The following is a 1,153,433-nucleotide window of genomic DNA, read 5'->3' as shown; positions in this document are numbered from 1 at the left end:
AAGTGAGAACCATCAGAAATACTCTAACTCAAAGTTGGAGACTTTGTTAGGGGATCCCAGGAAGTAGAAGAATTGTCTGTTAGTTGTTCAAACTTGCTGGATATACCCCATATTGTCACTACACTGGGACTTCCAAGTGGTCTGTAGTGAATCTTGGGGATACATCTGGTCTCTGACAAGCTCAGGACCAAAGGGCCATTTATACAGATGACTGAAATTTAGCGGTCAGGCAAAACAATTAATCAAAAAGGTGAACAGAAGATTAGCTTTTCAAATTAGAGGGCAGGGTTATATATTACAAAGCCCTGATTCAATTACATCTGGAGGAACAGTGTGTACAGTCCTGGGTGCTGCACCTGAGAAAGGATATATTGACCTTAAAGGGGAGAAGTGCTGATTTGACACCAGATCATTACCCTGGAACTCCCCCATTAGCTACATTGCGGGTTTACCTCCACCACATGGACTGTAGAGATTCAAGGAGGCCACTCACCTCCACCTTCTCAAGGATAAGTAGCAATGGACAACTAATGCTGGCCTTTCCAGCAATACTCACATCCCAAGGTTAATTATAAAAATGGGGATGGGAAAATTGCACACATTAGGCTTGTGGGTGAATTTATGGTAACTCTCAGAAGACACGCTCCAACTGACCTCAGTACCCCGTGTTCAGCAAACCCTGATATGCAGTTGGTTTCGACTGGATTGTTCATTATGCCTTACAGCTTGCTGATGCTCACTATCTAACCACACCCTTATAATGGACGTTGTAGTAAGTTGTGGAGAACAAAAAAGACAGAGGGAATAGAAGAAAAGTAATAATGTAATTCCTAGAGAATGCTTTTGCACCTTCAATGCACATGGCTGTGTATGTGCCCTCACAGTGCATAATCCGTTCAGTAATGAAGTGTGAAGCCTGGCAAGGGAAGCACAATTAAATCAAAATGTTTTAGCAACTGAAAGCCTCAAACCAGAAATACAGTAAAGTTGGACATGTACATTGGCAGCACAGTGGCGCAGTGGTTAGCGCTGCTGCCCCAGAGCGCCAGGGACATGGGTTCAATTCCTGGCTTGGGTCACTGTCTGTGTGGAGTTTGCATGTTCTCACTGTGTCTGTGTGGGTTTCCGCCAGGTGCTCTGGTTTCCTCCCACAGTCCAAAAGACATACTGGTTAGGTGCATTGGCTCTCAGTTATCCGAACAGGTGGCATAGTGTGGCGATTAGGGGCTTTTCACAGTAACTTCATTGCAGTGTTAATGTAAGTCTACTTGTGACACCGATACATAAACTTGATTTACATATTAAGTGTTACAGGCAGTGCAAGGAGTTGTCTTCAGGTGAGATGTGTTGCATACCGAGTCCTGTAAGTTTAAGATAAATCACATGAAAGAAGGCTTCATTACTTCAGATGTTATTTCCAGATGTCTTAAACCAAAGCCTGATCATAGGAAATTCTACATTAACAATGACAGAATGTGAAATATTACTGGGTGGGAACATTCCACTTGGGTGAGGGTTTGAAAGGGGCTGTGGTAGGTTGGCTGTCCTTACAGCAATGCCTGGCAACGATAGGATAAAAATAGACCAGGGAGGTCTAAGCAGCAACCTGTTTGCTACATCCCGTTTACCTCCCTCACTGAAGTTCAAAGTAATACCCATAGTTTCTCCGAATTGGAAATTGGATTCCTTAGCACAGCCTCCAAATTATTTTCCAAACACATTGCATGTTATTGGTTTACACTAAATGAAGTAGATTTTTGTGAACCAGTTTGTTCTATTGCTGTTCCCTGACTTACCAGCTAATGCTTCTTAGAAAATTGACACAAAGAATAAATAATAAAGCCAGTAGAGACAGATAACAATTAAGGCTAGGCCTGTTGGCTGATGGTTCCTTTCCCTAGACTGAGGTGCTACTCAGGCCATAGGCAGCAAACCCACTGCACTCCCCCAGTGCCCCCTCACTACCACTGCCATGATGACAATCAACTCATTCAGCACGAACCAGAGACTTGGACCCCACTGCTGCCTGAGACTCAATAGTGGACCAGTCAGGTCTTTATCACTAATGTCATAAGGAAAGCCCCTCTAATAATTTCAGCAAAATTATGGTGGTTCTTCAGTGGGTTTTACAAAGGTACTCTTCTGTCAAAGAGCTTAATGCACTCAGAGCATAACAGGGGAATAAGTGGGCACAGGTTAGTAGGCCCTAAAATATTTTCTACAAGGACCCTTTGACTGCCTTGCTTTACATCGTAAAAAGTCTGACAACACCAGGTTTTAGTCCAACCTATTTATTTGATAATATTCTCACTAGCTTTCGAGGGGACAGCCTCTTCGTCAGGTGACCTGACGAAGAGGCTGTCCCCTCGAAAGCTAGTGAGAATATTATCAAATAAATCGGTTGGACTAAAACCTGGTGTTGTCAGACTTTTTACTGTGTTTACGCCAGTCCAACGCCGGCATACCCACATCATTGCTTTACATCCCCATATGTATCCCCAGTGCGTGAAGATTTACAACAGGAATATGATTTATAGAATGTGACCGCTGTGATGTTACCTATCAAAATCTAAGGACAGAATAAAGTAAAAAGATTAACAGTCATTAATACAGGTACGCACTATTGCCTGAGCATGACTGTCGACACTGCTATTGTCTGAAATGTTTAGCGTGCGTGTATCAAATTCCTTTGTCTGGTTTTGTAGCGGTTCCTTCAACCTACTGAGCAGAGAAGGGAAATCTAATACGACCGTGCTGAATATTCGGATGATAAAATCACCAGGAGTAATTTCTTGACCTTATGTGGGGTCCTATTCAGTTTGTTTAACTTCCCAAGGAGAGTTTATGAATAGCCACAGGGAAAAAGCCTGAAAGTATTAAGCTGTGAGAAATTTCACCTTGTCACCCCAGCCCTACACCCCCCACTTTCTATTTCCCCATTCCCCCCCACTCCTCCATTTCAGTAATCCTGTGAAACTGCAGCGTAGCAAATTATTACAATCAACATTGCTCAAACCTGACAGGTTGCATTCCAGCCATGACAATTCCATGGTTTCATCAGCACTGGGACGATAGTGTTCTAAGGAGTATTCGATCATCTCTGTCCAAACTTATCCTTAAACCTTCCAGTTCCCTTGTTAGTCAGGTATCCATCCCGCTGTCATTTCAAAGAGTTAACCTGCACATCATTAACTCCTTCTGCTGGGATTTGACTCTAACACCCTGGGAAAGAAAATGTTTCAATCTCTAATCTCTCTTGAGGCGAGTTCATTTTACTCCGATAATTCTGTGTTCTACACTCAGTGTTCGGGTTCAAAGGTTTGTATGCACCATTACTGTCAGAACACAATTGTCTCTGTGTCTCTGCCTAAGATTCTTTGCTCCAGTGAAAACAAGTTCAATTTTATCAACCACTCACCTCTTAAGCCTTTTTAGTGCTAGAATCACCCTTGTTATTGCTTCCAATGTTACAATGTGCTCTTCTGCTCAAAACTACACCCAATTTCAAAACGTATACAGGCAATTTATTAAGGGTTAGGTTCTAAAAATTATATTAATAATTATATTAGTTAAGCTTGTATTAATCAATATAATTGAATGACTCCACAATATTGTGTTTCTTTCATTAGTGTCACAAGTAGGCTTGCATTAACACTGTATTGGAGTTGCTGTGAAAACCCCCTGGTCACCACACTCTGCACCTGTTCAGATACACTGAGAGAAAATTTAGCATAGTCAATGCATCTAACTGACTTGGTATTTGAACTTTAGGAGGAAACTGGAGCACCTGGAGGAAACCCACACAGACACGGGGAGAACATGCAGACTCTGCACAGACAGTGACCCAAGCCGGGAATCAAACCCAGGTCCATGGTGCTATGAGGCAGCAGTGTTAACCACTGTGCCACCGTGCTAGATCAGCCTTCTTGATACCAGCTTGAATTAATAGGACACTTCCAGTGAACCAGTAATGACCCTTTCTTTGCCCTTTTGCCAATTAACACTATTCATAGATATTTAATGCTTTCTGTACCTTTGTTCGTGACCCTAAATTTATCAACATTAAAATCTATCTGACTGGCTCCTCTAACACCTCATTGAATTTGCCCAGAGACTTGCTAAGACATAACTGGCAAGAAAAGTAAGTCTGAGTATCAGTGTCCAGTCTTGACTGTACACAGAATGAAGAAAATATCAAGTAGTCGGTTCTTTCTTGGAGCTATAACTTGACAACATACATTTATATTGGAAATAAATCCTCCATATCATTTCCAAATAGTATATGGAGCGGGAGAACCTAGCAGGCTTGTGTGGATCTTCAATGACTGTGGTTTGGTTGCTAGTCGGGCGGTCTGACAAACAAACGTACAAACTTACAAAATAAGAACAGGAGTTGGCCGTTCGGCCCCTCAAGCTTGCTCTGCCATTCAGTAAGATCATGGCAGAACTGTTTGTGTTTCAAATTCCACATTCCCATCTACCCTGATAACCATTGATTCCCTTACCTAACAAGAATCTCACATTGTCTGTACCTTTAAGACGTGATTACCTGTAAAAACTTGCATTCCAACCATTATTTTGTACCTTTATATGGTCTGTTTGTGAACTGAATTCCCACTTACCTGACGAAGGAGCAGCACTCTGAAAGCTAGTGGATTTTGCTACCAAATAAACCTGTTGGATTTTAACCTGGTGTTATGAGACTTCTTACTGTGCCAACAAGAATCTATCCAGCTCTGCCTTAAAAATATTCCGTGATTTTGGCATTACCACCTTCTGAGGCAGAGAGTTCTTCTGAGAGAAAAAATACTCCTCATCTCAGAGCATTACATCTTGACTATAGTGCATAGTTTTGGTATCCTTATTTAAGAATGGGTGTAAATTTTGCACCACAATTAGCTTGCAAGATTACAGGTGGACACAGCAACCCGGAATCCTACTGGTAATCATCATCCCACGGATCCTGGTGCAAGTCCCCCCACGTGGAAGCCAGAGCACGTCATGAGGAAACTTCGTCAAGATGTATCTGTGACTGAATACCCTGTCAACACTGAAGTCTAGAGCTTGTGAACAGGGCTATTTGAACAAAATTATGTACCCAATTCCCATGAAAACCCTAGCTCTTCAGCACAAATATATGGTTTAGGAACCAATTGGTCGGCGTTTTATGTATGGACTCTACACAGAATAGGGAAAATATGCATCACTCAGAACATCTTTCCTATAGTTTGATCACATAAATTTATTCATATTAGAGAACACCTTTCCAGATCATCTAATAGTTTCTATATTAGGAGGAGCCCCCACAGAGCCTTTACTGTTTAAGTTCAGCTTTCTGTTACCAAAACACTTCACAATCCTATCTGACAATTCCCTATTCATTCCATGGCTTAGCATTGCCCACCAGATTGTGGAAAAGTGAGCTTTGTGCCTGCCCGTGACTCTCCATTCTAAAGCAGCCCTAGCTTCCTGGATCAGCTCATTTAAATATTGTGGCTGCTCGCTGACCTTTAATATCTCCTTTAAGTTTTAAAGTTTATTTATTAGTATTACAAGTAGGCTTACATAATCACTGCAATAAAGTTACTGTCAAAATCCCTTTGTGGTCACACTCCGGAACCTGTTCAGATACGCTGAGGGAGAATTTAGCATGGCCAATGCACCTAACCAGCTTGTGGAAGGAAGCCAGAGGAAACCCACACAGACATGGAGAGAATGTGCAGACTCCACACAAATAGGTACCCAAGTTGGGAATTGAACCCGGTTTGCTGGCGTTATGAGGCAACAGTGCTAACCTCTGTGTTACTGTGCCACCCCTAAAATTTTAAAAGTTTCTTTGGATATTCAGAGGCTTTTTCCAAAGGTGGAAGTGTTGATTATAAGGCGAGAGGGGGGAAAGTTTAAGGGAGATGTTCAGAGTACGTTTTTCGCATAGAGAGTGGTGGCTGTCTGGAACGTGCTGCCAGAGGAGATGGTGGAAGCAGGCATATTAGCAACATTGAAGAGGCTTCTGGATGGATGCATGACTAGGGAGGAAATAGAGGGATACAGATAGAGTAAGGGCAGAAGGTTTTTATCAGTTAGGACATCATGATTGTTACAGGCTTGGAGGACCGAAAGGCCTGCGCTGTACTTTTCTTTGTTCTTTGAATGCTATCCTTCATTCCGAGAGGAATTGAACATAACCTTTGAGGAATGAGAGATCGCTTCCCCTTAAAAGTCAAAATCACTTGAAGTCAGAGATTTCTCCAATTGGGTCTGTCCAAGGTGGTTTTTTTCTCCCCCATATATTGGGATGCAGCTGGCAAGCTCTGAGGGTGGCTTTTAGCCTGTCTATATATGTGGCACACACTGTGAGTGCAGTTCTCGGGCTCAGGTGCCTGTCTAGTGCTGCCTTTGGCATGCAGAAATCCTCCCTGTGCTGAGCTCTGCTGAGCACGCTGTTGGAGCTCATCAGACAACATGTGCCCCCATTCTTCCCACTCACTAATATCTGGGTCATCTCCTGGGAGAGGCAAACTTATAAACTGCACTTAAGAAAGAAAACCCAAGGCAATTCAGCAAAAATAGAATTCTTGTCAATTCCTCTCTGACCCATATGGTCACCATATGACCTATCCCCCAACATCCCATTGATACTCAGGAAGTTCAACCTCTCCCAGAAAAACTCAGCCAGCTTTCCCTCAAATGTAAAATTCAAGACATTTACAATTGGCATGCTGGCTGGATAGAATTGATTGCCCTGCACCTAAAACTTCTTCCTTCTCCTCAGCACAAGTCACCAGGAAACAGTGAGATCCCGACAGCTCAGCACTGTTATAATAAACATCATAAAATCATCGGACAGAATGCTCTAGTCCTCACAGGTGGGCGGGGGGAGTAGGACTGTATGGCGGGAGCTAGAAATACACTTTCCCTCCAGAGTGAAATGATGGTGGTGTGGTAAAATGGTGGCGAGGCTGGCATGGAATCAATTTGCAAATCATGGATAAGATGTAGATGAAGGCCCAGTAAGAATTCCAACCCCTCTCTCACACCCCACCCCTCACCCTATCACCCATGTCACCAGTGGAAAATCACACCAGTCCAGAACACATCTGGACCAGTGGAGCTTGCACACGTTGGCACCTACCTGGAGAAGGCCTGAACATAGAACATAGAACATTACAGCGCAGAACAGGCCCTTCGGCCCACGATGTTGCGCCGACCAGTTAAAAAACAATGACCCTCTAACCTAAACCAATCCCTTTCCATCCATAAACCTATCCACGGATCTCTTAAACGCCCCCAAACTAGGCGCATTTACAACTGCAGCAGGCAGGGCATTCCAATCCCTCACCACCCTCTGGGTAAAGGACCCACCCCTGACATCTGTCCTATAACTACCCCCCCTTAATTTAAAGCCATGCCCCCTCGTGCTAGCTTTCTCCATCCGAGGAAAAAGGCTATCACTGTCCACCCTATCTAAACCTCTAATCATCTTATATGTTTCAATAAGATCCCCTCTTAGCCTCCTTCTTTCTAACGAAAACAACCCCAAATCCCTCAGTCTCTCCTCATAGGACCTCCTCTCCATACCAGGCAACATCCTGGTAAACCTCCTCTGCACCCTCTCCATAGCCTCCACATCCTTCCTGTAATGTGGGGACCAGAACTGCACACAATACTCCAAGTGCGGCCGCACCAGAGTTGTGTACAGTTGCAACATGACGCTGCGACTCCTAAATTCAATCCCCCTACCAATAAATGCCAAGACACCGTATGCCTTCTTAACAACCTTATCTACTTGATTCCCAACTTTCAGGGATCTATGTACACATACACCTAGATCCCTCTGTTCATCCACACTATTCAGAGTCCTCCCATTAGCCCTGTACTCGACACATCTGTTATTCCTGCCAAAATGAATTACCTCACACTTCTCTGTATTAAACTCCATCCGCCACCTCGCGGCCCAGCTCTGCAACCTGTCCAAGTCTCCCTGCAAACTATGACACCCTTCCTCACAATCTACCACACCTCCGACTTTGGTGTCATCAGCAAATTTACTAATCCACCCAACTATACCCTCATCCAGATCATTTATAAAAATTACAAACAGCAGTGGCCCCAAAACAGATCCCTGAAGCACACCACTCGTAACTGAACTCCATGACGAATACTTCCCATCAACCACCACCCTCTGTCTCCTATCTGCTAGCCAATTCCTGATCCAATTCCCTAGATCACCCCCAATCCTATACATCTGCATTTTCTGCAGAAGCCCACCATGGTGAACCTTATCAAATGCCTTACTAAAATCCATATACACCACGTCCACTGCCTTACCCCCATCCACCTCTTTGGTCACTGCCTGAGGTCTCTGCAAGCTGCCTGAAAAGAAGATGAAGGGCTTCAATAACTGAACTCAAGATCACCAGCTGCAATGGGACGGCAGGGGGTGGGGGGAGTCAGTGGGCGGGTGTAGGGGGAGTGGGGCAGTAGGTGCAGTGGTTTGGAGCATCTACAATGGCTATTTTCTGACTTCAGGGTCTTCCAGGAAGTGGAACTTCTATCTTCAACATTGGGTAGATTTTTGTCTGGGGTCCTTTTAAATATGGTGCTTGGATATGATGGGACATGCATCATCCAGCCAGCCCGACCGCACGATATGTCAGGAATCTGCCAACTGCATAATTAATTGGGCTCTAGTTGTGTAATTTGGCTCAATTTCCCAGCAGCAGCAAACTCCCCACAATTCCCATCCCGAACACGGGACTTAATCCCAGGAGGGGGAAATCCAGCCATTGAATCATAATGCAAAGGAGAAGGCCTTTGGGAGGAAAACAGCTGGGTTTTCATGGAAATGATTTCCATTCACAAACTATATCAAGTATATTCACAGACAGCAGAGGAAAAGTGGTAGAGATTGCAAAAAATCCAGCAGAAACGCTGCTCGTCTGATTCCCCACTCCCACCCTGTCCTCATAACAATCACAAACCACACAAAAAGGGAGGAAAATAAAGAGCAGGATTTTCCAGCCCACCCGAGGTCAACGGATCTTTACATGATCCGTTCGTTACCTGGTATGATTCCTGTGGCAGGGGAGGGGAAATGGGAAAATCCCCTCTGGTGTCTCCCATTTAAGACGGAGATGAAGGCTGGGATTTTCAGGCCTCCCCCATCCCCCATCCCAACATCGTGAAGCATTTCCTGGCAGCAGGATCACTCACCAGCGGCGGGATCTTCCGCTTCTGCTGGAGTCAATGTGGTTTTCCATGTCTCACCGGTTGTGCTGCCTGGAGACCCACTGACCAATGGCAACCCACCTCTGCTGCCGGAAAATCCATCACCGGGAAGGAGGAAAATCCTGGCTGAGTAGAAATGTTTTCTTTCAGAGAGTTGTGAATGCTTGGAACGCTCTTCCTCAGAGAGCAGTGGAGACAAGATCAATGAATACTTTTAAGGTAGGATTAGATAGATTCTTGACTAACAAGGGAAAGAGGGGATAGGCCAAATGCAGTGTTGAGGCTATAATTTTACTGAATGCTGTGATGTGGAGTTGCTGGCATTGGACTGAGATGGACATAGTAAGAAGTCTCACCAAGTTAAAGTCCAACAGGTTTATTTGGTATCACGAGCGTTCGGAGCACAGCTCCTTCATTGGGTGAGTGATAAAGGGTCTGATGAAGGAGCGGCACTCCAAATGCTCATGATACCAAATAAACCTGTTGGACTTTGACCTGGTGTTGTGAGACTATTTACTATTACTGAATGCTGGAGCAGACTCAAGAGGACAAATGGCCTACGCCTAATTCGTATATTTGTATGAATGTATATATGAAAAATATCATCTCACAAAAGATGAACCTCTCGTCTGTAAATCCACTGGATGGCCTCATTCACCAGTGTAGTTCAGGAATTCCACTCAGTCAGTGAGGCGTGACTTTTGCTGACCACTCCTTATATGCCATTGCAACCTTCAGATCAACATTCATAGCATTCTGTAAAAAGCTCACAAAACGTTTTCTCCGCCAATGCCACATTACCTTCAAATGATTTTTATAAAACATCAAGGTAATATTTATTCTCCGCCTGGCTTCAAGTGCAGCCATTGGATCGATAGGAATTCTACATTATTAACCGGACACGGGCTGATTATTGCAATATTTTGCTGCTTTTTATTTGTTAATTTCATAGAGGATTCCAAAAGTTATTTTATCTCTTCCTACATTTAAGAGGTAGCTTTACACATTTGTGCCCCTGGCATTGGGTAAGATCACAGGAGGCATGGTTGTTCTCCTCAAAGAAAGGAACATTACAAGGAAGAGCTAATAGAGTTATTTTTAGATATTTTTAAATACTTTCTTGGGATATGAACTTTACTGTCTAACACATTATTTATCATCTATCCCAAATTGCCCTTGTGAAGGTGGTTGTGAGCTACCTTCTTGAGTCGCTGCAGTCCATGTGGTGTAGGTACACCTACAATGCTGTTAGGGAGACAATTCCAGGTTTTTGACTTGGTGACAGTGAAGGAAGAGCAGCATCGTTCCAAGTCAGGATGGTGTGTGGTTTGAAGGGAAACTTGCAGGTGTGGGTTTTACCATGTTCTTGATCTCCTAGCTGTTAGAGGTCGCAGGTTTGGAATGTACTCTTAAAGGAGGCTTGGTAAGTTGCTACAATGTCTCTTGTGGATGGCACACGCTGCTGTCACAGTGCGTCGGTGTTGAAGAGAGTGAATGTTTAAGTTGGTGGGTGAGGTGCTTTGTCTGGATGCTGTTTGGCTTCTTGAGAGCTGTTGGAGCTGCATACGTCAGGCAAGTGGAGAACAGTCCATTACATTCCTGACTTGTACCTTATAGATGATTGGCAGGGGAATCAGGAATTGAGTCATTGCAGAATTCCCTGTCTCTGAGTTATTATTACAGCTATAGTATTTATATGGCTGGTCCAGTTTAGTTTCTGGTCAAACATAACACTCAGGATGTTGCTAGTGGGGAAGGAGGTGGGGTTTCAATGATAGGAATACTGTAGTATGTCAAAGGGAGATAGTTACATTCTCTCTTGTTGGAGATGGTTATTGCCCGGCACCTGTGTGGGGCGAATGTAATTTGCCACTTGTTAGCCCAAGCCAGAATATTGTCCAGATCTTGTTGCATGTGGGAACTGACTGCTTCAATCACAAGAAGATGTGAACGTTGCTGAACATTGTGCAGTCACCAGTGAACATCCTCACTTCTGACCTTATGATTGCGGGAAAGTGATTAATGAAGCAGCTGAAGATAGAAGGGTCAAGGACACCACCCTGAGGAACTTGTGCTGTGATGTCCTGGGATTAGTTATCATTGAATGCCATCCAAAGGAGACAATGGAAAAGGGTTTCCGCTCGCAGAGTCAGTAACCAGAAAATACAAATTTAAGATTAAAAAAATACTGTCAACACTGGAAACCTGAAATGGCAACACTCCGCAGGTCACACAGAAAACAAACAGTGGATTTAATGCTTCAGACCAATGACTTATCATCCAAGCCAAAAGAAAAGAGAGTAGCTTTAAAAAATTGTCAATACACAAGGAGGTATTGTTATTATGTCCTGGGAAGCATTGGCTGAGCAGATACAACCATAATTTCAAAGAAGATTAATGAAAGGGGTGGCACGATGGCACAGTGGTTACCACTGCTCTCTCATAGCGCCAGGGACCCAGGTTCAATTCCTGGTTTGGGTCACTGTCTGTGTGGAGGTTGCACGTTCTCCCCATGCCTGTGTGGGTTTCTTCCAGGTTCTCCTGTTGCCTCCCACAGTCCAAAAGATGTGCAGGTTAGGTGGATTGGCCCTGCTAAATTACCCCTTAGTGTCGGGGGGACTAGTTAGGGTAAACGCATGGTGTTACGGGGATGCGGCCTGAGCTGGATTGAGGTTGGTGCAGACTCAACACTGTACTGTAGGGATTCTATAATTCTGCACTGTAGGGATTCTATAATTCTAAGAGGAAAAAATGTAAGGGCTATGGGGGCAATCTGGAGAATGGAACTAATTGGACAGCTCTTTCAAAGAGCTGGCATGAGTACAGTGAGACAAATAACCTCCTTCTGTGTTGTAAGCTTCTACCAGCCCAACATTGGGATGCGAACAAGTGTTAGGAACCAGAGCAGAAGCTCCAAGATATACAAGAAAGTTAGCCCAGACCCCAGCTGCGTTTGATTTTGGCATGAGTGCAAACATAAGGTGCTTCTCTCCAGTGTGGTGCTATTAACCCATTAGGAAGCTTTTAGTAAAATAAATTTCATGATGTCACTGGTCCTTTACAGGTGTTACAGCTAAGCCAGATCTCATCCTTGATAGACAATCAAGCTTGCAAAAGCTGATTAATACAACTGGCCCATTGGCTTTCACTTGGTTTTAAAACTACAACAATTTCTGTCAAGATTTTATTGCTATTGTGATGTTATTATGATATCATATAGTGTTACAATATTATAATGTGGACAATTAGCCTGTTTGGAGATGAGTTGTAGTACCCAGTTACATCTTGGAGCTTTCAAATTCTGCTCACAAGTTGTTTAGAGACTTAGTTAGTAATTGGCAATAAAGCCCACCTCATCTATGTTACAGAAATGTCAATGTCACCAGAAAATTAAATTAACAATGAATAAAAATATAATGGTGCACAAACGCCAGACGAGAGACAGTCAGGCTAGACAGGACAGAGTGGTGAAGAAGGCATTCAGCATGCTTGGTTTCATCAGTCAGAACATTGAATACAGGGGTTGGTATGTCTTGTTAAAGTTGTACAAGACATTGGTAAGGCCACACTTGGAATGCTGTGTGCAATTCTGGTCACCCTATTATAGAAAGGATATTATTAAACTAGAAAGAGTGCAGAAAATGTTTACTAGGATGCTACTGGGACTTGATGGATTGAGTTATAAAGAGAGGCTGAATAGACTGAGACTTTTTTCTCTGGAGCGTAGGAGGCTGAGGGGTGACCTTATAGAGGTCTATAAAATAATGAGGGGCACAGATCAGCTAGATAGTCAATATCTTTTCCAAAAGGTAGAGGAGTCTAAAACTAGAGGGCATGGCTTTCAGATAAGAGGGGAGAGATACAAAAGTGTCCAGAGGGGCAATTTTTTCACACAGAGGGTGGTGAGTGTCTGGAACAAGCTGCCAGAGGTAGTAGTAGAGGTGGGTACAATTTTATCTTTTAAAAAGCACTTAGATAGTTATGTGGGCACGATGGGTATAGAGGATATGGGCCAAATGCAGGCAATTGGGACTAGTTTAGGGGTTTTAAAAAAAAGGGCAGCACGGACAAGTTGGGCCGAATGGCCTGTTTCCATGCTGTAAATCTCTATGACTCTTTGACTCTAGGTCCACTTCACTGAATGACATTCAGCAACCTGCATTTGCACAGGATCTAAAAGAGCTTGAAATTTCTATTAGTAACAATAGCTTTATTTAATATGGCATATTCTCCTTACAGCACTGAGTGTAATAGGTTCATTCGGACAGAAGATATAGTGGTGAGCCAGAGAGGGAAGGTCACAGGTCGCATCTGGGGTATATAATCCTCCCTAGCCAGGTTTCCTCTTTGTAATCCACCCAAGCAATCTGTTCTTCCAAAGGGCTAAAATAGAAAACCTGTTCTAACATATTCATATGAGCTTCCTCTGTTCATTGCCTCAATGGGGAAGTTAGCCAGTTTACATTAAATATACTTTAAATTAAAAAAGGTAGTTGAAATGCAAAACACTTGATCAACATTTAAATGCAGAAAGGAAGGGTTATAGTTTTGGTGCGATTCACCATTATATCTCAGCAGTGATGTCTCAACTCAGTCAGCCTGACTCCTCATTGTCATAGAATCCCTATAGCACAGAAGGAGGCCATTCAGCCCATCGAGTCTGTATCGACCATAATCCCACTCAGGCCCTATTCCTGCAACCCCACACATTTACTCTGCTAATCCCTCTGATGCTAGGGTCAATTTAGCATGGCCAATCAACCTAACCCGTACATCTTTGGACCGTGGCAGAAAACCAGAGCTCACGGAGGAAACCCACGCAGACACGGGGAGGACGTGCAGACTCCACACAGCAAGTGACCCAAGCCGGGAATCGAACGTGGGCCCTGGCACTGTGAGGCAGCAGCGCTAACCACTGTGCCACCGTGCTGCCCCCAGCTCTACCCTGAAGCTACTTAAAGAAAGAATTGTTTATATAAAATTTCTACATCAGCATATCCTCAATCCAGGTAATCTCCTGATGGAATATGGGTTTCAGTTGGTTCTGGAACAGGGGCAAGGGTAAAGCTTGCATTTATTTCAGTTCTTCCCCATCCTCAGGACATTCCAAAGCACTGCTCAGACAATGAAACCAGTCATGGTGGTACTGCAGGCAAATAAGGCTGCCAATTTGTGCACGGCAAGGAAACAAACAATAAATTACCACATAATCTCTTTTAAAGGTACAGAATGAGGGATAATTATTGATCAGACCAATTCCTCTACCCAGCTAAGGTGATGATAGGGGTTGGGGCCTAAGTACCTGATGGAAAATTTGCCCAGCACACCACCAGTGGTGCAAATAACTTGATGGAGTATCCTGAGGTAGAGTGGCACATGGTTAGCACTACTGCCTCACAGCGCCAGGGACCTGGGTTCAATTCCTGCCTTGGGCCACTGTCTGTGCGGAGTCTGCACATTCTCCCCGTGTCTGTGTGAGTTTCCTCCCACAGTCGGAAAGACGTGCTGGTTAGGTGCATTGGCCATGTTAAATTCTCCCTCAGTGTACATGAACAGCTGTCAAGAGTGTGGCGCCTAGGGGATTTTCACAGTAACTTCATTGCAGTATTACCGTAAGCCTACTTGTGACATGAATAAATAAACTTTAGGTATCAGTAGTGGTGTGGTGATACAGGCTCATCTCTGAGCCCTACTGCAGACTGTTATTAAAGTACCACAACGTCAGGTTAAAGTCCAATAAACTTGTTGGACTTTAACCTGGTGTTGTGAGACTATTTACTGTGCCTAACCCAGTCCAACGCCGGCAACTCCACATCACTGAAGTATCTTTGTTTGAATAGAGGGGAGTACGGTAGGATGAGAGAAGAATTGGCGAATGTTGACTGGGGGTGCGCGTTGGAGGGAGGGTCTGCTGAGGAGCAGTGGAGGATCTTTAAGGAGATCTTTCTTGGTGCTCAGCAGAAATTTATTCCGATGGTCAAAAAGGACTGTAGGAGGAGAGGTAATAAGCCGTGGATAACGAAGGAGGTGAAGGAAAGTGTTAAATTAAAAGCGGAGGAATTTAGAGTAGCTAAGAGCAGTGGGCGTGAAGAGGATTGGGAGAGGTTTAAATGTCAACAAAGATTGACAAAGAAGTTAATAAAGGAGGGTAGGAGAAACTATGAAGCTGGGCTAGCGCTTAATATAAAAAAGGATAGCAAGAGTTTTTATAAATATATAAAAAGGAAGAGGCTGGCTAGGATGAACGTTGGTCCTTTAGAGGATGAGAAAGGGGACCTAGTGGTAGAGGATGGGGATATGGCTAAGGTATTGAATAACTTTTTTGTTTCTGTCTTCACGGAGGAGGATGTGAATAATTTGCCGGGTGTTAGCGATGGAAAGGTGGTAGGACTGGAGGGTCTTAATGACATTACTGTTACTAGACAGGCGGTGCTCGACAGACTGGAGGGGCTGATTGTGGACAAGTCCCCAGGACCGGATGGAATGCATCCGAGGGTTCTGAAAGAAATGGCGGAGGTTATAGTGGATGCCTTGGTGGTTATTTTCCAGACGTCGCTGGATTCCGGGGAAGTGCCGGAAGATTGGAAAATGGCTAATGTTACGCCGTTGTTTAAGAAGGGTGCCAGGCAAAAGGCGGGGAATTATAGGCCGGTTAGTTTAACGTCTGTGGTAGGTAAAATGTTAGAATCCGTCATTAAGGAGGAAATTGTGAGGCATCTTGAAGGGAATTGCTTGATAGAGCAGACGCAACACAGTTTCATTAAAGGGAAGTCGTGTCTGACAAATTTACTGGAGTTCTATGAGGATGTGTCTAGGGCAGTGGATAGAGGAGAGCCGGTGGATGTGGTCTTTCTGGATTTTCAGAAGGCATTTGACAAAGTACCTCATAAGAGGTTATTGCAGAAGGGGACATGGAGTTGGGGGTAGGGTGTTAGCGTGGATAGAGGATTGGTCGTCAAATAGGAGGCAGAGAGTGGGGGTCAACGGGTGCTATTCGGATTGGCGGATGGTGACTAGTAGAGTGCCCCAGGGGTCGGTGCTGGGGCCTCAGCTTTTTACCATTTATATAGATGATCTGGAGGAGGGAACCGAGTGTAGGGTGTCGAAATTTGCTGATGACACCAAGATTGGGGGAACGGCAAATTGTGCGGAGGGTGTGGAGAGTCTGCAGAAGGATCTAGATAGGCTGGGCGAATGGGCCAGGAAATGGCAAATGGAATTTAATGTTGGCAAGTGTGAGGTGGTCCACTTTGGTAGGAAGAATGGTAGGAAGGACTATTACTTACGGGGCGAAAAACTGCAGCAGGCGACGGTGCAGAGGGACCTCGGGGTCCTTGTGCATGAGTCGCAAAAACCCAGCTTGCAGGTGCAGCAGGTGGTCAGGAAGGCGAATGGGATGCTGGCCTTCATAGCGAGGGGGATTGAATATAAAAGTAGGGAGGTCTTGCTGCAGCTGTATAGGGTATTGGTGAGGCCGCAGCTGGAGTACTGTGTGCAGTTTTGGGTGCCGCACCTGCGCAAAGATATTTTGGCCCTGGAGGGAGTGCAGAGGAGGTTTACTAGGCTGATACCGGAGTTGAGGGGGTTGAGCTATGAGGAGAGGCTGAATAAACTAGGCTTGTACTCGTTAGAGTTTAGAAGAATGAGGGGAGATCTCATTGAGACGTATAAGATGATGAATGGGATGGATAGGATAGAGGTGGAGAGACTCTTCCCGCTCAAAAAAGACAGTAGGACTAGGGCGCACAGCCTCAAGATAAAGGAGGGGCGGTTTAGAACAGAGTTGAGGAGGAACTTCTTCACTCAAAGGGTGGTGAATCTCTGGAATTCTCTGCCCGTTGAAGTGGTGGAGGCTGCCTCGCTAAATATTTTTAAGACGCGGGTTGATGGGTTTTTGATAAGAGAGGGGATTAAGGGTTATGGGGAGAGGGCGGGAATGTGGAACTGAGCCACGACAGATCAGCCATGATCTTATTGAATGGCGGGGCAGGCTCGAAGGGCCAGATGGCCTACTCCTGCTCCTATTTCTTATGTTCTTATTATGTTCTTATCGCATAGCTGCATTGTAGGAGGTGCTGCTGTGATGATGAAGTATTAAACCAAGGTTCTGACTGCCCTCTTGGGTGGATGTGAAAGACCCTATGGCACGATGCACAAAGACCAGGGGATTCCTGACCAAGATTAATTCTGCAATCAATCCCATTGGAAAACGGAGGTGCACATGATCATGCTGTGGAAACTTACTTGCTATAATTTAGCTGACGTGTTTCCTACATGACAGCAGTAACCACGTTTCAAAAGCATTTCATTGGTTGTCAAACACTCTGCAACATTCTGAGGTCATGAAGGTGTTGTATAAATGCACATCTTCCTTAGCATTGAGTCTTCATAGAGCAGATAGACAACATTCTTGGACAGAATTGTCAGCACCTCTGGAGCATCTCTTGTTTCTGTTCTATTAAGACACAGAAAAAGGAATGAAGACAATTCATAAAATCACGGAATATTACACCACAAAAAGAGGGCCATTTGGTCCATCATCCTTGTGCTGATCTGTTGAAACTGTTTTTGAACGTTGTTGGCCCTCACCCAGCTCTTTCCCCATCATCCTGCAAATTAATCCACTTCCAGTCCAATCCTAACGACCTTTTGAAAAATCTTTTGGAATCTGCGTCCAGCACCCGATGGGCTGGTACATCCCAAATTGTAACAACCCTCTCTGGGAAATTATTTCTCCTTATTTCCCCTCTAGTTTTGTTTAAATCTATGGCCTGCAGCTACCAACCAACTAGGATAGGTTTGCCCCTGCTTGTTCTTATAATACCCCTCCTCATTCCAAACATCTCCATTTGGTCTCCCCTGAACCTGCTCTGCTCCAAGGACAATAATTACAGCTTTTTCACTCTCCCCACATAAGTGAAGTCCCTCATCCTCTGTACACTTTCACGGATCTTGATATTGTCCTTAAACTGCAGTGCCCTCATTTATATTCCACACACTATTCAAGGTCTATAAAGTAAAAGGTTTCGCCATATGACTTCCTTTTTCAGTTTTTAATGACCCTATCTGCTAATTATCCTCTGCACTTTCTTAACTGCCTATTCAAAATATCCTGCCACTTCAGGGAACTGTGAATATACACCAGGTCCTCACCTGCCCTCAAAATAGTAGGGCTTAGAATATATTTCCTCTCCGTTTTGTTTCTCCTGAAATGTATCACTTCACATTTCATTGCTTTATATTGTACTTCCTATGAGTCTGTCCACTTCACCAGCCTCTTCATGTCCTCCTGATACCTGCTGTTACCTTGCTCACTATTTGCCATGTTACCAGGTTTTGCATCATCTACAAACATTGAAATTGTACTCCCTATACCCACATCCATGTCATTTCACAGAGTAAGAAAAGCAATGGTCCTAATATCAACCCCTGGCTGATCCTGTTAAATCTCTCCAGTCAGAAAGATATCCATTTACTATGACCGTCACCCCCCCCCGTATCTTGGTCAAGTTATCACTGTCCCTTTAATGCTTTGTGCTGCTATCCTCTATGTCCCATGGTACATTCCCCAATGCCTTTTGAGGGTCCATATATACAGCACCCTCTACACCACCTCATTATCCTCTCTTACTTCATCAAAGAGCTCACCAATTGATGAGCTATAAAAGATTTTCATGCAATCATTTGTTTGTCAGATATTGCAGAGCAATATTGGAGAGGCGATAGCCCAGTGGCATTATCGCTAGACTATTATTCCAGAAACTCAGTTAACGTTCTGAGGGCCCAGTTTCGAATCCCGCCACAGCAGATGGTGGAATTTGAATTCAATATAAAAAAGTACCTGGAATTAAGAATCTACTGATGACCGTGAAACCATTGTCTATTGTCAGAAAAACCTATCTGGTTCACTAATGTCCTTTAGGTAAGGAAATTTGCCGTCCTTCCCTGGTCTGGCCTACATGTGACTCCAGAGCCACAGTAATGCGGTTGACTCTCAACTGCCCTCTGGCAACTAGGGATGGGCAATAAATGCTGGCCAGCCAGTGACACCCACGTTACAGAAATGAATTAAAAAAGATGTTCTCTCTGAGCTGCACAAACGTGTAGCTATGCAACAATCCACAATGCACCGCACACCTACATAGGTTAAATGTACATAACCAGCACTACATCTAACATGTGTGCAAGTGCAATCTTAAAGGGACTGCACAGTGCAAGCAACAGGCTTTGCATGACAAAGAGAAATTGGAGGAAGTTGCTGCAGAGGAAGTGAAAAGAATTGAAAACCCAACACATTAGGCCACTGCTAATCATTGGTAACAGAGCAGTGATTGGCATGTGCCACCTGATCGACAGCTCTTTATTGGCATCTATGGTGCCTACTGGGATATAGATTCCAGACTGGGGCCCAGACAACATTCATATAACTGTGCCTTTGGAACCATACATAGACAGAAGCTCACTTTGTGAAATTTGGTTCTGAAAAGATGAGTTGTGTGATGGCCGTATGCTGTTTATGTTACCAGCACCACTTTGCAGTTCAACGCAGACCAGGATCACTCCAGCACTACACTGTGAGCGTAAATAGGGCTTTATTCCGTGTGGCATCCTGCTTCTGAAGGAAAGGAAATGGATTATTTTGAGGCAGTTGGAGTTGGCAGGGAGTACAAAAAGGTAGGCTCAGCCCAGCCAAGAAAATTCAGCAAAGAGCTGCTTTGGACTGGAAGGGAGAAAAAAACAAGTCCTTCCCTGTGATTTGACTAAGACAGGGAGAGAGGAAACCGCAGTCTCCACTGCACTGATGTGATGTCACTGTATCTCGTGTGGTAAGCTCCCCAGGAGTGAGGAACAGTCACTGGTGCACATGGCTGCCCTTTTGAACTGAGCAGTTCAGAAAGGTTTCAAATGTCCATGAGAAATACAGAATGATTCTTTGAAACGTATACAACAAGGCAATATTCAGAAAAGAAAGATATATCCATAACGGCACTTATTTTCAATGTGACCATCTTTATTTAAGGTGATCACAGCAATCCAGCCAGTGGGCATGCCAAGGTAAATAAACAGGCCACTCTTACAAAAATGCTTATGGCAAGGTGATTTTCTTCTAATTTATCCAAAACGTGCAAAATGCTCAGCAGTCCAGGCAGTGTCTAGAGTCGGTTACAGCACAGAACGAGGCCGTTCCGCCCATCTTCTCTGTGCTGGGGATAAAAACAGAGATAAACACTGAAATCTTGCTGTTGCTTACACCAGCAGGGTCTTATGGTCCCACCGACAGGCACCCCCGCCGTGGGTTTGCCGGCAGTGAGGGGTGAGTTAAACGGGTAACTCCGTTGTCAACCATAAGATGGCACCACCAGTGAACATTGCTCCACCTCTCGCCGCCATGAACCATGCCGAGGAGAGGGAGGATAATCCCACCCAACTTTTCAGATAGATGCTCTCTCGACAGAAATATCAATTCTGAAGAAAGTCATCAGCGCGAAGTACTGGGCTGAATTTTGTTTAGGGGGGAAACGGCTGGAACCCCACCATCGGGCGTATTTCCAGATTAAAGTTTAAAGTTAAAGCTTATTTATTATCGCCTCAAGTAGGCTTACATTAACACTGCAATGAAGTTGCTGTGAAAATTCCCTAGTCGCCACGCTCCGGCGCCTTTTCCAGTACACTGAGGGAGAATTTAGCATGGCCAATGCACCTAACCAGCACGTCTTTCAGACTGTGGGAGGAAACCGGAGCAGCCGGAGGAAACCCAAGCAGACACAGGGAGAATGTGCAGACTCCGCACAGACAGTGACCCAAGCCGGGTATCGAACCCAGGTCCCTGGCGCTGTGAGGCAGCAGTACTAACCATTATGCTATTATGCTGCCCAACCACAACCCAGTGTTGCAGCAACACCTGGTCTCAGTGGGTTTCTTTGACGAGTTGGTCATTTAGTGGCCAGGTGTGTGCTCATCGTCCAATTAGGGACCGGCTTCCAGAGGTGGGCGGCCAATAGGAGGTTGTCCAGCACTAAGAGATCTACAATCCCACTGACAGGGGTAAGAACTGAGGAGAGAAGGAGGACCTCAAGATGGAGGTGCTCTCTGAAGAGCTTCTAAATAAATTATTCTCAAATTCTAGAGAGCCACAGCTGCCAGGCCGTCGCTCAGGAGGGGCAACCCTTCCCCTGGACAGACAGCGGCTGCATCTGTGGCCCTACTGCTATGGGGGGGGCAAGGGTGTGTGGCATGGGGGGACAGAGTTGGGGGTTTCCTAGCACACAGAGCACAGACTGTTTGCCTCCACTGCTGGTCTGTCACTAGGAAGAAGCCACGTTCTCTCAGCCATATTGTGACGGTTGTGAGGAATCACACGCCGACCAGAAAAATCATGCCTGCCCCTGTAGATTGGCTGAATAAGCTAGTCACACTTGAAGAAGGGCAGCCATCACTCCCAACGAACCTGTTGGAACAAAAATAGCCCCGAGGTAGGAACTGGCAGGGGACTGGCAAGCCAGCCAGTAACAGGAAATTGCAGCCTGCCTATCTGCCTGCCAGTGGAAGTTGCGTCCATTAACTCTGCCCCTCTCTCCAGAGATGTTGCCTGAGCTGCTGAGCATTTCCAGCACTTTACAGTTTTTATTTCCCGCATTCGTGATATTTAAATGCTCTTTGATGCTGTGGAAGTGCAGTTTGGCACCTGGTTGACTTTAGTCATCACTACCCTGCAGGAAAACATTGCTGAAATACTGGAAACATTTCTCCAAACAACACAGACAAATTCAGTTTCAGATTTCTATCTGGAATTTGCGTGTGACTCTGAGAATGCACTGTTTGTGCCCAGTCCAAAGAAACAATCCCCAACAGACACATAACTTTGCAAGGAGAAATGAAATAATGAGGGCAAACCATTACATTTTTATGATGTTTTCCCCTTGCCTCCCTTTAACTGTGTAGTCCAGTGGGCAGGGACTCTGGCTGGCAAACAATTCACTGGGCAGACAGACGGCCACTTTTTAGGACAGATATACAGCCAGATATACTGACTTGGTGGGCATTAGAACTGAACTCAAGCTTGTCCTTGTCTAACACCATGCTCACAATAGCTTGTCAATTTTTTTTTATTCGTCGGACATAAGTGTCACTACCTGACCAGTACTGTCCCTAGTTGCCCTTGGAGGGCAATTGAGAGTCAACCACATTGTTGTTACTCTGGAGTCACATGTGGGCCAGACCAGGTAAGGGCAACAGATCTCCTTCCCTAAAGGACACTAGTGAACCAGATGGGATTTTCGGGCTATCAACAATGGTCATCAGTAGATTCTTCATTCCAGATATTATTTTATTGAATTCGAATTCCACCATCTGTCATGGCGTGATTCAAATCTGGATCCCCAGGACATTAACTGAGTTCCTGGATTAATAATCTATCACTAAGCCATCGCCTCCCCTCAGTCAGAAATGTAAAGCATGGTTAAATCCTATTACCTTACTACACTAAGGATACTGAAGGTCTATTTGGACAATGAGAATGGGCAAAGATCAGAACAAAGTTATTTATTCATCCTGGCAACAACCATTACTCTGGAACTGTCACCAACAACACAGAGAGAGATTGAATAGGTTAGGACTTTATTCCCTGGAGCATAGAAGAATGAGGGGAGATTTGATAGAGGTGTATAAGATTTTGATTGGTATAGAGAGAGTGAATGCAAGCAGTCTTTTTCCACTGAGGCTAGGGGAGAAAAAAACCAGAGGGCACGGGTTAAGGGTGAAGGGAGAAAAGTTTAAAGGGAATATTAGGGGGGGGCCTTCTTCATGCAGAGAATGGTGGGAGTGTGGAATGAGCTGCTGGATAAAATGGTAAATGCGGGGTCACTATTAACATTTAAGAAAAACTTGGACAGGTACATGGATGAGGGGGGTGTGGAGGGATATGGTTCAAGTTCCGGTCAGTGGGTCTAGGCAAATAATGGTTCGGCACAGACAAGAAGGGCCAAAAGGCCATTTTCTGAGCTGTAATTTTCTATGGCTCTATATGTGACCTTGGACTTTGGATTTTTTTTAGGGCAATTAATGTGTAATACTTCAGCAAAAACAATTTCTCACCACACAAGAGTTTTTATATAATCCTTGAGCTGTTAGGAACTTGGGAAAGGTAGCTCAGCCCCTTGAGCTTGTTCCGCCATTCAGTGAGATCATGGCTGGCCCTAATTCCATCTACCTACCTTAGCTCTGGCATCCCTTCAAACCCTTGGTTATAAATATAGCAATTTTGAAATTAAAGTGTTCTGTTGAGCTGGTATCTACTGCATTTTGTGGAAGAGAGTTTCAACCAGGTTTTGCACGAAGAATTATTTCCAAACCACTCTCATGAATGACCTATCTCTGATTTTAATGTCCCCAAAATAGAACAGAAAGTATTGGCCCATAAAGTATCAAGCTGATGTTCTTGTCAGGCAGCGTGGAGCCCTTATATTAGGCTATTCGCCTCTGAAGGTCACAGGTTCAAATCCCAGTTTCCACAATTAATTCTAATTGCCTGCTGTCATTGGATGCATTTAGCTGGTTCTCTGTGGGACTGCGATAAGGAAACCAGCTATATTTGATCTGCCTTGTTCTGCAGCAAAGCCCTCTGATCTCATTTCTTTGATCTTTTCTCCCCAACTATTTTGAAAGCTGAGGATTTAGTTTTGTCTTTCTCAACGGGCATCAGCACCTCCACTCATATCACGACTTCTTACTTGAAGCCTCATCATAAAATTGAAATGGAACCTTGCTTAAAAGGAGGCCCTAACTTGCTTCACTTGGTTTGCTTTGTGTCGTGTGGCTCAGGTGAATGGGAGATTGCATGTTGTGCACTAGTTCTGACTTTGACCAGCGGCATGGTGGCACAGCTGCCTCACAACACCAGGGACCCGGGTTTGATTCCTGGCTTGGATCACCGTCTGTGTGGAGTTTGCACATTTTCCGCGTGTCTGCATGAATTTCCTCCTGTGCTCCGGTTTCCTCCCACAGTCCAAAGAAGTGTGAGTTAGGTGGATTGGCCATGCTAAATTGCCCCTTAGTGTCAGCGGGAACTAGCTAGGGTAATTGCATGGGGTTATGGGGATGGGGCCTGGGTGGGATTGTGGTTGGTGCAGACTCAATGGGCTGAATGGCTCATAAGAACATAAGAACATAAGAACATAAGAAATAGGAGCAGGAGTAGGCCATCTGGCCCTTCGAGCCTGCCCCGCCATTCAATAAGATCATGGCTGATCTGTCGTGGCTCAGTTCCACTTTCCCGCCCTCTCCCCATAACCCTTAATCCCCTCTCTTATCAAAAACCCATCAACCCGCTTCTTAAAAATATTTAGCGAGGCAGCCTCCACCACTTCAACGGGCAGAGAATTCCAGAGATTCACCACCCTTTGAGTGAAGAAGTTCCTCCTCAAATCCGTTCTAAACCGCCTCCCCTTTATCTTGAGACTGTGCCCCCTAGTCCTACTGTCTTTTTTGAGCGGGAAGAGTCTTTCCACCTCTATCCTATCCATCCCATTCATCATCTTATACGTCTCAATGAGATCTCCCCTCATTCTTCTAAACTCTAACGAGTACAAGCCTAGTTTATTCAGCCTCTCCTCATAGCTCAACCCCCTCAACTCCGGTATCAGCCTAGTAAACCTCCTCTGCACTCCCTCCAAGGCCAAAATATCCTTGCGCAGGTGCGGCGCCCAAAACTGCACACAGTACTCCAGCTGCGGCCTCACCAATGCCCTATACAGCTGCAGCAAGACCTCCCTACTTTTATATTCAATCCCCCTCGCTATGAAGGCCAGCATCCCATTCGCCTTCCTGACCACCTGCTGCACCTGCAGGCTGGGTTTTTGCGACTCATGCACAAGGACCCCGAGGTCCCTCTGCACCGTCGCCTGCTGCAGTTTTTCGCCACGTAAGTAATAGTCCTTCCTACCATTCTTCCTACCAAAGTGGACCACCTCACACTTGCCAACATTAAATTCCATTTGCCATTTCCTGGCCCATTCGCCCAGCCTATCTAGATCCTTCTGCACTGTAGGGATTCTATGGTTCAATGACTTCCTGGGAAAGAAATTACAGTTTGCCATTTTGGCCTAACCATGTAGAAACTACTTATGTGGCTATTTAAACCATACCTGACTGACTCCCATGTCTCATTGAGAGAGAATTGGAGACAGCATGTAATACCTGTGTACAAAAAGTAAAATACCCTGTGCTAAAATAGTTGCAAAAAAGACATCGGTCAAAATTTTCCAGCCGTTCGCACTGGCTGGATCTTCCAGTCCCGCCAATGGCACAGCCCTGCCGCAGGTTTCCCAACGGTGAGGGGTGCATTCAATGGGGAATCCCATTGATGACAGTGGGGCCAGAAGATCCTGCCACCGGCCAATGGTGGGCCGCCTTCTGTGATGGAGGGTTGCCTGGAAAATCCCATCCATGATGGAGCTATCTGGATTAGTAGCAAATCCTAGAAGTATCCTCCACCCGCCCTTCCATCCTTTCACACCCTGTGCATAAGCAAGTTTGAGACCAGGGTGCCCAATCCAGAACAGGGCTGCCATTAAGGAAGAAACGGCTTGAGAGCCTGGGTTTAGGCACACACAATGTGCAGGGTTGTTAACAGTGAGCAATTCAACAGCCCTGTGCTTAAGTAGATCTTGATATAAAGAAGCAAGAAGGTCTGGTAGAGCATGGGGAGTATTTGCTGGTGGGGTTGGTGTAAAGTCATCTTCCTGCGAGAACAGCTACGAGAAGGAAAAGTTCCAATGACAGTGAACAAGGAGATGATATTTAGTAAATCGAATACTGGCAAACGTCCACCACTGATGAGCTGGAGTGTCAAAAAAAATGTCATCATCAAAATATTGATTTGCCTGCATCCATATTCAGGCATGGGGAGGCCATGATTCACGATTTTCCCAACCTAGCACCAGTTCAGGTCTGCCACCTCAATTGCTTGATTGTAATGTATTCGAATCCATGGTTTCAAAGCATGTATTTGTTGAGTCAGAGCCAATTAGAAAAGGGAAACTGAAAATGGAAACTTAATAGGGAAACTGGGAAAGGAAAGTGACCCTCCCAGCTTCTGAGGAAACTGACACCAAGACTGGAAAACAATATTTCCAGACTGAAACTGAGTGAAACTTATAAAAGGATGCAGAACCCTTTAAGATCAGTGGTAGCAGCTGATGAGTCCAATGGTGCAGTACAGGCAGGCTGAAGAAGAAAGAGGCTTGACCCAGAAGCTGCAAATCAGCAAATACATGCTGCTATAGCTGTTTATGTTACTTGGGTAACAACCTATAACCTGTAAAATTGTGGGTAACAATCTATACCATCCAGTTTAGTAGGTTCTAAAGATGTCTACCAGCTCTAATGAAATCCGTGCTGGTGGAATTCTGATTGATTGTGTACTGCTGTTGACTGGGGATCAGGTTGCATCCTAGAGAAAGAAGATCTGAAAGTCTTCATGAAGAAGACAGAGTTCTAAAGGACTTTGTGACTGAGATTGATAGTGTATACACCATGTGAACTGCCAAGCCAATTCATAAGATCTGTCTCAGTTGTTTCTAACACTTAATATGTCCAAAAATGTGCAGGTTGGGTGGATTGGCCATGGTAAATGCACAGGGTTATGGAGGTAGGGGCTGGTTAGGAGGGGATGGGGGTGTTTTAAAGTTCATTTATTAGTGTCACAAGTAGGCTTACATTAACACTGCAATGAAGTTGCTGTGAAAATCCCTCGTCATCACAGTCCGGCATCTGTTTGGATACACTGAGGGAGAATTCAGCATGGCCAATCCAACCAACCAGCACCTCTTTCAGACTGTGGAAGGAAACTGAAGCATCCAGAGGAAACCCACGCAGTCACAGGGAGAATGTGCAGAGTCCACAAAGACAGTGACCTAAGCTGGGAATTGAACCTGAGTTCCTGGTGCTATGAGGCACAGCATTAACCATTGTGCCACCTAGACATTTTTGGGCCTGGGTAAGATGTTCTTTCAGAGGGTCGGTGCAAACATGATGGGCCAAATGGCCTGTAGGGATTCTATGATTGCAGAAATCATTGAGACTGGTGGTATATTTCCACCTAATGCTGGTTTTTAAACTCCAACCTCACCTTGATCCTACTATCTGACTTGAAGTACAAGCTGCAGATGATGTGACCTGGAATCTTTGCTTTCAATCCCATCCTTTCCCTCATGCCAACCCTCCCTTTCTAATTCTCTGCTTTAAGACAGTGAAACACTGCCACCACCACAGCCTCAATGTTAAGAGTGAGAGCAGCATCACAGTAATCATGAATAAGTACCAGCACATAATCTGACACACACAGGCATCAGCCCAGCTATTGTCACTGCACAAACTTTACAGGTTAGGTTAGAATTGGCATCAGCACATGGTGAGTCAGGCATAGAAACATACATAGAAACTAGAAGCAGGAGTAGGCCATTCGAGCCTGCTCCGCCATTCATTATGGTCATGGCTGGTCATCGAATTCTGATCCCATCTCCCCCGCCATACCCTTGATCCCTTTAACCCCAAGAACTGGATCTAATTCCTTCTTGAAATCACACAACATTTTGACCTCAACTGCTTTCTGTGGTAGTAAATTCCACACATTCACCACTCTCAACCTGAAAACTGTGACTGAGTGAGAAAAGACCTTTAAAAGGTCAATAATCAGTCACTTACAGGCCTCGGCTGGGGCAAGGGCAATCCAGCTGGCCTAGGCCTCACCTGTAAAATTGTGGACAGGTCAGCTGGGGCAGGTTGGAGCCCTAGTGGGAAGGCCATCAGAAAAATTTTACAGCCATCCTACCCACAGCTACAAAGCCATAAACAGGGAAATGTAAAATTCTGCCTGAGGATACTGTCTGCTTTTTAAACCACTCTCAGCCTGCACTGCCACCTTCAGCAGTGCCAGCTGTACCCTCTCTGCCACCTCCTCCCCCACCCAAAAGAAGAAATTAATGCTGGAAATTTCCTCAGCCTTCGTCAAATTCCAAAAGCCCAGTTGCTACAACTGTCCCATTTATTGAATACCCTTGATCACCTGATGATAGAATTTCCAACTTCACCAGAATCTGACAGATGCCATTGTCCTCCCGGATATGGATACATGGTGACATGAACATCTAACCAGGCTAGTTTCCAAACCCATACAATTTCCCCTTTAGGTCAATAAAGTTCCGTTTCACTTCATTTTATTTGTAGATTTGCGTGCTAATTAAAATAAACAAGACATCTGCCTTGTAAACTACCATAAAATGAGTTCCTAGATTCAGAACATGAAACTCAGCCCTTGATACGAGAGACCTGGTACAACTTGTTAACCGCAAAAACTGGACTTATAGGCTGTATTCAGAAATTGTACACAGTGCTTCCTACATCCCCAAATACGCTGCTTTCCTACATAATGGTTTGCTTCTTACTGAGCTTGAACACTGTGAGGAGTTTCAGAGAAGAAACACACAGCTCTTTTTTTCCCCAATTTATCTTAACTTTTCAAACAGCGTCACGATTTGTTCTGACGTTCCTGATGCATGGCCAAACTAGGCAGAGGGTCAAGGAAACCATCTGAATAGTACTTTGAACCTTTCTTCCAGAAAGTAATCCTAATGAGGTTAGAGAGCGGAAAACATGTGCCTAAGTGTCAATGTAAATGGAAAGTATTCCTTATCATATTATAAGGTTCAGAGGTCATTACTGCAGGTTAAAAGGGTTGAAGTAATAATAAAGGGATTTGTTTAATTACTGGGATAGGTTGAGTATGAACTTCGGGGAACTTTATCTTTTTGGAGCTTCACCTTGAATTCATAGAATCCTTATAGTACAAAAGGAGGCCATTGGGCCCATCGTGTCTTCACTGACCACAATCTCACCCAGGCCCTTTCCCCCATAACCCCATGCATTTACCCTAGCTAGTCCCCCCGATACTAAGGGACAATTTAACATGGCCAATCCATCTAACTCACACATCTTTAGACTATCCCATTTGGGATTATCGATACTACTCACACAGGACAAGAAAAGGCTAAGAGGAAATTTAATAAGTCTTCCTGACATTTGATAGATTATGATGAGGTAAGGATTCCCTAAGGGAATCAGAAGTAAAGATTTGTCAAGGGAAACTCTCAATTTGAGTGGAAATGTGAAATTGGTGATAGTCCTCAGTTGCCTGTTAACACATGTTGTAAAAAAGACATTTTCTGCTCTACCGTAAGACTTTTGGGGCCGATCTTACCAGAATTTGGCAATGTGTCAGTTCTGGCAAGAGAAATGAAATAAATCCCATCAACATTTCCAGCATAATTTCAGACCAAATCTCAAGCCTGATTAACCAAAGGTCTTATGGTCACAAAAATCATGCCACAATCTTATAAATTGAGTTTGTGTCTATATGTGCCCTGTTTGTGAACACAGCTCCCCCTCACCTGATAAAGGGGCAGTGCTCCGAAAGCCTGTGGTTTGTGCTACCAAATAAACCTGTTGAACTTTAACCTGGTGTTGTGAGACTTCTTAATGAAAAGAATCATAGAATCCCTACAGTACAGAAGAAGGCCATTCGGCCCATCAGGTCTGCACTGACAATAATCCCACCCAGGCGCTATTCCCGTAACCTCACATTTTTACACTGCTAATCCCCCTGACACTAAGGGCAACTTAGCGTGGCCAATCAACCTAACCTGCACATCTTTAGACTGTGGCAGGAAACTGGGGCACCCGGAGGAAACCCACGCAGACACGGGAGAACATAGACTCTGCACAGACAGTGACCCAAGGAGAAAATGAAGCCAGGTCCCTGGCGCTGTGAGGAGCAGTGCTAACCACTGTGCCACCTCTTTTTTTATAATCAAGGATCCTACAACCCCAGACGTACTCTCTTCCTCCTTCTTCCATCAGTTGATCATGTATCAATTGACTCAAGACAGGTAGGGTGCCATTGTATTCTGGCCAGTGGGTCACCAACATTTCAGGTCCATAAAGTCTTCAGCCTATTAAGAGGAATATTTTCCAAATTGGATGGAATCCAGATAATCATCTGACTGAAGGCTAATGCAGTTGTGCCTGTGAAACTGATGTTATTTAGCTTTTCTTTCACTCTTGAGATAATGTTAACATTTCACTTTGCTCAGTGGGATGCTTTCAATCACTTCCTCCTGGGCCAAATGTTAATTCATGCAGCCCAGCATGGGGTGCCCACCATATACTGCACATTCCAGTTTAATCAGGAGGGGAAGTTTTGTCTGTTTTGTATGAAGCGTTCGCAAGCCACAGTCTGAACATTTTTAGTTGCGATTGGCAATATCACACTGTAAAAGCAAGTTACATCCTGTTGTGGAAGGCTTCCATCTATGTTTTATTTTCTTAATAACCTGAACCTTTCGAAAGGTCATTTGATCTGTCCTGAAGCTGCCTGAAACTGCTACTTCAGCCATTTAATCAACAGTTGGAATTCAGAAAGGTCAAAGCTTCCTTATGTGAGGGTTGCAGTACATGTAATAAAACAAGGCCAAAAAGAATTGGCTAGTTATGCCCCCAGGAACAGACAAGAAAGTAAATTGTTCCTTCAGGAGCTCTCTGCACAGATATATGTGGCTATGTGTATATGTTTATGTGTGCAACTTACAATATGCAACATTTATGCACCCTCCTCACCGTATGAATTATTATTTCCTGAGCAGATTGGTGTGGTTACTTTGCCCTCTGGTTCTTCTCATTCCCCTGGGAAGGTACCCAAACTCTGAACCTCTCTTCTGCTCAGCCCAGCTCCGAGGGTTGGCAAAGACGGGGAAGCTGGTTTTCCCGAACAGGAGATGCAGATCTCTGGAAATATTAACAGAGACCTTGTAACCTTACACCTCCATTCCCACCAAGCCCCCCATGAGCTTCCTGCCACGTTATTTTGAGAGGTCATCATTGTTGTCCTTAAAGCAGACCGAGGTATTTAAAATCCTCTTTTTCTGGTGTGTTTATGATATTGCAACGATCAGCGACCTGCTTTCCTTGTTTAATGTGGGCTTCAGATTTTTTTAACTCACTTCCTTAAAAGTGGGCAGTGTGAAAAACAAAGAGCTTTCTCAATGTTGCAGATCAGCGGCACTTTGAAGTGCAGATATTTTAAAGTTTATTTATTAGTGTCACCAGTAGGCTTACATTAACACCACAATGATATTATTGTGAAAATCCCCTTGTTGTCACACTCCGGTGCCTGTTCGGGTACACTGAGAGAGAATTTAGCATGGCTAATGTACCTAACCAGCACGTTTTTCAGATTGTGGGAGGAAATCGGAGCACCCGAGGAAACTCACGCAGACACAGGGAGAATGTACAATCTCTGCGCAGACAGTGACCCAAACCAGGGAGCAAACCCGGGTCTCTGGCACTGTGAGGCACATGTGCGGATTAGGTGGATTGGCCATGATAAATTGCCCCTTAGTGTCAGGGAGACTAGCTAGTGTAAATACGTGAGATTATGGGGATAGGGCCTGGGTGGGATTGTGGTTGGTGCAGATTTGATGGGCCGAATGTCTGCACTGTAGGATTCTATGATTCTAATTGTCAGGCACTTCATCTAAGTGGTAATTTGAATCAGAAATAAGGCAGATGTGTGCCTGACTCAGGATCTAAAGCCTTAGTTGGCAATTGATTTCTATGAGTTTACACAGGCATAGATAAGCTAGATAGTCAACATCTTTTCCCAAACATAGGGTTTAAGGTGAGAGGAGAGAGATACAAAAGGGTCCAGAGAGGCAGTTTCTTCACACAGAGAGTGATGATCATCTGGAATGAGCTGCCAGAGGCAGTAGCAGAGGTGTGTATGATTTTGTCTTTTAAAAAGCATTTTGACAGTTACATGGGTAAGGTGGGTGTAGAGGGATACGGGCCAAATGCTGGCAATTAGCTTAATGGTAAAAACTGGGCGGCATGGACAAGTTGTGCCGCAGGGTCAGTTTACATTTTGTAACCTCTCTGGCTCAATGACACACCAGATGCATTATCATTGGGCTGTGACATAAGGTCTATATCAAGCTCCGATGAAATCAAAGTGGGGGCGAGATAAAGTATGAAAGCTGTGCTACTGGAATGAGCTACTGGAATGAGCAGAAAGCGAATGCACAACAGGAACTCTGATTCAATAGTCCCTTTTTTACAACTCCTCTGTCACTTTCTCCATAGATCTGAGGGTTGACAAATCCCAGGGCAGACACTGAACAAGTCTGTCCTGAGCAACATCTTCTGTCAACCTGGAAATGAAGCCCACCATGGTGCAACCAAGGGCTTATAATTACAGCAGCCTACATATTGTGTATTTTGATCATGTCGAACAAATCTCCACTCAACCCCAGATTATCCAACCCATCCGTATCACGGATATCCAACAAATTGGACAGGTTACACCTGGGCAGGACTGGGTCTGATGCCATGGGGAAACTGTTTGCTAGAGCGGTTGGGGAGGGTTTAAACTGATCTGCCAGGGGAATGGGAACTTATGTAAGGAGTCAGAGAAGGAGGAAGCAAAGACAAAAACAAAAAGTAGAAAAGGGAATAAGAAAAGTTATAGGCAGAGAAACCAAGGACAAAGTCCAAACAGGACTATTGGGAGCAAGGCAAACAATGTTAAAAAGACAAGCTTAAAGGCTCTGTACCTTAATGTACAGAGCATTTGCAATAAAGTGGATTAACTAATCACGCAGATAGATGTAAATGGGTACAATATAATTGGGATTACGGAGACATGGCTGCCAGGTGACCAGGGGTAGGAATTAAATGTTCCAGGGTATTTAATATTGAGGAAGGACAGACTTAAAGGAAAAAGTGATGGAGTGGCACCGCTGGCTAAAGAGGATATTAACACATTAGTGAGAAAGGATATTAGCTCTGACAACATGGAGTCTGTATGGGGAGGGATGAGAAATGCCACGGGCAAAAAACATTAGTGGGTGTCATAAATAGACTCCCAAACTGCAGTGGTGGTGTTGGGAATGGCACTAAACACAAAATTAGAGAGACATGTGACAAGGGAATATAGGTGATCATGAGTGAATTTACTCTGCACATAGACTGGGCAAATCAAATTAGCCATAATGACCCAGAAGAGGAATTCCTGGAGCGTATATGGGATTGTTTTCTTGACCAATATGTGGAGGATCCAATGAGAGAGCAGGCTATTTTAGACTGGGTACTGTGTACTGCGAAGGGAATCATTGCCAATCTAGCTGTACGAGACCCCTTGGGGATGAGCAACCAGAACATGATAGAATTTTTTATCAAGATGAAGAGTGAAGTAGTTGATTTGGAGACTTTGAATCTTCCTAAAGGGAACTATGAGGCCTTGATAGATTGGGGAGAGTTACTTAAAGGGATGACAATGAATAGACAATGGCAAACATTCAAGAAACGCATGGGGGAACTGCAGCAACTGTTTATTCCTGTCTGGCACAAAAGCAAAATGGGTAAAAGGGCCAATCCATGGCTTACAAAGGAAATTAGAAAGAGTACCCAATCTGAGGAAGCATATAGATTGGCCAAGAGAAATAATAAGTCTGAGTATTGGGAGCAGTTTAGAATTCAACAAAGAAGGACCAAGGAATTGATTAAGAAGGGGGAAATACAGTGTGAAAGTGAGCTTGTAGGGAACATAGAGACTGACACTAAGGGTTTCTACAGATACATGAAGAGAAAGAGGTTGGTGAAGACAAATGTAGGCCCCCTACAGACAGAATTGGGGGAATGTATAATAGGGTACAATGAAATGGCCAAGCAACTGAATGCATACTTTGGTTCTGTCTTCACAAAAGAAAACACAAATCAAATGCCGGAAATGTTGGAGGATGCAAGATTTAATGAGAGGGAAGAACTGAGGGAGATCAATATTAGTAGAGAAATGGTGCTAGGAAAGTTGATGAGATTGAAGGCAGATAAATCCCCAGGGCCAGAGTACTTAAGGTAGTGGCTCTAGAAATACTGGATGCATTGGAGCTCATCTTCCAGGATTCTATAGACTCAGGAATAGTCCCTGCAGATTGGAGGGTAACTAATGTCACTCCAATACTCAAAGAGGGAGGTAGAGCGAAAACAGGGAATTATAGACCTGTAAGCTTAATATTGGTAGTGGGGAAGATGCTCAAATCCATTATCAAGGACTTTATAGTAGAGCATTTAGAAAGGAGTGGTAAGATCAAACAGAGTCAACATGGATTTATGAAGGGGAAATCATAATTGATAAATCTGTTGGAATTCTTTGAAGATGTAACTAGTAGACTTGAAAAGGAGGAACCAGTCAATGTGGTATACTTGGACTTTCAGAAAGCATTTGAGAAAATCCCGCACAAGAGATTATCGTGCAAGATTAGAGCGCGTGTGATTGGGACAAGTGTATTGGGATGGATAGAAAACCAGTTGGCAGAGGGAAAACAAAGAGTAGGAATTAATGGGTGCTTTTCAAATTGGCAGGCAGTAACTAGTAGGGTGGCACAGGAGTCAGTGCAGGAACCCCAGCTATTCACAATATATATTAATGATTTGGATGAGGGAAGAAAATTTAACATCTCAAAGTTTGCAAATGATATCAAGTTGGGTGGGAGGGTAAACTGTGATGACGACGCAGAGATCCTTCAGCACGATCTGGACAGGTTGGGTGAGTGGGCAAATCAATGGCAGATGCAGTATAATTTGGATAAAGGTGAGGTTATTCACTTTGGAAGCAAAAGCAAAAAGTCAGATTATTACCTGAATGGCTGTAAATTGAGAGAGGGGAGTGTGCAGCAGGGCCTGAGTGTCCTTGTGCACCAGTCACTAAAGGTAAGGATGAAGGTACAGCAGGCGGTAAAGAAGGCAAATGGTATGTTGGTCTTCATTGACAGAGGTTTTGAGTACAGGGGCAGGGACGTGTTGTTGCAATTATACAGAGCCTTGGTGAGGCCACCCCTAGAGTATTGTGTACAGCTTTGGTCTCCTTTTCTGAGGAAGGATGCTCTTGAGGGAGTGCAGCGAAGGTTTACCAGGCTGATTCCAGGGATGGCAGGACTGATGTATGAGGAGAGATTGACTAGGTTAGGACTGTTTTTGCTGGAGTTCAGACGAATGAGGGGAGATCTCATAGCTACTTATAAAATTCTAACAGGACTAGACAGGGTAGATGCAGGGAGGATATTCCCTATGGTGGAGAGTCCAGAACCAGAGGTCACAGTCTGAGGATTCAGGGTAAACCATTTAGGATGGAGTTGAGAAGACATTTCTTTATCCAAAGAGTGATGAGCCTGTGGAATTCATTACCACAGGAAGTAGTTGATGCCAAAACATTAAATGTATTCAAGAGGTGGCTAGATATAGCACTTGGGGCAAATGGGATCAAAGGTATGGAGAAAAAACAGAATTAGGCTATTGAGTTGGATGATCAGTCATGATCGTGATGAATGGCAAGCATGCTTGAAGGGCCAAATGTCCTCCTCTTGCTCTTATCTTCTATGTTTCTATGTTTCTCATCCCTGGAAGCATTCTCACAAAATCTTTTCTGAACACTTTTTCAAATCTTCACATCTCTCCTAAAATGCTGTGCCCAGAATTGGACACACAATACTCCATGTCAAGAACAGATATACATTCTTGTTTCCTTACTGCCCAAGAGCAGTATGTTTTGCAGGGAAAACAGTGTGTGTTTTCCTTACCTCTTTGAGTGTATGCGCCAATTAAATAATACAGCAGCAAGCTTCTGTGAGTTTAAAACAAAGGAGGTTATTTATTGCCACATGCTTATCCCAAATTAAATGCAACATCAGAGACACTTCTTTTTATGCACACACGCAGACACACTCACCCAAACCACAGTTTTATGCAGATAAAGGTTAATCGCTTTTACATATTGCAGTTACCTCAGTCTCTGCTTTATGGTTTCTGGGTTCCCAAGTGGCAGGTCTGCAATTTCCAAGACAGTTCTGATGCTTTGAAATTAAGAACATAAGAAATAGGAGCAGGAGTAGGCCATCTAGCCCTTCGAGCCTGCCCCGCCATTCAATAAGATCATGGCTGATCTGTTGTGGCTCAGTTCCACTTTCCCGCCCTCTCCCCATAACCCTTAATCCCCTCTCTTATCAAGAACCCATCAACCCGCTTCTTAAAAATATTTAGCGAGGCAGCCTCCACCACTTCAACGGGCAGAGAATTCCAGAGATTCACCACCCTTTGAGTGAAGAAGTTCCTCCTCAACTCCGTTCTAAACCGCCTCCCCTTTATCTTGAGGCTGTGCCCCCTAGTCCTACTGTCTTTTTTGAGCGGGAAGAGTCTCTCCACCTCTATCCTATCCATCCCATTCATCATCTTATACGTCTCAATGAGATCTCCCCTCATTCTTCTAAACTCTAACGAGTACAAGCCTAGTTTATTAAAGGGAGAGTCTTGTAAAATGAAAGATTCACAGTAGGTTGTGTGGATTCTTGTAGTCGAATAGTTGTTGGTTGTCAGGTGAACAGGAATTGGAATAGGTTACATTTGGATGCCTGAAGTCTCACAGCTTGTTTCGAGTCTATGTCATACACTTGCTAACTAATTATTTTTATAAGTTTTATAAGTTTATTTATTACTGTCATAAATAGGCTTACATTAACACTGCAATGAAATTGCTGTGAAAATCCCCTGATTGCCACACAATGGCTTCAGTGATTCTGTCACAAACAGCTCACAGCTGATCTTTTTAACAGCAAAAAGGCAACATGTCTACCTCCATGTGATGTCTCCCAAGTTCAGAGGCCTTCTCCAAATAGAGTGAGATGTTCATGGTGATTATGCATCCTGTGTTCTGGGTTGATACCTCTGAGAGTTTGATACAATGGGAGCATGGTAGGGGTCATTCACTTCAAACTGCTACCAGTTTAGTTTCAATCTTCCTTTTTGTTCAGTATGAAATAGGAGTCAGGTAGTCTGGAAATTCCATAGTTTTTTTTGTTGGTCCATCCTTGAACAAAGAGATGTGTTAATTCCCTAGATGGTTGTGAATGCCCATATTTAATTAAGTGCTCACTCGAGACTTGGTAGTAGCTCAAATGTCAAAGATCACACAATACGTGGTCGCCATTTTAACAATTTATTTGTATCTAGTTCTTAAAAATGTTGACTGAAAGTTGATAATATATTGGGCATGGCATCAAGCTGAAGCGAATAACCTGGTTCAGCACAAAATAAAGACAGTGGTCCGAAAGGAGAATAACATTGTTGTTTAGGAAATGAAATTTGTAGTGAGGACCAGTTGAGGTGTGACAGAAAGTATTACATACATCTATTCATCAATGGGACGATTTTAGAAAGTAATTTTTTCTGTGCTGTTAAAAATGGAGAAATGCTGAACTAGTGCAGCCAGTCACACGGTGTCTTGCTGTAATTTCAAAGTAGCAATGGCTCGGTGATGAGGAATCTGAACTAGCTAACTCAACACAAAGAGAAATATTTGCACGACATTATCTCTCATCATGGTGCTATTGGTCAGTGTTATCAGATCTAACATTCAGGTTCAACAAAGGCTGTTAGCTTACCTGACACAAATGTCTCAAAAAACAAAAGGAATCCTGAGCTCATAAGACCATGAAACCATTAGATATAGGAGCAGAGTTAGGCCATACGGCCCATCACATCAGCTCTGCCATTCCACCATGACTGATATGTTTCTCAACCCGATTCTGCCACCTTTCCCCATAACCTTTGATCCCCTTACATGAGACTCCAATTAAACACTTAGATTCCAGCCTTGGAAATATATACCCTGAGTCAAACATCAAAGACATGTCACATCATCTCCCCCTCCCCCCAGGGCTGCACTGTAATAACAAAAACAGAAAATGCTGGAAAATCTCAGCAGGTCTGACAGCATTTGTGGAGTGAGAACAGAGGTAATGTTTCAAATCTAGGATAACACTTGTAAAATTGATATTTATATTTTTATTCTGGTCATGCCCTGAACATTCTTCTTTTGTCCTTGTCCCCCATTTATTGTAAGAAGTCTCACAACACCAGTCCAACACGTTTATTTGGAATCATAAGAACATAAGAAATAGGAGCAGGAGTAGGCCATCTAGCCCTTCGAGCCTGCCCCACCATTCAATAAGATCATGGCTGATCTGAAGTGGATCAGTTCCACTTTCCTGCTTTCTCCCCATAACCCTTAATTCCCTTGTCTGTCAAAAACCTATCTACCCGTGACTTAAATATATTTAGCGAGGCAGCCTCCACCACTTCAACGGGCAGAGAATTCCAGAGATTCACCACCCTTTGAGTGAAGAAGTTCCTCCTCAACTCCGTTCTAAACTGCCCCCCCTTATCTTGAGGCTGTGCCCTCTAGTCTTGCTGTCCTTTCTGAGTGGGAAGAGTCTCTCCACCTCTACCCCATCCATCCCATTCATCATCTTATGTCTCAATGAGATCTCCCCTCATCCTTCTAAACTCTAACGAGTACAAGCCCAATCTATTCAGCCTCTCCTCATAGCTCAACCCCCTCAACTCCGGTATCAGCCTAGTGAACTTCCTCTGCACTCCCTCCAAGGCCAAAATATCCTTGCGTAAGTGCGGCGACCAAAACTGCACACAGTACTCCAGCTGCGGCCTCACCAGTGCCCTGTACAGTTGCAACAAGACCTCCCTACTTTTATATTCAATCCCCCTCGCTATGAAGGCCAGCATCCCATTCGCCTTCCTGACCACCTGCTGCACCTGCAGGCTGGGTTTTTGCGACTCATGCACAAGGACCCCGAGGTCCCTCTGCACCGTAACATGCTGCAGCTTTTCACCATGTAAGTAGTAGTCCTTCCTACCATTATTCCTACCAAAGTGGACAACCTCACACTTGCCAACATTAAATTCCATTTGCCAGTTCCTGGCCCATTCGCCCAGCCTATCTAGATCCTTCTGCAGACTCTCCACACCCTCCGCACAATTTGCCGTTCCACCAATCTTTGCGTCATCAGCAAATTTCGACACCCTACACTCGGTTCCCTCCTCCAGATCATCTATATAAATGGTAAATAGCTGAGGCCCCAGCACCAATCCCTGAGGCACTCCACTAGTCACCAACCGCCAATCCGAATAGCACCCATTGACACCCACTTTCTGCCTCCTATTTGACAGCCAATCCTCTATCCACGCTAACACCCTACCCCCAACTCCATGCCCCCTAACCTTCTGCAATAACCTCTTGTGCGGCACCTTATCAAACGCCTTCTGAAAATCAAGAAACACCACATCCACCGGTTCCCCTCTATCCACCGCACTAGACACATCCTCATAGAATTCCAATAAATTCGTCAGACACGACTTCCCCTTAACGAAACCGTGCTGTGTCTGCTCTATCAAACAATTCTCCTCAAGATGCCTCGCTATTTTCTCCTTAATTATGGATTCAAGCATTTTACTTACAACAGACGTTAAACTAACCGGCCTATAATTCCCTGCCTTTTGCCTGCTACCCTTTTTAAACAACGGCGTAACATTAGCCGTTTTCCAATCTTCCGGCACTTCCCCGGAATCCAGCGAGGTTTGGAAAATAATTATCAAGGCATCCACTATCACCTCCGCCATTTCTTTCAGAACCCTTGGATGCATTCCATCCGGTCCTGGGGACTTTCCACAGTCAGTTCCCTCCAGTCTGTCGAGCACCGCCTCTCTAGTAACAATAATGTCATTGAGACCCTCCTGTCCTACCACCTTTCCATCGCTAACACCTGGCAAATTATTCACGTCCTCCTCCGTGAAGACCGAAGCAAAAAAGTTATTCAAGGCCTCAGCCATTTCCTCATCCCCCACCACTAAGTCCCCCCTCTCATCCTCTAAGGGTCCAACGTTCACCCCAGCCAGCCTCTTCCTTTTTATATACTTATAAAAACTCTTACTATCCTTTTTTATATTTAGCGGTAGCCCAGCTTCATAGTTTATCCTTCCTTTATCAACTTCTTCGTCATTCTTTGTTGATATTTAAACCTCTCCCAATCCTCTTCTCGCCCACTACTCTTAGCCACTCTGAACGCATCCGCTTTTGATTTAATACTCTCCTTTACCTCCTTCGTTATCCACGGCTGATTATCTCTCCTCCTACGATCCTTTTTAACCATCGGAATAAATTTCTGCTGAGCACCAAGAAAGATCTCCTTAAAGATCCTCCACTGTTCCTCAGCAGACCTACCTTCCAACGCGCTCCCCCAGTCCACATTCGCCAATTCCTCTCTCATCCTACCGTACACCCCTCTGTTCAAACAAAGGACACAGGTCCGGGAACCCACTTTCTCCTCCTCCATCTGCATCAGAAACTCCACCATACAATGATCACTCTTCCCAAGAGGATCCTTCACCACAAGGTCCCTAATTCTACCCGCCTCATTACATAACACCAGATCCAAGATAGCTCGCTCCCTCGTCGGCTCCAACACACACTGTTCAAGGAAACTATCCCAGCAGCATTCCAAGAACTCTTCCTCAAGCCCACCGCGTCCAACATGGGTCGACCAATCAATATGTAGATTGAAATCCCCCATAATTATCGCTGTCCCATTCCTGCACGCCACATCTATTTGCACGTTAACAGCCCGCCCCACCTCCAGGTCATTATTTGGGGGCCTATAGACGACACCCACCAGCGTCTTCCTCCCTTTGCTGTTCCTAATCTCCACCCACAACGATTCCACTTTCTGCTCTTTGGCTCCTATATCATCCCTTACTACCACCCTGATGCTATCCTTAATCAGCAGAGCTACGCCCCCTCCTTTTCCCTCCTGCCTATCCTTCCTAAACACTTGATATCCCTGGACATTCAGCTCCCAGTCCCTGTCACCTTGCAGCCACATCTCTGTAAGGGCCACCAGATCATATCCATTTGTGCTGATCTGCGCCACCAGCTCATTCACTTTATTCCGAATGCTTCATGCATTCAGATAAAGTGCCTTCATCCCAGCCTTCACCTGTACCCTATTTGCAGGAACGCTACCAACCTTACTCACGCCCCCTACTCCCTTTATTATTGGGACATCCTTGGCCTCTTCCCTTACCTGTACCCTCTCCTTTACTATAGACCCTGTAATTTCACCTACCCTCGCACCCTCCCCCCTCCCCAATTAGTTTAAAGCCCTATCTACAGTCCTATTTACACGATTTGCCAGGACTCTGGTCCCAGCACGGTTCAGACCAACACCATCCCACCTGAACAGGTCCCACCTACCCCAATACTGGTGCCAATGCCCCATAAATTCAAACCCATTCCTCCCATACCAATCCCTGAGCCACCCATTCACCTCTTTAATCCTATCTACCCTACGCCCGTCTGCACACGGTTCAGGTAGTAATCCAGAGATAACCACCTTGTCGGTTCAACTTTTTAATTCCATTCCCAGCTTCTCATACTCCCTCCCCAGATCCTCAGTTCACATTTTGCCTACGTCGTTGGCACCCACATGTACCACAACGACCGGATTCTCACCCTCCCACTCCAGGTTCCTCTGCAGCCCAGATGCGACATCCCGGACCCGAGCACCAGGCAGACAACACACCCTTCTGTGCACTTTGTCATTGTGACAAAGGACAGTGTCAATACCCTTCACCCCACTATCCCCAATCACTACTACGTTCCTTTTCACCTTCTCTTTGTCAATGTTCTGTATCTGTTTCAATGTACCGTGTGCAGTTTGCTCACCGACCTCACCTCCCTCGTCCTCGTCCACACTGGAAGCAAGAACCTCAAACCTGTTATGCAGATTGAGAGGCTGAGGCATTTGGTCCCCACCCTTCTTCCTCCTCTCCCCACCCTCCTTCCTCCTCTCCCCACCCTCCTTCCTCCTCTCAGCAACCCCCTGCTGTTCCTGACCCTTAGAGTTAGCCAGTCCAGGGGGGGTGGATGTCTCTTGCACCCCATTGACAATGGCACCCTCCCTCCCCCTGATGAGCCTCAGTGTCTGTAGCTCAGAGGCCAGCTCATCCACCTTGAGCTGGAGCTCCTCCAGCAACCTGCACTTACTGCAGACATGGTCACCGGGAAGGACCCTGGGGTCCACCAGCTCCCACATCATACAGAAACAGCACATCTCATGCCCCTCCATTATTCCCCTTTAGTAATACTGAACACCGTTTTTGAGTCAAACTTACCTGGCCCTTTTCTCCCAAGCCCTTTGATCCTAAGCCCTAACAGCTCACTGTGCTTCCCTCTCACTCCGCTGCCCGCTGTCTGCAGCAGGCCTCCTTTTAAACCTAACGCCATTTGAAAAACTCCTTACCCACAAATCCCCACGAGCCACTCCCTTTGTACTCTTAAAGCAGTAAACACGAAAAAGCCCGCAAAAATGATTTTAAATGATTTTAAAGGTTTTAAAAGGTAATCACTTTCTTTACTCAGTGCTCCTTCACTCCACCTGCTCCAGTGAACAATGAGAAGGTTCACCCGGTGAGTACCTTTTATTTTAAAAGCTCCTCTCAGAGCGATGCTCCTTCATCAAGTGAGTGTCCACCATCATGGCTCCCACTTATTTTGTGTGTGTAAAAAGGTGTAGACGTTGCAAACCCCTGTTGTCTTTGTTGTGTGAGCCATGTCCCGTGTTTGTCTTCTGAGGAGGTCAGTGTGGTTTTTCGCTGTGGTGCATCGGAACTGTCGATCGATGAGTTGAGCACCATATCCTGTTCTTATGAGGGCATCTTTCAGCGTCTGGAGGTGTCTGTCACGATCCTCCTCATCTGAGCAAATTCTGTGTTTATGGAGGGCTTGTCCATAGGGAATAGCTTCTTTAACATGTTTAGGGTGGAAGCTGGAGAAGTGGAGCATTGTGAGATTGTCTGTGGGCTTGCGGTACAGTGATGTGCTGAGGTGACCGTCCTTGATAGAGATGCGTGTGTCCAAGAATGCAACTGATTCCAGAGAATAGTCTATGGTGAGTCTGATGGCGGGATGGAACTTGTTGGTGTCATCATATAGTTGTTTCAGTGATTGTTCATCATGAGTCCAAAGGAAGAAAATGTCATTGATGTTTCTAGAGTATAGCATCAGTTGAAGGTCCTGTGCAGTGGAGAGGTTTTGTTCAAGCTCAATTCTGACAGAAACAGGGGGGTTGTTTGATAGAAGCAGGGAAGTTGTTTCCACTGGCGGGTGAAACTGGAACTAAGGGGCATGGCCTCAAAACAAAGGGGAACAGGTTTAGGACTGAGTTGAGGAGGAACTTCTTCATACAAAAGGTTGTGAATCTGTGGAATTCCCTGCCCAGTGAAACAGTTGGGGCTACCTCATAGATTGTTTTTAAGGCAGGGATAGATACACCCTTAATTATTAAGAGGTATTAGAGCGGGGATAGAAAGGGTAAGTGGAGCTGAGTCCACAACAAGATCAGCCATAATCTTATTGAATGGTGGAGAAGACTCAAGGGGCCAGATGGCCTACACCTGCTCCTAGTTCTTACGTTCTTATTTCTGCACACTTCACACTACTGCAAGTGCCACTTTGATGATGGTTCTCGAGACCTGCCATCAGTGTGAGGCTGAGCACCATTCAGCGCTTCCTCACTTCTCCAATGGATAATGGCCACAAGTTGTCACTGATTCCATTCGATACTCATATGTTTCTGTGTCATGCTCACTAGCAGACACTATCCTTTCTATCCCCGCTCTAATACCCTCCAACATCCATGCATGTGCACCGGTGGAGGGTGTGTTAGAATGATGTCTCTTCCAAAGATTGCTCCACTTCTAGAATCTCACATAGTTATGCTGTCCTTGATGTTGTTTCATTTGCTGGTTGACCTGTGAGGGTGACTGAATGATGTTAGGATAGAGTACTCTCCACCAACTCCCTGTTGCCTGACATGTATCTGGAGTTCACCACTGTCCACTAAAGGTCATGCATGTCATAACATTGAGTATCACTTCCACAAAGCATCTCACACACTGTGGTCTCCACACCCATCTCGTCCTCAGTAACTGCTGAAATCTTTACTAGGTCCAATACTCCCTCCTCATTGGCATCATATACCAAGCATCTCCTCTCTGCATTGCGTGCCTATTTCTCCCATGACCACAACCGTGTTGCTGGTCTCTAGCTCATCATGCCATGGTCCCATTGTTCCACAGAGCTTCCTAGTGTCACACCATTCATTGAATACTTCCTTGTCAAATTACTCCCTCCAAAGTGTATCAGCTCACACTTTTCAGAGTTAAATTCCATCGTGGTATTCAATCATGTCGGTTCCGGGGTCCTCAATTTCATTTCATATTGCATTTGTGACATCCATGGCCAGGGGTTTGGTATAACAAGGTCCACTCCCCTTGCCAGAACTCAGTAGGTCTTTGAATCACCTGCAAGATTCCAACCAGGTCCATGTGGGGCTGCACGGTACCACAGTGTTTAACACTCCTGCCTCATAGCTCCAGGGACCCAGGTTCAATTCTGGCCACGGGTGACTGCCTGTGTGGACTTTGCACTATCGGGATTCTGTAATGTGACCAGCCCTCAGCTGCTAACTTCCCCTGTATCCTCAAGCCACACTTTTTTGATGAGGCCTGCTGTCCTCTTCCTCACCCGCCCAGTGGGAAAAAGACCTTCTGCCATGTCATTCTCACTTGGAGGAGCACCTGCAGGGACGCACCACTACACCTGGAAGCCACTTTTCCTGCAGCCATTCCTTAAGAGTAATGCTTGCTTACTCTCTCTTCTTGAAGCCTTTCTGTAGGACTTAACCAGGGGGGTGCTGCCATCCTTTAAATATGGCTCCTGCGTCTGTTGATGGGACTTCTTCTCGTACCCTCGCCCACCCTGTTATTGACTGGCTCAACCTCCAGCCCAGCATCACTTGGACACATCTCCTGTTCAAGTGGACATGCAACTCAACTTGGGCCCCAACATTGGGATTCTCTCCACCTCACACAAAAATGAGGCCAGTGTTACTTGGAGACAGAGCTATCTATAACAAGAGGAACCTTTCTCCATTGGGAAACGTCTTTGCATCAGCTATGCTCTAGCAGGTGTCAGACAAGCAGACTATCATCTGAACTGCTTCCATTTTTACAAAAAGCTTCTTCATTTAATGGTCTGTCTCATCACTGAAGTCCTTTGAAAGAACCATGCAGCTCCTGCCAAGAAAAAGCATTAACTGTAATTGTCAGATTGTATGAGTGATTTGTTTCTAGTCCCCAGTTAATTTTCTTTTCCAAATGAATAGGAAACTTTGTGCCTGTTATCTACAATTCAGCAAGTCACTGGGACTGTCTTTGGACAATCCACATCTCTGAAACGTGGTGTTTATAAGCAAAGTGAATCAAGCACTGAGATGTAGCTCAGAGGTATGCACTTATAATATCAATGCAAGAAATAGAAGCAGGAGGAGGCGACCCCGCCTCACCATTCAATACCATCATGGCTGATCTATGCCGGCCCCAACTCCTTTTCTGTGTCATTTCCTCATAGCCCTCAGTTCTTTAATCTATCAAATATTTATCCATCTCCACTTTAAATACTTCTAACCATCCAGTCTCAATCACCCTTTGGGGCAGAGAATTCCAGAGATTCACCACCCTCTGTGAGAAGAAATTTCTACACACATTAGTTTTAAATGACCAGACCTTTATCTTGTAGATATGTCCTCTTGTTCAAGACTCTCCCACTAGTGAAAACATCTCACCATCAACCCTATCAAGTCTCCTCAGGATCTTAAATGTTTGAATAACCCCTCACTCTTCTAAACGCCAAGGAATACAGACCCAGACTATTTGGTCTCTCTTGATAGGACAACCCTCTTATCCTAAGAATTAGCCTGGTGAATCTCCTTTGGACTATCTTCAATGTTACTATGTTCTTTTTTAGGTAAGGGGACCAAAACTGTACACAGTATTCCAGGTGAGGCCTAGAATACTGTACAATTGCAACAAAACCTCCCTATTTGAACCAACTTGTTTTATTTCTAGTCATTGCGAAGACAAGCTATGTACCCAATTTTGGACACTTTACCATAGAATACCCTCCAAGGGAGTTATCTGGATTTCCACATTTGCATTTCCGCTGCTCCAGTGTTTGGAATTAAACCTGTGCAAAATGGGTTGAAGCAGCTGAACTGCGTGACCAGTGCTGTGCGAACCATACAAACATTGTTCAGCCAGCATTCTCAGCAGCAGAAAGGTCCTTTCGCCACTCTTGAAAAACTTCACATTACTATATCTTTACACAATCTGTACAGAGAAATGACACTCAAAGACTATCTGGACCCACAGAGCTATGGGGCATGGCCCCAGTAAGAAGTCTCACAACACCAGGTCATTGTCCCATCCAGGGGAAAAACATACAACTGGTACAGGTGTCTTCTTGAGGGGATAGACAGGAGGAGGTGTGAAATTACGTGCAAAGGTGCCCAACTGTAGGGGATCCAAGGTAAAAGCAATAATAGTTGCAGAGCACAGGATGGTTACAGCACAGGAAACCATTCTGGCCCATCATGGTGGCTCCCCAAATGAGCAACTCATCTTGTGCCAGTCTCCCACCTTCACCCCGTAACCTATTGTTCCTTATCAGCTCACCATCTTATTCCCTTTTAACTCTCCCAATGGAAACTGCCTCCGCCATTCTCTCTGGCAGTGAATTCCAAACCCTAACCACATGCTGCGTGAAAATGTTTTTTCCTCATGTTGCCATTGCTTCATTTGCCAATTGCCTTTAATCTGTGCCTCCTCATTCTCAGACTTTACAGTGGGAACAGATGTCCCCTGTAATTATGATCCCAGTTATGAGAATATTGGCCAACCCGGGTAATTGTTAGGATCTGGCCTGACAGATCATGGTCATTTACATCATGCATTAAAGAGCCAAGAGTTAGAAATAAGCAACAGAACTCCCAAGATTAAATTGAAACATAAAAGAACTCTAGAGTATACAAACTTGGATAAAACAAATAAAAGGAATAATGACCAAATCAGTACACTGAGCAAATAAGATAATGATTCTAAACAACATGAGCTTCTACTTAAACTCAATCCAACAGGCTCAGCCATCTTCATCTTTTTATTGTGTCTGGATAGACTTTTAAACATATCTGCTGGAATTCTATTGCCCCACCTGCCATGGTATCGGAGCAGGTGAGGGGCGGATGATAGAAATGTCCATTGGCCTCGGGCAGGATTTTCTGGTCTCAAGTCGAGTGAGGCTGTAAGATCCCACCCATTCTGTGAGAGGCAAGTCTCTGAGCCTGGCTTCACAGGTCACAACTCTGGGTCTATGGTATAATCCTAACAATACGACCTCCTTTTCCAAGTGTTGGTGTTGCTGATGGTTGCACACCATGACCCAACGGACACACGTAGACACTCCCTTGGCATCTATTCAGCAGCTGGAGTTCTCCTCTCTTTAAAGAGTTACTTGGTCTGAATCAATTCTCTACAACTCCCTATTTTCCTCCCTAAGCATATAGAACTGAATTATCCGGTTAAACACAACACCCTGGACGTCTGCCGCCTCCAAGTCAGCTTCTCGTACACTTATGTGTTTCTTAAAAAAGCCAAAATTCACCAGTTTTCCTTTTAAAGCATAGCTTCCCTCTCATCAATTTTCTCAATAGTAACCTCAGGGCTTTCGTGTTTTTCAAAGACTCTCAGCTGGGTCAAAAGTTCAAGTTTGATTTATAAACATGCACAGGCCGACTAAACCATAAGAACATAAGAACTAGGAGCAGGAGAAGGCCATCTGGCCCCTCGAGCCCGCTCCGCCAATCAATAAGATTATGGCTGATCTTTTTGTGGACTCAGCTCCACTTATCTGCCTGTTCATCATAACCCTTAATTCCTTTACTGTTCAAAAATTTATCTATCCTTGCCTTAAAAACACTCAATGAGGTAGCCTCAACTGCTTCACTGGGCAGGGAATTCCACAGATTCACAACCCCTTGTGTGAAGAAGTTCCTCCTCAACTCAATCCTAAATTTTTGACACACTACACTTGATCCCCAACTCCAAATCATCTATGTAAATTGTAAACAATTGCGGCCCCAACACTGATCCCTGAGGCACACCATTAGTCACTGATTGTCAAACTAAAAACACCCCTTACCCCCAGTCTTCGCTTTCTGTTAGTTAACCAATCCTCTATCCAATGTTAATACATTTCCCATAACACTGTGCACCTTTACCTTATGTAACAGCCTTTGGTGCGGCACCTTGTCAAATGCCTTCTGGAAATCCAAATACTCCACATCCACAGGTTCCACATTGTCCACTGTACATGTAATGTTCTCAAAGAATTCCACCAAATTAGTCAAATATAACCTGCCCTTCATGGATCCATTCTGCATCTTACCAATGGGACAATTTATATCCAAATGTCTTGCTATTTTTTCCTTGATGATAGATTCAAGCATTTTCCCTACTACAGAAATTAAGCTAACCAGCCTATAGTTACCCGCCTTTTGTCTACCTCATTTTTTAACAGTAGCGTCACATTTGCTGTTTTCCAATCTGCGGGAACCACCCCAGAGTCCAGCCAATTTTGGTAAATTACCACTCGTGCACTTGCTAATTCCCCCGCCATCTCTTTTAGTACCCTGGGATGCATTCCATCAGGGCCAGGAGACTTGTCTATATTTAGCCCCATTAGCTTGCCCATCACTTGGGAAAGTAATGTGTTATTAGACATCATATAATGAAACCTCCAGAAATAAATCAATCTGCAGCTGGTGGCCCATCCACTAACTTTCTTCATTTGCCATGGCACAGCAGCTGTGGATTTCATAATTTTACATTAATGCTGCATTCGGGATAGCTGAGGTTCCAATTTATCAGGTGTCAGAATTACCTGATGGAGGCAGTAGCTGAGGAGCTTGCCCTAAAGGGTTTGGACATTTTATACAGCGATCTTTATAATTTTGAAACACTTTTCGAACATGCAATTTTCAGATTCTGGTCCTCAAACCCCGAGGTGGGTGGGGGGCGGGGGGGGTCTATTTTTTATTCAGTCATGGGATCTGAGCATTGCTGGCTAGGCCAATTTTATTGTTCATCCCTAATTGCGCTTGAGAAGGTGGTGGTGAGCTGCCTTCCTGAATCACTGCAGTCTCTGTGGTGTTGGTACACCCAGTAAGAAGTCTCACAGCACAAGGTTAAAGTCCAACAGGTTTATTTGGTATTGTTGGACTTTAACCTAGTGTTGTGAGACTTCTTACTGTGTTTACCCCAGTCCAACGCCGGCATCTCCACATCATGTGTAGGTAACCCATAATGCTGTTTTAGGGAGGGGGTTCCACAATTTTGACAGTGAAGGAACAGCAACATATTTCCAAGTCAGGATGGTGATTGGCTTGGAAGAACACTTGCAGGTGGTGAGTTCCCATAAGCCTGCTGCCCTTGTCCTCGGTCATGGATTGGGAAGCTGCTGTTTAAGGACCCTGCTGAGTTCCTGCAGTGCATCTTGTAGATAGTACACACTGCTGCTAGTCTGTATCAGCAATGGAGGGACTGAATGTATGCAGATGTGTTGCCAATCAAGTGGGTTGTTTTGTCCTGAATGATGTCAACTTCTTGAGTATTGTTGGAGATGTATTCATCCAGACAAGTATTCCATTTCAAATCTGACTTGTGGCAGGAATTGGGGGAGTCTGGAATGAGTTACTCACTGCAGAATTCCTAGCTTTTGACCTGCTCATGTAGCCACAATATTTATATGGCTAGTCCAGTTCAGTTTTTGGTCAATGGTATCCCCAGGATGTTGATAGTCGGAGATTCAGCAATGGTAATGCCACTGAATATCAGGGGGTGACATTTACATTCTCGCCTTTTAGAGTTGAATATGGACTGGCACTTGTGTGGCACGAATGATACTTGACACTTGTCAACCCAAGCTTGGAAATTGTCCTGGCGTTGCTGCATTTGAACATGGGCTACTTCAGTATCTGAGGAGTCGCGAATAGTGCTGAACATTGTGCAGTCAGTTGCGAACATCCCCACTTCTGACCTTATGATGAAGGGAAAGTTATTGGTGAGCAGCTGAAGATGGTTGGGCCTAGGACACAACCATGAGCGACTTCTTTAGTGATGACCTGGAACTGAAATGATTGACTGCCCACAGCCATGACCATCGCCCTTCGTGCTAGGTAGGATCCCCACAAGAAGAGAGACTTCCCCATTTCCCAGTGACTCTAGTTTTGGTCGGGCTCCCTGATACCTTACTTTGTCAAATGGCTAAAGACATCTATAGCAGGCAGGTTGGTGAGGATGAAGTCAAGTATGTTTTTCCCTCTTGCTTGTTCCCTCGCCTCCTGATGCTGTCCCAATCTTGATGTCCTTTAGGACCTGGACTGCTCGATCTACGGTGGTGCTACCGAGCCATTCTTGATGGTGAACATTGAAGTTCCCTCACCCAGAGTACAATCTGTGCCCTCAGTGCTGCTTCAACAGTGGTATTCAACATGGAGGAATACTGATTCGTCAGCTGAGGGGAGACAGTATGTAGTATTAAGCAGGAGATTTCTTTAACTATATTTGATCTGATGCCATGAGACTTCAAGGAACAGCTCCTTTCCCACTGGGCCACCACCTTTGCTGGACCTGCCCTTCTGATGGGGCAGGATGTACCCAGGGATAGTGGTGGTGTCTGGGACATTGTTTCTAATGTACGATTCCATGATCATGAGTATATTAGGATGTTGTTTGACCTGTCTGTGAGAGATCTCCCAATTCTGGGACAAGTCCCCAGATGTTAGTAAAGTCGACAGGGCTTGCTGTTGTTGTTTCTGAAGCCTGGAGGCAACATTGGGTGATGTATCTGATTTCATTCCTTATTGACTTCTTTTTCATAGTTTGATATGACTGAGTGGATGGTGGGCATTTCAGAGTCAATCTCATGGCTCACATGTAGGCCAGAGCATGTGAAGGTGGCTGATTTCCTTCCCTAAAGGACATTAGTAAATCAGAAGGGTTTTTATGACAATTGACAATGGTTTCATGGTCATCATTGGATATTTCAGTTCCGGATATTTATCAATTCAAATTTCACCATCTACCATGGTGGGATTTGAATGTGGGTCCTCAGAGCATTGCCCTGCTCTCTGGATTATTAATCCAGTGACAATACCACTACACCATCACCTTCCTTTTTAGGTTTGTCTCTTTAATCTGCCAAATGATTTTTATTTAACTTTTTTATAATTTCAGTGCAGCCTGGCCACACTACTGCCATCTGCTGAACTGCCGGGACATTTTCTATAATGAAAGTACAACCTATTTTTGTCATTTTTCTCACATTGTTGTGGAAGGTGAAGTTGCATGGGATCAGAAGTAAGCTGGCAAGGAGGATACAGAACTGGTTCAGTCATAGAAGACAGAGGGTAACAGTGGAAGGGTGTGTTTCTGAATGGAGAGCTGTAACGTTCCTCAGGGATCAGTGCTGGGACCCTTGCTGTTTGTAAGACATATAAATGATTTGGAGGAAAATGTAACTGGATTGATTAGTAAGTTTGTGGATGACACCAAGGTTGGTGGATTTGCTGATAGCCATGAGGACCATCAGAGGATATAGCATGATATAGATCAATTGGAGGCTTGGGCGGGGAGATGGCAGATGGAGTTTAATCCAGACAAATGTGAAGTAATGCATTTTGGAAGGTCAGATGGGAAATATACAGTAAATGGCAGAATCCTTAAGAGTATTGATAAGCAGAGGGATCTCCATGTACAGGTCACTGAAAGTGGCAATGCAGGTGGAGAAGGTAGCCAAGAAGGCATAGAGCATGCTTGCCTTCATTGGCCAGGACGTTGAGTTTAAAAATTGGCAAGTCATGTTGCAGCTTTATAGTTAGGCCGCATTTGGAATATAGTGTTCAATTCTGGTCGCCACACTACCAGAAGGATGTGGAGGCTTTGGAGAGGGTATAGAAAAGATTTACCAGGATGTTGCCTGGTATGGAGGACATTAGCTATGAGGAGAGGTTGGAGAACCTTGGTTTGTTCTCATTCAGGATCTCCCCCATTCCCTCTGCCTCTAAGCACAATTCCCCACGTCTGTCCCTGAGAGGACCGATTTTACCCCTAGCCACCCTTTTGATCTTAAGATAGGAGTAAAACGCCTTTGGATTCTCCTTAACCCTACCTGCCAAAGCCATCTCATGCCCCCTCTTTGCTCTAACTCCCCGTTTGAGATCCCTCCTACTCTCTCTGTATTCCTCCAACGCTCTCTCCGTTCCCAGCTGCTTAGACCTGACATACGCCTCTCGTTTCTTCCTAACCAGGTCTTCTATATCTCTAGTAATCCACGGTTCCCTAATCCTACCTTTCCCATCCTTTCTCCCAACTGGCACATGCCTTTCCTGCACTCTTTGCAGTTTTCCCTTGAAAGACTCCCACATGCCTAACGTGGTCTTGCCTTCCAACAGCCTATCCCAGTCTGTATCCCTAAGCTCCTGCCTAATCTGGCTGTATCTAGCCTTCCCCCAATTTAGCACCCTCCCCTTAGGACAGCTCTCGTCTTTTTCCATTCGTATCCTAAAGTAGACGGAGTTGTGGTCACTATTAGCCACATGTTTGCCTACTGCGACCTCAACCACCTGACCCAGCTCATTGCCCAGAACTAGATCCAGTATAGCCCCCTCTCTAGTCGGGCTATCTACATACTGTTGCCAGGATCCTTACAATACACATCTTACGAATTCCTCCCCATCAGACTCCCCAGCTCTAGGCACCTTCCAATCCACCCCAGGGAGATTAAAATCTCCCACTACAACAACCATGTTCTTCCTACACTTGTCCAAAATGTCCCTACATATACCCTCTTCCACTGCCCGCGGGCTGTCGGGCAGCCTATAGTACACTCCTAGCATAGTAATGGCCCCCTTCCTATTCCTCAACTCCACCCACAGAGACTCAATTCCCAACCCCTCCATGTTATCCTCCCTCTGCACCGCTGTGATCTGCTCCCTAACTAACAGCGCCACTCTCCCTCCTCTTTTCAACCCTCCCCTATCACACCTAAAACACTTATACCCTGGTATATTTAGCTGCCAGTCCTGCCCCTCCTTTAACCACGTGTCTGTCACTGCCACCACATCTAAATTCCTCGCGAACATCAAGGCCCTAAGTTCATCTGTCTTACCCGTCACACTCCTCGCATTAAAACAGATGCACCGGAGACTCTCAGGCCCTCTTGCATCCTCCTCCTCCTGGGAGATTTTCCTATCATCTAGACTTACCCTGACCTCCAACTCACTCCCACTCCCAGTGCCTGAGCTGTCTCTCTCCTCCCCACCCCTCCTCCATACTAGTTTAAACCCTGCCTGAACACTCCAGCTAACCTCCCAGCTAAAATATGTGTACCCTTCCCATTTAAGTGTTCCCTATCCCTCTTATACAAGTGCCCTTCCTTTTCAAAGACTTCCCAATGGTCTACAAAACTAAAACCCTCTGTCCTGCACCAATCCCTCAGCCATGCATTCAGCTGCAGGATCTCATTATTTTTATCCCTGCTATTGCTGGGCACTGGCAGCACCCTGGAGGCCCTGCACTTCAGCCTGGCTCCCAACTCCCTGAACTGTGTACGTATTTCCCCCCTACTCTTCCTTCCTATGTCCTTCTCACCTACGTGTATAATTACATCTGCCTGGGTCCCTTGGCCCTTGAAGATTCCCTCTACCCTCTCCGACACATCCTGTACCCCTGCTCCAGGGAGGCAGACCACCATCCTGGAGTCCTGCTTTTGTCCACAGAAACGCCTACCAATTCCTCTAACCCTCCCATCCCCCACCACTATCTCACATCCAGCCCCCTTCCTTCCCTCTGAGGCACTCCGGTCTTCCCCTCGTGCCCTTTCCACCTCAGTTGGCGCCTTATCCTTGATATTTTGGGAGACAACCCCTGGGGTAGCCTTTGGAACATTACTCCTCTTCTTTTTCCCCTTCCTAACTGTAACCCACCCATTCTCTCTCCCCCCCACCCCAGCTCTGGGATCCCCTCTTGAACGTGGTTCCTATTCATTAGCGCCTCATTTTCCCTAACTAAAAATAATTCCTCCAGCCTCAACTCCAGTTGCCTAACCCGGGCCCTCAAACGCTGCAACTCCAGACATTTGGTGCAGATGTGGACTCTCCGGAGATGCTGTGTCTCCAGGAACTCCCACATATTGCACCTTACACAGCTGACACGCCTCCCCATGGACCCTGCCATTTATTTGACCACCCTTAAACCTATGGACACAGTTGGAAAAATTTGACCAGTATCTCACCTTGCCTAAGCCCTTGCAGTACTCACTCAGCACCCACCTCACTCCACTACCCACTCCCAATGCTGCCCACTATCTACTGTGGCCTTGTTTTTATACTCCCTCACTCCCTTCCCAACAGCCCTTGCGCCTAGGATCCACTACGGAAAGCGCAAAGGGAAAAAAACCCACAACCCAGCAATGCAATTTTAAAAAAAACACAGTACACTCGCAGTTTATACTCACCAGCCACCAGTACACTGCTCCAGAGAACAATGAGTACTTTGCGTCGGTATTCACGAAGGAGAGGGGCTTGATGTCTAGTACGGTCATTGAGGGAGCGGTAGACCAATTGAAAGATCTATCGATTACAAGGGAAGAAGTGTTAGGGCTTTTAGATGGCATTAAAACTGATAAATCTATATGGATTTCAGTAAGGCGTTTGACAAAGTCCCTCATGGTAGGTTGGTACAGAAGATTAAAGCTCATGGGATATGTGGTCAGGTATCTAGATGGGTAGAGAACTGGCTTGCAAAGAGGAGTCAGAGAGTAGTAGTGGAGGGGTCTTTTTCTAGCTGGAGGTCTGTCACTAGTGGTGTGCCGCAGGGCTCAGTACTGGGACCTCTTCTCTTTGTAGTGTATATAAATGATTTGGAAGAGGGAGTAGGTGGTGTGATCAGCAAATTTGCTGATGACACCAAGATGGCTGGATTGGCGGGCAGTGAGGAGCAGTGTCCGGCAATACAGCAGGATATTGATAGGCTGGTTGATTGGGCAGATACATGGCAAATGGAGTTTAATCCAAATAAATGTGAGGTGATGCATTTTGGCCGGAATAATGTAGGGGGGAGTTATATGATAGAGGGTAAGCCCGTAAGGAGCATAGAATCGCAGCGAGACCTGGGGGTGCAAGTGCACAAGTCTTTGAAGGTGGCAGTACAAGTGAACAGTGTGGTGAAGAAAGCCTATGGTATGTTAGCCTTTATAGGAAGGGGAATAGAATATAAGAGCTGGAGTCTAATGTTGCAGTTGTATAGAACGTTGGTTAGGCCGCATTTGGAGTACTGCGTCCAGTTCTGGTCGCCTTACTACCGGAAGGACGTGGAGACTCTGGAGAGAGTGCAGAGGAGGTTTACCAGGATGTTGCCTGGTATGGAAGGACTAGGGTATGAGGAAAGATTGAAGAAATTGGGGCTCTTTTCCCTTGAAAGACGGTGACTGAGGGGGGATCTAATAGAGGTATATAAGATTATGAAGGGTATAGATAGAGTAAACAGAGGTAAGCTATTTCCTATGATAGAGACACGTAGGACAAGGGGCCATGGACTTAAGGTGAGGGGGGAGAGGTATAACACAGATATTAGAGGGAGGTTTTTCACACAGAGGGTAGTGGGGGTATGGAATGCTCTGCCAAGTCAGGTGGTGGAGGCAAACACGCTAGAGTCATTTAAGAGTAACTTAGACAGGCACATGACTGGGTTGGAGATGGGTGGATATAGGAGATTGTTTTAAATAAGGGTCATTAGCATTGGGGCGTCCCTGGTAATGTAAATGGGTATAGTATGATAATGTTTTTCTCTTTTCATTCACAGGTTTTAAGTCGGTCCACCTCGTGTCCAACGAGGGGCATACACGCGATGGGTCATATTGGGGCTGCTCTTGGTTGTTCAGGATTGGCCTAGTGCTTCATGTGGTTAGTGTGTGCCTAAACTGGACCAGATACTGGGCAAGACGACAGCTCAATGACTATCACTGATTGCTGTGCAGACACATGGATTTGGGCCGGTGTCTGTGGGAGTTTGCGCATTCTCCCCGTGCTTGCGTGGGTTTTCTCCGGGTGCTCCAGTTTCCTCCCACACCCCAAAGATGTGCTGTTAGGCTGGTTGGCAGGAATAAATTGTCCCTAAATCAGTTTCCCTCAATCTGGATGGCCATAAAACATTAGACAAGGGTCGTGGGTGGAGAGGGGGACTGGTGGTGTTGAGATGGCGGCACAGGCTCGTTGGGCCGAAGGGCCTGTTTCCCGGGCTGATTTTGTTCTTTGTTCTTTGTTCTTTGTTCTTTGTTCTCATTGGAACGACGGAGATTGAGGGGTGACCTGATAGAAGTCTACAAGATTATGAGGGACATGGATAATCAGAAGCTTTTTTCCGGGGTGGAAGAGTCAATTACGGGGGGGCATTGGTTTAAGGTGCGAGGGGCAAGGTTTAAAGGAGATGCATGAGGGAAATTTTTTACACAAAGGGTGGTGGGTGCCTGAAACTTGCTGCCAGGGGAGGTAGTGGAAGCAGATATGATAGTGAGTTTTAAATGGCGTCTGGACAAATACATGAATAGGATCAGAATAGAGGGATATGGTCTCCGGAAGGATAGGGGGTTTTAGTTCAATAGGCAGCATGGTCAGTGCAGGCTTGGAGGGCCAAAGAGCCTGTTCCTGTTCTGTAATTTTCTTTGTTCTTTGTAAGTTGTGCATTGCTGCATCTCTCAGGGCCTGGCAATTCTTTGTCATTTTTGCTGGCCCATATTTATGACCTGACTAGGTCATACAATGGACTTTTACTCATTCTGGTGAATTCCTCAACTTCTAAATTTGTAGTAATGCTCCTTCAATTGTTTCTTCAAGTTTTCTTCTTAGGCAAATGTCTCTCTGGTGAGGCTTATACCTTGAAACTCTGTCCTAGGTTCATTGCTTAAAATATCACATTTCATTTCATCACTGATCACTATGTTGCATTATGGATTTGTCTGATGTCTTGATGATGAAGTCTTGTATACTTAAACATTTAACCATTGACTGTTAATCTTTAACTGTTTACAGATCCCAGTTAATGTCATGCATGAGGCTGCTTCTCCATGCAGGCTGCTCCTCGAGTGTTCTCTCTGAGCCTGTTACCATGTGACTCTATACATCATACTTTGAGCAGTGCTGGACCTACAATGACCTTCTGTAAAGTCACAGACGGGTATATCCCAAACCTGCACCAAGTGGACAAATCACAGGGTCCCGATAGTGCAAAAGGAGGCCATTCAACCCATCGATTCTGCACCAACTCTCCAACAGATCTGTATATTTGCAGTCTCAGCGATACTGTGAGTTCCCAGAGATATTGCAATAGGGTCAAGTAAATGTTTAATCATAAAAAAAATCAATGCTTTCTTATAGTAAATTTTGTTCCCACTTCTGCTCTAGTGCAGACTGACAAACTGCAGACAGCCTGATTGCAGTTTTCTGCAATTCATTGGTCATATGCAAGATTCTGCTGGTGGTCGAGGCCTCAGAAAATTCATTCTCAATATTTCCAAAGACGCGGTGGCAGTGCAGAGTATGTGTTTCCTGGCTCCTTCTTTTACCACGTGTGATTTAGGATCACTCAATCGTTATGATGGTGTCCTTAGCTGAACCACAAGAGGCCTCAAGCAATTGTATGAGAAGAGCAGCAAGGGTGCAAAGAGCTTCTCTGATCCAGAAAGCTCGCTGAGCAGATAAGAGGTTAGACCCAGATCAAAATCACTGCAACATTTCTCAGAAGCAATTGGAAAAATTCAGATGGAACAGTGATTAAAAAGATAAGTGGTTCAAAGTGGTTCTCGTTTTTGTGCCAGGTGCTGGGAGGTAGAGATATCTCACAACATTACAAACAGCGACAGATGGAATGCTGAACTAAGACAAAAGTCTGTAAGTCAATGGGATAACTTCCACAGTCGAGGCTGCTCTTCCCATGACCTGGAAAACACAGAAAGAAATCTTTGTGAAAATAACTAACTACTGTATTCAGTGGTTAGCACTGCTGTTCACAGCGCCAGGAGCCTGGGTTCAATTCCTGGCTTGGGTCACTGTCTGTGTGGAGTCTGCACGTTCTCCCCATGTCTGCATGGGTTTCCTCCAGATGCTCCATTTCTTTCCATACTCCAAAGATGTGCAGGTTAGGTGGATTGGCCGTGCTAAATTGCCCCTTAGAGTCACAAGATGTGTAGGTTAGGGGAATTGGCCATGGTAAATGCGCAGACTTATGGAAATGGATAAAATCTTTTGGAGAGTCGGTGCAACTCAATGGGCTGAACGGCCTCCTCCTGCACTGTAGGGATTCTATGGATTCAGGACATATTAACATCACATGCCAGCTTGGCAAGCTTTTTAAAAAGTGTTGTGCTGAGCTAAAACAGCGTGGTGTCAGTGATTCATGCCCAGCTCAGCAGATTCTTGGCAGGGATTTGCCCGAATAACCAGAAACTAGGTCAGGATCTCGATACTTATCTTACACCCCAAATTTCCAGGATGAGGGAATGACATCCTCCATCCACCCCTCACAAGGTCACCACCATAAAGCAGGGACTCAAGGCCAGAACGTTAACATTCACACCCACTTCTGATGGAGGAGACTGGCAATGGGTCAGAAACACAAGAATTACTGGAGTGGACTTTGACGTGGAATGAGCATCCTACTTCTGAACTTCCTGGAACAGGAGAGTGTGACAGTAATCCGTGCCTGCCTGTTAAAACCTCAGAAAGCAATAAAATACCAATAAGGGTGAGAATGAATCTTTTTTGGACCTTCTGGACAGAGAAAGCAGGTGAGATGATGGAGTGGCAGGTGAGATGATAGCGTGGGAACTTGGGCAGGATGCATGCCCCCCCACTGTGGGGGAGAAGCTGGAGCAGGAGGAGGCCAAGGGGTCTCAGAGGAGGTCACGCAATCTGACAAAGCACTATCACACAACTCATCACATCATCTAACTACTCAGATCTACACACTTCAGTGGAGACTTCAAAAGGGACTGTTAGCTTGTCACATGGTGAGCTGTACATCACAAGGGAGCAGGAACAGTTATTGGAGACAGGGGCAGCAGTAGAGGACAGAGTAAAATTCTGGTCAAGGGCTCTATTCTCTCTCCACAGATACTGTTGGACCTGCTGAGATTTTCCAGTATTTTCTGTTTTTGTATTGTTATGTTATTTCTTACTTTGGAAGTAACTTGGTAAACATTATTTACAATGTGCAGTTTTCTCTCCCTTCCTAACAGCACTGTATGTACTCCTACAACACATGGACTGCAACTGCAATTCACCACAACCTTCTCAAGGAGAATTAGGGATGGACAAGAAAAGCTGGGCTCGCCAATAAAGCAATAAATAAATATAAAGATTCTCAGTCAGAAAGCCACCTCATCAAAATATTTCAACATTTTAAAATTCAGTTTTCCCAACTTCTATTTATCTTGGGTTAGTGACAAGTGACTGTTGTTAATAATTAATAATTAATTATTTTCCACTATCCTGAAACTGCAGCTTTTAAATCAACAATACATGCTTCACACTTCTCAAAGTTTTAGAAATGTTTTTGAGTTTAAACTATTTAACTCCTCCGAGGTTTCTTGTAGGCATTGCTATTTTCGTTCAATGCATAATTTGACATTTTACTTAATTAACACTGTAGTATAAAGGGTTAATATTAAATATGTAAACATATAATCTACATTTTCAATGCGGTAAGATCACATAACAACAAAACATGGAGAGATGTAATCCCCTGTAGTTCCTCACATTGAGTCTTTATTATACTGAGTGGATATAATTTCAATTAAAGGTAGAGCTTACCAACAGCCTTGCCTCCAGCAGTATCTGTAGGTCCAGATCAACCCCTCACAAGATTAAACCCCACAGCTCAAAACATGCAGTGATCATTGGCCCACTCCGTGAAGGGAGAAAACAGGCAACTGAACCTTCTTTTAGACTTTTGTTCCTCTGGAAAAATTACAACCTTTATATTCAGAAGCTGAATAACATTTAGTTCACAGACAACAGAGGAAAAATGGCAGAAACTATTACATTGACTCTCAGCTGGGTGGGACTTATTACGATGGGGAGATGCTGGTGTTGGACTAGGGTAAACACAGTAAGAAGTCTCACAACACCAGGTTAAAGTCCAACAGGTTTATTTCGTAGCAAAATAAACCTGTTGGACTTTAACCTGGTGTTGTGAGACTTCTTACTGGAACTTAATTACCTCAGCTCTTCTCCAAATTTGTCCTTTCTCAGAGTTTCCCATCTGTGGGATCCCTTACTCCCTTCAGTCTCTTCAATCTGAAAAGAGACAAGCTCACTGCTGGAGTGCAGTTTATTATCGAATGGAAGGTGAATGATTTAATCTCTGATATCTTCTGTCTATGACAACCCTGACCTCGGTCACGGAACTCCAGATGAAGCTGCAGTAAGTTCTGTGTCAGAAGCAGATCTCCTGAGAATTGTCGACATATTTACAGAGTCATATCAGAGAATGGGATTTACACCCGACATTCAGACAGTCAAAATCCTCTATCAGCAAGCTCCAAGGCAGCGGCACGGTGGCACAGTGGTTAACATTGCTGCCTCACAGTGCCAGATACCCGGGTTCCATTCCTGGCTTGGGTCACTATCTATGTGGAGTCTGCACGTTCTCCTTGTGTCTGCATGGGTTTCCTCCAGGTGCTCCCACAGTCCAAAAGATGTGCTGATTAGGTGCATTAGCCATGCTAAATTTTCCCTCAGTGTACCCAAACAGGCACCGGAGTGCGGCGACTAGGGGATTTTCACAGTAAGTTCATTGCAGTGTTAACGTAAGCCTACTTGTGACACTAATAAATGAACTTAAAAAAACAAATACAAACACCCCAGCCACATTGGTTAGGATTCATGAAGAGTGTTGGGACAATGTGGAACACTTCCAGTATCTTAGCGGTTATCTTTCCCAAAAGTTGTCATTGACAAAGAAATCCAGCAGTGTTTTAAATCTGCGGGTGCAACTTTTGACCACCTGAGGCAGTGAGTGTTTCAAGATCACAGCATCAAGTCTGAAACCAAGCTCAATGGTCTACCACATGGTTGTAATCTCTTCCTCACTGTTGCAGCTGAAACACATACACCATGTAACAGGGACCTCCAAGCGCTGGTGTGGCCATCCACACTGCCTGTGGAAGATCCCTCAGATTAACTAGGAAAACAGATCCACCACACCACTGTCCTCTCACAAGCAGGCACCACAAAACTTATGGCTATTATCATCCGCCATCAGCTTTGTTAGGTTGGTCATGTTCTTCAAATGCCAGATACCAGGATCCCAAAGCAGCTGGTCTGACGTGCAGTGGGGTCTGGGTGTCCTCGTACATAAATGACAAAAGGCTAACATGCAGTTACAGCAAGTAATTGAGAAAAGTAATGGAGTGTTATCATTTATTGCGAGGTAAATTGAATACAAATGTAGGAAGGTTATGCTTCAATTATACAGGACACTCGTGAGACTATGGCTAGAATTTTACTGCCCGTCCTGCCCCGGGAATCAGACCGGGCAAGGGGTGGACCGTGGAAAGGTCTGCTGACCTCGGGCAGGATTTTACGGTTTTGGGGCGAGCAAGGCCGTAAAATCCCATCCCATATTTGAAGTATTGTGTTTAGTATTGGTCACCTTGTTTAAGCAGAGATGTAAACGTGATTGAAGCAATCCAAAGAAGGCTTACCAGCCTAATACCTGGAATGAGTGAGTTGTCTTATAGGTAAAGATTGGACAGGCTAGGCTTGTTTATGTTGGAGTTCAGAAGAGTCAAGAGGTGATTTGATTGAAACATGTAAGATCCTGAGGTGCTTAGACAGGGTGGATGTGGAGAGGATGTTTCCTCTTGTGGGGGAATCTAGAACTAGAGTCACTGTTTAAAAATAAGGGGCACCTATTTAAAACGGAGATAAGGTGACTTTTTTTCACCCAGAGGGTCGTGAGTCTTTGGAACTCTCTTCTTCAAAAGGTTGTGGAAGTCGAGTGTTTGAATATTTTTAAAGCAGAGCTGAAAAGATTCTTGGGAAACAAGAGGTGACCGGTTATTGGGAACAGGCTGAGTGCAAATTTGAAGTTACAGTCAGATCAGTCATGACTTTTTTAAATGGCAGAGCAGGCTCGGGGGGCTGGATGGCCTACTTCAGCTCTTTGTTCGTATGGTCTTCTATTTCCAGTTCAGTCAGGGCAGACACGCCAGAGCAGGACAGAAGAAACATTTCAAAGATGTGCTGAGAGCCAACATGAAGAAATGCAACATTGACACTAACTCCTGGGAGATCATTGTCTTGGGTTGAACCAGATAGCAGGAGTATTTGAGGGAAATATCGCAGCATTTTGAGACCCCAATCACAATAAAATGAAGAAAAAAGCAAGAGGGGCATAAGAACACATCATGATGTGCACTGGTAACTGTGTGCAGTTTTGGGCGCCGTACTTATGCAAGGATATTTTGGCCTTGGAGGGAGTGCAGAGGAGGTTTACTAGGCTGATAACGGAGTTGAGGGGGTTGAGCTATGAGGAGAGGCTGAATAAACTAGGCTTGTACTCATTAGAGTTTAGAAGAATGAGGGGAGATCTCATTGAGACATATAAGATGATGAATGGGATGGATAGGATAGAGGTGGAGAGACTCTTCCCACTCAGAAAGGACAGTAGGACTAGAGGGCACAGCCTCAAGGTAAGGGGGGTGCAGTTTAGAACAGAGTTGAGGAGGAACTTCTTCACTCAAAGGGTGGTGAATCTCTGGAATTCTCTGCCCGTTGAAGTGGTGGAGGCTGCCTCGCTAAATATATTTAAGACGCGGGTAGATAGATTTTTGATAGGCAAGGGGATTAAGGGTTATGGGGAGAAGGCGGGAAAGTGGAACTGAGCCACGTCAGATCAGCCATGATCTTATTGAATGGCGGGGCAGGCTCAAAGGGCTAGATGGCCTACTCCTGCTCCTATTTCTTATGTTCTTATGGTAACACAAAACCACACATCCCTCAAGACAAGTACATGAAGTCTGTAAATCCCAAATTGGCCACATCAGCCATCTTCACATTCCTCTTCCTCGCTAGCTAATTTAAAAAAAAACCTTAGCTCTTTGCCTGACTTTTCTTCTAAAACATGTGTAGATCATTTCCTATACAAACCTGATAGTCAAATTGTGGCCATTTTGCATTCAGCTCATCAATACCAATTCCACATTAAGTCCTCAAGCTTTGAAGTGAAACCAAAAAGTAAAGATTTGAAAGGCGAAGTTCCTTCCTGCTGCCTGAAGCAGTCGTGTTTTCATACAGTTAAAGTTTTCTTTCCCTTTGGCTTTGCTGAAGTGTCACAGGACTAAATTAAACAAACTAACTACAGAGCTTTCATTATCCTGTGGTAATATAACAGGAAGCCTGTGTAGATCATGACCCCAAAGAGCAACAGTCTGAACTATATCTTAAAACGTGAAAATATCCAATGGCCAAAACCTCATTCAGGAGCCTGTATTATCAAAGCTTCAACAACTGCTGGATGAAAGGTTTGATTTTAAAAGCATACTGGAGTCTATTTAGTGGTGGGATAGGCATACTATAAATACATTCACTAAAGTGAAAAAATATATAACTTAACTAATTTAATTCAGCCTGAACAGAAATGCTTCCACAACAACATAGGTCTAGTTTCAAGTGGATGTGCCATTTACTTAATGCACAAGCACTCTTTTACATATCAATAATTCTGGCTTCATCTTGTAGCATGTCTGGTCTTGTGTGCGAATACAACCCTCTCTCCCTTAAGAAAAGCCAAATGTTCACAGATGCAGCACAATAGGAAATATGTTTGCCCTCTAACTGCTGCTGGCTACAGGAATAGTTCCTGATGAAATGTGTTCACACACCATGGTGCAGCACGCTAGAACCATACACGCAGAAAATAAAACAATGCACTCACTGGAAATCGAAAACAAGAATGAAAATTGCTTCAATGGCATAAAATGGAGCACATGGTGAGGCCATTTGGCCTGATGCGTCCGTGTTGGCCTTCTGAATAAGCGTCTCAGCCACTGTCGCTCCCTTGCCTCTTCCTCATTCCCCCTGCATTTTTATTTCTTTTCAGATAATGATCCAATTGCCTTTTTAAAGCCACAACTAAATTTGCCTCCACCACACTTTCAGGAGTGCATTCCAGACCCTATCTATTCATTGCAGAAATATTTGCTTCATTTTGTCAACTACATTCAATCTGTATCTTCTGGTTCTGAGTCTTTTCATCACTGAAAACAATTTCTCACTATCTACTCTATCCAGGTTCCTCATGAGTTTGAATACCTCCATCAAATCTCCCCTCAACTTTCTTTTCTTCTGGGACAGCAGTCCCAACTTCTCCAATCTTTCTACATGACTGAATTTCCTCATCCCTGGAAACATTCTAATAAATCCTTTCTGCATCCTCTCTGTCACCCTCACGTGCTTCCTAAAGGTTGGTGCCCTGAACTGGACACAACACTTGAGTTGAGGGGCGGACTAGTATAGTTTATAGGTTCATCGTTACTTCTTTGCTTTTGGACTCTATGCTCCTATTGATAAATCCAGAATGCTGTAGGCCTTTTTGATCACTCTTTCACACACCACCTACAACGATTTATGCACATATGCATCTACGTCCTCCTGTTCCTGCACCCTTCTATTATACCTTTTGTTTTATATTGTCTCTCTGTGTCCTTTCTGCCAAAATGAATCACCTCACACTTTTGTGTATTAACTTTCATCTGCCAGTTGTCTGCCTAATTAACCAACCTGTATATGTCCATTCCTCATCATTTCCTCATACTTGCAAGTATTGTGTCATCCACAAATTTTGAATTTGTGCCCTGTACGCCAAGGCCTAGGTGATTAATATACATCAGGAAGAGATGGGGTCCTTACAGCGATCTCTGCGGAACTCCATTATAAACTTCCTTCAAATCTGCAAAACATCCATATATCAACACTCAGTTTCCTGTCATTCAGTTAATTTTGCATCTATGTTGCTATTGTTCTTGACACTTCATCAAATGTTTTTTGGGAGTCTATGTACACTACATCAACATCATTACTCTCATCAACCCTCTCAGTTACCTCACCAAAAAAACTCAAAGAATTTAGTCAGACATGACTTAACAAATCCATGTTGGTTTTCTTGCATTTTTCCAAATGATGTTAATTTTGTCCTAAATTATCATCTCTAAAATCTTGCCAGCCACCAAGGTTAAACAAAAGGTCTGTAGTTTCTGGGCTTACCTTTACACCTCTTTTTTGAGGGCAGCTGTGACATTTACAGTTCTCCAGACCTCTGGCATGACCCCAGAGTTTAAGGAAGATTGGCAAATCTTGGCCGGTGTCAGAGAGTCATAGAAATTTACAGCATGGAAACAGGCTCTTTGGCCCAACTTGTCCATGCCACCCTGTTTTTTCAAACTTCTAAGCTAGTTTCAATTGCCTGCAACAGTGCCTCAACAATTTCCAGTCTCACATCTCTCAATATCCATGGGTGCATCTCATCCAGTCCTGGGGTCTTATCAATTTTAAATGCAGACAACTTGTCCAATGCCCCCTCCTTTAAATCCTTCTCCTGTCTGAATTACTTTCTCTTTCACCATGGGCTGTGTACCATCTTCTTACTTGGCAAAGACAGAAGCAAGGTATATGATTAATACCTCAGCTATGCCCCTTACTCCTGGCTTAAGTCGAGGAGCAACATGGCGGCTGTTAATACTTCTTCCGGTATAATAAGTTTCAATGTCTCTAATATCATCCTGGCTAGGGGGGTCAGTTTGTCTGTTAGTCAACTAGTTTTGGGATTATAATATGGCCTTGCAATGGGGTGTGTAATTCCACAAGGATGGGAGTAAAATTCTTTTGTTCTCGTAATTTCTGTTGGAGCTTTCCAGAACAAATAACCAATCCTGTGAGTCAAGAGATTTGTAGCAAACATTTTGCAATTCAGCAGAAGTCCATTTTAAAATAGCAGAAAATAATAACATTTTGATACATACAGTTTTGATTTCTTACAGGTATCACCATTGTATTATCCACCTGACATCAGTCATATGCTCATTTTTTGTGCTTCATTTTAATTTTTTTCTCCTTCACCATCCAGTGAGCCGTCCCTCCTGCACCAGCTTTCCAGCTATGTTCTATCCTCCTATTTCTACACTCACATGCACACGGTACCAGCAGTAATTACTACTTTTGAGGTCTTGCTCCCTAAGTTTTGACAGCAGGTCCATATTCTTCTGTTTATCAGTGTCTTGGGGTTATCGATGTGGACCACGACCATTGGCTGTTAACCCCACTCTCTGCAGCTGCTCGACAACTCTTCAGTGATGCCCTTGACCCTGGCACCAAGGAAGCAAACTACCAGCCTGGATTCACCTCTGTTGCCCTGACTATCCAATCTCCTGGCACTATTTGTCTTCTTTGCATCCCCTGTCAGCTGATTTGTCATGGATTTGTGTCTAGCTGTACTCCATGGATAAATGATCACTTTCAGCAGTATTCAGAAATGAATAACCTACTGGTTGGAGAGTGAGATGCACTCAGTGGACACCTGCACTATCTGCCTAGACCTTTCCCTCATTCCCTAGCAGGGTGACTGCATCTATAGATGTGCAATGCACAAAAGCCCTCGATCTTGGGGATGCGCCACAGAGACGCCAGCTCCTGCCCAAGCTCAGAAACCCGAAACTCTATCACACAAAACACAGGAGATTCTCGAGCCAAAATGTGACCCTATCTCTTCTTCTTCAAACAGTGGTTGTGGATTTGCTGCGATTTGCCAGTCTGTACACTGTTTAAACGGATTCTATCCCAGGATGAAGTAGTTACCTGTCAATTCTTGCGTATCATAAACTGTGAGGCTTATTAATGAAAACCCTTCACAGAGGTTGTGTTGCAATCTAATAATACTCGAAGCTTAACAAAGCACCTCCCAGTGTAATTGTCAATGTCAGACTACACCGATAGATCAAGCCACATGTCTACAAAACAGAAGCCATATTCATAGTTTATAAAATGCTAGAAATCAGTAAAAAGACAGTCAAAATTTTCTTTTATTCAAACCTAAGGGAGATATGAATGTTGTGTACATCAGTTGTGTCAACCTAAAGAAAGTTTAATCTCCATGGATCCACCTCAAGAAAGGGAATTAACCCATTATGGACTTGGCTTATTGCATTTTTTTGCATTCCTATTGACACTAAGTTATTTCATGGCATATATTTGCATGTCATTCAAAATCAATATGTCTTAGTTGCTTTAGTCCAAGTTTTGGTCTGACCTTCATATCTTGTACAATGGAAGATAATAGCAAAGTCCATTACCTGGACTGCCTACATCCTCCTCTGCAAAACCATCTGTCTCTGCCTCTTACTGAAACCCTTAGACAAACATTGGTCACCTCCAAACTCACGCTGTCATGCCATCCTTCAAACCTTATAAACTCCACCCTGTCCAAAACACTAGCGCACCTATCCTGCCCCACATTAAATCTCAGTCACCCACCATTCTCGGAAGAATGGAAGAAATAGGAGCAGGAGTAGGCCATTCAGCCCCTACAGCCTGCTCCAGCTGCCAGTAAGATCATGCCTGATCTGACTGGTGCCTTACCTCCACTGTCCAACCTGTTCCACATGGCTCTCTCTTCTAATAAAACAGCTGTCTGACTCAGCCTTGAAAGACGTCTCACAACAGCAGGTTAAAGTCCAACAGGTTTAACCTGGTGTTGTGAGACTTCTTACTGTGTTTACCCCAGTCCAACACCAGCATCTCCACATCATGACTCAGCCTTGACCCAGCCTTCATAGAATTTTAGAAGACCAATATCCCTCAGAGGAGATTCCTCCTCATCTCTGACCTAAGTAGGAGGCACAGTAAGAAGTCTGACAACACCAGATTAAAGTCCAACCGATTTATTTGATAGTAAGCTCACAAGCTTGTGAGTTTACTATCAAATAAATCAGTTGGACTTTAACTTGGTATTGTCAGACTTCTTACTGTGTTTACCCCAGTCCAACGCCGGCATCTCCACATCATGACTAAATAGGAGGCCCCAGCTGGGGTTTTCCAGCCCCACCCACCGCCGTAATTGTCCGGTCCCTTTGAATGTCAATGGACTTGCGGCTGGGCTGTTAAATCTCCCGCATGGGTCCCACTACAACCAGAAAATCCTGGCCTCCTGTTTTTTTTAAACTGTGCCCCCTAATTCTAGATTCCCCGTCGGGGTGGAAACATCCTCTGAGTAACTACCCTGTCAAGCCGTTTCAGGATCCTACATGTTTCGATGAGGTCACCACTGATGCTTCTAAACTCCAGTGAGTACAGGCCCGACGTACAGAGTAAAGCAACTCTGCAGGGGTCGGTTAACATAAAGATGCAGCTTGTGGGAACTGTTACGAAGCTTGATAGAAATTTAATTGTTACATAAAATATCCAAGGCTGTAACAGGTGTGAATTGTTCCTAAACGCTCTACCTGAAAAGTGGTGGATGTTGGGGTGCGAAGGGAGTTGGGTGGGAGGGGGACACAGCGAGACTAGGCTGGTTCTTTCAGAGAACCAGCACAAACACGGTTAACCAGACATCCTCTTTCTGTGCTGTACAATTCTCTGAGAAACATGTTCCTGCGTTCACTTGATACTGTAATAACGCACAGAGTAGGTGTGGGATGCGGTTAGCTTTTAGTCATTCTCAGCCTTGTGAACTTTACAAGAATGTAGTCATCTGATTATTTTTTTGTTTTAATTTCCAGTCATCTTCTCTTAGCTCCCACCGAGCTATTGAGTGAACCGTTGGTAACTCACTGGCCTCCACAAGAAAAGGTCACTGCAGAGGCCCTGGCCACAATAATAAAATATTAACTTCTCGGCACTAACTCCAAGGTATCCAGAAATCGTGCTGATGCAGCCATTCCTAAGGAGAATGCCTGAAGAGAAGATGTAATCACAATTCAATGCGTGGGTTGGATCTCTTATCTGTTAAGCAAATGAAAGAAATGAAGAAGCATTCCTTCTATAATATTAGAGGTGATTTACCATGACTGACTATGAGGATAGACTAAATATCATGGTAGAGTGCAAAACATATCTCGCAATTAGCTGAAGTGCAACAATCATTTTTGCAACTCAAACAACAAGCTTAAACTTATTTAGTCGCTGGATGTTTGTATATCCATGGTGATTTCTGTTAAGATATGACAATGTTTTGCAACTGCCATCGGTATGCCAGTGTCAGCATCAAGAAGCTCCCCGCAGACTGTCCAACAATGGGACTAATTCAAAGTGTTGGCCATTGGGGCATCAAAGAAAGAATTAAGTAGCTGAGTTTTTTTTATTCATTTGTGGGACAAGGGCGTCGCTGGCTGGTCAGCATTCATTGCCCATTCCTAGTTGCCCTTGAAACTGAGGGCAGTCCAGAGTCAATCACATCGCTGTGGCTCTGGAGTCACATGTAGGCCAGACCAGGTAAGGATGACAGATTTCCTTCCCTAAAGGGCATTAGAGAACCAGATGGGTTTTTACAACAATCGACAGTGGTTTCAGGGTCATCAGTAGATTCTTAATTCCAGATATTATTTATGAATTCACATTCCACCATCTTCTGTGATGGGATTCGAACCCAGGTCCCCAGAGCATTAGCTGAGATTCTGGATTAATAATCTAGCGATAGTACACTAGTATGCTGCAGCTTCCCCCAGCAACCCTATGATACCTTTCATTGGTGGAATTAGAACCCAAATAACAAATAAACTGATCACCAATTTAGTTGCACTGATCACAAACTTGGAAGTCACATCTCAGAAACCATCCAGATATGCGCAGGCAATTGGTACTGGCTTAGTATTAAAAAAAATGGGCGGTATGAACAAGTTGGGCCGAAGGGCCTGTTTCCATGACTCTATGACTTTAAGTACATCCTCCATATCATTTCCAGATAGGGGTCAAGATGTACGCCAAGTATAAAAGTTAAACCCAGTGTGGGTGTAGCTGGTCACCATTTTGCAATCTCATTCACATCCGACACCAAAAGTGGGAGCATCTGAAACTCCTGCACATTTTCACAATACATCCCACACCACATGATCAATCCCTTTAGCCCAGTTAAAAGGAACTGGCAAGTAAAATGTTAAGGAGATAAAGATGGGTATTCAGTTATACTCTCTCACTCCCTCACTCTCGAGAAAACAAAGACTTTTGGATCTTTAGACAATGCCTTTATTACAAACTATAGTATGGGCTGGCCCAGTACTCCAACTAGTGGTTTGCAAGGGAGAGCCTTGATCCAGGAATTATATAGAAAGTTATAGTTAATATCCGATTACAAGAAATTAGCACATACCAATCAAAGATGTACATTTGCACAGAAATGATATCTATATCCACTCACAACTATCAATTAGGTTTATATCATGCATAACATAAGGGTATAGTTGTTCAATTACAATTTGTGCACATCTACCTAATTACAATATCAGCAAACACGTATTTTCTATAAAATTATGAAGTTATTTCTCTAACCAGTGGTATCTGAACTCCTCTGTCCTATTGTCCCTTGTTAGAACAGGCACTAACAAGCTGCAGGTGCACATAATTCAATGGCAGTCTTGTGTGTAGTCGTATCGTCCTTGACACTTATCTGGGTCTGCTTTAATTTAGATTTGTGGTTTTCTCATAGCTTTCCCTCTGTGATGGAGTCTAGCAGCTTGTAGCTTATGTGATTTTTAAACTTGTGTGATTATTAACCCTTTCATAAAACATGTACTTGTGGGGTGAAACATCGAGGTTGGCTACTAATAGCGTGTCTTGGCTGAAAAAGGGAAGTCACATTATGTGATCTTGAGGGCTGGAGTGGGCCCTCATACATCGAAGAACATAAGAAATAGGAGCAGGAGTAGGCCATCTAGCCCTTCGAGCCTGCCCCGCCATTCAATAAGATCATGGCTGATCTGAAGTGGATCACTTCCACTTTCCCGCTTTCTCCCCATAACCCTTAAGTCCCTTGCCTACCAAAAACCTATCTACCCATGATTTAAATATATTTAGCGAGATAGCCTCCACCACTTCAACGGGCAGAGAATTCCAGAGAATCACCACCCTTTGAGTAAAGAAGTTTCTCCTCAACTCCGTTCTAAACTGCACCCTCCTTATCTTGAGGCTGTGCCCTCTAGTCCTGCTATCCTTTCTAAGCAGGAAGAATCTCTCTACCTCTACCCTATCTATCCCTTTCATTATCTTATACGTCTCTATAAGATCCCCCCTCATCCTTCTAAACTCTAACGAGTACAGACCCAGTCTATTTAGTCTCTCTTCATAGTCCAACCCCCTCATCTCCGGTATCAGCCTAGTGAACCTCCTCTGCACTCCCTCCAAGGCCAAAATATCCTTGTGCAAGTGCGGCAACCAAAACTGCACACAGTACTCCATCTGCGGCCTCACCAGTGCCCTGTACAGTTGCAGCAAGACCTTCCTGCTTTTATATTCGATCCCCCTCGCTATAAAGGCCAGCATTCCATTCGCCTTCTTAATCACCTGCTGCACCTGCAGACTGGGTTTTTGCGACTCATGCACAAGGACCCCCAGGTCCCTCTGCATCGTAGCATGCTGCAGCTTTTCGCCCTTTAAATAGTAATCCCTCCTACTATTATTTCTGCCAAAGTGGATAACCTCACACTTGCTAACATTATACTCCATCTGCCCAGGTCCTTGCCCACTCGCTCAGCCTACCCAGATCCCTCTGCAGACTTTCCACACCATCCGCACAATTTGCTTTTCCACTCATCTTTGTGTCATCAGCAAATTTCGTCACCCTACACTCAGCCCCCTCCTCCAGATCATCTATATAAATGGTAAATAGCTGAGGCCCCAGCACCAATCCCTGCGGCACTCCACTAGTCACAAACTGCCAATCAGAATAGCACCCATTGATACCAACTCTCTGCCTCCTATTAGACAACCAATCCTTTATCCACGCTAACACCTTACCCCCAACTCCATGCACCCTAACCTTCTGAGGCAACCTTTTGTGAGGCACCTTATCAAACGCCTTTTGAAAATCGAGAAACACCACATCCACCGGTTCCTCTCTGTCTACCGCACTAGTCACATCCTCATAGAAATCCAATAAATTCATCAAACACGACTTCCCCTTAATGAATCTGTGCTGCATCTGCTCTATCAAACCATTCCTTTCCAGGTGCCTCGCTATTTCTTCTTTGATGACGGATTCAAGCATTTTTCCAACTACAGACGTTAAACTAACCGGCCTATAATTCCCTGCCTTTTGTCTGCTACCTTTTTTAAACAGCGGCGTAACATTAGCCATTTTCCAATCTTCCGGCACTTCCCCGGAATCGAGCGAATTTTGGTCAACTTGTACTTCACAATGTACAATAACACCTATAACTTTCATAACATTGCCTTACTTCACCCATCTCAGCTCATCTGCTGCTGAAACCCTCATTCATGCCATCAATATCTCTTAATTTGACTATAACAACATGATCATCCCTGCTGTGCTTGTCTTTACTCATGGCATGTCCTCTTACCCTATCACCTCTGTGCTCACTTTTTAGATCCATTTCAAGCAACATCCTGAATTTAAAATTCTCAACCTTGTTTTCAAATCTCTCCATGGCCTTGCCCATCCCTAACTCTGTAATCTTCTCCAGTCTCAAATCCTTCTGAGATATCTGCGATGTTCTCATTCTGATGCATTCCCAATTATAATTGCCCCAACATTGGTAGTCGTAACTTCAGTTGCCTGGGCCCCAAGCTCTGGAATTCCTTCGCTGTACCTCTCAGACTCCCTACCTTGTCTTCCTCCTTAGAGACCTTTCTTAAAACATTCCCTTTTGGTTATGTGACAAAGTAATAATTTCTTAAGTGGTTGAGTGTCATGCATTTTTTTTTAACAGGGCTGTGAAATGTCTTGGGCTTGATTTGTTATATTAAAGGTTTCTATATAAATATAAGTCATTGTTGTTAAAGTATTACTTAGTGCTCTCCCTTCGCTGTATGCTGCACTTTAAATAAAGCCAAGGGTAGCACGCAATAGCGGTAGGCATGTATACAGTGCCATATATAGAATTAACAGTATAGTATGCCATTATTGACGACTTTTGATTTGATTTGATTTAATTTGATTTTTTATTTTCACATGTATTGGGATACAATGAAATGTATTGTTCCTTGTGCACTGTACAGACAAAACATACCATTCATAGAGTACATGGGGGAGAAGGAAAGGAGAGAGTACAGAGTATAGTGTTGCAATCACAGATAGAGTGTAGAGAAACGTCAGCTTAATATATAGTAAGTCCATTCAGGAGTCTGATGGCAGCAGGGAAGAAGCTGTTCGTTAGTTGGTTGGTACGTTTTCTCAGACTTTTGTATCTTTTTCCTGGAGGAAAAACTTGGAAGAGAGAATGCCCAGGGTGCATGGGATCCGTGATTACATTGGCTGCTTTTCCAAGACATTGTGAAGTGTAGGCACAGTCAATGGATGGTTTGAGTGATGGAGCAGGCTATGTTCACAACCCTTTGTAGCTTCTTGATCAGATCAGGTGCCATACCAAGCTGTGATACATCTGGAAAGGATGCTTTCTATGCTGCATCTGTAAAAACTGGTGAGAGACACAGTGGACAAATCAAATTTCCTTAGCATCCTGAGAAAGTAGAGGCATAGGTGGACTTCCTTAACTATAGCAACATCATGGAGGGACTACATCTGGTTGTTGGTGACCTGGACACCTAGAAACTTTAAGCTCTCAACCATTTCCACTTCATCACCATTGATGTAGACAGGGGCATGTCCTCCAATATACTTTCTGAAGTCGATGACTATCTCCTTTGTTTTAATAACATTGAGGAAGAGATTAGTGTCATTGCACCATTTCACCAGATTTTCCATCTCTTTCTTGTACTCCGTTTCATCATTGCTTTTGATCTGACCCTCTACAGTGGTGTCATCAACAAAAACTTGAAAATGGAGTTGGAGTGGAATTTGGCCATATGACACAGGCTTGTGGGGCACCAGTGTTGAGGATAATCGTAGGGGAAGTATTGTTGCCTATCTTTACTGATTGCGGTCCAGGGTTAGAAAGTCTAAGGCTCAGTCACAGAGAGAGGAGGTGAGCCCCAGGAGTTTGGAGATGAGTTTTGTTGGAATAATGGTGTTGAAGGCTAAGCTGCAGTCAATAAATAGGAGTCTGACGTATGTATCCTTGTTATCCATGTGTTCCACAGTTGAGTGTAGGGCAAGGGAGATGACGTATGCTGTGGACCTGTTGCAGCGATAGGCAAACTGTAGTGGATCTAGGCAATCTAGGAGACTGGAGTTGATGCGTGCCGTGACTAACATTTTGAAGCATTTCATAATGACGGATGTCAGAGCCACTGGACGATAGTCATTAAGGCACGCTATCTGGCTTTTCTTTGGTCATCTTCTTGAAGCAGGTAGGGACCTCAGGTCAGATTAAGGAGACATTAAAAACGTTTGAGAGTTACCCCACCAGCTGGACTGTGCAGGATCTGAGTGCTCATCCAGGTACCCCTTCCAGGCTTGTCACTTTCTGAAGGTTAACTTTCAAGAGGCCGATCTGATATCTCTGATGGTGATCTCGAATATTGGTTTGACCGAGACTTCTGGGGTGGATGGCCCTCTCACTGATCTCTTGCTCAAAAAGGGCAAAGAATGTGTTAAACCCATTGGGGAGAGATGCATTATTGCCAGCAATTCTACATGCCTTCATGTAGAACTGCTTGTTTTGTGAACACTTGCAGTATCTATATTTGACAAGTCAGCTTTGTCTGTGATACCTTTTGAATATACATCCTGAGACACCAGCCCATCATAGAGTTGTAAATGTTTCTTTTGTGCACTATAGTGAAAATGTAAAACAGTACAGACATCACAAAAGGAAAGTTCATGATGTGATTGCTGATATTTTTCCACTGGTGGAAACATTAACCGTTCACAGTCGAATGATTGGAAAGGTGACATTTGCATTTCTCACTGCACCAGTCTTCACAGCAGTTTCAAGTAGGGGTCCAGAACTGGTGCCAATTTTAACCACATTGTGGACAATGTTTTGATTTTATCATAGTAAAATAAAGTTTATTTATTGGTCACAAGTAGGCTTACATTAACATTGCAATAAAGTTCTGTGAAATTTCCCTCATCGCCATACTTCAGCGCCTGTTCAGCTCAATGTATCTAACCTGCATGTCTTTCATACTGTAGGAGGAAATCAGAGCACCAGGAGGGAACCCACACAGACACGCAGAGAATGTGCAAACTCCAACAGACAATGACCCATGCCGGGAATCAAACCCAGGTCCCTAGTGCTGTGAGGCAGCAGTACAAACCACAGCACAGGGGACACCACAGACAGAGAAAACTGACTATCCCAGGAGCATGATACTGAGCAGACAGAAGACCTTCATACTGGCACTGAACTCAACCTTTAATCCTGACAGGCAAAAGGACAGGTTTTTTTATAAATTGCTACCATCCCCATTTTCCAATTATTTAGTCGGTATTGCAATCTGCTGATTTAGTCAGAACATATTTTTCTTTATCATGGAGGAAGCTTGACTAGGAAGTGGCAATAGGTTGAAAAGGAATATCGCTTCTTCAATATACAAACTCAAAAGTGATTCTAAGTGGATTACTGTTACGATTTTTTTCAGTCTAGGTTGGTGTAATGGGTATGAAAGTAATTACATTCAATACAATAGAAGAGAAATATGATGTCTGCACTCCAGGAGGGAATGTGAAATCATCTCATAAAATTGTTAAAGAACTTACTTCCACTTTCCCAAGAGAGCACAACAAACCCTGAATTCTAATTTACAAGATACAGTCTGAGTAGATCCAACACAATTGTCGACATATCTATTGATGTATACCAAGGGCTTAGAGGCAGGAGAGTAAGGTAGAGTCATGCCAACAGCACAAGGCAGCTAATCACAGTTATGCCTTAAGTCCCACTCCCACTGAGTGGGACTTCTCTGCTGGGAACATGGGAATAGCAAATCATCAGGACTAAAATTTTAGAATCTTTCTCCATGAACAATATCTCACCCCATTCCCCAAGCATTAGTTATCCCTTCAGATCTGCTCCTTCCTGGATAGAAAAATGTCCACCCTCAGCTCCTCTGTACTCTCCTCCTTCTCCCAAACCCTCGAATGTGCCGTCATCAATGAAACCCCTCGCTCAATCCTGACACTCAGTTCAAAACCCTTCCCTTGAGGATCCACTCTGCCCCCTACAACGTTTCTCACAGTCACCTCAGCGATGACTCCTTTTCTTCCTCCTTGGTCTAGCTGCTCATTAAGATGGAACCTCTCTCTGCACAGCCTTTTGTAATTCTGAGCTAAGCTTCAAATCACCCAATTAATGCAACATCAAGACTGTCAACCTTCACTTCAATAACTTCAGCCACCTATGCCCTACCTCTCCTTAAACATATTAAGCACCTATAGGTCCTTGTGCATGAGTCGCAAAAACCCAGCTTGCATGTGCAGCAGGTGGTCAGGAAGGCGAATGGGATGCTGGCCTTCATCGCGAGGGGGATTGAATATAGAAGTAGGGAGGTCTTGCTGCAGCTGTATAGGGCATTGGTGAGGCCGCAGCTGGAGTACTGTGTGCAGTTTTGGGCGCCGTACTTACGCAAGGATATTTTGGCCTTGAAGGGAGTGCAGAGGAAGTTTACTAAGCTGATGCCGGAGTTGAGGGGGTTGAGCTATGAGGAGAGGCTGAATAAATTAGGCTTGTACTCGTTAGAGTTTAGAAGAATGAGGGGAGATCTCATTGAGACGTATAAGATGATGAATGGGATGGATAGGATAGAGGTGGAGAGACTCTTCCTGCTCAGAAAGGATAGTAGGACTAGGGGGCACAGCCTCAAGATAAAGGGGGGGCTGTTTAGAACGGAGTTGAGGAGGAACTTCTTCACTCAAAGGGTGGTGAATCTCTGGAATTCTCTGCCCGTTGAAGTGGTGGAGGCTACCTTGCTAAATATTTTTAAGACGCGGGTTGATGGGTTTTTGATAAGAGAGGGGATTAAGGGTTATGGGGAGAGGGCGGGAATGTGGAACTGAGCCACGACAGATCAGCCATGATCTTATTGAATGGCGGGGTAGGCTCGAGGGGCTAGTTGGCCTACTCCTGCTCCTATTTCTTATGTTCTTATGTTCTTAACTTTGTCAATGGTTTCCTCACCAGCTTCCAAAATATCCAACTAACCCAGGACCAAGCACTTGCATTCTATTTTTCACTCATCCTTGATCAGGTTTTATCCCTGTCTTTACCCAATTCCACTCACTCCCCATCAACTAGTGGATATGGAGAGCATGGAGGGGACATGGGAGGTCATAGAAACCCTACAGTGCAGAAGGAAGCCATTCAGCCCATCAAGTCTGCGCTGATAATACAACCCCAGGTCCTATCCCCACAACCCTATACATCTACCTGACTGATCCCTTTAACCTACACATCCCGAGACACTAAGGGGCAATTTAGCATGGCCAATCCACCTACCTGCACATCTTTGGATGGAGTACTTGGAGGAATCCCACACAGACACGGGGAGAACATGTAAATTCCACATAGACAGCAACCCATGCCGTGAATCACACCTGAGGTTTGAGGGCCTGCCTTTCAATATTCAAACTAGGCTGGTATCCCAGTAAATGAAGGTGGGTTATCTTGCCCATTGGCCTCCCATCCACCTGTCTCCATTTCCGCCTTGGGCCTGCCTCCAGGTTGGGTGGTGGTGGTGGAGGTGGGGGTCCTGGCCCCGCTCCCGTCTCCTCAGTATGAAAATATGGCAGGTGGGGACCTTTCTCAAGGAGATGGGTCTTCCTGACCACGCCTCCCCAAAACTCCGATCTAATGTCTCAGAATCCACTGCACGTCATTCTGTTCCATTAATATGTAGACTTTGGTATAAATCCAAGATCGGGGGCCGCACACCAATAATCAATTGTTACGTGGGTAGCCAGAATACACCAACAGCACTTCATTACTTGGCTCAGATGGCAGTACAGCAACCTATGAATCAAAATATTGTGGGTTTAGGCTCTACTATAGATCTAGGCACACTATAATACTTCAACACTGTACAGAATGCATGTCAACCAAGACTCTAAACCAAGGTCCCATGTGGAACCTTTTGAGGATATGGTGAATGCAGGTTCTTTCTTTGTTCCAGGTGGCAAGTCCAACTATACTATGTATACACATGGCAACACTCTGAGTCTTGGAGGGAGCCAAAACACCCCTAGGCTGTACAACTTAATTGGCAAAGACAAGATGCAGTGGGCTATTGACATGAGGAGACAGGTCTTGGCACAGTAACTGTATGTAACAGCATCTGAAGACAAAAAGGACAGGTCTATCATCTTGTGTTGTGAACTAAAGAATTGGTTGTAATGCTGACTGATCTTTAAATCAGAATCATATTCTCAGGCCAGATGGCAGCTGCAAAGACTGAGGCTGATATTTCCAGATATCTCACTTCGACTTTACATAAGAACATAAGAAATAGGAGCAGGAGTAGGCCATCTAGCCCTTCGAGCCTGCCCCGCCATTCAATAAGATCATGGCTGATCTGTCACTGCTCAGTTCCACTTTCCCGCCCTCTCCCCATAACCCTTAATCCCCTCTCTTATCAAAAACCCATCAACCCGCGTCTTAAAAATATTTAGCGAGGTAGCCTCCACCACTTCAACGGGCAGAGAATTCCAGAGATTCACCACCCTTTGAGTGAAGAAGTTCCTCCTCAACTCCGTTCTAAACCGCCCCCCCTTTATCTTGAGGCTGTGCCCCCTAGTCCTACTGTCTTTTTTGAGCGGGAAGAGTCTCTCCACTTCTATCCTATCCATCCCATTCATCATCTTATACATCTCAATGAGATCTCCCCTCATTCTTCTAAACTCTAACGAGTACAAGCCTAATTTATTCAGCCTCTCCTCATAGCTCAACCCCCTCAACTCCAGTATCAGCCTAGTAAACCTCCTCTGCACTCCCTCCAAGGCCAAAATATCTTTGCGCAGGTGCGGCGCCCAAAACTGCACACAGTACTCCAGCTGCGGCCTCACCAATGCCCTATACAGCTGCAGCAAGACCTCCCTACTTTTATATTCAATCCCCCTCACTATGAAGGCCAGCATCCCATTCGCCTTCCTGACCACCTGCTGCACCTGCAAGCTGGGTTTTTGCGACTCATGCACAAGGACCCCGAGGTCCCTCTGCACCGTCGCCTGCTGCAGTTTTTCGCCCCCTAAGTAATAGTCCTTCCTACCATTCTTCCTACCAAAGTGGACCACCTCACACTTGCCAACATTAAATTCCATTTGCCATTTCCTGGCCCATTCGCCCAGCCTATCTAGATCCTTCTGCAGACTCTCCACACCCTCCGCACAATTTGCCTTTCCCCCAATCTTGGTGTCATCAGCAAATTTCGACACCCTACACTCGGTTCCCTCCTCCAGATCATATATATAAATGGTAAAAAGCTGAGGCCCCAGCACTGACCCCTGGGGCACTCCACTAGTCACCATCCGCCAATCCGAATAGCACCCGTTGACCCCCACTCTCTGCCTCCTATTTGACAACCAATCCTCTATCCACGCTAACACCCTACCCCCAACTCCATGTCCCTCGACCTTCTGCAATAACCTCTTGAGGTACTTTGTCAAACGCCTTCTGAAAATCTAGAAAGACCACATCCACCGGCTCTCCTCTATCCACCGCCCTAGACACATCCTCATAGAACTCCAGTAAATTTGTCAGACACGACTTCCCTTTAATGAAACCTTGCTGCGTCTGCTCTATCAAGCAATTCCCTTCAAGATGCCTCGCAATTTCCTCCTTAATGACAGATTCTAACATTTTACCCACCACAGACGTTAAACTAACTGGCCTATAATTCCCCACCTTTTGCCTGGCACCCTTCTTAAACAACGGCGTAACATTAGCCGTTTTCCAATCATCCGGCACTTCCCTGGAATCCAGCGACGTCTGGAAAATAACCACCAAGGCATCCACTATCACTTCCGCCATTTGACCTTGACATGATAAGTAAAATTCGCAAAAAAGAGGAAATAGGAGTACCTGTAAGATACATGAACAATGTTCCTTCGGGAAGGAAATCGTATTTGTCCCCATGCCAGACTCAATGAAGTTTGTAAAGTGTTAAACGAAAGAATTAGAAAGATCCCATGGGTGGGATTCTCTGACCTCACCCGCCGGGCTGCAAGTGGGAGTAGGGAACTTAGTCTCGCAGCTAAAACTCCATTCTCTTCAGCAGCACCAGAGAATCCCAGCCACAAACCAGGGACAGAGATTTTCAGCACATATCTACAAAATGTGGACATGGTCTTGCTGTGAACATACTGCACCAAATATCTGCTTAACAGCCTCAAACATCAATGTGTTTTTCTTTACTCAGAAGAATCGCATTTTTTTTAAAAATTGCTTCTGTTTTTGTTGCAATTCCCAGCACCTGTCCTACTAGGGACACTGCATGAGTCACCACCGCTGGGGGATACACAGAGGCAAGTTTGAGAATAGCATGGATTTGGGGCAAGCTGTCCTGCAGTGCCACCCAGTGGACACAGACTGTCACATGAGCAAAATATCGCAGACGCCGGAAATCTGAAATAAAAGCAGGAAATCTCAGCCATGTCTGAAACAAGTAGTTAGGGCCCCGTCCAATTTTATAGTGATGGGGCTTTACTGATTTACCACAACAATTCTTACCTTTAAATCATAAACTTCAACTTTTCAAAATGAAGATTTAATGTTGTGTCCCATTTGTTAAAGTTAGCTGTAGCAAATTTAACTTTCCTAAACCCAATTAAATTTTACTGGCAAAAAGGCGAAATAGTGCAGGTTACATGCATAAATCTTCTCCTATTGTAAAGGCAAGTGTCGGTGAATTGGGACCTAATTGCAGGTAGTTGCTGAAGTGATGTTGGTTGTTACACAATGCACAACTTTAGGGAGCCCCTTAACCTCCCACAAGCAACATAGAAAACACACCCACTAACAAATATTTTTGAGCAGATATTTTGGGGCACTTCCATTAACATATATTTTTGAGGCACTTCTGGTGGCTGCCTAAATTAGGTATTAGGCTCCTCAAATATTCCCATAAGGGGTCTAATGCCCATCTTACAAGGGCAGTATGTAGCACAGTGGTTAACACTATTGCCTCACAGCCTCAGGGACATGGCTTCAATTCCTGGCTTGGGTCACTGCGCGGAGTCTGCACATTCTCCCCATATCTGTGTTGGTTTCTTTCCAGGTGCTCCGATTTCCTCCCACAATCTGAAAGATATGCTGGTTAGGTGCATTGGCTATGTTAAATTCTCCCTCAGTGTGCCTGAACAGGCACCAGAGTGCAGCAAGGAGGGGATTGTCACAGTAACTTCACTGCAGTGTTAATGTAAGCCTACTTATGACACCAATAAATAAACAGATTAGAAACAAATTGTAGTTTGATCGCAAAACTGGCATTAGGCTTGCCGCATTCAGAATTATCCAGTCTACAACTCATCAAACGAAGAAGAGGCTGCTGGAGGCTTACCTCAGTGGTCAGCCTGCGAAAGCAAGTGATACCCTCCTGAGTGCTGCAGGTGCCTGTTTTCCCCTCAACCAATTCCCTTTGTCCCCTGACTACCAGGAAGAGGGTGGCCTTACTTGCAATTTATGAACTTCAAAATGCTAAGAGCTGTGGTTGGTAGTTACAGGTTGCTGGTATTGTATCGGTGAGGGCTTTTGGACGTCATTCTGCTGCTGGTTTCAGGCACTGGCCAAGAAGGCATCAGACAGATCACACTTCGGTCTGTAGGATGCTTTATCTAAGCAGGATAGAGTGAGACTTAGAAACTTGGAGATGATGGTGTTTCCTTGGGTGTTATTTAATGTAGACAACAGGAGTCTCACTAATGGAGGTCCTCAGGGACAGAAGTCCTGGATGCCAAGATCTGCTGACCAATCAGATTCTGGCAGTGCTGTTGAAAGGTAGGCCTACGGTGCTGGTATGACATCTACCCAAGGCCTACTTACATAGCTGGATCTGAGGCCACTGAAGAGAGAAGGCGGGGGGGGGGGCGGGTGGTCATAAGATGAGGATCATGGGAGATGTGGTTCAGTAATAAGGGCCAAGGATATGGTCAGCAGACCAGAGAGTCAATGGCCTAGCCTTATTATCACCAGTTAATCCAGTAACTCGGCTAACCTTCTGGGGACTCGAGTTCGAATGCCGCCACGACAGATGGTGGAATTTGAAATCAATAAAAAAAATCTGGAATTAGGAATCTACTGGTGATTATGAAACCATTGCCTATTGTCAGAAAAACCTATCTGGTTCGCTGGTATCCTTTAGGGAAGGAAATCTGCAGTCCTTATCTGTCTGGCCTAATGTGACACCAGAGCCACAGCAATGTGGTTGACTCTGAACAAAGGCAAACAGGGATGAGTAATAAATGCTGGCCAACCAGCAAGCTCATACCCCACAAATAAAAAAAAACCCCTCCCTTCCAAATGCCAGGTCCCTCCATCAAGCTCTGATATCTTGGAAAGAGATCTCTCCCTGGCGCCGTGAGGCAGCAATGCTAACCACTCTGGCAGAATGCCACCCAGGATGTGGGTGACTCTGTATTGCTAATAAATGCTAGGACCAGGCAGTTTGTTCTTCTCCAACAAGAAAGTCTTTGTCCAGTGTGGCATCACAAGTGCCAGGCAAAGTTGTATGTAACCCTTGCAGGTAACAAGTTGATATTCAAAGTTCTGCCATTTTTGCCCTCATCATGCCAATGTTTTTAAATTATACAGTACCACAAAATGTAATTACCTTATTGTCTTCGGTGTCTTTCAGGAACTAAACAGATTTTTATTAAGAGATCTTGGGTTTTTTTTGAAGAACCGCAGCTTGCGGTTGATAATTTTTTGCAAAGCCAGTATTTTGTCAGGTAAAGGGGGTTAACAACACCACCTGCACTTATAATCTCCCAATTCACCCCAGCCCACTCAGTGCAAGTGGAAATGCATCCGTCCCAAGGTGAAAATAATATTTACCAGTTTTTCCATGAAGAAAGATAAATAAAAGTCAAAGCACTGGAGGCTGTCTGATACTCAGCACGCAATAGACCAACAATCAGAGGCATGAAGAAAGATAAGCACGATACTAACCATAAGTTTGTTTTCCTCTGGACTGTGAAACAAGGTAAAGCACGATTTAAAGACCTTTTTGAAGCACGTTTAGGCAAGCAAATTTTCTCAAAGTGCTTTTGTCAGCAAGAGGAAAGAAAAAAATGGAGAAAGGAAGAGACATAGATGGCAAGGAACACAAACAAAACAGAGAAATCCATACATAAGAAAAAATGACAGCTAATTACACAAACAGGCACACTTTTCAGTTATGTTTAGCTATTTTTTGCTACATTTAAAAAAACCCTGAGTATGTGATTCAGTTAATAAGATCACTCAGCTTGCACAAAAAGTGGCTGTCACTGTTTTACTGATTCATTGCCATCTCCCAACTGGCATGCCTAACATGAGAAAATGTTTCTGCAATTTGACCGGGCTTATAATTGGTGACAGCCACTCTGCTTACATAGGAAAATAACCATCAAGAAGCCTGGCTGCCTCATCCAAGTCTTTCACACTCCAATTGCTTGTCTGCCCATGTACCCGAAATACTACCATGCTTGCTGGCCTACCCCCAGCCTACCTGCTTATTAGACCCCCCTCGCCCATGTACGCCCAGGTTTCCCTCTTCTTAAGAGGGAATGATACAGAGCAGTTCTAAAGATGGTGCAAGTGAAATCAGAGGACAAGAGAAATTATCAAGAGGGAGGAGAGAATAGCAGAAAAGATCAAGCAACATAAATAAGAATTTGATTTGATTTGATTTATTATTGTCATGTATTAACATAGCGAAAATTGTTTCTTGCGCGCTATACAAAGCATACCGTTCATAGAGAAGGAAATGAGCGAGTGCAAAATGTAGCATTACAGTCATAGCTAGAGTGTAGAGAAAGATCAACTTAATGCAAAGCAAGTCAAGAAGCAAATCCTAGTTAATCTGTCAGAAAGACAACACCAGAGATAAGTGGAGTGATAGGGACCTGGCAACTAAAAACAAGAACACAAGAACAGAAAATTCAATTCATAGGAAGGCAAATTTTTTCATCAGAATTACTTAAAAACTACTGTATTGCCAATATACAAATTCGGAGCAGGAGTAGGCCATTCAGCCCCTTAAGCCTGCTCCTCCCTTCAGTAGGACCATGGCTGATCTGATTGTGGCCTTAAGGCTCCTTACCTCGGCCTCAAATATATTCAACAATCCTGCCTCCATTGCTCTGGGGAAGATGAGTACCAAAGACTCACAACCGGTCAAAAGAAAAATATTTGCCTCACTTCTATCCTAAATTGGAGCCCCTTATTTTTAAACTGTGTCCCGAATTCTGGTCACTCCCACAGGGGGAAACATTCACTCTGTCAAGTCCCCTCAGAATCTTATATTGAGCTTCAAGTTTTTAGGTGTCCAGATCACCAGTAACCTGTCCCACTGAGCCGATGCTATAGTGAAGAAAGTCCACTGACACCTTTACTTTCTCAGGAGACTAAGGAAGTTTGGCAGGTCCGCTATGACTCTCACCAATTTTTACAGGTGCAACACAGAAAGCATCCTTTCTGGTCATATCATAGCTTAACATAGAACATTACAGCGCAGAACAGGCCCTTTGGCCCACGATGTTGCGCCGACCAGTTACAAAACAATGACCCACTAACCTAAACCAATCCCTTTTTGTCCATAAACCTATCCACGGATCTCTTAAACGCCCCCAAACTAGGCGCATTTACAACTGCAGCAGGCAGGGCATTCCAATCCCTCACCACCCTCTGGGTAAAGAACCTACCCCTGACATCCGTCCTATAACTACCACCCCTTAATTTAAAGCCATGCCCCCTCGTGCTAGCTTTCTCCATCCAAGGAAAAAGGCTATCACTATCCACCCTATCTAAACCTCTAATCATCTTACATGTTTCAATAAGATCCCCTCTTAGCCGCCTTCTTTCCAGCGAAAACAACCCCAAATCCCTCAGCCTCTCCTCATAGGACCTCCCCTCCATACCAGGCAACATCCTGGTAAACCTCCTCTGCACCCTCTCCAAAGCCTCCACATCCTTCCTGTAATGTGGGGGCCAGAACTGCACACAGTACTCCAAGTGCGGCCGCACCAGAGTTGTGTACTGTTGCAACATAACGCTGCGAGTCCTAAATTCAATCCCCCTACCAATAAACGCCAAGACACCGTATGCCTTCTTAACAACCTTATCTACTTGATTCCCAACTTTCAGGGATCTATGTACACATACACCTAGATCCCTCTGCTCATCCACACTATTCAAAGTCCTCCCGTTAGCCCTATACTCGACACATCTGTTATTCCTACCAAAGTGAATTACCTCACACTTCTCCGCATTAAACTCCTGCATTAAGGCCACTGCTCTGTCCAAGACCACAATAAACTACAAAGGGTCGTGAACAAAGCCTCAAACCAGCCTCCCATCCATTGACATTGTCTACACTTCCTGCTGCCTCAGAAAAGCAGCCAGGATAATCAAGGACTGCACACATTCAGGACATACTCTTTTCCACCTTCTTCCATCAGGAAAAAGATAAAGGTCTGAGGTAATGTACTAATCAATTCAAGAACAGTTTCTTCCCTGGTGCCAGACTTTTGAATGGACCTACCTTATGTTAAATTGCACTTTCTCTAAACCTTAGCTATGACTGTAATACTACATTCTGCACCCACTCCTTTCTTTCTCCCCTATGTACTTTATGAATGGTATGCTTTGTCTGTATAGTGCGCAAGAAACAATATTTTTCTCTACACTAATCCATGTGATAATAATAAATCAAGTAATCTTAGTTGTATAAATTAAAGCATTAAGTACAAAGACAAGATATTCAAAACCTTTATAAATCATTGCTTAGGACTCAGCTGGATCAAATAACCAAATCTAAGCAGCACACCTCAGTAAGGATGTCAAGCCTTGGAAGGGGAACTGAGGAGATTTACTGAATTAGCACCAGGAATGAGAGACTAATCAAGTGCAGAGACTGAAGAAACTAGTATTGTTCTCATTAGAGCAGCAAAGGTTAAGGAAAAACAAAATAGAAATGTTCAAAATTATGGGCTTTAGAGCAAATAAAGAAGCGATTTTCAGTAGCAAGAAGGAATGGCAATCAGAGGATACAGATCGGCAAAAGAAAAGAATCGCAGGTGAGATGGTGCTGTTAATTGTTAACCAGCACATCTTTCAGATTGTGGGAGGAAACCAGAGTACCCAGAAGAAACCCATGCAGACATGGGGAGAACATACAGACTCTGCACAGACAGCGACCCGAGTTAGGAATCAAATCCAAGTCTCTGGTGCTGTGAGGTAGCAGTGCTAACCACTGTGCCGTGGCTATGGAGCTTCGATCTTCCCTTTTGCCTAATGTTAAATGTAGAAACACCAGTCTGAACACTCCGTAGTCTTTAGCTATTAGTGCATCCTTAAACAATGATGTGTGAATTCCACAAATAGTTGTGAGTTAACATCATCTACAACCATAATTAATTAGATATTTGCTGAAGAATTGATACTGCCTGCAGTCCAAATGCCAAAACTCACATCAATTGCAGCAGCCATCTTAATGCTTGTTGGTGCTCATTTTTTTGAAAGTATTGATGAGAGTTCATAAGGTGGCATGTCTATACTGGGCATGATGCTTCTGACCTGGATTGCACTGTCTTAAAAGGGTATTGGAAGCAGATTCAATAACATTCAGAAAGGAACTGAATAAGTACTTGAAGGGTAGCCTGTGTGTGCTGCAAAATAGAACTGATTGTATAACTTTTTAAAAGGACGAGCACAGGCAATATGGGCCAAAAGCTTCCTTCTGTGTTACAGATATTATTGTATTATAAGACATAGCTATTGGCAGTCAAATGAATTGACCAAAAAGCAACAGTGCATTTCAGATATGAATACCAAAGTGGTACAAACTGCAGTGATGTGACACAATGCGTTGAATAGAAAAAGATATTCAGGCAAGATTACATAACTTCACATGATATTAATAAAAAACAATTAAACTGTTTATTATAATCTACATCTTGTGCCATGACGTACTAAAAGACACTGGTACATACATAAAATAGCACGAACATCCACAGTCTTTATAAAGCACAATAATGTGTTGAGGAACTGAGATGATTTAGGAACCCATTTTGAATTCCAAACACTAATTTAAAGGACCATGGTACTGCATAATAATTGAAATCATCTATAAAAAGGTGGATTTTACAAATTGGTTTGAAGATGAGTACCATGGAGCAACTGAAATAAAGAAAAAACATTTGATAGCCTACAGAACCAAGCACAACTCAATTTTTTTAAACCTCTCAAAACTTAGTCACAGGCAATTATACTGGTGGAACATCTCTGTACCATACAGAAGTTACAACACAGACAGAAGTCATTCAACCCATCTTGCCCATGCAAGCCCAAGGACACCCAGGTACCCTTTTTCATCCCACCTTGCTGTACCCGGCCCATTGTGCTGGAGCTCACAGCACCCAAGGTGCAAATCCAGGTATTTCTTAAAAAAGGTTAGGGTCTCTGCCTCCACCACCAACTCGGGTAGAGAATTTCAGATCCCTTCGCATAAAAAGATTCTTCCTCAAGTCCCCTCTATACGTACTGCCACTTATTCTGAATCTATCTCCCCTGGTTGTAGAATTATCCCAGTAAGAAGTCTCACAACACCAGGTTAAAGTCCAACAGGTTTATTTGGTAGCAAACGCCACCAGCTTTCGGGGCTCTGCCCTTTGTCAGGTGAGTGGGGAATTCAGATCACAAACAGGGCATAAAGCCCCGAAAGCTAATGGCTTTTGCTACCAAATAAACCTGTTGGACTTCAACCTGGTGTGAGACTTCTTACTGTGTTTACTCCAGTCCAATGCCAGCATCTCCACATCCAGAATTCTCCACCAAGGGAAGCAAAGGGAAACTGTCCACTTAATCTCTTCCCCTCAATTTTATACACCTCTATCAAGTCACCCCTCAGCTTCCTTTGTTCCAAGGAAAATTACCCCAACCTACCCAATCTCTCCTCATAGCTACACTTCTCTAGCCCTGGCAAGATTCTTGTATACTTCCTCTGCACTGTCTCCAGAGAATGCTGGAATTTTACGCCTGTTTGCTTGATCCAGCTATTATTGAAATAGTAAATAACCACCATTTGGAAGGCAAATTATATTTAAGTATTAATTAGTTCACCTCAACTTCTCTTTGAAGCGCTTCTTCAATTATAATATTTACATTTTTGGCCAAAGGCAGCTGTAGGGCTGGTACTGCAAGTTTTATCCTTTCTGGGAAGGTCTTTGCTTGAACAGGCTAGCTCAGAGACAGCAACACTCAAATGTACCAGTGGGTTAAATGAATCAATAGGTCAGGATTTGAAATTGAAATAAACAGCTCCATCAGGATACAGTATGGAATCAAGCAAGCAGTGCCCAATCACATTCTGGATTTAAAAAAATGCAGAGGGAAGAGTCTGGTGTGCTCATTTCACAAATCACTTTGAAGCAAAAGTAACACTTGCAACTAGAGGATTTTCACAGTAACTTCATTGTAGTGTTAATGTAAGCTTACTTGTGGTACGACTTGCAGCTGCTACATGATAACCTATAAGGAATTCATGACAGAATTCAGAACTTTGCCAACTGAGCTAAAATAAAATTTTGCATTGAGTCGTAGATGTTTATTAAGCATACATACTAACTTCATTTATCAACATTGCAAGGTGTTTTCTACTGGATTTAGTCAACATGGCTTCAACAGTATTTTGGTAACCACATCTAGGGCAGGACTTCTTTATTCAATCGTGGGATATGGGCATCGCTGGCTAGCTAGCATTTATTTATTCATCCCTGGTTGCTCTTGAGAAGTTGGTGGTGAGCTGCCTTCTTGAATCCCACTGATGCCATGGGACTTCATGGGGTGCGGACTGATATTGAGGACTCCTAGGACAACTCCCACCCTACTGTATACCACCTCGGTGTTCTCTGTGATATAGTCACTCTAGCAGAATGTCAGGCTGTTGCTTGATTACTCTGAAGCAGCTCTCCCAGTTTTGGTGTAAGTGCCCTGATGTTAGTAAGCAGGACTTGGCAGGTTGACAAGGCTAAGCTTACCGCTGTTTTTTCCAGTGGCAAGGTTGATGCCCAGTGGTCCAACTGGTTTCATTCCATATTGACTTGTTTTATTGGTTTGATACAACTAAGTGCTAGGTTATTTCAGAGGGCTTTTAAGTGTCAACCACATTGCTGTGATCTAGGGTCATATGTGGACCAGGTAAAGGCAGCGGATTTCTATCTTTAAAGGATAATCGCTAGCTCAAGGAATGCAGTCGCTTCTGGTGAAAACATAAAGGAAGTTCCAAGTTGTCCTGCCCGATTAAGTCCTTTCAAAAAAGTTACCTTTGTCTCTGACAGACTGAATGTCACTCTGAATGCTGCATGTAATGAAAAGAGGGATGATGGTGAAAGAACTACTGAAAGTCGTGGGACATTAATGAACAAGATGCATTTTTTCTGGCAATCATTTCGTGGCCATTAGATTTAATTCCAGATATTTTTATTGAAATCAACTTCCACCACTTGTCATAGTGAGATTCGAATGTGGGTACCCAGAATATTACCATGGGTCTCCTAATAGTACCACTAACTCACCACTTCTCAGTATCACTTGGCCACCACCTTCCTATCGACAGGGGAGATGAGATGACCTGAAACCCTAAATTCCATTGCCTTCTATCCTTAATTCACTTTTAAACTTAATGGCAGAATTGGATTCCGTGTTATCACTATTTTGGAGCAGGTCTTTTACTAACGTTACCAATTAACACTGCCTTTAGATAATACATTTAAAATAGCTCTTTTCCCAGTCAGTTCCATGATGCATTATTACAGAAAACTGTCACAAAAAACATGATACAAACTCATCTTCTCGAACACCCTCATCAATTTCATTGTCCCAGTCCCCAGCATTCATTACACAAGCTCCAATAAATTCTTGTTGAATACTTTGTCCAACATAGTGGGCCTATAAATTACTCCCTCCAATCTTTTCTGAGTTTTGCTATTCGTAATCTCCACCCATACTGATTCAATTTCATGACCTTCTGAGCCCAGATACTGCCTCACTCTTGTCCTTAGTCATCCTTTACTACACCACTTCCTTTGATATTGCCTGTGTTGTGAAGATATTTGTAAAATTATAAAACAATTGTAAAAATGTTCACAGCAGAAAGCAATGGTCGATTTTAAAAAAAGGTAGCTTTTTTTCCTGTACTGAAGAGAAGCGAATGCCTGCTGTACACAGGCTGAAACAATACTTCGCGAGCCTAGGCAGTAATTGCTGCCAAGGCAACAGGCTGTTTTTGAATTTTAATCAGTTTAAACTAGGCATTTGAAGAGCAGCAGTCTATCAAATTTGAATTCAACGTTTTAATAAGCAGTAAATCAAACATATTGTGGGAATTTTTGGTATGTCATCCGGATTATAAAAGCCACAGCTCCCAGCTCCAGAGAGCCAGAAGACCGCTTGTCAGTAACTGCCACAGTTCACAGTTTGAGAGACAGACAGCAACAGTCTCCAACAGCATAACAGCAACATTTATGTCTTAAAAGAAAGCCTCATCTCATTGTAAAAGGTACCAGCAGAAGATAGTGAAAACAGAAGATAAAGACAGAACATTCTGGAAGACGACAAACCTGTTTAAAATTTTAAGTGGCTAGAAATTCTATTTTTTTTATTAATCAGTGGGAATTGAATTTATCTAAACAACATTCCATTAGAAGAGTGCTTGTTTGATTTGTTAATAGTTTTGTTAACCTGTTAGTTAGATAAATAAAGCGTTACTTGTTGCTTTGCACAGGGAGTCTCGGGTCGTTATTTTGATTTGACTACTAAAAACTGAAGTGCAGATAATTCCCTTTCTCTCACACTAACAGATTATGAAGGAAGGCACTTCTGAGTGGTTGTGTGTCAGTTCTCAGCAATCAACCTCTCCTTTGTAACACCTGTCTTTCTGAAATATTGTGTACCTCAAAATATTCATTTCCCAACATAGGTCACCTTTTAACCATGTCTCAGTAATGGCAATTAGATCTAAATCTCTGGTTTGTGCCACTACTTCATCCAAGATATTGCAGATGTTTTGTATAATTAGCTTCAGTTTTTTTACTACCATTTCCTGCATGGACCTCATTCACTGATGCTTAATTACTGTTAAAGTCTGTCTCTCCCCATTGCATTTTTCTGTTTGGATTTCTAAATTCTTTTCATCCAAACCTTACTCTCTCCACACCGCAGCCGCCCCCCCCCCTCCCTCCCCCCCCCACACCACACCTCTAAGATCTAGTTATACAACTGGCCAGGCCACTGGTCCCAGCCATGATTAAGTGATGTCCATTCCACTGGAATAGTTTTGTCTTTCCTGAGTACTGATGCCAGTTCCAATGAATCAAAATCCCTTCCTCCGACGCCATTCTTTGCACCACACATTTACTCTGATCTGCTTGATCCGTTGCAAGTTGGCACATCACCAACCCTGCCATATCTAACTTTATTCAATTAGTCAATTATTTGCACAATAATATTTAGTAAGTAATATTTAGTAAGCTACACCCTCCTACCTTGAAGACAAAAGATGACTCACCAGATGCTGGAGACTGAAGAAAAGTCAAAAATAGGAGCATGTTCTTTTCCTGTGTCCCAGTTTCTGAATTAGCACATTACACTCGGGCATCACCTCCACTGTGTGTCATGTCACTGCACGTGGTTTGCAAACCACCTTCTTTTGGAACTACTTATGACTAATTCCTATGTTGCAATGCTACTGGTACCAATTAAGAACTTCAAAATGTTTGCAGAATCAATATCCAAATCCATTTAAGTTAATATACCTTAACAATTGCTATAATATTTTGATGCAAATGATAATCAAATGCTAAAAAGATGCTATAATTTATGGATATGGAAACACCTGGAACTTCAATCTACTTGACCCAAGAAAACATCGTCTTGTTTTTCTGACTTTGGATCAGTATTTATTGCTGCAGGTGTCCACAGGAAGCAAACAAGTACTGCAGCCGTGAAGCAATCATCCAAATGTCAGGGTTATGTTGATGCCAGGTCATGTTGCTAATGTGCAATGAAAGATTTAAATGTGCTGGTATGCCCCACTACACAGTACAGCACCCAAAATGTACTATTTCTAGACATTTAAAGATATTTCAAAGAGTCCAGGAGAGCATTGATGTTGCAGTAAAATTATGTACATTTATGTTTCCGCACTCCAAGCTGATATATCTCAATTCTGGGGCTCAATACTGATATTCAATTTGTTCTGCTATTCAAATCTGACCATTAAATAAAGTTTTGACTATTTCATACTGTTTGTTCACACATGATGACAAGAGGAATTTTTTTTAAATGTGGAAAGCACAAAATCATGTAAATACTATTCCAAATATTACATTTAAGCTGTAAAGAAAGGATTTTAAAAACTGAATGATACTATATATACCTTCTGGTTAAACCATTTTCAAAAGGTACCTAGGTTCAAAGAGAATATTTTAGAAAATTGTTCAGAATATGGAAAGAGTTGTTCAAAAATGCATTGCACAGATATTACAATGCTCATTTCAAAAAGGCTGAATAAATAATCCCAGGTTTTGATTCAATCAACTTTGGTTAGTATACAAACTTGCCCTGCACACCAAAAGAATGATTATTTGAATAAAAATTAAAATCTTTTTAAAAAAGAGTTTAACTTGCAGGTTTAAACACACAAATGACAGCTTTCTGCGAAGCATAAAAGGCACATATGGATACAACAACGCCTTCAAGCAAAAAAAAAACCTGAAATCCGACCAAAGAAAATAAATTTATTAAGTAATTAATCTATTGCTGCTCAGTTGATGGTAGAAGTAGCAAAAATCTAATTAGCACCCTTGTCTTTATTCAAACTGAATTTAGTGGTAAAATCTATTACGTGACCAGTGTTTCTGGGATCATTGGGCACATACGTACTTTAATACAATCATAATTTTTAACTAAAACAGGTTGAGAGCAAGTTAAACTACAAATCAAAAATCTATCCTTCAGAAAAATGTTTTCAAGTCTTACATCTCTTCTAACATGCATGAAAATCCCTGCTCAAAACCAAAATAAAACAAAGTGCTAGCACAAGGAAAGCTGAAAAGTCAATTTTGTTAGTAAGACAACATTGGTGAAAAATACTTTCCTTAATTATCTGAGCAAAGATTTTGGTTCACAAGCTGGCAAACCTCAGGTAAACCTACGTATAAAAGAAAAGTGAGCATAAACAGTGGTAGCATAGTTTTATTTTTTTATATACTTTAGGAAACAATATACAAAGCTGAGCTCCACCATCATTTTCCAATGATGGCTGTGTGCTCAAATTACACAGATCTAGCGTATTGTGATGGCAAAAGAACAGCAGTCAGCACCTTACTTTGCACAGTTAGCTACAACACAAACATCCTTCAAATTAAATGTGTCATTATAGCAATACAGGTAAACCAAGACTTTGCACAAGCCAATTACAGGCAAGGAATCCAAAATCCTTGTTGAAGTTCTTGTTTTAGTCACTGAATCACTTACAAAAAGAAAAAAACTTCTTCTGTCATTCATATTTGCACAAAATGATCTCTTCTTGAAAGCTAGAGTTCTACACAAAGAAAAACAAGCATCCAACAAGGATTCTCCCAATCAGGTTTGCCAGAGCAGTTCAGCTTCCTGTATGCATCAGCTGAATAAAAAGAAGGGTACCCAGTGCTTTAAACAACAAAAGTTTATTATATTTACATACATCTTTTCATGACTGACTGGCTTTCTTCCATCGTCAACAATGTTAGCAAATAACATTGGGCTTCTGTCACTATTCTTCGAGTGGCTTCTGCCGCTTAATAAATACACACATGCCCTGTATCAATCTTTCTCCGCTCCCATTTTTTTTTGTTTCAAAACAGGGCACAAATGCAAATACACAGCAATTAGGTAGGCATACAAGAAATCAATTTGTACTTTACCTACTGCAACAACCTGTATTTTTTTTCCATACAACAGCACATCACTTATGAACTGCTGTACAGAGGAATGAAAAGTTGGTGAACCCAAGTGCCTTGACCACAATGTCTTAAGAAAAAAAATTGTAATTGCCTTGCAATGAAGAAAGCTGTCTGCAGAGCTGTTCCTGACTGGGCCTGTGGAATCTGAAGGTGCTCCATGCTAATTTGTGTACTGACCAAACTGTTCCAGTTGTTGCAGCCCGTGATGCACACTGGCTGATGCCAGGATTCTAGGAAATGCGTATCACTGAATGATGAAAATTACCAAAGCTAGTTTGCAGACAAGTTAACATGTAAAAGGCTAGATATTTAGCCACCTCAGCATTGATTAGTTCAGATGTCAAAGCTCTGATACACATGGCTTCCCATGGCTTCACTCTACAAAACATATTTACAACGTGAAGGATACATCTACAAGAAATCTACATTTCAAGGGTTTACAAATCAACCACTTATCTCCCCTGAATCAGAACCCTCCATTTCCCCTTCCCAATCCACCCCTTTGCCCAGCCCCACGGTCCAAAGCCTTCTCAAACGCAGCTCAAATTTTAGTTTAAGACTGGGCAAACGTTTACAGTCCCTGGCTTTAAACCATGTGCAATTTCTTCACAAGTCCTCACACCATAAAGGAATTTTGATTCTTCAGTTTTTCAAGTTCTTTAATTTGTTGTCTCAGAAACAGTATCCTGTAAAAAAGGAGAACAAGAAAACTGACAGTTAATACATGTTATAACATGCAAGTTTAAAAAATACAGCCAAATTGAAAGGAAGAATAGATGTTTGAGCGTGATCTTGTTTGCCCTCTTAGATGATTCATGTTCATGCCTCATTTGAATGCATAAAATTATAAAATTTAGAGTATTTGGAAAAGTTAAATTATTTATTGAACTTTACAAATGCACACTTCTCACCACTACAAACTCATTATTCCCATGAAACCCTCTCCAAACTCCGTGGCCTGGGCCTCGCTCTTCCCTATGACTAAATGCTGAACTTCCTAACCAACAGACCGCAATCTGTAAGGATAGGCAACAACACCTTCTCCACAATCATTCTCAACACTGGTGCCCCACAAGGCTGTGCTCTCAGCCCCTATTATACTCCTTATGCGCCTACGACTGTATGCCCAAATTCCCCTTCAACACGATTTTCAAGTTTGCTGACAACACCATCGTAGTGGGTCGGATCTCAAAGAATGACGAAATAGAGTAAAGGAATGAGACAGAGAATGGTGTGGCGACAATAACCTTTCCCTCAATGTCAACAAAACGAAGGAGACTGTCATCAACTTCAGGAAGCATTGTGGAGAACATGCTCCTGTCTCCATCAATGGGGCCAAAGTAGAATTGGTTGAGAGCTTCAAGTTTTTGGTGTCCAGATCACCAACATGTCCTGGTCCCTCCACGACAATATTATAATTAAGGAAGACCACCAACACCTCTACTTTCACAGAAGACTAAGGAAATTTGGATTGTCAGCTTGCTAACTTTTACAGATGCACCACAGAAAGCATTCTTTCTGGCTACATCACAGCTTGCTCTGGCGCCTGCTCTGCCCAAGGCCGCAAGGAACTACAAAAGGTCATGAATGAAACCCACTCCACCAGGCAAACCAGCCTCCCATCTATTGATTCAGTCTACACTTCCTGCTGCGTCAGAAAAGCAGCCAGCATAATTAAAGACACCATGCACCCCAGACATTCTCTTTCACCTTCACCTTGAGAAAAAGATACAAAACTCTGAGATCACGCACCAACCGACTCAAGAACAGCTTCTTTCCTGCTGCCATCAGGCTTTTGAATGGACTACCTTGCATTAAGTTGATTTTTCTCGATACCCTAGCTATGACACTACATTCTGCAGTCTCTCCTGCCTTCTTTATGAACGGGATGCTTTGTCTGTATAGCATGCAAGAAATAATACTTTTCACTGTATACTAATATATGTAAGTAATTACAATATATCAAATCAAATAGTATGTCACCGTTGCAGTAGACAATATTTCAGCTACCAACCCACGACTGTCCATTATTTGTTACTTTAAAATACATTTTCCTTCAATTCAGCTTCCATCCTCGGACAATAAAAATAGTTATGATTTTTTTCTCAAGTTCACGCAGAATCAGATACTGCATCACTGAATGTCATAAATTCTCTCCCCCTTTAGTTTTCCATGTTGAGAAGAGGAACCTGATAGGAGGAATCCCAATGAAAAGGGCTACATTGCACATCAGAACGCTCAGATGTAATTTGAATGCAAACCTAACTATTTTAAGTCATTGGTTTTATTGGTTAAAGATAACCTGTTTATTGTAGTTTGGCTTCAACAGAAGGGGAGGCCTGGTCTTCTCTGACTGAAGCCAAACTGCCATATACACAGGTTACATTTAAACAACAAAGCCAGTGCCTTAAAATAGGTTCGCATTCAAATTACACCTTTAACAATTACTTCAAACAACAACTTGTCATCCCATTTTGTTTTTACCACACTGACCCAAAGAATATACGAGACGGAATCAGATTTTTGAAAGTCACACAAAAAGCTAACAATATTCACAGAGGTTTAATTCGCACACATAATGGTGCTCAAATCATGCAAAGAGTTACTTACCTTTGCTCACGCAAAGTTGCTTGGATTTCACATACTCGAACCAAAGACCTTAAATTTTTAAGCTCAGTACAAATTTCAGATATGTGAATGCTTCCCATGTTATGTGCTTCTTCTCTCAGTCGAGATGCCTAAACATAAAATTAAAAAAACAAATAAATAGGTATTGAAGATCTGCAGTAATAAGGAAAAGGAGAAATAGTTCAACTTTCTAAACAACATGGACATTTGCTGAACTTAAAATTTTAGTTGTATTGAGCTAGCCATCATTCAATTCTTTCCCAATACAGAGTATTTACTAAATAGCTCATGAAACTTTTCAGACCCACATGCACAGACATACACACACTGCAAGATCTTGAGGGTGTGGAGGACGTTTAACAAAATGCTTTTAGAGCTCTTTGAAAGAGCTATTCAACTTGTTCCACTACCTGCTCTTGCTCCAAAACTCTATAATTTTCCCCCCCTTTTCAAGTATTTATCCAATTGAGGAAACGAATCCCAGCTTTTCCACTTAATTCAGGTATGAAAAGACTATGATTGCTCTCCTCAGAGCAAAGAAGCTGATGGGAAGATTTACTACAAGGCATCCAAAATTATTCTTATTCATGAAGAAGATATAGAAAGAAGTCATTTTCACAGACAGGAGGGTTGAGAAAAAGAACTTGAGAATTGGCAGAAAAATCAAGACAGGAACTTTTTTTAATGCAAAGAGTTATCATCTGGAATGCATTGTCTCAAAGGGTGGCAAAAACAGAATCAGTAGTGACTTCCAAAAGCAAATTGGATAAGTACTTGGAAAAATAAAAATTTGCCTCATTACGGCAAAAGGGCAGACAGCGGAACTGATCAAATAACTTTTTCAAAGAGTCAGCACAGAAATTATGCTTTGCTGTATGATTCTAACCAAGATTTATTCCTAACCCTATTTTATTGAAAATAATGCATCTGTGCTTAAAATGCTTTTCATTACAACAGCATATTGCTGAAATGCAATGTTAGAAATAAAGAGATGTTAAAACTGGAACACTGCATAGGTTTTCCAAAAATTAGGCCAACGTAGGTAAGAGAGTCCATTTTGTAAAGGATAGACACAAGGGTGAAACTATATCCTTGGGTCCCTGTCTGGCTTCTGCCACTGTCTGTGCAGAATCTGCACATTCTCCCTGCATCTGCGTGGATTTCCTCTGGATGCTCTGGTTTCCTCCCACAGTCCGTAAAACGTGCTGGTTAGGTGCACTGACCTAAACAGGTGCTGGACTGTGGCAACTAGGGGAATTTCACAGTAACTTCATTGCAATGTTAATCTAAAGCTTACTTGTAACTAATAAATAAACTTTACATCCCTTAAGTGGGGGAATTACCTACAATGTTCATCCAACACACAATAGCAAATCTCTGAGATAGCATTATGATCAGACCCTGTTGAAGAAGTCTTTTCCCCTTTCACTCAGTTACAGGGCGAGTTGCATTCTTATCTGTACCTGGAATTATATAGCTACACGCATTTTTAAAAATCGGTTTGAAATGATTTCAATGCAACTGCACCCAAACTTTACAGCAGCCCATAAAAAATACATGCAGGCCAACAGGACCGCACAGTGTGCAAATAAACAACCAATTAAATGCAAACAAAGATTTACATTTCTTTAACGTCCTTTATGACTACAGGACGTTACAAAACACTTTACAAACACTTAAGTACTTCTGAAGTACAGTCTCTGTTGTAATAGGAAAATTGACAATTTGGGCAAAGCAGCATCCCCAAACAGCAATGCGCTGATGACACTATAATCTGCTTTTGTGATGTTGATTGAGGATAAACATTGGCTGGGAATGGGTCATTCCCCTGCATTGGGCATTAATGCCAAAGAACCATTTATGTCCACCCAAGATGCAGGGATTTGGAAATACAAATGCATAAATCCCTCAAAGCAACAACAAAAAATGCAAAGTAGCAGGAAAAAAAACTTGCATTTACATCTAGGATTAATTTCTAGAGCAAAAGAATGCAAAAGCAGACAAATCATGTTAAATTCATATAAAGTTTTGGTTAGAAGGCACTAAGTACTTTTATGGTCTCCATAATATTAAAAGGGTATGTTAAATTATTGGAACAAATGCAACTATAAACTATATAGACGTTATAGTATCAGAATTGAGAGAATGCAACCATCAGGCAAAATTCAGCAAACGAAGGCCCTTGCTCAAAAAAATCAAAGACCTGATAAATCTTTAAAATTCTGAAGTGATTAATGTGGAGAAATTGGCTGAGTAGTGAGAACATGGGAGCAGCTGGCATCGAAATATTTTGTCGGTGACTTGATGTATATATGAGAGATGGGAATAGAGGGATGCAGTGACAGGAGGGGAAGAGGTAATTAAGTAGGGTGGAGTTGAGTGTTAACACTAACATGGACCAGTTGAGCTAAATGCCCTGTTACTTGCTGTAGTATTCAAAGCCATTTTCACAACTTCAGAGCTGCATTCCACACGGAGAGTTAACCCTGAATGTTGAGTATTTACAGAGTTCATTTGGTGCAGGATAGAAGTTGAGTTCTAAAAAGTATCCAAAATACAATCACAACAGTGAGGAACAGAATTACAACTGCATATGGAAATTTGGAACCCTCCACACATTAACTGAGTGAGTTAACCTTCACTTATTTTTGTAAATTTTCCCTGCAGTAGCCCTGTCAGTTACAAACATGAAGATAAGAAACAAAGTGCTTCCCTCATTTCTAGGGTCTTCTTGATCATCTCCACACTGTGCAGCCTTGAAGTTCAACATGGTTCAGTTTCAAATTTCACTTTCTCGCCTCCCTCCCCAAAATATCAACTCTGATCCCTGTGACACTGTCTGCGTCTGCTGGACACACAATCCCCCAACTGCTAATGAAATGGGTACATGTCAGCTCTAGCCTTCATTACTACAACGCTCTTCTGCTCAGCATCTCTAACCTAAGAAATTACATTTTCGCAACCACCCACTTTCCAATCTCCACATCAGGTCTGCCTCTGTTGGAAGTAAAAGCTACTCAAGTAAAAGTTTCTGGCTCACTACAGTGCAACGAGTGTGTGCCAAGAACAACATTAGGCATAAGGTAAAAGCTACTGAAGACAGCACATAAGGCACCGTCAGCAGCTGGTTACCAAACGAAGCATCAAAAACCAAGTAACTAACAGCTGAAGCTCTCTATTTCCCTTAACATAAGAACATAAGAAATAGGAGCAGGAGTAGGCCATCTAGCCCTTCGAGCCTGCCCCGCCATTCAATAAGATCATGGCTGATCTGTCGTGGTTCAGTTCCACATTCCCGCCCTCTCCCCATAACCCTTAATCCCCTCTCTTATCAAAAACCCATCAACCCGCGTCTTAAAAATATTTAGCAAGGCAGCCTCCACCACTTCAACGGGCAGAGAATTCCAGAGATTCACCACCCTTTGAGTGAAGAAGTTCCTCCTCAACTCCGTTCTAAACCGCCCCTCCTTTATCTTGAGGCTGTGCCCTCTAGTCCTACTGTCTTTTTTGAGCAGGAAGAGTCTCTCCACCTCTATCCTATCCATCCCATTCATCATCTTATATGCCTCAATGAGATCTCCCCTCATTCTTCTAAACTCTAACGAGTACAAGCCTAGTTTACTCAGCCTCTCCTCATAGCTCAACCCCCTCAACTCCGGTATCAGCCTAGTAAACCTCCTCTGCACTCCCTCCAAGGCCAAAATATCTTTGCGCAGGTGCGGCACCCAAAACTGCACACAGTACTCCAGCTGCGGCCTCACCAATGCCCTATACAGCTGCAGCAAGACCTCCCTACTTTTATATTCAATCCCCCTCGCTATGAAGGCCAGCATCCCATTTGCCTTCCTGACCACATGCTGCACCTGCAAGCTGGGTTTTTGCGACTCATGCACAAGGACCCCAAGGTCCCTCTGCACCGTCGCCTGCTGCAGTTTTTCGCCCCCTAAGTAATAGTCCTTCCTACCATTATTCCTACCAAAGTGGACCACCTCACACTTGCCAACATTAAATTCCATTTGCCATTTCCTGGCCCATTCGCCCAGCCTATCTAGATCCTTCTGAGACTCTCCACACCCTCCGCACAATTTGCCGTTCCCCCAATCTTGGTGTCATCAGCAAATTTTGACACCCTACACTCGGTTCCCTCCTCCAGATCATCTATATAAATGGTAAAAAGCTGAGGCCCCAGCACCGACCCCTGGAGTAGCCTGCATGAGCCCAAGTGATCTGACTGACATTTTTCACCCAAGATTTTCACGTGGAAGGAGACTGGAGATAATGAGGATTGTGCGCAATAAATGACGAATACTAACTTGGGAATTTGGTGCAAATGGGAAAGGAGGCGCTGCTTTTTGTATATTTACTTTCAACTTCCAGTTGCTATTGAGTGTTCAACGGCATTAATTAGGTGCACAAGTGCATGAATTACAAGTTTTAAGCCTTTAATCCTCTAAACAAGGGCAGCAGTTTAGGCTTGAAGCAGCTTTGCATTGCATTGCATTTGCAGCTTAATGAATTAAACTGCTCAATATGAATGCAGACAACAGTTGAGTGATATTTCTAAATCTGAAACCTAATAAGCTAAATAAGACAAGATGGCAGAGCAGGATGGCATGTGGCATAGCGGCTAGCACTGCTGCCTCACAGCACCAGGGACCCGGGTTCAATTCTGGCCTCAGGTGTCTGTCTGTGTGCAGTTTGCAAGTTCTCCGTCTGCTTGCATGGGTTTCCTCCAGGTGCTCCCATTTCCTCCCAGTCCAAAGCTGTGCAGGTTAGGTGGAGATGGACTGGCCATGCTAAATTGCCCCCTTGATTTCTCAAGATGTAAAAGTTCTGGGGATTAGTGGGTGAAATACTTTGGGTTATGGGAAACAAGTCCGGGTGGGATTGCCCTTTATTATCAGAGGATTACATGAGTTTACAAGGGTAGGGACTGATTGGGATTGTTGTCAGTGCAGACTTGATAGGCTGAACAGCCTCCTTCTCCACCGTAGCAATTCAACGATTCTATTCAATGACTCTTGGTGATATGTTGCAGTTGTAGCATTGGGGAGCAGGTTGAAACTTTGAGTTAAAGTTGCTGAGATGAGAGGCTAAGCTTTGGATACTGACATATCAGATATCAGAGACCGGGGTGGGGAGGAGGAGGAGTAACAATGTAGGAGCCTCAGCAATTGTACAACAGGTTTGAATTCTAGCATGCATGAGAGCAGGGACTGCAAGGTGGATGAGGAATTGACTGTGGCACCATGGTGAAGGGAGCCCCTTAAGTGATGGTGGTGGTAGTAGTGGTGGGGCACAAAGGAGTGTAATGTAGTAGTGTACAGTAGTTACAAAATGAACTACTGTTCTTTGTAGTTGGGAGGAGAGTGCCAAAGGCTATGTACCCTGTCCAGTGCAAGGGTACCAGCTGTCATTGTGCACATGGTTACAAACAACACAGGCAGAGCTACGGAACAGGGAATATAATCAGCTAAGTGTTAAATTAGCGAAGCAGAACTACAAAGGTAATGATCTCTGCATTACTACCAAATCATAAACCATGTGCACTACGACCAAATTGACATATGATGAATAAGATCAGAAAGTTGAATGCGTGGGTGGCTTACAAGATTGATGTGGGAGAAATGGGTTTTGCTTCATGGCACCAGTATTGGGGAAGGAGGGTTTTCGGATGGTCTTCACCTGAACTTTTCTGGAGTCACTGTCTTGACAAGTTGTATAACCAGGGCACTTGAGAAGATTTTAAACTAAACAGTGGGAGGTGGGGGTTTACTAAAGGGAAGATTTGGAAAATAAAGTAAAAGGACAAAGCAATAGGGCAGGGTAGCAGTACAGGTAACAGTAATCAGAATGTGACATGAAGGGATAGAGCGTACAAACATAAGAGAACACAAGCAAACATGGTCAGAGCAGAGAAAACTGATTTTAAACTAAGAGGGGGAGGAGGATTTGAACCTAAAAGGGAACAATTGAGGCAACAGAAAAATGTACTGATGTGGGCAAAGACAGGCTGCGTGAGATAGGAAGCGACGGTAATAGCGCAAAAGTTCCATGCATGGAAGAGTAGTAAAAAAAAACCTGAAATCACTTTACCTGAATATGCGAAGCATCTGCAAAAAGATAGATGAACTAGTGGTACAAATAGAGATAAAGGGTTTAAATGTCATCGCTATCACAGTGACAGAGTTACAAGGTGACCAGGGTTGGGAAATAAATATTTCAAGGTACACATCATTTCAAAAAGTCAGACAGGATGGAAGAGGAGAAGTAGCCCTGATAATGAAGGACAACATCGGATAAGAAAAGATTTGGTTCAGAAAAATCAGTAGGTAGGATCTATATTGGTGGCGATTGCAAAGAGCAAGATTCAAAATGCTGATTGGAATAGTTTTTTGGTCCCCGTACCATTGTTATATCACTAAGCATGAAAATGAAGCTTGTAACAAATAGTTGTGGAAGACTTTCATCTTCATATCAACTGCACCAGATAGGCAAAGATGGTCTGGAAAATGAGTCTGCAGAATACTTTTCTGCCAGTTTCCTAAAACACTATGTTTTAGAAGCAACTAGGGATAAAACTATTTTAAGGTGAAGTACTGTGCAATAAGACAAGGTTAATTGGTAACATAATAGAAAAGGAAAATAGTGATCACAATACAAGCAAACTCCACATTAGATTTGAAAATTACATGCTCTATTCACACGACTCTTAAATTTTGAATAAAGTAAATTACTTAGGTAGTGGGGAAAACTGGATAAGGTTGATTGGGAACATTGGGAAATATTTAAAGACATAATTCAAAATGTTCAACAAAAGTATACTCCATTGAAGAACAAAAGCTAAGCAAAAAAGATTCATCTGTGACTTATGAAGGAGGTGAAGTATTACATTAAAAGAAAAGAAAAGGTTTATAATCTTGTTTACAGTAACAGCAGGTCTGAAGATTGGGAATGTTTTAGAAACTAGCAAAGGGCCATAAATAAGCTGATAAAAACAGAATACAAGAGTAAACTAGATAGGAGTTTCAAAACATTTAAAGAGTTTTTACAGGTCTATTAGAATCATAGAACCCCACAGTGCAGGAGGCCACTGGCCCATCAAGCCTGCACCAACTTTCCAAACAGCATCTTAACCAGACCCTTCATAACCCCCCCATACATTTACCATGGCTAATCCCCCTAAGCCACATGTCTTCAGACAAGACAGGGCAATTTAACATGGTCAATCCACCCAACCGACTTTGGACTGTGGGAGGAAACTGGAGCACCTGGAGTAAACCCATATACAAAGGGAAGAATGTGCAAATGCCACAGAGTTACCCAAAGCTAGAAACTAACTTGGGTCCCTGTAAGACAGCAGTACTAACCACACTGCCACCATGCCGCCTATTAAAAAAGGAAATGAGTAGCTAAAGTAAATGTGAGTCCCTCAAAAGCAGAGACAAGAGAAATTATCGCGGGGAGTAACGAAACGGCACAGGAAGTGAACAAATACCTCGTGCCTGTCTTCACAGTAATAGGCAAAAGTTACAGATGGAATCTAGGGACTAATAATGTGAGAAAATTAAGATAATTAATATCACGATAGGAGAAGTACTGGACGAACTTAAGAGACTAAAATCCAACTAATCTCAGAACTTGATGGTCTAAATCCTGGTGAGTGTTAGGAGATAACTGCAGGGACAGTGGATGGGTTGGCTCTGATTTGCCAAAATTACATTAATTTGGGAATGGTCTCAGCAAGGTTGGAAGTTAGCAAATGTAATACCATTATTCAAAAAAGGAGGGGAGGAAATCAGAACTACAGAAAGGTTGGCCTGACAAATGGTGGAATCTAAATTAAAGCAATCTTAATGCACTTTAATAGCAGGGCAAGAGGGCTGATTAATGGACAGGCAGTAGAGAATAAGGAAAGATGAGATATTTTCAAGTTGGTGTGCTGTGAATAGTGGAGTACCACAAGAATCAGTGCTGGGGTGTCAACTATTTACAAGCTATATTAAATGACTTAGACAAAGAGACAGAGAGGAATGCATCGCCAGCAAACTTGGGCCCAAAGTTAAGTGGGAATGCATGCTACAAGGAAGAAACAAAGAGGCTACAAAGAGAAATTGCTTAGTTAAGTGGGCAACGAAGTGGCAGATGGACCATAATATGGGTAACTGAGAGACTATTCATTTTGGTCATAACAGAAAAGCGGAAGTTAAAGGTGTAAAACTTGCACATGTTGACTTTAAGAGACGCAAGTGCATTTGTGCACAGATCATAAAAAATTAGCATATAGGTACAGCAAGCAATTAGGAATGCAAATGGTATATTGACCTTAACTGCCAGAGGGTTGGAGTCGAGAAAGAAGGGAAAGTCTTGCTACAGTAGTATAGGACTTGTTGCGGTCATACCTGAAATACCGTGTGTAATAACGGTCTCTGCAATTAAGGGAGGATATATTTGCCTTGGAAGCATTACAGCAAAGGTTCAGTAGATTGGTTCCTGACATGAGGGATTGAACTGTGTCTGCATTCAATGGAATTTAGAAGGATGACTGGTGATCTCATTACAAAAATCAAGATTGTGCAGTATTTGACAGGGCAAATACTGAAAATATTGTATCCCTTGGCTGGAGAATCTAGATCAATGAGGCATGGTTTCAGGATAAGGCACTGATTATTTAGGATTGAGATGTGGAGAAACAGCTTATCTCAAAATGTTGTGAATCTTTGGAATTCTCTACCCCAGAGAATTGTGGATGCACCACCATTGAATACATTTAAGGCCAAGATAGACAGTATCTTGGTCCGTCAGGTAATCAAATGACATGGGGAGCAGGTAGTAAGGCGAACTTGATGCCCAAGATCATGTTGAATGGTGCAGCAGACTGGGCAGGCTGTATGACCTTATCTTGCTCCTATTTCTTATGCTGTCTGGAGTGCATGATCCCACTTTGCCCACTCCCTAGTCCTCCACCATTTTACTGCCAGAGTTTATACACAATTTTATTCAGTTCATATTCTTCTCCAGCATTTTACCGTGATTATCGAACAATATGGAACACTATGGATAGGAAATATCCTGCAACTAAACACAAGAAATCTCATCCAGGTAACAAATGTTTCACCAGCCTCCTTACAATCCAGATAAGTGATGGGAAGAGTCACCAACACTGGCATTCAGTAGCACTTCTTCACCAATAACCTGCTTGTTAAAAAGCACTTTGGGTTCAAACAGAATTACACCGTTCCTGACTTCATCACAGCTTTGATGCAGACTTGGAAGCAAGAATCAAATGTTGCAGGAATTTGGCTGCCAAGAGCCCTAGTGAAACTGAAAAAATGATGGATGAAGGAAAATACAGGAAGGTCATTCAACCCTCAAGCCTGTTCTGCCACTCGATGATATCACATTTGATCTGTATCCTAATTCCTTCTGCCTTGGCTCATATCCCTTCATTCTAAGGGCTAGCAAATTCTATCAAGCTAAGATTTGAAATTATTAGTTGGTTTAGCAATTAAACTTTCTTTTCATTTAATGGAAATGTCAGATAATCAAATTGCTCAATTGCACAGGATTTAAAGTTTATAAATAACACAGAGGGCAACTGAACTACACTGTTTCTCACATGCCTAACACTGACTAATGTTGTCTGAACTTGACTGAACTACATGGCTGTTAAGAATATCTTGCGCAAGAGTAATGGCAACCACTGTACAGAATAGTTCAATATTTACAAGGCGACCACATTTAACTAATTAGTATAAACTTTCTGCATAGTTACTGAAACAAGGCCATTTAAACAATTAAAAATTATGCTATAGTATCAAGGTTAAACATGAGAGAACCTAGACATATTTTGTGATAAGACATGGTAAATGAATAGTTGGCAGCCAAGATTGACAACTCAACTTAAACCAATGTAAACTGCCATGTATTTTGATGGTCAACAAATTGGATTGTTAACTAAAATTTTACTGAGAAAATACTGTTAAATCAGTAGGCCAAAATTATTGAAGCAACAGAATACATAGGAAAGACAAACCAAACCTATTCCCAAGCGTTAACTTACTTGAAGCATCTCTGAGCAGGGTTTGTGTAAATTATTTTAAAATAAAAACAGTTATGCACTTACTTGCTTTTCCGCATGATCAGCAGGCCAACCTTGAACATGTTTTATAAGATTTTCATTGAAGTGCGCTGCTAGTGTCGGCGTCAATGAACATGAGGAGCGTGCAGATGTGGCTGACGGTACCGAAGATGCACTGTTACTTGCAATATGATTTGGACTTGGTGATGGACTTCTCTGGTTACTGTAAAAGGTTAAATAGTTGTGCTTCACACAAATTCTAAAGAATTTCCAAAAATGCATTTGATGTCACTAAAATTATAAGAAAACATTTTCATTGATGCAAAAGCCCTCCAAATTCCTGTTGTGAGATCTTTCTATTATCAAACTGGCCATCATATTTCCTACAATTCAATACTGATGACAACCATACTTACCTTGTTGTAATGTGTTTTGGGATGCTGAGATTGTGAAAAGTGTCATATAAATGCAAATCTTAGTTTCTGATAAGTTATCCTGCAAGGTGAAAATCTGATTTGTGTATTATATCTTCAAGTCAACTAACATAAACCTGCATTCACATGAAAGATTTGTTGCTTTGTCCAATTTCCTCAGGAATTATATTTCATCACCCACCTTTTACAGACCACTTAATATCTCATTTCTTCTCCCTGCTAACTGCTGTATATTCATTTCGGATCTATTTAAATGGCATGAACAGAAACTGAGATTCATGTCTTTATAAACTCTAGACTGCTGTGCCATCAAGTCTTGATGAGCTTTTCTCGCAATTATTTTTGCAATAAACTTTGAATAAAGCAGAGTATACTTCTTCGTACACTAATCCCTCTATTTGCACCAACATTTTATGAACACAAAATCTACTTCATATTTGGAAAATTTTAGTCCCAAATACTGGCATAAAGCCCAATTTAATAAACATCATTTAATGTAAAGTGAACACGTCAGATAACTAATCATACAGGTTGAAGCCACCTCATGCTTAATTTGCAGTCAAATATTACTCATGAACCCACATGTGAATAAGCAGATCAATTTTTTTTCAACTATCCAGAGGCACTAATTAATTGCAGCATTATAAATTACATCCTGGCTGGGATTAATTAATGGAGGACATTTTCAGTGATCAGGACTGACAGCTTCTGGCTCAATACTAAACAAGGCAGTGTGCAAAACTGGCTCAAGTTTGCTCGCATGTTGTTACTCTTGAGGTAGCTGTGGTTAAGAATCCACCAAAGAGGAAGAACTTGTATTCGAAACACTATCGTTTTAACAAGCTTTCAAAAGTACTCAATTCATATATTGAAATGTGAATATTCATACTCATATGTGAGGATATTCAATTATCCTCACAGTGAAAATACAAATCAGCCAAGAAAGAATTTAATGCACATCAAGCGTAAAATAAAGATCCACAGTCATGCACACACACTCTGCCAGAAATTTTGCACATTGTCCAGGCCAGAGCACTGACTTTGACCATCAATTGGAACATTAGATTTGTAAAATAAACAAGCAGAAGCCAAGTCTCAAAAGAGCTTACATTTAAAATGCCAATAGTAAAACATAACCTTCATTCAGATTAAGTTGTTGTGGTTGCTCAGTTTCTTTGAGCAAAATATTCAGCATAGTTCTATTTCCATCCAACACACATGTATAGGAACATAGGAATTACGAGCAAGTGTAGGCAATTCAGCCCTTTGAGCTCACTCCACCATTCTACATGTTCGTGGCTGATCTCCATCTCATCCCAACTCCACCTCCCATCCTTTTCCCCATTGTCCTTTGTGCCACTTTTGATCAAATAGTTATCTATCTCTTTCTTGAATCCACTGATTGATTCTGCATCCACTGCACTCTGCGGCAGTGAGTTCCATAGGTTCGCAACTCTCTGTGAGAAGTATCTTCTCCTCATCTGTCTTGAAACTCCCCCGTCTTACTCTGTAACAATAACCTCTTATCCTAGAAGGGGGAACAATTCAGTTAACATTTACTTTGATCAATCCTATTGAGCACTTTATATATCTTAATCAAATCCCCCCTCATTCTTCTGTACTCCAGCAAGTACAAGCCCAAGCTACTCAGCCACTCCTCACACGACAGCCCTTTCAAAACTGGAATCAATCTAGTGAATCTCTTCTGATTCATCTCCAGTGCCACTGACCACATCCTTCCTCAAAGATGGTGACCATAACTGAACACAACGTTCCAAGTGTGGTCCTACCAATGTCTTGTCCAATTGTAACAACACTTTTATACTCTGGACCCTTTGGAATCTTGGCATTTATTACATCTACCTTCCTTATAACATCTGCATTACATACCCAGTTTCTGAGGCTCATGCACAAGGACCCCAAGATCCCTCCGCACAGACATCTTTTGAATCCGTTTCCCATTTAAATAAAAATTTGCCCTTTCATTTTTTTCTAGCCAAAATGAACAATGTTGCATTTATCCACATTAAACTCCATCTGCCAGATTCTGGCTCATTTCTCTAGTCTGTCAATATCCATTTGCAAACTTTTTATCTCTTCATCACTGCCTACTTTCTCACCTATTTTTGTGTTGTCAACAAATTTCACTGTGTTACACTTTGTCCCTGTTTGTAGATCATTGATAAGATTGTAAATAGTTGTGGTCTGAGAACTGAAATCAGTGGGACCCCACTAGTTACAGGTTGCCAACTGGAGAAGGATCTATTTAGCCCAACTCCCTGCTTTCTATCAGTCAGCTAATCCTCAATCAAGTCACTACTCTAATCCTTTGGGATCTAACCTTCTAGATCAGTTTCATGTGGTACCTGATCAAATGCTTTCTGGAAGTCCAGGTAGATTACATCCATAGGGTCCCTGTTCTCTACCTTGCTAGTTACATCCTCAAAGAACTCTAGCAGGTTTGTCAAACAAGACTTGCCTTTCACAAGTGTTGACATTAGTGAATTAAGCTTTGCTTTTCCAGCTGCTCAGTCGCCTTCTCCTTAACAATTGACTCCAACTACTTTCCCACCACAGAGGTCAAGCTGACTTGTCTATAGTTTCACTTTTTACCCCTGTCCTATCTTGAACAAGGGCGTCATATTAGCATGTTTCCAGTGCACTGGTACCTTTCCATCTGCCATCTCCGAAGTTTCCCATTATTACCCACCATTTCCGAAGGATCAACATCTACTTTCACTATTCTCTTCCTCTAACAGAAGCTTTTGGTGTCAATGTTTATCTTTTCAGTTAGCTTTCTTTCATGTACCTAGTTTAATTGTTGGAAAAGTTCACCATTATTCAGGAACTGGGTAAAGCTGAAATTATTGTGAATACACCAATGGCAACAGCAACAATCTGCATTTATATAGCACCCATAAAGTCAAACTGCCCAAGGAGCAAATTCAAACCAAATGTGACATCAAATTATACACGGTAATAGGATGCATTGCCAGGTTTGGTCAGGGGTCAGTTTTAAGAAGCATCTTAAAAGAGGAAAGGTAGAAATGCAAGAAGATTTAGGGAGAGAGTTAGAACGTAGGCAGCTGACGGCAAGTCTGCCAACAGCAGAGAGATTAAACCAGCAGCTGCACAAGAGGCCAGACAGGAGATGCGTAGAGATATCAGAGGGTTGAAAGAGCAGAGGAGGTTTCACCCAGTCCACTGGGGATGTAAGACCATGCTGGAATTTGAATTAAGGAAGAGAATTTTTAAATTTGTGCTGTTACCAGACTAGGGGTCAGTGCATGTCAGAAAGCACAAGAGTGATGAGTAAATGGGGTTCAATACATGTTGGCTTGTGAAAGAAGAATTTTGTGGAATAAGTCACAAGCAAGTAGGCTGCTTTGTCCTGGATGATGCTGAGCTTCTTGAATGTTGTTGGAGGTGCACTCATCCCAGCAAGTATTCCATCATACTCCTCCTGACTTGTGCCTTGTAGATGGTGTAAAGATTTAGGGGAGTCAGGAGGTGGGTTCCTTGCTGTAGGATTCCTAGTCTTTGACTTGTTCTGGTAGCCGCTGTATTTACATGGTTAGTCCAATTCAGTTTCTATCGACATAACCCCCAGCATTTAATGGGGGATTCAGCGATGGCAATACCATTGAAAGTCAAGGGACAGTGGTTAGTTTCTCACTTCTTGGAGATGGTCACTGCCTGGCACTTGTGCAGCGTGAATGTTACTTATTACTTGTCAGCTTGAGCCTGGATATCGTCAAGGTCTTGCTGCATTTGAACATGAACTGCTTCAGTATGAAGTGTTGCAAATGGTGCTGAATGGTGTGCAGTCATAATTTAAATTACATATAGAATCAACGGCACAGAGAGACGGGCCCTTCAGCCCAAACTGGCCCACGCCAACCAAAATGCCCACCTTAGCTAACTCCATTTGCTTGTATTTGGCCCATATTCCTCAAAACTTCTCATCCATTTATCTGGCCAAAAGCCTTTGAAATGTTGTCAAGGTCCCTGCCTCAACCACTCCTCTGGCAGCTCATTACACATATGTACCACCCTGTGTAAAAAAATGTTGCTCCTCAGGTGCCCATTAATTCTTTCCCCTCTTAATTTAAACCTATGCTCCTGGTTCCCAATTCCTCAACCCGAGGAAAAAGACTGAGGGCATTCGCCCTATCTATGCCTCTCATGATCTTATACACCTCCCTAAGATCGCTCTTCAGGCTCTTACACTCTAAAGAAAAATGTCCGGGCCTGTCCAATCTCTCCCTATAACTCAGTCCCTCGAATCCTGGCAATATTTTTGTAAACATGAAGAAAACAAAACAGATTTTAGAAAAGGAAAATTATTGTTGTTCCACGTACTGTTTGCACAATGGAGACAGCATGTAGTCAGATTGGTCAAACATGCCTAAACACAGTGCAGCACTGCACACTGTCCTCGAAGCAGCTGCAGTGGGGAAGAATGAGCACTGCACACCTTCTAAAGGGTGGCTTTGCAAAATAAGTCTGGAAAGAGATGCAGAGATATTTGTCAAAGGTTCATCCCAAGCAACTCTGTGTTCTACAGACTACTCACAGAGATGCAAAATGGGAGAAATATCAACTGGTGCTTGAGAATCAACAACTCAGTGAAAGGCACCTTTGGTCTTGCTAGTCCTCCAATGTAGAGTTGCCCACGACCAAGTGTTGCAAAAGTCACATTCTAAGGTTCAAGACTACATGCTGAGGAACACACTAAAACTTGGAGCAGCCATTGCAAATACAATGGTTTGGGAGGGGCAGGAGGTACATCAAATTTATAAGAGATCAATAAGCTCACTGAATCATTTTTTTTTCCAAAATGTAACTTACGCTTACAAATTGACTGCTGCAGTCAAATTCACCAGCAGATGGCAGCAGCCATGTAATAATGCTCATCATTATAAAGCAATAATATTGCCTTGAATGTTTCTAGTTGTGAATCCACGTGCAATGCCATACTTTGGAACATAAAAACAGGAGCAGAGCCTTAAAAATACTCAACAATGAAGCATTGATGATAATCAGGAGCGACGATTCATAAGATTCGCAACCCTTTGAGTGAAGAAATTTCTTGTCTCAGGTTTAAATGTTTGTCCCTTTATCCTGAGACCATACCCTATGTGATGACCCAGTCAAGGAAAACAAGCTCTCAGTATCTATTCATTTCAATAAGATCACTTCTCATCCTTCTGAACTGCAGAGAATGTAGGTGCAATTTACTAAGGCTCTCATCATAGTACAACTCCCTTATCTCAGGGGCCAGTCTCGTGAACATTCACTTGATCTTTTCCATGGGAAGTATATCCCATTCTCAAACATGGAGATCAAAACGGCACAGAACACTTCAGATGAGAGCTCACCAAATTTCTTTATATTTGTAGTAAGATTTATTATCCTTGTACTCCAATCCCCTTGCAATAAAGGCCAACGTGTAATTTGCCTTCCTAATTGATTCCTGTACCTAAGACCACAGAAGAGTTACAGGGCAGGAGGCTGACTCTCTCCGAGCTACGACCCCACTTTGTCCCTGCAAATACTTCAGTTTCCAATAACAATCCAATTAACTTTTGAATACCTCAACTGAACCTGCTTCACCACAGTGCAATCCGGATCCTAATCACAGCTCTTGGAATGCACTTCGATTCTCCTTGGTTCCCTGCTATTCTCCTTCCACAAGTATCTGGACAGGTAATTCTCCAACTCTGCTCAAACACCTCACAATGGTGAATGACATGCCTTAAGCATGGGCCTCACTGTTTTTTTTTGTTCATTGGCTCCAAAATCAGAGAACATCCTTATTATCTGACAGCCCTTTGTTATTGATCTACAACTCCTAGCAGATGTTTTGCTTGGCTTGTCTCAAAGCCATTTCAAAGCTCCAACTGATTGCTGGGATCCCCAAACTAAACGTCAAGCTCCTAAAACATATGAATCGGGAAATTAGATATGTCCACAACAAAGAAGCACTCAATGCAGTGAACCTTTACTGCCTCGCTGCCACATTAAAGTTCTTCTCTTAATGGGGTGCTTAGAATTACATGAAGTACATGAACCTCAACCTAGTTGATGGCTTGTATAAATTCACCATTACAACCTTGCTTTTGTATTGAATTTTCTACAGACAAAATAAATACAGCATTCTTCATAGTTGTTTCTACCTTACTTAGAAGATTTGGACATTTGTGGGATCTTACTATTCATCCATGCATAAAATGTGTAGACCATTCGACCTGCTCCGCCATTCAATCAGAGCTGATCTGATCGTGGGCTTCATTCCACTTCTATGTCTGTCTCTATGACCTTTGACTCCCTTGTCAATCAAAATTCTGTCCAACACATTAGGTGTGACTCAGCCACTCCCACCCTCTAGGATAGAGAATTTTAAAACTTAACAAAATCGACAGAAGAAATTCCTCACCTCAGTTTTAAATTGAAGCCCCCTTGTTTTGAAACTTTGGTCCCCGAGTTCTAAAGTTCCTCAGGAGGATAAGCGTCCTCTCAGCACCCCTCTCATCAAGTCTCCTCAGAATCTTCAATGTTTTAATAATATGACACCTCACTCAAACTCCAATGAGTATAACCAACCTGTTGAACCTTTACTTCTAAGACAATCCCTTCATCTGAAACATTAGCCCAGTGAACCCTCTCTGCACTCTGTCCAACGCATATATATCCGTCTTTAAACAAGGAAACCAAAACTATATGCAGTTTGTATACACCTCACCAATGCTCTGTAAAGTTATAGCAAGGTTTCCCTACTTTTACAATTCATCCCCCCTTCAATAAGAGCCAATATTAACATAAAAACTAGAAGCAGGAGTAGGCCATTCGGCCCTTCAAGCCTGCTCCGTTATTCGTTTTGATCATGGCTGATCATTGAATTCAATATCCTGATCTCCTCCCCATATTCCTTTAGCCCCTCAAAACTACATCTAATTTCTTCTTGAAATCAGGCATTTTGGCCTCAACTACACGTGAAAGTAAATTCCACACATTCACCACCCTCTGGGTGAAGAAATTTCTCCTCACCTCTGAAAGATCCACCCCTTATCCTCAAACTATTACACCTGGTTCTGGACTCCCCCACCATTGGGAATATTATTTCTGAATCTACCCTCTCTAACCCTGGTTAGAATTTCATAATTTTTTATGAGACCCCCTCTCACTTGTCTTCTAAATGCCAGTAAATATAATCTTAAATGACTTAGTCTCTCCTCATATGACATACCTGCCATCCCAGGAATCAGCCTGGTAAACCTTTGTTGTACTCCCTTTATAGCAAGAGCATCCTTCCCCAGATAAAGACAGCAAAATTGCACACAATACTGCATGAGTGATCTTGTTAATGTCCTAAACAATTGCAACAAAACATCCCTATCCCTATACTCAATTCTTCTCGCTATGAAGGCCAACATACCATTTGCCTTCTTTACTGCCTGCTGTACCTGTGCACTTACTTTCAGTGACTGATGCACAAAGATACCAAGGTCTTGTTGAGATCCACCTCTCTCAATTTACACCCAATCAAGTAATAATATGTCTTCCTATTATGGCTACCAAAATGGATAACCTCACATTTATCCACATTATACTGTATGTATATGCCCACAGTAACTTCAATGCACTGTTAATGTAAACCTACTTGTGACATTAATAAACTTCATCAGCCTGTCTGAAGCATACTGAAGCATCTCTGCATCCTCCTCACAGCTCACCCTCCCAGCCAGCTCTGTATCATCTGCAAATTTGCAGATAATGACCTCAGTTCCCTCTTCCAGATCATTAATATAGAATGTGAACAGTTGGGGTCCTAGCACAGACCCTTATGGAACCCCACTAGTCACTGAATGCCAATCAGCAAAGGACCCATTTATGCCAACTCTTTACTTCCTATCTGCTAATCACATTTCTATACATCTCAAGACATTACCTACAATCCCATGTGCTTTAACACTTCCCAATTACTTGCTGTAACTGCATGCTTTTTTCTACAATTCATATACAAGGATATCCAGGTCCCTCTTCGGCGCATCATTCATCAGGCACTCTTCATTTAAACAATATCCTTTTTTCCCCCCAAAGTGGACAACCTCATATTTTCTCACATTATCCATCTGTCAGTGTTTTGCCCACTCACTTAAACTTTTGTAGACTCTTTGTGTCCTCTTCACAACTTTCTTTCCTACCAGTCTTTACATCATCAGCAAACGTGGCTACAATATGCTTGATCCCTTCATTCATTTAGATAAAAACAAAAGTTGAGATCCCAGCACTGATCCACGTGACACTCCACTAGATGTAGTTTACCAACCTGAAAATTTTCTCAACTCTATTTTCTTTTGTTAACCAATCCTCTACTCATGCCAATGTATGAACACCCGGAGCTCTTAACTTTTATAAATCACCTGACCAAGTGCCTTTTGGAAATCCAAATACACAACATCCAGTGATTCCCCTTTACTCCCCCCTGCGTGTTACTCTAAAATTTGTCAAACATGATTTCCCTTTTATAAAGCCATGTTCACTCTGCTTGATAGTATTGCAATCTTCTTGATATTCCTTCCATAACAATGGATTCCAGCATTCTGTCAATAGCAGATGTTAGGTTAACAGGATTTAGTTCCTGTTCTGTCTCCTGTTGTTTCTTGAATTGTTGCCTTTGTGATTTTCCTAAGATGTATGGACTTCTGGAAAATTGCAACAAATGCACCCACCATCTTCAGCGCCACTTTCTTGAAGATCCTAGACTGCAGGTCAACAGGCAGAAATAGTCAACCTTTCATACCAATTGTTTTCCCATTACTTTTCTTCTGTGATAGTGATTAAATCTGTCCCTCCCTTTTGTTGCCCAATTTTGCACTATTCTTGGGATGCTTTTTTGCATTGTCTATCAGAGACAGATACAAGACGCTTGCTCAAGTTTCTGCCATTTTCTTGTTTAACATTATTAATCTTATTTTCATACATTACGTTACTAATGTTTATTTTAGCTTCCTTTATAATATACATTTTTAAAAATATTTTGTCTGTTTGATATTTCTTGTTGGCTTACTCTCAGATTCTATTTTCTCCCTCTCATTTTGTAATAGCTTTTGAGTGGTGATAGAATTGAGAATTTAGGGATTCTACAGGATAGGTAGTATGCCTTTGAGCTAACTGCTCTTATCACAGGAGGAGGAGGGATTTTTTTTTTACCCAACAAGCGCTAATGGCTGGAATGCTCAGATCACCAAGATGGCAGAAGCTATTACAACAAGAATGGGACAAGTGTGCACTACTCCACATGTCACACCACTAAATTAAGTGTCTATGCAATTCATTCACTAAAAATGGCCAATTATTTACCTTCGCTGCTGCTAGACTAAAAATGAAAGAGATTCAACCAAGCGTCTTTCAATAAACTAGGTGATTGATTTATTAAAAACATGTTTTCCAAAACAAGTTGTAGGAACGGGTTAACAAGACAATTGGTAATTATCCAAGCATCTATCCCTTTTAAAATTCCCCAGCATTTAAACACAGTAACAAAGAACAAACAAATAGGATTTCTGCAGAGTTAAAGACTTTATACATAAAAAAGGATGAAGTTCACAGGGTTTCAACACTGTTGATCTCTAGTCCCAGTAAACGCCTGGAAGTTCTCACCAATGGAGCTTCAGTGTAGAGGAGAATAGAGCCGAATCAATCCTCCTCGCCTCAGCCTCTCGCGTTTCCAAATACAGACAAGTTCCACTGAGATGAGGATTCCTAGATGGACACCGATAACCACAATGTTTCAGACAAGGCAAAGAGCACACAAGTTGGGCAGCTTTGCTCCTCCTCAGTTCATTCCCAACCAAGTTTAAAATAACTCATCCTTATCAGGTGACTTCCAGTCAGTCAATCACAAGGGCCTCTCTGTCATTAAAAGAGTTATTTTTTCCCAGCCATCAAGACAACTACTGTTCAAATAACTCTCCCCCTCATGTGATTTTTTAGAAAAGGCACGCCTGCTCCCAGTCCAAGGTGAACTTATAAATTTTTGAATATTTAAATACACTGAAATGAATGATCAGGTAACTAACATGAACATGTAAATAGTCACACATGAAGACTGTAAATAGTATACTCTGTTGAAAAGAAGGCAATGTATTAAAAAGAAAGGATAGGACCTGTTGTAACATGCATCACCACTTTAAGGGCAGCCTGTTTCACTTCAACCTGCAGCAGAGTACAGACAAACAGCCCTGCTATTGTTATCTTCAAACTTGCTGTCCATGTATATTTGTTCACATGTGCCTAGAACACACACACTTTTAATTGAAGTTGCGTAGCTCAAGGATCATTACTGGATTTAAGGCTTGCTCAATCCACAGAATGTCTAAATTCTCAATTCGATCGCCATTTAAAAACCATGACAAATTATTAATACTAGAATCACAGGTTTCCAGGGATAAGAAAGAGGCCACTTTGCCCACCATATCTGCACTGGCCCAAAATCATGCCACCCAGCCGAATCTCACTTCCAAAACTGGTCTGTGGCCTTGCAGGTTCCAGCATTTGAGGTGCATATTCAGGCACCTTTCAACTAAGTTGAGGGTTTCTGCCTCTACTACCCTTAGAGGCAAAGTGTTCAAGATCCCAAAAGACATCCAGGTAAAAAACTACTTCCAATCTTTCAACAATCACTTGAAATCTATGCCCCCTAGGTCATGATGTTTCTGATAGAGTGAATGTGAAGGGCCCATTTACTATATCAAGGCCCCTCACAATTCTGTGCACGTCAATCAAATCTCACCTCCACGTCCTTTATTCCAAGTACAACAACTTCATCATACCCAATCTTACCTCACAGCTGCAATTTTCCAGTATTGGCAACATCCTTGTAAATCTCCTTTGCACCCTGACTAATACAATTATGTTCTTTTTTGCAATGAGGTGACCAGAACTTCACACTGTACTGGCCCAAGGTCTTACCTAGTTTCAGCATAACACCCCTGCTCTTATATTCTGTAACTCGGCAAGAAACAAAAGGACTCCATGTGCCTTTTAAACCACCTTATCAATCTGTCCAGCTGCTGAAAAGATTCTCTCCAAGATCCCTTACTTCCTCTACACATCTTTGTATCCTCCGATTTATTCTATAATCTTCCGCCATGTTTGATCTCCTCAAGTGCACCATCTCACTTCTCTGGATTGAATTCCACTTGCCACCTTCTACTCAAAGAAAAAATGCTGGAAAATCTCAGCAGGTCTAGCAGCATCTGTAAGGAGAGAAAAGAGCTGATCATTTGAGTCCAGGTGACCCTTTGTCAAAGCTCTTTCTATCAATCTGACCAGCTAATTGATAGCTTCCTGCAGTGCATAGCAATTCTACTTATGCAGCCAATGTTTGTGATGTCTGAAAATTTCTTTCATTCCCCCTACATGTATATCCAAATCATCAATATATACCAAAAATGCAGAAGACATAATGCTGATGCCTGCAGAAACTCATTGGGAACAATGTTCCAGTCACAAAAACAACAACAAATCACTTTTTGTTTCCTATCACTGAACTAATTTTGTACCCAGCTTGCTGCATTCCCCTGGATCCCATGGTCTTCATTTTCTTGAAGATCAATCTGCCCTGTTGGACCTGGTCAAAACCTTTGCTAAAATCCATGCAGACTACATCAACTAAACCACCCTCACTAATCCAGCTGAGTCCACAAAAAGATCAGTTATGATCTTACTGAATGACATAGCAGGCTCGAGGGGCCAGATGGCCTACTCTGCTCCTAGTTCTTATGTTTGGAAAACGACGATCAGACTTAACGCCATTTTCTCCCGTGCTCCTTTTATAGCCGAGAGTTACATTTCATCCAGCCCTTGTGATTTGTCCACTTTGAAGAATCTTTAATCACAGAAGTAACAGACTGTTACTATGCAGTGGCAGCCATTCAGCCTATCATGTCTGCACGGGATCTCCAAATGAACATCCTGGTTTAATGCAATGCCCCTGCCTTTTCTCTGTACTCCTGCACATTGCTCTAAATCAAGAGGCCCTCTTGAATGCCTTGACTGAACCTGTCTCCACCACACCTCCAGACAGTGTCCCCCAAATCCAAACCACTTGTTGTGTGAAAAGGCTTCTGCTCGCATCACATTTGCTTCTTTTGCAAATCATTTTGAATCTGTACCCACTTGTTTGCAATCCTTTCACAAGCAGGAACAGTTTCTCTTTGTGCTGTTCAGCCCCCTCATGATTTTGAACACTTCAATACTTATTACTTCCTTTCTCCCTATGTTTATCACATCTATTACTTGTTACTCCTCCTTAATTACAATGTATGCACTGCCCCCTCTTTTGGAAGACAGGCACAAAGTATTCATTCAGACCCATACCCTCGTTCACCACACACAAGTTACCCTTTTGGTCTTCTATGGACTCAACTCTTTCCTTTGCTATCCTTTTACCAGTAACGCATGGATAAAACATCTGGGTTGTCTTTGAATTTGCTTGCCAATATTCTTCATGCCCTCTCTTTGACTTTCCCAATTTCCTTTTAGATTTCATTCCTCCATTTTTCTATATTTCTCTCAGCTTTCTGCAGTATCGAGTTCTTTGGTGAATGACAGACTTTCTTTTTCTGCCTTATCTTACACTGCAAGTTCCTTGACATCTAGAGTGCTCTAGATTTGGCCATCCTACCATTTACTTTTAAAGAAATACATTTACTCTGAGCCCTTGGAATCTCCCTTCTAAATGACTCCCACTGCTTTGACACCAATTTACCTTTAAGTCGCTGTCTCCACTTCTGTTAATCTACCCCTCAGCTTCGTAAATTTGACCTTGCTGTAATTTAGAATTTTACCTTGTTTCAGCATCGTCCTTCTCCATAATTATGTTAAAACTAGCTTAAATGATCACTACCACCACCAAAGTGTTCTGCTGATGACACTCTTTCCAACTGGCCAGCTTTATTTCCTAAAATGAAATTCAAAACCATGTCCTTAAATTCTTGTGTAATTACAACATCCAATTACTAACGATGCATGTCTATGTGGGTACACCATCCAAACTTTCATACCTGCAGATCTTGGCTATTATGGCTACCTCCTTGTGGTTTATCAAAGTTCCCATTCTCTTGTCACTTGTTCATCTTGTCTGTGCAGCCCATTTGTAGCTGTGGGGACTTCATAGCAGCTGCTCAGGGGAACTCTGTTGTACTCAATTCAAAGGGGAATTCTACTACAAAGTGATTTTAATTCTTTCACGTACTACCACAGTACCTGTAAGCTATCAGCAGCAGTCTGCTCAGCTTCCGGTAACAATAGTGTATGGCTGAGGACTAAGTCTTTTGAGCCAAGATTGACTCAAGGCACTCAAGTTAAACTGGATGGAGATCCTCCAATTACAGGAAAGTGGACTACCTGAGTTAAAGAAGAAATGTGAGAACGATTTTTGCAACAAGTTGGGTGAAATAAAGGGCCTCCAGGTAATGATCTATGTAGATCCAAAAGCAACCCTTTTTTTTAAGAGCAACACAAGTACCATACGCCTTGCAAGAAAGATTGGACACGGAATTGAACCATTTGGAAAAACTGGGTATTATCCAACCAGTTCAATTCACGGAGTGGGCAGCTCCCATAGTCCCCGTGATCAAGCCTGACAACATCATCTGTATCGGTGGAGATTACAGATCAACAGTTAAGAAGGCTACCAAGTTAGATAAGTATCCAATCCCCAAGATTGACGACTTGTATGCAAAGCTGGCCAGAGGTCAGTGTTATGCAAAACTGGATATGAGCCACACTCATTGGCAACTTGGGTCAGACTGTGTTTCCTGGTTGCATTCCAATAAACACAAAGGCTTGTTTCAATATACACAACTCTCCTTTCATGTTTTGTCAGCACACACTCAAAGACTGCCACAAGTCATAGTATACCTGGAACTGGATTAACAGAAGCTGAGCACCTAGCTAACTTTGAGACGTTCACCTCAAGAAGGAGAAATTTACTTTTCACGTCACTAAGGTAGGTTATCTGGGGTATCATGCAGATGCACAAAGATTACACACCATGGAAGACAAGGTCAGAACAACAAAGACCCCGCAAAACTCAGAGTTCAAGTCATTCTTAAGAATGGTAAATCATTCTCGGCATTTTCTGCCAAAATTGTTTTTGAAATCCACCCCAGAGAGAAAGTTTGAACAGACTAAAGCAATTGTTACATTTGTTGAGTTTATTGGTGCATTTCAACCAAAGGAATTTAATGTTGGTGCAGTATTGTCCCATATGACGGATCTAAAAGACCTACAGGGATTGCCTCGAGAATCCTCTCAGAGGCTGAAAAGGGCTACGCTCAGATTGAAAAAGGTTTGTCAAAAGTACATGGCGTAAAGATGTTTCACCAGAATATGTACAGGAGGCACTTTACCTTTGTTACAGACCACAAACCACTCTTGGGTTTTATAAAAGAAGACAAGGCTAGTCCACCAATCGCACTGGCTAGAACTCCGCCATGGGCATTCATTCTGGCAGTCCACGAAAATATATTCAAGCACCAGCCTGGAACACATGTGCATGCGCTTATTCACAGCTTCCCCAGTACCACAGCAAATTATTATTGTGCTGAATTTCTTGGGACACATGGTCAATTTTAGCGCAGCAAATCAAGTATTGGACCAACGGAGATCTGTTGTCCAAAGTGAGGCAAAGAATATTACGAAGTTGGGCTAACGAGCCAGTTTTTGAAGAAATGAAACTTTACTACATACGAAAGGATGAATTAAATTGCAGTGATGACATCATACTTTGCAGAGCCAGTGTAGTTGTTCCTATCCCAGGAACGGATGTGCTTCTAGCTCGATTGCACAGTACCCATCATCCAGGTATTCAAAGGTGAAGATGCTTGCCAGGCATTATGTATGGTGGCCTGGCATAAATACTGACACAGAGTCTAGAGAACAATGAACAGTGCCAATTCCAACCAAGGTTGTCTAATACAACCCCTCTACACCCTTGGGAATGGCTGGGCAGCTATGGCATGTGTGCATGATGATTATGTGGGACTATTCTTGAACACAATGTTTTTGCTCCTCATTGATGCTGAAAGCGGATGGAAGTGTTGAACATGACATTGCCTGGTACAATTGAGAACTATGCCAGTGTTTTTTGACTCATGGAATATCTGAAGTCAGTGTCAGATGATGAAACCGCTTTCATTGGTGCTGGTTCAGACTTTCACCTCCTTAAAATGGTGGCAGGGCTGCACTTTACCACCCAACAACCAGCCAAATGTCTAAATGAGCTGTCCAAACCCTCAAGGCAGGCGTCAAGTTACAGGCGACTCTACAGACCAAAATTTCATGATTCCTTCCAGGCTATACAGCCACTTCACTCTCAAACTTGAGTGCCGCCAGCAGAGCTGTTGATGGGCTAACAGCTTAGGACCAGACGAAGCCTGGTGTTTCTGAATTTGCCAGGGAGGAAAGAGGTCAGTCAGTGCAGTTGGAAGAGGAATCATGATTCAGGTAAATCAACAAGGTAGTTTTCAGTACAGGAAGCAAGCATGTGTACGTCAGAAATTTTTTAAGTGGCTCAAGTTGCATCCCCAGATGAGTTATATCAAAAACAGGACCGTTGTCTGATGAATTGGACATAAAAGAAACAATTCACATCATGAATGAGGCCCAGCCCATCAAGCAAACCAGCCTCCTATCCACTGACATTGTCTACACTTCCTGCTGCCTTGGAAAAACAGCCAACATAACGAAGGACCCCACTTACTCTGAACATACTCTTCCACTTTCTTCTGTCGGGATAAAGATACAAAAGTCTGAGGTCACATTCCAACTGACTCAAAAACAGCATCTTCCCTGCTACCATCAGACTTCTGAATGGACCAACCTTGCATTAAGTTGATCTTTTTCTACACCCTTGCCTCAAACGTAACCCCACATTCTGCACTCCTTTTTTCCTTTATGTACAGCATGCTTTGTCTGTATAGCACACAGGAAACAATACTTTTCACTAATACATGTGATAATTATAAATAAAATCAAATCCTATCCCTGCAACCCCACGTATTTACTTACTAACCATCCTGGCAAGAAAGGCCATGGCTAATAAATCTTACCTGCACATCTTTGGGGCTGTAACAGGAAACTGGAGCACATGGAAGAAACCCACAGACATTGAGAAAAATGTCCAAACTCCACACAGTCACTAAGAATGGAATTAAACCCAGGTCCTTGGCGCATATCCCTATTTTAACCATTTAGTCAGGAAACAACACTCTTTCAATGAAAATGTGGGAGATAAGTAAAGCTCAACACCAGACACACTCAAAAAGCGATGTTGACTTGATGAAGCTATAACACAGGAAAACATGCATGCTAAACAGCAGAAGCACCACATAACAGGTAGAGCCAATGAATCAGATTGAATAAAAGCAAAATACTGCAAATGCTGGAATCTGAAACCAAAAGAGAAAACGCTGGAAAATTTCAGCGGGTCTGGAAGTATCTGTAAGGAGAGAAAAGAGCTGACGTTTCGGGTCCAGATGACCTTTTATAAAATCTCAAATTGAATGAAATTGAAGTTCTGCAGTCATGCCATAATCAGTCATGAATAGCACAGTAGACAATTAAACATTTATCTGGAGCAGTAGGTGCCATGGGTGTCCCCATTCTCAATGGTGGCAGAGCTCAACATTCAAGTGCAAAATGGTGAAGAGTCTGCAAATGTCTTAGAATCCCTAGCGTAGACAGAGGCCATTCGGCCCATCGAATCTGCACCAACCACAAACCCACCTAGGCTCGCAGCCCCACATATTTACCCTGTCAATCCCCTGACACTAAGGTCAATTTACCATGGCCAATCAACCTAATCCACACATTTCTGGACTTGGAGGAAACCCACAGATATGGGGAGAACGTGTAAAGTCCACACAGACAATGACCCAAGCCGGGATTCGAACCCAGGTCCCAGGAGCTGTGAGGCAGCAATGCCAACCATTGTACCACCCTCAGCCAGAAATGTTGAGTTGAGGACCATCTTAGTCTCTTCCTATGGTTCCCTGCATCACAGAAGGTTGTTTTCAATCAATTAGATTCACTCCCTGCGCTGTCAAGAATTGGCTGAGCGCACAGGATATAGCAGTACCCTGGTTGCAATGGTGAAGTCTTATGTTCCAGTGGAAAGAACAAAGAACAGTACAGCATAGGACCAGGCCCTTTGACCCACCAAGTCTGTGTTGACACAGATGCCTGTCTATTTTCTTGCCTTTACATGATCCATATCCCTGAATTCACATGTATTTATCCAGATGCTGCTTGAACATTGTTATAGAATCTGCTTCCACCATTGCATTCGGCAGAATGTCACGGGCACTCACCATCCTGTGCGGAAAACCTGCCCCTTACATCTCTTTTAAATTTTCACATCCTCACTTTCAATCGTTACCCAAGTAATTGACCCAAGACTGACCATCCACTCTATCCAATCTGTCATAACCTTGTAAGCCTCTAGCAGGTCCACTCTCCTGCTGACACTCCAATGAAAACAATCCAGGTTTGTTCACCTTTCTTCATTGTCCATATCCTCCAAGCTAGGCAATATCCTGGTAAATCTCTTCTGCACCCTTTCCAATGCATCAACATCCTTCTGGTAGTGTGGCAACCAGAACGGTACACAATACTCCAAATGTGGACTAACCAAAGTCTGACAGAGCTGCAATATGATTGTCCAATTCCTGTACTCAATGCTCTGACTGACAAAGGCCAGCATGCCATATGCCTTCTTGAGTTGCAATCTTCAGGGAACTGTTGATCTGCCTTGATCCCTCTATAAGCTAATAATTCTAAGGGCTCTACCATTCACTGTATACTTTCCTTCCGCAGCAGTCTTTCCAAATTGCATCACCTCACATTTGTCCGGGTTAAATTCCACCTGCTATCTTTCAGCCCAGATCTCCAGCCAATTAATATCCTGCTGTATCCTCTGACAATCCTTCTCACTATCTGCTACTCATCTAATTTTTGTATCATCTGCAAATTTACTAAACAGATGACCAACATTTTCCTCCAAAATTATTTTTATATATTACAAACAGAGATCCTTGTGGACTATCAATTATCACAGACTTCCAGTTAGAGAAGTACCCACATAGTGCTACTCCGTTTTCTGTGCCCACACCAGTTTTGTATCCATCTTACCAGCTCACCTCGGATCCCATACAACTTCACCTTCTGTATCAGCACCAGCAGGAGAAACCTTATCAAAGACTTTAGTAAAGTCCATATATACAACATCCACTACCCTGCCCAATTTTTGTTTTGTCAACTTCCTCAAAGAACTCAATCAAGTTTGTGAGACACAACCTCCCCTTCAAAAAACTATGTTGCCCATCGCTAATAAACCTAATCTCTTTCAGATATGAGCACATCCTGTCCCCAGGGATGTTCTCCAATAATTTCCCCACCCACAATGTATGGCTCACAGGCCTCTAATTTCCCAGATTGTCTTCTCTGCTCTTCTTAAACAGAAGAACACTGTTAGCAAGTCCCCAGTTCTCTGGTAACTTGCCCGTGGTTAAAGAGAATACAAAGGTTTTGGCCAAGGCCTCGGCAATTTGGACAGCTTTGCTACAGGCACAGCAGAAGCAGATGTGCCTCGAGACAAGCTATTCCAATGCAATAACAACTGGCATTGACCCAAAGAAAAACTGTGTGCTGTTTGCAAAAAGAGACATACCCAAATCAATTAATGCCCTGTCAATCAGCTTTCAATCAACCAAGTGATTGAAGGTTTCTTTAACAATGCTATCAAACAGCACTGACTCACCATTAACTTGCCCACCGATACTCGATTTGGGGACTGACAAGCCCATGTGGTGCCAGATGTCACTGCAGCTACCAAAGAGTCGAATTTCAGAGGCAAGACAAGTGCGACTGCCCTTGACATCGAGGCAGCATTTGTTGGGATTGTGGCATCAAGGAACCCTATCGAAACTGAAATCAATAAGAATTGATGGGAGGAAAACTTCATTGGCTAGTCATCCCTAGCACAAAAGAAGATGGCTGTGGGAGACCAATCACCTCAGCCCCAGGACATCACAGTAGGAGTTCCTCAGGGTAGTGTGCAAGGCCCAAACAGCTTCAGCTGCTTCATTAATGGCCACTGCTCCAACAAAAAATCAAAAGTGGAGATGTTGGCTGACAGTTGTAGTGTTCATTTCTAGTCACATCTCCTCAGATATGAAGCAATCCGTGCGCAATGTGAATGGGGCACCATGTAGGTTTAAGCAGCCATGGTTCTGGTAAAAGCTATATCACACAGGTGCCAGCTCAAACGTGAGTGACTAATCACTTTTCACAGATATTCAATGGTGTGTCCATTGCGGAATCTCCCATTAACAACAGCCCGAGCTTGATGATTGATCAGAAACCGCACAAGCCATATATTCTGTAGCTACAGGAGCAGGTCAGAAGCTAGGAATTTTGTGGTGAATAACTCATCTCCTGACTCCTCCAAGCCTATCCATCACCAACAAGTCAGGAGTGGAATGGAACACTCTTGCAGGGATGAGTATAGCCCCACCAACACTCAAAAAGCTAAATCTTATCCAGAAAAAGCAGCCTGATATACTGGCAAGACGTTAAACATTCACTCCTTCTACCATTCGCGCATGATGCACTGCAGCAATTCAACAAGACTTCTTGGACAGCACCTTCCAAACATGTAACCTCTACTACCTTGAAAAACAAGAGTAACTGGCACAGGGGAAAATCACTAGCTTAATTTTTGTTTTGGAGGGTCAAAATGCTGGGATCACTTAGCTAACAGCACTATGGGAGTGCATACACCAAAACGTACTATTGCAGTTCAAGACAGTGACTCACCATTACCTTCTCAAGTGCACTTAATATTGGCTTTGCCAACAATGTCCACATTCCATGAATGAATTAAAAACATCTTCAGCCAAAAGCAATTCCAGCAGGTGATTCTACTTCACTTTCACCTTTATAGATATCAGTAGCCTGCCAAATTTGGTTCAATCCATGTGACATTTTTAAAAAAGCAGTTGAGTGTAGTGGACTCGGCATCAGTTTCTAACTTTGAGAAGATGTGACTAGAACATTTCCAACCACTAGGTTCACCCAGTGTTTTCAGATTTCATGAAATCAGTTTGGTGAGATGTTCAGATAAATGGCAGATGAACTTCAACAAAGAAGTTCAAAGCAATGCATTTCGGAAGAAAACAAGAGATGGCAATATATACTAAGTAGCACGACTTTAAATGGTGGTGTAGGAACAAAAAGGTTTAACAAATACAAATTTTTGAAGGCAGTACGATAAATTGATAGAGATATTAAAATCAAATGTGGTATCCTCAGCTTTTTAAATAAAGGTGTAAAGTACGAAGAAAAGCAAGTGAATGATCTGCCTTAAAGATGACGGAAGCAGATTCAAAACTAATTTTCAAACGGCAAATACAAAAACATGAGGGGGAGAGGAAATTGCAAAGGGAAAGAACTGGGGAACAGGACAAATTGAATATCTCTTTCAAAAGCAGGCAAATTATTTCTTTTTGTGCTGAGAATTCTAACAAAGTACACAATTACATTGCAACAGAAACAGCAATTAAACGTTGAAAAGTTCCATTCTAATTTCTCTAAAATAGATGTATAATAATTAACAACTAGAATCAAATTCCTTGTATCAATGACCAATTACTTATGGCACCTAAAGAGATGTCCAAAAATAATTTTTGGCATTTTATTAACAACCTCACCCTGAAATCATAACACCCAAAAGAGAAAATACTGCAAAATCTCAGCAGGTCTGTCAGCATCTGTAAGGATGAAAGACAGCTGATGTTTCGAGCCCAGCTGACCCTTTGTCAAAGCTTTGACAATTGATTATCTGGACTCAAAACATCAGCTCTTTTCTCTCCCTACACATGCTGCCAAACGTGCTGAGGTTTTCCAGCATTTTCTCTTTTGGTTTCAGATTTCAGCATTGGCAGTAATCTGCTTTTAATCATGACACCCAGTTGCCCTTGGCAAATGCATCTGAATTTATTGAGTGCAGAATGACATTTTCATCCCAAATTAAAGATAGAACTGTTACTTAGGTCAGCCTATGCAGCAAAATGTTAAAACTTCAAATTTCATCCACAGCAATTCCAACTAGATATCCTCACCTTGAACGTTGAACATTACGTGGAGATCCTGGCTCATGCCCATGCTTGTCAGCAGTTGCAGGTTGTTGAGATACTTGCTGCTGTGCTGGCCCTGGTTTCACAATTGAAGTACTGGACTAAAGACAGAAAGGGGAAGTCAAATCCTCATCTTTTTCTTAAATACGCATTTTTCACTTAAATCCATATCACATTGCTTAACACTGCCTTTTACACTGTCCAACAATGCACATCTCTAAACAATGCGTTATTTAAATGAAAATTAAAACAGATTGATGTCTTAGAAATTACAACAGCAATCTGCAGGGTACACAACTTCTGAAACCATAGCAGGTGCACATGCAGTACAATTTTTGTAAAAGTTTCACACAAATGCTTGTACTTGACTTTTAGTTTCAACACAAATTCTGAGCAGAACCAAGGGACAGGTTCTTCCCCATTGCCCCCATCAACCTTTGCAGGATTAGTGTAATATTTGTACATAAAAGGTTGAGCAATACGGAATCATAAATCCTTCGAGTAATAGATTCTCATATGTGAAATGATTTTGTGGAGTGGCAAAAGCTACATTTAAACTGATGAATCTTCATAAACACATTCCCACAGAGTGCAATCATATTTCAGGAACAGGAGTACAAATTTCTGACCAATAATTCTTTTTTAAAATCCCTGGCATTACATAACATATGTACATGTCCAGCCACAGAGTTAGAACGCACAGCATCTCTGACACTCCTCCAATATAACTTTAATAGTGTTGCTTTGAATAGGGGCATTTTCAGATAGTAAAAATGCCATGATGTTACTTAAATTGCAACTCAAGATAATCACAGGGCAAACTACAATGATACAATCATGAAACTACCACATACTAAATTTAGAACTGCACATTTAACATTCATATACCATCCCTCCTAAAAGTGCATTTTTATAAAAAAAAATATCAGTATTTCAATTAAGCATCAAATGGTTTTGGTTTACCTTTGGTTGAGACGACACTGGAGGTGTACTTATCAGTGGTTTAAGAGGAACAGTGTTAGTCTGCGGCGTACTTATCCTGGGAGACACATATGACCTTGGGGATGATGCATCTGATGCCAAAGACATCGGTGACTGATTAGATTGCTGGGCTGTTTTTTTGGGGGAGGAGGGGGGGAAAAAAAAACTCAGTAGTATTATTCAATTAAAAGACTGTGAAGTTTCTTTTAAAGGGGGAATAGATTTACTTAAATACTTTCAAGCAAACTTTTTCAACGTACCAAGTTTCTGTGAGAATACTTCTCCTATGAAAATATTCCGAACATACAAGCCCAATCAAATCTATCTTGAAGACAAAAGCTTAGAAACGCACTTAACTGTATTTATGTATGACTTTAAAATGTGATACATTAAATTTAATGCAATTAGCATAACTTCTAGCCCAATAGATTTTCTTGTTCTATAACTGACATCAAAAATGTTATGCCAACATTCTGTGTCTCAGCTTCAACATGATTAACTTAGTTTATAACAAGAGTAAACAAAACAGAAACTGTAACCCAGCTTTTCAGTGCTACCCTATCATTTTTCTGAAATGTGTACATATGGAAGATAATCAGATATTACACATTTGATTTTGTCTCATTAAATTACAAGACTGCACGGTGAAAATCAATTTCAGGTATATACTAACTCAAATATTAACAATCTATAGCTTTTAATGTCTTAAACAAGTTGATAGCAAACACAAATGGACAACAAATGGTGGCATTTTATTCCCTTATTGAATCTCACTACCTAACAGCTTTAGTACCAGTGACTATAAATATGGTACTAATTTCATTTTCAAAAAATAAATTAGTCAGTTTTTCAATCTGAGGTGCTTGACAGAGATATTAAAAAGGGAGCAAAAAAGTAAGAGGAAAGTTCCATTGGTGTAGACCCATAGCATCTTCTAACAACGGGCAAGGAGCAAACAATGCATCTGTTGTCTTAGTTGCAGTCACATGATGAATAGAACAAAAGGCAATAAAACTACAAGTGATATTTTTTGGCAAATACCATATATTTTCTAAATCAGTTCTAAAAACTGACTTCTGACAAAAGATTATTCCAGTACTGCTTACTGTCAAGAAAATATGAGTTTATAATTCAAAGCTGCATTAAAAATTTAGGAGTGTAGAGTCGAATGTGAACAGTACATATAGTTTTCTTTGAACTAAGTATATAACTTAGCAGCTTAATGGTGTGCAGAATCTTTTTGCATAGCACGTGAAGTCAGAGCTGTGTCCAGGCAGGGAGCATGACAAACAATTCCCTGGTATGTCTGCTTGTGAGTTTCTGGTGAAAACTTTACCCCTGCCTTGCAGCTGATTTCCTTCATACCACCACCCTCCCAACACTCAGCTATGCTTGGATCCCTCCTCAATCTGAAGCCTTGGGTGGGTGCAGTACTAGCAACAGTCACCATTTCCATGGAGGCCAGCAGCCCTTCCCTCCCCAAGGTTCTTGATCCTGAGAGAAGGCCAACCATCAGCCTGTTAAATGCCTCAGTGGCACAAAATGCAGGTCTCCTCAAAAGGGACAACACAGGGATCACATCAGTTCTGCAGCCAGCAACTGGAGACCCCCGTTGCCACCATAAGATTCCATCCAATATGCAGTTTCTTGATGCCAATATTTTTTGCAACTTGAACATTCCCCATATCAAAGCATGAACTGCATCTATTTGTGCAAACCTGCTAATCACAATCCCAAATCAACAGATCTAGCAACAGCTCTGAACTCAGTTCAGGAGCTGCTAAGTGTAGGTGATATACAAAGAAATTAAACTGAAAAATTGGTGAAGCAAAGACAACCAATATTAAAAGACACCAGCCACGATCTTCTATCCCCCTGCAGGAGTCAAGGAATGAAGCAGATGAGCCTGAACATTTGGTGGGTTGGCATCAGAAATGATACCCGATGCCTCTTTCCCTCTCCATCAGACATTCTGGGCTGGAAGGCTAATAATTGACCTTCTCACCCCACATTCACTTGAGTCCAAGTGGTATATTAACAACGAACTAACAGTCACTTCCTACCTCTGATACAACCTTCCAAGCCTCAGGTCGGCTGACTTATGGCCACCTTAACTGGTAAAACGTGCAAGCTGCATGTCAGCTGGAGGGTGTGGTCTCCCTTGATCTTCACTAATGTGTACATGATTGAAAACATGGACACAAGGCAGTGGGTGGCTTCTGACAGACAACCCCCTATCTTTGTTGCTGACACCATGGCTCCATCTCACTTGAACCCCACCCTGTGGGTATGCTCCCAACAGCATTTACGTTTTTCCTGTGTCACTCCATGATCTTGAAACTACAGGGGAGGGGTTGCTGTTCTTGCAGTAGTCATGGCCTCCTCCATGGAGTTAACAAGTGCAAGAGCTGCTGGCATGCAACTCTTGGTGGGCCTGATTGCTTTCCGAGGTCCTAGGTCAGGACAGAAGTCCATTGCTGCCAACCTATCTGCCTAATGGATAGAAAGGGATTTCACCCAGAGTCGGCTCAGGTGTCTTGCTACCTTTAGGCAACTGGCGGAGTACATGCCAAGAACAAAAGATTCCACACTTCCATATCAATGCTTTGCCTTCAGAATGTCTACTGAGGTGGCGTAGGGTTGTGTATTGTGCATTCAATTGAGTCTGCCCACACACTGTAGCTATTTCACTGGGATTGTAATCCAGAGGTCCTACGTAATGCTCTGGATACAGAACTCCCAAATGGGGAACCTAAACGTTAGTCTCATTAATTTGGATCATAAAACTATAGGATTGCCATGAAGGAAGGAAATCTGCTGTTCCTATGTGAACTGGCATTTGGAAGCTCAGACCCACAGTAGTGTGATTGACTCTTAACTGCCTCCTGAAATGGTCCAGAAAGCCACTGTATATTAAAACCACAGAAAAGTTGAAGACAAACAAAATTAGATGAAATTTCTGGCATCCACCTCAGCACCTGAAATGACATGTCACCCCACCCTACAACATCCCCTCTGAGATCTGGAGACCTGTGCCAAAATTGGGAGAGCTGTCCAGTCTAGATCAGCAACAGAATGACTTAGTCATATTATGACAGTAACTATGCCTTTAAGGAATGTATCTTTAATCCTGCTTCTCTGCTGCTTTTGTTCTATTGTTGCCGTGGTGTCTGTTGAAGTGATATTCCTTTATTTTCAATTTGGGCCTAATGCAATGTCCTGGGGTTTACTTCCAAGTGCCTGCATTTGACCCATATCTCTCTATACCCATCTTACCACGTAATTGTCAAAATGTTTTTTTTTTAAAGAGACACAATTGTATCGCCTCTACCAGCTCGTTCCACACACTCACCCCCTCTGTATGAAAAAATTGCCCCTCTGGACCTTTTTGTATCTCTTCCCTCTCCAAACTGATGCCCTCTAGTTTATTCTCCCCTACCTTTGGGAAAGGATGTCCAGTATCTATTTCATCTATACTCCTCGTTGTTTCATAAACCTCCAAGATCACCCTGAAGTCTCCTGCACTCCAGGGGAAGTAGTCCCAGTCTATCCCGCCTCTCGGGGTCCTTGTGCATGAGTCGCAAAAACCCAGCTTGCAGGTGCAGCAGGTGGTCAGGAAGGCAAATGGGATGCTGGCCTTCATAGCGAGGGGGATTGAATATAAAAGTAGGGAGGTCTTGCTGCAGCTGTATAGGGCATTGGTGAGGCCGCAGCTGGAGTACTGTGTGCAGTTTTGGGCGCCGCACCTGCGCAAGGATATTTTGGCCCTGGAGGGAGTGCAGAGGAGGTTTATTAGGCTGATACCGGAGTTGAGGGGATTGAGCTATGAGGAGAGGCTGAATAAACTAGGCTTGTACTCGTTCGAGTTTAGAAGAATGAGGGGAGATCTCATTGAGACGTATATGATGATGAATGGGATGGATAGGATAGAGGTGGAGAGACTCTTCCTGCTCAAAAAAGACAGTAGGACTAGGGGGCACAGCCTCAAGATAAAGGGGAGGCGCTTTAGAACGAAGTTGAGGAGGAACTTCTTCACTCAAAGGGTGGTGAATCTCTGGAATTCTCTGCCTGTTGAAGTGGTGGAGGCTGCCTCGCTAAATATTTTTAAGAAGCGGGTTGATGGGTTCTTGATAAGAGAGGGGATTAAGGGTTATGGGGAGAGGGCGGGAAAGTGGAACTGAGCCACGACAGATCAGCCATGATCTTATTGAATGGCGGGGCAGGCTCGAAGGGCTAGATGGCCTACTCCTGCTCCTATTTCTTATGTTCTTATAGAACATAGAACATTACAGCGCAGAACAGGCCCTTCGGCCCACGATGTTGCGCCGACCAGCTTTTAAAAAAAAAACAACACTAACCCACTAATCTAAACCAATCCCATTTCGTCCATAAACCTATCCACAGATCTCTTAAACGCCCCCAAACTAGGCGCATTTACAACTGCAGCTGGCAGGGCATTCCAGTCCCTCACCACCCTCTGGGTAAAGAACCTACCCCTGACATCAGTCCTATAACTACCCCCCCCTTAATTTAAAGTCGTGCCCCCTCGTGCTAGCTTTCTCCATCCTAGGAAAAAGGCTATCACTATCTACCCTGTCTAAACCTCTAATCATCTTATATGTTTCAATAAGGTCCCCTCTTAGCCGCCTTCTTTCCAGCGAAAACAACCCCAAATCTCTCAGTCTCTCCTCATAGGATCTCCCCTCCATACCAGGCAACATCCTGGTAAACCTCCTCTGCACCCTCTCCAAAGCCTCTACATCCTTCCTGTAATGTGGGGACCAGAACTGCACACAATACTCCAAGTGCGGCCGCACCAGAGTTGTGTACAGTTGCATCATGACGCTGCGACTCCTAAGTTCAATCCCCCTACCAATAAACGCCAAGACACCGTATGCCTTCTTAACAACCTTATCTACGTGATTCCCAACTTTCAGGGATCTATGTACACATACACCTAGATCCCTCTGCTCCTCCACACTATTCAAAGTCCTCCCGTTAGCCCTATACTCAACACATCTGTTATTCCTACCGAAATGAATTACCTCACACTTCTCCACATTAAACTCCATCCGCCACCTCGCGGCCCAGCTCTGCAACCTTTCTAAGTCACCCTGCAAACTATGACACCCTTCCTCACAATCTACCACACCTCCGACTTTGGTGTCATCAGCAAACTTACTAATCCACCCAACTATACCCTCATCCAGATCATTAATAAAAATTACAAACAGCAGTGGCCCCAAAACAGATCCCTGAGGCACACCACTCGTAACCGAACTCCATGACGAATATTTACCATCAACCACCACCCTCTGTCTCCTATCTGCTAGCCAATTCCTGATCCAATTACCTAGATCACCCCCAATCCCATACATCTGCATTTTCTGCAGAAGCCTACCATGGTGAACCTTATCAAACGCCTTACTAAAATCCATATACACCACGTCAACTGCCTTACCCCTATCCACCTCTTTGGTCACTTTCTCAAAGAACTCGATAAGGTTAGTAAGGCACGACCTACCCGCTACAAAACCATGCTGACTGTCTCTAATCAATTCATTACTCTCCAAATAACTATAAATCCTGTCTCTAATAATCCTTTCCAAAACCTTACCCAACACAGAAGTAATGTTATGTTCTTATGTTCATTATAACTCAAACCATTAAGTCGCAGTAGCATCCTAGTAAATCTTTTCTGCACTCTTTCTAGTTTAATAATATCCTTTCTATAATAGGTTGACCAAAACTGTACACAGCATTCCAAGTGTGGCCTTACCAATGTCTTGTACAACTTCAACAAGACGTCCCAACTCCAGTATTCAATGTTCTGACCAATGAAATCAAGCATGCTGAATGCCCGCTTCACCATCTTGTCCACCAGTGACTCCACTTTCAACGAGCTATCAACTGGTACTCCTTGATCTCTTTGTTCCATAACTCTCCCCAATGCCCTACCATTAACTGGAGTAGGTCCTGCCCTAGTTCAAGCTATCAAAATGCATCGCCTCATTTATCAAAACCAAACTTCATTTGCCATTCATCAGCCCATTGGCCCAATTGATGAAGATCCCATTGTAATCCTAGAAGACCTTCTTACTGTCCACTATGTCACCAGTCTTGATGTCATCTGCAAACTTACGAACCATGCCCCATAAATTCTCATCCAAATCATTAACATGAATTATAAACAACAGTGGACCCAGCGCTGATCCCTGAGAAACACCGCTGATCACAGGTTTGAAAAACAACCCTCTACAACCACCTGTCTTTGGTCATCAAGCCAAATTTGTATCCACTTGGCTACCTCATCCTGGATCCCATGAGATTTAACCTTATGCAACCATCTACCATGTGGTACCTTGTCAAAGGCCTTGCTAAAGTCCATGTAAACAACATCAACTGCACTGCCTTCATCTAACTTCTCGGTTACCACTTCAAAAAAAACTCAATCAAATTCCTGAGGCACAACCTTCCACTCAAAATCATACTAAATATTCACAAACAGTCCTTGCCTATCTAATCGCTTGTAGGTCCTGTCTCTCAAAATAACTTCTAACAAATTACCCACTATAGAGGTTAGACTCACTGGTCTAGTTCCCAGGCTTTTCCCTGCAGCCCTTCTTAAATAAACACACAACATTTACTTGCCTCCAATCTTCAAACACCTCAACCTGTGGCTAATTCAAATATCTCAGCAAGGCAATCCACAATTGCCTCTCCAGCCACAGACAACATCGTGGGATACATTTCAAAAGGTCCAGGGATGTTTCTACCTTGATGCACTTTGAGAGTTCCAGCATTTCCTTCTCTGTAATACGTACACTTCTCAAGACTTCACTATAGATGGAGGAGGACAAAGTGGGTTCCCGGACGCGTGTCCTTTGTTTGAACAGAGGGGAGTACGGTAGGATGAGAGAGGAATTGGCGAATGTGGACTGGGGGAGCGCGTTGGAAGGTAGGTCTGCTGAGGAGCAGTGGAGGATTTTTAAGGAGATCTTTCTTGGTGCTCAGCAGAAATTTATTCCGATGGTCAAAAAGGACCGTAGGAGGAGAGGTAATAAGCCGTGGATAACGAAGGAGGTGAAGGAAAGTGTTAAATTAAAAGCGGAGGCGTTTATAGTAGCTAAGAGTAGTGGGCGAGAAGAGGATTGGGAGAGGTTTAAATGTCAACAAAGATTGACAAAGAAATTGATAAAGAAGGGTAGGAGAAACTATGAAGCTAGGCTAGCGCTTAATATAAAAACTCTTGCTATCCTTTTTTCTAAGTATATAAAAAGGAAGAGGCTGGCTAGGGTGAACGTTGGACCCTTAGAGGATGAGAAGGGGGACTTAGTGGTAGGGGATGGGGAAATGGCTGAGTTCTTGAATAACTTTTTTGTTTCGGTCTTCACGGAGGACGACGTGAATAATTTGCCGGGTGTTAGCGATGGAAAGGTGGTAGGACTGGAGGGTCTCAGTGACATTACTGTTACTAGAGAGGCGGTGCTCAACAGACTGGAGGGGCTGATTGTGGACAAGTCCCCAGGACCGGATGGAATGCATCCGAGGGTTCTGAAAGAGGGAAGTGCCGGAAGATTGGAAAGCGGCTAATGTTACACCGTTGTTTAAGAAGGGTGCCAGGCAAAATGCGGGGAATTATAGGCCGGTTAGTTTAACGTCTGTTGTAGGTAAAATGTTAGAATCCGTCATCAAGGAGGAAATAGCGAGGCATCTTGAGGGGAATTGCTTGATAGAGCAGACGCAGCACGGTTTCATTAAAGGGAAGTCGTGTCTGACAAATTTACTGGAGTTCTATGAGGATGTGTCTAGGGCGGTGGATAGAGGAGAGCCGGTGGATGTGGTCTTTCTGGATTTTCAGAAGGCGTTTGACAAGGTACCTCACAAGAGGTTATTGCAGAAGGTCAGGGGACATGGAGTTGGGGGTAGGGTGTTAGTGTGGATAGAGGACTGGTTGTCAAATAGGAGGCAGAGAGTGGGGGTCAATGGGTGCTATTCGGATTGGCAGTTGGTGACTAATGGAGTGCCTCAGGGGTCGGTGCTGGGGCCTCAGCTATTTACCATTTACATAGATGATCTGGAGGAGGGAACCGAGTGTATGGTGTCGAAATTTGCTGATGACACCAAGATTGGGGGAACGGCAAATTGCACGGAGGGTGTGGAGAGTCTGCAGAAGGATCTAGATAGGCTGGGCGATTGGGCCAGGAACTGGCAAATGGAATTTAATGTTGGCAAGTGCGAGGTGGTCCACTTTGGTAGGAATAATGGTAGGAAGGATAATTACTTACGTGGAGAAAAACTGCAGCAGGCGACGGTGCAGAGGGACCTCGGGGTCCTTGTGCATGAGTTGCAAAAACCCAGCTTGCAGGTGCAGCAGGTGGTCAGGAAGGCAAATGGGATGCTGGCCTTCATAGCAAGGGGGATTGAATATAAAAGTAGGGAGGTCTTGCTGCAGCTGTATAGGCACTGGTGAGGCCGCAGCTGGAGTAGTGTGTGCAGTTTTGGACGCCATACTTACGCAAGGATATTTTGGCCTTGGAGGGAGTGCAGAGGAGGTTTACTAGGCTGATACCGGAGTTGAGGGGATTGAGCTATGAGGAGAGGCTGAATAAACTAGGCTTGTACTCGTTAGAGTTTAGAAGAATGAGGGGAGATCTCATTGAGACATATCAGATGATGAATGGGATGGATAGGATAGAGGTGGAGAGACTCTTCCCGCTCAGAAAGGACAGTAGGACTAGGGGGCACAGTGTCAAGATAAGGGGGCGGGGGGGGGGGGGGGGAGGTTTAGAACAGAGTTGAGGAGGAACTTCTTCACTCAAAGGGTGGTGAATCTCTGGAATTCTCTGCCCGTTGAAGTGGTGGAGGCTACCTCGCTAAATATTTTTAAGACGCAGGTTGATGGGTTTTTGATAAGAGAGGGGATTAAGGGTTATGGGGAGAGGGCGGGAATGTGGAACTGAGCCACGTCAGATCAGCCATGATCTTATTGAATGGCAGGGCAGGCTCGAGGGGCCAGATGGCCTACTCCTGCTCCTATTTCTTATGTTCTTATTTCCCCAAGTTCACATCCATGCCCTTCTCAGCAGCAAATACCAATGAGAAACATTCATTTAAGATCTTCCCATCTCTTGTGAATCCGCACATAGATGACCTTTTTGATCCTTTGAAGGCTCTATTCTCTCCCTACCTACTCTTTTGCCCTTGATGTATCTGTAGAAGCTCTGGATTCTCCTTTGCCTTATCTACCAAAGCAATCTCGTATCCTCTTTTTGCCCTCCTGATTTCTCTCTCAACTCTATTCTGACAATCTCTATACTCAAGAGATCCACTGCATGTCATATGCCTTCTCCTTACTTTTGACCAGGACCTCAATATCACGAACCATCTAGGGTTCCCTACTTCCATGTGCCTTGCCCTTCAGTCTAGAAGGTGCAGACTGTCCCATTTGTACTGGTCCCACCTCCCCTAGTACCGGTTCCAATGTTCCAGGAATTTGAATCCCTCCCTCTTGCACCATCTCTCAAACCACAAATTCAACTTAGCTATCCTGACATTCCTACTCTGACCAACACAAGACACTGATAGCAATCCTGCGAATATTACCTTAGGAGGTCCTGCTTTTTAGTTTAACTCTCAACTCCCTAAATTCAGCTTGTAGAACCTTACCCCATTTTTTAACCTATATCATTGGTACCTATATGCACCACAACAGCTGGCTGTTCACACTCCCCTCCAGAATGCACTGCAGCCACTCCAAGACACCCTTGACCCTTGCAGCAGGGAGTCAACATACCATCCTGGAATCTCGTTTGCATCCATAGAAATGCCTGTTCTTTCCATTTGAATTATGTCTCCTATCACTATAGCTCTGCCAGTTTTTCTTCTGCCCTCCTGCACAGCACAGCCAGCCATGGTGCCATGAACAAGACTGCTGCCACCTTCCTTTGGTGAGCCATCTCCCCTGACAGTTTCCAAAACAATACATCTGTTTGAGGGTGATGACTGCAGATGACTGCACTGCCTTCCTACTCTTCCTCTGCCTGGTGGTCACCAATTCCCCATTCCCTCAGTAATTTTTATCTGCTGTTTGACCAACTCACTGAACATGCAATGCATGACTTCTTCAGCATCGTGGCTGCTCCAAAGTGAATCCATCTGCAACTTCAGGACTGTCAAGCTGTCTAGCAAGAGTTGCAATTGGACACACTTTTTGCACGTGAAGGAGCCAGCCATAGCAGAAGAATCCCTGAATTCCCACGTGGCACAAGATCAGTTTGGACAGGTTTTTTTCCTTCACAGGAGGACTTTACTTTCAGTTTCAGTTATAGGACTGCAGACTGCAAGCATTATTTCTGTGTCTCTCTCTGGTACTGGAAATTCAGCTCTTGGTGGCTGGTTAGCTAGTAACTAGAGGCAAGGAGTGCCTTTGTCTCTTGAAGTGATTTGCTGGCTAAAAGTTAGAGGCCAGCAGTGACTCTATCTTGAGGGGTGCTCAGAGCTACAAGACGGGGAAGACAAGAGTTTCAATTCTCCATCCAAAGGACTAATTCACAGCAGGTATTTCAAAGCTGCAAGATCCTGCATCAGGTGAGCATTCTCAGTTTCTGTGCTAAACTTGGGACAAGTAAATGTTTGTAAGATGTTTCTTCTAATCAGCACTGATAGGCATGATTATCACACATGCCTTGTGGAGACAATGAGGTCATGCTTTATCATCTTATGTGAAACTATAACCAATGAGTAGATTCAGGCAGAACATAGTGTCCAGTTTTTTGCTGGTGGCTGAGGCAGAGTCAGCAGCAGAACTCCAGTCAATCATAATACAAACATATAGCCCAACACATCCTTCGTTCTACCACTGTCATCACGTCAGGGAATAATCCTGATTCAATGAGAAGTGTACAAGAGCATTCCGGGCAACATAAAGCATAACTAAAAAATGAGATACCAACCTGGTAAAGCTACAATACGGTACTACATACAGAACCAATTGATCTGATAAAACAAAGATTGGCAGACTTGCCACACCCAGCTGAGAACGCTGGTGGACAATTAGTTAATCAGGCGGAGAAAGTCCCATGAACATCCCCATCCACAAAGCTGGCAAACTGCAACACCTCTATGCAAAAGATATGGCTGAAGCACTTACAAACACTTTCAGCCAAAAGTATTAAGCTGGTGATCCATTTCAGCTTCCTCCCAAGGAATCAGCAGCACAGATCTCAGAGTCATAGAGGTATGCAGCACAGAAAATGGCCCTTCGAGCCAATGCATCAATCTTTAGCCAATTCAATATCACTCCTTGTGACATTAAGAAATGGCTGAAGGCACTGGATAGTTCAAAGACAATAGGCCACTGACAACACCCCTGCTATAGTACTGAAGACTTGTACTCATGAACTACCTGAAAAGTTAGTCAAGTGCAGCTACATGTGTAGCTACATGTGTGTGATCTATCTGACAACGTAGAAAAATGTCCAAGAACGTCCTGCCCTCAAAAAGACAACTGAATGATCATATCAGTCACTCAGTTATCAGTGAAGTGACGTACAGTATCAAAGAACAAAGGAAATTAAAGCACAGGAACAGGCCCTTCGGCCCTCCAAGCCTGCACTGACCATGCTGTCCAACTTAACTAAAACCCACTACCCTTCAGGGAACCATATCCCTCGATAGCCATCCTATTAATGTATTTGTCCAGATCCCCTTAAAAGTCACTATATCTGTTTCCATTACCTCCTCCAGTAACGAGTTCCAGGCACCCACCACCCTCTGTGTAAAAAATCTGCCTCGTACATCTCCTTTAAACTTTGCTCCTTGTACCTTCAACTTATGTCCCTTTGTAAGTGACTCTTCCACCATTGCTCCTGATGATCTATTCTGTCCATGCCTCTCAATCTTGTAGACTTCTATCCGGTCACCCCTCAATCTCCATTGTTCCAGTGAGAACAAACTAGGTTTCTCCAATCTCTCCTCATAGCTGATGCCCTCCATACCAGGCAACACCCTGGTAAATCTTTTATGTACCCTCTCCAAAGCCTCCACATCCTTCTGGTAGTGTGGCGACCAGAATTGAACACTATATTCCAAGTGCGGCCTAAGGTTCTATAAAGCTGCAATAATGACTTGCTAATTTTTAAACTCAATACCCCAGCCAATGAAGGCAAGCATGCTGTATGCCTTCTTGACTACCCTCTCCACCTGCATTGCCACTTTCAGTGACTTGTGTAGCTGTACAACCAGATCCCTTTGCCTATCAATACTCTTAAGGGTTCTACCATTTACCGTATACTTCCTATCTGTATTAGGCCTTCCAATATGCATCACCTCACATTTGTCCAGATTAAACTCCATTTGCCAAGTCTCCAACTGATCTATATCCTGCTGTATCCTCTAATGGTCCTCATCGCTATCTGCAAATCCACCAATCTTTGTGTCGTCCGTGAACTTACTAATCAAACTTTCCTCCGAATCATTTATATATTATAAACAGCAAAGGTCTCAGCACTTATCCCTGAGTAACGCCACTTGTCACAGCCCTCCATTTGAAAATCCACTGCTACCCTCCACCTTCTTTGACTGAGCCAGTTTTGTAAACACATTGCCAGCTTACCTCTGATCCCATACAACTTCACCTTCTGTACCAGTCTGCAAGGAGGGACCTTGTCAAAGGCATTACTGAAGTCCATGTTGATAACATCCACTGCCCTACCTTCATCAATTATCTTTGTCACTTCCTCAAAAAACTCCATCAACTTAGCGAAACATGACCTCCCCTTCACAAAACCATGCTGCTTCTTGTTAATACACCTACTTATTTCCAGTGGGAATAAATCCTGTCTCAAAGAATCCTCTCCAATAATTTCCCTACCACTGATATAAGACTCAGTGGCCTGTAATTACCTGGATTATTCTTGCTACCCTTCTTAAACAAAGGAACAACGTTGGCTATTCTCCAGTCCTCTGGGACCTCCCCACAGCCAGTGAGGATACAAAGATTTCTCTCAAGGCCCCAGCAATTTCCTCCCTTGCCTCTCTGTGTCATTAACAGTGTAGCACTACATGAGCAATAACCTGCTCACTGATGCTCAGCCTGAGTTCCAGCAGTTCATTTGGCCCTGGAAAACATTGCAGCCTTGGTTCAAGCATGCAGAAGAGTCGCATTTAAGAGGCAGGGTGAGACAGTCTCCATGGCAGAAAGGCAACACTATAATAGCAAGGAGTCATAAAATTTAAGTCAATTGAAAACTCTCCACTGGTTGGAGTCATACCTGGTACAAAGGAAAATGACTGTGGCCATCAGAAGTCCATCATCCAAATCCCAGAACATCACTAGAGTTCAAGTAGTGTCCTAGGCCAAACCATCTTCTACCACTTCATCAATAACCTTCCCTCCACCATAAAGGTCAGAAGTGTATATGTTCATTGATGATTGCATAATTAATGTTCAGTACAATTCAGAGCTGCTCAGATATTGAACAAATCCATATCAACATGCAGCAAGACCTGGATAACATTCAGGTTTATGTTGATAAGTTGCAAATAGAGGAGAGCTGGTGGATGTGGTGTTTCTTGATTTTCAGAAGGCGTTTGATAAGGTGTCTCACAAGAGGTTATTACAGAAGGTCAGGGGGCATGGAGTTGGGGGTAGTGTGTTAGCGTGGATAGGGGATTGGCTGTCAAATAGGAGGCAGAGAGTGGGGGTCAATGGGTGCTATTCGGATTGGCAGTTGGTGACTAGTGGAGTGCCCCAGGGATTGGTGCTGGGGCCTCAGCTATTTAGTATTTATATAGATGATCTGGAGGAGGGAACCAAGTGTATGGTGTCGAAATTTGCTGATGACACCAAGATTGGTGGAACAGCAAATTATGCGGAGGGTGTGGAGAGTCTGCAGAAGGATCTAGATAGGCTGGGCGAACGGGCCAGGAACTGGCAAATGGACTTCAATGTTGGCAAGTGTGAAGTTGTCCACTTTGGTAAGAATAATGGTAGGAAGGACTATTACTTACGTGGCGAAAAACTGCAGCAGGCGACGGTGCAGCAGGTGATCAGGAAGGCGAATGGGATGCTGGCCTTCATAGCGAGGGGGATTGAATATAAAAGTAGGGAGGTCTTGCGGCAACTGTACAGGGCACTGGTGAGGCCGTAGCTGGAGTTGTGTGTGCAGTTTTGGTCGCCGCACTTATGCAAGGATATTTTGGCCTTGGAGGGAGTGCAGAGGAGGTTTACTAGGCTGATTCCGGAGTTGAGGGGGTTGAACTATGAGGAGAGGCTGAATAAACTAGGCTTGTACTCGTTAGAGTTTAGAAGAATGAGGGGAGATTTCGTTGAAACATATAAGATGATGAATGGGATGGACAGGATAGAGGTGGAGAGGTTCTCCCCGCTCAGAAAGGACAGCAGGACTAGAGGGCACAGCCTCAAGATAAAGGGGGGCGGTTTAGAACGGAGTCGAGGAGGAACTTCTTCACTCAAAGGGTGGTGAATCTCTGGAATTCTCTGCCCGTTGAAGTGGTGGAGGCTGCCTCGCTAAATATATTTAAGACGCGGGTTGATAGGTTTTTGATAGGCGAGGGGATTAAGGGTTATGGGGAGAGGGTGGGAATGTGGAACTGAGACACGACAGATCAGCCACGATCTTACTGAATGGCGGGACAGGCTCGAGGGGCTAGATGGCCTACTCCTGCTCCTATTTCTTATGTTCTTAAATAACATTCATGCCCCAGAAGCAGCAAGCAATGACTCTTCCAATAAGAGATAATCTAACCATCTGCCCTTGGTATTTACTTGTATTAGTGAATCCCCTGACCACCAACATCTGAATGGATGGGGGAGGGAGTGGGCTTCGGTGTTACCACCAATTAGAAACCCAAGTCAAACAGCCATACAAGTACTGTGCCTGCAACAGGTCAGATACTGGGAATTGTAGCAAACTCACCACCTGACTCCCCAAATCTGTCAAACATTGACAAGACCCAAGTCAGCTATATGATGAAATACTCTGGACGACTGCAACTCCAATAACCCTCAAGAAGCTTGACAGGACTGAGAAAAAACAGCCCACTTGATCAGCACTCCATAAACAAGCATCGCCTCTACCATCAGTGCAGTGGTAACAGACCTTACCACATACAAAGTACATTGAAGGTGATGGCAAGTTACCGCAAAGCCCACAAACTCTACAACCAAAGAGAACAAGGTCAGCAGATCTCCAAGGACATCATCATCTACAAGTTCCTCAAGTCACATGCCACCTGACATAGAAACATGTTGCTGTTCTTTGATTGTCAATTGGTCAAAATCCAGGAAATTCCTCCAAGCAGCAGTATGGATGGACCTACATAGTATGGACTGTAGATGTCCAAGATGGTAGAAGGTGATCAACATGCTCTCAAGGGTAATGAATGGGCAATAAATGCTGGTCTTGCTCTAGACATAAGGCCCATATCCTATGGGCAAATAAAACACTGGAAAATAAATAACCTTTCCAACAGGTGAAGTCATTACCTTTAAAAAGGAGAGTAAAAAACAAGAAAGCCAAGTCTCAAATCAGTTGGCATCCAACAGTGTGGTGGCTTCTGACAAATGGGTAAATACAAGCAAGATAACTCCAGATTTGAGATTTCATGTGGCATTAAGGATACTGGGAGCGAGAATAAATGAATATAACAAGAATGCATCAGGGTAGAATTCAGTGATATGCAAGTAACTTGGGGAAAAAGAACACTAATACAAACAGGTGCTGTTTGCAGCAGATTGCCTATTGGGCTGAACTGAATTTATTGCTATAAAAGGTAGAAACAGAGAATGAACCAAAAGTAAAACGAAAAGTTATCTCAAGACAAACAGATGTTATATTTTAATTCATGGCAAAGTCCAAAGTTAAGAAGCTTTGTAGGCATGTTAACAAGCTTTAAAAATTTGACATTATGTAAATGTCCTATGAATGAATTGTACATGTGTGTCAATGAGTACTTGCAATTCAAATACTCATGTTCTTCAGCAAAAACAAAATGCACATTTACAAATTTTTAGTCTACAACTCAACGCCTAAAAGCTGTACTCTACTCAACTTCACTGTCCTTGGCAGTTATTATCTCTCATGCCATGCAATCTATTCTCAGAAACAAAAGTCTTGACAAATATAGCAGCATAATGTAGCACAAAACAAATCAGGAGTTCAGAATAAGATACTTGTTTCTGATGCTTGCAATTAATGGTGTAAAGAAATTAGTGATTTCAAATTGAATCCCCAAAGCTCACCCTCAATTCAATTTGTGCACTCAAAAATAGTAAAGCAAATGCCTAAATCACCACTTGAACAAAAGCGGAAGAACACAAGGCGACAAGCAGGATTAGTCATGGACAGGAGAAGCATTACATTCAGCTTGTCTCTCAGGTTGAGAATTTTAAATATCATAAAAGGAGGTTGAGGCACTGTTGGTGATTGCTAATGAACATGAACTTCTACTTAAAAAGTGCTGAAATTGGTCGTACAGTACTCAAGGTTACTACTTTAACAGGCTTCAGAAATCTCCGATGTTAATGGTATTGAACTATATTAAGGTGATGCTATCAGTCGCCAACTGTAACAAGTGAGGCTACTCTTCCTTGAAAGTTGCAACTCCATTTGTTTTCCCAGTCAACTGTTGCTTATTACCACAAGTACAAGGATATCACATTCACGATAGGAATGTTCATGGATCTAGGTTGATGTCAATTTGAACAATTAAATTCAAGCCTTCAGATTCAGCTTGGTCTTTTGCAATACTATTTGAGTCGTCAGTGTCAATTGTTTTTATTTGTTTCGTTGCTGCTTACCTATCAGAAGGGTGAAGTGAATAACAGTGAAGTGTAATATAATCTGCCAAACAATCTCTCAGACATGCACACAAGATAGATCTGAATTATAATGAATTCAATCTTTTGTGTGATACTGAAGTGACAAACTCTTTCAAGTGGGACACAGCAAAGCTCTCAGTGAAACATTTGAAGAACGAAAAAAAAGAGTCATAAGCTACAGAAGCGCAAATCTTCTTCAACTAGCTAGCTGGATGTATATCTCACCTAAGGTTTTTTACTGATGCAAGGAGGAAAATGATGCCTTCCCAATACTGAAATCCTTCAACTTGATGGGCACATTAATGAAAGTGAGCAAAACAATGCATTCCAAAATACATAATACCAAACTGAATCTAAAAGGGGTGGAGTGGTGGTCAGGGGGCGAATGGTAAAACAGTGGGCAGTGCGACGTTTTAAATGCTAACAGAGCAGCAAAAGAATACACATTTTGTTTAAACCTTACCCTGAGAAGACAACTGTGCAGCTTGGGAAAGGAGAGTAGTGATGCTTAAAGCTGATGGTCCAGCCGTGAGGAGCTTATGAAGCATAGACTGTAAGGAAGCTTGCGTGACAGCAGCTGTAAGGACTGCAAGACAAAAGGAAAGTGCTGGCTTAAACTTCTGCTATGCAACAATAACATATTTAAACTGCTTACAATACGTCAAATAAAATTAGAAGATCTCTTTAATTCTGATTTAACAGACTGCAACCCAATAATGCCAGCAGGCAATTAAGGCTGTCTCAATTCAGAGTGTCTGAAATCCAATTTATGCGTTTCTTGTTTTGAAATCAAAATCGGTTCATATTGTTGGTTGAGGCATGAGATGAGATGAGATGCATCACCCAAACAAATCACTCAATCCTCGCATCTAAAAACAAATCACCGTACAAAATGCAAGGATTGAAGAAAGAACTGAAATTTTCAGAAATTTATGCCCCAAGCAGTTTGCCCTCCCTGTAATCATCCAAGTAATAAAAATCTGTTCAACTTGGCAAATGTACTCTCAATATTCATTTGTAACAAATGTGAAAATCTAAAATCAATAGTGGAAGTACTGTTCCAGAGCCATCTGCAACATAACACAAATGAACATTTAAATAGCATGCACAATGCAGCAGTTGGCATATCTCTGGAAATAGGTTACACCTCAGTTCTAAAAGAGTTCTTTCAGGGTCTAATAAATTAGTGAATTCAGCTTAATCAGCTTTTTCAAAAAACGTTTCCTCAAAATGTGCAATCTGTAAAGAATTTTAAGGCTTACTAAATCACCAATATCATCTAGATCAAATTAAAATTGGCATGACAACCAAAGACAGTTACTGACAAAAAATGCACTGCCAGTGAAGATGAATCTTGTGTAATATATAGGAACTCAGCTCAATCACAACTTTTGTGAATGATAGGGAACAGCACACAAGTGTAAGAATTTAATTTGTTCACAAAACAAAGTTCTGCGTCCGTTAAAAATAAAAAAAATTATCTATACTCCATGACTCATGGCAGTTACACAAATGTACTAAGGTAGACTGAATGTTAGTAAATAGATGCAAGTCAACACATTCAAGAACAGGCAACACTAAACATGTGAAGAACACAAAAAGGACCCTGTTATAAGCAATGCCAGCGAGATTAGGCAAAGCAAAATACCCAACAGGCATCAACATGCAGCAACAAAAAAAAATACCTCAAATTGAGGCAGCAAGATTGGTGCAAACCTATCTGGATTATCCTTTTAAATTGGCAATGCCACTTGGGTTTTACTTGGGGTTCATTTTCATCCAATGCCAGAGATGAAAAAAGATGATGATGTTGGGGTGCCACTGATCAAACTCTAAAATTATTACTGGGTTCATTTGGAGAACATGGAACAAATTAGCCAAACAATATGCAAAGTCTGATTCTAAGCCTGGCATGCAAATTTGATAACTTTACCTCAAGAATAAAAATCCATTAAAACATTCAGAAAGAATACCAGACACTTCGAAACACAAGTGATGGAGCAAGGTAGAAATGCCTGAGTAGAAAACTTCATTTTCACTAAACAACACAAAATGAATTAATGAGACCCTGTGCATTATATTTTTTATTTTGCAATGCGAATCAAAGCAACTTAAAACCATTTCAAGATTCTTTGCTGCTCTCTCCTGCTCCAACAACCAAGAGCACTTCTATATTTTACAAACAGAAAGGAAATAAGTTGAAATTTCAATACCTTATCCTCTTCAAACTAGAACTAGCACTGAACCTTCATTTAAATCATTTCTGCTGTTCCAACAATCAGATTGTCTATGCAGTGGATATTTTCAAATTGCTCTGAAACATTGCAAGCAAACTCGAAGTCTTCAATCAACCTCTAAAAAGCCCTATTCAAATTAACACAAGCTGCAATTCAATTGTTGACCACAAATGAAAAGCTGTTATATTGAACTTCTATGGAAACAGATGGATGAGGTCTTATTATTTTGGTTCCAATAATCCAAGTGGCTACAAAGAATTATAGCACAACATGGATCCAGAGAAGTCATATAATGCATCTGGGGAGGTCAAAGATGGCAAATACCCAATAAGTGGAGGATTTTGAAAGACGTAGAGGAAGACAGGGACCTTGGAGTGAAAGTCCACACAACTCTGAGCACGGCAGGACAAGTTGATAAGGTGGCAAAGTCATATGGAATCCTTTTCTTTCCTAGCTGAGGCATAAGATGGGGCAGCATGTTGGTTAGTACTGCTGCTTCACAGTGCCAGGGACCCAGGTTGGATTCCCAGCTTGGGCCACTGTCCTACTGTCCTTGCAGACTATGCACAATTCTCCATGTATCTGCGTGGGTTTCCACTGGGTACTCCAGTTTCCTCCCACAGTCCCAAAGACATACTGGTTAGATGCATTGGCCATGCTAAATTCTCCCTCAGTGTACCAGAACAGGTGCCGGTGTGTGACAACTAGGGGATTTTCACAGTAACTTTGTTGCGGTGTTAATTTAAGTCTACTTGTGACTAATAAACAAACTTTTAACTTTACTTTAAAATGCAACAGCAGGATGTTATCTTGGAGCTGTATAAAATTCTGGTTACAGTTGAGTACCGCATGCAATTCTGGTCACCTCATTACAGAAAGGATCTAATTGCACTAGAGAATACAGGGGAGATTTATAAGAATATTGCCTGGACTGGAAAATTATAGCTGTAGGGAAAGATTGGAACTGCTACGGTTATTTTCATTGGAACAGAGGAACCGAGGGCAATTTGATCAAGGTGCACAAAGATGCGAAGGGCCTGGATACAGTGGATAGAAAGGGCAGAGAGATCAGTGAGTAGGGGACATTGATCTAAAGTGACAGAAGATGGAGAGAGGAAAAAGAAACGATATTTTCACCAGAGTGGCAAGAGCCTGGAAGTCTTTACCTAAAAAAGGCAATAGAGGTAGCAACCCTCAATTCATTTGAAAGGTGTCCAGCTATGCACCCGAGGTCTGTAACCACCAGGAGTACAGATCAAGTGCTGGAAAATGACATGGGGGGGGGGGGGGCACGCGGCATCGTCACATTATTGCTGGGATACACATGATGGGTACAGTGGCCTCCATCTGTCCCATACACTCTTCTACATTTTCTAAACATCTGAAAAGGAGCAAAGTTAAAAATTATTCAATTTAGAAGACAACTTGCCAGAACTAACATGAAGAGCAAGATAAAAAGTTTTTCAATATGCACCATCAACAGATGGTTTAAATTCTGTGTTCTATGTTGAGGCAAAAGATCTGTTTGTGATCAGTGAAAGAGTTAACTGTGCACACCAAGACAAAGTTTCAAATAGAGCAGAACACAGACCACCATTCTTGGCACCACTGCCAATTATTTTCCATCTATGGAAGTATGGGATTTATTTTTGAGTACATAGGCTCAATTAAAAATTTACCCCACCCAGATATATGCATTTATAACCAGCTGCAGAGATGCAAAGATCAACTTTCAGAAAGAGAAGCTAGCATCATAGGTGATTACTTCTTTTAAAATATGAAAATTAACGATTATTATTTGCATTGAAAGCTGATTCAAGAATTTCTATAGGAAAAGATCAGATACATGAACATTTCATCATAATGCATTGTTCCAGAGATCACCTAATATCAGCCATTAAGGGCAGTCACATGCACACACGTGAGCGTACACAAATAAACAAATGGAAAGCCATGACAATACCTTATGACTACAACGCAAACAGGGAGGAAAATCCAACAATTTTTTAAATCAATAAGAAAGCAAAATGAGAAGCTGAGGTGAACTGAGTTACATAGTAGCAGGCATGTAATGTAAGAATGAGAGGCCTTTAAAGAAAAAATTGCTTAAATGTAGTCTAGGTATTCTCCAAAAGGAGAAAAAGAGCAATCAAAATCAAGCTGGACAAAGAGTCAGAAAGTAGAAGACAGAGAAGCAGAGATGCAGGAAAGGGAGTGAGGTTGAGTACAGATAAGCAGTGGGGTACACAGGAACAGTGGGGAATATGGTGGCACAGTGGTTAGCACTGCTGCCTCATGGCGCCAGGGACCAGAGTTCAATTCCAGCCTTGGGTGACTGCGTGGAGTTTGCATGTTTTCCCAGTGTCTATGTGGGCTTCCTCCAGATTTCCTCCCATGCTCCAAAGATGTGCACGTTAGGTGGATTAAACATGGTAAATGCATGGGATTACAGAGACAGAGTTGGAGGAGGGAGGGATTCTACTCGTGTGACAATTCTTTTCATGTTGTATAGCTGTACTACATCTTAACAAATGCACCACTTTTTAAGCTTTAAAGTTTTTTGTCACTTCTTGCTAAGTACCAGTTCCATATGACACTTCAAACAATCCAATGTCTACATTCCCACTTTTGCAAAAATTACTCAATCACTTAGGCAGACACTGGAAGATTAAAAATTTCTAAAAGGAAAAAATGGAAAAGGAAACAGATAACGCCTTCACTTCCAAACCAGATTATTTGCAAGGTAAAATTATAACACCAGATGACATGCATAGCAGCTAACAGAAGTGCCAGCTCTAAGAGATTATCAAAAATGCTTGAGACAAGACTGAAAATCACAGGCTGCTGGATCAGTTGGAGACTCCTTTACACACAGCTGAGCTATTCACAACACTTAAAAACTAAAATTCAGTAAATCTATTGATTTATTTTCTGTGAGATGTCCGGTTGTCAACCTATACACAATGATCCTACATGTAACTGTTCTTGGGAGTCAAATTAGCTAATCATAGTTGATCAGAGAGATGGCGGGAAGAGGAAGCGCAAAGAGTAAGAAAATTAAACTGCAGGATAAATAAGATGCAGTTTCAATACCTGGCAAGAGGATATCGGTGGCGGTGGCGGTGGGGGGGGGGGGGAAGAGTCACAATTTACTACATGTTCACCTCTTTTGCTGTGCATGTTCACATTTGTTCTTAACAATGTATGGATGATTTAGATTTGCGCAATCATAAAATTGTTATAGCACATAATGTCCAACATAATGACCCCAAGAACTCCAAGAGTACTGGGTTTTATAAACTGGGATATACATAAGAGTACAATTTCAGCAAAACAAATTTTCATGAAACATTAGAAATAAAAGCAAACAACTGCAAATGCTGCAGATCTGAAATAACAGAAAATGTTGGAACAACTCAGCAGGTCTGGCAGCATTTGTGAGAAAACACTTAACATCAAGTCCATAAGACTTCTTCAAAGAAAGAACATAAGAAATAGGAGCAGGAGTAGGCCATCTAGCCCTTCGAGCCTGCCCCACCATTCAATAAGATCAAAGTCATACAGACTCGAAGCACTTTTCTTTCCAGAGATGCCTCCAGACTTGAGGTTTTCAAGCATTTTCTGTTTTTATTGCATGAAACATTGGTTCACTCTAAGTTTGGAGTACCGGGCACAATTACCAAGAAGCCATTGAAGCCAGATTGCACAAGGCACATATTCATGGAGATGTTGGGATGGTGAAAATGCTAATTGCACAGACCAGAAGAGATCTGATTGGGTTTTGATGCAGTGAATAATTCAAGAGAATTTCCTAAAGGGAATCAGTGATTAGGGCTCATCAATTCAACATGCTCAACAGAAAAGGGGAGGGAGCGAGAAAAAAGTTCTTGAAGAGTTTTTACGAACTGAAATACTCAGGCACAGGGAAGGAACAATGTTTCTGTTAGAGGAAAATAGGTAAATATTGCAAACAGAAGATAATATAGGGCTATGAGGAAACAAGATTAATTTTGGAATAAAAACACTGCTGGAAATACTCAGCAGGTCTGGCAGCAACTGTGGTGAGGAAAAGAGTTAATTTTTTTTTAAGTACAATGCAATCTTCTTCAAAACTGAAGGGGAATGGATATGTAAAGGAAAAAGATTTACAGGTGTAGGAGAAAAGAACTGGGGACTAGGTTGAAATGGATACCTCTTTCAAAATTATAAAGGAAAAGTGGACTGAACCCATTTTTCTACGCTATAAGATTTCTATGAAAATGGCACAAGGATTGAGCAAAAAAGTGGGATTGCAACATATAATTCGTGGGCACACCATAAAAGGCACAAGCACCATGATATAACATTGAAGATGAAATTCTTTGCAAATTAGTTCTTTATTATTATGCGCCAACTCAAAGATAGAAGCAGTAGTAGGGAATTTAGCTCGACCATTTCATATGATCATGGACGATCTCATAAAAACTTAAGAATTAAGAGCAGAAGTAGGCCACCTTGCCGCTCGAGCCTGCTCTGCCATTCAATAAGATCTTTGTGGACTCAGCTCCACTTACCCACCCACTCACAATAATGGTTAATTCTTTCGCTGTTCAAAGATCTATCTTTGCCTGAAAAACATTCCACGAGGTAGCCTCAACCGCTTCACTGGGCAGGGAAATCCACTGATTCACAACTCTTTGGGTTAAGAAATTCCTCCTCAATTCAGTCCTAAATCTGCTTGCCCTTATTTTGAGACTATGCCCGCGAGTCCTAGTTTCACTTGCCAGTTTAAACAACCTCCCTGCTTCTATCTTCTCTATTCCCTTCATAACATTAAATGTTTCTCTAACAGTCCCACCTCATTCTTCTAAATTCCAATGAGTATAGCCCCAGTCCGCTCATCTCTCCTTACTAGCCAACCCTCTCAACTCTGCAATCAACTTAGTGAACGTCCTCTGCACCTCCTCCACGGCTAATATGTCTTTTCTTAAGGAGATCAAAACTGTACACAGTACAACAGGGTTTGGCCTCATCAGCACCTTCTACAGCAATATAACCTCCTTGTATTTAAACTCCATCCCCCTAGCAGTGAAGGGCAAAATTCCATTTGCCACCTCTATTCCCTGCTGCACCTGCAAACCAACTTTTTTTGATTCATGCACAAGGATACCCATGTCCCTCTGCATGCTGCAATTTTTTACAATTGAGAGTCCATGCTGCTGTTATTGCTACCAAAATGGATGACCTCGCATTTAACAACATTGTACTCCATCTGCCAGACCCTTGCCCACTCACTTAAGACTGACTATATCTGCATACTTTGCTCTGCCATCTTAGTATCATCAGCGAGCTTTGACACACTATACTTGGTCCCCAACTCCAAATCATCTATGCAAATTGTAAACAATTGTGGTCTCAACACTAATCTCTGAGGGAAACTACTAATCACTGATTGCCAACCAGAAAAATACCCATTTATCCCCACTCTTTGCTTTGTTAGTCAGCCAATCCTCTACCCATGCTGATACATTACTTGTAACACCGTGCACATGTATCTTGCAGCACTCTTTTGTGCAGCACCTTGTCAAATGCCTTCTGAAAACCCAGATACACCACATTCACCGGTTCTATGTTGTTCACCACACTCAATGTCCTCGGAGAATTCCAGTAAATTAAACATAACCTGCCTTTCATGAACCCATGCTGCATCTGCCCAATGGGACAATTTCTATCCAGGTGTCTCGCTATTTCTTCCTTGATGATATATTCAAGTATTTTCCCCATAACACAAGTTAAACTAACCAGCTTAGCTACCTGCCTTTTCTCTACCTCCTTTTTTAAACAGTGTTTTCTAATCTGTCGGAACCATCCAGTGAAATTTGATAAGTTATCACGAGTGCATTTGCGATTGCCCCAGCCATATCTTTTAGGACACTGGGATACATTCCATTCAGGTCAGGAGACTTGATTACCTTTCGCTCTGTCGACATGCCAAAAAAAAGTCTTCTTTCGTGATAATGATTGTTTCAAGGTTCTTACCTGCTATTGCCTCCTTGTCATCAATTTTTGGTATGTTATTTGTGTCTTCTACGATGAAGACTGACACAAAATACCTGTTCCATGCCTTGGCCATTTCTTCATTTCCCACTATTAGATCTCCCTTCTCAATTTTTACCTTAGCTACTCTCTTTCATTATATCTCATCTCTGCCTCCACATCTGGCACCCCTTATCCTAAGGCTATGACCTCTTTTTCTAGATTGCCCTAAAAAGGAAACATCTTCTCCCCATCTACTTTGTTGTTAACCCCCTTATCATGTACACCTCAATTAGATCTCCTCTCATTCTTCTAAACTCAAGGGAGTAGAGGCCTAAACTGCCCAATCTCTCTTCAGAAGAAAAACGCTTCATCTCTGCAATCAATCCAGCAAACTTTCACTGAACTGCCTTCAACGCAAGTAATCCCTCGTCAAGTAAGGGAATCAACACTATACAATAATCAGGAGCAACATCATTATTGGATACAACGTGAATCAAATCTTTTACGTGACAATGGAAATTCAAGGGTTCATATGGAATAAAAGCAAGAAAAACAGCCATCACATGATGACAGCCAGAATGAAGCTCAAGTTGGTGGAAATAACTATTACTTCAAAAATTTAAATACCACAGAGACGGAAGAACTTATGATCTGATTTGGGGCATCAAAATATTGCATAGAATGATGTCCATCTGAACGAATTAAGCATTCAGATATGCTAACAGGGTCCTAAACTGTCCTACTCAAGCAGGAAGAGACTTCTGGGGCATTGGTATAAAGAATGAAAACAAAGATTCTGGGACAGAATTGATAGCTCAATTAAAAAAGGAAACAACTGAAAACTATACTTCACATCACTCACAGATGAGCAAGTGAAGAACAGGATAGGCAACTCAAGAAGAAGATAAGTTCAATTTGGAAAGAGATGTTGAATGCAAACTACGGCATGGTTGTGAATACCATCAACTAAGTTTGCAGCAGGCAGTCAACAAATGATACTGTTAGGTTTGCAAAAGATGTTGCTCTCTGTCCCAAATAAAGATTCATGCAATGTTAATATGATGAAAGGCAAGTGAACCAGCAACTGCAATCACATTTGCAATTTCAATTCTCGAGACTACAATTCTGTTTGTTCTGTATTTCAAGGAACACTTCAACAGTACTCAGATGGCAAACAAAACTTTACCGTGAGCAAATTGGATGTAGTATATGAGAATGAACATGACCACAAACCTGTAAAAGCTCAAAACTGCAAAATGCCAGAAAATAATTGGCACATGATCAGTACGTTTCAACTCCAAAGGAATAAGTAATTACAAATTGTGGAAAATCAAGTAGCAGAACAAAAAACCTGATGAATGTAGGAAAACCGTTGTAAATTGGGGCATAAACATAGTTTCAATTTTATAACAGACAAGTGCAATCAAAAGTTAAAAATGAAGGAGCATGAATGGTAAAAGGCTATAAGTGAAGTGACACTAAATTAACTAGGAAGAATGAATGGAAAATATATCGATGAACAAAAAGAAACCTCAGTTAAAAACTCCTTTGGCATTCTGTAGATAAATGGATTTAAAATAAATCAAAAATTAAGGAAGAAACACATGAGGAATTATAAACTTTAGCAGAGAATTTAACAGATTAAAAAGGACATCTGAAAGAAGGTTCACGGATCATAAAAACAAAATGCTAAAGGCTTTTATTACCATAGAGAAAAGCTTTTAAAAATTAAAAGTGAAGGTAGGACTACCCAGTCAAGAAGGATGCAGTTTGTGCAGGATGACACAGTTGGAATGCTTGGTCAACTATCATCGGAGCTCTTGTGACTTGCCATTCATACTCCTTAATATGTCATGCATGATAGTATCTGTCTGATGGCAATATCTGTATCTCTTATTGTATAAAAAAAACTGATTTATTGTATTGAGGCTCGCCAAATTTGTTTCAAATAACATCTGAACACTGAGAATTACTTAACCAACAAGATTGAACAGTGACATTACTTCCTCCCTCGCGACAATAATTTTAATTTTACATCATCTAAAATCGGTTGATCATTTATTCAGCCAGGGAAACCTTTTACAAGGATTTCATATCTCCAACTTTTCATTTTACCACATCACAAACCTAAAGTAACAAGCATGTAATTTGATTATCCTACCAGCTAAAAGCACATTATGCAAGGCAAATCATAGAATGATACTGCATATTATGCTTGTGCTGGCTCTTGGGTAGAGCTATGCAATTATTCCCATCTCTGCTTTTTACTTATAGTGTGTTTCACTCAAAGTGTGTGTCCAATTCTCTTTTGGATGTTACTGCTGAATCTGCTTCCACCGCTATATATTCCAGAGCTCGCTGTCTAACAAAATGTTTCGATGTGGAAATGCTGGCATTGGACTGTTGGCCTCTAACCTGGTGTTGTGAGACTTCTTACTAACAAACGTTTCCTCACGTCACTTCAGGTTTTCCTATTAATGCTCAAATCTGCCGTATGGTTTGTGACCTTTTTAACCACTGAAAACAGTGCATCTTCATTTATTCTATCAGAACGAACGATTTTGGACAGCTGGATCAAATCTCCACTTACATGCAGAGACTAGGGGAGGCTGGCTGAACACCTCCGGGCAAAGGAAATAGAGGATTGGATTGAAGAAGAGTCAGATGAGGAAGGATGGGAGGTGTCTCAAACGAAATGGGCTGTTTGGACAGCAAGGAAAATTTCTGTGCTGCATATTTTATGGGATCCTAGAGATAACCAAACTTCGCCAATCTCTCCACACAATGGAATTCCGTCATCACTGTTCTACTAAATCCATTCCACATTTCTCCAAGAGCTCAGCAAACTTCTTGAAGGATGGTACCTGAACTGAGCGCAATATTTCAGCTGAGGCCTGATGGGTATTTTTGTCGAATAAATAGAAACAGTGGAGTAAGTCATCCAACGTGATGAGTGCTTGTAAATACACTCTAAATAAAGCAGACTGCATTGGAATACATTTGAACTTGTATAATGTTTGAAATGATGCTTGAAACTTGTACATCTGATGTGCTAAGTGTAATTTTACAAGATGTAAATTTTAAAATTTAAAAACTGTATTTTGGAGGTTTAGCAGAAACAAACAAGAAACGAGTCTGTGAAGCTTATGATAGAATTGAGGGTGAAAAGTTGAGATACAAAATGTAGTCACTTAGTTAAGCAGCAAATTATGACTTTAGAAAGTTTGTTGCATCAAGTGCCATATTATACAAGAGCAAGTATCAAGTATTTTCATCTTTCAGATCTTATATAAAGTAAAAATTTCTGACCTATTTTATGCATTGAAAACACATCAACAGAGAAGTTGTCACTTACCTTCATTTATCTTTGACATATCCACATTAGCATTGTTAAGCTGCAAAGTGGCTTGTAAAGCAGGAAGTAATTGCCTCAAAAGATTTGGATCCTGTAGTAGAGGAGGGATAGGTGACTGAGGAACAGGTGAAACTGGGACTGTAGATGTGGTGGCTGATGGAGTCTGAGAAGCAGGAGTCATTCCTGAAGACGACGACGAAGGGGTAGCACAAGACTGAGATGCTGACTTGTCCACTGAAGCAGCTTCTGGTGAAGAAGGGGGGACAAAGAGTCAAAATGTAGCATCTCTTCGAGAACTTTACAAAAAAATTAATGTGTTGGATAACAATTTTTCCCCTCAGTTCCAAATTAATAATCACGTTTTGCTAATTCTGAGGGGATTCCCTTGGATATTTTTTTTTATAGATATAATGGTTTGGGATGGCATTTGACAAAATTTCATTGTCGCACTTAAAACCACTTTGTGGACATTTAAACCAAGATCCCATCTGCCTGCTAATGTGGCATTAATCAAATGATAGCTAGGAGATATCCCAATACCCAAGTCAACAGTCCCCCTTTCATTGTCTGCAATGCACTTTGCAATGTCCAGATAATATGAAAAGTCTTACATGAATTCAAGCTACTGATTGGCAGTTTGGATAAAGCAATACTTTGTGCTGACAGGCAAGCTTGACGGTATGATCCACACAGACCAAAAAAATCAGTAGCATGAACAATATCAGTAAAACATTAGTTTTTCTTCCCCAGAACTAAATGTTTTTCTACTTTATATACATAATTGCCTGAAGGGAGTCAAAGGTTATATATACACACACCACAGACTAACCCCAATATTGCTAATAATTTCACCTTTAAGTCAACTTGGGATCATCAATAAACGCAGTCTTATCAACATCCAGTGAATAAACAGTAGTTTGGTAGTACAGAACTTGGAGTATTGCTGAAAAAGAGACATCTTGAAGCTTTTTTACCTTGCACTCATCAAGGCACTTTGCAAGAATATTGAATTAAAGAAAAAAACGACGATTTATACTCTATGTGAAGAGCTACATTGACAACCAATTTAAGGTTGTCAGTTGGGCTAAATGTGGCTCATTTGCATGCGTTTGAGGCTGCGTACATTAACACACCAGTCCCTATTCTTTGTAGACATAAAGAACGTGTACACACATTAGCTAAACAAAATAACTGACAGCCATTTGTTGACTCATTCCTTACAGCAATGCTGTAATCAATTGGGGTCAAACTGCCTGGTTCAAACAATGTCTGGCAGTTAATTGTCACCCAGTGCATTCTCCAGAGCAATCCTCTGCTAGATGCTACTCGTCAACTAATCAGCACTTTGTTATACAGCACAAATTCTTGTTTTCTTCATACATCTGTATTCTTGCAAGATGCCCTGATGAAAAGCTATAATGCCTCTCTTTTCAGCAATCCGTAGAACAAATTAAAATAAATATTTTGTGTGAGTATAGCAACTACATCAAGCATGCATTTAAAAAACTTGGTATTCATTGTAACATAACACAGGAAATACCAAGATGCAAATTTCCCCACTCAGGCAAGTAGAAGGTTCTATCATTTCATAATTATTTTGCTGACTAAAAGAGGGGAGAAATAACTGTCAACTTAAGATTACATTTATGTGAATAGGAATTTTCCAAACACCAAATGAAGGAGAAGTCTATAATTCTCTGTTTTTCAACAGCTAAGATGTGAAAGACAAGCACATTAGTTTTCTATGAAGCAAGTGATCCAACAATTGAATGCACAGAACTAGCCGGCTGAAACAGCATTTTAAGTAACTTTTAAAGTGAGCATTCTCACCTGGCAACCTGCAAGAGCAAAATACAAAGTGAATAGCCCTTTTAAATGAAGGTTTTTTGGTTGATCCTATTTTACGTGAAGAGCTTTGCTATGTGATCATAGGTATTCTAAATTTGTCACAGCTGGTCAACACAAGTCAAAATCTCAACCAGGTGTTTTGATGACTGATCCACAACAGGAGACTAATGAACTTTTGAGCTTGGTTGCTTCCATATTGTTAACAGCACTCTAGTTTGAGACAAATTCAAACCATCTTCAGAGCTTGGGGCAAAAATTCAAAGTAGGATCACGTTTTATCTCTTCACCCATCCAAGGTCATACTGTGCACAAGTCTGGCTCAGTTTGCAGTAACATAATACTATGGATTGAAAGCCAGTGTCCAGTGCATTAAACAAGGAGCCATATTGTCAAACATGTTTGAAGCGTTACTTCTACTTCATACGAGTTTAAAGCTACTACAGACTTGAGCACATTGTTGGTTACACACGCTTACTATGCTGTATTTTGCTTCACTACAAAGGAGGTTTATTGTAGGAACTCATTTTACTGATTTCAGAAACACAATATATAAATGAATTAAAGCATTTTAAATTATTTTCTCAGGAAAATTGCAATAATAGAAATGTCTGATCTGGGGTATCATCTCCAAGATAGAATTGAAAAGCAGAGAAGTCATGCTGAACTTGTATCAAACCTTGCTTAACTAAGTGCTGTGTATAGTTCTGACTGTCATATTACAGGAAGAATATCAAGGCAAAGATTTTCAACTGTGAGAACAGGCTTATAGGTGAAAGATGAAGAGCATGGATTTCTTTATCTTGGAAAAGGACAACTCAAGGATGACCTCACAGAAGTAAAATTATTCAAGGTTTTGTTAAGATTGGGTCCACAGAGAAAGTTTCCACTTGTGACCATCAATGCAAGATGGTAACCAAGAAATAAAATCAGGCTTAAGGAAATTATTTAACCACAGTATGATGAGAATATGGAACTTGCTACCACTGGGAATGGTTGAGGCAAATAGTTGCATCTAACGCACTATTGTTAAGACTGGCCAGACACATTGAGGACACCCTCAATCCAGTTACATGGATTGTCATGGCATGACTACCATTTCACATGGGATACAAGTGCTCCAATAGCTCAAGGCTGGGCATCCATGAGGAATTGTCAGCTAACAACAGCTGAAGAAATTTCCTCTGCCACAATCCATCACATGATCTATCATAGCCCATTACTATCAAATCATGGGATCGATCCTAGTTTAATATTAGTGGAGAACAACATACCAAAAACGAGGTACCTGGTGAAAATTGCTTTAAAAAAAAAACACAGCAAGTAATAATTATCTGGAATGCACGATCTCAAAGGTGGTGGAAGCAGGTTTCCAGAGGGAATTGGATGTTTACTTGAAAAGGGAAAAAAAAATTGCAAGCCTGTGGGGAATTAACAGAGAAGTAGGCCACATTGGATAACTCTCGGAGACAGCACTGACATGCTGGGCTTCTTCCTTCTCTAATTTAATGACTGCACAATTTTCAATTAAATTTGTGACCTTTTGTGGAGATAACAGCATCAAATCTCAATTTCAGTCCTGCTATTTTAACATTGAAAGAGCACAGTGTACCTTTAATGACATTTTGACAGGTAGACACTAAATTTTAATTTCAATACAAAGCATTAATTGGAACATATTCAGCCTTCAAATCAGTGTAACATAGACATTTAGCCATATTAATTATAAGCCACTTCAAAATTGTACCTCAAGAACTGTAACACTAACAGAGTCGCCAACAGAGTCCCATGGTTCAAGCTTTACCAGCTGGATGGGCTAAAGCTCTGTTCATTTCTATGTTTTTATGTTATTTCAAATGCCAAAAAAACAATTTTGTGCACTGATAATATAATTACATGCACACTGTGGTTACACAATGGGGAGATGGTGGCATAGTGGTAATGTCATTGGACCAGTGATCCCACCAAGGTAGCTACTGGGATATAAATACGATTAATAAGACTGGAAAATGACAATTGTCAATTGTTGTAAAAATCTCATCTGGTTCAATAACATGTTTTAGTAAAGGAAATCTGCTATTCTTAGTTGCTGCAGCCTACATGGCCTTGATACAACTCCAGGCCCACAGAAATGTGATTGTACCTTTAAGGAAGGTTTTCTAAATAAAAAAAAAATCACGATATCCGCATCTCTCGCAGCTTCAGTGTTTTTTTTAAACTCTATCTCAGCTGATGTCAATCTGTTACCAGCTTGTCAGGAGATGTCCTTTATTGCTGCTTAAACAGGGGTTTGTTTATTTTTACTCGGATGTTTATGACTCTGCACTGTTCGGAGACAAACTGGTTGACAGGTCGGATGATTGGAGGTTTTTCATTTCCAGTTTGGAGCTGCAGGTTTGCGTTTTAGAAGGGACTGCCAGCTGAAATGAAGCCTCTCTCCCCCAATTTTGGAAATTCTGCAGATTAGCTCAGAGCCTTCCTGAAGTAGAAAATCTGCTGTTGGTGGTTCGACCAGAGTCTGTGGTTCTGGAAAGCTGTTGTGACTTCAAACTGCTCTGGGTGTGTCAAGAGGACTACTCGAACTTACAAGACAGAGTTTACAATTCTCCAACCAAAGGACTCAATTCCAGTATCATGCGAGCGCTAGTCTTTGCTGTCTTAAACCTTTGTCTATGGGAATGGTTTGATTGGAACACATTAGATATATTTGTTAAGTGTCATACATTATCGTCGTTGTTTTGCTTCTGGTTTGTAATTGATAGAAGTTGTTGCTAATTTTCTTACTATAGATGTTAACTATATTCTTCTGTTAATTTTGTTTGTTTGTTAGATAAAAGCTTCCCAGTGGGTGATTTGAATCATACCTGAAGTGAAACATTAACATGCTTATCCTAGCCAAATTCAAAGTGCAAAATTTATGATCCAGGCAGATTCCACAGAACACTTCAGTTTTTGACCTGAACCATAACACTTAACAGCCCTCTAAAATGCTCTGGCAAGCCACTGAGTTCAAGGGCCATGGGGGAATTGGCAAATACTGGCACTGTCTGCAATGCTCATATCCCATGAAAAACAGAAGGGAAAAAATGCAATATTAAAGTTGGAATTTAAATGGTAGCATTTTGAAAACTAAAAAGAATCTAGGCTTTTTAGGAGGCACCATGACCTCAAAAAGCCAGCCACATGTTCAGTTCTCCAGATTGAAGCTTGAACCCAAGTTCTCAACCAACACCAGTGTAGCTCTGGCAAAGTGATGCTCGATTGGATGTATCGTCTTTTCACTGAAACGTTTAACTAAGATCCTATCTTATCAAAGATCCAAAGCGGATGGCCCAGTAGTTAACACTGCTGCCACACAGCACCAGGGACCCAGGGTCAATTCTGGTCTTGTGTGCCTGTGTAGAGTTTGCACATTCCCCAGTATCTGCATGGGTTTCCTCCGTGTGCCCTGGTTTCCTCCCATAGTCCAAACATGTGCAGGTTAGGTGTATTGGCCATGCTAAATTGCCCCTTAGTGTCCCAAGATGTGTAGGTTAGGGGTTTAGCGGGGTAAACACATGGGGTGACAGGGATAGGGCAAGACGCTCTGTCAGAGTCAGTGTAGACTCAATGGGCCAAATGATCCCCTCCTGCACCACAGGATTCTTTGATCTCTATCTCTCTGCTCTGCTTTTATGTTACAATTCAATGAGCAGACATAGCCCTTTGGCTGACCATCCTTCAACCAATACCACAAGATTATTTGTTCTTAGCTGTGTCAGATTCTACGAGGCAACTTGGCTGCTGCCTTTGCCAACATAACAGCTAAACTTCCAAAGTGCTTAAGCAAACACTGTGCAATATTCCAAGGAAAAGAAAGGTACTATAGAAATGCAAGCTTTTCTTTGTTGTTGGGCTTCAAGACATAAATGCAAATTCAGCTTTTGCCATACATTAAGGCTAGTTATATTCAACATTCCTACAATCTTCTGTACAATTTGATATCCAAGCTTCATGACCAATTAAAGAATACTGGCACAGCTGTTAAACTTGGCAGAAATATTCTCTGGGGTTCTGAAACATCAGGCCAGGATTAATGAAGTCATCTCAGTGCAACAGCTACACTGGTCGTCGTCAGTGAAACATTCAATGCCTCTATACCCACCCTCTTCTCATTCGTCATACCAGTTAACTAATTGTCAAGTATGCATAAATGCCGCCTTAGGCATTGGCATACACAAGAATGTCGAGTTCAATTACATCAACTTTTATGGACTGGTTAATTCCCACCAGGGGAAAAAAAGAGGCAGTCAAACAGCTAAAAACATAAACATCAATAAACTTTTACACAATGATGTACAATATTTAGAGCTGTCCAGAACATGTCATTGGTTTGACAAAGATGAAGTGCAATAGTAGTCACCCATCTGTTTCCTTCCAGCAGTAATTCTCAATTGTAACATCACATGACTTTGCATTGGCAGTATCCAATAAACACTGAGGAAAATGAATTGAACAGATGATTGCCAAGGCTGGCAAAAATAGAAGCAAACTTAGGTTTACCTATTAAATGCTGTTGTTCTCAATTAGCACACAACCAAGGAAAACACTTGAAACATTTCAATACAAGAACATGCTCCAAATGCTAACTATTCTTTGTTGTCAATAGAACTACTGACAAAAGGGATGGGTGGCATCATGGCACAGTGGTTAGCACTGCTGCCTCACGGCACCAAGGACCCGGGTTCAATTCCCAGCTTGGGTCACTGTCTGTGCGGAGGCTGCACGTTCTCCAGTGTCTGTGTGGGTTTCTTCCTGGTGCTCCAGTTTCCTCCCAAAATCTGAAAGATATCTGGTTAGGTGCATTTGACCATGATAAATTCTCCCTCACTGTATCTGAATTGGCCGTGGAGTGTGGTGACTAGGAGATTTTCACAACAACTTGATTTCAGTGTTAAAGTAAGTGACAAATAATCTAATTTTAACTTTAAATAATAAGAACATAAGAAATAGGAGCAGGAGTAGGCCATCTAGCCCTTCAAGCTTGCCCTACCATTCAAAAAGATCATGGCTGATCTGAAATGGATCAGTTCCACTTACCCGCCTGCTCCCTATAACCCTTATCTATCAGAAATCTATCTACCCGTGACTTAAACATATTCAACGAGGTAGCCGCCACCACTCCAATGGGCAGAGAATTCCAGAGATTCACCACCCTTTGGGTGAAGAAGTTCCTCCTCAAATCTGTTCTAAACTGCAAAGCCCCCCACCCCCGCTCCCCCCCAAAATTTTGAGGCTGTACCCTCCAGTTCTGGTTTCCAAATGGGACTTTTAACAACAAGGAACAACAGTTCATACTTGCAGCATGTTCATAGGAATATCTTTAAGGTAGATTCTTGAATGGGAATGTGTAACTAGAATTCCAGTCAGATGAGCCACAATCTCATTGGATGGCACAGCAAATTTGAAGTGACCTATTCCTTTCTACTTCTAATTCGTATGCCCTCTTAATTCATATTCCTACGCTCGTCTCAACCATGTTTTACTTGGTTGAGACGAGCAAATGAACTTTACACAATGATGCAGTGAAATATTCAATGCCTCTAGACCCACCCTCTTATTGTTCAACATACCAGTGTTTGGAGCATGTTCTTGTATTGAAATGTCCCACTACTTCTGGAGAATAGTAGCTAATACATAGGCAAACTTAAAGTTGCGAAGAAAATTCACGTCACATCCTCGGTTTAGACATCAAAAACTGAACAGAATTTAACAAGGTCAGTCTGCTCCATGAAATTCTTCACATTCTATCCCAACTGAACAACATAACCATCTTGAGTCTCTTCTGCATAACAACTGCAGCAGCACACACAATAAAACCATACAAACATCTCCACAGCCACCATGAGATATCCCAAAACATTTGTATTAAGCACAAAATTAAAAACACATGAATTTGTATAGCACCCCATCTGCTAGCATCCCAAACATTTGCAACATTTTTGGCTATTTACACTCAATGGTTGCTTGGACTCAGACTAACTTCGATAAGTGGATCTTAAATTGGTGACCCAGAATGTACCTAAATTTCTCATTTAAGAGGGGGCCGACCTGCATTTTACTTGAATTTGCTTGGTATATTGAGATCACTTGGCTTGTGAAAGTATCACACTCACACTGAAGCTCAGGCGACAAACGACTGGGCAATCGTTTTGAGTAGAAAATACAAGACTAATCACAGTGTATATATTTATAATTCCAGATTTGTACTCATTCATGTGATCTACACAAAACAGCAAAAACAATAAAACTGCACCCCACACACGTAACTTTGCCATTCTTGATCTTCACAGGCCAACAATGGTGATAATGCCTTTGGCTAGCTAAGCAGATGTCACATGCAGCTGTTTACACACGTATCTGTCACCCCAGAGGTCAAATGCACTCGAGACTTTCTTCGCACAACAGCTGTTTGCTTTACCCAATAGTGTGAACTTCTTAGTGACTTCTACACTGCTCATAAGAGAATATGTGGCAAGGACAAGCACCCTTGCTCCCAAATACTTTAATCCAAAAATAATGATGTCAAATGTTGCTTAAGTAACTCTACCCAATTAGAAACTAATCATATCGTTATTACAATCTAACAGTGCAAGTTGGAGCTTGGTCTTCCTGATTTGTACTGATGAAATCAATTCACCAGCCAACCCCAGTGAGCCATCTGGAATGCACCAGTTCTCAAGTTCAACCTCAGTTGCAAAGAAAATCCATCTCACATCCTTGGAATTAGACATCAAAAACTATGCACAAAATTTAATCAGGCTAGTCTTAAAACTTAAACTTAAAAAATCCTAGCTACAATTCAAATAAATCCATTCCTTCAGGTTATTTTTATGATGAACTCTTTGCTGTCACTGATCCCACACATTTCATGGAAAACCTTGTGTCATGACCTTGTTAAGAGGTAACTCGACTCTAGTATTCCCTTCTCCGGTTGTCACAAGCAAACTGAATTTGTTCATCTCCACAAAAGTAGGCTTAAGTTTAATTTTACATCTTTAAAAGACTCAATTCTCAAGTTAACATGAAAGTAATTTTTAAATTTGTTTTTGGAACTTCCCAGGTATAGTAAGAAATAATTTAACATGATCAATTAATCCATAAATCATCTCAATGGACAAGATAATCAAGACAAAAAGTTACACTGAATGGCCTGATGTACACGATCTCTAAATGGACTGCACCAGACTTGGCTGTGATCGCAAAATTGAATGGTGAGCATATAAAAAAAAACTCAGCTGCTAAGACTCTGAAGGACTGCTGGTACCCATGCAATTTTATTATAGCATGAATTGCAACCTTTCAGGGGCAAGGTGATAACATTAGAAGGGTGAAGAGATGAGTGCTGAAGTCACTTACGCACGTACAAGTCACTTCAAACCTATCCAGCAAAACTTCATTAAAATGCAACTGAGCGAAAACATTGTATTCATGCTACCTCAACAAATCACAAGTTGTTTATGATTCACTGGTGGTCATTTTCTTTCCCCTGCATCCTTTAGTTTTGTCAATGCAGTATTTGATACAGCAAATACCAAATTCTATGTGCATTTCCATACTGCTTTCCTAGCTGTCTGCATTTCCTCCAGTTGATCAAGACTTTAAAAAATTACTACATGAACAGTCCTTCAGTGGTAAGTTTGTTACTGAGAGAGAAAAAATTAAAAGAAAAGTATACGAGGTTACATCGCATCCGAAACTGGAATGTCCTTGAAATCTTAACTCAATTAAAGACAAAATACTGTGAATAGTGGAATCTAAAACAAAATCAGAAAAAGGTGCAGAAACTCAACAGGTCTGACAGCATCTGTGAAGACAAAATAGAAGGGTCATCCTCTCTCCACAGACGTTTTCAGACTTGTTGACTTTCTCCAGCATTTTCTGTTTTTGTTGAAATCTTAGTTTCTGTTTGATAACCAAGATGTTGTAACCAATTTAACAAAACCACAATTTGCTGAGCTTTTTGGCACAGGCAGCTCCCAGAATACATCCCAACAGGAGGCATACCTGAGATAATCAAATAATGCATTGTTGAGTACATAAACAGTAAATCTGAAACTTTATGAAGAATAACTAGCCCAAATTAAATTTGCTTCAAATAGAGTTAGAACCAAGAAAAGAAAATCCCAAATTTCATCATGGAAAGAAATGTTCAAGTGCAAATTAAGATTGATGTGTTGTGCAAAGTCCCAAAGATTCAAAAACATCAGGAAAGGAAGTCACCTTCCCAATTCAAACACAAAATCAATTTTACTGTAAGGCAATTCCACCACTGGACAGTATCAGGGTACTTCCTCTACATAAACTGTTTTAATCTATAACAGAAGTGTTAGAAGTATTTCTACCCAATTTCTATATACTTAAATGTAATTCATAGAATCCCGATAGTACAGGAGGCCACCACATGGCTTGTTGAGCCTGCACTGACAACAACCCCATCCAGGCCCTATCCCTTTAACCCCGCATATATACCCTGCTGGCCCTCCTGACACAAAGGAGCAATTTAGCATGGCCAATCCACTAACTAGCACATCATTGAATTGTGGGAGGAAACTGGAGTATCCGGAGGAAACCCACTTAGACATGGGGTGAATATGCAAACTCCACACAGTCCCCTGAGGCCGGAATTGAACCTGGGTCCCTGGCGCTGAGAGGCAGCAGTGGTAACCACTGTGCTGCCCTCAAGGAAAATGAGCATTCAACCCATTAGGCCATGATCTTATTGAATGGCGGGTCAGGCTCGAGGGGCTCGATGGCCTACTCCTGCTCCTATTTCTTATGTTCTTAGGTTACTGTATGGTGACACTACCACTGTGTCGCCACCTCTGGCACCAATGGCATAGTGGATTAGCAATGGCAAACATGTGGAATCGTGGTGATAGGATGGAAGGGAGGGCCTGGGTGCGATGCTCTTTCAGAGTCAGCACAGATTGGATGGCTTATTTCTGTACAATAAGAATTTTATCCCATGGTTCTAAGAGATGCTGTTGGGCAGGTTACTCCTCAGAACTGGCTAACTGGTCTGCAAATTTTTTATTCATAAGAACATAAGAAATAGGAGCAGGAGTAGGCCATCTAGCCCCTCGAGCCTGCCCCGCCATTCAATAAGATCGTGGCTGATCTGTCGCTGCTCAGTTCCACTTTCCCGCCCTCTCCCCATAACCCTTAATCCCCTCTCTTATCAAAAACCCATCAACCCGCGTCTTAAAAATATTTAGCGAGGCAGCCTCCACCACTTCAACGGGCAGAGAATTCCAGAGATTCACCACCCTTTGAGTGAAGAAGTTCCTCCTCAACTCCGTTCTAAACCGCCCCCCTTTTATCTTGAGGCTGTGCCCCCTTGTCCTACTGTCTTTTCTGTTAACTACATTGTATCATCCCACCTGCTGAAGGTATAACCTTCCCAAAAGCATATCTTCTCCATCTATCCATTTCTGAATAGGTATTATTCAATTCTGTTTGAGAAAGGAGTTACAGCACAGCAACACTTTTTGAATCGTAAGGAAAAATTAAACAATGTTTGAAAGCTGGTAAATTTGGAATTCATAATCAAAGTAACCAAAGTTATTTATCCCTCTATCATCCATTCAAACTGGCCACAATCTTTTCTTCTGTTGAAAACAAGTTCATTTTTGTGCAAACACCAACATCAAGGATAATAACTCAATCATGTGAGAACTCCTTTCTAAATCCAATATTTTTTAAGACAATGGGTGAATACAGCACAGAAAATAGCAAATCTTGTCTCAGTGACGATCTACTATCAGGGTTTGTTTACCTTCATGTACAATGAGTAGCTTGCAATTTTCGAATGTTCAGCCCAATGAGTGACAGATTAAATTTGCTCTCCCCACACCTTTATTGTTAAGTTTACAACATGGCTAACAAAGCAACAATTTCAAGTGCATGTGCATTTACAAAGCTGTGAAGAAACAACAGCAACAGAAAATACACTGTGGCAGTTCAAAACCACATTACATGGGGAAGTGTTACCATGATTAAATATTTTAGCATCATGAACCAGAAGATGGTAGGATGCTATTCTCTTAAATGCTGATTGCACACAGAGAACTACCAAACTTCAGCACTATGTGGGATTCTTTTTAAAAACATATCAAGTTCATAAAGAATGTTCTTGTGACAACTATTCATTTGAGAAACTACAAAGCTGCAAACCTAAGCAGAATCTGAAAATACTTTTCAGAATTGCTAGGGTTAGTGAATGAATGCTATTTGCCAATTATAAATGGCAGAAATCAATGTTTTTACTAATGAAACCAACAGTAAGTCCAGACAGCAGTGCACTTTTGTCTTCGAAGAAAGTAAGTCAACATTCATGACTCTTGGACAAATATGTGAGCCCAGCCCAATTTTCATAGATTTGATACTCCAAAGAGATACGAGTATAAATGCTCACACTTAGGTTGATTTTACAATGAAGAAGCAAACAGCAAAAATTCAATCTGTTGGTATGCAGGTTTGATGCAACTAAGTTTTCAGATCAGTTACACTGTTGCATTGTTAATAAATTGACAAAGTAAATACGTACAGCAATTGTTACATTATAATAAGTGCTAATTCTAACTGCAAACTGGCTAAGTAAATTCATCCCAAATTCTCTTTTGTAATCATTAACATGAACATTTATGACCCAATACTGGTCTCACTTGCAATTGGAACCCCTTGGTAATTGGGAGGCCTTCACAGGAGAAATTTTGAGAGTGCAGAGTTTGTATGTTCCTGTCAGGATTAAAGGCAAAGTGAATAAGAATAAGGAACCTTAGTTCTCAAGGGATATTGCAACTTTGATAGAGAAAGATGTATGACATGTATAGGCAACAAATAAAATGCTTGAGTATAAAAGTGCAAGAAACTACTTAAGAATGAAATCAGGATGGCTAAAAAAGGACATGAGGTTGCTTTGGCAGTCAAGGTGAAGGATAATCCTAAGAGCTTTTACAGGTATATTAAGAGCAAAAGTATAGTAAGGGATAAAATTGGTCCTCTTGAAGATCAGAGTGGTTGGCTTTGGATGGAACCAGAAGAAATGGGGGAGATATTAAATGAGTTTTTTGCATCAGTGTTTACTAAGGAAACTGGCATGGAGTCTATGGAAATAAGGCAAACAAGTAGGGAGGTGATGGAACCTATACAGATTAAAGAGGAGGAAATGCTTGCCGTCTTGAGGCAAATCAGAATAGATAAATCCCCAGGACCGGAGAGGTTATTCCCTCGGACCTTGAAGGAGACTAGCGTTGAAATTGCAGAGGCCTTGCAGATCTATTTAAAATGTCAGTATCCACGGGTGAGGTGCCGGATGATTGGAGGGTAGCTCATGTTGTTCCATTGTTTAAAAAAGGCTCAAAAAATAATCCAGGAAATTATAGGCCGGTAAATTTAACATCAGTAGTAGGTAAATTATTGGAAGGGTTACTAAGCGATAGGATCTACAAATATTTGTATGGATAGGGACTTATTAGGGAGAATCAACATGGCTTTGTGCATGGTAGGTCATGTTTAACCAGAGTTTTTTGAGAAAGTTACCAGGAAAGTGGATGAAGGGAAGGCAGTGGATGTTGTCTACATGGACTTCAGTAAGGCCTTCGACAAGGTCCCACATGGGAGGTTAGTTAGGAAGGTTCAGTCACTAGGTATACATGGCGAGGTAGTAAATTGGATTAGACACCAGCTCAATGGAAGAAGCCAGAGAGTCATGGTGGAGGATTGCTTCTGAGTGGAGGCCTGTGACTAGTGATGTGCCACAGGGATCAGTGCTGGGTCCATTGTTGTTTGTCATCTGTATCAATTATCTGGATGATAATGTGGTAAATTTGCTGATAATACAAAGACTGGAGGTGTAGTGGACGGTGAGCAAGGTTTTCAAATTTCAGATGGATTTGGACCAGCTAGAAAAATGGGCTGAAAAATGGCAGATGAAGTTTAATGCAGACAAGTGTGAGGTATTGCACTTTGGAAGGACAAACCAAGGTAGAACATACAAGGTAAATGGTAGGACACTGAAGAGTGCAATGCAACAGAGGGATCTGGGAATACAGATACATAATTCCCTAAATGTGGTGTCACAGGTAGATAGGGTCGTAAAGAGTGCTTTTGGTACACTGGCCTTTATAAATCCAAGTACTGAGTATAAGAGTTGGAATGTTACGGCGAGGTCGTATAAGACATTGGTGAGGCCGAATTTAGAGTAGCGTGTGCAGTTTTGGTCACCCAATTACAGGAAGGATATTAATAAGGTTGAAAGAGAAGGTTTACAAGGACGTTACCAGGACTTGAGAAACTGAGTTAGAGAAAGGTCGAGTAGGTTAGGACTTGATTCCCTGCAGTGTAGAATAATGAGGGGAGATTTGATAGGGGTGTATAAAATTATGATGGGTATAGACAGAGTGGATGCAAGCAGGCTTTTTCCACAGAGGCTAGGGGAGAAAAATACTAAAGGACATGGGTTAAGGGTGAAGGGGGAAAAGTTTAAAAGGGAATATCGGGGGTGGGGGGGGGTGTCTTTACAGAGTGGTGGGAGTGTGGAATGAGCTGCCAGATGAAGTGGTATAAGCAGGCTCACTTTTAACATTTAAGAAAAACTTGGGACAGGTACATGGAAGAGAGGGGTGTGGAGGGATATGGTCCAGCTGCAGGTCATTGGGACTAGACAGAAAAATGGTTTGGCACTGTCAAAAAGGGCCAAAAGGCCTGTTTCTGTGCAGTAATGTTCTATGATTCTATTTCATTATCATTTCATAAATCAGGTCACTCCAATGTGTTCCATCTTTCCTGATCGGTATAACTTCTTGGTTCCAGCATTATTATTTTCTGCATATTTTCTGGTATCTCTATATTCCTTTTCTGATATTGAAACCAAGACATTCATATTTCTCCCAAGTGTGATCGAACCAAGGAAAAAAGAATCAGGAATAAGCCATTGTCCTACTCTGCTCCACTATTCATTTTGTTCATGGCTGATCATCAAAATCAATATCCTGATCCCTCTCCCCACCTCCCACCCCACCTACCCATCCAATATCCCTTGGTCCCTTTAGCTCCGAGAGTTATCTAGAACATAGAAAAAACTACAGCACAAACAGGTCCTTCGGCCCACAAGTTGCGCCAAACATGTCTCTACCTACGAGGCTTACCTATAACCCTTTATCTTACTAAGTCCCATGTACTTATCCAAAAGTCTCTTAAAAGACCCTATCGAATCCACCTCCACCACCACTGCTAGCAGCTAATTCCACGCACCCACCACCAGCTGAGTGAAAAACTTACCCCTGACATCTCCTCTGTACCTACTCCTCAGCACCCTAAACCTGTGTCCTCTTGTGGCAGCCATTTCAGCCCTGAGAAAAAGCCTCCGAGAATCCACTCGATCAATACCTCTCAACATCTTATATACCTCTATCAAGTAACCTCTCATCCTTTGTCTCTCTAAGAAAAGACTGAGCTCTCTCAACCTATCCTCACAAAGCATGCCACCCAATCCAGGCAACATCCTTGTAAATCTTCCTTGCGCCCTTTCTATAGCTTCCATGTCCTTCCGGTAATGAAGCAACCAGAACTGAGCTCCAAGTGGGGTCTGACCAAGGTCTTATACAGCTGCAGCATTATCTCCCGACTCCTAAACTCAATTCCTCAATTATCTCTCCCTAATTTCTTCTTGAAATCAGACAATGTTTTGGCCTCAATTACTTTCTGTGGCAGTCCACAGATGTATAGTTTCACTAGAGCAATAAACTGAGTTACTCAAGCAAGTTACTCATACAGGAAACCATATCAAAGGAAACTTCCAGATCTTTGTGGTGTTAAATCAGTTAATTTGCACAGTTTAGGATGGTGTTATCTCAGAAACTTGACATGAACGTCATTGCTGTGGGCAAATATCTGTATTCAAACCAGGAAATCAGAACTGTTAAACAAAAAGTCAAAAGAGAACTTGAGGTAAAATATTTCCTTGATCAGTCAATTCCTTCCAAATTAATAAAACAAAACATCCCAAAGGGAGAGAGAAATTCAAACAAACAGAAATTATTGAAAGAGTTCAAGGAAGTAAATGAAAGCAAGTTCAAAATGTACTTTTTCAGAGCTTTTAGAAGCAGTGGAGATGATGCAAGGCAAGTGGTTCTATAGGAAAAGCCATAAAGGACAAGGAGCTACCAGGCTGATCAACCAAGCAGCAAGTAAAAAAATAGGGAATGCAAGTCATAATTATTCTACGGAAAACAAATTAAGGGTTGGGTATGTGGACTATGGGAAAAAAGAAAAAGAATATTTTATTCTAAATCTGAAATTTAGGAGCATAGTGACCTTGGACGTAAGTGCACAAATCATTCAAGGTGGCAGGACAGGTTGAGAAAACAGTTAAATAGGCATAGAAAATCCTGGATTTTATAAAGGCATTGAGTGCAAAAGGAGGTGACTGTGAACTTTTATACAACACTAGTTGGGCCCCAGCCAGAATACAGTGTCCAATTTTAGGCACCGCAAGTCAGGAAGGAACTGCAAAAACAGAGAATGAGTGCAGAAAACATGCACAATATTGCTTTCAGGTATGAGGGACTTCAGTTATGCGATGGCCTGCAGAAGCTGGGGCTATTCTCACTGAAAGGAAGTTTGAGAGGAAATTTGATAATGCAGAACAGATTAGGTCAGGCAAAACCAGTTCCATTAGAGAGAGGATCAACAATCAAAAGCAACAGAATTAAAGTGAAGGGCAAAATGAACCAAAGGCAATATGAGATACAGCAAGTGGTGAGGATCTGGAATGCGCTACCTGAGAGTGCTGTAAAAGAAAGATTCAACTGTAGCTTTCAAAAAAATAACTGGATAATGACCTAGAGAGAAAAGATTCTGGAGAACATAGCAGAACAGTGCAACTAGGTGAGTTGCACTTACAAAAGAGACAATCCAGATTCAATGGTCCAAATGGTTTCCTATTGTGAGGTAACCATGTTGTGCAAGCACAGTGACAATACAAGCATCTGCAAGGCAATGTGGAAAATTGCTCAGGTATACCTTGTCCACAAAATGCGAACAATTCCAACAGGGTCCATTACCACCCCATCAGGTTCATCTTGATCATCAGCAAAGTGATGGAAAGGTTCACCGACAGTGCTATTAAGAAACATGTACTCAGCAAAAACCTGCTTCTGATGGGGTTTTGGGTTCCTCCAGGGCCACTCAACTCCTAATCTCATTCGAGCTTAGCCAAAACGTGGACAGAAGAGCCGAGCTCCAGAGGTGAGGTGAGAGTGACTGCCACCCTTGACATAAAGGCATCATTTGACTGAGCGTGCTTCAAGGAGCAAAAGCACAGTCAACGGGGAGAAAACTCTCCCCTGGCTAGTGTCATACCTGCCACAAAGGAATATGGTTGCAGTTGTGAGAGGTCAATCACCACAGCCAATCACCACAGCCCGGGGGCATGCTGCCAGCATTCCTCAGAATTATGATTCGGGCTCAACTATCTTCAGCTACTTCATCAATGACTTCCCCCCTCAGCCACTTCCCCACAAGGACATAAGCGGGGAAGTTCACTGATAATTGTGCAATATTCAGAACCACTCATGACTCCTCAATTACCAAAGCATTCCATGCCCAAATGCTGAAAGATCTGGACAAAATTTAGGCTTGGGCTTCTAAGTGACAAATAACATTCGTTCCACATATTTACCAGTCAATGACCGTCTCCAACAAAGCAGTTTCTTGATCAGTATTCCATCCACAATCTTCAACTTTCACTACTTCTACCACTGACTCTTTGTAGCAGTCCTGTATGTCATCAATGCAGCAACTCATCCAGGCTGCTTCAACAGTATTTTTCAAACTCAAGACCGCTACCACCTAGAAAGACAAGGGCAGGTGCTGCATGGAAACACACCAGATGCAAGTTCACCTCAAAGTCACACACCACCCACACTTCGAACTATTGTAATTTCTTCACTGTAACTGGATCATAATCCTGGAAGTCCCTCCCTAACAGCATTGTGGGTGCACCAACACCATATGGACTGCAGTAGTTCAAGGGTAGGCTCACCAGCACCTCCTAAAGGCAATTAGGAATGGGCAATAAAAATGCTGGCTTAGCTTGTGGCACATCTCAGACTGCAATGGGATCTTGATCAACTGGGTCAGTGGGCCAAGGAATGACAAATGGAATCTAGTTTAATCAGAGGTGTTGCAGTTTCATAAGACAAACCAGAGCAGGACTTACACAGTTAATGGTACGGCCCTGGGGAATGTTGTTGAACAGAGAGACCAGGGGTGCAAGTACATTGTTCCTTGAAAGTAGCATCACAATTAGAAAAGGTGGTGAAGTGGTATGGCACATTTGCATTCATCAGTGAGAGCAAGTACAGAAGCTGGAATGTTATGTTATAACTGTACAAGACATTGGTACAGCCACATTTGGAGTACTGCGTACAATTCTGGTCAGCTGCTATAGGATAGATGTTATTAAACTCAAAGGTTCAAAAAAGATTCTCAACAAAGTTATCAGGATTGGAAGGTTTGATTTATAAAGAGAGGCTGGATAGGCTGAGATTTTTTTTCCCTGGAGAATGAGAGATTTATGAAATCATGAGGGGCATAGCTAAGGTAAAAGCCAAGGCATTTTCCCAAGGGAAAGGGAAACTAGAAGGCATAGGTTTACGGTGAAGGGGGAAAGAAAGATGTAACAGGGACATGAGGGGTAACTTTTTCACATAGAGGGTGGGTGGTGCAGATAGGGAATGAGCTGTCAGAGAAGGTGGTAGAGTCAGATACAATTATAACATTTAAGACATTTGGGCAGATGCATGAATAGAAAGGTTTAGAGATATGGGCCAAACGCAGGCAAATAGGACTAATTCAGTTTAGGAAACCTGGTCGGCATGGATGAGTTGGACTGAAGGGCCTGTTTCTGTGCTGTATATCTCTAACTCTATGACCAGCGTTGCACGAAAACATTTTTAAAATTTACATTTCTAGCTTAAATCATTTCCCCTCCCAATATATTGATCTGACTCGCAGATAGGAAGCAAAGAGTTGGCATAAATGGGTCCTTTTTCTGATTGCCAATCAGTCTGTGCTAGGACCCCAAGTGATCACATAATATATTAATGATTTGGAACAAGGAACTAAATGTATTATCTCTAAATTTGCAGATGATACCAAGTTAGGTGGGAAGGTAAACTGTGAGGAAGATGTAGAAACGCTTTTCAGCATGATTTGGAAAGGCTGAGTATGTGGGCATGTGCATGGCAGATGCAGTTTTTTGTGGATAAATGAGGTTACACAGGTAACTCTGGCAACAATATTTGAAAGATATATCATTACATGTAGCAGTGTAAACTCAGAGAGGTGGATACTCAGCAAGACTTTGGAGTCCTCGTGCATCAGTTGCTGAAAGAAAGCGCACAGGAACAGCAGGCAGTAAAGACGGCAAATGGTATTTTGGCCTTCATAGCAAGGATCTGAGTATAGGGGCGTTTGCTACAATTGTATGGGGTGTTAGTGAGGCCCCACCTGGAATATTGTGTGCAGTTTTGGTGTCCTTGCTTTGGAAGGAGTAGAGTGAAGGCTGATTGCTGGGATGGCGGGTCTGTCATATGGGTAGAGAGATAGGCTGGGCAAATGGGCCAGGAACTGGCAAATGGAATTTGATGTTGGCAAGTGTGAGGTGGTCCACTTTGGTAGGAAGAATGGTAGGAAGGATTATTACTTACGTGGCGAAAAACTGCAGCAGGCGACGGTGCAGAGGGACCTCGGGGTCCTTGTGCATGAGTCGCAAAAACCCAGCCTGCAGGTGCAGCAGGTGGTCAGGAAGGCTAATGGGATGCTGGCCTTCATAGCGAGGGGGATTGAATATAAAAGTAGGGAGGTCTTGCTGCGGCTGTATAGGGCATTGGTGAGGCCGCAGCTGGAGTACTGTGTGCAGTTTTGGGCGCCGTACTTACGCAAGGATATTTTGGCCTTGGAGGGAGTGCAGAGGAGGTTTACTAGGCTGATGCCGGAGTTGAGGGGGTTGAGCTATGAGGAGAGGCTGAATAAACTGGGCTTGTACTCGTTAGAGTTTAGAAGAATGAGGGGAGATCTCATTGAGACATATCAGATGATGAATGGGATGGATAGGATAGAGGTGGAGAGACTCTTCCCGCTCAGAAAGGACAGTAGGACTAGGGGGCACAGCCTCAAGATAAAGGGGGGGGCGGTTTAGAACGGAGTTGAGGAGGAACTTCTTCACTCAAAGGGTGGTGAATCTCTGGAATTCTCTGCCCGTTGAGGTGGTGGAGGCTGCCTCACTAAATATTTTTAAGACGCGGGTTTTTGATAAGCGAGGGGATTAAGGGTTATGGGGAGAGGGCGGGAAAGTGGAACTGAGCCACAACAGATCAGAACATAAGAACATAAGAAATAGGAGCAGGAGTAGGCCATCTAGCCCCTCAAGCCTGCCCCGCCATTCAATAAGATCATGGCTGATCTGTCGTGGCTCAGTTCCACTTTCCCGCCCTCTCCCCATAACCCTTAATCCCCTCTCTTATCAAAAACCCATCAACCCGCGTCTTAAAAATATTTAGTGAGGCAGCCTCCACCACTTCAACGGGCAGAGAATTCCAGAGATTCACCACCCTTTGAGTGAAGAAGTTCCTCCTCAACTCCGTTCTAAACCGCCCCCCTTTTATCTTGAGGCTGTGCCCCCTAGTCCTACTGTCTTTTTTGAGCGGGAAGAGTCTCTCCACCTCTATCCTATCCATCCCATTCATCATCTTATATGTCTCAATGAGATCTCCCCTCATTCTTCTAAACTCTAACGAGTACAAGCCCATTTTATTCAGCCTCTCCTCATAGCTCAGCCCCCTCAACTCCGGTATCAGCCTAGTAAACCTCCTCTGCACTCCCTCCAAGGCCAAAATATCTTTGCGCAGGTGCAGCGCCCAAAACTGCACACAGTACTCCAGCTGCGGCCTCACCAATGCCCTATACAGCTGCAGCAAGACCTCCCTACTTTTATATTCAATCCCCCTCGCTATGAAGGCCAGCATCCCATTTGCCTTCCTGACCACCTGCTGCACCTGCAAGCTGGGTTTTTGCGACTCAGCCATGATCTTACTGAATGGCGGGGCAGGCTCGAAGGGCTAGATGGCCTACTCCAACTCCTATTTCTTATGTTCTTATGTAAATCGGTTAGGATTATGTTCACCGGAGTTTAAAAGAGCGAGAGGGGGAATCTCAGTAAACTATAAAATTCTAACAGGGTCTCAGGTTGGTTCAGAAAGCATGTTCTCAATGGTGAGGGTGTCCAGAACTAGGGGTCATAGTTTGAGGTTAAGGGGTAAACCTTTTAGAACTGAGGTGAGGAGAAATTTCTTCAAACTGAGGGTAGTAAATGTGTCAAATTCACTACCACAGAAAATAGGCCAAAACATTGTCTGATTTCAAGAAGAAATTAGATATAGTTCTTGAAGCTAAAGGGATGCACGATTATGGGAGGAAGGGAGGATCAAAGTGAGTGGCGGAGCAGGCTCGAATGGCCTACTCCTGCTTTTAGTTTCTGTGTAAAGCACGGGGCATTATTTTGGTGGAAAATACAATACACAAACTGCCTCTGTATCAATATGTACAGAGACAACAAGCTTGTAAATTTTTTTGCCGTTCTGAGAAATGTTTGAATATAATTTAGTTGTTTAGAACTGAAGAAATTGATTAAACAGTGTTAAAAGCAGCACTCTCACCTTGTGTCTAACTGGATACCATAAATGCAAAATTATTGAACTCCTGTAAAAAGCCAAATAAAATCCTACATCTGTCAGGTGAAAAAAAGAGGGAAAATTTTAAAGGCAAGGAATAGATAGGGTCCAAATTGATGTAAGAATTGAAGATGATCAAATTCACACTTTTTGTGCCAAAACCTTTGATGAAAATACGACAGAACATCATAAGTGACTGACTTGATCATGTGGCAAAATACGACACCAGCTGCGTAACGTCCAAAATCATGACTCTCAAGCATCAAACTCCAGTGGCCAAGACTGACAAGTTCCTCTCCTCCATCAGCCCTCTATTTATCCTCGATGTTTCATTCACAATTGCAACTAAAATGCATGGGGCTTAAGAAATACCTCTTCAAATTTCAAGTAATCCAAACAGTAGCACAGTTTAGACTAAAATGCCACTGCATCCAATTATCAACAATCCCAAATAACGAGGATCCTGCACAATATTTTCCAATTTATAGAAAACGGTTCTATTAATTTAGTTCTTCAGCAGAAATCAAACGAAAATCAGCTAATTTCCTAGAAAACCAGTTCTAACTTTTCATCTCTTAATCAAATAAGGGCTCAAGTCCAGCAATCACATTTGTTTCTGTCTTCTCAATATGACCATTTGGAGATATGGTGCCAAGATACCAATTTGTAACCCTAGGTAATAACTCATTGACCACCCTCAATTAGAAATCAACCATCTCCCCTCGATGCGCAACAGCATCAAGATCGATACCTGGATGTTACTTTTGACAAGAGATTTAACTGCGCCACTCAAATGAAGAGGCTGGGAATTTTGCAATTGGTATTGCACCTCCTGATTCCCAAAAGACTGTGTACCATCAACAAGCAAGTCAGGAATGAGAACATAAGAACATAAGAAATAGGAGGAGTAGGCCATCTAGCCCTTCGAGCCTGCCCCGCCATTCAATAAGATCATGGCTGATCTGTTGTGGCTCAGTTCCACTTTCCCGCCCTCTCCCCATAACCCTTAATCCCCTCTCTTATCAAGAACCCATCAACCCGCTTCTTAAAAATATTTAGCGAGGCAGCCTCCACCACTTCAACGGGCAGAGAATTCCAGAGATTCACCACCCTTTGAGTGAAGAAGTTCCTCCTCAACTCCGTTCTAAACCGCCTCCCCCTTATCTTGAGGCTGTGCCCCCTAGTCCTACTGTCTTTTTTGAGCGGGAAGAGTCTCTCCACCTCTATCCTATCCATCCCATTCATCATCTTATACGTCTCAATGAGATCTCCCCTCATTCTTCTAAACTCTAACGAGTACAAGCCTAGTTTATTCAGCCTCTCCACATAGCTCAATCCCCTCAACTCCGGTATCAGCCTAGTAAACCTCCTCTGCACTCCCTCCAGGGCCAAAATATCCTTGCGCAGGTGCGGCGCCCAAAACTGCCATGGACAAGGTGACCAATTCGTCCAAAGTAAATTCAAAGACATTTGGCATCTGAGCCAGTTAGGAGGGCTGGCAAGTCTGTCGTAACATGACAGAGTGTCACTGGGAGGAGAGCACAGTGCACGCTGCACGAGCACAAAATTCCATCGAGAATATGAGACAAACAAACACGAAATGTAGGCAATGCAAGACAAGCCCCTCAGATTTGGGGCAGTCCCAGGAAATCCAGGACAGTTTGTCAGCCTGCTGCTGGAATAATTCACACTTCCTGGATGATTGCAGCTGCAACACTTAAAAGAACTCAACATAGTCTAAAATAAAGCAACCTAATTCACTGGCACTCCATTCACTATGGCTGCAGTGTGCATCATCTACAAAATGCATTGAAGCAACTAATCAAGGTTTTCAGACCACACCTTTTAAGCTTGACCTCAGCAATCTCGAAGGACAAAGACAGCCAGTGCATGGCAACATCAAGTTCCCCAAACAATGACAACTGGAATTACATTGTCATTCCTTCATATTGACAGGGTGGGAGCACCTTCACTACCGGGAATGCAGGTCACTACCACCATAAGGACAATTAGAGTTGGGCAATAAATGCTGGGCTTGTCAGAAACATCCATACCCATGAATGAGAAATACGAGTGCAATTAATGCTCAGCAGATTGGTAAAAGGGAAATTGTACAATTGTAATAACACTTGCTTTTATTTTCCTCCCCTATGCATTCTAAAGTATTACCAAAATAATCTGCAGAATCATAGTCATGGAATTTTATGTACAAAAAGGAATTTCTTTGGCGATGATGCCTGCACACACTTTGCATTTGCTTTTTGCTGTTCCCCCAACATGTTTTTCCCCGAAATTTTCATTCACTTAACATTTAATAAGTTATGAAATCCATTTTTGACCATTATTTCTGATAGGGTAATACAGTTGAATCGTCTGCAGTAAGGCAATTTGACTCAACAACCTCTTCCATCGCTTGAATTAAATAGGGAGACATTGTGGCAAAGTGGTTAGCGCTGATGTCTCACACCACCAGGGCTGCAGGTTCATTTCTGGCCTTGGGTGACTGTGTGGAGTTTGCACGTTGTCCCAGTTTCTGTGTAGGTTTCCTCCCACAATTCAAAGATGTGTAAGTCAGGTGGAGTGGCCGTGCAATTTAGTGGTAATTTAACCCCTTTGCGTCCCAAGATGTATAGGTTACAGGAATTAGCAAGGCAAAAGCATGGAGTAATGGAGTTAAGACAGGGGAGAGGGCCTGGTTAAGATGCTCCATCAGTCGGTGCAGACTCAATGGGCTGAATGGCCTCTTCTGTACTGTATGGTATCTATGATGACAACACATAGGATATGGGGATTGTTTATCCATCCCAACGTTCGAGAAGGTGATGGTGTACCTTCTTAGATGCATTGAGAGTACTTGAATGCAGATGACCAGTTCCTTGCTGCAAAATACTGACTGAACAAGTGGGCAAGCCACTGAAAATTCAATAGTTATTTATTCAGGGAACTAAGGACGTAAACTGACATTCAGTATCAGACATACAAGAAGCCGTTGCATTAAATGTCCATTTTTACTTCAGATCATTTTAAGCTTCTAACAAGGGGTACTACTGCACATTAGTCTTTGAAATGTAAAAGTGCATCTCCTACTGCAATGCATAACAAATTGGAAGATAATCTGAGTGTAACAGTAGTGTCAACCATCTGACAGCGTGGATCAGGGCATATAGTTACATGACAGATTAGCAGAGACAGGCAAAATATTTATGGTCAAGTTACCACCTTCATTGTAACCATACTTGTTTAAATACAAGATTTCTAGTTATTCTTTCAACAAAGACCTGAAAAGGTGTTGAATGTAGTCAGTCTAGATATAGCTATTTATGTGAAGAAAACAGGTTTAAGATTAGATATACAGTTCTAAAAGCCTGGTTATTTTTTATAGTAAGAAATCTCACAACACCAGGTTCAGGCTCAGAATATGAATGTTTGTGAAAACAATTTTCTCCCCATTTGAAAACACGTTGGAATTTAATAAGCGCAAAACTATTCAAGGAATACCATGTACCACAGTATACAATAAAAATCAATTTTTCCTCACCCAAAAATCATGTTTTTGCGTAGCCTCAAGAGTGCAATTACATTCCCACTTTTCAGTCACGACATGTTATTGCTGGCCAGCCTCAACTTTTCACAGCAATAATGCATGATTTACTTACCTAATAATTGGCCACAAAGAATCTAGGCAATACAGGCATTATTTATAAGTTGGGCAGGAGATTAAGACACAAAGCAGACTCCATGCAGTTAACAAAGAGGAACGAGTCTTCCAACAGAAGTATGAAGCATGTTTCAAGCTAAAAGTCACAACATTTGATAACTCAAATTCCTTCTGTGTTCTTGACAGAACAGTGTGAGAATGGAAAAAAGAATCCACCATGAAGTAGATGCCCAAGACCAAACGTGCCACAAAAACAGGGACCAGCCACAAGCTCGATCTTCAGAAGCTTGTACTGCAATGGTCCTCAAAAATTGTCAGAATGAATTATTTCATCATAACCAGAAATGCAATGTGTCTCCATGCACTTAAATGGTCCAAATTAAACCCAGGGTCCAAGTAAAAGTTTCAGGGCAACAGCTGGTTGGTGTAGCCACTTTATGGAATGAAAATATCCAGTGTTAAATCCAAGATCACTCAACTACCAAAGACCTCAATGTCAAAATGACCAGGCTCCAGTGACTCATCAATAGACAATAAAGTATCCATTATGTCACAACAGCAATTTGTGTTGCATAGTGACAAAACTGTGAAAGATTTTAGAAGACTAGAATCTCGCTGGCACTAGACTGCATGGCCAACGAAATAAAGTTGAAGCCTACTGTAATTTTCAAATGTCAAGCCATGTCAAAAATCAAGTTCTGAGATGGAGTTTCTGTGCATGACCATGACAACAGATGGATGTATTAGCATGAATTAAAGTTATGCCACACAGAGTCCAAATGGCACCCAAGAAAAAACACACACATTCCAATTATATCAGGGAGTCGACTGTCCATCATGCAATCTTTGGATGTGTGCCTCAAAGCCACTCAAAGATATTTGCTCCAAATGGAATTGATGGATGGTGGCAGAAAAAAAAACCTCACTACGTACGGCAAGTTGCCCCACTTGATGTTTTGTGTGCTGTTACTATTAAATTGTGGGATGCAATCAATGCTCAAACTGCAATCAGATTGTTCAAAAAATGAGGCAGAATATCCAATTCAACAGGATGAGGAGGAAGATGACATGTTATGGAGGGATGATTCTGAAAGTGAAAGTAACATATCTGATCTTTACAATGATGCTACAGGCAAAGTGACTCAGAATGAATTTCATTCACTCTTTACACCAGATGCCAAACACAATGAATTTGACAAGACTTTAAAATGCTTTTACAGTGGTTAAAATTAATCTTGTACAGTTAATTTATTCAATAAACCATGCCACAGTAAATTAGTATGAACTAGGGTTTCATTACACTTTTTGAAAAGGTGAGCATCCCTTCACATTTCATACTTTGTGGAAGTCGAGTTTTGTTTTTGGTCAACATCCAGCATTGAAATTATCCACAATGACAGCATTTAACATTGAAGAAAATAGCTTTCTAATTATCAATCCTGTTCCACAACAAAGTCTTTATGATTCCAGTTTCATAGCAACACGGTATCTGCTCCTTTATGGGGTTAAAATGCCCACTGGAGTTAAGACTGTGCAGAAATGCAGGAAGACATCGACAGTTATTATGCTTGCCTATTGAATCAATTACCAATTTATTACTTTAATTCACCTGTAAAATGTTTTAATTAAAATTCAGTGGATTTTCATTCTAGCACAACTTTAGCTTTCATTTAAATTTTATCAAATGGCTGTCTCCACCATTTTGCCACACACAGCCAATTCCATCACATTGTCCACATCTTTCTCCTGCTGTTCTCATCCCAATATTGTTACCCCTAGCCCTCCTATCAATCCCATCCCATATGCAATCAATCTCTCAAGCCAATCTAACCACATTGTTGGGCTCCGTTTACCTTGAGCAAAACCAGCTTATCAACCACCACCCCAACTACCAGCTGGCAGCAATCCTCACCAAAGCCACTGCAAGCCGTCATGGTTCCTTAGCTTGGACTCCATTATCCACTTGGATAATGGAGTCCAAGCTAAGGAACCATGACGGTCACGAAGCAGTGAAAGGATGGCAAATAATTTGCAAGTCAGGGTAGTGTGCAGCTTGGACAAGAACTGAGTGGTGATCCCATACATCTGCTGCACTTGCCCATTTAGGTGTTAGATGTTGCGAGTTTAGAAGGTCCTATTGAAAGCATCTTGGCAAGCTGCTGCAGAGAAGCTCATATATGATACACGCTGCTGCCACTGTGCAGTAGTGGAGGGAGTGAGTTTTGAAGATGATGGATGGGGTGCCAATCAAGCAGGCTGCTTTGTCCTGGCTGGTATAAAGCTTGTGTTGTTGGAGCTGCATGCAAGCACCAACTATTTTGCTTGGAAAATGATGCAATCCCTAACAAACATCCCCACATGGAGGTAAAGTCATTGATAAAGCAGCTGAAAATGGTTGGGCTGAAATACTCTAAGGGACTCCTGCTGTCCTGGGACGAAGACGATCAACTTTTAACAGCCGCAACCATCCTCTGTTGTGCTAGGTAAAATCCAACAAGTAGAGTTTTCACCAAATCTCCTGGACTCCAGTTTTGCTGGTGCACCTTGATGCTGCACTGGGTTAAAGACAGCCTTGATATCAAGAGCAGACACTCTCACCTTGAGTTGAGCTCTTCTGTTTACATTCCAAAGTTGCAATGAGGTCAAGTGCCAAATGTCTTGATGGAACCCTGACTGAGCATCAATGGACAGGTTATTGACGAGCAAGTGCTGCTTGATAGCACTGTTGACAACATCTTCCATCATGTTGCTAATGATCAGGAGTTGATCAATGGGCTGGTCATTGGCTTTAGAGTATTTGTCCTACTTCTTGTTGGCAGGATGTCCCTGGGCAATTTTCCACATTGTCAGCTAAGTGTCAGTGTTGTAGCTGTGTCGGAACAGCTTGCCGAGGGGTGCAAACTAGTTGTGGAACACAAGCCTTAAGTATTACTGCTGACATGCTTGCAGTATCCAGTGCCTTCACCCATTTCATAATATCAGGTGGAGATAGTTGAATTGGCTGAAGACAGGAAGAGGCTAAGTTGTATCAACTACTCTGGTCGATGGTGGTTGCAAAGCAAAAGCTTTGTCTTTTGCACTCATGTATTGGACTTCCCCATCATTGAAGATGAGGATATGTGAAGGTTTCTCCTCCAGTTAAATTGTTCAATTGTCAATCACCATTCACACACAAAAGCAGGATTGCAGACTCCTGATCTGACCTGTCAGCTGTGGGATCATTTAGCTCCATCTATCATATACTGCTCCTACTGTTTGGCATGCAAGTAGTCCTGTGCTGAAGCTTCGCTGGGTTAATGCCTTGCAAAACTCTGAAAATGTTCTCTAAAAAAATTTGCTTTTAGTACAAATAGTGCTATAGACATTTCATCTTAAATTATAACATGTTTTTAATCAAGCTGCTGAAAGAAGACAATGAACACAACAGAATACAAATTGGATTGGCAATTTTTTATGCCAACCAAAACGCCAGAAAGCACATTTGCATCTAGCCTGGTATTGTGCATGGGTAAAACATAACTAAAACAAATTTGTTTTTTTTCCCCCAAGGGCAAGGTAGATACAGGTTGCAGCATAGTGCATTCGACTGATTTGTCACATAATCCTCATGGTTTAACTAAACTACATAGCTTTGGACAATAAGGGGCAAGTTAGCAATGGACAGGGTGGGAAAAGGGACTGGGTAAGGTACTCTGTCAGAGAGTCCGTACAGACTCGATGGGCCAAATGGCCTCTTTCTGTACAAATTCTATGATTCCTCAGGTGTCATGGGGCTCAAGGGGACGACTCTCCACTGATTGTGGAGTTATATCCAACTCAAAGGAAGATGGTTATGGATGTTGGATGTCAATCATCTTAGTGCTTATCCAAATCGGCGAGACCTTCATAGATCATAGGCACCCCACAGTACAGAAAGAGCTCATTCTGCGCATCGAGTCTGCACGACCATAATCCCACCCAGGCCCCAGCCCCATACGCTTACATACTTAACCCACTAATCCCTCTAACCTACGCATTTCAGGACACTAGGGGGCAATTTTAGCATGGCCAATCAACCTAACCTGCACATTTTTTGGATTGTGGGAAGAAACCGGAGCACATGGAGGAAACCCATGCAGACACGAGGAGAATGTGCAAACTCCACACAGACAGTGACCCAAGCCGGGAATCAAACCCTGTGCCACCGTGCCGCCCCTTGGCAATATCCAAGCTTGGGCTGACAAGTGGCAAGTAGCATTCACTCCACGCGTGCCAAGCAATGACCATCACCAGAGAGTCTAACTGTCACCCTTTGATCGTCAACGATATTACCATCATTGTATTGCCCACTCCCAAAATCCTGGAGGTTACCATTGAACTTAAATTGAACTAGACTAGCCATATAAAAACTGTGACCACAAGAGCTGTTCAGAAGCTTGGGATTCTGTGGCTAATATTAAGTTTATTTATCATTGTCACAAGTAGGCTTACATTAACACTGCAATGAAGTTACTGTGAAAATCCCCTAGTCACCATACAGCAGCGCTTGTTCAGGCACATTGAGGGAGAATTTAGCTTGGTTAATGCACTCAATCAACACATCTCTCGGACTGTGGCAGGAAACTGGAGCACCCAGAGGAAACCCACGCAGACACGGGGAAAACATGCAGATTCCACAGACACCGAGCCAAGCTGGGAATTGAACCTGGATCTTTGGCGCTGTGAGGTAGTGCTAACCACTGTGGCTCGAAACTCACCTCTTGACTCCCCATAATCTGGCAACTCTTCACTTGCCTATACGGATGCTATAGAAAAGCTAGAACAGGGAGGTAAGAATGGAGGGGAGTTGCACTTTTGATTCGGGAAAGCATCATGGCCATACTGAGAGGGGATATATCCAAGGGTTCGGCCACTGAGTCTATTTGGGTAGAACTGAGAAATAAGAAGGAGAAAAATCACTTTGATAGGGTTGTACTATATTTGCCCCCAAATAATCAGCGGGAAATTGAGGAGCAAATACACAAGGGGATTATAGATAACTCCAAGAAAAATGGGGTGGTAATAATCAGAGATTTTAATTTTCCCAACATTGATTGGGACAACCATAGTACTAGAGGATTGAATGGAGAGAAATTTGTTGAGTGTATTCAGGAGGATTTTCTCATTCAGTATGTGGATGGCCCCACTAGAGAAGGGGCAAAACTTGACCTCCTCTTGGGAAATAAGGAAGGGCAGGTGACAGAAGCGTTAATGAGGGATCACTTTGGGACCATAATTCTATTAGTTTTAAGACAGCTATGGTGAATGATAGGTATGTCCCAAAAGTTAATATTCTAAATTGGGGCAAGGCCAATTTTGATGGTATCAGACAGGAACTTACAAAAGTTAATTGGGGGAGTTAATTGGAAGGCAAAGGGACATCTGGTAAGTGGCATGCTTTCAAAAGTGTGTTAACCAGGATTCAGGGTAAACACATTCCTCTTAGAGTGAAGGGCAAGACTGGCAGAAGTCAGGAACCCTGGATAGCTCAGGATAATGAGGCCCTGGTCAAGAAGACGTGCATAGGCAGCTGGGCTCAAGTGAATCTCATGAAGAATATAGGGGGCGTACAAGTTGATTTAAGAGATAAATCAGGACTGCAAAAAGGGAACATGAAAGTGTTTTGGCAGCCATGACAAAAGAGAATCCAAAGTGCTTCTACAAATATATAAATGGCAAAAGAGTAACAAGGCAGAGAGAAGGGCCTCTCAAGGATCAACAAGGTCATCGATGTGCGGATCCACAAGAGATGGGCGAGATCCTAAATGAATATTTTTCATTGGAATTTATTGTTGAGAAAAACATGGATGTTAGGGAACTTGGGGAAATAAACAGTGATGTCTTGAGGAGTGTACATATTACAGAGAAGGAGGTGCTGAAGTCTTAAAACACATCAAGGTAGATAAATCTGCAGGATCTGATGAGGTATATCCCAGGACGCCGTGGGAGGCTAGGGAGGAAATTGCAGGTCCCCTAGCCGAAATATTTGAATCATGGATAGTCACACGAGGTGCCTGAAGATTGGAGGGTGGCAAATGTTATGCCTTTGTTTAATAAGGGCTGCAAGGAAAAGCCTGGGAACTACAGGCCAGATGAGTCTCACATCTGTGGTGGGTAAGTTGTTGGAAGGTATTTTAAGACACAGGATTTACAGGCATTTAAAGATGCAAGGACAGATTGGAGACAGTCAGCATGGTTTTGTGAGTGGAAAATCATGTCTCACAAATTTAACTGATTTTTTTGAAGGGGATGAGGTCAGTGCAGTTGATGTTGTCTACATGGACTTTAGCAAGGCCTTTGACAAGGTACCGCATGGTAGGTTGTTGCACAAAGTTAAATCTCATGGCATCCAGGGTGAGGTATCTAAATGGATACAAAATTGGCTTCTTGACATCCTTGACAGGGTGGTTGTAGAGAGCTGTTTTTGAAACTGGAGGCCTGTCACCAGCAGCGTGCCTCAGGAATCAGTGCTCAGCCCACTGTTATTTGTCAGTTATATTAGTGATTTGGATGAGAATATAGGGAGCATGGTTACTAAGTTTGCAGATGATACCATGATTGGTGGCATGGTGGAAAGTGAGGATGGTTATCTCCAATTGCAGTGGGATCTTAATCAATTGGGCCAGTGGGCTGACAAATGGCAGATGGAGTTTAATTTAGACAAATGTGAGGTGATGTATTTTGGTAGATCGAACCAGGGCAGGCCTTAGTTAATGGTAGGGCATTGGCTAGAATTACAGAACAAAGAGATCTCGGGTTACATGTTCATAGTTCCTTGAAAGCGGAGTCACAGGTGGAGAGAGTGGTGAAGGCAGCATTCAGAATACTTGGTGGCATAAGTCAGAACACTGAATACAGGAGTTGGGACATCTTGTTAGAGTTGTAAAAGACATTGGTACGGCCACACTTGGAGTACTGGTCACTATTATAGAAAGGATATTATTAAACTATAAAAAGAGTGCAGATAAGATTTACTAGGTTGCTACCAGAGGACTTTACTAGGATGCTATTAGCAGAGGCTGAATAGACTTGAGACTTCTTTCTCTGGAGCATAGGAGGCTGAGGGGTGACCTTATAGAGGTCTATAAGCTAATGAGGGGCATAGACAAGGTAGATAGTCAATATCTTTTTCCAAAAGTAGGGGAATCTAAAACTAGAGGGCATAGGTTTAAGGTGAGAGGGGAGAGATACAAGTGTCCAGAGGGGCAATTTTTTCACAGAGAGGGTGATGAGTGTTTGGAACAAGCTGCCAGAGGAAGTGGTAGAGGCAGGTACAATTTTATCTTTTAAAAAGCATTTAGATAGTTACATGAGTACAATGGGTATAAAGGGATATGGGCCAAATGCAGGCAATTGGGATTCGTTTAGGAGTTTAAAAAAAAGGGTGGCGTAGACAAGTTGGGCCAAAGGGCCCATTTCCTCTATGACTCTATGCCTGGAGAGTGCAACTCCAACAAAAAGAAACTTGACACCATCCAAAACAAGCAGTCCATTTAATTGGCATCCCTTGCACAAACATTCATTTCCTCCACCACCGACAAACAGTCACATCAGTGTATACCATCAATCTACAAGACGCACTTCAGGAACTCACCAAAGCTTCTTAGGCAGTATCTTCCAAACTCACGAATGCTATAATCTAGAGGGACAAGGGCAGCAGACAGATGGGAACATCTGGAAATCCTTACTTCAAAATATATTGCTATTCCTTCACTGTTGCTGGGTCAAAATCCTATAACTCTCCCTCTTCAACAGCACTGTGGATGTACCTACATCAAATGGACTGCAGTGTTCAAGGCAGCAGCTCAGCACCTCCTTCTCGAGGGCAATTGGGGATGAGCAGTAAATGCTGGCCTCACCATCAACGCCCACATGCAAATGATTTTGTTTTAAGCTGCAGACTCCTGAAACATCATTCAACTCTCTGATCCAACAGAACAATTGAAAACGTGTCACTGCATTCATACAGGCTAACTCCTCTCAAGTGGTTTTTAGCTTTCTCTTAATTTGTTTTTACCTCTATTCTCTCCATACCTAATTTGATTCTGATTTACAGTGTTTCCTTTCAAACACATGGTACTTTGCACACTCTAAGGTAAATAAGGGTCAATAATCATCTGAAGTTACAAGTGTTCTCAATTTCTAGAGGGCTCATACACTTTCTAACCTTTTCAGATAACAAACATATCTAAAACAACAATTTCACTTGTAATACAAATTTCACTGTAAAATTAAATCAAAGAATTCCTTCCAGCATTATCTTCATGCATCTTCCTACATGACAATAACTTTTTTAATTCATTTTACAGGATAGGGGTGTCACTGGCTGAGCCACCATTTATTATTGCCCATGCTGAACTGCCCTTCAGAGGGCATTTGAGAGTCAACCATATTGCTGTGCTCTGGAGTCAAAAGTAGGCCAGACTGGGTCAGAATGGCAGATTTCCTTCTCTAAAGGGCATTTGTGAACGAGATGGATTTTTACAATTAACGACAATGGTTTCATGGTCATCATTAGACTTTTGATTACAATTTTTTTACTGAATTCAAATTTCACCAGCTGTCATGGTGGGATTTGAACCCAGGTCCCCAGAGCATTACCCTGGACCTCTGGATGACTCATCCAGTGACAATACCACTGCGTCACTGCCTCCCCATTAATGACCATATTTCAAAAATATTTAATTGTCTGTAAAGCCCTGCAACCATGTATGTCATAATCTAAGTGCAAAGAAGCCTTCAAATCATCTATGTACACCTACCACAAGAGCTTTGCATTCTAGGAATCTTGGCTCAATTTTACAACCAGATGAATAGAAACCAAGTTAGTGTTTTTAGAGATGTACTGCTAATCCAAGGCTAGTAGTGGGTTATAATATTTCATGAATCTAGATACTTAGAAGTCTGATTACTTTTAGTAATGTTTCAGTTCAGCGTTTTCAAACTAGTACATGAGCACTATTTAATAATGAGCTTTAGTGTCACTCATGAATTAAAGACGTGCATGAACTCAAACAAGTCAAATATACCCCAGCATACGTACCTTTCTTCTCTGTCTTCTGAATGGGGATGGAAGGTGTGGGTGTAGGCACTTTCGGTACAGTAGCTGCTCCATTAGCATCAAAGGATTTCTTTGGCTGATGCTCAGGCTGTAGACTAAAAGGACTAGAAGGAACAGTGCTTGGGTTTGTAGTTGGGAGAACCACTGGTTTGACGGGGTGCTGCACTGGGGCAGCTCCACCAGGAGTCTCTGTTCTGGGCAGTCTGTAGTCTCTGTCATTGTGTCTGTTTGTCTGGGACAAAATATTCTGGGAGAGCATACTACCGGCACCGCTGGAATGCTTGTCTTCCACTTTTCATGATTCACAAAGGAAATGTGGCAAAAAAAAATAAAGGGGGAAATGTTGAAATTAGAATGATTATTAGAGCACTATTGGCTAATTTATTAACAGTCCCCTTAATTGTTCATAATTAAAGTTTTAAAATGCAAGAGTTGTTAGAATCAAAACACCTACTCAGGATACATTAGACCTTGTATCTTATGATGTCACTGCTGTGACATCTTCCATTTGGTTCCACTTATGTGCTCTAAAGGTGCAAAGGTTGCAGCCATTTCAGTTCCATGATTACAATATCATTTAAATCAGGATGACATAAGCAGCAATAATGAATCTGAGCATTCTCCCAAAACATGAACACTGACCAGTGCATGCATTGGAATATAAACCTTAAAAATATTCAACATACATTTTGGTTTGGATAAAGGTGAGCCAATGCAAGAGAAACCCAATTCTGAATCTAGCTACATCGCCCATTATGAACTGGTCACCAGGAAATCACATCAATCTATTCCTGGACATTTATTTAAATCCCAAATTATTTAAGATTAGTGTAAAAATTAAGATTGCTTTTACACATAAAATAAATGAAGATTCAGGGTCATCAGTTCCCGAGGAGCTGCTCTGTAGCAAGTTGGCAACTCTTGCAGGTTACTTTCACCCCAAGACCACAAACAACTTGAAGGGAAGAGGAACTTAAATGATAGTAGTAGCCAGAAGAAATAAACAAAAAATCCTATTTTCCTTTCAACAATTCACTCAGTTACATTTACTTTTCTAAAAACCACAATGAGGAAAACAGCCTTATTTCAACATTTGTGTCACTCCAGCCCATTTAGAAACCTTACGAGCATGTCAGAGTTTGTGCACCAGAATTATACACCCAAGATCACCAAGTCAGTTTATTCATAATCTACTACTAACAAAATATTTGTTCAGCATTGTTCACTAAATTGATTATAATAAACTGCATTCCAATTCTATGAACTTCAGGAAAGCCTGCATGTTATTTGAATCCTGTAAAGAAATCTGACAATAATTGTTTGTTACTTTATTAAATATCATATTACTTACTTCCACTTGTAAACCCACTGCCAGCAGATGCTTGCAAGGTTTCCCTTCTGTAATCTCGATCTCTTGGGAAGCTGTTGACAACTCCAACTTTGCTTGCTTCTTTTTGCCTCTGTTCTCTGCACAAATCAAATCACTGTTGATATTGTGACCCATTTAGAACATCTGTATATTTTACATAATATTTGAAAAACTAAACATGCACCTTTCAATCCATTCTTTGGGTTTTTCCCACTGAGAAACTTCTGTCCTGCAGTTGTAGTAGTACTTTTTGCCTGAAGAGCTGATGTGCTCTGACCAGTCATCAGCTGGTTCAAAAGGCTACATTAAGACAAAAAGAGTTAAATCAAAGACAAAAACACAAATAGATTAACTTTAAACTGGATTTACTGCTCAACAACTCAGTGTATGGAAGCAACAATTTACCTACTTTATTCAGAAGTTTCTACCTCAATTTTAAGTTGTGATAAACTTCTTGCATGCTCAAATTATGGTTAAATCAGTTTGTCATTTCATTACCTCATTCAATAATTACAGAACTGAAGGAAGAATAAACGTACCCATCATCCACAGTATATCTGTCCATGTAATGAATTACAATTTAACCAAACTACATATTTACAGTTTCGCCCTATGGAGAAGCTTCTAGTAACACTGTACTGCTAAGCAGAAAATAAACAGAACAGTACCAAAGTGATGCAACAAATGCCACACATTGTAGTTATGCCAGCTTGGCTCAGATGGCAACACTGAACTCAGTTGAAATCTAACTTCGTACAATATTTAGAAAATGCTGCATGCTGGAGGTTCCTTCAAGTAACTTGTTAAACTGTGTCCCAGTTTAAGATGTCATTTAGACGATACAAAGAACTGCTCAGTTCTATGTCATGTCTCTAAACTGCTTAACTAACCATTCTAATCATGACCGTGTGTGGGATTATCTTGCACATATATTGATTGCCTCGTGACTCCATAAACCATAGCAATTCAAAGTACAGTAAACATGTTACAATTGTTTATGAACTATTAATTCACATTTTAAACATACAGTACCATGCCTATGCCAGTAAGGCACAAAAATAGATGCACATGAAGGAAACTGCCTGCAATTAGCAGAAGATGCAAGAGGGATTGTATGGTCAGTTATTGGTAGACAGACAGTGGTGCAAAAGAGATGAAGTAAATAACTTGAATTATACTTCAGAATCAATAAATTGAAAGAAAACCACAATCATTATTTGGCAGAAAGTCTTGAAAATTCAAACCTTGAAGACAAATGTGCTTGAAAGCAAAACTTTCTTTCTTCCATGGAGTTATGAACCAGACTACAAGAAATTTCTACGTCTCATGTTTTAAAAGAAAAACCAAACAAAGTTGTAAACATGTAGATTTTTCATCTTTTTCCATCATACAATTCCCTGATTTGAACTACAGACAAGCCAATCGACTCCAGAAATAATACTACCTTGTAACATGATATACTATTCTATCGGTCTGGAAACAGCTAGCAAACTTGACTGTCCTATGCACAACAGCCAAAGCTCATACACAACACTTCACTGATAGTATATAAAATATTTTGAACTAAGAACACAAAAGTTCTTTCCATCATGTGCTTCTACAATGAAATCGGCTTCTGTAGATGTGACTTGTAATAATTTGGATGCGCTGCAATTTAAAATACATGAGGAGTCTGCACTAAAAAGAGTTAATTTGCTGTAATTTACAGCACAGTACAAGAATCATTCAATATCAAACACTCATTTCTATCAATCTCGTTGTAAATCCCCATTTGAGAAAAGATGGTGGCATTGTGATAATACCATAGGGTGAGTAATGGATCACGTACTGAGGACATGGCCTTAAGTCTCAGCATGGCAGCTAGCGGAACTTGAATTCCACTAATAAATGTGGAATTGGAATATTGTTGTAAAAACCCATCTGGTTCACTAATATCCCTTAGTGAAGGAAATCCACTGTCCTTACTGAGTTCCCATATGTGCAACTCCAGACCCAGTTGTGTGGTTGATTCTGAACTGGCTTGTGAAGTGACCTAGTAAGCCATTCAATTCATAATCAGAATGGTACAGCTCAGAAAAGGCCTTACGGCCCATCAAGTCTGCACAGAGAATAATGATCACTAACAGTGCGCTAATCCTATTTTCCTGCACTTGTGCCATATCCTTGAATATCCGAACTGCTCATCCAAATATTTTTTGAAGGTTGTAAGGTTTCTGGCCTCCACGATCCTCCCAGAGTGCATTCCAGAAACTAACGTCCCCTCATGATTGACCCCTCAACCAAGGGGAACAACTGTTCCCTAGTCACACCCCTCATAATCTCATACACCTAAATCATATCCTCCCCTCAGCCTCTGGCCATGCTAAATTCTCCACCTATGTACCCAAACAGGTGCCACATTGTGGCGACCAGGGGATTTTCACAGCAACTTCATTGCAGTATTAATGTTGCCTACTTCTGTCACTAATAAATAAATTTAAACTTTTCTGCTTTAAAGAAAACAATCCAAGCTTATCTAGTCTTTCCTTGTAATTCAAATGTTCCATCCCAGGCAACATTCTGGTGAATCTCCTCTTCTAGTATTATCACATCCCTCCTGTGGCGAGGTGACCAGAACTGCAAGCTTTGGCCTAACCAACACACTGTGCAACTCCAACATTACCCCCTTGCTCTTATATTCTATGCCATGACCAATAAAAACAAGTGTCCCATATGCTTTCTTAACTACCCTATTCACGCGCTGTACTGACTTCAGGAATCTGTGAATAACGACCCCAAGATCCATCTGTTCCTCTGAGTTCCCAATGTCCGGTCATTCATTAAATACTCCCTCATTTGGTTTATTCTTCCAAAGTGCATCACCTTCCATCGATCGGGCTTAAATGCTGTCGGCCACTGCTCTGCCCACCTGACCAATCCATCTATATCTTGCTGCAACTTACAATCTTCTTCTTCACTATTAACCACCCTACCAATCTGGTATCAAGTGCAATCTTGCTTAAGATTCCTTCCACGTTTTCATCTAAATCATTTACGTATACAACAAACAATAAGGGTTCTAGTACTGATCCTTGTGGTGCAGCACTGGATACTGGCTTCCAGTCACTTGAACAGCCTTCTACCACTACCCTTGTGTCCTATTAGTAAGCCAGTTTCTGATCCATTTTGCCAAGTTTCCCTGAATTCTATGTGTTCTAACCTTCTCAGTCTCCCACGTGGGACCTTGTCAAAAGTTCTGCTAAAATCCATATAAATTATGTCAGTTGAGCTTCCCTCATCCATACACTGGATCACATTTTTGAAAAATTCTAACTAATTTGTTAGGCATGACTTCCCTTTGACAAAAGCACGCTGACTATCCCTAACTAACTGCCTTTCCAAGTGGATATTAATTACTTTCTTCAGAATTTTTCCCAATAGTTCCCCTAGCACTGACGTGAGACTCACCAGTCTGTAATTTCTTGGTTCATCTCTAACACCCTTCTTGTAAAGTGGAACCACGTTAGTCGTCCTTCAGTCCTCTGGTACATCCCCCATGGGAAGTTTGAAACAGGCAACAAATGCTGGCCTTGCCAGCAACGCCCACAATTCCAAACAATAAAAAATAATAATGTGGCAATCTAAACTGCAATATATAATAAATGCAAAACTATGAACTGATTGAGAACTTGGAAGGGAAATAAGTTTCTAAGATAAAAACTAAGATATCTGTACAGGCTACGCACACTTCTGATCATCTTAGGAAAGTATGGTTCAATTTTAAAATAATGTGCACAGAAGTAGCAAATTTTCAATATTTAGAAGACAACTGTCCTTCCCTTACCCAAGGGGGATTAAGTTTGCTTTAGTCCTCCTGTGAAATTAGATCAGATAATTTTTAAGTTAAAGATGGAGTGTTCATTTACAGAGCACTCCTCTTAAGTTAGTTGTGCAGCACCAACAACATGTATGTATACATATGCTGTGGTTCCTGGGGCTTCAACATACCAACTGTGCCTGGAAACTTATTAGCTTTGTGGATTGATCTAAGAAAGGCTATTTCCAATTGCTCTGATGGTCTAAAATATCCAAACTTGGTCACTTTCGATTACACAAAAAGGTAACCCCAATGTCTGACTGTTACACCTTAGTATTAATTGTAGAATTCATGGTTCCTACAATCTTTTTCTTATTCATTCACGGGATGTAGACCTCGCTGACTCGGCCACAATTTACATCCATCTCTAATTACCCTTGAGAAGGTGGTAAGCTGCCTTCTTGAACCACTGAAATCCATAACATGTAGGTGCATCCACAGTGCTGTGAGGGAGAAAGTTCCAGGATAATGACCCAGAGACAGTGAAGGAATGGTGATATATTTCCAAGTTGGGATGATCAGTGGCTAGGAAGAATACTTGCAGATTGTGGTGTTTCCATCTGTCTGCTGCCTTTGTCCAAAACAGTAGCAGTCATGGGTTTCCAAGGTGCTGTCTCATAGACCTTGATGACTTCCTGTGGTGCATCTTACAGATGGTACATATGACCGCTATTATGGAGTGTCAATAAAGCAAGCAGCTTTGTCCTGGATGATACAAGCAGTGTTGTGGCTGCACTCTCAGCAAGTGAGAATGTTTCATCCCACTCCTGACTTGCACCTTGTTGATGGTGGACAGATTTTGGGGATTCAGGAGGTTAGTTATCGCTGCAGGATTCCAAGCCTCTGCCCTGCTAATGTGGCCAAAGTATTTATATAGCTAGTCCAGTTTAGGTTCTGGTCAATGGTAACACCCAGGATGTTGAAAATGGGGGATTGTCTGAATGTCATGGGGAGATGGTGCGATTCCCTCTTATTGGAGATGATCATTGTCTGATGCTTGCGTGGCATGAATGTTACTTGTTACTTATCAGCCCAAGCCTGGATCGTACCCAGGTCTTGCTGCACTTGGACACAGGCAGCACTTGTATTTTTTAGGGACCAAGATCAAGAAGTTCATTCTGGTTGGATTTCTCAAGAGTTATGCTTGACAATAATCAAATGTGTAAATCTCAAATCTAAGTGTATATCTGAGATTATGTATACCTTGAGTCCACTTAGCTTCAAGAAATGGTCTCAAATGCTGGGATACATCTGATAAAATTATACGGCATTGTCCTGATTTTTTTTTTAAAACTCAATGTTGTTTGTATTTTGGACTGTATGCTAATCATTTACTTTTACATCGAATTAGTAATTTTAGCCTAAAAAGCTTGATTTTCCAGTTTTCACTTGAAGAAATCTAATTTACTTTTCCTGTCACACAGCTGCATTCCAGTTGCAATTTATTGCCATTCAGAGCTAATTGCTCAAGACATAAGCTAGATCACTCTGTAAGGATATTAAAATAAAGGAGGTAACTTTCCAGTTGTTTGAGACATTTGCCAGTTGCCAGGCTGTTTAACTTAATTTGAAAAGATGGAAATGTAAAACTTTTATTACCTTAAATGAAATATCTGATACTTTAGGAAGGAATTGCAAAAGAAATACTTACTGCATCTGAAGTTTTACTTGGATTGTTACTAGGATTAGAAGAATGTGAATTTGAGCTATGGTGGGTACTGTTATTATGTGAATTCTCCTGTGGAGAATAGCTGGTCCCTGAAACAAATACAGTACATTTATTACATATATACACAAACATAGCAAATTAACCTGAGCCAACTACTTTTTTTAAAGTTACCAGGTTACAGACAAAGTTTGTTTTAATAAAGCTTAAATGTCTTCTTTCACACATTTTCTCATCTCCCATTATATCTAAAAAGGCAACGTTTCCTCTAGGGGAATACTTTCAAGGACAATAAGCATCTTCTTGAAAAAAGCCCAACTGCCAGTGTTGCATACAAAGAGTCTAATAATGTTAGGCTATTCAAGATGATTTCCACACATAGACATTTCCAGCTGGGTTTATTGGGTGGCTATCGAGAACAGAAATCATGTCTGACCTCTCTCTTTCCCTGCACCAACAGTTCTGTGGCCAACTGGAGAGCCCCTATTATGTTTCCTACCCAAAAGTTTAGAACAACTGAGTGATATTTCCTTTCTCGATAATTCAGCCACTTATTGTTTGAGGCAAAGAAATATAAAGCTCATCTTTTGAGAATCTCCCAATATGTTACTGATTTGAAGTTAAATTAGTATGAAAAGGAATAACTTAGATTAACCACAAAGTTGCAAAAAAAACCAAAAAAAATTGAGAATTGGGTGTCAAGTTATTTATTACATTATGGACACTTAGAGTGCAAAATCCATGCTGGGCTATGGACCACTCTTCCAACAAGACATTCAGGGCTCATAAAGACAGCTCTAAGAACTAAAATTCTGTGTTCCAGCAAATCAAAAAAGTGACTGTGGCACACAAAATTTATTTTCGGATATCTGTACAGCATAAAGGCAGCCAATGAGGCATGGGAAACATGCATGATCATGAAGAATATTGCAGAGCATTGTTTTTGGGCTTTTTTAAAAACTTGGAAAAATCAGGAGAAATCAAGAGTTGAAATACTCAGCCTATTGATTTCCTCCAGAAGCTGCAGAAACAGACTAGTTAACACAAGCTCTGAAAAAAGTGAAAAAGTAGAATCCTAATACACAGCCTTTGCTTAGCTATCAACCTTGGTCTGGAGCACTGACTTATATATTTTAAGTCAATGTAAGACTGGCACCTCACTGTAGAACTAAGAAGAATTTGAGTGGCAACCTTAGATCCATATTTCATCTGCCTATTTCACTGTTCTCATGTACATTAAAAAGTTTTGTGAACACAGGGTACTCTCCCAGTGTTCTGGGGAAAAAAAAATGCCCTCAAGTGGTATCACCCAAACTAAAAATTTATTTCCTAATTCAGTGTGATACCTATGGACAGTTAGCGGTGCAAAATACTATTTATCAACGCAAAACTGCTATTAATTTCAATACAATGCAAAAAGGATCCTCAAAAGTGGTGATATTTTCTTCCATCGGGGACAGCATTTCTGTGGTAGGAACGATCCGTGGGCAGCTACTTGTTCCCACTTGGAACAGAAATTGTTTGATTCCAAATCTTCCATCAATAATTTCCCTTAGTAAAATGGCACATACATAATGCCAAAATCCCTCTTTTTTCCACGAGTGCAACAGTAAAGAGCACGTTTCAACACCTAGTCCTATGTATTTCATTTCTCTGATGGAAAATTCAGACTGCAAATACTAAATCAACAATGGATTTGTTGCTAATTTAATTCACCATATAATAGTTAACAGATTCAATTAGGCACATACCAACATGAAAACTTGGAAATCTGATCCATCTATCAAATGCACAATTATCACTAATTATCACTACAGTTCAATCAGAAGCTGAACCAATATAACCCATGAGAGTTAAGAAAATAAACTTGAAAATTGGGAACTATTAAATGTTCACAAATAAAACATTCAAAAACTCCATCTAGATCGTTAAAATTGTATTAATGAAACTTAAATGTTGCTTCAGTTCTAAAAAATTGCATAAGATACACCTTTGGTACAGCTGTACTAATGCTCTTGAAGATCCTATTCTGTTTGTAACAATACTGTTAGTGGAAATTTTGATACAGTACGAATCTTTTTCCAATTGCACTTCGCCTCACCTTTAAATACATAAAAGGATATAGAATAAACAGCATAGAAACAGGTTCATGCTCCACTCCAACTCCTCCCTTACTTCCTAATTAACTCTATGATCATAACATACGATCCCCTACTCCACTGTATGCTCATCATGCCTCTCCTGAAATACATCAACACAAGCTGCCACAGTGGGTTGAGGCAAGGAATTGCACATTCTCATCATTCTAGAGTAGAACTGTTTCTTATGCATTTCCTATGCATTCATGGCATTTTATACTGACAGCCTCTGGTTCTGTTCTTCCATAAGCATGACTGTCGATGTCTGCTCCATCAAAACATTTCAATTGTTTTAAAAACCTCTATCAGGTCATCCCTTCACCTGTCTCTTTTGAGAAGAAACTCAGCCAGTTCATCCTTTCCAAGTAGATAAAACAATTTTCCTTGAATCTTCTCCACTGCCTCTATATTCTTAGTTTTAAATATAGTCCTCCAAGTGTGATTTAGTCAAGATTGAAGACAAGTTTAGCACTAGTTCTCGATTTTTCAACTATATAGCTCTAGAAACGAACATTTGTGTTTGGTCTGCTGTTATGACCCCATTGAACCTCATCACAACTTTGTGGTTTGCTGCATTCAAAATAAAACAGGTTGATATTTGTTGCTGTACACAAACCCAGAGCAGCTAATTTGGGCTTCCTAAACTTTAGTTAAATACTTCAGATGGCAAGTTTGGCAGCTGATCCAAGTGTTACTTGTAATTTTATTGGGGTATTTGGAAGCACTCACAATTACTGCTAATAAGCAACGTTTCATGAATATCAAATGGCTGTATTTCTCACAACATTACTCACAAAATGTAATAAATTATGGAAAACTAAGACTTTCTGCATGCTGACTACAGAGCAACATACCGTCTCGCTCTCTGGCTCGATGTGAGTGCACAGTTTTACTCTTATGTCCTGTACTATCACTATGTTTATTTTCAGGGCTGTTAGAACGTCGCAGCATTTTGCAGGGTGGTGATGGATCTCCTGATTCTCTGGTTTTGTCATGACGATGATCACTGCCACTGGTGTGACTCTTTGATGGGTATTTAAGAGTCTGAAATAGAATATCATAAAATAGTTAATTACAACAAACATGAACTGGAAGCAAATCACTTGCAACTCTGGGCAAATCTGCAACTAATGTAGATTCCATCTTAGTCCTAGTTTCATGTTTCTTCATACAACAAATAAGTTCAACTAAGTATAACTCAGTTTCTTAAGCAATTTACTTTCCATTGGTCTGTCAGTTCAACATTGACTAAGTTACTTCAACCAATGTCCGACCATGTTCTTTTTTAAAAGAACAGCAGCCCTCATAATTACAGTAACTTAAAACTAGATTTAAAAACAATAGACAATATACAAATGGGACACCCTGTTCCACTAATTTTTAAAAATTACGGAAGCAATTGGGTCTACAAAGAGGCACACACGTAATTTTGTCTTAATGGCAGAGATATTTAATCGTTTTAATTTTAAAAACGTCGCGGCGAAAATGATTTGCACACGAAAAACTAGGCCCACTGATAGCTTAGAATGTATTTACATGCATCTATTTATGCACCATATACTCAAAACTGAAGGGAAACTACAAAAGCCAATTAAATCTAAAATACAGTAATTGGAATATCTCCGAACGTCACTAAACGGTATTTTCGGACAAGATTATAAAACGAAGTTTTGTTTTATTCCCCCTTCTCCTTCAGATCCAGCTGTGGAGTGGTGAGGCCTGCTTCAGACGCACAAGCCTTCGTTAAAGTAAATGCCATTCGTTTCACTATGAGAAATATACCTGATAGGGCTGGGATTCCCTCCTGTCGTGACACCTGCAGAAAATAAATCAGAAAATGAACACATCAGCAGTGCTGCGAAACATTTTTGTTGAACTTTGAAACAAAAACTCGCAGAAAATGGTATTTTTTTACAAAATCTTTCAGAGTAAAATGGTCACCAAAAGGGGGGGGGGGAAGGGAAATTCGTTTACTCAAGTTTCTACTTATTTTGTTTTACAACAAAAATGGCGGATTGTCAAAAGAGAAGGGGAATTCGAAAGAGGGGGGAAAAGGAGATTTAAAGAATAACAAGAGAAAAAAAACCTGAACATTTTACCCATCATTGAGTCTCGGTTGTTTCCTTGCATACATTACCATCAATGCTGTTGTATGTGGAGTGGATCAAAAGGTAAATTAGATTTTTTTCTAAAGGGGAGGGGGAGGGAAATATTGCCAAATACCGGCCCTTGTTGTTTTTTTTTGAAGCCAGTAAAGACACTACCAACTCTCGGGATCCATCTCACACACACAAGCCAACACTGAAGAGGACGAGGCCCATACTACATACGGGTAACGCGTCAGCGATCGGGAACAGCCGACCCTCCCGCCAACGATCGGCTCTTTCCGGAAACACTTCGACACTTTCCGTCCAACAGCCAACAATATATATGAAAAAAGAGAAGGAAAACAGTCCGAGGAGGTGATGGCCGGGGGAGAAGAAAAAAAGAGAAAAATAACGTTTAATTCATATCGCAGCTTCCGGTCATAATTGACTGAAGGTTTGTTTTTTTTGCCCTGTGTCGGTTTGTTTTGAATTGCATGCTGGGATGCCGGGGTCACGTGGCCGGGTCGCGCCCTGACCGTCCGCATTCAGAGACGCGCAGAGTCTGGTCGATGGCGGAGGAAGAGGAAAGAAGGAAAAGAGCTTGGCGGAATGCGGGTTGCTCAATAGTCACCACATTAAATGGGTCGGTGCAAAGAGAGAGAGAAGGGAAATAGCACACATATATACACAAATGAAGGGTAAATACAGAGGCTGAGTGAGATTGGGACACTTGCAGCAATGTGCATGATGGGTGTGTGTGTGCGCGCGTGTGTGGATTGCGTTAGGGACGTTCATGGCCGCTCAGGCCTGCGGAGCGACCATGTTCAGTAAATGGCTGACAGTCACATACTCAAGCGATTTGCATGCGCTTTCCTCGTCTACTTTTTTCCCCCATCAACTCTTGTACTATGATTAAACACACTTATTTGCATGTCTCTGTTAGTTTAAATTCTTATACCGGGGTGACGTGAGTGAATAAAATATTTAAATTGAAAAATTATTATTGATTACTCGGTAATGTTAATTTGAGAAAGAGTAATGTCAACTCCTGTTGAGGAATTTACTAATTAACTTTCAATAAACTATGCTCACTCAATATCTTTCAAACGGAGAGTAGTTTTCTTAGTATTGAAAATCAGTCGCGAATGCATTACATTTAAGCATTGTTATAATTTCAAAAGTTTTTAAATACGACTTTGCAACCTTAGTCTGATACAACATCAGTAAAACGTTTAAAACTAAGAAACTGGTTAACTGAATTTGGTGTGCAGAAAAATCTGGCTGGAAAGCAAATCACACATCTAAGTATTCAATGTCAACACTTTTGCATTTTATCTCTTGCTTAAAAACCTTTTGTGAAGTAAGCGTTGTTGGCAAGGCTGTGAATTACTTAAAACTGTACAATTAAAATGAACAACTTTTTAAGAGCCTGAGGAATGCATATCTGATATCAGACAAATTTCTAAAGTAGTTAATATTGGTAGAAACTGAACAATGCTTTGCTTTCAAAATTGTGATTTTTTAAATATCAAACTTCATAAATTTGTCATATGAAACTGAGTAGAGTATTTTAGAAAAGGTGGCTTGTTCCAACTGATTGGTAAATGATTCTTCAATGTCTGGCTCACTAAATTATGGGAGATAAGGGTGACATGTATTTAGTAAACTTTTGTCTTTGGGGTCATGTACTCAACCAAAGCTTGCTGCACATGTAATCTTATTCTCTGATATATAAAGTCTAAATTGATGTTAGTGGGTTTTTTATGACTACTTGCCTGTTCCTAAACTTTCAAGAATTCTGTATTTGAACGTCTACACTTATTTCAATGTGTTTGTGTTGTGTGTGCTTTTTTTCACAAAATTAGTGCTTTTACACAGAATTAGTCTTTGAATTAGTCTCTGTCTGCTTATGATTGCAGATTCCTTCTTCAAGAACCAAGTAATTTATATTTACATTTTTCATGTAACTTCAGGCCCAAGACACACTACGGGTGTTCAGAGGGCACAAGCTGGAAGTGGGAGTCAAGTTAAGGGAGGTGATTGAAGACTTGCAAATTTTGAGAATGAATAGATTTTTACATGTAGCAGGCAAGGCTGGTAATTATTGCCCATTCCAACTTTCCCTGTGTTGCAGTTTGATACAGTTGAATGCCTTGCTAGGCTACTGCAGAGGATTATTACGATTTCTGTGGAATTTGAGTTACATACAGTTAGAGGAGAGTTTCTTTTACTGAAAGACAGGACTGATCCAGTTGGGTTTTTGCAACAAGCTGACAGCTTTGCTGCTAACTACCAACCAGTGTTTGTTCAGAGTCCAACACACATTGAGGCATAATGCACTTCTGAACTTTTTGGCTAAGGTCAAGCATAGGATCAATGTCAGAACAGGCATTACAGGTACAATACCTGTTCTTATCAGCTTGGATCTAATATGTTACTTTTGTTGGGACCATGAATTAGATTCAATTTGAATTAGTCTTTGGAGCAAGCTCTGTCCACCCAACACATTGAGTTCATAATTGAGAAAGGAATAAAAATTTTTGTAAAAGGTTCAATTTCCGCACCCCTCTCCCATCTAAATTGAAGTTCTGAAATTGCTTTGGTGAGAAATGTATGTGCTTTCTGTATGCATAAAGGGTTTTCATGGTTGTCTGCCAGGCATAGCCAATGAATAATGTCAGCTGAGTTAGATGTTTAGAACATTGCAGCGCAGTACAGGCCCTTCAGCCCTCAATGTTGCGCCGACCAGTGGAACAAATCTAATGACCCTCTAACCTAAACTATTCCAATGTTATCCATATGCCTATCCACTGACCATTTGAACGCCCTTAAAGTTGGCGAGTCCACAACTGCTGCAGGCAGGGCATTCCATGCCCTTACTACTCTGAGTAAAGAACCTACCTCTGACATCTGTCCTATAATTATCACCCCTCAATTTAAAGCTATGTCCCCTCGCGTTAGCCATCACCACCTGAGGAAAAAGGCTCTCACTGTCCACCCTATCTAATCCTTATCATCTTGTATGCCTCAATTAGGTCATCTCTTAACCACCTTCTCTCTAACGAAAAGACCCTCAAGTCCCTCAGCCTATCCTCACAAGACCTTCCCACCATACCAGGCAACATCCTGGTAAACCTCCTCTGCACCCTTTCCAGTGCTTGCACATCTTTCTTATAATGCGGTGACCAGAACTGTACGCGGTACTCCAAGTGCGGCCACACCAGAGTTTTGTACAGTTGCGACATGATCTCACGGCTCCGAAATTCAATCCCTCTACCAATAAAAGCTAACGCACCGTACGCCTTCTTAACAACCTTATCAATCTGGGTGCCAGCTTTCAGGGATCTATGCACAGGTACACCGAGATCTCTCTGCTTGTCAACACTACTAAGAGTCCTTCCATTAGCCCTATATTCTGTAATCCTGAAGTGGAGATCTTCTGAGTTAGCAGCCTTCAAATGAGTCTGTGGGTTCGAGGTGGAATATGAGAAGCCAGCAATGAAAATATCAAAGGAATCAAGCCATAAAGCGATGGAGACATGAATAAATGTTTTAGGGGCAGGTGTTGCAATGCAAATGGAAGTAGACAGTAATGTTAGAGTGAAAGGTAAAAGGAAAGAATTTCTGAAACGTGTTCAGGAGAACTTGGCCAGTATGTTCTTAGACCAACTAAGAAGGAGGCAGGTGAGCCAAGTGGACCAAGTATTAGGGGGAATTTGACCCCAGCTTCTGACCCCATAGCTGCACCACTTATGAGACTGTCTATTTTCACTTGGGTAAGATCACTTATTGTATTGTAAGTTTTGGATAATTATGGATAAGAAGAAGGAGCAATTTAAATTGAAGAGGGCTTACTTTGGAGATTGAGCTGGGGCAAAGTGAAAAGAAGTGTTACAACACCAGGTTAAAGCCCAACAGGTTTATTTGGCATTCCAATAGGGTAAAAGGCAAATCAAAGCCAGGGCTCATTGCATAATGAGACAGCATAATTTAGCAAAAAAGAGAGTATATGATTAAAGTCGGGTAAATTCTCCAAGCAAGAACCAGGCCATGCACAAAAAGGTGAGAGATGAAATGAGGAAGAAAATATGAGAATGGAATGGCAGTGTACACAAAAGGGAACCCAAATGTCTTGTACCAGTATGTACATAGTAAGAGGTGGGGCCTAATGGGGACAAATAAGATATATGCTCACATAAGCAGGGCTTATAAAATATTGATAGAGGCAGAAACAGTGGAGCAAATGAATGCGGTCAAAATTAGTAGGCTGGATAGAAACACAGAACAATACAGCACAGTACAGGCCCTTCAGCCCTCAGTGTTGTGCTGAGCTATGTTAGAACCCAAGATCAAGCTATCCCACTCTCTATCATTCTGGTGTGCTTCATGTGCCTATTCAATAACCACTTGAAAGTTCCTAAAGCGTACAACTCCACTATCACAGCAGGCAGTGCATTCCACATCCCAATCACAGCAAACAATCTACCTCAGACATCCCTTCTATATCTCCCTCCAGAAACCTTATAGTTCATGTTAGAAAGGAGTGGTATGCTTTGAGTGAATAAATTCTCAGCTCTGGATAGCTGTTATCACAGGGTACTAAACAGTCAGACTGCAGGTATGAGAAAGACTTGCCATAATCATCTCTTCCCTCGAGATCTTCCCTTGATTCAGGGGAAATGCCAGAGTTCTATCGATGCTACAATGCCACTCCATAGACACTGACACTCGCCCTACCTCGCACTGGTAACTCTCAGAAGTTGAACAAGATTGTTCACCGTGTTAGTGTCAAATTTGACTCTAGCTTCTGACCACATATCTGCACGCCTACTGGAATCACCTATTTCCATCCATTACCCAACATGGTATTTCAGCTCATTTGTTGCCAGAACTCTCGTGCATTTGCAGCTTCTAGAGTTAAATATTCTGATGCAGTCCAGGTCAGTGCTGAGGTTCTACTCTCCATAAATTATTGATCAACCAGAGATCTGCTTGTGTCCTAATTCACACCAATTTCCAGTCACCTATCACTCCTGTCATTGCTGACCAATATTGGCTCCCAGTTAAACAATGCCTCGATTTTAAAATTCTCATCCTTGTTTGCAAATCCTTGTCCCTCTCGCACTGTATAATGTTCTTTGGCCCTCCAACTCTTCCAAGATATATTTGCTTCTCCAATTCTTGCCTTTTCAACAGCCTTGAATTTAATCATTACATTTTTTATTGTGGCCAAGCCTTTAACTGCCAAGGCCCCAAACTTTGGAATTCCCTCCTTTAACCCTCCACTTCTCTTTATAGGTTCCTTTAAAAACCTACCTCTGATCAAACTTTTGGACATTTGCTTCAATATATTGTGATTCTGTTTCAAATTTTATTTGATAATGCTCTTATATTTTGTTATGTTTAAGGCATCTTATGCGCATAGATTTTAGTACATTCAGATTGAGGAGTTCTTTGGTCCCTGTTTGGCAAGTTGAAAGAAAAACTCAAATGGATTGTTATGCTTTTTTACAAGTACATAAGGAAAAGAGGAGCAAGAAGTAGATACCAAAAAATTAGAATGTAACCTGGACACTCAAGTAATGAAATTAAGGTATTTGATTCTAACAGAGAAAACATACGTGAGAAACTCCAGGACTGGAACACAAGAAGAGATGGGTAGAAGCAGGAGTAGGTCACCAGGCTCTTCAAGCCTGTCCATAGAACCATAAAAAATTACAGCTCAGAAACAGGCCTTTTGGCCCTTCTTGTCTGTGCCGAACCATTATTTGCCTAGTCCCACTGACCTGTGCTTGAACCATATCCCTCCACACCCCTCTCATCCATGAACCCATCCAAGATTTTCTTAAATGTTAAAAGTGACCCTGCATTTACCACTTTATCTGGCAGCTCATTCCACACTCCCACTACACTGTGCATGAAGAAGCCCCCCCCGCCCCAATATTCCCTTTAAACTTTTCTCCTTTCACCCTTATCCCATGCCCTCTGGTTTTTTTCTCCCCTACCCTCAGTGGCAAAAGCCTGCTTGCATTCATTCTGTCTATACCCATCAAAATCTTATACACCTCTATCAAATCTCCCCTCATTCTTTTACGTGCCAGGGAATAAAGTCCTAACCTATTCAATGTCTCTCTCTAACTCAGCTTCTCAAGTCCCGGCAACATCCTCGTGAACCTTCTCCGTACTCTTTCAACTTTATTTACATCCTTCCTATAACTAGGTGACCAAAACTGCACAATACTCTAAATTTGGCCTCACCAATGCGTTATATAACCTCACCATAACACTCCCAACTTCTATACTCAATACTCCGATTTATGAAGGCCAATGTACCAAAAGCACTCTTTACCACCCTATCCAGCTGTGACGTCACTTTTAGGGAATTCTGTACCCGTACTCCCAGATCCCTCTGTTTAACTGCACTCTTCAGAGTCCTATCATTTAGCCTGTACGTTCTACTTTGGTTTGTCCTTCCAAGGTGCAATACCTCACACTTGTCTGCGTTAAATTCCATTTGCCATTTTTCAGCCCGTTTTTCTAGTTGGTCCAAGTCCCTCTGCAAGCTTTGAAAACCTTCCTCACTGTCCACTACACCTCCAATCTTTGTATCATCAGCAAATTTGCTGATCCAATTTACCACATTATCATCCAGATCATTGATATAGATGACAACATAGATATCCTGCCATTAAACATAATCATGGCTGATCTTTGCTGACCTCAATCTCCTTTTCTGTGCCTTTTCCCCGTAGCTTCCTATTGCTCGCTCTATCAAATATTTATCCACCTCCACTCCAAATACTAATGATCCAGTCACCATCACTCTTTGGGGCAGAGAATTTCAAAGACTCAGAGACTCCCAGTGAGAGGAACTTTCTGTGCACCTCAGTTTTAAATGACTGACCCTTTATCTTGTTGAAGTCTTTCCCACTCGTCTACAGACGTAGACTATTTAGTCTCGCTTGATAGGACAACCTTCTCATCTCAGGAATTAGCCTGCTGAATCTCCTTTGGACTGCCTCCAAAGTTACTATATTCTTTCTTTAGGTAAAGGGATCAAAGCTACGCAGTTTTCCAGGTGTGGCCTCACCAACCACTGGACAATTGCAACAAAAGCTCCCTATTTTTAAACTCCAACCCCTTTGCAAAAGAGGCCAAAATGCCATTTGCCATCTTAACTATTTGTTGGACCTGTCTGCTAGGTTTTTGGGATTTATGACTAAAATCATAATTTTAGTTGGGATTTAGTCAAGATTTATAACTAAAATCTGACATCCCCAGACCTAATAGCTTTCATCCCAGAGTTCAAAAAGAGTTGCAATGATAGTGAATGTGGTGGCTATGCACCTCAACTATTAGAATCTATAATAGTGACTTAGAGAGTAATTTATCTAGGTTTTCTCAAAATATAAAGCTATATAGGAATATAAGCAGTGAGGACACAAAAAGCCATGCAAGTAATAATCTGGTGTAAACTACTGAGGTAAAAGGTTAATGAATAGCCTTTGTTGTAACACTGGTAAAGAATTTTGGGAGAAAGCCCTTTTGCATTGTGAGTATAATATTTTAATGCAATTTTAATTAATCACATTTTTACCAGAGTATGAGATAATTTTGAGATCTGGTACATGATTGGTATCAATGATTTAACTGTCGTCATCACTTTGAATGTCCTGTATATAATGGATTATTATCTGAGCTCTTTCTTGAGACAACATCCATTATTAAAGATTTTTAGTAATAGGAAAAACGTTTAAAAGAATATGATTTCAGCAGAACATCGGTAATAACAAAATGCTAGATAAACTCTGCATTCAGAGAAATTCTGGATTCACTCAGAGAAACAGAGATAACATTGAGTCTGTATGATTCTTCGCAACATAGGTAAGTAGGTTAGGCAAGTAGATTTAGATTAAATTTACTGCAAATAAATGAGAGCATACTTTCAAAAGTAGAATAGAGAAATGGTAAATTTTAAAAGTAACTGAGGAACAAAAGTCTTGTAGGAGAACCAGCTGACAAGACTTTAAAATGAATGATGGACTTTATAACTGGGTAGATAGAGTACAGGCTGGCAAGTAATGTTAAACCTATACAAGTTATTAATTAAGCCCTGTTTTCAGTGATTATCACTGAAGAACAGAAGCAATAATTAAACTTTTTTATGCATCTGCATCCAATGAGTAACATTAACACCAGTTTCTAAAGTTTACCAAGTCACAAATCTGTAACTTTCAGGTAGATATTAACGCTGCTTGAAACAATCCTTGAGAGAACTAGTTCCATGGTCAGGTACGTGCTCCCAGTGTATCATGGCCCAGAATTGCATGCCCTTTTGTGTCATGATTTTCAGTTCGTTGATTTAAATAGACAAAACATATATATTTTCTGGTTAACATCAGCTGCAAACATCCTTAGTCTTTAGGATGTCTAACCATAAAACATGACTTAACATTGTTTAACCGGAAGCAGATAAATATCTGTAAGCGTGAATTTAAATGGACATGGAGAAAGGACAATTAAATGGAACTAAGTTGACCACACAAAGCAAGCATGGACTTGATGGACCAATGGCTTCTTCAAAGCTATAAAATCCAATGATTAAACACCAAACAGGTCAACTCGAACATTACCTCAATAATTTACAGTGCAAGTTAGTATTTTACACCCACTAACATGGATGCAGAAAAAGATACACCTAAACCAATTTCTTGACTGTGCGTAAGTAATGATTTAAGTAGACTTGAAAGATACATTGTGCCTAAAAGTCAAGAAAGCATTTGATAAAACTCCATTTGAAAGGTTCTTCATTAACTCAGAGGATTTGGGGGAACCTTGAGGATGAATGGCAGGAAACAATAAACATTCATTCCATCGAAGTGAAGGGGGGGAATGGTTACTGAGTGAGATGTCTTAGATATTAATGTTACCAACCACAATCTTACCCAGGCTCTTCTCGTAACCCCACATATTTATCCTGCTAATCCCCCCTGACACTAGGGTCAATTTAGCGTTGCCACTCAACCTAATCTGCGCATCTTTGGACTGAAACTGGGATACCTAGAGGAAACCCATGCAGACACAGGGACAATGTACAAACTCCACAAAGACAGTGACCGAAGCTGGGAATCAAACCCATATTCCCTGGTGCTATGAGGCAGCAGTGCTAACCATTGTGCTACCCTAAATGATGTTTGGGTGGACAACTGCCATAAATTTTAAAGGGACCACGCAATGCAACAAGCTGGCCATATTTATCAAACACAAGTTAGAGGGAATGTTATTTGGGATTGCCATTGTTTTAGTAATAACCTGCACTTAGAAATTCAATGCAAAATGATCACAATTACAAATTACATTAAACTCAAAGTGGAAACAGAAATTATAGATTGAGGTTCACAAACACCTAAATGGAGAGGATGATGACAAAAATTTAATGCAGACAAGTGTTCAATGCAGGTAAGTACAAAATGCAGTGCACAGGAGAGAAAAATGTGACCTATGTACTTTATGGATGCATTGAAATAAATAGGATAATGTTGAAAGAGGTCTGGGAGTACACTCAGCCAGATTTTTCCTCCTGCCCTGGTACAAACATTGTTGGTAGTAACCTGGTTTACAGTTGGTTGGAAGAGTAGTTTGTCATAATGATTGAAAATGAACTGTCCTAAGGCCACTCCTGTTGATTGTGCTTATTAGTAAATTGAATATCGGTCTCCAGAGGTGATGCATAAATTTTCAGATAACCAAAAAGTCCAATGCTGGCATCTCCACTGCAACAGCACTGCCAGATCCCCTTGATCTACATTCAATTGATTCTCATCAGACAGTCAAAATCACTGCAATTTTCCTGAGGCTAGCAGCTACTTATCATCTGTTCTGGCATGTTAAAGAGAGTGGTTGGAGTTGCCATGACCTTCTGCCAGCAGGCAGGAAGCTAAAACCAGCGATTCATAATTTACATTATTCTAATGGGGAAGGTCTCAATCTTCTAAGTGTTCTTAGTTCTTCATAAGCAATAACTTTAACTTGCGTTGTGCAATAATGCAGTAAAATGACTCAATGCACTTCAGTATTATCAGACAAAAATTGGCACTGAGCTACATAAATAAGCAATGGCCACAAATCTCACAATGGCTATTAAATCTCGCCAGAGGCACAAAACAGAATTTGTGCTGGTGAGATTTCAGAATGAGATCTTCCCAGCCCCTCCTAATGACGTGATGGGCATGAGCTAGATCAGCAAATTTTATCATTATTTAAATCTAAATTATTTTGGTGGTATCTGAAAATTTACACCACCTCTTGAGGTTGATATTCAATTTACTGATGAGCACAATCAACAGGAGTGACCATAGAACTACTCATTTTCGACCATTGTGATGAACTACTCTTCAAACCAATTGTATCTCTCCCAATTCCAGACCCTTTAATTTTCTCCAGTAATCTTCCATGACTTCTTGTCAAAGGATGACCTAAAGTCCATAACTACATCTTGTACGGTTGTCCATACATGTACAAATATACATGCATTTTTTCCAAAAACAAGTTCTGAGGTTGGAGCATATCAGATATATAAACTTTTATTCATTCATGTGATCACTGGCTGGGTCTCTTCTGCATTGTTGGGGATTTTATATTTCAATTTAAAAAAATCTGGAAAAATAAGTCTAATGTTGACCATGAAAACTATCAATTATCATAAAAACTTATCTGGTTCACTCATGTCCTTTTAGGAACGAAAATTTGTCATCCTCACCTGGTCTGGCATACATGTGACTCCAGGCCCACAGTAATGTGATTGACTCTTAAATACTCAATGAAATGGCCTAACAGGTTAATCAGTTGAAGGGTAATTAGGGATGGGCAATAAATGCTAGACCAGTCAGCAATGGCCGTGGCATACAAATTAATAAAAATATTATTACAAATGGTGATCATGTAGACATGGAACCAAGCCTGAGTAAATAACCCCGACTTAAGTAATCTGCTGATATATCCACTATAACTCAGAGTGGCAGCTCATGTCACATTATATTAATGCTGTTGTGTGTAGGTTTTGATTTGGATCATGAACAACAAGCTCCCTGTTCATTGTCATAGGCTTGCTACATCGGGCATCTGGGTTGCATCAGAATGAAAACATCATTATAGATCCCTGAAAGATATTAATGCATAAACTTAATGCATTAACTGATACTTCTGCACTTTGAAATGGTCAGTATATTTATAGAATAGAGCCTTCTTTCATCAACATTAAGTTGGGAGATCTTGATGGCCACCTGTCCTGCTGATAACATTTTGGACTCTTATACCAGACTTTCTTGTGAAGTGAAGGAACTGTAGTCCCAGGTCAGAGTAATCCCTACACTTGGGTCTTTTGGTAGCAGCGGCTATGAACAATCCTCTGTGGTGTCCATTGAACCACAGAATTCCTACAGTGGAGAAAGAGATCATTCACCCCATTAAGTCTGCACAGACTCTCTGAAAAAGTATCCAACCCAGGCCCTTTCCACCACTCTATCCCTATACCCTGAAAATTTACAATGGCCAATCCACCATGTTTGGACTGTGGGAGGAAATCGGAGCACCCGGACAAAACCCATACAGACACGGGGGAAGGTGGAAACTCCACATAGTCACCCAAGGCTGGAATCAAACCCAGGTTCCTGGCACTGTGAGGAAGCAATGCTAATGACTGTGCCACCATGCTGTCTTTAAACCTGAAGTTCATGAGCTGTCAGAAAAATAATAAAGGGCAATCTGGACAAACCATAGGAATTTCTATTCTGCTAGCTAGTTGTCTGGTTTCTGCAGAAGCTGAATAAATTGGCTTAACATGGATGTACAACAGTAACAATGTTTAATGTAGAAATGGAAAAAGGCGCCAAGCAAAATAAAACTCAGTTTAATAGTTAAACAACAGTGGACAAGCTTCAAGAAACAGCAAAGCAGGTCAAACCTGTTTCTCTGTCATGTGCCAACTTTATACAGCTTGAGCAGTGAAGTGGGTGGAACAGGGACTTGGGTAAATTGAGTATGTGGTTAGTAGAGATTTGCTTCTTTTGTCTTTATAAGAACATAAGAAATAGGAGCAGGAGTAGGCCATCCAGCCCTTCGAGCCTACCCCGCCATTCAATAAGATCATGGCTGATCTGTGGTGTCTCAGTTCCACATTCCCACCCTCTCCCCATAACCCTTAATCCCCTCTCTTATCAAAAACCCATCAACCCACGTCTTAAAAATATTTAGCGAGGCAGCCTCCACCACCTCAACGGGCAGAGAATTCCAGAGATTCACCACCCTTTGAGTGAAGAAGTTCCTCCTCAACTCCGCTCTAAACCGCCCCCCTTTATCTTGAGGCTGTGCCCCCTAGTCCTACTGTCCTTTCTGAGCAGGAAGAGCCTCTCCACCTCTATCCTATCCATCCCATTCATCATCTTATACGTCTCAATGAGATCTCCCCTCATTCTTCTAAACTCTAACGAGTACAAGCCTAGTTTATTCAGCCTCTCATCATAGCTCAACCCCCTCAACTCCGGTATCAGCCATGAATTTTATTTACCAGAATGGTCAATAAGAGGCGGCACGGTGGCATAGTCGTTAGCACTGCTGCCTCACAGTTCCAGGGACCTGGGTTCGATTCCTTGGGTCACTGTCTGCGTGAAGTTTGCACATTCTCCCTGTGTCTGCATGGGTTTCCTCTGGGTGTTCTGGTTTCCTCCCACAGTCTCAAGATGTGCGGGTTGATTGGCCATGCTAAATTGACCCTGGTGTCAGGTAGAGTAGCTAGGGTAAATACATGGGGTTATTGAGATAGGACTTGGGTGGGATTGTAGTCATCGTGGACTCGATGGTCTGAATGGCCTCCTTCTGCACTGTAGGGATTCTATGATTTATGAAGAGCTGGAAACTTGGGAAGACTTAAAATGAGCCAGCAGAAAATATGCAAAATGTGGTCACCCACTTTGGATCCAATAATGACAATCCAAAATATTTTCTACACAGCGTGAGATTAGGCTCACAGCAAAGGGCCTTGACAATATTTTGGCTTACTGCTCAAGACATGTTCTGCAGAATTACCTGTTCCCTTAGCTAAGCTGTTCTTGTACAGCTACCTAAACATCGAGAAAATACCCTGTTTACAAAAAGCGGTGTTGATAGTAGTCATGATGTGGATATGCCGGCGTTGGACTGGGGTGAACACAGTAAAAAGTCTGACAACACCAGGTTCAAGTCCAACCGATTCATTTCATAGCAAACTCACTAGCTCTCGGGTTCACCTGACGAAGGAACAAACCCGAAAGCTAGTGAGTTTACTATCAAATAAATCAGCTGGACCCAAACCTGGTGTTGTCAGACTTTTTACAAAAAGCAGGACAGTGAGTAAATTTAAGGAGGAGTTAGACAGATTTTTAATTGGAAATGAGTTGAAGGATTATGGAGAAAAGGCACGAAAATGGGGATGAGGAGTTTATCAGCCATACTCGAACGACGGAGCTGACTCGATGGGCCGAATGCCTAATGCTGTTCCTATATCTTTTGAACTTATTAACTACGAAAAGCAGAATAAATACAACACAACCAATGGTCACTCCATCAACATACCTCCAATCATCAGCAAGTGAATGAAAGGAGTTGTTTTCAAGTAGCGCTTGCTCACCAATAAACTGCTTACCAATACTGAGCTTAGGTTTCATTAGAATCACTTGATTCATTAGCAGACTAAGGAAGCAAATATCTGGATGAGAATATTTTTTAAAACAGTATATTGAGCGATATGATTTGCCTTGTTTCAATTTATGAAATGTTTTGGATAATTTTGTAATTACATTTGCATCTGGATAGTCACAAAGTCATAATATGTTTATGATTTCAAGCATTTGTAGAATCATAGATTCATAAAATGCAGAAGGAGCCTGCACGAACAACAATCCCACCCAGGCCCTATCCCTGCAACTCTGGGTGTTTACCCTGTGAAAAACTGGGCATACTGCAAACCAGGCCACTTTTCTGGCCTGTGCCTCAGTCATTGGGAACAAGAAAGCTCTTCAGCCCTGAAATTGCTGTGGGTACAATAAGGGTTATCTGCATGTTTACTTTTTTGAAGGATTGGAAAAAGTTCCTTATTTCATTTTACTGATATAATTTGACTTTTCAAAATATGCATTTTAGAGACTGCATAGCAGTCCATACAATACTGAACCACATTGCATATAATAAGCCCTGTCATCCACTCATTTATGAGATTCTCCAGCCCTTGAAGTAGCAGATGAGTGCATTTTACTCAGAAATCCTACTTTTGTTACAGATGACAGTCAAGTCTGTTAATGAAACTACTGAAAGAACGAAGGGATGATAGAAGCATGCAAAAGAGGACAAGTAAAGACTAGTTGATCCATCAAGCTTATCCTATTCTGATGTGGTATACCTTTTGCACACCTTCACTCCTTGCCCAAAGACAATCAGTCAAGCTCTAGATTTAAGATGGTGTACATGTTTTGACTTGCCTCTGCCCAAGTGCACCATACTATATCTATCTGTAGTGAAATGCATTTATCAGATCTAGATCTATTTGAAATAATCTTTAGGTCACCTGAAATCATTTTTAAAAATTATTCTGAGATCCTTGCACCCACGCATATTTTTGTGATGTGCAAACTTCTGAACAGTTCCTCCGAGTCCTTCATCCAGATCATTAATTACTATAATGAAGAGCAATGACACCAATATTTTTAGAATTTCAGGACTTACCAGTACCCTTGCAGAAACCATATCATGGAAAGTAATCTTTGTTTTCAGCAAGTAGATCAGGGGTCATACTTTCTGCACAGCTTAAGAGATGGGAGCAGGCAGAAGATTTGCTATCCCCAAGCTGGGATTTCAAATGCAGCTTTGCTGATATGGAAACTGATTGAGTTCCACACTTGCTCTATTCAAATTCCTGCCACCTCATGCGTGATCAATTTAAATTATCCACTCACATCCCAAGAATTTTAGCCCCTTGAACTTTATCATCTACGCAGAGTAAAGATGAAAAAAAATCTGAATTCTGATAATCTGAAGGTTTTTAGTCTCTTTGCAGGTAGTTAATGACAGAGACACAAGTGATTTGCGGCATCCTAAAGTATTGAAAGATACAATATAAATGCTAGTCTTTTTTCTCGTTGCACTTTCCTTGGAGGGAGTGCAGAGGAGGTTTAGTAGGCTGATACCGGAGTTGAGGGGGTTGAGCTATGAGGAGAGGCTGAATAAACTAGGCTTGTACTCGTTAGAGTTTAGAAGAATGAGGGGAGATCTCATTGAGACGTATAAGATGATGAATGGGATGGATAGGATAGAGGTGGAGAGACTCTTCCCGCTCAAAAAAGACAGTAGGACTAGGGGGCACAGCCTCAAGATAAAGGGGGGGTGGTTTAGAACGGAGTTGAGGAGGAACTTCTTCACTCAAAGGGTGGTGAATCTCTGGAATTCTCTGCCCATTGAAGTGGTGGAGGCTGCCTCGCTAAATATTTTTAAGACGCGGGTTGATGGGTTTTTGATAAGAGAGGGGATTAAGGGTTATGGGGAGAGGGCAGGAAAGTGGAACTGAGCCACGACAGATCAGCCATGATCTTATTGAATGGCGGGGCAGGCTCGAAGGGCTAGATGGCCTACTCCTGCTCCTATTTCTTATGTTCTTATGTTCTTTCCTCCCTTTTTGTCTTGAAGACATTGACTCTTTGGAATTTAATCCTGACAAATGCGAGGTGATGCATTTTGGAAGGAATAATGCTGGGAGGAGTTACGTGATAAAAGGTAGACCGATTAAGAGTATAGAAATACAGAGGGACCTGGGAGTGCAGGTGCACAAGTCTCTGAAGGTGTCAACACAGGTAGAGAAGGTTGTGAAGAAAGCTTACGGAATGCTAGCCTTTATAGGAAGGGGTATAGAGTGTGAGAGCTGCCGTCTAACGCTTCAGTTGTACAGAACGTTGGTTAGGCCGCATTTGGAGTACTGCGTCCAGTTCTGGTCACCTTATTACCGGAAGGACGTGGAGACCCTGGAGAGGGTGCAGAGGAGGTTTACCAGGATGTTGCCTGGCATGGAAGGACTGAGTTACGAGGAAAGGTTGGAGAAACTGGGGCTCTTCTCCTTAGAAAGACGGAGATTAAGAGGGGATCTGATAGAGGTGTATAAAATAATGAAGGGAATAGATAGAGTCAACAGTGGTAGGCTTTTCCCTAGATTGGGGACAATTACGAGAGGTCACGATCTAAGGATGAGGGAGGAGAAGTATAATTTGGATACGAGAGGAAGGTTTTTCACGCAGAGGGTTGTGGGGGTATGGAACGCGCTACCAAGTAAGGTGGTGGAGGCAGGCACGTTGGACTTGTTTAAGGTTTACTTAGATAGACACATGAGCGAAACAGGGATGGAGGGTTATAGTAGACGGTATTAAATAGGGTCAGAGCCTCGGGGCGACACCGGAAATGTAGTATTACATGTTAATGTTTTGTCTTTTTTAATCTACAGGTGTCGGTCCACCTTGTTGTCAAACGAGGGGCATGCACACAGTGGGTCGTGCGTGGGCTGCTCTTGGAGGTTCCGAGAGTGGCCTAGTAGTTCGTGTCGTTGTGTATGCTTAATCCTGGACCAGCAGACGGACACCACAACAGCTCAGTGACTATCACTGCTAGCTGTGCAGATACATGGATTTGGGCCTGTGTATGTGGGAGTTTGCACATTCTCCCTGTGGTTGTGTGGGTTTCCTCCGGGTGCTCCGGTTTCCTCCCACACCCCAAAGATGTGCTCGTAGGCTGATTGGTGTACCAAATTGACACTATTCTCCCCTGAATCTGGCTACATTAGGGGTACCATTCACATACACACAGGGCAGGGTAGGTGTAGGAAAATGCTTTGTTGAAGGGCCTGTTTCCCGTTCTGGGTTGTTCTTTGTTCTTTGTTGTTTTTTCTCTGTGATAGGGTGCATTCTGAATTGTACAAGCAAACATGCAACTTAGGAAAGAAGGGGATATACCCTTCAGCCCTTGAATAAATTTATGTTATTAAACCCTGCTGTTTCCTTGTACTTAGATTTAGTATATTTGATTCATCAACTTTGTTTGTTATTATTCTCCTATTTTTGGTCAGCCCAAGAAAGATGATTACATGCCTTCCCTTTTTCAAGTTGTAAGAAGACACTCTACACAAAACATTGTGCATTTTTTTTTACAATGGTAACACAAATGCTGTTTTTCGTGTTTCCTAATTTGATTTTAATGTTGGTGTTGATTGTGGTATTGATTGATTCTAGAAGTTTAATGTTGTACATGCAAAACTGCTATCCATTTCATTTAGTTGCTATTTTCCAAGAATTGAACGGATCTGTTTTTGATACTTATGTTTAAGTTTTATTGAATATTTAACTTTTGAAGAGATGAAGGAATTCATTTATAGGTTTGGTTTTCCTCTATCCTGCACCAAAGAAATTAGCTTTCACTAAACTGCATAAATGAAAAGCTGTCAGAGATCCACTTGTCCAGTCTCCATCCACTGTTATTTGTCAGGATTTCCTGGTGCAACTCCATGGGATGCAATTGATTCTATCTATGCCAGTAGAGATTGCAGGGCTGAAAGTGATAGCATTATGAGGGACGTGAGAGTGTTGCTAGCTTCCCAACTCATTTATTTTAGAACTGCTATTTGCTTGCTGAAAGCTGATGTTACGACCTTCCTCCAGACACTGGAATGTTGGTAACAGGTTGGCTGTTGGAACAGAGGGGAAATTGTTTAAGAATATTGATATGATTTTCCTTGTTTTTCATATAAAAACAGGACAAAGTAACTCATTGTTGTTAAACACCATGTAAGTCAGAATCAGTTTTAACTTTCAAACTCAATGACTCTTTATGATGAAGGCCATGGTGGTGGGATGAGCCTTGAGTGCAGTATAAGCACCAATGTGGACTAGAAACATACAAAAACTACAGCACAAAACAAGCCCTTCAGCCCACAAGTTGCACCGAACATGTCCCTACCTACTAGGCTTACCTTTAATTCTCTGTCTTACAAAGTTCCATGTACTTATCCAACAGTCTCTTAAAAGACCCTATCGAACCCGCCTCCACCATCACTGCCAGCAGCTGATTCCATGCACTCACCACCCTCTGGGTGAAAAACTTAACCCTGACATCTCCTTTGTACTTACTCCCCAGCACCCTAAACCTGTGTCCTCTTGTGGCAACCATTTCAGCTCTGGGAAAAAGCCTCTGAGAATCCACTCGATCAATACCTCTCAACATCTTATACACTTCTATCAGGTCCCCCCTCATCCCTTGTCTCTCCAAGGAGAAAATACCGAGCTCACTCAACCTATCCTCATAAGGCATGCTACCCAATCTTTGTAAATTTCCTCTGCACCCTTTCCATGGCTTCCACATCCTTTCTGTAATGAGGCGACCAGAACTGAGCACAGTACTCCAAGTGGGTTCTGACCAGGGTCTTATATAGCTGCAACATTATCTCCCGACTCTTAAACTCAATTCCTCGATTGATGAATGCCAGTACACGATACGCCTTCTTAACCACAGCCTCTACCTGCGAAGCTGCTTTGAGCATCCTGTGAACCCGGACTACAAGATCCTTCTGATCTGCCACACTACCAAGAGTCTTACCCTTAATATTATATTCTGTCATCCTATTTGACCTGCCACTCACTTATCTGGATTGAACTCCATCTGCCACTTCTCTGCCCAGTCTTGCATCCTATCAATGTCTCGCTGCAACTTCTGACATCCCTCCACACTATCCACAACACCGTCAACCTTTGTGTCAAGTTAGACCAAGTGACTAGTTAGATCAAATGGCCTGTTTCTGTGCCAAATGTCCTATGTAACAGGTTATTAGCAAGAAATTAGGTCCCTATCATTGCTTATCTTTCTGCCTGATAAGTCGTGCATAATAAACACCCAACAAAAGTTAACCTTAGCAAGAATTAGATAACAAATGATTGATTTTGAAGATGGTATAATGAGGGATGCAAATCTACATTCAGAAAGAACTTTAGCCAAGTTCAAGCAAGATACCATGAGCAGACATAAATAAAATTTGTTGGTCATTCAGGGGATATTCTTTGTCCAAGATAATCAGAAGTGGAGGAAAACATCGGGAAGGAGTTGAACATCTCAAGTTTCATCGCTGGGTGCAAACTGAAGCCAAGCATCGACAGCAAAAGGAGCACATAACAACCTGAGTATCCCACCCACCCCATGACAACCTGACTTCAACGACCATCTGCTCCACCTGTGACATAGATTGTAGGCCACGCATTGGACTCCTGAGTCACCTAAAAACTCATTTTTACTGTGGAAGCAAGTCATCCTGGACTCCTCAGGACTGCTTCCGAAGGAGATTCTTTGCATTAAAGACCATGTAATGATTGCATGGTGACATTAAAATTAATACTTTGAAACAGTAGAAAATGTTAATTCTTAGACATCCTTGTGTCTAGCTTTTTGAATTTGCTGTTAAAAAGGATAAGTGATTTTATATCCTAAATTGGACCTGAGCAGGTGTGAGGCAGATAGTTAAATTTTGATCTACTGGTGACCTTGAAACCATTGCTGATTGTCAGAAAAATCCATCTGGTTCGCTAATGTCCTTCAGAAAAGGAAATCTGCCATCCTTACCTGGTCTGACCTACATATGACTCCAGATCTACAGCAATATGATTGACTCTCAACTGTCCTCTGAAATGGCCTAGCAAGCCATTCAGTTCTACCAGCGTTTCAAGAAGACAGCTCACCACCACCTTTTCAAGGGCAACTAGGAATGGGCAATAAATGCTGGCCAGCCAGAGGTGCCCATGTCCCATGACTTAATAAAAAAAACTTTTGTGAGCCTGCAAATGTAAATCAAATCACTGATTTCTCTACCATATAGCTTCCTCGCAATTGTAATATCTAAAACATAAAAATTTCAACAATCATTTAAAAACTGAACTCACAAAGAAATAACTAAGCTAACTTGTGAAATTGGCATGTTCTGTTAGAAATCCAACTGAACACTTATTTGACCCTTTTCTGATTGTGAGTTTTCTTTTTTTGCCTGTCCTTCTCTTTTCAGTTATGGAAAGCATAAAAAAAAATCAAAATGATTAGTGTTATTTTCCAGTGCTCCTCAGTGACACTCAATACAAATAGATAAACCTGTTTCTTTTAAAGTAAACTCTATGCATTGCAGTGCACACAAAAATGAGCCACAAGGAAACAATGAATAACTATAGTTCAACGGTGTGAGTGTGAGGCCCCACTTATCTCTTCGACAGTCAGAAACATAAAACAATAGCCCAAACTGTTGCCCAAGCTAATCGGAATAAAGACAATTGAAACAGGATTAGGTCATTCAGTCCCTCAAACCTATTCTGTCATTCAGCTGGATCGTGGTTCGTCTTCGACTTCAATCTCATTTCCTCACATTATTCCCATATCACTTGATGTCATAACTATCTAAAGTTTATTTATTTATCAGTCACAAGTAAGGCTTACATTAACACTGCAATGAAGTTACTGTGAAATTACTCTAGTTGCGACACTCCGGCGCCTGTTCGGGTCAATGCACCTAACCAGCATATCTTTCGGACTGGCAGGAAACCAGAGCATCCAGAGAAAATCCACACAGACACAGGGAGAACATGCAGACTCCACACAGACAGTGGCCCAAGCCGGAATCGAATCTGGTCCCTGGCAATGTGAGGCCAAAGCCAGAATCGAATCTGGTCCCTGTCACTGTGAGGCAGCAATGCTAACCACTGTTTTCAACATACTCAGAGATTGCACCCTCACAGCCCACTGGGGTAGAAAGTTCTAAAAATTCAGCACGTTCTGAGAGAAGAAATTCCTCCTGATCTAATCCTAAATGGCCTCTCCAATATTCTAAGACGATGTCCCTGTTTCTAGACTGCCCCAACTCAGGGAAACACATTTCTTGCACTAACCTCGTTGAACTCTGTAAGAATATTGTTTGTTTCAGTGAAATTGCCTTTATTTCTTCCAAATTAAAGTGAATACAGCGCAGTATCCTCAGTCTCTCCTCATCAGACAATTGCACCATCCCAGGAATCAGTCTGGTTTTATGTATGATATGAAAGAGGGCAACTTGGATAGTGCAGTGCTCCCCTCAATACGCATTGAAATGTTAGTATGGATTATATGCTGACACGATAGCACAGTGGTTCGGGCAGCAAGGTAGCACAGTGGTCAGCACTGCTGCTTCACAACTCCAGGAACCTGGGTTCGATTCCCGGCTTGGGTCACTGTCTGTGTGGAGGTTGCACATTCTCCTTGTGTCTGCATGAGTTTCCTCCGGGTGCTCCGGTTTCCTCCCACAGTCCAAAGATATGTGGGTTAGGTTGATTGGCCATGCTAAAAGAAAATTGCCACTTAGAGTCCTGAGATGTGTAGGTTGGAGAGATTAGCCGGTAACTATGTAGGAATATGGGGGTAGGGCCTCGGTGGTATTGTGGTCAGTGCAGACTGGATGGGTTGAATGGCCTCATTCTGCACCGTAGGGTTTCTATGATTCTATGATGTATCTATGATCTATGTATGAAATGGAGCTTGAACCCACAGCCTTCTGCCTTCGAAGGGAACATGCTCCTGTTGAGCCAAAGCTGATAACCAACTGTATGCTGCCTTTTTGTTTTCTTTATAACATTTGCTTGTTCATGGTTCCACAGGTGTTAACAACTCTCCACTATCTTGTTCAAATGTTCATTCTGGACACAGAATGCAGGCACCAGGTAACCCTCCACAAGTGAATCCAGTCTGGTACACATTCAGCATTCACACACGTAAGGGGAGTTTTTGAGACATTCTCCCCACTAAGAATGAGGTATTGGAGCCTTGAAAAATTACTGAGAAGAACACACGACCCACTTATCACTGATCTTGCCACACAGTTAAGTGTCTGTACAGGACCCTCACGACACTGAGACTCAAATGGATAAAACATGCAGTATGTACACTCTGCCTCTTATTAGCTGCTGATCCAGCTGAAGAGGAGCCAAAAGTAAAGAAATTATTTTTCTCCAAAAATATACTTTATTCATAAAAATCTCAAATAAACTATTGCAAATGTACAAGGCTTTGAAACGCAAGCAATGCGGAATCAAGACATTTTTACAGATTTGTTCAAATTACAATGATCACATTTCAATACTTAAAACTATAACCATGCCTCAATATTTACAGATTTGTACAAATTACAATGATTACAGAGCCAAAAGTAAAGACACAGAATTCTTCCACTCTGGAGTATAAGTTTGATAGTGGGAACAGAAGTGATAGTGATTTCCACTGCGGGGATGGAGGAAGGGTGCATAGGGAAAGGCTGGCCATGTACACTTTACTCATTACATATGCATCCATGAAGAGCATGGTAAATCACACAAGGGGGTGGGCAGGAAATCACCAACCCATCATTCCCTCATGGAGTAAAAGTTCCAGGCATCATATTTAAAAAACTGAAGCAGATATGCACTCACTGCAGGCCAGGACCCCTGGATTTTCCACATCACAAGAAACGTAAAGAATTTACGTTTGTGGGGCCATCGATTATTGTGGTGGCCAGGAGTCAGTGCACTGCTTCAGAGCACTCTGTATCTGTCCTCACAGTGAGACTGGGCCCTCCTGTCAGCATTACTGGGCAGACTCTCAGCACACTGCTGGCTGCCCACTTGTAAACTGAAGGAGGGAAATTGATTTTTCAGCAGGGATTGCTTAATAACATTCTGGCTTTCCTTCTCTTCCTCCTGCAACCCACTAATGTTGCACAAAAGTGAAATACTGCAGATGCAGGAGATCTGAACTAATGGCCAGATTCTTCCACTCTGGAGTATAAGTTTGATAGTGGGAACAGAAGTGGTAGTGATTTCCACTGTGGGGATGGAGGAAGGGTGCATAGGGAAAGGCTGGCCATGTACACTTTACTCATTACATATGCATCCATGAAGAGCATGGTAAATCACACAAGGGGGTGGGCAGGAAATCACCGACCCATCATTCCCTCATGGAGTAAAAGTTCCAGGCATCATATTTAAAAAACCGAAGCAGATATGCACTCACTGCAGGCCAGGACCCCTGGATTTTCCACATCACAAGCATTATGTCTCAGAGCAGACAACATGCAGGCCCACAATTCAGCCAAGCCTGTCTGCAGGTTTGCCTCCAGGTCATACAGGAAAAGCAGGGGCTGCTGTTTCCCACAGATGACAGAAGGAGGTCCATCCATGTGACTACTGTGGCCTGAGCAGAGGTTGCAGTGGAAAGTAGTGTCGGTGGGAGCCACAGGAGAATTGCCCAGTCATGCCGGAAAAGGATGTACGACCTGCTGCACCCTGCCTGGTAAGTGGCACCATATACTCACTGCAAAGTTACATTTATAAGGACATCAGGCAGTATAAATGCAACTGCAGAGGGCTGGCCATCAAACTGGGGTTTGGGTTGCAGGACTCAGCAGCAGAAGGGACATGTGCACTGCATGTGTGACAATCACATCATACTGTCAGTGTTCTATCAATTGCATGCTCCTAAACCACCATCCACCCACTTGGGTGGCAATCAATACTTCTGTCTGTCTGCAGGACAAGAACACGCACAACAGGAGGAATTGAGCCTAGACCAGAAGTGGCCTGTCTGACATCAGAATCCTGACCCCTTTTGAGGAGGTGGCTGTTGAGCTAGCTGGGGAGGAGTAAGACTGTATCTGTGTTGAAGGTGATAGGACACTCCCAAGAAGCCAATGTGGATGCCTCCAGTCTGCAGTTGTCAGATGCGCTGCCTGAGTGAGATATTGTTTTGGTACAGTAGCCTGATTAGGGACCCAATAAACCTTTCTCTTCTTCATTCTAGGTACCAGCAAGAAAAGTTGGAGGCCCAGTTGGGAGCCCAGCCGTAGAACCAGGCATAATCCCATCTGTGTGATGCCTCAGAGGATGCACTGTCACTGTGCCCACCACCAATGCAGATAATCCACCTGTGGGTACACGTTCTAAAGTCAGTTCAGGGTCGCAATCTGATGAGCACCTCACAGACACGGGTCCACAGCTGTTGGAGGAAGTGACAGCCAAGGTCTCTGACATTTGGAGGGATGATGAAGAGCACTATGTCAGTAATGTCAATAAAGATTTCTTGGTAACATCTACAACACTGCTTAATGGTATCTAAGCAGTACACATCACGTGCATTGCCAACCTAATAAAACAATAACCAACCATGAATACATCCCATATTCCTTACTCTTTAAACACTTTTTTCTTCTTTACCATATATAAATAATTACAAAACAATCAGAGAAAATATTGATTTTCAATGTTCTCATTGTAAACAAGGTGTCCCTCTTCAAGTATATCTAATAATTTCTTGGAGCAAGCACCTCTCTTTGTAAAACTGTTTTGGAATCTCCTTTGTTTCTAACATTTCCTTTATGTAAACAAGGTCAATTCTCAACCTTTTCTCAGTGTCATCCTTTGTTTAATGATCATTGTCCCAAAGAGAACAATTATCCATATAGCGTTCTGCGGGCAAACCTTCCTTATATTTCCCCTTGTCTCTTATTTCCTTCACTATATTAGTTGAGTATTCCAACTGTCTGATGCTTCAATTAATGGCAGTGTTTCAGTAACTAAGGTGCTTTTAACTGCACGTTTTATTTACTTTTTGCTTCCCAAACCAACGGATAACATTTATTATTCTCTCCCACCACGAATATGATAAACCCTACTGTGCCAGAATATCCACCTGGAAGATTAGTATGTGAAACATCACTAAAAATGACTATTCTCAAATCTCCTGGATCATCCAAGGGCCGGAAACCCTATGTTTCTCTAAATTTCATTTCTTTATTGTTTTATTTGCTCTCGGAATTTTACTTAACTATTTCATCAAAGTGTTCAGTTGCAAAACGTCATGACTAGCAACAGGTCTTATCTGAATGCACAACCAGTTCAACTGTCCAATCAAAATTCTTAACTGACCCATTTATTCCTTGGATCCTCTTTTTGTCAGGTCTTGGTCCGATTTATTGGAATGCAATTGATGTTTTCTAAAGAAGACCATTGATTCAAGGTCACTCTTGACTTATTCTACTTAATGTCTAAACGTTTATATTTAAAGGTCCAAAAAGCCTGACTTTCAACCTTAAATTCCTTCTTTATTTTATTTTACCTATCAGCTATTACACACATTCTGCAGAAGCTCCCCATAGAAAATCATCAACATGCATTATAAAGAAACACACCACTTGTTACATATTGCCAACCAGAAAAATATCCATTTTTGCCAACCTTCTGTTTCCTGTAAGCTAACCAATCTTCTATCCATGCCAATATTTGCCCACCAAACCATGAGTTTTTTTCCTTATCAAATGCCTTCTGGAAATTGAAATGCAGTACGTCTACTGGTTCTCCTTTATCCACAGCATATGTTACTTCTTGTGCGAAACCTGTGATTGCTGAATAATCACAACAGTCTTGGAGCCTGGCTTCTGTGGTCCAGGTGGAATTGGATGAATTGTTCTCCTAAAAAGGGCATCTGTCACCTTCCAGATGCGCTTACATGTCAAAGACTGGCAGATGTGGAGGTCAGTTCCCCAGTGAAATCCCAGAAAAAGCCACTGGCAATGGAGCTTCGGGCAACAGCGATTTTTCATGCTACCGGTATTGGATTGCCTCTAAGTCCTGATGGCCACAGATTTTCATGGAGAAGTTGGCAGATGAGAGCATTTACACCCCAGGAGATCCTCCAGAATTACTTTGACTCTTCTGCAGGGAGCTGCACCATCTGCAAAATGCCTGTGGTCGGGCCATTGTTCAACATTATACTGGTCCCTGGTTGCTGGTATCCCAATATTCTTGAGGCCCTGCTGTCTCTTGTTGCTCAGGCCATGCTTCTTTCTGGACCGATGCCAACTTGCATCAGTCCCTCTTCCTCATCTGGACAAGAGCCAGTGGAAAGTCAAGGTAGCCTTGAGTTTGCATGATCTAGACCTCAGTGGATCTGTGAACAAATTGCAGTAATCTATCCAGTGAGCTTATTCTTTGTAGATTAGCCTCCATTTCTGGTGCTCAGCTCTACTCTGGTTTCTGTCTAGACATGGCATTGCCATCCCACCCTTTCCAGGCAAAGGACATCCTGGTGGGCCAGAGATGAATGTTCCTTCCCTTCATTAATAATTAGGCATGGAGATGTTGTGCATTAACTTGTGTGATGATACTGTGCCTTTGGGAAATGTATTCTTGTCACATTTCTTATGCAGGATCTGTTATTGCAGTTTTTTTTATAATCGATGCCATTCTGTCTATAACTGGCATCTTGTATTGTTACTGCCACAGCACAATTATTTCTAATTGCTAGAATGTTTGTTTTAAGCTGGACTAAAGCTGGGGTTGGGGTTTAGGCTAACTTATAATACACCTTGGAGTTTCTGATCTGGTCCATAACAGTGAGATGATGACAGGTGAATTCTCCCTCTGAAACTATTCAACTTGCCGCCATTATCATCCAGACTCTATGGAAAGACTATTGATTTGCCATCATAAAAAGGCTCAGTACATGACCAACAGGGAAGATGGAGGTTTGGAGTCTGGAGTTTGCTGCCATCTACCAGCTGTGGCCCTTGAAGGCATCTACTCTCTCCCCAGGTCTTCTTCCCTGCCTCTGACAGCAGCAGCTGGCAAATCTCACGGAATGAGTGGCAGCTCCAGATCTTGAAGGGCACTTGTTAGAATGCGACTCATTACTCATGGAGCAATGCTGGTATATTTGGTATTAGAACTTCAAAAGTAGAACTCAGATGAGCCTAGTTCTCCAAGAAATGGACTAATAATTAAGAGAATGCCCTTCATGGTCCAAAAAATGCGACATTAATTTCTGTTCTCAGACCTTTCTGTTATCAAAGGCTTGAGAGATTTTGTGAACTGTGCAACAACCTTGAGAGTTTGAGCAAGGTGGATGTGTGGTTTGACAGTGCATCAAGCATTCCCCCTCTGTTATCCACCAAAGTCCCCCACCCTCTTCACAAAGGATCTTGTCAAAGTTCGGTTCCGCCCCCCCACCAATTCATTCAGATGGTACGCCAGTCATTCCATTCCCTCCTGTAACCTTTCACCCTCTCCCTGTTACATTGGGCCCAATTATCATTTTTGTGGATATTCTTGCAGTCCTCTCTGTCCTGTCACTGTTGATGTGCCCATGACCCTCTCTATTCTGCCCCTCCAGTTGTACACTATCCTACTCATGACACCATCCACTGTATAATGTTGGATTTCATTGGCCTTCCCCAAATATTCTTGATGACATGTACCATTCGCTGAGCTTCAGATTTAAAAAGTATACATTCTATTTGTTTTTGCCGTGATTCAGGTGATTTTGACATTTAATGAAGGCTTAACTTTTCTGATCAAGAATTTTGCATATTCCTTTTGTAACCGTGATACAGTTCGATATAGTGATTAACTTGTTTTACTCGAGGCTGATTCCAGCAACACTGTCCTGGAAGGCATCATTCAGCATGGCAGTAAACATCATGCTGAACAGTGTGGGTGCGAGCACACAGCCTTGTTTGATGCCATTGGTGATTGCGAATGCCTCAGAGGATTCTCCGCCATCATGCCATCATGGAACTGGTGTGCCATCTGAATGAATTTAGGGGGGCAGCTGAACTTTGACATGATCCTCCACAGGCCTTTCCACATTTCCACATCACTTGTCTTGGCAGAATATTACGCATCAGATGGCACGACAAAGTAGCAGACACTGAAGTTCTCTCTAGAGCAACCCTACCATCAGTCCATACACTGGTGAGAGCATGGACCCGGTGGGCAGGTCATATCATCTGTATGCCAGACGAGCGCGTACTCAAGCAGCTCCTTTTTGGGAACTCTCTGCAGGAAGATGCTCGCATGGAGGGCAGAAGAAACGTTACAACGACACACTCAAGGGCTACCTGAAGTCACTTGACATAGACACAATCACCTGGGAAAAACTGGCACATAACCGCCCTTCCTGGCAATGCCTCATCCACAAGGACTGTCAAGCTTATGAAGCAAGGTGCATTGCTGAAGCACAACTTAAGCGCGAGCTGCGCAATTCCAGAGCCACCAGCACAATAACTACAGTGCCTACACAAGTCTGTCCAATATGTGCCAGGACATTCTGTGCCCAAATTAGCCTGCTCAGTCATCTTCAGACATACTGCATCCAGCCTCAAAATGACTAATGGTGTCAAGGTCCTCATCGACGACGATGGACGAACAACAACTTGTTTTAAATGGTTATCCACAATAGAGTGAAAATGGGTAAGTAGGCATTGCCAGGTAGGGCGGTTTGGTGCCAGTTTTTCCCAGGTGATCGTGTCTATGTCAAGTGACTTCAGGTAGCCCTTGAGTGTGTCTTTGTAATGTTTCTTCTGCCCTCCATGCGAGCATCTTCCAGCAGAGAGTTCCCAAAAAGGAGCTGCTTGAGTACGCGCTCGTCTGGCATACAGATGATATGACCTGCCCTCCGGGTCCGCGTTCTCACCAGCATATGGACTGATGGTAGGCTTGCTGTAGAGAGAACTTCAGTGTCTGCTACCTTGTCGTGCCATCTTTAAATTTCAAGATTAAAATTTAATTTAAAGATTTCAAGATTCTGAATTTAAATTCTCAAACTCATCTGGTGGGATTTGAATTCACATTTTCTGAATTGCTAATTCAAGTCACAAGATTATCATCTACTGTACCCCCTAATATCCATACATGGTGGTAAGTTTGTAAATTAAACTTTCTCACGGAAGTTCATTGTCACATTTTTGTCTGGCACCAACTTTTACAGATGCACCTTAAAAAGCATTCTTTCTGGTTGTATCACAGCTTGGTATGGCTCCTGCTCTGCCCAAGGCCACAAGGAACTACAAATGGTTGTGAATGTAGGCCAAGCCATCACGCAAACCATGCATTGACTCGGTCTACACTTCCCAGCGTCTCAGCAAATCAGCCAGCCTAATTAAGGACCTCATGCACACCAGACATTTTCTTTTTCCATCGGGAAAAAGATACAGAAGTCTAAGGTCATGTACCAACCAACTCAAGAACAACTTCTTCCCTGCTGCAATCATGACTTTTGAGTGGACTTACCTTGCATTAAGTTAATCTTTCTCTATATCCTAGCTATGACTGTGACACTACGTTCTGCACTCTCTCATTTCCTTCTCTATGAATGATATGTTTGTCTGTATAGTGCGCAAGAAACAATACTTTTCTCCGTATGTTAATACATGTGACAATAATAAATCAAATCAAAATTATGTCACTTTATGTCTCATGACAAATTTATCAATTTTAACTGTAACAAATGATTGTAGATTAAGAATATTCCAATACATTTTGCTGTAATGTGATTATTTATTTTCACTGACGAGATCCAGTATGTATCAACGCATGTATCCACAAGAGGGAGTCTATCATGAAACAAATTCTGTGATCCATTTGATAAGATCCCACTTTAGTTAATAAGGTATCAGCAATTAAGAGTACTGTATGTGATGTTGAACAAAATAAAGGTAAAGCTGTTATTTTACTTCAGCTTTAGTACTCATCAAATTGAAGAATGTTCGTTTAAAAAAAGGATTAATATATATTTCACTTTTCATGTCCTTGGAATATCAAAAAGGACTTCACAGCCAATGTGAGATTGTCACTGTCATAAAACGGGGAAATCTGGCAGCCAACATGTTTACAGCAAGCTCCTTTTAATAAAATTACATAAACCTCTCAATAATGAAGAAACCGACCATTGCTCCTTGGCATTCAATGGCATTACAATCACTGAATCTCTCACAATCAACATCCTGAGGATCGCCATTGACCAGAAATTGAACTGGATTAGCCGTATAAAACTGTGGCTTCAAGAGCAGGTCAGGGGCAAGGGATCCTGCAGTGAGTAACTCACCACCTAACTCCCCAAAGCCCATCCATTGTCTGCAAGGCACAAGTCAGGAGGGTAATAGAATGCACTCCACTTGCCTGGATGAGTGCAGCTCCAACAACACTCAAGAAGCTTGACACCATCCAGGGCACAGCAGCCCACTTTATTGGTACCCCTTCCACAAACATTTACTTCCTCCACCACCATGGCAGTAGTGTGTATCATTTGCAACCGGCTTGTCCAATGTTTTTGTTCAGTGGAGCCAAATTTGTATATTTTTCCCACTCAAAAAACCGGTAAGCAAATTTCAAAACAGTAAGATTTGGCATGACAATAAACTGAACATCAAAGGAAAGTTGAGATTTTAAGAAAAGAACTTATTACTGAACAAATATAAAGCAATATCATAGTGTGAATCTGTCAAGTTAAAAGAGTAAGCAATAGAAAGTGACCAGAATGTTGGAGGATCAATGGAAGGTTTTCTCCCTGATTTCCACTGATAGCCAAATGCAGCCCTGATATTAAGAGTATTCAGATCGAACCACACCTATGGAGTTCAGCTCTTTTGTCCATATTTGAACCAGTAAGGAGGTCAGGAGCTGAGTGACCCTGGCCAAAAGCCTCCAGGTAGCAGAGTGAAAAACCTGTTTTCACATTAAACAACTTCTTCATCTCTACTCAAATGCTTTAAATACAAAGCATTATGAACCAATATGGATCCTATCTGTTTTCATTTGAACGATTAGAGGTCTTTATCAATTGAAAGAGGAAGTAAGTGCAGTTTTCTGAAAGTGGCACCACAAACAAACTGCAACAAAAGTCCAAAAACTCAAAGGGAACTTACCAAATCAAATTGAAATGATATTCTTGGAAATGATGATGCAATCCTGACCCTCCAGTGTCCAAAAGCCTCAAGAGCTGGGTCCCAGCTATACCTGCCTTTTTGTGGAGTTTGTGAAACATTCTTTGTTCTACTTTTGCTCAGGTCTCCTGTCTAAGATTTGGTATCCTTCTTCGAAAAAATTTATACTTGCATTAAAAGCAGTTCAGAGAAGGTTCATTCAACTCATTCCTGGGGTGAACATAAGAACATAAGAAATAGGAGCAGGAGTAGGCCATCTAGCCCTTCGAGCCTGCCCCGCCATTCAATAAGATCATGGCTGATCTGAAGTGGATCAGTTCCACTTTCCTGCCTGCTCCCCATAACCCTTAATTCCCTTGTCTATCAGAAATCTATCCACCCATGACTTAAATATGTTCAACGAGGTAGCCTCCACCACTTCAATGGGCAGAGAATTCCAGAGATTCACTACCCTTTGAGTGAAGAAGTTCCTCCTCAACTCTGTTCTAAACTGCCCTCCCCCCCACTTATTTTGAGGCTGTGCCCTCTCATTCTGTTTTCCTTTCTAAGCAAGAAGAATCTCTCTACCTCTACCCTTTCTAGCCCCTTCATTATCTTGTAAGTCTCTATAAGATCCCTCCTCAGCCTTCTAAACTCTATTGAGCACAGGCCCAGACTATTCAATCTCTCTTCATAAGCTAACTCCCTCATCTCCGGTATCAGCCTGGTGAACCTTCTCTGTACTCCCTCCGAGGCCAATGTATCCTTTCGCAAATAAGGGTACCAAAACTGCACACAGTACCCCAGTTGCAGCCTCACCAGTGCCCTGTACAGTTGCAGCAAGGCCTCTCTGCTTTTATATTTTATCCCCCTTGCGATAAAGGCCAACATTCCATTCGCCTTCTTGATCATCTGCTGCACCTGCAGACTGGGTTTTTGCGATTTGTGCACAAGGACCCCCAGGTCCCTCTGCACTGTAGCATGCTGCAGCTTTTCACCCTTTAAATAATAATCCCTCCTACTATTATTTCTACCACAGTGGATAACCTCACATTTGCTAACATTACACTCCATCTGCCAAGTCCTCGCCCACTCACTCAGCCTATCGAGATCTCTCTGCAGACTTTCCGCGCCCTCCACACAATTCAGTTTTCCACTCATCTTCGTGTTATCAGCAAATTTTGTTACCCTACACTCAGCCCCTCCTCCAGATCGTCAATGTAAATGGTAAACAGTTGGGGTCCCAGCACCTATCCCTGCGGCACTCCACTAGTCACCAACTGCCAACCAGAAAAGCACCCATTGATTCCAACTCTCTGCTTCCTGTTAGATAACCAATCCTCAATCGACACTAACACTTTACCCCCAGCTCCGTGTACCCTAACCTTCTGCAGCAACCTTTTGTGAGGCACCTTATCGAACGCCTTCTGGAAATCTAAAAACACCACATCCACCGGTTCCCCTCTGTCTACCACACTAGTCACATCTTCATAGAAATCCAATAAATTCGTTAAACACAACTTCCCCTTCATGAATCCGTGCTGCGTCTGCTTGATCAAACCATTCTTTTCTAGGTGTCTTGCTATTTCTTCTTTGATGATGGATTCTAGCATTTTTCCAATTATGAACGTTAAGCTAACTGGCCTAGAATTCCCTGCCTTTTGTCTGAGCTTACCTTATGAAGTAAGGTTGAACAGACTAGGAGCAAAATCTTTATGGTGGGACAATTGAGGAACAGTGAAGGACTTACAAAGTGATTTTGATTTTATTTTGTTTGTTATTCTCACATGTATTAGTACACAGTGAAAAGTATTGTTTCTTGCATGCTGTACAGACAAAGGATACCATTCATTCAGATGGAAAGGAGAGAGTGCAGGATGTAATGTTACAGTCATAGCAAGGATGTAGAGAAAGATCAACTTAGTGCAAGGTAGATCCATTCAAATGTCTGATGGCAGTAGGGAAGAAGCTGTTCTTGAGTCAGTTGGTACGTGACTCAGGCTTTTGTATCTTTTTCCCAATGGAAGAAAGTGGAAGAGTGTGTGTCCGGGGTGATTAATTATGCTGGCTGCTCTTCCGAGGCAGCAGCAAGTACAGACAGAGTCAATGGATGGGATGTTGGTTTGACTGAGGGCCTGGCGTTTATTTATAACATTTTATAGTTTCTTGTGGTCTTGGGCAGAGCAGGAGCCATACCAAGCTGTGACACAACCAGAAAGAATGTTTTCTATGGTGCATCTGTTAGAGTCGGTGAGAATTGTAGCTGACATGCCAAATTTTTCACAGTGCTCAGCAAAAGTATATACCAGGGGATTTTCACAGTAATTTCATTTAAAAACAGTGATAATGAATGACTGTAGAAAAATAGATAATTGGCTATGGATATCTAAGGAAATAAGGAAGGTATCAAATTGAAAGAAAATGCATACAAAGTGGCAAAGATTAGTGGGAAACTAGAGGATTAGGTTATCTGTGAAGGACAGCAGAAAGCCATGAAAAAAGCTATAAAGAAAAGTAAGATAGATTATGAGAGTAAACTAGCTCAAAATATAAAAACAGACAGCAAAAGTTTTTACAAACAAAAAATGAAAAATCATGTCCAAGGTAAACAATGGTCCTTTAGAGAATGAGAAAGGGATTTAATAACAGGAAATGAGGAAATAGCTGAAGACACAATAGGAAGATACAAATAACATGCCAAAAATTGATGACAAGAAGGCTAGAGTAGGAGAGGACCTAGAAACTCCAGAAGTTAAACTAACCGGGTAACTGGAGAAAAAAGGGTAATCAGCCATGGATATCTAAGGAAATAAGGGAGGATATCCAATTAAAAGAAAATGCATACAAAGTGGCAAAGATTAGTGGGGAACTAGAGGATTGGGCAATCTTTCAAGGTCAACAGAAAGCCACGAGAAAAGCTATAAACTTCTGTGGCAGGGAAAATGCTTGAACCTATCATCAAGGAGGAAATGGTGAGATATTTGGATAGAAATTGTCCCATTGAGGAGACACAGCATGCGTTCATGAAAGACAGGTCATGTTTAATGAATTCACTGGAAATCTTTGAGGACATTATGAGCATGGTGGACAACAAGGAACCCATGAATGTGGTATACCTGGATTTCCAGAAGACATTCGACAAGATGCCGCACAAAAGGCTCCTGCATAAGATAAAGGTGCACAACAGTATGGGTAATCTTTTAGCATGGATAGAGGATTGGTTAATGAACAGAATGCAAAAAATGGGGGTAAATGGGTGTTTTTCTGGTTGGCGATCAGTGACTAGTGGTGTGCCTCAGGGATCGGTATTTATAATTTACATAGATGATTTGGAGTTGGGGACCAAGTATGTCAAAATTCGCAGATGACATTAAGATGAGTGGTAGAGCAAAGTGTGCTGAGGACACTGAAAATTTGTGAAGGTATACAGATAGATTATGTGAGTGGGCAATAGTCTGGCAGATGGAATACAATGTTGCTAAATATGAGGTCATCCATTTTGGTAGGAATACCAGCAAAATGGATGATTATTTAAATAGTAAAAAATTGCAGCATGGTGCTATGCAGAAGGAGCTGGGTGTCCTTGTGCATGAATCACAAAAATTTGTTCTTCTACTGAGTTGAGGAGGAACCTCTTCACACAAAGGGTTGTGAATCTGTGGAATTCCCTGCTCAGTGAAGCAGCTGAGGCTTGGAATGTTTTTAAAACAAGGATAGATACATTTTTGAACAGTAAAGGAATTAAGGGTTATGGTGAGCGGGCGTGTAAGTGGACCCGAGTCCACAAAAAGATCTTATTGAATGGCAGAGCAAGCTCGAGGGGCCAGATGGCTTACTCATGCTCCTAGTTCTTATGTTCAAAACCAGCACTTGTGATGTCTTAGTTTTTTTTTCAACCAAGGAGTCCCACCCTACCTTGATTGACAAGGTCCTTCATCACGTCCATTCAATTTTCTGCACATTTATACTTCACCATCCTCCCATAACTATTGTAGGATTCCCTTGTCCTCACCTTCCACACAATAAACCTCTATCTTCAATGGCTCATCTTCCACCATTTCACTATCTCCAGCATAATGCTACATCCAAAGACACCTTCCAGCTATCACAACCATCTTTATTTCTGTTAATTTTTTAAAATAAATTTTGGGATGTGGACATTGCTGGCTAACCCAGCATTTATTGCCTGTCCTTAGTTGCTCTTCAGAAGATCATGAGCTGCCTTCTCGAACCGCTGCAGTTGTAGTTGCAGCACACCCATAGTGATATGAGTGAATGAACTTCAGGATCTTGACCCAGTGACAGTAAAGAAATGCTGATATATTTCCAAGTCAGGATGGTGAGTGACAAGGAAGGGAACCTCCCAGTGTTGCTGTTTCCAAGTATCTGCTGCTCTTGTCCTTCTAGATCAGTAATGGGCCACCTAGGCTAGTAAGTGGGCACATGAGTGGGCCTCCTACACCTCAGTGCAAATTGAAATTGCGCATTTGCACTAACCATGACTCCATAAATAAGATAAAATGTGTTTAATACACACCAAGTATTTCATAACCAGTTACAGAAGATGCTTAAAAACTATTCTTATGTTAATAGAACTGTCATCAACTATTTTTGGCAAAAACAAATATTCACACTTACCTTACCTACATTAATGGGACTTTTGGTTGAATCTATCCTCTGTGTCTTCATGGCTTCCATCAGATTTGAAAGTTGTTGAGCACTTTGAATAGAACCCACTGGAAAGTTTACCATGTGAGAGGAATGGCATGTTTCATAATGTCTCTTAACGTAGTCTTTTTTGGAGCTGCTTTCACCTCATTGCAAATTAAGCACAATGGTCTCCCTTTCTCTTCAGTGACAAAATAATCCAGCTCCTAACTTACTTTTACCATTCAGTGCTCATCATCAATTTTTCTCTTTTTGGCTACTTCTTCTTACTCTACATTTTTGATTTTGCACTTGATTCTCTTTCTTCACTACACCACTTCAAAACAAAACAATTCATTAGGCAGGGGCAAAGCAATTAACAGTCAAAAAAGTCAATGGGCTGCACTCAAGAGCCATGATGGGCCACAGCTTACCCACCACTGTTTTGTGCCCTTTCCACCTTCAGTGCTTCCACCAAGTGGTGTTCAACATGGAGGATTCATCAGCTGAGGGGGGAACAGTAAATGGTTATCAGCAGGAAGTTCACTTGTCCATGTTTGACCTGATTTCATGGGATTCAGTCAATTTTCATTCCCATGGCAACTTCCTCCCAATGGTATGTCACTCTGTCATCACCTCTGCTGGGTCTGTCCTCCTGGTGGAACTGGGCATACCCAGAAATGGTTATGGGTGTGTCTGGATGATTCCGTGAGTATGATTACATCAGGCTGTTGTTTGACTGGTCTGTGAGACAGCTCTCCCAATTATGATCTTTGCGAGCGAAAATATTTTCTCCAGATTCCCATTGACTTCAATTTTGCTTAAGCTACTCGATTTCACCACATTCTATCAGATGCTGCCTTGATGTCAAAGGCTGTCACTCTCACCTTACTGCTCTTAATGCAGCATCCTCTGCTTTGGAAAAACCAAAAGCAGATTGTGTGATAGTTCTGTGGAACACTTCTTAGTCAATAAGCCAGACCTTGAGCTTCTGGTAATCAATGATCTTAATTCTCCACCCAACTCCTATCCTTACCTCTCTGTGGCCTTCTATGTTGCAATGAAGCTCAACGTAAATTTGAGGAATAGCACCTCATCTTTTGACTATACCTTTGGGAATTAACACTGAATTCAACAATTTCAAATCATAACCCATGCCCTTTTTTTTCCCTTTGCATAGCAGCTGCTGGTGCTGATTTTGTTTTCCAATTTACACTACCTGTTAACACACTTTTGTTTCTTCACTTTTTCTAATACCATTCCTCTTGCCTTGCATTATCAATTCTTTTGATATTTAGGGCAGGATTTTATGGCCTCGCTTGGGCGAGGCTGGAAATTCCCATCTAAAGTCAAAGGAGATTTCCGCTGTCAGATCCTCACCTGCATCAATTCCATGACAGCCTAAATCTCTCATCTGTTACATTATAACAGGCCTTCTCTTGGTTCTTTCCTCTCCTCCTCAGTTCCCCTGCTTTGCAAGACCATAGGACACAGCAGCATAATTAGGCCACTCAGCCCATTGAGTCTGCTTCACCATTCAATCATGCTGATTTTTTATCTTGTCCCCATTCTCCTGCCTTTTCCCCATAATCCCTGATCACCTTGTTAATCAAAATCTATCAATCTCTGTCTTAAAGTCACTCAACAACCTGGCCTCCGAGGCCTCTGTGGCAAAGGGTTCTAGAGATTCACCATTCTCTGCTTGATAAAATTCTTCCTCATCCCTTTAGTCTGAGGTTATGCCCTCTAGTTCTATTTTTTCCTACTAGTGGAAACATCCTCTCCACGCCTGCTCTATCCAGACCTTGCAAGTTTCCTGCAAGTTTCAATTAGATCCCCCCTCATCCTTCTAAACTTCAACGAGTATAGTCTCAGAGTCCTCGATGATTCCTCATACGACAAGCTCTTCATTCCAAGTATCATTCTTGTGAACCTCCTCTGGACCCTTTCCCAGACCAGCACATCCTTCCTTAGATATAAGGCCCAAAACTGCTCACAATACTCCAAATGGGGCCTGACCAGTGTCTTACACAGCCTCAGAAGTACATCCCTGCTCTTGTCTTCTGGCCCTCTTGACATGAATGCGAACATTGCATTTGCCTTTCTAACTGTCAACTAAACTTGCACATTAACTTTAAGAGAATCTTGAACAAGGACTCCCAAGTCCCTTTGTGCTTCTGATTTCCTAAGCATTTCCCAATTTAGGAAATAGTCTTTGCCTCCATTACTCCTTCCAAAGTGCATAATCTCACACTTTTCCACATTATATTCCATTTCCCACTTTGCTGATTCTCCTTACTTGTACAAGTCCTTCTGCAGCCCCATGCTTCCGCAATACTACCTGTCCTTCTACATATCTTTGTATCATCTGCAAACTTAAAAACGGCGCCTTCAGTTCCTTCTTCAAAATTGTTAATGTATATTTGAAATGTTGTGGTCCCAGCACTGACCCCTGAGGTACACCACTAGTCACCAGCTACCAAATGTGAAAAAGGCCCCTTTATTCCCATTCTCTGCCTTCCACCAGTCAGCCAATCCTCTATCCATGCCAGGATCTTACGCAGAACACCACGGGCTCTTAACTTATTTAACAGTCTCCTATGCATCACCTTGTCAAAGACCTTTTGGAAATCTAAATAAATCACATCCACTGGTTCTCTTTTATCCAACTTCTTTGTTATCCCCTCAAAAAACTCTAACAGATTTGTCAGACATGACCTCCCCTCGATGAAACCGTGCTGACTCAGTCCTATTTTATCATGCACTTCCAAGTACTCCACAATCTAATCTTTAATAATGGACTCTAAAATCTTGCCAGTGACTGAAGTCAGTTTAACTGGCCTATAATTTCCTGTCTACTGCCTCCCTCTCTTCTTAAATAGTGGTGTTACATTAGCTACTTTCCAGCCTGCTGGAACTCTTCCTGCCTCCAATGATTCTGAAAGATCGCCACCAATGCCTCCACAATTTCCTCAGCTATTTTTTTTAGAACCTTGGGGTGTAGTCCATTCGGTCCAGGTGATTTGTACACCTTCAGACCTTTCAATTTTCCCAGAACCTTCTCCTTAGTCACGGCCACTACACTCACCTGTGTCCCCTGATTCTCCTGAAGCTCTGGCATCCCACTGGTGTCTTCCATTGTGAAGACTGATGCAAAGTACTTCTGCAATTTCTTTGTTTCCTATTATTACTTCTCCAGCCTCACTTTCCAGTGGTTCAATGTCTATTTTTGCCTCTCTCATACCTTTTAAAAACTGAACGCTTCTTATCTTCTTTTATTACGAGCTAGCTTACACTTGTTATTCATCTTCTTTACATCTTGAAGCACTCTCACTTCGAAAGAAGGGTCGTAGACCTGAAATACTAATTCTATTTCTCTCTACACAGATGCTGCTTGACCAGTTCAGTCCTTCCAGCTCTGCTTTTATATTAGAGGCTTTGAATTCAGTTTTAAAAAGAACTGAAAATAAAAACAAACTTAAATTAGAAGGCACAAAAAAAGGGTCCGATTGCTCTTAAAACTTTATGGATTCACTCATGCTCTTTAAGGAAAGAATCATAGAACCCTACAATGCAGAAAGAGGCCCTTCAGCCCATCAAGTCTGCACCGACCACAATCCCACCCAGGCTCTATCCCCACATATTATTACCCACTAATCCCTCTAACCTAAGCATCTTTGGACACTAAGGGGCAATTTTAGCATGGCCAATCAACCTAACTCACACATCTTTGGACTGTGGGAGGAAACCGGAGCACCTGGAGGAAACCCACAGACACGAGGAGAACATGCAATCTCCACACAGACAGCGACCCAAGCCGGGAATCAAACCGAGGTCCCTGGAGCTGTGAAGCAGCAGTGCTAACCACTGTGCTACCGTGCCGCCCTTAAGAAACCCACCATCTTACCGAGTTGACTTATAAATGACTTCTGTCCCACAGCAATGTGTTTGACTCTTAGCTGCCCTCTGAAGAGGTTAAGCAAATCACAAACCTACAAGGCTGCTATTCACAAGATTAATCAGTGCCGTTTCAAGGAAAATTAAGGATGGACAATAAATGTTGACAAGGTCAGTGACACCCATTTGCCAAGAGTGATTTAAAATATGTTGCAAAACTGATGGAAAGTGAAGATGAGCAGTCAAAAATCATGGTCCAGTGATGCAAATAAAAATGCAAATAGTTGGTGCAGACTTAATGGGCCAAACAGCCTCCTTCTGCACTTTTGGGATTCTATGAAAGAATAAACAAATGTACTTGAGATCTTGCAGAAGGAGTTTAAGGAGCAAGGCATTAAATTGAAAAATAAAACCTCAAGGATTACTTCCTTTGCCATATGGTGGACAGATTAATGAAAATAGGATTAGAAAGGCCAATGTGTAGCTGGAGCACTATTAGTAGAAAAGAGTAGTTCACAATGTGAGAGTATTGGAATGATTTCTGAAACAAAGTAAGACAGTACAAAAGGAAATGGCTTCCATCTGATATGGAACAGCATCAGTGTTCTTGGGAAAAGAGCTTTATTACATTAGTGGGGAAGAAAATAAATGAGAGGGCAGGGGTTGAGATAAATCCAGGTTTGAAACTCGAGAGGGAAAGCAGGATTAATAAATCTATTGAACGAGAAACAGAAGGCTCCACTGAAAAGATTAGTGAGAAAATATGTTCAAAGGAGAAAAGGACAGAAACCGGCTTAGGGATTTACTGAGTAATAACAACATTCAGACAAAAGACAAGGGATATCAAACATTCAATGAGAAAATTAAGAAAAGGAATTTCAGTATTTGTTCCAAAAAACTACATTCAAGAATGACTGTTACAGCGATAAAATAGAAAAGGAAAGCACTGAAAACTGAATACTACGAAAAACTGAGGAGTATAGAAAGTGGGGTGAAATCAAAAATGAAATTAGGAAAGCAAAGAGAGGGCATGAAAGCAAAATCAAGGAGAGCCCAAAGATGTTTTATCAATACATTCAGAGTAAGAAGATAATTAAGGGGACAGTAGGGCCCATAAAAGACCAAAATAATAAGCTATGCGTGAAGGTGAAAAATGTGGGCATTGTTCTTAATGAATAATTTTTATCTGTTTTCACAAAGTGGGGAGCAATGCAGACATTGTAGCTATGGAAGAGGAGTGTGAAGTTTACAAATTCTCTCCATGTCAGCGTGGGTTTCCTCCAGGTGCCTCGGTTTCCTCCCACAGTCCAAAGATGTGTGGATTAGGTGAACTGGCCATGTTAAAATTGCCCCTTAGTGTCAGGGAGACTAGAATGGGATTATGGGGATAGGGCCTGGGTGGGATTGTGGTTGGTACAGGCTCAATGGGCTGAATGGCCTCCTTCTGCCCTGTAGGATTTTATGATTCTGTGATTTTATGAAGTATTGAATGTGATAAACATAGGGAGAGTTAAGGGGATTAGCATGCTCGAAAGTGGATAAATCATGAGGGCCAGATAAAATGTACCTCCTCGCTGTTGAAAGAAGCCAGGGAGGAAATTGTGGAGGTTCTGACCATCATTTTAGAATCTGAACTGGATACAGGTGTGGTGCCTGAGGATGGGAAGTTTGCTAACATTGTACCTTTGTTTTAAAAGTGACTGACCAAATAATTACAGGCTGGTCAGACTGACCTCAGTAGTGGGCAAACTACTGGAATTAATTCTGAGTGACAGGATAAAGTGTCACTTTGAAAAGTTTAAAGCTTATTATGTCACAAGCAGGCTTACAGTGACACTGCAATAAAGTTACTGGGAAAATCCCTGAATCATCACACTCCGGCACCTGTTTGGAAATCCTGAGGGAGAATTTAGCATGGCCAACACACCTAACCAGCACGTCTTTCGGACTGTGGGAGGAAACAGGAGCAACAGGAAAAAAGCCATGCAGACATAGGGAGAACGTGAAGACTCTGTGCAATCAGTGACCCAATCTGGGAATTGAATTCGGGTCCCTGACGCTGTGAGGAAGCAGTGAAAACCAAGGTGCCAAATAATACAGTTCACTGAGAAGACAAAGAGTACCATCAGCATAACATGTCTTTTTTCACGAACAATGTGCAAGCTCCACTTTCTGGTGCTGAAGCACAATGAGCCAGGAAACATAAGCAAAGGCCGTGTAGCGGACTCCCCGCAGGGCGTCACGACCTCTGCACAAGTACAGCCGTTGGATTTCAGACATCTTCAGCTCTGCAGTGGATATAGGTGCGAAACTGATTAAACTATGGTAATCATCATTTGAATCTTATTCGCGGGCCCCGGACTGTAGGACTTTTACCTTCCCCATTCCATACGAAGTGCTCACTGTAATGGCATCCGGAAAACAGTGGAATCAAATGGGAGCAGCAGATATTTGTCAGTCAAGTGATTAAAGATGTGCTGAATATCCGTTGTACATGTATTTTTTTCTCTTCCTGTGTGAGAGATGAGTATCAATTTCCTTGCAGAATGTGAAGCCCAGGAGAAAGGCATCAATGTTGGGTTTGATGCTGACATTATGATAACATGCTCACTGGAATTGGCTGCAAATGCACTGTAAAGTAGTAGTTATGTATTATCTTCTCCTTGGTTGGAGAACAATGCTGAGATTGGTAGCATCTCGAGATCAGTTTTGCTGCCATTTTGATTGTGATGACATTGTGCCTTTAAGAAGTGAATTCAAATCATGTTTCTTGTAAGGGGTATGTTTGGAATCCAGCTCTATGGTGCCAATTTGTCTGCACAAGCCAGCTCACATGCTGAGAATGCAGGCAAATGGTTGATTGTAGTGAGGGATGTGTTTGGTTTAATCTGAGTTCGTGTATTTTGTTTATTTTGTTTATTTTCCCCTGTTTGAGAACAGAGACAGTTATGTGTTAAAGGGTGGAGCTAGGCTTACATGGAAAAAAATAGTCAGTTTCTGCCTGGTCCTGAAGGAAGCAAGAGTTGTCCTTCTGTCTTTCTCTCTGGAGGTTGATGCTTGGGATTGTCAGAAGATAGGTGTTTCTTTAGCTCTCTCTCCAGGACTATTAACAAGTACAAGCATGCTAACTGATTTTGAAGAAGGGCTTTTAGTCTCTAAGAGAAATATTGCTTGAATTGGAACTAATATAGATCAGCAGTTAAAAACTGCATCTTGTCATGTTTAAGTATTTCAGTTGGTAAAAGTTAAGCTAATTCATTCATTATAATTAAACTGTGTTGTTAAATAAAGTTTGTTTTGATAAAAGCTTCCTAGTGTCTAGAATCACAGCTGAAGTGAAACACCTTATGAAGATCATAGAAACACTACAGAACAGAAAAAGGCCATTTGACCCATCGAGTCTGCACTGACCACAATCCCACCCAGGCCTTACCCCCATATCCCTACATAGTTGCCCACTAATTCCTCTAACCTGTGCATCTCAGGACATTAAGGGGCAATTTTAGCATGGCCAATCAACCTAATCCGCACATCTTTGGACTGTGGAACGAAACTGGAGCACCCGGAAGAAACCCGCACAGACACAAGGAGAATGTGCAAACTCCACACAGACAGTGATCCAAGCCGGGAATTGAACCCAGGTCTCTGGAGCTGTGAAACAGCAGTGCTAACCACTGTGCTACCATGCCGCCCCTTATCTTGACACATAGATTAAAAAAAACTGTTGGGGTCTCGTCAGGCTTCATAACATACTTAGCGGTTTCTGCTTTGGACCCCTAACATTCATTTTGATTATCGACAAAGAGTGTCATGTCATCAACAGTGTCTCTTATAGACTTACACGATATTTCATTGAGAAACTGGAGTAGATTTTCTTTATGGTCATTGCAAGACAGAAATTTTGTCTTTTGCTTTCGGATACGGTAGTCAGGAGAGAAAAATTTGATGATTCATGTTTCTCTGAATGACTCCATCCCCTTTCACCACTCTTGATGCTGTTGGTTGTGTATCTGTTTGAAACAAGGTAGGTCTCTCCTGATTTATCCGTCTTTGCTTGTCTCATATGAACTCTCAATATCTGTTCAGCAAACTGTACAAATATTGATTGTGGTTTCAAGACTTGAATCAATGCTGCAGCATCCTATACCCATGTTCTACCACTTGGGATCACATCAATGGAAGGGGATGGCTTGACTGGTCCTTCAAGAAAGCATAAGAGTTGTGTTTTGTTTTAATCCAACATGATTAGCCAAAAGCTTTTGGCATGAGTCTCCTCTTCATTAATTCTATATTGATGATGTTTTGGCACAAAGAAATTTGGCTGTTCATATCATCTGCTGAGGCCTTTGAGTTGTCATCTAGAAGCTTGCTTGTTACCCTTTTGTCCATGCAAGGAAATTGAACAGCTGATTAGGTAGCAAAACCTTTGACGCATTAGGAGTTATGTATTTGGTCATTCGTGCACATTTAAGTGGAGGAAGATCATCAGACATTTTTTTGAAATGAGTGCCTCAGTGCTACATATAATGATTGATAATCTGACACTTGGATGGGAACTGTATCTCCAAGATCCATGATTGTGTCTGTGTCTGCGCTTGCTTCTGAAGCAAATCTCTGACTGCCTCCTCAATACCTTAATCTGTCACAAAATGTTTGACAAAGACAAGATCACTCTTGTTACTTTGAGACAATTTGATAAATTTTAGGAAGGAATGAGATTCTTGCCATTCTTTATTTGAGATTATAGGTCTTCAATGAGGAAGCGTTCTTCAAAATGCATTTCTTAAACAAATTGTTTAGTCTTGCCATTCTATGAACCATACAATTCTTTCCAAGTCTCCCTGCTTTAACTGCATCACAGAAATGCTGATATGCAGCCTTGTAGAGGTTGCTTCCTATAGGGTCTTTGCTGGCTGGACGTTGCTGGCTGGCCAGCATTTATTGTCCATCCCTAGTTGCCATTGAGCAGGTGGTGGTGAGCTGCCTTCTTGAATCACTGCATTCCATCTGTTGTGGGTTAACCCACAATGCCGTTAGGGAGGGAATTCCAGGATTTTCAGCCAGTGACTGCGATGTATTTCCAAATAAAGATAGTGAATGGTTTGGAGGGAGCTTGCCAGTGGTGGTGTTCCCACGTATTTGCTGCCCTTGTCCTTCTAGATGGAAGTGATCATGGATTTGGAAGCTTCAAGATCTTTGGTGAATTGCTGCAGTGCAACTTGTCGGTAATACACATTGCTGCTACTGGTGATAGAGGGAGTGGATGTTTGCAAATTTGATGCCAATCAAGTAAGCTGCTTTGTCCTGGATGGTGTCAAGCTTCTTGAGTGTTGTTGGAGCTGCATTCATTCAGCCAAATGGAGAGTATTCCATCACACTCCTGACTTGTGCTTTGTTGATGGTGGACAGGCTTTGAGCAGTCAGGAGGTGAGTCAGGAGGTGAGTTACTCTCCGCAGTATTCTTAGTTTCTGACCTGCTCTTGTAGCCACTATGTTTATGTGGCAGGTCCAATTGAGTTTCTGCTCAATGGTAACCCCAAGGATATTGACAGTGGGGGATTCAGTGATGGTAACATCATTGAATGTCAAGAGGCAATGGTTAGAGTGTCTCTTATTGGTGATAGTCATTGCCTGGCATTTCTGTGGCACAAATGTTTCTTGCCACTTGTCAGCCCAAGATTGAATATTATCCAGGTCTTGTTGCGTTTGAACATGGACTGCTCCAGCATCTGAGGAGTTGCGATTGGTGTTGAACATTGTACAATCATTGGCTAATATCGTAAGAACATAAGAACATAAGAAATAGGAGCAGGAGTAGGCCATCTAGCCCCTCGAGCCTGCCCCGCCATTCAATAAGATCATGGCTGATCTGTCGTGTCTCAGTTCCACATTCCCGCCCTCTCCCCATAACCCTTAATCCCCTTGCCTATCAAAAACCTATCAACCCGCGTCTTAAAAATATTTAGCAAGGCAGCCTCCACCACTTCAACAGGCAGAGAATTCCAGAGATTCACCACCCTTTGAGTGATGAAGTTCCTCCTCAACTCCGTTCTAAACCTCCCCCCCTTTATCTTGAGGCTGTGCCCTCTAGTCCTACTGTCCTTTCTCAGCGGGAAGAGCCTCTCCACCTCTATCCTATCCATCCCATTCATCACCTTATATGTCTCAATGAGATCTTCCCTCATTCTTCTAAACTCTAACGAGTACAAGCCTAGTTTATTCAGCCTCTCCTCATAGTTCAACCCCCTCAACTCTGGTATCAGCCTAGTAAACCTCCTCTGCACTCCCTCCAAGGCCAAAATATCCTTGCGTAAGTGCGGCGACCAAAACTGCACACAGTACTCCAGCTGCGGCCTCGCCAGTGCCCTGTACAGTTGCAGCAAGACCTCCCTACTTCTATATTCAATCTCCCTCGCTATGAAGGCCAGCATCCCATTTGCCTTCCTGACCACCTGCTACACCTGCAGGCTGGGTTTTTGCGACTCATGCACAAGGACCCCGAGGTCCCTCTGCACCGTCGCATGCTGCAGTTTTTTGCCACATAAGTAATAGTCGTTCCTACCATTATTCCTACCAAAGTGGACAACCTCACATTTGCCAACATTAAATTCCATTTGCCAGTTCCTGGCCCATTCGCCCAGCCTATCTAGATTCTTCTGCAGACTCTCCACACCCTCCGCACAATTTGCCGTTCCCCCAATCTTGGTGTCATCAGCAAATTTCGACACTCTACACTCGGTTCCCTCCTCCAGATCATCTATATAAATGGTAAATAGCTGAGGCCCCAGCACCGATCCCTGGGGCACTCCACTAGTCACCATCTGCCAATCCAAATAGCACCCATTGACCCCCACTCTCTGCCTCCTATTTGACAGCCAATCCTCTATCCACGCTAACACCCTACCCCCAACTCCATGCCCCCTGACCTTCTGTAATAACCTCTTGTGAGGCACCTTGTCAAATGCCTTCTGAAAATCAAGAAACACCACATCCACTGGCTTTCCTCTATCCACCGCCCTAGACACATCCTCATAGAACTCCAATAAATTCGTCAGACACGACTTCCCCTTAATGAAACCATGCTGAGCCTGCTCTATCAAACAATTCTCCTCAAGATGTCTCGCTATTTTCTCCTTGATCACGGATTCTAACATTTTACCTACAACAGACGTTAAACTAACCGGTCTATAATTCCCTGCCTTTTGCCTGGCACCCTTCTTAAACAACGGCGTAACATTAGCCGTTTTCCAATCTTCTGGCACTTCCCCGGAATCCAGTGACGTTTGGAAAATAATCACCAAGGCATCCGCTATCACCTCTGCCATTTCTTTCAGAACCCTTGGATGCATTCCATCCGGTCCTGGGGACTTGTCCACAATCAGCCCCTCCAGTCTGTCGAGCACTGCCTGTCTAGTAACAATAATGTCATTCAGGCCCTCCACTCCTACCATCTTTCCATCGCTAACAAATTATTCAAGTCCTCCTCCATGAAGACCGAAACAAAAAAGTTATTCAAGGCCTCATTTCCCCATCCCCTACCACTAAGTCCCCCCTCTCATCCTCTAAGGGTCCAATGGTCACCCTAGCCAGCCTCTTCCTTTTTATATATTTATAAAAACTCTTGCTATCCTTTTTTTATATTAAGCGCTAGCCCAGCTTCATAGTTTATCCTACCCTACTTTATCAACTTCTTTGTCATTCTTTGTTGACATTTAAACCTCCCCCAATCCTCTTCTCGCCCACTACTCTTAGCTACTCTAAACGCATCCGCTTTTAATTTAACACTTTCCTTTACCTCCTTCGTTATCCACGGCTGATTATCTCTCCTCCTACGATCCTTTTTAACTATTGGAATAAATTTCTGCTGAGCACCAAGAAAGACCTCCTTAAAGATCCTCCACTGTTCCTCAGCAGACCTACCTTCCAACGCGCTCCCCCAATCAACATTCGCCAACTCCTCTCTCATCCTACCGTACTCCCCTCTGTTCAAAGAAAGGACACATGTCCGGGAACCCACTTTCTCCTCCTCCATCTGCATCAGAAACTCCACCATACAATGATCACTCTTCCCAAGAGGATCCTTCACCACAAGGTCCCTAATTCTACCTGCCTCATTACATAACACCAGATCCAAGATAGCTCGCTCCCTCGTCGGCTCCAACACACACTGTTCAAGGAAACTATCCCGGCAGCATTCCAAGAACTCTTCCTCAAGCCCACCGCGTCCAACATGGGTCGACCAATCAATATGGAGATTGAAATCCCCCATAATTATCGCCGTTCCATTCCTGCACGCCACATCTATTTGCACGTTAACAGCCCGCCCCACCTCCAGGTCATTATTTGGGGGCCTATAGACGACACCCACCAGCGTCTTCCTCCCTTTGCTGTTCCAAATCTCCACCCACAACGATTCCACTTTCTGCTCTTTGGTTCCTATATCATCCCTTACTACCACCCTGATGCTATCCTTAATCAACAGAGCTACGCCACCCCCTTTTTCCTCCTGTCTATCCTTCCTAAACACTTGATACCCCTGGACATTCAGCTCCCAGTCCCTGTCACCTTGCAGCCACGTCTCTGTAATGGCCACCAGATCATATCCATTTGTGCTGATCTGCGCCACCAGCTCATCCACTTTATTCCGAATGCCTCGTGCATTCAGATAAAGTGCCTTCATCCCAGCCTTCACCTGTACCCTATTTGCCAGAACGCCACCAACCATACTCACGCCCCCTACTCCCTTTATTATTGGGACATCCTTGGCCTCTTCCCTTACCTGTACCCTCTCCTTTACTTTAGACCCCGTAATGTCACCTACCCTCGCACCCTCCCCCCCCCAAATTAGTTTAAAGCCCTATCTACAGTCCTATCTACACGATTCGCCAGGACTCTGGTCCCAGCACGGTTCAGACCAACCCCATCCCACCTGAACAGGTCCCACCTACCCCAATACTGGTGCCAATGCCCCATAAATTCAAACCCATTCCTCCCACACCAGTCCCTGAGCCACCCATTTACTTCCTTAATCTTATCAACCCTACGCCCGTCTGCACTCGGTTCAGGCAGTAGTCCAGAGATAACCACCTTGTCGGTTCTACTTTTTAATTCCATTCCCAGCTTTTCATACTTCCTCCCCAGATCCTCAGTTCGCATTTTGCCTATATCCCCAGTTCTGACCTTATGACCGAGGGAAGGTCATTGATGAAGCAACTGAAGATGATTGGGCCGAGAACACTGCCTTGTCAGCCCAAGACTGGATATTGTCCAGGTCTTGTTGCATTTGAACATGGACAGCTTCAGCATCTGAGGAGTTGTGATTGGTGTTGAACATTGTACAATCACTGGCTAATATCCCCGCTTCTGACCTTATGATGGAGGGAAGGTCATTGATGAAGCAACTGAAGATGATTGGGCCTAGAACACTACCCTGAGCTGAGAAGACTGACCCTCCACAACCACAACCATCTTCCTACGTACCAGATATGACTCCAACCAGCGGACAGTTTGCCCCAATACCCATTGGTTCCAGTTTTGCTAGGGCTCCTTGATGCCACACTCAGTCGAATATGGCCTTGACGTCAAAGGTGTCACTCTCACCTCACCTCTTCTTGCTGCTTTTTGGTCAGAGACCCAATGTAGCTCTGGTAACAGCTGAGGTAATTTATATCTTGCTTTAAGAACATCAAAGATTTTATCCATAGATGTGCATCAAGTACAGAATTTGAGCACTGCTGAAAAAGAAAATATTTTGTAAAAACGTTTTTCAAGAAAATCAAACCAAGGGAAAACAACAAATTTATACTGTATGAGCAAAGAATGCTGATTGGTTTCCAAATGAACTTGGAGAGGTGTTGCCATGGCCAATGCATGAGTTGATGGTGACTTACAGGTAACCGCCAAGCATTGTTTGAAATTTCAACTAGGCGACTTGACTCTGATTATTTAAGGCATCTTAAGAATGACCCAGCAAATGGCTTTCACTTATTTTGTTTAGCTGAATTATGTACGTGTGTACATGTTCTTTCTGCCTGCAAAGTACACAGCCCTATGTATTAATATGCATAGCTTTCAGTACATGCAAAGCACCACACTCAAGCCCAACTAAATCTTAAATTGGTGAATATTATTTAACAAATGTTATCAAATTACAGAATCACATCTAATATTGGACTCTGTGCTTTGAGTTCTACATGCACGGGCTGATTGGGTACGGTTGATGTCTTGCTTGTTGCAAACAACAGAAAGGACATGCTGTTTGATACAATCTGCCAGTCTTTGGGATGTATGGCCTACATACTGAGCATCACACTGGCACTGAAATTAAAATATCACATTATTCATTCATGTGTTTGGCAGAATGACGTTTCAGCTTGATGGCTGCATCCTGTTGATGGTGAATATCATTGGTGCAGCAACTGCATGGTGGCAATGTGAAACAATTCCCCTCACCTGAATCTCTGTGATTTGCGAGCATTCAGTCAGAGTACATTCAAGTCAGAAATCGATCGCTTTTTAGCTTTTGATGAAATAAAAGGGACAGTGTGAGATGTAACCTAGCGTTGAGCTGGGCAACACGGTATCACAGTGGTTAGCACTGCTGCCTCACAACCCCAGGGACACAGGTTCAATTCCTGGCCTGGGTCACTGTCTGTGCAGAGTCTGCACGTTCTGTGTGGATTTCCTCCCACAGTCCGAAAGACGTGCTAGTTAGCTGCAGTGACCATACTAAAATTCTCCCTCAGTGTACGCGAACAGGCGCCTGCGTGTGGCGACTAGAGAGAATTGTCACAGTAATTTCATTGCAGTGTTAATGCAAGCCTACTTATGACACTAATAAATAATGTTTAAAACTTGAAAATGATCAGTTCTGCTCCCCGACTGAGAGAACCGTATCGAAGAGCCGAAGTGCCGCCGCTCCTTGCCTTGCCGAAGGTGGGCCTTCGAAGGTTAGGAGTCGTGACGTCAAGTTGCCAGGGCGACTGCTCGCTACCGACCGACTGGCAGTTGGGCGTGACGTGACGTCACCGTTCACGAGCCAGGACTCGGGGGAGGGGGCGGGGCAGAAGGCGGAGTGAGTGCGCAGGCTCGGCCGGCAGGCAGGCAGCAGCAGCGAATTGGAAGGGGCCCGGGCTGGGAGCTTCGGGGATTCGCTTCACTTGTAGTGGCTTTAGTGGCAGTGCGAGAGAGGCAGCGGGTCAGTGAGTTAGTGTTGGAGATGGTGTGAGGCAGCCCCAATACAAGTGTGGAGACGTAACCCAGATCCCCTTCCTATATATGTATAAACACACACACACGAGAAGGAGTGGCAGTTAGGCTCAAGCTGTTGTTGTCTTTTTTTATTGTGTCCAAAAGAAATGTGTGCAGCGCCGGGATTTTATCATCAGAGGTAACCTTGTGTGCGAGCCTTGCATCCGACTTCATCTCCAGAGGTATATATTTTTAAACCTTTTTGAAAATCTGCTTGAACAATGGAATTATATTCTTACGTATGTGTTTGGGAGGGTTGGTGAGGAGGTGAAGGAAGCACAGTGATGTGCGACGCAGGGCATTTGAACCCCTGGATCTGCCATTGGAACGATTTTTGACAGGGGATGATGATGGTTAAAATCAAATCGAGGTGTTTAATGAGCTTTCAGCAGGATACTGGCTGCTGAGGTTAGCAGTCTGTGAGGTGAGTGGAAGGTTCTCAAATGCACTGATTTCACACCATTTGAAAGGGCGGTGGGGAGTGGGGGGAGGATCGTAATTTTAGGAGAATTCTCAAATGTTTTAGGCACCACTTCGTGTGGCGGAGGCTGAAAGAGCTCAGAATTTACTTGAGTCAAATGAGTTGCTTCGCATTCCGGTTAAGGTGTTGACACTTTTGTTTTGCCTAAGAAATCATTCACGAAGTGTAGCTCATTCATGTAGATATTTAACGTCAAACTGCGAATTACCAAAAAAATTAGTGATTAGATCTATGTTAGTGAGCCTGGCAAGCAATCCATCTGGCCAACCTCTGTCTCGGGCTGAACCAGCCTGTTTACAATCCCTTTTGACCCAGAGCTCGACTTCTGATCCCATATGGTCTCCGTCAAAAAGGACATTTGGCCCCACCTCCCTAACAGAGCCTGCGTCTGCCCACCTGTTGCTCAGGCCCTGATTGTTTCTCAGCTCAAGGCTGGGCTGTTGCATCTTATCAATGCTGCAAATCAGCACAATAGCAGCATTTGCGAAGCGAGAGTGAGTTAACATTTCAGGGTGATGACTTTATTTTTGAAAAAAAAAGAGAAACGTAACAGGTCTTTTTAGCAAATACAGAGGCAGAGAAACAAAGGGAAAGGTCAATACTCGAGTGGCAGGAGCCATGCATCATAGAAAAGGAGGTAAAAGTGCAAGCATTGCATTTATATGCACAAATGGAAAGATGCTGTGGGAGAGGAGAGAGTTTTACAGGGACTGAGGCATGAATCTTAAGAGCACACAGTCCCTTGGGAATACTGAAAAGGGAGAGGAACATGTGTTTGGTGAGATCATACTGGAAGTGGCAGACATGGAGGATCATCGATATGGCTGGTGAGTGGATGTTGAGGATAAAAGGAACTCTATCATGGTTCTGAGAGGTGCGTGGAATGGAATGGACATGGTTGATGGCCCTGTGCACCTCGGAGGACAGGGATAATGTTCACTGTGAATGTTCGGTTGCTTTGACCTGTCTGTTGTAAAATTGTTCTATTGCATTGTAGATGAGGTTGTTTTGAGAAGTGGAATGCAGGTTGGCATTATAATCGGCTTAGATATTTTTCATAGAGGAGATCTTTAATTTTCACGAATATGATTAAATTTGTTTGCGACACAGCATGGTTTGAATGAAACTTGGACTGCTATTTTCTGTTTGCTTTGCTGAGTTACTGAGGTGTTTGTGAAACCTGTCATGAGTTGCTTCAAGTTTGCTCCATTGGTCTATTCCTTATGTAAACTGTATAGATTGTATGCAGTCTTTTGAAAAAAAATTGAGAAATGGGCATCACCAAACATAGCATACATTGTCAAATTGGAGAATGGACTGTCTTTTTGAATGATTGTGTCATGAAGGTGTTCCACAGCACTATTCTTTGTAATGAAAAGCAGAATACTGTGGATGCTGGAAATCTGAAATAAAAATAGAAAATGCTGGAAATGCTTGTCAGGTTATGATAGTATGTGTGTGGAGAGGAAGAGTGAATGTTTTAGGTTCATAATGTTGAGAAAATCTGTTCTTTGTCTCCACAGATGCAACTTTAATCTGAGCATTTCCAGCATTTTCTGTTTCGATTTTTTTTCTCTCTGTAGTGATTTGATGCAATAGGTGTGCAGAATAATTTCAGGAAGCGACTAAGGATAATGTTGAAGTGTGAGTGAAGTCACATTGAGGCCAGACAAGGTAAAGATAACAAGTTGCCTTCCTTCAAGGACTTGAATAAGGTACAGGTAAGTTATCCAAAATCTAGTTGTCTGGGAATGAAATAGTCTGAAATCTGGACGTTTTACTGTCTGGATATTTGGGTGCCTGTCCCAGAACAGGGTAAGCGCAGTGATCAAAAATCCAGAAGATGGAGTTGGCATGAGATAAGCATGCCCAGAACCTGAGTCCACTGCAATATTTGAATATCTGTCCCACCTCCCTATTCACCAGAGACAAAGTTGACTACGTGCAATGGATAATTCACAATCTGGGAAAATCTGGAATCAGCACAGTTATGGTTCTGAGATTTACAGATTTTGCACATCGGACCTGCAGTTGGATTTTGATTACAATTCAGCAGCTTAATAATCACTCTTACCATAAGCAGCTTTCTCTTTCCAGGTGTTTTCGAATCAGTATTCAAGTGCCGTGGCATGATTGAACTTGTAATTTAAATGATTAGTTCAGATTTCTAGCTTAGTGTCCCAGTAATATAAGGATCAGTACTCAACAAAACATAGAAACTAAAAGCAGGAGTAGGCCATTTGGCCCTTCAAGACTTCTTGAAATCAGACAATGTTTTGGTCTCCACTTACGCATTTTATGGTAGTGAACTCCACACATTCATGACCTTCTGGGTGAAGAAATTTCTCCTCATCTCAGCCTTAAAACGTTTACCCCTTATCCTCAAACTATGACCCGTAGTTCTGGGCTCCCCCGCCATTGGGAATATTTTTCCTGAATCTACCATGTTAGAGTTTTACAAGTTTTTGAGACGCCCTCTCACTTCTAAACACCAGTAAATATAATCTTAATCGACTTAGTCTCTCTGCATGTGACAGACCTGCTATCCCAGGAATCAGCCTGGTAAACCTTCGCTGTACTCCCTCTATTAGCAAGGACATCCTTCCTCAGATAAGGACACGAAATCTGCACACAATACTCCGGATGTGGCCTCATCAACACTCTATACAATTGCAGCGGAAACATCCCATCCCTATATGCAAATCCCCTCACTATGAAGGCTAACATACCACTTCTTTACTGCTTACTGTACCTGTATGCTTATTTTCAGCGACTGATACACAAGGACTCTAAAGTCTCGCTGAGTATCCACCTCTCTCAATTTATCCCCATTCAAAAAAAAATCTGTCTTCCTGTTATTGCTACAAAATTGGATACCTGTCATTCATCCACTTTTGCCCAAGGACGCAGCCTGTCCAAGTCACACTGAAGCATCTATGCGTCCTCCTCACAGCTCACCCTCTCACCCAACTTTATATCATCTGCAAATTTGGAGATAATACATTCAGTTCCCTCTTCAAAATCATTAATACATAGTGTGAACAGTTGGCATCCTAGCACAGATCGCTGCAGAACCCCAATTTATGACCCTATTTGTACTGCATGTAAATTGAGATACTTTAATGAATATTTTTCAATAACATTAAACTATGCAAAATACTTATTCAGTGACAAGTGAATTTCTGTACAAGTGTTGAAATTCAGAACTCTGCTTGTGCTTGAATTAATGGTAATTCAGTGAATGCTGTGTAGGAAGAACTGAAAACTGTTAGAATAACAAGAAGCTAATCAAATTTAGGCCAATGTAGGCTCAAAATAACAGGACTGAACAATTGGAAATGAGCAGATTGAGGGTCCAGAGTAAGAGGATTAGTGCAGGGAAATAAAATGTGGTTAAATGTGACAAAGCAGCAGAAACAAAAAGTAAGTTTTAAAAGTGCAATTCCATGCAAGTGCTAACTTTCCCTCCTGTTGATTCTGGTTGACTTATTGAGACAGCTCCCCATTATTGGCACACTTGTAGTGGCAACAGGTTGTTCTCTGAAGAAAGAGTTGGAAGGGTGGGGGAATGGGGTGGTGGAGAACAGCCACAGTAAAGATTTTGATAAACCAATGTGGGAAAACAAATAAGGTAATTATTAGCTTGAAATTATCTCTGGTGGCCTGTCCAATATTTATATCTCAGTTGTCAAATCTGATTAGCAAGATTGCAGATGATAGTAAGATTGGTAGAGTTGCGGATAGTGATGAAGATTGTCAGACAATATAGCAGAACATAGGCTGCAAAACTGGGTGGAAAAATGGCAGATGGAATTCAATTCAGACAAATGCGAGCTGATGTGTTTTGGTCGATCCAATTTAGGTGGGAGCAAAAAATAAATGGCAGAACCATCAGGAGCCTAGACACATGGATCTGGGAGTACAGCTCCACAGATTTAAAAGTGGCAGCACGCGTGGAAAAGATGGTGAAGAAAACATGTGGCATGCTTCCCTTCATTGGACAGGACATTGAGTACAAGAGTTGGCAAGTTGTGTTTAAAACGTTGGTACATCCACATTTGGAATACTGTGTCCAACTCTGGTCACCACACTACCAGAAGGATGTGGAGGTTTTGAAGCGAGTGCGGAAAAGGTTTACCAGGATGTTGCTTGCTATGGTGGGTATTAGCTATGAGGAGAGTGAATAAACTGGGAATGTTCTTCCTGGAAAGATGGAGGCTGAGGGGTGACTTGATAGAAGTTTATAAAATTGAGATATAGATAGGGTGAGCAGTTGGAAGCTTTTTCCCAGGGCAGAAATGACAATTACAAGGGGGCACAAGTTCAAGATGGGGGGAAAGGTTCAATGGAGATATGCGGAGGAAATTGTTTTACACAGAGGGTGGTGGGGATCTTGAATGCACGGCCAAGTGAGGTGGTTGAGGGAGTTAGGTTACCAATATTTAAGACTTACCTTGATATGGCAAATGAACAAACGGGGAATAGAGGAGTATAAGTGGTTGGTTTATATAAGTAGAACTGATTGGTGCAGATTGAGGCGGGGGGTGGGGGGGGAACCTGAAGAGCCTGTTCCTGTGCTGTACTGTTCTTTGTTCAATTGACATCTCATTGCTGTTTGTGGGAGCATGCAAGTTGGCTGTTGCATTTCCTAAATTGCAACAGTAACTGTGCTTCAAAATATGACTTTAGTTGTGAGGTGCTTTGTGATGTCTTGTTGTAATGAAATAGGCACTCTGTATTTCTACCAACAATGTTATCGCTGAGTGAATGTGTTCCTTGGTGAATGTCTCCCAAATCTGTGCCAAAGCTCTTTTCGATAACTCCAAATTTTTACTCTGCCAAAGAACTGAACTGAATCTAATCAAAGTTGAGTGACATCATGTGTAACTCTGATTGTGGCCCATTATTTTTCCTTGAACTACATGCAGCCTTTGATGTGGTTCATGGTACGTTACGCTTTTTTGAATGGCTCTCCTTTGTTCAGCACAGTTGGAAAGTCCTTGTTGGTTTCCACTTTGAGCGATTTTGTTGTAGCTGGAATATTCACTTACAGCCTCTGTTATGTTCGTTTTTCACGAGACTCTTCAGTCCCTTGGTCCAAAGACAAACAGCAACAGTTGTCAGAATCAAAGTTCTTTATTTATCCTACGTATGTAGGCTGGCTAGCCTTTTCTACTTAACTTTCACTCAGTGATGGAAGTCAGTTAGCAAAAAGCGCACCGGAGTAACAAGGCTGACCCCTTTTATACAGTTTTACTATTGCATCAAGTAGACATGATTTCAAATGAGACTTAAACACACACCACCCGATTCAATCAAAAACGTCTCGACTTAAGCATACATCACCCTATTCAATCAAAAACGAGTAGATACAGGAATTGCTGCATAAGAAAGAACATTGTATTCAAATACGCATTTACTAGTGACAACCCCCCCCCCCCATCAGAACACAAGCATAATATCTTTAAGATATGCTGTCTGTTAGCGCAAAAGAGAACATTTTCGCATACTTAGTTAAACTCGCACCCCAGCCGTGCCTAGCAAGCTGGAGCCTGTGGTTATCTTGTTTTGTCAGTTTGCTCCCATTAGCTGTTTCTCTGCTATTCTTGCAAGCCCAGTAGTTCACCTTGCGATCTGTGATGGACATTAACTCTTTAATATCTCACCTCTGCACCACAATCTCAAGTTCTGTCTATTCTTCATCTAAGTGCAGCCTTTAATTTTTCTCTCCCCCCTCCCCCCACCACCTGACTACTCTTTCCTTCCCTCTCTACTTTGTATACTTCAATCATGTCACCCCTCATCTTTCTCTGTTCCAAAAAAAAAATTTCTCCTTATAGCTACAATTCTGCAGCAATGGCAACATTCTAGTAAATCTTCTCTTCACTCTGTTTAGCACAATTACGTTCTTCCTGTCATGTGGTAGTCAGAACTGCACACAATATTCCAGTTATGGCCTGATCAGGGTTTTGTACAGTTTCATCATTATATCCCTCCTTTTGCATTCTGTACCTCTGCTAATGAAAGAGAGCATTCCATACGCCTTCTATAATCTTATTTATGTGTACTGCTACCTTTTGGGACTTATACACTTACATGCCAAGATCTCTCACATTATCTACCCCTCTCAGTTTATCCCCATTTATTGTGCATTCACTTTTACTGTTTGACCTCCCTAAATGCATTACCTCAACTTAAGAGTTGAACTCCATCTGCCAATTTTCTATCCATTCCTCCAACCCATTAATATCCTTTTGGAGCTTACAGCTATTCTCTACACTATCCATTACACAGGCATAAATCCTTCCATGGCTTCAGTTGGTTTGTGTAACCGTTATCAGCTCTACAATGTCTTGTGCGCACAAGCCCTCACTGACCTCTGTTCCACTCTTATTTTGCTTGTCTCCACCCACCCCCTCCCTTTGCCCAACCATTGGTTGTCATACTTTCAGCTGCTTAGACCCCATGCATGTATTCACTGCCTGGAATCCTTTAACTTTCCAACTTCCTCCTCTTTGAGTCTCAGTTGTTCCTTTTGACCAAGCGTTATATGCTCCTCCAAATAGTTCCTCCTTTTGTCTGTTGTAAAAGAGAGCCTGTTACTGTAGTATGGTGTTACTAATATATTCTTCAGTAATTATTTAAAATATTCCTTATCTTAAAAAAAAAGTTGGAACTTTAGGGAAATATATTTGATCATTTAACTGTCAGTCACCAAACTGCTGCTGCTTGTTCCAATATGATATGTGGTACATGGGTGATTATCAAGGTACTGTGCAGTTGCTAACTATATCTTTGTTTGTTGTAGGTGAACATATCAAATAAATCCTAGGATTTGTGTCAATTTTTTAAAGTCCAAACATAAGGCCACACACAATGTGATTGACTCTCAACTCCCTTTGGGCAACTAGGGGATGGGCAATAAATGCTGACCAGTTAGCGATGCTCATGTGCCACAAATGAATTAAAAACAGGCACTTTACATGTTAATGTATGTTTTTAAATAAAATCATGAGCATACATTGATTGGTAGCAGTGGGATAAACTTCTTCCTGACTTTTCTTCTATGTTTATGGTGCTCAATACTGAAAGAACTTGGAATAAACTTGTCTCATTTCAAAACATCCTTTTAGCACTCGAGTAGTTTGCAGTCCCTTACCTTGGCAGTTTGTAACCATAGTAACTTAATGTGTGATATGCTAATGACTACTGTTTAACGTTTAACATGTTCTTTTATTGCCTCTGTTCTTGCAAGCTTTGTTTCATGTATTTTACACTTAAGACTTTATGCTGTTTCTGTTATTTTTTGGAAGTGTCCTCCTTTTTTCCTGCTTGTGTGCTTCACGTGATTTCAGTATTTAGCTTTATTCTGCTTTCTATTTCATCCTCATGGACTTATTTCTATATTTGTTATAGGTTGGAGTAGCTTGGAGAGAGCATGGAGTTAAACTTAGATTTTATCAGGCAGTGACTCACACGTCAGGGCCTTAGTTTTTAGGATGGTGAGTATTCAACACCCACTGTCCTGAGAATTGCCACATGACCCAATCCTGCTCACTCCATTAGGGCAGATGCTATTTTACAATCAATTGGGAATTGATTGGCAGCAGGAGGAGCTTCCACCCAGCTTTGGGAGGAGGTCCTGTCTTGGAGAGCTGGCAGCCAATCAGATTGGCTGACAGTTCTGCAGCCCCTTGAGGCAAAATGTGTCAGAGCCAGAAGAGGTGCTGCAGCACTGTGCCTGAACCCAAGACCTGGGACGACATTTCAGTAACAAGTCTCTCAACACCAGGTTAAAGTCCCACAGGTTTATTTGGTATCAAAAGCCACTGGCTTTTGGAGCGCTGCCCCTTCGTCAGGTGAGTGGGATTTCAGTTCACAAACAGGGGAATATAAAGACGCAAAATCAATTTACAAAAAAGCATTCTCCAATGTGTATTGGTGACAATACACATCTCTCTAACCTGTGCTTAATGCTCTCTCCACTCACATTGTCTGTACCTTTAAGAATTGATTACCTGTAAAGACTTGCATTCCAGCCATTATTTTGGAAATTGAGCTTGTGTCTTTATGTGCCCTGTTTGTGAACCTAAATCCCACTCACCTGATGAAGGGGCAGTGCTCTGAAAGCTAGTGGCTTTTGCTACTAAGTAAACCAGTCAGACTTTAACCTGGTGTTGTGAGACTTCTTACTGTGTTTACACCAGTCCAATGCCAGCATCTCCACAACGGTACCAGGGGTCCGAGAGGTGTGATCTGTGTATGGGGTTGTGGGAAATGGAGAAGGGAGGGACAGCCAGAGCTTCCAAGTCCTGGAGGGGGCTTTAGGTTGAGGACCCCCACCCCTACATAACCCTTTCTGAATCAAGGTGTCGTTATTTTTCAATTAGCACCCTGCTCTGACCATTGCCCACCAATGTAAAAGTTGAGGCAGGGCAGGTGAAGACCCTTAAATGATCACTGCATGTGGAATTGTATCTCGGTCAGGGCAGGTGAGCTGCTGGAGGTCTGGGTCAGGTCTCTATGGCTGAGGGATGGACAACCTTCTGGTGTCACGTAAAGCAAAGGCTTCAAACTAAATGGGAGCGGGGAGGGAAAATGAGGGGAAAATTCAGAAACTTAATAAGCAAGGACATGGCAACAGTGCAGGGCAAGAGGTGGGAAATGATAACTAGCAAATGAAGAATGGACAGAGTATTAAACCCAAGAAATGGAAGTAGGAATAGGCCACTAGTCCCTTCATGCCTGCCCTGTCATTTAATATAATCATGGCTGATATATGCTGATCTCAACTTTTCTGTGCCAAACAGAATGCACCGTCAAAAAGGGCTGGAGCAGTGAGAAATAATCAAAACACAGTCTTCGAGACTTTATCTGAATGCATGCAGCATTTGTAGCAAGATAAATGAATTGCTAGCAAAAATAAATAACCAAGTATGATGGCCATTACATGGTTGCAAAGTGACCATAACTCAGAATTGAATATTCAATGGTATTTCTCATTCAGCAAGAAAAGGAGGTGGAATAGCTCTCTTAATAAAGGATGAGATCAATATAGTAGTGAGAAATGATCTTGACTTGGAAGATCAAGACATAGAATCAGCTTGGTTGGATATGAGAGCAAAGAAAGGAAGTCAATGGTGTGAGTTGTTTGTTGGGCTTCTAACTGGCTCCATTGTAGGACTGAATCTAAATCAAGAAATAATGAAGGTTGTTATAATCATTGGCAATTTTAATCTTCTTAGACTGAACAGATCAAATTAGGTCGGATAGCCTTGAGGATGCATTTATGACTGCAGTTAGAGGAATTGCTTAGAACAGTATATTCTGGGACCAACCTATTCTGTGATCAACCAGGGAATGGACTATTTTAGACTTGATAATGTGCAAAAAGACAGGATTGATGGAAGACTTCACAGTAAAGGATCTTCCAAGCAAGAGTGTTTGCAACATGATGGAATTGTACCTGATAGAATTCCACATACAGTTTGAGGATGAAAAATGCCTCTCTGAAATGAGCGTCTTAAACTTTAAGGAGCATCAATTTCAAAAGTATGAACACAATTGGCTACAACATTTAAGAAAATGGGTTAAAAGGTAAGCTGATAGAGAAGCTGTGGTAGTGGAAATATTTAGTCACTATTAACAAAGATATATATTTCATTCATAAATGTCATTTGAGAAGGATGTACCATTTGCAAGTAACCAAGGAAGTTAAGGATTGCATCAAATTGAAAGAAGAGCTCTAAAATGTTGCAAAGCTTAATGGTAGGCCAGTATGTAGGGGAGATTTTAGAAACCAGCAAAGGAGGACTGAAAAAAAGAGGTAGAAATTGGAGAATGAGGGGAAACGAGCCAGAAATATAAAATCAGATAGCAAAATGTACCGGCACAGTGGTTAGCACTGCTGCCTCACAGCGCCAGGGTTCAATTTCCAGCTTGGGTCACTGTCTGTGTGAAGTTTGAACGTTCTCCATGTATTTGTGTGGATTTCCTCTGGATGCTCCAGCTTCCTCCCACAGTCCAAAGATGTGGGGGTTAGGTGAATTGGCCATGTTAAATTCTCCCTCTGTGTACCTGAACACAGGAATAAGACAGTGTTGTCGAGGAGAATACTGAGATACAGGCTATTAGACTAGACGGGATTGAGATTCGTAAGGAGGAGGTGTTAGCAATTCTGGAATGTGTGAAAATAGATAAATCCTCTGGGCTGGATGGGATTTATCCCAGGAAGCTAGGGAGGAGGTTGCAGAGCCTTTGGCTTTGATTTTTTGTCTCATTGTCTACAGGAATAGTGCCAGAAGATAGCAAATGTTGTCCTCTTGTTCAAGAAGGGGAGTAGAGGCAACCCAGGTAATTATAGACCAGTGAGCCTTACTTCTGTTATGGGCGAAGTTTTGGAAAGGATTATGAGAGGATTTATAATCATCTAGAAAGGAATAATTTGACTGGGGATAGTACGGTTTTGTGAAGGGTAGGTTGTGCCTCACAGACCTTATTGAGTTCTTTGAAAAGATGACCAAAAAGGTGGATGAGGGTAAAGCATTTGATGTGGTATGTATGGATTTCAGTAAAGCATTTGATAAGTTCCCCACGGTAAGCTACTGCAGAAAATATGGAGGCATGGGATTGAGGGTGATTTAGCGGTTTGGATCAGAAATTGGCGAGCTGTAAGAAGACAGAGGGTGGTGGTTGATGGGAAATGTTCATCCTGGAGTTCAGTTACTAGTGGTGTACCGCAAGGATCTGTTTTGGGGCCACTGCTATTTGTCTTTTTTATAAATGACCTGGATGAGGGCATAGAAGGATGGAATAGTAAATTTGCGGATGACACTAAAGTCGGTGGAGTTGCACTCAGTGTGGAAGGATGTTGCAGCTTACAGAGGGACGTAGATAAGCTGCAGAACTGGGCTGAGAGGTGGCAAATGGAGATTAATGCGGAAAAGTGTGAGGTGATTCACTTTGGAAAGAGTAACATGAATGCAGAGTACTGGGCTAATGGTAAGACACTTGGTAGTGTGGATGAGCGGAGAGATCTTGGTGTCCATGTGCATAGATCCCTGAAAGTTGGCACCCAGGTTCAAAAGGCTGTTAAGAAGGTATACGGTGTGTTAGCTTTTATTGGTGGAGGGATTGAGTTTCGGAGCCGTGAGGTCATGTTACAGTTGCACAAAACTGTGGTGTGGCCTCACTTGGAGTATTGCGTGTCACTGCATTATAGGAAGGATGTGGAAGCATTGAAAAGGGTGCAGACGAGATTTACCAGGATGTTGCCTGGTATGGTGGGAAGGTCTTATGAGGAAAGGCTGAGGGACTTCAGGCTGTTTTTGTTAGAGAGAAGAAGGTTAAGAAGTGACTTAGTAGAGGCATACAAGATGATCAGATGATTAGATAGGGTGGACAGTGAGAGCCTTTTTCCTCGGATGGAGATGGCTAGCACGAGGGGACATAGCTTTAAATTGAGGGGTGATAGATATAGGACAGATGTCAGAGGTAGGTTCTTTACTCAGAGTAGTAAGGGCGTGGAATGACCTGCCTGCAACAGTAATGGACTCACCAACATTTAAGGGCATTTAAATGGTCATTGGATAAACATATGGATGATATTGGAATAGTGTAGGTTAGATGGGCTTTAGATTGGTTTTCACAGGTCGGCGCAACATTGAGGGCCGAAGGGCCCATAATGCGCTGTAATGTTGTATGTTCTATGAATGGGCGCCTGAGTTTGTTGACTAGGGGATTTTCACAGTAACGTCATTGCATTGTTAATACATGCCTACTTGTGACTAACAAATTAACTTTAAACTTTCAAAATGAATTGAGTAACTAAAGTGAGTGTTGACACCTTAGAAAATAAGACATGGGAATTAATCTGTATCAAGGAAATGGCAGAGACTTTGAGCAAGTATTTTGTATCCATCTTCATTGTGGAAGACAGAACATTTCATCAATAGTAGAAAATGGGGGGTTGGGGGGGGGGAAGTGAAGGCAAAACTTAAAACAATTACTATCAAAGGAAAGATGGCATTAGGATAACTAATGTGGTTGAAAGCTACCAACTCCTCTGACCTGATAGACTGCTTACTCAGGTCTAAAGCAAGTGGTGGTGAAGGTAATGGATGCATTGCTTTAAACTGGCCAAACTTTTTCAGATTCTTGAAAGGCCCCAGGAAGCAAGTGACAGTCAAAAGAAAACTGTAGACCCATTAGCCTAACATGTGTCTTGGGGAAATGCTAGAATCCATTTATTAGGGAATAGTAGCTGGACGCTTAGGAAAACATAATCCACTGGAACAGCATTATCATCAGGGTTATTTTAAAATGGTAGAGGGATTGAGTTTTTATTAAAATGGTGACTCAAATTTGTTGGGGCTCTTTGAAGATGTAGAATAAAGTAGATAAAGGGGGAACCGGTAGATGCAGTGTGTTTGGACTTCAAAAAAAAATTCTGTAAGGTACCATGAAAAGGGGAACTACACAAGGTAAAAGCTTATTTTTGTATCAGTATATCATAATGGATGGAGGAATATCCACCAAACCTACACATCTTTGGATGGTGGGAGGAATCTGGAGCACGTGGAGAAAACCCTTGCAGACAGTGGGAGAACGTGTAAACTCAGTCACCAATACCAGAATTAAACCTGGGTCCCTGGCGCTGTGAGACATGAGTACAGTGCCACCATGTATTAAATGCAAATTTGCTGACAATTGAAAACTTAATGTCTTCAATTGGAGAAAATTAAATATATCACATCGGAAATTTTAGTGTGACTGGTAGCCTTTAATTCCTTGTAATCAGTTAATTATTATCAACTGAATTTTAGTTTTTTTGCGTAGGGTGTTTGCTTACAGAGTGGTATGAGGGGGGCTGGGGGGAAATAAAGCTGTATCATTGTATTGAATTCTTTCTGCTTTCTAAAAAAAAACTAATAAATGTTTAAAAATTGCTGACAATACAAAAATGGCAAGAATCGAATGTGTGAGCAGGATGCAGGAGGTAATAAAGTCAAGTTTATTAGTCACAAGTAAGGCTTACATCAAGACTACAATGAAATTACTGTGAAATTCCCCTCCGCCACAGTGCTGTGCCTATTTGGCTCCATGCAACGAAGCAGCGCATCTTCCAGAATGTGGGAGGAAACCCATGCAGACGTGGGGAGAATTTGCAAACTCCACTTGGTTACCTGAGCCGGGAATTGAACCCTGGTCCCTGGCGCTGTGAAGCAGCCGTGCTAACCACTCTGCTACCGTGCCAGTATGTGGGAAAAGGACGCTGTTTCGAGTGAAAGGAAGCTAGAAAAGCAGTTTATAAATAAATTTGTGACAGACAGCAGAACACTGAGTGCTGCAGAGGATCTGGGTGCCTTTGTACATGATTCACAAAAGGTTGGCACATGGGTCCAGCAGGTAGTTGGGAAAACAAATGGAATGTTGGCTTAATTCAAAGTTGGTAGAGTATACAAGAACTATTGCTGCAGGTGAACAGGGTAATTCACAATTTGGTTTAATATCACATGTGATGGCACCAATCTAGGAACTGACCACAGCTCTGGGTAAAACAATGGGAGAATTGATGATCATCGTTTGTGTTTTCCAATTGTACAGCTTTTTTGAAGAGGGCTGATATTTTTCTGAATAAAAGACTTGAACCACTTTCAGCATGACATTTGCCTAACTTTCTCACTGTTTTGCAACCGATTGAAATCTTGCGCTTCTTTTCTTAATTGTACTCTGCCTGAGTCCCCTTGTTCAATCTCTTGTCAGGCTGCTCTGTTGCCAGATAGAATGTTTGCATTTGTTGTGTACTATATTCTTTCTTTGATTGTGCTGATCTTGACAGCTGTCTTAATTGGGTTCCTCTCTGCACCGTCAGGCACTTGCGGTACGTAGACTGCTTAATACTATTTGCATGCCCACGTGCTGTAAAATGTTATATTGCCTCCTTGACCTTGTTTCATGATGCTGGAACTGAGTTATTTCCAATTGGGTTTGCTTTTTGACAAATCCAGCTGATAATTTTGTCTGCCAGTTGAGTCACCTTCTATTTGGAACAGATTTTCTAATCCTTTATCCTTGCTTTCTTTCTCCATATGCATACAATTAATTAGTGGAGGCCACAGAACAGGGTGGTCAGGGGTTTCTTTGGCTGCTTGGGAGTGTTCTGGGTTTTTTGTACTAATTTCCTGCATGGAAAGCTGCTGGTTTTTGGGCAATGAATTATGGCCAATTATTTTATGATGAAGAGGAAATAAGTTGGGTAGTGAAGCACTGTGGCCTGCTCTTGCACTTGGCAGTGTCTAGATCAGTTGACAGGGTGTAAGTTTAAAAGCCTGAGGGGTGCATATCTTCTAGCACTCTTGGCAGGGGGTGATCTGTGGATCAGCAAAATAAAAATGAGCTGCCAACTTGCAGAACTGACCTTTTACATCAGGCAAGGTTATTTTAAATCGACTTGTGCAGTTGCAGCAGCTGTACAGAAACTCTACCTGCTGTGGTTTGAAAGCTCATTATTTGTTTCAATGTAAAGCGTGATTAACTCGCTCCATATTAAACTGACTTGCTTTTATGTAAAGCGTTTGGATTGATTGGATTAACAGATGTCAGTAGCATTAGTGCAGAATAATAGTGCTTCCAGCACATTGCATTTTGGCTATGATCGTAAATTAGCAATTTTTCAGATTAAATATGCAGAGAATGCAATTGCCATTAAATTGTTTTACCGTGTTAGTGTGGCAGTGGCAGGCAACTTGTTTGTTATAAGAACATAAGAAATAGGAGCTGGAGTAGGCCTTTGAGCCTGCCCCGCCATTCAATAAGATCATGGCTGATCTGTCGTGGCTCAGTTCCACATTCCTGCCCTCTCCCCATAACCCTTAATGCCCTCGCTTATCAAAAACCCATCAACCCGCGTCTTAAAAATATTTAGCGAGGCAGCCTCCACCACTTCAACGGGCAGAGAATTCCAGAGATTCACCACCCTTTGAGTGAAGAAGTTCCTCCTCAACTCTGTTCTAAACCGCCCCCCCCTTTATCTTGAGGCTGTGCCCTCTAGTCCTGCTGTCCTTCCTGAGCGGGAAGAGTCTCTCCACCTCTATCCTATCCATCCCATTCATCATCTTAGATGTCTCAATGAGATCTCCCCTCATTCTTCTAAACTCTAACGAGTACAAGCCTAGTATACAGCTGTTAATTTGCATTTTGGCTGTTGGTCAAGTGCTGGGGGCATCATTGTCCTTGGATTGATCCTCATAAAACCAAAAAGCTGCTACTTTCAGGAATAATTCACACCAGGCTGTGTTTAGTTCTGTGGAATAGCAGTTTTCCTTACTTTTGCACATTGAATGAACCAGTTTTGTTCAACATTTCCACACCTGAGACAGGATAACAGTTAATATTCAATCATGTGAAAGTCCACTGAATTATGACTCGCTCTTGGTTATTTGCATGAAAAATTAGTTGCTGCCAGTGTATATCTTTGCCAATACATTTGAATGCTGTATTGAACATAGTTTTTTGCTTATGATGAGAACGAAAGCTAGTTAGGTAACTTGATAAGCAATATGACTGGCTTTTCTAATGTACTTTGTGAACCCTTATGTTCTGTTGAATTTTAACATTGATAACTTCAGTCTTTCAGTGCACAACAGAATGGTTTGTTTGGGCAACAAAATCCCTGGGCATTACACTAATGTCACAAAATGGTAGGATAATACTAAAGTTAATATTTGTTTCACACAAGTAAAATCAAACTGCCACGTATTATGTACACCATGCCTGGGCAACATCCAAGAGAAAGGGAAGAAGAATAGGGCGGTTTTTGCAATTGATATAATTAGTAGTCAGAGTGCTGGAAGCCAAGAAGCCATTCAGACACAGGTATTGAAGTCTCAGTGAGAGAGAGGCAGTCATCTACAGAAACCAGTGTGCCAGTGATTGGGGATTGATGGCAGCAGAAGGCAAGGGAGAAGGGCAGCCATCTTAAGGAGACAGCTCAGTTGAAGCAAAAGGTTGATTTTGGATTTGATTTACTATTGTTACATGTAATAGTGTGCAGTGAAAAGCATTGTTTCTTGCATGTTATATAAACGAAATGTACCATACATTGGGAAGGAAAGGGAAGAGTGCAGAATGTAGTTATACATTCATAGCTAGGGTGTAGAGAAAGATCAACTTAATACAAAGTCAGTCCATTCAAAAGTCTGATGGCAGCAGGGAAGAAGCTGTTCTTGAATCGGTTGGTATGTGACCTCAGACTTTTGCATCTTTTTCCTGACAGAAGAATGTGGAAGAGACAATGTCTTGCCACATAGGACCCTTGATTACGCTGGCTGCTTTGCTGAGGCAGCCGGAAGTGCAGACAGAGTCCATGGATGGGAGGCTGGTTTGCGTGATGGACTGGGCTACATTCTAGACCTTTTGTAGTTTATTGCAATCTTGGGTAGAGCAGGAGCCACACCAAGCTGTGGTGATAGAACCGGAAAGAATACTTTCTATAGTGCATCTGTAAAACTTGGTGAGAGTCATAGCTGATATGCCAAATTTCCTTAGTCTTCTAATAAAGTAGAGGCGTTGATGGGCTTGACCAACAAGCTTCTGGTCCCGGTTTGGGAAACACAGTCTCAGTGAACTTTAGGATAATGCTAGAAACAGATATTTTCACTTTTTTCCTGTGATTATTTGCTTTCTGTTAATTTGCTGGATTGTTCTTTGTAGTGTTTTCTCATCTTTCTCCTACCTTTTTGTTAAACAACAAATAAAAGTATTTAGGAGAGGTCTGAGTTCTCACTTTCAGTAAATGTTTCTTGCTGATATCCAAAAAAAACCACGTGAAACCAGTGTTTCAGATTGGAATACCCTTGCACATAACATCAGTGGGGTTTCGTAATACTAGTATCATGAATGCATTCTTGATTGGATCTCATCTGGAGAACTATGTTTAAATTTGGGTACTGAAAAATGAATGCCTTACAGGGGTACAGTGCAGACGGGCGCTGGTAGGATTGGCGACTGGCGATTGTACAGAAGTCAGTAGCGCTGGTCAGAAGGATGATATGGAATTGAAATTTTGGCTCCTGAAGTATCTTCCGAAATACTGCCACTGCTGAAATGCAGCAGTCAATTTGCATGCAGCCCCATCAACATCAATGCAATAATGACCATACAATCTACTATGAAAATGCCTTTGGATGTTAAGTGTTGGTCAGTACAGTGCAGAATAGCTGGAACGATACTAGGGTTTAAAGAATTATTTTATGAAAGCTATTGCATAAGTTGTAATGAGTGATTTAATTGCATTGTTCAAAATTATGAAAGGACTCATAAGCTGAACACAGCGTAGCTGTTAAGTGGTGAACAAAGCAGCATAATCTTCAATTTGAAATAAGGTAGTTGAATGGTGAAATCAGGAAGCAATGTATTCTCATGGTGTGTTGGAGCTCTGGAGTTTGTGCTGCCGAAGAAAGCTGTGACAGCTGAATTAGTCAAAATTTTTAACATAGAACACTACAGCACAAACAGGCCCTTCGGCCCACAAGTTGTGCCGATCACACCTATACCTATCAAGCCATTGAACTATCTGTAACTTCCAATGCCATTAGATCCCATATACTCATCCAGAAGTCTTTTAAAAGACCCCAGCGAGTTCGCCTGGACCACCACCGACGGCAGCCGATTCCACTCACTCACCACCCTTTGAGTGAAAAACTTTCCCCTAACATCTCCTCTGTACTTGCTTCCCAGCACCTTAAACCTGTGTCCTCTCGTAGCGACCATTTCAGCCCTGGGAAATAGCCTCCGAGAATCCATCCTATCTATTCCTCTCAACGTTTTATAAACCTCTATCAGCTCACGTCTCAACCTTCGTCTCTCCAGGGAGAACAGTCCCAGCTCCCTCAACCTATCTTCATAAGGCATGCCTCCCAATCCAGGAAACATCCTTGTAAATCTCCTCTGCACCCTCTCAATAGCTTCCACATCCTCCCTGTAGTGAGGCGACCAGAACTGCGCACAGTTCTCCAAGGGGGGTCTGACAAGGGTTGTATAAAGTTGCAGCATTACCTCCCGACTCCTAAACTCAATCCCTCGATTAATGAAGGCCAGTACACCATACGCCTTCTTAACCACATCCTCCACCTGCGAGGCCGATTTAAGAGTCCTATGGACCCGGACCCCAAGATCCTTCTGCTGTTCAACACAGCTAAGACTCCTACCCTTCATATTGTACTCCTGCATCCCGTTGGTCCTGCCAAAATGGATCACTACACATTTATCTGCGTTGAAGTCCATCTGCCACTTCTCCGCCCAGTCTTGCATCCTATCTATGTCATGCTGCAACTTCTGACATCCCTCCAGACTATCCACAACACCACCCACGTTCGTATCGTCGGTGAACTTACTAACCCATCCCTCCACTTCCTCATCCAGGTCATTTATGAAAATGACAAACAGCAAGGGTCCTAGAACAGATTCCTGGGGCACTCCACTGGTGACCGACCTCCATGCAGAAAAGGACCCATCCACAACCACACTCTGCCTTCTGCAGGCAAGCCAGTTCTGGATCCACAAGGCCAAAGCCCCTTGGATCCCATGCCCTCTCACCTTCTCAAGAAGTCTTGCATGGGGGACCTTATCAAACGCCTTGCTGAAGTCGATGTAAACCACATCCACCGCTCTTCGTTTGTCAATGTGTTCAGTCACATTTTCAAAGAACCCAACTAGGCTCATAAGGCACGGCCTGCCCTTGACAAAGCCGTGCTGACTATTCCTGATCATTCTAAACTTCTCTAAATGCTCATAAATCTTGTCCCTCAGAATCCTCTCCATCAACTTAACAACCACTGAGGTTGGACTCACCGGTCAGTAATTTCCCGGGCTACCCCTGTTCCCTTTCTTGAAAATAGGAACCACATCCGCGATCCTCCGGAACGTCTCCCGTCTTCATCGATGATGCAAAGATCATTGCCAAGGGCTCTGCAATCACTTGCAATGAATAAGCACTTGACTTAAGATTGAGTGTTTATTAGGTAAGAATATCCAGAGATACAAATCCGAGGGAAGGTGACTGGGGTTAAGGTACCAGTTAAAGGTGATCCAATTGTACAGTGGAACTGGCTCAAGGGTCTTAACGACCTTCTCCTATTTTAATTTTCTTGACTTGATAGTTCGTGTGTCAAGAGCAAGGGTGTTCTCCTTGGGGCCCTGACCAACAGTTAATGCTCAATGGTATCTCCATAGTAAATTATATGGTCATTATTGCATTGTTGTTGATATGGCTGCAGGCAAATTGACTGCTGCATTACAGCAGTGGCAGTATTTCGGAAGATACTTCAAGAGGCAAAATTCCAATTCCATATCATCCTTCTGACCAGCACTACTGACTTCTGTACCATCGCCAGTTGCCAATCCTGCCAGAGTCCCTCTGCACTGTACCCCTCTAAGGCCTTTATTTTTCAGTATGTAAATCTGAACGCAGTTCAGCAGGTGGGGTCCAATCAAGAATGCATTCATGATACTAGTATTATGAAACCCCACTGATGTTATGTGCAAGAGTATTCCAGTCTGAAACACTAGTTTCACGTGGTTTTTTTGGATATCTGCAAGAAACATTTGCAGAAAGTGAGAACTCGGACCTCTCTCTTGTTAAATAACAAACCATCATTGTGACCCCTCAGCCAAATTATTTAAACAATTCTGACCAGCCTTCTCTGTTTACATCCTCTCTGTTGTGATTCAAAGTTCTGCTGCCTGTATCCTAGCTCACAACTTGTCCCTTTTTTTTTGCACCAGACCAAGCTTGCTGGCGTACATTGGCTCCTTATACAGCAGTACCTCAATTTAAAAAAAACTCATTTTCAATCCCTCCCATGGCGTGTCCTTCTATAATTAATGTACCCTCATTCGACCACAACTCTCCAAAATGTCTGCACTTGTGCAGTTGTAGCTTTATGCATATTCTAGATTTTCAGCTATTTAAAGCTGATATAGATTTCTTTTTGCATCCATGCTTCTCTTTTAATCCTTCTCCTCCCCCTCTCCAAAGCATAACCCAAAGATGCTACTTGATATCTTTGGTGAAGCTTTGGGTCACCCATCTGAATATTGCTTCTGCAGCTTGGTATTGGGTTTTGTTAATGCTCCTGTGAAGTGCTCTGCAACATTTTAGTTTTAAAGTTTATCAATGTCACAGGTCAGCCTACATTAACTCTGCAGTGAAGTTACTGTGAAGATCCCTGAGTCGCCACACTCCCGCACCTGTTCGGGTACAGCGAGGGAGAATTTAGCATGGCCAATGCACCGAACCAGCATGTTTTTTGGACTATGGGGGGGGGAACCCACACAGACACGGGTAGACTGTACAGATTCCACCCAGATGGCAACCCAAGCTGGGAATCGAATCTGGGTCCCTGGCACTGTGAGGCAGCAGTGCTAACCACTGTGCCATCCGCACAATATTTTCCTGTTGCTCCATGAATGCAAATAGTTGTTGTGGACGGCATATAAATACATGTCCTCTTCTAAGTTGAATACTTAGAAAAAAATCCACTGATTTACAGTATTGGAACCAATTACTGAGTGCTGATTTCTATTTAAGCCAGTGATACCCTTCAATTATATGCTGTCACTCTGATGTTTAATTTTTGATTAAATTTCTGGCCTCCATTATCTAGTTCAAGAAAGTCATGGTCTGGATGCAACAGTGAAAAGCTGCTAGCATCAATGTCTAGAATATTGCACAGATGGCCAGCAATGTTTGTTCAAAGTGCCAGAACATCAATGTACAGAATACTCTGGTGTGAATCATTTCTATTTCCTAAACCAGTTGTTGCCACAGTGTGGGTGAGATAGTCATTGCACTGCAGATTTGGGCTCTGAACAAAATTTAGTAATTGTACTGTACCAATTATGGTTCAACATTAAGAACATGATTTGTTCACGAATACCCATTATGAACAACATGCAAAGTTAATCGTGTTGCTTCCATTTTATGACAGAACTTATGTCTGCTGTAAATTGGGGGAACTCCTTTTAAGAAGGTACTCAAGGTGCTTTCTGTTGAGAGATTTGCTCCTCTGAGAAAATAGAAATTTATTTTAAAAAGTGGCCTCCTTTTGATTTGGTTTTGATTTATTATTGTCACATGAAGTAACATAGTGATAAGAAATGGTTCTTGGGTGCTACACAGACAAAATCTACCATTCGTTGGGAAGGAAATGAGAGAGTGCAGAATGTAGTGTTACAGTCACAGCTAGATTGTAGATACACCTGGGATAAATATCAAGGCTACAAAATATTTCCCTTCAAGGAGAAGTGATGCGTGAATCCTGTAAAGGATTTAATCTTTCAAACAGCAAAAAAAGGATACCTATTGAAAAAAACCGAGTTAATGACCATTGTGCATATAGAACAGGTTCCATTCCTGACAGGAACTATATGGTAATTTATTTAAGTTGTTATTGCATTGAAGCAGAGAAGCATGCATGTGTGTTGGGCAGAATGACTCAACAAATGTGAGCCATGGTCCTCACAGTTGAGTTCATCCTGACCTTGGTCGAAGCTGTATGCAATATTTAGACATGTCACTGGGCTTACGGGATATGTAATATACCACCAAGTTATGTAGTCCTTTATTCTCTGATTAAGAGGCTGGAACGTAAAGCAATTAAAAGCAGTTTTGAAGGAATTATTGCCCATCACTTCAGGGATTAGGAAATGCCATTGTAGAATCAACAGCAATTGTGGTTACATTTCAGCAAAAGTAGGACTAAAGTCATTGTTGACTGGAAGGTTTATTTTGCTAATCTCACAATTTCTGTCTCTTAGGTACTTTAAGAGCAAATAAAAATGCAGCACAGGATCAGGCCTTTTGACCCTCCAAGCCTCTGCCTTAACTTAAAAAAAACCTTCTGCCCTTACTTGGTCCATATACCTCTATTCCCTCCCTATTCATGGACCCATCCAGATGCCTCTTAAATGTTGCTGATGTGCCTGCTTCCACCACCATTTCTGGCAGGGCATTTACTCAGTCATGTTACTGATAAGTAGAAAAGAGGCTGCTCATATTATTATTATAAGGGCTCAGAAGTCTGGTGTGTTTTGAATCAGCCTATATATTACACCTGTAAAAAAAAAGACTGTTTAACAAACAATTGTTTAATCTTTTAATGTTGGTTCTGGGTAGCGATGTACCTGATCCAAAACATTTTGACCACAGCCAAACAGAGTATTTCCTGGTTACCCTTTATAACGAATCCCCTGTCCAGTTTTTATCCCCCCACTCACTGGTCAGTAGTAAGATAAAGACAGACAGCAAGTTGTGACTAGCACATTTTCTTTTTACAATTTCTGTCTTTGACTTGCTGTCTAAAATCTGTTTTGGTGCTCGTTTTACTTGTATTAAATCTTCGAGAGATGGTGTGTGCAAAGTAGAATCCCTACAGTGCAGAAGGAGGCCCATTTGGCCCATTGAGTCTGCACTGACCTAAATCCCACTCCAGCCCCTACCCCTGTAACCCCACAATGTGTCTGTGTGGAGGGTGTGGGTTAGGTTGATTGGCCATGCTGGGATTGCCCCTTGGTGTCCTAAGTGTATAGGTGAGAGGGATTAGTGGGTAAATATGTAGAGATATGAGTTGGGGCCTGGGTGGAATTGTGGCCGGTGCAGACTTAATGGGCCAAATGGCCTCTTTGTGCATTGTCGGGTTTCTATGATTCTAAGTATAAAATTTCAGTGCAATTCATATTGCATAAATCCTATTTAAAATGGGTAGAGCTTAGATAATAGAAGGGGTTATATTCAGAACTACTGGAAAGACTTGGGAATGAAAGAACGGGAACAAAGGATCTAGCAGGTGAAAGATTGAAATAAAAAGCAACAATTGGGTAAGGAAAGGAAATGATCAGATGATAGGAACTACCACTTTGAATATACTTAGTCTTGACCCTTTCAAGGTGAAAAATTGGTGAAAAGAAAGCAGGGTCCAGCTGTTTAGAAGAGTATGTCTTCAACTGACTCTAACAAAATATTAATTAGATTTAAAGCTTTCAAAGACATTGATTTGCATAATCAGGAAATAAAGACCTTTTCTTCTGTTGTTCTACCTTTTTATTCATGAAGTGGAACAATATGGTTCTAAATCGGGAAACACAACTTAAACTCATGTTAAAAGTCAATTTGAATGTTGCTAAAGTCACAATCCTAAATAATTCTTAATTCCAGTAATCTAAATTGAGCTCGAATGATGCTAATGCTATCTATTTGACCTTTGTCAAGTTCTTTCATTCAGTTGATATTTATCAACGTCCCTTTCTCGACTGACTCATTTTGTAATACAGCCTTGACCCAGAAGCTTACCTGCATTCATTTAAAAAAAAATACGACATGTAAAGCTGAAGCTTGCACCATCTGGTTATTTGGCCTGAAAATGTTGGATTTAAATATCTTTATATTCCAACACATGCAAGTTCCTCCAGTTTACTTGACTGTCTCCATTTAGGTTACAATACATGTCAATTCATCAGGGAATGGCCGCAATTGATATTTGTTTATCTAACTTACTTAGTGTACTTGTAAGTAGGAATTATTTTGAGTAAAGATGTTCGTGCACTTGTTTTTGAAAATCCTCTTTTGTGTTCGACTGAATTTGAGCTTTCCCTAAAGCTCACTGCCGATTCATTTGATCAAAGCTGTCCCTAAAATCAAGCTTTTAGCATAAAAGTCAGTGCATTTTAACTGTTTGAATATGGTGCATGTAATATGCATAAAATAGGATTGTTACATCTGTAAATATATACATTGCTTTTCATAGACACAATGGGAACCAACTGGATTTGAGTTGTGGTGCCATGGATTATAATTTTTTTTCCAGTAGATATCCTTTTTCCTATTTAAAATTAAATTGCTTCCAGGATTCACTTGTCACTTCAGTTGGAAGGGAAGCATTTTGTAGCCTTGGTATTTCATCCAGGATACCACTTTTCATAGTGGCAGGCAAGCAGTTCAGAGACAATTGAGAGAGCTGAGAGCACTTCATTGTTTGCCTTGTGTCCCCATATGGAGATGTTTTGGAGTTACCTCTGAGCAGTGATCAAAAACAGAAAATTGTTTCTTCAAAATAAAAATGTCTATTCATTTATAGCCCAGATATATTGGATCAGTTCGAACCTTGAAATTTTATGGTATATACAACATACTGCAGAATATGTTGCACATAACTCTTCATAAACATCTCATTCATTGCTGACCTTTTCTGAATTAGATTTTGACTCAAAATTAGGAGCAAATGGTGTACAGTTGTCAGTTTTGATTTGTCGTGTGATTGAAGTGGTTTGCTCGAAAGTACCTTTACTAAAGCTCATGCATGCATTGAAGTAATGCTGCAGATAATGTTGCGAAGTTGGATAGAGTAGTTGTAGATCGGGAGGTAGGAAGTTAGAATTTGGTGTATGTAAGAATGGTAAAGTTGTAATATGCGAATGGGGAAAACATTACATGGTCCCTTTAAAAGTTGGTGCTTTTCCTGTGCTTAGAGAGTTTTTAAAAAAAATGCAGTACATCATAAGAAAATAAGAAATAGGAGCAGGAGTAGGCCATCTAGCCCCTCGAGCCTGTCTCGCCATTCAATAAGATCGTGGCTGATCTGTCGTGTCTCAGTTCCACATTCCTACCCTCTCCCCATAACCCTTAATCCCCTTGCCTATCAAAAACCTATCAACCCACGTCTTAAAAATATTTAGCGAGGCAGCCTCCACCACTTCAACGGGCAGAGAATTCCAGAGATCCACCACCCTTTAAGTGAAGAAGTTCCTCCTCAACTCCGTTCTAAACCGCCCCCCCCTTTATCTTGAGGCTGTGCCCTCTAGTCCTACTGTCCTTTCTGAGCGGGAAGAGTCTCTCCACCTCTATCCTATCCATCCCATTCATCATCTTATACGTCTCAATGAGATCTCCCCTCATTCTTCTAAACTCTAACGAGTACAAGCCTAGTTTATTCAGCCTCTCCTCATAGTTCAACCCCCTCAACTCTGGTATCAGCCTAGTAAACCTCCTCTGCACTCCCTCCAAGGCCAAAATATCCTTGCGTAAGTGTGGCGACCAAAACTGCACACAGTACTCCAGCTGCGGTCTCACCAGTGCCCTATACAGCTGCAGCAAGACCTCCCTACTTTTATATTCAATCCCCCTTGCTATGAAGGCCAGCATCCCATTTGCCTTCCTGACCACCTGCAGGCTGGGTTTTTGCGATTCATGCACAAGGACTTCGAGCTCCCTCTGCACCGTCGCATGCTGCAGTTTTTCGCCATGTAAGTAATAGTCGTTCCTACCATTATTCCTACCAAAGTGGACAACCTCACATTTGCCAACATTAAATACCATTTGCCAGTTCCTGGCCCATTCGCCCAACCTATCTAGATCCTTCTGCAGACTCTCCGCACAATTTGCCGTTCCACCAATCTTGGTGTCATCAGCAAATTTCGACACCATACACCCGGTTCCCTCCTCCAGATCATCTATATAAATGGTAAATAGCTGAGGCCGCAGCACCGACCCCTGGGGCACTCCACTAGTCACCAACCGCCAATCCAAATAGCACCCATTGACCCCCACTCTCTGCCTCCTATTTGACAGACAATCCTCTATCCACGCTAACACCCTACTCCCAACTCCATGCCCCTGACCTTCTGTAATAACCTCTTGTGAGGCACCTTATCAAACGCCTTCTGTAAATCAAGAAAGACCACATCCACTGGCTCTCTATCCACCGCCCTAGACACATCCTCATAGAACTCCAATAAATTTGTCAGACACGACTTCCCCTTAACGAAACTGTGCTGCGTCTGCTCTATCAAACAATTCTCCTCAAGATGCCTCGCTATTTTCTCCTTGATGACGGATTCTAACATTTTACCTACAACAGACGTTAAACTAACCGGCCTATAACTCCCTGCCTTTTGCCTGCCACCCTTCTTAAGCAACGACGCAACATTAGCCGTTTTCCAATCTTCCGGCACTTCCCCGGAATCCAGCGACGTTTGGAAAATAATCACTAAGGCATCCACTATCACCTCCGCCATTTCTTTCAGAACCCTCGGATGCATTCCATCCGGTCCAGGGGACTTGTCCACAATCAGTCCCTCCAGTCTGTCGAGCACTGCCTGCCTAGTAACAATAATGTCGTTCAGGCCCTCCACCCCTACCATCTTTCCATCGCTAATACCCGGCAAATTATTCACGTCCTCCTCCGTGAAGACCGAAACAAAAAAGTTATTCAAGGCGTCAGCCATTTCCCCATCCCCTACCACTAAGTCCCCCCTCTCATCCTCTAAGGGTCCAATGTTCACCCTAGCCAGCCTCTTCCTTTTTATATATTTATAAAAACTCTTGCTATCCTTTTTTATATTAAGCGCTAGCCCAGCTTCATAGTTTATCCTACATGTCTTTGTCAACGTCTTTGTCAACGTCTTTGTCAACGTCTTTGTCAACGTCTTTGTCAACGTCTTTGTCAACGTCTTTGTCAACGTCTTTGTCAACGTCTTTGTCAACGTCTTTGTCAACGTCTTTGTCAACGTCTTTGTCGACATTTAAACCTCTTCCAATCCTCTTCTCGCCCACTACTCTTAGCTACTCTAAACGCATCTGCTTTTAATTTAACACTTTCCTTTACCTCCTTCGTTATCCACGGCTGATTATCTCTCCTTCGATCCTTCTTACCCATCGGAATAAATTTCTGCTGAGCACCAAGAAAGATCTCCTTAAAGATCCTCCACTGTTCCTCAGCAGACCTACCTTCCAACGCGCTCCCCCAATCAACATTCGCCAATTCCCCTCTCATCCTACCGTACTCCCCTCTGTTCAAACAAAGGACACATGTCCGGGAACCCACCTTCTCCTCCTCCATCTGCATCAGAAACTCCACCATACAATGATCACTCTTCCCAAGAGGATCCTGGGAGCCCAAAATAAAATATTTGTATTGAAAGGCCAAGTAGCAGTTTTTACCAAGACAGCAAATTTTTGAATTTAGCCATTCAATTTGAATCAGCCACTTAGATACCAAGAACCTATTAAAATTTTAATCTGATGGCTTTGACAACCTAGGGCCAATCCTATTATGGGAAATATTGACGTCGTCACGGGTATAAATGAAGGAGGCAGTGAGATTAAAGGACAGAGCATCTGCCAGAAATAGCAGCTCTCAACTCTCAAGAGAGAGAGAATTGCTGGCTCTCTTGGCTTCATCTATGTCTTAGACAAAGCACCATCTAGATAGCAAAGGTACCAAATAAGAAACAAGTTCCAGAGAGATGAATCAACAGAGAAGGACCAGAATATTCCAGAAGTGACAGAACCTGGTTGTAGTTTAGAGAGTGACTAAATTCTATTTTTGTTACAGCGGGAATTATATGTATTGGATCAGCAGACCATTAGAATCTTGTTTTATTTGGGAATTGTTAATAGTTAGAAGGGACTTAGTCAGTTTGTTAATAGTTTAGTCACTGTTAGTTACTGTTGTTAGACTGTTCACGGTTAGTTAGATAAATAAATTGTTATATGTTGGTTTTAGAGTATGTGTCAGGGCTTTATTTTGTATTCAACCATTACAAGTTGCTGAAGAGCGGGTCACACCACTTCTGTCACACTTCTTACAGATTATAAGGCGAGGTACTCCTCTGGCTATTTCGGCGTTAGTTCTCAGAGGGGAGATCAACGTCCGCTTTATAACAACATATTATCATGGTGACATCTCTTCTGATCATGTGTGACGTGCACCATATTCTATGTTGTTTAAACTTCATGAATGGCCCACCCAGATAGCAGCACTCAAGTGAACATAAGAACATAAGAAATAAGAGCAGGAGTAGGCCATCTAGCCCTTTGAGCCTGCCCCGCCATTCAATAAGATCATGGCTGATCTGAAGTGGATCAGTTCCACTTTCCCGCTTTCTCCCCATAATCCTTAATTCCCTTGTCTCTCAGAAATCTATCCACCCGTGACTTAAATATATTCAACGTGGTAGCCTCCACCACTTCAACGGGTAGAGAATTCCAGAGATTCAGCACCCTTTGAGTGAAGAAGTTACTCTTCAACTCTGTTCTAAACTGCCCTCCCCTTATTTTGAGGGTGTATGTTGAAAAATCGATGAGTTTGATTGTGTGATTGAAATGATGGCAATTGCAAACAACCATAACTTTCACTTGTCGTTCAAAAGAAATTGATAATTGAACCCAAGAGGTTCATTTGTAGATTTTTGAGCAGCATTTTTACATCAAAGACCTTTTAACTAGCTTAACCCCTGAGTGTAAAGCAATTCAATATAAAGGGCTGGGGCAGAGACCTGTGTATAATAGGATTTACTTGAAAATATCTTCCTCTTTTCATCATTTTTGAAAAATTCTGGAGATCTGTTAGAGTAAACTGTAGTGCACTTGATAGTGGAACAGCACAACGTCTATTTATCTCAGCAGGTATTTTTTTCCATAATTACTATCTGACCTGTTAATTTGGTTGAGATAGGGAATTACAGCATTTGTATATTTAATTAATATGCATGTACTGTTCAAATATTTACATTGCACGTGGCTGTAAATGCTATTTTGATAGCAGATTCTACCTACAGTCATGAATTTTTTCAGCTGTGAAGGATGCTCCTTTTGTAATCTAAGTTAAGAACTTATACAATATTCCCCCTTTCCCTGCCCTGCTTGGGTTATGCTAATAGATCGCACCTAAGGGGGCATTGTGTGGTGAGCATTCTCCCTGCCTACTGACGGACCTTTATGGGGCTTCCACATAAGGTTGGGTAAATGCCATGCATGTTGCACGCTTCACCCTGCCATCTGTCAGCTGGTAAGGCTCTGTGGCTTTTCTTGGACATTCCATCCTAGATCCCACTAACAATTAAAGGCATGAGGTCTGGCAGTTGTTGCCCCAATCAATGGAATTTGGCAGGTGTTCGTAGAATCATAGAAATCCTACAGTGCAGAAAGAGGCCACCTGGCCCGTCGAGTCTGCACCGACCACAATCCCACCCAGGCCTTATCCTCATATCCCCATATTTACCCACTAATCCCTCTAACCTATGCATCTCAGGACACTAAGGGGCAATTTTAGCATGGCCAATCAACCTAACCCTCACATCTTTGGACTATTGGAGGAAACTGGAGCATCTGGAGGAAACCCACGCAGACACGAGGAGAATGTGCAAACTCCATACAGTGACTCAAGCTGGCAATCGAACCGGGTCCCTGGAGCTGTGAAGCAGTTGTGCTAACAGCTGTGCTATATGCTGCCTTGTGTTAACACAGCTCTGCACATTGCATGAACAGTGCAGTGCTCCCTCCAATGATTATCCGTTGCGTGGATGTCAGGAAGGCATTTCCTTACCATCTGTCAGAGTTGCACGCTATGTGTCAAAACTGGTTTTCCTCCACATGTCCACATGGGTCTCTGCATGTTTGCAACGCAAGGGTTCCTCAATGTGGCCCTGCCCACAGCCACCTATATGCCCTCAGCGAGTGCAGGAGCGCTGAGCCCAGTTTTCCTCATGTGGCTGCCTGTGTATCGGGCTCTGGGATCTGTATCTTGAGGGAGGAGGGGCATCCAGAGGGACCACTTTGTGTTGCACATCAGTGACCATACACTTGCACTGGAGGTGCAGAAGGGATGATGCAGCTACATGGGATACCATTGACGACCATGTGCCCGTTGAGGCATTGCTGTGGTGATGGTCAGCAATCGGTTGAGGTGGTGCTTGGCATTGGGGATAGTGTGGGGTTGTCAGCTTCTAGACTCATGGGGAATCTGGGTGCCAGGACTGAGGTGCCTGGGATGGATAATCGCCTCCTTCCCTGTACCTGAGTGTGGAAGCAGTGGGACATCTGTATGCTAATATTGTTTATTTTTCACCAGTAGATCATTTTGCTTGTGACAGCTTCTCAAGTTCAGAGACATACCAGAAATGATCCTGTGATGGGCAAGGTGATGGAAATAGTATTGAAAAGAAGGATAGCTGGAACATATTGTCCGCATCCTCATTTGAAACCTCATTTGAAGCCAAAGCTTGAGTTGATCGTCCAGAGTGGGTGTCTATTGTGAGGAATCTGGGTGCTCATTCCTCCTGGTCTATGTGGAAGAGTTCTTGAAAAGCTACATGAAGTATATCTTGATATAATGCGGATGAAGGAATTAGCACATAGTTATTTTTGGTGGCTGGGTCTTGATGGTCAAATTAAAGAAAATGTGGGACAGTGTCAATGCTTTGGGCAAATAAGAAATACACCACCATTATCTCCTTTACACCCTGAAATGCCATGTAAAATTTGCATGTAGGTTTTGCTAGTCGGTTTGAGGGTTGCACATTGTTAGTCGTAATTGATGTACACTGTCAGTGGCCAGGAGGCATCATATGATCTGCGATATCTGAACGAACTGTTGACAAATGTGACAAATCTTTTGTAAGATTTGATAAACCAGAAAAGATTGTTAGCAATAATGGTTCACAGATTACTACAGAAGTTTGAGGATTATCTCGATGTAAATGTTATTTATGTAAACAGTTGATCATCCATCACCCAGTGGTTCAGCTGAAAGATTTGTACAATCTACTAAATTTTGTTTAACCATTTCAAAATGCAAGGTTTGTTATCGCATTGTGTGAATAGCTTTTTGGCATCTTATAGCAACACTACTCGTGCAACTACCCAAAGTTCACCTGATTACGACTCAGAGAATGTTGAGAGCTATGCTTAATTTGTTATTAGCTCCAGAAACTTTAGAGATAGCAGAGTGTCATCAGCAAACTCAAGTTTTCTTATGTTCTTATAGTTGCCCTTCTCAAAGCTTATTTCAGCAACGAGGTCGAGTGTTAGTGCATAATCGTGCCACAAATGAGAAATGAGTGCCAGCCATAGTTTCAAAAACAGGTACAATCTCTTACAGTTCAAATCAAAGATGAACTGGTTTGGCTATGCTATGCTGACATCTTGAAATGATTTCTCAGAATCATCTCCAGAAGGACCAACATTTTTATTCCCTAATGTTGTGAATATTGCTACGGAAGACTTTGTTGAATCTGAGTTGTCTGATGATTGTGCCTTTGCTATTATACCACTTGCAAATGTTGCAGACTTAGTTCCAAGAGAAGCGTCTACTGAAGTTCCAAATCACACTTGTAGGGTCAAGAACATCTGAGTTCCAGAAAGTTATACAGAACTCAAAGAGGAATAGATATCCTTATGATAAATTTTCCATTTAACTATATAATGATTGGTGCATACAACTGTGTATAGAGTATTATTGATCCTATGTATAACCTTGTAATAATTTGTTGTCATGACACCAGCAGTAGATGGGAAGGTATGTTATATAGCTAAGTGGTTGCATGATCATGTTTTAAGCTGATCACATGATTTGGTTTTGTCATTGGCGTGTTTCACAGGCTCCTGTTTAGTTTCATTTTATACTGTGTACAGGCAGTAGTTCCTGCAATAAAGCTTGTTGCTATTTTGAATCTGTGTGCACAAGCCAGATCTTTTTGTTTAAACACCACTACCACTAACATAGTTGTGACATTACCCTATCCTCATCACGATTGATTGTATTGACAAGTGTTGTATCATTTGTGCACTGGGAATTTATAGTTTCTATATCTTAAGTCCAGATCATTAATATTAGAGTAGTGAACAGGATGTATATTTTTCATGTTGGAATGTTGGCCAGCTTATCAACAGAATTCCCTGCTTGAAAAGCCCCAGAGGTATTTTTACATACGTTCTCAGATCCTTGGTTTTATCATTTTATCTAAAGGATATCAGCTGTGACACGGCCACATTCTTGTTCGAACTACAATGGAGTGTCAGGTTACATTATTGCTGAAGCCCTGGAATGGCAGTTTAGCCAAATTGGCTGTTTGATCCAGATGACAATACCACAAACAGCCAAATAGACACCAAAGGAAAGTGAATGTCAACAAGCTGCATTCCCTGAGGTCTCGGTGAAAGTTCTTGGCATGGCAGAGATGCAAACTAATTTCACTTTGTTGAAAAAGGTTTGTTGTGTCTGAAATGCATCCTTTTTAAAAACTTTATGATGTTTTCTGACCTAATTTTGGTTCTTCTTTTACTTTGGACCAAATTCAGACTGCCTTATGTCCCATGTATCTGACTTGTTATTCTGTTTCTCCCTCTTGTACGCTTACTTGGTAGACTGGTTTGGGATTGGTTTCAGCTGGAAACTAAATGTCATCTAACAAATATGTGCCTTGTTGTGACCTGCAGGGCAGTATGCATGGAATTTATGTGGATTTGATGCATATGCAAATGAAGTTTGCATCAATGTTTTGCATCATTGGACGAACAGATAGATCCATTAAACCTACTGTGGTTCTTAGTTCAGAAAAAAAGGTGTCTAGTTTGCAACGTAGGTGTAAAGTTGGGTTTCTGATTAAGCATGAACTGTGGAGATGCTTTTTATTGTAGCTATGTGGGAAAATTATCTTTTGCTGGGTGACTTTTCCTGAAATGAGTCATGGCGGAGTTTTCAGTTGGTTATCACGAGGTAAACACAGTAAGAAGTTTCACAACACCAGGTTAAAGTCCAACAGGTTTGTTTGGTAGTAAATGCCACAAGCTTTCAGAATGCTGTTCCGTCGTTAGGTGAGTGAGAACTCTCCACTCACCTGATGAAGGAACAGTGTTCCAAAAGCATATGGTGTTTAGTATCAAATAAACCTGTTGGATTTTAACCTGGTGTTGTGAAACTTCTTACTGTGTTTATCCCAGACCAACGCCAGCATCTCCACATCGTGACCTTCATGAGGTATACAGAGTGACACTGTGACAGAACCCATGAAGCTTACTTTTAGTTGAATATTTGTCAGGTAGAGAATCAGAGAAATTATTGAGCTACCTTTGTCCACAACCTATTGTTGGGGTGCCCCCTTTCAATGCATTTAAATTATTTTAGTTACTGTTCAAAGTTTGTAACAGTGTTGTCTCTTTTATGTTCATATTCAGCATCCATGGTTCCCCATTTCAGAATTTTTTTCCCAAATGTAGTGAACATTCAAGCGCTGTCATAATTTAGTCACCTATTTGTCAGTATTAGTTCACATAAATAGTGACTCACTTTCAATCTGTGCAAAGAGCACTTGAAATGATCCTTGTGATACTGTTGAGCTTCAAGTTTGTACTATGCATTGCCAAAGCAGGATGGACATGAAAATTTGTCCATTCAATCTCCTGATATTTGCTTAAATTATAATCTTTATTGATTTTTAACAGCCTGTTCAGTGTCTTTTTGAACTTGTAACCCACAAAAACTGTCTTACAAAATCTTCATAGATTTTATTAGTACTTAAATCTCTCAAATTTTGTGATCTTAATAGTCCTCAAAGTTATCTGAGGTTCTGCATCACAGTACCAGAGCTGCATTTTCTATTTTTCCACCAAATCACTATTACAAGGACTTTGGAGATGGGGCATTATAATTTGAGTATGAAAAGGCCCAAGGGACGGGAACACCATCCGTGGTTAACTACAGAAAGTTAAAGATAGGATCAGACTTGATGAAAACGCATACAATTGTGCAGAGATATGTGGAAGGACAGCTACAAGATTAAGGAGGAATTAATAAGGAGGAGAAATGCTAGCTAGAAATATAAATACATATAATAAAACTTTCTATAAATATTTAGAGAAGAAATGAGTTAACAAAGTCAGCGTTGGTCCAATAGAAAGTGAGTTACTTTCAAGTTCAGATCTTTTGCCTTGGATACTCTTGATGACGTGGAGATGCCAGCATTGGACTGGGTTAAACACAGTAAGAAGTCTGACAACACTAGGTTTAAGTCCAACCAATTTATTTGATAGTAAACTCACAAGCTTTCGGGGTTTGCCCTTCGTCAGGTAACTCACATTGTCGGCATCTTTAAGACTTGAATAGCAGGTTAGTTGTAAAGACTTGCATTCTAATCAGTAACCTGTAAACTGTCTGTGCTGTTATATGCTCTATCTGAGGCCAGAACTCTCCATTCACCTGCCAAAGGGCAAACCCCGAAAGCTTGTGAGTTTACTATCAAATAAATTGGTTGGGCTTAAATCTGGTGTTGTCAGACTTCTTACTGTGTTTACTCTTGATGACAGCAGGAATAATCAATTTGGAAAAGTTTGTTCCCTAGTCTGCATAATTGGGGCGCTCTGATTTTATTTCAGCTGTGTCCACCAGGAACTAAATATGAAGATTGTCAATTTAAAAGAAAGTTAGCTGTCAATTAAAAGTTTTCCATTAATCTTTATTTGCTTTGTTCAGCATGCTTGTGTGCTGGAGATGTCGAATAGAATAGAATTTCTTCAGTGCTCACTAACGAGAGGGGCCATGTTTTTGAGGGTGTGTGTGAGATACAGGCTGATAGGATGGAGGAGGTAGATGTTCTGACGGAAGATGTATTAGCAATTGTGAAAAACCTGAGGGTTGATAAGTCCCCTGGGCCAGATGGGATATACCCTAGGATTCTTGTGGAGGCAAGGGATGAGATTGCAGAGCCTTTGGCATTGATCTTTGGGTCCTCACTGCCCATGGGGGTTGTGCCAGAGGACAGGAGAGTGGCGAATGTTGTTCCTCTCTTCAAGAAAGGAAATAGAAGTGACCCTGGTAATTATAAGCCAGTTAGTCTTACTTCAATGGTCGGTAAGTTAATGGAAAGGCTCCTGAGATAGGATTTATGACCACTTGGAAAGATGCAGCTTAATCCGGGATGGTCAGCACGGTTTCCCTGAGGGGTAAGTCCTGCCTCTCAAATTTGATTGAATTCTTTGAGGAGGTAACTAAGTGTGTAGATGAAGGTAGAGCAGTTGATGTCATATACATGGATTTTAGTAAGGTGTTTGACAAGGTTCCCCATGGTAGGCTCATGAAGAAAGTAAGGAGGTGTGAGATAGAAGGAAATTTGGCCGATTGGATAAGTAACTGGCTGTTTCATAGACAGAGGGTGGTGGTGGAGGGAAAATTTTCAGACTGGAGGCCAGTTACCAGTGGTGTACCACAGGGATCAGCGCTGGGTCTGCTGCTATTTGTGATTTTTACCAATGACTTGGAAGAGGGGGCTGAAGGGTGGGTTAGTAAATTTGCTGATGACACCAAGATTGGTGGAATAGTGGATGAGATGGAGGGCTCTTACAGGCTGCAAAGGGACATTGATAGGATGCAGAGCTGGGCCAAAAAGGGGCAGATGGAGATTAACCCTGATAAGTGCAAGGTGATTCATTTTGGTAGGATAAATTTGAATGCGGATTACAGGGTCAACGGCAGGGTTCTGAGGAATGTGGAGGAGCAGAGAGATCTTGGGGCTAATATCCACACATCTCTGAAGGTTGCCACTCCAGTGGATAGAACCGTGAAGAAGGCTTATAGTGTGTTAGTGTTTATTAACAGAGGGTTTGAGTTTAAGAGCCGTGGGTTATGCTGCAACAATACTGGACCTCGGTGAGACCATGTTTGGAATATTGCGTGCAGTTCTGGTCACCTCACTACAAGAAGGATGTGGAAGCATTGGAGAGAGTGCCGAGGAGATTTACCAGGATGCTGACTGGTTTGGAGGGTAGGTCTTATGAGGAAAGGTTGAGGGAGCTGGGGTGTTTCTTTTTAGAGCAGAGGAGGATGAGAGGCAACTTAATAGAGGTTTATAAGATGATGAAGGGGATAGATAGAGTGGGCGTGCAGTGACAATTTCGTCGGGTGGATGTAGCTGTTACTAGGGGACATAACTACAAGGTTAATGGTGGGAGATATGAGAGGGATGTCTGAGGTAGATTCTTCACTGAGTGGTTGCCATGTGGAATGCACTGCCTGCTGTGATAGTGGAGTTGGACACTTTAGGAACTTTCAGGCGGTTATTGGATAGGTACGTGGAGCACACCAGAATGATAGGGAGTGGGATAGCTGGATTTTGGGTTTGGACAGAGCTCGGCACAACGTCGAGGGCAGAAGAACAGTACAATACAGTACAAGTCCTATGTTCTAGGACTGTCAACTGAGTACCATTTAACAATGGTCCATCTTGACTGTCAATTTGCACTCGTTGTCCAGTTGAAGTTTGCCTTTTGGCCTCTCTGCAGACATTGTTCTATAATTAGCTTCCAAATCTAATTTCTAAGTGTGTGTTTTTTGATCCCTAAATCTCAGGTAGCTAGTTTGCTGGACAACAGAACATTAAGTTTCTGTGTCATTTCCGTTTGTTTCCTTGATACTGAAAATCAGCTTTGCAGAAGATGCCTGCTTTTGTATTGATTATATAGTCAACACTTCTATATTGTCCTGTTTTACTAATCGTTTTTCTTCCTTTTAGTGTGCACACAGAGCATATTTGTATTCTTTCTGAATCCCCAGTGAAATTTCGTCAAGTTATTTTTCTTTCTGGCAAACCTTATAGCAAGAATTAGCAATATTTTGTTGCCAGACATTAAATGTCAATAGAGACCGAGAATTTCTCTTCTCTTTTTCTTTCGGGTCTTCAATTCCTTTTCTTGGTCCTATTTTGGGAGTGTATTTTGAATGATGTATTCTTCTGATTTTGATTCTTTCTTCCTTCGCTTGATTCTTTGCTGTTTAATTACTGATTTTTGTCGATTAATAGTTTTACTTCATATCTCCTGTTGCTTTATCACGAGTGCACTAGAGGTCTAATTGCAATTCCTCATTCTAGCTCCACAACACAATTGTGTTATCTTATTTAAAATCAAACTCTCAACCTCTGTTGGCTTCAGGGGTGTGTGGAAGAGTGACCTAGAAGAAACCTTAAATTTGTGTTGACTGTTGATTAGGGAGGCGTGGAATAAAAGGTAAGATGAATTTATTCACTGCGACTATTGGAGCTAGCACAGTACGGTATATGAACAAATGGAAAATTCTCTCTAGTGAAGTTTCTCATGTGAACTAAGGCCTGTCATTTGCTGGCACAACACTGTTGGAGTACCAATGCAGAATTGAATTTGCAAAGATGTTGAAGTTGATTGTGGTTGAAATTGTGCAGTCTTGCACATGGAGAGCAGTCAACATCAGGGACTCTTGGGATTGACATTTCCGATCAGCGAAACTGATACAAATTGCAAACTTAGCTTGAATGTTTAATTTTACAAATTGAAAATTATAACCTTTTAATGGTAAGACTATCAGTTCTGCTAACCAATATTGGTCTGCTCTCCACAGGTTTAATTTGAAACTTGAATTGAATCCTAACATGAGGACAGTTAGCTAACAAATAACTCTCCCGGTTGCACCAACCCAGACTTGTACTTTATTTTAGTAATAATGAGGTTCACTTCAAGGAGGCTATTGTCTGTTACATAACTGCACAGCTGTGAATTTTATGTGTAAAGAAATTTCATTTGCAAAGTGTCCTGGTTGCTGCTTCAGAATGGCTTGAATCTGCTTGTAAAGTGGTTGGAAATGTACAAAACAAACCACCAGTTAACTTTGCTTATTGTAACTCCTCCAAGTCATTGAGATGATATTGTACTGTGAATTCGCTGTTTGGGAAAAGTGGTTAATGCAGCTGGTTTACTCACATGAAGCCTTTGTTAAATGTAATCTATCGCTCCGTGATTTGAAAGTGTATATACATTTTTTTGGAACTTGGGAAATGAACAAAACTGTTGTCAGACAAATGCACGGTAATGACATTCAGGAAAGGAAATGGAAATGTGGAAATATAAATTAAATAGTCACAGAGGTCTTGGAACTGGATACAATCTAATGATGGATGGCTCATTGAAACCAACAGCACAGTATACTGCTGCAGTAAGTCAAGTTAGTTGGATCTAATTGGATGGATGTATGAACAGCTAGAGGTACAGAGCATAGTTTGGAGGAGGTGATAATGGATCAACACAAAACATTGATTACATTGGAATTTGTCAGAGACAGGCTAGACTGGTCATGAGCTGTGTGCATATGTTCCATTCAAGCTTCCTACCATCTTTTCTCATCTAAATCTACCATTGTAACTATCTAATTCCTTCTCTAGCAAATGCTTGTCCAGCTTCCCCTTGATGCATCTATATTATTTACTTCAACCATTCCCTCTGGTAACAACCAGTTTATTCGGAATTTCCGATTGGAATTCTTGATGAATATCTTCTGTAGTTTGCCTCTCATTGCACCCTTCCTGTAAGAAGAAACATTGTCTTTATATCCACCCACACTCAGAAAACTTGTTTCTTTAAAGATCTCTATTCAGTCAACCCTAAACCTTTTTCTTAAGAGGAAAGAGAGTCAGCCTATCAATCCTTTTCTGATCTGTATATTCACACATTTCTGGTATTACCTCGTAAATCTTCCCTAAAATCTTTACAATGTCTCTACAGCCTTTCTACAAAATATAACCAATACTGTGCGCTGATGTAACATTTGTGCGGTGTGTTTCAATACAGGCTGAGCATAATTTCTCACTTTTTTCCATTCTGTCGATTTGAAAATAAAGCCAACCGTATGGTTTGCTTTTTTTAATGGACACGGTCAAATCTATGGTGATTGATATATTTGTATTGCAAAATTCTTTCATTCCACTACCCTACCTAGACTTGTACTTTTCGAGTATTAAGTTTCCTCACTAGTTTTTCTGTCAAAATGTGCTACCTCACATTATATTGCTGATTATGTTACAGGAGGAACTTTGAGGTATTGGCACTTGCAGCCGAAGAACTGGATTAAAGCATCTGAACTAAAAGGAAAAATGAAATAGACAGATGGAGGCCATTCAACCCTTCAGTGTCGTACAAGGCACTAAAGAACTAGCCAGCCTGCTCCCACTGCCAGATCTTGGTCTCCCTGTAGCTCATAGAATTTCAAGAGCATATCATCCATGTTTCCTAAATGCATTGAGGCTTTTACCCTTTTTCAAGCAATGTGATGCAAACTCCCACCAACTTTTGCATGAGAAAATTGCTGCTCAGCTCTCCAGTAATCCTTCTACCAGTTGCTTTAGATCTGTGCCCCAGGATATTGACAAATCTGCTGCAGAAATTGGTCTTCCTATCTACTTTATCTCAGTCCCTAATCATTTTAAACATCTCAACAAAATCCTTCTTGGTCTTCTCTGTTCCAAACAAGCAATCCCAGCCTTTCTATCAGTTTCTCATCTAAAATTTCCCACTTTTGACAACGTTCTTGCTGAAGCTACACCACATGGACTGCAATAGTTCAAGAAGACAGCTCACCACCACCTTCTCAAGGGCAGTTAGGGATGGGCAATAAATGTCTAGATAGCACCACGTATAACTCTTGGATGAATAAATTTCAAAATTAATAATCTTCAGCTCCTGTGAATCCTTAGTGTAATCATATTCTTTGCTGCATTGTCCAAAATTGTAAGTAGAATTCAGGTCAGTGTTTTATGCAGTTTTAGCATGACTTGCTGCCTTTTGTAGTCCAGACCTTGATCAATAATGGGATGTATCCTGAAATACTTACTGACCACTGTTTATCTCCCTCCTCTGCTATCTTCATGAATCTTGGACAAGTGATCATCTGAGAGAGGCAGCAGTGGCCAGCTCTCTGGAGCTGAGCCAGTACTTCAAAAAACTAAGAGAGCAGCAAGGCAGTACGAATAGGGGACTCCATAGTGAGGGGATCAGACAGGCGTTTTTGCGGATGCAGACGGGAGTCGCGGATGGTGGTTTGTCTCCCTGGTGCTGGGATCCGGGATGTCTCTGGACGCGTCCCAGACATCCTGAAAGGGGAGGGTGAGGAACATATAGGTACTGCTGACATAGGCAGGAAGAGGGAAGCAGTCATGAAAAGGGATTATAGGGAACTGGGTAGGCAGCTGAGAAAGAGGAATGCGATGGTAGTAATCTCAGGATTGCTGCCTGCACCGCGGGAGAATGAGAGCAGGAATGGAATGAGGTGGAGGGTAAATGCGTGGCTGAGGGACTGGAGCAGGGGGCAGGGATTCCGGTTCCTGGATCACTGGGACCTCTTTAGGGGCAGGTGTGACCTGTACAGTAAAGACGGGTGGCACTTGAATCCCAGGGGGACCAATATCTTGGCGGGAAGACTGGCTAGGGCTACTGGGGGGACTTTAAACTAGAAAGGTTGGGGGGAGGGAACAGAGATGAGGAGACTGAGACCGAGGAGGTTAGCTCCTGGGTAGGGAAGGCCTGTAGATGTTATGAGAAGGAGGTTAGACGGATGGTGGAGAAGAGAAATGTCCAGACTGAGGGGCTGAGGTGTGTCTATTTTAACGCCAGGAGTGTAGTAAATAAGGTAGATGAGCTTAGGGTGTGGATTGCTGCTTGGGAATGTGATGTGGTGGCCATTACAGAGACTTGGATATCTCAGGGACAGGACTGGGTACTTCAGGTGCCAGGATTCAGATGCTTCAGGAAGGACAGGGTTGGGGGCAAAAGAGGTGGTGGAGTGGCACTTTGATCAGGGATAGTGTCGTGGCTGCAGAGAAGGAGGATGCCGTGGAGGGACTGTCTACAGAGTCTCTGTGGGTGGAAGTTAGGAACAGCAAAGGGTCGATAACTTTGCTGGGTGTTTTCTATAGGCCGCCCAATAGTGACAGGGAAGTTGAGGTGCAGATAGGGAAACAGATCCTAGAGAGATGTAGAAATAAGAGTTGTCATGATGGGAGACTTTGATTTCCCAGACATCGACTGGAATATCCCAAGGGTAAGGGGTTTGGATGGGGAGGAGTTTGTTAGGTGTGTTCAGGAGGGTTTCCTGACGCAGTACGTGGATAAGCCTATGAGAGGAGAGGCTGTACTTGACCTGGTGCTGGCTAATGAACCAGGACAGGTGTCGGATCTCTCGGTAGGAGAGCATCTTGGGGATGGAGATCATAATTCTATCTCCTTCACGGTAGCATTGGAAAGAGATAGGATCAGGCAGGCTAGGAAGGTGTTTGTCTGGAGTAAGGGGAAATATGAAGACATCAGGCAGATAATTGGATGAATAAACTGGAAGGAGGCATTCTTGGGGAAAAGTACAGAAGGAAGGTGGCGGATATTCAAGGAATGTTTGACTGGAGCTCTGCACGATAACGTTCCGATGAGACAAGGAGGTTTTGGTAGGTCGTGGGAACCGTGGTGCACGAAGGTTGTGGTGAACCTGGTCAGGAAGAAAAGAAAGGTGTATAAAAGGTTCAGAGAGCTAGGAGATGTTAAGGATCTAGAAGGGTATAAGGCTTGTAGAAAGGAGCTGAAAAAGGAAATTAGGAGAGCCAGAAGGGGTCATGAGAGGCCTTGGCAGGTAAGATTAAGGAGAATCCCAAGGCCTTCTACAAATTTGTGAAAAGTAAAAGGATGAGAAGAGAAGGGATAGGACCTATAAAAGGTGAAGGGGGAAATGTCTATGTGGAACCGGAAGAAATGGCAGAGGTACTTAATGAGTACTTTGCCTCAGTATTCACAGTGGAAAGTGATCTGGGAGGTCGTACTACAGGTTTGTGGCAGTCTGAAAAGATTGAGTATGTGGATGTTAAGGAAGAGGATGTGTTAGAACTTTTAAACCCTATCAAGATAGACAAGTCACCGGGACCGGATGGGATGTACCCCAGGTTACTGTGGGAGGTGAGGGAAGTGATTGCAGAGCCCCTGGCGATGATCTTTGCGTCATCGATGGAGACGGGAGAGGTTTTGGAGGATTGCGGATGTGGTTCCTATTTTCAAGAAAGGGAACAGGGATAGCCTGGGAAATTACCGACCGGTGAGTCTGACCTCAGTGGTTGGTAAGCTGATGGAGAGGCTTCTGAGGGACAAGATATATGAGCATTTGGAGAAGTTTAGAATGATCAGAAATAGTCAACATGGTTTTGTCAAGGGCAGATTGTGCCTTACGAGCCTTGTTGAGTTCTTTGTGAATGTGACTGAACACATTGACGAAGGAAGAGCTGTAGACGTGGTTTACATGGACTTCAGCAAGGCGTTTGATAAGGTCCCCCATGCAAGACTTCTTGAGAAGGTGAGAGGGCATGGGATCCAAGGGGCTTTGGCCTTGTGGATCCAGAACCGGCTTGCCTGCAGAAGGCAGAGAGTGGTTGTGGATGGGTCTTTTTCTTCATGGAGGTCAGTCACCAGTCGAGTGCCCCAGGGATCTGTTCTAGGACCTTGCTGTTTGTCATTTTCATAAATGACCTGGATGAGGAAGTGGAGGGATGGGTTAGCAAGTTCACCGACGATACATAGGTTGGTGGTGTTGCGGATGGTCTGGAGTGATGTCAGAAGTTGCAGCGGGACATAGATAGGATGCAAGACTGGGCGGAGAAGTGGCAGATGGATTTCAACGCAGATAAATGTGTAGTGATCCATTTTGGCAGGACCAGTGGGATGAAGGAATACAATATCAAGGGTAGGAGTCTCAGCTGTGTTGAAGAGCAGAAGGATCTTGGGGTCCGGGTCCATAGGACTCTTAAATCGGCCTCGCAGGTGGAGGATGTGGTTAAGAAGGCGTATGGTGTACTGGCCTTCATTAATCGAGGGATTGAGTTTAGGAGTCGGGAGGTAATGCTGCAACTTTATAGGACCCTTGTCAGACCCCACTTGGAGTACTGTGTGCAGTTCTGGTGGCCTCACTATCGGAAGGACGTGGAAGCTATTGAGAGGGTGCAGAGGAGATTTACAAGGATGTTGCCTGGATTGGGAGGCATGCCTTATGAAGATAGGTTGAGGGAGCTGGGACTGTTCTCCCTGGAGAGACGAAGGTTGAGAGGCGAACTGATAGAGGTTTATAAGATGTTGAGAGGAATAGGTAGGGTGGAATTTCGGAGGCTATTTCCCAGGGCTGAAATGGTCGCTACGAGAGGACACAGATTTAAGGTGCAGGGAAGCAAGTACAGAGGAAATGTTAGGGGTAAGTTTTTCACTCAGAGGGTGGTGAGTGAATGGAATCGGCTGCCGTCGGTGATACATAGAACATAGAACATAGAACATTACAGCGCAGAACAGGCCCTTCGGCCCACGATGTTGCGCCGACCAGTTACAAAAACAATGACCCACTAGCCTATACCAATCCCTTTTCGTCCATAAACCTATCCAGAGATCTCTTAAACACCCCCAAACTAGACGCATTTACAACTGCAGCAGGCAGGGCATTCCAATCCCTCACCACCCGCTGGGTAAAGAACCTACCCCTGACATCCGTCCTGTAGCTACCCCCCCTTAATTTAAAGCCATGCCCCCTCGTGCTAGCTTTCTCCATCCGAGGAAAAAGGCTATCACTATCCACCCTATCTAAACCTCTAATCATCTTATATGTTTCAATAAGATCCCCTCTTAGCCGCCTTCTTTCCAACGAAAACAACCCTAAATCCCTCAGTCTCTCCTCATAGGACCTCCCCACCATACCAGGCAACATCCTGGTAAACCTCCTCTGCACCCTCTCCAACGCCTCCACATCCTTCTTGTAATGCGGGGACCAGAACTGCACACAGTACTCCAAGTGCGGCCGCACTAGAGTAGTGTACAGTTGCAACATTACACTGCGACTCCTAAATTCAATCCCCCTACCAATAAACGCCAAGACACCGTACGCCTTCTTAACAACCTTATCTACTTGATTCCCAACTTTCAGGGATCTATGTACACACACACCTAGATCCCTCTGTTCATCCACACTATTCAAAGTCCTCCCGTTAGCCCTATACTCGACACATCTGTTGCTCCTACCAAAGTGAATTACCTCACACTTCTCCGCATTAAATTCCATCCGCCACCTCTCGGCCCAGCTCTGCAACATATCTAAGTCTCCCTGCAGACTATGACACCCTTCCTCACAATCTACCACACCTCCAACTTTGGTGTCATCAGCAAATTTACTAATCCACCCAACTATACCCTCATCCAGATCATTAATAAAAATTACAAACAACAGTGGCCCCAAAACAGATCCCTGAGGCACACCACTCGTAACTGTACTCCATGATGAATATTTACCATCCACCACCACCCTCTGTCTCCTATCTGATAGCCAATTCCTGATCCAACTTCCTAGATTACCCACAATCCCATACATCTGCATTTTCTGCAGAAGCCTACCATGGTGAACCTTATCGAACGCCTTACTAAAATCCATGTATACCACGTCAACTGCCTTGCCCCCATCCACCTCTTTGGTCACCTTCTCAAAAAACTCAATAAGGTTAGTAAGGCACGACCTACCCACTACAAAACCATGCTGACTATTTCTAATCAATTCATTACACTCCAAATAACTATAAATCCTATCCCTAATAATTTTTTCTAAAACCTTGCCCACAACAGAAGTAAGACTCACCGGTCTATAATTCCCGGCAAAGTCTCTGTTCCCCTTCTTAAACAATGGGACAACATTCGCTATCCTCCAATCCTCCGGGACTACACCAGAGACCAATGACGACCTGAAGATCTGAGCCAGAGGCTCTGCAATCACCTCTCTAGCCTCCCAGAGAATCCTAGGGTAGATCCCATCCGGACCAGGGGATTTATCTATTTTCAGCCCCTCAAGAATTTCCAGCACATCCCCTTTATCAACCGTAATACTGTCTATTTTACACCCCTGCAACCCAATGTCCTCCTCAGCTATGTTCATGTCCCCCTGCGTGAACACCGAAGAGAAATATTGGTTCAATACTTCTCCAATCTCCTCCGGTTCCACACACAACTTCCCCCTGCTGTCTGTAACTGGCCCTAATCTTGCCCTGACCAACCTTCTGTTCTTGACATACCTATAGAACGCCTTAGGATTCTCCTTAATCCTATCAGCCAAAGTCTTCTCATGTCCTCTTTTAGCCCTTCTCAACTCACTCTTCAACTCCCTCCTAGCCAATCTAAAGCTTTCTAGTGCACTATCTGAGCCCTCCAATCTCATCCGAACATAAGCCTCCTTTTTCTTTTTAACCATCGACTCAACTCTTTTAGTGCACCACGGTTCCCTAGATCTACCAAATCCACCATGCCTGACAGGGACATACCTATCAAGGACTCGCAGTAGCTGCTCCTTGAAAAAACTCCACATTTCAGACGTTCCCAGTCCCTGTAATCCCCTAATCCAATCCATGCTTCCTAATTCACTCCTGATAGCCTCATAATCGCCCTTACCCCAGCTAAAATTGCTGACCCGAGGTTCATGCCTATCTCTTCCCATCACTAAGGTGAACGTAACCGAATTGTGGTCACTATCACCAAAATGCACACCAACTTCCAAGTCTAGCACCTGGTCTGGCTCATTTCCCAGCACCAAATCCAATATAGCCTCACCTCTAGTTGGCCTGTCTACATACTGAGACAAAAAACCTTCCTGCACGCTTTGTACAAACACTGACCCCTCTAGCGAGCTAGAACTATAGCAACTCCAATCAATATTCGTAAAGTTAAAGTCCCCCATAACAATTACCCTATTACTTTCACTCCTAACCAGGATTGTCTCCGCAATCCTTTCCTCAACCTCTCTAGAACTTTTAGGAGGTCTATAAAAGACTCCCAACAGGGTGACCTCTCCTCTCCTATTTCTAATCTCCGCCCATACTACCTCAACTGACAAGTCCTCATCAAACTTTCTCTCCGACACTGTGATACAGTCCTTGACTAGCAATGCTACCCCACCCCCCCTTCTACCTTCTTCTCTACTCCGACTAAAGCATTTGTACCCTGGAACCTGCAACATCCATTCCTGACCCTGCTCTATCCATGTCTCAGAAATGGCCACAACATCAAAATCCCAGGTACTGATCCACGCTGCAAGTTCATCCACTTTATTGCGAATACTCCTCGCATTAAAGTACACGCATTTCAAACCCTGCTCCGCCCCACCCCCACTATGCCGTGCCTTGCATTCCCCAACTATGCCCCCCTCACTTTCACCCCCTTTCCTCACTATCCCTCCCCCCCTCCGAATCAGTTTAAACCTTCCTGCATCGCTTTTGCAAATTTACCCCCCAGGATATTGATTCCCCTCTGGTTCCGGTGTAGACCATCCCTCTTATAGAGGTCCCACCTTCCCCAGAATGAGCCCCAATTGCTCAAGTACCTGAACCCCTCCCTCCTGCACCATCCCCTCAGCCACGAGTTCAAACTTTCCCTCTCCCTATTCCTCTCTAAACTATCCCGTGGCACAGGCAAGAGTCCAGATATAACTACTCTTTCTGACTTCGCCTTTAGTTTCCACCCCAACTCCATAAATCTTTGCTTAATATCCCCTTCCCTTAATCTCTCTATGTCATGTGTCCCCACATGAACTATAACTTGGGGTTGATCTCCCTCTCCCCTAAGAGTCCTGAATACTCTGTCCGATACATCCTGGACCCCAGCCCCTGGTAGGCAACACACCAGCCCAGAGTCCCTACCCTTACCTCCAACTCTCCTATCCGTCCCCATAATGGTGATGGTAGAGGCGAACTCGCTGGGGTCTTTTTAAAAGACTTCTGGATGAGTATGTGGGATCCAATGGGATTGGGGGTTATAGATAGGTCTATGGCTTAGTAGGTATAGATGTGATCGGCGCAACTTGTGGGCCGAAGGGCCTGTTTGTGCTGTAGTGTTCTATGTTCTAAGTAATCCAATAGTCCTCTGAACTTTTAACCTTCAAAATCTTTCATTTGTTACATTTTCTCTTTTCTCTTATTTCTATTGTCCAAATGCAGATTTGCAAATTCAATTCCATTACCATTTTTTTGTCCCTCTGACCAGTTTGTGGCTTGCTTCCAATTTTTGTATCATGCAAGAACTTTTCAATAATTTTCCCTTGAGACTAAGACCTTTTTTTACAAAATATATATAGATATCCTCATGGCTATTTATAAAAGAAAAGCCAAACAAAGATCATCAAGGTAGTTGTCCGTGACCCCAGAACAAAAGAAATCACTGTGTTCTTGGAAATCTCATCTCATTATCTTTGAGGAGGTCTACATCTGAACCACAGTGGGAACTACAACTTATCCTGGACCACAGCGTTTTCACCTTCAACAACCAGTTCTTCATCCAGACACATGGAACAACCATGGGGACCAAATTCGCACTTTACTATGCCAATATCTTCAAGCACAGGTTTGAACAAGGCCTCTTCACCACACAGCTATACACTAGATACATTGATGACATTTTCTTTCTTTGGACTCATGGTGAACAATCATTTGAAGTAACTAAATGATGACATCAACAAGTTCCATCCCATTATCAGATTCATCATGGACAACTCCGCATTATCGGTTGCATTCTTGGATGCACACATCTCCATCAAGGACGGTCACCTCAACACTTCACTGTACTGCAGGCCCATGGATAACCTCATGATGTTCCACTTCTCCAGCTTCCACCCTAAGCACGTTAAAGAACCTATCCCCTATGGACAAGCCCTCCGTTTACACAGGATCTCTTCAGATGAGGAGGGTCGCAACAGACACTTAGAGACGCTGAAAGACATCCTCGTAAGAACAGGATGTGGCGCTCGTCTCGTCGAACAACAGTCCTGGCACGCCATAGTGAAAAACCACACCGACTTCCTCAGAAGACAAACATGGGACACAATGGACAGAGTACCCTTTGCTGTCCAGTACTTCCCTGGAGCGGAGAAGCTACGACATCTTCCCCAGAGACTTCAACACGTCATTGATGAAGACAAACATCTCACCAAGGCCATCCTCATACCCCACTACTTGCCTTCAAACAACCTCAACCTCAACAGTGCAACCTCCAACAGACTATTGTACATAGCAAACTACCCAGCCTTCAAGAGAACAATGACCACAACACCATACAACCCTGCCGCAGCAACCTCTGCAAGTCATTCCAGATTGTCGACACGGATGCCATTATCTTACATGAGAACGCCATCCATCAGGTACACGGTACATACTCGTGCAACTCGGCCAACATTGTCTATCTGATACGTTGCAGGAAAGAATGTCCTGAGCATGGTACATCGGCGAGACTATGCAGATGCTATGACAATGGTTGAATGGACACCGCTCAATAATCACCAGGCAGAAGTGTTCCCTTTCTATCGGGGAACTGTCAAGGACATTCAGCCTCTGCTCTTTTGGGTTAGCATTCTCCAAGATGGCCTTCAAGACATGACAATACAGAATCAGCAAGCAGAAACTGATAGTCAAGTTCCACACACATGAGGACGGCCTCAACTGGGATCTTGGGTTCATTTCAGACTATTTGTAACCACCACAATTTGCCTGGGCTTGCAAAATTTCACTAACTGTCCTGGGTTGAGACCATTAACATCTCTTTAACCTGTGCTTAACCCTCTCTCCGCTTGCATTGTTTGCACCTGTAAAGACTTGATTACCTGTTAAGACTCACATTCCAACCCTTATCTTGTAAATTGAGTCTGTGTCGATATATGTCCTGTTTATGAACCTAATCCTCGACTCATCTGATGAAAAGGCAGCATTCCAAAAGCTCGCGCGACCAGATAAATCTGTTGGACTTTAACCTGATGTTGTGTGACTTCTTATTGAATGGGATTAGCATCCTTGAGGGTGTGTTTGCTGGTTCTATTGGGAGGCGTTTAAACTAATTCGGCAAGGAAGTGGACGCAGACTGTTAGCAGGTCACAGCATATAATAGTAAAATGATCAAGCCAAAGGGAGTATAGCTGTAACAAATTTAAGGGAGTAAGGCGAGGCTGGATGGACTTTGCTTTAATGCTAGGAGTATTACAGGCAAAATGGATGAGTTAAGGGCCAAGATTGGCATGTGGAATTATGATATAGTCACCATCACAGAGAAGCAGTTGAGGGAACGGCAGGATTGACAACTCAGCATTCCGGGATATAGAATCTTCAGGCGAGACAGAGGAGGGGGGTAAAAGAGGAGGAGGCATTGCATTATTAGTTAAGGAGTCCATTACTTCAGTGAGGAGATATCTTGGAGTGGGCATCGAATGAAACTGTGGATAGAGCTTAAGAATAAAAAAGGGCATCCATGTTGTTAGGTGTTTATTATAGATAGAACATAGAACATAGAACATAGAACATTACAGCGCAGAACAGGCCCTTCGGCCCACGATGTTGCGCCGACCAGTTACAAAAACAATGACCCACTAGCCTATACCAATCCCTTTTCGTCCATAAACCTATCCAGAGATCTCTTAAACGCCCCCAAACTAGACGCATCTACAACTGCAGCAGGCAGGGCATTCCAATCCCTCACCACCCGCTGGGTAAAGAACCTACCCCTGACATCCGTCCTGTAGCTACCCCCCCTTAATTTAAAGTCATGCCCCCTCGTGCTAGCTTTCTCCATCCGAGGAAAAAGGCTATCACTATCCACCCTATCTAAACCCCTAATCATCTTATATGTTTCAATAAGATCCCCTCTTAGCCGCCTTCTTCCCAACGAAAACAACCCTAGATCCCTCAGTCTCTCCTCATAGGACCTCCCCACCATACCAGGCAACATCCTAGTAAACCTCCTCTGCACCCTCTCCAACGCCTCCACATCCTTCTTGTAATGCGGGGACCAGAACTGCACACAGTACTCCAAGTGCGGCCGCACTAGAGTAGTGTACAGTTGCAACATGACGCTGCGACTCCTAAATTCAATCCCCCTACCAATAAACGCCAAGACACCGTATGCCTTCTTGACAACCTTATCTACTTGATTCCCAACTTTCAGGGATCTATGTACACACACACCTAGATCCCTCTGTTCATCCACACTATTCAAAGTCCTCCCGTTAGCCCTATACTCGACACATCTGTTGCTCCAATGATCGCCAGATAGTCAGTGAGAAATTGAGGAGCAAATATGTGCACAATTGACAACTTTCCCAACATGAATTTGGATAGAGCTGGTGTTTAACGGCTGGGACAGAGTGGGTTTCTTGAAATGCATACAAGAGAAATTTTTAGGTCAGTATGTTGAGATCCAACAAAAGATGGCACAGTGCTGGACCTAATTCTGGAAAAGTTTATTTATTAGTATCGCAAGTAGGCTTACGTTAACACTGCAATGAAGTTACTGTGAAAATCCCCCAGTTGCCACAATTGGGTGCCCGTTTGGGTACGCAGAGAATTTAGCATGGCAAATGCACCTAACCAACATGTTTTTCGGACTGTGGAAGGAAACGAGAATACCTGGAGGAAACCCACGAAGACACTGGAAGAACATACAAACTCCATGTAGACTGTGACCCAAGCTGGGAATCGAGTCTGGATCCCTGGCGCTGAGGCAGCTGTGCTAACTACTGTGCCACCATGCCATCCCCATGAATGAAGCATGATGGTGGTTGATGTTGTGATGGAGCTCATTTTAGTGATAGTTAATCAATTTAAGCCTGTCTCCAAGCTGCAAAAAAAGAGTTTTGGATTGGAGACACCCAATTTTATAAGGTAGGACCTAGCCACAGTAGACTGGGAACAGCTACTTGTGGGGAAATGTACACAAGAACAGTGGGGGGGCATTCAAAAAGGAAATGGGGAGGGTACAGTCCTGGCATATTCCCTTTAGGGCGTTGACGAGGAGTAACAAGCCCTTGCAATCATGGATGATAAGTAATATTCAAGGAAAATCCCAAGATATTCTGTAAGTAAATCAATGGGAAGAGGATAAACAAGGAAGGAACAGGGACCAAGAAGGAAATGTAGAGGTGGAGCCTGAGGACATTGGTAGTATGTTGAATGAATAACTTCACATCCATCTTAATCCAAAAGAATGAAGATGAAGATACGCCATGTGGAGAGATATTGTGAGGCTCTTGAAAAAATTGACATATTGACAAGGTAGTGGACATGGTATTGGAGTTGTTGGCAGGCTTTGAATCGGACAAATCTCCATGTCCGGATGAATTGCATCGTAGGCTGTTGTGGGAGGCAAGGGAGGAGATTGCAGGGGCTCTGACCCATAATTTTTAATTCCCCTCTGGCTGTGGGTAGGTATCAGAGTACTGGAGAATAGCTGATATGGTTCCGCTATTTAAGAAGGGTTGCAGAGACAAACTCGGAAAGACAGAACAGTGCCAAGTCAGTGGAGGGAAAATATTGGAGAAAATTCTGAAGGAGAGAATCTACCTGACTTGCAGAGCAAGGTTTGATCAGGGATAGTTAGGCATGACTTTGCTGTGACAAAGCTATGCTAACAAATTTGATCGACTTTTTTGAGAAGATATCAGTGTGTCGATGAGAGTAGTGCAGTTTATGTATTCTTTGTGGATTTCAGCAAAGATGTCGTGTGTGAAATTTATAAAGAATGCAAATACACGTGTGATGCAGGGTAATTTGAGGAGGTGGCTTCAAAATTGGCTGAGTTGTAGGAGACAGAGGGTGATGACAGAAGGCCGATTTAATGACTGGAAGCCTGTGTTCAGTGACATATCACAGAGATCTGTGCGGGGTCCCCAATTATTTGTCATTTATATAAATGATGTATATGACTGTGTGAGGGATAGAATTAGTAAGTTTGTGGATGGCATAATGATTGGCCAGGTGGGAAACAATGAGGTTGTGTGTCTTGGGCATCAAATAGATAGATGGGGTAGCCAAATGGCAGATATGTGGCAGATGGAATGTAACCCTGATACACTTTGGGAGGAATGATTTGACAAGCAAGTATTCAATGAACGGCATGACATGCAAAAGTTTTGAGGAACAAAGGGAACTTGGTGTGTTCGCCCATAGATCTCAAAGTGGAAGGGCATGTTAGTGGGGTGGTAAAATGGGCATATGGGATACTTAGCTTTTATCAATTGAGGCAGAGATTATAAAAGCAGGGAGGTCATGCTGGAGTTGTATAGAACTTGAGTGAGGCCACAGCTGGAGTATTGTGTGCAGTTCTGGTCACCACATGATAGGAAGGAAAAAAATTGCAGTGGAGGGGGTGCAGAGGAGATTCGCCAGGATGTTGCCTGGAATGGAACACTTAGGTTATGCAGAGTGGTTGCATCAGCTGGGATTGTTTTCGTTGGAGCAGAGAAGACAGAGGGGTGATTGAGGTATACAAGATTGAGAGATATGGGCAGAGTGGGTAAGGAGCAGCTATTCTTCTTCCTTGAAGGGTCAGTCTTAAAGGCACAGTGAGGGCAGGTGATTTAGGGGATGCGAGGGAAAATCTTTTTGCCCAGAGGGTGCTGATGGTCTGGAGTGTGTCGCCTGGGAGGGTGGTAGAGGCGGGCTGCCTCACAACCTTTAAAAAGTACCTGGATGAGCATTTGGCACATTATAACATTCAGGGCTGTGGGCCAAGTGCTGGTAAATAGGGTTAGGTGGTTCTCACGTGTTGGTACAAACTTGATGGGCCGAAGGGCCTGTTATGCAGTGTATAATTCTGTGACTCTAAATCAAGTAATCTGGTGATCAAGCTCCTCATTCTTTTGAAAATACATGCAACAAAAAGTATTATTTGGTAATAATTTTAACTTAAAATAAATATTTGGCATTTTAAGTTTAAAGCAAATATCAAATATGCTTAACCTTCTACTGGCTGTGTTTAAAAATCAAACAACTTCAATCAAATGAAACAAATAGCATAACTGGTAATTTAATGCTTTAAAATGCTCAACTATTAGATTTTAATTCTTAATTAAATTTGGAGTAATTCAACACGAAACTGAATATGTCGTTAGATTCTTGGCATGCAAAATACGATGGCAGACAGGGATAGGGCTTCAGATTTTTCTGGGGCAACTATTTATCGTGGGATGAATTGCATGGCTGTGCGTAGATCTGCTAAATAATTTACTGTTTAAAAGTTCTTTCTTTGTGGGTATCAACTTTAAACAGCAACAGCTTTCTCTAGATATATCTACACTGGGTTAAAAAGCTTTTTATGGTCAGAGAATTCTCTGCTGTTTTTCATTTCAGATGTTTTCTTTTGAAATTCATTGTTAAACTTCCTTTGGTATATCTGACACTAACAAGTTGTGGATCTAATTGTCTCATGAAGCTTGTTTACCTTATTTTATGTCACAGCTTCTCCTTGTTTCTGTCCACTCTTCATTTGGATGATTTCAGACATTTGTTACCTCAGACAAATTTGTAGGTACTTTGTAAGAAGGCATCTGGTACACTTGCCTTTGTTCGTAAAGCATCGAATTTAAGAGCAGGAAAGTTATGTTGGAACTGTATAAAATGTTGGTGAGACATAGCTAGAGTATTGTGTGTAGTTCCAGTATCCATGTTATGGGAGGCATGTGAGAGCACAAGAAATGGTGCAGAGGAGATTTACCAGGATGCTGCCTGGGATGGAACATTTAAGTTATGATGAGAGATTAGGTAGGCTGGGCTCGTTTTCCTTGGAACACAAGACACCGAGGGGGGACATGATTGAATTGTATAAAATTGAGGTGCGTCGATGGAGTAGACAAGAAGAAACATTTTCTCCTTGGTGGAGGGATCAGTGACTAAGAACATAAGAACATAAGAAATAGGAGCAGGAGTAGGCCATCTAGCCCTTCGAGCCTGCCCCGCCATTCAATAAGATCATGGCTGATCTGTCGTGGCTCAGTTCCACTTACCCGCCTTCTCCCCATAACCCTTAATCCCCTTGCCTATCAAAAACCGATATACCCGTGTCTTAAATATATTTAGTGAGGCAGCCTCCACCAATTCAACGGGCAGAGAATTCCAGAGATTCACCACCCTTTGAGTGAAGAAGTTCCTCCTCAACTCCGTTCTAAACTGCCCCCCCTTTATCTTGAGGCTGTGCCCTCTAGTCCTACTGTCCTTTCTGAGCGGGAAGAGCCTCTCCACCTCTATCCTATCCATCCCATTCATCATCTAATACGTCTCAGAGATCTCCCCTCATTCTTCTAAACTCTAACGAGTACAAGCCTAGTTTATTCAGCCTCTCCTCATAGTTCAACCCCCTCAACTCCGGTATCAGCCTAGTAAACCTCCTCTGCACTCCCTCCAAGGCCAAAATATCCTTGCGTAAGTGCGGCGACCAAAACTGCACACCGTACTCCAGCTGCGGCCTCACCAGTGCCCTGTACAGTTGCCGCAAGACCTCCCTACTTTTATATTCAATCCCCCTCGCTATGAAGGCCAGCATCCCATTTGCCTTCCTGACCACCTGCAGGCTGGGTTTTTGCAACTCATGCACAAGGACCCCGAGGTCCCTCTGCACCATCGCATGCTGCAGTTTTTCGCCATGTAAGTAATAGTCCTTCCTACCATTATTCCCACCAAAGTGGACAAGTTCACACTTGCCAACATTAAATTCCATTAGCGAGTTCCTGGCCCATTCGCCCAGCCTATCTCGATGCTTCTGCAGACTTTCCACACCCTCCGCACAATTTGCCGTTCCACCAATCTTGGTGTCATCAGCAAATTTCGACACCATACACTCGGTTCCCTCCAGATCATCTATATAAAATGGTAAATAGCTGAGGCCCCAGCACCGATCCCTGGGGCACTCCACTAGTCACCAACCGCCAATCTGAATAGCACCCATTGAATAGGGGCATACGTTAAAATAAGAGGCAAAAAGTTGAGAGGGGATGTGAAGAATTTTTCCACCCAAAGGGTGGTGGGAATCTAGAACTCAGCCTGAAAGGGTGGTATAGGCAGAAATCCTCATAGCACTTGGGAAGTATTTAGATGTGCACTTGTGATGTTAAGGCAAAGGACCAAGTGCTGGAAAATAGCATTAGAGTAATTGGATGATTTTTTCTATCGTTGGCACAGATACTTTGGACCGAAGGCATTTTTCTTTATCGTAAATCTGTTACAAGCTGACTAATTTGACAACCCTGGCATCAGAGTGGAACCCTGCTTTCTATTTTCCAAGTCTTTTCCTGAGGTAATTTAACTGTAGCTGCTTCAACCCACAGGCTTTTCATCTAAAAGCAGCTGCAAAGATACTGATGAGGGACTTTGAAACATGATAGTTTGTCAAAAACCCTGCCTAATGTGTCACAGTTTGACCAACCAAAATGTTGCTGCTTCAACTTTGTGCTGAGTTTTTCTTTCTGTTGCTATTTCAGGATGTAAAGACACATGACTCTGAGCTCCAGCTTTCATTGGGCTGGAAGCAGTTATCACTGATTTCTAACCTTGAGTAACAGACAACGCCAAAATCCTAGAATCTAGGTTGTTAATGAAGCCAAGGTGAGTTAGGGTAAATCAGAATCTCATTGTAGAAAGGGAAGGGGGAGGGGGAGATCCAAAAACTCTCAACCCTCAAAATGTTTCTTCTCAACGCTGTCTTAAATGACCACCCCTTATTTTAATGTATTGACCTCATTACATCATGCCATACCATTGACCTGCAGAATCCTGTGTGCTTTTGGAAAACGTTTGACTTGTGTGTTAATGAGATGCCCAGTTCCATAATACTTGGCCCAAAATTTACATTGGACTCTTGAACAAAAAATTCTTAGCCCCACGAACTATGTGATTTCTTCTTCAAAACTCGACGTTTTGGCCTCAGTTATTTTCTGTGGTAGTGAATTCCACAGATTAACAACTCTCTGGATGAAGGCATTTCTTCTCGCCTCAGTTCTAAAAGGTTTACCTCTTATCCTCAAGCTATGACCCTGAGTTCTGGACTCCCCCATTATTGGGAACATTCTTTCTGAATCAACCTTGTCTAACCCTTTCCTAATCTCTAATACTTGAAGGCATTCTGAGCTCGTTGAAAGACTTAATTTAACTTTCATCCATACCTTATTGCTTTCCAAATGGGCAATAATTGCTCATAAAAAGATGTATTGAAAATCTTTGACTAAGGAAACAGAATACGTAGCGCTGGGGAAACAGTGTGATGACAGCTGTGTAATTTGATGTCTTGAAGGCAAGAGAGGTGATTGCAGAGCCTCTGGCTCTGATCTTCAGGTCGTCGTTGGTCTCAGGTATAGTACCGGAAGATTGGAGGATAGTGAATGTTGTCCCATTGTTTAAGAAGGGGAACAGAGACTTCCCCGGGAATTATAGACCGGTGAGTCTTATTTCTGTTGTGGGCAAGGTTTTAGAAAAAATTATTAGGGATAGGATTTGTAGTTATTTGGAGAGTAATGAATTGATTAGAGATAGTCAGCATGGTTTTGTAGCGGGTAGGTTGTGCCTTACTAACCTTATTGAGTTTTTTGAGAAAGTGACCAAAGAGGTGGATGGGGGTAAGGCAGTTGATGTGGTATATATGGATTTTAGTAAGGCGTTTGATAAGGTTCACCGTGGTAGGCTTCTGCAGAAAATGCAGATGTATGGGATTGGGGGTAATCAAGGAAATTGGATCAGGAATTGGCTAGCAGATAGGAGACAGAGGGTGGTGGTTGATGGTAAATATTCGTCATGGAGTTCGGTTACGAGTGGTGTGCCTCAGGGATCTGTTTTGGGGCCACTGCTGTTTGTAATTTTTATTAATGATCTGGATGAGGGTATAGTTGGGTGGATTAGTAAATTTGCTGATGACACCAAAGTCGGAGGTGTGGTAGATTGTGAGGAAGGGTGTCATAGTTTGCAGGGAGACTTAGACAGGTTGCAGAGCTGGGCCGAGAGGTGGCAGATGGAGTTTAATGCGGAGAAGTGTGAGGTAATTCACTTTGGTAGGAATAACAGATGTGTCGAGTATAGGGCTAACGGGAGGACTCTGAGTAGTGTGGATGAACAGAGGGATCTAGGTGTATGTGTACATAGATCCCTGAAAGTTGGGAATCAAGTAGATAAGGTTGTTAACAAGGCATACAGTGTCTTGGCGTTTATTGGTAGGGGGATTGAATTTAGGAGTCGCAGCGTCATGTTGCAACTGTACACAACTCTGGTGCGGCCGCACTTGGAGTATTGTGTGCAGTTCTGGTCCCCACATTATAAGAAGGATGTGGAGGCTTTGGAGAGGGTGCAGAGGAGGTTTACCAGGATGTTGCCTGGTATGGAGGGGAGGTCCTATGAGGAGAGACTGAGGGATTTGGGGTTGTTTTCGCTGGAAAGAAGGCGGCTAAGAGGGGATCTTATAGAAACATATAAGATGATTAGAGGTTTAGATAGGGTGGATAGTGATAGCCTTTTTCCTCAGATGGAGAAAGCTAGCACGAGGGGGCATGGCTTTAAATTAAGGGGGGGTAGTTATAGGACGGATGTCAGGGGTAGGTTCTTTACCCAGCGGGTGGTGAGGGATTGGAATGCCCTGCCTGCTGCAGTTGTAAATGCGCCTAGTTTGGGGGCGTTTAAGAGATCCGTGGATAGGTTTATGGATGAAAAGGGATTGGTTTAGGTTAGAGGGTCATTGTTTTTTAACTGGTCAGCGCAACATCGTGGGCCGAAGGGCCTGTTCTGCGCTGTTATGTTCGATGTTCTATGAAATACTGTATAACTAAAAGAATATTAAATCATGCATATTTTTTCTTCTTGATTTATGGAGCCAGATGATACTTCAGTGGATGAAATGTACTGGAGGCTGTCTTGGCAGCTGCTGTTCTCATATTCTAATGTATTAAAAATCTGTATTTACGACATCAAAAGAGGTTATTCTCTTAGTATTCACAACCCTTTCCAATTGTTTATCATAAGAGACAAAGAAGCAGAAAGAGGCTTGTTTAGATTGAATTTTGGGTTACACTAGAAAAATGTTGACATGGACAAAATATTTGGTTCCCTGTTGTAAGGTTCTATAGCAAGAAGTCAACTTCAATTCCTGGTTTGTGCTTAATTACGTGATCTCTGCAGGGGAGATGGTACGATACACCTTCATACCCTAAGGTTGCGAAAAGGAAAGTTAACCAGAGCTGCTTCGAATATCTGGTGAAACTATTTTGAATGTAATACTGAAGGGCAGCAGGTATTTGTGGAACTCTACTGAAACAAGGAGTTGTTGACTTCATGATATTGCAGAAAGACGTGCTGGTTAGGTGCATTGACTGGAACAGGTGCCGGACTGTGGTGACTAAGGAAATTTCACAGTAACGTCATTGCAGTGTTAATGTAAACCTTACTTGTGACTAATAAATAAACTTTTAAAGCAGTGTAGAATATTGGCAGAAGAGAAAAAAGAAAATGGAATGTTGCTTGGGTTTTTGCCTGTTCAGTTTCAAGTCGTGGTCTACATGAAGCTGGAATATTAGCAATAATTTTGCAGCAGCCTTACTAAGGGTTTGAAGGACATTTTCCAGGCTGCTACCAAGCATGAGGGACTTCTTAATAAGAAGGCACTGGAAAAGTTAGGACTGTTGTTCTTGCAATAAAGAATAAATGGTGACTTGATAGAGGTTCTTAGCGTGATAAGACCATTAGACATGGGAGCAGAATTTGGCCACTCGGCCCATCAAGTCCTCTCCACCATTCACTCATGGCTGATATTTTTCTCATTCCCATTCTCCTGTCTTTTCCCCATAATCCCTGATCTCCTTGTTAATCAAGAACCTATTTATTTCTATATTAAAGACACTTAATGACCTGGCCTCCATAGCCTTCTGCAGCAAACAGTTCCACAGATTCACCACTCTCTGGTTGAAGAAATTCCTCCTCATCTCTGTTTTAAAGGCTTGTCCCTTTAGCCTGAGGTTGTGCCGTCTGGTTCTAGTTATTCCTACTGTGGAAACATCCACTCCATGTCTACTTTATCCAGGCCTCGCAGTATCCTATAAGTTCCAATAAGATCCCCCTCATCCTTCCAAACTCCATCGAGTACAGACCCAGAATCCTCAACTATTTCTCAAACAACAAACTCTTCATTCCAGGGGTCATTCTTGTGAACCCCCTGTGGACCTTTTCCAAGGCTTGTACATCCTTCCTTGGATACAGGGCCTAAAACTGTTCACAAGACTCCAAATGGGGTCTGACCAGAGCCTTATACAGCCTCAAAAATACACCTCTGCTCTTGTGTTCTAGCCTGTCAATATGAATGCTAACATTGCATTTGTCTTTCTCACTGCTGACTAAATCTGCACGTTAACCTTAATCTTGAACAATGATTCCCAAGTCCCTTTGTTTCTGATTTCCAAAGCATTTCCCCATCTATGCTTACACTTCTCCTTCCAAAGTGCATAACCTCACACTTTTCCACCTCGTATTCCGTCTACCACTTTGCCCACTCTCCTAACCTGTCCAAGTTCTTCTGCAGCCCCCCGCTTCCTCAGTACTACATATCTTTGTATCATCTGCAAACTTAGCAACAGTTCCTCCAGATAGTTGATGTATATTGTGAAAAGTTGTGGTCCCAGCACAGACCCCTGAGGCACACCACTAGTCAGCAGCTGCTATCCTGAAAAAGACCCCTCTATCCCCACACTGTCTTCTGCCAGTCAGCCAATCTTCTTTCCAGCTGTATCGAAGCTGGATCTTACCCTTACCATGGGCTCTTAACTTATTTAACAGTCTCCTATGCGGCACATTGTCAAAGGCCTTGTGGAAATCTAAATAAATTGCTGGCTCTCCTTTATCTAACTTCCTTGTTACCTCCTCAAAGACCTCTAACGGATTTGTCAGACATGACCTCCCCTTGACGAATCTGTGCTGACTCAGACCTATTTTATGATATTCGTGATGGAGAAAAAGAGATGGAAAGGAGAAGAGATGTTTGCGATTGAAATGTTGATGGCCAGTCATCAATAAATAATAACCAATAGATTTCAAATCATTGACAATCTTGAGGGGAGTTATGAAAAATTTCTTTGACTGAGTTGATGGGATCTGGAACATTTCTCCTGGATAGGCAGTGGAAGCTGATTCCATAAATTATTGAGAGTTGGGCAGCTACTTGAGGATGATGAACTTGAAAAGGATCATAAGCAAGAAGTAGGCTGCAGTACTCAGCAGGAATGCTCTTTAAGAGCATCAGCATGAGGAGGATAGGCTGAATAGTTTCTTGCAGTGCGACAACTTCCTATTATTCTATGAAGCTGTGTTAAAAAAACAGTCATAGCACCTACTTCTGATGATCCAAATAGGTTTTAAAGCATTTCTTGTTTGTGTCCCCAAATCACTCAGATGATTATGGTTCCATTTGAAGCAAAGGAGTGTGAAAGGCGATTTAGAAACTAAGGGCTGGATTTTTCTCATTGAGGTCAGAGGAGTTGGACAATTTCCTAACTCAGCACACCTGTCTCCTTAAAGGGGCACGCGCCCACCACCCTAGAACTATCATCTTGGAATAAGTTTGGGGTGGTTATGGAAGATGGAGAGTGCTAAAATGGGATGGTTAGAAGAATCACATTGGTTCTCTGAGACTTTGCCCCAGTTATAGAAAAGATTATTTGGCTCCTTGGCTTTCACCTCCAAATTCCCCCTCCGTCCCCCCCATTACTCAGGTACCACCCCCATGTCTCCCTGTATCTTGCGTCTGTGAACAGTCATCCAATAGCCACTATGCAGACCTCAGGAGCCATGTGGAGATGAAAAAGATATTCTGACTCAGTTCTTATACGTATACAATTGATCACGGAAAAGACTCCCAAATTATAAAACCCGTTCAAAAAATTTAAATCCCTTCTAGAGGTTAATCTTTTGTAAAAACAGACAAACATCTGTTGACAAGACACAGCAAAGAGAGCTAGTGTAATGGCTACTTTTTAAAACTGTCACTGAAATTGTGAACTTGGCCCCTGCCTGTCTGAGTAGAACAAAGAACAACCCAGCATGGGAAACAGGCCCTTCGGCCCAACGAGCCCACGCTGCCATTTCAACAAAGCATTTTCCTACACCTACCCTGCCCCGTGTGTATGTGAATGGTACCCCTAATGTAGCCAGATTCAGGGGAGAATAGTGTAGGGTCAATTTGGTACACCAATCAGCCTAAGGGGTATTTGGGTCTCTGTCCTTAAATGCTAAGGCATCATATCTGGAATCACCTGATTTCTCCTTAGCTTTGTCCCTTTAATTATGGAGTGATTCTGCAGTTCCCAAATCCAAAAGGCAAAATTCCTGAATATGGAAAGCGTTGGACAATTATGATCAATGAACATAAGAACATAAGAAATAGGAGCAGGAGTAGGCCATCTAGCCCCTCGAGCCTGCCCCGCCATTCAATAAGATCATGGCTGATCTGTCGTGGCTCAGTTCCACTTTCCTGCCCTCTCCCCATAACCCTTAATCCCCTCGCTTATCAAAAACTCATCAACCTGCGTCTTAAAAATATTTAGCGAGGCAGCCTCCACCACTTCAACGGGCAGAGAATTCCAGAGATTCACCGCCCTTTGAGTGAAGAAGTTCTTCCTCAACTCCGTTCTAAACCGCCCCCCCTTTATCTTGAGGCTGTGCCCACTAGTCCTACTGTCCTTTCTGAGCAGGAAGAGTCTCTCCACCTCTATCCTATCCATCCCATTCATCATCTTATATGTCTCAATGAGATCTCCCCTCATTCTTCTAAACTCTAACGAGTACAAGCCTAGTTTATTCAGCCTCTCCTCATAGCTCAACCCCCTCAACTCCGGCATCAGCCTAGTAAACCACCTCTGCACTCCCTCCAAGGCCAAAATATCCCTGCGTAAGTGCGGCGACCAAAACTACACACAGTACTCCAGCTGCCGCCTCACCAGTGCCCTATACAGCTGCAGCAAGACCTCCCTACTTTTATATTCAATCCCCCTTGCTGTGAAGGCCAGCATCCCATTACCCTTCCTGACCACCTGCTGCACCTGCAAGCTGGGTTTTTGCGACTCATGCACAAGGACCCCGAGGTCCCTCTGCACCGTCGCCTGCTGCAGTTTTTCGCCACGTAAGTAATAGTCGTTCCTACCATTATTCCTACCAAAATGGACCACCTCGCACTTGCCAACATTAAATTCCATTTGCCAGTTCCTGGCCCATTCGCCCGGCCTATCTAGATCCTTCTGCAGACTCTCCACACCCACTGCGCAATTTGCCGTTCCACCAATCTTGGTGTCATCAGCAAATTTCGACACCATACGCTCGGTTCCCTCCTCCAGATCACCTATATAAATGGTAAATAGCTGAGGCCCCAGCACCGACCCCTGGGGCACTCCACTAGTCACCAACCGCCAATCCGAATAGCACCCATTGACCCCCACTCTCTGCCTCCTATTTGACAACCAATTCCCTATCCACGCTAACACCCTACCCCCAACTCCATGCCCCCTTACCTTCTGCAATAACCTCTTGTGAGGTACCTTGTCAAACACCTTCTGAAAATCAAGAAAGACCGCATCCACCGGCTCTCCTCTATCCACCGCCCTAGACACATCCTCATAGAACTCCAATAAATTTGTCAGACACGACTTCCCCTTAACGAAACCGTGCTGCGTCTGCTCTATCAAGCAGTTTCCCTCAAGATGCCTCGCTATTTCCTCCTTGATGATGGATTCTAACATTTTACCTACAACAGACGTTAAACTAACCGGCCTATAATTCCCTGCCTTTTGCCTGGCACCCTTCTTAAACAACGGCGTAACATTAGCCGTTTTCCAATCTTCCGGCACTTCCCCGGAATCCCGCGACGTTTGGAAAATAACCACCAAAGCATCCACTATCACCTCCGCCATTTCTTTCAGAACCCTTGGATGCATTCCATCTGGTCCTGGGGACTTGTCCACAGTCAGTCCCTCCAGTCTGTCGAGCACCGCCTCTCTAGTAACAATAATGTCATTGAGACCCTCCTGTCCTACCATCTTTCCATCGCTAACACCCGGCAAATTATTCAAGTCCTCCTCCGTGAAGACCGAAACAAAAAAGTTATTCAAGGCCTCAGCCATTTCCCCATCCCCTTCCACTAAGTCCCCCCTCTCATCCTCTAAGGGTCCAACGTTCACCCTAGCCAGCCTCTTCCTTTTTATATATTTATAAAAACTCTTGCTATCCTTTTTTGTATTAAGCGCTAGCCCAGCTTCATAGTTTATCCTACCCTTCTTTATCAACTTCTTTGTCAATCTTTGACTTTTAAACCTCTCCCAATCCTCTTCTCGCCCACTACTCTTAGCTACTCTAAACGCCTCTGCTTTTAATTTAACACTTTCCTTCACCAAATGCATTTGTATTTAGTTCATGAATTTATTTTTAACATCTTTAGTTCGAAAATCTCTGGTCTTGAATTTTTTGAATGTGCTCTGCAAGCTTTGATCATTAAAAGCGAGATCCATAGAGGAGGTAAAAACTGTTTGACCTTAGTCCGATTCATTTCACAGAGCGTGTATTGTTTGTCTTTCGTCCTCGAATGAAACTGTCCCATTTCCACGCCAACGCCTGCTCTGTGCACTGATATTGGAGCAAATATTGTTGCTTCATTATTCATTGTTATCTGATTCTTTCTTACAGATGATATTCTCATATTCCGAGCAACACGTCAGCTATTATGGTGTGTGCAATAACGACTGGCTGTTCTTTGCCCAAATTTGCAATCCATTTCCTTGTATTAACCACAAAGGGTTACACTTGCTACTCATGCTCAACTTTTTCCGAGCTATCTATTTAGAAGAAGTAATTCTTTTTAACGTGACTTCAAATATCAATTCAAATAGATATTTGCCATTTTTATGCTTGCAATCCAAATTACTTAGTGGGTTGTTACATGCCCCATGTCTAAAGTTTAATTTCCCAGATGCTGTTCTAAACATTGAGTTTAGACCACTCTGATCTATTCAATTAAGTTTAACTTGTGACCTTTTTTTCCCTCAAAAAAGCGGCATGTAAATCTGAAATAAATTTTTGGTTTCACGCCTTGTGTGAAGGACACCGAAGAATATGTTAAAACAATTCATGGTTTGGGTAATTTGCCAGCATGGGTCAGAGAAAGTGAAGGTGAAATTTTCAGTATTTTGCAATCCAGTATACAAATTGTATTATTGACAACTTTGGGTGGATGAAATTAGGTGCATTAAACGTTTTGCTGAACATGTCAAAGCTGAATTTTGGTTCTCAGGGTTCCGCTTGGCGTTTTTATTTGGAGTCATCTGAAAATAAAATTTAAAGTTAACGAATATGAGTGAATGTTTTAACGTTTGTATTGATAACTGTAGAACTGAAGAATACTTCCACAGCCCCATTGTTAATTTTGAGATAAAATCATATACGAAGCTGAGCTTGAAATTTTTAGCTCTTAGCGATTATTTGTATATGAGAGAAATGTTTCAGAGGAGTTCTGGTGTTAACTCTTTCTTTCAAAACTGAAAAGTTGGAGTGAATCATAGCAACCAGACAGAAAATTTAGCAATATTTGTCATGATGAAATAGAATTCAATTTCTTATTCTTCAGTTTAGAATGCAGCTGAAGCAACTTAATTGAAATCTTCTTTTAAATAAAGTAGTGAAGTTAAATAAGAATGAAATTCTGCCCTGGTTAGAAAGGAGATAATTTTTTTTCTATGGAAGATGAGAGGAATTGATATGGTGTACTTGAACATGAAAAAATGATTAGACAAAATGCTTTAGAAAAAACTGGTGCTCAGTGTTTCTACCCATGGCGGACTGCTTAGACATCATTCAGTAGCTTTGTAAGAGTTAGCAAGATGCCTTTGTTAACATTACTGATCTATGTACATATTTATAGAGGACTACATGATATGTTCTCATATGTCACTGCCGAACTCCTCGCTACCAGCCTAAGCTCGAGGTCAAGTGCCTTCTTACATCACTGTTGGACTGTACTGTGCTCAGTCCCAGGTTAACCCTTCTATTACACATGGAATCATTGGAAGTTTATGGTTTACAAAGAGGCTACTTTGTCCATCGTGTTTGTGCCAGCTGAAAAATGATCCACAATCCAAATTCCACTGTCAAATATTGGTACGCAGTTCTGTAGGTTACAGCACTTGATAGGCACCTTTTAAGTAAGTTGAGAGCTCATGCTTCTCCTACTCTTTTGAGGCAGTGAATTCCAGACCCCCCCTCCCCCCAACCCTCTGGGTGAAAGCATTCTTCTCAATTTCCTCTCTAATTTTTGGATTATTTGCTTTAAGTCTACACCCTCCGGTCACTGTTCTCTCTGCTAATATAAATGGCCCATCCCGTTCACTTTATCCTGATCCTCAGTCCTTTATACTTTGCTCAAATCTCCCTTCAACCTCTTCTGTTCCAAGAAGAACTATCCCAGCCTATCTCACCTTTGCTCATGCCTGTCATTTTCCTGACCTGACAACATTATAGTAAATATCCTTTCTCATGCAATTAGATGCTTTCTGTAATGAAATGACCAGAACTGCATAGTATTGTGATCTAACTGATGTCTTGGATATTTCCAGCATAAACTCCATGCACATTCATTCTGTACCCTAACTAACAAAAAAAAGATGCTGTTTGCCTTCACCTTATGCGTCTGTCCAGCTACCTTCAAGGATCTGTGGACGTTCACTCCAAAATCTTTCAATTCCTTTGAGTTGTTAAGGATTCAGGAAAATTAAGATTAGAAATGAAATGGGGATGAAAACTACTCAAGAAATGGAATAAAAATTGAACTGACAAGTGCAGCTGTCTGAAGGCATATTTTTGATTTGCAAATTAGCCAGGCATTAGGAAAACAAGTGTTTATCTGCATGACCAGGGAAAATAATGCTTTATCAAAGAGATGATGAGGGAAGGGAATAAGTTGCGCATACATGTGAAAAACTTGGCCCAGAGGATGGGTAGCATCAAAGGGGAAAAAAATGATATATCCATAGCAAGATAACTGGAGAAGACAGTAGAGAAGCAGTTTACCAACATAGCCACACCAGCTGCAAAAAATCGGCTCTCCTGAAAACAGGTTGTTGCTGAAAGCTTGCTGTTTAAAACAAAACTCTAGAGGAGAAGAATTTGTGCTGAACTGAAGATTGCATTCCCAAACTTGGGAACTAACGTGGGGTGGTAGCTACATGCTGTATTTAGCTCACAGAGATATATAGAATACTGGATCTTCTTTGGGAAAAAGGGGTATTTCTTAGCCCAGAAAAAGTACATAGTTGGAAATAGGGGGGTATCTTCTCATAGAATCCCTATAGAACAGGAGGAGGCTATTTGGCCCATCAAGCCTGTACCAACCACAATCCCACCCAGGCCCTATTCCTGTAACAGCATACATTTACCCTGCTAATCCCCCTCGCACTCGGGTCAATTTAGCACAGCCAATTAACCTAACCCGCACATCTTTGAGCTGTGGGAGGAAACCGGAGCACTTGAAGGAAAGCCATGCAGACACGGGAGAAGGTGCAAGCTCCACACAGACAGCGACCGAGGCTGAGTTGAATCTGGGTCTCTGACACTGAGGTAGTAGTGCTAACCAGTGTGCCACCGTGCTCGCTTCACGGTTAACAACAAAATATCCTCCCATTTATTGTGTAATCATTTGTATTATTTGACCTCTTCACATAAATCACCTCACACATAGAACCATAGACATGAGGCACGGCCCATCTTGCCCACATTACTGATCTAATTTTTATTGTTACATGTATTAGTATACAGTGAGTAGTATTGTTTCTTGCACACTGTACAGATAAAGCATACTGTAAAGAGAGATGGAAAGGAGTGTGTGCAGAATGAAGTGTTACAGTCATAGCTCGGGTGTAGAGAAAGATCCGCTTAATACAAGGCAGATCCATTCAAAAGTCTGATGGCAGCAGGGAAGAAGCTGTTCTTGAGTCAGTTGGTATGTGGCCTCAGACTTTTGTATCTTTTGCCCTATGGGAGAAGGTGGAACAGAATATGTTGGGGTGTGTGGGGTCCCTTATTATGCTAGCTGCTTTTCTGAGGCAGTGGGACGTATAGACAGAGTGGATGGGAGGCTGGTTTGCATGATGGCCTGGGCTTCGTTCATGATCCTTTGTAGTTTTTTCTGGCCTTGGACACAGCAAGAGCCATACCAAACTGTGATGTAACCGGAAAGAGTGCTTTCTATCGTGCATCTGTAAAAGTTGATGAGAGGCGTAATGGGCATGCCAAATTTCCTTAGTGTCCTGAGAAAGTAGAGGCGCTGGTTGGCTTTCTTAACTGTAGCGTTGGCATGGAAGGACTAGTGCAGGTTTGTGATCTGGACAGCGAGAAACCTGAAGCTCTTGACCATTTCTACTTCGTTTCTGTTGATGTACTCAGGGACATGTCCTCCAATCTGCTTCCTGAAGTCGATGATTATCTCCTTTGTGTTGTTGACATTGAACCAAAAACCCAAAGACAAAGAACAAAGAGCAACACAGCAGGGAAATAGGCCCTTTGGCCCAACAAGCCCTCGCCACTGCTTTGGCATTGTAAGTGCCCTCCTCTACCTATGACCTTTGTCTATGCCTATTGGGGAAGATTGGTGTAACAAATTGTCCCTAAATTAGTCTTCCCTCAATCAGCCTAAGAGCACGTTTGTGGGAGGAAACCAGAGCACCCAGAGAAAACCCACGCAATCATGGGGAGAATGTGCAAACTCCTGCAGACACCGGCCCAAATCCATGTATCTGCACAGCAAACAGTGATAGTCACTGAGCTGTCATGTTGCCCGTCAGATGGTCCAGTTTAAGCGTACACTAATGACGTGAAACACTAGGCAACTCTTGAAGCAACATCCAAGAGCAGCTGTTGTACGACCCACTGTGTGTATGCCCCTTATTGGACAACAAGGCGGAAGACATCCAGATTCCTTTTCTCATTCTATCTTCCTGCACACAACCCATAGTTTGCAGATTGCATCACTTGATATGTAGATCCAGGTACTTTTCAAATGAGTTTACGGTCTCTGCATTCACCACCAACTCAGGCAGTGAATTCCAGACATGTAAGAACGTAAGAACTAGGAGCAGGAGTAGACCATCTGGTTCCTCGAGCCTGCTGCACCATTCAATAAGATCCTGGCTGATTATTGTTGTGGACTCAACTTCACCTGCTTGCCCATCCACCATAACGCTGCATTCCTTTACTGTTCAAAAATTTATCTATCCTTACCTTAAAAACATTCAACAAGGTAGCCTCAACTGCTTCACTGAGCAGGGAATTCCACAGATTCACGAACCTTTGTGTGAAGAAGTTCCTTCTCAACTCAGTCTTAAATCTGCTCCCCCTTATTTTGAGGCCACGCCCTGAATTCTCATTTCACCTGCCAGTGGAAACAACTTCCCTGCTTCGATCTTACCTGTTCTCTTGGTAATCTTATGTTACTATAAGATCACCCTTCATTCTCCTGAATTCCAATGAGTGTAGCTCCAGTCTACATGGTCTCTCCTTATAAACCAATGGTCTCAACTCCAGAATCAACCTAGTGAATCTCCTCTGCACTTCCTCCAGTGCCAGTAAATCCTTCAAGTGAGGAAACCAAAACTGTACACAGTACTCCCAGGTGTGGCCTCACCACCTGCAACATAACCTCGCTGTTTTTAAACTCTATCCTTCTAACAAAGACAAAATTCTGTTTGCTTTCTTAATTACCTGTTGCAACTCTAAGCCAACTTCTTGTGATTCATGCACAAGGACACCCAGGTCATTCTGCACAGCAGCATGCTGCAATATTTTATCATTTAAATAATAGCTCATTTTATTGTTATTGCTACCAAAATGGATGATCTCACATTACCAACATTGTACTTCATCTGCCAGACTAGCACCCTTTTGCAGACTTCCAGTGTCCTCAACACTTTGCTCTGCCACTCATTTTGGTGTCATCTGTGAATTTTGACGCACTACACTTGGTCCCCAACTCCAAATCATCAATGGAAATCATAAACAATTGCACCTCGCTCCCTCTGCATAAAGACCATTTTCCTTATGTATAAAAGCAAAATACTGCAGATGTTGGAATCTGAAGTGAAAACAGACAATGTTGGAAAATCTCAGGTCTGACAGCATCTGTGGAGAGAGAATAGAGCCAACGTTTTGAGTCTGGGTGACCCTTCAGGAGAAATTTATACCTTGAGGTTGGGGTGAAGGGCTGTAATTGGACAAAGGGAATATAAATGAGGGTGAAAAATCTGAAAAAAGTGCTAAGTGTCCATTAAGTGATAAATGTGTGAATGGTAGAACAGGGGTACAGATGGACTGATACCCCAGTGGATTCTCAGAAGCCAGTATGTGGGGACATGTGGGGTAGATGGAGATTGGGAATGGAGAAGTGCAAATGTGGAAATGAGAAAGAAGGATGATAAAAATGGGTGAATGAGATGAAAGGAAAAAACAAAGCAAAATAAAATAAATGGAAATGGGGTGAAGATGGAGAAGACAGTTCATGCTCTGAAGTTATTGAACTCAATGTTCAGTCCAGAATGCTGTAAAGTGCCCAATTGGAAGATGAGATGTTGTTTCTCCAGTTTGCGTTGGGGTTCAAAAGGCTGAGGACGGACATGTGGACAGGGAAGCAGGGTGGTGAGTTGAAGTGGCAAGTGACAGGAAGATCTGGGTCTTGCTTGCAGACACGGACCAAAGGTGTTCAGCAAAGTGGTCACCCAGTCAAAGTTTGTTCTCTCCGATGTAGAGCAGATAGCACTGAGAGCAGGGCGTGCAATAGACCAAATTGAAGGAGGTACAAGTGAAGTGCTGCTTCCTCATGCATTTTCCTCATGTCCTCTCTACTCCTTCTGCCACTTAGTTTGAATATATGACCCTGGTTTTTGAACACTCTGCCAAGGGAAACAGGTTCCTCCCATCTACTCTATCTCTAACACACGTAACTTTGTATACTCTGTCATGTCATCCTCAGCCTTCTCTGTTCCAAGGAAACAGCACCTACTCATTAACATAATTCAACCTCTTCCTCATAACTGAAAAGCTAGGAGCAGGAGTAGGCAATTTAGCCCTTCAGCCTCCTATTATTTAACACGACCATGGCTGATCTCATCTTGGCCTCAACTCCACGTGCCTGCCCATTCACCATTTCCCTTCAAACCCTTACTAATTAAAAACCTGTCTACTACTCCCTTAATTTTACTCAATGTCCTGACATCTGCAACGCTCTGGGGTAGTAAATTCCAAGACTTGCAACCCTTTGACAGAAGTAATTTTCTTCATCTCTGTTTTTAATCTGCCATACTTGTCCTAAAACTATGACCTCTTGTTAGAGATGGCTTTACAAGAGGAAATATCCTCTCCATGTCTACTTTGTCAATCACCCTTATTATCTTGTCCACGTCAATTAAATCTCCCCTCATTTCAACTCCAGGGAGCATACGCCTAAAATGCCCACTCTTTCTTTGTAAAACAAGTATTTAATCTCTGGAATCAATTTAGTGAACCTCCCCTGAATCATCTCAAATGCATCTAAATCCCTTTGCACGTCAGAGGACCTTACCCTTGCAATTAAAATCCTTGTTGTGCAGAAATGCCTCAAACTGACATGTCCCAGATGTCCTTGCTTGCCACATCTTGTAAAATATTCTTTCTTGGGATTTTTCTACCATTTGGAGGCGGAATCTAAAACTGAGAAAATGCAGGGCATTTTGAAAATCATCATAAAATCAGGCAGAGTCAATATGGTTTTATGAAAGGAAAATTGTGTTTAGTTTATTTATTAAGCGGTCTTTGAGGATGAAGTGTGGATAAAGGGGAACCAGTTGATGTAGTATATTTGCGTCTGCAAAGGGCCCTCAATAAGGTGCAACATAAGGCTACTACATTAGACAAGAGCACATGGTGTTGGATGTTACTCGATTTGCATGGATAGAAGACTTGCTACGTTAGCACAAAGGAGACATCATACATGTCATTTTGAACTTTGTAAACTGTTGCTCTTTGGAGTGCCACAGGATCATGTGCTTGGGCCTCAGCTAATTATAACTGCATTGTAGACAAATTTGCTGATGACACAAAGCTGTCTAAGAAAGCAAGTTGTGAGGAGGATACAATGAGTCTGCAAAAGCATACAGATTGGTTCAGTGAGTCAGGGAAAAAAATTGACAGATGGAGTATTCTGCAGGAAAGAATGTTTGCCCACCTTGGCAGGATGAATAGAAAAAGAGAATATTTTTAAAATGGAGAGAGACTGCAGAATGCTATTGCAGAGTGTCCTTGTACATGAATCAGAAGATTTGCATGCAGGTACAGAAGACAAATGAAATGTTGACTTTCATCTCCCTTGTAATAGGCTCTGAAAGTAAAACTGTATAGGACATTGGAAAGACCGCGTCTTAAGTACTGTGTACAATTTTGGTCACTTTACGAAATAACATGGGTTATATTTGCTTTGAAGATAGTCCAAAGAATGTACACTCGACTGATTCCTGGGATGAAGGGCTGTCTTAGGAGAAAAGGTTGGGCTGAGACTGAGAAGAAAGAGAGGCCATCTTTAGAAAGCTATGAAATCCTAAGGCCTCCTGAGAGGTTAGATATTGAGAGCATGCTTTCCCTCGCAAGGGTATCTGGAACTGTTGCACACAGTTTAAAAATAAAGGGTCTTCCAAAGATGAAGACGAGGAGAAATTTCTTATCTTAGTCCATCGTTAGTGTTTGGCATTCACTCTCCCAGTGAGCAATGGAGGTCAGGTCAGTGAATTTTGTTTTGGGCAGATTTTTGATTTACATGGAAGTTGAGAGTTATGGGAAATGGGCAGGGAAGTGGAATTAAGACCACGAAAGATCAGGTATAATACTGAGTGATAAAGGAAGTTCGAGGAGCAGAATGACTAATCCTGCTCCTATTTCTTATATTCTCATGTCCTAAATTCTGAAGTTGATCACCACTAACAACTACATAGCATTTGGTTTCTTGAATGCTGTTTTGAAAGCAGTTTGATATGTTCAATAATTTTTGAGCTAAAGATAACAAGATGTTGCTTACTGTTTCCCTACCCCTACAATTGTTTTGTAACATACATAGTCAATTTGATTAGGGAAGATTTAATTATTAGCCTACCTTAACAAGATGCAGACTTATTTCGTGTTTTTTGGGATTATGCCGAACCTTGGTAGACTCAGTGCTAGCATTTTACAAACTATTATAATCTGGTTTGGAGTTTTGCTTTTGGCTGTTTGGTAGCAAAACATGTGATAAGAATTCAGTGCGTATTCACATTTTTCTGGTTTCCCAAATATTTGTTCCTATTGTTAATCTTTCAAAGTCAACTGTTGAATTTTTCCTCCACATTCTGTTTATCTTGTGAAGGTTCTGTGTGTTAGCCAGTTCCAAGTACAGCTCAAATTACATGTTATTTGTGAGATTGATTACTAAGAGAAGCAGGTAGCAGCCTTGTGTTGATGTGAGCATTGCTGGAAAGGCCAGGATTTGATGTCCATCCCTAATTGCCGTAGAGATGGGTGTTGACATTTTCACAATGTGTATAGTTTTTTTATAGTAATGGAATACTATAAAAAATACTTCTTATAGTATAGAATAGTAATAAATTTTTAAAAACTAGTTTCTACAATTGTATTTGTTTCTCATAACTGTGATTATATATAAAAAAGAGAAAGTACTTCAGTTGTGACATAGAGTAACCAGTACAAAAGCTTGATGACTGTTGAGAAAATGCTGCCAAATACTAATTAATGTAATATCTATGCTTGGGAAAATGTTGTGGCTTAAAATTAAGGATGAAATTACCATGTTTCTATGTCAAGAGAATAATTAGAGGTAACATGCAGATTTCAGAAGGATCATCGTGCTTTGAAGACTTGAAATTTTTTTGAGAAGGCAACATGATAGGTGGGAAAGTGGCATTCAGCAATGAGTGTCACAATTTGCAGATGGCACAAAATTTGAGGTCGTGGCTAAAAGTAATGGGCAATTAGAAGATTGGGAAAAATTTAAAAATCGACAAAGAATGACTAAGGAGGTGATAAACAAAGGAAAGATAGACTATGAAGCTAAACTAGTGCTAAGTATAAAAAAGTACAGTAAAAGTTTTTACAAATATACGAAGAAGAGAAGGCTGGCTAGAGTGAATGTTGGATCCTTAGAGGATGAGGGGGGGGGGATTTAGTGGTGGGAGATGAGGAAATGGCTGAGGCTTTAAGTAAGTTTTTTGCCTTGGTCTTCATGGAGGAGGACGCGAATAGTTTGCCGGATATTAAAGATAGAAGGATGGTAGGAGTTGAGGGCCTGAATGCGATTATTGTCACTAGAGAGGTAGTGCTTGATAGACGAATGGGACTGAAGGTCGACAAGTCCCCAGGACCAGATGGAATGCATCCCAGGGTGCTGAAAGAAATGGCAGAGGTGATAGTGGATGCCTTAGTAATTATTTACCAAAATTTGCTGGATTCCGGGGAAGTGCCAGAAGATTGGAAAACGGCTAATGTTATGCCGCTGTTTAAAAAAGTTGGCAGACAAAAGGCAGGGAATTATAGGCCGGTTAGTTTAACGTCTGTAGTCGGAAAAATGCTAGAATCCATCATCAAAGAAGAAACAGCGAGGCACCTAGAAAAGAATGGTTTGATCGAGTAGATACAGCACAGATTTGTTCAGGGGAAGTCGTGTTTGACGAATTTATTGGATTTCTATGAGGATGTGACTCGTGCGGTAGACAGAGGGGAACCGGTGGATGTGGTGTTTTTAGATTTCCAAAAGGCGTTTAATAAGGTGCCTCACAAAAGGTTGCTACAGAAGGTTAGGGTGCACAGAGTTGGGTGTAAGGTGTTAGCGTGGATAGAGGATTGGTTGTCTAATAGGAAGCAGAGAGTTGGAATCAGTGGGTGCTATTCTAGTTGGCGGTTGGTGACTAGTGGAGTGCCGCAGGGATTGGTGCTGGGGCCTCAACTATTTACCATTTATATAGATGATCTGGAGGAGGGGGCTGAGTGTAGGGTGTCGAAATTTGCTGATGACATGAAGATGAGTGGAAAAGCAAATTTGCATGGAGGGTGTGGAACGTCTGCAGAGGGATCTGGATAGGCTGAGCGAGTGGGCGAGGACCTGGCAGATGGAGTATAATGTTAGCAAGTGAGAGGTTATCCACTTTGGCAGAAATAATAGTAGGAGAGATTATTATTTAAAAGGCGAAAAGCTGCAGTGTGCTACAGTGCAGAGGGACCTGGGGGTCCTTGTGCACGAGTCGCAAAAACCCAGTCTGCAGGTGCAGCAGGTGATCAAGAAGGCGAATGGAATGTTGGCCTTTATAGTGAGGGGGATAGAGTATAAAAGTAGGGAGGTCTTGCCGCAACTGTACAGGGTACTGGTGAGGCTGCAGCTGGAGTACTGTGTGCAGTTTTGGTCGCCGCACTTGCGCAAGGATATATTGGCCTTGGAGGGAGTGCAGAGGAGGTTCACTAGGCTGATAGCGGAGATGAGGGGGTTGGACTATGAAGAGAGACGAAGTAGACTGGGTCTGTATTCGTTGGAGTTTGGAAGGATGAGGGGGGATCTTATAGAGACATATAAGATAATGAAAGGGATGTATAGGGTAGAGGTAGAGAGATTCTTCCTGCTCAGAAAGGATAGCAGGACAAGAGGGCACAGCCTCAAGATAAGGTGGGGACGCAGTTTAGATCAGAGTTGAGGAGGAAGTTCTTCACTCAAAGGGTGGTGAATCTCTGGATTTCTCTGCCTCTTGAAGTGATGGAGGCTACCTCGCTAAATATATTTAAGTCACGCGTAGATAGGTTTCTGACAGACAAGGGAATTAAGGGTTATGGGGAGAAAGCGGGAAAGTGGAACTGATCCACTTCAGATCAGCCATGATCTTATTGAATGGCGGGGCAGGCTCGAAGGGCTAGATGGCCTACTCCTGCTCCTATTTCTTATGTTCTTATGTTAATTCGTCATGACACAAAAGGGAAACTGCCAAGGTATAGTGATGGGATGGGCTTAAAAAGTAGCATGTGGTCACTGGCCGTAAGTGTGATGCATTTGCTTCTCATGCAAGTTGGTTTGATGTTGTGGAAGAGCAGAGGAACTTGGAGGTCCAGTACAAGCTTTCAGGACTTTAAAGGCCATATCGTAGCTTGATAAAGATCTTCAATAAAAAGAGCAAATGTAAGTTGACGTGCATGCTGGCTTTTAAGACTCCACTGGTGTATCAGTCCTCAGTTGGCAAAAGTTTAAGAATATAATATACCTTTTGTAAGTTTAGTAGTTGCCTCACAGCGCCAGGGACACGGGTTCGATTCCGGCCTCGAGTCACTGTTTGTGTGGAGTTTGCACATTCTGCTCATGTCTGCATGGGTTTCCTCCCACTGTCCAAAAATGTGCAAGTTAGGTTGATTGGCCATGCTAAATTGACCTTAATGTCAGGGTAATTAGCAGGGTAAATATGTGGAGTTACAGGAATAGGGCCTGAATGGAATTGTGATTGGTGCAGATTCAATGGGCTAAATGGCCTCCTTCTGCACTGTAGGGATTCTTTTGGGATTCTATAAATCTTTAATAATACCTTGGTCCAAGTACCCTGTTCAGTGTTGGGCTCCAAAATATAGGAGACACTTTTGGGACTTCAGAGAAGGGTGCTCTTTTGTATGACAAAATACCAATTTGAAAAGAAGGGCCTAGTTTATTAGAATAATACAGATTATGGAGTGGTAGGCATTCTTAATTCATGTAAGGATGGGTGGGGTTCATGGAAGCATATTGATTCCAATGTGTGAGCCAGGAATGAATATCCATAGGTAATGGATTAAGTGGAAGAGGCTCAAAAAGAGAATCAAGAAAAACAATTTTGACAAGTAAGTTGAGGCTATAGAATTCACTTCTTCCAAGCAAAGTGGTTGAGACGGAAGTTATGTCAACATTGTAGATTAGGTTTGATATGTGGGTGAAGGATTATTTGAACATGGTGAGTAAATATGATTAGAATTGTTTACTGGAACTGGTGAGTAAATGTTATCACTGGTCAGGTACAATGGGTTACATAGAACAGTACAGCACAGTACAGGCCCTTCGGCCCTTGATGTTGTGCTGAGCTCTGTCTGAACCCAAGGTCTAGCTATCCCACTCCCTGTCAATCTGGTGTGCTCCATGTGCCTATGCAATAACCGCTTGAAAGTTCCAAAAGTGTTCAACTCCACTATTACAGCAGGCAGTGCATTCCACACTACAACCACTCTGAGTAAGGAACCAACCTTGGACATCCCTCCTATATCTCCTGTCATGAACTTTATAGTTATGCCCCCTAGTAACAGCTACATCCACTCAAGGAAATAGTCTCTGCACGTCCACTCTATCTATCCTCCTCATCATCTTAGGAACCTCTATTGAGTCGCCTCTCATCCCCCTCTGCTCTAAGGAGAAAAGCCCCTCAACCTTTCCTCATAAGACCTACCTTCCAAATCAGGCAGCATCCTGGTAAATCTCTGCACTGTCTCCAATGCTTCCACATTCTCCTTACAGTGAGGTGACCAGAATTGCACATACTATTCAAATCTGGTCTCACCAAGGTCCTGTACAGTTGTAGCATAACCCCACAGCTCTTAAACTCAAACCCCCTGTTAATCAATGTAAACACACTATAGGCTTTCTTTACTGTCCACTTAAGTGGCAACCTTCAGAGATCTGTGGATATGAACCCCAAGATCTCTCTGTTCCTGTGAGGTAAGACTTATCCCTCACGAATCCATGCTGACTATCCCGGATGCAGCTGCATCTTTCCAAATAGTCATAAGTCCTATCCCTCAGGACTTCTTCCATTATCTTATCGACCACCGAAGTAAGACTAACCAGCCTATAATTATCAGTCATTCAGATTTCCTTTCTTGAACAGAGGTTCTCTCTGCTGATCACTTAAATGTATTTCTTTTCTGTCCCCATGCCATACTGGTTTAAACCCATCTCACAACATTAGTTATGACGTTCCATGAGAATATTGGCTCTGGCTCTCTTCCTGTGAAGTCATTAAATCACGCACAGTCCACTCCTGACTCTAAACCAGTCCCAATGTCCCACATATCTGTACACTTCTACATCAACTTTCTTAATTCATTCTCTAACTTAGAAATCCTGAGATGGATCACTGAACAATGAGACACACATGATTCAGGATCTCGTACATCATGCAGGTATCGCACTTGACAAGCTTTGGGTTGTTATTTCCCTCATGCCCCATAAGAAAGTAAACTCTTGTTGCATAAGCTTAGTGAAATCCACTTATTGCTGAACTTCTGAATGAAAATTTTAGCATGAGATACTGTCAAAACTGATGTTCCCACATGCTGGCTTTTGAATCTCCATCAGTCCTCGAATAATCTCTCAAGTTTACTTCGCTGCAACCAGCTCATAGATAAGGCATCAAGTAAGTTTCAAGAGTTTCTTGTAATAAGGAGCTAAGATAAAATAAAGAATATACAATAAAACAACTGCTCCAATACTTCCTGTCCCACGGTAAACACCACACAGTTTTGGTCCCACTATCTTGTGTACTTGTTTAGTTTTCCCATTGAAAGTGAACTTAGTTTTGATGGAACTCCAAAGAGTCTAAGCCTACTAGAAACAACAGTTAAGTGATTGTTCTTCTGTTCGTACCTTTCAGATTCAAATGCTGTTAAAATTTGACTGTTTTTGAAAACTTTTGGTGGCATGATGACCAAATCACTGCAATTTCAATGTTCTTATAAGTAATTTAAAAGGATTTTTCAATAGTTTTGTCATATTCAACAATGTTATTTCTTTTAAGCACGGATTAAAATGTTCAAGGGAAATGAACATCCACAACCCATTTTTTGACCTACATCATGTTCAAATCTAATCCATTGCAATCATGTCTCACTCATCACACTTGAGGATGTCACATGCAGAGCGGATACAAGGCAACTGACAGATGTACTGTATTTGAATTTCCAAAAGGCATTCCATAAGGTGCTGCGCATGATAACAGTGTGTGGCAGTGGGGTTGATTTATTAGCAAGGATACCACATTGACCAATTAACAGGGATGATGTGAATATGCCGGCGTTTGATAGCCAAGTTCCGCACACATGAGGACGGTCTCAACAAGGATCTTGCGTTCATGTCTCACTATCTGTAACCCCCGTGACTTGCCTAGGTTTGCAAAACCTCACTTTACTGTCTGGAGACAATACACATCTCTTTAACCTGTGATCAGTGCTCCTTCCACTCACATTGTCAGCTACTTTAAGACTTGAGCAGCAGGTTAGGTGTAAAGATTCGCATTCTAATCAGTAATCTGTAAACCGTCTGTGCTTTATATGCTCTGTCTGAGGCCAGAACTCTCCATTCACCTGACGAAGGGACTAACCCTGAAAGCTAGTGAGTGTACTATCAAATAAATCGGTTGGACTTAAACCTGGTGTTGTCAGACTTTTTGCAATTAACAGGGAACAGATTTGGGATAAATGGGTCATATTTAAGTTGGCAAATAGTGACAAATGGAGTGCTACAGAGTTCAGAGCTGGGACCTCAGCTTTTATAATATACATTACAGGTGAAGGGGCAGACTGTATTGTAGCCATATTTATTGACAATACAAAGATGGGTAGAAAAACAAGTTGTAAGGAGGGTACAAAGTGTCTACAAACATATCAGTTTACTCTAAGTGGTTAGCACATTCTGCAACCTTGGATCTTCAGTGACAGGCAATTTATATCTTGATGTACACATAAGAAAAGTAACTACTCAGGATTGATAATGATTGCATGCTAAGGATTTTCTGTCTGGTGAGGTAGCTGGTGCCTCAAGACCAGTGGGATACCCAGAGCTCAGCCTCAAAGATGCTGGAATGACCTAAGACTGTAAACAGTGATTTTCCTCCCTGAAGGACATGAGCTGACAACAAAGGAATATGGCCATATCACTGCAAGCTGGCATGCACAACCATGACAATCAATGGCTACAATGCCATGACAACAGGTGCCAGCACTTTATTAACAGGCCACAATGACACCCAGTAGCTACTTCTTACATGGCACTTAGGGCAGAAACTGCCTCTCTTGGATTGGTCTCTTCCATCATTAGTGAAAGTGCACCACATGAAGCTACCTCATCCTCGATGGATCTGATTTTCTGCTTGTATGTCATCATATCTAGATGGAAGGATGCCGATGACAACTGCTTTATCAGAAGGACACAGCATGTGGGATGAAAGGATCAAATTCATGGAAGAATTTATAATGAAAATATAACTCATACTTGAGGAAATTAATTTGAACTGTACTGTCAGGTTTTTTTAAAAAAAGACTCTGATTACCCTGCAAAGGATATCTTTTCTTTATTGCATTTTACACTAATTTATGACTCCATTTCCAATGTTTTAAGGTTTGTTTCTCTAAGTGCTTAATCGTGTATTACCATTAAAATTTTTTGTCCTCAATAATTCCATCACTATGTCAGCAGATTCTTGTTAATTTTTGCTTGGCTGTCTGAGAGGAGTTGCAAAATTTGTTTATTGCTGCCTCTCCCCAATGACGTGCGTGAGATTGAAAACCATTATGTGGAAATCTGTCATGCTGAGCTACATGCCACAGCAAGTATCAAATAATTAACAATCTACAAAAAAAATGCAAGCAGCATGGTGGGTGACCTGCACATAGGTGGACTGCCAAAATAGACCTTCCTGTTGTATACCAAATTAAAAAAAATGCATAGTTTCAAGTATAGTAACTTGAATTGCAATGTAAACTGGAAACCATATATTATGCAGTGTGACTATCAATTTTTCTTTAAAATTTGCATCACTCATTTTCCTGTTCCATCTTTTGATACATGTACCCGAGTTGTTTAGTACTGGGCTACAAGTTCCTACAGAAAAATGAAAACAAATGATATTCTGACTTTATTCATGATCGTCTTGGTTCTCAGGTCATCAGTAGATGACTCTTTCACCCATGTGTTGGCAGTGCAGCAAATCTGAAATCTCGAAGTAAGAACCTCATATGGAGTCCAGGATCATGTACCCACTGGAATATCTGAAGCTGTCTCCAGATGTCATATTGATTTGATATTCCATTAGCCCACATAAAATCAATTGTGGGTTTGTTTCACAAAGGATCTTTTGTTAATCCGCAGCCAGAGTTTTGGATGAGTCAAGACTTGCAGTTAGCTGGCCATCTCTCCTGATGTTATGACCAAATCAATGTAGCGTTGATGATCTAAGTCCCATAACTGTGGAATAATGGGTCAATGGATAGCTCAATGAAACCATGATGTCATTGATGATCCAGATACGATATGAAGAATCTGATGACTAAGAGACTGCATCAAGAGAGAGGACATAGAACAGTACATGTCCTGCAAACCATGTATTTGGTGACTTGAGACCTCAAGGCAGTCAAATGCGCTATTTAAAAGGAAGAAAGAATAACAAAGTTTAACAAGAATAGTAACTCAGCAGAATAGTAGTAGAAAGAACTACAAAAGGTTGTAAGTGTCCATCACGCAAACCAACCTCCCATCCATACACTTCCTGCTGCCTCAGCAAAGCTGGACCCCACGTATCCCAGACATTCTCTCTTCCACCTTCATCCTTTGGGGAAAAAGATACAAATGTCTGAGGTCATGTACCAACCGACTCAAGAACAGCTTCTTCCTTGCCACTGTCGGACTTTTGAACGGATCTACCTTTTAAGCTTTATCTACACCCTAGCTATGATTGTAACGCTACATTCTGCACTCTCTCGTTTCCTTCTCTATGAATGATATGTTTTGTCTGTATAGCGCACAAGAAACAATACTTTTCACTGTATACTAATACATATGACAATAAATCAAATCAAAGTATCAGTAATAACTTTGAAAACATGAGCATGAGTAAAACCAGCCTTTTTTTTTACAGGCCAACTGAAAATTCCACCAAAGTCCACACGCACATCAAGTCTTAGAGGTTTACAGCAGGGAAACAGACCCTTCGGCTCAACTTGTCTATGCTGCCCTTTTTTAAAAAACCCCTAAGCTAATCACAATTACCCGCATTTGGCCCATATTCCTCTATACCCATCGTACCCTTGTAACTGTCTAAATGCTTTTTAAAAGATAAAATTGTATCCACCTCGACTACTACCTCTGGCAGCTTATTCCAGACACTCATCACCCTCTGTGTGAAAAAATTGCCCCTCTGGACACTTTTCTATCTCTCCCCTCTCTCAGCTTAAACCTATACCCTCTAGTTTTAGACTTGTTTGGGAAAAGATATTGACTATCCACCTTGTCTGTGCCCCTCATTATTTTTTAGACCTCTGTAAGGTCACCCCTCCGCCTCCTGTGCTCCAGAGAAAAAAGTCCCAGTCTATTCAGCCTCTCCTTATAACTCAATCCATCAAGTCCCGGTAGCATCCTCGTAAATCTTTTCTGCACTCTTTCTAGTTTAATAATATTGTTTTTATAATAGAGTGACCAGAATTGCACACAGTATTCCAAGTGTGGCCTTACCAATGTACAACTTCAACAAGACGTCCCAACTCCTTTCAACGTTCTGACCGATGAAACCAAGCATGCCGAATGTCCACTTGTGACTCCGCTTCCAAGGAACTGTGAACATGTACCCCTTGATCTCCTTGTTCTGTAACCCTCCCCAACTCCCTACCAATAACTGAATAAGTCCTGCCCTGTTTCAATCTATCAAAATGCATCACCTTGCATGTGTGTAAATTAAATTCCATCTGCCATTCATCAGCCCACTAGCCCAATTGGTCAAGATCCTGTTGCAATTGGAGATAACTTTCTTCATTGTCCACTATGCCACCAATCTTGGTGTCATCTGCAAACTTACTAACCATGTCCCATATATTTTCATCCAAATCATTAATATAAATTACAAGTAACAGTGGACCCACCACTGATCCCTGAGGCACACCACTGGTCACTGGCCTCCAGCTTGAAAAAAACTGCCAATTTTGTACTCATTTCAATACTTCACCCTGGATGCCGTGAGATTTAATTTTATGCAACAACCTACCATGCGGTACCTTGTCAAAGGCCTTGCTAAAGCCAATGTAGAAAACATCAACTGCACTGTCATTATCTACCTTCTTGGTTACCCCTTTGAAAAACTCAAATTTGTGGGACGTGATTTTCCACTCACAAAGCCATGCTGACTGTCCCTAGTTAGTCCTTGCATTCTCAAAACCTTCAACAGATGCCAGGAAGAGAGTTGCATAGCCTTATAAGAACATTACTGTCATTGAAGTTTGTTAACATTGTGCTTACACTAAGGTCTTTTTAACTAGTTCTTGATAAATAATTGCTATAAAATTTATATAGCAGTTATCCCAAGCCAGTCATAGAATAAGCAGAGCCAATGGTAAGACTAAAGACACTCCAAAAGATGGAAACAGATCAAGAATTATTTCACCTTCAACTCCATACAATTCTGCAGTTCAATATTCAAAACATTTTGTTTTGAGTTCTCTTGGGGTAATTACTGCTGAGGTTGCTGAATATTTCCAGCATTTATTTCTATTTTAAATTTTCAGTGTACGCAGTATTTTATCTTTTTCCCCTGACATAAAGCAGGTCATTGAGCCTCATTTTTTGCAATGTGGAATTTCACACTTGGGTAACCGGTTTAGTATTGCTAGTGCTCATTGATGGCTTATTGCCATCTTACATTGCTTTTGACATTGATGTTAATCTGTCTAATTTCTTGCTTGATTGGAAATTGCAGAGGCCTGAATTTCACACACTCTCAAGCTTGTTACTTAAGCTTGGCATTTTCATTTAAGTTTTGTGCACATTGACTGTTTCGCCTGAGGCAAATCATACTGTTGGTATGAATTTGTAATGTGTTGGTATGATACTTCATATTTAACTAGTTGGCACTGGTCGCTTAAGTCACCTCGGCACACCTTGGACTCCTTATGGATTTTTTTTTGTAGTGGGCTATTTCTTCAGTTATTTGTTTGTCCATCATTATCCAAGATCCAAGATCCAAACTTCTTGTGGAGTCCCTTAGATCTGTTGATGTCATGTTGATTCTGCTGGATAACACGCATATGGGCCTGTGTGGCAACTTCACTATGTTATTGTTTGATATGCTCAGTGCTGCTCCTGGCATGCTCTCCCACACTCCTCCTCAGTTCAAAGTTGATCCCTTGGCTTGACAGTCACGATGGAGTGAGGCATGTGATAAGTTAGTATTCATCTGTAATTGCCCACAACACTTGATGGATGTGCAATTTTGAGCTGCCCCTTTGTGACACCATCCAAAAACACAGCATTATTTTGCACAACAAAACAACTAAATGGAAGAGGTAGCTCCACAAATCCCCATCTTCCATGAAGGGAGCCCAGTGCAAAAGGCAAGATATGAATATGCTATGCATTAGCAACCATATTCTGTTAGAAGTGGGAAGTGGATAATCCATTGCAGCTTCCTCCTGAAGTCTCCAGCATTGCAGATATCAATCTTTAGTCATTTCATTTTACTCCACATGGCACAAAGAAATGGCAGACGATGCTCAATATTGCAAAGGCCATCAGTTGTGACAAAAATCTGGCAATAATATTGACGACTTAAACTCTAGAACTAGCTGTACTTCTTAGCGAGCTGTTCCAGTGCAGTCACAAAAAGTGGCATTTTCCCAAGAATACGGAAAATTGCCCAGATGTGCCCTGTCCACAAAGCAGGACAAATTTAACCTGGTCAGTTACTGCCCACATCAGTCTATACTCAATCATCAACAAAGTGATAGTGCGTTACTCTGCTTGTAAACGGCATTTAGTCAGCAGAAAAATCTGCTCACCTGTTCTCAGGCCACTCAGGGTAGTGTCCCAGGTTGAATCATCTTCAGCTGTTTCATCAGTGAGCTGTGCTCCATCGAAAGATCAGAAGTAGGAATATTTGTTGATGACTGCGCCATGCTTGGCACATTTGCGACTCCAAGGGGACTGAGGCAGTCATTGTCCAAAAACAGACTGGGACAATGTTCAGGTTGATAAGTAACAAATAAAAGCAGTGTCACACAATGACCTTCTCCCCATGACACTCAGTGGCATTAGCCTCATTGAATCTCACACTTTGACTATAAACCTAAACTAGACCAGCCATATAGATGTTGTGGCTACAAGAGAAGGTCAGAGGCTGGGAGTTCTGCAGTATGTAACTCCCCTCCTGACTTCCCAAAGCACGTCCAAGGCACAAGTCAACTATGTGTTGGAATTTTCTTCAGTTGCTTGGATGTGCATGGCTCCAACAATAAACAAGAAGCTGTACATGGTACAAGGTAGAGTAGCCTACTTGATTGGCACCTCATCCTATACCTCTAGCGTGAACTTCCTCCATCGCCAATGCATAGTGGCAACAGTACATACCATATGCAAGATGCACTGCTGCAACTTGTCATGATCCCTTTAAAAGCACTTTCCAAAGCCATCCCCTCTGTTTACCCAGAAGGGCAGTAGATACATGAAACATCACCACCTGAATGTTCCTCTCCAGGCAACTCACCATCCTGACATGAAAATATATGTGGCCTGACTTGCACCAACATTTGTTCATTAATCTCTTCTTCACTTAATGTCCTATGTTTGGTTCCAGTTAAGCCATGCCTTGTCTTTAAAATGTTATTCCTTGGCATAGATTATAAGAGCAGGAAGGTTATATTGGAACGATACAGAACATTGATAACGCCACAAATGGGGTGCTGTGTGCAGTTTTGGTCACATCACGATAGGAAGGACGTGATTGCCCTGGAGAGGGTGCAGAGGAGATCCACCAAGATGTTGCCTGGGATGGAGTATCTGAGCTATGATGAGAGGCTAGATATGCTCATGTTTCCTTTAGAGCAGAGAAGGCTGAGTGTGAACCTGATTGAGGAGTGTGGGCAGGGTCAATGGGATGCAACTGTGTTCCCCTTAGTTGAACGGTTAATAACAAGGGGGCTTAATTTTAAGGTGAGACAGGAGGGTGATGTAATCTAGAATGCCTGGGAAGGTAATAGAGGCAGGAAACGTTACAACCTTTAAAAAGAACATTGATAAGCACTTAAAATGTCGTCATGTTCAAGGCCCAGTGCTGGAAAGTGGGATTAGTGTAGATTTAATGCAGACTTAATGGCCTGAAGTGCTTCCTTATGTACTGTATGACTCTCTGACCATATGCATTGGATTTGTCCCCTCCATTTCCATCAGATATCCCTTCCACTGGCACTGAGTAGGCATCCTTGTTCTTAATTGCATATGCCATTACCTATCCACCTAATTATAAGAGTCCATTATTGCTATCACATTTCTATTCAGCTTTTCTTTTTAGCTATTTATTCAAAGGTTGTGCACATTTATTGCCCATCCCTTGTTACTCGAAGGAAGTTGAGAGTCAACCACGTTGCTGTGGCTGTAGAGTCACGTGAACCAGATGGGTTTTTACAATAATCAATAATGGTATCGTGGTCATCATTAGATTTTTTAGTTCCCGATTCTTATTGAATTCAGCTCACTGTCTGCCATGATTATAATTATTCTGGGTCTGTGGATTACGAGGCCAGTTAGAATATCACTACACCATCAGAAATTCCTCCACCCTCCCTTGTGTCAGAGTGCATCCAACTTGGGCTCAGTTCAATGACTCTGAGCCAGAGAGATTTGAGAAAAAGACATCCACTGTAGACAGATGCGTTCGCTTAGGATAGTCTCCCTGTTAAATTTCTGTAATTTAGATGCACACCTTGCTGTGCCAAATTTTAGGTTAGCTTTATTTTATTGTTTTTATTCAATAGCTATTTGTACCTGTATCAAATAGTTGAACGAGCTAAATACATGATTTGTTACATGTCAGGTCATCGTTTAAACTAAGTTTGGCTAGTTGTCCATTGTATTTAACTTGTGGTTTGCATTACTGTCCTCCAAGGTAGAGAAAACTTAAAAATCAAATCAGTGCAGTTTAGAGCTTTATTGTTGCTGAAAATGCCAACTGCCATTCACTTTACCTGAATGCACGAAGCATTCGGAACAAAGTGAATGAGCTGGCGGCGCAGATCAGCACAAATGGATATGATCTGGTGACCATTACGGAAACGTGGTTGCAGGGTGACAGGGACTAGGAGCTGAATGTCCAGGGGTATCAAGTGTTTAGGAAGGATGGACGGGAGGAAAGAGGGGGTGGGGTAGCTTTGCTGATTAAGGATAATATCAGGGCGGTAGTAAAAGAAGATATAGGCTCCAAAGGCGGCTAAGAGGGGATCTTATTGAAACATATAAGATGATTAGAGGTTTAGATAGGGTGGATAGTGATAGCCTTTTTCCTCTGATGGAAAAATCTAGCACGAGGGGGCATGGCTTTAAACTAAGGGGGGGTAGTTATAGGACAGATGTCAGGGGTAGGTTCTTTACCCAGAGGGTGGTGAGGGATTGGAATGCCCTGCCTGCTGCAGTTGTAAATGCGCCTAGTTTGGGGGCGTTTAAGAGGTCTGTGGACAGGTTTATGGACGAAAAGGGATTGGTTTAGGTTAGTGGGTCATTGTTGTTGTTTTTTTTTTAAACTGGTCGGCGCAACATCGTGGGCCGAAGGGCCTGTTCTGCGCTGTAATGTTCTATGTTCTAAAGAGTAGAATGTGGAATCGCTGTGGGTGGAGATAAGGAACAGTAAGGGGATGAAGACGCTGGTGGGTGTGGTCTGTAGGCCCCCAAATAATAACTTGGAGGTGGGGCGGGCTATAAACAAGCAAATAAATGATGCGTGCAGAAATGGAACGGCGATAATTATGGGGGATTTTAATCTACATATTGATTGGTTGACCCAAGTCGGACGCGGTGGGCTTGAGTTCTTGGAATGCTGTAGAGATAGTTTCCTTGAACAGTGTGTGACGGAACCAATGGGGGAGTGAGCTATCTTAGATCTGGTGTTGTGTAACGAGGCAGGAAGAATTAAGCATCTTGTTGTGAGGGATCCTCTTGGGACGAGCGATCATTGTATGGTTGAGTTTTTGATGCAGATGGGGGATGAGAAAGTAGGGTCCCGGACCTGTGTCCTCTGTTTGAACAGAGGGGAGTACGATAGGATGAGAGAGGAATTGGCAAATGTAGATTGGGGGCGCAGATTGGTCGGTAGGACGACTGAGGAACAGTGGAGGATCTTGAAGGAGATCTTTTTTGGTGCTCAGCAGAAATATATTCCAATGGTAAAGAAGGAATGTAGGAGAAGGGATAATCAGCCGTGGTTATCGAAGGAAATAAAGGAGAGTATTAAATTAAAAGCTGATACTTTGAGTGGCTAAAAGTAGTGGGCGAGTAGAAGATTGGGAGAGGTTTAAAATTCAACAAAGAATGACTAAGAAGTTGATAAAGAAAGGAAGGATAGACTATGAAGCTAAACTAGCACTAAATATAAAAAAGGACAGTAAGAGTTTTTACAAATATATAAAGAGGAGGAGGCTGGCTAGAGTGAATGTTGGACCCTTACAGGATGAGAGGGGGGTTTAGTGGTGGGAGATGAGGAAATGGCTGAGGCCTGAAATAAGTTTTTTGCCTCAGTCTTCACGGAGGAGGACGCGAATAGTTTGCCGGATATGAAAGATAGAAGGATGGTAGGAGTTGAGGGCCTGAATGCGATTACTGTCACTAGAGAGGTCGTGCTTGATACACTAATGGGACTGATGGTGGACAAGCCCCCAGGACCGGATGGAATGCATCCCAGGGTTCTGAAGGAAATGGCAGAGGTGATAGTGGATGCCTTAGTGATTATTTACCAAACTTCGCTGGATTCCGGGGAAGTGCCGGAAGATTGGAAAACGGCTAATGTTACTCCGCTGTTTAAAAAAGGTAGTAGGTAAAAAGCAGGGAATTATAGGCCGGTTAGTTTAACGTCTGTTGTTGGAAAAATGCTTGAATCCGTCATCAAAGAAGAAATAGCGAGGCACCTGGAAAAGAATTGTTTGATAGAGCAGACGTGGCACGGATTCGTTAAGGGGAAGTCGTGTTTGACGAATTTATTGGAATTCTATGGGGATGTGACTAGTGTGGTAGATAGAGGGGAACCGGTGGATGTGGTGTTTCTCGATTTTCAAAAGGCATTTGATAAGGTGCTGCACAAAAGGTTGCTTCAGAAGGTTAGGGGACATGGAGTTGGGGGTAAGGTGTTAGCGTGGATAGAGGATTGGTTGTCTAATAGGAGGCAGAGAGTTGGTATCAATGGGTGCTATTCTGATTGGTAACTAGTGGAGTGCCGCAGGGATCGGTGCTGGGGCCTCAACTATTTACCATTTATATAGATGATTTGGAGCAGGGGGCTGAGTGTAGGGTGACGAAATTTGCTGATGACACGAAGATAAGTGGAAAAGCAAATTGTGCGGAGGGTGTGGAAAGTCTGCAGAGGGATCTGGATAGGCTGAGCGAGTGGGTGAGGACCTAGCAGATGGAGTACAATGTTAGCAAGTATGAGGTTATCCACTTTTGCAGGAATAATAGTAGGAGGGATTACTATTTAAAGGGCGAAAAGCTGCAGCGTGCCACGGTGCAGAGGGACTTGGGGGTCCTTGTACATGAGTCACAAAAACCCAGTCTGCAGGTGCAGCAGGTGATCAAGAAGGCAAATGGGATGCTGGCCTTTATAGTGAGGGGGATAGAATATAAAAGCAGGGAGGTCTTGCTGCCACTGTACAGGGCATTGTGTGCAGTTTTGGTCGCCATGCTTGCGCAAGGATATTTTGGCCTTGGAGGGAGTGCAGAGGAGGTTCACTAGGCTGATACCGGAGATGAGGGGGTTGGACTATGAAGAGAGACTAAATAGACTGGGTCTGTACTCGTTGGAGTTTAGAAGGATGAGGGGGGATCTTATAGAGATGTATAAGATAATGAAAGGGATGGATAGGATAGAGGTTGCGAGATTCTTCCCGCTCAAAGGACAGCAGGACTAGAGGGCACAGCCTCAAGATAAAGGGGGAGCAGTTTAGCACGGAGTTGAGGAGGAACTTCTTCACTCAAAGGGTGGTGAATCTCTGGAATTCTCTGCCCGTTGAAGTGGTGGAGGCTATCTCGCTAAATATATTTAAGACGCAGGTAGATAGGTTTTTGGTAGACAAGGGAATTAAGGGCTATGGGGAGAAAGCGGGAAAGTGGAACTGAGCCACTTCAGATCAGCTATGATCTTGTTGAATGGCGGGGCAGGCTCGAAGGGCTAGATGGCCTACTCCTGCTCCTATTTCTTATGTTCTTGTGTTCCTATTAAGCCTGCCCTGCTATTCATTTTGATCGTGGCTGATCATAGAATTCAGTATCTTGATTTCCTCCTCCTCCTCCTCCTCCTCCTCCTCCTCCTCCTCCTCCTCCACCACCACCACCACCACCACCACCACCACCACCACCACACCACCCCCCCCGATGCCTTTAGTCCCCAGAGCTTTACCCAATTTTTTTATAGAAATCAGACAACTACATTCTGTGGTAGTGAATTCAACACATTCACCACCCTATGGGTGAAGAAATTTCTCCTCACCTCAGTTCTAACAGGTTTACCCCTTATCCTCAAACTGTGACCCTTAGTTCTCGGCTCCCCCACTATTGGGAACATTGTTTCTCAATATATCCTGTCTAACTTAACACTGTTAAAATTTTGGCAAGTTTCTATAAGATCCCCTCTCACTCTTCTAAACTCCAGTGAACATCATCCTAACCGACTAAGTCTTTCCTCATATTCCAGACCTGTCATCCCAGGAATCAGACAGTTAAACTTTGGCTATACTTCCTCAAATGAGGACACCAAAACTGCACATACTATTCCAGGTGCGGCCTCACTAAAGCCTTATACAATTACAGCAAAGCATCCCTATCCCTATATTACTGTTGAGAATATTTTGCTGTCCAAGTGTGAGAAAAGCCTGCAGTAACCCTGTTCTGCTAATTTCTTAAGAGGGTATTATTATTTGACCTCTCAATAGGAATTGGCCTGGAGGACAAATTCAATGTCATGTTCTCAAGAGAGTGAGTTTTTTGTAAGCTCTAGCGAGTTTATGGCCTTTTTGCAGTGGATTGCAATTTGTGTATATGCCTGCAGCTTCTAGAATAATGATTCCAGATGTCACTTGCAACCCTTCATCCTTCAATTTACTGCTGGATCTATATATTTTCCCCTCAGAGCTGCAAAGTCAATGTGCAGAGTGGACGAGGCAAGCCCCTATTTGATCTCCTTGCTTCAAAATCCAAATCAAATGCAGTCACTTCATGGTCCCCACAAAATCCTAGATCCAAGCTGACAAGAAACAGACATTTTATCTGAACTCGCACTTCATCTCAGGTAAATGTACACATGGCCAGGAGTAGTGTGGTGCATTGTGGTGTGACTTGAGAAGAATAGCCAGGCCATATCGGACACACGTCACTGTGAACTTATACAAACTATGGTCTGTGCTTGTGCAGTGCGGTATGCAGGGCTAAGGAATCAGAGTATCCATACTGTACTAAAGCTCCTGCTTTTTGAGAATATGTGTGTATGCTGTCTGTGTGAAAAGTTGATGTGAACACAAGAAAAGTTAAAAGATCATACGTCTGACTCAGTCAACCTTTCAGGAGAGCTGGAAAAGCCTGAGGTTACTTTTGAAACACTGGGAAAAACTTTGCTTGCTTTTTAAATCAGTTGAGCAAACGGGGGATTGTAGTAATTCATGACTTGTACTCATTCTGCCACATGTCTGTGATATCAAATGTATTTTTACGAACATGCTCACTGCTCTTTTGGGGAGTAGCAGACAAGCTGTATTCACCATAGGGTTCAGTAATCTGTTTCCAGAGAGAGAGGCATGAGGAAAGGAGTTTTACTTGTGAATTTATGTTGAAGATAAATACTTTGCTTCGATTTTGTGATTGAATTGATGTATATGTACTGTGGGAAGATTAAAAATAGCATTCAGCCAACGTTTTTCAATGTGTGAGCTAATCAAAGAGAATTGGCATGGATTTGTCAAAGGCAAGTTACTTGTGTGTTTGACAAAGATAATAGTTTTGAAGTGATTTGAGTTGACAGATTAAAGGGATAATATGTGTATTATCTCCAGGCTGCAAGTTGTCACTGCTTCCTTGGCATCACCTTTTGTACTCATTGTCTCCATCAATTTGAAGGACAAGGGCAGCAGCTGCATGGTAACATCACCATCTCGCAATTCGCAACTCTGTTGCAATTCTTTCTGAAGGCTACGTGCTTTTTGAGTTATTAGCCATTTCCTGAGGGCAGATGGTACTATGAAGTTGTGGGATATTGATAGCCAATGGTTAGTTGTGTTCCGTTGTACAAGAAACTTTTGCACAAATATATCCACTGATGTGATTTGGATACATCTTTCTGTTAATGCATTGTGACCAAATCAGAATGCAAGATCTCCATCCATAAACAGAATTGTGGGAGTACCTTAATCAGATTGACTGACTGCAGCAGTTCAAGAAGGTGGCCCACCGCTGCCTTCTGGAGGGATGTTGGGGATGATAGATGCTGGCTTGCCTGTGAAGCCCTCGTTCCAAAGAATAATCAAGTATGTAGCAATCTAAAATAAATTTCAGCTTAGACTTGCTTTTCTTTTGAGAACAAGTGACATGCTGCATGTAAACAAGTCAGTTAAATTTCATTCATTGCTCAGCACATTAGACTAATTATGTAGAACTGCTCCAAGCAGCTTGGAGGCTTGCCTTGGAATTTTTTCCCCTGGGTGTCAAATAACAGAAGCATTTTGATTTGATTCACAATAACTACTTTTTTGTAGTTGGAGTTGCTATGGAGCTGTTTAGCAAACAATATTTGTGCAAAGTAACCTGTTTTAACCTTGGGGAATACTTTATGCAATTCGGGTAAGCCTTTGCTCTTTTATATAGTACGTCAAATGATGTTTGTTTTGCTTGTCCAGGAAATATTCTCTGCAATTACCGGCCTCAAATGTTTCTTGTCCTTTCAATGATTTGAATGAAATGTATTCACGAAGGAGAGGAATATTGCTGCAAAGAAATGAAACATTTCGCTTAATTTCATTTTGGGCGTTGGTAACGAGGAAAAACTGAGGGTTTTATTGCCTTCCACAGATTTCAGCTGTTGTGATTATAGTTAAATGGAAATAATGAGAACATTTATCACTCTAACTTTTGGATTATCTGGGTGATAAATTGAATACACATCAAAACTCTAGACATTATCATTTCTTCCACGTGTTATCATGTGACCCATCCTCCATCTCTGAATTCACAGCTTCGTCAGCTGATTTGATTAATTGCCACCTCCCATTCCCAGGCCATGCTGGGTAACTGATTTTCCTGTATTTGATATGAATTCCAGGGAGCTGCTCAGCTTTGGTGAATAGCAACAGCCTGATTGATTATAAATAGTATAAGGCCATGCTGGTACTGGTTTGGATTTTGAAGAGAATTCCCCCATTAAAGACAATTGTAGTCATATAATTACCAAGTTGTTGCTTGGATATTCAAAACTCTGGAGGACAATCAACAGGAATTTTGTGATTCATTGAGTCAAAAGCTTTGGCCATGTCAAAAAATTCAATTTGGTCAACTTGACATTTTTATTGGATTTTTCTGGCAACAAAATCATGTCAAGATGTTTCTCTGGAAGGTCTAAAAAAGCAGCATGTCTCTGGGAGGATTGTCTCAGCCAAACGAGATGGGAGATTTAGGAGAAGACGTGTCAGGCATTTTCCTTGCTTTGGACAAGAGGGAAATAGCTCAGTAGTTTCCACAGCATAATTTATTTCCCCTCTTGAAAATTGTTACAATTGTCACATTTCTGCAGGGGAGTTTTTTCACTCAAATTCAGAAGATGAATGCAGGGAGTCTTGATGTGAACAAAAACCTATCAGCATTCAAGACTTCTGCTGGAATACCATCGGGGCTGCAAGCTTATGCTAATTTTCATTGTTGCTTGATTGATTATGGTTCACCCGTGGAATCTATCATAGAGCACTGAGGGTTGTCCTAGAAAGTATCAGCTTCCACTGTGGATTCTCAGTTGAAGAGTTCTGGGTATGATTTTTTTTCAGTGTTGATAGTTGGCATTGTCCTTCTTAAAATCTAGGAAATGCAGCATTCTGTTGTGCACAGTAAGCTACCACAAACAACAATGTGATGTTCAGAGATAAATGTTGACCTGGACACTGGGAAAAACTCAACTGCTCTTTTTTGAGTAGTGCCATGTGATCATTTGTGTGCCCTTAAGAGGATAGACAGTGCATTTTTTTAATTTTTCATGTGAAAGATGGCACCTCCAGCAGTGCAGAATTGGAGTGTCACCTTTGATTTCTCATGTTCAGGTTTGGGATTGCATCTTGAATCAAGAACCAAGGCCTGAGTGGTACCATCTATCTTTAGTTTCTTTTGCTCTCTGATTTAAACCTCATCCATGTATTTTTCTATCTGTTGGCCCATTGCTCTTCAAGCAACAGAATAGACAGCTGTACTGTAAAATAAAAGTATCATTGCAGGGATCACAGCACTTTTCCTGGTATCCTTTTTCAATAACTTAATTTAAAGAACTACTGTAGTCAAGACCCAACGTTCCAATAGCTCTAAAAATGGAAAAAGAAGCCTTCTAACTTGGGTTTTCCGGTAGCAATTTTGATTCTGTTTTCCCCTTATTATGGACATCCTTGGCAGTAGTAATAGTTTTTCACTAATTAACACTTCAAAATATTTTGTTTTACTCAATGTACCCTGTTCCAATTTTACAAATAAGCCCAATTTTTCAACATTTCCAGAAAATCTCAGGCCTTTCATACCTGGTATCTTTGTGGTGTTTTCAACTCTTCCTGTGCCATGGCTCAAACATCCTCTAATGGAATGTGTAGAACTGTGAGCAATACTCCAACCTTATCTCTCATTGCAACTTTTCCACGTGAGACACAAATGTAATTGTTATTAACATTAATTAAATGATGACACTTAGCTCATTTAGGGCTGTTGGAAATGTTAGCCTCTTCACTGTAACCAGGGACATTGTGATAACAATAGACAAGATTGTTGTGTATTTCCCAACAGGGACATAGATCTCTGAACAGTTCCTGAATATTACCTGAATGGCCTTTCCACTTGTTTATTATTCTTCTTAACAATAAATCCTTCCATTCCCAAAATGCATGTGTCCGCCCTGCTATGAAAAAGGGATAGCTTTGTTTCCTGCTTCACCTTTTCCATTTACGAAATGCTAATAGAGAGGTAGGACCGTATGCTGCTTTGAAACAGCAGCTATCTTATCACAGTTTGTATGTTGGGCATCATGTGATGTTGTTCATTGATATTCAGAAATTGTCACAATAAGATTCCAGCCAAAGCAAGTACTTTACAGTAAGGACCAACTTGGTAGATTTGGCTCGGCATGAATTGAAAGCACTGTAACTGGCAGAGAATTCAATGCTGGCTGCAGACAAAAAACAGTGCAAGTCCCCCAGGGTTGCTGATGAGTCAGTAAGAGTGAAACAAAGCTGCTGAATGGGATCCTCTCTCTTGGGTAGATGATTGAATACATGAGAAATGTCCTTGGTAACACAAATGTCATAGGACCTACAGATTTGTGCTGTAATGGAGATGCTTTTAGATTGATTAGATTACATTGTTAAATGTGATGTACAGGAAATGAGTAATGCATTCAAATAGCTCAAGTTCTGATGGTTTGAAGTTAGATGTTGAAAAAGCAGGATTTAACAAAGGGCATGAGCATTGCTATGTTTAAAACGAAAAGTAATTATATTTTAAATGTAAATATAACTGACTCAAGTATATGAAGATCACTATTTTGAAACATTCATGGGGAAAAAAAACTCCTTGCTTAGTTAATGCTGATTCTCTCAAAGGCTTAAAACTTTTATTTGTTAATTGAAATTTCACAGTTTTAGAAATGTTGTACTGTTTTCTCTTTTTTTGCATGCACTTTTTACTTTTCTCCTCGTATCTTTGTCTTAGCTTGTTCTAATTTGTTTTTTGCATTTGGCACACAGTTATTATTGATTCCTTGTTTCTCTGAGAAGACGGTGGGCCTTCATGGACGGTGCAGGGCGGACACTGCAGCGTTTGTCGTGATTGTGCTTCTGCAATGTGTTACACAGCTTGTACCAGAAATTTGACCCTGTAACTGTGAAGGAATGACACTGATACGTGGGCTAACTATTGTGGTCTGTGATTTTAAGTTCAAAGTTTATTTGTTAGTGTCTTAAGTAGGCTTCTATTAACACTGCAATAAAGTTTTGATTTGGAGAGGATTTTGAGTTGGTGTTCCTATGACCTGCTGCTCTTGTCCTTGGCTTTTTTTTAACTAGTTCATGGGATGTGGAGTATGGGCTTAGATTGCTTCAGAACCTGAATAGTCATGAATGATGCTGAATATTGTGAAAGGATGAACAAACGTTGCCACTTTTGAACTTGAGAGGAAGGTGACTGTTGAAACAACTGAAGATGATTAGTCCATGGACATAATGCTGAGAAACACCTGCAGTCAAGTCCTGGGAATGAGATAATTGACCTCCAACAAACACAACTATCATCCTTTCTGCTTGGTATGACTGTCCAACCAGTGCAGAGTTTGGCCGCTTATTCTATTTGACTTCTTGATGCCATACTCAGACAACTGCTACCTTGATATCAAAAGCAGTTTTTACCTCTGCTGTTTTGTCCTTGATTGGACAGAATGTAATGAGGTCAGGTACTGAATGACCCTGGCAGCTTCCAAACTGAGTATCAGTCAGCAGGTTATTGCTGAGTAAGTGATAACTTATGGTACTGTTGATATCTTTCATCTTGTTGTTGCTGATGGAGAGTCGACTGATGACTGGGTTGGATTTGTCTGATTTGACTGATTTGTTATTTATTTGGCTGGGTTGGATTTATCCTATTTTCTTGAGTGTGACTTCACTGGGCAATTTTCCACATTGCCAGGTACATTCCAGTGATGCAGCTGTACAAAAAGAGCTTGGCTGGAATTGTGGCTCGTTCTAGAGTACAAATCTTCGGTGTCATTTCCTGAATGTTGTCAGGGTCCATAGCCTTTTCAGTATCCAGTGCCTTAAGCTGTTTCTTGAATTGAATTCCATGGAGGATATACAGGGTCTTGAGGTTACATAGTATGGATATAAATCTTTCTGTTGCTGCTCATCACCCCAGCGCTTCAAAATGCCCTCTTTTGCGTTGCTAGACGTGTTTGAAATCTATGATGTGAAGTTGCTGGCGTTGGACTGAGGTGGGCACAGTAAGAAGTTTCATAACACCAGATTAAAATCCAACAGGTTTATTTGACAGCATGAGCTTTTGGAATGCTGCTTCATCAGGTGAGTGAACTCAGCGCTCTGAAAGCTCGTGCTACCAAATAAACGTGTTGGACTTTAACCTGGTATTGTGAGACTACTTACTTTGAAATCTATCCCATTTAGCATGGTGGTTGTACCACACAACGTGATGGAAGATATATGTAATGTGAAGGCAGAACTTAGCCTCCACAGGAACCGCAGAGTAGTCGCTCTGACCGATACTGTCATAGACAGATGTATCTGTGACAGATGGATTGGTTCAGATGAGGTTTTTCCTCTCATTGGTTCCTTCACCTGCTGCAGACCCATTCTACCAACTGCATCCTTTGGGACTCTGCTAGTCAGCACTTGTGGTGTTGGACATTAAAGTCCTCCCAAACCTTGATAGAACACATTGTGTCCTTTCCATCCTTAGTTCAACATTGTGTGTATGTGTGTGTTATGCTTCTATGCAGTTTATGGTTAGTTTGTTATTTTGGGGCTGTATGCAAGCTATTTTCTTGGGTTCAGTATCACTGATGACATCCAATTGCAGAATTGATCAATGTGCAACATACGTAAAAGTGAGTAAGACGAGGAATCATCAGAGACCCTTTCCTGTGCACAAGCTGAGGTTCAGGTTCTGAATGAAATAGCATTTCTGGTTACAAAATGGACACAAGTTAAAGAGACAAATATCATTTTCTTTACTCTGTTCGTAAAATAATAAAGATGTAGTTAACATCTTTAAGTGTATTACTGTGATCAGGTGAGAAGGGGCAGAATGGCTCCCCTCTTTTCTGACTCATGGTTTGACTGCAACAGGTGGTTCTTGCAAAGAGTTTGCTTGCAATTTGTGCTTTACTGTTTAATTGCTATAACTGTAAAAGACACACCCAAGTTACCAAGTTTTTAAAAGGCAAGAGAATAATGTCACTATCACCTGATCTACATTAAATTAATGAAGACCATCTGACTCTCTCACAAGTATGTGTTCAAGAAGACCATCCATCCTCATTGGTTACAAAGTGGGAGTGTAGATTAAGTAGTTTTTGTAAGGAAATGTCAGTGGTATATGATCCTGTAGATTGACATTGGATTGTTTCAATCAAGACTTGGTCCTTCTGGATTTTGCCCAAGACAATGACAGACAATTTATTTTTTATTTCAAGTCAGTAGCAACTCCATTAATTTTTAAAACCCTACTTGTGGTGTCTGGATGGCCAAACAATCGGCAAGCTTCAAGCTTATGCTACAGCGCAGAGGGACCTGGGGGTCCCTGTGCACGAGTCGCAAAAACCCAGTCTGCAGGTGATCAAGAAGGCGAACGGAATGTTGGCCTTTATAGCGAGGGGGGTAGAATATAAAAGTAGGGAGGTCTTGCTGCAACTGTACAGGGTACTGGTGAGGCCGCAGCTGGAGTACTGTGTGCAGTTTTGGTTGCCGCACTTGCGCAAGGATATATTGGCCTTGGAGGGAGTGCAGAGGAGGTTCACTAGGCTGATAGCGGAGATGAGGGGGTTGGACTATGAAGAGAGACGAAGTAGACTGGGTCTGTACTCGTTGGAGTTTAGAAGGCTGAGGGGGGAATCTTATGGAGACTTATAAGATAATGAAGGGGATGGATAGGGTAGAGGTAGAGAGATTCTTCCCGCTTAGAAAGGATAGCAGGACCAGAGGGCACAGCCTCAAGATAAGGGGGAAGCAGTTTAGATCAGAGTTGAGGAGGAACTTCTTCACTTAAAGGATGGTGAATCTCTGGAATTCTCTGCCTGTTGAAGTGGTGGAGGCTACCTCGCTAAATATATTTAAGTCACGGGTAGATAGGCTTTTGATAGACAGGGGAATTAAGGGTTATGGGGAGAAAGCGGGAAAGTGGAACTGATCCACTTCAGATCATCCATAATCATATTGAATGGCGGGGCAGGCTCGAAGGGCTAGATGGCCTACTCCTGCTCCTGTTTCTTATGTTCTTATGTTCTTACTGGATGGATGGAGAGACTCGGTATGTGTCCCCTCAGGGATCTCCTTCAGTGTTTCTCTGTTCTAGAGTGGACGAGAATACAGAACCAGAATAGACAAGCCCTGATCTTTCCTGGTCAGTTCAGTTTATCTCGAAGAGAATTCATGCTGTTCAATGGATTGAGTAGATAGTGAGGTCAAATTGCAAGATGCTTTCATCATGCTGCAGCTTGAACAACTATTTCCTGAAATCTGCGTTTAACTGCGTGTGTTGCTGGAAGTTGATGTCCAAAGTGCACATAACTAGCAGGAAGTGCTGATAGCCTTATTTTGCCAATGTAAAATCCCTTAGACTCATAGAAACCTACAGTGCAGAAAAAGGCCATTTGGCCCATCGAGTCTGCACCGACCACAATCCCACCCAGACCCCAGTCCCATGCCCTACATATTTACCCACTAATTCCTCTAATCTACGCATCTCAGGACGCTAAGAGGCAATTTTTAGCATGGCCAGTCAACCTAACCTGCACATCTTTGGACTGTGGGAGGAAACTGGAGCACATGAAGGAAACCCACGCAGACATGGGGAGAATGTGCAAACTCCACACAGACAGTGACCCAAGCCAGGAATCGAACCTGTGTCCCTGGCACTGTGAAGCAGCAGTGCTAACCACTCTGCTACCATGCCTTTGGTGACTTCTGGTATTAAAGCTTTGTATGTTACTTTTGGCAATCAAAGTTAAAATCGAATGCAAACTAAAAGCAAATTTTGGTTGGCAAGACAAAAACAAAATACTGTGATTGCTGGAAATTTGCAACAAATGCAAAAATGCTGGAAATAGTCAGCAGATCAGAGTAAAATTGAATTGTGTTTCAGGTCAAGACAATATTTCATCAGATTTTTGTCAGCATTGCCATACAGAAGTGGAATGCACTCATCGCTGAAATTCTGTGCAGCATTAAGCTTGTATATTTTATCCTAATTGTAGTGCTGTACTTGGGCTGATGAGTTGAAAAGAGATATCAGGCAAAACATGATATATTTGAAATTGAAGTGAGCTGCAATGCTAAAGGGACAGAAATTACACGATTGTTTGTTATCATTCGAAAGCATATGACTCAAAAGAATTCCGTATTTTCATCTATGAAAGAAATTTACCAAATTTTGGAAGTAAAAATAATTCAATGCCAAGTACTGGTTAAGTTTTGTTACTGGCGAGCAAGATCTACGTTGGAAGCAATGTAGACTTGAACATTGAATATATAGTAAATAAATATTTAATAAATCAAATTCTTTGAAAAGGAACTGTGTACTCGATTGGCTTGCTTACTTTAATCAGATGTTTAATTGCCAAATGAGGGAAAATTGTGTGCCGTGGTTGTTTATCTTTACGCACAAACTGTTAAAGAAACACAGGTCCCTCATGGCAGACTGGTGCAGAAGATAAAGTCTCACGGGATCAGAGGTGAGCTGGCAAAGTGGATACAGAACTGACTCGGTCATAGAAGACAGAAGGTAGCAATGGAAGGGTGCATCTCTGAATGGAGGGTTGTGACAAGTGGCGCTTCTCAGGGATCAAAGCTGCAACTTTTGCTATTTGTAATATATGTAAATGATTGGGAAGAAAATGTAACTGGTTTGAATAGTAAGTTTGCAGACAACACAAAGGTTGGTGGACTTGCGGATAGCGATCAGAGTATACAGCAGGTTATTGATCGGTTGGAGACTTAGGCGGAGAGATAGCAGATGGAGTTTAACCCAGACACCTGTGAAGTAATGCATTTTGGAAGGTCTAATATGGATAAGAAATATACAGTAAATGGCAGAACCCTTAAGATGTATTGGAAGCAGGTACGATAGTGACTTTTAAGGGTGTCAGGACAAATACATGAATAGGATGGGAATGGAGTGATGTGGTCCTTGGAGTGGTAGGGTATTTTAGTTCAGTCAGGCAGCATGGTCGATGCAGACTTGGAGGGCCCAAGGGCCTGTTCCTGTGCTGTAATTTTCTTTGTTCTTTGTTCGCAAGTGAATGTCTCAAGTTTAGATCTTCCTTTATGTGGAAGACTCTGGATGGGAAATAGTTGGTGAATATGTTGTAATACCCATATGTTTTACCACAGGCAACTTTGCCCCTTGCTGAGTTTTAATGAAGATTTAACCTGTTGTATGCTAAAGTCATCAGCTCACTTTTAACAACAAAGATAAAACAATGAAAAGGTTGCCACACAGTGGCCTACTTAACCAATTACTGGAGCTTGTTGCTTACTTGCAGACCAGGTTGGAAAAGAGAAAATCTTCCAAATGCCTCTGATGTCACCACATAATGATTTTCAAATGCATACAAACTGGATTAATCAAATTGGCAAGTGTAGCATCGAGGGAGAGTTGAGGGAATGTATTAGAGCTTGTTTCTTGGGGCAATATATTGTGGAACCAGCCAGGAAACAGACTATTCAAGATTTGGTTTTGTATAATGAGGTGGGATTAATTAATGATCTCAGTGTTAAGGATCCTCTCAAAATGTGATCATGGCATGCTGGAATTTCAAATTCATTTTGAAGGCATGAAACGGGAGTCCCACACTTGCGTCATAAAGTTAAACATATGTAATCACATAGGCATGAGGATAGCCTTGGCCCTATTGGACTGGGCAGGAAGGCTAAAAGGTAGGACATTTGATGAGCAGTGGTTAAGGAGATATTCAATTCCTCTCCTCTTGCATGGAGAGGAAGAAAGATTGCATTTAAGAGGGGAAAGAAACACCGATGGCTAAGCAGGAAGTTAAACATTACGTAGACAAAAGCTAAGCATACCTTATTGCAAAGGCCAGTGGCAGGCTGGAAGATTGGGAAACTTTTTAAAGGTCAACATAGGGTTACTAAACAAAATAATAAGAGCTAAGGTAAATTATGAAAGAAAACTCAACCAAAACTTTTAAGTATATAAAAGGGAAGAGAGTAGCTAAAGTGAATGTTCGTGCCTTGGATGAGACTGGGGAGTTAATAATGGGGAACACAGAAATGGCAGAGGCAATGAGTTAATATTTTGCCTCTGTTTTCAAGATGAGGACTCTAGTGACATCCTCAAACTAACAGGTATTGCAGAGGTAATAGAAATGGAGGAACTTAGAACAATCATCATCAATAGGGTAATAGTCCTCAACAAACTATTAGAATCAAAGGGAGACAAGTCCCCGGGGCCTGATGACTTACATCCCAGGGTATTAAAGGAACTCATGAGGTGGAGATGCTGGCGTTGAACTGAGGTTGTCACAGTAAGAAGTCTCACAACACCAGGTTGAAGTTCCAGCAGGTTTATTTGGAACCATGAGCTTTTGGAGCACTGCTCCTTCATCACTTACCTGATGAAGGAGCAGTGCTCTGAAGCTTGTGATTCCACAAAAACCTGTTGGGAGTTTAACCTGGTATTGTGAGACTTCTTAAAGGAAGTGGCAGCAGAGATATTAGATCCAATCATTCTAATATTCCAAAATTCTGTAGAATCAGGAAATGATAGTTTGGTGAGCCTAATATCTGTGGTGGAGAAGCTTTTGGAAAAGAAACTGATGGACAGGATATATGCACATTTGGAAGAAAATAGACCAGTTAGTGAGAGGTAGCATGATCTTTTTAAGGGGAAGATCATGTCTCACCAACTTAATTGAGTTTTTTAGAGGTGACACGGATTATTGATGAGGGAAGGGCTATGGATGTAGTATATATATATGAACTTGAGTAAGGCATTTGACAAGGCCCCACATGGCAGAATGGTACAAGAACTAGAATCTCTTGGGATTCAGGGGAGGCTGGCTAGAGAGACGCAGAACTGGCTTGGTCATAGAAGACCGAGAGTCGGGGTGGAAGCGTGTTTTTCAAAAGTGATCTGTAGTGAGTGGTGTTTCACAGGGATCAGTGCTGGGACCTCTTTTGTTTGCAGAATATATAAATGATCTGGAGGAAAATGTGGGCGGTCTAATTCATAAGTTTGCGAATGATGTGAATATTGGTGGAGTTGCTCACAGTGCTGGGGATTGTCAGAGGATACAACAGAATTTTGATAGATTGGAGACGTGGGCACAGAAGTGGCAGATGGAATTTAATCTGGACAAATGCGAGGTGATGCAATTTGGAATTATACTGTAAATTGCAGAACCCTTCAGAGCATTAACATATAGAGGGATCTGGGCGTGCAGGTACACAGTTCTCTAAAAGTGGCAAGATAGGTGGTCAAGAAGGCAAATGGCATGCTTACCTTTATCGGATGGAATTGGCAAACAAGGTTACAGCAATCTAAAACCTTGGTTAGGCTGCATTTGTAGTATTGTGTGCAGCTCTGGTCACCGCACTAACAAGTTTGAATGCAAAGAAGGTTCACCAGAATGTTGCCTGGCCTCGAGGGTGTTGGTGATGAGGTTGAATAAACTAGAATTGTTTTCACGGGAAATATGGAGGCTGAGGGGAGACCTGATAAAGGTCTACAAAATTGAGAGGTATAGACAGGGTGGATAGTCAGAGGCATTTTCGCAGGGTGGGAGTGTCAATTACAAGGGGGCACAGGTTCAACATGAGAGGGAGGAAAATTTAAGGGAGATGTGCAGGGGATGTTTTTCACGCAGAGTGGTGGGTTGTTGGAACATGTGGCCAAAGGTAGTGGTGGCAGCAGGCACGTTAGCAACATTTTAGAGGCATCTGGTTGGGTATGTGAATAGGGAGGGAATAGAGGATACGGATCGAGTAAGAGCAGAAGGTTTTCTTAATTTAATTAGGGCATCATGATCAGCACGGGTTTGGAGGACAGAAGGGCCCATTCCAGTGGTGTTCCTTGTTTGTTCCAGTGGATTGGAAAAATGTTAATATTATGCACTTAGTCAAAAAGGCAGGGAGGCAGAAAGTAGGAAACGATAAACCAGTTAGTTTAACGCCAACTGTTGGGAAAGTTTTTTGATTTGATTTATTATTGTCACATGTATCAGTATACAGTGAAAAGTATTGTTTCTTTCATGCTATACAGAAAGAGCATACCATACGTAGGGAAGGAAAGGGAAGAGTGCAGAATGTTGTGTCACAGTCATAGCTGGGGTGTAGAGAAAGATCAAATTAATGTGAGTTAGGTCCATTCAAATGTCTAACAGCGGCAGGGAAGAAGCTGTTCTTGAGTTGATGGGGGCGTGACCTCAGACTTCTGTATCTTTTTCCTGATGAAAGAAGGTGGAAAAGAGAATGTCTGAGGTGTGTGGGGTCCTTAATTATGTTGGCTGCTTTTGTTAGCATTTACTATTAAGGATATAATAGAACATTTGGAAAGTCATAAAAACAATCCATTAGAGTCATCATGGTTTTGTGAAGAGTAAATTGTGTTTGACTAATTTGCTAGAATTCTTTGAAGCTGTAACAAACAAGATGGATAATGGGGATGTAGTATATCTGTACTTCCAGAAGGTATTTGATAAGGTGCCATACAAAAGATTAGTATGCAAGGTAAGCTCATATGGGGTTAGGGGTAATTGATTAGCTTAGATGGAGGACTCGCTAACCAACAGAAAGCAGAGAGTTGGGATAAATGGGTCTTTTTCTGGTTGGCAAGATGTAACCAGTGGGGTGCCACGGGATTTGGTCCTTGTAAATATTTGGGGTCTAATCTATGAGTGATTTGGATACAGAGGTGGAAGGTACTGTAGCCAAATTTCCACATGACATTAACATAGGCAAGATAATTTATGAGGAAGGAATAAAAAATTGCTTTGGACAGGTTAGGTGATTGGCAGATGGAGTTTAGTGTAGGTAAGTGTGAGACTATCCATTCCAGAAAAATAGAAAGGCAACTTCTTATCCAAATGGAGTGAAACTTTATCGTGCTTCTGTACAGAGGGTCTTGGTGTCCTTGTGCATGAATCACAGAAAACTTGTATGTAGATACTGCAGGTAATAAGGAAGGTAAATGGAATTTTGGCATTTGTCACTAAAGGAATAGAAGTAAGGAAACGTTGCTGCAACTATACAAGGCATCAGTGAGACTGCACCTGGAATATTTTTGTTTTTGTCCTCTTATTTGAGGGGAAATGTAGTTGCTTTGGAGGCAGTTCAGAGGAAGTTCATTAATTTGATCCCAGCGATGAGGTTTGTCTTATGATTAAAAATTGAGCAGTTTAGGCCTATATTTCCTGGTGTTTACAACAAAGAGGAGTTCAACTTCAGATATACAAGATAATAGAGGATTGACAAAGTAGGTTGATTTGTTTGTGATATTGATCTATGACTGTAAACCCAATTCATCGAGGCACAATACATAATCAAGCTGTCTGTATGTTGTACAATTCATTCTCCTGGGAAATGTTTTATCAAATTGGGAATTATAGTTGTCACCTAGTTAAGTGTATTTTAGGGTATAAGACGAATTTGTGTTGTGATTTCTTGGTATTTATCTGGTGCCTTATAGAGGGATTGGTGTCACACCAGATGATCTCTCAGCCATAGAATGGATTTCTAGGCATATGGTTTGAAGTATGATCAGGGCTTCGAACTTGGATTTGTTGCTTTTGTGATGTGTGACTGTCACTCTGTTTGATATAAACTGATATTGCTAAACTTAGTTGCATTTTCGACTGATTTTTTTCACAACGAAATCTATCCTTTTAAGTGCTGTGTTGTTTTATTCATATAAATGAAGAGTGTGCTGCTTGCTGTGACATGAATCAAACATAACTTGTGACAATATGAATAGGTTATCAAACACTGCAAAAATGACTGTTGTGTAAACCTACTTTCTGTACTAGTTCTGTTGTCCACCCAATGTAGAAAGTTCAACTTTGAACTGTTAGTTAAGTCATTCTTAACTTTGTTAACTGTTAATTCAAAGCAATGGGGCAAAAAATGCTTCCTATGCTGTTTTATTAAAAACCCTAGTTCACATTGCAGCATGACAAAGGGTTTTTTGCAAAATAATCACGGAATTAACAGGAAAGGACTAACATTAGTTTTAAAATTAAGTATCTCTGCGTACTTCAATATTAAGTAACTGAGCATCATTTTTTTTCCTTCTCTTTGGAACAGATTTTCAAAAGTCAGAGTTTAAAGTAAAAGAGCTTAAGCACCAAGAGAGGTCACTTCAGCATTTTCTGTGGCTTTTGGCACCCACATTGTCAGGTACAGTTATGTCCTTTTATCATCTAAGCTGGATAGCAATGGGATTTTGACGTGAAGTTGTAATTTCTCTCAAAAATAATTCTTACAGAACTAGCATATCTGGTCAATTAATTCTTGTTCAATTTTAAATGGCTTATTGATTTCCAGATCTGAAACTACACCCGCTTCCTTCAAATGGCATATAGTTCTCAACTCAATGAATGAGTTTTATATGTTAATGATTCACTCTCAGTAGCTGTTATTATTCCTATGATTCATAAGATTTTATTTCCTTGTGCATGAGTCGCAAAAACCCAGCTTGCAGGTGCAGCAGGTGGTCAGGAAGGCGAATGGGATGCTGGCCTTCATAGCGAGGGGGATTGAATATAAAAGTAGGGAGGTCTTGCTGCAGCTGTATAGGGCATTGGTGAGGCCGCAGCTGGAGTACTGTGTGCAGTTTTGGGTGCTGCACCTGCACAAAGATATTTTGGCCTTGGAGGGAGTGCAGAGGAGGTTTACTAGGCTGATACCAGAGTTGAGGGGGTTGAGCTATGAGGAGAGGCTGAATAAACTAGGCTTGTACTCGTTCGAGTTTAGAAGAATGAGGGGAGATCTCATTGAGATGTATAAGATAATGAATGGGATGGATAGGATAGAGGTGGAGAGACTCTTCCCGCTCAAAAAAGACAGTAGAACTAGGGGGGCACAGCCTCAAGATAAAGGGGGGGGCGGTTTAGAACAGAGTTGAGGAGGAACTTCTTCACTCAAAGGGTGGTGAATCTCTGGAATTCTCTGCCCGTTGAAGTGGTGGAGGCTGCCTTGCTAAATATTTTTAAGACACGGGTTGATGGGTTTTTGATAAGAGAGGGGATTAAGGGTTATGGAGAGAGGGCGGGAAAGTGGAACTGAGCCACGACAGATCAGCCATGATCTTATTGAATGGTGGGGCAGGCTCGAGGGGCTAGATGGCCTACTCCTGCTCCTATTTCTTATGTTCTTATTTTGAGTCGAATTATTGACATTGGGTGTTACACAGAGATGGTCATTAGAATTTGGGGTTTCCTTATCATCATAACCATTCTGGGGGTTACCATTGACCAGAAATTAAACTAAATAATCCATATGAACACTGGTTACATGAGCAGGTCAGAGGCTGGGAATTCTGCAGAGAGAAACTCATTGCCTGACTTACCAAAGCCTCTCCAATATCCACCACCTACAAGGCCCAAGTCAGGAGTGAAATGGAATACTCTATACTTGCCTGGATGAGTGCACTTCCAATATTACTGTGGAAGCCTCACACCATCCAGGGCAAGGCAGTTAAATTGGCATGTCGTGAATCAACAGAAACTGAGAACTTTGCTTTCATTCCACCATAAAACTGCTGTCTCCGATTTGCAGCTCTACAAGGACATCTAATTTTGGCTAAGACTTTTGACAAAGCCTCACTTTAGTTTGTCAGAGGCCTTTGTCAGGACATCAAAGACACAGTGGAGTCTCATTTATTGTTTGCAGCATTTCTTGTACGTTTGCTGAAGGGTGAAATTGGCCGGTAGTGTTGTGGGCATCAGAGACGTGGCTGCAAAGTGATAAGGGCTGGGATGTAAATATCTAAGGATGTGTGACCTATCAGAAGGACAGGCAGATGGGCAAATGGGGTGGGTTGCATTGTTAGTAAGGAATGAAGTTAAATCGATGGCAAGAAGTGATATAGGATCAGAAGACATAGAATCTCTGTTGATAGACTAGAGGAATCGCAAAGGTAAAGAGACCCTGATGGGAGGTATGTACAGGCCCCATACAGTAGTCAGGATGTGGGGCAGAAAATAAATCAGGAAATAGAAAAGGCAAATAAAAAAGGCATTATTACAATAATCATGGAGGACTTCAATATGCAGGTAGACTGGGAAAATCAGGTAGGTAGTGGATCCCAAGAAAATGAATTTGTGGAATGTCTAGGATGGTTTTTTGGAGCAGATTGTGACAGAGCCTACTAGGGAACAGGCAGTTGTGGATTTTATGTGTAATGAGGCCAACTTGATTTGGGAACTTAGGGTGCAGGAGCCCTTAGAGAGCAGTGACCACAATATGATAGAATTTACCCTGCAGTTTGAGGCGGAGAAGCTGGAGTCAGGTATAACGGTATTGCAATTAAATAGAAGTAACTACAAAGACATGAGGGAGGAAATGGCCAGAGGTTGGAAAGGGAGCTATCGTGGAGTTTTTGAAAGTTCTTCAGGAGGCACAACAGGAATTCATTGTGAGAAAGAGGAAATGTGTTAAGGGGAGGATGAGGCATCCATGGCTGATGAGGGGAGTTAAGGATAAAAGCAAAAGTAAAAGCATATAAAGTGACGAGGATTAGTGGGAAGCCAGAGGATTGAGAAGACTTTAAAAGTGGGCAGAGGACAACTAAAAAAAGCAATAAGTGGGGAGAAGATTAAGTGAGTGTAAGCTAATATAAAGAAGATGGAAAAATTTTTTTCAATAGATAAAAGGTAAGAGAGAGACAAAAATAGCCATTGGACCACTGGAAAATGAGAAGTAATGACAGAAAACAAAGCAATGGCCGAGGAACTGTATAGCTACTTTGCAACAGTCTTCATGGTGGGAGACACCAGTGGGATGCCAGAGCTCCAGGAGAATCATGGGCCCCATTGAGTGCAGTGGCTGTCACTAAGGAGAAGGTTCTGGGGAAACGGAACAGTCTGAAGGTGGCTAAATCACCTTGACTGGATGGACTGCACCCCAGGGTTCTAAAAGAGGTAGTTGAGGAAATTATGGAGGCATTGGTGGTGAATTTTCAGGAATCACTGAAGGCAGGAAGCGTACCAGAGGACTGGAAAGTAGCAAATGTAACACTGCTGCTTAACAAGGGAGGGAGGCAGCAGACAGGAAATTATAGGCCGGTTAGCCTGACTTCGGTCATTGGCAAGATTTTAGAGTCCATTATTAAAAATGAGATCGCAGAGGACTTGGAAGTGCATGATAAAGTAGGACTGCGTCAACACAGCTTTGTCAAAGGGAGGTTATGTCTGACAGATCTGTTAGAGTTCTTTGAGGAGCTAAAAAGGAAGTTAGATAAAGAAGAGGCAGAGGACAGATTTATTTAGATTTCCAGAGGGCCTTTGACAAGGTGCCACATAGGAGACTGTTAAATAAGTTAAGTGCCTGTGGTGTTTAGATTAAGATCTTGGCAAGGATAGAGGATTGGTGGAGTGGAGATGCAGGGGTCTTTCTCAGGATGGCAGCCTGTGACTAGTGGTATGCCCCAGGGGTCCGTGCTGGGACCACACCTTTTCACAAGAGCATTAATGATTTGGAGCAAGGCAGTGTTGCTAAGTTTGCGGATGATACAAAGCTATGTAGAGAGAGACAGGTAGTATTGAGGAAGAGGGGGGGCTGCAGAAGGACTTGGAAAGGTTAGGAGAGTGGCCAAAGAAGTGGCAGATGGAATACAATGTGGAAAAGTGTGAGGTTATGCACTTTGGAAACAGAAATGGAAGCATAGATGGGGAAATGCTTAGGAAATCAGAAACACAAAGGGACTTGGGAATCATTGTTCAAGATTGTCTTAAGGTTAACGTGCAGATTCAGTCGGCAGTTACCTAAGGAAGGATGTGCTGGCCCTGAAAAGCGTCCAGAGGGGATTTACAAGAATGATCCCTGGAATGAAGAGCTTGTCATATGAGGAGTGGTTGAGGACTTTGGGTCTGTACTCGCTGGAGTTCAGAAGGATGAGAGGGGATCTTATTGAAACTTACAGTATACTGCGAGGCCTGGATAAAGTGGACGTGGAGAGAATGTTTCCATTAGTAGGAAAAAGTCAAACCACAGGGCACAACCTCAGGCTAAAGGGATGTTCCTTTAAAATAGAGATGAGGAGGAATTCAGTCAGAGTATGGTGAATCTGTAGAACTTTTTGCCGCAAAAGGCTGTGGAAGCCAGGTCATTGAGCGTCTTTAATACAGAGGTAGATAGGTTTTTGATTTATGAGGGGATCAGGGTTATGGGAAAAAGCAGGAGAATGGGGAAGAGAAAAAAAAATCAGCCATGATTGAAGGGCGGGGCAGACTCAGTGAGCTGAGTGGCTGAATTTTGCTCCTTTGTCTAATGGTCTTACAAAGGTCATGCCGCATTAGCATTAGCCTGATCTTTCCTAGATCTACTGTTTTTTTTTGACAGTATTGAGTATATATGACCTTCTCTGCAGAGAAAGCTTATAATTTTGTGTACAAAGGAATGTAGCGCCCTCTGCTGATTCATTGCAGTGGACTTCGCTTTCCAATTCTGCACTGTATGGGCTTTTTCCAGTGCACACAAGCCTCCAATTGTGAATGATTGTCAAGTTTGAAATGTTGCATTCTGTCCTTCATTGGATGTATTATTAAATTAGCTGGCTTGTTGCAAAACCTGTACAATATTCTGGTGTGTCATTTATGTAATAAATGACCAGAATCCCTGCAGTGCAGAAGGAAGCCATTCAGCCCATTGAGCCTGTCCCAACAAGAATTCCACCAAGACCCTACCCATGTAACCCCAGCTATTTACCCCACTAATCCCCCTAACACTGAGGGCAATTTAGCATGGCCAATCAACCTAACCTGCACATCTTTGGAATGTGGGAGAAGTTGGCTTGCTTTTGGTCAAGTTCTTATTGTAGGTATTATTAAAATTGAGCTGAATTAGGTGAAACTTTTTATTTGTGATTAATTTTATAAATGTCAGATTAGTATACTCTTGCCTTAATTTTTTAAAATAGTGAAATAGGGCTGCAACACCTGCCCTCATTTATGATATTTCAAAATGAATTGAGGACAGGATGTTCATGTTGCAAATGCTGTGAGTGCATGCTCCAGTTGAGTAAGAGCAGCTGATACTAATTGAGGAAAGGTTAGAAACTTTGTGGGGGAACTTTTTGGAAGAGTGCACTTGGGGTATGTTGGAGACAGACTGGCTGCAGCTTGTCCTTTTGCAAGATGGATGCTCACCCCAGTCAACAATGGATTAGTGGATACATTAATAGATTCCCTAAAACTTTCACAACATTGTACTAAATTAAACCTCCTGTGCTTAATCGAACCTCAGAAACTGGTCTTAATCACAACTTAAAAATGTTTCCACACTGGTTTAAAAAATACATCTCTTAATCAGCAATAACACCTTGAGTGGGATTTGTGGTTGAGTTCAATGAAGTGATATGTATTCCTGTCTATTTGGAAATCAGAAAAAGACACAAAATTTATACAGCTGTGCTCCTTTGCCATTTTGGGTGTTCCACTAACACTTGATCTGTCCTCATTTCAAAATTTATTTTTATCAAAAACTATTTAGGGTCTATTTGAACATTAGCTGCTTTGAGTTTATTATTAGTAAATTGCTGAGCATACGAAATAAATGAATTCCAGACACTTCCAATATGATTTGTTTTGTAATTTAGTAGGCTTTGTTAATTGGGGTTCATGAATATTCTTGTTTGACGCTGTCACTTGAAGCATGTATCATTTCCCAAGGAGCTTATTTGCTATTTTATGTAGGGTAAAACTTTCTTGCATGGTCAGGTGCTCATTGGCAAATCTTTCTGTGATGAAGATTGCTCCTTCAAGAGATTTTAAAAAAAACATTTATTTTGGGCAATTTAAAGTGTTGCAAGGTGGGAAGCAAGTTTTGTGTGGTTCGTCTTCAGCCCTTGCTAGCTCAACATGCCTAAATTGACATTAGTGTATACACTGTGTTGTAAGGAAAGAATTCACTTGAGGTGTAAATACTACTTCAGTTTTTGGCTTTAAACTGTGAGGGAGGGATGTGGAGCTGCTGTTGAACAATTAATTAGAATTTGAGTTGACAAGTTATTACAATTATGGGTTTACAAATTTTGAAAATATTTTCATGGGATGTGGCCAATGACACCCATCCCTGATTTCCCTGGAGAAGGTGGGTGGTGAGCCATCTTGGTGCAGCCCATGTGTTATGTTTGGCATTGTGCTTTTATTTATAGTAAAATGAAGGGGGTCCTGTAACTTGTTCTGAAGCCTGCCCGACAGCAAGTCTGGGAGGTTAGACTGTTAGACATTAAAGGGGTCCAGATTGTTTCACAGGGAAGAAGGTGTAAGTTGTTTATACTTGGAGACAGTGACAGTAGCCAGTGTGTTAACAGTGAATCGAATATTAATCTTCAATGCCCCAGAAAACTGTTCAGAATTTCAGATTGTTAGAAGTTCTGCTTTCAACTGTCCAGTTACTTCCAGTTGAAAAGAGATTTTGGGTTCTGAGTTTAGCTGATCAGTATTTGAACCTGGATACCAAGCCATGAGATTCACATTAGTATTCAGATGGACTTTAAAGGAGAAGGGTCTAAGATATCTCTGAATTCTGACACAAGATTTTTTTGCCAGGATCCAGGAGAGGCAGAGGAGCTCTTGGCAGCAATACATTCCGGTTTACCATGCAAGAATGCAGATGGAAACTTGGGCTTGGACTGGGAAGACCAAATTCATGAGCCGTTAAAACAGCCTTTCAAGATAGTGACTTTTAAGAGACATCAGGGTGGGAATGGAGGGCCCTGGTCTCTGGAAGAGTAGGGGGTTTGAGTTCAGTCGGGCAGCCTAGTCAGTGTAGGCTTGGAGGGCTGAAGGGCTTGTTTAGCGCAGTAATTTTCTTTGTTCTTCTTTGGTGTTGAGTGGCAGGAATTTAAATGCAAAAGGTATATGGTAAAATAGTGGTGTTCATATCTATGCCATGATATTCTTTTTAAAATTCATGTTCGTTACTTGTTCTATGTTAGAAAAACGTTATATGTTGACCATGCCATATAAAAACCTGATACAATTGGGAGTAATGGACTGAGTGTAGTACTACCCACACCCAGACTCAGTTGAGTGTTAAATAGAGCAAGCATGGGGACAGCTCTACTCTGTAACTTATACTGTGTACTTGTAAATAATTCTGAGTCAATAAAGACTTGTAGTTAAAATGAGTATGATGCTGCAGGAAAGGATGCACTTTTATATGCTGCATGAAAGGATGTCCCGAGGCATGGTACATTGGTGAGACCATGCAGATGCTACAACAGATGAATGGATACCACTTGATAATCACCAGGCAGCACTGTTCCTTTCCTGTCAGGGAATACTTCAGCAGTCAAGGGCATTCAACCTCTGATCTTCAGATAAGCGTTCTCCAAGGCGACCTCATGACACACGACAATGCAGACTCGCTGAGCAGAAACGGATAGCTAAGTTCCACACATGAGGACAGCCTCAACTGGGATTTTGGGTTCATGTCACACACTCTGTAACCCCCATGACTTACCTGGGCTTCCAAATTCCCACTAACTAACCTGGCTGGAGACAATGCATATCTCTTTAACCTGTGCTTAACCCTCTCTCCATTTGCATTGTCTGCTCCTGTAAAGACTTGTTTACCTCTTAAGACTTGCGTTCCAACCATTTTTGTAATTGAGTTTGTGTCTATATATGCCCTGTTTGTGAAACAAATCCTGCACTTACCTGATGGAGTGGTGCTCTGAAAGCTCGTGCTACCAAATAAACCTGTTGGACTTTAACCTGATGTTGTGAGACTATTTATTGAGTCTGACTGGGAAGACTTAATCAGACCTACCGAAATGTAACCAACACCCGGTAATGGAGCATGTACCTAAAAAAAATAAGAAACTTGATATAAAAGAAAATAAAGACCTGCATTTATTTAAGTGTCTTTGGTTATTACCAGACATCTCAAAAGCACTTCACAATCAATTAACTCGTTTTTGAAATGTAGTCCCTGTGATAATGGGTATTGAGGGGGTATGTGTGGAGATACGCTAGCATTTGTGGAGTCCCTAACTATTACAAGACCATGTGCAAAGGTGAGAAGCATATGGGGGCAAGTGAGACTTTTGAAGCCCAAGTTCAATTACACCATGGATCAGCAATTTCCATTTCTTTCCATTCCTGGGGTTCAACTGCTTCAGTAGGAGTAGAGAAGGAGGTAGAAGGGGGGGAGGGGTAGCATTATTAGTCAAGGATTGTATCACGGTGTCAGAGAGGAAGTTTGATGAGGACTTGTCTGTTGAGGTAGTATGGGCTGAGGTTAGAAATAGGAGAGGAGAGGTCACCCTGTTGGGAGTCTTTTATAGACCTCCTAAAAGTTCTAGAGAGGTTGAGGAAAGGATTGCGGAGATGATCTGGGATAGGAGTGAAAGTAATAGGGTAATTGTTATGGGGGACTTTAACTTTACTAATATTGATTGGAATAGCTATAGCTCTAGCTCATTAGAGGGGTCAGTTTTTGTACAAAGCGTGCAGGAAGGTTTCTTGACTCAGTATGTTGATAGGCCAACTAGAGGTGAGGCTATATTGGATTTGGTGCTGGGAAATGAGCCAGACCAGGTGCTAGACTTGGAAGTTGATGTGCATTTTGGTGATAGTGACCACAATTCAGTTACATTCACCTTAGTGATGGAAAGGGATAGGCATGAACCTCGGGTCAGTAGTTTTAGCTGGGGGAAGGGTAATTATGAGGCTATTAGGAGAGAATTAGGAAGCATAGGTTGGACTAGGTGACTACAGGGTCTCGGAACGTCCGAAATGTGGAGTTTTTTCAAGGAGCAGCTACTGCGAGTCCTTGATATGTATGTCCCTGTCAGGCAAGGAGGAATTGGTCGAGCTAGGGAACCGTGGTGCACTAGGAAAGTTGATTCGCTGGTTAAAAAGAAAAAGGAGGCTTATGTCCGGATAAGACTTGAGGGCTCAGGTAGTGCACTAGAAGGCTTTAGATTGGCTAGGAGGGAGTTAAAGAGAGAGTTAAGAAGGGCTAAAAGAGGACATGAGAAGACTTTGGCTGATAGGATTAAGGAGAATCCTAAGGCGTTCTATAGATATGTTAAGAACAAAAGGTTGGTTAGGGCAAGATTAGGGCCAGTTAGAGACAGCAGTGGGAATTTATGTGTGGAACCAGAAGAGATTGGAGAGGCATTGAACCAATATTTCTCTTCGGTGTTCACGCAGGGGGACATAAATGTAGCTGTGGAGAACACTGGGTTACAGGGTTGTAAACTGGACAGTATTGCAGTTGATAAGGAGGATGTGCTAGTTATTCTTGAGGGTTTGAAAATAGATAAGTCCCCTGGGCCGGACGGGATTTACCCTAGGATTCTCTGGGAGGCAAGGGAGGCGATTGCAGAGTCTCTGGCTCTGATCTCCAGGTCATCGTTGGTCACCGGTATAGTGCCAGAAGATTGGAGGTTAGTGAATGTTGTCCCATTGTTTAAGAAGGGGAACAGAGACTTCCCCGGGAATTATAGACCGGTGAGTCTTACTTCTGTTGTGGGCAAGGTTTTAGAAAAAATTATTAGGGATAGGATTTATAGTTATTTGGAGAGTAATGAATTGATTAGAGATAGTCAGCATGGTTTTGTGGAGGGTAGGTCGTGCCTTACTAACCTTATTGAGTTTTTTGAGAAAGTGACCAAAGAGGTGGATGGGGGTAAGGCAGTTGACGTGGTATATATGGACTTTAGTAAGGCGTTTGATAAGGTTCACCATGGTAGGCTTCTGCAGAAATTGCAGATGTATGGGATTGAGGGTGATCTAGGAAATTGGATTAGGAATTGGCTGGCGGATAGGAGACAGAGGGTGGTGGTTGATGGTAAGTATTCGACATGGAGTTCAGTTACGAGTGGTGTGCTTCAGGGATCTGTTTTGGGGCCACTGCTGTTTGTAATTTTTATAAATGATCTGGATGAGGGTATAGTTGAGTGGATTAGTAAATTTGCTGATGACACCAAAGTTGGAGGTGTGGTAGATAGTGAGGAAGGGTGTCTTACTCTACACAGAGACTTGGACAAGTTGCAGAGCTGGGCCGAGAGGTGGAGGATGGAGTTTAATGCGGAGAAGTGTGAGGTAATTCACTTTGGCAGGAATAACGGATGTGTAGAGTATAGGGCTAACGGTAGGACTCTGAATAGTGTGGATGAACAGAGGGATCTAGGTGTATGTGTACATAGATCCCTGAAAGTTGGGAATCAAGTAGATAGGGTTGTTAGGAAGGCATACGGTGTCTTGGCGTTTATTGGTAGGGGGATTGAATTTAGGAGCCGCAGCGTCATGTTGCAACTGTACAAAACTCTGGTGCGGCCGCACTTGGAGTATTGTGTGCAGTTCTGGTACCCACATTATAGGAAGGATGTGGAGGCTTTGGAGAGGGTGCAGAGGAGGTTTACCTGGATGTTGCCTGGTATGGAGGGGAGGTCCTATGAGGAGGGATTTGAGGTTGTTTTCGTTAGAAAGAAGGCGGCTACGAGGAGACCTTATTGAAACATATGAGATGATTAGAGGTTTAGATAGGGTGGACAGTGATAGCCTTTTTCCTCAGATGGAGAAAGCTAGCACGAGGGGGCATAGCTTTAAATTAAGGGGTGGTAGTTATAGGACGGATGTCAGGGGTAGGTTCTTTACCCAGAGGGTGGTGAGGGATTGGACTGCCCTGCCTGCTGCAGTTGTAAATGCGCCTAGTTTGGGGGCGTTTAAGAGATCCGTGGATAGGTTTATGGATGGTAAGGGTTTGGTTTAGGTTAGAGGGTCATTGTTTTTCAACTGGTCGGAGCAACATCATGGGCCGAAGGGCCTGTTCTGCGCTGTTATGTTCTATGACTGTCATGGGTATTCTGACTAAGTGAGCCAGGAAGGGTCATGGTTAATAATGTTTGCAGATGACATTGAACAATGAAGTGGGGTTGATGAGATCATAACTAAATATCTGGAGAGCTGAAGAAAAGCACTGGAAGGCAGGGGTATGAATATCTTGAGTCTAAATATCCAATTTGAGGATTGTCTGTTTGAGCCCAGAGAAGACAATCAGAGTGAGGGTAGGAAGATCATGTGTGAAGACTTAGAGAAAGCTTTAATTATATCAGACCAACGATGGCAAAAAGTGGAAGTGTAGAAATGGAAATTAAGCACTGGATTAGCTCTGATTGGAGTAATTAGAAGAAGTGCGATGTATGTTATGTGGGAGAAAAATACTATTGAAACTGGAGGGAAAAACAATTCCTTCCCAGCCACCTGACAAAGGGACAGGCTGTCCCGAAAGCTTGCAGCTTTTGCTACAAATAAACCTGTTTGGGCTTTAAACTGGTGTTGTGGGATTTCTTTCTGTGAACAGCATGCGCATACCTTCAAACTTCATTTGCATCTTCATGCAAAGGAAGACCCAACCTCCCACACCAGATTTTCCATGCTGCCAGAGAAAAACATGCTGGTGTGAAACACATTTGCAGATGTCAGGACTTATCTGAGCAAAGCCTGGAGCTGTCTCCACAGTTCAGGATGGAGGTAGTTTGCAACCCTGGACTTTGTATCACCATGATAGTGGGTTGGATGTGCTTCTGCAAGTGAACCTTTCAGATTCTGTTTCTTGACAGTCTTCAAGTGTTCCAGAAGTTCCATCATCATTTGCAGGAGATCCATCTTCTTTCTTGAACAGTAGGCTGTTGATGATGGGCACCTATTCAGTATGGCATCTGGACATGATAGCAGATTACATGGCTTTCTCAGCTTCCTTGCCACAAATGGTCCAAAACACCCAGGTGCAACATTAATGATTTTGATTTATTATTGTCATATGTATTGGCATACAATGAAAAGTATTGTTTCTTGTGTGCTATACGGACAAAGCATACTGTTCATTGAGAAAGAAACAAGTGAGTGCAGAATGTTGTCATAGCTAGGGTGTCGAGGAAGATCAACTTAATGCAAGGTAGGTCCATTCAAAAGCCTGATGGCAGAAGGGAAGAAGCTGTTCTTGAGTCGGTGGGTATGTGACCTCAGACTTTTGTATCTTATTCCCGATGGAAGAAGGTGGAAGGCTCACCATTATCCTTAATTCCTTTACTGTTCAAAAATTTATCTATCCTTGCCTTAAAAACATTCAATGAGGTAGCCTCAAGTGCTTCACTAGGCAGAGAATTCCACAGATTCACAACTAAGTGAAGAAGTTCCTCCTCAACTCTGTTCTAAATCTGCTTCCCCTTATTTTGAGGTTATGTCCCCTAGTTCTAGTTTCACCTGCCAGTGGAAACAACTTCCCTGCTTCTATCTAATCTATTCCCTTCGTAATCTTATCTTTCTATAAGATCTCCCCTCATTCTTCTGAACGCCAATGAGTATAGCTCCAGTCTACTCAGTCTCTCCTCATAAGCCAACCTCTCAACTCTGGAAACAACCTTCGGAATCTCCTCTGCAACCCCTCCAGTGCCAGTATATCCTTTCTCAAGTAAGGAGACCAAAACTATACACAGTACTCCAGATATGGCCTCACCAGCACCTTATACAGCTGCAACATAACCTCACTGTTTTTAAACTCCATCCTTCTAGTAATGAAGGACAAAATTCAATTTGCCTCCTTAATTACCTGCAGCACCTGGAAACCAATTCCTTGAGATTCTTACACAAGGACACCTAGGTCCCTCTGCACAGCAGCATGCTGCAATTTTTTACCATTTAAATAATCGTCTATTTTGCCGTTATTCCTACCAAATGGATGACTGCACATTTACCAACATTGTACTCCATCTGCCAGACCCTCGCCCACTGAATTAGACTATCTATATCCATTTGTAGACTTCCAGTGTTTTCTGCACACTTTTCTCTGCCACTCATCTTAGTGTCATCTGCGAATTTTGACACACGACACTTGGTCCCCAATTCCAAATCATCTATGTAAATAGTAAACAATTGTGGTCCCAACACTGATTCCTGAGGCACACCACTAGTCACTGATCGCCAACCAAAAAAACACCCATTTACCCCCATTCTTTGCTTTCTGTTAGTTAACCAATCCTCTATCCATGCTAATACATTTCCCGTAACATGGTGCACCTTTATCTTATGTAGCAGTCTTTGGTGCAGCACCTTGTCAAATCCCTTCTGGAAATCCAGATACACCACATCCACAGGTTTCCCATTGTCCACTGCAGATGTAATGTTCTCAAAGAATTCCACCAAATTCATCAAACATGGCCTTCCCTTCATTAACCTATGCAGCATCTTACCAATGGGACAATTTATATCCCGATGTCTCGTTATTTCTTCCTTGATGATAAATTCAAGCATTTTCCCTACTACAGAAGTTAAGCTAACCGGCCTATCATGACCTGCCTTTTGTCTAACTCCCTTTTTAAACAGTGGCATCACATTTGCTGTTTTCCAATCTGCGGGGACACCCCACCACCGCCATTGCAATCACAACCACCACAACACGTTGGTATATTACCACTAGTGCACTTGCTATTTCGCATGCCATCTCTTTTAATACCCTAGGATGCATTCCATCAGGGCCAGGAGACTTGTTTACCTTTAACCCCACTAACTTTTTCAACGCTAACTCTTTTGTGATAGTTCCGAGTTCCTCACCTGTCATCTATTTTTGGCATGTTATTTGTGAATTCGACTGTGAAAACCAACACACAATATCTGTTCAAAGCCTCAGCCATTTTCTCATTTCCAGTTATTACATCCCCCTTCTCATCCTCGAAAGGATCAATGTTTACTTTAGCCACTCTTTTTTGTTTTATATATTTGTAGAAACTTTTGCTATCTGTTTTTATACTCTGTTAGTTTACTCTTATAATCCATCTTTCTTTTCTTTATAGCTTTTTTCATGGCTTTCTGTTGTCCTTTAAAGAGTTCCCTATCATCGAAGTTCCCACTAATCTTTGTATGCATTTTCTTTAAATTTGATACTCTCCTTTTATTTCCTTAGCTTTCCATGGCTGATTATCTCTTTATCTACAGTCCTTCCTCATCACTGGTAAATATTTTTGCTGAGCACTGTGAAAGATCACTTTGAAAGTCCTCCACTGTTCCTCAATTGTCCCACCATAAAGTTTTTGCTCCTAGTCTATCTTGGCCAATGTCTCCTTCATCCCTTTGCAGTCTCCTTTGTTTAAGCGCAAGACACCAGTATTGCATGTTACCTTCTCAGGTTTCATCTGTGTTTTAAATTCAACCATACTGTGATCAGTTCTTCTGAGAGGATCCCTAACTGCAAGATCATTAATTATTCCTGTCTCATTACACAGGATCAGATCGAGGATAGTTTGCTCTCTTGTAGATTCCATCACATACTATTCAAGGAAGCTATCATGGATACATTCCATGAACTCCTCCTCAAGCCTGCCTTGACTGACTTGGTTTGACCAATTGATATGTAGATTAATACCCCCCATGATAATTGCTGTTCCATTGTTAAATGCATCAGTTATTTCTTTGTTTATTCCTCACCCCACCATGATGTCATTATTTGGTGGCATATAGACTGCGTTTATCAATGACTTTTTGTCCTTACTGTTTCTAATTTCCACCCAAAGGGTTCAACTTTTTTTTCCATAGAACCTATATCATCTCTCACTATCACTCTGATGTCATCCTTAAATATCAGAGCTACAATACCTCCCTTACCTTTCTGTTGGTCCTGCCGAACAGTCTGATATCCCTGGATATTTAACTCCCAGACATGACCATCCTGCAACCATTATCTCTGTGATGGCCACCAAATCATACTTGTTCGTAATGATTTGTCGTCAACTCATTTAACCTTGTTTCGAATGCAATGAGCGTTCAGATAAAGTGCCCTTATGCTCGTTTTTGCATCTTCTTTCTGAATTCTAACACTTCCATTAATAACATTTCCTGAGTTCTCCTTCCTTTTAACTTTTTTCCTGATTTTTGATGTAGTTGGAACATTCTCCCCACATTTTGTCCTTGCTCCCTCCTCCTCGAACTTCTTACAAATGTTCCCATCCCCATGGCATATTAGTTTAAACCCTCCCCAACCGTTCCAGCAAACGCTCCTCCTAGAACGACAGTCCCAGTCCTGCTCAGGTGTAACCCGTCCAATTTGCACAGGTCCCACCTTCCCCAGAATAGGTCCCAATGCCCCAGGAATCTGAAACCCTTCCCCTGGCATCATCTCTTCAGCCAAGTATCTATCTGATATATCCTGTCATTTCTACTCTGACTAGCACGTGGCATCCATAGTAATCCTGAGATCACTACCTTTGAGGTCCAATTTCTTAACTTTCTTTCTAGTTCCATGTTTTCTGCTTTTAGGACCTCATCTCTTCCTTCTTACCTATGTTGTTTGTACCATTGGTGTCTTTGTCTTCAGCTCCTGAGGTCTGAAGCTCTGGAATACCTTTCCTAAACCCTGCATGTCTCTCTCTCTCTTTTCTCCTTTGAGACTCTCCTTAAAACCTACCTCTTTAACCATGCTTTGTGTCATCTGCCCTAAGAACACTTTATGTGGCTCCATTAGATCAAATGCATTAGAGCAAAGAAAGAGGTGTTTAAAGATGCTGGAAAAAATGGCAAAATTTAGGTGGCATTTATAATTCTAATGGCATGAAGCATTCTGTGAAGGAGGATTAGGAGCAAGATTAAGAAAGGGAAAAATGTTTCTCATGTACACTGGCCTTTGGATTCTCCACTATTTCTGGAAATTTTGTATTAGGGGAGTATGGTAGGATGAGAGAAGAATTGGCGAATGTGGACTGGGGGAGCGCGTTGGAAGGTAGGTCTGCTGAGGAGCAGTGGAGGATCATTAAGGAGATCTTTCTTGGTGCTCAGCAGAAATTTATTCCGATGGTCAAAAAGGACCGTAGGAGGAGAGGTAATAAGCTGTGGATAACGAAGGAGGTGAAGGAAAGTGTTAAATTAAAAGCGGAGGCGTTTAGAGTAGCTAAGAGTAGTGGGCGAGAAGAGGATTGGGAGAGGTTTAAATGTCAACAAAGATTGACAAAGAAGCTGATAAAGAAGGGTAGGAGAAACTATGAAGCTGGGCTAGCGCTTAATATAAAAAAGGATAGCAAGAGTTTTTATAAATATATAAAAAGGAAGAGGCTGGCTAGGATGAACGTTGGTCCCTTAGAGGATGAGAAGGGGGACTTAGTGGTAGGGGATGGGGATATGGCTGAGGTCTTGAATAATTTTTTTGTTTCGGTCTTCACGGAGGAGGACGTGAATAATTTGCCGGGTGTTAGAGATGGAAAGGTGGTAGGATTGGAGAGTCTTAATGACATTACTGTTACTAGAGAGGCGGTGCTCGACAGACTGGAGGGGCTGATTGTGGACAAGTCCCCAGGACCGGATGGAATGCATCCGAGGGTCCTGAAAGAAATGGCGGAGGTGATAGTGGATGCCTTGGTGGTTATTTTCCAGACGTCGCTGGATTCCGGGGAAGTGCCGGAAGATTGGAAAACGGCTAATGTTATGCCGTTGTTTAATAAGGGTGGCAGGCAAAAGGCAGGGAATTATAGGCCGATTAGTTTAACATCTGTTGTAGGTAAAATGTTAGAATCCGTCATCAAGGAGGAAATAGCGAGGCATCTTGAGGGGAATTGCTTGATAGAGCAGACGCAGCACGGTTTTGTTAAGGGGAAGTCGTGTCTGACAAATTTACTGGAGTTCTGTGAGGATGTGTCTAGGGCGATGGATAGAGGAGAGCCGGTGGATGTGGTGTTTCTTGATTTTCAGAAGGCGTTTGACAAGGTACCTCACAAGAGGTTATTGCAGAAGGTCAGGGGACATGGAGTTGGGGGTAGGGTGTTAGCGTGGTTAGAGGATTGGCTGTCAAATAGGAGGCAGAGAGTGGGGGTCAATGGGTGCTATTCGGATTGGCGGTTGGTGACTAGTGGAGTGCCCCAGGGGTCGGTGCTGGGGCCTCAGCTATTTACCATTTATATAGATGATCTGGAGGAGGGAACCGAGTGTATGGTGTCGAAATTTGCTGATGACACCAAGATTGGTGGAATGGCAAATTGTGCGGAGGGTGTGGAGAGTCTGCAGAAGGATCTAGATAGGCTGGGCGAATGGGCCAGGAACTGGCAAATGGAATTTAATGTTGGCAAGTGAGAGGTGGTCCACTTTGGTAGGAATAATGGTAGGAAGGATTATTACTTACGTGGAGAAAAACTGCAGCAGGCGACAGTGCAGAGGGACCTCGGGGTCCTTGTGCACGAGTCGCAAAAACCCAGCCTGCAGGTGCAGCAGGTGGTCAGGAAGGCGAATGGGATGCTGGCCTTCATAGCGAGGGGGATTGAATATAGAAGTAGGGAGGTCTTGCTGCGGCTGCATAGGGCATTGGTGAGGCCGCAGCTGGAGTAGTGTGTGCAGTTTTGGGCGCCGTACTTACGCAAGGATATTTTGGCCTTGGAGGGAGTGCAGAGGAGGTTTACTAGGCTGATGCCAGAGTTGAGGGGGTTGAGCTGTGAGGAGAGGCTGAATAAACTAGGCTTGTACTCGTTAGAGTTTAGAAGAATGAGGGGAGATCTCATTGAGACGTATAAGATGATGAATGGGATGGATAGGATAGAGGTGGAGAGACTCTTCCCGCTCAGAAAGGACAGTAGGACTAGGGGGCACAGCCTCAAGATAAGGGGGGGGGGGGCGGTTTAGAACGGAGGTGAGGAGGAACTTCTTCACTCAAAGGGTGGTGAATCTCTGGAATTCTCTGCCCGTTGAAGTGGTGGAGGCTACCTCGCTAAATATTTTTAAGAAGAGGGTTGATGGGTTTTTGATAAGAGAGGGGATTAAGGGTTATGGGGAGAGGGCGGGAATGTGGAACTGAGCCACGACAGATCAGCCATGATCTTATTGAATGGCGGGGCAGGCTCGAGGGGTTAGATGGCCTACTCCTGCTCCTATTTCTTATGTTCTTATGAAGGCAGACAAACTAGTTATTTAGTTCCTCTACCATTTTCTTAGTACCTATTATATGTTCTCCTGATTCAACTGCAAGTATCAGTGAGATGTGTTTTTGCTGATTTCTTTACCCTTTATCTTTTTCTTAGGCCTCCTTCAGAAAATTCTGAATGCTCCCAAACTCTCAGTTTACTGTTTCTTTCAGCAACTTTATACATCTCTCCCTTTGATCTAATGCATTTGATCTAATGGAGCCACATAAGGTGTTCTTTGGGCAGATGACATAAAGCTTTGTTTAAGAGGTAGGTTTTAAGGACAGTCTCAAAGGGGGAAAAAGAAGGGGAGAGACAAGTAATGTTGGAAAGGAATTGCAGCACTTTGGAAGCACAGCAACCAATGACGCAGTAATTAAAATAGGGGGTTCTGACAAGATGAGTAGCTATCGCAAAGGATTGGAGGACTGCAGATGACAGCTATAAAGGAGGGACAAGGACATGAAGGGATTTGAAAACAAGGATAAGCATTTTAAAATTGAAGTATGGCTTAGCCAAAAACAACCTGTACATTATCAGGCTCAAGAAGTGATTGGTGAGCATAACGTGGTGTGAGTTAGGACACGGGCAGATCAGTTTTGGATAACGTCAAATTTACAAAGGGATAGAATGGGATAACCCCACTGTTTCAAGGGAGAGAAGGCGGGGGAGATACAGACCCATTAGCCTGACATCAGAAGGAGGGAGGATGCTAGAAACTAGAATAAAGAATGCGGTAACAGAAGACTTGGAAAATAACGATTGGACAGAGTTGCTATAGATTTATGAAAGGGAAATCATGTTTGACAGATCTGTTGTTTTTGAGGATCTAATTAGCAGAATTGGCAAAGGGGAATCAGTGGATGTGATATATTTTGCGTTTTTAGAAACCTTTAGAGAAGGTCCCAGACAGGTTAATAAGCAAGATTGGAGCGCGTGGGGGATTGGGAGTAAACTACTGGCATGGATTAAGAATTGTTTAATGGACAACAAACGAAGAGTAGAAATAAATGGACTATTTTCGGTTTGGCAGGCTGTGACAAGTGGGGCACTGCAAAGATCAGTGCTGGGGTTCCCAGCCTATCAATCTGTATCAGTGATTTTGATGTGGGATTAGATGTAATGTTTCCAAGTTTGCAGATGACATAAGTGGAAGTGAATATTGTGGGATCCTCTGTATGGTTTGCTTTAGTTAAAAGCTTCATTTTAAGGTATTTCTGCTGAATGTAACTAATTATGCAATGTTTTAAAGCTAACTTAAGCTAATTTGACCATATTTTAAACCTCAGCTTGGACTTCTGGGTTTGGCTTAGAAATTGCCTACATTCTTTGAATGTACAATGTAAGGTCAACAGATTTCTTATAAAGTAAACTGAAGCTTTCGTGATCACAGCTGGCAGTTGTTTAGGCAGCTAGACACTGCTTGTACCCAGCTCTTTAATAACATGGATAAGTATTTCATTATATTTAGACACAAATTGATGATTAGTCAGTTCAATCCATACTGTGTTTTGAGTTCTTTGACCAGCACAATACTGGCTTCTGCTGCTTTCTCTGTTTCTCTCGCTCTCTTAAGTAATCCTTATTTTGCTTTCTGTAAATGCTAATTTTAAATAATGCTCAATAAAGAAATCTTAAAATTGTGCGCCCACGGTCGATTTGGAGGAATGAATGAACCCTACAGTGTTGAGCAGGATGCAAAATGCCTCAAGGGGATTTGGGGAGGCTGAGTGAGTGAGTGGGAAAAAGAAGTTGGCAGATGGAATACAATGTGGACAAATGTGAGGTTATCCACTATGGTAAGAAAAACAGAAATGCAGAGTATTTCTTAAATGGTGAGAGGCTGAGAAATGTTGAACATCACAGGGACGAAGTGCCCTGGTTTGAGTCGTTGAAAGCTATATGCAGATAAGCAAACAGTTAAGAAGAGCAATTGTATATCGGCCTTTATCACAAGAGGACTTGAATATAGGAGTAAAGATATCTTGGTGTAATTATATTGAGCCTTGGTGAGAATACACCTGCAGTTTTGGTCTCTTTCCCTAAGGAAATATATACTTGCCAGAGAGGGAGTGCAAAGAAGGTTCACTAAATTAATTCCTGGGATAGAATAATTAAATACTCTGTGCCTTTATTCTCTGGAGTTTAGAAATATGAAACAAAAAATTTTGACAGGGTTGGGCAAGGTAGATACAGGAAGGATGTTTTGCTTGGCTGGTAGATTGAGAACCAGTGGACACAGTAAAGGGGCAGGCTATTTAAGACTGTGATGAGGAATTTTTTGACTGAGGGTAGTGAATCTTTGCCATTTGCTGGCCCAGAGAGCTGTACTGACTCAGTCATTTTTTAATCATGTGCCGTAATCACCAAGCCAGGCAACAGCTTCCACAGTGGTTAAATGGAGCTCTGAACCCGCCACAGAATTATCTCACATGGGAGGTCTTCAATGATGTGGGTCAGAGATTGAGGTGCACCACAGCTGCAGTCTAAGATGCCTGCAAACACCTACTTGTACTGATTTACTGTACAAAGGTCTTGTCCAGTGCGGAAACAGTTGAAGAGTGCCCAATGTTGGTGTGGTAGTTTGAAGTCGAGTGAGCAGGCTGTGGGACCCGTGACATGAAAGTTTTTTTCATGGTGGCATGTTGGTTTCATTGCTGGTGCCATAGGGCCTCTGCTGCTGTTTTTTGGCATGGCACTTTTAGTCATATCAGCGGTATAATGGGAGGCAAGCAGCAAGTGGATTGGGAAGCTCCTTGTGTTGCAAGAGCCTTGGATTCATGGAACTTTCTTATAATCTCCCATCGTATGTGATGTTCAAGACTAAAATTTATGTCAAGGGATATGGGCATAGTGCAGGAAAAGGATGCTGAAGTGGAAGATCAACTATGATCTCATTGAATGTTTGAACTGGCTCAAAGTACTGAATGGCCTATTTTTCCTGTTCCTTATGTTGAGTCATATTCGGCTTTGTAATAGTCATGTGAAATACCCTGAGATGTTTTATTTGTTGAAGATGCTACGTAAATGTAAATTGTTGTTGATGCATTCAGTTTAAATTTCCTGTCTTACACCATAGTGTTACACCAACAGGCAGTTGCATTGAAGAGTTGGTGATAATTCTGTAAGTTATCAAATGTTACTTAATTACCATGGAAACAACTTAATGTATGAATTAAGTTGCACAGCAAATGCAGAAAACAACCTCTTCTTCGCACCTCATAAAATGACACTTGATGCTAAGTTCTGCAAAGATCTGCTATTGGTTTTTGGCTCCCAGAAACAGTAAATGCTTGTTAACTTTGGTATTGTTTCCTTTTACTTCACATTTCAGATTTTGTAAAGTTGTTCATTTAAAGATCGTATTCCTCTAAATAAATTCTAACTTATTTTAAAAATGGTCTTCACCTTTCAGGGCACATGAAACACATGAAAATGATTATAAAATGCAAAATTATCCAATGCTGTTTCAGCTTATAGCTGTTAGCAATTGTCCATTTTCAGGACCATTCATTTTTGAAAGATTAGATAATTATTTACTATTGGAAAAGGGGGTTTGCTCCTGACACCTGTTCACTTGTTATATTTTAATCTCTTTGGACTGGTGTTAGAGCCATTTGCTTTTGAAAATTATTTTTCCACTGTTATTTCATTTTATTCGGTATTAATCTTTGTCAGGTTTTCTTGTATTCAGTTACGTAACTGGTTAGGTTCCATGCAGTTCCCCAGCTGTTGCCCTCATTTTGTCGTAACTATCAAACTACCTGCAATAGCTGGTTTCAAATTGGTCTCTGCATTTTAAACTCAACTGCTTGTTCTAATATAACATATAGTTTGTTGAAGGGGCGGCGTGGGCTCGTTGGGCCGAAGGGCCTGTTTCCCATACTGAGTTGTTCTTTGTTGTTTGTTATAGTTCTTTTTCTCTCAAATGTTTGATAACCTCAGTGGAATTTTAGCAGCTGCAGATTACAAGCAATAAAGCTCTCTGATATTCCCCTCAATTTTTTTCTACCATTGTCCCCAATCCACCAAAAACAAACATCAATTATTGTGGTTTGTTCAGTGCTGTTGTTGTGGTGAGTCAAAAGTGCTGGAGACTTGATTCAACTGAGAATAGTTTGATTTTATCGAGATCCGTAAAATAATGAGGCATAGATCAGCTAGATAGTCAAAATCTTTTCCCAAAGGTAGGGAAGTTTAAAACTACAGAGCATAGGTTTAAGGTGAGAGGCAAGAGATACAAAAGATTCCAGAGAGGCAAAATCTTTCACAAGAGCGTGGTGAAGTCTGGGACAAGCTGCCAGAGGTAGTACGAGATGCGAGTACAATTTTGTCTTGTAAAAGGCATTTAGACAGTAACATGGGTAAGATGGGTATAGAGGGATGTGGGCCAAATATGGGACCAGCTTAGTGGTTTAAAAAAAAGAGCAGCATTGGCAAGTTGGGCCAATGGGCGTGTTTCCATGCTGTAAATCTCTATGACTTGAGTTTTACAACAAGAACGGCAATCCATTGAGCTTTTCATGTAACGAAAACTGTTGCACAGGTTCATTATAAAGCAAAATTTGAGACTGAGCCCCATAAAGCAATAGTAAGGTAGATGACCAAAAGCTTGGTCAAAGAGCTAAGTTTTAAAGTAGTTTCTTTAAGGAGGAAAGCAAGGTCGAGAGATGGAGAGGTGTAGGGAAGGAATTCCAGAGTTCAAGACCTTGTCAGTTGAAGGTTAACCACCAATTGCTTGTGGTAAAAATCAAGGGGGTTAGAATTAGAGGAGCAAAGGTATGAGGCTTATCTGCTGGAGGAAATTAGAGATTGAGAAGGGTGAGAACATTGGGGGGGAGGAGGCGGCACTTGAAGTCATGATTAAGAATTTTAAAATTGAACCAACCAAGCGCAGGAACAGGCCCTTTGGCCCTCCAAGCCTACACCGACCATGCTCCCCAACTGAATTAAAATCCCTTACTCTTCCAGGAACCATATCTCTCTATTCCCATCCTAGTCATATATTTGTCTGGACGCGTCTTTAAAGTCACTATTGTATCTGCTTCCACTACCACCTCTGGCAGCGAGATCCAGGCACCCACCACCCTCTGTGTAAACAAAAACTTGCCTTGTACATTTCCTTTAAACCTTGCTCCTCACACCTTAAACCCATGCCCCCCAAGTAATTGACTCTTCCACCCTGGGAAAAACTTCTGACTATCCACTCTGTTCATGCTGTTCATAATCTTGTCAACTTCTATCAGGTCCCCCTCAACCTCCGTTGTTCCAGTGAGAACAAACCAAGTTTCTCCAATCTCTCGTCCTAATTAATGCACTCCATACCGGGCAACATCTTGGTAAATCTTTTCTGTACCCTATCCAAAGGCTCCACGTCCTTCTGGTAGTGTGGTGACCAGAATTGAACACTCCATTCCAAGTGCGGCCATACTTAGGTTCTATAAAGCTGCAACATGACTTACCAATTTTTAAACTCAGTGCCCCGATCGATGAAGGCAAACTTGCCATATGTCGTCTTGACTACCTTCTCCACCTGCGTTTCCACTTTCAGTGACCTGTATACCTGTACACCCAGATTCCTCTGCCTGTCAATACTCGTAAGGGTTTTGCCATTTACTGTGTATTTCCCATCTGTATTGGAACTTCCAAAATGTATTACCTCACATTTGTCCAGAGGCAATGTTTAACTGAGAGCCAGTGTAGGTCAGTCAGGGCAAGACTCATGGGTGAACGGAATTTGGAGTGCGTAAGCATGATGTCAGGTTTATGGTGAGTAGGATGTAGAATGCTGGTCAGGAGTATTAGAATAGTTAAGTCTCAAGATCTCAAAGGCATAGATGAAGTCATGGATTTTATTGTTCGTTTGTCACATCGAGGAATTGAAAAAAATACGAAGAAAGCAAAGCATTGCCACACACTGAGATTAAGTGTCCCAAAAATTAAATTGAAAATAAATTTCACACACAAGAATCCTTTCCAGTCTCCTGCTCCTTCCCCCACCTTGTTGCAGTTAACGGCCTTTCATTGTAGGAGTGGTCTTCTCTAAATGTCTTGGGCAGCAATTTTTTGCAAACTTGAGGGCTGTACTGGATGGTTACTAGGCATTGAGATCATTTCTGGAGTCTTCCATTCCTAGATGGTAATTGATTTTCCTATTCTGGCAGATCCATAGGCTGTGATTGTATATCTGAATGAGTGTTTTTTGTTTTTTGTTTCCTGTCTGCAAGATTAGCACAGATTCCATCAAGTTTATTCAAACTTTTCTTCAGTGGATGTCACCTTCCTCTTAGATCTGAACTTGCTGATGGTATGGCTTTACTTGAATTGTGCGCATATAATGGCTGATGACTCAAAACGGTAGATCCTTGCTCCCACATGTAATTCCAATGATGCCTTCTAGTAATAAGAACATAAGAACATAAGAAATAGGAGCAGGAGTAGGCCATCCAGCCCTTCGAGCCTGCCCCGCCATTCAATAAGATCATGGCTGATCTGTCGCTGCTCAGTTCCACTTTCCCGCCCTCTCCCCATAACCCTTAATCCCCTCTCCTATCAAAAACCCATCAACCCGCGTCTTAAAAATATTTAGCGAGGCAGCCTCCACCACTTCAACGGGCAGAGAATTCCAGAGATTCATTTAGTAGGTACCAAACTTGCACAAAGAAGATGTAAGCAGGGTTCAAAAGGGTCAACAATTAAGGGGAGTGGCCAGTGAATGTCACAATTTAATTCAGGTAAAGATCAATTGTATTTCGAAGAATGAACAGCAAATGGAGGCAGAATGAAGGAAACAAGTTAGAAAATGAAAATAATTTGAATTGATCAGTGAACATTTGAATGTTTCCACTCAGCATGAAGCAGTTAGGAACAGAATTAATAAAATAATAGAACCTTAATGCAGTACGGTAGTACAGTGGTTATGTTCCTGGCTATAATTTGGATGGCCTAGATTAATAAACTGATTATTAAATCAATTTGAACTTCGTGGCAGTTTGAGAACATGTTTTTAAAAAGAAAAAAGTCAGTGAATTGCATAATTGTTGCAGTCCAAGAGGAGGCCATTTGGTCTGACCAGTCTGCACCAGCTCTGTGTACACTTCCACCAGTACCATTCCCCCACCTTATCCCTGTAACCTTGCAAATTCTTCCTTTACAGATATCAATCCAATTCCTCCTTGCATGCCTTGACTGAATCTGCTTCCATTGTACTCTGACACAGCACATTCATGATCTTAACCACTCAGTGAAAAAAATTCTCCTGATATCTCCAGTGTTTCTTTTGCCAATGGCCTTAAATATGAACCCAATTGTTAGCAATTCTTCCACCAATGTGAACAGTTTGATCCTATCTTCTCTGTCCAGACTCATCACGATTTTGAATATGAATTTAGCTATGAGGAGAGATTGGGTAAACTGGGGTTGTTCTCCCTGGAAAGGAGGAGGATGAGGGGCAACCTAATAGAGGTTATGAAGGGCATAGATGGGGTGAATAGTGGGAAGCTTTTTCCCAGGTCGGAGGTGACGAACACAAGGGGTCACAAGTTAAGGTGAGGGGGACAAGGTTCGACACAGATGTCAGGGGGACGTATTTTACACAGAGGGTGGTGGGGGCCTAGAATACATTGCCAAGCAAGGTGGTTGAGGCGGACACGCTGGGATCGTTTAAGACTTATCTAGATAGCCACATGAACAGACTGGGAATAGGGGGATACAAACGAATGGTCAAGTTGAGCTCACGAGCGGCGCAGGCTTGGACGGCTGAAGGGCCTGTTATTTGCTGTATTGTTCTTTGTTAATACCTCTCTCAAATCTTCTCTCCAAGGAAAGACCCAACTTCAACATATCCAAGTTTCTCATCCCTGGAACTGTTGTTTTGAATCTTCCAGAATTCTCACTAAGGCCTTCAATATTTATGTGAATAAAAAACTGAGCAATAAACATAGTTATGAAGTTGCCAAATTGTCACCAAAAAGCCTATCTTTGGTGAACAAAATCTGATAGCTAACCCAGTCAAGTCTGTATGTGACATCAGTCATATACCGATAAGTTAATTTCTTCCAGTTTATCATTTATGTCAGACCATTCTGTACATAACAGCAATAAGACTACCTTCACCATCAAGACTGCAGTCATCCAACATGTCTCACTGTCAAGATTGGGGCATTTTTTCTTTAGAAATGCAAGGCTATACTGTCTTTAAGATTATGAAAGGATTTGATGGAACTTCAAGAAGAGATGTTTTTGATTGTGGGGCATATGAGAACTAGGAGCCACATATATGGGTAGTCACTAATAAATTTAACACAAATTTCTATGGAAAATTCTCACCCCACTGAGTGAGCACTATGGACATTGGTAGCATGGTTTGTTGTTGAGGTGAAGAGCATCAGTTCATTTTGCGGAAGCCGAATCTCTCATACCAGAAAATAATGTATGATCATGCTGGTAAGTTTAGATGAAGGAAATAATGTGATAATTGCAGTATGGTTGTTTTCAATATTGTCTTGCTTTCTCTAATTCGGGTTTGTAATTGGGTTTCTTCAAATGATTTGGCTACTTATGGGTGATTTTTGTCCTTGCTTTTGCTACTGTTTTTATCATGAATTAATATTCTTATAGGCTTCCTTGTTGTCATTGAAAAGCTTTGTGAATCTGGCGCAGAACTATACAATAATTTGGCAGCTCACGCTGCTATCTATTTGATCTTCTCCCGTTTAACTTTCTGCCTGGCATTTTGTATTGGTTCTTACAGCCCTTAAACTAAGACTAATGTTTGCTGTCATAATTCTATGGTCTGACCCAATAGTATTAAGTGAGTTGTAAGCTTCAACATTCCTGACGCTGTTTTTCCATTTTTTTCTGTACTAAGATGTAATCCAGCTGGACTTTCTTAGCATTTGGGGATTTATGTGTCCAAAATTTCCCTCGTTTCTTTGTAAAGTTATTATTTGCAGACCAGAGGTTAAACTCCATGATGTAATCAAGAAGTAATTTTCTGTTTCCATTTGTATCATCATGAAATGAGTAGCAAGCGATCCTTTACTCAGCCAGGTATTTCTATCTCCTCCAATAAGCAAGAATTTGAGGTGGATCAATTCTGTTGTCCTTCACAATTCTTCATAAAATTACAGTTAATTAAACACAGCAAGTTATTATGCTGATTTGTTGCTTGCTGGAGAATTCTGCAACAGCTATTCAATTGTTAATTACATCTACAGATTGAAGACATTTTGCCATCTATATGCTGAGAAGGAATCTTACTCCTGCTGTGATGCTTATATTGCTTTTTGCTCCTCAAGCTGTAACATCTATCATGAAGGTTTTGATATTTTACTTCTACGTTCTTAAGCTAAGGTGATTGTCTTGTAGCCAAAGCACTTGGTTATGTCTTTTTGATTCGATTTATTTATTATTCTCACATGTCATTTTACAATGAAAAGCATTGCTTCTCGCATATTATACTGACAAAGCAACTGAAGATAGAATCATATACTCATAGAAACCCTACAGTGCAGAAAAAGGCCATCTGGCCCATCGAGTCTGCACCGACCACAATCCCAGCCAGGCCCAACCCCATATATTTACCCACTAATCCCTCTAACCTACACATCTCAGGACACTAAGGAGCAATTTTAGCATGGCCAATGAACTAACCCGCACATCTTTGGACTGTGGGAGGAAACAACACAGTTTCCTCTGTGTTGGAAGAAACACAGAGGAGGAAACTCACACAGACACGAGGAGAATGTGCAAACTCTACACAGACAGTGAGCCAAGCCAGGAATCGAGCCCAGGCCACTGGAACTGTGAAGCAGCAGTGCTAACCACTGTGCTACCGTGCCACCCATAGAGAAGGCAAGGAGAGAGTGCAGTCATAGCTAGGATGTAGAGAAAGATCAACATAATACGAGGTAGGTCTGATGGCAGCAGGGAAGAAGCTGTTCTTGAATCAGTTGGTACGTGTCCTCAGATTTTTGTATTTTTTTCCCGATGAAAGAAGGTGGAAGAGAGAATGTCTGGGCTGCGTGGGGTCCTTGATTATGCTGGATGCTTTTCCAAGGTAGAGGGAAGTGTGGACAGTGTCATTGGATGGGAGGCTGGTTTGAGTGATGGGCTGGGCTTCGTTTACAATCCTTTTGTATTTTCGTGCGGTCATGGACAGAGCCGGAACTGTACCAACCTGAGGTACAACCAGAAAGAATGCTTTCTATGGTGCCTCTGTAAGAGTTAGTCAGAGCCATAGTGGACACGCCAAATTTTCTTAGTCTTCTGAAAAAGTAGAGACGTTGCTGGGTTTTCTTAACTATGGCGTCAGCATGGAAAGACCAGGACAGATTATTGGTGATCTTGTGCACCTAAAAACCTGAAGTGCTCAACCATTTCTAATTTATCCCATTGATGTAGACAGGGGCATGTCCTCCACTACACTTCCTGAATTCGATGACTATCTTTTTCGTTTTGTTGACTTTGAGACAGATATTATTATCCTAGCACTAGTTCACCAGGTTCTCTATCTCTAGTTTGTACACGGTCTTGTCGTTGTTTGAGATCTGACCCACTATGTTGTATCATCAGCAAACTTGAAAATCAAGTTGGAGGGGAATTTGGCCACACAGCCATAGGTGTATAAGGAGTACAGTCAGGAGCTCAGGACACTGTCTTCTGGGGCACTGGTGTTGAGGATGATAGTGGAGGGAACACCTATGTTGAGGATGATCGTGAAGAAGGTGTTGTTGCCTGTCCTTACTGATTGCGTTCTGTGGTCATGGAAATGCAGGATCCATTCATAGAGGGAGGAGCCAAGCTCCAGACCATGGAATTTGGAGATGGGTTTTGCAGGCATGGTAGTATTGAAGGTTGAGCTGTAGTCGATAAATAGGAGTCTGAACTAGGTGTCTTCATTATCTAGGTACCCCAGGGTTGAGTGCAGGGCAAGGAAGGTAGTGTCTGCTATAGACCTGTTGTGGCGGCTCAGTGGTTAGCACTGCTGCCCCCCAGCATCAGGGACCCAGTTCGACTCCCAGCTTGGGTCACTGACTGTGCAGAGTCTGCACATTCTCCCTATGTCTTTGTGGGTTTCCTCCTGGTGTTCCGGTTTCCTCCCACAGTCTGAAAGACATGCTGGTTAGTGGATTGGCCATGTTAAATTCCTCAGTGTACCCAAACAGGTGCTGGAGTGTGGTGACTGGGAGATTTTTACAGTGACTTCATAGCAGTGTTATTGTATGCCTACTTGTGACACAAATAAATAAGCTGTCAAAAAATTTGTAGCATAGATGAACTGTAGTAGATCCAGGCTTTCTGGGAAACCGGAATTGATTCGTGTGTGTCTGCCCGTATTATGTCTTTCAATTCCTTTTCCTTAAGAATACACAAGTAAAGTGCAGATGTTGAATGTGGATAGTGTCAGCTTAATGCCAGCTGTTCTCCAACTTTCTATAAGGATTTTGGATTACCATGTTATCTGATGTAGATAGCTCAACCTGCCAGTCACAAATTTTAATGAGAGATTTAAATCCTGTAGTTGTGCTTTGAACTGTCAGTAGTTGATGTCAGTACAATTGTGGACTGCATTCAGCAGTCAAATGTTCAAAATTTTGCAGGCACAGAAGTCCAGCTAAAATAATTGTAGCCATTTCTATGACGTGTGGTAATGCCACTGCACTATTATGGCCCTGGAAAGTCATAGAAACATTTCATCTTCAACAAGAGGTCTAAGAATAAGACAGAGCCACAGAGGTAATCAGTGGAGTACCAGCTCATCCACAAGCAAATGGGCATAGAGTGACTAAAGTTACAAAGCAGAATGCATGCCTGAAAGAATTGGTGTGGAAGAAGTGGGTTTTGATTCATGGGATAATGGAACCAATGCTTTTGGAAGAGGGAGCTGTACCACTGGGATAGCTGTTACTTGAACTGGGCTGACTAATGCATTGGCAAATCAGAGCAGGTTTTAAACTAAACGGTTGGGGGGCGGTGAGTGGAGGATAAAGGTAAAGGCTTTTTATCTGAAAGCGCACAGAATTCATAACAAGCTGGATAAATTGAAAGCACAATCAATAGAGTTTGAAATGATGGATGTTACAGAGACATGGGAAGCAATCTTAACAAAAGTCTTGGTGCCAAATGAATGTGAAAACGGGAGGAAAATTGTTGGGCGAGCCTGCACTTCGGATAAAGAATAATCCCGAAGGTGATTCTCAGCAGTAGAGGGGGTGGAGCCTATTTCAGCTGGGAAGTCGGCTGCTGAATGCTAGGAGCGCTATTGCATATGTGCCTTGTCTCCCAGTGCATTGTGTACACTCTGCCCCAACCCTCACCGATCGCTGGCTCCGACTTCTCTCACACCACTAGCGTAGTATTAATGCATAGTCCACCCCCCATAGTACACCCCCCTCAAGTCCGCACCATGGACCTTGTCCTTTGAGGCGCACCCATCCCCTTAGGACTTACCCCTCGGCTCTGCCTGCTGCCTGATGGACAGTGTCAGATTGGCACTGTCCACCTTTGCCCACCCAGAGGGCTTCAATGGCCTCTGGTTCCACTGCATTTCCTGGACATGATGCAGATTTTTGCCAGCAGAACGTGGCCGGTATCATTGCGACAGGCAGGAAACCAGGCACAAAACTATTTTCTTCTTCTCACGTCTGAGCGTACCAACTCACCATGTAGATCCACTGGTGTCATGAGCTGATAAGATTGTCCCCATGGCTGGGACTTGAATATTCAAGATTTGACATGGTGGAATGACAGACAGAGAGAAAAAGGAGATGGCGTAGCTCTTTTAATGAAGGAAAATAACATAGAAGTAATAGGGGTTTGTGTGAAACATATTGCAATAATTATGGAGATTTTCATATACGTCATTTGGATGTTTCAAATTGGCAAAAGCAACTTTAAGGATGAGAAAATAGAGTGTATTCTGTTTCTTTGAACAATGTGTTCTGGAATCAACCAAGGAACAGGTTGTTTGACATCTGGGACTATGCAACGAGAGAGTAATGATTTCTCATAAAAGTGCCTCAATGTGATCCTAACATAGAATTTAATATTCAGCTTGAAAGTGAGAAATCTTTTGCCTGAAATAAGTTTCGTTAGCTTAAGCAAAGGCAACTACAGCAGTATGAGGACAGAGCTGACAAAAGCGGATTGGGAAAATAGATTAGAAGTAAGATGGTGGAGAAAAAAGGGTAGGCATTCAAGCATTAGATGCCTTGCATTGTGACTGGTGGGAATGGCTGCCCTTAAAATCAAGGCCACACTTAACTCAGTATGGTATGAATGGGTCCAGAAAGAAATGGAATCATTGGGAATTGAGGAAACCCTCTTGGAATCATACCTGGCACAAACAGTGATTGTGATTGGAGATCAATCACCTCAGTTCCAGGACATCGCTGCTGGAGCACCTCATGATGGTGCTCCAGCACCAGTGAACGGGGAGGCAGCGGCATAGTAGTATTATCACTGGACATCTAATCCAGTAATCTGGGGACTCAGGTTCGAATTCCACCCCAGCAGATGATGAAACTTGAATTCAGTAGAAATCTGGAATTAAGTTTTTAATGATAACCGTGAAACCATTGTTGTAAAAACCCAGGACGTTCACTTCCTTTAGGGAAGGAGATCCACCATCCTTACCTGGTCTGACCGACTGACTCCAGACCCAGAGCAATGTGGTTGACTCTGAAATGCCTTCGGAGGTGAGCAAAAAATACTGGTCCAACCACTTATGCCCACATCCCACAAACGAATAAAAAAAGCCCAACCATCTTCAGCTGCTTCATCAATGACATTCCTTCCATCATAAGGTCAGAAGTAGGGATGTTTGCTGATGAAGACACTGTTCAATACCATTTGCGACTCTTCAAGATACTGAAGCTGTCTATGCCCAAATGCAGCTGGACCTGGCTTGGGCTGGCAATGGTGAGTAACGTTCATGCCACGCAAGTGTTAGGCAGTGGCTATCTCCAGCAAGACATAATGTAACCATTATCTCTTGACATTCAATGGCATTTCCATCACTAGGTCCCTATCTGCTTCAAGAAGACAACCATCATCCCTGTGCTGAAGAAAAGCCAGGCAGCGTGCCTTAATGACTGCCACCTGGTGACTCTGATATCCATCATTATGAAGTGCTTCAAAAGGTTAGCCATGGCGTGCATCACTCTGGTCTCAGATTACCTGAATTGACTATGATTTATCGCTACAGCAGGTCCACAGCAGACACAACCTCCCTGGTCTAGTCATCCAGACTCCAAACATGGGCTCTTAGGATTCTCCACAGGTGCTGTCGGACCTGCTGAGATTTTGCGGCATTTTCTGTTTTTGTGCAGTCTCCCTGGCCCTGCACTCAACTCTGGAACATCTGGATGACAAAAACACTTGAGCTGACTTCTGTTTATTGACTACCGCTCCACCTTCAGCACCATTATCCTAACAAGGCTCATCTCCAAACTCTGGTCTCGGGCTTGGCACCTCCATCTGCAACTGGATCCTAGACTTCCTAACACGCTGACGGTAATCAGTAAGGCTAGGCAGCGATACCCCTGGTACCAAGGCTGTGCCCTCAGCTCGTCATACACCTATGACTATTGGCCACATTGCACTCCAACTCCGTATTCAAGCTTATTGATGACACACCACTGCAGTGGGTCAGATCTCAAACAATGTCGAAATGGAGTACAGGAAGGAGATGAAGAATCTGGTGAAATGGTGTGATGACAATGTCAGTAAAACAAAGTCATCGATTTCAGGAAGCAGAGTGGAGTTCATACCCTTGTCTACATTAACGGGGCTGAAGTGGGAATGATAGTTTCATGTTTCTAGGTGTCCAGATCAACAAGCTGTCCTGGTCCCTCCACGCCAACGCTAAAGTTAAGAAAGCCCACAAATGATCTACTTTCTCAGGAGGCTAAGGAAATTCGGCACGTCCACTACGACTCTCTTGAATTTTTACAGATGCACCATAGAAAGCTTTCTTTCCAGTTATATCACTACTTGGTATGACTCCTGTTCTGACCAAGACCACAAGAAGCTACTAAGTGTTGTGAATGTAGCCCAGTCCATCACACAAACCAGCCTCCCATCAGCCAGAATAATCATGGACCCTATGTATCCCGGGCAGACTCTCTTCTACCTTCCTCTGACGGGGGGAAAAAGATAACACAAGTCTGAGAATGTGTACCAACTGACTGAAGAACAGCTCCTTCCCTGCTGCCATCAGATGTTTGAATGTACCTATCGTTTATTAACCAATGTTTCCCTGCACAGTTCCCTAACTATGACTGTAACAATGCATTCTGCGCCCTCTCCTTTCCTTCTCCCATATGTATTCTATGAATGGTATGTTTTGTCTGTTGGCATGCAAGAAAGGATACTTTTCACTGTTATGCAATACATGTGACAATAAATCAAATCAAACATGTAGCTGGGAATTGATTAAGTTCAAGCTGTAATTGGATAGATTTTTGATCGACAAAGGAGCCAGGTTTATGTGTGACGAGCAAGAAAGTAGAGTTCAGGCATAATTAGACAAGGCATGACCTTATTAAATGACAGATCAGTCTCAATGAGCCAGATGGCCTACTTCTGCTCCTATTTGTTATGATCTTAGAAATACTTCAATACTCACATGCAAATTGAATATCCATGCGCTTAGGTCACTGTGATTTATTCCCCAACATTAGCAAGGTCCAGTTTTTTCACCTCATAATTCTTTTGTGATGATCTAATTTTCACCTGGTGCGCTCTTTTCAGTTCCTGATTATGAATTTTGAAACTTTACAATGTTCTCATCTTCCATGTTAGTTCCATTTTGACCTCTCATCCCCTTTATGTTTCTCAAACCCTTGACTGTTTCTTTTGACTTGAATCTTCAATTTGGATGAATAATACATTTAATTACAATAAATTACAATACAATAAATGCCTGCACACACCTGTATTATCATTTGCATCCTGATATAACTGTCTGTGCCATTTACTAACAATCTGAGGTTGTGTAGTGTAATGTTTGGATGCCATTGATTTGTGCAGAGGCAGTTGGTGCTGCTGGAAGATGAAATTGAGCCTGTTTGGGCAGGAGTAATCTGAATGATGGGGTCAGTTTGCTTGATAAAGTAATCTTGCAAACAGGCTTCACTGTATTAGGTAGTTTAGACTAGAAGGGCTGGCATTTTATTTACAACTTGGTACAGAATTTCATTCAGAGTCTTCATTCCTCTGTTTCCCCAGTGCTGATTTTGTTTTGGATTGAGTTTTGGCATTTGCTTTGGCATAAAATTCACCGGAAAAAATGTTCTTCTAAACTTTATTCTCAGTGATATCGGTTTAACTTCATCAATGTTTTCTTGTATGAGAAAAGTAAAATACTGTGAATACGAGAAATCTTAAATCAAAACAAGTACTGGAAAATTCAACAGGTCTGGCAGCATCTCTGGGGAGAGAAATCAAGTTAACGCTTCAAGTGGAATATGACTGTTGTTCGGTACTTCAGTAACTGTTTCTCTCAGACAATGCCAGACCTACTGAGTTTTCCCTGCACTTTCTCTTTTTATTGCAAATGATTTATTGTGCCGTTGTGTAGATTATTAATGATAGAATTTTTGATCACTTTAAGGAGCTTATTTGATATCTTGGCAAGCTTTTAATTTGATTTAAGTTTAGTACTTTATTGTTGCTTTTATTTCTGTATTTAAGAAGCAAGATTGGGAAAACTGGAACCAAGTGCTGAGAGAAGTGGAAGCAAAATCCTAGTAATTGTACACAAACTAATAGGACTGTTAGTTCATCTATAACCAGCTGTCTCTGGTAGAGTTGAACATTCAATATACACAATTGATACTAAATTAATTAACTACCTGTACTGATACTATACCATTACCAGATTAAGCGCTGAGAATTGTATATTGAATCTGACATTAATTGAAAGTCTCTAAATCATTTTAAGCATTCCTGTAATTTGAATCACAAAACCCTTCCAGTGCAGAAGGTGGTCATTCGGCCCATCAAGCCTGCACCAAAACATTCCCACCCAGCCATTATCCCTGTAACACCCCACATTTACCCTGCTCATCCCCCTAACTTATACAGTTTGGGGCACTAAGGGTCAATTTAGCATGGCCAGTCAACCTGACCCGCACATCTTTGGACTGCGGGAGGAAACCAGAGCACCTGGAGGAAACCCACACAGGCACGGGGAGAATGTGCAAACTCCACGCAGACAGTAATCCGAGTCCTTGGCGCTGTGAAGTGCCAGTGCTAACCATTGTGCCGCCGTGATTGTAGCACTGCATGCAGCCTTAGCTGCATTCATTTTCCAACGGTATTCTTCAAAACTTATCAGTCGTAATTGAATGACAGCGCAGACTCAGTGGGTGGAATGGCCTAATTTTGCTCCTATATCTTATGGTTTAGGGTATTACTGAGCTACATAACATGTCCAAAGTTTGAAATACCAATAGCAAGGTTCAGTTCACTGTTTGCATTCAACTTGTCATTGACAACTTAAAATTTTTCAACTACTTTCCAAAATATTTGAAAGGAAACTTTTTTTTATTGTAGTAGGTCAGACACTGTAGCATCTGCCTGCTTGTGGAATACTGGCTTCTCATCTGGGAATGCATGTAGTACTTTGCAGTTCGTTGTTATTGGCTCCTGTCTTTGGTTGTTTTTCTACCCTGGCATGCATATATGTTTTAAAACGTTGTGAAGCTATTTAGCTCTTTTATTTCAGACTTTGAAACTGTTTATTGATATCTGTGGTACAGTTAATTCTGTTCTAGTAAGCACTTAGCATATATTAGCAGTTCAACTTTTTATGCCCTAAAGTGTCTGCATCCCAAAAATGGGATAAGTGAAACTTTTATGGCTTTTTGTTTTTTCTGGAAAGCTTGCTTGGATCGTTGTTTGTTGGAAACCCTCACTTCCCGAACTATTTGAATGGTGTTGGTAATTCTCTTTATTCGGGGATAGTATGGATTTATGCACCTTAATTTTTACAAAGATGATTTCACTTGGACAAGTCAAAATATTGCATTTTAAAAAGCATTCCCAAAATAAAATGTAATTCATTTGGAAAGGCACACGTCCAAAAACTGATGCTAGTTATTTTGAGAGAGTATGATTTCCAGTCATCACTTGAAAAAAGATACTTTGATCTCTAGCCTCAGTTTTTCAAGATGCTTCCTGACCATCAATCCTGTTGTTCGAAACCCCATTGCAGCTTGTTTAGTGTGCTAGAGAATAACTTGGTGAGGTTTTTATCCGCACCCAACCATCCAAGCATTAGTTTCATTGACCCCTCTGGTAAAGAGGACAAAGGTTGATACGAGCCATGGCAGATGTTGGCAGAACTACAGGTAAAAAGGTGAGCTAGCTGGGCTGAAGCCTCGTCTTTCTATACTCTGTGAACTTTTGATAGGATTCTTGAATCAGTTTTTGTTCTTGTACATGACATTTGTTTACTGTTGTAGAAAAATGTGGCAAATGGAAAAATTTTTGTGGGATTATCAGAAAAGTAAGCATTTCAGGAAAGGTTGAAATCAGTTGGGGAGCAGTTCAGGAACAGTGGCCACACTTCAATAAGATTTAAGGTATTGATTGATAAAGAAGAGGGTAGTCCTCAAGTTAACACGCTAAATTGGGAGAAGGCTAATTATGACAATATTAGGCAGGAACTGAAGAATGTTGATTGGGGGCAGATGTTTGAGGGCAAATCAACATCTGGCATGTGGGAGGCTTTCAAGTATAAGTTGATAGGAATTGAGGACCAGCACATTCCTGTAAGGATGAATGATAAGTATGGCAAGTTTTGGGAACATTGGATAACGAGACATGTTGTGAGCCTAGTCAAAGAGAAAAAGGAAGCATTTGTCAATGCTGGGGCGCTGGAAACAGATGACGCAATTGTAGAATACAAGCAAAGTAGAAAGAAACTTAAGCAGGGGGCTTAAGTAAGGGGGCCTAAAAGGGGTCATGAAAAATCATTGGTCAGCAGAATTAAGGAAAATCCCAAGGCTTTTTATGTAAAGAGCAAGAGGGTAGCTAGGGCAAGGATTGGCCCATTCAAGGGTAGGAGAGGGAATCTATGCATGGTGCCAGAGGAAGTGGGTGTGGTATTAAATAAGTACATAAGAACATAACACAAGAAATAGGAGCAGGAATAGGCCATCTAGCCCCTCGAGCCTGCCCTGCCATTCAATAAGATCATGGCTGATCTGAAGTGGATCAGTTCCACTTATCCGCCTGCTCCCCATAACCCTTAATTCCATTATCGATCAGAAATCTGTCTACCCGTGACTTAAACATATTCAACGAGGTAGCCTCCACCACTTCAATGGGCAGAGAATTCCAGAGATTCACCACCCTCTGAGAGAAGTTGTTCCTCCTCAACTCTGTCCATAAGCTGTGCCCTCTAGTTCTGGTTACCTTTCTAAGTGGAAAGAATCTCTCTACCTCTACCCTATCTAGCCCCTTCATTATCTTATATGTCTCTAAGATCACCCCTCAGCCTTCTAAACTCCAACGAGTACAGGCCCAATCGACTCAATCTCTCCTCACAAGCTAACCCCGCCATCTCCGGTATCAACCTGGTGAACCTTTTCTGTACTCCCTCCAAGGCCAGTATATCCTTTCGCAAATAAGGGGACCAAAACTGCACACAGTACTCCAGTTGTGGCCTCACCAGTGCCTTGTACAGTTGCAGCAAGACCTCCCTGCTTTTGTATTCTATCCCCCTCACAATAAATGCCAACATTCCATTTGCCTTCTTGATCACCTGCTGCACCTGCCGACTGAGTTTTTGCGACTTATGCACAAGGACCACCCCCCCCCCCCGCAATCCCTCTGTACAGTAGCATGTTGCAATTTTTCACCATTTAAATAATATTCCATTGTACTATTATTTCTTCCAAAGTGGATAACCTCACATTTGCCAACTTTATACTCCATCTGCCAGTCCTCGCCCACTCACTCAGCTTATCCAAATCTCTCTGCACACTTTCCGTGTCCTCCACGCAATTCGCTTTCCCACTCATCTTCATGTCATCAGCAAACTTTGTTACCCTACACTCAGTCACCTCCTCCAGATTGTCTGTGTATATGGTAAACAGTTGAGGCCCCAGCACCGATCCCTGCAGCACGCCACTAGCCACGAACTGCCAACCAGAAAAGCACCCATTTATTCCAACTCTCTGCTTCCTGTTAGATAGCCATTCCTCAATCCACATGATCACTTTACCCCCAACTCTGTGTACCCTAGCATTAAGCTAACCGGCCTGTAGTTACCTGCCTTTTGTCTACTTTTTTAAACAGCGGCCTAACAGTAGCTGTTTTCCAATCAGCCGGCACTTCCCCAGAGTCCAGCGAATTTTGATAAATAACTACTAACACATCTGCTATTACTTCTGCCATTTCCTTCAGTACCCTGGGATGTATTCCATCCGGGCCCAGGGACTTGTCTACCTTCAGTCCCATTAGTCTACCAAGCACTACCTCTTTAGTAACAGTAATTGTATTAAGGACCTCACCTCCTACCAACCCTCGATTGTTAATATTCAGTAAGCTATTTGTGTTCTCCACCGTGAAAACTGACACAAAAAAACTTAAAGTCTCAGCCACTTCCTTGTTTCCCACTATTAAATCCCCCCCCCACCCCCTCGTCCTCCAAGGGTTCAACATTCACTCTAGCCACTCTCTTTTATACATTTGTAAAAACTTTTACTATCATTTTTTATATTTTGAGCTAGTTTAGTTTCATAATCTATCTTTCCTTTCTTTGTCGCTTTCTTAGTCGTTCTTTGTTGTTTTTTAAAGCTTTCCCAATCTTTCTAATTCCCCACTATTTTTGGCCGCTCTGTACATATCGGTTTTTAATTTAATACTCTCCTTTATTTCCTTCGTTACCTATGGCTGGTTATCCCTTTTCTTGCCGTCCTTCTTTATCACTGGAATATATTTTTGCTGAGTACTGAAAAAAACTCCTTAAAAATCCTCCACTGTTCCTCAGCTGTCCTACCAATTAGTCTGCACTCCCAGTCTACATTAGCCAATTCCGCCCTCATCCTATCGTACTCCCCTCTGTTCAAGCAGAGGACACTGGTTTGGGATCCTACTTTCTCACACTCTATCTGTATCAGAAATTCAACCATACTGTGATCACTCATCCCAAGAGGATCCATCACAAGAAGATCCTCAATTCTACCTGTCTTGTTACACAGTACCAGGTCTAAGATAACTCGCTCCCTCGTAGGTTCTGTAACATACTGTTCAAGGAAACTATCCCGACAGCATTCCAAGAAGCCTTCCTCAAGCCCGCCGCATCTGACTTGTGTCAACCAATCAATATGCAGGTTAAAATTCCCCATGATTATTGCCGTTCAGTTTCTGCACGCATCCATTATTTGCTTGTTAATAGCCCTCCCCACCTCAGTTATTATTTTGGGGCCTATAGACCATGCCCACCAGTGACTTTCTCTCCTTACTATTTATTACCTCCACCCACAACGATTCCACGTTTCGCTCCTTAGAGCCTATATCGTCTCTCACTACCACCCTGATATTATCCTTTATTAACAGAGCTACCCAACCTCCTCTTTCTTCCTGCCTATCTTTCCTAAATGTCTGATACCCCTGGATATTCAGTTCCCAGTCCTGATCACCCTGCAACCACATTTCTGTAATGGCCACTAGATCATACCCATTTGTGCTGATTTGTGCCATCAACTCATTCACTTTGTTTCGAATGCTTCATGCATTCAGGTAAAGTGTCTTTATGCTAGCCTTTATCTGGACCCGATTTGGATTCACCAAACAGAAGGACTTGGTGGATGATGAGTCTGGGAAAGGATGACATGATAGTTTGAGTCATGTTGAGATGGAAAATGGTGGTGGTATTCGGGTTCTTGAGAAACATTAAGGTAAAAAAGTCCACAGGGCCTGATTGGATAACCCCAAAATACTGACAGGCAAGGGAGAAAATTGCTTGGCCTTGAGAGAAATCTTTGTATCTTCACTGGCAACAAGAGAGGTGCCAGAGGACTGGAGAATAGCCAATGTTGTTCCTTTGTTTAAGAAGGGTAGCAAGAATAATCCAGGTAATTACAGGCTGGTGAGCCTTACATCAGTAATAGAAAAATTATTGGAGAGGCTGCTGTGAGACAAGACTTACTCCCACTTGGAAATAAGTGGACGTATTAGTGAGAGGCGGTATGGTTTTGTGAAGGGGAGGTCATATCTCACTAACTTGATTGAGGTATTTGAGGAAGTGACGAAGATGATTGATGAGGGTAGGGCAGTGGATATGGTCTTTATGGACTTCAGTAAAGCCTTTGACAAGGGATCAGAGTTGAGCTGGCAAGATGGATACAGAATTGGCTCGGTCATAGAAGACAGAGGGTAGCAGTGGAAGGGTGTGTTTCTGAATGGAGGGCTGTGACAGGTGGCGTTCCTCAGGGATCATTGCTGGGACCTTTTGTTGTTTCTAATATATATTAATGATTTAAAGGAAAATGTAACTGGTGTGATTTGTAAGTTTGTGGGCAACATATAGTTTGGTGGATTTGCGGATAGCAATGAGGATCATCGGAGGATACAGCAGGATATAGATCGGTTGGAGGCTTGGGTGCAGATATGGCAGATAGAGTTCAATCTGGACAAATGTGAGTGTTGTCGTTAAAAAGATACCTCTGAGACTAGTTGTGACTCAAAATACAGCAGGTTTATTTCAGAAGCTTTTGGGAGAGACCTGGTACCTAACAGCAGTCCTCCAGGCTTCTCCCCGAATACAAATTAAGAGTAGATATTTATACCTCCCTAGTCACGTCTGCACTTTGCCAGGCACTGCAGGTTCTCAGGCTGTGGCTTGTCCTCCATCGTGTGAACATTGCTGCTTCACAGTTGTCTCAAGGCTGCGATTGTCTCAACCTTGCTCCTCTTTCCAATCAGCTGGTATCACATCTCGTGATAAGTAACATACAAGACGGCACAAACAAGTTAACTGGCATACAAAGTTACAGGGGCCTATATAACAATTTTATGTTCGTAGGTACCTGTATAGCATATAAAATATCGGTAAATAGTACATAAATATAAATGAAGGCACGCATATAAGCTCCACTATGTTAAGCAGAAGTCCATAATATTAAAAGACACAAAATAGATACTAGCTGTGTTAGCCACATTCCTGAACACAATTAGCTGGGAAAAATCAAAAACTGGTGTACAACAGCAGGGACAGCTGCTCTCCTATCTGTCTTAGATACAAGAAAACAAGTCTTACAATACTCTTTACAAATCTCTAAGTATTACAAAGTTCATTAACCCTTTAGTGAGGTAATGCATTTTGGAAGGTTGAATGCAGATAGGAAATATATAGTCAATGGCAGATCCCTTAAGAATATGGAAAGACAGAGGGATCTGGATGTACAGGTACATAGGTTACTGAAAGTGGCAATGCAGGTGAAGAAGATAGTTAAGAAGACATATGGCATGCTTCCCTTCATCGGCCAGGGCACTCAGTTCAAAAATTGACAAGTCATGTTGCAGCTTTATAGAACCTTAGTTAGGCCGCACTTGGAATGTAGTGTTCAATTCTGTTTGCCACACTACAGAAGGATGTGGAGGCTTTGGAGAGGGTACAAAAATGATTTGCCTGGCATGGAGGGCATTAGGTATGAGGAAAGATTGGAAAAACTTGGTTTGTTCTCACTGGAATGTCAGAGGTTGAGGGGTGACCTGATAGTCTACAAGATTATGAGGGGCATGGACAGAGTGGATAGTCAGAAGCTTTTTCCCAAGGTGGAAGAGTCAATTACAAGGGGGCATAGGTTTAAGGTGCAAGGGGCAAGTTTTAAAGAGGATGTATGAGGCAAATGTTTTGCACAGAGGGTGGTGGGTGCCTGGAACTTGCTGCCAGGGGACGTAGTGGAAGCAGATACAGTCGTGAGTTTTAAGGGGTGTGTGAATAAATACATGAATCGGATGGGAATAGAGGGATACAATCACTGGAAGGGTAGGGGGTTTTAGTTAAGTCGGGCAGCAAGGTCAGTGCAGGCTTGGAGGGCCGAAGGGCCTGTTCCTGTGCTGTAACTCTTTGTTCTTTAGTCTCTTTATTCTTTGTCCTCGCTGTTGTCCTTCTATCTAACCATCAAGAGTAGTTGCCCGGAAGGTATATAGAATCATAGAATCCTGCAGTGCACCAGGAGACCATTTGGCCCACCGAATCTGCATCAACAACAATCCCACCCTATCCCTCCCTGTAATCCCACGTATTTACTCTGCTTGTCCCCCTGACACTAAGGTCAAGTTAGCATGGCCAATCCATCTTATCCACACATCTTTGGAAACCTAGAGCACCCCAGAGGAAACCCACGCAGACACAGGGAGAGCGTGCAAACTCCACACAGATTGTGATCCAAGGCCAGAATTGAACCTGGGTCCCTGACGCAGTGAGACAGCAGTGCCGTCCCACATGCATGAAGTGAGTTCAGGGTTTTTTTTTGTACCCTTTTTTTTGAACCTTGAATTATCCCTAAAATTGTTGTCCAGAATTCTGTTCCTGCCAGCATTAAACAGACTTCTTATGTCAATGTCTGCGGCTTCTAACATCCCAGACTTGAGAGCTTTTAATTTCCTTCTGAGTATCTTCCTTTCTTTTTCCCGTTTGATTCTGAACTATTTATCCCTACTTCACCATGAGTGATGACTGTTCCTTCAGTCCCTATGGCCTGATTCTTTGGAATTCGATTTCATAATATTTCTGACCTTTCATTTACATGCCTTCCTTTTCAACCAATTTACGTAAGAGGGCCCAGAAAGGTCTAATCTTCTTGCTTGGCCTCGACATTGAAGGTGTCAAAACTTTTATGCTGATAATTGTGTGCAGCATTGAAGGAGTGCCTTAAGTAGACAGGCCTTGGGGAGTCAGGAGGTAAGTTACTCGCCATGGGATTCCCAGTCCCTGATCTGCTCTGATAGTGGGGAATTCAGCAATGGTATTGCCACTGAATGTCATGCGGCAATGGTTAAATTCTCTCTTGTTGGACATTATCATTGCCTGGTGTTTGTGTGACACAGATGTTACTTGCCACTTGTCCACCCCAAGCCTAGATATTGTTCATGTCTTGCTGCATTTGGGCATGGACTGCTTTAGTATCTGCTGAGTCAGGAATGGTGCTGAACATTATGCAGTCATTGGCAAACATTCCCATTTCTTACTTTGTGATGGAAGAAAGGTCATTGATAATGGAAGATGGTTGGGCCTATGACATTACCTTGAGGAATTCCTGCAACTGTGTCTTGGAGCAGAGTTGACTGACTTCCAACCACCACAATCATCTTCCTTTGTGCTAGGTGTGACTTCAACCAGCCAAACGGTTTTCCTCATTCCCATTGACTCCAGTTTTGCTCGAGATAGTTGATGCCACAGTAAGTCAAATGCAGCTTTGATGTCAAAGGCAGTTACTTCCACCTCGCCTCTGGAGTTGAGCTCCTTTGTCCATGTTTGAACCAAAGCTGTAATGAGGTTCAGAGCTGAGTGACCTTGGGACCCAAAGTTGACTGTGTCAGTGAAGAAATTATTGCTAAGCAAATGCCATTTTATAGCACTGTTGATGACCCCTTTCATCTTTTTACTGATGATTGAGAATAGACTGATAGGGCTATAATTGGCTGGATTGAATTTTTCCTGTTTTCTGTGTACAGACAGTAAGAAGTCTGACAACACCAGTTTAAATCCAACTGATTTATTTGATAATAAACTCAAGCTTTTGAGGTTCCCCTCTTCGCCAGGTGAATGGAGAGTTCTGGCCTCAGACAGTTGCTGTTATATGTACTGTCTGAGGCCAGAACTCTCCATTCACCTGACGAAGAGGGGAACCTCGAAAGCTTGTGAGTTTACTATCAAATAAATCGGTTGGACTTAAACCTGGTGTTGTCAGACTTCTTACTATGTTTACCCCAGTCCAACGCCGGCATCTCCACATCATTCTGTGTACAGGACATACTTGGACAATTTTCCACATTGCCTGGTAGATACTAGCGTTGGAGCAATACTGGAACAGCTTAGCTAGGGGCAGGGCAATTTGTGGAGCATGAGTTTTCGGAACTGTTGAAGCTCATTGGCTACTCTTATGATCAGGTAAGGAGGGGTCAAATGGATGCCCTCTTTTCCCACTCCTTGTTTTCCTGTAACGAGTTTTAGTGAAAAGGATATACTTTCCAATTCAGCAAGTGTTTAAGTGCTTATGAGCCACCACCATGGAAGGAACTATGCAGCAGGTTTTCTTGAGTTGTAACAAGAGGTTTAGCTGATGTCCACACGAAAGCACAATCACCCATTGATTCAAACATGGTTGTTACGAGTGCATTCATTTTCCTTATAACTTTAATCAATTCAATTTTGGGAGTCTCTTTCAACAAAACTTCCATTGTTCAAATGAATGAAGTTTATTTGCTTTGTAGTTTGGTGAGTTCATGTCTGGCAATCCCCTTTGGAATATTCCAAGAGATTGCCTTGATGCTTTGCTAATGGAGACAGGATATATGACTCACTGATTCTTCTGAAGTCATTGTCCTTGATTGGTCTTTGCAGATGTGGTGTCTCCATCTTGGTGGATTGCTATATGGAGGGTGCAGTGGTGAAAATTGGGTCGCCATCTTTGGCTGGGAGCTCTTTGTTTTTAAAGCATCTGTGTTTTTGAAAGTTTAGTTCGTGTTTCCACACGGTGGATTATAAAGTATCATTATTTGACATCAAGCTTGCTTTCATGATGTGACTGTTTACCTACATCACTGGAATCACTGCACCCCCTAATTGTTGCACATTGGAACATTCAGAACAAGTGTCTTAGAAAGTACAGCTGGATACAATGTTGGTGTTCAGATTGGACATGGGTAATTGAAGATGAATAAAAACCCTAGATTTCGGGAAAGTTAGTTTTGAATAATAGGGTTGCAATTGGGGAAAATATATCAAGAAAATATGAAGGTATGTGGAAAGGAGAAGAAATTGTGCCAAGTATATCCTTGGGTTATATGTTTAGGAAAATGGCAATATAATTTTAAATTCAAATACAAATGCTAATATGTATTTCCAATGAGAGAAAGAGAAGGTTATATGAAGCTTGAGGCAGGAACCACATGAGAACAAAATCAAAAGAATTTGGAATGAGAGAAGCATTATGAGTAAGAACTCTTGCAACACCAGGTTAAAGTTCAACAGGTTTATTTGGAATCACAAGCTTTCGGAGAGCTGCTCCTTCACCAGGTGACTCGTAATTCCAAATCAACCTGTTGGACTTTAACCTGGTGTTATGAGACTTTTTACTGTGCCCACTCCAGCCCAATTCCAGCATCTCCATATCAAAAGTATTATGGACAAACTTGATTTGAATTGGAGCAAATGTCTGAAGGAAGTGGGAGCTAATTTAATTTCATGCTGTTAACTTGGAGTATATAGAATATAGGAAAATCGTGTTTTGATATAAGTATTCATAAGGGTAAATCCCTACCTTTGCTATGCATGGATTTGGGATCAGAAAAAGCTGAAAAATGATCAGATCCTGGAACTAGATGTTAGATACCTGGGTGAGTCTTTTCTTGTTCCTACATTCTTGTCTTGTGATCTCTATGCCAAATGCCTTTCAACACTTTACTGTTTAAATCATAAATTCTTGCCTTATGTCAGCATTTGTAAATTTTCTAAAAAATTCAATTCTGAAAATTAAACTGAAGGATTTACTTCAGCTATGAAAAGTTTGGCAGCATCTAGAGGGGAAATATTAGCCAGGCTATGTTCAATGGAAAATTCATTTTTGACTTGATGTGAAAGTAGATTTTAATGTTCAGCCAAGGAAAGATGGCAATCTTGCTACGTTTGATTACAGAATTTTATAGCAAGAAAGCGTCTTCAACTGAATATTATAAATTCCTTTCTGAAGCCCTAGAATTCTGACAGTGCAGAAGGAGGCCATTCGTCCATCAAGCCTGCACTGACAAGAATCCAACCAGGCCTTATCCTCACAACCCCGTCTATTTACCGTGTTAATCCCCCAACACTAAGAGACAATTCAGCATGGCTAATCCACCTAATTTGCAAATGTTTGGATTGTGGGAGGAAATTGGAGCGCCCAGAGGAAATCCTCAGAGACACAGGGAGAATGTGCAAACTCTACACACAGTCACCCGAGGCAGGAATTGAACCTGGATCCATGGCACTGTGAAGCAGTAGTGCTAACCACTGTGCCACCCCAGGCCAGTCCTATGTAACTTCCATCTCATCATTAGATATAAATGACAAAGGTAAATTTTAAAGTGTATATGCTGGATTTATTCTGAGTTATTAAGCTTACGGTTTAATGAATCCATCATTTTCAAAAATTCTTTGTTCATGGAATGGAAGTGATGCTGGCTCAGCCAGTGTTTGTTGCCCATCCCTTGTTGCCCTGAAGAAGGTAGTGGTGAGCCACTGCCTTGAACTGCTGCAATCTGTGTGATATGGGTAGACCCACAGTGCAATTAGGAAGGGGTCTGCAGGATTTTGATGGAGCAGAAGCGAAGGACTAGTGGTATAGATCCAAGCTAGAAGGATGCATGGCTTGCAAGGGATCGTGGTATTCTCAAGCACCAGCTGTCTTTGGCTTTCTTAAATGGAAGTTCTTCGAGTGGTATTTTGTGGAGAAGATATTGACCTGAGAACAATATTGAACTTGGATAAAAATTGCCTTCATTTATTTTGTCTACACATAATAGAGCAGGGCAGAACATTCTTCTCAAGGTTTGGGTGAGATAAATGGAATGTAATAAGTTCATTCAAACTACAGCTTCATAACTCACACCCCAATCCCAAAAATTGTATCTGCATTCTCCTGCCAAAGAAAGAAATGGCTAGCCATAGAGTTTCCAGACATGCTTGCCCCCCCACATCAGTGGCACAGACCTTTCCACCAACCTATTCTATTCCAATCCATTTTCATCTCCAACTGTGCTGAATGCGGTGGCAGAGGTTTTAACATAATTGTGGCACAGATGCAGCTTGGAGGATGTATTTTTCTGTTCATCGTGAAAGGAATATTGGCCTGCATAGCATTTGTAGAAGTAATTTGGGCTTCTGAGGCAACATTTTTGCTGTCACCTTTATGTAACTTGTTTAAAGTAGTAATTGGAATTCTGAGGAATGAATAGGATTGCCATTAATTTTTAAGCTATGAGGAGAAAAGGCAAGAAGCCAGATTAGAGACTCATGGAGTCGGAGATCATGGAAGAAGCATTTTCACTGTGTTAGGTCATGTGTAGGACTATCACTGTGCTAAGTAGGATTGGTTTTGAACAGATATCACAGCTCCAGACTGGGCAACTATGAGGTGCTGTGAGCCATCAGTAGCAGTCGAATTGTACTTTACCACGAGCTGTAACCAGAATATCTCTCATTCTACCGTACTATATAGAGAGTGAGATTTCATAAGTGCAGAAATCCCCTTTGTCCAAAAGCCTTTTCAGCCTTTATCATCACTATTTGCATTCCCTTTGTCCGAAGCACTCCATCTTGTCTCCAAATTTCTCCACCCCCTCAGGGCCAACTGCCAATTCCTCAGGTAGTCCCCGAACAAATTGTATCTTTGTTCTGCCATTCACACGTTTGATCACTTAATGGACATTTTTAGCGTACTTCTCAGCCTTGATTATTGCCATTTACATTCCCTTGGTCCAATTACAGCTCCCAACCATTCTTATAGTATAAATCTTGTCTGATTTCCATAGCTTTCAGTATTGATGAAGGGTCATCTTGACTCGAAATATTGGCTCTATTCTCTCTTCACAGATGCTGTCAGACCTGAATTTCTACAGCATTTTCTGTTCTTGTCACAAATAATGTCCGCCTCTTTGAACATTGTGTTTCGATATGGTGAAGACAACAAATGGACACAACCAAAAACACTTCCTGGCAATCCCAAATAACATGTGCAATAGATACAAAGTACATTGAATTCATAGTCATATGTAAATTAAGAACTATGGACAGCCTTCAATACACCAAATCCATTTACAATTTAAACCACTGAACAAGAGTGTGGATCAGAAATAGTTAACATGTATTGATGATCCCTTCACTCAACATGCATAGTGCTGAGAAACTCCTCTTCCTCTGCAATGATTGCTTGTTTGGCTTACTCAAAGGAATGTTTACAAATAACTCAACGATGTTTGGAGTTGTGGGCAAAGAGTTGAGAAGTTGGCGGGCTTCAAATTTACAGGGAGAAGAGGACGATGAAATGGGTTTTGGGGGACACAATTGGATACTGAGGTTGGGGGGAAGGGATTCTTGATGGAGAAGGGTTTTCCCTTTCCTGTCATTAGTTTTCCTTCTTTGTCTGCTTTTGGGCGGTCTCCTGATTCTTGTAGCTTCTCATACTACAATTGCTACCACAAAATGGCGAATCATGATTTTCCACAATCTTGGATGTAACCTTGCTGTGCTAATTGTAATACATTTATTGATGGTAATTGGACCAATGTCTCCAGATTCACCTTTGTTGAGTATTGAAAATGAGTGTTGGAATTCTTATACCACTGATAAGTTACTAAGGGAATTGAAGCCCTCTTTAGTGACCTCACCGTGTTGTCCTCACCAAACTGAAAACCAAGTTGTAATTTCTGCCATTCCACAGCATTTTGCTTTTATTTTAGCACTTGTTTATATTTCTTAATCAGTTGGTGATTCTCACTATTGAATAAATCAAGATCATGTTTGAAAATATACTGTCAAAGTGCAAGTGTTATATAGAGTTGCACATTAATGTGGCCTACACATAAATCATAGGACTAAAACTTCTTATGACTTACCGTCATCTTCAGAATCCTCTGTGCATGTCATATCAAAGATTCTGCCTCTCCACTTTAGGCGGTTCATCACGTAACAGTTTGAGTCGCATCTGAAGCACCTATTAACTGTTTATTCACCTATTATTGCTGTTCCAGTTTTGTGTTTTGCTGTCCTCGCCCTCTAATCCACCAACCTTCACATTGAGTGGATTATCTTCCACCATTCCGGCCACATCCAGAGTGATGTCACCACCAATCACATCTTACCCTCCCCTGTGATACCACTGTTTAAAAAAGGAGATAGACAAAAGGCAGGTAACTATAGGCAGATTAGCTTAACTTCTGTAGGAGGAAAAATGCTTGAATCTGTCATCAAGAAAGAAATAGCGAGACATCTGGATATAAGTTGTCCCGTTGATACGATGCAGCATGGGTTCATGAAGTGAAGATCATGTTTGACTAATTTGGTGGAATTCTTTGAGAATGTTACATGTGCAGTGGACAATGGGGAATCAGTGGATGTGGTGTATCTGGATTTCCAGAAGGCATTTGACAAGGTGCCGCACCAAAGACTGCTACATAAGATAAAGGTGCACCGTGTTACGGGAAATGTATTAGCATGGATAGAAGATTGGTTAACTAACAAAGCAAAGAATGGGTAAATGGGTGTTTTTCTGGTTGGCAATCAATGACTAGTGATGAGCCTCAGGTCAATGTTGGGACCGCAATTGTTTACAATTTACATAGATGATTTGGAGTTGGGACCAAACATAATGTGTCAAAATTTGCAGATGACATTACAGTGGGTGACAGAGCAAAGTGTGCAGAGGATGCTGAAAGTCTGCAAAGGGATATAGACAGTCTAAGTGAGTGGGTGAGAGTCTGGCAGATGTAGTACAATGTTGGTAAATGTGAGGTCATTCATTTTGTTAGGAATAACAGCAAAATGGACTATTATTTAAATGGTTAAAAAACTGCAGCATGCTGCTGTGCAAAGGGACCGGCGTGTCCTTATGCAGGATTCTCAAGGAGTTGGTTTGCAGGTGTAGCAGGAATTAAGAAAACAAATGGAATTTTGTCCTTCATTGCTCGAGGGATGGAGTTTTAAAACAGCAAGGTTATGTTGCAGCTGTATAGGGTGCTGGTGAGGCTGCATCTGGAGTGCTGTGTACAATTTTGGTCTCTTTACTTGAGGAAGGATATACTGGCACTGGAGGGGGTACAGAGGAGATTCACTAGGTTGATTCCAGAATTGAGAGGGTTGGCTTACGAGGTGAGACTGAGTAGACTGGAGCTATACTCATTGGAATTCAGAAGGATGAAGGGAGATATAAGATTATGAAGGGGATCGATAAGATAGAAGCAGGGAAGTTGTTTCCACTGACAGGTGAAACTAGAACTAGGGGGCATAGCCTCAAAATAAGGGGAAGCATCTTTAGGACTGAGTTGAGGAGGAACTTCTTCACACAAAGGGTTGTGAATCTGTGGAATTCCCTGAAGCAGTTGAGGCTACCTCATTGAATGTTTCTAAGGCAAGGATTGATAAATTTTTGAACAGTAAAGGAATTAAGGGTTATGGTGAGCGGGCAGGTAAGCGGAGCTGAGTTCACGAAAAGATCAGCCATGATCTTATTGAGTGGCACAGTGGGCTCGAGGGGCCAGATGGCCTTCTCCTGCTCCTAGTTTCTTTACTCAGGTTGTAAGGGTGTGGAATGCCCTGCCTGTAGCAGTTGTGGACTCGCCAACTTTACAGGCATTCAAATGGTCATTGGATAGGCATATGGATAATATTGGAATAGTTTAGGTTAGAGGGTCATTAGATTGGTCAGCGCAACATCCACTGGTCAGCGCAACATCGAGGGCCGAAGGGCCTGTACTGCGCTGTAATGTTCTATATTCTATAGTTCTTACATTCTTATGTTCTCCCCTGTTAGCATTCCAAAGCAGGATTGTTCCCCCCACAATATCCTTGTCCACTCTTCTACCACCCTACCTGCATCCCCCATGACATCTTCCCACTCAAATGCAGGAGTTTTTACACTTGCTCTTTTACCTCCTCCGTCCTCACCGTCCAAGTCCCCAAACACTCCTCCTTTGTGGAGTACTAGTTTATGTGTACAACTTTCAATTTAATATATTGCATTCAGTGCTTGCAATGTTGTCTCCTCCTATTTGGAGTCACCAAGCACAGACTTGGTAGCCGCTTTGCAGAACAACACCACTCAGTCTGCAAACACGACCCAGAGCTTCTGGTTCCTTGTCAATCTCCATCTTGCTCTCACACTGACCTCTCTGTCCTTGGCATGCTGCAGGGTTCCAGGGTTCAACGCAAAATCAAGGAACAGTAATTTCAAACAATAAATTCTGCCAACACTGCGAATTCTTCCCTGCCCCTCTTTTTTGTTTCTATCTTTGTTTTTCCAAGTGTGCTGTTTTTCACCTTTTTGCTTTAAGACAAATTATTCTACCACTCTCTCTTTCTCTGAATCTTTCATTACTTTATCACATCCATTACCACTGTCTTTGCCTTTTGCACCATTAAATCTTCCGTCTCTCCTGCTAAGATTACCCCTAAGCCTGTTATGCTCTAGGGACGAAAGTCCCAGTCTATCCACTCTCTTTCCTTATAACTCAAACCATCAAGTCCCAGTAGCATTCTGGTAAATCGTTTCTGCACTCTTTCTAGTTTAATAATGTCCTTTCTATAATAAAGTGATCAGAACTGTACACTATTCCAAATGTAGTTTGACTAATGTCTTGTACAACCTCAACAATACGTCCCAACTCCTGTATCCAATGTTCTCAATGAAACCAAACATGCTGAATGCCTTCTTCACCCCCGCCCACCTGTGACACCACTTTCAAGGAGCAACGAACCTATACTCTAAGATCTCTTTGCTCTATAACTCTCCCCAATGCCCTAGCATTAACTAAGTAGGTCCTGACCCGATTCAATTTACCAAGGTGCATCACCTCGCATTTATCTAAATCAAACTCCATTTGCCATTCATTAGCCTACTGGCCCAGTTGATCAAGATCCTGTGGCAATCCTAGATAACCTTCATCACTGTCTACTCTGCCACCAATCTTTGTAACCATGCCCCATAAATTCTCATCAGATCACTAATATACATAACAAATAACAGCGGACCCAGCAGTAATCCCTGAGGGACACCTCTGGTCACAGGCCTCCAATCTGAAAAACAACCCTTTATAACCACTTCTTCTATCCTCTCATCAAGCCAATTTTATATCCATTCTGCTACCTCACCCTAGATCTCAAGAGATATAACCCTTTGCAACAATCTACCATGTGGTACTTTGTCAAAGGCCTTGCTAAAGTCAATGTAGACAGCATCGACTGCACTGTCCTCATCCACCTTCTTGGTTACCCCTTCAAAAAGCTCAATCAAATTTGTGAGACATAATTTTCCACTCTCAAAGCCAGGCTAACTGCTCTGATTTGGTTCTTACCTCTCTAAATGCCAGGAAGTCCTGTCTCTCAAAATACCCCTTCTAACAACTTACCCATTACAGATGTTCCCAGGCTTATCCCTGCAGCCCTTCTTAAATAAAAGCACAACGTTTGCTACCGTCCAATCTTCAGACACCTCACCCGTGGCTGTTGATTCAAATATCTCTGCTAGGCAACCTGCAATTTCCTCCCTAGTCTCCGACAACATCCTGGGATATATTTCATCAAGTCCCGATCTGCTTGATGCACTTTGACTTCCAGCACCACCTTCTGTTATACGTACACTCCTCAAAACATCATTATTTATTTCCCCAAGTTCCCTAAAATCCATGCTTTTCTCAACAGTAAATATCGATGAGAAATATTCATTTTTGATCTCAGCCATCTCTTGTGGATCTGCACAGATATCCTTGTTGATTCTTAAGAGGGCCTATTCTCTTGCTAGTTACTCTTTTGTACTTTATGTATTTGTAGAAGCTCTTGATTCTCCTTTGCCTTATCTGCCAAAGCAATCTCGTGTTCCCTTTTTGTCCCCCTGGCTTCTCTCAACTATTTGCTGCTTCTTTTGGGAAATATTCAGACCATCTTTGAATAAAATTGATGGGATGGTTGGTGCTGTGGGACCCTTCAAATGAGCCTCACGCTAAGAAGCAGATCTGCAGCTTGTCTTTTTAAAAACTACAAACTCTTATGTTGCAGCAAATTTGTGCTGGCTAATTGTTGGTGAAAACCAAAGCTTGGCACCAATACAAACATTGAGGTACCAATGAAATGACTTTGAAGTAGAATCAAGCTCTTTGCTTCGAGTGGTCCTGAGACTGATTTTGATAATTTACTTTATGACTGCACTATTGATGCAAAGCTCATATTGCAATGGTGGCATCCATGTATCCTTATACAGAAGGGATTTTCCATTAGATGGAGCAATCAGTTTGTGTCCATTGTGCTAGGAATCTAGCAAACAGTCTTCTAAAGAGAGATGCAGGACATACTCTAGAGCATTTTTGAGAGAATTATTTCCTTACTAAGGTTGGTGCCGTACATCTGAGAAAGTTGAAATGAGGAAAGAAACAGATTTTGTACGGTTTATACGTAACGGGGTGTCAAGATGGCAAATTAAATGTGATGTGGGTATGCCGGCGTTGGACTGGCGTAAACACAGTAAAAAGTCTGACAACACCAGGTTTTAGTCCAACCTATTTATTTGATAATATACTCACAAGCTTTCGGGGTTAGCCCCTTCGTCAGGTGAATGGAGAGTTCTGGCTCTGTCTGAGGCCAGAACTCTCCATTCACCTGACGAAGGGGCTAACCCCAAAAGCTTGTGAGTATATTATCAAATAAATAGGTTGGACTAAAACCTGGTGTTGTCAAATTAAATGTGAACAGAGTTAAAGTTACGTGAACTACATACGAGGGGTTTTATGGCAGATATCTTAGATTTTGAAAGTTTAAGGGATAGTTTGGACAGCCTGTCATGTGAGATGTAGTACTTAACATGTCCACTAGATGGCATTAGTAGCATTGGAGACTGAGAGGAGACTAAGGGCCTGTTGGAAATCAGACTTCATGCGCTGATTTGACCAATTTTCTACACTTGAAAATGAAATAAATCTGATATTGTGTGCCACACAGGACCAAGAATAAGATGCAGCCTGTAATTTTTTTTCAAAATGATTCTTATTTTACTGCCAGGTGTAGGAGTATTTTGGGAGTTATAAATGTCACAGGTAGATTTGATACAGTAGCTGTTTGTTACATCGATTTTTTTTGGCATGAAAATGCATCTTTTAAAAAAAATGATTCTTTCCATACCAAGTAATACGGGAAATGTTTTGCAATTGAAGTATGCTTGCAATGAAAGCTTATTGACTTGCATTACATGCTTTTTGTTTCTGTTAACACATTGAAAAGTCTAGCACAACATAAACGTCAAATAATAAGCCTACCTTGTTTTGCTAAAGGAGGTTTTTAAAAAATCTCATTGGCTAAATTTTTGCTGAAGTGATTTTAAAATATGTCTTGGCTTGAGTTAAATATGTGTGTTTGTGCAAAGTATTGCTCAATGCAATAAAATTGTTTCCATCTGTTCCTCACAGAAGAGTGTTACCAGTCTTTTTGTTGAATTCACCCGTACAAAACTGGTGAACTCATGTACCCCAAGTGTAATTGAATGGAGCAAGAATTTTATTGATCAGTATTGGAGATTTCCCAAGATTCCATTTTGTGTTTTAATCCATTTGTGTTTTTTTTTAGTTTTTGAAAGGAGAGACCTAATTTTATCTTCACTTCCAATCATGTAGAGTAAAAATTATTTTGATTACTTTGCATCCTTTATTTTTATCCATAAGGAAATAAAACTGACAGAAATGTGGTTACTGCATTGACCATCTTGAATCCAATAATCCAAAAGTTGTGCGTGTCTTTTTAACTTTATGGGAACAATTAAATTGTTAATATAGTGTACAGTTTATTTTGTCTAAGATTTGTGCTTTTGGATTAAATGGTGTAACCTAGGGTTGTCTAACAGAAATTATTAATTAGCCACAAACTTGACTACAGCAACACTGTTATAGACTTGTGCCCTCATTTTAGGAGAAAATATACTGCACACACAGCTTGTAAATTTAACTAAAACTTGTGTTTAGTGAGGAACGTTGTTCAGCATTGCGTTTGAATCTTTGTGGTCTTCCTTTTTCACCAGAGTTTAGAAGGGGGCCTTGTGGTGCAGTGGTAGTGTCCCTAATTCCTGGACCAAAAGCTTCATGTTTGAGTCCAATGCCAGGACTTGTTGGCTATGGAATGAACATTCAACATGGTTTGATGACCTGATAATCAGTTGAGAAATTTTTTCACCACTTCCCCCACTATTTCTCAAAGGGTTTGAAAAAACAATATGGGTGTGAAACTGCATTAAACAAACCAAAGTTTAGAGTATGGCTCCAGATTTATCAGATGCAGCACATTTTAGTCCTGCACTTGAGCCTTTTATGCTCTCTCTCCATATGAAGCATTCAGCTGCTCTTAATCAGCACTTCTGTGAGAGTGACCCTCCCCCACCTTTTCTCTCCACTGTGCATGACTCCTAGGCTGTTGATTGTACTTCCTGCACTTTTGAATTACTTAGGCTTCATCGTTTCTGTTTTTGCTTAATCCAATTTCCTCTGTTTTGGTGCCACTGCTGGTAGCAGCTTCCTGTCAAATCTGGTGGACCTCGCCATACTTTGGAGCTCTGTGGATGTCCTTCTTTGCACATTGCATTGCTAGAGCTAATTCCAGCACCTATTTTATTTCTGAGTCTGCTAATAACTCTGTTTTGCAGTATCATTTACACCACACATTAATCGGTCTCACAATAAGTCATTGAGTGCTGATCCAAACTCTCAATGCTCCACTATTTGTCTTAATCTTGCCACAAGGGCTGCTATTGTTTCTCCTGGAGCTGTCTCTTATTTGAGTTGTATTAGTATCATTACAAGATTATTGAGGGCTTAGGATGATAATGTCCCTTAACATGATCTACTAGCTCAACAAAGGTTTTAGTGTGAAAGGTTTAGAGTGAACATCCAGGGATGTCAAATTTTGGATTAATTTTCATATCTGGGTCACACACGCTGTAAGCAATAACCTTCTTATCCTCCTCTTCTATTCCATTAGACTGGAAACAAATATTGCAAATACTCCACATCCTGTGCCCCGTCATTGGAATTTACATCAAATAGTTCCAACTTGCCAGTGATAGGCATCTTGCTGATTTCCTCTTTGCAGGTTAGACCTGAGTGGAATTAAGATGACTGTTTCAACTGAGACCTCCTTTGCACTTAGTATAATTTGAAATATTACCGATTTCCTTGTCGCCAATGTGATAGTCATAATGATTGGCAACCACTAGGTTAACAACAACAGCTATTTATTAACTATGTACAGTGTGCTTCAATATGAGTCATCTTCATTCAGCTCTCGAATTGATTCTGATGGAAAAATCCATGCTCAGCCCTAGGATTTACATGCTCCCACCACGTTGGGCAAATGACCCTCCAGGCATGCACCCCGTAACAAGGCTCACGACTACGTTCAGGTTTTGATTTTCATCATACCATTTCTCCAACTGAGGCATGCAGAATTAAATACCTGAGAGGTATAGAGTTGGGGTTCTATGTTAAATGACTGGCAGACATCATTTTTATTTCATTTATTCCTCAAAATACAATTGATCACATTTAAATTTCCAATTTGCAACACTTGACTCATGGTTTGGCTTGCGTATTAGCCGACATTGCTTGAAGCCCAATCAGTCATCCGTAATGCTATTGGAACACTTTTTCGATGCATCCTTGTAAATCATTTTCCTGTGTCCACCATGTTCAAATGCAGAACAGAAGGATATATTGTTCAAAGAAGAAAACAGTTTAACTTCCAGCAGCATTTTTAGTATAGAAACACTGTGGTAAAATGCTTTATTTGTTGAATTCTGCAGACTCAATTGCAGCTTTTCACAAGATAGATGTGTAAGGAAAGCCATTCCTCATCTTAACTCATCCTTCCAGACCAAGCCAGCTGTTTCTCCTCTCACTTTTCGAATCCAATGGTTAAACAATTCCAGGTTTTTGCTTACCACCCAATGTAATAGTTCATTTCACACGTTCATCATTTTATAAAGAAGAACTACCTTACGTTGGTTCCAAGTTTGCCTTTGGCCAGTTTGTTCTCCTGCCCTATGCCTTGTTCTTCTGTTTCTGTTTAATTTCAAAAGGTGTTCTTGATTACTTTTGCTACTTCACTTCAATATTTTCCTTGAGATCCTCTCATGGTTAAAGCCTAAGATTCCTCCTTTGTTGCAGCAATACCTCTTCTCACTTATTCCCAGTATCTTCTCACCTTCTAATGATAGACACTGATCACCTTAGAAAAGTTAAAGACTCAGAAAACCAGTGTGCAACATGCTATTCTCCTTCATGAAATTCTAATAATTATATAGCTTTACGTACTGTTTTTATGCATTCATATTATGTGGCCATCACTGTCAGGCCCTGTACTTACTGCCCGTCCAATTGCTCTTGGACTGCTCACAATTTGAGAGCCAACCATATTTCGGCCAGACGAGGAGAGTACAGCAGATTTTCTTCCCGAAAGGATATTGGTGAATAAAATGGGTCTTTGTGACAGTCGATAAATCTTTCATCATTGGACTTTGATTTTTATTGCGTTCACTTTTCACCATTGCTGAGGTGGGATTCAAACCTGGGTCCCCTATAGGATGACCCACAGTCTCTGGATTGCTCATCTAGCAACAATGTCACTGTGCCACTGCCTCCCCTTCGATGGACCAAAAACTGGAATTGCACTTCAGACAGTGTGGCACTTCCTCAATGCTGCATGATGCCTTGATGATGTGCTCACATTTCTGGAGGGATCTTGAACGCATAGCCATGCTTTAGCAACAGCGCATGGCCACTGAGCCATGGCTCACTTTGCAATATACACTGCTGAACAGCATTATATGGAATTGCATGATTGATGCTCCGGCAGTGACATGGGACTTGAACCTTTCAGTTTGGCCTTTGAAAAAAAGTAGAAACATAATGCTATTGTTCAGTATAATGTTAAGGTTAATGTTTGTGCAGTGTGAATCTTTTGGTCATGGCCGGCATTGCTCATTCTGAGTTTTCAGAGGTGACATTTCCTGAAACTGAGAACATTTAAGTATGGGCCTGTAGTTGACTGTGATGTACTTTACTATTTCAGAATACAAAAAGATGGAAGTAGTATAGAAGGGGGTCAAATGGCCAATTGTATTTGTACCAGCTCTATGAAATAGTTATCCAATTTGATACACTCACCTGTCCTTTCTTGTATATAGCCCTGTAAATTAGTTCCCGTTTTTAAAGTACAATTCAGCATTTGTTTCAGCCTCTCCTGCAGTGCATTCCAGATCATAACTTGCTGCATCATTTACTCTTTCCTCGTGTTGCCACTGAATCTCTTGCCAACACCTTAAATCTGTGTCCTATGGTCACTCACCCTTCTGCCACTGGAAACTATTTTTCCTTATTTACTCTATTTGAAACTTTCGTGATTTTGGAAGGAAATATATATAATTTATATGTGCAAGATTTTCTTTAAGTATGAAAGATAACCATTTACTGCTACTCTGCGCTGTGCGTGATTTAACCAGTTTTACATTCGTGCTGTCTCCTGTGTTCATGGTTACTTAGTTTTGAGGCACAGTGGCAAGCACTGCTGCTGCCGCACAGCGCCAGAAACACAATTTCGTCCTTGGCTGACAGTCTATGTGGAGTCTGCACATTCTCCCCATGTCTGCATGGGTTTCCTCTGGATGCTCTGGTGTCCTCCCATGGTCTAAAGATGTGCGGGTTTGGTTGATCGGTCATGCTAAATTGGTCCTTAGTGTCCAAAGATGTGTAGCTTATGAGGATTGGTGGGGTAAATACATGGGGTTATGGAATAAGCCTGGGTAAGAGCGATGCAGACTCGATGGGCCAAATGGCCTCCTTCTGCACTGTAAGGATGCTATGATGCTAAGTTTACTTCTTCACTCAAAGGGTGGTGAATCTCTGGAATTCTCTGCCCGTTGAAGTGGTGGAGGCTGCCTCGCTAAATATTTTTAAGACGCGGGTTGATAGGTTTTTGATAGGCAAGGGGATTAAGGGTTATGGGGAGAGGGCGGGAACGTGGAACAGAGACACGACAGATCAGCCATGATCTTATTGAATGGCGGGACAGGCTCGAGGGGCTAGATGGCCTACTCCTGCTCCTATTTCTTATGTTCTTTATTATGTGATGTTTTATGAAAGTAGGTACAATACCGACTGAACTGCCCTCACTAACCGTCTCTGGACTTCCATGAAAAAACAACTTTGCCTTTAACCAATTAATGCTGGTTTTAATTTATTAACCAATATGTTGCCAAATGCAAATTAATTTTTTCTTGGAATAATGCCCCTCAAAGTTTTTCCACTTGATCACAAGGATGGCAATTGCAGGAGACTCTTGCCACTAGCTCCTAATTCTCCTCTGATATGGGAGTGTTGCCATACAATCAGCTGATCACAAATATTGCACCACTCTTCAAAAAAGTGGAGAGTAACAAACCTGGTAGCTGGGAATGTGTCTCGTCTGTACTCTAATTATTTCACTTTGAAGGCTGCCTGTTGCCGTTTCCAGTTATACTGCCAATCTTTAATTCCTGTCCATCTGGACCTAATGCAAATAATTTATATTTGCCTCCCAGTATTTGAATATTTTCATGTGATTTTTATTTCTGGTCTTTTTCCATAACTGCTCTGTATCTAATGATGTTGTCATCATTATTTCCCATACACGCCTCCCATGGAAGCATCTTTCTGAAAGAAAAACAAAAGTTGCTGGTAAACTCAGGAGGTTTGGCAGCATCGCTGGAGTGAAACAGGCTTAGTGTTTTCGGTCTAAATTACCCTTTTGTTCGAACATTCTTTCTTTGTTGGTGGGAAACATATTGGTCCTGAACTCATCGCTGCGTTGTTGGAGACTAGATATCTTTTCTCAAGAAACGATCCAGGCCCCCGTGGAAGCCCCCACCCGTTGACTTTGTGATAATTGCCTGGCAAGTTTGTAATTCTGGGCAATTGCCGTTTCCCAGGACCTTCTGAAAAGGTCTTTGAATTAGAGTCAGAGGCTTTGGATGGTTTTGACTTAACTAGATGTTTGCCCAAGAAACAGAAAAATATAAGTCTAACTCTCAGTTAACTGGAATGAAGGGTTTGTCAAGTGAGGAGCGGTTGAGGAGTCTGAGTCTTTACTTGATGGAGTTTAGAAGGATGAGGGCGGGATCTAATTAAAACTTATGGAATACTGAGAGGTCTAGATAGAGTGGACATGGAGAGGATGTTTTCACTTGAGGAGACTTAGAACTCAGGGCACAACCTCAGACTGAATGTTTAAAACTGAGATAAGGAGGAATTTCTTCAGCCAGAGGTGTTGAATCTGTGGAACTCGTTGCCACAGAGGGCTGTGGAGGACAGGAGTGTCTTTAAGACAGAGATAGGTAGGTTCTTGATCCCTTTATTGATCAAGGGTTAAGGGGAGAAGGCAGGAGAATGGGGATGAGAATCACATCAGCTGTGAGTGAATGGTGGAGTAAACTCGATGGGCTGAATGGCCTGATTCTGCTCCTATATCTTGTGTACAACTGACCCCACAATCACTGACACTAACTCCCCTTGACCTGACCTCACCTCACCTCACCTCACTACTCTACTTTCTTCAAATCATTGATCTGACCCGATCCTTCGGTCCAACCTTGTCGAAAAACAATACCTGACTCTCCACTCGTCACCCTGTCTGTGCTGCCATCCAAGCATCCTCTGCATTACCCACCTGGCCCCCATACTCATTTATGCATTACCTCCGACCCTCGGATACAAACATACTGAGAAGCTGTTGAAATGTCCCTGCTTTTTAGTGTATAAGTGAACATTAACCAGAATGTAGCAATTCCTGTGAGAAAAGCGAGATGTGGCTTGCCTTCCCCTGATAAGCCAGTGTTATGAGGAAGCAGTGGATTTATGGAAGAGTCAAGTTTTATTAAAAGATTGAGACCAGAAGTCCTGGCTAGAAATGTCGAACTTTGAAATATTGTAAAACAACAATCATAAAATCCTAACAGTGCAGAAGGAGGCCATTTGGCCCACCAAACCTTGGGCGACTTAGGCAATTAATACTGAAAGTCCTTTTGTACACTGTTTCAGGAATTTCTCTTTCTCTTTGCCTTTTTAACCTGATAATTTTTCTAGAATGCATTAGGATAATTGAAGTCCCTTATCACTACCCTAATAGGTTAGATCTTTAGCATCTTAACATAAACATGCAAAGATTAAGGCCTTTCCATTTTCTCATCTTGGCCATGCTTGCTGTGGAACTCCATCTGTCCACATACTGGTCACATTAGCACTACACCTTTGTATGTTAGCTGCACTTTTGCACACCTACATTCATTTTTCATCCACTTGAGTTGGCATCCTGTCTCTGTTAGTGATTGTATGGCCAACTCCAAAGATGGCCGCCGACATGGAGTGAAGTAATCTGTGTGGAGTTTGCACATTCCTCCTGTGTCTGTGTGCATTCCTCCAAGTTTTCTGGTTTCGTCGCAGAGTCCAAAGATGTGCCAGTTAGGTGGATGGGCCATGCGAAATTGCCCCTTATTGTCCAAGGATATGTTGCTTCAATGGATTAACTATGGTAAATGTGTGGGGTTTCAGGGATAGGGCCTGGGTAAGATATTCTGTCAAAGTTGGTGCAGACTTGGTGGGCTGAATGGTCTCCTTCTGCACTGTGGAGATTTTATTTAAAAAACAAAATGGCTCAGGGAGATATCAATAAAATAAATAAAAGTTCGTGGGAAGTTTCTGTGTCCTCAACTTGAAATTTATGACCTGAAGTTGTTGAGTTCAGATGGCTGTAAAATGCCTCATTGGAAAATGAGGTTTTGTTCCTGCAGTTTGCATTATGCTTCATTAGAACATTATAGCAGAGCAAGGACAGAGATCTGAGCATAAGAGCAAGATAGTGAATTGAAATGGCAAGCAACCGGAAGGTTGGGATCATGCTTGCAGACTGAGTGAAGGTGTTCTGTGTTTAGTCTCCCAAGAGCCCTCTCCACAGGTGCTGTTCAGGCCCATTGAGTTTTTTCAGCACTTTAAATTGACTCCCTCTTGTCCATAAGAAAGTGCCCTTATTTTCCTCTTCTCTACTGCTATGTAAACAGGTGCTTTTTTTTCCCCTGATTTGTGCCTTTTTAATTGGCAACATATTTTTCCCAACCCTTAAATTTGGTGTGTGCCAATCCTCTATCAATGACTTGCACAGCACGCATACACACACACCCATAAGCATGCGCATGCGCACACACACAAGCATGTGCACATGCATGTACGCACACATGTACACACACAAGCATGCGCAAGGGGTTTTGCAATATCCACTTCCATTTTATGCTTGCACAGTAAATAGACACGTAAATCCAGTAGTTTTATTGTGGTTGTGCCCTGAAAAAGGAAAAGGGTTCAAGGCATGGCCACAATAAAAATATTGGATTTACATGTGTCCAAAGTTTGGCATTTGAAGTCAATTTCAATATTCCCCTTCGAGGGAGGTTGGCTGATTGTGGAAAGCTTTGTTTCTGGAGTGGGACTGGCGTGATAGAAGAAGGTGCATTAAAAGAGTCAGGAGAGATGAGTTTGAAGGTTCTGGAAATTGACAGGTTTACTGAGGAAGCCAAGTCTTTCTGCTGCGACCGGCTTGATGGTAGACATTGCAGGCTGTTGCCTAAACTCCTGGTCACTTTGGAAGTGAAACAGGAACTGCTTGAGATGCCAGCGTTGGACTGGGATAAACACAGTAAGAAGTCTGGTGTTAAACCTCGTGTTGTCAGACTCCTTACTGAGGTCAGTTCCAACAGACAATATCCCAGTGCAGCTTAGGCGAGCATGTGACATCGCTCCTTGATGTTGACACAAGATATATATTCCCAAGCTTGGTATCTAGGTGCTTAATTAGAGTCAGGATTCCTCATGTTTTTGGAGACCCTGGAATCTGCCGCTCTTTTTGTCAGAACTGTTGTGAGGGGACTGGTAATACTTTGGCCATTAACAACATTGTGGGAAATTACGACTTGCGACGGTTTCCCTTTGTTTGGCAATTGCTGGACTTGACGCCCCGTCCCTGTGGCCATGGTGACCTTGAAATTGCTGCAAGGCAGTAGGTGACTGGCTGAACCATTTATTAGCTCAACAATTTTTAACAGCACAGGAAAAAAAATGACTTTATGAAGTAGTCCAACTGAAAAATGTATTTTTTTTATCTTCCACTTCTTGACTGTGAGAACTTGCTATTTTTATTTCAGGTTTCCAACATCAGCCATGTTTCGGCTTTTATTATCTGGTTGCTTAGACGATCTCTGCGCCTCTGAATTGGCTGGCTGTCCAATTCCTGGAAATGGCACCTGTTTCAGGTTCCAATGCTGTATCTCACATCATTGAGATCAAATATAGCACGGTACCTTTGGTCAACACTCCCATTCCATCACAACTTATTCTCTTTTGCCCCCACCACACCAATCTTTCTGAATACAATGTTGCTTAAAATGTTAAGTTTCTAATATTCCCCTTTTATGAGCCAGATCAAAGTAATTACCCCTACTTTTGCCATGCAGCTCATGAATCTTTTCTGGCACTCTCCATATAATCCAAACCCGTCTTAGTCTCCCATGTATTTCACCTGTGCCTGATCCATGGTTTATGTTTGAGTTACTCTTTATTCTAATGTTGCTTGACATTCCCAATCCTTGATGTACCTAGAGGCATGTAGGTTCACAGCGTGGAAACAGGCCCTTTGGCCCAACTTGTCCATGCTGCCCTTTTTTAAACCACTGTGCTAGTCTTACTTGCTTGCATTTGGCCCATATCCCTCTATACCCATCTTACCCATGTAAATGTCTAAATTCCTTTTTAAAGGACAAAATTGCACCTGCCTGTACTACTACTTCTGGCAGCTCATCCCACTCAGCAGCCTGTGTGTGAAAAAATTGCCCCTCTGTACCCTTTTATATCTCTCCCCTCTCACTTTAAACCTATGCCCTTATCTGTCCTCTAACGCATTATCCACATGCTACACCCCTTCAAATCAGTTGAAGAGGAAAAATTTATAAAACTAAGGGAAAAGATCAGAGGGGCAAGGCCGATTGGATAGCTCTTTTGAAAAGCAGGCATGGGTGCAAAGGGTGGCTGATCTCCTCTGCTGAATGGTTCAGTCAGGACCTCATCCATCAATAGACATGTATTTTACCTGCAGTCAACTACGGTAGTTTGTTTAAACACACTCATGGCTTGCACGGAAGTATAAGCATCCTCGACCTATGATTGAAAATGCTGCCATTAAAAATGTCTGCAGTAGTATAATATAGATAATGATTAAAGTTAGTTTGGGGATTGGTGACTGATAAATGTATACTGATGCTGATGTTTTTGTCAGATTGGGGGAAGAAGTCCATGTACAAGGTAAACTGGCGGCAGCACCACAGTGGGGAGGTTTTTGGAATGGTATCCTCAAGTAAGTACTTCTCACATACTTTACAAAGCCTTTGTGAACGAACAGATGCATGTGCGTATTTTGACCCCTGTATGTCAAAATGTCCATTCACACATTTAATGATTATTTTGGATGTGATTTGTTCCTGAACCTTCTACTTTAAGGACCTTGCTGTTATCCCGCCAGATGTGGCAAGTGTAACATTTGCAGTGCAAAAGCCATTTGACTGCTGCACAGGGAACTTCAGCAGTTTCTACTTGGCAATTTAATTCTTCAAATAACTTGAAACAGTTTTCAGGAACATAAAGCCGGATGAAGTTTGTGTTCTCTTTCAACATAGCCACCCACTCCTCCTCTCTAGTTGCTTTAATACATGAAACATTTCACTTCTTCATTATAAAAGCAAAATATGCAGATGCTGGAATCTGAAACAAAAACAGAAAATGCTGGAAATTCTCAGCAGGTCTGACAGCATCATCCAGACTCAATGTTAGTTCTAATCTCTCTGCAAGATGCAGTCAGACCTGCTGAGATTTTCCAGCCTTTTCTATTTCTGTTTTACTTCATCATTTACTGTTTTCACCTGGGTACCTTTTGTATGATGTCTGTTCATCCTTCAAAAGCACTGTTCTTGAAATGGTTTAGAAGTATTTAGCAACATTGTATGTTGTAATCTTTCTACCCCACGATTGCAATACCTCAAAGAACTGTATTTCCAGCCAGGCTCAGAACCCCGTGATTATTGCTTCTGAACGTTATAAGCAGCAATTTGGATTATAGTAATTGTACACTCAATCTGGGTTGGTTAATTAACTGTAGTTGGTGTGCATGGTCTCTTAATTGGAAGGCCTGTAATTTCCATCCCTAATCCTTGATTAATCTGTCAGCCTACATTGATATGCAGTTTCTAATGCAAATTTCAGCACTCCTAATCCTCTTGGAATGTGAAGTTCTGTTCTGGTTTCTTGTCCGGCTGAGTTTGTGCCACTCCTGGCATGGGTTCTCAGTCTTCTGGACAGCAATTTACTGACTGGAATTTGGATCCGAGCTTCAAGGTTGATGTATTTGGAATCTCTTACTTCTCTGCTGTGATTGAGCCCCAGTGTGCAAGTATACTCAGATCGCCAGAATTCAAGTTGTTTCCATATAATGAAACTTGCATATTTGCGAAGTGTTTTTTCACAACTCAAGCCTACTGTTAAAGTTTCACACTTTGAAATGTTGCACAAAAGTTCATAACTTTTCAAATATTCAAATTATTTTCAGCCACTCCAAACTTTGAAATTATTTGTACACAGTTTTTTGTGAACTCAACAGAAGTCAATAATTCAGATCATTTACTGTCTACACTCTTTATTTATTCCTCCTCACAGGAATTTGCAGCTAAAATTACTCTGTTTGAAGTGTTTTTAAAATAATATTTATTGCAAGTTGGACATTCGTCAGAATTAGAGCCAATATTGGACAGTAACCTTTTTGTGTAATGTGTGTGACATCTGTTGCGGTGGTTTAGTAGTTTGTAGAAATGCTTGGAAATAAAATAGCTGCGGCAGCAGTGTAGTGTTGGAACATTGTGGAGAGCTGCAGAGTAGTGAGACGCAGTTGTTTTTTTGCCACACTTCGAACCTCCTCCTCGGTTATGTCACTTCGAGCTGTTTCTGTTTGGTACCTAGGGATTTCCCTGTGGAAAGGAGGAGAATAAGGAGGATTGTTAGGCTTGTCACACATGCCTACCTGGATGCATCTCATGTCTGGAAGGAATGCTGGCAAAATCCTGGGGAGTAGATTTGCTGGAGTTAGCATGTGACTTGGAATGGAAACACAAAGCCTTGTATTTATATCATAAATATCTCAGCGCATCTTAATGTCTACATATACAACTAATTACTGCTGGATATATATAAATGGTATTGTACACAGTTAGATCCTTCCAATTGCTGTGAGATGAATGACAAGTTGGTCTTTTATTTTGTCTATGTTGGTGTAAAGTCAATCAGTGTCTCAAAATAGTTCAGTTTGGGATCTTTTAGCATGTACCTGAGTCATTCAAAGTAGTGGCCTCTGCCTAATGCAGCATGTTAAAAATTCAGCCAAAACTCTGTGGCTTTTACTCAATTTGATTTGCCCATCAAATTGTCAGTTTCCAACCAATAATCTAATCTCCAGATTTTGTGATAGCAAGATTGTGATTTTCTTTGTGTTTGAAATTTTATCAAATTACTACCTTGTTACAAATTACTGTCTTTTAATCACTTTGAATCACCGGGAGCTTCCTAACAGCACCACGGGTGTGTCTGCATTAAATGGGCTGCAACAATTCAAGGCAGTGGCTCACGACCACCACCTTCTCAAGGGCAATTAGGAATGAGGAACAAATACGGATCTTGCTAGCAATGCTCGCATCCCATAGAAGTACTTCAAAAAATTGTATATCGTTTTATGCTATACGTAATCAATTCTTTTAAAACTGATAATTCAGTATTTGTAAAATTCAACAAGAAATGACAATGTTTAGTTTATTAACTTCTAGTCTTGAATGGCAAACTCTTACTAGCTGGATTCTAAGCTACTTACTTCCTGCTCTTAGGTATAATTTATCTCTGCCTCTGTCTTATGCGACAATCATTTTTATTGAGTTTTTGGTCGTCTCTTCCTTGTTTACATAACTGCTCACTGCTAAGTAATTGCAGAACGAAGCAGTCTACATCTACACATATAGTAGAACAAGCTGGTAGCATCTACGGTTTTAAGATTTGTACAGAAGCTTTGACCAATACCATATGTGTGGTGTTCATCAATTTGTTAGTTTTTAGTCCATATTTAATCCTTTACACTATTGTACTATACACGCTTGTTAACCTAAGACACAGTCTACTGTTTGCTGAGTAGCATTTGGACATTGTTCTCGATCTATGAAGGAAAAACTAATTATCTCGTTGCGGCATTAAGGAATTGAATGCAGGTTTGCTATAAATTTTTGACTAGTATTACAATATAATTCTAATATGGAAAATCCATAATCCTGACAATCTTCATGAAACTTTGCCTGAATTTCCATAATTCACCTTATGCTTCCATTAGTTATGATTTAGAATTGTTCTCATTTGATTAATTTTCTTCAACTTTGGACGATCCTGTTTTGTTTAACATTATGACCTGGTTAATTGCAGTGTTATCCTCATGCATAATGTTTAAATTAAATAAATAGCTTGATGTGTATATATAATTTCTTTAAAGGGCACAAAGGTGAAAACAATGGTTCTGGGTGACATTAACCTGCCTACCAGTTTTTGGAAAGTAGTTTTTAAATTTAATATGTTTGTTTAATATATCTTGAATAGTATGGAATTAAAATCCAAGAACTAGGATGCACAGAGAGTCAGCCGTGATCTGGTTCTCAAATAGCTGTTCATTTGCTTTAGTTCCCTGATTCTTTTGCAACGTTTTCTAAAAAATCTATTTCCTCTTCGAATATTTTATCCATTTCCGTTCCAAAAGCTATTACTCAATTTGTTTTCACTCCTGTTTCTGATAAATCATCCCATAACCTAATTATCCTCAAATGAAAGAAACATTATCCTTCATCGTTTAGGGGAATTCATTTCAGTCCACACTATTATTTCCTCAAATTGCCCGATTATTGTATCCGACGTGACTGTTAGTGTTCATATTTGCTGTCATTAATGAACCAAAGTTTTGCCAGGTGAGAATTTTATCACACATTATCGCCACTTGAACTCACCCAAGCTAACCCACCATTGCTTGGCTGACAGCTAACCTTATTTATGTCTTTACTTCTTTAGAACTCGAGCACTGTCAACTCTCTTCAGATTCTTTGTTCAAAGATCTTTGAAAGATCGTGTTTAGCTGTGTAATACCTCTGACTTTCCTTGCCATCCTAGATGGGGCAGTCCTTCAGTTCAGTGCCCTTTTCACTTCATTCCACCAATGTTTCCAAAATTATTTGCTTACTTGTAGTTATCAATCTAATTCTTCACACAAACTAATTTAACTTTCCTCTGAAGACAAGGCAATGCAAACAAGGCAAAATACACATTTCGTACCTCTATTGTTTTTAAGTTTTTTATTAGTGTCTCAAGTAGGCTTACTTTAACTGCAACGAAGATATTGTGAAAATCCCCCAATTGCCACACTCCAGTGCCTGTTCGGGTATAGTGAAGGAAAATTTAGCATTGCCAATGCATCTAATTAGCATATTTTTTGGACTGTGGGAGGAAACTGGAGGAAACTCATACAGCCACGGGGAGAATGTGCAGACTCCGTATAGATAGTGACCCAAGCCGGGAATCGAGCCTGGGTCCCTGGCACTGTGAGGCAGCAGTGCTAATCACTGTGCCACCGTGTCACCCATTGACCTTGCATTCTCGGTAAAAGTACTTTTTACTTTGCCCAATCCAACTATGGGCAGGATTTTTCATTCTAGAGATTAAATGTAGTGACGGGAGTGATAAGCACTGCTTTTCATATTGGGTAGCGGGTTAGGTTCTCACACTTAATTGTATGCTTGGAACCTTATTAATTATTCATTTGCATGCCACTCTGCAAATTGTATTGCGGGGAAGTGGGCATTGATTCATATAGTCCACTGCCACCTGCTGGGTTGAAGGCCCTGGTGCCATATTTAAATGTCACCTGAACATACATTCGCTGTCTGCAGCTGAACTGTCTGGTATGACACACCCGAGATGGCCTCCAGGAGAAAGAAGCCATAACTCCTCGAGGCTCTTCTCAACTCAGTTGGCAAACCCTGTGTGCTACCCCCTTCCAGGGAATGGAGCCAGGAGAACAAGCAAAATAGCCTTGCCAGTCTGGGATAGGATTGCAGTGGAGGTCTATGCCATTGGGACCCAAAAAAGAAACACCCTACAATGCAAGAGAAGGATAAATAATTTAATCCACTCAGCCTGGCTAAATCGACCTTCTGCTGACTCCAAATTCTCACACACATAATGTAATCAGGCGCTAAAAGGGTTGCACTACTCGGGGATCTCTCGCACTCTTAATGGAGAGACACTATCATTGAATGTCTCAACGCACACTTTAACGTTACCATCATTTTGTCTATAATCCTGAGCAAACAGTCCTTAATCAAGAACTACCTCTTCAGTAGGTACTCCAGAATGTGCCACTGCCTTTCAAATATCTATGCTACCTGAGAGTGACTCAGCATGTAGGAGACAGGGGAACTGCCAGACTACTTGGCAGAAACATGCGTGATCTGCTTCTGATAATTGCAGACTAGCTCAACATTGATGGAGTGTGACCCTTTCCTGTTAATGAAGATCGGGGGTGCTGCCAGAGAGTTCTTAAAAGATTCATGTGTGCAGAAAGCTGGAGATTGCCACGAATCCCAGAAATTCTAGCAATTGCTAGCTTCATCCATTACGAGCCTCACTGGGGAGAGCATCAATCATATCATGTCCATATAGAATGTGTTGAGGATTGAGAGATGCTGCACAGGACCCTTGTGGATCCCTGGGATGAGCAGCTTGCAATAAAAGAAGAAAAGTGATCTTTGGGGCCATTGGTAGGAGATGGTCTACCAGTCGAATCAGTGTCAGATCCCCCCACAGAATGTGGCAGATATGAGCCGCCACGTATCTTCACAAACGTAGACATGCTCGGTAAATCCAAGCTCCTTAATTTTAAATTCATTTAGTTTAGATGACTAGAGTGTCGTAGTTCGTGGAAGCCTTGTCTTGCATAAGAACATAAGAAATAGGAGCAGGAGTAGGCCATCTAGCCCTTTGAGCCTGCTCCGCCATTCAATAAGATCATGGCTGATCTGAAGTGGATCAGTTCCACTTTCCTGTTTTCTCCCCATAACCCTTAATTCCCTTGTCTGTCAAAAATCTATCTACCCGTGTCTTAAATATATTTAGCGAGGTAGCCTTCACCACTTCAACGGGCAGAGAATTCCAGAGATTCACCACCCTTTGAGTGAAGAAGTTCCTCCTCAACTCCGTTCTAAACTGCACCCTCCTTATCTTGAGGCTGTGCCCTCTAGTCCTGCTGTCCTTTCTGAGCGGGAAGAATCTCTCTACCTCTACCCCATCCATCCCTTTCATTATCTTATACGTCTCTATAAGATCCCCCCTCATTCTTCTAAACTCCGAGTACAGACCCAGTCTATTTAGTCCAACCCCCTCATCTCCGGTATCAGCCTAGTGAACCTCCTCTGCATTCCCTCCAAGGCCAAAATATCCTTGCGCAAGTGCGGTGACCAAAAGTGCACACAGTACTCCAGCTGCGGCCTCACCAGTGCCCTGTACAGTTGCAGCAAGACCTTCCTGCTTTTATATTCTATCCCCCTCGCTATAAAGGCCAGCATCCCATTCGCCTTCTTGAATACCTGCTGCACCTGCAGACTGGGTTTTTGTGACTCATTCACAAGGACCCCCAGGTCCCTCTGCACCGTAGCATGCTGCAGCTTTCCTCCCTCTAAATCGTAATCCCTCCTACTACTGTGCTTGTTGAGTGGTGTCCTTCAAGCTACATATAACCAGTAGTGTTTCTAGTGCAGGGCGATGCCTATGTTCTTCTGTGGTCTGTGGCTAATTACCACAGAGCTGACTGAAAGAAACAATGGAAATGTACCAATCTTTCCACTTGTCATCTGCTGTTTCAGTGCTTCCATGATTGGACCATGGCCATTTTTCTCATTTTTTTCAACAGTTTACTTTAGGCTAATTAACTTTTTATTAAACTTCCTGAAGCTGGCTGGTACTTAAAATTAAATTCAATAACATTGTTTCCTCTTGCTTGTTTTAATCCCCAGCTGCGTCAATTGACAACTACAAAGTCAACTAAAAAACTAAAGATTTGGGATATTATGTGCTGTCAAGAAGATAACTAGAAGTTGGTTATCAGTGCTACTGTGCCAAGTTTGTATTACTTGCTATGTTCAGTGTTACAAGGCGCATACTGTTGAAGGCCCTCTGCTGACCCTCAGGCAGTGGACGATGCGTGATATAGGGATGCGCTGTTGGCATTTACTGACTGGAAAGAAATGAAATTTTTAGCTTCGAAGTACCATTTAAATAATTGAATTGAAGGTTCTGTCAGTGACTTGTTTGGAATATTGAAGGGAGATGTAATGTATGTCTTAAAAATGTTGGGAGGCATAATGTTGGTATAAGTAAGCTATTTAACTTGGACTGTGTGCCAACAACTGGAGAAATAAAATACAAAATAAACAAGCCTCAAGGAATATTAGTGATCGCAAGCAACTTTAACCCCTCCAGAAGAGTAGCTATATGTAAAAGACTTGAAACAAGAACAGTTTTTGCTATGTTGGTGAGCTCATTCTGAAAATAAGGTAATGGGTCAGGATGGAAGTTAGAGTGCTAAACGTAGCTGCAGATGTCAAATACTCCCTGGAACACTGTGGTTCTGAAGTTCCTAGAACCAGAAAAACATTATCCATGGAAAGTAACTTGGGGAGTTTAAATATTTTGTTCTCCAGACAGCTCAGGATGTGAGGAAACCTGTCATTCTGTTCTCTCACATTTATGTACATATGTGCTTTTATATTGTGTTAATATATTTTTAAAAATTGTATTTTCCATGGCATCAAACATGCTTATTCATGTTGGCTTCATGTTCTTTTTTTGTTTGCTTTTGTGGTCCTGTTTCTTTTTGTTTTCTTTGGCTTTTTTCTCACTGATTTATTTTTGTTTCGCTGTATCTTCTTCTGTTTCTTTACTTTTTTATACCATTTTGAATGTGAGGCACAGTGAAGGTTATTCACCAGCTGTACACTGCATTTAGGAAGGAGTTTCAGGGGAAATACGGCCTGTAGCAAATTCTGTTTCCTTAACCCCGACATCCTTCTTCACACTATGTCACTTAACACATTACTTTTCCAGTTACGTGTTCTTTTCTCTCCCATACACTGGCCAGTTATGTCCCGACCACCTGGGGGCTTCAATGGCTCCTGAGCCCCCTGGCATAGCCATCACACCTGGCTTCCGCTAATGGAGACCAGTGGTGATTCTTGCCAGGCTTGTACTGAGCCAGACGATCAGGAGCTGGGAAATTCTACTGGCCAATGGGCTAAGCATGTTTAAATATTACTTTGGGTGTGATTCAGTTTGCCCAGTAGGAGGAGATCAGGACGATTGCAAATGGTTTGGGCCATCACGCAATTTTCTGGGATTGACGTGATTTGCACAATGAGGTCGGAAAATTTCCCTGTTAACTCCGCTTTTCTCCACAGATGCTCTCTGACCCACTGATTATTTCCAGCATTTTTAGTTTTGCTCCAGTTGGAGCCCAAGCATTGAATTACAAAGTTGTTGCATAAGCTCTTGATAACCTCTAGCAACATTTCTGCTTTCTTAACCACCATTGAAACCCTATGTGGAGTCACCTCTCCTTGCATACACTTTGTAACATTATGCCATTTATTAGCATACTGTTATTATATATTAAACCTTGTGAAATGCCTCACTTCAGACTTCTCCACATTGGACTGCAGCTGTCATGCTTTTGCCATTACACCATTCTGTCTTTGACATTCTGAAGTCCATAACTATCCACACCACTATTACTTTGCCAAATTTTATAGCCTAGGTTTTCTAGAAACGTGGAAGAGTAATGGACCTGAAATTGACCGTTAGGGAACACCACTTCCCAGGCAGAAAAATATTCATCCACCGCCTCTTTTGCTTCCTGTCACGAAGCCAATTTTGTATTCATACCATTAGTTTGTTCTCCATTCTGTGGACTTTCTTAGAATTTAGTTTAGAAAAAAACATGTGTTTTTTTTCTATGCTATAAAGAATATTTTAAATTTCAAGTTTTATTTTAATGTTTAGTTTGTACTTTTAAGATTTTGTCAACAGGAAGTGTGTGTGTGGATATCAGAATTTTGCTAAGACGTAGATATATAACAAGAAGCAATTTAGCACTTTGCACCTGTATCACAGTTCATCAGTCATCTGGAGCTTTGTACTATAATTCTAATTTTTTTCAAGTTTTTGCCTAACCCTTGTAGATAATTAGCTGTGGTATGCATTCCAAGTGTTCATGCTTGGAAAAATATTGCATGTTTTAAAATTAAAAAAGTTAAAATGACTAGGGTGGAAGAAGTATCTTTGTGACAAACCAAATGCTCATAGTTCATGCAAGTTTAAAAATAACATGCTGTTGGAAGGCCAAGATTGAGTGCACTGGACTCAATTTCAAGTTTTAAAAAGGTGAAAAGTAGACTAATCCAAATTAGAAGTAATTTGAGGTGATGCCAATGAATTTTAAGAAGGCTGAGGATTATAGAGAGACAACATTGAAGAGATTAGCAATTGCACAAATTTGCAACAATGGGGCAAGTGGGAGACTATCTTAGATCTTGATATCTGCACAATCAAGATATAATGAAGAGCTTGGTATGTGCAAGGATGACATTTTGGCGACAGTGGGGAACCAATTATGCAAATTCAGAAAAACACTGATTGCAGTCATGTCAGTTACGTGACATGAAATGCGCAGATAACTATTTGATAAAGGAAAGAACTACGAAGAGCCAAAATAAATGGATGACCACCAACGGGTAGTTATGAAGTACAGATTACACAGTAGTGATTTGACCATGCGTGGCTGAACAGTTGAGCCTTGTTCTCGGTATCAATTGTTAAGTCGAGTAAGCCCTGATAATTTGCCATCTGCAGTGCATAAGTTCGCTACTGCATGGAAACAATTTCCATTCAATACATAGAATGTTTTAATAAGCGTTCCATTTCAATTTTTTTTCTGGCAAGTTCTACCAGCCCAGAGTATGATGAACTCTTAAGTGTTAGGGTTTTGGGTTGTAGGTTTTGGAGTAGCCATTATTATTGGTGACAAACTGTTCATTTCTCTACTGATATGATGTGTGGCAAAGGGGTGTCCGTTTCCTGAGTTTGAACTCCAAGCATTATTTTATATGTAAGATAGAGAAAAATATATTTCACTGAGTCATGGTTTGATTGTAAAATTATTATTCCATCCAGAGAACAACTACAAATGACGTAAACCTTCGCTGACAAGTTGGCATTCGTGGGCTTGAGCGAACACAAGAACATTGGCTGACCTTGCCTGCAAATAATCTTTCCTCGCTGCTGAGTGCTTACGTGATATTTCTGCGTGACATTTTGCTGAAGTAATCATGCCAGCATTATCAACAGGATCTGGAAATGATACAGGTATAGTAACTCCACTTGAGATTGGGAACCTCCTGGTTTTAACTTGTGTTTTACCATGATTATCATTGTATAATGTTGCTTCACTGGGAGAAGGGAGAATAGATCAAAAGAATACTCTAAATTCTGAAGGATTACTGATTTAGAGCAATACAGTGGGATTTATTTCTCAAGGAAGGAACCTGACATCTGTTTCACAGACTTGTTGGTGTCTGCACCTGATTGTATCATGCTCAAGCCATGGACAATAAATGCAGTGAGCTGTTGAGATGCAGAGGAAGTGATGCAGTGCTTTCAGTAGCTTCCTTTGGGCTTTTTCACCTTTACAGTTTAATGTTCGTAATTCTTTTGTGTATAAAATGGTTTTGTGATCCAAATTCATTTCAAACATCGACTTGCTGATCAATACAAGAATACTCAGGACGCTGTGGCACTGAAGCATTTATGCTCTGTGTATCTTTGCAGCTCAGTTGAAATTTTTTTTCTCTTTTTATCCACATTCCCTCCCTTAGCAGTGAAGTCTCTGAAATAAACAGCCCTTCTCACTCCCTTCTGTGCGAGTGTCTGTTTCATGTTAGATTTTAATATTTCTAAAAGAAAGATTGTCTAATATGGAGAGGTTACAGAGACTGACCTTGTGTGCTTTTGATGAGAAGGGCTGTTAATTTCTATTCTAGATCTTGCACAACATTTTTCAGAGGTTGATATCTGAAGAGGGAGTCTCCACATAAGTTATGCCATATATAATAAAATTATCAACTGCCCTTCTCATCAAAAGCACATGAAAGCGGTTTGTGCAACATCTCCACATCAGACAATCTTGCTTAAAAAAAGGTAAAACCTGACTAAGCAAGAACTTCACTAAGCATAGTAATGTGTCCTCAGTTTTTGAGACTTCCCGACGCAACATTTTACGCAGATATATGATAACATATCCATAGTTATACTTGTTTCAGAGCAGTCGTTTGGAATTTTACGTACAGTAAGATTGCAGGAGTTGTTGTATGTACCAAGAGCTTTGAATGTGCTTCAGAAACTTAAAAAGGATTAAATTGATTATCTGTTGAAAATTGTTCAAACCCTCTCTAATAAAAGCAGCTGTGCAAAGCAGCACGTTCTATTGCCAGTAAGAAGGCGGAGAGAATCTGTAGCCTTATTCTGAAAGATGCCCCAATCTCTGAGGAGCCATCCTTGTCGGCTTCTTTAGGTCCTGTACATCTGATTCATGGTGCAAGTCACCTCAAGCTCAAAAAGAATGTCGAAGGGTGGGTGGACTGGATCAGGATCACGCCAATTTCCTACTGGAGATCACACCCCAAAATTGTTTGGGAGAGTTGCGCCCTTAGTGTCCTATGACTGGCATAGGCCCTCATTTGTGTATTTAAGGAGCATAATACTTGGTTCAAGCAGGCATTCTGGGAGACTAAATCACCTGAGTCAGTTTGCAATTAGAAATTTGGAGATCATAGGAATGTAAACCAGGCAGCTGGAAGTTAATTTTGTCCTCCATGGTATCAAAATAATTCAAGTTGAGATTCATGTATTCCTAAAATTCAACTTGAAATAATTGTTGTTTAGAATATTGTCTATTGAACTGCAGTTCTTGTCCTATTTGAGGAGCAGTATTTGATCATGGAAACTAAGTCCAAAGTACAGGAAAATGGATCTTTTCTGATGTTTTTCCAATGGCTATGGCTTTCAATTCAGTATGTTGCAAATGACTTAGTGTTTTAGCTTCTGCAAACTCCTAAACAGCTACTCCTGAGAAAACAGATGTTAAATATCCTTAAATAAATTTGAAGAATTAAAAAGAAAACTAATTGCATGTAGTTTATGGTGGATATTTCCACTTTTAAGTCCAAGTTTTACAGATCAGGTGTTTTTTCTAAAAAAAAACAACATTTGCAACTTTTTATATCTAAATGGAAGCAAACCTGCATCATTGTGCTGAGATTTGGTGTTCAAATGTCAGGTCTTTGACCCTGTTTTTCTTCAAAACCACAATTTTAAAAGAAAATTAATATAGTAGCTGCTATTAGAATAACATAAACTAAAAGACTACTACTGTGCATTATGGTAACTCAACTGGATGAAGTTTTGGAGCATGCTGTGTGCCTGTTTTTTATTAACACTATAAAATTTTATATTATTAGTCTGGCAAAGAGATGCGCATTTCTTTGCTTTTCTGCTAATTTTGCGAATATTTACCTTGGGTGGACTATTATTGGGCCTGGTAGCACAGTGGATAGCTTATTGGCCTTGTAACCCAAAGGTCTGGACTGATGATCCAGAGACATGAGTTCAAATTCAAACATAGTTGCTGGAAAATTTAAATTCTGTGAATTAAATAAATCTGGAATTAAAAAAAGCTGGTTTTAACTCATCTGATAACATAAGAACATAAGAAATAGGAGCAGGAGTAGGCCGTCTAGCCCTTCGAGCCTGCCCCGCCATTCAATAAGATCATGCCCGCCCTCTCCCCATAACCCTTAATCCCCTCTCTTATCAAGAACGCATCAACCCGCTTCTTAAAAATATTTAGCGAGGCAGCCTCCACCACTTCAACGGGCAGAGAATTCCAGAGATTCACCACCCTTTGAGTGAAGAAGTTCCTCCTCAACTCCGTTCTAAACCGCCTCCCCTTTATCTTGAGGCTGTGCCCCCTAGTCCTACTGTCTTTTTTGAGCGGGAAGAGTCTCTCCACCTCTATCCTATCCATCCCATTCATCATCTTATACGTCTCAATGAGATCTCCCCTCATTCTTCTAAACTCTAACGAGTACAAGCCTAGTTTATTCAGCCTCTCCTCATAGCTCAACCCCCTCAACTCCGGCATCAGTCTAGTAAACCTCCTCTGCACTCCCTCCAAGGCCAAAATATCCTTGCGCAGGTGCGGCGCCCAAAACTGCACACAGTACTCCAGTTGCGGCCTCACCAATGCCCTATACAGCTGCAGCAAGACCTCCCTACTTTTATATTCAATCCCCCTCGCTATGAAGGCCAGCATCCCATTCGCCTTCCTGACCACCTGCTGCACCTGCAAGCTGGGTTTTTGCGACTCATGCACAAGGACCCCGAGGTCCCTCTGCACCGTCGCCTGCTGCAGTTTTTCGCCACGTAAGTAATAGTCCTTCCTACCATTCTTCCTACCAAAGTGGACCACCTCACACTTGCCAACATTAAATTCCATTTGCCATTTCCTGGCCCATTCGCCCAGCCTATCTAGATCCTTCTGCAGACTCTCCACACCCTCCACACAATTTGCCTTTCCCCCAATCTTGGTGTCATCAGCAAATTTCGACACCCTACACTCGGTTCCCTCCTCCAGATCATCTATATAAATGGTAAATAGCTGAGGCCCCAGCACCGACCCCTGGGGCACCCCACTAGTCACCAACCGCCAATCCGAATAGCACCCATTGACCCCCACTCTCTGCCTCCTATTTGACAACCAATCCTCTAACCATGCTAACACCCTACCCCCAACTCCATGTCCCCTGACCTTCTGCAATAACCTCTTGTGAGGTACCTTGTCAAACGCCTTCTGAAAATCCAGAAAGACCACATCCACCGGCTCTCCTCTATCCACTGCCCTAGACACATCCTCATAGAACTCCAGTAAATTTGTCAGACACGACTTCCCTTTAATGAAACCGTGTTGCGTCTGCCCTATCAAGCAATTCCCTTCAAGATGCCTCGCAATTTCCTCCTTAATGACGGATTCTAACATTTTACCTACCACAGACTTTAAACTAACCGGCCTATAATTCCCCGCCTTTTGCCTGGCACCCTTCTTAAACAACGGCGTAACATTAGCCGTTTTCCAATCTTCCGGCACTTCCCCGGAATCCAGTGACGTCTGGAAAATAACCATCAAGGCATCCACTATAACCTCCGCCATTTCTTTCAGAACCCTCGGATGCATTCCATCCGGTCCTGGGGACTTGTCCACAATCAGCCCCTCCAGTCTGTCGAGCACCACCTCTCTAGTAACAGTAATGTCATTAAGACCCTCCAGTCCTACCACCTTTCCATCGCTAACACCCGGCAAATTATTCACGTCCTCCTCCGTGAAGACAGAAACAAAAAAGTTATTCAAGACCTTAGCCATATCCCCATCCCCTACCACTAAGTCCCCTTTCTCATCCTCTAAAGGACCAACGTTCACCCTAGCCAGCCTCTTCCTTTTTATATATTTATAAAAACTCTTGCTATCCTTTTTTATATTAAGTGCTAGCCCAGCTTCATAGCTTCTCCTACCCTCCTTTATCAACTTCTTTGTCAATCTTTGTTGACATTTAAACCTTTCCCAATCCTCTTCTCGCCCACTGCTCTTAGCTACTCTAAATTCCTCCACTTTTAATTTAACACTTTCCTTCACCTCCTTCGTTATCCACGGCTTATTACCTCTCCTCCTACGGTCCTTTTTGACCATCGGAATAAATTTCTGCTGAGCACCAAGAAAGATCTCCTTAAAGATCCTCCACTGCTCCTCAGCAGACCTACCTTCCAACGCGCTCCCCCAGTCCACATTCGCCAATCCTTCTCTCATCCTACCATACTCCCCTCTATTCAAACAAAGGACGCGTGTCCGGGAACCCACTTTCTCCTCCTCCATCTGCAACAGAAACTCCACCATACAATGATCACTCTCTCCAAGAGGATCCTTCACCGCAAGGTCCCTAATTCTACCCGCCTCATTACATAGCACCAGTTTCAAGATAGCTCGCTCCCTCGTCGGCTCCAACACACACTGTTCAAGGAAATTATCCCGGCAGCATTCCAAGAACTCCTCCTCGAGCCCACCTCGTCCAACATGGGTCGTCCAATCAATAGTATCTCCTTTGGAAGTAAATTTGCTTTCCTTTTCCAGGCTGGGATATGTGTGACTGCACAGCTACACCCGGGGTGGCATGGTGGCACAGTGGTTAGCACTGTTGCCTCCCAGCACCAGGGACCCAGGTTCAGTTCCAGCCTCGGGGTCACTCTCTGTGTGGAGTTTGTATAGTCTCCCTGAGCCCTTATGGGTTTCCTCTGGGTGCTCGAGTTTCTTCCCACAGTTGAAAGATGTGCAGGTTAGGTTGATTGGCCATGGTAAATTAACCCTAGTGTCAGGGGGATTAGCAGGATAAATATGAGGGGTTACGGGTGGGATTGTGGTCAGTACAGACTCAATGGTCTGAATGGTCTCCTTCTGTACTGTAGCGATTCTGTGATTCAGTGTGGCTGCCTCTAAACTAGTTTCTCAAATAGCCTGTCAAGCACTCATTGAATCAAACACAATGCAATAAAAGAAAGAAATACAGGTGGACCATTTGACATTGACTTACGCAATGGATGTTAAAAGTCAGATTGCCAGGTAATGAAAAATTGAACACCAAGCCTAGCCCTCATGGACTGTCAAGCTTTTATTTACACAGACGCACATTACATATCATGCACATAAGCCAACAATCACTGCCCCTATGTGTATTGCTAAGTTTCCAGTTAATGCCCATCACCTGAACACAATTCACGTTGATTAACACTGTACATCAAAAAGGCACATCAAGATCTGCCAACTGTGCAAAGCCCCATTCAAAAATATCTGACAGTTTCTGCCCAAAATTGAGAGAGTTGTGTCCCACAGACTGCCCCATGGCAGGACAGACACAACAGAATTGGTGGCACCTTGGTATATATTCGTCATGGAGTGACCCATCTCAGGTTCTCACCCCAACATTGACTCTGGCAGTCATGAATGCCCATGGCATCAAGTCAGATATCTTTTTTGGGTTATTCTTTCATAGGATGTGGCTTTCACTGACAAGGCCAGCATTTAATGCCCATTAAGAAGGTTGTGTTGAGCCGCTGCCTTGAGCCACTGAACCATGTGCTGTAGAGATATCAGTAGTAATATAAGAAAGAATGTTTCTGGATTTTGACCCAGCGACATTGAAGGAATGGCAGTATCGTTCCAAATCAGGGTGGTGTATGGCTTAGGAAGGAACTTGCCACAACTGATGACCCTCAGCTAAAAACGTCTTCATGTTGAACCCCAGTTGGAAGGTGTGCTGAAGGTAGGAAGCATACAATGTGTACTCTGGGTCAGGGTTTCAATCTCAGTAATCGAATGTAGCTCAGTAGCACCATTTTTGAGCAATTTGCCTGAATTCTGAAGGACATAGCTGCCCGACTAGGCCTATGGAGGGTGGTGAGAAAGCCAACATTAGAGTAAATATACTTGACCTTATCCATATCAATTTATCTGATGCAGATGCATTTGTCCATGTTGTTTTACTAGAAGTAACCATTGAGTTCTGGCGGAGACAAAGCCTTCCTGGTGTCATGCAACCTCTGTTGTATTGTTATACATAATCACCCTACTAAACAGAATAAATTCAGAACAAATTTATCAGCTTAAAACCTGACATCATGGAGCTGCTATGGCCTGCGTGAAGAAAAGTATTATGTTCCACCATAATCTGTAAACTCTTGGTCCAGCATGTTCCTCACTCTACCATTATTATCAGGTTCAATGAAGATTATAAATAACATGACAGAGGGACTTCCAGATACACCCAAAAATGAAATGTCGATCCGATGAAGCTACCACACAATACCAAAAAATGCAAGCAGCTTGCTATGGACTGAGCTAATTGGTCTCAGAATCAACAAATCAGAAAAAAGCTCTCCAATTCTACCACATCCAGTTGTGAATTATGTTGGACAATTAATGAATTAACTGGAGAAGTTGGCTCTGTGAATATCCCCATCCTCATGATGCTGGAACACAGCAGGTAAATGCTAAATTATAGGTCATTTGTTTCCAGATCTCATTGCAGCCTTGGTCCAAACCTGGACAAAGTTGAGTTTGAGTTGAGGGGAGAGAAACTGCTCTTGACTGAGTGTTACACCAAATAGAGTTGATCACCTCGAAGTCAATGGGAATTAGGAGAAAAGTCTTCACTGGCCAAGTCATAGCAAGCACAAAGGAAGGTGGTTATCTTAAGCCAATCATCTCAGTCCCAGGACATTGCTTCAGGAGTTCCTCGGGAAAGTTCACTTGGACCAGCCACTTTCAGCCTTCATCAATGGTTTTCTTTCTTGACGAGGTTAGAAGAAGAATGTGCATTGCTGATTGCAAGTATTCAGTTTGATTTGCAACTCAGATAATGCAGCAATTGATGTCTAAATAAAGCAAGGCCTGGACAATGTTCAGGTCTTGGTTAATAAGTGACAAGAAAAAATTGTCACACAAATGCAGGCCATCTACAAGAAGGGAGTTTAACTGCCACCTCCTGATGTTCAACAGCATCTTTCACTGTTAACATTCAGCATTCACAGTAAAAAGTCTGACAACACCAGGTTTTAGTCCAACCTATTTATTTGATAATATTCTCACTAGCTTTCGAGGGGACAGCCTCTTCGTCAGGTGAATGGAGAGTTCTGGCCTCAGACAGAGCATATAAAGCACAGACAGTTTAGAGATTACTGATTAAAATGCAAATCCTTACACCTAACCTGCTGTTCAAGACCTGAAGTGGCTGACAATGTGAGTGGTAGGAGCACTGATCACAGTTTAAAGAGATGTGTATTGTCTCCAGACAGTACAGTAAGTGAGGTTTTGCAAACCCAGGCAAGTCACGGGGGTTACAGATAGTGCGACGTGAACCCAAGATCCCTGTTGAGACCGTCCTCATGTGTGCGGAACTTGGCTATCAGTCTCTGCTCAGCGACTCTGCGCTGTCGTGTGTTGTGAAGGCCGCCTTGGAGAATGCTTACCCGAAGGTCAGAGGCTGAATGCCCGTGACCACTGAAGTGTTCGCCAACAGGAAGGGAACAGTCTTGCCTGGTGACTGTCGAGCGATGTTCATTCATCCGTTGTCGTAGCGTCTGCATGGTCTCCCCAATGTACCATGCTTCGGGACATCCTTTCTTGCAACGTATCAGGTAGACAATGTTGGCCGAGTTGCAAGAGTATTTACCATGTACCTGGTGGATGGTATTCTCACGTGTGATGATGGTGTCCATGTCGATGATCCGGCATGTCTTGCAGAGGTTGCTGTGACAGGGTTGTGTGGTATTGTGGTCACTGTTCTCCTGAAGGCTGGGTAGTTTGCTGCGAACAATGGTCTGTTTGAGGTTGCGTGGTTGTCTGAAAGCAAGAAGTGGGGGTGTGGGGATGGCCCTGGCGAGATGTTCGTCTTCATCAATGATATGTTGAAGACTCCGGAGAAGATGTCGTAGCTTCTCCGCTCCGGGGAAGTACTGGACGACGAAGGGAACTCTGTCCACTGTGTCCCGTGTTTGTCTTCTGAGGAGATCGGTGCGGTTTTTCGCTGTGGCGCATCGAAACTGCCGATCTATGAGTCGAGCACCATATCCTGTTCTTACGAGGGCATCTTTCAGGGTCTGGAGGTGTCTGTCACGATCCTCCTCATCTGAGCAAATCCTGTGTATACGGAGGGCTTGTCCATAGGGAATGGCTTCTTTAACATGTTTAGGGTGGAAACTGGAGAAGTGGAGCATTGTGAGATTGTCTGTGGGCTTGCGGTACAGTGAGGTGCTGAGGTGACCGTCCTTAATGGAGATGCGTGTGTCCAAGAATGCAACTGATTCTGGGGAATAGTCCATGGTGAGTCTGATGGTGGGGTGGAATTTGTTGATATCATCATATAGTTGTTTCAGTGATTGTTCACCATGAGGCCAGAGGAAGAAAATGTCATCGATGTATCTAGTGTACAGCATCGGTTGAAGATTCTGTGCAGTGAAGAAGTCTTGTTCGAACCTGTGCATGAAGATGTTGGCATATTGAGGCGCAAATTTGGTCCCCATGGCTGTTCCATGTGTCTGGATGAAAAACTGGTTGTTGAAGGTGAAGACATTGTGGTCCAGGATAAAGCGGATGAGTTGTAAAATTGCATCTGGAAACTGGCAGTTGTCAGCATTAAGTACTGATGCAGTCGCAGCAATGCCATCGTCGTGGGGGATGTTGGTGTAGAGCGCTGAGACATCCATTGTGACGAGGAGTGTCCCCACCATCAGACTCACCATGGACTATTCCCCAGAATCAGTTGCATTCTTGGACACACGCATCTCCATTAAGGACGGTCACCTCAGCACCTCACTGTACCGCAAGCCCACAGACAATCTCACAATGCTCCACTTCTCCAGTTGCCACCCTAAACATGTTAAAGAAGCCATTCCCTATGGACAAGCCCTCCGTATACACAGGATTTGCTCAGATGAGGAGGATCGTGACAGACACCTCCAGACCCTGAAAGATGCCCTCGTAAGAACAGGATATGGTGCTCGACTCATAGATCGGCAGTTTCGATGCGCCACAGCGAAAAACCGCACCGATCTCCTCAGAAGACAAACACGGGACACAGTGGACAGAGTTCCCTTCGTCGTCCAGTACTTCCCCGGAGCGGAGAAGCTACGACATCTTCTCCGGAGTCTTCAACATATCATTGATGAAGACGAACATCTCGCCAGGGCCATCCCCACACCCCCACTTCTTGCTTTCAGACAACCACACAACCTCAAACAGACCATTGTTCGCAGCAAACTACCCAGCCTTCAGGAGAACAGTGACCACAATACCACACAACCCTGTCACAGCAACCTCTGCAAGACATGCCGGATCATCGACATGGACACCATCATCACACGTGAGAATACCATCCACCAGGTACATGGTAAATACTCTTGCAACTCGGCCAACATTGTCTACCTGATACGTTGCAAGAAAGGATGTCCCGAAGCATGGTACATTGGGGAGACCATGCAGACGCTACGACAACGGATGAATGAACATCGCTCGACAGTCACCAGGCAAGACTGTTTCCTTCCTGTTGGCGAACACTTCAGTGGTCACGGGCATTCAGCCTCTGACCTTCGGGTAAGCATTCTCCAAGGCGGCCTTCACAACACACGACAGCGCAGAGTCGCTGAGCAGAGACTGATAGCCAAGTTCCGCACACATGAGGACGGTCTCAACAGGGATCTTGGGTTCATGTCGCACTATCTGTAACCCCCGTGACTTGCCTGGGTTTGCAAAACCTCACTTACTGTACTGTCTGGAGACAATACACATCTCTTTAAACTGTGATCAGTGCTCCTACCACTCACATTGTCAGCCACTTCAGGTCTTGAACAGCAGGTTAGGTGTAAGGATTTGCATTTTAATCAGTAATCTCTAAACTGTCTGTGCTTTATATGCTCTGTCTGAGGCCAGAACTCTCCATTCACCTGACGAAGAGGCTGTCCCCTCGAAAGCTAGTGAGAATATTATCAAATAAATAGGTTGGACTAAAACCTGGTGTTGTCAGACTTTTTACTGTGTTTACGCCAGTCCAACGCCGGCATACCCACATCATAACATTCAGCATTCAACAGCATTCCAATCGCTAAATCTTTCGCCATTAACATTCTGCGTTCAACAGTGTTACATTTGTGAATCTGTTGCCATTAACATCCTGCATTCAACAGTATTAAAATTTTGATTTGAGTTATTATTGTCACATGTATTAGCATACAGTGGAAAGTATTGTTTCTTGCATGCTGTACAGACAAAACATACTGTTCATAGAGAAAGAAAGGAGAGATACACAGTGTAGTATTACAGTCGTAGCTAAGGTGTACAGAAGGATCAACTTAATGCAAGGTAGGTCCAGTCAAAAGTCTGACAGCAGCAAGGAAGAAGCTGTTTTTGAGTCGGTACGTGACTTCAGACTTTTATATATTTTTCTTGATGGAAGAAGGTGGAAGAGAGAATGTCCGGGTGCGTAGGGCTCTTAATTATGCTGGCTGCTTTGCTGAGGCAGTAGTAGGAAGTGTCGACAGAGTCAATGATGGGAGGCTGGTTTGTGTGATGGTTTGGGCTACATTCACACCCTTTGTAGTTTCTTGCAGTCTTAGGCAGAGCAGGAGCCGTATCAAGCTGTGATGCAATCAGAAAGAATGCTTTCTATGGTGCATCTGTAAAAGGTGAGAGTTTGTACCTGATTTGCCAAATTTCCTTAGTCTTCTAGAAAGTAGAGGCGGCGGTTGGCTTTCATAACTATAGTGCTATTATGGGGGGATCAGAACAGATTGTTGGTGATCTGGACACCTAAAACCTTGAAGCTCTCAACCCTTTCTATTTCTTCCCCATTGCTATTGACGTGGACGTTTTCTATGCTTCCTGAAGCAGATGACAATCTCCTTCGTTTTGTTGACATTGAGGGAGAGATTATTGTTGCTGCACCAGTTCACCAGATTCTCTATCTCATTCCTGTACTCTGTCTCATCATTGTTTGAGATCTGTCCCACTGCAGTGATGTCATCAGCAAACTTGAAAATTGAGTTGGAGGGGAACTTGGCCAGTCAGTCATAGATGTATAAGGAGTATAGTAGGAAGCTGAGAACGCAGCCTTTTGGAGCACCGATGTTGAGGATGATGATGAAGGAGGTGTTGTTGCTTATCCTTACTGATTGCGGTCTGTGTATTAGGAAGTTCAGGATCCACTTCCAGAGTGAGGAGCTGAAGCCCAGGCCACAAAGCTTGGACAGGAGTTTCATTGGAATAAGAGTGTTGAGCTGTAGTCAATAAATAGGAATCTGACGTAGGTATCTTTATCTAGGTGTTCCAGGGTTGAGTGTGAAGCCAAGGAGATGGCATCTGCTGTGGACCTGTTGCAGTGATGGACAAACTGTAGTGGATCCAGGTAGTCCGGGAAGCTGTAATTGATTCGTGCCTTTCAAAGCACTCGATAATGATGAATGTCAGAACCACCGGATGATAGACATTGAGGCACGCTGCTTGGTTTACCTTAGGTACTGGGAATGATGGTCATCTTCTTAAAGCAGTTGGGGATCTCAGAATGTTGGAAATCGCTAAATTGTTCTAAGTAATTGCTAAATCTTTCACCATCAACATGCTGGAGTTTCACCACTAAGTAGCAATTTGATTGTTCCAGTCACATTAAATCCTCTAGCAACAGGAATAAGTCATGGGTATTTGGCAGTGAGTGATTTACCTCCTGATTTCCCCCAAACCTTTCCACCATCTGCCAGCCACAAGTTAACAGTGTGGCCCCATTTGCCTGGATGAGTGCAGCTCAAACAACATTGAAGAAACTGTACATCATCCAGGACAAGCAAAGATTGGCACCCCGTCCAGCAACTTAAATATTCACTTTTTTTAAACTGGTGTGCTGTGGCTACATTCTTCCCAGCAATTGGGATGCGCACAGCAATTTGCTAGGAGCATCCTTTGGCAGCACTTACCAAACTTGCAATTTCGATCGTCTCAAGAGATGTGGGCCTTAGATGTGCAGGAATAGCACCTTCTGTAAGTTCCATTCCAAGTTACATTCCATTCTGACTTGGAGAAGTCTCACTGTTCTTTCTTCCTTGTGCCAAAATCCTGGAACTGACTACCTAATGGCTGAAGTTCTGCTGCAAAGGTACAAGAAACCAGCTCATCAACTTCTTGAGGGCAGTTAGGGATGGATAATAAATGCCAGTGATGCCCACTTTACATGAATGAGTTAAAAGGAAATCTTGCTTTATCAAACTTTAAATGTATGTATTGTGGTCCTGATTGCACTTTATAAAACCATTTGCTGATGACACCACCATAGTGGATCAGATCTCAAACAATGATAGGACGAGGTACAGGAAAGAGAGAATCTGGTGAAATGATGTGACGACAATAATCTCTCTCTCAATGTCAACAAAATGAAGGGGATAGTCATTGACTTCAGGGAGCGTAGTGGAGGACATGCCCCTGTCTACATCAATGAGGATGAAGTGGAAATGGTCAAGAACTTCAGGTTTCTCAGTGTCCAGACCACCACCAAGCTGTCCTCGTCCCTCCATGCTGATGCTATAATTAAAAAAGCACAACAATATCTCTTTTTCAGGAGGCAAAGGAAATTCGGCATGTCCACTATGACACCCAACAATTTTACAGATGCATCATAGAAAGCATCCTTTCCTGATGTACCACAGCTTGGTCTGTCTGCTGCTGTGACCAAGACCGCAAGAAACGACAAAGGCTGTGAAAGTAGCCCAATCCATTACGCAAACCAGCCTCTCATCCATTGACTCTGTCTATACTTCCCGCTACTGCAGAAAAGCAGCCAGCATAATTAAGGACCCCATGCATCCTGGACCTTCTCTCCTCCACCTTCTTCCTTCGGGGGGAAAAAGATACAAAAGTCTGAGATCATGTACCAACCGACTCAAGAACAACTTCTTCCCTGCTGCCATCAGACTTTTGAACGGACCTACTTTGCATTAAGTTGATCTTTCTCTACGCCCTAGCTTTGACTGTAACACGACATTCTGCACCCTCTCCTTTCCTTCTCTCTGTATGGCCTGCATTGTCTGTATAGTATGCAAGAAACAATACTGTCCATTATTTACCAATATATGTGACAATAAATCAAATCATTTATATAAAAAAACTAATCAAAGATGAGGTGCAAACTTTTTTTAACCTTGAGTTTGAATTTGTTTGTTCAGAACCATATGGAAACATCTAACACTTGAACAATGAGCAAATGTAAATACCATGTCTTTTTAAAATCATGAACCCTGCTTTATAACTTAACAGACCTTGCCTAATAGCTATGAGGGATATGACAAGAATGGTGATATTAAATTTCTCTAGACTAACAGTAAATTTTTCCATACTGATGTCAAAAATCTTGAACATCTGGAACCTGCCGCGCGATTGCATGGCTCACTGCAGGAACATTTTTATCAATTTTTAGTTATTCTCTTGTTAGCTACTAAAATTTTTCCATACGGTGCTTCAGATCAAATAAAGACTTGAACAGTTTTATCATCTTGGTTTTTCCTTAAAAAGAAAGGGAAGTTAGACATTGGGAAGGCACCAGTGAAGTTTATTTTTTAATGTTAGTACCACATGGGGATTCGTTGCACGGGTTTTCGGTCTTTAAGTGCACCTTGGAATGCATAGTAAAAATTGTTTGCAGTACCTGAAATAAAAATTGCTTGACAGTTTTATTTTCAAACCATATTTGTGCCTTTATTGCGCACAATAACTTAGATACTGATCGAAGGCAGTGATGCCACAAAGCCTGTGTTTCCAAATTGAGAGCAACTTCTATAATTTCCATTCGAACTGGGGAATGGTGATAGGATTTACTTTTTTTAAACGTGAAAATTGAAATTGTTTATTTAATTCCATTCAATAAGTCAAGCCTGTCATTGTATTGAACAATTGTCAGTGCTGCTTGTTGAAGCAATCATTTGGAGACCTGTGAGAACTGATCATCTAATTTCTCCCCCCTTAACAATTCCCCTTGATGGCTGCACCTGAAATCAGGAACTTGGTGGTTGAATCTTTTGTGAGAACTCCCAAGCGTACCACACTTGGGCAGCATACCCGATGCTGTAACCTCCATTAATTTTAGTTTGCATCATCAAAGTGAAATATGAAAAGGTCAATTGAAATAAGGGTTTAGCTCCTCCAGTGATTTTGTAAATCACTCGAGAAGCTAAATGGGTAAATACTATTAGTAGTTGGGACTATATAAATGGGCTAAGTTTCCACACTTTGTGGAGTTATCTTGTATTCATTGGGATTCCAGTTGTGTTCGCTACAATTTTATTCTGTGCAGTAGCAAAGGTAAAATAAAAACTGCCTGACTTCCACCTTCCTTTTACTAACTTGCACTGGCAAATGCTTGTGTGAATCTTGGGTGAGGACAGAGTGGGCTCAGCTGCACCTTTTCCTGTCTTTTCTTTGCCTAATAATGCATCAGCCTTTGCTGGGCACAGGCAGTCTCAGAGCTGAATCTGATCACAATAAAGCTGAGGTTTGTGAATATAGTTGTAAGCACATTCAGTTGTCAAAAATATGATGCATTGTGCTATGACAGTGTGCCCAGCATTATTCCAAACTTCATGCAACCCATCAAATAATAGGCCCAAAGTGCAATAGGACTAATTTACAAATTGTGCAGTTCTCATTCATTGCCTATTTTTGCCATTTTCAAATGTCCCTTCAGAAATTTTAAAATTATCAATCAAATTCCATTTCTTTGGTTTGTTGGTGAACCTTTTGAAAATATGACATTAGAAAGAAATTCCTACTGGATACTTAAATTTCCAGGCTGGGGCAACATCTGCTACCTCATGGTTCTACAGATTGTTGTGTGGTCCTAGGAAAAGTTCTATATTGCAGCTTGAGAAAAGTCTGTATTTTGTCACTGAGCTAATGAGCTGAGGTACGGCAGATGGTGTTTAATTCGGACAAGTGAGAGGTGTTACATTTTGGTAAGACAAACCAGTTTGTGGTAGGGTCCTGGGAAGAGTTTTCGACCAAAGACACCTCGGGATGCAGGTACATAGTTCCTTGAAAGTGGTGTCACAATTAGACAAGATGAAGGAAGCATTTGGCACACTTGCCTTCGTCGGTCAGAGCATTTGCATACAGGAGTTGACACCTTATGTTGATACTGTGTTGATAAGGCCAGTTTTGGAGTACAGTGTACAGTTCTGGTCACCCTGTTATAAGAAAGATATTACTAAACTGGAAAGGATGCAAGAAAGATTTATATGGATGTTAGTAGGATTGGGAGGTTTGAATTATAAGGAGAAACTGGATAGGCTGGGACATTTTCCCTGGAAATTTGGAGGATGAGGGGTAACGTTGTAGAGATTTCTGAAATCATGAGGGGCATAGGTAAGGTGAATAGCTAAAGTGTTTTCCTTGGGGTAAGGGAGTCCAAAACTAGAGGGTGTGGGTTTAAGGTGAGAGGGGAAAGATTTAAAAGGGATCTGAGGGGCAATCCTTTCACACACAGGTTGGTGTGTATATGGAGTGAGCTGCAAGAGAAGGTAGTAGAAGTGGATGCAATTAGAACATTTAGAAGACATTTGGACAGGAACACGGATGGGAAAGGTTTAAGAGATAAGGGTCAAACACAGGCAAATGGGACGAGTTCAGTTTGGAAAACCTGGTCAGCATGGACGAGTTGAGCTGAGGGGCCTGTTTCCGTATTGCGTATGTCTTATGACTCTATGAATTAATGAAGAGCTGCTACGGAAATTTAACCAAACTATTTATAGTGGAATATGCCTTGCCAATAACATGGAACATTTGGCCATTAAAGCTACAAATTCTAAATTTTAAAAAAGTACAGTATTTAGATAATTTATAAGAAAACTGTATTTTCCCACATTTTGTGAGTAACTTTGACATATCAGTTGTTATTAAATAGATGATTCCATCCCTGCCTCTCAAATTAAAATGCAGCAGACAAATTGTGAGAAATATTCACTCTAGTGTGCAAGAAATTACCAGTCTCAGAAATCAAGATTTTCACCTAGTGAAATGCTGTTTCTGAATCAATGGCTAGATTCACATATTAAATGAGGGTGCGCAATTGGGAGGACTTAATACTCTGTCTGCTTTATGAAGTTTTATAATCTTGGCACAACAGAGTGCTCTTTTGCTTGTGGAATCTTGTCTCATCGACTTCTCCCAGAGTTCTGTAATGCAAGATGGATTCTTGATTCTACACATTGAAAAATGACAGAGCTGCTTACATATTTTAAATTGGGGTTAAGCATTAAACAGAAGTAAAGCTTTTCATTGCTGTAATATTTTACAGTTCAGAAGCATTTGCAGCAACAGCGATTTTTATGTCCAATTTAGGTAGAGCCAGTTTTCCACAATTTGCAGTGATGCGAATCACTGAACTGGCTGGAAGAAGGCTGCCATTCGAGGGAGCTAGACCAGCATTTATAAGGGCAGAATATTAAATTGCATATTTCTACTGACAATTAAAATACTGCAATGGAAACAGAAGTTGTGCGATTGCCACATTGCACATGAAGAAAATCCTTTCAGCTATGGATCTGTAAAATTGAGCAAGTTGGGTTCTGCCCAGCTGTTGCAGCTGGAGTATTGATTACAATCATTATTCAGTGTTGAATTGATGTTCCACAAGAATTTAGAGAAGGTGTACCCCACAATACCCCTTGAGTCTGCTCTTGTCTTGGATAAAATTATGGCGGATCTGATTGTGACCTCAAATCCACTGACTTATCTCCCCCAAAATTCGTTGGCTCCATTGTCAATCAAAAATCTAATAGCCTTGATTGCATTCAATGACCTAACCTCCACTATGGGGAAAAGATTCCACAGTTCCACAACCGTCGGATAAGAAATCTCCACATCATTGGAGACCCCAGTTTTTAAATTCTGTCCCCCAATTGTCCCTCTACAAAGGTCAAAGGTTGTCCTCAAGTTTCAAACCAGGCCTAACACCGATCTTGTGCTGAAATAATGGATTTCTTGTTTAAGAGAACACCAATGGATGAGCTTAACAGTTCACAATTTATTGTTTAAGGTTTGACATCCTGGTCTCCAGGAACTGCTGCAGACTCTACAGATACAGGCATATTTGCCACTATATGTTGAATGAGCCACTGACAATTCCTTATGTGATGCAGCAGATACCACAAATTGCTATCCTTGGTCTGTAAGCCTCCCTTGGAAAGGAAAAATATTCACCATCTCGAAAGTCAAAAATGGGTGGAAGCATTTGGGTCCCTCTGATTTAAAAACGCAGGCCATCCTTGCTGAATAATAACACGTTTTGGCTTCTGAAATGGTCATCTGCTCTTGTGATTTACTTGTTGTCATGTGAACCTCCAACTGAGGGTGTTTCACATGCATCTGGAGCTGCACGGCAATTCCCTGAGGCTACCAACCCATCTATCCCATGCATAGATGAAAAGATTGCTGCCCTCCTGAAGGCATATAAGAACATAAGAAATAGGAGCAGGAGTAGGCCATCTAGCCCTTCGAGCCTGCCCCGCCATTCAATAAGATCATGGCTGATCTGTCGTGGCTCAGTTCCACTTTCCCGCCCTCTCCCCATAACCCTTAATCCCCTTGCCTATCAAAAACCTATCTACCCGCGTCTTAAATATATTTAGCGAGGCAGCCTCCACCACTTCAACGGGCAGAGAATTCCAGAGATTCACCACCCTTTGAGTGAAGAAGTTCCTCCTCAACTCCATTCTAAACCGCCCCCCCCATCTTGAGGCTGTGCCCTCTAGTCCTACTGTCCTTTCTGAGCGGGAAGAACCTCTCCACCTCTATCCATTCCATTCATCATCTTGTATGTCTCAATGAGATCTCCCCTCATTCTTCTAAACTCTAACGAGTACAAGCCTAGTTTATTCAGCCTATCCTCAAAGTTCAACCCCCTCAACTCCAGTATCGGCCTAGTGAACCTCCTCTGCACTCCCTCCAAGGCCAAAATATCCTTGGTTAAGTGCGGTGACCAAAACTGCACACAGTACTCCAGCTTGAAGCATTAAGGCACCCCAACTAATGGACTCCGTCAGTGCTGCGCACTGCACAAAGTGGGAGGCAACTGTAGTGGCATTAAATTTCATACACTCCAGCAGGAAGTGCTGGACCTAATCTGTCACGTTGGAGCAGCTCAAAAGCCAGCCACTCAAAATCACTCCATTTATTCCCAGTATGTCCCACTACCTGCTCAGGCATTCCTGGCCAAAAAGATTCCTATAAGTTCCCATGAAGCAGATACAATAGGTTATCCATTCTGTGTTGTGTTTCAAGGCCAGATTAATACTCAGTGCATTGTAGAGTGCCAACATACTTGAGATTGTAGAGACTAAGGACTGCTATTTTGAAGTAATCAAAGTGCCAACCCCTGGAATTCCAATCTGCACATCCTGAACCACACTGCTTCCTTTTTTTTCTGAAGGGGATTGGAGAGGTGGCATTGGAACAGTGACTTGAGTGGGCTCTTCAAGGAAGTAGGTCAGTTGGACACACAGTATAATGGGCTGAAGGGTGATGGAAAGGGGTGACCAGAGGGAAGTTGACAGCGACATTGGGTGGGGGTGGAGAAGGAATGGTTATTGGATGGCAGTAACTGGGTGCGGGTAAAGGTGCGAGTAAAAGGTATTTAAGCAACTTTGGAGGTAATACACACGATGGTTGCTTGAGTCCTACTTGGTTTCTCAAGTCCAGATATGGAAATGCTGGATGGGAGTAGGGTCATCGGGTGGGAAGAGCTCCAAGACAGCTCAACTGGATAAGTGAGGGGAACTCCAACTTGTCATTCTGACAAGGCAAAGGTGAATGGATCAAAAGGATGTCAATGGCCAAGGAACATCGTATCCTTCGTATCAGGTGCAAGAGGCTTCTTGCACCTGTCTCACAAGGGCAATGCAAACATCAGTGCCTCCCTGCACACCTGTGATTCTGGAGGGACATTGACCCAAGGAGGGTTGTTGTGCATAGGCTTTAAAATGAACAAACACAATGAAAATAACCACAGACCTCCTTAACTTGCAACGATACACATATTAATTAGTGTGTCTCGCCTCAATAATCAGCAATGATAGTGCACCTGTGCCATCATAGTGAGATCAGCACTTAACTTAACATTTTTCTGACAGCGTGCCAAGATGTTTGCCTGACATCCACTGCAGGGGAGGATACATCCTGCTCACCAAGGTGCCCTGTTGATTTTGATTTTTGACAGGTATTCTCTGGAGCTTTGAGTCTTGGAAGGCCCTGTTTAGTTTGGGTCTCCTGCTCTGGAGCAGGTGCACTTTTGGTGGTTCTTGAAGCTGGAGTTGATGGGGTTTTGATCCCTCTTCGGATGCAGTGGAATCAGAATGGCCAGGCACACTCAGAATCTTGGGTGGAGGCCCTAAGGTATCCACCTGACATTCCTTCTCCTTTTGGCTACCTGCTGGCGTTTCCCTGACCCTTGAGGGAAACGGATACCTCGAGGGAGGTCGAGGTTCCCCATTTCCCTCTTGCACAACCATGGTAAAAGCTTGCTTGTGGTTACGACAGTGGAATGCAGAACCTTCAAGTAAGTCCAGCAGAAACTGGGTATTCTGCTGGACGAGTTTCTCAATGGCACAATAATAAATCAAATCAAAAAACCTCTATCAAGGCTGGGATCCCAGTGCAGGATACTGAAGGAGATGCACTGTCAGAAATGTTTTCTTTCAGAACAAAGAACAACAAAAATAATTACAGCACAGGAACAGGCACTTCAGCCCTCCAACCCTGCACCAACCACGCTGCCCAACTTAAGTAACCCCCCCCACCCCCCCCTCCAGGGACCATATCCTTCTATCTATTTGTCAAGACACCCCTTAAAAGTCACTGCCGTATCCGTTTCCACTCCCTCCCCCGGCAACGAGTTCCAAGCACCCACTATTCTCTGTATAAAAAATCTGCCTCGTCCATCTCCTTTAAACCTTGCCCCTTGCACCTTAAACCTGTGCCCCTAGTAATTGACTCTTTTACCCTGGAAGAAAGCTTCTGACTATCCACTCTGCCCATGCCTCTCATAATCTTGTAGACTTCTATCAGGTCGCACCTCAACCTCCATCGTTCCAGTGAGAACAAACCAAGTTTCTCCAATCTCTCCTCATAGCTAATGCCTTCCGTACCAGGCAACATCCTAGTGAATCTTTTCTGTACCTTCTCTAAAGCCTCCACATCCTTCTGGTAGTGTGGTGACCAGAATTTGAACTCTATATTCCAAGTGTGGCCTAACTAAGGTTTTATAAAGTTGCAACAGGACTTGCCTATTTTTTAAACTTAATGCCTCAGCCAATGAAGGCAAGCATGCAGTATGCCTTCTCCACCTGCTTTGCTACTTTCAGTGAGCTGTATACCTGTACACCTTAATTCCTTTGCCTATCAATATTCTTAAGGGTTCTGCCATTTACTGTATATTTCCTATCTGTATTAGACCTTCCAAAATGCAGTTCCTCACATTTGTCTGGATTAAACTCCACCTAAGTCTCCAACTCATCTATATCCGACTGTATCCTCTGATGGTCCTCATTGCTATTTGCAAATAAGAACAAAGAACAAAAACAGCCTGGGAAACAGGCCCTTCGGCTCAGCGAGCCCGCGCTGCCAACCCAACCCCACCAGTCCCCCCCTCCACCCATGAACCTTATCTAATGTTTTATGGCCATCCACATTGAGGGAAACTAATTTAGGGACAATTTATTACTGCCAGTCAGCCTAACAGCACATCTTGGGGGTGTGGGAGGAAACCGGAGAACCTGGAGAAAACCCACGCAAGCACGGGGAGAATGCGCAAACTCCCACAGACACTGGCACAAATCCATGTGTCTGCACAGCAATCAGTGATAGTCACTGAGCTGTCGTCTTGCCCAGTATCTGGTCCAGTCTAGGCACACACTAACGACATGAAGCACTAGGCCAATCTCGAACAACCAAGAGCAGCCCAAGTACGACCCATCGTGTGTATGCCCCTCGTTGGACACAAGGCGGACTTACTTAAAACCTGTGAATGAAAAGGAAAAAAAACATTATTATTGTACCATATCCATTTGCCTTTCCAGGGACACCCCAATGCTAATGACCCTTATTTAAGACAATCTCCTATATCCACCCATCTCCAACCCACTCATGTGCCTGTCTAAGTTACTCTTAAACGACTCTAGCGTGTTTGCCTCCACCACCTTACTTGGCAGAGCATTCCATACCCCTACTACCCTCTGTGTGAAAAACCTCCCTCTAATATCTGTGTTATACCTCTCCCCCCTCACCTTAAGCCCATGGCCCCTTGTCCTATGTGTCTCTATCATAGGAAATAGCTTACCTCTGTTTACTCTATCTATACCCTTCATAATCTTATATACCTCTATTAGATCCCCCCTCAGTCGCCGTCTTTCAAGGGAAAAAAGCCCCAATTTATTCAATCTTTCCTCATACCCCAGTCCTTCCATACCAGGCAACATCCCAGTAAACCTCCTCTGCACTCTCTCCAGAGTCTCCACGTCCTTCCGGTAGTAAGGCGACCAGAACTGGACGCAGTACTCCAAATGCGGCCTAACCAACGTTCTGTACAACTGCAACATTAGACTCCAGCTCTTATATTCTGTACCCCTTCCTATAAAGGCTAACATACCATAGGCTTTCTTCACCACACTCTCCACTTGCACTGCCACCTTCAAAGACTTGTGCACTTGCACCCCCAGGTCTCGCTGCGATTCTATACTCCTTACGGGCTTACCCTTTATCATATAACTCCCCGCTACATTATTCCGGCCAAAATGCATCACCTCACATTTATCCGGATTAAACTGCATTTGCCATGTATCTGCCCAATCAACCAGCCTATCAATATCCCGTTGTATTGCCAGACACTGCTCCTCACTGCCCGCCAATCCAGCCATCTTGGTGTCATCAGCTGATCACACCACCTGCTCCCTCTTCCAAATCATTTATATACACTACAAAGAGAAGAGGTCCCAGTACTGAGCCCTGCGGCACCCCACTAGTGACAGACCTCCAGCTAGAAAAGGACCCCTCCAGTACTACTCTCTGACTCTTCTTTGCAAGCCAGTTCTCTACCCATCTAGATACCTGACCACGTATCCCATGAGCTTTAATCTTCTGTACCAACCTACCATGAGGGACTTTGTCAAACGCCTTACTGAAATCCATCAACGGCTCGTCCTTCGTCGACCGTTTATGTCACCTCCTCAAAGAATACCAGATTCGTAAGGCAAGACTTCCCCTTTACAAAGCCATGCTGCGTATCCTTAATCAGATTGCAACACTCTAAGTGCTCATACATCCTATCCCTAAGAATCCTCTCCATCAACTTGCCTATCACTGACTTTAAACTCACCAGCCTATAGTTACCTGGGCTATCCCTCCTACCCTTTTTAAACAACGGTACCACGTTCGCTATCCTCCAGTCACTTGGGACCTCACCTGTGTCCAAAAAGAGACAAAGATTTGCGTCAGAGGCCCAGCAATCTCATCCCTCGCCTCCCTAAGCAGCCTAGGATAAATGCCATCGGGCCCCGGAGATTTATCAGTTTTAATGCTAGCTAAAAGCCCTAACACTTCTTTCCTTGTAATCGATAGATCTTTCAATTGGTCTACCTCTCCCTCGATGACTGTACCAGACATCAAGCCCCTCTCCTTCGTGAATACAGATGCAAAGTATTAATTCAGGATCTCCCCCATTCCCTCTGCCTCTAAGCACAATTCCCCTCGTCTGTCCCCGAGAGGACTGATTTTACCCCTAGCCACCCTTTTGCTCTTAAGATAGGAGTAAAACGCCTTTGGATTCTCCTTAATCCTCCCTGCTAAAACCATCTCATGCTCCCTCTTTGCTCTCCTAACACCCCTTTTGAGATCCCTCCTACTCTCTCTGTATTCCTCCAACGCTCTCTCTGTTCCCAGCTGCTTAGACCTGACATACGCCTCTCGTTTCTTCCTAACCAGGTCTTCTATATCTCTAGTAATCCACGGCTATCTAATTCTACCTTTCCCATCCTTTCTCCCAACTGGCACATGCCTTTCCTGCACCCATTGCAGTTTTCCCTTGAAAGAATCCCATGTGTCTAACGTGGTCTTGCCTTCCAACAGCCTATCCCAGTCTGTATCCCTAAGCTCCTGCCTAATCTAGCTGTATCTAGCCTTCCCCCAATTTAGCACCCTCCCCTTAGGACAGCTCTCATCTTTTTCCATTCGTATCCTAAAGTAGACAGAGTTGTGGTCTCTATTAGCCACATGTTCGCCTACTGCAACCTCAACCACCTGACCCGGCTCATTGCCCAGAACTAAATCCAGTATAGCCCCCTCTTTGGTCGGGCTATCTACATACTGTTGCCAGGATCCTTACAATACACATCTTACGAATTCCTCCCCGTCCGACCCCCCAGCTCTAGGCACCTTCCAATCCACCCCAGGGAGATTAAAATCTCCCACTACAACAACCATGTTCTTCCTACACTTGTCCAAAATGTCACTACATATACCCTCTTCCACTGCCCGCGGGCTGTCGGGCAGCCTATAGTACACTCCTAGCATAGTAGTGGCCACCTTCCTATTCCTCAACTCCACCCACAGAGACTCAATTCCCAACCCCTCCATGTTATCCTCCCTCTGCACCGCTGTGATCTGCTCCCTAACTAACAGCGCCACTCTCCCTCCTCTTTTCAACCCTCCCCTATCACACCTAAAACACTTATACCCTGGTATATTTAGCTGCCAGTCCTGCCCCTCCTTTAACCATGTCTCTGTCACTGCCACCACATCTAAATTCCTCACGAACATCAAGGCCCTAAGTTTATCCGTCTTACCCGTCACACTCCTCGCATTAAAACAGATGCACCGGAGACTCTCAGGCCCACTTGGATCCTCCTTCTCCTGGGAGATTTTCCTATCATCTAGACTTAGCCTGACCTCCAACTCACTCCCACTCCCAGTGCCTGAGCTGTCTCTCTCCTCCCCACCCCCCCTCCATATTAGTTTAAACCCTGCCTGAACACTCCAGCTAACTTCCCAGCTAAAATATGTGTACCCTTCCCATTTAAATGTTCCCTATCCCTCTCATACAAGTGCCCTTCCTTTTCAAAGACTTCCCAATGGTCTACAAAACTAAAACCGTCTGTCCTGCACCAATCCCTCAGCCATGCATTCAGCTGCAGGATCTCATTATTTTTATCCCTGCTATTACTGGGCACTGGCAGCAGCCCAGAGATCGCCACCCTGGAGGCCCTGCACTTCAGCCTGGCTCCCAACTCCCTGAAGTGCCTACATATTTCCCCGCTACTCTTCCTTCCTACGTCCTTCTCAGCTACATGTATAATTGCATCTGCCTGGGTCCCTTGGCCCTTCAAGATTCCCTCTACCCTCTCTGACACATCCTGTACCCCTGCTCCAGGGAGGCAGACTACCATCCTGGAGCCCTGCTTTTGCCCACAGAACCGCCGATCAATTCCTCTAACCATCCCATCCCTCACCACTATCTCACATCCAGCCCCCTTCCTTCCCTCTGAGGCACTCCGGTCTTCCCCTCGTGCCCTTTCCACCTCAGTTGGCGCCTTATCCTTGATATTTTGGGAGACAACCCCTGGGGTAGCCTTTGGAACATTACTCCTCTTCTTTTTCCCCTTCCTAACTGTAACCCACCCATTCTCTCTCCCCCCCACCCCAGCTCTGGGATCCCCTCTTGAACGTGGTTCCTATTCATTAGCGCCTCATTTTCCCTAACTAAAAATAATTCCTCCAGCCTCAACTCCAGTTGCCTAACCCGGGCCCTCAAACGCTGCAACTCCAGACATTTGGTGCAGATGTGGACTCTCTGGAGATGCTGTGTCTCCAGGAACTCCCACATATTGCACCTTACACAGCTGACACGCCTCCCCATGGACCCTGCCATTTATTTGACCACCCTTAAACCTATGGACACAGTTGGAAAAATTTGAGCAGTATCTCACCTTGCCTAAGCCTGCTCTCGCCTCAGCCCTGTGAGCCAAAGCCCTTGCAGCACTCACTCAGCACCCGCCTCACTCCGCTGCCTGCTCCCAACACTGCCCACTGTCTACTGTGGCCTTTTTGTACTCCCGTGCTCCCTTCCCAACTGCCCTTGCGCCTGGGACCCGCTACGGAAAGCGCAAAATGCAAAAAAGACCCACGAACCGGCAATGCAATTGAAAAACATCAGTACGCTCGCAGTTTAGACTCACCAGCCACCAGTACACTGCTCCGGAGAACAATCCTGCAACCTTTGTGTCGTCTGCAAACCAGTTACATTTTCCTCCAAATCATTTATATATATTTATATATTACAAACAGCAGAGGTCCCAGCACTGATCCCTGAGGAATGCCACTTGTCACAGCCATCCATTCAGAAACGCATCCTTCTACTGCTACCCTCTGTCTCCTTTGACTGAGCCAGTTTTGTATCCATCTTGCCAGCTCACCTCTGATCCCATGCAACTTCACCTTCTGCATCAGTCTGCCATGAGGGACCTTGTCAAAGGCTTTACTGAAGTCCATGTAGACAACATCCACTGCCTTACCTTCATCAATCATCATTGTCACTTCCTTGAAAAACAAGATAAAGTTCGTGAGACACAACCTCCCCTTCACAAAACCATGTTGACTCTCACTAATACGTCTACTTATTTCCAAGTGGGAATAAATCCTGTCTCGAAGAATCCTCCAATAATTTCCCTACCACTGATGTAAGGCCACAGGCCTGTAATTACCTGGATTATTCTTATTACCCTTCTTAAATAAAGGAACAACTATTGGTTAAAAGAATTCTAAAAAATTCTTTAATGTGAGCATCACTAGCTAGGTTGTGGCAATGTGGTGATGTGACAGAACCATTGAATCCCTACAGTGCAGATAAAGGCCATTTGGCCCACCCAAGTCTTCACCTGTCCTGACTGTCGGAAAGAGGATCTTAGCCAGGTTCACCTTCCCGCTCTGTCCCTGTAACTCCACAAATTTAAAATAGTTAATCCATCTAACCTGCAGAGTTGGACCCTCTCCAATCAATATTCAGAGCTCTGGACTACATCATGCAGGTGTAAGTGCTGCAGCAACTCAGACTCCTGTTGGCTGGATGGCCGGTTTGCATCAGATTGATGCCAACAGCATGGGTTTCAACCCCGTTCCAGCATCGGTGGATCTGGATTCTGCCTCTTTGTGCCCCTGTGGTGGTGGTTGTGATGTGGTGGGTTGGACTTGCTTTTTGGAAAAGAACTCAAAGTGAAAAGAAATTGCTTAAAAATAAATGATTGATTTAAATGTGTATGTGCAGAATGAATGGCAGCAAAAATAATTTGTGGAGGAGTAAGAAGGGCTAAAAGGGGTCATGAGAAAACATTGGCCAGCAGGATTAAGGAAAATCCCAAGGCTGCTTATATACATCTCAAAAGCAAGAGGGTAGCCAGGGAGGGTCAGCCCACTCAACGACAAGGGAGGAAATCTATGCGTGGAATCAGAAGAAATAGGTGAGGTATTAAATGAGTACTTTGCGTCAGTATTCACCAAAGAGAAGGACTTGGTGGATGATGAGTCTGGGAAAGCTTGTGCAGATAGTTTGAGTCATGTTGAGATCAAAAAAGAGGAGGTATTGGGGTCCTTGAGAAATATGAAGGCAGACAAATCCCCAGGGCCTGATGGGATATACCCCAGAATACTGAGAGGAAATTGCTGGGGCCTTGAGAGAAATCTTTGTATCCTCGCTGACTACAAGGGAGATCCCAGAGGACTGGAGAATAGCCAATGTTGTTCCTTTGTTTAAGAAGGGTAGCAAGAATAATCCAGGTAATTACTGGCCGTTGAGTCTTAACATCAGTGGTAGGGAAATTATTGGACAGGATTCTTCAAGACAGGATTTATTCCAACTTAGAAATAAGTGGACATATGAGTGAGAGGCAGCATGGTTTTGTGAAGGGGAGATTATGTCTCATGAACTTGATTGAGTTTTTTGAGGAAGTGACAAAGGTGATTGATGAGGGTAGGGCAGTGGATGTTGTCTACATTGACTTCAGTAAGGCCTTTGACAAGGTCTCTCTTGGCAGACTGGTGCAGAAGGTGAAGTCGCATGGGATCAGAGGTGAGCTGGCAAGATGGATACAGAATTGGTTCGCTCAAATAAGTCAGAGGGTAGTCGTGGAAAGGTGCATTTCTGAATGGAGGGCTGTGACAAGTGGTGTTCCTGAGTGATCAGTGCTGAGACCTTTGCTGATTGTAATCTCTATAAATGATTTGGAGAAAAATGTAACTGGATTGATTCGTAGGTTTGCGGATGACACAAAGGTTTGTGGATTTGCGGATAGCGATGAGGACCATCAGAGGATACAACAGGCTAGATACAACAGTTGGAGACTTGGGTGTAGAGATGGCAGATGGAGTTTAATCTGGATAAATGTGTGGTAATGCATTTTGGAAGGTCTAATACAGATAGGAAATATACAGTAAATGGCAGAACCCTTAAGAGTATTGATAGGCAGAAGGATCTGGGTATATAGGTACACAGATCACAAAGTGGCAATGCAGGTGGAGAAGGTAGTCAAGAAGGCATACGGCATGCTTGCCTTCATTGGACGGGGTATTGAGTTTAAAAATTGGCAAGTCATGTTGTAGCCTTATAAAACTTCAGTTAGGCCACACTTGGAATATAGAGTTCAATTCTGGTCACCACACTACCAGAAGGATGTGGAGGCTTTGGAGAGGGTACAGAAAAGACTTACCAGGATGTTGCCTGGTATGGAGGGCATTAGCTATGAGGAGACGTTGGAGAAACTTGATTTGTTCTCACTGGAGTGACAGAAGTTGAGGGGAGACCTGATAGAAGTCTACAAGATTCTGAGAGACATGGACAGTGTGGATAGTCAGAAGCTTTTTCACAGTTAAAGGTGCAAGGGGCAAGGTTTAAAGGAGATGTACGAGGCAGATTTTTTACACAGAGTTGTGGGTGCCTGGAACTTGTTGCTGGGGGAGGTAGTGAAAGCAGGTGTGGTTGTGACTTTTAAGGCGTGTCTTGACAAGTACATGAATCAGGTGGGAATAAAGGGATATGGTCCCCAGAAAGGTAGAGAGTTTTAGTTAAGTCGGGCAGCATTTTCGGTGCACGGTTGGAGGGCCAAAAGTCCTGATCCTGTGCTGTAATTTTCTTCTTTGATTTTGAAGACTAGCAGCCTGTTATTTTTCTAACAACTCTCTGACCATTCATAACTGACTTGACAGCTTCAAGCTCATGCTTGATTTGCACCCACAGAAATAAAATGTGTGCTTGGGATCTTGTGTCCCCAATAGTGACAAAAGTGGAAGTAATGGTTTGGTAGAAATGTCTTTGTGATGGCGGGGTTGGGGGCGGGGGGTGGGGTTTGGCCCTGCTCATTTTTTTGATCCTTTAATCCTGATATAAGACTCAGTCACTTTATCCTGGAGAATATACAGTATAACTGTCATCCCCACCAGAAGCCCACTCCACCTCTCAAAACCAGCAGCTAGTCCTTAACTCTCAGCCAGGAGGCTAGGACCCATTTCACAGTCAAGGGGACATGTAACATCTTCTATTTCTCGGAGATGCTGAAATGTCACATTTAAATCTTAGAGCCAAGGCATTACAGGAAACCTTGATAAAAGCGGTTAAAATATCTTTGTTAGGCCAAGAAAAGATGTTTCCTAGACTTAATCATGAGGCTTATATTGTGTGGTAACTATTAGCTGCATTTAACTTATTATTTGATTTGGATGTTGTTTGGGAAAGAGAAAAGTTTGGGGGTTGTAGTTATATTTTGGAACAAGGGGTCATTTTTACGCAATGTGTGTGTTTAGTTGTTCATGTACTTGAGTGTCTTAGAATATTGTAGTCCTTTTCATTGTGCATTTTTATTTTCTTTTAATAAATATCCTTTAACAATTATTTATGGTTTGACTCATTTTTTTCAGTGGGATTTTACGTGTCTCCTCAACAATTTTCCAAAAAACTATACATCGCCACAGACTGCTGTTTCAATTTGGGAAACACCCACAATTAACATCAGTGCAGTTCGTGACAAGAGTCGTGTTCTGCAGTTCGTTGTTGTTGATGTTTGAAAGTATCCTACAGAATTGCATCTCTCAATTGATCCTACTACATGATTTATCACAATGATGGGGGCAATCCTATGAAAGAGCATGCTCATTGATGTCCACTTGATATCTTGTTATTTTGATAGATACCAAGAACATTCATTCATCCCTATCCCCTATAATTTTATCTCCTTAATTAATCCTGTTTCATGAGTCATCACATTGATGGGGAAAATTTTGTAAGATCCTGATATCCTGTGGCAAATTTTGCCAGCCATTGTGTTTAGTTATATTTTGCAGTTCTTTGTCAATCCCTGTTAATCTTTGAATGTATCTCCTTTAATTCTATCTGTTAATTAGTCCTGTTACACGAGTTATCACATCGAACGGTCTACATGACCGTTCGATGTGATAACGGTCTACATGATAACTAATTTTTGCTTGTTATCTTGATGGCATGATATCCTCTGGTACCTAGAAGCATTCATTTATTCTTATTGGAATGCATCTCACAATGTACTTGCTATTAAAGGGTGTGATGTGTAGATGGGATGGTATTGGAGCTGTGCAATTTTCATCTGTTTTCATGCCTTATAATCCTGGTATATATAGTGGTGGACGTTTTCACCAGATATCCTTTATTACAATTATGATTAAAATGGACAGCGCCATTGCAGGGAGGTGGGTTTGTGGTTTAATATGAAGGTGGTGAGTAGGGCCCAATGAGTCCTCTTAACAGGTGAGGAAATCCGCGCGCGCCGCCCCCCCCCCACATATTTTTGTATTACGGTTGCTTTGGCGTTATAGAATCCTTGTTTGACTCCTGTCGTGATACAAATGACATATTGTATCATTGGCACCTCCACTGGAGATGGGGCAAGTTGTCTTTGATCTGTGCCCAAATTTGACTTGAAAATCCATAGCAGTTTGACTGCCGTTTTCTTGGCATTACACCACTGATCCAATTGTGGCTATTTCATGATAATCCTCCCTATCCTTCAATTTTTTTTCTACTTGTTGATGGGAGGTGCTGGGTACAATGAATAATCTGAACTAACTGTGTTGATAATTTTTCCCCTGTTCATTCCTACTTTTTGTCTGAAAATAAGCCTGCTGCATTGTATCAAACTTTGAGAGTTTGTTGCATTTTTTGTATAAATAGAAAAATCTTCAATAAAAATATAATTTAAAAAAAAACTGTCTCTTAGACTGTCCTGATGGTCCTGCTGGGATCTGTTAGTGTGTAAACTTGATTGGTTGCCCCAGTCTTACATTGCTGTTGACTCCCATTTATTCAGGGCTGTTCCAAGCAGGCACAGACCCCTTTAAGTCAGGAGGAGTGCTAAAACACTCTGGCAGGTCCCCCTCATTCTGGCAGGTTCCCAGTGCACCCAATATGCACCCAACCCCACACAGCCCACTGGCTCTGCTCACAAATTGCCTAAACCGCTAGGTTCTCAGTCCCAACAATATCTAAAAGCTTGGGGCATTGAAGGAAAGAGTGTGGCCCCAGGTGGGGGCATGATGAGCAAAGCCCGGACTGCTTTGGGAGGCAGTGGAATAGTGGTATTGTCATTGATTATTAATCCACAGACCAAGGCTAATGCCATGGAGATCGAGATTCAAATCCCACCATGGCAGATGGTTAAATTTGAATTCAATATAAAAAATCTGGAATTAAGCCAATGTTGGTGACACAATGGTCACCTGACGAAGAGGGAAACCTCGAAAGCTTGTGAGTATTATCAAATAAATTGGTTGGACTAAAACCTGGTGTTGTCAGACTTTTTACTGTGTTTACGCCAGTCCAACGCCGGCATACCCACATCATGACACAATGGTTAGCATTGCTGCCTCACAGCACTAGGGACCCAGGTTCAATTCCAGCCTCTGGTGACTGTGTGGAGTTTGCATGTTCTCCTTTTGTCTGCATGGGTGACTATTGAAGTGCCGCAGGGATTGGTGCTGAGGTCTCGGCTATTTACCATTTATATAGATGATCTGCAGGAGGGGGCTGAGTGTCGGGTGATGAAATTTGCTGATGACATGAAGATGAGTGGAAAAGCAAATTGCGTGGAGGGTGTGGAAAGGCTGCAGAGGGATCTGTATAGGCTAAGCGAGTGGGCGAGGACCTGGCAGATGGAGTATATTGTTAGCAAGTGTGAGGTTATCCACTTTGGCAGAAATAATAGTAGGACGGATTACTATTTAAAGGGCGAAAAGCTGCAGCATGCTACGGTGCAGAGGGACCTGGGGGTCCTTGTGCATGAGTCACAAAAACCCAGTCCGCAGGTGCAGCAGGTGATCAAGAAGGCGAATGGGATGCTGGCCTTTATAGTGAGGGGGGATAGAATATAAAAGCAGGGAGGTCTTGCTGCAACTGTACAGGGTACTGGTGAGGCCACAGCTGGAGTACTGTGTGCAGTTTTGGTCGCCGCACTTGCGCAAGGATATTTTGGCCTTGGAAGGAGTGCAGAGGAGGTTTACTAGGCTGATAGCGGAGATGAGGGGGTTGGACTATGAAGAGAGACGAAATAGACTGGGTCTGTACTCGTTGGAGTTTAGAAGGATGAGGGGGGATCTTATAGAGACGTATAAGATAATGAAAGGGATGGATAGGTTAGAGGTAGAGAGATTCTTCCTGCTTAGAAAGGATAGCAGGACAAGAGGATACAGCCTCAAGATAAGGCGGGGGGCAGTTTAGAACGGAGTTGAGGAGGAACTTCTTCACTCAGAAGGTGGTGAATCTCTGGAATTCTCTGCCCGTTGAAGTGGTGGAGGCTACCTCGCCAAATATATTTAAGTCACGGTTAGATAGGTTTTTGACAGACAAGGGAATTAAGGGTTATGGGGAGAAAGCGGGAAAGTGGAACTGATCCACTTCAGATCAGCCCATGATCTTATTGAATGGTGGGACAGGCTCAAAGGGCTAGATGGCCTACTCCTGCTCCTATTTCTAATGTTCTTATGTTTCTTTCAGGTGCTCCAGTTTCCTACCACAATCCAAAGATGTGCAGGTTAGGTTGATTGGCCATGATAAACTGCCCCCTAGTGTCAAGGGGATTAGGAGGGGTAAATATGTGGGGTTACAGGGATAAGACCCAGGTGGGATTGTTGTCGATGCAGAGTTACAGGGATAAGATCCAGGTAGAATTGTTGTCGATGCAAGCTCGATGGGCAAAAAGGCTTCTTTCTGCATTGTAGATTCTATGATAGCTATGATAACCATGTTGATTGTTGTTTGAAAACAAACTGTTTACTAAATGCCCTTTTGGAAGGAAATTTGCCATCCTTAGATGTGGCTCCAGACGCGCAGCAACAAGGGTGACACTTAAATGGCCTAGCAATTCACTCAGTTGGGGGGGGCAATTCGGGGTGGACAATAAATGCTGGCCCTGCCAGTGAATGAATTCCATTAATGAAAAAAATAGTTAGAATTGAAAGTTGAATAAAGAAAAGAATTAAAATGATCAAAACGCTTAGCAGCTCTGAGTTGAAAATAGGGATGACTTCTCTAATTGTGCCATACCACTACATCTTCCAGCTCGCTAAAGGACCTGCATTGTAGTTGGGTCAGTGATGTTCCTGCTGAACCAATAAAACAGTGACAAGTGGTTAGCATTTCCGGCTTGGATCATTGTCTGTGTGGAGTTTGCACGTTTTCCCCATGTCTGCATAGGTTTCCTCCGAGTGCTCCGGTTTCCTTCCACAGTCCAAAGGTGTGCAGGTTAGGTGAATTGACCATGCTAAGTTTTCCCTCAGTGTACCCAAACAGGTGCCAATATCATGACTAGGGAATTTTCACAGTAACTTCATTGCAGAGTGAGTATAAGCCTACTTGTGTTTTATTTATTTATTAGTCACAAGACTTTAACAAATAGGAGCAGCAGTAGGCCTTTTGGTTTCTTGAGCCTGCTCTGCTAGTTCATATGATCATGGCTGTTCTCATCTGGCTTGAACTCCACTTTACTACCTGTTCACCATAACTTTTATCTCTCTTGTCAATCAAAAATCTAACTTTGCTGTGAATATAATTAATGACCCAGCCTCTACCACTTGCTGGGAGGAGAGAATTCCAAACATGAGCAATCGGCTGAGAGAAATTTCTCTTCATCTCAGCTTTAGTTGGAAGACCCTTTGTATTTAAAATCTGCCTCCTAATTCGAGATTATCTTGGAAAGGGAAACATCCTCTCAAACTCAATCCTGTCAGAATATTTTTGTTTTAATCTCAAATGGTAATTGGTTATGAAGCACCAAAGGTTGAATGGTTAATGTTAGCTTTTCCTCTGGATGAGGCAGCCATTTTATCATACAGATATAAATCAACAATTTAGATTTTTGCTTTTCCATTTTAATTTTTTTGCTTTTCTTCCCTCGCTGTAGTTGTATGTGTCATCTGACTTAGCCAGGTCATCTGCAAGATGGACTAAGACTGGAAATTTGCTGTTTGGAAAATTGTAGTTGATCTTGAGCAAGTCTTACCACTTTATGGCTATAAGGTCCCCAGGCTACAATCTGGTAATAGTCGTAAAAGTTTGAAATATAGCTTGGAAAGGGGCCTATCCAGTTTGGAAATGCAGCCCCTTAACGTCCTTAGCCAGTATAGAACGAGTTGGCTGTGTTCTCTGTCTGTAGAAATGATGGAGTCCACAGATTACATTGTCAAAACAAATGCTTGTCAAGAGTTACTATAAAATTGTTATTTACAGTATGCTTTTGTTATGGCACCCTTGGATATAGCTCCTAACAATGAATTTCCAGAATCAACTTGTGTTCTGGACAATGTTGATAATTTAATTTACTCAATTGCCTGCTCCTCCACAATTAAATCAAAAGTATAAACTGTACTTGAGACTGTCAGTGTTAAAGACCTTTAATAAAGCAATTTATAGCAGTGTTGCGTGGTTCATTTTATTGAACTGTGCCCAACACATCTATTTGTGTGAACCAGATCTATTTCTCTCCACCGCATTGCATTTTGCAAAGCTATGTTTGAATTTAAAGTTCGGATTGCCATAATAAATAACTAGGAACTTCATATAAAATCATATTTCTGGCATTTAACCATGATTAAATGTCAGGAAATTTCATGTTGCAGAACTAAATTTTTCTTTCATTTGGGGTAATTTAATAAGTAACCACATTCAGAAAACATACTTGATGGAACCAACCTGAGTACAAAATTTAACCAGAGGTGCGAATAATGTTGAAAAAAATTGGTTAAGGACCAAAGTCGCAAGTATCCAGGAATATCTTTGGGCATTTCCACTAAGATTGTGACATTAAAGATCACAACTGCAGAATTTCTTCATAAAATCCTCATCCCCTCCTTAACCCCACTTCAGGATTTTTGTTCTGTCGCATGAAACTTTGGATGAGTGGGAATATTATTAAGTGGCCAAAAAGATGAGTATAGCAAAAGCTGTGCAAGCGTCATGGATATGTGATGAGAGGCACCGCAATAAAAGATTTGCCAGAAAAATGCTTTGGAGAAGCCCTGTTGTGAATTGCCTTCTGCAGATTGCTTCAAATTTTAACTTGTCACCATGTTGTAAAATTTAATATTAAAATACACACACAAAACACTGAATGGAGAACTATTTATGCTGACGTAACATTTCAAAATTGCAAGTGCACAAAGCAATATTGTAATGGAACTTCAGGTCACAATTTTATTTTTTGTAATATTCCCTTATGTATTCTGTTAAAATGACATTCTTTTTATTGAGTCATAAAAACATCATACTTTAAGCAGTGGGCCTAGACTTCATTGCATGCTTTTCATGATTTGATTTTATGTTTTAAGAGTTTACAGGTTATCTCATATGAGATTAATTTTTCATGGAATCTGCTATTTTCACAGTCGTACCTCACTCTCAACAGTTGCTTTTATTTAGCTTTATGTTCACAACTCACATGGGCTTATCTTGTATTCGCAATGATTTTTATGTATAATTATCTGTCATAGAGTAGAAACTTTATTGATGTGAAGGGCACTCTTCATCCACTTACAGGCTATGTTGACTAAGATTATTAGAAGTTATTTAAATATATGGAATGGTTCTTGTTACTGCTGATTAAAATCAGATTAAAAGGAGCCAAGGACATTCTTTAGATATTAACAATGCACTTTCCGTATTTCGAACTGGCGAGGTTTCATGGTACAATAGAAAGTCAACTTAGAGCATTCCTCTGTGTTCTGCTATAGTATAGATATCAAAATAAAACATTTTATGTTCAAGTAATGGCTTTTTTCCCTCTTAGCAACACTCTTGAGGTTAAGCCAGTTTGTTTGCAACCTTTATGCTTGTACATTTGATCTTGAAGTGAGTTTCTGATCCCATATGTGAGTTGTCTCTAGTACCATCTGTTTCCACCTCCGTAACATCGCTCGACTTCGTCCATGTCTCAGCTCACCTTCTGTTGAAATCCTCACCCGTGCCTTCGTTATTTTTAGGCTCGACTATTCCAACCCACCCCTGACTTGCCAACTGGTTTGTGCTCCCTGAACTTGAGGTTGTTCCATACTCTACTGTTAGTGTCTGACCTTGCAACAAGTGCCCTTCCCCAATCATCTTTGTGCTTGCTCGTTCATGTTGGCACCTGGCCAAGTAACATCCTAATTTTAAAATTTTCATCCTTGTTTTCAAATTTTGCCATGGTCTTTCTCCTCCAAATCTGTGTAACCTCCTCCATGTCACTTAGTGCTCTGGTTGCTGCAGTCCTCTAATTCTGGCCTGTTGTGCTTCCACAACTTTAATTATACCACCATTGGTGGCCATGCTTTCAGTTGCCTTCTCAAGTACCATCCCAACACGTCTCCATCTCTCTACCTTACATTTTTTCAGCAAAGAAACTTCTTAAACCCTACCTCTGATTAAACTTTTGATCATCTGATCTTATATCTCTTTGGTGTCGCACTTGATTTTATAATGCTTCTGTGAAGAACTTTGGGACATACATTTGCATGAAAGTGCGCTATAAATGTAAGTTATTGTTGCTGATGTAAACTATAAAAAAGCAACATCTTGAAACATTTGGTTTAATTCTGTGTTGTTAGTATATTTACTAATAACATTTGCCCACGGCCTGTCTCCTGGTGCATGGCACAACTGTATGAAGTGGTTTTGTTTCATTTAAAATTGTGAAAGGCCCTCCATAAAACCTCATTCAGGCCAAGCTTTCAGTCACCTGTCCTAATCCTCCTCCTCTGGCTTGGTCCAGTTTTTGTTTGCTTGGGTTCCTGTGATGTGCTTTGGAATATTTGACTCTATTAAAGACATTACATACATGCAGCTTGTTTGCTTACTACTGGAATGTTCAACTTTTAAGTATCAGCAGAGGTTGGTCAAACAAAGCCTTAAGTTCTGAGTTGTTGCGCCCTGCACACTATTGGTTTATGAAAGTGGTTTAAAATAAACTTAGAATAGTATAGATGCTTTTCTGGACTTGTGTTCCTTTGAGGGACAGGGGTAATTTGTTGCTTCAGCAATTGAAATATTAGAAGGGATGAAGATGGGGGCCTCGTGCTGCCACAGAGTGCATTTCTTGCTGTTATCTTGTTTCATGCTGGTTTCAAAATAAATTCAGTCCTTGATCCCTTCAAGTGATTTAATTTTTTTTCCACTCTTTTCTGCAGCAATGCAGCATTAAACACAGAACCAAAAGAAAAATTGTGCACATCTTGAAGTTTTACCTATAAAAGTAAATTGTATAGAATCTGGAGTTTTTATTTAATCACTTTATTGGGCTTCATTTCCATTCTGTCATTTTGCGTAAAATGATTTTTTAAATTCTGGTTTTGAAAACCTGAAGATAAGCTAACTCTGTAAAGCATATTAATACACAATTCTGTTTTTTCTAAGCATATTAAATTGCGCTTTCTTGTGCATTGTCACTGTTAGATTGACACTACATTCACTGTTCCTCCTGCTCAGCAAAACAATGTAGGCATTCAGAGCATTTTTGTTCACACAAAACAATTCTGCAACAATGACCAAATAATTCCAAACATAAATACAGATTACACAATTATCAATTATTTTTAAAAGAGCAGGTGTGGGTGGATTCGTTCTTTCCTTTTTGTGAAGGTAGGAGAAACTTGGGTGCATTGTGAGACAACTATTTCCTCTGTGCTCTTCTTACCCCAGTAGCTTTGTAGGTGAAAAGCAAAAGCTCTATAGCAATGTAAAACTGTAGTTAGTTATGCGGTGATCAAATATTTATTGGGTTTGGATGATGTTCGTTAAAAGCTCGGGATAATGGTATGTTAAATAATAGTTCTCTGGAGGCCATCACGATCTGCCTGTTGGCTAGGTGAAAGCAGTGGATTACCCTTTTTACCCTGTGTAATCCTTATAGAAAATCAAACACAATTTGATTTTAAACAATGCCAGGTTCCCTCCCTAAAGGGGGCTTGAGCTTACATTGTTACTGCATTATTTTGACTCATGTTGATGGTGGTTGCCTGATGGTTGGATTATGCTTTGAGCTACTGGGGAACAGTGTGCTTCTGTCTGCCTCCTGAAGACTGACAGAGAAGTATGCCACTCATAGTTGGGACAGTGCCTTTTGTATTTCTGGGTATCTCTAGAATTTTGAGTCTATTGATTCTGGTGAATTTCTGTTCCACAGCCTGTGAGTTTTTTCAATTTAAAAAAGGCTCTGCAGAGAGGCAAAACAAGTGTCAGTTAAATCGATGATGATTTTTGTTGCATTACTCTTATTGTGTTTCATATTTCTTCACAGGTCTGTATGAATTGCTGGCTTCCTTGCCAACCCAGCTGCAGTCGCATGTGAGCAGCCAGGAAGATCTGACCTTCCTACGGGATATGTTTGGTGAAAAAAGCCTTCATTCACTAGTGAAGGTAACCACAGTGTAAACTAACCAAGAAAAAATACGGAAAAATGTTTTGGGTGTTAACTGGTCAATTGACCACCATGTTATTGCTAGACTAAAACAAGAAGCTTTTTATTCCACGAGTTTTATTATGAATGTTACTTGAGTGGAAGTTGTAAAAAGAGACACTTCACAAATTGCATAGATGGGACAGTTTTAATAAGGTGATAATCTGGTACATTGCCTTAATGCAAAATATTGTTTTGCTTCAGTTGGAATTTTTTTCTTAAAAAGAAATATAAACACTCAAAGTCTTTCCACAAAATATTGAAGGAATTGCGCTATACTTGTGATGCAGTGGATGATGTGTGATCAAGGTCTTCTCCACTGCCAGTTTAAATTATTCACATGAGAACTCAAAATAATGCCTGCTGATAAAAGGATAGTCGATCTTCTACCTAACCCCTTCCTTACCTCTAAAAATATGCTTAATTTTCACCAAGCACTTCTCTGGATCAATGTGGCTAAAATAGGGAGTTCAGCCAGCTGAGTTGGAACTAGAACCTGGCATTCATAGCTGCTTGGAATGTTTGTGGATGCTCAAACACAATATTAACTATACTGGCTCATATCGGGAAAAAGGATAAGCATTTCAAATGTTGATCATTTGGCAGTGATTGCAGGTGTTCACATAATTTGCCAAAGCGTACAAAAATCGAAGAGTGACGGAAGCTTCCTGCTTATACCTGTTTTTGTGTTGTCCAGTTCTCTACCCATTCTCACCCAGCTATTATTTTTAATTGAATATTGAACTAATTGTATAATTAGTGTGAACAATCTGAATAGAGATTAAAGCTAAATATGAAAAGAAATCAACAGATTAAGGATGCTTCATTAATAGCATTTTTTGTTAAATGAATCTCCCAATGCAAATGGATTCACTAACTTGAATCATACTGTTTCAACTTGAAAATCTAAACAAAAATGTTCAATTCAATGACAAAATAAAAGATTGCGACTTAATCCTAGTGCCTTGCAATAGTTTGGTTCTTAGTGGAACAGTGTGAAACACTGAAATTTGTATTTCAATGCAAGTCTCATTCCACATTGAAGGGCAGTACAATATTTCAGGGCAATTCTTTCCCTGGGAACAAATCTAGCAACTTGAGTGCTGTATTAACTGCTACTTAAACATACACCAATAGATGGGGTAGGAGTGCAGTATAAGATAGTTATTTGGTATGAGGGTATGAGTTTTGAGGAGATGAATTTCACTCGTTACTTGAAGTGCCTTAATTTAAGGGTACCCTATGACACAGGCAATAAATATCTCCTGCGTTTTATTTGAAATTTGAAGAGAGATGGCTGCAGACTTGACATTGTTCAAGTGCTGATGTCATTGTGTTTGAACTTTATTATTTTTAGTCAGTACTCAAATTACAGTTTAGGATGTTGGAATGAGAAGGGACGAAATGAATATTTTGTTCACCCAAAGGCGGAAAGTTGAGGAGTAACTGAATAGGGATGAGTATAAATGTGTTGAGAAGATAATGGTATGTGATCCTAAAAGCTGCAATAAAAAGGACGTAGCGAGGAGCATATTTGTTAAGTCATTAAAAGTTTTCCTGCTTCAAATTGTCCTCGTGTATAATTCTGAAAACTATTGTAATTCTGAAATGGCACAGGGAAGTAGAATGGTCATGTATTATTTTTTTCAAGTAACTTCCTCCTTAACTAAGTCTCTATCACTTGGACCCCTCCTAAAATCTTGTTCTCAGACTATTCTTAGCTTCTTTCCAAAGGTGACTCATCAAATTCTTCTCAGAAGTCTGCAATAACTAAGCTCTCTTAACACTAAGAAAGTCACATGGCTCCTGTCTGTGTTATCTACTGTTCAATTTGGTCCCCAGTATGTCAGATATTACTCAAGGGGCTTTCTGAATAGAAGACTGTGCAGGTTAAATATGATGTTCTTCCATTTTCTTGGCTGCACTGTTTGGCATTAAATCAGTTTCTTGCTCCACAGTCGAGTACCATGTCTACTTACTGTAATAAATAACAGAAATTTGGTCCTGTGATACTTATATAACAACTTCCATGACGTGTGGATGTTGCAAAACACTTTATAGCCAATTAAGTACTTTTGATTTGTTATGGTTGTGGGAAATACAATTGCTAACTTGTGCACAGCTCCCACAATGATCAGTTTTTCACATCAATTGAGGGATGAATGTTGGCCAGGATGTAATTCAAAATAGTACCCTGGGATCTTTTGTTCCCATGTGAGAAGGCAATTACTGCCTTGGTTTACTTTCTTATGCGTAAGAAAGCAACTGATTTAGTGTAGCACTCCCTCAGCTTGACCGCCAGTCTAAATTTTGTGTCCAAACTTCTCGACTGGCATTTGAGCTCTCAACCATCTCGCTGAGATGTGAGAATGCGATCCCTAAAATGTCTGATTTCAAGAAGAAATTAGCTATGGGGCTAAAGGAATCAAAGGAAAAGGGGGGGGAAGGGGAGATCAGGGTATTAAATTTGATCGTCAACCAAGATCCTAATGAATGTCAGAGCAGGCTCGACGGACCGAATAGCCTACTTCAGCTTCTAGTTTCTGTTTCTCTCCCAGTGCCAAGGCAATTTTGAAGTGCTTGGTCAAAGTTGACAGCAAAGTGTTTCCAAATCACAAGGTGCTTACTTTTGGATTATGGTCCATAAAAATGTCGGATTCTATTCCAGGATTTTCTTTTAACTGGATTTCACAAATATAAGCAGCTTAAAATACTGATTTGTTGAAATTTTGTGTTATTTATGTTTCAAACGCTTTACTCCCAAAATGACCTGTGCATTTGGCTTCCCCAAATGTAATCCATTATTTTGTATTCATTACCTGTGTAGTCATTTGATTATTTCGTGGCCATCATGTCAATAGTACACGGCCTTCAATCTCTCCTGCAGTTGACTGCTAAAGCTATGCCTGAAAGTATAACATAAATTTAAACTGTAAGATCTTGAAGTCTGTACAGAATTTCAGAGGGATGGTTAAATGGGTCGTTGGCCTGCCCTACAGTAGAAGGGAATTTACCATATCTACCTGCATAAAAGTTGAACTTTTGAGACTTAATTTTTAAGCAATAAATTGGCTTCGACACGGGTTATGACTTGGAGGGTCTTCCTTTCAAGTGAAATATGTTCAAGGGCAAGCCATTGCTGGGATGTATATAAACACTTGATCAGTATTCTCATCATTTGCGTAGTTTCTAAGAACACTCCTAAACTGTGGAACTTAGCTTTGCTTCCGGAGAAGATGCCAGGCCTCAATCAGTCCTTCATGTACGCGATAGTTAACCTAGCAATATCATGATTCTTTTTTCAGTGAGCTGAATTTTGAACTGGACACAGCTCCCAGCCTTTCAGGTAGCTCAACACTTAGTTCCAGATTGATCTGCTTTTACTGCACTCATCGGGTGTTGGCGAACATAATGATCTGTCAAAATCTAAAATCCCATCCAGTCGTCCTGATCAAACACAAGCCCACTCGCATACTGCTTCATAGGATATATTGCAGATCCAGGGAGTCTCCCCTCAAGCTTCCACAGCTGGGAGAATAAACAGCAGTATTGGAAGAGCCTGTCATTTCAGTGCTGGTCAGGGGAAGGAAAGGAAAGATGAGATGTGCCATTGGAAAATGTCAACACTGATGGCTCCCAGCCCTTGCACTGAGTTGCATTCACAAGTCATGCTTTAATTAATGAATTAAGGTACATGGAAAAAATTGATGGCTCCCAGCCCTTGACCTCAGCTTTGATGGAGACGGATTGCACTGAGTTGCATTCACAAGTCATGCTTTAATTAATGAATTAAGGTACATGGAAAAAATTAAGGATTTGATGCCAAGTCAGGTGTCAACTTTTACACTAGATTGACTGTTAATTGACCAGATAAAGTTTTGAAACAATGGACAGAAGAAAATAGAGATTTCCTTTGCCATATATTTGTAAGGATTTCCTGCTGCAAATCAAGTAATTCTTAATTTCTTCACTTGAATAATCATTGCAGTTTATCTGAGCTCTCTGTCATAGAGAATGAATAGAATGTGTCTAAACTACTGCCCTCAACTCCCTGTTTGAATCCCTATCCAATCAGGTTTCCTCTGCTACGTACCAAAATGGCTGTTTGCCACATAGGATGTCATTTGTGGTTTTGTGTCAAAGGCAAACTTTCCCTCCTTGTCCTTTTTGACCTGTCATCAACCTTTGAATGCAGTTGATCATAGCATCCTCCTGTCCTCGACACCATCATCCAGTTGGGTGGGAGTGTGCCTGCTCCATTTTCAAATGTCTAATCATAATGGCTTATCTTCCTATTTTTGCAGTTACCTCGGGTGTTTCTCTAAAGATTTATCCTTGCCCCCCTCTTATTTCTCACCCACATGCTTTCCCTTGGTGACATCATCCAAAAACCTAATGCCCAATTTCTACATTATGCTTATGACACCCAGCTTTACCACATCACCAACTCTCACTTGACCCCACCGCTCACGGCTTTTTCAGCATTCAGTAGTGGATGTGCATAAATTTGCTGTGGTTAAATATTGGTAAGAGGAAGGGATGTCTGGGCAACTGTGTTAGTTTGAGAATGATTAAGCGGGATAGTCAATCACAGTCACAAAGGATTTATATGTTTGATTATTCATGATTGATTTGAGTCATTTCAGTGCTGTGCCAGGGATGAAAACCTGATTGGAGGGGTTCACACATGGGATTGAAGGAAAGATGCCACTGATTTGGGAGACAGCAGCAAATTGAAAGACATTGGAAAGGAAAGGGCGGTTGAAGATGGGGTGGAGGTTTGCAAGGATACAGGGTCAAGGATGACTTTTTTGAGGAGGGGTTGATTGATTTGAAGATTACATCTTACAAGTGAAGACTTCACTACACGTGCAATACCTAGTTTAATTGAAAAGTCTATTAGTTTAGCAGGCATGTGACTATTGCAGTGTTTTAGAAACATTAAAGTCGACAAATCCCCAGAGCTTGATGGGATAACCCCAAAATGCTGAGAAAGGCAAGGGAGGAAATTGCTGGGGCCTTGAGAGAAATCTTTGTATCCTCACTGGCTACAAGGGAGGTCCCAGAGGATTGGAGAATAGCCAATGTTGTTCCTTTGTTCAAGAAGGGTAGCAAGAATAATCCAGGTAATTACAGGCCGGTGAACTTTACGTCAGCAGTAGGGAAATTATTGGAGAGGATTCTTTGAGACAGGATTTACTCCCATTTGGAAATAAGTGGATGTATTAGCGAGAGGCAAATGGTTTTGTGACGAGGAGGTCATATTTCACTAACTTGATTGAGTTTTTTGAGGAAGTGACAAAGATGATTGATGAGGCTAGGGCAGTGGATATTGTCAACATGAACTTCAGTAAGGTCTTTGACCAAGTCCCTCATGGCGAACTGGTGCAGAAGGTGAAGTTGCACGGGATCAGAGGTGAGCTGGCAAGGTGGATAGAGAACTGGCTCGTTCGTAGAAGACAGAGTAGTAGTGGAAAGGTGTGTTTCTGAATGGAGGGCTTTGACAAGTGGTGTTCCTGAGGGATCGGTGCTGGATCCTTTACTGTTTGTAATATAAATGATTTGGAAGAAAATGTAACTGGTTGATTAATAAGTTTGCAGATGATACAAAGGTTGGTGGATTTGTGGGTAGCGATGAGGAACATCAGAGGATGCAGCAGAATATAGAACAGTTGGAGGCTTGGGTGGAGAAATGGTAGATGGTGTTTCATCGAGACAAATGTGAGGTAATACATTTTGGAAGGTCTAATGAAGATGAGAAATATACAGTAAATGGCAGAGCCCTTAAGCGTATTGATAGGCAGAGGGATCTGAGTGTATAGGTACACAGGTCACTGAAAGTGGCAATGCAGGTGGAGAACGTCGTCAAGAAAGCATGTGGCATGCTTGCCTTCATCGGCCGGGGCACTGAGTTTAAAAATTGGCAAGTCATGTTACAGTTTTATAGAACCTTCATAAGAACATAACATAAGAACATAAGAAATAGGAGCAGGAGTAGGCCTTCGAGCCTGCCCCGCTGTTCAATAAGATCATGGCTGATCTGAAGTGGATCGGCTCCACTTTTCCGCTTTCTCCCCATAACGCTTAATTCCCCTGTCTCAGAAACCTATCTACCCATGACTTAAATATAATCAGTGAGGTAGCCTCCACCACTTCAACGGGCAGAGAATTCCAGAGATTCACCACCCTTTGAGTGAAGAAGTTCCTCCTCAACTCTGATCTAAACTGCCCACCCCCCACCCCCCCCCACTTATCTTGAGGCTGTGTCCTGTAGTCCTGCTATCCTTTCTAAGCGGGAAGAATCTCTCTACCTCAATCCTATCTATCCCCTTCATTACCTTATACGTCTCTGTAAGATCCCCCCCCTCAGCCTTCTAAACTCTAACGAGTACAGACCCAGTCTATTCAGCCTCCCTTCATAGGCTAGCCCCTTCATAGGCTAGCCCCCTCATCTCCGGTATCAGCCTAGTGAACCTTCTCTGCACTCCCTCCAAGGCCAATATATCCTTCCGCAAGTGTGGCGACCAAAACTGCACACAGTACTCCAGCTGCGGTCTCACCAGTACCCTGTACAGTTGCAGCAAGAAGTCACATGTAGAGGCTTTGGAGAGGGTACAGAAACGATTTACCAGGATGTTGCCTGGCATGGAGAGCATTAGCTATGAGGAGAGGTTGTAGAAAGTTAGTTTGTTTTCACTGGAGCAACAGAGGTTGAGGGGTGACCTGGTAGAAGTCTCCTAGATTGAGAGGCATGGACAGATTGGATCGTCAGAAGCTTTTTTCCAGGGTCGAAGAGTGAATTACTAGGGGGCATAAGTTTACGGTGCGAGGGACAAGGTTTAAAGGAAACGTACGAGGCAAGTTTTTTTACAAAGGGTGGTGGGTGCTTGGAACTCGCTGCTGAGGGAGGTAGTGAAAGCAGATATGATAGTGACTTTTAAGGGGCATCTGGACAAATACATGATCAGGATGGGGACAGAGGGATATAGTCCCCAAAAGGGTAGGGTGTTTTAATTTAGTTGGGCAGTATGGTGGGTGCAAGATTGGAGGGTTGAAGGGCTTGTTCCTGTACTTATTTTTCTCTCTCCTTTGTTCTTTGTAACGTTTAGTTGGGTTTTGTCAGACCCGTATTATAAATTATGCAACTGCTCATAAATCTTGAAGTCCTTATAAGCATGTGGTATAAAAGCATTTAACAAGTGTAATGAAAAATATTATGTTAATCTGACAAAAGGAAGCACTGAAATCATGTGGTAGTTATCAACCTTCATCTGCCAAATATTTTAGATCACTTTAGATTAGTGCTGTTCTGTGCAAACAATAAATTATACCTGGAAATCTTTTCTGGATAACCCATTTATTTTTAATGTTTGTATTCTATTCATTGTACTTTTACCATTTGAGTCATTTAATGTTTCTTTCTCTCTCTGAACTTTTTTTTCTGGTCCTCTTCTGTAACTTTTCATTGTTGGAGCTTTGGTGAACTTTCTGCTCTCAGGAAGGCCTAGTAGGCAGGGCTATGATCAGCGTAACTTGTGGGCCGAAGGGCCTGTTTGTGCTGTAGTTTTTCTATGTTCTAAATTGATAGGCAAGCTTCTTGGCTTATTTTTAGTAAATCATTTCTAGAACCATTGCGAGATATGTCTACATCTTATTAATTTGTATTTATTTTTATTAATTTATGTCACAAATAGGCTTACATTCAAGCTGCAATGAAGTTACAGTTGAAATCCCCTAGTCACGGCACTCTGGCGCCTGTTTGGGTACACTGAGGGAGAATTAAGTCTTGTTAAACTGGGCTAAACTACTATATAATCACCAAGCAAAATGTTTTTCCTCATACTGCACATGACAGCTATTGATGAAGGCTATACTGGCAAGTTGATTCACTTGTGAGATACTACAGACAAATAAAAGTCCAAGAAAAGAAAGTTAATTTTCCTTGGGTAATCATTGCCAAGTCAGGCCTTTCCTCATCATACTATACTCCCTGAAGGAAACGCGAAAGAATGCATGCCTTTAGTTTAAACTCTAATTGAACATGTTCAAGATTAAGGCTGTTAGATTTTTGTATTTTTCATGCTTTTTTGGTCTGGTTTTCTCATGTGAGTCTTCACATCCTCTGATTATTGTTCTCTTTTGTCCAGATTTCTTGATAGAATTGAAGAAAATCCAGACATTGAACATAAGCCTATTTTTAGTCTGATTTGACTTATAATTTTAGTATGCATCCTCATGAAAACCTCCTTTCAGAGAATCGCAGAATTCCTCGCTCTGGGTGCATGAAACGGAGTTGGGGTATATTTTGCACAGTAACTAAGCAGGCCTGATGGATTAGCTTGTTTCTGTTTTGACTTTTTTGTTAGGAATGTAGAAACAAAAATAGGCCATTCAACCCCTTGGTCCTGTTTGTCACAGAATTAGATCAATGTTGAACTGTATTTTGACTCCATTTACCCACCTTATTTACTTCTATCATTCCTAATACCCCTTTCTTAGCCTGTATGAATGAAAACGCAAGCTGTGGGGTAAATGGACAAACTGACCATAGCAGCGTGGTACTGGAAGTTATTCTAGTAACGGGAGATGTTAATAGAAATGTAGTGGCAGTAATGTCCAGAAAGCTGTATTGTCTGCCCAGTCTTTGGAGCACCTCCTAGGGCTGAAGAGGAACCTGTATTAGAAGGATCTAGTTGTTGTGTTCCAGATACGTGCCAGTCACATAGGTCAGACCAGGAAGGAGTTCTGCTGGGGGCTAGATTAAAAAGCCTGATCTTCAGGGTAACTTGTGGATTATTACCTAAGCCATGAGCAAATTGGTATTGGGTATATGAGCTAAATGCGTGGCTCAAAGATGGAATAAATGGGGCACTGACATCAGTATTGGGGAAAACGAGAGTTGCAGTGTTATGATGGTCTTTGCCTGAACCATGTTGGGATCAATGTTTTGGCGAGTTGCGTAACTGGGGCAGTAGAAAAGGGCATTAAACTAACTAGTGGGCAAAAGCGACCAAGTGAGGGACTATGTAATGAGTTGAGAAATGACACGGCAAGAGAGCAAGATAACAAAAGCAAAATGAAAGTCAGTGTGGCAGAAAGAGACAGAGTGTACAAACTTAAGATTCTGTCAGCAGATCATGCTGGAGATTGGAAAAATAATTAAAATGCTGAACTGAAGGCACTCTATCTGAATCCACACAAAATTATTGAATTGACGATGCAAATAGAAGTATACAGGTATGATCTAATTGTCAGTATGGAGACATGGCTGCAGGGTGTCTAGGGCATTTAATGCTTTGGAAGGATCGGTGAAAAGGAGGTGGGGCAGCAGTGTTAATTTAGAGCTGAAAGCGGTATATTAGTGTGAAAGGATCTTGGATCAAGATTGTGGGGGAGTGGATCTTGAATGTGCACACTCCATCCACAACATCGCTGGTGGGTGCTCCAGATCCAGCTAATCCCGGAAATCTCAAATCTTGTTGGTGAGAGAGCGATCTCAGATTTTTGCTGCCCCTCACCGGCAACATTCATAATGTTCAAGAACCCACCCTCCCACCCCATGAGGTTTTCAAACCTCAACAACATGACATCATATTGGCAAGGTTACAACAGGTCCACCCAGATACGAATGTGTCTTTAATGTACATTTAATGTGTCTTCCACAATCAGTGCACAGTCAAATCTGTGTGCTAACTACAAGATTCACTGCAGCAATTTGTTAAGGGTCCTTCAACAGCACTTTCAAAACATATGACCTCTAACACATAGAGGGACAAGATGAATAGGAACACTATCCCTTGCATATTCCTCTTTCCAAGTCCCACGCCAATTTGCTACTCTTTAATTGTCCCTGGATCAAAATCCTGGAACTCCCAACCCAAAAACTTTATCTACAAGACATGCACTTCCATAGTTCAATTAGGTGGCTCAATGCCACTTTCTGAAGGGAAAATAGGAATTGACAATAATGTAGGTCTTTCAGCAATTTTCACAACCTATCAATGAAAATAACTGGATATAGAGAGATACTGGAGTAAGTGAAAATAGATTTTCATGAATGACCCCAGAATGAGAGGTTATAGCTTTTAGGAATGACAGAATTGTCTGAAGTTTGTTTTCCATAGAAAAGAGATGACTGGAGGGTGAGCTAACATTGGTCTTTAAAATTATACAGAGGTTTTGTAGAGTAGCTATAGCATTTGTGAAAGGAAGGTGCCATAAATATAAGATATTGCTTTAAAAAATACAAGATAAACATCTGGGGAAACTACTTCTTCGCAGTGGGAGAGAGTACATCCTGAGTGAGGCACAGCCAGAGTGAGGGTGATTACCTAGGAACTTGAAGCATAGTGAGAACTGATTGGTGTCAAAGGGAAGGTATGCTTTTTGCTTTTTGGCCTTCTAACTTTTTAATCTTCAGAGAATAATCTTGCCCTGCTGCAGGAGGAGAGGATACAAGGGAGAGAGCTGATGGGTAATGTTGCTGAAGACACGAAGATGAGTGGAAAATAAATTGTGCGGAGAGAAAGCAGGAAAGTGGAACTGATCCACTTCAGATCAGCCATGATCTTACTGAATGGCGGGGCAGGCTCGAAGGGCTAGATGGCCTACTCCTGCTCCTATTTCTTATGTTCTTATGTCATCAGTGCACTGTGGGGGTGCCAAGGTCATTCACCATCACCCCCAGGGATGAGAGACATGGCTATGCCTCCTGGTGCTGACCAATGGCATAGTTTGGAACTATTAGGTGGGCCCTAGAGGGAAGCCCACATGCGGAGACTCAACTATTTGTGATGGGGTGGAGCAGACATGAGCAATGGGAAAACCAGTGATGATCGGCGGGGTTAGGGGGTAATGCTGGGTGAGGTGAGGATAATACAAGCGATAATTGGTGTGGCGGAAGGGGATGGGGTTGCCAGAGATGGTCAGACATGAGAGGAACTGACCACCCGACTTCCCATCCTAGCTTCCATGTTAACTGATATTGCTAATATTATTAATAGTTCTCTCTCTTCACATACCATTCTTCTCTCTTTCAAAACTCCTTTCATCACCCCCTTTAAAAAAGCAATCATTGGCACCTCTGTCTTTTCAAGCCTCCATTCCTTTCCTTCTAAACTCTGAATGTTGTTGCCTGCAGAATTTGCGCCCATTTTTCCCGGAGCTACACGTTCGAACCTAACCAACCAGGTTTGTGCCTTGCCACAGTAATGAAACAGCTGTCAGAGAAGTAAAACATGTACACTCAGGCACTTCCTCTGGACCATGATTCCACCACTGGACATCAAATCATTGTTCCAGGGTGATCACTGACTTGCTCATCTCTGGAGATCTTCTATAGACAGCCTTCAACCTCATAGTTGCCCAATCCTGTGCAGCCTGCTTCTACCTCCTTTTCAAAATCCACAAGCAGAGCTGCCCTGGTTGACCTATTGTATCAGCCTGTTCCTGCCCCATAGAACTCATTTCTTCCTATCTTAATCCCATCTTCTCTCCCCTTTTCCAGCCTGTTCCCACCTACATTCGTGACTCATCTAATGTCCAGTGGCATATCAGTAATTTCCAGTTCACTGTGGATGTCTAATCCCTCTTTATTTTCTGAGGGTTCTCTGCTCTTTTGTTGAGCAGAGGCCTGAACAATCTGGGGGGGCAGCATCTCATCTTCTGGTTGGGCACATTGAAACCACATGACTCAACTTTGAGTTTGGCAGCTTTCTCCTCCATCTGAAACCCCCATATGTGTTGCCCCAATGGCGCCCGCCACCCCCACCACCACCACCATACTAGGCCATATCGTTTGTTCTTAAAGTTGCTGCATCTCACAGTTATACTTTAAAATCTGACACATTCTTGCTTTCTTTACTTATGATGAAGAGCCAAATGGACTCTGCCTTCTCTCCTTCTGACCTGCTGAATTTTCCAACATCTTGTTCTTGTTTCACATTCCAACATCTGCAGTATTTTGCACATCTCATAGAAGTCACATATGACACGTGATTGTGGCCAAGATAAACCACTCCATCTCATTGTTATCAAACTGTCTGTGGCTTTCGCCATGGTTGCTTGTGCCATCCCCTTCAGTACATCTGCACTGTCTTCTAGCTGGGGACTGCACTCATTCTTCCATTCTTATTTATCTAATCGTAGTTAAGAATCAGATTAGAAACTTGGTTTATATTATTTATGTCTCTATTTTTGTGTGTTTCATGTAAACGTGTAGTGTACAAATGTTCAGGTTGAAATAGGAAAAGGAATGGGTTAGTGCTGCAAGTTTAATTTTTTTATTGAAAATTGCATAAGGTTTCATTGCCATAGGAACAAAGCTGCTGGAATCATTGCTTTTGGATGGTGACAGTGGTGTCTGGCATAAAATAGGTTTCATGGATAGATGTGGCTAGTGGAATGATTGTTCGATAATGTTGATTAACTTGAACAAAAATCGTAGCTGGATAAATCAACAACCACAGCGCAAAGCTGTGCTCGGCTTTGCACTTAATCTTGCTTAAGTGAAGTACTTGTTAAAGAACAAGTGTTCATTTGTGCGTGTAGATAGAATAGGACTTAGTTAGCAATACCATGATTCAACAGTCTTATAAGGCATAAGAACAGCTAAACTGAATGGCCATTATGAGCATTTTGTTAGCAGGTCTTAAAATTAACCTTGGGCACAAATAACTGATAGTGAAATGCAGATTTTGAGTTAGTTTAATGGAATGTTACTGGAAGGATGAAACTGATCAGGGAGAACAGTTTGTGATGTGGAGATGATGAGGCAGGAGTAATTTATAAAGGTCAAAATATATATGCAAAAGTTCAAGAAGCTCATCGTAGATAAATGACAGTGAAGGCAGTATTTTCAGTGGAAGGTTTAGACAATGGACTCAACACTTCGGAGCCTATTTTCATATAAAGTAAATCTTTATAGCGTGAAAAGGCCTCTTCTGTAATCCATCTGGATGTTCACCCCTTAAAGAAAGATGGTCTAAAATAATAGACTTTGGGAGAGTTCCAATGGTTTCTGTTTCCTCACTGACATTCTGACATGAGTCAAGAATCTATCTTTGACCCCTCACCAATATTGTCTCTACATGCTGTCTCTTGCTGATATGCCAAAACACATTGTTAGTATACATGTACACTGTTGATAGATAATTCTACATAACCATCCTTTGATGACTACACTGTCTGTAAATTATCAGATTGCTGATCCAGCATCCAGCAGTGGATGAGCAGAAACATTGTCCAGGTAAATATTAGGAAGGCTGAAGGGCCACATTATAGTTTCCTGGTCCTAAAGTCCCCAACTCTCTTTACCTCTGTACTCTTCTCTCCTTTAAGAAGTTCTTTAAAATCTATCCTGTTGGCCAAGCATTTGGTCATTTGCCATAATATGTGGCTCGGTGTCAAACTTGGTTTAATAATACTTCTGTGAAATGTCTTGGCTCTCTTGGAATTAGTCTTGGAATTAGTTGAGAACATTATGGATGCCCTAACTAAAATCTTCCAAGCTCTCGCAACTGGAGATCTGTTCTTTTAGATTGGAAATTGCACGCATCAATCTGCTATTTAAGTCAAGTGGAAGTGGAAAACCAGGGAATTGTACACCCTTTAGATTAACATCTGTTGCTGGGAAATTATTCTATAATTAAGAATGGAGTCATTGAACACCTTGACATTTTCAGTTCATCAGCGAGAGCCAGAATGGATTTGTGAAGAGGAAGGCAAGCCTGCTAAGCCTGATTGAATTTTTTGAAGTAGAGACTAAAGCTCAGAATATATAATTGGACGTTATTTATATTGACATTCAGAAAGCATTTGATGAAATCTCTGATGAGAGACTGTTCACTAAAATTGAAGCAAATGGAATCGGGGAAAGTTAGTTATTTGATTAGAAAATTGAATGAGTAGTAGGGGATAAGGGACAGGAAGTTGAATTAAGATGTGACTGGTAGTGTTCGACAGGGCTGTATGTTGGGACCTCAGTCATTTATCAAATGCATTAATGACTTTATAGGATATCTAAGTTTGTCAATACATGACAATGAAAATGGGTAGAAGCGTAAAATTACCAAGGAATATTAGTTGACAAAACTGAGAAATGGATTTCTCAGTAGGGAAGTGTAAGGACATCCACTTGTGACTGAAAGTGGATGCTCCTTAAGTATATGATCTAAATGGTGAAAAGCTAAAAACTGGTGAAGATTGAAAATAGCCTGGCATTTAGGTACATAGAAATTGAGCAGGAAATAATGGAGAAATCATGAAAAATGGAATGTGGCCTTTATACCTAGAGGACTAAATTATGAAGGGGCAGAGATTTTGCTATGGCTTTACAAAGCCTTCATTATAGACCCTTCCCCATACCTAGAGAACCATGTTCAGTTGAATACACTGTACTTTGAAGATATATTGTCATTGGAGGAAGTACAGCATGGATTTACCAGAATGATCTCTGGACTCAAGGATTACCTCAAAGAGAGATGGCACAATCTTGAGATATATAATTTGGAAATTAGAAGGTTAAGGGGTGATTTGCCCAACGTATCCAAGATAGTGGGAACACCTAGGATAGAAGTAGAGAAACTGTATATCGACTTGTTGGAGAATCTCAGACTCGGGAACATGGAATAAAAATTACTCAAATCTTTCAATGTTATGAAAAACTTTTACATGCAAAATGTGATAAAAGTTTGAAGCGCTCTACTGTAAAGTGGCTTGGTAAATTGAAAATTTTGTGTGAGATTAATAGGTTTTTCTTAACCAAACTCATTGGGGATATAGGGCATAAGTGGGTATATGGCATTAGGTCTGAGATTAGTTGTCATCTTTTTGAATGATATAACAGGCTGAAGGGGCCAAATGGTCCACTCCTGTTCCTAACTTCTCAAAGCTCTGGAACTCTCACCTACCTCTGTGGCTCCTTATCACACCCGCCTGCTTTAAAGTGAACCTTGAAATCTTGCACTTGGGCTGCTCTTGGCCAGTTTGCATATACAGCCTTATAAGGCTCAAGTGTTAAATCTAATGCTCCTGTGAAATGCCTTGGAACGTTTTTACTTCATCAAAAGCAATCAATAATCCAAGTTGTTGCACCCCAAGTCATAATGAATCTGAACACAATTTTCCTGTGGTCCCTCAGACCTAGTGAGCAATGCTCAACCACTTCATGTGCACCCATTTTTGGGAGAGATCACATTTCTCTGCCGAAATCTTTTGTATTATGTTGTAGATTTTCACACTCTGTGAATAATTCAATTCCTTTAACTAACTGATTTTTCCCAGTCTTACTCTGATCAAGTATTTTAATGAGGTATTACATTTTTGAAGATTTTTTCAATTGGTTGTTAGCAAATTCCATATTCAATTTCTTTGAAGTCTTTGTATCAAAGTTAAAATAAATACATTTTCACTGCACTATGTTTGCGATTTCACAAATCACACAAATGGATTTGTTAACTTTATCTTTAAACTGTCTGTTGATCCTGAGCACCTCATTATTAATAATCATCTCGTCTACAAGAGAAACTGGATACTCTTTAAGAAGACAGATGGGAAATATACAGAGATCAAACTAATCTGTCTAGCAGAACATTAAAAAGTATGTTTCCATGCTCATGTTTCATTTTTGTGAAGAAATACAATATTGCTGTATGATCTGTATTAAGCCACTTTGCCATATGTATGTCTGTTTATTTAAACTGTTGACTGACGGTTTATGCCCACTATTTTACAGAGCTCGATGCTAGTGTCATATTTGTGTGCTGTTTTAATTTACTCAAGGAATGAGTTGCTGGTTAGGTTGGCATTTGTTGTCCATCCCCAGTTGCCCTTGAGAAGATGAATTGGTGCATTTCATATGGTGGACATCCACAGAGCTGTTAAAAAGGGGAGTTCCAAGATTTCTGATTCGTGGTAACCCAGAGATTGTTAATGACAGGGATTCAGTGAAGGTTGTTCACCATTGAATGTCAAGAGATGGTTGAATTCTCTTCTATTTGACGTGGTCGTTGCTTGGCACTTGCATGGTGTAAATGTTACGTGCCACTTATCAACCCAAGCCTGAACAGCATGGACTGCTTCGAAATCTGAGGAATCAAAGAACAAAGAAAATTACAGCCCAGAAACAGGCCCTTTGGCCCTCCAAGCCCGCACTGACCATGCTGCCTGAATTAACTAAAACCCCCTACCCTTCCAGGGACTGTATCCCTCTATTCCCATCTGATTCATGCACTTGTTAGGACGCCTCTTAAGAGTCGCTAACGTATCCGTTTCCACGACATCCCCCGGCAATGAGTTGCAGGCACCCACTATGCTCTGTGTAAAAAAAAAAAAATCTCCTTTAAACCTTTCCCCTTGCACCTTAACATTGTTCATGTTACTGAGCAATCATTAGCAAACATCCCCGCTTATGACCTTATGATGGAGGACAAGTCACTGATGAAGCAGCTGAAGATGGTTGGACTACCTCCTGATGTTGAGATGATTGGGCTCCAGAAATGACAACCATCTTAATTTATGTTGGGTATGACCCAAACCAGTGAAGAGTCTGCCTGCTGATTCCAAGTGTGTTCAATTTTGCTCAGACTGCTTGATGCCGCACTTGGTGATAATTCTGCCTTGATGTCACGATAAATTACTCCCACTTCATCATTTGAATTCTTCTCTTTTATCCATGTTTGGACCAAGCTGTAATGAAGTTATGAGCCAAGTAGTCTTGACAGAACACAAATTGAGCATTGATGTTTGAATAACAAATTCCATCACTGTGCTCATGGTCGAGAATAGGCTAATAGTAATTAACCAGATTGGATTTGTTCTTTTGTAGACAAGACATAGCCAAGGAATTTTGCACATTGTTGCATAGATGCCAATGTTGTACTGGAACAGCTTGTCTAATGCATGGCTAATTCTAGAGCGCAAGGTTTCAGAACTACAACCAGATGACAGGTCAAATGGCCTCCCCCTTTGCTGCAATAATTCTACAATGTTGTCAGGGTGTGTAGCCTTTACTGTATCCAGTTGCTTGATGTCTTGTGGTTGAAGATTGGCGTCTGTGATGCTGAGAACCTCAGGAAGAGGCCAAGGTGAGTCATTCACCTACTTGGCATTTCTGGTTGAAGGTAGCTACAGATAGTTCAGCTTTTTCTTTTGCACAATGTGCTGGGCTCTCTTATTTTGGATGGAGTATTTGTGGAGCCACCTCTTCTGGTCCCTTTGTTTCATTGTTTGCCATTAGCTGGCGGTTTAAATTCAAATTCTGTGTTACGATCTTTTTCTATGGGCCAAGTGCTGGTAGATGGCATTAGGTGTGAGTTCAGACTCGATGGACTGAAGGGCTGTGTGATGTTGTGATTCTATGATTTTAGAACAACAGATTTCAAACACCATGGTTATGAATTGATTTTTTCCCAGTGTTTTAATTTATTCATTCTTGGGATGTGGGTGTTGCTGGCTAGATCAGAATTTATTGTCCACTTCTAATTGTCATTGAGTCACCATTTTGTAGTGTCAGTACACCCACAGTGCTGTAAGGAAGGGAGATCCAGGATTTTGATGTAGTGACAGTGAATAAGTGGTAAAATAATTCCAAGTCAGGATGGCATGTGGCTTGGAAGAGAATTTGCAGATGGTGATGTTCCCATGCACCTGCTGCTCTTCTTCTCCATGGTAGCGGTTGTAGGTTTGGAAGGTGCTGTCAAAGGAGCTTTGCTGAGTCACTTCAGTGCATCTTGTTGATGTTATACGGCTGTCTTTGTGCTGGTGGTAAAGGGAGTATATTTTTGAAGTGGTGGATGAATCAAGTGGACTGTTTTGTTCTGGATGGTGTTAAGCTTCTTTCGTGTTGTTGAGGCTGCACTCATCCGGGCAATTGGAAAGTAATTCATCACGCTCCTGATTTGTGTCTTGTGGATGGTGGACAGGCTTTGGGAGTTAGAAGGTGAGTTACTTGCTACAGAATTCTCAGCCTCTGACTTACTCTTGTAGCCACCGTACTTGCATGGCTAGTCCAGTTCTGTTTCTGGTCCATGGTAAACACCAGGATGTTTATAGTGAGGGATTCAGTGATGGTAATTGAAAGTCGAAACCAGATGGTTGGATTCTCTTGTCCAAGATGGTCGTTGCCTGGCACTTGTGTGGCATAAATGTTGCTTACATTTGTCAGACTAAACCTGAATATTGTCTTGATCTTGCTGTATATGGGCGCTTAAGTGACTGATGAGTTGCAAATGGCATTGAATATTAATCACCAGCGAACATTCTCACTTCTCCTCTTATAATGGAGGGAAGTTTATTGCTGAAGCAGCTGAACATGGGTTGCCCTTGGGCACTATCTTAAGGATTACCTGCAGTCCTGGGTATGACATGACTGACTTCCAACAGCTACAGCTACCCATCAGTCCAACCAATGGAAAATTTTCCCTCAATTTCCATTAACTTCGATTCTGCTGAGCCACCTTGATGCTAAACTTGGTCAAATAGTGCCTTGATGTCAAGGGCAGTCACACTGGCATTACTTTTAAGTTCAGCACTTCTTTTGTCCAGGTTTGGACGGAGGGTGTAACCAAGTCAGGAGCTGAAAAGCCCTGGCAGAACCCAAACTGACTGATCAGTAAGCAGTTTATTGTGGATTAAGTGTCACTTGATGGCACTGTTGACAATCTTTTCCATCACTGTGCTGATGATCATAAGTTCATTTTCTTTACATTTCTGGTTTGTTTGATGTTTAAAATAAACTTGATACCATAACCTTTATAGTCATGGCTCTTTGCCATGGTTTCAAAATTGACTTTGAGTTCATTGTTGAACTTGATTGTTGCCAAGCATTTGCATCCTTTTTTTACTGGAACTGCTTCACCTGTAATAGTGGATGTGTCTGGTCCTTTGAATTTTACAGATGAATACCTTTCCCACACAGTTCATTTTGCCAGTCATTCCTGTCAGTCACTTTCACACTCCTTGTGAAAATGAATTTAGATTCTTTTCTTAGCTGGATCTTATTTCTGTGGAAGACTGAAATTATTTGTAGCCAAAGCAAGTTTTCAGCTTTTGTTCCCTTTTTTAGTTATAAGCAACAGTTGATTTATATCAGTCTGTTTCGAAGGTTTACTTCAACCACAGGAATTCTTGTAAATTTCCATTGGACTAGAACTTCATGTTTTGAGTTCTATTGCTCTTTGCACAATTCTACTCGGCTCCTACCACATGAGCCAGATTATCAGAGTGGCTAAAACAGAATTTCATTATGCGGTCATGCAGAAAACCATGCCGTGTTGGGACACAAGTCTTCCCACAGCAGTTCCTAGAAGGAGAATCCAGGAGGAAAACACTTGGAAAAGCACTCAGATTTCTGGAGACAACAAAACCTTCTTCAGTGTCCAAATTAAAGTTGACATTCCTACCAGGCACCCACGTAATTATTTTGAAATGTGCATAAAGTGCTCTGTGGACAGAATGAGTTCTAGGAGCAGGCAGGAAAGTGGAGCTAAGTGGAACATAAGCAGATCTGAAATGAGCTTATTGAATGGTGGAGCAGGCTCATGGGGGTGAAAGGCCTCCCGTTGTTTATGATTTTATTAACGCTCATTTAAATCTGTGGTTCATGTCAATGTCTAGTCTTTGGGAGTGTCTGAATGCCTTCATTTGGCAGAGGTTTTCTTTTTGTTTTGACATAAGTCAAAGTTAACACACCATCTCTTTTGCCAATCTTAAAACTGATATTGGTTTTCATGACCTCTGTAGCACTAAAAGTCATGGTGTAAAATTACTGCCCTTCTGCCAGCTATTCCCACTCCTCTATTCCCTCTCCTGGTGAAGACTCACTCATGAGTCTTGCACTGGAGAATCCTGGTGAAGCCAGGTCTTCACCAGAATTCTCCAGTGCAAGACTGTGTTTCCATTTGAAATTGTGCAAGTTACAGAAGTGAATGCACAGCAGCAGGTCCTTTGGTCCATTGTGCCTAGAAGAAGTCTGACAACACCAGGTTTAAGTCCAACCGCTTGCGAGTTTACTATCAAATAAATCGGTTGGACTTAAACCTGGTGTTGTCAGACTTCTTACTGTGTTTACCCCAGTCCAACGCCGGCATCTCCACATCATGACTACCATTGTGCCTGTATCAGCAGTTAAGTAGTGCGTTTGACCCAGCCATGAGCATGAGGTGGTGTTAGTTAAAGGGCATTTCCCTCAGTGAGTACTCAGTTCATTTGTATTTGTCTGAATGATATTATTCCTTGATTCATAGTATTGTTGACTTGGACTTTTGATGGAAGTCCTGATACAATTTGCTGAGTGGCCTTTAGAAAGCACAGGATATTGCTCAGCATGGGAGTTCTCTAAGCTCCTCTATTCTGGTTGCAGCAAGAGTACAACACTACCAGTTGGAATGAAACTTGGTGAACTGCAAAAGCAGCTTTTAGGCATCTATAAAGGAGGAGGCTATTCATTCATATCTTCCTCCTGCCTGTACAGTCTACCTCTGGTTTATTGAGGGAGCGTGTCTTGGGAGGCTTCATGACCCCTAGATGAAGTATAAACTAACCAAAAGAACTGGTTATACTTCAGTTAGAATACGCATAGTAGTAATCTTTTAAGCAGAATGTAAATTCAGGGAGAGGGTACAGAAAATATTCACCAAGATGATATCAGTAATAATCAGTTTTATTTACGAAGATACAGGTGAGAAACTTGAATTTCTTTTAAGTGTAGCTTCATGCATGTTCAAAAATGTACTGGGGTTTTAATCAGGAAAATATTTACCCGAGCTGATGACATGGTCAGAATGTTCCAGTAAGATTTTTGATAGCTTTAGTTTCTACCTTTCTATTCAAAGGCTTATTTAGAAGTAGATGGTTCTGCTTTTCCCCACCCAAGAGTTCATGTAAACCATCATTGTCAAGGTGATTTAGGACCGTATTACAGTAGATAACATCAGCTAAAGAATTCTGATGAAAACTTTGAGTTTTTGGACAATTCTTTAAGCTCAGAACAACCGAATATATCAGATAATTATTGTGCTAAGATTTAATCTACTGATTAATTCCTCTGCAAAACAAAATAGGTTAGAATAAATTTTATTTTTAGCTTTTATTATTAAGTCATGCAACCATCATCGTTCATTAATAAAGGAAAAGTACAGGGGATGCTTGAAATCCGGAATCAGTGGAGAGAGAAAACGGTTAATGTTTTGAGATCAATGTGACACTTCTTAGAAGTGTTCCGAGTTTGATGAGTTGTAAAGAAGAATCTCAATGGAGTCAAAATGTTAACTGTTAAATGTTAAATGTAATGGTTTGATAGTCATGATGTGGGTATGCCGGCGTTGGACTGGCGTAAACACAGTAAAAAGTCTGACAACACCAGGTTTTAGTCCAACCTATTTATTTGATAATATTCTCACTAGCTTTCGAGGGGACAGCCTCTTCGTCAGGTGAATGGAGAGTTCTGGCCTCAGACAGAGCATATAAAGCACAGACAGTTTAGAGATTACTGATTAAAATGCGAATCCTTACACCTAACCTGCTGTTCAAGACCTGAAGTGGCTGACAATGTGAGTGGTAGGAGCACTGATCACAGTTTAAAGAGATGTGTATTGTCTCCAGACAGTACAGTAAGTGAGGTTTTGCAAACCCAGGCAAGTCACGGGGGCCACAGATAGTGCGACATGAACCCAAGATCCCTGTTGAGACCGTCCTCATGTGTGCGGAACTTGGCTATCAGTCTCTGCTCAGCGACTCTGCGCTGTCGTGTGTTGTGAAGGCCGCCTTGGAGAATGCTTACCCGAAGGTCAGAGGCTGAATGCCCGTGACCACTGAAGTGTTCGCCAACAGGAAGGGAACAGTCTTGCCTGAGGCCAGAACTCTCCATTCACCTGACGAAGAGGCTGTCCCCTCGAAAGCTTGTGAGAATATTATCAAATAAATAGGTTGGACTAAAACCTGGTGTTGTCAGACTTTTTACATGGTTTGATAGAGCAGACACAGCACAGATGCGTTAAGGGGAAGTCGTGTTTGATGAATTTATTGGATTTCTATGAGGATGTGACTAGTGCAGTAGACAGAGGGGAACCTGTGGATGTGTTTCTCGATTTTCAAAAGGCGTTTGATAAGGTGACTTACAAAAGGTTGCTTCAGAAGGTTAGGGGGCATGGAGTTGGGGGTAAGGTGTTAGCGTGGATAGAGGATTGGTTGTCTAATAGGAGGCAAAGAGTTGGTATCAGTGGGTGCTATTCTGATTGGTGGTTGGTGACTAGTGGAGTGCCACAGGGATCGGTGCTGGGGTCTCAGCTATTTACCCTTTATATAGATGATCTAGGGGAGGGGGCTGAGTGTACGGTGACAAAATTTGCTGATGACACAAAGATGAGTGGAAAAGCAAATTGTGCGGAGGGTGTGGAAAGTCTGCAGAGGGATCCAAGTAGGCTGAGCGAGTGGGCGAGGACCTGGCAGTACAATGTTAGCAAGTGTGAGGTTATCCACTTTGGCAGAAATAATAGTAGGAGGGATTACTATATAAAGGGCGAAAAGCTGCAGCATGCTACGGTGCAGAGGGACCTGGGGGTCCTTGTGCATGAGTCACAAAAACCCAGTCTGCAGGTGCAGCAGGTGATCAAGAAGGCGAATGGGATGCTGGCCTTTATAGCGAGGGGGATAGAATATAAAAGCAGGGAGGTCTTGCTGCAACTGTATAGGGCATTGGTGAGGCCGCAGCTGGAGTACTGTGTGCAGTTTTGGTCGCCGCACTTGCGCAAGGATATTTTGGCTTTGGAGGGAGTGCAGAGGAGGTTCACTAGGCTGATACCGGAGATGAGGGGGTTGGACTGTGAAGAGAGACTAAATAGACTGGGTCTGTACTCGTTGGAGTTTAGAAGGATGAGGGAGGATCTTATAGAGACGTATAAGATAATGAAAGGGATGGATAGGGTAGAGGTAGAGAGATTCTTCCTGCTTAGAAAGGATAGCAGGACAAGAGGACACAGCCTCAAGATAAGGCGGGGGGCAGTTTAGGTCGGAGTTGAGGAGGAACTTCTTCACTCAAAAGGTGGTGAATCTCTGGAATTCTCTGCCCGTTGAAGTGGTGGAGGCTACCTCGCTAAATATATTTAAGTCACGGTTAGATAGGTTTTTGACAGACAAGGGAATTAAGGGTTATGGGGAGAAAGCGGGAAAGTGGAACTGAACCACTTCAGATCAGCCATGATCTTATTGAATGGCGGGGCAGGCTCGAAGGGCTAGATGGCCTACTCCTGCTCCTATTTCTTATGTTCTTATGTTTCTCTTCATAACTGCTGCCAGACTTTCTGTTTTCAGTTCATGATGGTGCTTTTCTGTTTTTCAGAATCTTCAGGAGGATTTGACTAATACAAGACATTACTACAATATAGAGACCATTAGTATAAGGTTTACTGTGTGGCGTATTATTTCATGCTTGCATGAGTTAAAATTTTGTTTGAGCTTTGTGGGCTTGCCTTTAAAGAAATGTTTTTATCAATGAGCTGGAATAAATTTGTCTGAATTGTTTTCCAGTTGTGCTTTTTGTTCTTGACAGCATAAGCAGTCATTTTTGTTACCTTTTAAAAAGATGCTTGCGGGATCAGTAAAACCCAGTTTTATCTATGTCCCTTTTTAAATATTTTGCAATGTTTTGAGAAACGTTTTGGTTTTCAAGTATTCAGTAACTGCTGATAACATGGCTTGTTTTTAGTCTTTTGAGCAATAATTTCCACTGAGAAACTATTTCAGAATTGTCTTGGGTTATTACTCAGTTTGAAATGTAATGCAATGATGAGACCGCCGCCGCGCGCGCGCCCCCCCCCCCCCCCCACTTTTATTTAATGTTTTCGGTATAATCCATACAAGATACTTTTGGGGCTCCTGGTGGGGCTTTCTAATGCTAGACATTTTGTAATATATGGAAAGTTCCCACTTAATGTTGACATAGTTAATGTTGTTTCACTTTAACGTAATTAATGAAGTAATGTCCAATATATCTGTTTATTGTTGCCAGTTCATTTCACATTTGCCATAGACTTCCTCTTCTGTGGCCTGTCTGTTCACATAATGCTTCCTGTAGTATTTCCACCCTACTCCCAATTTCTGGCTCCTGATGGCTTTGCTTCTAAAGTTGCACTGAAGTTCCAGGTAGTCACAGAAATTGGTAGGTGTAAGGGAGTCAGCACTTCAGCTGCTGCCTGCGTCAACCAACCTCTGCTACTGGATGTTACCTGGTCAATGTTAAAGTACTGTGCAGTGATGTGGATACTATAATTCCCTTTAAAAATAATTAATTGTGTTCTCTACTTTTTCTTTTATATTTAGTGACGTAATTTATTTTGTAGTTACTTCAGTTAGGAATGCATAATGCTGTACATGTATGGTACAGTATTTCTGGCAAGAAATTTCAGAAGGAACCAAACTCTGGCTTAATTCTTATGCCAACCTATGATTCACTTAAAATCTTTTCAATTAAAATTGTAATTTTCAGTAATGCAACCACAACTTTTAAGTGAGGATTCGTATGTCGCCTTCTCCTTTCTCCAAATGATGACTGTGACTGTGACTGTGAAAGCATCATGTATGGGGACTAAGGTTTTCAAAATTTTTTTATTCGAGAAATCTGTTCCTGCATTTTCTGATTGTCAGTGCACAGTTTTGTCACACTGTTATATTTTAATCTGTAGATTTTATCGTAAATGGACTTTTATTAACTTAGTTACAGCACCTGTACAGAACAACTATAAACAATAATCAAAACACATGAAATTCAAAACTCCTCTAAATTTTGGCAAGTATATGTTGAAATAGTGAAAACTGCTGATGTTATTACTTCAGACTACATTTTTCTAAACACTAGGTATTTTCCAGATTAAGATAATGTGTTGGCTTTCTCACTGAAAATTTTGAAAAGATTTCCAATTCTTTTTATTTGGCAAGGTCTTTTTTTTAACTAACAGGAATGTTGATGTATTTATGCAGCAGCCATTTTTTATTATGTGCTATTTTGAATCCAACCATCTCAGTTCTCTGAGTCTCAAAATACTTTGCAAATTGGATTTTATGCACTGGCGTGGCTTCGTGCTCTCTCTGGCTCTCTAATGAACACAGTTTGCTTCAGTTGTTAAGAATTAGATTTTCCATTCTTCGTTATGTGTCCATTTTTCATTGGAATGTAGACTATAGTCTCTGGCAAGTGATCTACTTCATCCCTCTCCCTTAATTGTTTTCTGCCCCTTACCATCAATGTGGTCGGTTAGCTCAGATGGTTAGAGCGTGGTGCTAATAACGCCAAGGTCACGGGTTCGATCCCCGTACTGACCAGTAAATTTTGTGGGCGGCACGGTGGCACTTTGGTTAACACTGCTGCTTCACAGCGCCAGGGACCGGGCTTCGATTCCTAGCTTGGGTCACTGTATGTGTGAAGTTTGCATGTTCTCCCCGTGTCTGCATGGATTTCGTCCGGATGCTCCAGTTTCCTCCACAGTCTGAAAGATGTGCTGATTAGGTGCATTGACTCGAACAGGCACCCAAGTGTGGCGACTAGGGGAATTTCACAGTAACTTCATTGCAGCCTTACTTGTGACTAGTAAATAAACTTTAACTTTATCAATATGCTACGAATTATACATTGTCAAAACAATACAGCATAGAAGGAAGACATTCAGCCTTTTGTGTTTACACCAGTTCTTAAGAGCAATCCAATTAATCGCATTCCCTAGCTTTAGCCCCATAAGCCTGAAATTTATTTCCTTCAGTTACTAATTGCATTCCTTTTTGAAAGCTATTATTGAATTTGCTTCAACTGCTGTATCAATAACAATTGATTTTATAGATCGTAGAACATTACAGCGCAGTACAGACCCTTCGGCCCTCGATGTTGCGCCGACCAGTGGAACCAATCTAATGACCCTCTAACGTAAACTATTCCAATGTTATCTATATGCCTATCCGATGACCATTTGAATGCCCTTAAAGTTGGCAAGTCCACGACTGAAGGCACTAAAGTCACTATTATGTAGTGCCTTTAGCACAATAAAATATTCTAAGGCACTTCACAGGTGCATGACAAACAACAAAATGACACTGAGCCACTTAAAATGACATTAGGTCAGATGACAAAAAACTTGGTTGAAGAGTTAGATATTACAGTGTTTCTTAAAGGAGGAACTGAGGTGTGGGGAGGATATTCCAGAGGTTGGGATCTGTGCAACTGAAGGCACATGATGAAGCAATTGATAACAGGGATGTCCAAAGGCCAGAATTACATAAGAACGTAACATAAGAACGTAAGAAATAGGAGCAGGAGTAGGCCATCTAGCCCTTTGAGCCTGCCCTGCCATTCGATAAGATCATGGCTGATCTGTCGTGGCTCAGTTCCACTTTCCCGCCCTCTCCCCATAACCCTTAATCCCCTCGCTTATCAAAAACCCATCAACCCGCGTCTTAAAAATATTTAGTGAGGCAGCCTCCACCACTTCAACGGGCAGAGAATTCCAGAGATTCACCACCCTTTGAAGAAGTTCCTCCTCAACTCCGTTCTAAACCGTCCCCCCTTTATCTTGAGGCTGTGCCCTCTAGTCCTACTGTCCTTTCTGAGCGGGAAGAGTCTCTCCACCTCTATCCTATCCATCCCATTCATCATCTTGTACGTCTCAGTGAGATCTCCCCTCATTCTTCTAAACTCTAACGAGTACAAGCCTAGTTTATTCAGCCCCTCCTCATAGTTCAACCCCCTCAACTCCGGCATCAGCCTAGTAAACCTCCTCTGCACTCCCTCCAAGGCCAAAATATCCTTGCATAAGTGCGGCGACCAGAACTGCACACAGTACTCCAGCTGCGGCCTCACCAGTGCCCTGTACAGCTGCAGCAAGACCTCCCTACTTTTATATTCAATCCCCCTCGCTATGAAGGCCAGCATCCCATTAGCCTTCCTGACCACCTGCTGCACCTGCAAGCTGGGTTTTTGCGACTCATGCACAAGGACCCCGAGGTCCCTCTGCACCGTCGCATGCTGCAGCTTTTCGCCACGTAAGTAATAGTCCTTCCTACCAAAGTGGACCACCTCGCACTTGCCAACATTAAATTCCATTTGCCAGTTCCTGGCCCATTCGCCCAGCCTATCTAGATCCTTCTGCAGACTCTCCGCACCCTCCGCACAATTTGCCGTTCCACCAATCTTGGTGTCATCAGCAAATTTCGACACCATACACTCGGTTCCCTCCTCCAGATCATCTATATAAATGGTAAATAGCTGAGGCCCCAGCACCGACCCCTGGGGCACTCCACTAGTCACCAACCGCCAATCCGAATAGCACCCATTGACCCCCACTCTCTGCCTCCTATTTGACAGCCAATCCTCTATCCACGCTAACACCCTACCCCCAACTCCATGCCCCCTTACCTTCTGCAATAACCTCTTGTGAGGTATCTTGTCAAACGCCTTCTGAAAATCAAGAAAGACCACATCCACCAGCTCTCCTCTATCCACCGCCCCAGACACATCCTCATAGAACTCCAATAAATTTGTCAGACACGACTTCCCCTTAACGAAACCGTGCTGCGTCTGCTCTGTCAAGCAATTCCCCTCAAGATGCCTTGCTATTTCCTCCTTGATGACGGATTCTAACATTTTACAGGTAGGATGGGGAGGGGTGAAGCCATGGAGGGGTTTGGAAAAAAGACTGAGAATTTCAAAATTAGACAGTGGATTCCAAATCCTAACCACAAATGTTATGCCCTTGTTCAATAAAGGATGTAAGGATAAACCCAGCAACTACATGTCAGTCAGCTATATAAAACCCTGGTTAGGCCGCTTTTGGACTATTGCTTGCTGCTCTGGTCACCACACTATCTGAAGGATGTGGAAGCTTTGGAGTGAGTGCAAAGAATGTTCCCCAGGATTTTGCTTGGCCTCAAGGGTGTTGGCTATGAGGAGAGATTGAATAAACTAGGATTGTTTTCACTGGAAAGATGGAGGCTGAGGGGAGACCTGATAGAGGTCTGCAAAATTGAGAGGCATAGAAGGGTGGGGAAAAAGGCTTTTTCCCAGGGTGGAAGTGTCAATTACAAAGGGGCCACATGATCAAGGTGAGAGCGGGAATGTTCAACGGAGCTTTTCACACAGATAGTGGTAGGTGCTTAGAACAGAGGAGGTGGTAGGAGCAGCCAGAGGTGATGATAGAAGCAGGCATAGTAACAACATTTGGGAGATATCTGGAAGAGTACATGAATAGAGAGAGAATAAAGGGCAGTAAGAGCAGAAGCTTTTTTTAGTTTAGTTAGGGCATCATGATCAGCAGAGGCTTGGAGGACCAAAGGCCCTGTTCCTCTGCTGTACTTTTCTCTGTTCTTTGTTCTTTGAAACCTCTAGAAATGATAATTTGGGCTTACATTAATAATCATAATGACAAATGCAGATTAATTAAGGAAGACTATCATGGCTTTTTTAAGCGAAAATAGTATTTAATTAACTTGTTGATGTTTTTTGAAGAGATAACAAAGGGTTGATGAGGTAGTGCTGTTGATGTTGTGTACATGAGTTCCATAAAGCGTTTGATATTGCACCACAGATCAAATGTATGAGCAAAGTTCTAGCTCATGGAATAAAAGGGGCAGGAGCAACATGGATGTAGAATTATCTGAGTGACAGAAAATTGAGAGTAGTGGTAAATTGAAGCTTTTTGGGATGGAGGAAGGATTGCATTGGAGTCCCTTGGGGTCAGTGATGAGGCCTTTGCTTCCCTGATATTTATTAATGACGTAGACCTTGTGTACCAGGTACAGTTTCAAAGTTTGTGAATGATGCACAACTCAGGGACATTGTGAAGTGTGAGGAGGATAGTGTCAAACTTCAAAAGAACATAGACGGATTGGTGGAATGAAGGTATGGTTAAGAAGTTTGCAAAAGAAACAGAAGTATAGAGGAACAGGGGGACCTTGAAATACATCTTCACAGATCCCTGAAGGTAGCTGGATTGGTAGATGAGGTGGTCAAGAGGGCATATGGGATACTTTTATTAACCAAGGCATGGAATATAAGAATTGGTAGGTTATGTTGGAACTGTTTAAAACACAGGCCACATCTGAAGTACCCTCAGTACAGTTTGGGTCACAGTATGTTGTAATTGCACTTAATAGGGTATTGAGGCGATAACAAGGATGTTGCCTGGACTGAAGAATTAGCTGCGAGGAAAGATTAGAGTTGCTTTCTTCGGCATAGAGGAGGTTAAGAGGATATCTGATAAATGTCTATAAAATTGAGTGGTCTAGATGGACTGGATAGGGAGGCCCTATCATCCTTGGTTGAGGGGTCCATAATCCAAGTCATAGATTTATGTCAAGAGGCAGGAACTTCAGAGGGGCTTTGGAGCAAAATGTTTTCATCCAAATAGTCATGGTGAGGATCTGGAACTCACTGCCTCAAAAGTGTGGTAGAGGTAGTAACCCTCATGATGCTTAAAAAATACTTTGATATGGACTTCCAAGTGCTGTAACTTACAAGACTAGGGACCAAGATCTTGAAAATGAGATTAGGTTAGATGAATAGCATAGTCATGGGGGGCCAGATGGTAAATCGCTATGATTCTTATATTTTATTCTGTACTGAGAAATTGCTACTTTGACTTCATTGGGGTATGGTTCTTGGGATCCACACCACATCCTGAGATAGATGAATGAATGACAGACCACAACCTCAACTTCTGCATTAATCTGCATTTATGCTAATACCTAAAGAGGTCACATTCAGAGGGCTAATGATGGCAAATGCTAATGGTCAATAACCTCTGAAATTCCAGGCCATAAAAAGACCCTGGATAAATGGTGAATGTATTTGGGTTCCAGCAACATCAAGGTTGGGAAGGGAGATGATGGAGTTGTCAGAGATGGCTTTGTTGATGATCAAGTTTCAAGTACCTGTGGCGATGTGTTAGTGAAGATTAAGTAAGTACAAGTGCACAGAGAATGTGTAAGAATATAACAAATCAGAGCAGGAGTAGGCCTTAATGCCCCTCTGCCTGCTCCATCAATCAGTAAGGTCATGGAGGTTACCGGACGATTAAAAAGTAATTTGTTGTTAAAGTTGAAGGAGATTTTGGTGTTGTACTCGGGAGGGTTGTACGCAATAAGGATTTTGAGTAAGATGAGAGCAATGAAGGGTGAAGGTGCTTGAGAATGGGTACGGTGGGAACAGCAAAAATGAGCTCTAAGTAAACTTGCCGATAATAGCTATACCACCTGTACAGTAGTTTGGGTAAGATCAGTGATGGAATGTTAACTAGGGAATTTTCCTAAGAGGAAAGCATCCTGTCATACAAGCCAAGTTTCAGTCATTACCAGGATGTTGATAGCATCTTGATTAGGTTACAGATGACATGCCTTGGCTGTGAGGGAACCAACATATGAAGGCACAATGGAATGATGATGATTCACTGACTGACATGAGGGGGCAGTGGAAGTGGCAAATGGATGGGGAAATCATTAATTAAGAATCGCAGATGGAAACTTAGAGCTAGTTCAAAACACTTCAGCTTTGGGCATCAACAGAATAAAAGATATTGGGGTGGAATTTTGCAAGTTTTTTTTAGTGTCCAGCTAGTCTGAAAATGAGAGAGTTCCAGATCTGTTTTTCAGGTGAGTTTTCAGGTCCAATCTTATGAAATTTTGGACGAGTCTGTTTCTGGCCCCAAGATGTGGAGATGCCAGCATTGGACTGAGGTAAACACAGTAAGAAGTCTCACAGCACCAGGTTAAAGTACAGCAGATTTATTTGGTAGCAAACGCCACTAGCTTTCAGAGCACTGTTCCTTCAGCAGGTGAATGCTAGGCAGTGGGTGGGACTTAACTCACCAGACAGCCTGCAGCTCAGATTGGAGCTACAAACTTCAAATGTGCAGAAAAGGGAGAAAAATAAACCAGCTCTCTTGGCAGAACCCTCCTAGGCATACACCCCACCCCCCTTAGCAGACTCACTTGCACATGGCCCCCACATCACTACCTGGCCCCGATGCCTTGCTGCCTGACGCGATCCTCTCTCTCTCTTTCTTTCTGTCTCTCTCCCCCGCCCCTGATTATCACAGAGGCACAAATCCCCCGTCCTCTCATCAGCATACCTGCAAGTGGTAACAAGGCAAACTTCATTAAACTTGTTGGAATGCTTTAATGGCCACTTGACTCACCCAAATTGCCTATAGCTGGACTGCCCTAACAAGGGACAGCTTCATTAAAAACCTCAAGGATGGACACACAGGCAGGCAGCGCAGGAAGAAATGATTTCCAGGAAGACAGACCCAGATTTTCAGAATGAGACCCAGCCAGGTTGCTGGAGGCAAGGCAAGGCACCCTCTTCCCCCCCAGCAGGATGTCGTCCGAGATCCTGGCAGGCTGGAGCCACATGTCTTCGTGCCAGGGCACTGTCCAGGAGAACCAGGGAGCAGTGGTGGAAAAAGCTGATCTAATCCGGGCAACATGGGTGAGTGTTTAACCTCATCGAGCATCTTTCCCCTAAATGACACCCCCCCTCCCTGGCCCCCGATCCCTCCACACCTAGCACCCTGCATGCTTTCAGCCTCTGACCCCCAAGCAATACTCTCCCCTCTTTAACCTCTCTCTCTCTCTCTCTCTTCCCCGCACCCCCCCCCCCCCCCCCCCCCCACCCCCACCCCCCCTCCACCTCTGCAGCAAGGGTGTGCCCATAACCGCCAGCAGAGGGTGAAGATAAGGGATGGTGAGCCTGATCTTCAAGTCCATAGCCTCTTTAAGGAGTGGGCACTAGAGCTTGGAGGAGACAAGGGGATGTGGACTATTAGGGGCAGCATGGTCGGGCTGGAGCATAGAAGTGAGCACCTGACAATCCTCCACTTTATGGAGAAATGTCAAGTAAGACTTTGCAGCCCAGATTCCCCTCTCTCCCTTGCACTTAACTTGTGTCCTGTGTTGCAAGAAGGGACCGGACTCATCTGGGCTTCTTCTGAACTGTCAGGGACAGAATCTTCTGAACTGTCAGGGACAGAATGGGGGCCAAGATTCCTCGGAGGAATTGTATGAGGGGATCTCTGAGACCAACTAGCAGTAGTTGGGCGTCAGCTTCCACCTCGCAATTCACCATCCCAGAGAAACTCACATTGGTGGGTCAAGTTAGTGGTGAGGCACTTGGATCACTCTCTGGTGTGCACGATGCTTCTGATGTATATCGAGTGGAAAAGGGAACTTCCAAGACCTCTTGCAAGTGAGGACCTGCCAGAGCTGAGGACTCAGCCGGCCACAGGCTGGGCTTCTGCGATCACTTTTCCTTCAACTGTTGGAGATGCAGCACCAGAGCCAGGGAATTCAGGAGGGGCTGACAGCAACAGGGAACAGCAACAGTGGACAAAGCTTTGAAGTCCCAAAGCTTTCAGGTGGACAGCAGTTGCTTGTCTTGCATGGTTCTGAGGCCAGCACTGCAAGGGTGGTATCTGCGGTGGAAAGCCTGGGGCAGCTGATATTCATGATGTGGATGTGCCGGCGTTGGACTGGGGTAAACACAGTAAAAAGTCTGACAACACCAGGTTTTAGTCCAACCGATTTATTTGATAGTAAACGCACAAGCTTTCGAGGTTTCCCTCTTCACCTGACGAAGAGGGAAACCTCGAAAGCTTGTGCATTTACTATCTAATAAAGCAGCTGATATTCACCAGGAGTGGCAGTTCCAAATGATGGCTGAATCGCAGCAGGCCACAGTGGAGTCCTAGAAAGCCAAGGCCCAGTCCCAGCAGGCCATCGTTGAGGGCCTCAACAGGCTTGTCAAGATTCTGTGGCCCGTGGCTGAGAGGCTCGAGGGCTTGCCGGAGACCAGCGGACTATGGCTGCAGCCTTTGAGAATGTGGCCCAATCATAGAGGGTCATGGCTGAGGGGCTGCAGAGCATGACCCAGTCTCAGAGGGCACTTGTGCCATTGACAGGTGGCCCTGATTCAGTGGCCATCGCAGAGAGCTCAGCCAGTATGGCTAAAACGCAGGTGGGCCAGGTGACTCTGGAACTTCTTGAGCTCACTGCAGAAGCGCTGCCGTCCCATGGAGTGACTCAGGTGCTGACAGAAACCCTGAGGGAGGGGCAAGGGCTTGAGCCGTCCAACCAGGAAACCTTCTGATTCCCCCCTACCTGACACTGGGGCATCTGAGGCAGAATGATGAAGAGGATGCCATGGATACCTACCAGACACCTGGAAACTGGCCAGGGCCCTCAGTGTCCAGGACCTCCAGACAATGCTCGCCAAGGGTGTCACAGACTATGGGGTGCGATAGGCAGCTGGCTACCTCCCACCTCTGATGTACATTCTGGGGAGACACCGAGATGTAGTGGTAGGCCACATAAGCTTAGGAAGGCGTAGCGGCACTAAGATGGCAGGGGTGCAGGACAGCACAAGGTAGATAGAATATTTATGCACTTCAGTGTTTCCTGTTCACATGTTTTAATGTTGTCACTTATCAATAAGGTACTTTCATAGTCAGCAATAATGTTTTTTCACTACCCATCATGTCTCAAATTTGTCTCTAACCCCTGATGGTTGCTGAAGAGACCCTTCATGTTGATGTCAGTGAGGGAGGTCCAGCAACACAGTGTCACTGAGAAAATGAAGGCAATCAAATAAATTACTGTCTATAGTGGGTGGTGTGCATTGGCAGTAACTTACGGCTTCTGCCGGGGCATACCAGGAACCCATAAGATTCCTTTCCCTCAGCCATCCCAGGACCCTCTATGGGGATTTAGTGGCCCCATACCTACTACCCAGATGTGGCCCAGGTGCCAGCATGCATATGGAGCACAAGAAGATGTCAGACTATTTTGCACCAGGTCATCATTGCATTGGTGCTTAGTGAGACATCATCACCTTTCTGCCCGCCAAAGAAACTCGCTAACACAGCGTACCCAGGCCAACCACTCTGGTGTTACAATGTTGCAGGAGACTGTAGGACTCTGGGAGGTGGGGAGAAAGAGAAAGGAACCCATGTGTGGCAACAAAGCCTCCTGTTGCTCAGACCCCAGTCTGTGCTGAGAGTCCAAGGTTGGACTCTGTGATCGACAGCAACCCCAACCCCACCCCCCTGCCATCCGAAATGCCTGCCACAAAACAACCTCCTCTGAGCAGCGGGGAACAGTCTTAACGCTGAGACTTATCTCCTTGCTCACCCTTAGTGATCAAGCGCCAGAATCTGACTTTCGTGGAGGAGGTGTTTTCCAGACCGATCTGGCTGTGGCAAACATAAAGGCAGGCAAGCTGAGACGATCAGGAGTGAAGCTCGCTAATGACATTATGATTCATGGAAAGACATTTATATTGACATTGCACCCACTTTGGGCAGGCTTCCGATCATGCCAATTTTCTTCGCCCTGTGGTAAGATGGGAATGGGTGTAACAACGGGCATCATTCCTGCTTGCTGTTTTATACCCAGTTTTACAACATTTTCCTGCTGCAGAATGGGCATAAAGAAGTTATAAAATTCCGCTCATTGTGTGAAGTGAAGATTGGTGCCAAATGAGGACAGGGAAAAAAAATGGAGAATGTGGTTTAGGAATAACATTAAAAGGACAGTGTAGTTTCAGGTTCAGCTCTGGAGTAATGACTTGTATGCAGAGGTGCATGGAGAACAACATAATTAATTGAGGGCATGTCAAAGTTTTGGATAGCACATGCACAGAAACAATAGTGCAGTACCTCAAGACAAGGCTTGAAAGCGAAGTTTCCAGAAAGGAGGTGGTAGTTAGCCAATTTGCCTTTTGCTTAGAAGACCTGAGTAATATTCCTTATCCAGTTGCAAACGTGGTGAGTGATTCATCCCAATGTCTTAGAAAATAATGGTTAGCTATTAAATTGTTATTAAGAAGTAAGTAGCCCATGTTTCCTAAAATACTGGACTCAGTTGGAATCTATCCAGGAGTATGAAATTAAGTGAGAGTTGGAATCAACAGCTATAGTTGCAAAACATTTTGCAATACTTGATCATTTGTGGTGATAAGGTACCAGATAGTTAATGTGATTCCAGTCTTTGCAAGAACAGTCCAAGGAATTAATCAATGTTTTTGAATATTAAAACGTTATTAATTTTTTTACACTTGCATGTTTTCTCCCAAACTAACCAGGGAGGCAATTTAGGGTCATCTGCAAGAGTAAGGCCACATCTGGAGCACGGTATACGGTTTTGGTCTCCTGATTTGCAAAAGAATATAATTGTATTAGAAGCAGTTCAGGAAAGGTTCACCTGACTCATTCCTAAAATGGAGGGCTTGTCTTATGAAGAAAAGTTGAACGGATTACCTATTGGAGTTTAGAAAAGTAAGATGTTATCTCATTGAAATCTTTAAGATCCTGAGAAAACTTGTTAGGGTGGATACCGACATTTCCTCTTATGGGAGAAATTTAACTAGGAGACACAATTTAAGAATAAAAGATCTCCCTTTTCAGATGGAGATTAGGAGAATTTGTTCCCCTGATGACTGTTAGTCTGTGGAATCCTCATCGTTTCATTTATTCAAGGCTGAAATGGATAGATTTTTGATAGACAAGTAAGTTGAGGGTTATTTGGGGGCAGACGGAAAAGTGGAGTTGAAATCGCAACTAGATCAGACATGACCATAACAAATGGTAGAGCAGACTTGAAGAGCCAAATGGCCCACTCCTCCTAAGTCCTATGTAATTCCAAGCCAAAGGCTTATAAAAAGCAGATTTAATTTTTTTTACAGCACTTCTTTGTGAATATTATAATAAATTTAGAACAGATATCAGGAAAGCCCTCTTAATTCAGAGGAATAAATGCCTGCAAGTGCTATCAATCATGGTAACAGATAGTTTTTCCACCAGACATTAGCTTTTGACTTAAAAGGTACTTCCTCATTTCCCTTCTCATATCTCTAACTTCTGAATTACTAATTCCAGTTCCTGAGTTTTTGAAACCCTCGGTGAATAATTAACCACGATTATCAGTTCCCCTCATTATGTTCACCATTTCAATTGTCAGCTCGAAAAGATTTTTCTCTGAAAAATAGCCCAAAGTGTAACTGAAATTTGCAGAGCTATCCATGTTAGTGATATCATCTGTGTGTGTCAAAATCTCAGCTGCTCTGTCGGGAGTACCTGATTTATTTTTGATTTAGATCAACAGCAGTAAGGAGTCGTGAAATCCAGCCACTGAAAAGAGGAGACAGGCCAGAGGAGAAATTTAACTCCAGATGGTACGCAGCTTGGGATGAAATAAGAGCCAATGTTCAGTAATGGTATAGGGGGACGTGGTAGAGATACTTGAGATCTGGTCTAGCTTAGGATCAGCTGTTCTTAATGAATTGCCAGACATGCTTTAACTTGCACAAAATACAATGTACACAATATGAATTGAATTCAGAATATATTGTCTGAACCTAATGTGTCTATGGGGACATTTTTGTTAGGCATTATCATCTATAGAAATGTGCAAAGTGTGGCTTTGCTTGTATGACCATTATTTACTGTATTGGCGGTGGACTGTCCTTTTTTAGTCAGCAGTAGCAAAGACAAAAATTCTTGGGCTCCCATTAGGCAATAAATTCCAAAGCACTGAACCAGATGTATTCAAAATATTACCACAGATGTCATCCACAAGAACGGAGCTTCAACGATGTTGCCAAAAACTTTAAAAATACAGGTTTCAGTTCTGTTAATTCCATGGATTTTCGCTGTGACTCAGATGCATGCAGTTGGTGGATTGTCGAACTTTTTTTTTCTCTGCAGTCATGTATAGAACTAAAAACGCAAAGAAATAACAGGTTACATTGACTTATAAATGAATACAGGAAATGAAAAGTAGGTTCTGATGAAAGGTTGTCAACCTGAAGCGGTGACTCTGTTTCTCTTTGTAGATGCTGCCTGACCTGCTGAGTTTTTCCAGTTTTTTGGGTTCTTATTTCATGAAAAAATCAAGTTGGAAATTTCCAGTGATTTTATGAGAGAAACTATGTAGTCAGTACTTGAGGTGATTTCAAATGGCCCCAGAATAAATTTGGATGGAAGTACTTTTCCGTATTTTGTAACTTGTAAAATTCATTGGTGATTACACTGCATTCTCAACATTTTTTCCAGGTGATTTGTATATGTATGCTGTACTTCTATTTCCACTGGTGAAATTTATGATGAATTACCATTATGTGTCAGACTTCTTTAGATTTCCATGATTTTTTTTCAGAAACTTCTGTTTTTGTTCAGTAAGATTATATTGCCCTATTTCCTCCTTATTGGGTAAATTATATTAAACATTCTGTGATTGCTTTCCAGATCCATGAAAAGCTTCAGCAGTATGAGAGACAGAGTCCGACACCCATTCTTCATAATGCAGCCACTTTGGCAGACGATGTAAGTGTCCTTCATCTTTATGGTGAGATCATTTGGTATGAATGCATTCAAAGTGTCTGTTTAGAATTAATAGTTATGTGAGGTGAAGTCATCATTCATATTCTTCTTCCAAGAGAGTTGTATAATGGATTTTCTTAGTTTTTGCTATCTGTTTGTTGAGGGCAGGAGGCATATCAGGCTTTTCCCTCGTTTTACACAAATATTGTTTAATATGGAGTTTAATGCAGACAAGTGTGAGGTATTGCACTTTGGAAGGACAAACCAAGGTAGAACATACAAGGTAAATGGTAGGACACTGAAGAGTGCAGTAGAACAGAGAGATCTGGGAATACAGATATATAATTCCCTAAAAGTGGGTCACAGGTAGATAGGGTCATAAAGAGTGCTTTTAGTACATTGGTCTTTATAAATCAAAGTATTGAGTATAAGAGTTGGAATGTTATGGTGAGGTTGTATAAAACATTGGTGAGGCCGAATTTAGAGTATTGTGTGCAGTTTTGGTCACCTAATTACAGGAAGGATATTAATAAGGTTGAAAGAGTGCAGAAAAGGTTTACAAGGATGTTGCCGGGACTTGAAAAACTGAGTTATAGAGAAAGGTTGAATAGGTTAGGACTTTATTTCCTGGAGTGTAGAAGAATGAGGGGAGATTTGATAGAGGTGTATAAAATTATGATGGGTATAGATAGACTGAATGCAAGCAGGCTTTTTCCAATGAGGCTCGGGGAGAAAAAAACTAGAGGACATGGGTTAACGGTGAAGGGGGAAACGTTTAAAGGGAATATTAGGGGGGGCTTCTTTTCAGAGTGGTGGGAGTGTGGAATGAGCTGCCAGGTGAAATGGTGAATGCCATAAGAACATAAGAAGTAGCAGCAGGAGTAGGCCGTCTAACCCTTCGAGCCTGCCCCGCCATTCAATAAGATCATGGCTGATCTGAAGTGGATCAGTTCCACTTTCCCGCTTTCTCACAGGCTCACTTTTAACATTTAAGAAAAACTTGGACAGGTACATGGATGAGAGGGGTGTGGAAGGATATGGTCCAGCTGCAGGTCAGTGGGACTAGGCAGAAAAATGGTTCAGCTCAGCCAAGAAGGGCCAAAAGACCTGTTTCTGTGCTATAATGTTCTATGGTTCGATGAATGACATATTAAATTCTACAGGGGAGAGCCAACTATTAACATCATGTTTTAGACAGTAGAAGAGAAATACACAAATGTATTGATCTTAAGGATGCAGCAGCATGTGTAAAATGAGAACAAAGGTCTGCAATGTATCCATGAGATTTAGAAGGCTCGCAGCACATTTGACCTTTCTAAGAAGGCTGAGAGACTTCAAACAAATGCAGTGTTACAAGAATGTGTCCAAGTGATCAGCTGTAGGGAAGGGAGTCCCCTCTCCCTCCCACCCTATTAGTTAAAGTGACTTCTCCTGAAGTAAGAGGACTTCAAAAGGGTCTTTTGACACCTTCAGTTTCTTAGAGAATTGTACCATAAGAAATAGGAACAGGGGTAGGCGATTTGGCCCTTTGAGCCTATTCTGCCATGTAATAGAACCATGGCTGGTTCTCCAGTCTCGTGCTGCACCGCTGCCGCCAGCAAAAAAGGAGAATTTGGTGCTCAGCCAAATCTCCATTTACTCAGCGGGACTGGAAAATTCTGGCCAATATTTTCAGGACATTGGATAATAGGGTGAATGGGAAATGGGAATGATACAAATTCAATACATCCTAGTATTCTAATTATGACCATTTTGAATCAGCTCGAGAAACTGATAATATTGCAGCAGATTTTTTTTTGTTTCAAGTAAATCATAAACATTGCTTCTCAGCATTTTCCAGATGCTGTGAAATTCAAAAATTTACTTTAAAAAAAAGTTATGGAGATTTGTTGTTATGCTGCCTGTGATGTATAATCATGTATCAATGTAATTTTGCTTTTAATATTGGATAGCATTCGAACAAGCCTGTAATGTGGCTGATTTTGGTGTTTTAAAGCTAGATGTTAGTATGCAGATACAGCAAGTGATTTGGAATACAAATAGAATATTGTTGTTTATTGCAAAGGGAATGGAGTAGTGTGTTTTGCTACAGTTGTACAAGGCGTGATGAGATATTTGGAGTACTGTGAGTTTTGGTTTCCTGATTTAAGGAAGGTTATAAATGCATTGAATGCAGTTCAGAAAAGATTTACTGGATTGAGCCTGTATGTATTGGAGTTCTGACAAATGAGAGATGATATTGAAACATAAAACAAAAAGTTTATTTATTAGTCATTAGTAAGGTTTATATTAACACTGCAACGAAGTACCTGTGACATCGCCCCAGTTGCCGCACCCCCAGGTGCCTGTTCGGGCCAATGCACTAACCAGCAGATCTTTCAGACTGTGGGAGGAAACTGGAGCACCTGGAGGAAAGCCACACAGACACAGGGAGAACGTGCAATCCCAAGTCGGGAATCGAACCCAGGTCCCTGGTGCTGTGAGGCAACAATATTAACCACTGTGCCGCCCACACATATCAACATATAACATGCTGAGGGGACTTAACAGTACGGGTGCTGACAGGATGGGTCCCCTTGTGTGAAAGACGAGAACTAGGGCACATCATTTGAAAATGAAGGGTCTTTCATTTCAGATGGATGATGAGAATTTTTTTCATGAGTCTTTAAAATTCTCTTTCCTGGCAAATGGTGGAGGCAGGGTCAATGAATGTTTTGAAGAAAGAGGAGGATGGATTCTTGACTAACAAGGGAGCCAGAGGATAGAAAGCATCTGTCTCAGATGGACGGTCCCCTTATTTTTAAGCAATGGCTCCTAGTTCTATATTTTAATTTTGTTTGGGGATTCTTTAAAAAACCAAACTAAATATTTTACTTTTTCTTTGCCTCTTGTTTTTGCACTGACTTATAATCCAACATTTTTCTTTTCATTCCACTGTCCGTACCTGGTTATATATTAAATTAATTATTTTAATTGACATTTCTTGCTTCAGACTCTGAGTTTTAAATCAATAATTTTTCAATTCAATTAATAGTGGAAAATCATAGTCGTGTGTTCTGTACAGAAAGGTCCCAGATTCTCTGGACTGGGTGCTGCATTTTTTTGTTCAGTAGCTGACAGGAATGTCTGGTCCAAAGCCCATAAAAAGTCTATGTACGAGTGTAACGAACGGCTGTCTCCATTCGTTTATTACTGACCTTAAACTCTAGTCCATTGAGAAAGAGAGAAAGTGTGTGAAAGGCATAGAATGCCAAGCATTCAGCAACACAAATACAGGGCGTAACAGTGAGACAGGAGACAGAAGAAAAAAGTCATAAACACAGATAGAGTTGGCAGTAGCAGGAGATCTACGAGACAGAATGAATGGAGGACAAACCTGAGTAAGATGGAAAGAATGAGGGAATGAGAGATAGAAGGAAACAGATTTATTTCACATTTTTGTGTGAAATAATACACCCATTCCATTATTTTCATGGTATAAATTAGTTGGTAATGGTGACAACACACGCACCATTTTCCTGCCATGAGGTTGGTTTTTATTGGCTTGAATAAAAATGCTGTTTGCCAAAATTGAATGTACGGTGGTAATATAAACAGATCAGGAGATGAGGATTGATGATCTAATTTGAGTTAATCTCTCCACCAATGTAATACAGTTTATCCTGTGTCTCAACAGTAAAACTGTGTCCTCAGTTTTGACTGTGTGCAATGCTGGTTCGTTTCTCAAAAATGTTCATGTGTGCTATAGCTATGTTTCACAGTTTTCTTTAACATTTATTCATCTGTAGATACTTCTGCAAATGATACAGGAACTCCACCCCTCCTAGGGAAGAGGAAAGAATATTTGGGTTCAGGCTCAAATACAAAGTAATGTGTGTATAGTGGTTGTGTTGATCATTCTATTAAAATACTTGAATGACAGATGTGTGTAGTCTGAACCAAATTATTACATCCAAAAAATAAAAAATACTTAATGCATTGACCACGTTTTGATTTTTCTCCCTAATACTTCAGTTTTTTAATTCATTATGAAACTAAATCTCATCTTACAACTTCTGATCTTTGGACAAATTCATAAATGTTTTATTATTCTTATCTATCTCTGACAGACTTACCACTTGTAAGTTTTGAGTGTTAAAGTGGTTTAAAGGAACACTTTTAATAGAAAACTATGTTTTTTTGATGTGATTTACAGCTTTGCCACATGATTGCATCTTTTGCACATGTCTTTGACAAGGGGATGACACATAGCTATTCTAGCTCTTCCCTTCTACACAAAGCTTGGAAATGTCTTCATCATGGAACCTTTTGACACCCATCCACTATGAGCCTTAGAGTGCTTTTAGTTTGAAGCTGTTAATAAATTGCTGTACAGGTCAGGAATGAAATTTAACAGATTGAAGAAAAAGGTGCTAACTTGTTGCTTTTACAGAGTGTGTCTCAGATAGTTATTTTGTTTTAACCACTAAAAGTTGCTGAAGCACAGGCATTACCTCCTCTTTCACACTTTAATGGTTTACGAAGCGAGGTACTTCTCTTTGAATTGTTCAGCGTTCATTCTCAGTGAGAAAATCGACCACCCCTTTTTCATAACACAGCCATTTGGTGAAAGGTGAGACCAGAAGTCAAGCTTTGCTCAGTTTAGGTTTATTCACAAAGTGAAACATTACAAGTGATTGGATCTGCATCCTACTCATCATGCAGTGTCAATTAATATCTCTTTATTTGTGCTCAAATGATGAATGCCTCTACCTTTTTACCTTTATCCTCAATTTCTGCAAATAAGAGATCAATTAGAAGTTAATTGCAGCTAGTTCTTATGCTATGTTAGAGGTTGACTTGAGTCCATTGACACCACATTGCTCCAAGACGATCATGTACCTGTTAAAAATCCATTACCATTTGTTCTTGAAGGAGTCACAGGCACATCAATTAAATGATCTTAAAATTTCAGATTGTGCAGTCATAGGACCTCAGTTCAGTTGTGTTAACTGTGTGGCAATTTGTTGAGAGTTCTCTGTTAATAACCAAATTCACAAGACAAATTGAGTTTTTTGTTTGAAGATTTATACTCGGTACAGATGGAATACAGGCAATTACTGTGTGCACTTAACTTTTTTCACTGTTTGGTCAACATGAATTGGATGGAGGTGAGGGTACTCTAATGTCAAACAACAACAGCAGCACAGTCTTCGAGTAATGGTGCAGCTTTCATCACTGTACTGAAAGATGGATTGCAATGTAAATGCCAGGGATTGATTCTGCTTCTGTAAGGTCCATGTTTTGTTTGCAAAGAATTTTTCTATACAGTGGGTACTTAGATTCACCCTTCCATGTAATAAATCAAAGCATAATCTTGCTGTGGATTTGCCACATGTGATTAGCTGAACTAAAGTAAGCTGAAGGGTCCTGCCAAAGTTGGTCCGCTGAGGGCTAGAAAAAAAAGTGGTGATTAATGGTCTGTTAGTCTTCATGCTGGCCTTTGTTTGAACACCCTTGAAAGTAATAGCTTTGAATAGATAAATTATCATGTCACAAATGCAAGAGTGCAAACAATATTTTGCTGAAGTTTTTTCTATTATTTCATAGCTCACCGAGGATCTGCACAACACACCAGTGAACAGTGAGATTAGAGAACTTGCGAAGCTGCTATCACAGCCCCATCTGAAGGTGAGGACATGTTGCACATCTGAACATGTTTTCTAAATAATCCTTTTGCTTAAGTTGTGTTGTTGCAGGTATTTACTAACAAACAAGACCAGAAATATAAAATCCGATCCAAGCCCAGTAATGTTTCTAAAATTTTAATGTTTTTCACGTGTTTGCACTTAAAAAGCCTTTTACATGACACTGAAAATGTCCTAAGCCTCCTATTAGCAGGCTGGTTGGGTGATATAGGACATTAAAGTCTCATTCTGATTAAATAATGCGTATCGTCACAAGGAATTTCTGTAATATAGATAAGTCTAGAATCTGAACTTGAACATTGAATATGTACTATAATGAAAGGCTTTTAATTCATGTCATCCCAATGAACGGAAACATTTTGCAAATGATTGGTTTGACTTTGAATACATGTTGAGAAATTCTTCTCCATCCATGTCAATTATTTTACCAATTGCTGTGTTCCCAAGGATGTAGGAGAAAATAACTGACAAAATGAGAGAATAGGAATGCAAGAAATAACATTTGATACAGCATCTGTCCTTTATCTCTTCCCTTCTCAAGATCCAAGGCCCCAAACGTTCCTTCCAGCTGAATTTTATTGGAAAATTTCCTTGTATTTTCTGTTTAATTAACCGTATTCCCTGCTCATTATGCCATACCCTCTGCAGATTGGATGACCGGTTCACTGAACACCCCGTTCAGTCCACAGACATAGGCCTGAGCTTTTGGATGTCTATTACTGTAGCTCTTTATTATATCCCTAATTGGCATCTCTATCCTAAGCCCCTACACTGTTCCAGTGGTGCTCAAAGTAAACTGAAGGAACAACACCTCATTTTTCAATTCGGCACATTATAGCCATCGAGACTAAACATTGACTTCGGTAATTTCAGATCAAAACCTGTGCCCCCTTGTTTTCTTTTTGGACAGCAACTGAAGGCGATGATTCTGCTTTTTGAATATACACCTCTCCTAGAACCATCTTTGGTTGATTTATCTGACCTATTACCGTCCCCTTTTGCCTCAAGCCATCGTCCTTTTTGTCAATTAACCTCTCTCTCCTTCCACCTTTTATCAGACCTTTACTTTGGTTCTTTCTTCCCTCCTCCAACCCCAACTTCTCTCATATCTGTTCTTGTTTAAAACCTGTAACACCATTAACATTTCCAGCTCTGATGAAAGAACATTGATCTGAAACGTTAACTCTCCACAGATACTCCCTAACCTGCTGAGTATTTCCAGAATTTCCTATTTTTATTTAATATTTGGTCAGCCTCTGATTTGAGAGGGAAATGTAGCTTTGCAATCTCTATAGTTGGAACTTTGAATGAAAAATTCCAGAATGATTTTTACTTTACTGTTGGATAATGGGTAAGATCTAATAATGCATGGAGGAATGGGAATCACCGACGTCTTGATGTGATGGATTTTACCAACACTGTCAGAACCCTATTTATATTGGAAAGAGGTTCATAAATCTCAGTTTTAATCCTTGATGATTTGGCACATTACTGAAATTACATTTTTATTCTAGGGTTAAAGCTATCAAGCTACTTGAGCGCTAAAGAATAAGCGTCTGCTGTGTGAACTATTTGCTCAAACATTCTAGTTCTATGTTTTTACATGATTTAAGAAGTACAATTACTTCCTGAGTTTTGTCTTTCATTGAGGGTAGGATATCCATACATTTTTGACACTGAACCTGACATTTGATTGTTTTGGACTGTAGGCAGGAAGCAAGAAGTAAGAATGGAAAAAAAACTTGAGACAGCATTATAACAAAATATGGTGCAGTTATATTTTTTCTGTCAACCCGATATTGATGATATTTTGGAATGGCGTGAACTAACAATTCAAAGTTAAGGTGCTGATTTCCATGCTCCTGGGAGGAATTCTATATGTGGCCACTGTTGGTGAAATTTCTAATGCGGGAATACATCAGATGGAATGTTTGGCTGTGTTGCATGAGAAACCTTTCTGTGGATCATCTGAGTCCTTATGGACTTCAAATTTAAAACATTTATGAAGTTGTTATTCAGAGCTTTTGCAGGTATGTGCAGCATAATCAATATGTTTGCTTCCAAATGGTCCCAAGTAGGATAAAAATGGCAAAGTGTTGCAGTGCAGCAATCCAACTGCTGCTAAAACTACTCTTGTTTCACATCAGTGCAATGCCAAAAATATGATGCACCAGCACAATGTGTCCTGCATAACACTATCATTAAATTATGTATAATAATATATCTAATTTGTGGTATTCTGGTTTTTGAAATAAAGGGCAAGTGAGACTTTTGGCCACTCATTTATATAAATTTGTCTTTTTCTCTTTCCTTCTAACCTATCTTTGAAGATGGTTGCAGTTGACATGTATAATAAAACCATTTCCATTGCCTTAGGTCACAATGCATTGGGTTGTCGAGGTTACTTGGTAGCAGCTGAGAAAAATCTGGCACAACACCATAGTGCAGATTCTGAGTGTGTTTGATTTTGTTGCCTTCAAAATACATGGCAGAATTCACTAACATCCATTTTTATATTTTGTTTTGTTCATTGTCTCCAATATTGGCATAAGCCAAAAAGTCAGCTCAGATGTATTTCTGACTGCAGGTTTGGAGCTCTTCTGAAAATGATATCAGCCAGCAATTCATTACAATTTCACGTGTATGCAATATAAAACGGCCACAAGTTAATTTTAAAAATGTGATTAAAATAGCTGCTCAGCAAAATGTATTGCTCAACCTTGTGTAAAATCCAATGTACAAATATAGAAATAAAAGGTATTAAGTGTCGTAGCTCCAGAAAAAAGGTCCTTCTTGTCTCAAATGTTGTTCAGTGAACTCGTGGGAAAGTTCAATAAGGTACTGCACAAAAGGCTACTGAATAAGATTAGTGCCCAGGGTGGTGGTGTTATTAGCATGGATAGAGGATTGGCTAAGTGATAGAACACAGTAAGAAGTCTCACAACACCAGGTTAAAGTCCAACAGATTTATTTGTAGCAAACGCCACTAGCTTTTGGAAGTGGCTGTTCCTTCGTCAGGTGGGTGGGAGTTCTGATCACAAACAGGGCATATAAAGACACAAACTCAATTTACATGATTAATGATTGGAATGTGAGTCTTTACAGCTAATCAGGTCTTAAAGATACACACAATGTGAGTGGAAAGAGCATCCCAAATCTGTCTTCTATCACTTGATGTGGAGATGCCAGGGCTCAATCCCCTTAACCCCAAGTATTTACCCTGCTAACATCCTAGCCTACACATTCTGGGGCAGTGGGGCAATTTAGCATAACTAATCCACCTAACTGGCACATCTTTAGGCTGTAGGAGGAAACTGGAGCACCTAGAGGAAACCCACACAGGTGTGGGGAGAACGTGCAAACTCCACACACACAGTCAACCAAGGCTGGAATCCAGCCCAGGTCCCTGGCACTGTGAGGCAGATCATAACAGATCAGTTACAATCTCACTGAATGGCAGAGCAGATCCAATGGGCCAAATGGCCTACTTCTGCTCCTATGTCTGTGGAATTTTAACAGGAGTAAGCACAAGGTTACCTAAAGTGTTTCTTCACAGTTGGTGTCATTATCTTTTTGTATCCTGGTGGCAGTTCCTGCTTGGGATTTGGGATTTTATTTGTGTCCTGTCGTTGAATAAAACTAAATCGGCTAAAGGCAAGGCATGACCACAGTATGATGAGGCATGTCACAAAAATCAAATCACAAACTTCTCAAACTAAAATCTTCCTCCACTTTTCCTCTCTCCACTCTCTCTGAAGAAAAGCATCTACCTCCACTTCGAGAGGGAAGGCTTAGAATCATAGAATCCCTGCAGAGCAGGAGGAGGCCACTCAGCCCATTGACCATGCACTGACAGCATTCCCACCCACACCCTATCCCCGTAACCCCTGCTATTACACTTGACACCATGGTCAATCCAACTAACCTGCATGTAATTGGACTGTGGGAGGAAACTGAGCACCTGATGGAAAATCATATAGACACAGGGAGGATGTGCAAACTCCACACAGACAGTGATCAAAGCTGATATTGGATCCGGATCCCTGGCACTGAGGCAACAGTACTAACCACTATGCCACTGTACTGCCCTTTGCTTGATTAGGGGTAGTCAGCATGACTTCGTCAGAGAAAGGTCATGACTAACAAATTTGATTGAATTTTTTGAGGTGACCGGTCTTGTAGATGAAGGTGGTCCAGTTGATGTAGTTTATGTGGATTTCTGCGAAGTCCTTGACAAGGTCCCACATAGGAGACTTGTAAAGATAGCATATGCACATGGGACACAGGGTAATTTGATAACGTGGATTCAAAATTGGTTCAGTTGTAGGAGATAGAGGGTAATGTCAGAAGACTGCTTTAGTAACTGGAAACCAGTGTCCAGTGTGTATCTCGAATCTGTGTTGGGTTCCCTATTATTTGTCATTTATATAAACAACATAGATGATACATGGAGGTAGGATTAGTAAGTTTATGGATGATACAAAGGTCAGACAGGTGGTTAACAGTGAGGTGGAGTGACTTGGGCTACAATAAGATATAGATGGAATGGTCAAATCAGCAGATAAGTGGCAGATGGAATTTAACCTGAAGAAAAGTTTGGAACGAGTAATTTGATGAGGAAATGTTCAATGAACAGCGTGACACTTGGGAGTTCTGTGGAACAAAGGGACCTTGGTGTGTTTGTCGAGATCTCTGAAGACATAAGAGCATTTGATGTATTGTTGTCACGTGAAAAATATTATAGTGATAAGTATTGTTCCTTGCATGCTATACAGACAAGGCATATCATTTATAGGAAAGGAAAGAGTGCAGAATGTAGTGTCACAGTCATAGTTAAGGTGTAGAGAAAGATCAACTTAATGCAAAGCAGGGTCCATTCAAAAATCTGATGGAAGAAACCGTTCTTGAATCAGTGGATATATGACCCCAGACTTTTGTACCTTTTTTCTGACGGAAGAAGGGGGAAAGAGAGTATGTCTGGCATGTGTGGAAGAAGGCATATCAGACACTTACCTTTATCAATTGAGGCGTTGATTACAAAAGCAGGGAAATCATGTTAGAGTTGTATAGAAGTTTGGTGAGGCCACAGCTAGAGTACTGTATGCAGTTCTGATGGCTATATTATAAGAAGGATGTGATTGCACTAGAGGGAGTGCAGAGGTGGTTCATCAGGTTGCTGCTTGGGATGGAGCATTTAAGTTATGAAGAGGGGTTGGATAGGCTTGGGTTGTTTTCATTGGAGCAGAGAAGACTGAGGGTAACCGACCTGATTGAGGGGCATGGACAGAGTGGATAGGGGGCAGCTGTTCCTCTTAGTTGAAGGGTCAGTCATGAGGGGATGTAGCTTCAAGATGAGGTGCAGTGGGTGTGGGGAGGTTGCAAGGAAAATGATTTTACCCAGAGAATGGTGACAGTTTGGAATGTGCTGCCTGGAAGGGTGTTTGAGGCAGGTTGCCTCACATTCTTCAAAAAGTATCTGGGTGAGCACTTGGCACATAACATTCAGGGCTATGGGCCAAGTGCTGGTAAATGAGATTTGGTGGGAGGTCAGGTGTCTCCTATGTCTTCATGCAGACTAGATGGGCCGAAGGGCTTTTTCTACACTCTGATTTGTACCCCTGCTCACAACATCACCATTGACCTTTTAACCTTCGAGCAAACTTCTCTGAATACCTTAAACTGTAATTTCTAATATCCAGAAGGGCTGTGCTGAAAGTTATTGAACATTATCTTTTGGATATTAACGGGTGCTTACTTTTGTTGTTAAAGATATACAGGTGATGGACATTATTTGGTTAAGTACTAAGGGTTGAAGTGGAGCAGAATACCTGAGGTGGCAGCTGCAACTCGGTGTCTGCAAGACATTCAAGAGCTGCTGACTAAAGTCTCCAAGAGGCAGAGGAAATCTTGCAGGCAAAGCTTTTGCATTTGTGTGTACTGGGATTTGACCAGGTCCAACCTTCCATCAGGATTTCATCCAAGGACATGAGTATCATAAACTGCCTCATAGTCAACATTTTTGAGTGCATTGCGTCTGAGGCCTTGCAGCTCGTTCACTGCCAGAAGTGGTCAGAGAGGTCTGGACTGCTGTCTGTCTCATGCTGCCAGGGAACTGGCCAAATCTGCCATCTTCAAAGGCACAAAAGCGGTCACCAAATACACTTTTTCATTTAGGTCGGCTATATTAAAAATGGCAAGAGAGTCACGCCCAAACTCCTTTGGAGTCAACCAGCTAAACTAGGTTAAAGAAACTGAGACAAAATAAAAGGGGAAGTCCCTTAAAGGGATGCTGCCCTAAGCAGAAACAAATCACCAATTAAACTTAAAACATTAAACTGAAAAGTGATTAAAGAGGTCGATAAGGCACCCAAGCCCCCACGGTCTCCAACGGGCATGGAAGGCCTTGATGAGATTCAGGCCCCACCAAAGGCTGTCTCTCCCTCTTATTTGTGTTTAATTCATTCATCATTTATTTAATTAAAAGGGTGTCAGGGAGGTCTTACAATGTAGTTGGTAACGTCCTCCTTCTGTGCCAGCACATCATGGTTCGAGCCCCAAACTTGAACTTCATAACACAGTTTTATAGGCTGATAATGAGCCTGGGAATCCTTTCACTATTTCCAAAGGAGGCAAACTGTGTAAAGAGAGTTGGGTCCATGCAGCAGCTGGAGTGCATTATCAACCCGCGAACACTAAATTCATTTGATAATGATAAGTTTCCTTTGAAAGTCTTTTTTTTGTCTCAGTGCTCCTTTGAGCAGGTTTTTATTAGTTTATTTTATTGGTTTACAGTTTACAAAAGAGCATATGAAGAGAGTCAGACACAGTGTCAGCTGTAGCTCTGTTGGTAGCACTCGCCTCTGAAGCAAAGAGTTCTGAGTTCAAGTCCCACTTCAGGGCTTGAGTGCATGCAACGTGAAAGGCGGTGCAGCCTAGAGGGAGTCTTGCAGTGTTGGAAGTGCAGTCTTTCAATTGAGATGTCAAACTGAGGTTCCATCTGTCTGCTCAGATGGATATCAGAGATCCCATAGCACTACTTTAGTGGGAGATGGTGGTGTATTGGCAATGTCAGTGAGATAGTCATTCTTGTGCCTGGAGTGTTTTCTGTGAAAGGTTGGTCAGGCAAGGTTTATATACAGTATAGATTAGAAGATCTTGAGGGGTCTTGAGAAGGTGGATCTGAAAAGGTTGTTTCCTTTTATGAGAGAATCTTTAACTCGGGATCACTGTTTAAATATTAAAAATATGGAGTTGTCTCTCTGAAGATCAGGAATCTAGAACACTTCCTCAAAAAATGTGGAAGCAGAGTTTTTGAATGTTTCAAAGTAGAGGTGGATAAAATCCTGATAAATTGGCGGGGGGGGGGGGGCAGTGGTGTTGGGGGTTATTATCAGGGGAATTGAAGTTAAAATCAGATCAGCCATGTTACTGAATGGAAGCTTGAGGGCAAAGTGGCCTATCGCTGCGAGGACAATGGAAGTTTTCTTCATCAAAATTACTCTGATTCTCAAATGGTCCCTGCCATTTGGAAAATAACAAATCTAACCCTGCTGTCCAAGGATGAAAGAAGAGAATAAATGAGGTACTCTCGGCTAGATAGCCTGCCATCAATTGTGAGGGAAAAAAAACTAGAATCTGCTATTAGGGGCCTATGAGCCCTGCACCATGGAACTCATGTCCTCTGCCATGGACATCATTTTCTGCCATAGAGTGCATGTCCTGTGCCAAAGTCACCAGTGCATATGCCACCGTCGCAGTTTTGGCCTTGTTGCACCAGACTGACAGCACTATCTCCTCAGAAGGTGTTCGAACTCCTTGAGTTGGCCTTGCTGTCTGAGGAAGAATGCTATCATTCCTTCCTGATGCTGGCAATTCTGCCTCTGTAGCTGCAGCAGCTCTGGGATAGCCATACCCAAGGACAGGTCATCGGCCTGGGGCTTAGCAGAGTCCTGGGCTCCATCATCCCTCCGAGTGCTGGATCCTGGACTTCCCATCTTCCACCTGCTGTGGATTTTCAACTGTGATGTGCTTACCAGTGAGTGACTCTCAAATTTGCCTACTAGTTATTCCCACCAAGGTTGATAGAGTACCTGTGCTAGTAGAGGGTGCAGGTGACAGCTGTACCACCCCTTCAATGCTTATCACTGGGTTGTCTTGCTTGGAGCTCCTTGGGTCTGTGGCCTCCAAAGGGTGTGAGAATGGTCCAGGTTGGTTGACTGACCTGCAAATGGAGTGAGGTGGCATCAGTACAACAGAGGACCAAACTGAAGGTAAGGATTTGCACCATGGCTGGATGTGTTGAGGATGTGATATCTCCTTCTTATACCTTGCTCTCTGCACAGCTGCAGTCTTAAGAACATAAGAACATAAGAAATAGGAGCAGGAGTAGGCCATCTAGCCCTTCGAGCCTGCCCCGCCATTCAATAAGATCATGGCTGATCTGTTGTGGCTCAGTTCCACTTTCCCGCCCTCTCCCCATAACCCTTAATCCCCTCTCTTATCAAGAACCCATCAACCCGCTTCTTAAAAATATTTAGCGAGGCAGCCTCCACCACTTCAACGGGCAGAGAATTCCAGAGATTCACCACCCTTTGAGTGAAGAAGTTCCTCCTCAACTCCGTTCTAAACCGCCTCCCCTTTATCTTGAGGCTGTGCCCCCTAGTCCTACTGTCTTTTTTGAGCGGGAAGAGTCTCTCCACCTCTATCCTATCCATCCCATTCATCATCTTATACATCTCAATGAGATCTCCCCTCATTCTTCTAAACTCTAACGAGTACAAGCCTAGTTTATTCAGCCTCTCCTCATAGCTCAATCCCCTCAACTCCGGTATCAGCCTAGTAAACCTCCTCTGCACTCCCTCCAGGGCCAAAATATCCTTGCGCAGGTGCGGCGCCCAAAACTGCACACAGTACTCCAGCTGCGGCCTCACCAATGCCCTATACAGCTGCAGCAAGACCTCCCTACTTTTATATTCAATCCCCCTCGCTATGAAGGCCAGCATCCCATTCGCCTTCCTGACCACCTGCTGCACCTGCAAGCTGGGTTTTTGCGACTCATGCACAAGGACCCCGAGGTCCCTCTGCACCGTCGCCTGCTGCAGTTTTTCGCCCCGTAAGTAATAGTCCTTCCTACCATTCTTCCTAGCAAAGTGGACCACCTCACACTTGCCAACATTAAATTCCATTTGCCATTTCCTGGCCCATTCGCCCAGCCTATCTAGATCCTTCTGCAGACTCTCCACACCCTCCGCACAATTTGCCTTTCCCCCAATCTTGGTGTCATCAGCAAATTTCGACACCCTGCACTCGGTTCCCTCCTCCAGATCATCTATATAAATGGTAAATAGCTGAGGCCCCAGCACCGACCCCTGGGGCACCCCACTAGTCACCAACCGCCAATCCGAATAGCACCCATTGACCCCCACTCTCTGCCTCCTATTTGACAACCAATCCTCTATCCACGCTAACACCCTACCCCCAACTCCCTGTCCCCTGACCTTCTGCAATAACCTCTTGTGAGGTACCTTGTCAAACGCCTTCTGAAAATCCAGAAAGACCACATCCACCGGCTCTCCTCTATCCACTGCCCTAGACACATCCTCATAGAACTCCAGTAAATTTGTCAGACACGACTTCCCTTTAATGAAACCGTGTTGCGTCAGCCCTATCAAGCAATTCCCTTCAAGATGCCTCGCAATTTCCTGCTTAATGACGGATTCTAACATTTTACCTACCACAGACGTTAAACTAACCGGCCTATAATTCCCCGCCTTTTGCCTGGCACCCTTCTTAAACAACGGCGTAACATTAGCCGTTTTCCAATCTTCCAGCACTTCCCCGGAATCCAGCGACGTCTGGAAAATAAGCACCAAGGCATCCACTATCACCTCCGCCATTTCTTTCAGAACCCTCGGATGCATTCCATCCGGTCCTGGGGACTTGTCCACAATCAGCCCCTCCAGTCTGTCGAGCACCACCTCTCTAGTAACAGTAATGTCATTAAGACCCTCCATTCCTACCACCTTTCCATCGCTAACACCCGGCAAATTATTCACGTCCTCCTCCGTGAAGACAGAAACAAAAAAGTTATTCAAGACCTTAGCCATATCCCCATCCCCTACCACTAGCTCCCCTTTCTCATCCTCTAAAGGACCAACGTTCACCCTAGCCAGCCTCTTCCTTTTTATATATTTATAAAAACTCTTGCTATCCTTTTTTATATTAAGTGCTAGCCCAGCCTCATAGCTTCTCCTACCCTCCTTTATCAACTTCTTTGTCAATCTTTGTTGACATTTAAACCTTTCCCAATCCTCTTCTCGCCCACTACTCTTAGCTACTCTAAATTCCTCCGCTTTTAATTTAACACTTTCCTTCACCTCCTTCGTTATCCACGGCTTATTACCTCTCTTCCTACTGTCCTTTTTAACCATCGGAATAAATTTCTGCTGAGCACCAAGAAAGATCTCCTTAAAGATCCTCCACTGCTCCTCAGCAGACCTACCTTCCAACGCACTCCCCCAGTCCACATTCGCCAATTCTTCTCTCATCCTACCATACTCCCCTCTAATCAAACAAAGGACGCGTGTCCGGGAACCCACTTTCTCCTCCTCCATCTGCACCAGAAACTCCACCATACAATGATCACTCTCTCCAAGAGGATCCTTCACCGCAAGGTCCCTAATTCTACCCGCCTCATTACATAGCACCAGATCCAAGATAGCTCGCTCCCTCGTCGGCTCCAACACACACTGTTCAAGGAAATTATCCCGGCAGCATTCCAGGAACTCCTCCTCGAGCCCACCTCGTCCAACATGGGTCGACCAATCAATATGCAGATTGAAATCTCCCATAACTACTGCCGTCCCATTCCTGCACGCCGCACTTATTTGCGTGTTAACAGCCCGCCCCACCTCCAGATCATTATTCGGGGGCCTATAGACGACACCCACCAGCGTCTTCCTCCCTTTGCTGTTCCTAATCTCCACCCACAACGATTCCACTTTCTGCTCTTTGGCTCCGATATCATCCCTTGCTACCACCTTGATACTATCCTTAATCAGCAGAGCTACGCCACCCCCTCTTTCCTCCTGCCTATCCTTCCTAAACACTTGATAGCCCTGTACATTCATCTCCCAGTCCCTGTCACCTTGCAGCCACGTCTCTGTAATGGCCACCAGATCGTATCCATTTGTGTCGATCTGCGCCACCAGCTCATCCACTTTATTCCGAATGCTTCATGCATTCAGATAAAGTGCTTTCATCCCAGCCTTCACCTGGACCCTATTTGCCGTAACGCCACCAATTGGGACATCCTTGGCCTCTTCCCTTACCTGTACCCTATCCTTAACTTTAGACCTCGTAGCGTCACCTACCCTCGCACCCTCCCCCCCCCAATTAGTTTAAAGCCCTGTCTACAGTCCTCTTTACTCGATTCGCCAACACTCTGGTCCCAGCACGATTCAGACCAACCCCATCCCGCCCGAACAAGTCCCACCTACCCCAATACTGGTGCCAATGCCCCATAAATTCGAACCCATTCCTCCCACACCAATCCCTGAGCCACCCATTCACTTCCTTTATCCTGTCAATCCTACGCCCGTCTGCACTCAGTTCAGGCAGTAGCCCAGAGACTACCACCTTGTCGGTTCTACTTTTTAATTCCATTCCCAGCTTCTCATACTCCCTCCCCAGATCCTCAGTCCGCACTTTGCCTACGTCGCCGGCACCCACATGTACTACAACGACCGGGTTCTCACCCTCCCACTCCAGGTTCCTCTGCAGCCCAGCTGCGACATCCTGTACCCGAGCACCAGGCAGACAACACACCCTTCTGTGCACTTTGTCATTGTGACAAAGGACAGTGTCAATACTCTTCACCCCACTATCTCCAATCACTACTACGTTCCTTTTCCCCTTCTCTTTGCCTATGTCCTGCTGCATCACTGTACCGTGTGCAGTTTGCTCACCAACCTCACCTGCCTCGTCCTCTTCCAGAGTGGAAGCAAGAACCTCAAACCTGTTATGCAGATTAAGAGGCTGAGGCCTCCGCTCCTCACCCCCCTTCCTCCTCCTCCCAGCAGCCCCCTTTTGTCCCTGACCCTTAGATTTAGCCAGTCTAGGGGCACCCTCTCTCCCCTTGATGAGCCTCAGTGTCTGTAGCTCAGAGGCCAGCTCATCCACCTTGAGCTGGAGCTCCTCCAGCAACCTGCACTTACTGCAGACATGGTCACTGGGAAGGACCCTGGGGTCCGCCAGTTCCCACATCATACAGAAACCACACATCACATGCCCCTCCATTATTCACTGTAATTTTTATGGGGAAAAAATTTTTTTCCTTGTTTCTTGCTGTAGTAGTTTTGAAAAAATTTTTTTTCCTTGTTTTTTTTCAAACAAACTCACCTGGCCTTTTTTCCCTCCAGCCCTTTTTGATATTAAGCCCTATTAACTCACTCTGCTTCCCCCTCACTCCGCTGCCCGCTCAGACGCTGCCCGCTGTCTACACCAGGCCTCCTTTTAAACCTGGCGCTGATTTAAAGCAGGCTGGTCCACAAATGCCTTTTCACCACACCCTCAGAATTCTTAAAGCAGTAAATACAATAAATAAATGCTTTAAACAGTTCTACAAAGAGTAAAGTGCTTTAAACTTATTTTAAACAGGTTTTTAACAGGTAAAATCTTAGCTCTCTCTCAGCTCCAGTCTTGCTCCTTGCCAGCCAGATCAAGGGCTTTTCCTTCAAAAGGGGTTAGGGTCTTCAGCTCAGGAATGATTCTCACAGGCTGAGCCCATTCATGCTGGTTGTGCTTGAGTTTGTCCTGCAGTGAGACAGATTAGGAGCATGTAGGCAAGAATCCTGCCAAACTAGATGGTGATGAAGTCTGGCATTCATGGGAGCGGGGATGTGAGGAGCAGAATAAGTCCTGGGGACTTGGGTGGATAGAGCACAATGACAAGTGTTGGGTCCAGTGAGATGGCTGGGAGAGGAATCACCATGAGAGTGTGATGGCTGCTGTGGGAGACATGAAGAGGTAGACTTACCCTGGCTGCATGAAGAAGGTCATTCATTTCTTTTGACACTTAGCCCCATCCTCTTATCGAATCAACTGGAACTCACTATCATGGCCACACCTTCCCAGGTGAGGTTGGTAACCTTGCTGGCAGGATGTCTGCCTGATTGAAGGTAGACAGTCTCCTGTCTTTGCTCAACCCCATCCAGAAGCTTGGTGAGGGCTCCCTTTGTGAATTGTGATGCAGTATTTCTGATAGCCATCCCCCTGAATGGGCTTGGAACAAGTCCTGGGGAGGCATTTAAATGTGAACAGCCATTGAGTCATGGTGGGGGTGAGTGAATCATAGACAGGCCACCACGGGCACCGTGTGAAACATGAGGACAAAATATTTTTTGTGAAAGAGGCTGAATATACGTCCACTTTTCTTCTCAATGGCATTCGTTCCAGTTTGCTTATTGGGGCCAACACTTCGAAAAAAATGTCATAAAATTCCGCCCTAGTTAGGAAATTGAGCTGTGAGGAGAATGCAGAAAATTATATGCAGGTTCAGGGATTGGCAAAAATGTGGCAGATGTAGCATAATGTGGGAAATTACAAAATGATCCACTTTGGTAAGGTAAAGGGATGACCGTTTAACACTGATGCGAAATTTCTTCATTCAGAGGATTCCGAACCTGAATTCTCTACCCCAGAGGGGTATAATACAAGATTGAGTTTGATAGATTCTTTGGACAGTGCTGGGAAGGCACTTAAAGGTATACGGAGATAGGCAGGAAAGTAGCTGATGTAGAAGTTCAAACATGATCTTGGTGAATGGCAGGGCAAGTTCGTGGAGCTGTACGAACAATTTCTTTTCTGTCTTGTGTTCTGTTAAAAAGTTACAGTACATTCGATTAGAAGTTAAGAAAATTTCAACAAGAGTATTTCAGGGCAAAAACAGAAAATACTGGAAAATCTCAACAGGTCTGACAGCACCTGTGGAGAGAGAATAGAGCAAACATTTCAGGACTGTGTATGGGAAAAGAGAGTGCAATGTCAGGTAAACATTGTTTTTGCTCACGAACACTCCAGATTTTCAAACCACTGAGATGAACAAATTATGCTGATTGTAAGGTACTTTTAGAACAAGAAGGAGGAATTTTAAATTAACTAATGTCGCATAATATGAGAGATGAATAAAGTAAATCTTTCTTCCACCAGCAGATTAGCAGATGTGTGGAATTGACTCCAAGCAAAAACAGTTGACACTTGGTCAGTTATCTCATTCAGAAAGGAGTTGGATAGGATTTTCAACTAAGTAAAGAGTGAAGTGGTCAATTCTCTTTGAGACGTAGGTTTTCTGTTTCTGAACTGGAGGAAGTGCAGGACTTGCCCATCAAGGCTAGCAGATCAAGATTGAGTGTTAGAGATGCAGAGAGAAATCAATATTCAGGTATTTTTAAATTCAAGCAATATTTTAGCAGCATAGTTCATTTCATGAGAAAATATGTTGAAGTAGAATTAATGATCTAGTAGACAATATAAGGAGGAGGTTCAATGGAATGAATGGCCTTTTTATTGCCTCCTCATGTTCTAAAGGACCGTAAAGCCTTGTAGGAAACATTCCCAGTTCTCAAATCTGAAATTCTGTGCCGGAATGATAATTGAATATGATATTGCCAAGTTCAACAATCAATCTTGCACCTCATGCCAGCCAATCATGGAGGTAAACAGTGATGTGCTTCAAACAAGTCACTTAGAAAACCAGAAATGGTGATGCTTCAAAGTAGCTTTTATGCACATTTCTGAATGTAGCTTTTTTGCTTAGTCTACAGAGCATGATCCAAGTTAATATTTTTGTCTGGTAGCGTTAACATCCAGTTGTGGTCTTTTCCACTGAATTTGGTAGAAAATGGAGTCTTTGTAAACTTCTGAAATAACATTAACTGCCCAATGTAGCTCCTTTCTGCCTGGGTGGGAGTAGTGTTCCCAGCAGCAACTTCTGCATTGAGTAAACTGTCAAGACGATTTCAATCGATTTATTACCCCCGCAAAGAGCCGGACAGGCTTTGTGGAGGACTTTCAAAAAAATCCATCAAAGTTGGAATATAATTTATACTTCAATCCAAAGCTTAAAAATGTGCATTTATAAGCCATTTATACAATGTAACACAAGCCAATTTGAACTTGGTGTGTGTGTAAGTTATGTACTGCTACTCGAGTGAATGGTAGCCCAAATTGTATTTCGGAAATTGGCACAAGACCACCTGAAAGGGATACCTTGGCACGGTTGCTAATTCACAATGGTATGGGAAAATTAAATTAGAAATAGTAAAAGCTAAAATAGATAAGAAAGCAAGTGGAAATCTAGCTGATGGGAGATTACAGGCTCTAAATACTTGTCAGCTGTGTTCAGTTGGTAATATTGAGTCAAAGTTGTGGGTTTTAGTCCCACCCCTGAGACATCAGCACATAAACCAAGGCAGACACAAGTTAAGTACTGCACCACTGGAGGTGGTTTCTTTCTGATAAGATGCAAAACTGAGGCCCACATCTGCCACCTGGGTGGATGTGAAAGGTTCCATAGTACTATTTTTATGAAGAGCCAAGCATCAATGCATTGTGTCCGAGCCAATATTTTTCCTTCAGTTGAGATCACAATAACAGATTATCTCCTTGTTGTCACTCTGCTACCTTTGGGAGCTTGCTGTGCGGAAATGAACTGTTATTTATTAGCCACAAGTAGGCTTACATTAACATTGCAATGAAGTTACTGTGAAAATCTCCTTGTTACTGCACTCTGGGGCCTGTTTGGGTGGACTGAGGGAGAATTTAGCATGGCCAATGCACCTAATCGCGCCTTTCAGACTGTGGGAGGAAACCGGAGCACCCGGAGGAAACTCACACAGACACAGGGAGAACGTGCAGACTCTGCACAGACAGTGAACCAAGCCAAGAATCGAACCTGGGTCCTTTGCGCTGTGAGGCAGCAGTGGTAATCACTGTGCCACCGTGCTGTCCACTTTTTACTTTACAATAGTGACTATTCAAAGGTATTTATTGGATTGTAAAGCACTTAGGCATATCCTGAGACCATGAAAGGTGCTATATAAATTTAGATCTTTATTTCTTCCTTTAATGAACAGGATAAAGCACCATGGCCCCTCAGTGTGCCACCCACTGGCAATTATGTAATTTCTTGAAAGATGCATAAAAGAGAAACAAAATCCAGACCAATCCAAGAAAAATAATGCTGGGAAAATCTTCTCGGACCAGATCTCTGAATGCAATCTCAAGAACGTTTGAACCAAACAACAGGGATGGGCGGTTCAACCTCGAGTCTTTGCCACTATTCAGATAGATTATGGCTGATTTGTACCTGAGCTCTATTTATTTGCCTTTGTTCCATATCTCCTGAAATCTTTACTTAACAAAAATCTGTCATTCTAATTCTTGGAAATGGCAATTGACCCAGCTTTTACAGCCTTCTAAGGGAGGAAGATCCAAATTTCTGTTACATTTTGTGACAAATAACTGGTTCATGATTCCTGTCAATATTTTAGAGGTAATGTTTAGTTTTGGGAAGATAGTTTTGTGAAGGTGAGGTAACTGAAATACTGGGCTTTTAGAGATTGCTATAACACCTGAAAGAAAATGACAATTCAGGAGACTCCTGTTTCTTTAATGTAGTCAAAATCTAGGAGATGGAGCCATAACACAGCAGGTGGTTTTTTAGCCAGAGAACTGCAGCTATAATGTCTATACTGCTTGCAAAGAAGTGCAGTGAAGAGCGAAGTTTTGTATTGGGAGTTAAGACCTAAATTGGTTGAAAAGTGAAACCTGAAAGGTTACATTTTCATGGATATAGGTGGAACTTGGGAAGGTCTCCTGGTTTCATTTATCTGGGTACTTGCTGGGAGAGGTGGTTGGTTGCAATTTGATTTTGTGTAGTTTGTAGCTCACAGAGAAGCTTTGGGGACTGTTAGTAGGTTCCAGGCAGGAAGTCCTGTGGAGCTGAGAAGGCGCCCTGGCTGCCAATTATAGCCCAATGGAACCAGGGGATTGGAGCTTGAAGAAATCCAGGGGCATTGCCAGCTTAATGAAGTTAGCAGAGCAAAGGAGTTGGAATTGTGCCAGTAATTAGAAGCAGGCAGGCAACTTTCTAAATCCGGTAGAATGCAGTATCAGGAGGAGAGAATGAATCAGCAGGAGATGAGCAATCGTTGATGCAGTCCAAACCAGAGTGTCTTTTGAAGAAATTCAGAGAGCTCGATCTTCGAAAGTGAAGAATTGAAATCCCTTGCGAAGGAGGCAGAGTTTTAGTGAGACTCTGTGACGCCTATTGGTCACTGATATATGGTGAAGTTGTGGGATCTGTCTTGGTCACCATTTAGCATACAGTGAGGTAACATCCGATCACAGTTTGCCTGTTAATTCATATTTACTTCATGTTAATTTTGAATATTAGAGTAGAAGGTAGACATTTTAGACTGTTTAACTTTGACTTAGTGTAACAGTGTTTTGTTTGTTTAAAATCATGGAATCTTGTGGCTTTTTTCTCTGAGCGGGTAACTGGGATTTCAAACTTTGTCAACTTTAAGCAAAATGTTAGTGGTGAAGCGCCTTCGAGTATGAGGGGAAAAAAAATCATGACTACTCGTAAGTGGCCTGGCTCTGATTTTAACATTGTATTCTATAGCTTCTGTCACCAGAAGAAATTGTTTCTCTCTCTAGCCTATCAAAGTCCTTCAATTTCTACTACACCTTTAGAGCAACACTCAACCTTGTCAATTGGAGTAAGTAATGTTTATGCAACTTGCCAATATTTAACCTTTTGAGCTCTCTTGGTTCTCCTGACCCACACTATACCCTTTCCAAGACCAGTACATATTTCCATAGGTTAGATGTTCAAAATGAAAACAGTATTCCAGATGGGATCTGACAAGGGTTCTGTACAACTGAAGCATCGCTGGTCAGTTTAGAATTGCAACCCTACTGTGATAATTACCACCATTTCATCAGCATCCAAAGCAGGAAAAATTACTGCGAGATTGATGGATGTGGTAGACATGAACCTTTAGAAAACCATTGTCAAAGTGCTACACAAAAGATTGATGGAGAAGCTATAGATTTATGTGAAGTAATTTGGATTGTAAAAAATGGATAAAAGGGAAGAATTGCAAAATCAGAAGGAAAGGCAGTTTATCAGTGCTTGGAAACGAAATGCATTGTTTCTTGAGGTGTGGTTGTCACACTGTACGTGAATGATTTGAAGATACGGTTAGTGAGATTGGTGTCGGAATTTATTCGGCAAAGTCATTCGTGCAAATTCATTGTGTTAGGTAAAATAATCAATTCCAATCACCAAAGGAATATTGGTTAGATGGTGAAATGCACTAAAAGTGACAGGCAGAATTAGATGCCAGTAGGTGCTATATGGGTTGGAATTTAATGCCCTGTGGGAGCAGACTAGCACAGTGTAAAATCAATTGGGACAGCAGGGGCTTGCAATACCTATTGTCTATCTACCTCAGCTGGTATTTTACCATTGGGCCAATTGATGAACGTTTAAAGTTCTTTTCCCACTTCTGACCTGCGTCATCCAACTACACTTGGGTTGACCCTTCTTTATGCTGCCTTTCACTTTGCCCTCTAGGAGAGATCTCTGTCGGCTTTCTGTTCAAATCACATCACGTCTGCCATCTTCTAGAATCCCTACAGTGCAGAAGGGGGCCATTCGGCCCATTGAGTCTGCACCAACCACAATCCCGCCCACGCCCTATTCCCATAACCCCACATACTTTGCTAATCCCCCGACACTAGGGTCAATTTAGTGTGGCCAATCAACCTAATCCGCACATCTTTGGACTGTGGAAGGAAACTGGAGCACCCGGAGGAAAGCCATGCAGACACAGGGAAAATGTGCAAACTCCGCACAGACAGTGACCTGAGGCTGGAATTGAACCTGGGTCCTTGGCACTGTGAGGCAGCACTGCCAACCATTGTGCCACCCTATGATCTTCTGTCATCATTTGTCCTAAATAGACAAACTTATCTACTTGTAACAATGTGACGATATCCGTTTCAAACTTCTTTTGACTATCCTCTAATGTATTCCTTCTGACTACGATTATTTTTGGTGTTCATACCTAATACGTATTCTCAATTCAGAGATAGTACTTGATTTATGATATTTTGTGGAATCTTTTCTGATTCTGCAAACAGTGCTGTGTGAAGTAGGGAATGGGTTAATGAACTTTGTAATACTTAGAGATTTGTAAAAATGTATTGTAAGACTTGTTATCGTGTATCCCAGATAGATAAGAAAGCAGCTGTCCCTGCTGTTGTACACAAGTTTATGATAGTCCCAGCTAAATGTGTTCAGGAACATGGCTAGTATCTATGTTTGTATCTTTAATATTATGGGCTTCTGTCTAACTTAGTTGCTTAGTTGCGTGCCTTTATATATAGTTATGTACTGTTTATGTACTATTTACCAATATATTATATGCTATACAGGTACCTACGAGCATAAAATTGTTATACCGGCCATGTTGCCTTGTATGCAGTTAACTTGTTTGTGCCAGCCTGTATGTTAGCTAATAGCTAATCACACCATGTGAGATGTGGGACAATTGCAGCCTTGAGATAACCATGAAGAAACCACCGAGGCAGCCATGTTCACACAATGGAAGGCAAGCCACAGCCTGGGAACCTGCCGAGAATGAGAAAATGCGTATGTGCTTGGGGGGGGTATAAATATGTGCTCTTAATTTGTGCTCGGAGTGAAGCCTAGGGAGCCGCTGTTAGGTATCAGGTGTATCTCCCAAAAGCTTTTGAAGAAACTTGCTATACTTTGACTTAACTGGCCTTAGAGGTATCATTTTACTTACAACACTGTGATATGATATTATGTGTTTAAGAAATTATTTCAGTCCTGTTTCTGTGCAGGATGTTTATTGCAGTCCCTTCCAATTTATAGGAGCCATTCTGTCTATAACCGGCGTCCTTTGTTGTTACTGCAGCAGCATAATTGTTAATAATTGCGAGAATGTTGGTTTTAATCTGAACTAATGCTATTCTGCTGTTCTTGATGTTCTTGCAGAGTGGGGGTTTGATTGGATGATTGATAGGCAGGGTCATGTAACAGGGTAAAGCTGAGCTTGCACAGAGAAGACAGAGTACAGGGTAGCGAATCTGATAACTGGCGCAAGGACAATAATCTCTCCCTCGATGTCAACAAAACAATGTCAGGAAGCGTAGTGAAGGACATGCCCCTGTCAACATCAATGGGGACAAAGTGGGAATGGTCAACAGCTTCAAGTTTCTAGGTGTCCAGACCACCAATAACGTGTCTTGGTCTTTGCATGTCGACACTGGAGTTAAGAAAGTCCTTTACTTTCTCAGGAGGTTAAGGAAATTTGGCGTATCATGTAACTGTCTAAACACTTGTTAAAAGATAAAATTGTACCTGCTTCTGCTATCACCTTTGGCAGCTTGTTCTAGATACTCACCACCCTCTGTGTGAAAAAATTGCCCCTCTGGACCTTTCGTATCTCTCCCCTCTCACTTCAAACCTATGCCTTCTAGTTTTAGACTCCCCTACCTTTGGGAAAAGATATTGACTAAGATATTTTGGCCTTGGAGGGAGTGCAGAGGAGGTTTACTAGGCTGATACCAGAGTTGAGGGGGTTGAACTACGAGGAGAGGCTGAATAAACTAGGCTTGTACTCGTTGGAGTTTAGAAGAATGAGGGGAGATCTCATTGAGACGTATAGGATGATGCATGGGATGGATAGGATAGAGGTGGAGAGACTCTTCCCACTGAAAAAAGACAGTAGGACTAGGGGGCACAGCCTCAAGATAAAGGGGGGGCGTTTTAGAACGGAGTTGAGGAGGAACTTCTTCACTCAAAGGGTGGTGAATCTCTGGAATTCTCTACCCATTGAAGTGGTGGAGGCTGCCTCGCTAAATATTTTGAAGAAGCAGGTTGATGGGTTTTTGATAAGAGAGGGGATTAAGGGTTATGGGGAGAGGGCTGGAAAGTGGAACTGAGCCATGACAGATCAGCCATGATCTTATTGAATGGCGGGGCAGGCTCGAAGGGCCAGGTGGCCTACTCCTGCTCCTATTTCTTATGTTCTTATTATCTTAAAGACCTCTAGGATCGCCCCTCAGCTATCTATGCTCCAGAGGAAAAGGTCCCAGTCTATCCAGCCTCTCCTTTTAACTCAACATCAAGTCCCAGTAGCACCTTAGCAAATCTTTTCTGCACTCTTTCTAGTTTAACAATATCCTTTCTATAATAGGGTGACCAGAACTGCGCACAGTATTCCAAGTGTTGCCTTATCAATGTCTTGCACAACTTCAACAAGTCCCAACCCCTGTATTCAGTGTTCTGACCAATGAAACCAAGCATGCCAAATGCTTTCTTCACCACTTTGTCCACCTGTGACTCCACTTTCAAGGAGCTATGAACCCATACCTTTCGATTTCTTTGCTCTATGACTCATCTCAATGCCCTACCATAAACTGAGTAGGGTTCGATCTTTCAAATGCATCACCTCACACTTACCTAAATTAAATTCCATCTTCCATTCATCAGCCCACTGGCCCAATCAATCAAGATCCTGCTGTAATCTTCAATAACCTTCTTCACTGTCCACTATGACACCAATCTTGGTGTCATCTGCAAACTTACTAACCATGCTTCCTAAATTCTCATCCAAATCATTGATATAAATGACAAATAACAGTGGACACAGCACCGATCCCTGAGGCACATCACTGGTCACAGGCCTCCAGTTTGGAAAACCATCTCTACAACCACCCGTCTTCTGTCATCAAGCCAATTTTGCATCTATTTGGCTACCTCACCCAGGATTCCATGAGTTTTAATCTTATGTAACAACCTATCATGTGGTACCTTGTCAAAGGCCTTGCTAATGTCCATGTAGGCAACATCAACTGCATTGCCCTCATTTACCTTCTTGGTTACCCCTTCAAAAAACTCAATCAAATTTGAGAGATGTGATTTTTCTTTCTCAAAGCCATGCTGACTGTCCCTGATTAGTCTTTGCCTCTCTAAATGTAGATGTTGTCTCTACCTTCTAACAACTTACCCACTACAGATGCTAGGCTCACCGGCCTGTAGTTTCCAGGCTTGTCCCTGCAGCTTTTTTTAAACAAAGGCCCAACATTTGCCACCCTCCAATCTTCAGGCACTCAACTGTGCTAGGGAACCTGCAATTTCCTCCCTTGCCTCTCACAACGTCTTGGGATAGATTTCATCAAGTCCCGGGGATTTATCGACCTGATGTGCTTTAAGACTTCCAGTACACTCTTTAAGACATCACTATTTATTTCCCCAAGTTCCTTAACTTCCATGTCTTTCTCAACAGTAAATGTTGGTGAAAAATATTCATTTACGATCTCACCCATCTCTTGTGGATCTGTACATAGATGACGTTGTTGATCCTTAAGAGGCCCTCCTCTCTCCCTAGTTATTCTTTTTTCCTTTATATATTTGTAGAATCTCTTTGGATACTCCTTTGCCTTATCTGCCAGAGCAATCACGTGTCTCCTTTTTTCCCTCCTGATTTCTCTCAACTTGTGTCAATCATGTTTATCACCAAAAGCTAATAGATGAATTCCTGAAATATGACATTTACATCAAAGATTTGAGATGATCAAGAGCTTAGATTGGGCGCAATATCAAGATCAGAAGATGAACGATTAGATATGCTTGAAGGAAGGGAGGAATATGATGAGGCAATGTACTGTCACCAAAATATTCAGTCTGCGCACAGAACAATTATTCAGGAAGTCAGATTTATTTCCCAGAGGTGACAATTGGAGGCAAGAATATAACAATCTTGTATGTTGACAACACAACATATAGAATCATGTATAACAGATCACACATGTTATAATTTCTATTTCATGGAATAATTTTGTAGAAGTCTATGAAAAGAGTGTTCATGCAGTCCATTCCTAGGAATTTTTTAAGTTCATGACAATTTTTTGACATTAGCAGAAAACTGACTTGGCTGAATGATAGCCAAAATTTCATTACATCTGTGAAGCAGGTGCACAGGGGACACTTTCTCCGAGCAGAGGGCAACAAAGAACCCACATTACAAATCCTTAACATTGCAGCATGTTCTTGTTTCTTGTGATATTAGGTCTGGATTTCAGAACAACCAAAATATCCCAACAGCGGCCAGAACACTGCCAGCCAGAGGAATGTTCCCTTGATTTTATGACCTGCAGCCCCTGAGTAAGCAGCTTCAAAGGTTGCTGTCCTGTGCAGCGTGGTCACCAGTCCCATAGAACTGCTAGCCCAATCAGAAGGCTGTCAGCTCAGTAGTCTTAACAGTGCCACCGGGAATTATTGCCACTGTTGAGGAAGACGTGGATTCTGAGGCCAATTCCAGAAAGGCTGAAGAAACTTTGAAAAATACTTGAAAAAATTGTTGTGACAGAGTGGTAGTCCCTTTGAACAAATTGCTGGGGCTGCCTCCCTGCCTGCTGTTCCTTTGAATACAATAAATACCAATTCCCTCTGCCATCACTCCAGATACCCTCACCCTCACCCTTTGGCCATCATTGGAGAGCAACTGCATTCAGCCGGCAGTTAACCTTTTATCCTGTGCTGGCATAATGCTGACAGCCTTTTGAAATGACTCTTAATCCTCCTAAGTTCTAGTTCTGTGCAAGTATTTAAAATACCCAGGTCGATCTCCGCATGGGGCACACCCAACTCTCATTCCCAACCTGGCCAGACCTTTCCCTATGCCACCCTGATCAACAACCCTGCCAACCACCCAAAACCCATTCACTTACCTTGGATACTTACCTCCTCTCTGCCAGAGCAGTAAAAGAAAGGGGAATCCTATGCTCTTGGACTACACTGAGGATTGCAGGAGCTGTTTTGAAGGAAATCAGCATTAGTAGAGAAATGGTTTTCGGGAAATTGATGGGATTGAAAGTGGATATATCTCCAGGTCCTGATAATCTTCATCCCAGAGGTACTTAAGGAAGTGGCCCTGGAAATAGTGGATCCATTGGTGGTTATTTTTCAAAATTGTTTGGACACTGGATTAGTTCCTACAGATTGTGACTGAACACATTGACGAAGGAAGTGCCGTGGACGTAGTGTACATGGACTTCAGCAAGGCGTTTGATAAGGTCCCCCATGCAAGACTTCTTGAGAAGGTGAGAGGGCATGGGATCCAAGGGCCTTTGGCCTTGTGGATCCAGAACTGGCTTGCCTGCAGAAGGCAGAGAGTGGTTGTGGATGGGGCTTTTTCTGAATGGAGGTCAGTCACCAGCGGAGTGCCTCAAGGATCTGTTCTGGGACCCTTGTTTGTCATTTTCATAAATGACCTGGATGAGGAAGTGGAGGGATGGGTAAGTAAGTTCGCTGATGACACGAAGGTCGGTGGTGTTGTGGATGATCTGGAAGGATGGCAAAAGTTGCAGCAGGACATAGATAGGATGCAGGACTGGGCGGAGAAGTGGCAGATGGACTTCAACGCGGATAAATGTGTTGTCGTCCATTTTGGCAGAACCAACGGGATGAACGAGTACACTATTAAGGGCAGAAGTCTGAGTAGTGTTGAGGAGCAGAAGGATCTTGGGGTCCGGGTCCACAGGACTCTTAAATCGGCCTCGCAGGTGGAGGAGGTGGTCAAGAAGGCGTATGGTGTACTGGCCTTCATTAATCGAGGGATTGAGTTTAGGAGTCGGGAGGTAATGCTGGAACTTTATAAGACCCTTGTCAGGCCTCATTTGGAGTATTGTGCGCAGTTCTGGTCGCCTCACTATAGGAAAGATGTAGAAGCTATTGAAAGGGTGCAGAGGAGATTTACAAGGATGTTGCCTGGACTGGGAGGCATGCCTTATGAAGTTAGGTTGAGGGAGCTGGGACTCTTTTCCCTGGAGAGACGAAGGTTGAGAGGCGACCTGATAGAAGTTTACAAAATGTTGAGAGGAATAGATAGGGTGGACTCTCAGAGGCTATTTCCCCGGTTTGAAATGGTCGCTACGAGAGGACACAGATTTAAGGTGCGGGGAGGGAGGTTCAGAAGTGATGTTAGGGGTAAGTTTTTCACTCAGAGGGTGGTGAGTGAATGGAATCGGCTGCCGTCAGTGGTGGTGGAGGCGAACTCGCTGGGGTCTTTTAAAAGACTTCTGGATGAGTATATGGGGTTTAATGAGATTGAGGGTTATAGATAGGTCTGTAGGTTGGTAGGTGATGTGGTCGGCGCAACTTGTGGGCCGAAGGGCCTGTTTGTGCTGTAGTGTTCTATGTTCTATGTTCTATGTTCTATGATTGTAGGGTAACTAATATAAGCCTGTTATTCAAAAATGGAAATGAAGAGAAAGCAGGGAACTATAGACCAGTGAGCCTAACGTCAATACTGGAGAAGTTGCTACAGTCTGTTATCAAGGACTTGGTAACTCAGAATCTGGAAGGCAGTGGTATAATCAGACAAAGTCAGCATGGATTTACAAAAGAGAAATCATGCCTGAAAAATGCATTGCAATTCTTTGAGGATATAACTAGTAGAGTTGACTGAGGAGAACCAGTGGATGTGCTTTATTTAAACTTTCTGAAGGCTTTTGACAAGGTCTCACATAACAGACTACTGTGTAAAGTTAAAGCAGGCAAAGTCTTGAGATGGATAGGAAGCAAAGAGTTGGCATAAATAGGTTTCTTTCTGATTGGCAGTCAGTGACTAGTGGGGTTCTGCAGGAATCTGTGCTAGAACCCTAGCTGTTCACATTATATGATTTGAAAGAGGAACTGAATAATTATCTCCAAATTTGCAGGTGATACAAAGTTGGGTGGGAGGGTGAGCAGTGAGGAGGATGCAGAGATGCTTCAGCGTGATTGGACATGAGAGGCTGAATAAACTGGGCTTGTACTCGTTAGAGTTTAGAAGAATGAGAGGAGATCTCATTGAGAGGTATAAGATGATGAATGGGATGGACTCTTCCCGCTCAAAAAAGACAATAGGACTAGGGGGCACAGCCTCAAGATAAAAGGGGGGCGGTTTAGAACGGAGTTGAGGAGGAACTTCTTCACTCAAAGGGTGGTGAATCTCTGGAATTCTCTGCCCGTTGAAGTGGTGGAGGCTGCCTCGCTAAATATTTTTAAGACGCGGGTTGATGGGTTTTTGATAGGAGAGGGGATTAAGGGTTATGGGGAGAGGGCGGGAAAGTGGAACTGAGCAGCGACAGATCAGCCATGATCTTATTAAATGGCGGGGCAGGCTCGAAGGGCTGGATGGCCTACTCCTCCTATTTCTTATGTTCTTATGACAGGCTTAGTGTGTGATCATGTTCATGGCAGATACAGTACAATGTGGGTAAATGTGAGGTTAACCACTTTGGTAGCAATATTTGAAAGGCAGACTATTACTTGAATGGGTGTAAATTGAGAGAGGTGGACACTCAACAAGACCTTGGCATCCTCGTGCATCAGCCGCTGAAAGTAGGCACGCAGGTACAGCAAGCAGTAAAAAAAAGCAAATGGTATGTTGACCTTCATCGCCAGAGATTTTGAGTATAGGGATAAGGATGTTTTGCTGCAATTGTGTGGGGCGTTGGTGAGGCCACATCTGGAATGTTGTGTGCAGTTTTGGTGTCCTTATCTGAGGAAGGATGTCTTTGCTATAGAGGGAGTACAGTGAAGGTTTACCAGGCTGATTCCTGGGATGGCAGGTCTGACATCCAGAGAGACTTAAGTCGGTTAGGATTATATTCACTGGAGTTTAGAAGAATGAAAGGGGATCTCACAGACCTTATAAAATTCTAACAAGGTTAGACTTGGTAGGTTCAGAAAGGATGTTCCCAATGACTAGGGGTCATAGTTTGAGAATAAGGGGTAAACCTTTTAGAACTGAAGTGAGGAGAAATTTATTCACCCAGAGGATGGTGAATGTGTAGAATTCACTACCACAGAATTTGGTTGATGCCAAAATGTTGTCTGATTTCAAGGAGAAATTAAGTGTAGTTCTTGGGGCTCAAGAGATCAACGGATATGGGGGGTAAGTGGGCAGAGTAGGATATTGAACTCTATGATCAGCCATGATCAAAATGAATGGCGGAGTAGGCTTAAAGGGCTAAATGGCCTACTCCTGCTTCTGTTGTCTGTGTTTCTATGATGCAGGGCTTCAGTCATCAGTGGTTTCAGCGCATTTTCCAAGACCAGGTATTTAAAGTCTTGTAATTCTAACAGGCTTTTTCAGATGCTAGTTGGAAGTTATGACCCTACATTGCTGTTTAGAATAAGAAGCAAGGTCCCTGAACATTCTCTTTTCCACCTTGTTCCATTGGGAAAAAGATGCAGAAGTCTGAGATCATGTTCCAGTCGACTCAAAAACAACTTCTTCCCTGCTGCAATTAGACTTCGAATGGACCTATCTTATATCAAGTTGATATTTCTCTGCACACTAACTATGACTGTAACAGTATTCTGCACCCTCTTCTCGCCTATGGAGAATCGTAAAATCATAGAATCTATAACGCAGGAGGCCATTCAGCCCTTTGAGTCTATACGGACCACAGTCCCACTCGGGGCTTATCCCCACAATCCCATGCATTTACCATAGCTAGTCCCCTTGACAGTAAGGGACAATTTACCATAGCCAGTCCACCTAACCTGCACACCTTGTGAGAATGTGGGAGGAAACTGGAGCACCCAGAGGAAACCCATGCAGACAAAAAGAGAACGTGCAAACTGCACACAGACAGTGACCCAAGCTGGGAATCAGACCTAGGTCCCTGGCAGTTTGAGGCAGCTGTGCTAACTGCTGTGCCACCATGCTACCCTACTCTATAAACGGTATGTTTTGTCTTTATAGTGTACAAGAAACAAGACTTTCACTGAATCCCGATACATGCGAGAATAAATTAAACCAAAAATCAGAATCAAATCAAAAGAAGCTCAGTACAATGGAATGAAAGATTTACTGTGTGGGAATGTTTTTCTTATTCTTATGTGGGTTGTAGCATCATTGGCAAGGCTTGTACTTGTTGTCCCATCCCTAATCACCCATAAACTGAGTGGCTGGCTTGGCCATTTCAGAGGGCTGTTAAGGGTCAGCTGCAGCTGTAGAGTCAGGATTGCAGATGTCCTTTCCTGAAGGGAATTAATGAGCCAGACGGATTTTTTCGACAATGGTTTCATCGTCATCAAGATTTATTTGCTGATTTCTTTGCAACTGCTCAGTAAATTTCTCCCGAGTATTAGCAGTCAACTAGCACCCATCCCAAATAGACATTATAATCTACCAGCTGCTCACTGGTAATAGAGTGAAGATGAAGGGCAACACAGTATTAACCTTTTATCACGACTGTAATTGAGTTGCAACAAATCTCATGAGTAAACTCAGTTTGAATGGTTCTTGCTTAATGCTGAATGTGTAGCACATCTAACAAGGTAAGTGCATTAAAATGAGTTGCACTTGAAACAAAATACTTTAAGCTAGAAAACTGAATCAAAAACAGAAAATGTTGTTAATGCGCAGCAGGTCTGGCAACATTTGTAGAGAGAGAAACAGAATTAGCATATGTTAGGTCCATGGCCTTTCATAAGACCACCTGTGTTTACTTTTTCTCTCGCCTCTCTCACTGCAGATGCTGAGGGCCATTGTAATGACCCAGCTGTGCTATCATCATGGATAAATAGTACAAAATATCCTTAACATCTGTCTGAGAATGTGTTGCATTCAGGAATGGATTAGAAAGAGCAAAAGATTTTTGACTGTACTTTTACGTTCTCTACAATAACTAAATGACTCAAAATAGTTACAGTATGAACCTATCCTGCGTAAACGTTTGAGCTTTTGTTTGCAGGCTATGTTTTTTTAGAAGATGCAGCTTATAGCTGCAGGCAGTGCAATCAGCTGTAATGAACTTGAAATATTTTTAGTTAAACCAATATGTTATTTTCAAGCATTATCTTCTTAGTTGCTTTCCTATGGCTACAAAGGATAATGTTGTTGAAAAACATTGGGTGTTTTTAATTAAGGTTAGTTTATGTTTTTGAAGTGCAAGTATTAAAATGCTATGCCACATAATACAAAGAGGGAAAGTTGAACTTCAGTACCTGTTGACTTTTCTATTCTAATCATCTGGATTCTAGCTGATTGTGTTCATTCATAATTCTGAAACTGTCTGAGGACCCAGTTGTTGAAGGATGACCAGATAGTGGAAATATTATGAAGTGATAAGGAACCATATTGATTTTAAGACTCTGGTTGTTTTGAAAGATCGAGCAATAGTGATGATTTACAGTACTCTGGGTGGAGTTGGGGTTTTTAGCATAGCAAAAACAAAATGACTCCAGTGAGATCCCAAAGTAAGATCTGGTTTGGGACCAATAACTTGTTTAAAAGAAAGAATGTTTGAGATCGAAGGCACTACGAAAACAAAGTCACAATTCCACAGGTTTCCTGAGCTCTCTTAAAGTCTGTTAATTGCAGCCCTTTTCCTACTCTGAATCCATTTTCCTGCCCCTTTCTTTTTAATCTAACTGGAGCCTCATCCTTTCCCTATCCCATGTCTGGGACTTATCTTTTTGGGATCACTCCCTATCCCCTCCCCCTTTGGGACTCTCTCTGTCCTTTGCTTATGACACTTGACCTGGGTTTCTTGCACCAGTCCCTGAATATACAGGCATCCTAGACTCAGAGAACTTAAAAACTCAAATCTGCACGTGTGCGGCCCATTCCTGGTCTGCACATGTGCAGAAACTCTTGAGGTCTGTCAGGATTTGGAATTAATGTGGATATGCCGGCGTTGGACTGGGGTAAACACAGTAAAAAGCCTGACAACACCAGGTTGAAGTCCACCCAATTTATTTGATAGTAAACTCACAAGCTTTTGGGGTTTGTCCCTTCGTCAGGCGAATGGAGAGTTCTGGCCTCAGACAGAGCATATAAAGCACAGACACTTTACAGATTACTGATTAGAATGCGAATCTTTACACCTAACCTGCTGTTCAAGTCCTAAAGTGGCCGACAGTATGAGTGGAAGGAGCACTGATCACAGGTTAAAGAGATGTGTATTGTCTCCAGACAGTACAGTAAGTGAGGTTTTGCAAACCCAGGCAAGTCACGGGGGTTACAGATAGTGCGACATGAACCCAAGATCCCTGTTGAGACCGTCCTCGTGTGCGGAACTTGGCTATCAGTCTCTGCTCAGTGACTCTGTGCTGTCGTGTGTCGTGAAGGCCGCCTTGGAGAATGCTTACCCCAAGGTCAGAGGCTGAATGCCCATGACCACTGAAGTGTTCGCCAACAGGAAGGGAACAGTCTTACCTGGTGATTGTCAAGCGATGTTCATTCATCCGTTGTCGTAGCGTCTGCATGGTCTCCCCAATGTACCATGCTTCGGGACATCCTTTCTTGCAACGTATCAGGTAGACAACATTGGCCGAGTTGCAAGAGTATGTACCATGTACCTGATGGATGGTATTCTCACGTGTGATGATGTCATCTACGTCGATGATCCGGCATGTCTTGCAGAAGTTGCTGTGACTACCCGGCCTTCAGGAGAACAGTGACCACAATACCACACAACCCTGACACAGCAACCTTTGCAAGACATGCCGGATCATCGAAATGGATGACATCATCACACGTGAGAATACCATCCACCAGGTACACGGTACATAGTCTTGCAACTCGGCCAATGTTGTCTACCTGATACGTTGCAAGAAAGGATGTCCCGAAGCGTGGTACACTGGGGAGACCATGCAGATGCTACGACAACGGATGAATGAACATCGCTCAACAATCACCAGGTAAGACTGTTCCCTTCCTGTTGGCGAACACTTCAGTGGTCATGGGCATTCAGCCTCTGACCTTGGGGTAAGCATTCTCCAAGGCGGCCTTCACGACACACGACAGCGCAGAGTCGCTGAGCAGAGACTGATAGCCAAGTTCTGCACACATGAGGACGGTCTCAACAGGGGTCTTGGGTTCATGTCGCACTATCTGTAACCCCCGTGACTTGCCTGGGTTTGCAAAACCTCACTTACTGTACCGTCTGGAGACAATACACATCTCTTTAACCTGTGATCAGTGCTCCTTCCACTCATATTGTCGGCCACTTTAGGACTTGAATAGCAGGTTAGGTGTAAAGATTCGCATTCTAATCAGTAATCTGAAAACTGTCTGTGCTTTATATGCTCTGTCTGAGGCCAGAACTCTCCATTCACCTGACGAAGGGACAAACCCCGAAAGCTTGCGAGTTTACTATCAAATAAATCGGTTAGACTTAAACCTGGTGTTGTCAGACTTTTTACAGGATTTGGAATTCCCAGCCTCCTGCTGAAGGCAAGTCTGCCTTTCATAATGATATAGAGTCAGAGAGGCAGTACACCTTAAGCCATAAATGCAGTGGATTTTGAGAATGTATTCAGGGCAGTGTTTTAGCACTACGCTTTCAGTCCAACAAAGAAACAGGCCATCCTAGATTTGGTTTTGATCAACAAGCTAGAATGAGTTAATAACCTAACAGAGGAAGCCTTTTAAAAATTGTGACAAATATGAATGAATTTATATTGGATTTGAGTAGCTGAAGGGAGAGTCACAGATGTTTTAAGTAAAATAAACTTCAAAGTCTTTGGAAATAACTCCAGTAAACTGGGCTGAACTGTTCATTGTTAAACCTACACATAGAATCTTGACAGTGCAGAAGCAGGCTATTTGTCCCATTGAGTTTGCACCGACTCCCTGATGGAGCATCCCACCTAGGCCCTAACCCCATAACTCACATATTTACCTCCCTAATCCCCCTAACCTACACATCCTGGGACACAGAGACATGGCCATCCCAAGGGCGGGATGGTGACACAGTGGTTAGCACTGCTGCCACATAGTGCCAGGGACTTGGGTTCAATTCCTGGCTTGGGTCACTGTCTGTATGGAGTTTGCACGCACTCCCTGTGTCTGCATGCATTTCCTCCCACAGTCTGAAAGACGTTCTAGTTAGATGCATTGGCCATGCTAAATTCTCTTTTGGTGTACCCAAACAGCTGCCGGAGTGTGGCCACTAGGGGATTTTCACAGTCACCTCATTGCAGTGTTCATGTAAGCCTACTTGTGACACAAATAAATAAATTAAAAAAAAACCTCAGCTGTACATCTTTGGTCTGTGGGTGGAAACTGGAGCAACCGGGCGAAACCCAGCAAACACAGGAATGATGGGTAAATGGGACTCGAGGCAGAGTTAGGGCAAGGGCAACAGAGTTTTGAATGATCTCAAGTTCACAAAGGATGGAACGTGGGAGGCTACACAGGACTGCATAGTTGCTGTTTATTCCTGGACTCTGAATCCCCACTTCCCTATTTGTCACACGCGGGATATTATTCATTCATAATTTTTCAAAAAGCACACACAAGTGCAATGATGACCATCTATGCTTATTTCCTGAAGGCTTGTACTATGCTGTGAAATTACCAAAGTCATCTGTGTCACATTCAAATTGAACCACAATTAGCTTCCAGCAAGGATGCTACATCTCATTCCTTCATGAAGTATATAACTACAAATTCATTGATGTTCAAGGTACAACTCGAGACCTCTTTATGTAAGAACGTAAGAACTAGGAACAGGAGTAGGCCATCTGGCCCCTCGAGCCTGCTCCGCCATTCAATAAGATTTGGCTGATCTTTTTGTGGACTCAGCTCCACTTACCCGGTCACTCACCGTAACCCTTAATTCCTTTACTGTTCAAAAATTGACCTATCCTTGCCTTAAAAGCATTCAATGAGGTAGCCTCAACTGCTTCACTGGGCAGGGAATTCCACAGATTCACAACCCTTTGGTTGAAGAAGTTCCTCCTCAATTCAGTCCTAAATCTACTCCCCCTTATTTTGAGGCTTTGCCACCTAGTTCTAGTTTCACCTGACAGTGGAAACAACTTCCCTGCTTCTGGCTGATCTATTCCCTTCATAATCTTATGTTTCTATAAGATCTCCTAATGTTACGCCGTTGTTTAAGAAGGGTGCCAGGCAAAAGGCGGGGAATTATAGGCCGGTTAGTTTAACGTCTGTGGTAGGTAAAATGTTAGAATCCGTCATTAAGGAGGAAATTGCGAGGCATCTTGAAGGGAATTGCTTGATAGGGCGGACGCAACACGGTTTCATTAAAGGGAAGTCGTGTCTGACAAATTTACTGGAGTTCTATGAGGATGTGTCTAGGGCAGTGGATAGAGGAGAGCCGGTGGATGTGGTCTTTCTGGATTTTCAGAAGGCGTTTGACAAGGTACCTCACAAGAGGTTATTGCAGAAGGTCAGGGGACATGGAGTTGGGGGTAGGGTGTTAGCATGGATAGAGGATTGGTTGTCAAATAGGAGGCAGAGAGTGGGGGTCAATGGGTGCTATTCGGATTGGCGGTTGGTGACTAGTGGGGTGCCCCAGGGGTCGGTGCTGGGGCCTCAGCTATTTACCATTTATATAGATGATCTGGAGGAGGGAACCGAGTGCAGGGTGTCGAAATTTGCTGATGACACCAAGATTGGGGGAAAGGCAAATTGTGCGGAGGGTGTGGAGAGTCTGCAGAAGGATCTAGATAGGCTGGGCGAATGGGCCAGGAAATGGCAAATGGAATTTAATGTTGGCAAGTGTGAGGTGGTCCACTTTGGTAGGAAGAATGGTAGGAAGGACTATTACTTAGGGGGCGAAAAACTGCAGCAGGCGACGGTGCAGAGGGACCTCGGGGTCCTTGTGCATGAGTCGCAAAAACCCAGTTTGCAGGTGCAGCAGGTGGTCAGGAAGGCGAATGGGATGCTGGCCTTCATAGCGAGGGGGATTGAATATAAAAGTAGGGAGGTCTTGCTGCAGCTGTATAGGGCATTGGTGAGGCCGCAGCTGGAGTACTGTGTGCAGTTTTGGGCGCCGCACCTGCGCAAGGATATTTTGGCCCTGGAGGGAGTGCAGAGGAGGTTTACTAGGCTGATACCGGAGTTGAGGGGATTGAGCTATGAGGAGAGGCTGAATAAACTAGGCTTGTACTCGTTAGAGTTTAGAAGAATGAGGGGGAGATCTCATTGAGACGTATAAGATGATGAATGGGATGGATAGGATAGAGGTGGAGAGACTCTTCCCGCTCAAAAAAGACAGTAGGACTAGGGGGCACAGCCTCAAGATAAAGGGGGGACGGTTTAGAACGGAGTTGAGGAGGAACTTCTTCACTCAAAGGGTGGTGAATCTCTGGAATTCTCTGCCCGTTGAAGTGGTGGAGGCTGCCTCGCTAAATATTTTTAAGAAGCGGGTTGATGGGTTCTTGATAAGAGAGGGGATTAAGGGTTATGGGGAGAGAGCGGGAAAGTGGAACTGAGCCACAACAGATCAGCCATGATCTTATTGAATGGCGGGGCAGGCTCGAAGGGCTAGATGGCCTACTCCTGCTCCTATTTCTTATGTTCTTATGTTCCTCCCATTCTTCTGAATTCCAATGAGTATAGCCGCAGTCTACTCAGTCTCTCCTCATACGCCAAGCCTCTCAACTCTGGAATCAACCTAGTGAGTCTCCTCTGCACCCCCTCCAGTGCCAGTATATCCTTTCTCAAGTAAGGAGACCAGAACAGTGCACAGTACTCCAGGTGTAGCCTCACCAGCACCTTATAGAGCTGCAACATAACCTTACTGTTTTTAAACTCCATCCCCCTAGCAATGAAGGACAAAATTCCATTTGTTTTCTTAATTACCTGCTGCACTGCAAAACAACTCCTTGAGATTCCTGCACAAGGATACCCAGGTCCCTCTGTACAGCAGCATGCTGCAATTTTTTACCATTTAAATAATAGTCCATTTTGCTGTTATTCCTACCAAAATGGATGACCTCACATTTACCAACATCGTACTACATCTGCTCGACCCTCGCCCACTCACTTCGACTACTATATCCCTTTGCAGACTTTCAGCATTCTCTGAACACTTTGCTCTGCCACTTAGTGTCATCTGTGAATTTTGACACACTTGGTCCCCAACTCCAAATCTTCTATGTAAATCGTGAGCAATTGCGGTCCCGACACTGATCCCTGAGGCACACACCAGTCACTGATCACCAACCAGAAAAACACCCATTTACTCCCACTCTTTGTTTTCCATTAACCAATCCTCTATCCATGCTAATACATTACTTGTAACACAGTGCACCTTTATCTGATGTAGCAGTCTTTGGTGCAGCACCTTGTCAAATGCCTTCTGGAACTCCAGATCCATCATATCCACAGGTTCCCCATTGTCCACTGCAGATGTAATGTTCTCAAAGAATTCCTCCAAATTAGTCAAACATGACCTTCCCTTCATAAACCCATGTTGCGTCTTACCAATGGGACAATTTATATCCAGATGTCTCCTTTGAACCAGTAATCAACTGCAATTTGCATAGAATATCTTCCACTCTTCACCATTACCGTCATTTTTCAAAGGAGGCTGCAATGCTGTTTTCTATGGAAATTTCCAACTCATTCTCCAATGTTCCAAATTCGAGAGTTTTTTTTTGCTTTTATTTGGGAATAACTGAATAAAGTTATTTAACATACTGAGGATAATAAGCAAATCTAAAAAGGTCAAGAAATTTACTCTCTGTAACTTTTCTTTTAAATGTATTTCTAATATTGGATAAATTGAATACTGCTGCAGAAAGTGCCATGCTGTTGAAACCTTACTGTCTTGCACCCATCAGTTCTTTACTACGACTAATTTGGTCTATTTCATCAAGGATTTTTTCCACGTTTCTGTAAATCGAATTTACTTAGGTAAATATGCCCAATGTGATCATGGGGGTCCTTACCACAATGAATTCAGCTTTTTGCTTAAGTGGCTTTGTGGTCATTAAATGGTAATTTATTATTGCATAACACAGAAACAAAGGCTTGAGTATGGGGCAGGACTGAGAGTTGAGATCCTTGAAGTAGAAATATAATGCATGTGTTTCCACTTATGCCAAGAGTTGCTTCTGCAGAATTGAAAGAAGTGTGTTTTCATCTGCCATAACTTTTGTGCCCAAGGCTTAGCACAAACACACTGGCCTCATGTTTCTAACCTTGAATTCTCTGGAAAGAGTTGGGGCCTGTCCTTTAGGTGTGTCATGCCGATCATCTTAAATTACATTGTTGAAACTACATATAATTATGCTCTGGTGAATTATTACTTTCTTGTTACAGAAAACTAAAATTAATTCAATTTTTAACTTAAATGCAATTTTTTAGTTCTGTTGACTTAAGTCCATGGAGGATTAAAAAGCCAGATTTATATGCAATATTTGTTTTTTTTTGTTAACCTAAATTACTGGAAAAATAGGTGCCAATTTGAGCCAACAGTGCTTTTATTTTGAAAAATTCTCCAATCTGGAAACTAGTCTTTGCTAAACATTTATTGAATAGCAGCAGGTTTTTTGAGGCAACTTGCATGAATATAGCGGCTTTCATGGTCTCAGGATGTCTCTTAGCACTTCACAGTCCCATGAAGCAATTAATTGTAATGCAGTCACTGTTATAATGTAGGTAGATACAGCAGCCAACCTGTATGTAGCAAGGTCCCATAAACAGCAGTAAGTTAAGTGACCAAGTAATCTGTTTGCTCGTGGAATGAATTTGGCCAGTACATGTGGAAAATTGCCCTACTGCGCTTCAAATAATGACATGGGATTGGCTTTTCTGAGTAATGGCTGAACATAAGAATGTAAGAACATAAGAAGCAGGAGCAGGAGTAGGCCATCTAGCCCTTCGAGCCTGCCCCACCATTCAATAAGATCATGGCTGATCTGAAGTGGCTCAGTTCCACTTTCCCGCTTTCTCCCCATAACCCTTAATTCCCTTGCCTACCAAAACCTATCTACCCGTGTCTTAAATATATTAAGCGAGGTAGCCTTCACCACTTCAATGGGCAGAGAATTCCAGAGATTCACCACCCTTTGAGTGAAGAAGTCCCTCCTCAACTCCGTTCTAAACTGCCCTCCCCCCTTATCTTGAGGCTGTGCCCTCTAGTCCTGCTGTCCTTTCTGAGCGGGAAGAATCTCTCTACCTTTACCCTATCCATCCCCTTCATTATCTTATACGTCGCTATAAGATCCCCCCTCATCCTTCTAAACTCCAACGAGTACAGACCCAGTCTATTTAGTCTCTCTTCATAGTCTAACCCCCTCATCTCCAGTATCAGCCTAGTGAACCTCCTCTGCAGTCCCTCCAAGGCCAAAATATCCTTGCGCAAGTGCGGCGACCAAAACTGCACACAGTACTCCAGCTGCGGCCTCACCAATGCCCTGTACAGTTGCAGCAAGACCTCCCTGCTTTTATATTCTATCCCCCTCGCTATAAAGGCCAGCATCCCATTCGCCTTCTTGATCACCTGCTGCACCTGCAGACTGGGTTTTTGTGACTCATGCACAAGGACCCCCAGGTCCCTCTGCACCGTAGCGTGCTGCAGCTTTTCGCCCTTTAAATAGTAATCCGTCCTACTATTATTTCTGCCAAAGTGGATAACCTCACACTTGCTAACATTGTACTCCATCTGCCAGGTTCTCGCCCACTCGCTCAGCCTATCCAGATCCCTCTGCAGACTTTCCACACCCTCCGCACAATTTGCTTTTCCACTTATCTTTGTGTCATCAGCAAATTTCGATGCCCTACACTCAGCCCCCTCCTCCAGATCATCTATATAAATGGTAAATAGCTGAGGCCCCAGCACCGATCCCTGCGGCACTCCACGAGTTACCAACTGCCAAACAGAATAGCACCCATTGATACCAAATCTCTGCCTCCTATTAGACAACCAATCCTCTATCCACGCTAACACCTTACCCCCAACTCCATGCCCCCTAACCTTTGGAAGCAACCTTTTGTGCGGCACCTTATCAAACGCCTTCTGAAAATCTAGAAACACCACATCCATCGGTTCCCCTCTGTCAACCGTATTAGTCACATCCTCATAGAAATCTAATAAATTTGTCAAACACGACTTCCCCTTAACGAATCTGTGCTGCGTCTGCTCTATCAAACAACTCTTCTCTAGGTGCCTCGCTATTTCTTCTTTGATGACGGATTCCAGCATTTTTCCAACAACAGACGTTAAACTAACCAGCCTATAATTCCCTGCCTTTTGCCTGCTACCTTTTTTAAACAACGGCCTAACATTGGCCGTTTTCCGCTCTTCTGGCACTTCCCCGGAATCCAGCGAAGTTTGCTAAATAATCACTAAGGCGTCTACTATCACCTCTGCCATTTCCTTCAGAACCCTGGGATACATTCCATCCGGTCCTGGGGACTTGTCCACCATCAGTCCCGCTAGTCGATCAAGCACTGCTTCTCTAGTGACAGTAATCGCATTCAGGCCCTCAACTCCTACCATCCTATTTGGGCTATTCAAGTATTGCTGCAAAAAGGGGAATGTTGTCAAAGCTTTTTTTGTCATGCAGACGTCAGTTCTATATTACCAAATGATGAGTTAAACTATTTCTTAAAGGTTTAGTTTTAAGTGGACGTATGGCATTACAATTCATCTGGAAAAACACAGCTCTAACATAAGACCATAAGACAAAGGAGCAAAATTAGGCCACTCGGCCCATCGAGTCTGCTCTGCCATTCAATCATGGCTGATATTTTTGTCATGCCCATTCTCCTGCCTTTTCCCCATAACCCCTGATCCCCTTATCAATCAAGAACATATCCTATCTCTGTCTTAAAGACACTCAATGACCTGATCTCCACAGCCCTATGCAGCAAAGAGTTCCACAGATTCACTACTCTCTGGCTGAAGAAATTCTCTTCATCTCTGTGTTAAAAGATCGTCCCTTTAGTCTGAGGTTGTGCCCGCTGGTTCTAGTTTTTCCTACTAATGGAAATATCCTCTTCACATTCGCTCTATCCAGACCTCACAGTATCCTGTAAGTTCCAATAAGATTCCCCCTCATCCTTCTAAACTCCAGTGAGTACAGACTGAGAGTCCTCAACCATTCCTCATATGACAAGCTCTTCATTCCAGGGATCATTCTTGTGAACCTCCACTGGACTCTTTCCAAGGTCAGCACATCCTTCCTTAGGTATGGGACCCAAAACTGCTCACAATACTCCAAATGAGGTCTGACCAGAGCCTTATACAGCCTCAGAAGTACATTCCTGCTCTTGTATTCTAACCATCTCGACATGAATGCTTACATTGCATTTGCTTTTCTAACTGTCAAATGAACTTGCATGTTAACCTTAAGAAAATCTTGAACAAGGACTCCCAAGTCCTTGTGCTTCTGATTTCCTCAGCATTTTTCCATTTAGAAAATAGCCTATGCCTCCAATCCTCCTTCCAAAGTGCATAACCTAACAATTTTCCACATTGTATTCTATCTGCCACTTCTTTGTCTACTCTTTTAGCCTGTCCAAGTCCTTCTGCAGCCCCCCTGCTTCCTCAATGCTACCTGTCCATCTACATATCTTTGTATCATCTGCAAACTTAGCAACAGTGTCTTCAGTTCTTTCTTCTAAATCATTAATTTCTATTGTGAAATTTTGTGGTCCCAGCACTGACTCCTGAACCACACCACCAGTCACTGGCTGCCATCCTGAAAAAGACCCCTTTATCCCCACTCTCTGCCAGTCGGCCAATCCTCTATCCACACTTAACACCATGGACTCTTAACTTATTTAACAGTCTCCTATGTGGCACCTTGTCAAAGGCCTTTTGGAAATCTAAATAAATTATGTCTACTGGCTCTCCTTTATCTAACTTATTTGTTACCCCCTCAAAGAACTCGAACAGATTTGTCAGACATGACCTTCCCTTGACAAAGCCGTGCTGACTCAATCCTATTTTATAATACACTTCCAAGTACTCTGCAATCTTATAAGAACATAAGAAGTAGGAGCAGGAGTAGGCCATCTAGCCCTTCGAGCCTGCCCCGCCATTCAATAAGATCATGGCTGATCTGAAGTGGCTCAGTTCCACTTTCCCACTTTCTCCTCGTAACCCTTAATTCCCTTGTCTGCCAAAAACCTATCTACCCATGTCTTAAATATATTTAGCGAGGTAGCCTCCACCACTTCAACGGGCAGAGAATTCCAGAGATTCACCACCCTTTGAGTGAAGAAGCTCCTCCTCAACTCCGTGCTAAACTGTGCCCCCCCCCTCCTTTATCTTGAGGCTGTGCCCTCTAGTCCTGCTGTCCTTTCTGAGCAGGAAGAATCTCTCTACCTCTACCCTATCCATCCCTTTCATTATCCTTCTAAACTCCAACGAGTACAGACCCGGTCTATTTAGTCTCTCTTCATAGTCCAACCCCTTCATCTCCGGTATCAGCCTAGTGAACCTCCTCTGCACTCCCTCCAAGGCCAAAATATCCTTGCGCAAGTGCGGCGACCAAAACTGTACACAGTACTCCAGCTGCGGCCTCACCAATGCCCTGTGCAGTTGCAGCAAGACCTCCCTGCTTTTATATTCTATCCCCCTCGCTATAAAGGCCAGCATCCCATTCGCCTTCTCGATCACCTGCAGACTGGGTTTTTGTGACTCATGCACAAGGACCCCCAGGTCCCTCTGCACCGTAGCGTGCTGCAGCTTTTCGCCCTTTAAATAGTAATCCCTCCTACTATCATTCCTGCCAAAGTGGATAACCTCACACTTGCTAACATTGTACTCCATCTGTCAGGTCCTCGCCCACTCGCTCAGCCTATCCAGATCCCTCTGCAGACTTTCCACACCCTCAGCACAATTTGCTTTTCCACTTATCTTCGTGTGATCAGCCCCCTCCTCCAGATCATCTATATAAATGGTAAATAGCTGAGGCCCCAGCACCGATCCCTGCGGCACTCCACTAGTTACCAACCGCCAATCAGAATAGCACCCATTGATACCAACTCTCTGCTTCCTATTAGACAACCAATCCTCTATCCACGCTAACACCTTACCTCCACTCCATGCCCCCTAACCTTCTGAAGCAACCTTTTGTGCAGCACCTTGTCAAACACCTTTTGAAAGTCGAGAAACACTACATCCACCAGTTCCCCTCTGTCTACCGCACTAGTCACATCCTCATAGAATTTCAATAAATTATCTTTAATAATGGACTCTGAAATCTTCCCAGTGACCAAAGTCAGGCTAACTGGCCTGTAATTTTCTGTCTGCTGCCTCCCTCTGTTTTTAAGCGGCCGTGTTACATTTGCTAATTCCCCGTTCTCTGAGATCCTCCCTGTCTCTAGGGTTTCCTGAAAGATCACCACCAATACCTCCACAATTTCCTCAGCTATCTCTTTTAGAACCCTGGGGTGTAATCCATCCAGTCCAGGTGATTTATCCACCTTCAGATCTTTCAGTCTCGCCAGAACCTTCTCTTTAGTGATGGCCGCAGCACTCACCTGTGACCCCGATTCTCCTGGAGCTCTGGCATCCCACTGGTGTCTCCCACCGTGAAGACTGATACAAAGTAATAATTCAGTTCCTCTGCCATTTCTTTGTTTCCTATTATTACTTCTCCAGCCTTATTTTCCAGTGGTCCAATGTCTATTTTGCCTCTCTCTTACCTTATATATTGAAAAAACTCTTCCTATCTTCTTTTATATTACTAGCTAGCTTACACTCATATTTCATCTTCTCCCCCCTTATTGCTTCTTTGGTTGTCCTCTGCTTGGTTTTAAAGGCTTCCCAATCCTCTGGCTTCCCACTAATCCTCGCCTCTGTATGCTTTTTCTTTTGCTTTTATGCTGTCCTTGACTTACCTCGTCAGCCATGGATGCCTCGTCCTTCCCTTGGCATGTTTCCTCCTCCTTGGGATGAATTTCCTTTGTGCTTCCGGAATAACCCCCCCGAAAACCCCTGTCATTGCTGTTCCACTGTCTTCCCTGCTAGGCTCCCTTTCCAATCTGACCAACTCCTCCTTCATGTCTTGATAGTCACCTTATCTATATTTAATTGTAATACCATTACATCTGATTCCAGGTTCTCTGCCTCAAACTACAGGGTAAATTCTATCATTTTGTGGTCAATGCTCCCTCAGGGTTCCTGCATGTTAAGTTCCCTAATCAAGACTGCCTCATGACACATCACCAAATCCAGAATTGCTGTTCCCTAGTAGGCTCTGTCACAATCTGCTCCAAAAAACAATCTCTTAGACGTTCCACAAATTTCTTTTTTTGGGATCCACTGCCTACCTGATATTGAAGTCCCCTATGATTATTGTAATATTGCCTTTTTTATATGCTTTTTCTATCTCCTGATTTATTTTCTGTCCCACATCCTGACTAATGTAGGGGGCCTGTACATAACTCCCATCAGGGTCTTTTTACCTGTGCTTATCTCAACTCCACCCACAGAGATTCTATCCTATATCACTTCTTACGATTGATTTAACTTCATTCCTTACTAACAAGGCTACCCCACCTCCTTTGCCCATTTACCTATCCTTCCGATTGGATACATATCCTTTGATATTTAGATCCCCTTGCAGCCACGTCTCTTTGATGCCCACAACATCGAACCAGCCAATTTCAATCTGTGTTCTTTGAGCCACGCATTTATCTCCTTTATCTTCTTGACCTTGCGCCAGTTTGCTCGTGGATCGGGTAGTAATCCAGGGATTATAATCTTTTTGGTTCTGCTTTTTAATTTAGCTCCTGGCTGTTCATACTCCATTCGTTCCTGTTCTATCTATGTTGTTGGTACCTACCCAGACCATGACAACTGGATCTTTGCCCTCCCACTCCAAGTTCTTCTGCAGCCCAGATGAGATATCTGGGACCCGAGCATCAGGCAGGCAACACAAACTTCAGGATTCTCGATCTTCGTCACAGAGAACAGTGTCAGTGCCCCTAACTATACTATCCCCAATTACAACTACAACTCTATTTTCTCCCCCTACTTGAACGGCTCCCTGCAGGGAGGATGTTTGCTCATCCTCCCTGTGGTACCCATTCCTGTTCACACAGGGAGCATGAATCTCAGACCTGTTGAACAAGTTCAGGGACTGAGGCTCCTGCAACCCTACCTTCTGGATCCCTCTATCTGCCTCACTCGCAGCCGCACTTCCTGTCCCTGACCACTGGCCGAATTCAAGGTATTTAATCTAAGGGGTGCGACTGCGTTCTGGAACACAGTGTCCAGGTATTTCTCTTCTTCCCTGATGTGTCACAACATCCAAAGTTCAGAATCCAGCTCATCCGCTCTGAGCCAGAGCTCCTCAAGCAACCAATACTTACGACAAACATGCTCACTGGGAACTATAACGTGATCCACCAGCTCCCACATAATGCATGAATAACATCTCACCTGACCCTCCATCTCCATTTTATTTAATTATTTTTTACTTTGTTTTCTAATTTTATGATGTACTTTTTTAAATGATATATTGCATTACCTCAGTCTCAACGCAATTTCTAACCAGTAATTTAAATGGATTTTCAAATTTAGTACAGCTCCCTATTAGCCACTCAAATCACAGCCCTCCTGTGAGTCCGAACTCTGTCAGTTTCAGAGAATCAAGAGTAGCACTTACTGACGAATCAGCATTCTCCCTTGTGGCCTCTTCTGTCTGTTTCACCTAACTCCCTATTTTCACCCAATTCCGAAAGCATTCCTCACAATCAGGCAACAGTCACCTTGCAGACAGAGCAACACTTACTGGCTTCTGTTATTGTAGGCACAACTTATAAAATTACCTGGAACAGGTTTTAACTAATTGTACAATTAACCAGCCAAGTTCAGTTGAGAGCTGAGTCAGCTAGTTCCAATCGCAGGAATGCACTAAAGTGCAGCTTTCAACTTCCCAAATAAGAACTAATTTAGCTAACACTGAAGGCAAGTTTAATGACCACTTACAGGAGTGTAGTAAATAAGGTAGATGAGCTTAGGGCGTGGATTGCTGCTTCGGAATGTGATGTGGCCATTACAGAGACTTGGATATCTCAGGGACAGGACTGGGTACTTCAGGTGCCAGGATTCAGATGCTTCAGGAATGACGGGGTTGGGGGCAAAAGAGGTGGTGGAGTGGCACTGTTGATCAGGGACAGTGTCATAGCTGCAGAGAAGGAGGATGCCATGGAGGGATTGCCTACAGAGTCATTGTGGGTGGAAGTTAAGAACAGCAAAGGGTCGATAACTTTGCTGGGTGTTTTCTGTAGGCCGCCCAGTAGTGACAGGGAAGTTGAGGTGAAGATAGGGAAACAGATCCTAGAGAGATGTAGTAATAACAGAGTTGTCGTGATGGGAGACTTTAATTTCCCAAACATTGACTGGAATATCCCAAGGGTAAGGGGTTTGGTTGGAGAGGAGTTTGTTAGGTGTGTGCAGGAGGGTTTCCTGACACAGTATGTGGATAAGCCTACGAGAGGAGAGGCTGTACTTGACCTGGTGCTGGCTAATGAACCAGGACAGGTGTCGGATCTCTCGGTAGGAGAGCATCTTGGGGATGGAGATCATAATTCTATCTCCTTCCCGATAGCATTGGAAAGAGATGGGATCAGGCAGGCTAGGAAGGTGTTTGTCTGGAGTAAGGGGAAATATGAAGACATCAGGCAGATAATTGGACGAATAAACTGGAAGGAGGCATTCTTGGGGAAAAGTACAGAAGGAAGGTGGCGGATATTCAAGGAATGTTTGACTGGAGCTCTGCACGATAACGTTCCGATGAGACAAGGAGGTTTTGGTAGGGCGTGGGAACCATGGTGCACGAAGGTTGTGGTGAACCTGGTCAGAAAGAAAGGAAAGGTGTATAAAAGGTTCAGAGAGCTAGGAGATGTTAAGGATCTAGAGGAGTATAAGGCTTGTAGAAAGGAGCTTAAAAAGGAAATTAGGAGAGCCAGAAGGGGTCATGACAAGGCCTTGGCAGGTAAGATTAAGGAGAATCCCAAGGCCTTCTACAAATATGTGAAAAGTAAAAGAATGAGAAGAGAAGGGATAGGACCTATAAAAGGTGAAGGGGGAAAAGTCTGTGTGGAACCGGAAGAAATGGCAGAGGTGCTTAATGAGTACTTTGCCTCGGTATTCACGGTGGAAAGTGATCTGGGAGGTTGTACTACAGGTTTGCGGCAGTCTGAAAAGATTGAGCATGTGGATGTTAAGGAAGAGGATGTGTTAGAACTTTTAAACCCTATCAAGATAGACAAGTTGCCGGGACTGGATGGGATGTACCCAGGTTACTGTGGGAGGTGAGGGAAGTGATTGCAGAGCCCCTGGCCGATGATCTTTGCATCGTCGATGGAGACGGGAGAGGTTCCGGAGGATTGGAGGATTGCAGATGTGGTTCCTATTTTCAAGAAAGGGAACAGGGATAGCCTGGGAAATTCCAACCAGTGAGTCTGACCTCAGTAGTTGGTAAGTTGATGGAGAGGCTTCTGAGGGACAAGATTTATGAGCATTTGGAGAAGTTTAGAGTGATCAGAAATAGTCAACATGGTTTTGTCAAGGGCAGATCGTGCCTTATGAACCTAGTTGAGTTCTTTGAGAGTGTGACTGAGCACATTGACGAAGGAAGAGCTGTAGACGTGGTTTACATGGACTTCAGCAAGGCGTTTGATAAGGTTCCCCCATGCAAGACTTCTTGAGAAGATGAGAGGGCATGGGATCCAGGGGGCTTTGGCCTTGTGGATCCAGAACCGGCTTGCCTGCAGAATGATGTGGGTATGCCGGCGTTGGACTGGCGTAAACACAGTAAAAAGTCTGACAACACCAGGTTTTAGTCCAAACAATTTATTTGATAATACTCACAAGCTTTCGAGGTTTCCCTCTTCGTCAGGTGAATGGAGAGTTCTGGCCTCAGACAGAGCATATAAAGCACAGACAGTTTAGAGATTACTGATTAGAATGCGAATCCTTACACCTAACCTGCAGAAGGCAGAGAGTGGTTGTAAATGGGTCTTTTTCTGCATGGAGGTCGGTCACCAGTGGAGTGCCCCAGGGATCTGTTCTAGGACCCTTGCAGTTTGTCATTTTCACAAATGACCTGGATGAGGAAGTGGAGGGATGGGTTAGTAAGTTCGCAGACGATATGAAGGTTGGTGGTGTTGTGGATGGTCTGGAGGGATGTCAGAAGTTGCAGCGGGACATAGATAGGATGCAAGACTGGGCGGAGAAGTGGCAGATGGACTTCAACGCAGATAAATGTGTAGTGGTCCATTTTGGCAGGACCAATGGGATGAAGGAATACAATATCAAGGGTAGGAGTCTTAGCTGTGTTGAAGAGCAGCGGGATCTTGGGGTTCAGGTCCATAGGACTCTTAAATCGGCCTCGCAGGTGGAGGATGTGGTTAAGAAGGCGTATGGCGTACTGGCCTTTATTAATTGAGGGATTGAGTTTAGGAGTCGGGAGGTAATGCTGCAACTTTATAAGACCCTTGTCAGACCCCACTTGGAGTACTGTGCTCAGTTCTGGTGGCCTCACTATCGGAAGGACGTGGAAGCTATTGAAAAGGTGCAGAGGAGATTTACAAGGATGTTGCCTGGATTGGGAGGCATGCCTTATGAAGATAGGTTGAGGGAGCTGGGACTCTTCTCCCTGGAGAGATGAAGGTTGAGAGGCGACCTGATAGAGGTTTATAAGATGTTGAGAGGAATGGATAGGGCGGATTCTCAGAGACCATTTCCCAGGGCTGAAATGGTCGCTACGAGAGGACACAGATTTAAGGTGCAGGGAAGCAAGTGTAGAGGAGATGTTAGGGGTAAGTTTTTCACTCAGAGGGTGGTGAGTGAATGGAATCGGCTGCCGTCGGTGGTGGTGGAGGGGAACTCGCCGGGGTCTTTTAAAAGACTTCTGGATGAGTATATGGGATCTAATGGGATTGGGGGTTATAGATAGTTCTATGGCTTAGTAGGTATAGAAGTGATCGGCGCAGCTAATGGGCCGAAGGGCCTGTTTGTGCTGTAGTGTTCTATGTTACCTCCTTATGGACTTACCACTTGAACTCTTGTTTTCACCCAACACCAAAAGCACTCCTCATAGTCAGGCAGCACTCACCGTGCAAACAATGCAGCATTCCCTCAAAACTGGTCCAGTGCCAATGAATGGTGAAGTTTTCACAAAGTTTTAATCGTGGAGTGAACAGTCACCATTGAGCATACACAATCTTTGATTGGATAGGAAAAAACTGCATGTATGTTCCAAGGTACCTATAGAGGTGAGTTCAGCAAAATGCTCTAATCAGCTTCCTACAGTAGTTGAAACTCTGAAAGAAAAAGTGACTGATTTCAATTCTACAGCAAATGTTACAGTAATTCTGTCGCTCGTGGCCTGTACTGATGATCATTTTATCTCCCTTGGCATTCTCTGAAGAGTCCATTGAAACACTCTTTCCTGCCTCTTACAGAACAACAACCCAACTTCTCCATCCTATTTATCTGCAATCTTCCCATCTAGTGTGCCTGTTCGGTCTAATCTTTCCTATCTCCTTGTCATCCCAGATGCCCACGCGCTGTGCATCACAGACTGCACTAGAATTAATCATGCTGAACTTCAGCATGCAGGTCCTATTCCCGCTGGAGAGGCTGGCAGCATTATGCTGAGTGGGCTACTGCGCATGTGCCTGCACAAGTGGCCCTGCACTGCTGGTCTCCAGATCGCTGGCCAGCTCAATTGCTGGCCAGCCCCATGATCTCCTCATCGCCATTCTGTCCCCCTCCCCACCCACCCCGGCCTCAATGCTCCTCCATCAGCAGCCCCAATCGCTGGCATCCTTCCTTCTGTCACTCAGCCCAAATGCAGAGTGACAGCAGGATCCCCCCAACCCCACTGATCATCCTCCAGAGGCCCTGCCCTCCCATCAGGTCCCGCAACCTTGGCACTGCCCTATACCTGATGGGCAATGCCATTGTGCCTCCTGGGCATTGGCACTTTGCCCTGTGGCAATGCCAGGGGCCCAGGTTGGCACTACCAAGGTGGCAATGCCTGAGGACACCCCACGTGCCTGACCCTTTGGGGGGCCTCAATTGCCCCCCTTCACTCCAGGGGGTTGGGCCACAGCTCCCCGCAACTGGGGAGCTATACTATACTCCGCTGGAGTGAACCACTCCTGGCACTGGAGGGGGGGGTGGTGAGAGGCTAACAGGCCTCCTAATGCTGTATAAATAGAATTTAACTCGGGATCTGTGTACATTATGCAGTTCCATGCTGAATTCTGGCACAGAGCTGATGGTGCCAGGAATTGGGCTGCCAGAGATGAGCAGAGGCCATGGCGCCCAATGGGGAGCCAACAAAATGGCCTCTGCTTGAATCTTCCAGCCCACTGCACCACAAAAGCAGTGCAGTGGGATGAGAGAATTGTGCCCCCCTCATATTCATGATCACCCTTTTGACCTTGCCATTTCACATGGCCTTGCTACTCCTATATGTTGATTACAGAGGAGGCCATCTCTGATCATTTCATTGTATCACCCTCCACCCACATCCTCCTTCCCCCACCCAACACCACTCTGAGTCAATTCCAGAAAAAAAAAATTCCCAATTTCTCTTGCACCTGAACTTTCAAAATCCCAACTGCCTATTCTTACAATTCCCACAGAGACCAAAAACAGTTTTTAAAAAGATGGATTTCCCAGTAACCAATGGAAAGAATCACAGGACACTATTTCAGGACTTTTGCTAAAGCAAACCATGATCATCCTAGACTAAACATTGCTTAACAGGTAACTAATACATACAGTTGAAGAAAAGGTAGTTTAACGCATCTGAAATATACCTTCTGAAATGGTTTTACTTTATCTTGCATTCTGGCAGATGGGTAGCAATACAACATTAAATCCCAAATTAATTCCAGCTCTCCAAGATTCACTTCTCCCTGTCCTGTCAGGTTGAATCTTCCATTGTCCTTCAAAAATTGATCCATTCAGCCCAAGTGTTTCAAAACCATTTTCACTAGCAAGGCCCACCTTGGTGACTCATTGTTGTTTAAATCTCTAAAAGCCTTATCTTCCTTTCAAACAGAAAAGCAACTTGTAAAAACATGCTGCTTAGTTGTTAACACAAAGTTCACAGCAGTAGTAGCTGCTTCTCCACACAATGGTAATTCCTCATTTTCTCTCACTAACATTATTCCCTTTCTTGCGACATATTACCCATTTGGAGCAGGTTGACAAGAGGGCATCCCTGCTGAAATAAGGCTGTGTGGTCGTTTTCCATGTGGTATTGTATATGGGTTATTGGAGCCAAGGGAAAGATTTGTTTTGCATTACAGGTGCTTGAGGTTGTGGGAGAGAATGCAGTGTCATGTGTGTGCATTTGGCCATCACCCTCCATGTGTCCTGTCTGCCCTTGCTGAGCCTACACCAGTTACTGCCTTTGTGCCCACCTTCCGTTTTATCCATGCCACCTGTTCTATAGAATTCCAAGGGGAGTATACTGATATTGTCAATTGACTAGTAATCCAGAGACTGAAGGTCTGGGTTCGAATCCCATCATGGCAAATGGTGAAATTTGAATTTGATAAAGATCTGGGAATTAAAAGTCTAATTATGAATATGAAACCATTGTCAATTGTTGTGTCAATACATCTGGTTCACTAATGTTCTTTTGGGAAAGACATCTGCTGTCCTTACCTGGTCTGGCCTACATGTGACTCCAGAACCACAGTAATGTGGTTGACTCTTAAATCCCTTTGGGGATGGGAATAAATGCTGGTCCAACCAGTGAAATCTACACTCCATGAACAAATAAAAACAAACACCCAGCATGCAAGACCCTCCCCTCCACTCTTGTCCTGTTGGCCTGACTTCCTGCTCCAGGGAACAGCACAAGATTCTGCCTGTCAGTTCTGTTTCTCTTTCCACAGATGCTGCCTGACCCGCTGAGTCTTTCCTGCATTTTCTGTTTTTATTATGATTGAAATAACTATTTGGATAAGGACAGGAATGGGGATAAAATGTTCAAACCTCAGATTTTCAAAACCTAGACATGTATTTTGTCAACAATAATGTTACCTTACCAAAAAAAGCTGTTGTATCAACTAACATCTGCTATTCTATGCTTTATGTTGTGAATTTCTGACACCACATGACAAACATCATCTTTCTTGCCTGTAACTTTTACCAGAGTGTTTTATGTAATGGATGATGGTTTATCAACTGGATATTTGCAGGCTTTACTGTCGGTTCATGACACAGTGGCTATGAAGAATTATGACCCTGTATTGCCCCCTATGCCAGATGATCTTGACGATGATGAAGATTCAGTGAAAATCATTCGACTTGTCAAAAACAAAGAGCCTCTGGTAAAGTGATACCTTTAGATTATATCCTCTTTTCTGTTGTTTTGTAGTTGCATAGAAGCCTTAAACAATACGTTCACCTGTTAATTATCTTTTCCATTGCACATTGCCCTCTTCAGCAACTTACAGATACCTTTCTATCTTTCATCTATCTCACATGACATATCTACTTCATGCACCTTGTGATAGAGACTCAAACATGCCACACACTACCTATTACTGGATGAACTGGGATAAAGTTTATGGAGTATAAACTTAAATCTGAGACCACACAAATGTAAAATTTGTTTGAACAAGGTTCTTTACATTACAGTTCCAGAATCAATATGATGGTATTTGAGCAATAATGTGAGGAATGCAGTTGTTTCTACAGTGCCCATTCACACTGCTGCAGAATCATAGCAGGGGGGAATGAGTAGCAGAGCTTGATTTGCATACTCAGATGGATGCATGGTGACTGATTATTGTCCTCTCCCTGCAGTCCACGTTCTGCCGATTAACATTTTTGCCTTTCCAAATCCACTTTTGGGAGATTGTGTTTTTTAATCTAGGCTGTAAGCTCTGAAATCCCTTCCCTAAATCTCTCCACCCCTCCTCCTTTAAGGCCTTATTTTAAAGAGTACTCTTTTGACAGTCTTTTAGTTGCCCTCTAATATCTTCTCCTTGGGCCATATATCAATTTTTGTCTGATTATGGCTGCTTCATATTAAGGATGCAAATCAATACAAGTTTCTTTTAATTCAATTCCAACATGTACTGAACCAAAAGAGTGTGGTTGCTGGATTTCGGAAATGAAAACAGAGATAGGTCAGGTCAGGCTGCTTTGGTGGAGAGAGAAAGAACATTGACTGAACTGTTAACTTTGTTTCTCCATAGATAATCTCTCTCATGTGTATGTCTCATTTTCTGTTTTTATGCCAAGCTGCCCTGGCAGCTTTTGACTGGATTTTTGTTATGTATCCAAGTGATAGTATTACTTGCAGATCAGTAATTTCTATTTGTTTCAGAATAAATGCTCAAAATTTCTAAAATTATTTGAGCTGAATTTAAGAAACTGGCAAAATACATTGAGCTGTAATAATATGCACCTGTTGGTTTCTAAGTTAAACCAATCAAAATGCATTTTCATCCAGACAGGCTTTAATGTATGATGTTCTACGATGTGTTTAATGGTGACAGTGGATTAATTGTAATCGATGTACAAAGCAAATGCCCTGATTTTGATTCTTACCTCTGTATTGTACAATCTTAATGCTCCTTTTTTATGATATAAACTTCAATGTCAATCATTAAGATCTCTTTAAAAACTGAAATTCCAGCCTTCAATTAAGTAAGCTGTATTCAGTGCATTGTTTAGAAGTATTTGGATGACTGAAATGTACATCATTCAGTTCCTTTAACATTTACTCAGTGAAGGGCTTCACGTTACATTGAGGTTAATTCTTCAGTAAATGGTGCCTTTATAAAAACGCGACAATTGTGGTGTCTAAGCCACAACGTCTTTTCAGTGAAATGCAATCATAATTATTGTATTCTGTGTGTATGTGTGTGTATAGACTTGGTTCTCTGGTTTTGCTTATTAAATAGACTGGTGAAGAATTCTTTTTTTTTGTTCTGGATTGACAGGGAGCAACAATAAGAAGAGATGAAGCCACCGGTGCAATTGTTGTGGCAAGAATAATGCGTGGGGGGGCTGCCGACAGAAGTGGTACAATTTACCAACTTGTACAGTTTTGTGAAAGCATTTTCAAAATATAGTCATTGAGAATGGCCCACATCATTTATGTACACGGTCAAATATGTTTTGTTAAAATAGGCCTCATCCATATCGGAGATGAGCTGAAGGAAGTTAACGGAATTGTGGTTGATGATAAAAGACCTGAAGAAATTATTCAGATATTGGTATGTATTTCCTTTCTCCCCACCCCTCTCAACTAATTGTTAGGAATTGTCTGTTTTTTATGTAGTTAACTCTTTGCCTTCACATGAAAATTCATGTCCTATTACCCCATCTGTCCAGATCTTTCTGAATGCTGTACTTTTTTGCACCTAACCTCCTAGCTTTGCACGATTGGCAAATTATATAACTATGATAGAAATGCACTCATTTACACAATTAATGACTGGTATAAATAACAGGGAATTAACTAATATATAGTTTATTGAGTCACTCCTTTTTTTGACTAGCCTAATTATGTTTACTAGCACAAAGTTGTCAAATATGTCAGGTTTGTGCACCTTAATTTACAGAGCATTTACAAACTATTGTCCAGAGTCTGAATAGAGAGTCGGCATGGACTCAATGGACTTAATGGCTGCCTCCTGTGCTGCAATTACCTAATCACTTAATTTCTGAAAATTTCTCACATCACCTTGGAGAGACAGTTATAACTTTGTGTTTCATCAAAAGGAATGATTAATTATTGACACCTATAACAGTTTGATCACAATTTGTCCATAATCTTCACTCTTAGAATTGGTTTATAACACAAAATGTGTGGCCGAGTTGATGAGAAGTAGGGATGCTGCAGTAGAAATTTTACAAAGAGCTTTAAACATGGATGTGGTGACTGAAGATTAGATAATCGCTAATGTTTTTCAAGGACAAAATGTTACGGTAGTCTGCTGCTGGGTCTCCAGGCAGTGAGTTTATAAAATTCGCTGAATAATTTCCTGCCTGCCCCTGACATGCCCACAAACCTATGGGTGAGGCCGGAAAGCCTGCCTGTCTTTGTCCCAGTTGAGGTCCTTCCATGGCCATGTCCTTCTGGTCACAATTTTTCAGCTGAGTAGAGCAGCTCAAAGATGGTGATTGGGGGAGGCAGATCCCCTTGCTTTGTGTCTTGGGCAAGAAAGGATTGAGGGGGTATGCCTCCATCATTGGCCCATATTTCAATCTCTCAATATCTTCAGAGGGTATTTAAGAGTCAGTCATGTTCCTGGATGTCTGGAGTAGGCCAGAACAAGGACTGAAGATTTCCTTCGTGAAAGGACATTCATGAACTGGATGGGATTTTATGACAATTGAAGCTAGTTTTGTGGTCACTATTATTGAGATTAGCTTTTAGTAGATTTAATTAATTGAAATGACATCATGGGCCATTCAGTTGAAGGGCAATTAGGGATGGGCAAGTGTTACAGCATGTAATTTGGAGTAAGAAGTGTTCTTATAAGCCTTTTTTTCCTAAGTAATTATTTTACTGGTATCTGTTGAGGGTTCTGAGCATTGTGTTCTGCAAGCAAGACCAGTATGACATGCTCCCATTTTCATAGTTATAACTAATTAATGGGTGGTGAGTCTCTGGAACGGGTGGTGAGTCTCTGGAATTCTCTGCCCATTGAGGTGGTGGAGGCTACCTTGCTGAATATATTTAAGTCATGGGTAGATAGGTTTCTGATAGACAAGGGAATTAAGGGTTATGGGGAGAAAGCGGGAAAGTGGAACTGATCCACTTCAGATCAGCAGGCTTGAAGGGCTAGATGACCTACTCCTGCTCCTATTTCTTATGTTCTTATGTTCTTAATGTTCTGCTAAGTTACTGTTATTGTTAAACTTAGTTATTTATTTATATAAAACAGATCATTCTTTAAATAGCATATTCAGCTACCTTATTTGTGGTCTCAAGTTACCATATCTTTTTGGTTACAAGGGGAAAACAGCAAGTTAAAAGAAAATTAAGTTTTTGATGTTCAGCGTGGCATCATGAGATTGTATGTAGTGATTAACTGGTTTATGTTGTGCATTTGTTTGACTGGATTTCAAGTTAGCAGCACCATGGTTATGTTCAGGGAAGTCTGACAACACCAGGTTTTAGTCCAACCTATTTATTTGATAATATTCTCACTAGCTTTCGAGGGGACAGCCTCTTCACCTGACGAAGAGGCTGTCCCCTCGAAAGCTAGTGAGAATATTATCAAATAAATAGGTTGGACTAAAACCTGGTGTTGTCAGACTTTTTACTATGTTCAGGGAAGTCAGAGAGTTTGATGAGGGATGTGAGGACTGGGCTGAATATGTAGAGATGATGCAGTATTTATTTTTAGTGGATGGAACAGAAGATGAAATGAAGCTGTGCTTGATTCTCCTGACCGTTGTGGGGTGTAGATTTATAAGTTGATGAGGAATGTGGCCATGCCATTGAATCCAAGAACTTGCTTATTTCCATGCTGTGGCCCAGAATCATCACAATCTGATGGCCTCAGTGATTGTTCAAAGATTCAAATTTTATAACTATTTTTTGAAAAGCAGGTCAATTGGTAGTTAATTTTGTTCCAGCATTATGCCAGCTTTCAGAACATTGTGGTTTCAGAACAGTTGTAGAAGATATGCTCAGAGATGGGTTTGTCTGCGGCATTAATTAGAAGCACATTCAGCATTGGTTGTTGGGGGAAGCGACACTGAGTTTTAAGGAGGCTCTAGGAATATCTTCCGGTATGGCGGTGGCTACCAGCAATGCTAGAAATATTCAGCAGGCAAATGTTAATGACCAGGCAGGAATGCTGCACCAAGTACAGAAATGAGCTGCAAGCAGGAAGGTGAAAGCAGTAGAATGTTTTAGGTGTGGAGGATCACACAATGTCGATCTTTCTAAGTTTATGGGTGCTGTTTGTCAGCAATGCAGAAAAGAGCATTTAGTGAAGAAATGTTAGGATGAAAAGGGCAAGATGAGGGCTGAGCAAGAAACTTTTACTTCAAAGAAGCTTTAATCGGTTACGCACTACATGGAAAAGTTGGAGCAGGCAGACGTGCATGCTTAAAATATGCTCAATATCAGTGAGGTGCAAGGCGAGTAAACTTTTGCTTCAGTTGTAGTCAAAAGTAAACAGATCAAGTTGGAGTTGAACATCAGAACCTCCAAATCTATAATTAGTGAGGAAACCTACAAGTTGATGTCTAATCAAGTGCCAGTCCTTACTCCAGTAGAGATTAATCTTCGGACATATACTGGAGGGCCCATACCTCTTCATGGGGTGTTGGAAATCCATGTTACTTGCAATAGTCAAGAAGCAAGGGCACGTCTCCTTATAGTCAAAAAGAAGAGGTCAGGTTTGCTAGGCCATGAGTGGCTAAGCAAAATTCCGTTGAACTGGGGAGAGGTCAAGCACATGAGGATGACCAGGGATGTTGCTACGAAAGATCAGAAGTGTTCAAGGATGAAGTGGGTACACTGTATGATACAACTATGAAGTTGTACGTAGATCCTCAGATGACTACTCGCGTTTTCAAGCCCAGAACAGTGCTCTGTGCCAGATAAGGAAAGTGGAGAAGGAGGTGGAATGGCTGCCAAGGCTTGGAATCATTGAGCTTATTCAAAATGAATAGGCTCAATGATTCCAATTTTGGGCAGCTCCAATTGTTCCTATCCTTAAAAATGATGGTCTGATGCACATATGTGGTGACTACAAGTTCACCATTAACCAGGTCTCCAAGTTGATGCTTATCTGTTACCTAGGGTGGAAGATTTGTTTTTAACTCTTGTGGGAGATGCGTCTGAATTCTAAACTTCCTAACTCACAGACCACAATCAGTCAGGGTAGGCAACAACACCTCTTTCACGATCATCTGCAATACCAGTGCCCTACAAGGCTATGTTCTCAGCCTACTATACTTGTTATACATTTATGACCGTGTGGCCAAATTCCCCTCCAATTTGATTTTCAAGTTTGCTGACAACACCACCATAATGGGTCAGATCTCAAACAATGACGAGTCAGAGTACAGGAATGAAATAGAAAATCTAGTGAACTGGCACAGCAACAATAATCCCTCTCTCAATGTCAACAAAACAAAGGAGATTGTCTTCAATTTCAGGAAGCATAGAAGAAAACATGCCCCTGTCTACATCAACGGGATGAATTCGAAAGCATCGAGAGCTTCAAGTTTTTAGGTGTCCAGTTCACCAACAGGCTGTCCTTTTTCCCCCCATGCCAACACCTCTAGTTTCTCAAAAGACTAAGGAAATTTGGCATGTCAGCTATGACTCTGACCAACTTTACAGATGCACCACAGAAAGCATTCTTTGTGGTTGTATCATAGCTTGGTATGGCTCCTGCTCTGCCCAAGACTGCAAGAAACTACAAAAGGTCGTGAATGTAGCTCACTCCATCACGCAAACCAACCTCCCACCCATTGACTCGGTTTACACTTCCTGCTGCCTCAGAAAAGCCGCCAGCATAATTAAGGGTCACACGCACCCTGGACATTCTCTCTTCCACCTTCTTCGGTTGGGAAAAAGCTGCAAAAGTCTGAGGTCACGAACCAACCAACTCAAGCTTCTTCTCTGCTGCTGTCAGACTTTTGAATGGACTTAACCAGCATTAAGTTGATCTTTCTCTACGCCCCAGCTATGACATTAACACTACATTCTGCACTCTCTTGTTACCTTCTCTATGAACAATATGCTTTGTCTGTATAGTGTGCAAGAAACAATACTTTTCACTCTATGTTAATACATGTGAGAATAATAAATCAAAGGTAAAATATTTTCAAAACAGGAAATGAGCCAGGCATATCAACAATCCTTGCTAGAGGGAGCAAGTGACCGAATGGCCGCATGGTGGCACAGTGGTTAGCATTGCTGCCTCTCAATGGCAGGGACCTGGGTTCAATTCATAGCTTGGGTCACTGTCTGTGTGGAGTCTGCACGTTTTCCCCGTGTCTATGTGGGTTTCCTCTCGATGCTCCGGTTTTCTCCCACAGTCCGAAAGATGTGCTGATTAGGTGCATTGGCCATACTAAATTCTCCCTCAGTGTACCTGAACAGGCGTCGGAGTTTGGCGACTAGGGGATTTTTACAGTAACGTAATTGCTTTGTTAATGTAAGCCTACTTGTGACACTAACAAATAAACTTCAAATGTTAAAAAAAACTGAAGTTTAAAACAAACTGTAACTTTAAAACTCTAAGGAAGATTTGGAGTGGTTTGTAACCATCAACATGCGTGAAGGGTTGATCAAATATAATCATTTGGTTTTTGGCTTATTCTCCAGTCTGGTGATCTTTCAAAGAACAAGGGACAACATGTTGCAAGGGATTCTGCAGGTTGCAGTCTACCTGGCTGACACCTCAGTTACAGGAAAGACTATGAGAAGAACCTCAGCAATTTGGATCAAATTTTGAAAAAGCTTTCAGAGGCAGTACTGCAACTGAAGAGGAGCAAATGCGGTTTGCAGACGAAGTGTAGAGTATCTAGACCACAGAATCACTTCACAAGGCTCATATCCTATGGAAGGAAACATTTGAGCCATTGAGGAAGCTCCGGGGCCCAAAAATGTGTGCGTGCTTAGGGCATTTTTGGGCTTAGTAAACAATTATAGAAAGTTCTTGCCAGATCTGTCAACAGTGTTTGCTCCATGGTACTTTCTCTCCATGGTCATTTGTTCACCATATGTACCAACCACCAGCTGTTGATGAGACAAAGTGTAATGAGTTGAAATGTAATGCTCCCATGTCTCATCAAGAATACAGCACTTGGCACTTGCACTGTCAACTTATCAGTACAATGTCGTGTACTGAGCAGGGAAAGACAGCACAAATGCAGGCATATTGAATTGCCTCTTTTTACCAAATTTGTCATCCAAGATATTGTGTACAAGGTAATTTTCTTACTTGAGATTTGCCTAATCTCCAGTGAGCTAAACCAATTAGATAGTGGACGGAGAGAGATCCTATCTTAAGTCAAGAAATTTCAGAGGCAAGGATGACCAGTTGTTATGAATGTGATGAGTTGAAACCTTATGCGATCATAAGGATGAGTTAGGTGTACAGGATGGATGCACACTGTGGGAATCAAGAGTAATTGTTCTCCCCTCTGGTCATTTGCAAGTCATTGGATGAAATTGAAGTGGCTCATCCCGGTGCCTCTTGACTGCTAAGTCTAGCTGGGTCGTATGTTTGGTAACTGAATATGGATCTGGATTGGGAGAACAAGGTGAAGTCCTGTTTGGTGTATCAGATAAAAAGAAAATGGCACCACCAGTGCCACTTCACCCTTGGGAAGTCCAGACTTGATGGGGACTTTGATGAATTACATATTTTTTGTTGTCGCAGATGTGCATTCAAAGTGATTGGAAGGACATGTGAGTAATACTACAGCTTCTGTGACAATTGAAAAGCTGTGTCAAATTTTTGCAACTCGTGGTTTACCAGATTTGTTTGTTTCGGCTAACAGCACTATGTTTACAAGTGTATTATTTCAAGAATTCAGCCAAAGAATGGCATATGCTATGTGTGTACTATACCCTTTCATCTAGCTTCAAATGGTTTTGTGGAGCAAGCTGTTCAATTTCTGAAGGAGGGATTGAAAGAATGGCAAGTGATACTTTGAGCTAGTTTCTTAGCTTTTAAAAAATATTCTGTTTTGATCAATGCTTTTTACCGTGCCAACTAAGTTAGCTGCCATTGTTGGGTTTGAGCCCATGTTTCCAGATCATTAGCCTGGACCTCTAGATTACTAGCCCTGTATCATTGGCATTACACCACCATCTCCCTGATTATCCAGAATTCACTAAATATTAGTCAACTAGTGCAAAAAGCTAATTCAAGTAACAAAATAATTTTATTGTCAATAAGGCTGGAATGCAAAGAGCTGAAAGTTCTGATGCAGTTGTACGGACTTTGGTTAAAGTGATCTGGAGCACTTCATATTGTTCTGGCACTATACCTCCAGAAGAACATAATAGCTCAAGAGGAATTGCAGTACCATTCACTAGAATGACACTGTATCTAAGTGGATTAAATTATGAGGGTTGTACATACACTAGGCTTTTATCCTCTTAAGTGAAAGATTAAGGATGATAATTGGGGTGTTTAAGGTAATGAGAGGAAATGACAGCACAAATGGAGAAAAAAACGATGCCTTTTTAGCAAATCCAAAGAGGGCATAACCTTTAAATTAGAACTCGGCTATATTAAGGATGATAACCAGAAACATTACTTCAATCAAAGGGTGAAGTGAAGTCCTTTCCTAAAATATTGCTGAGTTTGCACCAGTTGAAAATTTCAGAATTGAGATTGATTGAATTTTGTTAGCTACGGCTACAACAATTTGGACCGAGGTAGGTAAATTGAGTTAAGATCTATTGTTTGATCTAATTCAGTGGCAGAACAGACTCATGAAGCCAAATGGTTTACTCCTGCTTCCATGTTTACTGTGTGAAGCTGGTACATTTTTCATGTTGTAGCCTAATTTGGCTCCAAATTTCTCTGAGCAGACGCATGAATATTGTCATGCTTTAATTGGCATGCCACAGAAGACTGAAAACATGGGTGCATCCAGTTCACACTTTCATGATTTCTTGGTAGATTACTGTGCAATCTATACATGATTTCTGTCCACAATTATTTCTACTTATCATTCTCGTCACACTTTTTTCAGCTTTCTTCTCATTCCATTTGTGTGACATAAAGAAGTCACCAGCTCAGTGATGGAGACATTGTTGAGTGGATAGCACAAGCTGTTTGACATTAACATACAAATTGTTTCTGTCCCTTGCAGCAAACTTCTCTCGATCTGAGAGGAGGCCTCAACTGTTATTTCCTAGAAACCTTTCAACACCATTGGAATTAAAAGCAGGTTTTGTGAAAAAGCCCAGTAGTTAGTTTAAAAGCTTTTTTGGGGAGATATGTAGCCAGTTTCCTTGATACAGTTAATTGTGCTGAAAATTGGAATTCATAGTAAAGTATGAAGAATATAATTAATCAGTTTGGCAGGCCTTTAAACTAAATGCAAAGCTAAACTCAAGCAATTAATTGAGCAGTTTTTTTTATTATACTTAGCTTCTAACTTTATTTGCTTAGCATCATACTGCTATTTGTTTTAATATGGTTTTTCTTTGAATGCAACTGTAAATCTCTAGGCCTTGTGAGAACATTCACTATTTCTAAGAGAATGTGGTGATTTGGTGAAAATCCATTATAAATCCTCAAATCAGATACAAGGTAATCCCACTCATATGTATGCACCTCTGGGAGGGTATGGTGACCTTCTGAGTGATAGATCCAGTTTTAAGAACCATTGATAGAAAGATACTGATAAAAACATAAATGGAGAGAGCTAATTTTAATCTTTTTGAAATTCATTGTATGATTAGTTACTTTTGACATTCTTGCAAGCAATGACAAGTTGTACTTGTAGCTTATTAACTAATATTTTACAATTTTGTCTAGGCTCAGTCACAAGGAGCAATAACTTTTAAAATCATTCCTGGCATTAAAGAGGAGTCTCCAACTAAAGAAAGCAAGGTAAGTATCTTAACCAGTTAAAAATGATTAAGGATTTTTCTGAACATGACATGGCTTATGCTGCTTCTGGTGAATCCATTGCAGCGTGATCATAAGGCAATATTAGAAATGATCAACTTCTTTCTGCCGATTTTTATTTGTAAACATTGAATGTGGATCACATTATTAGGTTAGCATAATCGAACAAGGTTGCTGATACGATTTGACAATATAATGTATGTGCATTAAAGCATTATATAGAATATCAATGTATTTGAGTGTGTATGTATGTATATTGGTGTAATATATGCATACAGAGATATTTGCTATCCATTCAAATGATATGCCAGTGTACATAGTAACGCACTGCACACATTTGTTGATTCTGTCAATAAATCTAATTATACAATTTATTAATATATATTTTTAAAACTTGAAGTTTATAAGCCAAGTTTTCAGTTCAACAAGTTAAATATTTTGTTCAAAAGATCTCCATCCTCCCCCACCACCACACCCACAGATCCTACCCATGATATTTTTCAGTGGCACTGTGAAGCATTGGTCGCTAAATTAACATTTTGTTGTCATTTAATGAAAAGCAGTTGAAAAAAATCCCTGCATTTATTAATACTGAGAAATGTTATATATTTTGAAGTTCGATTCAGAGATGCACATGATTTTAAATGGAAAATATTTACTGCATCCTCCTTTAATGACTGCAATTGATCATTACCAAGAATTTTGAGGGAGGGTTTAGGTGTTCTTCTCCCCAGAAGCAAATACAAATTTTATTTCAATAGGTCGCCCTACCCTTTAAGAACACTATCTGAGCAACCATGTAGATTTGGGAGTGAGTTCGATTTGAGTTGCAAGTTTCCACTTTTGTTTCTAATGTGGAGGAAGGATTCTATAAAAGTCTGTTGTCCAAGATCATGTAGAAATCATTGATCAGAGTTCCAAAAACATTTTATTGTTGCAGAGCAGTTTTAATAAACATAAACTGGTATACTTAAGTTATAAATACAAATTGCAAACATAAGTAATAAAGAAAGACCATATGAATTATAACCATTGAGTGTCCTAAGATGTGAAATGATTTACATGAAGTGTAATCAATTATGTAGGTCTTATGTCACAGTAGGTAACATCCCTGTCTCTGAGCCAGAAGGTCCAGGTTCGAGTCCCATCCTAGGACTTAATGGCAAGGGAAGGTACGTTCATAATGTGGCCAGCAGGTTGAGTATCAACCTGCAAATCCTTACAACAATATGCTGCCGACAGGTTGTAAGAGTGGGAGAGACACCTGATCAGCCATACTTAGTGCAGAATCGCACCCCTCAGATTATAAGTCTCTGACTAGTCACCTGTTCTAGGTAAATCTTGCAATGGAATCAGATGAAAGTATCTTGCACACCACTCAGTGCGGGAAGCAAAATAATGACAATAATCACGTACAAAATCATAAAGATATGCAGCACCTTTCTCGATTCTCTTCTCTGGAAAATTGCATCTGTTTCTGGGCATCAGACTTTAGGAAGGATGTCAAGGACTTGGAGAAATTGCAGAGAGGATTTACTATGATAGCAGGGGTGATGGATTTCAGTTTTATGGAGAGATTAGATAAATTAGGATTATTTTTGCAATGCAGAAGATTTTGCGAAGAATTATCAGACATGTTCAGTAATAGGAAAGATTCAGCAAAAGGAAAAGCTGTTTCTACTGATAGAAAGATTAGTAATCAGATGACACAGATTTAAGGAATTGGCAGAAGGACCAGAGGACGAAGGAAGTTTTATTCACTCAGTGAGCAATGATCTGAAAATGTGGTGAAAGCAGATTTAATCATGACTTTCAAAAAGGATTGGATAACTATTCAAAAAAGAAAAACATTGCAGAGCTATGGAGAGCAAACAGAGTATTGGGATGAATTTACTTGATGTTTCCAAGATCTAACATAAGCTCAATGAGCAGAGCAGCCTCCTAAAATTAATGACTCAATAATTTGTACTCAAGGGAAATGTAACAATCACATTACAAGAGATTCCACAAACAATGAGATAAATATTCTGATTTGATATGGGGATATTGGTGAGGATTAGATGTTGGGCAGGAGATCAGGAGGATTTGCTGACCTTTGAATAATGCAATGGTTATTTTCAGGACCTGAACAGATAGATACAACCTGAGTTTACTAACTTGTTAAAATACATTGTCTGGCAATGCTGAATTTAATCAATAATGCAGTGAAGAGTCAATTGAGATTATGTACACAAGTCCTGTGTTGGAAGCTTCTGTGAGTTCATTGTTCCAGAAATGTTGTTGAGGCAGTAACAGTTGGAAAAAAATGGTACTAAAGACCTGTACTACAAAACTTGCCACTTCCTTAGCTAAACTCTCCCAGTACATATACAATACTGGTGTTTATCCAGCAATGTGGAAAATTGTCTTATCCGCAAGAAACTCTAGCCCAATTATTGCCCTATCAATGTACTCTCAAATTTAAGCAAAGTGATGGCAGGAGTCATCAACAATGCTATCAAATGGCATTTAAACTACAATAACATGCTCACTGACATTCAGGCATTCAGCTTCTGACTTCACTACAGCCTTAGTCCAAACATGAATGAAAGAGCTGAATTCTAAGTGAAGGTGACTACCCTGGAAAAACTAAAGTCAGTGGAAATTTGGAGGAAGCTCTCCACTGATTGGCGTCATACCTGACACAGAGGTAGGTGTGGTTGTTGGAAGTCAGTCAGTTCTGGGACATCAGTGCAGCCAGTGGAGTGTCCTAGGCTCCACCATCATCAGCTGCTTCATTAATGACCTCCCCTTCATAATGAGATCAGAATTAGGGATTACTGATGGTTGCACAACGTTCAGAAACGTTTGCATCTCTCCAAATACTGAAGCAGCCCATGTCCGAATGCAGCAAGACCTCCGCAATATCTAGGCTTGGGTTGACAAGTGACATGTGACATTCATGCCACACGAATGCCCAGGCAATGATCATCTCCAACAAGGGAGAATCTAACTATCTCTCCATGACATTCAATGGCATTACTGTAAATACTGTGGCTACAAGAATAGATCAGAGAATGGAATTGTGCAGCGAGTATCTCATCTCCTGACACCCCAAAGCCTTTCTACCATCCGCAAGGCACAGGTCAGAAGTCTAATGGAATGCTCCACTTGCCTGGATGAGTGCAGCCCAATGACTTTCAAGAAGCTTGATATCATCCAGGACAAAGCAGCCCACTGGATTGACACTCTATCCACTGATTGAACATTCAATCCCTCTTCCACCAACACACTCTGGCAGCAGTGTACACACTGCATTTACAAAATGCACTGCAGCAGTGCTTCAAGGTTCCTTCGACAGTACCTTACCCTTGACCTCTACCACCCAGAAGGACAAAGACATCTAATACATGAAAACACCATTACCTTTAAGTTCCGCTCCAATCCATACATCATCCTTGACTTGGAATTATATCACAGTTCCTTTACTGATGCTGGATCAAAATCCTGATGCTCCCTAACAGCACTATGGGTATTCCTACAACACATGGACCACAGTAGTTCAAGAAGGCAGTTCACTACCAGCACCCCAAGGGACATTAGGGATGAACAATCGATGTCCTAAACATATCCCATGAACAAATTAAAGAACACAAAATCAGCATATAGGAAGCAAGTAATTAGGAAGGTAATGGCCTATTGATTTTGATTGCATAGAAATTGGAGTACATCAATTAAAAAGTCAGTTGTACAGGACTTTCATTTGTACAGGACCACATGTGAAATACTGTGTTCAGTGTTGGACTCCATACTTAAGGAAGAATACAGTTGCATTGGAGACAATAAAGTGAATGTCCACTTGATTGGTTTCTGGGATGAGAGGAATATAGTCTCTTGGATTTGGAGAAATGAGAAGTGATCTCATTGAAACATATATTATTCTGGAGAGTCTTAATAGGGTAGAACGGAGAAATTGTTTTCCTTGGCTGGGGTACCTGAAACACGAGAGCGATATCAGCATAGGGGACAATCATTTAGGGTTGGGATGAGAAATTTGGTTTGTGAATCTCTGGACTTGTCTATCTCAGAGGACTGTAGATGTTACATTGTTAAAGATTATATAAGTCTTGGATAGACTGATTTTTGATGTCTCAAGAGATCAAGGGATATGGCGTTACGGTAAGAAAGCAGAGGTGAAGTTCAAGAGCATCCATGATTATGTTGCATGGTGGAGCAGGCTTGATGGGCCATAGGATCCATTCCTGCTCTGACCTCTTGTGTTGCGTGTCAGCGGTAGAAAAGAGAGATGGCTCCCACCAGCTGCAGTTCCTAGCTGGAGTTAGTTCTATGTCATCATTAGCATATCTGGATTTCTATCGGCTCTGTGTTCTGTAACTAAACTGCTTATCACACCCTATTCCCAGTAAGGACTGCATCCCAATCTCTCAGTTTCTCCACCTCTATCACATCGACTCAGTTGATGCTACCTTTAAATTGGTTCGTGTTAGATGTCTGCCTTTTTCCTTAACCAAAGTTTCTCTCCCACTGTGCTTAACAGGACATGCAATGGAGCTTGACCCATTTCCTGCACCTCTTGTCATTCTTCATAACCCCTTGCCCTCACTGTTCACTCCACCAGTCTTTAGAAAATGTTTGAAACATTAACTTTGTTTCTCTCCTGATAGTTGCTGGCAGACCTGCTGAGTTTTTCCAGTGTCCTCTCTTCCTATTGCTTATTTGTTGTCCTGATTTTAAGAATGTCTTTGTGTGTAGATTCTGCAAAATGACTACTTAGTATAGGGCCAAGATAGTATAAATTTGCTGTTAACTAAGTGCACAGGCATGAGATTTGTGTTTGTAACTTCTGTACAACAAATCCTGCCCATGCCATGTTGATGTATTCCTGGATCCAATAATGCAATAAAAGGAGCTGATTTGACAATAATGAAGCGAGGTTGTACAGAGTATTGAGACCTGTTTGGTGTTATAAATGCAGTTATTGTTACTTTGCTTATTTGTATCATACTCTCTAAAAGTCACCCTGTCTGACCTCCAAACATGTAGGAACTTTTGTCAACTAACACAAATGCTCAAGTGTTTGTTACTCCATAAATGCTTTCACTTCACTGTTGTATTTGTGGTTAGCAGCTTGTAAAACTAGTCTAGCATTTATTGTTTTGGTGATGCTCATACGATAGAAATGGTTTTCCTCTGACCCACAAGGTAATGTAGTGTAACCTTTAATGGCTGAAGTGATATATTAGATTAATGAAAGAGGAAAATAAATGAACTGTGTCTGACAGTCGCTACCTTGTGGATCCACCACCAATCCGCTTGGTGGTAAGGATTAAGGAATTATCAAAACACTTAGCTCAGATATTGTTTCCTTTGTTAGGAATGCAGAAATAGAACAGAGCTTTAATTTATAATGCCTTATAATGTGCATTTAATTCTTTGAGCCCTATTTGTCAAGATTACTTTTACAGGGGATGACTGTAAAATAATTTTTACAGCTGTTCAGTTAATGTGTTCCAATTGACATTTTAATCCTAGCTATGATATTAAACAACTTTCTTGAAATCAGGGAAATGAATGAGCCAGGTAGTTACATCTCCAGAGAAACTTGGAACTTGATTTTGATTTGGGGCTCAAATAAAAAGAAAGAAAGAGACTGATTCTCATTCAAAGTTGAATCAACTAGCATAGACATGCTAACTTTTTTGATTACTTCCATCATACTTATTCTCCTCTAATAGGTTAACAAAGAAAAATCTTGAGCAAATGTTTGCGATAAGCAACAAGAAGGATTTAAATGCTGGAGAACATTGTAGGAACAAAGTGTTGTCCATTTGCTATCTGTATATCTTCATAGAATCGTAAAACCATGCATTGCGGAGGAGGCCCTTCTGCTCATTTAGTCCGCATCGACGCATTGGAAACACCTCAACTCCTATCTAAGTGGATGTGCCAGCACTTGTCCCATAGCTCTGAATGTTATAAAAGCAAAATACTGTGGATGCTGGAATCTGAAACAAAAAGAGAAAATGCTGGCAAGTCTCAGCAGGTCCAACAGCATTTGTGGGGAGAGAATAGAGCCAACATTTCAAGTCTAGATGATGAAGTAGTTCTGACTAAGGGTCATGTATGCTTGAAATGTTGGCTGTTGGACATGAGAAGACTTTGGCTGATAGGATTAAGGAGAATCCTAAGGCGTTCTATAAGTATGTCAAGAACAGAAGGTTGGTCAGGGCAAGATTAGGGCCAGTTACAGACAGCAGGGGGAAGTTGTGTGTGGAACCGGAGGAGATTGGAGAAGTATTGAACCAATATTTCTCTTCGGTGTTCACGCAGGGGGACATGAATATAGCTGAGGAGGACATTGGGTTGCAGGGGTGTAAAATAGACAGTATTACGGTTGATAAAGGGGATGTGCTGGAAATTCTTGAGGGGCTGAAAATAGATAAGTCCCCTGGTCCGGATGGGATCTACCCTAGGATTCTTTGGGAGGCTAGAGAGGTGATTGCAGAGCCTCTGGCTCTGATCTTCAGGTCGTCATTGGTCTCTGGTGTAGTCCCGGAGGATTGGAGGATAGCGAATGTTGTCCCATTGTTTAAGAAGGGGAACAGAGACTTTGCTGGGAATTATAGACCGGTGAGTCTTACTTCTGTTGTGGGCAAGGTTTTAGAAAAAATTATTAGGGATAGGATTTATAGTTATTTGGAGTGTAATGAATTGATTAGAAATAGTCAGCATGGTTTTGTAGCGGGTAGGTCGTGCCTTACTAACCTTATTGAGTTTTTTGAGAAGGTGACCAAAGAGGTGGATGGGGGCAAGGCAGTTGACGTGGTATACATGGATTTTAGTAAGGCGTTCGATAAGGTTCACCATGGTAGGCTTCTTCAGAAAATGCAGATGTATGGGATTGTGGGTAATCTAGGAAGTTGGATCAGGAATTGGCTATCAGATAGGAGACAGAGGGTGGTGGTGGATGGTAAATATTCATCATGGAGTACAGTTACGAGTGGTGTGCCTCAGGGATCTGTTTTGGGGCCACTGTTGTTTGTAATTTTTATTAATGATCTGGATGAGGGTATAGTTGGGTGGATTAGTAAATTTGCTGATGACACCAAAATTGGAGGTGTGGTAGATTGTGAGGAAGGGTGTCATAGTCTGCAGGGAGACTTAGATAGGTTGCAGAGCTGGGCCGAGAGGTGGCGGATGGAATTTAATGCGGAGAAGTGTGAGGTAATTCACTTTGGTAGGAGCAACAGATGTGTCGAGTATAGGGCTAACGGGAGGACTTTGAACAGTGTGGATGAACAGAGGGATCTAGGTGTGTGTGTACATAGATCCCTGAAAGTTGGGAATCAAGTAGATAAGGTAGTTAAGAAGGCGTACGGTGTATTGGCGTTTATTGGTAGGGGGATTGAATTTAGGAGTCGCAGTGTAATGTTGCAACTGTACACTACTCTAGTGCGGCCGCACTTGGAGTACTGTGTGCAGTTCTGGTCCCCGCATTACAAGAAGGATGTGGAGGCGTTGGAGAGGGTGCAGAGGAGGTTTACTAGGATGGTGCCTGGTATGGTGGGCAGGTCCTATGAGGAGAGACTGAGGGATTTAGGGTTGTTTTCGTTGGAAAGAAGGCGGCTAAGAGGGGATCTTATTGAAACATATAAGATGATTAGAGGTTTAGATAGGGTGGATAGTGATAGCCTTTTTCCTCGGATGGAGAAAGCTAGCACGAGGGGGCATGGCTTTAAATTAAGGGGGGGTAGCTACAGGACGGATGTCAGGGGTAGGTTCTTTACCCAGCGGGTGGTGAGGGATTGGAATGCCCTGCCTGCTGCAGTTGTAAATGCGTCTAGTTTGGGGGCGTTTAAGAGATCTCTGGATAGGTTTATGGACGAAAAGGGATTGGTATAGGCTAGTGGGTCATTGTTTTTGTAACTGGTCGGCGCAACATCGTGGGCCGAAGGGCCTGTTCTGCGCTGTAATGTTCTATGTTCTATGTTCTATGTTTTCTCTCCCCAGGGATGCTGTCAGACCTGCTGAGATTTCCCAGCATTTTCAGTTTCTGGCCCTGAATGTTACAATGTGCCAAGTGCTCATTCAGATACTTTTTAAAGGATGTGAGGCAACCCACCTCTACCATCCTCCCAGACAGTGCATTCCAGACTGTTGCCACCCTCTGAGTAAAAAGGTTTTTCCTCACATCCCCCCGACCTCCTGTCCCTCACCATGAACCTATGTCACCTCATAACTGACCTTTTAATTAAGGTGAACAACTGCTCCTTATCCACTCTATCCATGCCTATCATAATCTTGTACACCTCAATCGCCTCTGTCTTCTCCGCTCCAACAAAAACAGCCCACGCTTTCACTTCATAACTTAAATGTTCCATCCCAGGCATCATTCTGGTGAATCTTCTCTCCACTTCCTCCAGTGCAATCACATCTTTCCTATGATGTGGCGACCAGAACTGCACACTACTCTAGCTGTGGCCTCACCAAATTTCTATACCGCTCCAAATGTTTTCCCTGCTTTTGTAATCTACGCCTCGATTGATAAAGGCAAGTATCCCATGTGCCTTTTTCACCACCCTACTAACGTGCCCTTCCGCTTTCTGAGATCTGTGGACAAACGCACCATGGTCCTTTTGTTCCACGAAACTTCCTAATGTTCTACCATTCACTGAGTGCTTTCATGTCAAATTACTCCTTCTAGAGTGTATCACCTCACACTTTTCAGAGTTAAATTCCATTTGCCACTTATCTGCCCATTTGACTTTTTTTATTCATTCGTGGGACATGGGCATTGCTGGCTGGCCAGCATTTATTGCCCATCCCTAGTAGCCCTTGAGAAGGTGGTGGTGAGCTGCCTTTTTGAATCGATGCAGTCCATGTTCTATGGGTTGACTCACAATGCTGTTAGGGAGAGAATTCCAGGATTTTGACCCAGTGACTGCAAATAAACAGCGATATATTTCCAAGTCAGGATGGTGAGTGGCTTGGAGGGGAACTTGCAGCTGGTGGTGTTCTATTTGTCGGCTGCCCTTCTCCTTCGAGGTGGAAGAGGTTGTGGGTTTGGAAGGTGCTGTCTGAGTATCTTTGGTGAATTGCTCAGTGCATCTTGCAGATAGTACACACAGTCGGTGGTGGAGGGATTGAATATTTGTAGATGTGATGCCAACCATTCCGTCTATATCTTCTTGTCATAAGAACATAAGAACATAAGAAATAGGAGCAGGAGTAGGCCATCTAGCCCTTCGAGCCTGCCCCGCCATTCAATAAGATCATGGCTGATCTGTCGTGGCTCAGTTCCACTTTCCCGCCCTCTCCCCATAACCCTTAATCCCCTCTCTTATCAAGAACCCATCAACCCGCTTCTTAAAAATATTTAGCGAGGCAGCCTCCACCACTTCAACGGGCAGAGAATTCCAGAGATTCACCACCCTTTGAGTGAAGAAGTTCCTCCTCAACTCCGTTCTAAACCGCCTCCCCCTTATCTTGAGGCTGTGCCCCCTAGTCCTACTGTCTTTTTTGAGCGGGAAGAGTCTCTCCACCTCTATCCTATCCATCCCATTCATCATCTTATACGTCTCAATGAGATCTCCCCTCATTCTTCTAAACTCTAATGAGTACAAGCCTAGTTTATTCAGCCTCTCCTCATAGCTCAATCCCCTCAACTCCGGTATGAGCCTAGTAAACCTCCTCTGCACTCCCTCCAGGGCCAAAATATCCTTGCGCAGGTGCGGCGCCCAAAACTGCACACAGTACTCCAGCTGCGGCCTCACCAATGCCCTATACAGATGCAGCAAGACCTCCCTACTTTTATATTCAATCCCCCTCGCTATGAAGGCCAGCATCCCATTCGCCTTCCTGACCACCTGCTGCACCTGCAAGCTGGGTTTTTGCGACTCATGCACAAGGACCCCGAGGTCCCTCTGCACCGTCGCCTGCTGCAGTTTTTCGCCACGTAAGTAATAGTCCTTCCTACCATTCTTCCTTCCAAAGTGTCGCCTAAGACACTCCCGTCTCACTGTTAACCACCTGTCCAATCTTTGTGTCATCCGCAAACTTACTAATCCTAACCCCCACAAAGTCAATATAGTCAAAGTCAGCTTACTAATCCTAACCCCCACAAAGTCAATTTATATAAATGACGAATAATAGGAGGCCCAACACAGATCCCTATGGTACGCCATTGGACACTGGCTTCCAGTCACTAAAGCAGCCTTCTGTCATCACCCACTATCTCTTGGTCCCAACTTCAAGGGAATGTTTTTACAACAATTTTATTTCCCCTGTCCCTGAGTGAAACAGTCAATTAATACTCAGTTCTGACTTATTTTATACTTTTTGCATCTTCCTGCTCACAATTATGTTAAGACTTCGGGCCTGATTTTACCATCTTCTAAGTGCTGAATCTGGGCGTAATGCGGATCCAACTTAGAAATCTGCTTTCAGGCGCTCCCATATGCCCTCAGCCTGAAATAAAAAATCTCCAGTCCCATTTGCGCAGTTGGTGGGGCTTAGCACGCCTGAAACGATTGGAGCTTTGAACTGCGCATGCGCAGTTAGAAAAATATTGAAAAAGCGCACCTGTCACATCGTTCCAGTGCTGGATAATGCATCCCCCTCGCCCCCACAGACATTGATACACCTCCACAACATTACGGACTTACCTATCCCCCCCACCCTCTGCCACCCAGAGTAATCGTGGCCCCTCTTCCTCCCCCCTCCACCCTACAGATATCAGGCAGAGAGATCCCCTGATCCCCCAGCCTGGACCCTCCTGCACAAAGCCCCATTTCGCTTACACTCCGATGGCTGTGTGACACCTCCCTCTCTCTCCCCTGTTGTTAATCATTGAGGCACTCATTTACCCCCTCCGCCCTCACAACCCCTCACCAGCAGCACACCTGCAAATGTTCACTTGCTTTCCCCTCAATGCTAACAAGCAAATTGCATGGAACTTGCTGGAATGCTCTGTCAAACTGTCCACAGAAGAAGACCAAGCACAACACCCGTGAGAGGGCGAAGACCTCCAGGTGAGCCACACCTCCAGGTCCTCATCCCATTCGAGGAGCAGGTGCTGGTGCTCCCAGAGAAGGGGAGATGCGGGCTGTTAGTGACAGCATGGTCTGTCTGCCATCCAGACGTGAGCACCTGTCATTCCTACACTCACTTTGAGGCAACTTCTTGGAGGCATGAGTTTCGGGTGCAAGGGGCAAGGTGTAAAGGAGATGTACAAGGCATGTTTATTTGCATAGAGAGGATAGTGGGTGCCTGGAACTCAATGCCTGGGGAGGTTGTGGAAGCGGAAACAATAGGGACATTTAAGGGACATATCTACAGCTATCTGAATGAGATGGGAATAGATGGGCAGCTCCATTAAAAACTCAAGAATGGACAGGCAGGCAGTACAGAACAATATGCGTACGACCAGCATCCCCTGAATTTCTGAGGACGACTTGGGGAGGCTACTGGATGCAGCAGAGGCGAGATGGGATACCCCCTTCCTCCCAGGTGGACGCAGAACCAGGGGATCTGATGGCCATGTGGCCTGGGAGGCAGTCGCCACCCTGGTTAGTGTCAGGGCACTGCCCTCCTGAACTGTGAGGCAGTGCCGGAAAAAAATCAATGACCTCATCCATGCATCAAGTGTGAGTGCTGAACACCATTTAGTATGTTCCCCCATATCTCCCCCAGATCCTCCTATTCCCAGCACCCTGCATGCTTCCAGCTCCTGACCCCCAAGCACCTCCTTCCTTTCCCCTCAATGAGCCCCACCGTGTTTGCCATCTAAGAGTCACCACCTGGTTCTCTGCATGAATCACGCCACCATTTATTTCATGGTTCCTTCTGTCTCCACCACAGAAGACTGAGCACAATACCCGTGAGAGGGCGAAGACGGGGTGGTGAGCCACGACTCCAGGTCCTCATCCCGTTCGAGGAGCGGGCACTAGTGCTCCCAGAAAAGGGGAGACGCGGGCTTTCAGCAACAGCATTGTTGGTCTGCTGTCCAGAAGTGAGCAGCTGTCATTCCTACACTCACTTTGAGGCAGCCTCTTGGGGGCACGAGTTTTGGGTGCAAGGGACAAGGTGTAAAGGAAATGTACAAGGCATGTTTATTTGCCTAGAGAGGATAGTAGGTGCCTGAAACTCACTGCCTGGGGAGGTCACGGAAGCAGAAACAATAGGTACATTTAAGGGACATCTTTACAGCTATCTGAATGGGGTGGGAATAGAGGCATATGGCCCCCGGAAGGACAGGGGCAAACAAATCAGATGGGCAGCCTGGTCACTACAGGGTTGGAGGGCTGTAGGGCCGAAGAGCCTTTTCTGTGATTGGGTTTCTGGGTTAATTGTTCTATCTTCAAGGGAGACATGTGATTCACGTGTTTGACATCCTGGATCCCTCTCCCTCCCTTGCATTTAACCTTGTGTCCTGTGTTTCAGCGACAGAACTTGATGCCCCAGGGCCTTCTGGACCGCAGGCCCCGGCAATAGCTCCCATCCACCCTGAGAACAATAGCTCGGACAAGTCCTTGGAGGATATCGGTGAAGGTACCTCTGGAGGTGACACCGTTTATTCTTCAGTTTGTACCTGACAACTCACCATCACAGAAACAGACATATCGGTGGGTCCAGTTAGTGTTGAAGCTTCTGGGTCACAATCTGGTGAGCACGATACATCTGCTGATGTACATCAGATGGAGGAGGGAACGTCCAAGGCCTCTAGCAGTAGGTGAGGACTGAGCTGGCCCCAGGCTACTTGCTGGTCCTCTGAGATCGCTTCTCCCTCAGCTGCTGGAGATGAAGCAACAGAGCCAGGGCATGCAGGAGGGGTTGACGGTCACATTGGACCAACTGCGAGGCTGCTGGGAGCAGTCCTAAAGCATTCAGGCAGACCAGCTATTGCCTGTCATGCATGCTTCCAATGCTAATACTGCAAGGTTGCCGTCTGCAGTGGAAAGCCTGGGGCAGAGGATCCTTACCATGGGTGGCAGGCTGCAAGCAATGGCTGAGTCACAGCGGAGGGACTGAGCGGGCTTCTTGAGATTCTGCGGTCCATGGCTGAGAGGTTCGAGAGCTTGCAGGAGACCCAACGGGCAGTGGCAGCAACCCTTGAGAAGGTGACCCAGTCTCAGAGGGCCATGGCTGAGGGCCTGCAGAGTGTGGGCCAGTCCCCAAGGGCACTTGCTGTGGCCAGTGAGAGATGGCCCACGACTCAAGTGGCCATTGCAGAGGGGTTGACCACCATGGGTAGGACGCAGGTGGTCCTCCAGGACCGGCTGTGCCAGGTGACACTGAAGCTTCTGGAGCTCACTGCAGAAGCACCAGCATGCAATGGAGTGACCCAAGGGAGGAGGAAGGGTTCGAGCCCACGCTGGGGCCTTCCAGCCAAGAGACTGTGGCTATGGCAACACTTTCTGACCCCCCCCTTCCTGATACTGGGGCATATCTGGGACAGCAGGATGAAGAGGTGTCATGGAAACATCGCAGGAAGCAGACCAGGACCCTCAATGTCCTGGGCCTCCAGAGGACGCCAGCCACGCGCAATCACAGGCCATGGGGCGAGGTGGGCAGCTGGGCCCCTCCACCTCCGAAGTACATGCTGGGGATTCACTGAGGCGTAGTGTTAGGCCAAATAAGGTTAGGAAGTTGTGGTTGCACTGAGATGGCACGGGTGAAGGGCTGTACTAGTTAGAAAGAAATATAAGCACTTTAACGTTTTCTGTTTACAAGTTTTTATGTTTCACCAGCTTATATATTGTAAATAAATGTTTTTTCTCAACAACCACCTGCGAATAGGTTGTCTCGAATAGGATTCCTGCCCATTGACAATCACCCGGTGGATGTCTCATGGTGATATCAGTTGGGGTCACCCCTCAATGCAGTGTCACTGAGAAAAGGAAGCCATTGGTCTCTCATACCCCACGAGTGATGACCTCCTGACCCCCGACCCACCTGCCCCAGGGCTCAGTATGGTGGTTTCAGATCCCTTACCCACTAGGCAGACATGGGCCCAGGTGCCAGTTTGCATGTCGATCTCGGGCAGTAGTCAGACTGGTTTGCACCAGGGCACCAGCAGAATGGTGCTTAGCGAGTCGTTTTCACCTTCCTGCCTGGGGAAAAAAATCACAGATGTAGAGTAGCCAGGCCCACCGCTCTGGTGTGACAATGTGCAGGATAAATGAAAGGCATTTTTGGGGAGGTGGGGTTGGGGGGAATAGAACACACAATCACCATCCCCAAGCGACCGAACTGCCTGGTTATCAGAGCCTCCCTAGCCACCCTTGCATGCCTCAGCTGAGATGCCAGCCCTCCACTGTCTGGCTGGTGTTCCAAGGCGTTCTCTTCCTCCTGTACCTCCTCCTCCTCTTCCTCCTCCTCCTGCTGGTCATCCTCTTCAGTCCTCTTTCTCCTCCAAGAAGTCACGTCAGTGCAGAGCCAGATTGTGCAAGGCACAGCACACCACCACTATGCAGAAGGAGATCAAGGGGCTATACTGGAGGGCCCCTCCGGATCAGTCCATGCACTGGAATTGCATCTTGAGGAGCCCAATACCCCTCTCTACTGTCGCATGGGTAGCTACATGAGCCTCATTATAGCGAGTCTCCTCCTTAGTCACAGGCCTCCACACAGGCGTCATCAGCCATGTCCGAAGCGGGTAACCCATATCACCCAGGAACCACCTCCACAGCCTGGGCTCCTTCTCAAATGCTTGCAGGATGTCTGAGCTCCTTACAATGAAGCTGTCATGCACGCTGCCTGGATGTCTGGCGCAGATGTGCATGATGGTCATATTGTCATTGCAGCGATTTGTACATTCAAGGTGTGGAACTCTTTCCTATTAACAAATTGTCGTAGATTCTGTAGGAGGGTCCTGAGGGTGACATGGGTGCAGTCGACTGCTCCCTGCACATTCGACATCCCCACAATTACAGCAAATCCCGCAGCCCGGTCTTCCTGATAGGCCTGGTCCAGATTGAATTTGATGTACTGCCCAGCACGGGCATACAGGGCTTCAGTGACCTGCTTGGCACAGGTGTGTGCTGAAGACGGTGAAATGCCACAGACATCTCCGCTCAGGCTCTGGAAGGCGCCAGTCGCATAGAAGTTCAGAGTGGCTGTCAATCTGACAGCTACTGAAAGTGGGTGCCCCCCATCCCCCCACTCCTAGGTGCCAGGTCCTACAACAGGTTGCACAGGTGTCGCACGGTATCATTTCAGAGTCGGAGATGTAGGGGCATACGATATCCGACGTTTCCTCGAAGGACATTCGTGCACAGAACTGCCGGGGTCTCTGCTCCTTCCTTCTCCTCTCCTCCTTCTGTGCCCCCGCTCTGGGTGAATGGCAGCCACCTGATAGTTGTCTCCCTCTGGTCCTGCAAGTGGTAAGGCCTGGGCCTCCTGAGCCCGCAATTCTTCCTCCAGTTCCTCCTCCTCAGCTCCAGCAGCAACCAAAAGAACAGCAAGATTGATTGGTTGCATTGCAAAAGCCATCTCAACATCTGAGGCCTCTGGCATGTGGGGGCCTGCTGCAGGTGAGGACACAGCTGACCCCAGGCTACATGCTTGGCCTCTGAGATCACTTCTCCCTCAGCTGCTGGAGATGCAGCAATAGGGTTTGCGGGAGGGGCTGACAGCCATACTGGACCAATTGCGAGGCTGCAGGGAGGAGTTATATAGTGAACTCTCAGCTCTTAGACTCATGCAGCCAGTTGCGGTAAGATAATTAGTTCTCTCTATGTTGTACCACTCAGCCACTTTGGAGTAAAGACTTTAACAAACTTATGGACATATTTTTGTTGTTCATTTGTGGGATGTGGGTGTCACTGACTCAACCAGCATTTATTGCCCATCCCTAGTTATCTTATAGAAGGTGGTGGTGAACCACCTTTTTTAACTGCTGCTGTCCCTGAGGTGTAGGTACACCGACAGTGCTGTCCAGACACAAGCCCCCAGATGTTAGGTTGAGCTATCATCCTAATGCTGAATTTTATCCTGATGGATAAAATCAGGAGGTTTTGACCCAATTTTATCAAAAGAATAAAAATCGTGTAGTGGAGGCAGGGTCACCTCTCAACATAATCTCATGCTTTTTAAATTGAAATAATTCAAAATAAATTTGTTGGGAACCTCTTGTTAATCAAGAATAATGAGTTTTGTTATAAATTGCTTTGAGTACTGTTTGTATTTATAAATATGTAACTATATTTTACGAAAGCTTTTTATAGCAAGCCTAGGCTGGTCGTCATGTGGTGGCATTTTGGAATAACTTATATTTCTCAAATAAAATGCAGTTATATAGTGAACTCTCAAATTTGTTAACTCTCAAATTTGTATCAGTCAGGCCTGTCAACAATTAACAAGTAGCTGCTTTTGATTTGAACACTATCATTTGATACATCAAGAATAAAGTTGCACACTGTCGAAAGGTTTGAACCATTCTTGCGTTAGCATCAAGAACAAGGTTTAACACTCAGCAATTCTTTTGCTCATACTTGGGTCTCTGATGCCAATGAAATAACTTACGTTGCTGACAAACATGACCACTAACTGTTACAGCTTTTAGTAGTTGTTTTTTGAACAATTGGAGGAGCTGATGTCGAACTTTAAAAAACCGTTAATGCAAGTGAACCTTAGCTTGCTTTCTTAAACCATTGTGAATTTTTATCATTAAAAATGGCAGCTTTTGGTCTGTTAAACATGAAAATGTTTTAAAATACATCCTGCAAATGTAATCACTGGTATTCTAAATTATAATATTTATCTTAATAATTGTATACTGAGAGTGACATTTTCTACAGTACATCATAAAATAAGACTCAGATTGTGCTTCTCTGGTTCTGCACAGCAGGTGGAAAGGGGATTCACTTTCCATTAAGTATGACTGAAACATTTATGAGTTGTATATTTGTACGATGGAAATGCCTGGAATGCATTAACATGGACAGTATTGTGTTTAGTCTATGAATTTTGCCAGCATTTGCATCAGATTTTGCTCCTAACTTTGTGAAATTGGCAAAGTTATATTATGTTTTATAGAATGCCTAGAATCAGTAAACATTGAAAAACTATGTCAGCTTTATTTTATCTCAGGAAATGCATCTGAAAATTAACTTTTGCTCCAAACAGTACTACTTTTTATTGCTATGTTCTGTCACTTTTATCAGTCATCACGCTGGTCGAGAAATGTTGAAATGACTGCTGTGGCATATTGTCCAAGTACTATTAAATTTACTGTAATGAAATATCATAATTGGATGTGTGGCCTATAACATCCAGATGCCGAGGGAAAATATAATTTGGGTAAGCTGGAATAACATAATTTTATTTTTGGGGGTGCTAATCTGATTTTCCACTGTCCCACATTATTCACTTTTTTCAGCCAAGGACGAATTGTATTAAGTAGCACCTTTTACACCCTTAGTAACCCAAAGCACTTCACAGCTGTCGAAGTCCTTTTAAAATGTTGCAATGTAAGCAAATGTGAGGGCCAGTTTGCCTTCAGCAAGGTCCCACAAACAATAGTGAGTTAAACAATCAGATCATCTGTTTGGTGATATTGGTTGAGAGTAAATATTGATCACAACTCTTGGAGAACTCCCCCTGCTCTTCTATCAGTGGTGTCATGGACCTGTCATAACCTCTAGGAGTTTGGGACTTTGGGACTTTAACTTAACACCTCAACCGAAAAAAGGCACCTCAGACACTTCCTCAGTATTGCACTGAAGTGTCAGCAAATGTATGGGCATGTTCTGAGTTGTATTGTTTTGCATGTTTATGTTAGAAACCTTATTCATGTAAGACGGGGCTATTGATTAGACCATATGATGCCTGGGAAAATTTCAAAGAAACATTTTCAACAATTTACTTTGTTTGTTTCATTTAAAGCTCTTTCCTGTTTTGGTTCCATTCTTATCTATCTAACCATTGCCAGCGAATCACTTAAAATGACTTCTCTTCCTGTTCCCACACCGTTGTCCCTCAAGGATCAATCCTTGACTCTTCCCTTCTATGTCTCACATAGATTATGTCCATCAGTGACATTTTCTTTGGAAATACCAAAGTAATTGTCTTTAGCTTGCCATATTTATTGATCAGCCCCAGTTCCATCCTCTGTATGACCACAGTCTCAGGTTGAACCAGAAAGGTTGCATCCTTGTCGTCCTAATCCCTATAACCTTAATATTTTGATACTTTTGATTTTAACACCTTCCTACTTAGCTGCGCCATTGCTTTCCTAGCTAGTGAATTCTTGATTCAAGATGGCTGCTGGACTGTCAGCTCCCAAGGGAGCTCCTCCTTGTGCACCTCACTGTTTGGCCAACTGCTGTCATAGTTCGCCTTTTGTCCCCAAATCTTCCCATTCCACTGTTGACATTTCTCGAACAGTGGGTCCATTTTAGCCTTAATTTCAAGTTAACTGCTAGTTTCAATTGTCACCGCCCATCCTTGATAATATCTGCTGACTGCTGTCCTCAGTGAGTTCTGGGTTGTTTGTCGAATTTTGGTTTGAAATTCCTGGATTCTATTCACTTTTCTGAACCTCAGGCCTTCACTTCTGTACAGGACTACATAGGATTACAGTGCGCATCTGAGCTGCCCAGCCTCTGATTTGCTGCTCCATTGCTTATATTTTTAAGTATTTTTGATCACCTTCAGCTGTTATCCCACTGTGATGGAGGGTCTGAGGGACTCCATCTCCTGCTTATCCTATGATTGATTCGATTGATCCTCTTGGCTTGTTAGTTTCAGCTGCAGTCCAGTTCCTGGCCAGCGTTATACTGTCCTTGGTTGAAATAATGAGCGGCATGGCAGCACAGTGGTTAGCACTGCTGCTTCACAGCAAGAAATCTCACAACACCAGGTTAAAGTCCAACAAGTTTATTTGGTAGCAAAAGCCACTAACTTTTGGAGCGCTGCTCCTTCATCAGATGAGTGGGAGTTCTAGTCACAAGCAGGGCATGTAAAAACACAAACTCAATTTACAAAATACTGGTTGGAATGCAAGTCCTTTCAGGTAATCGAGTCTTAAAGGTACAGACAATGTGAGTGGAGAGAGCGTTAAGAACAGGTTAAAGAGGTATTGTTTCCAGACAGGACAGTTAGTGAGATTTTGCGAGCCCAGGCAAGTCATGGGGAGTACAGATAGTGTGACATGAACCCAAGATCCCGGTTGAGGCCATCGTCATGTGCGGAACTTGGCTATCAGTCTCTGCTCAGCGACTCTGCGTTGCCATGTGTCGTGAAGGCCACCTTGGAGAGAGCAGGGACCCAGGTTCAATTCCTGGCTTGGGTCCCTGGGTCTGTGTGGCGTTTGCATGTTCTCTCCGTGTCTATGGGGTTACCTCCAGGTGCTCTGGTTTCCTCCCACAGTTCAAAAGATGTGCTGGTTAGGTGCATTGACCCGAACTGGCGCTGGAGTGTGGCGACTCGGGGAATTTCACAGTAAATTCATTGCAGTGTTAATATAAGCCTTACTTGTAACTAACAAATAACATTTATTTGATTTGATTTATTATTGTCACGTGTATTAACATACAGTGAAAAGTATTGTTTCTTTTCTATGCGCTACATAGACAAACATACTGTTCATAGAGAAGGAAACAAGAGAATGCAGAATATAGTGTTACAGTCATAGCTAGAATGTTGAGAAAAATCGACTTAATACAATGTAGGCCCATTCTAAATTCTGACAGCAGCAGGGAAGAAGCTGTTCTTAAATCAGTTGGTACTTCACCTCAGACTTTTGCATCTTTTTCCTGATGGAAGAAGATGGAAGAGCGAATGTCCGGGGTGCGTGGGGTCCTTAATTATGCTGGCTGCTTTGCCGAAGCAGCGGTAAGTGTAGACAGAGTCAATGGATGGGAGGCTGGTTTGCGTGATGGATTGGGCTACATTCAAGACCTTTTCTAGTTCCTTGTTGAAAGTTTAACTTTTACATCTAAAGTAAAGTTTATTTACTAGTCACAAGTAGATTTACATTTACTCTGAAAATGACCTGTGATCTCTCTGTTCACTTGTGGATTGTGTGGTGACTTTACTGTCTTCCTCTGTCGTGTAACATATTTTGCAATCTTTCTAGGTCCAATTCAACTAGAACTCTTCCATAAGTGTGCCCTGTAGTACTCCACCCTTTAAATAGCTTCTGGATTTGATTTACCCATCACACACATCTCTGAGTTTGGGCAAAAGTTCATCGATGCTTCAAGGTTACTCCACCAAACTCCATCGACTTTAACTTAACATGGGAATTATCACTCAAAATTTGTATTCTCTTCTGTTTTCTTGCTGTTCTTTATTCACTGCTCTGATATATACAATCTAATTGCTGCGACATAAATTAACATATGTAGCTTAAGTTTTTGCTGTGTCCATTCATGGTCACTTTTTGGTTGACTGTGTTTAAGGCTGAGATGAGTAAATTCTTGATTGCTTAGGGCATCCATGGGTAAGGGAGATAGCGAAAGAGTGGAGTTGAGGCAAAATATTAGTTGTGATCATATTGAACGGTGGAGGAAGCAATCATCTATTTCTAGTCTTATGGTTGATTTTTGTTGCTACTTCTTACATTCTTAAGGCATCTCTTAAAACTCCTTTTTCCCTGTTCTTCTATCCCCACCACCAATAACAAATGCAAGAAGCTCATGGTTTTCATTGTCCTCAAAATTGAGACTGTTTCATCAGCTACCTCTGCCATTACCTTCCCTTCTCCTAACCGACTGGACCAAATTTAGTCTCATGTCACCAATTCCCACCAGCCAGCCTTGAATTATATCCCACTATTCTTCTACTTTCCTTCATGCCCTCCCTCTCCAAGCTCATTTTGTCCATGAGAGACATTTCCTGTTCTCATAAGAACATAAGAAATAGGAGCAGGAGTAGGCCATCCAGCCCTTCGAGCCTGCCCCGCCATTCAATAAGATCATGGCTGATCTGTCGCTGCTCAGTTCCACTTTCCCGCCCTCTCCCCATAACCCTTAATCCCCTCTCCTATCAAAAACCCATCAACCCGCGTCTTAAAAATATTTAGCGAGGCAGCCTCCACCACTTCAACGGGCAGAGAATTCCAGAGATTCACCACCCTTTGAGTGAAGAAGTTCCTCCTCAACTCCGTTCTAAACCGCCCCCCTTTTATCTTGAGGCTGTGCCCCCTAGTCCTATTGTCTTTTTTGAGCGGGAAGAGTCTTTCCACCTCTATCCTATCCATCCCATTCATCATCTTATACGTCTCAATGAGATCTCCTCTCATTCTTCTAAACTCTAACGAGTACAAGCCCAGTTTATTCAACCTCTCCTCATAGCTCAACCCCCTCAACTCCGGTATCAGCCTAGTAAACCTCCTTTGCACTCCCTCCAAGGCCAAAATATCTTTGCGCAGGTGCGGCGCCCAAAAATGCACACAGTACTCCAGTTGCGGCCTCACCAATGCCCTATACAGCTGCAGCAAGACCTCCCTACTTTTATATTCAATCCCCCTCGCTATAATTATGTCTCCTGACATAATTGCCTCTAAACTACAGATCACTAAAATTGCTGGCTCTCGGGTTAGTTAACTTTTTTAGCTTCTATCTCTTCTTTGTTTCAAATCTTCTGTGATCATCACTTTCCTCAAGAAACCAATCCTTTACCGTTCTGTCCTTGCAAGCTACCACTCTGTCTCCATATTGCCTTTCTCTCCAAAGTCCTTGAAAATGTTCTGTCGAATATGCATTCTTTCCCAAAACTGTTTGAATCTCTTCAGTCCGTTTCTGCCCTTACCACAGGACCAAACACATCTTACTGAATTCAGAATGACATCCTGTATGGCTGTGACAAAGAAATATTATTCCTTCTTACCATCCTTGACCGGTCTGCAATTTTTGAAGCAGCTGATCATTCCAAATTGATCCTACATCTCTCCAACTGGGTAGGACTGTTCTTAGCTGCTCCCATTTGTTCTATCTCATCATCGCCAGCGAGTCACTTGAAAAGGCTTCTTGTCCATTCTTGCATTGTTATCTGAGGAAACCACCAAGGTTCTATCCTTACCCCCTTCTATTTCTCTACCCAACCTATATTAACTCCCAGTTAAGCAACAATTCATGCTTGTTTTCAAATTGCTGCATGGTCTTGCTCCTCATCTCTTTTTCTTCTAGCCGCATAACCTTCCAACATATCTGAATTTCTATATTTCTGGCCCCTTGAGCATCCCTGCTTTTAATCAGTCCAACATTGGTGGCTATTCCCTCAACTTTAAAGATCCTCAACTCCGGAATTTCCACCCTAAACTTATCACCTTTGTGCTTCTCTTTCCTCCTTTAAGATGCTCCTTAAAACTTACTTCTTTGATCAGGCTTTTGTTCATCCGCCCTAATATTGCCTAATAAAACCATAAGAACATAAGAAGAAACAGGTGTAAACTGCATGGCATCTTAAGCCTGTTCTGCCATTTGATAACCATCATGAATGATCTTCTACCTCAACTCCACTTTTATGCTGGATCCCCATTTCCTTTGATTCCTGAAAGATGAAAAGCTTATCTCAGCCTTAAGTATATCCAGTGACAACATCCATAATCCTCTGGGGTAGACAATTCCAAAGACACTCAACCCACGAATGAAGAAATTTCTCCTCATCTCATCCTTAATGATTAACCCACTTATCCTGATGCTGTGCCCCCACCATGTTCCAGTTTTCTTATCCAGTTAGTGGATACACCCTATGTACCCACCCCATCGAGCCCTTTCAGAATGTGTTTTAATGAAATCACCTCTCATCTTCTAAACTTCAAAGTGTATAAATGCAAGTTAATCAGCTGTTCTTTACAGGACGAACCTTTTATCCTGAGAACTAATGTAGTGAACCTTCACACGTACCAACTTTCGACATAATAAGCTGATGTTAATGGGGCTTTATAAATATGAAAAGTTCCAAGATGCTTCACTGGAGCATTATGAAACGAAATGTGACACTGAACCACAGAGGAGATGTTATGACAGAAATCGTCGCTAGATCTCTCTGTGAGCTTCATGGAGTACGAACTCCCTTATTGAGTAGGTAGAGGCTTGCCAATAGGAGGTGTTCAACAGGGGCTTTTAAGTCAGGTTCCTGGCGCATTGCACCACCTAGCTGTGAGCTACAGGAGCAGTCTCTTCCTTGGTACACAGTAAAGGGTGCTTGATGATGGGAAACTGGAGTTCGGTTGAATTACTACAGGAGATATTGGCAGAAAACCAAAAACTTGGTTAAGGAGGTAGGCTTTACGTAGTGTCTTCAAGTGCCACCAGAGCACGTATATTATTCCCTAGATACGGAAACCAAAAATATGCACAATGCTTCAGGTACAATCTTACCAAATCCGATGCAACTGCAGCAAGACCTTTCAAATTGTTGCACTCCAGCCCCCTGCCAATAAAAGCTAGCATGCCATTTGCTTTCCTAATTGCTTGCTGTTAGGGTGGTTAAGTGCCCAATTTTGTTTTGTTTTGCTCCTGTGAATCACCTTGGGAGGTTTTATTATGTAGTGACGCTCCATAAATACAAGTTCTTGCTAAGGACTCTTCAACCTGATTGAAAAGCTTTACTGCCTCTCTGGACACCATAAATTCTCCATAGACAGTGCCTCACTGGAACATGTGCCGAATTAGAGGAAATCTATGCTGAGTGAACCACAAAACTTTGTGGTCAGTTCTTAGTGAGGTGAGCACCATTCTTTTGCCACTGGTTGAAAGATCCATGCTGTTATGTTTAATGTTCCAGCAAGATGAAATTAAACTGATTCTCGAATCTGGGATCTCATTGATCTGAAAATTTTAACCATAAACAATTCTGGTGTCTTCAGACTTGGTGTTCCGTTGTTCCAGGTCATCTTCAGAGAGGCTGGCTTTAAAGCTCATTGTGACATTTTTTTGGTAATATTTAGCTTTTCAGCTATCCAAGATAAAAGTGGATAGAAGCAAATAATGCAGATGCTGGAATCTGAAACCAAAAGAGAAAATGCTGGAAAATCTCAGCAGGTCTGGCAGCATATGTAAGGAGGGAAAAGAGCTCAAGACCCTTTGTCAAAGCTATCAAAAACAAAAGTGTTTTTTTCACTGTCTATAATTGTTTAGACCATTTAAGCTGTTCTCCCTCAGGAAATGCCACATTTCTGTAACTTGAGTTTTTAATGGAGTTTTGGTTCAATGTAGCACCTATCTGCTGATCAAACTGAAATTCCTCTAACAATTAATGCAATAATTATCATAATTTCACCGAATGTTTCTCTACTTGTTAATTATTAACTGTGTTTAAAATTAAACAGAACAGCCAAGAGCCACTTAGCGTGGAATCAGCAATCTTCAAAGACCAATCCATTTTTACCTGATTCTTGACAACTGGAAGCATTGACAGTCAGGACATTCAAATTAGGATTATTAACACTATGTATTTAATCATATCTCATCCAGTCATCCAGAGGCTAAAGCCTACCTGAGACTTACTGTAAAGGTGATGAAAAGACTGCCAGCAGCTGTAATCTCTAGAGTGAAGAAAGAGACCATTTGGCCCATTGAATCTGCACTAACTCTCCAAAAATGTGCCTTATCCAGGCCCACCACACCCCTTCCTATCCTTATCCCCTGTAATTCCATGCATTTACCATGGCCAATCCACCTAACCTGCACATTTTTGGACTTCATGCATGAGCAGTGGGTACTTCCAATCTACACATCCAGATCTGTTTGCACCTCGATTAGGCAGTTTCAAGACTTGCCATGAAAACATATGCTGAAGATGGAACCTATGATGACTGCAGCAAATGTAGTAACATGGAAATATCTGATTTTGCTTGGCATTATGAAGATTAACTGCACTTTATGATTTGAAATCAGAAGTATTTACTGACTGAAGCTGAACTTGCATTTTGTTGTATTAATAAATAAGAGGCAACCAGATTTTAAAAATATGGGTGTGCAACATGCTGAACAGGATTGTCAAACTAGAAAGTGTATCTAGGTTCTAGTTTCCCTTTATTTCTTTCGTGTTTGACTTTATTGGCTCCGGATTAAGTTATCTCGACAGGCAAAGAAAGAACTTGCCTTTATCTAACCCCTTTCACATCCCCAGGATATGTCTAAGAATGTAGCAGCCACTTAATTTTCTTTTGAAGTTTAATTATTGTTACAAAGTGGAAATAATGTACAGAACAGACAGGAACTATTCAATCCAAAACCAAAAGCCCTCCATCTTCAGTATGCCTTTGGCTCTTGTGTGTCCACTCACTCAGAAACTGAGTTCCTGGTCCGTATTGTGACCCCTCTGAAACATATGAGAAAATGGACCTTTTGCTGAGTGTCCAGAAAACCAAGTCAAAGCATCAGAAAATGCACACAAACCTCTAAACAACTTGACTACCTGACCCTTCAAGCACTACCTGTATGTGGTAGAATATGCCGATTGCATGTTCAGTTTATCAGCTATCTCAGTACCCATTGAGCTGGAGTGAAGGCAGATTGTCTTGTTGTCAACAAACATAACCAAACAGAAGGCTTCAAAAACAGTAGCTTAATGGCCAATTAAACATTTTATCTGTTTTTGTATAGAAATAAATATTTAAAAGGTCATTCTACATTTTGTCCTGTGCCTCTTTTAGGTTCAATGATCATTCTTCAAGGGTTCTGTTATTCAGCTCCTCTGTAATTTACTGATTTTAATGTGTGGTAGGGGGAGACTTGGTTCTTTCCATTCTTTTGCCTGCTTCTCTCATCCTGTGATGAAGTAGTCAGCAGCTTATTCAAGTTAAATGTTAGACATTTTTCCACTGGTACTGCTATATTTATTTCCCATCTCAATGACCTTTGAGAAGGTGGTTGTGTACCAACTGCCTTCTCAAAAGCTGCAATGTGATGGAGCTGCACTCTCAATGCTGTTCGGAAAGGAGTTCCAGGATTTTGACCCAGCAAGAGCGAAAGAATGATACAATTTCAAGTCAAGATGGTGTATGGCTTGGAAAGGAACATGCAGATGGTTGTGTTTGCATGCTGCCATGTTTTTCTAGATAGTAGAGGTTGTTGGTTTGGAAAATGCTGTTGAATGCATTTTGGTGAGTTGCTACAATGCATCTCCAAGATGATGCACACTGCTATCACTGTACACCAGTGGTGAAGGGAGGGATTGTTCAAAGTAATGGTGCCGCTCCTTTGTCCTGGATAGTATTAAGCTTCCTCACTGTTGTTGGAGATGGGGACTATTCCAACATGCATCATCTTGTCCACCATCTACAAGGGACAATCTTTGGAAGGTGGATCATTTACCCCAAAATCCCAGCTTCTGGTCTGCTCTTATAGTTACAGAATTTGTATGGCTGACCCAGTTAAGCATTTGGTCAATCGTGATCCCCAGGATGTTGATTGTGGGAATTCAGTGATGGTAATGCTGGTGTCAAAGGGAGATGGTTATATTCTTTCTTGTCCAGATGGTCATTGCTTGACATTTGAATGGCGCAGATATTACTTGTCACTTACCAGCCGAAGCCTAAATCTTGTTCGGTCTGGTTGCATGTGGACGTGCACTGCTTCGTTATGCGAGGAGTTGTGAATGGTGCTGAATATAGCGCTATCATCAGCGAGCATTCCCACTTCTGACCTTATGTTGGTGGGAAGGTCATTCATTACTTTAGTGAATATGGGAAGATTATTTGGCTGGAGGAAGATTACAAAGAAGTCCATTCCATTCCTTCCCTTACTGACTTTCACATGTGTGCTTCCAGGTAGAAAGTGATCATGAGAGGTTGCTGTAATTGATGTACCTGTCCAATATGATGAATATTGATGCAGTTGTTCTGGACTTGTTGAAACATAGCGGTTGATAACTCAGACACAGACTGGAGAAAGAATGTAGCATCTATCCTCTCAAATTCATTGACTAAGCTCATCATAAAATAATGGGAGCTGTTTCAACGGCATTTAAAATATTGTTACTTTTAATACCATGAATCCTAACTGGCGCATGGTGGCATAGTGGTTAGTATCGCTGCCTCACAGCACCAGGGACTTGGATTCGATTCCCAGCCTGGGTCACTGTCTGTGCAGAGTTTGCACATTCTCCCCATATTTGCATGGGTTTCCTCTGGTGCCCCCATTTCCCCCCACAGTCCAAAAGACTGTTAGGTGCATTGTCCATGCTAAACTCTCCCTCAGTGTACCCAAAAAGGCGCCGGAGTGTGGCGACTCGAGGGATTTTCACAGTAACTTCATTGCAGTGTTAATGTAAGCCTACTTGTGACATTAATAAATAGACTAAAAAAAAATTCAGTGACAACATAAAAATGTGACAAAATTTTGTTGAAAAACAAATTTGGTACTCCTACGGTTAGGGAAAGCTGCTTGTTCACAGAAACTTGCTCCTGTTTCCAATGATCTGTATTGAGCATGTGCAGGAAACAGGCACTTAACTGTCTCACCAACATATGCTTGAATGCCAATATGATTGATTGTGGGCCGCTGTTTATAAATTGTTTGGCGCATGTCAGTATAATCTTGAATTGGAATGTAGCCATGGTTGGATGATGTTTACAAGTTTTGGGAGCCTAGAAGGACACAGCACTTGATAAATGAACTAGAAAGATAGGTTGGTGCTACATGTTGAAGGACAAGTGCTAATTCTCGTGTCCTGATTGCATTAACCATTGGCAAAGTACAGTGATCACAAGTATTATGATACTGAACAATGTTACCTTTTCTTTTAAGTAATAATTGGTTTTATGAATTAAGAGCATCAGCTATAGCTATTGCATTTGTAGTTGTAAGTTTCTTGTGTGTGTAAAAGGGATATTGATTTTCCAAATAAATAGCTAAGTTTTTACCTTTGTACTTTTGGGAAACATTTCCTTTGCTGATTTTTTGCTAGGTTTATGTGGAGAAAAAGCCCAACAATTATTGCTGATCACTATTTACCCCCAAGAAGGGTGGTGGTAAGCTGCTTTCTTGAATCCCTGCAGTTCATATGGTTGTTAATTTTGCTAAGCTATGTACATTTTTTGTTTGCCTAATAGTTTCACAATTTGAACTTGATTACTGTTTGTGATTCGTATGGTATTGGGAATTTGGTGAAATTATCTTTTCCTGCCTCCCCAAATTCTTCGAATGAGCTGCTTCATTCAATTTTGTAGTGTACCACAACATTAGCAGATGCAAGTTCTTGTGTTCAAAGTGTTATAGTTACGTCACAGATAAACAAGAATAAACATGACATTTTTTTGTCAGATGTTTGTTAGGACTTTATTTGAATATGACCCTAATGAGGATAAAGCAATTCCATGTAAAGAAGCTGGGCTTTCTTTCAAGAAGGGAGATATTCTTCAGATCGTCAGCCAAGATGATGCAACTTGGTGGCAAGCCAAACGCGAGTGTGATGCCAATCTGAGAGCAGGACTAATCCCTTCAAAGCAGTTCCAAGAGAGGTAACCACCAAGTACACAGCCTTACAACAGTTGCAAAAATATAACAAACTTCATGAACATACTTTGGTGCTAAAAATACACGTTGGAAGGAGATATCTTAGAAGCCTTTGTTTTCTGACTATAGTAATATGAAAGCAGAATGTTTGTGTAGAGTATAGAAGTAGTAAGCTCAATGCCAAAATAGTTTGGATTTCCTCATATCTAGTTGAAGTAGTTGACAGTAAATGATACCATCAGTGGCATTCCAGTTTTGGAATAAGACAATGGAAAATAGTTTGATGTGCAATACAGGGCTGATATTTAGCAGTTTTTTGGCTCCACTAACTAAAATTTGAAAGCTTAAGGATTTGTTTTGTCTACAGTAAAATCATATGCGTTGTGTTGCTTTGCAGTATTCTACTAGAATAATATGATGCTGTAATATTTGTTAAGTTTTTTTTTGGTATTCCAATCAAACACAGGTCCAATGCTAAGTTTTTGTAATTGGTTTCTTACAGGAGATTTGCACTTCGAAGACCTGTAGCTTTTGTTCATCCACAAAGGAATTCCAATAGACGATCATGTAAGTCAGTAGACTGCATTTATGGAAAATGTTTCTTTTTTTACTCTCGTGCATATGTAAAGAAACTGCAGTTATTTCCAAACAGTGAATTAGTCCTGTTTATTTATCCTCTTCCAAAGCATCTACTGCAGACGTTAGAAATTTGAAATAAAAACAGAAAATGATGATAGTACTCAGCAGGCCAAGCAGCGTCAGTGGAGAAAGAAACAGATCTATCAGGCTGTCTTTTCATGGAGTCGTGAAGACTCCATGGACCATTTAAAAATGGCAACAAGACCCAAATCCAGAACTCCCAGCCTTATTTCTGACAGATTCCATTTCCACTATTAGTGGAAAGGAGGTGAGGCGATGGGTGCTCATAAACCCAAACTCAGCAGGGCCCAGTTCAAACTGACTCTGTTTTTGTTGCAGCAAGGCCCTTACCCTACAGTGTGGGAATCATGAATTTACGGAGAAGACATGAAGGGCGGATAAGGTTTTAAATTCTTAACTCTTAAAAAAACAAGGTTTTAAATTCTTAACTCTTAAAAAAACAAGTCTGCCTGTGTCTGAGAGTTGAATGACATCGGTTCTAGCTGTTACGATATCTGTTCTTTTACTAAGGTCCACCATTATGTCATTATTAATGGGTTGGCTCCTTTAATCTACAATTATCTCAGTTCAGTTGGATGAACAATTCAAATAAATTATCAAAGTATTAGCTGTTTTGAGCTTCTGAATACAAAGCTGGTAGTTTTGATAAGGGATCAAGTACTTGAAGGTCATTTCAAGTTTTGAATGGGCTTTTATGAGGGGCAATATTGGCTTATTGTATTGAAAACGGCAACAGATATTTAGATCTTTATCTTATTTCATTTAAGCATGTCTCATGATATCTGTCCATGGTTGTAACTGGTTGAGTTGGCATGGAGGACCAAAAGGGCAGATGGGTGGGGGCTCTATGGGATCATGGGGGTGGTGGGGGCATGTGTTGGCCCCGAAGTGAAAACAGCATTAGTTGAGACACTTTCCCCTGAGGCAGTTTGTGCCCTGGGTGGAAAGTTTCTGACTCAACCTACCTGTCCCTGGAGCGAAAATATAGCATAACCTGTCAGGCCAAAAGCCTACTGCAAGGTTCTTGACTCGAAACATTCACTCTGATTATTCACCACAGATGTTGCCTAACGGGCTGAATATTTACAGTGTTTCTGTTTTTATTCTGTCAGTCCTCATCACCCACTCCATCCTGTACTCATCTGAGTCAAAGCTTTATTAACTGGTAGGCAGAACTAAGACTCATACAGTTGGGATTTATGTACTTAAACAAGCAGAACGTTTGGGCTGTTTCTACACGTACAAGCCTTAGAACAGACTTTAATATATTTTTATCATCCTTTCCCGTGCTGATTTCTAATGTGTTCCAAATCCCCTTATTATCTAATTTTCATTGAATTTAACATATAGCACTTCGCCAGTTTTCAAGCACTTAGGAATTTCAGTCTTAACACCTACAGAAACAAACTGGATTTCTTGATTGTTCAGGGTATTCTTGCGTGACTTGGAAAAATTGGGCACCTTCATACCAAATAATGTGCTCCCTTAAGTTTTTTGTTTCAGCAGCTGGGTTGCCATGTTCTAAAGTATGCATTTTGTATGAATGAATTAAAAACAGCTCTCTGTACCTTTGGCTGCACCAGACATCTTTGGCTATTATTATAGCACTAGGCATGAATTGTAGACTGACATTGCAAGGTTCTCTACATCTTGGATAGCTTTAAGTATTTTTTTTCATTTTGATTTAACTTTTGATTTGTGGAATTGAGACCACATGAACAGGAGGAAGTTTATAACTGCATCCAAATGTTGTTCATTTGAACAAGATGTAACCTAGTTTAACCGGCAAGTTTTGTCTCTCAATTGGGGTACCACATTCAGATGCATTTGAACTTGAACAAAGACAAAAAGAATGCATTGTTAATGGTACCAATTTTGAAAAGGCTAAAAGTTTAAAAATAATCTAAACCATGTATTTGTAAGCAATTTTTCATTTTGCAGTAATGTACTTTGTCTGTCGTGGCAGTTTTCTTGCAGACATTTGTCTTCATCAGTTTACCTAATTAATTTGCATTTGGAAAGGTAGTGGCGTAGTGGTATTGTCACTGGACTAGTAATTCAGAGACCCAGAGTAATGCGCCGGAGTTCCGGGTTCAAATCCTACAACAGGTGGTGAAATTTGAATTCAATAGATATCTGGAGTTAAAAGTCCAACGATGACCATGCCGATTATCGTATTAAAAAAAATATGGTTCACTCATTCCCTTTAGGCATTACGTGACCTCACCTGCCTGTAACTCCAGACTCACAGCAATGTGGTTGACTCTTAAATGCTCTCTGAAATGGTCTAGCTAGCCACTCAGTTGTATGAAATAATCAAAAACTCTCAAGCTGGATGGATCACCTGGCCTCAACCAAAAAGTCCATTGGCTTTTTCATAGAGATGTCTGACAAACTACTCACAAGATTATAAATTACAAATAACGTCCTGTCCTGTCCAAGACATTAACAGAGGTGACGGCACAGTGGTATATAGTCGGGAGGGAGACTTTGGACACCATGAAGTCTCACGGGGCCAAGTCAAACACCAAGTCCCCAGCATCACAGATGCCAGTCTTCAGACAGTTTGATTCACTCTATATGATATCAAGAAACAGCTGAAGGCATTGGATATTGCAAAGGCCTGCAAATATTCTAGCTCCAAAATAGAGTTCCAGAAATTGTCATGCCCCTAGCTAAGTTGTTCCAGTGTAGCTACAACACTGGCATCTACCAGTGGAAAACTGTCCTGGTGTGTACTGTACACAAAAAGCAGGACAAGTCAGCCAATTGTGGTCACATCAGTCTACTCTCTATCATCAGTAAAGTAATGGAAGGGGTCACTAGTAGTGCTATCAAGCGTATTTGCATAGCAATAACCTACTCACTGGTGCTTAGTTTGAGTTCTGCCAGGACCACTCAGTTCCTGACTTCATTATACCTTAGTTCAAGCAGGGACCAAAGAACAAAACTCCAGAGGTGAGCAGAAAGTAACTGCCCTTGATATCAATGCAGCATTTGACTGAGTGTGGTATAAAGAAGCCTGAGCAGAACTGGAGCCAGTGGGAGTCAAGGAGGAAACTTTCCACTAGTTGAAGTCAAACCCAGCATAAGTGTTGTGGATGTTCGTGGTCAATCATCTTGGTTCCAGGCATCACTGCAGGAATTGCTCAGGTAGTGTCCTCGGCCCAACGATCTTATGTTGCTTCATCAATTACCTCCCTTCTATCATAAGGTCAGAAATGCCAGCACCATTTGCAACTCCATCAGTATCGAAGTAGTCCAAATCCAAATGCAGCAAGATCTGGAAAATACCCATGCTTGGCCTGACAAGTGGTAAGTAACATTCGTGCCACACAAGTGCCAGACAATATCTATCTACAACAAGAGAGAATCTTACCAACACCCCTTGACATTCAATGGCATTGCCATCACTGAATCACTTACCATCAATATTCTGGGTGTTGCCATTGACCAGAAACTGAACAGGACTGGTTATATAAACACTGGCTGCAACAGCAGGTCAGAAATTAGGAATCCTCCAATGAAAATTTCATCTCCTGACTCTCCACACCTATCCACCATTTCCAAAGCATAGATCAGCTGTTGATGGAATACTTAACACTTGCCTGGATAAGTGTGCTCCAACAACATTCTAAGAACTTGGCACTATCCAGGGCAAAGCAGCCCGTTTCTTTGGCACCCCATCTACAAACGTTCACAGCCTCCACCACACCCACAAACACTAACTTTTATAAGGAAAAGGGCAGTTGATATATGGATACACCGCCATCTGGAAGTTCCTCTCCAAGTCACTCACTATCCTGGCTTTGAAGTATATCACTATTCCTTCACTGTTGCTGGGTCAAAATCCTGAAACTACCTCCCTCAGCACTGTGGGTGTTCCGACACCACATGGACTGTAGCGGTTCAAGAAGGCAGCTCACCACCACTTTCAGAATGGCAGTTAAGGATGGGCAATAAATGATGGCCTAGCCAGTAATGCTCACATCCCATGAATGATTAATGCAAATAAATAAAAGAAATACGAGTTTTAGTAAGTATATAAAGTTCAACCCCTTAATGAAAGGCAAGGGTTGAGAGTTTCAGAATTGCACATATCTAATTACAGCAGTTTAGAGCAACAGTGGTGTTTACAGAAAAAATTATAGCAAGCCACAAAATATAGATGATGCAATATTTTCCATTGATCTCATCACAAGATCTGGAAGATGAGAAAAAAAACTTGGTCTCAAGATAATGGAGTAGAATTGTTGTTTTGGATGCACTCAAGAAATTGTTCCCAAAATAAGCTTGAAATCTCACTTTAGGTTACAGTTCAAGTTTACAATGGAATGCATTTGCATACAGTCTTCCCTAAAACAGCATAATTGATTGAACATAATTGTTTCTTTTTTTTAAACCCCTTTCAATTAATTAGGACAATCACAAGAATGCCATTATCAGGGGTAAATACAACTTTATACTGTATGAGTGCTGATTGGTTGGCATGTAGACCTTAATTGGTAGAGGTGTTGCCATGAAAAATCTACCAATTAATGGTGACTCACAGTTAATTGCAAAGCATTATTTGAAAATTTAAAACAGGCATTGAACCAGCGAATCATTTTATGTTTACCTGAAACAGGCAAAATGTACGTACATGTTCCTTCTGTCTATAAAGAACAGGGCCCTGTGTATTAACAAATTTAATTTAAAGTGCATGCAACTGTGCCACACTGTGAGTCCAATTGACAACCTTAAATTGTTTGTCAGTGTAATTTTTTTAGCACATTGAAGATTATTTGATGAGTATTGTTCAACCACAGAATCACATCTAATGTTGGACACTGTTTTAAGTGTCACATGCACAGGTAGTTTGGGATAGTCTGCATTATGTTATGAATGTTATGAACAGAGGAAGCGACAATATGATCCACCAGTCTTCGGGGTGCATGGTTTACATACTTAACTTCACACCATTACCAAAAGTCACATGCTACATTTTCATTTGTGTGTTGTGCAGAACGTCTTTTTGGCTTGACAGCTTGTTAGTTGCTAAAACCACTTGTGTTGCTGCTGCATAGTAGCAGTGTGAAACAGCTAACTTTATCTGTCGCACAAATATTTGAGGTACCTTGCCCTTCCAGAGTAAACTGAGGTAGACTCTCATACACTCAGCACCTACTTCTCATACAGTATCAAGTTGTAGTTTCCCCTCATTAGTATTTTTCGATTGTCTTGATGAATGCAAGATGAAAAGCTTCAACAAAATGTCTTTTTTCAGCAATACTCAAGTTTTGTACTACCAAATGGCTATTTGAATGAATCTTCCACATTTGATAGATTGCACATCATTGTGGACAGCTCTTAATCCAGATGAACTGGATCTTAAACTAGATCATAGAAAACACTTTCAGATTTTTTTAGTATTCCTCAATTTTTTGGGTTTATCAGTATAGCAAAATGGGAATGTCCCTGGACTAGTAACACAGAAACCCAGGCTAATGTCGTGGGAACATGCTTTGAAATCCCATCACAGCAACTAGTGGAATTTAAATTAAATTAATACATTTGGAATATAAAACTGTTCTCGGTGACAGTGCCAATGCAACCACCATCGATTGTCGTAAAAACCCATGTGGTTCACTAATATCCATGAGGGAAGGAGAACTGTCATCCCTACCCATTCTAAGAACATAAGAACATAAGAAATAGGAGCAGGAGTAGGCCATCTGGCCCTTCGAGCCTGCCCCGCCATTCAATAAGATCGTAGCTGATCTGTCGTGGCTCAGTTCCACATTCCCGCCCTCTCCCCATAACCCTCAATCCCCTCTCTTATCAAAAACCCATCAACCCTCTTCTTAAAAATATTTAGCGAGGTAGCCTCCACCACTTCAACGGGCAGAGAATTCCAGAGATTCACCACCCTTTGAGTGAAGAAGTTCTTCCTCAACTCCGTTCTAAACCGCCCCCCCCCTTTATCTTGAGGCTGTGCCCCCTAGTCCTACTGTCCTTTCTGAGCGGGAAGAGTCTCTCCACCTCTATCCTATCCATCCCATTCATCATCTTATACGTCTCAATGAGATCTCCCCTCATTCTTCTAAACTCTAACGAGTACAAGCCTAGTTTATTCAGCCTCTCCTCATAGCTCAACCCCCTCAACTCCGGTATCAGCCTAGTTAACCTCCTCTGCACTCCCTCCAGGGCCAAAATATCCTTGCGTAAGTGCGGCGCCCAAAACTGCACATAGTACTCCAGCTGCGGCCTCGCCAATGCCCTATACAGCCGCAGCAAGACCTCCCTACTTTTATATTCAATCCCCCTTGTTATGAAGGCCAGCATCCCATTTGCCTTCCTGACCACCTGCTGCACCTGCAGGCTGGGTTTTTGCGACTCATGCACAAGGACCCCGAGGTCCCTCTGCACTGTCGCCTGCTGCAGTTTTTCTCCACGTAAGTAATAATCCTTCCTACCATTATTCCTACCAAAGTGGACCACCTCGCACTTGCCAACATTAAATTCCATTTACCAGTTCCTGGCCCATTCGCCCAGCCTCTCCACACCCTCCGCGCAATTTGCCGTTCCACCAATCTTGGCGTCATCAGCAAATTTCGACACCATACACTCCGTTCCCTCCTCCAGATCATCTATATAAATGGTAAATAGCTGAGGCCCCAGCACCGACCCCTGAGGCACTCCACTAGTCACCAACCGCCAATCCGAATAGCACCCATTGACCCCCACTCTCTGCCTCCTATTTGACAACCAGTCCTCTATCCACGCTAACACCCTACCCCCAACTCCATGTCCCCTGACCTTCTGCAATAACCTCTTGTGAGGTACCTTGTCAAACGCCTTCTGAAAATCAAGAAAGACCACATCCACCGGCTCTCCTCTATCCACCGCCCTAGACACATCCTCATAGAACTCCAGTAAATTTGTCAGACACGACTTCCCCTTAACGAAACCGTGCTGCGTCTGCTCTATCAAGCAATTCCCCTCAAGATGCCTCGCTATTTCCTCGTTGATGACGGATTCTAACATTTTACCTACAACAGACATTAAACTAACCGGCCTATAATTCCCCGCCTTCTGCCTGGCACCCTTCTTAAACAACGGCGTAACATTAGCCGCTTTCCAATCTTCCGGCACTTCCCCGGAATCCAGCGACGTCTGGAAAATAACCACCAAGGCATCCACTATCACCTCCGCCATTTCTTTCAGAACTCTCTGACCTACATATGACCCCAGATCCAATGTGGTTGACACTTAACTGCCGTCTGAAATAGCCTAGGCAGTTATTCAGTTGAAGGGCATTTGGGGATGGGCATCAAATACTGGCTTATGTCAAGGAGGCCCAGATTTCATGAAAGAATAAAGAAAGAAAAGCCCAGATTGCAATGATACTATTAGCGTGAATGAGCGGAAACCCTAACCCAATGTTCAGTTGGGAAATTAGAGATAGTTATCTTAACACTAAGCTTTTACTTTGTATGGGAAACATTTATTCTTTTGTGTAATAAAACTAGTGCCTGGAGGTTTTAAAACGATAGCATCTCATTGAAAATAGCTTGGCTGGCTCAGTAATATATTTGAAGATAAAAGTGGATTGCATTCCAAAGCATATTTCAATCTGTAAGTTTATGATTTGATTTATAAATATATTGAATATAAATTATTAAAAGTTTTTCTTAAATTTTATGGAAACTTCAAATCTTGTTTAAAAATAAATAATTCAGCAATGTCGGATTCCGTTTAGATGCAATGTAACCCTCAATCATTTTGCACGTGGAGGTGTGTACCAAAGTGAAACCAGAATTAGTGTGCTCTCATCTTGCTGATAGTTATAAAAAGGCAAAACCTCTCTTTTTTTCTCCCCTCCCTTTTTGTTGGCTGCTCTAAGATGAGGAAACTGTTGAGAATGGTAGGTTAATTTTTGCTGCCTATTTAAAACAAAATTACCATCATTTTAATAATTTTACTTCTAGCCATTTTAATTTTGTACTTTTTGAATTCTTTTCTGCTTCCCAGAGGAATTTGAAGGTATTTGGTATCAGTTCTGTACTCAAATACATTTGTCATGTAATAATTAAAAATATATTTAATAATGCTAAACTGCTTTAGCAATTCTATTTTTCTTTGTGTTGAAGATATAGATTATTAAGGTATATACGTATGAGATGTATGGTTTGATATTTTTGTATCCTGTAATTACTATTTTGTACATTATTAGTTAAGAGTATTTGAGTTTGAACTGTAATGAATAGAACCAGTGAATTCTCTTTTTGTTGACTGGGTTTCTGCTGGAAAACAGACTAAATGGAAAGTTAAAGGACAGAATAACATGCAAATTGCCATTTTCTGTATTTTGCAACACAGTTTCACTCATTGCTCTGCCTTTAAGAGAAATAATCTCAGGCTTTATGATGTGGATCCTATTTAATATTCCTGTTAACCTACTTTTATGTATCAAATCAAATTTACAAGAATATTGTTGGAAAGCTGCAAGAATAAAACATACCCGGATGCTGAAATGTTGAACCATGGGTACGAAATAGACTATTTTAGATTTTGAAGCTTGTCAGTTGTCCCTTGCTATGATCCCAGGTTTTTCCAGATGGGAAAATTTTAAAATGAGACCATGTGTATGATCAAAAATAAACATGGATGTATGTGCCAAGAGATTTGTTTCATTGCAGAGTTATGTTTGAGCAAGGATCAGTGTGGATTACTGAAAGAGAAGATAAACTAATTAAGTAAATTTTGCTGGATTCTGTATGCTCCATCCTTTTTGTGAATGAGGTCCAAACACACACTTATGTTGTCAATACATACAGATGTTTGATGGCTGGCTGCTCATCATGGAATTTTACCTGGAAGTACTCTTGAGAGGAGAACATGATCTTACCTGTCTGATTGATAGAATAGTATTAAAGGAAGAAGACCCATCCTTAAAAAGGAAAGAAAGCAAAATTGATGATCCTTAGTACTTGAACCTTTTGTACAGTGTGAAATGATTGAATGTTTTTTGATTCAATTTCATGTTTCTATGCCTATGAAGTTTAATACACTTTGCATTTTACATAACTCCAGCTTGAATGTCTAATGTGTCACTGCAGCCGATTTTTGTCGTTAAATACCTTGCTGGAATTGCATTGTTTGGTGGAGTATCATAGAACTGTAGAAGTTTCTAGTGTAACAAATGAACACCAGCTCTTCATTGGCAGAATACAAAACTACTCGCACTGCCACACGTTCTCTTCGTAACTCGGTATTTTTTTCTGTTTTAAGTTCTGCCTGTAACAAAGTATTTAATGCTCCAGCACACAACAGCACAAAGAAGTATTTCTAATCTGTATCCTTGCTCTTTTCACCACTTGAAATTTATCATCTCTGATTGCCAAACCAAATGAAATTGGTTTTGAGGATAAATGGAGAAAAAAAAATTAGTTATTTTACAGAAGAACATTTGTATTAACACAAATCCTGTTTTGGAAATGGTACCAGTATTTTAAGTTTCTTCTCATAACTATGCTTTATCATTCTAATGAATCATCCCAGTGAATCTGCTTTAATACACATTCAATGATGTGGTAACTCAAAACACTGAAGCATTGCAACTACGGCCTCATCATTGCCGCATATTGATTTATTATATGCTCTTCACTCTAGTAACCTATGCTTCCATTCGGAAAACACAAAATGCTAGTTTTTTTAACAACTTTTATGTAACTGCATTTGGACTTTCAGGAATCGGTGTATTTTAATTTTTAGGTTTCACTATTCATCCAACAGTCTTTACCATCATTCCATGTATTTCATCCTTTCATTCCTTGTTCTATCATCAAAAAGTCATGGTCTTGCATTTCTTAAAATGAAATTACACTTGTCAGTTGTTTGTTCTTTCCACCACTTGTCAATGTTCCCCTTCCTGTTTACTCAGTTCCTTCTTTAATATAAGCAAAATTCAACATAAAGCTGTCAAAGGACCTACATCTAGAGCTAAAGTTAATGTCATGTTGATACATTATATATCTATCAACCCTTGTCTAATCTCAGCAACAGCCATTTATCCTAACTCTGTTCTGTATAACTACCTTTTCTATCCATGGTATTACATTCCTTCTTGGCAAGAAGTCTCACGAGATGATTATTAACTATTTTCAGAATTTAAATATCCGATGAATGAACCTTTCTCATTTTAACTGGTTACTTTAAAAAAAACTATTAAGTTTGTCGGAAACATCTACTTTTAACAAGTTCATGCCTGCTGATTTGATTAATGGTAAATATTTGATTAAACATAATGCTTACTAATTTTTTTTCTCTCTCTGTCTCTTGGTGTCTTCTCTCTCTGGATTCCAAGAATTTTCCTATGGTTAATGTTAGAATCTCAATTACAGTTACTTTGCTAAACAGTGGAAGATAGTCAGCCATTTAAAGCAAGTTGTAACACATTAGTTTCAGTTCTCCTTCTTGCAGAAGTGTTGATGTAGACTTTTCAAACCAGTTGCTTGATAGTACAGAGGTTGATTTAAAAAAAAGTAATTGATTAGCTCAGTTGGCTGAGCAGCTGGTTTGGAATGCAAGGCAATGCCAACAGGTTCAACTCCTGTATCAGCTGAGGTTATTCATGAAGGCCTGCCCCCTTAATCTTGTCCTTCACCTGAGGTGTGGTGGTCATTGGGTTAAAAGAAGACCCAGGATGTGGAGATGCTAGTGTTGGACAGGGGTAAACACAGTAGGCAGTCTCACAACACCAGGTTAAAGTCCAACAGGTTTATTTGGTAGCACAAGCCACTAGCTTTTGGAACACTGCCCCTTCATCAGGTGAGTGGGAGTTCTGTTCACAGACAGGGCATATAAAGACACAAACTCAGTTTACAAAATAATGGTTGGAATGCGAGTCTTTACAGATAATCAAGTCTTAAAGGTACAATGTGAGTGGAGAGAGGGTTAAGCAGAGATTAAAGAGATGTGTATTGTCTCCAATCTGTAATGGCTCGCACTCCAACCATTATTTTGTAAATTGAGTTTGTGTCTTTATATGTGCTGTCTGTGAACAGAACTCCCACTGACCTGATGAAGGGGCAGAGATCCGAAAGCTAATGGCTTGTGCTGCCAAATAAACCTGTTGGACTTTAACCTGGTGTTGTGAGACTTCTTACTGTGTTAAAAGGAGAGAGCAGCCTATGGTCTTCTGGGACTAAGGCAACATTACATTGCTAAAAGCATAAAGTTTTTGTCTTACACTCATCAGGACTGATGCTAAAATAAATTTCAAAGGAAACAAAATATCTTCTGCATGAGAAAATTGGTTGGCCAGTCAGTTCTGATTGGTTGAGGGCAGCATGGTAGCACAGTGGTTAGCACTGCTATTCCACAGCTCCAGGGTCCTGGGTTCGATTCCCGGCTCGGGTCACTGTCTGTGTGGAGTTTGCACATTCTCCTCGTGTCTGCGTGGGTTTCCTCTGGGTGCTCTGGTTTCCTCCCACAGTTCAAAGATGTGTGGGTTAGGTTGATTGGCCATGCTAAATTGACCCTTAGTGTCCAGGGTTGCATAGGTTAGAGGGATTAGTGGGTATAATATGTAGGGATATGGGGGTAGGGCCTGGGTGGGATTGTGTTTGGTGCAGACTCGATGGGCCAAAGAGCCTCTTTCTGCACTGTAGGGTTCTATGATTCTATGATTTTGCCATGGAGAAATTGTTTCCCATACTTTTGTTTAGAGAATATGTAACTTCATAGGCTGAAATATAATTTGGTAACACTTCTTAAAGTGAATATCAATAAGTCTGCATAAAATGAACTGATTTTTAACTCCAATTGTGAGCATTCTCGTGCAGCAGACAGACCAATGTTCTGCATGTTAGTTGATGGTTCTTTTCAAAAGATGTGCACGTTCTCCCCAAGGCTGTGAGTTTCCTCTGAGTGCTCTGCTTTCCTCCCACAGTCCAAACAGAGATGAGCAAGTTCAGTGGATTGGCTGCGTTAAGTTATTCATTCATGTCCAAAGTTGTGTAGGTTGGTGGATTAACCATGGTAAATTCATGAGGTCACAGAGGGGAAGGCCTGGGTGGAATAATTTTTCAGGAGAAACAGTGTAGACTCAATGGGTCAATGGCCTCTTTCTGCACTGTAGGGATTCTGTGATTCAATTATCAACACATGATAAATTTAAAATCACCTTTCTTACACGGTTTGGAATGAAAAATATATATTCTTTGTCCTTTTGATCTTTGCTTACTCTGCTTTATGCAAGATCTATATATAGGCTATGTATACTTAGCAAAATCCTTGAGTGCTGGCTAACCTTCAGTAGTTTTTACAATATGTGTCCTCTCATGTATTTTTTAAAACAGAATATAAATTTAATAATTTGTTTGACGTGAAGTCAAGACTAAATTTGTCTCGAGGTGAAATAGCATTAGAAAGTGCAAATCATCGGGTGTGCAGGTCTTAATCAGTCCCCGTTTTCAAATACATTTTTCTCTTTATAATACCAATGACAAATTTCTTTGTCTACATAATGAAAACTGCCTATGAAAACTTAACATGTTATATCAACAAGCCTGCACCCCCTCACCCCACCATTTCTAGTAATAGCATTGCAACAAGCTGATCCAGTTGCTACAAGACAACTTTAAAACAGAAGTTTCTGTTATAAATGTGGACTGTTATAAAATTGGACTTGTAACAGAAAAGGTCGACAAGTTTTGACAGCACTAAATGTTTTTAAGCAAAAGAAATTCACAAAAACAGAATTGCAGATATGACAAAACACCTTCTAAAAACCAGAATGGCCTGATAACTATGATAATAGTTTACCAATAATTGTCCAGAAAACCCAGAATCAAAACCTAGTTTATTGCTTTGTTTATTGTTGTATCCCTGGAAAAAGATTGTGTGCCTGTGAGAAGACGGCAAGTGGGGGAACAGCAACTAAATGTTTTGATTAAAAAGATCAGTAGACTTTTTTCATTATGCTGGAACAAGCTTTGTTTCAATGTTGAAATCATTTAGAAAGTAAAATGGTTTATTTTCAAATAAGTATGTTTTATGAAACTGATTTTGATATTAAGTGCCATGACACGCACTTGTTTCTTTTTCTTCCTCTTTACAAATAATTTTGCAAAAACTATTATACAGTTGGAAAGGGCATTCCAGCCCAAATTGAAAACTCAGAACTGCTAGCAGTCTAGTGTTTGGTTAATTAGAGGCTACTTCGCATAATGGTTTCATTGTATCTGCATTTGTGCCTGAGCCTCTAACTGTTCTGCTTCTTTTCCTGGTCTTTGTTGATTGTGGTTATATCCTTTCTCCAGAAGATGCTGAATATGGTGACCTTGTCAGTGGACTCTATATAGGTGAGCAAATAGACACAGCGCATGCTAATCCTTTGTTTCTTCACTTCCTTTATTTTCAATGTCTTTCTCTATAGTGGTGCATAATCTTCAGATTTGTTTTGACTCATCTTGCTGTTTAGTTTGTTCAAGTGTTAAATAATTTATTTTGTGGAAGTTGTAGCTAAATTTTTCGATTTACCTTCAAATTTAATTTTTCCCAAACAGCAACAGAAAACCTGAGCCTGGAAGTCTAGTGATGTCTTTGAAAGTTCAAATTCAAGCTTATTATATTCTTGACAGCAGTGTTTTATAAGCACATACTCTTATATTCTTGCTGCGGTGATTGTGCAGTTGATGCTGATCTTTTAAATGAGAAATTGTCAAAGAAATAAAATTGAAGTCAGTGGAGTTCTAAATGTCCAATTATGGTATGAAGTTGCTACTGTTTGATGTCTAAGAAAAAGCAGAGAGGCATGAGACATTGAGGTAGAAATTCACCTTAGGCATGAGCAAAAATTGATGATTGTACATAAACAACGCCTTTCACACTCTGCATGACTTTCTTTTCCATTCTACTTCTTTGAAAGCAGTCACTATCCCAGTAATCTGTCAAAAGGGATCAGCGGTACACATTTTAGCAAAATGTAAGCACCTTAATAATTCTTAGTTAGGTTTATCATGTCTTTTCAATATTTCATATGATACAGATGCTTTGTCTGACTGCTGCTGGATTATCAACATGTTTGAAAGAACCGTATGTTAGAGTAAGGTGGATTTTCTAGGGGATTTTCACAGTAACTTCATTTGCAGTGTAATGTAAACCTACTAATAAATAAACTTTAAAAACTTGAATTTGAGCCAGAAATACCAGAAAAAATTTGTTTACAGGTGCATGACAGAAATAGTACAACTATTTAAGCAATTGCATTGGATAATTCAGTCCAGGATATGAACAGATGAATTTTTCTACCAAATGTTCCAGATCAAATAGAGCACTGAACACACGATGTCATCGAAGTACCCTTCAACACAGGGATGTGACATCTTAATTGACTGATCACACACTCTTCATCCTGTTAACAATGGCAAGTGGGCTGCCATTGGCATTTATTAGTATACAGTGAAAAGTATTGTTACTTGTGTGCTATACAGACAAAGCATACCATTCATAGAGAAGGAAAAGAGTGTGCAGAATGTAATGTTACAGTCATAGCTAGGGCATAGAGAAAGATCAATTTAATACGAGGTAGGTCCATTCAAAAGTCTGATGGCAGCAGGGAAGAAGCTGTTCTTGAGTCAGTTGGTACGTGACCTCAGACTTCCGCATCATTTTCCCAACAGAAGAAGGTGGAAGAGAGTGTGTCTGGACTACGTGGAGTCCTTAATTATGTTAGCTGCTTTGCTGAGGCAGCGGGAAATGTAGACAGAGTCAGTGGATGGGAGGCTGGTTTGTGTGATGGATTGGGCTACATTCATGACCTTTTGTAGTTTCTTGCAGTCTTGAGCTGAGCAGAAGCCATACCGAACAGTGATACAACCAGAAAGAACACTTTCGATAGTGCATTTGTAAAAGTTGGTGAGAGTTGTAGCTGACATGCCAAATTTCCTCAGTCTTCTGAGAAAGTAGAGGCTTTGGTGGGCTTTCTTAACTATAGTGTCAGCATGAGGGGACCAGGATAGGTTGTTGGTAATCTGGATACCTAAAAACTTGAAGCTTTCAACCATAACGGCATGTTCTCCACAACCCTTCCTGAAGTTGATGATAATCTCCTTAGCTTTGTTGACATTGAGGGAGACTACTGTTGCTGCACCAGTTCATCAGATTCTCTATCTCATTCCTGTACTCTGTCTTGTCATTGTTTGAGAACTGACCCGCTACGGTGATGTCATCAGCAAACTTGAAAATTGAGTTTGAGGGGAATTTGATCACACAGTCATGGGTGTATAAGGAGTATATTAGGAAGCTGAGAACATAGCCTTGTGGGGCATTGGTTTTGAGGATGATCATGCAGGAGATGTTGTTGCCTATCCTTACTTTTTGGGGCTGGCTATCCAAGTTGGAGGGGGTCGGGACTGCTAAGGAAGTGGGAGGGTGGGGGGACAGTGTTGGGTCTGCCAAGGGGGTGATGGGGATCAGGACTGCCAAGGGAGCATTGGAGGTCGGGGAGAAGATCAGAGTTGGCTTGGTGGTTGGGGGGTTTGTTCTGAGAGGTCCAGTAGGCCATCCAGTAAGGGGGATGGGGGGCATGGGGGCCTCAGCAGGGCTAGCCAGTAGCTGAGCTGGCCAGCAATCGGGAGGCCAACAGTGCGGGGCTACTTTGCATGTGCCGATCTTGGCACTGACAGATTGGCACATGCATAGTGGCCCGCTCAGTGCTACGTTGCCAGCCTCTTGGGCAGGAATAGGTTCCATCATTGATTTTTAGAATGAATCATGTGAGGGCACTCTGCAGTGCTCAGTGTCAAGATTCAATCTGAAAATCCCACAAAAAAACCCAATAGAAGTTAGTCCGATTTTCACACGAATTCAGCTCTTTGAATTTTTTTGGGAGAATTGCCCCATAAACTTCGTAAAAAACTCTTCCCCATGGAACTAGGGAAATCAAACTTGAAGAGGCTAAATCAGAAAGTGTGAATTGAGAGAGAGAGGGAGATGAGAGACAGAAAGAAAAAGTAATAAAAGTTTTTTATTTTAATTTATTTTAAAATCTATTTTGTTTCTTTTAGCAACAATAAGATGGCTGTAATTAAGATTTAGTGCTCAATTTGTTTACTTTTTCTGGTAAGTTTGATGAGTATCCACTGGTTAAGCAGCAAGTTCATGATCTTACATATGTGTTGATGCCAAATCTATGGTTGAGGTACCAATGTACCAATTAAGCTTGGTGAGAAGCAGAACAATTTAGGCAGCAGCTTTCAGGTTTCCATTTTTAATTGTGCATGTCTGGAACTTGCTGTTTATTTTATTCCATCATAATAGTGAGTGTTGTTAGCATTATTATTCATGCAAGATCTGGATAATTATCATTGATGGAAGGAAACCTGTTACACCTAAACATGTTGGTATCAGCTACATTTTAACAACAGCATTTAAAAAGTGAGTCTGAGATATAATTTTTTTCAAAACTAGATTGATATGTGCTTTTCAGTGAGAATCTATGGAGTGGGCTATATACTTTTAGGCCACCATAGTAGTATGTAATACCAAATAATTAAAATCTCATTTTACTTTCATGAACTTTTTTATAGTTACATGAATTTATCCTTTTTATTGAACATCAACATGTCTTCACTGACTCATTTGTTAACTGAAATCCACTTTGCCTGTTTTTTCAGTCAGATCTGTATAAACGCTATCCTGTTTCCTAGTCTTTTTCATTATTTAATCAAAAAAATGGTGGAGCTGAAAAAGTATGTCTGATAATCTAAACCTTGACAGAAATGCAGGCATTTTTACATTAATGTGCTCTATTAAGACTTCAGCATAGTGAGTATTGTCCATTCTGTCATCAGCAGTCCATAATTCCAAGATATAAAGTACGATTGTCTGTTTTTGGCTCAGCTTGCTTCTGAGTCACTTCTGAGTAAGAATGTTCTAGCTTCAAGTCTCACTTCAGAGACTTGAGTACAAAAATCTATGCTAGTGATCCAGTTCAGTACTGAGGTATTACTACACTGGCAGTTGTGATGTTAAACTGAAGTTCCTTCTATTCTCTCAGGTTTAATGTAAAAGATTCCATGGTACTATTTCGAAGAAGAACAGGAGTGTTATGCTCAGTGTCTCAACCAATATTTATCTCTTACATGAACATAACTAATGTACATTATCTACTCATTCTCACTTGCTGGGAGATAATTAGCTGTCACATTTTTTATAATTCAACAGTGCACTTGTAATACTTTAAAAATACTTAATTGACCATAAAGCACTATTGGATGCCCGGAGATCATTAACGGCACTAAATTAATGCAAGTTTGTCCTCTCTAGCTCTATTACACGTTTAGACCATGACTCTCCCATCGTGACCCTCAACTTTTCTGGCGGGTCGAGCTGGGAGGTGCGCATCGCTGGACTTGTTCCGGGATTTGCGCATGCGCATCTCCCAGAACCGGTGAACAGTCGCCAGTCAGACCTCACTGGAAACTGATGGGAAGGCAGATAAGTAATTTGAATATGTTTTAAATGTCTTTTAAATGTAATTATCAGGAACTTTCCAGTCCCGATTGAATCTCCCACCCTGCCAGGAGCACTTCATTCCGGCAGGGTTTAGAGTAGCTCCCCATGTTTGGGGAACTAGCGGGAAACTGCCAGAATGAAGAGGAGCAATCAGGGCCCCCAGAAGGGCAGGCAGCGGTGGGTGGTGCTCTCTGGGCATGGGCACTCTGGCAATGCCAGCCTATGCCCTCAGCACTGCACAAGTCCAAGGGGCACCTTGGCACCATTGGGCAGTGCCAAGGGGCAGGGCCTATTGTGGCAGGGCCGAGGGGCGATCGGTGGGGCTGTGGGATCCCGCTGCCATGCTACATAGCGATCAGTCTGGGATTAAGGGGGACCAGCGATTGGGGCGGGCTGTGGGGAGGATCTGACCCCGTGATGGGGGGGGTGGGGTTCTGCTGGGGGATGGGGTGGGAAATTGCCACTGCTGGAGGTTGGGGGTGTGGTGGCTGGACATTGGGGCACTCCATGATGCAGAGCAGTCAGGGCTGACGTGGGAATTGTTGTGGAGGCTGCGATTGGGCCTTTGGGGGCACTGGAGGGGCAGCACTGTGGGGGTCCCAGGCTGGCTAGCGATTGAGCTGGCCAGCAAACAAGGGGGGTGTCGGACAGATCGCGGCCACTGCACATGCGCAGAGCTCCAGAACTGTCAGCTCTGCCCTCTTGGGTTTTTAACGAGATTCACGACTGAGACCTCTGCAGTGTACAGAGTGGGGAGATTCGGGTGAGAAGCTGAACTGAGAAAACAGTCAGTACCTAGAACAGTTTTCCCGCCAATTCAGTGCCTTTGGGAGAATTGCAGCTTTAGTTTCAGTTGTGTCTTACTTTTCTTTTTTATTAATTGAAGTTATCTTCAGTACATTTTCTTTTCTGAATCAACAAAAGTCTGCAATAACTTGTGTACTCAGATTTTACACACTAGGTAACTTTTATCCAGAAACCTTCCAACGTCGCAAGTATCTTACGAATAGATTCTTCAAGAGAGCTACTTGCTATTATTAACCTTTCCTTCTGACCACACTGTGGTTTATGGAAATTTGTGGAATTCTTCCAGGTGCACGAGGACGGAATGAATTCTCCCATGGCCCCGCCAGCAGTCACGATGTGGAGATGCCGGCGTTGGACTGGGGTAAACACAGTCAGAAGTCTCACAACACCAGGTTAAAATCCAACAGGTTTATTTGGTGGTAAAACACACAAGCTTTCAGAATTCTGTTCCTTTGTCAGGTGAGTGGAGAGTTCTCTCTCCTTCGTCAGGTGAGTGGAGAGTGAGAGAACTCTCCACTCACCTGACGAAGGAACAGAATTCCGAAAGCTTGTGGGTTTTACTACCAAATAAACCTGTTGGATTTTAACCTGGTGTTGTGAGACTTCTTACTGTGCCCACCAGCAGGTTCAGAGGTGGGGGAAGAACAAAGAACAGTACAGTGCAGTATGGCCCTTCAGTCCATCACATCTGTATTGGCATAGATACCTCTCTAATATTTTCTTGCCTCTATGTGGTCCATATCCCTCTATTCTCTACCTATTCATGTATCTATCCAGATGTCTCTTGAATGTTGGAACAGAATCTGCTTCCACCACCTCCGGCAGCGCGTTCCAGGCATTCACCACCCTCTGTGTGAAAAACATGCCCCTTACATTTTTTAAACTTTCCCCCTCTTACTTTCAGCCTATGCCCCCCAAGTAATTGACCCTTTGACTCTGGGTAAAAAGATTCTTGACCATCCACTCTATCCAAGCCTGTCATAATCTTGTAAATCTTTATCAGGTCTCTCCTCATCCTCTGATGCTTCAATGAAACAACCCATTTGAATTCAGCAAGGGCCCAAAAATCAGCATTTTCAATATGGCGCTCAGACATGATGGTGGGACTCTTGCCATCATGCCTACCCCCAACATAATACAGCATAAAACCCCCAGTGCATGAGTAATGATATGGCCTGGTTTCCCATTGGTCTCCACAGGGGTAACACTCCTCATTTTTGCCCCCACCATGGGACTTGGTACAAGATGGGAGAATTCTGCCAACTTGTAGGATTATTGACTTTTCAGGAATATAAATTAGGATAAAGATAGTAACATTTATGAATTAGCACTTTAAAATATGTACTTAGTCATTTTCAGCTGCATCTGCACTGCTAGTAAAGAACTTGAAAAGAAAGCATTGTAATGATAAGTCTCATGTGATTTATAGTTAGGTTTTTCAATTATTATTTGTGTTATTAGTTGATTTCCATTATCAACATGAGATGACTATGGTGAGAAAAGTATCCATGTATAAATTCTTATAGTTTAATTTATTTTTAATGCATCATCAATCTGCCCGCAATGAGCTTGTTAGGAATTGCCTTGTACAGTTTGAAATTCTGAAGTAAAAGGAAACTGTACTTTTGCTACAACATATTATTTGCTGGAGGGTCCAGGAATCCGCATTATGGAAGTGAATACTTTAGGAACGCTCAGGGTGACCAAGAGGAAATGGAGATCACTGCAGTGGCCTCTATAAAAACAATTCTAGCCATCATGTTCTTGCAGTCCTATCTTTTAAAATCTATCTTTCACAAAACAAACATCTGAATTAATATCAAAGAAATATAGAACAACATGAGCATTATTTAATTTCTAATAGCTTTTGAATTATTTATTGCATTTTGATCACTTTAAGGACAAACAGATAGGAGGAAGAGTGGAACATGCAGATTAACTTGGACCGTATAGCTTGCACTACCTGGCAGCAGGAAATTTTGCAGCAGGAACATTTACACATCTGATTTTAATTAAATGTGCATACCCAATCAAATAGTTATAACTAATCATCCAATTGATTGTATGTTTTGAATGTAATGCAGATGTTGCTAAGCTGTTAGAGTCAATGAACACAAATAAAGAATGTTTTTCATATAGCAATGACTATCCGCCAAGTCTACCTACCCTTCAACATTACAAGTTAATTTCTTTATTTCCCAACTGGAGTGTAATTATTCTGCACGTCTGATTAATGCATTATTTTTGCCAGCTGGTCACACTCAACATTTTTTTTGTTGTAAAGTGTGAAGTCTAATTATCTTTGAAAAGCATGCAGATAATAACAGATCTTCTGTATACTGGAACCAAGAAAATACAACTAAATGGATGGCAGGACACTGAAAGTTTAAGCAATTGTACTTTTCTTTGATGAGAATATATGCATTGTAAGAGAGGCCTACTGTTGCAAACCGATTTCATTAGCTTGAACAACTGATTATAAGTTCCAAAAGTGAACAAGAAAGGCTGTCAAATATCATATGTACTATTAGTTACATTTGTCTAGTTTTGCATTTGTTATACAGATTGAAATAGGAGCATTTGAAATTAACAGGCAGGAGAAGACCAGCTAGTTTATCAAGCCTGCCCCCCACACACGATGACTGGAACATCATAACAAGATTTCCCACAGCCCACTCCCACACCAACCCCAAGCAGCCATTTAATTCCTTGGACGAGCTGAAAAAAATTCAAGGCAGTATGCATCATCACTGCTGAAGACTGCCTTCTTCCCTTTGACCTGTTATTTTCCTCACTGCTGATGAAGGCATCATTATCAAAACATACATTCATAGAAGTACTTCCTAGCTCTTGCAGTGCACAAAGGTTCATGGTGCATGCGTCATTGTTAAAATCACCAGGTCCTTTTCACCCCAAACCCTTGTGCTCACTGAGCTACACTGGCTCTTGTTAAACAACACCTTGATTTTAAGTTCTTTGTCCTTGTTCTCAAATCCTTCCATGGCTTTGCCTTTCCCTATCTTCAGAATCTCCTCCAGCTCCATAACTCCCTGAGATGCCTGGTGGTCATGCCTCCAGCTGCCAAGGCCTTAAGCTCTTAAATTCCTTTCTTTCTTCCTTTAAGATTTTCCTTCAGACGAGGCTTTTCCTTCCGGCGAGACTTTTGATCATCTGCCCTAATATGCCTTATCTAGTTTGGTGTCAAATCTGTAAGACTCCATCCTGAGAAGTATTCTGGGATGTATTTTTTAAAGGATATTATGTTTAATATAATACAAATTATTGCTGCAAAGTATGTATTTCATAAAGGAACTGTTTGTGTTTTTGGGCACTTATAATGATTCCGTCATCTTTTTGAGTGGAAACAAAATAAATATACTGATAACACATGATGCTAATGACTAACACTTGTGTTAGATTTTTATAATGGACTGCAACTGAGGAAGCTGATGTTTAAATTGTAAATCCTAAATATGCAGTGCTTAAAATTTACTAACCAGTGTTCAATTTCTCTGTCTCATTTGCACCTGTTGTGATATTGCGACCTTCCTCTTTATGAACACTTGGTATGTGTTCCTTTTTCCTCAGTTGAGGATCCCACCCCACCAGACCACTGTGGTTGACAAGGCTGTCCTCTGTGTCCATTCCATATCGCATACTTCTCTCATCCCTTCCCCTTCCCCTCCCAGAATCACGATTGGCTTTCCTTTGCCCTCACCTACCACACCGCCCGCCTCCGTGTTCAACAGATCAGTTCTCCACCAAGTTCCCCCTCCTCCTCCATTAAACACATCCCTTTCAGCAAACGGAAAGGACCGTTCCCTCCCCAAAATCCTGTTCCGCTCTCTAATCACCGCAGCAGCCTCACCCCTTCCCAAGGCACTTTTCTGTGCAAGTGCACAATTTTTTTAATTCATTCATGAGATGTGCATAATCATCCCCACCCTTTTCTCCAACTTTGTTCCTGCCATTCGTCACCCTGTCAAAAACAAGCTTTCTAGTAGAGTGAAACTTCAGTGTGCAGATAACAATGCCATCTCCCTCTCTCAGAAGAGAATCTCCAAACTATACTTGACACCTTTGCAGAAGCATTGCAGAAAATTGATCTTGGTCTCAACCTTAAGAAGACTCGTGACCTTTATCAATCCATCCAAGGGCAAGATCCATTCTCTCCCTCCATCAAGATAAATGGAGAAATCCTTCCAAACCTGGAACATTTCCCATATCGATACAGAGATCCAGCATTGAGTGCCATGTTTGGCTGCTTAAGGGTGAGAGTCTTTGATGAGTGCGACATTCCTGCTGACACAAGATTCTTGTGTACAAGGCAGTTATCCTCCCAACTCTTTTATACAGCTCAGAAAGCTGGTCTATGTACAGGTGGCATCTCAGGGCAGAGAGGTCCATCAACACTATCTGAGATGGAATCTCCGCATCAGCTAGGAGGACAGGCATACTGACATGAGCATCCTTGAATGAAACAAGAACATCAGCATGAAGGCCATGATCAGCTGAAGCTACCTCTGCTGGGCCAGCCATGTGCCTAGGATACCAGAGTCCTGACTGCCAAAGCAAATCATCTTCACCCAGCTCAAGGATGGGCCCAAACAAGAAGAGGACAAAGGAAGTGCTTCAAAAACACCCTGAAGGCTTGCCCCAAGAAATACAACAATGACATTAATGCCTTGGAGACCCTTGCTCAGAAAAAACCGACTTGGGAGAACTCCCTGTTTGAAGGGACAAATCCAACGAGAATGCCCAAAGGCAAGAGAAGTTCTGGAAAAGGAATCTGGGAAAGCAGTGGCAGTAGTCTTGAGTCTTAGGACTGAGCCCACCTCCCAGAAACACCTGCTATGTGTGCAGTTGAAGATGCTGCTCTAGGATTGAGTTCATTAGCCTTGCAAGGACCCACAGAACACATGACCAGTGACACAGAGTTCCCTAGGTGGACAGTTATACCCATCAGCAAGTGGTCATCGTATTCAGTTCATAGGTTGGTAAGTGCTTGGAATACCACTATTAATTTGAGTATTCAAGCTCATGTTACATATTTGGGCTCTATTACATCCTGATATCTTACAAAAAAAGGATTCCAAATGCCCGTGAATGCCTCCACTGGCGTGGTCAACTGAGCATGTGAGGCACAATCTTATTGCTCATGCACAACATGCTCCAGCTGCATTGAAGATGGAGAATTTGGTGACAAGCCAAATCTCTGTTCACTGCAATGGGTTGGGAAAATCCTGCTAGCATGAACAGTTGGAAAATTATGGCTGTAATGTGAATTTCCAAGAGATTCTCATATAATGGCGAGCAGTTTATTCAGATTAGTAACAAGGAGTTCCAAATGAAACCTATTCGGAAAAGTTTATTGCAGTAAAGGATGAAAGCATCATACCTTCTTCAGCTGTGCCTTGTCTTCCCAGGGGAGGATAATGTTGACAGCCTTGGGCAGAGAAAACAGCATTTTAAAACATATTTGTTCATGAGATATGGCCACCACTGGCTGGGCCAGTATTTATTTCCCATCCCTAATTGCCTTTGAAAAAGTGGTGTGAGCTGCCCTCTTGAACCACTGCAGTCTTTGTGGTGTCAATACAACTACAGTGCTGTTAGGTCAGGAATTAATTGTGAATCAGTTAATCTTGACATGTAACTGTTCACTGAGGCCGTATTTCTGTACCCAAGAAGATAGAAACTTGATGGGGATCAACAAAGGGTGGATTGCTAATTCTTACTAACTTTTAATTCATACAAAAAGCATCAGATTCAGTTGGCTGCAACTCAGCAGCAGTTTCAATTTTTCAGGCATTTCCATGCTTTAACAGCTATAATTTGTGACAATTTTGTATTTCTAGCCAACCATTTTGATAGTTTAAACCATCATGGAAAATTCCCTTCCCTTTGCTGTAAATTATAATCCTCTTTAGTCGCAAATATTTCAAATGCCACTCTGCTTCATCATGAAAATGAATAGTTGAATTAATAATTACAGTGAAATGATGAGCAAAACCATTGGGAATAAGCTTGTGTTTCGGGCCTTGAATTCATCTGCTCTTGATACTGCTTTTTGGCTCAAGCATACATCAAAAAGTCAAAAAACTGCTTACTTATGAAGTGTATTCATTTTTAAGTTGTGGATAGTAAGATCTATACATCTAACTATTACTGTGGGACAGTGAACAGAATTTGCAAAATTAAAACAGTATTTAATTATAAATAGTTAAACCAATACAAAGACCAACAATAATTGATTGCATTTTTACTATGTGTTAAAAGAATTTGGGAATTCTGCAAAAGATAACTCTCCTCTTGACTCGTCAAAGCTTATCCACCATCTACAAGACACAAATCAGGTGAGTGATGGCGTACCCTTCACTTTCCTGGGTGAGTTCAGCTCCAACAACACTGAAGAAGCTTCTGACTGTACAGAACCAAAAGAAGCATGTGTTTGCACTAGAAAGAGTGCAGAGGAGATTTACCAGGATGTTGTGTGGGCTGGATCATTTCAGCTATGAAGAGCGGCTGCTTATGCTGGGGGTTGTTCTCCCTCGAACAGAGAAGGCTATGAGGGAGGAGTTAATTGAGATGCACAATGTAGATCGAAAGAAACTTTTCCACTTAGTAGAGGGGTCAATAACCAGGGGACATACATTTAAGGTAAGGGGCAGGAGATTTAGAGGGAATTTGAGGAACAAGTTTTTTATCCGGAAAGTGGTTGGAATCTGGAACACACTTTGAAGGAGTGGTAGAGGCAGGAACTCTCATAACATTTAAAAAAACATTTAGTTGAGCACTTGGAGAGCCATAGCATACAAGGCTACGGACCAAGTGCTGGAAAATGGGATTAGAATAGGTAAATGCTTGATGCCTGGCACGGACATGATGGGCCTAAAGGCCTCTTTCTGTGTTGTATGACATTTATGACTCTGACAAAACAGCCTGTTAATTGGCATTTCATCCACCATTTTAGGCACTCAGTTCCTCCACCACAGACTTGCCGTGGCAGCAATGTGTACCATCTACAAGGTGCACTGCAGCAATTCACCAAGGTTACTTCAACAGTACCTTTGAAACCCACAACCTCTACCACTGGAAAGGACAAGGGCAGCAGATGCAAATATACACCGCTACCTGCAAATTCCCCTCCAAGCCTAACCAGTTGTACTGTTAAGAAAGTCCCACAGTACAATTGGTGCACCTACACCACATGGATTGCAGCAGTTTAAGGAGGCAACTCAGCACCACCTTTTCAAGGAATGGGCAATAAAAGCTGGCCTAGCTGACAAAGTCCACATCCCATGAAAGAATTAAAAAAACTTGGTAAACTAACACGCAAAAAAAAATTCCAAATTAATGTTAAGAAGAGAGACTTGTTGCCAAAGCTTCTTGTCGTGCACTCATCAGAATAGAAGTAAAAATAATCAATTTTAAACCATTCCAACAGCCAATATAATATAAAAGGAAGGGATGCTGATTGGTTGGCAAATTAACACAGGCTGTGGCATTTACATTGGGATAACAATCAGGAATTTTAGGCTCTCCAAGCTACCATATAATTCAAAATAAGGGCAAGGCTTATCCCTTTTGTTTGCAGAGTGAACCCCTGCATATAAATGAGCCACATTATGAATTTGACTATTTATCTTAAATTGATCATTGAGTGCAGCTGTTGGAGCAGTCAGAATTGTTCAGCAAGTGCTGACCCATCACAGAATCACACTCTATCAGTGGATGTTTTGGATTTTGCAAATGCATAGTGCGGTCTGTGCTTTGCTATTACAAACAAACGAAGGAACACTGCAAATTCCAGACAGTCATAAGAACTTAAGAAATAGGAGCAGCAGTAGGCCATCTAGCCCTTCGAGCCTGCCCTGCCATTCAATAAGATCATGGCTGATCTGAAGTGGATCAGTTCCACTTTCCTGCTTTCTCCCCATAACCCTTAATTCCCTTGTCTATCAGAAACCTATCTACCCGTGACTTAAATGTATTCAGTGAGGTAGCCTCCACCACTTCAATGGGCAGAGAATTCCAGAGATTCACCACCCTTTGAGTGAAGAAGTTCCTCCTCAACTCCGATCGAAATTGTCCCCCCCTTATTTTGAGGCTGTGCCCTCTCGTCCTGCTATCCTTTCTAAGCGGGAAGAATCTCTACCTCTACCCTATATCCCCTTCATTATCTTTTATGTCTCTATAAGATCCCCCCTCAGCCTTCTAAACTCCAATGAGTACAGACCCAGTCTATTCAATCTCTCTTCATAGGCTAATCCCCTCATCTCTGGTATCAGTCTAGTGAACCTTCTCTGCACTCCCTCCAAGGCCAATATATCCTTCCGCAAGTGTGACGACCAAAACTGCACACAGTACTCCAGTTGCAGCCTCACCAGTACCCTGTACAGTTGCAGCAAGACCTCCCTGCTTTTATATTCTGTCCCCCTTGCTATAAAGGCCAACATTCCATTCGCCTTCTTGATCACCTGCTGCACTTGCAGACTGGGTTTTTGCGATTCGTGCACAAGAACCACCAGGTCCCTCTGCACCATAGCATGCTGCAGCTTTTCGCCTTTTAAATAATAATCCCAGTCCTGATAATAATGACAGTCCTGATAATATTAACAGTCCTGATATAACATGGGAAATGTTGATTTCCTTGTATTTCTGCCTCAAATAAATTTTACTTCACAGAATGATTTGATTAGGCAAAACAAAGGCCAGTATGAAACGTAGGCAGCTGAGTGATTTGAATCTTAAGTCAGTAATATCATCTTTAGTCATCTGTGAAACATGGATGGAGAAAATTTGCCCGAACGAGAATGTATTGAACTAGAAAGTTTGTTTATATTGTCTTTGTTCATTCACTTCCTAGCTTTCTGCATTGTTTTGTAACTAGATAAAATTGTAATGTTACAGTTGTGAGCTGATATAGTGACAGACAAAACAGAGCCCAGTTTATACCCATCAACCGAATTTTGAGCATATGTTGAATATAATCTAAAAACGATCAAGTATATCATACCCTCAGAAGATAAACCCCTTTCCAATTTTTTGTACCATTTCCATTTCCTGTATTCAGAATGGGGTTTCCAAATTAGTATTAATTTGTGTTGTGGATTTATATCCTTGGAGACTTGGATTGAAACTTTCCAGACTTGCTTCACTGGTATCTTTATTGGTTGTCAAATGCAATAGACTCAGTGCCATCTGCCTGAGCCAGATTTAGATCATGAGCTAGAGGTGAAAGTAAATAATTTGAAAAATTCTTAAGCCAGAACATTAGTCTCTTTCTGGTTAATTGAGTTGGTTCATAAATTTGGTGTAATATACCATTCAAGTTTTAATATCTTCCTTCAGATAGTGCTAATTTAAATATCGTTGTGACTAAAATACTGCAATAGAACTTGAGTCTAAAATATATCAACATTTGTAAAATGTTTAAGTTCTTACTAACTCCCATTAATTGTCAATGGGAGGCATCAGCTAATTATGTGTGAGTGGTGAGTACATACATCATTCTTGATTCTTCTGTTGGGTGATGGACCTGAGTTGAAGCTGTAATTCTAAAATAAAGGTATAAATCCTCTTCGGGCTAACATTCTTTCCTTGATCAGATACAGATGTGTCTGACATTTACCATGTATTTCTACTTCTACTTTCCAATAAATTAGATTGAATTTTGCATCACGCATATAACTACTCCTGATTTTTATCAGTTTCTTCAGTCACTACATGTAATCCCTCACTCTCTTTATTCACGACTGAAACCAAATACTTTATTTTTCTATTACGTTTAGTTTTGGAATATTCTAGCAGCAGTTTAAAGTTTAGCACAGATTTTTGTCGTCTTCTTGATTTCTATTTATTTTATTGCTGCCTATATATTTGTGTCATGAAATTAAGTAGGAGATCCTTTCACTTCTGCTTTCTTGTCCATCAATAATTGTTGAATTGCTGAAATTAAATTAAAAGTCCTTAGCTGTGTGGCTTGTTTGAGAGTTCTGCACACAATTTGTAACTTGTGCAGAAAGCTACCTAAATTATCTGCTTTTTGGTTATGTGTCGTATTTAGTCTCGATCAGAACCATGGCCCAGATGTTCAGATCTCCAGATGGCTGGAAGTCCCAATATGCTGACTCCAAGAGAATTGCTTAGGAAGTTTGATCTTTCAGTGAGCAATTTCTCTGCATCCCAGGACCTTCTGAAAAAGCTAAGTTTGAGTTAGAGACTTTTGACAGTTCCAGTTTATTTTCCTGGCTAGTTACCCAAGAAATGTTATTCAAAATCATCCTAATCTAACTCCTGGGTAACTATAGATCTGACATCCAATCACTCACATTGTGCCCAAGCACTACCCCTCCCTCTGACTACCAGACTCACCACCTCCCCCCCACCCCCCCCAACTCCCATCTGAAACATCTGGTCTTCCTGACCACGCTAAACTCCTGAACTGACTATCCCTGACCAGACCTGACTATCCTCCACCACTTGACTATCCCTTTGATCAGATCTGACAGCCTTGACCTGACAACTCTTCCCAACCAAACCTGACTATCCCCTAACCCACCTGCCATCTCACCCAATTACTCACCCAGCTCACCCACCCCACTATTTCTTCCATTCATTAACATTCTCACTGGACATTTAAATTTATCTGGGGGCAACTGGTGCTGCACAAAAGGGGCGAGGCTTCTGCGCTGATTTTCTTTGCTGTTTTCTGTGTGAATTTCAGTGCTGAGGGAGTTCTTCTGCCTCATGGATTGGAAGCCTGGCCCCTCTAAACATTTCCACGCATTTGGTCTAATCAGCTTTGGATGAAGCAGTTTTGACCCATTGGACCCATGTTTCTAAAAGTTTGTTGGAGCAAGTACCCAATGCATTGTGTACATCAAGATGTTGCTTTGCACAATTAAACAGTTTACATTATATATGCAACGAAAATCTGGGAATGCTGCAATATTTGAAGACAGTATGATACTGTTATTCTTTTAGAGAACTCATGTTTCTGGTTGCAGATTAAATAGTTTTTCATTTGGAAAGAAAATTCTGTGCTAATCAATGGAAGGATTATCCACTGCAAAGAATGCCAAATGTTCACAATTGAGCTACCCAGTGTCTGCATTAGATATTCTGGGTCACTGTCATAACAACTCAGTTTGACTGTTTTCACTCTGCCTTAACCATGTGCCTTACCCTGAACATCTAATACAATCTACCATCTCCCCACTTACCAGTACCATGCCCATCAGTGTACATTTGTGCCTTTTCCACATCATGCAGATGTTGGTGTTATTTTGCTGGATAAGTTTTCTTGCTTAGTCTTTGTGTCAAATTTGGAATACGAGCATACGTTCAGAATTCATTCCACTTAGCGTTGTAGACAATAGATTGAAGAAACTTTTCCCTATCAGTGTGGGCTGATTTCCAACTAACACCCATTTGATGAAAAGCGTATATGCGAATTCACTGTGCCACAGTTTCCAATAATTATTTTCTATTACCTAATTTACCAGTACATTATTTATTTTGTTGTGATAAAGTCATCCAGACTTTAGTTGAGTTCCTTTATCTCAATAATATAAAAGCAAAATACTGTGATAACTGTAAATCTCAAATGAAAACAGAAAATTTCAACAGGCTTAGCAGCATTGTGGAAAGAAGAACAGAGTTAACCTTCGGGGTGATTTTACCATCACATTGCGCCCATTTTCAGGCATGACACAATCATAAAGTGGGATGTAAAGCAATTGGCACCGGTTTTCACGACCGGTGCCATTTTACGAGCGCTGGATTTCTGGCGCAGTCAGCCTCCTGCCGGAAATAGGTGAGAGGCAGGTTAATATATTTAAATTTATTTAAAGAAGCATTTACATGTTTTTAGTGAAGTGCTTAATCGTCCGAGTTCACCTGCCTTTATGACCTCATTGAGAAAGGTTCTCGCCATTGAGGAATAGACAAGTTCCCCATGGATGGGGAACAGTTGATTTGGCCTCACTAGTGGAACCAGAGGCCATTGAGGCCCCTCAGGGAGGTCGAGGGCAAAGTGGGCGGTGCCCCTTGGGCAGTGCCGGACTGGCACTTAGGCAGTGCCCACCAGGCACTGCTAGGGGGTAGGGCTATTCGAGGGTGGGGGACAGTGGAGGTGGGGCTAATGGGTGGGGGGGCCCGCTGCCACTCTGCAGCATTCGGTCGGGGAAAGGCAGCGGGTCCACAATTGGTCTGGGTGGCAGGAGGGTCTGGGGGGGTGCTGTATCTTGGGCCACGGACCCCCATAATTGCAGGGGGTGCGGTGGGAAAGCTGCTTCAGGCTGCCTACAGGCGACTGACAGTTCTCTCTTTGTCTGTCAGACCCCGCTACCGCTAATGTGTATGTGCAGCATCAGAAGCCTTACGTGCAATCTATCTTCCTCTGAAGGTTATTGGGCACGTTAAATCCCACCCAGAATGGGTATTGAGGGGCCTAAAAACACACTCAAAAGACCAATCTGAAACACTCCCAGTTTCAAGTCCACCCAGCACTTAGACAAAAAATTCCCACCTTAGAGTCCAATATGACTTCTTAAAAACTTCAAAGCAAGCGGTAGAAATGTGATCGGTTTTATGCAGTGGAAAAGGCTTGGGGGTCAGATGGAGCAAAATAGAAGGTCAGGTATAGGTTAGAGAGCAGGAGTGTTTAAATGACAAAGATATCATGGAATGCCAGACAAAGGGTGTGGTGATATAGTGATATTAAAGTCCAAAACTTTAATCCAGGATAGATGTTAATAGGAGATAAAGGTTAATGCTATGAAAGTAAAATTGCAGAGTGTATTGATAGCAGAAAAAGGATGAGCACTGTCTGAAAGCAAAAACATGAGAATGAGGTACATACTGGCACATGAGGTGGGGGCAGTTGGTTGAGAATTCAAAATGTTCAAGTTAGAGTTAAACTGTGAAGTCAATCTCAATTTGATAATTGCTTATTTTGACTTGACCCATAAAGTTAGTTTACGTATGTATGTATATATACTTATTTTTAAGGTTATGTATCTTTCTACAATCTGTTTACAAAGAGAAAATGTTCCACAAAACATTTTTTTAGCATTCTTTCAAAAGAAAGCATGATCACCCCAGATGGTTTTGATGGATGGTAGAATTGTCATAGATAATGCCAATTTTCTTTCTTTGTTATGGACAATAACTTTTAATTGGGCTTCATACTGATTTAAATTGCTAACAATTCTCAAATCTTTACAGCTGGTCTCAGGAGAAGTTTTCGACTGAGCAGAAAGGACAGAAAGACGAACAAATCCATGTATGAAAGTAAAAGAAGTGAACAGTATGATACAGCAGATGTACCAACATACGAAGAAGTTGTCTCTTACCAACATCAACCTAATGAAAAGTACAGACTGGTAGTTCTTGTTGGTAGGTGTCATTTTCTATGTCCCATTGTGTTTTTGTAGCTAATTCTTTGAACTTGTATTGACCTGTTGAGATAGGTAAATGATTTTATAGGTAAGTGGTTTTATTAACAATTTGTTTTGAGAATGACCATACCAATTATTGTGCGTTTGCATTCAATTTGCTTAATACTTGTCAACAAATCCTAGTACTGTTCTGTCCCAGGGGTGGTATAGTGACACAGTGGCAGGCACCTGGGTTTGATTCCCAGCTTGGGTCATTATCTGTACGGAAGCTGCATGTTCTGTCTGTGTCTGAGTGGGTTTCCTCCAGGTGCTCCGGTTTCCTCCCACAGTCCAGGTTAGATTGATTGACTGTGCTAAATTGACCCTTAGTGTCAGAGGATTGGCTGGGTAAATATGTGGGGTTACGGGAATAGGACCTGGGTGGGATTGTGGCTGGTGCAGATTTGATGGGCCGAATGGTCGTCTTCTGCACTGTAGGAATTCTGTGATTTGGAAGGCTAATAAATACGTTGAAACATAGAAACATAGAAAAGAGAGGCTGGAGTGGGCCATTCGCCCTTCGAACCTGTTCCAGCATTCATTTTGATCATGGCTGATCATTAAATACAATACACTAAATACAATATCAGCCTCTCCACCCCCTCCCCTCCAACCAATCCCTGATTCCTTTAGCCCCAAAAGCTATATCTCTTTTTTTTCTTGAAATCACACAATGTTTCGGCCTCACCTATTTTCAGTGGTAGTGAATTCCACACATTCACCACCCTCTGGGTGCAGAAATTTCTTCTCACCTCAGTCCTAAAAGGTTTACCCCTTATCCTCGAATGATATCTCCTAGTCCTCTTCCTTAAGTTTGACTTATTTCTATTGAAGATCTCTTCTACAATTTTTCTTTCCTATCATTTTCTTCTATAATTTATAAATAAACTTCAATTTTCTTATTTGCTATATATACCTCAATTAAATTATTAAGAATACAGGAAAATGGGAATTTGTTTTGGTGGGTTCTTGGGACATAAGTGACATTGATGAAGGCTATAGTTTTTATCCACCCCCAGCTGTTTTGGAAAGGTGTTTGTGGGCCATCTTAAACTTCATGCTGATGTTCCCATGATGGTATAAAGTAGAAAAATCCAAGATTCTGACTGTTACTGAGCATTATGGCCGTATTTTGAGGAGCACTGATGGTGTTTGATATCATCACTCCCATATAACTAACAGCAACTTCTGGAGACTGCACATGTGCAATTAAAAACATAAATCAAGAAGCTGTTGTCAGTGATTTTTATGCTTCTCCATAGGGTGTGTATTCATGCCTACACAAGTGAAATCAATTATAAATCAGTGAAGTAATGAGAAATTCCTGTGTTCTACTATTTCAAACCCACTGGAAAAGTCATGCCTTGTTAATAAGAAATGAACTATGTTTTTAACTGTGTGCTAAGTCATTATTGAAGAACCTACAGCTGAATGTGTCCAGTCCAACAAAAAGGATGTGCTGTTGCATCTGGTTCTTGGAAATGAGGTGGGCTGAGTAGATTGTGTTAGTGGAGGAACATTTAGGAGACTGTGATCATATTGTAATGTTTAGGATGATGACAGAAAAGGAAGGTAGTCCAAAGTAAAAGTAATTAACTGGGGAAGAACGGACTTCAATGGGGCAAGAACAGAGCTGGGCTGTTTAAATTGGACAGGAAAAACTGTAATTGAACAATAGGCTACCTTTGAAACAAAACTGGTCTAGACACCGTCAAAGTATACTTCCTTAAAAGGGAAAGATAGGAAAAACAAATCCAGAGCTCCCTAGATTAAAAAGGAGATTAAAATTAAGATGAGGAAGAAAATGTGTGTTTATCACAGGTATCAGGTAGAAAACATAGTTCAGAACTGAGAGGAATACAGAAGGCTCAGAGGGAAAGCGAAAAAGAACAGGCAAAGAGGGATTATGGGAAAAGACTGGCTGCCAACAAAAAGGGGAATCCCAAAGTATTCTATAGGTATATAAATTGTAAAAGGATGGTAAAAGGCAAAATAGGGCTGATTAGGGACTTAGTAGGGAATTTACACATTTGGGCAGGGGGCATGGATGAGGTATTAGGTGAATACTTTACATCTGTTTTTGCCAAGGAGATAGATGCTGCCCAGAACATGGTGACAGACAAGGAAGTTCTGTCCCTCGAGGATTCAAAATTAAATACAAAAATTAAAACTTTAAAAATTCAAAATTGAATAGACTGTTAATACTGAAAGTTGACAAGGCATCCAGACTAGATGAAATGCATCCAAGGGTATTGAAGGAAGTGAGAATGGAAATTCCAGGGATACTGGCCATAATCTTCCAGTCTTCTCTAGATTCGGGGGAGGTGCCAGAGGACTGAAGAATTGCAAATGTTGTTCAAAAAAGGTTATAAGAATAGCCCCAGCAATTATAGGCCAGTCAGTTCAACATCAGCAGTGGGCAAGCTTTTAGAAACAATTATTTGCAATCAAATTAGTAATCACATAGGAAGGTGTGGATAGAAAAACAATTTTTTTGCAATGAGTGGTTTGAGTCTGGAATGCACTGCCTGGTAATATGGTGGAGACAAGTTCAATTGAGGTATTCAATAGGGCATTAGATGATGACTTGAATGCAAACCATGGGCCAGGGTACAGAGAAAAGGTGCAGGAATGGCATTATGCCAGGGTGCAATTTGGAGAGCTGGCACAGAGATCAATTGATCTTTGTGGTCACCTTTTAGCACTTGCTGCTGACTGCAAAATCTGGTCCTGTATTTACCCTTCCTGTACTCTGGCTGCAATTTGTAATACCTTTAGCTTATTTCGACAGCACTCCAAGGTATTTCAACCTCCAAAGTTTTCCCTTAACAAAGCCATTCTGGCTTTCCTTAATCAACCTGATTTGTCTATTTGACCATCAATTTTTGACCTGATTTGTTGTTTCTACAAGTTTCCCCACTATTGAAGTTAAACTTTCTTGATATCACATGTAGTGATTCAAATTGGCTGAAGACTGGCATCTTGGGTGATGCTGGGAACTCAGGAGGAAGCTGAGTCATCCACTCACATTTCTATTGAATATGTTTTCAAATACTTTAGCCTTATCTTTTGCACTGATGTGCTGGGCTTCCCCATCATTGAGGATGGGAATATTTGTGGAGCCTTTTCCTCTGGTTAATTGTTTAATTGTCCACCTCCATTCACTACTGGGTGTAGAATACTGCAGAGGTTGCATCTGACCTAACCCTGCAAAATTAGCTTCATTCACCATTCCACATTGGCTTAATAATGCTCCAATTCAAGATTGTCAGGACAGTTGTTTTGAGGGAGTGGCCCCTTGCTGAATTACAACAAATCTCAGCTTTATTAGGCTCTTAAGAATGGTCGTTATTTGAATTTCTTTTGCTTTCTCCTCCAGTACTGCAGAGTTGTTTTGGTGACATCAAACATGAGTGCATCAGCCATGCAGAATCATGCACATGTTGGAATTTAAGACCAATCTGAATAATATGTTGATCAAGAAGTACTGGAGTCAGAAAGGACATGCTAGTGAATGTACAGCAGGCGTACAGACTATTTTTGGCTCAGGACATCTTTAAATTAGTATCATAACTGGCACTAACTGCTTTTCTTCTGGATTCTCTATAGCGCTGCTTTAAAATTTCCCTGAGGATTTTCAGTAATAAATTAATTATGTCGGGTAGGTGTGGGAACAATCCACATGCTACAAGTAAAAGATATGTCTGCCTATGTTACATGTTTTAATAATAGAGAATGGGGAAAAAAGGAGTGTTTATTATAAGATAGCTTCTCTTCTCTTTTAAGTTAAATTTATTTAACAAAGAAAGATGCTGCACTTTTTGATATGCTTTTACAGATGTGTTGCAGGTATATTGTAACAGGTTTTTTTTACTAGGTTTGATAAAATCTAAACAAGCTAAGTTTTGTTCAGTAGTAATATCGTTAAGGTATGGACAAATCATATGCTAGCTGGTAGTGTACGAGGACAAAAAATGCAGACTAACATCACCTTTTTCTTAAAGGCCTAAGAATGTATTGTGAAACAATGCAAAATTTACTGGCAACCATCTTTCCATTGGTAATTTCTTAAGTATTTCCTCCCAACATCTGCTGTGCATCAAGGAAGCCGATTCTGAAGAAGGCTTGAATTCAATTATAGAAAAATCCATCAAAGCATTCTCCCTTTTTTTCTGAAGTCTGGAAGGATGCAGCTCTCTGATAACTCTGTCCAAGTGTGTTTGCGTGCATGCGTGTGCAATGAACATCAAATGTTAGAGGGGAAGGTACAGCCAAGAATGGCAAACCTATGCAACTGTGGAGGATATTTGAAAATTCAGGCGTAGAGGTTCCACTAAGTTGTGCCAGTCTTTCAGTGCAGTTGGCCCAAAATTGTTGTCACCTGCGAAAAAGAAAGGGAAATTTCAAGTGCAGTTACTTTTGGTATGGTAGAGTTTCTGCAATATTTTGTACTAGTTTTGTCAACATCACAATCTCGGCCAGGTTCATGTGTCCTTTCATCGTCTTTTTCAGTAATTTAAGAATTGGAAACTCTCAACTGGTCAATTGACCCTGATGTAAAATGCTTATTTTTTTATGATAAATCCATTTTCAGCTGTGTTCATCAAACCGCAGCAAATTACCACTCATAAGAACATCAAGGATGATTTTTGAGCTAATTTTTTAAAAAGTCCTTTCAAAACATGAGTGGAAAATCGGGCAAATGGGGGAGTGGGAGGACTTGTCAAAAACCGGTACAATTTTGGATGCAATTTTGTGCCCAAAGTGAAAACTTGATCCTTCACTACTTTAGACTGAATTTGTCTTGAGAGTTAGTTATTAAAAAAGGAGAAATTGCAAAAGTCAAAAACACACCCGAACTTTCTGTCTCATCATGATGCAGTCATTATTGGCAGGCATGCCAGAGTGAAGGAGTGCAGTATGGCCAGATTCAGGACAGAAACCATGTAATTCTGTGTCCCAGATAACAATGATAGAGTTGGCTTCCTTGGCGTAAGTAGACTTTTATGAATAAGACTGCAAGGATCTCAACTAGGTGCACACATTTCAAGCCAAGAAGCAGCAAGTCAGTTCATTTTAGGGTTAACAAACTATAATCAGTGGAGTGCCTCAGGATTCAGTGCTAGGGCATCAACTGTTTACAATCTATATTAGTTACTTGGATCAAGGGACTGGGTATGTGGTTGCTAAACTTGCTGATGAGACAAATATAGGAATGCAAGTTGTGGAAAAAGACAGTATCTGTAAAGGGATATAGACAGATTATTGAGTTGGCAAAAACATTGGCAGGTGGAGTATAATGTAGGAAAAACAGAAAAGCAGAATACTATTTAATTAGAGAGAGACTACAGGTTTCTATGATACAGAGAATTGAATTCTGGGTGGCCTGGTACATGAATCACAGAAAGCTGGTATACAGGTGCAGCAGGGGATTGGGAAGACAAGTGGAATGTTGGTCGAGATTGCAGGAGGAATGGAGCCTAAAAGTAGGGAGGGAGTGTTGCTGCAACTGTACAGGGCCAGCTTTGCCAGCTGGAAATCCCACTCTGCACATCTGGAATGCCCTGTGCAGTTTTAACCTCCTTACTTATGGTAAGAAATCTCATAACACCAGGTTAAAGTTGAACAGGTTTATTTGGAATCAACATTCCGATGAGACGGGGAAGTTTTGATAGGTTACAGGAACCGTGGTGCACGAAAGTTGTAATGAATCAAGTCAAAAAGAAAAGTGTATACAAGGTTCAGGGAGCTAGGTAATGTTAGGGATCTAGAGAAGTATACGACTTAGAAACCATAGAAAATTACAGCTCAGAAACAGGCCCTTCTTGTCTGTGCTGAACCATTTTTTGCCTAGTCCCACTGATCTGCACTTGGACCATATTTCTCCACACCCCTCTCATCCATGAACCCGTCCAAATTTTTCTTAACTGTTAAAAGTGACCCAGCATTTACCATTTTATCCGGCAGCTCATTCCACACTCCCACCACTCTGCGTGAAGAAGCCCCCCCTAATATTCCCTTTAAACTTTCCTCCTTTCACCCTTAATCCATGCCCTCCAGTTCTTTTCTCCCCAAGCCTCAGTGGAAAAAGCCTACTTGTATTCACTCTATCTATACCCATCAAAATCTTATACATCTCTGTCAAATCTCCCCTTGCTCTTCTACGCTCCAGGGAATAAAGTCCTAACCTATTCAATCTCTCTCTGTATTTCAGCTTCTCAAGACCCAGCAACATCCTCATGAACCTTCTCGGCACTCTTTCAACCTTACTTACATCCTTCCTGTAATGAGATGACCAAAACTGTACACAATACTCTAAATTAGGCCTCACCAATGCCTTATACAACCTTAACATAGCACTCCAATTTTTATACTCGATACTCTGATTTATAAAGGCCAATGTACCAAAAGCACTCTTTACGACCCTATCTGCCTGTGACGTCACTTTTAGAGAATTCTGTACCTGTATTCCCAGATCCCTCTGTTCAACTGCACTCTTCAGAGTCCTACTATTTACCCTGTGCGTTGTACTTTGCTTTGTCCTTCCAAAGTGCAATACCTCACATTTGTCTGCGTTAAATTCTATTTGCCATTTTTCAGCCCATTTTTCTAGTTGGTCCAAATCCCTCTGCAAGCTTTGAAACCTTCCTCACAGTCCACTACACCTCCAATCTTTGTATCATCAGCAAATTTGCTGATCCAATTTACCACATTATCATCCAGATCATTGATATAGATGACAAACAACAATGGACCCAACACCGATCCTTGCGGCACACGACTAGTCACAGGCCTCCACTCAGAGAAGCAATCCTCCACAACCAATCTCTGGCTTCTTCCATTGAGCCAGTGTCTAATCCAATTTACTACTTCCCCATGTATACCTAGCTACTGAACCTTCCTAACTAACCTCCCCTGAGGGACCTTGTCAAAGGCCTTGCTAAAATCCAGGTAGACAACATCCACTGCCTTCCCTTCATCCACTTTCCTGGTAACCTCCTCGACAAACTCGAATAGATTGGTCAAACATGACCTACCACGCACAAAGCCATGTTGACTCTTCCTAATAAGTCCCTGTCTGTCCAAACATTTGTAGATCCTATCCCTTATCACACCTTCCAATAAACTTGCCCACCACCGACGTCAAACTTACTGGCCTATAATTTCTTTTGGAACCTTTTTTAAATAACGGAACAACATGAGCCACCCTCCAATCATCCGGCACCTCCCCTGTGAATACTGACATTTTAAATGTGTCTGCCAGGGCCCCTGCAAGTTCACTATTAGCTTCCCTCAAGGTCTGTGGGAATACCCTGTCCGGACCTGGGGATTTATCCACTCTGATTTGCCTTAAAACAGCCAGCACCACCTCCTCTTTAATCTGTAAAGATTCCATGACCTCCCTACCTGTTTGCTCCTTAGACTCTGTGCCTGTTTCCTCAGTAAATACGGATGCAAAAAAACCATTTAGTATCTCCCCCATCTCTTTTGGTTCCATACACAATCTACCACTCTGGTCTTCAAGAGGACCAATTTTATCCTTCACTATCCTTTTGCTCCTAACATACCTATAGAAGCTCTTTGGAATTTCCTTCACTCTGTCTGCCAAAGCAACCTCATGTCTTCTTTTAGCCCTCCTGATTTCCCTCTTGAGTAGCTTCTTGCACTTCTTATACTCCTCAAGCATCTGATCTGTTCCTTGCTGCCTGTACATTTCATGCAACTCTCTCTTCCTCTTAATCAGCATTACAATCTCCCTCGAGAACCAAGGTTCCTTATTCCTATTTACATTGCCTTTCATCCTGACAGGACCATACAAACTCTGCACTCTCAAAATTTCTCCTTTGAAGGCCTTCCACTTTACATTTACATCCTTATCAGAGAACAGCCTGTGCCAATCCACAGTTCCCAGATCCCTTCTCATTTCATCAAATTTGGCCTTTTTCCAGTTCAGAACTTCAACCCGAAGACCAGATCTATCCTTATCCATGATCAGGTTGAAACTAATGGCATTATGATCACTGGATCCAAAGTGTTCCCTCACACTCACATCCATCACCTGCCCTAACTCATTTCCCAATAGGAGATCCAATATTGCATCCTCGCTAGTTGGCACCTCTATATACTGATGTAGAAAATTCTCCTGAACACATTTAACAAACTCTACCCCGTCTAAACCTTTAACAGTATGCAAGTCCCAATCTATATGTGGAAAATTAAAATCCCCTATATCACAACTTTGTGTTTCTTGCAGTTGTCAGCTACCTCACTGCTGATTTGCTCCTCCAATTCTATTAGGTGGTCTATAATACAACTCTATTAATATGGTCATACCTTCCCCATTTCTCAGCTCCACTCATAGGGCCTCTGTAGACAAGCTCCCTAATCTATCTTGCCTGAGTACCACTGTAACATTTTCCCTGACCAACAATGCCACTGCAACCCCCCCCCCGCCAACCTTTTATCCCTTTGCCTCTATCACACCTGAAACATTGGAACCCTGGATCATTGAGCTGCTAGTCTTGCCCTTCCTGTAGCCAAGTTTCACTAATGGCTATAATGTCATATTTCCACGTGTCAATCCACACCTTCAGCTCATCTGTAGGAAGGAACTTAAGAAGGAAATTAGGAGAGCCAGAAGGGGTCATGAGAAGGCTTTGGCAGGTAAGATTAAGGAAAACCCTAAGGCATTTTCATGTAAGTGAAGAGCAAAAGGATGAGATGTGAAGGAATAGGACCTATAAAATGTGATGGTGGGAAAGTTTGTATAGAACCAGTAGAAATAGCAGAAGTGCTCAATGAATACTTTACTTCAGTATTCACAGTAGAAAAGGATCTTGGTAGTTGTGGTGGAAGCTTGCGGCAGACTGAAAAGCTTGAGTATGTGGACATTAAGAAAGAGGATATGTTGGAGCTTTTGAAAAGATCAAGTTAAATAAGTCACCGGGACCAGATGGGATGTACCCCAGGTTACTGTGTAAGGTGAGGGAAGAGATTGCAGAGCCTCTGGCGATGATCTTTGCGTCATCGATGGAGACAGGAGAGGTTCCGGAGGATTGGAGGATTGCAAATGTGGTTCCTCTATTCAAGAAAGGGAGTAGAGATAGCCCAGGAAATTATTGACTGGTGAGTCTAACCTCAGTGGTTGGTAAGTTGATGGAGAAGATCCTGAGAGACAGGACTTATGAGCATTTGGAGAAGTATAGTATGATTAAAAATAGTCAGCACAGCTTTGTCAAAGGCAGATCGTGCCTTATGAGCCTGGTTGAGTTTTTTGAAGACGTGACTAAACACATTGACGAAGGAAAAGCGGTAGATGTGGTATATATGGACTTCAGCAAGGCGTTCAATAAGGTGTCCCATGCAAGGCTTATTGAAAAAGTGAGGGGGCATGGGATCCAAGGGGGTGTTGCTTTGTAGATCCAGAACTGGCTTGCCTGCAGAAGGCAAAGAGTGGTTGTAGATGGGTCTTTTTCTGCATGGAGGTCAGTCACCAGTGGAGTGCCCCAGGTTCAGGTTCTGGGACCCTTGCTGTTTGTGATTTTTATAAATGACCTGGATGAGGAAGTGGAGGGATGGGTTGGTAAGTTTGCTGATGACAAAAGTTGGAGGTATTGTGGGTAGTGTGGAGGGATGTCAGGAGTGGCAGCGAGACATAGATAGGATGCAAGATTGGGCAGAGGAGTGGCACATGGACTTCAAACCATCTGATTCATTTTGTGTGGTGATTCATTTTGGCAGGTCAAATGGGATGAAGGAATATAATAAGGGTAAGACTCTTAGCGTGGAAGATCAGAAGGATCTTGGGGTCTAGGTTCATAGGACGCTCAAATCGCCTTCGCAGGTAGAGGATGTGGTTGAGAAGGCGTCTGGTGTACTGGCCTTCATCAATTGAGGAATTGAATTTAGGAGTTGGGAGATAATGCTGCAGCTGTGTAAGACCCTGGTCAGACCCCACTTGGAGAACTGTGCTCAGTTCTGGTCACCTCATTACAGGAAGGATTTGGAAGCCATTGAAAGGGTGCAGAAGAGATTTACAAGGATGTTGCCTGGGTTGGGTAGCATGCCTTATGAGGATAGGTTGAGAGAGCTCAGTCTTTTCTCCTTGGAGAGAAGAAGGATGAGAGGTGACCCCATAGAGGTGTATAAGATGTTGAGAGGTATTGATTGGGTGTATTCTCAATGGCTTTTTCCCAGGGCTGAAATGGCAGCCACGAGAGGACGCAGGTTTAGGGTGCTGGGGAGCAGGTACAGAGGAGATGTCAGGGGTAAGTTTTTCACCCAGAGGGTGGTGGGTGCATGGAATCGGCTGCCGGCGGTGGTGGTGGTGGAGGCAGATTCGTTAGGGTCTTTTAAGAGATTTCTGGATGTTGTTGTTCGTCCATCGTCATCAATGAGGACCTCAACACCATTGGTCATTTTGAGGCTGGTTGCGGTGTGTCCGAAGATGACTGATCAGGCCAATTCGGGCACAGAATGTCCTGGCCCATAGTGGACAGACTTGTGTAGACACTGTAGCTGTTGCGCTGGTGGCTCTGGACTTGTGCAGCTTGAGCTTAAGTTGTGCTTCAGCAATACACCTTGCTTCGTGAGCTTGATGGCCTTGTGGATGAGGCAGCGCCAGGTAGGGCGGTTTTGTGCCAACGTTTCCCAGGTGGTCGTGTCAATGTCAGGCGACTTATGACAATGTCCGGGTGTTAGAGATGGAAAGGTGGTAGGACTGGAGGGTCTCAATGACGTTACTGTTACTAGAGAGGCGGTGCTCGACAGACTGGAGGGGCTGATTGTGGACAAGTCCCCAGGACCGGATGGAATGCCTCCGAGGGTTCTGAAAGAAATGGCGGAGGTGATAGTGGATGCCTTGGTGGTTATTTTCCAGACGTCGCTGGATTCCGGGGAAGTGCCGGAAGATTGGAAAGCAGCTAATGTTACGCCGTTGTTTAAGAAGGGTGCCAGGCAGAAGGCGGGGAATTATAGGCCGGTTAGTTTAACGTCTGTTGTAGGTAAAATGTTAGAATCCGTCATCAAGGAGGAAATAGCGAGGCATCTTGAGGGGAATTGCTTGATAGAGCAGACGCAGCACGGTTTCGTTAAGGGGAAGTCGTGTCTGACAAATTTACTGGAGTTCTATGAGGATGTGTCTAGGGCGGTGGATAGAGGAGAGCCGGTTGATGTGGTGTTTCTTGATTTTCAGAAGGCGTTTGACAAGGTACCTCACAAGAGGTTATTGCAGAAGGTCAGGGGACATGGAGTTGGGGATAGGGTGTTAGCGTGGATAGAGGACTGGTTGTCAAATAGGAGGCAGAGAGTGGGGGTCAATGGGTGCTATTCGGATTGGCGGTTGGTGACTAGTGGAGTGCCTCAGGGGTTGGTGCTGGGGCCTCAGCTATTTACCATTTATATAGATGATCTGGAGGAGGGAACTGAGTGTATGGTGTCAAAATTTGCTGATGACACCAAGATTGGTGGAACGGCAAATTGCACGGAGGGTGTGGAGAGTCTGCAGAAGGATCTAGATAGGCTGGGCGAATGGGCCAGGAACTGGCAAATGGAATTTAATGTTGGCAAGTGAGAGGTGGTCCACTTTGGTAGGAATAATGGTAGGAAGGATTATTACTTACGTGGAGAAAAACTGCAGCAGGTGACGGTGCAGAGGGACCTCGGGGTCCTTGTGCATGAGTCGCAAAAACCCAGCTTGCAGGTGCAGCAGCTGGTCAGGAAGGCGAATGGGATGCTGGCCTTCATAATAAGGGGGATTGAATATAAAAGTAGGGAGGTCTTGCTGCAGCTGTATAGGGCATTGGTGAGGCCGCAGCTGGAGTACTGCGTGCAGTTTTGGGCGCCGTACTTACGCAAGGATATTTTGGCCTTGGAGGGAGTGCAGAGGAGGTTTACTAGGCTGATGCCGGAGTTGAGGGGGTTGAGCTATGAGGAGAGGCTGAATAAACTAGGCTTGTACTCGTTCGAGTTTAGAAGAATGAGGGGAGATCTCATTGAGACGTATAAGATGATGAATGGGATGGATAGGATAGAGGTGGAGAGACTCTTCCCGCTCAGAAAGGACAGTAGGACTAGGGGGCACAGCCTCAAGATAAAGGGGAGGCGGTTTAGAACGGAGTTGAGGAAGAACTTCTTCACTCAAAGGGTGGTGAATCTCTGGAATTCTCTGCCCGTTGAAGTGGTGGAGGCTGCCTCGCTAAATATTTTTAAGACGCGGGTTGATGGGTTTTTGACAAGAGAGGGGATTAAGGGTTATGGGGAGAGGGCGGGAATGTGGAACTGAGCCACGACAGATCAGCCATGATCTTATTGAATGGTGGGGCAGGCTCGGAGGGCCAGATGGCCTACTCCTGCTCCTATTTCTTATGTTCTTATGCCATCAGGGAGGCCTTGAGTGTGTCTTTGAAGCGTTTCTTCTGCCTTCCATGCAAGCGTCTTCCAGCAGAGAGTTCCCCAAAAAGGAGCTGCTTGGGTATGCGCTTGTCTGACATACGGATGAGATGACCTGCCCACCGGGTCTGCGCTCTCATCAGCAGTGTGTGGACTGATGGTAGACTTGCTCTACAGAGAACTTCAGTGTCTGGTACTTTGTCTTGCCATCGGATGCGTAATATTCTGCAAAGACAAGTCATGTGGAAATGATTGAGCTGTCTTGCATGCCTTCAATACGCAGTCCACGTTTCACAGGCATAGAGGAGGGTAGTGAGTACCACGGCGCTGTAGACCTTCAGTTTTGTTGCTGGGCTGATTCCTTGAAGTTCCCATACAGTGGAATACTGTCTACCAAAAGCAAAACTTGCCTTTGCTATTCTGCAGTTAACTTCTGCATCAGTAGTCACTGCTTGGGAGAGGGTGCTGCCAAGATAAGTGAACTGGTCCACTGCCTGTCGTTTCTGCCCTTTGATTGTGATTATGGGTTCTGTGTACGGTGCATGAGGAGCAAGCTGGTGCGTGACTTCGGCCTTTTTAATGTTGATGGTGAGTCCAAAGTTGTCACAAGCCGTGGAAAATTTATCCATACTGACTTGCCTCTCTGGCTCTGAGCCAGCATACAGAGCGCAGTCATCGGCAAAGAGGAAATCTCTCAGAACAGTCTCTTTCAGTTTGGTAATAGCTTAAAGTCTCCTCAGGTTGAAAAGCTTCCCATCCGCTCTACTTGAGGCGGATTCCAGCAACACTGTCCTGGAAGGCATCATTCAGCATGGCAGTAAACATCATGCTGAACAGTGTGGGTGCGAGCACACAGCTCTGTTTAATGCCATTGATGACTGGGAATGCCTCAGGATTCTCCGCCATCCAGTACTCTGGCCATCATGGAACTGGCGTACCATCTGAATGAATTTGGGGGCGTAGCCGAACTTTGACATGATCCTCCACAGGTCTTGTCGGCTTACAGTGTCGAAGGCTTTCATGAGGTTAACAAAGGTTGTGTGGAGCTCGTGATTCTGCTCCTGACACTTCTCCTGAAGTTGGCATGCAGCAAAAATCATGTCAGTCGTCCCACGACCTTTGCAGAAGCCACACTGTGACTCTGGAAGCAGGCCCAGCTCCAGATGAGTGATCAGACAATTTAGCAGGACTCTTGCGAGGGTTTTTCCTGTGATGGAGAGCAGCGAGATTCCTCGGTAGTTGTCGAATACTTGCTGATTGCTCTTCCTCTTGTGGAGGTGTGCGATGGAAGCATCTTTAAGTTCCTGAGGAATGGATCCTTACTTCCAAAAGGACTGGAACAACTCGGTGAGCTTCTTGATAAGTGCAGGACCAGCAGCTTTATAGATCTCTGCGGGAATGGCATCTGCCCCTGGGGCTTTGCCACTGGATAGCTGGCTGACAGCTTTTGTGACTTCGGCTACTACTGGTGGGTCACCCATGGCACTGTTGATATTAACCTGGGGAATCCTGTCTATTGCCTCATCGTTAAGAGATGATGGTCGGTTGAGGATGGCTTCAAAGTGTTCAGCCCATCTCTGCAGGATCTGAGCCTTCTCTGTAATGAGAGTTGTACCATCTATACTCAGGAGGGGGGGAGGTCCATAGTGAGTGTTGAGGGCTTCATAGAACCGTTTCAAGTCGTTTCTGTCAGCATATCCCTGTATTTCACCTGCCTTGGCACTCAGCCAGGCATCCTGCATTTTATGCAGTTTATTCTGACTGTACTGCGAGCACTGGTAAAAGCATTTTTCTTGGCAGCTGAAGATGGGTCATTCTGACAGGCCCGATGAAGATGGTGCTTTTCAACAAGTAGAGCCTGTATCTCCTCATCATTCTCATCAAAGCAATCATGCTGCTTGTGGATAGAGAGCCCAAGCGTCTTCAGCGCAGATGTTTGGATAGCATCCCTGAAGCGTTCCCAGTCGTCCTCAGCGCTGCCTGCGAGGTGTAGGTCAGCAAGCTTGATTTCTAAGTCTTCAGCCAGAGTTGAAGCTATGCTGGGGTTCTTTAGCTTGGCCGCATTGATTCTTTTCATAACTTTGCTTTCTTGTGGTCACCTCTTGGCTCTGATGTGGAGCCTCATTTTGAGACAGTGAGCCTGTGATCTGTCCAGCAGTCAGCACCACACATGGCCTTGGTTACTCTGACATCCTGCCTGTCTTTTCTCCTGACAATGACATAGTCGATAAGATGCCAATGCTTGGAGCGGGGGTGCATCCAGGAGTTCTTGTTACGGGTAGGCAGACGGAAGGTTGTGTTGGTGATGAGAAAGTCGTGTGCTGTACAGATCTTCAGTAAGAGTAGGCCATTACTGTTACACTTGCCCACTGCATGCCTCCCAGTGACTCCCTGCCAGATTTCAGAGTCACACCCTACTCTTGCATTGAAATCGCCAAGCAAGATCAGCTTGTAGGTACTGCTCACTGCTGATAGTAGGGCATCTAGTTCTTCGTAGAACTTGTCTTTCATCTCGTCCGGGTTGTTCGTTGTGGGGGCATAGGCACTGAACAGGGTGGCTTGACTTCTGTTCTGTAGCAGAAGCTGTAATGTCATAAGCCGGTCATTCACACCCTTGGGTAAACTATCAAGATTCCGAACAAGGTGACTCCTGACGGCAAATCCAACTCCAGCATCACGACGCTCATCGCTGCCCTGACCGCTCCAGAAAAAAGTGTATCCACCTCCAGTTTCAGTCAACTGACCTACATTGGCAAGACGAGTTTCGCTCAGGGCTGCAATGTCAGTGTTGTATCTTGCAAGCCCTCTGGCAACTAAGGCTGTTCTTCTCGCTGGTCTGTCTGCTGTAGGGTTGTCCAAAAGCGTGTGCACATTCCAAGTGAGTGGTGTCACCCTGTATTTTGTTTTGTGTGTTCGACCACAAGATGGGATTCCCGCCAGCCGCGGTAAACTGGCCAGGGTGTAGTGAAGCAGGCAATGTTTAGGGCACCTTTTCTAGCCCCTTCCTCCGTAAAATTTCAGTGTCTTTTTTTGGACACTTTGTAAGATACCTACGCACTGGTGTGAGGATCTGAACCCTTGATTTGGCATCCCAATGTGTGTTCAATGAGAGTACTGGTACACCCATGTGTTTTGTTGTATCTATTCACTGTTAGGTATAGGACTCATGAAGAGTTGTTATTGGCCACAAGTGCACTATAGATTGATCATTATTCCTACGGAGGTGAGCAGTGCGTTCCTGAAGAGGATAGCTCAGTCGCCCAGGTAGACGCCGAATTCCACTGCTTCTTCGGTCAGCGGAAAACGACCATTAGATCTGAGCTGCCTGTGTGCAGTTCCGTGACTATAGCTTCCAGTGTATCCACACCTGCTGCTTCATCGCTCGCCCATTGCCACAAGACTTCAAGGGTTGAACAGGAGACTGATGATGATGATGATGATGATGGTGTCGAAACTAGCACTTGATTTGGATTAAAGTGAGGGAGAGTTGCACAGTGTCAGCCTCACTCTCTCTTCCCAATTCCCATCTAGATCCAGTGGCAAGACAAGAGTCAAGACGGCTGGAGGTGGGACTAGACGCAGTGGATGACCAGGACGTCTTCTATGTCTTGTTCTGCTCCTCGCGTTCCACGACGCTTGCAGAGTCCGCCTTCTTGACCGTTGGACCTTCCATTGGTCTCTTCTGCTCAATCCTCCAGACTCTGTCTTCACATGCTGGGATAGACATCTCCCTTTCTCACCGAGGATTGAGACCCGTAGACTATCCTCACCTGGTTTAGCCGGCTTGTCGAGGCCATTGCCTGGGGTGTGGCTGCTGTCACATGCAAACAGCTACAGAGAGCCACAGGTGAGAGCTGAGTGCCAGGTGAAGACAAAGGATGGACAAACCACCCTGAAAGGATGCGACGTGTTCCCCCACCAAAGGTATAACCCCTCCCTGACACCCCATACACGCCACTTCTGGATGAGCACATGGGACTTAGGAGGATTGAGGTTATAGATAAGCCTAGTAGATAGAGATGTTCGGCACCACTTGTGGGCTGAAGGGCCTGTTAGTGCTGTAGTTTTTCTGTGTTCTATGAACTTTCGGAGCACCGTTCCTTCATCAGGTGAGTGCTGAAGAAGGAGCAGCGCTCTGAAAGCTCCTGATTCCAAATAAACCTGTTGAACTTTAACCTGGTGTTGTGAGACTTCTTAATGGACCCCACTCCTTACTTGTGGAGAGATATAATTCAAGTGGAAACAGTTTAGAGAAGGTTCGTTTGACTGATTACTTGAATTAAAGGATTTTCCAATATTGAAAGGTTGAGCCTATGCTTATTGGAGTTCAGGAAAATAAGAAGCGATCCTATTGAAACATAAAAGATCCTGAGGGCATTTGACGAGATAGATGCTAAGAAGATGTTTCTTCGAATGGAGGAGTCTTGAACTTGGGGACACAGTTTAAAAAATAAGGGGTCTCCCATTTAAGACTGGGAAGAGAATTTCAAAGTTTAATGACTTGCATCCTCATCTGAGAGAGCAACAGAGATTGGGTCATTGAAGATAATCAAGGTCGAGTTAGATAGATTTTGATCAACAAAGGAGTCAAAGGTTTTGGGGAGAGCAGGCAGGAAATTGGAGCTAAGGTTACAATCAAATCAGCCATGACCTTATTGAATGGTGGAACCGGCTCACAGGGCCAAATGGCCTACTCATACCAATTTGCACTTTAGTGCACCACTAAAGAGGCAACTGAAGCCATATTCCGTCACACATCTAGCTTCATATTTTTTAACAGCTGGCTGCTTTATTTCCAAATTAGCATTGGACATGATTTCCTGACATGCACAAATTGAGGAGGTTAATTATTCCATTGAAGTACAATTGGTATATTGCTTTCAATGGAAAATCATGTCCCTCAATTCACAAGTTCTCAAGGATGTGCATAATTTCATTCTGAGACAATCAAATGTGACTTTATTCTGAAGAATATACAAGAATCATAGAATCTCTGCAGCACAGAAAGAGGCCATTTGGTCCATTGAACCTGCACTGACAACAATCCCACTGAGGCTCCAGCCTCTCAACCTCACATATTTACCCTGCTAATACCCCTGACGCTAGGGGACAATTTAGCACAGCCAATCAACCTAACTCGTACATCTTTTGACTGTGGGAGGAAACCGGAGCACCCGGAGGAAATCCATGCAGACACAGGGAGAACGTGCAAATTCCAAATAGACAGTTACCGAAGGGGCAAGGAATAATGATCGATCTATAGTGCACTTGTGGCCAATAACAACTCTTCATGAGTCCTATACCTAACAGTGAATAGATACAACAAAACACATGGGTATACCAGTACTCTCATTGAACACACATTGGGATGCCAAATCAAGGGTTCAGATCCTCACACCAGTGCGTAGGTATCTTACAAAGTGTCCAAAAAAAGACACTGAAATTTTATCACAGCATGCTACCTAGTGTTGCCATGAGCAAAAAGCTCGTACCATGTATATTTATAACAATATACATGGTAACATTGGCTAAATGGACTTGAAACAAATATATTCCCTGGGATAGATGAAAACCAAATTAATTTGTAATGCACTATGTGGGAATAGATGGACACTGGGAAGTTACAAGCATATTGAAACCATCTAATGTATCCATGTTCGAAAAGGATGACAAAACACGACACCAGAAACCCCAGACCCTTTTGTCTCACTTCTAGTCCATGTGAAATGATGAAATCAATTAACAGAAATCAATTAACTGCCTGCTTAGATTCAGAGGGAAAGATCCTGCCTGACCAAGCTTTGTAAAGTGTTTAAACAAGTGACAACATATGTTGACTTAAGGCTGTCATAAACAGTACTTTGATTTTAAAATATGTTTTACATGCATAATTATGACTTAAATTCAAATTATAGAGTTAATGGTAAACCATGGATGGATTGAATGGATAACAAATCAGCTAAAGGGTAGAAAACAGTGCATGTCTGATGGAGGAGTTATGGTAAAGTGAGGAAAGCGGGGCCGAATTAGATGCCTATGGGTTCAATTTCAGCACACTGCTGTTTCTAATTTACATAAACAATTAACGTGGATTTAGAAACTCAATGGAAGGTGATCAGTTCAAGATCACAGCAAATTAAGAATGGCTGTAAAATTGGGCAAGACATCTCAACAATTACATAAGATATGTAAATGCGCAAAGCATTACTGATGGAATTTGATGTTTATAAGTGTATGGGCTACATATAGCAAAAAAAAACAAATATTCATGAAAATTTTCTGAAAGGTGCTTAAATAACAAAGGATGAAACTGAAAGGAATCAAGATGTCTGTACATTTGATACTGAACATGCCCAATCAATGCAGAAAGCAGTCAACAAAGCTGCACAATATAGCCACAGTAGAATCAGAGGAGATAATTATCAAACTTTGTATGCTGAAGTAGTGCCATTTCATCCAAAGCCCACTTGGTTCTCTAAGGGCAGTGTAAGAAATAACATGGCAGTTTCAAAGAGGAGCAAGGGATTTTTCCCAGTGAATTTGTCAACATTTATCTCTCAACCAACACTGAAAACTGATTACTGGGTTACTTATCACGTTTCTGCTTATGGGAGCTAGCTGTGAGCAGTTTGCGTTCAGGATGTCCTGAAGTACAAATGCAAGTTCTTTTAATTTTGTATTGCACTTCCTTAATTTTAACATAGAACATAGAACATTACAGCGCAGAACAGGCCCTTCGGCCCACGATGTTGCGCCGACCAGTTACAAAAACAATGACCCACTAGCCTATACCAATCCCTTTTCGTCCATAAACCTATCCAGAGATCTCTTAAACGCCCCCAAACTAGACGCATTTACAACTGCAGCAGGCAGGGCATTCCAATCCCTCACCACCTGCTGGGTAAAGAACCTACCCCTGACATCCGTCCTGTAGCTACCCCCCCTTAATTTAAAGCCATGCCCCCTCGTGCTAGCTTTCTCCATCCGAGGAAAAAGGCTATCACTAATCACTAATTTTGAGTCATATATTTGTAATTTTCTTAACCTTAATATTGCTGTACCATTGCTATTGTCACCAAAACATTCTTGTTTGATTTTGCATATTTTTATGGAGACCAGGGGTCAGCATGCCCAACCCAATTCCTAAGGTTATGGCCACTCAAAAGCCAGAGGATGTGTTTACTGTCCAATCATAGTTGGTAGGCAAGTGGCTACCATTGGGTGGGGGGGCAATGAGAGGCTGTCTTGTAGTCTGAGATCAGCAGCCCCAAAGGCCCAGGTGAATGCAGCTGATGTGAGGACACAGAGGCAAGAACAGGTAGGTAAACTTTATTTTGTAAAATGCCACAGCTGTCTGACCATTATCCTGGAGGGCAACACCTCCAGGGAATGGACAGCAGCTGCAATTTGGCACAGCAAGCATTACGAATGGTGGAGTGGAGGAGGAGGTCCGTCCTATGATCCATCAACCCTCACCCACCCCAGCCGCCACCACCACCACCATCGGCCAGTATGGGCTGCATGCTTTGCCAGCTTGAAGTCTTACTCTGCACGTGAATGGGGCTTTAATTAACCTCTCAACTAAATTTAGGTACTCTATGTTGGCTACCCACCTTTTAAAAATGGCTCCAGATCGTGTTGGGGAACCAGCATTAATAGTTATGCACCCACCTGCCTCCAATCCAGAATCTGGTTTGTTTTAAAAATCCAGCCCCTTGTATCCCATTTTAAAAAAACTACACAAAACATTCCAATGTTGACATTACAAGGATAACCTGTTTCCTGTTTTACAGTGTGCCCATTTAGGACTTGTACCTCAATTGCTGAGATGCATGGAAACAAAGATGTGTGAGCAGTAGAGATGCTGGAAATGTCATTCAAAAATCTGTTCATAATTGACTAACCAAAAAACCCTTTTTGGTCCTTAGCTGGTGATCATATCTTGACATGCCTTTATAATTAATGTCTAAATTTGTAGCAAAGACTAGCACTTGACAATTGCACAAGCACTTCAGGACTATATCAAGAGACCATTGGACTCAGCATGCTCACTCCTGTTTAATAAACATTAATTTCAAATACCCACCCTCTCCTACAATTCCTCTGTCTTTCTGCTCCAGAAGAAGTATCTTACTGATGCAGGGAGCTAATAATTTTGCAACTCGGCTGCTTTAAATTTATTTTTTGGGGTTGAATGAGTCCTGGGCTAAGATTGCAGCAGGGAGAAATAGTACAGAGGCCCAACTCACTGCCAAAAAAGTAGATCTATCTGTCAATTGATATCGATGGAATCTTGAATTTTCCCAGCCACCTCATCAGAAACTGCCCAACTCCTACCAGGAGAAAGCAACAGTTTCAATTTACAAGGGTTATTAGGATAACCTGACTCCTACTACTAAATCTACTTTGCTGAGAGCATAGGAGTGAGTGGTAATATACAGATGGGCGTCAGGAATGTTGTGTCTATTGTGGCAGTAGAGTTTCGATTAAAAAACTGGGGGTGATGTTTCACCCAAGTTTCTGCTCACATGAATTCTATCGTGAAATTTTCCTTAACTAAATAACATTAATAAGGCATTATCCTTGCATTTTGACTGAATATCAAATAATTCAAAGTAGCATTCTGATGAATCTGTACAATTGCGATAATGCTGTACAGAAGTATTGTTGTGCAGTCAATTAGTCATTCTTTGGGAGAGTTTTGAGAATTTGTAAATTTGATTTATAATGCTCGGCCCAAAAGAGCAGGTTAATTTAAGTTAAAATAAACAGATTTGTTCTTTCATTTGGCTTGCAATAAATCAGCCACCCATGAGTGACTTACAGCTGATTTTTATGCTTGTAAAATCATCCAACAACATGCTTGAATGAACTTTACACCCAGCACAATAATTATGGAAATACAGGCCTGTGACACATAGCTTTTGAACACTGCCATTACCAGGTGCTTCGAGAGATCCCTTAATGTTAAATTATTGTCAATTTTTAACAATCAGATATGTCGATAGTTGGGGAAATCAATCGGCAAAGATTAATCGGATTTCTAAACTGGAATTAATGCTGAATATGAAAATATGATGTAATCCAGTTCAATTAAAAGACAATATCACTCATTTATCTTGATCTCCTTTATGTTGGAATAAAACTTAATTTGACCAAATGATGAAACCCTTTTCGGCCTGTACATTGGTACCAAATATTTACCACCTGTTCTTACAGCATAAAATCTGGCAAATTTACTTCGAGATTATTTTGTAGCTACCTAATGTTATCAAAGGAACCTTCCATAGTGTCAGTATGTGACCCTGATCAGGCAGCTCCTCCAACAGAAGGGGGTTCACCAAATCTGAGAGAAGGGAGCTTTCCTGAAATTTGCAGTGGTGAGATGATAAAAAGCTATATGTCTGCATACATTGAAAAATTGCTTATGTGAACAAAATTAGGATGGTTCTCAACATTTTTTCCCAGGATTGTACAAATCATAATTTTTTACTTTTGAAAGAGTGCCAGGGAAGATGTGGTCTGAAGAACATTTCCTGCTGGTTGGAGTGGGAAATTGTGCTCAATTTCACACTCGGAACCTCAATTATTTGTACACAAGTAGCTCTCTAAATCACATTGGCACATGTGCCTCGTCTTTACCTATGGGGTTGAAGGTCTGGGCCCCACATTCAAGTGCTGCCTTAGCATAGTCATTTCACTCTCTCCAGCTCAACAGTCCATGCAGCAGAAAAAAACTACCGAGGTATGGCCGCGACACCTTCATGGTACGGGGGCATGGAGTTGGGGGTAGGGTGTTAACGTGGATAGAGGATTGGTTGTCAAATAGGAGGCAGAGAGTGGGGGTGAATGGGTACTATTCAGATTGGCGGTTGGTGACTAGTGGAGTGCCCCAGGGGTCGGTGCTGGGGCCTCAGCTATTTACCATTTATATAGATGATCTGGAGGAGGGAACCGAGTGTCTGGTGTCAAAATTTGCTGATGACACCAAGATTGGTGGAACGGCAAATTGCGCGGAGGGCGTGGAGAGTCTGCAGAAGGATCTAGATAGGCTGGGCGAATGGGCCAGGAACTGGCAAACGGAATTTAATGTTGGCAAGTGCGAGGTGGTCCACTTTGGTAGGAATAATGTTAGGAAGGACTATTACTTACGTGGAGAAAAACTGCAGCAGGCGACGGTGCAGAGGGACCTCGGGGTCCTTGTGCATGAGTCGCAAAAACCCAGCCTGCAGGTGCAGCAGGTGGTCAGGAAGGCTAATGGGATGCTGGCCTTCATAGCGAGGGGGATTGAATATAAAAGTAGGGAGGTCTTGCTGCAGCTGTATAGGGCATTGGTGAGGCCGCAACTGGAGTACTGTGTGCAGTTTTCGTCACCGCACTTACGCAAGGATATTTTGGCCTTGGAGGGAGTGCAGAGGAGGTTTACTAGGCTGATACCGGAGTTGAGGGGGTTGAGCTATGAGGAGAGGCTGAATAAACTAGGCTTGTACTCGTTAGAGTTTAGAAGAATGAGGGGAGATCTCATTGAGACGTATAAGATGATGAATGGGATGGATAGGATAGAGGTGGAGAGAAAGGACAGTAGGACTAGGGGGCACAGCCTCAAGATAAAGGGGGGGCGGTTTAGAATGGAGTTGAGGAGGAACTTCTTCACTCAAAGGGTGGTGAATCTCTGGAATTCTTTGCCTGTTGAGGTGGTAGAGGTTGCCTTGCTAAATATTTTTAAGACGCGGGTTGATGGGTTTTTGATAAGCAAGGGGATTAAGGGTTATGGGGAGAGGGCGGGAATGTGGAACTGAGCCACGACAGATCAGCCATGATCTTATTGAATGGCGGGGCAGGCTCGAAAGGCTAGATGGCCTACTCCTGCTCCTATTTCTTATGTTCATATAAGAGTAATACGTAAACACTAAGATGTTTGTTATCCAAAGAATGGTGAGTCTCACCTTTCCAGCCTGGGAAACCATAGCAAATCAGGTCAGTGTGACTGGCAATCTCTCCGTCATCCAATACAGGAAGAGGATGAATTATCTCATCAGCTCTACCAGGTTAAGTAAATCTTCAGCTCACTCAAATCTCTCACTCTCATCATGTCATTATGCAGTCAAATGGTTATTTCCTTCAGGGATCACACACATTAGCAGGGGACACAGCAGCACTGCCTGTCTCATGGATACTTTCACATCATCATCTCTTGCATCATGTCGCATCATCTCTGTCCTCAGCTCTTTCTTGGGAGTGTATACCACACACAGGAGACTTACAATTTCCCAACCTTTGTTCCTTTCCTTCTCACATTTATTCATTTTGTCTTCACAATGTCCAAGACTGTACACGATAAAAGGGGGGGAGTCCCAGAAGAGAGGACGGACAACCAAAACCACCGAGCTGTCTAAACTTCAAGAGGACAGGAATTGGTCTTATGGGGAAGCAAGATAGCCTTCTGAATTCAACTGAATTCTTGCAGTAATCTAGTATGGATGAAACCTCCATGAGTTCATACCCTCCTGACTTTCACAATGAATGATACAATCTTGTATTCTATCTGCTCATGAAAATAAATCTCCCTTTCCTCTTTTAGTGGTGCCAACAGGTGTGGTAGAGGAGTAGGGCAAGCATCAGCCCCAGCACACCACAAGAGGAAGCTGAGGAGCCATCAGAAGATCATCTGTCCCTGTAATTCACATATACCTCCACCAGTGCAGAGACACATTCACCTATGTAAATCAGGCTCGAGCTCAGTTTCTGGAGAACACCTCACTGATTACTGCAGTCAGTGGCAATAGCAATCCAGGTCTCTGGAATTCTGAGGGCTGCTTGGGATCAGACAATTGCTGAGTCCAAGTCAGATGATGAGCCTCTGCGAGTGGCCACTGAGACAATGCTGGAGATTCAAAGACTGCGGCAGAGTATCAGGCCGACATACAAGAGTCATTCAGTAGATTAGAGCGGAGAATGGAAGACTCTATCTGCATTCTGTCTCTTGACATGACTCCAACGTGCCAGCACCTTGATCCAGCAGGTATTGCCAGATATGCAGTCTGACCTGCACTCCCATATAGGCATTGGTGGCAAGGGGGCTGGGCACCTTGACCTCTACAGCTGTCCCTTTCATCAAGGAATTTGAGGGACCCTCAGGCACCCACATGGAGGATATGCATCAGGTGGATAAGCCAGAGGCCCTCCATATAGGATACTCCAAGGTTGTCCAGCTGCTAACAGTCTCCTCTAACTGTGACAACATACATTTCTGCTGGTCAGGCTGTGGAGGAAGCAATTGCCCCTGAGCAGAAGATTCTTATCAGACTAAGGCCCTGCAGACCTCGGGCCACGAGAGAATGTCGGACAAGGTCATCAAAGACAACAGGGCATACCAGTCTACCTTTGCTGTAGATGTTGGGGCTGCAACCAGGTGGAGGGTTCGGAAAGTTAAGGAATCTTAACATCATTTCTGGGTCACAAGTTTTCAATCACTGTATCAACCCTCCATTTTGTAAATATATTTAATGTCAATCAAAGTCATTTGGTCATTTGAAGGCATCGTGCATATTCATTTGTGTGCCTTCATTGCCACCCTTCCACTTAATCATCGCCTCCCTTTCTGAACTTCACAATCGTTTACCAGATTCCTGTGTGATGTCAGAAAGATGTGTCAGAATTTTTATTGGAATTGTGAGCTAAATGAATATTGCTTGTGAGATTATAAGGGCTGCTCAGCAGCCTAAAGGAATAGCTGCCATTGTGTCGCCTAAGCAGTAGTGGCAAAGCACAAGACCAGGCAAGATGATGTCTCAAACAGGCGCTCATTTCATTGTCAACTATTATTTCCCATCAAGGTAGCCACAACTGCATCAAGCTCTTTGACAAGGCATTAAAGCTGCTGTGTCGACTTTCACTTCCCAGGACGTGCACATGCAGGATTCACCACTGGCCTATCCACCACGACCTGGTGAACCATGAGGGTTGAAAGTACAAATACAAATGGAGAACTTGCTGTCAGTGTGGACTGGAAGTAAATTACTTGCAGTATTATGGCATGGCATTAAGGGACAGTGGGAATGTGGTAACTCCAGTGTACTGGGCACAAACATGCATTGTGAGCTTCTGATGATTGCACACAAGTTGAACATGAGTGGAATGTCCAGCTAATGAATGTCAGGGGCTAATGCCCTGGAGCCCTTAGAGCCACATGCGCTCGTATGAAGCCTGAGATAGCTGCAAAACCATTAAATCTAACAACTTGGCTGTCTTTATCAAAAGTGAGGTGAACAAAATGCCAACCTGCACTCTTAACATTTCAATCTTATAGAGCCATTAATGAAATGCGCCACATCATCAAACTCAACTCTCCAACCTCAGATCTGACATTCTGATTTCACTTAACCTGCGCATAAGATATGACTGGCTGCCCTCTGGGTCATTATCCATACTAAATAAAGAAAGCCCATTAGAGGCTTTCATTGATTATCTGGTATATGTGCAGCACTTCTGCCTCCTGCATTCCCATTTTTCACATTCCTGTGTATTAATGCTGTGAAGGACTTATTGTACAACGAAGACCATGATTTTTTCCCACCTCTTGTTATAGTGCTAGAAATGGCAATGGCTCCAATGGAACCTTCTCAAGGAAATCTTTCACTTTTAACATAGAACAGTACAGCACAAACAGGCCCTTCGGCCCACAAGTTGCGCCGATTACATCCATACCTACCAGGCCATAGAACTATCTTTAACTCCCAATCCCATTAAATCCCATATACTCATCCAGGAATCTTTTAAAAGACCCCAGCGAGTTCGCCTCTACCACCACCGATGGCAGCCGATTCCACTCACCACCCTCTGAGTGAAAAACTTGCCCCTAACATCTCCTCTGTACTTGCTTCCCAGCACCTTAAACCTGTGTCCTCTCGTAGCGACCATTTCAGCCCTGGGAAATAGCCTCTGAGAATCCACCCTATTTACTCCTGTCAATGTTTTATAAACCTCTATCAGGTCGCCTCTCAATCTTCGTCTCTCCAGGGAGAAGAGATCTAGCTCCCTCAACCTATCTTCATAAGGCATGCCTCCCAATCCAGGCAACGTCCTTGTAAATCTCCTCTGCACCCTCTCAATAGCTTCCACATCCTTCCTGTAGTGAGGTGACCAGAACTGCGCACAGTACTCCAAGTGGGGTCTGACAAGGGTCTTATAAAGTTGCAGCATTACCTCCCAACTCCTAAACTCAACCCCTCGATTAATGAAGGCCAGTACACCAAATGCCTTTTTGACCACATCCTCCACCTGCGAGGCCGATTTAAGAGTCCTATGGACCCGGACCCCAAGATCCTTCTGCTCCTCAACACTGCTAAGACTCCCACCCTTGATATTGTACTCCTTCATCCCATTGGTCCTGCCAGAATGGACCACTACATATTTATCCGCATTGAAGTCCACCTGCCACTTCTCTGCCCAGTCTTGCATCCTATCTATGTCACGCTGCAACTTCTGACATCCCTACAGACTATCCACAACACCACCAACCTACGTATCATCAGGCAAACTTACTAACCCATCCCTCCACTTCCTTATCCAGGTCATTTATGAAAATGACAAACAGCAAGGGTCCTAGAACAGATCCCTGGGGCACTCCACTGGTGACCGACCTCCATGCAGAAAAGGACCCATCCACAACCACTCTCTGCCTTCTGCAGGCAAGCCAGTTCTGGATCCACAAGGCCAAAGCCCCTTGGATCCCATGCCCTCTCACCTTCTCAAGAAGTCTTGCATGGGGGACCTTATCAGACGCCTTGCTGAAGTCCATGTAAACCACACCCACTGCTCTTTCTTCGTCAATGTGTTCAGTCACATTTCCAAAGAACTCAGCTAGGCTCGTAAGGCACGACCTTCCCTTGACAAAGCTGTGCTGACTATTTCTGAACATACTAAACTTCTCTAAATGCTCATAAATCCTGTCCCTCAGAATCCTCTCCATCAGCTTACCAACCACTGAGGTCAGACTCACCAGTCGGTAATTTCCCGGGCTATCCCTATTCCCTTTCTTGAAAATAGGAACCACATCTGCAATCCTCCAATCCTCCAGAACCTCTCCCATCTCCATCGACGATGTGAAGATCATTGCCAGGGACTCTGCAATCACTTCCCTCACCTCCCACAGTAATCTGGAGTACGTCCCATCCGGTCCCAGCGACTTATCTATCTTGATAGAATTTAAAATTTTCTCTGATCTCTGACCACATTTCAGTGTTCTGAGTGCAAGTAGATTGAGGGTGCCCTGTGTAGAGCTGCTAGTGCAGCCCTGGATTCCTCCCTCACTAACCCTGATCTTTCCCATCCAGATTCTTTTTAAGAACATAAGAAATAGGAGCAGGAGTAGGCCATCTAGCCCTTCGAGCCTGCCCTGCTATTCAATAAGATCATGGCTGATCTGAAGTGGATCAGTTCCACTTTCCCGCTTTCTCCCCATAACCCTTAATTTCCTTGTCTATCAAAAACTGATCTACCCGTGACTTAAATATATGTAGCGAGGTTGCCTCCACCACTTCAACGGGCAGAGAATTCCAGAGATTCGCCACCCTTTGAGTGAAGAAGTTCCTCCTCAACTCTGATCTAAACTGCTCCTCCCCCCCCCCCACCCCCCACTTATCTTGAGGCTGTGCCCTCTAGCCTTGCTATCCTTTCTAAGCAGGAAGAATCTCTCTACCTCTACCTTATCCATCCCCTTCATTATCTTATACGTCTCTATAAGATCCCCCCTCATCCTTCTAAACTCCAACGAGTACAGACCCAGTCTATTTAGTCTCTCTTCGTAGTCCAACCCCTTCATCTCCGGTATCAGCCTAGTGAACCTCCTCTGCACTCCCTCCAAGGCCAATATATCCTTGCGCAAGTGCAGCGGCCAAAACTGCGCTGTGTACTCCAGATGCAGCCTCACCAGTACCCTGTACAGTTGCAGCAAGACCTCCTTGCTTTTATATTCTATCCCCCTCACTATAAAGGCCAACATTCCATTCGCCTTCTTGATCACCTGCTGCACCTGCAGACTGGGTTTTTGTGACTCGTGCACAAGGACCCCCAGGTCCCTCTGCACCATAGCATGCTGCAGCTTTTCGCCTTTTAAATAATAATCCGTCCTACTATTATTTCTACCAAAGTGGATAACCTCACACTGGCTAACATTGTACTCCATCTGCCAGGTCCTCGTCCACTCGCTCAGCCTATCCAGATCTCTCTGCAGACTTTCCACACCCTCCACGCAATTTGCTTTTCCACTCATCTTCGTGTCATCATTTTATTTCTGCCTGCGCCATTAAATTGATTTCACAATGTGGTGCTGCTCAAACGTTTTGTCAAAACTAGCTTTGACCCTCCCTCTGTGCCTCTAATCTTCCTTGAAACCCACAGTGTGCAGGTAGAGATCTCCATTTATTCTCCAAACCGCAGCACCCCCCCCGCCCCTCACCAATAATCCTGGATCCAATTGCCATTGTTGTGGGTATTCCAACCCTCCCAACTGAAACCATAACTGTTGATGTGCTCTGTGGGCCTCGCCCCGCCCCATCTCGAGGCTGCCTGTACTGTCATAGTAAGAAGTCTCACAACACCAGGTTAAAGTCCAACAGGTTTATTTGGTAGCAAACACCACTAGCTTTTGGGGCCCTGCCCCTTCGTCAGGTGAGTTGATCACAAACAGGGCGTATAAAGGCACACACTCAGTTTACAGAATACTGATTAGAATGCGAGTTAATCAAGTCTTAAAGGTGCAGACAATGTGAATGGAGATAGCATTAAGCATAGACCATGCAGTCAGTATGACAATGGGTGAATGAACACCACTCGACAATCACCAGGCAAGACTGTTCTCTTCCTGTTGGTGAACACTTCAGCGGTCACGGGCATTTGGCCTCTGATCTTCCGGTAAGAGTTCTCTAAGACGGCCTTCATGACACACGACAGCAGAGTTGCTGAGCAGAGACTAATAGCCAAGTTCTGCACACGTGAGGACAGCCTCAACCTGGATCTTGGGTTCATGTCACACTATTTGTAACCTCCGTGACTTGCCTGGGTGTGCAACATCTCTCTTGCTGTCCTGTCTGGAGACAAATCACATCTCTTTAAGCTATGCTTAATGCTATCTCCACTCACATTGTCTGCACCTTTAAGATTTGATTAGCTGTAAAGACTTGCATTCTAATCAGTATTCTGTAAACTGAGTGTGTGCATTTATATGCCCTGTTTGTGATCAGAACTCCCCACTCAGCTGACGAAGGGGCAGAGCCCCGAAAGCTAGTGGCGTTTGCTACCAAATAAACTTGTTGGACTTCTTACTGTGTTTACCCCAGTCCAACGCCGGCATCTCCACATCATGCACTATCATGTTCAGAGGTATCCCCCTCCCACCATCAGGAAAGTTTCCCAAACCCCACACAGTGTTACCTTATACTCTTTTACAGGCTGCAGATAGTCATTGAGTCGTACGGCACAGAAAAGGCCCTTTGACCCAAGGAGTCTGCACCTACGATAACTACCACCAAAGTCATAGTCGTCCCATTTTCAAGCACTGATCCCATATCCTTGCATGTTATGATATTTCAAGTGCTCATCCAAATACATTTTAACAGTTTGTGAGCTTTCCAGCGCCCACTACCTTCCCAGGTAGTACATTCCAGATTCTCACTATCCTGAGTGAAAAAATGTTTTCTCAAATATCCTCTGAATTTCCTGCCCCTCACCTAAAACTATGCTCCCTCATGATTGACTCCTGAACCAAGGGCAACAACTGCTTCCTATTCAGCCTGTCCATACCCCTCATAATCTTTTACACCTCAATCCTGTATCATCTCACCTTCTTTGCAGGACTTCATCCCCCTTTCTACCTGTTGTTGGTATCAATGTGAACCATGACCTTTGACTGTTCACCCTCCCCATTCAGTTGTTCAGTGACATCCTTGCAGATAACACACCATCCTAGAGTCCTGTCTGTGGCCGCAGAAACAACTTTCTACAGCCCAAAATATTGAATCCCCCACCGTTATTGCTCTTCCATTCTTGACCCCTCCCACCCCCACCCCCACCCTCACTTGTGCACCTGAGCCAGTGTGTGAACAGAGCTCTGGCTGCACTCACCATTGGAACCATTACTCTCACTGTTTTCAATACAGAAAAATGGTTCTTCAGTGAGATGCCCTCTGGCATTCCTGACTACCTGTCCTGCCCTCTTCTTCCAACTGCTGCTCACCCATTCCATCTCTAAGTGCACTTCCTTAAGCTGTGGGGTGACCATGTCAGATCCTAGTTGTGTTTTCTAAAGAGCTACCAATTTTAAAAAGAACCCCACACCTAAGTATTTGGTAGGTTTCCCCTATTTTCCGGGTCCATAGGACTCTTAAGTCAGCCTCGCAGGTGGAGGATGTGGTCAAGAAGGCAAATGGTCATTAATCGAGGGATTGAGTTTAGGAGTCGGGAGGTAATGCTGCAACTTTATAAGACCCTTGTCAGACCCCACTTGGAGTACTGTGCGCAGTTCTGGTCGCCTCACCACAGGAGGGATGCAGAAGCTATTGGAGGGGTGCAGAGGAGATTGACGAGGATGTTGCCTGGATTGGGAGGCATGCGTTGTGAAGATAGGTTGAGGGAGCTGGGTCTCTTCTCCCTGGAGAGACGAAGGTTGAGAGGTGACCTGATAGAGTTTATTAAACGTTGAGAGGAATAGATAGGGTGGATTCTTGGAGGCTATTTCCCAGGGCTGAAATGGTCGCTACGAGAGGACACAGGTTTAAGGTGCTGGAAAGCAAGTACAGTGGAGATGTTAGGGGAAAGTTTTTCACTCAGAGGGTGGTGAGTGAGTGGAATCGGCTGCCATTGGTGGTGGTAGAGGCAAACTCGCTGGGGTCTTTTAAAAGACTTCTGGATGAGTACATGGGATTTAATGGGATTGGGAGTTACAGATAGTTCTATGACTTGGTAGGTATGGATGTGATCGGTGCAACTTGTGGGCCGAAGGGCCTGTTTGTGCTGTGGTGTTCTATGTTCTATTTTCATTCTGGCTTGGTCCTTTAGCTGTTAGTTTATGGAGTTTGATCTATATTTTATTTCTATTACAATATATAGTCCATTCTGCACCTATTGTATATTATGCAATCAAATCTGTAGCTTTCACAATCATTGCTCTGTAAACGGAGAGCATGACAAAGAAACATTTTGTGAAGAAGGGAAAGCAATTTTTTGGCAGAGATCATTCCTCTTACAGTGCCATGCATTCTCTTTCCTCACCAATCAACTATGACTCCCAATCCACTGCCAGTACAAGGCAGTGTGATTGTTGAAAAAAGGAAGGGAGGAAAGAAGAGAAAGACTAGGGAGAAAGCAAAGGTTCCCAGCACAATACCTTAGCCAAAAAGCCAGGATGCATCACCGCTCCACCAGGGCTAACTGCCCCAAAATGCAAAATACATCCATTAACTCTGAATTCCACAAACAATCAATTCCCTCCAGCGAGATGAAGACAAAAGCCCACAAACTGACATCCATGGGGACATGGAAGCCACATGCCACCAGGGCTTTGCACTGAAATCATCAGAAATCATCCCACTCAACTAACAGCATCACACTTCAGTAAAGAGAGTTTTTGCACATCTCAAAATATGGGATTTGCTTGCAAGGCCAGCATTTATTTTCCACCTATAGTTGCAGAGTAAGTGTTGATCCATTTGAGTGGCTTACTGCACTACTTCAGAAGACAATTTAGAATCAACTACTTTGACCAGGTACTGGATATACTGTTATAGACTAAGCAGGTTCTCTACAAGAACTAGTTGAGCCTTCTACAACTATCCAACATGATTACTTATATAAACACCAGCTTCTTATTTTTAGATTTAAAAAAAACTTTATTCATATTCTCAAACTGGCACATTTTCTTGATTATTAGTCCAGTAACATAAGCACTGACTTGCAGTGCCTGCATTAATTTACCAATGAAAATGTTCTCAAAAATTATGAATATATTTACAAGTGTTTTCATTGGGAAATGTGTTTTAAAAAAATGTTTTTATTAAGTCTATATAGTACTGTGGGGCAACAGTGACTGCACATTCTTGATCCCCCTTCTACCCTTGACCCAGTGACATGTGGTTAGTGTTAAATACAATTGGATCACTCATGGGTTGACACAGTTCGTGACATAGAACATTCTTAGATCAGCATGAGACCAGTGGAAATGAGGTTATTCTGCCCAGAATAACTTATTCATAATTTAAAAAATATTTCTAAAATTATACACAATGCTACTCGATCGCTTGTCAGGTAGGGTGAAATATTGGATTTCTTTTTTAAGGGTTTAAATTCAGGTAGTCTACACTGACAGTTAAATTTGAGTCTTTAGTAGACAAGTTTCCCTTATTCTCACCCAAGCATTAAATAGAGCATTTTACAGCAGTTGATTTCTAGTCCATTCCCACAGAAGTGTTCCTTGTATGAAAGAGTCAACACTAGCTGTGAATGAAGCTTAATGGACCATAACCTGTTGCTTTTCCAGTTCACTAAAGAATGTGTAATCGCAGATAATGGCACTGGGAATCAAGTGGTTGTAAACTGCAGTGAAGAGTATCGCTGTTCTTACAGATCTCAGGTTGTATTTTTTCTTATCATGTGACAGAAAAAATTGTGTTCTGCACATTCAGCCGAGTAGGTTTCAATAATTACCCTGATGTACTGGCTGAAAAGTGTTTAATGCATTTGTCTGAAATTTCTCTCCATGCTATTTCAGGAAAGCCTTTAACTCATTTAAAAAATATCTGGTGGGTGACTGCGTTGGAATAACAGAATAATCTCAGGCAAACACATTTTTAAAAATTGTGCTAACGTCATATTGTGTAACTTCAGAGAAAGTGAGGTGTCGGCATGCAATATTTCATATGTGGCCTGACTAATGTCTGGTATAAATTTGATGCAACATCTATGCTTTTACACTGAATGTTCCCAAGATAAACTTCCAGAACTCTGCCTGTCTATTTCTGGGATTTTCTACTTGTCCTCTTACCTTTAAATTTTTATGTAATGTCATGTTTTAGTATATTAAGAATTCTCAGTGAATATTTTATGGCGGGATTCTCTGGCCTCCAGCAGAGTGTTTCTTGGTGGCGGGAGGCCACATGCTGTTCATCCATCACTGTCAATGGGATTTCTCACTGACTCCATCCCATGTCATAAACAACATAGAAAATAGAAACAGGAGTAGGTCATTATATCACTGGGAAACCCATGGCAAAGGTGGTTCATCTTTCTGGCATGAACCACCAGAGAATTCTGGCCTATGTTTTTAAAAACCACTAATGGTACAAGAAGATGGCTGGATGAGGAATACAGTAAAAAGTCTGACAACACCAGGTTTTAGTCCAACCTATTTATTTGATAATATACTCACAAGCTTTCGAGGGACACCCTCTTCGTCAGGTGAATGGAGAGTTCTGGCCTCAGACAGAGCATATAAAGCACAGACAGTTTAGAGATTACTGATTAGAATGCGAATCTTTACACCTAACCTGCTGTTCAAGACCTGAAGTGGCTGATAATGTGAGTGGAAGGAGCACTGATCACAGTTTAAAGAGATGTGTATTGTCTCCAGACAGTACAGTAAGTGAGGTTTTGCAAACCCAGGCAAGTCACGGGGGTTACAGATAGTGCGACATGAACCCAAGATCCCTGTTGAGACCGTCCTCGTGTGTGCGGAACTTGGCTATCAGTCTCTGTTCAGCGACTCTGCGCTGTCGTGTGTCATGAAGGCCGCCTTGGAGAATGCTTACCCGAAGGTCAGAGGCTGAATGCCCGTGACCACTGAAGTGTTCGCCAACAGGAAGGGAACAGTCTTGCCTGGTGACTGTCGAGCGATGTTCATTCATCCGTTGTCGTAGCGTCTGCATGGTCTCCCCAATGTACCATGCTTCGGGACATCCTTTCTTGCAATGTATCAGGTAGACAATGTTGGCCGAGTTGCAAGAGTATTTACCATGTACCTGGTGGACGGTATTCTCACGTGTGATGATGGTATCCATGTCGATGATCCGGCATGTCTTGCAGAGGTTGCTGTGGCAGGGTTGTGTGGTATTGTGGTCACTGTTCTCCTGAAGGCTGGGTAGTTTGCTGCGAACAATGGTCTGTTTGAGGTTGTGTGGTTGTCTGAAAGCAAGAAGTGGGGGTGTGGGGATAGCCCTGGCGAGATGTTCGTCTTCATCAATGATATGTTGAAGACTCCGGAGAAGATGTTGTAGCTTCTCCGCTCCGGGGAAGTACTGGACGACGAAGGGTACTCTGTCCACTGTGTCCTGTGTTTGCCTTCTGAGGAGATCGGTGCAGTTTTTCGCTGTGGCGCATCGGAACTGCCGATCTATGAGTACCGCCGATCTCCTCAGAAGGCAAACACAGGACACAGTGGACAGAGTACCCTTCGTCGTCCAGTACTTCCCCGGAGCGGAGAAGCTACGACATCTTCTCCGGAGTCTTCAACATATCATTGATGAAGACGAACATCTCGCCAGGGCTATCCCCACACCCCCACTTCTTGCTTTCAGACAACCACACAACCTCAAACAGACCATTGTTCGCAGCAAACTACCCAGCCTTCAGGAGAACAGTGACCACAATACCACACAACCCTGCCACAGCAACCTCTGAAAGACATGCCGGATCATCGACATGGATACCATCATCACACGTGAGAATACCGTCCACCAGGTACATGGTAAATACTCTTGCAACTCGGCCAACATTGTCTACCTGATACGTTGCAAGAAAGGATGTCCCGAAGCATGGTACATTGGGGAGACCATGCAGACGCTACGACAACGGATGAATGAACATCGCTCGACAGTCACCAGGCAAGACTGTTCCCTTCCTGTTGGCGAACACTTCAGTGGTCACGGGCATTCAGCCTCTGACCTTCGGGTAAGCATTCTCCAAGGCGGCCTTCATGACACACGACAGCGCAGAGTCGCTGAACAGAGACTGATAGCCAAGTTCCGCACACACGAGGACGGTCTCAACAGGGATCTTGGGTTCATGTCGCACTATCTGTAACCCCCGTGACTTGCCTGGGTTTGCAAAACCTCACTTACTGTACTGTCTGGAGACAATACACATCTCTTTAAACTGTGATCAGTGCTCCTTCCACTCACATTATCAGCCACTTCAGGTCTTGAACAGCAGGTTAGGTGTAAAGATTCGCATTCTAATCAGTAATCTCTAAACTGTCTGTGCTTTATATGCTCTGTCTGAGGCCAGAACTCTCCATTCACCTGACGAAGAGGGTGTCCCTCGAAAGCTTGTGAGTATATTATCAAATAAATAGGTTGGACTAAAACCTGGTGTTGTCAGACTTTTTACTGTGTTTACGCCAGTCCAACGCTGGCATACCCACATCATGGATGAGGAATACCTGACTTCTCTTGCAGATTAAAATACTCCCCATCTTAACATGGTGCAGACTTGATGGCTTTTCCCTGGAACTAATTCAAAAGGGTCATTTCAAAAACACAATCACTATCTCAAACTCTCAGGGTGTGACAGCACACAGGATCTGGTCACCCAGTTTATCGTTTTTAGTTGAAGTGAAGGTCTTATAAGCTTTCAGTAAGCTGTGGGGCTTTTTGTAGTTGAATTTCCAGGATGTTGATTTTCTGGCAGACTTAAAATTGGAACAGGTTGGGTAGAGTCCTTCCCTCACTACCCAGCTATTTCTGTTCATTACCTTGGCTGCTTTGTTGGCTCGATAGTTTTCTGAAGGCCTTAGCAAGCAGAATTCTTCAATTTTTTTTCTAAATGCTGCCTCCAGCAGGAAAGGTAGAGTGCAGTTGGCCAGCTGCCTTGCTATTTTTTCCTTTCATTTTGCAAAACAAAGAAAAAAAGTTAAGAGGTGGATCCAATGACGCCATGCCATCAACCTGGCCACCCAGCTTATTTGCCAAAGGACTTTGGACTTCTAACAGGTCACATGGGTGAGATCATGTTTGTTGCCTGCATTTAAAGTAGTCAGAATCCACTCTATATAGAGATAGGGAGATTTTCCATACCCATTTTCGGCAAATGGGAAATTCACAGGGGTCAGAGAATTCAGTTGGAATCCCAAAATGGCATTTACACTGAGTTAGTCCCTGCCTGGCCCAATAGTCCCCGCCCAGCCACCAATGACATAATGGAGTGCCTGCCATGAAAGATACGGAATGTCATTACACTACGCTTGAATGCCATTAGCAGGCCTCCCCACTGTAGTAACCTACACATAAGGAAGTTCCTCGTTGGCATGACATTACGTCAGACGGGTTTACAACAGGTCCTGACAGGTCCTTGCCAGGAATGCACAGTTAAGTACAGAGCCTTCGGGGGTGAGGGTCAGGTCTGGGCAATACCCTAGCACTGTGTTCGGGAGGGGGGGGTGGGGAGGAACCTTCCACTGGGGATCCATGGGGGGGAATATTTTTGATCGGGGTGCCTTTTGAAAATGGTTGATCTGCTAGGAGCCGAGTATTTTGGAGTGAGCCCACTCCACCAGCATGGCATCATGAGATCCACTCCTTATCTCTTTTTTCTTCATGTTTGCAAATATGGTGGGAATAAACAGCAAGGCAGCTGGCCAACTGCAGTCTACCATTAGAGACAGCATTTAAAAAAAATTGAAAACTCCTGCCTGTCGAGGCCTTCAGAGAAGCATCGAGCCAACAAAGCAGCCAAGGTAATGAACAGAAATAGCTGGGCAGTGCGGGAAGGACTCTCTCCAACCTGTTCCAAGTACAAGTTCACCAGAGAATCAACATCTTGGAAATTCAATTACAAAAAGCCTCCCAGCTGACTGAGAGTGCTCTTTGAAAAAAACCTTCACTTCAACAAAAACATCAATTCACCTAAGAAATTAAAGGTCTGTCATGAAAGAGACCAAAGAACAAAGAAAATTACAGCACAGGAACAGATCATTTGGCTCTCCAAGCCTGCACCAACCGTGCTGCCCGACTGGACTAAAACCCCCTACCTTTCCAGGGACCATATCCCTCTATCCCCATCCTATTCACGTATTTGTCCAGATGACCCTTAAAACTAATTATTGTATCTGTTTCTACTACTTCCCCTGGCAGCAAGTTCCAGGCATCCATCACCTCCTACGTAAAAAAAACTTGCCTCATACATCTCCTTTTAACCTTGCCCCTTGCACTTAAACCTATGCCCCCTAGTAACTGACTCTTCCACCTGGGGAAAAAGCTTCTGATTATCTACTCTGTCCATGCCCCTCATAATCTTGTAGACTTCTATCAGGTCGCCCCTCAACCTCCATCGTTCCAGTGAGATAATTATTCTTTGTAATTGTGTTGTTTTTTTTCCCTTCTTCTGTATCTGGTCTTTGCAAGAGTAATCATAGAATCCCTAGAGTGCAGAAGAGGCCATTTGGTCTATTGTGTCTGCACTGATTCTCTGACAGAACATCTTCGTAGAATCCTTCCAGTGCAGAAAGAGGCCATTCAGCCCATTGATTCTGCACCAACTGTAATCCCACCCAGACCCTCTTCCCGTAACCCCATATATTTACCTTGCTAATCTCATGACACCAGAGTCAATTTAGTCAATTGAACCCAGGTCCCTGAAGCTGTGAGGCAACAGTGCTAACCACTGTGCCGCCTGGGTGAGAGTCAGGTAAGTGTGATTTTTTTTAAACCTCTGAGACAAGTGTGGGACAAATAAATAACCTTCATTTTAAAACTCTCAAAAAGTCTGGCTGCTGATATTTAAATTGGGCAACCACTCTGGTAAGAAAATACACACACCTCATATACAAAACGTCATTAATCAGAGACAATAAGAAAAAGCATAATTCTGTCCATGACAGTGATTCAACCCCCAGACCCCTCTAGCTGTACTCTATAACTCTATAAGATGTACCTTCTTTGAGTGCAACAGGCAGCAATCATGTTGTATGTACTGCGAGCTCTCTATCAAATGCCTGGGACCAGACTTATGGAATGAGGTTACAATGCTTGGCCATAAGTGCGTGAACCAGAAAACAACTTTGATATGAATATTTACTTGAAGCATAAACACAACATTATAAAGCACTAATCAAAAGTGTTTTATTTACCCAATCCCTGAGTCTTCCGTGTTTCTGCTCCTTAAGCACTATACTGAACATCCTGGGAGTTGCTTGGGTCTGCTGCAGAAAATTCTGAACAAGTGTTTCTGAACAATAGATTTCCAGACTGCAGGGCTTATAGTGTATTAGATTTTAAAAATTAAATCAGTTTTCGTCCATCTAGTTTGAAACTTGCAATGGTTCTAGTTAGGTAAACCTACTTTCCAATCATGGCAAAAAGAAACTCCATGGGTGTGTATTTTATGTGGAACAGAACTTCATTACACCAAGATGGATTTGTCGAATCCAGGTATGGATAAGATGGAAATCATTTGGATAGGATTGAGATACATAAAGGAAATGAAACAAGCTCTTGACATCTGCTATAAATCTTCAGGTCAAGTGGAAGGGTTTGACAAAGAGATTTGTAGTTAAAGTCTAGATAAAGATATGAAGAAAAGAAATAGAAGAAATATTGATAAAAGTTACATAAGAGCTGCGAGAAGGTTAGTATTGCACGTAAACATCATATGATAGTTGGGCTGAATGATCTGTTTCTAAGCTGTACGTTTTATATAATTCTATAACTCTGTTAAGCCTCCTTCCCAAGTGGTATGTAACCTTTCAATATTCTACATTTAGTACTTCTAAACATGATCCACTTTGCTTCTATGCTTTTCCTCTCCAACAGCGCTGTCCAATCCAATTTCCTTAGTTCACCCCTCAGAATCTGCCTTTCTAAAAATGAATGCATCTATTGTACTCACTCTTGTTTCCATCATGAGACTAATCTTAAATACTACCATATTGTGGTTACTGATGCCAAAATGTTCTTTGCTATACTATCCCATGTTAGTAACTTAATATTATGTTCAAAAGCACCACTCTGTAGGTCCCTTGACCATGTAACAATCCAGGATTGTGCCATGCAACATATTTTGACTCTTGGTTACACACTTTACACATTTACCAATCTATCTTTGAGAAACTAAAATCATCTAGAATAATTGCATATCTTCCGGTATACATTATACTTAACTATAAAGCTCTCTGTCAATACCTTCCACTTGACCTGAAGATCTATAGCAGATGTCCAGAGCTAGTCTTGTTTCCCTTATGTGTCTCAATTCTATCCAAATGGTTTCCATTTTAGCCATACCTGGATTAGACAAGTCCATCTTGATGGAATCAAATTCTCTTCCACATAAATAGATGCCCAGAGAGTTTCTTTTGCTAAGTCTGGAAAATAGGTTTACTTAACTAAAGTGATTGCGGAACCAGGTCTCAAATTATCTTGAAAAGAACCTGTTTAACTCTTAAAGGTTGACCCAGTATAACCTCTCTGGTCCAGAAATCTGTTGTTCAGAAGTTTTTGAACAGACCCAAGCAACTCACAAACTGTTTCAAAACAGCACTTTGGGGATTCAAACATGGAACATGCAATATTTGGGTAAATAAAACAAGTTTGATTACTGCTTAATAATGTTATATTGCAACTTTATGTTTCAAGTAAATGTTTACATCAAAGGTATTTGCCAGTTCCTACACTTGTGGTCAGGCATTGCAACAACATTCCACACATCCATAAAATTTCAAAATCTTGAAATGACTTGCTCCCAGGAATTCAATGAAGACATTACAGGGCATACATATAATTGCACTGAAGGAAGGTACATCTTAAATGGTAATAGAGTACAGTTAGAGAAGTCTGAGGATGTAGCAAATATGTGGTTGAATTAAAAACATCTGCAAAAGCAACAATGGAAGTAATGCAACGCATAAGGTGAACAAATATCAGTTCATAAATTATGAAGATAATGTTGGTATGGTGACCTAGGATATATAAAACCTAGGATTATGGAGGTTAATTGGCAGGATAGCCTGAATGAAAAATGAGGTTTAAACACAGAAATATAAACAAATTATAATTGTTTTCACTATTTGGGCTATTGAAAGATCCAGAATATGAATCAAAAAAATCAAATGAATTTAGAGAATCAGCATTAAATTCACTCCAGCACAGAAATTATATTGTATCGTAATACATAGAAATGTCAGATAACGCATTCAAAGTCAAATAAGGCATTCAACTGGCAGTGAAAGGAAAATGAAAGAATGAGAAACCAGACCCAGGTGTACGTAATACAAAAGGAACAGGATATGCTGGAAATAATCTGGCAGTTTCTGTGGAGTGAGAGAAACAGAGTTAATGTTAAGGTCCATGATCTTTCACCAGAACAGGACATGGATGGAGATGTAACTGGTTTGAGCAAGCACAGAAGGGAAGGAAAAGAAAGGTTAAAAGAGAAGGTCTTTGATAGGGTGGAAAGCAAGGACAATTAAATGGCAAAGAAGATGACAGTGCAATGTAAAAGGAGGTTGTAATGGGGCAAGTAAAGAAAGCAAAGGGCTGTTTCAAGGAGGTGCAAATGAAAAAAGTAGAACCACTCCCAAAACTGTAGCCCAAAAACGTAAAGAATAAAAAAGGAAGGCGAACAGGCAAGAAGTTTTAATTGTTGAACTTCATATTGAGCCTGGTGGGCTGTAATGTGCCAAATCAAAAGATGAGATGCTGTTCTTCAAGCTTGCTTTGAGCTTCATTGGAACACTGTAGGACGTTAAAGTCAAAGTGGGAATAGAGTGAACAATTAAAATGACAGATAACCAGAAGCTTTGGGTAACATTTGAAGCTCAACGGCAGCTGTTGGTGAGGATTCTGTTAATTCCATTTATCGCTCACTTTTTTCCTTTAGTTATCCGATTACTACATTTTGTCTCATGCCATCATTATTTTGTTATTTAATCTTTCTTCTTTCCCATCCTATCACATGGCTTTCTTTTGTTCTCTTCCCCACTCTCTCTCACTTCCCTGCCTCTGTGTTTACTTACAACCAACTACATCTCTAATTTTTTCCAATCCTGATGGACAGTCATCAACCTGATAGATTGGGCTGGTTATTGTGACCCCCCTTTTTCTCCCCATACTGGTTGTGTTTTCAGTGACAAAAGGGGCGGGGAGCATGTAAAATACAACAGATGATTGAGACAGCTAGGGTTGTTCAAGGCTTACTTAGACAGGCACATGAGCGGACTACAGATGGAGGAATACAGGAGACTTTTCTAAATAAAGGTCAAGAGCTTTGGCACATCCCTGGGAATCAATTGATTCCTATGGACCTTCTAACGTATTTCATGGCTCACTTGCTTTATTTCTGCGCTTCTGGGAATTCCATAAATGTCTGTCTATGTTTTGCATGTTTATTGATGTCTTTTCTTTTACTTCACAGGAGATTCGGTCCGCCTTGTTGACCAACAAGGGGCATACAGGCGGTGGGTCATGCGATGGCTGCTCTTGGATGTTGCTTCGAGAGTTGCCTAGTGCTTCATGTCGTTAGTGTATGCTTAAACTGGACCATCTGACGGGCAACACGACAGCTCAGTGACTATCACTGTTTGCTGTGCAGTTACATGGATTTGGGCCGGTGTCTGCGGGAGTTTGCACATTCTCCCCGTGATTGCGTGGGTTTTCTCCGGTTTCCTCCCACATCTCGAAAACGTGCTCTTAGGCTGATTGGTGTAACAAATTGTCCCGAAATTAGTCTCCCCTCGATCTTCCCCAACAGGTGTAGACAAAGGTCATGGGTAGAGGAGGGCACTCATAATTTTAAAATGGCGGCGCAGGCTCGTTGGGCCGAAGGGTGTGTTTCCCATGCTGTGTTGTTCTTTGTTCTTTGTAGATGGCTAGCTTACCATATCCACCCCCAAGTTGGTCCCCATATTCAGGTAAGCAGGTGGGTGAAAAAATCTGCCTGCCATTTTTAAATCAATAATGAATGGGCAATTGCACTTATTACCAAGCCAATACATTGGAATATTGTGCTGTCCATGCCATTACCATGGATAGGAATGAGTCGGTTTTTTTTAGCTAACTGCTTAGAAGCGGGAAGTATGCTCCCCCAACCCCAAAATGTAGCTGCCACTTTGATCCTGCCAGCCTGGCTTCCAAAACACACTGATCTCCCGAACCCGGGGCTCCATGTTCCTTCACCATCCAAAACCAGGGACTTCCCTCTGTCCAGAAGCCGTGTCCTCTTCATCTGCTTGCAGTGCCCACAATTGAGTTCGTCTGTGGCTGGGATCACTGGAGCTTGGCCAACAGCTATCGATGGCAGAACTTACCTGCACTGAGAGGGGGGTGGGGAGAGACGAGCAATACAGATTCCTCTAAAATTCAGCTCATAAGCACTGTTTCACTCCCAATAAATGTTGCCAGAGCTACTGAGTATTTCTCGCATTTGCTGTTCTATTTCTGATTTCAAGCATGCACAGATTTCTACTTCTGAATTTAGTACAACCTTATTTAAAGCAGCAGTTAATAAAATTTGTGATATCCTTGACCCTCTATTTAGAAATAGAAGTAATGTCCTAGAGGTAAGGTACATAACATGGTACCTAAGTTTATAAAGGGAAATAGTTATCAAAAAATTGCATCCTGCTAAGCATTTTCTTGGTGAAACTTTTGAAGTTACACAGGTCGAGCGATAAATATACAGCTGGGCAATATGCTGTGATGGGAGGGAATCAACATAAGTTTAAAGAATAGGGGTCTAAAAATTACACACTCGGACTATGGAAGTGCTATGGCCTTAATGATTTTTGCAAGGATTTGGATGGTGTGCTGCACAAGATATGTTCATGAGGGAGGAAGGCAGTGTTATAAACTTGGATCTGCCGCGAAGTATTAACTTGGGTTTGGTGGTCGAAGTTTTTCTCTTCAGCAGTCTAGTTGCTTGCCTTTTAAATAAAGGTTGCTTCTGACTGCTCAATACCTGCTAGTGCCCTAGTGGGAATCATGTGTATCCACTAATCTGCCTTGTGATCCAGACCAAATCTCCATGTCTTAAGCACATGTACTTCCTTGAATCTTTATAGGAAGACCAAGATAAGGTAACATTTGGTTCAGTTTGGAAACTGTCTTGTTATTTTGTAGACCATATGCAAATAAATTGTCATGAGTCTGCATGTTATTACAAAATAAAGTACAAGTGTACTCCAGTACATTTGGGATTCTTAAAGTGGAAGGATTTTGCTGTACAACTGACTACATTAGAGGTGACAAAATTGCCTCTTGCAGCTTTTCTGTTGCTTTAGTAAACATAACTTGATGCCTTGACTGAGTACTTAGATATTAATATTGGTTAATAAAAATTCTTCTCAGACAAACAGAGTTCTAAAACAGTTGTCAACACCAAGGTTCCAGATTGCACATCTGCTTATGGGTAACCAGCGTGATACTGTCTGGGGAAAGCTACTCTGTTTTAGAACACCTTTTTCTCAAAATGTACATTATGATGGTTGATTTGGGGAAGTAAGCAATATCTCGATTGTAACAGCATGGAAAAGGAACAAAATCTTGAAGCTCAAGCTCAGAAGAGGGAAGTGCATAATCAATTTACATTTAACTGCTTTACCCAGTGGGTAGTGAATGTGGAATGGACTACCCAGAGGGGTAGTAGAAACAGATCCTATGGAAATAATTAAGGATTAGACAGATATTTGAGGGATTTGGGGATTTGAAAGATACTAGTTTGGGACCAGCCAGATGTAGAGCCGAAATTTTTCCAATTCTGTTCCTTCCTTTTGTTCCTGAGTACGGGAAGTTGATGACGCTCAAAATGCACAAATTAGTTACCATCTGAAAAAAATCAACATTTTCAATGAGGCCTTCATTTGCACTCACTGTCATTACTCCTTTGTACCTAGACGTTCAAAACGTTTAAATTGCTCACTACTTTTATATTACATTTTACCCAGAGTGCAAGAACATAAACCATCTAATACTTACATTTTTTGATGGCCCTTTGGGATTGAAGTTGTATTACATTTTTAAAGGCCAGGTGAATATTATAAGAATGATGGAAGGAACAGTAAAACTGTCTGGCAAGCTTTTACTGAAGATTATTGAACCATTCTACACATAGCCCAGGAGCCTCTAACAGCTTAAATCTTTGGAAAGCTTGTCAGAACTTACAGCAAGGTGTTGGCCTTGAGATGTGATTTTAAAAAAACTGAAGTGTTGGGTACATTTATGGACTGTGTCGTACAATCCACTTCTGGAATTGATAGTATATGAGCTGCTGCAGCCAAGCAGCTGGCTGGAAGGGGGTAGGGGTGGTGGTGAAGGTTGTGAGCCAAGGTGTGGAAGAATAATCATTGAAATTTTTACATTGAAATGTAAAATGTTCTTTTAGCCTGTGACGAGAACTCCTGTAAATTGGAGATTTTGGTAACTTGTATAGGTATCAGGGTTTAAATCTGTATATATGCAAATAGCATTGTACTCAAAGATTGGTTGATTATCGCACTATCGTAAAGCAGATAGTAGTTGTATGGAGCTGTTTATAACTTTTAGTACAAATTTGAATGAAAGAAAAGCATTATTGATGTCTAATGAAGGGAACATTTCTGCAGTTATAGTTTGAGATTTTAAAAGCTCTTCTTGCTTTTGTAGGTCCTTCAGGAGTTGGGCTGAATGAGCTTAAAAGAAAACTGTTGATTAGTGACTCACAGCACTATGGTGTAACAATTCCACGTGAGTATGAGACCCTTTACTTTCTCCATTTAAACTTAACCTAGAGTTATTTATACGCTGAAGCAATGACATAAGTGTCAAACCTATTGAAAGTAGAAAGAGTTTCATTTACTCAGTTTGTCCATCATCAAAAAGGCCTTCTAATTACTTGTCAACAACGTTTATTTTTAACAGTCACTTTTAAGCTCAACATTTTTTATTCAATCTTGCGATTCTCCGAATTTTTTGATTCATTCACAGGGTGTGTGCAGCACTCGCAAGATCAACATTAATTGTCCATCACTCATTGCTTTTGAGAAGGTGGTGGTGAACCACCATATTGAACAGCTGTAATACAGGCACAGTACTGTAAGGAAGGGAATCCCAGGATTTTGAGCCTGGTATAATGAAGAAACAGTGATGCATTTACAAATCAGGATGGTGTGTGAATTTTGGGGGAACATGCATGTGATGACTTTTCCATGCAACTGCTGCCTGTTATGATCCTGGACCAGACCTCCAAGTTTTTGGTGCAAACCAATTAGAGACTGGCAACCTTTCATTCATCAGCAAATATTCTCACTTCTGACCTCACGTTCAAGGGATGAAGCAGCTGAAAATGCCTAGGGATATCTACAGTGATGTCCTGGAGCTAGGATAATTGGCCACAAACATTCATAACATCTTCGTTCGTGCTAGGTATGACTTCAGCCAGTGGATAGTTTTCCATCTTGTTCCCATTGACTTCAATTTTACTAGAACCTCCTCATGCGTGTTCAGTCAGAAACTGCCTTCATGTCAAGGGCAGTTACTCTCATCTCACTTCTGAAATTTAGCTCTTTTGTCCATGGGTGGAATTCTCCCAACCAGTCTTTGCGGGCAGATGTGTTGAATCTGGTTGGAGTCAACAAAAATCTTGCCTAAAATCCTATTGCAATTCCCCTGATTTCTTTCTTCCCCCTGGCAGGTTGTACAAATGTTATTTGCATTGTTTTGCAACACATGAATGGTCATTAAAACAGCAAACACTGGCATCCCATCAGGCCTTTTAATCTTGCATCACACCCATGAGAATTTATGTCAGTGTCAAGCCCAAATTACTAATGAAAGGCGTGCACAAGGCATCTCTATTTCACCAGAGACTGTGTGGTGAATACAACAGCTTTCTGCCATAGTGCTGCATTGCTCCTGATGTGCTGTTCACTGGGCAGACTGGTTCCTGCCTCTATCTCTATGCCAACTTGGTCGTCATGGACAGCACTGAGCTGCTGGACCCATGGACCTTCCTGTGTCACTGAGTCAGATCAATACTGCTCCTAGCATTGGAGTGTACAAGGGTCTTCTTGATCCTGATGCCACACAGCAGTGTTTTATCTGGGTAGAACTGTGCTGTGGAACTCATGGTCCAAATTTCGACTGGAGGTAGAGTGTGAGGGAGGCCAGGGCTGAGGGGGCTCTGGCCTATCAAAGACAAGAACATAAGAACATAAGAAATAGGAGCAGGAGTAGGCCATCTAGCCCTTCGAGCCTGCCCCGCCATTCAATAAGATCATGGCTGATCTGTTGTGGCTCAGTTCCACTTTCCCGCCCTCTCCCCATAACCCTTAATCCCCTCTCTTATCAAGAACCCATCAACCCGCTTCTTAAAAATATTTAGCGAGGCAGCCTCCACCACTTCAACGGGCAGAGAATTCCAGAGATTCACCACCCTTTGAGTGAAGAAGTTCCTCCTCAACTCCGTTCTAAACCGCCTCCCCTTTATCTTGAGGCTGTGCCCCCTAGTCCTACTGTCTTTTTTGAGCAGGAAGAGTCTTTCCACCTCTATCCTATCCATCCCATTCATCATCTTATACGTCTCAATGAGATCTCCCCTCATTCTTCTAAACTCTAACGAGTACAAGCCCAGTTTATTCAGCCTCTCCTCATAGCTCAATCCCCTCAACTCCGGTATCAGCCTAGTAAACCTCCTCTGCACTCCCTCCAGGGCCAAAATATCCTTGCGCAGGTGCGGCGCCCAAAACTGCACACAGTTCTCCAGCTGCGGCCTCACCAATGCCCTATACAGCTGCAAGGGGGTGAGGGCTGTGCAAGATGTGGGAGGCTGTGGGTGAAGGCTCACAATGGTAGGGAGATGGGCAAGTAGGGGGATGGAGGAGAAGAACAATGGCAGGGAGAAGGAAGACTGAGGGGAGGGAAGCTAGACCCCAACAAGGCTTAGTTTAACTCTAAACCCCTGGAGTTCAGGAGAAATTATACAAATTAGACCTGTTTTCTTAGAATTTAGAAAGTTAAGGGGTGATCTGATCAACGTCTTCAAGATACGAAAAGTAAAATACAGAGTAGATAAATTATTTCCACTGGTTGAGATTCTGGTGACCATAACTCTATAACATTTTGGGTAGTTATGGATAAGGACAAGAGTGGCCCTGAGGTAAAGGTGCTTAATTGGGCGAGGGCCAATTACCCCCAAATTTAGATAGGAACAAGAGAAAGTGTTTTGAGAGTGGCTATATGAGGACAAATCTATGTCTGGCATGTGGGTGGCTTTTAAAGGCCAGTTGATTGAAGTACAGCACAGGCATGTCCCCAAAAAAATAAAGGATAGAAGTGGCAGGATTGGAGAACCATGGATAATGAGGGAAATTGTAAGCTTAGTCAAAAAGAAAAAGGGAGCCTACGACAGATCTAGGTATCTAAAAACTGACAGTGTCGTTGAGGAATATAGTGAAAGTAGGAAGGAACTTAAACGTGGAATTAGGAGGCTTAAAAGGGACCATGAAATACCTTGAGCAAACAGGGTCACGGAGAGCCCCAAGGGTTTTTATGCATATATTAGGAGCAAGAGGGTAGCAAGAGAAAGAATATTCAAGACTATGAAGTGAAACCATGAGTGGAGCCACAGGAAGTGGGTGAGATTCTTAATGAGTACCTTGTATCGGTATTCACCAAGGAGAAGGGCATGACAGATGTTGCTGTCAGGAATAGGTGTGTGAATGTTCTGGAGAATGTCAGTATATCGAAGGAGGAAGTGTTGGGAATCCTAAATTGCATTAAGGTAGACAAAACCCCACGGCATGATGGGATCTATCGCCAGTTATTGCAGGAGGCAAGGAGAGAAATAGCTGGGACATTAACAAATATCTTCACATCCACTTTGACCACAGGTGAGGTTCCAGAGGACTGGAGAATAGCCAGTGTTGTTCCCTTGTTTAAGAAAAGAAGCAGGGATAATCCAGGAAATTATAGGCCAGTGAGCCTGACGCCAGTGGTGGGGAAGCTTTTGGAGAAGATACTGAGGGACAGGATGTTTGCACATCTGAAAAAAAAATGGACTAGTTAGTGACAGAGCATGCTTTTGTACAGGGAAGGTCATGTCTCGCCAACTTGATAGAGTTTTTTGAAGAGATGACAAAGATAATTGATGAGGGAAGGACTGTGAATGTGGTTTATATAAATTTGAGTAAGGCACTTGTCAAGGTCCCACATGGCAGACTGGTACAGAAACAAAAATCACGTGGGATTCAGGGTGGGCTGACTAGATGGATACAGAACTGGCTTGGTCATAGAAGGCAGAGAGTAGCGGTGGAAGATTGTTTTTCAAAATGGAGATCTATAGCTAGTGGTGTTCCACAGGTATCAGTGCTGGGATCTCTGTTGTTTGCAGCATATATAAATGATACGGAAGAAAAGTGGATGGTCTGATTAGTAAGCTTGCCGATGACACGAAGATTGGTGGAGTTGCTGAGTTGGGGATTGTCAGAAGATGCAGCAAGATGTGGATAGATTGGAGACTTGGGCACAGAAATGGCAGGTGGAGTTTAGTCTGGACAAAGGCGAGGATTTTGGAGGATCAAATTTGGGTGTGAATTATACTGTAAATGGCAGAACCCTTAGGAACATTAACATACAGAGTGACCTGGACATGCAGGTCCACAATTCCCTAAAAGTGGCAACACAGATGGCCAAGATGATTAAGAAAGCATATGGTATGCTTGCGTTCATCAGCAGGGGCACTGAGTACGAGAGTTTGGAAATCATGTCGTAGCTATATAAAACCTTGGTTAGGCTGCATCTGGGGTATTGCATGCAGCTCTGGTCACCACACTACCAGGAAGTGTAAGCTTTGGAGAAAGTGCAAAGAAGGTTCACCAGGATGTTGCCTGGTCTCGAGGGTGTTGACAATGAGGAGAGGCTAAATAAACTAGGATTGTTTCATTGGAAAGACGGATGCTGAGAGGAGACCTGAAGGAGGTCTACAAAATGATGACAGATGTGGACAGGGTGGATCAGAGGGTCTTTCCTAGGATGGAACTGTCAGTTACAAGGGGGCACAGGTTCAAGGTGAGGGAAGGAAAGTTTGAAGGCGACGTGTAGCGGAAGTTTTTCACACAGAGTGGTGGGTGCCTGGAAGCAGGCACATTAGCAGCATTTAAGAGGCATCTGGATGTGTACATTATAAGAGGGAATAGAGGGATAAGGACTGAGTAAGGGCAGAAGTTTTTTTTAGTTTAGTCAAGATCAGCTTAGACTTGGAGGGCCAAAATGCCTGTTCCCTTGCTGTATGTTCTTTGTTTGTTGTTCTATTCTAGATCTAGGGCACAGACTAAAAATTAGGGCCAGACCATTCAGGCAAGATGTTGTGAAGCATTTCTACACATGTAGAGTGGTAAAGGTTTGGAACTCACTCCCACAAGTGGCAGTTGATGTTAGATTGGGATAACTTTAAATTTGAGATAGATAGATTTCTGTTTAGCAAAGGTATTAAGGGATATGGGCCAAAGACAATTATGTGAAGTTAGGCCACAGATCAACCATGATCTCACTGAATCATGGAACAGGCTTGAAGAGCTGAATAGCCTACTCCTGATCCTGTGTTCCTATCAAAAGCACTTCACTGAATGAATCATCTTTTGAAATGTAGTGATTGGAGGCAGCAGTCATTTTGCACTAGCAAATTCCTGAGATTTAGTGATAATGGCTGGAAAAGAAATGTTGGCCAGGAAGCCAGGAGAACTTTCTGCTCTTTTTTAAGACATTCAGCATCCATCTAAATCTACAGCCAACACTCAGTTTAACATTCCATCTAAAGAATGGCACATTGGTAAGTTTGTGCAAACAACGCAACCTTTCAACAAACATCTAAATACACAATGAATGTTATTCAAACCCAATATGTAAGCTCTCTTGGGTGTTACTGTCTGTGCCTTTCCAGTGGCCAACATCTATCTATTGGAACGGTCTTCATAAATAAATGACAGTTGATGCAAGATTAATTGCTATCTTTAAATCTTAGATAAGTTCTTGTTAATCAGAGGTATTAAGAGATTTGGGCCAAAGGCAGGTATATGGAGTGAGGCCGCATGTCAGCCATGATTTCCTTAAATGGCAAAACAGGCTTGATGAGCTGAATGACCTTTTTTGATCCTACCTTCCGAAGGCTGCATGCATGCAGAGCTCACAAACAAGGGGGTCAAAGTGATAACATGTTTAATGGAAGGGAGTGCACAGACTCCAGATGTAGTGGGCATGTGTGCCTCACAATTGAGCTCTGGGAGTGTGGTTGAATTGAGAAACAGTCTTCTTCTTGAAGCTACTTGCCTTTTCCCACTGGGTTGCAAATATCCTGCATGGTCTGGTGAAGACAGTGAGCTGGAGAGATTGATGTAAGTGTGCTGAACTGGTATTCAAATATGGCACCGAGACCTTTAAACTCATCAGCTGGCAGAGGGCATTCAAATCAGTTGGCAGCCCACCAGAAGATTCGGAGGAGAACTCACATGTGCATAATTAATAATCGAGCTAGCGAAGGCCTATCAAAACACTTCTTTAAGTGTGACTACTGTTAACTTATAACTATAATGCACTTTCACTGACAAATTTTAAATAAACATTGGAAGATTTTATGACCCATGTGAATGGAAATTAAACAGTGTTTTAGATGACTGGTAGAATTGAGAATATTTGCTTCCAAATGTACATCAAACATTTATAGTTGCTGTTGTTCAAGAAGCTGTTATGGAATGACTCTTTCCTTCAAAGGGATGTGGATCAGATATATATCGCCAAGCCAATTTGTTACAAATCTCCCAAGGTTTTATTCATTAAATGTTGGTAATTGTTAGAGAGGACTTGCATTTCTGCAGCATCATTCACAATCTTAGGACCTCGCAAAGCACTGTAAAGCGCAATGAACACTTCTGAAATGTAGCCTGAGTTGTGATGTGGGGAAATTCAGCCAACTTGTCAACAGCAAGGTCATTCAAAGAATTAAACTCATGACAGAAAACCTGCAGGTTTCTTGAATCTTATCCAATAGTCATTCAGCCCTTAGTTCAGTTGCAGCAGGATTTTAGAAGATCATAATCTGTTTATTGTTCAATTATTGACCAGTTAAGTAAAGTTCCCTTTAGATTGTTTGGAGTGTAATTATTAATTTGAAATTCTCTATTTCTGTTTTTGGTTTGGTACACCCCACATTGCACACATATAACACTTTCAATCCATTTTAACATCAAATACTTAAGGCTGCAATCAAGCAAAAAGTAAAAATCTGAATAAAATGATGAGCTGAATTTGGCTCAGTGAGCCAGTAAGCTTGTGTGAGAGGCTAAAAATCCAGTTTGGCCCAGATTTTTGCCTCACCCGATGTTACCAGCTTTGTTTTGCTGGTGAAAATGGCTTGATGCCTGGAATGACATGATTAACAGGTGAGGAGGAGCTTTGTAGATGGAGTGGGGGAGTGGAGCTCTGTAGACGACTGTGGATGGTGGGGGGTGGTGATTGGCCAGGAGATAGGATTTGGGGGAGAGACCAGTGCGGGATGAGGCAGGAGATTTTCCAGTTCACTCGTAGGTCAGGGCAAGAAGCCCCAAGAGCTCTGCAGCTGGTTTCACTGGAAGTTTAACACCCTTGTCCATGCCTCCGCCCCCCCACCCCTGCTTATTGGGGAGAATTGTTGGGGCTTTTTTTTTGCACTGAGTGCTGTAAGATTGCTACTTGTGGCTTGCTGAAAAGAACAGTGCCTTTCTCTCCTGTTTTCTCCCTTATTTGGCACTTAGAATAAGTTGTGGCCAGGACGCCTGATCCCCCCTGACTGCAGAGCAGTAGGGATGCACACTGGCATGACATTTTGCCGGGGGTGGGGGGGGGGGGGGGGGGGGGGTGCGGTGGTGGTGGGTGGGTGTTGGTGGTCTGCCATTCCAAACTTGTTGAGGACATTTAAATGTAGTCCATTCTATGTAAAGAGAGTTTGCACTGGATGCAAATCAAATTTCAGGCCCCTCTCCCTATCTTTCCTGCTTACCATACTGATTGATTGGTGTGTCAAACCGGTGAGATCGTGCCCACTGTCTCCAAACCAATGAACACAGCCTTTCAGAAAATAAAATAGCTAAATAAAAGCTTCAGATTAACAGGTGTGAGTTGGGAGATTATACAGAAATGAGCAAAATGGAGGGTAAGCTATCGGAATTGTTCACACAATATTTTCCTTTTCTCCTATATAATTTGAGTTCATCTTTCCAATCCTCAGTGAAACGCTCACACAGAAATTGTTTTGTCTGCTCTATTGCTTTTTAATTATATCCCTGTTAAATTTAATTGTATTTGGATATCTTTTTGTATGAGTTGCATTAATAACATTTTTGCTTGGAGTTGTTGAATTTCCTAGTTTAGGTAGTACACTGAACAAGGGAAAATAGATTTGCTGCTTTTGTTTTTATGCGCTGGTTACTGTACAGATTGAAAGACTTGGAGCTACTTGTTTGGCAACAATTGGCTGCAGTCAAATAGGAAGCATGCAAACCGTTCCCTCATGTCACTAATTAACCATGGTGGTTGTGCATCCATCTTTAATAGTTCATAAAAGTCTTGCTAACATAATATTTAAATGACTTTTTAAAAATACCTGCTAAAGTAAAGAAAATAAAAACTAGAAACAGTAATTTTAATTTGAATGGAGGGGATTAATGGCAATTATTAAGATTTATGGGGTAATTTTAGGCATTGCCAAAATGCATGAGAAATTCAGTCACCCCCCATTCTAACATTTTCCATTCACTAATATTGTGGGAATTGCTCCATGCCAGAGAGTGAATTTATAAAGTCACACCTTTAATTCCTTTAGGAAAAGTTAGAATGAGTGATATTTATTCTCTGGTAGATTTTTGGTACTGATTGAGAAAGCAATAAAAAGAAACCAGTCAAGGTTGACCAACATTGCAACTTTTCCATGGAGCAATAAAGATTCACAATAATTCATCAAAAATTAAATACTTCTAGCCAACCTTTACGTTGGGCTACATCCCAAAAATCACTCTGGTTTATGGTATTAACTTTACACTCCCTATATTCTGTGCAAGCAATTCAATTCTTTTCCATTATCATTATACCTCTTGTTACTATCTCGTTTTACTGTTAATCACAAGGGAATAGGTTAGTCTGCAGTATTTCATACAGGAGCCAGTTCTATTCAAAACATGGAGTGCTTGCCAGGAACATTTATGAAATATTTAATGAAATGTGATGCTGTCTCTTTGACTTTAAAAAATGTAACTTTAAAAAAGCTCAGGATGTGCAGTTGAAGCATGAAAAAAATCTTTGTTTAATGATTTTTGTGCCACTTGTATACCATGTATGAAACTGTCTGTAGACTAAATAAATATACTTCTGTGGTATTCTTCAGGTGGAAGAAACAATACGTAGTTAATTACTTCTCTCAAATCAGCAAGGATTTTCCTTCTATGTATGATATTATTCCTTTTATTCCACATAATTGTCAGCTTTTTGAAGCCATCCTGACATTTATGAGCTATAAAGGAAAAACTTTTCAATCTACTGCATAAAATACCAATCCAGTGCCTCATATTTTGGCTTTAAAAAGGACTATGCTGAGGAAAAAGACAGTTGCCATATTTCTGAATAGCAGCAGTGGTGACATTAAAATTAGATCATACAACATTGCTAGATTTTCTGTTAGTAGTCAGAATAATACTGGATTATATAAGGCAATATGTCAGTTGTAATTAATTTTAATTTAGGAACTCTTTGCACTCAACAACATGCAGAAACTTTCAAGTGCTTTAATTATGTTTCTGTCGATGGGCATGATTGCCAAATGCTCCAGCAAAATAGAAAAATTTTACAAACTTGTTGCTTTGGTTACACTAAAATCATGCGGTTGTTCAGAATCAACAAAAGTTTAAATTTTTTAGGTTTTTAAAGATGCTAATGGCATCAGTAGTATTTGATTCTGATATTTTAAACTGATTTTGAACAACCATCCTAACATTGGCAATGCTGAAAATATTTATTTTTGTGTTTTGTCATCCACAGATACAACGAGGCCAAAAAGAAGCCAGGAAACTGATGGAGTGGAATATCATTTTATTTCCAAGCACTTGTTTGAGACAGATGTACAAAATAACAAGTAAGTTGAAAAATGGCATACTCTATTTCCAGCCAACACATCTGGAAAGTTTCAGATGCAGTGATGAAAAGTATCGGAATATTTGAACAATAGGTTACTTGGGAAATCAGATTGGCAAGTTGCTCAGGGAATTAAATGTTACCATTTTATTCTGTTATCGAATTCTTAAACTTGGCATCACTGTGTTCTTCATTTCATAAACTTGTGCCATACATTCAAAATCTAATTAGCAGTTATTAAAAATAATTTGATGTATTCTATGAAGGTTTGATATGTATTTGTATTTTTATGTAAGCAGAAGCAGTTATAAGCATTTCCTTAGTTATATGGAGTATTTTCTGTTTACACTACAAGTTTTGATTTCATTTATTTCACTGACTTCAAACGACTAAATGTAGTTCAAACCTATAAATTGCCTATGTATATGCATTATGTGTACCCTCAACTTTTTAATGAATGTAGTCTGTAAAGAAGTATGGGTCAACAATTGGTCAATGTTATTTTGATTCTGATTTTTCCAGGTTTATTGAACATGGAGAATACAGAGGAAACATGTATGGAACAAGTATAGATTCTGTTCGACATGTATTGGCCAAGAATAAAGTATGCCTGTTGGATGTACAATGTCATGTAAGTAAACACATTTCTTCAACACACAAAAGACTTTTTGGTTTGTTAGTCTTCATGAATATGCTAAAGTTGTGGTGGTAATATGTTAAATAATTGTGAAAGTAATAACTCTCAAATTATTTAAATTCTGTTAATCTAGGTACTCTTACATACTGCAACTTAATTATCCTACTGTAATTTATGGCAATAAGTAAAAGTCTTTATGTAGCAAAAAAGCATTTCACTTCTTGTAGTCTCTTCTAACACAAACAAGGAGTGGAAGGAGAACAGGACTGGCAATTTATGCCCTGAGAGAACTCTTCTCTGCATGTATTGAGGTCATCTCTCAGATGTTTGCTCAGTCAACTATTTAATTCACTAACCTTGTTCAACAAAATTGTCTTTCAACTCTTAAGCATATGAAAACATGCCAATCTTCCCAGAGGCTAGAATACAATTTTTTCCCTTTTCTAAATCTTTTTTGTCTCCTGTTGTTGTGCAAAAATTACCAAGCAAGATGGAAGCCACGTGAATTATCTCCAGGTTCCAACTGTTAGTCACTGATAACCAAGTTGAACAGTCTAAAATAATTTTCCTCCAGATTTTCATTTTCTCTTATTGGATGGGACTGTTTATAAGCATGTGGCCAAGATCTGGAATTTGAATGGAAAATTATGAAAGCCAACTAATGCAATGCAGCCAAGCAATAACTAATATTAAATAAACTATGCATAAGGAACAATATGTGTGGACAGTACAGAGGAATTGAACCATTTCTGTTAGAAGGGCACAATCTTTTGTGTAATCATTGAGGATGTCAAAGGTACATGATGAATATAACTTTTGTCTTTGGTGACTATCCTCTGTACAATCCAAGAGGCAACAAATATATTTCTAACTCAATCATTAGAATAGTTCATTAGTCCACTGTAGAAAATCCATAACATCAGCACAATTCGGGTGGAATCGGCTAAACTAGCACAGGAAATCTGTGAATTTTATGCACAGGTGAATTACACCAAAATACACTTGTGTTTATGTTTTCTGTGATTATTTCCACTGATTCAAGATTTGATTCACCAAAATCGAGCCCCACCCAAACTGTCCATGCTGCCAGGTCAAGATTGTCAAATTCCACCAATCGTATTGGTTTGGTAAGGCTCTTCAAATTGCACTCACATTGCTAGACATACATGGACTAGCAGGCACATTACAGAAATTTTGCAGATCAGAAATAGTTCTTTAAGTGATCGGTATATACATATGAAACTATTAAATTGTTCAATGGTTTTTTGAAGTTATTTTCAGTGATTTTTAGGCTGGATTTTCAGAGTCATGCTGACTCAGGAAACCTTTAAAAATAGCAGGTGGAATCAGATTCCAGCATTCCCTACCACATGCTTGAGGTTTCTAATTTTCTGAAGTGCTTTTTTAAGGATGTAGACTGGTTAAGGCCAAAGCCTGCTCCCTTTACTCCTGACTTGCATTGAGTCAGGCCTGGGTTTTAATGAGCCTGGTTTGCGGCAACTCAGTGGTGTTGTGAACCATAGTTTGTATGAGAGGACCTTTCAAAGAGTTCTTGTTCCCCAAGCCAAGGTATGCCTCCCCACCACCTGCACCTAAACAACACCTATGGACCCTCGTATCCAATACCAAGCTATGCCCCTCTATCCATTCCCCATTGCTCCTCATATCTTCAATGCCAAGATATGGCAGGAAATGCCTCCCAAACACCCCCATGAAACCTTATGGTTTCTGTCAAGCTATGCTCTTCCACCACACCCATTGCTCCTTATGCCTTCAATGCCAAGCTATAGACCCTCAGCCCCCATACTAGTTATGCCCTCCAAACAACCTCCACAATCCCACATGCTCCAGTGACAAAGGTATGCTCACTGAAAGATATCTATGTTTTCAGCCAAGAATCTATCTTAAGGCTTGGCTGAGAGTTCAGACATTGTTGAGTATGTTGAAATACCTGAGCACAGAAAACGCAACATTTAATTGACAGCTCAAGCTGTCTGATCTCTGCTGTCAATTGCACAATATTTTCTACGCAAAGTTAAAATGTTTCAAGTATTTGCAGTTTCAGCTATTGAAACTGGATAGGATATAAATGATTAACACTTTTGTAAAAGGACATTTTTAACATAGTGAAAAGTTATGAATGAATGATATTTACTACACATCCTATTGTCACTATAAGATTCATTGGTTCTTCTATACTGTGTATAGTGACTCACTGAACATGGAAGTGCCACGGCTTGACATAGGGGACATGAACCATAGAAAGAGTAAGGAACAGAAATAAGCCACTAAGACCATCGTGTCTGTGCTGACTGAAAACAAAAAAAAATCTAGTTATCCATTCAAGCGCCTAGTCTGTAGCCTTGCACATTTCAGTAGGTTGGGTGCAGGTACAAGTATTTTTTAAACAAGTTGAGGGTTTCTACCTCCACTGCCTAACCAGGTGAATTCCAAAGTCTCACCATTGTGTGGGTGATGAAATTTTCCCCCCTGTCCCCTCTAACCCTTCTATCAGTCACCCTAATTTGCTCTGGTAATTTACCTGTCCATAGGGAAAACCAAGCATCTGCAGTAGTGTTTACATCACACAAGCAGCAGGCGATGACCGTCTCCGACAAGTGAATCTAATTATCATCCCATGACATTTAATAGCATTATCATCACTGAATCTCCCATTATTAACATCCTGGGGGTCACCATTGACAAGAAACTGAAATGAACTAGCCATATAAATACTGTGGCTGCAAGAGTAGGTCCAGGGCTAGGAATCCTGTGGTAAGTAATTCACCACTTGACTCCCCAAGCCTGTCCACCATCTACAGCCACTTTCCTGGATAAGTAGATACCATCCAGGATAAATCAGCCCACTTGACCAGGACTTCTTCCACAAATGCTTCATCTACCACTGATGAATAGTGACACCAGTGTGTACCATCTACAAGTTCTTCACACAGCAATCACCAAATCCCTACCGCTAGCATCTAGAAGGACAAGGCCAACAGAGACATGGGAATACTACCACCTGGAATTTCTCTTCCAAGCCACCATCCTGACTTGGAAATATGTTGCCTGTCCTTCACTGTCGCTGGATCAAAATCCTGGAATTCCCTCCATAACGCGGATAAATGTGTAGTCGTCCATTTTGGCAGAACCAACGGGATGAATGAGTACACTATTAAGGGCAGAAGTCTGAGTAGTGTTGAAGAGCAGAAGGATCTAGGGGTCCGGGTCCACAGGACTCTTAAATCGGCCTCGCAGGTGGGGGAGGTGGTCAAGAAGGCGTATGGTGTACTGGCCTTCATTAATCGAGGGATTGAGTTTAGGAGTCGGGAGGTAATGCTGCAACTTTATAAGACCCTTGTCAGGCCTCATTTAGAGTATTGTGCGCAGTTCTGGTCGCCTCACTATAGGAAAGATGTAGAAGCTATTGAGAGGGTACAGAGGAGATTTACAAGGATGTTGCCTGGACTGGGAGGCATGCCTTATGAAGTTAGGTTGAGGGAGCTGGGACTCTTTTCCCTGGAGAGACGAAGGTTGAGAGGCGACCTGATAGAAGTTTACAAAATGTTGAGAGGAATAGATAGGGTGGACTCTCAGAGGCTATTTCCCCGGGTTGAAATGGTTGCTACGAGAGGACACAGATTTAAGGTGCAAGGAGGGAAGTTCAGAAGTGATGTTAGGGGTAAGTTTTTCACTCAGAGGGTGGTGAGTGAATGGAATCGGCTGCCGTCAGTGGTGGTGGAGGCGAACTCGCTGGGGTCTTTTAAAAGACTTCTGGATGAGTATATGGGGTTTAATGAGATTGAGGGTTATAGATAGGTCTGTAGGTTGGTAGGTGTTGATGTGATCGGCGCAACTCGTGGGCCGAAGGGCCTGTTTGTGCTGTAGTGTTCTATGTTCTATGTTCTATGTTCTAACAGCACTGAGGGTGTATTTACACCATGAGATTGCAGCAACTCAAGAAGTCAGTTTAGCATCACCTTCTTGAGGGTAATTGGGGATGGACAATAAATGCTGGCTTAGCCACCAACACCCACGTTCCGTAAATAAATTTTTAAAAATATGCCCGTCTATCCTATTTAGTTCCCCTATCATCCTGCATTACCTCAATCAGGTCACCTCACGGCCTCCTCAATTCCAAGGATAACAATCCCTGCTCATCCAGTCTTTTGTCATTTTCAAGCCCTGGCAACATTCTTGTAAATCTCCTCTTTTTTTTCCAGAGCAATTATGTCCTTCCAGTAATGTGGTGAGCAGAATTGTACACAAAATTCCAGCTGTGGCCTAACCAGCATTTTATACAGTTCCATCATTACATTCCTGCTTTTGTGTTCTAATGAGTGGCCATGTGGATGGAGGGGTGTACATTGCCACAAGGGGCTCTATGAATTATTGACAGGAGGCATAGTTTGGCATGAGGGATATAAGGGTCATGATTGGGCATGCAGAATGCTTGGGAGGGTAAAAGCTGGAGGGTCTTTGTATGTTAACTGGACAAAGTCCTACAGCAATGATGCAGGCCTTTTGAACAGTGCACCGGCATCTAGAAGTCTTTGTGGCTGCCTCCAAATTTTTCCCCAGGTCAGCTGGCCAGATGCCAGCTCATAACCACCTGCCCCCCTACAATGCAAATTCCATCCTTTCAGGCGCTTTCCCCTGAGGTGAATGGGTAAGCTGGGAATCCTCCCACTCCTCAGCTTGAGGATAAAAATCCAGGTTTTTAAACATTTAAGGCTGTATTTTCCGGTGCTCACCCCAAGGCCAGAAATTCCTGCCCAATGTCAACTGACCTTTGCATAGTCCATCGAATTTTTGTCCCACCTGCCACAATTCCCATGGTGGGTGGGATGGGAAGATACCGCTCTTAGTGTTTAAATGAATTGCATTGTTATGTAATTTCTGTTGCCGCACCATTTTCCTCTTTGTCAAGTTGTTATTGGCTGTGATTCTGCTCCTAAATGTGCATCCCAGCAGGAAATCTGAAGTGTTTCCCACTGGAGTTAGTAATGTCTGTGAGGTAGGACTCACCTGATCAATAGAAATTGATGCATCACAGGAAATACGACGGCCATCCATGCATTTCAGAGATCAGGGCAAAAGGGCACCCTGATCTCAGCATTCAGCCACAGGCCCCCTTTCCCCACAACAGAAGAGGCGACACCACCCCTCTCAACTAGCTGACCAGGGGAACACATATAACCCTTCAGCACAGGGAAGACCCTCACTAAACCCCCCCCCACACCCCCCGCCGCCGCAGCCACTGCCGCACCATGCAGGTGTGAGGGTAATACAACACCACCCCCCCTTCCCTCCAGCCCAACCAGACAAGGACTCTGCCAAAGAGTCCCCTCAGACCCAGCATTCTCTTCCTGGTCCTACCGCTTGGCAGTGCCAAACCTTGGACTGCCCCAGTGGTGACATCCTGATCTAGCGCGTTGGACTGGGGGGCAGGGGAGATACGTTTGTCAAGCAAGTAATCTGCTCATATGTCCCTCTGCCAAGCTGCAGAAGGAGGGTCCTCCAAGAGACCGGGGGGGGCGGTCAACACTGTAGTTAATGAAGATAAAAGTCCTTGTTGCTTTAAGGTTGCCTGCTACTGTCATGCAGAACTAGAATGTTCAGAAACATTGCGGTTAGGAACATAGCCAATCAACCTAACCCGCACATCTTTGGACTGTGGGAGGAAACTGAAGCACCCAGAGGAAACCCATGCAGACATGAGGAGAATGTGCAAACTCCACACAGACAGTGACCCGAGCTGGGAATCGAACCCAGGTCCCTGGAGTTGTGAAGCAGCAGCGCTAACCAGTATGCTACCCTGCCCAAAACTGCTTACAATACTCCAAATGGGGTTTGACCAGAGCCTTATACAGCCTCAGAAGCACATCCCTGCTCTTGTATTCTAGCCCTCTCGACATGAATGCTAAAATTGCATTTGTCTTTCTAACTGCCGACTGAATCTGCATGCTAACCTTAAGAGAACCTTGAACAATGACTCCTAAGTCCCTTTGCATTTCTGATTTCCTAAGCATTTCCCATTTAGAAAATAGTCTATGCCTCCATTACTCCTTCCAACATTGCATAACCTCACACTTTTCCACATTGTATTTCATCTGCCACTTAATTGCTTACTCCTGTAACCTGCGCAAGTCCTTCTGCAGCCCCCGCTTCCTCAATACTATCTGCCCCTCTACATATCTTTGTATCATCTGCAAAATTAGCAACAGTGCCTTCAGTTCCTTCCTGCAAATCATTAATATGTATTGTGAAAAGTTGTAGTCCCAGCACTGACCCTTGAGGCACAGCACTTGTCACCAGCTGCCATCCTGAGAAAGACCCCTTCATCCCCACTCTCTGCCTTCTGCCAGTTGCCGAAGAGTTTAACCTCGAAAGCTTGTGAGTTTACTATCAAATAAATCGGTTGGACTTAAACCTGGTGTTGTCAGACCTCTTACTGTGTTTACCCCAGTCCAACGCTGGCATCTCCATATCATTCTGTCAGTTGACCAATCCTCTATCCGTGCCAGGATCTGACCCTTAACACCATGGGCACTTATTTAACAGTCTCCTATGTGGTACCTTGTCATAGGCCTTCTGGAAATCTAAATAAATCATGTCCACTAGCTCTCCTTTATTTAACTTCCTTGTTACCTCCTCAAAAGAACTCTAACAGATTTGTCAGCATTGACCTCCCCTTGACAAAGTGCTGACTCAGTCCTATATTATCATGCACTTCCAAGTACTCTGCAATCTCATCTTTAATAATGGACTCTAAAATCTTGCCAATGACTGAAGTCAAGACATTGGGATTCTCGTTAGTGGTGAACAAGGTTGATGAATTCTCTCCCCAACCTCGTTATAAGTGAGAATTGGTTCTTAATTGATTTATCTCTATTAAAAAAATGGTTTATTTGTGCTGTTAAACCATTTTTAGCTGTATTAATAAAACTACACCAGGTTACCATTCATAAATACTTACTTGATGGAAGGATATATTCGGTTTGACTATGCTGCTGGATTGCTCTGGTTCGTAGCCGATTTTATGTGTGTGATTCTGCCAATAAATAGAAAATGAAAGCCTCTCAAAATGTGCAATTTCCTGACTGTGCCTGAATTAGAAATTTTTGTCCCCATATATTTAGTCAATTCAAAAGAGCCAACACTTAATATATACTAAACCCCAAAATTGTAAATATTTGAAGTGGAAAATATTAATAAAGTTAAAAAAACAGTAAAATGCGTGGAGAATCGGATCATTTGCTTTATTGCGAAACAACTGCAGTTCACAAATTCCCAAATCCAACTGTATAACCATTTGAGTACTGCAACAATGACCAGATTTGTAAAGATGGCAAAACTGTCACTGTTGGTCATCATTACAACTTCCGGCATCAATGCAAGCATAGTTAAATGAGGAAATCAAGAAATTGCTGTCAGCGATTTCCCCACTCTACAGATTGTGCTGTGAAGACCCCATCAATGGACATTTGACTTTTAAAAATCCTTGCAAATGTTATGTTTTGTTGAATGAGGTGCAACTGGGTCTTTAACTGCATTCCATGTTCATAATTACTGCTGAACAACCTCTTTTGCCCTGAAAACATATTTCATATCTACAGAATGTCAAATTTCCCATGATGAATAACAAATTCTATGGATTTTTAAACTATTATATTTCAGCTTCTACCTTCCCAATTTTTATTTCTGCATGTAAAATTATTAAAATCTGAAGATTAACTGTTTTCTGTGCGAATTCTTCAATGTGATCAGCTGCTTAACCTGCTTCATGATATCACTGCTGCTGGATAGTGGAAATCTCCTTCAAGTTGATGGTGCTAATGTTAGAGAAAGGTGAAACCTGAGTTACAGAACGTACAAGTTATTCATGGGCAGTTATCTTCAATGTTTATGGTGAGCATTATGGCTGTCCCATTGACCAAAAAATGCAGGCCTGCATGTTTAATTAACAAGTATAATAATTGGGCTCATGTTGACTGTCATTATTCTCCCCTCTAAAGATTTTGACTGTTCTTTCTGTGGGAGACAAAGAATGGGTATTTTTGAAAATATCCCAAACTTTGCTCCAAGCAATGTTTTAGACATGACTTTTCTCACACAATCCAGGGATTGTATCACATCAGAGACTTATTAGGCTCTGAGCTAACTTTTTAATGATCACATTATTACTGGCATGACCGCAAGTAATTTAGCAAATTATTTTGTGCAGCATTGGCTTTAGAATACACAGCTGGAGCTTCAATTCTTCATTTTCAGATGATTGCTGCACAACCAATGTTTACCCCAGCCCAGCCCAATGCCAGCATCTCCACAGCATGACAACCAATGTTTAGTCATCAGATACCATCGCATATTTGATAAACTGTGTGACTGCCTTTGAAAGGTTTACATTGGAATCTATCCACGCCTATTTCAGTTTGCACTTGGCTTGCTCTCATACAGTATATATAACCTATATAGTTGGTTTGGTTTGTTCTGCCATCCGGAACATTTCACTTCTGTGAGTTAGCTGTGAAAAATGCAAAACAAATTTCTAGCCTCCTTTTTTGTTCTAGACTATGTTATTAGATGTCTCTGGGCGTGGGTCACCCAAATCACTTATGCAAGATGACTGACTTCACTGGTGGCAGTTAGAACTAGCAAAAGCAAGATTGCTCCAGTTACAAGGCTTTTCCCAAGCTGCAGCAAGTTGATTTCTGTTTCCTTTTTTCAAAACGTGACACATAGTGGAACATTAGATTCACTATGCTTTTCAATACTGGAAAAGCTGTGTAAAATAACATGGATAGTCAAATCTGCCAAACAAGAAAGAAAAACTGTGAAAGCTGGAAATGTATAGTGTATCTGTCAGCATCTGAACAACAGCAGTAGGCCACTCTGTCCGTCAAGCCTGCCCCAATAAGCACACTGCTTAAAAATTTTGGATGGCTATTCCTTGCCAATTCTGATAACTACCTGAAACATTAACCTATCTTTTCTTATGTTTTTAGTCAGATGGTAAGGCTAATTCTGTTTCCTAGAAAGTTAGAATTATTGCAAACAATGCAGTATTTTAGCCTGGACTAACTTGTACTTGGCAAAGATTTGATTTGTTATTGTCACATGTATTGGTATAAGCGAAAAGTATTGTTTCTTGCGCGCAATACAGGCAAAGCATACCGTTCATAGACTACATTGGGGCGAAGGAAAGGAGAGGGTGCAGAATGTAGTGTTACAGTCATAGCAAGGGTGTAGAGAAAGATCAACTTAATATAAGGTAGTCCATTCAAAGGTCTGATTGCAGAAGGGAAGAAGCTGTTCTTGAGTTAGTTGATACGTGACCTCAGACTTTTGTATCTTTTTCCCAATAGAAGAAGGTGGAAGAGAATATATCCAGAGTGCATGGGGTTCATGATTATGCCAGCTGTTTTTCCCGAAGCAGCGGGAAGTGTAGACAGAGTCAGTGGATGGGAGACTGGTTTGCATGATGGACTGGGCTACTGAGGGTGTAGAGCAAGTGATTTTCTGAAGCTATTTCAATCAAAAATGATCCACTTGAAGAAATGGTCTCTAGAACATTATATAGAAAACCTGTGGAGTGGTGGTGAAGGTAACATGATCAAGTCTCCCCTCTTCTTGCAAGCTGTTTGTAAAAGGATCATTTTGCTCGTTGTCTGATCATTGTATTTTGGATGTGATACATGTTCTAATATTAATGGCATCTTTTTAAAGTTTACTCTACTGGCAGCCTTTGGTACATGCCCAACTGCTCTTGATGGATGATAAACTTTGGGGATCTAAGTATTGCTATATTTCCTCAGTCAGTAATGGGATTGTGTAATTTCAGTCATCTTGTTATGATCTGATTTCAATGGACTGCTGAAGTCAGTTTATCACAGAGATCAAAGCTGCCTCAGGCACTTGTATTAAAATAAAAATGACCATTGAGCTTAACTTCTTGGTTGAAATGATGCTTGTGCATAAGCTGGCCTTTCCAGCATAATGATGCTTACTGTAAATACATTTCCATAGAGTAACAAAAATGATTTGCTTACCTGAAGCAATCAATTCTACCCAAAATTGGAGAACTAGATATCCAAGTTTCCTTTTTGAGCTGGCCCCTTACTGAAAGTGCTTCTGAAACTATGCACACAATTTCCTGTGGGCTTCAGGACCTTGCTGTTAGGTCAAATGGAGCTCAGAAACCTGCACTGTGTGAGAAATAGTTGCACTAGAGTCCCCCTCCTCCCTGAGGCATATTTGGAGACAGAGTAAGTGTAAGATCAGGTGGTAGGGGTTCCCACTGCCTTCCCATCTCCCTCAAATTAAGTATAGGGCAGCAAGACTTACAGGCAGCCAATTGAGGCCGTTAAAAGTAGACAGGTTCAGGATAAGCACATTCCTTTTTGAGGGAAGGGCAAGGCTGGTAGAAGTAGGGAACCTTGGGTGACTCGGAATATTGAGGCCCTGGTCAAGAAGAAGAAGGAGGCACATGACATGCATAGGCAACTGGGATCAAGTGAATTCCTTGAAGAGTATAGAGGGTGTAAGAGTAGAGTTAAGAGAGAAATCAGGAGGGCAAAAAGGGGCACAAGATTGTTTTGGCTGATAAGGTCATCTTTATGCGGATCCACAGGAGATGGGTGAGATCCTAAATGAATATTTCTCATCAGTATTTACTGTTGAGAAAAACATGGATGTTAGGGAACTTGGGGAAATAAACAGTGATGTCTTGAGGAGTGTACATATTACAGAGAAAGAGGTGAACATAAGAACATAAGAAATAGGAGCAGGAGTAGGCCATCCAGCCCTTCGAGCCTGCCCCGCCATTCAGTAAGATCATGGCTGATCTGTCGCTGCTCAGTTCCACTTTCCCGCCCTCTCCCCATAACCCTTAATCCCCTCTCCTATCAAAAACCCATCAACCCGCGTCTTAAAAATATTTAGCGAGGCAGCCTCCACCACTTCAACGGGCAGAGAATTCCAGAGATTCACCACCCTTTGAGTGAAGAAGTTCCTCCTCAACTCTGTTCTAAACCGCCCCCCTTTTATCTTGAGGCTGTGCCCCCTAGTCCTATTGTCTTTTTTGAGCGGGAAGAGTCTTTCCACCTCTATCCTATCCATCCCATTCATCATCTTATACGTCTCAATGAGATCTCCTCTCATTCTTCTAAACTCTAACGAGTACAAGCCCAGTTTATTCAGCCTCTCCTCATAGCTCAACCCCCTCAACTCCGGTATCAGCCTAGTAAACCTCCTCTGCACTCCCTCCAAGGCCAAAATATCTTTGCGCAGGTGCGGCGCCCAAAAATGCACACAGTACTCCAGTTGCGGCCTCACCAATGCCCTATACAGCTGCAGCAAGACCTCCCTACTTTTATATTCAATCCCCTTCGCTATGAAGGCCAGCATCCCATTCACCTTCCTGACCACCTGCTGCACCTGCAAGCTGGGTTTTTGCGACTCATGCACAAGGACCCCGAGGTCCCTCTGCACCGTCGCCTGCTGCAGTTTTTCGCCTCGTAAGTAATAGTCCTTCCTACCATTTTTCCTACCAAAGTGGACCACCTCACACTTGCCAACATTAAATTCCATTTGCCATTTCCTGGCCCATTCGCCCAGCCTATCTAGATCCTTCTGCAGACTCTCCACACCCTCCGCACAATTTGCCGTTCCCCCAATCTTGGTGTCATCAGCAAATTTCGACACTCTACACTCGGTTCCCTCCTCCAGATCATCTGTATAAATGGTAAAAAGCTGAGGTCCCAGCACCGACCCCTGGGGCACTCCACTAGTCACCATCCACCAATCCGAATAGCACCCGTTGACCCCCACTCTCTGCCTCCTATTTGACAACCAATCCTCTATCCACGCTAACACCCTACCCCCAACTCCATGTCCCTCGACCTTCTGCAATAACCTCTTGTGAGGCACTTTGTCAAACGCTTTCTGAAAATCTAGAAAGACCACATCCACCGGCTCTCCTCTATCCACCGCCCTAGACACATCCTCATAGAACTCCAGTAAATAAAGGTGCAGGAAGTCTTAAAGTGCATCAAGGTTGATAAGTTCCTGGGAAATGATGAAGTAATCCCAGGACATTGTGGAAGGCTAGGGAGGAAATTGTGGGTTCCCTAGCAGAGATATTTGAATCATCAATAGTCATAGGTGAGGTGCCTGAAGATTGGAGGGTGGCAAATGTTGTGCTTTTGTTTAAAAAGGGCTGTAAGGAAAAGTGTGGTGGGTAAGTTGTTGGAAGGTATTTTGAGAGACAGGATCTACAGACATTTAGAGAGGCAAGGACTGATCAGGGACAATCAGCATGGCTTTGTGAGTGGAAAATGATGTCTGACAAATTTGATTGAGTTTTTTTGAAAGGGAAACCAAGAAGGTAGATGAGGACAGTGCAGTTTGATGCTGTCTGCATGGATTTTAGCAAGACATTTGACAAGATACCGCATGGTAGGTTGTTGAACCAGGTTAAATCTCACAGGATCCAGGATGAGCTAACTAAATGGATATAAAATTGGCTTGATGACAGAATGTTGTAGAGAGTTGTTTTTCAAACTGGAGACCTGTGACCAGCGGTGTACCTCAGGGATCGGTGCTGGATCCACTGTCATTTGTCATTTATATCAATGATTTGGATGAGAATATAGGGGGCATGGTTAGTAAGTTTGCAGATGACGACAAGATTGGTGGCATAGTGGACAGTGAAGAAGATTATCTCGGATTGCAAAAGGATCTTGATCAATTGGGTCAGTGGGCTGACGAATGGTAGATGGAGTTTAATTTAAATAAATGTGAGGTGATATTTTGGTAGACTGAACCAGAGCAGGACTTACTCAGTTAATGGTAGGACATTGGTGAGAGTTACAGAACAAAGAGATCTAGGTTACAGGTTCATAGCTCTTTGAAAGTGGAGTCACGGGTGGACAGAGTGGTTAAGAAGGCATTCAGCATGCTTGGTTTCATTGGTCAGAACATTGAATACAGGAGTTGGGACATCTTGTTGAAGTTGTACAAGACAGCAAGACCACACTTGGAATGTTGTATACAGTTCTGGTCACCCTGCTATAGAAAGGATGCTATTAAACTAGGAAGAGTGCAAAAGAGATTTACTAAGATGCTACTGGGACTTGATGGATTGAGTTATGAGAGGCTGGGACCTTTTTCTGTGGAGTGTAGAAGGCTGAGTGGTGATCTTAATGAGGTCTATAAGACAATGAGGGTCATAGATCAGCTAGATAGTAAATATCTTTTCCCAAAGCTAGGGAAGTCTAAAACTAGACGGCATGGGTTTAAGGTGAGAGGGGAGAGATACAAAAGTGTCCAGAGTGACAATTTTTCACACAGAGGGTGGTGAATGTCTGGAACAAGCTGCCAGAGGTAGTAGTAGAGGCAGGTACAATTTTGTCTTGTGAAAAGCGGTTAGACAGTTATTTGAATAAGATGGGTATAGAGGGATATGGGCCAAATGCAGGCAGTTGGGACTAGCTTAGGGGGATAAAAAAAAGAATGGCATAGACAAGTTGGGCCGAAGGACTGCTCCCGTGCTGTAAACCTCTATGACTCTATGACACTAAATTTAACCAATCGTGTGGGGAACAGTTGATCAGCTGAGATTTTTGACAGATGACCCAAATCATGGCCAGAGGCAGGGTTTGCTATCCTACCAAGGACATGTTGTGCTTTTAAAGCTGGTGGGTCTATGGGAGAGCCTCCAGCACCAAAAAAGTAACAGGCTGCCTTTCACAGTAGCTGAGGTGGAAGGCATCCCATGATGGAGGTGCTCCTCTTCAACTCTATGAAATTTAAATTAGAAAATAATCTCAGTGCTTGGGATTGGGGGAGGGGATCCTGTGGCCTGCAGCTATAGTTGAAGCTAGAAGGGCATGGAGGGTCTTTATGCCTTCCTGCTCCCCCTCCCTCCCCCCTACAGTAGCCACCAGCTACCCTCTTCCCCATTGCATCCAGGGTTCTGGAAGCTGCCTGGATTCCAGCAATAGGTTTTAACTAAGCTTTTAAACAGTTGAATTGATTCCAACAACACTCAAGAAACTCAACACCTTCCAGAGTGAAGCAGTCCACTTGATCAGCACCCCATCCACCAACCTCAACATTCACTCCTTCCATCACTGATACATAGTGGCAGCTGTACTATAAACAACATGCTTTGCAACAACACACCAAGACTTTGAAAGATGACATCGTTCCAACTCATGACCTTTAACTCCTCGGAAGACAAGGACAGCAAGCTACACACCATCTTGACTTGAACTATTATCACCATTCCTTCACTATAATTGGACCAAAATTCTGGAATTCCCTTCTACATGAACCACAGTGGCTCACAAAGCAGTTTATCACCACCTTTGCGAAGTATGTGAATTAGAGTCATAGAGAATTACAGCATGGAAACAGGCCTTCGGCCCAACTTGTCCATGACGCTTTTTTTTAAACTCCTAAGCTAATCCCAACTGCCCGCATTTGCCCCATATCCCTTCATGACCATTGTACCCATGTAACTATCTAAATGATTTTTAAAAGACAAAATTGTACCTGCTTCCACAGCTTGTTCCGGATACTCACCATCCTGTGTGAAAAAATTGCCCCTCTGGACGCTTTTGTATCTCTCCCCTCTCACCTTAAACCTATGCTCTCTAGTTTTAGACTCTCCTATCTTTGGGAAAAGATATTGACTATCTACCTTGCCTACGCTCCTCATTATTTTATAGACCTCTATATGATCACCCCTCAGCCTCCTACACTTCAGAGTCTATCCAACCTCTCATAACTCAATCTATCAAGTCCCAGTAGCATCCCAGTAAATCTTTTCTGCACTCTTTCTAGTTTAATAATATCCCTTCTGTAATAGGGTGACCAGAACAGCACGTTTCCAAGTGTGGCCTTACCAATGTCTTGTACAACTTCAACAAGACATTCCAACTCCTGTATTCAGTGTTCTGACCGATGAAACCAAACATGCCGAATGCCTTCTTCACCACTCTGTCCACCTGTGACTCCACTTTCAAGGAGCTATGAACATGTACCCCTAGATCTCTTTGTTCTGTAACCCTCCCCAGTGCCCTATCATTAATTGAGTAAGTCCTGTCCTGGTTCAGTCTATCAAAATGCATCACCTTGCATTTGTCTAAATTAAACGCCATCTACCATTCATTGTATTAGTTGTATGGACAATTAATCATGACCCAGCCTGTGACACACCAATCCCATGAAATATTTTTTTAAAAACATCTAACTGTAGGCAGGTAGTCCTGCCAGACCCCAATCCCGTGCCCAGGAAAATAACCTGGGGTGGCACGGAGATAGAGAACAGGCATGCTGTCCGATGCCGTGAATTTCCCACCTCATGCCCCTGTTCCCATAAGACCTAAAAATTAAAATCTTTGGGTTGTGCAGCTGGAGACAAATTGCTGTTCTACCACTGATATTCTAAACTGCAAGGTAAGCACAGAATGTAGTTTACTTGTGCCTCTTAAAGATCAGATATCTGAGTACTTCATTCAGACTTGTGACTATAGACCACCCTCATCCAGCAGAACCCAGACATCTCTTGTCAAATATAATCTGGCTACAGGAGTTGGCATACATAAAGGTGGAAAGTTTCAGAGTATCATATCACAAAAATAGTTGAGTCCTGTAGTCCCTCAAAATGAATGTAATAAAAATAACAAGTTTGAGAAAACAGAAATAAGAATAGCTGGTCAAAGAATGAGGGGAAGTGAAGATTATTAGAGACTGCGTCTCCCTCAGCTACCATTGCAATATTGTTCCAGGTTTTACAGTCAGCAGTAAAGTGACAGAACATGCCTCTCACCTTGAAGAAAGTCGTCTACGATGATCTAGCTATCTCTCTGGTGTGAATTTCCTTTTTCCTATATAGATTTGAATTTGGCAGCAAGTCGAGGGAATCTCCAGGATCCAGCAATAGTGATACCATCAGGCAGGATGAGCAGCGAATCACATTGGAGAATTCTCTTGGGCAAACCAGGAAGTAAAAGGCCATGATTAGGCCATACACATTAGAAGCTCAAATGTCAAACTTTTTTAAACAAATGAAATTTGAAATTCTTAGCAGCATGTAATAATTTGGAATTACAAAAACATACAGCTATTTTTCCAGAGGGGTCCTTCAGTAGTAGTTAAGACTGGAAGTTCTCATCAGTGTGATGATTTCTATTTAATTGTAGTCTGCAAGGGTACAGCTTGTTTACAGAGAAGTGCAGAATTACTGACAAAAACTTCTGAATTTAACAGTGCATGTGTGGATTCAGCAAATTGTGGTCAGTTTCAGAGGGGAAGCAATGGCAAACACTAACTATTACAACTTTCTCCCAGCATTCTGGGCAGCATGGTAACACAATGGTTGGCATTTCTGCCTCACAGCACCAGGAACCCAGATTCAGTTCTGGCCTTGGGTCACTGTCTGTAGGGAGTTTGTACGTTCATCCCATGTCTGCATGCGTTTCCTCTGGGTGCTCCAGTTTCCTTCCACAGTCCAAAGATATGTGGGTAAGTTAATTGGTCATGCTAAATTTACCCTCGTGTCAGGGGATTAGTAGGGTAAATATGTGGTGTTACAAGAATACGGCCTGGGTTGAATTAAGGTTGGTGCACACACAATGGGCCGAATGACCTCCTCCTGCACTGTAGGAATTATATAATTCTTCTGTGATTGCTATTAAAAACCTGGGCCATTGTCAAACAGGTTTATTCAAATCATTCTACATTGCATTGAATGTAGCAGTTGAAAACCTATATCTACAAGGTGGAAGGAATGTGAAGAGACACACTTTAGGACTTGAGCAGCAGGTTAGGTGTAAAGATTCACATTCTAATCAGTAATCTGTAAACTGTCTGTGCTTTATATGCTCTGTCTGAGGCCAGAACTCTCCATTCACCTGACGAAGGGACAAACCCGAAAGCTAGTGAGTTTACTATGAAATAAATCAGTTGGACTTAAACCTGGTGTTGTCAGACTTTTTACTGTGAAGAGACACAAAAACCATGACATAACATCTGGCAGTGGCTCAGTATTGAAACTTTCTGGAATACTGTTTTGACTGAGCAGGGTGACAAGATAAGCACTACCATTGTCTCAGAATAAGCCAGATGCATCCCAGGCCTTACTTCTGGAATGTTACTCAACCACTCATGAAGGAAGCTGATAAATTTATGTGTGAAGTCTGACACCATATTCTCTTCCCTTAACACCAGATGTTTTTGGCAGGAATTAGGGCATGCGTCTAAAATATGGGAGGCAGTTACTTCAAAATAGGTTCTGAGTGCAGTTGACAGGTGCTAAACCTTCCACAACTTGGGATTATTTTGTTGAGCAAAACTTAACCTGAGGATGCTTTGGCGCATCATTGTCAAAAATCAGTGACTCGTTCCTTGAGTAACTTCCTTAAACATTCGTCTGTGATAGCAAATGACCAGCACTGAAACCATCACTTGTAAACTCTCTGCTGCATGCTATTCTTTTATTTACAGCTGGATGCTACTGACGATAAAATACATTCTAGGAATTAAAATATTTAATAAACAATGATTCAGGTGAAAATCCTATACATTTTTGCAAGAACCACAGTGATTGGGGTGTGGAGAGAGGGAGTATTGGGGTGAAAAAAGGAGAGATGGGATAACTTGTGAGCTAGTACCAGAATAAAATGGCCTTGAATACTGCTGGATTGTGTAAAAACCCAACTGGCTCTCACATATTTCAGTAAAGAGAAATTCACACCCTTATCTGGTCTGACTGTAGTTACATAATGAGGATGTAGTCCATTCTAATAAATATCCTTTGGACTTGCCCTCATTACCTTCTCTGCAGAACAAGGGAAGTGCAATAAATGCAGTCATGCCAACATCACCCACAAATAAACAATAACGTTCTGTGAAGCACTATGAATCATTAAGAGGAGACCAAGTCACAGCAGTTGTATAACGTGTTTATTGGTAGCACATTAGAGGTAAATTTAACTTTTCAATATGATTTTGAACCTGATACGCTAAGAAGAAAAATAACATTACACTACTTAAATGTTTCAGACAATAAAACATCTGAGGACATTGGAATTTAAACCATATGTGATATTCATCAAGCCACCATCACTTGAACGCCTCAGAGAAACCAGAAAGAATGCAAAAATCATTTCAAGCAAAGATGACAAAGGCTCTGCCAAATCATTCACGGTATGTTTTGCAGTTTATATAGACAATAAAACTTTTTGTACTCAAAACTGTTTTAGATAAGTATAAAATTTTAATTACTATTTATCTGTTTTGGGTAAATATGAGATAATGGAAATAATGCTGCTGTGGATATGTAGATCTCCCATTAAACAATGAATCCGTACTCTCAGTGTAAAGAGTCTACATCAGTGAATGATTTTACATTTTTGTAGTTATCTTTATGATGTGTGCGGTTGGACTAGTAGCAGACTTATGGCCAGTCTACGGAGGAATGGTTCCCATTAGACTCTTAACAACCATCGTTCAGTGGGATGTCTGCTTGAGTTGTGCTAGAACATAATTTCCAGAAGTAAAAGCCATTTGTGTATCAATTTTCTAATGCTTCAGGGTTTCTTGGACAATAGAAAAATGTAAAATTTTCACTGGTGGAATATGAAACAACTTGAAACAAACAGACAGAATTGCATTCTTACTTATTTTAGATTATCAAGGCAATAGATCTAGGATCTAATCTTTCTGGAACTAAAAATCTGGGTCAAATTCACAGTGCACAGCATTATTAATTGCAAATCAACCAGCAAGTTTAGGGGAAGAAGACCTATGACATCATCTTCTTGAGAACAATTAGAAATGGGCAAGAAATATTGGCCTTTCCATTGATGCCTATATCTCAGGAACAAATAAAAAATAAAATCTGTAAATTGCTGATCAATTTAAAGTGCTCCATTGTTTGTTTTCTATTATAGCAGCTTACCCTCAACTTCTCCAGGGATTGAGTTGATTTGAATTATGTTTGCTGGAGTTCAAAAGAATGAGAGGAATCTTACAGAAACCTGTAAAATTCTAATAGGACTGGACAGGGTAGATGTAGGAAGAATGTTTCCGGTGGTGGTGGTGCGTGGGGAGCGTTGTAGTTGTTGTCCAGAACCAGGGGCCATTGTCCAAAGACAATGGGAGAACGTCTTCACGCAGAGATTGGTAAGCCACCGAAAACAGTTGAGGCCAAAACATTGCATGTTTTCAGGAAGGAGTTAGATAAAGTCCTTGGGGGCAACATGGATCAAAGGAAATGAGGGAAAGGCAGGATCAGGCTATTTTGCTGGATGATTGGCCGTGATCATTATGAATAACTGAGTAGGCTTGAAGGGCCGAATGGTCTACTCCTGCTCCTATTTTCTATTTTCCTCCATTATTTTTAAGAACCTGGAGGATTTTGATATTAATTGCCCATTCAACTTCCCATAGAAAGTTAGAGCTATTATAGAAGAGCTTAAGTACCCTTTAAACTTTGTGATCATTAATATAATGTCAATCAACCTCAAGCTCAAAAAGAAGCCAATTCAATCTCATTCTAACATGTATTAAATTATTTTTGGAGATTTTTAGTATTTTTTTTCTAACTTTTCCTCTTTCTCTTTCCTCTCCCGCTTGGTTAGACTCTAATTCACCCTATTTCCTTCTCCATCATTTCTCTGCATTTTTCTTAATCCCAAATCTCAGTGGTTAAGGAAATGAACTGTTGTTTCTGTTCACTAAGTCCCAGATTTCCCCATTGCCTCCATTTGGCTGTTTTCAGCTCATAATTCCAAGAATTTATAGTGTAAATTATATTTGAGCAGAACTGTGCAGGAAAGTATCTAACCAATGGCTCATGTTGCTGTTTCAGTAAGATTTGATACACAAATTAAATACCAGAAAATGGATCCTGCATTAAATACCAGAATTCGGAAGCTGATCAGCCTACACCTATATCCCTATTCGGATTGAGGGTGCAATTTTCCTATTTAAAAGAAGATTTTAAATGTGGTCTCCAGAGAGAAACGCGGTGCAATTAGGAGGGACATTGGGATCCCGGTCGCAATTCACCCACACTTAAACTTTTTTTTTTGGAGGTGGGGGTGATTTGTGCAAAGTGATTTGAATGAGAACGGGACCAAAGGACACCAGCAAGATAATCTCCTCAGAGATCAGGATGCCTTTTTTAAAGTAATGTTGAAGTTCTCCTCCCCCACAGACTCGGGGAACACCCCAACTCTTGACCACAGAGGGGCAATGCATCCCTATCACTAAATGCCCAAGTTACCCCGACCCCCAACCACACATCCTTGTTAGTATGTCACTCCCACCACAAATCACCAGCATCAGGCCTCCATGCCCTCTTTCACCTCCCTCCACCAGCACCCAGTAAGCGATACCTCACTATGGAGTCAATTAAAACCCCACGCCTTTCCGTCACCCTCTTCAGGCCCCACTTCCCAGCAATTCCAAGTTGGCATGTCCATGTTGGCAGTGCCAGGGCACCAGAGGGCAGTGCATGGGCTTTTTTTCTTTTAATTCACAGGTTTTAAGTCAGTCCGCCTTGTTGTCCAACGAGGGGCATACACACGATTGGTTGTACTAGGGCTGCTCTTGGATGTTCGAGAATAGCCTAGTACTTCATGTCGTTAGTGTGCGCTTAAACTGGACCAGATGCTGGGCAACACGACAGCTCAGTGACTATCACTGTTTGCTGTGCAGACACATGGATTTGGGCCAGTGTCTGTGGGAGTTTGCGCATTCTCCCTGTGCTCGCGTGGGTTTTCTCCAGGTGCTCCGGTTTCCTCCCACACCCCAAAGATGTGCTATTAGGCTGATTGGAGGTAATAAATTGTCCCTAAATTAGTTTCCCTCAATGTGGAATGCCATAAGCATAAATAAGGGTCATGGGTGGAGGGGGGACTGGTAATGTTAAAATGGCGGCGCGGGCTCGTTGGGCCGAAGGGCCTATTTCCCGGGCTGTTTTTGTTCTTTGTTCTTTCTAGCCATGCCCCTAACCACCCGGGGGGTTCAATGTGTTCCAAGACTCTCTCCCATCATGGTTATGACATCTGGTCTCCATTCATGTTGCATCAGTGGGTGTGAGAATTGAAGGGGCGGTGACTTTTAGCTTAAAACAAATCTGAATATGTTAATGAAAATTTAAATATGCTAATTTAGTTCCTAACCTCCTTAGGCATGATCCAGGTTATGTTGCCGGCCAGAGGTAGGGGGAATTGCAAACTGAGTTCTCCCCAGTGCAAATCGTATTATGGCCCTCTTGTAAGAGTCTCCCCTGAATTTTTTTCATTGCAGTAGATGCTTTTTCTTCTGCTTTCATGGGATATGAGCATCATTGACAAGGTGATTTACATCAACAGTACTGTTAGGAAGGGCAAAATATCTTGGAAGTGGGAGGTTACTTTTCCTCCTGTAATTCTACCAGCAGTATGATAAACCATTTCCAAAAAGTTTGAATAATTGAATATGTTACGTTTCCTCTTGAGGCACAAAATCAAAAGTCATTTCTTGTAAGCAAAGGACCATTGTCTAATTGGTGTAATAGTTTGGCACTCACTGGCACTAAATTAGCAGTCTCAATCAGAAAGATCACAGAGGTGCTCAGTACGTGAAATGAACACATCACAATGGGTACATTCAAGAGTGTTGTCTGAAATTAAATGATTGGTAATGAATCTGGCCTGAAGAATATTCACAAACCTCTCTGTATAAAACTTGCATTTCTACTTGCAAGCCATATTAGTATTTTAAAGTTTTCTAATGTTTATTTTTAGTATCTTCATCTATATTTCTATTTTCTACACCCTGTCTTGACTTCCAGAGTTAGATGGTTCTCTTGTGATCAAATATGATGAAATTTCAATACTTGTGTTCTATATTGCTACCCTTTCAACAATTTAGTGAACTGGCCTTTTCTGTACTTTAAATCTGAAAGTGCACTGATGGTGACAGTTTGTTTTTATTCCATATGAGCAGACCTCACATGACTTTCTTATGGTGAGACCAATTGCATAATCTTTTATAACTGTAAGGATGCTTACTTATACTGTGTGGGAAAAATATCAAGGCTACTTAAGCAATTGAGTAAGTCCAGTTGCAGTGCTGTGTTTGGATTTTTGCAAGTGTTTTCAGGATTGAACATAGTCTGTTCTTATTTAAGGAAAATTGTAAGTTTATCTACTTCCCAATCTATCTCCATTTCTGTGTACTTCCTGATCTTACGCTCTATCATTTGTTGAAAATTGCACATATGTGGATATCAGATGATGATAGGAATGTGTTCAGCAGTGGTACTTTTCTTAATTTTCTCCCCTCATTTAAATGGTTGACTGGTGGTATTTGATTTACATAAAAAAAGGCATCACAGTGGTGCCCTTGGAAAACATAAGAAATAGGAGCAGGTGTAGGCCATATGGCCCTTCGAGCCTGCCCTGCCATTCAATAAGATCATGGCTGATCTGTCATGGCTCAGTTCCACATTCCCGCCCTCTCCCCATAACCCTTAACCCCTCTCTTATCAAAAACCCATCAGCCCGCGTCTTAAAAATATTTAGCGAGGCAGCCTCCACCACTTCAACGGGCAGAGAATTCCAGAGATTCACCACCCTTTGAGCAGCCCAGGATTATCACACAGGATGGGATAGGAAAAGAATTTATCATCTGCTATCAGACTTCAGTATCAATTTCACCATACATTAGTTAAACAACATGGTGAGAAAAGAAATTTTAATTTCTTGGATGACGAGATTATTTTCAGACTTATTCACAGATCAGATAAGGTACCTCTAAGATAAAACAGGTTATATCATTTTATGTACCACAGTCTAGTATTTCATTCATTAATCGAATGAAATTAGTACTTCATTCATTTGTTTTTGACAATATAATGATTGGAATTAAGAAAATGCTGCTATCCTATTGAAGAAAATGGACAGTTCCAACCAGAAGCAACAGGTCGAACATACCATTCCTTGGTATCTCTTGGCATAGATGTTGCTCTATTAATTTATTCTTTGATTAAAAACCATTGCTGACTGCTTAAAAAAATAAATTGTCAGTAACCAATGTTTAAAATACATGTACAACACCCACACACAGGCAAGGTTTATAGTAACAGCTTTCTCATGACACAGGAAATCAGCAGAAATAATCATTCAAAAATTTTTGGAAATTATCCAGTTTTTATAAACCTTTCAGTGTTGTAACACATTTCTGGCTACCAATAGGCTTGACCAGTTATGCAAGCAGAGGGGGGGAAAAATGTGAAAATACACTTTTGATGTTAACACCTGGAGTTGTGGGTAAAGATAATATAAGTCTGTCTGCAGAGATTTGGGATCCCAGGTTATTAAGTAAAAGATTTTACTACCATTGTACAAACAAGAAACCAAGTACCATGGTTCTTGCAGGTTTGCACAATATTGCTCATTTTTGTGTTGTTCCATATTTGTGTTGTGATGATATAGAAAAGAGAGAACTCGTATTGAGATGCTTTCAACATAATTTTATGTATTTGGACCTTGTCCCCCTCTAATCTATTCATCACACATGCCAATACCAGACAGAGTGTAACATTGTTAGTGATCATGAATTCCTGATATAATTGGTATAATTTTTATTACTGAATTGCTTGTCACGTGGAGAGTGGCCATCAGTTATAGTCTTCAGATGAAGCAAGATTAGAGGGCAAGGGTTGATTGAATCAGATCATGCAAATGTGTGATTTTTAATTAGATTTTAAAAATATACTTTTTATTCATTCTATGAAATATGGACACCATTGACAAGGCCATTTATGTCCTTCAGAAGATGGTGATGAGCCACATTTTTGAACTAATGCAGTCAGTGTTTATATGGGTACATCCACCATAGTAATTAGGTGAGGGGTTCCAGGATTTTTACATCGGATATACAGTACAGAAATGGGCTATTCAGTTCCAGCATTTATACTTTATTCACATCTCCATCCATCTTTTCTCATCTAAATCTGTCATTGGAACCCTCTAGTTCCTTCACATAAATTGATTGGTCTATAATTTGTGGACAAGTTCTGTCCATTTCTTAAATGTAGTAATTACACTCTTAGGCACTACACCGTTCTCTAATGAAGTATTAACTATGTGTAGTAATGCCTCTGCTATCTCTTCCCTAGATCTTTTTAAAATGCGTGGATGCAATCTGTCCATACCAGGATCTTTATCCTCTTTGAATTTAATTAGTTTATTCAATACATCATCTTATAGTAAATGTATTTATCTCATCTTTTAATGTTATGTTTTAGTGTTCTGCCTCGCTGGTTAATACCAAAGCAAAATAATTATTTAATACTTCTGCCATTTCTCTACCATTATCTGTTGTATCACAGCTTTTCTTCATTATTGATGTATCTATTAAATATTTTACTTTAATGTTTCGATTTGCTTGATAATTTACTTTCATAGTTCTCCTTTGCTTTCTTAATTGTTTATTCTACTTATCTCCTAATCTGTTATCATACACTCTGTTGCAGTATATGTACTTAACTTGTGCCTTTTTCCTAAGCCCTAATTTTTCCAATTCTTTATTCATCTGTTTGTTTTGTTCTCTCCTCTTCACAGGATATATTTTTCTTGCACTCTGTTGAACACCATTTTAAATGTGTTATTCTGCATCATGGTTTGCCAATATTGTTGCCCGTGTTATTTTCTAGAGTTTAATTCTCAGCCGTCAATCAGTTTTTCTCCAGTCTATTAACCTGTTTTTGGCATACTTATGTATTTTGCTATCATCACCTTAAAATGCATTATATCATGGTTACTCTTGCCTAGATGTTCTCCTATTTCTATTTATCTGCTCTGATTTATTCCATATTTTTAGATCCAATAACGAATCCAATAACATGCTTCTATTTTTTAAACATTTATGGAAAATGAGCATCTCTGGCTAGGCCAGCATTTATTGCCCATCCCTAATTGCCCTTAGGTTGGTGATGAGCTGCCTTCTTGAACCACGGCAAGAAGTCTCACAACACCAGATTAAAGTCCAACAGGTTTATTTGGTAGTAAACACCACTAGCTTTCAGAATGCTGTTCCTTTGTCAGGTGAGTGGAGAGTTCTGATCACAAACAGGGCATATAAAGGCACACACAGTTTACAGGATACTGATTAGAATGCGAGTCTTTACAACTAATCTGCTATTCAAGTCTTAAAGGTGCAGACAAAGTGAGTGGAGATAGCTTAAGCATAGGTTAAAGAGATGTGTATTGTCTCCAGACAGGACAATAAGTGAGATGTTGGAAGTTCAGGCAAGTCATGGGGGTTACAGATAGTGTGACATGAACCCAAGATCCCGGTTGAGGCCATCCTCCTGTGTGCGGAACTCTGCTCAGCAACTCTGCGCTGTTGTATGTCCTGAAGGCTGCCCTGGAGAACGTTTACATGAAGATCAGAGGCCAAATGCCCGTGACCACTGAAGTGTTCGCCAACCGGAAGGGAACAGTCTTGCCTGGTGATTGTCGAGCAGTGTTCATTCATTCATTGTTGTAGCGTCTGCATGGTCTCCCCAATGTACCATGCCTCGGGACATCCTTTCCTGCAGCGTATCAGGTAGACAACGTTGGCCGAGTTGCAAGAGTATGTGCCTGGTGGATGGTGTTCTCGCGTGAGATGATGGCATCCATGTCGATGATTCGGCATGTCTTGAAGAGGTTGCTGTGGCAGGGTTGTGTGGTATTGTGGTCACTGTTCTCCTGAAGGCTGGGTAGTTTGCTGTGGACATTGGTCTGTTTGAGGTTGTATGGTTGTTTGAAGGCAAGAAGTGGGGGTGTGGGGATGGCTGTGGTGAGATGTTCGTCTTCATCCATGACATGTTGAAGGCTCCGGAGAAGATGTCATAGTTTCTCTGCTCCGGGGAAGTACTGGACAACGAAGAGCACTCAGTCCACCGTGTTCCATGTTTGTCTTCTGAGGAGGTCCACTCACATTGTCTGCACCTTTAAGACTTGAATAGAAAATTAGCTGTAAAGACTCGCATTTTAATCAGTATTCTGTAAACTGTGTGTGCCTTTATATGCCCTGTTTGTGATCAGAACTCTCCACTCACCTGATGAAGGAATAGCGTTCCGAAAGCTAGTGGCGTTTACTACCAAATAAACCTGTTGGACTTAAACCTGGTGTTGTGAGATTTCTTACTGTGTTTACCCCAGTCCAATGCCGCATCTCCACTTCTTGAACCACTGCAGTCCATGAGGTGTAGGTGCACCCACAGTGCTGTTAGGGAAGGAATTCCAGGATTTTGATCTAGCAACAGGGATATATTTCCAAGTCAGGATGGTGAGTGACTTGCAGGGGAACTTTCAGATGCTGGTGATCACAGGTCTCTGCTACTCTTGTCCTTCCAGATGGCAATGGTCATGGAGAGGGAGGGTGTGAGGGGAGAGAAAGAATGGAGGAGGAGAGAGGAGTGTTTGGGCAGGAAGAAGGGGACAGAGTATTTGAGAGGGGAGAGGCAGAGTATTTTGGGAGCGATGGAGAGAGACGGTGGGGTTGGAAATTTTCCCATCCTGTCTGCCACAGAGATCGTAGCATTGTGTTTTGCAGGGGAAAGAGGGATACAATGTTTTTGGCGGGGGGAGAAGGAGACTTTTTTGGGGGGGGGGGGGCTTAGGAAGACAGTGTCTGAGGGGCATGAGGGGGAACAGGGTTGAGATTGTTGGCAAATATGCTAAGTGGGCTGCAGAGCCAATTTATACCATTTGTTAATTGTATCTTTCATTTTATGTATCTGCAGTTAATAATTGAAGCAATTTTCCTGTTAGTGTGTGTTTATAATGTTGCTTATCGATGTGGAATATAGCTGGCTAGCCAAGATAGTATTTGCTTTGTTTGACTCTTGAATATTAAAATCTATTTTGTTTTAAACTGTAGAATTTTTGTGGCTTCATTCTTTCAGTAAATAACTGGGATTTTGAATTTCTTTCTTTTGAAAAGAAGGTAGTGGTTTCAACTGAGATCATAACAATGAGGGAGCTCTGCAGGATTTTGAACCCCAGGTGGATATGGATTCTGGGACTTTCTAAATTTGTTTAGATTAGCTGGATTTCCCAATGAGTTTCATTAACCACTTGAATCCTGTGTATGGTTCATCCCTGATCCCTTTTGGATTGTTGCCCATTAAGTGTACACAATTATGGAAATAAGTTAGTTATACCTGATATACACTCAATGGTTTAATCCCAACACTTTACACAACATAATATATAATTCTCATATCTCTATTAGTAATAGATGTTTTTAAATGTGAAATCTCGTACAAACTACACACGTTCAATTGAAAAGTAAAACATATGCAACCTTGATGACAATGAAAATAAAAGATAAAATAATACAGGAAAATTAGGTTTATCACATGTCAGGAACAAAATTTGATTAGTAACCAGAAAGATTATGGATATTGCACAGAGGAATTGAAACAGTTAATTTTGGAGGCAAAGAGAGATTGCGAGGAAAATTTAGCAGGCAACATTAAGTTTAATCTTAAGACATTTTATAAACATAGAATCTGGAAGTTATTTGCTAGGGAAAAGGTTGGGCCTATTAAGGTTAAGGTTAATGTTAGTAAGATGTGGTCAGTGATAGCTGATTACCATTTCTACTTGGGAGAATGGGCTAAATGTTATCCACAGCTGTGGAGAAGGGGGTAGGTGAAGCAATTTTGGGAATCAAGTTACAGGATTTCCTACAAACTCAGCACTATCAAAGATAGAGACAGCTTGGATCTTGTGTAGTTTGCAGCTCACTGAGAATCAAGGGAGCAAAATAGATAAATGTTAACGAGACCTGTACCTTAAGTAGAGCAAATACTAACTACATTATACAGAATGTGGGTGGGAACTCACACTCAATTTGCAGACTGGGTTTATGAGTGAAAAAGAGGCTGGAAGATTAACCCAGCTTGGAGCTAGAGGAAGAAGTCTACAATGGCCTCACTGTGAAAGACAATTAGCCTGGGAGCAGACAGGAAGAAAGTTGTAGGAGAACTTGGCCAGAAGATTTTGGGGTTGTGTGTAAGCTCCAAGTTCAGAGGCAGAGGAAAATAATTTTCCAAGATCTGTGGAACAGGAGAATCAGGAGAGTAGAGCTATTAGACAGCAGGCCTCTTTCAAAGAGCCAGCACAAGCATGATGGGCCAAATGTCCTCTTTTTGTGCTCTAAGTTTCTACAATTCTATTTATTCAGCAAAAATTAACACATGAAGGAATGGACCGAGGATGGAAAAGGAAAGCTGATTTTGATCTTCGCATTTCAGTGAATAATCTTTTTAGTTAAGTATTCAATTTCTGCCATTTCTTTGCAGGAAGAAGATCTTCAAGAAATGGTCAAATCCGGAGAGCTAATTGAAGCTCAGTATTCACATCTCTTTGACAAAATTCTGGTGAATGATGACCTTTCAGTTGCCTACAAAGAGCTGAAAACCACCTTGGATAATCTGGAGAAAAATCCTTTTTGGATTCCAGTCAATTGGCTACATTCATAAAACCACGAAAGGGAAAAATAATAATAATGCAACTGGACGTTGTTTGGAAGCCTGGTAATCTTGGTCATTCCCAGAACGGATGGTGCTTTGAAGTAAAACATTGCCACTTTTTTTTTGCACTTTTAATGTCCAATAGTAAACTATGTTACTTTTGCTAATTGCAAGCTTTCATCTACCTGAAATGAGCAGTGCTAAAATATTTTCACTACTTGGGGAATAAATGTAGACACTTTCTGGTTTTACTACTGATTGTGACCTTATGAGGTGACAGGGATTTTATTTTTTAAAACACTGAAATATGAGTGTATTTTAGTAAATTGTAGGTGGTATTTGTTTCAAGTGAAAACTATATGGGGTAGGTTGCTGGCGAAGAAAATCTAAATAGGATGCATTGGTGGTTCTGACTTAGCATGTCATCAGAACCAGAGGAATTCACGTGTGTCTTGTACAATAAAAGGAAATCTAGTGAAATATTATATAAGAGAATTATTTGGAAAAATTATGTTTTGCCATGTTGATGGTGTGGTTCACAAGCGTATTTTAAAAGGTGTTGGTTATTAATGCCTGTAAGAAACTTGGTATTAAATCACGCTCAACATTCCATGTAAACTTACCTCACTAATTTGTGCTGATAATGCCACCAGTAAGTAAGTGCATTGTAATTATATTTTGCTAGGTGAGTTGCACATGGTTTATAAATTAGAGTTTTATTATATGTCGAGAATCTCATGGATAAAATAGTTATACTTCATTGCATCTTCTAATTTTAATAACATTTTCCTAGGTATCCCACATTATTACATTACCAAACTTAATTTCTCTGTGGTGTTTTTAGTGAAGTGAATGGTTATCTTTATGATATGCCAAGCAGCTCTATGAAAATGTTACTCAGTTGTAATGTGCAATTTTAAGTGAATTTGATGTATTGCAATATCTACAAAATTAAAATCTTGACTTGTATCTTTATCAGAAAATTTAAATCCATCTGTCTTTTATGCTTTCAGCCACTTTAAGACATCCATGACAGAGCTTCCCCAAGGTTTACCTATGCCGTCCTTGACATTATGCTGGAGGCTGTGCAGAGTGGTTGAGGGATCCTACTCTGAGGGTGGAAGGTGAAGACCATCCAACAACAACTTAGACTTGTATAGTGCCCTTAATGTAATAAAACATCGCAATATACTTAGCAAGAACATTACAAAATAAAGTGTAACACCAAGCCACAAGGTATTAGATCAGCAGATGATAACTCGATTGAAGAAATATTGTAGAATCATAGAATCCGTACAGTGCAGAAGGAGGCCATTTGGCCCATCGACCCTGCACTGACACCAATCCCTATCCATGCCCTATCCTTTCACGTGTATTAATCTGCTAATCCCATGACACTGAGGCATAATTTAGGATGGCCAATTAACTTAACCTAACCTGCATATCTTTGAACTGTGGGAGAAAACTGAAGCAGCCAGAGGAAACCTACGCAGACATGGGGAAAATGTGCAAACTCCACACAGACAGCGACCCAAGACCAGAATTGAACCCGGATCCCTGGCTCTGTGAGGCAGCAGTGCTGACCTCTGTGCCACCATGCCGTCCCCAAAGTAGGTTTTAAATAGTGTCTGAGAAAAGTGAGGTATAGAGGTGTAGGAAGACTATTCTGAGCAGAAGACCTAGACAACTGAAGGTACATCCATCAATGAGCGATTCAAATCGGGACATAAGAACATAAGAAATAGGAGCAGGAGTAGGCCATACAGCCCTTCGAGCCTGCCCTGCCATTCAATAAGATCATGGCTGATCTGAAGTGGATCAGTTCCACTTTCCTGCTTTCTCCCCGTAACCCTTAATTCCCTTGTCTGTCAAAAACCTATCTACCCGTGACTTAAATATATTTAGCGAGGCAGCCTCCACCACTTCAACGGGCAGAGAATTCCAGAGATTCACCACCCTTTGAGTGAAGAAGTTCCTCCTCAACTCCATTCTAAACTGCCCCCCCATTATCTTGAGGCTGTGCCCTCTAGTCCTGCTGTCCTTTCTAAGTGGGAAGAATCTCTCTCCCTCTACCCCATCCATCCCTTTCATTATCTTATACGTCTCTATAAGATCCCCCCATCCTTCTAAACTCCAACGAGTACAGACCCAGTCTATTTAGTCTCTCTTCATAGTCTAACCCCCTCATCTCCGGTATCAGCCTAGTGAACCTCCTCTGCACTCCCTCCAAGGCCAAAATATCCTTGCGCAAGTGCGGCGACCAAAACTGCACACAGTACTCCAGCTGCGGCCTCATCACTGCCCTGTACAGCTGCAGCAAGACCTCCCTGCTTTTATATTCTATCCCCCTCGCTATAAAGGCCAGCATCCCATTCGCCTTCTTGATCACCTGCTGCACCTGCAGACTGGGTTTTTGCTACTCAAGCACAAGGACCCCCAGGTCCCTCTGCACAAGACACCAGAATTAGATATCTAGGGAGACTTGTGAGACTGCAGGAGATTACAGAGATGGGGAGAGGCAAAATCGTGGAGAAATTGGTACATATTTTATGTGAGGCAATGTCTTTATCATCAGTGCTAAAGAAGGATGTACATTTAAATAGTGCCTTTTGTGATGTCGGGACATCTCAACATGCTTGACAATAAATGAAATATTTTTGAAACATGGTCATTGTTTTTAAATATAAAAGATGACAGTCAATTTACAATGACTGGCTTCAGTGATGTTGGTTGTAGAACAAGTATTGGTCAAAGAGAACTCCCTCCTCTTCAAATTAGTGCCATGGGACTGTTTACATTTTTTTTTGTCCTTTCATGGGATTTCAGTGTCAATCCTAATTGCCCTTTAAACTGAGTGGTTTGCTTGGCCATTTCAGATTGTGGGAAATAGATAAAGTTTAATTAATTTATATTTGTTTTTGTGGCTATTAGAATTAAGGTATCAGGCCCTATTTTACCATTTTCATTCTAAGTGTTGGGCAAACTTGAAACTGGGAGTGTTTCAGATCCAACTTTTCAACCTGTTCTCAGGTGCCCCCATATGCACTCTGCCTGCCAAAATATCAGCAATTCCGAATCGCGTTGCAGAAGCCTGTGAGTGGGGCTTAAAGTGCCCAAAATCTTGCAGCTCCGATTGGCGCCTCCAACTGAAAAAAAGGATGGAATGTGGCTCTGCTGTCACATCGCTCCCAGGCCCCACAGACGTTGTCCCACCAGTACGATATTACCCCCTTATTGCCCCATCCCCTCCACCACCCAGAATGATCCCAGCCTCTCCCCCCCCCCCCCCCACCCCTTGACCTCACTGATCACAGGCAGAGTGGCTGCAGACCCCCTTTCCCCCTCACTGATTACAGGCAGAACGGCAGCAGACCCCACCCCCCGCACACACACCAATCCCAAGCAGAAAGCCATTGGACACTGAACACTTACCTCCACACGAGCTGGAGCACCCGAATCAAACTTTTGTACAGCGTGTTTATTTCGCGCCAAATCTGGATGGGTGGACGCAGTGATAAAAGGGAGAAGTGCCGGTGAGGTTGGGCGTGCAGCCATTAAGTCAATTGAAATGCATGCAAATGCATTTAAATGGCTGTCGCGCCCATTTCGGATGTGGTCCCAATCATGGCCATTTTCGGGCCTTGGTAAAGGGGGAGCCGGTGTGGAGATGGGCACGGATCACGCTAGTTGCCTCATGCCTGACTTTACAAAGTTTTTGCACCCAAAAATGAGCACAACTTTATTTGTAATATCAGCCCATAGTTTTAAAGTTTAATTGTATTTCTGTAATTGTGAAATTTGTTCCAGTTTTACTTTAAAAGATGCCTGCATTGTACTGAGGTTTTACAACTCTAGAGTAAACTTGGGGATCAGGGGCTTTCACTGCCACCCCTGTTTTCAGCAGGCGGGATTGTTGGAGGGAGCAGAGATCCAGCAGGAGTCCCAAAACAGCTTTTATGCCAATGGGATTTCACTTGCAGTTGTCTGTGACCCTTTGCCAGTGACGTAATGGTGTTCCTGCTAGGGTCAGGAACTCCACTGGCATATATTACCATACACTTAGTAGGCCTCCCCACTATGTCCCCCTCCCCACATAACTTCAAGCAGCAGGGTTTACAAAACATTTTTGGAAAATGAGGAATGGGCAACAGAGCCCACAGATGGCGCACAGGTAAGTACAGGCTAGAGGGAGAGGATCATGCATGGACAGTACTCTGGTGGTCCCTGGGCACTGCCTCCACTATCGGAGGCCTCTCTGCAGGGGTGAGTGGGGGTGCCTTTTGTTGGGGAGGTTCAGATGGGGGAAACGTCTGGGGTTGGGGGGGTGGGGGGTGATGGGTGCCTTCTGTTGGGAAGGTTCAGATGGGGGCAATCCCTGGGGTGGGGGGGTGTGTTCCAGTGTATCGAGGTGGGGCTTCCATGAGTTATTTGTGTTTTTCTTTCTTTAAAGAGCACCGTGTTCTGTTGAGCCAGCCAGCATGATGTTGTGGCACCTGCCCTTTCCATTTTTATATTTAAAATTACAGCAGGAAATCCTGGTAAGGCAACTGGCAGGCTACCCTCCCTTGGAGACAACATGTAGAAAATAAAATCAAAAAGTTCCACCCAGGCTATGAAAAAAGTTGTTGCCCAGTTTGGGAGTGGCATAGGGGAACAGAAAGCAGTTTGAAGCTGGTTTATCATTATGCTCTGAGGCGCAGGGGACCATAAGTCTCTCTCCAGCAGGACAGGAAGGGAGCCTGCAGAGAGCAGGCCCAAACTAAAGAACAGAAATATCCCAGAACGGGGAGAGGTGCAGAAGAAAGTTCCAAGAAAACCTTCTAGTCAGAGGAAAATAATTCGTTGAGTAAGGAGCAGAGGCTTCAAGTTAAAAGACAAGGCTGCAACTTGCAGACCTTTGTTAATGCAGTCTTGTGAGAAGCCAGAGATCCAAAGGTTGGCGACTCCTTATTACAGGCCTGTAAAGCACAGCTGTGTGTATGAGAGATTGCACGGAAGGTGAGATTTGAATGCATATGATGCTCCAGGGCCGAGAAATATAGGAGGGAGAAGTTGAAATCCGGGAATGCTTCCTTGATGAAGACCTAGAGAAAGCAATGTTTGGGAGGTGATTTAAGGGCGTGAAGGACAATTCTAGTGAGACCAGTTAGTTCACAATGTGACAAGTGTTGGGAAGAGTTGATGAGAGAGCCACGTTTAGATGGTGTTTGTCATTTGGTTTCAGAGTGTCGTGTACCTGACCACAGTTCACCTATTGGTTCTCATGGACTATATACTTATTGTAAACATGAGTATAAGATAGAATTTGTAGCTTGTGTAATCATTGTGAATTTGTAAATGTACAGTTGGGTGAAGGCATATTGTATTACAGTTCATCTTTTATTGTTTAATGTTTTATTCTTCTGTTAAAAATGTCCCAGCTAAGTCCTGTGACTTTATTCAATAGCCGCCGTGTTGTTAAACAGAAAGTAAAAGTTGGGATCTATCAAATCAGGTTCCATCAAATCAGGTTACATCTTGGGATCTTACTTGTTCAGTAATAACATCAGCTGCAATCATAACACGAAGAGCAATTAAGAATCAGTTACGTTGCTGTGGATCTAAGGTCAGGCCAGACCAGACAAGGATAGAGATTTCCTTCTCTAAAGAATATTAATGAACCAGATGGGTTTTAACAACAATTAATGATACTTTCATGGTCACCGTTACTAAGTTTTCAATTCCAGATTTATTAATTGAATTTAAATTTCACCATGGCCCCAGAGCATGAGCTTGGGTCGCTAGTTTAGTACTCCAGTGACATTACCACTGACCTAGCATCTCCCCCTAAGATAAGACCTTGGTTTAATATGTCATCCCAATGAAAACACTTCTGATAGTGCAGAACTTCTTCAGTGCTTTATTTAAGTAGATTTTTGTGCTCAAATTCCTAGAATAGACTTGAAGCCATAACTTGCAGACACAGATTATTAAGTACTACCCACTGAGCCATAGTTGACATGAGGATGGAAGTGAACATGAAAAGTTGTTAAAAGAGCTAGTTTTATCAAGGGAACAGAAAGGAGAGAAAGCAGTAATTGATACTCTTAAATAAAGCTGCATTTATCATATCAATTACTAGAATTCATTAAGTTAAAGTAGAAATACTGCTGCCTTGATATTGACAGGCATTGAGTTAATTAAAGAGAGCCCGCATGGATTTACAAGTTGATTTTGTTTGACTAATTTAATTGGATGCAGTGGCTGAAGTCTATATGAATTAGAGTCATAGAGATTTACAGCATGGAAACAGGCCCTTTGGCCCAACTTGCTCATGCTGCTTTTTTTTAAACTCCTAAGCTAATCCCAATTGCCCGCATTTGGCCCATATACCTCCATACCCATTGTACCCATGTAACTATCTAAACGCTTTTTAAAAGACAAAATTGTACCTACCTCGACAGCTTGTTCCAGACACACACCACACTGTATGAAAAGATTGCCTCTTTGGACACTTTTGTATCTCTCCCTTCACATCTTAAACCTCTAGTTTTAGACTCCCCTACCTTTGGGAAAAGATATTGACTATCTGGTTAATCTGTGCCCCTCATTATTTTATAGATCTCTATAAGGTCATCCCTCAGCCTCCTACACTTCACAGAAGAAGTCCCAGTCTATCCAACCTCTCATAGCTCAATCCATCAAGTCCCAGTAGCATCCTAGTAAATCTTTTCTGCACTCTTACTAGTTTAATAATATCTTCTCCATAATAGGGTGTCTAGAAATGCACACAGTATTTCAAGTGTGACCTTACCAATGTCTTGTACAACTTCAACAAGACATTCCAACTCCTGTTTGGGGTTGTTTTCGCTGGAAAGAAGGCGGCTAAGAGGGGACCTTATTGAAACATATAAGATGATTAGAGGTTTAGACAGGGTAGATAGTGATAGCCTTTTTCCTAGGATGGAGAAAGCTAGCACGAGGGGGCACGACTTTAAATTAAGGGGGGGTAGTTATAGGACTGATGTCAGGGGTAGGTTCTTTACCCAGAGGGTGGTGAGGGACTGGAATGCCCTGCCAGCTGCAGTTGTAAATGCGCCTAGTTTGGGGGCGTTTAAGAGATCTGTGGATAGGTTTATGGACGAAATGGGATTGGTTTAGATTAGTGGGTTAGTGTTTTTTTTTAAAAGCTGGTCGGCGCAACATCGTGGGCCGAAGGGCCTGTTCTACGCTGTAATGTTCTATGTTCTATGTTCTATGTATTCAATGTTCTGACTGATGAAACCAAGCATGCCGAATGCCTTCTTCACCACTTTGTCCACCTGTGACTCCATTTGCAAGGAGCTATGAACATGTACCCCTAGATCTCTTTGTTCTGTAACTCTCCCCAATGCCCTACCATTAACTGAGTAAGTTAGCAGCAGGACTATTTTTTTGATACATATGGCTGACTTGGATATTGGAATACAGAGTAAAATATACTGTTGACTTCGAACTTAGAGATGCAGCAACAGGGAGTTTAATACCAATCGACTGCAACAGATCTTAGATAGGTCAGCATAATATGCTGACAAGGTGGATTTGGAATTTAATACAGAGAAGTGTGAGGTGATCTATTTTGTCATAAAACATAAAGAAGGCAATATATGCTTAAGGGCTGTATTATGATCTAGAGGGAGGCCATTTTTTTGAGAAAGCAAACTCCCAGTTATTAACTGAAAGAATTGTGCCACAAGGTTTCATGTTTCAAATAAAAGCTCTTAAAAGCAAGTTAAACAAAATAAATACAAACTTATCTATTTTGTGAATATTTTAAGACTGAAAATCTGAACAGGAAGACTCAACTTGAAACATTAACTCTGTTTCTCTTCACAGATGCTGCCTGATCTGCTGAGTATTCACAGCATTTTTATTTTTAGTCTCACTTCTATACTTTTTCCACCTATGATTTCTCCTATACTTTATAGAGTCTTGAGAGTTCCTTCACTTCTCTTAGGATTTAACAAGGTACACCCCAACATTAGGAATTCCCTGTGATTCTCCTCAGTGTTCCCATTATTCTCTGAGTTGTGAGATTTCCTGGGGTCTTTCTGTTACCATCTCGCTAGATGGCCCTCCAACTCACCTTAAACTTTCCTATTGTGGTCACACATGAGTCTCACTGCATTCTTGCTTACGGCTTCTGGCAAATTTGCCCTCTGCTTCACAAAACTGCCCCTAGGTTGCAGCTTCAACTACTGGCATCTTTTTCTCTGCCTGTTTGCAAGTTGTTCTAGACCCAGATATAAACTGCTTGTTTATATATCACATTTATATATCACACAAATTCAAAACAAAAGAGTGTATCCCTGTGTTCCAGATTACAGGCAGGATTCTCCAACATCCATCAGATGGCCTGTGGGAACCCTGATGTCCCACTGAATGCAGTCAGCCAAAATCAAAATTCCCAACAGGCTTCAAGCCAACCGGGATTCACCTGAACTGCCCCACAGGCCCCAACTGAGTTTCTGCCCATAGTGGGAGGCAACCTGATGGATATGCAAACCCATTCCTTCACCATTCACCCTTCTCTCCAGCAGGACCTGCAATGGGAGGACTTTGCTGCTAGCAATCACCAACATGGATTTGATGTGCTGGGCTCCAAGAGTCCAGGGGAGCACCAACAGCCCCTCAGCAAAAAGGGGGATCCTCTACCTCCTCGTGTTTCCAACCAGCACTCAAGTCACAAACAGGTCACCTCCCCCACCGCACACCACCCCCACCCCCACCCCAAAAACCTCCATGCAGATATGCAGGTGACTTGATGGGCCACATGTCTTGGCAGTGCCACTGGTACACTGCCCCCTGGCACTAACATCCTGGTACCTTGGGCTCCAAGGAGTCACAAGGAGGTATGTCTATTGGCCATTTGCCCCTCTACCACTGCCAGGCTGCAGAAGAAGCATCTCTTGGGTCCTGGGAGTTGGGTGGGCTGGGGCAGGGTGAAAGGTGTTCGTCTCACCACTTTCCCCTGGAATGAGGGTCTCATGGCTGGACTGCCTCTTCTAGCATTGGCAGACCTGAAGATCATTCCTGGCCTGGTGATTTCAGGCAGCCCTGTGATCAACATCTTCATTCTTGCCCATCACCTGCGGAAATTTTGAAGTGGCCAGGTCACTTTAATCTCTATGCCCCCTGGTCACCTGGCAGGATTTTAAATCATTGCAGCATTCCAATCTACAGCACCTTTCTCCCTGTCAGAAGCTGCAGGTGTGAGCACAAGTTCTCTGACACAGAGCAATGTCAATTTTACTGAGGGGGGGCTTCTATTCTCCACAGCTATGCACTCAGCCCACTGTATTCATACAGCTTTGATTTGAAGTCTCTATGCCTCCCTAGCAAGCTGAAATCTTTGAACTCCTCTCTATTGTATTGAAAACCTTTGATCAACTTCCAAGTGCAGTGCTTCAAAATAGACTTCCTTTGACAGCTTAATGGATTTCTACTCCGCCTCCAGTCAGTTGCATTTATTTACATTTCCCTTCATACTTGAATGGGGCTCAAGTACCTCATTGATCCTAACCACAATGTTGACAGAGATTCTAAGCTTGATTGACAGTTGTATTTCAAAGTGAATTAGTGGTCTAACTTCCTCTTTTGCAGACCACAAAAGAGACTTCAAATCAAAGGTGTATGAACATACTGGGACTGAGTGCACAGCTGTGGAGAATGGAACCCTGCCCTCCACAGTGAAATTAACATTTCTTCTTGACAGAAAACTTCAAAGGCATCTGCTCACATCTGCAGCTTTTGACGGGGAAATCTCTGCTGAAGAATGGACTGCTGAAGTGATTTAAAGTCCTGACTGGTAACCAGGAGGCATGGAGATTAAAGTGACTGGGCCACTTAAAATTTTTGACAGGAATGAAAATGTTGATCAGAGGACTGCCTGAAATCATCATGCCAGGGGTGATCTTCAGATCTGCCAGAGCTAGTAGAAGCAGTCCAGCCATGAGTCCCCTATCCTAGGGGACAGTGGTGAAGTCAACACCTTGACACTCCCCATCCCTCCCCCAGGACTCTTGAAGGACTCTTCCTCTGCAGCCTGGCAGTGGTAGTGGGGCAAATGGCCACTGGATGTATTTCCTTGAATTCCCTCTGGGCTCAAGATGCCTGTCCAGGTTGTTAGTGCCAAGGGCCAGTGCACCATTGGCACTGCCTAAGTATGTGGCCTAAAGGTGGGCCTGCATGAGGCTCTGAGGTGGTGGAGGGCTTGAGCGGGGGTCTAGGCAGGAAAAGAGGCCTGAGTGGAGGTCTGGGAGAGGTGGGCAGAGTAGGAGTTGTAAGGGGTCATATGGTGAGCTCTGAAAAGTGGGGCTGACCGGTGAGTTCCTGGGATGACCTCATTTGCATATTTCAGGTGGCTGAATCTCACTTGACTGACATTGCCAGCACCAGCGGTAAACAGTCCTGTTTTCCCATCGGCATGGGCACTTAGCGAAAACTGGAGAATTCCGCCCCAGAGCTTTAAACTAATCAACTTCAATTTCAAACCCATCCTTTGTTCTGAAAAGTATATGAAACATTAAGATCTTCCCTTCTTTACCCAGCACTTTTGAAGCACTCTTTGATCTTACACCTGCATGAATAATTCAAGCCCCTTTCATGGCAATAACCAAAGCAGATGGACATCTTTGTTCATCATCTCTGCCCTTTGGAGGGGCGTGATGTGGAGATACTGGTGTTGGACTAGGGTAAACACAGTAAGAAGTCTCACAATACCAGGTTAAAGCCCAACACATTTATTTGATAGTAAACCCACAAGCTTTCAGCGTAGCCCCTTCGTCAGGTGAGTGGAGAGTTCTGGTCTCAAACAGAGCACATAAAGGCACATACAGTTTACAGAATACTGATTAGAATGTGAGTCTTTACAGCTACTCTCCACTCACCTGACGAAGGGGCAAACCCTGAAAGCTTGTGGGTTTACTATCAAATAAAGTTGTTGGACTTTAACCTGGTGTTGTGAGACTTCTTACTTTGGAGGGGCAGGCTGCTGATGAGTAGTTAGCTGATATTGTTGCTTGTTTTTCCCCTGATGCTGCTGGAGCTGTAGGTGGTTATGCAGCCTTTACTCTTGAACTTTATCAGAGATGGAAGGTTAAACTGCCCTCATACTATGGTGAAGGCTGGCAATAGGGAAGTGCAGCTGCAGGTGAAATGCCTTCCAAGAAGTTGACAATTAGCAGTCAAGCAGCAACAGCATTCCCTGATAAAATAAATACTTTAAATCAACAGTCTTCCAATGGTCATGATTGGAGCTCTTCAGTCTAACTGATCAAAGCCATCTCAGCTTGTCAGTTTTACTGAAGAGATTCTTCCTGTAGTTTATTCACTTTGGAGATATTTGGTGAGTTGCTAAGTTGTTGGGAAACAGCTTCCATCGCTAGGAACTTGGATTCAATGTTAAAGTATCACAAAATTTGCTTCTTAATGATTTCCAACAGATGCTTAATTACTTACCCAACAGATCCAAGGGAGTTCCCTGCTTGTTGTTAAAAACCAGAAGGGTGAAGGATTTTTTTGGGATCCTGAGCTAATGTGAGTTTTTGGAACTTTCCCACCCACTCTCCCTAAATCTACCTCCAATGACATAGAATCATAGAATCCTACAGTGTGGAAGGACCGACCACAATCCCACCGAGGCCCTATCCCCATAACCTCATGCATTTACCCTAGCTAGTGTCCGTGACACTAAGGGGCAATTCAGCATGGCCACCTAACCCATACATCTTTGACTGTGGGAGGAACCTGGAGCATCCAGAGGAAACCCACACACACATGGTGAAAATGGGCAAACTCCATACACACAGTGACCCAAGCCAGGAATTGAACCCAGGTTGCTGGCGCTGTGAGGCAGCCTTGGAAATTTCTGCTTGTTGTTTTGCTTTGGGGTGTTTTGCCAAATTTATACCATCACAAGAAGTCATCTCTCACTTGATCAGAAACAACAAAAATGATTTTAAACCTCCCCACCTGATAGACACCTGGCAGGTATGTAGTGGAAATGATCCCTGGGACTTATCCTCTTCAATGAATAATGCTCCCCTTCTCCTTATTAAAATTGCACATGCTTCTTTGTACTGTGTTGAAATAAAGGAGTAGAAAATGTTAATTCATCAGTATCTCACTTAGTTCTCACTTCCTCAAAATTGTATAACTCTTTACTTCCCTCGTTGATAATGCTCAAATTATTAAAAACCAAGGCTTTTGACACTGCCTAATCACAACTTCCTGGTACTACTCATTTTTATTTTATTAGGTTCATGCACTTATGGGTCTTTGTCTTTTATTGTGGTTTCTAAGAATGGAAGAACTTCTACTCTGATAGTGCTGGAGTCAGACTATCAAGGTAGCAGCACGCTTGAAGCTGTAATGTGCTGTCAATAATTGAGTGACCATTGGGTAGTTTCATAATTAACGGTAAATTTTATGGTTCACCAGAGCCCTTCATCTATTACCCTGTAATTGGTTTCAGTCAAGGGAGACTTATGTATTATTCTTTCCGTTGGCTTTTTGGATTGCAAAATGATGCTAGAGATAAGATTATATCACCTGATAGTGTTACAAGCTTCTGTAAGATCTGTTTATGCAACTGGCTATCAATGCCTGCTCATTTCAACCTATTCTCCACCAAACCACCCACCCCCCCCCCCCCCCCGCCCCCACCAAAAGGGTAGACAGGTCCTTTTTTAATGTCTCATTTGATGGATGCCACTTCCATTAGTGTGACACTTCACTGCACTGCAATAAGGTGTCAGCTTCAAATCTCTGGCGTAGAGGTTGAAGATACAATTTTGTGACTCAGATGTGACACAGCCACTTCTGGGCAAATTTATTATCACAATCTGTTTGATGAAATCTCACAATTTATTTACCAACAGCCTTTACATATCATGGTCATTCATTGATCTGTCTACAACAGTTTCTGGCTCAGTTCCCTCTTCTCCAAACTGCTCTGATTTGAACTTTTCTCTTCAATTTTCCATTAGATCTCTAAATCTTCAGGTGATCTAGAAACACCCTGCTTTTCCTGACTCAATCTTTTTCTTGTATCCATTTGTCTTTATCATTCAATTTTGTTGGCAGATCGGCCTACCAGCACAAATTAGCAGAGTTCATGTGATACCTGTATTCAATTTTTACCTGTTGTTTCTGGAGTTGAGGTTTGTATTGGAGAGATGTAATACAAGTATCAGCATCTGTTGGTTTGAGACAATCTCCCACATGACCTCTCACCATTACTGCATGGACCTTTTAAGTAGTTTTGTTATTCTCATTTCATGAATTAATATTTTAATATTTATAATCCTAAGTATTTAAGCTTTGGTTTAAATTGACATATCGTTGAAATCTGCCTTTAAAAAAAAAAGGTAGATCATTTGAGGTCTGAAAATGTTCAAAATGATATTGAGAACGCTAAATCAGAAACAATTGTTTTTTGTGTGATATGATACTTGGGATATATTTACCCTCTAACTACCATCAGCACAAAGCACTGGCACTGCAGTCATAAATCCAGTGTCAGAACCAAATCTGACATTGAAATGCAGCAGTGTGGGATTTCCTGCAAACTTACTGCTCTTGACTATAGAGCCAGTTTGGACCTTAACCACTTTCCATCAGCAGTAAACCCATAATCTGGATGCAATCCTAGCCAACTATACAACTGTTACTTGCTAAAACAGCTTTTAAAAATTTCTTCATGTGAAAATAAAGGGAAAGTGAGCAAACCCTGCTTGACCCTTCAAAACATGTTTATTAAAAAAAATCATCCCATCCTACTTATTGGCAGGAAAAAAAATCCTACAATTATTTGAATACGTACATAATGTTTTTGTAACACTTGAAACAAATTCCCTGAAGCCACCTTTGGATGCAAGTTTGAATAAGAGTTTGTGTTCCAATGAATTAAAGACTTTGCCGGAATGGAACCTTCCTAATTGGCCAACTAATTATAACCTAGAGCACCATCAAACATGCAGAGACTTTTTCTGATGTGCCTGTTTTTCATAAATCATAATTGTTGCTTTCTTTGATATAAAGCTGGTTTTAATTTAACTGGACTTGAGGTGTTTCTCTTATTAAAGAAATTAATTAAATGCCAGTTTTAAATATCGTTCTGTCTCTATCTTGTTCTGGACAGTGCATAGCATTTTATTCTGATGACCCTTTCATAAATGCACTTACTGCACATAACTTGATTCTTTCCAGAAATATTGTTAATTGAAAATGCTTTCAGGGATCCCAATAGATTTTGTAAAAGGAGTACCAGCTGAACCATTGGGACCTGGGGCTTTATTAAAGTGCTTTTATTTAACAATATTATTTACTTCCTGGATTAATAATGGTGGGTGAAGAGCATCTTTTAAAGTTCAATTAGATTTTGGAAATAGTCTAACAATAAGTGGATCTTGTCTTGATCATTAGATAAGCAGTAGCATTTGCTTACTGTCTTTTTTCTGAGGTTTAATAAAGTTGCAAATGTTTTTGAAGCAATCATTTTGGACTAGAAGCAACTTATATTCAAATAGTGTCTTTGATATAAACACTTCATACATAGAACCAGACAAGAGAGAAGGAAAATGAGAGAAAATGGCAGAAAATCTCTTAAGGAGGTCATTTGCAAGTGGAATTTTGAACCTGGAGAGAAATGTAGCATACAAAGAATAATTTATTACTGTAGGGGAAAGATGGTCGAAGGTACTGTCACTGATGAAGGAAAGGAGTGAGATCCCATGCAACATTTGAGATTCAATGTAAAGTGAAAATGGCATTAAACCACTTCAAAAGTATTTTCCATATTTATGACCGACCAGAAAAGAAACATCAGTACTATGTTCAATACACCTATTAATATTTTCCATTTTGAGTAGAATCAGGACATGTATAAACAAACACTAAACATAAAGGTGTTCTTACAGCAATGGTAGTTCGTGTCCTGGTTCTGATTCTTTTTCCTCAAAATTGAGCCAACACAGACTAGACCGTGTAGATAGTGGAAAATCCTTACATTCCTGAACCATGTCATTGTAATTTTTATAAGCAGTGCCTGAATGCACATCAATAGTTTGATGTTATGACAGTATCAGTCATTTATATTTCTAATATATGCACGGAGCTGTTTAAATATAGGCTGCTGAATAGTTTCACCTTGTCATGATGCGCAATTACCTAAACTTTCTATCTTAGCTACACTGTCACACTCCCATCCTGTCTCTCCCTGGAGTCACTACAGATCCATTCAGTAGCATCTCTCTCTTTAGAAACCTACTTAATTGATAGTGTCTATTTCAGTGATTGCTCCAAACTATCCAAGCACTGCATTAAAAACAAATCTGGATTTGAATTGGATCTTCAACTGTACGTGGTTCAAGCGCTCGACAAGAGTTCTACAGAATGTAATTATATTAACAAAAGACATCATTGAATTGTGCATATTTAGCTTATCTGACATCTGGCTTCTCCAGATCTGTGGTCTACAGTTTTGGCTGAGTACATGTTAACCAATGTTCACACATGAAATCTTTTTAAAGAGGAGCTGCGGCCTGCAACCATTTACTCAGTGATGTACCATCGTGCAATCACCCAAGAAAAATTGATTATGTTTACTATAATTACCACAGCTAACAATCCAAGGGAGAAGTCTATTATGGTAATGCGTATTTAATTAATTACTGATTAAGTTTCTGGTTTGTCAGATCTAATTTAATTGTTGAGTGAGTTGTTATAAGCTTAACATCTTTATTGTATATATTACCATTTTGACTGATGTATTTTCATTGGAATAAATACTCCCCCAAGCCTCAGCACACTGGTGATGGAACTGCTGCAGTCAAATGCTGTGAACATTCAAACTGAAAAGAAGATTTCTCACAGTACATTGAAACATGCTCAGTGTGATTCCTGCTTTTCTGTACTTTTGCTTACTGAATGATATATCTTACAAACATTTTTAGACTAACATTTGACATCGATCACTTGAGGGTTGGACGTCCATTTGGTCAAAGATTTTCAACACTGTGGAAACAGCTCCATTGAGGTTATTTCTAATAGGAACATGTCTAAATAATTTTGTAGGCAATGAACATCCGTATATAAATCACACAGTGAAATAATTTACCGTAATCAAGGTGTGTATAAATAACAGCAGGAATGTACGTTATATGATCATTTATTGGGCTTTGATTATAAAATGAAAGATCCATGCCGTGTATATTGACCTGTAAATTTTTGAGACTTTATATGAATTTGTTTTATTTTAGAACACTCAGTACACAGGTTACATTTTAATGGACAATTTAATGCATAATATCATTTTGTATTCTAGCATTGATCCAATTACAATTTTAGAATAAGTAATGATTTCATTTTATTTGTAGGATTTCACTTGTAGGATTATCCTTACATTAATTCATAAACTAATTTTATATTCTGTCCTAATAGGAACCTGTAGTGCTATCAGACATTAAGTACAGAATCATACATATATTTTTATTGACCTGATAAAACTAGTTAATATTTGTAACAACAAAACTTGGATGTAAGATAACTGTGAGCTAATTTGTTTGATATTTATTTGGGATTTTGACAGCTGATTAGCTGGTGACTACTTTGTATTGGTTATGGCTTTCTGGGATGAGCATGTCTCTATGTATATAAATCTATATTATTTTGTTCATAGAATCATCATAGAATCCCAATGTTGCAGAAGGGGGCCATTTGGCCCCTCATGTTTGCCCCAATTCTCTGACAGAGCATCCCACCCAACATTATTCCTGTCATCCAACATATTTACCTCATTAATCCCCCTAACGTATACATCTTGGGATACTGAGGGGCAATCCACTTAACCTGCACATCTTTGGACTGTGGGAGGAAACCCATGCAGACACATGGAGAACACACAAACCTTGATAACCCGAGGTTGGAATCAAAGCTGATACTGTGGGACAGCGGCACTAGCCACTGTGCTACCGTGCTGCCTTTGGGAAGATTTAATATGAACTTTCAAAGAGAATTGAAAATATATTTGAAAGGGAAATGTTTTACAGGGCTATGGGAAAGAAAAGGGGAATGGGATCAATCAGATAACTTTCAAAGAGCTGGCACAGCCATGAGGGGGTGAATAGCTTCTTGTGCTGTATACTTCTATTTTTTTTGCTGACTGGTATGCATACTGCCACTACTGAGTTAAATGGGACAGACATCCCCCTTGTAGTTTACTGATTTAATATTAGATGTGAAGTGTTAGAAAAGGATAATATTGAGCTAATTGTCTGTGAATGCTGGTATATTGGGTGTTGGAGACGACTGAACTTGACAACAATTGCAATCAGTGCAAGGGCAATTCATTTTAGGTATGAACATCGATTCAGGAAAACTTACTGGAAATTTCAGTGTTTTGAATCCAAGTGCAATTGACAACTGTATATTTGATTGTGAAAGATATCCATTCCAATTCAACTTTTGATATAGCGAGGCCTGCTTCGGAGCCTTACTTCAGAGCTGTTAACATTTTGGTGCAACACTGGGGGAGTGCTACACTGTCAAGTGATTTTTGGTAGAATTTCAATACCTTCACCTGAGTTAGGGTTGGAGGCGGGGGCCCCACCACTTTCTCACCGCTGCTCAAATTGAGTCCAGGGTGAAAAGACTCATGGGAGCCTTCCTGCCAATTGAGGTCCTTAAGTAGACAATTATTGCCCACTAAAGGCCTCATGCTGCTGCCACTGATATTCAACCAGTGGTGAATAGGATAATTGTCATGCAGGGAACCTTGCAAAGCAGACACTAGTGTGTTGTTTGTGGGCTGCCCATGGTGGAATGTATTCTCCTGGTGCCTGACTGAAGGATATGTCATCAGGAAGGGGGTGGTTGCCCACTGACAGCCACCTTTCTGCTGACCAAATAATGGATTGCCCTTCGTGACACCAGACCAGAACACATGATGCTGTGGAGTGAAGCTCATCATATGTCCATTAATGAGGCACACCCTGGTATAGATATTGGGTTACTGGCAGGCTGAAGGCTAAAGTCCCCCTAGTTTCTAAGCTATGTTAATCAATGATGATGCTGAAGATATCCACTAAAATTAGTAACTTCAATAATAATTGAAGCTGTATTCAAAGAAGTACCAAATAGATAATTCATAGAAACCATACAGTGCAGAAAGAGGCCATTTGGCCCATCAAGTCTGCACCAACCACAGTCCCATTTAGGCCCTACCCCCCCCCCCCCCCCCCACCAAGCCCCACACATTTACCCACTAACCCCTCTAACCTAATCATCTCAGGACACGAAGGGGCAATTTTAGCATGGCCAATCAACCTAACCCGCACATCTCTGGACTGTGGGAGGAAACCGGAGCACCTGGAGGAAACACATGCAGACACGAGGAGAATGTGCAAACTCCACACAGACAGTGACCCAAGCCAGGAATCAAACCCAGGTCCCTGGAGCTGTGAAACAGCAGTGCTAACCACTGTGCTACTGTGCCAGAAATCTGGAAAAATTTTCAGTGCATCTAACTGTGGAAATTTAATATAGCTACCTAATTATTAAACTACTTCCATGTATGGCATTGATCGCATGGCGACAGACAGAATGCTGACCTACATGACACAACTTCAACTGCAATACATAAAGATGTAATCCAAAATGGAACTGAGTTTGAACAAAGGGGTGAAGCCTCAGCAGTGATTCAGGAAAAATAAGGTTGTGCCTTGATTTAACAATGCATCGCTTGCTCTGGTTGTACTCCTGGCTTACAGTGAGGAACCAACATGAAGATGAAAGCTGCTGCTGTAATATATAAGGCACAGGAGAGAAGGGCAGTAACGGGAGCCAAGCTCCTGGATTCAGTGTAGGAAGAGCTTTAATGTCCTAACCAGGTCAGGAGAGGTTAGAGCAGTTTCTTTATTCTTTTTTCATGGGATATGGGCATCACTAGCAAAGGCAGCATTTGTTGCTCATCCCCAATTGCCCCTAGAACCGAATGTCTTGCTGAGCCATTTCAAAGAGCAATTAAAAATTAACTGCATTTTTGTGGGTTTAGAGTCACTTGCATGTCAGACCAGATAAGAAAGACAGATTTCCTTCCCTAAAGAACATTAGAGAATCGGATGGGTTTTTGTGATAATCAATGATAGTCTCAGTAATGGTGACTGTGTAACTATCAGTTGCATGTTGGCCTACATATTGTTGTGTACATCAACCAATCACACACCATTACAGTCACTCATAGAAATGAGACATTGCAGGAGGAGGAACTCTAGGGTGAGAGAGAACTTGAGGTGTTATTCATTGGGTTCCGAGTCGACAACTGTAGAGAGGAAGTACTGGAGATCAATTACATTTCAATATGACTGACCATTGGAGATGGTGAGATTGGGGCGTTCTATGTGTCAGAATTAAACTTTGGTGATCCACATGTTACACAACACTTAGTCATGAATGGTAAATAAAGCTTTGTAATTGATTACACAAGGGAACGCATGTGGGGAGGCAGTGGAGAAGTGGCATTGTCAATGGACTTGTAATCCCGAGAACTGGGTAATGCTCTGGGGACCCAGGTTCAAATCTCACCGTGGCAGATGGTGAAATTTGAGTTCAATTGAAACAAGTCTGAATTGAAAAGTCTAACGATGATCATGAAACCATTGTTGATTGTCGTAAAACCCCATCTGGTTTACTAATGATCTTTAGGGAAGGAAATCTTTCAACCTTACCTGGACTGGTCTACATGTAACTCCAGATCCAAAGCAATGTGGTTAACTCTAAAATACTCTCAGGGATAGTCAATAAATGCTGGCCCAGCCAGCAACACCCACATCCCATGAATGAATATAAGAAAAGGAGTATATGAGAAATTGCAAAGTGTCCATTTTACAGTGAAATGACTTTGTCTCCCAGCAGTCACCTCATAAGTTTGCTTGCAGGTCCAAAAAGGTCAGGGAGCTTGGACTGCCTCAAGATGAAAGCATCATGGCAGCTTTCCAGGAATCTGGTGCACAACTGCATAAATCTTTTTTTGTGTTTTCAGGCCAGCTGCACATTGATGGAATGGAAACCCTTGTGGTTTACAAACATTCCTGGTTGATCTGGTGGTGTGCAGATTGCCACGTGTGTGCAGTCAATAACATCCTACACCTGTGGGAGATCAGCCAGAGTCACAGACCCAAGCACCCGCTTATTCTGGCCAGTATTTTCACAGGCGAGGTTAATTGTCAGCCCTGGCAGACAATCTGCTGGAAGAATCAAGAGCCAAAAAATATTGATGATATTTGTCATTTTCACAACCACAGGTAATGTGTGGCTAACAGGTTTAGCTGATCTTATAATAAGAGGCTGCAGATGTCTGCCACTCCTGATGCAAAAACCTGAACCCCTGGAAGCACCATTCCTCTGCGGGTTCAGAGAAGCTGACCTTTTATCTCTACTCTTGTTACAAGGGTACTGCTTCTTATGAGCTTTACCCCCTCTGTCATTCCCCTCTCTGCTTGAAATCTACAGGTCTTCTCACTGCAAGCTGTTGTTGCTGCTGGTTATCTTGCTCCTTGTCCAAGTTCCAATCTCAGGCAGCCCTGGCATCTTAATTATCTCGATACCTTCAAAGGGTGAAAATTGCTCTCTCACCACAGGTACTCTTAACACGACTTTCCTGTGGGGTAAGAAAGCAGCTGTAAGCTTTGCGGATTTATAGTTGTGTTTTCCTGACTTTTAATGAGCCCCATGAATTGTTGTTCTCTTGCCTTAGTTTCATTGGCAAGTTTCAGGGGAAATCCACGACTCTGCTGTTAAATTTAAATGATGGTGAAAATATCACTCAGTGATCCAAACATTTAAATTGCCAAGGCGCCTCTCCAGAGGGGGTGACGCACACACAGCTGAACATGCATAGGTTAAACCTAAAAACTGGTGCATTGCCAGTTTTTGTCTGCTTTCGGATGCCTCTAAACCTATGCACTCCTCAATGTTAAAATTCCTCATCAAGGTTATATAGAACTGTCAGAATTACAGTACAGAAACAAGACATTCAGCCCAGTAGATTGATGTTGATATTCATGGTCCTATTCAACTTACAAACACCTAATTCAGATTACTCTAGCAGCAGTTCCTTTTAAACAATATTATGCACCTGATGAGTTTTTAATAAAAATGATTTTCTCTTCTTACCCCTCTTTTAAAACTGGCAGAATAGTGACCAAGATTGTGGTGAGGTAGTCAACACCATTGTCTATATTAAAAGCAAAATAGTTCAGATGCTGGAAATCTGAAACAAAAACAGAAAATGCTGGAAAATCTCAGCAGTCTGGCAGCATCTCTGAAGAAAGAAATAGAGTTAGTGTTTTGAGTCAGCTTGACTATTCTTTGGGCCATTGTCTCTAACTTTGTCTACATGAGTTGCATGAGCACAGTCTTCATTAAGTTTCTCTTCCTCTATCCCTCTTCTGTGTTCCCTCTGTCATACAGATGAGTATTTGGTCTCCACTTCACATCTTTTCCTGAAAGCAACGATGAGATTGAATATCTATAGTGTACAAATTGATATTTTACATTCAGAGCTTGCATCCTACCATTTCCATTGAACAGCACAGCAATCAGCAATTTGTTATATCACTGTACCACCTGAATTAAAAATTCAAGCGTTGTTTTTATTAACCATTATGAAAACACACTTTTGATTGCAGCTGCCGGTGGTACTGTGTTGCAAGGCACTTGAGAAGACAGAAGAGTCCAAGACAAATTGTATACTGTAAAAAAGACTGAAGGTGTAGACTAGTGTTGTAAATAATATCCAGGGCAAGTAATAACAACGTTTTACTGCCTTGCCTCCCACAAGAAAAACACCGATGATCAACAACTCTGGAATTCTTCCTCACAATTGCAATTTTTGATATATATGAAAGCCGAATGAACATTTTTAATGCAGCTTATTGTGCCAGTAGTCACGTCTTGTGAAACATAATAAATTGTCTGTCCAAGACAAATGATACAACAGTGAAAATTGAACTATATCAGGAAATTGCCACACTGACATTTCAAATATTTCATCTTCAAGGAACATTCTTCAGTGCTGACAAAGAAATGTCTCACATCCTGTTTTAATTTAAAACCCTAGTGGTGTGACTTTGGCAGTTTTTCATTTTCAAATAAAAGGCTGCATTTGCAGTTAAATCCAGCATAGTCCTCACAATTATTTAGCCAGAAGTCAAAGTACATTATAAAAATTAAATGTTTCTGTTACGAGTAATTTGCTGGCTGAATATTTGGCATGGATGTAACAAAATTGTAATGCCATTGTGCACAGGATAGATTTTGACATGTTGAATAAATCCCAGTGTGCTGTTCATTGGGATAATTCCCATTTGATGAATGTAACTGAATACAATTGGAGATTAGGTGATGTTGAAATGGAAAAAACATCATCACTTTTTAAATTCTCTATTAAAATTACTTTCATTGTGTTCCAGTTATGATTGCTATGTCCCATCTAAAAAGAAAGCACTTGTTACACACATATTAGACTGACACATAGTAGCTTCTATAATTGCAAGTCTCACTATGCACATGGGAATAAGAAATGGCAGAGTATCAACTAAGTGCTTGCTAATTCTCCAGAGATGATGACTGTAAAGTATGACGGAAGCCACAAGCACTGATTATTTATTAGTCAGTGCATCCATCTAGATAATTTAACAGATAAGACATGATTATTTTAAAAGCTGCAATGACGAACACCTGAATCTATACAAAATTCTTGATTCGCAAGTGGGTGACAGGTTATCAGGAGTAGACAGGGATGTGGGGTTAAAGTTATATTGAATTCAGCAATGATCTTATTGAATGGTACAGCAGACTTGAGGGGCTGAGTGGCCTATTCCTGCTCCTGATTTGTCTGTTTGTACATGGCTGACACAAAATGTCTCAGAAAATTGAGAAATTTGATTGCTTCAAGCATTACTTTGATATCTCTTGTAATATTCTCTGTAATACTTGTAGATAAGTAAGCCTGTTCTGATTAATCTATTTCTGAAAGAGTGACGAAATAAAAGACTTCGTTTAAAATGCAGATTCTAAAATAAGGCTGGCCACATATACTGGGCAATGTAGTAGCTGAAGATTGGGTCACTTTTTTTTTCTATTGGAAAACATATATTTTGAAGGTTTTATTATTTCTCCAGTCTCCCAAGAAGTTTCAGACTTCTTTCCTAATTCCATTTTGATTCATGGTTTCAAATAAAGAGGCGACTAAAGAAATGAAAGCAGTGCCTTAATTTTAAAATTCTTAGCCGGAATTTAATGGCCCCAACGGCCATAGGAATTGGAGTGTGCAAGGGTGTACAATAAAAAGGTCAGTTGATCTTGGGTTGGATTTTACAGCTTTGGGAATAACGAGGCTGTAAAATCCCATCCTGCATCCTTGTTTTCAAATCCCTCCATGAGCTCTCCCTTCCATATCTTTGTAATCTACTTCAGCCCTAAAACCATTTCAGATATTCACACACTTCCAATTCTGGCTTCTTGCATTTCCTTGATTTGAATCAGTATTGTTGAACTTATCTGCAGTTACCAAAATCCTAACACCTGTATTGCCTCCCTAAATGTTTCCACCTCTCTGTCTGAGTTTCCTTCTTTGAAACATTCTTTAAAATCTATCACTGTCCTTTCTGCATCTTGGTATGAAACTTTGCTTGATAAAAGTTATGCATAAATGAAGTTGTTCTTGTAGACATAATCAAGATATTAAAATAGAGTATTGCAATGAGAGAAGACCGCTAAGCTGAACTGACATGACAAATTTGCCAGATAGAAGATATTACTGCCTGTTTTTTGGGCATACTTTGTTTCACAAATCTCCAGCACTCTGTGCTCCATAGAGCCTCAGGGAGATTCATGCCAGGAAATGGGGTCAGGCCCTCATCCTGTTGGAGAGGCTGGCAGCATAGAGCTGAGTGGGCCACTGCACATACCAATCTGTCAGTTGGAAGATCGGCAAATGCACACAACCCCCCCTCTCCCCAGCCTCCTGATCGCTGACCGACTGATCGTTTCCCAAACCTGCCCGACCATCGACCTCTCCACCCCCGTTCAATCACTGACCTACCCAATCCCCCCTCCCGGGCCAGCCCCAATCGCTAGCCCCCCATGACCAGTCCCAATCTCCCTGACCCCCTCCTATGGCCAGCCCCGATCTTCCCTCCAACCCCATTGTCGCCCTTATTGCCTGCTCCTTCCCTCTTCCCACCAGTTCCATTGCAGAGTTTGCAGCATGTCCCCCCTCTCCATGACCATCAGTTGGTTCCCCAGTAGGCCCCTCCCCCTTTACACTGCCCAGATGGCCAATAGGCAGTGCCAGGATGCCAGGCTGGCACTGACAGGCTGGAATTGCCTAAGGGTCACCCCTCGCATCCTGGGGGGGGGGAGCTCAATGGCCTTTGTCCCCACCAGCAGGGTGAGCACAACTGGTCCCTGTTAATGGGGACCAGTTGTAAACCCCACTGGCGAGAATCTGTTCTGGTTGGGTGGGTGGGTGGGGGGAGGGAGATGCTAGCGGGCCCGGAGACTTACCGCTAATTGTATTGAAATTGCAATTTCAATATGGTAATCAATCCCGCACTGCTTTTCGGCACGGGGCTGATTACATCTAAAAATGTAGATTGGGAGACTCGCAATCCGCTAGCCCTCTGCTGATGTCTCCCGGCCTACATCTCTGTAATGGAATGTCGCTCACCCCTATGTGTGTACTTACATCTCAGGTGTAAGGCCAGATCAGGCACAATGGAAGAAAGACACCCAAAGCTGTAGAGCCTCACACCTCCCAGGGGTCTCAATTACAGCTTCCCTTTCTACACTCTTTCACTAATGCTGTATTTGATGTTTAATTTCAAAGAAAAGGCACAAGAACTAACTGATCCAGGGCTCAAATTTCGGAATACAATGCTTAAATTGTGAAAAGTTGCAGCATAGGTTAACAAATCCAAAAAAATGCAAACAAAATACTGGGTTTCATTTCTGGAGGAGTAAAATAGAAAAGCAAAGAGTTAATTTTAATATATATGAAACTATCAGGAAAGGCGGAGCAGATGGGGGCTCTTGTCTCTGGGAAATAGAAAATTAAGAGACCCGCATTTGGAGAATTATGTGTCGTTCGGGTCACCACACTATCAGAAGGATGTGGAAGCTTTGGAGACAGTGCAAAGATTCACCAGAATGTTGGCTGATCTTGAAGGTGTTGGCTATGAGAGGTTCAATTAACTAGGTTGCTTTCACTGGAAAGACAGAGGCTGAGGGAAGGCTTGATAGAGTCTACAAAATTATGAAAGGCATAGACAGGGTGGATAGTCATAGTTTTTTTCCCAGGGTAAAAGTTTCAATTACAAGGGGGCACTGGTTCAAGGTGAGAGGGGGAAAGTTTAAGGGAAATGTGTAGGAGAGGTTTTTCACATAGAGTAGTGAGTGCTCGAACATGCTGCCAGAGGAGGTGGTGGAAGCAGGCACATTAGCAACATTTAAGAGGCATCTGGATGGGTACATGAACAGGGAGGAATAGAGGAATATGGACCAAGTAAGGACAGAAGGTCTTTTTTAGTTTAGTGAGGTTATCATGATCGGCATGGGCTTGAAGGGCTTCTTGTGCTGCACTTGTTTTTCCTTTGTTCTCTTTGTTCTATAGAAAGGAAATTATTATGAAGGATTTACATAATTGTGAGCAAAATATTAATTATCTGTCCATGCAATACACATACCATCTTGCAAACAAAAATAAAGCTAGAAAATACTTTTTAAGCACGCTTAATATTTTACACTAGTTGTAATGGGAGGCTCATGATTTAGAGTTTGTACTAACATCTTTTTAATTCTTTTGGTTCTTAAGTTTATGTTGAGTCATGTTGAGATGGAAAAGGTGGTATTAGGGTTCTTGAGAAACATTAAGGTAGACAAGTCCCCAGGGCCTGATGGGATATACCCCAAAATACTGGAAGAGGCAAGGGAGGAAATTGCTGGGGCCTTGAAAGAAATCTTTGTATCCTCATTGGCTACATGGGAGGTCCCAGAGGATTGGAGAATAACCAGTGCTGTTCCTTTGTTTAAGAAGGGTAGCAAGAATAATCCAGGTAATTACTGGCCAATGAGCTTTATATCAGTAATAGAGAAATTACTGGAGAGGATTCTTCAAGACAAGATTTATGCCCACTTGGAAATGAGTGAATGTATTGACAGACAACATGGTTTTGTGAAGGGGAGGTCATGTCTCACTAGCTTGATTGAGGTTTTCAAGGAAGTGACCAAGATGATTGATGAGGGTACGGCAGTTGATATTGTCTACATGGACTTCAGTAAGACCTTTGACAAGGTCCCTTATGGCAGACTGATGCAGAAAGTGAAGTTGCATGGGATCGGAGGTGAGTTGGCAAGGTGTATACAGAACTGGCTTTGTCATAAAAGACAGTGGGTCGCAGTGGAAAGGTACATTTTTGAATGGAGGCCAGTGACAAGTAACGTTCCTCAGGATTCAGTGCTGGGACCTTTGCTGTTCGTAATATATATAGATGATTTGGAGGAAAATGTAACTGGTTTGATTAGTAAGTTTGTGGATGACACAAAGGTTGGTGGATTTGTGGATAGCAATGAGGATCATCATGCAGGATACAGGTCGGTTGGAGGCTTGGGTGGAGAGAAGGCAAATGTAGTTTAATCAAGACAAATGTGAGGTAATGCATTTTGGAAGGTCTAATACTGATAGGAAATATATAGTAAATGGCAGAAATCCTTACGTGTATGGATAGGCAAAGGATTCTGGGTATACAGGTACACAGGTCACTGAAAGTGGCGATGCTTGGCTTCATCGGCCAGGGCATTGAGTTTAAAAATTGGCAAGTCGTGTTGCAGCTTTATAGAACCTTAGTTATTCCGCACTTGGAATATAGTGTTCAGTTCTGGTCGCCACACTACCAGAAAGATGTGGAGGCTTTGGAGAGGGTACAGAAAAGATTTACCAGGATGTTGCCTGGTATGGAGGGCATTAGCTATGAAGAGAGGTTGGAAAAACTTGGTTTGTTCTCACTGGAACAACGGAGGTTGAGGGACGACTTGATAGAAGTCTACAAGATTATGAGGGGCATAGACAGAGTGGATAGTTAGAAACTTTTTCTCAGGGTGGAAGAGTCAATTACTTGGGGGCATAGGTTTAAGGTGTGAGGGGCAAGGTTTAAAGGAGATGTACCAGGCAAGTTTTTCACACAGAGGGTGGTGGGTGCCTGAAACTTCCTGCAGGGGGAGGTAGTGGAAACAGATACGATAGTGAGTTTTAAGAGGCAACTGGACAAATGCATGAATAGGATGGGGATCGAGGGATATGGTCCCTGGAAGGGTAGGGAGTGTTAGTTCAATTGGGCAGCCTGGTTGGTGCAAGCTTAGAAGACTGAAGGGTCTGTTCCTGTGCTGTAATTTTCTTTGTTCTTTAAATTATTTTGAATATCATGTAACTTGTTTAGTAAATTTGGTGGTATCCTTCAGCTTTATAAACAAATGAATAGAGCAGACATTATTATTAAAGTGCCAGATTCTTGATCATTATGTTACTTCAAGGAAATGCTAATGATTTGTTTGGGTTTCATAAGGAGACAGAGGAGTAGATTTTTGGAAGGTGGATAATTTATTTGTCGACTTTTCACCATATGGTTAATGTCAGTCCAGACACTTAAAACTTCTTTAGGCAGTCTGGTTCTCAAATTCTTTTGTTGGTTTTACAAGGTGGTATATATTTAACAGTGGTGAACTAGAAATCCCAACTGACCCAGTAGAAGTAGCAACTGCACCATCAGGATTTTAAAAAGGTAGGAAGCATTAACAATACTAAAAGGGATGCTTTTACTGAAGGATCAACTGCTAAAGAGATAGGAGGAGAGGATTCTATGCTTCTTTTCAATAAAATTGCATTAAGTAGCTCATACTGGATTTATAATAGTTAAAAATAGAAATAAATTTGGATAAGTTTGGTTGATGAAGACTGTAGAACAATGGGTAGAATGTTTATTACAGACATTAGGACAACATGTTTGAATCAAAATTCATTACAAAATATTATGGAACAGGAATGATCCGCTTTTGGATCTTTGTGCAAGTGATGTAATTCATTTAGTTCAACTGTAAAATGCCACATTGCCAAGAGTGGTTAGGTGCTATATCATCTCTACTGAACATTTGCAGGAACTTCCTTTTGTATGGTACTTGCAGACTCTGCTAACTGAACACTATATGGTCCTCCTGTTGTATTAGTTTGATATTCTTTAATAGAATATTCTAGAAATAAAAGCACACAATTTTGAGTGTTTGTTACAACATAATCACGACAATGGCCTACCTTATCACTGAATACTTTTTATCATGTCAACAGAAGTTGGAAAAATTAGAGGAATGAATAAGATCAATCATGATTGAGCATGTAGAAAGACTTAAGGCGAGATTCTCTGATTTCGACTGTGGCCATCCTGCTGCCAGTGAGAATGGAGATTTTGGAGCTCAGTCAAAGCTCCATTCACTGTAACAGCATTGGAGCATCCCAGCTGCCGACGAGGTCATAGATTTTTGGTGTTAGGCCCGAATCTTTCAAAGAGTGACATTCCCTGTCAGATTGCCACTCTACTCCTGTTTTGTGTTTTAAGGGTCTAGGCAAGGGTCTGCACATTCTTCCCATGTTGCATGGTTTCCTCAGAGTGCTGTGGTTTCCTCCCACAGTCCGAAAGACGTGCTAGTGAGATGCATTGGTCATGCTAAATTCTCCCTCAGTTGCCTCCAAACAGGTGCTGGAGTGTGGCACTAGGGATTTTCACAGTAACTTCATTGTAATGTTAATGTAAGACCACTTGTGACTAAGAAATAATCTTTACTTTTTATGTATATACTTCAACCTCCTTGATGAATTGTGAATCCTCTGGTTAGGCTCCTTTGAATGGTATCTGTGACAATGGGCAGCCATGTTGCGTTTCAGGTCAGGCCTGAGAGTGTGTGGGGTGAGTGGGGGGGGGGGGGGGGTTCAATTTCAGACACTCAGCACGGATCTGGCTCAGACTGCTGACCTCCAGTCTTAGCGCTGACTCTGGGTCCTAACGTAAGTAGCAGCAAGCACTGCTGCTGATGGGGTATGGGTGTGTGTTTGTGAGTTGGGGGGAGGGAATTGGGGGACTGTGTTGCCATATGGGGAGATATGTGAGTGTGTGTTGCTGAGGGTCTGTGGGGAGAGTATGGGTTGTGTGTATGCTACTGGGTGTCTATGGGGTGGGGGGGGAGTATGTGTTGCTGGGCTGGTGGAAAGAGTTATTTTTGTTAGTTATTTCATGAGACATGACTGTCGCTGGCTGGCCAGCATTTATTGTCCATTCCTGGTTGCCCTTGAGAAGATGGTGGTGAGCTGCCTTCTTGAATTGCTGCAGTCCATGTTCTGTGGGTTGACCCACAATGCCATTAGGGAGGGAATTCTGGGATTTTGACTCAGCAACTGCAAAGGAACGGTGATATATTTCCAAGTCAGGATGGTGAGTGGCTTCGAGGTGAACTTGCAGGTGGTGGTGTTCCCATTTACCTGCTGCCTTTGTTCCTCTAGATGGAAGTGGTCATGGGTTTGGAAAGTGATGTCTAAGGATCTTCGATGAATTGCTGCAGTACATTTTGTAGATAGTACACACTGCTGCCACTGACCGTCAGTGGTGAAGGGATTGAATGTTTGTAGATGTGGTGCCAATCAAGTGGGCTGCTTTGTCCTGGATGGTGTCAAGCTTCTTGAGTGTTGTTGGAGCTGCACCCATCCAGGCAAATGGGGAGTATTCCATCATACTCCTGACTTGTGTCTTGTAGATGCTGGATAAGTTTTGGGGAGTCAGGAGGCCAGTTACTCGTCGCAGTATTCCTAACCTCTGACCTGCTCTTGTAGTCACTGTGTTTATCTGATGAGTTCAGTTGAGTTTCTGGTCAATGGTCAAGGAAATTGACAGTGGGGGGGTTCAGTGATAGTTATACCACTGAATGTCAAAGGGCGGTGGTCAGAGTATTTTTTATTGGTGATGGTCATTGCCTGGAGTTTGTGTGGCATGAATGTTATTTGCCACTTGTCAGCCAAACCTAGATATTGTCTGGATCTTATTGCATTTGACCATGGACTGCTTCAGTATCTGAGGAGTTGCAAATGGTGCTGAACATTGTGCAATCATCAGCAAACATCCCCACTTCTGACCTTATGATGGAGGGAAGATCATTGAAGTAGGTGAAGATTATTGGGCCTAGGACACTACCCTGAGGGACTCCTGCAGAGATGTTCTGGAGCTGAGATGACTGATCCTCCACAACCACAGCCATCTTCCTATGTACCAGGTATGACTCCAACCAGCGAAGAGTTTGCCCATTATACCCTTTGATTCCGGTTTCGCTCAGGCTCCTCGACATCATACTCAGTCGAATGTGGCCTTGATGTCAAGGGTTATCACTCTCACCTCTGGAATTCAGCTCTTTTGTCCATGTTTGAACTAAGGCTGTAATGAGCAGGTTATTGCTGAGCAGGTGCTTCTTAATAGCACTGTTGATGACCCCTTCCATCACTTTACTGATGATCGAGAGTAGACTGATTTGCCGGCAATTGGCTGGGTTAGATTTGTCCTGTTTTTTGTGTACAGGACTTATCTGGGGAATTTTCCACATTATTGGATAGATGCCAGTGTTTTAACGTTACAGGAAGAGCTTGGCTAGGGAGTGGCAAATTCTTCAGTACTATTGTCAGAATGTTATCAGGGCCCATTGCCTTTGCAGCATCCAGTGCCTCCAACCATTTCTTGATATCACGTGGAGTGAACTGAATTGGCTGGAGGTTGGCATCTGAAATGCTGAGGACCAGTGGAGGAGGCCAAGATGGATCATCCACTTGGCACTTCTGGCTGAAGATTGTTGCGAATACTTCAGCCTTATCATTTGCATTGATGTGCTGGGCTCTTCCAGTATTTATGATGGAGATATTTGTGGAGCCTCCTCCTCCAGTGACCCTTCTCCAGCTGTCTCTCCCCTTCCTCAAATTCTGCCGTCCTCTTCAAATTGACGTGATGGCTTTTGCAATGCAAGCAATTGATCTTGCTGTTCTTATGGTTGCTGCTGGGGTTGAGCAGGAGGAGTAGGAGGATGAATTGTGGACAGAGAGGGCCCAGACCTTACCACTCACAGGAGTAGAGGGAGATGGCCACTGGAGGGAGGATGTGGCCATCACTCATCCTGAGAGTGGGGCGGGGGGAGATGGGGGGGAAATGGAGGGGGTAGGTTCTGCATGCAAGTGTCCTTTGGAACTGGTTGGACATTGCATGCTGCCACTGGCTTCAGGAGCAGAGCGACATCTGTGCGAGTTATTGCAGGAACTGGCACCTCGTGGCACGGGGGGGGCACCCACTCCTGGTGGCTGTAAAAGTGATGCCCGCCTTAAACATTTACATGACCGGGTCCTTCCAGGCCACCAGTGGAGACCTTTGTGGCATTTCCCAACCATTCATCCGCAAGTGTAAGAAGGAGGCCACGGATACCCTGTTTGCCCAGTATATTAAATTTGACATGGACCAAGCCCAGCAGGAAGCCCGGGCTGCAAGATTCACGGCTATCATGGTGATGCCAAATGTGCAGGTGGCTATAGACTGCACCCACGTCACCCTCAAGGTCCCGGTGAAGAATCCAGGAAGATTCATGAATAGAAAGGGCTTCCACTCAATAAATATGCAATTGGTTTGTGACCACCAGCTGAACATCATGCACGTCTGTGCCAGACAGCCCTGTAGCGTGCATGACAGCTTTATATTGACTTCACATGTCCCGAAAGTTTTTGAGGAGAACCCCAGGGTGCAGGGATGGCTCATGGCGGACATGGGGTGCCCACTTAGGACTTGGCTGATGACGCCTGTGCAGAGGCCTGATACTGATGCGGAGACCTGGTATAATGAGGCCTATGTTGCCACCTGTTCAATACTGGAATGGTGCACAGGCTCCTCAAAATGCAGTTCAGATGCCTGGGTTGCCCTGGTGGGGCCCTCCAATATGGCCCCCTGATATTGTCCCGCATTGCGGTAGTGCGCTGTGCCCTGCACAACATTGCGCAACAGCGCGAAGGCCTTTTGGAGGAGGTGAAGGACATGGAGGTTGACCAGCTGGGCATCGCTGGGTAGGAGGCTGTCCAGCAGGAGGAGGAGGAAGAGGAGAAGGAAGATGAGGAGGGAGGACGACAATGGGCAACATCATCCAGACGCTGGAGGGCTTATGGCAGCAAGGATCAAGCATGCGAGGGCAGTGAGGTAGGCCCTGATCAGCATGCATTTTGGTCACTAGGGGCCTGTGTTGCTGCACTTGGGTTCCATTCCCCCCTCCACCCTCCACACCCTTGGAGTCCTAGAATCTCCTGCAACACTGTAACACCGGAGTGAGTTAATGAGTTTCTGTGGTAGATAGGACGGTGATGACGACCCTCTATGCGCCATTGTGTTGATGCATGATGCCCTGGTGAAAACTAGTCTGACTCCTACCTGAGCTCTGCATGCACGCTGGCACTTGGGCCCACGTCTGGGTGGTGGGTAAAGTGGAGATGGGGGGGGGCAGTGTCATGGCCACAGCCACAGTTTCCTGGGTGGAGGCCTAGACATGGCCTCAAGTCCTTCTTCTTCTGTTGGGGTTCCTGTGGGCCCCTGTTTGACTCCATGGAACGGCAATGCTTCTGCATTGAACTCCAGAACAAACAAAGAACAAAGAACAACCCAGCACGGGAAACAGGCCCTTCGGCCCAATGAGCCCGCGCCGCCATTTCAACAAAGCATTTTCCTACACCGACCCTGCCCCGTGTGTATGTGAATGGTACCCCTAATGTAGCCAGATCCAGGGGAGAATAGTGTAGGGTCAATTTGGTACACCAATCAGCCTAAGAGCACATCTTTGGGGTGTGGGAGGAAACCCACGCAACCACAGGGAGAATGCACAAACTCCCACAGACACAGGCCCAAATCCATGTATCTGCACAGCTAGCAGTGATAGTCACTGAGCTGTTGTGGTGCCCGTCTTCTGGTTCAGGATTAAGCACACACAACGGCACGAAGTACTAGGCCACTCTCAAAACCTCCAAGAGCAGCCCACGCATGACCCACCGTGTGCATGCCCCTCGTTTGACAACAAGGTGGGCCAACACCTGTGGATTAAAAGAGACAAAACATTAACATGTAATATTACATTTCCAGTGTCGTCCTGAGGCTCTGACCCTTTTTAATACTGTCTTCTATAACCCTCCATCCCTGTTTCACTCATGTGTCTATCTAAGTAAACCTTAAACAAGTCCAACGTGCCTGCCTCCACCACCTTACTTGGTAGCGCATTCCATACCCCCACGACCCTCTGTGTGAAAAGCCTTCCTCTAGTATCCAAATTATACTTCTCCCCCCTCACCCTTAGATCGTGACCTCTCGTAATAGTTGTCCCCAATCTAGGGAAAAGCCTGCCACTGTTGACTCTATCATTACCCTTCATTATTTTATACACCTCTATCAGATCCCCTCTTAATCTCCGTCTTTCTAAGGAGAAGAGCCCCAGTTTTTCCAATCTTTCCTCATAACTCAGTCCTTCCATACCAGGCAGCATCCTGGTAAACCTCCTCTGCACTCTCTCCAGGGTCTCCACGTCTTTCCAGTAGTAAGGTGACCAGAACTGGACGCAGTACTCCAAATGCGGTCTAACGTTCCGTACAACTGAAGCATTAGACGACAGCTCTTATACTCTATACCCCTTCCTATAAAGGCTAGCATTCCATAAGCTTTCTTCACAACCTTCTCTACCTGTGTTGACACCTTCAGAGACTTGTGCACCTGCACTCCCAGGTCCCTCTGTATTTCTATACTCTTAATCGGTCTACCTTTTATCATGTAACTCCTCCCTGCATTATTCCTTCCAAAATGCATCACCTCGCATTTGTCAGGATTAAATTCCATCTGCCATCTATCTGCCCAGTATACCAACCTATCTATAACTTGCTGTGTTACCTGACAATCCGCCTCAGTATCTGCCAAACCTGCCATCTTGGTGTCATCCGCAAACTTGCTGATCACACCACGTATGCCCTCTTCCAAGTTGTTTATATATATTACAAAGAGGAGAAGTCCTAGTACTGAGCCCTGCGGCACACCACTGGTGACTGACCTCCAGCCAGAAAAGGACCCTTCCACTACTACTCTCTGTCTCCTGTTGCCCAGCCAGTTTTCAATCCATCTAGCTACCTGTCCTTGTATCCCATGTGCCTTAACCTTTTCTACCAGCCTACCGTGAGGGACTTTGTCAAACGCCTTACTGAAATCCATATAGATGACATCAACGGCTCGTCCATCGTCAACCGTTTTTGTCACCTCCTCAAAAAATTCTACCAGATTCGTAAGGCAAGACCTCCCCTGAACAAAGCCATGTTGCGTATCCGTAATCAGATCGCAATGCTCCAAATGCTTATACATCCTATGCCCTAAGAATTTTTTCCAATAATTTTCCTACCACCGATGTCAAACTCACTGGTCTATAATTACCAGGGTTATCCCTACTGCCCTTTTTAAACAGCGGTACCACATTAGCTACCCTCCAGTCCTCTGGGACCTCACCTGTGTCCAAAGAGGAGACAAAGATTTGCGCGTCAGAGGCCCAGCAATTTCAGCTTTCACCTTCCTAAGCAGCCTGGGATAAATACCATCAGGCCCCGGAGCTTTATCTGTTTTTAAGCTACCTAAAAACCCTAGCACTTCCTCCCTCGTGATGGATATTTCCTTCAAATGATCTACAGATCCCTCCAAGACATTACACGACACCAAACCCCTCTCCTTCGTGAATACCGACGCAAAGTATTCATTCAGGATCTCCCCCATTCCCTCAGACTCGATGCATAGCTCCCCTCCTTTGTCCCTAAGAGGACCAACTTTCCCTCTAACTACTCTCTTGTTCCTAATATAAGAGTATATTGGATTTTCCTTAATCCTATCAGCCAAAGCCACTTCATGCCCTCTTTTTGCCCTTCTAACTCCCCTTTTAAGCTCCCTCCTACTCTCTCTATATTCCTCCAGCGCTCTCTCCGTTCCCAGTTGTTTTGACCTAACGTATGCCTCTCTCTTCTTCCTGACCAAGTCTTCAATACCCCCTGTAATCCACGGCTCTCTAATACTGCCTTTCCCATCCTTCCTCTTTGCCGGCACATGCCTTTCCTGCAACATTAACAGTTTGCCCTTGAAAGCCTCCCACTTACCAACCGTGGACTTGCCCGCTAACAGCCCCTCCCAATCAGTGTCCTTCAGCTCCCTCCTTATCCGGCTATAGCTCGCCTTCCCCCAGTTCAGCACCCCCCCCTTCGGATGGCACTCATCCCTTTCCATTTTTATCCTAAAGTAGACGGACTTGTGGTCACTGTTAGCCACATGTTCGCCTACCGCAACCTCAACCACCTGCCCCGGCTCATTACCCAACACTAGATCCAGTATAGCCCCCTCCCTAGTCGGGCTAGTTACATACTGCTCCAAGGACCCTTCCAACACACATTTTACAAACTCCTCCCCATCCGTACCTCCAACTCTAGGCACCTTCCAATCCACTCCAGGAAGATTGAAGTCACCCACTATAACCACCTTATTCTTTCTGCACCTATCTAAAATGCCTCTGCAAATACCTTCCTCCACCGACCTCAGGCTGTTGGGTGGCCTATAGTATACCCCTAGCATCGTAATCTCTCCCTTTTTATTCCTCAACTCCACCCACAGCGACTCAATCCCTAACTCCTCCATATTATCCTCCCTCTGCACTGCTGTGATGTGCTCCTTTACTAACAACGCCACCCCACCACCTCTCTTCAACCCTCCTCTGTCACACCTAAAACACTTATACCCAGGAACATTCAGCTGCCAGTCCTGCCCTTCCTTTAACCACGTCTCCGTCACTGCAACCACGTCAAAATTCCTCACGAACATCAAGGCCCTAAGCTCATCCGTTTTACCCGTCACACTCCTCGCATTGAAACAGACGCAGTCCAACCCTCCAGGCCACTCCAAACCTCCTTCCCCCTGATAATTTTCCTTTCACCCAAACCTACCCAACTCACTCCCGACCCCAGTGTCTAATGAGCTATCAGTCTCATCCCCACCTCCCCTCCCTATTAGTTTAAACCCTGCCTAAACACTCCCTGCTAATGGGTCCCCCTCCCATTCAAATTTTCCCCAACCCTCCTGTACAGGTGCCCTTCTCTCACAAATACTTCCCAGTGATCTATAAAAGTAAAGCCCTCTACCTTGCACCAATCCCTAAGCCATGCATTCAGCTGCATGATCTCATTATTCCTAGCCCTGCCAGTCCTGGAGATCACCTGCGTTCTTGCCATAGTGGTTGAGCTCTCTCCATCAAGGGCTATCATCAATGGCAGCAGCAAGTGCCCTCTGAACATGGGCCACGCTCTGCAGCCTCTCAGCCATGATTCTCCGTGACTGGGCCACGTTCCCAAGGACTGCTGCCATAGCCTGCTGTGTTTTGTCACTGTCCCACTGGGTCTCCTGCAAGTTCTCCAGCTTCTTGGCCATCAGTGCAGAATCGCGAGAAGTCTGTTGAGGCCTTCAGCTGTGGCCTGCTGTGACTTAGCCATCGTTTGAAACCAGCCAGTCACGGTGAATATCACCTGCCCCAGGCTGTCCACCACGGAAGCCCCCTTGCAGTATTGCCCTGAGAACCATGCAAGACAGGCAATAGCTGGTCCACCTGAAAGCTTTGGGACTCCTTCTAACAACTTCTCAGTCAGCCCAGTGTTGCTGTCAGTCCCTTCTGCATTCCCTGGCTTTGTTGCTGCATCTCCAGTAACTGAAGGAGAAATGATCGCTAAGTCCCAGCATGTAGCGTGAGGCCAGCTGAGTCCTCGCCTCCGGCAGGCCCCCATTTGCCAGAGGTCTTGGATGTTCCCTCCTCCAACCAATATGCATCAGCAGATGTGTCATGCACACCAGAGAGTGACCCAGATGCCTCACCATTAACTTGACCCACCTATGTGAGAGTCTCTGAGATGATAAGTTGTGAGGTGAAAGCTGATGCCGACCTTGGAGGTCCCTTCATCTGCTTCCTCCGAGGAGTCTTCCAAGCTCTAAGCAAGCAGCAGTGGGGGCTGCGATGCCAGGTGGCCCAAGCATATTGGGGTCCCTTCCTGCAACACAGGACAGAAGGTTAAGTGCATGGGAGGTAGAGGAATCTGGGCTGCATGCAACTTACTTGAGATTTCTGCAGTAAGTTGCTGCATGCAACAAGATTAGCAGGTGCTCACTTCCGAAGAGATAGGGGAGGCGCTAAATGAATATTTTTTGTCAGTGTTCACATAGGAAAAAGACAATGTTGTTGAGGAGAATACTGAGATGCTGGCTATTAGATTAGAAAGGATTGAGGTTCATTTGGAGGAGGTGTCAGCAATTCTGGAAAGTGTGAAAATAGATAAGTCCCCTGGGCCAGATGGGATTTATCCTAGGATTCTCTGGGAAGCTAGGAAGGACATTGCAGAGCCTTTGGCTTTGATCTTTATGTCATCATTGTCTACAGGAATAGTGCCAGAAGACTGAAGGATGGCAAATGTTGTCCCCTTATTCAAAAAGGAGAGTAGAGACAACCCTGGTAATCATAGACCAGTGAGCCTTACTTCTGTTGTGGGCAAAGTTTTGGAAAGGATTATAAGAGATAGGATTTATAATCAACTAGAAAGGAATAATCTGATTAGGGATAGTCAACATGGTTTTGTGAAAGGTAGGTCGTGCCTCACAAACCTTATTGAGTTCTTTGAGAAGGTGACCAAAGAGGTGGATGAGGTGGTGTATAAGAATTTCAGTAAAGCATTTGATAAGGTTCCCCATGGTAGGCTATTGCAAAAAATACGGAGGTATGGGATTGAGTGTGATTTAGTGGTTTGGATCAGAAATTGGCGAGCTGTAAGAAGACAGAGGGTGGTGGTTGATGGGAAATGTTCATCCTGGAGTTCAGTTGCTAGTGGTGTACCACAAGGATCTGTTTTGGGATCACTGCTGTTTGTCATTTTTATAAATGACCAAGATGAGGGCATAGAAGGATGGGTTAGCGAATTTGCAGATGGCACTAAAGTTGGTGGAGTTGTTGACAGTGCAGAAGGATGTTGCAGGTTACAGAGGGACATAGATAAGCTGCAGAGCTAGGCTGAGAGGTGGCAAATAGAGTTTAATGCAGAAAAGTGTGAGGTGATTCACTTTGGAAGGAGTAACAGGAATACAGAGTACTGAGCTAATGGTAAGATACTTGGTAGCGTGGACGAGCAGAGAGATCTCGGTGTCCATGTGTATAGATCCCTGAAAGTTGAACCCAGGTTGATAGGGTTGTTATGAAGGTGTACGGTGTGTTAGCTTTTATTGGTAGGGGGACTGCGTTTCGGAGCCATGAGGTCATGTTGCAGCTGTACAAAACTCTGGTGTGGCTGCAGTTGGAGTATTGCATATAGTTCTGGTCGCCGCATTATAGGAAGGATGTGGAAACATTGGAAAGGGTGCAGAGGAGATTTACCAGGATGTTGCCTAGTATGGTGGGAAAGTCTTATGAGGAAAGGCTGAGGGACTTGAGGCTGTTTTCATTAGAGAGAAAAAGATTAAGAGGTGAATTAATAGAGGCATACAAGATGATTAGATAGGATGGACAGTGAGAGCCTTTTTTCTCAGATGGTGATGGCTAGCATGAGGGAACAAGCTTTAAATTGATGGGTGATAGATACAGAACATATGTCAGAGGTAGGTTCTTTACTCAGAGAGTAGTGAGGGCGTGGAATGCCCTGCTTGCAACAGTGGTGGACTCGCCAACATTAAGGGCATTTAAATGGTCATTGGATAAACATATGGATGATATTGGAATAGTGTAGGTTAGATGGGCTTTAGATTGGTTTCCACAGGTCGGTGCAACACCGAGGGCCGAAGGGCTCTTACTGCGCTGTAATGTTCTATGTTCTATGCTCCAGCTTGATCATGCTGTTGCTAATGATTTGCATCCTCTCCTCTTCCGCAAGCTCCACTGTCTACTTCTCAAAGGGAATGAAGACCAGGATCTCAGATACACCAGCCCTGTCTTCACCCTTTCCTGGCGATTATGGATACAGAAGGAGCCATGTAAAATCTGATGGCACAAGTCCTGCAGAGGTTGGCCCTCAGAGGGCAAGTGCTATGATACTCTTGGCAGAGGTGGGGGGATGCTTGGGGATCAGGGCTGAAAGTATGTGGGGTGGGGGAGGATCTGGGGGTTATTTAGGGGGGAGATCATAGAATCATAGAAGCTACAGTACAGAAGGAAGCCATTTGGCCCATCGAGCCTGCATCAACAACAATCTCACCCAGGTCACATCCCCGTAACCCCATATATTTACCCTTCTAATGCCCCTGACACTAAGGGACAATTCATCATGGTCAATAAACCTAACCCGCATATCTTTGGATTGTGGGAGGAAACTTGTTGCAACTGTACACAACTCTGGTGCGGCTGCACTTGGAGTACTGTGTGCAGTTCTGGTCCCCACATTACAGGAAGGATGTGGAGGCTTTGGAGAGGGTGTAGAGGAGGTTTACCAGGATGTTGCCTGGTATGGAGGGGAGGTCTTATGAGGAGAGACTGAGGGATTTGGGGTTGTTTTTGCTGGAAAGAAGGCGGCTAAGAGGGGATCTTATTGAAACATATAAGATGATTAGAGGTTTAGATAGGGTGGACAGTGATAGCCTTTTTCCTCGGATGGAGAAAGCTAGCACGAGGGGGCATGGCTTTAAATTAAGGGGGGGTAGTTATAGGATGGATGTCAGGGGTAGGTTCTTTACCCAGAGGGTGGTGAGGGATTGGAATGCCCTGCCTGCTGCGGTTGTAAATGCGCCTAGTTTGGGGGCGTTTAAGAGATCCGTGGATAGGTTTATGGACGAAAAGGGATTGGTTTAGGTTAGTGGGTCATTGTTTTTTAACTGGTTGGCGCAACATCGTGGGCCGAAGGGCCTGTTCTGCGCTGTAATGTTCTATGTTCTATGTTCTAAACTGGAGCACCTGGAGGGAACCCATGTGGACATGGGGAGAACATGCAAACTCCACACAGTTACCCAAAGCCAGAATTGAACCCAGTCTCTGGCACTGTGAGGCAGCGGTGCTAACCACTCAATAATGCTGGGGATATCTCTGATGTCCGTGATGGGGAGGAGAGGCTCTATCTGACCCAGGAGATGGTGGGGGGGGGTGGCAGTGGTGCATACTATCAGTACAGCCTTTTTCTTCTGCTTTTTCTGCGCATGCTCAGTTTGTGGCTCCAATCGAGGAAGTGATGAAGATGACTGATGAGAGTAGGGCAGTGGATGTTGCCTATGTGGACTTCAATAAGGCCTTTGACAAGGTCCCTCATGGCAGACTGGTACAGAAAGTGGAGTCACATGGTATCAGAGGTGAGCTGGCAAGATGGATACAGAACTGGCTTAGTCATAGGAGATAGAAAGTAGCAGTGGAAGGGTGTATTTATAAAAGGAAAGTTGTGACAAATGGTTTCCTCAGGGATCAGTGCTGGGACCTTTGCTGTTTGTAATATATATAAATGGTTTGGAGGAAAATGTAACTGATTTGATTGGTAAGTTTGCAGACGAGACAAAGGTTGATGGAATCGCAGACAGCAATGAGGACCATCAGAGGATACTGCTGGATATAGATCGGTTGGTGACTAGTGGAGTGCCGCAGGGATCAGTGCTGGGGCCTCAACTATTTACCATTTATATAGATGATCTGGAGGAGGGGGCTGAGTGTTGGGTGTCAAAATTTGCTGATGACACGAAGATAAGTGGAAAAGCAAATTGTGCAGAGGGTGTGGAAAGTCTGCAGAGGGATCCAGATAGGCTGAGCGAGTGGGCCAGGACCTGGCAGATGGAGTACAATGTTAGCAAGTGTGAGGTTATCCACTTTGGCAGGAATAATAGTAGAAGGGATTACTATTTAAAGGGCGAAAAGCTGCAGCATGCTACGGTGCAGAGGGACCTGGGGGTCCTTGTGTGTGAGTCGCAAAAACCCAGTCTGCAGGTGCAGCAGGTGATCAAGAAGGCGAATGGGATGCTGGCCTTTATAGCAAGGGGGATAGAATATAAAAGCAGGGAGGTCTTGCTGCAACTGTACAAGACACTGGTGAGGCCGCAGCTGGAGTACTGTGTGCAGTTTTGGTCGCCGCACTTGCGCAAGGATATTTTGGCCTTGGAGGGAGTGCAGAGGAGGTTCACTAGGCTGATACCGGAGATGAGGGGGTTGGACTATGAAGAGAGGCTGAATAGACTGGGTCTGTACTTGTTGGAGTTTAGAAGGATGAGGGGGGATCTTATAGAGACGTATAAGATAATGAAGGGGATGGATAGGGTAAAGGTAGAGAGATTCTTCCCGCTCAGAAAGGACAGCAGGACTAGAGGGAACAGCCTCAAGATAAGGGGGGAGCAGTTTAGAACGGAGTTGAGGAGGAACTTCTTCACTCAAAGGGTGGTGAATCTCTGGAATTCTCTGCCCGTTGAAGTGGTGGAGGCTATCTCGCTAAATATATTTAAGAGGTGGGTAGATAGGTTTTTGGTAGGCAAGGAAATTAAGGGTTATGGGGAGAAAGCGGGAAAGTGGAACTGAGCCACTTCAGATCAGCCATGATCTTATTGAATGGCGGGGCAGGCTCGAAGGGCTAGATGGCCTACTCCTGCTCCTATTTCTTATGTTCTTATGGTTGAAGACTTGGGTGAAGAGATGCCAGGTGGAGTTTAATCTGGATAAATGTGAGGTAATGCATTTTGGAAGGTCCAACACAGATGGGAAATATACAGTAAATGGCAGAACCCTTAAGAATATTGATAGGTAGAGGAATCTGGATGTACAGGTACACAGGTCAAATTGAAAGTGGCAATGCAGTGCAGGAGGTAGTCAAGAAGGCATATGACATGCTTACCTTCATTGGCCAGGGCACTAAGTTTAAAAATTGACAAGTCATGTTGCAGCTTTATAGAACCTTAGTTAGGCCGCACTTGGAATATAGTGTTCAATTCTGGTCCCACACTACCAGAAAGATATGGAAGCTTTGGAGAGGTTATAGAAAAGATTTACTATTATGTTGCTTGGTATGGAGGGCATTAGCTATGAAGAGAGGTTGGAGAAACATGGTTTATTCTCACTAGAATGAAGGAGGTTAAGGGGCGACCTGATAGATGTCTACAAGATTATAAGAGGCATGGACAGAATGGGTAGTCAGAAGTTTTTTCCGAGGGTGGAAGAGTCAATTACTAGGAAGCATAGGTTTAAAGTGCAAGGGGCAAAGTTTAAAGGAGATGTATGAGGCAAGTGTTTTACACAGAGGGCGGTGGGTGCCTGGAATTCACTGCAGGAGGAGGTAGTGGAAGCAGATGCGATAGTGGCTTTTAAGAGATGTCTTGCCAAATGCATGTATAGGATGGGAATAGAGGGATATGATCACCAGAAGAGTAGGGGGTTTTAGTTCAATTGGGCAACATGATCGGTGCAGACTTGGAGGGCTGAAGGGCCCTCCAATGTTCCTGTGTTGTAATTTTCTTTGTTCTTCTTTGAGTTTCAGGCTGTCTGGCAAATTAGGCCCCACCCACTGCTTCTAGCGGCCAGAAACAGTCTAGCCCATATTTTTAAAGACTGAGTACATACGATTGGGCATGAAAACTCACCCAAAAAACAGACCAGGAACTCTCCCATTTTCACTCTAGCTGGAGACAGAAAAAAAACTCGTAAAATTCCACCCAATGTGTCTGTCATTGTTTGCTACTTCCCTTGCACATATTTTGTGATGGAGTATTATCTCATCATTCTTAACATGAACCTTTGGATTCTAGATGATATTTTTGCAATTCAATTTATGCTCAGACGGGTGATTAGTGGGTTATGGTTTGATACAATTTTGATATGCAATCCTACGTCCACGATGCTGCCTCTGCTTCTTCTTCTATCATGATGTATCATTGTTTTGCTTCTGTTGGTAACCCAGAGCCATGGTAGACTGGTCTTCACTTGCCATCTCTCTACATTTGAAATAAAAATGCTCTCAGAACAGTTGGCAATGCAACCACTGCTGCTATGGTTGGTAATTCTGGGTTGTAATGTGCCAAGATTTCAGAAGAGCTTAAAGGTTGTTTAATCCTTTCAAAAGCATTTCTTTGCTCCACGTTCCAGCAATACTATTGATTCTGTCTCAAAAGTTATCTGAAGGGCTCACTGACATCTACTAAATTTGGTAGGAATTTACCTACGTGGTTGATCATCCTAAGGAATCTTTGAACCTCAGATTCCTAAATTGTGGAGCCTCTCTGATTATGGAGTGACATAGTGTAGTGGTATTGTCACTGGATTAGTAATCCAGAGACACAGGGTGATTCTCTGGGGACCAGGGTTCAAAATTCACCATGGCAATTGGTGAAGTTATTGTAAAACCCATCAGATTCGCTAATGTCCTATAGCAAAGGATTTCTGTCATTCTTATGTAATCTCTAGATCGACATCCATCTGATAAATTCTGAAATGGCTAAGAAGGCCATTCAATTCAATGGCAATTAGGGATGGGCAATAATTGCTGGTCCAGCCAGTGATATCCACATCCATGGAAATATTTTTAAAATTTCATTTTTTGTAGATCAACTGTGATTCCAGTGGCTTGTATTACATAACTTAGAAGCGTGAACGTAGGTTTGACAACTCACATTTTTCATTCAATGTTCGGCAAGATTCTCAGGACTGCTCTGACCCCTATGATCATACCTTCTTTCATGAAATTATGTGTGAGTATGTCGTCCATAAAGCATAAGCCTTTTTGACTGAGACATTATTTTCTGGAAAGGTTCTAGATCAGACACAATTTCAAACGGTAATCTCCTGAAACAATAATGACTGAATGGTGTTTTAAACATGGTCAGCAATCTTTGGCTGGAGGCAAAGGGAGCGATCTTCCCATTTCACTCCACTGGCTGAAGGGTGGTGCCTTAAGGGGTGGAGGCAGGCCGTTCTGTGGTGGTGGGTGAACCGCTGTGCACTCTGAAACAGTGATCGTTTGGTGGAGGGAGGAGGGGATTGCTGCACCCTTTGCAACAGCGATCGGTGGGGGCAGGGAGGAAGATGACTTGCTGGGGGGGGGGTGGGGTAGTCGTAATCATTCTGGACGAGGGTCAATCATTCTGAGCAAGGGGGTGTGATTGCTCCAGGTCGAGGGGGTCATAGTCGGCAGTGGGGTCCAGCAGTAGCAGAATGGGGGGGGGAGGTTGGTGGCTGAGCGGACTGACCTCCAATAATCACATCCATCTTCCTTTGTGCCAGATAGACTGCAACCTGATTCCTATTGACAGCAGTTTTGCTAGGGCTCTTTGATGTCACACTCGATCAAATGCGATGTTGCTATCGAGGGCTCTCAGTTCACCTCTGACATTCAGCATTTTTGTCTTCGTTTGAACGTAGGCTGTAATGAGGTCAGGGGCTGAGTGACCCTGGCAGAACCTAAACTAAGCATTAGTGAGCAGGTTATTGCTAAGCAAGTGCCACTTGATTGTACTGTTGATAATCAAGAGTTGACTGATGTAGTGGTAATTGGCCAGGTTGGATTTGTCCTGCTTTTTGTTTATAGGATATACGAGGCCTAGTTTCTGTATTGCTACCAGATGCCAGTATTGTAGCTGTAAGGTAACAGCATAGGCAGGGGTTTTGGCAAGTTCTGAAGCATAAGACGTCAATACTATTGTCAGAACATTATCAGGGCCCACAGTTTACGTAGCATCCAGTACCTTCAGCTGTTCATTGACAACATGTAGAGTGACGCAAACTGGCTTAAGACTGGCTTTTGTGATTCTGGGGACCTCTGGAGGAGGCCGAGATAATTGTCCACTTGGTACTTATGGCTGAGTATTGTGTCAAATGCTTCAACCTTACCTTTTGCACTGATGTACTGGGCTCCTCCATCATTGAGGATGGGGATATTTGTGGAGTCTCCATCACCATTCATGGGCGGATGTGGCAGGACTGCAGAGCTTATATTTGATCCACTGGTTGTGAAATTGCTTGGCTCTGTATATCACTTGCTGCTTACGTTGTTCTGCTGCTGCTGATGTCTTACAGCACCTCATGGATGCCCAGTCAAGTTGCTAGATCTGTTTGAATATCCCATTTAGCATGTTGGTAGTGCCACACCTCACAATAAAGGGTATCCTTAATGTGGGATTTTGTCTATACAAGAACTGTACAGTAGTCATGCCTACTGATGTTCTACTGCATAAAGAAGTGTACTGATCTGGTCTTTTTGATCATTTTTATGTAATCTTGAAGCAGATCCATACCTCGTAAACCATTTTCTCTAGTTGTCCCAGTTCTGGGCCTGTTGAGCCTTAATTCTGAATCACTGGTTAGGTCAGCATTTATTACCCATCCCAAATTACCCTTAAGAAGGTGACTGGGAGCTGCCTTCTTGAATCGCTACAATCTCTGTGGTGTAGGTACATGCACAGTGCTGTCAAGGACTGGTAGTGTGGATTTCATGCTTCTGCTGAGTCGTAGAATAGTTTTTGCCTTTATGCTGTTGTTTGCTGTTTATGGATTGTACCCACTGCTGTCCAGTCTCTGGTTTGTGTCTCAGCTTGTATCAGCAGCTCCTGCGATGTTCCGTCATCTTGGTGAGCCTGACATGTTTTTTCTTTTGGACCTTCTTTGATGGTCTCTCTTTTGTTCGTCCCATATCTTCTTTTTAACGATCACCTAGTCTTTTACTCATTGCCACCATGTTTTATTGTATGCTGGGGTCCAGATGGGGGTCTTGGGATTCCTCAAAATCATTCCGCTTCATTTACAGTAAGTATTTATATTTGGACCTCTGCACAAGGTTGAACCTTCTCCTCCTTCCAGTTCTCTCCTACTTCTCAGTCATGCGCTCTGACATCATCATTACATCTGCTTTGTGTATGCTTCTGATAGTAACCCTTTAGTCTACATCTCCTTCCAAGTCCTTGTCATAGTTACATCCTTAAGGCCCTTACTAGGTTTGTATTTCTTCTCCTAGAACCCCAGCTGCCAGCCAGCTCAGTAGTTGACTGATTTCCCTTCTTCCCACAATTGATCAGTTGTAGCAGAGCACCAACTCAGAGCACGCGTAGCTTAGTAGCTGCATTTAAATAAGACCTCAGCCAAATATAATTTGGATCCTGATCCCAGATTTGAACAGACAATGCAGTCCATCTGCCAATTTTTCACTGGTTACAGGTGCAAATCAAATTGCTTCCCAACTGTCTTCAGGATAGAGGCCTCCTGACTACAGTATTTGGACAAAAGTCAGAAAGCATAACAGCTGGCAGCCATTATTGTTGTAGGCCTTTCAAGCTAGTAGCATTGGTTGGATTTTTGGCCACAATTTCAGGAGCCAAGGAGATGTCTGACTTAGGCCACTACCTGAACCTAGAATTGCAGACGAAATCAAGTCATTCAGGCAAAACATACATGCATGTTGAAGCCGACTAGCGTCATAATATAGAAACTATATTATCTCTGGTATTGTTCTTCCTTATGATCCCAGTTTGTAGCTGCGCATAAAAATTGTGGCTTCTATCCCAATCCAAAGTCTGTAATAAAACAAATTTAAACTCATCAACCACATCTCACACAGACTTCATGATTTGAAATATGACAGAATTACTCTTCTCCTCTTCTTGTGGACTCTGGCAACTCCATTCTGCACTCATTGATTTCACATGCTCTGTAGCTCAGCCTCGTTTTCAGCTTCCTAGGATTTTCTGATGTCAATCACAATTTTGTTATAATAAGAAACATTCCTTTTCAGCGTCTTTTTCTGTAGTCATAGCTGATTTTTCTTCTATCTCACTGTTTATATTAGCTGGTTAAAAAATACTGAACAAGAAAACGGCTCCTTCTTATGTACTGCACTAAGTAACCTTCCTTGATATGACACTTTCAAACACCTCATTCCTTACAAACAAATTATTTCAGTGTATTCTTTGACCTCTGGATGAACACTATGTGACTTTTAGTTTTTGACTAAATGTACTATAGGAGAAGATTTACCTGAGCTTGTGCATTCTCTGGAAGTTCTCAAATATTTCAGCTGTCACTTCTATCATTTTTCTTCAATTTGGGATATGCAAATCTTAAATCTTACTGCTGCCACGCTACCCTTGATATTCTGAGAAGATTTGGAATGCTGGACCATTGAAGTCTATTGCTATTGGCAGTTTTAAGTACTTTTTTTTAATGACACTTTACAGTGCTTTATATATATTTTACCTTGTACCATTTTTACCTGTACAGTGTGAACTACCTCCCCAACCTTCAATGACCATCAATCTCCCATGGAATGGGCAATAAATGTAATCTTGCCAACTCCACCCATATACCAAAAACAAAGCAGAGGACAGCATTTTATCTGTGTTACGTTATTCCTCATGGCAGAATCAGAAGTAGGAAGCACTTCTGCTCTCATATTTGGAGCTGGCTTCCACACGATTCTAATTAAAATTTAAATTGCTGGCAACAGGAACGGGAGACATGTATGATCACATGATGGGAGATGATTTTCATTGGTGTCACTTGTCATCAGCTGACAATGCAGCAAGATCTTGCAGGATACAGATGGAGTTTCCTGTTCAAACAAAGAGGCTCTTCATCTGGGCCCAATTTCCTCTCAAATTCCATTGCCTCACCTTAAACTCATTTTTTTTTGAGTTCAACAGATTGTGGCTCTCACCTGCCCCAAACTTCTCCCCCACCACTGTCTACTTTTTTTTATTGTCAGTTATCATACCTCTGCCATGCCCAAGATGCTAGGCCCTTCTCAGTTCACTTCCCCATGCCTCTGTCTGCACTCCCTTGAATTCCTATTTCACTCCTCTATGCTCCTAATCCCACTCCACATCTACCTCCACTCAGCCCTGACCTGCCCTTGCCAGTCCTGACCTGCCGTGCAATCTGCTATTCTCTATCCTTGTAGATCTAAAGTAGCTCTCATTCACAGAACATAAAACAGCACAGCACAGGAACAGGCCCTTCAGCCCATGATATTGTGCCGAACATGACGCCAAATTAAATTAATCCTTTCTGCCTGCTCTTGGTCCATATCCCCCTATTTCTTGCATATTCATGTGCTTATCTAAAAGCCCCTTAAACACCCCTGTCATATTTGCCGACACCAACACCCTGGCAGTGCATTCCAGACACCCACCACTCTGTGTAATAAACTTGCCCTCACATCTCCTTTGCACTTTCCCATCTCACCTTAAGTGCAAGCCTCTTAATATTAAACATTTCAAGCCTGGAAAAAAGAATCTGACTGTCACCCTTTTTTTGCCTCTCATAATTTTATAGGCTTCTATCAAGACTCCTCTCAGCCTTTGCCGTTCCAGAGAAAACAACCCTAGTTTGTTCAACCTCTCCTTTCAGCTCGTAGCCTCTAATCCAGGCAGCATCCTGGTAAACTTCTTCTGCACCCTCTTCAAAGCCTCCAAGTCCTTCTTATAAAGTGGCGGCCAGAATTGAATGCAATACTTTAAGTGTGGCTTTTATAAAGCGGTAACATGACATCCTGATTCTTGTACTTGATGCCCTGACCAATAAAGGTAAGCATGCCAAATGCCTGCTTTATCACGCTATTCTACTTGGCCACTGTCAGGAAGCTATGGACTTGAACCTCGAGATCCCTCTCTACATCAACGCTGTCCTACCATTAACATTTGATTTCCCAAAATGCAGCACCTCACACTTGCCTGGATTAAACCATCCATCCATATCTGCAGCTGATCTATATTCCACTATATCCTTTAACAACATTCTATGTTATCCAAAGCTCCACCTATCTTTGTATTATCTGCAAACTTACTAACTCATCATCTATGTTTTCATCCAAGTTATTTATATATATATAACAAACAGCAGAGGTTCCAGTATGGATCCCTGCGGAACACCACTAGTCACGTACCCCCAGCCAGAAAAACATCCTTCCACCGCTACTCTCTGACTTCCATGGGAAAGCCAATTCTGAATCCTAGCCATCAAGTCACCTTGGATCCCACGCATCTTAATCTTTGGGACGAGCCTACCATGAGGGATCTTGTCGAAACCCTTACTAAAATCCATGCACACAATATCCTCTGCTCTATCCTCATCGATCACCCTTGTCACTTCCTTGAAAAAGATCAGTCAAATTAGTAAGACATGACCTGCTCACACAAAGCAGATTTTCCCTAATTAGATCACGTTTTTCCAAATGCATGTAAATCTTATCCCCAAGCATCCTCTCCAATAGCTTCCTAGCCACCGATGTGAAACTCACCAGCCTATCATTTCCTGGATTATGCTTTCTTTCCTATCTTGAACAGGGGGACAACATGAGCTACGCACCAGTCCTTCGGGACCTTTCCAGTAGCTAGCAAGGATACAAAGGTCTTTGTGAGAACCCCAGCAATCTCCTCTCTTGCCTCCCTCAATAACCTGAGGTAGATCCCATCAGACCTGCGGACTAATCAACCATAACGCTCTTCAAGAGACCCAACACCACTTCTCTCTTGATCTCCAAATGCCCTAGTGTATTAGCATGCTCCACACTAATCTCATTATCCTCCATGTCCTTTTCCTTGATGAACACTAATGCAAAGTACTCATTTAGGATCTCACTACATCCTCTGCTTCCAAGCACAAATTCCCTCCTTTATCCTTGTGTCCCTATCCTCTCTCTAGTTATCCTCTTGTTTTTAATGTATGTATAAAATGCTTTGGGGTTTTCTTTAACACTACTTGCCAAGGTAATTTCATGGCGCCTTCTTGCTCTCCTAATTCCCTATTTGAGTACTTTCCTGTTTTCCTTATATTCCTTATGAGCCCTGTCCGATTTGAGCTTCCTAAACCTTACATAGGCTTCTTTTTCCTTTTCAACTAAATTCACAACCTCCCTTGTTATCCAAGGGTCCCTTACCATAACATCTTTGTGCCATCTCCTCCTTACTGGAACATGCTGGTGCTGAATTCTGATCAGTAGTTCATTAAACACATCCCATATGTCAAATGTGGACTTGTCTGATATCAGCTGCTCCCAATTAACTCTCCCTAGCTCCTGCCTAATTCTGTTGTAATTTGCCCTCCCCCAAGCTTCCCACAGGTCCTGCCTTATCCTTATTCATAGCTATCTTAAAACTTAAGGAATGGCTTATTTATAGAAGACAGAGAGTAGCGGTGGAAAGATGTTTTGCAGAATGGAGGTCTGTAGCCAGTGGTGTTCCACAGGGATCAGTGCTGGGGCCTCTGTTGTTTGTAGTATATAGAAATGATCTGGAGGAAAAGGTGGGGGGTCTGATTAGTGAGTTTGCGATCGACATGAATATTGGTAGAGTTGCTCATGGTGCTGGGGATTGCCGGAGACAGATTGGAGACTTGGGCAAAGAAATGGCAAATGAAGTTTAATCTTGACAAATGTGAGATGATGCATTTTGGAGGATCAAACTTAGGTGTGAATTATACTGTAGATGGCAGAACCTTTACAAATATTAATGTACGGAGGGATCTGGGCGTGCACGTCACAGTACCCTAAAAGTGGCAACACAGATAGCCAATGTGGTTAAGAAAGCATTTGACATGATTGCCTTCATCAGCCGGGGCATTGAGTACAAGAGTTGGCAAATCATGTTGCAGTTATATAAAACCTTGGTTAGACCATATTTGGAGTATTGCGTGCAGTTCCGGTCACCACACTATCAGAAGGATGTGGAAGCTTTGGAAGGAGTGCAAAGAAGGTTCACCAGAAAGTAGCCTGGTTTTGAGGGTGTTGGTTACGTGGAGAGGTTCAATAAACTAGGATTGTTTTCATTGGAAAGATGGAGGTTGAGGGGAGACCTGATAGAGGTCTACAAAATTATGAGATATAGACCGGGTGGATAGTCATAGGTTTTTTCCCTGGGTGGAAGTGTCAATTACAAAAGGGCACAGGTTCAAGATGAGAGGGGGGAAGTTTAAGGGAGATGTGCGGGGAACATGAACGCAAGGTCCCCATTGACGCCGTCCTCATGTGTGTGGAACTTGGCTAGTTCTCCACCTGGGAGCACTCCAAGGTGGCCTTCATGACACACGACAGTGCAGAGTCACTGAGCACAGACTGATAGCCAAGTTCCGCACACATGAGGACGGCCTCAAACGGGATCTTGGGTTCATGTCACACTATCTGTAACCCCCATGACTTGCCTGGACTTTCAAAATCTTACTAACTGTCCTGTCTGGAGACAATACACACCTCTTTAATCTGTGCTTAATGCTCTCTCCACTCACATTGTCTGTACCTTTAAGATTTGATTAGCTGTAAAGACTCGCATTCCAATCATTATGCTGTAAATTGAGTTTGTGTCTTTATATGCCCCTTTTGTGAACAGATCTCCCACTCACCTGATGAAGGAGCAGCGCTCCGAAAACTAGTGGCATTTGCTACCAAATAAACCTGTTGGACTTTAACCTGGTTTTGCAAGACTTCTTACTGTGGTTACATGAATAGGTAGGGAATAGAAGGATACAGACCGAGTAAGGGCAGAAGCTTTTTTCAGTTAGGGCATCATGATTAGCACAGGCTTGGACAGCTACTGTTCTGTGCTGTACTTCTTTTTGTTCTTTGAGTGGTGATCACTGTTTCCAACATGCTCTCCCACTGAAAGATGAGTCACCTGGCCAGGCTCATTTCCCAATACAAGGTCCAGTATGGCCCCTCCTCTAGTTGAACTATTCACATACTGTTTCAGGAAACCTTTTGTGGAGTCCTAACAAATTCTGTCTCATCTAAGACTCTTGTTCAATGGATGACCCAGTCCATATTGGGGAAGTTAAAGTCACCCACTATGACAACCCTGTTGTTGTTGCATCTTTCCATAATTTGCCTACATATTTGTTCCTCAGTGTCCTGGTGGCTGTTGGGGTCGTATAGTATAGTCCCATCAGTGATGGCACCCTTCTTATTTTTGAGCTTTATTCATATCGTCGTCTCTGAGTGCAGATGTGACATTCACCCTTGTTAGTAATGGAACTCCTCCACCTGTTTTCCCTCCTGTTCTTGTCTAAACATCAAAACTTTGGAATGTTGAACAGCCATCTCTGTCCCTCTGTCAATCAAATTTCTGTAATGGCCGCAGTTCACGGTGGCACAGTGGTCAGCACTGTTGCCTCACAGCGCCAGGGACCTGGGTTCGATTCTCGGCTTGGGTCATTGTCTGTGTGGAATTTGCACATTCTCCTCGTGTATGTGTGGGTTTCCTCCGGGTGCTCCGGTTTCCTCCACAGTCCAAAGATGTGCGGGTTAGGTGGATTGGCCATGTTAAATTGCTCCTTGGTGTCAGGGGGACTAGATAGAGTACATGCATAGGATTATGAGGATAGGGCCTGGGTGGGATTGTGGTCAGTGCAGGCTTGATGGGCTGGTTCTCTCTCTCTGATCATTGTCCCATATCCTGATTCAGGTTCTAAGGTCAGCTTCCTTGCCCACAGTAATTGTTGCATTGAAATAAACACATTTCAGCCCATCAGTCCCATCATTATTATTAACCTGTACTTGCCAGTCCTTCCTTTCAGACTTACTGGTCCTAATATCTACCTTCCCCTCAATCCCTCCACTTGCTGCCCTGCTGCTGTAGTTAAAACCCTCCTCCCCGAGTAGTACTCGCAAGCCTCCCTGCAAGGATATTCGTTTCTCCCCAGTTTAGGTGCAACCCATCCCTCTTATACAGGTCATCCCTGCCCCAGAAGAGGTCCCAGTGATCCAAGAACTTGAAACCCTGCCACCTGCACCAGCTCCTTAGCTATACATTCATCTGTCCTATCTTACTATTCCTTGCACATGGCACTGATAGTAATCCCAAGTTTACTACTGTCAACGTCCTGCTTTTCAGCCTCTTCCCTAACTTTTTATACTCACTTTGCAGGACCTCATCGCTCTTTCTACCTTTGTAATTGGTACCAATGTGCACAACGACCTCTAGCTGTTCACCCCCCCCGCCCCTTAAGAATTTCATGCAACCGCTCAGAGATGTCCTTGACTGTGGCAGTAGGGAGTCAACACACCATCCTGTAGTCTCAAACACAGCCATGGAAACACCTGTCTGTGCCCATAACTAATGAGTCTCCTACCACTATCACTCGCTTGGACTTTGCTTGACCTTGCTTTATAGCACAGCCAGCTGTGATACCTCAGGCCTGGCTGTTATGTTCCCCTGAGAGGCTATCCCCTCAACAGTATCCAAAATGGCATACCTGTTAGAGAGGGGCATCCTTTGGTGGTGACCCATCGACCTGATTGGACATGCAGTGTGACCATCTCCCTGTAAGTAGTGTCTATCTCATTCTCTGCCTCCTGTATGCTCGTCAGTGTGTTCACCTGTCGCTCCAACTGAACCATGCAGTCTGTGACAAGCTGCAGCTGGTCACACTTCCTGCAGATATCGTTGACCCTAGACTACTCCCTGATCTCCCACATCTGGCAGGACGAGCAAGCCACTGCCCTAAGTGCCATCTCTATCCCTTTACATTAAGAAAGATAAAATAATCTTATTTTGCCTTTATCTTGTTCACATCAAGTTTGAAATCCTCACCACAACTTTAAATTCCTCCATGGTCTTGCCTTGCCTATTGCAACAACTTCTATAACCTATAGCTACAAAGAGCTCTTTGTTTTGCTGACTCCAGACTGTTGTACGCTCCCCTGTCTTTTTGCCCCATCATTGTAAAAAAGTGATCAACTACCTGGGCCCTTGTCTGCAATTCCCTCCATAAGCACTCCATTTATACATCTTTCTCACCTTTAAAAACTTGCTTTAAGTCCAACACTTCAACCAAGATTTTGATCACTTCTTCCAATATTCTGATATTTAGGAGTAATGCTCTGACTTCTTGATTCTCCAGAACCCAGTTCCCTATGGTGGATTCACTTGCAATTAACTTGTATAATTTCAAACACTGCAGCAGACCAATCAGGAATGTATTTGTATTTATTGATTCTCTGGAACTTCTAAGGCTGAGGAGTGACTTGATAGAGATAGATGTATAGAAAATATTTCCACTTGCGGAGGAGACCAAAATGATGGGCCAAAAATATACGATAGTCACTAACAAATCCAACAGGAAACTGATGCATGGGGCACATAGTGATTCAAGTGCAATTGATTGTCCTTACATCAGTGATAGATCAGCTATGGTGACGAATCCCACAGTGCTCTCATCCTGCTGCTGGGCCTGCTGCAAGTCCAGTGCCTCGCATAGAGAGCATCCATGATCTCATGGATCCACTTATGCACAGCTGATTGCAAAATGCCACACAGATTACTCATGGAGTCCAAACTAACTCGTCACACAGAGTTTGAAGGTTCCTGTGACCCTCATGGCCACAAGAAGAAGGTGACTTCCACCTTTATGTGGCACCAAGTTGGACATAATGTGTCACAGGTACTGCACTGTCTCCCTGGTGAGGTAGAGTCTTTTATGGCACATATTATCCAACAGCATCATGAAAGACACATGGGTCCTGTAAACTTACAGCCTCCTTCACCTTTGAACCCCCTGGTTGATTGGTGTTGCCTCTGATCCTTAAGCCTGCCCTGTGGCCCTTGGTCTCCTCACGCTGGGTGCTCCCTGGTTGCTGCCACTTGTTGCAGCTGGAGTGTGTGCTCCTCCAGCACTATACTTCACAAAATAGCCAGCTCCACTGGCTCCATACCAATCTTCATCAGTACACTGCAGGGAATGACAAGAGAGAAAGAGACAGAGCAGGAGCGAGAGAGAGAGAGAGAGTCATGTTGATGTTTCAAGTGCCTAACTTTTGAACTTCCCCTCATCCATTGTTCTGCTGAAAGCTGCCAGTCCTACTGCACCTTATCTGGTTGCCACTGTTCACTCACACCTCAGGTGCCCTTCTGTCATTGATTGGTCCTGGTCATTGCCCTCACCCCTTCAGAGTCACCTCTGGCCTCCCCTGTGGCTGTCCCCTCCCTTAATGTCTACATCATTGGGTGTTCTGATAGGAGGTTTCAATAGTCACTCATCCTTCATGGACAAGGTCAACAGGATGGTTCTGTCCATTTTGAGGGTTAAAGGATCATCAATGACAAGCACTGGGGTGTCGCACTTATGCAGACATAGTCCCTCTTGATTCCATGCACCAAAGGTTTATCCTTGAACCATGAGTTATCACTCCTCTCCTTGACTTTGAGAATATGGGCAGCTGACATTGTTAAGGGTTAACTCATGAGGGCTAATTAGTTTGACGAGCAGAAGTCTCAGGAATGTTAGAGGGCATGATTACTGTCTGGGATAGGCAAGACTAATAGGCACCATTCTTACTCAAGCTGCATCATCGCAAGATTTCATTGATGTGAGGCTTTTACACTTTAGACTCCTGGACAGCTACTCCATTAATTTTTAACAATTGCACCTACACACCAAGCCACAACACCCGCCGCCCCAACCTGCCGCCTCAGGCTGAGCACAGTATTGCCTTCTTTTCTGGAGTCTCATTCACTCAACCCCTTAGATCCACTTCCATTACTTTCATAACCTTTCCCCTAACTCATGAACTTTCCCCCACAGGCACCCCAGACCCCCCATACTAACAGCTGATCAATTCAGCGCTCATTGAACTTAAATAGGTAACAGACTGACACAATGCAACCAAAACCTTTTGAAGAACACAGGCTGCAGACTGACACATTGCTCTAAAACAACACAGAAAGCAAGTAGCAGGCTTCAGGGCAACACACACAGGATGCGACCTCAATCCTGGATCATGGACTTGACTGTGTCAGTGGGGAGGGCCCAGGAAGATCACGACGGAAAATCTCACCCAGCGAGAGTCCTGATTTAGCTTCATGCAATACTTTGCGGCCATGATGGCTTTGCGACTGTGGCCAACAGGCCCGCTAAATCCTGCACTCTGACTTAGTGAAACGGGGAGAAGTAAAACATGCTGGAAGACGGAGCTTTGGACTGGTTCCTGTAAAGACTTTACAGAGAGTGTGGTTTACTGTATAAACACAGTATGGGGTTTTCAATCATGTTAAGAAGTTAATAGAGGGATATCTTTTTTGCAATTGTATATTAGCTGCCCACTAATTAATGCTCAATTGATGTTGGTTTTAGTTTGTTTATTACAGTAAAACATAAAATCATGTCCTGTGATACTTTCAGTGGGTCACCAAGGAATCAAATCTGTTTTAAAAGTTATTGGTCTCTAGAGGAATTGCAACACTGGTCATCAATGTTTTGGTCACCATTGCACCTAACACCTTCAATAAAAGAGCAGAGAAGTATGTACAGCAGGAAAACAAAAAGTGTTCAAGCATCAAATATTTATTGAAGGTGAGTAAAGAGAAGCATTCAAAGGAGTAATTATAAAAATGAATCAGTGATGGGAAAAAAAACAGTAATTTAAAAAATATGTCTGAAAGATCTACCATTGATCCAAAAGTTTATCCCATTTAACATACAAGTCAGGAAGGTCCTAATTTTGACCCCTGATGGATTACACTGAAGAGGGGTGGAGATGCTACAACTGACGTCAGCAGCTAAGGTAAGCAAATGGTCACAGTTCTCACCTTATACTTGGTAATAAGAGACATTTGCTGTGACTACACATGTGAATGTTCAGCAATGGCAACTCTGGCCTGGGTTATAATGTCCCTTGTAGTGGTCAGCCTGACAAAGTTCATAGCCATGGCTCACACAGAAAAAATTGCCTTTTGAGTAAGATAGTGGAGTGTAATTGTGGAACCATACTGCAGAATGGAGTCAGCACCTTCAGAAATGGAGGAATTGGAAATTGGTGAAAGGTGAAAAAGGATCTGGCATTGCAGTGTCATCATAGATCTCCTCAAAATGTTAATGATGTTATTATGTACACTACTTTGAAACATACCTCTATTAATATGTGTTAAGCTTTATGCTTAAGACAGAAATTGTAATCAGTCTGTCTATACCCCACTGAATTTTGTAGAAAATTGTTTAGTGGTATTGATTTTCCTGCTACATTATTGAATACATCATTTATATGTCATCATGTTAGTATATTATACTGAATGGATGCATTGGAATTTGATTAAAACGCAAGAAAAATAATTTGTCTGTTTACAACTCCACATGTTTCATAAATGGGATGCAATGATTTCTGCACGAGTGATCATTCCAGAAACCAAAATGCTGAAGTGTCTAAGTTTGTCAAGGAAATGAAATTGAAAAACTGGCATACAAGAACAGAAGGTGACATCGAACAAGGAAACACAAACATTTTACTAAGAGAACCAAATAAATATTGCTGTTAAATTAAGTAATATTATTGTGAAACCTGCATGTAGAAGAGAGAAAAAGTGATCAGTATTGCTCTCACTACAAATCTGTCTGATTTTCTTGCATAAATTTATAGCACTTGGATAAAAGTATTTTCACTGTCATTGAAATCTGACTTATTACTGAAAAAACTATATGCAACAAATGTGATAAAATAAAAAAAACACGTACATGAAATTTTAAATTGACCTGGATTCCAAATGTTTTTAAGTTTAAACTTAAATTTTTTTTACAAGGTACTCGTTGTTGAACATTAGAGAAACAAATCATTCAAAAGAGATATCTACAATGTTGTAAGTTAGTATTGTAGGAGAGAGAAGGAAAATTACTGATGCTGGGAATCTGAAATTTGGGGCCAAAGGAGACTTGATCTACAAAATGGATTCACTATGATATGGAACCTATTGTGCACACTTGAATAGTCCTTTATCATTCTGTGTTTTCCAATTTTCTTGTTAAAAGATGGTATTGAGGATTGGAGCAATTGCAAACTTTATCCCAGAAGATCTCAGTTCTGACACTGAAGAATGGCTTTCAGAAGTTGCAAGCACTGCAAATCTTACCTTCTTGTCCCACCGGTCAATTGGCAGGAGCAAGCTAGTAACAGCATGTGAGAGGTGAAAAATCTGGTTCATGTCTGATTTCTTGCCTCTCGCGATCAGACCAGGCCCAGATATCCATCGTGATCAGCATGGTGCCTGAAAAGGGCACTAGGCTGATTTCAACATTTAATTATATTGTAAATAGAAACTAGCTATTGTCCCAGGCTCACTTGTCTTAGCAGCCTTGCAGGTGAAGATCATGCATGGTCACAATCAATGGGGACTTGATGTGACACCTCGCTGGTAGGACTGGAGGCCATTGAGGCCTCCCTCAGAGGGCCTCAATGGTCTCCAGGGTACCTGGGTGCCAACCTGGCAGTGTACAGCTGGCAGCCTGGAACTGTCCACCAGGCACTGCGTAGTCCCATAGGATGGGGTCTGAGGGGATGGGACCTAAGAGGAGAGGACGGGTCATGTTGGGGGCAAGGCCAAAGCAGAGGTGGGGGAGCTGCGTACTCTGCATTAGAAATCAGCTGCACCCACTACAACAGGATTGGCTGGCAGGGGGAAGTAGTTTCTGCACACTCTACACCTGGGCATTGTCAGGGATGGGAGTTCACATAGCAATTGATTGGGCCAAGGGGTGGCCACCAGCCAGAGAGGGGGGCTGTGATCAACCAAGGGTGGGTTGGGGGGAGGGAGGGGCGATATCCAGGGAGGTGGGGAGGCCAATTGGCCAGCGACTAGAGGGAGTGATATCTAGGGGGGAGGTGCCTGACAGATCTCTCTCTGTTCTGTGACAGAGAGATCTGCATATGCGCAATTGCACCCTCTACTGTGAGCAGCCAACTTTTGGCTAGCATAGACTCTGGCCCTCCCCTGCTGGCAGGGTCCATACTCGCCAAAACAGACTGTTTCATTTATTGCACAAAGTGCCCAAAAAACACGCCTAAGTTTACTTTCTGTTGACTTCAATGGAAAACAATATCAAGCAGAGTGAAAGAAATGATGCACCGAGTTTCAGCTTTTTGTGGATTTCAGTCTGTCTGTGAGAATGAACTGAAAAGATCTGAAGGAATTTCCACATCACACTTAAAAAAATGGCACAAACCTAATTCATATATTTATAAATAGTTTTGTCAAAGATTTAATCAACACTGTAGATTTCAAAAAAGGGAAATTATGAGATGAATCAGGTTGGCTGAATGTCCAATATTTTATTGGCAATCAGCTACTCTGATGCTATTATATTTCGCAGGCAAAATTCCTGCTAGGACAGTAAATTGTAGTGAGTACTGTTGTGGAGCAATAGAAATATGTCCACTGACAGTATCATTGTGGAATGCAAAAGTTTTAATACATTTTATATTCAGAGAGGGATGTGGTGACTTTGTATTATTTTTGGAAATTATCTCATGCTAGCTGTGACTTATGCAAATATAAAGTATATCATTTCATCCATTGGTAAAGATGTGAGGTAACAGAATAATTTTAAGTATCAGCTGCGGCTCAGTTGGTAGCACTTTTGCTTTGAATCAATATATTGTGGGTTCAAGTTCCATTTCAGAGACCTGAGCACACTTTACTGCAGCACTGAAAAAGAGATGTCTTTCATTTTTTAAAATTCTTCAATGAGATGCGGGCATCACTGGCTGGGTCAGCATTTGTTGCCCATTCCTAATTTCCCTTGAACTGAGCTTGCTCAACGATTTCAAAGGGCACATAAGAATCAGCCATGTTAAAACATAGAAACACAGAAGATAGGAGCAGGAGGAGGCCATTTGGCCCTTCAAGCCTGCTCCGCCTTTCGTTATGATCATGGCTGATCATCCAACTCCACAGCCTAATCCTGCTTTTTCCCTATAACCTTTAATCCCATTCACCCCAAGTGCTATATCTAGGTGCCTCTTGAATACATTCAATGTGTTGGCATCAACTACTTCCTGTGGTAATGAATTCCACAGGCTCACCATTCTTTGGGTGAAGAAATGTCTCCTCACCTCTGTCCTAAATGGTCTGCCCAGAATCCTGAGACTGTGACCCTTGTCTAGTCCTATTAGAATTTTATATGTCTCTATGAGATTCCCCCCACATTTGTCTGAACTCCAGCGAAAACAATCCTAACCTAGTCAATCTCTACTCACATGTCAGCCCCGCTAACCCCGGAATCAGCCTGGTAAACCTTCGTTGCCCTCCTCCAAGAGCAAGAACATCCATCCTCAGAAAAGGAGACCAAAACTATACACAATACTCTACGGGTGGCCTCACAAAGGTCCTGTATAACTGCAACAAAACATCCCTGTTCCTGTACTTGAAACTTCTCAAAATGAAGGTCAACATGCCATTTGCCTTCTTTACCATCTGCTGCACCTTCATGCTTACCTTCAGTGACAGGTGCACAAGGACCCTGGTCCTGCTGCACACTCCCCTCTCCCAATTTTCAGCCATTCAAGTAGTAATCTGCCTTCTTGTTTTTGCTTCCAAAGTGAATAATCTCACACTTACCCAAATTTGGATTGCGGATGTGGTTCCTATATGCAAGAAAGGGAATAGAGATAGCCTAGGAAATTATCAAACAGTGAGTCTAACCTCAGTCATTGGTAAGTTGATGGAGAAGATCCTGAGAGACAGGATTTACGAACATTTAGAGAAGTACAGTATGATCAAAAGCAGTCAGCACTGCTTTGTCAAAGGCAGATCATGCCTTACGAACCTGGTTAAGTTTTTTGAAGATGTGACTAAACACATTGACAAAGGAAGAGCGGTAGATGTGGTTTATATGGACTTCAGCAAGGCATTTGATAAGGTCCCCCATGCAAGGCTTATTGAGAAAGTGAGGGGGCATGTGATCCAAGGGGACGTTGCTTTGTGGCTTGCCCACAGAAGTCATGATGTGGAGATGTCGGCACTGAACTGGGGTAAACACAGTAAGAAGTCTTACAACACCAGGTTGAAGTCCAACCAATTTATTTGATAGTAAACTCACAAGCTTTCGGGGTTTGCTCCTTCGTCAGGTGAATAGAGAGTTCTGGCCTTAGACAGAGCATATAACAGCACACATAGTTCACAGATTATTAATTAGAATGTGAGTCTTTACAACTAACCTGCTATTCAAGACTTAAAGATGCAGACAATGCGAGTGGAAAGAGCATTAGGCATAGGTTAAAGAGATGTGAATTGTCTCCAGACAGTACAGTAACTGAGGTTTTGCAAACCTAGGCAAGTCATGGGGGTTACAGGTAGTGCGACATGAACCCAAGATCCTGGTTGAGACTGTCCTCATGTGTGTGGAACTCGGCTATCAGTCTCTGCTCAGCGAATCTGCGCTGTCGTGTGTTGTGAAGGCTGACTTGGAGAACGCTTTCCCGAAGGCCAGAGGCCGAATGCCCATGACCGCTGAAGTGTTCGCCAACAGGAAGGGAACAGTCTTGCCTGGTGATTGTCGAGCGATGTTCGTTCATCCGTTGTTGTAGCGCCTGCATGGTCTCCCCAATGTACCATGCTTCGGACATCCTTTCCTGCAGCATATTAGGTAGACAACGTTGGCCGAGTTGCAAGAGTATGTGCCGCTAACCTGGTGGATGGCGTTCTAACGTGTGATTATGTCATCCATATCGATGATCCGGCATGTCTTGCAGAGGTTGTTGTGGCAGGGTTGTGTGGTGTCGTGGTCACTGTTCTCCTGAAGGCTGGGTAGTTTGCTGCGAACAATGGTCTGTTTGAGGTTGTGCGGTTGTTTGAAGGCAAGAAGTGGAGATGTGGGGGTGGCCCTGGTGAGATGTTTGTCTTAATCAATGATATGTTGAAGACTCCAGAGAAGATGTCGTAGCTTCCCTGCTCCTCAGAAGACAAACACAGGACACAGTGGACAGAGTAGCCTTCGTCGTCCAGTACTTCCCCAGAGTGGAGAAGCTACGACATCTTCTCCAGAGTCTTCAACATATCATTGATGAAGACAAACATCTCGCCAGGGCCATCCCCACACCTCCACTTCTTGCCTTCAAACAACTGCACAACCTCAAACAGACCATTGTTCGCAGCAAACTACCCAGCCTTCAGGAGAACAGTAACCACGACACCACACAACCCTGCCACAACAACCTCTGCAAGACATGCCGGATCATCGATATGGATGACATAATCACACGTAAGAACGCCATCCACCAAGTATGCGGCACATACTCTTGCAACTCGGCCAACGTTGTCTACCTAATATGCTGCAGGAAAGGATGTCCGAAGCATGGTACATTGGGGAGACCATGCAGGCGCTACAACAACGGATGAACGAACATCGCTCGACAATCACCAGGCAAGACTGTTCCCTTCCTGCTGGCGAATACTTCAGCGGTCACGGGCATTCGGCCTCTGGCCTTCGGGTAAGCATTCTTCAAGTCGGCCTTCACGACACACGACAGCTGAGCAGAGACTGATAGCCAAGTTCCACACACGTGAGGATGGTCTCAACCAGGATCTTGGGTTCATGTTGCACTACCTGTAACCCCCATGACTTTCCTGGGTTTGCAAAACCTCAGTTACTGTACTGTCTGGAGACAATACACATCTCTTTAACCTATGCCTAATGCTATTTTCACTCACACTGTCTGCATTTTTAAGACTTGAATAGCAGGTTATTTGTAAAGACTCACATTCTAATCTATAATCTGTAAACTATGTGTGGTGTTATATGCTCTGTCTGAGGCCAGAACTCTCCATTCACCTGACGAAGGAGCAAACCCCAAAAGCTTGTGAGTTTACTATCAAATAAATTGGTTGAACTTTAACCTGGTGGTGTGAGACTTCTTACTGTGTTTGCCCACAGAAGGCAGAGAATGGTTGTAGATGGGTCTTTTTCTGCATGGAGGTCGGTCACCAGTGCAGTGCACCAGGGATCTGTACTGGGACCCTTGCTGTTTGTGATTTTTATAAATGACCTGGATGAGGAAGTGGAGGGATGAGTTGGTAAGTTTGCTAATGACATGAAGGTTGGAGGTGATGTGGATAGTTTGGAGGGATGTCAGAAGTTGCAGCGTGACATAGATAGGATGCAAGACTGGGTGGAGAAGTGGCAGATGGACTTCAACCCAGATGTGTGTGGTGATTCATTTTGGCAGGTCAAATGGGATGAAGGAATATAATATTAAGGGTAAGACTCTTAGCAGTGTGGAAGATCAGAAGGATCTTGGGGTCCGGGTTCATAGGACTCTCAAATCGGCTTCGCAGGTAGACTTTGTGGTTAAGAAGGCGTATGGTGTAGTGGCCTTCATCAATCGAGGAACTGAGTTTAGGAGTTGGGAGATAATGCTGCAGCTGTATAAGACCCTGGTCAGACCTCACTTGGGGTACTGTGCTCAGTTCTGGTCGCCTCATTACAGGACGGATGTGGAAGCCATTGAAAGGGTACAGAGGAGATTTACAAGGATGTTGCCTGGATTGGATGGCATGCCTTATGAGGATAGGTTGAGAGAGCTTGGTCTTTTCTCCTTGGAGAAGGACAAGAGGTGACCTGATAGAGGTGTATAAGATGTTGAGAGGTATTGATCGGGTGGATTCTCGGAGGCTTTTTCCCAGGGCTGAAATGGCTGCCACAAGAGGACACAGGTTTAATGTGCTGGGGAGTAGGTATAGAGGAGATGTCAGGGGTAAGTTTTTCACTCAGAGGGTGGTGGGTGCGTGGAATTGGCTGCCGGCGGTGGTGGTGGAGGCAGATTCGATAGAGTCTTTCAAGAGACTTCTGGATGAGTACATGGAACTTAGTAGGATTGAGGGTTGTAGGTAAGCCTAGTAGGTAGAGATAAGTTCGGCGCAACTTGTGGGCCGAAGGGCCTGTTTGTGCTGTAGTTTTTCTATGTTTCTAAATTATGCTGCATCTGCCATTGATTAGCTTATTCATCCAACCTGTCCAGATCATTTTGAAAGATCTCTGCATCCTCGTCACAGTTCACCCTCCCACTCAACTTGGTATCATCTGCAGTTGCTACAATCCATTGCTGTGGATGAGTCACATAAAGGTCAGACCATGTAAGGACGACAGATTTCCTTTCCTAAAGGACATTAGTGACAATCAGCAATAGTTTCATTGTTAGACTTGTAATTCCAGATTTTTTTATTGAAATTAAATTTCGCCATCTGCCATGGTAGGATTTGAACCTGGGTTCCCAGAGGATTTCCTGGATCTCTGGATTACGAGTCCTGTGCGAAGCCACTACACCACTGCCTCCTTGTAAATTGAGACATTGGGCAGAATTTTCCCCAAGTGATCAGCCAGGACCGGACCACAATCATCCCACACTTAGTTATTTTTTGGGCGAGGTTGAGGTGCCTGCTGGTTCCGGGAGGGGTGGACTGGCTGCAAAGTGATCGCGCATTGTTTTGAAAGGGCGTCCTAATCTCAGTGCACTGGAAGATCACCTTCCTGTCACCATGGATATCAGGAGATGCACAGGCCCTCACAAATATGGATTGGTGACCTTGAAGCCCTCGCTTCATGACTCCCAACATGCCCTTCCTTCATGACCTCTCCTTCATGCCCCTTCCATACCCCATCCTTTAATGCCTTCTCTATGATTCACCCCTTCACGGCCTCCCCCCCAGCATACTCCCCCTGTATTGCCCCTACTTAGGCCCCACCCTCTACTCAGGCTTCACCCCCGACTCGGGTTCCACTCCCCACTCAGGTCCCCCTCCTATGGCACTGCCCATGGCAATGTGACAGTGCCCAACTGGAACTGCCAGTGTGCCAGATGAGCACTGCCATTGTGCCAGAAGGGCACTGCGAGTGCACCAGGTAGACACTGCCAGATGACCACTGCTCAGCCATGTCCCTGACCACATGGGGGCTTCAATGGCCTCCGAGCCCCCCAGCCTGGCTATGATGCTTGATTTCTGCTTGTGGAGACCAGTCGTGATTCTCGCTGGGCTTGTGCCACTTCCAAGGGCTGGAGGATCCTGGGAGGTAGGAGAATCTGGTATCAAATAGGCTAAGCATATTTAAATTCTACTTTAAATATACTAATCGGGCTCATGCCTTTACTGGGTGAGATCTGGTTTGCGCCAGTAGAAAGGGACAGGGACATTTGAAATTGTTTGGTGTGAGTGCGAAGCCAATTTTTAGGCTCACATGCTATTTTCTGACATCAGCATGATCTGCGCCTGACATAGCGAAGTTGGAAAACCACCTCCATGGTCTTGTATCTTGCAGTTTTCAGTCTTCAGGCTCAAGTGACATGCCTTTATCCTTACTTCTCATTTATTTCCCAGATAATTAAAGTATTGTATAGAATACTATTACTGCACATAAAGTTCAAGATAATTATTATAGTCAGCTTAATTACAAAATAGATATGCACATTCTGTAAATGAACAATGAAGCTTACTCTGAAAAAAATGACAACAGTTGTTTTCCTGCACAGATTCATTGCGAAACAGTAAAATGTACAAAACTCTACTTCAAATGTAAGGGTAATTTTATGAGTTCTCACTGCTGACATGTTGACTTGTAGAACAGTAAATTGGAAAATCTTTAGACTTGTAATTATATTCCTTTGGTGTAATTTTATTGCAAAACAAAATGTGAAACATGGCTCATTTTAGTAATATCTGGGTTAAATTAATGTTTTATTTATTGAAGGCTATGTTTAATTCAATTTTAAGTTGAGTTATTGCCAAAATAACAACTGTACAATGGGTGGCGATTGTGCAATAACATTGCCAGGCAGCATGACTCTAGCCCATGTTTTTCAATCAAATATTTGGAAATTTTAGCTGCAGTACTTTGTCCAGTGAATGACTAGGTTAACATAATAAAACGAATAATATAGGGCAATCTGCAGTAGGATATGATTCAAAACAGGAGTGGTGAATTCATCTAAGAAGGGGAACAGAGACTTCCCCGGGAATTATAGACCGGTGAGTCTCACTTCTGTTGTGGGCAAGGTTTTAGAAAAAATTATTCTGGATAGGATTTATAGTTATTTGGAGAGTAAAGAATTGATTGGAGATAGTCAGCATGGTTTTGTGGCGGGTAGGTCGTGCCTTACTAACCTTATTGAGTTTTTTGAGAAAGTGACCAAAGAGGTGGATGGGGGTAAGGCAGTGGACGTGGTGTATATGGATTTTAGTAAGGCGTTTGATAAGGTTCACCATGGTAGGCTTCTGCAGAAAATGCAGATGTATGGGATTGGGGGTGATCTAGGGAATTGGATCAGGAATTGGCTAGCGGATAGGAGACAGAGGGTGGTGGTTGATGGTAAATATTCATCATGGAGTTCGGTTTCGAGTGGTGTGCCTCAGGGATCTGTTTTGGGGCCACTGCTGTTTGTAATTTTTATTAATGATCTGGATGAGGGTATAGTTGGGTGGATTAGTAAGTTTGCTGATGACACCAAAGTCGGAGGTGTGGTAGATAGTGATGAAGGGTGTCATAGTTTGCAGGAAGACTTAGACAGGTTGCAGAGCTGGGCCGAGAGGTGGCGGATGGAGTTTAATGCGGAGAAGTGTGAGGTAATTCACTTTGGTAGGAATAACAGATGTGTCGAGTATAGGGCTAACGGGAGGACTTTGAATAGTGTGGATGAGCAGAGGGATCTAGGTGTATGTGTACATAGATCCCTGAAAGTTGGGAGTCAAGTAGATAAGGTTGTTAAGAAGGCATACGGTGTCTTGGCGTTTATTGGTAGGGGGATTGAATTTAGGAGTCGCAGCGTCATGTTGCAACTGTACACAACTCTGGTGCGGCCGCACTTGGAGTACTGTGTGCAGTTCTGGTCCCCACATTATAGGAAGGATGTGGAGGCTTTGGAGAGGGTGCAGAGGAGGTTTACCAGGATGTTGCCTGGTATGGAGGGGAGGTCCTATGAGGAGAGGCTGAGGGATTTGGGGTTGTTTTCGCTGGAAAGAAGGCGGCTAAGAGGGGATCTTATTGAAACATATAAGATGATTAGAGGTTTAGATAGGGTGGATAGTAATAGCCTTTTTCCTCTGATGGAGAAAGCTAGCACGAGGGGGCATGGCTTTAAATTAAGGGGTGGTAGTTATAGGACGGATGTCAGGGGTAGGTTCTTTACCCAGAGGGTGGTGAGGGATTGGAATGCCCTGCCTGCTGCAGTTGTAAATGCGCCTAGTTTGGGGGCGTTTAAGAGATCCGTGGATAGGTTTATGGACGAGAAGGGATTGGTTTAGGTTAGTGGGTCATTGTTTTGTAACTGGTCGGCGCAACATCGTGGGCCGAAGGGCCTGTTCTGCGCTGTAATGTTCTATGTTCTATGTTCATCTAGAATCGGTGTTAAGGTATATTAGCAGGCTACAGAACTTTGACATGATATAAAAATTCACCTTTCTCAAAGATATGGGGCAGAAATTTACCCTAAAATTTCTAAGAGTTGTAACAGGGAGAAACAGGAGAGATTTGTGCCGAACTCTTTGGCACATTTCGCATCACAATTTTTTGACACTTACTGCAATGAAAGAACCTCCACGAAAATCACACCAGCATGGAGCTACAAGTGCGTGAGCTACCCAAAGTGGCTACAGCTCTGTGTGGGTAAGCAGGGTGGCTGCATTTAAAACTAGCAATGCACTTGCAGTCAGTCATGCTAAGAAGATGGCATTTTGTAGAGCAGCTTCACAGTTTATGGAGGGAGAGTTGGGATGGTTGCTGGAGGCCGTGGAGGAGAGGAGGGCCATCTTCTCAGTGGTGAGGCTTTTGGAGCACTTTCTGGCGAGCACCACAAAGCTGTAAATGCGCATCAGGTGCAAGTGGGAACATCCAAGGCAAGCAGAGGTCTCTCTGAACCAAGGAGACAGCTGGCCCCCAGCCAGGTGCCGAACTGCTAGGATCAGTTGTCTCAAAGCTACTGGAGATACAAAGGCAGAGTCAGGAATTGCAGAAGGTGCTGTCAGGAACATTCCGGCAATTGCAACGCTGTTTGGAGGAGTCCCACAGCCTTCAGGTGCAGGAGGTGGTGCCAGCATTGTGTGGCACCCAGGCCAACACTGCAAGGGTTGCAACTGCAGTGGAGAATGTGGGGCAGGAAGTAGTAACCATGAGTGGCAGAGTCTAAGGCATGACTGATTCTTAGAGGACCATGGCTGAGCGCCTCAGGAGCATGCTGTAAACATAGCAGGCCATGGCCATGGGTTTCGAAAGCAAGACCCAGTTTAAGCAGGCCATGACTGCAGGCCTCACAAGCTCAGCCTAGTTTCAGTTGACACGCAGCTGGCCTTCAGGACATGGCCCGTTCTGGAGATTTATCACTGAAGGGATCCAGAATTTGGTTCAGCCCTAGAGGGCCATTGCTGAGGGCTCACACACCATGGTGCAGATGCAGCTAGGCCTCCAAGACTGGCAGAGCTAGGAAATGCCATGGCCTCTAAAGATCATTACAGCTGTTCTCTGTCCCATGGAGTGTCCCAGAGACTAACCAGCACCCAGAGGAAGGAGGAAGCACTGGAGCCCATCTGGGGCCTTCTACCCAGGAGACTCCAGCTGTCCCCAGCACTTCTGAATTCCCCCTTCCTGACACTGGTGCATCTCACAGGCTAAACAGGTTAAATCTGTGACACCTGAAAGTCGTTGGGGCCCTCCAGGTGCCAGTCCCCGCAGGAGATAGGCAAGGGGATTAAGGGTTATGGGGAGAGGGCGGGAATGTGGAACTGAGTCATGACAGATCAGCCATGATCTTATTGAATGGCGGGGCAGGCTCGAGGGGCTAGATGGCCTACTCCTGCTCCTATTTCTTATGTTCTTATGTTCTTATTGTGTTCTTATGAGACACCCGCCAAAAACCTCACACAGTTGACTGCCTCCATCTCTGATGTGCATCCCGGGAAGGCACCCAGATGTAGCGGTACAGCATATAAGGTTAAGAAGTTTTAGGGTCACCAAAAAGACATGGGTGAAGGCCTTCCGAGGGGCATCAGCCCAGTCATCTTCCACCAGGATGTCTCCCCACTGCTGCACCAGGTTGTGCAGCAGACGACAATGATGTGGGAGACCCTCAGGGGGCTGTACTAGAGGGCCAGCAGGCAGCGGAATTGCATCTTTAGGAGCCTGATGCACCACTCAGTGATGGATTGGTTGACAACGCAAGCTTTGCTGTAGCGAGTCTCTGCATTGGTCTCGGGCCTCTGCACAGGCATCATCAGTCATGACCATAACAGATAGACTTTGTTCCCCCATGAGCCATCCTGTCAGCCTAGGATGATCTCAAAGACCCTGAAGATGTCCAAACTCCGCAGGATGTAGCAATCGTCCCTCTATGCACACATTTGCATGATGTTCAAGAGGTGGTCATACAATCTGAACATTAAGTGAGTGGAACCCTTCGATTGATGAAGGGCACCTCTTGATCATATGGGGCCCACAGGTTGATAGCCCTCTGCACATGTAGCATCCTGGCAATGGCAGAAAATCCAGAATGTGAGCAAGCTGGCGGTGACCCCCCCCCTCCACTGCTCATCATGGCAGTGCCTGACAACACCCCCTGCACTCTGGAGGTTGGTGCTCAGTAATACTTACCTTCTCACTTCCTTTCGCTACTGCTGTGTCTGAGCCACACTTTTATACAGCAATAGTGATTCATGTGGTGTCACGCTAAAGAGATGGGAAACATTCAGGAGGGGGCATCGATGCATGCCAAACTCACTAATACTATTAAAATCCTATCAAATTCATGCTAATAAGCAGTTTGTGCCATTAAAAAGAGGCTGAGGAGATAGTAAACTATTTTGAGCCAGGCATAATAGAAGTTTTAGCATTGTATGCTATTTTCCCAGCTGCGTGCAACGAGATGGTAAGATCATGCTGATGAAATCAATTTGGTCATTATAAGCTTTAATATAAATTAACCGTTGCCACACATCAATTAAAAATGCTAAATGATCTTTGTTTTGTTAGGATATTCTAAAATGTGTCCTGTATTATTGGAGGACTTCCTCCATAGTTTTAGAGTCTGGATCTGGATAAACGCAAAACCTATTCTAACTAATACGTGAGTAAACAATTTTGAGTGTTCTGTCATAGGTAAGACTGAGCAACAACATGTCACCTGCCCTTAAATGAGATGAGAAAAAGAAAAACTGGCATTGATAAAGCATCTTTCAGGAGCACAGGACATCTCAAAGCACTTTAAAACCAACAAAATACTTGTGAATTGTAATTGTAATGTAGGAAACTCAGCAGCTAATTTGCACACATCAAGTTCCACAAAAGACAATGGGCCCTATTTTATCATTTTAATTCTAAGTGCTGGGCAGACTTGAAACTGGGAGTGTTTCATATCTGACTTTTAGACCTGTTCTCAGGAGCGTCCATATGCACCCTGCCCGGAAAAGTATTAGCCATTCTGAAACGCGCTGCAGAAGCCTGTGGGTGGGGCTTAACTTGCCCAAAGTCCTGCAGCTCTGATCGGCGCCTCCAACTGCGCTTGCGCAGTTAAAAAGAAAGAAAAACGCTCCCTTGCCACATCGCTCCTGGCTGGATAATGCCTCCCCCGGCTCCCACAGACATTGCCCCACCCCCACAACATAACTGACCCCGTTACACACCCCACCACCAAGACCGATCCTGGGCCCATTCCCCCTTCCCTCACCAATCACACACAGAGTGGCAGCAGACACCCCCCCTCCCCCCCACTAATCACACATAAGTGGCAGTGGACTTCCTCCTTCCCCCCACCAATCACACACAGAAAAGCAGTGGACCACCACCACCCACCCCCCCGCCCCCACCCCCCACCCCCCACCAGCAATCAGGTAACTTTTGTGTGATGTTGAGTGTGGGACAAATATTGATGAGGACAAAGGGAAGAACTTCCCTATTCTATCTTTTGATAAAGTGCCAGCCACCTGAGCAGGCAAACCAGACTTAGTTTAATAAGTCATCTGAAAAGTGGCAATTCTTTATTTCTGCACTGGAATGTTAGCCTTGATTTTTGTGCTTAAGTCCTGTAGTGGGACTTTAACTTACAATCTTCAAATTCAGAGGCAAGAGTGCTAGTAAGCTGTCAGACTTGGCTGACATTGATAGAATATAAGGGTTAAAGATAGATGAAACAGAAACATAAGCAAATACTGATTGCTTTGAGTAGAAAGTAAGAAACCACTATATTAAGTATGTTTGCATTATCAATAATGATAGACAAGAGGAGATTGTCAAATACATTATATTATTCTGGATTTTGACACAATATTTTGTACAGTTCTTCAAGGTCAGTGAAACATCGAATCTTAAAGAAGACTATATTGTCTAAACCTTTAAACAAGGCTTATTTTGCCAAATTATTTTCTTCTTATTACTTGTATCTTTTACAAATGAAATGTGTGCATGCCAGAATACTTTTTGATGAACAGTCAAGGGAAATGCAACTAATTTTAAACATGCATGAATTTACATAATTTAATCAATTTTCTGAATGTAATTTTACACTATTAGTTCTATCAGTGACCCTTGTAATACAATGGTTTAAGCAGTCTAAGGAAACCATCAACTGTCCCAAGTGGGAAATGAATGTGCTTGATATCCGTCCAAATAAAATGAAAGAGAACGAGATCATGCATTATTCAGACTCAAAGCTATTTATTTCCTTTGTGAGATAGCACTTTGATCATAGAAAAATTTGCATTTATACGGATACAAGAATGACTATTTACAGATTAGATAAAACATACAGAACAATTCTGTTAGAAAGCATAACTTTATGATCCTGGTCAGCATTTGAGAATATTTGTTTTCGCTGTTAGTAATTGAGCAACCAACTTTTACTGTATACTATTTGGAATATTTAACGAAGCTGGGCAATGATTAGAAGCTGGGCAATGATGGCTATGTATCAGGCTAAAGTTGTGTTCAAATGGTCTATTTAGCAAGTTTTATTTAATTTCATGGGTGGAAAATTAATCTGTTTCGGAAATAAATGAGACGAAAAATTAATTAATATTTTCCAACAACTGTCCGATCTAGCCCAGTCTGTAGCTCCCGAGAGAAATTAAAGTATGTCATCACAAGATGATATATAAGTAAGTGATTGCTTAGTGAACATTTTGCTCATTTACCTTCAAGTTTATTCGTAATTGTAAAGTGTTATTAGTTGTTGTAAGGTTTACTAACAGCAGTAAAGGTTTTGCGAGTAGCAGTGTTGGGTAAATCAGATTAGAGTTAAATGCTTAAAGATTGGTGTGACAGAAACGGGTTTTGATTCCGGGGACACTAGCACCAACACTGGGGAAAGTGGGAGCTGTACAACTGGGACAGTCTTCACCTGAATCGTGCTGGGACTGTCTTCACCTAAATCCAACATAGGCAGCAGAGGAGCTTTCATGGAGAAGTTGGCTCAGTCACCTCGACTGAATAGTGGGTCACGGAAGAACTGATGTCAAGGAGTAGTTACAGGTGTCAGGGAGCTCCTTACAAATCATGTAGTTCAGTTGGAGCAGCAACTGGACACACTGAAGAGCATACAGTGGACAGAGAGTGTGATAGACACTAGCTTCAAGAAGGTGGTCACACCACAGGTCCAGACAAGTAGATGGGTGACAGCCAAGAGTGGCAGGCAGGTAATGCAGGAGTGTCCTGTGGCTATTCCTTTCTCAAGCAGGTATATCGTTTTGGATACTGTTGGGGGGGATTGCCTCTCAGGGGAAAATACAAGCAGTAGCCAGGCCTGCGGCACCACAACTGGTTCTGAGTCGGACAAAGTCAAAGCGAGCGATAGCAGTAGGAAAATAGATAGACAGGCAGAGGTTTACTGTGACCACAAATAAAACTCTAGGATGGTGTGTTGCCTCCCTGGTGCCAATGTCTTGGATGTCTCTGAGCATCCTGAAATGGGTGGGTAAACAGACAGATGTCATTGTCCACATTGACATAAATAACATAGGCAGAAAGAGGGAAGAGGTCCTGCAAAGACAATTCAGGGAATTAGGTAGAGAGCTAAAAACACTTCCTCTCGGATACTAACCTCAGGATTACTCCCTGTGCCATGTGCTACTGAGGCTTAGAACAGAGAGATAAGAGCTAGAGAGAGTTATAGATGTGTGGATCACTGGGATGTCTTCTAAGGAAGGTAGGACAGGAGTGGGAACCGGAACAGCAGGCTAGTGAGTTTAGGGACTGGGAAATAAAGTGAGACTGAGATAAACATAGCACTGAGTAAGAGCAAGCAGAGGGAAGTCATGGGGCTCAGCAGGACTGGAGGTCTGGAGTGCATTTGCTTCAATGCAAGAAGAATAACAGATAAGACAGATGAACTGAGAGCCTGGATTACTGCTTGGAATTATGATGTTATTGCCATTAAGGAGACATGATTGAAGGACGGATAGGACTGGCAGCTTAACATTCCAGGTTATAATTGTTTTAGATGGGACATAAGGGGAAACAAAAGGGGTAAGGAATGGCACTTTTGATTAGGGAGCACATCACAGCTGTGTTGATGGAGGACACATGGAGGGATCATGTAGTGAGGCAATATGGGTGGATCTCAGGAATAGGAAGGGTGAAATCACAATATTGGGAGTGTACTATAGCCCTCACAACAACCTGCAGAAGACAGAGGATCAGATGTGCTGTGAAATACTTAATTTCTCTCATATTGACTGGGACTTCCTTGGAGCCAGGAACTCGGAGGAAGAGATATTTGTTCGATGTGTCCAGGGAGACTTTTTGATACAGTATGTCGACGATCCAACCAGGGATAGGGCCATACTAGACATAGTATTGGGGAATGAGCTGGGCCAGGTGATCAATGTTTCAATGTGGGAGCATTTTGAGCTTAGTGACCATAACTTCATAAGACTTCAGATAAGAACAACTGGGTGATGGCCAAATACATCCAAATTAGACAGGAATTGAGGAATATGGATTGGAAGTGGCTATTTGAGGGCAAATTCAGGTCCAGCATGCGGGGAGGCTTTTAAAGGCCAGTTGATTGAAGAGCAGGACAGGAATGCCCCGCAAAAATGAAGGACAGAAATGGCAAAATTCGATAAACATGGATTACAAGGGAAATTGTAAGCTTAATCAATAGGAAAAAGGAAGCATGCAACAAACAACTAAACACTTACAAACGCCTTGAGGAGTATAGAGAAAGTAAGAAGGAACTTAAATGCGGAATTAGGAGGACTAAAAGAGGCCATGAAATGTCTTTAGTAAACACGGTCAAGGAGAGTCCTAAGGCTTTTTATGCATATGTTAAGAGCAAAAGTGTAGCAAGAGAAAGAGTCAGCCCACTAAAGGATAACGAAGGGAGGTTATGCATGGATCCACAGCAAATGGGTGTGATCCTTAATGAGTACTTTGTATCGGTATTCAACAAGGAAAAAGACATCAGGGGTAGGTGTGTGAATGCTCTAGATCTTGCCCATATATCTAAGGAGGAAGGTATCCTAAATTGCATTAAGGTAGACAAGTCTCCAGAGCCGGATGGGATCCATTCCAAGTTACTGAGGGAGGTAAGGGAAGAAATAGCTGGGGCCTTAACAGATATCTTCACATCCTCTTTGACTACAGTTCCCTAAAAGTGGCAACACACGTGGCCAAGATGATTAAGAAGGCATATGGCATGCTTGCCTTCATCGCCGGGGCATTTAGTATAAGAGTTGGCAAATCATGTTGCAGCTATATAAAACCTTGGGGGCCACATTTGGAGTACTGTGTGCAGTTCTGGTTGCCACACTACCAGAAGGATGTGAAAGCTCTGGGGAGCAAAGCAGGATATTGCCTGGATTTGAGGGTGTTGACTATGAGAGGTTGAATAAACTAGGACTGTTTTCACTGGAAAGACCGAGACTAAGGGGAGACCTGATGGAGGTTTACAAAATGATGACAGGCATAGACAAGGGTGGATAGTTTGAGGCTATTTCCTAGGATATAAGTATCAATTACAAGAGGGCACAGGTTCAAGGTAAAAGGAGGAAAGTTTAAGGGAGATATGAGGGTAAGGTTTTTCATGTGGAGAGTAGTAGGTGCCTGGAACGTGCTGCCAGAGGTGATGGAAGCAGCACATTAGCAACAATTAAGAGGCATCTCGATGGGTACATGAATAGGGAGGGAATAGAGGAATACGGACCGAGGAAGGGCAGAAAGCTTTTTTTTTGTAATTTAGTTTGGGCACCATGATCTGCACAGGCTTGGAGGGCTGAAGGGCCTGTTCCTATGCTGTACTTTTCTTTGTTCTTTGCTCTTTTTCACTGTCTGCTGTACCTGCTTGCTTACTTTCAGTGACAGGTATACAAGGCATATGGGGGCTTTGGAGTCTTATTGCATATTCTCTTCTCTCAATGTATAGCCATTCAGACAGTAATCAGCCTTCCTATTTTTGCGACCAAAATAGATAACCTCACATTTTTCCACATTATACTGCATCTGCCATGCATTTACCCACTCACTCAGCTTGTTCAAATCACAATGAAGCATCTCTGTATTCGTCTTACAGTCCACTCTCACAACCAGTTTTGTGCCAATTGTAAATTTGGAGATATTACATTTAATTCCCTCTAGGACTTTGTTGAAGGCCTTCTGAAAGTCGAAATACCCATATCCATCGGCTTTCTCTCATCAACTTCACTAGAATTCCAGTAGATTTATCAAACATTATTTTCCTTTCGTAAATCTATGCTAACATTGTCCGATCTTGCCAATGTTTTCCAAGTGCTCTGCTATTAAAGATTTTACAATGGGCCCTAGCATTGTCCCCACTACCAACATCAGGCTGTCTGGTCTTTACCTCCCTATTTTCTATCTATCTTCCATTTTAAATGGTGGAGTTACATTAGCGACCCTTCAATCTGTAGGATCTCTTCCGAGTCTATAGAGCCTTGGAAGGTGACCACCAATGCACCCCCTGTTTCCAGGGTTACTTCCTTAAGTACTCTGGGATGTAGATTACAAAGCTCTGGGGATTTATCAGCTTTCAATCACATCAATTTCCCCAACACCATTTCCCTACTAATACTGATTTCCTTCAGTTCCTCCCTCTCACTAAACTCTGTGTTCCCCAACATTTCTGTATGTTATTTGCATCCTCCTTTGTGAAGTCAGAACCAAAGTATGTATTTAGTCAGTCAGCCATTTCTTTGTTCCCCATTATAAATTCCCATTTCTAATTCTAAGGGACCTACATTTGTCCTCACCAATCTTTTTCTTTTCACATACCCTGGAAGCTTTTAGTCAATTTTTATGTTCCCCACAATATTACTCACGTATTCTATTTTCTCCTTAATCAATCCATTTGTCCTCCTTTGCTAAATTCTAAATGTTCCCAATCCTTAGGTCTGCTGTTTTTTCTGGCTAATTTGTATGCCTCTTTCTTGGATCTAATGTTATCCCTAATTTCCCTTATAAGCAATGGTGTGGCCACCTTTCCCATTTTACTTTGGCAGCAGAATAAATAATTGTTGCAGTTTATCCATGCATTCTTGAATGTTTGCCATTGTCTATCCATTATTACCCTTTTAAGTAATGTTCCCCAATCCATTTTGGCCAACTCATGCCTCATGCCATCATAGTTTCCTTTATTTGGAATCAGGACCCTAGTCTCAGAATCAACTACATCCCTCTCCACCTTGATGAAGAATTCTATAATTTTATACTCACTTATCCCAAGGGGCCTGGCACAACTAGGTTGCCATTTTTTTTCCTTTCTCATTGCACAAGCTGGCCTGTTTGCTTGTTGGTTCCTCAATGTTTGGTCCAGAAAACCATTCTGTTCACACTTCATGGAATCCCTCCTCTACGGTGTTGTTACTAATTTGAGTAGCCCAATTTACATGCAGATTTAAGTTACCCATAATTACAAATGTTCCTTTGTCAAATGCATCTCTATAGCATCTCTAAAAAGGTAGTTTTGTTTATTAAGAATGACATTGCTACAATAGAGAGAGATCACCTTAATTCTGGAGATTTAGATGTAGAATTTGTTTGAGTAGGGATGAGATATAGTAAAGGTAATAAATCACTTGTGGGAGTGGTTTATCTGCCACTTAATAGTAACCACACTATAAAATGGGATTTGCAGAAGGAAATAATGGGGACTTGTGAGAAAAGTACACTGATAATCATGGATGATTTTAATCAATATATAGATTGGACAAATTAGATTGGCAGAGGTAGCCTGGATGATGAGCTCAGATAGTTTTGGAACAGTGCATATTATCACCAACCAGAGAGCTGGCTATACTAGATCTAGAAATGTGCAACATGACAGGATCAATTAATGACAAAGTGAAGATGCCCCAAGATAGCAGTGATCATAATATGATTGAACTTCACATTCAGATTGCGGGAGGAGTGGATCTATGACTAGTGTTTTAAACTTAAATGAGTGCAATTTCGAGGGTATGGGGGTTAATGTAAACTGGGAAATTAGGTTAAACGATACATCAGTAGAGAAGCAGTGGCAGACGTAAGGAAAATTTTAGAATATTTAGAAAAGAGAGAATCTCGATGAGAAAGAAAGATTCAAGGGATAAGACACGTCATCTATGGCTAACTAAAGAAGTTAAGGATCATATCAAGTTGAAAGAAAAAGCATATAATTCTGCAAAGATAAATTACAGGTGAGAAGAATGGACAAAGTATAAAGAACAGCAAAGAATGACTTAAAGATTAATAAGGAGAAAGAAATTAAAGAATGAGAGAACGCTAGCCAGAAAAATCAAAACAGATAGTAAGAATTTCCACAGATATTTGGAAAGGAAAAGAGTAAATAAAGTGTGAATGGGGGATTAATAATGGAACATAAGGAAACGGCAGATGAATATAATAGATATTTTGTGTCTACCTTCACTGTGGAGGATACAAATAACATCTCAGAAATAATTGTGAATCAGGAGGTGAAAGGGAGGGAGAAACTTAAAACAATTGCAATCACCAGGGAAAGGATACTAAGAAATTTATTAGAACCACAAATTGACAAGTCCCCAACCCTTATGGACTTCATCTTAGAGTCTAAAAAGAAGTGACTGCTGAGATAGTAAATGCATTGGTTTTAATTTTCAAAAATTCCCTAGATTCTGGAAAGGTCTCATTGGTTTTGAAAATAGTGAATGTTACTTTTATACTAAGGAGAAAACAGAAACAACAAAACTACAGGAGAATTAGCTTAACATTTGTCCAAGCAAATTTTCTGGAATCTATAATTAAGGATGTTAAAGTTGAACATTTGGATTGCACATTCAGTGCAATCAAACTGCAGATGCCAGTGTGATGGAATGACACACCAAACAGGCCTGTGAATGCTAATTGAGTCCTGATTTCAGCCAAAATAAGGTCAGTGTAAGATCTCTTGATTTCTGCATCAAGAATGTCACTGTGGAAGTGCATGACCTCCAGCCCAACCTTGTGACATTGAATATAAATGTGAAAAAAAATCATATAGAGCAGGCCAAACTCCTAAAAAGAGGAGGCAAAGAAAGGCTGTTAGCTAAATAATGTATCCACAAACAGCCTTAAGGAATAAACCTGTTGAAAACAGATTGCTACAGTGCTGTGATGTCTTCAAAGCCCCTTTGCACATTGGCATCCAGTACCATGGTAGCAGCAACTAAATCTTCCATGGCAGGAAGTTAAGATTGTAAGACAACTATATGAGCTTGTACTGAGGAAAGTTTGGGTGGTTCTTGTGCTGTAATGGAAGCAAAGCACATCAGCTATGAGATACTGCATCATGGTTTTTTCTGCAGGTGTGTTGAACAATCTGATCATCCATTCCATAACAGCATTCCACGGCCTTCAAATTCTATGCAAAGCCATGTGTCAAGTTGTTTCTGAATTCCTCCAAGTTTCTTTGAGAATGAAGCTAGATTTCTGGCAGGTTTTCCAGTGCACCAAGGATTTGGTGTCAGCCTTACTCTATATCTTGGATTACTGAATTCAACGTTCATGTCTGCTGCAACAGAAGAAGAATGTGACCTTGCCTTCTGGTGAGCTGGCACCTGCACTATCTTTTTCCCCTTCCTTGGCTGCAATACACTTGTTCCCAATGTCTCAACTAATACAGATCCTGCCTCTATCCTATCCTCTAAATTTCAGGCAATGTTAGTATCTAAGCTGTTGGCTGCAATCAAGAAACCAAGTAACAGTGTTGCTTTACTGTCATCTTGCTCTGCTTCTACAGCCTGTGCAGTTGTAGTTCCTGGGGAGCTAAAAGGATAAGTAATAAAGGTAGGGCTATGTGATAGAAGAGGAGAAACTAAGAAATGCATGCTTATGTTATCAGCAGCTTCTCAGTCACAAGAGAATGAAGCTGAAGAATGTGAATACTCTCATTTCCAATGGCTTCAGCCCTGCTGGTGGACATGACCCTTTTCATAATGGTCAACATCATCTTTTGCATGGAGATTATGACATGCCTCTCCCTCTGGTTTGTTCTTGCTGTCTCTGTTCATGTGGTAGCTTCTCCTGCGCAACAAAGGTATGGCGTTGAGTGCCATCCAATTTGTTTAGGTAATGTGGCTGAATATCTGGCAAACTGAACATAAACTGAGATGAGGTTTGCAACACTGTTATATGTGAGGGTGAGGTGAACCACATGAATGTTAAGTATGCCTCCTGATAGATAGAAATTGTGTGTAAGTATGCAAAGTGGGTGGCAGGATTTGGTGATTTGAACAGTGGCTGAGGCTGGTGGTGCAGTTGGTAGGATATGGTGTTTGAACATAGAACATAGAACATTACAGCACAGTGAAGATGCATTCACTATCTTCCCTGGACAATTCTGGAGATTAACCATCATAAGAAGAGTGTCCTGAAGAAATCTTGAGAGAGAAGATAGATTCCACATCGGGAATATTTCTTGGCCAAGGTTTTCCCTAAACCCAGTGGTATCTATTTTCAGTTAAATAATTAAAGTTAATATTCAGTGAGATCATTAAACTTCCAGATCCTTGAATAGATGGAGGAAGAACAACTACAGCAATGATTTAACAACAATAATGGCAATAGTGGTTTTAAAATGGCTATTCCGGCTAAGAATTAAGTATGCTGGGATTTTGTTCAATTTATATTTAAAACCAGATGCCAGTCATTAAGTTGCTTTGACTCAGGGATCAGGTCTCGAAATTGTAGTCTGAAGCTTCCTGTGTTGACTAAATAAGGGAAATTGTTTATATTTGAGCAGACATAGTGGCCTTGAATTTTATTGCCATTACGTGTGGGACATGCAATCTGAAGTAAGTGTAATGGCATAGTTTACAAGTAATTTCATTGCATGTGCGAGCCATGTGATCAATTTCTGGTTATACAATTGGCTGAATGACAGAGAATCTTCTGGAACATAGAACATAGAACATAGAACATTACAGCGCAGAACAGGCCCTTCGGCCCACGATGTTGCGCCGACCAGTTACAAAAACAATGACCCACTAGCCTATACCAATCCCTTTTCGTCCATAAACCTATCCAGAGATCTCTTAAACGCCCCCAAACTAGACGCATTTACAACTGCAGCAGGCAGGGCATTGAAGCAAGTGAAGAATTTGTAGATAAAAGACATTGCAATCCTTTGTTCGCCAATGACAATTCTGAAGATTAAATTTGGGATTAGGCACCTGACACAGATCTCCAAAACTATCTGCTTCCACTGCCTTCTCATACATCCGGAGAGCCTCCTTCCTCACCAACTTTCAATCTCCATCAAACCTTTTGCACAGCATTCAGAAACCTAGGTGCCCTCTCTATTTCATGGACAGTCATTTTTCACTCTATTTCGGGTCAGAATCACTTGTAGAATGATTGCTGCACCTGCTCCAGCAATGTGCACCTCTCCTTTAAGAGATGAAGGCTAACTTTGGGTAGTGTAAGTTAATAATGTTATTAGACCCCGCCGCTGATGCAGGGAGTGCTGGCTACACACAGAAATCATTATGAGCAGGTAGCACGAAGTTGGATGCTGCCTGCATTCCACTCAAAATACATGGTTAATTGTGCATCGTGATCCGTACATTTATTTTCTGGGAATGGCCAAATTATCCTCCATTCAGGTTGAGCAAAATACATTGTTTAATTTATTATCTATTAAAATCTGAATTCATAAAAAGCTAGAGATATAGAAGAAATTTAAATAGCTTTCTCTTGGCCTTCTATATTTAGCTTCTTTCTTCCATTGGAAGCACAAGGAGAGACTGAGTCATTTGGATGCTGCAAAAGGTAGATGCTGGTTATCGGCTTAGGGAACTGCATGACTAACACTAAAGTAATGAGGGATAGCCAGCCAGAATATGTTGGGGTGAGAGATGATCACGATGGATAGGTTGACTGAGTTGCATGGCTGAAGACCAGTATTGGCTGAAGGGGATGGAAATAATTTCAGTTGGAGTAGGTACATGAAGGAAAATTAAAGCTGTGCAGAGGAAGGTGTTTTGAGGTGACTTTGCAAAATGTTTGCATTGGCTGAACTATACAACTTTGTCAGCTGGCTACATTAACTCAATCACTGAGTCCCTTTTTTCAGAGAGGCATCTTGCTTCAGTTTGGGAAACACTCCCTGTATTTCACATAGTAGTAGAAAAGTATTTCTAGATCCTGTAATGATGCCAAAAAAATGTTAAAAGTGAATGATTTGTTGTTAGTATTTTAGCTTCAGATATTAAACTTTGAAATGTTTTCAATCTGATACTAATATGCATTTTTCTTTGGTGAGAAAGAATCTAATAAAGAGCAGATAGAGTGTTTTGAATTATGTTATTCATTAAGCTGTGCACATTTTTGTAATATAGTTTACATCTGGCCTTACTGTATATTTTTAATTTTATTGGCACAAATTGTAAAATCTTATGGAACATGTTTACTGGGCCATCTGTGAAATAGTCATCCTATTCAGGAACATTATAGTAAGAGAGATATCAAAAATATAACCTATCAGTTGGTGGTAGACCTCCCAGCTCTGGATCATAAAGTGGTGAGTTCAAACTCCACTGCAACACTGTGGTGCAGTGGGAACTTCTGAAGTGCAGGAGCTCTACATTATCCTACACTATCACTTTAGCCACACATTGACCTGTCCTATCTTCCTATTCCTATACTCAACAGCCAATGGCACCAGAAGTAAACTAGAGGTTGCGATATTACAAGTCCTGCTCTTTAATCTACTACCTAACTCCCTAATTTCCTGTGGTAAGACCTTATCTCTTTTTCTACTCATGTTGTTGGCACTGACGTATACCATGAGCACTGGCTGTTCCCCTCCCCCTTCAAAATGCCCTGCAGCCGCTCTGAAGCATCCCCAACCTTGGCACTAGGAAAGCAACACACTATTCAAGAGTCTCATTTGCGGACAAAGAAATGCCTGCTGCCTCCTTTACAATGGAGTCTTCTATCACTAAAGCTCTTCTAGTCTATTTCCTTCCTGACTGTGCAGCAGAGATAACTGTGGTGCCACAAACTTGGCTGTTGAGAGAGGGATGACCACAAAGGACTCTTGCCTACTCCATGTCTACTATTCTTTCTGGAGGTCACTGAATACTTTTCTGTCTGTGCAGCAATTGCTTACAATTGCTTGCTCTTTGTGATTTTTATAAATGATCTGGATGAGGAAGTGGAGGGATGGGTTGGTAAATTTGCCGATGGCACAGAGGTTGGAGGTGTTGTGGATAGTGTTGAGGGATGTCAGAAGATGCAACGAGACATAGATAGGATGCAAGACTGAGCGGAGGAGTGGCAGATGGACTTCAACCCAGATAAGTGTGTGGTGATTCATTTTGGCAGGTCAAATAGGGTGACGGAATATAATATTAAGGGTAAGACTCTCAGCAGTGTGGAAGATCAGAAGGACCTTGGGGTCTGGGTTCATAGGACACTCAAATCAGCTTCGCAGGAAGAGGATGTGGTTAAGAAGGCGTATGGTGTGCTGGCCTTCATCAATCAAGGAATTGAGTTTAGGAGTCGGGAGACAATGCTGCAGCTGTATAAGACCTGGTCAGACCCCACTTGGAGTACTGTGCTCAGTTCTGGTCACCTCATTACAGGAAGGATGTGGAAGCCATAGAAAGGGTGCAGAGGAGATTTACAAGGATGTTGCCGGGATTATGTGACATGCCTCATGAGGATAGGTTGAGAGAGCTTGGTCTTTTCTCCTTAGAGAGACAAAGGATGAGAGGTGACCTGATAGTGGTGTATAAGATATTGAGAGGTATTGATTGAGTGGGTTCTCAGAGGCTTTTTCCCAGGGCTGAAATGGTACAGAAGCGATATCAGGGCTAAGTTTTTCACTCAGAGGGTGGTGGGTGCGTGGAATCGACTGCCAGCAGTGGTGGTGGAGGCAGATTTGATAGGGTCTTTTAAGAGATTTTTGGATAAGTACATGGGACTTAGTAAGATAGAGGGTTATAGGTAAGCCTAGTAGGTAGGGACATGTTCGGCACAACTTGTGGGCCGAAGGGCCTGTTTGAGCTGTAGTTTTTCTATGTTCTATGTGACCAGCTCATTAAGCGTGCTGTCCACCATGTCTTCAGCATCACAGATGCTCCATAATGGGTCCATCTGCAGCTCCAGTTTGGAAATGGAAGTGTCTCTGATTTCCCACATGTTGCAGGAGGAGCATTCCAGTGTGCTGATTTCTCCTGCCATACCCTTGAACCTAGCTCTTAGTTTCTCCCTTTTGTCTAGAGTACTATTACGCAAGGGATATTCCTCTACTTTAAACACCAGCTACTTCAAACAAATGTTCCTGAAAGAGTTAAAGAAGGGAAGAAATACTCACCTGATTGTTACTCACCAATCAGCTGCCTCTGTTGCTGCACGTCACTTTCTCAATAGCGACATCACTTCGAGCTCAGCCGTCGGCTCACCTCACTGTTTTTGTCTGGAATGTTTGGATTTGCCCCACTGCTTCCTCACAGCTCAGCTCCCAATTGTGATCTTGCCAACTACAAGCAATAATCTCATAACAATTACTCAACCTTACCCACTACTCACCAAATCAGTTTCCTTCCTCTCTCTTGCTGTTTATATAAAGCTCTGCCAGGCTCCACTCCTGCCAGGACTGAGCTCTGCACTGTCTTTTAGCTTCACTTTCACCAGCAACGGGGACCAGATGTGATGGCCTCACTGGTAGAACCGAAGGCCATTGAGGCCACCCTGGAAATCAGGGGTATGGGGGTTGCCCTTTGGGCAGTGGAGCATGGCACTGCCAACCAGCCCTCTGGCAGTGCCCACCAGGCACTGGGCAGTGCCAAGGTAGCAGGGCCAAAGCCCACTTGGGGTGGCCAATTGGTGATGGGGTGAATTGCTGTGCTCTCTGCACAGCGATCAGTGCGGGATGAAAGGGGCAATTGGAGCTGAGCACAGGAGGGAGGGATCAGGCTGGCCATCAGGGGTGGGGATGAGCCACTGAGGATGTCAGGGCCAGTGACTGGGGAGGGGGGAGCACTGCCACCTAATACTGCGATCGGTGAAGGGAGGGAGGAGGGCATTGGTCTGGCTCAGGGTGGTGTGGGGTCCATTGGTCTGGGTGGGTGGGTAATCGTGGTGGTGGTGGTGGTGGGTGTTGGGGTGGGGGGGGCAGGGCTGGTCAGCTTGAGGCCACTGAGGCTGACTGAGAGCAGTAGAGGCTGAGTGACTGGTCTCTTCACTCTCAGCTAGCATTCGGGCAATTTATGTCAAAATGGTTTTTTGCTTTTTTTTCACTCTACATGCATAAAATCGCAGATTTGGACTTGCCCAAAATATGGATCAAAAACACTCTCATTTTCTCGGTCGTCCTGGACTTAGAATTTTTTCGTAAGATTGGCCCTGAAGTCTTTCGGTCAAATTGTGGGACTGGTCAGAGATCATTTTGAAGCTTCATTTTCCCATGAAGGAACTGGGGAGGTAGTCTTCAGGTTCATGACAAGACAGCACCATTTAGCAGGGCACTGTGAATTCAACCCAGCTTTGGGGGAATGTTGAGAGACCAATTGGTGTACGGGATAAACAGCCTCACATTACAAAGAAAAGCTGCTGAAACTAAAATCAAGATGGCCCAGGTGACTGTATGCATTGAGCAAGGTATGAGTGAATTACAAGGTGTGCTCAACAAGATAAACAGCTGCTGTGAGAAACAGCCTAAGTGAGGGTGCAGCAGAGCTTGGGAGGGGTCATGCAGCAACAAGAAAGGAAGAATGTTTTCGGTGTGGGGCAAGCACTCCAAAGAGATGTCCTGGTGCAAAATATTCACATGTTTTGCTGCAAGAAAAATAATTATTTGCAGGCTTGATGCAGTGCAAAGCAGGCAAGATGGATCACATGAAAAGAAAATGACAACTGACTGAGGAACCCAATAAGGGATCCAAAACTTATACATTAAATTTCAACAGGATACCACTTACTGAAATTGACCTGATGGTCAATGGCAGACTCCTGAAGCTGGTGGTCAACACTGGAGTTTTGGCCACAGTCAGAAGTGAACAAGCATTCAGATACCTTCAGAAAGGTCTGCAACCCTTGAGGATGAGTGGTTCCAAGGCCATTTTATCGACCTATAATGGAGAGATGCTGAAGACATTAGGGACAGCTGCAGTACCGGTATCCTATAGCAGCCAAGCAGCACAGTTACCAGTTCTGGTGATTAAAATTTTGTCTTGTGGATGAAGACTTGTTGAAAAGGATAAAGTTGGATTGGCTGAAGATATCGAATGTCCAGGATGGAGGTTTTCTAGAGCTCCTGTGCAGATATTCAAAAGTTTTTCAAAGGGAACTGGTTTGAATAAAAGTCACTAAAACCAAGATTTACTTGAACCCTGAGTTTACACCTAAATTCTTTTGAGCCCGCCTTACACACTCCACCAAAAAGGTGTCACAAAACCAGTGTAGTTTTCTGAATGGGCTGCACTCATAGTGCCCATTTTGAAGCCAGATCACACTGTGAGCATTTCCGGACACTACAAGTTAACTATGAACCAAAGAACCCGATTAGGCCAATACCCTGTTCTGAGCATAGAGGACCTCTATGCAAAGTTAGCAGGAGGCCTTGAGTACACCAAGTTAGATATGAGTCATGCATATCAACAGCTTGAGCTGGATGAAGACTCCCAAACGTTGGTAACCTTTAACACCCACAAAGAGTTATATCAGTACACTTGGGTGGCAATTCTTCCAAAAGCGCTGAATTGGTGGGAAAACTTTTCTAGATCATGACTGTTTTCTTAGTGCAGCTTCAGACCTGAATCTCCCCACTCTGTGCAATGCAGAAGTCACAATCATGAGTATCATTAAAAAGCTGGGGCAGGCCTGTTCGCGCCTGAGACTGATAGCTCCGGAACTCTGCGCGTGCGCAGTGGTCCCAATCTGTCAGTCGCCCCTTCTGCTCACCAGTTCAATTGTTGGCTAGCCCGGGACCCCTGCAGTGCTGCCCCTTCAGCTCTCCCCATGGCTCGATCGTGGCCCCACAACAATTCCTGGGCCAGCGCCAATTCCCCTGTCCCAATGCAGAATGGCAGCAGGACCCCCCCAATTCCACCAATCATTCCAGGCCCACCCACAATAGGTCTCACCCCCTTGACACTGTCTGATGCCTGGTGGGCAGTGCCAAAGTGCCCCTGGGTATGGGCAATTGTCCCTTGGGCAGTGCCGGGGGCACAGGCTGGCACTGCCAGGGTAGCCATGCCCAGAGAGTATGACCTCTCCCGCCGCCCAACCCCTGGGGGGCCCTGATTGCCCCCCCCCTTTTTCTCCGGTGGGGTGTCCTGCTAGTTCTATCTAGGCCCAATAGTTGCGTTTAAAATATATGTAAAACATATTCAAATTACTTACTTCACCTCCCGTCAGACTTCTGTGCATTCCTGGTGGCACCATTTTCTTCTGGTTGAGAGATGCGCACGTGTCGTAAAAGCTCGGAGGAACTGTAAAATTTCTGACACATGCATCTCCCAAGCCGGCCCATCAAAAAATTTGTGGGTCGCAATGGGAGAACTAGGCCCTTAATTGCCACTTGGTGTCTTGTCAGCCTGAGCCATCTTTCAGTGCACCATGGAATGCCTGTTACAAGGAAGCCCAAAGTGGTGGAATACTTAGATAATGTGCTAGTTTCAAAAGCTTCCGCAAGGAGCACAGGGCAAACTTGAAAGAAGTCCTAAAAAGATTAAAGAAACAGGCATCTGCTTAAAATGTGAGAAATGCACTTTTCAGTGGATGAGGTTGTATGCATAGGAACATAGGAACAGGAGTAGGCTATTCAGCTCCTTGAACCTGTTCCCCCATTCAATTTGCTCATGGCTGATTTGTGGCCTAACTCCATATATCTGCCTTTGGCCCATAAAACCTTAATACCTCAATTAACAAAGACGTTAATACCTCTGTTTAACAAAAACCTTAATACCTCAGCTTAACAAAAATTTATCTAACTTAGAATTAACATTTGCAACTAATCTAGGATCAGCTGCTATTTGTGGAAGGGAGTTCCAAACTTCTACCACTCTTTGTGTGTAGAAATGCTTCGTAACATCTCTACTGAATGGTCTGGCCCTAATTTTTAGACTATTCTCCCTGGTTCTAGAATCTCAGTGGAAATATCGACCCTGCCTTTTCTTGTTAGTATCTTGAAGACTTTGATCAGATCATCCCTTAACCTTCTAAATTCTAGAGAAAACAGGGCTAATTTGTGTAGTCTTTCCTCATAACACAACCGCTGAAGTCCAGATATCATTCTTGTAAACCTATGTTGTAATCCCTCAAAGGCCAATATATCCTTCCTATGGTGTGGTGCCTAGATCTGCTTATAGTACTCCAAGTGGGATCTAACTAAAGTTTTTTTATATAGCTGCAGCATAACTTCTGTGTGCTTTTACACCAATTCTCTAGATATAAAGGCCAGCATTCCATTAACTTTCTTGATTATTTTCTGCACATGTCTGCAGCATTTTAAAAATCTACGCACCTGAACTCCAAGTCTCTTTGGACATCTGCTATGTTTAACTTTATACCATCCAGAAAGTACCTTGACCTATCCTTTTTCAGTCCAAAATGGATAACTTCATACTTGCTTACAATTGCTTCACAATTGAAATCCACCTGTCACATAGTTTTGTCCATTCACTTAGTCTATCAATATCACTTCGCAATTTTATGCTATCACCAACACTGTCTACAATATTGCCTAACTTTGTATCACCAGAAAATTTGAATATGATTTTTTATGCTATTATCCAAGTCATTAATAAATAGTGTGAATAACTGTGGTCCTAACAAAGATCCTGGTGCGACATCACTAATCACATCCTGTCAATTTGAGTACCCACCCAATTTCCCTACTTTCTGATGTATACCACTCAACCAATTTCCCAGCCATATCAGCAATTTGCCCTCAATTCCACAAGCTTCTACCTTAGTCAACAGTTTCTTAAGTGGGACTTTGTCTGGAAGTCCATATAAAGAACATCCATGGATATTCCCCTATCCACTACTTAAGTTACCTCACAGTGATTAGCACTGCTGCCTTGCAGCGCTGGGGCCCAGGTTCGATTCCTGGCTTGGGTCAGTGTCTGTGTGGAGTTTGCGTGGGTTTCCTCCGGGTGATCTGGTTTCCTCCCACAGTCTGAAAGATATGCTGGTTAAATGCATTGACCCAAACAAGTGCCAGTGTGTGGCAACTAGGGGATTTTCACAGTAACTTAATTGCAGTGATAATGTAAGCCTTACTTGTGACTAATAAATAAACTTTACTTCAAAAGTCAGTGAGATTTGTTAGGCGTGACCTACTGTCATGAATCCATGCTGGCTCTCCCAGATAAGCCAAATATCTTTGAGGTGCTGTGTTACCCTATCTTTGATTATAGATTCCAACAATGTCCCCACCTCAGGTGTTAGGCTAATTGGTCTGTAATTTTCTGGTTTTCCTCTTTCACCCTTTTTAAAAAGCAGAGTTATGCGCAATTTTCTAGTCCAGAGAAATGACTCCTGAATCTAGAGAGCTCTGAAAGAGTCTAGTTAGGGCATCTACAATGTGTTCCCCTACTTCCTTTAACACCTGCGGATGGAAACTGTCGGATTCTGGAGATTTGTCACTCTTTAATTCCATTAATTCCCTCATTATCAATATTTTACTTACGCTAATTTTATTTAGACCCTGTCCCTGATCCATTCTTAATTTCCTCAGTACTTACAGCAAGCTATCTTCCTTTCCTCAGTATCAAAGCAGATGCCAAAGGAGTGCAGCCTCTCAAGGACAAGGTGAAAGCTATTAAAGAAGTACCACAATCTAAGAATGTGACAGACTTGAAGTCTTTCCGAGGGATGGTTAATTATTATGGCAGATTTTTCCTTTATGTGTCCACATGTTGGCCCCGTTACACCAGCTTCTGAAGATACATCAACAATGGGAATGGGGAGAACTGCAAAAAGAGTCTTTTGCTAAAGTAAGCAGCCTTATAGTCAACACTACTCATACATTTTCATCCAACCAAACCATTGGTAGTTCCCTGTAATGTATCGCCATGTGGAGTGGGAGCAGTCCTTTTCCACAAGATGTTAGATGGAATAGAGAAGTCAATTGCATCAATAACCTTATCCGATGCTGAGAGAAATAGTTTCAAATTGCTAAAAAGAGCCTTGCGGTTATCTTTGCTGTGAAGAAGTTTAACCAGTATGTGTATATGGGAGACACTTCACTATTGTATCAGGTCTCAAGCTACTTAGGGTTATTCCAAGAGGATAAGTCTGTCCCACCGATTACTTTTGAGAGGGTATAGAGATGGGCCTTATTTGTTGGCTGCATACGACCGTAGCTTCTAGCATAGACCAGGGGCAAAAATATTGAATGTGGGTGCACTCAGCCACCTCTCTCTTCCACAGACTATAACGTCACCAGAAGGGATTGTGTTGGTGTTGCATCTTCATATACAATTCAGCTGCATATATGAAGTCCTGGACTGGTAGAGATCAATTGTTCTCCAAAGTTAACAGGATGATGATAGAAGGTTGGCATTTTGACAAATCAGAACAGACGAGACCCTATCTACAGCATAGGACAGAGATAACACGCAAAGATAGCATGTGATTGTGGGGGCTCATGTTATAATGTCACTCCAGGGTGATGACATTCGCTATAGGAGTTACTTAATGCGCACCCTGGGCAGAGCAGGATAAAGACCGTGACCTGAAGCTCTGTCTGGTGGCCTGGCATAGACAAGGAGATTGAAAAAATGGTCAGCCAGTGCCCGAGTTGTCAGACCCAGCAGTCATTACTGCCACCAGCACAAACGCATCAATGGAAGTGGGTGGCCCAACCATCGTTGTCTTTGCACATAGACTTCGACGTATCATTCACAGGATGCATGTCTCCTATGCTGAGAGGAAATATTTTCAAATTGCTAAAGAGAGCCTTGTGGTTATCTATGTTGTGAAGAAGTTTAGCCAATATATAGAACGTAGAACTTTACAGCACGGTACAGGTCCTTCATAGCAAGGCCCTTCACTGGCCTTTATAGCAAGGGGGATAGAATATAAAAGTAGGGAGGTCTTGCTGCAACTGTACTGGTGAGGCCGCAGCTGGAATACTGTGTGCAGTTTTGGTTGCCGCACTTGCGCAAGGATATATTGGCCTTGGAGGGAGTGCAGAGGAGGTTCACTAGGCTGATACCAGAGATGAGGGGGTTGGACTATGAAGAGAGACTAAATAGACTGGGTCTGTACTTGTTGGAGTTTAGAAGGATGAGGGGGGATCTTATAGAGACGTATAAGATAATGAAAGGGATGGATAGGGTAGAGTTAGAGAGATTCTTCCCGCTTAGAAAGGATAGCAGGACTAGAGGGCACAGCCTCAAGATAAGGGAGGGGGTGCAGTTTAGATTGGAGTTGAGGAGGAACTCCTTCACTCAAAGGGTGGTGAATCTCTGGAATTCTCTGCCCGTTGAAGTGGTGGAGGCTACCTCGCTAAATATATTTAAGTCACGGGTAGATAGGTTTTTGATAGACAAGGAAATTAAGGGTTATGGGAAGAAAGCGGGAAAGTGGAACTGATCCACTTCAGATCTTATTGAATGGCGGGGCAGGCTCGAAGGGCTAGATGGCCTACTCCTGCTCCTATTTCTTATGTTCTTATGTTCTTCAGCCCTCAATGTTGTGCCGAGCTATGTCCAATCCCAAGATCAAGCTATCTCCTCCCTATCATTCTGGCGTGCTCCATGTGCCTATCTAATAACCGCTTGAAAGTTCCTAAAGTGTCCGACTCCACTAACACAGCAGGCAGTCTATTCCACACCCCAATCACTCTCTGACTAAAGAATCTATCTTGGACATCCCTCCTATATATACCACCATGAACCTTATAATTATGCCCCCTAGTAACAGCTACATCCACTCGAGGAAATCGTCTCTGCGCGTCCACTCTATCAATCCCTCTCATCATCTTATAAACCTCTATTAAGTCACCTGTCATCCTCCTCCGCTCCAAAGAGAAAAGCCCCAGCTCTCTCAACCTTTCCTCATAAGACCTACCCTCCAAACCAGGCAGCATCCTGGTAAATCTTCTCTGCACTCTCTCCGATGCTTCCACATCCTTCTTATAGTGAGGTGACAGAACTGAACACAATATTTCAAATGTGGTCTCACCAACGTCTGGTGTAGTTGCAGCGTAACCCCACAGCTCTTAAACTCAAACCCCCTGTTAATAAACGCTAACGTGCTATAAGCCTTCTTCACGGCTCTATCCACTTGAGTGACAACCTTCAGAGATCTGTGGATACGAACCCCAAGATCTCTCTGTTCTTCCACATTCCTTAGAACCCTGCCGTTGACCCTGTAATCTGCATTCAAGTTTGTCTTACCAAAATGAATCACGTCACATATATGTATATTGATGCACATTAAAAGTGGCTTGAAGTCCACTTAGAAGTCTGTCATGGCCACAGCCACCATTGACAAGTTGCGGCAGATCTTTGCCATCCATGGCATCTCTGAGTTCTTAGTGACTGACAATGACACAGTGTTTACAGCTGAGGATTTCTGCCAATATTTCAGGTCAAATGGTATATGCTGCATTCAGTCAGCCTGTTCCCACCTGAGCCTTGAATGGCTTGGCAGAGCGAACTGCACAAACATTTAAAGCTACGATGAAGAAGTAAGCTCAGAAGCCACTGACTTTAGGTTTGGCAAGCTTTTTGTTATCATGTAACAATATACCGATGGCCACCGGGGTTACAGCAGCTGAATTCTTCATGGAACAAAGCCTACGAAGCTTGGATTTGTTGTTTCCAAATGTGCTGGGGACAATGAAGGTTAGGCTAGCTTAACAGAAAGAACACCATGATTTCATAGAATCATAGAACCCTACAGTGCAGAAAGAGGCCCTTTGGCCCATCAAGTCTGCACCAAACACAATCCCACCCAGGCCCTACCCCCATATCGCTACATATTATACCCACTAATCCCTCTAACCTACACACTAAGGGGCAATTTCTTAGCACAGCCAATCAACCTAACCTGCACATCTTTGGACTGTGGAAGGAAACCAGAGTACCCGGAGGAAACCCATGCAGACACGAGAAGAACGTGCAAATAGAGACCCGAGCCAGGAATCGAACCCAGGACACTGGAGCTGTGAAGCAGCAGTGCTAACCACTGTGCTACCGTGCCGCCCTAATGATTTGAAGAAAGGAAATAGCTCATTTGAGGTTGACAACCTAGTAATGGCTAGAATCTTAGGCGGTTGTCTGGCCTGGATGCCAGGAAGAATTGTACAGAGAATGAGACCAGTTTCATTCATGTTGAAAGTACAAGTTCATAATGTGAGAAAACATGTGGATCTTTTGAGGGAAAGAGCTGAGCCTGATCTAGGGGATCAACAGGTGTGTCTTACTGCAGATTCATGTGTATCAGCTTTGGAACCAGGGAACACCTGCAGTCATTGTGGAGCCAAGGGAGCCTCCAGATTTGGTAGCTGAGGAAGAAGAAGGCACCAGAGAAGACATTGATCCTTAGCTATGAGTTTGCCTTTTGCTTCTGCCAATCAATGGCTGCTAAAGGACTCTGTACAGTATTGTAGCAAGAGACCAGAAGTCTCTAGACTGACTGACTTTATAAATGAATTTTCTTTTGGTGTCCCTAATGTGATATTGTGTCTGTACACTTATGTTTAATGGTGTTTCTCTTTTGTTTTTGTTCATAGGTGGACTCAAGTTAAGGGGGAAGGAGTGTGGCAACGTGGGCCCTTTTAAGGAACAATTCTTTGAGGGCCATGTGATCAGGCCAGATCCTATGAAACAGAAGCGCAGGAAGTCAGGGCAACTGGGAGCAAGGGCTCCCAGGTGTTTGGGAGGAATTCAGTTGGAGCCAGGGAGGTGAAGACAGCAGACCTGTGCAATATTTCTGTCATACCAATGGAGCATAAATAATTATTATAGTTTAATAAACCCTTTTTGTTGTTGAAGCCACAGCGAGCCAATTCCAGTTATTACACCCTCCAAGCCACTCACCATCCTGAATTGGAAATATATTGCTGCTCCTTCACTGTCATTGGGTCAATATCCTGGAATTCCCTCCCTAACAGTACTGTGGGTGTACCTACATCACATGGATTGCAGAGGTTCAAGAAGATAGATCACCGCCATCCTCTCAAGGGCAATTAAGGATGGGCAATAAATGCTGGACTAGCCAGCAACACTGACATCTCATGAGTGAATTTTTTGTAAAGCATCAGTTTTCTGCCTGCTGACCTCTGCGAAGGAATACCTCACTAAACTTTGATTCTTTACTGTGGAACCCACATAAAACACCATTTCTTTTCTTTGTGGTCTATGCACTACAAATCTTTCTTTTCTCTATTCCTCTTTTAATGTATGAACGCAAGGGACTATATGTTGTTCTGCTGTCGAGCAGGGTTGGGCAAAGAGCAAGTGAGCAGTAGTAATAGGGAGTTAGAGGCACAGACAGGCATTTCTGTGGCCACGATCGAGACTCCAGAATGATGTGTTGCGTCCCTAGTGCCAGGGTCAAAGATGTCTCGGAGCAGTTGCAAGACATTCTTAAGGGGGAGGGTGAGCAGCCAGAGGTTGTTGTAAATATTGGTACCAATGACATACATAGGAAAAGGGATGAATGAGGTCCTGAAGTGTGAATATTGAGAGTCAGGCAGAAGGACCTTGAAGGTAGTAATTTCTTGACTAAAAAGTAAAGTAAATTTTATTTATTAGTCACAAGGAAGGTTGACATTAACACTGCAATGAATTTATTGTGAAATTCCCCTAGTTGCCACAGTTGGACACCTGTTAGGGTCAACGCACATAAGCAGCATGCCTTTCTGAATGTGGGAGGAAGCCGGAGCACCCCGAGGAAACTCATACAGATATGGGGAGAATGTGCAGACTCCACACAGGCAATGACCCAAGCCAGGATTTGAACCTGGATCCCTGGCGCTGTGAAGCAGCAGTGCTAACCACTGTGCTACTATGCCAACACACGACTACTGGTGCCACGTGCTAGTGAGAGTAGGAATAAGAAGATTAGGCAGATGAATGCGTGGCTTGAGAACTGGTGCAGGGGGCAGGGATTTAGATTTTTGGATCATTGGGATCTTTTCTAGGAAAGGGGTGACCTGTTCAAGAGGGACAGGTTACACCTGAACTGGAAAGGGAATTAATATCCTGGCAGGGAAATTTGCTAGAGCCACTTGCGAGGGTTTAAACTAGTTTGGCAGGAGGTATGGGATCCAAAGTAGTAGAGAGACAGAAGAGAAAATTGAGGATAGCACAGAAGTTAAAGACAGCACATTAAGTAGTAAACACAGTGTCAGTACTCCTAGTACCAGACAAATCAGGCAAAAGCAGAGTGGAGAGCAAGGGAAGTCCAGATTAAACTGCATTTATTTCAATGCAAGAGGCCTGACGGACAAGGCAGATGAACGCAGGGCATGGATGGGTACGTGGGACTGGGATATTATAGCAATTACTGAAACATGGCTAAGGGAGACACAGGACTGACAGGATAAAGATGCTACAGGAAAGATAGAACAGGAGGTAAGAGAGGAGGGGGAGTTGCATTTTTGATTAGGGAAAACATTACAACATTCCCGAGAGAAGATATATCCGAGGGTTCGGCCACTGAGTCTTTATGGGTAGAACTGAGAAATAAGAAGGGGGAAATCACTTTGATAGGGTTGTATTACAGGCTCCTAAATAGTCAGCAGGAAATTGAGGAGCAAATATGTAAGGAGATTACAGATAGCTCCAAAAAAATAGGGTGGTATAGTAGGGGATTTTAACTTTTCCAACGTTGACTGGGACAGCCATAGTAATAGGGGGTTGGATGGAGGGAAATTTGTTCTGTGTATTCAGCAGGAATTTCTCATTCAATATGTGGATGGCCCGACTAGAGAAGGGGCAAATCTTGACCTCCTCTTGGAAAATAAGGAAGGGCAGGTGACAGAAGTGTTAGTGAGGGATCAGTTTGGGACCAGTGACCATAATTTTATTAGTTTTAAGATAGCTATGGAGAATGTTAGGTCTGACCCAAAAGTTAAAATTCTAAATTGGGGCTAGGCCAATTTTGATGGTAGCAGGCAGGAATTTTCAAAAATTAATTGGAGAATCTGTTGGAAGGCAAAGGGACATCTGGTGAGTGGGAGGCTTTCAAAAGCATGTTAACCAGGGTTCACTGTAAGCACGTTCCTCTTAGAGTGAAGGGCAAGGCTGGTAGAAGTAGGAAACCCTGGATGACTCGGGATATGAGACACATGACACGCATAGGCAGCTGGGATCAAGTGAATCCCTTGAAGAGTATACAGGGTGTAGGAGTAGAGTTAAGAGAGAAATCAGGAGGGCAAAAAGGGGACACAAGATTGTTTTGACAGATAAGGCAAAGGAGAATCCAAAGAGCTTCTACAAATACATAAAGGCCAAAAGAGTAACAAGGGAGAGAGTAGGGCCTCTTAAGGATCAACAAGGTCATCTATGAGTGGGTCCACAAGAGATGGGTGAGATCCTAAATGAATATTTCTCATCAGCTTTTACTGGTGAGGGCAGTACAGTTGATGTTGTCAACATGGACTTTAGCAAGGTCTTTGACAAGGTACCGCATGGTAGGTTGTTGCATAAGGTTAAATCGCATAGGATCTAGGATGAAGTAGCTAAATGGATAAAAAATTGGCTTGATGGCTCGAGGGCGGTTGTAGAGGGTTGATTTTCAAATGGGAGGCCTGTGATCAGTGGTGTGCCTCAGGAATTGGTGTTCAGTCCACTGTTATTTATCATTTACATTAATGATGTGGATGACAGTACAGGAGGTATGGTTAGTAAGTTTGCAGATGACAACAAGATTGGCAGCATAATGGACTGTGAAGAAGGTTATCTCAGACTGCAACAGGATCTTGATCAATTGGCTGAGTGAGCTGATGAAAGGCAGATGGAGTTTAATTTAGATAAATGCAAGATGATGCATTTTGGTAGATTGAACCAGAGCAGGACTTACTCAGTTAATGGAAGGGCGTTGGGAAGAGTTACAGAACAAAGAGATCTAGGGTACAGGTTTGTAGCTCCTTGAAAGTGGAGTCACAGGTGGATAGAGTGGTGAAGAAGGCATTTAGCATGTTTGGTTTCATTGTCAGAACACTGAATACAGGAGTTGGGACATCTTATTAAAGTTGTACAAGACATTGGTAAGGCCACACTTGGAATACTGTGTACAGTTCTGGTCACCCTATTATAGAAAGGATATTATTGAACTAGAAAGAGTGCAGAAGAGATTTACTAGGATGCTACCGGGACTTGATGGTTTAAATTAGAAGGAAAGGCTGGATAGACTGGGACTTTTTTCTCTGAAGTGTAGGGGGCTGAGGTGTGATCTAATAGAGGTCCATAAAATAATGAGGGGCATAGATCAATTAGATAGTCAATATCATTTCCCAAAGATAGGGAAGTCTAAAACTAGAGGACATAGGTTTAAGGTGAAAGGGGAGAGATACAAAAGGGTTCAGAGGGGCAATTTCTTTCATAGAAGGTGGTGAGCGTCTGGAACAAGCAGCCAGAGGCAGGTACAATTTTGTCTTTTAAAAAGCATTTAGACAGTTACACGGGTAAGATGGGCAAAGAGAGATATGGACCAAATGCGGGCAATTGGGACTACCATAGGGGTTTAAAAAAAGGATGACATGGACAAGTTGGGCTGAAGGGTCTGTTTCCATGCTGTAAACTGTTATGACTCTATGTCTCTGCATTAAGACCCCCTTCCCACATTTTGTGTGTGTGCAAACAAACTAACCCTTTGAGTTCATCCCATCATGAATTTGCTATGGGTTACTAATAGAAATTGGATAACTCCAAAACCAAGGAATTGGAAAATATACCACCACTCAAAGGAGAAGTAAATCAAACACCTTTTTGTTTATGGGCAGGCGGTGAGAAGAGAAATTAGTGTGGTTTAAATTAATTCCCATCATGTCTGTAGCAATGATTCCTATGAATGGTTTGATAGAGCAGACGCAGCACAGATTCGTTAAGGGGAAGTCGTGTTTGACGAACTTATTGGATTTCTATGAGGATGTGATTAGTGCGGTAGACAGAGGGGACCAGTGGATGTGGTGTTTCTTGATTTTCAAAAGGCGTTTGATAAGGTGCCTCACAAAAGGTTGCTTCAGAAGGTTAGGGGGCATGGAGTTGGGGGTAAGGTGTTAGCGTGGATAGAGGATTGGTTGTCTAATAGGAGGCAGAGAGTTGGTATCAATGGGTGCTAATCTGATTGGCGGTTGGTGACTAGTGGAATGCTGCTGGGATCGGTGCTGGGGCCTCAGCTATTTACCATTTATATAGATGATCTGGAGGAGGGGGCTGAGTGTAGGGTAACAAAATTTGCTGATGACACAAAGATGAGTGGAAAAGCAAATTGTGCGGAGGGTGTGGAAAGTCTGCAGAGGGATCTGGGTAGGCTGAGTGAGTGGGCGAGGACCTGGCAGATGGAGTACAATGTTAGCAAGTGTGAGGTTATCCACTTTGGCAGGAATAATAGTAGAAGGGATTACTATTTAAAGGGTGAAAAGCTGCAGCATGCTATGGTGCAGAGGGACCTAGGGGTCCTTGTGCATGAGTCACAAAAACCCAGTCTGCAGGTGCAGCAGGTGATCAAGAAGGCAAATGGAATGCTGGCCTTTATGCGAAGGGGATCGAATATAAAAGCAGGGAGGTCTTGCTGCAACTATACAGGGTACCGGTGAGGCCGCAGCTGGAGTATTGTGTGCAGTTTTGGTCGCCGTACTTGCGCAAGGATATTTTGGCCTTGGAGGGAGTGCAGAGGAGGTTCACTAGGCTGATACCAGAGATGAGGGGGTTGGACTATGAAGAGAGACTAAATAGACTGGGTCTGTACTCGTTGGAGTTTAGAAGGATGAGGGGGGATCTTATAGAGACGTATAAGATAATGAAAGGGATGGATAGGGTAAAGGTAGAGAGATTCTTCCCGCTCAGAAAGGACAGCAGGACTAGAGGGCACAGCCTCAAGATAAGGGGGGGACAGTTTAAAACGGAGTTGAGGAGGAACTTCTTCACTCAAAGGGTGGTGAATCTCTGGAATTCTCTGCCCGTTGAAGTGGTGGAGGCTACCTCGCTAAATATATTTAAGTCACGGGTAGATAGGTTTTTGACAGACAAGGGAATTAAGGGTTATGGGGAGAAAGCGGGAAAGTGGAACTGATCCACTTCAGATCAGCCATGATCTTATTGAATGGTGGGGCAGGCTCGAAGGGCTAAATGGCCTACTCCTGCTCCTATTTCTTATGTTCTTATGATTCTGAGTGCTACAATCAAGGTACATTGTAATGGGAGAACCAGTGAGGGACTAGCAGACTAATGCACAAAAAGAAAATTTTAAAAATGCCCAACTTGGGGGAAAAGATGGAGAGCAGTTTTATTTGATTTGATTTGAATGGATTTATTATTATCACATGTATTATTTCACAATACAGTGAAAAGTGTTGTTTCTTGTATGCCATACAAAGCATACCATTCATGGAGAAGGAAAGTAGTGCAGAATGTAGTGTTGCAATCATAGCTAGAATGTAGAGAAAATCAACTTAATGCGAGGCAGGTCCACTCAAAAGTCTGATGGCGGTAGGGAAGAAGGTGTTCTTGAGTTGGTTGATACATGACCTCAGACTTTTGTACCTTTTTCCGGGTGGAAGAAGATGGAAGAGAGTATGTCTGGGGTGTGTAGGATTCTTAATTATGCTGGCTGCATTTTCAAGGCAGTGGAAAGTGTAGTCAGAGTCAATGAGTGGGAGGCTAATTTGAGTGATGGATTGGGCTACATTCACAACCTTTTGTAGATTCTTGCGGTCTTGGCCAGAGCAGGATCCATACCCCAGATACAACCAGAAAGAATACATTTTATGGTGTATCTGTAAAAGTTGGTGAGTGTCATTGCTGACATGCCAAATTTCCTTATTCTTTTGAGAAAGTCGGCTCATTGGTGGGCTTTCTTAACTATAGTGACAGCATGGGGGGACCATGAGGTTAAGTATCATGTAGTCAGTCGGCACCACATTTGCAAGACAGACATGATACAAGATCCCACCGCAAGATTAAATACAAAGGAATGTGCAACACTAATTGAAGATTACGAGAAAAAGTATATCTCAAGCATGAATAAATGTACAGACTACAAAATAATGCAGAATTTTCATGTTTCTATTGCATGTGTATCATTTTTTAAAATCACTTTCCCTCAAATACAAAATCCTGTGTGAATCAAATAGCGTAATCATTGAATAATAGGATCCCTATGGTGCAGAAGGATGTCATTTGGCCCATCAAGTCTGCACCAATCACAATGCCACCTAGGCCCTATTCCTGCAACCCCACATATTTACTCTGCTAATCCGCCTGGTGCTAGGATCAATTTAGCATGGCCAATCAATCTAGCCTGCACATCTTTGGACTGTAGAAGAAAACCGGAGCAACCGGAGGAAACCCACACAGGCACAGGGAGAATGTGCAAACTGCACACAACATTGACCTGAGACCGGAATTGAACCCAGGTCCCTGGCCCTAATAATGAAATGTGCATCCAAGACAATATTACTTAATCTCATCAGGTAAATTTTAACAGTGAAGCCACTAAGCTGACATTTTTAGCTGAAGTGTTTCAGAACCCAGTGAAATGTTATGTGGCAATCAAGAAGCTGAATGTAACAAAATATATCATAACAATGTCAGCACATAACAAGTTTCTTGGAAGTCTGGCGAATATCTTATTTACCTACTAATGACAGTTTCTTATTGAAATATGTCTTTCCATGGCAGTATAATTCTGGAATTACTGCACTTAATTTATTATCTCTCCACTGGTCGTCAAAATTGAGTAATGGAGGTTGCAAGATTAGATAGATATATAACTTTGTTAGCATTGAGGGAAAAGGAGAAACTTGCAGAGGTTTCCCTCAGGGAATTAAATAAATTGGGTTCAATCTGTACCAGGGCAAGTTACACATGATCTGTGGAAGGAACAGGCTTGTGCTGAAGGGTTTTTCCTGTTCCATACTTTCTAATGATTTCATTAGTTAATTACTGGGAGCATGTATTAAGGCTTGAGAATGCTTGAGCTTGGCTACTTGGTATAGCTACAGCTTCTCATCTGTTGTTAGTAACAAACAAAGTCAGAAACCTTTTGCCATTGGTTCCCTTAACATTCAACATGCCACTTAACATTCAAAAAGCAAAACTGTAGAATACAGAATGGAGCCTCCTATTCAGTTCTGCTTTAAAATTTAAACTGTATTCCTATTATATGTGATCATTTTCTCCAGAAGTATGCTACAATCTTGAAATTGTTGTTGAACTGATAATGAACTATCAGTAATTGGTTTTCCTGAAGTGAATTAGAACTCTAGCCCCAAATAAAGACTACAAATATAGATTGGGAGAAATCTCTCAATAATCGCTCTCACCTGAGCTCAAGGCAGCAACTTCACACACATACTTATTTTGGGTCTGAGAAAGTGAACTACTCTCCTCTAAGGAAAGCAACTATTAAGAGATATTACTTTACTCAGATAGCCTGTTAAATAATTTGTTGGCCAAGTTATAGCTGCCTGGATATTATAAGGGTCCCTGGAAGGGCGGGGGAGGAGTCAATCTTCAAAAATTGTTTCTTACCACTTTCAGAAATTACAAGAAAGATAGGTTCTGCATGTAGAGGAGACATTGTACTCTACCAACGTGTGTACAAGTTTATTACAGAACTATTTAACACACAACACACTTTAAGATGTTTAAGTCCATTGCAATGTTAATGACTAAAAGATAAAAAACATAGCAGTGAATTTTCCCGTTCCGGCCATTGTGGGAATCGTATCGGGCAAACTGTGGAAAGATCCATTGACCTCGGGCAGGATTTTCCAGTTTTGGAGCGAGCGTGACCAGAAAGTCATACCCTTAGTCTTAATTCCAATACAGAATCCAATTAAAAATATGTCACAGCTAATACCAATTTAAGAATATTCATCACTATTCAAAGTAATGGTAACCTGAGTTCTCCATATCAAGATCTTAGTAGAAAAGGCAGATATTTGTAATTTATATAAATGACTTGGAAGAAAATGTAGCTGGTCTGATTAGCAAGTTTGTAGATGACACTAAGATTGCTGGAGTTGCAGATAGTGATGAAGATTGTCAGACAATACAGCAGATATAGATAGACTGGAAAATTGGTGGAGCAATGACAGATGGAATTTAATCTGGATTAATGCATTTTGGTAGATACAATTCAAGTGCTATAAAACAAATGGCAGAACCATCAGGAGCGTAGACAGACAGAGATATCTGGGAGTACAGTCCACAGATCCTTAAAAGTGGCAGCACAGGTAGAAAAGATGGTGAAGAAAGCACATGGCACGCTTGAAATCATCGGTCGGGGCATTGAGTATAAAAGTTGATAAATTATGTTACAATTATATCAAACATTGGTTGGACCACATTTGGAATATTGTGTCCAATTCTGGTTGCCACATTACCAGAACAACATGGAGGCTTTGGAGGAAGTACAGAGAAGGTTTACCAGGGTGTTGTCTGGTATGGAGGGTATTAGCTATGAGGAGAGATTGAATAAACTACGATTGTTCTTGTGGGAAAGACAAAAGCCGAGGAACGACCTGATAGAAATGTATAAAATTATGAGAGGCATAGATAAGGTGAACAGTGGAAGCTTTTTCCCAAAGCAGAAATGACAATTACAAGGGGACACAAGTTTAAGGTAAGAGGGTTTAGTAGGGATGTGCAGGAGGGTGCAAATGTGAGGTGGTCCACTTTGGTAGGAATAATGGTAGGAAGGACTATTACTTATAGCGAAAAACTGCAGCAGGCGACGGTGCAGAGGGACCTCGGGGTCCTTGTGCATGAGTCGCAAAAACCCAGCCTACAGGTGCAGCAGGTGGTCAGGAAGGCAAATGGGATGCTGGCCTTCATAGCGAGGGGGATTGAATATAAAAGTAGGGAGGTCTTGCTGCTGCTGTATAGGGCATTGGTGAGGCCGCAGCTGGAGTACTGTGTGCAGTTTTGGTCGCCGCACTTACGCAAGGATATTTTGGCCTTGGAGGGAGTGCAGAGGAGGTTACTAGGCTGATACCGGAGTTGAGGGGGTTGAACTATGAGGAGAGGCTGAATAAACAAGGCTTGTACTCGTTAGAGTTTAGAAGAATGAGGGGAGATCTCATTGAGACATATAAGATGATGAATGGGATGGATAGGATAGAGGTGGAGAGGCTCTTCCCGCTCAGAAAGGACAGTAGGACTAGAGGGCACAGTCTCAAGATAAAGGGGGGGGCGGTTTAGAACGAAGTTGAGGAGGAACTTCTTCACTCAAAGGGTGGTGAATCTCTGGAATTCTCTGCCCGTTGAAGTGGTGGAGGCTGCCTCGCTAAATATTTTTAAGACGCAGGTTGATAGGTTTTTGATAGGCAAGGGGATTAAGGGTTATGGGGAGAGGGTGGGAATGTGGAACTGAGACACGACAGATCAGCCATGATCTTATTGAATGGCGGGGCAGGCTCGAGGGGCTGGATGGCCTACTCCTGCTCCTATTTCTTATGGTAGCCTGGAATGCACTGTCAAGTGAGGTGATTGAGGCAGACACAGTCGCTACATTTAAGACTTATCTGGATAGACACATGAATAGGCAGGCAATAGAGGGATACAGGCGGGCAATAGAGGGATACAGGTTGGTCTAGATAGGGCAATGTGATCAGCGCAGGCTTGTTGGGTCGAGGGGTCTATTGCTGTGCTGTAGTGTTCTTTGTTCTTTATATATAAGAACTGAGTAAAGATGAAAGAAAATAAGATTTGAATAAAATAAAGTTAAGCATGGAATTGAGAAGGGCGCATTTGTTTGAAGGTGTTTTTGATATGCGAATTAGCTTAGCAGTAGCAAACCAAGTGTTTATTTAAGTGAATTTGGGGGCAGGAGAGGGGTGGACAATGGTATATAGCTATAGGTGATAGACTGAACTGTAGAAAGGTGAGTACAAATTGGAGAGTTAAGAATAGAACTTATACCTATATACCACAGGTCTGGTTCAAGCTATTACTGCAAAACAGTAACATCAAAGTCAAAAATCAATGGTGGTGATCTTGAGCTCGCGTTTGCCATCCATGGAAATAGTGGTGGGAGCTCAAACCCTGGCAAAACATGGAAATCGCGAATCTCGCTGGTGAGGTCATGATTTCAAATTTTCACAGTTCCTCAACAGGTGTCAACCAGATTTAAATACAATTTACATATAATTAAAGACTCCCCCCCCAACCAGGTATCGCGCCCCCCCGCCGCATTTTCAAACTGATTTGATGTGACATCAGTCATGAACCTGTCTTGGGGATACCTCGAAGACAGGTTCATGACTGATGTCACATCAGAACGGTTTGAAAATGGGGGATACCCCCAAGAGTGTAAAGGTGAGGGAGGGGGGTGCGGGGGTGGAGGGACATGCCCAGGCAGTGCACTGCCCATGCCAACCTGATAGTGTCAAACTGGCAATGCCAGTCTGCGCCAGGGGCAGTTCCAGGGATGGACTTCAGTGGTAGCGACATGGGTGCAGAAGAGGGGGGGTGAAGTAGGGGTGATTCATTTCTTTGTGGTGGTGATGGAAACAATCATGGGTGCTGGAGATGCTAGGGACAGCTGTGTGGATGGGGGAAGGGGTCTGATGTTCGGGGAGAAGGAGGAGGTGCCTGCACTGACTGTTTGGAGGGTCCAATCTGAGTCCTTAAAAAGGGTTTTTCACCCAGACACATGGAACAGCCATGGGGACCAAATTCGCACCTCAATATGCCAACATCGTCATGCACAGTTCGAACAAGACTTCTTCACCGCACACACTAGATACACAGATGAAATTTTCTACCTTTGGACTCATGGTGAACAATCACTGAAACAACTATATGATGATATCAACAAGTTCCACCCCACCATCAGACTCACCATGGACTATTCTCCAGAATCAGTTGCATTCTTGGACACACGCATCTCTATCAAGGACGGCCACCTCAGCACCTCACTGTACCGCAAGCCCACAGACAACCTCACAATGCTCCACTTCTCCACCTTCCACCCTAAACACATTAAAGAAGCCATCTCCTATGGACAAGCCCTCCGTATACACCGGATCTGCTCAGATGAGGAGGATCGTGACAGACACCTCCAGACACTGAAAGATGCCCTCATAAGAACACGATATGGCGCTCGACTCATCGATCGACAGTTCCGATGCGCCACAGAAAAGAACCGCACCAACCTCCTCAGAAGGCAAACATGGGAAATGGTGGACAGAGTACCCTTCGTCGTCCAATACTTCCCTGGAGCGGAGAAGCTGTAACATCTTCTCCGGAGTCTTTAACATATCATTGATGAAGATGAACATCTCGCCAGGGCCATCCCCATGCCCCCACTTCTTGCCTTCAGACAACCGCACAACTTCAAACATACCACTGTTCGCAGCAAACTACCCAGCCTTCAGGAGAACAAGTGACCACAATACCACACAACCCTGCCACAGCAACCTCTGCAAGACATGCCAGATCATCGATGGATGACATCATCCATGGTAGGTTGGTAGAGAAGATTAAAGCTCATGGGATATGTGGCCAGGTATCTAGATGGGTTGAGAACTGGCTTGCAAAGAGGAGTCAGAGAGTAGGAGTGGAGGGGTCTTTTTCTAGCTGGAGATCTGTCACTAGTGGTGTGCACAGTAAAAAGTCTGACAACACCAGGTTTTAGTCCAACCGATTTATCTGATAGTAAACTCACAAGCTTTCGAGGGGATTCCCTCTTCGTCAGGTGAATGGAGAGTTCTGGCCTCAGACAGAGCATATAAAGCACAGACAGTTTACAGTATTCTGTAAAACTGTCTGTGCTTTATATGCTCTGTCTGAGGCCAGAACTCTCCATTCACCTGACGAAGAGGGAATCCCCTCGAAAGCTTGTGAGTTTACCATCAAATAAATCGGTTGGACTAAAACCTGGTGTTGTCAGACTTTTTACTGTGTTTACCCCAGTCCAACGCCGGCACATCCACATCATGACTAATGGTGTGCCGCAGGGCTCAGTACTGGGACCTCTTCTCTTTGTAGTGTATATAAATGATTTGGAAGAGGGAGTAAGTGGTGTGATCAGCAAATTTGCTGATGACACCAAGATGACTGGATTGGCGGGCAGTGAGGAGCAGTGTCTGGCAATACAACAGGATATTGATAGGCTGGCATATTGGGCAGATACATGGCAAGTGGAGTTTAATCCGGATAAATGTGAGGTGATGCATTTTGGCTGGAGTAATGTAGGGGGGAGTTATATGATAAAGGGTAAGCCCATAAGGAGTATAGAATCGCAGCGAGACCTGGGGGTGCAAGTGCACAAGTCTTTGAAGGTGGCAGTACAAGTGAACAGTGTGGTGAAGAAAGCCTATGGTATGTTAGCCTTTATAGGAAGGGGTATAGAATATAAGAGCTGGAGTCTAATGTTGCAGTTGTACAGAACGTTAGTTAGGCCGCATTTAGAGTACTGCGTCCAGTTCTGGTCGCCTTACTACCGGAAGGACGTGGAGACTCTGGAGAGAGTGCAGAGGAGGTTTACCAGGGTGTTGCCTGGTATGGAAGGACTGGGGTATGAGGAAAGATTGAATAAATTGGGGCTCTTTTCCCTTGAAAGACGGTGACTGAGGGGGGATCTAATAGAGGTATATAAGATTATGAAGGGTATAGATAGAGTAAACAGAGGTAAGCTATTTCCTATGATAGAGACACACAGGACAAGGGGACATGGGCTTAAGGTGAGGGGGGAGAGGTATAACACAGATATTAGAGGGAGGTTTTTCACACAGAGGGTAGTGGGGGTATGGAATGCTCTGCCAAGGTAGTGGAGGCAAGCACGCTAGAGTTGTTTAAGAGTAACTTAGACAGGCACATGAGTGGGTTGGAGATGGGTGGATATAGGAGGTTGTTTTCAATAACAGTCATTAGCATTGGGGCGTCCCTGGTATGGTAAATGGATATGGTACGATAATAATGTTATTTTTCTCTTTTCATTCACAGGTTTTAAGTCGGTCCGCCTTGTTGTCCAACGAGGGGCATACACGTGATGGGTCGTACTTGGGCTGCTCCTGGTTGTTCGAGATTGGCCTACTGCTTCATGTCGTTAGTGTGTGAACAAAGAACAAAGAACAACACAGCACGGGAAACAGGCCCTTCGGCCCAACGAGCCCGCGCCGCCGTCCCATTGTCTCAGTGACCTATTCATGATTTTAGTCTACGCCTAATGTGCGAGGATCAGGGAGGTCCAATATAGGGACAATTTGTTACCCAATCAATCAGCCTAAAAGCGCATCTTTGGGATGTGGGAGGAAACCCACGCAACCACGGGGAGAACGCGCAAACTCCCACAGACACAGGCCCAAATCCATGTGTCCGCACAGCAACAGAGATAGTCTCTGAGCTGTCATGTTGCCCTCGAGATGGTCCAGTTTAAGCACACTAACGACATGAAGCAATAGGCAACTCCCGAAGCAACATCCAAGAGCAGCCCACTACAACCTGCCGCATGCATGCCCCTTGCTGGTCAACAAGGTGGACTTAAATGCCTGTGGAGACAAAGATTCATTATTAAACAGGCAAAGACTGTAACATCCCTGAGGCAAAAACGGAATCCCAAGCCTACAATGTTTAGTAAGGCCTGCTATATCCCCCTATATGTAGACCGCTCATGTGGCTGTCTAAGTGACTCTTAAACAACCCTAGCGTGCCTGCTTCCACCACCTTACTCGGCAGTGCATTCCACACCCCCACTACCCTTTGCGTGAAAAACTGCCCTCTAATATTTGTCTTATACCTAGCCCCCCTCACCCTAAGCCCGTGACCCCTCGTTCTATCCATTTCTAATAGCGGAAAAAGCTTACCACCATTTACTCTATCTATCCCCTTCATAATCTTATAAACCTCTATTAGATCCCCCCTCAGCCGACGTCTCTCAAGGGAAAACAGCCCAAGTTCGTTCAATCTTTCCTCGTAAGACAGCCCTTCCATACCAGGCAGCATCCTGGTAAATCTCCTCTGCACTCTCTCCAGGATCTCTACATCCTTCCGGTAGTACGGCGACCAGAACTGGACGCAGTACTCCAAGTGAGGCCTAACCAACGTTCTATACAACTGCAACATCAGACTCCTACTCTTATATTCTATACCCCTTCCTATGAAGGCTAACATACCACACGCTTTCCTCATCACATTCTGCACCTGCACCGACACCTTCAGGGACTTGTGCACTTGCACCCCCAGGTCTCTCTGCGTATCTATACTCCGGATAGTTCTACCTTTTATCGTATAACTCCCCTCCACATTATTCCGGCCAAAGTGCATCACCTCGCATTTCTCCGGATTAAATTCCATTTGCCATCTATCTGCCCAATCTATCAGCCTGTCTATGTCCTGTTGCATTGCCAGGCACTGCTCCTCAGTACCCGCCAATCCAACCATCTTAGTGTCATCAGCAAATTTGCTGATCACACCACCTACCCCCTCTTCCAAGTCATTAATATATACTACAAATAGAAGAGGTCCTAGTACCGAGCCCTGCGGCACACCACTGGTGACAGACCTCCAATTGGAAAAGGAGCCTTCCACTACTACCCGCTGTCTCCTCCTCCCAAGCCAGTTCTCCACCCATCTACATACCTGGCCTTGTATCCCATGAGCCTTCACCTTTTCTATCAGCCTACCATGAGGGACCTTGTCAAACGCCTTACTGAAATCCATATAGACGACATCAACGGCTTGTCCTTCGTCAACCGTTTTTGTCACCTCTTCAAAAAAGTGTGCTTAAACTGGACCAGATACCGGGCAAGACGACAGCTCAGTGACTATCACTGATTGCTGTGCAGACACATGGATTTGGGCCAGTGTCTGTGGGAGTTTGCGCATTCTCCCCGTGCTTGCGTGGGTTTTCTCCAGGTGCTCCGGTTTCCTCCCACACCCCAAAGGTGTGCTATTAGGCTGATTGGCAGCAATAAATTGTCCCTAAATTAGTTCCCCTCAATGTGGATGGCCATAAAACATTAGATAAGGGTCATGGGTGGGGGGGGGGGACTGGTGGTGTTAAGATGGCGGCTTGGGCTCGTTGGGCCGAAGGGCCTGTTTCCCGGGCTGTTTTTGTTCTTTGTTCTTTATCACACGTGAGAATACCATCCATCAGGTACACGGTACATACCCTTGCAACTCGGCCAACGCTGCAGGAAAGGATGTCCCGAAGCATGGTACATTGGGGAGACCATGCAGACACTACGACAACGGATGAATGAACACTGCTCAACAATCACCAGGCAAGACTGTTCCCTTCCTGTTGGCGAGCACTTCAGTGGTCACGGGCATTCAGCCTCTGACCTTTGGGAAAGCATTCTCCAAGGCGGCCTTCACGACACACGACAGTACAGGGTCGCTGAGCAGAGACTGATAGCCAAGTTCCGCACACATGAGGACGGTCTCAACAGGGATCTTGGGTTCATGTCGCACTATCTGTAACCCCCATGACTCACCTGGGTTTGCAAAACCTCACTTACTGTACTGTCTGGAGGCAATACACATCTCTTTAACCTGTGCTTAATGCTCCTTCCACTCACATTGGCCTCTTTAAGACTTGAATAGCAGGTTAGTTGTAAAGACTCGCATTCTAATCAGTAATTTGTAAACTGTCTGTGCTGTTATATGTTCTGTCTGAGGCCAGAACTCTCCATTCACCTGATGAAGGGGCAAACCCTGAAAGCTTGTGAGTTTACTATCAAATAAATCGATTGGACTTAAGCCTGGTGTTGTCAGACTTCTTACTGAATTTTGTCAGGGGCAGTTTTCAATGATGTGAGGCATTTATTTGGAGTGCACTAAAGCCCGATTCTGGAATCCCTGCAAAGCCCCGTTTGTGCTGATTTGCTATGCAAAAGCCTTGGTCAGTACAGAAACAGTTGAGCAGTGCCCAGTGTTGGCATGGCAGGTTGAAGGTAGGTGGATGGACTATAGGATCTGTGAAGAGGAAGTGGTTTTTAATGGTGGCAGGTTGGTTTTGTTCCTGCTGCATTAGGGCCTCAGCTGTTATTCCTTACCACCATGATCTTAACCATACAGAATGGCATGATGGGAGGCATGAATCATACATGATATTATTGAATGATAAAGCAAATTCGATAGGCCGAGTGGCATACACCTGCTCCCAATTCATATTTTTATATGTTGTTTGTATGATCTTTTGAATGGCAGATCAGGCTTGATGGCCGATTGCCCTATTTCTGCTCCTATTTCATATTTTTTAAATTCTTATTTGGAGCTCTGAATAATTATGATAATGAAATGAACATGAATGATTGCATGATATTAGCACATTATGGCCAGGATTCTCCATCTGTTCATGCTCCACCACAGTGCCAGCGAGGATGGACAATTTGGTGCTCAGCCAAATCTCCATTCACTGCAGCAGGACTGGAGAATCCTGCTGATGTAAACGGCCAGAGAATCCAGCCCTACACCTCCGGCCTGATTTTCACCATTTTTTAATTTTGTGGATTGAGGTTTGGTCACTCAAGTGAATATATCCTTGTGTTTTTGAATTGTAAGAAATATGACAAGATGCCAAGTTTTGAAATTTAGTTAAAAGTTAAGTCTCTCCGAAAAGAAATTTCATGGAGTAAGGCTTAAATGTAACACTTTAATAATAGGTTACCAAACGTGTTTAATGTTATGTTTGGCAGTTAATAGAGAGTTCAATGTATGAAATTGATATTGGCACAGATCTGTTAGCCACTTCTGTAAATGACTCCATTCCCTGTAACCATGATGAGAAATTTCAGCAATGAGAGAAATGCAAATCATTGGTATGGGTCCTCTGGTAAAACTTAATACCTGTTCCAATATTCTCCTGGCCGTCTTCCCACTTCTGAAAACTTGACTTCATTAAAAATTTTACTGCCTGTACTATAACTTGCACCAAACCTCTATACTTGCTGACCTACATTGACATCTGATCCAGCAACATCACAACTCTAACATTTTCATCCTTGTGTTCAAATTCTTCATTTGCCTCACTCCTCCCTCAGTAATGTCCTCCAATCCTACAACTCTCTAAGATCTATGAGCTTCTTCACTTCTGGTCTCTTGGGCATTCCTGAATTTCACTGTTCGAACATTAGTGGTTGTACCTTCAATTTTGTCAGCTCATATTCTGGAATGCTATCCCTAAACCTCTTTGCCTCCCTCTACTTTTAAGTTAGTCCATAAGACTTAGATCCTTGACTGTACTTTTCACCAACCCTAATACCTTTTTCCTGTGGCCTGATGTCAAATTTTGTCTGGTAATGCACCCATGAAGCATTTTAGAATGTTTGTACAATGTTAAAGATGCTATATAAATGCAAATTTTTTATGTGTATGGCAGCCTGTTCATTCAGGTAAAATCTGCTGCCCAATCTTAGGTTATGGCATTAATCCTTCTGCGGTTTGATTCAGATGCAGTGCTCTTGGACATGTGTGCAATCTCTTATATGAATTTAAAGCCATACAGTAGGTTAAATTTAGCTTGAACTTTTCCTTTTCATATATTCCTCTCCCATGCTTCTTTTTGGTTTGGCCTAATATACCTTTCTATTTTCACATTGTTGATTATTTTTATTCTCAGTTCTGAACTTCTCTTCAAGAGGTGCAGATTCCTTTTACAAGTCTCAGCTCTCCTTTTTCATTACTCTCTCTCTCCAAGTGTCACTCACATTGTACAATATTCTTGTATATTTTGAACGAACATTATGTCTAACAAATACTTCAATAATTCATGACTTACTTTAACAGATGCATTAGAAAGCCCTGATTCAGGCCAAAAAATTACATTTGTCCTATAGAACTGGAAAAGTTCCATTGTTTTATTAATGTCAATATTCCAGACGAAGATGATATAACTTAATGTGTGGCTTGGACATTCTGTCCACTGCATACAGGAAATTATTAAATTTATGTTTTGATATAATATCAACATCAAATAGTTTCAGAGGAAAAATTATATGTACAACAAAGTGGTAGGACAAAAATTACTTAATTTGGGGAAAATAGGTTTTCAATGTCAGAGATACTACATCACTGTAAATAACAATTTAGCCGTGTTGTGTTAACATCAAGAGACTCATTAGAAAGTCCCATGTGTAAAATATCACTATTCAATAATTTGTTTTGGTCAAACAAATTAATAGTACTTCATTGTTGATTGCTCATCTTTTCATTTGAGATTACAGTTTTTATTTCATTCCATACAGTTAGTAGCTTGTGAATGTTAATATAACAACATGATTTATTTGTAAAAATAGTTACAAGGTCCATAGAAATCTTTATTGATATGAAAAAATATCCATTAAGACCCATTCAGTGTATTTAATTTGACAGACAACTATCCCATTTGGGAGGAAGGTCTAAATAACTCACCAATGATTGTGCTACTTTCCTCCTTTGTGAGGCAGATGTCTGATTACAGGGCGCATTGTGAGTTATCCTCTATAAATTTTAAGTAAACCTCAGAGTTTCATTTGAAAAGTTAATCCACTCACAGTGTTTGAAGATACAAGAGAAAGCAGGGATACATTTTCCTGACTAATTAGTCAATGAAAATGAATGCAAAAGGAATGCATGATACCTGGTAAATGCATGATACCTGGTAAATTTTCAGTTTTATGGTTTTGGAGGAATGGTGCCATTCACCACAAGTCATAATGTTCAAGTATGAGTTGCCAAACCAAAAATGAACAATATTAATTTGTCTAAAACACAATGTATAGAAAGCAAAGTGGCTACTTAGATAAATTAATGAAGTGTTCATATTTCTTACCTGCCAGGCAGCATTTCATAGAAAACCGGAACATAAGGACTGTGAATAAATGTTATTGTTATATAATAGCCATCTATGTAAACCATCAAACTGCGCTGAATGGAGAAATGCTTACACTTCAAATAGTATTCAATTAAGACTGTAAACGTTCTGGTGTAACAGAACCTGAGTGAAACTTGTGTAGTTCAAGAATATGAACTCAATGAGCTTCTGTATGGATCTGGACTTGCAATCCTCCACACAGACTACCATTGATTTGGCTGAATACTTGCACATTATATCAACTTGCCAAACCATCCAAAGACTATTGAGGATGTGGGTGAGCAGCCACAAGCACATCTGTGGCTTTACAAAAAAGTATAGCTGCATTTAAATAAATTATAAATAAACTTGTAAATAAACAGAAATATAGGTAGGCTAAATGTCCCCACAAGATTCTGTTTTTAGTGTTGCATTCAAATCAGTTCCAAGAATGTAAATGATATTTACTGAAAATGTACTTGCAATGATTAAGGGAGTCCAAGAATAATCTAACAAACCATTGTTGAAAACAAAAAAACATGATAATAGAATAAAAAGCCCATTAAACTTTACAGCAAGTTACTGCTAATTGCTTCCAATTACAAGTTGTTGAATGTTACTTTTCTTGGAAATAATGAGTGATCATCTGATGAAGGAGCAGCGCTCCAAATGCTCGTGATTCCAAATAAACCTGTTGGATTTTAAGCTGGTGTTGTGAGGTTTCTTACTATGCTTGCCCCAGTCCAATGCTGGCATCTCCACATCAAGGGTATGATGTGGGATTGGGAAAAATCTGTTTTGTCACTTAACCTCTCCTGCCCTCTACTCTATCATTCACTCTTTTTCTTGCTATTATATCCGCTTTACAGGTGGAGGCGATGGCCTAGTGGTATTATCACTACACTACTGATCCAGAAACTCAGCTAACGTTATGGGGACCTGATTTCAAATCCCATCATGGCAGATGACAGGATCTGAATTCAATAAAAATATCTGGAATTAAGAATCTATTGATGACCGATTGTCAGAAAAACCCATCAGATTCACTATCGCCCTTTAGGGAAGGAAATCTGCCGTCCTTACCTGGTCTGGCCTACATATGAATCCAGAGCCACAGCAATGTGGTTGACTCTCAACTGCCCAGCCAGCAATGCCCATGTCCTTCAAATGAATAAAAACAGGCATGAGGGTGACCCAATTCCCTACCCCATTCAGGCCTCCTACCCCTCAGACCCTCAATCAAGCTTCCTTTCACCATCAAATCCCCACAGCCCACTTTCTCCCTCAGTCCCCTCATTCAAGTCCCTGCAAGCCACGTGTGTTGGCAGTGCCACCAGTGCAATGCCCCTGGCACCCTGGCCTGGCACATTGGACCCCATGGGTGCTTGAGGAGGTAGGTCCAGTGGCCATTTTCCCTTCTGCTGCTGCCAAGCTGTGGAGTAAGGGTCCCTCAAGCAGAGCCTCAGGCTGGTTGCAATAGGTTAGCCTTGCCACTTCCACTGAGATGGGGTCATGGCTGGATTGTCTCTTCTAGCCCTGACAGACCTGAAGATCACCCCTGACATGGTGATTTCAGGTAGCCCTGTGATATAGCTGCATTTCTACCTGTCCGCTGTGCAAATTCTGAAATGGTCAATCAGGTCACTTCAAATTCCATGTCCCCGTCACCTGGTAAGATTTTAAATCAATGCAGGACTCCATTCAACAGCAGAGATTTTCCTTTCTCTCTTTCAGAAGCTGCAACTGAGAGTAGACTCCTTCAAGATCCCCTGACAGAGAGGAGACATCAATTTCACCTGGGTTTCAGTCTGCCAACTGTGCAATCAGCCCAAATGTATGCACACAGCTTTGATTCGTAGTTTCTCAGGCTCCCCAGCAAGCAGAAATCATTGAAATCCTCACTATTACACTTGAAACCTTTGATCTGTAACAAGATCAATGTACAGTGCCTTGTAAAAGATTCAGCTGTCAGATCAATGGATTTCTATCATCCTCCAACCATCTATATTTATTTTGATTTCCCATTATGGTTGACTGCACCTCATGGACCCTATTGATCCTGGTCACAACGTAGACAAGAGTCTAATGCTGAATGACAGACTGTGGTTTCACTCCCTCTTTGTGGTTTGCAAAATAAAGACAAGCTAAATGAACTTTAAAGATTTCATATTAAACAACATGATTTAAAAGGCTGTAAAAAGTAATCTCTAGTATCCTCACTGTAGGTAGATGAACATACACCTCCCCACATATACTCTTTTCTCTAAAATCTGACCTTAAGAATCATAGAATCATAAGAACTAGGAGGAATAAGCAATTACCCCCTTGAGCCAGCTCTGCCATTTAACATATGATCATGGCTGATCTCATCTTGGCCTCAATTCCACTTTCTTGCCCATTCACCATAGCCCTTCAAATCATAAGAACATAAGAACATAAGAAATAGGAGCAGGAGTAGGCCATCTAGCCCTTCGAGCCTGCCCCGCCATTCAATAAGATCATGGCTGATCTGTCGTGGCTCAGTTCCACTTTCCCGCCCTCTCCCCATAACCCTTAATCCCCTCTCTTATCAAGAACCCATCAACCCGCTTCTTAAAAATATTTAGCGAGGCAGCCTCCACCACTTCAACGGGCAGAGAATTCCAGAGATTCACCACCCTTTGAGTGAAGAAGTTCCTCCTCAACTCCGTTCTAAACCGCCTCCCCTTTATCTTGAGGCTGTGCCCCCTAGTCCTACTGTCTTTTTTGAGCGGGAAGAGTCTCTCCACCTCTACCCTATCCATCCCATTCATCATCTTATACGTCTCAATGAGATCTCCCCTCATTCTTCTAAACTCTAACGAGTACAAGCCTAGTTTATTCAGCCTCTCCTCATAGCTCAATCCCCTCAACTCCGGTATCAGCCTAGTAAACCTCCTCTGCACTCCCTCCAGGGCCAAAATATCCTTATTAATATTAATTAAAAATCTGTCCATCTCTTCCTTAAATTTACTCAATGTCTTGATATCCCCCACACTTTGGGGTAGTGAATTTCACTGACTCACAGCCCTTTGAAATATGTAATTTACTTAAGAGTCGTAATCCATCTGGGTAGAGAAAATGGTCAAGCTCACAACTCAGTAATCAACCTTGGTATTCTTTTGAGACTCTATTGTACCACTGGTAATTTACAAACATCAGGACTGTCCAATAATTTCCAAACTCTGTAACCTTTACCCTTCAAGTTAATCTGTACTTACAAAGACTGTTCCCTTAAATCCTGCACTGCATCACCCTGTTGATCAATGAGGGGAATATGTTTCCATGTATATGGATAATCAATTTTGCCCATGGTTAACCTTAAATATGTTTCATATAGTGCAAAAATCAAAAGTGTGGTAATTATTGTCACAAAACCCTCCCATTTTTGATTGTATCTTTTTACATGTTGTGACAATCTCACACCCTGAGTTCAGAAGGCATTTCAATAGGCAAGATTTGGGTTTATCAGCATCATCAGATTATTAAATTAGTTTTGCTCTAATGAAAGTTTTTTAGATTAGTATTTCCAAGGACATTCTGCAATTCACAGCTTGTAAATATAATTTACATTTTTACAGTTTGGCCACGGGGGTTCAATAGGCAAGACAAACCATTTAAACCTTGGATATGAATTTAGAATCGTATAATTGTATGGCCTGATGACCTTTTAAATGCAATTAATGAGGCCCCTTCCTGATTCAGGTGAGTTCCTGATTCACCCTTTTAAGGATCATTTGTGAATGGTAAAAATGGCAGCAGTCAGAGTTGCAGTGAGAACAGGACTGATTAGCTCCATTTCAACTACACAGGCTGAGTTAAAATCCACTCCTATGACTTGAGAATCTTGGATTCAACTGCTTTTGTCTGTCGTTGATGTTTAGTCAGACCTGGAGTTGTTCATGCCCAGTAAAAAGTCTCACAACACCAGGTTAAAGTCCAACAGGTTTATTTGATAGCATAAACCACAAGCTTTCAGAGCATTGCTCCTTCATCAGGTGAATGGGAGTTCTGTTCACAAACAGAGCATACAAAGATACAAACATACCAAAAGGACTAGAGATCATGAACTCACCCAACCATTATTTTGTAAATTGAGTTTGTGTCTTTATTTTGTTTGTTAGCGCTCTGAAAGCTTGTGGCCCGTGCTACCAAATAAATCTGTTGGACTTTAACCTAGTATTGTGAGACTTTTTACTGTGCTTGCACCAGTCCAATGCCAGCATCTCCACATCATCATTATTTATGCCAGCATCTATCACAGAGCAATATCACTATTTAAATTTCATCAATCGTTTTCCCTGATCTTTGATGGATGAATGGCCAAGTTTCTGATTAGACCAAGGGAAAATGGTAGGAGATAACATTCAATAATACAAAATTGAGAAGTTAATGCTTTTGGTTTTATAGTTGATATTGGTCTTTTCTATTTTCATTCCAGATTTCCAACACAACATCTTTTTCTTTTAATAAGACACGTGATTTGATTGAATTTATTATTGTCACATGTATCAGCATTCAGTGAAAAGTATTGTTTCTTGTGTGCTAAACATACAAAGCATACCGTTCATGGAGAAGGAAAGGAGACAGTGCAGAATGTAGTGTTACCGTCATAGCTAGGGTATAGAGAAAGATCAACTTATTGCAAGGTAGATCCATTCAAAAGTCTGATGGCAGCAGGGAAGAAGCTGTTCTTGAGTCGGTTGGTTAGTGATCTCAGACTTTTGTATCTTTTTCCCGATGAAAGAAGGTGGAAGAGAGAATGTCTGGGGTGTGTGGAGTCTTAATGATGCTGGCTGCTTTGCTGAGGCAACAGGAAGTGTAGACAGAGTCAATGGATAGGAGACCAGTTTGCATGATGGATTGGGCTACATTCACGATCTTTTGTAGTTTCTTGCAGTTTTGAGCAGAGCAGGAACCATACCAAACTGTAATACAGCCAGAAAGAATGCTTTCTATAGTGCATCAGTAAAAGTTGGTGAGAGTCGTAGCTGACATGCCAAAAACATTAAAGAGTGTAGAGAAAAGAAAACTTAAGTGCATTTATATAGCAGTTAACATGACCGCCAGACATCTCAATGTGCTTTACAACCAATTAGATTCTTTTGAAATGTAGGTTGGAATCTTGTGTTGCTAGCGGCAGTGGGAAATGGGGAAGGCTGACGGCTGCATGGAAGGTGAAATGTCAGTTTCCCAAAGGAGGGATGAAACAATGGAATTATGATTGCATCAGATTGAAGGCAGAACTGGCAAATGATGGGAACTTATTCCAAATGCATAAGTATGTCGTGAAAGCACCATTTGGCCAGATCAAATGGTACATTTACAATTCTGAGCAGAATAGGCAACATGTCTCTTCAGATTCAAAACTGGTTAAAAATGGCAAGCAGCAGGTGATTTAGACTGAGTAGAAGTGCTATTCTTTCATGTGGAAGACAAGGAAGTATACTATGAAAGGTCTGACACTGGGAAGTTTTGAAGAACAAAGGGACTTGGCATGTTTGTCCATAGATCTCTGAAGGCGGAAAGGCAGGTAAATAGGGTGGTGAAAAAGGCATATGGTACACTCGCCTTTATTAATCAGGGTATAGGTTACAAAAGCACAGAATCATGATCAAGTTGTATAGAACTTTGGTGAGGCCGCAGCTGGAGTACTGTATACAGCTCTAGTTGCCACATTATAAGAACATAAGAAATAGGAGCAGGAGTAGGCCATCTAGCCCTTCGAGCCTGCCCCGCCATTCAATAAGATCATGGCTGATCTGTTGTGGCTCAGTTCCACTTTCCCGCCCTCTCCCCATAACCCTTAATCCCCTCTCTTATCAAGAACCCATCAACCCGCTTCTTAAAAATATTTAGCGAGGCAGCCTCCACCACTTCAACGGGCAGAGAATTCCAGAGATTCACCACCCTTTGAGTGAAGAAGTTCCTCCTCAACTCCGTTCTAAACCGCCTCCCCTTTATCTTGAGGCTGTGCCCCCTAGTCTTACTGTCTTTTTTGAGCGGGAAGAGTCTCTCCACCTCTATCCTATCCATCCCATTCATCATCTTATACGTCTCAATGAGATCTCCCCTCATTCTTCTAAACTCTAACGAGTACAAGCCTAGTTTATTCAGCCTCTCCTCATAGCTCAATCCCCTCAACTCCGGTATCAGCCTAGTAAACCTCCTCTGCACTCCCTCCAGGGCCAAAATATCCTTGCGCAGGTGCGGCGCCCAAAACTGCACACAGTACTCCAGCTGCGGCCTCACCAATGCCCTATACAGCTGCAGCAAGACCTCCCTACTTTTATATTCAATCCCCCTCGCTATGAAGGCCAGCATCCCATTCGCCTTCCTGACCACCTGCTGCACCTGCAAGCTGGGTTTTTGCGACTCATGCACAAGGACCCCGAGGCCCCTCTGCACCGTCGCCTGCTGCAGTTTTTCGCCACGTAAGTAATAGTCCTTCCTACCATTCTTCCTACCAAAGTGGACCACCTCACACTTGCCAACATTAAATTCCATTTGCCATTTCCTGGCCCATTCGCCCAGCCTATCTAGATCCTTCTGCAGACTCTCCACACCCTCCACACAATTTGCCTTTCCCCCAATCTTGGTGTCATCAGCAAAGAACGTACTCGAGGGAGTGCAAAGGAGATTCACCAGGATGTTGCCTGGGATGGAATCATTTAAGTTACAGAGAGAGGTTGGATAGCCTTGGGTTGTTTCCTCTGGAGCAGAGAAGACTGAGGGACAATGTGATTGAGGTGCTCAGGATTATGAGGAGTGCTGACAGGATAGACAGGGAACAGCTGTTCCTTTGCTGAACTGTCAGTTACTAGGGGACACAAGTTGAAAGTGAGGGGTGGGAATTTTAGAGGGGATTTGAGGAAAAACTTTTTTTGCTTAGAGGGTGTTGACTGTCTGGAATGCACGCCTGTGAGGGTGATGGAGGCGAGATTTCACATATCCTTTAAAATACCTAGACACATACTTGGCAAGCCATGACATTCAAGGCTTTGGACCAAGTACTGGTAAGTGGGATTAGTTGGGCAGGTCAGAGCCTGTCATGCCTCAGTACAGACTTGATGGGACAAAGGGCCTCTTGTGCACTGTAGTATTCTGTGATTCTGTGAGTTGTTGACATTTCTATCAGTGATGTTATGCCAACTACATGACTCTATTCTTGTTTTGCAACTATCTTGTGTTCATCTCATTAGAGAATAGTGTCATAGAATTATTCCAAACAAATATTTTCTGATAATATTTTCTGCCACAAGCGGATACAGTTTTAGGGTGCTGGGGAGTAGGTACAGAGGAGATGTCAGGGGTAAGTTTTCACTCAGAGGGTGGTGGGTACGTGGAATCGGCTGCCGGCAGTGATGGTGGAGGTGGAATCAATAGGGTCTTTTAAGAGACTTTTGGATACGTACATGGGACTTAGTAAGATAAAGGGTTATAGATAAGCCTAGTAGTAAGGATATGTTCGGCACAACTTGTGGGCTGAAGGGCCTGTTTGTGCTGTAGTTTTTCTATGTTCTATGTTCTAATATGTTTTCATCATGGGATTGTGATTAGTTGTAATGAAATGAACAGTAAAAAAATGGAAACTAGGAAGGTGGGTGGTACACAGAGGTAAAATTACTTCCGAAATCTGCATTTAACTGTAGCTAGGATTCATGGGAGTAATCTATGTTCTGTGAAGTATATTAAAGATCCCCAGTGAAATGACATCTGAGAATCTTAATTGAGTTCCCAGCAGACACAGGTCCACAGGAAGAAATTGGGCTGTGCTCTGTACTGTTTTTGTTAAATCTGGAGACAGCAAGCACCCACACTTCCTGATTTTACTTTGCTCGGGTGCATAAAATGAGCAGCTGATTTGATCAGATCAGCTTCCTACTGAGGAGGTTAGGTTAAAATTCCCCCTAGAGTGGAATAGAAATGCCAGATTAGTATTATACAGAAATCTTAAGGCTGATAGTCATTTATAACTATAAGCCAATTCAAAATGCTTTAGAATTTGGATAACTTCAATCTGAAATATTAAATGCAAACAGCTTGCAGTTCTCTAATGCAAGAAAATACACTCTAGTTTAATGAAAACAGGGTGATGGGAAAGGAACTTAGATATAAATGAAATTTAAAGGACTAGGCTCAATTGAAAAGGGATGTCAATAGATGAACAAAAATTCAGAAAGCTTGGTCAACCTTTATTAGCATTTAAGCCCATCAGTGACATCAGCATGAAGGAAAGAGTCCTCTGTTCCCTTCCACAGCACCATCCCCACAGATCACCAGCAAGAACATGCAGACAGCTTTCAGGATGACCGCTGACGCTCCTGCATGAATCAGCTCCCTGCTAGGTGGTAACCGCAAGTGTCTTTATAGCAGCTTTGTATCTGCATACATAAAAACATAGAAAATTTATCATAGAGAAGGAAGCCATTCAGCCCATCATGTCTGTCCTGACCAAAAACAAGTAGTCTAATTCCAGTTTTGAACTCTTGTATCGAAATCTTACCACTGTTCATGCCAGCAGGATTTTTCCATTCTGCTGGTGTGAATGGAGATTTGGCTGGCTGCCAAATTTTCCAACCTCGCTGCAGCAGGAGTGTGGTGTGAACAGGCAGTAAGATCACGCCCTTGGTCTTTGGCATTGCCGGTTATGACAGCTCAGTGCATATCCAAGTATCTTTTAAAATTCTGCTTCCACCACCCATTCAGACTGTGAGTTCCAGACTCTCACCACCCTTTAGGTGAAAAGACATTATTCTATCCCCTTTATTCCTGTTACAAATTACTTTCAATTGCTGCTGAGGGGGATCTCATCACCCTGTCCACTCGATTTTGGCCCCTCATATAATGTTATACACCTCAATTAAATTTCTCCTCAGCCTCCTCTGTTCCAAACAAAACTACCTCAGCCTATCCAATTTTTCCATAGTAAAAATTCTCTATTTCTAACATCCTCATAAATTTCCTCTGCACAGACTCTAGAGTGATCATGTTCTTCCTGTTATGCCCTGATCAGAACTGTAGGCAATACTCAAGCTGCGGCCTAACCAATGTTTTGGACAGTTCTAAAACTCCCTGCTCTCATACTCTATGATCTCTCTCTTTCAGCTTCTTCTCATGTTACATGGGTCACCACAATGCTGGTGCTCACTCTTGCCATCTCCAAGCATATCAACCATCATTTTTGCCAATGGTGGCCATGGCCGTTATTGCCACTAACACTCTTCACTTATCTGGTTGGAGACTGCCATTGGCACTACATGGGCACGAATGGCTGAGTATTTCTGGCTCTTATATTTTATTCTTTGGTTAATAAAGAAAAGTATTCTGCATGTCTTCTTAATCACCTGTCCTGACACCTTAATGGATCTGTGCACATGCACATCATGATTCCTCTGTTCTCCTACACTTCTCCAGGCTCTACCATTTACTGTGTACTCCCTTGCTTTGTTTGCCTTCCCCAAATACGTTGGGTGGGATTTTACAGCATTGTTCGTTCCAAAACCATAAAATCCCGTCCTAGGTTAAGGGATCTTTCCATGGTTCGCCCCGTGCCCACTCTGATTCCTGTGGCAGGCAAGATGGTAAAATTTCAGGCATTATGTCACTCTTCAGCTGATTGAATTCTATTTACCATTTTTCTAAATACCTGGACCAGCTAATTTCTTCATTATTTCTTGAATGAGTTCAGGGTATTCTTCTGCAATAATATGTGCTAGAGCCAACAATAAGGAATGCCATATTAGATTTAGTAAGAGCCAAATTTAATTAACAGTCTTAATGGTGAGTATGTAACAAATAGTGATCATAATATACTTGTGTTCAATGTAGCATTTGAAAGGGACAAACCAGAAACAGAGATTATGATTCAAAATGCAGGTAAATCTCAATTCAATGGACTGAGATAGAGACTATCCACAATAAACTGAGCAAGTCAGTTAATGGGTGAAATGATAGAAGATGAGTGGCAGATGTTCAAAAGAGACAGATGTGGTCAACTAAAGAGGTTAGAGATGATCTTAAAACTAAAAGAAAAAACATACAAAAATGTAATCATAGTTCATAGTGGAAAGGGTCCAGAGGAGGTTCACAAGCATGATCCCTGGACAAAGGGCTTGTCATATGAGGAATGGTTGAGCACTCTGGGTCTGTACTCATTGGAATTTACAAGGATGAGGGGAGATCTTACTGAAACTTACAGGATACTGCGATGCCTGGATAGAGTAGACATGGAGAGGTTGTTTCCACTAGTAGGAAAAACTACAACCAGAGGATAAAAGGATGATCCTTTAAAACATAGATGAGGAGGAATGTCTTCAGCCAGAGAGTGGTGAATCTATGGAACTCTTTGCCACAGAAAGCTGTGGAGACCAGGTCATTGAGTGTCTCTAAGACAGAGATAGATAGGTTCTTGATTAATAAGGGGGTCAGAGGTTATGGGGAAAAGGCAGGAGGATGGGGATGAGAAAAGTATCAGCCATGATTGAATGGCAGAGCAGATTTGATGGTTCAAGTGGCCTAATTTTGTTCCTATGTCTATGGGCTTATCTAGATCCTGGTGAATGAGAAAGCTGCAAAGAACAAATAAGGGTGACAAAGTGAATTGTAAGAACTCCAAAAATTAAGTATGAAAATAAATTTGCAAAGGATATCAAGATAAACAGAAAAATGTTTTCACAAGTATATTTAGGGTGGCATGGTGGCACAATGGTTAGCATTGCTGCCTCACAGCACCAGGGACCCAGGTTCCATTCCAGCCTCAGGTGATTGTGTAGAGTTTGTATGTTCCCCCTGTGTCTGCTGAGTTTCCTCCGAGTGCTCCAAATTCCTCCCATAGTCCAAAGATATGTGGGTTAGGTGAATTGGTCAGGGTATAATTGCCCCGTAGTATCAGGGACATTAGCAAGATAAATATATGGGGTTACGGAAATAGGGTTTGAGTGGGATTGTTGTTGGTACAGGCTTGATGGGCCGTTTGGCTTCTTTCTGCACTGTAGGGATTCTATAATTCTATTCTATCAGGAAAAAGAGAATGGTCAGACTCAATGTGGCCCCTTGAAAACTGGTATCTATGATGTTGTCATTAAAAATAAAATGATGGACAAGGACTTTGGATCAATATTTACAGTAGAGGAAAATGTCATAAGTCAGACAGCCTACGAAAACTATTATTGAATCTGGGACAGGAACCCAATAAAATTAATATAAGCAAATAGCACTGGAAAAATTAATGGTACTAAAAAGTGACTAGATGGTTTCCATCCCAGGGTATTAAAAGGTGAGAACATTGAGAAATGTCCTAACTAGAATTTTCCAAAAGTCTCTCCATTTGGGAACCACTCCTCCAGATTAGAAATTTATGTATGTTATTTCACTATTTAAGGGAGGGAAAGAAGGAAAGCAGGGAATAAGAAATGTGTTGGCTGAACATCAAATTGTTAGTCGGTAATTAAGAATAGAGTTACTGAATATCTTTAAACTTTTCAGCTGAGTAGAAAATCAACAATGATTTGTAAGACATCAGTTATGTCTGACAAACCAGACTGAATTTTTAAGAGGTTACTAAAATAGCGGCTAGGAGAATACCAAGGATATTATTCATATGGACTTCTGGAAGATATTTGATAAAATCCCTCATCAGAGTGTGTTAGTTAAAGCAAAAAAACTCATGGAATTGAAAGCAAATTACTGACCTGGTTAGGAAATTGGCTGAGCTGAGCAAAAGACAGTAAGTAAAGATATTGGGCAGATGCTGTGATTGGCAGGATGTGACTCGTATTCCACAAGGCTCTGTAATGGGACCTTAGCTATTCACTGGATTCACTGACATCTGTTGACACAAAGAGATGGGCAGCTCCTTAAGTAATATTCCCTTAGTATAACCCTCTTTGCCCCTATAAGGCCAAAGAATGCAGATTTGAAAGGATTAGCAATGTTTAACCATTCAATGTCAGTTCTGGCTGGACCACTTAAAACACTATCAGGTTCAGCTCTCACCTGCTAAAGATACTCATTATTCTTGGATCATTCTGGAATGCAAAATAACCCCTGATTTATTTTCTCCATTGCAAACCTTCTTCTTGATCCACAACCCCACCCTCCCCATCTCCTCCACCCTCACCTCCAACAATAATGCAAGGACAGGCTTGATAGGTTAAATGGTCTCCTCCTGCTCTTATCTTCGAGGACATCATGGATTTCTTTGTCATTAAGATTGAGACAATCCAACAAGCTGCCTGTCATATCCTTCTCTTCCACGAAACCATTTGGCCAAACTTTCTTTAATAATCATCCCTGCCCTAGTCCTGAATTTGCATGTTTCTCTTGTTTCTCCCCTTTCCTCCTCATGCCCTCTCTGAGCTTATCTTGTCCATGAGACCTGTCTCCTCTTTTCTCAACGCTAGCACAGTGGCAGTGGTTAGTACTGCTGCCTCACAGCACCAGAGACCCGGGTTTGATTCCTTGGGTCACTGTCTGTGTGGAGTTTGCACCTCTGGGTGCTCCAATTTCCTCCCACTGTCCGAAAGACATGCTGGTGAAGTGGATTGGCCATGCTAAATTCTCCCTCGGTGTACCTGAACAGGTGGCGGAGGGCGACTAGGAGATTTTCACAGTAACTTCATTGCAGTGTTAACTGTGGAGGCAGCGGCAGTTAGGAATCACCGGAGGCAGAAAGGGTACCAGAGGATTGGAAAGTAGCTAATGTAACACGCTGTTTAAGAAGGGTGGGAGGTAGCAGACTGGAAATTATAGGCCAGTTAGCCTGACTTCAGTCATTGGCAAGATTTTAGGGTCCATTATTAAAGATGAGATTGCGGGGTACTTGGAAGTGCGTGATAAAGTAGGACTGAGTTAGCGTGGCTTTGTCAAGGTGAGGTCATGTCTAACAAATCTGTTAGAGGTCTTTGAGGAGGTAACAAGGAAGTTAAAGGAGAACCAGTGGATGTGAGTTATTTAGATTTCCAGAAGGCCTTTGACAAGGTGCTGCATAGGAGACTGTTAAATAAGTTAAGAGCCCATAGTGTTAAGGGTAAGATCCTGGCATGGATAGAGGATTGGCTGACTAGCAGAAGGCAGAGAGTGGGGATAAAGGGGTCTTTTCAGACTGGCAACCGGTGACTGGTGCAGTGCCTCAGGGGTCGGTGCTGGGACTATAACTTTTCACAATATACATTAACAATTTGGAAGAAGGAACTGAAGGCACTGTTGCTAAGGTTGCACATTATATAAAGATACACAAAGGAACATGTGGTTTTGAGAAAGCAGTGGGAGCTGCAGAAGGATTTGGGCAGGTAAGGTCAGTGGGCAAAGAAGTGACAGTTGGAATACAATGTGGAAAAATGTGAGGCTATGCACTTTGGAAGGAGGAATGGAGGTATAACTATTTTCCAAATTAGAAAATGCTTCAGAAATCAGAAACACAAAGAGACTTGGGAGTCCTTGTTCAAGATTCTTTTAAGTTTTAGGTGTAGGTTCAGTCGGCAGTTAGGAAGGCAAATGCAATATTAGCATTCATGTCAAGGGGGCTAGAATACAAGAGCAGGGGTATACTTCTGAGGCTGTACAAGACTCTGGTCAGACTCCAAGTGGAGTATTGTGAGCAGTTTTGGGCCCTATGTCTAAGGGAGGATGTGCTGGCCTTTGAAAGGGTCCAGTGGAGGTTCACAAAAATGATCCTTGGAATGAAGAGTTTGTCATATGAGGGACGGTCGAGGACTCTGGGTCTGTACTCGTTGGAGTTAAGAAGGATGAGGGGGATCTTATTCAAACTTACAGGATACTGCAAGGCCTGGATAGAGTGGATGCGGAGAAGATGTTTCCACTAGTAGGAAAAACTAGAACCAGAAGGCACAACCTCAGGATAAAGGGACGATCCTTTAAAACAGAAATGAGGAGGAATTTCTTCAGCCAGTGAGTGGTGAATCTGTGGAACTCTTTGCCACAGAAGGCTGTGGAGGCCAGGTCATTGAGTGCTTTAAGTCAGAGATAGGTAAGTTCTTGATTAATAAGGGGATCAGGGATCATGGGGAAAAAGCAGGAGAATGGGGATGAGAAAAATATCAGCCATGATTGAATGGCGAAGCAGACTCGATGGGCCAAGTGGCCTAATTCTGCTCTTTTGTCTTATGGTCTTAATGTAAGCCTACTTGTGACAATAATAAACTTTTAAGAAAGTTAACTTTCCTTCAGGTGTTATCCCTTTGTCCTATGAAAGTGGAGTGGGTTCAAGAAGTTCTCCAATAAGTGTTTGGCCCTCATTAATGTGCTCAGGGCCAAACACCTAGTTAGGTAGCTGCATGGGGCATATATTCGCACACAATTTACATTACTCTCCCTAGCACTTCACTTTCTTTATAATTGAACATTCTCCCACATGTATTTACACTGATCTACTGTCATCACAAAATAGACCTAGGGCAGGATTCTCCCCCCATTGCACTAAGCCACTAGGGCAGGATTCTCCCCCACTGCAGTAAGTGAGGGAGCAGACATGAAAAACGGCATTTTGCAATGGTGGATTTACAAACTGCATCATCCATTTCTCACCGCTTTAATTATGTATGCACGGAGAACATGCTGAATCATTAGTCGGTGGCCTCTGGTTTTCCTGCTCTGCATGAGCTCTTCTGCTTCTCAATCCAGATGCCACATTTAAACGGCACCCTTGCGCAGCTTTTTAATCTCTGTAGCCCAGGACAGTTACAGATAAGAGAGATGGCCCTGAAAAGCAAGATGTTTGATGCCCCCAAATTCAGTGATGCCTCACTGGAGCTGCACCTGTTGGACACAGTCAAAGCCTACCACTATGACCTCTACCCCTGCTCGTGCCACAGAAGGTCACCGGTCTGGTTTGGGAGACGATGGCAGCAGGGTCAGTGTAAACACTGTGCTAAAGAGATCAGCCACCCAGTGCAGGAAGAGGATGAATGATCTCATCTGTGCCACCAGGGTAAGTCAACCATCTCAGTACTCAACTCAGACAGTCACAACCCCATCACACATTCACTGGTATTTCAGCCACTGCTAGCTCAAGGGATATTACTGCTCCCTCATACACACACCTTCATATCTCCAACTGGCTCTCACCTCCTCTGGAGTCTGCATTCTCATCCCATCCGTGGTTCCACTCATCACTTCTACTTGCCAGGCATCTTTACCACCTGTTCTGGCCCGTATCTTGATCACACCCTCTAAGTCTGTATTCATGCCGCACAAACTCACTTACAATAAAAGGGAGAGATCCCAGACCGGGGGTGGGGGGGTGGGGGGTGAGGGAGGTGGCTGGGGGGTGAGGGAGGTGGCCGGGGGGTGGGGGGGGGGGTGGTGGTGGTGGTGTGCCCAAACTCAAGATCTTCACTGAGTTTGAAAATCAAGCCATTATGCTGATAGTAAAGGAAACATAGAAAATAGGTGCAAAAGTAGGCCATTTACTATGATTATCGCTGATCATGTACTTCCAGTTCCCACTCCTGTTATCTCTCCATACCTCTTGATCCTTTTAGCTGCAAGGGCCACTTCCAGCTCCCTCTTGGATATATCTAACAAAATGGTCCAAACAGCTTTCTGTGGTAGAGAATTCCACAGGTTCACAACTCTCTGCGTAAAAGAGTTCTTTCTCATCTCAGTTCTGAATGATTTACCCCATATTTGTAGACTGTGACTCCTAGTTCTGGACTTCCCAACATCTGGTACATTCTTCCAACATCTAGCCTGTCCAATCTCATCACGATTATAATTGTTTCTATGAGATCCCCTCTCATTCTTCTAAATTCCAGTGAGTACAAGCCCAAGTCAATCTAGTCTTTCTTCATATGTCAGTCTTGCCAATCTGGGGATCAGTCTGGTGAACCTTCGCTGGACTCCCTCAATAACAAGAATGCCCTTCCTCAGACTAGGAGACCAAAATTGCACACAATACTCACTAAGGCCCTGTATAACTACAGCAAGACATCCCTATTCCTATACTCATACCCTCTTACTATGAAGGTCAGCATGCTAATCCTCACTGCCTGTTGTACCCGCATGCTAACCTTCAGCAACTATTCCACCATGACACTCAGGTCACTTCCCATTTTCTTAAACTGCCACTATTCAGATAATAATCTTCCTTCCTGTTTTTGCCATCAAAGTGAATAGCCTCACATTTATCCACACTATATTGCATTTGCCAAGTATATGCTCACTCAGTCAGCCTTTTCAAGTCATCCTACAACCTCTTTGCATCCTCCTCACAGCGCACACACACACACACACACACACACACACACACACACATCCAGCTTGGAGTCGTTCGCAAATTTGAAGATATTGCCTTCAATTCCTTTGTTCAAATCATCAATGTATATTGTGAACAACTGGAGTCCCAGCACTGAACTCCACGGTTCCCCACTAGTTACGATCTTTGGAAAGCTCCTGAGGGCATCCACAGGCCAGACTTTCATCTCCAGCCCCAAGAACATCACAGATGAGGAACCAGAGGACACCATAGTAGAAGACCCATCACACCATCCAGAAGCACAGAGATACATACTTTGGCGGTACCTATTTCTAGAGTAGGTTCAGGGTCACAATCTGCAGGGCACAGCACACAATCTGCTCCACAGCAGCCAGAGGAAAGAATATACAAGGTTGCGAGCACTCAGAGGATTGCTGGAGGCCATGATCCTGCTGAGTCTGAGTCAAATGACAAGCTTGCAGACTCTGTCCTAAATCAGTTGGTGGAGCTCCAGTAACAATCAAAGGAACATCAGAAAGGGATATCAGCTACATTCCTCAGATTGCTATGAACAATGGAGGAGTCCATCCATGTTCATTCTGAGGTGATAGCAGCAGAATGCCAATGCACTGAGCCCAATACTGGAAGGTTGGTAACCACTGTAGAGGCCTTGATTCAAGAGTTGGTCCTGCAGTGCTGCATGAGCAGCATTTTATCACTGTAGGTCTTGGCAGCATCCATCAGTGGCTACGGAACAAGAGGGCACAGAACATTTACATCTCACTCCAGTTGCCCCTTCTACTCCAGGAGTCAGCCTGAGCCCCTGCCGAGATCTACTGTGAAGACTGTGTCAATGTCTCCCAGAATTCCTCTCAGTGATGTCTCTCCCTGCAACCCTCTGATTTGATGCTCTTCCTTATGTTGATCACAGATGATGTCCTGCCAGGATCTGCTGTCCAGTCATGGTGACTGCATCATGTCTCCCAGAATTCCTCTCAGTGACATCTCCCTGCCGTCCTCTGATTCAAGCTCTCCAACAAGAGGGGACAGGCAAAGGCAGGCAGGGGCATCCCCGAAGGATGAGCCCTCACTCCGTCTGAAAAGAAGGTCATGGAAATTACAGGGGAGTCACAGGAGTGAACTGTCCTGACTGTGATGGCTGTAGATCCCAAGCACATAAGTGCCCAAAGCACATGATCCAAATGACCTTAATTTGGTCTATAATCCCCCACACACATGACATCTCCAACAGCTGACCCATGTACTTCGTCTTGTAGGATTTCCATTCGATGAGACATAAGAACATAAGAAATAGGAGCAGGAGTAGGCCATCTAGCCCTTCGAGCCTGCCCCGCCATTCAATAAGATCATGGCTGATCTAAAGTGGATCAGTTCCACTTTCCCGCTTTCTCCCCATAGCCCTTAATTCCCTTGTCTATCAGAAACCTATCGACCCGTGACTTAAATATATTCAACGAGGTAGCTTCCACCACTTCAATGGGCAGAGAATTCCAGAGATTCACCGCCCTTTGAGTGAAGAGGTTCCTCCTCAACTCCGATCTAAACTGCCCCCACCCCCCCTTATCTTGAGGCTGTGCCCTCTAGTCCTGCTATCCTTTCTAAGCGGGAAGAATCTCTCTACCTCTACCCTATCTATCCCCTTCATTATCTTATATGTCTCTATAAGATCCCCCTCAGCCTTCTAAACTCCAAGAGGACAGACCCAGTCTATTTAGTCTCTCTTCATAGGCTATCCCCTCATCTCCGGTATCAGCCTAGTGAACCTCCTCTGCACTCCCTCCAAGGCCAAAACATCCTTTTTCAAGTGTGACGACCAAAACTGCACACAATACTCCAGCCGCGGCCTCACCAGTACCCTGCACAGTTGCAGCAAGACCTCCCTGCTTTTATATTCTATCCCCCTCACTGTACAGGCCAACATTCCATTCGCCTTCTTGATCATTTGCTGCACCTGCAGACTGGGTTTTTGCGATTCGTGCACAAGGACCCCCAGGTCCTTCTGCACCTTAGCATGCTGCAGCTTTTCGCCTTTTAAATAATAATCTCTCCTAATATTATTTCTAGCAAAGTGGATAACCTCACACTTGCTAACATTATACTCCATCTGCCAGGTCCTTGCCCACTCACTCAGCCTATCCAGATCTCTCTGTAGACTTTCCACACCCTCCACACAATTTGCTTTTCCACTCATCTTCGTGTCATCAGCAAATTGTTACCCTACACTCAGCCCCCTCCTCCAGATCATCTATGTAAATGGTAAACAGTTGAGGCCCAGCACCGATCCCTGCGACACTCCACTAGTCACCAACTGCCAATCAGAATAGCACCCATTGATTCCAACTCTCTGCTTCCTATTAGACAACCAATCCTCTATCCACGCAACACCTTACCCCCAAACTCCATGCCCCCTAACCTTTTGCAGCAACCTTTTGTGAGGCATCTTATCAGATGCCTTTTGGAAATCTAGAAACACCACATCAACCGGTTCCCCTCTGTCTACTGCACTCGTCACATCCTCATAGAAATCCAATAAATTTGTTAAACACGACTTCCCCTTAACGAATCCATGCTGCGTCTGCTCGATCAAACCATTCTTTTCTAGGTGCCTCGTTATTTCTTCTTTGATGACGGATTCTCGCATTTTTCCAACTACAGACGTTAAACTAACCGGCCTATAATTCCCTGCCTTTTGTCTGTTACCTTTTTTAAACAGCGGCGTAACATTAGCTGTTTTCCAATCTTCCAGCACTTCCCCCGAGTCCAGCAAATTTTGATAAATAATTACTAAGGCATCTGCTATCACCTCTGCCATTTCTTTCAGAACCCTGGGATGCATTCCATCTAGTCCCGGGGACTTGTCTACCTTCAGTCCCGTTAGTCTATCAAGCATACCTCTCTAGTGACAGTAAGCGCATTAAGGCCCTCATCTCCCACCATCCTTCTATCTTTAATATCTGGCAAACTATTTGTGTCCTCCTCCGTGAAGACCGAGGCAAAAAACTTATTTAAAGCCTCAGCCATTTCCTTATCGCCCACCGTTAAATCCCCCCTCTCATTCTCCAAAGGTCCAACATTCACTCTAGCCAGTCTCTTCTTCTTTACATATTGGTAAAAACTTTTACTGTCATTTTTTATATTTAGAGCTAGTTTAGCTTCATACTCTATCTCTCTTTTCTTTAACATCTTCTTAGTCATTCTTTGTTGATTTTTAAATCTTTCCCAATCTTCTAATTGCCCACTATTTTTAGCTGCTCTGAATGCATCAGCTTTTAACAAAGAACAAAGAACAACCCAGCACGGGAAACAGGCCCTTCGGCCCAACAAGCCCGCGCCGCCGCATCACCCTACACCTATTCTACCCTGCGTATCTACAAATAGAACCCCTGACTTAGCCAGATTCAGGGGAGAATAGTGTCAATTTGGTAAAACCAATCAGCCTAAGAGCACATCTTTGGGGTGTGGGAGGAAACCGGAGCACCCGGAGGAAACCCACGCAACCACAGGGAGAATGCACGAACTCCCACAGACACAGGCCCAAATCCATGTATCTGCACAGCTAGCAGTGCTAGTCACCGAGCTGTTGCGGCGCCCGTCTACCGGTCCAAACTTTTAATTTAATACTCTCCTTTATTTCCTTCGATAACCACGGCTGGTTATCCCTTCTCTTACAGTCATTCTTTACCATCGGAATATATTTCTGCTGAGTACCGAAAAAGATCTCCTTAAAAATCCTCCACTGTTCCTCAGCCGTCCTACCAACCAAACTGCGCCCCCAAGCTATATTCGCCAATTCCGCTCTCATCCTATCATACTCCCTCTGTTCAAACAGAGGACTTTGGTAAGAGCAACAGGAGTACAGAATATAGGGCTAATGGAAGGACTCTTAGTAGTGTTGACGAGCAGAGATCTCAGGGTACATGTGCATAGCTCCCTGAAAGTTGGCACCCAGATTGATAAAGTTGTTAAGAAGGCGTACGGTGTGTTCGCTTTTATTGGTAGAGGGATTGAATTTCAGAGCCGTGAGTTCATGTTACAACTGTACAAAACTCTGGTGCAGCCGCACTTGGAGTATTGCGTACAGTTCTGGTCGCCGCATTATAAGAAAGATGTGGAGGCACTGGAAAGGGTGCAGAGGAGGCTTACCAGGATGTTGCCTGGTATGGTGGGAAGGTCTTATGAGGAAAGACTGAGGGACTTGAGGTTATTTTCATTAGAGAGAAGAAGGTTACGAGGTGACCTAATTGAGGCATACAAGATGATCAAAGGATTGGATAGGGTGGACAGTGAGAGCCTTTTACCTCGGACGGTGATGGCTAACACAAGGGGACATAGCTTTAAATTAAGGGGTGGTAATTATAGGACTGATGTCAGAGATAGGTTCTTTACTCAGAGGGTAGTAAGGTCGTGGAATGCCCTGCCTGCAGCAGTTGTGGACTCGCCAACTTTAAGGGCGTTCAAATGATCAGTGGATAGGCATATGGATAACATTGGAATAGTTTAGGTTAGAGGGTCAATAGATTGGTTCCACTGGTCGGCGCAACATCGAAGGCCGAAGGGCCTGTACTGCGCCGTAATGTTCAATGTTCTACAGGTTCGGGACCCTACTTTCTCATCCTCCATCTGCATCAGAAATTCAATCATACTATGATCACTTGTCCTAGGACGATCCCTCACAAGAAGATCCTTAACTCTACCTGCCTCATTACACAGCACCAGATCTAAGATAGTTCGCTCCCTCGTAGGTTCCATTACATACTGTTCAAGCAAACTATCCCCACAGCATCCTAAGAACTCTTCTCAAGCCCACCGCATCCGACTTGGGTCATCCAATCAATATGCAGATTAAAATCCCCCATAATTATCGCCATTCCGTTTTTGCACACGTCAATTATTTGCTTATTGTAATTATTTGAGACAAGGCCATAGAATCCCTACAGTCTAGAAGGAGGCCATTTGGCCTATCAAGACTGCACTAACAACAATCCCACCTAGGCTCTATCCCAGTAACGCCATGGATTTACCCTGCTGGTCCCCCTGACACTAAGGGGCAATTTAACATGGCCAATCAACCGAACCCTCTAACTCAGTTAATGCTAGGGCATTGGGGAGAGCTACAGAACAAAGAGATCTAGGGATATGTGTTCATAGCTCCTTGAAAGTGGAGTCACAGATGGACAGAGTGGCGAAGAAGGCATTCAGCATGCTTGGTTTCATCAGTCAGAACAATGAATACAGGAGTTGGGACATCTTGTTGAAGCTGTACAAAACATTGATAAGGCCACACTTGGAATACTGTGTACAGTTCTGGTCACCTTATGGAAAGGACATTATTAAACTAGAAAGAGTGCAGAAGAGATTTACTAGGATGCTACTGGGACTTGATGGTTTGAGTTATAAGGAGAGGCTGGATAGACTGGGACTTTTTTCTCTGGAGCATAGAAGACTGAGGGGTGATGTTATAGAGTCTATAAAATAATGTGGGGCACAGAGTCTTTTCCCAAAGGTAGGGGAGTCTAAAACTAGAGAACATAGGTTTAAGGTGAGAGGGGAGAGATACAAAAATGTCCAGAGGGGCAATTTTTTTCACACAGAGGGTGGTGAGTGTCTGGAACAAACTGCCAGAGGCAGTAGTAGAAGTGAATACAACTTTGTCTTTTAAAAAGCATTTAGACAGTTACATGGGTAAGTTGGGTATAGAGGGGTATGGGTCAAATGCGGACAATTGGGATTAGCTTAGGGTTTAAAAAAAAGGACAACATGAACAAGTTGGGCTGAAGGGCCTGTTCCATGCTGTAAACCTCGATGACTAACTCTTTTACAGTTTGAAATGTAGATTTTAACTGTGAACAGCAAGCAAGGAGAAAGGATCAAAGTGAGTGAAAAGGACAAGTGACATCTGATCACACATCTTGGGAACTTGTGGACATTGAACCAATCTGTGCAAAGGACAATCTCAAAGAGTAATAAGAATGCTGACATTTCAGCAGTTTTTTCTGGTGGAGCTGAGGGAGAATTGTTGGCCATAGATAAATGGGGCTGGAGGTCACTATTATATCAGAAGATGAGGACAGTCCAACACTCCCTCAGCACTGGACAGGACTGGCAACCTGTCTTCCACACTCAAATCTCAGGGAGGAGCTAGACTCCATAATCCCTCAACTAAATTGATATGTCAGTGTGGTCCTAATAAGGGTGATCCCAAGTTCTTTCACTTTTGAAAGAACTTGGGATGTTCTGGGAAAGTCTTGATCTGCTGATTTCAGAATTAGATTAATTGTCACACTGAAATGGGAATAATAGGAGTTGTGATACAACTTAGAAAGGATCTTCTTTACAAATAGATTCTTAAAGTTGCAAACATAACATGCGCAGACCAGATTTCCTGTGATGAAAACACTCTTCCAGGAAGAAGGGTCAGTGAAGAAGGGTCAAAGATTCATTTCAGAAGACCTGCACCTCTTCACAATGCAACTATCTGTCAGAGAGACAGGTTTAGAACAGGTATTCCCAACTTCGAATGAATGCTCACTGAATGATCAAAACACTACGGGCATAGAAGGGAGTAGGGAGAAGAAAGTGAAATCTTCAGTGGTAGCCCACCCTGGATCTTGATTGACTGAGGACACAGAGAATGGCAGCAATTAGACTTCCTCCATGTTGCCTCAGGAAATGTAGAGATTCCTAGCTGCTGACCTCTATCAGAAAGCACAAATTTCAAAGGTCTGACATGTAGCTGTACATCTGGAAGACCCTCAGCTCTACTCAGATTTTTTCCTTTGGTCAAGCACTTGACACCACATCATCCACTTGACACCACACCGTTAGCTTAACGTCCGTAGTTGGGAAAATGCAAGAATCTGTCATTAAAGAAGAAATAGCAGGACACCTAGAAAAGAACAGTTCGATCAAGCAGACACAGCATGGATTCTTGAAGGGGAAGTCGTGTTTGACGAATTTACTGGATTTCTATGAAGATGTGACTAGTGCGGTAGACAGAGGGGAGCCGGTGGATGTGGTGTTTTTAGAAGGCATTCGATAAGGTGTCTCACAAAAGGTTGCTGCAGAAGGTTGGGGTGCACGGAATTGGGGGTAAAGTGTTAGCGTGGATTGAGGATTGGCTATCTAACAGGAAGTAGAGAGTTGGAATAAATGGGTGCTTTTCTGGTTGGCAGTTGGTGACTAGTGGCATGCCACAGGGACCGGTGCTGGGGCCTCAATTATTTACCATGTACATAGATGATCTGGAGGAGGGGGCTGAGTGTAGGGTAACGAAGTTTACTGATAACACGAAGATGAGTGGAAAAGTGAATTGCGTGGAGGACGCGGAAAGTCTGCACAGAGGTTTGAATAGGCTGAGTGAATGGGCAAGGACCTGACAGATGGAGCAAATGTGAGGTTATCCACTTTGGAAGAAATAATAGTAGAATGGAATATTATTTAAATGGTGAAAAGTTGCAGCACGCTACTGTGCAGAGGGACCTGGGGGTCCTTGTGCACAAATCGCAAAAATTCAGTCTGCAGGTGCAGCAGGTGATCAAGAAGGCGAATGGAATGTTGGCCTTTATCGCGAGGGGGATAGAATATAAAAGCAGGGAGGTCTTGCTGCAACTGTACAAGGCACTGGTGAGGCCACAGCTGGAGTACTGTGTGCAGTTTTGGTCCCCTTATTTGCAAAAGGATATATTGGTCTTGGAGGGAGTACAGAGAAGGTTCATGAAGCTGATACTGGAGATGAGGGGGTTAGCTTATGAGGAGAGATTGAATAGACTGGGCCTGTGCTCGTTAGAGTTTAGAAGGCTGAGGGGGGAATCTTATAGAGACTTACAAAATAATGAAGGGGCTAGATAGGGTAGAGGTAGAGAGATTCTTTCCACTCAGAAAGGAAACCAGAACTAGAGAGCACAGCCTCAAAATAAGTAGGGGGGAAGCAGTTTCGAACAGAGCTGAGGAGGAACTTCTTCACTCAGAGGGTGGTGAATCTCTGGAATTCTCTGCCCATTGAAGTGGTGGAAGCTACCTCGTTGAATATGTTTACGTCACAGGTAGATAGATTTCTGATCGATAAGGGAATTAAGGGTTATGGGGAGCAGGCGGGTAAGTGGAACTGATCCACTTCAGATCAGCCATGATCTTACTGAATGGCGGGGCAGGCTCAAAGGGCTAGATGGCCTACTCCTGCTCCTATTTCTTGTGTTCTTATCCAAATGTCATAAGACAGAAAATAGCAGCACTTGACTGTTGAGATGAAGGTTGAGAAAAGTCCTTCACATGCACTTTGTTCAGTTCCAGAAGATTCAATGATAAAACAAGCATGAATTGGAAATCTATCAAACATATCCATAGTGCAGGTAACTGCTCTGTTGACAATCTGAGTTGGCCTACATCAAACATGTATCCATAAATCAACAAGCAAGGCTGAATAGACAACAATTTTTGTTTCACAAAGTGTTCAAACTGAACAAATGCTTGATCCAAGAGTTGGGTAAGGAGAATCAGTAAAGAAGCAGAGAGATTTAGGGAGGGAATTACAGAGGTTAGTGTCTAGGCAGTTGAGGACACAGCTGTCAATAGTGGAGTGAGTAAAATAGGGAGCGTGCAAGAGACCAAAGTCAGGACATCCCCTGTCCACTATCCCCCACCCCACGCCCCCCCTGCACAATTGTCAATGGTGGAGTAACTAAAATAACATACAAGAGGCTGCTGCTCTGATAAAGATCAAATAAAAAATGGTTTAAACTGATCTTTAAACTGAATGTAAAATTAATTTGTCTTAAAGCTATGATTTCTGGGAATTTCCCATTCGTCTTGGCTCTCAACATTTTTACAATCTGTTCAACCTCAGTTGGTTTATCCATTAATGCTTTATCCGCTGCTACCTGTGGAAAGGATAGAATTTTAAATAACTTGTTTTCATAGTCTGCCATGGGGATTGATAACCTATTTGCAATCTGGACCTATCCAAGCTGATATTGTGGTGCTTGACTGGGTTCTTACGTTTGTTGGTAAGAATTTCGCCTGCTCGATCACCGCATTTCTAAAATGTTTTGTCAGGCTGGAAAGAAATAGAATTCTGTCTGTTTGGATACCATTTCATTAGATCCATAACTTACTTATAACAGTTCCCAAAAGATTAAAGCTGATTGAGTGAACACGTGAATTTTTATTTCTATTCTTTGATTTTTAATTCAAAGCAAATCACTTTGTTATTTTTGGGCTGCTCAGCTTATTATTTTGCAAATATGAAAGGAAGTCTCTGAAACCTCCCCTATGAGCAGTAAACAATGGATAAAACCGACATGGGTTCATCCTTTGTTTAAAGATATACCATGCATTGAAACAATTCCACTCATTTGTTTGCTTTAGTTGTGTCAGTTACACATAAATGTAGCTATTTCAGGTAACAACAACTTGCATTTTCATCATTTTAATGTGAAAATAAAATGGCATGATGTCATTCAGTGGTGTAACCAGATAGTTTGGTCACAAATGAGCTTACAGGAGTGACTTGAAGAAAGTGATGAAGAGGAATTTAGAAGGGAATGCCACAGGAGTAACCTTGCATTTCCCCAATGATGCGGTTAAAGAGGTTGCATCAATCGCTAAGAATGGAAGAATAGGGGATTCTGGGGGATGTACAGTAGGCTGGAAGAGATTATCAGTATAGAAAAAGGCAAAGCCATGAAAATGTTTAAATATAGAGATGAAAATTTGAAATTGAAGGTATTAAGTGTACTGGAAGCCAGTATGGGGAACAGACAGGAGTGATTTGGATAAACTGAAGTTACAAAATATGGAGGATGGATAGCTGAGGATTAGTAAAGTCCAGAAGTGACAATAGCATTGATGAACATTTTGCAGAAGATAGGCTAAGTTGGAATGGAGATAACTGATGTTATGGATATGGAAGTGTATGTTTTTTATAATGATGAGGAAAATAAATTGAAATTCAACTCAGGGTTAAATATAATGTTGCCATGCTATGATACAGGTAGATGGGATTGGTGGCAAAGGTACCAGAAGTTTGTTGAGCGGATTGAGGGGTGAGTAGGGAGTGGCTGTGCCTTCATCCTAAACATGTTTAGCTGCTTCATCAATTACATTCTCTCCATCATAAGTTCAGAAATGGGGAAATTTGCTGACAATTGCATCGTGTGTACAGTTCCATTCACAACTTCTCAGATAATGAAGCAGTTCATACTCATTTGCAGGAAGACCTAAACAACATTTAGAATTGGGGTGATAAGAGGTGACCAACATTTACAGCACCAAGTCCTAAGGGATGACCAACAAGAGAAATCTAACCACCTACCTGTGACATTTATCAGCACCAGCATTAGTGAATCCACAACCATGGATTTCCTGGGTCCTGGGTGTTACTTTTGACCAGAAACCTAAATGGGCCATCCACACAACTCTGATAGCAAAAGCTGATCAAAGGCTGAAAATTCTGCAGTGAGTAACCTATTTGCTGTTTTCCTAAAACATTTCCACCTTCTCCAAGGCACAAGGAGTATGATGGAACACTGTCTGGATGAATGGAGTTTCAACAACACTCAAGATGATCAACACCAACCAGGACAAAACAGTCCAATTGATCAACATGCCATTCATCACCTTTGACATTCACTCCCTCTATCGCTTTTGTAACATGGTGGAAATGTGCATCATGTGCAGGAAGGACTGTAGAAACTCACTAGTGCTTCTTTGGCAGCAACTCCCAAACTCAAAACACCAAATATCTCAAAGGAAAAGGATAGCAGGCATATGGGAACTTCACCACCTCCAAGGTTTCCTCCAAGCCCACAGCATCCTAACTTAGAAGGATATTGCTGTTTCCTCACTGCCACTGCATCAAAATCCTAGAACTCCCTTTCAGCACTTTGGGAATGCCTTCACCGTAAGGCTCAAGAAGCCCGCTCACCACCAACTCCTCAAGTGCAACTAGGGATGGGTAATAAATGCTGGCCTTGTCAGTGATGCCCATCTATCAATGCTATTCATTGGGCACATATGTCAACTTCATGACAAGAAATTGTAGACTTACTTCACTGCCAAGTGGTCTCCAATATTCATAGTTCTGCATCCTTTATGGCTTACCACAGGGCATCTGTGCAACATTAGTCAGGCAACTGTCAGGTATGTATTATGCAGGTTATCGAGTTTGCAGTCTGTGCTTCCATGGAAGTTGAAATGCTCAGCCTTGAATTGGGGATGGGCAATAAATGTTGGCCTAGTCAGTAACATCCACTACCGTGAATGAATAAATAATTAAACAATGAATTAAGAATCATAGAACCCTACAGTGCAGAAAGAGGCTCTTCGGCCCAATCAAGTCTGCTCCGAACACAATCCCACCCAGGCCCTACCCCAATATCCCTACATATTTTACCCACTAATCCCTCTAACCTACACTTCCCTAGACATGAAGGGGCAATTTCTTAGCATGGCCAATCAACCTAACCTACACATCTTTGGACTGTGGGAGGAAACCGGAGCACCCGGAGGAAACCCACGCAGACACGAGGAGAAGGTGTAAACTCCACACAGACAGTGACCTGAGCCGGGAATCGAACCCAGGACTCTGGAGCTGTGAAGTAGCAGTGCTAACCACTGTGCTACCGTGCTGCTCACTGTGCTACTGTACTGCTGCAACAATTACTGCATCTGCTATTTGCTGTATTGTCACCTGCAAGAAGAAAAATAATCCACAAAATTGTCATAAAGACTGCTGTTGACTTGAGTCATACCTGTCAATAACCAGACCTCCTGGAAGATTGTCTTAACAATCTGCATGAGGCTTTGACAATTCTTTTCTTTCTCATTTCTGAGGAGGCAGTGGCTTGGTGGAATTCTCACTGGACTAGTAATGCAGAGACTCAGGTAATGGTTGAATCCCACTGTGGCAGATGGTGAAATTTAAATTCAATAACAATCTGGGAAGTCTAATGATGACCTTTGTTGATTGTCGGAAAAACCCATCTGGTTCACTAATGTCCTTTAGGGACAGAAATCTATCATCATTACTTGATATGGCTTACATGTGACTCAAGGTCCACAGCAATGTGGATGACTCTTAACTGCCATCTTAATTGCTATCAGGAACGGACAATATGTGTTAGTCCAGACAGGGATGCCCACATCCCATGAATACATTTTTTAAAATACAGGCCCTTGGTGAGACTGCATCTAGAATATTGTGCGCAGTTTTGGGTCTCTCATCTGAGGAAGAATGTTCATGCTCACAGAGAGAGTGCAGTGAAGGTTTACTAGATTGACTCCTGGGATGGTGAGACTGATGTATAAGGAGGGATAGAGTCGCTGGAGTTCAGACGAATGAGACGGGATTTCATCGAAACATATGAAATTTTAGCAGGATAAGACAGGATAGTGCCTTTGTTATCCAGGTATTCCAGGGTTGAGTATAGGGCCAGGAAGATGGCATCCGCTGTGGACCTGTTGCATTGATAGGCAAACTGCAATGGAACCAGGCACTCTGGGAGGCTGGACCATGCCATGACTAACTTTCAAAGCATTTCATAATGATGGATGTCAGCTCCACCTGGCGATAATCATTAAGGCACGTGCCTCTTCTTTGGCACAGGGATGATGGTCGTCTTCTTGAAGCAGTTAGGGACCTCAGATTGGTGCAAGGAGAGGTTCAAGATTTCTGCAAATACCTGCTCCAGCTGGTCCGCACAGGACCTGAGTGTTCATCTGGATACCCCATCCGGGCCAGTTGCTTTCCATGAGTTAACTTTCAAGAAAGCTGATCTGATATCTGCGATGGCGATCTTGGATACCGATTCAAAGAACACAGAATACAGCACAGGAAACAGGCCCTTGGGCCCTCCAAGCCTGCGCCGCTCATTGGTCCAGTTACACCATTCGTTTGTATCCCTCCATTCCCAGTCTGTTCATGTGGCTATCCAGATAATCTTAAATGATCCCAGTGTGTCTGCCTCCACCACCCTGCTTGGCAGTGCATTCCAGGCCCCCATCACTCTCTGGATAAAATACATCCCTCTGATATCTGAGTTAAACCTCCCCCCCTCACCTTGAACCTGTGACCCCTCCTGTTCGTCACCTCCGACCTGGGAAAGAGCTTCCCACTGTTCACCCTATCTATGCCCTTCAGAATTTTATAAACCTCTATTAGGTCTCCCCTTATTCTCCGTCTTTCCAGGGAAAACAACCCCAGTTTACCCAATCTCTCCTCATAGCTGAGACCCTCCATACCAAGCAACATCCTGGTAAACCTTTTCTGTACTCTTTCCAAAGCCTTCACGTCCTTCTGGTAGTGTGGTGACCAGAACTGGACGCAGTACTCCAAATGTGGCCTAACCAATGTTCTATACAGCTGTAACAGCAGACGCCAATTTTTATACTCTATGCCCCGTCCTATAAGGGCAAGCCATATGCCTTCTTCACCACCTTCTCCACCTGTGATGCCATCTTCAAGGATCTGTGGACTTGCACACCCAGGTTCCTCTGTGTGTCCATACTATTGATGGTTCTGCCATTTATTGTATAGTTCCCGCCTACATTAGTTCTACCAAAATGCATCATTTCGCATTTATCTGGATTAAATTCTATCTGCCATTTCTCCGCCCAATTTTCCAGCTTACCTATATCCTGCTGTATTCTCTGACAATGTTCATCGCTATCCGCAAGTCCAGCCACCTTTCTGTCATCTGCAAACTTACTGATCACACCAGTTACACCTTCTTCCAAATCATTTGTATTTATCACAAATAGCAGAGGTCCTAGTACAGAGCCCTGCAGAACACCACTAGTCACAGACCTCCAGCTGGAAAAAGATCCTTCCACTGCTACCCTCTGTCTTCTGTGGCCAAGCCAGTTCTCCAACCATCTAGCCACCTCTCCTTTTATCCCATGAGATTTAACCTTTTGCATCAACCTGCCATGAGGGACTTTGTCAAGTGCTTCACTAAAATCCATATAGATGACATCCACAGTCCTTCCCTCGTCAACCGTTTTTATCACCTCCTCAAAAAACTCCACAAAATTTGTGAGGCATGATCTCCCTCTCACAAAACCATGCTGTCTATCACTAATGAGATTATTGTTCTAAATGTGCATATATCATAAGAACATAAGAAATAGGAGCAGGAGTAGGCCATCTAGCCCTTCGAGCCTGCCCCGCCATTCAATAACATCATGGCTGATCTGAAGTGGATCAGTTCCACTTTGCCGCTCTCTCCCCATAACCCTTAATTCCCTTATCTGTCAAAAACCTATCTACTTAAATATATTTAGCGAGGTAGCCTCCACCACTTCAACGGGCAGAGAATTCCAGAGATTCACCACCCTTTGAGTGAAGAAGTTCCTCCTCAACTCCGATCTAAACTGCACCCCCCTTATCTTGAGGCTGTGCCCTCTAGTCCTGCTATCCTTTCTAAGCGGGAAGAATCTCTCTACCTCTACCCTATCCATCCCTTTCATTATCTGACACGTCTCTATAAGATCCCCCCTCATCCTTCTAAACTCCAGTGAGTACAGACCCGGTCTATTCAATCTCTCCTCATAAGCTAACCCCCTCATCTCCGGAATCAGCCAAGTGAACCTCCTCTGCACTCCCTCCAAGGCCAAAATATCCTTGTGCAAGTAATGCGACCAAAACTGCACACAGTACTCCAGCTGCGGCCTCACCAGTGCCCTGTACAGTTGCAGCAAGACCTCCCTGCTTTTATATTCTATCCCCCTCGCTATAAAGGCCAGCATTCCATTCGCCCGCTTGATCGCCTGCTACACCGGGTTTTTGCGACTCATGTACAAGGACCCCCAGGTCCCTCTGCACTGTAGCATGCTGCAGCTTTTCGCCCTTTAAATAGTAATCCCTCCTACTATTATTTCTGCCAAAGTGGATAACCTCACACTTGCTAACATTGTACTCCATCTGTCAGGTCCTCGCCCACTCACTCAGCCTACCCAGATCCCTCTGCAGACTTTCCACACCCTCTGCACAATTTGCTTTTCCACTCATCTTCGCGTCATCAGCAAATTTCGTCACCCTACACTCAGCCCCCTCCTCCAGATCATCTATATAAATGGTAAATAGTTGAGGCCCTAGCACCGATCCCTGCGGCACTCCACTAGTCACCAGCCGTCAATCAGAATAGCACCCACTAATACCAACTCTCTGCCTCCTATTAGACAACCAATCCTCTATCCACGCTAACACCTTACCCCCAAACTCCATGCCCCCTAACCTTCTGAAGCAACCTTTTGTGAGGCACCTTATCAAATGCCTTTTGGAAATCTAGAAACACCACATCCACTGGTTCCCCTCTGTCTACACTAGTCACATCCTCATAGAAATCCAATAAATTCGTCAAACACGACTTCCCCTTAATGAATCCATGCTGTGTCTGCTCTATCAAACCATTCCTTTCCAGGTGCCTCGCTATTTCTTCTTTGATGACGGATTCAAGCATTTTTCCAACTACAGACGTTAAACTAACCGGCCTATAGTTCCCTGCCTTTCGTCTGTTACCTTTTTCAAACAGCGGCGTAATGTTAACCGTTTTCCAATCTTCCAGCACTTCCCCAGAATCCAGCGAAGTTTGGTAAATAATCACTAAGGCATCCACTATCACCTCTGCCATTTCCTTCAGAACCCTGGGATGCATTCCATCCGGTCCTGGGGACTTGTCCACCATCAGTCCCGTTAGTCTATCCTATCTCTAAGAATCCTCTCCAACAATTTCCCTACCACAGATGTCAAGCTCACCGGCCTATAATTACCCAGGTTATCCTTGCTACCCTTCTTAAATAACAGTACCACATTCGCTATCCTCCAATCCTCTGGGACCTCACCTGTGTCCAATGAAGAGACAAAGATTTCTGTCAGAGGCCTAGCAATTTAATCTCTTGTCTCCCTGAGCAGTCTAGAATAGATGCCATCAGGCCCTGGGGATTTGTCAGTCTTAATGTTCCCTAAAAAACTTAACACTTCCTCCCTTGTAATGGAGATTTTCTCTAACGGGTCAACACTTCCCTCTGAGACACTCCCAGTCAACATGTCCCTCTCCTTTGTGAATACTGATGCAAAGTATTCATTTAGGATCTCCCCTACTTCCTTGGGCTCTAAGCATAATTCCCCTCCTTTGTCCCTGGGAGGTCCGATTTTCTTCTCTGACAACTCTTCTGTTCCTAACGTATGAATAAAATGCCTTAGGATTCTCCTTAATCCTGTCTGCCAAGGGCATTTCATGACCCCTTTTTGCCCTTCTAACTCCCCATTTGAGTTCTTTCCTATTTTCTCTGTATTCCTCCAGTACTCCATCTGTTTTTAGCTGCCTGGACCTAACGTAGGCCTCTCTTTTCTTTTTGATCAGACCCTCAATTTCCCTGGTTATCCATGGCTCTCGAATCCTACCTTTCCTATCCTTCCTTTTTACAGGCACATGCCTGTCCTGTAGCCCCATCAACTGTTCCTTAAAAGACTCCCACACGCCAAATGTGGATTTACCCTCGAACAGCCTCTCTCAATCAACAGCCACCAATTCCTGCCTAGTCCAGCTATAGTTAGCCTTCCTCCAATTCAGCACCCTACCCATAGGACAACACTCATCCTTTTCCATTACTATCCTAAAGTTTACAGAATTGTGGTCACTATTTGCCACATGTTCCCCTACTGAAACTTTGATGACCTGACTGGGCTCATTCCCCAGTACTAGGTCCAGAATAGCCCCCTCTCTAGTTGGGCTATCTACATATTGTTCCAAAGAACATTCCTGTATGCATTTTACAAATTCCTTCCCGTCCAGACCCCCAGTCCTAAGCACTTTCCAGTCTACACAAGGGAAATTAAAGTCTCCCACTACAACAACCCTATTTTTTCTGCACCTATCCAGAATCTCCTTACATATCTGTTCCTCCACTTCCTGTGGGCTGTTAGGTGCCTGTAGTACACCCTGAGCATAGTGACTGCACCTTTCCTGTTTCTGAGCTTCACCCACAATGACTCGTTACATGACCCCTCTGAATTGTCCACTCTCTGCACTGCTGTAATATGCTCCCTAACTAATATTGCTACTCCCCCACCTCTTTTAGCCACTCCTCTGTCTCGCCGAAAACACTTGTACCCTGGAATATTCAGCTGCCAGTCCTGTCCTTCTTTTAACCAAGTCTCCGTCACTGCAACCACATCCAAATTCCACGTAAGCATTAAGGCCCTAAGTTCATCTGCCTTGAAGCAGATGCACTCCAGACCTCCAGGCCCACTGAGGTCATCCTCCTCCAGAATGCTCTTCTTCTTTGATAGCCTTGTCTTGGCCCCAAGCTCGTCCCCAGCCTCTGTGCTTACTGACCTTTTGTTTTGATCCCCACCCCCTGCCACATTAGTTTAAACCCTCCCGAAACACACTAGCAGTTGAAGTTTCCGGGACAGAAATAATTGAAAGCGTTGTAGGTTTTCAAAAAGGATTTAGGTATAGCTCTTGGGGTGAAAAGATCAAAGGATATGGGGGGAGTTGGCGGGAACAGGATATTGGATGAATGGCCTACTCACACTCCTATTTTCTATGTTTAAGTTTCTAAGAGTGCTACCAATTGAGACACAGCCAACACAACTCACCAGACCAGAAGATACATCGAGGTCCTTTTCCTCTTGTTGTATAACACTGGCTATTGTTTTTAATTTGCACACAATTGAATTCTTACTGTTTAAGAAATGTGCATATTTGTTGCATTCCAGGGTTGCAGTTACATATGAACTTCTATATACTAACCCATGCTTTGCTCTATTGTCATTTTTTACTCTTTATCTTAATTTTGGATTATGAAACTGCTGTATATACTATAATTTGGTCATTGACTCATTTAATATTTTGTAACTAAAACAGAATCATGATATAAATAGTACACTCAATTTCTACTATGTGATTTTTGTAGCACTCATTAAATCTGGAAATAATCTATAACATTGTCTCTTGTTAGGTTTGTGGTTGTGCAGCCTGTAATTATGCACCTCAGCTTGGCAGCTGTGAGTTCTCAGTTTTAATTATACAACTGAATCAGAATAAGTAGGACACAATGCATTTTATTGCTATGCTGAATACAAACATTGTGGATAATCAAGAATAATTTTAACATTGGATTCACATTTAAGTCATGACTAGATGAGGAATTCTGCACAATGAGAATTAATATAAAGTAATTTGGTACACAGATCAAATGTGTTTATTTGAAATTGGCAGTAATGTATAAAACATCAAAGTAAACAAATTCCTCAGCAATGATATAATGACATTAATGTGCAGTTCTATGATTTCCATACCATGAATCAGAGCTCTTAAGATCCAACTTTTGTGGAAATAGTGCTTGTGGAATTTCATCAAAATTTAAATCTTGCCTAATTTGTTACAGACATGCATCACATTTGTAGTGGTATATTTAAGAGTAGATTTCTTTAAGGGCAATATTAAGTTCAGTTATGTATCTACTAAACAAAGTAAAAAAAAAATGCCTTTATTTCATTAACAGTGGCACAGAGTGAAATTATGTTGTCAAAGAGAATCTGTGAGAATGTTGCTGAATGCTCGTGGTAAACTCAATAAAAATTACACAACCACTGATTGCAGAAAGTCTTTTGGTTTATATTCTTTTATTCACATATACTTACCCTGTTGAGAATTTTCCAGCTCACAATTTGGAATGATATTAAGATTTTACTTTAATATAAATTGGGATATGCCTACTCTCTAATCTCAGAAAGGCAGTGAATTTCTTGAGTTTGATCAGGATAGTTTCTTGCAACAAACTATGTCCTGCAACCAATGGAGGTTGGGTGGGAGATAGAGGGATGCTTTCGGTGGTGGGGAGGCTACATGATATTTAGAAATGATCATAATATGACAAGGTTCAATCTCGGGCTGGATTTTATGGGATGCTGTAATCCCCAACACTGGGGAGTCAGCCCATAATCCTGATGCCTCTCTGCAGCAATTTAAAACTGGGAGTACAGTTAATTGCTTTAAGGCGAGACTTCCACCCTGATCTTGGGAGGAAGGCCCACCTTAGAGAGCTGCCAGCTAAGCAGATGACTGCCAGCTCTGCCAGCCGGAAATGGAGGTCATTGATGGGGGCTACAGGCACTCCCCACCATGCTGAGGAGGGCTTGAATAGTTGTCAGAAAATCAGATTGGCCAGCAGCTCTCCAAGATGGGACTTTTTCCTGAATGAAGGTGCAAGGCCTGCCTAATGCCAACTGATGCTCATTATCGCATGAAATGGCATCAGGACTATGGGAGTCAGCGGTGATTTGTCAATCTTGAAAATTTAAGCTAATGTTAAATCTGGGACTTACAAGTCAAAATTAACAAAAATAAATTACCACTGATGAATAAAGTAATTGAATTATTTTATTCTTTCATGTGAGCATCACTAGCGAGGCCAACATTTGTTGCCTTTTCTAAATTAATTTGTGGGACAGGGGCCAGCATTTATTACCCATTCCTGGTTGCCCTCACACCTGGGTCCCCAAAACATCAGCTGAGTTTCTGGATTAACATTCTAACGATAATACAATGAGGTCATCGCCTCCCTAATTGGCCTTGAGAAAGACACTAAACAGTGACAAATCTCAGAACAATTTGGATTCCATCCTAGTATTTTAAACAAAGCAGACGAGAATATTGCATCTTCTAAAAGTTCACTCCATTCAGGAACTGTTTCTTTGTTAAGAAAATTATGCACTTTGAGAGAGGTAAATGAAAGAATTACAGATCATAGAATAGAACCAGAAAACCCCTACAGTGCAGAAGGAGGCCATTTGATCCACTGAGTCTGCATTGACCACAATGCCACTCAGACCCTATTCCCAATAACCCCACGTATTTACCCTGCTAATCCCTGACACCAAGTCAATTTAGCATGGCCAATTAACCTAACCCGCACATCTTTGGACTGTGAGAGGAAACCGGAGCAACCAGAAGAAACTCATGTAGATACAGGGAGAATGTGCAAACTCCACACAGACAATGACCCAAGGCCGGAATTGAATGCAGGTCCCTGGTGCCGTGAGGCAGCAATGCTAACCACTGTGCCTCCATGCCGTCCCTTGTGCCACTGTACTACCAGTCAGCTTAATATCAGTTATCAGCTAATTAATACAGTCTACAACTAACAACAGAATACTATAACATCCTGGAAGTTTTTAGCTAATCAGAAATACGTAGCATGGATTTATAAAGGTCAGATCATGTGTAACAAACATCACTGGATTTCTCAAAGAGCTGACTAAAGTAGTGGGCAGGGGAAGTTTACATATGTTATTGATATCCACTTCCCTATGGTACACCCCTCACCTCACTCTCCTCCACCACCACCACCGGTATTTTTTCACCTTGCTTAGAAATGCCAGAACTAGAGTGGAGAGAAGCAGCTGTAAGGTCCCAAACCTTAAACCTTAATTCTCAGACTCCCCCACCCTACTCTCAGCTTCTAGTCTGCCTTTTGGCCTCAACCTCAGCCTTCACTCCAACTCCAACAGACTCAGCTGGCCTGGCTCTTTATCACCTAGCTACCACCCACCCATCCACACACAAACCCCTCCCCTCCAACAACCCCCCCCGCCACCCCCCCCAACCCCATCCCCAGCACAGGAGTATCAACTCCCACACTCAAGGTTGCATCAGATAGACAACAAAAGCAGGCAGTGTGGTGCACTATGTGTAGGAGCAGCAGCTACTGGGGGCAGTCAGGTTCGAGTTGGGCTGATGGGTGCAGCAGCTCCACAAACACAGCCATAGTTCCATGCGATTCTTCAGAATTATCCAGATTAATCTGCCATAACAACAGGCCTATTTTATCTGTAATGCCATATTTTAACTGTAAAAGTGGGAGCTGTACTTCAGCTGCAAAATAGCTGCATGTGACTTGTGTGCCATGGTTCTAAAAACTTGCACAAGTTTATGACAAACAAATCACTTGATTCCTGTGAAATCACAAGCAAAAATTTAGCAGCATTTCAGAAAAATTATTGACTTTCATATAATTCACTCAAAGACAAACATGTAGTTAATTTGTTGTGATAAATTTGAATCTCAAAACCTGAGTCTGTAAATCTAATATATCAGCTACAATTGTAATAATGGCCTGGAATATGCATCAAATATGTGTGATCCAAAGTTAAAGTACAGTATTATGCTGTCCTCTGCAGTTTAAAGGTCTGGAACATATAGGGTTAATGTGGGACCAAGTACAGTACTGCCCACACAGTGGTACAAGAAGGCACATGACCCAGGTCCAGGGTCAACGTGGTGTTGAATAGAGATGTGCATAGACCTAAGCATGAAGACAGTTCCTAAGTTGTACCCTTTACAGTACATGTAGAAATAGTTCTAGTAATTAATAAGGAATTACACGTAACCTACAGAAAACTAACACTCTCATATCATGGTGGCATTAATGGGGAAAAAACATAGAACTTTGCTAAAATGCAGAAACTGACCAAAATGCTGGAAGACTCACAAAAATTCAACAAAGCTTTCTGACCTGAAAGTAAGATCCTAAAGGAGCAGAGGTGCAGAGGAAAAATTGCCAGACAACTCTCCAGAGAAAGGCCTGCAAGCTGAAGGCAGAGATTTAAAACGCCTTATTGCAGAAGACTCCATTGAATCTCCACTAGAAGTCCAGCTTCAGAGTCAGAGTCCACAGAACCTGCAACAGTGAGAACTCCTTTAAGTAATTCAATAGCAGAAGTGCCCTTTGAAAGAAACCTATCACTAAAATCTGATCTCTGAGTTGGAACCTGAATGTGGCATTGAACTTGACTGTACTATGAAAGAAAACAAATTAAATATTTTGGGAATGTCATGACTACCCAACTCAGTTAAAAATACAGAAAAAAACTTGAATTCAACTGACTCAATAGTTTACAAAAAAAAAGTTGAACAAAAGAAGTCGGTAGGCAGCCAATCCAGGCAACCATTCGTACAAAGCCATAAATCAGGTAAGTTTCAAGGTCCCATTGAAAATAACAGGCCAGGGAAAGGTAGGTTTTCCAAGATAAGTGATGTGATGCGGTGGTAGGGATTTAGAGGGGGACTTGACATTTGGGGGAGGGGTTGGACAATGCGGTGGGGGAGGGAGACAGACAGTAAGGGGATGTTGGACATCGGCGAGGGAAGAGTTGGACATTGAAGAGCTGTCGGACATCATGGAGAGTTAGACATCTGGGAGGGTTGGACATTGTGTGGAGGTCAGGCATGGGAGGTTGGTAATTTGGATATCATTAGGGAAAGTCAGACTTTAGGACGAGTTGGACATTGGTTGGGGGGGGGTGGTTCAGACATCGAGGGAGAAATTGAACATTGATGGGGAAGTCGGATGTGGCGGGGTGAGTTGCAGGGTCATAGATCGGTAGTTGGGCTGAAGAAGGGGGTGTCAGGCTGAGAGGGGGTTGGTGGCGAGGGGGTTGGTGAAAATCCTGCTGAGTATGGGACACTTACTTTGGAGGGAGGTGCGGGGGTGGGGTCCCCAGGAAGTCGAGGAGGTCCTATGTGGGGCTCTGTCTGGGTCTCTAAAATAGCTACACTAAAGTTTGAAGTGCTTTCATTTCTTTTAACTCTTTAAGAGTAATTATTGGTGTAAAACTGGTAGAAACATGCAAGGTTAGTGATTTCAATAGTTTTGTTGGATGGTTTCCAGTGCAGCACAATTGTTCGGGGAAGTTAGGCTACCGGACAAATCTCGGGTAAACTTTTACCTGGAACATCCCAGAGGAAACCCCTCCACGCATCTTTGGGGTAACCCCTAGTGTCGGGTGTTGGGGGGAGGTGGGAAAGAAGGAGGGATATCTGCCCAATGGGGCATAAATTCAGTGGGATGACTGCCATCCAGGTAAGTGCTGGATTACCTCAGAGTTGAGCTTTCTGATCTGTGAGTGATACCTCTATCTCTGCCCTTGATTTCCACATATTATGTATGATTAATAGGGTGTTTGCAATAGAAGGCATTAACATAAAATATGTAGCCAAATATTTACATTACATACCAGGAATATTGCTTTCCACAGATACTCATTGTCTGAGGGAGCAGGCCACTTATTAACTTATTGTTAAGGCATCACAGTACTTTAGAAGGAAACCTGCATTAGAAAAGGGTAATTTTCGCATTAGCTATAGTTTTGAGGAGTTATAAGCTGCTACAGGGGACAACCAAAAAGCATGTAGGTTACAGGACAAAAAATTGTAAGCCAAGAAGACAAATGAAAATAGGTTATGCTGCCACTTTACAACCTTGAGGAATAATGCTGAAATCAAAATCATGAATGCTGTTGAAACTTTTCTTAATTGCTTGATTAAGTTGCAAAGCAATTTTCTGATTGGTTGCAAATGTTTTGTCTTTTTCTTTGCCCTTCCCAGAAGATAATATGGTTAGGAGATAGGTCATTGTGTGCCCTTCTGCGTCACATCAGGATGGTGGGCTAAATTATCTTTTCCTATACAGTATTTCTTTCACATACATGGAAGTGGCAGCAAGAAATTTTTAAAGCCATGAAGATTACAGGAAGAAAGTACGTAATGTATTTGATACTGTTATTGTCTTGAAAAGCTGTTAGAATAAGACAATTTAATGGGGCCTAATATTAATAGACTATTGATGTAGGAAAAAAAATGTAGGATGGCAAGAGAGATCATAGTACCACCCATTGATAAAATGGACATGTGGAGTGTGACAGAAAAGTATGTTGCAGGTAAAGGTGAGATAGGTGGTGACTGGCACTATATCCTGTAAAAAAAAAGTTAAAATATCTTCCCACATTTGGAGGCATGATTCAAGCCTTGGATAGATTTCAATGTTTCACATGAAGGGGAAAACCAAGTTAATTGAAGGCAGTTTTGGCAATGGAAATGGACTTGGAGATAGGAACTCCATTTGAGATCCAATTATATTGAGAAGCCAAAAATGTTGTTAAATGAAAAGTGAAGGTGGAGCCATTACAGTTACGAGCTGTTTCAAATACAGAAATATAATTGCTACCTCCAAATGGGCAATGTAGAGGCTTGCCATGTCATAAAGTAAGTGCTGATGGTAATAATTATGGATCACCATACAGTATTTCATTTAGTTTTTTGTTCAAAGAAAACTAATAAAGTATGACACGTATTTCACAAGTAATTAAATGCTTTCCAGTTGTGCAGTTCCACTCTTCAGTCATTTTGACCTTATTTCTGAGGAACCGGGGAGTGTTAGCTGGAAGAATAGTTGAGGTGTTAAAAGTTTTGTGCGCATGGTGGGGTAACAGTGCACATTGTAAACAATTATGTGGCATAACTGAAAAGAATGTGGAAATATAATATTGGAGCCAAGATGAAAATTACAGTTTTCTAAAGATATTTCCAATATATTTGACAGTTCAAGAGTTTTACTACTTAAGCAAACCTATAAGATTAAGGTGGGGAAAGAAGATTTGCCCATTTAATAGTAGCTGAGCATTTTTTATGCTGTGAATCTGCCGGCGTTGGACTTGGTAAACACAGTAAGAAGTTTCACAACACCAGGTTAAAGTCCAACAGGTTTATTTGGTAACAAAAGCCACTAGATTTCAGAGCACTGGCTGCCCCTTTGTCAGGTGAGTGACGAAGGATCAGCCAGCGCTCTGAAAGCTAGTGGCTTTTGCTACCAAATAAACCTGTTGGACTTTAACCTGGTGTTGTGAGACTTCTTACTACTTTTTTATGCCACAAGAAAATGCAAAATGCTTTGTCATTTTCTTAAACTCTATCCCACAATTTTAGTTAATTCCTGGCTTCATTTACTGAAACATAAAGTAAATGGCAGAACCCTTATGAGTACTGATAGGCAAAGGGATCTGGGTGTACAGGTACACAGGTCACTGAAAGTGGCAATGCAGGTGGAGAAGGTAGTCAAGAAGGCATATGGCATGTTTGTCTTCATCTGCCGGGGCACTGAGTGTAAAAATTGGAAAGTCTTGTTGCAGCTTTATAGAACCTTAATTAGGCCGCACTTGGAATATAGTCTTCAATTCTGATTGCCATATTATCAGAAGGATGTGGACGCTTTGGAGAGGGTACAGAAAAGATTTACCAGGATGTTGCTTGGTATGGAGACCATTTGCTATGAGGAGAGGTTGGAGAAGCTTGGTTTGTTCTCACTGGAGTGATGGAGGTTGAGGGGAGACCTGATAGAAGTCGACAAGATTATGAGAGGTTTGGACAGAGTGGATAGTCAGAAGCTTTTTCCCAGGGTGGAAGAGTCAATTGCTAGGGGGCATAGGTTTAAGGTGTGAGGGGCAAAGTTTAAAGGAGATGAATGAAGCAGATTTTTTACACAGGGAGTAGTGGGTGCTTGGAACTTGTTGCCGGGGGAGGTAGTGGAAGTGGATACAGTTGTGACTTTTAGGTGGCGTCTTGACAAGTACATGAATAGGATGGGGATAGAGGGATATAGTCCCCGAAAGGGTAGGGCTTTAGTTAAGTCGGGCAGCATAGTTGGTGCAGGTTTGGAGGGCCGAAGGGCCTGTTCCTGTGCTGTAATTTTCTTTGTTCTTATCACCCACCCCCTCCTCCCCAGTATCATACACTATTTCCTGACTGAACCAGATGCAATGTGCAGCAATGGCTCTGCTTATATAGTTGTTGAGCCAATGACTACTCAGGGTAAAAGACAGATCTAGAACTATTCCATTTTAAGTAAAGTTTCTCATCAGTGTAGATCACTATGTAGTTAGTCATGCTGCATGTGAGCTTCATTATAAGAACATAAGAAATAGGAGCAGGAGTAGGCCATCTAGCCCTTCGAGCCTGCCCCGCCATTCAATAAGATCATGGCTGATCTGTCGTGGCTCAGTTCCACTTTCCCGCCCTCTCCCCATATTGTGAATGAAGTTGGACACAAAGTCAGGAAACAACTCCAGTTCTGACTTCACTGCCATGGGGAAGTCATCAGCGAAGCAATTGAAAATAATTGGGTCCAGGATGGTGCCATGTGAAACTCTAGGAAAGACAGCTTGAGGCTGAGATGATGAGCCTTCAACGCTGACAACCACTTTCATTTGTGCCAGCCATTGGAGTTTTCTCCCTTATTGATCAGATTTACTAGGGGGTAGATTTTCTGGTCCTGCCCTGCATGGGAATCATCACAGGAATCTGGCTCTCTTCTGGTATTTAATGTATCTTAGTTCTGTGCTTATCTTCATGACCTTCAATGTATTTTTCTACTTTAAATTGCTTGATCATCATCTTTAAACAGGTAAGCCTTTCAGATTGATACCTATGCTGTGCATCATTACGTATTAATCCATTACATTCAGAACTGAAAGAACATCCCAAAGGACCATAGGCTGCTCTCTCTCTTGTTTTGAGGGAGAACTAGTGGGTGATTCAACCTGAGAGTCACCACAGCTCAGATGTGGGGGTCAAGATTGAGAATGCAGAGCCATCAGGAATAACCTCAGCCAGTACAGTCCACATCATGAACCAGCTGTCCAGTCAACTGAGCTAATTGACCCCATTTGGAACCAACTCTCTAAATAAATTCTCTGGTTGCATTCAAACCTGCCAGGCCTACTCTGAAAATACTCACCAAGTGAGTAAAGTTGGTTCTCTCAAAATTTGGCAATCTTGTTTGGCTTTCTATTGCTGCCTCCAAACCTCGCCATGTCCGTGAGATGACACTATAATAATTGGACCTTAAAGCCTCAGAAGATTCAACATTTTCTACCACCCATAATTAAATTTTGATCCCCGATCTCACAAAGAGTCACAACTCTCCATTCGCTCAAGAAATCCATTAACAGTAGCTTCATTGTTGTTCCAACTAATTATAAATTCTACCCTATCTTAACAGTACATGCATTATTCTTCCAATTAATTCTATCATTGTCCAAGTCATTTTTTAAACATCACAACCCGTCTCAAAAATCAAGGCTTTCACCCTGGCCAGGGGGTTAAAAAAACATTATTACTTTGTTTTTGCCTTCGCTATTGGATTATTGAATGAGGTTCACACATGTACATCTTCTGCGACGGATACCCAGACTGGACCTGCTCACACTGGTTACAGCCGCGGCCGTTATTTCCCCCCGATCTCGCGACCGCCCCCTCGCGCCTCGACCGCAGGAGGCCCGTCGGTTGTTTGGAGTGGTAGCCTAGCAACGGCGGCGCCCGCTGGTCTCCATAGCAACCGCTCACACCGCTGCGGCCGGACGGGGAGACGGGAGGCTGGCTCGGTTGAGCACAGCTCGGACGTGTTTTTATTTGGATGTTTCTACCTTAAATAAAGTGAGGCTGGTTATCTGCCTGACGCTTCGGCTTTGGTTCGCTTGTCCGCGCCGGCTGGGGTTGTGAGAGTGCCTCGGGTTGGGACCGAGGGGAGGGGAAGGGAGCACAGAGGGCTGGGATGTCGGGGGTTTTCCTTCATCCGGCGCCGGGCCCAGCATGATCACCACGAACAGTCAATCAGATCGGCAGCATGCAGACAGCTTGGAAGGACCGGTTAGCATGTGTAAACTTAGTGGTTAGAAGAAGGGGTTTGGTGAGAATGGACACCATCCTGATTTGATCCTCAACGCAGTAGATTTTAACTTCGAACCATTCATTGTTTTTTCGAAAACATGTATCGATATTGGTAGAACAATAAAAAGTAAGTATTGCATCGCGAATGGTAACAGGGTGCTTTTTTGCTGGTGGACCCTAAAATTAGATATGGAAGAGGACAGCCCAAAGTGCGTCAAGCTATCTCATTCACTTCACCCGTCCCTTGGATGTTTTGGGATCATTTATTTTTGTTTATCCTATGCAAGTAGGAACAGGTTGAGAAAACAAATTTTTTGGTCCCCTATTAACTTCGCCCATGTCTTTTTCGTTTGGTTTGCAGCCACTGTTCGACATGGGTATAGCGTTGACTCGAGCAGCTCAATGGACGGCGGCTGGTATCGGGGTCGGCAAGTTAGAATTTACCCCTCTCAACGTCTCCCTACTAAACAGCATTATTAAATTTGTGGAGTATGTTAATTCCAAGCAGCCACAGGAAGCAGCTTTAATGTTTCGAGAACCTCTTGAATGGAAGTCAGATTTGGACATATCGGCCTTCGGGGTAGATTATCAAACCAGGTGGGTTCCAGAGTAATTGGGTTGTGTGCTGCTGCTTTTATACCGACAGAGTTGTGCATTCAAGTAAGACGTATAACGTTGGCATGCATTGATTTCCAGGGGATCTGGAAACTGGAATTCAGTTCTAAGAACTGCAGTTACTGGGATGCTGGTAGGGTGGTGGGTATAACATTCGGCTATCGAATAGATATGGCACCTGATAAAAACCACTCACAGCAAATGAAACACGAGTAACTAGTTATGACATGCTGTGGTTGCAAGCCTGCCCCAAATTCGTTATGAACATTTCGAGAATAAGGACTAACTTTTCTATTTGGTTCTCCCTTTTAGAATCAATTATGATTTTAATTTCAATTTTGTCAGGAAGTTCAGTGTGATTATAATTTTTTTACACAGCAGCAGCGATAGTTTTTTGAAGTTTATTTACTAATGTTACAAGTAAGCTTACATTAACACTGCAATTAAGTTACTGTGAAAATGCCCTAGTTGCCACATTCCTGTGCCTATTTGGATACACTGAAGGAGACTTTAGCATGGACAATACATCTAACCAGCACATCTTCCAGACTGGGAGGAAATGGGAGCACCCAGAGGAAACCCATACTGACACTGGGACAACGTATAGACTTCGCGCAGACAGTAACCCAAGCTGGATCTCTGGTGCTGTAAGGCAGCAATGATAACCACTGTGCCACTATGGTATTGGTATAGCACAAGTTTAGTTGCACAGAGTGGCAGTTGAACATGAGTCCAAACTCTTATTCTGCAGAAATGAGGCACGAGTCCAAGCTTGTGTTGCGGCGGTTGAAGGGCAGCGGTTCAAGATTGGTGGTTGAGCTAGGCAGTTGATCCTTGGGAGTTGAAGAGTATGGATATCTTCAATGTCCTTCTTTGTAAATAGTTCTTTCTGAATAAATAAATTGCTTTCTCTTGCTAAGTAATTGTAGGGACTTGTAATTATTACATTTTGGCAACAAGGTAAATCGGAATGACAGTCACCATCTGGAATCAAGGGCACAAGAATCAAGAATCAAGGTGCAGACTCGATGGGCTGAATGGCCTCTTTCTGTGCTGTAGGATTTCTATGATTCTAAATTGCCTCTTAGTGACAGGGGGACTAGCTTGGTTAAATGCGTGGGGTTATGGAGATAGGGCCTGGGTGGGATTGTGGTCGTTGCTGACCCAGTGGGCCAAACAGCCTCCTTCTGCACTGTAGGATTCTATGATTCTATGAAAGTCAACATATTATACAAAAAATTCTCTGCAGCAACAGTAAGTTAAAAAGTTTGGGGAAAATCAATCCTTTTGTTCTAGAGACTGAACACTGGGCTCAATATATTGAAAGGCTCTGCTATTTATTCGCTGCTAATGAAATTTCAGGAGAAGATGAGAAAAAGGTCATTCTGCTTATGGTTTGTGGAACTCAAACTTATGACCTCATTAGAAATTTAACATCTCCAGAAACTCTGGAAACTAAGACTTTTGACCACTTCATAACTTTAGTTAAGGATCATTACATCCCTAGACTGTTGATCATCTTGCAATATTTTAAGTTTAACTGTGCTATAAGGGACCAGGGGAGTCGATTGCGACATATATGACAAGACTTAGCAAATTTGTTGAGCCGTGCAAATTTGGGCCTTCGTCAAGTGACATGCTGCGAGACAGGTTAGTTTGTAGTGTAAGTAACTTAATATAGAACAAAGAACAATAAACAATACAGCACTGGAAACAGGCCCTTCGGCCCTCCAAGCCTGCGCCGCTCTTGCACCCAACTAGACCATTTGTATGTATCCCTCTATTCCCAGTCAGTTCATGTGGCTACCTAGATAAGTCTTAAACGATCCCAGCGAGTCCGCCTTAACCACCTTGCTTGGCAGTGCATTCCAGGCCCCCACTGCCCTCTGTGTAAAATATGTTCCCCTGACATCTGTGTTGAACCTTGACCCCCTCACCTTGAACTTGTGACCCCTTGTGTTCGTCACCTCCGACCTGGGAAAAAGCTTCCCACTGTTCACCCTATCTAGTCCTTCATAATTTTATACACCTCTATTAGGTCGCCCCTCATCCTCCATCCTTCCAGGGAGAACAACCCGAGTTTACCCAATCTCTCTTCATAGCTAAGACCCTCCATACCAGGCAACATCCTGGTAAACCTTTTCTGTACTCTGTCCAAAGCTGCACGTCCTTTTGGTAGTGTGGGGACCAGAACTGGATGCAGTATTCCAAATGTGACCTAACCAATGCTCTATACAGCTGCAACATCATATGCCAACTTTTATACTCTATGCCCTGTCCAATAAAGGCAAGCATGCCATATGCCTTCTTCACCACCTTCTCCACCTGTGCTGCCACCTTTAAGGATCTGTGGACTTGCAAACCCAGGACCCTCTGTGTGTCTGTACTCCCGATGGTTCTGCCATTTATTGTATAGCTCCTCCATACATCAGATCTACCGAAATGCATCACTTCGCATTTATCTGGATTAAATTCCATCTGCTATTTCTCCACCCAATTTTCCAGCCTATTTACATCTTGCTGTATTCTCTGACAATGTTCATCACTATCCGCAACTCCAGCAATCTACGTGTCGTCCACAAACTTACTGATCACACCAGTTACATCTTCTTCCAAATCATTTATATATATCACATATATGTGGGGGCATGTATGGGGTGTCAGGGAGGGGTAATACCTTTGGTGGGGGAATATGTTGCGTCCTCTCAGGGTGGTTTGTCCATCCTTTGTCCCCACCTGGCACTCAGCTCTCATCTGTGGCTCCCTGTGGCTGTTCGCATGTGACAGCGGCCACACCCCGGACAATGGCCTCGACAAGCCGGCTAAACCAGGTGAGGGTAGCCGACGGGTCTCAACCCTCAGTGAAAAAGGGAGATGTCTGTCCCAGCATGTGAAGACAGAGTCTGGTGGATTGAGTGGACAAGACCAATGGAAGGTCCAACGGTCAAAAAGGGGGTCTCTGCAAGCATCGTGGAAAGCAAAGAGCAGGACAAGACACAGAAGACGTCCTGGTCATCCACTACACCTAATCCCACCTCCAGCCGTCATGACTCTTGTCTTGCCACAGGATCTAGATGGGAATTGGGAAGAGAGAGTGAGGCTGATGCTACGCAACTCTCCCTCACTTTAATCCAAATCAAGCGCTAGTTTCGACACCATCATCATCATCACCAATGTCCTTCAATCCTTGAAGTCCTGTGGCGATAGGTGAGCGGTGAAGCAGCAGGTGTGGATACACTGGGAGCTGTAGTCACGGACCTGCACGCAGGCAGCTCAGGTCTAAGGGTTGTTTTCCGCTGACCGAAGCAGCAGTGGAACCCGGCATCTACCTGGGCGACTGAGCAGTCCTCTTCAGGAACGCACTGCTCACCTCTGTAGAATGAGGAAGGGGCTAGAAAAGGTGCCCTGGACATTGCCTGCTTCACTACACCCTGGCCAGTTTACCACGGCTGGCAGGGATCCCATCTTGCGGTCGAACATACAAAATAAAACACGAAGTGACACCACTTACCATTGGCACTTGGAACATGCGCACGCTTTTGGACAACCCTACAGAAGTCAGACCGGAGAGAAGAACAACCTTATTTGCCAGAGAACTTGCAAGATACAACATTGACATTGCAGCCCTGAGTGAAACACATCTTGCCAACGTAGGTCAGTTGATTGAAACTGGAGGTGGATACACTTGTTTCTGGAGCAGTTGCAGTAGCGATGAGCGTCGTGTTGCTGGAATTGGATTCGCCATCAGCAGTCACCTTGTTCGGAAACTTGATAGTCTACCCTGGCGATGATCTTTGCATTGTCGAAGGAGACGGGAGAGGTTCCGGAGGATTGGAGGATTGCGGATGAGGTTCCTCTTTTCAAGAAAGGGAACAGGGATAGCCTGGGAAATTACCAACTGGTGAGTCTGACCTTAGAGGTTGGTAAGTTGATGGAGAGGATTCTGAGGGACAAGATTTATGAGCATTTAGAATGATCAGAAATAGTCAACAAGGCTTTGTCAAGGGCAGGTCGTGCCTTACGAGCCTAGTTGAGTTCTTTGTAAATGTGACTGAACACATTGATGAAGGAAGAACGGTGGATGTGGTTTACATGGACTTCAGCACGGCGTTTGATAAGGTCCCCCGTGCAAGACTTCTTGAGAAGGTGAGAGGGCATGGTATCCAAGGGGCTTTGGCCTTGTGGATCCAGAACTGGCTTGCCTGCAGAAGGCAGAGAGTGGTTGTGGATGGGTCTTTTTCTGCATGGAGGTCGGTCACTAGTGGAGTGCCCCAGGGTTCTAGGACCCTTGCTGTTTGTCATTTTCATAAATGACCTGGATGAGGAAGTGGAGGGATGGGTTAGTAAGTTCGCCGATGATACAAAGGTTGGTGGTGTTGTGGGTAGTCTGGAGGGATGTCAGAAGTTGCAGTGTGACATAGATAGGATGTAAGACTGGGCGGAGAAGTGGCAGATGGACTTCAACGCGGATAAATGTGTAGTGGTCCATTTTGGCAGGACCGATGGGATGAAGGAATACAATATCAAGGGTAGGAGTCGTAACTGTGTTGAGGAGCAGAAGGATCTTGGGGTCCAGGTCCATAGGACGCTCAAATTGGCCTCGCAGGTGGAGGATGTGGTCAAGAAGGCGTAAGGTGTACTGGCCTTCATTAATCGAGGGATTGAGTTTAGGAGTCGGGAGGTAATGCTGCAACTTTATAAGACCCTTGTCAGACCCCACTTGGAGTACTGTGTGCAATTCTGGTCGCCTCACTACAGGAAGGATGTGGAAGCTATTGAGAGGCTGCAGAGGAGATTTACAAGGACGTTGCCTGGATTGGGAGGCATGCCTTATGAAGATAGGTTGAGGGAGCTAGGTCTCTTGTCCCTGGAGAGACGAAGGTTGAGAGGTGACCTGATAGAGGTTTATAAAATGTTGAGAGGAATAGATAGGGTGGATTCTCAGAGGCTATTTCCCAGGGCTGAAATGGTCGCTACGAAAGGACACAGGTTTAAGGTGCTGGGAAGCAAGTACAGAGGAGATACAAAGAACAAAGAACAACCCAGCACGGGAAACAGGCCCTTCGGCCCAATGAGCCCGCACCGCCACGTCTTCCTACGCCTACCCTGCCCTGTGTGTATGTAAATGGAACCCCTAATGTAGCCAGATTCAGGGGAGAATAGTGTCAATTTGGTACACCAATCAGCCTAAGAGCACATCTTTGGGGTGTGGGAGGAAACTGGAGCACCTGGAGGAAACCCACGCAACCACAGGGAGAATGCGCAAACTCCCACAGACACAGGCCCAAATCCATGTATCTGCACAGCTGTTGCGGTGCCCGTCTGCTGGTCCAGGATTAAGCATACACAACGACACAAAGTACTAGGCCACTCTCAGAACCTCCAAGAGCAGCCCACGCACGACCCACCGTGTGCATGCCCCTCGTTTGACAACAAGGTGGACTGACACCTGTGGAATAAAAAGACAAAACATTAACATGTAATACTACATTTCCGGTGTCGTCCCGAGGCTCTGACCCTATTTAATACCCTCTACTATAATCCTCCATCCCTGTTTCGCTCATGTGTCTATCTAAGTAAACCTTAAACAAGTCCAACATGCCTGCCTCCACCATCCTACTTGGTAGCGCGTTCCATACGCCCACGACCCTCTGCGTGAAAAACCTTCCTCTCGTATCCAAATTATACTTCTCCCCCCTCACCCTTAGATCGTGACCTCTCGTAATTGTCCCCAATCTATGGAAAAGCCTACTACTGTTGACTCTATCTATTTCCTTCATTATTTTATACATCTCTAACTGAATAAACTGGGCTTGTACTCGTTAGAGTTTAGAAGAATGAGGGGAGATCTCATTGAGACGTATAAGATGATGAATGGGATGGATAGGATAGAGGTGGAGAGACTCTTCCCGCTCAAAAAAGACAGTAGGACTAGGGGGCACAGCCTCAAGATAAAAGGGGGGCGGTTTAGAACGGAGTTGAGGAGGAACTTCTTCACTCAAAGGGTGGTGAATCTCTGGAATTCTCTGCCCGTTGAAGTGGTGGAGGCTGCCTCGCTAAATATTTTTAAGACGCGGATTGATGGGTTTTTGATAAGAGAGGGGATTAAGGGTTATGGGGAGAAAGCGGGAAAGTGGAACTGAGCAGCGACAGATCAGCCATGATCTTATTGAATGGCGGGGCAGGCTCGAAGGGCTAGATGGCCTACTCCTGCTCCTATCTCTTATGTTCTTATGTTAGATCCCCCCTTAATCTCCGTCTTTCTAAGGAGAAGAGCCCCAGTTTCTCCAGCCTTTCCTCGTAACTCAGTCCTTCCATGCCAGGCAACATCCTGGTAAACCTCCTCTGCACCCTCTCCAGGGTCTCCATGTCCTTCCGGTAGTAAGGTGACCAGAACTGGACGCAGTACTCCAAATGTGGTCTAACCAACATTCTGTACAACTGAAGCATTAGACGGCAGCTCTTATACTCTATACCCCTTCCTATAAAGGCTATCATTCCATAAGCTTTCTTCACAACCTTCTCTACCTGTGTTGAGACCTTCAGAGACTTGTGCACCTGCACTCCCAGGTCCCTCTGTATTTCTATACTCTTAATCGGTCTACCTTTTATCATGTAACTCCTCCCTGCATTATTCCTTCCAAAATGCATCACCTCGCATTTGTCAGGATTAAATTCCATCTGCCATCTATCTGCCCAATATACCAACCTATCTATATCCTGCTGTGTCACCTGACAGTCCTCCTCAGTATCTGCCAATCCTGCCATCTTGGTGTCATCCGCAAACTTGCTGATCACACCACGTACGCCCTCTTCAAAGTCGTTTATATTTACTACAAAGAGGAGAGGTCCCGGTACTGAGCCCTGCGGCACACCACTGGTGACTGACCTCCAGCCAGAAAAGGACCCTTCCATTACCACTCTCTGTTTCCTATTGCCCAGCCAGTTTTCAATCCACCTAGCTACCTGTCCTTGTATCCCATGTGCCTTAACCTTTTCTACCAGCCTACCGTGAGGGACTTTGTCAAACGCCTTACTGAAATCCATATAGATGACATCAACAGCTCACCCATCGTCAACTGTTTTTGTCACCTCCTCGAAGAATTCTACCAGATTCGTAAGGCAAGACCTCCCCCGAACAAAGCCACGTTGCGTATCCCTAATCAGATCGCAACGCTCCAAATGCTCATACATCCTATCCCTAAGAATTTTTTCCAATAATTTTCCTACCACCGATGTCAAACTCACTGGTCTGTAATTACCAGGGTTACCCCTACTGCCCTTTTTAAACAGCGGTACCACATTAGCTACCCTCCAGTCCTCTGGGACCTCACCTGTGTCCAAGGAAGAGACAAAGATTTGCGTCAGAGGCCCAGCAATTTCATCTTTCACCTCCCTAAGCAGTCTGGGATAAATACCATCAGGCCCCGGAGCTTTATCCGTTTTTATGCTACCTAAAAGCCTTAGCACTTCCTCCCACATAATGGATATTTCCTTCCACTGATCTACTGCTCCCTCCAAGACATTACACAACACCAAGCCCCTCTCCTTCGTGAATACCGATGCAATGTATTCATTCAGGATCTCCCCCATTCCCTCAGACTCGATACATAGCTCCCCTCCTTTGTCCCTAAGAGGACCAATTTTCCCTCTAACCACTCTCTTGCTCCTAATATAAGAGTAAAATGCCTTTGGATTTCCCTTAATCCTATCAGCCAAAGCCATTTCATGCCCTCGTTTCGCCCTTCTAACTTCCCTTTTTAGCTCCCTCCTACTCTCTCTATATTCCTCCAGCACAGTCTCCGTTCCCAGTTGTTTCAACCTAACATATGCCTCCCTCTTCTTCCTGACCAAGTCTTCCACACTCTCTGTAATCCACGGCTCTCTAATCCTGCCTTTCCCATCCTTCCTCTTTGCTGGCACATGCCTTTCCTGCAACATTATCAGTTTGCCTTTGAAAGCCTCCCACTTACCAACCGTGGACTTGCCAGCTAACAACCCCTCCCAATCAGTGTCCTTCAGCTCCCTCCTAATCCGGCTATAGCTCGCCTTCCCCCAGTTCAGCACCCTCCCCTTCGGACGGCACTCATCCCTTTCCATTTTTATCCTAAAGTAGACGGACTTGTGGTCACTGTTAGCCACATGTTCGCCTACCTCAACCTCAACCACCTGCCCCGGCTCATTACCCAACACTGAATCCAGTATAGCCCCCTCCCTAGTCAGGCTAGTTAGGGAGATGTTAGGGGTAAGTTTTTCGCTCAGAGGGTGGTGAGTGAGTGGAATCGGCTGCCGTCAGTGGTGGTAGAGACGAACTCACTGGGGTCTTTTAAAAGACTTCTGGATGAGTATATGGGATCTAATGGGATTGGGAGTTACAGATAGTTCTACAGCTTGGTAGGTATGGATGTGATCAGCGCAACTTGTGGGCCGAAGGGCCTGTTTGTGCTGTTATGTTCTATGTACCCAAGGGTGTGAACAACCAGCTTATGACATTACAGCTTCCGCTACAGAACAGAATTCAAGCCACCCTGATCAGCGCCTATGCCCCCACAATGAGCAACCCAGACTCATCTCGTCTTGAATCTCAAGTTCTATGAAGAACTAGACGCCCTACTGTCAGCAGTGAGCAGTACCGACAAGCTGATCTTTCTTGGCGATTTCAATGCAGGGTGTGACTGTGCAATCTAGTAGGGAGTCATTGGGAGGCATGGAATGGGCTAGTGTAACAGTAATGGCCTACTCTTACTGAAGACCTGTGCAGCACACGACCTCCTCATCACCAACACAGCCTTCCTTCTGCCTCCCCTCAACAAGACCTCCTGGATGCACCCCTGCTCTAAGCATTGGTATTTTATCGACTATGTCATTGTCAGGAGAAAAGCAGGATTTCAGAGTAACCAAGGCCATGTGTGGTGCTGACTGCTCAACAGATCACAGGCTCATTGTCTCCAAAATGAGGCTCCACGTGAGACCCAAGAGGCGACCACAAGGAAGCAAAGTTATGAAAAGAATCAATGCAGCCAAGCTAAAGAACCCCAGCATAGCTTCAACACTGGCTGAAGACTTAGAAATCAAGCTTGCTGACCTACACCTCGCAGGCAGTGCTGAGGACGACTGGGAATGCTTCAGGGATGCTATCTATACATCTGCGCTGAAGACCCTCAGGCCCCCCACCCGCAAGCAGCATGATTGGTTTGATGAGAATGATGAGGAGATACAGGCTCTACTTGTTGAAAAGCACCGTCTTCATTGGGCCTGTCAGAACAACCCATATTCAGCTGCCAAGAAAAATGCTTTTACTAGTGCTCGCAGAACAGTCCAGAATATACTGCATAAAATGCAGGATGCCTGGCTGCGTGCCAAGGCAGATGAAATACAGCGATATGCTGACAGAAACGACTTGAAACGGTTCTAAGAAGCCCTCAACACTCTATGGACCTCAATCTCTCAGGAGTTCCCCCCTCCTGAGTACAGATGGTCAGCCAGCTATCCAGTGGCAAAGCCCCAGGGGCACATGCCATACCCGTAGAGATCTATAAAGCTGCTGGTCCGGCACCTACCGAGAAGCTTACCGAGTTGTTCCAGTCCTTTTGGAAGCAAGGATCCATTCCTCAGGAACTTAAAGATGCTTCCTTCGTACACCTCTACAAGAGGAAGGGCAACAGGAAGTATGCAACAACCACTGAGGAATCTCACTGCTCTCCATCACAGGAAAAGCCCTGCTAAATCGTCTGGTCACTTATCTGGAGCTGGGCCTGCTCCCAGAGTCACAGTGTGGCTTCCACAAAGGTCGTGGGACTACTGACATGATTTTTGCTGCGCGTCAACTTCAGGAGAAGTGTCAGGAGCAGAATCGCGAGCTCTGCACAACCTTTTGTTGACCTCGCGAAAGCCTTCGATACTGTAAGCCGACAAGGCCTGTGGAGGATCATGTCAAAGTTTGGCTGCCCCCCCAAATTCATTCACATGGTACGCCAGTTCCAAGGTGGCATGATGGCCAGAGTACTGGATGGCGGAGAATCCTCTGAGGCATTCCCAGTCATCAGTGGCATCAAACGGAGCTGTGTGCTCGCATCCACACTGTTCAGCATGATGTTTACTGCCATGCTGAATGATGCCTTCCAGGAAAGTGTTGCTGGAATCAGTCTCAAGTACAGAGTGGGTGGGAAGCTTTTCAACCTGAGGAGACTTCAAGCTATTACCGAAGTGAAAGAGACTGTTCTGAGAGATTTCCTCTTTGCCAATGACTGCACCCTGTATGCTGGCTCAGAGCCAGAGATGCAAGTCAGTATGGACGAATTTTCCATGGCTTGTGACAACTTTGGACTCACCATCAACATTAAAAAGACCAAAGTCATGCACCAGCTTGCTCCTCATGCACCGTACACAGAACCCATAATCACAATCAAGGGGCCGGAACTACAGACAGTGGACCAGTTCACTTATCTTGGCAGCACCCTGTCCCAAGCAGTGACTATTGATGCAGAAGTTAACTGCAGAATAGCAAAGGCAAGTTCTGCTTTTGGTAGACTGCGCTCCACTGTATGGGAACGTTGAGGAATCAGCCCAGCAACAAAACTGAAAGTCTAATGTGCGTGGTACTCGTTACCCTTCTGTAAGCCTGTGAAACGTGGACTGTCTGTTGAAGGCATGCAAGACAGCTCAAACACTTCCACATGACTGGTCTTCGCAGAATATTATGCATCAGATGGCAAGACAAAGTACCAGACACTGAAGTTCTCTCTAGAGCAAGTCTACCATCAGTCCACACACTGCTGATGAGAGCGCAGACCCCGTGGTCAGGTCATATCATCCGTATGTCAGATAAGCACATACCAAGCAGCTCCTTTTTGGGGAACTCTCTGCTGGAAGATGCTTGCATGGAGGGCAGAAGAAATGTTTCAAAGACACACTCAAAGCTTCCCTGAAGTCACTTGACATTGATACAACTACCTGAGAAACGCTGGCACAAAACCGCCCTACCTGGCGCTGCCTCATCCACAAAGGCTGTCAAGCTCACGAAGCAAAGTGAAGCACAACTTAAGCGCGAGCTGCGCATGTCCAGAGCCACCAGCACAACTACAGTGTCCAATATGTGCCAGGACATTCCGTGCCCGAATTGGCCTGATCAGTCATCTTCGGACACACTGCAACCAGCCTCAAAATGACTAATGGTGTTGAGGTCCTCATCGATGACGATGGACGAACAACAGCAATATACCACAAACAGCAGAGGTCCCAGTACAGAGTCCTGCGGAACACCACTAGTCACAGACCTCCAACTGGAAAAAGACCCCTCCACTGTTACCCTCTGTCTTCTATGGCCAAGCCAGTTCTCCAACCATCTCACTAGCTCACCTTTTATCCCGTGAGATTTAACCTTTTGCAGCAGCCTACCATGAGGGACCTTGTCAAACGCTTTACTAAAATCCATATAGATGACATCCACGGCCCTTCCCTCATCAATCATTTTTGTCACCCCCTCAAAAATACTCAACCAAATTTGTGAGGCATGACCTCCCTCGTACAAAACCATGCTATCTATCAGAGTGGCAATTTTTTCACACAGAGGGTGGTGAATGTCTGGAACAAGCTGCCAGAGGTAGTAGTAGATGCGGGTACAATTTTGTGTTTTAAGAAGCATTTATACAGTTACATGGGTAAGATGGGTATAGAGGAATATGGGCCAAATGCAGGCAATTGGGATTATCTTAGGGATTTAAAAAAAAGGATGGCACAATCAAGTTGGGCTGAAGGGCCTGTTTCCATGCTGTAAACCTCTATGACTCTAATGAGATTATTCAGTTCTAAATGTGTATATATCCTATCTCTAAGAATCTTCTCCACATCCCTACCACGGATGTCAAGCTCCCGGGTTATCCTTGCTACCCTTCTTAAATAACGGGACCACATCTGCGATCCTCCAATCCTCTGGGATCCCACCTGTGTCCAGTGAAGAGACAAAGATTTCTGTTAGAGGCCCAGCAATTTCATCTCTCGTCTCTCTGAGCAGTCTAGGATAGATGCCATCAGGCCCTGGGGATTTGTCTGTCTTAATGTTTCCCAAAAAACCTAACTCTTCCTCCCTTGTAATTGAGATTTTTTCTAACGGGTCAACACATCCCTCTGAGACATTACCAGTCAACATGTCCCTCTCCTTTGTGAATACTGATGCAACGTATTCATTTAGGATCTCACCTACTTTCTTGGGTTCTAAGCATAATTCCCCTTCTTTGTCCCTGAGAGGTCTGATTCTTTCCCTGACAACTCTCTTGTTCCTAACGTATGTATAAAATGCCCCAGGATTCTCCTTAATCCTGTCTGCCAAGGACATTTCGTGACCCCTTTTTGCCCTTCTAACTCCCTGTTTGAGTTCTTTTCTACTTTCTCTGTATATACAAAAAAAAACTATTGACAAAGGATAAGATTTCCTCAGAGAAAGCCATGGAAATAGTTCAGGCGATTGAAAGTATGGAGAGAGGTGCTGTTGAATTACAGTGCATGCATACAAGTGAGGTGAATTAGCTATGGCACAAAACTTTGGAAAGTCGGAAGAACAGAATTGATGGTGCAGAAGGGACAGAACAGAAACTCAATGAGTAAGGCAGGGAACAGAAGAAAAAGAAAACGGGTCAGCAAACCAGAATTTCTGACAAATGTTATAGGTGTGGGGGAGATCACTCTTAGGGAAAATGTAAGTTTCGGGATTCTATCTGATTTAGCTGCAGATGGCATAGTGGTTAGCACTGTCTCACGGTGCCATGAACTTGGGTTCAATTCCTGGTTTGGGTCACTGTCTGTTGCGAGTCTGCACATTCTCCCTTTGTCTGCATGTGTTTCCTCCGGGTGCTCTGGTTTCTTCCACAGTCCAAAAGACTGGTAAGGTGCATTGGCCATGCTAAATTTTCCCTCAGTGTACCCAAACAGGCACCGGACTGTAGCAACTAGGGGATTTTCATAGTAACTTCACTGCAGTGTTAATGTAAACCAACTTGTGACACTAATAAATAAACTAAACTGAACAGTTGGAAAGGCCACATCCGAGTCAAATAGGGTATGTTTAAACAAGAGAAGAACTGGACTGCAGTACGTTATATAGAATATGAGTCAGAAGAGGAATCTGAGATAAATCAATTGAATAATGTTAAAAGGAGTAAATCAGATCCTGCTGGAACATTACCTTCGGTTAATGGTGACCATTAAGCTTGGAAATAGATAACGGTACTTCTGTCACCATCTTAGGGAAGCAAACATTTAAATACCTTCAAGGCAGAGTTCAATCCCTTAAGTAATTCAGCAATTAGCTTAGTCTTACATTAAGGGGGAAATCCTGAAAATTTTGGGAACTACATCTGCATCAGTAACTTAGCAGCAGCAGTCTACTCAACTGCCGATCATTGTTGCAAAATGGCAAGAGCCTATTCTCAGGGGACGAGATTGGTGACGTCAAGTAAAGCTAAATTGGTGAGACATCTTTGATTTATTTGATTTGATTTGTTATTATCACATATATTAGCCTACAATGAAAAGCATTGTTTCTTGCGTGCTGTACAGAAAAAAGCATGCCATTCATAGAGTAGGAAATGAAAGAGTGCAGAATGTAGTGTTACAATCATAGGTAGGGTGAAGAAAAAGATCAACTTAGTGCAAGGTGGATCCATTCAAAAGTCTGGTGGCAGCAGAGAAGAAGCTGTTCTTGAGTCGGTTGGCATCTTTCTCCTAGTGGAAGAAGGTAGAAGAGAGGTGCGTGGGGTCCTTAATTATGCTGGCTGCTTTGCCGTGGCAGTGGGAAGTGTAGACAGAGTTAACGGATGGGAGGCTGCTTTGCGTGATGAGTTGGGCTACAGTCATGACCTTTGTAATTTCTTGCAGTCTTGGGCAAAGCAGGAGCCATACCAAGCTGTGATACAACCAGAAAGAATGTTTCTATGGTGATCTGTAAAAGTTGGTGAGAGTCGTAGCTGATATGCCAAATTTCCTTCATGTCTTGAGAAGGTACCAAGGTCGGTGGGCTTTCTTAACTATATGGTCAGCATGGGGGGACCAAGACAGGTTGTTGGTGATCTTCACCTAAAAACTTGAAGCTCTCGACCCTTTCTACTTTGTCCCCGTTGATGTGGACAGTGACATGCTGCTCTACGCTTTCTCCTCTATGCTTCCTGAAGTCGATGACAATCTCCTTTGCTTTTTTGACATTGAGGGAGAGATTATTGTCACCGCACCAGTTCACCAGATTCTCTATCTCATTCCTGTACTCTGCCTCTTCATTCTTTGAGATTCGACCCAATACGATGGTGTTGTCAGCAAACTTGAAAATCAAGTTGGAGGGGGATTTGGCCACACAATCATGGGTGTATAAGGAGTATAGTAGCGGGCTGAGAACATAGCCTTTTGGGGCACCAGTGTTGAGGATTATTGTGGAGGAGGTGTTGCTGCCTATCCTTGTGGTGAAGGATCCTCTTGGGGAGAGTGATCATTGTATGGTGGAGTTTCTGGTGCAGATGGAGGAGGAGAAAGTGGGTTCCCGGACACGCGTCCTCTGTTTGAATAGAGGGGAGTACGGTAGGATGAGAGAAGAATTGGCAAATGTGGACTGGGGGAGCACGTTGGAGGGAGGGTCTGTTGAGGAGCAGTGGAGGATCTTTAAGGAGATCTTTCTTGGTGCTCAGCGGAAATTTATTCCGATGGTCAAAAAAGATAGTAGGAAGAGAGGTAATAAGCCGTGGATAACGAAGGAGGTGAAGGAAAGTGTTAAATTAAAAGCGGAGGAATTTAGAGTAGCTAAGAGTAGTGGGCGAGAAGAGGATTGGGAGAGGTTTAAATGTCAACAAAGATTGACAAAGAAGTTGATAAAGAAGGGTAGGAGAAACTATGAAGCTGGGCTAGCGCTTAATATAAAAAAGGATAGCAAGAGTTTTTATAAATATATAAAAAGGAAGAGGCTGGCTAGGGTGAATGTTGGTCCTTTAGAGGATGAGAAAGGGGACCTAGTGGTAGGGGATGAGGATATGGCTAAGGTATTGAATAACTTTTTTGTTTCTGTCTTCACGGAGGAGGACGTGAATAATTTGCCGGGTGTTAGCGATGGAAAGGTGGTAGGACTGGAGGGTCTTAATGACATTACTGTTACTAGAGAGGCGGTGCTCGACAGACTGGAGGGGCTGATTGTGGACAAGTCCCCAGGACCGGATGGAATGCATCCAAGGGTTCTGAAAGAAATGGCGGAGGTGATAGTGGATGCCTTGGTGGTTATTTTCCAGACGTCGCTGGATTCCGGGGAAGTGCCGGATGATTGGAAAACGGCTAATGTTACGCCGTTGTTTAAGAAGGGTGCCAGGCAAAAGGCGGGGAATTATAGGCCGGTTAGTTTAACGTCTGTGGTAGGTAAAATGTTAGAATCTGTCATTAAGGAGGAAATTGCGAGGCATCTTGAAGGGAATTGCTTGATAGAGCAGACGCAGCACGGTTTCATTAAAGGGAAGTCGTGTCTGACAAATTTACTGGAGTTCTATGAGGATGTGTCTAGGGCGGTGGATAGAGGAGAGCCGGTGGATGTGGTCTTTCTAGATTTTCAGAAGGCGTTTGACAAAGTACCTCACAAGAGGTTATTGCAGAAGGTCGAGGGACATGGAGTTGGGGGTAGGGTGTTAGCATGGATAGAGGATTGGTTGTCAAATAGGAGGCAGAGAGTGGGGGTCAATGGGTGCTATTCGGATTGGCGGATGGTGACTAGTGGAGTGCCCCAGGGGTCGGTGCTGGGGCCTCAGCTTTTTACCATTTATATAGATGATCTGGAGGAGGGAACCGAGTGTAGGGTGTCGAAATTTGCTGATGACACCAAGATTGGGGGAACGGCAAATTGTGCGGAGGGTGTGGAGAGTCTGCAGAAGGATCTAGATAGGCTGGGCGAATGGGCCAGGAAATGGCAAATGGAATTTAATGTTGGCAAGTGTGAGGTGGTCCACTTTGGTAGGAAGAATGGTAGGAAGGACTATTACTTACGGGGTGAAAAACTGCAGCAGGCGACGGTGCAGAGGGACCTCGGGGTCCTTGTGCATGAGTCGCAAAAACCCAGCTTGCAGGTGCAGCAGGTGGTCAGGAAGGCAAATGGGATGCTGGCCTTCATAGCGAGGGGGATTGAATATAAAAGTAGGGAGGTCTTGCTGCAGCTGTATAGGGCATTGGTGAGGCCGCAGCTGGAGTACTGTGTGCAGTTTTGGGCGCCGCACCTGCGCAAAGATATTTTGGCCTTGGAGGGAGTGCAGAGGAGGTTTACTAGGCTGATACCGGAGTTGAGGGGGTTGAGCTATGAGGAGAGGCTGAATAAACTGGGCTTGTACTTGTTAGAGGTTAGAAGAATGAGGGGAGATCTCATTGAGACGTATAAGATGATGAATGGGATGGATAGGATAGAGGTGGAGAGACTCTTCCCGCTCAAAAAAGACAGTAGGACTCGGGGGCACAGCCTCAACATAAAAGGGGGGTGGTTTAGAACGGAGTTGAGGAGGAACTTCTTCACTCAAAGGGTGGTGAATCTCTGGAATTCTCTGCCCGTTGAAGTGGTGGAGGCTGCCTTGCTAAATATTTTTAAGACGCGGGTTGATGGGTTTTTGATAAGAGAGGGGATTAAGGGTTATGGGGAGAAAGCAGGAAAGTGGAACTGAGCAGCGACAGATCAGCCATGATCTTATTGAATGGCGGGGCAGGCTCGAAGGGCTAGATGGCCTACTCCTGCTCCTATTTCTTATGTTCTTATGTTTTTATGTTCTTACTGATTGTGATCTGTGCATTAGGAAGTTCAGGATCCAGTCACGGAAGGAGGAGTCGAGACCCAGACCACAGAGTTTCAAGATGAGTTTTGTAGGAACAATGGCGTTGAAGGCTGAGCTGTAATCAATAAATAGGAGTCTGACATAGGTGTCTTTGTTATCTAGGTGTTCCAAAGTTGAATGCAGGGCCAGGGAGATGGCGTCTGCTGTGGACCTGTTGTGGCAGTAGGCGAACTGTAGTGGATCCAGGCAGTCCGGGAGGCTGGAACTGATTTGTGCCATAACTAGCCTTTTGAAGCACTTCAAAATGATGGATGTCAGATGACAGTCATTAAAGCATGCTGCCTGGCATTTCTTTGGTACTGGAATGATGGTTGTTTTCTTGAAGCAGATAGGGACCTCAGATTGTTGTATAGAAAGGTTGACGATGTCTGCGAATACCCCCGCCAGTTGGTCTGCACAGGATCTGAATGCCCATCCAGGTACCCCCATCTGGGCCAGTCACTTTCCATGGGTCGACCTTTGACAAAGCTGTTCTGACATCTGCAATGTTGACCTCAGATACAGGTACTGAAAATATCTTCAGTGTATCTGATGGTAGTTCACAAGAAGTTCTAAAAAAACCCCAAAATTTCAGGGAGTTGAGGCTAAAATTTACATCAATTCTGATGCTATCCCAATTTTTTTTTAGAGCTCTCTCAGTGCCTTATGCTTAACGTCAAAAAGTCAGGATATAACTTATAGATGTTTGGAAGAATTTGGAATCATAAGGCCAATACAGTCTTTTTGAATGGACTGCCCCCATCATACCTATACTAAAATCAGAATGCACTGTCCACATTTGTGGAGACTACAAATTCACTATCAATCAAGCACAATCCCGCTGGACAGAAATCCAATCTCAAAACTTGAGAATCTTTTATGCAAAGTAAGCAGGACGTCTAACATGCAAAACTAGTCATGAATCGTGCTTGTCAACAACTAGAATCGGATGAGATTCAAGAAAATTTGTTCTGATTAACGTCCATAAGAGTTTTTTCAATATACCCGTTAATCTTTTGATGTGTCTTCAGCATGCACTATTTTTCAATGCACTGTGAAAAGTTTATTATAAGACATATCCAAAGTTGCGGTAGACCTAAATGACGTTTTACTAATAGGCATTTCCCCAGAAGAGCATTTGGCAAACTTCGAAGAAGTGCTCAAGAGATTCATAGAGCATGAGATTTAAAAGAGGAAAGTGTGCTTTTTGGGCCAATAAAGTCACTTATCTTGGATTTAAAGTTGATGTCAAGGGGCTACATTCGTTTGAAGAAAAAGTAAAAACTGTAAAGAAAGCACCAGCACCTAGAAACGTCAGGACTGAATTTTTTTTTGGGCGTAGTTAATTATGACAGATTTATACCAAATTTATCAACATTACTGGCACGATTACACTTAAACATAAATCAACATTAGTATTGGAGTGAATCACAACTTAGTTTGGAACAAGTTAAATTTGCTTTACAACCTTTAGATTTATTGGTCCATTTCAACCGAAAAAAAGAAATAATTTTAATAAGTGATGCTTCACCAGTAGGCATAGGTGTAGTTTTGTTTCATAGAATTGAAGATAGTGTAGAACAGCCCATCACTTTTGCATTAAGAACGTTAATGACAAGAGAAAATACTCCCAAATTGAGAAAGTTGAAAGTTTAAAAATTCCACCAGTATGTTTACGGGCACCACTTTGTGATCATTACCAATCACAAGCAAAGACAAACCTTTTCTTCCTATTGCATCAGCCAGAGTCCAATGGTGGGCTTTACATCTAGCAGTCTACAACTATGTGCTCCAACATAAGCCTAGTACCAAAATATCAAATGCAGATGTTCTAAGTCATCTTACTCTGCCTTGAACAACATCACCACCAGCAATACTACAAGAAATAGTGTTAGCCCTCAACCTCTTGGATACCCTGCCATGTCATCAAAGCAAATCTGGAATATCAGAGACCCAGCCCTGTCCAGAGTAAGGCGGATGGCTTTTCATGGATGGCACTTCGACTTGTTGGACAAATTTGGACCTTTCTAACTCCACAAAGACAAATTAAACTGTGAGGATAGAGTGAACTGTGGGAGCCAAGAGTAGTGGTTCCTAGCCCAGCAAGAGGAACATTCTGACAAGGATTACACAACTCACCCAGATCAGACTAAAATGAAAATGCTCACAAGAAGTTATCTTCGGTGGCCAGGCATTGATAAAGATATTGAGAATCTGGTAAAGTATTGTGATAAATGCCAATCACAACAAACACGACCTCTTTCAGCTCACTTGCACCCATGCGAGTGGCCTGGCTGACCTTGCGCATATTGCTGGTCCTTTTATGGGCATTATGTTCCTAATCATTATTGATGCCCATTCCAAATGGCTCAGCATTCATGAAATTAAAACAATAATCCGCAACGAATGAAAAACTACAACACACTTTTGCTGTGCATGGCCTGCCAGAAGTTTTGGATTCTGGTAACGGAACTGCCATTACAGGAGCAGAATTTCAGCATTTTATGAAAAACAATGGAACAGAACATTTGTGTACAACACCTTATCAACCAGCCTCAAATGACTTAGTAGAAAGAGCTGTCCAGACTTTCATGTCTGTGATTAAAAAAAACAGCCTGGCACACCATTACGATTGAAGCTTGCTGAATTCTTCCTAACTTAACATAGATACTAGAAACAGGAGTAAACCATTCAGCCCATTGAGCCTACTCTACCATTCATTATGATCATGGCTGATCATCAAATTCAATATCCTGATTCCGCACCACCCACCTCCCCCAACCATATACCTTGATCCCTTTAATCCAAAGAGCTATGTCTAATTTCTTCTTGAAATCACACAACGTTTTGTTCTCAACTATTTTTTGTGATTGTGATTTCCACACATTCATTACCCTCTAAGTGAAGAAATTTCTCCTCACCTCAGCTCTAAAAGGTTTACCCCCTTGGCAGCATGGTGGCACAGTGGTTAGCACTGTTACCTTACAGTGCCAGGGACCTGAGTTTAATTCCTGCCTTAGATAATTGACTGTGTGGAGTCTGCACAATCTCCCTGTTTCTGTGTAGGTTTCCTCCACGTGCTCCAGTTTCTTTCCATAGTCTGAAAGACATGCTGGTTAGGTGCTAAATGCTCTCTCAGCATATCTGAACAGGTGCCAGAGTATGGTGACTTGGGAATTTTCACAATAACTTCATTGCAGTATTAACGTAAGCCTACTTGTGGCACTAATAAATAAAGTTAAACTTAAAAACTAGTTCTGGACACATCCATCATTGGGAACCATAATTCTGAATCAACCATGTCTAACCATGTTAGAATTTTCTAAGTTTCTATGAGATCCCCTCCCACTCTTTTAAACTCCAATGAATACAATCCTAACCAACTTACTCTATCCCCATATGACAGACCTGTGATGCCAGGAACCAGCCTGGTAAACCTTCACTCTCCTTCCTCTATAGCAAGGACATCATTAGATAAGAACACCAAAACTGCACACAATACTCCAAATGTGGCCTCACCAATGCCCTATAAAATTGCCATAAAACTTCACTATTCCTATATTCAAATCCCCCTCACTATGAAGGCCAACATACCATTTGCCTTTTTTACTGCCTACTGCACCTGTGCACTTACTTTCAGCCACTGAAGCATGATGACATAAGGTGTTGCTGAATATCCACCTTTCTCAACTTACATCCATTCAAGTAATAATCTGGCATCCTATTATTACTGCCAAAGTGGATAACCTCACACTGACAGGACAACACCACACATTACTACTAAGACTTGACTTGGTGTTTACAAATTTGGCAGTGAAGGTGGAAATGAAACCAGGTATACAAAATGGATATCATGATACTGTTAAGGGTGATAGGCCTTAGTATTTGTTAGGAACTTTAAATTTGGTCCAGCCTGGGTCCCCAGGAAAATCATAATGAAGAGGCCCGGTTCCCTATTTGATTGACATTCAAGGAAGAAAAGTAAGGAAATATGTTGCCCACATGAGAAAAAGAGAAACAGAGATGTTTCTGAATGTTTGTATCATATATCAACATTCTTTCAATAGTGCTAGTTTCAGTGGGACCGTTTATTTTAGAGAAAGGGATTTGTGTTATTCCCATGGGTATCTGGAACAGATGCCTGCACTCTTGGACCTCCTGCAACTGTAAAACAATTAAGCGCTACTCAAGACATTGCAGTAATGTTCCACTTGTTAGGCCAGGAATGAATACACCAGATCCTCACAGTAACACTCCATTCTCACAATTAAATTTGTCTTTGGAGTTAGAAAAGTTTGAATTGTTCCAACAGGTCAAAGTGCTATCCATAGAAAACCATCTGCTTTACTCTGGACAGGGCTGTGTCCAATTCTAGATGTGCTTTGATGATACCAGCAACATATCCAAGATGTTGAAGGCTAACACTATTTCTTGTGTTGGTGGTGATATTGTTTGAGGCAGAGGAAAATGGCTTGGAGCAGCTGCATTTGATATTTTGGTACTTGGTTTATGTTGGAGTATGTAGTTGTATGCTGCTAGAAGTAAAGCCCACCATTGGACCCTGACTGATGCAATAGGAGAAACAGGTTCGCCAATTGAGCAGAACCAGCCAGGAGGGAGTTGAGATGTTCTCGGAGGAGTGGGAAATCTCCAGATGGACTGAAGTTTTGAAAGACTATTCTGTATCATCCAAACATTTTATAAGATCATTTTATTGTCTATTTGTGTAAATAATTGACTCTTCATAAATTTGTAAAGAGCTTAAAATGTGGAGGCAGATGTTGTAGCGCAATAGAGCAGGAGATCTTTTAGTGCAGTAAAGTGTGATACATGGTAGTACAATGCAAGTTCAGGAGCCAGAGTGGCAGTTCTGTGGAGATGGAGTATGAGTCCAAGCTTGTATTGCAGTGGTTGAAGGTCAGCAATTGGAGATTGGTGGTTGAGATCGGCAGTTGATTCTCCAGAGTTATGGTGGTCTTTGTTGTCCTCTCTTGTAAATAGCACTTTCTGAATAAATAAATCAATTACTTTCTCCTGCTAAGTAATTGCAGAGCCTTGCAATTATTACAATGGCCAAAACAATTTTGCCATAATTTATGGGTTATTGATGCACCATTTTTTCCACTGCCTTTTCCCGGTATCTTTTTCTAGCTGATAATCTGCTTCTATACCTGGTTTATTTTCATTTTTTGAGCTAGTTGCCAAGGGTACATAACAGTGCTTATAGTTAATGTAGGTGATGGACTTTGATACATAAAAACTGGATCTTTATTGATGTTTTCAAATCATACCTAACCATTTTAACAATCTAATAGCAGCAATTATCTGGAAACAATTCTGTAGTTTTCACAAAGTATTAACTGCTATTGTTTTAAATCCTCTGACATTAGTAGTACTCATTGCCCAATTAGATTGTGAGTTGGATGAAAAAAGATACACAATCTGCAACTTTTTATTTTAATTTCCTTCTTTTGTCATCACAGCAAAAACACTGTTGTGTCAAAAGAAAATATAGATGGAAATCCCTTGATGACTTTTGATGCTTCTACTCGTGTCATCAAAGTGTTCACTTTCAACCAGCTAGCCAAACTGCTAGAAGTAGCTCAGAAGGACAAACTGAAGGAAACACAAGCTTGTCTGGAAGGTCAGTTCTATTTAATAGCTTCCAAGTTGCAGAAGGGATATTATGTTCTATCTTATTTATACATGTCTATGTAATCCTTTTGGAAGTATTTATTTTTGAAATCTAAGCCTCACTTGATGTTTTGGCACTAATCGAGGTAGTAAGCTTCTAAAAATGTTTTGCAAAAATTAAGTGTTATCTTGAAAATTCTGGCCATGATAATCATATTTGTAGGTGTGGGATTTGGGGTGAGGACTGCCCATTTTTAAGAGTACTGGTCAGGTGACCCTTGGGCAATTAGTTTCCCCAGTGTCAGACCCTATTAGGCAGCCTTTGACCTAACTGGTACAAGGTGAAGCTGATTGGTTCTGGGTTCTCCCTGAACTGAAAGGGAGAACCGTGGTTCCCTCAAGGGTTATGTACTGATGAAGGTACAGCTGAGGAACCATTATGCAGAAATGTTACCATATGTAGTGAAAGACAACTGCCCTGCATTATTTGGACACTCCAGGTTATAGGCTGGAAGACTCGAACAAGAGTTTACAAGACATTTTGGAAAATTATAAGGGTGTCTTTCGAGGAACCCTTGGAGAGATGAAGGGTGTCAAGGTTAAACTATGGCTGAAGCCAAATACTTGTCTAAGAAGCTTAAAGGCACATCCGATTCCATATGCTATTATGCCTAAGGCGGGGACTGAATTGGAATGGCTGGTGGATCTGGGGGCATTGGAACCAGCAACCACCAGCCAATGAGCACTCTCAGTTTTTCCAGTCATGAGATCACATGGATCAGTGAGAATCTGTGGGAATTTTAAAGTGATGGTGAACCCAGCCGTGTGCATGGGCCAATACCCACTTTCTCTCATAGAGGACCTATTTAGTGGCCTGGCATTGGGAAATAAATTCTCCAAAATGGAACTATTGCAGGCCTATTTGCAGATGGGGGTCATGAAGGAGTCACATCCGCTACTAACACAGGGGCCTGTTCTGTTACGAGCGACATCTGTTTGGCATCACATCAGCTCTGGCTTTGTTTCAGAGGCCCATGGACCAAACTTGAGTGGACTGAGAGGAATCCAGTGTTACCTGGACAGTATCTTCATCATGGGTTGGACAGAGGAGGAGTATTTGAAGAACTTGGAGAATACCTTAAAGCGTTGCATGAGCATAGCCTACAAGGACCCCATTGAATACTTGAGTCATGTAGTTAACAGCAATGCGTTACACAAGGTGTCCAAAAAATGGAGGCCATCGTGAAGGCCCCAGGACCAGACAATGAGTCCCAATTGAGGTCGGTTTTGGAACTTATAATTGCTACAGCAAGTTCGTTCCAGATCTGGCGATGGTGTAGAAAAGATCCACCGGTTGCTAGGTAAGGGATAGCCATGGAAATGAACAAAAGAACGTGAGGAGGCCTTCCTGGTGGTAAAGCAGGCTTTGAGGAGATTGGAAGTGCTAGTTCACTTCAACCCAAAGTTACCTGAAAGCTTGTATGCGACGTCTTGTCCTATGTGGTTGGGGCTGTCCTGTCTCATATCATGCTAAACGGGGAGGAAAGATCAATAGCATTTGCTTCTAGATCAAAGCTGAGTAAAAGTAGGCTTAGGTGGAAAAAGAAGACTTGGGCATTGTCTTTGGTGTCAAGTAGTTTTATCACTTTGTATATGTCACTAACCGTACTTCTGACAGACTGTAGACTGGTGAAATCCATTAGGACCGTACACTGGGATATTGTCCACGGTGGCAGCTTGATTTGCAAAGGTGGGCTTTGATGCTGTCAGCCTAGCCATAAGAGAACCGGTACCGTCAGTCAGAGGAACACAACAATGCGGTTGGTCTGTCAAGGCTACCTTGGCCTGGAGATAAAGATGCTCCCGGCTGGAATCTCAAAATTATATACTTCACACAGGAAGATAAATTTCCAGTAACTGCTAACCAGGTGTGGAATGCCACCTGGAACAAACAGATTATAAGCCAAACATTAGACCTAGTCCTAAGAGGAAGCTAGTTCTAGAAACCATCCAGAGTTTTGGCTGTATATGTTCCGTAAATGGGAGTTTTCTGTTTTGGATGAATGTTTAATATGGGGTATGAGAGTCATCAATCCCATCATTAAGAGGAAAGTTGCTGCAACAAATGCACCAAAGGCACCTGAGGGTAGTCCGAATTGAAAGAAGTAGCAGGAAGCTATTTTCGGTGGCTGAATGTTGATGCACAAATTGCAGTAAAGTCGGGATCGTGTGAATGACCCAAATCACCATGGCAGCGAATCTAAATTGACTTTGCTGGGCCAGTAAAAAGATAGATTCAGTGGGAGTAAATGCTTACTCCAAGTAGCTGGAGGTTGTGGCTATGAAGCCCATGATGGCAGAGTCAATGATAGACAAACGTGATGAAATGTTTGCCCTGTTTGGTAATCTGGAACAAGTGGTCAGCAACAATGGACCCCAGTTTGTAGCAGAAGATTTAGCTGTGTATATGAAGCACCACAGAATCAGAATGAAGTTGTCATCGTTTCACTTGGTGATGAATGGTCTGGTGGAATGATTTTTTAGACCTTGAAATAATCTCTGAAGTTGTCGCAAGGGGAGCGGTCATCAGGGTGGCAGATAAATAAATTTCTGAGTATGTAGCACAATATGCCACATGTGACAATCCAGTGCTCGCCATCCTCATAGCTGTTCAACCGGAAATTGAGAACCACGTTTAATCTGCTGTGGCAGTAGGCAACGCAAATTGTGTTTGGACGGAACCAAGAGGGACAGCTAGCCAGAAGAGCAGAAAGTGTGAAGTTGGGTGTGATCCTCCTATCCTGTTACACTGATTTTTTTTGGCGGGCTGGGAGACTCTAGCACTGCATAGTGTATGCAGCACTTAATTCTAATATAATTCCAATGCAATTAGCGGGCCCAGGACTGAAATCCCACCAGCATTCCCCCCCCCCCCCACCTCACCACCCCAGCGGGGTTTACAGTAGTTCCTCACTTGTGCGGAGCTGGAAACCCAGCCCCACTGGAGTGAAGGGGAGGCAATTGAAGCCCCCCAGATGGTTGGGTGCCAGGGGTGCCTCCTGTGCTTTGCCACCTTGGAAGTGCCAACCTAGGCTCCCTGGCATTGTCCAAGGGGCAAAATGCCAATGTCCAAGGGGCCTGTTGACACTACCCATTAGGCATGTGGCAGTGCCAAGGGGACAGGGCCTAATGGGGGCAGAGTCTGATGAGGGTCAGGGCCTCTGCGGGGGTCAGGGGGAAAAGGGGCAATCAGTGAGAGTCAGGGGTCCTGCTGCTACTTCGCACTCGGGCTGATTGACAGAGGATGATGACCAGCGATCGGGGCTGGCCATCAGATGGAGCCTGGTCATCCTGCTGGGTGGGTCGGAGTGGCAGAGGGTCAGGGAGGTCGGAACTGCTGAGTGGGGAGGGGATCGGGAGATGGGGGACAGGATCGTGGGGTGGCGGGGATCAGGAAATGGGGGGAGGGGAGGATGGAGGGGATGCAGGAATCAGGAGATCAGGACTGGCCCAGGCATGTTTGATGGTTGCACAGCTGGCGTTGCGGGGGGTCACATTTGGGAGGCCGGCAAATGGGGGACACTGCGCATGTGCCGATCTCAGCACCGATAGCGCCTGCGCATGTGCAGTGGCCCACTCAGCTTTATGTTCTAGGCCCCTCCAGCGGGGATAGGCTGCACCCCAGCTTTTCAGAGTGATTCACACTGGTGCACTCAGCAGGTATAAGGTGTGGGAGATTCATTTTTAAACTCCCTTTGAAAAAACCTGTGTGATTTACTCTAGTTTTCATGCAAATTCGACACTTAGAATTTTTTTGTGAAAATCGCCCCCGAAGACTTTTCAGAGAGGGGGATTTGCTTTGATTAGGAATTATACTTCTGGAGAGAAGTGGTTATCAGCTACCATTGCACAAATGGGACCTTTGTCCTATGCAATACATGATGAGGAGATGCCAGTGTTGGACTGGAGTGGGCACAGTAAGAAATCTCACAACACCAGGTTAAAGACCAACTGGTTTATTTGGAAATATGAGCAGCACTCTGAAAGCTCATGATTCCAAATAAACCTGTTGGACTTTAACCTGGTGTTGTGAGACTTCTTACTCTACATAATATAGATCAGGAATGAGTTGATTTGGAAAAGACATGCGGACCAGTTGGTTGCAGCACTGTATCAGAGGCGGGAAGCCCCTCAAATGATTGAACCATTCATGTTGGCCCTGAAGTTGAGTACAGTTCTCTTTTGCAAATGGCCTGCAGTGCTTTGTGGATGCTCATTTTTGAATTCCTAGTTCTGTTTAATCCCATTTAGTTCAGTGATTGTGCCACACAGCACAATGGAGGCTATTCTCAGTGTAAAGACAGGATTTTGTCTCCATAAGGGACATGCATGGTCATTTATACCAAAGGTGAGCGTTTTTGTGGAAATTCAGAAGTTATTCCACCTTAGTAGTCGTCCACAAGGTTGCTTCGGGAGGAGACAATTCACAAGGCTTGTACTCGTTAGAGTTTAGAAGAATGAGGGGAGATCTCATTGAGACGTATAAGATGATGAATGGGATGGATAGGATAGAGGTGGAGAGACTCTTCCCGCTCAAAAAAGACAGTAGGACTAGGGGGCACAGCCTCAAGATAAAGGGGAGGCGGTTTAGAACGGAGTTGAGGAGGAACTTCTTCACTCAAAGGGTGGTGAATCTCTGGAATTCTCTGCCCGTTGAAGTGGTGGAGGCTGCCTCGCTAAATATTTTTAAGAAGCGGGTTGATGGGTTCTTGATAAGAGAGGGGATTAAGGGTTATGGGGAGAGGGCGGGAAAGTGGAACTGAGCCACGACAGATCAGCCATGATCTTATTGAATGGCGGGGCAGGCTCGAAGGGCTAGATGGCCTACTCCTGCTCCTATTTCTTATGTTCTTATGTTCTTATAATTTGTTACAGTGCAGAAGGAAGCCTTTGGTCCAGCATGTCTGCACCAGATCTCGGAATGAACATTTCATCGAGTGCCATTCTCTTGCCTACTTCCTGTAACATGCACATGGTTTATTTTCGAATAATCATCTAATTCACACTTGAGTATTTCAAATTGGAGCAGCCTCTACTGTGCCGAGGCAATGCATTCCAGACCCTAGCCACTCACTATGTTTAAAGTCTTTTCTCATGTTGTTTTTGCTTCTTTTGCCAATAACTTTAAATCTGTGCCCGCTCATTCTCAATCCTTTCATGACTGGGAATAGTTTCTCCCCATAGTCCCAGAGTATGTATATATATATATAAGAACATAAGAAATAGGAGCAGGAGTAGGCCATCTAGCCCTTTGAGCCTGCCCCGCCATTCAATAAGATCATGGCTGATCTGAAGTGGCTCAGTTCCACTTCCCCGCTTTCTCCCCATCACCCGTAATTCCCTTGCCTGCCAAAAACCTATCTACCTGTGTCTTAAATATATTTAGCGAGGTAGCCTCCACCACTTCAACGGGCAGAGAATTCCAAAGATTCACCACCCTTTGAGTGAAGAAGTTCCTCCTCAACTCCGTTCTAAACTGCTCCCCCCTTATCTTGAGGCTGTGCCCTCTGGTCTGCTGTCCTTTCTGAGTGGGAAGAATCTCTCTACCTCATATATGTATGTGTGTGTATAAATGTATCTATTTATATCAGCATAGTTAATTTATAAAATCTTTAAACGGGACAAATGCTTTTCTATGATTGAAGCCATTGCTGATAATGACCGGCACACCAAAAGCTTCTTGGCATTCAGAGCAGCCACAATCTTGTTACCCCTGAAGAAACGTTAACAGCCCTGTGCTTGCAGGGACCAAAATCCAAAAGGATTCTACCAAAGGTAGGCTTTGGCCAATGGAGATGGCCCATCTCCGAGGACAAAGGACCCTGAAACTTCTGGTAAATTTATCAATTGAGGAATGGATGCAACACTGACCATCTCAAGAATCCAGACCAGAATCCTTTGTCAAAACTAAGGAGAAGAAGTAGGGTTTCTCCCCACAACCCCTGCCAAACTACTGGAAACTGTTACGTTGCTTTATGAAGCTAAAAGAGTCAGCCTGCCAGCTTTCATCAACCAAACAGCAGCAGAACCAGAGATCTATCCAGGTTTAAATTGCCTGGCCCTCATCTACAGTGTTTCAGTGAGAACTTCTGAACTTCTGTACCAGTGCCTACAACAAGATTAATTCATCTGTGTGTGCTTTTCCCATCATGCAAGTCATTGCTACCGGAAAAGAGAATCACCTAGTATTAGCTTCAGCCTCTCTGAAGGAATACACAATTGGACTTTTGATTCAGGACTCATGTGAAATACTTCAAGGCGATTCGCTCAAAAAAATTCGAAGTGTCAAATTTGTGTGAAAACATGAGTAGATCCCGCTGTTCTTTTCAGTGGGAGTTTCAAAATGAATCTCCTACATTCTGTGCATCAGAGTGCACTGGCTTGAATTGCGCAGAAAATCAGTTGACAGGGCTTATTCTAGCTGGAGAGGCTGGCAGCATGCACAGTGGCCCATACTGCTGGCCTCCCAATTGCTGGCCAGTCTGATCATTGGCCAGCCCTGTGACTCCTGCATCATCGCTGCCTCAGTGACATTCCCATGGCTGGGTTGCTGGTTCCTGCCCACTGAACATGTCTGGGCCAGCCTCGACCCGATGCCTGGTAGGCAGTTCCAAGGTGACCCCTGGCATTGCCACTTTATCCCCTTGGACAGTGCTAGGAGGCCAGGCTGGCACTGCCAAGCAGGCAATGCCTAAAAGGCAGCCCCCACCTTAACCCCGACCTCTTGGAGGGCTTTGATGGCCCCCTTTTACTACAACAGGATCAGGCCACCAGCTTCTTATAAGTGGGGAGCTATTGTAAACCCAGCTGTCAATGAAACACTCCTGGAGATGGGAGAGAGGCTAGCGGGCTGGGAGACTTCAGTTCACGGGCCCGCTAATTAGATTTAAATCAGTATTACCATAAATTATACAGCTCCGCACTGATTTTCTGATGTGTGGTTGACGGCACCGGTGGTCAGAGATGTGCAGAGGTGTGGAGCCCAACAGGGAGCCCGTGAAAGGGTCTCTGCTTGAGTCCCCTGGCCCACTGTACTGCTTTAACAGTCAGTGAGCTGGGAGAACTCCCCACCCCACCCCAACAATTCTTATTTTGTCTGTGGTCTTTGCCCTGAATCTCTTGCTGTTCCATATTCCCCTTTTATTGTATGAATGTATCACGGGTTATAAAGCAACACCCCTCCCTGTGCTTTAGGTGCAAACAAAGAACAAACAAAAGTACAGTGCAGGAACAGGCCTTTCAGCACGCACCGCCCCCCCCTTCGCAAGCCCAGCTAATCATGACACCCTAACTAAACTAAAAAATCTTTAGCCTTTAATCGGACCGTACCCTCTATTCCCTCCCTATTCATGTACCCATCTCGATGCCTCTTAAGTGCTGCTAATGCACTTGCTTCCACTACCTCCTCTGACAGTGCATTCCAGGCACCTACCACTCTCTGCATAAAAAACACAGGTCTACTCTCAGCCTCCATCTTTTTAGTGGAAACAGTCCCAGTTTATTCGACCTCTACTCATAGTCACTGCTCTCAAGACCAGGCAACATCCTGGTGAACCTTCTTTGCACTCTTTCCAAAACTTCCACATTCATTTCGGTAGTGTAGCAATCAGAATTGCCCGCAATACTCCACTTGAGGCCTAATCCAAGGTTTTATAAAGCTTTAACTTGATTTCCCAACTCCTGTACTCAGTTCCCCGGCTGATGAAGGCAAGCATACCATATGCCTTCTTAATCACCTTGGCCACCCGTGTTGCCACTTTTAGGAAACTATGGACCTGTATGCCCAGATGTTAATGTTACTCAGGGTTTGGCCATTTACAGTATAATGCATACCTAAATTTGATCCTCCAAAATGCATAATCTCGTATTTGTCATTTCTGTGCTTGAGTCTCCAATCTACCTACATCATGTTGTATCCTCTCACAATTCACTATTAGCAACTCCACCAATCTTCATGTCATCTGCCAACTTACTAATCAGAGCATCCACATTTTCTTCCAGATCATTTATATATACAACAAACAGAGGTCAGCACTGATCCCTGTGGAACACCACTAGCTACAGATCTCCATTCTGAAAAACACCCTTCCACCGCTACACTCTGTCTCCTATGACCAAGCCAGTTATGTATCCATCGAGCCAGCCCACCCTGAATCCCATGTGATTTTAGTTTTTGTACCAGTAATGTACGTAAATATAAACTAACACTCTACCTATCTCAAATTTTCTGTGGGGTTGTCAATAGAAGATTGGATCATTCCAAAATGAAGAGTTGGAAAAATATGCCATCACATTACTAAGGAGGAAAACAAAAATCAGAAATATCTTTTAGTTAACAGATGGGTGGTGAAGGGAGAAATTAGGACTATTTTAAATTAAAACCCCTCTCATTATAATAAAAATTGGGAGCTCAAGTCTGAGATCAACCCAGTTTGAATTTGGCCAGAAACCAAGTTAGGAGCTGAGCCAAATCTGATATAAAAAGATCAACTGGAAGTAAAGAGGAAAATTGGTGGCTGGAACTAATTTTAAAACAAAAGTAACTTACCTCAGCAAATTCCTTTTCCCTAAAACTAAGAAAATGGCCATGGTTTATGCCCAGATGTTTATTCAGCAAGGGAATTGAAACAATGGCTGGAATTTTCTGGCCATTCTCACTGGCGGGAGCTTCTGGTCCTGATGATGGCGAATCCCCATTGTGCCATTCCTGGTGGTGTCAGATGTACAGACCAGGAAACCCCGTTGACAAAAGTGGAACTAGAAGGTCCTGCCCCGTCCAATGGTGGGCCACCTCTGCTGGTACAAAACATGCCATGGGGGTGTGGAAAATCCCACCCATTGAATCTTTTGCAGTCCTTAGCACAGAACAATTGAACACTGAAACAAGGGAGGGCCACCTCTGTTGGTACGAAACATGCCGGGGGTTGGGGGGTGGGGTGTGGAAAATCCCACCCATTGAATCTTTGGCCGATCTTAGCACAGAACAATTGAACACTGTAACTAGGGAGGAACAGTTAAAATTGTATGGCAAAATCAAAAGAAGTGAATTGATCCATTCATTGGTAGAATATTTAGATCTCATTTTACGTGTAGCGCAGTTAAATATGGATGGAGTTCAATCATGACTCCAATTCTTCTACCCTGGTCAATTTAAAGCTAGAAAAGCTCAGATTACAGCTCATATTTCAGGAGAAGGAAAGAGGAAGCAAGCAAGATAACCTGAAAGGGAAAAAGAATTCCAGCTCTGAAATTAAATTGAAAATTGAGCTAGTAGCTCAAAGGGAGAGGGAGAAAGCAGACAATTTGAAGTGGCAAGGGAAAATCTCTCTCTACCCAGTATGACCCAGTAGCACCCCTTATCTCTCTAACCTAGAATCATTCTCCTGAGACCTTCAGGTGTACGAGGTTCATTTGAATTTGAAGAGACTGATGTGGAGTCGTGTTTTGCCACTTTGGAGATAATAGTAGGACAGCTAAGATGGCCATCAGATATCTGGACATTTTTAAATTCAAGGGCAGTTGTCAGGAAGAGTCCAAGAGATCTATTCCATGCTGCCTCCTGATAGGTCCCTGAATTATCAACAGACTAAGGTTGCCATCCTAAGTGCTTACGAGTTAGTCCCAGCGGCATGCTACCAGCAAATCTGGGATCCTCGTAAGAAGTCAACCCAAATCTACATTGAGTTTGAATTGCAATTGACCAATGACTAAGATCCCTAAAAATCCCATGCACTCATAACGGGTTGCATGAGTTAGTACTGTTGGAGGAATTCAAAAATCCGCTGGCATGCTTTTTTGGGAGAAATTCAAACTTTCAATGCACTTCTCAATATGTTAAGGAAAGGGCTTAGGAGAGCGATGAGGGAGTATGAGAAGTCCTTGGCAGGTCGGATAAAAGAAAACCCCAATGCTTTTTATTTACTCTTTTGTGAGAAATAAAAGAATGACCAGGGTAAGGTTAGGGCCAGTCAAGGATAGTAGTGGGAACTTGTGCGTGGAGTTAGAAGAGATAGGTGAGGTGTTGAATGAATACTTTTCTTCAGCGTTCACTAAGGAGAGAGGCCATGTTTTTGAGGATGAGTGTGTGATACAGGCTGATAGGATGGAGGAGGTAGATGTTCTGAGAGAAGATGTATTTGCAATTTTGAAAAACCTGAGGGTCGATAAGTCCCCTGGGCCAGATGGGATACATCGTAGGATACTTTGGGAGGTAAGGGATGAGATTGCGGAGCCTTTAGCTTTGGTCTTTGGATCCTCACTGTTCACAGAGCACTGGAGAGTGGCGAATGTTGTTCCTCACTTCAAGAAAGGAAATAGGAATGACCCTGGTAATTATAGGCCAGCTTACTTCGGTGGTCGGTAAATTCATGGAAAGGGTCCTGAGAGATAGGATTTATGACCATTTGGACAGATGCAGTTTAAGCTGGGATAGTCAGCATGGTTTCGAGAAGGGTAGGTCCTGCCTCACAAATTTGATTGAATTCTTTGAGCAGGTAACTAAGTGTGTAGACGAAGGTAGAGCAGTTGATGCCGCATATATGGATTTTAGTAAGAGGTTGGAAAGGTTCTCCATTGTAGGCTCATGAAGAAGATAAGGAGGTGTGGGATAGATGGAAATTTGGCTGATTGGATAAGTAACTGGCTGTCTCATAGAAAACAGAGGGTGGTGGTGGAAGGACCCCACAGGGATCAGTGCTGGGTCCTCTGCTATTTGTGATTTTTATCAATGACTTGGAAGAGGGGGCTGAAGGGTGAGTTAGTAAATTTGCTGATGACACCAAAATTGGTGGAGTAGTGGATGAGATGGAGGGCTGTTGCAGGCTGCAAAGGGACATTGATAGGATGTAGAGCTGGGCCGACAAGGGGCAGATGGAGTTTAATCCTGATAAGTGCAAGGTCATTCATTTTGGTAGGATAAACTTGAATGCGGATTACAGGGTCAACGGCAGGGTTCTGAGGAATGTGGAGGAACAGAGAGATCTTAGGGTTCATATTCACAGATCTCTGAAGGTTGCCACTCAAGTGGAAAGAGCCGTGAAGAAGACTTAAAGTGTGTTAGCATTTATTAACAGGGAGTTTGAGTTTAAGAGCCATGGGGTTAAGCTGCAACTATACTGGACGTTGGTGAGACCTCATTTGGAATGTTGTGTTCTGTTCTGGTCACCTCACTATAAGAAGGGTGTGAAAGCATTTGAGAGAGTGCTGTTGTAAAATCAGTCTGTTTTAACCCTTATACGGTGGACAAATAACTTTGAGTAGACGTCTTATTAGTACAAACAATATTTATTTAAACCCACACAATCAATAATCACCCACCCGACCAACAATAAGTTACCTTACAGAAAATGCTAGAATTCAAGTACAATACAAGACCTTGACTTAACTTTGCGTGACTGACAAGTACCCAAACAGATATTGGCCTTTATCTCTGCACTGGTCTTGGTAGTTGTCTGCGTAGTCTGGTCCTTTGGTCTAGTCTGGCACTCTGGATCTGATCTTCTTTCTTTCCTTCCTTCTCAGGTGTGGTGGCTCTCCATCGTTGTAGCTCGTTCGTGGAGCCAGAGAGAGAGAGAGATTCCTGGTTGTGCAGCACACTTTATACCCCGTTTGGTTTCACACCCCTTTTTTGGCCATTGCCAATCAATCGATCAGGACCTGATCGATAAGAGTCCAATCAGGTGCTATCACACCGATCTCTGGGTGTGTCCTCCAGCGGCCATGCCTGTAGGTGTTGTAGGCACATAGGGGCACCGTGAATCCTTATTTAGGAGGAAGGTATGTGACCTATGTCTGGCACACAACCCAGTGTGACCAGAATGTCTCTTTCATCCTGGAGATGGCCCATATCCTGTGTATTCACTCATCAGGGTTGCAGCCTGTTTGTCTGTCTTTAACCTGCAGCCTGTTGGTTTAGTTTCTTGCCCAGTTGTCCCAGAGTGCTTTACAAAACGCCATTTTAGATGGCCTGTTTGGCTACAGTGCAGAGGAGATTTACCAGGATGCTGCCTGGTTTGGAGGGTAGGTCTGATGAGGAAAGGTTGAAGGAGCTGGGGCTTTTCTCTTTAGAGCGGAGGAGGATGAGAGGCGACTTAATAGAGGTTTATAAGATGATGAGGGGAATAGATGGAGTGGACGTGCAGAGACTATTTCCTCGGGTGGATGTAGCTGTTACCAGGGGCATAACTATAAGGTTCATGGTGGGAGATACAGGAGGGATGTCCGAGGTAGATTCTTCACTCAGAGAGTGGTTGGGGTGTGGAATACACTTCCTGCTGTGATAATGGAGTCGGACACTTTGGGAACTTTCAAGCGGTTATTGGATAGGAACATAGAGCATACCAGAATGATAGGGAGTGGGATAGCTTGATCTTGGGTTTGGACATAGCTCGGCACAACATTGAGGGCTGTAGGGCCTGTACTGTGCTGTACTGTTCTATGTTCTATGATTTGAGTATTCAAATTTCTGATACAATTGCTATCTGCTTCTAATTTTTCATTTTGTTTCAAAATTTGTTGCTTTTTCCCAAGTGGAACTTTTCAGTTTTCCTTTCTGAACTACTTTTCTCTTTGGTTAATGTCTTAACAAATTCCCCTAACTCTTCTATGTTTTCTGTTTGCTCAATCAAAGCATATACAGCCCTAATGATTTTTCCACAAATGTGTGATTTGTAGAACATAAATTCTCCCTTGCATGCATCAGTCTTAGTTTTTTGAAAAACTTGTGACATTAGTTATTATCTATAAATCAATCACAACCAAATATCTTTTTCTGATACATTTGCTTGAGGGATTCACTGCCATTTCCAATTTGATGATTTCAGAGGATATTCTACCATGTCTGAACTGGTTCATCTCTTAGTACGTGTTATTTTTAAACCTTTAACTCAGGCGCTCCCACGAGACACCAATGTTAGTGGATTTCTTACAGTTTCAGTCAAAACACTGGACAATAATGACAGCAGTAACCTCCAGTTTAATCTGGTCTGAGTGGTTTTAAACAACAGGCTTTAATTTACTTTGGCTGATAAAATAATTGTTTTAATCACAACTTTTCATTAAATGACAAACAATTAATACAACCCACATCCTCCTGGATAATTAGATTTGAACTTTTGTGGGCTACTATGAAGGTGGAAGGACTTCAAACAGTCCATGAGAGCTCTAAATTTTGGAAGTATCTTTATACCTTTAGTTACTTTGGCTGTACGTATGTATAACAGAATTGTTTTATCATTATCACCAAGCTGAATTATTCATGCAATGTTCCAATCTCCTCAGCTTCCAACTCTGTTTTACAGGCTTGTTATCGTCGACTTGAAAATGCAGACTGTATGCTATTTGTTCCAACACAAAACATGTTATTTGTAATCTCAGCTAGTATATCTGAAATCACTTTAATTTCTTGTACACAAGGTAGGATTTAATGAAAAGATAGACATCTACTAATGATCAATATATTCTAACAAATTGAAAAAACGTGATGGAAGGTGGACAGGTGGTGGTGTACAGGTGCAAGGAGATGCAGCTGAAGGAAGGGAGGATATGGTGAAGGAAAGGCCTAGCATCTTGGGTATGGTGGTCCTGTAAGATGTAAGAGTGGGAGGGCTTAAGCAAGAATTGAAAGATGGATTAAGGACTAGAAGGGAGGGATTGGCCTGGATGGTTGAATTGCATGCTAGTGGAGGGAACAGTTCCAGTCAAAGGGGGAGATTGTACTTGGTATGGGGTAGGTCTAGAGTCAAGGTTGAGTATTAAGTATTGATTGGGTGGGTCACGAGAGCGAACAAAAGTATAGTGGGAGGATTCAGGGTTAGATTGGTCATTGGCAGTGTCACGGATGTAGACTCAGTGGGGAGAGATGGCATGTAAGGTAGAGTTCAGGGTAATGGTAGGATGTTCAAGGATAATAGATGGAAGAGGAAAGGTTATGTTGGGTCAAGGGTGATTGGGCAAAACATGAGGGTAACAGGTGAAGGAACAAGAAAGGGTTTTCAATGTAACATGCATCACTGTCTGGGGCTCGTTGAAAATGCACATTCACTTGTGACGATTGCCGATTGAAATGGGAGGAAGGTTGTTTTGGGTGAATGAACCCAAAAAATAAAAGCAGGAATACGCCACCAAACCCTTCAACTCTGCCCCGCTATTCAATACAATCATGGCTGATCTATGTGGGCCTCAACTCTTTTTCTGTGCCATTTCTGCATAGCCCTCGATGCCTTGACCTAGGTAAATATTTATCTACCTTCACTTTAAATGCTTCTAATGATCCAGCCTCAACCAGCTTTTAGGGCAGAGAATTACAAAGATTCACCCCCCTCTGTGAGAAGAAATTTCAACGCACATTAGTTTTAAATGACCGGGCCTTTATCTTATAGTTATGTCCCCTTGTTTAGGACATTCCCACTAGCGAAAACATCTCACCGTCTACCCTGTCAACCTCTCAGGATCTTATATGTTTGAATAGGTCACCCCTCACTCTTCTGAACTCCAAGGTATACAGACCCAGACTATTTAGGCTCTCTTGATAGGACAACCCTCTTATCCCATGAATTAGCCTGGTGAATCTCCTTTGGACTACCTCCAATATTACTATATCCATTTTTAAGTAAGAGGACCAAAACTGTACACGGTATTCCAGGTGAGGCCTCGCCTACACCCGATACAATTGCAACAAAACCTCCCTATTTTTAAACTCCAATCCCTTTGCAATAAAGGTCAAAAAACTACTTGTTGGACCTGCCTGCTAGCTTTTTGTGATTCATGCACTAGAACACCTAGATCTCTCTGTGCTTCGCTCAACGGCAGTCTCTCTCCACTTAGAAAATAATGTGGCTTTTGATTCCTCATACCAAATTCCATATCCTCTCACTTCCCCACATTAAACGCCATTTGCCAGGTTTTCGTCCAATCACCCAATCTATATCCCATTGCAGCATCACAATATCCTAATCACAATATGCCCTTCCACCTATCTTCGTATCATCAGAAAATTGAAAACCTTACATTCTATTCCTTCCTCCAGGTCAATTAATGTAATTAATGAACAATTGCAGACCAAGAATTGATTCCTACACTAGTTATATCGTTCCACTCTGAAAAGGACCCATCTATTCCAACTCTCTGTTTTCTATGTGACAGGAAGTTTTTAATCCATGTTAACACACTTTCTCCAATTCCTTGGGATTTTACTTTATGCACCAGCCTCCTTTGTGACACCTTGTCCAATGCCTTTTGGAAATCTAAATACACTACATCTACAGCTTCCCCTCTATCTCCTCTTTCTGTTACATCCTCAAAGAATTCAAACAAATTTGTCAACATGATTTACCCCTCATAAAAACATGTTGACTACATTTGATTATATTCAGTTTTCCTAAATGATTTGTTATTTCCGCTTTGATCATTGACTCCAGTTAGTAATAGATGTTAAAGTAACTGATCTATAGTTCTCTGCTTTTTGTCTTTCTCCCTTTTTGAACAAGGGCATCATATTGACTGTTTTTCAATCTTTTGGTATCCTCACAGAATTTAGTGAATTATGAAAGATCTTAACCAATGAGCCCAGTATCTCTGCAACCACTTCCATTAAAACCCTAGCTTGCAGTTCATTGGATCCTAGTAACTTGTCTGCCTTCAGCTGCTTGAATATTTCTAATTCTCTATCCCTTGTGATTGGGATTTTTGTAACTTCTAACCTGTTATCTGAAATCAGCCCATTTGATAATTTAGAGGTATTTGCAATGTCTTCCACGGTGAAGACTAATACGAAAACATTATTTATTATATCTGCCATTTTATTGTTTGCTGTTATCAATTCACACATCTCATTCAGCAGCAGTCCCACATTTCCCTTACTCACCCACTTCCTATTTATTTATCCAGAGAAACTCTTACTGTTTGTTTTTATGCTGCGTGCAAATTTTTCCTTAAAATTCATTTTCCCCCTTCTTATGAGCTTTTTAGTCTTTTGCTGCCGGATCTTAAAATCTTCCCAGTTCTCTGGTCTACCGTTGTTCCTTGCCACTTTGTATATCCTGTTTTTCAATTTAACATTACCCTTACCCTACTTTGTTCACCATGAATTTTGCCTCTTTCTCATGGAATCCCTCTTTTTGATTGGGATAAACTCCTGCTGAGCATTTTGGATCATGAATATCTGTCACTGCTCATCTACTGACCTGCATCTTAACATGTTAATCCAGTTCCCCTCAAACAACTCCTTCTTCATACCATTATAATTGCCCTTATTTAAGTTGAAAACACTAGTTATGGACCTATGGTGTTCACCCTCAAACAGTATCTGGAATTTTATCATATTGTGGTCACTACCCCCTAGAGGGTCCTTAACCACAAGATCCCTTATTAATTCTTCTTCATTAATTCAATTGCACGTTATTGATCCTTCTTCATTTCAAAATCAAATCTAAGGTAGCCTTTTCCCTTGTCGGTTCCACAACGTACTACTCTAAAAAGCAATCCCTGATACATTCCACAAATTCTTCTATGCTACCCTTGCCAGTTTGGTTTGTCCAATAAATATGTAGATTAAAATCTCCCATAATTGCAGTTCCCTTCAAACATGCCATTGATATTTCCTCATTTATGCTTTTACTTCTTGAGTGGTCACATTTTGAGTGTCTTCAGATCACTTCCACTACCCTTGTCTTCTTTCCCCTGCTATTCATGATTTCAACTCAAATCAATTCTACATTACTATTCACTGCTTTTATATCACAACTCAGCACTACTTTGAAACCTTCCTTTGGCCTGTTATTTTGAATGGAATTTACATTCCACATAATTGGAAAATTAAAATGACTCTCTAATAATTCAGTAAATGAATGAGAAGCATGGACAAGCGTACTTTCACATATGCCTGTCCTCTTCACACTGTGCAATTGCTGCCATAACCATGTGTCTCATTCATCTGATTTTCCTGCAATCTTGGGAACCTTGCAGAGAATGCGAAGGAGAGGTCTTGCTGTCCAACAGCAAAAGGGAGGGAGAGGGTGTAGTGTAAAGTTCTAACTTTGTTAGAGGTTGTGGGTTCTACACAAAGAGAAAAGACCATCTTTGCAATCGACTAGCAGCTAACAGCGGAATACCTTTATACAACCCAAAAATAGTAGTTAAGGAATTTTGGAACATAGAGAAGTAGGCAATTTGACCCTTCAAGTCTGCTCTACCATTCAATCAGATCATGGCTGATCTCTCCTTGGTCTCATATTCACCCTTCCTACTTGTCCCCTATATTCCTTTAACCCTTTTTATAAATCAGGAATACATCTATCTCCTGTTGAAACTATTTAATGATTAGACTCCACCATGGTATGAGGCAGTGAGTTCCACAAATTCACCACCCAGTAGTTCCTCCTCACTTCAGTTTTAAATCTACCGCCTCTCAACCTGCACCTGTGACCTCTTGTTCTACATTACCCCACAAGTGGAAACATTTGGTCTACATTTACTTTATCAATCCCTTTTATTATTTTATGTACCTCCATCAGATCAGGGCCATTGATCAGTTAATAATGTGGAATGATAACTATATAAATAATGAAATCTTTGTATGCCAAAAATTATACTTGATGCTTCTTTTTCTAGCTGAGCATGGTTAGATTGAGTACTATCGGAGTATGCAAGGCAAAAGCTATTGCTCATTTTTCTCCCAAAATCATAACATGTGAAATTACTACCTCTACTCCTTAAGGTGAAGCATCACAAGCCAGCAATAATGGTAGCTTTAGATTAAAATGAATCAATAATTCAGATTCCTGCAAAGCATCTTTGACATCCTTGTTGCTTTCTCACATTCTGTTTTCCAGTCCCATGACTGTTTCACACTTTGTACATTATGCAATGGCTTCAGTAATGTAGCTAAGTTAGTAACAAATTCACCGTAACAATTTACTAATCCTTGAAAGGACCTTAATTGAATCACCTTTGTCGCTTGAGGGGCTTCTAAAATAGCGTCCATTTTTTTAGGTGCTGTATGTAGGCCTTTACTATCAATAATGTGACCCAAATACTAGACTGACATCTGAAAAAAGTCACACTTTTCCTTCCTGATACGCAGACCATGTGCTTGAAGATATTTCTATGTTGCTTCTAAGTTTTTTTATTAATTGGTGGGACATGGACATCACTGGCTGCCCAACATTTATTGCCCTTGCCTAGTTTCCCAAGGTAGTTGAGAGTCAACCATATTTCTGTGAATCTGGAGTCACATGTAGGTCAGACCAGGTAAGGATGGCAGATTTCCTTCCCTAAAGGACATTCACGAACTAGATAGGTTTTTCCAACAATTGATAATGGTTTCATGGTCATCAGTAGATTCTTGATTCCAGATTTTTTTATTGAATTCAAATTTCACCATCTGGCATGGTGGGATTTGAACCCAGGTACTCCAGAACATTAGCTGAGTTTCTGGATTAAGAGTCTAGCGATAATAGCACTAGGCCATTGCTAAAGTTATTCAAGTGCTCCTGTTTACTGGACCCTGTAATTAGAATATCATCCAGATAACATTGTGCTCCAGAGAAGTCATTAAAATCTGATCCATCGATCTGTGTAATAAGGCTGGTGCAGATGTTATTCCAAAAGGCAGTTTTTTATAATGAAAAGACCTTTGAGTAACAACAGTATCCAATGGTTGCGATTCTGTGGCTATATGCATCTGTAAGTATGCTTGTGAAAATCAATCCTGCAGGCATTAGCGACTTGAGATTGCTCAGTATGTTTATTTTTTACCCTGGAGACCATTGACTTGATTTTTTTTAAATGCCCCAGCTGTACAGCAAAGCATCCACTTTTAAAATATGCCAGGCACTGCCTGGAATCTCACTCTTCTGTGATCGGAAAGAAACTCCCCCTCTTTTTAAAGCCCACAGAGAGATTTTTCCTATTTGAGTCTTCCTTCACTGACACTTCAATCTATAATCCTGTTATTGATTCTCCCCAGCCTTCTAATATTTGATGTGTGAGGACCCATAATGAGTTTGTCTTTTATTTAGGGTATTTTTCTGATGTTCTCAATGAAACAAAATCCCAATTCATCAGCAATTTACTTTCTGTAATGTCCTAACTATGCTATAGGTTGTGGGTTTTACACAAAAGAAAAGATGTGGGCTGGGATTCTCCCAAGGCAAAACTAAGTGCCCAATGGGCGCAAAACTGGAGGATGAATCTCCAACACTTGTGCAACACAGAGTATCTCCGAGGGATTCACACTGAAAAGTAGGGGGTGGGACCTCACCCTGCTAGAGAGGCTGGACTCAATGTGCTGACCAGGCTGCTACACATGTGCTGATCTCCACACAGACAGATCAATGCATGCACACTGACCCACCATCCAGCTTCCCAATTGCTGGCCTTCCCCGGAACACCACCTTCATCAGCCCCGTCTCCTTAGGCCCTGCCCCTATGAGGCCTTGCCTTCTTGGCACTGCCAAGCAGTGCCAAGGGCCTCAGTCCCACCGACAGGGCCATCACATCTGGCCCCTGTTGGTGAGGACAATCTGTGATTCTTGCTGGTGAGGACATCAACTGGTGAGGGAACACAGGCAAGTGAATCTGGACAATTGCATTCTGGGCTTATTAATAATGCTGGCAGAACAGGACCGGCAAGATCACAAGAGGTGAGGAACCCAGATACAGACATGAATTTTCACCTCTTATCCTATCTTCCGACTTAGCATGCCAATCAATTGGCATGGCAAGCCACTAAGATCCTGCCTATAGATTCAAATTATCAATAACAGATTTATTCCAAGAGATCTTGCCAGTGCAGAGTACAAACTGAAAGTAAAATGGCAACCTGTGCAAACACCCTAATGACATCATCATCAGATCATGTGATTAGCTCTTAAAGCAAACTGCACCCATTTAAATATATAACAGAGGGAAGCTGTGCCTGCATTTAAAGCCACAGATTAAAATTGCAGAAAGAACAATTCATATGAACATTCAATAAAAAATGCATAATTCATCTCAAGCATCTGTGTCCCTTTCAACCATCACACTGTGAGAAAAATGGAGCATTTTGTGTTCATTTGATATTACAACAGGCCACAACAATTCTCCATAATCACAAACAATTACAGAAAAAATGATACATTGTGCAAAGCAAATAGAAAAGTTACCTGTGCCACCTTGGTTTTCATAATTTTTAAAATTTTCTTTTCATTCTGCTGCACCTAGATGCTACCATGATATCAGTAGCTGAGGTGAAGACAATCTGCTCAGTTTCATGTCTTTGGATGACAGTGTGAACATCCTCTGGAAGCACGGGGCCTTGAGGGCTCAAACGTTCAGTGATGGGAGTCTTCTCTACTGATGCAGGAAGTCTCCCTTGGCAAATGCTAATGAAGTCAAAGATTGGCACAGTGGTCAGCACTGCTATCTCACAGCTCCAGGGATCTGGGCTCGGTTCTTGGCTTGGGTCACTGTGTGGAGTTTGCACATTCTCCCTGTGTCTTTGTGGGTTTCCTCCGAGTGCTCCGGATTCCTCCTACACTCCAAAGATGTGTGGGTTAGGTGCAATGGCCATGCTGAATTGCGCCTTGGTGTCCTGGGATGTGTAGGTTAGAGGGATTAGCGGGGTAAATTTGCAGGGCTACAAGGATAGGGCCTAGGTGGCATTGTTGTTGCTTCAGCCTCGATGGGCTGAATGCCCTCCTTCTGCACTGTAGGAATTCTGTGATAAATGGGTCAATGGGATGATGAAATGCTACTAATCCTGGGGGCATCCTGAGATGAACATCCTGAGGTAGCTGTCATATGCTCCTTTATCTGGTTTTGTGAAGGCACCTCACTGCCCCTCTGAGGGGATGGGGCTCCTGGAGAGAGACCCAGGTGCCTCATTACCCACCCAACCCACCCCCACTGCCCCTCTTTCACCAAACCACTGAGCCTTATTTGTTAGAGCATGAAGAGCAGGTCAGAGTGCATATGGAGCAAATGCTTGACCATGGAGAACTCATGGTGTGTACAGATTTCTCCATATACCTACCCAAAGCTGTGCATTATTGTTAGCATCTGCAACATCTTTTCTTCTAGCTTGTGATGGTTGTCCATCCAGCTTCTTGTGACTGCTACCAAAAATCCTTCATCAGCATGGGGCTCAGCAGTTACCTGGATATCTGGGGACCCAGCTGGTACATCCTCCCTTAGCTGCAGGGACGTGTCTGTGATCTGCTCACCTGACAGTTCTCCCAAATCTATATGGAAATCCTGCATAGAGTGTGTGGGTGTAAATTGTGCTGATGGAAGTGGGTAATGAGGGTGGTGATGGTGCTCCTTCGAGGGCCCTGGCTTTTTTGTTGCTGGAGGTCTTTGAGCTCCCATCTTGGCTACAATCTGTAATGGACAACAATAAGGTGCTTCACACAAAGAACAATGAAGAACAAAGAAAATTACAGCATAGGAACAGGCCCTTTGCCCCTCCAAGGCTACCTGACTTAACTAAAACCTCCTACCCTTCTGGGGACCATGTCTCTCTATTCTCATCCTATTCATGTAGTTGTCAATATGCCCTTTAAAAGCCACTACCGTATCCGCTTCCACTACCTTCTCTGGCAACGAGTTCCAGGCAACCACTACTCTCTGTGTAAAAAATCTGCCTTGTACATCTCTGTTAAACCTTGTCCCTCACACCTTAAACCCATGTCCCCTAGTAATTGACTCTTCCACCCTGAAATAAAGTTTCTGACTCTCCATTCTGTCCATGTCTCCCATAATCTTGTAGACTTCCATCAGATCTCCCCTCAACCCCCATTGCTCCAGTAAGAACAAACCAAATTTCTCCAACCTCTCCTCATACTAATGCCCTCCATACCAGGCAACATCTTGGTAAATCTTTTCTGTACCCTATCCAAAGCCTCCACATCCTTGTGGTAGTGTGGCGACCAGAATTGAACATTATATTCCAAGTGCAACCTAACTAAGGTTCCATAAAGCTGCAACATGACTTGCCAATTTTTAAACTTAATACCCTGGCCGATGAAGGCAAGCAAGCCATATGCCTTCTTGACTACCTTTTCCACCTGCATTGCCACTTCCAGTGACCTGTGTACCTGTACACCCAGGTCCCTTTGCTTATCATACTTGTAAGGTTCTGCCATTTACTGTATACTTCCTATCTATATGAGACCTTCCAAAATACCTTACCTCACATTTATCCAGATTAAACTCCATCTGCTATCTCTCCACCTAAGTCTCCAATTGATCTATATCCTGCTATATCCTTTAATAGTCCTCATTGCTATCCGCAAATCCACCAACCTTTGTGTCATCCGCAAACTTACTAACCAATCAAGTTACATTTTCCTCCAAATCATTTATATATATATTACAAACAGCAAAGGTCCAAGCACTGATCCCTGAGGAACACCACTTGTCACAGCCCTCCACACTGCATCACATGTTCCCATTTGCCACCACCAAGATGGCCGTCCCATTCTCCTTATGCCTAGCCAATCCAGGTTCACCATCTGCCATCGATTGCATTCTTTCTTTTCATTGCTTCTTTATCAGCGGTTTTGAGGAGCATAACATCCTCTCCCACTTTTCTGGATCTGTTTGCTTGCATGACAGAGTGTGGAACTTATGATTTGTTAAGTGACACCTATACTCCCTTCCGCCTTCTTCCGTCAGGAAAAAGATACATAAGTCTGACGTCATGTACCAACCAACTCAAGAACAGCTCCTTCCCTGCTGCTGTCAGAATGTTGAATGGGTCTACCTCGTATTAAGTTAATCTTTCTCTAAGCCCTATCTATGACTGTAACACTACATTCTGCCACCTGTCCTTTCCGTTTCTATGAATGGTATGCTTTGTCTGCATAGCGCACAAGAAACAATACTTTTCACTGCATACTAATACATGTGACAATAATAAATCAAATCAAAACAAAAAATGCCTTTACCTGCATGCATCCCGTCACACATATGGTTTTGTCATTCAAATCTTACATTCAAGCACACTCAAAAAGCAAACATCCAGATACTCTGGCCTAAATTACCATGCAGCAGTAAAGCTGATCATGCATTCGCTCTTCTGGCATAGCTCCACTTGCATATGTATATCATTGATGACCCATCAAGAGATTCCCAATGAAGAAATGACTCAGCACTCACTCTTATTGATCAGCGCATTTGATTCCTGCATTAGAACAAAGTTTACCTGGTCACCCCGTGAGCTGATCTCCTCTATCACGTCTGTCCTGAAGGCCTTCTAATGACATCTTCTGGAAAGAGCATCTTCTCCCTTTCCCTGATGGTTTTTATTATAGGTGGGGTGGGACAAGGACAAAAAGAAGGTTTGTGAAAGGGTGAAAGAGAGGAGAAATTGAATGACAGAAAAGTTAGCCTTCCAGGGACAAAGGGAATTGGAATTGGGTTAGAAAAGAAACAAAGAAACATGAGATGTGCACCTAGAGCAGGTGTGCCACTGAATGGAAAGTTACAAAAGATTAACTGAACTAGCAAAGAAAAGGATACAAAGTGGGCTGGAGATTATGACCTGAAATTGTTGAACTTGAATTGTTAAACATTGCATTTGACAAGTTGGCTTTGAGGGTTCATACATTTCTGCCACATTCTGCTTTCACAAGCTTCTTTGTTTTTTAATGATAAACAGCAAATGTGTAACAGGCTGTAAATTTTGCCTCAGGATACTTATAAAATACTTGTTGGCAGCAGGACATCACTAAAGAATGTATTCAAATTACTTCTTACTGACTTTCTGATCAAAGCTTCAAATCTAATAGATAATTCTACTGACAGAACATCATCAGCTGTTTCTGATAGACTCATAAATTGTACTAAATCCGTTTCATTGATTTGGGGAAGCTGGTGTTCATGAGGAATCCTTTTAAACAAGTTTATTGGACATAAAAGCAGAAAGTGCTGGTAAAAAGTCAGCAGACCAGCCGATCTGTGGAGAGGAAAACAGAATTGATGGGCAATATTTTGGGTCAGGATCCTGATATTTGGTTCAAATGGGGGTTTTACAGCCCCACTGTTTGCCCCTTTCTGTCTCTACAACCCTTTCAAATCCTGCACTCCTTGCAATTTGCATATCCACAATCATCATCACTCCAGTATTGGCGGTCATCCCTTCATCATCCTATGGCCTGAAAAATCCCTTTCTAAATCTCTGATCTTTCTCTGTCTCTCCTTTGTCCCCGCCTCACCTCCCCCTCTATCCCACCTCACTCCCCTATCCCTCTCTATCCCCCCGTCTCCTCTCTCCCATTTCTCCTACCTGGCCCATCTTCTTCCACCCTCTCCCCAGCTCCTTCTCCTCCCCCTCTTTATTTCAACACAGCATGACGTGAGGTCTGCCCATCATGAATACTGAGTGAGTTGGTATGGTGTGAGGACAAAAGGTGGTGGGTGGAGTTGGTGCTATGTTGGATCAGGGCAATAAGGGGCTATGGGTGATGAGTTCGCATGTAAGGACATGAGGAGTGGGTGGCGGCAGAGGGATGGGGAATGAAGAAGATGTGAACAGTGAAGCCTAGAGGGCCTAATATTTGACAAAACAACTGGGACATAATTCCAGAGAACTGTGGTCGACCTTTTAACCAACCTGCCTTGGCCTATGACCGCCCTCAGTCTGAGTCTGTAGCCAGTGGGCTGGTCTTCATTCTGCAGCCCCCACACAAACAAATCCGACCATTCAAGACACTATTTTTCCCAAGGTGGGTGTGACAAGCCGATGTAGAGGTGGCCAGCATGATTTCCAGACTGTGCAAAAATTCAGGCCATGATGTCAATCTGACGTCCATCATTAGAAATGCTTCAAAAGGCTAGGCATGGCACAGATCATCTCTGGCCTTCCAGATTGCCTGGGTCCATTATAGTTCACCTATCGGTGCAACAGGTCCATAGCAGATGCCATTTCCCTGGCCCTGTACTCAAGCTTGGAACACCTGGATAACAAAGACACCTATTTCAGACTCATATTTATTGATTATAGCTCAGCCATCAACACCATGTCTGGGATTCTGTCAGAAAAGTTCTAAGTATTGAACTCGCAGGAAAACTGGAGTAAATCACGCTGTTTTTTCAGTGGGTGTTCACACTAAAATGTCCCATACTCTGTGCAATGTAGATGCTGCCAGCGTGATTATCAATACATTTCAGGGGGCAGCATCTATTACCACCCAGGAGGCCTTCAGTTTAGGACCTCTGTGTGTGCACAGCACCCCGACCAGCCATCCTCCCGATCGCTGACCAGCTCGGGACCCCCGCAAATCCTCCCACGGACTGATAATAGTCCCCTGTCCATTCGCCCCGGGGCAGCCCCGAACAACTCCCCCATCCCCCCCATCCTGACCCAGAATGCCCACTCTCCAGCCACCGCCCCCCCCCGCAGCTTTGACAATTCCCCCACCAACTCCCCCCCCCACTCCCCAGGAGGCAGGCACCCACTGGCAGACCCTCCCGCAGCTGACATCCCCCCCCCCCCACCTCCCCACCTCCCCAGCCTGCCCTGATCGCTGGTCTACTTCCAGCCTACATTGATCGCAATGGCAGAGCAGCAGCAGGACCCCCTCACCCCCACCAATTGTCTTGCCCCTGTGGCACTGCCCCATGCCTGATGGGTAGTGCCAAGGTGTCCCTGGGCATGAGCACTTTGTGCCTTGGGTGGTGCTAGGGGGCACAGGCTGGCACTGCCAGGGTTCTCATGCCCAGGGGACACCATGCCCCTGCCGCCTGACCTCTGGAGGCCCCAATTGACCCCCTCTTCACTACAGTGGGATCGTCCTATTAGTCCCCTGAAAGTGGGCATGTAGTCTGAATCCTACTGGAGTGAAATACTCCTGGCAGGGTGGGAGATGCTCGTGGGCCCGGAGAATTCAGCGCTGGGCCACTAATCATATTTAAATTACATTTGAATTACATTGAAATAACTCACCTGGTGTTCCCATTGGCTTCCAGCATGAATCAGACAATGCTGGGTATCCAGTACTGGGAGATGCGCACGCGGTGGAAAAGCATGCATGAATCCTGCAAATCAGCTGACAAGCATTTCTTCTGCCCCGCACAAAAGAATTAGTGCGGCAGGATGGGAGAATCGCTCCCCTCCCCCCCATTATTCTATCAAAACTCATCTCCAAACTCCATGGCGTAGGACTTGGCTCCTCTCTCTGTGACTGGATTCTAGACCTCCTAACCCAAAGACCGCATTCAGTAAAAATAACAATGACATCTCATCCATGATTATCCCTAATACTGGTTCTCCACAAGGCTATGTCCTCAGCCCCTTACTATACTCCTCACACACAATCTGACTGTGTGGTGAAATTCTGCTCCAATTCAATTTTCAAGTTTGCTGATGACACCACAGTAATGGATCGGATCTCAAACAATGATGAAGTGGAGTACAGGAAAGAGATAGGGAATCTAGTGAAATGGTGCAATCTCTCCCTCAGTGTCAGTAAAATGAAGGAGATAGTCGATAGGAGGAAGCATTGTGGAGCTCACGCCCCTGTCAACATCAACGGGGATGAAGTGGAAATGGTCGAGAACTTCAAGTTTCTAGGTGTCCAGATCATGAACAACTTGTCCTGATTCCATCACGCCAATGTTATTGTTAAGAAAGCCCATCGACACATCTACTTTGTCACGAAGTTAAGGAAATTCGGCATGTCCACTACAATTCTCACCAACTTTTACAGATGCATCTTACAGATGTATCATATCTTGGTATGTCTCCTGCCTTGATCAAGACCACAAAAAACTACAAAGGATTGTGAACGTAGTCCAGTCCACCATGCAAACCAGCTTCCCATCCATTGATTCTGTCTACACTTCCTGCTGCCTTGGAAAAGCAGACAGCATAATCAAGGATCAACGCATCCTGAGCATGCTCTTTCCCATCTTCTTCTGTCACGTACTAATTGACTTAAGAACAACTTCTTCCCTGCTGCCATTGGACTTTTGAATTGACCTACCTTATATTAAGCTGATCTTTCTCTACACCCTAGCTATGACTAATTACATTCTGCATCCTCTCTTTTCCTTCTCCCCCATGTGCTCTATGAACAGTGTGCGTTGTCTGTATAGCACACAAGAAAGAATACTTTTCACTGTATACCAATATATGTGACAATAATAAATCAAATCAAAAATATTAAAATCTACAATGATGAATTTAGAATGCAATGAAACAAAATGTATCCTCCTACACCTGTGAAATCAACAAAAAGCATTATGGTATTTGGGTGGATTCCAGGTAAATGAACACAATTTAATCATCCCCACATTCGTAATTATTGGATTAATGCAGTTATTTTTATACATTTTTTTCTTTAACCCTGTGTTTTTATATTTCAGCAAACAGAGACCCAATTGCCAAGATTCTGGGCCCAAGCTTTGCTACAGTGGAAGGAGAGGACAAATCTATGTTGCGTTTACTGGAAAAAGTGAAGAAAAGTGATGAAGAACCTGAGGCTGAAGTTCAAATGAAGTTGTTTCTGCTTCTCCAGCAGCTAGATATGCAGCTTCTAAATGCTTCTTTACAGAAAATTTCACAGTAAGTATTGCAAATAAAATGTTCATCATGATGGATGTGTTATTTTAGAGGTCATGGGTGCAATTTTACCATCTTGCTGGCGAGCCAGGAAATTACCATGAGATGCTAAAAATCTGATTCGCACAAAGCTTATTAGTATGAGATTGACTGGTGTTCAATATCATTTTCAAATTTGGCTTGCATTCCACCCCTTTCCCGGGTGCTTCCCACCCTCTGGCAATTTGTCGAGTGAGTACGAATCAATACTGTGCTTGTGAAGTGTGGCCCAGGCGCAGCAGTAGCAAAAGCGAAAGAGAGTGAGGAGGTGAATACCGCTGAGCACCAACTACCGGGGATCAGGGTGGATCTCAGCCAGTGCCATTGTGTGGGGTAGGGTGGGGGCTTGCATGAGTGCACGGATTTGGGGATTGGGGATTCTTGTGCTACTTTGGGGGTTGTTGTCGCATGATGCATTAGGCTCGATTGCTCTGACAGTGCCCCACAGTATGGCCCCCTGAGATTCTCCTATATCATGGTGGTCTGTGGAGCAGTCCACAACCTAGCGCAGCAGCAGGCTATCCTGGAGATTGAGGACAGGTTGGATGCCCCTGATGAGGAGGAGGCCTAAGTCAATGTGTAGGATGGAGGATAGGCTAAGGAGAAAACAGAAGATGGAGGACAGGTGGCAGCAAGGGTGTGGCAGGGCAGGATGGCGAGGGAGGTCCTCATTGCTGCAAAGTTCTCTCACTAGGAGACATAGGATCCAGCAGCTCCAACCGCACCCAATGCCCCTGCATCCCCCCCATACACCACCCGCCATGAGTCCAATTGACATGTTAGCGAGCTACTGGCCCAGACAGTGATGGGTAGGGTGGGGGGGGGGTGGGGGGTGGAATTCTTCCGAAAAAATTCTAAATGCTGAACTTGTGGGAAAAATGGTGTAAATCATAATTGTTTTTTCAGTGGGAGTTCCAACTCAAATCTCCCACACTCTATGAAATGCAGAGGTCATAATTATGAATATTATTAAAAGCACAGGGATGGGGCCTATTCATGCTAGAGTCTGACAGTTCCAGAAGTCTGCACGTGCGCAGTGGCCCCGATCTGTCAGCCTCTGGTTTGCTGGCCAGCTTGATCGCTGATTAGCCCTGATCTGTCAGCCTCTGGTTTGCTGGCCAACTTGAGCACTGACTAGCCCAAAACCCCTAACGTGCTGCCCCTTCAGCCCCCCGCACAGCATGATCACAGCCCAGTTGCGGCCCCCACAAGCATTCTGGGCCAGTCCCGCACCCAACCCCCCCACCACCCCCCCCACCCCGTCCCCGTCCCCGTCCCCAAGTACTCACTCTCCAGCCACCCTCACTGCAGACAGTGATGATTCCCTCCCCACCCAACCCCAGCAGACCCCACCCCCCTTGGGAGGCAGACCCCCCCCGGCACCCACCCCCCCCCAGAAGGCAGGCAACCCCCTAACCCGGCAGATGCCCCACCACAGGAGGCAGACCACACCCCAATCGTTGGCTTCCTTCGAGCCCAGCTGATCCTATCTGCAGAGTGGCAGAGGGCCCCCCTCCCCCCTCCCCCCACCCCCATTGATTGCCCTGTAGGCCCCGCCCCCAGCGGTTCCATCCACTAGCCCCACCCCCTTGACACTGCCCCCTCGGCTCTGTCACCTTGGCCCCACTGCAAGGCCCTGTCCCCTCGGCACTGTCCGAAGCCTGATGGGCCCCGAGATGCCCCCTGGCAATTGGAACTTTGCCCTTTGGGTTGCATTGGGGGTACAGGCTGGCACTGCCAGGGTGCCCCATGCCCAGGGGGCACCAACGCCCATTGCCTGACCCCCTGGGGGGCCCTAATTGCCTCCCTTTTACTCCAGTGGGGTCTCCCACTAGTTCCCCAAAAGTGGGGAGCTGCTCTAAACCTCACCGGAGTGAAATTTTACAGGCGGGGTGTGAGATGCTATTGGGTCCGAAGAATTCAGAAACAGGCTCAATAATTACATTTAAATTACATGTAAAATAGATTAAAATAACTTACCTCGTGTTTCCCATCAGTTTCCTGCATGGTCCCGACTACACCGGTTTCCCATCTCTGGGAGATGTGCATGTTTCAGGAACATATATGAATCCCATGAATCAGCGTATGCGTGAATCACTCGACTCAACACGCCAAAGAGTTATGGGTTCGAATGGGGGAAACATCCCCACAATGTCTCACTCTGATTGTGGGGCAGTGACTCAGGGGTGGGGAGGGGGCTGGTGGTGTTGGAGGGCTGGTACTAGGATCTAGTAAGAAGTCTTGACAACACCAGGTTTAAGTCCAACCAATTTATTTGATAGTAAACTCACAAGCTTTCGGGGTTTGCCCTTCGTCAGGTGAATGGAGAGTTCTGGCCTCAGACAGAGCATATAACAGCACAGCTTACAGATTCCTGTAAATCTGTAAATTAGGAATCTGTAAACTGTCTGTGCTGTTATATGCTGAGGCCAGAACTTTCCATTCACCTGACAAAGGGCAAACCCCGAAAGCTTGTGAGTTTACTACCAAGTAAATTGGTTGGACTTAAACCTGGTGTTGTCAGACTTCTTACTGTGTTTATCCCAGTCCAACGCTGGCATCTCCACATCGTGACTAGGATCTAATTACAGAGGTTTATAGCATGGAAACAGGCCCTTCAGCCCAACTTGTCCATGCCATCCAGTTTTTACAACTTCATTTGTCCCAGTTGCCCTCTTTGGCCCATATTCCTCTATACCCATTTTACCCATGTAATTCCTAAATGCTTTTTAAAAGACAAAATTGTACCCCCCTCTATTACTACCTCTGGCAGCTTATCCTAGACACTCACCACCCTCTGTGTGAAAAAATTGCCCCTCTGGACGCTTTTGTATCTCTCCCCTCTCACCTTAAATCAATGCCCTCTAGTTTTAGACTCCTCTACCTTTGGGAAAAAATATTGACTATCTAGCTGATCTATGCCCCTCATTATTTTGTTGACCTGTATAAGATCATCCCTAAATCTTCTATGGTCCCAGGAAAAAAGTCCCAGTTTATCCAGTCTCTCCTTATAACTCAAACCATCAAGTCCCAGTAGCATCCTGGTAAATTTTTTCTGCAACCTTTCTAGTTTAATGATATCCTTTCTATAATAAGGTGACCAGAATTGTACACAGTATTCCAAGTGTGGCCTTACTAATGTCTTGTACAACTTCAACAAGATGTCCCAACTTCTTTATTCGGTGTTCTGACCAGTGAAACCAAGCATGCCGAATACCTTCTTCACCACCCCATCCACCTGTGACTCCACTTTCAAGGAATTATGAACCTGTATTCCTAGATTTCTTTGTTCTATAACTCTCCCCAATGCCCTACCATTAACTGAGTATGCCCTGCCCCGATACGATCTCCCAAAATGCATTAACTCGCATTTATCTAATTTATCAGGATGTTACCTGGTATGGAGAGCATTACCTATGAGGAGAGGTTGGAGAAATTTGGTTTGTTTTCCCTGAACTGATGGAGGTTGAGTGGTGACCTGATGGAGGTTTCGAAGATTGTGAGGGGCATGGTCAAAGTGGATAGACAGAAGCATTTTCCCAGGTGAAAGAGTCAATTACCAGGGGGTATTGGTTTAAGGTGTGAGAGGCAAGGTTTAAAGGAGATGGACAAGGCACGCTTTTTACATGGAGGTAGTGGAAGCAGATACAATAGTCACTTTTAAGGGGCGTCTTGATAAATACATGAATAGAATGGGAATAAAGAACAAAGAATAATACAGCACGGGAAACAGGCCCTTCGGCCCAACGAGCCCGCACCGCCATTTTAACAATGTGCTTTTCCTCCTCCACCCTTGACCCATGTCTATGCTTATGGTACCCCCATTGGAAACCAGATTAAGGGGAGAATAACTTAGGGACAATTTGTTACACCAATCAGCCTAAGAGCACATCTTTGGGGTGTGGGAAGGGATGTGGTCCATGGAAGGGCAGTGGGTTTTAGTTGAGATGGGCAGCATGGTCGGTGCAGGTTTGAAGGCCTGAGGGGCCTGTTCCTCTGCTGTAATTTTCTTTGTTCTTTCTTTATTCTTTACTTGACTTCCAACATGCCCCCCCAACAAGACTCCCAATATGTCTCACCATCAAGACTCCTGGTTATCCCCTGTCATGGCTTCGCATGCCCCACACCCCTTGCCATTCCCGCTGGCACATTGGCAGTGCCCAACAGGTACATCGGTGGCACCCAAGTGGCACACTGCCCTGGGTCACTCCCCCCCCAACCCATGGACATTACACCCTGTCATTGATTGCTTCTTGTGTCTGCCCCTCCCCCACCCCACCCCCCAGCTCCACCACCCTAACCCCTGATTGCTGCTCAAGACATTAATCCTTCATCAGCCCAGATATTAATCCTTAGTCATTAATCCTTCGCCAGCCAGAAATCCCCCCTGATCATTGTGCTGGCCATTGCCCCCTCCGTTGATCACGTTTATGGGTGTAAAGTTGGTTAATGGCTCCCTCCCTCCCCACATAGACAGCAGTATACTGTTAACGCGCAAATAAGTGCGGCGTGCAGGAATGGGACGGCCGTAGTTATGGGGGATTTCAATCTGCACATTGATTGGTCGACCCATGTTGGACACGGTGGGCTCGAGGAGGAGTTCTTGGAATGCTGCCGGGATAGTTTCCTGGAACAGTGTGTGTTGGAGCCGACGAGGGAGCGAGCTATCTTGGATCTGGTGCTATGTAATGAGGCGGGTAGAATTAGGGAACTTGCGGTGAAGGATGCTCTTGGGGAGAGTGATCATTGTATGGAGGAGTTTCTGGTGCAGATGGAGGAGGAGAAAGTGGGTTCCCGGACACGCGTCCTTTGTTTGAACAGAGGGGAGTACGGTAGGATGAGAGAAGAATTGGTGAATGTGGACTGGGGGAGCGCGTTGGAAGGTAGGTCTGCTGAGGAGCAGTGGAGGATCTTTAAGGAGATCTTTCTTGGTGCTCAGCGGAAATTTATTCCGATGGTCAAAAAAGACCGTAGGAGGAGAGGTAATAAGCTGTGGATAACGAAGGAGGTGAAGGAAAGTGTTAAATTAAAAGCGGAGGCGTTTAGAGTAGCTAAGAGTAGTGGGCGAGAAGAGGATTGGGAGAGGTTTAAATGTCAACAATGATTGACAAAGAAGTTGATAAAGAAGGGTAGGAGAAACTATGAAGCTGGGCTAGCGCTTAATATAAAAAAGGATAGCAAGACTTTTTATAAATATATAAAAAGGAAGAGGCTGGCTAGGGTGAACGTTGGTCCCTTAGAGGATGAGAGGGGGGACTTAGTGGTAGGGGATGGGGAAATGGCTGAGGTCTTGAATAACTTTTTTGTTTCTGTCTTCACGGAGGAGGACGTGAATAATTTGCCGGATGTTAGAGATGGAAAGGTGGTAGGACTGGAGGGTCTCGATGACATTACTGTTACTAGAGAGGTGGTGCTCGGCAGACTGGAGGGGCTGATTGTGGACAAGTCCCCAGGACCGGATGGAATGCATCCGAGGGTCCTGAAAAAAATGGCGGAGGTGATAGTGGATGCCTTGGTGGTTATTTTCCAGACGTCGCTGGATTCTGGGGAAGTGCTGGAAGATTGGAAAACGGGTAATGTTACGCTGTTGTTTAAGAAGGGTGCCAGGCAAAAGGCGCGGAATTATAGGCCTGTTAGTTTAACGTCTTTTGTAGGTAAAATGTTAGAATCCGTCATTAAGGAGGAAATAGCGAGGCATCTTGAGGGGAAATGCTTGGTAGAGCAGACGCAGCACGGTTTCATTAAAGGGAAGTCGTGTCTGACAAATTTACTGGAGTTCTATGAGGATGTGTCTAGGGCGGTGGATAGAGGAGAGCCGGTGGATGTGGTCTTTCTTGATTTTCAGAAGGCGTTTGACAAAGTACCTCACAAGAGGTTATTGCAGAAGGTAAGGGGGCATGGAGTTGGGGGTAGGGTGTTAGCGTGGATAGAGGACTGGTTGTCAAATAGGAGGCAGAGAGTGGGGGTCAATGGGTGCTATTCGGATTGGCGGATGGTGACTAGTGGAGTGCCCCAGGGGTCGGTGCTGGGGCCTCAGCTATTTACCATTTATATAGATGATCTGGAGGAGGGAACCGAGTGTATGGTGTCGAAATTTGCTGATGACACAAAGATTGGTGGAAAGGCAAATTGTGTGGAGGGTGGTGAGAGTCTACAGAAGGATCTAGATAGGCTGGGCGAATGGGCTAGGAAATGGCAGATGGAATTTAATGTTGGCAAGTGCGAGGTGGTCCACTTTGGTAGGAATAACGGTAGGAAGGATTATTACTTGCGTGGAGAAAAACTGCAGCAGGCGACGGTGCAGAGGGACCTCGGGGTCCTTGTGCATGAGTCGCAAAAACCCAGCTTGCAGGTGCAGCAGGTGGTCAGGAAGGCGAATGGGATGCTGGCCTTCATCGCGAGGGGGATTGAATATAAAAGTAGGGATGTCTTGCTGCGGCTGTATAGGGCATTGGTGAGGCCGCAGCTGGAGTACTGTGTGCAGTTTTGGGCGCCGTACTTACGCAAGGATATTTTGGCCTTGGAGGGAGTGCAGAGGAGGTTTACTAGGCTGATGCCGGATTTGAGGGGGTTGAGCTATGAGGAGAGGCTGAATAAATTAGGCTTGTACTCGTTAGAGTTTCGAAAATGAGGGGAGATCTCATTGAGACGTATAAGATGATGAATGGGATGGATAGGATAGAGGTGGAGAGACTCTTCCCGCTCAGAAAGGATAGTAGGACTAGGGGGCACAGCCTCAAGAAAAAGGGGGGGCGGTTTAGAACGGAGTTGAGGAGGAACTTCTTCACTCAAAGGGTGGTGAATCTCTGGAATTCTCTGCCCGTTGAAGTGGTGGAGGCTACCTCGCTAAATATTTTTAAGATGTGGGTTGATGGGTTTTTGATAAGAGAGGGGATTAAGGGTTATGGGGAGAGGGCGGGAATGTGGAACTGAGCCAAGACAGATCAGCCATGATCTTATTGAATGGCGGGGCAGGCTCGAAGGGCTAGTTGGCCTACTCCTGCTCCTATTTCTTATGTTCTTACGTTCTTATGTTCACCCCCTCTCCGACATGGGCCGCCACCATTGGTGCCCTCCCAATGGGTCCCCCACTCCGACTCCCAACATGTCCCTACCCCCCATCAAGACTCCCATGTAGCACCCCCATCATGGGCCCCACTCATGCTGCCCCACCCCATTGCTCCTGCTGGTACATTGGTGGTGCCCAACTTGGTACACCAGCAGTACCCAAATGCTGCTCTGGCAATACCCAACTGGCACTACCAGACTTTTCAGCAGCCATTGCTGGGCTGTCCAGTGGCCAGCCCTGGGCACCGCCAGTGAGCCAATTGGGTACTGCCAGTGTGCCAGGTGGAAATACCTAGCCATGTCCACGACCACCCAGGGCTTTAGTGGTCTCCGAGCTCTCTGGTCTGATCATCATGCCAGGTCTCTGCTGGCAGAGACCAGTAGTGATTCTGACTGTTATTGTGCTGGGCCTAAAAGCTGGTGAATTCCGTGTACTAGGATTTAAACAGTCTCTGCATATTTCAAGTGTAGAGCTTGAGATTCCTTTCTTCTTCTGTGGTTCTCCTCTCCTCTTCTGATTCTGTTCTTCAAAACATCAATATTTGCTCTTTGAGATTGGCTTGAACACGTACATGTACACACTGATGAAAGGGTTATCGACCAAATTGGTATGTTGCTGGCTGCCTGATGTTCGGGCAGTGTCTTAATTTATTTTAGCACCTAAAATTAGTCTTCTGGCTCCTGTCCGTTTGATCAATTAGAGTGAATTTATTACCCATCGTAAAACCAAAGTCATTTTTTACAACAAAGATCATTTCACCTCGTAGTCACACATTCTCAGCCTGGTATTTAAAAACCTTCTCTCCTGATGTTAAAAATATTTCCCATCAGGCCATAATATTGTCCTTTTCTTTGCTTAGCCATTTTTTTTTATTAGACAATAGCTCACTGGCTACAGTGTTCCATGGGGGAAGCCCAGTGGTATTAAGTGATCTCCAGGCATTTAAATGGCCATCATCGGATCCACAGGATTCAGGCTCCCAGTGGCGTATGTTCCATCCAATAAGAGATAGGTCGCTCCTCATTGTCATCAGCACCAGTTGGAGTGGTGGTAGCTGCCAGCAATGCACCAAGGATCGTCAACGGACCCCATGAATTGCATAATTAAAATTAAACAATCAATAATCAAGGGGAAAGTTAAATTTTAATTTTATGGAAAAGCTATAAGAAATATCGAGCCTTATTTTTAGTATTGCTTTCTTTAATATGGGACAGGAAATCTGACTGTTGTGATATCTTCCCTTGATGGATTCAATCTGACAAAGTTTTCAAGTTCTGTAAGGAATTGTTTCATATTAATTGCAAGTCTGTCACAATGTTAGGAATTTAGGTAAATGTCTGCCTTTTTAAATGTTGAAACTTCTATGCACTATATTATCTGCAGAGTTAAAGTTTATGATCACTTGATATCGACAATCTGCCTGTTTAAGTTTTGGCACAGTTTTGGGGTCCTGGCGCCATTTTACTTTACGGGCCTTGCAAATATCTGGCTTGCCCGATATATTTTTTGGGTATTTTTTCCAGATGTTATTCTAATACATTTTTTCAAGTTAAATGTTTGGTGCTGATTTAATACACAGAAAATAAACCCTGGAACTAACTGAATAAAGGAAATAGTTGAATAGAACAGAAGGTGATTTAATTATATTTTCATGCTTTGCTTTCTCTTTCCCCCTTTTTAAGAGAAGTGCGGCTGACCCCACAGGCTATAAAGAATGATGTGCAATTGCTTCAGTCCTTCTCTGGAGAAGGAGAAATGACTGTTTTGAAATCTATCAACTACACATCAGGTATTTACGTGAAGCTTAAATCAATTAGGAATTGCCACATAAAGGGTTACATACTGATCAGTGAAAATCGGGCATAGTGTTTAATAATATGTTAACATATTAGTTATCTCTATTGCTTTTGTTTTCTTACAGAATATGAGTTTTCTAATGGATGCAGAGCTCCGCCATGGAGACAAGTATATGGAGATATTTGTTACCTGATCATTAACACCCATGACACTGATACATTGTATGTTACTTGTAACACCGCTGGAGTTTACTTAAATGGAGTAAGTAATGAAATTGAAATGAAAAATATTTTTGTGACTTCATTTTATTTCCCACACTATTTAATATATAGTAATGTTTTATTATGAAATATTTTGTGCTGCCATTGTAATGTTAAATTTTATTCTTTAGGGTCCGATAAAGGACAGTGAAGATATTATCTATGACAGAAATGGTGATATCTACAAGGATCTAATTACATTTCTCAAGGAAAAATCTCCCACATTTGCAGAAAATCTTACTCAGGTTCAACAGGTAAAATTGGCATTTTAAATAAGAGCATTTTAAATAAAACACCTGTCAATCAGGACAACCATAATCGTATAACAAAATAGTCCAAATCTTGCATCAATATTGCCGTCAACGTAACTTGCAGTTCTCTGTCTATAAATTTTTAATGATTCAGAAGAACGTGGAATAAAAACTGAAATGGCAAACCTTTTTTATAAAAATAGTAAAACATAGCAAAAAGGTTATATTTACATATATTTATCATGTGCAAGTATTAATTTTTAATCCTTTATTTCATGATCAGTGGAAAAGATACTGGCTGGAAATAAATCTAATTGTGCATACCAAATTGAAATCTAAGCATCACAATAAAATCATGGTATTCACTTATCAGTCAGATTTCAAATACATAACTTTAGAAAAACTTGAACTAAATTCCATGAAAATCAAAGTGAATGATCAAGTCACCAATCAGCTTCTTTCACACAGGTAATATAATTTGGCATGATCTACATTGCACATTAGATTATCATGGTTGTAGTGGGATTATTTTCAGAGAATTATTTCAGAAGAGTAATATGTATCCCCAGCTGTAGAAACTGGATAGAATTTTAAAATGAAGTGTTTTTCTCCAAATGAAACAAACAAATGAAACAACCAATGCACTTTAAAATTTAAAAAAATACATAAATGAAAGGAATCTCTATTGGAAAACTAAATTGCAATGTTTTTCACCATAATACCATGGGAGCAGTTCTCCAGCCCCGCATGATCATCAGCAGATTACTCTGGGGCTGGAGAATTGCAGCGAAGGGGCCCGAGTGCATTTAGTGCCAGAGAGAACTCCCTTTGGAATTTCCAGTGCCATCCAGTGAGGGTGGGAACCAGATTAATATATTTAAAAAGGGGTGGGCCTGAAGATGGGGAAGTGGCCTGAAAGGGAAGCCAGAAGGTAGAGGAGGGTCTGATGAGATGGGGGGTATGGGGGCTTTTGCGCACAGTACTCCAGCTGCGGCCTCACCAATGCCCTATACAGCTGCAGCAAGACCTCCCTACTTTTATATTCAATCCCCCTCGCTATGAAGGCCAGCATCCCATTTGCCTTCCTGACCACCTGCAAGCTGGGTTTTTGCGACTCATGCACAAGGACCCCGAGGTCCCTCTGCACCATCGCCTGCTGCCGTTTTTCACCCCGTAAGTAATAGTCCTTCCTACCATTCTTCCTACCAAAGTGGACCACCTCACACTTGCCAACATTAAATTCCATTTGCCATTTCCTGGCCCATTCGCCCAGCCTATCTAGATCCTTCTGCAGACTCTCCACACCCTCCGCACAATTTGCCGTTCCCCCAATCTTGGTGTCATCAGCAAAAGGGGGCACAGCCTCAAGATAAAAGGGGGGCGGTTTAGAACGGAGTTGAGGAGGAACTTCTTCACTCAAAGGGTGGTGAATCTCTGGAATTCTCTGCCCGTTGAAGTGGTGGAGGCTGCCTCGCTAAATATTTTTAAGACGCGGGTTGATGGGTTTTTGATAAGAGAGGGGATTAAGGGTTATGGGGAGAGGGCGGGAAAGTGGAACTGAGCAGCGACAGATCAGCCATGATCTTATTGAATGGCAGGGCAGGCTCGAAGGGCTAGATGGCCTACTCCTGCTCCTATTTCTTATGTTCTTATATGTTCTTATAGCGGGGCGTTGCTCACTTTTGGGGGGATGCCTGATGCCAACGAGTGAGGGTATGTATGGGCTTAGCCGGTGAGTAGCTGGGGTGTGAAGGGAGACTATGTGTAGACTAGCCTGGAGATCTTTGAGGAGCTGGCCTTGCTGGCATCTTCAGATCCATACTCCAAAAAAAATTCTAAGTATGCAGAATTCACGAAGAATCTATCATGGTTCCTAAAGAACTCAGTGACTGTGTGGTGAGCTGATAAGATAATACTTTTGTGTGAAAACTTGATAAGTTGTCGAACAGGATGAAATTTTAATTGGAGAAATATATTTATTGCCTTATGAGTTTTATCATCTTGTTGTCTGGATAAAATAGGGTTTTTAAAATGTGCGCTGTAAATTGATAAAGCTATTCAGTTTTAACTCCCTCCCCTCTCCAGAAATATAAATTTACCATTGTAAAATATGTGATTTTATCAGCAGGGAGTAAGTTCCAAAGTCAGAACCAAATGTGAATCATGAACCCATGTGGACAGCCTGTTGGACCATGGTAACAGTTGTCCAGGTGGTGGCCTCAGAATTGGTTGCTGGTGGGCTTGCTGCTCACTGCAGAATGGCTGACAGTCCCTGCATGCTGTCAAACCATTCAGAGGTTCGGTAACTCTGCAGCCTTGCCACTGCCACCCAGAAAGGTGGCTGTTGTGGAAACTGCAAGGAAAATGAGAGGGAGCCTCCATGTTGCAGCACCCTCACAGGAAAATTGGAATTTGTTTTCCCCGTAGGGGTCAAGCAAGTAAGCCCTAGCGCTCAAAAGGATAATTCTTCCAGCGGTGGTACCGAGGCTATATATGCACCCATTGCCCCCCTGGATCACTCCTTGGCCTTAGAGCCTCTGGATGCTATGGCTCTCCCACAGCCCCTGAAACCCTGCTCCCTGTTTCCTGCTGGTGATAGGTTGCTTGCTTCCAGCGAGTGACCGCCTCATGAGACAGAAGGTTGCTTCCCCATCAGCAAAAGACACTCTTTTGAGGGAAATCAAGTTAAGTTAAATTAAATAAACTGAGGAACAGAGTAGAAAGAGCAACCCCTTAAAAGGAGACCACCTGAAACAAAACAAAGCAAAAATGTAACTTAAAACATCAAACCAAAAGGTGATGAAAGGAGTCAATATGCCCTATTGCCCCTGCAATGTCCAGTAGTCAGCAGAAGCCTGTGACCTAGGAATCCTTAATTGGAACTTTATAGAATCCCTACAGTACAGAAGAAGGCCATTCAGCCCATCGACTCTGTACTGACCGCATTCCCACCCAGGCCCTATTACCATAACCCCACACATTTACCCTGCTAATCCCATTGACACTAGGGTCAATTTAGCATGACCAATCAACCTAACCCGCACATCTTTGGAGTGTGGGAGGAAACCGGAGCACCCGGAGAAAACCCACACAGACAAGGGGAAATAGTGCAAACTCCACACATACAGTGACCGAGGCTGGAATTGAACCTGGGTCCCTGTCACTGAGGGATAGTGCTAACCATTGTGCCATCATGCCACCCTTGTCCAAATTAGATATCTGCCGCCAGTTGATGGGTTGCTGAACTACAGACATTCGCACTGCTGATAAAATGACCCGGTGGTGGGTCTCCATTGGGATACCCTCTGGATATGGCTGTCTGACAATTTACTGTTTCCTGTCTCCCAGCCTGCAACCTTGGGACCAGGAAAATCATATCCATTGTTTATTGAATTATCTAGAACTTCCATTTTACTATCTGGAAAAGTTTTCCATAAGTTATTCACTCTTTAATTGTTTGTATTGAGTGTGCATTATTTAAAATACTACCCACAACCTCAATAATTTCACTTAGAATTGTTTGTTTCATTGTTTGTTCTACTCCTCAGGTTTGTTACACTGCCAATCTGCCTGTCCATGGACAATTACTTGTTCCCTACTAACACTTACCAGACACTCATAAATGTCTTTGCCTCATGAGGCACATACCTTAGAAATCTGTTAGCATGTTCTAAACAACAAAAACCGTGTTGGCGAACATTTTTTGCCTTTTTACATAAATTTGATAAATTTCCTCTTAATATGTCTGCATTTGTAAGATAAATGGAAATGTTGGATTCATTATTGTTTCAGCCTTGTGTTTGTAGCTCCTACATACTTGAAACCAACTTGTTAGTTTAATAATGTGACATTTTATTGGCAAAGGAGAAGTCAGCTAAACGTGGATGAAAGTAAATGCTGATGATCTCAAACAGCAAATGCTGTAACTATGCAGCAAACTGTTAACATCAAAGATTAAGGGAATAGATGGTTGATCTCATAGACAAGATGAATACAAAAAGGGCATGAAAAGCGATTGGAGAGAAACCAGGGAAAGATACTAGCTCAGGGCCTGGGAACACGGGAGCCTTAGAAGAAGTTCACTCAATCAACACCGCCAGAAATACACTGGCCATTTATTGATGTGTGTCAGATTTTTCCATTTGCAAATTGGCTGCTATGTTTACCTACCAGAGAACTGTTATTCATTTCAAAAGCACTTCATTGATAGTGAAGAACTTTGCACTTTGGTTTATCCTTTTCATTTCTATAATCAAAATGCTATCAATTCGACTTTTACTAATTAGGGCGGCACAGTGGTTAGCACTGCTACCTCACAGTGCCAGGGACCTGGGTTCGATCCCCAGCTTGGGTCACTGTCTGTGTGGAGTTTGCACATTCTCCCTGTGTCTGCATGAGTTTCCTCTGGGTGAACATAGAACATAGAACATTACAGCGCAGAACAGGCCCTTCGGCCCACGATGTTGCGCCGACCAGCTTTTAAAAAAAAACACTAACCCACTAATCTAAACCAATCCCATTTCGTCCATAAACCTATCCACAGATCTCTTAAACGCCCCCAAACTAGGCGCATTTACAACTGCAGCTGGCAGGGCATTCCAGTCCCTCACCACCCTCTGGGTAAAGAACCTACCCCTGACATCAGTCCTATAACTACCCCCCCTTAATTTAAAGCCGTGCCCCCTCGTGCTAGCTTTCTCCATCCTAGGAAAAAGGCTATCACTATCCACCCTGTCTAAACCTCTAATCATCTTATATGTTTCAATAAGGTCCCCTCTTAGCCGCCTTCTTTCCAGCGAAAACAACCCCAAATCGCTCAGTCTCTCCTCATAGGATCTCCCCTCCATACCAGGCAACATCCTGGTAAACCTCCACTGCACCCTCTCCAAAGCCTCTACATCCTTCCTGTAATGTGGGGACCAGAACTACACACAATACTCCAAGTGCGGCCGCACCAGAGTTGTGTACAGTTGCATCATGACGCTGCGACTCCTAAATTCAATCCCCCTACCAATAAACGCCAAGACACCATATGCCTTCTTAACAACCTTATCTACTTGATTCCCAACTTTCAGGGATCTATGTACACATACACCTAGATCCCTCTGTTCATCCACACTATTCAAAGTCCTCCCGTTAGCCCTATACTCAACACATCTGTTATTCCTACCAAAATGAATTACCTCACACTTCTCCACATTAAACTCCATCCGCCACCTCGCGGCCCAGCTCTGCAACCTTTCTAAGTCACCCTGCAAACTATGACACCCTTCCTCACAATCTACCACACCTCCGACTTTGGTGTCATCAGCAAACTTACTAATCCACCCAACTATACCCTCATCCAGATCATTAATAAAAATTACAAACAGCAGTGGCCCCAAAACAGATCCCTGAGGCACACCACTCGTAACCGAACTCCATGACGAATATTTACCATCAACCACCACCCTCTGTCTCCTATCTGCTAGCCAATTCCTGATCCAATTACCTAGATCACCCCCAATCCCATACATCTGCATTTTCTGCAGAAGCCTACCATGGTGAACCTTATCAAACGCCTTACTAAAATCCATATACACCACGTCAACTGCCTTACCCCTATCCACCTCTTTGGTCACTTTCTCAAAGAACTCGATAAGGTTAGTAAGGCATGACCTACCCGCTACAAAACCATGCTGACTGTCTCTAATCAATTCATTACTCTCCAAATAACTATAAATCCTGTCTCTAATAATCCTTTCCAAAACCTTACCCACCACAGAAGTAAGACTCACCGGTCTATAATTCCCAGGGAAGTCTCTGCTCCCCTTCTTAAACAATGGGACAACATTTGCTGTCCTCCAATCTTCCGGTACTATACCAGAGACCAACGACGACCTGAAGATCAGAGCCAGAGGCTCCGCAATCACCTCTCTTGCCTCCCAGAGAATCCTAGGGTAAATCCCATCCGGACCAGGGGACTTATCTATTTTCAAACCCTCTAGAATATCCAGCACATCCCCCGTATCAACTGCAATACTATCTATTTTACACCCCTGCACCCCAGTGTCCTCCTCAGCTACATTCATGTCCCCTTGCGTGAACACCGAAGAGAAATATTGGTTCAACGCCTCTCCAATCTCCTCCGGTTCCACACACAACTTCCCTCTACTGTCTGTAACTGGCCCTAATCTTGCCCTAACCAACCTTCTGTTCTTGACATACCTGTAAAACGCCTTAGGGTTCTCCTTAATCCTATCAGCCAAAGTCATCTCATGTCCTCTTTTAGCCCTTCTTAACTCCCTCTTCAACTCCCTCCTAGCCAATCTAAAACTTTCTAATGCACTACCTGAGCCCTCAAGCCTCATCCGAACATAAGCCTCCTTTTTCTTCCTAACCAACGAATCAACTTTTTTAGTGCTCCAGTTTCCTCCCACAATCCAAAAATATGCAGGTTAGGTGAATTGGCCATGCTAAATTCTCCCTCATTATATTCAAACAGCTGCCTGAGTGTGGCGACTAGGGGATTTTCACAGTAACTTCATTGCAGTGTGCCTTACTTGTGACTAATAAATAAACTTTAACTTAAACTTAGTAGTGAAGAGATTCAGAGAACTATTCTTAAGTATGTTTTTTCTTAATAGTGTTGATAGGCATTTAGGTAAGGATGCAGTCTGTCACTAAGCCTAAAAAGTTGTATTTTCGAGTTACCGATGAAACCAAAACAAACTTGCATTTATATAGTGCATTCCAGCACATCCAAAATCACTTCAGGTGCAATGAATTACAGAAACTCACATTCCATTTTGCTCTTGCAAAATGCCATTCAATGACATACAATTTTGAACACACATCTGTTATTAATCTACCTAAAAAACATTGTATAAACTTGTAAACTATCCTCAAAAGAGAATACACAGTCTTACAGACAAGAAGATTTCAATTTTGATACCAGTCTGAACTGAGGTCTTTATATATATTGTACGTCTCACACAAAGAATAACTTCACGGATGCGTTTGTGGGACCATCTGTGCAGCCATATCCCACAATGAACCAGCACCTTCAGCATTAAAAAGAAAAACATCAAAAACCTTGACATAATTTCCACCATTTAGAATAACTTCTGCTGCACTTATTCCATTTTAAATCTGTAGCTAGCTGAAGCAGCCACAATAATTTCCTTTGTAAAAAATGAAACTTTTTAATGTTAATTCAGTTTTGCACTTACTGGATTCAGCTGTCTGGATTCTCTCAATGTCAGCTGCGGAAATGGATGGCCATTTAGTAGGCATTGAGTTAGTGAAGTGTTTATTTTGCAGCAAGTTCAAAATTTACAATTTAGGTCAATTTGGACTATATCTTTAGGAAAACGAGTGGTATATTTCTATTGCCTGTCAAACAGGAAAAATTATTTCTGATTCCTTTAGGTATGTGTTGGAACTGGAAAATAGTTCTATATTTATCTGTGCTCACAAGTTTTGATTATAGACCACAATAAGTTAAAACAATTAATTGCATTTTACTTGGAGTTAGAATAATGTATTCATTAATTCTACACTCCAAGAGATCTAGCGATACAGCGTTGTAGCTCTATCTCTGATCATGTTCACTTCAAGTGTGACATCCAACTGGGAATGTGGAAACCAGCATACAATGAATGTTGGCCTGAGAAATAACTTCTGGGAGACAGATTCACTCAGAAAGAGAAAGACTGAAAATTAACTGCACAATATAAATATTAATATGTACTCTGTACTTGGCGAATCACTTGTAGTAAGTCTTCTCTCTGAAGAAGTACAATGGTCCTTTCATTCTGAAAGTACAAAGTCTTCTTTACTGGAAAGATAAATGTGTCTTGCAGCGCTTGCAGTGTTAGTGTACCAAGTGCCTCATGTGCAGAAACATGTTACAAAGCCCTTTATAAAATGATGAACGTTGAGGAGAGAGAGAAATGTAAGGAGTGAATGACTTGGGAACGTTTAATCATGGCCATTAACCTGCTTTTGATCCATGTCCCTTGATCCCCAATAAAAATCCTAATAAAAATCTATCTATCTCAGTATTTAAATTTTAAATTGTTTCAGTGCCACAACCATTCAGGACAGAGAGGAAATTCCATATTTTCACTATCTGTTGCCTTCTGCTTTCTGTCCTGAATTACTCTGTTCCAAATGTGCACCCTTACTTAGGGTGCCCGCAACAGAAAAAATTATTTATCTAAATCCTAACTGGCAGTCTTTCATTTTGTAAGAAGATGGTTTGCACTGCGGTTGTCAAATGTGCTAAATATGGCTTGCTGTGGCTCAGGCATAGTAGTGTCTGCTGCATTAGCTGTGGAGGAAGACAATGGCTGCGGAATTGTAGGATTTGCTGGCCTCTGTTTTCTTTGAGCCCTCTTCTTGGCCAGTTGGGTTCTTCATTTCAACTCATCTCTTCCGAGATGAGTTATGTGAGAAATAAAAGAATGACCAGGGTGAGGTTAGGGCCGGTCAAGTATAGTAATGGGAAATTGTGCATGGAGTCAGAAGAGATAGGAGAGTCGATGAATGAATACTTTTCTTCCGTGTTCACCAAGGAGAGTGGCCATGTTTTTGAGGATGAGAGTGTGATACAGGCTGATAGGCTGGAGGATGTAGATGTTCTGAGGGAAGATGTATTAGCAATTTTGAAAAACCTGAGGGTTGGTAAGTCCCCTGGGCCAGACGAATATATCCTATGATTCCGTGGGAGGCAAGGGAGGAGATTACAGAGCCTTTGGTGTTGAGCCTTTGGGTCCTCACTGTCCGCAGGGATAGTGCTAGAGGACTCAAGAGTGGTGAATGTTGTTCCTCTATTCAGGAAAGAACATAGGAATGACCCTGGTAATTATAGGCCAGTCAGTCTTACTTTGATGGTAAGTTAATGGAAAAGGTTCTGAGGGATAGGATTTTTGATCATTTGGAAAGATGCAGCTTGATCCGGGATAGTCAACACGGATTTGTGAAGGGTAAGTCTTGCCTCACAAATTTGATTGAATTCTTTGAGGAGGTAACTAAGTGTGTGGATGAAGGTAGAGCAGTTAATGTCATATACATGGATTTTAGTAAGGTGACTGATAAGGTTCCCCATGGTCAGCTCATGAAGAAAGTAAGGAGGTGCGGGATCGAGGGAAATTTGGTCAACTGGATAAGTAACTGGCTATCTTGTAGAAGACAGAGTGTGGTGGTGATGGAAAATTTTCAGACTGGTGACCAGTTACCAGCGGTGTACCACAGGGATCAGTGCTGAGTCCTCTGCTATTTGTGGTTTTTATCAATGACTTGGAAGAAGGAGCTGAAGGGTGTGTCAGTAAATTTGCTGATACCAAGATTGGTAGAGTCGTGGATGAGGTGGAGGGCTGTTGTAGGCCGCAAACAGACATTGATAGGGTGCAGAACCGGGCCGAAAAGTGGCAGATGGAGTTTAACCCTGATAAGTGCGAGGTGATTCACTTTAGTAGGACAAATTTGAATGCCGATTACAGGGTCAACGGCAGGGTTCTGAGGAATGTGGAGGAACAGAGCAATCTTGGGATTCATATCCACAGATCTCTGAAGGTTGCCACTCGTGGATAAAGCCGTGAAGAAGGCCTATAGTGTGTTAATTTTTACTAACAAGGGATTAGAGTTTAAGAGCTGTGGGGTTATGCTGCAACCGAACAGGACCTTGGTGAGACCACGTTTGGAATATTGTGTGCAGTTCTGGTCACTTCATTATAAGAAGGATATGGAAGCATTGGAGAGAGCGCAAAGGAGATAGAACCTGGAACATAGAAAAACTACAGCACAAACAGGCCCTTTGGCCCACAAGTTGCGCTGAACATATCTCTAACTACTAGGCTTATCTAGATTTACCATGATGCTGCCTGGTTTGGAGTGTAGGTCTTATAAGGAAAGTTTGAGGGAGCTGGGCCTTTTCAGAGCAGAGGAGGATGAGAGGCAACTTAATGGAGGTTTATAAGATGATGAGAGGGATAGATAGAGTGGACATTCAGAGACTATTTCCTCGGGTGGATGTAGCTGTTATAGGGGCATAACAATGAGGTTCATGGTGGGAGAGATAAGAGGGATGGCTGAGGTAGATTCTTTACTCAGAGAGTGGTTGGGGTGTGGAATGGACTGCTTGCTGTGATAGTGGAGTCGGACACTTTAGGAACTTTCAAGTGGTTATTGGATAGGCACATGGAGCACACCAGAATAATAGGGAGTGGGATAGATTGATCTTGGGTTCAGACAAAGCTCGGCACAACACTGAGGGCAGTGTTATGTTTAAGACACCTTCAAGCTGTTAACTTCCAGAAGTCATGGTATGGTGGCTATTTCCCAATTCTCTATGTCAATGACTGCCATCTTCATATTTCACCTGCATGTGCTGTTATTGCAGAGAGGTGTCATGACCTAGTGGCCAGTTCACTCAGTGGCCAGTTCACCATACAGAAGATCTTTGGGCATACAAATGTCATCCATCCAACAAATGTAGCCAAGCCAGCACAGACATCATTAGCTTCGCAATGAGTATATGCTGATGAAACTAGCAGGTTCCAGGAATCATAGAGTGCCTATAATGCAGAAGAGGCCATTTGGCCCATCAAGCCTGCACCAACTCTCTGGTAGAGTATCTTACCCAGGGCCTCTCCCCTGTCCTATCACTGTAAGCCCACACATTTATCATGGATAACCCATCTCATTCACACATCTTGGGACACTAAGGGGCAACTTAGCATGCCCAAACCACCTAACGTACACCTGAAAAGTGTGAGGTGATGCACTTTGGAAGGAGTAATTTACAGTGAAATATTCAATGAATAGCATGACACAAGGAAGTTCTGAGGGACAAAGGGACCTTGGCATATTTGTCCATAGATCTCTGAAAGCATAAGGGCATGCATGTTGGTAGAGTGGTGAAAAAAGCATGTTGCCTTTACCAATCAAAGCATAGATTACAAATGCAGGAAGATCAAGTTGGAGTTGTATAGAACTTTGGCGAGCCCAGAGCTGGAGTACCGTGTGCAGTTCCGATTGCCACATTATAGGAAGAATACAGTTGCGCAGGAGGGGGTGTAGAGGAGATTCACCAGGATGCTGCCTGGGATGGAACATTTAAGTTATAAAGAGAAGTTGAATAGACTTGGGTTGTTTTTGTTGGAGCAGAGAAGACAGAGGAGTGACCTGATCAAGGTGTACAAGATTATGAGGGGTATGGACAGGGTGGCTAAGGAGCACTGTTCCCTTAGTTGAAGGGTCAGTCATGTCGGAACACAAGTTTAAGATGAAGGGCATGTGGTTTAGGGGGAAAGTGACAAAAATCTTTTTTATCCAGTGGGTAGTGACGGTTTGGAATATTTGACTGGGAGGATGGTAGAGGCATGTTGCTTCCTTTAAAGAGCACCTGGACGAGCATTTGGCATGTCATAATATTCAAGGCTATGGGCCAAATGCTGGTAAATGGAATTACATAGTAGGTCAGGTGTTTCTCTCATGTCGGTGGGTCAAAGGGCCACTTCTACACTTTGTGATTCTGTGAAAACTACAAGCACTTCACTGATCTCCACAAGTTGGATACTCAGCAGGAGAATGTTGGAGTAGGGAAAACAAGTGCAAGAGTTATGGCAAAAGGGGCCATATTGTCAAAGCATGCTGCACACAGTGAACTTCCTCTAAATTAAAACATAATAAGAAAAATAATACGTCAAAGTCTGCAGGCAGAATCTACAATGCAATGTGCCAAAATAAGTTCAAAAGTTGATGCTAGAGGTTTTGTCAGTCCATGGCGATTCACAACGTTTTAGGGTATTCACAAAACTTGATCGTAAACTAGCCAGAATGGAAGTATGTGTTGGGCCTATGGTGTCATTGATATCTGAGACAATCTATAATCAGAAGTTAAAGCATTTACTGTTGAAATCATAAAATATTATTCCAAGGATATACACGGAAGAGGCCTTAAAGTCGTAGCAACCGGATACATTAGTGTAAAAGTGAAAGAGGAAGGACAAACAATGGAGTTGCCTCTCCACATTGTTCATAGAAAGTTTCCTGCATTATTCGGTGAGCATGGTTGGGAAAAACTAAATTCAACTGGGGACCTGTAAATCAACTGATCAATAGTAGGACTAACCTACACCAACTTCTAGAAAAATACAGAAGTGTTTTGAAAATGCACTAGGCTCAATGATAGGAGTTGAAATCCAACTCAAACTTAAGCCATACAGTACGCCAGAATGTCTAAAGCCAGAACAATACCACATGTGATCAGACCAAAAGTTGAAGAATAACTAGAAAGACTAGTCCTAACAGGAGTCGTTGAACCAGTTACTACAAATGATTGGACTACACCAATCATGCATGTACTAAAACCTAAGGCTCAGTCAGAATGTGTGGAGATTTCAAGACAATGATTAACCTGCTATTGTGTGCCAATCAATATCCGCTGCCGCTGATTGAAGACTTATTTACAGGACTATCTAGATGCCAGAAATTCAACAAAATAGATCTACCACAAGAACACTTATAAATGAATGTGGCGCAAGTTCACAACCATTACTATTGTGACACACAAAGGTCTGTTTTGATACCAGAGACTGGCATTCGGGACAACATTTGCATCTGCTCTATTCCAGAAGTCCAGAGATCAAATTCTGAGTTGGCTAAATGGTTACAGTGTTACCTAGATAGTATCTTCAGCACAGGTTCAAGGGAATAAGAGCATTTGAGGAACTTGAAAGCTACTTTGCAATGTTTGCAAAAACATATTCTCCAGATCAAAAAGGAAAACTGCGACTTTTTCAATACATCCATAAACTACTTAGGCATATCATTGATAAAGATGGCTTGCATAAGGAACCAAGAAAGATATTGGCAATTTTAGAAGCATTTTGTCCTCAAAATGTGATGCAACTGAGATCGTTTTTAGGTTTGATCAATTATTAAGGTAAATTTGTTACAAACTGAGGAGCACGATTAAAGCCATTGCGCACTTTGTTATGTCAAACAGGCAAGGCACTGAACAAAATAATATGAAAGAGAATAAATATGAAGAGTTAAAAGAAGCCTTAAAGAAGTCAGAGTTCCTTGTCCATTTCAATTCCAAACTGAAGTTACAACTTGATTGCGATGCATCACTCTATGGGGTAGGTGCAGTCATCTCACTCATAATGACCTTGGAAGAAGAGTGTTTAATAGCCTGTTTCATGAATTCTTAATGCAGAAATGAATTACACTCACCAGGAAAAAGAAGCTTTGAGTATCATTTTTGGAGTAAGAAGATTTCATCACTACCTTTATGGGTGTTATTTAGCTTTTGACATATCACCGATCCTTGATGACAACCTTTGAGCCATTCCTTCTTTAACAGCTAATAGGTTGCAGAGGTGGTCTTTGATATTATCACCGTACAATTACAGTATTAAATGTCATCAATCAGAGCAACATTCGGATGGTGATGCTTTAGTATAATTGCCATTACAAATCAAGCAAGAATCTGAAGAAAATTTCATCAATATCCTATATTTCTCACAAGTGGATAGTATACCTGTGATTTCATCTCATGTTCAGAGACACATAAGAACAAATTCAGTAATGGGGGAAGGTTATGGATATGGTCCTAAAAGGAATGATGACAGACGTATATCATAAAAACCCAGACCTCAATCATTACATCACCAGAAAACTTAAGTTCACAGTCCAGAGAGAGTTTTATTATGGGGAATCTGAATGATTATTCCTCTGTGCCTGCATGGAAAAATCCATGAACAGTTACACGAAGGACATCCAGGTGTGGTGAGAATGAAGGAACTGGGATGTAGTTATTTTTGGTGGCCAGAATTAGATGCACAAATCAAAGAGAAATGGGGCAATGTCAGTTCTATGCAAAATTAAGAAGCACTGCCCTGCTACAAGCTTTACATCCATAAGAATGGCCAAAACAGCCATGGCATCATCTGAAATGAAAATAAGGCATATAAAAATATTCAAGTGTGGTAGTTTTCATTATTTTCTGTATTTATTTAAAGGTAGAGCTTATTTTTTAGAGCATTTGAATTAATTAAATTGATTATTCACGGCTTAACTTTAATATTTTAGTATTGAACCAAAGAGTACCTTTAGAACAATGAAAGCTATTGCTCGTTATACCTTTTCCTCTTTCCCTTCATCAGATTCTAGTTCTTGTATCACGAAGTGAAGTATAACCTTCTTTGGTCCGAACTTAGTTATTAACGCCACAACTTTCTGTAAAATATATGGCCATAATCTAGAAAATAATGTTGAATATTACAAGTTTGCTGCAAAGTAGAAATTAAAACACAGCTGTATTATTTTTGCAATGTCGTCTCCTTTACCCGTGTGCCCGTTTTATTATTTATTGTTATAGTAATTGTGTCAAACAAATTGTCCAAGTTAGTTTGCAGGAGGCCTATTTTCATGGGGAGAGTTGATAATGTCAGTTTTTTGCTTATGTTATAATGCTCCACCTAGTGGCTAAGAAATATAAAACTTGTCATGCCAGGTTGTGGTATTGGCCTGCTCACAGGCTAGACATAACTGAGGGTATCAAGGAAGTATGCTTTTCCACATAAAAGTTCTAGCATTGGACTGACTGATCGCTGATCATACTTTGCTCTCTGTTGTCTGAAATATTTTGTGTTTAAGAAGTAATGATAAACTATTTTGTGTTGTTAGTATGGTAAACAGACATCAAATTCACATACTAAATTCTGTTTAATCTCACAAATTCATGAACTCGTTTTGCATCTCTATAAACTCGATTTTCAAGTTTGCTGATGACACTACTGTAGTGGGTCGGATCTCAAACAATGATGAAAAAGAACGAGAATGAGATAGAGAATCTGGTGAAAGAGTGCAATAACAATAATCTCTCCCTCAATGTCAGTAAAACGAAGGAGATAGTCATCGACTTCAGGAAGCATAGTGGAGAACATGCCCCATCGACATCAAGAAGATGAAGTGGAAATGGTCAAGATCTTTCAGGTTCTAAGGGTCCAGTTCACTAACAACCTGTCCTGGTTCCTTCATGCCTAAGTTATAGTTAAGAAATCCCACCAATGCCTCTATTTTCTTAGGAACTTCTAAGGAAGTTTGGCTTGTCCGCTATGACTCTCGCCAACCTTTACAGATGCATCGTAGAAAGCATCCTTGCTGGTTGTATCACAGCTTGGTATGGCGCTTAAGCTGTCCAAGACCACAAGGAGCTACAAAGGGTTGTGAACGAAGCCCAATCCATTATGCAAACCAGCCTCCCATCCATTGACTCCTGCCTACTGCCTCGGAAAAGCAGCCAGCATAATCAAGGACCGCACACACATCCTGTACATATTCTGTTCCATCTTCTTCCATCGGGAAAAAGATACAAAAGTCTGAGGTCATATACAAACCAACTCCAGAACAGGTTCTTCCCTGCTGCCATCAGACTTTTGAATGGACTAACTTTATATTACATTGATCTTTCTCTACACCCTATCTGTGACTGCAACACTACATTCTGCCGCCTCTCCTTTTCTTCTCTATGAACGGTGTGCTTTGTCTGCATAGCATGCATAAACAATACTTTTCACTGTAAACTGATACATGTGACAAGAATAAATCAAAATCAAAAACTCAAAAGAATATTGTTTTGAGATCTGAATTGACTTGAATATTTAATTTAACAATTGATCCATGGCCCTCTCTTATATACTACACATGCACTAAGTTTTAAAATCTGTTCATGAGAATTTTTTCATTTAGTCCTTATGCAGCAGGCAAGGTAGATAGGGAGCGACTGTTGCACAGACAAAATATGTGAGCAGTCAAGAAATGTGGCCCCCATTTCGCTTCCATTTACCAGCTTAAAAAATCACATCTGAGTTGTCATCAAGCAGGTAGCAATATGAGCCTGAGATTAAATGCTGTTAAATCAATCTTCAGTTAAATATTGAATGATTGCTCAATGCAGTCAACGCTTACTGTAGTATCCATTGGCTACACACATCAGCAAAGGGCCCAAAACTGTACACAATTAAAATTAATCTGCACTGTTCAAAACTCATTGCATCAATGGAGGTGCGTTGTGAATCAGATCTGGGAATCAATAAAGATTGGCAGAACATGGGAGACAGCAAGCTGCAAGGTTTTCTTATGATGTGCAGGAGGACTTGATGGAGGAGTTGGAAAGTAGGAGACACCTTCTGGATCTGCAGAGGATCAGATGTCCTTTCAGTTGCACTTTGAAAAAACGGTGGAAAAAATAATTACAATCAATGTGAGTGGACGAGCCCCAAGGACCTGGATGCAAGAAGTTTAGTGATGTTAGGTGATTGTGTAAGGCGAGTGAAGGCACTTCAATGTCATATCCAACTGCACCATTAATCTTGAAATAAAGCAAGCTGCTTTATCCTAGATGGTATCAAGTTTCGAGAACATTACTGGAGTTGTGCTTATCAGGCAAGTGGCAAATATTTCAACACGCTCATGACTTGTGTCTTGTAGATGATGGACAGACTTTGGGAGACAGGAAGTAAGAAGAATTCACAGTTCCCTTATGAACACTGTATTAAATGATTGGTCCAATTCATTTTTTAGTCAATGGCAATGCCCACGATACTGCTGTTGTGGGATTCAACAATGGTCATGTCATTGAACATCAAAGGTAAATAGTTGAAATCTCTTGTGTAAAGATAATCATTTCCAGGCACTTGTGTAGTTTATTCTTTCATGGAATTTGGCAAGGCCTGTGCAGTGATTGTGATGTCTGTCAATTTTAGACAGCATAGCAGAAGAGATTCAGCTGGTTTGAGGGATCACTGGTAACCAAGAGCGAGATGTCATCACAGGAGGCTGCTCCAAGGCAGCCTAAAGCTGCAAACCCCCATATCTGATTTCGCTTTATCAATAAATAACTTTTGTACCTCATGAAGTTTGAAGTGTCTTAATGTCACTAGAGGGGTGCCACACTATTACATGTTGGTGATGAAGCTGATAAATTTTGATGCCACAGCCTACTTGTGAGTATCCGATTCAACTGAAATTCGGAAAAAAGGGATGACACTCACCCAAGTGCCTGTTTTAGGGCAAATATACTCAGTGACAGTGCCAAGGTAGTGCCAGACCCTGAGGGGCAGACGAAGTAACGAACCAGAGGGGCAAGTCTCATCAGCAGAGGCCATTTAACAGGCTCCCCACTGGGTGCCATGGCCTCTATGTGTCTCTGGAGAGAGGATTTCCGGCACAGAGCTTACTAAAATATTATAATTGCTATTTAAATCCTATTAGTGGGCTCAGGACTGAAGTCTCCAGAGGGGGAGGGTGGGGAGGGGGGAGGTTAGGGAGATCAGGACTGCCACGGGTGGAGTTGAGGGATTGGAGGGCATTGGGGCTGGCCAAAGAACCAGCGATCAGCGGGTGGGAGGATTGGAGCGGTATCAATGGCGGATTGTGGAGCTGGCCAGCGATTAAGAGGCTGGCAGTATAGGGCTACAGTATATGCGCCAGTCTCCGTTTTGACAGATTGGCGCATACGCAGTGGCCCACTCAGCACTGTGCTCCTGGCCTCCCTAGCAGGAATAAGCCCTGTCCCTGGGTTTTCAGCGTGTATCTCCCTAAGGCAATCTGCAGTGCATAGAGTGTGGGAGATTTATTTTGAAAACTCCGCTAAAAGAATTAGCGGGAGTTACTCCAGTTTTTATGTGAATTTGGCACTTTGAATTTTTTTGGGAGAATTCCAGCCTTGGTGTGGCCAGTGAATTTGGAAAGAGATTTGGAAAGCCAAGAAGATAGATTAGCCTTCAGGAGCAAGAGAAGTAAAAATTGAGTCTCGGAGAAAAGGCCAGAAGTGCTGCAGTTATTTTTCTGGAGGGAAAGAAAACAAAGTAAGCAGAGCTGTGTTTCGGGTTTAAAAAGAAGAAATCTGGATAGAAGGCAGAGATGTGCTTCAGTTGACTGAGTCCAGAGGCTAAAAAGAAGAAACGCCACAGGGAGCTGTAGGGCTTGTTCCAGAAGCACAGGAAAGAGAGAAACTGAGATTTGCATTTCTTCCGATCTGAACAAAGACTGCACCAGGTCTGGGTGGCAATCCCTGCGCTGGCGGACTGCAGTTAGTCAAGATTTGAAGCTGTGGAACTGAAGAGGTATTGTGCCTACTCGGAACAGAAGAGAAAATAGGTTGGGAAGTTTTTGGAAGAGGCAGTTGGATTTGGCTGGACAGTATGGGAACCACTAGTGAAATTGGCAAAAAGATTGATATTAAAACAAGGACCGAAAAACAACCTCTCCAGACAGCCAGGATAAGTGGAAAAACTGTAGAAATCAAAGTGTAAGTCTTTTGACAGTGAAAAGATAAGTTAACAGTTTGACAGAAGGGTCGAAAAAGGAGGAGCCGTAGTTTTCTACCAAAACTACAAAAGCGCGGGTAAAGCAACTGTGGCAGTTAAAAAAGAAAGCTGACAATCTTAAAGCAGTAATGCATTTAAAGTGACCACAATGTTGTCAAATTGTTGTAAAGGCTGAGATGGTAAAAGAATGATTTAAAAGCATGATACTATGGATATTAGAGATCTGAAATAAAACAATATGCTGATAACACTCAGCAGGTTCTTTTTTATTTATTGAATTCATAGTTTTGGTCTCTCAGGGAATCAAGGAATATTGGGAGTGGGTAAGGTAGTGGATTTGAAGCTGAAGATCAATCCTAAAAGTATTGAATGGCAATGCCAGCTTGGGCACACAGCGCCATTTGCAGAAACAGAAGAGGCTCCATAAACTATCGTAGATCAAGTAAAATCTAGAAGTTTAGAATATGTATTAAGTATGAACACCTGAAAGACAAAAACAATGGTAGTCAGAAGAAATCATTAGAAGATACTCGAGTGAAGGTAGAAGTGGATGGTGTTGCACAGGAATAAATAGGTAAATTTGACTCTGTAGGACAAATGATAACAGAAAATGCCGTGCAGTAATTAGTAAAAACTTAGAAATAGCCAGAAGTAATTTTGTGACAATGAAGGATATGTTAACAGCTAAAGAAATTCAAGTTTGTAACAAGAAAATATTCATAAGGTGGTACATTTTATTCAGTTACCTGTATGCCTCAGAAACCTGGAGATTACACGAAGAACTGTGGAAGAAAATAGAGGCCTTTGAAATATGGATGCTTAGATATATGATAAAAAATCTATGTACAAACCATAAGACAAATGAAAAAATGGTAGAAATTGCAAGAGGAAAAGGAACTCTAAAAGTTACATTCAGAAAAGAGAATGTCAATATTTTGGCCATTCGATTAGAGCTGAAAAACGACAGAGATCTCTTCTAGAGGGAGAATAGAGGGCAGCAAAAGAGGTTTTGACCAAGATGTATTTGGATGATTGATGTCACAAAGCAGTTGTAGATAAGCTGCAGTGGATGTCTGAGGATGTTGCAAGATAGAACATAGAACATAGAACATTACAGCGCAGAACAGGCCCTTCGGCCCACGATGTTGCGCCGACCAGTTAAAAAAAAACAATGACCCACTAACCTAAACCAATCCCTTTTCGTCCATAAACCTATCCACAGACCTCTTAAACGCCCCCAAACTAGGCGCATTTACAACTGCAGCAGGCAGGGCATTCCAATCCCTCACCACCCTCTGGGTAAAGAACCTACCCCTGACATCTGTCCTATAACTACCCCCCCTTAGTTAAAAGCCTGCCCCCTCGTGCTAGATTTTTCCATCAGAGGAAAAAGGCTATCACTATCCACCCTATCTAAACCTCTAATCATCTTATATGTTTCAATAAGATCCCCTCTTAGCCGCCTTCTTTCCAGCGAAAACAACCCCAAATCCCTCAGCCTCTCCTCATAGGATCTCCCCTCCATACCAGGCAACATCCTGGTAAACCTCCTCTGCACCCTCTCCAAAGCCTCCACATCCTTCCTGTAATGTGGGGACCAGAACTGCACACAATACTCCAAGTGCGGCCGCACCAGAGTTGTGTACAGTTGCAACATAACGCTACGACTCCTAAATTCAATCCCCCCACCAATAAACGCCAAGACACTGTATGCCTTCTTAACAACCTTATCTACTTGATTCCCAACTTTCAGGGATCTATGTACACATACACCTAGATCCCTCTGCTCCTCCACACTATTCAAAGTCTTCCCATTAGCCCTATACTCAACACATTTGTTATTCCTACCAAAGTGAATTACCTCACATTTCTCTGCATTAAACTCCATCCGCCACCTCTCGGCCCAGCTCTGCAACCTGTCTAAGTCTTCCTGCAAACTATGACACCCTTCCTCACTATCTACCACACCTCCGACTTTGGTGTCATCAGCAAATTTACTGATCCACCCAACTATACCCTCATCCAGATCATTAATAAAAATCACAAACAGCAGTGGCCCCAACACAGATCCCTGAGGCACACCACTTGTAACCGAACTCCATGATGAATATTTACCGTCAACCACTACCCTCTGTCTCTTATCCGCTAGCCAATTCCTAATCCAGTTCCCTAGATCACCCCCAATCCCATACATCTGCATTTTGTGCAGAAGCCTACCATGGTGAACCTTATCAAACGCCTTACTAAAATCCATATACACCACGTCCACTGCCTTACCCCCATCCACCTCTTTGGTCACTTTCTCAAAAAACTCAATAAGGTTAGTAAGGCACGACCTACCCGCCACAAAACCATGCTGACTATCTCCAATCAACTCATTACTCTCCAAATAACTATAAATCCTATCCCTAATAATTTTTTCCAAAACCTTGCCCACAACAGAAGTGAGACTCACCGGTCTATAATTCCCAGGGAAGTCTCTGTTCCCCTTCTTAAACAATGGGACAACATTCGCTAACCTCCAATCATCTGGTACTATACCAGAGGCCAACGACGACCTGAAGATCAGAGCCAGAGGCTCTGCAATCACTTCTCTTGCCTCCCAGAGAATCCTGGGGTAAATCCCATCCGGACCAGGGGACTTATCTATTTTCAAACCCTCCAGAATATCTAGCACATCCTCCTTATCAACTGTAACACTGTCAATTCTACTCCCCTGCAACCCAGTGTCCTCCTCAGCTATATCCATGTCCCCCTGCGTGAACACCGAAGAGAAATATTGGTTCAATGCTTCACCAATCTCCTCCGGTTCCACACATAACTTCCCTCTGCCGTCTATAACTGGCCCTAACCTTGCCCTAACCAACCTTCTGTTCTTGACATACCTATAGAATGCCTTAGGATTCTCCTTAACCCTATCAGCCAAAGTCTTCTCATGTCCTCTTTTAGCCCTTCTTAGCTCGCTCTTCAACTCCCTCCTAGCCAATCTAAAGCTCTCTAGTGCACTATCCGAGTGCTCACGTCTCATCCGAACATAAGCCTCCTTTTTCTTTTTAACCAACGAATCAACTTTTTTGGTGCACCACGGTTCCCTAGCCTTACCAATTCCACCTTGCTTGACAGGGACATACCTATCACAGACTCGCAGTAGCTGCTCCTTGAAAAAACTCCACATTTCGGACGTTCCCAATCCCTGTAATCTCCTAGTCCAACCTATGTTTCCTAATTCTCTCCTAATAGCCTCATAATTACCCTTCCCCCAGCTAAAACCACTGGCCCGAGGTTCATGCCTATCCCTTTCCATCACTAAGGTGAACGTAACCGAATTGTGGTCACTATCACCAAAATGCACACCAACTTCCAAATCCAACACCTGATCTGGCTCATTTCCCAGCACCAAATCCAATATAGCCTCACCTCTAGTTGGCCTATCTACATACTGAGTCAAAAAACCTTCCTGCACACTTTGCACAAAAACTGACCCCTCTAACGAGCTAGAGCTATAACAATTCCAATCAATATTAGTAAAGTTAAAATCCCCCATAACAATTACCCTATTACTTTCACTCCTAACCAGGATCGTCTCCGCAATCCTTTCCTCAACCTCTCTAGAACTTTTAGGAGGTCTATAAAAGACTCCCAACAGGGTGACCTCTCCTCTCCTATTTCTAATCTCCGCCCATACTACCTCAACAGACAAGTCCTCATCAAACCTCCTCTCTGACACTGTGATACAATCCCTGACCAATAATGCTACCCCTCCCCCCCTTCTACCTCCTTCTCTACTTCGACTAAAACATTTAAACCCCGGGACCTGCAGCATCCATTCCTGCCCCTGCTCTATCCATGTCTCTGAAATGGCCACAACATCGAAGTCCCAGGTACTGATCCACGCTGCAAGTTCACCCACTTTATTGCGAATACTCCTCGCATTGAAGTATACACATTTCAAACCCTGCTCCACCCCACCCCTGCGATGCCATGCATTGCAGTCCCCATCCATGCACCCCTCACTTTCAACCCCTCTACTCAGGATCCCTCTCCCCCTCCGAATCAGTTTAAACTTCCCTGCATAGCCCTAGCAAACTTACCCCCCAGGATACTGGTCCCCTTCTGATTCAGGTGTAGACCATTCCTCTTATAGAGGTCCCACCTTCCCCAGAACGAGCCCCAATTGCTTAAGTACCTGAACCCCTCCCTCCTGCACCATCCTCTCAGCCACAAGTTCAAACTTTCCCTTTCTCTATTCCTCTCTAAACTATCCCGTGGCACAGGCAAGAGTCCGGAGATAACCACTCTATCAGTCTTGGCCTTTAGTTTCCACCCCAACTCCATAAATCTCTGCTTAATATCCCCTTCCCTTAACCTCCCTATGTCATGTGTCCCCACATGAACAATAACTTGGGGTTGATCTCCCTCTCCTCTAAGAGTCCTGAATACCTTTTCAGATACATCCCGGACCCCAGCCCCTGGTAGGCAACACACCAGCCCTGAGTCCCTACCTTTACTTCCGACCCTCCTATCTGTCCCCTTAACCGTGGAGTCCCCAATCACGAGGCCCAATCGTTTACAGCCCCTAACCACCTGAGCTTTCACACTAGGCTCACCCCCAGTGACCTGGTCCCTTTGACTATCCCCAGTTGTTTCCTCCTCAACTGTAGCCTCCAGGACCGAAAACCTATTTTGGAGGGGAACCGCCCCAGGGGATTGTCCCCCCGATTGCTTCTTTCCCCTCTTCCTGGCAGTGACCCAAGACTCATTTTTAGGAGTGACTATTTCCTTATAAGTCCTATCGATTTCCACCTCTGCCTCCCGAATTATGCGGAGTTCCTCTAACTCCACCTCCAGCTCCTTTACACGCTCCTCCAGAAGCTGCAATCTAACACACTTCCTACAAGTAAACTCCCCTGAAACACTACTAGATTCCCTCACCACATACATCCTCGAAGGTCCTCGAGCTGCAAATGCAGCTCGAGGACCTTCGGCTAGTTAGGGAGAGTGAGGAGGTTATAGAAAGGAGCTACCAGCAGGTAGTCACACCAGGGCAACGGGATGAGGGCACTTGGGTTACCATTAGGAAGGGGAAAACACGGGTGATGGGGAGCACTCCGGTGGATGTCCCCCTTCAAAATAAGTACTCCGGCCTGAGTACTACTGGGGGGGACAGCTCATCTGAGGGAGGAAGCGATGGCCAGCTCTCTGGAGCTGAGCCAGTGAGCCAAAAAATCAAAAAGGGAAGCAGAAAGGTAGTATTAATAGGGGACTCCACAGTGAGGGGCGCGGACAGGCGTTTTTGTGGACGTAGAAGGGAGTCGCGGATGGTGGTTTGTCTCCCTGGGGCTGGGATCCGGGATGTCTCTGGGCGGGTCCCAGACATCCTGAAAGGGGAGGGTGAGGAACCGGAGGTAGTAGTACATATAGGTACTACTGATGTAGGTAAGAAGAGGGAGGCACTCGTGAAAAAGGACTATAGGGAACTGGGTAGGCAGCTGAGGAAGAGAAAAGCAAAGGTAGTAATCTCAGGATTGCTGCCTGTGCCAAGGGAGAATGAGGGAAGAAATGAAATGAGGTGGAGGGTGAATGCGTGGCTGAGGGACTGGTGTAGAGGGCAGGGATTTCAGTTCCTAGACCACTGGGACCTCTTTAGGGGTAGGTGGGACCTCTATAGTAGGGACGGGTGGCACTTAAATACCAGGGGGACTAGTATCTTGGCGGGAAGACTGGCTAAGGCTACCGGGGGGACTTTAAACTAGAAAGGATGGGGGGAGGGAACTGTGATGGGGAAACTGGGACGGAGGAGGTTCGCTCCCAGGTAGGGGAGGACCGCAGGCAGTATGGGAGGGAGGTTAGACAGGTGGTGGAGATGGGAAATGCCCAGACTGAGGGGCTGAAGTGTATATATTTTAATGCAAGGAGTATAGTGAATAAGGTAGATGAGCTTAGGGCGTGGATAGCTGTTTGGGATTGTGATGTGGTGGCCATTACGGAGACTTGGATGTCTCAGGGACAGGACTGGGTACTTCAGGTGCCAGGCTTCAGGTGCTTCAGGAAGGACAGGGAGGGTGGCAGAAGGGGTGGTGGCGTGGCACTGTTGATCAGGGATAGTGTCATGGCTACAGAGAAAGAGGATGTCGTGGAGGGATTGTCTACAGAATCTCTGTGGGTGGAAGTTAGGAACAGCAAAGGGTCAAAAACTTTGCTGGGTGTAATCTATAGGCTGCCCAATAGTGACAGGGAAGTTGAAGTGCAAATAGGGAAACAGATTCTGGAGAGATGTTTTAATAACAGAGTTGTCGTGATGGGAGACTTCAATTTCCCAAACATCGACTGGAATATCCCTAGGGTAAGGGGTATAGATGGGGAGGAGTTTGTTAGGTGTGTTCAGGAGGGTTTCCTGACGCAGTATGTGGACAAGCCTACGAGGGGAGAGGCTGTACTTGACCTGGTACTGGCGAATGAACCAGGGCAGGTGATGGATCTTTCGGTAGGAGAGCATCTTGGATATGGTGACCATAATTCTATCTCCTTCACAATTGCGTTGGAACGAGATAGGATCAGGCAGGCTAGGAAGGTGTTTGTCTGGGGTAAGGGGAGATACGAAGAAGTCAGGAAGTTACTTGGACAAATAAACTGGAAGGAGGCGTTCTTAGGGAAAAGTACCGAAGGAAGGTGGCAGATATTCAAGGAATGTGTGTCTGGAGCTCTGAATGACAACTTTCCGATGAGACGAGGGGGTTTTGGTGGGTCGAGGGAACCGTGGTGCACAAAGGATGTGTTGAACCTAGTCAGGAAGAAAAGGAAGGTGTACAAGAGGTTCAGGGAATTAGGAGATGTTAAAGATCTTGAGGAGTATAAGGACTGTAGGAGGGAACTTAAAAGGGAAATTAGGAGAGCCAGAAGGGGTCATGAGAAGACCTTGGCGGGTAAGATTAAGGAGAATCCCAAGGCCTTCTATAAATATGTGAAAGGTAAAAGGATAAGAAGAGAAGGGATAGGACCTATAAAAGGTGAGGGGGGAAAGGTTTGTGTGGAACCAGAAGAAATGGCGGAGGTGCTTAACGAGTACTTCGCCTCAGTATTCACGGTGGAAGCCGATCTGGGAGATTTTGTTATGGATTTGCAGCAGATGGAAAGGATTGAGTACGTGAATATTAAGGAGGAGGATGTGTTGGAACTTTTGAATTCTATCAAGGTAGATAAGTCGCCGGGACCAGATGGGATGTACCCCAGGATACTGTGGGAGGCGAGGGAAGAGATTGCAGAGGCCCTGGCGATGATCTTTGCGTCGTCAATGGAGACGGGAGAGGTTCCAGAGGATTGGAGGATTGCAGATGTAGTTCCTATTTTTAAGAAAGGGAACAGAGATAGCCCGGGAAATTACCGACCGGTGAGTCTGACCTCAGTGGTTGGTAAGGTGATGGAGAGGCTTCTGAGGGACAAGATTTACGAACATTTGGAGAGGTTTGACATGATCAGGAATAGTCAGCATGGATTTGTCAAGGGCAGGTCGTGCCTTACAAGCCTAGTTGAGTTCTTCGATAATGTGACTGAACACATTGACGAAGGAAGTGCCGTGGACGTAGTGTACATGGACTTCAGCAAGGCGTTTGATAAGGTCCCCCATGCAAGACTTCTTGAGAAGGTGAGGGGGCATGGGATCCAAGGGCCTTTGGCCTTGTGGATCCAGAACTGGCTTGCCTGCAGAAGGCAGAGAGTGGTTGTGGATGGGGCTTTTTCTGAATGGAGGTCAGTCACCAGCGGAGTGCCTCAAGGATCTGTTCTGGGACCCTTGTTGTTTGTCATTTTCATAAATGACCTGGATGAGGAAGTGGAGGGATGGGTAAGTAAGTTCGCTGATGACACGAAGGTCGGTGGTGTTGTGGATGATCTGGAAGGATGGCAAAAGTTGCAGCAGGACATAGATAGGATGCAGGACTGGGCGGAGAAGTGGCAGATGGACTTCAACGCGGATAAATGTGTAGTCGTCCATTTTGGCAGAACCAACGGGATGAACGAGTACACTATCAAGGGCAGAAGTCTGAGTAGTGTTGAGGAGCAGAAGGATCTTGGGGTCCGGGTCCACAGGACTCTTAAATCGGCCTCGCAGGTGGAGGAGGTGGTCGAGAAGGCGTATGGTGTACTGGCCTTCATTAATCGAGGGATTGAGTTTAGGAGTTGGGAGGTAATGCTGGAACTTTATAAGACCCTTGTCAGGCCTCATTTGGAGTATTGTGCGCAGTTCTGGTCGCCTCACTATAGGAAAGATGTAGAAGCTATTGAAAGGGTGCAGAGGAGATTTACAAGGATGTTGCCTGGACTGGGAGGCATGCCTTATGAAGTTAGGTTGAGGGAGCTGGGACTCTTTTCCCTGGAGAGACGAAGGTTGAGAGGCGACCTGATAGAAGTTTACAAAATGTTGAGAGGAATAGATAGGGTGGACTCTCAGAGGCTATTTCCCCGGTTTGAAATGGTCGCTACGAGAGGACACAGATTTAAGGTGCGGGGAGGGAGGTTCAGAAGTGATGTTAGGGGTAAGTTTTTCACTCAGAGGGTGGTGAGTGAATGGAATCGGCTGCCGTCAGTGGTGGTGGAGGCGAACTCGCTGGGGTCTTTTAAAAGACTTCTGGATGAGTATATGGGGTTTAATGAGATTGAGGGTTATAGATAGGTCTGTAGGTTGGTAGGTGATGATGTGATCGGCGCAACTTGTGGACCGAAGGGCCTGTTTGTGCTGTAGTGTTCTATGTTCTATGTTCTATGTTCTATGTTCTATCCCACAGGAGATGCAGCTTACTGCCTGAACTGCCATCCCTGAAGCAATTACCAGCAGAAAAATAAATTAAAAAACAAACAACAAACTTCCCCCACTCTTATAATTAGGTTAGAGGAGGTGGGAGGGTGGGATTCTCTACCAGTGTAGAGGATCGGGTATCCTCTCTACACTAATTTATAGGGTTAGGGGCCCAAGAAAAAAGAACTACAACTCCCGGCAAGCGTCCTAGTGACGATTTCCGGTTTCTAACTAATTTAAAAAAAACCGCCGAAACTCGCGACTTTGAAACTATAAATAAAAAGTTAAACAATATAAACAGATAAATGTACCTTATTTGCTGCCTCCTCTCACGCCCAAAAATCGCTGCCTCTCGATACTGCTCCTCAGGAACAATGAGGCCGAGTACACGGAGGTAGGTGCTTATAAACCCGAGAAAAAAAAACTACAAATACCAGCAAGCGTCCTAGTGACGACTTCCTGTTTCTAACTAATTTAAAAAAAAACCGCCGAAACTCGCAACTTTGAAACTATAAATAAAAAGTTAAACAATATAAACAGATAAATGTACCTTATTTGCTGCCTCCTCTCACGCCCAAAAATCACTGCCTCTCAATACTGCTCCTCAGGAACAATGAGGCCGAGTACACGGAGGTAGGTGCTTATAAACCCGAGAAAAAAAAAACTACAAATACCAGCAAGCGTCCTAGTGACGACTTCCTGTTTCTAACTAATTTTAAAAAAAACCGCCGAAACTCGCAACTTTGAAACTATAAATAAAAAGTTAAACAATATAGATGAGTGTGACATACCATGACAACTGTTGCCCTGGTAGGAATAGCTACAAGTGGCAGCTTTAAATGTATTTCAAAAACACAGCAAACATGGATGAACAGGGATATCCACTGCTTGCTGAAGTTCAGATCAGAGGTGTTCAAGTCAGGCGACACTGACGTATATAAGAAAGCCAATACGATCTAAGAACATCCATCAAAGATGTCAAGACAGTACTGGTTCAAGCTAGATTCCCAGGCTAGCCACACCAACCCCTGCTGAGTATGGCATAGTAATGGACATTACAGACTACAAAAGGAAGGCATGTAAAATCTAATGCACCCATTCCTGATGAGCTCAATGCATTCTATGCCCGTTTTGAGCAAGAGGTCAACAAGAGCATCCCCTCCACCTTGGAAGCACTGGATGAATCTGTATCTGGGGTCACCATTGTACATGTCAGAGCAGCTTTCTCGCAGGTCAGCCCATGGAAAGCGACTGGCCCAGGTGGGTACCCAGATGAGCACTCAGATCCTGCGTGGATCAGCTGGTGGGGGTGTTCACAGACATCTTCAACCTCTCTTTACAACAATCTGAAGTGCCTATCTGTTTCAAGAAGATGACCATCATCCCGGTACCTAAGAGAAACCAAGCAGTGTGCCTTAATGACTTAATGGCTCTGACATCCATCATTATGAAGTGCTTCAAAAGGCTAGTCATGGCATGAATCAGTTCCAGCTTCCTGGATCCACCACAGTTTGTCTACCACTGCAACATGTCCACAGCAGGCATCATCTCCCTGGCCTTGCACTCAACCCTAGAATACCTAGATAACAAGGACATTTACGTCAGACTCCTATTTATTGACTATAGCTCAGCCTTCAACACGATTATTCCCATGAAACTCATCTCCAAACTCCAAACTGGGCCTCAGCACCTCCCTCTGTGACTGGATCCTGAACTTCCTAACTCACAGACCATAATCAGTAAGGATAAGCAACAACATCTCCTCCATGATCATCCTCAACACCGGTGTCCCACAAGGCTGTGTTATCAGCCCCGTACTAAACTCCTTATAACTATGTGGCCAAACTCTCAACACCACTGTAGTGGGTCAGATCTCAAACAATTATGAGACAGAGTACAGGAATGAGATAGAGAATCTGATGAACTGGTGCAGCAGCAATAATCTCTCCCTCAATGTTAACAAAACGAAGGAGATTGTCATCGACTTCAGGATGCGTAATGGAGAACATGCCACTGCTACATCAACAAGGCCGAAGTAGAAGGGGTCAAGAGTTTCACGTTTTTAGGTGTCCATATTACTAACAACCTGTCCTGGTCCCCCTGTGCCGACACTATTGTTAAGAAAGCCCACCAATACCTCTATTTTCTCAGAAGACTAAGGAAATTTGGCATGTCAGCTATGACTGTCGCCAACTTTTACAGATGCACCGTAGAAAGCATTCTTTTTGGTTGTATCACAGCTTGGTATGGCTCCTGCTCTGCCCAAGACTGCAAGGAACTACAAAAGGTCATGGATGTAGCCCAATCCATCATGTAAACCAGCCTCCCATCCATTGACTCGGTCTACACTTCCCACTGCCTCCACAAAGCAGCAAGCATAATTAAGAACCTCACACAACCCGGACATTCTCTCTTCCAGCTTCTTCCGTTGGGAAAAAGATACAAAAGTCATGTACCAACTGACTTAAGAACAGCTTCTTCCCTGCTGCTGTCAGACTTTTGAATGGATTTGCTTTACATTAAGTTGATCTTTCTCTATACCCTAGTTATGACTGTAACACTACATTCTGCACTCTCTCGTTTCTTTCTCTACAAACAGTATGTTTTGTTTGTATAGTGTGCAAGAAACAATACTATTTCACTGTTAATACATGTGACAATAATAAATCAGATCAAATTGGAAAACTATCAACTTTTCCAAATAATTTTATTGTAGAAGAAATTAGTTTAGCAATACCTAATGTAATCTTACTGAAAGATTCTTAAACTTGTACTGCATCTATTACCTTCACCAAAGCTCCATAAAATGACTCAATCAGTTGGCAAATATGCAGGCTGGTGTTTTCTGCAAACCTGCTCAAAATCAGACAGATAGTGACAGAGGTGTGCATAGTAAGGCTGACAGCTGTCCCACCACCATTAATTAAATATTGATAGATTAAGCTATGTTTGCTGTCAAGACAACAGAGTTCTTATTCTATCCCATTTTATATTTGATCCTAACTTACTTCTCTCAATGTTCAAAAGCATTTATCACTGTAGGAAGATTGTACACTCCACAGTGAAACCTTCAGGAAGAAAGATACATATTAGAATAGTATTGTTTGCTGTAGATTGGAATAGACAAACTGAATAGCAACCCTGCATTATCCATGATTATTTATACAAAGGAAACAGCCTCCAGTTTGCAGGCCCTAACCACCTCTTATTCACCATGAATGCGTAATTTTTCAACACCTCTATCCCACACCAGGATGGCCTGCGAGCTCTTCACTTCTTTCTTGAAAAGAGACCTAAACAATTCTCATCTAGCACCACTTTCCTCTACCTAGCTGAACTCGTTCTATCTCTCAACAGCTTCTCCTTTAATTCAATCCACTTTCTCCAATTCAAAGTTGTAGCATTGGGTACCCACATGAGTCTTAGCAACGCTTGTCTTTTTATGGAGTATGAGGAACATTCCTTGTTCCAGGCCTATCCACATCCCCTCTCACAACTCCTTTACTGGAACATCAGTGACTATTTTGGTACCACTTCAAGCTCTCATTTGGATCTGAAAAAGTTCATCAACTTCACCTCTAGTTTCCACCCCTCCATCACCTTCACCTGGTCTATCTTAGACACTTTTGTTCCCTTCCTTGATCTTTTATATATTTTTATAAATATATAAAAAGGAGGAAGCTGGCTAGGGTGAACGTTGGACCCTTAGAGGATGAGAGGGGGGACTTAGTGGTGGGGGATGAGGAAATGGCTGAGGCCTTGAATAACTTTTTTGCTTCGGTCTTCACGGAGGAGGACGTGAATAGTTTGCCAGGTGTTAACGATGGAAAGATGGTAGGAGTGGAGGGCCTGAATGACATTATTGTTACTAGAGAGGCAGTGCTCGACAGACTAGAGGGACTGACGGTGGACAAGTCCCCAGGACCGGATGGAATGCATCCAAGGGTTCTGAAAGAAATGGCGGAGGTGATAGTGGATGCCTTGATGATTATTTTCCAAACCTCGCTGGATTCTGGGGAAGTGCCGAAAGATTGGAAAACGGCTAATGTTACGCCGTTGTTTAAAAAGGGTAGTAGGCAAAAGGCAGGGAATTATAGGCCGGTTAGTTTAACGTCTGTTGTAGGTAAAATGCTTGAATCCGTCATCAAGGAGGAAATAGCGAGGCATCTTGAGGTGAATTGTTTGATAGAGCAGACGCAGCACGGTTTTGTTAAGGGGAAGTCGTGTCTGACGAATTTATTGGAATTCTATGAGGATGTGTCTAGTGCGGTGGATAGAGGGGAGCCGGTGGATGTGGCGTTTCTTGATTTTCAGAAGGCGTTTGATAAGGTGCCACACAAGAGGTTGTTACAGAAGGTTAGGGGGCATGGAGTTGGGGGTAGGGTGTTAGCGTGGATAGGGGATTGGCTGTCAAATGGGAGGCAGAGAATGGGTGTCAATGGGTGCCATTCGGCTTGGCGGTTGGTGACTAGTGGAGTGCCCCAGGGATCGGTGCTGGGGCCTCAGCTATTTACCATTATTATAGATGATCTGGAGGAGGGAACCGAGTGTAAGGTGTCGAAATTTGCTGATGACGCAAAGATTGGTGGAACGGCAAATTGTGCGGAGGGTGTGGAAAGTCTGCAGAGGGATCTAGATAGGCTGAGCAAATGGGCGAGGAACTGGCAAATGGAATTTAATGTTGGCAAGTGTGAGGTTGTCCACTTTGGTAGGAATAATGGTAGGAAGGACTACTACTTACATGGTGAAAAGCTGCAGCATGCTACGGTGCAGAGGGACCTCGGGGTCCTTGTGCATGAGTCGCAAAAACCCAGCCTGCAGGTGCAGCAGGTGGTCAGGAAGGCAAATGGGATGCTGGCCTTCATAGCGAGGGGGATTGAATATAAAAGTAGGGAGGTCTTGCTGCAACTGTACAGGGCACTGGTGAGGCCGCAGCTGGAGTACTGTGTGCAGTTTTGGTCGCCGCACTTACGCAAGGATATTTTGGCCTTGGAGGGAGTGCAGAGGAGGTTCACTAGGCTGATACCGGAGTTGAGGGGGTTGAGCTATGAGGAGAGGCTGAATAAACTAGGCTTGTACTCGTTAGAGTTTAGAAGGATGAGGGGAGATCTCATTGAGACGTACAAGATGATGAATGGGGTGGATAGGATAGAGGTGGAGAGGCTCTTCCCGCTCAGAAAGGACAGTAGGACTAGAGGGCACAGCCTCAAGATAAGGTGGGGGGCAGTTTAGAACGGAGTTGAGGAGGAACTTCTTCACTCAAAGGGTGGTGAATCTCTGGAATTCTCTGCCCGTTGAAGTGGTGGAGGCTGCCTCGCTAAATATATTTAAGATGTGGGTAGATAGGTTTTTGATAGGCAAGGGGATTAAGGGTTATGGGGAGAACATAGAACATAGAACATTACAGCGCAGAACAGGCCCTTCGGCCCACGATGTTGCGCCGGGAAAGTGGAACTGAGCCACTTCAGATCAGCCATGATCTTATTGAATGGCGGGGCAGGCTCGAAGGGCTAGATGGCCTACTCCTGCTCCTATTTCTTATGTTCTGTCTCCATTTCCAGCAATAGACTATCTACCAATATCCATTACAAGCCCACTGACTCCCACAGCTATCTGGACTACAGCTCTTTGCACCCCACATCTTGTAAGGACTCAATCCCTTTCTTTCAGCTCCTTTGGCTCCATCACATTTGTTCTGATAATGCCACTTTCTAAAGTGGTGATTCCATTATGTGCTCCTTTAACCTCAACCGTGGTTTCCCACCTTCAGTTGTCGACAGGGCCCTCAACAGTGTGCGGTCCATCTCCCATGCCATAGCCTTCACTCCCTCCTTTCCCTCCCAGAACAAGGATGGATTCCCCCTTGTTCTCACATTTCACCCCACCAGCCTCCACACGCAAAGCATAATCCTTCACCATTTTCACCAACTCCAGTGTGATGCCACCACCAAATGCATCTTCCATTCACTTCCTCTGTCAGTATTCCGCAGAGACCGTTCCCTCCAGTATAGCCTAGTCCACTCCTCCACTATACCCAACACCTCTTTCATTACCCATGGCACCTTCCCATGCAATCACAGAAGCTGTAACATCTGCCCCATTATCTTTTTCATGCTTACCATCCAAAGTCCAAAACATTCATTCCAGGTTAAGCAGCATTTTGCTTGCACCTTTTTCAACTTGATCCGTTGTATTCACTGATCCCAATTGGTCACCTCTATATCACAAGAACATAAGAAATAGGAGCAGGAGTAGGCCAACTAGCCCTTCGAGCCTGCCCTGCCATTCAATAAGATCATGGCTGATCTGTCGTGGCTCAGTTCCACATTCCCACCCTCTCCCCATAACCCTTAATCCCCTCTCTCATCAAAAACCCATCAACCCGTGTCTTAAAAATATTTAGCGAGGCAGCCTCCACCACTTCAACGGGCAGAGAATTCCAGAGATTCACCACCCTTTGAGTGAAGAAGTTCCCCCTCAACTCTGTTCTAAACCGCCCCCCCTTTATCTTGAGGCTATGCCCCCTAGTCCATATCGGAGAGACCAAGAGTAGACTGGGTGCTCGCTTTGTTGAGCACCTTTGGTCTGTGCGCAATCAGGATCCTGATCTTCCAGTTGCTTGCCATTTTAACACATGATCCTGCTCCCATGCTCACACGTCTGTCCTTGGCTTGCTGCAATGTTCCAGTGAACCTCAACCCAAACTGGAGGAACAGCATCTCATCTTCTGGCTAGGCACATTACAGTCTTCTGGCCTAAACATTGAATTCAGCAACTTCAGATGATTACCTTGACCCCTTTATTTTCATTTTATTTAATTTTTACCTGTTCTCTACCTTTTATTTCTTACTTGTCTTTCTTTATTTTTCTTTCCCCCCTACTCTTCCCCCCTATTTTATCTCCCCTTTCCTTACCTTTTCTCCCCCTTTGCTTCCCCCTTCCCCTCTTTTCTCAATTTTACCCCTCTCCGACCCATTTCCCTTCCTCCTCCCACATCTTCAGCTATCACTGCTTACCCTCTGATTTCAGCTTCTCTGCTGTTTGGCCATTCATACCTTTTATTCTCTCTATGGACTGCCCTTAGCAGTTTTTTTTTATTTGTTTCTATGGCTATAATTCATCTTTCATTCCCTCAACTACAGTATCAATATTTCCCGCTTTCTATGCTTTTTAGCTTTGACAAAGGGTCATGTAATGAGGTGGGTAGAATTAGGGACCTTGTGGTGAAGGATCCTCTTGGGGAGAGTGATCGTTGTATGGTGGAGTTTCTGGTGCAGGTGGAGGAGGACAAAGTGGGTTCCCGGACACGTGTCCTTTGTTTGAACAAAGGGGAGTACAGTAGGATGAGAGAAGAATTGGCGAATGTTGACTGGGGAAGCGCGTTGGAAGGTAGGTCTGCTGAGGAGCAGTGGAGGATCTTTAAGGAGATCTTTCTTGGTGCTCAGCAGAAATTTATTCCAATGGTTAAAAAGGACCATAGGAGGAGAGGTAATAAGCCGTGGATAACGAAGGAGGTGAAGGAAAGTGTTAAATTAAAAGCGGAGGCGTTTAGAGTAGCTAAGAGTAGTTGGCGAGAAGAGGATTGGGAGAGGTTTAAATGTCAACAAAGATTGACAAAGAAGTTGATAAAGAAGGGTAGGAGAAACTATGAAGCTGGGCTAGCGCTTAATATAAAAAAGGATAGCAAGAGTTTTTATAAATATATAAAAAGGAAGAGGCTGGCTAGGGTGAACGTTGGACCCTTAGAGGATGAGAGGGGGGACTTAGTGGTAGGGGATGGAGAAATGGCTGAGGTCTTGAATAACTTTTTTGTTTCGGTCTTCACGGAGGAGGACGTGAATAATTTGCCGGGTGTTAGCGATGGAAAGGTGGTAGGACTGGAGGCTCTCAATGACATTATTGTTACTAGAGAGGCGGTGCTCGACAGACTGGAGGGACTGATTGTGGACAAGTCCCCTGGACCGGATGGAATGCATCTGAGGGTTCTGAAAGAAATGGTGGAGGTGATAGTGGATGCCTTAGTGGTTATTTTCCAGACGTCGCTGGATTTCGGGGAAGTGCCGGAAGATTGGAAAACGGCTAATGTTACGCTGTTGTTTAAGAAGGGTGGTAGGCAAAAGGCAGGGAATTATAGGCCGGTTAGTTTAACGTCTGTTGTAGGTAAAATGTTAGAATCCGTCATCAAGGAGGAAATAGCGAGGCATCTTGAGGGAAATTGCTTGATAGAGCAGACGCAGCACGGTTTCGTTAAGGGGAAGTCGTGTCTGACAAATTTATTGGAGTTCTATGAGGATGTGTCTAGGGCGGTGGATAGAGGAGAGCCGGTGGATGTGGTCTTTCTTGATTTTCAGAAGGCGTTTGACAAGGTGCCTCACAAGAGGTTATTGCAGAAGGTAAGGGGGCATAGAGTTGGGGGTAGGGTGTTAGCATGGATAGAGGATTGGTTGTCAAATAGGAGGCAGAGAGTGGGGGTTAATGGGTGCTATTTGGATCGGCGGTTGGTGACTAGTGGAGTGCCCCAGGGGTCAGTGCTGGGGCCTCAGCTATTTACCATTTATATAGATGATCTGGAGGAGGGAACCGAGTGTATGGTGTCAAAATTTGCTGATGCCACCAAGATTGGTGGAACGGCAAATTGCGTGGAGGGTGTGGAGAGTCTGCAGAAGGATATAGATAGGCTGGGCGAATGGGCCAGGAACTGGCAAATGGAATTTAATGTTGGCAAGTGCGAAGTGGTCCACTTTGGTAGGAATAATGGTAGGAAGGACTATTACTTACGTGGCGAAAAACTGCAGCAGGCGACGGTGCAGAGGGACCTCGGGGTCCTTGTGCATGAGTCGCAAAAACCCAGCCTGCAGGTGCAGCAGGTGGTCAGGAAGGCTAATGGGATGCTGGCCTTCATAGCGAGGGGGATTGAATATAAAAGTAAGGAGGTCTTGCTGCAGCTGTATAGGGCATTGGTGAGGCCGCAGCTGGAGTACTGTGTGCAGTTTTGGTCGCCACACTTACGCAAGGATATTTTGGCCTTGGAGGGAGTGCAGAGGAGGTTTACTAGGCTGATGCCGGAGTTGAGGGGGTTGAGCTATGAGGAGAGGCTGAATAAACTAGGCTTGTACTCGTTAGAGTTTAGAAGAATGAGGGGAGATCTCATTGAGACGTATAAGATGATGAATGGGATGGATAGGATAGAGGTGGAGAGACTCTTCCCGCTCAGAAAGGACAATAGGACTAGGGGGCACAGTCTCAAGATAAAGGGGGGGGCGGTTTAGAAGGGAGTTGAGGAGGAACTTCTTCACTCAAAGGGTGGTGAATCTCTGAAATTCTCTGCCCGTTGAAGTGGTGGAGGCTGCCTCGCTAAGTATTTTTAAGACGCGGGTTGATGGGTTTTTGATAAGCGAGGGGATTAAGGGTTATGGGGAGAGGGCGGGAATGTGGAACTGAGCCACGACAGATCAGCCATGATCTTATTGAATGGTGGGGCAGGCTCGATGGGCTAGATGGCCTACTCCTGCTCCTATTTCCTATGCTCTTATGTTCTTATGGACTCGAAACATCAGCTCTTTTCTCTCCTTACTGCCAGACCTACTAAGATTTTCCAACATTTTCTCTTTTGGTTTCAGATTCCAGCATCCACAGTAATTTGCTTTTATCCATTTATTTATGCAAATGTTGACTAACATAACTTGTTTGATTTTCCCCTTGCTTTTCTGGGTATAGAAAACGATTTTCAGTTTTCTTCTCTTTATCTCTCTCACATCAACAGACTTATTATTTGCAGCATTTAACTTTTAATCTCTCTCAACTTTAAGTGAAGAAAATCTTCATTATAGTTTAGGCAACATAAAATAATTAATGTGTTTCTAAAAACAGATTTTGATGTTTCAAAGCTTATTTATTAGTCACAAATAAGGCTTACATTAACACTGCAATGAAGTTATTGTGAAATTCCCCTAGTCGCCACAGAGCAGCACCTGTTCTGGTCAGTGCATTTAACTAGCATGTCTTTCAGACTGTGGGAGGAAACTGGGGCACCCAGAGGAAAACCACATAGACACGGGGAGACCATGCAAACTCCACACAGACAGCGACCCAAGCCAGGAATCGAACCCCAGGCCCTGGCGCCATGAGGCAGCAGTGCTAACCACTGAGCTGCCCAAGGAATTGAGGAATTAAGGAATTGGAACAAAATTTTTAGTAGAACATGAAGGAAGGATCTTTTGGCCTGGATCCAAATGAAACCTCTCTTTAATTTCTCCCTCCACTTTTTTCTGAATCTTTACCTGCCTTCCTCTTGTTGGAAATCTTCCTCCATCATCTATTTCTTCCCTTGCTCTTGGTCTCCCACTCTCAGATATGTGAAACACCTATTAGATCCCTGTAGAGACTGATAACTTCTAAAAGCATATTTGAATTCCTAGTGATCAACAATAACAATAAACTAAAACAACATCAACTAAGCACTACTTAGTAGGCAACTAGAACATCAAAATGTAGAAAATATATTACTCATTTAACTTTTTGAAACAACTGAAAACGCTATGCTATTGTGACATTTCATTGCCCACTCTCTGAAGAGTTACAATTTTTATGGGAACCAGTACAATCACACAGCTTTCAACAGGTTTGCATCTCCATGTTTGAGTTGTAGCATTGAGTGACTGGCTTTTCTGTCAGTTTCCAGAGAAGAACTGATTATTGACACTAAGGGGGCGATTTTACCATTACGTTGCGCCCATTTTCGGGTGTGAAAACATGGTAAAGTCAGGCGTGAGGCGAATAGTGCGATCCACGCCTGCGTTCACGCAGATTCCCACTTTACTATGGCCCAAAAATAGCCATGATCCGCACTGCACCCAAAATGGGTGCAACATCAATTTAAAAGTATTTGCATACATTTAACTTAACTTAATAAGCTGGATGCCCAAACTTACCTGCATTTCCCCCTTTACCATCACATTCGCCTGTCCAGATTTGGTGCAAAACAGACATGCTCGGCGAAGGTGTGTTTCGGGCGCTCCAGTTTCTGAAGAGGTAATTTCAGAGCTTCCAACAGCTCTCTGACTCAGAACATTGTTGGAAGTGGCGGGGGGGAGGGAGAGGGAGGTGTGCCAGAACATTCTCTGATGGGAAGGGGGGAGGAGGGAGGCCAGATCATTCTCTGGTGGTGGGGGTGAGGTGGAGGGGAGAGGAGGGGATGCCTGATCATTTTCTGGCGGTGGAGGGAGGACAAGGAGCCAGTTTGTTCTCTAGTTGGTGGGGGTTAGGAGGGAGGCCCGATCGTTCTCTCGTTGGGTGCGGGGGGATGGGGGAGAGGCCCAACCGTTCTTTGGTGGGGATGTGGGGGAGAAGGGAGGCCTGATCATTCTCTGCTGGGAGGGTGCAGGGGGGGAGTGGGCAGGGGCAGGGAGGGTCCCCTGCCATTCTGCAGGCGATCGTCGGGGGGGAAGGGAGCAGGAGGTTGTGATCGGCCTGGGTGGGGGGGGGGATGGATAAGGGGGACAGTTATGTTGCAGGGGTAGGCGATATCTGTGGGGACTATCACTCCTGGGCTTTATCTGCTTTTTGCGGCCCGAGAGCGATGTGATATGGGAGTGTTTTTCCATTTTTTTTACTGTGCATGCACGGTCGAAGGCTCCAACCAGAGCAGCAGTATTTCAGCTGCAATAAGCCCTGCCCACAGCATGATTCAGACTCACGATTCTTTTCTTAGGCTAAGTGCATTGGGGGCCTAAGAGCAGGTTTCCAAGTTGGAGCTGAATTGCGCCCAGATTCAGCACTTAGAATCAAAATGGTAAAATCAACCCCTCAATGTTAGAATGTAACCAGTGACAACTGGATATAATGTGACCAATGGGAACAAGATATAAGGCTCAGCTGACCCAGTAAACCATGGAACCAATTATAAAGTGATGTAATAGCTGACCAGTTGATTCGCTATAAATAAGAAACTGTAGAATTGTGGGTAGCTTGGAATGGCCCAGGGCAAGGCCCCAAGTTTGGAGTAATGATGTTTCTTTATTAAACCCTTTGATTTATAAGTTGGAGTAAGTTTTGTTGCATTTTCATTAGCTGCATTTTGAAGAGTCCCCTCTGAAAAAATACTAAGGACCACTTGTGGCAATCCCAGCCATGGAAGACCAAATCTTCTGAAGTCTTTTAATTGCCAAGGAGTATGTTTCTTCAATCAGAAACTGTATTCCCTTCCTCCATCTGCCTAGTAGTCTACAGAAAGGCAGCATATCCCCCCTGCTGATCACACTAGCTGCGGTTTTTCTGAGCAATCTCTCTCGCACAAAACAATTGAGACAGAAAGTGTATCCACAGTTAGCTCAGCCACTCTAGCGTTTGTTTTCAGGTGTGAAATAAGCTGCACACATTTCAGTAGCCTTTCCTTGTCTCTTTCAGATGGTCTGACCCACTTAGCAGAATAGTTACCCAAGAAAAGTTGGAAGAATTAAAACAAGTTGTAACTCTTGAGTATGATACCACTGAACCCTTGACTCCCGACAGGACCAACACAGACTGTTCCCTCTTCACCACCTCAGCCACCAGATTATCTCCCCCTGACCTGACAACATAACTACCCACCTGATTATGGAAATGTGACCCTAATCTACCCTAGCCCCTCAGCCACTTATCTTCCATACCCACCCCCCCCTCACCTTCCACCCTACTTTCATTCACTTACCTGCTATCCTTCCCTTCACTCACTTAAGTCCCACCCTAGCCCTTCATCCCATTTACTTGCCAACCTACCCCCTCATGCATCCACCCACCTGCCATCCGATCCCCTCACCCAACCATCTGTCACTGGATCCTCTCAGCCCCACTTACCTGCCATCCTACTCCCTTACCCTTACACACTTTTTCTATGTAACTTCTCAAAGTGGTTTTTCGACCTTTAACTTACCAGCATGTGGCAGATTCTGGTTCAATCTAACCTTGATTTTTCTTTATTTTAATTTGAATGTTAAGTAATTTAAGACAGTTACAAGCATTTCCTAAATGGACTCAATCATGTTACATAAAAATGACTTTCCTCATATCACAGTTCTTTCTTTTGCCAATCGCCTTACATCAATTCCTCTGGTTTTTTTTACACTCTCCCCACAATGAGAACAATCTTTCACTATCTACTTGCCCAGACACTTCATGATTTTGAATATCCCTATCTCAATCTCCTCTCAATCTTCTCTTCTCTAAAGTGAACACCTCTGGCTTTACTTACCTTGATGTGGATATGCCGGCATTGGACTGGGGTAAACACAGTAAAAAGTCTGACAACACCAGGTTTCAGTCCAACCGATTTATTTGATAGTAAATTCACTAGCTTTCGGGTTAGCCCCTTCGTCAGGTGAGTGGAGAGTTCTGGCCTCAGACAGAGCATATAAAGCACAGACAGTTTACAGATTACTGATTAGAATGCGAATCTTTGCACCTAACCTGCTGTTCAAGTCTTAAAGTGGCTAACAATGTGTGTGGAAGGAGCACTGATCACAGGTTAAAGAGATGTGTATTGTCTCCAGACAGTACAGTGAGTGAGGTTTTGCAAACCCAGGCAAGTCACAGGGGTGACATGCACTATCTGTAACCCCCGTGACTTGCCTGGGTTTGCAAAACCTCACTCACTGTACTGCCTGGAGACAATACACCTCTCTTTAACCTGTGATCAGTGCTCCTTCCACACACGTTGTTAGCCACTTTAAGACTTGAACAGCAGGTTAGATGTAAAGATTCGCATTCTAATCAGTAATCTGTAAACTGTCTGTGCTTTATATGCTCTGTCTGAGGCCAGAACTCTCCGTTCACCTGACGAAGGGGCTAACCCGAAAGCTAGTGAATTTACTATCAAATAAATCAGTTGGACTGAAACCTGGTGTTGTCAGACTTTTTACTGTGTTTACTTACCTATCCTTATAACTGAAGTTTTTCATCCCTGGAATCATTAAATATTTTCTACACCCTCTCCAATGCCTTAAGAGTGGTACCAAGAATTGTATATGCTACTTTACTTGAGGCCAAACAAATTAAAATATTATGTAACAGCTATTCCATGTAAGACTTTCTTGATTCTGTAAAGAGCATTTACTTTATGTTAAAAATACTATTATAAATATAAATTGCTGTGTTAGTATCTGGAAATCTTTGTTAACCTAATCATTTTTTAAAAATTCTTGTTAGAACTTTGTAATACAAAAGAAACCCGCAGCTACTCGTAAGACCCAGAAAACAGAAGTACCTGTTAATGAAGAATTTGATCAGAGTGAAAAGTTTAATGAATATCAGGAGAAGAATAAGTTTGAAAGAAAGAAGCAACCCCCAAAGACAAAAGCAAGGGATACAAAGAAAGAAGAAACTCCCCATGTACATAAGAATCTGGAGTCATCCAATCAGCTGTCGTAAGTAGCTAAGATTGTAATATTGTGAACAATGCCTTGGAGCAATGTGTGCTTTGATATAAAAGTGATAAAACATATTTGCAGTTTTTATAATATATTATGATACTTATGGGGATCCTTAAATCAAATTTCCAAATGACATCCAAATGAAGAAATTACCAGGCAAGAATTCACTTTCTGTAAATCTTATTGTAAAAGGAGTCTGAGTTAACATAAATTAGACAGAAATTAACAGGCAAATCATGGTTCATGTGAGCTATAAACTACGCGTGAAATAGCAGACGCAGAAGAGGCTATTTCACTGAATTAGTCCACTCTACTTGTATGGTTTCAGTTTCAGCCACATGGTTCTTTCAGGCTGAATCCCACTGCCTTTCCTTGCTGAATGTCCATAGACAGCAGTTTCTGTGGAAACCAGGTTCAACCTGTGCAATCTTCTACTTGATGATGCATGTCTTTCCAGAAAGAAATAGCGGCAGCGGTTCTAAACGTGCTTTCCGATTGCTCAAGATTCCAGCTCTCCGACTTGGCTTGCTGACCATCTCTCCTCTCCAGTTCTTCTGTTTTCTATTCACATCTGGCTGCCACACGGCTTCCTTATTTTAACTTTTTTTCTTTTTGATACTGCTTCAAGGTCCAAGATTGCTAGATCACATGGACCAATATTTCTTACGATCCATAAATTACAATCGATTCCTTAACAATCTGTTAAAAATCCCTTTCAAACATTTTCAAAACAATTACAGATTCCCCAAACACTTTAATTCAAATTTTCCTTACTGTTGCTGCATCTGAGTCAAAGACCACCAAAACTCAAGCACAAAGTTTTCCAAATTTATGAACTTTGTTGAAAACCTAACAAAATTAGTCTTGGTTAAGCGGGTACATAAAACATGGTGTAAAAGTAGCCGGTGGATGATGTGAGCACATTTTCAACTGGAAATGCACAGACTGAAATATTTCTGAAGATAAATGAAGGGCATATACTTCTGCCCATGCCTTAAGCGGATATCAGCATCCTTGCTTTCGCATGAGCACACTAGGGGCCGGCCAGAGGAACAGAAGTGGCTTCACTGCCAGGCAAAATCTACCAGGATCTGGACTTAGAGCGAGAAGTGCAGCTAGCTTAATATTTTTTTGAAAGGTTTCTGAAAGGAGAACCTGGAGTATATTTTGAGGCCCATGAACTATAATCTTCCTAGTCCTGTCCGCAATGGTGCAGGAATTTTCAGCCAGCTTTTCATGTGGGTGAAAATGGCAATGCCAGTAAAAAGCCCTGTGAGATTGTGGGAATGAGAATTTCGACAGCAAGATCTCACACTGAGATTTTTGCTGCCCCTCAATGGTGATACAATGACAGGAACCTCATTTAAATCCTCAGACTGTGACCCTTGGTTGTGGACTCCCCCATCATCAGGAATATCCTCCCTGCATCTGCCCTGTCAGAGCAGTACACCAGAGCAGTACTTGGAGCTGTAAACAATTAAATTCATAACTTGCTCACGGAGTCTATTTCTGGGCATTTGGGAGTTGTTACGGCTGTGTGAGGAAGAGTAAAAAAGATTCCCTATCCTACCACTCCAAGTCTGACCGTGAGGAATTTGGAAGGAGGAAGGTATTTACTCAGTGTCTGTGCTTAACCATTCATGTGCTGATTGCAAAGTAAATAGTCTGGTAGGGTTTCTTGAGTTGAAAACAAAAAGGAATTATTTCTTATTGGGTGACAAATCCACCCAGGTAAAGATATTTTAAAAATATTTAAAAAGGTAACCCGCACTTGACCATAGCAGCATATGTACATATATACGCAAGCATGCAGAATTACAAGACATACAGTCATTGATTTCTTAGCCAATTTAAAGTTCAATGCTAAAGGTAAAAAAAAGATGTTCACTGTGACTATCCAGACGAGAACCAGTTCTTTCCCCCTGGTGATCTTGAAATTCCAGAAGTTAAAGTCCATGTAAAATTGCAATTGTGAGAGTCAATTTATTTTCAAAAATTAATTTATTTTTTCCATAAGTTGACGATTTTTGCACTTAAAGTTCCTATTTCTGCACTAGATTTTCAATCAGTAATGACGGAGGGTGAATTTTATATGCCTTGGTTGGTGTATTTCTCACAGGGCACATGTCACATAGGGCGAGTGCTTAACTTCCCACCCATCCCTGAGCTCACCCTTGTGATACTGACGCACACCATATTTAAATGAATAATCAAGTGCCAGACATGCTTGTTATTAAACCAATTGACTCTGATGGTATGTTGCCCACACCATGAAATGTTGGGCAGCTGGGAAGGAATGGGAAGCCTAATTAATTTCATTGAAATACTTAAAGGACAGGGAGGGAAGTGGGGTCACACTTCGGGGGCTGCCCTTTGCTAATTGTGCAGTAGTCCCCCACTTAGGTAGAATGCAGCTTCTTTCCTATCTACTCCCTCCTTTAAACCCATTCCCTTCCCCGCCGCCTCTTTCTCCAACCTATCCAGAGCTTCCTGGCACAAAACCCCAGGGTTACCCACTCCAGGAATCCATTGGCCCTGGTCTTCTCCTTCTGTCCTCCTGGCAACAGCCATTGATCCTTTCTTTTGTGCTGATACAGTTGCTAGCCACTTGAATTATCCAGTAGCTCCAGAGGGCAAGACTTCCTCCACAGTGAGGGATGGAGCTCCTACTCGGCTCTCGTTAATCCACTCTTCAACGCTTTATGACTATAGGGTGGAGTGTCAGGGCACACCAACATAAATCAGAACAGGTCCCCCATGATGTGATGTGACAAACAGAACCCACCGGAGGTGCACAGGTGAGTAAAGCTCCTAGGAACTGTCCCCTGTGGGATGTCAGAGGGAGTTCTGTGGGAAGCAGGAGGTCCGGTTTGGGTGGGGTTCCATGCCCTTGGAGCAGGGGTTACATGTTTGTGGGTTGTTTCTTTTTTCTACATTTTTTTTGCTTCAGGGGACCCATTAAAATTTGTGCCCCAATTTTTCAAGAGCTTAAGTTGCCAGCATGGTATTATGGGACTGCTTTTTTTTTTCATAAAGTTTCAATAAATATGACAGGAAATGCCTTCAGTGCAGCAGGCAGGCTACAATCTTCTTCTCTTGCCCAAGTTATCACTTTGGCAAAATTCCACCAGTTTCTCCAATCTACCTGATTTATTCCTCTTAACATTATGAACACATTGATCAAATTACCCTCTAATTTTCTATATTCCAGAAAGTGCACCACCAGTTTGTTTCATTGTTCCTCATAGCTTAATCCTTGGGAGTCAAACTAGCATTCTGTCCCCCTCCCTTGAAGACCAATACATTTTTCCTAAGGTGTGGTATAACCAGGTTATTGTCAGCTAAATGACTTATACCTCCTTATGTTCTAATTCTCTAGATATAAAGGTCAGCAATCAAAGAGCCATTTTTGATATTTTCTGCACCTACTCCTGGCATTTAATGATTCATATATCTAGACTTTGAAATCTCGTTGGATCTCTACTGTTTCTAGCATTTCATCATGAGGTGAAAAAAACCCTTTCTACCCCCTTTAGGTCCAAAGTGGATGACTTCACGTTTGTGCACATTGAAATCTTTTTACCAAAGTTTGACTATCCGATTAATAATTTATCAATATCTCTTTGTAATTTTTCATTTGTATCTGTATTGCTTACAAAAGTATCCTTGGTCTAATCATTTTCAGCTGCTTCACCAATGATCCTCCTTCCATCATAACCCCTGATAATTGAACAATGTTCAGCACCATTTAAGATTCCTCCATTTCTGAAACAGTCCTTCTCCAAATGCAGCAAGATTTGGACAATATCCTGACCTGGGCTGACATGTGGCAAGTAAATTCACACCATACAAGTGCCAAACAATGACCGTCTCAAACAAGAGAGAATTAATAATGCTATAATGAAAGCTCTTGGGATAATGTCAACAGACAATATTAAAACCAATAGAACAGATTTTTTTTAACTTGTAGTCAAAGGAAGATAGTTTTTCTCATTTTTTTAAAGGGCAGACTATTTAAATAACTTCTCAGCTTGAAAGTTCTGCAGATCTCATCAGCCTTTCAAGAACATTTTTCCTAATCTAAAAATTCATAACTCATGTTGTGGGAAAAGACCCTTGCTACATCAAAATGGGCCCCGCTGAGTTCAGGTCTCCCCCCTTTGTGAGTCATGACCTAATGCTGTTTGCCCCACATAACCCCAGCAAAATGGGATCTGTAGGAAATGGGGGTGGAACTTCCATGTATGGGTCCCACCTATCATTTTAAAGGTCCCCAGAGAGTGCCCACAACTCTGCAAACATCGAAGCCTCTGTCTCCTGTGATCAATTGTGTCAATAATTTGCCTTAAATTCATAAGTTTTAAATTAGCTGACAGTCTCCCTTGAGAGACTTAATCAAAAGCCTTCTGGAAGTCCACATAAATAACATCTATTCACCTGTCCACTGTTTCATCAACTCATCAAAAAACGTATGGGGTGAAATTTTTTAATGATATTTTCTAAGTGTAGTCTTGGCAGGAAAAGCAAAGAGATGCCTGCCAGTTGCCTTGTCAGGTTTTCCCAATGTATTTTCAAACCCTTTTTTTCACTCAGAGGGTGGTGAGAATCTGGGAAAGTAGTGGAGGCCAGAATCCTTACAACCTTTAAAAAGTATTTGGATGTGCACTTGAAATATCATAACATTCAAGGTAATGGGCCAAGTGCTGGAAAATGGGATTAGTATGATTTTAGTGGTAGTTATTGTCAGTGCAGACTTGATGGCTGCAGAATCTTTTCTGTGCTGTACCACACTATGAATCTATGAATTAGAAAAATAAATTAAGAGACAGGTCCCGCTAAATCATGGTGGTGGCAAAGACATCAGCAATCTCATCTCCTGAAAGACCAGGGTGTAATTTTTAAAGGGTGCCTATTAGGGTACCACATAAACCCCGAAGTATGTCATGAAGCCTGACTAGACCCCAACATGGGCAGCACAGTGACACAGTGGTTAGCACTACTGCCTCACATTACCAGGGACTCAGATTCAATTCTGGCCTCAGGTGACTGTGAGTGTGAGTTTGCACGTTCTCCTGTGTCTGCATGGGTTTCCTCTGGGTGCTCTGGTTTCCTCCTACACTCCAACGATGTGCGGGTTACGTTGATTGGCCATGCTCAATTGCCCCTTAGTGTCAGGGGGATCAGCAGGATAAATATGTGGGATTACAGGGATTATAGAGAGATTGCTCTTGGTGCAGCCTCGATGGGCCGAATGCCTCCTTCTGCATTGTAGGGATTCTAGTATTTCTATTTTGGTGTTAGTGTGAGAATAAGGTGTTTCACTCCAGGTGCAAATATATTGACACTCTAGGAAGCTGTAATTGAAACAAATTTTATTTAACAATACAGCTTAACTATAACAAATGAATTAGCTTAACTGTTAACAATTGAAATACTTAATAATGACAAATACAATTCTTAACTGCTACCTATCTCTGTTAGTTCCAATTCAAGCAATATTCTTCTTACAGACTTAAAATCCCTCTTCACAATCAGTCAGCAAATAAAACTTACATGCTTGTAATTAGATTGCCAGTTCTAGAATTCTCAGAGCATTTCTGGAGATAGAGAGAGAGAGACATAGAGACATGTTTTTCTCCTTTGAAAACCAGAAACTGTGTGTTTTTCCCTGTAAGCTTAGCTCCTCTGCTTAATCTCATGACTCTCTCAGTCAATCTAATCAAAATTCTATCCTGGAACTCCAGGGGAAAAACCAAATAAACAAAAATACATTAACTCAGAATAAAACAAGCACATCCCTAGCTAAAAGCAACTATTAATCTACATTCTCAGTATGTGAGCTGCTTGGTTTGCAGACAGATTGGCACCATGTAAAACACAGCTGAATTTTAAACATACACCTCAGAAGAAACATTATATAAATAAGTTTCTTAAAGGCATGATATCATCACAGTGCAAAATCACCCCTCCCCCCCCGCCCCTTATCCTTATGTGGGAGGATAATACAGCAAGGCAGTCCCTTCAATGACATTCAGATGTAGAGTAACGGTGTTCCTGACCTTTCAAGCAGGAACCCCATTACATCATTGGCAACGGGTGAGGACTATCTCAACAGAAAATTCTGCCAATGTAAATGCCATTTGGGACTCCTCCTTGCTTTCCTGCCGACCATAAATGGGGGCAGAAAACCACTAACATGGTCTGATTCATGAGATATGACATAGCCTTTACCAATCCATACTAGTTTCCTGACGGCTGAAAATTTCCAAGATGTTCAATCTCTCAATGCTTAATTATAAAGGTCATAATTTTCTGACAACAGCTATTATCCTAAGACTCAACAATTTCCTGGTTTCCTTCTGTCACCTTTCTTGAATAGTGGAGGGGCATGCACAGTTTTCCAATCGGAAGGAAATATTCCTGAATCTAGAGAACTTTGGCGGTTGTAGTTGGGACACCTTCAATGTTCTCATCTACTTTTTTTTATAAACTTTGGTTGGAAATAAAGTTGTCTTGTGAATTTGTTGCTCTTCAGTGCCAATAATTTCTCCAATACTGCTAACCTGCTTACTTGTATTGCCTCTCCAAGTGAACATTAATTGTCTCTTTCAGAATCCTATTCTCCAATAGTTTCCTACCAATGATATGAGACTCACTAGTCTGTAATTCCTTGGTTTATCCCTACCTCAATTCTTGAAAAGTGGAACCACATCAGCTGTCCTCCAATCGTCTGTGGCCAGAAAGAAATTAGAAATTTTGGTCAGAGGCCCTATAATTTCTTCTCTTGCTTCCCAAAGCAGCCTGGGATATAACTCATCCAGTCCTGGGGATTTGTCCACTTTTAAGCCTGCCGAAACCTCCAATACCTCCTCACTCTCTACATCAAACTGTTCAAGAAACTCAAAAACCTCAAGTTCTGTACCCACGGCCTCCTTCTCCTGAGTGAAGGCAGGTGTGAAGCTACCAATATCCTGCAGCTCCACACAGAGATTTTTCACCTTGTTACTAATGGGCCCCAATCTTTCCTTGGTTATCCTCTTACACAGTAAAAAGTCTGACAACACCAGGTTTTAGTCCAACCGATTTATCTGATAGTGAACGCCGGCACATCCATATCCTCTTACACTTAATATGCTTATAGAATATCTCAGGATTCTCCTTAATCCTGCCCATCAGTGCTTTCTCATACCCCTTCTTTGCACTCCTTATTGCTTTCTTAAGTTCTTCCACTGCTTTGCTGTAGATTTTCCAAACAGAAGCTGTTCCCAGCACACTTTAGCTAAATCCTGCCTTATTCTAATAAAATCTGTCTTCCCCCAATGCAAAACCATTTTTTGTAGGCCATCTTTTTCCTTTTAAGACAGAGATGAAGAGGAATTTCTCTCTCAGATGGTTGTGAACCTGTGGAATTCTTTACTGCGTAGATCTGTAGGGGTAGGGTTGTTAAATACATTCAAGGCTGAGACAGACAGATTTTTAATCAGAAAGGGAATCAATGGTTATGAAGATAAAGTGGGAAAGTGGAATTTTGGATTATTTCAGACTAGTGATGATCTCATTGAATGGCAGAGCAGACTCGAAGTATAATACCTGTAGAGGCTTCAAAAGTAATTATTTTTTGTTTTATTTTACAGCTCAAAGGAAGAAAAAGCTCAAATGAAAGAACAGGATACCAAAAAGACTAAAAAAGATAAAGAAAATGTTGAGAATGTTAAAACCAAGAAATACAAGTGCAAAGCAGCTCAAGAAAAAAAAAATATTCTGCAGGGAATGTGAGTATGAACATTCTTTTCTAACTGTCTCTTTTTTTTTATTTGTTCATAGGGTCTGGCTATCACTCACTCAGCCAGCCAGCATTCAATGCCCATCCCTAATTGCCCTTGAGAAGGTGGTGATGAACTGCCTTCTCGAACTGCTGCAGTCCATGTGGTGTAGACACACATACACACATACTTCCAAGTCTTATGTCCTGTCACACTCAGCATTGTGGGCATGGTTTGATTATGGACAAGTTGCCAGCATGCGACCCTTGTTTACAGTTACTGTGAGGGAACCAGATTGTGAGTGACTTATACCACAGTATTTGCAATCTGGTGAGGCCCATAGTTGAGATGGTGAGAGTTTCAACCAGATGAATGTGACTGAGCCCAACTGTTAGATGTTTATTCTTTCTCTTGTGGGGAATCAGCAGTCCCATAAGTAATTGTGAAAACAGTGTACAAGGTTTTATAAGTGAAAGCAGGTCACCAAGGACTGGTTGATGACAACGGTGATGTCAGCTAAACTTAAGAGAATTTATTTGGCACAAGGATCTGTCTAGTGATGATCCTTTCCTACACAGAGTCAGCCCTGTATCATCAACAGCTTCATCATCCTCATCTATTTCAGAATCTTTCAAATGGCCATGGGCACATTCCTCATCTTCATCCTCTCCAAAAAGTTGTTCTGCCCATGACCTCATTGTCATTGATTTGTATGCCCCTCCATTGCATAATGATGTGCAGCATGCAGCACATTACTACTATTCTTGGTACCCTTGCTGGAATATGTTGCAGAGCTTCACCTAGGGACCTGAAGTACATCATTAACATGGCAATTGCCTGCTCAGTGACACACCTGATGCTGACATGGCTGCTGTTGTAGTTGCTGTTTGCAGGCTCCTAAATGGGATCATTATCATTCTTAAGGAATAGCCCTTTAGCCCTGTGTTCGGGGTGCCAATTCTGCTATTTTGCTGTGACAGAGTGGCTCTCCATGATGGTGCAAATCTGGAGCGATGTTATCAGATGTCTGTGAGGAGCATCATGTAAATGAGAAGTAGGAGTGTGTCAAGGGATGATCCTTGGAGAATGCCAAAGGTCTTTGAACTATTTCACACACCTAAGTTAAATTTAAATCATTGTGGGATATAGAAGTAGGGAGCCCTGTGGGTTCAGGTACACAAATCTTTGAAAGTGAGAAGACAATTTGATATAGCTATTAAAATGCTTGAATTTATGAAAGAGTACAATGAAATAAGTACAAATGCAAGGAAATAATACTATTTTGTTCTAAGGGCCCAGTTTTACCATTTTGATTCCAAAAGCTGAATCTGTGAGTGTTTCCAATCGTACTATTAGACCCATTCTCAGGCACCCCCATATGCACTTTGCCTGAAAAAAACAGCGATTCTGAATTGCACTGCAGAAGCCTGTGGGTGGGGCTTATCGCATTCGAAACACTGCAGCTCCAATTAGCGCCTCCAACTGCACATGCGCGGTAAACAAAATAGAAAAGCGCTTCCCTGCCACATCGCTCCCAGGCCTGATAATGCCTCCCCTCTGCCCCCCACAGATATTGCCCCACCCCCACAACTTAAATATCCTCCTTATCCCCCCACCCCCACAGGCTGATCACGGCTCCCTGCATCCCTTCCCCCCGATCGATCACATGCAGAGTGATAACGGACCCCTTTCCTTCCCCCCCCCCCACTGATCAGAGTGGCAGCAGACCCCCCTGCCCCCCCCAACCCCCCACCAGAGAGCCATCTGACACACCTCCCTCCTTCCCCCCAACAAGAAATTGATCTGACCTCCAACCCCCTCCCCCCCCTCCCTCCCCCCCACCCCCCCAAAAATCTGGATGGGTGAACACAGTGGTAAAGGGGGAAATGCTAGTAAATTTGGGCGCCAGTCCATTAAGCCAATTTAAATGCATGCATTTCAAGCATGGTCCCAATCGCTGCCATTTTAGGCGCTTGGTAAAGGCAGGACGGGTGCAGAGACAGTCATAGATTATCCTATCGCCTCACACCCGACTTTACCAAGTTTTCGCGCCCCAAAGCAGGCTCAACTTGATGGTAAAATTGGGTCCTAAGCCATAGATTAGGTCTCAGATAGAGCATTGTGTAAAATTCTTAACACAAAATCTCAGAGAGCTTGCTGAGGAAATTTGACTGGTGTCACCTTGGGCAGGGTCCCAAGAAGGGTGGTTGAAATACTCAGCTGTTGTGGCTGCAAAGTCATTATAGGGATGTAAAATTGACTGCCTGACAGAAAACAGAGAGCAGTGGTTAATAGATGTTTTCTGATCTGGAGGAATGTTAGTAGTGGAGTTCCCCAGGGATCAATGTTGAGACTCTTGCTTTTCTTATAAATATTAATGACCTAGATCTTAGTTTACATGCACAACTTCAAAATTTGCAGATGATATGAAACTGGAATCATTGTGAACTGTGAAGAGGATAGTGAGAACTTCAAAAGGACGTAGACGAGTTGGTGGACTGGGCAGAAAGGTGGCAGATGAAGTTCATTGTGAAGAAATGTGAAGTAATTCATTTGGGTGGGAAGAATCTGAAAAGACAATAACTAAATGGGATACAAGAGCAAAGGGACCTGGCTGTATCTGTGCATAAGCAATTGAAAGTGGCAGGACAGGTTTAGAGTGCAGTTAAAGAAAAGAAAAGTGTACAAAAGGTTCAGGGAGCTAGGTAATGTTAGGGATCTAGAGGAGTATACGGCTTGTAGGGAGGAACTTAAGAAGGAAATTAGGAGAGCCAGAAGGTGTCATGAGAAGGCCTTGGCAGATAAGATTAAGGAAAACCCAAAGGCATTCTACAAATATGTGAAGAGTAAAAAGATGAGATGTGAAGAAATAGGACCTATAAAATTTGACGGTGGGAATGTTTGTAGAGAACAGGTAGAAGTAGCAGAGGCACTCAATGGGTACTTTACTTTGGTATTCACGATGGAAAAAGATCTTGGTGGTTGTAGTGCAGGCTTGCAGCGGACTGTGAAGCTTGAGTATGTGGACATTAAGAAAGAGGATGTGTTGGAGCTTTTGAATAGCATCAAGATAGATAAGTCACCGGGACCGGATGGGATGTACCCCAGGTTACTGTGGGAGGCAAGGGAAGAGATTGCAGAGCCTCTGGTGGTGATTTTTGCGTCATCGATGGAGACGGGAGAGGATCTGGAGTATTGGAGGATTGCGGATGTGGTTCCTATATTCTAGAAAGGGAATAGAGATAGCCCAGGAAATTATCGACTGGTGAGTCTAACCTCAGTGGTTGGTAAGTTGATGGAAAAGATCCTGAGCGACAGGATTTATGAACATTTAGAGAAGTATAGTATGATCAAAAGTAGTCAGCATGGCTTTGTCAAAGGCAGATCATGCCTTACGAGTCTGGTTGAGTTTTTTGAAAATGTGACTAAACACATTGACGAAGGAAGAGCGGTAGATACGGTTTATATGGACTTCAGCAAAGCATTCGATAAGGTCCCCCATGCAAGGCTTATTGAGAAAGTGAGGTGGAATGGGATCCAAGGGGACGTTGCTTTGTGGATCCAGAACTGGCTTGCCCGCAGAAGGCAAGAGAGTGGTTGTGGATGGGTCTTTTTCTGCATGGAGGTCGGTCACCAGTGGAGTGCCCCAGGTTCAGGTTCTGGGACCCTTGCTGTTTGTGATTTTTATAAATGACCTGGATGAGGAAGTGGAGGGATGGGTTGGTAAGTTTGCCGATGACATGAAGATTGGAGGTGTTGTGGATAGTTTGGGGGGATGTCAGAAGTTGCAGCATGACATAGATAGGATGCAAGATTGGGCAGAGAAGTGGCAGATGGACTTCAACCCAGATAAATGTTTTGTGGTACATTTTGGCAGGTCCAATGGGATGAAGGAATATAATGTTAAGGGTTAGACTCTTAGCAGTGTGGAACATGAGAAGGATCTTGGGGTCCGGACTCATAGGACTCTCAAATCGGCTTCGCAGGTAGAGGATGTGGTTATGAAGGCGTATGGTATACTGGCCTTCATCAATCGAGGAATTGAGATTATGAGTCGGGAGATAATGCTGCAGCTGTATAAGACCCTGGTCAGACCCCACTTGGAGTACTGTGCTCAGTTCTGGTCACCTCATTACAGGAAAGATGTGGAAGCCATTGAAAGGGTGCAGAGGAGATTTACAAAGATGTTACCTGGATTGGGTGGCATGCCTTATGAGGATAGGTTGAGCGAGCTCAATCTTGTCTGCTTAGAGAGACGAAGGATGAGAGGGGACCTGATAGAGGTGTATAACCTGTTGAGAGGTATTGATTGGGTGGATTTTCAGAGACTTTTTCCCAGGGCTGAAATGGCTGCCACAAGAGGACACAGGTTTAAGCTGCTGGGGAGTAGGTATAGAGGAGATGTCAGGGGTAAGTTTTTCACTCAGAGAGTGGTGGGTGAGTGGAATCAACTGACGTCGGTGGTAGTGGAGGCAAATTTGATAGAGTCTTTTAAGAGATTTCTGGATGAGTACATGGGACTTAATAGGATTGAGGGTTATAGGTAAGCCTAGCAAGTAGAGATATGATCATGCAACTTGTGGGCCGAAGGGCCTGTTTGTGTTGTAGTTTTTCTATGATTCTTAATAAAGCATAGAGTATCCTAAATTTTATTAATAGGGCCATTGAGTACAAGAGCAATGAGGTTATGCTGAATTTGCTTAAGCCACTAATTCAGCCTTAGTTGAAATATTGTGTCCAGGCCTGAGTGTCACACTTCAGGAAAGATGTGAAGACATTAGAGTGAAAATTGGGGCACTCAGGCACATTTTCCTGAGGCAGGTGGACTGAGCAGAGACATTTCCTGGCTTGAACTACCCAGATCTTTGGTAAAAATCTGGCCCAGATGGATTTTAGGGATCTGGGGATAGTGCGGAAGAGTAAAGTTGAGAGAAAAGATCAGCCATGATTTAATTGAAAGGCAGAGCCAGCTTGAAAGTCTGTATGGCTTACGGCTGCTTCTATTTCTTATGTTCCAAAGTCCACTATAAATGTGGACATAGGAATTTATAACAGGAAAAATTGACACAAGTATGATAAAAAATGCGATTACAGGAAATTAAGTTGTATATACAAAAGTGCATACAAATAAAATTTTAATAAGATATATACCATAAATTAATAACATTTTTGTTTAACATCATTGTTAAAGTCTATCCTGTATACAGCTATGAGTTCATAAATATATGCATAAATATTCCATTTATTTATCTAAATACTTAGCTGAACAGTTTGTTGTAGCATAAAATGAAATCCTAACAGTGTGAAAGTTAACATAAGAATATAAGAAATAGGAGCAGGAGTAGGCCATTCTAGCCCTTCGAGCCTGCCCCGCCATTCAATAAGATCATGGCTGATCTGTCGCTGCTCAGTTCCACTTTCCCGCTTTCTCCCCATAACCCTTAATCCCCTCTCTTATCAAAAACCCATCAACCCGCGTCTTAAAAATATTTAGCGAGGCAGCCTCCGCCACTTCAACGGGCAGAGAATTCCAGAGATTCACCACCCTTTGAGTGAAGAAGTTCCTCCTCAACTCCGTTCTAAACCGCCCCCCTTTTATCTTGAGGCTGTGCCCCCTAGTCCTACTGTCTTTTTTGAGCGGGAAGAGTCTCTCCGCCTCTATCCTATCCATCCCATTCATCATCTTATACGTCTCAATGAGATCTCCCCTCATTCTTCTAAACTCTAACGAGTACAAGCCTAGTTTATTCAGCCTCTCCTCATAGCTCAACCCCCTCAACTCCGGCATCAGCCTAGTAAACCTCCTCTGCACTCCCTCCAAGGCCAAAATATCTTTGCGCAGGTGCGGCGCCCAAAACTGCACACAGTACTCCAGCTGCGGCCTCACCAATGCCCTATACAGCCGCAGCAAGACCTCCCTACTTTTATATTCAATCCCCCTCGCTATGAAGGCCAGCATCCCATTCGCCTTCCTGACCACCTGCTGCACCTGCAAGCTGGGTTTTTGCGACTCATGCACAAGGACCCCGAGGTCCCTCTGCACCGTCGCCTGCTGCAGTTTTTCACCCCGTAAGTAATAGTCCTTCCTACCATTCTTCCTACCAAAGTGGACCACCTCACACTTGCCAACATTAAATTCCATTTGCCATTTCCTGGCCCATTCGCCCAGCCTATCTAGATCCTTCTGCAGACTCTCCACACCCTCCGCACAATTTGCCGTTCCCCCAATCTTGGTGTCATCAGCAAATTTCGACACCCTACACTCGGTTCCCTCCTCCAGATCATCTATATAAATGGTAAAAAGCTGAGGCCCCAGCACCGACTCCTGGGGCACTCCACTAGCCACCATCCGCCAATCCGAATAGCACCCGTTGACCCCACTCTCTGCCTCCTATTTGACAACCAATCCTCTATCCACGCTAACACCCTACCCCCAACTCCATGTCCCTTGACCTTCTGCAATAACCTCTTGTGAGGTACTTCATCAAATGCCTTCTGAAAATCAAGAAAGACCACATCCACCGGCTCTCCTCTATCCACCGCCCTAGACACATCCTCATAGAACTCCAGTAAATTTGTCAGACGCGACTTCCCTTTAATGAAACCGTGCTGCGTCTGCTCTATCAAGCAATTCCCTTCAAGATGCCTCGCAATTTCCTCCTTAATGACAGATTCTAACATTTTACCTACCACAGACGTTAAACTAACCGGCCTATAATTCCCCGCCTTTTGCCTGGCACCCTTCTTAAACAACGGCGTAACATTAGCCATTTTCCAATCATCCGGCACTTCCCCGGAATCCAGCGACGTCTGGAAAATAACCACCAAGGCATCCACTATAACCTCCGCCATTTCTTTCAGAACCCTCAGATGCATTCCATCCGGTCCTGGGGACTTGTCCACAATCAGCCCCCTCCAGTCTGTCGAGCACCGCCTCTCTAGTAACAGTAATGTCATTAAGATCCTCCAGTCCTACCACCTTTCCATCGCTAACACCTGGCAAATTATTCACGTCCTCCTCTGTGAAGACAGAAACAAAAAAGAACTTATCCTTTTTTAGCTGGTTAGTTGCTTATATTTTGCAGAGTTTCAGATGGATCAGAAGAGTTAAGCGAGAGTTCTACAGAGAGTGAGGAAGAACCCCAAGATATGAGCAGGCAGCAGGAACCCAACACTGATTTACCTTCTGAGTACTGGCAGATTCAGAAGGTGGTAAAGTACCTGAAGGTAAGGATATAAAAATAGCTTTATCAGATGGTAGTATTTGCTTGTATATAATGTTAGAAAAAGATAAGCCCTCCCCCTCAGAACTGAGCAAGCCTTTTTCCAGTTATGTAAACCATAGTTTTGATAAGAACAGGTTTGTTTAGGGATGGGTGAATGTTGGATATTGGGACAATTAGAGTTTCTGAGCAGAAGCCTGGGAATCTAGTTTCCCCTGCATGCCTATGTGTCTCTTTTTTTTAAACAGGATCCCCGCCAGGAAGTCAGCATGATTGGGATGCTTGGCTTCTTGTTGAGTGGGAGGACTCCAGTGCAGGCCGCAACCACCAGTGAGGCACCTACAATTGCTAGTGGATGCATAGTTTTACTATGTCCTGAATATGCACTGTGTGGTGGGATAGGTGGAAATTTGTGAGAAAATGCAAGTTTTTAAAAAGTAAATCATGTAGCTCCTGAAGTTGTATCCTTTCTTATAGTACAGCTTCCAGGATTATGATCATTACATTTTCCTAATAAAAGTATTGGAGCATGATGTTTTGCAAAATGTTAAATCAACATGAAATACAAAGCCCAATACTTCTGTGCCAAATGAAATTCTATCTGTGTAAAAATCAAATTTGGAATTAATTGTAAAAAAAAACTTCAGTTCCATTTCCATCACTATTAAAATATGTACCAGTGTAAGAAATGTATTTGTTTACTGGTATTTGAATCACAGAATATATCCATAATAGTTTTGAACAAGAGGTTTAGTAATGGAAGGAAGTGTAATTTTTAAGAGTTTGAGCATGAGGCATCTGTTTCATTATTAGGTTAGCAGAAGCTCAACAATGGCTTTGTGTTGTAGAAATATGAACATATTTATGTAACTGCCTGTGCTCTGATACATATGCTGAACACCTGCACCAAAAATCATTTTAATATAAAACATTTGGTTGGAGTTTGAGATTCCATGGTGTTTGAATGGGGTCAAAATCTGGTTAACCACAAGGCATTCATTTTACAAGTAGAATACCAATTGCTTAATTAGGCAATAACACTTGTAATTGGCAGCATAATTAATAGTTTTCAAATAAGTTTAAAGGTGATGGATATGCTTTGTACAGTTAGACCTGTTTAGTGAAGAAGCAATCAAAGAATGAGCATGTTATACTTACTAAAAAATGGTCACTGAAACCATATCTGCAATATTTTAAAACATTGAATTTGTGGCACTGATGTAGTCCACAGATGTTTAAGACCTTCTGGAAAGATCACAAGGCTTGGTCTCTAGTTAGTTTTAGATTTCAGTAGGGAATAATTATGATTCTTATCGAATTGAAAGCAAAGACGATGACTTTGTTTTAAAAAATGCAGTTTTCTTAACTTGAGATAGAGGAATTGATTTTAACCCTAAGTGGGTTTTAGCACATGGAGATGCTGGCATTGGATGGGGTAAACACAGTAAGAAGTCTCGCAACACCAGGTTAAAGTCCAACAGATTTATTTGGTAGTAAATGCCATGTGCTTCTAGAGCACAGAGGCCAGAATTTTCCTTGTGGAACCCAGAGCAGCACTGCTGGTACCACTAAGGATAGTTTTAGACTTACTAGAAGTATTTTTTTGTCTTCAACTAAGCTGCAGATCCACTTCCCTGCTCAAGCTCCAATTAACATTGCATTGGGTCTTATTCCTTAACAAGAAATACTTTGGATCTGAACAAGTAAGTGACTTGCTTGTTCTTTAATGCCCATCCACATGATTCCATCATGGGGGTAAGATTAAACGGAGCTCCAATATTTCACATTTCTTTTTTGTGTGATGTGTATAACAGATAATTATCATGTCTATTGGTCATTAATTGTTTTGTCCTTCTGCCTCATCAAAATTCTCTGTGCGTTTTCTCCATTCTGTGGCATTAATTGATGTTTGATTTTCTATCACCTACCTGAATTGCAGTTTCTGGTTTTGCACCTTTTATGCCTATATCTGTTTATCTAATTTCTGGCTTTTGCCTAATGATGCACTTTTGACATGAATGCATGTGAATTATAATAGTGCTTCTTCATATCCCCAACACGCCATTATGTTTTTTAGTTGAATCTGTTTTGCAAGATTATTAGTTATTATTACATCTATAACTAAGGAACAATTTGTTACAGTCATTTCGTTTGGAAAGTGTAAGAACAGATGTTGGCCACTTAGTCCCTTGAGCATATTCCATCATGAATTAGATATCAAAAATGTCTAAATCACTTTTGGAAATTCCAATTGCCTCGTCACTGACAGCCTTTTCAGAGAGTTCCAGTTTTGCCCCACCTTTTTGGGTAAGAAGAATATTATGGTGTATGTAATGGAGAATGGCTGGTAGTTCTGTCCATTGGAATTCATACCCTTTACACTGCAACCTCAGCTCCAAGGAGTAGGGAGCAATGACTAAAGGATAAGTGCTTCATGTAAACATTAATTTGGGATGAGAACACTTGCAAGTTATTTCCCAATGCTCAGGCATGCAGTAATGATGATGAAAAAAAACAAGTGTCTAATGTTGCTAGGGAATCATCAATGGCAAGTCCTTTTTACCTTATTTCATGACATGTGAGTGTCACAGGCAAGACCTGCAATTGTTGCTCATCCCTAATTGCTCGTAAGAAGATGGTGCTGAGCCACTTTCATGAACCATTGCAGTTCATCTGGTATAGGTACACCCACAATGATGTTCGAAAGGAAATTCCAGATTTTTGAGGCAGTGACAATGAAGCAACAGTGATACAGTTCTAAGCCATCCCTACCACATCTTTACCTACAACACCACAATAGTATGTAGCTTACAGGGGAAGTTAAAGGCACAAGTTAGCAAACAAGAGTAAGATTTGCATTTCTATACATTCTCAAGACTTCCTGAGGTATAAATTACTACATTGTTATGGCCGTGCTTGTTTTCTGATTGTCAATTTTTGAACAACATCCCACAAATATAAATGAGATGAATGACCAGTTAATTTATGCTGGTTGAAGGATGAAAATTGCCTAGGGGACCAAGAAAGCTCTTTGGTCTTCAAAAAAATTATTGTGGGATCTTTTACTTCCAGCTGAATAATTTAATGTCACAGATGAAATTCTATTCTGACAATCAGAACTTCCTCAATACTGCATTGTACTTTGATCTTACAGTATTTTATTTTTGACCAATTTTACTGTTTTCTTTTGGTACCACTTAGTTTATATGTCCCACTATTCTGAATTTCATCTTTAATTGTTCTGTGTTAAAATTGGGTATAAGTGAAATTTACCAGTAGTTTGCCTCAAAGGCAGGTCTTCGGTTTATTTTCTGCTGATGCTTCATCCTGAGCTGTTTCCCTGGGCAGTTGTCGTCAGTAGTAGTTTGCCTTTACCTTCCACTCTCAGGGGCAGGGTGAGGAAACAGGCCTCAGGCATACCTCAGCCAGGATAGAAATCAAATCTGTGCAAAAATAAAAGCAAAATACTATGGATACAGGAAATCTGAAATAAAATCAGAAGATATTGGAAAGATCCAGCTGGTCTGGCAACAATTGTGGAGAGAGAAACCGAGTTAATGTTTCGAGATTGTGTAACTTATTCAGAGCTCTGTTTTTATATCAAGCTTGTGCTGTTGGCATCATTCTGACCGTATGCGAGTCATCTAGCCATCTGAGCTAACCAGTCTCAAGTGTGCTCCTTACCCTTTTGGAGATGTGAAGTGAGCTAGCATTGAAAGATAAGGCATACACAGTATATTGCCATTTGAACCTGCCTAGAATCTATTATTACCACTAGTCCAAACTGCATTGTTATTACAGGCACAGTAAAAAAAAAACTCACAACACCAGGTTTATTTGGAATCACGAGCTTTTGGAGCCTGCTCCTTCATCTGGTTATTAACTATTAACTTACTAACAATGACAAATACTTTTTTAAAGAGTTTAGAGTCTCTGCCTCCACCACCACTCAAGCAGTGAATTTCAGGCATCCACCACCTTCTGCGAAAAAAGTTCTTCCTCATGTCCCCTCTACACTTTCTGCAACTTAGCTTGAATCAATGTTCCCTGGTTCTAGAATGCTCCGCAAGGGAAATAATTTTATCTTGTCCATTCTTATCTCATCTCCTCATAATTTTGTACGCCTCAATCAAATCACCCCTCAGCCTTCTTTGTTGCAAGGAAAATAACCACTGACCTCCCTTTCCATCCTTGAGTATGTGATGGGGGCACTTACTTCCGATCCCAGTTAGTCCAGTGGGGGTGGAAGAGCACTTCCTTCATGTTGCAACTGTGAAGAGTGGCTACATGTCTTTGCCCCATTGCTTCATGATATTTTCAGAATTCTTTTCCCCCAAATTTTATCAGTCATAATTTAGCCTCCATTCCACAGTAACAATATTGAAAATATTATTCTTTGTTTGAGTAATCTACCAACCAGCAGGCAGGTCAAACCAAGCCAACTTTGCTGTGGATATTAAATTAGTGCCTACCATAGATAAAGCTTCAGTGAAAATGCTAATTTCTCATCCAGTGACCAAAACTAACTAACTCACATTATTTGCTTTTGTTCTGCTTTCCAGATGCCTATTTTAGTTGACCATTTTACATATACAGTTTTGTTATTCCATAGATTATGGGATACAGCATAGTGTCATTGTGGGTGAAAGGATATATTTGACTGTTTACATTTTTATGAGCTATAAGACAGAAAAAACAGAGTTTTGAATGACAGTAGAGCATATCAGGAATTTGGATGTAGAGGTCACAGGGCCTCATGTTTTCCTGTCCATTAAAATGAACCAATGGGAAACCATGTAAAGTATAAATTGAGTACTTTTGTGGTAAAATGTGTGTTCCTAACACCCAGAGCTCTGCACAGGGAGTGCTAGATTGTAAAAGTTTCCCTGTTGTATTTGAACCTGTGTGTAGGCTAGATGAAACCTGACACATGTACGTATACTGATCTGTGAATGATTTTTTGAATGAGAATGCTGTGCAAACAGCAGACAAAAGTTCGGTCTGAATGCTTCTCAGAGGAAGTGTTCTAGACTAAGTTACCTCATGCAGGAATTTTGGATAAAAGGATTCAGACATCTGTAGCATGTGTATAAAAACCTGTTTAGTAAAATAGCATTATTTCATTAATTATTTAAATGAAACACAAGTTGCCTATTTAAATAGCAGATCAAAAATATATTTTGACAGTTATGTTCTGTCATGGGCAAAATGTGAATTAAATATTGTTCGAATGTAACAGCAGCTGAAGTCCAGACTATTTCCGAATATTTTCCTAGAATTAGTCATGTTGTAATTTAGAGACTGATAGACATAGTTATATGCAGTCAACCCCATTTGAATGCATCTGTGACATATGTAAATCCCATATGTACTTTAGATTTTTCCATGTCACAATTCCTTTATATGACCCTCATTGTAAAGTGAAGTTCAGGGATAGGCAAAGGGTTTTGGTCCACAAAATCTCTGCCTTTTGGGTTGAGTTCAGCCCTGTCTTCTTGCTTCCCACCATATGCACCATCCCAATTTCTTCAGAATGTTATAGAATATCAGTTAAACCCATTTATATTACAGACTTTGTTTCAGTAGACATTCCCAGTAATTATTCTACACGTCTATTAATCATTGTGTGAATAATTCTTTCCTAAATGTTTTATTTACAGCTATAATTTCCTGTGTTTTAAAATGATCTCACCTATATTTTAAACTTTTCATTCGACTGAATGATTTGTCTGGAACAGATACATCATTTTACTTTATAATTTTGAAAGCTTCCATTCAGTTGCCTAGAGTCTTTTTAATAACAAGAACTAAACCAACTACAGTTGAGCATGATTATAAGGTAATATTGGGATCCAAAGTCACTGTACATTACAACAAAGAACAAAGTATGCAAACATATGGAATTAGCAGCTGGGAAAAATGATTAGCATATATACAACTAAAAGTCCATTTTTAAGACAAAAGTCATCGGGTCAACTTTTACACAGATAGAGTGGAAATTTACGGCCACTTTATGCCTGTTTTGCAGCGGGAAAAACTCGTAAACTCAAGTGTACAGTGGCTAGTGCGATTGGCACTGATTTACGCACCTCTGTCATTTTACAACACTCAGGCACTGCCATGGGGGAAATGCCAAGGGAGGCATGCTAGGGGGTGGAGTCCGTGGGGGCAGTTACAGAGAGCAGAGTCAATGGGGACACAGTCAATAGGGGTGGGCCAGGGGTGGAACCAATGAAATGAGAGGGCTTGCTGCCATTCTGCCACTCTGCATGTGATCGGTAGGGGGAGGATGGGGGACCCGCGATCGGTGGGGAGAGAGGAGGGCTGCAATCAGTGGGGGAGGGTGGCAGGGCCATGATCAGTCTGGGAGGCTGGGGGTGTTGGTGGCAGTGGGGGCAATGGGAGGTGCATCTCGGGCCACAGGCCCTCGTAATTGTGGGGGAGGGGTATGCTGGAGTTGTTGCTTAAGGTTGCCTGCAGTAGCAGGGGCCTGACAGCTCTCTCCATCTGTCAAACCTCTGCTACTGTTAGTGTGCACGTGCAGCATCTGCACATGTGCAATATCTCCCTCTACAGAAGTGCATAAGATTGGTTGTGAAAACTCACCCAAAAATCAAATCTGGAACTCTCCCATTTTCAGACCAGCTGATTTTTAGAAAAAACTCATAAATTTCCATCCTTTATATTTTTGAGAGGTTTTTTTTTGTTTTTATTTCAATTCAATCAAATCAAGTCCAATACAGAGTCTCGACAAGTTGAGACATTCCCGATCCGAGCTGACAAGACAGGGCTCTCACTTCCTGTCTTGGGCTTGATCTACATGATCCAAGATGATTGGAGTAGGCATAGTAGCTTGATCTCATTTGCATCTTAGCCGAGGCTTGATCTCATTTGCATCTTAGCCAAAAGGCCGAGAAGCCGCTTTTAAAAATTGCTTCAAATGAAGCTGAAATGTAACCTAATGACTTCAACCAAGCACAGCATGTAGATACTACAATTGATCTTAGCCAAAAGGCTGAGAAGCAGATATATATGCTTGATTTAGATTCCAAGAAAGACTGTCACAGTGGAACTAAGTAAAAACTAACAACACTGAAGAATTTGTACTAATCCTCAAACATTTATTTAGCTTATAACATTACAATGTACATTTCATTCAAAACAATGTATACTGTAACAAATTAACTACAATGTTTCACATTGAAATCCATTAAAATTACTCAGATCACAGCTGAATCACTAAACAATTTGTCTCAATAGCCCAGTTGTATAGCATCATTATGTGGCTCTTTCTCATCTTCACCATCAATACCATTTGTAGTACTAATAACATTGGCATCATCACTTTGCAAGTAATTGTCCTTTTCAATATTCCACATTTTAGAAATGACTTCTTAAAAATATTGAGATTAAGTTCATTTCATGGGTCAATGGCACAATGTTACTATTGAGGGTACTTGCATATTTCCACCTTTAGTAAATGTGTTTTCACATTCCAAAGTACAATTGTTCCACATTTTTTGGATACTGCCCTCAAGATGTTTATTTATTTGCCCATCCAAGAGCTGAACAGCACTTGTAAACCAATAACTGACACATTGATTTGTTTCATATCATTGACCACAACATTGACAAAGTGGGATATGAACATGCTCCACACAAGCAAATCTTTTTCTTGGTAGCATAAACGCATGTATTACTGAGAACAGAGACCTGCCGTTGAGACTTTTTGTCTTGCACTCATTAAGCCAGACAGAATTTCAAAAGGAATAGTATTTATACTGCATGAGAAAAGGGGTATTGATTGGTTGGCTGTTTGGTCTGATTGGTCGATTTGTTACCATGGTGAATGCATCAGGTTTATTCAAAAGAGTGCAATGTCTGTACATATTCTTTTTGCCTACAGAGGACAAATCCTTCCATATGAATACATGTAGCTTCCAGCATCAGTAATTGAACTGTGTTGCAAACCCAACTGATGATCTTAAATTGATTGTTTTGCTTGAAGACAATAAGTTGGCTGCATGGATGATATTATTAAATTTTTAACATTGCCCATTAATCCATTCTATCATTTTTTTTCCAGTTTGAATTGAAATGTGTACTTGTTATTCTTGTAAGACATCATGACTGCTCTTACAGTATGCATTAATCTTGTTGACTGGCTGGTAGATTGTTGCTAGAATTGGTACTTAAAAAATTTAAAGGTTCCAGGGCATTGTTTTAAATTAATGAACCATAGAAATGAACAGCGCATAATTAATAATTGCAACTTGGTTTGATCTCTGAAAAATTAGGATTGAATTTTACATGAGGTGTATGAAAAATTACACTTTTTAAGCCAAAAGTCATGGGCTCAACTTTTACAAGAGATTGACTTTTACATGAGTATATACGGTAGTCTTGTCAAACCCACTCTATTTAGACACCGTACAAACAAATCCCCATTTACCAATCCCTTAACCACATAAGACCCTGGGAGATGTAGAAGGAAGGTGAATAAGAAGGGAACTATGGCCAATTTAGGAAAACCTATGTCAATTTTTTAAAAAGTCATCTCCTGGGTCAATTGACAAAGACTCCGCAACTTTTATTTTCAAGGTTTCAAGTACATGATCTCCCCCATTGATGTCAACTGTCAACATGAGAGAATTTGAGATTTACAACTGTGATAAAGCAAATTGCTTTGGATGATGGAATTTGGAACAAAAACAGAAAATGCTGTGAAATCTCAGCAGGCCTGACAACATCAGTGGTGAGAAAACAGAGCTAACATTTCAAATCTGGATGATTCTTTCGTTACTCTGACGAAGAATCATCCAGACTTGAAATCTTAACTCTGGTCTCTCTCCACAGATGCTATCAGACCTCTTGAGATTTCCAGCTGTGGCTGGTTGTTCTCATCATGCTGTCAGAGCTCTAAGAACACCAGCCAATCCAAAAATTTATCTCTCAATTAATGTCTAATCAGAGAAAGTGGATCATGCAAGCTTATGAAAGGTACACAAGCAGTTGTCACAACTTATTTAGCTGTGACAATCTATGATCTCCACAATGTTCAGCTTTCTCAGGCTGGGGCAAAAATGTACCTTTTCCTGATGTGGATCATGATGCCTTCAGAGCCCCATCAGTACAAAAGAGGGGTAATTAAAGCCAGGGGTCACTGGGATCATAATTCAGCACCAAAATGAAGATGAAGCAGCAGAAGAAGGATGGTCCAGCAAGAAAAATGTGAGGAATCAGTGATTCTGGTGACCTGCTTGTTCCTTTGCTCGAAAAACTTGCACTAAGCCCCTCTGCTTAGCAATCCTTCACACTCCCTTCAGCCTGCATTTAAAGAACACTCAAATAACTTCTAAAACAATGGTACTCTGATGCAGAGTCAATAGCTGCTATTAAGCTACACAGCAGGTCAAAGTGTCAAATTTGGTTAATTTAATGACAATCATAATTTTTTTGTAGCAGTGCATCTGCCATTGGGGAGATTTGTCATTGCATACATAGAATTATAGATTTTTATCGTGACAAGTTGCTGAAAGTGCTGATTACTCAGCAGTGAGGGAAAAATGAAACACAACCGCACAGTTTTTTAACCAATCATATTTTAAAAAAGATAATCGGCACAAGGCCTGGGAAGGAAGTGTAAATTAGAGTGGCTGAGTTCAATATAAAATCAGTTGCAGAAAAAGAAATAAAGAAAAAATTGGATTAAGAGAAAGAGAGAGAGCAAAAGAGATAGTAAGGAACAAATTTTTAACTTGACATTTTTAAAATCTTAAACCATTTAACAGAAGAATATATGAATTAGGATCAGACGTAGATCATTCAGTCCACAAACCTGCTCTACCGTTCAGTAAGATTTGTTTCTGGCCTCAAATCCACGTTACCTATCCCTTGTAACCTTTGACTTCCTTGTGAGTCAAGAATCTATCAACCTCTGCTTTAAAAATAGTCAATGACCCCTACATCCACTGCTCCCCAGCAGTGTGTTCCAAAGACTCACAACTCTGTAAGAGGGAGAATTTCTCCTCATTTTCATCTTAAATGGTAGACCCTTATTTTTAAACTTTGTCCCCAACTAGTCTCTCCCACAAAGGAAACATTCTTGTATCATCCATCCTGTCAAATCCCCACAGGATCTTTTATGACTCTATAAAATCACCTCTCAATCTTTTGAAATCTAATGGATACTGGTCCAGCCTTTGCAACCTTTCCACACAAGATAAACCCCCTAGCTCAACTATTAGTCTAGTAAACCTTCTCTGAACTACTTCTAATGCATTTATATCCTTTCAGAAATAAGGAGACCAAAACTGTACACAGTATTCCAGATGTGGTTTTACCAATGCCCTGTGTTGCAGGTAAAATAATACCTCTGAGACTGTTAGTGAGTCAAAATACAGTGGTTTTTATTTCAAAGCTCTGACTTTCATTCTAGAGCTTTGGGAGAACTGGTTCCTAAAAATGGACTTCCAGTCTTCTCCTAGAACACAAACACAAGTGGGTATTTGTACTTCATGAGTCTCAGTAATAAGTATGACATAAACTTCCAATTCTAGGCAGGGTCTCTGATCTTCCTTCTTCAGTTATCACGCCTGTGACTGCTTTGGCATCTCTGCCCTTGAAGTTATTTGTTCAGTTAACATAAACAGGCAAGGCTTGCAATGTCTGCGAAATAACATTCACACCTGACCATCTATATTCACATCTGACCATTTATCTTTACATTCACTTCTGACCATCTATATTCACATCTGACCATTTATCTTTACATTCACTTCTGACCATCTATATTCACATCTGACCATTTGTCTTTACATTCACATCTGACCATTTATATTATAGTAATGGACTATTATTTAAATGGTGAAAAATTACAGCATGCTACTATGCAGAGGGACCTGGGGGTCCTTGTGCATGAATCGCAAAAACTCAATCTGCAGGTGCAGCAGGTGATCAAGAAGGCAAATGGAATGTTGGCTTTTATCGTGAGGGGGATGGAATATAAAAGCAGGGAGGTCTTGCTGCAGTTGTACAAGGTACTGGTGAGGCTGCAAGTAGAGTGCTGTGTGCAATTTTGGTCCCCTTATTTGTGTAAGGATATATTGGTCTTGGAGGGAGTGCAGAGAAGGTTCACCAGGTTGATAGCAGAGATGAGGGGGTTAGCTTATGAAGAGGGATTGAGTAGATTGGGCCTGCACTCGTTGGAGTTTAGAAGGCTGAGGGGTGATCTTATAGAGACATATAAGATAACGAAGGGGCTAGATAGGCTAGAGGCAGAGAGATTAGTTGCATTTAGAAAGGAAACAAGAACTAGAGGACACAGCCTCAAAATAAGGAGGAGTCAGTTTAGAACAGAGTTGAGGAGGAACTTCTTCTCTCAGAGGGTAGTGAGTCTCTGAAATTCTCTGCCCGTTGAAGCAGTGGAGGCTACCTCATTGAATATGTTTAAGTCACAGGTAGATTGATTTCTGATCAATAGGGGAATTAAGGGTTGTGGGGAGCAGGCAGGTAAGTGGAACTGAACCACTTTCAGCTCAGCCATGATCTTATTGAATGGCAGGGCAGGTTCGAGGGGCTAGGTAGCCTACTCCTGCTCCTATTTCTTATGTTCTTATGTTGATACAAATGCAAAGGAAATAACATTCAAATTTGGATTTTGGAGGGTCATGCACTCAAAAGGTGCTGAAGAGATAGGTTTAACTATCCAAAGTATTCGTCATTTAAAAATGATCCAAATTTGCATAATAAACACTTTTTGTCACAGTTACCATTTTAGATTTAAACTTCCACAGTCACAGCTCAAAATCTATTCTCTTTTGGCATACACATACTGTGTTCGCCTATGACCCAATTAACACATCATAACCAAAGTACAAGCTAAAAGTAATTCAAAAGTTTTCCTATCAGTTTAACAAATTATAGAGGAAACTCCTCCATCATTCTGCCAACTGTTCCAATTTATTTATGAATAACATAACTTGCACAAATGGTTTATTTGTCCCCCTTTAAGCATTTTAACTCTTGTAACCCCAAATAACTAAGTACTAGGAAAAATCCAGTCATCTGTTGTGAAGTCATTGACACTTTCCAGAGCCCTGAGCTTTTCAGGAAAATTAACTCCCTACTTATTAGCATTTACATAATGGAACCAAACAAACTTTACACGTGAACAGCTCTACACAGATAACATTTACTCAGTATAGGAAAGTCACAAAACAAACAGATATTACTTTCTAACATTATCTCACATTCAAATAGTTACATCATAAACTGAGAATATGTTTCAATACATCCCTCTTTGAAACATAAAGTCCATACAGACTCTCTTTCCATTACCCTTTATTTGTCAAAATTAAACTTATTTACCTCTTTAGAATTTATGCAACTTCCCATTTAAGTTGGTTATTTTGTGCACTCAATTTATTCTATCAATTGAAATATCAGAAACTGTAACACTTAAGCGTAACCAATCACTTTAATTTGAAAGTCAACAATGAGAAAATCTAAATGAACTAAACTCTTCAAGTCTTGTCATTTGCGAACCATCTACTTTAAACAAAATACAAAAAAAAACTTTGAGCTAGGAGCCAAATGAATTAATTTAGCCTCAAACAACTTCTTCAAGACAAAGGAAAGAGCATGTTGTTTCTTACAAGGTTTAAATCCTTTCCTAACAAAATTTGAACCCAGGATTATTCAAAATTCAAACTGGTTATCTCAAACTTCAAGTTACTTTGATTTTGAAATTTCAATTTACTTTCCAATTTTCATTTAAACTCTATATCAAACCCACTGTTGTAAAATCACAATTAAGGAAAGAACATTAAAACACCACACAACCACTTTATTGAACACACGCAGACACACACATGGAAGCCTCTAACATTCATTCCACATTATCATTTATTCAAATCCAACATTCTAAACTGGGATAAAAACAAAACATTAAAAGAAAACAGATTAAGACAGTTGTCTTCATTCTTCTTTCTTCCAAACTAATTACACTCAAATTCAAGAATCTTATACCTAAAATTTTAACAGTTTTAACACTTCCTCAGCCCTTTTGAAGTTAAACCGAAGTGTAAAGCATTGCATTTATTGCCTGCAATAAATATTCCACAAAAACAAACAGGCTTTAACAATTCTTGCACTCAATCTAATACAACAACAACCACCTACATTCAACAGGCAACCAGATCCCACAAACATACTGAAATACAAAATCTAAGATTTCTCCTATGGCCTCTCATCTAGTCCATTTTTAATTCCAGATGCTCATTCTACTAATTCATCATAGTTCTGTGTACTAAGAATTCCCATTTTAAGGATTCTTTGGTGAACTGGTGACAGCCCATCTTTAAAAGCTTACAAAAAAGCTCTATCTATTCAGGCAGGTTCAGGCACTCCCGAACATTCTTGATATACTCTAAAGAGTCGCGCTTCCCAAATTCAGATGCTTCTCAAAAATTTGGTTTCTGTTTTTTAGTTCTCTAATGCATGATTCCAACATTTTGATTTTTGCTTTGTCGTCAGCCCATTTCTTACCCGAGACTGAGACATGTTCAATTAATCCGACCAATTGGTGAGCAAAGACAACTCCAATTTTCTTAGTTCTGTCTTTCTTTTCCTTTTTCAACCATTTTTGTTGTTAGTCTAACAGATGAGATAGATTCAACCCCCGTTTTTTCATCTGTTTAATGAATGTGTCCCTCTCAGTCATATATTCTTCTATCAGGGATACCGAGGGTCCCCACTATCCTTGTGATCCTGCCATAACACAGATAAGTTTATACACACCACCGGGAGTCTTCTATTCCCCCTTCTCGCTCTCCTATTCCTAGGCTGCTCTTACCAGAGTCTGGGAATACCTGTTCAGGCGTGATCAGTACCGTCCGTATAACCGCTTACACTTGTAAGCTTACACTATTAGATGTACACTATTAAACCTCTTTTCCTTCAACTGTGGTAATCACTTTAAACAGTCTCTTTTACGTCTGAATATCACACTCCAGGCATCTTTCTCCAGTCTTTTACACCCACTTCAAATTCCTGACCATCGCGTGGGGGATTTCCCCTCTTAACGACCGGTCTAAGGCTGGTGTTTTAAAGACAAATGCCTCCTTGTCTGTATATGTTCAGTTCAGACCTCTTCCATACTCTCACAGACTCTCATCACAGACTCTCAGTACAGACTCTCAGCACAGATGATTCCCCACTGTAGTTTGACTCATCTTATTAAGTTTGGTGATCTATTCCAGTAGCCAGATTGTGGCCATTCAACCTGAGCCCGCAAACAGATCCCGGGTTTCGGCACCAAATTGTTGTAGGTAAAATAATACCTCTGAGACTATTAGTGAGTCAAAATACAGTGGTTTTTATTTCAAAGCTCTGACTTTTATTCTAGAGCTTTAGGAGAACTGGTTCCTAAGAACGGACTGCAAGTCTTAGTAACAAGTGTGACATAAACTTCCAATTCTGGGCAGGGTCTTTGATCTTCCTCTTTCAGTTATCATGCCTGTGACTGCTGTCCTTGAAGTTATTTGTTCAGTTAACATAAACAGGCAAGGCTTGCAATGTCTGCAAAATAACATTCACACCTGACCATCTATATTCACATATGACCATTTGTCTTTACATTCACATCTGACCATTTGTCTTTACAAGAGTTAAAGAATGAAAGACATGAACAAGTAATTTACATTAACACCAGGAGCAATATAAGCCTGGGAAGATCAGCCATGATGAAGGGTTTTGTTTGTGATATATTCTAGGTACAAAATTCATTAACCCTTTCCCTCCCTACCTCACCCTGTATAACTGTCACAAACATTCCTGAAGGAATGAGCCTACATACTTGTGATAGCTAATTTTCAGTGCTGGAGGAGCTGATTGGCAGTAATTAACAATTATCACATCATTAAAAGATTTTTTTCACATGACAAGACATAGCTTTCTGTGGTTAGGGTAATGTGTACTACCACACAAATACTGCAACTTCATGCCATTCAATGCATATCAGTGGTGATGCAGATCATGAGATGTCGGAGGTGATCTTACTTTGTGCCCAGTGGCCGATAGGCGGGGCAAGCCAGTAAGATTGTGCGAGAGTTGGGAAATCAGGTTTACGCTTGATTTTTTGCCCCTCATGATCTTACTGGCACCAGGTATCTGGCGAATATTTTTTAAAATTATATTTAAATCACTTTTGCATTGAATTAATAAGCCTGGGACATTATTATCTGGGCTCATTTGTCTCTGAGACCTTGCCAGAAGAGGTTTTCTCTGATGAGAATCACAGCTGGTCCCCAGCAGCGGGGACAAGTCATGATGGCCTCACTAGTAGAACTGGAGGTCATTGAAACACCACAGGAAGGTTGGAGGCCGGCTGGTGCCAAAAGGGCAGGGGCAGAGGGGAGTGGGGCCTACGGGGGGGGCGGCAGGTTGGTGGTGAGGGTGGGTGGGAGGTGAGGAACCTGCCACCATTCTGCACTGGGGATTGATGGGAAATGGGGGGATGACACATTGCTGTTCTGCACGAAGGATTGGTGGGAGGATGAAGAGGGAACCCACAGCCTCTGTGCACTGGGGATCGGTGGGTGGAGGGAGTGGAACAATCGGGGCTGGCCATGGCAGCAGGTCAGGCCACCAATCACTAGGGCATCAGCTGCTGATCATGCGGGGGGGAGTCGGACTGCCAATCACAAGAGGGGCGTCAGGCCAGGCCACTGATCGTAGGACAGAAGGAGGGATCAGTTTGGCCAGGAGTTGAGAGTCGTCACAGGGTAGAGTGGTCCAGGCAGAAGATTCCAGTGTTGTAGCTGTACTCAAATAGTTTGGCTTAGGGCACAGCTAGTTCTGGAACAAAACTCATCAGCGCTTTTGACGGAATGTTGTTAGGGCCCATAGCCTTTGAAATATCCAGTGCCTTCTGCCAATTCTTGATATCACATGGAGTAAATTGAAATGGCTGAAGACTGGCATGTGAGATGGTAGGCACCTCTGGAAGAGGCCAAGGTGGATCATCCACTCAGCACTTCTGGCTGAAGATCATTGTAGTTGTTTCAGCCTTATCTTTTGCACTGATGTACCTTATCATTGAGGATGGGAACACCTCATTTCAGCAGACAGGCATCTCCTCTGGGCCATTTCTCTCATAATACTGACCTGTGTTGTAAAATCAGTCGGTTTTAACCCTTATACAGTGGACAAATAACTTTGAGTAGACATCTTATTAGTACAAACAATATTTATTTAAACCCACACAATCAATAATCACCCACCCGGTCAACAATAGCTTATTTTACAGAAAATACTAGAAATCAAGTACAAGACCTTGACTTAACTTTGCGCGACTGACAAGTACCCGAACAGATATTGGCCTTTATCTCTGCACTGGTCTTGGTAGTTGTCTGCGTAGCCTGGTCGTTTGGTCTGGTGTGGCACTCTGGCTCTGATCTTCTTTCTTTCCTTCCTTCTCAGGTGTGGTGGCTCTCCATCGTTGTAGCTCGTTCGTGGGGTCAGAGAGAGAGAGAGAGATTCCTGCTTGTGCAGCACCCTTTATACCCCGTTTGGTTTCACATCCCTTTTTTGGCCATTGCCAATCAATCGATCAGGACTTGATCACCCTGATCGATAAGAGTTCAATCAGGTGCTACCACACCGATCTCTGGGTGTGTCCCCAGCAGCCATGCCAGTAGGTGTTGTAGGCACATAGGTCACATACCTTCCTCCTAAATAAGGATTCACGGTGCCACTATGTCTGGCACACAACCCAGTGTGACCAGAAAGTCTCTTTCATCCTGGAGATGGCCCATATCCTGTGTATTCACTCATCAGGGTTGCAGCCTGCTTGTCTGTCTTTAAACTGCAGCCTGTCAGTTTAGTTTCTTGCCCAGTTGTCCCGGAATGCTTTACAAAATGCCATTTTAGATAGTCTGTTTGGCTACATTCCCCCCTTTGATCCTGAACGTGAAGCATGATGGATCACAAACTCAGGACCAATATCTGTCAGGAATTCCCCAGTCACTCAACAGTCGAGCAAGGCTCAGGTATTGACATATACAGTAATGATACATCCCTACGACATATTCCAGAAGCTACAGACAACTACAGTCTACAATACAAATACAAGCAACCACATATTCTAAACCCCATTATTACAATAAGCTAGTTACCCACAAATACAGACAATCAGATATTCCAAACACCATTACTATAATAAATTCATTATAAACCAACATTTAAACATACGTTAGAATAAAGTATTCGCATATCCAAGACACATTTTGGTAGTAGAATTTCTAATGGCTCATTAATATAAATCGTAAAATGGCAGCCTTCCTATAAACATTGTTCTACTGAATTCCAGTCACTAGTGAGGGTCGTCCTTAGGGAGCAGTAATCAGAGCTCCCATTATCTTTCCTGTACACCAGTCTTTGGTTATTACACCCATGGGTGATACTCTTATTGGGGTGTACCCATAGGATGCCATCCTCACATTTGCCTGCTTCTGGTGGGGTGAACCACATATATCTGGTGTATCGTAGGCTGCTCTTCTGGTCTTTGGTTAAGGTGGTGTCTGTGGTTCGGTCTGAGACGAGGAATCCCAGATAGCAGAGAAGTATGTAGTTCATTCTGGGGGAGATCAAAGTAGCACCTATTAATTCTTATTAATATCTGATTCTCTTTCCAATTTCATTACAAGAATGTCGTATGACTCACCCCTCCTCTTAATTAAAAAAGAACAAAGAAAGAAATAAATGAATAATAAAGGCCCAATAGTGTCATACGAAGGGTTGGTCAGCAATCAGTGTTTAATGGGGTTGAGTGGGGTGAGGAATTTGCAGAGCGTTAAAATAAAATGTCAATTGGGTGATGCATGGAGTGGATGGATAAAGCTATTGACAATCTGGACTGTGATGTCCTGATTCTTCCTTAGTGAAGGGAACCTACGTGGGTGGGCTTTGGCTGCCAGGTACCATCGCTGGTAGCGAGCGCCAGGTCAAACAGTTCTGGGAGTCCCAGTACCAGGGGCGCCATAGGGTTCCCCATCCTTTTCATCGGGGTCCCCTGGGACGTGGTTTTATTCCTGAAGCTCTGTAAATTGGAGCGGGGACCGTGGGTGTATCTGTTGGTCCTGGGGATACTGGGTGGGGGTTGTAGTTGCTTGTCGGGCCGGTCCTTCGAGGGACATGGGTTGGGGTCCATCGTCAGGGAACTGCTGAGATGGTTGTGTGGGGTAGTTGGGGGTGGGGAGAGGAGGAAGGAGGGTGGGGAGAGGAGGCCTCAGCCATTCAATCTGCATAACAGGTTTGAGGCTCTTGCTTCCAGTCTGGACGAGGACGAGGGAGGTGAGATTGGTGAGCAAACTGCACACGGTACAGTGATGCAGCAGGACATAGGCAAGGAGAAGGTGAAAAGGAACGTAGTAGTGATTGGGGATAGTGGGGTGAAGGGTATTGACACTGTCCTTTGTCACAATGACAAAGTGCACAGAAGGGTGTGTTGTCTGCCTGGTGCTCGGGTCCGGGATGTCGCATCTGGGCTGCAGAGGAACCTGGAGTGGGAGGGTGAGAATCCGGTCGTTGTGGTACATGTGGGTGCCAATGACGTAGGCAAAATGCGAACTGAGGATCTGGGGAGGGAGTATGAGAAGCTGGGAATGGAATTAAAGAGTAGAACCGACAAGGTGGTTATCTCTGGGCTACTGCCTGAACCGAGTGCAGACGGGCGTAGGGTAGATAGGATTAAGGAAGTGAATGGGTGGCTCAGGGATTGGTGTGGGAGGAATGGGTTTGAATTTATGGGGCATTGGCATCAGTATTGGGGTAGGTGGGACCTGTTCGGGTGGGATGGGGTTGGTCTGAACCGTGCTGGGACCAGAGTGCCTGCAGGTGCAGCAGGTGGTCAGGAAGGCGAATGGGATGCTGGCCTTCATAGCGAGGGGGATTGAATATAAAAGTAGGGAGGTCTTGCTGCAGCTGTATAGGGCATTGGTGAGGCTGCAGCTGGAGTATTGTGTGCAGTTTTGGGCGCCGCACCTGCGCAAGGATATTTTGGCCTTGGAGGGAGTGCAGAGGAGGTTTACTAGGCTGATACCGGAGTTGAGGGGGTTGAGCTATGAGGAGAGGCTGAATAAACTAGGCTTGTACTCGTTAGAGTTTAGAAGAATGAGGGGAGATCTCATTGAGACGTATAAGATGATGAATGGGATGGATAGGATAGAGGTGGAGAGACTCTTCCCGCTCAAAAAAGACAGTAGGACTAGGGGGCACAGCCTCAAGATAAAGGGGGGGCGGTTTAGAACGGAGTTGAGGAGGAACTTCTTCACTCAAAGGGTGGTGAATCTCTGGAATTCTCTGCCCGTTGAAGTGGTGGAGGCTGCCTCGCTAAATATTTTTAAGAAGCGGGTTGATGGGTTTTTGATAAGAGAGGGGATTAAGGGTTATGGGGAGAGGGCGGGAAAGTGGAACTGAGCCACGACAGATCAGCCATGATCTTATTGAATGGCGGGGCAGGCTCGAAGGGCCAGATGGCCTACTCCTGCTCCTATTTCTTATGCTCTTATGTTCTTAAATAGAGTAAAGAGGAGTGTAGACAGGGCCTTAAGCTAATTAGGGGGGGGGGGGAGGGTGCGAGGGTAGGTGACGTTACGGGGGCTAAAGTTGAGGAGAGGGTACATGTAAGGGAAGAGGCCGAGGATGTCCCAATAATAGAGGGAGTAGGGGGCGTGAGTATGGTTGGTGGCGTTACGCAAATACGGTCCAGGTGAAGGCTGGGATGAAGGCACTTTACCTGAATGCACGAAGCATTCGGAATAAAGTGGATGAGCTGGTGGCGCAGATCAGCACAAATGGATATGATCTGGTGGCCATTACAGAGACGTGGCTGCAAGGTGACAGGGACTAGGAGCTGAATGTCCAGGGATATCAAGTGTGTAGGAAGAATAGGCAGGAGGGAAAAGGGGGGGGTGTAGCTCTGCTGATTAAGGATAGCATCAGGGTGGTAGCAAGGGATGATATTGGAGCCAAGGAGCAGAAAGCGGAATCGTTGTGGGTAGAGATTAGGAACAGCAAAGGGAGGAAGACGCTGGTGGGTGTCGTCTATAGACCCCCAAATAATGATCTAGAGGTGGGGCGGGCTGTTAACGCGCAAATAAGTGCGGCGTGCAGGAATGGGACAGCTGTAGTTATGGGGGATTTCAATCTACATATAGATTGGTCAACCCATGTTGGACGCGGTGAGCTCGAGGAGGAGTTCTTGGAATGCTGCCGGGATAGTTTCCTCGAACAGTGTGTGTTGGAGCCGACGAGGGAGCGAGCTATCTTGGATCTGGTGCTATGTAATGAGGCGGGTAGAATTAGGGACCTTGCGGTGAAGGATCCTCTTGGGGAGAGTGATCATTGTATGGTGGAGTTTCTGGTGCAGATGGAGGAGGACAAAGTGGATTCCCGGACGTGTGTCCTTTGTTTGAACAGAGGGGAGTACGGTAGGATGAGAGAAGAATTGGCGAATGTGGACTGGGGGAGCGCGTTGGAAGGTAGGTCTGCTGAGGAGTAGTGGAGGATCTTTAAGGAGATCTTTCTTGGTGCTCAGCAGAAATTTATTCCGATGGTCAAAAAGGACCGTAGGAGGAGAGGTAATAAGCCGTGGATAACGAAGGAGGTGAAGGAAAGTGTTAAATTAAAAGCGGAGGCGTTTAGAGTAGCAAAGAGTAGTGGGCGAGAAGAGGATTGGGAGAGGTTTAAATGTCAACAAAGATTGACAAAGAAGATGATAAAGAAGGGTAGGAGAAACTATGACGCTGGGCTTGCGCTTAATATAAAAAAGGATAGCAAGAGTTTTTATAAATATATAAAAAGGAAGAGGCTGGCTAGGGTGAACGTTGGTCCCTTAGAGGATGAGAAGGGGGACTTCGTGGTAGGGGATGGGGATATGGCTGAGGTCCTGAATAACTTTTTTGTTTCTGTCTTCACGGAGGAGGACGTGAATAATTTGCCGGGTGTTAGAGATGGAAAGGTGGTAGGACTGGAGGGTCTTAATGACATTACTGTTACTAGAGAGGAGGTGCTCGACAGACTGGAGGGACTGATTGTGGACAAGTCGCCAGGACCGGATGGAATGCATCCGAGGGTTCTGAAAGAAATGGCGGAGGTTATAGTGGATGCCTTGGTGGTTATTTTCCAGACGTCGCTGGATTCCGGGGAAGTGCCGGAAGATTGGAAAGCGGCTAATGTTACGCCGTTGTTTAAGAAGGGTGGCAGGCAAAAGGCAGGGAATTATAGGCCGGTTAGTTTAACGTCTGTTGTAGATAAAATGTTAGAATCCGTCATCAAGGAGGAAATAGCGAGGCATCTTGAGAGGAATTGCTTGATAGAGCAGATGCAGCACGGTTTCATTAAAGGGAAGTTGTGTCTGACAAATTTACTGGAGTTCTATGAGGATGTGTCTAGGGCGGTGGATAGAGGAGAGCTGGTGGATGTGGTCTTTCTGGATTTTCAGAAGGCGTTTGACAAGGTACCTCACAGGAGGTTATTGCAGAAGGTCAGGGGACAGGGAGTTGGGGGTAGGGTGTTAGTGTGGATAGAGGATTGGTTGTCAAATAGGAGGCAGAGAGTGGGGGTCAATGGGTGCTATTCGGATTGGCGGATGGTGACTAGTGGAGTGCCTCAGGGGTCGGTGCTGGGGCCTCAGCTATTTACCATTTATATAGATGATCTGGAGGAGGGAACCGAGTGTAGGGTGTCGAAATTTGCTGATGACACCAAGATTGGAGGAAAGGCAAATTGTGCGGAGGGTGTGGCGAGTCTACAGAAGGATCTAGATAGGCTGGGCGAATGGGCCAGGAAATGGCAAATGGAATTTAATGTTGGCAAGTGCGAGATGGTCCACTTTGGTAGGAATAATGGTAGGAAGGATTATCACTTACGTGGCAAAAAACTGCAGCAGGCGACGGTGCAGAGGGACCTTGGGGTCCTTGTGCATGAGTCGCAAAAACCCAGCTTGCAGGTGCAGCAGGTGATCAGGAAGGCTAATGGGATGCTGGCCTTCATAGCGAGGGGGATTGAATATAAAAGTAGCGAGGTCTTGCTGCGGCTGTTTAGGGCATTGGTGAGGCCGCAGCTGGAGTACTGTGTGAAGTTTTGGTCGCCGTACTTACGCAAGGATATTTTGGCCTTGGAGGGAGTGCAGAGGAGGTTTACTAGGCTGATGCCGGAGTTGAGGGGGTTGAGCTATGAGGAGAGGCTGAATAAACTAGGCTTGTACTCGTTAGAGTTTAGAAGAATGAGGGGAGATCTCATTGAGACGTATAAGATGATGAATGGGATGGATAGGATAGAGGTGGAGAGACTCTTCCCGCTCAGAAAGGATAATAGGACTAGGGGGCACAGCCTCAAGATAAAGGGGGGGCGGTTTAGAACGGAGTTGAGGAGGAACTTCTTCACTCAAAGGGTGGTGAATCTCTGGAATTCTCTGCCCGTTGAAGTGGTGGAGGCTGCCTCGCTAAATATTTTTAAGATGCGGGTTGATGGGTTTTTGATAAGAGAGGGGATTAAGGGTTATGGGGAGAGGGCGGGAAAGTGGAACTGAGCCACGACAGATCAGCCATGATCTTATTGAATGGCGGGGCAGGCTCGAAGGGCTAGATGGCCTACTCCTGCTCCTATTTGTTATGTTCTTATGCCCGCAGGTGTAACACTGTACTTGTGGGCGTGGGCCTCTGGGCTCAGCTCTATATCGTTCTCGGCGTCAGGGGTTGGGCCTATGTTCTGTGCGGCCTTGTGGTCCCCTGTGTCGGCGATCAGCAGGGTTGTATGTGTGTGCAGGGTTTGCTGGTCCTCTGAAATTTGGTGCCCTAGAATCTCGGGCAAAGTGTCCCGACTGCCCACAATTAAAACATGTCCCTCTATCTCTCCCTGGGGCTGCTGTGTAAGGTAGACCTGTACTTCTCTGGTACTGGTGATCCCCTCTACCTCTGTTTCTCCATACTGGACCCTGACTAGCCCTCATCGGAAGCATTTTTGCCTCCTTTTCTGGCCGTGACATTGGGGCTCCCTGAACTTCCTGTTCCCAGATTCGAGCTAAGCATCGGAGAACCCATGCTTCATTGTGTGTGGTTTCTGCAGGGTCAAAATTAGCACAGGCTTTCTTGCCTCCCCTATAGTATGCGACACTAATGTCCTAGCCCATTTGGATTAATCAGCTTCATTTAATCTAGCCCGATCTAATTCCCCATATACTCCTGTGAAGTGGATCCACAAACAACTGGCAAAGGCAGTCTGATGTTCCCCTTTCCTCTGTCTGCATTTATCTAACCCATCTACAGGATCCCCTTTATTAAATCCTATCGCAGTCAATGTCGCTTCCTTAATTTCGTTTAATGTTCCTTCCCCACATCTTGAGGGATTGGTAGGGCAGACCATACAGACTTGCTTAAGCACATGACTATCAGCTTCACCTCCTCCCTCTCATCTAGCCCATGCATTATCTTTTGCTGCCTGACATCCTCAAAGAAACTGTATGGGTCAGCCGATGGCTCAAAAGTTGTGATTTTATTTGCGATCTCAGCCAATTGTGCCACCGTAAATGGAGTCGTGTATGTAACAACAGGGTCCTGAACCCCTTCTGTCCGACGTTCAGTCATCACTGGATGCATCGGTATTGGAGGTGAATCTGGGGGTGCAGTGGGTATGACTTCCCCTGGGAAAGATGGTGGTGGACCCCAACTCTCAGTTTGCATAACATAAAATCTGGCATTCTCCTTTAACTCTCCCCAGTCTGCATTCTCTATCCCCTTTTCCTCTACTGTCCCGAAGGCACACATAAATCCATTTTGAACTGATAATAGGGATTCCAGCGTGAGATTTCTCGTTGGCATTTGGAGTGGTCAGCAGTTGCACGTCTCTGTTCTTTACTGGCTTGATGTAGCGCTTTTATAGCAGCCTGCAGGTCAGTGCATTTAGCTTCCAATCGTGCTACTGCTTGCTCGGCTTCATCTCTGGCCAAGACAGCACGCTGGGCGTCTTGGTAGGCTCTCTCATACTGGGTTTGAAAATTGCCCAGATGTAAGAAATTTGCCTGGTTGGTTCGCCTTAATTCACCTATCTCTCTGTCCTTTTCGGCTTTTATCTGTTCTGTCCTCTCCTGCTGCTGTTCCTTTAGTTTCTTAATCTCCTCCTCCTTTTCCACCTGTGCCTGTTTTGATTCCTCCAGTTCCTTACGAACTGTGTTTAACTCCTTTTCTGTACCTAGCAGCTGTCCGAAGCGGCTCACAATAGCAATCTGTTTCTCATATTTGTTTGCCCGTTTTCCCTGAACTTTCCTTAGATCATCCCAATACTTCTGCCCTACGGATCCCAGTCCCGTCTCAGTACTGGCACAAGATTCTGCCCATAGGGGCCACCCTTTCTTCTTAATATATTCCCTGATTTTTTTTTCCCACATGGGACACTTCTCTGCCTCTATACTGTTTCCTGCCATTCTATATTTAACGACAAGGGGTAGGGAGGCGATCGGACTGCGGGTATGGCTTTATGCTATGTTCCGGTCCTAATCCCTCTGGGTTCTAATACAAACCTACAGAGTTTACCCTATCCTCCTTGTTAGTAACAATACACGCACAATAAACAATTTCCCGAAAGGAGTTATTTGTCCAGTAAGGAGTTTACACCTGTCAGCTCTGAGTTTTAAATAACCATTCAATATAGAGTCTGTGGGGTTCGATATCGGAGCAACAAAGTTACTTCCTATCGATGCCCCACGTTGGACGCCAACTGTTGTAGAATCAGTCTGTTTTAACCCTTATACGGTGGACAGATAACTTTATTAGTACAAACAATATTTATTTAAACCCACACAATCAATAATCACCCACCCGACCAACAATAAGTTATCTTACAGAAAATACTAGAATTCAAGTACAGTACAAGACCTTGACTTAACTTTGCGCGACTGACAAGTACCCAAACAGATATTGGCCTTTATCTCTGCACTGGTCTTGGTAGTTGTCTGCGTAGCCTGGTCCTTTGGTCTGGCGTGGCACTCTAGCTCTGATCTTCTTTCTTTCCTTCCTTCTCAGGTGTGGTGGCTCTCCATCGTTGTAGCTCATTCGTGGGGTCAGAGAGAGAGAGAGAGAGAGATTCCTGCTTGTGCAGCACCCTTTATACCCCGTTTGGTTTCACATCCCTTTTTTGGCCATTGCCAATCAATCGATCAGGACTTGATCACCCTGATCGATAAGAGTTCAATCAGGTGCTACCACACCGATCTCTGGGTGTGTCCCCAGCAGCCATGCCTGTAGGTGTTGTAGGCACATAGGTCACATACCTTCCTCCTAAATAAGGATTCCCAGTGCCCCTATGTCTGGCACACAACCCAGTGTGACCAGAATGTCTCTTTCATCCTGGAGATGGCCCATATCCTGTGTATTCACTCATCAGGGTTGCAGCCTGATGCAGTTTGTCTGTCTTTAAACTGCAGCCTGTTGGTTTAGTTTCTTGCCCAGTTGTCCCAGAGTGCTTTACAAAACGCCATTTCAGATGACCTGTTTGGCTACACCTGTTCCTCCAACACCACCCCCCCCCCACACTGCCAAAATAAACTGTTATCTGCCCCATGCCTCTGATAATCGATGCAATTTTAAACTAATTGGTTCTGAAATTGTATTATTTAGGGTACCAGGCTACAAAATTGTATTACTTAGTTTTCATGGCACACATTTATAACTTGCTTTTTCATCTGTATGATATGTAACCAAAAGAGAAAACGCTGAAAAATCTCAGCAGGTCTGGCAGCATCTGTAAGGAGAGAAAATAGCTGACGTTTTGAGTTCAAATGACACTTTGTCAAAGCATCCGCAGTATTTTGCTTTTATCCAGTGTATGATATGTAGCTGCTTTACTTTAAACTTTGTTAACTGACAATGAAACTTCAAATTATCTTCTCAAGCTATTTTTAATGTGGAGAAATTTAGATAGGCCAGCAAAATGGTATGTGTTATAGTTAAATCTGCACTTAATTTGAAATATGATTGTTCTTATGCCAGAAGATGCATTTTTTATAAGGTATCATTTGTCAAATGGTCCTAATAATCTTATATAGGTTTTGCTTTATTTTAATTAAATTAAAAATTGAATTCTTTTACAAGAAATGCTGTCAAGTGGTATAAATAAGACCACCAAAGAGAACACTCACTGTTGAATCCATCAAACTTCTTCTGAATACACAAATTAAATTTTGTGTGGTTTCTTTTAAATTTCTCATATATCTGATTGCAATTTTTAAAATAGAATTGCCAGAAAAACTGGGTTTTTTTCATATAATTTGTGACTGTTTCCACTAAAGCCTAAACTTTTAACACTTTGCTCTTTATCTTCCCTCAGCATGTAAATATAACATGTAAACAGAACTTAGCCACATTTTAATGCCATTAAGCATTGTTTCACTTACACGCTCAGAAAGTGTTACATATGAGCTTGGATTCAACTACAGGAATAATGAAGAATTGTCTCTGAGTTAAAATGCCTCTGATCATCATATTAATAAAGTTGATAACATTTTGACCTGTGAACCACCTACTTTGAACCTTTGCAAGTACAGATTCACGTAATCTTTATGGAAAAGCTAGTAAATGTTAAATTCTACACAACTTTGTAGATATATCACACCTACATAGTTTAGTGTATTTCATGTAAAATCATTTTGCTTTCCTTATTATTAACATATTCATGAGTGAATGGTGTCGTTGAAAAAAGAAATTGACTATTCTATAATCAGTTCCACCTTGTACATGGCTAATTAGTATTGTGTGGTTTAAAAGAAATTGACTATTCTATAATCAGTTCCACCTTGTACATGGCTAATTAGTATTGTGTGGTTTATCAGGAAAATATAATGTTAAGAATAGTGAAACTGAGGTACTGTAGATTAATTACATCAGAATGAGTAAAATGCATTTTTAAAATGCAAAAAAAATTAGCTATTATGCCTATTAATTTGCACATACGGAAGGCAAATAAATTGGTTGATGTTGCATCCAATATGGTTGGCAGAATGTATGAAAATTCTTTGCACTTAAAGTATACTGCTTGCCGTATTGCTAAAGGCAGCAGAAAAGGGTGTCCAAGGCATAAACTTGAAAGAAGTATTAAGCTCTTTGAATATGCAAAAAGCGTGCCCAACACCTAATTGAGCCCTTCCTTTCAAATTGCATGATCTACATGCAGCCTACAAATTGCTTAATATTGCACCCAAAAGGTACATTTATTTGAAAAGAACTTAGCAGGAGTAGCAGAAGCAGGAGCACAACTCTGAGTTCCATTATATTGCTGAAGATTGTTGCCAACTCTTGCTTGGCATTCACCCAATCTCTCCAGTTGCTCCTGATTGCTTCCAACATTCTCCCAATCAATTTCAACTTATCTCCCCACTGCCAACCACATCTTTTGATTGCTTCTTCTTTCCAATCAATTCCCATAAGATAAAATAGGAACTGGAGGTTGAGCCTTCCCCACCATTCATTAAAAACAATGGCTAATATGCTGTGGCCTTTCTATTCTACCAACCCACCATAACCTTTCACTCCCTTGTAGATCAAAAGTCTAGTTAACTCAGTCTGGAATGTTTGTAATGACTCGGTTGCTACTGCTGTCTATGGAAGGCCATTCAAAAGCTAATGACCTTCTGAGAGAAGAAATTCCCCTCCATCTCACTCTTATATAAGCAACCTCCATTTTTAAGTACAAACTGCTTAATGCAACCTATCTACCCTACCAAGCTCCCTAAGAATTTTGTATGCTTCAGTAAGCTCATCTGTCATGTTTCTGATCTCCAATGAGTTAGAGGCCTGACCTGTTCAACCTTTCATCATAAGACAACCCCTTCATCCCAGCAATCAACATAGTGAATTTTATTTGAACTTTTCCTAATGCAAGTATGTCTTTTCTTAAGTAGGGATTCCAAAACTGTACACAGTACTCTAGGTATGGTCTTACCAATGCTCTATACAGTTTATTGCCACTATCTGCTTCATCATTTCTTCCCCTTATCAATAACAGCCCCCTTCCCTAAATAGGGCTGTTGCTGGTGACACATTGGTTGAAAGTATCATGCTAGTTCATCAATAAATTGCCTTGGGATGTCCAGAATGCAGCTGTCATTCTGCCATTCACTGATCTCATTCAACTGAGGCTCAGTACCCCATATCGGGTGTGACTAGATATCATTCTCTGCGTCCAGCTGCACCAGGAGTCCAAAATGCTTCATTGCTTTCAAGAAACATACTTACAGCGCTTTAACAATTTTCAAGAATTTTGTCTATCTCAAAAAAAATTATTATAAATGTATTTCATTGTTCAGCTTTACCAATTTTTAAAAATTTTTAAATTTAATATGCTTGATGAACTACTTTAATAGAACAAAAAGTTAGTTATTGTAATATTTGTCTAATCTTCTTTTCAATACAATTTCAGGGTGGCAACCAGACAGCTACTGTTATTGCCTTGTGCTCAATGAGAGACTTCAACTTGACTACTGAGACATCCCAGTTGGCCATCCGAGATGTTGGTGGTCTAGAGGTTCTGATTAACCTGTTAGATACAGAAGATACCAAGTGTAAGGTAAGTCAGATTGCCACTTCGTAAGTTATTGAAATATCTATTTTTAAACAAATAGGAGCTCATTTCCTGCCCTACACACTATTTGCACCCATTTCTTCGCAAAATGGGAAGAGGAGAAAGAATCAGGAACAGTAGATCTCAGCCGTGCTTGTAAATGATGCATGATACAATCAGTTTAGGGCCTGACAAAAAATAGGTTGGCTTGAGACAGGCTGAAGCTACACTGCAATATTTAAATTATTCAGAAAAGCTATTTAATTAACATTCTGCTTTTCTATTTTTCCTGCCAAAGTGGACCATCTCACATTTTTTCACATTATGCTCCATCTGACAAATATTTACCCGTTAATTTAACCTCTCTATAATGCTTTGCAGACTCCTTGGGCCATATTTTACCATTTTGATTCAAAGTGCTGGGCGGACTTGAAACTGAGAATGTTTCAACTCTGGCCTTTAAACTTGTTCTCTGGGACCCCAATACACATTCTGTCTGCAAAAATATCAGTGAGTCTGCATCGCAGAGCACAAGCCTGTGGGTGGAGCTTAACGCACCCGAAACCCTGCAGCTCTGATCGGCACCTCCAACTGTGCATTGGAGAAAAAAAGTGATAAAATGCTGCTCGTCTGCTTATCCAGCCAGATAATGCATTCCCTTGGCCCCCACAAACATTGCCCTACTCCCACAACATTACTGACCCCCTTATTCCCCCCACACCTCCGCACCCAGACTGATCATGGCCCGCTCCTGCCTTTCCCCCACTGATTTCAGCTAGAGTGGCAGTGGACTCCCCCTTGCCCTCCCCACTGATCACAGGCAGAGTGGCAGCAGACTCCTTTTACACCCCACTTGCCCCCACCACCAATCACAAGCAGAGACCCATTGGACCCAGTTTTCTCCCCAGTTACACCAATCTCAGGTAGAGAGCTGTCGGATGCTTGGCACTTACCTCCTCACTAACAGGAGCATCTGAGTCGGATTTCTATGGAGCATGTCTGCTTTGTGCTGATTCTGGATACGTAAAGGGGGAAGTGTTGACAAAGTTGGGTATGCAGCCCATTAAGTCAATTTAAATGCATGAAAATTAAATGTATGTAGACCGTTGCACCTGTTTCAGGCACGGTCCCAATCGCGGCCTCAGTAAAGGGGGAACCGGCACAGAGGTAGGCACGGATTGCGCTAGTTGCCTCACGCACAGCTTTACCAAGTTTTCATGCCCACAAATGGGCGCAATGTAATGATAAAATCGAGCCCTTTGTATCTTCACAATTTGCTTTCCTAAATATTTTTTCACCATTTGCAAATTTAGGGGGTGACAGTAGTGTAGTGGCATGGTGATAACATATCCACAAAGTGTAACAAGAAATACCTTGTTCCTTGCCCCATGCCCCAGTACAGTGATGTACTGGACTACTAATCCAGAGACTGAAGCTAATGCTCTGTGGACATGAGTTCCATGTTGGGATTTAAATTTAATTAATAAAAACAAATAATAAATGCTAGAATTGAAAACTAGGCCTTGTATTTTGCAAAGCCGAAATGGCTTCGTGCCTTGGTCCTAATTCTTGAAGTCCCAACTTTGAATACTCCGCACTCATCATTTTTGCTAGGTGAGGGATGGGGACAGGTAGTTTATAGTTTGTACATCTGTAATTCACAGAGGCAGCTGCACATGTAAAAGTGCAGCTGCCTTCAAACAGATGCAGTTTTCATCACTGGGATGTCTAAAACATGACTCATGAATTTTAGACATTTGAGAAAAAGTTGGAAAGCTGCCAGTGTTATTTGGAGAAGAGTGGGGGTGGCATAGTGGCACAATGGTTAGCAATGCTGCCTCAAAATGCCAGGGACCGGGGTTCAATTCCTCACTTGGGTCACTGTCTGTGCGGAGTCTGCATGTTCTTCCCATGTCTGCATGGGTTTCCTCCAGGTGCTCCAATTTCCTCCCACAGTCTGAAAGACATGCTTGTTAGGTGCATTTGCAATGCTAAATTCTCCTTCAGTGTATCCGAACAGGTGCTGGAGTGTGGCAACAAGGGGATTTTCACAGCAACTTCATTGCAGTGTTATCGTAAACCTACTTGTGACGCTAATAAATACATAAATGAGTGAGCAAGAAATGGATAAGCTCCATGGACATTTTTGTCATCCCCAATCACAATCATTATTCATTCCAGTGACTGTGAGAAATGGGTTTTTATTGTTTGATCCCCATGTTGGATAATCAGTTTTCCCCTCACGTCCTCTAACTTTCCCTGGAATTTCCATTCTCTATGGCCTTCTGGCAATACACTAAATCACCAGAAATGAAGTCTATCTCAAATGGTCTTATATAAAGTAAAAAGTCTGACAACACCAGGTTTTAGTCCAACCAATTTATTTGATAATAGACTCACAAGCTTTCGGGGTTAGCCCCTTCGTCAGGTGAATGCTGCCTCAAAACCTGTTAACAGCAGGTTAGGTGTAAGGATTCGCATTCTAATCAGTAATCTCTAAACTGTCTGTGCTTTATATGCTCTGTCTGAGGCCAGAACTCTCCATTCACCTGACGAAGGGGCTAACCCGAAAGCTGTCTGTGCTTTATATGCTCTGTCTGAGGCCAGAATTCTCCATTCACCTGATGAAGGGGCTAACCCGAAAGCTGTCTGTGCTTTATATGCTCTGTCTGAGGCCAGAACTCTCTGTTCACCTGACGAAGGGGCTAACCCCGAAAGCTTGTGAGTCTATTATCAAATAAATCGGTTGGACTAAAACCTGGTGTTGTCAGACTTTTTACTGTGTTTACGCCAGTCCAACGCCGGCATACCCACATCATGACTTATATAATGTCACAGTGCACTTCAAATTATTTCTGAAACCTTAGCCTTTACACAAGTTTTCTTGCCTGCATGTAAGGCATTCAAATGGGGTGAGCTAATGGTCATTTCCTCTAGAACAGGGATCACATCCCACAGCACGAAAGGCAATTGTGGATTCTTTCCATATACCAGCTGGTATAGGCTCTGCATCCCAAGCATTTCCAAAGATTTTTTAATCATGCACTGTTTATGGCAGCAATGTTTGCAACTTGCAAGCCATTTTGTCAGTCAGTATCTTTAAGTGATTACTGCATGGGTCATCTCTACTAAACATTGCTGAATGGGATCTCAGCCACAGTATTTGTGACTATAAAATTCAAATTCTCACACATGTCTTTGAATTCATCATTTGTGAATTCTCTTCCAAATTTTGTTAATGTTCCTCATCCAGTACCAACCCATTTTTCCATAATCTTGTCTATGGTGGTCTGTTTGTCTTTTGCCACTTATCACCTAAATTTAGTTACCACAGCCACATATCCGCAAAGCATAACAAAAAATCCCTTGATTCTTGTCACATGCCTTTACGTCCATTATCACTACGACATTGAATTCTCTGATTAGTGGAAGACTTACGACAGGATGTGTTGCTATCATTGGATATTTGACACAAATGTCACATTAAATCCTAACTTGCTCAGTAAGAGTTTCATATTCCATATTGACTAGGATGTGTGAATTTTCAATGTAATTTCCAAATAATTATTGTCAACCAAACTTGAAGTGAATAAGTTATGTACTTTGATGAGAAATATCTGGCTTAACCTCAATGATCTGTAGTAATGCCCTGATCAAATAAAGTGTAATTTCATGGCTTTCCCAAATGCAAGTGCATTGTCATTTTCCACATCTAGTTTCATTTGTGCTTTTTCTTGAGGACTTGCTCAATGACAAAGGTATCTCAAAGTAAACCATATGAGAACTAATGAAGAGACTTATCCCAGCTATTTTGCGTGGGATGACCATTTTTTGGAATGGCTTTAATGTGTTATTCTTCACAAACCCAAAACTGGCAAAGTATTTATACTCATTAACCTTATATTAAGAGATTCCAAGTAGCAATTGAGCCAATTCTTCCCACAAACTATCCAATATCACACAATTGAATGAATCAATTGCCAATCACTGGATTCAAGCTCCCAAGTAAGCATTCCAGTTCCTTCAGGCCAGTCATCATCATCATCATAATCATGCTATGTGTCAGAACTGCCTTTTTCACAAACCTCAAAGAGATATGGGGGCTGGCATTACCCAAGGAGGTGCTCCTTGGGCAGTGACCATCTATCAGTGCCAGCCGGGCCCCCTAGCACTGCCCAAAGAGGAAACTGGCACTGCCCAAGGGCCACCTTGGCACCTCCCACTAGGCATCAGGCAATGCCAAGGACTCAGGACCAGAGGGGATAGAGTCTGTTGGGTGGGGCTTGTTGAGGGTGAAAGTTGGAGGTGAGGGACCTGCTGCCACTCTGCACTTGAGATGGCTGGGGAGGGAGGAGGAGATGATCGGGGCTGGCCATCTGGGTGGGGAGTGCGGGGATGGTGTTGTGATCATCAAGATCAGAGGGAGTCGGGTCTGTCTGGGGGTGTCAGGGCTTACTGAGGGAGGGGGAATGGCGCTGGTTATCCGGATTGCGAAGGGGTGGGTTGAGACTGTCTGGAGGGCTGGGGAGATTGAGACTGTCTGGGTGGGAGGGTTGGGGAGATTGGGGCTGGCTGGCAAGGGGGTGTGGAGTGGTGTGGGACATCAGGGCTGGCCTGGAGAGCCCCAGGAAGTTGGCAATCGGGTGATGGGTGTCAGTAGGCCAACAGTAGGTCTGGCTAACGATCGGGCTAGCCAGCAGTCTGGAGGCTGATATTGCGGGGTCACTGTGCATGCGCTGATCTCCATGCTGACAGTGGTCCACTCAACACTAAGCTGCCGACTCTCCAGTGGGAATAGCCCTGCCCATGGATTCCATAGTGAATCCCGCTAGGGCACTCTGTGATACACAGAGCGTTGGAGTATCATTTTGAAACTCATGCTGGAAAAAACAGCTGTATTTACTCCAATTTCTCTGCACATTTTTTTGGAGACTTCCAGCCTTTTTTTATTATTTTGGACTAATCATTGTTTAATGGTATTTGAAATCACAATGATAACACCCATTATACATTCCCTGTGAATTTTTAGAGTTCAAGTACTATGGATGCCACACTGGACTTGCATTTTTGTCTTGCTATCTCAAATTGGCCAAAAATGTGACCATCTTCAGACCACCTATCAACAACCCCATCTTTGTACTGTTGCCTGTGACTATTAGTCAGGTGATCTCAAAAGTCAGCAACAATAGAGTCCTCCATTCTTTGTATCCCTGCAGAGTTGTCTGTATTTGCTAAGAAAGTAGCTGGGAAAGGACTGCTTTCCCTAGAAAATCTTTTCAGGGCAGCAGCCACTTAGTCCATGAAATTGAACCAGAAGTCTATCAATATGTGAAATCTGTGTATAATCCAGTAACTTGAATGCAAGCACAAACCCCGGGATCTCTAGGTCAAACTTTGTCAATTTCTTGTACAACCTATCAAAGTTCATAATATACCCTTCCATGGACTGATAGTCTTCTTAAATTTATCAAAAGTTCTTTTCTCTTGTAAATCTTATCCATAAATTGTAATAGAGGTGTTGACCCCTTTTCAGTATTCAAGTCACCCACATCCAGCTCTGAACATCCTTTACTTTTAATCTTACTTTTTCCTGGTAATGACAAAGCTAAAGCCATACTTTGCTTTCTGTGAAATCTGCCATTTATACCTGGTTCGGCCTACATGTGATTACGGATTGCGCGGTTGACTCTTAAGTACCTTTTGAAGTGGCCTGGTAAGCAACTCAGTTCAAGACAACAAATACTAGCCTTGACAATAACATCCATATCTCATCAAAGAAGAATAAAAATAAATTTGGCGATAATACAATCTGTTGCTTCATCCAAGTCATTACTATAGATCTTAGGTGCTGAGGCACTCCACTAGTTACGGTTTGCCAACCTGATGAAAATGATCCGTTTATCCTGACTCTGCTTCCTGTTTGTTAGCTAAACTCAATCAATGCTAGTATATCATCCCCAACACTATGATCCCTTATTTTGCACATTAACCTTTTATGTAGTACTCTATGTAATGTCTTTTGGAAAAGCAAATGCACTACATCAGTTCGTATCCTTTATCCACCCTGCTTATTACATCGGCAAATACTTCTTATAAATACTGTCATGGTTGAGGTCAGAAACTCCAAAGTGTTTTATGAAGCCCGTCTGAATCATAAGTTTTGCATCTTGAATTTGGTGAGGATAAGCGTATGTTCCACTTCAAGTGTGATTCAAAAGGGAGCTTTTATCAAACAAAATGTTTATTTAAGAATATAGTTAACATGCATAGTAAGAAGATTAACAAGAACTTTTATCAATTACAAACAAGAAACCAAACAACCACTATAATGTATGAACCCTTAACAAAGATATCAAATGTGTTCCATAAGAACATAAGAAGTAGGGGCAGGAGTCGGCCATCTAGCCCTTCGAGCCTGCCCCGCCACTCAATAAGATCATGGCTGATCTGAAGTGGCTCAGTTCCACTTTCCCGCTTTCTCCCCATAACCCTTAATTCTCTTGTCTACCAAAAACCTATCTACCCGTGTCTTAAATATATTTAGCGAGGTAGCCTCCACCACTTCAACGGGCAGAGAATTCCAGAGATGTACCACCCTCTGAGTGAAGAAGTTCCTCCTCAACTCCGTTCTAAACTGCACCCCCCCCCTTATCTTGAGGCTGTGCCCTCTAGTCCTGCTGTCCTTTCTGAGCGGGAAGAATCTCTCTACCTCTACCCTATCCATCCCTTTCATTATCTTATACGTCTCTATAAGATCCCCCCTCATCCTTCTAAACTCCAACGAGTACAGACCCAGTCTCTTTAGTCTCTCTTCATTGTCCAACCCCCTCATCTCTGGTATCAGCCTAGTGAACCTCCTCTACACTCCCTCCAAGGCCAAAATATCCTTGCACAAGTGCGGCCCTCCTCCCCCACCCCAGAACACCAGCACTCAATCGAGTCCCTGACCACACCCCGCGGCAAGACAATGCCACTGCAAAATACCCTGGGGGGAATGGTAAGCAGGAATCCTTGATGGGGCTTCCCACACTGAGCTACAGTGCTGCCCTGTAAAGAAGGGGTGAGCAGGACTCTTTGATGGAGCCTCCCACACTGAGCTACAGCCCTGCCCTGGAGGGGAGGGGTTAGCAGGACGCCTTGATGGGGCCTCCCACACTGAGCTACAGCACTGCCCTGGAGGGGAGGGGTCAACAGGACTCCTTGATAGAGCTGCGAGAAAATAGAAGCCCCCCTACATTCCAGCCCAAGTATCACAAGTCCATGGGCCAACACCTGAAGGCAGCAGGAGAAAAGCCACCAGGCATCACTGGGGCCTGTCTGCAATATCCCCTATGCTTCGCTCACAGCATTAACCTTCTCATGCCAGTTCAAGGCTGCCACACTAGGTTTTATATACCTACTCTGATTCATGCCAAAGTGACATCATGCCAAAGAATGGGAGACAGAAACGTGGGCAGAGATTGCCGTGTTGATCCCAATAAAGGTATGCTAAGGTATGTAAAGTCAGGCAAATCAACGGCCCGCCAGTTTTCTGCGTGTTCCCGGCGGCACCATTTTTCTCCAGTTGAGAGATACGCGTGGATCGTAAAAGCTCGCGGAGAATACACGAAATGGCCAACACACACATCTCCCAGCCCAATCCACCAGAAAAGTTGTGGGTCGAGATGGGAGAATAGGGCTCATGATTTCTGCAGCTCACAGCTTCAGTGGTTTCTTAGCTCACAGCTTCAGTGATGTCACTGTTACTGGCTTGACTGGTAATATCCTTTTATTGCTCCTTATGTGGCATAAATGGGGTTGTTTGTGTTTATTCTAGGATTAGTTTTATGATCCTACATTGTTAGGAGTGTCATCTGTTTTTCGACAGCTTTTTCATTTTCAGTTTGAAGCTGCAGGTTTGAGCTTTTAGTTTTAGAATGGATAGCAAGCTAAAAAGAAATGTTTTCCCTCTCTCCCTTATATTTTGAAAATTTTGTTGGTTAGCTGAAAACAAGATTTTTTTTCCTGAAGGGTGAAAATTTTCTGTTGGGGCCTGGACCAGAGTCCCTGTGTGTGAATGACTCTGTGTCTGAGTGTTTTGGGAAGCTGCCTTGTCTTCAAACTGTTCAGAGTGAACCCAGAGATCTGCAAACTTCAACAAAAAGACTCAATTTCCATTATCACTTGAGAAGTAGACTTTGTTGTATTGAATATGTTTAAAGGGTTTTGGCTATGGCAAGGGTTTTGGTTTGATTGGAACATGTTCTTATGTCCTTATGTTCAGACATGGACTGCATGGAATCAGCTCTCACTGGAACACAACTGGTGCTGATTGCAGTCTGTCCTTGCCCTGCGACACAGACCAGCAACACATGTCTGCAATGGATGTTGCAGTTGCCCTCATAGCAATGGCTCAAGGGTGCACATTGCGCACGGTCGCACACTGACCTGTGCCAGCATTTGTCATGATGGGAATCTCACACAGCCCTAATCGGGTCATGCATGGCACCATGGATTGTGTGGTGTTATCAGCACTCACAAATGGGGTACAACCAAGTGAGGGATTGGAGTGGTGCTGGGTCTATGCAGCCAGTGATAATAATCCATCATTCTATGCTTTTTCCAAACCCCACTGTGCAGATGGACCTCAGTTTACTCAATCTGGAGCTGGCCATTATGGTGACAGAGGTGGCTCAACGATGGCGGGCATGGAGAGACCACCACAGGAGCATCCATTACCAGTCCCTCAGGAAGGAGGGCAAGGGCCCTCCACTAAGGGCCAGGAGGTGGGTGAGCAGGCTCCGAAAGGGTGCACAGAAGATGGAGGGTGCCGAGGCTCAAGAGGTACACGTTCCATAATTCCTTCGAGGCCCTCTTGAAGAAGATGTGTGTCACTGGCTGCGCCTCTCCAAGATCCAGCACCCTGGGGGGAGCAGGGGATGGCCATCCTGTGAAGGTGACGGCTGCCCTGAATTTCTCTGCCTCTGGCTCATTCCAGGCACCCTGTGCCAATTTAGCTGGGATCTCCCAGGCCTGCTTGCACAGACGTGTGCAGCAAGTCATAGATGCCCTGTATGCCCTGGCAGGGCAGTTCATTAATTTCAATGTGGGCCGTGCACAGCAGGAGGCCCGGGCTCTCGGCTTCACTTCCATCGCTGGGATTCCCAATGTGCAGGGAGCAGTGGATGGGATGCACATCGCCGGTGGGCCCCAAATGCAGGGCTGCAGTAATTTTTGAACCGCAATGTGTTCCACTCCCTGAAGGTCCAAATTGTCTGCAACCATCAAATGACAATCATGCAGGTCGATGCACGCCATCCAGGGAGTGTCCATGACAGCTTTGTGATCTGGCAGTCGGACATCCCTGGGCTCTCTGAAGACCAGCCCAGGCTCCCAGGTTGGCTATTGGTTGACAAGAGTTGCTCGCTAAGGTCATGGCTGATGTCGCCTGTACAGAGACCCCAGACCAAGGCGGAGACCTGCTATAATGAGGCCCATGCAGCCATGCGATCCGTCATAGAGTGGTGAATGGGTCTGCTGAAAATGCGGTTCCGTTGCTTGAACTATTCTGGGGGGGGAGCCCTCCAGTATGACCCTGTGCATGCATCATGCATTATCATCATTTGCTGCGCTCTGCACAACATCATCCAGCAGCAGGGAGACCAGCTGGAGCAGGAGGAGAGCAGCAAGGCGGAGGTGAGGTGGACATCCTGCCATATGAGAGCCAGAGGAAAGCGGGCAAGTGGCGATGGCAGGTGTCCGGCAGGGAAAGACAGAGAGGGACAGCGAAGGATTGCAGCCCACTTCACGTAGCTGGTGCTGTGCAGTGAGGGGGCTGCAACCACCACACATCCCCTACATTCCAGGAGCAAATGGAGCCGCTATTCCGCCTCCAAACTGACCTGGGCCCTCAAACAACCACATCACCCTCCCCCAGCCTCTGTCATCCCACCACCCTATTCCCCCAGAAATATCCAAACCTGTTAACATACAGGTTGCGAGTTTTGGTTGAAGACTGGAAGATGATGATGAATTGCTATTGTGCACACTGGAATCCTGCGCCTGGTACCACTCAAGTCTTGACCCCTCCTGTACCTGAAATGCACTTTGCCATCCTGGCCCATGAAGCTGTAAGGGTTGAGGACATATGTTTTTGGGCCAATAGTGGTTGGGGGGGGCACCTACAACAAGGTTCTGGTGGATGTTGGGGATGGTAGGGCAGGCACTCTGCAACGTGTGGCTGAGTCTGCAAGGCTCAACAGACAGCACCTCTATGTTTGGGATCAGGAACACCTCAGCTATGTTGCGAGGAGGGGAAATCAGAGACACATTAGTCACAGCTGTGAGGTGCAAATAACAGTTTATTGTGTTCTTAATATTATTGATTAATAAACCCTGACTACTGGTCCCTTTACCCTTGCCTTCTTATGTGAACTACAACTTTCTTACTTTGTGCGGTCTTTTTCGAGGTGCTATCCCAGGATGCACATCACAGGTGGAAGTGTCCAGCTGTGATGCATGCCCCTTGGCGGACATCCCCTCAGTGGCCGGGACCTGGAGGGTCCCGGCTGACTTGCAGATGGCACTGTCTTGGTGCCACCCTGTTCATCTCGCTGGCCCTGAAATGCCCCGGTGAGAGGAAAGGGGGAATTGGAAGGTCTTGGGATCTCCTGGGTGGAAGGCCCCAGCAAAGGCTTGAGCCCTTCCTCAGGACTCAGAAGCTTCAACAGTTACTTCAAGGAGGACCTAGATTGAGGATGCACTTCTGCTCACTTGCATGCTGGATGCTGACCTGGCTGTTGGTGACCAATCGGGAAGGCCCACCACTCCCTGCCAGCTTCATCGCACGTTCCTCGATGCTGGTCAGCTGCCACAGGTCAGGTACACCACCACCAGTCTATGTCGTCTGACGTATATTGTGAATATTCTTTTCCTGTGGGAACATAAGGTGGATAGCAAGCATTAATATATTGCAGTGCATGGTGCACAATGCATGCCTGTGTCTCAAGCATTGTGCTGGCAACAAAGAACAAAGAACGAAGAACAATACGGCACAGGAAACAGGCCCTTTGGCCCTCCAAGCCTGCACCGCTCATTGGTCCAACTAGAGCAATGTATCCCTCCATTCCCAGTCTGTTCATGTGGCTATCCAGCGTGTCCGCCTCCACCACCCTGCTTGGCAGTGCATTCCAGAACTCCTCCACCCTCTGTGTAAAATTCATGCCTCTGATATCTGAGTTAAACCTCGCCCCCTTCACCTTGAACCTGTGACCCCTCGTGATCGTCACCTCCGACCTTCCCACTGTTCACCCTATCTATGCCCTTCATATTTTTATACACCTCTATTAGGTCCCCTCTCATTCTCCATCTTTCTAGGGAGAACAACCCCAGTTTATCCAATCTATCCTCATAGCTAAGACCCTCCATACCAGGCAACATCCTTGTAAACCTTTTCTGTACCCTCTCCAAAGCATCCACGCCCTTCTGGTTGTGTGGCGACCAGAACTGCATGCAGTACTCCAAATGTGGCCTAACCAACGTTCTATACAGCTGTAACATCAGACGCCAATTTTTATACTCTATGCCCCATCCTATAAAGGCAAGCATGCCATATGCCTTCTTCCCCACCTTCTCCACCTGTGATGCCACCTTCAAGGATCTGTGGACTTGCACACCCAGGTCCGTCTGGCAGTTGTGGGGAAAGTGGTCACCACTGCAGGGTGCTTGTTGAGGAGTGAAAGGAAGGCATTAGATTCTGTTTCTGGGGGAAGGGTAACTTGTTGCATGTCCTTCAGGTGTCTAAGCAGGATTTGAGATCTGTGCCAAGCATGTGTGGGGTTCAAAGTGGGATGTTTATTCACTCTTGCTGCTTGAAGAAGGTCGTACAATTTGTTCCGACACTGCTGGCCAGAACGCGGTATCAGGCACCTGGAATTCACTGCTTCTGTCACCTCCTCCCACAATGCCGTGGCGAATACACCCCTTGGGTGAGGGCCCTGGCCGGGGAAGGTCCGTTCACACCTCTCCTCCACAGCATCTAGCAGGTGCTCCTGGATGGCCTCTGTGAATCTGGGTGCAGGTTTGCACTCAGACATCTTTGTGGCGTGACTGGTTGTGTGTCCATTCCTGCAGCTCATATACAACTCTGGCTTATTAGGAGAGTGCAGGCACAGTGAGTGTGACCAGTCAAGGGCCCATTGGCAACAAATACTTGTAAGAAATTTTGAAGGCTGCATTCAGTTGAATGTCATGCATCTGTCGGGGTACTGATTGGCTGCCATTCAGTAGGCTGCTGTATCCAGTGGAGGGCAATATTCAGGGCTCCTAATCGATTATCTGCTGTGTCTGGGGGATGGTGGGGGGAGGTGGGTGCAATACTCAAGGCTCCCATTCAAAAGTGGTAATGCTCGCAAGCTGGGGTTATGCATGTCAGCACAAAGCAAGTTCTGTGTGGGATAGCAGTGAGGACTGTATATTCAAGGGATGGAGGGATTGAGTATCCGCATTATCCGGATTCATGGGGGAATGGGGTGAGCAGGTAGTCATGTCTGTGTGTGGGGAGAGTGGGGTAAGCAATGTCTGTTTGGAGGAAGGGGGCCAGCGCTGCATGTATGGGAGTGGGGGGGGCAACGCTGTCTATATGAGGGAGGGGAGGGCCAGCGATATATGTGGGGGGTTGTGGAGCCAGCGATGTTTGTATGAGGGGGAGCAGCACTGTCTGTGTGGGGGAGGAGAGCTAGTGATGTCTGTGGGGAGTTGTGCGAACAAGCGATGTCTGTGGGGGATTGTGGGGGGCAGCAATGTCTGTATGGGGGGGCGGGCAGCGCTGTCTATGTGGGGGAGGAAGGCCAGCGATGTCTGTGGGCGGCTGTGGGGCCCAGCAATATCTGTAGGGGATTGTGCAGACCAGCAATGTCTGTGGGGGGGCTGTGGGGTAAACACAGTAAGAAATCTCACAACACCAGGTTAAAGTCCAACAGGTTTATTTGGTAGCACTAGTTTTCATAGCACTGCTCCTTCATCAGGTAAGTGGGATTCTGTTCACAAACAGGGCATATAAAGACACAAACTCAATTTACAAAATAATGGTTAGAATGCGAGCCTTTACCGATAATCGAGTGTTAAAGGTACAGACAATGTGATTGGAGAGAGGGTTAAGCACAGGTTAAAGAGATGTATACTGTCTCCAGCCAGGACAGTTAGTGAGAGTTTGCATGCCCACGCAAGTCGTGGGGGTTACAGATAGTGTGACATGAACCCAAGATCCCCGTTGAAGCTGCCCTCATGTGTGCGGAACTTGGCTATCACTCTGGGGGCCAGCGATTGCTGTGGAGGTTGGATGGCAGTGATCTAGATGCTGGGAGGTCTTTTCTGAAATTCCCAGCGATGTAAGCACGCACAGGTTCCCGCTCATCCTGCTGATTTCAGGCTCCTTGGCACGAATAGGCCCTGCCCTCCTGGATTTTTAATGATATTCATAATTGTGACCTCTGCATTTCACAGAGGAGGAAGATTTGGGTCTGAAGTTGCACTGAAAAAACAGTCTTGATCTGGAACAGTTTTCCCACCAATTCAGCACTTTTGGGAGAATTGTCCCCCATGTATTTTTTAAAAGAACCTTTCTTAAAAGTACATTAACATCATAATATTTCAAACACGATTTCCGTTGACTCTGCTGCATAGTATTATGATTTTCTAAATGTCTTGCTGAAGCTACTTTAATAATCTAGCATTTTCCCAATGACAGATGTTAGAATATCTTGCCAAATAGCTTCCTGCTTTTTGTCTGTCTCCTTTCTTGAACAGAGGTGTTAAATTTGCAGCTTTCCAATCCAACTGCACAATCCTGTTTTCAAACCTTAACATTGAGTTTAAAGGACATTTCTGAAATCATAGCATGGACAGATGCCATAGCACCTTTTTATGACTATTCAAAACTCGTCACGTTTGTATCTTTAGGGCTGTTTATGAAGAGTCATCAAAAATACAAAGGCTCCTCCAGGGATGCCTATTGAATTCTAAAAGGTGTAAAAAACACCTTTACTTCTAAGAGAATAAAAGGCAAGGAAGGAATTCAAAGGACCTCAACATATTTAATTCCTTTGTCTGGTGGAACAATACTTTGAAATTAACATAGCAGCCATTCTAAGTATAAAATCTGCTTGAGAACAATCATTTTGTGTGCAGAACTGCCAGGAAGAACCCTTGAGAAATAACCTTAGAGAGGGTTCTTGGCCAAGGGAGAACAAATGGAAAGGTATTAAGAAATCAACTGCTATTTTGCCAGAAGAGTTCAAGAAATCTACAAGTGCCATAACTGCAGAATTAGTGAGGAGTAGGAAATCTCTCTCCCTCCCCAGAACCTGTTGAGTTCACTTGAAAAGATAAACAAATAATCAACTGTAGAACAAATAATCAACTACCAAACTGAATTTCAGCTGAACACATACACAAACATGCATGTACACGCATGCACACGCATACACCTCTTAAGATCCTTCGATGCACGCCATCAGGTGCAGAGAACTTGTCAGCCTTAAGTCCCATTAGTTTTACCATTAATTTTTTTCTAGTGATAGTGACTGTTTTAAGTCCCTCCCTCTGTTTAGCCCTACTTACCTTTTAAGGGATCAATGCAATACAATACTTTAGCTACTCTTCTCCTTTTCATATTCTTGTGGAAGCTTTTGTTGTCTGATTTTATATTTCATGCTAGTTTACTTAATACTTTTCTTTAAGTCATCCTTTACTGATTTCTAAAAGTTTCCTGACCTTTGGACCAACCACTAATCTTTGCAGCATTGCACACCTTTTCTTTCAATTTTATACCACTCTTAACTTCCTTAGTTAGCCACGGATAGTGCAACCTTCTGGTATTGTGTTGAGAGTTATGAATGAAACATCTCCTTAAAATGTCTGCCATTGCTTCTCTGTGGTCTTCCCTTTTAATCTTTTTACCCAGTCCACTTTAGCCAACTCTGAAAAAGAAAGTGATGTAAGTAATTGCATAGGATTATCAAGATGAAAGATGTCTTTCAGATAGTACTTCTTCAGTATGGTACATAAAAGATGCTTCTATTTTAAGATGACATGACCAATTAAGCAAACTGACTAAACATGCTTTATTTTCAGTTCATGAAAATTAAAGCTAACATTTTTATATATCTATAGGTTGGTTCTTTAAAGATTTTGAAAGAAATTAGTAAAAATTCACAAATTCGGCGCTGCTTGGCAGAACTGGGTGGCTTACAGACCATGGTGAAAATCTTGGACTCATCCAATAAAGATCTCAAATGTTTGGCTGCTGAAACTATTGCCAATATAGCCAAATTCAGAAGAGCAAGACAAACTGTCAGACTTCATGGTGGAATTCAGCGCCTGGTAAGTAATCATTTTATGATAAATCAGTATAATTAGGTTAGCAGAACAAAGAGTTCGATTTAATAACATTTGAGGTGATTTCATTGACCAGTGTTTTTGATGCAAGAGGTATTAGAAGCAACTGACATATTAATGGATTCAACAACACTTGTATTTATATAGAAAATATCCTAAGGTGCTTTACATAGAGGAAAGTAAGAGGAAAAAATAATAGTTAAGCCAAATAAAGGAGCAAGTCACTGCATGAAAATTAGAAGGGACTTAAAGCTTGGTGGGAAAATTGGTGGGTGGGCACCTGCCATTTAAAATAAATAATTAAGATTCAATTGAGCTTGTTAACAAATCAATTGACTGTGATCTGGGAGTGTGCAGGCCATTTTTTAAAGGTCTTTAAAAAGTTGGGAAGGAAGAACTGGATACTATATTCCAAGGGTATTCTTTTCAGTTCCCTAAGGTACCCCTGTACTTCCTAAGTCCCTGCTCTGTATAACAACTGCTCCCACACACCCCTGGCATCCTCCCTAAGTTGCCCAACCCCTCCCTGTTCAATATGACAGATTTACCATGCTCTGGGATCCATTGAGCCTTCATCTTGGAACTAGTTGGAGTCTAGGCAGCATGCACCAGTGCACTCATGGTGCTGCCGGGACTACTGAAGCTGCATCCTGAGGGTGAGATGTTGCAAAGTCAAGTGAGGAAAGCCCATTGGCAGAGCAGCTGAGGTCACTCGACCTGAAATATTCAGCTGGACTTTACGTTAATCCACCAGCATGTTTTTGTTTGGGAAGTGGGGGCACATCAAACAAGGCTGGTGCCCACCCCACCACTTTCCCACCCACCAATGAGATCACCCCCGTAACATGGCATTGGCCAGTTACTGGCATGAGTGGGCTAACATGGAGCAAATCAGCTCCACACTAACTTTGCCTCCTGCAAGGTTGAGCCATCTGCCCTCCCAGTAATATGTCGCCCATTCACTGTTTCTCTCCACAGATGCTGCCTGACCTACTGAGTTCTTCCAGTAGTTATTGTTTTTATTGCAAAAACATCTGCTGGAATGTTACCTTAGACTCCTCTATAATCTTCCAGCTGTTTCTAGGATCCCTGGAGGCTTTTTGTGCTATGGATGTTGTATTCAAAGCACAGCCAGAGCTGTTGTATGATATGTTCAAATATTGGCTGGAAAGTAAAGTGCATAGAAAGGGCAGGAGAATTGCCCAGCACAATTATCATTGCATATATACTTAACTGCACCCATTTCGAGCACTAGTTCATTGACATAATCACAGGAAACCCCCAGAGATCAATATCAAGTGGCATAAATTTAAAGTAATTGGCAGAAGAATTAGAGGGAAGTAGAGGAGAAAATTTTCACCCAGAGGTAGTGGGGGCCTCGAACGCACCGCTTGAAAAGATAGGAGAGGTAGAAACCCTCATCACATTTAAAAAAAAATTTGGATATGCACTTGAAATACTGTAACCCAAAAGGCTTCAGACCAAAAGCTGGGAAGTGGAATTCGGGTAGGTTGCTTTTTTCCAGCTGAGGCAGGCCTCCGTCTGTGCTGTAAAATTTCTATGGGTGGAATTTTTCCATTTCTGTATAGAGTGCTAGCTGAGGCAATAAGATCAACATGCAGCTCGCCAGCTGCACAGCCGGCTTCTCTTGCCACAATTTGCATGCAGCACACGTGGAGCATGGTAAATCCGTCAAAAAATGGAGGAGTAACCCACACCTTCACGCAGATGGTGAAAACAACTAGCAACACAGGGAATTCCAATAGTAGGGCACCATTTTTAACACTACTCATTCTCTTTCTGTCTAATTACAACTCTATCAATATCTCAATCTTTGAATTGTTGTCTTGCTAAATAGTTCCTTGAAAAAAATTTTGGAAGCAGAATGAATGCAAATATACTTAAAAACAGTTTTTAAACTCCCTTTTCCTTCCATATGCATACTTTAGGTTGGTCTTTTGGACTGTGTTCCAATGCTTTCAGCTAATCTAAGTGCAGAACAAGAAAAAGATATTGAAGTGGCACGTTGTGGTGCTCTTGCACTCTGGAGCTGCAGCAAAAGTAAAAAAAATAAAGATGCTATTCGTAAAGCTGGCGGTATTCCTCTGCTGGCTTGCCTGTTGAAGTCTCCTCATGAAAATATGCTGATTCCAGTTGTTGGCACATTGCAAGAATGTGCTTCAGAGGTAACGAAAATCAATGGCAATGTGATATTGCAATTTCTTTGAAAATATATATACTTCTTTTTCATTTCATGCTACTTGTATATTGTCATAGGTCCAAATAAAGCAAAAAATACAATCTTAAAGGAAACTAAATTAGAAGATAAATGCAATGTTATTGCTTCTTTAGCAGTAGAAACACTCTGAGAGGTATATCTATGAGCAAAGAATCATAAATATTTTTAAAATTTGCTCATGTGATGTGGGCGTCACTGGCAAGGTCAGCATTTAATACCATCGCAAATTTCCTTCGAAAAAGGGGTGGTGTGCTGCCTTCTTGAAATGCTACAGTCCACTTGTCATAGGAACACCCACAGTGCTGTTAGGGAGGGAGTTCCAGGATTTTGACCGAGCAATAGTTAAGCAATATAGTTCCAAGATCATAAGACATAATGGCAGAAGTAGGCCATACCTCCTATTAAATCTGCTCCACCATTCAATGAGATTGTGAGTGATCTGATAATCCTTGGCTTTACTTTCCCACCTAATCCGCATAACCCTTGATTTCCTTACTGATTAAAAATCTGCCTATCTCAACCTTGAATATATTTAGCAACCCAGCCTTGCAGCCCCCTGCTGTAAAGAATCCTACAGATGCACAACCCCCCCGAGATAAGAAATTCCTTGTCATCATGTCTTAAACAGGCTTCCACTTCTGAGATTATGCCCACTGGTTCTAGGCTCTCCCACAAAGGGAAACTATCATTCAGCATCGACACTAACAAGTCCCCTGAGAATCCAATTTGTCTCAGTAAGGTCATCTGTCATTCAAAGAACAAAGAGCAAAGAACAAAGAAAATTACAGCACAGGAACAGGCCCTTCGGCCCTCCAAGCGTGCACCGACCATGCTGCCCGACTGAACTAAAACCCCCACCCTCCCAGAGACCATGTCCCTCTATTCCCATCCTGTTCATGTATTTGTCAAGACGCCCCTTAAATGTCACTACTATATCCGCTTCTGCTACTTCCTCCGGCAATGAGTTCCAGGCACTCACTACTCTCTGTATAAAAAAATCTGCCTCGTACGTCTCCTTTAAATCTGGCCCGCTGCACCTTAAACCACCCTGATTCTTCCACCCTGGGAAAAAGCTTCTGACCATCCACTTTGTCCGTGCCTCTCATAATTTTATAGATTTCTATCAGGTCACTCCTCAATCTCCGTCATTCCAGTGAGAACAAACCAAGTTTCTCCTCATAGTTATTGCCATCCATACCAGGCAACATCCTGGTAAGTCTTTTCTGTACCCTCTCCAAAGCCTCCACATCTTTCTGGTAGTGTGGCGACCAGAATTGAACACTATATTCTAAGTACGGCCTAACTATGGTTCTATAAAACTGCAACATGACCTGCCAATTTTTAAACTCAATGCCCCAGCCAATGAAGGCAAGCATGCATATACCTTCTTGACTACCTTCTCCACCTGCATTGCCACTTTCAGTGACCTGTGTACCTGTGCAGCCAGATCCCTTTGCCTATCAATACTCTTAAGGGTTCTGTCATTTACTGTATATTTCCTATCTGTATTAGACCTTCCAAAATGCATTACCTCACATTTGTCTGGATTAAACTCCATTTGCCAAGTCTCCAACTGATCTATATCCTGCTTTATCCTCTGATGGTCCTCATTGCAATCCGCAAATCCACCAACCTTTGTGTCATCCGCAAACTTACTAATCAAACCAGTTACATTTTCCTTCAAATCATTTATATATATTACAAACAGCAAAAGTCCCAGCACTGATCCCTAAGGAACGCTACTTGTCACAGCCTTCCATTCAGAAATGCACCCTTCCACTGCTACCCTCTGTCTTTTTTTCACCAAGCCAGTTTTGTATCCATCTTGCCAGCTCACCTCTGATCCCATGCAATTTCATCTTCTGCACCAGTCTGCCATAAAGTCCATGTAGACAACATCCATTGCCTTACCGTCATCAATCTGCTTCTTCACTTCCTTGAAAAACTCGATCAAGTTTGTGAGACACGGCTTCCCCTTCACAAAAACGTGATGCCTCTCACTAATACTTCACTTATTTCCAAGTGGGAATAAATCCTGTCTTGAAGAATCCTCTCCAATAATTTCCCGACCACCGAAGTAAGGCTCACTGGCCTGTAATTACCTGGATTTCTCTAAGCTTCAATGAGTAGGCCCAACCCACTCAATCTCTCCTCATAAGAAAATCTCTCCATACTCAGGATCAACCTCATGAACTTTCTCTGGACTGTTTCCAATGCCAGTTTATATTTGATCTCTTAAAGAAATAAACAAAGTGGGTAGAAGTAAAATGTTTCCCTTTGTTGGGGAATGTAGAAGCAGGGGCTGAATTTCAAAATAAAGGGGAAGCCACTTAGGACCAAAAAGAAGAGAAATTTCTTTGCACAAAGGGTTGTGAAACTTCAGGATTCTCTATAGAAAACGTGGAAGCTCTGTCTTTGACTATGTTTAAGTTAAATATTGATAGATTTCTGATTAAAAATAACATAAAGGATTATGGGATCATGTGGTAAAAGGCATTGAAGTGTTTGATCAGCCATGATCGTATAGAATGACAGAGCAGGCTTGATGGGCTGAATGGTCTACTCCTGTTTCCAAGTTCCTATCTAATGCCCTTGTCCTTCCCAGCACCTAGATAGGGGTTGTGAGTTTGGAAAGTGCTGTCAAAGGAGCCTTGGTGCATTGTTTTAGTGCATCCTGTAGGTGGTATGCTTGATATATTGTGCATTGATGGTGGAAGGAGTGAGAGAGGAATTTTGATTTTTTTTTGGCAAAGTGTAATCTCAGACAACAAAAACAGAGAATAGTCCACCAGCTGTGTTGCTGGGGTTTGCTGCTATGTTTTAAACACTTTGGTAAATAAATGAAGGGGGAACACCAGCATGTTATTTTTTAAAAAAAGATTGGGGTGCTTTTTTTAAATGTGTTTGGGACCAGGTCAGAAACTCCAAGGTGTATTATGAAGTTAGAGTAGACCCCATAATTTTTAATTTTGGTATTATTATGAGGATAAGGTGTTTCACTCCAGGTGCAATTATATTGAGCCACCAGAAAGCTTTTATTAAAACAAATTTTATTTAACAATACATTTTAAATATAACAAAAAGAATTAGCATAACTTTTCCCAATTGAAATATTTAAACATGCCAAGATACAATTCTTAACTGCTAGCCTATCTCTATTACTTCCAATTTTATTAATATTCCTCATGGACGTAAACTCCTCTTCAAAATCAATTAGCAAACAACACGCTTATGTGCTGGTATGCAGGCTGCTAATCCTCAAACCTCCAGACCACCTCTGGAGAGAGATAATTATTTTCTAGTAGGTCCCAGACTTCAATCTCCAGAGAGAGAGAGGGAAACAACTGCTGCTCTTTGCAAATCCAAACAGGAATTGCCTGCTTTTTCTCACTGTAAGCCTAGCTCCTTCCATTACCATATGACATGCTCTTATCATGTAAAACCAACCCCCACACATACAAACACCTTTGTCCAGAATGAGCCTAACTGCAAGTCCCTTCCAGGCATAGAAACATTAAATTGAACCCATCTAAAACTATATCTTACTTCTAATGTTTACCCATACAAACATAAATTCCTTTAAACTATCTTTGGTTTCTGAATAAAAGGATGCCAGAAACAACGTCATGCACACCTGATTCACCCAAGAGTGAGGTAACTACATGAAGTTGATTGCATTGCCTGAACTCCATTGCTTGGTCAAGGTGTCAACCAACCCTTGACTGTCTCTCCCCCAACCCCACCCCCGAAGCTATCTCTGGACTTGAGATTTATGCCATTTAGAAGGGTAAGGAAAACAGACCTTAGTCATGTACACTTGCTAATGAATACTGAGCTCGAAGACATCTTTTTTGAACTTGGACACGCATCTATCAGCTGTTCATAACCAAAGACCTGCACCGTCGTGACAGAGCCTTGAGTATGTTGGCAACAGTTACATTATCCACATTCAGACTAATCTCAAATAATCTTGTTAACCATGCATATAAAGAAGAGCCAGCTGAGCCAGCATGTGCAGCCAAATACCACAGATCAGCAAGTGGGAAATTAGACACTAACATGAACAATTAATAAAGACTGAATACAAGTTCAAAACATTGTTTTCTCCTTAATAAAGGAAATGTCCAGAACTCCTCCTGTACCCATTAGTGCACGCCAGCCATGAAGCTTGCTGGTACATTTAGCTTTCTGACTAAGCTAGTCAACAAGAAATGTTGATGATGCACACATGAATAAAGTGAGAACAAAGAAAAGTACAGCACAAGAACAGGCCCTTCAGCCCTCAAAGTCTGTGCCAATCATGATGCCATAACTAAAGAAAAACTTTCTGCTCTTATCCCACTATTCCCTATTTCTGTTCATTTCCCACTATTCCCTCCCTATTCATGTATCCATCCACATGCCTCTTAAATGTTGCTAATGTGCCCGCTTCCACCACCTCCTCTGTCAGCGCATTCCAGGCACTCGCCACTTTCTGCATGACAAACTTCCCCCACATATCTCATAGAACATAGAAAAACTACAGCACAAACAGGCCCTTTGGCCCACAAGTTGCGCCGATCATATCGTTACCTATTAGGCTTACCTATAATCCTCAATCCTATTAAGTCCCATGTACTCATCCAGAAGTCTGTTAAAAGACCCTATCGAATTTGCCTCCACAACCACCGATGGCAGCCAATTCCACTCACCCACCACCCTGAGTGAAAAACTTACCCCTGACATCTCCTCTGTATCTACTCCCCATCACTTTCAACCTGTGTCCTCTCGCAGCAACCATTTCAGCCTTGGGAAAAAGCCTCTGAGAATCCACCCAATCAATATCTCTCAACATCTTACACACCTCTATCAGGTCACCTCTCATCCTTCTTCTCTCCAAGGAGAAAAGACCGAGCTCCCTCAACCTATCCTCATAAGGTATGCCACCCAATCCAGGCAACATCCTTGTAAATCTCCTTTGCACCCTTTCAGTAGCTGCCACACCCCTCCTGTAATGAGGCGACCAGAACTGAGCACAGTACTCCAAGTGGGGCCTGACTCTCCCTTAAACTTTCCCCCTCTCGCCTTGAACCTGTGCCCCCTGGTAATTGACACTTCCACCCTTGGAAAAAGCCTCTGATTATCCACCTTGTCTATGCCTCTCATAATTTTGTAGACCTCTCTCAGGTCTTCCTTCAGCCTCCATCTTTTCAGTGAAAACAATCCTAGTTTATTCAACCTTTCCTCATTGCCAACACCCTTGAGACCAGGCAACATCCTGGTGAACTTTCTTTGTACTCTCTCCAAAGCTTTCAGATCCTTCTGGCAGTGTGGTGACCAGAACTGCACACAAAACTCCAAATGCTTCCTAACCAAGATTCAACATGATTTGCCAACTTTTGTACTCAATGGTCTGGCTACAAGTTCCTTCCAGGCACAGAAACATTAAATTAAACCCATCTAAAACAATATCTTACTTCTAATGTTTACCCATACAAATATAAATTCCTCTAAAATACCTTTGGTTTCTGAATAAAAGGATGCCAGAAATAACCTCATGCATACACAATTCGCATAGGGGACAGAGAGTAGTGGTGGAAGGGTGTTTTTCAGAATGGAGATTTGTAGCTAGTGGTGTTCCACAAGGATCAGTGCTGGGACTTCCATTGTTTGTAGTATATAAATGATCTGGAGGAAAATGTGAACGTTCTGATTAGTAAGTTGGCGGATGACATGAGAATTGGTGGAGTTACTAATAGTGCCAGGTGGAAAGGTGCCAAATGCTTTCTTGATCACCTTGGCCACCTGTGTTGCCACTTTCAGGGAACTGTGGACCTGCACAACCAGATCCCTCTATGTCAATGTTCCTAAGGGTTCTGCCATTTACAGTATAATACGTACCTAAATTTAATCCTCCAAAATGTATTACCTTGCATTTGTCTGGATTAAATTCCGTCTGCCATTTCTTTGCCCAAGTCTCCAATCTACCTATATCCTGTTGTATCCTCTGACAATCTATGGCACTATTAATGACTCCACCAATTTTCATGTCATCTGCAAATTTACTAATCAGAACCCTCACATTTTCCTCCAGATCATTTATATATACTACAAACAATGGAGATCCCAGCACTGATCACTATTGGAACACCACTACCTACAATTCTCCATTCTGAAAAATACCCTTTTCCACTATTCTCTATCCCATATAACTAAGCCAGTTCTGTATCCAGTTAGCCAGCCCACCCTGAATACCATGTGATTTTAGTTTTTGTACTAAATCTGCCATGTGAGACCTTGTCAAACTCCTTAGTAAAGCCCATATAAAGTACATCCACAGCTCTTCCCTCATTGGCTATTCTTCAGTCCTGTGGAACGTCGCCTTTAGTCAAAGAGAATGTGAAGATATCTGCCAAGGCCCGAGCTCTTTCTTCCCTTGCTTCCCGCAGTGGAACCAATATAACATGTAATATTTACATGTGACAAGTTGAACAACCATGCCATCTATGTACTCTCATGAGGACTTAAATTTTCTCTTATGTCCACTACACTTTGGTGCAACTTCAAAGTCAGCAGCTGTGGTTGAGACAGTCTGCTTACTCTGCTCTCTGTTGTCTTTGATGATCATGGTGGGTGTCCTTGGAAGGTCTGAGGACTTAAGAGCTCCAGTCTACTGGGGGGCGTCCTGCATTGATACATGAACATCTGTTCTCGCCTTGCCTATTGGTGGCAGTGGGGTCAATGGAAGAGGGGAAGAAGAGAGGTCAGTCATTCTGAGAGAGTCCTGTGAAGAGGCCCCTCAGTTAACATGGCAGGAACACACTCCTCCTCCCTTTCTCTGTGTGGTGTTGCCTCCCTGTCTCTCTGAGGACAAAGCACATCTTGAGCGAGGTCTAGGTGTTTGGTTCCCCTTTCACCAAGCCAAACCTGTATGGAGTCTATAGTTGGACTGACACAATGGAGGTGGCTAATGGAAGAGGGGATAAAGAGAGATCATTTGAATGACATAGCTAACTTACTTTGGAGGAAGCCATGCACTTACATGCCAGAGAATGCCAGAATTTATTACTGCACTCCTCTATCACCTCGCAAGGCTGCACATGACATCAGGCATCTCCACAATAAGATCCCCTGGCTTAAGGTTTTTAAAGTTTATTTATTAGGCATGTAGACTTACATTAACACTGTAATGAAGTTACTGTGAAAATCCCCTAGCCACTACACTTTGGCACACTGAGGGAGAATTTCACATGGCCAATGCACCTAACCAGCACCTTTCACCATAAGTCTAGCAGGCTTATTTTGGCCAGGGCCAGAGCCCCATCATTAGTATGGCAAACCACCACATTGGCCAACAGCATCCAGCTCTTGAAATTTGACCCTGATGGTCAGCCTTGGATTGAGTATAGCATCCTTGTCTCCAAATCTAATAATTTTATGCTTAAGCCCCACTTCAAGTGTTTAAGTATTCTCTACTCAATATATTTTCTTTACAAATATTGCTTCCCCCTTCTTGCATATTGTGTACCTTCTAAAATATATCACTCCCCCAATGAAGCCTATATTTCCTTAGGCAGCCTCAGCAGGATCCCCTTGACACTTTCCCATCACATCAGTGAGGTTTCAATATTCTGTAATGGGTGATCATGGCGAAGAGAGGGGAAGGGTTTGCCGAGAGGAGGGAAGATCGAGATGGTGGGGAAGATCGGGACTGTGGGGGCGGGTGGATGTCAGAGAGTTTGGAGCTGGCGGTGGGGTAGGGGGGGTTGGGGGGGAGACAACGGGGCTGGCTTGGGAGACTAGCAAGCACGGTGGGGGAGGGTCAGTAAGCCAGTGATGGTAGGTTGCTGTGCTGGCCAGCGATCGGACTAGCTAGTGATTGGGAGATCAGCAATGCAAGGCTACAGGGATGCGCTGGTCTCTGCTGTGACAGTTCGGTGCATGCGCATTGGCCCACTTGGAGCTATACTGATAGCGTCTCCAGCGGAAATGGGCACTGCCCCTGGATTTTCAGCGTGAATCTCCCTGAGGCACTCTACAGTGCACAGAGCATGCAAAATTCATTTTGAAAATCCTGTTAGAAAAACCAGCGGGAGTTACTCCAGTTTTTACGCAAATTCGGCACTTAGAATTTTTTTGTGAGAATCCCAGCCATTCACTTTGAATTTAGTTTTAACTGGAAACCAGAGTGGGAGGAGCTTTACAGGGAGAGAGAGAAGAAAAGTCATATAATGGAATGAGGGACAACAAGGCAAGTGCCAGAAACCCAAGGAAATTGGAGAGATGAAGAGAAGTTTCCACAAGAGTCTGAAGTTATAGGAACAAAGGAAATTGGAATTAGAACTGGTTATTGTTCATTGCAGTCACAGACAGAATTGAGAAGAAGTTGGCTAATGAAAAGCCAAGGATATCAAAAGTGATTCTAACATTTGTGATATTTCACTTCAACCTGTGAACTGATAGTTGAAGCAATTCTGAAGCATTTCATGTCTGGATCTCAGAGAGTTTGTATAAAAGCTTAAAAGCATTCAAGACAAAAGAATGCCGAAAGGAGAGTTGGAAATATTGGAGGTATATCATGATGAAAACAGCTGAGGGAAAGTGTAATAAGCGGAATCCCTTTAAGGGGCAATCGTTCATGGGTCACATGACCTTCCCAGCCTATTTGAATGCAGCCTGTGAACCTCAGCCCATTGGGTGTTAGGGCACGGGTCTGGATAGGTGGAAACTGCAGTCTGTGCCCAGGAGTTGGTGGGACTAGACCTGCATCTGTATTGAGCTTATCAGTATAGTTATAACTATCATTCAATAAATCACCATTGTGATTTTAGTCTTCCTTGTTGCGTTACCTCACTCTACAATCAAAAGCATTATTTGAAAGAAGATTTTAAAGCATGTCTTTTTGAGAGTGGAGTTTGGAAACAATTGTCTGGTGAAATTTGAGGAGAAATCCACAGAAGATCGATTTGCCACTTGATTTCAGAGTGGGTTGTTTCTGACCACATCTAACCTGTTGAGTTACACAGGACTGTGCTTTCATTAAGAACATTATATCATAAGATAGACCATGTAACCTGTGTTATTCTTAAAATCTGTGAACAATTGTGAAAATAAATGGGAGTGAAGGAGTATTTTTCATATGTAATAAATGTTTTTTTATTACTCAAAGCTAATTGGTAGCCCCATGACTCTGTTCTCTCATGTTTCTAAAACATGTACAGTCTTTTGAGCCAAGTTCTATTCTGGGATCTGCCTGTCCATTAACAACATCAACTGGGACCTTAACGCTTTACTTTTTGATAAATAATTTTTATTTGTATGTTTACCTTTCTTTCTACCTTATGCTTCTTCTTTATTGCTTTTTGTTCCCTCTACCTTTCCAATTTAAATTATTCCAATTCCTTGGTGATCTGTTTTGCCATTTCATTAGCTTTTATCATTTTCAAATGTAGCCCATTCAGCTCATAGACTTTCCATATTTCCTAGAACTAGTGACAATGCCCCATAAAATCAAAACCCTATTCTAAGCACAACCCTTTAGTCATATATTGAGTTTTCTGGTCCTTTTATTCTTCCCATTTCTTGAGAAGTAGATTGGGGAAATAATTTGGAGATCACTCTTTTAGACCACATTTTGACATTGACTTTCATTGATTATTTTTCAGCTCAACTTTTCAATCTCTGTAGATCCCTCTGCTTCTGATTTTGATTATGTGCAATCCCCTCATCTTGGTGTCATCAGTATGTTACAATTTTATCTTTCAAATTCTAAATTACGGATGCACCAGCTTCTAATGAATAAGCTTTAACAAGTTGAATTGGCCTTTTTCTCAATTTTTCATCAGCATTTGTAATGCCTAAGGGTAAGATAGTTCAAAGAAAGAATGATTTAATCCCTTGCCACACTCTCCAGACATTCCACTCTCCTTATACATGTCTACTTTTCATAAAACTTCGCAAACAAAAAAACACCAGCTCGAGATCTTTTAAATTCTGCGTATAAAGGTAGCATTTAATATTTTATTGAATTCATATAATATATGTTTATTTTCCTTATTGCTTTCTCAGCCAAGTTATAGGTTGGCCATTCGAACAGAAAATATGGTTAAGGATCTGGTAAGAAATCTTAGCAGCGAAAGTGAGGAGCTTCAGATGCATTGTGCCCGCGCAATTTTCAAGGTACAAATATGAGACTACTTGTTGGTTTCCTGGCTCTTCAAATATGTTTTCTTAATAATATTCCCAAGCTGTGTATTTGAAGCTAACTTCTCAAAGTGTCATGAAGATGCTTTTATTTCTTTTAGTTGAATCAGCATGTTTTGAATATCAACAATATTCAAATGAAAAAATGACACTTCGTAATAGTTGTGCATCATTTTTATAGAAGTATGTTTGAAGTCAGGATTAAACAAATTTAAATGGGCCAGGATCCCATTAGTTACCAGATAGTGCCTATTGTACACTTCATCACTGACTACTCTGGAATATTTGGGGTTTGGAGAAGAACATTTCATTTGCATGATACCATCGGTCGCATCTCATGCGCCCAACAGCCTCATTTTGCTGGAAACTGGCATCTGTTGTCATCCTGAGTAAAAATGTTTAAGAGGAGCCATTTAACTAGAGCATTTTTTTTAAATTGAAATGTAGATTCATTCTTCAGAAAGTCAGACAGCTTTTCTGGCCTGGACTTTTGGGGTAATAAGCACCTGTCTTTTAACAATCCTATACCTTTCATTTTACTTGATGTCACAGCTTCAAAAATATATGCTGGCTCCCATTGGTCAAGAAAATAAAAATTCCAGCGTAGATAATTCCCCTCCTCACCCCATCTGCCTTTTCCATTTTCTTCCTGTGTTGCCTTGTTTGCAGCAGATATAAACTGGAATTTTATTGCCCCACCCTGCCCACTACAGAAATCAGAATGGGTGAGGGGTGAACAATGGGAAGATCTATTGATCTTGGTGGGATTTTATGGTATTGGGATGGGTGAAACCGTAATCCCACCCATTGATTCTATCACAAATAGGACTATTGCAATGACCTAAGAGATGGCAAAACTCTGCACTGGGGCTGTATTAACAGGTGCCAACAGTCAATGAAAGACCAATGGCTTCTCATTGTGAACCAGCCATTTTAATATTTAAAGCAGCCTCCCCATCAAGCACTTCAGCTAGATTTTGAACTAAATATGTAACTTAAAAGAGTTTGTGCATTAGTTTCCAACTTATTTTGTATTCACAACTCACATTCAAACACATTGAGCTGCTTGGGCACTTTCTAGTTGTTATGCCTCTATGCTTTTCCAGGGATGGTCACACCTATGCCTTTCATCACATCCAGTAAGAAGTCTCACAACACCAGATTAAAGTCCAACCAGTTTATTTGATAGTAAATCCACAAGCTTTCGGGATTTGCCACTTCATCAGGTAAGTGGAGAGTTCTGGTCTCAAACAGAGCATATAAAAGGCACACACAGTTTACAGAATACTGATTAGAATGCGAGTCTTGACAGCTAACCAGCTATTCAAGTCTCAAAGATGCAGACAATGTGAGTAGAGATAGCACTACGCATAGGTTAAAGAGATGTGTATTGTCTTCAGACAGGACAGTAAGTGAGATGTTGCAAGTTCAGGCAAGTCATGGGGGTTACAGATAATGCGACATGAACCCAAGATCCCGGTTGAGGCTGTGCTCATGTGTGCGGAACTTGGCTATCAGTCTCTGCTCAGTGACTCTGCGCTGTTGTGTATCATGAAGGCCGCCTTGGAGAATGCTTACCCGAAGATCAGAGTCCGAATGCCCATGACTGCTGAAGTGTTCACCAACAGGAAGAGAACAGTCTTGCCTGGTGATTGTTGAGCGATGTTCATTCATCTGTTGTCATAGCGTCTGCATGGTGTCCCCAATGTACCATGCTTTGAGACATCCTTTCCTGCAGCGTATTAGGTAGACAACGTTGGCCGAGTTGCAAGAGTATGTGCCGTGTACCTGGTGGATGGTGTTCTCATGTGAGATGATGTCATCCATGTCAATGATCCGGCCTGTCTTGCTACAACATCTCCGGAGTTTTCCACATATCATTGATGAAGATGAATATCTCACCAGGGCCATCCCCACACCCCCACTTGGCTTCAAACAACCGCACACGCTCAAACAGACCATTGTTCGCAGCAAATTATCCAGCCTTCAGGAGAACAGTGACCATAACACCACATAACCCTGCCACAGCAACCTCTGCAAGACATGCCGGAACATCATCTCACGTGAGAACACCATCCGCCAGGTAGATGGCACATACTCTTGCAACTCGGCTAATGTTGTCTACCTAATACACTGCAGGAAAGGATGTCCCGAAGCTTGGTACATTGGGGAGACCATGCAGAAGCTGCGACAACGGATGAATGAACATCACTCAACAATCACCAGGCAAGACTGTTCCCTTTCTGTTGGCGAACACTTCAGTGGTCATAGGCATTCAGCCTCTGACCTTCGGGTAAGCGTTCTCCAAGGCGGCCTTCACAACACAGGACAGCACAGAGTCGCCGAGCGGAGACTGATAGCCAAGTTGAGCACACATGAGAACGGCCTCAACCGGAATCTTGGGTTCATGTCGCACTATCTGTAACCCCCATGACTTGCTTGAACTTGCAACATCTCACTTCCTATCCTGTCTGGAGACAATACACGTTTATTTAACCTATGCCTAATGCTACGTCCACTCACATTGCCTACATCTTTAAGACTTGAATAGCAGTTAGCTGTAAAGACTCGCATTCTAATCAGTATTCTGTAAACTATGTATGCCTTTTATATGCTCTGTTTGAGACCAGAACTCTCCACTCACCCGATGAAGGGGCAAACCCCGAAAGCTTGTGAGTTAGCTATCAAATAAACTGGTTGGACTCTAACCTGGTGTTGTGAGACTTCTTACTGTGTTTACCCCAGTCCAACGCTGGCATCTCCACATCATTTCATCACATCCAACAGCTACCAATGCATTATTGTCCCAATTATGTTCTTACTCATGGTCCTTTTAACTTTTTATATGTTTGTAATTAAGGTTGAAATTGGCACTGGGGGATAGAGGCAAGAGGAAATTGGATACAGAGAACTTTATAGGTTTGAATTTTAGCTCACGTACCATTATCTTTGAAACTGGAATTCTGGTTAAATCCAGCATGCAGTCTGCCTGCCACCTACCAACCTGCCCAATCCCCACTTTAATTTTACCAGTGGCAAGGATGGGTTGAACAGCCCATCTGCCAGTGGTCCAATTGAGGTCTTTACGTGGGCAATCCATGCACTGGGTGCTTCAGAGGAACCACCCCAAGGTTTTAAACACCCCCCGCCCCCAGGGGTTACCACCTCATTGGTCTCTCAAACCACCAGCTGGTAGGTCCTTTCTCCAATGCCCAGCAGCTTGGTACCTGATTAAACCACACACCCCCCAATCCCCCAGCGCTGACCCAAATCCTGATCTAATGTCACATAACTCTGTCTCAAAATACTGGAGAGTTGTCAACCTATAATTGACTGGAGCTCTCTTTATTTCTCTTTATTCTTGCATGGCATGTGGGCATCACTGGAAAGGCCAGTATTTGTTGCTCATCCCTAATTGCACTTGAACTGAGTGGCTTGCTAGGCAATTTCAGAGTGCAGCCAAGTTTCACCTACATTGCTGGACTCACATGTAGGCCAAACCAGATAAAGATAGCAGATTTTCTTCCCTAAAGGACATCAAGAAGTGGTCTTCCCTTGCCTGAGGGACAAAAATCTCTCCTCCAGCATATTAACAGCTAATTGACCATTAAATGTTTTCTTTGGCAAGGCACCCTGACGTTTTGGCATGAGGGGTGCTTGGAATTCAGCATCTCATATAATTCAACCCATAATTTGAGTATTTTCTGAGCATGGAATTATTTCCTGATGAGGCCAATATAAAGTAAAAATTTCATTCATGAGGTTTGGAATGCCAATGTACTTAATTTTAGGATAAGCAGATTAATGACTTCATTAAGAGAAGCCACAGAGAAATTTGATCCATGTTAATCAGTGAATTAAAGGTAGAAAATAGCGTAACTTCAATATCCAGAAATTTTTATTAAGTATTTTTCACATCATTTTTATAGGCTTTGATCAGGAATCGTCCCTTGGCCTCACATATCACAATATACAATATCCCAATCCTTAGTGAGGCATTTTGGGCACATTGTAAAGGGATGATTTTCATAAATGGTCAATGAGGCAATAAATGAGTTTTATATACAATTCTGTATAATTTTGTGTACTACATACAATTTTGTGCTATCCATTGTTAGTGTGCAGAGGATGAGGAAACACGTAATCTTGTAAGAACTCATTTTGGACTGGGGCCACTGGTCAAGCTTGTCGACAAATCTGATAATAAGGAATTATTAGCTGCAGCTACAGGAGCTGTCTGGAAATGTGCCATCAGCATGGAGAATGTAGAAAGGTATTTTTTTTTATTCATTCATGGGACGTGGCTGTTGCTGGCTGATTAAGACTGAAAAGCTTCAGTTCTAGAATGACTCTATTTCAATCAAATACATTTATTTCATTTCTATCTGTTGCAACATTTTACAGGTTACATAGCTCAAATACTAATGAGAAGCATGTTGTGTTTGTAGGGTATTCAATTTATGTTTATGCTATAGTAAAATACAGATATTCTTTTATGTCAACAATGCATGAATGACGTGCTGGGCAAAATATATTTTCTATTGGCAAATAAGAATATGCTAAACTGAAATGAACAATTCTTTCTGTTGAGAGTGAGGCATTCTGAAGAATAACTCTGTTGTGTGAAGATAATCTGTAACCTCATGATCCACCATATCCCCAGTCTACCATTACCATCATGCTGGAGGATCAATGAAGAATGCAGGAGGGTATGCCAGGAGTAACACCAGGCATACCAAAAAATGAGGGGTCAACCTGATGAAGCTAAAACACAGGATCACTTGCATGAAAAATAGCAAAGGCAGCATGCAAAAGACAGAGTTAAGCAATCTCACAACCAGTCATGAATGGACCAGAGGATGCTCCGTAAATCTCCCCATCTAACCTAAAGGAAGTGCCCAGCAAGACAAAATTGAAACATTTGCAGCCATCTTCAGCCAGAAGTGCCTAGTTTATGATCCATTTCAGCCTATTCATAGAACATAGAACACTACAGCACAAACAGGCCCTTCGGCCCACGAGTTGCGCCGATCACATCAACACCTACCAATCCATAGACCTATCTATAACCCCCAATCCCATTAATCCCATGTACTCATCCAGAAGTCTTTTAAAAGACCCCAGCGAGTTCGCCTCCACCACCACTGACAGCAGCCGATTCCATTCACTCACCACCCTACATGATATCAAAAACATCTGAAGGCACTGGATGCCATGAAAGCTACATACGCGTCCTGACAACATTCTGGCATTTGTACTAAAGGCTTCTATTCCAGAGTTAGCTGTACCCCTAGCTGTTCCAGTACAGCTAAAACACTGGCATCTAAACAACAATGTGAAAGTTTGCTCACTGACAGTCAATTTGGTTTCTCAGGGCCACTCAGCTCCTGATCTCATTATAGCCTTGGTCCAAGCATAGGTAAAGGAGCTGAATTCAAAAGTGTGATGTAATATAAGGCTATCTAGCATATCACGGGTTGGTGTCTCATAACATCAGGTTAAACTCCAACAGGTTTATTTGGAATCATGAACTTTTGGAGCGCTGCTCCTTCATCAGGTGATCATCTGATGAAAGATCAGCGCTCCAAAAGGTCGTGATTCCAAATAAACCTGTTGGAGTTTAATCTGGTGTTGTGTGACATCTTACTGTGCCCGCTCCCAGTCCAACGCTGGCATCTCCACATCAAGGGTTTGATGTGGAACTGGGAAAGATCTGTTTTGTCACTTGATCTCTCCTGCCTTCTACTCTATCATTTTCTTACTTTTATATGTACTTTACAGGGGGAGGCGATGGCCTAGTGGAATTATTGCTAGACTATTAATCCAGAAACTCAGTTAAAGTTCTGGGGATCTGTGTTCGGATCCTGCCACAGCCGATGGTGGAATTTGAAATCAACAAAAAATATCTGGAATTAAGAATCTATTGATGACCATGAAATCATTGCCAATTGTCAGGAAAAACTCATCTGATTCACTAATGTTCTTTAGGGAAAGAAATCTGCCGTCCTTACCTGTCTGGTTTATATGTGACTCCAGAGCCACAGCAATGTGGCTGACTCTCAACTGCCCTCAGGCAACTAGGAATGGGTAATAAATGCTGGGCAGCCAACATGTCCTGTGAATGAATTAAAAAAACACCTATTATATCTCTACCATTTTCCAACTCTATCAACAGATTCTGCTCGATCTGCTGAGTATTCCAACATTTTCTGTTTAAATTCATATTTTCCTGCACCCACATTTCTTGCTTTGTACGAATTATCAAGCAAATAGTTTTCATTCACAGAAACAGAATCAAGTTAATCTGGCAGCTGTCCTGGTCCACTCATCCTGTGGCAGGCAATCATCCTGTCTTCTACAAACATGATGATAGGATGGCTACTGACAAACACCTACACATGGCTCATGATAAACACGCTGCTAACCATCATACCTGAGAAACACACGTATAATCAAATGGTTATTGACCACAACAACAGGCTGTTGATGCAAAGTTAGTATAGATCAAGGGAATTTCTGCAGTATGCACCACGAAACCTTTCCTGCATTATAGTTCTTTGCTTAAAAACTCGTGATGAAGAAAAGCCTATATTGGAAAAGTACAACAGTCTTAAGCAAAAAAGACTTGAGGAAGTTGGGAAGAAGAAGATGGATGACCAACTTAACACTGTGCAGGAAGAGATGAGATGGATGCATTAATTGCTCAGCGATTCCAGCATTCCCTTGTCATGAAAACTTATTGTCATCCCTTGACATCCCTCTGCACTGACAGGATGGAATCCATAGAATAGAATCCCTATAGTGCACAAGGAGACTATTTAACCTATTGAGTCTGCACCACCTTTCGAAAGAGCATCTTACTGAAGCCCACCTCTTCTGCACGCCTGTGCACTTACCATGACTAATCCACCTAACCTGTACATCTTTGGACCGTGGGAGGAAACCAGAGCATCTGGAGGAAACCCATACTGATACGGAGACAATGCGCAAACTCCAGTCACCCAAGCCTGGAACTGAACCCATGTCCCAGGTGTAATGAGGCAGCAGTACTAACCACAGTGCCGCCATGCTGCCCAAACATCCTATTTCCTTTGAAAATATTTTTCCTTTGGGGACAAATGCAAATCTCATTCCTGACTGTCTGATTCCTGCCAACCTGCAAGATCTTCCTGGGAACAGCCAGAGGCCATCTCCTGGAGTAAAAGCAAAATACTTGGGGACAAAAACAGAAAATGCTGGAAAATCTCAGGAGGTCTGACAGTATCTGTGGAGAGAAAATAGAGCTAACATTTGTCCAAGGGCGATATGCAATGAACTGCTGACTTGACACCAAATGTTCCACTTTCCTTCTGCGTTAAGTCGCCAAACTTGTTTCAGTGAGTCTCAAAAGATAAGAACATAAGAACATAAGAAATAGGAGCAGGAGTAGGCCATCTGGCCCTTCGAGCCTGCCCCGCCATTCAATAAGATCATGGCTGATCTGTCGTGGCTCAGTTCCACTTTCCCGCCCTCTCCCCATAACCCTTAATCCCCTCTCTTATCAAAAACCCATCAACCCGCTTCTTAAAAATATTTAGCGAGGCAGCCTCCACCACTTCAACGGGCAGAGAATTCCAGAGATTCACCACCCTTTGAGTGAAGAAGTTCCTCCTCAACTCCGTTCTGAACCGCCCCCCCTTTATCTTGAGGCTGTGCCCCCTAGTCCTACTGTCTTTTTTGAGCGGGAAGAGTCTTTCCACCTCTATCCTATCCATCCCATTCATCATCTTATACGTCTCAATGAGATCTCCCCTCATTCTTCTAAACTCTAACGAGTACAAGCCTAGTTTATTCAGCCTCTCCTCATAGCTCAACCCCCTCAACTCCGGTATCAGCCTAGTAAACCTCCTCTGCACTCCCTCCAAGGCCAAAATATCCTTGCGCAGGTGCGGTGCCCAAAACTGCACACAGTACTCCAGCTGCGGCCTCACCAATGCCCTATACAGCTGCAGCAAGACCTCCCTACTTTTATATTCAATCCCCCTCGCTATGAAGGCCAGCATCCCATTCGCCTTCCTGACCACCTGCTGCACCTGCAGGCTGGGTTTTTGCGACTCATGCACAAGGACCCCGAGGTCCCTCTGCACCGTCGCCTGCTGCAGTTTTTCGCCACGTAAGTAATAGTCCTTCCTACCATTCTTCCTACCAAAGTGGACCACCTCACACTTGCCAACATTAAATTCCATTTGCCATTTCCTGGCCCATTCGCCCAGCCTATCTAGATCCTTCTGCAGACTCTCCACACCCTCCGCACAATTTGCCGTTCCCCCAATCTTGGTGTCATCAGCAAATGTCGACACCCTACACTCGGTTCCCTCCTCCAGATCATCTATATAGATGGTAAATAGCTGAGGCCCCAGCACCGACCCCTGGGGCACCCCACTAGTCACCAACCGCCAATCCGAATAGCACCCATTGACCCCCACTCTCTGCCTCCTATTTGACAACCAATCCTCTATCCACGCTAACACCCTACCCCCAACTCCATGTCCTCTGACCTTCTGCAGTAACCTCTTGTGAGGTACCTTATCAAACGCCTTCTGAAAATCCATCTACCCAAATACCATGTAACCCAGAGTTCTGCCATATGGACATTGAAGCGTGCATGGAATTAGTTTGAAAAACAGGATAACAGTGATTACATTTCTTAAAATTGGAAACTAATCTGAGGTCATGAAAGGCACAATATCATGCATCATTCACTCCCTTAATTCTGCTTTAAAGAACATGTAAATTATTCAGCTAATTTACACATCAATGACATGTCGGTAGTGAAAATTCTAAAGTTACAAATCTACACTGCAGTTTAAATTATCAAATGCAATAAAAAAGATTAATTTAATTCCAATACAATGATTGCCATTTATTCATTTCTCGTCCAATGTCAATTTGTGATACCTTTCATAAGATCATAATAAATAGGAATGGGAGTTGACCATTCAGCCCAAGGAGCCTATTCCACCATTCAGTAAGATCATGGCTAATCTGATTGCGGCTTTAACTCAACGTTCCCATCTGCCCTCCATAAACTTTGATTCCCTTGACGATTAAAATGCATCTAGCAAAGCCTTGTATATATTCAGATGACCCAACCTTTATTTCAATGAAAGAGAATTCCAAAGATTAATAATTCTCTGAATGGCTCTAGAATTAGTGGATGCATTGATGGTCATCTTCCAGAACATAAGAACAAAAGAAATAGGAGCAGGAGTAGGCCATCTAGCCCTTTGAGCCTGCCCCGCCATTCAATAAGATCATGGCTGATCTGAAGTGGCTCAGTTCCACTTTCCCGCTTTCTCCCCATAACCCTTAATTCCCTTGCCTACCAAAAACCTATCTACCCGTGCCTTAAATATATTTAGCGAGGTGGCCTCCACCACTTCAACGAGCAGAGAATTCCAGAGATTCACCACCCTTTGAGTGAAGAAGTTCCTCCTCAACTCCGTTCTAAACTGCGCCCCCCTTATCTTGAGGCTGTGCCCTCTAGTCCTGCTGTCCTTTCTGCATGGGAAGAATCTCTCTACCTCTACCCTATCCATCCCCTTCATTATCTTATACATCTCTATAAGATCCCCCCTCATCCTTCTAAACTCCAACGAGTACAAACCCAGTCCATTCAGCCTCTCTTCATAGTTAACCCCCTCATCTCCGGTATCAGCCTAGTGAACCTCCTCTGCACTCCTTCCAAGGCCAAAATATCCTTGCGCAAGTGCGGCGACCAAAACTGCACACAGTACTCCAGCTGCGGCCTCACCAGTGCCCTGTACAGTTGCAGCAAGACCTCCCTGCTTTTATATTCTATGCCCCTCGCTATAAAGGCCAGCATCCCATTTGCCTTCCTGATCGCCTGTTGCACCTGCAGACTGGGTTTTTGCGACTCATGCACAAGGACCCCCAGGTCCCTCTGCACCATAGCATGCTGCAGCTTTTCGCCCTATGAATAGTAATCCCTCCTACTATTATTCCTGCCAAAGTGGATAACCTCACACTTGCTAACATTGTACTCTATCTGCCAGGTCCTCGCCCACTCGCTTAGCCTATCTAGATCCCTCTGCAGACTTTCCACACCCTCCGCACAGTTTGCTTTTCCACTTATCTTTGTGTCATCAGCAAATTTCGACACCCTACACTCAGCCCCCTCCTCCAGATCATCTATATAAATGGTAAATAGTTGAGGCCCCAGCACCCATCCCTGCGGCACTCCACTAGTCACCGACCGCCAATCAGAATAGCATCCAGGATTCTATAGACTCTGGAACAGTCCCTACAAATTGGAGGGTAGCTAATGTCACTCCAGTATTCAAAAAGGAAGGTAGAGAGAAAACAGGGAATTATAGACCAGTAAGTAGTGAGGAAAATTCTCAAATCCATTATCAAGGACTTTACAGTTGAGCATTTAGAAAGCAGTAGCAGGATCAGACAGAGTCAGTATGGATATATGAAGGGGAAATCATGCTTGACAAATCTATTTAAATTTTTTGAAGATGTAACTAGTAGAGTTGACAAGTGGGAGTCAATTGATGTAGTATATTTGGACTTTCAGAAAATGTTTGACAGAATCCCGCATAAAAGATTATTGTGCAAGATTAAAGTGCATGGGATTGGGGAAGTGTAGTGAGATGAATAGAAAACTGATTGACAGAGAGGAAACAAAGAGTAGGAATTAATGGGTCCTTTTCAAATTGGCAGGCAATAACTGGTGGCGTGCCACAGGGATCAGTGCTGGGACCCCATCTATTCACAATATATATATTAATGATTTGGATGAGGGAACAAAATTAACATCTCAAAGTTTGCAGATGATACCAAGTTGCGTGGGAGGGTGAATTGTGACGAGGATGCAGAGATCCTTCAGCATGATCTGGACAGATTGGGTGAGTGGGCAAATCAATGGTAGATGCAGTATAATTGGATAAATATGAGGTTATTCACTTTGGAAACAAAAACAAGGAGGCAGATTAATTCCTAAATGGCTGTAAATTGGGAGAGGGAGTGTCAAGTGGGACCTGGGTATCCTTGCTGAAGATAAGTATGCAGGTGCAGCAGGCGGTAAAGATGGCAAATTGAATGTTGGCCATCATTGCGAGAGGTTTCAAGTACAGGACAGGGATGTGTTGTTCTCAAGGGAATGCAGTGAAGGTTCACCAGGTTGATTTGGGGAATGGTGGGACTGCTATATGAGGAGAGATTGACTAGGTTAGGATTGTTTTTACTGGAGTTCAGACGAATAAGGGGGGATCTCATAAAGACTTATAAAATTCTAACAGGATTAGACAGGGTAGGTGCAGGGAAGATATTCCAATGGTGGGGGAGTCCAGAACCAGGGGTCACAGTCTGAGGATTCTAGGTAGACCATTTGGGACAGAGGTGAGGAGACATTTCTTCACCCAAAGAGTGGTGAGCCTGTTGAATTCATTACCACAGGAAGCAGTTAATGCTAAAACATTGAATGTATTCAAGAGGTAGCTAGGTATAGCACTTGGGGCAAATGGGATCAAAGGTTGTGGGGAGAAAGCAGGATTAGGCTATTGAGTAGGATGATCAACCATGATCATGAATGGTGCAGCAGGCTTGAAGGGCCAAATGACCTCCTCCTGCTCCTATTTTCTATGTTTCTATGGCAAAGTTCCTTCTCGTCTCTATATTGAATGGAAGACTCTTTATTTTCAAACTGTGTCCCCTAGTTCAAGATCCCCCACGAGCGGAAGCATTCTCTCAGCCTTTTCTCATAAGACTATCCCTTCAACCCAGGAATCTGCCTAGTGAACCTTCTCCGCGTTGTTTCTCATGCAAATACATCCTCCTTAATCTAGGAGACCAAAACTCTAGTACTCTGTGTAGTCTCACTATACAGTTGTAGCAAGACTTCCCTACTTTTAGGCTCCTTGAAATAAAGGCCATTTGCTTTCCTAATTACTTGCCCTGTCTGCATGCTAATGTTTGATTTTACAGTCCCTCCCAAATATTGTAGTAGCACCAAAGTAAATGTTGATTTAATTAGCCCACCTCATCCACTGGAGGAGACATGCTGTGGCGGGGCTATAAAATCCTGTGCTGGGATTCTCTTTAAAAAATCCTAATTGCTGAATTTATGTAAAACTGGAGTAATTCTTGCTGTTTTTTTCAGTGGGATTTTCAGAATGAATTTCCCACATATTGCACTGCAGAGTGCCCCAGGGAGATTCATGCTGAAAATCTATGGGCAGGGTCTATCTCTGCTGGAGAGGCTGGCAGCATAGTGCTGTACGAGCCACTGCGCATGTGCCAATCTATCATAGTGGATATTGAAGCATGCGCAGTAGCCCCACACTGCTGGCCTCATGATTGCTGGCTAGCTCAATCACCGGTCAGCACGCAACCCTGCATTGCTGGCTTGCAAAGCCTCCCACCTCCCCTGATTGCTGGCCTCTGGATGTCTCCAAACCAGCCCCTCCACAACCCCCTCCGTCCTCTGAAGTCGGAAACTGGACGAAACCCATGCAGATGCAGAGAGAATGTGTAGACTCCACACAGACAGTGACCAAGCCGGGAATCGAACCCCACCCCCCCCCCACCACCACCACCACCACCACCACCACTAGAGCAGTGCAGCGGGCTGGGATAATTGCCTCACTGGTCTTAGTCATTCATATACAAAGACACTGTTGTGATCCTGGATCAGAGTTTTTGGAGTGTTCCAGTTCAGGATGAATACTTTGTTTTAAGTAAACAAAGTTTGAGGTTCAATACACTTGCTCAGTGAACAAAGCCACAAGATTCCACAAGTTTTGAACACAGAAATAATACTACATAGGGTCAGAAAGATAAAACAATGACAACATAATTCTTACTCTATTACCCAGAGTAAGTATGAGGTATATGTGAATTAACAAGCAAACTTTTGTTTCATATACCACACTACACAATCAATGTGACCAAGTCAGTTGTCAGGATTCTCTGATCTCCTATTATGTTATGTTTTTCTCTGTGGCAGAAGGAGATGTGCCATTTGTCAGTGGCAGGATCTTCTCATCCCATGCTGAAAATGGGATTTCCCCTTGATTCCATCCCATGCCACCAGGAAGCAAGTAGCGGGGGTACGCTGTTGTAGGCCGGAGTGAAGAGCTAGAAAATCGCGCCCAGTGTTTATGGATTTCTCAACAATTCATCCAGACATTAGGAACACTGTGAGGCAAATAATCTCACTGAAACTTTCTCTCACAAGTCTTCTCTCCAGTCTTCACCTTCAAAGATGTCTTGGAATTCTCTCTAAAATTCACTGCAACTCAGATAGTACCAATGGTAGCCTACCCTGCAAGCTGAGATTCTATTCCCCTGGAATGTGCCAATTTGCTTTTGGCTCAAAAAGTAATCTAGAAGTTACCTTCTGGTTTTGCTTTTTACTTCTGCCCCTAGCTGCTCTTATTCTCACAAAGAAACACTTTCTTATTCCTACCTATGTTGTTGAATCCACATGAACCATGACAACTGGATCCTTCCACTCCCACTCCAAGTTCCTCTCCAGCCCTAAGGAGGTGTCCTTAACCCTGGCACTGGCAGGCAACACCATATTTTGCCATTCGTGTTCTCAGCTGCAGCTAAAAATATCCACTCCCCTATTACAATGCATTATTTTTTACACCCCTCCCATCCCCCACTTGAATGACCACTTTTCTGCATGCCACACCACCACCTTCTCAAGGACAATTAGGGATGGACAATAACTGCTGGCCTGGCCAATGAAGCACACATCCCATAAGCAAATAAAAAATTGGTCTGCTGCACCATGGCTCTGTGGTGAGTTTGCTCATAATTTCTGTAATCCCTGATCTCGTCTGTATAAATTGCAAAAACCTCAAACTTGTTGGGTAGTTGCGAGGCTAAGGCTCCTCCACTACTACCTTTTATTGTTCATCATCGTTCATGATGGATATGGCAGAACTGCAGAGTTTCGATTTGATTTGTTGATTGTGGGATTGCTCAGCTTTTCCAATTGCCTGCAGCATCTGCTGTTTGACATGCAAATTGGAGCTTCAGCAATTTAATACCTTATTTATAGGTGTACCTGGTGCATACTTTCCTATGCTTTCCATTGGACCAGTGTTGATTTCCTGGTTTCATGGTAATGGTAGAGTGAGGTATACACTGGTCCAAAAGTTTACAGGTAGCGAATGAATACAATTCTGCTGCTTTTGATGGTCCACAGTGCCTTGTGGATGTCCAGTTTTGAGTTGCTTATCCAAAACAAGGCGTGCCATTGACGTTTCCTGTGTCTAAATCATGCCAGGTGGTCCTCAGTTCATTCATATTTGACTTTTCTGTAGCTGTTTGGTACAACTAAGTGGCTTTCTCAGCCATTTCAGAGTTAGCTACATTGCTGTGGGTCTGGAGTCACATCCAGGCTAGGTCAGATAAGAAAAACAGATTTCCTTCCTTAATGAACCACATAAGTTTCTACAACAATTGACAATAGTTTCAAGGTGATCATTACTTTTAATTCTAGATGTATTCATTTATTGAATTTAAATTCTACCAGTAATCTAGGAAGGAACAGAATCCGTATTCCCAAAGCCTGGGCCTTTGGATTACCAATCTAGTGACATGACCATGATGCCAATTCTTCTCCCAAATTGTCTGCAATTCTCCAACGGAGGACTAACGAGAGATCTATTTGCTTGTATATTCTATATTTCTATAAATTCAAATAACCCAAATGGATTTTTAACCACCTTGTTTGGTTTCAGGAAGAAATTAGATATAGCCCTTGGGCCTAGAGGGATCAAGGATATGGGGGAAAGGTGGAATCAGGATATTAGATTTGATGATCAGCCATAATGAATGGTGGAGCAGTCTTGAAGGGCCAAATGGTCTACTCCTGCTTCTAGTTTCTATGTTTCTATGTTATCAAATTCCTATGCCACCTTTAAGGTTTTTTGCATGTGAACACCAATATCATTCTGCTCATCAACACTTCCCACTGTTTTTGTAATATTGAAAACTTTTATATCACATTACATGTTTAGGTATCTCCAATCAGTATGAGTGTGTGTGGGACTGGGGCTGTTGGGTTGGCTGCAGGGAGGGAGAGGATAATGCCATGTGAACTAAATGAGAGTAGAATTTTGTCAATTAGAACTAGCAGGGTGAATTAATTAGGAAGGGAGAAGAGTGCCAAAAGTGAACTGGGTTGGTGGAAAAGAGTATCAGTACAAACTGATGAAGTAGGAGAAGATTATTACTGTGAATTAGGAGGAGATGGAAAGCAGAGTGGCAGCAATAATAAAGGAGAACCATGAATGGTGAAAGGGAGAACAGAGCACTCCTCTAATCTGGTGGAAAATATCTATCCAATGCAGGTTACAGTTTCTGTGCAAGAAATATGAAATTGTTCGATGTTGGAACGTTGGTAGCTTATGATTAATGGATGTCCCACTGCACTTTCAGTGCAGCTACCTCTTTGCTGATTTACAGGGCTGTTTTTGGTTGTCAGATTCTTGGAGCTTTTAGTCAGGATGACCTAGGGAATGAGGAGGGATTGGAACAAGAGAGAAAAATACAGGCATTTGTCCTCCTTGTAAATGTAGTTTGATAGGTATGACATACTTACATTAGTGCAGCATCTGTCTGGTCTCTCATGAGGGAAGTCATCTGCAGAACTGAAAGGAAGTCTAGTCCAGAATGGCCTCGCAGCCAAGAGACTAGAAACCACACACTGCCATCTTTATACTGACTGTGGTACTATAGTCACTGATAGCCAAACCATTGCATTTGTAGTATGACTAATGTTAAATTCAGAATAGTCTCATTTCTTCCTATACAAAGTCTGGCCTGATATTGACAATTGCAACTTTTAACATAAACAGGTGTGGAACAGAAAACTCCAAACACCCCTATATAATTGCTTATGTCTACATTTATAATGGAAACTGTCTATTTAAACTTGTCAAGCTATGATTACACCATCCCACCAGTGGCTTTTAGCTCTTTCTTAAATTATTACAAAGCACTCCCATACACCTAATTATATATTTATTTTCTCATGTAATGTAAGATCAAGAATACAATAGCTAATTCTGTTTTTAAAAACCTATAGATTCAAGTGGATACGAAGTTAACGCTGTGAAAAATGAAAGATAATAATTATTGAGTTATTATATTTTTGTGTTAACTTAATAACCTTTAATTCCTTGTTGCTTTGTGGGGTTAATGTAAAAATAGAGATAGTTATGTGGCATTTTTAGAACTGCCGTTTGATGAACATTTAATTCTTACTTGCGTGCAGATTTCAAGGAATTTTAGTCAATTAATCTCTTGTTGCATTGCACGAGACAGTCCAAACCAAATGTGTTAGGTGGCAAGAATAATTGGATCAGAGTAAATCGATGTAACTCACTTGCTTTTAAAAGTCAGACATTTTGATTTTATTTTTATGTAATAAATTGATTCAATGTTATTGGTTATAGTTAAATGAGAACCAGAGGAATGAAGTTGCATGAAGCATAAGAGTTTCTTTCCAATACCAATTGAAAAGCTGAGAGAAATTAAGCTAAGGCACCATTCTGCTTACTCTGATGGGAGGGTATATCACAGTGTGAAAAGCTTACAAAGACAGTTTCCATTATAAATGTGATCATAATTTAGATAGAGACATTAGAAATCATCTGCACCAACTCAACATATACTGTGGTCCTGAGCACAGATTATGAGCTTATTTCCATAATTAAAAGCTTATAATAAAGCCTTTTTCACAATATGAGAATAATTTATATTGGAATCTTTTTTGCTGAAATATTTTTTAGTCAACTTGATTATAGTTGCTACTTAAGAAAAATGTTATGGTACCAAATCAACATTGCAACATTCTTCTATTCAGTAACACTACCTTAAATCTCAGTTTGACATATTCAGACTACTGTGTTACTTGTACAATGTTGTTTGGGGCCAAAGTTTTCTTTGATTAACTTGTCTAGTGGGAATTAATCTGGCTCCTATAAGAAAGTTCTGGGTTTAACTGTTTATGGAATATACATTCAAATGGTTACCCTTTCATTGATTACTTATCATCATATGGGACAGGAAATTATATAAAATTGCTTTCTGCACTTTCTTTCCAACTCATTTAAATATAGTTGTTAGGAAAGTTAAAATTCCATGAAATAGTCTTACTAACTTTCCACTGGAAAAATAAACAGTTCTTCTTGCCATATTTCTAAATTTCGTAATCAAGTTAAAATGTAAAGCACGCTTTTTAAATTCTGATATTGAACAGGATTGTAGAACAATGGTATTCCTTCTAAATTATACTCTACTTTAAGGCAAGGTTAATTTACCTTCCTGTGTAATTAATATATGTAATGTTTCTTGAATTCGTAAAATGACTTAGAAGTTATTGCACCTGAAAGTCATTTTGATAGATGTATCTTTTTGGAATTAAAATTTCTTACCAGGTGATCACTGTACAGCCATCAGTTCAGATTAATGTATGAGTAAGCCAATTGGAAAATATTTTCTGGCTCAGTTACCTCAGCTGCAATAGCATAATGTTAACATCATCAAATTAGTAAATTGCTGCTGGCAAGTAGAGAGCCCGGAGGAAAAGCAGGCCGGCGAATCCTGCACCTTCTCAGCCCCAACTTCATTTGTAACAAATACGGCAGATAATGTTAGTATCAGGACCCTCAGCCTCACTGTATGATTTTTTACACAGAGTTAACCATCATCTCATGAAACGGAAGGCTGCCAAAGAAAATGTAGCCCAGTCAGTCTATTTTCAGTTGTGGGCAAATTATTGAAAAAAATGCCAAGAAATTAAGACATTGGCAAATCTGGCAAATTCATTTCAAAACCATTTAAACCCTATGTTGTCACCTGCTGGAAAATCAAACATTTGAAATGCAACCTTTTAAAATATTTTCCTAATGTTGATGAGAAAACATTTCTGCATATTTCAAAGTTCTTCTGTCTCAAAATTAATAGTGTCAAAACAAAATATGTATAAACATCTTATTTCTAAACCTGTTCCTCCATATCACAGGAACAACCTGGATATTAATTGCAAATATCTTGCATTAATACAGCACAACCTTCCATAAGTGTAATCCCGACAGAACAGAAATCAGTGTGTTGGTGATGAAAATACACAGAAGCGTTCAATTTATAACAACTTATTGAAACAAAAATCGATATTTAGAAAGGCAAAGATTTGTCACAAATAATCAGCATAGAGTTGTTAAGTAATGTATCCAGCGCAATATAGCCATGCAAGATGGCCACTGATACCTGTCCAAGCATGCACATTGGTCCGCAAATGCACAAAAATCCAATGACATGCACAAATCAGATAATGTCATTTTGCTTTCTAACTTGGTTATTGCAATTTGCTCCTACTTTGTGCAGTGCGTGGATCAGGTTGCTTGGCATATCAAACACTTGAGTATTCTTCAGCTCACTTTAATGATTTCTGTCATCTCACAATTTAGAAGTACCATGAACATATGTTGCTAAGTATTCAGTGTTCCAAAAGATTCAGTCACGACAGGAAGGAAATTGTTGTACTGAGCTCACCAATTCTAGCGGTTTAACGAAAGAGCAGAATCTTGCCTTTAAATGTCTGCGTATTCTGGCATTTCTCAAGTCTCTTCAATTTAAGAAGGATCAATGAAGTAATGATGTTGCAGAACTAAATTTAGTTTTGCAAAGTACCGGCAGGCACCTCATGCACAGTCTATTGTTCTTGAAAATAAGATGGGTTCATGTTGCACTTTGCCCCCGATAAAAATGACAGCCTCAAGTGTATACTGCTGCAGATTGCTACCTATAAAGACTGCACCCATTATCCTGAACCCACTATCAGGATTCAACTATGCATAAAGTTGGCAGCAAGTGCAATGTTTTGTTAGAGGAAGCTCCTGTCTGATGGGGCAGCAAGGTGGCACAGTGGTTAGCATTACTGTCTCACAGCTCCTGGGACCTGGGTTCAATTCCCAGCTTGAGTCACTGTGCGGAGTTTGCGTATTCTCCCCATGTCTGCGTGGGTTTCCTCCGAGTGCTCTGGTTTCCTCCCACACTCCAAAGATGTGCAGGATATGTTGATTGGCCATGCTAAATTGCTCCTTAGTGTCTCGGGATGCGAGGTTAACATAGAACATAGAACATAGAACATTACAGCGCAGAACAGGCCCTTCGGCCCACGATGTTGCGCCGACCAGTTTCAAAAACAATGACCCACTAGCCTATACCAATCCCTTTTCGTCCATAAACCTATCCAGAGATCTCTTAAACGCCCCCAAACTAGACGCATTTACAACTGCAGCAGGCAGGGCATTCCAATCCCTCACCACCCGCTGGGTAAAGAACCTACCCCTGACATCCGTCCTGTAGCTACCCCCCCTTAATTTAAAGCCATGCCCCCTCGTGCTAGCTTTCTCCATCCGAGGAAAAAGGCTATCACTATCCACCCTATCTAAACCTCTAATCATCTTATATGTTTCAATAAGATCCCCTCTTAGCCGCCTTCTTTCCAACGAAAACAACCCTAAATCCCTCAGTCTCTCCTCATAGGACCTCCCCACCATACCAGGCAACATCCTAGTAAACCTCCTCTGCACCCTCTCCAACGCCTCCACATCCTTCTTGTAATGCGGGGACCAGAACTGCACACAGTACTCCAAGTGCGGCCGCACTCGAGTAGTGTACAGTTGCAACATTACACTGCGACTCCTAAATTCAATCCCCCTACCAATAAACGCCAAGACACCGTACGCCTTCTTAACAACCTTATCTACTTGATTCCCAACTTTCAGGGATCTATGTACACACACACCTAGATCCCTCTGTTCATCCATACTATTCAAAGTCCTCCCGTTAGCCCTATACTCGACACATCTGTTGCTCCTACCAAAGTGAATTACTTCACACTTCTCCGCATTAAATTCCATCCGCCACCTCTCGGCCCAGCTCTGCAACCTATCTAAGTCTCCCTGCAGACTATGACACCCTTCCTCACAATCTACCACACCTCCAACTTTGGTGTCATCAGCAAATTTACTAATCCACCCAACTATACCCTCATCCAGATCATTAATAAAAATTACAAACAACAGTGGCCCCAAAACAGATCCCTGAGGCACACCACTCGTAACTGTACTCCATGATGAATATTTACCATCCACCACCACCCTCTGTCTCCTATCTGATAGCCAATTCCTGATCCAACTTCCTAGATTACCCACAATCCCATACATCTGCATTTTCTGCAGAAGCCTACCATGGTGAACCTTATCGAACGCCTTACTAAAATCCATGTATACCACGTCAACTGCCTTGCCCCCATCCACCTCTTTGGTCACCTTCTCAAAAAACTCAATAAGGTTAGTAAGGCACGACCTACCCGCTACAAAACCATGCTGACTATTTCTAATCAATTCATTACACTCCAAATAACTATAAATCCTATCCCTAATAATTTTTTCTAAAACCTTGCCCACAACAGAAGTAAGACTCACCGGTCTATAATTCCCGGCAAAGTCTCTGTTCCCCTTCTTAAACAATGGGACAACATTCGCTATCCTCCAATCCTCCGGGACTACACCAGAGACCAATGACGACCTGAAGATCTGAGCCAGAGGCTCTGCAATCACCTCTCTAGCCTCCCAGAGAATCCTAGGGTAGATCCCATCCGGACCAGGGGACTTATCTATTTTCAGCCCCTCAAGAATTTCCAGCACATCCCCTTTATCAACCGTAATACTGTCTATTTTACACCCCTGCAACCCAATGTCCTCCTCAGCTATATTCATGTCCCCCTGCGTGAACACCGAAGAGAAATATTGGTTCAATACTTCTCCAATCTCCTCCGGTTCCACACACAACTTCCCCCTGCTGTCTGTAACTGGCCCTAATCTTGCCCTGACCAACCTTCTGTTCTTGACATACCTATAGAACGCCTTAGGATTCTCCTTAATCCTATCAGCCAAAGTCTTCTCATGTCCTCTTTTAGCCCTTCTCAACTCACTCTTCAACTCCCTCCTAGCCAATCTAAAGCTTTCTAGTGCACTATCTGAGCCCTCCAATCTCATCCGAACATAAGCCTCCTTTTTCTTTTTAACCATCGACTCAACTCTTTTAGTGCACCACGGTTCCCTAGATCTACCAAATCCGCCATGCCTGACAGGGACATACCTATCAAGGACTCGCAGTAGCTGCTCCTTGAAAAAACTCCACATTTCAGACGTTCCCAGTCCCTGTAATCCCCTAATCCAATCCATGCTTCCTAATTCACTCCTGATAGCCTCATAATCGCCCTTACCCCAGCTAAAATTGCTGACCCGAGGTTCATGCCTATCTCTTCCCATCACTAAGGTGAACGTAACCGAATTGTGGTCACTATCACCAAAATGCACACCAACTTCCAAGTCTAGCACCTGGTCTGGCTCATTTCCCAGCACCAAATCCAATATAGCCTCACCTCTAGTTGGCCTGTCTACATACTGAGACAAAAAACCTTCCTGCACGCTTTGTACAAACACTGACCCCTCTAGCGAGCTAGAACTATAGCAACTCCAATCAATATTCGTAAAGTTAAAGTCCCCCATAACAATTACCCTATTACTTTCACTCCTAACCAGGATTGTCTCCGCAATCCTTTCCTCAACCTCTCTAGAACTTTTAGGAGGTCTATAAAAGACTCCCAACAGGGTGACCTCTCCTCTCCTATTTCTAATCTCCGCCCATACTACCTCAACTGACAAGTCCTCATCAAACTTTCTCTCCGACACTGTGATACAGTCCTTGACTAGCAATGCTACCCCACCCCCCCCTTCTACCTTCTTCTCTACTCCGACTAAAGCATTTGTACCCTGGAACCTGCAACATCCATTCCTGACCCTGCTCTATCCATGTCTCAGAAATGGCCACAACATCAAAGTCCCAGGTACTGATCCACGCTGCAAGTTCATCCACTTTATTGCGAATACTCCTCGCATTAAAGTACACGCATTTCAGGTTAGAGGGATTAGTGGCGTAAATATGTGGGGTGATGGGGATAGGCCTGGGTGAGATTGTCGGCAGTGCAGACTCGATGGGTCAAATGGCCTCCATAGGGATTCTATGAATCTACGATTCTATGACTAATTTAGTTGAATCATAGAATCCCTACAGTACTGAAAGGGGCCATTCAACCTATCAAATCTGCACCAACAACAATCCTGCCCAGGCCCTTTCCCCGTTTTTGTGTATTTACCCAGCTAATCTCCCTGACGCCAACAGGCAATTGAGCTTGGCCAATCAACCTAACCCACGCACATCTTTCATTGAATATTTTTTGAGGAGGCAACAAAAGGACTTAATGAAGGTACTAAATTTAACGTAGTTAACATGGATTTTATCAGGGCTCAAATTGAAAATGACAGAATGGTCAGAAAAGTAAAAGCCCAAGGGATCCAAGAAAAACAGTAAGTTGGATCCAAAATGCTAGGATTTTGAAAACTAATAAGATTACTAAACAAGGAAACTTAACCGAGAATAATGACCACAATTTGCCTTATACTTATTTTATACAAAGATACTACTTGCACAGACACTCACATAAGTACCACTATGGAAATTAAACATATATTTTAGATTTAAACAAGTATTTTGAATGTAATGTGCACCTTGACCAAAATGCAAACTACCCTGAGGCAAAATGGGAAGAGTAAACTAGTCAGGCCACATTCTTTGGGAATAAGCCACAGAATACAGTTGTGTTATCAGAAAAGCCATGGAGAGTTCAAATTCACATACTTCATAAAATGAATAGAAGTATTCACAAAGTATATAAAGTGGTCAATTCCTACTGATAATAAGGCAGAAGGAGACAGTGGGAATGTCACCTTTTCAACCCTGTGGTTTATGACATAAAAGTGACCTTTGAATCTTATGGCTCTACATAAGTGAGGTTGCTTAGTAAGAGTGGGTAGGAACGTCAGGATCCTATTGACCAATGAATTCCTAAATAAAATGTACTAATGTGATTGTAGTCACATAGGTTTGCACATGCACAGAGGCTCCCTGTGCTGCTGTAGCAGCCTTCCTGGTGAGTGAAGCTCACCGCCCCCCCTTCCTCTAGTGGCTAGAAATGGTCTAATCCATCTTTTCCTACTCTGAGTGCGTAAGATATGCAATTTGGACTTGTCCAAACAACTAACCTAAAACCCCCATTTTCACACTAGCTATGCAATTAGAATTTTTCTTATAAAATTGCCCCCATTGAATAGGCAGAACATATTGACTCTTGCAATGGATTAGAAGGATTGGATAAAGATTTGGAATCATCCAACAAGAAAACAACATACCAGTCAAATGCATTACTTTTAATATAGCTGGCCTAGGATCATTCTGATAGTATTTGGCCATAACTATGGAGCTCCAGGCACTCTATTGGGAGTGGGGGTACCTCAGATATGTGCTGGGGAATCCCCTTTGAATGTTCCCAAGTAAGAATTTTACAGTCATAGAGGTCTAAAGCTCAGAAAAGACCATTTGAGCCCATCACATCTGCGTCAGTCAAAAACAGCCACCTAACTATACGAATCCAATTTTACAGCATTTGGCCCATAGCCTAGTAAGCCTTAGCATCACAAGTGTTCATCTAAATACTTTTTAAATGCTATGAAGGTCTCTGCTTCTACCATTCTTCCAGGCAGTGAGTTCTGAAGAAAGGTTTTCCTCATATCCTCTTAAACCTCCAGCCCCTTACCTTAAACCTGTGCAAGAAACCAGCTGCAAATATGATTTAAATTGCAAACTTTGGATGGTTGTGACTGGGTTACACTAATAGTTACTCAGAAAAGTTGAATGAAAACATCTTCTACTTCTGGATATCTATTGTACAGACCCATACTGACCTCCATAGGACACTCCTCAGATCCCTGAAGCCCACATGGGACTCCCCACCTCATCAATAGATAGTTAAATATGCAGTTGTAAGTATTCAGACAACATGAAGGATGTTTGTAGATTTTAAAAATATTCTAATGTAAAATATTTAACTCGTTTTTACCTAAAGGTTCAAACATTTAAAGGTTGTAGAAACTCTGATTAATCTACTGGTTGGTCAACCCGAGGAAGTCCTTATTAATGTTGTTGGAGCTTTGGGACAACTAGCAAGAGACGAGTTTATTCGGGGCGCTATCAGAAGATCTGGTGGAATTGATCCATTGGTCAATCTACTAACTGGAACAAATAACGCTCTTCTTGTAAATGTCACCAAAGCAGTGGGGGAATGTGCCGTCGATGCTGAAAATATGTCGTACGTACCTTTTCATATATTTTATTATTGGTTTTATTGATTGAGTTATCGCTTGTCCACCCAGACATGTCCCAGCCAGCCTCAACCCTCCTCCCATTCCTGCAGTCCCAATCTATCTCCTATAGTCCCGATCTCACCCCACCTCCCTCGCAGCCCCAGTACCGCACCCCCCACACAAGTAGGCCAACACACCCCCACCCTGATGGCCAACCCCAATCACTGGCCTTCTTCCCTCTGTCACCGCTTACTGTAGGGTGGCAGCAGGACCCCCCATCCCCACCGATTTTTTTCCCCCACAGAGTCTCCACACCTGTTGGCTCCACCACCCTCTGGCCCCACTCCTTGGCACTGCCCAATGTCCAGTGGACAGTGCAAAAGGTGCTCCCTGGGCATTGCCACTTTGTCCCTTGGATAGTGCCACAGGCCAGGCTGGGACTGCCAGGCTGGCATTGCCCAGGGGAACCACCCCCTTACCCCTGACCTCCTGGGGTCCTTCATGACCCGTCTTCAGAACAGAGGGATCAGACCACCAGCTCCCCACAAGTAGGGAGCTATTATACACCCCGTTGGAGTGAAATACTCTTAGCAGAGATGGAGATTCTAGCAGGCCCAGAGACTTCAGTCCCAGGCCCGCTAATGATGTGGTAATTCTAATTTAAATGAATCCGTGCCAATTTCTGAAAATCCGATAGAGACTCACTGAGGCCATGGCGCCCAGCAGGAAGCCCGCTACATGTCCTCTGCTTGAGTCTCCCAGCCTGCTGCACCATATAATGTTTTGACCTCAACTACTTTCTGTGGTAGTGAATTCCGCAGGTTGACTACTCTCTGAGTAAAGAAATTTCTCCCCAACCCTGTCCAAAATGGTCTATCCTGTGTCCTCTGACTGTGAGCCCTGGTTCTGGACACTCCAACATCAGGAACATTGTTCTTGCATCTTTTCTGTTAGAATCTTTGATAATGGATTCTAGAATTGTCCCCACTACTGACATCATAGTTCCCTATTTTCACTCTTCCTCCCTTTTTAAATAATGAGGTTACATCTGCTACCCTCCAATCTGAAGGAACTGTTCCAGAATCTCTGGAATCTTGGAAGTTGACCACCAATGCAACCACTATTTCTCAGACTACCTCCTTAAGTACTCTGGGGTGTAGATTATCAGGCCTTGGAGATCTATTGGCCTTCGATTCCAACAGTTTTCCCAACATCATTTCTCTACTAATACTGATCACTTTCAGTTCCTCCCTCTCACTAAACCATGTTCTCCAACATTTCTGGTATCTTATTTGTGTTGTCCTTTGAGAAGACAGAACCAAAATGAGCCACTTCTTTGTTGTCCATTATAAATTCTCCTGTTCCTGACTGTAAGTGACATACATTTGTCTTCACCAATCTTTTCTCCCAACATGCCTATAGAAACGTTTACAGTCATTTTTCATTTTCCTGCAAGCTTATGCTCATGCTCCACTCTCGCCTTCTTAATCAGTCCCTTGGTCTTCCTTTGCTGAATTCTAAACTGTTCCCAATCCTCAGGTTTGCTCTTTGTCTTGGTCAATTTGTTTGCCTTTCCCTTGGATCTAATACTATCTCTAATTTCCCATGTAAGCCATGGTTTGGCCACCTTTCCAGTTTTATTTTAGGGCCAGGCAGGAAGAAAAATAAATGTTTCCCAATCTATCATAGCCAACTCAGACCTCATATCATTGTAGTTTCCTTTATTAAGATTAAAGACCCCAGTCTCAGAATCAACTGTGTCACTCTCCATCTTGATGAAAAATTCTTAACATAAAAACATAAGAAATAGGAGCAGGAGTAGGCCATCTAGCCCTTCGAGCCTGCCCCGCCATTCAATAAGATCATGGCTGATCTGTCATGGCTCAGTTCCACATTCCCGCCCTCTCCCCATAACCCTTAATCCCCTCTCTAATCAAAAACCCATCAACCCACGTCTTAAAAATATTTAGCGAGGTAGCCTCCACCACTTCAACGGGCAGAGAATTCCAGAGATTCACCACCCTTTGAGTGAAGAAGTTCCTCCTCAACTCCGTTCTAAACCGACCCCCCCTTTATCTTGAGGCTGTGCCCCCTAGTCCTACTATACTTTCTGAGCGGGAAGAGTCTCTCCACCTCTATCCTATCCATCCCATTCATCATCTTATACGTCTCAATGAGATCTCCCCTCATTCTTCTAAACTCTAACGAGTACAAGCCTAATTTATTCAGCCTCTCCTCATAGCTCAACCCCCTCAACTGCGGAATCAGCCTAGTAAACCTCCTCTGCACTCCCTCCAAGGCCAAAATATCCTTGCGTAAGTACGCCGCCCAAAACTGCACACAGTACTCCAGCTGCGGCCTCACCAATGCCCTATACAGCCGCAGCAAGACCTCCCTACTTTTATATTCAATCCCCCTCTCTATGAAGGCCAGCATCCCATTCGCCTTCCTGACCACCTGCTGCACCTGCAAGCTGGGTTTTTGCGACTCATGCACAAGGACCCCAAGGTCCCTCTGCACCGTCGCTTGCTGCAGTTTTTCGCCATGTAAGTAATAATCCTTCCTACCATTATTCCTACCAAAGTGGACCACCTCGCACTTGCCAACATTAAATTCCATTTGCCAGTTCCTGGCCCATTCGCCCAGCCTATCTAGATCCTTCTGTAGACTCTCCACACCCTCCGCACAATTTGCTGTTCCACCAATCTTGGTGTCATCAGCAAATTTCGACACCATACACTCGGTTCCCTCCTCCAGATCATCTATATAAATGGTAAATAGCTGAGGCCCCAGCACCGACCCCTGAGGCACTCCACTAGTCACCATCCGCCAATCCGAATAGCACCCATTGACCCCCACTCTCTGCCTCCTATTTGACAACCAATCCTCTATCCATACTAACACCCTACCCCCAACTCCATGTCCCCTGACCTTCTGCAATAACCTCTTGTGAGGTACCTTGTCAAACGCCTTCTGAAAATCAAGAAAGACCACATCCACCGGCTCTCCTCTATCCACCGCCCAAGACACATCCTCATAGAACTCCAGTAAATTTGTCAGACATGACTTCCCTTTAACGAAGCCGTGCTGCGTCTGCTCTATCAAGCAATTCCTCTCAAGGTGCCTCGCTATTTCCTCCTTGATGACGGATTCTAACATTTTACCAACAACAGACGTTAAACTAACCGGCCTATAATTCCCTGCCTTTTGCCTGGCACCCTTCTTAAACAACAGCGTAACATTAGCCGCTTTCCAATCTTCCGGCACTTCCCCGGAATCCAGCGACGTCTGGAAAATAACCACCAAGGCATCCATTATCACCTCCGCCATTTCTTTCAGAACCCTCGGATGCATTCCATCCGGTCCTGGCAACTTGTCCACAATCAGCCCCTCCAGTCTATCGAGCACCGCCTCTCTCGTAACAGTAATGTCATTAAGACCCTCCAGTCCTACCACCTTTCCATCTTAACATATTATGATCACTGATCCCCAAAGGGCCTTGCACAATTAGATTGCCAATTTTTTTTTCTCACTACACAATTCTCAGTCTAGAGTGGCCTGCTCTCTGGTTGGTTCCTCAACATATTCAGTCCAGAAAATCATCCTGTATCATCCAGGAATTCCTGCTTTATGGTATTGTGACTAATTTAGTTTGCTGAATCAATATGCAGATTAAAATCACCATAGTTACAGAAGTTCCTTTATCATATGCACCTTTAATTTTCTTTTCAATGCCATTCCCCACATCACCACTATAGTTTAAGGGTCTATATACATTTATACATCTATATATAACCATCATCCAATGTTATGTCCTATTTCCCTGATAAACACTGAAGCAGAGTAATTATTTAATATTCCTGCCTTGATGCAGAAGTTGTATCTGTCCATGATTCATATGATTCAGTTATTTTGAGATTAATGTTAAACCTGAGATAATCTTGAAACTGCTTTACACTATCCACTATGAGAGAAAGCAGGAAAAAATAGTATAACTTGCACCATCAACAATTCTCTAGATGAGACAAGTATTTAGCAGGCACATCTTTTGAGTAGTCCAGTAGTTCTCTTGACAGTGGTGCTGGATAAAAATGTTTTGTTGAAAAAGCAAGCTAAGGGATTGTTTCAATCATCCAGCCCACTGTAGCACTTGAGACAACATTCAGAGCAGCTTCAGCAGTGGAGGATGACCAAATTGTGAAATTTTAGGCATTGACTTCCAAAATAGAGACAGTAAAGGCTCTGTACACATTAGAAAGACATCTGGATGTTTGTGGAGAAATGGAATCTAGTACATGGAAGGATCTCTGCCATCTGGAAAATGATGACTAATTTTTCATGCACGATTAAACAGGCAAAGATAACTGATTTTATAAACAGTTCACTGTTGTTGCAAACAACTGTTCTACTGTATGATCTGGTCATTTATTTTGTTACAGATGCTCAGTGAGCTGGCACTATACAGTACTTTTTTGTATACAGGAATAAATGTCCTGAGAATGCACTTGGGTATACAGTGGTAGCAAACAGTTCTTTATAATTTAGTGCAGTGACTGCAGTTTTACATATGTATTTCAGTTAACCAGCTAAAATGCATTCTGGCATTGTAAAAATCCCATTAAATCAATGATTTTAAACCTAATATGACCAATTTTCCTGGCCCAGTGCCCCTTCAGAACCCAGAGAGGTCTGATCAGTTGGCAAATTTATCTTTAGGAATTAACTTCCAACTGTATTACATGTTGCAGAAAGCTTTCGGAAGTTTATATCTTTTAAATGATCACAGGATTATAACATATATTTCTGTATTGATTTCTCAAAAAGATTAGGAAAAAGGACTGTGTTGCCATAGGATCGTGGATATTATGATGTGGAAAGAAACTATTGAGCGTATTTATCATACCTGTGCTGCTCCTAGCTTTTCAGTTAGAGCCATCTATTGTGTAATGTTCTACGTCCCTGCCTTTCTCAATATCCTTTTATGTTCTTTGGAAATGCTTGACCTATTCCTTTTTAAGTCAAGTAACAGTCACTGCCTCAGTAGCCAATTATGGTGAAGTTTTTCAGGCTCTAATATTCACTTAACTTTGCCCATCATTTTCCATCCATGATCCTAAGTTTAAGTTCTTACGTAACCAATCTGCCATCCAGTAAAAATAATCTTTGGCTATTTACTTTCTCAAAATCTTTGGAGACTCTAAAACTTTCTGTTAGATTCCATCCTAATTTTATCTGTCCATTGAAAAAGCTCTCTTCAGTATCATATTTGACCTTGAACTGTGCTTTCCACTTCATTTCTTGTTCATTACCTAGATCAACCTAATTCTACCTCAGTGATATCACCTGTCTGCACCCCTGTCTCAAATTATTTGTTGCCAAAACCTGCATTCCCACTAATTACCTCCAAACTCAAATACTCCACTGCCTTCCTGACCAGCCTCCCACCTTTCAACCTCCATAAACTTGTACATACCACAAACACTATGCCCATTTCAAACATGATCCCATTTAGATCTGGATGTCCTATGTTGTCCCCTAGCCTGACAGACAAAGCCTTGACTTTAAAATTCATATTTTTGTTTTCAGGTTGCTCCATGCCCTTGTCCCACTCTGTATCTCTGTAACCTCTTTCAGTGCTTCAACTCTCCATGGTAGCTGTGCTTCTCCAATTTTGGCTTTTTGCTTATCCCTGATTTTAATCATTGTTCGCCATGCTTTTAGCTGTCAAGGTCCTAAGGTCTGGCATTCCCTGCCTAAGTTCTCACCATCTCTATATATTTTTCTCTCCTCCTTTAAAACAAACCTTAAAACATATCTCTTCGTCCAAACATTTTGCATCTATCCTGATATCTTCTTAGCTCAGCATCAACTTTTGTCTGATGTCACTCCTAAAAAAAACATTTTGGGATATTTTACCATGTTTACTATATAGATACAAGTTATTGTTTTTTGTTACATATAATTACATATCATTCTCTAGTATCATTCTACTGGAGAATTCTCAGTTAAAATCTCTGACATTCTTCTTTAATGGAATGCCCAGCACTGAACAGAATATTCAAGCAGACTAGCAGTCTATGCAACACTAGCAAAATGTTACTAGTAAACAACAGAAGGCTAATTGCTGATGATTTGTACACATTCAAAATCATCTTTCTTTAAAATTAATTATTCCTTTTTTAAAATATAGAATCTCATTCACTTTGTTGGCCTTTAATCCTTTGGCTAGGTCCTGAATCATGGGAAAAATGTGGTCAGAACATCATTGTGTGCTTTGCTGCGCTGGCAGCATGGACTACAGACCTCACTGATTTTGGCAAAGTTATTTTGCTTATATAATTTAAATATGCTCTTTGTACAGTTTTCTTAAGAGTGGGGAATGGTATGGCAGCAAGTAAGTGGGGAATGAGGAATGCACAAGCACTTAAAGGTCTGCCAATAAACTGGTGCTGTTTTATTTTCATTGAGCCAGAACAGTATGTTCTGGCATATTCATGAGAAGATGATGTCTGGAGCAAATGATAAAATTGTCCCCTTCAATAAAACAGTCTGAATGTGTTGTTGAAGGAGGTACAACAGGTCTTAGGCATGGCTAAGTAGATATGCATGGGTCAGGAAATACAGCTCCTGGTCCAATTTCAAGTGAGTACCAGATGCCTGAGGTGCTTTGATCCCACTGCAAGAGCTTCTCTTCCTCATCCAAATCAGTAACAGCCTTTGGCAGGCCTAGTTGGGATCTGGTTGCAGTGAAGTTTGGCAGTTTGTGACAACAACATTTCTGTGACTAGTAGTCTTCTAGTAAGCCCTCATGCAAAATTTAATTCGCACACAACAGAAAGAACTATAGCAGAATCAATAACAAGGGATGGTAAATCAAAAAAAGCAAAAAAAAACAAAAGGGGCTCAGCAGGAAAACATACATTTCAGCACTGTCTCTATTACATTTTGTCTGTTGGTCAAATTCCAGTAGATAGCATAGCACATTTCATTTCAGGAACTGACTTCTATGCACTACTGCAAATCAATTCTAAATGAATAAGTCCTGGTGACTCAAGAATAGCTTCTTCCCTGCTGCCATCAGACTTTTGAATGGACCTTAAGCTGGTTTTTCTCTACACCCTATTACTGCTGTAATTCCTTCTCTCCTATGTACTCTATGAACAGTATGTTTTGTGTTTATAGTGTGCAAGAAACAGCGCCTTTCACTGTATCCCAAACATGAAATAATAATAAATCAAATCAAGTCAAATTTGCTTGAATGACAAAAACTTTGGGGGCAATCTAGAGCCTGCATTCCCCATGATGGGCTTGAATCTGATTTACATTAATTTTTATACATTTAAATATAAAAAACCCCCCTTGCCCAGTATTGAACTCCACCATATATTCAAACTGTATTGACGTGACATCGCATCAGTGCAGATTATGACAGGTTCACCTAGATATGAACCTATTGTGGAGATCCCCCCTGGGGTGTAAAGGTGAGTATAGCCCCCAAGGGAGAGGGACATTCCTAGGCAGTGGACTGGCACTGGCCCTTAGCACAGATGGGCACTGCCAGGTTGGCATCATGCCAACCTTGCACTGTGATTTGGCAGAGCTAACCTGTGCCAGAGAACAGTGACAGGGCAGACCCCAGTGGGAGCCTCATGGGATGGGGGGATATGGGGGGATTCATTTATTTATGGTGGTAGAGGGGGAGCAAACTTGGGAGCTGAGGATGACGGTGTTGGCTGTTGAGGGGGGCGCGGGTGCTGGCATTGACTGTGGGTAATGGGTTGAGGGGAAAGGGTCCAATGTTCAGGGGAAGGGTGGGGAGTGCTGGCACTGACTGTCCGGGAGGAAAGGAAGGGGGGTGGGGGGGACAGTTGGGGGAAGGGGTCTGATGTTCAGAGGGGAAGGGGTTGCCAGCACTGTGTGGGTGGCGTGTTGGAGGGAAGGGATCCGATGTTCAGGAGGGAAGGGGGATTTGCTGACACTGATTGTGTGGATGGGGCTTGGGGGGGAAAGAGGAGGGTGTGCTGGCACTAATTGCTGGGGGGGGGAAGTGGAGGTAGAAATGCCTCTCCAATCGGGGTGGGGGGGGAGGGGTGGGAAGAAATGCCAGCTCTGATTGGGGTGTTGATAATGTTGGCTTCAGTCAGGGGCTTGGGAGTTGGGGAGAGACACTGAGATCTTCGTGGTGAGCTAAGGAGTTTATTCATCTTCTGATCGCGAAGCCCTTTAAGCATAGTGCCCTGATCTCGGTATAGTTAGGTTTTGCTGGCATGTTGAGGCCCTACCCCCCTACTTGACAGTGTGAAATGCACCACCCTGTATTTTTGTGACTGAATTTGGTAAGATCTGGAGAGAAAATGGGCTTGTTTCTTTGGACATGCCATTTTTCTCGCCGGAACCAACACTCTGCCATTTTCTGGTAACATTCCCCCCCCCCCCCAATAGGTCTTAACTCTTCAAAACTAGTTTGTTGATAAAACTACTCATATTCCAGTTGCAAACTTGAATGGACGCAAGGAACATACTACTGCTGGGGATAGATAATTGTGTCTAAGTTAAGTTTAAAGATCTGGGCACAATTAAAGAAGTTGCCAGAATAGTGTTGTCAGGGCAGCACGGTAGCACAGTGGTTAGCACTGCTGCTTCACAGCTCCAGGGTCTTGTGTTCAATTCCCGGCTTAGATCACTGTCTGTGTGGAGTTTGCACATTGTCCTCATGTCTGCATGGGTTTCCTCCGAGTATCCTGGTTTCCTCCCACAGTCCAAGGATGTGCAGGTTAGGTTGATTGGCCATGCTAAGAAATTGCCTCTTAGTGTCCAGGGATGTGTAGGTTAGAGGTATAATACATAATATCACAATAATATATGTATAATATGGGGTAGGGCCTGGGGTGGGATTGTGTTCGGTGCAGACTTGTTGGGCCAAAGGGCCTCTTCCTGCACTGCAGGGTTCTATGATTCTATAAAAAACAAATCCTGAGTACTTTTGGAAAAGTTCTAAAATGGTCACTTATCCATTAACAGATATTATCAGGACTGAAGGTTTGCAGGGGGGTAACTAAACTGACAGGAAAAAGAGAAGAAAAAAATTAAGGTGGAGAATGTGACTTTGATAACTGATGAAAGATAATGGTACTGCACAAAGTGGTTGCCAGAATAATAATATCCTATGCCCAGAAACTATCATTATCACATGCACAAAGAAATGGATTCAAGTTTCATGCTGCAGAAGACTGTTAGTGGATGACACATAGAAAATAGCATTGGCCCTTTGAGCCTGCTCCACAATTCAAAATGACCATGGCTGATCCTCTATCTCCATGCCATACTCTCACACTCTCACCATACACCTTGACACTATTAGAGTCTAGAAATCTATCTCTTTCCTTAAATATATTCACTTGACCTCCAAAGCCTTCTGTGGTAGAGAATTCCATAGGCTCACCACCCTCTAAGTGAAGAGGTTTCTCCTCAGCTCAGTCCTAAATAGCCTATCATGAATTCCCACAGTGCACAAGAGGCCATTCGGCCCATCAAGCATGCACCAACAATACCACCTAAGACCTAATCTCATAACCCCACGTATTTAGTCTCTCAGAAATTAAGGGGCAATTTAACAGGGCCAATCAACCTAGTCCACACATCTTTGGAGAGTGGGAGGAAACTGGAGCACCTGCAGGAAACCCATGCAGGCACAGGGAATGTGCAAACTACGCACAATCACCCAAGGCCAGAATTGAACTTGGACCCCTGCTGTTCTGAAAAATCAATGCTAACCACTGTGCCTCCAATACCTATTCTGTATCCTGAAACTCTGACCCCTTGTTATAGACGACACCCTAGGCAGAGAAAACATCATCCCTACTTCCAGTCTGTGCAGAATTTTATGCATTTCACTGAGATCCCCTCTCATCTTCTAAACTCTTGTGAATACAAGCCTATTCAATCTAATCTCTCCTCATATGACAATCCTGCCTCTTATCATGCATGCAGACCATTTACCAGTATTTCCAGTGATGTCCATATTCCAAGAATGAATTTTTAAAAAAGACGACTTAGTCTACATAAGAACATAAGAACATAAGAAATAGGAGCAGGAGTAGGCCATCTAGCCCTTCGAGCCTGCCCCGCCATTCAATAAGATCATGGCTGATCTGTCGTGGCTCAGTTCCACATTCCCGCCCTCTCCCCATAACCATTAATCCCCTCGCTTATCAAAAACCCATCAACCCGCGTCTTAAAAATATTTAGCGAGGCAGCCTCCACCACTTCAACGGGCAGAGAATTCCAGAGATTCACCACCCTTTGAGTGAAGAAGTTCCTCCTCAACTCCGTTCTAAACCGCCCCCCCTTTATCTTGAGGCTGTACCCCCTAGTCCTACTGCCCTTTCTGAGCGAGAAGAGCCTCTCCACCTGTATCCTATCCATCCCATTCATCATCTTATACGTCTCAATGAGATCTCCCCTCATTCTTCTAAACTCTAACGAGTACAAGCCTAGTTTATTCAGCCTCTCCTCATAGCTCAACCCCCTCAACTCCGGAATCAGCCTAGTAAACCTCCTCTGCACTCCCTCCAAGGCCAAAATATCCTTGCGTAAGTACGGCGACCAAAACTGCACACAGTACTCCAGCTGCGGCCTCACCAATGCCCTATACAGCTGCAGCAAGACTTCCCTACTTTTATATTCAATCCCCCTCACTATGAAGGCCAGCATCCCATTCACCTTCCTGACCACCTGCTGCACCTGCAGGCTGGGTTTTTGCGACTCATGCACAAGGACCGCGAGGTCCCTCTGCACCGTCGCCTGCTGCAGTTTTTTGCCACGTAAGTAATAGTCCTTCCTACCATTATTCCTACCAAAGTGGACCACCTCGCACTTGCCAACATTAAATTCCATTTGCCAGTTCCTGGCTCATTCGCCCAGCCTATCTAGATCCTTCTGCAGACTCTCCACATCCTCCGCGCAATTTGCCGTTCCACCAATCTTGGTGTCATCAGCAAATTTCGACACCATACACTCGGTTCCCTCCTCCAGATCATCTATATAAATGGTAAATAGCTGAGGCCCCAGCACCGACCCCTGGGGCACTCCACTAGTCACCAACCGCCAATCCGAATAGCACCCATTAACCCCCACTCTCTGCCTCCTATTTGACAACCAATCCTCTATCCACACTAACACCCTACCCCCAACGCCATACCCCCTTACCTTCTGCAATAACCTCTTGTGAGGTACCTTGTCAAACGCCTTCTGAAAATCAAGAAAGACCACATCCACCGGCTCTCCTCTATCCACCGCCCTAGACACATCCTCATAGAAGTCCAATAAATTTGTCAGACATGACTTCCCCTTAACGAAACCGTGCTGCGTCTGCTCTATCAAGCAATTCCCCTCAAGATGCCTCGCTATTTCCTCCTTGATGACGGATTCTAACATTTTACCAACAACAGACGTTAAACTAACCGGCCTATAATTCCCTGCCTTTTGCCTGCCACCCTTCTTAAACAATGGCGTAACATTAGCCGTTTTCCAATCTTCTGGCACTTCCCCGGAATCCAGCGATGTTTGGAAAATAACCACCAAGGCATCCACTATCACCTCGGCCATTTCTTTCAGAACCCTCGGATGCATTCCATCCGGTCCTGGGGACTCTCAAGAGTACTCATATTTGTTACTAAATAGGCATACCAGAATCTGCAGACTTGGTTGTTGTCTTCGTAGGAGGTGTAGTAGTCTATAAAACCATAAGAAATAGAAATCAGATTCTAGGCTCTTCAAGCCGGCTCCATCATTTAATAAGATCATGCCTGATTTAATACTCACTAAGTCCACTTTCCTGCATTATCTCAGTAACCCTTAATTCCCTACTAATCAAAGACCTATCACCCTCAGCCTCAAAAATATTCAAGGACTCAGCCTCTACAGATTCCTAGGGCAAAGAATTCCAAAGATTCACCACTGTTTGAGTGAAGAAATTCTTTCTCAAGCTAACAAAGAACAACACAGCACAGGAAACAGGCCCTTCGGCCCTACAAGCCCGCGCCGCCCATTTTAACATTCAGTGAGTGCCTCATTCCAATCCTTCTTCTACCTACGACTTTTGTCTACGCCTCTTGGACTCCACAATAAAGGTGTGCAAATTTAGATAATTATATGTGCGCCAGATTAAGGGAGGTCTAATTCAGGGACAATTTGTTAACACCAATCAGCCTAAAAGCACATTTTGGGGTGTGGGAGGAAACTGGAGCACCCAGAGAAAACCCATGCAAGCACAGGGAGAATGTGCAAACTCCCACAGACACCAACCCAAGTCGGAGATCCGACCTAGGTCCACGTAACTGCACAGCAAACAGTGATAGTCACTGAGCTGTTGTGTTGCCCGTCAGTTGGTCCAGTTTAAGCGTACACTAACAACGTGAAGCACTAGGCAACTCTCGAAGCAACATCAAGAGCAGCCCTCGCACGACCTACCACGTGTATGCCCCTTGTTGGCCAACAAGGTGGACCGAATCACCTGTGGATGTAAAAAAAAAGACATCAATAAACATACACAGCTTATACAGACGTTCACAGAAGATCCCCAGAAGCTCAAGTAAGACATAAAATATGTTGGACAGCCCATAGGAATCTCTTGATTCCCAGGAACGTCCTGAGACTCTTGATCCTTAATTAGAACAATCTTTTGTATCCCTCCATCTCTAGTCTGCTCATATGCCTATCTAGGTAAGCCTTAAACAACTCTAGCGTGCCTGCCTCCACCACCCTACTTGGCAGTGCATTCCAGGCTCCCACAACCCTCTGTGTGAAAAAGCTCCCTCCAACATCTGAATTATACCTCACCCCTCTAACCCTAAGCCCGTGGCCCCTCGTGACGTTAAGTGAGCACCTCGTTATTTTGCAACTATCCCATGAATGGAAATATCTTTCTGACATTTACCCAGTCTAACCTCCTAATAATTTTATGTTTCAATCGTATCACCTTCATTCTTCTGAAGCCACATTAGGGTATATGCCAAAAGACAATACCGACCAAGCTAAAGTCCCAGTCTAGCCACACCGACTCCCACCAATTATGGCAATTATGCAAGACATAACAGGCTACGCGATGAAGGCATGTAAAATCACTGGCTCCAACACCCCCCTCCCCGATGAGCTCAATGCATTCTACGCCAGTTTTGAGCAAGAGGTCAGCGAGAGCACGCCCTCCGCCCTGGAAATCCTGGATGAACCTGTATTTGGGGTCACCATTGCAGATGTCAGAGCAGCTTTCTCAAAGGTCAACCCACGGAAATCGACTGGCCTGGATGGGATACCTGGATGAGCACTCAGATCCTGTGTGGATCAGCTGGCGGGAGTATTTGCAAACATCTTGAACCTCTCTTTACAGCAATCTGAAGTCCCTAATTGCTTCAAGAAGATGACCATCATCCCGATACCTAAGAAAAACGAAGCAACATGCCTTAATGACTATTAGCCAGTGGCTCTGACATCCATCATTATGAAGTGCTTCAAAAGGCTAGTTAATGTACAGATCAATTTCAGCCTCCCACACTACCTTGATCCACCACAGTTTGCCTATTGCTGCAACAGTTCCACAGCAGATGCCATCTCCCTAGCCCTGCACTCAACCCTGGAACCCCTAGATAACAAGAATACCTGTGTCAGACTCCTATTTATTGATTACAGCTCACCTTCAACACTATTATTCCCACAAAACTCATTTCCAAACTCCGTGGGCCTGGACGTCAGCACCTTCCTCTGTGACTGGGTCCTGAACTTCCTAACTCACAGGCCACAATCAGGAAGGATCGGTAACAATACCTCCTCCACAATCATCCTCAACACTGGTGCCCCATAAGACTGTGTTCTCAGCCCTCTACTATATTCCTTATACACCTATGACTGTGTGGCCAAATATCCCTCCAATTCAATTTTCAAGTTTGCTAATGACACGTAGTGGGTCGGATCTTAAACAATGACAAGACAGAGTACAGGAATCAGATCAAGAATCTGGTGAACTTGTGCAATAATCTCTCCCTCAGTGTCAACAAAACAAAGGAGGTTATCATCAATTTCAGGAAGTGTAGAGGAGAACATGCCCCTGTCTACATCAACGGGGATGAAGTAGAAAGAGTTGAGAGCTTCAACTTTTTAGGTGTCCAGATCACCAACAACCTGTCCTGGTCCCCCCCATGCCGATACTATAGTTAAGAAAGCCCACCAATGCCTCTACTTTCTGAGAAGACTAAAGAAATTTGGCACGTCAGCTATGACTTTCACCAACCTTTACAGATGCACCACAGAAAGCATTCTTTCTGATTATATCAGAGCTTGGTATGGCTCCTGCTCTGCCCAAGGCCACAAGAAACTACAAAAGGTCATGAATGTAGCCCAATCCATCACGCAAATCAACCTCCCATCCATTGACTCTGTCTACATTTCCCGCTGCCTCGGCAAAGCAGCCAGCATAATTAAGGACCCCCGCATCCCAGACATTCTCTCTTCCACCTTCTTCCTTCAGGAAAAAGATACAAAAGTCTGACATCACGTACCAACCAGCTCAAAAACAGCTTCTTCCCTGCTGCTGTCAGACTTTTGAATGGACTTACCTTTCATTAAGTTGATCTTTCTCTACACCCTAGCTATGACTGTAACACTACATTCTGCACTGTCTCATTTCTTTCTCTATGAATGATATGCTTTGCCTATATAGCGCGCAATAAACAATACTTTTCACTGTATATTAATACATGTGACAATAATAAATCAAATCAAAATCAATTCAAATCAAATATATGTCATTCCAATGCCACTGAAAGTGTACCTCTGTGGAAATGGCCAACTTTAGGATTCGGCATTCATGTTTGTCAGTGGTGCAATCAAGTCTCATTTCCATAATCTTTTTGAAAATAGGAAATAGCCTAAAGTTGTATTACAGTACCTAATAGTTTGGCTTTTCAACTTCTGGCAACAATGGATGCTAAGGAACTAATTTTCATCTTCATCATATGATAATCTGATAGAGTAATTGTCAACCTATTATATAGCACCAAACAGACTATCATTTTATTTAAAATGAAAATTCATAAAGTTCTATTGCCACTGCCAGATTACCAAATGGCAAGAATATTTTCAAAGTTATGGAAAAGAACATCTTTTTTCCAACAGGATAATTGAATCTCTAGATGGAGTTCGATTGTTATGGTCTTTACTCAAAAAGCAAAATCCAGACATTCAAGCAAGTGCAGCTTGGGCTCTCTGTCCTTGTATTGAAAATGCCAAGGTGAGTTTATTGCTGGTTTTAAATTCTTTAAGGGCAGAACATTTTCCATAAAATGTCTGCTTATTACACTGTTAGTTAATACCACAAAACAGAAAAACAAATGCAGCAGAGGAAGATACATTAAGATTTCTTATTAGTTTAATGGGCAGAAAATTCAACCTAATCTGAGACATATAACTGGGAAGTAGTGAAATGATCACCTTAGGCAGCCGAAGTTGAAAGTTTCAATCAATGTGCTGCAAATCCAAGTTTATGGCAGATATTGATGGGACAGGTATACATTCATATACAATAAGGTTTTCTTTGAAATTAGTAATTTTCAAAGGAACACAGACACTGAATTTTAATGTGTTTAGAAGCTCATTTAAATGATAATTTCTATCAGCTAGTAATATAACCAACAAACATTTACAATGCTGAATAAATGAAAAGGGAGAAAAATATTTATTGTCAAAGGCGTAAGAGGTAAGAGCAGGAATAGTTCATTTGTCCCCTCAAACCTGTTCTACCACTGAGTAAGATCATGGCCGATCTTCTATCTCAGCTACACTTCCCCACACTATCATTGGTTCCCTTAGGATCCAAAATCCTGTCAATCTCTGATTTAAATATACTCAATGACTGAACTTCGAGAGCAACCTGAGGCGGCGAATTCCAAAGCTTTTCAACCAATGTGAATAAATTTCTCCTATCTAAATGGCCAACTCTGAATCTGAGACTATGACACTTAATCTGAAACTCTTCAGCCAGGGTAAACGTGCTACCAAGCATTCCCTGTAAAGCCCTTAATAATTTTATATGTTCTGATTGGATCACATCTCATTCTTTTAAATTCTACAGAATAAAGGCCTAGACCACTCAATCTCTCCTCATGGGATAATCCCATCATCTCAGGAATCAGTCTAGTGAACTTTAGTTGCACTCCCTCTAGGCAAGCATAATCTTCCTTAGGTAAGAAGAACAAGACTGTACATAGTACTTCAGGAGTGGTATGACCAAGACCCTATAAAATTTTAGTAAGATTTATTTAATATAATCTTCCAATCTTTTTGTAGTAAAGGCTAGCATACTATTTGCTTTCCTAATTGCTTGCTGTATCTGCATGTTAACTTACAGCGATCCCACAGCTAAGTAAAATTATGACTGATAAATTTTATAAAGGAATAAAATGTGGTAACATTGAAAATACAGTCAATTTGAAATGATGTATCACAGTTTTAATTATAATTTATTGTGCCTTGTTATCATTTACAATTTTCTGTATGTAATGTGATTGCCCAAAGTGAAAACATGTGGGAGCAATTGCTGTAACTAATATGAATCTATATATAAAAGTTTCCCAGACACTTCGTTCCAGCAGGCAGTCTGATCACAAAGGCCAGGTGTTTCACTTTGGGTTCGCAGACAGAAGGGTGTGACTGGAAGAGAAGCTGGTATGGAATAGAGAAGTTTCAACTCTTGTTGATGTCCAACAGGCTCAAGATTCTTGCAACCTACGTAGACAAGAACAGGAACTGCAAGGAGGAAGCACAAATTAACAATAGCACCATGGTACATGGCCATTCAAGCCGGGGAGCAAAGAGGAATGTAGTTGTAGTTGGATAAAGTTTAGTTAGGGGGATAGACAGTGTTCCCTGTAGCTGAGAGTGAGAATCCTGAAGGCTATGTTGCCTGTCCAGTGCCAGGGTGAAGGACATCTCCTCAGAGCTGGCAAGGAGCTTGGAGTAGCAGGAAAGGATGCAATGGTAAAAGCAAAATACTTTGGATACTGGAATCTGAAACAAAAACAGAAAATGCTGGAAAATCTCAGCAGATCTGATGGCATCTGTGGGGAGAGAATAGAGCCAATGTTTCAAGTCTAGATGACCTTTTTCAGGCTCTGGTTGTGGATCACTGTAAGATTTGGGATTTGTGAGTCAGAATACCCAAAATAGGCGGTCAAGAATTCATAAGTGATTTTAAGATAATTTATTAAGAAGCAACAGTTTAGATACGATACATTAGAACCAGGAGGAGGAACATAGAACATAGAACATTACAGCGCAGAACAGGCCCTTGGGCCCACAATGTTGCGCCGACCAGTCTTATTTTTAAAAAAAAACATTGACCCACTAATCTAAACCAATCCCTTTTCGTCCATAAACCTATCCACCAATCTCTTAAACGCCCCCAAACTAGGCGCATTTACAACTGCAGCAGGCAGGGCATTCCAGTCCCTCACCACCCTCTGGGTAAAGAACCTGCCCCTGACATCCGTCCTATAACTACCCCCCCTTAATTTAAAGCCATGCCCCCTCGTGCTAGATTTCTCCATCCGAGGAAACAGGCTATCACCATCCACCCTATCTAAACCTCTAATCATCTTATATGTTTCTATAAGATCCCCTCTTAGCCGCCTTCTTTCCAGTGAAAACAACCCCAAATCCCTCAGTCTCTCCTCATAGGACCTCCCCTGCATACCAGGCAACATCCTGGTAAACCTCCTCTGCACCCTCTCCAAAGCCTCCACATCCTTCCTGTAATGTGGGGACCAGAACTGCACACAGTACTCCAAGTGCGGCCGCACCAGAGTTGTGTACAGTTGCAACATGACGCTGCGACTCCTAAATTCAATCCCCCTACCAATAAACGCCAAGACACCGTACGCCTTCTTAACAACCTTATCTACTTGATTCCCAACTTTCAGGGATCTATGTACACATACACCTAGATCCCTCTGCTCCTCCACTCTATTCAAAGTCCTCCCGTTAGCCCTATACTCAACACATCTGTTATTCCTACCGAAATGGATTACCTCATACTTCTCCGCATTAAACTCCATCCGCCACCTCGCAGCCCAGCTCTGCAACCTGTCCAAGTCACCCTGCAAACTTCGACACCCTTCCTCACAATCTACCACACCTCCGACTTTGGTGTCATCAGCAAACTTACTAATCCACCCAACTATACCCTCATCCAGATCATTAATAAAGATTACAAACAGCAGTGGCCCCAAAACAGATCCCTGAGGCACACCACTCGTAACCGAACTCCATGATGAATAATTACCATCAACCACCACCCTCTGTCTCCTATCTGCTAACCAATTCCTGATCCAAGTACCTAAATTACCACCAATCCCATACATCTGCATTTTCTGCAGAAGCATACCATGGTGAACTTTATCAAACGCCTTACTAAAATCCATATATACCACATCTACTGCCTTACCCCTATCCACCTCTTTGGTCACCTTCTCAAAGAACTCAATAAGGTTAGTAAGGCACGACCTTCCCGCTACAAAACCATGCTGACTATCACTAATCAATTCATAGGAGTAGGTCATTTGGCCCTTAAGCCTGCTCTGCCACTCAGTAAGATCATGGCTGATCTTTTCGTGGACTCAGCTCCACTTACCCACTTATCTGCCCACTCACCATAACCTTTAATTCCTTTACTGTTCAAAAATCCATCTACCTTCGTCTTAAAGACATCCAACAAGGTAGTTTCAACTGATTCACTGGGCAGGGAATTCCACAGATTCATAACCCTTTAGGTGAAAAAGCTCCTCCTCAACTCAGTCCTAAATCTGCTCCCCCTTATTTTGTGGCTATGCCCCCTAGTCTAATTTCACCCACCAGTGAAAGCAACCTCCCTGCTTATATCTTATCTGTTCCCTTCATGAATTTAAATGTTTCTATAAGATCTTCCCTCATTCTTCTATATTCCAGTGAGTGTAATCACAGTCTTCTCAATCTCTCCTCATAAGCCAACCCTCTCAACTCCAGAATCAACCTAGTGAATCTCCTCTGCAACCCCTCCAGTGCCAGTACATTCTTTCTCAAGTAAGAAGACCAAAACTGTATACAGTATTGCAGATGTGACCTCACAAGCCCCATATACAGCTGCATCATAATCTCCCTATTTTTAAAATCCATCTCTCTAGCAATGAAGGATTAAATTCGATTTGCCACCTTAATTACCTGCAGCATCTGCAAACCAACATTTTGCAATTCATGCACAAGGACACCCAGGTCCCTTTGCACAGCAGCATGCTGCAATTTTTTACCATTTAATTAATAGTCCATTTTGCTGTTATGCCTGCCATAATGGATGACCTCAAACTTACCAACATTGTACTCCATCTGCCAGACCCTTGCCCACTCACTTAAACTATATACATCACTCTAATATATTACTTATAACACCATGCACCTTTATCTTTTGCAGCAGCCTTTTGTGCAGCATTTTGTTGTACACCTTCTAAAAATCCAGATAAGCCATATCCACTGGTTTCCTGTTGTCCATCACGCTCATAATGTCCTGATGGAAACATATTTTAGTGAGGAGCTGAAGAAAATCAGCATTAGTAGAGAAATGGTTTTGGGGAAATTGATGGGATTGAAGGTGGATGAATCTCCAGGTCCTGATAATCTTCATTCCAGAGTACTTAAGGAAGTGGCCCTGGAAATCATAGATCCATTCGTGGTTATTTTCCAAAATTCTTTGGACCCTGGAATAGTTCCTACAGATTGGAGGATAGCTAATATTAGCCCGCTATTCAAAAAGGGAGGTAGAGAGAAAACAGATAACTATAGACCAGTGAACCTAACATCGATACTTGGGAAGTTGCGAGAGTCTATTGTTAAAGATTTCATAACTCAGCATTTGGAAGGCAGTGGTATAATCAAACAAAGTGAGCATGGATTTCAAAATGGAAACCGTGCTTGACGAATCTATTGGAATTTTTTGAGGATGTAACCAAGGAGAACAAGTGAATATGGTTTATTTAGACTTTCAGAAGACTTTCAACAAGGTCTCACATAACAAACTACTATGTAATGTTAAAGCACATGGGATTGCAGGTAATGTCTTGAGATGGATAGAAAGCTGGTTAGCAGATAGGAAGCAAAGAGTTGGCATAAATGGGCCTTTTTCTGATTAGCAGTCAGTGACTGGTGGGGCACCACAGGGATCGGTGCTAGGACCCTTTGGACAGTGCTAGCCTGGTAGCGCAAGCCTGGCATTCTGGCAGTCCCCACTGGGCATTGGGCAGTGCCAAAGCAGCGGGGCCAGGGGGCAGGACCGACAGAGGGGCGTAGGGCCAGAAAGGGGCAGGCAGTGGTGATGGAATCACTGCGCACTCTGCATAGCAATCGGTGGGGGGAGGAACGGGGGACCGTAGCACACTCTGTAGAAAGACTGGTGGGGGGAGGGTGGAGCAATCCACACTCTCTGCACTGTAATTGATGGGCAGAGGGAGAGGAGGACCACCACTGCTCTACAACGACAATTGGTGAGGGAAGATAGAGTGGCAATTATTCCAGTTTTGGGGAGATAGTAGTCTTCTGGATGGGGGGGTGGGGTGTCGTGAACAGCCAGTGAGCTCTAGCGTGGGGGAAAGCTGGTGGGCCACAGAGACTGGCTGGCTATAGCAACAGAGCTAATGACAAGTCTATGCTGCTCTCAGCACGGAGATTTGCATATGCGCAATGGCACCCTCTGCTGCTAAATGCCAGCTTTCGAGCGATTTAGGCCAGAGGGATTGTGATGGAAGAACCAGCTGTAAAAACTTGCAAATGACAGTATTCAACACTTTTGCGGCCATAAAGTACAGCACTGAGAGAGAGAAGTCTGCAGCCAGTTGATCAAAGCAGCCATTGTTAAAGGTTTTCAAGCCTAACAGCATTACAACAGGAACGCAACAAAACCAGCAGACTCAGGTGATCTTCAAATGAATAACAACAGCTTCTTGAATTTCAGCAACTTCTTAAAGCTGAATCTTTACATTTACAATTTTTTTAACCATGGGTCAGAAATCCACTCTTCCAGATCAATTAGGACATAACTGGAGATTTTGGAGAAAAAGATTCCTTACACACAAGATTGTTTCAGGTCTGGATAAAAAGGCAAAATTGCGACAAGTTAATGCTTTGCTTTACTCAATCAGCCTAATAGCGGAAGGAATTATTTCGCAGATACACAATAGAAAGCATTTTTTATGGTTGTATCACAGCTTGGTATGGCTCCTGTTCTGTCCAAGCCACAAGAAACTACAAAGAGTTGTGAACATAGCTCAGTCCATCATGCAAACCAGACTCACATCCATTGACTCTGTCTACACTTCCTGCTGCCTTGGAAAAGCAGCCAGCATAATTAAGGACTCCACATATCCCAAACATACTCTTTTTCACCTTCCTCTGTCGGGAAAAGGATACAAAAGTCTGAAGTCACATACCAACTGTCTCAAGAACAGCTTCATCCTTGCTGGCATCAGACTTTTGAATAGACCTACCTCATATTAAGTTGATCTTTCTCTACACCCTAGCTGACTGTAACACTACATTCTGCACTCTGTCTTTTCCTTCTCTATGTATGGTATGCTTTGTCTGTATAGCACACAAGAAATAATACTTTCCATTGTATACTAATACATGTGATAATAATAAATCAAATCAAATTATTGTAGGCAAAGTATCAAAAATCATCTGCTACAGAAGTACTAAAATCATTTGATGTTGGTCTTAATGTAAGAAGTAGCAAAATCCTTGAAAGCGATTAATAATGTGACAAGCAGCCAGGAGAACCTGTTGACTAATTCCCCAAAGTCTATGCAGGATGCCGGAATATTGTGATGATGGAGATCTAAAATGTGAACTTATCAAGAATGGAATAGTTGTTAGGGGTAGCTGACAATGCACTCACAGACATGTTACAAGGAAAGAAAAATCTAACTCTCAAGAAAGTAATCCAGATTGTTAGGCAGTCTGAACTGCGCATGCAACATCGATCCATTTTAGGAGGGTAAGGTAAACTGTGGTACAAAAGAAATTTCACAGTCCTGTTAGTTAAACAGGGAAGATACAGGGACACTCCAGGCCAAAGGAAGTAATACCTTAACTGACCAGTAGTACACCATGCCAGCACCATGGAGCAAAGCACAAGTGAGGTCAATGTCCTGTAATTACAGCTCAATGTTTTCAATGTGACAGAATGACAGACTTTGACAAACTGTGCAAGGCCAAAACATCTAAACGCACGTAGGTCAATACTGCACATCAAGAGCACACAAAACTGGCAAAGTCCTCCTAGCATTTTCTGTTTTTGTTTCAGATTTGCAGCATCTGCAGCATTTTGTTTTTCACAGCCATGCTTCTTGAATGGGGTCACAAATCTTGGATTTTCATTTTGGAATGTGGATATTTCAGTTAATGCTTATCTCCCTGACTTTAGATGGGACACAGGATCAAGTGGGTGGATGAGGGAAATGCATTTGATGCAGTTTATGTAAATTTTAGCTAAGCCTTTGACAAATTGCCACATGGGAGACAGATTGAAAAGGTTGAAGCATATGGAATTCTCTTAATTCTTCAATAACTTTTAATTAGATTAAAAATGTTTTTAAATGAAGTACCAAAAATTGAATATTAGTTTATTTTCAAGAGTATAGAGCATTACATTTTTGCATTATGGAAATAGTGATATGATTGTCCTGTTGGAAAGTATATTTTTGGTCATAGCAAACTGAAATTAGCAAGATGGTAATACAAGGGTTTAAAAAGCTTTACCAGAAACTGCACCACTTTTGTCAATCTTAAACATATTTCTGGGGAGAGGATGGTACTCAAAATAAAATTGATTAAGTTTGACATTATTTGGAAATTACAGTAACAATTATCTATATTTGTAATACATGCATTTTGCATGACTTATGGCAGAGAAGTATTGGACAAAGTAGAACATATCATTGCTCTGTGTATATTAGAGAAATTTGATATTTCTTTTTGCAGAAGTTATTTAGATAATTGGCATGTGGTTTCTGTTAGCATTTGTGCTGTGGCTTTGCTACAAAATTCTGTTTGGATCATGGGAAGAATATAAGCAAATATTGTAAATTAGATTTTTCTGCTGTGCTACATATGTGAATCATGAGGACCTTGAGAACATTTTATATGGTGAATGCCACACTCAGAGAATCAATATGTTGTCCATTTATCTTTATTTGTCTTTGTTCTACCTAAGGAATCAAAGATTTTGTGTTACAAATATGCCTCAACTCCACAGAATCAGTCATTTTCTGTTCAGTGGATTTAGTCTTGATGATATCCAGTTCTGAGGAATTACCCATGCAGCTGAAAACTATACAATAGTTCATAAACGACCTCACTTCTGACCTTATGATGGAAAGGAAGCCTTTGATGAATCAACTAAAGATATTTAGATCAGGAAGCATTACTAAGAAATGCAGCAATGTGCTGGGATTGAAAACATTGGACTTCAAAAACAAGAAACATTTTCATTTGTTCAAGGTCTGTTTCCAACCACTGGCGAGTTCTCCATTGAACTCCATTGACTTCAATTTTACCAGGGCTCTTTGATGCCCCATGTGGTCAAAAGCTGCCATGATGTTGACATTAGCTACTCTCACTCCATGAGCAGGTTTGCCATGCACATGTGTGATCAGCTATTCTTCTGATTTGCTGTGAGAAATAAAACAAAATAATGGTCCAATCTTTCACCCAGAGTTGGAACCTGTGTCTGATGCTGATCAGATGGAAAACTACCCACTTACCTGCATACATTGAAAAGGATCTGACTCGGATTAGTGATCCAGAAGAGCTCCTTCAGTGCAAGAATCCTCACATAGAGCCGTGAAGAGAATCAGTGCCAAAGCCATGCCCCTTTTTGCAGCATGATTTGCCAAATTCTGATAAGTGGTTTAAGCTTTTCAGTGGGTTTTTGTGAATGGTTCAGTGGGCAAGCGGGTAGGATGGTAGGTAGAAACATAGAAACAGTACAGCACACTACAGGCCCTTTGCCCCTCAGTGTTGCGCTGAGCTATGTCCAAAGCCAAGATCAGGCTACCCCACTCCTGTCATTCTGGCCTGCTTCATGTGCCTATCCAATAACCACTTGTAAGTTCCTAAAGTGTCTGACTCCACTATCACAGCATAAGAACATAAGAAATAGGAGCAGGAGTAGGCCATCTAGCCCTTCGAGCCTGCCCCGCCATTCAATAAGATCATGGCTGATCTGTCGTGTCTCAGTTCCACATTCCCGCCCTCTCCCCATAACCCTTAATCCCCTCGCTTATCAAAAACCCATCAACCCGCGTCTTAAAAATATTTAGCGAGGCAGCCTCCACCACCTCAACGGGCAGAGAATTCCAGAGATTCACCACCCTTTGAGTGAAGAAGTTCCTCCTCAACTCCGTTCTAAACCGCCCCCCCTTTATCTTGAGGCTGTGCCCCCTAGTCTTACTGCCCTTTCTGAGCGGGAAAAGCCTCTCCACCTCTGTCCTATCCATCCCATTCATCATCTTATACGTCTCAATGAGATCTCCCCTCATTCTTCTAAACTCTAACGAGCACAAGCCTAGTTTATTCAGCCTCTCCTCATAGCTCAACCCCCTCAACTCCGGTATCAGCCTAGTAAACCTCCTCTGCACTCCCTCCAAGGCCAAAATATCCTTGCGTAAGTACGGCGACCAAAACTGCACACAGTACTCCAGCTGCGGCCTCACCAATGCCCTATACAGCCGCAGCAAGACCTCCCTATTATATTCAATCCCCCTCGCTATGAAGGCCAGCATCCCATTAGCCTTCCTGACCACCTGCTGCACCTGCAAGCTGGGTTTTTGTGACTCATGCACAAGGACCCAGTGTATTCCACATCCAATTACTCTCCTGAGTGAAGAATCTACCTCGGACATCCTTCCTATATCCCCCAACATGGACCTTATAGTTATGTCCCCTAGAAACAGCTACATCCACCCGAGGAAATAGTCACTGCACGTCCGTTCTATCTAACCCCTCATCATCTTATTAACCTCTATTAAGTTGCCTCTCATCCTCCTCTGCTCTGAAGAGAAAAGCCCCAGCTCCCTCAACCTTTCCTCATAAGATCTACCCTCCAAACCAGGCAGCATCCTGGTAAATCTCCTCTGCACTCTCTTCAATGCTTCCACGTCCTTCTTATAGTGAGGTGACCAGAACTGAACACAATATTCCACGCACTTAGCCTATCCACATCTCTTTGCAGACTTTCTGTGTCCTTCACGCAGTTTGCTTTCTCACTCATCTTTGTGTCATCCGCAAACTTTGTAAGCCAGTACTTGGTCCCGTCCTCCAGATCGCCTATGTATATGGTAAACAGTTGAGGCCCCAGCACCGAACCCTGCTGCACGCCACAAGTCACCAACTGCCAACTGGAAAAGTACCCATTTATTCCAACTCTCTGCTTTTTGTTAGATAGCCAATCCTCAATCCACGCTAACACTTTACCCCCAACTCCATGTACCTTAATCTTATATGGCAACCTTTTGTGAGGCACCTTATCAAATGCCTTCTGGAAATCTAAAAACACTATATCCACCGGTTCCCTCTGTCAACCGCACTCATTACATCTTCATAAAAATCCAGTAAATTTGTGTTACATGACTTTCCCTTCATGAATCCATGCTGCATCTGCTTGATTGAACCATTCTTTTCCAGATGTCCTGCTATTTCTTCCTTAATGATAGATTCTAGCATTTTCCCAACTACGGATGTTAAGCTAACCGGCCTGTAGTTACCCACCTTTTGTCTACCTCCTTTTTTAAACAGTGGCATTACATTAGCTGTTTTCCAATCAGCTGGCACCTCCCCAGAGTCCAGCGAATTTTGATAAATTACAAAAGTAATAGCATCTGCTACTACTTCTGCCGTTTCTTTTAGTACCCTAGGGTGCATTTCATCCGAACCCGGGGACTTGTCTACTTTTAGTCCCATTAGCCTACCCAGCACTACCTCTTTTGTAATAGTTTTAAGGTCCTCACCCCCTACAGTCCCATGACCATCAATTATCAGTATGCTATTTGTGTCTTCCACTGTGCAGACCAACACAAAAAACTTGTTTAAGGCCTCAGCCATTTCCTCGTTTCCCATTATTAAATCCCCCTTCTCATCGTCTAAGGGTCCAACATTTACTTTAGCCACTCTTTTCCATTTTATATATTTGTAAAAACTTTTACTATCAGTTTTTATATTTTTTGCTAGTTTAGTTTCATAATCTATCTTTCCTTTATTGCTTTCCTAGTAGTTCTTTGTTGTTTTTTAAAGCTTTCCCAATCTTCTAGTTCCCCACGAATTTTGGCCACTCTGTATGCATTGCTTTTTAATTTGATACTCTCCTTTATTTTCTTAGTTATCCATGGCTGGTTATCCCTTTTCTTACATTCCTTCTTTTTCACTGGAATACATTTTTGCTGAGTATTGAGAAAAACCTCCTTAAAAATCCTCCACTGTTCCTCAGCTGTCCTACCAACTAGTCTGCACTCCCAGTCTACATTAGCCAACTCCACCCTCATCCTATCGTGCTCCCCTTTGTTCAAGCAGAGGACACTGGTTTGGGACCTCCATCTGTATTAGAAATTCTTTCTCACCCTCCATCTGTATTTGAAATTCAACCATATTGTGATCACTCATTACAAGAGGATCCCTCACAAGAAGATCATTAATTTTACCTGTCTCATTACACAGGACCAGATCCAAGATAGCTCGCTCCCTCATAGGTTCTGTAACATGCAGTTCGAGGAAACTATCTCGACAGCATTCTAAGAACTCTTCCTCAAGTCCACCACGTCCGACTTGAGTTGACCAATCAATGTGTAGGTTAAAATCCCCCATGATTATTACTGTTCTGTTTTTACATGCATCTGTTATTTGCTTGTTTATAGCCCAACCCACCTCAAAATTATTATTTGGGGGCCTATAGACCACGCCCACCAGTGACTTTTTCCCCTTATTATTCCTTATCTCCACCCACATTGATTCCACATTTTGCTCCTTAGAGCCTATGTCGTCTCTCACTACCGCCCTGAAGTTATCCTTAATTAACAGAGCTACTCCGCCTCCTTTTCCTTCCTGTCTATCCTTCCAAAATGTCTGATACCCCTGGATATTCAGTTCCCAGTCCTGGTCACTCTGCAACACATTTATGTAATGGCCACTAGATCATACCCATTTGTGCTGATTTGTGCCATCAACTCATTCACTTTGTTTCAAATGCTACGTGCATTCAGGTAAAGTGTCTTTATGTTAGCCTTTATTATCTGGACCCGATTTGTTAGTGCATTCCTTTGTTTGCATGCTCTGTCCCTTCCTGTCGCAGACTGGTTATCCTTCCCCAGACCATCTTCCTGCACTGTGTTGACCACCTTCCTTCTCATGCTTGTCACCTTTTATAATCTGCCTGAGGCTATATTCCTGCCACCATCTGTATTCTCTGTCCTATTACATGGTCTGGAAATGTTACTAACCTCTCCTGAGCCCTTGACTCCTTTAACTAGTTGAAATGCCTCATCATTACCCTGTACTCGTACGCTCTCCTTTACCTTTGATTTTGTAATTCTCCACTGAACCCTCCCCTCCACTATTTAGTTTAAAGCCCTATCTTATCCAATCGGACAAATTTCCTTCTATTCCACACCTCCTTACCTTCTTCATGAGCCTACTATGGGGAACCTTATCAAACGAATAGGGTGAATAGGGTGAGTGAATTTCTCAGGGGGTAGTCAGGTAGAGTCAAAGGGGGTCCCAAGGTCAGTGTCTAGTCAGATCCGGGGTTCAGTAGGTGGAATAGTTTAGTAGGGGGCGTCAGGTTGGGTCAGGGGAGTTGGGGGGGGTTGAGGAGGTTTTGGATGGTAGGAGCTCGTCAGGTTAGGTTGGGGGGGTGCATCAGGGGATGTAGTTAGGAGGGTGAGGAGGCAGTTGGAGGTCTAAGTTGTATCATTACACAGGATTTAGACTAGGATTTTTGTGTTTAACGTTTGCTGGGTAACTGGATAAATAAGCCAGAACTGTCTGAAATCTCTGACTTTTACTCAGACTCAGAGGCTTTTTTTGAGAGTCTTGGAGAGCAGTGGAATCACCCATCAGAAATTTAAACTTGCCGGAAATTCCCATTAAGTCATTGGATCAGTATTTCCACATGGTCCTGAAGCACATCTTATCAGGTATGTCCGGTTCGGACAATTCTGAGACTGGAAAACCTAAGTTAATATGACAAAACACTAAGTACTGAATTTCCTCTCGAGCTGTAGGGAGTTCAAAGAGGTGAAGAGCAAGAATTTTCACTCATAAGCCATGTGCTCCATAAGTATCATCAAATCTACAGGATAAGCAAATTTACATTTTCACCATGTACTCAACTCCCAAGTAAAGCAGGAAATAAATCACTAGGGAGGGAAAGAGAGGCAGACAGGAAACTGCTGAGTTTAAGCCTGCAGCAACAAGTTTCTTCTATCTTTCTAGTGATTTTTTTTCCTGCCTTACTCATAGGATGAGTTCCCATCCAGCCACTGATAAATATGTAAAATTATCTTTGAAGCATTTTCTTTGTGGTCCTCTGGAACTAAAGGCAGCGGATTTACAGTTCATGGGGCCCTGCACTCACCTTTATTTTTGAGGCCTGCCCCCACCAACTTCACGCCCCTCCTTACTTCAGCCAACCTCGCTCTACAGAACGCAAAGGTGCAAGCCACAGAAATATACAAATTGATCACTGCTTTTTAACTTATAAAAACACACCTGTAAGAGTAATTGCTGAATTGAAATCCAAGCTTACCTCTTTTTAGAATGACAATAAAGGTGGTCAGTGTTGTGATGTGAGTCTTGAGGAAAGCTAACTTGCTGATGAACAATGAGATAGAAGAATGTACCAATGACATCACTGTAGCACAGGCCAGTGGAGGACAGAATGAGCCAGTCCAGTGAAGGAGCAAATGCTCCAGTCAACAAGATCCATACACTTCCATTCAGTATATTTCGTAGGGTCTCATGCAGTTTCAAAAATAGAAGTTAACTACTTCCGCTCTCAAAATCAAAGAAGATATTGCTGCAAATTCACGTGAGTTGAGTGTTCAGTGAGTCCAAGTCCAATATTAATGACTGTTTGGCAGGATTCCATTCTTTGCCCTAAAGACCTTCTGAAGCCAGTCTTGAGAGTGATGGTGGTTAGAATTATCAGCTTGCGACCAGCTGCTGCCATTACAAAAGACCAGCAGTGTCCATTTTGAAGAACAGAATTTAAACGAGAATATAGAAGAGGAACAGATTTTTAGAATTATTTTTCTTCACCCTTGTTGGCATGGCAATTTAGATAGCTTTTTTACTACACTTTTCCTCTATAAAATCATCAATTACATCATCATAAGTAAAATCTTGTAAAGACACTCTCAGTCAGCAACACTGCTGAACTTGTCAAATGTTCCTGCCTCATTGTACTTCACAAATAAGTTTTAACTTTTTAATACACAAAGAACATTTACTGGAAGCATTTGTGACAGTTACTGCTAAAAATATCTTCAGAATGGTTTCCAAATTTGGAAAGATTGCCTGCAAACCATCACGTACAAGACTGTATAAATCAGCTGGTGATGTCAAAGCACAGAGCTCATCATTATTGATAAAATGAATGAATTGTTTCACTTCGCCTTTAAAAGGATTTATATCTTTGTTCTACCAGTAGAATTCACTTAATTTCTTACTGCAATGACTTTTAGCATTTTTCATCACCGCTTTTGTCAAAAAACATGCAAAATAAATCAACAGTTTTCTTCAGATTCACCTCTACTCTGCAATTGCTCCAGCACTGTGTCACAAATAACATTGACAGTCTTAACAATGATCATCTCTTTCCATTATAAAGTGATTTAATTGTCTCTAGTTTTATCGAAAAATAACTTCCTGCAACTTGTACCCTTCTCATCATTTCAGAAACCTATATTTCTTGTTAAATGTTAATCCCTCTGCTTCCACCAAACCTAAGTTTGCAATAATTTACAAAATAGTTGTCTCCAGACACTCAGAAGTATGAGATTGTAGCTGGGCAAAGCAAAGAAATCGCTCTACCGTTGTTGGTCAACATATCTTAAAATTAACGTTAATTGATCCACATGACTCATCATATTAGATCAACTATTATGGAATAGTACTTCTCACCTCTTACTTCATTAATGAATAGGTGTTTGACCTGCTCTGCTATTATAGTGATGAAGTCATCATAGGTTTGGTGCATTAAAAAGTTGATTTTCTTTGAGCCACAATATTGATAACTTTTCAAATGTTCTTTGAGAAGTTCATCAAATTCACTAAGATATACAAGGCAGGCTAAAAAAATTACCTCTTCAATTTGACAATGATGACTTATCATGTTCTCTTAGCGGTAGTCCCAAAGAAGACAACAGCTTGATTATGGCAATAACACGTCTCAGCATTTTCCTCCAACAAGAACACTCCTTTTCAAACTGAGTTGCTAACGCAGAATGAATTTTTCCAAATAATTTTCATCTTTGAACAAGCGCATATATAGTTTTAATATGAGAAAGTTTCATGATCAGCAAAATCTCTTGCAATATTTCTCTAACTAGAGTATCCACCAATGAATGTTTGTTTCCCTTTGCTAGAGCTAGGGAACAATTTGCAAACAGAACAGTAGACTGCCTTAGAGATTTCTGAGAAAATCAACCAACTTCTACGTTTGTCATGGGATTTATGAAGTCTCCTAATCTACTTCCAGCCTCCAACCGCAATTTAAAAATTTCCCATGTTACTTATGCTTTCTGGTTTATTTAGCATGAAATATTTTTTCATAGAATCACAGAACCTCTATATATGCAATTAAGGTGCTTTCCCTTGTTTGAGGCCATTACTGCAAGATTTGTATGTCACAGCCAACAACGTAAGATTTTAGGTTTTGAACCAAAAAATGGGTGGCACGATAGCACAGTGGTTAGCACTGTTGCTTCGTAGCACTAGGGTCCTGGGTTCAATTCCCAGCCTGGGTCACTGTCTGTGTGGAGTTTGCATGTTCTCCTCATGTCTGTGTGGGTTTCCTCTGGGTGCTCTGGTTTCCTCCCACAATCCAAAGATGTGCGGGCTAGGTTGATTGGCCATGCTAAGAAATGGCCCCTTAGTGTCCAAGGATGCATAGGCTAGAGGGATTAGTGGGTATAATATGTAGGGATATTGGGGTAGGGCTTGGGTGGGATTGTGTTCAGTGCAGACTCGATGGGCCGAAGGGCCTCTTTCTGCACTGTAGGGTTCTATGATTTCTATGTGTTCATCTAAATTTCTACCAACCGAGATGTTGTCTGATGACTTGGTTAGCCTGATTCACATATGCTGCTTTTCTAGCTCTCATCAGAATTTAATATTTTTTGCTTACATTCTTAGGAAGCTGGTGAAATGGTTCGCTCCTTTGTTGGTGGTCTGGAATTAATTGTTAATTTGCTAAAATCTGATGACATAGAGGTCCTGGCCAGTGTTTGTGCGGCTTTAGCCAAAATAGCCATGGATGAAGAAAACTTAGCTGTTATGACAGATCATGGAGTTGTCCCAATGTTGTCAAGTTTAACATACACAGTAAGTAAATATTCAACCAACAGGTCCATTCTAATATTTATACACCACCAAGACCTCCTCCCACCCTTCTTTATCTATTCCCATTAAAATATCCCTGTGTTCCTTTCTCCCTCATACGTTTATCTAGCTTCCCTTTAAATGCATCTTTGCTAACTACATCAACATTCCTCAGGGTAACAAGTTCCACATTTTAGCTACTCCGATGTGGGCCAGAATTTTACATTGCTTGGGTGAGCATGCCCCTGACCCAGAAGCATGTGAAATCAAGTGAGAAGATGTCAGATGTGAATCCCGATGTCATGCACCCTTGCGCGATAATTTGGTCAGCGAGTGTGCCTAGGAGTTGGAAGCGCATCTGCTGACAATCAAGCAGGCAAATTAGCCCATTAAGGAACTAATTGACTGCAATTTTATGTGGCCTGGATGCTTTTACGGTTGTCCAGCAGGCCAATTATGTTTTAGCTGCAGCCTCGATCCAGAGCAGGATAAAATGAACATTGAAATGACTGAGGTTTACGTTTGATTGTATTGCCATGAAATTCATTGCAGTGTTTCTCCACTTTATTACTGGGCAGCAGCTCCCAGAGACCGCTCCATAGCAGCTGTCCTCTGAGGGAGCACATTAGAAGTACAAGACCACATTCTCCCTTATCTCGGTATCCTCCCTCCCTCCTACCCACTCCCTGCCCTTTTCGCATTTTCATCCTGCCTGGTCCCCACCCTCACCCTGCCCACTCCAGCAGCATTAAGTTTTTCCCGGTACATGTTTCACACTAGCTGGCCATTAATGTGGACCATAAAGTATCTTTCCAAGCAGAGGAGCACTCTGCATACACAGTACACTGACAAAATAATGTCTGACTAAATGGTATGACTGAGCATGGCCCTGTGTACGCAGAGCTTCTTGGAATTGATTTCTAAGTTTCTCTTCTCCCTAGAAACTCCCTCAGAGTCTGGCTCTGTTCCTCCCCAGTGGCCGGCTCTCCTACCCCCACTCCCGAAGAGGCTGGTTCTGCCCCCTTCCCCCCCACCCCCGCAAAGACTGGCTCTGCTGCCCCCCTGCAGAGTCACTCCCTTCCCCACATGATTCAAGGCTGAGATAGACAGCCTTGAATAATAAGTAATTATTAATCATAAAAATCAGTAAGGGAATCAAGGGTTATGGAGATAAGGTGGGAAAGGGAAGTTTAGGATTACCATACCAGCTCAATCGTAATCTCATTAAATTGCAGAGCAAACTCGATGGGCCAAATAGCCTACTTCTGCTTTTACATCTTATTGTCTTAAACATTGTGAATGAGGCCCAAGTACTGATATTTGCAGTATCCCACTAATCACTGCTAATTATCCCCAATTCCCAAACATGTGCTTTGTTCTGAAAAGTATACAGATGCTTTAAGACCTTCCTTTGTCACCAGTTACTTCCAAACCTTTCTTTTCTGTAGAAAATAGATAATTTAACTTCTTTATTGACACAACTGTAGACACTACATCTGCACTGCAAAACTCAGAGAGATAGTCTATTGTTTAATGTTTTAACACTTTCATCTCTAACCTTCTAAAACAAATGATGTGGAGATGCTGGCGTTGGACTGGAGTAAACACAGTAAGGAGTCTGACAACACCAGGTTTAAGTCCAACTGATTTATTTGATAGTAAACTCGCAAGCTTTTGGGGTTTGCCCCTTTGTCAGGCGAATGGAGAGTTCTGGCCGAAAGCTTGCGAGTTTACTATCAAATAAATCGGTTGGACTCAAACCTGGTGTTGTCAGACTTCCTACTACTTCTAAAACAAACATAGGCCACCCTTTGAATTGCAATGACTCTAGGTTTGCTTACCAGCTTTTATCTTGCATTTAAAATTTCAATCCCCAAACTAAAAGTTACATACCTAAAACATATGAATTATTAAACCACATGTTCATAATATTATACAAAGCCCTAGTTACATTACCTCTGAATTACTACGAGCAGTTCTAAGCACCATATTTTGGGAAGGATGTATTACCCTTGGAAAGAGTGTAAAATGATGCCTGGAGTTCAAAGTTTAAGTTACGAAAAGCAAAGCTAAGAAGATTGCTTGAAACATGCCATTTTGTGAACTTTTATTTAGTGTCTCAGCTTCTGGTAAAATCAAAAAATGATTTTAATCGATAATTAAAGACTGTGAAATTGAATTTTGTATATATAAAATCATAGCAATTATAATTATTTGATATAGACATTACATTAATATTCCCAGTGATTAAATGACATGCTTGTTTTGTCCTTCTTACAGAAAGACGATATGCTTCGCGAACATTTAGCAGATGCTATTGCCTGCTGTTGTAAGTGGGGTAACAACAGGGTTGCCTTCGGATCAACTGGGGCTGTGGCCCCACTGGTTCATTATCTAAAATCAAAAAACCCCTTTGTGCATCGCGCTACAGCACAAGCCCTGTACCAGCTTTCATTTGATCCCAAAAACTGCATTACCATGCATGAAAATGGTGTGGTTAAGGTAAGTTCATACAATTCCCAAAAGTTACGAATAAATATATTTTATCCTTTACAGTGTTTTTTATTGCTTTATTTTGCATTTTTCCAGGCAGAGTAATTGGTAAATAGCAAATCTTAATATCTGAATATAAAAACATTTAGTCTTGGCAATCATCTAGGGAACATATTCTAAAACATAGATGATCTAGACCTCATTTTCTGTAGCTTGTCCAGCAGATTCCCTGGTGTGTTGAGGGGCGAGGATTATGAGATGCTGAGTTTTCTGAGATGAGAGAATGTCATAAAAATTACAAAATCGAAGCAGGCCTTTTGATCAACCAGGCTGTTTATCCTGCATATGAACAGTAATCCTAAACTGAAGTATACCCTTTGACCCATTTTCCTATTTTAACTTATTCTTAAATGATAGCATATACCTGAAATTCCCTTAGAGCTTTTTCTATACTGCCACTTTGAAAATGCAGAGGAAACCCTCTTTGCCTACACACCTGGAAACTTACGATAACAGAGGATAAACATTGGCCTAAACCATCCAGTGGGCAAAACAGCAAATTCGAGGTTTAAATCTGTGTTGTGCATTGGGAACCTACGGATGTCCTGGCACACATGCATTTTTTTAAATTGCCCTGGACATTTAAACTTCTGGTCGGTTGATTTGAACTGCCTGAGACCTTCTGTGAAGGTCTTTGACATTGAACTCAGTGATGGAGACTTGGGCAAGATATGCAATGCTTACCTGGATTCTTACACTCATTAATAACTGGTCTAAGTCAGATTAGGTAGCAGGTGGTAGTTCTCAGGTGTCAGAAAGCAGAAAATCAGGAAGGTGTGAAGTAAGACAGGATAGAGTAGGAAGCAAGAGATCCATGATGATCATGCTATCAGCACTCTGCTCATCACACTAGATAGCAAGATGAGGATGTTCTAGGAGTTGAGAAGGGTTATAAGCCAGGAAGGTACTGGTATTCTCAATGGTCTCAATGACACTGGATAACTCAGGCTTTATTACAGTACACCCAAGATGCCATATCCTCAGTAGGTCTCGGGAGATGGAGGGATTCTTTGTCCCCACACAATTCTGTCCTGCTCCCTTCTATTATGTGACACCCTTTCCTGCAAGTTAGAGGGAAGAATGTCAGTGTGATGATGTGACTTCTATAACTAAATGACTGAAGGTGTGTGGAAGCAATGAGAGGTGGATGAGAGGTTGACAGCATTGTGGTTGGTAAGGCAGTATATCTGGTTATTATGTTTGAGACATGATGAGTGAGTGATTAGTCCATCAAACAACTTGAGAGTTAGGCCCTTTGGCAATCAGGAGACGTCATATTAAAGTGCATTCCCTGAACATGACCAGTTCTGTGAGGCCACTATGCTGCTTGTGGCATTGTTAGATGTTCTCAGGTCTGAATACCAGGAATCGATTACCCTGATCACTTGCTCCCATTCTCTTCTTAAGGTGCCTCCTGCCCATCTTCACTACTAATGCCACCAGTGCTGCAACCTCCATTCTGGGAAGCTCTGTCCTGCAGTTCCATTTTTCAAGTTTTAAATTGCAGCAATAGTATTCAGTGCAGCTTCCCTTTAAAAGGGACAGACTGCCTTTACTGAGATCTTGTGATGCAGTGGTAGCATCCCTATCTCTAAGCCAGAAGCTCCATCTCAGGACTTGATGGCTAAGAAAGGTGCAGTCAGAATGAGACCAAAAGGTTAAGTACCAACTTTTAAATCTTCCAACGAACGTCAATAGTAACTGGTAAGAGCGAGAGGGGTTCTTGGTCAGCCATGTGATGAAAAGGAACTATTCATAATTCTAGGTTACAACTTGCATGTAAAAGTGTATGTTGCCACAGCAACTTAGACTCTTTCAGGGACTCAGTTGGCTGGATGGTTGGTGTGGATCAGTTTTGTGTCAACAGCATTGGGTTTGATCATTGCTCTGGCTGGGACTTTCATCCTTGCCCTGCCTGAGATGGAGGTCATGCTGTGGGTTGGACCTGAAGGAGTAGATTGCCTTTAATTATAAAAGGATGGCTGGACAAAGTGTTATTGACACAACACTTCAGCTGAGTGCAGAGGCAGCCAGCAGTATGGTAAACATACAGCCCTGTGCTACAATCATGGTAATATGATGGAAGAACCAAACTTCCAATGGAACCAATGTGGGCAAGTTGCAGATCATACTCTTATATTAGGAGCAAGAGAGTGGTTAGAGGGAAAATTGGTCCTCTTAGGGACAAAGGAGGGGAGCTATGCATCGAGTCTGAGGGAATGGGGGAGATCCTGAATGAATACTTTGCGTCGGTATTCACGAAGGAGAGGGGTTTGGTGTCGTGTAATGTCTTGGAGGGAGCTGTAGATCAGTGGAAGGAAATATCCATTACGAGGGAGGAAGTGCTAGGGTTTTTAAGTCGCATAAAAACAGATAAAGCTCCGGGGTCTGATGGTATATATCCCAGGCTGCTTAGGGAGGTGAGAGATGAAATTGCTGGGCCTCTGACGCAAATCTTTGTCTCTTCCTTGGACACAGGTGAGGTCCCAGAGGACTGGAGGGTAGCTAATGTGGTACCGCTGTTTAAAAAGGGTAGTAGGGATAACCCTGGTAATTATAGACCAGTGAGTTTGACATCGGTGGTAGGAAAATTATTGGAAAAAATTCTGAGGGATAGGATGTATGAGCATTTGGAGCGTTGCGATCTGATTAGGGATACGCAACATGGCATTGTTCAGGGGAGGTCTTGCCTTACGAATCTGGTAGAATTTTTTGAGGAGGTGACAAAAACGGTTGACGATGGGCGAGCTGTTGATGTCATCTATATGGATTTCAGTAAGGCGTTTGACAAAGTCCCTCATGGTAGGCTGGTAGAAAAGGTTAAGGCACATGGGATACAAGGACAGGTAGCTAGATGGATTGAAAACTGGCTGGGCAACAGGAGACAGAGAGTAGTAGTGGAAGGGTCCTTTTCTGGCTGGAGGTCAGTCACCAGTGGTGTGCCGCAGGGCTCAGTACTGGGACCTCTCTTTGTAGTATATATAAACGACTTGGAAGAGGGCGTACGTGGTGTGATCAGCAAGTTTGCAGATGACACCAAGATGGCAGGATTGGCAGATACTGAGGAAGACTGTCAGGTGACACAGCAGGATATAGATAGGTTGGTATATCAGGCAGATAGATGGCAGATGGAATTTAATCCTGACAAATGCGAGGTGATGCATTTTGGAAGGAATAATGCAGGGAGGAGTTACATGATAAAAGGTAGACCGATTAAGAGTATAGAAATACAGAGGGACCTGGGAGTGCAGGTGCACAAGTCTCTGAAGGTGTCAACACAGGTAGAGAAGGTTGTGAAGAAAGCTTACGGAATGCTAGCCTTTAGAGGAAGGGATATAGAGTATAAGAGCTGCCGTCTAATGCTTCAGTTGTACAGAACGTTGGTTAGGCCGCATTTGGAGTACTGCGTCCAGTTCTGGTCACCTTACTACCGGAAGGACGTGGAGGGCTTGGAGAGGGTGCAGAGGAGGTTTACCAGGATGTTGCCTGGCATGGAAGGACTGAGTTACGAAGAAAGGTTGGAGAAACTGGGGCTCTTCTCCTTAGACGGAGATTAAGAGAGGATCTGATAGAGGTGTATAAAATAATGAAGGGTAATGATAGAGTCAACAGTGGCAGGCTTTTCCCTAGATTGGGGACAATTACGAGAGGTCACGATCTAAGGGTGAGGGAGGAGAAGTATAATTTGGATACTAGAGGAAGGTTTTTCACGCAGAGGGTCGTGGGGGTATGGAACGCGCTACCAAGTAAGGTGGTGGAGGCAGGCACGTTGGACTTGTTTAAGGTTTACTTAGATAGACATATGAGCGAAACAGGGATGGAGGGTTATAGTAGAGGGTATTAAATAGGGTCAGAGCCTTGGGACGACACTGGAAATGTAGTATTACATGTTAATGTTTTGTCTCTTTTAATCCACAGGTGTCGGTCCACCTTGTTGTCAAACGAGGGGCATGCACACGGTGGGTCGTGCATGGGCTGCTCTTGGAGGTTTTGAGAGTGGCCTAGTACTTCGTGTCGTTGTGTGTGCTTAATCCTGGACCAGCAGATGGGCACCACAACAGCTCAGTGACTATCACTGCTAGCTGTGCAGATACATGGATTTGGGCCTGTGTCTGTGGGAGTTTGCGCATTCTCCCTGTGGTTGCATGGGTTTCCTCCGGGTGCTCCGGTTTCCTCCCACACCCCAAAGATGTGCTCTTAGGCTGATTGGTGTACCAAGTTGACCCTACACTGTTCTCCCCTGAATCTGGCTACATTAGGGGTACCATTCACATACACATGGGGCAGGGTAGGTGTAGGAAAATGCTTTGTTGAAATGGCGGCGCGGGCTCGTTGGGCCGAAGGGCCTGTTTCCCGTGCTGGGTTGTTCTTTGTTCTTTGTTCTTTTATCATAATACCCACATCTAAGAAACAGAACTAGACAGTTTTTATCCCAAAATCTATTCCAAGAGCTGCCCGGAACATTAACCAGGAGATGCAGACTATATGCTTATTTTGTTTATTCATCTGAGGGACATGGGCGTCACATGGGCTGGCCAGCATCTATTGCCCATTCCTAGTTATCCTTTGAGGTCAGTGAGAGTCAATCAAATTGCTATGGCTCTGGAATCAAATGTAGGCCAGACTAGGTAAGGACAGCAGATTTCCTTCCCTAAAGGTCTTCAATGAACCAGATGGTTTTTTCCAACAATCGACAATAGCTTCATGGTCATCAATAGATTCTTAATTCTAGATATTTTTAATTGAATCAAATTCCACCATCTGCCATGACGGAATTTGACTAAGGTTCCCAGAGCATTACCTTGAATCTCTGGACTAATAATCTGGGGGGTTGGCACGGTGGCAAAGTGGTTAGTACTGTTGCTTCACAACACCAGGGATCCGGGTTTGATTCCCAGCTTGGGTCACTGTCTGTGCAGAATCTGAATGTTTTCCCCATGTCTGTGTGGGTTTCCTCTGGGTGCTCTGGTTTCTGCCCACAGTCAGAAAGAGGTGCATTAGCCATGCTAAGTTCTCCCTCAGTGTATCTGAACAGGTGCCAGAGTTTGGCCACTAGAGGATTTTCATAGCAATTTCATTCAGTGTTTATGTAACCTACTTGTAACACTAATAAATAAACTTAAACTTAAAATATCATTAGGCCATTGCCTCCCCTCAATCTTGCCATGCTTTGTGTTATGAACTGCTTCCCCTTCAAATTTTGTTAAGTGTACAAATCTGGGTTTCTCTCAGTTCCTCTTCTTTATTAGCACATTCCACAATCCAGCACTGCTGGTAGAAGCACAATTTGGGCATCTTGAGAAATTACAGGTGCCCAAGCATGATTTTACCTCGTTAATTTGAACACTTGGAAATTAAAAAGCTGCGAATACAAGATTCCTTGAAATGTACTCCTAGTTGGATTGCTGAATTTCTTCTTAAATTCCAAGAAAAGAAACATATTAGAGCATTGAGTTCATGTGAGAATCAAGCTTGATATGTTTAGTACCATGATGGCTACAACAATACTTTTTGAAGCAGTCTTCCCTTAGGCAAAATTGGAAAATCATTTCTGACATAGAATCCCCCCCTAATTAAGTTATTCATTCCTATTTTCATGACCCCTATAATGACTTATTATCCTAAAGTAACATTATCTAGTTTTGCACTTCAGATAATACGTCTTTTGAACTTCCTGTCAAAATTAGCATTGTTACTGTATTCAGAGCTTTTTAAAAAATCCTAATGTTGCTATAGTCATGGCTATAGTACTAAAACATTGTACCAAATTATTTATATGAATGTTTAAAGGTCCAATGTCTGAGAAATATATTTTGATAAAATAGGATAGTGATGGAAAGAATGGGATTGGATGGAATCAAGAAAGATAAACAGAAATGAAGAGACAAATCATAGAAAATAAAAGTAAATTAAAGAGTTTAATAGCAGCACTTAGCTACCATGAAAGGAACACTTAATTTGGGGGATTCCACTTTTGAGTACAATGGGGCGATTCTCTTTCTCACAGGCACAAATCCCATTATGGCCAGAGATTCTTGTGTGAAGTGCCATTACAGAATTTGCATTGGGGAAGATCTCATTTTGAGATTCTCCTGGTTCCTAGCTGTTGACATAACCTGGTTCACACCCAATGAGCATGTGAACCAGATTACCATACATAAATATTAATTTACCATTAAAAATCATCTTTAAGCTGAATTCACCAGGATCCTTAAATTCTTCCACCTACCAGCATGATGTGAAGCCAGTGGAAGGTGGGTGTGGTGTCTGAGGGGAAAGAGGGCTGTTTTGGGGTTCTGATAGGGAAGGGGTGCTGAGTGGGAGCTGTTGGATCCGGTCACCCTCATGCCTCTGCTTGGTGTGTGGTGAGGGGTGGGGGTGGTGACCCATGATTTCAGTGGTGGGACAGGGAGGATATTTCTGTTTTCTGAGGGGCTGGTGGCATATCCTGTGGTCCCTTGAGGTCCAGCACATCATGTACCTAGTTGTGCATAACAATTGTAAAGACTGCCTGGTGCTGTTCCCGCTGGTGCATCGGGTGAATGGTGGAAGGCTGGTGAATTGGCTGTCAAACCTGCTAATGACATTCAAAAAAGTGGGTTTGCATAATTATAAGATTGCCACCCGCTCTGGGCAGGAACCTGATCGGAGCTGGCCGGGTGCGTCAGGTGAATCCCAAAGCCCTCACGCCTGCCAGGAATCCCAATTTTTGGCTGACGCCCCATTCACTAGAACATTGGGATTCCCACTGGCCATCGGAGGAGGTCAGAGAATTGCCCCCTAAATGTCATCTCCAGCAGGAAAGGTGGTACGATTCCCACCGCGTAGGTCGGTCAGCGTGATCCTGAGTACAATATACCTCCACTTATTGATTGTTTTGGAGGGGCGTCATTTGCATTGTGAAAGAGAGGGAAGAGCCTAAACCTGTCAGCAAGGTTGGCTCCTCAGAGATCGTGGCACCATTTTTAAAGTTCAGATTCTCTCTCCTTTTCCCTTTCCTTTTCTTTCCTTTCTATTTCTTTTTCTTCTAATCACAATTCAAACTCTTTAATTTCCTTTTCGTGTACAAGCTGTTTTAATTCTTCTGATGTAGAGTGTTGGCATTGGACTGGGGTAAGCACAGTAAGAAGTCTCACAACACCAGGTTAAAGTCCAACAGCTACTGGACTTCAACCTGGTGTTGTGAGACTTCTTACCATAATACTTTTGCTCTTTGTTCCTCCCCTTCTCTTGTTTATTCTGCTGCAACTGCCCCCATTTCTTGGGCTTTTGCTATTATCTCTTTCCTTCGCTTCTACTTCAAGCTGTTTTATTTGTAATTGAATTCTGGTCATTTTCCATGATTCCGACAGTGTTTCTGGCAATATTAAATGCTAAGCTATCGCTACAGTTATCTCTGCCTTCTTCACCCATCAGTTAATGTCAACTGCAACGTTTTTGCCAATTCCAAAAGCTTTGTTTTAGTCATCTTTTGTAAACCACCCTGAGTGTTTTCTTCCATCCCCAGGGAACCTCTAGCCACTAAAAGAGTCATTATTCCACAAGGAATTCCCTATTTAAACCGAATGCAACACCTGCAAAGAAAACATAAATATATTCGCCACTCATTATGTTTGAGTCCGCTAATCCCAAACCAAACAAAGAATATAGATTATAATCCCGCAAAAGTGCTCCTAATCATTAAGACCCTAGCCAGAAACTCCAAGGTGTTTTATGAAGATAGCCTAGACCCTAAGTTTTTACAATTGAATTTGACACAGGTGAGCATAAGGTGTTTCACTGCAGGTATGATTCAAGTGACCCACTAGGAAGCTTCTATCAAGCAAAGTTTATTTAAGGACACATTTAAAATGTAATAAAAAGATTTAGCATAACTTTTGCCAATTACAAAAATCAAACATGATATACTATAAACCTCACAACTCGCTATTTATGATGTTCCAAGTCAAACAACATCCCATAAACATACACCCCTTTTTGGACATGGCACAAAAAAGCAAGTATGCTCATGTGATGCTGGATCTTCAGCTTTTTAATACCTACAATGAATTGGTCCTTTGAATATTGGAACAAACGTCTGAGGTTTCGTAGTTCTGGAATTTCCCAAAAGGCTTCTGAAGAGAGAGAAACAGACAGAGAGAGAGAGAGAGAGAGAGACTGCCTGCTTCCAGTAGCTTCTAACGCCAATAAAACCAAAACTAAAAACTTGGACTTTTCTGTGGAACAAAACTGTCTTCAAGCAATACCTGACCTGTCAATCATGTTCCACCTAGAAATCCTAAGGGTTCATTAAAAACCACAAGACCCTGCATTAGTCCAGATTAAAATAAAGATGATGCCCATTATATTGCTTCAGTAGCAATTGGAGATAACGGTTGTAGACAAAACGGTACCAAAATAAAATGCTGCTTGAAAATCTGCAAAGAAGCATGATTAAAATACATTTCTTAAAGGCACAGTCTCGTCACACCTTTCTAGTCTTTTTAGAATTTTATAAGTTTCTATGAGATCCCTTCTCATTCTTCTAAACTCCAATGAATATAATCCTAACTGACTTAACCTCGCCCCATATGACAGACCTGCTCTCTCAGGAATCAGCCAAGTAAACCTTTGCTGCACCTCATCTATAGCCAGGACATCCTTTCTCAGATAGGGACACCAGAATTGCACACAGTACTTTAGGAGAGAGTTTCAAGGAATTCAACTTGTTGGAAAGGCTCAAATCAAGCTGTGTGCATACACTGGGACTGAGTGCACCCCCAACCTAGTGCAGAATGGTGAGGTCAATCCCTTGCTCCCAACCCAAGCCCATCCAACCCCCAGGGCCTCTGAGGGACCCTTGTTCTGCAGCCTGGCAGCAACAAAGTGGCAAATGGTCACTGGACCTCCTTGAGACCCTCCAGGCCAGAGTCAATGCCAAGGTGCCAAGGGCCAGTGCACCTTGGGTGAATGCCTGAAGCAGGGCGGGACAAAGTGGGGGGGTTTGTGGTGAGGGAGGGCAGTGGGGGCTCTGAGGAGGAAGCAGGCTGAATGGGGAGTCTGAGGGGGAAGGGAAGCTGAGGGGTTTCTGGGGCATTTGGGTACGCTTGTGCCTGCCTAAAGTGGGGTCGGCATTACCCGTTATTTGTGAGTGAGGAGGAGGATACCCTTTTTAGTGAGATGTTGGTGGTGCTCTCCTGGTTAGTGGGGGAGGAGATACCATTTCATTTTTGGGGGAGGGGAGCCTGTCTCTGAGCATGGAGTGACCCAGTCTTGGAACAGCAGGTCTGGCTAGTGGGCTGCTCGAAATGAGCTAATTTGCATTTTTCAGATGGGTTAATCCCAACTAACAGATGTTGTCGGCGCCAGCGGGAAACACTTATTTTCCCACCGGCATGGGCGATTAGCCTGAAAACGGGAGAATTTGGTCTGGTCAGCTTTTTGGAGAATTGCACTGTAATTTATCTCACCTGCATTGTTGCCACTGGTCATGCACTACAGCAGTTCTGGAACTTTGTAATTTATATAGAAATGATCTGGTTTATACCAAATGTTGCTTCATTGGTGAACAATTATCTATTATTAAGTTTTAGTAATATTCCAGATCACAACTACTTTAATTTTTGCCTTCAGGTATCCTGAATATCAGTCCGTACCAATAGTACCTCACAAAATCCAGAAGCGCCACTGACAGAACTGATGTAGCCTCAAAAGATTAAGTATGTCAGCTGCATTCCTGAAGTTAGAAGTAAATGGTACTGTCTAGTCATTGAGCTCTGATTGATGCCAGACAAATGATTATTGATGCAGAAATTAAACAAGCTCCCTGAATATAAAATGGGGTTTCAAGTGCTGCCTTGGAAAGGATGCAGACAAGTGGAGTAAAACCTGTTTTGTTTTTTTCATAGCTGGTTTTGATTGAGAAAAAAATCCTTCCCAAAGGAATTAAAACATTTTCTTTTAATTCCAAAATTTAATCAAAATATATTGCTCATTCTAGTTTGGATGCCTCAAAATTTCTGCAGATTTTATCTCTGAGAATCTTATTATGTGCTTTCACCTTCATTTAATGTAAATAGAAAAAAAGCAAAAGCATATTATGATTTCTGGATTGGTTGAAAAAATGGGTTGCTTGGAGGGCTTTGGTGAAACAAAGTTATCATATCAATCAACAAATGATTAATGTAATATTAACACTGGTATCCATTTTCCTGTATTTCCTTTTTAATAAGTGCCTGGGTGTATATTATTTTAAACCATTATGTAAATGCACATAACTGACACTAGCTCAAGTAAACTACTTAATGGCACACAACAAATGAATAAGTTTTGTTTTCAGAAATAATTTAGAGGAACTTGATACCAAGCGTCAAGGTGAAGTGTTGACATAACGGGCATAAGGGGCAATGACGAGTTGGCTGGTGGGGGGGGTGCATGAAGCAGCATGTATAGGACATGGGGGAATGTTTGGAGGGTGAAGGGGGTATGAGGACAGGAGGGACTTTGTGTTTTTATTTTCACTGGGGGAACAATCCCACTGCACTGAAGCGGGCCTTTTAAACAGTCCAATTCTGCATAGCAGGCCTTGTGGCTACCTCTGCACTTCTCTCTGAGTCTGGCTCGACTCCAGCCCACACTTTGCACTGAAGATCTTGCCTTTGTGGGAACATTTTCCCAACTCCCCCTACTCACCTCAAGGATCAAAATCCAGGCTATTGTTACTTACAGTTTGCATGTAACATAAGGCTCAATGACCTCATGACTATTAGAAAGACTCTCATGGAATCTTTACTCAAAGTAACTTTTATCTTAATGTAGTTTTTGTTTACTCTACATAGTAATTCAAAGCTGCACTAGTCTCTGTATTTAGGGTGATATGCTTTATATACTTAGCACTAATTCATTAAAAATTAAAAACTCGCTGCTATCTGACCTTCAACTTCTAAGGAAGTAGAGAGATTTGGGTGTCCATCTATGTAAATCACTAATCGGATGGTGGAACATTGGCATTTATCTAAAGGAAGATGAAATTTAAAAGTGAGAAAATAATGCTTCAGTTGTTAAAAAAAACTTTGGTTAGGGCCTATCTGGACTGCTGCATTCAGTTCTGAGCACTGAACTTCAGGAAAGAGATAAAAGTCTTGGAATGGGGACAATGAGGATTGAATGAAATGATACCAGGGCTTAAAAGGGATAAATTATGAGGCGAGGTTATATAAATTTGAGTTTAGAAGGTTTAGGGTAGATCTAATTATTCTTAAAATGATTTAAAAATTCCATAAGCTAGATAAATATCTCCTCTGCTGAGGGGAATTCAGAACAAAAGCATATATGTATAAAATTTGAGTTAGGCATTTAGGAGTGAAATCCAGAAGCATTTTTCACGCAATGCCTGGTGCAAATCTGGATATTACTCCCCCAGTGGCTTTCAGATGCTAGGTCAATTGGAGTTTAAGATTGAGACCAATATATTTTTGTTAGTTATCAAGTTATGTGATAAAAAGGTGGATAAATGGGAACATGTTCTGGGGCTGAGTTCATGGATATCATAGTATTTTACTGACCCAAAGTTGGGGCACCAATTTAGCAAGCTTCACCAGTGCCTTGCAACTTGTCTACGAAATATAAATGAGCCCAGGGGTTCAAAATCATAGGAACCTCTTCCCACTGGCATGATTGGTTGACCAAAAGCCAAAATCAACTCTCAGTATGTTAGTAATGCTATGCTATTCAGGATTTGTTGCTGGTATTTACATTTGTTGTGAAATAGTCAATAGGTTTTCCAGGCCAAACAAATAGGCTTCCTGAGCAGATTTTAACTGCAAACCTCTTTTAAGTGAGAATAGGGTCAAAGCTAACAGAGCAGATATGTGTATTGCAGAAATGAGAGAGATCATTAGGGGATTCATGATGATGTGTGGGGATCCCCAAAGAGAGAAATTAACAAAGCAGAAGAACATGTACAACACTTTGATTATCCTAATTGTTTCAGTAGTGTGTAATTAATTTGTGTAATTAGAAAGATGGACAATGAGAAGTTAATTATGTTCTGATAATGTTGCAGGCAATTGCTTGTAACTGGTACTGTTCAAACAAGCATGGCCAAGTCAGCAGTTTGCTCCATATGAATCACAAGTCAGTCAAAACATAGTACTATATATGAAGAATTGCTGTGCTTTGCTCACCACATCTAAATGGTAGTTACATTCTCAATGTCAGCAAAGAACAAGTGCAATAGCTTTTTTCCAACATTAAATGTAACTTTGAAGTGTTTTAATGCATTTGCATTTATGCGAGACTATCTCCTTAGGATGGTGTGATAATTAGAATTTGATCTGGCTGATTTAACTGCCGTGAAGTTGTCAGTGTAGTTATGAAAATATACCAGTTAATAAAACAGTAATTAAATAATTAAGGCAGTCTTATGCAATATAATTTATAACATTTGTTGAATATATTTGTCATAGAATCATAGAATCCCTACAGTGCAGAAGGAGGCCATTTGGCCCATTGAGTCTGCACCGATCACAATCCCACCCAGGCTCTATTCCCGTAACTCCGCACATTTACCTCCTAATCCCCTGAAACTAGGTTCAATTTATCATGGTCAATCAACCTAACCTGCACATCTTTCTGCGAGGAAACCGGAGCACCCAGAGGAAACCCACACAGACACAGGAAGAAAGTGCAGACTCCATACAGATAGTGACACGAGGCCTGAACTGAACCCAGGTCCCTGGCACTGTGAGGCAGCAGTGCTAACCACTATACTACTGTGCCACCCTTCTTTTGTTCTTCTGTTTGTTAAAATAGTCTCAATACTCTTGATGTGGTACAGAGTTGCAATGCAACTTATGCAAGTGCCTCTAAGGTGTTCGAAGCACAAAATTCTTGATTTTTTTTCATGTTTTTATTTTGGGGTAACCATTTTGCACATGTTACTAAGATTTGCAACGCATGAATCATTTGGAGACGGATTTAAGTTTCAATATTGTCAGTTCCATCTGCTCTGGCAGCAGTGTTGATTAAGACCGATTCCTGGGCCAGAGTTTTCTGGCCCCCTCATGGCAAGTGTCGACACTGGAGATGCAACAGTCCAACCAAAACTCCATTAACTTTGGTGGGACCAGAAGCTCTCAATAGTGGATGAGGCCAGAAAATCCCAACCCTGATCTTTTTTTTATGTATAACATAGTTCTAATGCAGAATTTGCAATGATATTCTCAATTTTCTAATTTCAACAACAGTAGTAAATCTTAATAGCTAGATCTAGAGCGTGAAGTAATTACAGTAAATGTTGGCCAGTAAGTGATGCCCATGTCCCACAAATTAATAAAAAGAAATTTCCATCCATTTACGGATCACATTGTTGTATTCTACAACAAATCTGCAATTTGTACACAGAAAGATCACAAAACAGCAACATGATAAATGATCAATGTAATCTGTTTTGAAAGTATAAATTGTGATACTAAGAAACTCATGCTTTTCTTCAATTAGTATCACAGAGTCTATTGCAGAGAGCAGTGAGGCCAAGCTTTAACATCTTAGCTTAAACACAACACTTCCAACAGTACAGCATGTCAACTTAGAATGTGCGTTTAAGTTTCAAGAGTGGCTTTTGAACCCCTGGCCTTGTGACTCAAAGAGAGACAGTGTCATCACAGGGTCAAGGCTGACACAGAATGTACCTTTTAATTGTCAGTATTTAATTTTAAATTGCTGTTGAAATGTATTTTCATGGAAATTATCTTCTAATTGCATTTGTGCTAAGTACATAGGTTGACTCTACAATTAGATTGGAGTTTTGAAGGTAACAGTTGTTAGTGGTTGTAAACGTAAGTTGGGTAAAATATGTTTAAAAATAAGTACATGAATAGATAGATTTGTTTGGCATTATGAATTGCCTCATGCTTGTCGTGTCATTGAGCCTACTTTGACCCAGGAAATCTTACAAACTTTTTTTTTTCAATGTTATTGGAATCTGTTAATTTTGTTGGAAATATATGTTGAAAAGTTTGTAATTAAAAGGTTGTAAAGGAAGTTTACTACTTAAACAGTTAATTAAAACTTGGGAAATTTTGAACACCTTAAATGAATGGTAAACTCAGTAATGAAGCTGTCATTTCTAAATACTAACCAGGTGATTACATTTACTAAATTTTATTGGAAGATTTACTTCAATATGTTGTACAAATCCAAGATGCCTCGTTAAATATTTTTATTTCTATTTGTGTAAAAGTGGATAATTGCAGTGATAGAATAGCCAAGTTTGTTTGAATCAAAGAGTGATTTCCAAAGTATAAAGTCAAAATGTTGTATACAAATGATCAGTCATGATTGAGTTATAATTGTACTAAATTTGAAAATAGTTGGGAGACGGTCTTCACTGAGTTCTTCCCAGCTCTTTTGTATGCATTAGGTTTTAAGAACCAGACGGTGTGAACCTCAATGATGAAGATGAATTATCAGCGAGTTTGATTTGACATGTATGCTTGGTATCTCGCAGTTTTATATCGATATGCCTCATTATTGTCTCTCTGTCTGAAAGTTACACATGCTGCCTTTTACTGTAGATTGCTTCCAGGCTATTGGCAATTGTTAGTTGAAATCATAAATCCTTGAAGACAGCTTTGACTTACTGTTGGTACTAAAAATAGTTTTTTCACAAGTTTTGTTGCATAATTGATTTAAATTACAGAAGAAGGATAATTATTGGTAATTTCCATGAAAGGTGTTTCAAAATGGCAACTATCAAAATTGCTGGTATGTAGCTATCATGTAAATTTCAGACTTAATTGTAAAAACAGCAGTTTTTGATGTTTTGATAACACTATTATTTGTATATAACACAAGTTGTTGAAATATTCAAATTAGATTAATTTTTTGTCTGCTAAATTTACTTAACAGATCCATTGTTTACATGATTATTTCAAATTGTGCCATAGTTGCTCTGGTTACTTGTTTTTATAACATTTGCTCTAGCTATATTTTGACATTTCTTTCTTTTGGAGCTTGGCACCAGGCAGCCTGACTGTTTCAGCTGTGAATACTGGCTCCAGGGTTTAGGCTGGAGGTGCAGTGTGTAGATTTGGCATTTTGACAATGCTGCAGTTTCTCCAAGCTGTAAATTAGTGGTTAATTTGACAGCACAAAAAGAAAGAAAGGAGTAATGAGAGTAGTATTTCTGTCAAAGTGTACTCAAGAGAGCACAATCCTCTCTGGCAACATTCATCAGGGTGCTCCATCACCTCACACTCAAAAGCTTGACAGAGATGGGAGGGTTTGGAAGTCAAGCACTCTACCTGCTTGCTTTGTTTATATAAGGGATGGCTAATGAAAATTTGTGGCTTGTTTAATCTAATCCACTTGTTTTAAAGTTTGATTTGAGAGTTGTCAGGTGTGGACTATCTCATTTTAGATTTGGTCATGATAAACAGGAAACAGCAGTCTGCTGCCTTTACACTTAACGCCACAACACCTCTGCATAAATTGGGTTGTACACACATGAGCAGCGCACTGCTATTTGAAACAATGCCAAAAAAGAGAGAACATGTTTAAAGCTCTTTCTAGAGGTCAAGAAGCCTTGGAATCTCTTAGAGCTATACCACTGGCTGGAGTTAATTTTTCAAAATGAGTGTTAAGTTATCAAGTTACTGAAACTGAAATATCTAACAAAGTGTTGCATTATAGTCTGTCAAATCCCAGCTGGGAGAGAGTAGTAGTGAGAGGCTCCCTTATCTTTGACTTGACTGTGCTTCTGGAGACCTGTGATTTGGCTATGTTTGAATAACAGGCACTAGAGCTGGCATAAAACTGCTCTTGGCAGTCCAAGTGTCATTCAGTCATACAAAAAAGAGCTTGTCCCAGTTAGCTATGTGTTTGCTAAGACCATACGGCAGTTGCAATGAATCTGAGCTTTTTTGGTTTGTAACTAACTGCTCTAAACTAATATTATTGCAAAAGATTTTCAAAGTGAGCAGAATATTTTATAGATTCAGTTGAGGGAGAAAAATGCAAAAAAAATCAAACTGTAATTGGTATGGAAATATATTCATTGTCCAAGTTTACCAGGTCGTTGCAGGGTGCCAGAATAGTGATGAATCTGACTATGTTCACATCCAGTAGTTCCATCTTTCATCTGTTTTCATTTCTCTATTTATCTTACTGTGTAAAATGCAGGGAATGTCTTTTCCTTCCGATTTGGCACTGAACAAAACCACATGACCATACAGAGCAGCCTCTCACAATTGTAGAACCCAGCAAACATTTCAAACTGCAGTATTCCTTAAGTACATTAGTAATTACAGTAAGGTCTTTAGAATGCATAAGAAAACACAAAAAATGAGTAACGCAAATAATTGTTTTACACTTCAAGCCTTCATGCAGTAAAGGCAATATTGCTTTTGTAGATTGAATACATCGTTTAGTAAATATTCTGTTGCAGTAGAAATTTTATTGCTTGTGTGCTCAAAACAAAATGAACATCATTTACACAAATCAACACAATTAAGCAACATGGTGAAGTTTATGTCAGGATTCTGTGATGAAAAACAGAACAAAACACAGACTAAAACACAGATGCAGTGACTCAAAAACTATTAGGACTGTGTAAATACAATGAATATTATTGTTAATAAAGGTCACAGAAGTATTCTAAATAGAGAACAATAATGCAGAAAATATCACTACGTCAGAGATTTAGATCTGAAAAGTTAAATTTGGGCTAAACTTCTAGGACATGCATCTTTTACAGTTAAAATTAAACCCAATTCCCACAGTTTTCAATAGGAATTGACTTTCAGTATGTACATGAGCCATACATAAAACACAGCAGTTTCACTTAAAACAAAATAAAAATCAGAATTGAAGTAATATGTGCAATTTTGGGCTCCACACACAGATTTATTAGGATAGTAAATTGTCATTTCTAATAGTCACTTGGTAGTACAGAACTTGAATATTAGAAGACACGTAAATGTTTCATCTTGCACTGATCAGGACAATTCACAAGACTATCAAGTGAAGGCAACACAATTTGTACTACATGAGATGGGAGTGCAGATTGGTTGACAAGTGGACTCTGATTGGTGGAGATTTTTCCATGGAGAATACACCACTTAACTGTTGGATGACAGTTAACTGCCAAGTTTTGTTTAAATTTAAACCGGACAGGTTGATTCTGATTGGTCAAGACAATGTGCAAGGAAATGAACCAGAAAATGGCAGTTGCCTATTTTGCTTAGTTGAAAAAGATGCAATGGATACATTTGTTCTTATCATCTGCAAAGGACAGCACTCTAGCCGCAGTGCTGAATTGGCACGGTGCCATACCAGTGGGAAAGCCAGAATCTTTCCCGTTGGTGCTGGCAGCACCTGTCAGATGGAATTCACTCGCCTGCTAGCTGCAAATTCATGCATCTTGGGAATCATGTCAGCCACCTCAGCTGTTCAGAGGTTGGTGTGCCATTTTTAAAGGGGGCCCGGATCTGAATGTTTGCAGACAGGTCCCTCACTTCAAAACCAAAATTGATGACCCCCTGCTGACAAGGGGAGCAGCACCAACCCCTCAGCAAAGAGAGATATCCTCCCCCCACCACTGAAATAATGTAGCAGTCCACCCCCCACCACACAGGCATGAGGGTGATCTGAACTGATGCACCCCCTCAGTCTCTCTCCCCCCTCAGAACTCATTCAATCCTCTGACCCTCTTTCAGGCCCTGCCTCTTGGCAGTGACAATGGAGCACTGTCCACTGGCATCTGAGCACTGACATCCTGACCTGGTGCCTTGGATCTCAAGAGGAATCAAGGACGTAGGTCCAGTGCCCATTTGCCCCTCTGCTTCTACCTTTCCCTTCATGCTGTCAAATATCTCCATTGTTCTTAACCAAATGCTTACACAAAAGGAGAACTGCCAGAGACCACTTCAAAGCAGCTAAATGCTTTTCAGTTAGATAATGGCTGGAATTCTCCAACCTCGCCTACGGCTGGGATTTTACAGTCCCATTGCAGTGAATGGAGCTTTGGCTGCTCACCAAATTCTCTGTTCTTGTTGGCAGTGATGGCAGGGTGAATAAATTCAGAGTATGCCGGCCAATAAGTTGCCTTTTTATTCCTCCAACCAAGATGGATAACCTCACCTTGTCTATCCATATCCATTTGTAAATTTCTTATTTCCACATTGCAACCTGCTTTTCTATCTATTTTAGTGCCATCTGCAAATTTGGCTGTAGTACAAATCTATCCCTGCATCCAAGTCATTAACAAAGATTGTAAATAATTGGGGCCCGAAGATCAAACCCTGTGGCACACCACTAGTTACATTTTACCACCAGAAAACGACCCATTTATCCCCGCTGTCTGCTTTCTATTAGTCAGCTAATCCTCTATCCAAATTGATATATAACCCCTAATCCCTTGGGATCTTACCTTGTATATTAACCTTTGGTGCAACACCTTGTCAAATGCCTTCTGGAAGTCTAGATACACTGCATCTACAGAACTCCCATTATGCACTTTGCTTGTTGCACCTTCTAAGAACTCTAGCAAATTAATAAAATATGATTTATCCTTCATAAAACAATGCTGACTCTGATGGATTGCGCTTTGATTTTCCAAATATCCTGTTGCCACTTCATTAACAATGGGTTCCAACAATTTCCGAATGACAGACATTAACCAACTGATCTATATTTCCTACTTTCTGCCTTTTTCCCTGTTTGAATGGCAGCGCCATATCATCTTTTTCCAATGTAGTGAAACCTTTCCAGGATCCAGGGAGTTTTGGATTATTATAACCAATGTCTCCATTATCTCTACTGCTGCTTCCTTTAAAACCCAATGTTCGAGGCCATCAGGCCCTGGAGACTTGTTTGCCATTCATCCCAATAGTTTGCCCAGTACTTTTCCTTACTGATGGCGATTGTTTTACATTCCACGTTTTCAACAATCTCTGCAATACATGTTACTATTGGGATGGTTCTAGTGTCCTTCACGTGAAAACCAAGGCAAAATATTAGTTTAATGGCTCTGGCATTTCTGTATTCCCCATTATGAACTCCTTAGTTTCATCTTCTAGGAGACCAATGTTGACTTTAGTTACTCTCTTCCTTTTTATTTTACTATCTGTTTTTATATTTTACACTAGATTTATTTCAAAATTTACCTTTGCTCTTTTTATTACATTTTTAGTAACTCTTTATTGGTCTTTAGAAGTTTCCCAATTCTCCAGCCTGCCACTGACCGTTGCAACATGGCATGCCATAGCTGTTGCTTTTACATTATCTTTGACTTCCTTCTTAGCCGTGGGTGCATTTTTCTTTTTAATATCTTTCTTCCCGTCTAGAATATATTTTATCTGGGAGGAATTGAATGTCTCTTCAAATGTCTGCCACTGTTCATCAACCTTTTCTCCTTTCAGCCCAGATCATTGGTGCCAAATCTGTCCTCATGTCAATGTGGTTATCTTGGTTTAACACCAGAATATAATGTGGGACTTAAGTTGATTGCCCTCCAAACTGAATTTGAAAGTCAAGTATGCAATGGTCAGTCCTTTCTAAAGGATCCTTGAGCATAAGATCATTAATTAATTTAATCCCATTAAACAATGCTAAATCCAAAAGCTTGTTCCCCAGTTGGTTCAACACATATTATTCCAAGAAACAATCTCTAGCACATTCTATGAACTCGCCCTCAAAGGCTAGCCTTGCCAATTCGATTAATCCAGTCCACATGCATTTTAAAATCACCCATGATTATTGTTGTACCTTTCTGACAAGCCCCAGCATTTCCTGAGTTGTACTGTGTCCTACTGTGCAATTATTATTAGGGGACCTATAGATCCCTACCACCAGGGACATCTTTTCCTTGGTATTTTTTTCCTACTCACTCTGATTCTACATCTTGATCTCCAGTGCCAATATCATTTCTGACTACATCATTGATCCCTTCCTTTACTAACAAAGCTACACTATCTCCTTTTTCTTTCTGTCTATCAGTTCCCAGACTTGGTCTCCTTGTACCAGATCTCAATAATCACTACCAAAGCATAACCCTTTGTCTCTATTTGCACTGTTAACTCATTAATTTTATTCCAAATTCTAGGCATTCTGATATAAAGCCTTTAAGTTTGTCCTTTTATTAATTTTCCCCGCTCTTGTATGTTTCCCTGGTGTAATATGACATTGTAAGATATCTCACAACACCAGGTTAAAGTCCAACAGGTTTATTTGATAGCAAAAGCCACTAGCTTTTGGAGCGCTGCTCCTTCGACAGAGTTCCGTTCACAAACAGGGCATAAAAAAGACACAAACTCAATTTACAAAATAATGGTTGGAATGCGAGTCTTTACAGGTAGTCAAGTCTTAAAGTTACAGACATTGTGAGTGGAAACTGTGAGGCAGTGTCTGTGACCAATATTCGTTCCCAACTGGGAAAGACTAGGGAAAGGTGAGCTACTCTGCACCTCCACCTGGGCAGGAAATCTGAATGGAAGACACTGAGCTGTGACTGTGCTCACGCTGGATTGGGCACAACGCTGTTTGATTTAATTTTAACTATACTCTTCAAACACATCAAAACGTCCCAAGATGTCTGTGAGGACGGATAGTTTTGCATTTTTTAAAAAATCCAATTCCCTTTTTGAAGACAGTTATAGAGTCAATATCCACCAGCTGTTATCAGGCAACTGCACTCCAAATCCCAGCAGGGAAGATCAGTCTCTAACTTCAATGGTCAAAACAGCTGCCAAGTGGGCTGAGCGACTAGTCAGCATTTGCCGCTTGCAGAGCAGCTGGCCTTTCTCTGGCCTTTCCCAGTTGGGAACAAATATTGGTCACAGACACTGCCTCACAGTCTCCACTCACATTGTCTGTACCTTTAAGACTTGATTACCTGTAAAGACTCGCATTCCAGCCATTATTTTGTAAATTGAGTTTGTGTCTTTATATGCCCTGTTTGTGAACAGAACTCCCACTTACCTGACAAAGGGGCATTGCTCCGAAAGTTAGTGGCTTTTGCTACCAAATGAATCTGTTGGACTTTAACCTGTTGTTGTGAGACTTCTTACTGTGTTTACCCTAGTCCTACGCCAGCATCTCCACATCATAATATGACATTCACATATTCTGTTCCTTCTTTCATTATCAATTAGCCTCATGATTAACCTGTACACCTATCTCCTCCTTACACTTTGCGTTTTTAAAATTTCCATACAACTGAATCATCCCCCCACCCCCCCTCCCCCCACCCCGCTTCCTACATGGACCATGAGAAATGGACCTTCCCTCTTCTACTCCACCTTCCTCTGCAGTCCAGATGAAATTTTCTTAACCCTGGCTAAGTAGGCAACACAGCCTTCAGGACTTTCAGTCCTGGCTACAGAAAAGTATCTACTCCACTATCTATACTATCCCCAACTGCAACTATTCCTCTTTTGTCCTCCCACTTGAATGACTTCCTGTACCATGATACTATGGTGAGTTTGCTCATCCTTCCTACAGTGCTCGCTCTCATCCATGCATGGACTAAGAATCTCAAATCTATTGGACAAGGGCAGTGCAGTACTACCTCTTGGATTCTCTACCTGCCTCACTCATAGTCACACCCTAATCTCCCTTACCACTGACCGAATTCAAGGTAGCTAATATCAGGGTTGTGACTGCTTCCTAGTCCAGGTAACTCTCCCCCTCCCTGATGTGCTACAATGTCTGAAACTCAGACTCCAGCTCATTAACTCTGAACTGAAGTTCCTCAAGCAACCAACGCTTGCTACAGATGTGGTTATTCTGAATCACAATGGGGCCCAACAACTCCCACATGCTGCAGCTATACACATAGACTGGCCCTGTATCCTTATTTCATTTAAGCCTCTGGCACTGGAGCTCGTGGATACCTAGCGTCTGCCCTAGGTAGCTAATGCTGTAAACCATCAGGTTCATGGCATGAGACACACATTGGACACCTCTCACCATGGATTGAACATCAAGCCCCAGGCTCGCTATTGTAGATGCCACCCTTGCAGTGTTGGCCTGGGTGCATTGCATTGCCGGCACTATTTCCTGCGAAAGAAAGCTTTGGGATTCCTCCAGCCGGCACTGCAATTGCAGGATTGTCATTGACAATTCCTTCCTGGTATTTCTGACTCTGCCTTTGCAGCTCAGGGATGAACAACGCTAGTAGCACGCACCTGGCTGGGGCACAGTTGAGCCCTTGGATCCAGCAATTCTCCGACTGTTTTTCCCTGGGAGGCACTTGTCTCTGCCTGATATGGATCTGATGCTGTGAGATGCTCAACAGATAATGACCAAGGAGCCTACCGGCTAAGATCGCCAACTATGTGTATCCCTCTGCTGGTGGAGGATGCAAGTAACAGCTGTGATGCATTTTCAGTTTCTTCTGCCGACCTCCTTGGAACTCTGTTCCTGGCTTGACACAGGATCCTTGCGATGGAGGGGACAGGCTGCTCAGGTGATTTTCCTGCAAGAGAAGGGACATGGTATTGATGCATGGCAGGGGCAAAGGTCAGGCAGAGACAGAACACATGAGTTTGGGCAGATGGATGAGTATGCAGAGGCCCCTCACATTTCTCTTTCCCACCCATTTCATTCTCCATCTATACCTGCTCCAGCCCCTCCCCTGTGAGCTCCAGTGCTCTCTCCTTGAATGCAGTCAGGATTCCCAGCTCTGTCATTCCACTGTGCCTTCTTCTACTTACTCATGGCAGTTATGAACAAGCTTATCCTGCAGGGAGTCAGACGGGAAGTTTGTGAGCAGGCTGCCTGCCAAGTTAGATCATAATGATGCCTGGCTATATGTGAGCAGAGGTGCATGATGAAGAGTCTCAGGGGAGATAAGGAAGCATGTGGGAGGTTGGGTGGTGGAACACAGCAAGATAGTAGTAATTGGGATCCAGATAGCATGGTGAGGCGTGTCTGAGAGAGAGCGTAATGAGAGAAGCTGAGAAGCACTTATCCTGATAGCACTGCAGTCCTGTCCTGTTGTGAAGAATGCTGGCACTCACCAGCAGGGTCACAGTCTCCCATGTGTGGTGGGTGACCTTACTGAAGGGCCTCCTGCCATCTGTGGGTAGTGATAGCCCTTCATTCCTCCATGGCATCCAACATTTGTGTGAGGACCCCCTCTGTAAACCGGGGAGCTGGCTTCTTAGCTGCCATCCTCTTGGCTTGGTTGTGGACCCATTTAAATGCAGCACCCCTCGATTGAATTGTTCAGATGACTCTGGGGCAGGCAAATCAGACACATTGGGCCTGATTTACCATCATGTTGCGCCCGTTTCTGGGCATGAGGTGAGTAGCACAATCCACACCCGCCTCTGCACTGGTTCCCCCTTTACCGAGGCCTGAAAATAGCCGCAATCGGGACTGATGTCAAAATGGGCGCAACGGCCATTTAAATGTATTTGCATGTATTTAAATTGATTTAATGGGCTTCACGCCCACCTTTATTGGCACTTCGCTCATCCACAATTGGCACAAAACAGACAAGCTCCGTATAAGTCCGATTCAGGCTGTCCAGTTAGTGAGGAGGAAGATGTCGAGCATCCTTTGTTTGAGATCAACAGGGGTCCAACGGCTCTCTACTTGAGATCAGTGGCGGGGGGTGGGGGGGGGTTCGACAGCTCTCTCCTTGGGATCGGTGAGGGGGGGAGGTGGGGGTGGGGTTGGGCTGGAAGTGGGTCTGCTGCTACTCTGCTTCAGATTGGTGGGGAGGGGAAGGGGGTCCACTGCCACTCTGCCTGAGGTCAGTGGGGGGAAAGGGAGTCTGCTGCCACTCTGCCTGAGATCAGTGGGCGGGGGCATCTGCTGCTGCTCTGCCTGAGATCGGTGGGGGTGAAGGGGGAAAGGGCCTGTGATCGGTCTGGGTGGCAGAGGTGTGGGGGAGATAACAGGGTTAGTAATGTTGGGGGGGGTGGGGCAATGTCTGTGGGGGCAAGGGGGGGAGGTATTATCCAACCCAGGAGGGATGTGACAGGGGAGCAGCATTCTATCATTTGTTTTCTACGCATGCGCAGTTGGAGGTGCCGATCAGAGCTGAAGGGTTTTGAGCGCATTAAGCCCCACCCACAGACTTCTTGCAGCATGATTGGGAATCACTGCTATTTTTGCAGGCAGAGTGTGTATGGAGACATCTGAGAACAAGTCTAAAAGTTGGCTCTGAGACACTCCAGTTTCAAGTCCACCCAGCACTTAGGATCAAAATGGTAAAATAGGGCCCATAGTGCCACAGGGGTGGCATTTTTCACATTGGTAATTTTTTTTCAAGTGTCTCTCAGTTCTAGATCATGTCACTGGGGCTGGTGGGATTCACACTGGTCTTGGCACTGAAAATGATTTTGGGGAAATTTCACCTGATATTTTCTCATAGGCTGGTTGGATACTGTCCATACCTTATTTGTTGTGAACAGGCAAAGGGACGTGCTGTTGATACAATCTGCCAGACTTTGGGATGTACTTCATACATAACTAATATCACACCAATACTAAAATTCATATACCACATTACTTATTTGTGTAAACATAGAAACATAGAAGATAGGAGGAGGAGGCCATTTGGCCCTTCGAGCCTGCTCCACCATTCACTACGATCGTGATTGATTATCCAACTCAATAGCCTAATCCTGCTTTTTTCCCATAACCTTTGATCCCATTCGCCCTGACTGCTATATCCAGCCACCTTGTGAATACATTCAAAATGTTTTGGCTTCAATTACTTCCTGTGGTAATGAATTCCATAGCTCACCACTCTTTGGGTGAAGAAATGACTCTTCTCCTCCATCCTAAATGGTCTACCCTGAATCCTCAGACTGTGACCCCTGGTCCCAGAGTCCCCCACCATTGGGAATATTCTCCCTGCATCTACCCTGTCTTGTCCTTTTAGAATTTTATAAGTCTCTATGAGATCCCCTCTCATTTGTCTGAACTCCAGCGAAAACACTCTAATCTAGTCAATCTCTCCTCACTCATCAGTCCCACCACCCCCAGAATCAGCTTGTTAAACCTTTGCTACACTCCCTTGAGAGCAACAACATCTTTCCTCAGAAAAGGAGATCAAAACTGCACACAATATTCTAGGTGTGGCCTCACCAAGGTCCTGTATAGTTGCAACAACACATCCCTGCTCCTGTGTTCCAAACCTCTCACAATGAAGGCCAACAAGCTATTTGCCTTCTTTACCGTTTGCTGCACCTCCATGCTTACCTTCAGAGACTAGTGCACAAGGACATCCAGGTCCCACTGCACACTCCCGTTTTCCAATTTACAGCCATTCAGCTAGTAATCTGCTTCTTGTTTTTGCTTCCAAACTGAATAACCTCACACTTATTCACTTATGTGAGTGAATAATTTGGAAAACAAATTATGCTGCATCTGCCATTGATTAACCCACTCACCCAACCTGTCCAGATCATGCTGAAGGATCTCTGCACCCTTGTGTAATAGGCAGAAGGTATTATTAGCAAAGTAGAAAGAATAGTACAGCACAGGAACAGGTCTTTGGTCCACCAAGCCTGCATCAACACATGATGCCTTCCTAAACTATAGACATTTTTGCCTCTACGTGGTCCCTACCTACTCATGTATCTTTCAAGATGTTTCTTAAATGTTGCTATTGTATCTACTTCTACCGACTCCTTTGGCAGTGCATTCCAGGAACTTACCACCATTTGTGTAAAAAAAACTTGCCTCTCACATCTCCTTTAAACTTTGTCCCTTTTACCTTAAACCAATATTCTCTAGTAATTGACATTTCTACTCTGGGAAAAAGACTCCAACTACCCAATCTATCCATATCTCTCATAATTTGTAAACTTCTTACAGATTGCCCCTCAGCCTCTGACATTTAAGTGAAAACAAACCAAGTTTGTCCAATTTCTCCTCATACCTAATACCCTCAAAGCAGGCAACATCCTGGTAAACCTTTTCCATACTCTCTTCAAAGCATGCACATCCTTCTGGTGGTGTGGTGACCAGAACTGTATGCGATATTCCCAATGTGGCCTAACTAAAGTTCTATACAGTAGCAGCTTGAAACAGCTAGCTTCACTGCTGCTCACATTTTTGAGGTACCTTGCCCTTCAGGGTAACCTGAGGTAGAATATGTACTTTATGGAACAGAAAGTGGTGGCCTTAGGGCCACATAATTTTCCACAATGTATGGCAAGCAATGATCTGATCAGCGTAGCCATTATCTTACAGAATAGCTTTAATGCACCCTATATCAGCATCAAGCTTACACGGTGACAAATGGCCATGCCACTATTAACAAGATTGCCAATAAGACCAGCCTTATAAGATGTGCTACTGTAAGAATGTCAAAGTGTATATTGACCAGTGAAGGTAGGCTTTTGGTAGATGGAAGTAGATAATTCTCTGGCAAATTTCTAATCAAGCACACCAAAGAAAGGGGATTCATTTAACTGAACAGGTTATTTGCATTGTCCTTCACAAATGAAATCATTAATATCAAATAGGATAAGCTCTATAGCTACAAGTGAGAGTAGAGCTTTCTTTACACTTCAAGGAAAATCCACATGTCATGGCTGATGGAATAATTAAAATACACAGTTGGATGAATTTTCTCCAGTTTTAGTTAATCATCTCAGAGGATCATACTGTTTTATATGGACTTCTTTTATCTCAGGATATCAAAGGTTAAGTAAAGTTAATGATGGGACAGAATGTACATAATCTGGACAGCATGGGCTGTTTCCATTTATTTACTTTATGCAAAGGATGGTGAATATGTTGAACAGGTTGTCCAAGGAAATGTGTGATAAAATTCAGTGAAGAATTTGGAGTTAATGTGATTGAGAACCATTATTTTTGCACCCGTTAGGTGAACTGCAGCATATGTCATGTTTTTAGAATAATGATTCATGAGGAACACAGTCAAAGAAAATGTTGATAGGATTAGAAAGCAAAGCATAAACAGTGACATAGTTCAGTTGGGCTAAGTGACTTGTTCCTGTGCTGTACTTTGTAATACAATGAGCTAAATGAAACCTTCTGACTAAAAGGTGGGCATAGTGAATACATTACCTTTTAAAGATTCTGGAATGATAAGGGTTTGAGGACTATAATAGAATATCTGTAAAGTTTGTTATCTTTCAAATTTATTTACAGTCTAAGAATGCAAAATTACAGATGGATTTCATATGGTGGGCTCTAGTTTACTATGTCCAGTAATCAGATTCAACCGCTAGGTGTTGAGCACATGTACAGTTTGTAAGTCGATAAAAATACTAACTCCCAAATGATTAATTAAAAGTCTTTGGCTTAAATAAATTGGTGTTAATTTGTAGAAATTCTGCTGATATAACAGTTTTTTTTAGAAGATAATAAAAGCCCATAGTGTAATCAATAGTAATGCAAGTTCTCACGTATTATATCAATATTACCCCTCGTCAATACCAGGACAGTTTGACTATAGTATGCATAAGCCATAGGGGATAGTATAACAACTCAACAAGGTTGCTTCCACAGCATTTTCCCCCATTGCAACCTCAGAAGATCAAGAGCAACAATGAGAGCAATAAGAGAGAAGGGTGTGTATGTGTGAGATTGAGTCAGGGGAGTTTGTTTGGCTGGCACACTCCCAGTCTCAGAGTTTTCATTCATTTTCACCGCCACAATCTAAGATGTACTCTCACCCACTCTCATACTGAGTGAGTGAGTGTGCATCCCAAGAGTGGGAATGAGTTGGACACATCTCAACTGTTCACACTCTAAATATTGTTTTTATTTATTACCCTTTTTTTAATTATCAACTTATTGCTGCAATTTTTTTTTGCTCAGCATGTTAGTTCTTTGGAAATTCATGTCTAATGTTGTGCCAAACCTTAGATTTCTGAAATTTGTTCATCGGCTCCCGAGTATGAGAAAAATTGAAATCTGGCCCCCCCACACAAAAAGGTTGGACAGACCTGTCTTAAAGGATGTAGGATTTTTAATGCTATCTGGAGCTTTTGTCAACTATTTTTGAATTAATGTACTTCTAAGTTGCAGTACTTTTAATAGTCACTGCCTGAGCTGGTCATACTATTTGATTTTATTAGTAATGCTATTGAATTCCTAATTTTTCCAGGTTTTAGTTATAAGCTTCATTCACAAGGCAGTGGCTTGGGTAGGAAAATGGCTGCAGATTTCAGAAATGAAAGCAAACTGTGAAACAAACGTTTTTACAGACCACTTCTATCTGGTCGGAGCTATTATTAGATGGATTATTTTTCCCTTTCCAGACTGCTGCATTTAGCTTCAATAGTAATTCTCCTTAAAGTGAGAACCCCTGCAGATCGCTATTTAATTTCTGTTCCTGCTTAAACTTTGCAGCAAACATGCTTTTAGTAATTAAGCTCTCCCAGATTTGAACCTTATCAGGACTAATCCTGCTGGTTGGAGCAAGGTGTGATCCCAGAATAGAATCTTTACACAATGTTTAGATCATTGTTTCACTTTTACACCAGCTTTTTTCTTCTGTTGGATGTGAAAGGGTTGAGGTGCATGCTCAGTGGTAACTTTAAAAACCAAGCTGTCACCATGTTATGTTCTTCTTTTCTTCTGTATTAATTTGCCAATTATATACAATGATTGCTGAAACAGTAATGTGGGTTTTTTATTTGAAGATAAGACAATGTACAGATAGGTTTACAGGAGACTAATTATAGTATATCTATTCTCAAACCTACAGCTTGCAAATGGATTACCAGCTCTGGGACAAATAGATCATAACCTGTCGACATGTGTAATGATTGACATTAGTTTAAGATATGCTATGTAAAAGAAACTGCATATCATTATATCAAAACATGCTCTACTGACCCTGGGCTCAATTTTAGGTGGCTACTTGTCAGCAGAAAATATCAGATCTAATGGTTGCCATCAGATTCTGGATGTTTCAGGAGCATGTCCACTGCAAGTCAAACCCAAGTATTTGAGGGCCAAAATATAAGGCATTCTGAAAACTGTATGATTGGAACTTCAGAGCTTCAGTCTGTGCCTTCAGGGAGGAAGAGGCATTGACTTACTGGGTCACTTCTGCAGATGAAAAGGAAATAGTTACAGACTGGTTCGAAAGCTGCCCCGATGTTACTGCAATAAGCAATAGTGACCCCATTGCCTTTTACATTTATCCTGGGAACAACTATCCTGTGCATACCTCCTGGGTCCACTGGTAGTTCATCCAGTGACAGTCATCACAACAATTTGCACACATTTTGTCTATGGTCTTTTTATCAATTATCTTAAATCTGTATCCTGTGGTTACTAATCCCTATGCCTGGAAACAGTCTGGTCGGGATTCTCGCAAAATAATTCAAATTCCACAATTTGCATGAAAATAGGAGTAACTCCCTTTGTTTATTTTTTCAGCGTGATTTTCAGATTGAATCTCTGACACTCTGAGCACTGCAGAGTGCCCTAGTGGGATTTCCTATGAAAATCAGGGGGCTATTCCTGCCCGAGAAGCCTGCAGCAAGGTGCTGAGCAGGCCACTGCGCTTGCGCCTATCTGTCAGTACCAAGATCGGCGCATGCACACTGGCCCTGCATTGCCAGTCTCCTGATTGCTGGCCAGCTCCACAACCCCCATTGCTGCCCCTCCAACCCCCCGCAACTCCCCCCAATGTCTGCCCACCCCCACCCCAGCCAGCCCAAACCTCTCTGACCCCTGGCATACCTGATCTTCCTGACCTCCCCCCTCATAGCAATCCTGACTCCCCCCCCCCCCCGCACCTTCCCCCACATCCCGTTCCACCCCCACCACCTGGATGGCCAGCTCCAATTGCTGTCCATCCTCTATCTGCCTGCAATCCTTTTGCAGAGTGGAAGCGGGTGCCCCCCCAACCCCACCGATCGCCTGCCCCCCAACAGGCCCTACACCTTCTGGCTTTACCTGCTTGCACTACTGATGCCCAGTGAACAGTACCAAGGTGCCCTTTGAGCATTGCCAGTCTGCCCCTTGGGAATCCCCTGCTGGCACTGTTCAGGAGGCACCATCTTAAGTCTGACCCCTGGGGTTCTCGGTGGCTTCTGTTCCCTCCAGCGTGATCAGCCACCTGTTCCCCGCAGTAGCAAACCCTGCTGGAGTGAATCACCCGCTGAGGTCATGGCTGATGACACCCAGTGCAGAGGCCTGAGACTGAGGTGGAAACCTGTTATAATGAGGCTCACGCTGCCACCCAGTCCGTTGTTGAGCAGTGCACAGGCCTGCTTAAAATGTGGTTCCAGTGCCCGGACCACTCTGGAGGTGCCCTCCAATACCCTGTGCGGGGCTCCCACATCATTATTGTGTGCTGCATGCTTCACAATATAGCACTGCAGTGGGGTGAATATCTGGAGGAGGAGGAGGAGGAAGAGATTTGCCAACTGCAGGATGTAGAGGAGGTACCCTATGAGGAGCCAGAGGATGAAGGACAGACAGCAATAGCAAGGGGTCGGCAAGACAGAGCAGCAAGGGACACTTTAATCGCAGCACGATTCAACAAGTTGCTGTCGTGCAGTGTGGCGGCTGCTACCATCACCATCCCACCATGTCCCAGGTGACACTGCAGCTGCAATACCTCCAACCCCAAGCTGCCCCCTCAATCTCCCGACCCTTCCTCTTCTCCTCTCCCACCCTTCCCCTCCCCCACCCTCTTTCACCCCATCCCTTCCCCCACTCTTTCACTCCCCCACCTTCCCCTTCCCACACCCTCTTTCACCTCCCCTTCCTCTCCACCACCCTCTTTCACCCCACCCTCTTTCACCCACGCTTGCCCTCCCCTCCCTGTTTCACCCCCCCCCCCAACCGCCCCCCCCCCCCAACCCCCCTCCCCCCCCCCCCCCCCCAACCTTCCCCTCCACCACCCTCTTTCACTCCCGCCTGGTTCCGAATCACATCACAACGGGGTACTTAGCCTGAACTGGCTGTGATAGTGGGTCTTTGGTCAAGGCTGGAGGGTGATGATGGCTTGCTGTAAAGCATACTGGGATCCTGCCTCTGGTGCCACACAAATCTGACTCCTGCCTGTTCTCCAATTGCGTACTGGCATCTGGACACACATAGGAGTAAGGGTTTTGACTACAGGTTTGTGGGCTAATGGGTTATGTTTGACAAAGGATCCAGTGCATGCTGGGTAAAGCAGGGCAGGAAGTCTGTAACCTTTGCTGAGGGCCCCGGTATCATGCAGCACAGCAGTTTGCACCTTAAGAACATAAGAAATAGGAGCAGGAGCAGGCCATCTAGCCCCTCGAGCCTGCCCCGCCATTCAATGAGATCATGGCTGATCTGTCATGGCTCAGTTCCACATTCCCGCCCTCTCTCCATAACCCTTAATCCCCTTGCTTATCAAAAACCTATCAACCTGCGTCTTAAAAATATTGAGCAAGGCAGCCTCCACCACTTCAACGGGCAGAGAATTCCAGAGATTCACCACCCTTTGAGTGAAGAAGTTCCTCCTCAACTCCGTTCTAAACCGCCCCCCCTTTATCTTGAGGCTGTGCCCTCTAGTCCTACTGTCCTTTCTGAGCGGGAAGAGCCTCTCCACCTCTATCCTATCCATCCCATTCAACATCTTATACGTCTCAGTGAGATCTCCCCTCATTCTTCTAATCTCTAACGAGTACAAGCCTAGTTTATTCAGCCTCTCCTCATAGTTCAACCCCCTCAACTCCGGAATCAGCCTAGTAAACCTCCTCTGCACTCCCTTCAAGGCCAAAATATCCTTGCGTAAGTGCGGCGACCAAAACTGCACACAGTACTCCAGCTGCGGCCTCACCAGTGCCCTATACAGCTGCAGCAAGACCTCCCTACTTTTATATTCAATCCCCCTCACTATGAAGGCCAGCATCCCATTCGCCTTCCTGACCACCTGCTGCACCTGCAAGCTGGGTTTTTGCGACTCATGCACAAGGACCCCAAGGTCCCTCTGCACCGCCGCATGCTGCAGTTTTTCACCATGTAAGTAATAGTCCTTCCTACCATTATTCCTACCAAAGTGGACAACCTCACATTTGCCAACATTAAATTCCATTTGCCATTTCCTGGCCCATTCGCCCAGCCTATCTAGATCCTTCTGCAGACTCTCCACACCCTCCGCACAACATGTGATTAGGGTATACTCAGCCCAATGGGGGTAAAATCAGAGACAGACACAGCTGTGAGGTTCAAAACACATTTAACTGTGATCTTAACATTGACAAAAACCTTCACCTTGACTACTGCTGACCTTCATCTCTGCCCTCTTAGTGATCTTACAACTTTCTAATCTTATCTTACGCAGCGTACTGCTTTACCTAGATGCTCCCCCAGGATGCATTGGAAGTGGAAGCACCCAGTTATGATCGGTGCCCTGTTGCCTGTGATGGCCTTGGTGGGCGTCCCCTAGGGGGCCGAGATCTGAAGGGCCCTGGCCGACTTGCAGATGACACTGATGTTGCTGTGCTATCCTGTTCATCCAGCTTGCCCCGAGATGCTTGGTGTGAGGAAGGGGATATTCGGAAGGTCTGCAGCTGTCCGGAATCTCCTGGATGGAAGGCCCCAGCATGGGCTCTAGCTCTTCCTCCTCCTTCAGGGTGCCCATAGGTCTAGGTCCTGGAGACACTCCATGGGATGCCACAGCAGCTGGACTGAGCTTCACAAGCCTGAACATCACCTGGCTCTGCCAATCCCAGAGGCCCAGATGTATTTGCCCCATGGTCTATGATCCCTCAACATTGGTCCTCTGAGACTGGGTCAAGCTCTGGAGCCCTTCAACATTAGCCCTGTCAGATTAGGCTCAGTTGCCGAGGTTTACAGTCAGGGCCTGCTGTGTCTCCAGAGTCCCTGCAAGAGCCCCAGCCATGGCCAGCTGAGTCTCTATCATGTCCCGCAGTGTGTTCAGGATGGCCTGGACCCTGTCACCAATGAGGCCAACTCCCTGTGCCTTCTGAAAGGTATTGTCTGAGGTGTCTTGGGGAGTCTCAGAGGAGCAGCAGGACGGGGAGTGTCAGTGACACCAGAAGGTGTCACCTGGCGCATCCGGATCATCCCCTGTAAGAAAGGACACAAGTTAGTGGAAGAGAGGGAAAACAATCTGCACAGCATGGCATTTACTTCAAAGATAATCTTAGGAATAGGGTTCAGCTAATACTCATTTGAGTGCTGGATGTCAGCAATCATTATATTAGTGGCCTAGTTAATGCAATGGGAACTCTTCTTATTTATCCTGTTACTGCCAGTTTACTGACACAAGCTTAATACTTCTCTAAATTAGCATTTTGTAACATTTTTTGATTACTGTGATTCCATAACAGTCTGAGAAATTTGGTCCACTGTGCTTACAATGTTGCTGCTGTGTAGGACCAGATTTTAAATTGCCGTTATGGCGGAAGGATCACTGCAGGCAGAATTTTAAAATTGCATTCCCAGAGGTTGTCTGTGGATCCCAATGAATGCCTCCAGGATACACTTTGATTTGCTAACAGAGGGCAGAAGGAGTAGAACCTGTCACCTCCAATTAATAGCCTACTAAACTCTCTAAGGACAAGAGACAGTGAAGATGGGGCTTCAGAGGGAACGCTCAGTATCCAAACAGCCTGATACACATTAATGCCCAACTTTCAGGGTTATTGCAGGGAAATTTAAAAGTTTGTTTTCAAATGATCAGAAGTGTCTGTTCATGGGGCATTGTGCACCTGGTTGTGCTATTCATTCTCTTTATTTTGGCTGCATGGTCACTTTCTTTTGCCCAACACTATTGCCCCCATAGGATCTACCAGCTTAATTTGGCAAAGCAATATTAGGTCCCACCCACCTTGTCTTTTATGCTGACACTCAATGCTAATTCAACACTGAACCAATCTCCTGCCAATTAAGGCATTAGTTTTTCAGAATAGCATTTAGGTTGGTGGTGTAGGGTTGGGACCCAGAATTCATTCAGACATATTCCCAGGAGGAAGTCCCAATGACAAGGAGTTTTTCAAGTGGCCAGTGCTTTCAGGCAGGAGTTGGGTTTCTCTTTCATATGGCCAGAACAAGGCAGTCAAGAGATGGCAGGCAGGGCTGGGGGCAGGCAAATAATGATGGTGGACAAGCCATGCTCAATCTTTTATGCCCGTATCTTGATCCCTTGCCTGAACATATTATGATGGACACTGCCTTAAAGAGCCACATGCACGGTGGCACAGTGGTTACCACTGTTGTCTCACAGTGCCAGGGACCCAGGTTCGATTCCTGGCTTGGATCACTGTCTGTGTGGAATCTGCATGTTTTTCCCATGTCAGCATGGGTTTCCTCCAGGTGCTCTGGCTTCCTCCCATAGTCTGAAAGACGTGCAGGTTAGGTGCATTGGCCACGCTAAATTCTCCCTCAGTGTACCTGAATAGGCACAAGACAAATTTACTGGAGTTCTACGAGGATGTGTCTAGGGCGGTGGATAGAGGAGAGCCGGTGGATGTGGTCTTTCTTGATTTTCAGAAGGCGTTTGACAAGGTACCTCACAAGAGGTTATTGCAGAAGGTCAGGGGACATGGAGTTGGGGGTAGGGTGTTAGCGTGGATAGAGGATTGGTTGTCAAATAGGAGGCAGAGAGTGGGGGTCAATGGGTGCTATTCGGATTGGCGGATGGTGACTAGTGGAGTGCCCCAGGGGTCGTTAGAGATGGAAAGGTGGTAGGACTGGAGGGTCTTAATGACATTACTGTTACGAGAGAGGCGGCGCTCGACAGACTGGAGGGGCTGATTGTGGACAAGTCCCCAGGACCAGATGGAATGCATCCAAGGGTTCTGAAAGAAATGGCAGAGGTGATAGTGGATGCCTTGGTGGTTATTTTCCAGACGTCGCTGGATTCCGGGGAAGTGCCGGAAGATTGGAAAGCGGCTAATGTTACGCCGTTGTTTAAGAAGGGTGCCAGGCAAAAGGCGGGGAATTATAGGCCGGTTAGTTTAACGTCTGTTGTAGGTAAAATGTTAGAATCCGTCATCAAGGAGGAAATAACGAGGCATCTTGAGAGGAATTGCTTGATAGAGCAGATGCAGCACGGTTTCGTTAAAGGAAAGTCGTGTCTGACAAATTCAGCTATTTACCATTTATATAGATGATCTGGAGGAGGGAACCGAGTGTAGGGAACCGAGTGTCGAAATTTGCTGATGACACCAAGATTGGTGGAACGGCAAATTGTGCGGAGGGTGTGGAGAGTCTACAGAAGGATCTAGATAGGCTGGGCGAATGGGCCAGGAAATGGCAAATGGAATTTAATATTGGCAAGTGCGAGGTGGTCCACTTTGGTAGGAATAATGGTAGGAAGGATTATTACTTACGTGGCGAAAAACTGCAGCAGGCGACGGTGCAGAGGGACCTCAGGGTCCTTGTGCATGAGTCGCAAAAACCCAGCTTGCAGGTGCAGCAGGTGGTCAGGAAGGCGAATGGGATGCTGGCCTTCATAGCGAGGGGGATTGAATGTAAAAGTAGGGAGGTCTTGCTGCGGCTGTATAGGGCATTGGTGAGGCTGCAGCTGGAGTACTGTGTGCCGTTTTGGGCGCCGTACTTATGCAAGGATGTTTTGGCCTTGGAGGGAGTGCAGAGGAGGTTTACTAGGCTGATGCCAGAGTTGAGGGGGTTGAGCTATGAGGAGAGGCTGAATAAACTAGGCTTGTACTCGTTAGAGTTCAGAAGAATGAGGGGAGATCTCATTGAGACGTATAAGATGATGAATGGGATGGATAGGATAGAGGTGGAGAGACTCTTCCCGCTCAGAAAGGATAGTAGGACTAGGGGGCACAGCCTCAAGATAAAGGGGGGGCGGTTTAGAATGGAGTTGAGGAGGAACTTCTTCACTCAAAGGGTGGTGAATCTCTGGAATTCTCTGCCCGTTGAAGTGGTGGAGGCTACCTCGCTAAATAATTTTAAGACGCAGGTTGATGGGTTTTTGATAAGAGAGGGGATTAAGGGTTATGGGGAGAGGGTGGGAATGTGGAACTGAGCCACGACAGATCAGCCATGATCTTATTGAATGGCAGGGCAGGCTCGAAGGGCTAGATGGCCTACTCCTGCTCCTATTTCTTATGTTCTTATGTTCTTAAGAGTGTGGTGACTAGGGGATTTTCACAGTAACTTATTGCACTGTTAATGTAAGTCTACTTGTAACACTAATAAATAAGCTTTAAAAACATATGGATTATTGCAATTGCACTGGTTCAAGACAGACATAAAATCCTATAAGTTTAAGTGTAGCAAGAAACAAAACCAGCTTCCAGTGTTTTACTGTGATTTGTAGTCCTTAATTTATGTTAAATTTGTTCTGACTACAACCTGCGCTGTTCCTTTAAATACAGTTTTATGGCATCAGTCAGTCAGATTAAAAACAGCTAAATTTCCTTGGTTAAATATTTTTAAACATGTGTATCTAATGTGTATGAATGATGGTTAGATGGCTTGAAATATTAACTTCCATATTTAAATATATGGTATGAGTGCATTTTCCGCCTATTCACATTGTTTATGCAGATTCCTATGTTCCAGCATATGCCAATACGATTGGCAGGAAATGTCAGTGTACATTGCCAGAAACCAGTTGACAAGTACATTAAATATGACCATGTGATCATTCTCATTGAAGCGATTTTATGTAAAGTTCAAATTTATAGGCAGATAATCTTCATCACCAAGATTACTATTCATTGGAAGCAATGCATATTCTTCTTGCTGCTGTGTGAAGCGTACCTTGGATGGTCACAACTGCAGAATTCACAGAAAACTGTTGATCCTACAGATATAATTCATAATGCTAAAGTATCATAATGAACACATGAATGGGTGTAAGTTCAGATATAATTTCTTGTTTACACTGCCACAGGAAATTCCTCTCCTTGATGTTAAACAAGCTGAAAGCCTTTATGTCCTGCAAGTAATACAAGTGGTTATGCAAGCAAACATTAACTGCATCTGATTGTTCATTATTCTACTTCAATAGTTATTTGATTTGCCATTTTTACTATCTTAAAATTGTAGCTCTTTTTACAGTATGATTTTCTGTATTTTATAATGATTAATTTTTTTTAATGACCTTCTTGCATTTATCCAATATCACTTGTGATTGTACTAAACCAAACATGTTAAACAAAGATTATGAAACATTAATCAAGAGATTGTCAATTGTCCTAGAGACTATGTAAACTATTGGAGAAGCATTATAAATTACTCCTTCTCCCAGCAACAAGAGATTGATGATTCAATTACTGATGGATTAAAAAATTGAACCTGAAGATTTAATGTCTAATATACCAAGGTATTGATATGAAAATAACATCAGAAAATGTTCCATTAGATTTCCTTAAAAAACATTACACTGACTGCTGTCTCTCTCTATGGGAACATTGAAAGTATTTTACAATGCTCCCATCAACCTTTCTAAATCAAGTGCACCATCATCTATTCTGTATTTACATATGTACTATTTTTGTCTTTCGTGAGCTTTTTGAAATCTCCCATCCAACTATTTTTCAATTTAAAAACTGATCTGACCCTGTTGGGATCCCAAATTGTCACTTTTAAATTTCTTCTATTTCTCTTATGAAAGAAAAAATGAAAATACTGGACATCTGGAAAAAAAATACTGAAACTTTAGAGAAAAATACAGTCAAAGTGTTAAACTATAATTTAAACTTTAGAATACTTGAAATAAAGGCCTTATAAGTGGCAAGATCACCAGGCAGACAAAGAAACACTAGAGGTTATTCATGTCATTATTTTTAGTGACGCAATATACTCCAAACCAATGCATCTCTTTGCTTAAATATGTTTTTTGAATTCCCCCTTATACAAGAAATAATATTTTTATAAAATTTCAAAATTCTGATTTGAAGCTCATAATGTATTGTATTATTAGTATGGAGCCTTGCTGACTAAATAAGCAATCAAGTTCTGCCCAATTCTTTAGCTCATATTTTTAGTCTTATGGATAGATAGCTTACCAAACAATGTCCAGATGGGATCAGGAATTGGATGATATTGTTATGAATTTACTGTACAAAAATAGGATAGGTTTCTTTACAGTAGAACAATAACTCGAAAGCTCTGCCTCATCTTAAATACTGTATACTGAATGTGGACAAGGCTTCCTCCTATGAAGCTTGTCAAAGTGCTTCAAAGGAGGCTGATACTGGAGATGAGGGGGTTGGACTATGAAGAGAGACTAAATAGACTGGGTCTGTACTTGTTGGAGTTTATAAGGATGAGGGGGGATCTTAGAGATGTATAAGACATTGAAAGGGATGGATAGGGTAGAGGTAGAGAGATTTTTCCTGCTTAGAAAGGATAGCAGGACTAGAGGGCACAGCCTCAAGATAAGGTGGAGGCCATTTAGAACGAACTTCTTCACTCAAAGGGTGGTGAATCTCTGGAATTCTCTGCCCGTTGAAGTGGTGGAGGCTACCTTGCTAAATATATTTAAGTCACGGGTAGATAGGTTTTTGACAGACAAGGGAATTAAGGGTTATGGGGAGAAAGTGGGAAAGTGGAATTGATACACTTCAGATCAGCCATGATCTTATTGAATGGCGGAGCAGGCTCGAGGGGCTAGATGGCCTACTCCTGCTCCTATTTCTTATGTTCTTCCACAATTTTTTTTTGTTTTTGATGCATATAAAGGCAACAAAGTCAAATGATTCAATTTAAATTCCAATTTTTGATTTATAAAGATTATTATTTTACACTGTAGGGTTAAGTAACTTGTAAGGTTCTGTTTTTCGTTAGAGCAGCTGTGATGGTGATTTACTGTTGCAAGTACAAATGCAATTTATCTCATTTCTCCATCTAGCATTATCCTATTTCTTTTCTTGTTTCTTTTTCTTTCCATCCTTATTTCCTTCCCTACTGTATATCACCAGTCTCCATTTCTTACCTGAATTTTTACCATCCACAGCTGCTTTTGAATTTGATGGAGTCAACAGATGAACTTCTACAGGAAGCAGCCGCTGGTTGCATCTCAAACATTCGAAGACTTGCCCTGGCTAACGAGAAGGACCGCTACAAGTGAAAGCAGTGTGCATTCCACATTTCCTTTCTCAGGAGTGGTTACCTGTGCAGGTACAATAAAAGAAAGATTTACTCTGTACTGCTTCTGGATGAACACGGAAGACCTTCTGTAGGAGCTAAAATAAACCAGCTGCTTAACGGAAATAGAAAAACAGCTTCTGATTTCTAAAAATCATATAGAGATAAGTTAATTCTGGAATAGTGCTACTATAATGTTAAAAATACATTTCTAAATATGAGACATTTATTTGGAATTCAAACACTGCTAGTAATGACTTCTTAAGTCACCTATCTAAAAAGAGTGAAAATTTATTTACACCAATAGCTTTGATTTTTTTGCAAAATAAAGATGTATTTTTTCTGCATTGTGTGTGGTTTCTTAGTAATTTAAAGTTGTCTTGTGCAATTCCTTTCGTACAAAACCTATATAATGCTGTTGCTGTAAGGCGTTTTTCTGTTTCATAAATTGTAATCCACAGGAGAAGTCTGAATACAGAAGCAAAGATTTCACATCTGGTATTGTGTTACTGTAACTGAGAACTCCAAACAGCTGCAGGATTCACTGTACTGCTCAGGGAGTAGTCAGTGCATCAGCTTAAAGTGGGCAAGAGTTTTTTAAGAACATTTCACAAGTATCTTTGCCAACATAGCATAATAATTAAATCCTTCTTAATTGTGTCTGCAGCCTATACATGCAGAAAGCCAGCCACTGGAAAATGCATTCTGTAAAATTATTCCAGGACAATGGAACTGTGATAATGTTTAACAGAGCAACAAAATTTGATATGAAAGCTGGTAATGTACTTTATTGTGAATACATTTGAACTGTTTGAAAGATATTAAGGTTCTGGAGAAGGTATTACTGAGTTGGCTTTGGCACAGTACTCATGAATTGTGTTTGATTCAAAAATAAAGAACGTAAACTGTAATTTATTTCCGATTGCACCTCCTCCCCATTTTCCTCACTGCCTTTTGTACCATACTTCTTTTTTCAGTCAAAAATGTGACAGGCTATGTCTTGCACTTCTTAACCATAATAGATATTGTTCAATGCCAGCCAATCGAGAGAAGCATGTTTATATCTGTGAGTTTTTCTTCTTCCTCTCATTTCCAAAGAAGGACCACTCTGTACCTATAAAGCGTTTCTTCCAGTGAATGAGCCAGGAATTGGTTTAATTCATCCATTGAAAGCAGTTATTTTTAAGAGAGAGCTGAGGATAGGGCTCAGACATGTACCCTGTGGATAGAAGACCAATACTCTATTGCCAAGCTACCAGACCACCAGACTGCAGTAGTTTTATTGAGTTGTCTGGTGCTAATTAAACTAAAATGCACTTATTAGGCTGAGTGCATATAAAATGAGCGTATTCATTCCAACTTCAAACAATTGTATTAAATACTTTTCAATTAGTAGAACAGAATTTGAAATGGCTAATCTAATAAATAGCTTGGTTACTGTAAAGTGCAAATTACATTTTGGATTTCCATTACCTATGATTACATGTTTGTATTGCAGAACAAAATATGTTTCTGTCTGTGGTAACTGAAACAGTTGTAAACAAATGTAAAAGGAGCCCTTTATATTTAGTCACTGCACACTTTCCTTTTCTAGACATTTGCAGTGGAAACCTAAAATTGATTGCTGTGGTTTGTTACTTACCCACTACCTTAATTTATTAACATAAAATGCCATATCTGACAGAAAAATATGGTTCTCTTGGCTACCTTTGCAAATATGTACAATTTTGATGCAGACAAAAGTATGCCTCAAATATTTTATTAAATCTTTAATATCAGGTTTAAAACTCCTGTTATAGGTCAATGCAGGATCATGTTAATTACAGCATGGATATATAAATTTTAGTGCAAGTGAACTTTAAAGAAATTATCAAAGCTCAACATCTTTTTGATATACTCAGAATAGGTATTATTAATTCTGATAAGTCCACCTGTAAGTGGACTTTGAGCTTCTGTATATAACACAATACCATCACATTTCTATTCTAATAATATAATAGATACGTCTTTACAATTTATAATTATAAACATCATGGACACAGTCCCAAATGTAGATTTATACTTTTTAATTTTCAATAAGAATTCATATGCAAGTTTGAAAAGTTTGGTAAAAGTTTTTCAAACCTGTGGTTGTGGAGAAACAATATCAAACAACAGGATGAAAAAGAATAGATGCATTAGCCAAGTTTGCATTTTAAAGCAGAGCAAAGCTAATTAACCACCTTTGAAGAAAAGTAGATAACGTTCCTAATGTTTGAGACATTACTTCCTTAAAAAATCCATAATGAATAGCTATTCATCCCATTTATTGTTGAGGGATCTGACTGTTCCTAATAGATTGCTGCATTTACTGCAACAGTACTCAAAAATATTTCATTAATTCATAAGTTCATAAGATATAGGCGCAGAATAAGGCCATTTGGCCCGTCGAGTCTGCTTTGCCATTCGATCATGGCTGATATGCTCCTTATTCCCATTTCCTGCTTTCTCCCCATAACCCTGTAATCCATTACCAATTAAAAATCTGTATAACAGCTCCTTAAATTTATTCACTGTCCCAGCATCTACCACACTTTGGGATAGTGAATTCCACAAATTCTCAACCCTTTGGGAGAAGTAATTGTGATACAAGATGTACTGAAGTAATAAAAAGGCAATATATTAATGATAATTAATTTTTAATCAATCACTTTCCTTTGTGATGCTGAAGGATATGGTTCAAAGAGCATTTGAGCAACCCTTTAACTTTTATCCAACCAGATATGCATCCAACTGATTTAGGGATGTAAACATGTTTTAATTAGTAATCCCATCCACATATTGCTAACTATGGAGGACAGATGTGATGGTCTTGGAAATCAAACGTTCTCCCCGAGTTTGTTCATTTTCTTTTACTCTCTCATCCTTTAGTTTTGCAGACACAAGTTAATTAACCAGCTTGCATTTACATTATCCCTTTTTCCTAACATTTAAAAATGAGTATCAGATTCCCTCAAATTTTTCTTTACTTCAGTTGACAAGCTTGATCATCAGTTAAATTGTAGATTTATACCCACTGCTTTGATTGTGTTCATTCAAAAGAATTCAGTCTTTTAACAAAATGTGGGCAGTGCGGTGGCACAGTGGTTCGCACTGCTACCTCACAGTACCAGGGACCCAGGTTTGATTCTGGCCTCGGGTGGCTGTCTATGCAGGGTCTGCACGTTCTCCCCGTGTCTGCGTGGGTTTCCTCTGGGTGCTCCGGTATCCTCCTACAGTCCAAAGATGTGCTGGTTAGGAGGATTGGCCATGCTAAATTGCCCCTTGGTGTCAGGGAGATTAGCAGGGTAAGTATGTTGGGTTACAGGGATAGGGTCTGAGTGGGATCGTGGTTAGTGCAGACTTGATGGGCTGAATGGCCTCCTTCTGCACTGTCAGGATTCTGTGGAAAATTCATATGTTTCTCAGCTCCCTATGTTTTCTTCGCATTACCCCCTTGCCTTTTCTTTCACAATGAAACTCACTTTTTCTGTCTACCTTCGAAGATCTGTCAAACCAGGTTACAGTTTAGTATTACTCCTGATGTCTTTGAAGTAATGCAAAGTGAAACAATTAATTTCCTGAAATGTAGTATTAAATTCCATTCTTTCATCGTACACAGAAAGGAAGTATTGTATATCTATGTATATGATTTATTAGCTTGTGCATTGGGAGACCATTGGCAAAGAAGGTTCTGGTTTAGAAACACCAGGTCTGCTTGAAATCCAGACATTGGAGAACTCGCCACTGAAGTATAACTTTTTAAAAATCCATGGAAAAGATGACAGCTTGAAATCTTAAACAAATAGTTAATGACTATTGACAACATAAACAGCATTTTAAACTTCATGACGGCAACTAATTTCATCCATTAAGAAATTATGGCATGCAACATTTCATTTTTTAGTTGAAATATCTTGCTTTCGTTTCACTTAATGACATAGGCCCAGTGTAGGATGTAGAAAGAGGAAAATATTTTTGATAGTATAAGAATACCTTTGTGAAATGTAAAGACTGTTTATTTTTCCTTTAAATAAAACATACATACTAAACCAGTATGCTTTGACAGTTGTACAAGGAATATTTGATTTACAACTCACGATAATTTTGTAAAATAAGTTTCCTCTGCTGGTAATGTGCTGAGTCTTAATGCCACACAATGAAAGCTGCAATATCTATTTCACACACCTAGTTGGCAATGACAAGAAGTGAATATTGTCAGTCTTCAGAGACTGGCTTGAGAATTTCTCCTGTAAATTCTTAAGCATAGACCCGCATATGCATGTCATACACAAAATATTTTTGGATATGTGCCATGCATATGCACCTAATATGCCTAAGAAGGTTTGAGACAGACGATCTTGATTACTGTCTTGTTAGTGAGGTCTTTAAGAACTCATTACTACAGTACAACCCATTTAAACTTTTACAGTCAGCTTCTAAATAGATCAAATTCTGCTTAAAAGAAACTATAGTCCAGTTACAAAATATATTCTTCATTCCAACAGTCTGGATTTCATAAAATAAAATGTATAAACTAGTAACTAAATTAGGAGCAAATTGTTTATACCACAATTTTAATCAAAAGTCATTTAGATCGGGTTTCTCCCTTTGCTCTGTAAGGTCATTCTTAGCTGAAACTCTCCATTACTTCTTTGGAATCATTTTAGGTGAGTGAAAGTAAGATTGAAGCAACAAATTGGCTCAGTGGTAGCAGCCTTGACTATTATGAAATTGTGGGTTTAAGTCCCACATTATCTGGCCTGATGCTACAATCCGGTACTGAGGGATGACAATATTGTTGGGGGTGCTTTCTGTCAGTTGAGATGTTAACATGAGAACGGAAGTAGCCATTTAGTCAATTGAATATGTTTGAAGAGAATATGGCTAGTTTATGACCTAACTACACAAACTGTCTATCTCAGCTTTAATATTAACCATTGATGTAGCATCAATTGACACACCCGGAAGCGAGTTCCAAACTTCCAGTACTCTGGCTATAAGGTGCCTAATTTCACTCCTGAAAAGGTCTAACTCTAATTTTAATCTATGCCCCGGTCCTAGACACCCCAACTAGAGGATACGGTTTATCTCCATCTCACCTCCTTGTTTCCCTTAATAGCTTGAAAACCGCAATCACGTGACCTCTTAACCCAGAGAATACAACCCTAGTTTGTGTAGTTCCTGATCATAATTTAATCCTCGAGTCCAGGCAGTAGTCTAATAAATCTATGCTGCAATAGAGATAGATCTTGAGATTAATCTACCTCGGACTATCAGTCTTTGGAGGTATAAAGTATTTATGGCATCAATTGAGTTTTCTCAATTTCCTGTCTATCATTTATCTCTCCACCAGAATAAACTAACTGCTCGTATATTTCATTGCTGTTTGTCGAAACTTGTAGTGCACGGGTTGGCTGCTGTATTACCTATTTCACAACAGGTTAAGTTTATAAAATAATTGGCAGTGAAGCACGTTAGGACGTCCTGCGGATATTAAAAGAGGGTGTGTCATATGTAAGTTAATTTTCTATTTACCATCATTAAACATCTATAGGATAAATTGTAAATATTCCGCAGTCGTGTCTATTAAGCCAGTAATCCAATTTGATGTCCATAGCGCAACTCATTAAAACAGTGAATTATTCCAACAGTTCCTAATCTCAGTTGGGCTTTCAAGGTAGGCAGTTATTTGGATGGATAAAGGGAAAGTTAGAGGACAAATCATTCCAGTGCCATCTATTTTCCCCCAACAGCAAAGTCTAAACTGGCAATTAAGAACTTAAAAGATCTGTCTTTAACCCTTCGCAATTAGCAAGTTGCCCGTGAGAAAAAAAACGATTCTCTGTTTCACTGAAATTTGTACCGAGGTAAATTAATCTATATTGCCCGAACGTTTACAACAGTTCATAGAGTACATTAACTGACAAATAAAAATTGCTAGGGACCTTTTTTGCCCGATGTTGTACCTTCCACTGTTTTCTCTACATGCAAAGCAACCAATCAATTGCATGCTAAATGCAATTGGAGGATCAGAACCTCGAAATTCAAGGGGATTTAAAACTGTGATATTCCAACAATGCATGGAACCTGAGGATGAATTTTAGCAATTAATTTACATTGGAACTGCATTCATCTCACACCATTTCCCTAATCATGGTTCCCAACACTTTCCCCTGAACACCAGCTGATATTAATCTGTACCTACATGCAGCAATCTGTGGAAAGTTCCGCATGACGAGATCCTTGAAGGACATAGTCGGCTCCAAATAGCACGAATCCGATCCATTCATGGAATTCCAGTCTACCAAAGCATTTCTTTTCATTTCGGATCCAAGGATAATACTAAAGAGCAACACATGAGCCAAGCATGTTCCTCTGATTAATCTTCCGTTTTAATGCTCACCGGACGAAAGCAGTCAAAACACCATGAAACTGGAAATCAAAGCACTCATATTGCGCTATGAACCCTTCTCTGCCTTTTTAATTAAGATTTTCTTTATGAATTGTCAAGGTTTTACAATCAGCCTGTTATACTATACACTTTGGAGAAAATATGATCGAAACTGGTAACTCTTGTCAGAGTAATTATCGCCATTCAACTGTACAGAAATATATCGCACTCAAAATGTAAATACATTTCCAAGACTTAACGATGGCATCTGTCCGTCTGTGGGGTCGATGGGCTGCCCCCAGGGTGTCTGTCA

The 1,153,433-nt window shown here is 42.6% G+C and overlaps 3 protein-coding genes, 1 long non-coding RNA gene and 1 other non-coding gene across 18 annotated transcripts; 4 read left to right on the top strand and 1 right to left on the bottom strand.

Moving 5' to 3' along the window:
- Positions 1-93,682: 93,682 nt before the first annotated feature.
- Positions 93,683-204,041, bottom strand: waca (WW domain containing adaptor with coiled-coil a). 5 transcript variants are annotated; one of them, XM_080211749.1, is made up of 15 exons: positions 203,727-204,041; positions 203,410-203,443; positions 202,482-202,671; positions 199,475-199,581; positions 194,152-194,267; positions 193,950-194,065; positions 192,581-192,889; positions 158,239-158,481; positions 147,092-147,214; positions 129,765-129,913; positions 128,787-128,902; positions 107,204-107,381; positions 103,174-103,209; positions 97,060-97,187; positions 93,683-95,135 (listed from the first exon to the last, which is right to left on the bottom strand). In XM_080211749.1, the coding sequence occupies exons 1-15, from the start codon at positions 203,765-203,767 to the stop codon at positions 95,066-95,068; spliced, it is 1,956 nt and encodes a 651-aa protein (XP_080067875.1). In that variant the 5' UTR covers positions 203,768-204,041; the 3' UTR covers positions 93,683-95,065. The 5 variants fall into 5 exon arrangements, with proteins under 5 accessions (XP_080067875.1, XP_080067866.1, XP_080067879.1 ...); XM_080211740.1 differs by having other exon boundaries at positions 158,239-158,484; positions 203,727-204,036; XM_080211753.1 differs by lacking the exon at positions 192,581-192,889 and having other exon boundaries at positions 203,727-204,034.
- A 149-nt stretch (positions 204,042-204,190) lies between these two features.
- LOC145358077 (uncharacterized) lies at positions 204,191-223,170 on the top strand. Of its 2 annotated transcripts, none has more exons than XR_013889447.1 (2): positions 204,191-204,412; positions 222,820-223,170. It is a non-coding gene; the product is annotated as an uncharacterized LOC145358077 (long non-coding RNA). The 2 variants fall into 2 exon arrangements; XR_013889448.1 differs by having other exon boundaries at positions 220,849-223,170.
- A 30,967-nt stretch (positions 223,171-254,137) lies between these two features.
- On the top strand, positions 254,138-721,309 carry mpp7a (MAGUK p55 scaffold protein 7a). Of its 8 annotated transcripts, none has more exons than XM_080211674.1 (20): positions 254,138-254,477; positions 359,534-359,626; positions 423,658-423,735; positions 433,725-433,916; positions 472,059-472,177; positions 509,489-509,566; positions 515,153-515,233; positions 565,308-565,439; positions 567,063-567,144; positions 567,253-567,338; positions 575,604-575,678; positions 603,917-604,113; positions 604,611-604,675; positions 618,079-618,117; positions 636,314-636,484; positions 681,531-681,611; positions 690,924-691,017; positions 691,539-691,647; positions 709,726-709,869; positions 720,020-721,309. In XM_080211674.1, the coding sequence occupies exons 4-20, from the start codon at positions 433,880-433,882 to the stop codon at positions 720,197-720,199; spliced, it is 1,770 nt and encodes a 589-aa protein (XP_080067800.1). In that variant the 5' UTR covers positions 254,138-254,477; positions 359,534-359,626; positions 423,658-423,735; positions 433,725-433,879; the 3' UTR covers positions 720,200-721,309. The 8 variants fall into 8 exon arrangements, with proteins under 8 accessions (XP_080067800.1, XP_080067809.1, XP_080067817.1 ...); XM_080211683.1 differs by lacking the exon at positions 423,658-423,735 and adding an exon at positions 309,679-309,802; XM_080211691.1 differs by lacking the exon at positions 423,658-423,735 and adding an exon at positions 287,049-287,190.
- On the top strand, positions 497,458-497,531 carry trnai-aau (transfer RNA isoleucine (anticodon AAU)). The gene has a single exon. It is a non-coding gene; the product is annotated as a tRNA-Ile (tRNA).
- A 154,562-nt stretch (positions 721,310-875,871) lies between the features above and the next one.
- Positions 875,872-1,147,303, top strand: odad2 (outer dynein arm docking complex subunit 2). 2 transcript variants are annotated; one of them, XM_080217373.1, is made up of 20 exons: positions 875,872-875,956; positions 876,552-876,787; positions 899,100-899,260; positions 926,659-926,857; positions 935,645-935,751; positions 935,884-936,020; positions 936,151-936,273; positions 977,569-977,786; positions 985,427-985,564; positions 992,641-992,782; positions 1,021,252-1,021,398; positions 1,036,543-1,036,752; positions 1,038,717-1,038,953; positions 1,049,054-1,049,164; positions 1,053,307-1,053,461; positions 1,073,253-1,073,495; positions 1,088,659-1,088,773; positions 1,104,967-1,105,155; positions 1,107,433-1,107,654; positions 1,146,578-1,147,303. In XM_080217373.1, exons 2-20 carry the CDS (start codon positions 876,564-876,566, stop codon positions 1,146,689-1,146,691), a joined length of 3,192 nt encoding a protein of 1,063 aa, XP_080073499.1. In that variant the 5' UTR covers positions 875,872-875,956; positions 876,552-876,563; the 3' UTR covers positions 1,146,692-1,147,303. The 2 variants fall into 2 exon arrangements, with proteins under 2 accessions (XP_080073499.1, XP_080073508.1); XM_080217382.1 differs by lacking the exon at positions 1,073,253-1,073,495.
- The last annotated feature ends 6,130 nt before the right edge of the window (positions 1,147,304-1,153,433 follow it).

This window comes from Carcharhinus amblyrhynchos, chromosome 2 (assembly GCF_965287045.1).
Source record: "Carcharhinus amblyrhynchos chromosome 2, sCarAmb.v2.hapA, whole genome shotgun sequence".
In the NCBI taxonomy this organism is placed as follows: Eukaryota; Metazoa; Chordata; class Chondrichthyes; order Carcharhiniformes; family Carcharhinidae; genus Carcharhinus; species Carcharhinus amblyrhynchos.
The sequence above is the reverse complement of the archived record's forward strand: the minus strand, read 5'-3'. Positions and strand labels throughout refer to the sequence as shown.

Coding starts and splice junctions, on each gene's coding strand:
- mpp7a (XM_080211719.1), top strand. CDS start 433,880: ATGCCAGCATTATCAACAGGATCTGGAAATGATACAG. Junction 565,440..567,062: donor TCAAAAACAAAGAGCCTCTG/GTAAAGTGATAC, acceptor CTGGATTGACAG/GGAGCAACAATAAGAAGAGA. Junction 604,114..604,610: donor TCAAAGCAGTTCCAAGAGAG/GTAACCACCAAG, acceptor GGTTTCTTACAG/GAGATTTGCACTTCGAAGAC.
- odad2 (XM_080217373.1), top strand. CDS start 876,564: ATGGGTATAGCGTTGACTCGAGCAGCTCAATGGACGGCGGCTGGTATC. Junction 1,053,462..1,073,252: donor AGCATGGAGAATGTAGAAAG/GTATTTTTTTTT, acceptor TTTTACCTAAAG/GTTCAAACATTTAAAGGTTG. Junction 1,073,496..1,088,658: donor GTCGATGCTGAAAATATGTC/GTACGTACCTTT, acceptor TTTTTCCAACAG/GATAATTGAATCTCTAGATG.
- waca (XM_080211740.1), bottom strand. CDS start 203,767: ATGGTAATGTATGCAAGGAAACAACCGAGACTCAATGATGG. Junction 129,914..147,091: donor TGCACAGTTGTCTTCTCAGG/GTAAGGTTTAAA, acceptor CCAAAAAAACAG/CCCAGCAATCTAATCAGTCA. Junction 95,136..97,059: donor GCAACTTTGCGTGAGCAAAG/GTAAGTAACTCT, acceptor CCTTTTTTACAG/GATACTGTTTCTGAGACAAC.